General features: G+C 39.8%; 10 protein-coding genes and 5 pseudogenes across 32 annotated transcripts; 2 read left to right on the top strand and 13 right to left on the bottom strand.

The window, feature by feature from the left end:
• Positions 1 to 66679: 66679 nt before the first annotated feature.
• Positions 66680 to 67449, top strand: LOC311617405 (small ribosomal subunit protein uS2-like; annotated as a pseudogene). The gene has a single exon. The product of its transcript is annotated as a small ribosomal subunit protein uS2-like (transcript).
• Positions 67450 to 80895: 13446 nt separating this feature from the next.
• Positions 80896 to 117076, bottom strand: MINDY4B (MINDY family member 4B; the record flags this gene model as incomplete). The annotated part of the gene is made up of 12 exons (XM_084870752.1): positions 80896 to 81038; positions 82587 to 82767; positions 93904 to 94062; positions 94824 to 94896; positions 96466 to 96536; positions 100194 to 100259; positions 100825 to 100990; positions 108635 to 108726; positions 109442 to 109561; positions 114672 to 114839; positions 116696 to 116723; positions 116970 to 117076. The coding sequence occupies 12 exons, from the start codon at positions 117074 to 117076 to the stop codon at positions 80896 to 80898; spliced, it is 1374 nt and encodes a 457-aa protein (XP_084726878.1).
• Positions 117077 to 138804: 21728 nt separating this feature from the next.
• On the bottom strand, positions 138805 to 172246 carry CLRN1 (clarin 1; the record flags this gene model as incomplete). Of its 2 annotated transcripts, none has more annotated exons than XM_084875999.1 (3): positions 171877 to 172246; positions 151724 to 151947; positions 138805 to 139070 (listed from the first exon to the last, which is right to left on the bottom strand). In XM_084875999.1, exons 1-3 carry the CDS (start codon positions 172131 to 172133, stop codon positions 138805 to 138807), a joined length of 747 nt encoding a protein of 248 aa, XP_084732125.1. In that variant the 5' UTR covers positions 172134 to 172246. The 2 variants fall into 2 exon arrangements, with proteins under 2 accessions (XP_084732125.1, XP_084732126.1); XM_084876000.1 differs by having other exon boundaries at positions 151724 to 151903; positions 171881 to 172246.
• A 5281-nt stretch (positions 172247 to 177527) lies between these two features.
• On the bottom strand, positions 177528 to 179043 carry LOC311615337 (D-3-phosphoglycerate dehydrogenase-like; annotated as a pseudogene). Its single transcript has one exon. The product of its transcript is annotated as a D-3-phosphoglycerate dehydrogenase-like (transcript).
• A 21546-nt stretch (positions 179044 to 200589) lies between these two features.
• On the bottom strand, positions 200590 to 201192 carry LOC311615333 (heterogeneous nuclear ribonucleoprotein A1-like; annotated as a pseudogene). Its single transcript has one exon. The product of its transcript is annotated as a heterogeneous nuclear ribonucleoprotein A1-like (transcript).
• A 107508-nt stretch (positions 201193 to 308700) lies between these two features.
• Positions 308701 to 663932, top strand: MED12L (mediator complex subunit 12L). Of its 10 annotated transcripts, none has more exons than XM_084875887.1 (44): positions 308701 to 308947; positions 310105 to 310348; positions 351865 to 351969; positions 356918 to 357109; positions 373487 to 373646; positions 388190 to 388359; positions 389162 to 389272; positions 390273 to 390542; positions 394235 to 394384; positions 395716 to 395815; positions 396134 to 396270; positions 417978 to 418109; positions 421512 to 421638; positions 423622 to 423836; positions 425667 to 425843; positions 577077 to 577224; positions 581627 to 581745; positions 582363 to 582506; positions 584644 to 584807; positions 588482 to 588613; positions 593621 to 593848; positions 594667 to 594808; positions 596264 to 596384; positions 596732 to 596833; positions 597638 to 597751; positions 601731 to 601930; positions 605041 to 605229; positions 606209 to 606283; positions 606392 to 606582; positions 607375 to 607536; positions 610020 to 610131; positions 611806 to 611895; positions 612928 to 613037; positions 613229 to 613364; positions 614201 to 614362; positions 616162 to 616524; positions 618495 to 618651; positions 622942 to 623150; positions 639081 to 639167; positions 640723 to 640952; positions 642896 to 643052; positions 645136 to 645231; positions 657683 to 657764; positions 660092 to 663931. In XM_084875887.1, exons 2-44 carry the CDS (start codon positions 310250 to 310252, stop codon positions 660142 to 660144), a joined length of 6420 nt encoding a protein of 2139 aa, XP_084732013.1. In that variant the 5' UTR covers positions 308701 to 308947; positions 310105 to 310249; the 3' UTR covers positions 660145 to 663931. The 10 variants fall into 10 exon arrangements, with proteins under 10 accessions (XP_084732013.1, XP_084732016.1, XP_084732014.1 ...); XM_084875890.1 differs by lacking the exon at positions 308701 to 308947 and adding an exon at positions 308984 to 309345 and having other exon boundaries at positions 310117 to 310348; positions 593624 to 593848; XM_084875888.1 differs by lacking the exon at positions 308701 to 308947 and adding an exon at positions 308984 to 309345 and having other exon boundaries at positions 310117 to 310348; positions 613229 to 613368; positions 614205 to 614362.
• On the bottom strand, positions 429492 to 437053 carry GPR171 (G protein-coupled receptor 171). The gene is made up of 2 exons (XM_084875996.1): positions 436935 to 437053; positions 429492 to 430896 (listed from the first exon to the last, which is right to left on the bottom strand). The coding sequence occupies exon 2, from the start codon at positions 430868 to 430870 to the stop codon at positions 429911 to 429913; it is 960 nt and encodes a 319-aa protein (XP_084732122.1). The 5' UTR covers positions 430871 to 430896; positions 436935 to 437053; the 3' UTR covers positions 429492 to 429910.
• Positions 443439 to 467649, bottom strand: P2RY14 (purinergic receptor P2Y14). Of its 3 annotated transcripts, none has more exons than XM_084875990.1 (3): positions 467526 to 467649; positions 449341 to 449439; positions 443439 to 446662 (listed from the first exon to the last, which is right to left on the bottom strand). In XM_084875990.1, the coding sequence occupies exon 3, from the start codon at positions 446637 to 446639 to the stop codon at positions 445623 to 445625; it is 1017 nt and encodes a 338-aa protein (XP_084732116.1). In that variant the 5' UTR covers positions 446640 to 446662; positions 449341 to 449439; positions 467526 to 467649; the 3' UTR covers positions 443439 to 445622. The 3 variants fall into 3 exon arrangements, with proteins under 3 accessions (XP_084732116.1, XP_084732118.1, XP_084732117.1); XM_084875992.1 differs by lacking the exon at positions 467526 to 467649 and adding an exon at positions 466941 to 467196; XM_084875991.1 differs by lacking the exon at positions 467526 to 467649 and adding an exon at positions 450396 to 450519.
• Positions 516218 to 540828, bottom strand: GPR87 (G protein-coupled receptor 87). Its single transcript, XM_084875971.1, has 3 exons — positions 540628 to 540828; positions 522198 to 522329; positions 516218 to 517337 (listed from the first exon to the last, which is right to left on the bottom strand). Exons 2-3 carry the CDS (start codon positions 522229 to 522231, stop codon positions 516295 to 516297), a joined length of 1077 nt encoding a protein of 358 aa, XP_084732097.1. The 5' UTR covers positions 522232 to 522329; positions 540628 to 540828; the 3' UTR covers positions 516218 to 516294.
• P2RY13 (purinergic receptor P2Y13) lies at positions 545212 to 948973 on the bottom strand. The gene is made up of 4 exons (XM_084875993.1): positions 948938 to 948973; positions 555386 to 556035; positions 552015 to 554945; positions 545212 to 545522 (listed from the first exon to the last, which is right to left on the bottom strand). Exon 3 carries the CDS (start codon positions 554928 to 554930, stop codon positions 553929 to 553931), a length of 1002 nt encoding a protein of 333 aa, XP_084732119.1. The 5' UTR covers positions 554931 to 554945; positions 555386 to 556035; positions 948938 to 948973; the 3' UTR covers positions 545212 to 545522; positions 552015 to 553928.
• On the bottom strand, positions 556023 to 613938 carry P2RY12 (purinergic receptor P2Y12). 4 transcript variants are annotated; one of them, XM_084875975.1, is made up of 6 exons: positions 613839 to 613938; positions 576828 to 577160; positions 572149 to 572285; positions 567826 to 567990; positions 565181 to 566232; positions 556023 to 556119 (listed from the first exon to the last, which is right to left on the bottom strand). In XM_084875975.1, exon 5 carries the CDS (start codon positions 566208 to 566210, stop codon positions 565191 to 565193), a length of 1020 nt encoding a protein of 339 aa, XP_084732101.1. In that variant the 5' UTR covers positions 566211 to 566232; positions 567826 to 567990; positions 572149 to 572285; positions 576828 to 577160; positions 613839 to 613938; the 3' UTR covers positions 556023 to 556119; positions 565181 to 565190. The 4 variants fall into 4 exon arrangements, with proteins under 4 accessions (XP_084732101.1, XP_084732099.1, XP_084732100.1 ...); XM_084875973.1 differs by lacking the exon at positions 556023 to 556119 and having other exon boundaries at positions 563470 to 566232; XM_084875974.1 differs by lacking the exons at positions 556023 to 556119; positions 576828 to 577160 and having other exon boundaries at positions 563470 to 566232.
• IGSF10 (immunoglobulin superfamily member 10) lies at positions 662384 to 691144 on the bottom strand (the record flags this gene model as incomplete). The annotated part of the gene is made up of 6 exons (XM_084875883.1): positions 662384 to 665892; positions 669685 to 670585; positions 671252 to 675592; positions 680566 to 680956; positions 688732 to 688861; positions 690951 to 691144. 6 exons carry the CDS (start codon positions 691142 to 691144, stop codon positions 663984 to 663986), a joined length of 7866 nt encoding a protein of 2621 aa, XP_084732009.1. The 3' UTR covers positions 662384 to 663983.
• LOC311616238 (ubiquitin-conjugating enzyme E2 W-like) lies at positions 701752 to 702251 on the bottom strand (annotated as a pseudogene). The gene has a single exon. The product of its transcript is annotated as a ubiquitin-conjugating enzyme E2 W-like (transcript).
• On the bottom strand, positions 768219 to 769202 carry LOC311615329 (elongation factor 1-alpha 1-like; annotated as a pseudogene). The gene has a single exon. The product of its transcript is annotated as an elongation factor 1-alpha 1-like (transcript).
• USP25 (ubiquitin specific peptidase 25) lies at positions 831028 to 1007415 on the bottom strand. Of its 3 annotated transcripts, none has more exons than XM_084875916.1 (26): positions 1006966 to 1007415; positions 976981 to 977058; positions 969787 to 969931; positions 954526 to 954649; positions 937776 to 937938; positions 935965 to 936051; positions 926136 to 926273; positions 912330 to 912406; positions 910779 to 910852; positions 904866 to 905014; positions 899578 to 899705; positions 898880 to 898975; positions 897631 to 897792; positions 896771 to 896997; positions 885772 to 885842; positions 884847 to 885075; positions 882990 to 883190; positions 873976 to 874115; positions 867664 to 867777; positions 864900 to 864995; positions 853656 to 853834; positions 852061 to 852139; positions 848460 to 848539; positions 841196 to 841319; positions 834921 to 835116; positions 831028 to 834636 (listed from the first exon to the last, which is right to left on the bottom strand). In XM_084875916.1, the coding sequence occupies exons 1-26, from the start codon at positions 1007008 to 1007010 to the stop codon at positions 834464 to 834466; spliced, it is 3375 nt and encodes a 1124-aa protein (XP_084732042.1). In that variant the 5' UTR covers positions 1007011 to 1007415; the 3' UTR covers positions 831028 to 834463. The 3 variants fall into 3 exon arrangements, with proteins under 3 accessions (XP_084732042.1, XP_084732043.1, XP_084732044.1); XM_084875917.1 differs by having other exon boundaries at positions 867712 to 867777; XM_084875918.1 differs by lacking the exons at positions 864900 to 864995; positions 867664 to 867777 and having other exon boundaries at positions 1006966 to 1007414.
• Between the last annotated feature and the right edge of the window lie 123929 nt (positions 1007416 to 1131344).

Raw genomic sequence — 1131344 nt, 5'->3', positions numbered from 1 at the left:
AGGTTTTCTTACTGCTTGCCAGAAAACAAATGGATTTCCCAAGCTCAGTGTTCCTCAGCTGTGATGAAAACCTACTGTGGGCAGAGCATCCATCTAAGTCAGTGGTCGGCAAACTCATTTGTCAACAGAGCCAAATATCAACAGTACAACGATTGAAATTTCTTTTGAGAGCCAAATTTTTTAAACTTAAAATTCTTCTAATGCCACTTCTTCAAAATAGACTTGCCCAAGCCATGGTATTTTGTGGAAGAGCCACACTCAAGGGGCCAAAGAGCCGAATGTGGCTCGAGAGCTGCAGTTTGCCAACCACGGATCTAAATCATACTAAGTCACCTGTGAAGGGCTCAGGGTTAATGGAACCTAAGTAAATATGCTGGTACTCATGCTGCTTGTTATGCCATAGTAGATCCAGGAGTTTTGTGTTCTCTGCCAGCATTCATGAAATAGTAACAGGCTAACTTACTAGCTTATAAGTAAGGTAAAATTCATACCAGACCAGGCAATCATCCTTTCTTCATTTTTGTTTCTTAATCTAGAAAGAATTGAGATTCTGCCACTTGCAACAAAAAATTCTAATAAAGTGCCTTACTCATCAGTGGAGATAATATATGAGAAAACTTCAAATCTATGCTGGGCTGCCACATATGCGTGGTTCTAATATAGACTTTTATTAAACAACTTGAGATTTAATTGACATACAATAAACTACACATATTTAAAGTGTACCATTTGGTAAGTTTTGACTTATGTATGCGCCAGTGAAACTTTGCCACAACTATGATAATAAACCTAAAGATAGATTATTTTTCCTTATTTTGTTAAGTTCTCACTGAGTTCACCCATTCTTCCCCTAATGTCCTTGAGCATCCTTATAACCATTGTTTTAAACTCTGCATCTGGTATTTTGGTTCTTCCATTTCACTTAATTCTTTTTTGGGGATTTCCCTTGTCCTTTTATTTGGAGCATATTTCTTTATCTTCAAATTTTGCCTGCCTTTTGTGTTTAACTCTGTGTATTAGATAGATCTGCTGTGACTTCCAAGCTTGTTATGAGGGCTTTCTGATGTAGGTGCTTTGTGGGTCTCAGAGGTGCAGTCTTCTAGATCACCTGATCTAAGTACTCCAGAAATCTTCCTTGTATGGGTTATGTGCCCCCTCCTGTTGTAGTTGAGTCTTGAATGCTTTGGCCCACTCATAGGTGGAGTTAATCCTCAGGCTGGCTGACTATAAGGATGTACCTCATTCACTGTGTATGAGTCATTGTTTAGGGCTGCTCCCCCCAACCCCCTGAGATGGAGTTGTTTCTAACAGGTTCTAGTAGCTGCTAGACTGCAGTGGTTCTCAACAATTTTAATGTCGCGAGCAACCCTTTAATACAGTTCTTCGTGTTGTGGTGATCCCCAACCATAAAATTATTTTTGTTGCTACTTCATAACTGTAATTTTGCTATTGTTATGAATTTTAATGTAAATATCTGTGTTTTCCGATGGTCTTAGGTGACCCACAGGTTGAAAACCACAGTTGTAGAGCCTTATGAAGTAGCAACAAAAATAATTTTATGATTGGGGGTCATCACAACATGAGGAACTGTATTAAAGGGTTGCTCGTGGCATTAAAATGGTTGAGAACCACTCTGCTAAAGTCTCCTTTGGGTGTGCTGGTTTTGTGGCTAGTTTAGGTCAAGCTTTGGTGAGGTTTGAAGCCCACCATTGGTTGTGTTAATTCTGAGCCCACTTCGACAGGGTTCCAGTGAAGATTGGTGTCAGCTGTGTAAACGACGTTGGGCTACCTGTCTGGAGCTACCACGTTATTCACTGATTATGGCTGTGTCTATTGGGCTTGGTGTGCATGGGAGGTGCCACCAAGCTGTGTATAAGGTTCGGCTTCCTGCAGCCCTGAGATGGGGACAGATCAATAAAGGGTCCAAGGCTCTCTGAAGAGATGTCCACCTGTCAGCTACTTTGTCAGCCCCTGAGGTTGCCTGGATTTCCTCCAGAGACTTTTGAAAAAAGACTGTAGAGTGGACCCAAGTAGGCTGTGCCCCACTGCTTCTTCCACTCTGTGCAAGCTAAGTTAGGAGGATCAACCAGCTCAGGAGACAGGGCTAGTGGGTCCCCTACTTGGGTCAGGCACTCAATGGGCCAATTGTGGCCCCTACTCCAGAGCCATACCACTTAGTCTCTGCTAGAGTTTTACTGGAGGAGCACACCACAGATTCAGGTTGGGTGCAACCAGCTGTCCCCGTTGTAGGAGCAAGCTCAGCAGGGCAGGCCCCCAGGACTTGGAAAAACAGATCAAGACAATCCTTCATTGGGGGTGGCGCTGGGCTGAGCTGGCAGGAGGGAAGTGAGTTCTGTGTCTCCCTTTAGTTGCATAGTTGTACCTGCTTGAATCCTGGACCTCTGAGGAAAGATGCATTTAGAAGGTCCTCGCTCTGAGTGGTGTTCCCTTCTCCCCACAGATCTGAGCTCAGAAGAATGGGGCCACCAGGACTTGGAAAAATATAACAAAACAGTCTCCCATTGGGGTGGTGCTGGCTGAGCCTGCAGGTGGGGGGAATACTGGTCCCCATTCTGAAGCCTTGAGTGTCTGCCAAGAGTTTTTCCAGAAAAAGAGCAGACCAAAGGTCCCATTGGGTGCAGCCAAGAGTCCTTTCTGCTGGATTCAAGCTTGGCAGGATGGTGCCACCGGTATTTGGAGGACTGGATTAGTGCACTCCCTAGGCTGGTGCTGTAAGAATAGGAGTGACCAATCCTGGGAAGATGGTTCCTGAGGGCAGTGTGGGATGTTGGCTCAGCACAGGAACCTCAGGCGCTGACCCTCCAGATCTCTCTTCAGCGCCAGGTCATCCAGGTCTTCTCTTTGTGACTCTGTATGCCTTGAGTTGCCTGCCCTCTACTGGAGCCCCAATTGACTGCAGAGACCAAGCTCTTGTGCATTGGCCCTTTAGGAGAGCACCTGGGTTTCTAGCAGACTCCACCCTCTTCCTGGCAGAAAGGGTCCTCTTGACTTTCACTGCCAGATACTATGCAGGCACCACCTCCTGGCCCTGGTGCTCTGGGTTGGGAGTACTGGCGAGGGGTGGGTGCTTCTCAGTTGATACTTGTGCTGCCAAGCTAACCTTCCAGCTTCTCAGTTACTGCATATGGGTGCAGGGGTCAGCCCTCTTTGTGTCTCTGCCCTTCCTACCATTTTCTATGTAGTTTCTTCTATAAATCCTGGAGTATAATACTCCTGTTCAACTGTCTTTTAGTTGGTCATTCAGATTGATTGCTCTATAATTTAGCTGAAAGTATGTTTTGATGCCAAGTGGAGCTGAGTGTAGCTTCTACCTATCCTCAGCCATTTTGAAAAACCTCCCATGACATTTAAATAACCTAGTGGATCTAAGTGGCTTCAGCCAGCCATGACACCAAAGCACCAATGCTCATTTCCCTAGCATATCCTGTGCTAAAAGCATGATCCAAAAATCCAGCAAACAATGTTTCCTCTATAAAGATCTAACATGCAAATTGATCATCATTCCAATACACAAGATGGCCACCACCATGTGGTCAAAGATGGCTGCCACAAGATGGCCAGCAGGGGAGGGCAGTTGTGGGCGATAAGGCCAGCAGGGTAGGACAGTTGGGAGGGACCAGGCCTGCAAGGGAGGGCAGTTGGGGGGGTTCAGTCCTGCAGGGGAGGACAGTTAGAGGGGACCCAGGCCAGCAGGGGAGGGCAATTAGGGGTGACCAGGCTTGCAAGGGAGGGCAGTTGGAAGTGATCAGGCCAGCAGGAGATGGCAATCAGGGTCAATCAGGTCAGCAGGGGAGCAGTTAAGCATTGATAAGGATGGCAGGGGAGTGGTTAGGGGGTGATCAGGCTGGCAGGCACAAGCGGTTAGGGGCAATCAGGCAGGCAGGCAGGTAAGCAGTTGGGAGCCAGCAGTCCTGGATTGTGAGAGGGATGTCTGACCACCTTTGAGGGGTCCCAGATTGGAGAGGGTGCAGGCTTGGCTGAGGGACACACACAACCCCCAGGGCATGAATTTTGTGCACCGGGCCTCTAGTCAAGTAATAATTAAAAGGTTATATCTCAGGAGCTTGGGAAATATTGTGGCTTCCTTAGGAAATGGCTGTGGAAAGACTTCCCACTGAGTTTTGACCGTAGGTGGTATGGAAATGAATGTAGCAGCTGTGAAAATGTGCACAAATCCCAGATCCTGGGCCTCAATGAAATATAGTAAGTACCTGGTAGACCCTAACATTTTAGAACCTGGAGAATTGCAATTTGGGGAGTTGTAAGCAGTTTATGCTTCTTAGGGCAGAGCTTACAATTTATCTTTGGGGGCTACACCAATGAGACAGAAGCAGATCAGTAGCAGACATTGGCTGATTTTAGCAAAAGGGGTTATATTGGTAGAACATGGGGTAGCTCAGACAGTCTCTTTGGGTAAATGACTCATTTCCAACCTCAAAGTCACTCAGCTCAAGGTTTGAATTCCAGGAAAGAATGTTTGGATTCCAGGGAAAGACCTATTTTTAACAGGTCTTCCACTCAGGCCTGGAGGAAGTGCCCTCTGATTTGCAATTCTACCATGGTTGCTGGCCATGGGGCTAAATGGTCAAAATCAAATTCTGATGCTGATTCCAGAAGACAGGGACACAATGCCAAGTAGTACTTCCTTTAGTTCCAGGAAAGACTACTTCCTTGACCTATCTACTGGTTAGAGGACAGGATTTAACCAGACCTGAGTCAAATTCTAGGGAAGAGCATTTGATCATCTAAGATTGGGTCAGATGTTCCCTTTTGGTTTAGGGTCATTGCTGCAATCAGCTTGTTACAACCATGTTAAAACCATGCAACCTTGTTTTGGACCATCAGATTACAGAAGATGTTGTTTGGTGGCTTGTCCAGCTCTCCCTTACTGGGATGACATGCCTAAGCCCCCAGTGCTGTGAATTGCTTTCAACCAAAGGAGCCTTCTTTGGAAATGACCAGGAGGTTATGTCACACATCCTAAGCAGCCTGCAGCCAATGATGGACTGATTAAGAATTCCAAAGCCATAACCTCTTGCCTCAATAAAGTATGACTCTGTGGTAGGATCAGGCTGAGCCTTCGTCTTTGCCTAACTTCTTCCCTCTGCTGTATATGGCTTCCTTTACTTCCTTAAAGTTTTACTGAAAATATGCCCTCAGTAAGTCACTGCCACAAGAATCTCCATTTGAGATTATAGAGAACCGAACCTCAGACAGCCATAAGCAGAAGTCTGTGGGAGTGCCTTTCTGGGACAGCATTTACCTTGAACAACGTTTGTTGTGATGTCTGAAGCTAGAGCTCCTATTTTGTGGCTAAGAGGCAATAGACATAAGTAAGTGAACAGGAGAGTCCCAGAGCTAGTGCTAGCAGCTCCTACCTCCAGGGTTTTTATATCTGAGAAAAATAAATCATATTTGCTTAAGTCACTTTAGGCCAGCGTTTCTATTATTTGTAACTGAATATATTGGCATCTGGCTTCGTTGTTGTAGGAATTTAATAGAAAATGAAGAAACTACTGTAGCAAACACTAAAAAAAAAAAAAAAAAATGATAATTTGCTCTGTCCAGTGCTGCTCAGTGGTTAGAGTGTCAGCCCACCCTCTGAAGGGTGATGGGCATATACCTAGATTGCAGGTTCGATCCTCAACCTCTGGGGATCGTGCGGGAGCCACGTGCAGGAGGCAACTAATCAATGTGTCTCTCTCATATCAATGTTTCTCTCTTTCTCTAAAAGTTATTGGAAGAAATATGCTTGGGTGAGGATTAACAAAAATAAATAAATTTTAAAAATGGTAAATTTTATTTTCCCAAATTAATATTTCTGGTTGGAGTTTATGGGGATCAAGTGAAATGACACAATACCTTTGTATCCTTTCTGAGCTGCTTATATCTTGAACCAATGCTCTGAATAAGAGGGGGATAACAATGATGGGACATTGGACGGAGCACTGGGTTTTGTCTTTCCCTTTTTACATTTCAGGGGTAGATGATCTTGTGTGTTGAGATTGTTGACCCATCTCACTGCTTTTATATCCCTAAAATATCAAGGAAAAATACCTTTGCATTTTATAAAAATGTGTTATTATTTTGGACTTATACTGGCTAACACTTCTCATCCTATCTAATAAAGAGGGAATATGCAAATTGACCGGGACACCATCATGAAGATGGTGGCTCCCACAGTGGAGGTGGGGTTTCGGTAACACAAGATGGCTGCACCCACAGTGGAGACCAAGTCCCCATAATGAGCCTTAGGGAGCAATCAGCAGGTGCCTGAGGCTGTGTTGCTGGGCCAAGGCCAGAGGACCTGAAGCTGTGGTCCCTGCCTGGTAGGACTTGAAAGGGAACCTCAGGCTGCTCCCCCTGCCTGGTGGGGCTTGACGGGGGGGGGAGGGGGGGGGACCTCAAGGAGCACTCCCTACCCCCAGTGCTGGGATGCGGGACCTCAGACTGCTCCCCCCACCCCAGACCACAGGACCTCAGGCTGCGCGCCCCACTCTGGTGCCCGGGGACCTGAGGCTATGCTCCCCACCCAGCACTGGGCCGGGGGACCTGAGGCTGCACCCTCCACCCAGCACCAGGCTGGGGGACCTGAGGCTGTGCCCCCCACCCAGTACTGGGCCTGGGGACCTGAGGCTGTGCCTCCTGCCTAGCAGGGCTTGATGGGGGACCTGAGGCTGCACCCCCGACCCTGTGGGGCTTGACGGGGGACCTGAGGCTGCACCCCTGCTCAGGTGGGCTTGAAGGGGGTGGGACTGGCTGGGTCTGAGTCTCACCCAATGGGGGTGGGGTCTGCTGGGTCTGGGTCTTGCATGATTTTGAGGTGCCCTGGGTGGATGGGGACTTGACTCTGGGTCCCGCAGCATGCCCCAGACTGACAGGAGGAAGATTTTCATATACATTTTACTAATTTCTTTCATCTCTGACACTTATATTATAGAGAAAGAGCAAATAGCGATATTAAAATATTTCCTCTAATTAATCTACTACTAATGTGCACTCATTTTGTACACTGGGCCACTAGTTTATAAAAATAGCATCAACATTTGCCCCAAAGTAGAATATGGTTGAGTGGCTTGGGTGTCAGGAGCAGCAGGGTCTTTGTTTAGATTGTGATCTCATGTACCTATCATAGTATCTCTTTGTCTTTTGGACCACCATTCCTGGGTATTCAACTTATTATTTATGGAAATAAATCTTGTTCTTGGAGTAATGCATCTGCTGGTGACAGGGACATATTTGAAATGCATTGAATGACTCAGGTTTGCTATTGATGTTAAGTAGAACAGTTCAACCTGATTTAGCACATGCTTGCTCATTTATTTATTTTGATTGATGAGAGAGAGAGAGAGAGAAAGAAACATCAATGTGAGAGAGATGTTTTCCTTCCCCTGATACGCCCCAACCAGGGATCAAACCCAGAACCTGGGTACATGCACTAACAACTAATCAAACCTGCTAACTTTGGGTGTATAGGACAATGTGCCAACCAACTGAGCCACACAGTTAGGGCCATTGGTTTATTCTTATATGTGCCCTGACTGGGGATAGAACCCACAACCTTGGCATATGGGGACAATGCTCTAATCAGCTGAACTACCAAGCCAGGGCTAGCAAATGTGTATTGAAAGCTCACTGTGTGCTAGACATAGTGAGGCCTGAGGTGATGAATCGTTCATGGCCTGCCTTTTGGGACAAGGTCTGTGGAATAGCAGACACAAACACAGGCCAGTTGGATATGAAATTGGTGCTACAATAGAGGTGCTAGCGAGTTCTGTGAGACTTTGAATTGGGGGAAGAGTGATTCATTTCTCTTTGGGAGTTGAATGAACTCTAAATGTCAGTGAGAAAAGCAAATGATCTCTGTGTGCTTGTTATTTTCTGTCACCTAATTATGTCTTATGATTATTATGACATAAAATCCTTTCGCATAGTCTAACTTAAAGTGAATCCTTACAGCATACCGTGGGTGGGTTTGCCATGTAAATTTATACATCTGTATATATAAAAGCCTAAGCGACCATTAGGATGGAATGACTGGAATGACCAGAATGACCAATTGATCGATATGATACTCACTGATTACCAAAGGGCAGATGCTCAATGCAGGAGCTGCCCCCAGCCCACAGGCCCTGATCACTGATGGAGCCTGCTGGCCAACCTCCCAGTCCTTCCCCCCAGCTGGCAGGCCCCGATTGCCAATCACCTAATCAGGGAACCAGGGTTGGGTGGTTGTGGACAAGACCCCTTTCCCAGGGGGGCCAAGGGCTGGCTCCCTCTTTGAAACTGAGGGCCAACCTCCTGGGTCCCTCCCCCACCCCAACCTCAGCAGGCCCCAATCAGCCTGCTGCCCACCCACCATGGTGGCAGTTGGCCCCTCCCCCTGGCTGGCAGGCCCCAATCAGGCAATTGGTGCCTGCCAGCCAATCTCCTGGTCCCTCCCCCTGGCCAGGCTCTGGGCTGGGAGGGGGAGCAAGGGGTGAGTGGTGGCAGACTCGGGCAGCAAGGGAAGGAGGAGGTGGGGAGGCGGGGAATCTGATCAGCCCTGATCACCCGACAGGCCTAGGGACCCCACTTATGTACAAATTCTATTCACTGGGACTCTAGTAAAGAGACAAAAATGAGGCTTAGCACAGTTTAAAGCACTTATGTGGCTTTAAATGATGAAGAACCCAGGCATTGTAGCTCCAGATTTAGTTCTTTCTCTGTAGACCAATGGCTTTTATACTCCACAGAAATGGTTCTCAAACTAGGCTGCACATTAGAATCTCCTGGGCAGTTTAATAAATCCCCATGCCCAGGCTGTACTCCAGATCAATTAAATTAGACTCTAGAAGTAGAGTATGTGTTTTTTTAAAAAACTTATCTTTTATTTACTTACATATAAATTGTGGTGGAATACACATAATATAAAATTGACCATCTTAACTATTTTTAAGAAAACATGCATTGATTTTAAAGAGAGAGGAAGCATGAGGGAGAGAGGGAAACATCAATGTGAGAGCAAAACATCAGTGGCTGACTCCTGCACAGTCCCTGCCAAGGATGAGCCCATAACCTAGGCATTTGCCCTAACTGGGAATCAAACCAGCAACCTTTTGGTGCCTGGGATGAAGCCCAACCACTGAGCCACACCAGCCAGGGCAATCTTAACCACTTTTAATTGTAAAGTTCAGGTCATAAAGTACATTCACAGTGTTGTGCTACCATCACCACTATCCACCCATAGAACTTCTTTCATCTTGTGACACTGAAACTCCATAAATATTAAACAACAATTCCCTATTACCATCTTTCCTCAGCCCCTGCCAACCACCACTCTGCTTTCTGCCTCTATGAATTTGACTACTTTGGGTACCTCATATAGGTGGGATTATACAGTATTTCTCTTTTTGTGACTGGTTTACTTCACTTAGTAGTGAAGGTTCATCCATGTTGTATCATACATCAGAATTTACTTCCTTTTTAAGACCAAATAATATTCCCTTTTGTTTTTATATCACATTTTATCTATCCATTCATTGTCAATGGACAGTTGGGTGCTACTTTGACCTTTTGGCTATTGTGAAGAATGTTGCTATGAACATGGGTGACCCTACTTTCAATACTTTTCAGTATATATTCAGAAATGGAATTGCTGGATCTTATGGTAATTGTATTTTTACTTTTTGAGGAACCACCACATGGTTTTCCATAGTGATTGCAGCATTTTACATCCCACCAATGGTGCGTTTTTTTTTTTTTTTGTTTTTTTTTTAACTCCCTAGTGATCTGAGTGGACAGCCAAGGTTGAGAACCCCTGCAACAGACTGACCTCAAGGATAAGAGTGTTTTCTTCACCCCTGTGTGCACAGTCTCTGCAACATGATGGGCAAGCTATATCATGGCTCTAATGTTGAGTGTAATCCTCTGTGCTGTGTTCATTTATTTCTACATAATTTCTGCAAATCTGTAGCTAACCCAGCTTTCCCTACAAGGCAGGTGCACTGAGGGTCCTCTGAAGTTTTGATAACTTTTGAACATATATTTCTTCCTTAGTCACAGTTATTCTTTGGTTTTTCAGACACCACACATATACTAGAAAGAGTTGCTTCTTCTAAACCAAATGTAAGGAGAAATAAAATAAGGGAAAGGTGGACTGCCAGGTTTATAACACATGGACCCTCTGCTTTCTATGACTGACTGGATGTCATCTAGATGTGACTTCTTCATTAAACTTCTTCACCTGCCTCTCCCCCTCCTGCTTCTTGTAAACCAGGAAGGAGCTTTCATTAGTTAAAACAAATTGTTGGAAATAGACAGCAATCTTCTCAAGCTAAGAGAAAATTTGGAGACCTGAACCATATCATCTTAATCTAAAGGACACCCTTCCCAACACACACACACACACACACACACACACACACACACACACATTATTAAGGACAAGAGTCTCTGAATGTGTGTAGAAGGGATGGCAACAGAAGGGAGAACACAGGGTAGAGAGGAGAGGCAAGAGTCACTGCATTTGATGCCTCTGTTTTCTCTCTGGGTTGTCAGGAATGATTTATTTAACGGTTTTGATTTAGAAGACTTTAGTGTCTTTTTTATTACTGACTGTTCCTGGGCCTCTTATATTTCCACCAAGTTATTGACATTCTGTCAGAATCAATAGCAGGCAAAGGTCTCTTTCTTTGATTTGAGTATGGTATATTCTCCCTGGGATCAGAGATGAAGAATTACAGCTGTTTATAACTGAGAGAGACTTTGAGAGATGAGCTTCCAGCCTAACTTTATTTTGGTCTATAGACTCTATAGCTGGTTAGTGGCAAAGTTGAGACAAGGACCCAATTCTTCTTTGAATAAATCATTCCTTTTTGCTGTATTCTATGCTTACATTCACTCATTTTTTTTCATTCACTATTTATTGAGTGTCTATTTTAGATACAGTGCTTGGCATTGGGGAAAGAGCAACACAAACATGTTTCCTGTGTTATGTATCTGCTCCGATAGAGATGATAAGAATATTATCTTCTTATGATCTCCAGTGGAGGAGAAACCTAATTACTGATGTGGTAGCACAAAGGGAGGAACCCAATTCCTTTGGTTGGGGAAATAAGGGAGAAATTCCTGGAGAAAATGATGTTTAAACTAAAAACTGATGAGCAAATAAAAGTTTACTAGGGGAAAGGTGGAGGGAGTCTCAGGAAAAGCAAAGAGTACATGCAAAGGCCTCAGACAGAAGAGAATGGTATACTTGAAGAACTGAAATAAATTCAGAGCAAAATTGGTAAGGCTCACTCTCAGTGCCATCTGGACAAGGGGCTGGAGTTGGGCAAGAATGGGGAAGAGAAACCAATGAAAGTGGTGGCTTGGACCAACTTTGTTGCCGAGAAGTGAACAGGTGTCATAGGCATGCCTGTGATGGAAGGACCATGGGAGGTGGTGAACTCAAGGAGTGCCATATCTTGGGAAGGGCCCATGGGCAGAGGATGAGGTCTAAGTGTAAAGATGGAGATGATAGTTATATTGATACTGAAGTGCCTTTTGGACTCACACATATCTTGAGTTGACATTCTAAGTAGATACTTATTATGGGCTGAAGTGCATTCTCCCCAACTTTATATATTGATGTATTGTAGTAATCTCTAGTACCTCAGAACATGACTTTATTTGGAGATAGGGCCTTTAAAGATATGATTAAGTTAAATGAGGATATTATGTTGGGCCCTAATCTACTCTGACTGGTGTCCTTATAAGAAGAGGAAATTTGGACATACAAAGAGAAGCCTGGAATGTGCACACACAGAAGAAAGACCATGTGAGAACTCAGTGAAAAATTTGGCTCTCTGTAAGTCAAAGAGAGAAGCTTCAGAAGATGCCAAACCTGATGACACCTTGATCTTGGACTTCCTGTCTCTAGAACTGTGAGACAATAAATTTTATTTATTTATTTTTTAATACCCAAAGATATGCTTTTATTGATTTTAGAGAAAGGGGGAGGGAAGAAAAGAGAGAGAAACAGATCTGTTGCCTCCCATACAAACCCCAACCCGGTATCAAACCTACAACCTAGATATGTACTCTGCCCAGGAATTGAATCTGCAGCCTTTTGGATGATGCTCCAACCAACTTAGCCACCCAGCCAAGGCATACATTTGCTTTTTATAAGCCACTCAGTCTGTAGTATAATATTTTGTCAGCTCTAGCAAACTAATACAATGCCTCAAACAAGTTAATAATCTCCCTTTCAACTAATCATTTTTAGGTGGAGATATCCATAGGCAATTGGATATAGGCTTGCACAGGAGAGGGCTTAGCTTTAGCCCTTTGACATCCTCAGCCCGCTGACATAACTGAAGTCATGAAAGGATGGGAGCCAATAGTGTGTGGGTGAAGTGAGGAGAGCCCAAGCCTGAATGCTGGGGACGGCCATCATTTCAGGTCCAGTCAAGAGGAAGGGAAAACCCAGATCCGTGTGTTCAGAGAACCCAGGGAAGGGTGTGAGCAAGGGTGTGAGGTTGAGGGGCCCAGAGAGGAGACATGCCATGTAGCACTGTCATACGACAAAAGGTTACTTGTGTTCTTTGATGTTTAGGCCTCTCTAGTAATTTCTCTTAAGTTTATTTGTTTTGAAGACTTTCTTGAACTAGATACTCATTACTGTAGTAATTTACAAACATCACTTTTTCAAAGGCAATTCCTTACCTATCCACAAATTACCTATTCACAAACTGACAAGCTGCAGGAGGCAGTGTGACCACTAGGGGTCAGGCGATATCCTGAAAAAGGAAAGAAAGAAGAGGGGAAGGACAGCACCTAGCCATCTTGCATTTCATTTCAGAGAGAAAAATGTAATCATTCCTGCAGGACCAGAAATGTAGGCATTCTGAGCTTTAGTAATTAGAGGTGGGGTTTTTGTTTGTTTGTTTTGTTTTTCTGGCTTGAAAGCTAATTCTCTGAACAGGTCCATAGATTGTATATCTATTTTGCTTGCAGTTTTTCTTTTTGGCAGATTTTCAAACATCATTTAATTCTCCCTTATTAGCACTTTGTGGCCATTTCTAGTGGTTTAGGGTTCTGAAAACTGATACATTACTTTCATTTCTCACAACATTTTTATTCAGGTGAATTCTGGATAAAATGAAAAAGGGTAAAAAAAGAGGCGGGCTGGGGGTAGACAGAGGGCAGGGTTATTCTGATCCTTGCTTCCTACAGCCTCAGTGAGGAGGAGTGAGGAGGAAGAAGTCTTTCCTACCCATATCAAGAACTCCCACCCTTTTGAGCCCCAGGAAACAATCCCACTCTCTTCCCACTCTGGGATATTTATTGTCCCTTTAGATTCTTGTGCCCATGGCACACATTGCTGCCCAGTCTCTCTTTTATGAAAAGCCTGAGAATACTTTTCAAACCAGTGCTTTAGAGGCAGTCACTATCAGCGTGGCCTCTCTTCAGGTTTGGCAATGCCTAAATGTAAAAAAAATAGTTTATATTGAACTTAACATTCATCTCTCCTGCCTTTGTGGTGGTGGCCATTGTTTGCAATTTAGATGTTTCTGGCAGTTTCTTGTGAGTCTTTATTAAAATGTGGTGGATGCATTTTTGCATAACGGCCAAACAATGGACTACTTTCAGGCACTGATTGACTTATAGCTAAAATGGTATCTAGGAGATTAAAAAGGGCACTGGAGTAAGTGGAAGCTCACAGACATGCTCCCAGAACCAAACTGGAATTACAACTAAAATAGAGAAGAACCACTCTGAAAAATCAACTGAGGACTAGCTGGAGAGAACAATGATAACCAAGAACAGAAACTGGAGAGTGCTTAGAGACTGATAGGAAGGGCAGAGGAGTGAAAGGGTTGGGTAGGCTCCCATAGAGAGCAGCTGAAGTCCCAGAGGAGTATCTCAGCAGTAGGAGGTTCCCACTGAGAATTCTGGGGTTAATCACTGAGCTTCCCCTTCCTCCCAGAAGAGAACACAAAAACAGAAAGGTACCCACATAATATCTGGTTGTGAAAAGTAGCATGGTTGCTGTCTGCCAGGGGGAGATGGCTGGAAATACAGACATCTTCTTAAAGGGCCAAAATTCCCTGTGGAACCACTCACCTTAGGTTCTGGCAGAGAGAGGGCAGAGTGGACTGGAGTTGTAGAAGCACAAGCCAGGTTTGGGGAATCTGAGGATAAAGTTTGTAAGGCAGACACCCCAGTTTCCTGTGCTGAGTCATTCCCTCACACTGCAGAGGTCTTTTTCCTCAGGAAATCCTGTGCTATCCTGATATTTTTGCCTGGGGAGAAGACAGTTGACCCACCATATTGGAAAATCTCTTGCTCCAGCCTGTGGAGTTTCTGAGGCCCAATAAGAGACTGAAAATAACCATTAGCTTTCAAGCAGAAGCAATTGTCCCACCCTATTGGAAAATCTCTCAGTCAACCTATGGAAGGTGGCAGAGGTGGCTCCTTGGAGGATTTGAGTCTTTGCCTGATCTAATTAGTCGGAAATAGCAGTTTGGGTCCCCACTCCAGACACCACTTCAGACTGCTCAGTGAGGCAAAAGCCAGCAGGACCCCAAGCACCTACAGCTGACATCTGTAGGAAGAACTCTGTAGAGGAAGAAGTACAGCTCAGATCAGGATCAATCAAGGTGTGAGATTTAAGGTAAACCCAGCCTCTGGGATAAGGAGTCCCTGAACACAAGACAGCTGGCACAACAACATCAGGATTGAACTCACTGGCAGCAAGTCATAGGGGAGATCTCTCCCACAAATGGGACATCAGTAATCAAGTCCCAATTACTGCAGGAGAATTCAAACAATGCACACAAGGGATACCCCTAGAGCATCCAGCTCAGGTGAACAAAAAGACTACACCACTGGGCCCCTCAAGACACCTACATAAAGCCATTCCACAAAGACTGGGAGGTATAGCAGTTCTATATAACATAAAAACAAATATAAAGAGACAGCTAAAATGTGGAGACAAAGAAACAACCTCCAAATGAGAGAAAAGAAGGAATCTCCAGGAAACTAAATGAGATTAAGGCAAGAAACCTATCAGAAATAGAGTTTAAACAATGGTTATAAAGATGCTTAAGAAACTTGGTGCAAATTATAACTGCACAAGAAGGGAAATAGAGGCCCTAAACAAGAGTGAGACAGACATAAAGAATGATATATCTGACATGAAGAACACATTGGAAGGGATTGAAAGTAGATTGGATGAAATAGAGGACTGAATCAGTGATTTGGAAGACAAGGTATAAATAAATACCCAAATAGACCAGCAAATAGAAAAAAAGAATTAAAAAGCAGGAAGATAGCTTAAGGGAACTCTGGGACAATATGAACTATAACAACATCCAAATTATAGGAATAGCCAGAAGGGGCAGAGGATTATCAAGGAAAAGAGAACCTGTTTAAAGAAATAATGACAGAAAACTTCCCCAATCTGGTAAAGGAAAACACTGCACAAGTTCAGGAGGCACAGAGAGTCATTCAGGATGAACCCAAAAAGACTCACATCTAGACACATCATAATTAAAATGGCAAATGTTAAAGACAAAGAACAAATCTTAGAGAGAGAGAGAGAGAGAGAGAGAGAGACAGAGAGAGAGAGACAGAGAGAGAGAGACAGAGAGAGAGAGAGAGAGAAGAGGAGTTCCCATTAGAATGTCAACTGACTTCTCAAGAGAAACACTTAACGTCAAAAGGGAATGGTATGAAGTACTCGAAGTAATAAAAAGCAAGGGCCTAAATCCAAGACCATTGCATCCAGTGAGGCTATCATTTAAAACTGAAGGTGAAATAAAAAGCTTTCCAGAGAAAAAGAGGTTAAAGGAGTATATTACCACCAAACCAGCAATGCAAGAAATGTTAAAAGGACTGCTTTAAGTAGAAGAAAATGAGAGAAAAAGTATCATTGGCATAAAGAATATAAAAATGAAAATAAGTAAATACCTATCAATAATAACCTTAAATATAAATGGACTAAATGCTCCACTCGAAAGATATAGGGTCACTGCATGGATAAGAAATCATAACCCACATATTTGCTGTCTTCAAGAAACCCACCCCAGAACAACAGATACACACAGACTAATAGGGAAGGGATGGAAAAATATATTTCATGCAAATGAAAATGACAAAAAGGCTGGAATAGCAATACTCATCTATACTAATAATAGAGGACTATCAAACTGTCCATTACATAATCACATAACAACTTGATCAGCAGGCTGTGTCCCTACCCCCTGCACTGGCCTGGGTAGAAGCCCAAATCCTAGCCTACTTAAAATGTGGCAGTGTGCCATCATATCAGTAAGAAAGCGATGTACCACACTTGCCTGGGGCATGTAAGTCACTGGCCTAGAGAATCAGGGTTTCAGATAAGGGGATGCAGCATTCCACTGCTATCTTGAGTTTGTGGTTTCCAAGGAAACAGCCATAAGGGATGATAAAACCTCTGCAAAAGGCTTACCTGGTGCCTATGTAAGCAGCAGATTTATAAGAAATGCTAAAGGGATTGTTGTAATGCAAAGAAGAAACAGAGAGAGAAACCTAGTCATACAGAATTAAAATGGCAATCAATAAGTACCTATCAATAATAACCCTTAATAAAAATGGATTAAATGCTTTAAAATAAGGCATAGGGTAGCTGAATGGATACAAAAACATTACCCAACTATATGCTGTCTACAAGAGACCCATTTCAAAACAAAAGACACACACAAGATGAGAATGAAGGGAAGGAAAAAAATTACATGCAAATGGGGAAAAAGAAGCTGGAGTAGCAATACATATATAAGACAAAATAGACTTAAAAATAAAAGCCATCAAAAGAGACAACATAGGGTCACTACATAATATTAAAGGGATTGATCTACAAGAGGATATAAAGTTGGTGCACCCAATATAGGAGCACCTAAATATATATATATATAAACTTTTAGAGGACTTTAATGGAGAGATCAACAATACAGTCAAAGTAGGGAACTTTAACACCCATCTGATTTCACTGTATAGATCTTCCAGGCAAAAATTCAACAAAGAAACACATACTGGGTACACTGGATCAGATGATTTAATTGACATTTATAGAGCATTCCACCCCAATGTATCAGAGTACACATTCTTCTCAAGTGCACACGGATCATTCCCAAAATAGACCACATTTTAGGACACAAACCAAATCCCTACAAGTTCAAGAAGATTGAAGTCATATTAAGCATCTTCTCAGATTACAGTGGAATTAGAAGTCAACTACAGTAAAAACACCCAAAAACATTCAAACTCATGGAAGCTACCTAGCATATTATTAACAAATAGAGGCCTGGTGAATGGATTCATGCATGGGTGGGTACCTAAGTTTGGCCTGAGCCTGTAGCAATCCATCATCTTTCAGGGGGATGTTGGACTGCCAGGTTTTGTCCTGATCTACACAGGCCAGGCCTATGGGGATGGACCCAAATCCTGGCAGTCTGACATCCCCCTGAGGGATGTAGCAGTGCCAAAGTGGTAGGTGACCTGGTAGGAGCCCCAGCTAGGACTGGGCACAGCTCTGCTGATGCTCATCTTAGCCCCGCTGCATCAACTGCTGCCTCCACCACCTCTGCTGCTCAGTAGCACTGCCGTGGAGGCATGAGAGGTTACTGCCACTGCAGCTGCACTTGCCAGCCATGAGCCTGGCTTCTGGCAGAGCAGTGCTCCCACTGTAGGACCACAAAAGGGGCAGCTCCTGCATTGAGTATCTGGGCATCATAGTGACTGGTGGTTCTGGTCGTTGAGTCATAATGGTCAATAGGTATATATATATATATATATATATATATATATATATATATATATATATAGTGTGTTACCAACAATATCAAGAAAGAAACAAAGCTCTAATTGATTTGGCTCAGTGGATAGAGCGTTGGCCTGCAGACTCAAGGGTTCTAGTTCGATTCCAGTTAAGGGCATATAACCTGATTGTGGGTACATACCCAGTAGGAAGTGTGCAGGAGGTGCTGAGCAATGTTTCTCTTTCATCGATGTTCCTATCCCTTTCTTTTTTTTTTTTTTCTTTATAATAAGGGATTTTTATTTATTTATTTTTTTTTGATCTCCAAATATTTTATTTATTTTTATTTTTTATTTTTATTTTTTTTAATATATTTTATTGATTTTTTTTTACCCCCTCCCTCCCTCCCACACATCCCCTCCCTCCCCAGAGTTTTGTGTCCATTGGTTGCACTTATATGCATGTATACAAGTCCTTCAGTTGATCTATTATCTCCCCCAGATCTTCCTCCCGTCCCCACTGTAACTTGACAGTCTACTTGTTGATATACTGTCTCTATATCTATCTTATGGTTCACCAGTTTATAATGTTCTTTATTATCCACAAATGAGTGAGGTCATGTGGTGTTTCTCTTTCATTGATTGGCTTATTTCACTCAGCATGATGTTCTCCAATTCCATCCAGGATGCTGCAAATGATGAGAAATCCTTCTTTTTTATGGCAGCATAGTATTCCATTGTGTAGATGTACCATAGTTTTTGGATCCAATCATCTGCTGACGGACACTTAGGCTGTTTCCAAATTCTGGCTATTGTAGATTGTGCTGCTATGAACATAGGGGTGCATATATCCTTTCTGATTGGTGTTTCAAGTTTCTTGGGATATATTCCTAGAAGTGGGATTACTGGGTCAAATGGGAGTTCCATTTTCAGTTTTTTGAGGAAACTCCACACTGTTCTCCACAGTGGTTGCACCAGTCTACATTCCCACCAGCAGTGCGCGAGAGTTCCTTTTTCTCCGCAACCTCGCCAACACTTGTCGTTTGTTGATTTGTTGATGTTGGCCATTCTGACAGGTGTGAGATGGTACCGCATTGTTGTTTTGATTTGCATCTCTCGGATAATTAGTGACTTTGAGCATGTTTTCATGTGCTTTTTGGCCTTCCTTCTGTCTTCTTTTGAAAATATTCTATTTAGGTCCATTGCCCATTTTTTAATTGGATCATTCATCTTCCTTTTATTTAGTTGTATAAGCTGTTTGTAGATGTTGGAGATTAAACCTTTATCAGTGGTAACATTTGCAAATATGTTCTCCCACACAGTGGGCTTTCTTGTTGTTTTCTTGATGGTTTCTTTTGCTGTAAAAAAGCTTTTTATTTTGATGTAGTCCCATTTGTTTATTTTCTCTTTAGCTTCCATTGCACTAGGGGTAGTATCAGTGAAGAAGTTTTTTTGGCATACGTCTGAGATTTTGTTGCCTGTGGATGCTTCAAGTATTTTTATGGTTTCCCGTCTGATGTTTAAGTCCTGTATCCATTTTGAGTTTATTTTTGTGTATGGTGTAAGTTGGTGATCTAGTTTCATTCTTTTGCATGTATCTGTCCAATTTTCCCAACACCATTTATTGAAGAGACTGTCTTGACTCCATTGTATATTAGTGCCTCCTTTGTCAAATATTAATTGAGCATAGTGATTTGGGTTGATATCTGGGTTCTCGATTCGATTCCATTGATCTATATGTCTGTTTTTGTGCCAGTACCAGGCTGTTTTGAGAACAGTGGCTTTGTAATACAGTTTGAAGTCTGGTATTGAGATACCTCCTACTTTACTCTTCTTTCTCAGGATTGCTGTGGCTATTCGGGGTCTTTTATTGTTCCAAATGAACTTTTGGAGAGTTCTTTCTAGGTCAGTGAAATATGCCATTGGTATTTTAATGGGGAGTGCATTGAACTTATAGATTGCTTTAGGAAGTATGGACATTTTGATGATGTTGATTCTACCAATCCATGAACATGGTATGTTCTTCCATCTGTTTACATCTTCCTCTATTTCTTTTTTCAGTGTCGTGTAGTTTTCCGCAAATAGGTCCTTTACTTCCTTAGTTAAGTTTATTCCTAGGTATCTTAATTTTTTTGGTGCGATCGTAAATGGAATTGCTTTTTTAGTCTCTGTTTCTATAAACTCACTGTTGGTGTATAGAAATGCCATAGATTTCTTGGTGTTAATTTTGTATCCTGCTACATTGCCAAATTCATTTATTAAGCCAATTAGTTTTTTAATGGAGTCTTTTGGGTTTTTTATATACAATATCATGTCGTCTGCAAATAAGGATAACTTTACTTCTTCTTTTCCAATTTGGATGCCTTTTATTTCCTCCTCTTGTCTAATTGCAATGGCTAGTACTTCCAGTACTATGTCAAAGAGGAGTGGCGATAGTGGGCATCCCTGTCTTGTTCCTGTTCTTAGAGGGAATGGTTTTAGTTTTTGCCCATTGAGTATGATGTTTGCTGTGGGTTTATCATATATAGCTTTTATTACGTTGAGGTATGATCCTTGCACTCCCACCTTGTTAAGAGTTTTTATCAGGAAAGGGTGTTGGATTTTATCAAATGCTTTTTCTGCATCAATTGATATGACTATATGATTTTTATCTTTCAACTTGTTTATGTGATGTATCACGTTTATTGATTTGCGGATATTGTACCAACCTTGCATTCCTGGTATAAATCCTACTTGGTCATGGTGTATGATCTTTGTGATGCTCTGCTGGAGCCGATTTGCTAGAATTTTGTTGAGGATTTTGGCATCTATGTTCATGAGGGATATTGGCCTGTAATTCTCTTTCATTGAGTTGTCTTTATCGGGTTTTGGTATTAGGGTGATGCTGGCTTCATAGAAGGAGTTTGGAAGTGTTCCTTCCTCTTGAATTTTTTGGAATAGTCTGAGGAGGATAGGTTTTAGTTCTTCCTTGAATGTTTGGTAAAACTCTCCTGTGAAGCCATCTGGCCCTGGGCTTTTGTTTGCTGGAAGCTTTTTGATGACTGTTTCAATTTCTTCCCAAGTCACTGGTCTATTGAGATTTTTAGATTCTTCCTGATTGAGTTTTGGAAGTTTGTATTTTTCTAGGAATATGTCCATTTCCTCCAGGTTGTTCAGTTTGTTGGAATAGAGTTGTTCGTAGTATTTTGTAACAATCCGTTGTATTTCGGTGGGGTCTGTTGTTATTTCACCTCTTTCATTTCTGATTTTGTTTATTTGGGTCCTCTCTCTTTGTTTCTTGGTTAGCCTGGCTAGAGGTCCAACTATCTTGTTTATTCTTTCAAAGAACCAGCTCTTGGTTTTGTTGATCTTATGTATTGTTTTTTTGGTCTCTATGTCGTTTATCTCTGCTCTGATTTTTGTTATTTCCTTCCTTCTGCTTACACTGGGTTTTTCTTGTTGCTCCTTTTCTAACTCTTTGAGTTGTAGAGTTAGATTATCTGTTACTATTTTTTCTAGTTTTTTGCAATAGGCTTGTAAGGATATGAACTTCCCTCTCAAAACTGCTTTTGCTGTGTCCCAAAGATTTTGGATTGTTGTGCTTTCATTGTCATTTGTTTCCAGGATGTTTTTAATTTCTTCCTTGATTTCTCTGGTAACCCAGTCCTTGTTTAATAGCAAGCTGTTTAGTCTCCATGTGTTTGATTTCTTTGGATTATTTTTATTGTAGTTAATTTCCAGTTTTATGCCATTATGGTCTGAGAAGATACTTGATATGATTTCTATCTTCTTGAATTTGAAGAGACTTTGCCTATGTCCCAAAATGTGGTCTATCTTTGAGAATGTCCCATGTGCACTTGAGAAGAATGTATATTCTGTGGCTTTGGGGTGGAGTGTCCTGAAGATGTCAATTAATTCCATCTGGTCTAGTGAGTCATTTAGGATTGATATTTCTTTGCTGATTTTTTGTTTAGATGATTTGTCGAAGGGTGACAGTGGGGTATTAAAATCTCCTACTATGATTGTATTGCTATTAATCTCTCCCTTAATGTCCTCTAGCAGTTTTTTAATGTATTTGGTTGCTCCTGTATTGGGTGCATATATATTTACCAGGGTTATTTCTTCTTGTTGGATTGTTCCCTTTAGTATTATGAAGTGGCCTTCATTATCTCTTGTTATGTCCTTCACTCTGAGATCTAATTTGTCAGATATAAGTATTGCTACCCCAGCTTTTTTTTCATTTCCATTTGCCTGGAAAACTTTTTTCCATCCCTTCACCCTCAGTCTGTGTGCATCTCTTTTTCTGAGGTGGGTTTCTTGTAGACAACAGATGTATGGGTCTTGTTTTCTTATCCAATCTGTTACCCTATGTCTTTTGATTGGAGCATTTAATCCATTTACATTTAAGGTTATTATTGATAGGTACTCATTTGACGCCATTTTTATTCTATACCCGTGTTCCTTCTTCACTTCTTATTTCTTTATTTTTACAGTAGACCCTTTAGCATTTCTTGCATTGCTGGTTTGGTGGAGATAAATTCCTTCAGTCTTTTTTTGTCTGTGAAGCTCCTGATTTCCCCTTCAATTTTGATTGATAGCCTTGCTGGGTACAGTATTCTTGGATTCAGACCCTTCCTTTGCATGACTTTGTATATTTCATCCCATTCCCTTCTGGCCTGATAAGTTTCTGTTGAGAAATCAGTTGCTAGTCTGATGGGGGTTCCTTTGTATGTAACTTTCTGTCTCTCTCTGGCTGCTTTTAAGATTCTTACTTTGTCGTTGTTGTTTGCCAATTTAATTATAATGTGCCTTGGAGTCTGTCTTCTGGGATTCATTTTGCTTGGGACTCTGCGGGCATCTTGGATTTGTGTGGGTTTTTTCTTTTCTATTTCAGGAAAGTTTTCTGTCATTATTTCTTGAAATACTTTTTCCATGTCTACCTCAGTTTCCTTTCCTTCTGGAACCCCTATTATTCGAATATTATTTTGTTTTGTTTTGTCCCAAAGCTCCCGTAGGCTCTCCTCCTGCTTTTTAATCTTTTTTTCTAGAAGTTGCTCTACTTGGGTATTTTTTTCCATCTTATCTTCTAGCTCACTGATGCGGTCCTCTGCTTCATCTAGTCTACTCTTGATGCTTTCTATTGAGTTCTTCATGGTAGCGATGTCACTTTTCATTTCTTCTTGGTTCTTCTTCAGTTCCTCATGGCTCTCCTTCATTTCCTCATGGTTCTTTCTCATTTCTTCTTGGCTTTTGTCAAATTTCTCTTCCATTCTTTTTAGCCATGCTATGATCATTACTCTGAATTCTTGCTCTGGCAGGCTGCTTACCTCTGGCTCGTTTACTTCCTTTTCTGGTGATGCCTGCTTTTCTTTCAAGTGCGGACTATGTTTTTGTCTCCCCATGGCCTCTCTTTTCAGGATGTCTGGTTATGTGGTATTCCTTCTCCTGCGTTGATTTTGAGGTACAAAATACAACACTACCAGGTACAACACAAGCGGCACTTAACAGGAATGTATTTACAATATTAATAACCTCTAATAAAGGTGACCACTAGAGAAAGGCAACTTAGGGGATAGGAGAGAAGGAATAAAGGTAAAAATAAAATAAAGAAAAATTAAAAAAAAAATAAAATTAAAATTAAAAAAAAAATTAAGTAAATTAAAAAAAAGAGGGATAAAGAGATAGAAAAAGAAGAAGAAGAAAAAAGTAATGACAAAATGAAGTTGGAAAACAGGGAAAAAAAGAAGAGGGAGAGAGAGAGAGAGAAAGAGAGAGAAGAAGCAAACTAAAAGAGAAATGGGAAACAAACTATATATATGTGGAGAAAATTGCCATAGAAAAAACCTCTGGACCCAGCCAATGCCAGTAACAATACTTGGAGATTAATACAAACTACAATATCCACTATTATTAAGTAAGGCTATGATATACAGAAGTAAAATAAACAAACAAAAACAGAGGATTTAAAAAAAAATACAAAGCAACAATAACAATACAGGAATAAGCATAACAATTTCACTAAAAGGCATAAAAATTCACAATAATCAACCTTCACACATACAATGCGAAAAGGATAGAGGGGAGAATGGATTTTTTTTTTTTTTAACTAGTTAATATAGTGCAGAGATTGGTATTTATACACTTGGATCAGGGGTTGGAACTTAGGTCTATAAGTATAGTGAGAGCTTTAGCAGGGGGTATAGAGAGAGAATAGAGGAAAAACTAAAGCCGGAAAGGGATAGGATAAACTGTAGACTAAAGGGTAAAGTTTAGTAAGAGAGTGATAGTGTAAAGGTTGAGTTGAGATAGGGTTGAATGATGCTATAGTAGAGATTAAAATAGAATGAAGGTTACTCCCAATGTAAAATAAAGAAAAAATAAAATGGTACTAGAGAGAGAAAAAAAAGAAAAGAAAGAAAGAAAAAATAAATAAATAAAAATTTTTTTAAAAAAAATTGCAAAATAACAGTAGTAATAGTGATAGAGATTGAAAAATGTAGTAATTGAAAAGGTAAAATCAAGTAAGGAAAAAAGAAAAAAAATTGTTTCTTAAGTAAAAGATATGAAAAATGAAAATTAAATAAAAGATGTAAAAAATGAAAATAAAATAAAGTATAGCAAAATTAGCATAAAAATGACCAGTACTGGTCACTCACTTCCTCAGTTAATGTATTTGGCACTTCTGATTCTCGGACCAGACAGTCTTGCAGTTCCCAGCTTTCCACTGCACCTCAGTTTTGTAAGGTAGTCCTTAATTTTTAGTAGACTATATCTTAGATATTTGTGTCCATTTATTTTTGATTAATTAAAAGACAAAAGAAAAGAAAGGAAAAAAAAAAAGAGAAAAAAAAAAAAAAAGAAGGGCAGTTTGTAATTCAGCTCTTAGGTGTCAGTGTTTCCGGTTTGACCTCCCAGTCTTTTTGGTTGCTCCGGCCTTCTTTCTCTATGGCTTCTATCTCTTCTGGCTCCGATCCCTTGTTTCCAGGGAGGCACTTTCTCCCTGCAAATTCCCCGGATATGCCCAACTAGGCTGATCTTCCCTAGTATTCCGAAGCTAGGGGGTGAAGGGGATCAGGCGCCGAGGTGTCCAGATGTTCCGCCCTTGGCGGGACAGCCGCGATTCTTAACACTCTGTCCCGTGTCCCCTGGCTTTTAAAAAAAAAAAAAAAAATTCCCGCTTCTGGGGAAGCTTATGCCAAACCCAGCACTAGATGTCGCTGCAGCCTTCTTAGGGCTCAGCTTTGCGGGCGCTCCATGGAGGCGGGGCCGGAACTCCCCGGCTACTGTGGCTGCCGGCACCGCGGGACCGCGATCTCTCAGGCTTTCCCCGCAAATTCTGACCTTTCCGTGGGTGACCGAAGAACTCCTTTGAATCCACGCTCCAGCGCCAAGTCGGGCGTCTCAGCTACTGGATGGACCTCTCCGCAGTGGGCTTTCCAGGCCTCAGAGAAGCCACTCCTTTCTCACAGCACCGCCGCCGCTGCTTCTGCCGCCGCCGCAGCCACCGCCGGCCGCCGCTGTGGCAGTGTTGGCCACCGGCTGGAAATCCTGTCCAGCGGATCGCTGCCTAGCTTCCTTGAAACCTCTGCTGCCCCTCAGTTGCCAATCAACCCTCCCTGAGCGACTCAGATGTTACTTTTATCTGTTCTGGAACCAGAGTCAGAACAAGTCCGACTGTTCGGTCGCCATCTTCAAGCTCCGCCTCCCCTTTCCCTTCCTCTCTTTAAAAAATCAACAAAATATATATTTTTTAAAAAAGAAATAAATAAAAAACTTCTCGGAAACAAATGAAAATGAACACTAAACAACCCCAAACCCCAAATCTCTGGGACACAGCAAAAGTAGTCCTGAGAAGGAAATTCATAGCACTATGAGCATACCTCAAAAAAGAAAAAGAAAAAACAAGATGGTGGCATTGGTAAACACCTAAATTGCTTGTATGCACAACAATTTCAAAACTACAACTAAAAGACAAAACGTCTATCACCCAGAACCACAGGAAAGTTGGCTGAGTAGAAGTTCTACAACTAGAAAGAAGGAGAAAAGAGCATTGAGACATGCACAAGCATTGAAAAGCTGAGGTATAGAGGCATGCGAATAGGGCTGGTGGCAGGTGTCTGGGTGTGCTGTTTCTTTCAAACCGAAGGGAGTCAAGCTCCTGATTAGAGATGGGGGGAATCCAAACTCCTACGGGGAAAAGCTGGACTGTCTGTCATTGGGTTGGAAAACGAGGACAGCTTTCTTGAAGAAGTGCGCCCAGCAATCAGTTTATTGTGCTGGGGTGTGCGATGCAGGTACTTGGAAACGCAGAGACACAGAGATGGCTGATTGGCATCCATCGCTGTTTGCCATGCCCTAGCCTAGTGAGTCCCTGAGACCCTGCCTGCACAATCTACAACCCAAGCTCCACACAGTGGCTTTTGCTTATAAATGGCCCACCCTATCACAGCTTAACCAAACAAACTGCAACTCTGGTCAGACAGCTCCAAAACCTCAAAACTCCAAGCAAAGAGGAGAAAACTGTAGCTTCTGTTGGGTCACCTCAGATGGTAGCTGACCTGCACCCCACTGGATATCCAGAAGCTAGTGTATCTAGTGGTCAGTGTGAGACAACACCATATTTCAACTACTCACATCCATAAGTCACACATTCAAGAGGCAGACTCAGTGAGCACCAAAGCCCCACTAAAGCAAGCCCTGCCCCATAAGGGTATCTCCAGCACAGCAGTTCTTCCATTATAGACACAGCGGGTCCTCATAGCCAATTGGCCTGGAGGTCAATTCCTCCCAGTGACACCACCAACAATCAATACTTCACTACAATAAGGCTGTACACACAGTTCACAAAGGGGTGCACCAAGAGTGTCCACCTCAGGTAACTGGGAAGCCGACCCACTGGCCCATATAGGACACCTAGCACACAAAGCAACCCTACAAACTCAGGGAAGCAGCAAAAATGTGGAGACAAAGGAACAGATCACAAACAAAAGAAATGGAAAACAAATGACTGAATATAGGGTTCAAAACACGGTTGTAAGGTTTTTCAACAATTTCCTAGAAAAGGCCAATAAATGCAACAAGACCCTTGAGGACATGAAAAGGCCCAGCTAGAAGTTAAACATACACTGACTGAAATAAAAAAAATATTATATAGAGACTCAACAGCAGACTAGAGGAACACAAGACGAAAGTAAAAAAAATTGAAATATAAAGAAGCAAAAATCACTCAACCGGGAAAGCAAAAAGCAAAAAGAATCCAAAAATTTGAAGATAGTGTAAGAAGCTTATGGAACAACTTCAAGTGTACCAACATTTGAATTATGGGGATGCCAAAAAAATAGAGAGAGCAATATACTGAAAACTTATTTGAAGAAATAATGACTGAAAACTTTCCCAACCTGGTGAAAGAAATAGACTTACAAGTACAGGAAGCACACAGAACCATAAGCAAAAGGGTTCCAAAGAGACCAAAGAGACCACACCAAGGCACATCATAAATAAAATGCCAAAGGGCAAAACAAAGAGAGAGTATTAAAAGCAGCAAGAGAAAAACAGTTAATTACCTACAAGGGAGCACCCATATGATTGTCAGCTGATTTCTTAACAGAAACTATTATTTGGTTTTGTTATTTCAATCCAGCCAAGCATCAGGAATGAATATGACTCGGGCCCACCCAAGAATTCACATAATCTCCTTTGTCTTGACTTTTAGTAAAACCTCCTGGTTTTTGCTGTATAAAATAAACATGCTGTATTGGCTCTGGGTCCCTGTCCCTGTCAGAGGACAGTGGTCCCACCTAGCCCCAGCTTTTTTCTTCTATCTCTGTGTCTGTCTCTTCCATTTTCTCAACCCCCAGAAGCCCCTACTCAGGAACCAGACCACTCTTTAGCTGTGCTGGACACAGAGAAGAGAGAAATATTCACACTATACTCCTCAAACTATTCTAGAAAATCCAAGAGGAAGGGACACTTCCAAACTATTTGTATGAGGCCAGCATAATCCTAATTTAAAAAATAGTACAAAGAAAAAGAATTACAGGCCAATATCCCTGTTGACCATAGATGCAAAAATTCTCAGCAAAATATTAGCAAATTACATCCAGCAATATATATATAACTTTACACCCATATAACTTTACACCTTGATCAAGTGGGATTTATTCCAGGGATGCAAAGCTGGTACAATATTTTCAAAGCAATAAACATGATATATCACATTAACAAATTGAAAGACAAAAATCACATGATCATATGAATAGACACAGAAAAAGCAGTCAACAAAATCCAATACTGATTTTTGATAAAAACACTCAGCAAAGTGGGAATAGAGTGAGCATATCTCAACATGATAAAGGCCATATATGACAAACCTACAACCAACATCATACTCAATGGGCAAAAACTAAAACCATTTTCTCTAGAACAGGAATAAGACAGGGATGCCCATTCTCACCACTTCTGTTCAACATAGTGCTGGAAGTGCTAGCCATATCAATCAGACAAGAAGATGAAATAAAAGGCATACAAATTGGAAAAGAAAAACTAAAACTGTCATTATTCTCAGATGACATGATGTTGCACATAGAAAACCCCAAAGAATTCATTAAAAAAAAAAAAAAAACTGCTAAACTTTAATACATGAATTTGGCAATATAGCAGGATACAAAATTAACACCTAGAAATCTATGGCTTTTTTATATACCAACAATGAACTCACAGAAAGAGAAACTGGAAAAACAATGCCATTTACTATTGCACCAAAGATATTCAGATAACTAGGAATAAACTTAAATAAGGTGGTAAAAGACCTATATAGGGAAAACTATAGGACATTGAAGAAAGAGAGGCAGACAAACAAATGGAAGAATATACCATGTTCATGGGTTGGTAGAATCAATATCATTAAAATGTCCATACTAGGCAAAGCAATTATAGATTCAATGCAGTTCCCACAAAGATACCAACAGCATATTTCACAGACTTAGAGCAAACTGTCCAAAAATTCATCTGGAATAAAAAAAAGACCCCGAATAGCTACAGCACTCCTGAGATAGAAGAGCCAAGTTGGAAGGATCACAACCCAGATATCAAGCTATATTACAAAGCCACTGTTCTCAAAACTGCCTGGTACTGTCACAAGAACAGATATATAGATCAATGGAACAAAACAGAGAACCCAGAAATTGACCCAAGCCATTATGCTCAATTAATATTTGATAAAGGAGGCAAGAGTATACAATGGAGTTAAGATAGTCTCCTCAATAATTGGTGTTGGGAAAATTGGATAAATTAAAAAAAATGAAACTAAACCACCAACTTATACTACCCTGTTTCCCTGAAAATAAGACAGTGTCTTATATTAGTTTTTGCTCCCAAAGATGCGCTAGGTCTTGTTTTCAGGGGATGTCTTATTTTATTTTTTATTTTTTTGGGAGGGGAAACTTGCTAACTTCTTATTTTAAAAACCCATCATGAATATATTTGTTACCTTCCTTTTGGGAGGGATTTCCACTGAATACCCTGGAAACAGACAAGCCAGAGAGGTGGACCTGACTGGCTCTCCCAGGTAGTTAGAGAAAGGGAGAGCTGGCTGGTGCTCACTCTGCAATGCCATGGTGTCTTACTGTACAAAATAAAGCCAAGTTCATTTGGCTGGGGAAGGGCTAGAGGCACTTTCAGGACCCATTGTATGTGAGCCAACAACCTCATCCCTCCAGCTGTTCCTTGGTCTCCTAAAGGAGACCAGGAAGTAGAAGAAAGTAAAGAAGTTGGATCCAGAAGTCAGTTTCCACCAACAGAAACAATGGGTGCAATTGTGCTTCTCACATAGCAGCATGTGCTCTTGTTATGCCCAGACTTCATGATCCCCAAGGACCACCAGGGAGCCGAGTCCGATGCAATAAACAAAAGAACCTTTTCCATGCTAGCATGGGCTCTGTCCCACTCACGCTGGCAGCATGGCGGAAGAGAGTGAACTTCGCCAAGCCCTGGAGTTTTACTCCGGTCGGTGGTGATGTCACTGCCTCGGCTAACCCTGATAGGTTGGGTGAGGGCTAGGGTTCAGTTACAAAATGGAGGATAACTCCATCCTGCCCCACAGTGGAGTTAGGAGTTTATCCTCGCCCCGCCCTGCCCTCTCATTTCCCCCTTGTCTTATGTTCATGAGTCAAATCATTGACTCAGCCTACTTCCTTTTAGCATAAACAACAAATATAGTTACCAAGACCCTTAGTACCACAGTTCCCATCAGTATTGTCCTCACTGAAGTCCATTTCCCCTCCTGCAGGCATCAGTTCTCCTCCTGGCCTGTGTGGAGCCCAGGCTGGGGATCTCACAGGTAAGGCCACTAGTTGCCAGGATCCAGGCCATGCAGAAGCTGGGAGTCATGTAGTCAGGTATGGGTGCCATCTACTTCAACAATGAGGTACCTTCTCACACCTATCAGAATGGCTATCATCAACAAATCAACAAATGACAGGTGTTGGTGAGGATGCAAAGGAAAAGGAACCCTCGTGCACTGCTGGTGGGAATGCAGACTGGTGCAACCACTGTGGAGAACAGTATGAAGTCTTCTCAATAAACTAAAAATGGAACTCCCATTTGACCCAGTGATCTCACTTCTAGGAGTAGATTCCACAAAACTAGAAAGACCAATCAGAAAGGATATATGCACCCTATGTTCATAGCAGCACAATTTACAATAGCTAAGATTTGGAAATAGCTTAAGTGTCCATCAGCGGATGAGTGAATTAAAAAAGAATGGTACATCTATGCAATGGAATTCTATAAAGGTCTGAAAAAAAGAAGAAACTCTTGTCATTTGCAACAGCATGCATGGACCTGAAGAGCACTATGCTAAGCACAATAACCCATCAGAGAAAGATAAATATCACATGATCTCACTCAACATTTTTGATATTATACTATACTAGAGGCCCAGCATGTGAAATCACGTGAGAGCCAGAAACCTGCTACATGCCAGTGGGACCCAGAAACCCACCATGCTGTGAGACCCTCCATGACGTGAGACCCACTGCACTGTGAGACCCATCAATGCACCTCTTGGTGACCAGTCATTTGGTCAGTATGGCATTACCGAGTTATGGCCACTATCTTTTTATAATATAGACTACAGGCCTGGTGCACAAAATTTGTGCATAGGGTGGGGGTTATCCTCAGCCCAGCCTGCACCCTCTCCAATCTGGGACCCCTCGGGGTATGTAAACTGGCAGTTAGACATCCCTCTCACAATCCTGGACTGCTGGCTCCTAATCGCTCATCTGCCTGCCTGGTTGCCCTTAACTGCCCCCCTCCCTTGCTGGCCTGCTTGCCCCCAACTGCCCCCCGTTTCTGGCCAGGTTGTCCACAACTGCCCCCTTTCTACTGGCCTGGTCGCTCCTAACTGCTCCTCCCGCCTTCCTGGTCACCCCTTACTGCCCCCTCTACAGCCTGTTCAGTCGTTTGGTTGTCCTCACTAACCCCCCTGATAGCCTGGTCATAGGCAGCCATTTTGTGAGGGCATGATTGTCAATTTGCATATTACCTATTAATTGTATATAATTAGTACAGTTTTGGTAATAAAATTTATTATCTGATATATATATAGTGTTTTTTTTCTTTTTATGTATTTACTTATTTTATTTTTTGTTTTTTTAAAGCATTAAAAATAGTAGTAATGTGTCTCCCTTTTTCCCCCCTTGACCTCCCCAGCCTCTCTTACCCCCTCGCAGATGCCTTCACCTGCCTGCCCCACCCCAGTATCTTGTATCCATTGGTTATGTTTATATGCATGCATACAAGTCCTTTGGTTGATCTCTTACAACCCTCCCCAAATCCTCCCTGGCCTTCCTGCTATAGTTTGACAGTCTGTTCAATAGTTCTTTATCTCTATAACTATTTTTCCCCATTTCTTTTCTTTGAAAAATCTTGCAACTGCAGACTAGAAATAAACATATAATAACAAAAAACGTTTGAGTCCCAATTTCAATGTTTAATAGTTCTGAGATCCAGTTTCAATGTCAAATAGTTCCTATGTGTACATGTCACCAATGATATCTGGATGGACAGATGGTGGCAATGCAGGTCCAACCCTCTCTGGTTTTGGTCCTGGGCAACCTGCAGCAACGCACAGCTGCTGACTGCTAGCGTGGCCAGGCGTCTTCAGCTTCTTCCATCTCTGGACTCTTTCTCCTCTTGTCTTTGTGGTTGGAGCAGACCTAACAACTCCTCTCTGTTGCAGGAATCCCCATGGTCTTGGAGTAGTTTTCTGAAAATATACAAACATATTCTCAATCAAAAGTTAATAAAGGAATATTTTCTATAAAATTGACTTGAGATCCTTTTTATTTTTGCCCAAATGATTTTCTTTTGGCTTATTTTGACACCATGTGTGATTTTCATGGTGTCTTGCTGTTAGCATTACAAATGAAAATTAATTTTCTATAGTAAAAATTTTCTAGATGTAATTTACTTACAGGATATTTTTCCTTACATGGTATTACCCTACTATCCCTTCTTTTTTTATGTATGCTTTTGTAAATTTTGTAATGCAGTCTTGATAACTTTAAATTTTAAGAGTTTGCACAAAAATAAGACTGCTCTTTTCATGTTAAGCAATTTTACCGTGAGATCCACTACCAATAGAAATTTTAGTTAATACTTTAGGAACAGCTTTTTATCCAGTACACTTACATTTTTTTGGATGTTCACTTATTTTTATTAACCAATTTAAATTAACCTGAAAACTTGATTACTATTTTACTGTCAAATTTAATACTCTAACAACAATCTTAGTTTACCCTGTAAATATTAGTGGAAAGGATTATTTGCATTCTTGAGTAGTATATTATTATATTTAAATCATTTTTTTAAAATATTAATGTTTATTGAATGTAAATGGCTAATTATTTTGTATCTCCAACCTGGTAATAGATTTCTTTTGTATATTGTAAAAATAATTAAAAAAGAAAACTGTTAGAACATAAAAATAAATATCAAGGATGCTTGGGTGCATTTTTTTTTTAGTGACAAAAGAAAACAAACTTGAATGTCCATCAGTATTTGTTCTAAATATAATTTGGTATATTCATAATTTCAGTTTCAGTATTTCTCTAAAAGACAAGTACATTGAGTAAAAAAATGAAATTGTGGAGTCTTGAACGTAGTATATTCAGTTTTTATAAGAAGAAAACTATGTAGGAATATATGTTTACACACAAGCAAGATGAAAGGTTTGGGAATGTACCTACTAGGCTTTTGACCCTTGGGGGTGTAGCATAAAAGGATGTATTTGTGTGTGTGTGTGTGTGTGTGTGTGTGTGTGTGTGTGTGTGTTCACATGAGGTATTATATTTTTTCCCTTTAATGCATTTTTAAAATAAGATTCCCATAAATACTTTTAGTATAAAAATTGGATGAGGATTGATTCTTAAGATGTTAAAACTATTGAGCAAAGTCTTAACAACTGGTTAATTGTCCAGCTCGAATGCTGGTATGATGAGCCAGTTTCCTATGTTCAATTTCTGCACAGGTTGCTATTTTTAAAAAAATGTAACTGGAAGAATTCCTCATTGCTTATTCTGTTAGATTTTTTCACCCTTCCCCTTCCTTTTCTATTGAGTAGCCAAGCTAAGAGAACAAGAGCTCTTAGCCAGATCCTCTGCTGTTCATCCCAGGCAAATACATTCTTTTTGACGGGGTTAATTTCCATGGCTAGGTTAGCTTTTGTATGGCAATCTCCAGAGTTAAAAGGATTGAGGAGGTGAATGAAGACATATATTTTCTCATTGTTCAGTCAGGATAGTCTCCTTGATCTGACAATTTTCAGAAGGCAGCATTTTATTTCATTTCCAGCTTGACATAAAGTTATTGTGTCCTTGGGGTTATAAGAAATATCATCTCACCTGTGACCTCCCTTTCACACTGCAAGTTCTCCAAAGACGTCATGGAACCTACACAGTTTAATTTGGGCTTTGCTTAGTCTTCTTTTGGTTACAGTTAACCTGTAGACCTTTGTGAATAGTTTGTCATTTAATCCAGGGAGAGATTGCTATCCATCAAATGGAACACATTGCTGTATCCACTTAAGTTTTTCTTTCTATTTCCTGAAAAATGCTTTTTTTCCCATGACATTCTTTTATTTTATTTTTTATTATTATTATGGTCTCACATAATTGTCCTTATTCCCCCATTCCCATCCCAAACCCCTCCCTAGATATGCCCTCCCTCCCCCGGTGTCCATGGCCACTGGCTAGGCCCATATGTATGCACACAAGTCCTTTGGTTGATCTCTTCCCCTTACCCCCATCTCCCCTTACTTTCCCTCTGAGGTTTGAGAGTCTGATTGCTGGTTCTCTTTCTCTGGGTCTGTTTATGTTGTTCATTATTTCCTCTAGATGTGTGAGATCATGTGATCCAAGAAATACCCTTGTAAGAACCTAAACTGCAACAAGCCATAATGGTTATGCTGAGAGGCAAATGAATCAGTCTGTAGTGAGTTCCTTTCTGGGCCAACAGTTCTTTTGCGTCCCAATTTCAATGCCAGATAGTTCCTTGTGTGTACATGCCAGCCATGATATTTCAGATCTGGTTGGTGGACGGTAATGCAGGTCCGCCTGTCTCTGGTTTGGTCCTGGGCATCCTTCAGCAACCCACAGCTGCTGTCTGCTGGTATGCTGAGGCGTCGTCAGCATCTTCCATCTCTGAATTGTGTCTCTTCTGTCTTCATGGCTGGAGCGCTTCTGTCTATTGCTCTCTATTACAGAATTCCAGATGGTCTTGGAGTTGTTTTCTGAAAATATACAAACATATTCTCGACCAAAAGTTAATAAAGGGATATTTTCTTTAAATTTTATTTGGGATTCTTTTCCATCCCCCCTCCCCCCCAAATGATTTTCCCCTGGCTTGTTTTGTCACCATGTGTGTATTTTCATAGGTATCTTGCTATTAGCGTTTTGAATGAAAGTTAATTTTCTAAAGCACAAATTTTTTAGATGTAAATTATTCTCAGGATATATTTCCTTACATGATATTCTTCTACTGTCACCCCCTTTTTTACTTTAAATAATAGGAAACTTTTGGAAATTTTATACTGTAGTCTTGATAGCTTTTACATTTTAAGTTATTTACACTACACTATGACTACTTTAGATTCATAACATGTTGTGCAATTTTACCGTGGCCGCTCTGCCAATAAGAATTTTTGTTAACCCATTAGGAACAGCTTTTTGAACAGTACAATCATTTTTTTTTGTTTGTTTGTTTTTTTAGAATATTCATTTATTTCCATTAGCCACATTACTTTCCTCTGAGAAATTGGCTACCATTCATCTGTCATACTCAACACTCTAGCATCAATCTCATTTACCATGTGTGTATTAGTGGATTTGATTATTTCCCTTCTTGAGATGGGCCTGAGCATTCCTGTTGCTAGGCTGAACTTGGATATTAAAAACCCACTTGCCCACACCATGAGTATGAGACCTCTCAAACAAGTCTTGTTGCAGTGAGAGGGCAGCTGCTGTCAGCCAAGTCTCTGTCTGTTACCTGGGTCCCACTTTGAGCTGTGCATGGGAAGCGAAGCAGCCAAGGGGGGAGGAGACCTCCCTCAGAATAGGAGAAGGTTCAGGTGCCTGCCATGTTGTGGGGGGGGGGTTGGTAAGGGTCTGTGCCCCACCTCTGTTGACCCCCAAGTTCTCTCCTGATGGCCCCTCTGCGACTGTGTCTGTCTTAGGTTGTTCCTTCCTTGAGGAATCTTACCCGTCTCTTGCTAACCAGCCATCCTCCGGGGCCAAGCAGGGTGATGTGAGGTTTAGTTCTGTCTCCTTGGTAGCCTATGCCCCCATGGGCTCCACACCCAGCACCTGCCTTGGGAACCTCTCACCTGCTGGCGGGGCCCAGGCATTGATCTCATATTTTTGGGAACCCATGTTTCTTTTCCAGAGAGGGCCTAGCTCCCCCCACTGGGTGGGCAAGAGATCCGTGGTACCAGCCACCATGGTGCTTCAGCCTTGGCATGAACTGAAAGGTCAGGCAACAATTGTGGGCACCTGGACCACAAGAAGAGGTTCATTTTTGGCCAAAAGGGCAAGACAGGCCAATATAGAATGCTCAGGTGCCTTCCCAGGGGGCCCTCTGCATAGTGGAAGGGATGAAGTCCTTTCATGTCGTTTTTAAATTGCTGCCAGACATTCAAAGGATTGGTTTGTATGTTTGTTTGGGAAAATTGTACAATGTGCTGTTGTAATTCTAAAATATCTAGAGCTGTGTTACCTTTCACTCCAAGCACTATATATATATATATATATATATATATATATATATATATATATATATATATATATATATATATATTAAAGTAAATGATGGTGTGAGGTACTATTATACTATTGGGTCGGCAGCTAAGTAATTGCGGATTTTTTAAAGAAAATCAAAGACAATTTTTTCATGGAACTAAATAACTTTATTCTTTAATGTATTGCCCATTTTGATCAATGACCTTTTGCCATCTTTCAGGCAGCATCATAATCCCACGTTCAAAAAACTTCTGGTTTTTATTAGCAAAAAACTGAATCAGGTACCATTTGACATCATCATCATTATTGAAATTTTTACCATTCAAGGAGTTTTGTAAAGATCGAAACAAAAAGTAATCAGATGGTGCAAGGTCAGGACTATATGGTGGATGTGGCAAAACATCCCAACCAAGCTCCATTAATTTTTGCCGAGTGACCAAAGATGTGTGTGGCCTTGCATTGTCATGATGGAATACAACACCTTTTCGATTTGTCAATTCGGGCCACTTTTCTTCAACTGCATTGTTTAATTTCATTAGTTGTTCAATGTAGACATCAGAATTGATAGTTTGGTTGGGTGGTAAGAGTTCAAAGTAGACAATTCCTTTGTAATCCCACCAAACTGATAACAAAACCTTCTTTTGATGAATATCAGCTTTTGATGTTGTTTGAGTTGGTTCACCTGGCCTGCTCCACGATCTTTTCCGCTTGATATTGTTGTAAACAACCCATTTTTCATCGCCAGTTATCAGTCGTTTTAAAAATGGATCATTTTCATTACGTTTCTTTAGCAAATCGCAGCTGCTAATGTGTTGCGTTAACTGTGATTCTTTCAGTTCGTGAGGAACCCATGTATCGAGTTTTTGAACATAGCTAAGTTGTTTTAAGTGATTTTCAATGCATGTATGTGATACATGAAGCTTCTCTGCAATCTCACGTGTTGTACTGTGACAGTCCGAATTGATTATTGCTTTGATTAGGGCGTCATCAACTTCAACTGGACGACCAGAGCGTCTTTCATCTTTGAGTGAAAAATTACCAGAACGAAATTTGGCAAACCAATTTTGACACTGCCGTTCTTTTAAGGCTTCGTCACCAGAAACAGCACATAACTTTTTATGAGCTTGTGATGCGTTTTTCCCTTGCGGAAATAAAAAAGCAAAATATGACGAAAATGTTCCTTTTGATTTTCCATTTTTCAACGAACGCCAAACAAAAACTACAAAACAGATCAAAAAACTTTTTTTACTGATTAACAGCTGAATAGCCAACTATCAAATACAAAATGTGTTTTACATTTGTACTACGTCTGCAAACCTAAAAATTCAACTGAAGCCATATATGTGTGAAACCCGCAATTACTTAGTTGCCGACCCAATATTATAGGTAATGGGGATAACCCAGGCAAGGGAAAAATTATAGTGACCTTGTGGAATAATATCATGTAAGGATATTTTTTTGCTCTAGGCCATGGAAATTCCATTTTAAACTGGCCATCAATTTCTTTTTGTATAGACAAGGTCTTTGTTTCATTTTCTACACCTCTCCCAGGAGGAAGGAGTGATGATCCCTTCCTTTGGTGTCCTCATCAGCTAGAAACCTCTGCTTAATTTTACATACAAAGGAACAGTGGTTTAATTCTGTGTCATACAGAAGGGGAGATGGGTGGTGACCCCTATGTAATTATACTTTTTTTGTCCCACCTGTGGTCCTCCTGGATGACCAAGGTGATTGGTGTCATCAGTGACTACTTTGGGCAGGAGGATCAGCCCAGGTAAGGGCTCCCACCAGTGAAGGATTAGGAGTTTAAGTCCAGAAATACTTACCCAATAGTCCTAGGTTATTTACCGTACAGTTGATGCCTGTTAGCATGGCAGTAAAGACGTTCTCAGGTGTTCTTGGGGTTCTGGTTACTTCACATTTCTCTCTCTCTCTCTCTCTCTCTCTCTCTCTCTCTCTCTCTCTCTCTCTCTCAATAATATTATGTGTTCTTATCCCCCCTTATCCTCTACCCTTCACTCATATACCACCCCCATGTTATCTGTGTCCATTGATGAGGCTCATATGTGTGCCCACAAGTCTCTTGGTTGATTTCTCCCCCTTACTCCCAGTGATCCCCTCCTTCCCTGGGGTTTGAGGTTCTGATCAATGTTACTCAGTCTCTGGGTCTGTTCTTGTTCTTCAGTCTATGCCATTCACTACATTCCATAAATGAGTGAGATCATGTGATGTTTATCTTTCTCTGCCTGGCTTATTTCACTTAGCATAATGGTCTCCATCTCCATCCATGTTGCTGCAAAGGGTTGGAACTCTTTCTTTTTTACTGCAATATAGTATTCCATTGAGTAGATATACCACAGTTTTTTAATCCACTCATCTGCTGATGGGCATTTAGGCTGTTTCCAAATTCTAGCTATGGTAAATTGAGCTGCTATGAACAGAGGGGCACATATATCCTTTCTAATTTGTTTTTCTAGTTTCTTGGGATATATTCCTAGAAGTGGGATTATTGGGTCAAATGGGAGTTCCATTTTTAGTTTTTAAGGAAACTCCATACTGTTCTCCACAGTGGCTGCACCAGTCTGCATTCCCACCAGCAGTGTAAAAGAGTTTCTTTTTCTCCGCATCCTCGCCAACACTTGTCATTTGCTGATTTGTTGATGATAGCCATTCTGACTGGTGTATAATAAGATGGTACCGCATTGTTATTTTGATTTGCATCTCTCTGATGATTAATGACTTTGAGCATGTTTTCATATGTCTCTTGGCCTTCCTTCTGTCTTCTTTCAAAAGTGTCTATTTAGCTCAGTTGCCCATTTTTTTTTTATTGGGTTGTTTATCTTCTTTTTGTTGAGTTGTATGAGTTCTCTGTAAATTTTTGAGATTAAACCCTTATCATTGATGTCGTTGACAAATATGTTCTCCCATGTAGTGGGGTTTCTTGTTGTTTTATTGATGGTTTCCTTTGCTGTGAAAAAGCTTTTTATTTTGATGTAGTCCCATTTGTTTATTTTCTTTTTAGCTTCCATTGCCCTAGGAGCAGTATCAGTGAAGAAGTTCTTTCGGCATGTGTCTGAGATTTTTCTATATGTGGATTCCTCCAGTATTTTTATGGTTTCCCGTCTTATGTTTAAGTCCTGTTTCCACTTTGAGTTTATTTTTGTGTATGGTGTAAGTTGGAGGTCTAGTTTCATTTTTTTTTTTACATGTATCTGTCCAATTTTCCCAGCACCATTTGTTGAATAGACTGACTTGACTCCATTGTATGTTCATGCCTCCTTTGTCAAATATTAATTGAGCATAGTGGTTTGGGTAGATATCTGGGTTCTCTATTCTATTCCATAGGTCTGTATGTCTGTTTTTGTGCCAGTACCAGCTGTTTTGAGGACAGTGGCTTTGTAATACAGCTTAAAATCTGGTATTGAGATACCTCCTACTTTATTCTTCTTTCTCAGGATTGCTGTGGCTATTCAGGTCTTTTTTTATTCCAGATGAATTTTTGGAGTGCTCTTTCTAGGTCTGTTAAGTATGCTGTTGGTATTTTAATTGGGAGTGCATTAAATCTATAGATTGTTTTGGGTAGTATGGACTTTTTAATGATGTTGATTCTACCAATCCATGAACATGGTATGTTCTTCCATCTGTTTACATCTTCCTCTATCTCTTTTCTCAGTGTCATGTAGTTTTCTGCATAGGTCTTTTACCTTCTTAGTTAAGTTTATTCCTAGGTATTTTAATTTTTTTGGTGCGATGGTAAATGGGATTGCTTTTTTAGTCTCTGTTTCTGTAAGTTCATTATTGGTGTATAGAAATGCCATAGATTTCTTGGTGTTAATTTTGTATTTTGCTACCTTGCTGAATTCATTTATTAAGTCTAATAATTTTTTGATGGAGTCTTTTCTATGTACAGTATCATGTCATCTGCAAATACGGACAGTTTTACTTTTTCTTTTCCAATTTGGATGCCTTTTATTTCTTCTTCTTGTCTGATTGCAATGGCTAGAACTTCCAGCACTATATTGAACAGGAGTGGTGAGAGTGGGCATCCCTGTCTTGTTCTTATTCATAGAGGGAATGGTTTTAATTTTTGCCCATTGAGTATGATGTTGGCTGTGGGTTTGTCATATATGGCTTTTATTATGTTGAGGTATGGTCCTTCTATTCCTACCTTGCTGAGGGTTTTTATCAGGAAAGGGTGTTGGATTTTGTCAAATGCATTTTCTGCATCAATTGATATGACTATGTGGTTTTTATCTCTCAATTTGTTTATGTGATGTATCACATTTATTGATTTGCGAATATTGTACCATCCTTGCATCTCTGGGATAAATCATACACCATGACCAAGTTATCTACTTGGTCATGGTGTATGATCTTTCTTACGTACTGCTAGATCCGATTTGCTAGAATTTTATTGAGGATTTTGGCATCTATGGTCATGAGGGATATTGGCCTGTAATTCTCTTTCATTGAGTTGTCTTTATCTGGTTTTGGTATTAGGGTGATGCTAGCTTCATAGAAGAAGCTTGGAAGTGCTCCTTCCTCTTGAATTTCCTGGAATAGTGGTAGAAAAATAGGTTTTAATTCTTCCTTGAATGTTTGGTAAAACTCCCCTGTGAAGCCATTTGGCCCTGGGCTTTTGTTTGCTGGAAGCTTTTTGATGACTGCTTCAATTTCATCTGTAGTTATCTGCCTATTGAGATTTTTGGTATCTTCTTAATTAAGTTTTGGAAGGTTGTATTTTTCTAGGAATGTGTCCATTTCCTCCAGGTTGTCTAGTTTATTAGAATAGAGTTGTTCATAGTATTTTGTAACAATCATTTGTATTTCTGTGGGGTCTGTTGTTATTTCACCTCTTTCATTTCTGATTTTGTTTATTTGGGTCCTCTCTCTTTGCTTTTTGGTGAGTCTGGCTAGAGGTTCATCAATCTTATTTATTCTTTCAAAGAACCAGCTCTTGGTTTTATTGATCTTTTCTATTGTTTCTTTGGTCTCTATGTCATTCATTTCTGTTCTGATTTTTATTATTTCTTTCCTTCTGCTCACTGTGGGCTTTTCTTGTTGCTCTCTTTCTAATTCTTTGAGTTGTTGAGTTAGATTATTTATTAACCCTTTTTGTAGTTTTTTGAGGTAGGCCTGTAGAACTATACACTTCCCTCTTAGGACTGCTCTCATTGTGTCCCATAGGATTTGCAGTGTTGTATTTTTATTGTCATTAGTCTCCAGGATGTTTTTAATTTCTTCTTTGATTTCATTGACAACCCAATCATTGTTTAGTAGCATGCTATTCAGCTTCCAGGTGTTTGAATTTTTTGGAATGTTTTTATTGTAGTTTATTTCTAATATTATGCCATTGTGATCTGAGAAAATGCTTGATATGATTTCAATCTTTTTTAATTTGGGGAGACTTTGCTTGTTACCCAATATGTGATCTATTTTTGAGAATGTTCCATAAGCACTTGAGAAGAATGTATATTCCTTGGCTTTGGGGTGAAATTCCCTGAAGATGTCAATTAGGTCCATCTGGTCTAGTGTGTCATTTAGGATTGCTGTTTCTTTGCTGATTTTGTGTCCATAGGATTTATCCATTGATGTCAGTGGTGTATTAAAGTCTCCTACTATGATTGTATTGATATCTATCTCTCTCTTGATGTCTTCCAGAAGATTTTTTAATGTATTTTGGTGCTCCTGCATTGGGTGCATATATGTTTACCAGAGTTATATCTTCTTGCTGAATTGCTCCCTTTAGTATTATGTAGTGGCCTGCCTTATCTCTTGTTACAGCCTTTACTTTGAGGTCTATTTTATCTGATATAAGTACCGCAACCCCGGCTTTTTTCTCATTTCTGTTTGCCTGAAAATGTTTTTCCATCCCTTCACTCTCAGACTGTGTGAATCCTTTGCTCTAAGATGGGTTTCTTGAAGACAGCAGATACATGGGCCATGTTTTCTTATCCAATCAGCTACCCTATGTCTTTTTACTGGTGCATTTAATCCCTTTACATTTAATGTTACAATTGATAAGTACCTGTTTGTTGTCATATTTACCCTTAGTATTTATGTTTCTCCTTGCCTTTCTCTTTCTTCTTTTTACAGCAGTTCCTTTAGCATTTCTTGCATTGCTAGCTTGGTAGTGATGAATTCTCTTAGCCCTTTTTTGTCTGTGAAGCTACTGATCCCTCCATCAATTTTGAATGATAGCCTTGCTGGGTGTAGTATTCTTGGATTCAGTCCCTTGTTTTGCATCACTTTGTATATTTTATTCCATTCCCTCCTGGCCTGGTGTGTTTCTGTTGAGAAATCAGTTGCTATTCTAATAGGAGATCCCATGTATGTAACTTTCTGTCTCTCTCTTGCAGCCTTTAAGATTCTTGCTTTGTCGTTGGCGTTTGTCAATTTAATTATGATGTGTCTTGGTGTTGGTCTTTTGAGGTTCAATTTGTTTGGGACTCTCTGTACTTCTTGGACTTGAATAGTTTTTTCCTTGCCAATATCAGGGAAGTTTTCTGTCATTATTGCTTCCAGGAGGTTTTCTTGCTTTTCTTCTTCTCCTTCTTGTATCCCTATTATTCTAATGTTGTTTAATTTTGAGTTGTCCCATAGCTCCCTTAGGCTCTTCTCTTGCTTTTTAAGTCTTCTTTCCAGTTGCTGCTGTGTTTGTGTGTTTTTTTCTACCTTGTCTTCTACTTCGCTGATGCAGTCCTCAGCCTCTTCTATCCTACTTTTTAAGCCTTCCACTGTGTTTTTTATTGCAGCTATGTCGTTCTTCATCTCCTCTTGGTATTTTTTCATGTTGGTTACATTCTCATTCATCTCCTTATAATTATCCTTGAGTTGAGTGTAATTGTCATTGAGTTGTGTGCATTTATCCTCTAGCCGTTTAAACATCTTTATAACCATTCCTCTGAATTCTGTCTCTGATAGACTGCTAACTTCGAATTCATTTAACTCCCTTTCTGGTGATTGCTCTTTCCCTTTGTTGATTGCTTTTTTGTCTTCCCATGTTTTCCTGTAGCGTTTTAATTGTAGGTCCAGTTGCCTTACTTCCAGGTTCCTTTGGGAATGGTGTTACTGGTATAATTTCTCAGTTCCCCTGGGCTTGTTAATCTAGTGTAGCTCCCTTCTCAAGCTATTTGGGTTCTCTTGATGTAGATCTGTAAACTTGAGATGTACAACTGTGGTGTCTACAAGTCAGCTGATGTGGAGGGGAGTTTCTTAATTTTTGCTGTCTTGTACCCTTAATTGTAATCAGCGTGTCCTGAAGGGACTTGCAGTGGTCCCCAGGAACTGTCTGTTGGGGTTTTGTGGTTCAGGGAACTTGCTATTGGAAAAGTGTGGCTGAGGTGCCCAGAGATATGCAGTTGTGGGATGGGCTGGCCCAGCTTTTATTGTTTCACTTGTGGTGAGTAGGTGCTTACTTCCAGTGGTGGTTCACTGGAAAACCCACATTAGATTGCCAGTGAGGTGCACTAAATGACTCTGAAGGGCCCTAGCAGTGTAGTCATGCAGTTGAGGTGCCTGTATGTCAGCATCTAGGCAAAGTGAATTCTACTGTTGGATGGTTGTGCGCTTCCTGCTTGTTCAAGATCGCATCCAGGGCAAGCTCACTGTGGCTCCCACTAGTGGCTTACAGAGGTCTGCTGGAACCTCACTTCTGCAGTGGCGTATCCACGGATATGCACTCTCAGGGCTCTGAGCTTCTATGTACACCTACGTGTCCCAGCACTCAGTTGAACAGCTGGGCTAACCTCCAGGAAGGGGGCATTCAGAATTTTCACTGTAGGGCCTCGAGCCCTTGTCTGTACAGAATCCACTCTTGGGTGTTCTTGGTGTCTCCATTGCACCACCCCAAGACAGTCATGCAAGCCTGGATTGGGATGTCCTATTGTCTATGGGGTTGAAGTAACGAGTGTCTCAGGATAGGCGCGCAACCTTGGGATGGGGTGTTCTTGCTAGTCTTAGCCTGTGCAAGCCGCTAGGAGTGAATCCAAGGTTTTGCTGTTGGGTGCGAGCGGACACGTGGGAGCAAATCAGGCAGGAGTGGAGGGGGGTAAGGGGGAATGTGAAAGGGGAGGGCAGGCATGTGCTCACTGACTCAGGGGAACCTGGGTCTTGCTGCTGGGCTACAGCCAGATAGAGTGTCGGCGAATGCATGAGTCTGGGCCCGAATATGGGAATTCTGGTGAGGGGTGGCAAACGTGGGAGTCTGGGTGAGGGGCGGTGAGCCTGGGTGAGGGGCGGCGAGCCTGGGTGTGGGGAGGGGAGCCTGGGTGAGGGGAGGTGAACCTGGGTGAGGGGCGGCTAGCCTGGGTGAGAGGCGGCGAGCCTGGGTGTGGGGAGGTGAACCTGGGTGAGGGGCGGCAAACGTGGGAGTCTGGGTGAGGAGCGGGGAACCTGGGTGAGGGGCCGGAACCTGGGAGTCTGGGTGGGGGGTGGGGAATGCGCGGACACGCGAATCCAGGCACAAGCAGAGGTGAGGGGGTTGGAGGGGGGCGGGCGCGAGCTAACTAGGGTCTGGCTGGGGAGCAGATCCTGGAAGGCCGGCAATCCAGGGTTTTGTTATGTGGCACAAGCAGAGGCGAGGTGGGGAAGGGGGGGCGGGCCCACAAACAGGGTTTTGTGGTTGGGGAGGGGGAGTGCACCTACAGCTGCCACGATCAGGTTACCTTTGGATGTGGAGGTCTCTGAGTCTGCAGCTGGTGGTGGTGTTGCTGGGTTTCTAAAAAAGACCCTTCTCCCCTTCAAGATGGTGGGGCTCCGCTCTGGGATTCCGCCCCCCTGGGAGAGCCCGCATCGGTGTTAGTCTCTCCTTGTTAAGGAGATGCCTTCTGCCAGCTCCTGCTGCTCCTGTGTGATTTAACTTTCCCTCACTCACTCACATGCACCCCACACCTGTCCACACAGACTCCTTTCCTATCTCAATCACTTCCTCTCTCTCAGCTCCGTCCTGCCAGCCGCCATCTTTCTCCTCCCCTCTGTCTCCTCTTCCCATGACATTCTTTTTAAAAATATATATGTTTTTATGGATTTTGGGGTAGAAACATTGATGAGAGAGAAACATCATTGATCAGCTGCTTCATGCACGCTCCCCACTGGGGATTAAGCACAAAACCCAGGCATGTGTCCTAACTGGGAATCAAATTGGTAACCTCTTGGTTCCTGGGTCGATGTTCAACTGCTGAGTCACACCATCCAGGCTTCCCTGACATTCTTAACCTTTATCTACAGTTTGGAAATATACAACCATGAAGTGTGAATCTGGGCCTGAGAAATTATGAGGCGGTATGGTAGGCAGAAAAGCTGTCCACATCTAGTCCCTGGAATTTCTGATTTTATTATTTTACATGACTTTGCAGATGTGATTCAGTTAAGATATGGAGATTATTCATTGTTGGGGTGTGTCCCACCTAATCACATGGGTCTTTTAAAGGCAGAAACGCTTTTCTGGCTATTGTCACAGGAGATTTGTCTGTGGAGGAGTGTCCAGAGAGGTGCAACATTGCAGGCTTTGAGGATGGAGAGAGTCCATGGAGCCAAGGAATGCAGAAAGCCTCTAGAATCCAGAAAAGGAAAGAAAATGGATTCTCCTGGAGCCCCCAGAAGGAACCCAACCCTGCCGACACCTTGATTTTAGCACAGTGAGACCATGTCAGACTTCGAGAGGAAATGTGTTCTGGCTCTACTTTTCACTCTTTCTTTGACTGTCCCTTCTTCTCTGAGGAATGATCTCAAGCTGACTTTACCTCATGGTAGCAAGGTGATGATTAGCAGCGACTAAACAATAGACTTCGGAGGAGAATCCAAGATGGTGGCATATGTAACACCTAACTGCAGCCTCACACAACAATTTCAATAAAATACAACTAAAATACAAAATGGACATTACCCACAAGAAAGTCGACTGACTGGAAATTTTACAATGAGAAGGAAAGAGAAAACCAGAAGGAAAATCAGAGGAGCTGTAAAAGCCTAAGGTACGGAGACACATTGCGCACGCAGAGAGGATGGAGCCGGAGAGGAGGGGGCGGCTGAGTGCGTGGCTGGCGTTCCCTAACAGGAAGGAGATAAAAGCTCTGAACTGTGCTGAACCCCAGAACCAACGGCGCTGAACCCCAGTTCTAAGTCAGACCTTGGGGACCCAGGCTCATACTGAGGGGCCTGGGCTGTTAGGCGGAATCTCAGGGGAGTGGCGAAAGGCAGAGCCCCTGGAGGTGTGCACATTATGCACAGAGGACGGACCATTGACTCTGCTGCTATATTGCCCTAGTGGGAAGGAGACAAAAGCTCCAGACTGTGCTGAGCCCCAGTTCTAAGCCAGACCCTGGACATCCAGGCTCATATGGAGGGAGCCTGGGCTGTAAGGCGGAAACTTAGGGCAGCGGTGAAAGAAAGTCCGGGAGGCGTGCACATCGTGTGCAGAGAACGGGCAGTTGACTGTGCTGCTGGATTGCCCTTGCGGGAAGGAGACAAAAACTCCAGACTGCTCTGAACCCCACTTCCAATCCCACTTCCAACTGAACTGAACCCCAGTTCCAAGCTCATTAGGGGAGAGCCTAGACTGTTTGGTAGCAGGTGAAACTCGAGGGCACCTTTCTCCCAGAGGTGCTTGCAACGAGTACTGAAGGACCCTGAGGAATATTGAGACTCAGGAGCCTCATAAGGCATGGCTAACAGAAGCCAAACTTCGCACCATCTAAGCTGAACACAGAGACTTTTAAGGCTACCAACTCAGGGAAGCTGCAAAAATGCTGAGACAAGAAAACAGATCACAAACGAAAGAAAAGGAGGACAAAAAGCGACAGGATATAGAGTTCAAAACCACGCTTATAAGGTTTTTCAAGAATTTTCTAGAAAAGGTCAATAAGACCTATGAGGATATGAAAAGGGATCAACTAGAAATAATAAGGAATCAACAAGAAATAATAAGGGATCAACAAGAAATAAAGAATACCTTGTCTGAAATAAAAAAATATTATACAGAGTCCTAAAAACAGAATGAAAGATCCCAAGAATGAAGTCAAAGATTTGGAACCTAAAGAGCCAGAAGATACTCCTCTGCAGAAGCAAGAAGACAAGAGAATCCAGAAAGTTGAAGATAATGTAAGAAACCTCTGGGACAACTTAAAGAGAACCAACATAGAATTATGGGGGTCCCAGAAGATGAGAGAGAGCAAGATACCGAAAACATACTAAAAGAAAAAGTGACAGAAAACTTCCCCCACCTGGTGAAAGAATTAGACCTACAAGTCCAGGAAGCGCACAGAACCCCAAACAAAAAGAATCCAAAGAGGACCACACCAAGACACATCATAATTAAAATGCTAAGAGCAAAAGACAAAGAGAGAATATTAAAAGCAAGAGAGAAACAGGTAGATACCTATAAAGGAGCACCCATACGATTGTCAGCTGATTTTTCAACAGAAACCATGCAGGCCAGATGGGAATGGCAAGAAATATTCAAGGTGATGAATAGTAAGAACCTACAGCCAAAAATAATCTACCCAGCAAAGCTATCATTCAGAATCAAAGGCCAGATAAAGAGCTTCACAAATAAAAAAAAGCTAAAGGAGTTCATTGTCGCCAAACCAGAATTATATGAATTGCTGAAGGGGGTTCTTTCGGAAGAGAAAGAAAATAAAGATAAAAATTATGAACAACAAATACATAACTATCAATAAGTGAATCTAAAAACCAAGGGAATTAAAAAAAATCTGATGAACAATATTAACTGTTGAATATAATAGAATCAGAAGTATGGAAGGGGAGTGAACTGACGATTCTTGGGGAAAAGGGGAGTGGAGGGTGTGGTAAGAGACTGAACACAAACTGTGCACCTATGGATGAGGACAATGGGGGGTGAATAAAGGGCAGATGGTGGGGTGGGAACCTGGTGGAAGGGAGCAATGGAGGGAGGAAAAAAAATGAGGAACATTTGTAATAATATGAACAATAAAGATTCATTAAAAAAATAAATTTAAAAAAAGAAGAATCCAAAAACAAAACAAAAACAAAAAACATTCAACAGAGGGAGGAAATGGGAAGGAAAATAAACCCGTATCTGCAAGTAAAATAAAATAAAATAAATAAAATAAAATAAAAAAATAAAAAGTAAAATAAATAAATAAATAAACAAATAAACAGACAAACAATAGACTTCCTTGTTTACAACCTTGACACGGAGAAGAAAATGTCTCCCTCAAGCATGAAAGAAGGTATTATCTGTAGCTAGATTAGACCATTTGGGTCATATGCCCCTCCACCCCTGGGCCAGCTGTGGGAGTGCCAGCTACTGGCAGGTTAAGCCTGAGGGTCCTGAACCAGCCACTGGTAGGGGAGATATAATGACTGTGATGGGAATCCACACAGAGGAGGGAAAAGCCAAGGAAAGACTGGGGATTAAAGATTTAACTTTTACTCACATTGCCTCTCAGAATCTCATTAGGTGAAATAATACAGTTCCATATTTTCTAGCCAGTTGATTTTGGTTTCTCAATTACTTGCCATTAAAAATATCCTTTACATATTGTGTCACAGGCCCCTTCTGCCTACCTTTTCTTTCATGGCACCTGCCTGGCTTCTGCAGACCATCCAGTTTATGACTTTTGGTATCTTGTAAAACACAGCTTTCTCTGGAGAACTGTCTCCCAATCCATGCAGCAATACATTGCATGTCAGGGCCCCTCCCCACTCCACCTGTGGCTGGCATTGTTAATTTTTCCTAGTGCTCCTTCTTGCTGAATCCACACACAGCCTTACGATGTTCAGCACTGTGCTCCAGGGAGCCATGACCAGTTATTGCAGCTGGCACAGGTGATGGGCCTGATTTGGCATAACAGTGTCACTAGACATTGTCTTTTTTTCCTTTTTAAGTAAATGGTTTGCCTTGTCAGTTTATACTGAGATAACAACAAATCACAATTTTCGGGCTCCCCTCACTTGTTTATCTTCATATTTCCCTAGGCCTGAGCTTGGCACAGTCTGTGCATAGCCAGCCAGAGAGTACCAGGGCCTAGATTATTAGTCTTTAACCTTGAACCAGCACTGCTTGATGAACATAGATGCTAAAATCCTCAATGAAATTCTAGCAATTGGATCCAGCATTACTTTAGAAATATCATACATCATGACCAAGTGGGACTTATTCTGGGGATGCAAGGATAGTACAATATCCACAAATCAACAGACCTGATATATCACAGAAACAAATTGAGGGATAAAAATCACATAATTATATCAATTGATGCAGAAAAAAGCATTTCACCTAATCCAATGCCCTTTCTTGATAAAAACTCTCAGCAAAGTGGAAATAGAGCGATCATACCTCAATATAATAAGAGCCTTATATGATAAACCTACAACCAACATCATACTCAATGGGCAAAAACTAAAACCATTTCCTCTAAGAATAGGCACAAGACAGGTTGCCCACTCTCACCAGTCCTGTTCAACATAGTCCTGGAAGTGCTAGCCATAGCAATCAGACAAGAAGAAAAAATAAAAGGCATCAAAATTGGAAAAGAAGAAGTAAAACTGCCAAAGATTTCATCAGAAAACTACTAGACTTAATAAATGAACTTGGCAATGTAGCACGGTACAAAATTAGCACCCAGAAATAAATGGCTTTTAAAAAATTCTCTTTCAAGTTTTACTTCTTTTTTCTAATTTGGATGCCTTTTATTTCTTCTTGTCTGATTGCTGTGGCTAGCACATCCAGTACTATGTCCAACAAGAGTTGGTCTCTATGTCATTTATTTCCACTCTGATCTTTATTATTTCCTTCCTTCTACTTACTCTGAGCTTTTATTGTTGCTCTCTTTCTAATTATTTAAGTTACTAGAGGCCCAGTGCATGAAATTCATGCATGGGGGTGTGTTCTTCAGCCCACCTGCACCCTCTCCAATCTGGGACCCCTCAAGGGATATCTGACTGTCCATTTAGGGGAGGACATCCCTCTCACAATTCAGGACTGCTGGCTTCCAACAGCTTGCCTGCCTGCCTGCCTGCCTGATTGTCCCTAACTGCTTCTGCCTGCAGTCTGATCACCCCCTAACCATCTCCCTGCCAGCCTGATTGATGCATAACTGCTCCCTTGACAGCCCAATTGCTCCTAATTGCCCTCTTTTGCTGGTCTGGTCTCCTCTAACTACCCTCCCCTGCAGGCCTGATTCTCCCCAACTGCCCTCCCCTCCAGGCCTAGGTTTCCCCCAACTGCCCTCCTCTGCCAGCCATCTTGTAGTGGCCATCTTGTATCCACATGGGGAGCAGCCATATTTGTCCACATGTGGGGGCAGCCATCTTGTGTGTTGGAGTGATGGTCAATTTGCATATTACTCTTTTATTAGATAGGATAGGGTTAGATAACTTAATAAAAGTTTTTTTGTTTTGTTTTGTTTTTTGAGGTAGGCCTGTAGTGCTATGAACTTCCCTCTCAGGACTGCTTTTAATGTGCCCCATTGGTTTTTGGATTGTTGTGTTTTCATTGTCATTTGTCTTCAGGATTCTTTTTTATTTCTTCTTTGATCTCTTTGGTAACCCATTCATTGTTTAATATTGTACTATTTAGCCTCCATGTGTTTAATTGTTTTTGAGTGTTTTTATCGTATATGATTTCTAATTTCATGCTATTGTGGTCTGAAAAGATGCTTGATATGATTTCAGTCTTCTTGAATTTGTAGAGACTTAGTCTGTGTCCTAACATGTAGTCTATCTTGGCAAATGTGCCATTTGTACTTGAGAAGAATGTATATTTCATAGCATTGGGGTGAAATGTTCTAAAGATGCCAATTAGTTCCATCTGATCTAGTGATTCTTTGAGGATTGCTGTTTCCTTGTTGATTATGGTAGCATATTTAAAAAATGTATATATTTTTTAGAGAGAGGAAGGGAGAGAGATAGAGAGTTAGAAACATCAATGAGAGCGAAACATCGATCAGCTGTCTCCTGCACACCCCCCATTGGGGATGTGCCTACAACCAAGGTATATGCCCTTGACCAGAATCGAACCTGGGATCTTTCAGTTCACAGGCCAATGCTTTATCCACTGAGCCAAACTGGTTAAGGTGGTAGCATATTTTTATACTTTAGTATTATTGATTGCCCTATTGTATTTTTATGACAAATATATACATGTAAATCCATTTTATAATTCATTTTATTTCCTATTACTGTAAGTGTTAAAACCTTATTTAAATTGGGTTATCATTACAGTTACTTTTTTGCATACAGTTGATCAAAATAATATAAATGTATTATAAAGTTTGATAAACATGTACTAAAGAAAAATTAAACTTGTATTAGAAATAAACATAATATGATTTTAAAAAAACAACTACTATATCTAGATGGATATTATTTATTTTTAGAATGAGACAAGGGTTAGCATCAATTACTTTCTCAATTTTATTTTTATAAAAGAGAGAATATTTATTTATGTACAGGCATACTTCAGTGATATTGTGGACTTGTTTTTCCAGACTACTACTATCAAGTGATTATCCCAATAAAGCATGTCATAATCTTTTTGCTGGTAGAAGGTCTTGCCTTCAATTTGTAAAAAACACAACATCTGTGAGGGGGGCAATGGAAAGATATGTACACATATAATACCTTAATAAAAAAACAAACAAACAAAAAACCCACAACATCTGTGAAGCACAATAAAGTGAGCTATGCCTGTATATAATTAAATAACTGTGGAAGGAGTCTTGCTACAGCAACATCATTCCAGTCCTTGAACTTTGACATTTCAAGGGTTATTATAACAACTGCTGAGAAATAACTTATAAGATAGATTTTGAAAGTCACGAAGTTATTGTTTAAATCACATGGACCTGATAGAATTGATTTGTCCATTCTACCTGGCAAGGAATCATGATTATCTGAGATGCTTGATGAGGTAATAGGAATATGAAAGGTAAGAACTATATACACATGCCCAGTTGCAAATACAATATTATGGGTATTTCTTGTTTTTAAATATATCAACCAAATATTTTTAATTAAAATTTTTAAAGAGAATATACTTGCTGTACTACTTATTTATGCATTCATTGGTTAATTCTTGTATGTGCCCTGACTGGAGGTCAAACTTGTAACCTTAGTGTAATCAAATTGACAAGGGGTAGAGTGTTGTGGCTCTGAAACATGTCAAATTGGCTAGGCTGGAATGCATTACTCAGAATTTCCTTTCCTATGTTTCCTGTTAGGGTTCAACATGTAGGAGATTCTTGGTGGGTTTGGAGGGTGGAAGGGAAGCAGCTCATACACTGTTATCTGCTGGCTCACCTTGTCTGCAAGAGGCAGCAGGTGGGTCTACTTTAAGTCTTCTGACTCCTGGGTAAGGATCTGTATTTAGCTACATGATGAAAGACCCTGGCTTCTGAAGGACACTTTCAAGTCAGAGGCAACAAAAACTGATGTAGGTTTCAGTCTGCCTCTGTGGGTTCTACTGGTGCTTGTGGGTTCCAGCTTGTTCTTGCTGCCTCCTCCCCTCCCACACACACACTTTACATCCATCTTCCCTTCATAACTGCCTGCTCAGCATCAGTCAGGAAGACCAGGGCCTTAGTGTGGATGGTTAATTTTATGTGTCAACTTGACTGGGCTAAGGGATGCCCCCATAGCTGGGAAACAGTCTTTCTGTGTGTGTCTGTGAGGATGTCTCAGAAGAGTTTAGCATTTGAATTAGTGAAGCAGGCAAAGCAGAAGGCCCTGTCCAACCTGGCCAGGTATGATCCCTGGCATGATCTAATCTACTGAGGACCCTATCACTTAACTCACACAGTTGCATGAGGTCTAATTCCTGTAACAAGTCCCAGCTTAGTGGTTTGTTCTGCTTCTTTGATAAAACCCTGGTTGGATAGTAGGTTATAAAAATAAATTAAAACCAATATGCTATTTAAAAAATTTATAATACTGCAATGCAATCTGTGGCTTACATGGTAAGTTATTTTATTGTTGAAGCCAGTTTTTGGTAAAGGCATGGTATTCCTCCCATAATGGAGTGAGGGAGCATATAGAAACCCTGGTTTTCTGTCTTAGAGAATTATTATATTAGAATTTAGCATAATAGTCAGAAACAACTATAATGCTTTTTTGAATACTGTAATCAAACTTTTCCAATTTATTTTAAAAAAAGAGAAAGTTAAATACTGCTAAAAACTAATTGGCCTAGCAGCTAGCATATAACTTTTATATTTTTATTAATAGGAGATTAAAAAATTAAACATTTTATAAAATAAAATAAATGAGATTTTACTGTAATTAAAATAAATATTTCATAAGAAAATATGTTTTAATGAACTAGTAGCCATATACACTAAACCTAAGGAAATACTATCCATAGATTATTCCAGTGTATCTTGAAAATCTCACCAATCTGGAAAATATTTTTGTTCATTTAAAAGAATCAGCATCACTACCCTCTACTTCGTCTGCTCAAAGTTGCTTTTCTTTCCAACTAAAGATGTGAGTATTGAGAATAGCAGAAAATATTATTGTTTAAATACATGAAAAAAGTTATTTTTAGCAGTTAGATTTCTATCTGTGCTCTGTTTGCTTTGTTCTCATGAAATTTTCCCTCAGATGATTCATCCTTTGAAAAACAATGGACAAGAGAGATGAATAAACAGACTATAGGAAAAGAATTGCAAATTGCTTATAATCATAAGGGAAAAGATTGAGCCTCATTCAAAATAAAGGAAATGAAAGGGAAAACTGTTGAGAGAAGTGAAACTCATGGAGAAGTGAGGGGGAGAGACCTAAGTGTGCACTGGGTCAGTAGGTGATGGGAATGCATGAATGAGGTTCAGAGCTGGGATTCAGCGACTCTGGCTTCCAAGTGGCAATGATGAATGAAGAGGACATCTCCAAGCGTTAGTGATGTGGAGGAGCAAACAGCCACTCCTTGAGATGGCTGAAATAAAAACTCAAGGTAAATAAAAATTCAAAATAAAATTGGCAAAAAAACAAAGAAACACAAAAAACAAACAAACAAATGTTTGACAACTTTGTTGACAGGACTCTGGGGACACATATTTTTACATTGTTGGTGGGAATGTAAAATAGTATAACCCTTGTGGAAGGGATTTGATAAAATCTAGCAATAGTCCATATGCATTTACCTCCATTCCACATATAGATAACCATTTTACAGATTTAATGGCACAAATATGAAATCACACACACACACACACACACACAGACAAACACACACACACGACTCTTCATTGTAGCACTAAACTATAAGTGCAAATGGAGAGAATGCAAATGTCAATAAATAAAGGACTAGTTGAAGAGCTATGGTACATATTTGCAATGGTGTACTACACAGTTATAAAAATGAAAAGAATTTTATGGACAAATAGTCCACTTCTTTCCATAAATAAGTGGCAGGAATAAAAAATGGGCAAGGGGAACTTTTAGGTTAAAATAGATTTAATAAAAATGCAATGCATGAACCTTGTTTAGATTCTGTTTCCAACAAAACAACTGAAAAAGATATTTTGAGATGATTAGGTAAATTTAAATAAGGCCTGGGTATTAGATGATATAAAGGAATCATTTTTATCTACAGAAACTAGAGGCCCAGTGCACAAATTCGTGCACCAGTATGGTCCCTAGGCCTGGCCTGTGATCAGGACCATCTTCCCTGGCTGCCAGCAGTCGGCCACCCCTTGCCACCACCGACCCCTGGTTCCTTCTCCATCGTGTGATCAGATTTTGTGAATAAAGAAAAATTCTACCACTTAGAATAACTGTTGTTAATACTTTCATGTCTTCTAAGTATCTCCTTTTCATGCCTCAGGCCTCTATGTGGCTATATTGGACAATATTGGGAATAACCTGTATTGACAGTTTTGTATCTTGCTTTTGTCATTTAGTCTTTGAATATATATATATATATATATATATATATATATATATATTTACTTTTAAGAGTTAATAAATATAAGGTCAGGCTGGTGTGGCTCAGTGGTTGATCGTCAACCCAAGAACCAAGAGGTCACGGTCCGATTCCTGGTTAGGGCACATGCCCGGGTGGTGGGCTTGATCCCCAGTAGGGGTGTGCAGGAGGCAGCCGATCCACCATGATTCTCTCTCATTATTGATCTTTCTATCTCTCTCCCTCCCCCTCTCTGAGATCAATAATATAAATTTATATATATATAAAGAAATATAATAAGAAAGGCACAATGGGGTATGCAGTGTGTGTGTGTGTGCGTGAGAGAGAGAGAGAGAGAATTTGTGTGTCCATGATTCTATTTTCCATCTTGTTCCCCAAAGAGGCAATAGATGTTTTCTCCGCCCTCCCAGACCTTCTAGTCTGGTAGAAGAAGTGATACTAGTACATGTGCATAGTTAACGTCAGCACAGTGGCAATGCATAGTAAGTCATCGGCACCTTGGGAATGGGATAAATCTATATGTGCACACTCCGGGTGTTTTCCTAGTTTAGTAGTTGACATTGAGGAACTATAACAATAATCATGAAGCTTGCCCTAATCTGTGAATGAACAATTTTTTCTGCTTTTCAAAGGCAAAAATCATTGAAAGGTTTGGTAAGCTTATGACTAAGCGATGTTGGAATCAATGGAATCTGTCTGATTTTCACATTCCTCACCTCTGAGCGGCCACCCTGCAGTGCTCTGTCGTGCCAGAGGCAATTAGAGTTCCGGGGAGCTCTGCCGCCTGGCTCTGGAATGTTTTTGGGGCGAGGAATCCAGAAGAAATTTTGCTCTTCCCTTCTTGCTGTGCCATGGGAAAACACTAATTTAAAGTACCTACAGCTAAGTGATGGAGAAGCTAGAATGAGACGTTAGCTATGCATGTGACACAACAGGAGATTGCCCGTTAATTAGGGGACAGGACCCAGTCTCCAGTAATTGAGACTTAACTGTGAATTCCCATACAAAGTCAGACTTTCAGATAGGAGCGGCCTGGGAGATCAGAAGTGAACCCATGATGGATGGGTACCCTTTCCAGAGGCAGAGAATTCCCAGCTTGTGTGTGTCTCCTGGTGTGTTTCATGTAATTTTCTTCTTCAGTGCCTGATCACCATTATTATAAAATGCATAATGCAAAGACCAGCTTATAGCTGAAGCTCTGCAGACCTAACTGGTTACTCTTCCAGAAAATAGAAGTAATATTCTACTGCTTTTTATTGTCTTTCCTGGGAAGCTTTCAGGATTTTGGTGAATTTGGGTATACTCACTGCCCATGGAGAAACTCCATTGAATCATGATTCATGGTGATTTTATTTGAGAAATAAAATCAAATCACCTTTCTGCAAAGATTTGCATATGCTATTTATTTCCCGTAGTGCAGTTGCGGAGATATTTTACAAGAAAGTGTGCAGACCTTATTTGGCATTGTTTATTAAAGGAAAAGAGTCAGAAATATATTTGGTACTCACCCTTTCTGAAGGAAGGAAAAAAAAATCGCTACATGACAGGCTGAACACCAGGTGGCGATGTTTCAGAGGACACCCTTCTTCCCTCCCCTCCCCCCTCCCGCCAACACACACACACACACACACACACACACACACACACACACACACACACAGGAACCCTCTGCTCCCAGAGCTCTGGTCTTTAGACTGGGGTGTTCTGAAGGATGTAAACAAATTGGCAAAGGCCTGAGCATTTTTCTGATATGCTTGCATAGAACAATCAGGCAACCTCAAGTCAGGTTTCATTTTGAGAAGAGCTTCAGTGAATTTAGCCCTGAGATGAGGGAGCCCTCTGTGGGCTTAATCTCATTCAGATGGAAACTGTTACTCTTGGTCCTCTGACCATGGACATTTTTCTTAGCAAGACAGGAAGTGGGAATTTAGGCTGCAATGGAATAATAACGACAAAAGAAATACAGTAAACCTTCAATTTTTCGGATCTCAATTTAATGTACTTTGGATTTAATGGACAAAACTTCTGACCTGTACGTCATATATAAAAATTAACACCCTGTTAATTTTAAAATGAGTTTAATCAAGATTTGCCTATAATTAAATTAACAGGTTATTCTCATTATTAATTCACTGTTATTTAAAAAATATATTTTTATTGATTTCAAAGAGAAAGGGAGAAGGAGAGAGAAAAACATCAATGATGACAGAGAATCATTGATTGGCAGCCACCTGTATGCCTCACACTGGGGATAGAGCCTGCAATCCGGGCATGTGTCCCAACTGGGATTGGACTGAGACCTCCTGGTTTGTAGGTTGATGTTCAACCACTGAACCACTCTGGCTGGCTGGGCTTCACTGTTACTTTTAACAAATTTTAGAGAATAGGCCATATGTTGGAAAAAATTAGATATTTTGCCGATAATAAAATATTACATATTTACAACTATAGTCTACATCAGTGTTTCCCAAACTTCTCTCATGATGAGAATCACCTGGTAGAGTTGTTAAAATACAGATTCCTGAATCCCAACTAAGAAGTTCTAAACTGGAATTTTTGGGAACATATAGGTAAAATTGTATCCTTAACTAGTGCTCTAAGATGTACAGATGCACAAGAAATAGCACCAAATATGCCTCCTGCTCAGCAGTCAATAGTTAAGTATACACTAGTTAAGTATACAATTTTATATACTTATATAAAGTATTATATATAAAGTTGTTTACTTATATAAAGAGAGCACTAGTTCGGGCAACACTGGTCTACATATTTAATTGCAGTAGTCACCACTCATAACAATATTCAGCAAATGATTATTACGTGGTGACACCGCGCAGCGCGGGGGAACTGGTTCTGTGGTCGCCTGCTGTGGCTTCTGCAGCGGTTTTAACTGTGCTGGGCCACGCCCCAAGCCAAGCCCCCGCCCCAGGCCCCAGCCCCGTGCCTGAGTTTCCGAGTGCTGAAAGGTAAATGCAAGAATTTACTAGACCTACTCAGTATAACTTTTTTTGTTTGTTTCCAATGCATTTATTACTAACACACACAAAAAAACATTAAAAAGAAAAAAATTCATTTTCAGTTCTCCAACGGCTCTCACCCTCTCTCTTGCCCGCACTCCTCCTGACCCATGTCCTCAGGGCCTGCTCACTGCCGTTTTCACAGAAAACAACCATCGGCAGAACGCGGGGACGGAGGTGGGGAGCCGGGCAGGATGTCCGGGTGGAGATTCACAGAATTCAGACGGAGGCCTGTGGCCTCAGTGACGGAGCCTAAGGGAACCGGGCTGTAGAGGAAGAAGGGGAGGCCCGCCAGGGGCTTAGAGCGCATATCATGGGCCCATCAAACCCAGAGGAGCCACACCAGAAGCAGGGAGGCCAGGGGCCGACTCAGGGAAGTCCCCATGCTCCTGTGCTGGGGTGGGAGAGCCCAGAGGGCACCGAGCGCCTCCAGTGGGGAAGACGCAGGAACCGAGAAAGGCCCCGCGGGGATGCGCATGATCACAGGCCACAGCAGTGGGGGCCATGCTGCTGATGGAGAAACTACGAATCCAAGAGCAGGGAGAGCGGCCTTTGTCCCAGTCATCCACACCTGACCCCAGGTCAGTCAACCCGGGCGCTCCTCAGAGCAGGGGCAGCGCCCGGGGCTGGGTGGGCCGGTGCACAAGAAGCTGCACCAGAAACCTGGCAAAGGGGGAGAGGACCCAGGAGGCAGCTGAGGGAGCAAAGATGGGGTCCTGAAGGAGAGTCTCTGAAGGCCGGAGCAGCAGAAAGAGTTCACACCTCATCCCAGTGAGGAAACGCAACTCTAAACCCCAAAAGGGGGAGGTGGTGGGCTGGGGTGGGTTACTGAGGGAGGGCGGTGGGTGGAATGGCCTCACAGTGGCTGCCACCGGGAACATATGGCCAGGTCACCAGGGCTCCCTCCAGCTCCCCCCAGCTCCGCTGGGCGGGCTCAGTCAGAGGAGGGCAGCTGACGGCTGGGGGTAGAAGGCGCAGAGGTCCTCATATCGACAGCGGCCTTTTTTGGCAAAGTGTCAGCAGACTGGGCAGTTAAATTTGTCTTCCATAACCTGGGATTCATCCTTGGGGGGCAGATATTCTTGACAAGAGACAGCTTTTGAGTCTTTAAGGGTGTCTCCATTCTTCGTGAAAGCCTCCCATGGGGGGACTATGTTGATCTGGCCCAGGAAAAGGAGGCTCAGCACTGATCCCCCACTAACGGCAACCAAATGTGGGAGACCTGGGGCTCAAGCCTCCCCACATTGGGGCTGTGCCCCAGGTAGGAGGTGGGAGACCCGGCAGTGGTGGAATCATCAGTCCCCTTGATCCTGGGGGATCTCAGGAAGAGAGCCTGTGTTCTTCTGTGTCTAGCTCCTTTTGCTCAACATCATGCTTGTGAGATTCATGCAGGTTGTGTGTAGCAGGAGTTCCCTAGTTTCACTGCAGTGTAGTATCCCATTGCATGCACACACAGCTACTTATTTACCCATTCTACTGATGGTAGACATGTGTTTCATCCCTGGGGTGAGGTGTGCACTCTTTCTGCTCATCCAACCTCCAGAGACTAGTCCCCCATCTTTGCTCCTAGGTCATCCTCCCCCGCACCACTGACTGGTGAGCAGGAGGCATATTTGGTGCTGTTTCTTGTGCATCTGTTCACCCAGCCCCCGGTGCTGCCCTCCATTCCTGAGCCTGGAGCAGTTTCCTACAATTCCCTTCTTCTGGCTTCTTGTTTCAAGTCCTCTCATATCATTCCAATTTGGGCTGACGTGGGGTCACCAGGCTTTCCATTGGCCATGGGGGGAGTCCCAGAAGGCTAGGTGGTCCTGGGGCGGCAGCTGCCACTGAATTTGCTTCTTCCATTTTGACATCGAAGTGGCTGAGACAGGGCTTCTCTTTCCCCTTCCAGGATGGCAGTGGAAGGGGGCAGTGGGCAGAAGTGCTGGGTTGACTTTCCTGGAGGCTGTGGGAGCCTTTGTGCCTTTTCTCATGTCACCCTCCCCACATCTCTGCCTCCACCCTCACCGCGGTCTGGAAGGCCAGGTCTCCTGCCCACCTTATCCTATAAATATAAAATTATAGTAATACACATAGAAAACTTTTCTGTGAAATTAAACTTTTCATGTGTACTTAATTTTATTTTTATAAAAATATTTATTTTATTGATTTTTTACAGAGAGGAAGTGAAAGGGATAGAGGGTTAGAAACATCAATGAGAGAGAAACATCAATCAGCTGCCTCCTGCACACCTCCTACTGGGGATGTGCCTGCACCCAAGGTACATGGCCTTGACCTGAATCGAACCTGGGACTTTTCAGTCCACAGGCTGACGCTCTATCCACTGAGCCAAAACCAGTGTCTACATAAGTAAAAACAGGTAAACTGATTAATTTGTTAATTTTTAGCATACAAATTTAAAAAAACCTGCTTTATCATATAACAAACTTTGGGTTTTAATGGACACCCCCATTAAATTAGTTGTTATATCAAGGTTTTGCTGTAATAAGCTTTCCTTTTAGACAAAGACAAGGCAGTTGTGAATTGTCATTACCAGGTAGGTAACCTGTTTATATTACTCAGTTCACCCAGTTTCACCATTACAGTTTACAAAATCTATTTGTCCAGGGTGTGCAATGTGTGGAATAATGCTTCTTTGTGAAAAGCCAGGATTCATTTAGGAAGAAGGCCAAGCACCTTTTGACCATGTCACTCTGCTGTCAAATTGAGCTCTTGAGACAGAAACCTATCTGAATATATCGGTTTCCTGCCTAAAATCCCTTAGGCTCCAGGATGAAATTCATCTCTCTGACGAATGGTTATAGACTGTCCTCTAGTCTCATCTCTGGTAACTTCACCTTGCCCTCGAGGTTCCAATCATACCTACCGACTTTTCTCATTTTTTAAAGCTAATATTCACTGAACCTGCTTTGTACCACAAGTCAAGCCCAGTGCTAAGCATTGTATATGGGTTACCTCATTTAGCCCTAATGACAACTCCAGGAGGTAGACCCAGAGGGTGTAAGTAACTTGCCTAGGTAACTTCCTATAGCCAGTACTAGTAAGTGCTAGACTAAGATTTGAACCCACGCAGTCTGATCACAGAGCCAATGCTTTGCCTTGCCTCTCCCCTGGAAGTACCACACTCTGTCTTGGCTTTCCATCTTTGTTTACGTTGTTCCTTTTGCCCTTCATACCTCCGTAACTCCTTTGCCTTATTTAGAAGTCACAATGGACATCACCTCCTCTCACACGCACTCACTCACATGGTACCTGTAGTTAATTCTGTCAGCAGTTGTCATACATGTGTGTGTGTGTGTGTGTGTGTGTGTGTGTGTGTGTGTAATTTTTTATAGTCTCCCTTATTACCAGGCTAACAGCTTTTTTTTTTAGCTACATATTTTATATCCATATTCCCTACTCTGAGCTCCTAGAACATAGGAAGTCCTAAGTATATAAGATAGTCAATACAGTTTTTTCATTTAGAAAGAAGGCAATGAATGTGTGATGTGTACCTTTTCCTCACCTGACAGTCTGGATCCAGCATTCAGGGCTGGGAGACAACAACAGGGGGAAGGGCCCAGGCTCATTCTATCTTTTTGTTCCTCCATCCTGGAAGTGCCACTCTTGTCCACCCACATTCAAACCAGGGGAAGGGAGAAAGGAATAAGTGGAGCACTCACCCTTTCCCTTTAAGGACCCATCTTGCTATTTGTACTACTCACCTATGTTCACATACTGTTGGTCAGAACTGAGTGATGTGGCTACACCTTGTTATAGGAGAGCCTGGGAAATGCATTCTGGGAGGCTATATGCTCAGATAAAAACTATTAGTATTACTCTATATATAAGAGCCTAAGTGACTGTCACAACTGAAACAACTGAATGGACCACCAAACAGGCTGTGTGGGGTGACCAGGCTGGCAGGGGGTTTACTGAGGGGCAACCAAATGATCAAATAGCAGGCTGTGTGGGGCAACCAGGCCAGAAAAGGGGCAGTTGGGGGCAACACGGCCAGCAAGGCGGGGGTGGGGGGGCAGTAAAGGACGAGCAGGCCGGAAAGGGAGGCAGTTGGTGGTGACCAGGTTGGCAGGAAGGTGGGGGGAGGCAGTGAGAAACAATCAGGCCAGCAGGGGGTGGGGGGGCAGTAAGGAGTGACCAGGCTGGCAGGGGGAGCAGATGGGAGTGACCAGGCCAGCAGGGGTAGGAGGGGCAGTTAGGGACAATCAGGCAGGCAGGCAGGTGAGCAGTTAGGAGCCAGTGGTCCCGGATTGTGAGAGGATGTCCATCTGCCTGTTTAGCCTCGATTCCCCAGGACAGACATCCCCCAAGGGGTCCTGGATTGGAGATGGTGCAGGCTGGACTGAGGGGGGGGACAACACCCCCTGTCCCCAGCACGGATTTTGTGCACTGGGCCTCTAATATTACTATATGAGAAGAAAAATGAATATTTGGGTATAACTATCAATTTTTGCCACAGTGAACAAGAATTTAAAAATCACTATAGTGTCTATCTTGGGTATATGTTTGTGCTGTGTTAAATTGACATGTTGAAAGTAATTTACTTGATAGACTCTAAGAACTTTTTGTCTGGAATAATTTGTCAGTGTTTGCATTATTAAGTGAATCGATTTAGTGGAAGGATGGAGGAGTGGCTTGTCAGAGAAGGGAGGAGGGTCTGATCTAATTTCTGAAGTATCAGTAGGAGTTAACCAGGTGAAGGTGAGCCCATGGCTCCAGGTGCTGTGGTTGCAATGGCGACCGGATACACATGGGTCACCATCAACTCCACCAGCTACACACCTGTGCTCAGAACTCTTGCATTCAGTTCTGGGGCTTCCCTGGTGACGGTGAGCATGAGAGGTTGTGGGGCACCATTCGGTGCACACAAATACACCCTATGCCTGAGATAAAAGCTGATGGATTCGTTTATAGCCCTTTCTCTCCAGGCTGGATGACCGTAAGGCATGTTTTCAGTGGTTTCTCAGAGGAGTGGTCTGACGTCCAGCAGTCAGGCACACGCCATGTGCTGCACCCTCATGTGTCGACCTTTTTCTCAGTTTCACTGCCTGTCCTTCACTTCCGCCCATGGAGTTGCTGTCCTTTAGTAAAGGACAAATGCCCAGGCCTTCACCTTTCAGACTGCTTTCCAGAGATTACCTTGTTTCCTCAAATACTACTTCCTATTCCATCAGCAACAAAATTAATTCTCTTCTCTGTCATCTCTGTGAAATGAGTGAGAGGCACAATACCCGTCCACAGGAGTTCTCTCCTTCCCCACCCCTCCCTTTCCCTGGAGGATTTTAACTTTTGTAAAGACTTACAGGCACAGAACTTTTTGGGAAAGCCATTCAACCACATATTTCAATTTGGATCACATTGATTCCATGTTAGCAGGTGGAGAGGGAGTTATTAAGTCTGCTCTTGAGTGGTTCTTGCCCTTGCCCTTGCCACAGAGGAGCTTGTCATCCACACGGGGGTGGACAGTCAGGCAGGTGGGGCTGGGGCATCAAGGAGTTGGAGTCAAGTTAATGTTAGAAGAAAAGTCCTCCCCCATCTCACCTCATACCTACAAAAAAATTCCCCCTCAGACACTCAGCAAGGAAAATTGCACAGTCTCACCTTGACTGTGGAGTCCCTACTTTAAATAAAGAGGAGATTTTAATCTACTACCTGTTGGCCAATCTTGTTTTTGCCTCTTTTTTTCCCCCTTAAATTATAAGAACATGGCATTAAAAACATTTAAGAAAAAGATAACAGATCATCCACAGTCCCACTCAATATAGTGCCAGAGCCTGGTTGGGAGCAGCTGAGGTTGGTGACCTTCATGGTGTGGTGGGTTCCAGGAATCTGTGATTCAGGCTGTGATTGTTTCTCTTTCCAGTCCTTCTGAGGCTGACAGTCCATCACTCCCAGACCCCCATACTTGTCCCATGGTAGAGTCCTGGGGCCTCACATGGGCCAAACCCTGGAGTGGTTGGGACTACAGGGTACAGTCTAACTGGTTCCCTCATTAGCCTGAAAGAGCCAACTCTTTGGGTCTGGGAGCAACTTCCTGCCATTGGGAGGAACTTGGATGTTTTTGATCCAGTAATAAAGCATAATAAGGGCTTAGGTGTTAACTTTCTTAAATAACTATAGAAAACAGAGTGTAAAAAAAGTCATCTACAATACCAACATCTTATAATTATTACCACTGGAATATATTTTTTTTCTATATCTACACATAAAATGCTTATCCTGTGATGGCTTGAGCACCCATACTACCTCATTAGCATGAAGCTCTGTTTCCTTCGTGAATTCTGAAGGGATGTCTCCTTCCCCTATTTGTTGAAAAACTACAGGAGTTTACTTGGGATAGCGGTTTAGTCCTGCTTTCAGATGTCAGGAATGGGTAGCACCAGAAATCGGTCATTCCTCCACCACTCATTGCTTCCTAGTATGTATTGCTCTTGAAGGCTATTCTGTGCTATTGAACCAATTACTTCCATACTCTCTGAAACATTGCAAAGGTGCTTCACATTCACAGCTTCAAGTTCATAGCCATGGGTGCCCAAGTCATGAAACCCCTGAGGAATGACACAGCTGGGGAACCTATAGCCCCTCCCGAATCCTCAAATCCTTTGGATTGAGTCTGGACCAGTCTACTAGTAAAGTATCCCCTTACCTCAGGGTAATTTTATATCATGACCTTTTTGCCCTTTGCTAAGCTGGGTTTTGCTTGGGATCAAATGATTCTCCTATCCCAGTGGTTCTCAACTTTCCTAATACTGTGACGCTTTAATACAATTCCTCCTGTTGAGGATGACCCCCAACCATAAAATTATTTTTGTAATGTAAATATCTGTGTTTTCTGATGGTCTTAGGCTCTACAGCAGTGGTTGTGACCCACAGATTGAGAACTGCTAGCAGGGTCACCTAAGACCATGGGAAAACACAGAAATTTACATTACGATTCATAATAGTAGCAAAATTACAGTTTTGAAGTAGCAACGAAAATAGTTTTATGATTGGAGGTCAGCACAACATGAGGAACTGTATTAAAGGGTTGCAGCATTAGGAAGGTTGAGAACCACTGTCCTAACAGATCTCTCTAATGTGAATTTCAGTAAGCGGGGGTGGAGCAGATAGCTCCTTCTTACCCCGAAGGAGCTTTGGCACTTTATACTAATAGATTTACTCATCCCCACAATCCTCTAGTCCAACTTACCACAACAGATGGGTCCAATTACACCCTTTTATTCAGGACCACAGTTGGCCACCACCTTATACCTGTATTGTTAAAAGGACCTCTCAATCAGTGGTACATTGGCAAATGTTTAAGCACAGGTCTCTGAAAAAATTAAAAATTCTGATTGTTTGCCAATTTCTGTGATGTAAATACTCTTACTATGGCCAGTTCAACCTACCAAGGTGATGCCACTAGGCTGGGAGTTGGGACCTGATGCATGCCTGGGCACACTGTGCCCTTGGGAGTCCAGCCATGTCCAGGACCCTGCTGCCTCAAGTGACCGGGCATGAGGGGACCTTTTGCCTTTGTCTACCAGAGAGCTGCTAGAAGCATTTTCTAAATATGTAAATAAAATATACCTCATGTTATGGTTAAATTCTGGGATCATACCAAGCAATATATTCTTTAAACATTATTGAAATGAAGCTTCTAAAATCCCGGGTGTTTTTTTTGTTGCTGTTGTTTTGTTTTTGTAATTATCAAACACCTTACAAAACCAGGGTTATTTTGTTGTGTGTAACTATTAGCTTAAAAAAATGTGCCCAATCATGTAAAACACCCCCTTCCTAACCAACTCCATTATCTGTGCCTTTTTTGCCCCTCCCCCACCTTCCTTCTCCCTTTTCCCTTTCTGCCTTCCTGATGAGGAATCAGGACATTGAGAAGCAAAGTCCAGTGTGCAGGCAGCTCCAGGCTCTGTTCCTAGACCCCTAAAACTTGTTTTTTCTTTCTTTTTTTTTTTTTTTTTTCTAATGTAAACATTTATTTTAAAAATACTACAGAGGAGAGATATGGATTCAAAAATCAGAGTCATATACAAAAACAAAATGTACTGGACAAAAAAACGAGAGAGAGAACCCATAGGCACTGAAGGGGGAGGGATGTGGAAAACTATTTACATGTCATTTATAAAAGATCAAGTCTACAAGAGTGTAATACCAAAGTATAAATGCAAAATATAGTGGCGCATCATGTGAAGGAAGAGGAGGCCAGTGCCTCACGGAAATAGGAGGTGAGGGACCTGGTAGGTCGGTTTGCTTTGTCTACAAGGCCGCTGGTGCTGGCGGTATGCTAGCACCTCCCTCAGTCTGTAACACAGCCATCTTAGGGGGCAAATAGGTGATGCGCTGTGAGAACAGTATCAAACGATCCAGAGAAATAAAATACAAGTCTGGGTGATTAGTGTAAAAACAGGGCCTGTGTGAGGTAAAAACAGGCCTGTGTGAGGGGACTTTGCTGTTTAAGACTGTGTGATTATTTATTTATTTATTTATTTCGTTTAGAATGCAGCAAAATTAAGGAATGATTTTATTTTTTTCAGTTAACATAATCAGCCCATTGACTCTTAGCATACAAATCCAAGGAAGATAACACCTTCACTAAGTTACAAATCAATACAGTTCTCTTTAATAGAATCAAATCATGTTTTTGTTGGAATTATATTTAACTTGAGTGATAATTTTCACTCCCAAAAAGTGTGAACAAAAGGGGCCACATGCAGACTGACAAGCACAGGGAAGGCCTGCATCTACATCACCAATCTGAAGAGAAGCTTCTGCTGGCAGCTCGGGCCATTGTTGCCATGGCAACCCCAGCTGACATCAGTGTCATATTGTCCAGGAATCCTGGCCAGCGAGCTGCGCTGAAGTTTGCTGCTGCCACTGGAGCCACTCCTATTGCCACTGCTTCACTCCTGGAACCTTCACCAACCAGATCCAGGCAGCCTTCCGGGAGCCAGGTTACTGACCCCAGGGCTGACCTCTAGCCTCTCACAGAGGCCTCTTATGTTAACCTGCCCACCATTGCTCTGTGTAACACAGATTCTCCTCTGCTCTATGTGGACATTGCCATCCCTTGCAACAACAAAGGGGCTCATTCAGTGGGTCTGATGTGGTGGATGCTGGCCCCGTATGTACTACGCATGCGTGGCACCATCTCCTGTGAACCCCCGTGGGAAGTCATGCCTGATCTTTACGTCTACAGAGATCCTGAAGAGATTGAGAAGGAAGAGCAGGCCGCTGCTAAAAAGGCTGTGACCAAGGAGGAATTTCAGGGTGAATGGACTGCTCTTGCTCCTGAGGTCACGGCTGCGCAGCCTGAGGTTGCAGACTGGTCTGAAGGCATGCAGGTGCTCTCTGTGCCCATTCAGCAGTTTCCTACTGAAGACTGGAGTGCTCAGCCTGCCACTGGAGACTGGCCTGCAGCCCCCACTGCTCAGGCTACTGAGTGGGTAGCAACAACCACTGAGTGGTCCTAAGCTGTTCTTCCACAGATTCTAACAGGACGGAAATAAGGTTGGTGGAAAATAAACAGTTTCTATAAGAAAAAAAAAAAGTGCACACACATTGGGTTTAAAAACATATGCCTAATGTTTAACTATTAAACTGCAACTAAAGGTTGAATCATTTCCCCCCCATGATGATTGTTTCACTATTGTCAGAAGGAGCCTAAAGCACTTAATGTATTGTTGTAGTCCTAATACTTTTAGAAATAGATTTTGGGCTGTAGTTATTTAAAAATGAGAAAACAAACTCGCTGAGGGAATACTATTTTCTTCTGGTGCAAAATAAGCCAGACATTACAAGAAGTCAGCGTTTCTGACTAAGCAGGTGTCTGTTATGGCTTTTTACAAAGCGTGCACAATTACCAGGGTGCACTGTTCTCTTTCTCCCACTCCAGCTCTCTGGGCAGCTTGCCCCTTACCAGTCTGTCTTAAACACTCTGAAAGTACTCTCTCTCTCTCTCTCTCTCTCTCTCTCTCTCTCTCTCTCTCTCTCTCTCTCTTCTCTCTCTCTCTTCCCAACTTCCTTCCTCCCTCCCTAAAGATACCATTCAATCAAAGGATCAATTACATTTATTTCTCAGGCCAAATGATGACTCACAAGACAGAAGCAAAGAAAAAATGGAAGGGACAGACTGGTTTTGAATTATTCAGTAGCAGACTCCATGTAAATAAAACTATCAAAAGCCTCAGGATTTCCAGAGAGAAAAAGCCAGAAAAGAGCAGCCCAGCTGAAAGCGGTTTGGCTCAGTGGCTAGAGCCTCAGCCTGTGGACTGAAAGGTCCCGGGTTCGATTCCTGTCAAGGGCACATACCTTGGTTGTGGCCACATCCCCAGTAGGGGGTATGCAAGAGGTAGCTGATCGGTGATTCTCTCTCATCGATATTTCTAACTCTATCTCTTTCTCTTCCTCTCTGTAAAAAAATAAATAAATAAATAAAAATTAAAAAAAATATATATATATATATATATATATATATATATATATATATATATATATATATATATATATGGCAGCCCAGATGTGGCCTGCAGGTTGGCATGGCAGCTGTTCACACAATTTTTTAATGTTGAGACAGAACAAAGAGTCCTGGTGTCTTACATACTTAGTTCACTCTTTCCCACAGCTAGCAAGCTCAGCCTGAGAGTGCAGGCAAAGTGACCCAGGTCGCTGCAGGAGCAAAGTGTTTCCCACCATTCCTTTTTCGAAACGGGAAATATCATTTTCTGGAAAAGATTCCAAATTGGCTTTTGATTTTACATGCCAATTGCCGGGGCAGCTGCAAACGACTTTAAGCAGTGATTACAGCCATGTGCACATAACTTTCTGCCTTTTTATTGCCTAGAAATTCAGGGGCTGGCCTCTCTCCGCTGTTATTCTGAACTGGCTTCACATTCAGAGATATGCACTTGCACACACCTCACCCATGCCTGCACTTTCTGGGCTGAGGCCTGAGAACCAGCCAATAGCAAAGGGCGATTTTATTTCTACAAACAGGACAGTTTAGTTCCAGGCATAGCCAGCTCAGTGCCCTGCCCCACCCCGCCCCCGGGGTTTTACATTGCTTAGTTCATCTGGCTTAATGTTAAATACCCTGTTTCCCCGAAAATAAGACAGTGTCTTATATTAATTTTTTCCCCCAAAGTTGCGCTAGGTCTTATTTTCAGGGGATGTCTTATCTTTCCATGCGCTAGATCTTATTTTCAGAGGATGTGTTATTTTCGGGGAAACACTGTAGCACTCAAGCAGGTTGCTCACCTGCCACTTTCGTTTGGCTCCCCATCTTTCTGTGTGGTCAAGTCTGATTAACTCCTTTTTTTTTAAATTTAATTTTATTGTTTAAAGTATTACAAATAGTAGTACATATGTCTCTCCCCCTCCCCCTCTCCCCCCAGTGTCTGTGTCCATTGGTTATGCTTATGTGCATGCATACAAGTCCTCCGGTTGATCTCTTATCCTCCCCCGCTCCTCACCCAACACTGCCCAGCCTCTCGCTGTAAGTTGACAGTCTGCTAACTCTTGCACAATGTGGCTTCTTGGGCTGCTGCTGAGGTAATCTGTGTTCCCTGTGCACACTTGCGGATGGCGCTCAGCTGTGCAGGCACTGCAGGGAGGCAGGGGAAAGAGTGCTGTGAACTCCAGTCCTTGGCAGAGGAAGGGGCTAGTTGCAGCCTTTCTGTGGGGTTATAGCAAAACAAAAGCTATTAGAAGTGAAGTAGGGGAGGGTCTGCTTCAGGGTGTGAAACAGTCCACATTTTAGTTTCTTCTAAAGGAACTGTGTTGGTTATGCTGGGGAGGGTGTGGTGATGAAATTTTCACCACCTCTCTCCCAGAGACACTTTGCCTTTCAAAACATTGTAGTTAGAGAAAGAGACTGTTGTCCCCACAAATCTGTCAGGTTTTTATAATGACCCCTTTCAAATGAATGGTATCCGTACTCCTTACAAGTAGTTACCGGTATCTTTATAAACAGCTTATTGAGATACTAGAGGTCCGGTGCATGAAACTTATACATGGGAGGGGGGGGGGTGTCCCTCAGCCCACCTTGCACCCTCTCCAATCAGGGACCCCTTGAGGGATGTCCAACTGCCTAGTTAGGCCCGATCCCACCCATGGGGTCAGGCCTAAATGGGCAGTTGGCGTTCTATCTCACAATCTAGGTCTGCTGGCTCCCAACTGCTTGGCTGCCTGCCTTCCTGATTGCCCCTAACTGCTTCTGCCTGCCAGCCTGATCACCCCCTAACCACTCCCCTGCCAGCCTGTTTGCCCCTAACTGACTTCCACTGCAGGCCTGCTCCCCCCCAACTGCTCTCCCCTGCAGACCGGAGTCCTTCCCAACTGCCCTCCCCTGTTGGCTATCTTGTGTCTCCGTGGGGGCAGCCATCTTGTGTGTTGGAGTGATGGTCAGTCTGCATATTACTCTTTTATTAGATAGGATAGAGGCCTGGTGCACAGGTGGGGGCCGACTGGTTTGCCCTGAAGGGTATCCCAGATCAGGGTGAGGGTTCCCTTGGGATGTGGGGCAGCCTGGCGAGGGGCCTGTGGTGGTTTGCAGGCCAGCCATGCCCCCTGGCAACCCAAGTGGAGACCCTGGTATCTGGGGTTTATTTATCTTCTACAATTGAAACTTTGTAGCCTGGAGCAAAGCAAAGCCTCCTGTTTGCTCTGTGGCCAGCAGCCATTTCTATTGCAACTTATGTATCTTCCATAATTGAAACTCTGTAGCCTTAAGTGGAGGCCTGAGCCAGCCAGGGTGTGAGAAAAGCTTGGCTTACTCCATTGCAAGGGGCAATCCTAGCCTCCTGCTCTTTCCAGCTCCTTGGCTGCTGCCATTTCTGTTTAGATTTACCCTGTTTCCCCGAAAATAAGACAGTGTCTTATATTAATTTTTTCTCCCAAAATTGCGCTAGGTCTTATTTTCAGGGGATGTCTTATCTTTCCATGCACTAGGTCTTATTTTCGGAGGATGTGTTATTTTTGGGGAAACACGGTATGCACCTTCTATAATTGAAACTTTGTAGCCTTGAGTGGATGCCTTGGGCAGCAAGGGCAAGTGGAAAGCTTGGTTTCCTTCTTTGCTGGGGAAACCCACGCCTCCCTTCTGCTCTCTGTGGCTGTAGCCATCTTGGTTGGGTTTATTTGCATATTTGCTTCTGATTGGGTGGTGGGCGTGGCTTGTGGCTGTAGTGGAGTGATGTTAATTTGCATATTACTCTTTTATTAGATAGGATAACTTACTGATAGATCCTCTCTCTCCCCGACTGGTGGGCAGAGTTATGATGTTATTGGCATCTGCCGCTGAGACATCCTTGAGACATGCGTGCTGAGTGCCCTGGGGCCCACCCCTTCTCATTCTGCTGTGGGCCCAACCCTTTCCTGTTCCTCTCCTCAAAAGGAGTCTCCACCCATGCACATGTTACTGTCTCTTCCAGTCTGCAGGAGGCAGTCCAGCTGTGGTCCTCCTTCTTCTCCTCCCTTCCTCTAATCCTGGTTTCTCTACCTCCTCTCTAATAATTCTCACTTGTTATTGCGGAATAAACCTCCCCTTTAACATATCTTGGTCTCCGACTCCCGTTTCCTGCTCCTTGAACCTTATACTTACATTCTATAAAGTTTACCTATTTAAATGCTCTTTAGCATACAGGGTTCCCCCCCACCCCCCATGTATACATTGAAAGTGCCATTTAATGTAACAGAGTTTGAACAGTTTATTGGCATGGTTTCAGATTCCACATTGCAACTAAACTGTAAGAAATGACTACTTTTAGAGTTTTGAGGTAGCATCTAAGAAGAACATCCACAAAGCTATTAAATTTCTCCTGCCTTACTAGCTAGATATCTATGTGAGGCTTGACTTTTTTTCATATATTTAAACCTAAAAACATATAACAATAGATTGAAAGCAGAGGCAGAAATGAGACTATAGCTGTCTCATATTAAGTTGGCCTTTAAACAAATTTACAGAAATGTAAAATAATGCCACTCTTTTCACTATTTAAAAAAAAATATTGACTCTTTTAAAAAATACTATCTTAGGTTAATATGTAATAGGTTTTATTTTTGTTATTTTAAACTGCTGCTGCAGTGTGAGCTTCTCCTAATCAGGACTGACTGGGTGTGAGCCTGTGGCAGGCACGGCAGTGTGGCCAGGATGAGCGGGAGCTGCAGGCAGGAGCAGCAGGAAGCATTGAACTGCTGGTTTCGGCCCAATTCCTGCAGACCATGCTGAGGAACCCCACCCATGCACAAATTTATGCACTGGGCCTCTAGTATACTTATAAGCTCTTGTAAATCATGTTAAGATTTTGGGATTTTGTCTGAAGTACATAAAAAATGACTATAATATGAATTACTATACTATGATCATTCAAATTTTAGAAGATAACAGGTATTTGTTGGAAAAGGATTGGAAGGGGACAAGAGAAAAGATGAGAAGAGCACTTGGATGGCCATTTTAAAGGTCCAGGAGAGAGACAGTGGCACCTGTACTGGGAAGAGATGGTGCACATGGAGCTACTTTGTTTAATATAGTTCTTGCTGTCCTCATTGGAGAGAAGACTCCTACTCACCATGCTTAGTGACACCAATTCTAAGTATCACAAAGATTACATATCTATTACATCAATTTTATAATTATTTACTTTATGTGTGTGTGTATTGTGACTAAATGTCCATATTTACTTTGGTAATTATGTTGGATAACACGATTGGGAAAAAAATCACTCTAATAGCACCATCTTGTGGACAGTAATGAAAAGTTTTATTTATTTATTTATTTATTTATTTATTTATTTTAAATCAATCTTTATTGTTCATATTATTACAAAGGTTCCTCATTTCTTCCCCCCTCCACCAGGTTCCCACCCCACCCTCCGTCCCTTCCCCACCCCCCATTGTCCTCATCCATAGGAGCATAGTTTATGTTCAGTCTCTTCCCGCATCCACCACTCCCTCTTTCCCCAAGAACTGTCAGTCTACTCCCCTCCCATATCACCAACTCTACTACAATCAACAGCTAATATTGTTCATCAGGTTTTTCAATCTCCTTTTTTTTTTTTAATTAATAAACTTTTACACTTCTAAGAATAAATTTTAAGATCTAATAATTTTAAACCTTGTATTTTTCTGCCCTGGGAATTGAGAAGCAAACTTGTTTACATGTAAACTTGCCCTTAGGCTATCAAAAGGTGTAGCCATTCAAATGTAAATGAACACATTGTTTAAAGATAGCTGCTGGTTGGAATTGGATTACCTGTTCTGGGTGGGAAGGGCTTGTCCTCCCCTTTCTCCATTAAAATTAAGGTGTTAGCTTTAAAAATTCTTTTTGGCAAGAGACCTTAAACTTTCAGAACTTTAAATTTTTCAGATAGCAAATCAGTTACTTAGCATTTTCTCAAATTAATAATACCTCCACATGCCCAAGGATACACTTCACACAAAAGACATTTCCAAATAGATCAACCAACCTCATCCAGACTCCACACAAGGCACTCACAGATCAACACCCCAGCGCTATACTAACTCAATACATCCAGATCTAAGCCTTCATCACTTGATTCAGCAGACCCTCAAGTTCCCCCAAAAGTTTCCAGCCATGTCTGAGAAGCAGCCCTGGGGCGTGGGCAGGCAAGTAGCAAGCTGTTTCGGGCCTGGCTGGTCTGGGCCTGGCCTCTGTTGCTCTGGTCTGCTCCACAACCAGCTGCTCTGGGTCTGGCCACTGCTGCTCCCGGCCTGGTTGCTGCTGCTCAAGGCCTGGCTGCTCCCGGCCTGGGTGCTGCTGCTCTGGGCCTGGCCGCTCCCAACCTGGCTGCTCCGGGCTTGGTTGCTGCTGCTTGGGCCTGGCTGCTCCCAACCTGGATGCTCTGGGCCTGGCTGCTCTGGGGCCTGGCTGCTGCTGCTCTGGGGCCTGGCTGCTGCTGCTCTGGGCCTGGCTGCCACTGCCTTGTGCCTGGCCACTCTGGGCCTGGCCGCTGCTGTTCCAACATTCTGTCTCCCCCCCCCCCTTTTTTTTTTTTAAACGCATTTATGTTGCAATGTTGGCTGCTGAGTTGAGTTCTGTCTTAGTCTTTGATTTTTCAAGATCTTCTTTGTATTCTTTCTTAAGTAATTTTACTATCTTTTGCTATAACTTGATTTCTTCACATTGAAAACTTCTTTAGTTTCTTCCTCCTCGTCCTGGAAGCTCAGCAGGCTGGCCTGCGGCACCCCTTTGTTCTCCCCGGCCTCCTGCATGGCTTCAGCCTGTTTCTGGGGTCAGTACAGCCCAGGAAGCAGCCCCCGGCCTCGGCTCCATAGCCTGCGATCAGCGGTCGAGGGTCCAGTGGCACTCCCCGCCCCCCCCGGGGGGCCTATCGCCTGGCACCCCCCTCCCCTTCCCCCAAGGCCCCGTCGCCCGGCTCCTTGCCTGCGCCCAGCTGGTGTGTGGCAGCGGCTCCTGCTCCTCATCCCATTCCTCCCAGTCTGGAGCTTTATTCTCCTTCCGCTAGGGGAGTCTAGCATCAGAGTCAACAGACTGTCCTTTGCACGACTGCGGGGGGTCTGCCCCTTGCTTCTCTCCTGGGACTCCGCCTCACAGCCCCGTCTCCCTCTGTTTCAGCCTGGGTCCCCATGGTCTGGCCTAGAACTGGGGTTCAGAGCAGTCAGAACTGGGGCTCAGCACAGCCGGAGGTTTTGTTTCCTTCCCGACAGGGCAATCCAGCATCAGAGCCAACATTCCTTCCTTTGTGCGCAATGTGCGCAACTCCTGGGGCTCCGCTTTTCGCTGCTCCCCTGGGATTCCGCCTCACAGCCCCATCTCCCCCTGCCTGAGCCTGGGTCCCCAGGGTCTGGCCCAGAACTGGGGCTCAGCGCTGCCGGTTCTGGGGTTCAGCCCAGTCCAGGGCCTTTATTTCCTTCCTGCTAGGGAACGCCAGGCAGGCACCCAGCCTTCTCCTCCTCTCTGGCTCAGTCCTCTGCACATGCGCGCTTGCGTGCGAGCAGCATGTCTCCGTACCTTAGGCTTTTTCAGCTCCTCTGATTTTCCTCTGGTTTTCTCTTTCCTTCTTGTTGTAGAATTTTCAGTCAGTTGACTACCTGTAGCTCTGGGCAATGTCCATTTTATATTTTAGTTGTATTCCATTGAAATTGTTGTGTGCGGCTGCGGTTAGGTGTTTACCTGTGCATCCATCTTGGATCCTCCTATTTATTTGTTTATTTATTTTTTAAATTGGGTTCAATAACAAAAACCTGAAGACATACAAAGTTCTCCAGAGGGTTTACCAGTTATCAGCCACCCTGAGTCCTTCTGGAAGGAGAGGGGATGTGCATGTATTCAACAGAGTTGAAGTTAAACTGAATATCATGAAAATAACTGACTGGATTAAATAATAAACTTAATCCTCTGGTTGATTTTAACACAAAGAGTCATTGACTGAAAATCATTAATTAATTCATTCATCCATTAGAAAGAGAGTCCCACAACTTGCAGAAGCTTTGGGCTCACATAACCAAACCAGAAGCTTGAAAATACCTTTTAGTTGGGTATCACTGATGGCCACCTCTATCTGGCTGTGTGTTCTCTGCCTCCTTTCTAGGCTGTTACTAGTCAAGAACTTCATTTGACTATTGACACTGGAATTCCTCAGGGCTTAGTTGTAGGTCCAGCTCCCTTCTTGCTTCATAGCTTTCTTAGGCAATTTTATTTCAGACCATCATGTTATTATCAGTGACTTCCACATATATTCCTCTGGTCCAAACTTCTTCTCTTGTATCCCAGGTCCTTAATTTAATGCAATATTTTAAAAAAATGATTTTTAGAGAGAGAGGAAGGGAAAGGATAGAGAAATAGAAACACTGATGAGAGAGAAACATCATCGGCCTCCTGCAGGCTCACTGAGGATTGAGCTTGAAACCTGGGCATGTGTCCTGACCGAGAAGTGAACCAGTGATCTCTTGGTTCCTGAGTCAATCCAGCTGGGCTCTAATGCACTCTTTAAAAATAAAATTCTTTCTTGTTTAAACTTCCAGTGGTCACCAACCGGTGGTCCATGGACCACTAGTAGTCCAAGAGGTTCAAAAGGTTGGCGACCGCTGGTTAAAGTATTACATATGTCTCCTTTTTCCTCCATTAACCTCTCCCTGGCCACTCCCACCCCCCATCACATGCCCTCACCCCCCAACTGTCTGTGTCCATGGGATATGCTTATATGCATGCATACAAGTCCTTTGGTTGCTCTTTTACTCTCCTCCCTCTCCCCCCCAACTGCTTACCTGAGGTTGGATGGCCTGTCAATGCTTCTATGTTTCTGTATCTGCTTTTGTTCATCAGTTTATGTTGTTCATTATATTTTACAAATGAGCGATCAATTCATATTTATCTTTCTCTGACAGGCTTATTTTGCTTAGTATAATGCTTTCCAGGTCCATCCATGCTGTTGCAAATGATAAAAGTTCCTTCTTTTTTACAACAGCGTATTATTCCATTGTGTATGCTATATACCACCATTTTCTTCACTCATCTGCTGATGGGCACTTAGATTGTTTCCAAATCTTAACTATGGTAAATTGTGCTGCTATGAACATAGGGGTGCATATATCCTTTCTGACTGGTGTTTTCGTTTTCTTGGGATATAGTCTTAGAAGTGATATTACTGGGTCAAATGGAAGTTCCATTTTTAATTTTTTGAGGAAATTTTGAGGAAGTTCCATTTTTAATTTTTTAAGGAAATGCCATACATGAATTTCACAGTGGCTGCACCACACTGTATTCCCACCAGCAGTGCATAAGCGTTCTTTTTTCTCCATATCCTCACCAGCACTTATTGGTTGATTTGTTGATGATAGCCATTCTGACAGGTGTGAGGTTGTACCTCATTGCCGTTTTGATTTGCATGTCTCAGATGATTAGTGATTTTGAGCATATTTTCATATGGCTCTTGGCCTTCTGTAAGTCCTCTTTTGAAAAGTATCTATTTAAGTTCTTTGCCCATGTTTTAATTGGATTGTTTATCTTCCTTTTGTTAAGTTGTATGAATTCCCTAGAAATTTGAGAGATTAAACCCTTATCGGATATAACATTGGCAAATATATTCTCCCATGCAGTGGGCTCTCTTATTGTGTTGATGATTTCTGTGAAGAAGCTTTTTATTTTGATGTAATCCCATTTGTTTATTTTCTCCTTAGTTTCCATTGCCCTAGGAGCTCGGTAAATATATTGCTACAACATAAGTCTGATATTTTGCTGCCTATTGATTCTTCTAAGATTTTTATGGTTTCCCATCTTACATTTAAGTTTTTTTTAACCATTTTGAGTTTATTTTTGTGTATGGTGCAAGTTGGTGGTCTAGCTTAATTTTTTTGCATGTATCTGTTTCATTTTCCCAACACCATTAATTGAAGAGACTGTCTTGACTCCATTGTATACACTTGCCTCCTTTGTCAAATATTAATTGAGCATAATGGCTTGGGTCGATTTCTGGGTTCTCTGTTCTGTTCCATTGGTCTATATGTCTGTTCTTGTGCCAGTAACAAGCTGTTTTGAGAACAGTGGCTTTGTAGCATAGCTTGATAGCTAGTATTGCAATCCCTCCAACTTTGTTTTTCTCTGATGTACTCTTCTATCTCTCCATATAAATGTCATTCCTGAGCCCTTCTTCTCCGTCATTTCCACCCCCCTGCAATCAATCTCTTGCCCTTGTCTATTTTACCCCCAAGTGTTATTTGCTCTACGTTTATTGCTGCCCCTCTACTCTGGTCCTGTCTTGCCTAGTCGTTGCTATAGCTTTCTAACTAGTCTCTGCATTGACTCTGGGTTCCCCTCCAACCCATTCTCCACACTGAACCATTTTTTTTCAAAATGCAAAATTTACCAGGCCACTTAAAATCTTCCGAGATTGCCCATGCCTCTCATCTACCCTGCCTGTGGTGGTGCTTACCTGCCCCTCCCACTGCCTCTCCACCATCTCCACCCTGTTCTCTGCATGGCAGCCACTGGGGCTTCTCTGTTCCTCAGGCCCATTCACCACAGGGATTTGTACCTTCATCCTCTTCCCCTCTCCTAGTAATCTCTACTCAGCCTTCCAAATGCAGCTTAACTGTCTATTCCTCAGAGATGCTGTTTCATAAACTTCCAGGCCTTTATTACAAGATATTACTCATCAGAAACCCCTGCCCTCCAAACCCTTGTCTCACTTTTTAAAAAATATATATATTTTATTGATTTTCTTACAGAGAGGAAGGGAAAGAGAAAGAGAGCTAGAAATATCGATGAGAGTGAAACATCGACCAGCTGCCTCTTGCATACCCGCTACTGGGTATGTGTCCGCAATCAATGTACATGCCCTTGGCTGGAATCGAACCTGGGACCTTTCAGTCCACAGACCAACGCTCTACCACTGAGCCAAAAACGGTTTTGGCCTCGTCTCACTTTTCAAGTTTATATACATTAAGGTGTTTTTATTATTCCCATTGTCATGGCCTCAGAAGAGCCGAAGCTCTGTGAGAGAGGAGGGGCCACAGCTGGCTTTGCTCACTGTTTTTCCTGCCTCCACTTGGCACTCAGGGCAGGTTTAAAAAGCTTCCCCAATGAAGGAACAGTTGTGTCTCTAGGTCCCTGACAAGGCATTTGAAACAGTCAACAATGTCCATACTTTGTTACTCACTTAAAAATAAAATCAGGTTCAGGTGTGACTGAAGTTTGCATGTTACCTGTACAGCACGAAGCCAACCCAGCCAGTGCTAGGTGAAGGGGATCGCAGGCCTGCCTGTCCCCTGGCCTGATCCCACCTGGTCTTTTAACATTGGTGAGTACACATTTGGAAAAATGTTATATGCATCTTCTTTAAGAACAAACAATAATTTTGAGGGACATTCCATTCCAAGTCAGTATTTGAGAAAAAGAAAAGCTTTTGCTATCTCCTTCAGGGTTCAGTCCCATTAAAAACAGTCAGTTTAGGTAACTATTCAGGAAAATCATGATCCTTGTCTTCAAGCAAATGGCTTTTGCCTGCTCCATATTTGAGAATCTGAATGGACCATTAGTCAGTTTTCTCAAAACACAGGAAGTTCAAAGGTAAATTGATGGTCCCAGGAAATTTCTAGCTACTTTTAAATAACTTTTTACCTTAAAAACATTTCAATTATTACTGGGTGCCCTGTTTATAAGGTAAAATAAAAACTATTTTTTACTGAACATTGACATATAAAGTTATTAATACCTTTATATATATAAAAATTATTATACCTTTATGTATAAAACATACTTAACCTTTGCAGTATTATTTTACTCATTTAAAGATTTGTTCCAAGAATAATTTAAGTACAACGTATAAAATATGGCAAAATAATATATATTAATATTATAAATAAATTAAAATTTAAAAGCAAAATATAATAGGGACAGAAAATAAGTTCAGAAACTAGGTCAATTACAAATGCTTTTGTAAGAAAGAACACCATTAGGGTGGGGTCTACACAACCGCTACCTGCCCTTCCTTCTGCAGGAACCGAGGGTCCTGTGCGCAGTGCTAGAGGGTGAGCTGTGATGGGTGTAAGAGTCATGGACCCCTCACTGGACCATTCTTGTTATAAAGGAATGCCCTGGTTGTGTGAGACGCTTGTAGTGAGATCTCGTATTTGTGGCTGGGCTCTTGCTAGGATTCTTTTGGCAATAGCTTTCCAGCAGTCCACTCCAAAGGGACATTTTGCTAGAGATAACTCCCTGTCCCTAAAACAAAAACAGGCTGCACAGAGAAAACACAATATTGCTATATTAAGACCAAATGAGACACAGGGTCTGTAGGGATTCATCTGTTTGCCCAATGTAGTTAAAATCCTGAATGAAAATACCCATGATACAGATGTTGTAATCAGCAACCCATGCCAAATTGGCTTTCTCTTTTGATGTAATTTATTACTTGCCTTGAAGTTTCATTTTCTGCATGCTCCCTAAGTTAAAACATTTTTCTTTTAACCAAAAGAAAATGCATTAACAAATTACTTTGGAAAATATGTGCAGAAAGTTGTTATTTACAAACTAACCTTTGGCTTGTGTGTGAGTTGGCAGACCTGGGGGTGGGTAGGAAAAGGTGTAGGCAGTTTCAATGTGTTCCCTTTTCTAAGGGAATATGTCTTACTCTGTGTATTTCTTCAGGAAAAATGTAGGCATTCAACAGGACAGGGAAAGATCAGATTCTCAAAAGAATTGTTTCCTCTAAACACTGAAAGCAACTGCAGAGGGCTTAACAGAGACAAAAAATGACATAAGGAGAGATTTTATTTTTTAATTTAATTTTATCTAGGAACCAGACTTCTTTCTGTTTGTCTGTCTATGTATCTATGAACAGCTTATAAAGAAAAGAAACAAACAGCACTGAAAGGTTGTCTCTTTCTGTGTGCTTGCCATGACTGTTTGAATCCACAAGTTCACTGCTACGGATGCCAGCCCACCAGGAATAGCACCCACATCAAGCCTGACGAAGCCCATTTATCATTTTAATGACAAGAACTTGCTAATGTGGGCACATGAAATGTAACCTTGGAAAGGCATGCTCTCCACACCAGGAGGTCTTTGAGAAACTTGAGTTCTTGCCAGAACTAAAAGTTTGATGCATTACCAATGACTTCATCCCAAGTGAAAGCTAGCTTCCCACTCCGTCAGCCTCGGGCAGAATCACACCAAGAAAGGACAATTGGAAATAGCACGCAGGAAAGAGACTTCATTTTCTCTTTTGAATAACATAAAAGAAGTAGTCTACATGTATATAGAGGATGCAGCTCCCAGACCCTGCAGTAAGGGCCCATGTTTCTCCTACAACTGCAGAGGGCTTAACACACAGTGCCCCAAATTATAATGGGGTTTTTCTGTGGGCAATGTAGATGTGAAATGATCTTCCCCCAGATTAATCTTGTATCCCATCATTCTGACACTTCATTGCACATCCTGGCTTTCTCTTTAGAAAAAGGGAACAGTTTCATTCCAGTTAATGGTGGCTTCTCTCCACTTGGTTCTGATTACCATCTCCACTGGAGAACATCGTCTTCCTGGTCCATGTTCCTCCTCACGTTGGTCTCTTTCCCAGTGATGGGAGTGAGTATCTGGGGGAGAAACAGCTGACACTTAGACCCCAACCTATGCGCACTGTTCCAGAGGAAGCCAGGAAGGAAAGCAAACAGGGGGGGTGGGCAGCATGTGTTCCTAAAACCATAAGCAGAGGGAGATGGTATGTAGAAAAATTGGGTTGTTTTGTATTTTGGAACATGAATATTGATAAGTCATTTAATGAACGTGACAATACTATGATTTAACCTAGAGCAAGGTGTAGGTCACTGGATGTTGTCAGAAAAAAAAATCAAAAAACACAAAAAGCAAACAAACAAAAACAGGTAAAGTGGAATGCTATGACCTCTTCAATGCTTCTGTGAAATTTTGGGTGAAGAGCAAGGTATTCTGGTAAGGTAACCAAGAACTGTGTTCAAGACCCAGATTTGTTGCATGCAACAGTTGAGAAGGCACTGAACATCTCTCAGCTTCCTTTAGTCAATTGGTAACTATTGGCCACCTCTGTTTCCTCCATGTAAAAATAGAAACTAGTACCTACCTCATATGACTGTTGGGAGAATTTGATGGGATAATGTATGCAAAGCTTTCAACTCAGTGCCCACAACAGAATGCTTGCCATGCATGTAAGCTAATAAAAAAAATGATGCTTTCCTCAAAGAAGACAGTAAAGTAGAAATGATAATATATTTTAAGGAACATATTGTCCATACTCCACTAAATTAAATAGGTTATATTTTTAAGAATTAAAGAAAAAGAATCAGTAGCTGCACAGATAAGCCAGTCACAGATAAGCTGCACAGATAAGCCAGTCACTAAGATACTTCTCCAGATTTAGACTTAATAATAACAGGCCTGTGATCCCCATACAAAGAGTCAGATTTGAAATCTACAGATGCTGTTCTCATCACTTTTATTCCCTTGTCCAAAGGGTCAGTGTTTAAAGCCATCTTAAGGTTAGTCTTTTCCCGCATGAGCTAAAAGAAGAAGATGGTTGAAATTGCAGTGAGATGACCATGCGGTTGCTTGTCCCATTGGACTAGAACCTCCTGATGTTTGCAGGACTGTACCTTAGTCTTGTTGCTTTCCTGGTGTTCAGCACAGTGCCTGACACTTAGTAGGCCTTCATAAAGGCTTTGTGAGCTAATCTGAACAGAAATGCACCATCAGATTGGTTACTTATGTCACTGGATGCTCCTCTGACTTGGGTCAGGAATAGCATTGGCCAGAGGGAACCCTCTCCTCCCAATTGTTTTAGCGGTTCTTTCCTCAGGCATGAAATGCCACATGCTCAAAGACAAATGGCCCTGGAGAAGGCTTTTTGGAAATTTGACTCCATCTTTTGTTTTTCCTCTAACCTATAAGTTATTTGTTCCTCTGTGCTTCTAAGCCCCTGCTCTATTTATAGCTGGCTTAGAATTCCCAGGTTACAGTGCAGGGTTCAGGCCCGTGGAGCTCATGCAGGGTTTCCTTTCAGATAGCAAGCCTAAGCATCCGCTGCAGACCTAGCATGAATATCCACACCGCTGCTAAATGTCTCTTTGAGCCCATTAAAGCACACGGCCTATGGAGTCAGAAATGCTCACCCACTGTAAGACGGGCAGGCTTTTTCTGGAAGGGCTGCCCACAGTACCAGTGCAGATCAAACCGCCGCTCCGCTTTCCAGTCTGCTAGGAGCTGCCTGTTTGTGCTAAAAAGGACACTGTAGCTTCCATTGATGTTGCACAGCCAAATGGGCAATTTGGGAGTCTTCAGCATGCTGCCCACCTGGGAGGGGAAGCACAGGTAGGTGAATAAATAGCTTTTGCCGTCTTTGTGGCCAATGCTGACGCAGCCTCGTGATCAAAAAGCAGCTTAGACACCTCGCTGCACCTGTAGCGGAGAGGGGCTCTGCGGAAGGGAGGCTGGAAAGGAAGCTTTGTGAATGAATTTACATTGATGATGGTGCATTCTGCCAGTCATGCTGGTTTTTATCTCAATGAATTTTATTTTAAAATTAGGGGCCCAGTGCAGGAATTCCTGCACTTTTAAAGGAACTGTGGGCCTCAAGGCTGCATGGGCACAGGGGTGGGACTTGGTCCATCCTCCACACCTGGTCTCCTGTCTGCCCACAGCCCAGCTCCCACCACCACTGCTCCTGATACCGTTGCTCCCACGTGCTGACAGTGCCAGCCCTGCTAGCACCTGCTGACTATGCAGAGCGATTGGGTCTAGCATGCTGATTGCCCCTCAGGAGCATGGGGAGGTGGAGGTGATTGGGTGGCAGTTGCTGTTTGCACCTGCTGATGGTGCCGAGTGATCAGGACTAGTGCTGGGAGCCAGCAGCAGGTGCAAGTAGTGGCTCTGGCACTGGCAGGGGGGGACCATGGTGCCTGGGAGCAAAAAATTTTCAATAACCACTAGAGGCTTTCCCCATGACAGTGATTGGTGCCCTACCTTGGTCTGGCACCCCTGTTCATCTGCTTCACCATACTGCTGTAGCTGATGCCTGCCATGTTCTATGCTCTGCTGCCTGCTGCTGATGCCCACCATGTTCTACGTGAACCCCTGGTGGTCAGCGCATGCCATAGCAACTGGTTGTTCTGCTGTTCAGTCTATTTGCATATTAGGATTTTATATATATAGATGTTTGAGGATGGCCTCACGGAGGAGGTGACAACACCTTAGTCTGGTTTTGAAGTGAGGTAGAGAGCACAAAGATAAATTGAAATATAGATGGAGGTGGAACAAGAGAACTCCCACTTGTGTTTACTGACTAGTGTAATGACTCCTGTTCCCAAGATGGGACAGACTGCATTCGGCAGGTGGTCAGACTTCTAGCAACACTAACTGTTTAGAATATGAGGAAAACATTATTTAGGATATAGAAATATAGGATATTTAGGATATAGAAATATAGTGGATCAGATTCACAAAAGCATCACTCTGGGGCCCAGAGTAAAAGGAGCCAGCACATTTCAGTAGTCCCTGAAGGTATCATGCTATTGTAGCACACTTCTATTAATGATAGCTACTCTTTTGTTTAAAGAGGCAGGGAAGCAAATGTTTTTTAAAAGATTGCCATTAAACTTCATTAACATAAAAACAATTCTTTCCTACTTAGAGAAACATGAGCTACATGGCTAAACCTCTGTCATGTCCAGGTGATGCCAGACAGCCCAATGGGACCCTCTGCCCTGGCATGTCTTCCCATGACAGTAAAATCTGATTCTGTCTCTTTCCTCCTCAGTCCTCAGAGTTGTACTGCATGTTCAGGAACATATTCTGTCTTATGGAAAATCTAGCTTTGAAAAATTATCACGTGTTTTATAAACACAAGCATTAAAGGCTAATGACTTGATATTTTGATTTCTCAATAGTTCTATTCCAATCTCTTTGTTTTTCTTTAAATTCTTCAGTGTGGGTGAATCAGAGATGCTTTTGTCTTTAAGCTTTTCACTTGGCACTACCACAGAAAAATTACATAACTATACTTGAAAGAAATGACCACAGTTTTAATTGATAGTAAAAAAGGGGGTGCAAGCCTAGCACCCCAATCTGGATCTACTCATAGTGGGTACAGGGTTTGCTCATCTCTTCACACTTCAGTTGGCCCCTTGGGGCTGCATATAACAGGAGCATCTTCCATATCAAACATGGGGCAAGTTGCTCACTGGATGGAAATAAAACAACAAGGATGTGTCTTTGAAGCAGCCATGTAAGGTAACCTTCCAGATCAACCCCAAAGTTCTGAGTAACATTCTAGCCATTCTTTAGTTATAACTTAAGCACTTTATTTCTTAAGCCTTCTTGTAATGGCACCTTTTATACTAAGGTTACATATAATCCAGGATCCAGAGGACATGGAATTCTTAGGATTAGAAAATTTGGGTAAACTAATTAGGAATCGAGGACTCCTCATAATAAAATGCTACTCAGGGGGAACTTCAGGTGGACATTCTGGCTGATTTTAAGCAAGTGAGTGCTCCTGTAAAGTATGTCTGGTTGATGTAATAGATTATAGATACGTATGATATTGCTTCACAGAACGTTTGTGAGGTAGGAAAATTCAGCTGGCACTCCGATAACATGCTCTGTAAGGACCTGATAGCACACTAGTGTCACTTTATGCAGCAGGCAGTTTTCTTTCCTGGACTCGAAGCTATTCAAGATTTAATTAGAGTAGGACAAAAAAGAAGGATGGTTGACCCTTGAACAATGCAGTGAGGGGATAGTAGCGCTGACCCTTGACCCTTGGAAAACCTGTGTATAACTTTTAACTCCCTCAAAACTGAAGTTGTCCCTCAGTATCAGCGGGGGATGGAGATGGTTTCAGCTCCCCTTAGCTGAATGCTGAGCCCCCTATATAAAATGGTGTGGATCAATGCATATAATTGGCCCTCCACATCCAGACTCCCAACTGCTGATCAAAAGCAGATATTTGTTGAAAAATATCCACGCATAAGTGGATGGTGGAGTTCAAACCCATGTTGTTCAAGGGTCAGAGTTATAAATACAATAACCTCTAACCCCAAAGTGATCAGACAGAGACCCCATGCTGAGCAGACAGAGCCTTGCTTGCCTTGGGAGATGCTGCTGAGAAGGAAAATGCCATGTGTGGCTGTCATGGTACTTTGGGTATGAACTCAAAGAGGCGGGCCTCCCGATTACACTGAGAAACTCCTGGCTTACAGTTCGGTCTTCAAAAACACAGCAAAGCACCCTCCCCCCAGCTGAATCCAACCACATACTCCACTCCCTTCTTTTCTCGGCAGACCACATAATCTATCTGACTGGAATTTTTAGTCAAGAGTTTGCATTGTTTTTAGGTAGTTTATTAGCTACCCCTCCCCCAAAGCAGGATTCTAAATATGTTTTACTGGTGAGATTCTACCAGTGCAGAATTGGTGCATGCTGCCTTGTTGCCATGGTAAAGAGGAAATTAAATTGTGATACAGTGGTGCTATAAATAAAATACCTTCCTTCTTAAGTTTACTCATTGTGTAATGTAGGTTCAACATTACATGCAGCAACCGAGCCTTTCATAACATGTATTGTTTAAGACAATGTCAAATTACAAGGACAAGAGAAAGGATGGACAGATTCTAACATTAGAGGGCAAGAACTGAGTCCCTGAAATTCTGTTTTCATGCCCTCTAGAACAATGGCACATAGAATGTGCCTTTGCATAATGAACTTGATATCGTCAGTCCCAAGGCCCCAGTCTGGTAATCTGAACAGAAGAAAGGAGTTGGAAACCTTGTGCTTTCTTTGCTGATTCCTGGGGATGACACACATGCATAACTGTTAAAGGCCTCTCTTGTCTCTGCCACCAAGAACAGAGTTGATGTACCCTCTGTGAGTGCATGCACTGTGCTGTTGTGTGTATAAGACACTTTCTCAGCAACTCAGGGGCAGAATGCACAGGGGCAGCTCCATTTGGTACTTTTATGGTTGGCGTTTAATCATTCTCTTTAAAGGAAAATGTAACGAGGGAAGAGCTACAGCTGGGAGGGGCTGTGCTCTGCTGGGGAGTCATTCCAGCAGACCTGACTGGCTTCAGTCCCTTCTGAAATCAGCGTTGGTTTTTCTTCTCAGTGGCAGGTGCGAAGATAATATGAACCTCCTAAGGCTTTCCAGATGGTGTTAGATTCAAACTGCTTTATGTTCTCACTCAACTATTGGAACCTCACACTCAAACCAGGACCTTCAAATAGAAAAATGATGGGAGGTTTCTGAACAGCCTCATCCTGTGAGTCCTGGCTGTGTTCCGTGGACATTGCCAGTCTGGTGGCTCTGGGGCTTGCTATGTCATCTAATGAGAGCTCCATTAAAAAAATCTCACCCACTGGGCTGTGACATTGGGTCTGAAAGTCATGTGTTTTTGCAGCCTCTGCAATTTTGTCACAGACAAAGGAGTTATTCACTTGATATATTATAGATTTTTTGTATTATAGATTCACTATAGATATTAAAGATTAGGGAATATGAGTCTGCATCTACATATAAATCTATCTATCTATCTATCTATCTATCTATCTCTACACTAATAAAAGAGAAACATGCAAACTGACCATTTCTCTGCTATGCCCACCAGCCAATCAGGAGCAAGTATGCAAATTAGCCCAACAAAGATGGCGGTGGCCATGGAGCTGGAGCAAGCAGGAGACTTGGTTGCCCCTGGTGATGGAGGAAGCCAAGCTTCTTTCCTGCCTTGGCTGCTCAAGGAGTGGCTGGAGGAAAAATGAATAAATAAAAAGAGGGGCTGGGAGCGTGGGTTGTCGGGGAGCATGGCCAGCCTGAAAATGGTCCTCAGCCCCTTACCCAGGCTGGCCAGGCACCCCAGTGGGGACCCCCACCCTGAAGGGGGTATGGCTAACTTAAAAACAGCCCTCAGCCCCTCACCCAGGCTGGCCACGACCCCCAGCAAGGACCCTTACCCCATGGAGGCATGGCCAGCCTGCAAACCTCCACAGCCCCCTCACCCAGGCTGCCCCATGCCCCAAAGGAACTCCCATCCTGATCCAGGACACCCTTCAGGGCAAACCAGCCTGCCCCCACCCATGCACCAGGCCTCTATACTAATAAAATGGTAATATGCTAATTAGACTGGAAGACTTTCCAGAAGACCTTCCGGACATTCTTCTGGACAAAGCCATGGTGGTGGGGCCAAGGTAGAGGAGGTTAGAGGCCAAGAGGGGAGGGCAATTGTGGGTGATCAGGCTGGCAGGGGAGGGAGGTAGTTTGGAGTAAGCAGGCCAACAGGGGGGCAGTTAGGGGCAAGCAGGCCAGCAGGGGTCAGTTGGGGGTGAGCACACTGGCATGAGGGGCAGTTGGGGGTGATCAGGCTGGCAGGGGGCATTTGGGGGTTAGCAGGCTGGCAGGCAGAATGGTTAGGGGCAATCAGGCAGACAGGCAGGTGATATATATATATATATATATATATATATATATATATATATATATATATATATATGATAGACTATAAAAAAAAGCACTTAGATTATAATTCCAAGAGTGGGCATTTTGTATTTACCACTTATCAGAAAATGAGTAAGGATGATAATGCCAGGCAGCATGGCACCGTGGGTGGAAGGTGGGCTTTGACTGTACATAGAACTGGGATCACAAGTCTGGTTCTGTCACTGACCTAGCTGATAGCCTAGTGCAAGTCTCTATCCCTTTCTCAGCCAGGGGTTTCTCATCTCTAAATGAATGACCGAACAACAGACACTGGACTTAAACTTACACTGATTGTAACTTTAAGTGGAAGTGATTAAATAAAATAAGGTGTCATTGCAAGTGGCTCAGAGAGAGCCCAGCATATAGGACACATTCACAACAGTGAATAAATAAGCTTCATATACATAGTAGTCCTCATTAAATGCCATCAATAGGTTCTGAAACTTGAAGTAAAAAGGCGTATAACGAAATCAGTTTTAGCCTAGACTAGTTGATATAAACAAGAGTTAAACTTCTATGGCATCTTATGAATGTAACTTAAACAACATTGAACAAAATGGTGTTATTTGGTTATTTGAGGATCTGTAGTACTTTCTTTAATTACCATTTTCTTTACCCTTTTTATTTTAAAAATATATTTTTATTGATTTTAGAGAGGAAGGGACAGAGAGAGAGAGAGAGAAAGAGAGAGAGAGAGAGAGACATCAATGATGAGAGAGAATCATTGATTGGCAAGTCTCCTGTATGCCCCCCACTGGGGATCGAACTCACAACCCTGGCATGTGCCCTGACCAGGAATTGAACCTGGTGGTTCATAGGTTTATGCTCAACCACTGAGCCATGCTGGCTGGGCTATAATTATTTTAATAATATAGATGAGTTATGTATTACTTTTATCCTAAAATAATAAGCTGATATAGAAAGAATAAAAAACACCTTTGGATAAAATAAACTTTGTATGTGTACAAGTATATGTCTAACACATTCATATATCCCAGCAGTTCAAGGAATAAAACTAGCTGCCAGCTGTATTTGCTCTTTAATACATTTATTCTGAAACACAACTTCAAGAGCATGACAGAGATAACTTAATAAACATCCTCAGGGTTGTGGGCCATTAATGCACAATTTCAGTCAGTTTTCACTGTGGCCAGGATTCACAGGAGTCTCCTTGGGGACAGAACACCAAGTCCAAAAGGAAGGATGGGAAACCACATTAGCCACTTTCGAAAAGATGAAAGCAGCATAGGCTTGATTTCTATGTAGACACAGAGCTAACCCGAGCATTCCCGTCCTTTGCCTACATTCATCTGTGGGCAAGCATCGCAATGGCAGCCCTGCGGTCCGTACCTCTTGCCTTCTTCCCAGCAGGAAAGCTCTTATTTCTTATGCCTCAGCCTCTTCACTGGCTTTAGGTTCTGCCAAACATCCACCTAATGTTTTTTTTAATTTTTATTGGATGATCTTCTTCCATTATTTCTTTCTTTTTTAAAATTTGAAGAAAATCTTTATTGTTATAAGTATTACATATGTCCCCTTCCCTCCCCCTCATTGATTCCCTTCTAGCCTGCTTCTCCCTCCCCGACCCCCGGCCTTCATAACACTGTTGTCAGTGACCATGGGTTTTACATATTGCATACAAGTTCTTTGGTTGACCTCTTGCCACCCACCCACCCACCCCTGCCTTTCCTCTGAGGTTCAACAGTCTGTTCAATGCTTCTCTGTCTCTGGATCTATTTTTGTTCATCAGTTTATGTTGTTCATTATATTCCACAAATGAGTGATATCATATTATATTTATCTTTCTCCTACTGGCTCATTTCACTTAACATAATGCTCTCCAGGTCCATCCATGCTATTGCAAATGGTAAGAGTTTCTTCTTTTTACAGCAGCATAATGTTCCATTGCATAAATGTACCACTGTTTTCTAATCCACTAATCTGCTGATGGGGATTTAGGCTGTTTCCGAGTCTTAGCTATGGTGAATTGTGCTGCTATGAACGTAGGCAAGGGCTGTTTCTGACATGCTACAGGATCTTCTCACTTTTACACCAGGTTTCCACTGTGTGGAACAAGTGCCTACTGGTGGCGTGTGGCATGAAGTCAGAGGTAAAAAGGGAAACTTTGAAAACAAAACATGTTTATATATTTAAATATGCATTAGGAAAGAAAACAGCACGTCAAGTCTGTGGTTTGTATTATTGTTGCAGAAAAGGTTAGATTCAATTTTTTTTTAGATTTAAATTTTAAAAGTGAGTTGGTTTAAATAAAAATATTAAGTCAATAATAGCAGAGATGGTGTGGAGAGACAACAAACTTGTGAATTATCTACTCAAATGACTGAATTATGAGACACTGTTTTAAATATTTTTAGTTGATAATGAGAATAGAGTGAATTAATATTGTAAAAGAGCTTTGTAAAGTAGACAAAGCATTAAATTGTTGTTGTGAGTTTTGTGCCACCACTCCTTGAAACGTGTCATGCCATTTTCCTCCAAACAGAGTCTCAGCATATTACTGGGCTCTGATTGATAGAGTGCTTGACCATGGACATTTTATATATATCACAAATTCTAAGATGAATTTCTAAATATCTGGGACAAGTGACTATGAACTTTATAATAATAGCAGATCCAGTTTCTATCCAGGGTGTATTCAAAGTACAGTGGGACCCTTTGCATCCATTAAATATAATGAAGGACAATTACTGCTGATGTGTAAAGATATTTGGGTTAAATGAGAAAAGCAGATTTCAAGAGAGTAGAATGGAACATATTTAGATTACATGATCTCACTCATATGTAGGATATAATGAACAACATAAACTGATGAATAAAAATAGATCCAGAACTAAAGAAACACTGAATAGATGGTCCAACTTCAGAGAGAAGGCAGTGGAGGAGTGGGGATAAGAGATCAACCAAAAGACTTGTATGCATGTAGATATGGACACTGAGGTGGTGGGGGCTTGTTTTGGGCAGTGGGAGTGGTTGTGTGTGGTTAATCGAGGGAAAAGGAGACATGTGTAATACTTTAAACAATAAAAAAGAAAAATGGGTGGAAATAAAACAGAAAAATAGGTGAGAAAAAAAAGAAAAGATGGAACATATTTATATTAGAAAGAAGAAGAGAAGGATCTATTTGTGAAAGGATTGACCCAAGTGATAGGATTGGATTCATCTTTTTTACTTTTAGATTTTCTGTCTCTCCTCATTTTTCTGTGATGAATTTAGATTTCAAACTCGAGGAATAACATTTGTATACAAAACACACATGACTGTCCTGACACCATTGGATGCTGGGTTTGTATCTATTGTAAAATGCTGATTTCACACAGCTGGAGCCCTCAGTGGGCGGGAAGGTGCATGGCGCTGTGGGTACAGGACTTGTCAGGTGCATGGCCCTGTGCACACGGAGGGATTGCGAACTGGGACAGGGAGCATGAGGGGCGGGATGGCACTGAGCCACAGGCCTCTTTGGTGCTGCTGGTCAGGAGACATTGGGGATGGCAAGGCCTGGGGATTTCTGTCACTATCATATTGCATTACATCACAACAAGTTCAAGGCCACTCCAGAGAATTAGTTGCTTTTCACATTGCCTTCCTGGGTCTCAGAATAAAAATTTTTGTGAAAATAGAATAAAAGCACCTTTGATTTGTGGTCTGGGTGAGTCTATCTGCTTTCTTACTCTCTCCTGTTTGTTTTGTGGAATGTCATCTTGCTGAACTTGCTCGTTGTGCCTTTCAATAGCACGTTATTCTTTCTAGTTGTCACAGGCTGTAAAGCCCCTGAGTGGGAAAGCTTGTGAGGGGAGTTTCAGAAGTGGGCACTCTTCACTGTTTTGTGCACCTGAAACTAATATAAAATAACATTGACTATCAACTGTAATCTATATATATATGTGTATATATATATATATATATATATATATATATATATGTATAAAAAGCCAACAACAGGAATGCTGGAACAACTGAAATGACCGGAATGACCTGTCACTATGGCAGACAACCGGCCGATTGGGGGCGAGTCTGTCTGGCCAATCTCCTGAGTCCTCTCACCCCCCACCGGCCTGGCCCCCATCAGCCTCCATCGGGACGAGACAGTGGACCCCACCCATGCACGAATCCGTGCACTGATCCTCTAGTGTGTGTGTATATATATATATATATATATATATATATATATATATATATATATATAAGCTTAAGCGACCATTAAGACTGAATGATCAGAATGACTGGTTGCTATGATGCACACTGACCACCAGGGGGCAGGTGCTAAATGCAGGAGCACCTCCCTCAACCAGCGAATCTCCTGCAGTCCCTCCCACCAGCAGACCCTGATCTCCTGATTGGGGCCAAGCCCCAGTCTGGGATAGGAAACTGGGGGTGGGTGGCAGTGGACATGGCCCCTTTCCCAAAAGGAACAAGGGCTGGCTCCCTCCTTGGGGCTAGTGGCCAACTTCCTACAGTCCCTCCCCCCAACCAGCAAACCTCCCATAGTCCCTTCCCCTGTCCCTCTCCTTGGCCAGCAGGACCTGTCCCTCCCCCCAGCCGGCAAGCCCTGGTGGTAGCACAGCAGTGAGGGAAGAAGGAGGGGGGAGGAAGGGAACTGTGCGGTGGTGGAGTGCTGATGGTGGGCATTGTCATCCAGCATCCGTTTCTTCCGCACCTGGCCTGGCAACCATTGCCTCCTTTCCTGACCCCACTGGGGCCTTTGGGCTCTGGGCTGGGACAGGAACCGGAAGTGGGTAGTGGCGGATGCAGCCTCTTTCCCAGGGGTCCAAAGGCTGACTTCCTCCTCAGGGCTGGCAGCCAACATCCATGGTCCCTCCCCTCCCCCCTCCACCTGGCCAGCAGGCCCCAATTGGCCTGGCCCCAATAGGTTCTGATCACCGGCCAATCCGAGGGACCACACCCATGCACAAATTTCATGCACTAGGCCTCTAGTTGAAAATAAAATTTAAAAAACCCAAGGGTTTCCCTTTATCCCCCAGTGATATATTTTTTTTTAAGGCTTTGAGCAATAGATAAAATGTATTTGTTCATTTTCATAAATAAAGGATTGAGAAGATATCCACCAGCTATTGACCATACTGATTTCTGAAAAGGGGCTCTATAGCTGGATGGGATGCCAGAGGACTTTCTTTTTATCTGTATATTTCAGGGTTTTTTTTGTTTGTTTGTCTGTTTGTTTGTTTTTAATCCTCACCCGAAGTTATTTTTCCATTGATTTTTAGAGAGAGTGGAAGAGAGAGGGAAAAACACAGTAATATCTATGTGAGAGAAACACATTGGCAGGTTTCCTCTTGCACGAGCCCCAACCAAGTCCTGGTATGGGGAGGAGCCTGCAACCAAGATATGTGCCCTCCACCAGAATCAAACCTGGGATCCTTCAATCCGCAGGCCAACACTCTATCCACTGAGCCAAACCAGCTAGGGCTATTTCAGGTTTATTTATTTTTTAATATTGCATATTAATTGTATTATTTATACTCTCTCTATATCTATATTAATAAAAGGGTAATATGCTAACTAGATTAGATGTCTTGCGATGTGATACCAGATGTTCTTCCTGACAAAGCTGGGGCTGGAGGGAAGCCAGCCTGGGTCCCCAGTGCCTACGGGTAGCCAGAGGAGGAAACCTGGGTCCTGGGTGCCAGAGGGAAGGCCATGCTGGCAGCTGGGGGAAGGAAGGCTTACTCTTGGACAGATTTTTGTGCATCAGGACTCTAGTAAAATGCATAAAATAAAATATTAAGTAAGTAGAGTGGCTATTTCTGTTTAGGCCTGAAAGTGTGTGTGTGTGTGTGTGTGTGTGTGTGTGTGTGTGTGGTGGGTGGGAGGTATGCAGGAAAGGGTAAAAGTAAGATCACACTTGAACTACCTTAACATAGAGACTTAAACATGTCAAAATATTGGCACTTGATCATGCAGTTGAGAATCAGGAGCACTCACCTGGGAAAGCCCATCCTCTGAGGTGCGCTTCCCCCACTGCAAATAGCCAATGTCACTGCGTGCTGGGACTCCATGTAGCATTTCTTGAGACTTCCCATTTTGACAGCCATTAAAGACATGTGGACTTGCTCTTCCAGTTAAAACCATGTTCAAAACTGCCTAGTGACACAGTTTATAAATACTACATTTTAGATAGCAATGGCACAAGGACTTAATTTCTTTTTCCTTTAAATAATCATTTTTAAGTTACCATTTTTATTGAAAATAATGAAATCACACAATACATAATTCTGGGAAAATGTATGTCATTAACATTTTAGGGTTAAAACAACTGTTTTTCTTGAGCCAGAGTCCATAACTTCCCGTGTGCCCCACTTGGAACCTGTTGCTCACCCTCCCTTTACATTCCTTTAAAACTTTGGTTTCCATGGTTAAGATGTAAGAAGCCCAAGACTAATATGTTGTTATAGCACTTTTCTTTAAGTTATTAGGGATTCCTGGTGGGTCTTGACAAAATATTTTTGGGAGGTGAAGGAGGTATTAGGGGATAAATGGTGATGGAAGGAGACTTGACTTGGGGGGTGGTGAACACACAATACAGTGTACAGATGATGTGCTGTAGAACTGTGCACTTGAAATCTCTATAATTTTGTTAACAGTGTCCCCCCAATAAATTTGAAAAAAAAAGGGGGGGGGAAAAGAACATTTTCGAATGTTTCTAGAATTTCAGGGATAGAGGCTGCTCAGAGGTAAACTAGAAGGGACTGTAATGGGAACTGGAAGGTCAAATCTAATAACAGACTCAGGGCAGCATCTTAGTCTTTCAAGGGTAAGTTGATGTCTCTTCAATTAAGAGAATATGCTCATTTTTAAAAATGCCTAATTCACATTCTACAACAGAAGCCAGTCTTCCACCCTACCTGCCTGCATAGGAAGCCTCCAGCATTTGGTTGTAGCAGATGAATGGTGGAGACATCCAGGTCCTTCTGAAGCCTGCAGAATGGGAGATGCCATCAGCATTTGGTCAGTGAGGTTGACTGTGCCGAGGCCCTGCAGCCTCTCCTCCCTCCAGCACAACACAAAGCGGCGGTCACATGGGCTTGCCTGGTCACTGTCCCTCCCATGTGCCTTCCCTGTCTCCTTCTCTCACAGGAAAACTTCTAGGTCTGGGGCTGCATAGGAACAGCTATGGGTGCAGGTGGGAGAAGCCAGTGATAAGTGGTGAGGGAGAAGCTACAGACCTCATGCGTTAGAATCCCTGTATATGCTCCAATGCTGGGCTCAGTAGAGAAACTGCTCTGGGACAAGGGATGCTTGGCTGAGGGTGGTGACAGGTGACCACTCCAGAGAGAACTGGCCAAGGCAGAATTGAACAGACTGTTTAAGTGGAAAACAACAGCTTGGGGGTTGAGCTCTTTTCTTGGCTATAGAAGGGCAGCCTCTACTGTTTCATTAGAGACCAGGGGTTGGGTTTCTACCCTGGACAATGTTAAAGTCAAGGTGCAGCGTGGCTCCTGTTGTTACTGAGAGGAAGGTGCTGGTACGAGAGCTGTATGTGTCTTTGACAGAACCTATTCCCAGGACTAGAGGGCACTCCCTTTTGTGAATAAGTCGCAGAGACTAGCTCAAGCATGGCAAATGCCTTGATGGCATCAGGTACAATTCAGGGCAGTGCTTTCCAAAGTATGGCACAATTTTGGATGATACAGAGATGAGCATTTAAAAATTTTTATAGTGATGTTTTTAACACTTATTTTCTTCAGCAAACCAAATACGCATTTTAAAGGATATTAATGTTTAGAAAGAAGTTAATATTTAAATGTGTGTTGATTTAAAGCAAGCTTAAGCAAATAACAATAATATAGACCACAAAAATGGGGTGGAGATATACAAAAGACAGGTTTCAGGAATACTGCTTCAGGACTTGTAATTCTTCCCTTCTGGGGGCTCTCTAGCTCTCACAAAGCTTACCTCTCTTTCAGTCTACTTCTAAGAAGTCTCCCTAGACTCTCATAACTGCTGGGCACCCTTCCTCCTCTGGAATCCACTGGATTAATTGTCTTCACTCCTCATTTGGCCCATCAAGTACCAGCTGGGACTGCCCAGGCTCTCTGTGGACCTCTCCTCTTTTCCAGACTGGCACCTGCAGGAGGCCAGGGTCCTATCTTCTTTTATTTGGATTTCCCACAGTGTGAATAACAGGACTTTGAATATCACAGAGGCAAAATAAATACTTGAAAATCTATTTTCTGTCCATATAAGTAATAAAACATTTTATATGAAAATTGTACAAATAAGCTTTGTTGTCTGCCTATATTTATAACCACAAAAAGAACCCTAGGACTGTAACACAAAAGCAGATTCAGTTTCCTGACAGTCATTTACCCATTACTATGGCCAAACTGATTATAGAAAAGGATGTATCAATAGCAAGAGCATCCACTAGAAAAAAATTGCCCTCATGTTTCTAGTAGGCAAGAAAGTATTCTCCAACACCAGAGTACATGGTTTATGTGACCCCAGAGCCAAAAGAAATGCTGGGTAAATATTTGTAGAACTTACCTTTCAAATGTTCTGGAGAAGATCAGGCTGTAAAGAAATAGGATGACACCATGGCTTCCTTCCCCACTGAACTATTTGGAAAACAAGGGAAAAGCACATTTGCCTCCAAACAAAGATTTATTTATTTATTTATTTATTTGAATTCATGGATTTGCTGCCTGAGAGATTTCTTTTCTAGCCATTTAAAAGGTAGCTGGAGCTCTCTTTGCCCCCCCCCCCCCCCCCCCGGATCTATCTCCATTCTCAAATGCATTCTCCTTCCTGCTTCCAGCCTGCCAATGATAACATCATTCTCTCCATTTTCAACCTTTCTTTCTTTCCTCCACTTCTGTCTTATGATTTTCTTCAAACTATGGCTAAGATGTAGCGTATCTTTCCTCTCCATTTTTTTGGGTCCATCCTAGCCCATGTCCCAGGGCTGCTCTTGGCTGGCCCCTGCCCAGCCTCTCCTTAGTCAGTGAATCCCTCTTGATTGCACTTCAACCTATAACAACAATTAAACTCAGGCGAAGTGTGTGTGTGGGGGGGGGGGGGGGGGGAGATGAGGAGGGGAGTGGGGTGGGATGAAGATGAGAGGCTTTATAGAAATACAGACCTGGAGTTATACAGACCTAGGTTCAGAACCAGTTCTACTACTTACTAACTCAGAGTTGTCTAACTTATTTGAGCTCAATCTCCTCATCTAAAATTGCATATAAAAAAACCTATTCTGCCAGGTTTGTTGCAAAAGTGAAATGACATAATAATACAAATACCTGCCTTGATTCTCAGAAGGAAATGTGCTAGGTCCCAGTACCTGTTCTTTTCTGAGGCACTTCTCCTGTCTCTTCCCTTGGCAGGTTGCTTTTCTGCTCAGAACCTTCTGAAGGTGCCCTGTGATCTCCAGGATCAAATCCAAATTGACCAGCTAACATTCAGGGCCTTTCTTCTCTGACCTTATCGTAGTTTTTGGTCAACACTCTACCTGCTGCAAAGAAGCTCCTTGGCTGGCTTTTGAGATACCAGTGCTTTGGCACCGCACTTCTTCCTCTTTCTCTCCTACCACCCATTTTCCTTACGAAATCCATGTCTAACTGAGCCCACCAGGATAAGCTAGGATACCCTCCTGTTATCAGAATCTTAAGCTTCATCAGAGCCCTTCATACCTGTAGGTAACATCATTCACTCCAACACAACTTGTCTAATGGGAATCACACTCAGCTAACTAATGACATGCCAAGCTATAGGTCTAGAGCAGACAAGTTTTCTGATTTTTTTTTTTTTTGGGGGGGGGGAGCTAAAGTTCAGGTTTTTATGTGGGATTTCCTGATTGGTTTTGACAATTGCTGACTCAAAATTAAAAAAAAAAAAAAAAACTAACCGTGTGGGTTAATGCTACAGATACAGTATTGCTTTCCTAGCTCTGCAATAACAAACTACTAAAAGTCTAAATTACTTACAACAATAGGACACTATTCTCTCCTGGTTCTGGAGGTCAGAAGTCTTAACTGAAGGTGTCAGAACAAGGCTGTGCTCTCTCTCCAAGATCCCTCCTTGATCTTCCCAGCTTCTGGTGGCTGCTGGCAATCCCTGGTGTCCCTTGATCTGGGAGATGCATTACCCCTGTTTCTGTTTCCATCATCACAGGGTGCTCTCCCTGCATGTCCGGATCTGTGCCCTAATTTCCTTCTTATAAAAACACAAGTCATTGCATTAGGGCCACTCCAATCCAGCAGGACTCATCTCAACTTGACTGCATCTGCAAAGACCCTGTTTCCAAATCAGAGCACACTCATCAGTCCTGGGAGTTAGGACTTGAACATATCATTTTGGAGGGATGCACTTCAACCTATAACAACAAGTCTGCTGCTCACATGTAGCCCTCAGACTCCTCACTTGAGATCTGTGCTTTAAACTAGGACACAGGACTGGTGCATTTTCAGAGTGAATGGGGTTTGGTAAACGTCTGAATGGGGGTTGATCACAATGAGTGGCCTCTGGTCAGAAAGCACCCTTCAGAATATGTGCATCAAGTTCCCCCTCGGGAAATGGGGCCAACCCATCCTCAGTGCGGCTATGGAAAGGGTCAGCTTGGGTCGCTTGATGCAGGCAGCTCTGTGCGGAGCCCACCTGTGATGCACAGCCTGCTTCTGCTTAGGGCCTTTGTTAGTTTTTCCTATCCTTTGATGGGGAAAGCCTGTGTGGAGCTCCATGCTGGCCCTCTGATTCTCAACTCCTGAGAAGACCTTCACATGTGGGGGTCCTTCCTAATAAATCAGACTCTCCCAGGTCTGAGTTGAAGAGATGGAAGACAGAGAGGGAAGTGTGTGCCTCTTTTAGCTGGAAGGATCATTTACTTCTTACAATTTACTTCTTACATGGCTCCTCTCTCTCTGTGTAACCCCATTAAACATCTCCTGCTTGCAAGATAGTCCCTAATCAGGCTTCCAGCTTAACATTTCACGTCAGCCATTGAAAATCTATCATACAGGTTTTATTTGTTTCATATTGCTGCTATAACAAATTACTATAAATTTAGAAGCTTGAATAATATAAACGTATTATCTTATAGTTCTGGTGGTCAGAAGTCTGAAATGGCTACCTCACTGGGCTAAAATCAAGATGCCAGCAGGGCCACATTCTTTCTTGGGGCTGAGGGCAGAATCCGTTTCCTTTCCTTCCCAGCTTTAGTGGCCCTGCCCACATTCCTTGGTTCACAGTCCCACCTTCCATCTTCAAAGCTGCAACAGTGGTGACATCTCTCATCCCACATCACTCTTCCCCTCTCTTCTGCCTCCTCCACATTCAAGGAGCCTGTGGGTACATCGGGCTCAACTGGGTAACCCAGATTCTCTCCCTGTTGTAAAGTCAGCTGACTAGAGACCTTACTTCCCTTTTGCCAGGTGATGTAGCAGTCATAGGTTCCAGGGACTAGGGCATGGACATCTCTGGGAGACCATTCTTTTGCTGAACACAGACCTATGAGATGGTGGGTGAGATGGACCCAGGGGAAACAGTCTAAAGAAGGTTTTATACAGTTAGTGTGGCTGAGAACGCAACCCCCAGGTTTCTGCCTCTTCGACCTTTGAAAGGGAGCGGAGCAGTGAGTTCCATGGATCACAGTCCCCTTCTACACAGCCCAAAGCTGAGTGGTTTTGCCGTCACCTGCTCAGGTTCTCTGCTTTCACACCGTAATCTCAGTTCCTCAGGAAATTAGCTTCCTTTGTTTCTCTGCAGAAGAATCTTTTAAAATAAAACCTTCCGTTACTTTCCAGGGGCTGGGTGAGAACCATTGTGGAGGAGAACACTGTGTGGGAAGTGCTGATGGGAGAGGTGAAACAGGGCCACCTTTTTCAGGACAGAAGCTATTTCTTTGGCACAGATGTGAATGGTCATTTTGGCAATTCAGACTAGACCTTCGTTATCTACCACTTTTGTCTTTTATTCACTAGATGAGGCAAGACTGCTTTAACATTTTCTCTCCACAAAAGAAATCTTGGCATATATGCCCTCTATCATGTTATTTTCTGGGCTTGATTAGCCAAGGAGTGGCCGGTGTGTGATCTGCCTCTTTCTAGATTGTGGGAAGGGAGAGGCAGGCTTCCTTTCTCTTGTTCTGCCTTTGCTGAGCCCTCAAGACGACCTGGTTTTCTTAACAAGCATCATTAAAAAGACACTTTGTAAAAGAGAGAAGGTTCCTGTAAGATCAGCTCAACATAAAGTAATTATCTCAGTCCTTAAACACTTACACATTGTAAATGATCATAGATGAATTTCTCAGTGGCCTCTTTCTCCGAAACTTCAAACAGCTGGAGCTATAAATCAGGAAGAGAAGATTAAAATGAGAAGGAAGATGAAAGCTACACCTATAAGATGTCAATTCACTGTTATTACCTCAAGGGAGATTTTTACTTCATTGTAAAATCACATTGCTAAAAACTGACTTATTCTCTTACATAAGGCCATATAAAACATGGTAAAATTGGGTAGCTACTGGCCTCATGTTTACATCCCTCAGTTTTAAATCAATATGATATCTTGAGCAGTAAAACCATAAACAGACACCCCCCCACACACACACACACACTCCAATAGGTAGAGTTTAGTTATGTTTAAGACAGTGGCATGGACATGCACTTTATGATGATTTCAGGTATGGGATATTCTTGATCATGATGGAAGGAGAAATCCGTAGCAGGATTCTCTGTTTTGGCTGCTTGGATCACCTACAACCCTTGCCCCTCACCTCTTTGAATGGTGCCACTGGCCCTAGCAGACACTCATAGAATCATCGATGGGGCCCCACCTCCATTTCCATGGTGAACCAATACCCAGGCTTTGTCCACCCTTCTCTGTCAGAACGGGCAAGATTGCACTCACCCTCTCAGTGAAATTGTCCTCAGCATAGTCAAGAGTTGAGGTGACTTGAATGTCCTCAGTGACAAGACAGACAGTGGCCTTCTGAGTTTCTCCTGCCACCCACAGGATACCAGCGAGTGCTGCAGCCAGGGCCTGCTTCTGCTCTTGCTTGCTTATTGCACATAGACTGCGAGGCAGGAGGTGGGGTCAGAATGAACTGTCATCTGGACATGTGCAGGGGCCTCCACTCTTATGAACTTTGAATGCAGAGTTGGTTCCTTCATCAACCTACACTGTGAGGATATCATGAGGGCTTTTCCTCTCTGCTGTCACTGGAACTGGCATCCTTGCAGCAGCATATTGCTCTTAGTGATATGGGGCAGGGAGGTGTTAGTACTGCCATCACTGAGTCCCACCTCTGTCCTCTCTCCAGAACTCTAGCAGAGACTCAGCCCCAAACAATTTTCCCAGTTTTATCTCCCAGATTTCCATTTTGCAAACCCTCTGCCCCAGATGGACCAGTCCCTGAACATATTTCACACATTTGCTCATGCACTTGTCTGCCTTTAATATGCACGCCATGTATGTCCTGTCTGCCTGACCACAGCGTGGGCATCACTGGAAGTCTACTTCAGGTTGCCCGCCTTAACCCGGAGCTGACACTCACTGGCACTCACTGTGCCCAGTGTTGTTCTGAGCACTTCACACATATCAACTCATTTAGTCCTCACAACAACCTGCGAGGTAGATACTATTACTAGTCCCATTTTAGAGGTGAAGTTAAGACAGACATGTCATTCATCTTTAAAGTGGTAGAGCAGTGATTTGAATGTGGGCAGTCTGGCTCCTGATTCCCTAGTCCTAACCATTACACTCCACTGAATAATAATCTCAGGCTTCCCAACCTCCCAGGAAATAGAAACCCACCTTTAGTCATGTACTTAACTCTGCCTGTTTTCTCAGTATTTTACATTGACAATTGTTCTCCCAATGAAGAAACACACTAGGTTTAATTAATTAATTCATTAATAACTTATAGAATCCACCTAGTTCTGTGGCAATACAGAAATGAGTCACAAGGAGCCTCATACTCCAACATCCTAGTAGGAGGTGAATGAGAACAAAAGAGAGTGCTGTGAGAGTACAGGAGAGAGAACGCATGGCTGGAAAGGTACGGGAGGCTTCATGGAGCTGAACTATCACAGCAGTTACTCATCACCATGTATTTCATATTTGCCACAAGCCAGGACTGTGCTAAATGCTTTACATTCATGCAGCAAATTGTGTGCACTCCATCTAGATTCCCTGGGATCCCTTTTACTTAGATGGTGGACATATCACCCAGCTGCTTCCAGTACTGCTGCTACTGGTTCCTACTTTTCAACTTTCTCTGAAGTACTGGAGACACCTGGCCCAGAGGGGACGAGGAGTTATGCCTCTCCTGCAGGATGCCCAAGGCCGATGCCTGATGGAGTGGAGGTACCAAAGCCCTGCTCCCTCAGCTGTGGATGGGCAACGAGCTCCGGGGATCAGGTTGAGGCTAGACTTCACAAGAATCCTATTCTTTTTAAAAAAATAAATTATAATTGTTGAAAGTATTACATATGTCCCCTTCCTCCCTACTCACTGCTTCTAGCCTGCCCTCCTTCCCCACCCCCTGCCCCTGGCCTTCACCACACTATTGTCTGTGTACATGGGTTATGCATATATGCATACAAATTCTTTGGTTAATCTCTTTATACCCACCCACTCTATCCCACGCTTCTATGTCTCTGGTTCAATATTGTTCATCAGTTTATTTTGTTCATTAGATTCTACATATGAGTAAGATCATGTGATACTTGTCTTTCTTTGGCCCATTTCACTTGGCATAATACTCTAAAAGGTCCCTCCATACTGTATCAAAGGGTAAGAGATTCTCCTTTTTTTACTGCTGCATAGTATTTCTTGGTATAAATGTACCACAGCTTTTTTATCCACTCATCTACTGATGGGTACTTTGGCTGTTTCCAGATCTTAGCTATTGTAAATTGCACTGCTATGAACCTAGGCATGCATATGTTCTTTCTGATTGGTGTTTTGAGTTTCTTATGACATATTCCTAAGGATTACTGGGTCAAATGGCAGTTCCATATTTAATTTTTTGAGAAAACTCCATAATGTTTTCTATAATGGCTGTACCAGTCTGCATTTCCACCAATAGTGTACTAGGATTCCTTTTTCTCTATATCCTCTACAGCCCTTCTCATTTGTTGATTTGTTGATGGTAGCAATTTTGGCAGGTGTAAGGTAATTCCTCATTATTTTTTTTAATTTGCATCTTTCTGATGATTAGTGACTGAGCATTTTTTCATATGTCTCTTGGATATCTATTTGTCACTTTGGATGAGTGTTCATTTAGATCATTTGCTTATTTTTTAATTAGATTGTTTGTCTTCCTTTTGTTAAGTTGCATGAATTCCTTATATATTTTGGATAGTAACCTTTTATCAATATGTTCTCCCATACAATGAAATTTTTTTCCAGCACCTTTTCATTTTGTTGATGGTTTCTTTTGCTATGCAGCCTTTTTAAAATTTTGATGTAGTCCCATTTGTTAATTATCTCCTTAGTTTCCTTTGCCCTAGATATATCCACAAACATATTGTGATGAGAGATGTCTGAGATTTTGCTGCCTATAGTTTTTTTTTCCCCTAGGATTTTTATGGTTTCATGACTTACATTTACATCTTTTATCCATTTGAGCTTACTAGTATTTTTGTGTATGGTGTAAAAATGAACTAGTTTCTTTTTTTTTCCTTTTTCTTTCTTTCTTTTTTTGCATGTATCTGTTCAATTTTCCAACACTATTTATTTAAGAGACTGTCTTGACTCCATTGTATGCTGTTGCCTCCTTTTGTCCAATATTAACTGAGTGTAATGACTTGGGTTGATTTCTGGTGTCTCTGTTCTGTTCCATTGATCTATATGTCTGTTCTTGTGCCAATACCAGCATTTTGATTATGTTGGATTTGTAGTATAACTTGATATCTGGTTTTGTGTTTCCTTCATCTTTGTTTTTCTTTCTCAAGACTGCTGTGGCTATTCAGGTTCCAGATACATTTTTGGAGTATTTTTTCTAAATCTGTGAAATATGCTGTTGCTAATTTAATAGAGATTACATTGAATCTATAGATTGCTTTGGGTAGTATGGACATTTTAATGATGTTAATTTTACCAATCCATGAACACAGTATATTCTTCCAGTTGTTTATATCTTCCTCTATTTCTTTTTTTCAATATCCTGTAGTTTTCTGAATATAAGTCTTTTACCTCCTTGGTTAAGTTTATTTCTAAATATCTTAATTTTTGTTGTTGTTGCAGTGATAAATGGGATTGTTTGTTTAGTTTCTCTTTCTGAAAATTCATTATTGGTATATAAAAATGCCATTTATTTCTGGGTTTTATTGATAATTTTTATTTTATTTTATTTTATTTTTATTATTATTTTTTTTAATAAATTTTTATTGTTCATATTATTACAAGTGTTCCTTCCCCCCCCCCTTCCCACCCCACCCTCTGCCCTTTCCCCACTCCCAATTGTCCTCATCCATAGGTGCACAGTTTATGTTCAGTCTCTTCCCACATTCCCCTCTCCCCTTTTCCCCAAGAATCGTCAGTTCACTCCCCTTCCATACCTCTGATTCTATTATATTCAACAGTTAATATTGTTCATCAGATTTTTTTTTTTTAATTTCCTTGGTTTTTAGATTCACTTGTTGATAGTTACGTATTTGTTGTTCATAATTTTTATCTTTATTTACTTTCTCTTCTGAGAGAACCCCCTTCAGCAATTCATATAATTCTGGTTTGGTGGTGATGAACTCCTTTAGCTTTTTTTTATTAGTGAAGCTCTTTATCTGACCTTCGATTCTGAGTGATAGCTTTGCTGGGTAGAGTATTTTTGGCTGTAGGTTCTTGCTATTCATCACCTTGAATATTTCTTGCCATTCCCGTCTGGCCTGCATGGTTTCTGTTGAGAAATCAGCTGACAATCGTATAGGTGCTCCTTTATAGGTAACCACCTGCTTAGCTCTTGCTGCTTTTAATATTCTCTCTTTGTCCTTTGCTCTTGGAATCTTAATTATGATTTGTCTTGGTGTGGTCCTCTTTGGATTCCTCTTATTTGGAGTTCTGTGTGCTTCCTGGACTTGTAAGTCCAATTCTTTCCCCAGGTGGGGGAAGTTTTCTGTCACTATTTCTTTCAGTATGTTTTCGATATCTTGCTCTCTCTCATCTTCTGGGACCCCCATGATTCTGATGTTGGATCGTTTGAAGTTGTCCCAGAGGTTTCTTACATTATCTTTAATTTTCTGGATTCTCTTGCCTTCTAGCTTCTGCAGAGGAGTGTCTTCTGGCTCTTTATGTTCCAAGTCTTTGACTTGATTCTTGCGATCTTCTATTCTGTTTTTAGGACTCTGTATAATATTTTTTATTTCAGACAATGTATTCTTTATTTCTTGTTGATCCCTTATTATTTCTAGTTGATTCCTTTTCATATCCTCATAGGTCTCATTTATTTTATCGGCCTTTTCTAGGAGACTCTTGAAAAACCTTATAAGTGTGGTTTTGAACTCTATATCCAGTCGCTTTTTGTCCTCCATTTCTTTCATTTGTGATCTATTTGGTTTAGGCATTTTCGCAGGCAGCTTTTCTGATGGGGCGGGGTATCAGGGTGGAGCCTACAGCCTTGGCTTCCGTCAGCCCCGCCCTATGCGACTCCTGGGACTCAGGGTCCTTCAGTACTTGTTGCAAGCACCTCTGAGAGAAAGGTGCCCTCGATTTTCGCCTGCTACCAAACAGTCTATGCTCTCCCACAATGAGCCCGGTATTGGGGTTCAGTTCGGTTGGAAGTGGAGTTGGAGATGGCGTTCAGAGCAGTCTGGAGCCCCTGTCTCCTTCCCGCCAGGGCAGTGCTGCGGCACAGCCGGCCGTCCCTTCTCTGCGCGCTGTGTGCGTGCCTCTGGGACCTCCTTTCGCTGCTCCCCGGGTTCCGCCTTACAGCCCAGCTCCCTCTGTGTGAGCCTGGGTCCCCGGGGTCTGGCCTAGAATGGGGGTTCAGAGCAGTTGGGGGCCCAGCACAGTCGGAGTGTTTATCTCCTTCCCGCTTGGGAACGCCAGCCAGGCACTCGGCCTCCCTCCTCTCCGGCTCCGTCCTCTCCGCGCACCGCGTGTCTCCGTACCTTGGGCTTTTACAGCTCCTCCGTGCTTCCCTCTGGTTTTCTCCTTGCTTCTCGTTGTAGAATTTCCAGTCAGTCGACTTTCCTGTAGTTCTGGGTAATGTCCATTTTATATTTTAGTTGTATTTTATTGAAATTGTTGCGTGCGGCTGCGGCTAGGTGCCTACCCGAGCAGCCATCTTGGATTCTCCTGGGTTTTAATTTTGTATCCTGCTACAATGCCGAATTCATTTATTAAAGCTAGTAGTTTTTTGGTGGAGTCTTTAGGGTCTTCTATGTACAATGTCATATCATCTTTGAATAATGAGAGTTTTACTTCCCCATTTCCAAATTGTATGTCTTTTATATTTTCTTCTTATCTGATTGTTGTAGTTAAGACTTCCAGTTGAATAAGAGAAGTGAAAGTGAACATTCCTGTCTTGTTCTTTTTCTTAGGAGAAATGGTTTTAGTTTTTGCCATTTCAGTATGACATTGGCTATAGGTTTGTCTATTGGCTATGGTCTTTATTATATTGAGGTATGATTCCTCTCTTCCCACTTTGCTGAGTTTTTATCAAAAATGGGTGCTGTCTTTTGTCAAATGCTTTTTCTGCATCTATTGATATGATCATGTGATTTTTTTTCCTTTCAGTTTCTTTATGTAATGTATCACACTTATTGATTTGTGAATATTGTAACAGCTTCCCATCCCTGAAATAAATCCTACTAGGTCATGGTATATAATCTTTTTAATATATTGCTGGATCCAATTTTCTAATATTTTGTTGAGGATTTTAGCATCTTGTTCATCAAGGATATTAACCTATAATTTTCTTTCTTTGTAGTGTCATTATCTAGGATATTTTTTGCCTCATAGAAAGAGCTCAGAAGTGTTCCTTCCTCTTGAATTTTTTAGAATAGTTTGAGGAAGATAGGTGTTAGTTCTTCTTTTAATGTTTGGTAAAACTCACCTGTGAAGCCATCCATACCACTGCTTTTGTTTGCCAGGAGTTGTGGGATTTTTTTTTTAATCAATTTTATCTGTTGTTATTGGTCTATTTGGGTTTCCTGGCTCTTTCTGATTCAGTTTTGGAAGATTGTATTTTTTTAGGAATTTTTCCATTTCATCCACATTGTCTAGTTTATTGGCATAGAGTTGTTCATAGTATTTCCTTATAATCCTTTGTATTTTTGTATTGTCAGTTGTTACTTCACTGCTTTTGTTCCTGATTTTATTTACTTAGGCTATCTCTCTTTGTTTTTTGATGAAATATGTCTAAAGGTTTATCAATCTTGTTTATCTTTTCAAAGAACCAATTCTTGGTTTCACTGATTTTTTGTTTTTGTTTTTTCAGTCTTTATGTCATTTATTTTTGCTCTGATCTTTATTATTTCCTTCCTTCTATCACTTTAGGTTTTTCTTGTTCTCTTTCTAATTATTTAAGTTGTAGGGTTAAATAATTTATTGTAACTTTTTCTTGTTTTTTAGAGTAGGCCTGTAGTACTATGAACTTCCCTCTCAGGACTGCTTTTGTTGTGTCCCAGAGATTTTGGGTGGCTGCCTGTTCATTTTAATTTGTTTCCAGGAAGTTTTTTTTTATGTCTTTCTTGATCTCATTGGTAACCCATTCATTGTTTAATGATATTCTATTTAGCCTCCATGTGTTTGAATGTTTTTGGGTATTTTTATTGTAGTTGATTTCTAATTTCATGCCATTGTGATTTGAGAAGATGCTTGATATGATTTCAGTCTTCTTGAACTTGTAGAGACTTGTTTTGTGTCCTAACATGTGGTCTATCTTTAGACCCACATGCACTTGAAATGAATGTATATTCTGTAGTTTTGGGGTGAATTATTCTGTAATGTCAACTAAATCCATCTGACCTAGTGTGTCATTTAGAGTCACTGTTCAGAATCCTATTCCTTCTCAGCCTCTCCTTCCTCATCCTGCTTCCCACTCTTTTTTTCCAGGTTTCAACTGAGGGCATTCCCTTCATTAACCCCTCGTATAAGGAATTTCAGCTTACTCTGTTTCTAAGGAACCTGGCAATTCACTAACTTAGAACCTGGCAATTCAAAATTTAGTTCCAGTTTTGGTGATGACTTATCTTGCTTGAAGGAAAGTAGATGCCTTTTACTTATTTATATTTTCTCTAATAGCAAGCATAATGTTTTGCAAATAATAGAGTTTGTTAACTTCTAAGAATAAAGTAATTTGAACTAATGGCAAATACCAAACTCTGTACTTTGGCAGCCTGATTAGAGAGGAATAATTAGTCCTTCACTTATTAGGGGTTTTCATTGCCATTTTGTTCCTCCCTGGAATTGCTAGTTTGAAACTTCCTGTCGAATATTATCAAGGAAGCCCACCCAAGACCTGGTGTTTTATTTTATCTGACAGGGTGATCTGCAGCAGAGCATAAAACTGTCAGCATTATTCTGCAGCCGCACTTTGAGAGTAACCCCAGGAGAGCCGACCCCATCACAGCGCCCAGCTCCGAGGGAAGAACCAGCCCCATTTTTGTTTGTGAGCAAGTCTTCTTCCTGAGGGAACCCAGGGATTTCTGCTGTGATTATTTAGCAAATAAAGGTTCTCATGAAATGAGTGACTCTTCCAAGTACTTCCTCTTACCTGTGGAAGTTACCATCTTTCTCCTCCCTTGTAAACAGCAAGTACTTGATGATCAATCCTTGCACGGCCATCTGAACACTTTGGGCACCTCCCTGCAAAGGGGAAGATGAATGGTAAGGCTAGGAGCAGAGCTTCACAATGGTAATGGAGCCTCTCAGGGCTGATGTTCCAAGGGAGAACTCATGCAGATGGATATCATGCTCTGTTCTTCCGTGCAGCCCATCCCTTCTGGTGTACAGCAACCCCTAGACTGAGCAAGGGACATCGCACTACACTGACCCACCCTTCTCCATGGGCTGCTGCCAAGCTGGAATCTGCAGTGATCAACTTCCTTGTGGAGCACTGACACTGGGGATATGTGCTCTCTTCCACCCTGACTCCCTGGTGCCCCTGCTTCAGATCAACGTGCATATTTGTAGGAGATAAGGAAATAGATGTCTAGCTCTTGAACTTGTGTGTGTCTGCTGATCACTGACATGAATTATTAAGGTTTTGAATAAGCCAGAGAGAAGTTGCTAGATCTCCTGCCTCTAAATCTTCAGAGATGCTTAGGACTTGGGTAAAAATCCAGGAAAATTGGAAGTTACAAGGAGGGAGAGAGAAGAGAAAGAAGTCTGAGTCTTTGTTACAACTCAGACAGTAAGTTATAATTTTAAATAGTGTTATCATTTAATCTCAAATTTTAAATTATTGATATGTTTCTACAAGTTATTACAATGAAAACATGTGTTACATGAATGAGAATAAAAGGAAACATAGATAAGGAATATAGAATTGGGGTTTTTTAAAATTGTCATCTGCTATTACCTTTCCCACTTCCAAAGCAAAAGCCAGGTCTGAAAAAGGATCATGGAACCTGAAACAGGCCTTTTTCCAATCACAGCTGAAGACATAGACCGTATTTCCAAAGAGGCTCTGCTGCAGCTTCTGAGAGGAGGGAATTCAAACAGTGAGTTCAAAGGAAGAGAATTCTTCTGAGGCACTTTCCTCATCAACCTTAACTAAGGCAGTGAAACCACGGAGGTGGCCTGCCCCTTCCTACATTTAGAGCTACACTTCTCAATTTTAATTGTAAAGTACCGTGCAGAAGATTCATGTCAGGTTCACTGAGGACATTTGATCCTAAAAGCTCAGTATGCCAACCCTAAACCTATATAATCCCTATTTGATGTAATCCTTGTATCCTCTTTCATTGCTAGCCATCTCTCCTTTTACTCCACATAGTACATGCCAGGCTGTGGCTCTGTCCTTGTGCTGCTGCCCCTATATTCATGACTTGCTCCAGAAAAAAAGGAATAGCCTAGCTGGTATTGCTCAGTGGTTGAGCATCAACCTATGAACCAGGAGGTCAAAGTTCAATTCCAGGTGAGGTCACATGCTGGTTTCTGGGCTCCATCCCCAGTAGGAGGTGTGCAGGAGGCAGCCATCAATGAATCTCTCGAATCATTTATGTTTCTATCTCTCTTTCCCTCTCCCTTCCTGTCTCTGAAATCCATCTATACATATAAAGAGGTCATATGCTAATTGTCTGTTACTGTGTCCCAGTAATGACCAATTTGCATATTGACAGACCAACTGGAGGCTGGGTGTGCAGCAGGGGGCAGGCAGCTGGAACCAAGTTCCTGGGGGTCTAGAGAGTGCTTGACATGAGCTTGGACTGCAAAAAGGAAGAGAAAGCAGCCATGGATAGCTCTTCCAGTCCTCCTGCTCAGACACCCTACCTCAGGCCCCGTACCCCCGGGGTGACGGGGAGGCTGACAGGACTGGGAGAAGACCCAGCCTCAGGGTAGCTGCAGTCTGCACCTCTGATTCCTGATCTCTCCCCTCCTCATCCTCCCCTTTCTTCCCCCCCCCCCCCCCCCCCGCCATCCCCACCAAGGGTTCCCACAACAATAACACACCAGCAAACACCCATCAGCCCCCTCAAGGCACCTGGGGCCCTCTGCTGCTGGGCCTCCTTCACTAGGGTTGGGCATGTCTCTCCTCCCTACAACTCCAGACCCAGGTGGAGGCAGGCCTGAGCAGACCCCCAGGGTCAGATCCTTCCTCTTCCCCCAGCCCCCATAGCAGCAGTGCCATCTCTGCAGTGGAAGCAGGCTGAATCTCGTTGGGGACGCAGCTAAACCCACCTTACTAGCCTGCCTGGCTCTGCCCTGGCCCGGCCCCCACCCAGCTCCAGGAGATTGGAGCCCTGCCATGGATTTGTCCACATCTGGAGTAGTGCCTGGTACAGAGTAGCTCACAATAAGCATTTGTTTAATAATTTTTTAAAAAACCTTTCACTGTACATGTAAAGATCTTGAGGCCCAGAGCAATTAATTGGGATGCCCAAGGTTACATAATTAGTAAATGGCAATGCCAGGACCCAAATGCAAGCCTTTCAACATATACCAGTCAGGGTCCTAGCAGGAAACAGTGGCTCTCTCAAGTCAGGATGATTAACTTGAGGAAAGTTTAATAGAGGAACTATTTACAACGGTGTGGGCTACTTAAAGGGAAACCACAATGACTAATGCAGGGGAGAGGAGTGGTTATCTGAACCAAGAAGGAGAGTCCTAGGGAGGGGACTGCGTCGGAGGAGTGGTCCAGCCAGCTTTGCACGTGACTTCATTCCCTTCCCTCCCTCCAGGCTCCCTTCCGAGTTCCCATTAGATAAACTGGACAGAAAGCCAGAGGAGGAGGGAGCACTACAGTCAGTCTCAGGGTGCATCTGAAATGGCACATGAATGACACTTGCTGAAATGCCTCTCCAGGGGATCACCCAGAGCAGTGAATTAATGAATGAAGTAAACATAACCTGGGGCCCATCTATCGGCCAGACCTTATGCTGGGGCCACCAGGCTGTGCTTCCTGCTCCCCAAAAGCCATCTCTTTGCCTGCTGCCCTCTATTCTCTATTACAGCTTCATCTATTCATTACAGTCTGCCCAGAATACCTGCTCTCCCAGCACTACATGCGGTCCAGCCAGTGTAGTGTGATCCTGCTGGGTAGAGTTGCAAATACACCAAGGTTTGCTTATTGGTTGCCAATAAAAGAGGCTATAGGAGTGTGTTCTGGGTTGGGTTCTAGAGGGCTCTGGTTGTGGAGGAGGATGGGAAATTGCCACTGGAGGGAAGGAAGGCATGGCGTGAGGCTGGTGGAAGAGCCAGAGGCAGGTGCAGAGCTCCATGAGCTCACCTGGGCCAGCAGTCCTGACCAGAGTTCACTGCAGCACATCCACCTAAGACGTTAGATTGGGGGAGGAGGAAGGCTATGATATTGGAAATAGGGCCACAAAAGGTGAGAGGTAGGAGAGCTGGGAAAAGCAAGGGTACTAGGTCCCTTCACCTAACCCTACTTCCTGAGCAGATTCCCAACAAAGCGAGTGTGCGAATGGCAGGAAATCCCACACATGCCTATTTCAAACAGAGGGGGAAGAAGACAGCAGAATGGCGACAAAAATGCATAATTCAGTGGGTGTTAGGATTCAATAGCTCTGATAATTTGCCAGGCAGCTGTACTGCCAAAACGTGTAGAATTGGCAAAGCTTCTAAATGACCTCCTGGGACACAACATATTGAGAACCCCTAGGTGTCATCTTCAGGTCCAGGGATTGTTTAATCAATGGGACCACTATTTAAAGGACACCCTATCATCTGGCCCATATAATGGGAATAAGCCCAAATCTTTTTTTTTTTTTTTTTTTTTTTTTTTTTTTTTTTTTTTTTTTTTTTTTTTTTAAGAAAAATCAATCATCTCTACTTCTGGGACTTCTTTAATACTTCATCAATCCATTTCAGGCTATAGTGGTCTGATTCCTTTGTATCCCAGTCTTTTCCAAAGGTAGAGAATTGCGATGGAAAAGTCAGTGGGGAGGTGTTAATTGCATTGTGTTTATGTTTGTGGAGAAAGGAGAAAATTCGGATCCAGACTCTACTGCCTCCACAGAACAGAGGGAGACTGGAAGACTCTGGAAGCATCTGTGAATGCATTTTTCTATTTTTAAAGTTTGTATGTGTGTTTTTAAAAATAGATTGTGTATCCACATGGTTCAAAATCCAGAATACAAGAAGGCCGCTGAGAAAGACTCCCTCACACCCGAGCCTCTGGTCCCCGTGCTCCCACGGCTCCATGCTGTGCGCTCGTCTGGAATTTCTGCAGCACACACAGGCAAATACCAGTAGAGAATTATAGTTTCTCTTTCTTTCACACAAAAGCAGCCTACTTCCATATATATAAATTTTAAAGTAATATTCTCATTGGCATTTATTTCAATACTTCATTTTTATTAGAGGGTATTCATTAGAAGCATTATCTTGGCCAGTAAAATACAGCTAGTTGCTCTAACTTTTGTTCCTCCAGCATAGTGTGGCCGTGTGACCACAGAGGCTGGTTACACTCACAGGATGACGCATCAACTGTCTTCATTACCCAAAGGGGAGGATTCGCTAGATAGAGACCTAAGACACAAGTGAAGGCACCACCCAGGGCTGGGAGGCCAGCAAGCAAAGTGTAGCATCTTATGAGAGCCCTGCTGACCTGCCTTCTGTGACCTCTGGCATTGACTAGAGGAGGAAAGGTGGATTGAGGTGGAAAGACTTTTGATGAGAAGGAGCAAATAAGTCTCCAGTACACTTGTGCTGCACATGTGACAGTGGGGCCTGTGAGAATATGCATGATAAAAAGCAATGGAGTGAGGGAGGTAGGGGAGGGGTTGGAGTTCCTAAATCTAGGGAGCTTAAGGAAAGGCCATATTTAGAGTAGGAAACACTGTGCTCTGGCCAGCTCCACCTGTGCTCGAAAAGCAGTTACAGCCCTGGCTGGGTGGCTCAGTTGGTGGAAGCATCACCCCATACACCAAAAGGTTATGGGATGGGGATGATGCTTGGGCCATGTAGGGGAGGCAACCAATCCACGTTTCTCTCATATAGAAGGTTCTCTCTCTCTCTCTCTCTCTCTCTCTCTCTCTCAAATCAGTAAACATATGCTGTGTGAGGATTAAAAAAAACAGGTGGAGGCTTCCAGGCCCCCTCAATAACCCCTCAGCAGGGGCCGAGGACGGTGCCGGACCATGGAGCTGTAGCACAGGCACCTGCTGCTGCTGTGTGCTCAGATGGCCAAGCTCGGCCCGGAGGTTTCTGCACCCATGCCCAGGTGTAGGACAGCCTGGGTCAGGAAGGAGGTGCTTCTTCCTCCTCTTGCTTTTAGGGTCCTGGGAAAGGTCTCTGCCCAAGGCTCTAGAATACAGTGTGAAGTTGGGGGATGAGGTGAATGTGGGGGCTACATTGGAGGGTCGTGAAATTGGAGGGATCTCTCACCTAGCAGGTACTGTTTTCCTGACTCCGTCCTTGGCTGAGCTTCCCGTTTCCAATGTGACTCTTTGACCGTGACAGCTGGTTCTTTGGGACATTTGCCAAAGCCCTGCCTCCAGCCCTGGCCTGTTTAGTCCAGTGAGTTGCTGTTGGTCCAGCCTCCTAGCTGGGTTTCCATTGCCTTTGGCACCCACCCTGGCTAAATTTTGAAATAAGCAAATGGTCCTTAGGACCCAAAACTTTCAGATTTACTTGGATCCTCATATATCATGTTCTTTTTCAAATCTGCATATTAGTTTGCAGTCCAAGAACATCTTTTTTTCCTGAGATCAACTCTTGCCCAGGACTGGGTCTGGCACATCTCCCCACCTCCCTCCCTCCTGCCCACACTCGGACAAGGGCCTGTCTCACCCCTCGACATTGTCTTACATGTTTGTAGCACTCTCCAGCCAATCTACCCTACCCTACCTTATATGGTGACTCATCTGACTTTACTCCCTCAAATTTAACTGTCAGGTCCAGGAAGTGAACAAAGAGAGACTCCGTGTTTGGGAGGAAAAGACTGTAACATCAGCAGTGCCCTTGAAAAATACTATAAATAAGTCATTTTAATTATATCTTCCTTCCACCAATAACAACTGTCAGTAGTCTTATCTTCGTAATGGTCTCACATGACAGCAGATAAGATTCTCCAGCTTGGGGAAGATTACGTTTCATTTCATGTTTAATTGACAAGCTGTACTCACTGTGGCCATTGCTAGGGAGACAGGAAAGCTGTTCCACTTTGAAGAGATGATGGAGGGCTTGGGAGCAGAACAAGGGCCACTTGATGGCAAGAGTCCTTGTCTTTTGGGCTGAGGGGTTCCTGGTCCATCTTCACTCTTATCAGCAGACACATGGCTGCCTCCATGATTCTGTGTCACATGCCACCGTCAAAAACAAAACAAACAGTGCTGTATGACCTCTCCCTTTTTCTTTCTTTCTCTCTGAAATACTTTTTATCAGAAAATGTTGTCTCCCTTTTCAAGATGTCTCAAAATTGTGATACACAGCAATGAAAGAGGCAGAAAAACCCCAATGTCTGCATCAAAAGGGCTTCTCCTAAGATTTATGTGACTCAAGGAGGTTAAGTGCAACTATGGAAACATAATTAATGTTTAGAGAAGAATATAAATGTCATGTGTCTTGTTTCGAGGGGACAGCATCTTATAAATAACAGGTAACTTTTTCAAGTCTATACAAGGTATTTTTATTATATTGTTAACTGGCCAATAAATGAAGTTGTTACCTCTTTTTACTTTTCTCAGATTCCTATTCCCCAATATGTGAGTATAATTTTCTTCTTCCTTTTAAAAAAATACATTTTTATTGATTTCAGAGAAGGAGAGAGAGATAGAATGATGAAAGAGAATCATTGATCAGCTGCTTCCTGTAAGTCCCCTACTGGGGATCAAGCCTGCAACCTGGGCATATGCCTTTGACTTAGAAACGAACCTGGGACCCTTCAGTCCACAAGCTGATTCTCTATCCACTGAGCCAAACCAGCTAGGGCTAATTTTCTTCTTAAAAAAAAAAAAAAAATTCATGCCCCATCATTAAGGTAAAAAAATCTATTTTTATTTTTGTGTGACTGATTTTATGGCATTTAAATATGTTAGCATTAACTCTTCTTCCAATTTACTTAACTTCTACACTAATGTTATGAAACAAATCTGTCCTATTGGTGCTGAAGCATGAAAGAAACTGCTTTCTTAGTTTTTCTGGGTTCCTAGAGGTGAAGATGTTTTCTTATCTCAGAAATATAGCATCCAGTCACAGGCTACTGATGGGATAAGATGCATTTTTGTAAATCAAATGGAAAATCTTTACTTTTGTGCCAGGGGTTTTCACCACCTGCATAAAGTATTACTTGGCATTTATTTATTTATTTATTTATTTATTTATTTATTTATTTTCTTTCAAAGATTGTTTTATCATTTGAGCATTCTATTTCCCCAAATGTCAACTATCTCCATTTAGTATTTCCAGAACTAAAGTAAAATCACTATCTCCCTGATTCTCATTTAGACTATGGTTAAGAGAGTAGCACAAATAAGGCTTTTGATCACAGATTAGTTGGGGCAAGATGCTTTAGTGTTGTGGTTAAAGTATTAATAATTCCATTGTTTGATTATATCATATACTACTGAAAATCACATTAATATTTTGTGCTGTGTTTATTCAATGAATTAGTATCTAAATATAAAGTCTATTACCTTCTAAGTTTTTCAGGTGACATGAAATACAAACATTTTTTATTTTAACATTGTATAACAGATTTTAAAATACTTTCTTAATACCAGAATTCCGTCATCTTTCTCTCCTTTGAAAATGGTGAAGGAAAACAATTTCTCAGAAGTTGAATAAAGGTAAGTGTTTTCAAAACTGCTTTTCCTCAGGGACACTGAGCTCTTTGTTCTCAGAATACAGCGTCATTTCACAAGAGTGGGAACCCTAGATTCTAATATTACTTTTTTTCTAAAATAATAACCATATAGTGCTTTAATGATGAAAAAATAGCTCTTAAAAGTAGGAAAATAGAAAGAGATTTGTATGAAAAAAGAAAGCATAAGAAAAGATATTCAACAGGCTTTCTAGCTGTATGTTTTCACATGTTAAATGCTGTGCCTGAGTGACATTATGTGCATACAATAAGTGGATTTTGCTGTTAACGTGGTTGTTTGAAGAAACAACTAGAAGAAAACACATTGGCTTTGAGAAAAATAATTACCTGAGAAGTTGTATTATTGGTTCCCAACCTAAAGATGAAAGAGAAAACATCAAGAAAATTACTTACTCTTTTCTACCCTCACATGCAAACCTCCTCAACCCAGCCTTACTGGGAAAGTCTTTTTCTGCAAATAGTTATGACTGAAGTGTTTTAAATGTAAATTGATAATGGAAGCTTTTCATGGAGCAAGTGTAAAAGATGATTACTTAAATACCTAAAATCCCTCTGCTTCTATTTCTAGAAATAGAAAAATGAGAAAACGAGAGCATCTTACCTGTGATAACTAAAGATTTCCCTCCATTTGTCAAGAAAAGAAATTTTCCTAGTTATCTCCTCCAAATCCAGCTCTTTGGAGCTTTGTTCCTGGTCCAGGAATGCCATAGCTGTTTAGCTATATAATGTACAGAAATGGAAGGAGGAAGTAGTTAAAATGGACGAGAGGTCGGGCAGTGGAGAGGTGTGGTGGCTGTCACAGGTGGCCAGGTGAGCACTGCTACCCCTACTTTGACCAGCAAGATCACAGCCCAGCTGCTACCCTGGGCTCTCTGTGAGCCCGTTATCAGATCCTGATTAAACTTTCATTAGAGCTGGAATACTTTGTGTATTTTTGTTCACTATATAGATGCCATGAATGTTTAATCCAAGACACAGATTTATAAACAAAAGGATTGCAATTACTTATCTGTATCAAAGCAACTGGGATACTTGAATTGATGAGAGATGCATGCTGGTGGAATGTGATACTACCCAGTGCTGAAGTGCCTCTAGGAAATATTAGTGAACAGAAAATATGCAGCCAAAGATGGTAAAAGCCACCCTGTTATATCAAAGAACTCTATGAACTACAGTTGAGTAATATGTAGGCCAAGGAAAACACAGGTCAATTTGCTGTAGATTTTTAGTACACAGAAATCTTGCACAGTTTGTAGAAGAACTAGCTTGATTTGTTTAAGGGAGAAACAAATTGTAGTTTTAATAACTGAGATAATAAGGAATATTGATGGTTGTGATTGTTAATTTTATGTGTCAACTTGCTAGGATATGGTAACCAGTTTTTGGTCAAACACCAGTAGAGGTGTTGCTGCACAGGTATTTTTTACATGTTGTTAACATTTAAATAGATTTCGAGTAAAGAGGATTATTCTGCATTGTGTGGGTGAGCCTCATCCAATCAGTTGAAGGCCTTAAAAGAAAAGACTGGGGGTCCCCGAAGGAAGAAGGAAGTCTTCCTCCAAACAACCTTCCTATCTGAGCCACAGCATCACCTCTTCCTTGGGTCTCCACCTGCCAGCCGGCCCTGTGTGTACATTTCAGAATTGCCAGCCTGGAAATCATGTGAGCCAATTTCTTAAAATAAATCTCTCTCTCTCTCCACTATCTTACTGGATTTGTTTCTATATAGCACCTTAAGTAATACAGTGGTGTTCATAAAAAACAAACTGGTGCCCTACCTGGTTTTGCTCAATGGATAGAGTATTGGCCTAAGGATTGAAGGGTTCTGGGTTTGATTCTGGTCAAGGGAACATGCCTGGGTTGCAGACTCAATCTCTAGGATGGAGTATGTGTGAGGAAGCCAATCAATAGTTCCCTCTCATCATTGATGTTTTTCTCTCTCTCCCTCTCCCTTCCTCTCTGAAATCAATAAAAATATATGAAAATATACTAAAAACAAAACAAAGAAAAACAAAACAAAACTGGTTACCAGTAAGTGTTCTTATCTTTTCTGTCTTGGTTGAATACTTCAGTTGAACCTCTTCAGATGGAGGTCACCCTATATAATAAAGAGCTAATATGCTAATTAGAAAGAACAGTGGAAGTCCTCTGGACAAAACCTGGGTTGTGAGGGCTGGCCAGGGCTGTGAGGGCCAAGTCCCTTGCACAAATTTCGTGCATCGGGCCTCTAGTTTTCTCTATAAACATTTCTGATCATGAGTTTTGTAAAATCCTGGGAATGCTAAGAAGTCAAGAAAAAGAGGTCCTTTGGATTTATTATGATTCAAGTGGTCAGCACGGAGGGGACTGCTTATATATAACACTAGTGACTCATAGTGCGAAAACTCCCAAGACATGGGACTCTTCCCCCACGCCCCTCATCCCTGGGCCATGGGACCTTACCTGAATGCTCTGAGCACAAACCCCTGCACTTGATACTGGTATGAGGTTCATGTTGGCAGCCATCTTGGCTATGGCCCCTTACACCTCACTATGCCCCTCACACTGGTCTGGTCATTTTGCTTATTCACGTTAAGCCCCATCTGCCCAACAACGCCTTAAGCCACGCCCTCTAAGAGCACCTCAGCTTTGCTCAGAGCCTCTTCCAGGGTCTTGAGCATCTGTGTGGTAATTTGGCCGTGGCCTTGCCCTCTGCCTAGGTTCAAACCACCTTCTAGCAAGACTATCTTCATGACACCTCTCAGGGCAGCAAAGCTACATACGCCCTACGGAACAGGTGCGCCCTCACGTTCAGGGTACATCTTTGCATGTAACACTGCTCCGTGGCCCCTCCTCTGTATTGGTGTTCACCCTCATTCTACTGACTCCACGTCGGTTCCTTGTCCCATGGTCCTTCTTTGAACTCTAGTGAGTCCTGTGCCTGAATTTCCCCTCCCATGGCCATGGCCATGCCCCTACCCACAAGGCCAGCGCCTACAGTCCTTCCCATGGTTCCAGGCTCTGCCCCTCCAGTCTGAGTCCTGGAGTCCTGCCCGGCATGGCCTGCATGCTGCAGGATGACCCCAAGGCCTGAAGTGCCACCCCAATGCCCTGTCTCTAGGCAAGAGGGGCCACAGAAACCCTGGCAGAAGCTGCAGGGAGCAGATGCTGGGACCCTCAAGGGGCTGCAGGAATCCCTGTAGAATCCATGCACCAGTACCACTCTGTGGGGCCTGGTCACTCCGTGCCTGCTGCCCAGAGGCTCTCTGGCTCAGAGGCCCAACTGCAGCTGGGTGAGGAATGGTTGCCTCACAAGCATTCCACCAGTCTGCTCAAGCTGCCCACTCTCAGCAGCCGCCTTCCTCCCGCAGGGCCGGGGAACTCTGGTGGGGCTGAGAGGACTGGGTGTTGCCATCTTTTGGCTATGGGCACTGTCATTTTTGTGATGGAGTGACAGTTAATTTGCATATTACCTTTTTATTAGATAGGATTGTAAAGACCTTGAAACACAGCAAGTCACTACATGAACCAGAGATGAATTTAAATGTCCATAGTTTTGCCTTGGTTTCCAGTTTTTTACACCTCTAGTTTCTTGAGCTAATTTTTGGTGGTTGTTTAACCACTTGATAGGTCCCATAAATTTCCACCAGATTTAGTATTTTTATTGTAAATATAAAGGGCATAAAAATTCTTTCTAAGTTTCCTTTTTTTAAAAAAAAAAAGTTTTATTGTTTTCCTCTTTATAATTTTATAATTTTGATGGTAGTATCAGTATTTAATACTTATTGCTCCCCCCAGTATAAAAAAAATATAAGAACTTACTTGATTTTTGCTCTCAAATAATATCATGGTCAGAAATGTCTATGAATTTTCCATTTAGAAAATCATATTAAAAAATAAATTCTGGGCCTGCTGTTTAAATTATTTAACAACCCAAAACTTAGAAAATTATTTTCCTTAAGAGTCATTATTAAAAATGTATATTTTGGGCTACATCTGTGTCTAATTTACAGAATTCTGTGATGGCAGAAGTATAAATTGTAATGATTAGACTGCTTACCAATAAATCATTCTATTGTTTCAAAAATAGATTTTGGGTTTAATAAACATATTTTGAGTATTTCCTGTGCACCAGACACTTGGAGATGCCGAGGTAAATAAGATGTGGTTCATGCTCTTCTAGTGGAAGAAACAGACACATACAAAAGAGAAAGTGCTACATGGACAGTGGCTCAAAGACCGTGGGAGCTCAGGGGACAGGAAGAGAAAGAGAAAGAGAGAGAGAGAGAGAGAGAGAGAGAGAGAGAGAGAGAGAGAATAGAGCATGGCTTCTGGGTCCAAACTCTTAGTTTTGAATCATGGTTTCATCTCCCACTAGCTTTATGGCCTTGGACAAATTATTTAATCTCTCTATGCCTCAGTTTATTCATCTGTGAAATGGGCATAATTTCATACCTTTACTATACTGAGATTTCTGATAATCTATGTAAATGGCATATCACTTATTTAGACCTTTTTCATCTTCCCATTGTTTAATTCCCTGAATCAAATATAGTAATTATAAAGATTTTGCTACATATTGTCAAATTTCATCGTTGTTCTTGAGTATTCCTTACCTAGCCCCTCTTATTCCTTATCTCTGACTTAGAATTCATGGTCCCACCTTTCTCAATAAAGAAAATGCTGATTTTATTTCCCTATCTTTCTCTCTCTTCTCAGTTAGATGTTGATAAAGGCTCTACAGATAAAAGGGCTGGTCTCTGCAATATACCAAGAGTTAAGCACCTGATTCTCCTACATCAGAGGAAACCACCATTTTCTTGGGCATTTTGTCTAAAGAGTTAAGAGTAGGAGGCCTGGCTGTAAGAAGTGGGGTGAAAAGAAAAGATAGCATTGGGGGTACTGATCCAGGTCTGGAGGAATAAATAGGGCAGGGAGGGATACAGAAATATGTAGACTCTGGAATTGTCCCTTCAATATTCTTAATGCCTTGCCTCCTCAACATGACATGAAATCACCTAAAACTTCTGCCCTAAGACTGCCCCTGACACATCAAAGGCTTGGGGTAGCAATAGGCCTGCAGCGACAAAGTGAAAGAGCAAGGACAAAGCAGGGACCATAGGGAGGAAGAGAGTTTTGCAGCCAGGCGGTGGGTTGGGGGTAGAAGGGGACAGTAGAGATTGTTCCCCTATAAAGGAAATGCACTGAGTAAGTGCAGCAATCTGTGCCTTAATCCATTTGCTTTCTTTGCTTACATTTTGAAAAAACAATAGCACTGATTTCATGAGAAAAGCTAGTATTTATTCCAAACTTGGAAATTGGTGTGTAAAAATTTAATGTTATTAACATTTTCTATAGTTTCCTGGAAAGTTATGACTGATCTTTTAGTCATTTACTCAATTTAGTCTTAAACTGAGATTTGAAAAACGTTGGGCTTGCAAGCATTTTTGACTAGCTTGCAAAATTATCCCCAACATTTTTCCTTGATGTTTTCATATGATGCTTCATAAACAGAAATCAGAAGCAGAATTTTAGAGCTGTTGATTTAAAAAAACAAAAAACAAAATCTCATTAGTGTTTAATTAACCTTACCCCTGAAAAACTTTTCCGTAGGATTAAGTTAAATCCTTTATGCTTTAATTATCATTCATTTTCTTTATTTCTACTTTCTGTGGAGATGGAAATTTCCTGATTATATTCCTTCCTAAAAGATGTCTGCCAATTCACTGGAAACTGGAAGATGGCTGACAAAGTCTCCTTTTGTTCTTTGGTGCAGGGGAGAAAGAGGGTGTCAGGTCCAGGATTAAGTCCCAGAGCCTCTTCCTGACTGAGTAACCTTGGAGCTTCATTTTCCGCATCTTCTTTTACTTACCTCAGAGAATCAAAATGAATATGATTTATGAGAAAATTACTAACTTATAACCAATGTTTTCTTACCTCTTGTATGTTAAAAATGCTCTTTTAAAAGTTTTATTTTCCCTGCCTTTATGTATGTTAGGGGTTGCAGCTTGGGCCAGGGATAGAGCTAAAAGTAAAAAGTCCTTAAGTGATAATACTGGGGCATTGGCCCTAACTCAATATGTAGCCTTCTGTTGATCATTTAGCCACTGGTGTGAGTCCCGGTCCTCATCTAAAAGGCCTAAAGACCAGTGTGGTATGATGTAAAATATATATTTGATCATTGTCTCCAGTGCCTGGCATAGAACTTCAAAAATTCTTAGAATATCCTGAGTTGCAAGGATGATAGGACTGTCTTTTGTTCTAATTCAGCTTGGCTGGGCTTTCGATGACTTCAGAATGAGAGGTGGTCATCAGAAAGACCATGCCTTCATGAGAAGTCTGATATTTTCAGCCCCAGACCCCAATCTCTAGGGAGGAGAGACAGGTTAGAGGTTGAGTTCATCTCTAATGGCTGATGATTTAATCAATTATGACTATGTAATGAAACCTACACAAAACCCTAAACAATGAGATTTGGGGAGCTTCCAAGTTTGTGAACACATCCATGTGCTGAGAGGCATACCCCAACTCCACTGGGTCCAGGGTTGTATGCTAAGGACCCTCTGGACCTCACGCTCCCTGTATCCTTCTTCATCAGGCTATTTATTGTATCCTTTATCACAAAATGTTATTCATAAGCAAAGTGGCTTCCTGAGACCTGTAAACCATTCTAGCAAATTAGTGTACTTGAGGAGGGGGTTGTGGGAACCCCCAACTTATGGATGCTTGGTCAGAACTACAGATGACTTGATATTTGCTACTGAAGTGATGGCAGTCTTGTGGGACCAAGCACGTAAACCTGTGGAGACTAACTCCAGGTAGTTAAGAAAGGAATTCAATTTGAGGACATCTAGTTGGTGTTGAAGAATTAGAAAACTGACTGGTCTGGGGGTGAAAAACAACCCTCTCATTTGGGAGTCAGAAAAAACTTGAGAACCAACATTTAAAGTACATGTCCTGGAGTCAGATGGTTTGGCTGGGAATCTTTGCTCCCTGACTGTTCAGTGTTAGTTATTTATTGCTGCATAAAAAAGTTCTCCAGGTTTAGCAGCTTAAAACAACATATTTACTATTTCACGGTTTCCATGAGTCAGGAATCTAGGCATAGTTTAGCTGGTCCTTTGCTCAGGGCCTCACAAAGCTTCAATCAAAGTGTTGGTCAGGTCTTGAGTTCTTATCTAGGCTCAGGGTCTGCTGGCAAACTCACATAACTGTTGGCAGAATTCATTTTCTTGTGAGTACAGAACTTATTTCTTCAAGATGAGCAGGAAAAATGGGGTCTCTGATGCTTCAAGTCTGATCTTGGGGGAAGCCCAAGATCTCCTATAAAGAGTTCACTTGATTAGGTCAGGCCCACCTGGGATAACCTCCCTTTTGATTAACTGAAAGACAAACTGATTAGGGGTCTTAATTGCATCTGCAAAATTCTTTCACTTTTGCATATAACATTTTCATGGGAGTGATGTCCCATCACCTTTGCCTTTTTTTGTTGGCTATATTCAAATGGCTTTTCTTGTGTGTTTTGGTCTTTCAAGGCATTGGTCAATTTCATTCAGATTATCAAATTTGTGAGCATAGAGTTATTCATAGTATTTCTTTATTATCCTTTCATTTCTGATATTAGTCATTTGTATTCTCTTTCAGTTTTTTTCTTAGTTAGGCTGGCTAGAGGCTTACTGATTATCTTTTCAAAGAACCACCTTTTGGTTGCATTTATTTTCTCTATTGATTTTCTCTTTTTAATTTCATTAATTTCTGCTCTAATTTTTATTACTTATTGCCTTCATCTTAGTTGGGTGTAATTACTCTTATTTTTGTTAGTTGCCTAAGATGGGAACTTGGATTGTTACTTTTATATTTTTCTTCTCTATAATATGTTTATTCAATGCTATAAATTTTCCTCTAAGCACTGCTTTTGTTACATTCCACTAACTTTGACAAATCATGTTATATTTTCATTTAGTTCAACGTATTTTTAAATTTATCTCAAGGTTTTATTTGTTGTTTTTTTTTTTGATCCATGTTTAATTTAGAAGTGTGTTGTTTAATCTCCACATATTTTGGAATTTTCCCATTATCTTTCTGTTATTGATTTCTAGTTTAATTTCATTGTAGTCTAAAAGCAGAAGTTGTATGACTTCTATTTTTTTTTTAAGTTTTGTAACAACTCTAAGAGATCAACAATTTAACCAGATAGATATGTTTTATATCCAAAATTGTGGGCCCTAACGTAACATCTTATAGTATGATAAGTGAGTTTTATGGCCCAGAATATCTGTCTTGGTGAACATCCCATGTGAGCTTGAGAAAAATGTGTACTCTGCTGTTGTTGGATGAAACAGTCTATAGAGGTCAATTATATTTAGTTCATTGATGATGTTGTTGAATTCAACTATGAAGTCTCCAACAAGGTAGTGGAGTCATCTATTTTTTCTTGAACTTCTATCAGTTTTTGCTCACTTTTTTTTTCTTTTATTTTAGAGAGAGAGAGAGAGAGAGAGAGAGAGAGAGAGAGAGAGAGAGAGAGAGAGAGAGAGAGAAAGAGAGAGAGAGAGAGATGGTGAGAGAGAAACATCGATTGGTTGCCTTCTGTATGTGCCCCTACCAGGGATCGAACCCACAGCTTGGGTATGTGCCATGACTGGGAGTTAAACCCGCTACCTTCTGGTGTTCAGAATGATGCACCAGTGAACTGAGCCACACGGCCAGGGTTGCCTCACTAACTTTGATGCTCTGTTGTTAGGTGCATACACATTAAGGATTGTTATATCTTCTTGGAGAATTGACCCCTTTATCATTAAGGTGGTGCCCTTCCTTATCCCATGTTCTGCTGATAAGAAACAAGTCAAGTACATGTCCCACCAACATGCTAGGTGAGAGTATTACACCGAAGCGTGATTTGTTGGGAGTCGGGGTCTCCCTAGGTGTGTCTACCACATCTACATACTGGCAGTGATCTTGGGCCAAACATCTCACCTCTCTGTGCATCAGTTTCTACTCTTGTAAAATGAGGATGATAATTTTAACTATCTTATTGGGTCACTATGAGGATTCATTAATTAATACCTCTGAAGCTTTTAGACAGTGGCACATAGCTGGTATTTATGACTTTTAGCTGTTTCTCTTCAAAACAGCGATAACAACTCCTGCCTGGTTGCACTTTTATAGTTATTACAAAACCCAGGGGGGTGCAAGATCTCTATTAATTGAAAAGCACCACAAAAATGGAGTGGTTACCATTTTAGAGCTTGTCTCCCTCATTCTTTTAAAAAATGTCACTTTTCAACTACTGTCCTATGATGGTGCAATGACACATAGTTGTCTGTTTGCATTTGTGGAAGGAAGGAAGGAAGGAAGGAAGGAAGGAAGGAAGGAAGGAAGGAAGGAAGGAAGGAAGGAAGAAAGCGAAGGCTGCATCTATTCATCATGTTGGTGCTTTGAGGTATTTTCTGCCTCAGTTTAGAGGCTGTTCAGGCAACAGAAAGGTCATGGAGCAGTAATCAATGAACTATGGACTCAGAATCTGCTGTATAATCTTATGGAAGTCACTTATCCTCTCTGAGCCTGCAGAGGTAAAACAAAAAAAAAGTGGGGGGGGGGGGCTGATTGAACCACGTTAGATACACTTCAGATAACCCCTTCAGTGTCCACTTTCTCTGAGTTTGGCCTCATTTGTCAACTCTACCTAACTCCACATGAAATCTCTGACTCAGGCCCATGAACCCTCGTCTACTTATGGACTGTTGCACTTTTATAGTTATTACAAAACCCAGGGGGGTGCAAGATCTTTGTGCTCTCTCCATAGACCTCAGATCACCAATTTTCTATGGACCCAAGGAAGCCCTTTAGAGAGAGCAGAGTTCATCCTCAGAAACATAATTCTAGGAACCAAAAACAAAGTAATGCTAAGTCAAAAGCAGGCAAATTAACAAAAGCTCCCAGTAATGAACAAGGTTCAGGAAGGTTTGCCTAATGACCACCTCCGTAAGGTTTAAATAGGAATGCTTCCCTTCCCTCCTGTCTCCCGCACACCATCTGTTATTTATGGTGCACAGGCAGTGACTGCTATATGTGACCCTTCTTGTTGGTGTCAGGGACAACTCTGTGCATTGCAGCTTTTTGTTTTCTTCCATCTCCTGGCAGCTGTGGCCATAAGGTTGTGTCTATCCTAAGACGGTAGGTCAGGATTTCTCAGGCTCTTGTAACTAAATATAAACAATCGCTCACCCTCCCTATTGGGAAGTAAGTTATAAATAAGAAGTTGGAGCAATCTTTCATCAGAGATGCTGTGGTTACTAGGAGACAGGCACTGCAGTTGAGCTTTCTGTTGTCATTGTGTATCCACATGGGATGGAGTATAAGTTGTCGTTTTGTGTCTTTGGCCTTTCAAATAGTTCTTGCATTTCCTGTTTTTGCATATTCTCCTCTTTGACCTGTGTCATCAACTTGCTGTGTGATTTTGGATGAATTAATTCACCTTTCTGGTTTTCAGTTTAATTCTCAGTAAGTGTAATGAAAAGATTGGTCTAGATCAGGGATTGGCAAATTTTGGCCCACAGGCTAACAAATCTGGTCTGCCATCTATTTATGTAGGGCCATGAAGCTAAAAATGTTTTTTATTTTTTATTTTTAAATGGTAAAAAGCAAATTAAAGAAAAATAATGTCTTATGACACTAAATACCATACTATTTCATAGTATAACACTGTATAATTATAAGATATAATTGATACTAATATACTGTATATTATATTTCATGAAAACTATATTAAATTTAATTTATATTTATAAATAAAGTTTTATTAGGACACACTTTTTTGTTTACATATTATCTATGATTGCTTTTGTAGTGAACAGCAGAATTGAATAGTTGCAACAGAGACTGTATGACCACATGAAACTAAAGTAATTATTATCTGGCCCCTTATAGAAAAAGTTTGCTGACCGCTGTCCTAGGTTGGATCTGTGAAACACCATTTTACAAATTCACTAAATCTCAGCATGCTCCTCAACATGGGAAAGAAATTTCAGGCTTTAGGTGAACCAGGCCTGAGCTACTCTGAGGGGAAATCAGGTACTTTCAGTGAGTCCTGTTAGCTGTCCTGGTTAATAGATGGCCTTAAACAGACTGAAAATGTTTTGGCGCAAGACTGAATTGGGCTCTGAACATTAGCCCTGCCCTTGCTCTAGGTGGCCCAGGTCTCTAATGAGCCATAGGCTTGTCCTGAAAGCTGGAGCCTGCAGTGGTTCTGGGCTCAGACACCTGCAGTCTCCTGGAGAGGCGAGGTGTTAGGATGTCACAACACTCCAAGCAATAGTGGTTTAAACAAGCTAGCAGCTCATTGGTCTTTCTTATAAAAATCCAGGTAACCCATAATTAAAAGAGACATATTACATGATTGCAATCTATGGAATTTATTTGGATACCACAAAATCAAAACAAACAAATAAAACAAAAGGATGAGAAAATCGAGGACATTTAAACATTGTATGTCTGATAATAACAAAGATCTATTGATTTTTAGATGTGTATGGTGTAAGTAGGTGGTCTAGTTTCATTTTTTTTTTTTCATGTATCTGTCCAATTTTCCCAATACCATTTATTAAAGAGATTGTCTTGACTCCATTGTATGTTCATGCCTCCTTTATCAAATATTAATCTAGCATAGTGGTTTGGGTTGATTTCTGGATTCTCTATTCTATTCTATTATTTAGATGTGATAATGATGGGGAAAATGAGATATTATGGGGGGCTAGCCATCTGAATCTGTTCCAGTAACCTAATTCATATTCTTATTAGTCTGGTAGAAGCCCAGTGCACAAGGGAGGGAGGGTGTCTCTCAGCCCAGCCTGCACCCTTTCTAATCTGGGACCAGATAGAGGTCAGGTTCATGGGTGGGGGCTGGCTGGTTTGCCCTGAAGGGTGTCCTAGATCAGGGTGGGGATTCTCTTGGACTTGTGGTGGCCTGGGCGAGGGGCCTGTGGTAGTTTTCAGGCTGGCCATGCCCCCTGCTACCCAAGCAGAGGCCCTGGTACCTGGGATTTATTTACCTTCTACAATTGAAACTTTGTAGCCTGAAGCAAAGCCAAGCCTTCTGCTTGCTCAGTGGCTGCTGCTATTTCTGTTTGGATTTGTTTACCTTCTATAATTGCAACATTGTAGCCTTGAGTGGAGGCTTAGGCATGCAAGGGCAGGTGGAAAGCTTGGTTTCCTCTATTGTCAGGGAAACCTAAGCCTTCCTCATGCTCTCTGTGGCTGTAGCCATCTTGGTTGGGGTTAATTTGCATACTTGCTCTGTTTGGCTTGTGGGCATGGCTTATGGGTGTAGCAGAGTGACTGTTAATTTACTTATTACTCTTTTATTATCAATAGATAGGGTAGTCTAGTCACTGCCCCTTCTTGCAAGACCTTTTATTTAAGTATTACTCCCATTTTAGAGAGGCCATAAACCATGAGCAATACACAACCCCCAGATGAAGTTATCAGCACTGGCGCCAGGCCAGGCCTTTAGGTGTGGTCTCATGGCTCCCTCCCCAACACATGGGGCTTTTTGCAAAGCTTGCAAAAGGTCCAGACGTCCCATCCCATATTTGGGGAACAAAAAAACTGAAGAGTATAAAGGGAAAGCTTCCTCCATATTGGGGGTCTCAGGATTTGGGAGAAAAAGTCTCTCCTGAGTCACTATACTGGTACATACGAAATATCTGAAAATATTTTCAATTATTACATTTTTCAATCTCTATCATCACTATTACTACTGCTATTTTGCAATTTTTGTTTCTTTTTTTTTTTTTTTTCCCCTCTCCACTACCATTTTATTTTTTCTTTATTTTACATTGGGAGTAACCTTCATTCTATTTTAATCTCTACTATCAATAAATGGGTCTTTGCTGTGTCTCCAAGTATTCCTGTGTGTTCTTCGGTCACCTGGTAAATTCTGTAACAATAATAATATTACAAGCATGTTTTTAAAAGTCCTTACATGAGTACAGAATATTTACAGATGAAATGAGATCTCTGAGATATGCCTCAAAATAATCCACTTGAGGAGGAGTGGAAGTGCATGAGGCCATATAGGAAAAGCAAAATTGGTTAGAAATTGGTAAAGATGTGATATGTAGGTCTTCATTGTATTATTTTCTCTCATCATATGTATATTTGAAAATTTTCATAATAAAAAGTTTAAAATATTATTTAATGAATTTTCATGCACTGGGCCTCTAGTTGGTTAATAAAATTATATAGGTTTCAGGTATACAATTCTATAATACATCATCTGTATATTGTATTGCATGTTCACCACTCCAAGTTAAGTTGTCTTCCATCACCATTTATTCTGCCCTTCACCTTCTTATACCCCCTATTCCTCTGGTAATCACCATACTATTGTCTTGTGTCTATGAATTTTTGTGACTGTGTTTTTGCCTAATCCATTCACCTTTTTCACCTAGCCCATCAATCCCTCTCCCCTGATGGCTGTCAGTCTATTTTTTATATCTATGAGTATGTTTCTATTTTGTTTATTAGATTCCACATGTAAGTGAAATAATATGGTACTTTTCTTTCTCTGATTGGCTTGTTTCACTAGGCATAATACTCTCCAGGTCCATCCTTGACATTGCAAAGATAAGATTACCTTCCTTTTTATGGTGCAGTAGCATTCCATGTGTAAGCGTATCACAACTTTTTGTTCCACTCATCTACGGATAGGTACTTGGCTGTTTCCAGATCTTGGCTATTGTAAATAATTCTGCTATGAATGTAGGGAGGCATATATTCTTTCTAATTAGTGCTTTGGGTTTCTTTGGATATATTTCCAGAAGTAGAATCACTGGGTCATGGACAATTCTATTTTTAATTTTTTGAGGTAATTCCATGCTATTTTCAACAGTGGTTGTACCAGTCTGCATCCCCACCAACACTGAATGAGGGTTCCATTTCCTCCATATCCTCAACAACACTTGTTGTTTATTGATTTATTGATGGTAGCCATTTTGGCAGGTGTGAGATGGTATCTCATTGTAGTGTAATTTGCATTCTCTGATCATTAGTGACATTGAGCATCTTTTCATATGTCTATTGGCCATCTGTATGTATTTTTTGGAGAAGTGTCTATTCAGGCCATTTGCCCATTTTTTAACTAGATTGCTTGTTGTTATTGTTGTTTTTTTGTGTAGAGTTGTATAAGTTCTTTATAAATTTTGGATATTAACCCCTTATCACATTTTATCATTGACAAATATGTTCTTGCATTAAAAGGGTTGTCTTTACATTTTGTTGATGGTTTCCTTTACTGTGAAAAAACTTTTATTTTGATGTAGTCCCATTTGTTTATTTTTTCTTTTTCCCCTGGCCCAAGGAGATATATCAATAAAATATTTCTACAAGAATGTTTGAAATTTTACTGCCTGTGTTTTCTTCTAGGATTTTTATGATTTTGAGTCTAACATAGAAGTCTTTCCGATGGTCTTAGGTGACCCTGCTAGCAGTTCTCAATCTGTGGATTGTGACCCACAGGTTGAAAATTGCTGCTATAGAGCCTACGACCATTGGAAAATACAGATATTTACATTATGATTCATAACAGTAGCAAAATTACAGTTATGAAGTAGCAATGAAAATAATTTTATGGTTGGGGCTAGCTCAAGGCAGGGTACATCATTAGAGCTTAAGAAAAAGTTGTTTAGTGAATAGATGAATAGATATTATATCTGTTCAGTGAGTGGCCTTCCTGTAAATGGGTGGTTCTCAGTGAGGGATGGGTGTGGAGAGAAGACAGGTTGTCATATAGGATATAGGTTGGCATTCTGAATCACCTGCAATTATTATTTTTTTTGCTTACCTGACATCTTATCTCCAGGACATATCATATCAGAGCTTACAATGTGCTACTTCAAGGGCAAAAAGGCCCACTTCACCCAAAATACATTTCATACAAGCAGCATGATAATAGAAGTTCCGTTAATAGGACGCAAAGCCTTTCAAACATAGTCAAAGATAAAGGTTGAGGTACAAATACCTTCATCCAGTATGATGTGATAGAAACACCACTGACTAGACCAGAAGTTAACAAAGCTGGCCTTTAGACCTGCCTTGACTTTGTGGTTTTTTTAATTTTTAATTTTTAATTATTATTTTTTTAAACACAATAATTCAGTGCTTTATTGAATGGCATGCACATATATGTCTCATTTGGCACATCCAGACATTCAATGATTTTTATTTTTTATTTATTTATTTATTTTTAAATATATTGTATTTTATTGATTTTGTACGGAGAGGAAGGGAGAGAGATAGAAAGCTAGAAACATCGATGAGAGAGAGTCATCGATCAGCTGCCTCTTGCACACCCCCTACTGGGGATATGCCTGCAACCAAGGTACATGCCCTTGACCGGAATCGAACCCGGGTCCCTTCAGTCCCGAAGCCGACGTTCTACCCATTGAGCCAAACCGGTCTCGGCTGTGGTTTTTTTAATTTTTTAAATGTCTTTCTTGATAAAGGTATTACATATGTGTCCTTATCCCCTCATAATCCCTCCAACCGCCCCACTAATGCCCTCACTCCCCTCTTGTCTGTGTCCATTAGTTAGGTTTATATGTATGCATACAAGTCCTTTGGTTGATTTCTCCCTCTTACCCCACCCTCTCCTATCTTCCCTCTGATGTTTGACCATCTGATTGATGCTTCTCTGTCTCTGGATCTATTTTTGTCCATCAGTTTATGCTGTTCATTATATTCCATAAATAATACTCTCCAGTCCCATCCATGCTATTGCAAATGGTAAGAATTCCTTCTTTTTTACAGCAGTGTAGATGTACCACAGTTTTTTAATCCATTTATCTGCTAATGGGCACTTAGGCTGTTTCCAAATCTTAGCTATGGTAAATTGTGCCACTATGAACATAGGAGTGTATATATCCTTTCAGATTGGTGTTTCTAGTTTCTTAAGATATATTCCTAGAAGTGGGATCACTGAGTCAAATGGGAGTTCCATTTTTAGTTTTTTGAGTGAACTCCATACTGTTTTCCACAGTGGCTGCACCAGTCTGCATTCCCACCAGCGGTGCACAAGGGTTCCGTTTTCTCGGCATCCTTTCCAGCACTTGTCCTTTGTTGATTTGTTGTTGGTAGCTATTTTGACAGGTGTGAGATGGTACCGCATTGTCGTTTTCATTTGCATCTTCGGAAGATTAGTGACTTTGAGCATGTTTTCATATGTTTCTTGGCCTTACTTCTGTCTTCTTTCAAAAAGTATCTATTTAGATTCATTGCCCAGTTTTAAATTGGGTTGTGTATCTTTCTTTTGTTAAGTTATATGAGTTCTCTGTAAATGTTGGGGACTAAACCCTTATTTGAGATAATAATGGCAAATATGTTCTCTCATGCAGTGGGTTTTCTTGATGTTTTGTGGATGGTTTATTTTGCTGTGCAGAAGCATTTTATTTTGATATGGTTCCATTTGTTTATTTTCTCTTTAGTTTCCATTGCCCTAGAAGCAGTATTAGTGAAGAAATTACCTTGGCATGTGTCTGAGATTTTGCTGCCTGTGGATGCCTCTAATATTTTTATAGTATCTATCTTATGTTTAAGTTCTTTATCCATTTTGAGTTTATTTTTGTGTATGGTGTAAGTTGGTGGTCTAGTTTCATTTTTTTTTTTCATGTATCTGTCCAATTTTCCCAATACCATTTATTAAAGAGATTGTCTTGACTCCATTGTATGTTCATGCCTCCTTTATCAAATATTAATCTAGCATAGTGGTTTGGGTTGATTTCTGGATTCTCTATTCTATTCTATTATTTTATATGTCTATTCTTGTGCCAGTACCAGCTGGTTTGAGAACAGTAGCTTTGTAATACATCTTGATATCTGGTTTTGAGATCCCACATACTTTGGTCTTCTTTCTCAGGATTGCTGCAGCTATTCAGGGTCTTTTTTTATTCCAGATGAATTTTGGAGAGTTCCTTCTATGTTTGTAAAATATGCTGTTGGTACCACATCACACCTGTCAGAATGACTATCATCAATAAATCAACAAGTGCTGGCAAGGATGTGAAGAAAAGGGAGCCCTTATGCACTGCTGGTGGGAATGCAGACTGGTACAACCTCTGTGGAAACAGTAGGGAGTTTCCTCAAAAAATTAAAAGCAGAACTGCCTTTTTACCCAGTGATCCCACTTCTAGGAATATATTCCAAAAATCCTGAAACACCAATCAGAAAGAATACACACACACTTATGTTCACAGGAGCATTATTTACAGTAGCTAAGATCTGGAAACAGCCCAAGTGCCCATCAGTAGATGAGTGGATAAAAAAGCTGTGGTACATTTACACAATGAAGTATTATGCCACTGTAAAAAAGAAGGATCTTTTGTCATTTGAGACAGCACAAATGGACCTGGAGAGTAAACAAAATTAGCCAATCAGAGAAAAGCAAGTACCATATGATCTCACTTATATGTGAGTCTAATGAACAAAATAAACTGGTGAACAAAATAGAATTTCAAGGCCTAGATATATGAAACAGACTGGCAAAGGTCAGAAGGTAGGTGGTGGGAACTGGACGAAAGAAGATGAAAAGATTAGCCAAAAACTTATATGCATAGCCCATGGACTCAGACAACAGTGTAATGATAGGCAGAGGGAAGGGAAAGGGGGGAAGGGGAGAAGTGGGGGAAGGGGGGAAATGAGAGACATCTGTACTAGTGTCAACAATTAAAAAAAAAGAACTTAATGTGATTCACATGATAGTTGGAAGCAAGATAGGAGGGTGATAAGAAGGCTTATGTCAGTGTCTTGCATTGACATGTGTATCTGTAAACGTGATCAGAACTCCCAAGGGTTTGGCCATAGGTATGCTGTGATGTGGGTGAGGGAAGACCAGGGAAAGGACGGAAACCTTCTGTCATTCAGAAAATTCACTGTCTGGTCTTCATTTCAGCAGGTGATGGACAATGTGGCCAGAGGGCACAGCTTCCAGGACAGCAGCACAAATAGCAGCTTAGAGTTGGTGATGGGGGTGCACCTGGCCTCAGGCTACACCTTGAGCTACCAAAGCGGTGTCTCACTGGCACAAAGCAGAAGAGTTCCCTGGAGAAGAGGACCTGTTGGCAAGGCTATGAGAGGCTAAGCTGCAGTAACAAATAACTACCCAAACTTAGTGGCTTTACAGAAAGTTCATTTATCACTCTTGTCACACTCCAGTGCAGGTCTCAAAGCCTGCCAGTTTTGTAGCCTCACCATTTGGATCCCACAACCTTCCAAGCAGCAGTCCCTGGGAAGATAGAACTGAAGGGTTGAGTGGAATGTTCTTCAGGGACAACCTGGGAAGTGGCACAGGTCATGTGAGCCTCCAGACTTACTCAGACCCACTTACAAAGGAGGCTGGGAAATGTAGTTTAGCTGTGTGCCTAAGGAGAATGTGCTAGGGAACACACACTCTCAGCCACAGAGAGCCAGAGGGGAAAGGGTGACTGCAAAGGAGTGCGAAGGGAGTACCTAATTGCAGCAAATGAAAGGGAATACACCAGCTTCTCTAGGCCTGGGATGTAGGACAGGCACTCTTCTTTCCTAAGTTAAGAGACACTCTTGGTTATACGTGGCTAAATGGAAGGTTGGGAATTTAAGTGAAAATCTGTGAGCTGTGGCTTCCTGGAATCCATACCTCCAGGTTAGATATGACACACCTTTTTGCCCATGTTAAGGCCATGGCAAATAGGAAGTTGAAGAAATTGCAAGGACAGGGTGAGCTGCTTGTGTGCACTGAGATGACATGCTTCTGGTAGGGCATGGGCTTAAATCACTTGAGGGCCCAGGCCACCCTCTCTGGAGGAGAGCGGAAGGAAGGCTTTCAGGAGCACCTGAGTTTCTCATCTTCCTCCTGAATTAATCATGGCCCAAAGAGGCAGGGATGGACTTTGGCCTAGTGAGGGACACAACTGCTTTGCTGCTCCTGTTTATATGGGCAGGTAAAAATCCTTCAGACCAAGATTCTAGCAAAGAAGCAATCTTTCAGACATTTGCCTTTAATTATTGGGTGGCTTGTCTAACACCATCCCCCTTTCTCTATCCCTCTGTCTCGCCCTGGCCCCAGGTCTGATACTATCTGTGCGGTCCTTTAGGCCCCTGCAGGAGACATTCTATGGAGATTGGAGATTTTGGACTTAATCATCCAGTCAGCCTCAGGCTCCTTTGGATTTTCCAAATAGTCCAGAGAGCCCTGGATTGTGACAGCCCAGGAATGTCTCTGGATGGGGGTAGTGGGAGTCACAAAGTCTCTAAATCAAAGTACAAGTTTATCAAGTTTACATTAGCACTTTGATAAGCAAGAGGGCTTTTCCCCAGGGAGGAATTTCATCCCAGAATTCAGGGCCCCAGGCCTGCCTGGACTTCTCTCTGCCTTCTAACTTCAAGGACCAGGTCCCTTTTCTCTGAGCCAATCAGCATGGCTCTCTGTCTCTTGTCTCTTGGAGGAGAGGGCTTATCTGCCCTGAGCCACAGTGAAGGTGGCTGAGAAAGGAAGACTCAAACCGAAGCACCCAAATAGCACCGGATCCAAATAGAATATCTAAACAGAAGTGACTAGGGCCAGCCAGGCAGCAGAAAACCACGGCGAGTTGCCTGAGCCTGGGCTTGAAGCAGCATTTCTATAACAACGACACTATTTTTACATATATTGGATCTTACTGAAAGGGGAGGGGTTGAGGAAGATTGAGAGGGTAAATCTCTCTGCGGTCCTCAGCCTCCTTCCCAGTCTCCTCCTTGGCTCTTGTTTGAGTAAATGGTTGGGACCAATGCAGACAGAGGGAACCCCTCCTCCCTCCACCTGCTGCCCTAGGGTTGTGTAATGTGTGAGCCACCAGCAAACTCATCCACACTGAAAGTTTGTGAAGTGACTGAGAGGGGCTGCTCTGGAGAGGCATAGGGGACCACCAGAGCACAGGAGCTTTGCAACCTGCAAAGCGCCCTCCTCCTCCTCCGCACTGGGCCTGCCCTGTCCCTCAGTGTGGGGGGATGTTTCTCTGTTTTCCACAACCCGCAGGGAAAATGACAGGTTCCTGAGTGCAGGAGCTGGGGATTAAGAAATTAAAGAAAAAAAAAAAAAAAAAAAGACCAAGATATAGAAATAGATTCAAGCTGGGATCCAGGTGGGGGGCTGCCATTCTGTTGGAGAGACAGTCAACATCCATCTCAGACAACACAGTGCATTTATTTATTTCCAAAGGGGGGTTTAAGGTCAAAGAAGTTTTGGGTGTGCCCAGGTCCTATTCATTCCTTCATTCCTGGGATTTAGCATAACAAGACCTGGGTAAGTCAAGATCCTATTCGTTTCCTCATTCCAAGCACATGGATAAGATAAGAAATCAGTACTGATAACAGTTTCCCACATTTTGGGGAAACTTGTTCCCAGGACGTGGCTCTGCCTAGCCTTGAGTTCAGCTGATGATAATTAAAGGTCATCCATGTGCATTCCCAAGGGGTCCTCTACACCACAGGTTAGCTCAGGAGCCTCCTCCCATTCTGGTGAATGTGTCTTGCCAAGTTCACTACAAGGTCTTCACAGAAGAGCTTCAGATGACTTTCACAGCTTCTTGCCATTCTTTCTCACCCCACCCTCAGTGCTGAGGGTGTCTGCTGATATACCTGGAACTGTGCACCCAACCACGGCCTTGTGTTTGTGGCCCCAGAGCCAGTAGGAGGCCTTGTGTCCTCATGAGAATGTGCTAATGCTGGCTGCCACACGGAGGTCGGACCGGTCTTTGATCCCACAAAAAGACATCCTGGCCAGAGCCCTCTTCTGAGGGCTACTCTTAGAACCTGGTGACCACACATTTCACTCCAGAGAAGAGAGAGACAACTTAATAGACTCTGAGGATCAGGTTGTATTTATTTTTGTGAGAAACACAATTTGCAGAGACCACGGCCCAGCCTCTACTTCCCACTGAGGGAATAGTGTTAGTTTGCCTGGTAGGTTCTCATTGAATTTTTAGCTGCTGCTCAAAGTTTTTTCTGTTTACAGAACAGAGAACAACCAGAGACTTGTTCTTTAAAGAAGCTTGGTGTTAGAAGTTTTTCAAACCTCTAAGGAGGGAAGTAGGGAGGGAGGGAGAGAAAGAGATTCATCTAATGAGAACATGGGGAACCTGGCCTCGGGGATCTTAGGCCGCTTTCCCACAGGATGGCTGCTCTGCGCTTGCTGCCCACTCCTAGCTACAATGCCTGTGTATCTAACCAATTTGGCTAAAGACTCCCATAAGTGGGCTCTAGCTCATTACTAAACCAAATATTCCCTCTAGCACTAGACTGAGTTGTGATATAGAAATTCTCCGGGTGAGTTTCCTGAATGGAGGAAGAGGAACTACATCTGGAAGGTGTGGTCTAATGTCAGCCTGTGGCTGTAAACTACCAGCAGAGCAAGTTAGTTCTCAGGGATACAGTCATTTGTTTCTTGTAGGTTTTTCCAAAAGGGAAAAAAAAGCATTTTTGTGAAAAATAAGCACTTTTAAAACCCTTGAATGGGAGCTAGGTACTAAGCAGTTCTGCCGGGTGGCCTGGTGTCGTGTTCTCTGTCATTCTCTGCTTCTTCCTGTGTGTGCTCTTGCGGATAGCAGGTGGAGGAGAAAGGGGCTAGCTCTAGGCTCAGCTGTGGCCTTTGGTCATCTGCAGATGAATTTCATGGGTAATTCAGTGGGGGAAGTTGATCTGGGCCATGCTTTGTGACAGCCAGACCAAAATCCACAATGGTACAGTGTTACCATCATAATCCCAGAATGTAGCATAATTTTATAATTGGAAATTAGAGTTTAAGACACTGAGGTTAGAAACAACAGCCCCAATGAGTCATTTTGTATGAAGTTTACCAGGAAAATAATTTTTCATGAAGCCCTGGAAGTTGTCTCCCTTATAAATACTGTGTGAATGTAGTGGGGTCCTAAGCATGAGAGAAATACCCTTAGCTATGGTTTTTCCTCCTGGTTATTTTATTAAGTTTGCAAATGTAAATCAACAGACATGATAGTAAGACTGTACTTTATATGAACTTTTTACAAATCTCACTTAATGCACTATCCTTATAAGAAGTAATCCCTGCTCTGTTTTCTGGTGTCTGTGGCAACAAATGTTTGGTTATGTCAAAAATGCTTCTATTAAAATAGATCCCCATGCCTTCTGATGCCCCATGATGGAGTAGGCATTTTGCACGTTGCTATGTAGGAAGTTTGTCCATTCCAGCTGATTGCCTTGACAGCCTGGTGAAGCGATTTCCCCCCAGGCAGCACACCTTCCGAAGCTTTCCTTCTGAAGCTTTCCTTTTGCTCCGGCCTGTGCCTCTAGTGCACCGTTTGTAAACATTATCAAGGTTGGGTGGTCTGACTGAGGCATCTGCAATTAACCATATCCAAGCAGATGCAGCAAGTCTGCTCACTACCTTGAAAAACCACAGAAATGTTTGCTGTTCAGTACATTAGATCCACAGCTACATTCGTTGTCTCTGTGTCTTTAGATTTTGCAAAGGGGAACTGAAATCCAGCAAGTCGTATTAGGAGCCCATTCAAAAAATGAACAAAAAAGCAAATGAAAACGACCCAGAATGAGGTGGTATATTTTTCACTTTGTGTTTTGTAGGCATAAATTCCTTCTTTATAATTTGCAATTTTTTCTGAGAGGTGGTGAATTTTCACTTCAGAAGCAAACAAAATCATGACAAGACAACCGCAGGACCCTGAAACAGAAGCAACAAACACCATGTTGGAACAAATATTTCCTGATGAAAAGGGACAAGGAAGAGGGTGCAGGTGGAAACTAAAGAAAGCCTTTTACAGGTATCCTCATTTGCATTTTTCTGTAAAAAAATGTATTATTTCAAATTAGTAATCATGAGCCTGATTCCCCACACAGTGGGTGCTAGTGCCTGGGTGATGGCTTTGAGAGGACGTGTGGAAGTCGGGTCAAGCTGTGAGGTGAAAAGGCTGGGTGGTTGGGTACTTTAGGCACAACGATGGAATCAGGCACAGAGCTGCCACTGCTACGATGTGCTTCAAGAGAACAAAATTCTATCAACAAATTTCTCAAAATACTTCACAGGCATTGCAGGAGAAATGCCATTCAGACAGCTCTGTGGAAAACCTGGGCTTCCTTCAGAGGGCTATGTGCCTCTTCCTCCTCCAGCTCCACCTGCCGCAGCTGCCTAGAGAAGTCCCTGAGCAAAGGGAGCCGGAATGAGGTGTTGAGGGTACCTGTTCTCCTGGTTAATAACTCAGGATTTTCACCTGGGCATGTGGCTGCCTTGAATAAAGACTACATTGTTTGGCTGATATGGAAAACAAGGTCTCCTTGAATTATGCATGTATTAGGGTCTTCCACTCTCATTATTTTTCTCTGGTTTATTATCATTGGTAGCCTAATCTAATCTTTACTGGTGCCGCCGCCATCTGGAAGAGACCTCTGCAGCACAGGGGCATCGATAATGATGGGTGCCTAAAAACTCTGACAGGACCTCTCCACTGGAAGATGGGGGACCAAGGGTGGGTGGATAGCACAGGGGCAGAACGGGTGGCAGGAGGGCAGGCTGAGGAGCACAGTGGGTGGCTGGGACTCCCAGGGCTTCCACAGCCTGTATTGAATTCCAGGCCACCACAAAGGGGTGCCAAGTCAAACCAATTTGGGTTCCTAACCTGTGAAATTAAGCAGTTTTAATCACCAAATCTCAATTTCCTTATCTATAAAATGTGGATAATAGAGATGACACATGATTAGCATTTGGCATTAGAATTGATATGCATAAATGCTTATTAATTGATAGCTATTCTTATGATTCTCATGTATTACTTTCTTCTCAAAAGTTTTCACCTTAGTTCTTCCCCTCACTACACATCAGGAAGGTAACCCAAAAGAATGTATTACAGTGCCTTGCTCCTCAAATACTCTCCCTCCCGTTAGGCTTGTGACTCCTTTAGGAGGGGTGATCTTTTGGTTCTTCCATTACCGTTCATCGAGTACTCTGGGAGCAGCTACAAGTGGCTTAAGTTCCCACCCATTAATTCACCCCTTCATTTATTCAACTAGATCTATTATATACCACGCATGGGGATAGTGGAGATTTAAACATTAAAACAAGCACATGTTTTCTGCTTTAACAGAGTGTGTAATCAGGCAGAGAACGTAGATACAACAATGATTAAATCTAGCACAGTGATGTAATAGTAAGGGAGGTACAGGTGGCCATCACTGAGAGGGTGGGCAACAGCATGGAAGGTTCCTTAGAAAAAGCTATAGGAGAAGTTAGCGAAGGAAAGGGAAGCTGGCCTGTGTGGGGAGAGCATCCCAGATGTGGGGAGCTGCAAGGCAAGTGACGGCCCCCATTACTTCCAGAGGCCAGGTTTGGGTTGGGGTGGAGGTACAGACTGGACCATGAGGGTTGGGGAATGGGGGGGAGCAGGAAAAGGGAAATCACATTTCTTTATTAGAATTTAGCTTAGAACTGGCCCTTGACAATCAATATAATACACCCCCCAACTGATCAAATGATATAATTTTCTTGAAACTTCACTTCCCACTAGCCTCAGAGCAGTAATTGAAAATATCCCCATGTAAAATTTTGTCAGCCTCGTTTTCCCCTGGCAAAACTGTATTACTCCTTCATTGTTAGATCCAACAAGAAGGCTGCAATGCTGTTTTCGCTTTATTTGAAAATGGTGGAGAAAATGCCATTTCTTTTACAAGAGTCTTCTTTGTCTGAGAAGATGGTGAATTTTAGACAAAAGAGAAATACAGCATTATCTTAGTGCTTAAAGGGAAAATTCAAGCACGGTTTCCTTTTCAAGTTGTTAAATATTTTAAAGGTATTACTTTAAGGAGACAGCATCCTAGTGAGACTGCATTTTAAATTCCTAAAGTAAAAGTTGCTTGAGGTATCTTAAACTCACAGCTCTTCTCACTCCCCCTTTATTTATTTATTTTTCCATCCCCATTTATCCCCTGCTCCCATACCCTTTTCCACCTTCACCTCCCCCCCCCCCGCAATCACCAGACTGTTATCTGTGTCCACGAGTTCTTTCTTTTTTAAAATATTTTTGCTCAATCCCTCCATTCCAGCCAACACCCCACCCCCACCAGAGCTATCAGCCCGCTCTCTATCTATGAATCTTTCTTTTTTACTTGGTAATTCAGTTTGTTCATTAAATTCCACAAATGAATGAAATCGTATGATACTTGTCTTTCTCTGACTGGCTTATTTCACTTAACATAATGCTCTCCAGGTCCATCCATGATGTCACAAAAGGTGAAATTTTCTTCTTTTTTACAGCTGTAAACCCAGCCTTTTGCCATAGCTAATACTTTAGGCACACAAGCTCTCGAATCAGAACATGTGGTTCAGTAGTTGAGATGATGGACGGCCTGAGGTTCTGCTCTGGATTCTGGGCTTGGCCATGTGGTCAACTTTGCCATTTCAGAGTCAGAGCATAGAACCCAGCCTGAGCCTCAGCCAGCACTGCTAAGAGATGTGAAAGGACACAACTCAGTGTGGACTGAGAATATTTTTGCTTTTCTCTGTCGAGGTCTCTAAACAATATATGAGAGAAAGTGTAACTGTTTATGACTTATGGACCAAAAGGTACATGGAACGGTTCTGTTGGTGGTCTGACTGCCAGGGACACGGAGGAGGCGTGTAAGGGATGTGAATGATGTTGAGAACAGGGCTTAGCACATTTCCAGTGTGACTCTCAGGCTCCAGCAAGGGGGTCCCACACCCAGAGGTCCAGCTACCTCTCTCTTCTGAAAAGCCCTCCTCCGTGCAGCAAGGGATCTTTGAGGTCAATGGGCCAGCCCAGCTGGAGTCCCTGACTCATCTTGAAGACACAGTTCTGGGACCTGGGAATTCCTTTCCCAAACACCTGACGCTTTCCAGGGCTATGTGGGTATCTTCCCTGCATCTTCCCAAGAGCAGACTCTGTGTCTGGTACACAGCCCTGAAGCCTGAAGGTGTCCAAGACGCAGCTGCTTTGGGCATGGTCAGAGCCCCTGGAGGTCCTTTACAGTGTGGATGGAACCAGGCACAGAAGGAAAGAGGACAGACAACAGCCAGCTCTCCTCCCATAGCCACATTCAAGTGTAGAATTGCCAAGGCTCAAGGATTCTAAATGTGAATCTGGCATCCCAGGTCCTATGGAGAGATGTTTGTTCAGGCAGGAGCCGAGAACATGCCTCGGTGAATAGTTTATTAATGTTTAACTTTTAAATGTCTAGACTCACGGTATGTGAGCTGTCATTCATACTCTTGCCCAAGGGCTTACAAATGTTAGGATCAGGTCTGCTTGCTTCTCTCCTCCTTTCCCCATTTTCCATGTATACCAAGAGCTCAAATTCAGTAGGGCCATTTGGGCAGACTCCCCACGTCTGTCCCTCTGACCAGCACTGCTTCGGCTCATAGGAAAGGTGAGAGCAACTAGACTTCGGAAACCTGCCACACCTTGCTCAAGCCAGAATTTGAAGTATAACCAGGCATAGGGCCCAGGTTTTACTGCCCAGGGTCTTACTCAAAGACCAGCCATTTTTCCCTGCATGTATTTGATTTCCCCACCATATGGCTGATTCTGTAGTGTGTTGGGTTTTTTTCCTTTAATGACTTTGATTACTGAGTTAATTTCTGGCTGAATAGGATTGCTGAGTTACAAGGCTGTCACACCACGAATTATCAGTCAATTATCAGGCAATTGTAATGTCCTAAACACTGCACACTTGAGACTCTCTGACAGCTGTTGAAAATTGGGCACCTCTCTCCTGACCTTACAATAAAGGGGACAAAGGTCACAGCAAGGAGAAAACTGCTTCTTCATTGCTGGCTGACCCCTGAGAGGGAACATCCTGCCAGGATCTAGGTGAGTCCAGGGCAGCAGGAGTTTTGGTAGAGAAGTGTCCTTCAAGGTGAAAATCTATGAAACTTTCTCTCCTTGTCACTGAGATGGTATTTTGGGAAATAATAAATTAGAATTTCAGTTCAGTTTCAGTAAGGGCTGAAACTTCCAGAAAGCTAACACATCATCTTTAAACCCTCTTATAGATGACAAATGTCAGAGCACTCCATTTTCTCTACAGAATGATAAATCAATAATTTCCTTCTTTAAGGAGTCTTGAGAAATGATAAGTGGGGGTAGGAGAGCCACAGCTTTGCAGGTGCAGGTGCTAATTTTCTGTGAAGTTGTGCAATCTCACTAGAAAGCAGGTATTGGAGCTGAGATCCCCAGCAGCGATTTCTTCTCCCAAGGAAGTGTTCCGGTTTCCATGGCTTTTAGGGGCCAATGGCTACACAATGGGCAGAGGGCCAAGAAAAGCAAACTAATATCTAAGGGCAGATTCTGAGGTCATAATGAAGAACAAGTTGGTCATGTGATTCCAAAGAGCAGCTGCGGATGAAGGGATAACAGCAGCTGGGCTCAGCGCTTCCTCTTCCTCCTCTGTAACAGAGCGTTGAAGAGCCTGCCTCTAACTGGAGCTTCACAAATGTCATGTTAGTGAGAAGGGTGATTTGTGGCGAGATAAAACAGTCTAAAAGCACAGTCTTTTTCCAATTTGAATTGATTTTCAGAAAAGGAGAATGTCATTTTTTACCAGGAAATATGCAGGACTGCTCCTATTTTACTCATTTACTCAACAAGTATTTATTGGGTGCTTACACACTGTCTGGGCACCGGGGACACAGCAGCGAACAAAGCAGACAGAATTCTTTATCTTCATGCAGCTCTTGGTGGTAGAGACAGTGCAGAAAGAGGAAATAACAAGATAGATTTAGTTTATTGGAATGTGATACACACCAAGGAAAATAAAATAAAGCAGAGAAGGGGACTCCCTCAGGGAGGCCTCAGAGAGATTACATTTTAATGTCTCTTGAAGGATGTCAGAGAGTAAAAAAGTGGCTATTTGAGAAGAGTATTTCATACGTGGGGGAAGGAGGGGTGTGGGACGACGGCAAGTGAAAGGGAACCAGGTGGTGATAACCTAGAAAGGAAGGCAGAGGTGAAGGAGGTGAGCCCTGTGTGTGTGTGTGTGTGTGTGTGTGTGTGTGTGTGTGTGGAGGGGGGTAGAGGAAGGTTGGGGGGGCTGGGGGGGAAGCACATCAAGTGGTGCTTTGGAGGTCATAGCAGGACCTGGGATTTGATCCTAAGAGAAGCAGAAGGGAAGACATACATGCACATTCTGAGTAGGAAGGAGTCTCCTTGCAATTGTGATAGAACAAGATTGAGCATCTCCTTGCACAGGTCATTGCTGGGCCCTTTGCTGAGTGAGTTAGATCATCCTTGTCCTGCTTCCTCGACAGGAGTGACCCAGAGTGCAATCCTCTCACAACAGTTTTGCCCCTTAGGCTGCTGCTGCATCTCAAAGCAGTTCTATGCTCATTGCCACCATGAGCTGGCAAACTTATCTTTCTCCTGCAGCCTCCTTTCTGAAGGCTATGCTGAGAAACTGATAGAATATTTCTGTTGCTGACTTTTCTACCCAATCCTTAACCTTCCTCAGGATTTGTGGCTTTGGTGCTGAGATATCCTGTTCCTTTTTCTCTGACTCTGAACAGCAGCTCCTCCATAAGGACTGAAGTGAAACGATATGCAGATACCATATTTTTCGGACCATAAGACGCACCGGACCATAAGACACACCAGTTTTTAGAGAAGGGAAATGAAGAAAAAAAGATTCTGAAACAAATAGTGTCCTAAAATATTTTATGTGCATTAAAACCCAACATCACAGTCATAAACACATGTAATCAACCTTGTAAAGTAAACAGCAGCATTTAGAACCATTTTAGAGCCGGGCAAGCACACAGAGACCACACAGAGCCGGGCAAGTAAAAAACCTTTTTTTTTTACAGTATATGTGTAGGCTATATTTGGACCATAAGACGCAGGGACTTTTTCCCCCCACTTCTGGGGGAAAAAGAGTGTGTCTTATGGTCCGAAAAATACGGTAGTTGCAGAATAATGAGTTCTAGACATATTAAAGAGGCCAGCCTACAATACAGTGAGAGAGTCACACAAAAGTGGACACAAATAATTAAAGATCACAACAATTATAATTGGGGTGCTATGATAGAAAATGGAGGCAGAGAGGAGATGGGGCTTCAATGTGGTGGTCAGCAAGGGCTATGCCCAATAGCTGAGTTCTAAAGATATAAAGGGGCTGAGGACCCTCAGAAAACTTCTGGAGGAGAGGAGGAAGCACATGTGAGGATTTGAGGGAAAGAGGTCTCTTGCTGAAGGAACTGAGAGTAGGCCCTTGTAGTCAGGGGGATACAACTGATACAATTGACACTAAAACTGATATACAATGAAAGCATTTTCTATTTTTGTCCTGCTCTTTATTTTCTGCTCTTCATGTTTCATATATGACTTGTGCTTATTTATGTGCCCTGCCACTGTTGTGATTATCATAATCAATTAAGTCCATATTAGTAGCATCCCCCTTTTAAAGAAAGGCAGTCATTTGTTTGCTTTGCTTGGTATAACTCATTACATGATGCTCTACATAAAAGAAGACATAGTAAATGTAATTTGCAGTAAGCCCACATTTCAGAGGCTTGTTTGAGCTAATATATATCAAATTATCCTAAGAGGACTGTTCCCTGAACTATTTAGGACATTCCACCCAGACTGCTCTCTTTTACATGCAGTTGATTCTGCGATTAACTAAGAAACTTCTAGCATGGAACATATAAAGGCATATGCTTACATATCAATGCTCCAGTGTGAAACTGTGGGTTCATTTGCTTCTATTCTCCTCTCTCTCTCTCTCTCTCTCTCTCTCTCTCTCTCTCTCTCTCTCTCCCTCCCTCCCTCCCTCCCTCCCTCCCTCCCTCTCTCCCTCTCCTTCTCTCGAATTTAATTGGAGTCTCTCGAGGTTGAGCCTGAGCAATGGGATTTTTTAAAGCTTACATAGGTAATTCTTTTTTGTGATGAGTGTTGATACAGGCACAATGATACAGGTGTATCACAATGATACAGATTTATTCAACAAACCCTGAGTAAGGGCTCACTAAGTGCCAGCTGTTATAAGGGGCACTGTGATACCACAATGGATCAGGTGCACAGTTCTGCCTTCGTGGAGCCTACAATATAGTGAGAGAGTCACACAAAAGTGGACACAAATAATTAAAGATCACAACAATTATAATTGGGGTGCTATGATAGAAAATGGAGGCAGAGAGGAGATGGGGCTTCAATGTGGTGGTCAGCAAGGGCTATGCCCAATAGCTGAGTTCTAAAGATATAAAGGGTTTGAGGACCCTCAGAAAACTTCTGGAGGAGAGGAGGAAGCACATGTGAGTATTCGAGGGAAAGAGGTCTCTTGCTGAAGGAACTGAGAGTAGGCCTTTGTAGTCAGGGGGCAGGCAGGAGTGGGAAATGGAAAAGAAATTAGATTGGAGAGATCAGTTAATGTCAATTAATGTAGGATATCCAAAGCCATGGAAAGTCATTTGGGATTGATTCTAATTACAATAAGAAGTTTGTGAAAGTCTTTAAGATATTGAATAGCTGATTTACTTTCTAAGAAATTTATGGTGAAAGACTAGGCTACTACATTGGAGATGGAGAGAGATGAATGGATTCTAAAGACATTTCAAAAGTAGATCCAAAACATTTTGGCGGTAGCTTAGACAATTAGTAGACAGTGGTGGCATTAACCAAGATAAATAAAATAGGAGAGGAAAAGGCTTAGAGTTTAGGGCAATAAAGAAGCAGGGAGAGGATCTCAGTACTAAAAATCAGGTGTTCTACTTGGGGCATGTCAAGTTTAAGATGGTTTGAAATGTGCAAGGGGAAATGTCAAGTAGATAGTTGGATATGTGAGAATAGAACTCAGAGAAGAGGTCCAGATGAAAAATATAAATTTAGGAGTTGTCAGGATATAGGTATTATTTAAAGCAATGATAATGGCTAAGATCATCTAGGGAGAGAATGTAGTAAGATAAGAATTGTCCTGGGACCAGTCCCTGAGAATACCATCAGTTATTGTGAGTGGTGGAGGAGGAACCAGCAGAGGACACTGACTAGGTGTGTGCCAAGTTGAAGGAAGGAAACCAGGAGACCTCTGTGTCCCAGAGGCGGTAAGAGGGAAGTTTCAAGAGTACTGGTCAACACTGAGCTTTGTGAAAGAGTCAAAAGGAGAGTAAATAGGAGGGGAGTGACAGTGGCAGAGAGAGGCAGAATGAAGGAAATAGGTTCCCTTGAGGTTTAGAATACAGTAGGGGAAAGAGAGATGTACACAAATTAAAGAGGTGAAGAGAGGGAGCCAGAGAAAGAGAGAGGAAGAGAGAGAGAGACCTTGGGCCCTGGTGTTAGTGTTTTTGAAAGCTCTTTCATGATTCTATTGTACAGTCCAGGAAGAGATTCACTGCCCACAATGAACTGTGGAGGACCATTAAGATATGGCTAACATCTTAACTAGGGGAACAGTTTCTCAGACCTGTTTTTAATTGATAGGAGAAGAGAGAGCAAGCTGACTTGCATGGGTTTCATGGAACAATAAAAGTGGTCAGAAATGTTGCACAAAGAAGGTTGAGGAATATGATGAGCCGAACTGGAAGCCGTGAGAAGTGAAAGGAATGTCTGGTCCAGAAGGGCCACAGTGTGAGCAAGCTGTGAGGACTGAAACCAGTGGTGGCCTAATCCCAACTGCTGTTCCTTTTCTTTTCTACATCCACGGCCAGGCCAGCACCACACTAGGAAATGTTCGGAGTGGCTTGTTCCTAGGGCAGTGCAGAAGGTCCTGCCTAGACAGTAAGAGGACTCCCTCCCCTTCTTCTCAGTCTTCATGCTTCAGGTCCACGCAGCTAAAGAAATAACTGCAATGACGTTACCACAAGGAAAGGGAAAACCTGGGGGTAAGTAGGAGAAGAAGGGAAGATTGAGAAGTTTTCTCTGCTGACTGTGAGGGAGGCCACCTGGGCAGAATGTGGAAGAGAGATGCTCCCTGAAGGGTCTCTGATAAAATGTAACTCACACTAGAACTAAAGGATCTTCCAGTCCAGGCTCTGGCCTCGGAGTGTGTAATTTATTGGCTTGCATGGGTTTCATGGAGCAATTCAGTGTTTGAGATAAGGGCTGTGAAACTCCCAGACTCCTCATTCAGAGTTTATACTGGGGTCTCCATGAATATTACAGCTTCAGGTAAATCTTCCCACACTCCCGGGGCCTCTGGAGACTGTTTGTAGATGGATGGGGAGTCTGTGATTTACAAGTAACTCTTTTATCACCAAAGATCAGCTGGGAGTCCATCTGACCCTCACACATGTTTTTAAACTTATTGAAAATTTTGGTATTTAAAAATAAGGATTTGGGGCTTAAAAGAACATAGATGATCTGGACACCCTAGGCCTTTCTCTTCTGCAAGACACATATCTGGAACTGGCTCCTTCTTTTCTTTCTCCCACGGTCTCCCTCTCATCACCTACAAATCTTTATTGAGCACCTTGCTTTTGCCACAAGTTCAAAGCTAAGGTATAGTGTAAGCACATGGTCCGTGTGCTCCCACATATATTTTGTGCTCACGTTTTCTTTGCATTAGAGTTGGCCAAAGGCCACGATAAGATCTGAACTTGGATTAAATTCTGCATCCTTTGAGTCATGTTTTTCAAATACTATTAGTTTGGTTGCCCATTAGTACTGTACAATAATTTTTCTTCCAAATGGGCAGTCCTGAATTTTATTCAGTAACTATTGTGAGATGGCTATGCCAGTTATAAACTGCTGTGTCTCGGCTTCAAGCCAACACCTTTTTATCTGCTTTGTGATGCTGGGTCAAGACTCTAGTTCTGCCTGTCAGCTGCTTCCCGCACAGAGAGCATGGCAGGGAGGGGAGGACAAGGAAGCAGAAGTGTCCGCTTCTTCTGCAGCTGGGAGTTCCCCACATGGTTCCACACTCCCACAGCTGCCTCGTGGTGTCCCGTGACAGTGCCAACTCTGCAAAGTTCAGTGCCTTCTTCCCAATGGTCTGAGACCAGCACCCTGGGCCTTTCCTTAAGTCTCTTGGTTCTGATAACTCCAGACTCTCCCCTTAGTTCTCAGAGCCCTACGGATGGTAGCTGCTTTCTGAAACTATAGTTTCTGAGTTACTTCGGGTGTCCTTTGTGTTTTTCCAGGTCTTCCAACACCTATTTAATGAATTCCCTATTACTCTGGTTCTCAAGCTTGAGCTTGCTTCAGAATCCCCTGAAAGAAGGGCTTGTTAAAGCTCAGCATGTCGGTCTCCAACCCCAGAGTTTTTGATTCAGTAGGACTGGGGTGGGGCCTAGAATCTGCTTTTCTGTTAACTTCTCAGTGATGCAGATGCTGCTGAACATTCACTCCCTCTGTTAAAATAGCATGTATTCTGTTTTCCTGCTGACCCAACTGATTCGGTGGCTTCACTGAGACAGCACACCACCTGTTAGGTTTGGTATGCTGGGTGGGGGAAGTAGTGGCAACATCCACTTGGGACCTAGGCCTTCCCATGAGATCCAATAGCTATATAGGCCTGTCCATCCACACTCTGTACCTGTGCTCTTGCTCCTCTGCTCTTATTACAAATCTCTTGGCTTTCCTTTATCATCTTCCATTTCATCTCTCCCTGGCTCATGTCCCACCTTCTCTATGGGCCTGCTCCGCTAATTCCAAACCACTTGAATTCTGGTTTCGCTACGCTGTACTGCACTAAGTGACTAAGTTAACATCTTCTTTGGGGCTTGCTTTTTCAATACACTGAACTGTTTACTGTGTGCAGAGCCTCACACAGGATGCTCTTGCTAGAGATAAAAGATGAGACTTAGACTCAGCCCTCACAAGGGAATCAACACTGCACAATTGAAAAATGGTATTATTTGCTTATGAAAGATCTGGAAAAAATATCAGTAGAACCCTCACTAGAGAAGAGAGAACTACTTTGGTAACGTGTATCATTTGATTATCAAGATAGGGTGGAATAAGACCAGAAAAAGTGAACTCAAGCAATAATGGCTAGAGGTTTGAATGCCTGCTGATAAGCAGGCTTTGTTTCACAGAGAGGGAACTATGGCAAGTGTGTAGCTAGAGTGTAATTATGTGGAAGAAAGGGAGTGATGTCAAGAGAAAGAAGAAGCCTAGGGCCTGATGACAGTCACAGGACAAATCAGAGGAAAATGAAATGGAAGAGAATGGGGATTTTCAATACACTACATGCTGGTGCGTTGTAATCTTGCACATCTCTCCATGAAATCATTAGTAAAGCTACTTGCTTCCTGGGACTATGACAAAGTGTTGAGTCTTTTTTTTTTTTTTTTTAATATATTTTATTGATTTTTTTACAGAGATGAGGAGAGAGGGATAGAGGGCTAGAAACGTCAATGAGAAAGAAACATCGACCAGCTGCCTCTTGCACACCCCCTACCGGGGATGTGCCCGCAACCAATGTACATGGCCTTGACCGGAATCGAACCTGGGACCCTTCAGTCCGCAGACCGACGCTCTACCACTGAGCCAAACCGGTTTTGGCAAAGTGTTGAGTCTTTTTGCAACTTTGGAGTGGGATGAAATCAAAGACATCCTACAGGAAAATGGCTACATAGGAGTTATATATTTTATTTTCTTGTTGTTTTTCTCTTCCTTGTAAATATATGCTAAGCACCCTGTGGCCCTGAGTGGATTTCGTATTCTTTTCCATCAGTCCTGGTTATGAGTAGCACATGTTTATTGATGAATTAATTTCCAGGTTTAGAATTTATCCTTGCCCAGACACACCTACCATTAGGCCACAGAAAGTGCCAACAGGCCTGAATATAACACATGTGGGTAAACCACTCATCGTTTGCTTTTTTGATAATTTTTATTTATTTTTCTGATTATATGTAAATAAATGCACATTATTGAACATTTTTAAATAATAAAAAGTGTGAGAGAAAATGAAAATCACCTATATTTCATTATTCAAAGGTAACTACTACCAACAGAATGGTCTCTCTATAGATTTTTATCTATATTTGTATTTATGTAATGGAGGCTATATTTAAAGAGTATATATTTATATGTATTTATATATATTCTCTCTATATATAAAAAAATTAGTTCCATATTTATAAAATTTTATATACTGTTTTTTAAACTTAACTTTTTATTATAAGGATTTATATGTTTGATTATGTCTTATTCAAAAATATAATTTAATGTCAGCATCATAATTATTCACTAGACTACCATAATATATTTATTGAAATCCCAATATTGGATAATTATATTTTTTTCCACTTTTTGCTATCATATGTAATGCTACTATGAACATTTATGTATATATACAGTAATACTGTATTTGAGTAGACCTATTTTTTGAGATTGAAAAGCACATTTGTCTTTAGGAGTAGAATTTTGTTCTTACCTGAAATGAAGCTCAGAAGGTACAAACCTAGAGGGCCATGCATAGTTTCAAAGGGCTTGCCAAAAGCGTTGTACATGAAGAAGGCTGTCCCCACCATGGTTAGGACAATCAGGATCATGGAGAAGAGAATGACATTGACGTGGATGCTCACTGGGATTGCTTTGAGCAAATCTGGGAAAACTGAAGGTAAAACCAAGATTAGAAGAAATTTAATTAATAGTTTTCTGCAAGTTTAATTTCAAAAATTAAATCCCTATATTTTTAACTTCAAAAATTACTAAAATATTTCAGGTGAATACATTTTCACTAATTTACAATGGATTTATAAAAATATTTAGACATGGGATTATTTCATAGAACTCACCAGTGAAAACTAGCAAAGGAGAGGTTTGAGGGAATCTATTTTCTGCTTTGGTCATATATAATTACTTCAGTAAACAAGTGATGGCTTTTTTTTTTTTAGTTGATTAAGGTATTACCTATGTGTCTTTATCCTCCCATTGACCCCCTCCCGGGCTCATACCCTCACCCCTCTGGTGTCTGTGTCCATTGGTTACGCTTACATGCAACAAGTGCTGGCTTTATAACCAAAAACTGTACATAGGTTTGATACACAAAGTTTTTAAAATTAATTTTTAGAGAGATGAAGGAAGAGAGAGAGAGATCAACCAGCTGTCTCCCACACATGCCCCCAACTGAGGATCAAACTCACAAAGTTTTGATGCACAGTATGACGCTCCAACCTACTGAGCCACATTGGCCAGGGTGATGACCAGAACTTTTAATGACATTTCTCAGTCATCATCTATATTTTTTAAATCTATCTTAATTTATAATAACATTTTCAATTTGGGAATCTCTGGGAGAGTTCAAATAGCAGGAGGGTTTTATATTTCCTTTACCAGCTTTAAAGAATAGAATATTTGCAATCAACTTCAATATTTTGATGTAGCACAAGCTGTGGGAAAATAATTTCTGGTGGTACAAGAAATATTTTCCATTTGAAAAACAGGCCAAGTCTATTACTAGATTTTATGTTCAGGATAAGTTTTTCTTGTTTTCAAAAGAAACGAAATGCTTTATAAATGTACTAGAAATATTTCTCTTATCTGGTGAGACATCAGCATGCTTTAACATCAGCAAACCTGACAAAACCAATTTGGGGAAGTCTATTTCAGTCCATGTTAGTTTCCTGAACATTTATCAAGTGTTTAATTTATTTACTGAGCTATTACTATGTGCCAGGCATTCTTCTAGGTGCTGAAAATATAACTATCAAACAAGACAGGCACAGTGCCTGTTGTGGAACTTATGACATAACTAGAGGCCCGATGCATGAAATTCATGCAAGAGTAGGCCTTCCTTTTCCCAGCTGCTGGCAATGGCTTCCCTCTGGCACCCAGGTCCCAGACTTCCTTCACAGCCCCAGCTTCATCTGGAAGGACCTTTGGTCTAATTAGCATATTATGCTTTTATTATTATAGATGGGAGTAAATAGATAATTAACAAGTAAACAAATATGATACCTTATTGCCAAAGCTGGTCACCATCAATTCCCTTCCTTCTTTTAAACACACGTAACTTCCCCTTCAAGAGGTAGAATTTATTCCTCAATTCCCTTGAACCTGGGCTGGCTTGTGACTGGACATGACAGCAGGGCACCTCTGCCAGTTGCCCACCTAGCCTATGAGAGGACCAGCAGTTCCCACTGCTTGCCTTTTGGAGGCTTGCACTGCCCGCCATGCAGGAGGTCCAGGCTACTTTGCTGGAGAGAGAGGCCCCTGGAGGAGCACCAGGCTTAGGAGGAAAGAGTGTTGGACATCCACCACAGCAAAATCTCCAGATGACGTCAACCCTAGCTGCTATGTAACTGCAACAGTAGGAGATACTCAATTAAGAACTGTCCAACTGAACTAATAAACTCGTTTTAAGCCCCTGATCTTAAATGATAGAATGATATACATTTTTTCCAAATAGTGCTAGGGGTTTATTTTGCAGTGATAACAATAAGACTCTTTCCATTGGTGATAATATTATGGGGGAAAATAACAGGGTAATGGGATTGGCAGTAATTGAGTGAGTGATGAGGGTGGTCAGGAAAGTGACACTTGAACTGACACCTGAGTGTTGAAAGGAAGTGACTATGCAGAGATCTGGGAAAGAACATTCCAGAGAAAAGGAGCACAGGGGTGACACTATAAGAAATTGCCTCCCTGGCCGATTAGTTTGGCTAAGTGGATAGAGTGTCAGCCTGCAGACCAAAGGGTCCCAGGTTTGATTCTTGTCAAGGGCACATACCTAAGTTGCAGCTCCTCCCCTGGCAACCAATCAATGCGTTTCTCTCACATCAATGTCTCTCTGTCTTTCCCTCTCTCTTCCACTCTCTCTAAAAATCAATGGACTGTTGACCCAGAAAGGAACTCACTACAGACTGATTCATTTGCCTCTCAGCATAACCATTATGGCTTGTCTCAGTTTCGGTCCTTATAAGGGAATTCCTTGTATCACATGATCTAACACATCTAGGGGAAATAATGAACAACGTAAATTGATTAACAGAAACAGACCTGGAGACAGAGAAGCAGCGATCAGACTGTCAGGCCTCAGAGGGAAAGTAGGGGAGGGGAGGGGGGATAGGGGAGATATCAACCAAAGGACTTGTGTGCAGGCATATAAACCTAACCAGAGGTCATGGACAACAGGGGGTGGGCATACATGGGGAGGGGTTTGGGATGGGAATGGGAGGATGAGGACAATTATGTGACACCATAATCAATAAAGAAATTAAAAACAAACCAACAAAAACCAATGGGAAAATATCCTTGGTTAAGAAACACACACACACACACACACACACACACACACACACACAAAATAAAAAAACAAAAAAACACCTATCCAGTAAAGCCGTCCTTTGAAAAAAAATAATAATAACTGCCTAGTGTTTTCTAAAGTGGCTGAGCCACTTCACCTTCCCACCAACAATAAAAGAGTCCTCAGTTGTTCCTCATTCTTACTGGCACTTTTTCAAAAATAGTAGCCATTTAATGGATGAGTAGTCTGTCACATTGTATTTTATTTGCATTTGGCTAATATTGTTGAGCATCTTTTTTGTGAGTTTCTTTGCCTTCTATATACCTTTCTTTGTTGAAGTGTCTGTTCATATCTTTTGTGTATTTTTATGGGACTGTATTACTATTATTATTGAGTTTTGAACATTCTTTATGCATTCTTGGCCCTCTATCAGATAAGGAACTCACAATATTTTATCCAAGTCTTGACTGGTCTGTTCATTCTCTTATCAGTGTCTTTTGAAGAACAGTTCTTATTTTTATGAATTCATATTTATCAATTTTTTCTTTTATGTGTCATGTTTTTCATGTCAAATATCAGTAGTCTTTGCCTAATGCAAGGCCACAAATATTTTCTCCTCTGTATTTTTCTATAGGTTTTTTAGTTTTAAATTTACATTTAAGTCTATGATCCATTTGAGTACGTTTTAAAAATTGTTTTAGTACTTAGCTGAATATAGACTTAACATAAGACCCACAATGGCATTTCTAGGTATTCCCTAAAGGAATTAAGAACACATGCCTACACAAAACTCTGAATGCAGGTGTGTAAAGTGGCTTTATTCATACTCACCAAAAACTGGAAACAATCTGAGTTGTGACCCATCCATATGGTAAAATACCACTCAGTAATAAAAAGGACCAGACTGTTGGTGACACAACAATATGGAGGGCTAGGAACTGCATTTTATGGGGTGAAAGAAACTCAAAAGACTGCATATTGTATAATGCTATAATGTGACATTCTGGAAGAAGCAAATGGTGAGGACAGAGGTGAGGAAAAGAAATGACCACGAGGCCAAGAGCCAAACACCCAGGGTTCTGTCTCCTGCGGGACCTTCAGCGGGCTGATGGGTCTATTTCCCGCCCTGTAAAGTGAGAGGGTCCCAAAGACGAATTGGGAAAGTACCAAGTATTTGAACTATGAGGAGATTCGTATTATGTTTCTCTTCTAACTCCATGAATTCCCTAAACCTTGATTTGAAACCTTATCTGAAAAAAAGACTAATTCCAGATTTGTGAGGACTCGGTGACATTAATGTAGGAAGTTCCTAGCACATAGTGTCCAGCCGAGGTTCAGTATGGCCCATTCCACTACTGTTGATGATCTCACCTCCTCCAAGACACTGCTGAGGAATGCCCTCCTCTCCTCAGCATCATCAGTTTCCCCCACTCTACTGGATCCATCCCATCAGCACGTTATTTCCTCATCTTAAACGTATATCTCACTGAAGTCCTCCTCCAGCTTTTGACCCCACCACACTGATCTGACATTCCCAGGCAATACTGAGCTTCCAGCTGCCCTGCCCAAAGGTCCATTTTTCATCCTCATCGTGCCTGGTCTATGTTTGACACAGCAGCTCACGCCTCCCCCCCTGGAAACGCTTTCTTCTCCTGGTTCCAGACACTACACTCGCCCGGTTTTGCTGCCACCTCATCAGCTGCTGTCTCAATCTACTTGTTGGTTCGTCCTCATCTGAGTCATTTAGGGGCTGACTCAGTTGTCATATGTTTTCTCTTCTGCCTCTTCACCCGCTCACTTGGTGCTTTATCCGGTATGATAGCTTTTCCTAGAAGCACTCTCAAATGGATTATTTCCAGCCCAGACTTTCCCCCTCAATTCCACATCTGCCTGTTGTCCAATTCCTTATGGAACATCTTGACTGGCATATTGAATAGGCATCTCAGTGTGTCCCAAACTGAACCCATATTCTTCCTTTGGCTTTCTCTACCTCAGTTGTTAACAGTTCCATTCTTCCTGGCATCATCCTTGATTCTTCTCTCACTCTCACATTTCAACCCATCAGGGAAACCTGTTGGCACTGCATTCAGAGTTTTGTCACTTCTCACCATCTCGCTGGTCCACCCTCGTCTGAGCCACCCTCATGTCTCACTTGGGTAACTGCACGAGGTCCTAACTGATCTCCCTGATTCTACCCCTCGCACCTACAGTGAGAGGGATTTTTAAAAAATGTATTAGTTTTGTGTAGGCATGTACTTGATTTGCAGGTTTGATCCCTGGCCCTATCGAGGTGCATGCGGGAGGCAACCGGACAATGTCTCACATTTATATTCTTCTCCCTCCTCCCTTCCGTTCTCTCTAAAAAGTAATGGAGTGTTCATGCTGTTTCATCTGTGAGCACTTGTGTTGCCTGGCACTCAGTAGTCAGAGTCCACGACCAACACTGTTTTCAGCTGCCCCTACCCAAATCAGAGACACTTCAGGGTCCACAGGCCTGATATTGGACTCAGACCTATGAGTGAGTCCCAGTGGAGGAAATGTAGAGAAAACAAAAGCAAAGCCCAGCCAGTATAGCTCAGTGGTTGTGCCTCAATCTGTGAACCAGGAGGTCACGAATCCATTCCTGGTCATGGTTGCAGCTGGAACCCCAGTAGGGGGCATGCAGGAGGCAGTCTATCAATCATTCTTTATTATCATTGATGTTTCTAAATAAATAAACATGTTTAAAAATAATAATAAAGTAAATAAAAAGCAATGGAGCCCTAGCCAGTTTGGCTCAGTCAAAAGGTCCCAGGTTTGATTCCAGGTCAAGGGCATATTCCTCCTTCAGTTACAGGCTTCTCTCCCGCCTCGGCCCTCGTGCAGGAGGCAACCAACTATGTGTTTCTTTCACATCGATATTTCTCTGCATCTTTCTCTCTCTCTTCTACTCTCCCTAAAAATCAATAGAAAAATAACCTCAGGTAAGGATTAAAAATAATAAAAAGCAATGAAAAAATATCCTTGGGTGAGGATTAACACCAACAAAAGACTTGGTTTATATCAATCCCTTGCAATGGACTTTAATCTCACCCAGAGGATAAGGGAAATGATTACAATGGCCGAGAAAGGATACATGATTGGAATCCTTGCAAACCCTAACTTCCCCTGCTACTTGCTTCCTTGCTCAGTGTGCTCCAACCGCTGTGGTCCAGACTGTACTTAAGACATGCCAGGAATACTCCCGCCTGAGGGCCTCTGCATTCCTGCGCCTGGATATTGCCCTAGATATCCTCCTGGCTTGCTGTCACCTATTTAAATGTCACTTCCTCGGGGAAACCTCTAACCACCTTATGTAAAGTTGTAACCCCCTTCCTGCCACGTCCAATTACCTCCCAAAACCCTTTCCTCACTTTTATTTTTCTACACAGCAACCATTACCACTGACAGATTCTATATTTTTATTTATTTGTTTATTTTTGTTCCCCCCTGGTATGAGGCAATTGTGTTGGCTGTTTTATTCACTGCTGTATTCCTAGTTCCTAGTGAAGCTGGCACAGTGTGATCCATATTTCTCAACATCATTTTTATTGTTGCTCCCCACCCCGGGAGTTTTTTAGACACTTCTCCTAATTACTCCCCTCTCTCCATGACATTTTTAACACCACAGATATATTGTGTATAGTTTCTGTATTCTATTTATATCTGTTTTAAATACATATACAATTTTTAAAGAGTCAGGTATATTTTTTCCTACAAGAACCAATTTCCACCCCTTTTGGGGATACTTACTGCTGTTAAGAATGCATAACAACCCTGATGTGGCTCAGTGATTAGAGCATTGGCCGGTGCACCAAAGGATCAGGGGTTCAAATCCCAATCAGGGGCATGTACCTGAGTTGCATGCTAGATCCCAGCCTGGTTGGGCTGTGTGTGGAAGGCAACTGATCTATATGTCTTTCTCACATTGATGTTTCTCTTCCTCTCTCTCCCCTCCTTTTTTCCCTTTTATTCTCTCTAAAAAAATAAAATGAAATAAAAAAGCGATGAAAAAAAATTTGGGGGGTGAGAATTTTTTGAAAAAGCATGGAGTAGCTGTTGGACACTCATAGGTGGGATGGATCATTTAGCTTGGAGTTGGATGCAGGAATGGAGTCCGAGGTGGTTGGTTAGCAGGTCTTGGTTTCTTGATGGGAGCCACTGGTTCAGACTGAAGGAAGTTAGAGTTACACTGGAGAGGAAGGAAGGAAGAAGAGGAGCCAATAGTCTAGTTAGCTACATGGGCCAGAAGAGAAGTAGAGGGTATTGGCAGTGTTAAGTGTGATGGGAAGTTGTGGTTAAGAAACAGAATTTGTCCACTGAGTCAGGCAGTCACTGATGGCACTCTAAGCTGTTCTGGGGGCTGGTGGTAATAGCTGGATTGAAAAAATTTTCAGAAAGAATCTGCGGCAATGGAGGTAAAATAAAGTAGTTGCCAGAGGAGGTGATAGAACCCAGAAGGATTTTGTTTTTGTTTTCTTTTCTTTTGTTTTTAGCAGTTGAAAGACAATTGGAATGGAATTTCAAATCTCTTTATTTAAATAAAAACTCTAATCCAACATACTTGGGTGATTGTCAATATGTTCTATGGAAACTGACTGCTGTTTAATAACAGGTTTAAAGTTTGGAATTTGGGGAAATAATTCATGTCAAATCTGAACGTGACCCAGCTCTTTTGTTAGCAGGGCCGGAAAAGATTTGCTCCTCACCTTGTTTCCATTAGTTTGTCCAAAGCTCAAACTGTTTACAAAAAAACTTTCCTTCTTAATGCAAACAGTATAACAATGAAATAGATATTAAGACAGAAATTTCACCCACAATCTTACCAACATAAAAGTAAGATTTTCTTTTATTTTTGTTCCTTTCATATCTTTGTCCATCTTAATATTTATATCCTATTTACTATAATCAAAATGCAGTTTTGGGGTCACATTCTGTTATTTTTACTAAGAATATAAGCATTTGTTACATTATGAATATTATCTTCAAAACTATCATTAAGTAACTATATGAACCTTCCATCAAACTGGTATTAGACAAACTGTTGTCTTCTACAGTTTCAGAATTATAGCTAATGTTTCCATGACACCTTCAAGCACATACCTTTTTATTTTTTATTGGAGGGGTGAATTATGAATGGGGATAACCTTTATAGATGAATTCCCAGGAAAGGAATTCTTTGGGTCAGAGTGCTTTCTAAAATTATATGTATATATTAACTTAAAGAACATTAATTATATTTTGTAACATACACATTAAACTCCATTGTTTCAACCTTGGTTCATAGCTCAGTTTGTCCTCTGTGAAATTTGGAAAGCAGAAATTTCTGATAAGATATCTCAACAGAAACAGAGAGCTGGAAGAAACTAATCATTAGCTACACTCTCCTAATAGCAAGGGTGCCCAAATCACAGGCGGGAGAGGGAAAAGGAAATTCACAGCATGCAGAGAAAGGCTGTCATGCCCTCATCACTCTAGTGTGCTATTATGAAACTGAACTAAGTCATAAGTTAATGGCATGGAGTGAAAACCTGGTTCCCAGAATGCTCCCTATAGTTTACCCTTCACAGTCCTTTACTGGGGGCTGTATTTTTTGAGCAGGGTTCCCTGCCTCTGCACCTCTCCTGGTCAGAGGGTGCCTCCTCAAGCCTCTGACCTATGGTTCCCCAATTCTGAAAAGCCTTTTCCAGTCTTCATTTTCTGTCCCTTGTCAAATATTCCAAACTTCCCCCACTCTTAAGTACATTTCCCATCCCCATCTCCATTTCCCTTAGTCTTATATGCCTGGCTTATGCAAAGCTTAAAAATCTCTAGTGTCCCTAATTGGTTTGGCTCAGTGGATAGAGCATCAGCCTGCAGACTGAAGGGTCAAAGGCATGTACCTTGGTGTGTAGGCACATCCCCAGTGGGGGTGTGCAGGAGGCAGCTGGTTGATGTTTCTTTCTCATTGATGTTTCTAACTCTATCCCTCTCCCTAAAAAATCAATAAAATATATATATTTTTTTTCCATTTCACAAAACAAATGCAGGCTATCAGGGAAATTTCCTCAACTTTCAGTCCTCACTGCCATCCACTCACACCTTCTCTTTGGTCCATGTCCAACCTTTCCTCTACTCCTAGTGAATTTTTTTTCCTCCTGTCCAAGGTGTGGCCTTCTACCTGTACTTTCAGACCCACCCTTTTCCACACTCACAGGTGCTTTCTAGACTTATTATCTACCTCTCCTATCTATCTTCAGCCTTTTCCTCTAGCACTCTATCCCCTCAGCATAGAATCATGCTCAAGGCTCAAGTCCCCCCACTGTAAACACACACACACACACACACACACACACACACACACACATGCACACGCACATAATCAAACCTGGCCTTAGGGTTCACCTTGCTACCACCTGACCTCTGTGGATGATTGCAAAGTGCAGCCAAGGATGTGGACCACTGATTTAACCATTGGGTCTCATGAACCTTTTTCACCATCTGGCCAGATGTAAAATGCAGGTAGCGCCATCTCAGAATGAAGGCAATCTCTGATAAGAATGTCAGCAATGGAGCAGCAGCTTCTTCCTAGATTAAAGCCATAATATAGCTTCTGAGGCCATTTTCTTTCTCAACTTGCCCTTCTTCACATAAAAGGCGTATAAAAATGAAGTCACATTTGCCCCTTAGTGCTCTGCTATTCATTTTCTTGAAATGAGATAAGAAGGAAGATTTCTTTCTTCTTTACAGAAAGAAATCTTCCTTCTTATTGTGACTTTCCCCTCAGTCCATCTGCAGCTAGTCATTATGAAAATCCAGTGAAAGCCATTCTCTGCCACCCGCTCAATGCATTCATCTCCTTTACTATCACCTTAATTTTACACCCAGGTACAGAGCCAGGCTTCTGAGGGCTGCACGGTCAGGGAGAATGAAACTCATGACCCCAGCACTTAAAAGGGGGAGACCTGGTGGCATTTAAAATACAATTTTCTCAGTACCTCCCCTGAATTCTTCTCAGCTGAAAGGCATGTACCTGACTCAAGCCTCTTTAGAGGCAGCCCCATCAGTGAGTCTTAATCACCAATGGTGGCTTTGGGACGCAGCTGCTTTGGCACATAGGTACCTCTGATAACAGAACCCATTTAACTGCTCCTAATCCACAGGGTATGATTATGTCGAGGAAATAACTCCCAAGGATGGCTTTGCTGTAGTTATAACTGCTGGGCACGAGTAAAATCTGAATCCTGCATGAATTAGTCTGCAGACACAGTTCACTATTAGGTCTATCACACCAGCAATAAAGGTGTGTCATATCACAACCAGTCTGGGTGTTCAGCTGCATGAGTAAATGAAAGGCAAGTCTGTCATTGTTTAATATAAATTAGTTTTGTTTTTAAATATGTTCCTTCAACTTTATAAATTCCTGATATATGTGAGAGTAATAATGAGTTTTTGGTGTGTGTTTTTTAAATGAGATTTTAATTTATGCTCTAATTCTCCAGTAGGTCTTAATGAATGTTTTTGGAAATTTTGAAAGTGAATACAACGTGTCTGCTTTTCTTTTTGTCCCTGCCTTTGTTTTGAAACTCCTTCTATCACTCCAGGAAAGACTATACCACTTGGGATTGCTATGATGAAATAATTGCTGTAGTCAAAGAACTAGTTTGAAGTTCGTACCATGAAAATTTTGGTTGACAGTGATTCTAAATCAGCTCACCACATAGGCAGTCAGATACCTCTGCCATCAACATTAACATTCAACATCATGGTAATATGCTTATAAAACCCAAAGATTAGCAATAAGAGTGTGACCTGCTCAACCTAGATTATTAAACAGGCTTGGCTTGGCTATTTTACCTCCCAAAGAAAGTTCAGAGATGGAGCTTAGACATCAGAGCCACGGAAATATGAGTATAAGAGGCGATGACTGAACCCGGATCTGAAGGCCAAGGGCCATCACGTGGCTGTATAAGAACTAGTGCTTGTGAAGTCGCAGCAGCATCTTTTAAAGGATGGTGAGATCGAAGGCTATTCTTACATTTTCTTCATCTTTGTGTCCCTTTTGCACATTGTAAGAAGGCCAATGTGACAGAAGACTAGCACAGTCTATCCTATGCATCTAATTTCAGTCCCAGGTCTGCTCCTACTATAGCTCTGTGACTGGGAAATTCTTGTGATCTCTCTGAGTTTCCAGTGTCTGCATTTGTTTAAGAGGAGTAAAATCACAATACCTCCATGCAAGGGCTAGAGATGATATATGCAAGATGCTTGGCACCTGTGAGGTACCCAATAAATGGGCAGCTGAAATAAGATTGTTTTTTTTTGGGGGGGGGGGAAGGGGGGTTGTCTGCAAGTCCTTGGGAAAGAGGAGTCACCCTCAGAAATTAGAGGAGAAAGCAGAGCAGCAAATTGTGAGAAGAATTTTGGAATCATCCTCCAACAGGTAAAGTTCACACCCAGGGCCAAGTCCCAGAGGTCCCACTTAGGACCTGCCATGCAGTTCCAGAGGCAGCTCCCTCAGCCTCTACTTCATCTCTCAGGTGAGCACAGGCCCACAACTTTACTGGCTGTCAGGATGAAGGGTAATTGAACCATCCAGCCATTCTGTGCCCTTTGATTGGTGACTTCAACCATTTATATTTAGAGTGATTATTGATACACAAGGACATTCTACTGCCATCTTTTTCTCTGCCGTCTGATGTTTTGAAATGGAGGATAATTTAAAAGGAAGGAAGGTGTGTGCACATACATGCATACATATAATTCTCAAGGCTAATTCTTTTTTTTTTTTTTACCTTTAAGCATTCATTTATTTATTATTATTTTTAAATATATTTTATTGATTTTTTACAGAGAGGAAGAGAGAGGGATAGAGAGTTAGAAACATCGATGAGAGAGAATCATCGATCAGCTGCCTCTTGCACACCCCTACTGGGGATGTGCCCACAACCACGTTACATGCCCTTGACTGGAATCGAACCTGGGACTCTTCAGTCCACAGGCTGACGCTCTATCCATTGAGCCAAACCGATTTCGGCTCAAGGCTAATTCTGTTAAATTTTTTTCTGGTAAGGATATTGGAGGTAGTTGTTAGGGAGGAGGGAAAAACAAATGTTCTCTTCTTGGACTATACAAGGAGGACCAGAAGTTTCTTTCCTCAAAAGCACTTTATCCATATTCCTCACCAATTCAAGGATAATTACTGCTCTAATTCCTCCTTTGGGGAAAGAATACTCTTGAAATATTATACACAACTAGAGGCCTGATGAATGAAATTTGTGCAAGAGTAGGCCTTCCTTCCCCCTGGCTGCCAGTACCAACTTCTCTCTGGCACCCTGGATCCAGACTTCTCTTGCAGCTCGGGCTCCGTCTGGAAGGATGTCTGGTCTAATTAACCTGTTAAGCTTTTATTATTATAGATGGTCATTCTTAACTTCTTGCCATTATCAGCTTAACATATCAGATTCTGGAAAGAGAGTTTTTTCAGTGAGGATGGAAGGGGAATTTCTAGAAAAAAATGGAGGAAGAAAAAAATGGAGGTAGTAAGAGATCAGCCTTTCACTGTTTTTTTTACCTTCCTTTTTTGTTTTCTCAATAGCACCATCTAAACTGAGCTACTGCTCTCTGTAACCAACTAGCATATCTCCCTAGTTTTCCAGAGCATCTCATCTCTTTTCTCCTTTGTTAATCTGCAGTTTTCTATACAAACAGTAAAAGGTTATGATGGGGGGAGAAGGGAAAAAACATTCACTGGCACTGAAATCCATTTAGGTCCTGACAAGTGATAGATATTTAGAATACTTTAAGACCAAAGATAAGGTGACCAGACGTCCCGCTTTTGGCGGGACAGTCCAATTTTTATGATTTTGTCCTGTGTCCCAGGGCATTTTAAAAAAAAGTCCTGATTTTTGCAAAGAATGCACAACAAGCTAGGGAACAGCGGGAGAATGGGAAGGGAATATATGGTTTTCGGCAGCCATGTGGCTATTTAGCTAGGATATGAGTTTTATATTATTTTTGTTAATTTTATAATGTTAAACTTTAATAATAACAAATAATTGTTGAGAACTGATTATCGAGAACTGCTTATCAAAGTTCACATTGTTGATCAGTTGTTAGAATTCGACCACCATTGTTTGGACTTAATGAACAATGGCATTTTTTGGGATTGACAACGACGAAAACATTTTGTAACTGTCTCAGATGAAACACATCATACTGCATGCTTCTAAGCTAGTTAAACAAGCAATGTCATTACAAATCAACTATTCAGATAATTTAGGTAATTTATTTATTTCATAAATACATAAATTTTCTTGAATTTATCAGACAGTACTCGTATTATTTATATTTTAAAGTGGCAACAAAAAGTCTAGCGCCGGTCTTGAAAGTGACACGACTATACATAATTTGACACGACTATACATAATTTTTATTTATTTATATATTTGTAAATTGTATTTATGTTAAAATTTAAAAAAATATATTACAATACTAATTTTTAATCAAGAACCCTTTCCGCTCCTTCCCCATCCCCGTAAATGGTGTCCCGCTTTACCAATGTCACCTTAACTTAGAATCAGTAATTCTGATTCTTGGTGCATGTGCACACAGGGATCCTGATTCTCGACACAAAACTGCCCAAGCAACACTCAATTCTCGGCATGGACACAGGGGGTCTCTTAGGTGACTCTGATTTTCAGCACACACCAGTGGGGTCTTTGTTTCAGTGTGGTGCAGGTGGGGTCCCTGATTCTAGGTGCACCCACGAGGCCACACTAAGCAACTATGACTCTGATCCTGGGAGAGCGTGGCTCTCACCAACCCATAGCAGCCACACATCTTGGTGTTGGAGCTCTTCAGTGACACTCGGGGGGTGCGAAGCTCTCACTGCACACTGCCCAGGCCCCTGAAACTCAACATTTGAGCCTTCTGGTGATAGTCAGGATGGGGAGGCAACAAAACAATCCCCAGAGAAAAAAATGAGGAATTGTCAAGAAGGGAAATAAGTGAAAAGGAAGCATGCAATATGACAGAAAAAGAATTCAGAGTAATGGTTGTACAGTTTATCCACTGGATGGACAAGAAAAGCAACAACCTATGCAAAAATTAGGAAGTAATCAAAAGTGATATAGCTACAATAAAAAATACCATGTAAGGTTTCAACGACAGTAGACTAGAAGAAGCAGAGGACCAAATTAGCCTAGGGGAGGCAGGTGCTTTCTGCTGTTGCTAACTCCATGTTTCCAATTTTTTAAATACCTAATGAATAAGTCCTCTTTATTGAACTAACTGATTTGCTTTCTATTTCTAAATTGAATTATATCCAATACTTTTGTCCAATAAATAAATAGTCCTACTGAAAAGAAAAAAAAAATAAAAACCAATAAAAACACTTTTAAAATGCATTACAAATAGAGACTATCAAAAGTGCAAATGATATTAAGGGTGGGAAAGAAACAATGATCACAGGCAATTGAAAAATGTGTTGATTTGGAAAGACAAAAAGCAGTTAGCTGATGAGAGCATTTCAAAGGTAATGATATGTGAAAAGGCTAAGATGCTATATATTGACCTCCTGAAAGATACCCCTGAGCTAAGTGCTGAAAACAATTCATTTAAGGGTGGTTTGAAATTTAAAGAAAAGAAGTGTTTGTTTATAGTACACCAGAGGCCCAGCATGCACAGAATCATGTGTGAGTAGCCCACGGCCGTGAGCCCTTCTGCACTGCATGAGCCACAGGACCCAGAGCGGAGCCTGATCTGCTGGTGCCACAGAACCCAGATCTCTGGCCACCAGTGCCACTAGCCCCACCTCAGGACCCATCAATGCACCTCCTGGTGAGTTTGGTCATTGGGTGTTATGGCTTTTATATAATAGATTAGATTCTAGTATGTACTGTATATAAAAAAGCTTAAAATGGAATCATTTGTGTGGTCTGGAATGAATTAATTTAATTTACATGATTTATAATAGGAAATATGATTTATTTTTTGAACAAATCACTTCTCAAACAGCTTTCTAGAATTAATTAACTTCAAGAACCCAGGTTCCACTATATTTACTAAGTACCTCTTTGTGACATGAACTGTGCCAGGTCCTGTTTGAGGGAGCACCAACATGAACCTCTGCCTTCCTGGGGCTCAGGATCTCTGTGCAGAGAAATACACATTCTCAAATGCTTATAAAACAGAGTGATTTGAAATAGTAGAGTAAACAGCAAGATCTGGAAAGGACAGAGGAGGAAAAAATTATTTGGCTGAGAGAAATTGTAGGGTTTTCCTTTACACTAGTGCTTCTTAAACATTACTCTCTTCTATTCCTCTAATCACTTTTTTTTTTTCCAATGGAAAGAAAACAAAATCTCTATTTGCTGGACTGTTGTTTGTCTTGTTTTATTTTTTTTTTTTTTTTTTTGTGTGTGTTTTAAAATATATTTTTATTGATTTCAGAGAGGAAGGGAGAGGGAAAGAGAGATAGAAACATCAATGATGAGAGAGAATCATTGATTAGCTGCCTCCTGGGCATCACACACTGGGGATTGAGCCTGCAACCTGGGCATGTGCCCCCTGTTGAGGAATTGATCTGTGACCTCCTGGGTCCTAGGTAGACTCTCAACCACTGAGCCATGCTGTGAGGCTGCTGGACGGTTTTGATGGGTGAGTGAGACTAAACATTAGTGCCTGAAGGTAAAAGGCAGGAGGGCCCATGCAAGCTAGGTGAAATGATACAAGTCACTTCCTTTCCCCATTCATCCCACCAGGTAGTCTTACCAGGTGAACTCCATAGGCTTTTGTTCCACGCACACCAGCCTGCTTCTGCACAGGCCATACACTAAGGAAGGGAGAAGAGACAGGTGCATCAAAGACCTTTTCAACTCTGCGTGGTTTGGCAAGGTAATGGGGAGGATAGGATGCAGGTTGTGAAGATGGTGACCAGGAAATCAATCACCTGGGCAGGCAGGTGGGTTATCAGGAGACAGCAGTTATACTGTGGAAACCATGGCGACAGAATGGCACAGGTGACAGAGATCCAGAATCCCAACTCTTCTACCCCAGATATGTTTGAGAAGCCACCTGCTTGCTCATAGAAGGAGTCTCAACATTCCCTCTGCAGTCTGGAACATATGCTTATTTGGTAAAGAAACTGCTTAAAATATGAAAATCGAAGCCTCTGTTAAGCTTTCTACAAAATTTCAATCATTAAATTAAAATACTTTGTATGACTGAAGTAGCAAGCTGTGATACATAATTGGTTAAATTTTATTTTTCACATTAAGAAAAAAAAATTCCACCAAAACCGGTTTGGCTCAATGGATAGGGCGTCGGCTTGGGGACTGAAGGGACCCGGGTTCGATTCCGGTCGAGGGCATGTACCTTGGTTGCAGGCATATCCCCAGTAGGGGGTGTGCAAGAGGCAGCTGATTGATGACTCTCATCGATGTTTCTAACTCTCTATCTCTCTCCCTTTCTCTCTGTACAAAATCAATAAAATATAAATAAAATTAAAAAAAAATAAAAAGAAAAGAGAAAAAAAATTTCATATGTTTTACCAGCTCATTGAATTTTCTTGGCAATGAACAGATTGGCAAATCTAGGAATGATTGATACCATGTGATTCTTGAGTATCGTATTTTGATGATGCTCTGTAGTGTTTCAAATCAGCAAAGCAGAAACCTCCTCACACACGCTGAACACAAAACTGGCAGTTTTTGTCTTGATGGCATATTTAGAGTTTAAAATCATCGTTAAAAGTTTACAGGTGACATATCAGGAAAAATTAAACCCACCACTTGTGTTGCCTTGGAAGAAAAACAGTTCTTCATTATAATGAATGAAATTGCATGTTAGGCATGACTGCTGGTGACCTCTAGAAAATGAACCACTGACCCTTAAATGGATGAGAACTGGCCAGAGTAAATGAGGCAGAAGTTTTCCTAGCATAGCTGTGCATGCTGACAGGGAAGATTCTTGTTATAATTAAAAGAGATAGAGTAGTCAATAGGACCATTTAATAAAAACAAAAATGACAACATTGCCTAACTATTTTTCTGGCCTAGTCTTCATCCTCATGTTATACCATATATCTCAGTTTTAAAAGTTACACATACATTGCACATAAAAATATTATAACACACATAACCTTGTAGAGAAACAAGCAAAAATTAATTTAGAATATGGACACCATCAATGCCCAATTTATTGACAGCAAATCTCCATCTAGATTTGTACTCTCCAGCGTGACAGCTATTAGCCACATCGAAATGACTAGTGAACACCTGAACCATGGCTGGTCTGAGTTGAGATGTGTTGTAAGTACAACATGCACACCACACTTCTAAGACTTATCGCCAAACAAAAGTAAAAATAGCTCACTACTCTTTTGACAGTTAAATTGACAGTATCCTGGACATTTTGTGTTACAGAAAATATGTAATTAAAATTTATTTCACTTGCTTCCTTTTACTGCTTTTTCTAATAAGGCTACTAGAACATTTGAAATTACATATGTGGCTTGTATTTATGGCTTGTAATACATTTTTGTTGGCCAATGCTGATCTAAATGAAAAGTTTGATAAACAAGGTAGCATTTAGCAATCCAAAACAAAAACAAAAAACTGAAATATGCATGCATATTAACTGGTGATAACATGATCACGAAGAAACTTAGCCATAAAGTTACTGATACTTTGATGAGTTATCTTTTCCACTCTGCCCACACTGGAAAGTTTCTGCAAATCCAGATGTTTGCCTAATAACTTTCTAAAGGGAAAAGGAGAAAGAGGAAAATTCTGGGAAATGAGGTATACTCTAATTTTAAGTTCAACTAGAAGAAACAAAAGAATCATCCACTCTTAACTTTTTGGGGGCCCTGGATTTTGCTCAAAGGAAACTATAATATTATTAAGAACACAGAGCTGGGCTCTGGTTCTTTTTTGTGAACAGGGCTATATTTTCCTATCAGGAAGAATGTCAGAGAGCTCTGTCCCTTCAAGGGAATGTTAATGGAACAGCCTAGTCAGGGTGCTAGCATTTTGAATGGGAAGCTGGGGACCAAGAAGCTCTATTGCACTGAGAGTGTAAACTGGGTGTGTCCTGAGGCACATTGATTAGGAAATTTTTAACACTAAAAGGGAGTGTTTATTTAAATGAGCCTTATGCCTTTTAGGGAGTCTATTGGATCTATTTATTCTACAGTTTTTCCAACTTTCTCTCATGTTCCATTGAAAAGGGTACTTTTGTCGAAACCGGTTTGGGCTCAGTGGATAGAGCGTCGGTCTGGGGACTGAAAGGTCCCAGGTTCGATCGGGTCAAGGGCATGTACATTGGTTGAGGGCACATCCCCGGTGGGGAGTGTGCAGGAGGCAGCTGGTCGATGTATCTCTCTCACGCTCTCTATCCCTCTCCCTTCCTCTCTGTGAAAAAAATCAATAAAAGTATATATTAAAAAAAAAGAAAAGGGTATTTTTCTGCTTAGATAGAAAGTGTTATACTGTAAGTACACTTCCCTGGGCCTCAGAAATAATGGAATGTTAATGTGCCTAGGATAGTATATGGAAAGGATTGTCACCATAAAAAAAAACAAGCAAATATAAAAATTACTTCACTAGACTGGGGGAAAATAAGGGATTAATGCAACTCTGTGAGATAGGGGAGGGTATTGTTTAAGCCCACCAGCTCTGAGTCCTCATAGAAAGCAAAGGGAGGAATGCCTGATTGGACTAAATTCATCCGAGACAAGATCAGCACAGAACACAGCCATAACAAACACCCTGCCACTGAACCTCAGAGAGATGTGGCTGAGTGAGGGTTAAGTGGGACAAACTGCATAGTGCTTAGTATCTAGTAAGCATTCAGGAAACATTGTTTTTGAAACAATTCTCTATAGAAAATTTGGACTCAAGGAACCTCACTGTATGTTCCCTGCTTTTGTCTAAAGTTGTCTGTGAGAAGCTTTACTCCTGCTTTAAGCTGCCAGTGACTCATGGTTAATCACCTCGCTCATTCCCCGCCCCCCCTTTTTATTTTGTAATATGTTGCAAATCATGTGGCATTCTGCTTTGTTCTCTGCCCTTCCCCCTTCCCCCATGAAAGCTAAGCAACTCTAACAGCTCCATTACCTTAATAAGCTGAAGCCATTCAGTAAAAAGAGTTGGTATCCACTTCATAAAATCTAGTGTATAATCGTTTCTTGAAAAACTGATGACTAATCCTTGGAGAATCGCTGGCACCCTGTGAAAATTCTTATCACTTATGAACTCACTATTTGAGATGAAGGTTGGTAGCCAATGACTGCTAAAAAGATATAAGCAGTGTTGCAGAAATATAAATAGACCAGCTCTGAAATTTAATTAGATACTGCATATGTTAATAATAAATTCAATTAATTTAGCCTTCTAACTATGCTAGTGAAAAAAAAATACCCAGACAAAATAACAATTCACTTTCAATGCCTCATTGGCAACCTCCTTTCCTGAGGAGTGATTTATGCACTAATTTACTGGTTGTGTCTTCATAAGATTGTTCCAAACCAGCCCTTTTGAAATAATAATTTCTACATGCGTGTTGTGAAAGATATAACTAATAATTTCTTATTAATTTTCATTTAATGAGTTGCCTATTCACATGGTAATTTTTAAGAAGTTCTCTTCTTAAGATAAACAGGTTATAAATATTGAGGATAACACTTCCATTTCACAAAAATCGTGACAGAAAATCTGTCTCATATTCTCTACGTGACTTGAAAGTCAATCACGTGAAAATTTTATATAATGTACTAAATAGGAAACTATTTCTCTCCCAGTTAGTACAACTGATTGATTTAAATTTCTATAGCCAAGTGATTCTAAGTTGATTTAAAAAAGTATTCATGAGTAAAAGAGGACTTGGAGGATAAAGGGGAGTGGACAGGAAACAAAGTCATGAGGGGGGTAGAAAGCAGCGAGGCTTGGTTAAGGAGTCCACAGCACTGGCTGACCCTTTTTTAAACAACAAAATGAAAAACATTTCTAAGTCCCTCCCTTTTTAACAAGACCCCATAATTTCTTATGTAAATATTAATATTCAATAAAAAATTTTCTTTTCAAAAAAGTTTAACTCCATAGCCACTCATTAACTATATGTTGTCATAATAAAAATTGCAAGGATGAAATACTCAATAAAATTAACACAAAATAAAAACGAGGGAGAAGAGATTGCTCAGAAGAGTCTTAGGTATTTCAAGTGGCTCATACCTGTTTAAAAAATCCTGCAATAGACAGGACAAGGCTCTTAAAAGTAATTTCCTGTAATCCTTGGAGGAGCGTGCCTAAGATATTAAAAACACAAAATGCAATTGCTACTCACATGAGAATCGAAAGGGCCGTGTTCCTAGTCCGCACTGCCTCGTGCCCTCTCCGTGGAAGAGCCCGTACTGCATCTCCCCCATGAACTTGTCCAGCTCCTGCCCTGAGGCATTGACTAGCAGAGCCCCTGTTTTGCAGAGGAAGGTGGCTTTGATCCACAGCGGTGTCCCCAGGGCTGTCACAACTCCAAGGGCACACACGAAGCTTAATACTCCTGCCATGCAAAAAATGACTTTCTTCTGTTGGCTTGGCATAATGAGAAGTGGATTTTGTGAGGGTGAAGTTCAAAAATAAGACCTTTTGAGTGATGAGAAGATACTGGCCTGTCCTTCTGACTGCATTGATTGTAGAAACTGAACAGACGGAGCGCAGCTGAAGAGCAGCTTTGTGGCAGGGGGCTGCGGCCAGGTGAAATGTCTGCAGAACGCCATAGAAGGCTTCTTCAGCACACACTTGTTCTTTCTCCCTTTTTGCTTCTAATTCTCTCTAATTTAAAATCTTTGGACTAAGAATCTGTAAAATAAAACTCTTTCCAACTGCCTTGAGTATCTCCTCCTGTGTCCCTTGGTAACAAAGGTCTAAGATAACAGATGGGAGTCCTCTGAGTAACTTGATAAATGCCTCCCTTTCTTCAGCCTTTTGTCTGATTGGGTGAGTTGAAACTTTCAGAAACAGGCTTAGTTCCTAGGTAAATTTTCAGCAACTTGAGAAGTTCGTGTATTGATGTGTTTTTATTTTTGTGAGTTTGGTTTTGTGTGGGGTTTTTTTTGTGTGTATGTGTGTGTGTGTTTTTGTTTGTGTGTGTGTGTTTGTGTGTGTGTGTGTGTGACAGAAGAGAATTTTTGCAGAGGTGGAAAGGACATGTGTCTATTTATTGGTGGGTGTTAACTGATTTTGAAAAAAGATCACTTTAGCAGGACAAAATATAGGCTTGAATTGGGTCCTGCATGGATTTGAAGTGCCCTACACCAACCACCAGGGCTTGTCCTCCTACCTTTTTTCCCCCTTCCAAGATCTATGATTTAGAACCAATGTATCAATGGAGAATTTGATTCAAGTTTTTCCTAGCAAAAAATTAAAAAAATAAAAAATATGGAGATGTTACAAATACCTAGGTTTCTAAATGCTTTTCTTTCAAATATTTGGCTGCTTCAGGACAATAGTAAGGGGATATTATTATGAGCCTGAGAAGTACCAGAATCTGTAAAGAAGATGAGGGCATGGTCATGAGAAGAAGAGACTCTAGTCAGATGGGAGGTTCTAAAAATTTGCCACAGAATAACAAGGATCCTAGGAGAGGTAATTCGCTAGGGAGTAAAAAGACAAAGTCATGAGTGAGATTAAGAAGCAAGTGAGTTTAATTAAATTGTCAAGATCTGAAGACTAAAATTCAGAATTCGGTGATAGCTTTTAAATCCTACATTTCCAATAAGATTCCTGTCTTTGTGCACAGATGTGAGGGTGGGGAGGGGTGTTTACTGAATAACTGTTGTGCTAGGCTCTGACCTACAAAAAGTTCTTAACTTTTAGGATGAAAGTTTTACTTTTGGTAAAACTTCATATGTTTGGCACCTTGCTAACTATTTTACCTAAATTACCTAATTTTAATGCTCATAGTTACCATATAAGCAATAATGAAGATGATGGTGGTGGTAGTGAAGATGATGATATATCATTTTAAAGATAAAGAAATTGATGCTCAGAGAGATGAAGCAACTTGTCCAAGAGAGTAAAGGAGCTAAATTCAAATTCAGATCTAATTCTGAATTGTATGTGCTATTCTAAGCAGCCCATGACCTTGAGGAGATGCAAACTCTTCAGTTGGGTTTGGGTTCAACTAGGAGTTAACAAAGACAGAGTAGCCCACTCTTAGTTATACATTTTGGGTGCTTGAAGAACAGAAATGTTTGCAAATAAAATTTCCCCAATTGCTCAAAAGAACATGGTTATGCTAGCTTCACATGGTTAATCCATTGTGAAGCATCGCAGCTTAGAAGAAGTCAATACATGAAAATTTATTTCACACATTGGCAGCATAGATGGGTCTCTAGGTTGTGTGTGCTTGTAGGGGAACTTAAAGATATAGTCTTGGACTTTGGGACACAGCAATCCTCTCTTGCTACAAGCTGTCTTGTTAAAGATATACAATTAAGTGTAGAACTGATTCAAGAATGCCAAGGTCCCTTCAGAGATGGAGGGGACAACACAAACTATGGCCTCAAAAGAATGCGGCATACACAAGATTCAAAAGGGTAACTCAAAATTAGGGTTAGGATATAAGTAAGTCTTTATTGCATGTAACTTGACACAGAATAAACAACTCACCACAGGTTATTTTGCCTCCCAAAATTAATTGGGATTTAGACTAATTATCATCATTGTACACTGAAACCAAGGGAGCACCAGCAGTTATCTGGAGGTGTGTGTGCCACATTCAGTCCAGTAATCTTAGTTTAAAATATCCAAGGAGAGTTCTATTTAAATTGACATATTCTGTAATGGGAAGAGACAACACTTCCAAGTCTGGAAGCAGAAATAACCTACAACTTAATCAATAATATTAGCACCTTTACAAAAACGAGAGTGGTAAGGGGGATGTCGGGTAGTTAGCACAGGGCAGTGGTTTAATGAATCAAAACCTTGCCAAACGTCTCTAGGCTGTGCAGGAAGAGAAGCCTTGCCTGTGACTGCAGAGAGCAATTAGATCACACCCATTAGGTTTGCATCAGTTTAGAGTGAGAAAAAGACACACAGCATAGTGAGTTACTCTTTTTCGTGAAATCGTGTCCTTCCTAATATTTTCTGTTAAGACTTTTTTCTTTCATAAAATAATGGTAATTTAATTTTTAATTAAAATACTTGCCTTGCCAAAACTGGTTGGCTCAGTGGATAGAGCGTCGGACTACGGACTGAAAGGTCCCAGGTTCGATTCCAGTCAAGGGCATGTACATTGCTTGCGGGCACATCAATGTTTCTCTCTCATCGATGTTTCTAGCTCTCTATCCCTCTCTTTTCCTCTCTGTAAAAAATCAATATAAAATATTAAAATAAAATAAAATAAAATATTTGCCTTGCTTTGCAAGTTAAAAAAAAAAAGGCAAACCTATATCTGTTCCCAACTTAAAAATACAAAACAAAACCTCATTGGTCTTTAACATACAAGAGCATGGATCCCTGTGTGAAAAGGATGAGGCCTGAGGACATCTCAGCTCTAACCTGGCTGTTCATTGAAGTCATTTGATATTTTAATCTATTGATGTCTGGGTCCTAGTCCCTGAGACTTAGATTTGTTTGATTTCAGAGTGTGGCCTCAGGACCTTGCAGTGTACAGCCAGGGCTGAGAACCGGAGTACTTCCCCTCCTCACAGGCTGCCTTGTGACTCTTAACTGGGCTTGGCAGCAATCTCGGTGTTGGGATCTAAGGAGACATGAATGTCTAATCATTAGGGAACAATATTCTCATTGCAAATTAGTAAATTTACACTATCCTTTGTAGCTCAAAATTTTGTTCAGCACCAAGAACATGATTTTGCTGAAATGTCTTGAGAGGGGTAGGTTCCAGCATATTCAAAATTCAAGATCGAGCCCTGCATCATAGATTTTCCCTCAGTCATCATATGAGTGTCACCGGCAGTACCCTCTGACTGTGAGGTGGCCCCCTTGGGTCCTACGCCCACCTCTTCTCCCCTCTGTGCAGCTCCTTTTCAAAATTCCATATCACCCACCCACAAGCTGCAGAGTAGTGTGTGTGATCCACCCTCTGGGAGTGATATAATAGAGCCTGGCAGTCATTGTGCCTGACAGCCTTCCCGTGAAACTTCATCTTAAATGTATTGAATGACAGTGATGACACCATTTTCCTTGCAGTTGCTCTGAGAATTTGAGTCATTAATGTCAGCAAGTTTTCAGCAAGCATGAAATCTTCTCACAATCTTAATAGCAATACATTTGGTGACATAAGAAAATGGAGCTAGGCCTTTCCATCCTCCCCAATGACCCTTTCAGGTTCTGGATGATGACATAATCCTTATGTGCCTAGGAAGAATACAGGACAAGAATATAATTGAGGACTGTGTCTTTATGCCTCTTCTCACACTGAGTTAGCTTCATTGGATACCTTCCCCCAAAATGCTCAACTACAAAGGCATGGAAATTCTCACCTGAATTGCTCCCTCTGTGCAAGAGACAGCATGGTGTGGTGTGGGGAGAGCACTGGGAGAAATATGTGACCCAGGGTATGGGTCCAAGACCATCACTAAATTAAGAATTCCTTCATTTTTCGGGCATTTATTTTTCTCATTTAAGAAAAGAGTGGTTCTGGCTGCATAGGTGATTTTCAAATTACTTTTAACCAGAGAAACCATTTTCTCCACTGAACTCTTGGGTGGATTAAGAGATAAAAATTGAGCTTCTATGCTGGAAGGAATGGGATCAAGGAGTTCTGCCACCGAACCCCTCACTTCCAACCCTGAAGTCAGCTCTGAGAAGCACCATGATGAGCATAGGCCAGATGATCCTTTAGTACTCCTCTAACTAAAAATTTCTTTGCAAGTTACAAAATTAAAATTTGTGCTTTTGCTGAATTATTTCTCTTCCTTTCTTCTTTGCTATACTAACCTGTTAGATATTATAGGATACTAGAGGCCCAGCATGTGAAATCGCATGGCCCTGCCCACCCACTTGTATTCTGCCCTCCAGTCCGTCACCCCGCTGAGCTCTTGCCCCGCCCACCCATGTGTGCCTCACCACACTCGCCTTGCCGCACCAGCCTTGCAGCACCTGCCTTGCCTCACAGCCTTCCCGGGCCCTTCTGTGCATGCCCTGCCCACCGGCCACCAGCCTTGCTGCAATCGGAGCCTGTGGGCCACAGGGAAGGAACTGAGAGGTGCTCCATGCATCTTCTGGTGACCGGTTGTTTGGTCATTCTGGTGTTACAGTGTTATAGCCACTGGTCTTTTATAATATAGACTAGTGGCCTGGGGCATGAAACTCATGCACAGAAGGGGGGTTCCCTCAGCCCAGCCTGCACCCTCTCCAATTGGGGACCCCTAGGGAAACATCCCTCTCACAATCTGGGACCACTGGCTCCTAATTGCTCACCTACCTGCCTGCCTGATCACCCCTAACTGCCTCTGCCTGCCTGCCTGATTCCCTAACCCCTCTGCCTGCCTGCCTGCCTGATTGCCCCTAACTGCCCTCCCCTGCTGGCCTGGTCTTGCCCCCACCTGCCCTTCCCTGCTGGCCTGATCTTGCCCCCTAAATTCCCTTCCCTGCCAGCCTGATCTCACCCTAATGGCCCTCCCCTGCTGGCCTGATCTCACCCCCAATGGCCCTCCCTTGCCAGCCAATTTGGTTCTGATTGGTTGGTTTCTATGCCAGTCAGCATCAAAAGCTCTGCCTCCTAGACAGCCATTGGCTCTTCACAGTTGACCCAGATTTGGTTCTTTGTTTTTTGGTTGTGTTTTGTTTTGTTTTGTTTTGTTTTTTAAGGGGAGGGGAAGGTGGGCTGTTTATTAAGTGGTTATTACAGGGGTCAGACCACATAAGTGGTGTCAGCCCCGGGAATGTGACTGTCAATGTTGATCACAAAGCCCCCAAGGCTGGTCCTGGTGAGCCCCAAGGTCAGTAATGAAACTGAAAGGCCTTGGTCACATGCTGCTTCCAGGCATCCAGGCATCCCTATTAGATACAGCTGAGGTCTAGGTAGGATGGTAGCTGCACGCCTGCCTCTACAAGGAGCCCTTTTCATGGTAGGAAGCATGGCAGGGTTGGAAGACTGAGCCCGGAACAGGAGCAGGGGTAGACCCCTGCAGAGAGGCACTTCTGCTCTGAAGGCAGCTTTGTTGAGTGCCTGCAGCACAGGTGTGGTGCCCTGGACAAAGCCCACAGTCTGGTAGGGGGCATCGGCCAAGGCCATGCTCAGGAGGCCTTCCCCACATCCTTGCTCTCCTGCACGGTAGGGTTATGGGAGGTGGTTATATTGAGACAGGCCTTTACCAGCAGCTTGGCCTTCACCAAGTTCACATCCGCATGATGAGAAGCATCTTTGAGGAGGCCGACAATGACTGCGGGACTCAGGCAGTTCTTGGCATTCTTCAAGGATAAGCCTGTGTTACCACCTGTATGGTCCCTTTAGGGGACCCTGCCCAGGCTCTCATCAGAGTCCCCAGAGCTTCTGTCAGACCATCCAAGGTTTGGTGTGCAGAGAGAAGGCGCTGGTAAAGGCTTGAGCATTCATGACTCCCGAGAGGACTCTCCCCTTCACCATGTCCAAGAACTGGACAGCAATCTCCTCCCCGCAAGGCTCTGGGCCTCCTTGGTGCTGGCAGCTGATGATGTTCTCATGGTCTACCAAGACTCACTCCCAAGGCAGCTCCTACACGAACACGTCCAGCATTGCGCCTGCGCACTGCCCTGACTGCAGGGTCCAGAGCAGGGTGCCCTCGTCCAGGATCCCTCCTCGGGTGCAGTTCACCATGTGCACTCCCTTCTTGCACAGGGTGAAGGTGCTGTAGTTCAGCAGGTCTGTCGTAGAGGGCAGGAGAGGGGTGTACACAGTGATGAAGTCACAGAGGGGCCAGATCTCCTCCAGGGGCAGCTGCTGAATGCTGAAGGAGGCTGATACCTCTGGTGAGATGATGGGGTCGTACCCTTCTGTCTTCATCCCGAAGGACTGCATCTAGATGGCCACCTCTCTCCCGATCCTCCCCAGGCCAAAAATTCCCAGGGTCTTTTCATTCAACTTGGTTCCCATGAACTTCTTTTGGTCCCATTTGCCATTCTTCATAGAAGCCGTCACCTGGGGAATCTGCCTGGTCAGACACTTGATCATTCCATAGGTGAGCTCTGCAGCACTAATACTGTTCCCACTGGGAGTGCTCATGACCAGGATGCCCTTCCTCGTGGGGCCTTCAGATCCACGTTGTCCATGCCAGGGATGGACCTGCTCACCACCTGGAACTTCTCTGCTGCGCTGATGACATCGTGGTCACCTTGGTGGCCAAGCGGAGGATAAGCCCTTCTGTCCTGCAGCTCGGCTATCAGCTCCTCTTTGCCCAGGTTCTGCTTCTCCACTACCTGCAGCCCTCCATCTTGCAGGATCTTCCAGCAGCAAGGTTCAAGGCTGTCACTGATGAACACTTTCTATAAATTTGTGAAGGCCATTGCTGGAGCCAGCCTTGGGATGGGCTGCTCTCTCTGAACAGAAACACCTCTAAACCCCCAGATTTGGTTCTGATTGGTCAGTTTCTATGCCAGTCAGCATCTCTGGACCTTTCAACAGGGACTGATCAGAAAGGCAGGGCTAATCAGCAGCCCTGGTGGGGTCCTGGAGAAAAATGGAGGCACAGCTGCTTGCCAGACTGGGAAAGAAAGAGAGATGCAAGTGCTGATCAAAAGCTGCCACAGAGGCAATGAATCAGTCCCTGCTTCTCTCTTCAGACCTCTCTCTGGCCCTGATTAGAAGCCCCCTCAGCAATCAGTGCTGGAGCAATGCACCTGCCTTGGAAGCAGTCAGCCCTGGGTTGCCATAGCAACTCAGCATTGACTTCCAGTCAGGTGGGTGGTAGTAATGGTGTTACATTACTACCTATTATCTCTTTATTATAGAGATAATATAGATTATATTACCTAGAGATACTAGGTGCTTGATTAGTTCAATTATTAATTTTTTTAATTTTTTAAGAAATATATTTTTGTTGATTTCAGAGAGAAAGGAAGAGGGAGAGAGAGATAGAAACACCAGTGGTAAGAGAGAATCATTGATTGGCTGCCTTCTGCATGCTCCCTACTAAGGATTGAGCCCACAACCCACGTATGTGCCATGACTGGAAATCAAACTGTGACTTCCTAATTCATAGGTAAATGCTCAACCACTGAATAACACTGGTTGGCCCAATTATTAATTTTAGATTACTTAGTGGGAGTTTCTGGGTTTTGTCTGATTTGTTATTGGTAATACTGACCTTGATATTCTTCAAAATGGATCATTATACTCTAAGGCCTCTCTAAGAGAGATTCAACAAGGGTTCATCAAGCTTCCTATCCTAAGACAAGAAGCTTTTCTGAGTATAACCCACTTTTCTTGTCTTTAAAGCAAAATCTGGTAAATTTGATCGACATTTCTTAACTAATTCAAGTTGCTGGTGATACTCAAGTAGCATTGTAATTCTCTAATGACTCTAAGGGGGAAAAACACACTCTACAGAAAGAATTGATTGATTTATTAGGGTGAAATTATCACGTATGCTAGACCTTGATTGCAGCTATTATTTGTAGAGCTAATTGCTTAAACTAGAGGATTAAAAGGGTTGAGGGAAGGGGGAAAAAGAAAACAAAGTTCTCTTAGAATACAGATGAGCCCATAGCAGATTTAGACTGGGAGGAGAATTTAGTGCAGGGGTTTTCAGGGAAGGTGACAGTACTGGGATATTTAGAGTTAATTCAGGAGTTGGACTTCTTTTACAGAGCAGCTATAGAGTGAGAGCCAGAACTGGAGAAAAATGGCTGCTGGTGGAATCCATCAAATAAGAAGTGTGGCACCCTCCGATTTATCTGGTTTTCTTGTTGGTATCTTATACCAAGGCTATGCTGATAGTTAAATCTCAACACATCTGAATGTCTGAGCTATTACAGGAAGGTCTGAGCTATTAAATTAAAAAAAAATTCCTTAACCTACAGAAGTGAAGAGGGAAGGCATAATTTGAGACAACTACATCAACAATAACAGATGGACTAAAGTCCTATCCTAGTGCAAGGAAATAGATAATGATTTTCCTCATTGCCATGACCTGTGATAGATGTGTTGAGACTGCAAACTTTGAAGTAGTTTGATTCTGTCATTATCAGTTATTGTTGTGTATATGTCTTCCTTTGTGTGGGTGTGTGGCACGTAAAATACTGATAATTTCCTTGATGACTTGCGTCAAAATAATAGCAGTATTAACAAAAATGTAACACATACGGGGACTCAGCTCTATTCTAAACACTTTCTGTGTATCACTTTATTTCTTTTCAGACACACTGGGCAATTATTAGATTTCCTACTGAGGAAGGTTAATAAGAAACTAGGAAAAGTCCTTGTGGTGGGATGGGGAAACTAAGGCAAATAACTGAACAAATGGGCTGAGCAATTTGCAGCCAGTTACAGGTCACCAGGGTGGAAAGCCCCAGGTGCCTAGCAATGGGCAAAACTGGTACTGGACCTCACCCCAGGATAGCCTTTCCTCCCTAGAGATAATATCTAGGCCTCAGCTGAATTTCAGCTGCAGGTCCAAAAAAGCAGCAAAACCATGTGGGTGGAGTCAGGACTAGCTTCAATGACTAATAATTCCCTGCCCTGGCACTGACCAATTAGTGGAGACCACAGGCCTTAAAGGACACACCTGGAAAAATTGATGAATAATTCTGTTGAGATCCTTCCCTAAGACCTTGCTAAACACCCAGCCTTTAAAACCTTCAAGATAAAGGACCCAATGTGTGCTTGTACCTTTCCATTTCCCCTCTTCTTCCCCCGTAGGCATGCATCTCCTAAACTCTAAAGGACCCCATGAGACTTGCAACAAGAAGAGCAATGGGAAGTGGCAGTTGGTCCCTGGCAAATCCCCTGAACCTGTTACCAAGACCCCCTTTTCTCTGACCTTTCAGTGAGTTCACACAGCCCAGTGTGGTTCTATTTCTTTCCTATAAGATTTCTAGAAAGCCAAAACAGTCCTGCCTAGGCTCTCTCAAATTGCTTCTTCTGTCCTGAGCCCTTCCTTGTTTCACTGTCCCAGCTTTAATAAACCTACTTTCAATCACCTGGACTCTTTTGTGAAATATTTCCTGCATGACGTCGGGAACTCACATACTACAAGCTGATACAAGGCAGGCTCACTCTGGGCCCTGGCCCCTTTCTGGAGATACTACCCCTCCTCTCTTAAGATGTGCTAGGTTGTAGAATAGCTTAGTTTTCAGTCAGACAAATCTCAAAGCCTCCTAAAATAATCTTATGGCCAAGAACAGGATAGTAGTCTAAATAGGTGGGTTTATAGCTTGTCAAATCTCCAGAAACAAAAAGTGTTGACTTATGGAGAAATGCAAGCTACAGGGATCTTTAGACTAATTCCCCATACATTTTTATCATTTTTATTTGCTTAGAAACATAGACTATATATCACCCAAAATTTTAGCTTCATATCAAACCTTTATTTGAGCACTATGAACAGACAGCTAAAAATAATAGAAGACCAAATGGAGAATCAAGGCTCTCTTAACCCAATATAACAAATGCCTAATAAGCTAAGTGTTCATGTGTCCATTCATCCATTCAACCAATCAAAGTATAATATGCTAATGATATGCTAAGGCTGCTCAACTGCTCACAATGATGTGCACTGACTACTAGGGGGCAGACAGTTGACTGGTGGACCAGTCGTTATTATGTGTACTGACCACCAGGGGGTAGATGCTCCAATGTGTAGGTTAGCTTGTGGCTGGGGTCTGGCCAATCAGGACTGAGCGAGACAGGCTGGACATATTCTGGAGCCCTCTTGCAGTCCCTCCCTGGCTGGCAAAAAAAGGGGTTGTATTTTGTCCAATGCTTTTTCTGCATTTACTGATATGATCATGTGGTTTTTATCTTTCAATTTGTTTATCACATTTATTGATTTGTGAGTATTGTATCTACCTTGTGTTGCTGGGATGAATCCCATTTATCCCATTTGATCATGATGTATAATATTTTTAATATATTGCTGGATCTGATTTGCTAATATTTTGTTGAGGATTTTGGCATCTGTATTTATCAGGGATATTGGCTTGTTATTCTCTTTGTAGTGTCATTATCTGGTTTTGGAATTAAGATAATGCTGGCTTTGTAAAAAGAGCTTGGAAGTGTTCCTTTCTCTTGAATTTTCTGGAATAGTTTGCAGAGTATAGGTGTAGTACTTCTTTGGATGTTTGGTAAAATTCACCTGTAAATCCATCCTGTCTGTGATTTTTGTTTCCTGGAAGTTTTTTTAAAAATTATTATTAATATATTTTTATTGATTTCAGAAAGGAAGAAAGAGAGAGAGAGAGAAACATTCATGATTAGAGAGAATCATAGATCGGCTGCCTCCTGCAAGTCCCCGACTGGGGATCGAGCCCACAACCCAGGCATGTGCCCTTGACTGGAATATAACCTGGGAATTTTCAGTTTGCAGGCTAACGCTCTATCCACTGAGTCAAACTGGCTAGGGCTTTTGTTGTTGTGGGTGTTTTTGTTGTTTGTTTTTTTGTTTTTTGTATATGTTTTCTTTTGCTGGAAATTTTTAGTTCTTGCTTCAATTTCATTAGTTGTTATTGGCTTCTTCCTGATTGAATTTTGGAAGATTGCATGTTTTTAGGAATTTCTCAATTTCACTCAGCTTGTCCAGTTTATTTGCATATAGTTGTTCATAGTATTTGCTTACAATCTTTGTATTTCTCTGGTACCCATTGCTATATCCCTTCATCTCTGATTTTATTTATTTGGATCCTCTCTTTTTGTTGAGTCTGGCAAGGGGCCAGAATATTGTTTATCTTTTCAAAGAAACTGCTCATAGATTTATTAATCTTTTGTTCTGCTTCTTTAGTCTCTATGTCATTTATTTCCACTCTTCTCATTATTATTTCCTTCCTTCTACTTCCTCTGTGCTTTTCTTGCTGTTCTCTTTCTAATTCATTTGGTTTTAGGATTGGATAGATTATTAGTCCTTTTTCTTGTTCCTTGAGGTAGGCCTGTAGTGCTGTGAACTTTCCTCCTCAGGGCTGCATTCACAGTGTCCCTGGGTTTTGTGTGATTGTGTCTTCATTTTCATTTGTTTCCAGGAAGTTTTTAATTTCTTGCTTGATCTCCTTGGTAACCCATTTATTGTTTACTGCCATGATATTTAGCCCTCGTGTATTTGAGTTTTTTTTGTTGTAGTTGATTTCTAACTTCATAGCATTATGATCTGAGAAGATGCTTGGTATTATATCAATCTTCTTAAATTTGCATAGAATTGTTTTGTGCCCTGACATGTGGTCTATCTTTGAGAATGTTCCATGTGCACTTGAGAAGAATATAGAATCTGTTGCTTTGGAGTGAAATCTTCTGTAAATATTGGTTAGATCCATCTGATCTAATGTGTCATTTAAGGTCTCTGTTTCCTTGTTAATTTTTTGTCTGGAAGATCTATCTAGGGATGTCAGTGGGGTGGTTAAAGTCTTCCTTCCCCATGACTGCATTGTTGTCAGTCTCTCTCTTAAAGTCCATCAAGAGATTTTTAATGTACTTTGATGCTCTTCTATTGGGTGCATACCAGTATTTTCAGGCGTATAAGACGACCCCCTAATTTTACAGTTAAAACATAGGTTTAGGCCTATATTCACTGTATAAGACTACCCCCCACTTCAAAGAAAAGACTTACTTTGCTGTCAAATCTGCAGGTAAGTTTTGTGCAATTTTGGTCTTTTGCCCCCGATTTTTGGTTGACTTTTTTCGGTTCAAAAGTTGTCTTATACGCCGGAAAATATGGTATATGTTTACAAAGATTATATTTTCTTGTTGAATCACTCTCTTTAGTATTATAAAGAGGTCTTCTTTGTCTCTTGTATGGCCTTTGTTTTGAAGACTATTTTGTCTGATATGAGTATTGCTATTCTAGCTTTTTTTCCCTTTCATTTGCATGGAATATATTTTTTCATCTCTTCACTTTCAATCTTTGTATCTTTTGTTCTGAGGTGGGTCTTCTGTAGACAACATATATATGGGTCGTGTTTTCTTATCCATGCAGTCACCCTATATCTTTTGACTGGAGTATTTATTCCATTTAAATTTAAGGTTATTGTTGATAGGTATTTACTTATTTCCATTTTTATTTTCTTTATGTCCATTATCCTCTCTCCCTCCTTTTCTTCTTCTTAAAGCAATCCCTTTAACATTTTTTGCATTGCTGGTTTGGTGGTAATTTATTCCTTTAAGCTCTTTTTTTTCTGGAAAGCTTTTTATTTCACTGTCAGTTCAAGTACTTCATGCCACTCCCTTCTGACATCAAGCGTTTTTCTTGAGAAGTCAGTTGACATTCTAATGGGAACTGCTTTGTAAGTAATTTTCTCTCTTGCTGCCTTTAACATTTGCCATTTTAATTATGATGTTTCTAGGTGTGGATCTCTTTTGGTTCATCTTGATTAGGACTTTCTGTGCCTCCTGAACATGTGTGGTGTTTTCCTTTACCAGATTGGGAAAGTTTTCTGTCATTATTTCTTTAAATAGCTTTTCTGTTCCTTGCTCTTCCCCTTCCACTTCCGGTATTCTTGTAATGTAGTTGTTACATTTTCTGTTGTCCCTATCTTAAGGGAAGATAACTCCCTTAAGCTATCTTCCTGCTTTTTATTCTTTTTTTTTTTTTTTTCTATTTCCTGATCTAACTGTATTTATTTCTATCTTGTCTTCCAAATTGCTGATTCAGTCCTCTGCTTCATCCAATCTACTTTTAATCATTTCCAGTGTGTTCTACATGTCAGATATATCATTCTTCATTTCTGTTTTGCTCTTGTTTATGGCTTCTATTTCCCTTCTCATTCTGTTGTAATTTGCACTAAGTTTCTTAAGCACCTTTATTACCATTGCTTTGTACTCTATTTCTGATATGTTCCTTGCCTCCATCTCATTTAATTCTTTTTCTGGAGATTCCTTCATTTCTCTTGTTTGGGGATTGCTTCCTTGTCTCTCCATTTTAGCTGTCTCTTTGTATTTGCTTCTATGTATCAGGTAGAACCTCTATGAATCCCAGTATTTATGGGATGGCCTTATGTTGAAGGTATCTTGAGGGGTCCAGTAGTGTAGTCTTTTTGTTCACCTGAGCTGGATGCTCTAAGAGTGATCCTTATGTGCATTGTTTGGATTCTCCTGTTGTAATTGGGACTTGATTACTAATGTACCATTTGTGTAAGAGATCTCCCCTATAACTTGCTGCCAGTGAGGTTCAACCCCAATGTCGTTGTGGCATCTGTCTAATCATCGAGGACTCCTTAGCCCAGAGGCTGAGTCTGCCTTGAGTTGGAATTGAATTTGGGACTCTTTAGTCTGTAGGCCAACACTCTATCCACCAAGCCAAACCAGCTAGAGCTAGGACTTCAATATTATTTAAAAGCTCCATGGATTATTTTATGGTATAATCATATCTACAAGTAATTGCTCTAATCTCTAATCCTGAATCAAATCTGTCTACCCATTGCTCCTCCTTGATGGGTTACTGCAAGAGGCAGGCCCTTACCGTTTCACACAGAGCAGTATGGGGTCAGAAGTTTATTGAGCCCTTCATTCAGAGCTGAGCTGGGATTCAGACTCTATATGGACCACCAAACAGTTAACTCAGGTTTCCATATATAATACAACCTTTTGTGTAATTTATAGGCAGGCAAAAATAGGAAATGCTTGGGTAGCCCAGGGTGAGGACTCAGGCAAAGGCACACCTTTCTTTAGGGTTAGTTAGCAGAAGATGGAAGACAAGGCAGAGAGGAAAGAGACACTACTAGCCCAGCATGCTGCCCAAGAATGGAAAATCACAGTGGGCAGCAGGAGAAAAGTGATCACTTTGGATGGATGGTTGGGGGAAAGACAGAAAGTCCCAGAAACAGAGAATTGAGAGAAGGGGAAGGGGACTATATATATATATATATATATATATATATATATATATATATATTTAATCTAGACCTAGACTTATTTAATTTATCTTAAATAAAATATGAACTGCCAGTAGGCAGTAGGGGGACTATATCACCATTTATTAGGAAGAGAGTGTGGAGCAGGTAGTACTCCCAACAGTGTTCATACAGGGGACAGTGATCAGTATTTGAAATCTTACTTCTTAATACATGGATGGTTGAAATCAGGCTTTAGCATCATTTACTTAAATGGACTATTGTTTTTCTTTCTCTCTTGTTTTAGGGAGAACATTGTAAGTATAAGGTGAGCAAGATTAGGTTCTAACTGAAGCAGATTTACCTGCTTCAGAGCCAAGTAGGCCTGTGCAAACAAACTGTGATGGCTTTCATTTCAATTAATATTCAGGGGGCTGTGGCCAATGGATACCCCTTACCTTCTTGTTTCCAGGTTTATAAAGCAGGGGGGAAGGGGGGTGGGGAGGGGTGTTGGGTGAGTTCTAAATTTTTTAACAGTACTGTTAGCTAGATGATTTTGGAACTCTGTAATTTGTGCTTCTGCAATACTTTCACCAAAAAATGTGTTTATATTTTATTTTTATTTAAAAATTGAATCAATATTTAGGTGCCTGCTATATTGTAGCAACTAAGTAGTTTTAAATGTACTGCCTAAAGAAATTCCCTCAATGACACCCATTTTACAGCTTAAGAAACAGAGATTTTAATAAAATTTTCAAGGTCACTTAGCTAATAAATAGCAGAACTGGGATTTGAAACTAGTTAATTTTGGCTCTAAAATCAATGTTCTTTTTGTTAGTTAACCTAGATTTTGAAGGAAGTGAAGCTAAGATGTATAATTCCTTTGATTTTATTTTCACAGAGATAAACTTAGAAAAATGATATAAATAAAGGGTGGGACAAAAGTAGGTTTACAGTTACTCATATGGAAAATACCATTAATTAATACAGGAATAAATTCTGTGTATCACATACTTACAAATCTAAATTTACTTTTGCCCACCCTGTATTAGTCCTCAAGTTCAGAGGTCCAAAAATTTATTTCTTTAATTTTTATAAATCAACATAATCATAACTGAGGGCCTCTACCCTTATAAATATTTTCCTAATTCCTGTTGAAGTGTTTGCTCACTGTCCCAGCCCACATGCTTCCTTCAGGTCTGCATTCAGCTCTTTCCACACCATGCTTTGGCCTCGCTGACAGCACATCGTGGCTGCTGCCTGGGACCCAGCCACTGAGGGCTGCTCCAACCCTTGGAGCTTTATTCTGACAAAAGTCTGTTTTTGGTCATGCTTCTCAGAAAAGTTCTCATCTCTCAGCTCAAATTTTGGTCTCAAAATGGGTTTAGACTTTAAAAATTAAAGCCAGGAAGATAATAACAATAATACCCACCTCAAAAGGTTGTTGTGAAGATTAAATGAATTATCTATAAAGTGCTTAGCATAGTGCCAAACACATAAGACAGGCTTGTTCATGTCTATTGTTACCTTATTTTAGAATAATGTACATTTTTCTTGTTTTACTTGTGTAACTTACAATACACATAATAAGATAAGGAATTTGTAATAACTTACATTTAAGCTGGGCTGATAATAGGTTATGCCCAACTTTCACAGGAATACTACTATTTTATTTCACATAAATCTCATTTAAAAAGTGTGGGGGGGTGTCATTGTATAATGCTATTACAATGATATGTTCTGAATTATACAGTATATTCTTGCTAAGGGAGAACTTACATTTTCTCTAAGCATCAGTGAGAATTCAATCCTCCTCTTACAATTTTACACATCTGGTGACTTGAAAAATTTTTTAGAGATTGGCTTCTAACTCTGTTTTTTTTAGGTCTTGTTACTCATCCGCAGCCACATACCGGCTCTGGAGTGTTGTTTCACGATGAATCAGCAGAGAAGCATTCCTGGAAGCCATCCCTACACTGGATGGCTGTAATACACCTAACACTATTCTGGAGAACAAAGGATGTGTAATCCCAATACAATTTATCATTAGCCAGATCTCCACAATTCCCACAGATACTGGGTGGCACCTGACAAAAGGGAAACAGGACAGTAGAGAAACCTGAATGGAAAGAGACAGCATCTTAACCAGTAAACATATCTTACATTTAACATGTCATCAAAAATGTAACTGTGTGCTGAAGCCGGTTTGGCTCAGTGGTAGAGCGTTGGTTTACGGACTGAAAGGTCCCAGGTTTGATTCCAGCCAAGGGCATGTACCTTGGTTGTAGGCATATCCCCGGTAGGGGGTGTGCAAGAGGCAGCTGGTCGATATTTCTGTCTCATTGGCGTTTCTAGCTCTCTATCTCTCTCCCTTTCTCTCTGTTAAAAATCAATAAAATATATATATATATTTTAATGTAACTGTGTGAAGTCATTTTGGGGCTTCTCTAAGAACCTTGAAAGATGTAATACAAGCAGATGGCCCTGAAGCTTCAATTTGGTTAGTTTTGTGGTAAATTACTTCACAAGTATGAAGTGGGATTGTTCATGTAAAGGATCTAGGACTGTGTCTAGCTCTGTCCTATGGAGCTCTGGGGAAATTTGCTACACTCATCATAAGCTGAATTGTCCCATCATATTGCATAAGAAGAAACCTGACCTCATTCAGCTCCCAGTGCAATAGCTAGAGAAGACATTAAGTATGAACTGAGTCTCAGTCTTGAGATCCTTTCCCCACTGTGAGTCCTTTAGTGTTTCTCCAAGCTGCACAGATGGTTATTTTTCAGAAGAAATATAGTGTCAACCTTTGCTGCAGCTGAGTGGCAGTGAGGGTACCACGTGTGCTAACTTTTGTCCATATGCCCTGTCCAGCTCACCCATCCCTCCTTTGGCTTGCTCTGTGTTGCAGGAAGCCATCCTTTATGTTCTTACACACACTCCCCTGCTCCTGGCTTCCTGTTGCCTTTGGTCCATGGGAGGTACCTGCAGGAGACTGGAGAGTAGAAGGAAAGAGAGGGTGAGACACTTACCTCCCCACAGTATGCTGATGGTTCTGACCCATACTGAAAGAAGTTCCAGCTCCTGATGGGTGGCTCCTCTTCCAGGACTACTGAGCTTGCTATTCCAACAGCACCACCTCTACACTTTGGTCTCATTAGGCCTAAAGTAGTACAAGCCTCCTTCTGTTGTTAGTCCCTGGGTGCCCACTATCTCTTGTTAGTTCCATTAACCTGTCCACACCTCTGTCACTAGTCCCTTCATTAAAGCTTTTAGTCAATCCTTTTGAATGGGTTATTTCCTGCTGGATTCACAACTGATTCATTGTTCTGACCCCAAATACTCTGCCCTGTCATTTATGTCTGTATACCTTTTCTTTCTTCTGATATGCTGAGATAAAAGATGTTGCTTAAATTGGACAGATACATGCAAAAAAAAATGAAATTAGACCACCAACTTACACCTTACACAAAAATAAACTCAAAATGGATATAGGACTTAAACATAAGATAGGAAAACATAAAAACACTAGAGGAATTCACAGGCAGAAAAATCTCATACATATGCCAAAAGAACTTCTTCATTGATACTGCTTCTAGGGCAACAGAAGCTAAATAGAAAATAAACAAATGGGCTGAAACCGGTTTGGCTTAGTGGTGGAGTGTTGGTCTGCGGACTGAGGGGTCCCGGGTTCGATTCTGGTCAGGGGCATGTACATTGGTTGCGGGCACATCCCCGGTGGGGGGTGTGCGGGAGGCGGCTGGTCGATGTTTCTCTCTTATAGACATTCCTAGCTCTTTGTCTCTCTCCCTTCCTCTCTGTAAAAATCAATAAAATATATTTTTTTAAAAAATAAAATAAAATAAACAAATGGGACTACATCAAAATTAAAAGCTTTTCACAGCAAAGGAAACCATCAATAAAACAACAAGAAAGCCCATAGCATGGGAAAACATATTTGCCAACAATATCAACAATAAAGGTTTAATCTCCAACATTTACAGAGAACTCATGCAACTTAACAAAAAGAAGATAAACAACCCAATCAAAAAATGGGCAACTGATCTAAATAGACACTTTTTGAAAGAAGACAGAAGGAAGGCCAAGAGACATATGAAAACCTGCTCAAAGTCACTAATCATCAGAGAGATGTAAATCAAAACCACAATGCGGTTTCATCTTACACTGGTCAGAATGGCTATCATCAATAAATCAGCAAATGGCAAATGTTGGCGAGGATGCAGAGAAAAAGGAACTCTTTTACCCTACTGGTGTGAATGTAGACTGGTGCAACCACTGTGGAGAACAGTATGGAGTTTCCTTAAAGAACTAAAAATGGAACTCCCATTTGACCCAGTAATCCCACTCCCAGGAATATATCCTAAGAAACTAGAAATAACAATCAAAAAGGATATATGCACCTCTATGTTCATAGCAGCACAATTCACCATAGCTAAGATTTGGAAACAGCCTAAATGCCCATCAGCAGATGAGTAGATTAAAGAATTGTGATATAGCCCTAGCTGGTTTGACTTAGTGGATAGAGCGTCGGCCTGTGGACTCAAGGGTCCCAGGTTTGATTCCGGTCAAGAGCATGTACTTGGTTGCGGGCACATCCCTGATGGGGGGTGTGCAGGAGGCAGCTGATGGATGTTTCTCTCTTATTGATGTTTCTAACTCTCTATCCCTCTCCCTTCCTCTCTGTAAAAAATCAATAAAAAAATATTTTTAAGAAATTGTGGTATAGCTACACAATGAAATACTACGCTGCAATAAAAAAGGAGTTCCTACCATTTGCAACAACATGGATGAAGATGGAGAGCATTATGCTAAGTGAAATAAGCCAGGCAGAGAAAGATAAACATCACATGATCTCACTCATCTGTGGAATATAATGAACGGCATAGACTGATAAAAAAGAATAGGCCCAGAGACCTAGTAACGTCAAATCCCAGGGATGGAGGGGGTTGGTGGGAGTAAGGGGGAGAGAGCAACCAATGGACTCGAGTGCATACATATGAGCCTAAGCAATGGACACAGATCACAGGGTCGTGGGGCATGAATGAAGGATAGGAGGTAAGGGGGGGGGGGGGGATAAGGACACATATTTAAAATAATAATAATAACAATAATAAAATAAAATAAAATAAATAGAAAAATGAAAGTGTGAGGTAACCAGAACCCCAAGAACACTTGAGAACATCTTTCCTGCCATGATAGCAGACATCAGCTGTATGATAATATTACCTGGGCTAATGGAGAAGTATTTTGGACTTATGATTCTAACCCTACATAGATGGGAACCCTTATGTGGGCTGATCCCCCTGATTAATGCAGTCACCAATGATACCAAACACCTTGGTCATCCAGGAGGACCACGGGTGGGGCAAAGAAGTATAATTACACAGGGATCACCACCCAGCTTCCCTTCTTTATAGCACAAAAATCAAACCACTGCTCCTTTGTGTATAAAATTAAACAGAGGTTTCTGGCTTGCGTGGGCACCAAAGGAGGGGACTATCACTACTTGCTCCTGGGAGTGGTGCAGAAAATGTAACTAAAGAAATTGACAACCAATTTGAAATGGAAGTGCTATGGCCTAGAGCAAATAATATCCTTACATGATATTATTTTACAATGTCATTATAATTTCCCCCAGATTTGTGTTACCCCATGAAGTATAATAATACCTCACATCCTTGGGGATCAATAAAAAATCATTTCTTTGCTGCTCAGAGACAAAGGAAACACATCTTCTGATATTTTAGAATTACAACAGAATAATGTACAATTATCCCAAACAAACTTACAAACCAATTCTTTGAATGTCTGGCAGCAATTTAAAAACTACATGAAAGAATTTAATTCCTTCCACTGTGTAGAGGGCCCCCTGGAAGGCACCTGAGCAGGCTATAATACATTGGCCCCTCTGACCCTTTTGGCCAAAAGGGACCCCCCTCTCATGGTCCAGTTGCCCACAGCTGTTGCCTGAGTTTTCAGTTCATACTGAGGTTAAAGCATCATGGTGGCTGGTACCATGGATATGTCTCTAGCACAGTGGGGTGAGCTGGACCATCCCTGGAGAAGAAATCTGGGTTCCTCGAGAAATGTGATCAATGCCAGGGCCTTACCAGCAGGCAAGGGTATCCCAAGGCAGATGTTGACCCAGCTAATTTTCCCCGGGCATGACATGTCCCTCAGTGTATTTAGGCTCTCTTTGAAGTCTCCAAGTCTCCATATGTGTTTATGTACTTACCGGTAGCTCTCTCCTATGCAGCTCTAGGGAAATTTGCTACACTCATCATAAGCTGAATTGTCCCATCATATTGCATAAGAGGAAAACCTGACCTCATTCAGCTGTCAGTGCAATAGCTGGAGAAGACATTAAGTGCAAACTGATTCTCAGTCCCAAGATCCCTCCCTTCCATAAGTCCTTTAGGGTTTCTCAAAAGGAATATTGCTTTAATATTGCCCTTAGAAAATTATTAATCTGGACATTAAAAATGCTTCTGAGAGTCAGGAGGAACACAGTAAGAACTCACTAGCAGCATGTTTATCTGTAGTAAGAGAAGAGGAAAGGAACAAGCAGATACGGAGCATTGTATAATATGTTTTCTTCTTCAGACAGCAAGCTCTGCTGTGACATGCACTGGCCATTTACAGAGAAACAGCACCATGGACCTGATGCCAAAAAAGCAACACTTGGCTTCCTCCAAGTGGGACACATGCTCCGCCACCATTCTAGCATGACAGTCCACTAAATCACAGCCAACACTGCCGAGACCCCATGGCTCAAAATGCAGGCTACAGCTCAGCCCAGTCCAGCACAGCACAGAAACAGTGGCTGTGGCACTAGGTAATGACATCACATAGCAATGCCTGGATTCCTCTCTCTAGCTTCTAGCCTCCTTGAAGTTTCTTTTGCTCAGGAACACCACTTGCTTTATAGCCAGGTGCAAACATGTTACACTTTAACCAAATGTCTTGAAGTATTTTCCCATGCTTCATCTCATTTGATCCAAAATGAGATGAAGTCCTGGTGTAGGTAGTTAGGAGAGTCAGTGGAATCCTATTTCCTCTTCATTAGCCAGAAGATAGAGATTTAGAAAACTTAGAAACTTGACCTGACTAAAAAGAAGTAAGAAATGGTGGCTTGAAATTGCTTCAGGTTTTCTCACTGCATAGAATATAGTCAAACACTGCTGCAGTTCAATATTTTGTACTCTGTTCTGTCTGCGTGATTTACAATAATAATCTGCTTTGTGTTGATATTTACTGCTATGTTGCTGACAATTACCTGAAAGAGAAGTTGGGGTGCTTAACTGGGCTAGAAAAAGTTTAGCTAAATCAGAAAGCAGGTCTGATTAAGCAAGTTTTCTCTCTCTCTCTCTCTCTCTCTCTCTATATATATATATATATATATATATATATATATATATATATATATGTATAAAAGGCTAAGTTGTCATGCACAATACATATAAAGCTCTCACTGGCACCAATTGCATGCATGTGTTTCAATCTGTCATTGTCTATTGTGAATTTGGTTGATACTTCTATTACAGATAAAAAGGGCAAATAATGATATTAAAATATTTATTCTGATTTGTTGATGAGTTAAGGGACAGCTAAACTCCAGAAGAAGGTGGGGGACTGCTGAATGGGGTTCACCTGACTGGGCACCCCCACTGTGGCTGGGTTCCCTCTCAGAGCAACCAGCTAGGACTCGGAGACTGGGCCATCTTGAAGGACAAAGGGGATCTTATCAGAAGCTTGAAAAGTTACAACTGTGGCAAACATTGAACAGCTGCAAGCCTCAGAACACCAGTCCCCAACTGACACAAACACGCAGTTTCAGAGGAAGCCTACACTCCACCACGGAAAGGAGACAGAGAACTTCATAACCAGACATCAGAAAAGAGAGACCCTGGGGAGACAAAGAAACAGCCCGCATACGAAAGAAAAGCAGGCATCATCAGAAAAGGAAATAAATGAAATAGAGGCTAGCAACATGTCAGAAAAATAAGTCAGAGAAATGGTCATAAGGTGTCTGAAAAGAATGGAAGACAAATTCGACAATATGAGTAAGAACCAAGAGGAAATGAAAAATGACATCGCTGCTGTAAAAAACTCAATAGAAAGCATCAAGAGTAGACTAGAAGAAGCAGAGGGTGGCAACAGTAAATTAGAAGACAAGATGGGAAAAATACCCAATTAGAGGAGCTTCTAGAAAAAAAAAAATTAAAAAGCAGGAGGAGAGCCTAAGGGAAATTTAGAACAACACGAAACAAAACAATATCTGCAAAATAGGGGTTCCAGAAAAAGAGGAAACTAAGCAAGGAATAAAAAAAACCTGTTTGAAGAAATAAGGAAGAAAAAACCCACACAAATCCAAGAAGCTTGCAGAATCCCAAGCAAAATGAACCAAACCCGCCCACCCCCCCCCCCAAAAAAAACAGCGACAAGGCACATTATAATTAAATTGGCAAACATGAATGACAAAGTAAGAATCTTAAAAGTGGCCAGAAAGAGACAGAAAGTTACATACAAAGGAACCCCCATCAGACTAGTAACTGATTTCTCATCAGACCAGAAGGGAATGAAAAAATATATATATATAAGCCATGCAAAGGAAGGATCTGAATCCAAGAATACTGTACCCATCAAGGCTTTCAATCAAAATTGAAGGTGAAATAAGGAGCTTCAAGACAAAAAAGGACTAAGGGAATTTATCACCACTAAACCAGCAATGTAAGAAATGCTAGAGTTTGCTGTAAAAAAGAATATAGGAAGTGAAGAAGGAACACAGGGGTAAAGAATAAGAATGGCGACAAAAACTAGTATGGGTGGGAAAGAAACCAATATGGCAGCATAGGTAAATGCCTAACTGCAACCTCACACAACAATTTTAAAAAAAATACAACTAAAATACAAAATAGACATTATCCAGAACTACAGGAAAGTTGACTGACTGGAAATTCTACAACTAGAAGGAAAGAGAAAACCAGAAGGAAAATCAGAGGAGCTGTAAAAGCCTAAAGTACAGAGACATGGTGCACACGCGGAGAGGATGGAGCCGGAGAGGAGGGGGAGGCTGAGTGCATGGCTGGCGTTCCCTAGAGGGAAGGAGATAAAAGCTCGGGACTGTGATGAACCCCAGTTCCTACAGCACTGCACCCCAGTTCTGGGCAAGATCCTGGGGACCCAGGCTCATACAGAGGGAGTCTGAGCTATAAGACAGAAACTCAGGGGTGCGGCGAAAGGCAGTCCCGGAGTCACGCACATTGCGTGCAGAGGATGGACTGTTGACTCTGCTGCTAGATTGCCATAGTGGGAAGGAGATAAAAGCTCCAGACTGTGCTGAGCCCCAGTTCTGACTGCACTGAACCCCAGTTCTAGGCCATACCCTGGGGATCCAGGCTCATTACGAAGGAAGTCTGGGCTGTAAGGAGGAAACTCAGGGGAGCGGGGAAAGGAAGTCCTGGAGGCGCACACATTGTGCTCAGAGAATGGAGTGTTGATGTTGGATTGCCCTAGCAGGAAGGAGAAAAAAGTGCCAGACTGCTCCAAACCCCACTTCCAACCCCACTTCCAACTGAACTGAACCAGGCTCATTGGGGGAGAGCCTAGACTGTTTGGTAGCAGGCGAAACTTGAGGGCACCTTTCTCTCAGAGGTACCTGCAGCGAGTACTGAAGGACACTGAGGAACACTGAGACTCAGGAACCTCATAGGGCGGGGCTGACAGGAAGCCAAGGCTGTAGGCTCCACCCTGAAACTCTGCCCCATCCAAGCTGAGCACAGGGGCTTTTGAAATTTTCCAAGTCTGGTCGAATAAGGCTGTCTCCTGGCATAGACACAGCTGATCCTCACAGCCATTTGGCCTGGAGGTCAGTTCCTCCCAGTGATACCAACAACAATCAAGACTTAACTACAACAAGGCTGTACACACAGTCCACAAAAGGGGCACCAAGAGTGTCCATCTCAGGTAACTGGGAGATTGATCCAGTGAACCATATAGTACACCTTAGCACACAAAACCACCCTACCAACTCAGGGAAGCAGCAAAAATGCCGAGACAAGGAAACAGATCACAAACGAAGAAATGGAGGACAATAAGCAACTGGATATAGAGTTCAAAACCACTTTTATAAGGTTTTTCAAGAATTTCCTAGAAAAGGCCGATAAAATAAATGAGACATATGAGGATATGAAAAGGGATCAACTAAAAATAATAAGGGATCAACTAGAAATAAAGAATACATTGTTTGAAATAAAATATATTATACAGAGTCCTAAAAACAGAATAGAAGATGGCAAGAATCAAGTCAAAGATTTGGAACATGAAGAGCCAGAGGACACTCTTCCACAGAAGCAAGAAGACAAGAGAATCCAGAAAGTTGAAGATAATGTAAGAAACCTTTGGGACTTCAAGTGAACCAACATCAGAATTATGGGGGTCCCAGAAGAAGAGAGAGAGCAAGATACCAAAAACATACTGGAAGAAATAGTGACAGAAAACTTCCCCCACCTGGTGAAAGAATTAGACTTACAAGTCCAGGAAGCGCACAGAACCCCAAACAAAAGGAATCCAAAGAGGACCACACCAAGACACATCATAATTAAAATTACAAGAACAAATGACAAAGAGAGAATATTAAAAACAGCAAGAACAAAGCAGGTAGTTACCTATAAAGGAGCACCCATATGACTGTCAGCTAATTTCTCAACAGAAACCATGCAGGCCAGATGGGAATGGCAAGAAATATTCAAGGTGATGAATAGCAAGAATCTACAGCCAAAAATACTCTACCCAGCAAAGCTATCACTCAGAATTGAAGGCCAGATAAAGAGCTTCACAAATAAAAAAGCTAAAGGAGTTCATTGTTGCCAAACCAGAATTATATGAATTGCTGAAGGGGGTTCTTAGGAAGAGGAAGAAAATGAAGATAAAAATTATGAACAACAAATATGTAACTATCAACAAGTGAATCTAAAAACCAAGGTAATTAAAAAATCTAATGAACAATATTAACTGGTGAATATAATAGAATCAGAGGTATGGAAGGGGAGTGAACTGACGATTCTCGGGGAAAAGGGGAATGGGGGGGGGGGTGCAGGAAGATACTGAACATAAACTGTCCACCTATGGATGAGGACAATGCGGGGTGGGGAAAGGGCAGAGGGTGGGGTGGGAACCTGGTGGAGGGAAGCAATGGAGGGAGGAAAATGAACATTTGTAATAATATAAACAATAAAGATTTATTTTTAAAAAAAAAAACAATGACAACAAATAAGTAGCTATCAATAATAACTATAAATATAAATGGATTAAATGCCCCAATCAAAAGACACAGGGTAACAGATTAGATAAGAAAACAAGACCCATATATCTGCTGTCTACAAGAAACCAACCTCAGAAAAAAAGACATATACAGATTGAGGGTGATGGGATGGAAAAAGGTTTTCTAGGCAAATGGAAATGGAAAAAGAAAAGAAAAAGCTGGGATAGCAATACTTATTGTATATCTGATAAATTAGATCTCAAAGTGAAGGACATAAAAAGAGATAAGGAAGAACACTTCACACTACTAAAGGGAGCAATCCATCAAGAAGAAATAGCTCTGATTAACATATACGCATCCAATACAGGAGCATCCAAACACATTGAAAAAAAAACACACAAAAAAAAAACTCCTGTGGATATCAAGGGAGAGATTGACAGTGATACATTCATAGTAGGAGACTTTAATACCCCACTATCACCTCACCATTGGATAAATCCTCTAAACAAAAAATCACCAAAGAAACATCAATCCTAAATGACTCATTAGACCAGATGGAATTAATTGACATCTTCAGAACATTTCACCCCAAAGCCACAGAATATACATTCTTCTCAAGTGCACACGGATCATTTTCTAAGATAGACCATATGCTTGGATGTAGGCAAAGTCTCCTCAAATTCAGGAAGATAGAAATCATATCAAGCATCTTCTCAGATCATAGTGGCATAAAACTGGAAATCAACTACAATAAAAACAATACAAAAAAATCAAACACATGAAGACTAAACAGCATGCTATTAAACAATGACTGAGTTACCAGAGAGATCAAGGAATAAATTAAAAAAAACATCAGGAAAGAAATAACAATGAAAACATAACATTCCAAAATCTATGTGACATGGCAAAAGCAGTCTTGAGAAGGAAGTTCATAGCTTTACACGCCTACTGCAAAAAAAACAAGAAACAACAGTAATAAAATTACCTAACCCTACAACTCAAAGAGTTAGAAAGAGAGCAACAAAAAAGGCCCAGTGTAAGCAGAAGGAAGGAAATAATAAAAATCAGAGGGGAGGTAAACGACATAGAGACCAAAGAAACAATACAAGAGATCAACAAAACCACGAGCTGGTTCTTTGAAATGATAAACAAGATTGATGAATCTCTTGCCAGGCTGACCAAGAAGCAAAGAGAGAGGACCCAAATAAACAAAATCAGAAATGAAAGAGGTGAAATAAAAACAGACCCCACAGAAATACAAAGGATTGTTATAAAATACTACAAATAACTTTATTCCATCAAACTGGACAACCTGGAGGAAATGAACAAATTCCTGGAAAAATATAACCTTCCAAAACTCAATCAGAGAGAATCTAAAGTGCTCAATAGGCCAATAACTATGGAAAAAATTGAAGCAGTCATCAAAATGCTTATGGCAAACAAAAGCCAGGGGCCAGACAACTTCACAGGGGAGTTTTACCAAACATTCAAGGAAGAACTGAAACCTATCCTTCTTTGACTATTCCAAAAAATTCAAGAGGAAGGAACATTTACAAGCTCCTTCTATGAAGTCAGCATCACCCTAATACCAAAACCCGATAAAGACAACACAATGAAAGAGAATTACAGGCCAATATCCCTCATGAACATAGATGCCAAAATCCTCAACAAAATTCTAGCAAACCGGCTCCAGCAGTACATCAGAAAGATCATACACCATGACCCAATAGGATTTATCCCAGGGATACAAGGATGGTACAATATCCGCAAATCAATAAATGTGGTACATCACATAAACAAATTGAAAGAAAAAAATCCACATAGTCAAATCAGTTGATGCAGAAAAAGCATTTGACAAAATCCAACATCCTTTCTTGATAAAAACACTCAACAAGGTGGGAATAGAAGGATCATACCTCAACATAATAAAAGCAATATATGATAAACTCACAACCAACATGGACAAAAACTAAAACCATTTCCCAAAAGAACAGTAACAAGACAGGGATGCACACTCTCACCACATCTGTTTGACTTAGTACTGGAAGTATTAGCCATTGCGATCAGACGAGAAGAAGAAATGAAAGGCATCCAAATTGGAAAAGAAGAAGTAAAGCTGTCCTTTTTTGCAGATGACATGATATTGTACATAAAAAAAAAAAACCCAAAAGACTCCATCAAAAAACTATTAGACTTAATAAATGAATTCGGCAATGTAACAGGATACAAAATTAATGCCAATAAATATATGGCATTGATTTACACCAACAATGAATTTACAGAAAGAGAAACTAAAAAAGCAATCCAATTTAGCATCACAGCAAAAAATTAAGATACTTAGGAATAAACTTAACAAAGGAGGTAAAAGATCTATATGCAGAAAACTACAAGACACTGAAAAAAGTGATAAAGGAAGGCATAAACAGATGGAAGAACATACCATGTTCATGGATTGGTAGAATCAACATCATTAAAATGTCCATACTACCAAAAGCAATCTATAGATTCAATACACTCCCCATTTAAATACCAACAGCATATTTCACACACCTTGAAAGAATTCTCCAAAAATTCATCTGGAATAAAAAAAAGACCCCAAATAATCACAGCAATCCTGAGAAAGAAGAATAAAGTAGGAGGGATCTCAATACCAGATTTCAAGCTGTATTACAAAGCCACTGTTCTCAAAACAGCCTGGTACTGCCACAGGAACAGACATATAGAATAATGGTGTAGAATAGAGAATGCAGATATTGACCCAAACCACTATGTTCAATTAATATTTGACAAAGGAGGCTCAATTAATATTTGACACCTCTGAAGTTTCCATAACCATTTCAACCTTTTTGGCTGGACAAAGCACTAGCCATCTCTTGCTTAAATAGGGCTTTTCTTACTTCACAGTTGTGGCCATTCACAGTATGGTATTTCTGAATGACAATTTTGTCCACAGAGTCATGGTTACAAAAGCAAAGCCCCTCTTTTTGCCTCTGCCTCGGTCAGTCATGATTTCAATCACTTCTATTTTCCCATACTGTTCAAAATAATTTCTTAGGCGATGTTCTTCAGTGTCTTCTTTAATACCACCAACAAAAATCTTTTTCACAGTTAAGTGGGCACCGCGTCTTTGAGAATCTTCTCTTGAGACAGCCCTCTTTGGTTCCAAAACCCTCCCATCCACCTTGTGTGGCCTTGCATTCATGGCTGCATCCACGTCCTCCACCGTGGCATAGGTGACATACCCAAAGCCTCTGGAGTGCTTGGTGTTTGGATCTCTCATCACCACACAGTCCGTGAGCGTTCCCCATTGCTCAAAATGGCTCCTCATACTCTCATCGGTTGTTTCAAAGCTCAAGCAGCTTCCGCAACTGCTCCGGCTCTTTGGGAGACTCAGACTCAGACATGATGACTGCAACAGGGGGAATTCCAATGATGCTTACTCCACAGCGTTCACCAGCAGAAAGCTCTTTACATACTCTTCTTGTACTAGCTCATCTCTTCTCATGATTTTAACTCCCACTGAGGAACTAAGACCTCATCTCCCAGTCTGGTCTCTCCTGTAACATTGAGATGCATAAACCCAATTATTTGTTGAACATTATAATTGCATGATTAATAAGCAATTCAATTTACATATGTTCAAACTTGAACTCATGGTTCCCCATACATTTCCTCTACCTTCTCAGCTAGCTATATCACCATCCTCTTAACCATTCACTCCAAGTTTCTGGGAATTAATCTGAATTTTTTTGTTATTGTTGTTCTCTGTCACTCATGGCTCTCCACAATCAAGGCCTGACAATTATACTCATTACAATGCTTTATCTGTCCCATCCTTTTACACCCTCAACATCTCTTGCTTGACTGAACATGTTAGATTCCAGTCCATTTGTTCGCCTCCAGATTAGACATCTGAAAAATCTGTTCTTCCTTCTGGGGCCAGAGTGATAAAGGAAAATCTGATTACTATCCCATCTTCTTGAAACATGCCAGGGCTCCCCAATGCCTACTGTGTCAAGCCCAAGGTGTACAGTGAGGTATTCAGTGACCTTAACCCCCTTGTCTAGTACTTGATGCTCTAATACTGCCCCATAACTTGTAGCACTTTCTGTGTCCTTGACTCTGCTCTTTCTGTCTTGTCTTCCCACATTCTTCCCAGTGCCCTCTAATTCTTACATTCAAATTGCATCTCTTTCTGGGAATCCTTCCCTGAATTTCCATTTTGGGCCAAGAGGCCTTCACCTAGGCACCCATAACCACTGTATTTATATGTTACAATTCTTCCTATATCACATTGTAATGGTGTATATAGGTGGGTGTTTTCTCTCTTTAGCCAGCAAGCTGTCCTAGGATAGAAATCATACCCTGATTCATTTGTGTTCTCTCCTTCCACCTTAGCATCTAATACAATTATTGGCACATGGCAATGACTCAATTAATATCATTATACAAAACTGAACTAATATAATACCTCACTTGGGAAAATGGGAGCACTAGTCATGACACTTGCCAATAATAAGGGGTCAGAAAGAGGTATGAGATTCTGCACAAGACTTCAGAGGAGTTTTATGTTTATGTGTAGTTGTAAAACCACAAGAAGAAAACAGTTAAGTGGTAGTACACTGAAATCCCAGAAGATGGGGTTATAGCCTCAGGAGAGATGAATGCAGTCTTGGGCTGTAGTAGTTGTATCCTGGTGTCCAGTTTAGAGGAGGAAATCACCCTATTATTCTCTATCCTGGTCACCCTACATCTTAAATTCTATGTCCAGGCCTGGGTACCTCATGCTTGCATGACCACCTGAGCCATGAACACCAGCATGGTGAGAGCCCAAAACCATGGCCCCTGAAAGGGATGTTAGAGAAGTGAGGCTGTTTGGTCTCAAACAAGAAAGTACTGTATTTGTGGAAACCTGAGAGGAATATTGAAACATTGGGCAGACCCTCATTTGAAAGAAAAGTATCTACCTCATGAGGCACCAGAGAATAAAACTGGGGCAAATAAATAAAAAGCAACATTGGAAGCAAATAATAATCTTGTATCAGAGACAGTTGTCTAGGTATCAGGTCTGTCCAGAAAGAAATAAACTGCTTCACAGAGTAATAAACTCTATCCCTCTGACTGTGTGAGGAGCACCCAAGCATTCAGCTGCCCAGGCAGTTTCAGAATTAGATGCCAGTAGATGACTTCTGGTACTAAAATTCTGTAGGACTAGCGAAACCATCTTTCTTTACTAAGGAGAAACTTGAAGTTCTTTTCTCAAGTGAATATGTAGAGAGATAAGAGCTGTCATTTGCTTTCAGCAATTCAGAGACCTTCATGGCACTGCTCCTTCCACTTGAAAGACTTCATAGTCAGCACTCTTGGTGTTCTCCAGTCACATCCTCCTATTTTCCTTAGACTTGGATCTCTATCCACAATACATCCTTCAGTCATTCACAGTGTCCTAGTCCCCCACTTCCTGCGGGCTGTAGGAGTTTGAGGAACTTCCTAGGAACCAAGGGTGACTCTTTGAGGCCACAGAAGTGTAAATAACTATCCTGTGACAAGATGTTGGATTATTCTACAACAGTGCCTCTGCTGCTTGGAACATGTTGAAGGGGACTTCTTAACAGAGATATCAGCATGTTCTTCTAAGTTAAAACCCTCACATAAGACAGAGGAGGTTTGGATTTTCCCACTCTTAAAAATACAAGAATAAGAGACAAGGTATAAAAATAAAAGAGAATATGCCACTACAGCAGGACTTGGAGTTGACCTCTCAGAAGTAATCCAGATCTGTAGCTAAAGTTGTGTTACACAAGAATTTTACTAGAACCTGGAGCCAGGCAATTTCTTCCTGGTTGTGCTTACCATTATCCTATCTATTTTCTCTTGGGAAAACTCATCATCCCCTGGAATCCTGCAGTTGGTCCTGAAGGGAGAGAACAACCCTAAGGGATAGTGGGCCCAGGAAGAGAAGGAACCTGGTCTCTGGGGCTTAAACATAGAGGGTAGATTCCCCAAATGCTCCTCCTTCCTAGCCTGGATTCTAGTCTGTCCTTCTACCTGGTCATCATGGACACTTCTGACTTCTTTGTTCCATGACCAACCCTGTGTCATCCACATCCTCTAGCCCTGTTTTCACTTCCATGCCCTGAACTTCTGCTGTGAAAATTTTGGGAATCTGCAGACCAGCTGAGCCAGCTTTCTACAGCCCTCACATATTTTTTGCACTAGTTGTTTCCATATAATCACTCAGCCTAGCCCTACCCCCTCCTAGAAGACCTCACCTCCCATTTTAATAATATGTCATCTTTTCCATTTGCAGTCACCTGCCCTTCAGACTATCCCCTGTTTACAGAGGGAGTATTTCTCTCAGATGTAGGAAGAAACTATTCCCAAGCTCTCAATTTAGATTCCTCCTGTCTGCTTTCCCCTTCAATCCTCTTCCTCAATTTTGACTTCTGTCTTCAAAGTGCCTATCCCTAAGTGCCTACAGGACCCATGTGCTGAGTGTCATCACATCACCAAGTCCCCTGACCCTATGTGCACCAAACAGAACTTTTCATTCATCAGAACCATTATCCAACATCACCGTCACCAACCCATGTGTTCACATTCTTCCTTCCCTCAGAGCCATCTGGTCACCACGAAGTGATGAGTGTGAGAGAAATGCCAGGAGCACAGCAGAGATGTGGCTCCTCATGGTCCAAATCCAGAACCACAGGCAGCAGCTGCTTCCCTCCAGACTTCTGGTAATTGACAAAAATTAAAAGGCTAATTTGTGTCAGTATGCAGGGTGAAGCAAAAGTAGGTTTACAGTTGTGAGTACGCAAAACACAGTTTACTCTTGTTTTATTAATTATTGTATTATTTTCCATGCAAATAACTATAAACCTTGCCCCACCCTGTAATTTTGGTATATTTTTAAAGAACAAAATACATTCCAACTTGTACACCAGTTCCACCCAACTTTAGAGCCAGTGTTCTTTCTGAAATAGCTTCCTGAGACTTTCCATCAGAATTTAGAACAGATCTTGATACATAACCTGCACTCAAATATTTGTTTGAACAAATGAGTGAATGACTAAGCTTGACATAAAATTTTTTAAAACAAACAGGTTCAAAGTTTAATTTTATGAGAGCACCGAGATTTCCAATCTGTGAAATATAAATATAAATAACTTTATGGGAAATATTTCTTTATGAGCAGAGGCAATGAATAAATTTTGATTAGACTAAAACTTTTATTTACAACTACAATAGCTTAGGAATTTTCTGGTCTGTCGCAGGGATTGTTAGGATTGGGTCTAACCCATTTTGTAAGCTCAGGGATTACTAATCAGCACATGTTTTATTTGGCCCTTGTTAACTACTCATTTGCTAATCACATCCTGGATTTCTAAATCTCTATGTTTTTAACAAGAGCCTTCATTTCTTGGGCTAAGTTGTTCCAAATTTTAATAACAGGCATAAGAATGAATTTTCAGAGGGATAATTTCCTGACCATGTGACTGGAAAAGTGTTGCTGTCAGTAGCAGAATTTCATGTGGTCTAGCAGCCAGATTCTAATGACAAAAGGAGGCATTGCCTGAAGTTGTAGTTTGAAAAAAACTGAAGCTCCATGTTTTCTCAGTCACTTGTATCAGTGGTTGTCAAACTCTGTCCATTTTGCAGTTGCTGATGCCAATGTGGGCCACTAAAACTGGTTTCAAACTGTCTTAATAAAAAAGAAAAAACAAAACAAAAAAACACCTCATTATTTTTTCTCCTCACTTAACCTAATAATAAGGCCATCTTATAAATTTGTATTTTAAAATATCTACTAATAAATACTGCTTTATTAGTTTCATATGTTAGGATTCCTGTGAGGTTTCACGTTTAAAAACTCTCTTCTATTAGAAAGGTTGAAAAGCAGGTGTCAGATATCTTTGGTTTGCGTCCTAGCTTCTCCACCCTACTGTCAGTCTGGAGGCTTACCTACATGGACACATAAACAGAACTCCCCTCTTGCCTTGGCTCCAGTTCATTTTGGCCAATAGGAAGCCCTAGTGGGAGTCTAGAAGGTAAAAAAAAAAGAAGAGGTCAGGGTATTTACTTCCTTGACCCTCCCTTGGGCTGGTTGTGTTTGTTCACCAAGCTCACTGAGCAGCCTCCTCTACACACACTCTCTTCTGGGTTCTGATATCAGCATTCTCCTCTGGTCTCATTGGGACTAGGTGGTGTGTGATATTGAATTTATAATAAGAAATATATATATATATATATATATATATATATATATATATATATATATATATATGTGTGTGTGTGTGTGTGTGTGTGTGTGTGTGTGTGTGTGTGTGTATATATATTTGGTTTTCTTCTGTTCCTGACACAGAACTCCTAAAACCCTTAGAATCCCTTAATTATTAAGAAAGATAAAAGTATCTTTGATTATGTTAATGAATTGACTTTTGAAAAACCCATACATAGTCTAAGAATGGAGGCTGGTTGGAAGGGAAACCAACCAAGTGATGAGAGGCTTGACCTCCTGGGATGGGGGAGGGGCTGTAAATTTAGATCAATCTCCAATGGCCAATGATTTAATCAAGCATACCTATGTAATGAAGCCTCCACAGAAACCCAAGGGATTGGGTAAGAGAGCTTCTAGCCAGAGAAGCAGAGTGTTTCAACCTGCCATAGTGCCAGGCCCCAAACTTCACAGGGACAGAAGCTCCTTTGTTTAGAACCTCATCCTATGTATCTCTCATCTTACTGCATCATTTAATAACCTTTATTATAAATTGATTAATGAATAAACTGATTTCCTGAGTCCTGTGAGCCATTCTAGCAAATTAATCAAACCAAGGAATGGATTTTGGGAACCTCTGATTTTTAACCGTTAGTAAAAAACAGGTAAAAACCTGAACTTGGGATTGGCATTTGAAGTGAAGGATATTGTTGAGGACTGAGCAACATTGGATTTGATGCTATATCTGGGCAGATAGTGTCAAAATTGAGTTAAATTATAGGACATCCAGCTACCTGTTTGAAGAAATAATGACTGAGAATTGCTTAGTGATGTGGAGGGGAAACCCCACACATTGGAAATGGTACCAGATCCTAAGTAACAGATCCACTGCTATTAATTCCATGTCACTGAACTATCCTTTGCAGTTCCCCTGTGTCCTGCCCTCACTTTTGTAAATTGACATCTTGTAAATGAATTCTTGATGAATTATCCTAACAAGGGATTACCATTTGTTCCTGTTGAACCTCAGTGACACAGTGAGTGGCTGCATATTCCCAAAATAATTTACACACACACACACACACACACACACACACACACTTTATATCCTCAGAGGCAGCTCTTTGGAGACCTTCAACTGGGTTTGGCCATTGGGAGTCACCATCAAGAGATCTGATGGTGACTTTACAGACTTTGCTTTGGCAATTGTATTACTCTAATCACAGCTCTGGACTAGGAGCCTAGCCTCACCACCACCCAGACTAGCCTCAGACACCACCCCAAACACTACAGCCACACTGGCAAAAGACCTGCTACCTCAGCTGCAGATCCACAGACACTGGGACTCCAGCCTCCTCATATGCAGGCTCCTGTGGGTCCCAGAGTGCTTCCCTCTCCAGCCAGCCCACGGCATCAGTCCCAGGCAACATGAATTCCACCTGCCAAGCCTGCTGCACTGGCCCCAACCCTGTTCATCCTGCAGGCAAGCCTCTGACTGTGCTCCCCTACTTCCAAGAACACAGTATGGGCCCAGGGACACACACATTCAACCTGCAAGCCTGGGACAGCATTACCCCACCACCACCACCACCTGGTAAGCACAATGCATCAGCCCCGGCCCTAGTGTGTCTCAGCACCTGGACCCTTCTGTGAGAGCAAAACTGGAAAGACAAAGTAACAACCAACAAAGGAAAGAAAAGGAATCATCATAAAAGGAACTAAATGAAACAGAGGCATGCAAAATGTCACACAAAAAATACAATATAAGGTTCATACAGTTCCTAAACCAGCTGGATGAGAAAATAAAAAAATTACGTAAGAATCAAGTGGAAATAAAAAATTAATATAGCTACAATAAAAAAACACTATGGAAGGTTTCAATAGTAGACTAGAAGAAGCAGAGCACCAAATTAGAAAATTAGAAGACAGGGCAGAAAAATACACCCATTCTGAACAGCAATTGGAGAAAAAAAATTAGAAAGCAGGAGGAAAGCCTAAGGCAGCTTTGGGATGACATGAAATGAAGTAACATATATATAACTAAAGGCCCGATGCACAAAATTTGTGCAAGAGAGACACTGGCCTCCCTTTCCTGGCTACTGGCACCGGCTTCCCTCTGGAAACTGGGACCCAGGCTTGCTTCCCTCTGGCCACCCACAGAGACCTGGGACCCAAGCCTCTTTCTCTCCAGGCACCTGCAGGCACCCAGGAGCTGGGATGGCATACCTCCAGCTGCCTGCAAGTACCTGGTATCTGGGCTTCCCTGGCAGCCACAGCTTTTTCCAGAAGGATGTCTGGTCTAATTAGCATATTACCCTTTTATTATTATAGATAGGTGTGCCAGCATGATAAGAAGAGGAGCAAGAATTAGAATACCTATTTGAAGAAATAATGACAGAAAACTTTCCTTATATAGGGAATAAAAAAGTCACACAAGCACAGAGAGTCCCAAATAATATGAACCCCAAGAAGCAACCAAGATGGCAGAATAGGTAAACACCTGAACTTGCTGCCTCGCACAGCCACTTCAAAACTACAACTAAAAGACAAAATGGGCCGGGACCGGTTTAGCTCAATGGATAGAGCGTCGGCTTGGGGACTGAAGGGACCCGGGTTCGATTCCGGTCAAGGGCATGTACCTTGGTTGCGGGCATATCCCCAGTAGGGGGTGTGCAAGAGGCAACTGATCGATGACTCTCTCTCATTGATGTTTCTAACTCTCTATCTCTCTCCCTTCCTCTCTGTACAAAATCAATAAAATATATTTAAAAAAAATAAAAAATAAAAAATAAAAATAAATAAAAGACAAAATGGATACCATCCAGAACCAGAGGAAGGCTGGCTGAGAGGGATTTATACAACTAGAAGAGAAGAGAAAAGCACACAGAGACTGGGAGGAGGTGTGGAGGTGAGGAAGTGAAGTGCGGAGGTATGGAGATACATGAGGAGGAGGACTGGCAACTGAGTACACTGTTGTTTTTTTCATACAGGAGGGAGATAAAAGCTCCTGACTGTTATGAACTCCAGTTCCAGGTGAAACTCTGGGGACTCAGACTCATGCAGGGAGAAACTGGACTGTTTGGCATTGGGCAGAACTTGAGGGCAGCTTTCTCTCAGAGGTGCTTTCAGCAATTATTGTTCCTGCACAGAGACTGTGGGATCTCTTTCAGGCAGGGCTGGTGGTCAGCCATTGTTGTTTGCTCCACAATAGTGATTCCCTGAGACCCTGCCCCACCCAATTTACAACCCCACCCCAGCTGTACACAGAGGCTTTTGCATATGAATGACCTGGCCCTTTGCAATCTAAAATTACCTTTAAAAATGCAGCTGGGTAAGAGAGACTCAGAACATCCAAAAGAAGGGCCAAGGCTCCACAACAGCTTGCATTGCTTCAGAGCTGGGCCTCATCTGGGCACCTCCAAACCCCAAACAAAGAGGAGGAATCTTCAGCTCTTTCTGTAGCTCCTGCTGGGTGGCCTCAGACAGAGGCTGACTTTTGCATCCTTGAAGATGCAAGAGCCAGTGTACCCAGTGGTCAGAGTGAAACCATCCAGATTACAACTCCTCAGATACATAAGGGACACACTCAGGGAGCAGACTCAGGGAGCACCAAAGCCCCACTGAAGCAAGTCTTGCTCCATAAGGGTGTCTCCAGCACAGAAGTTATCCCATCTTAGACACAACAGATACTCACAGCAAAGTGGCCTGGAGTTCAATTCCTTCCGGGAATACCAATAGCAATCAAGGCTTAACTACAACAAGACTGTGCACAGAGCCCACAAAGGGGTGCACCAAGAGTGTCCACCTTAGGTAATTAGGGAGGCTGAGACACTGGGCCCTATAGGACACCTAGCACACAAAGCTACTCTATCAACACAGGAAAGCAGCCAAAATGCAGAGACAAAGAAACAGGTCACAAATGAAAGAAATGGAGGAAAGCAAACTACTGGATATTGAGTTCAAAACCACAGTTATAAGGTTACTCAAGAACCTTCTAGAAACCTCCAAGAAATTTAGTTAGACCCTCAAGGATATGAAAAAGAACTAGAAATTAAGCATACACTGACTGAAATAAAAAATAATATACAGAGATCCAACAGCAGACTAGAGGAATGCAAGAATCAAGTCAAAGATTTGAAATATGAAGAAGAAAAAAAACAACCATCCAGTAAAGCAAAAAGAAAAAAAAGAATCCAAAAATGTGAAGATAGTATAAGGAGTCTCTGGGACAACTTCAAGCGTACCAACATCAGAATTGTGGGGGTGCTAGAAGAAGAGAGAGAGAGCAAGATATTGAAAACCTATTTGAAGAAATAATGACAGGGGAGATGAAAAAGGATGGTGGCTAGCAGAATGGAGCTGAGATAGAGGAAGTAAGTGAGGGTATGAAAGGAGTGTGTGTCAGGGGAAAGCAAGATGACAATGCAGGAAATTTAAAAACTTGCAACCAAAGAGTCAGAAACTGCATAATGAATTCCTAACATGTTGCAAACAGAAATGTACATCTTCAACTAGAGAATGTGTTTACTATAATAGTAGTATATGAAAGGACAGCTCATAGATTTAAGCTCCAAAAGGACCATAACCAATAACATTTTAGCCTTGAAACTTCATTGTCAGTGACCTCCATAGAAGGTAGCAGGAGCTTCTCAGTTCAGAATTTGGGGGATAAGGAACTGAGAAATAAAAAGGAGCAACAGAAGCATACATCATGGCCCTATGGTCCATGACTCCTAAGTCACTGTAAGTAAGAAAAACTGTTCTGTACTTAACAAATTTCAGAGAGCACAGGCCTGTCTCTCCTGATTGCCAACCATTTTACAAGTCAATGCAATGCGACATTTATTGAAAGCCCATTCTGTATGAGGCACTGCATGGTGGATGAAAATATAAATAAGCGTGGCAGATAAATACACAGATGAGTCTGAATCAAAGCAGACTTTGATAGTCATACAAGTAAACCTCTTATAGTGTAGTGTAATAAACAGGAGTGACTTGGAAGTGTGGCGATGGTCCTATTGCATCCTTTTACCTAATGTTAACTCCTTAGGCTTCAGTTTAAACCTAGTTCTATTTTATTTCTGAGAAGAAATAAATAGAAGTTATTCATATCATTTGTGTAATTGCACCTCAATGTTTAACTTAACAATGACTTCACCTCTCTTCTCTAAATACTTCCTGCAATCCACCTTCATTATCCCAATTCCAGGTCATCTATTCTACATACATATTTCCTTGGGACATCCAGAGAGGCATTCAAAGCTTTGATTTGGAGGTGCCCATGTTTCTGGGTGATAGAGGGATAATGATCAGAGCTCATTACAGCTCCTCATTTCAGGAGTGGTTCCTGATCTATTCACCCATCAACACACAAAAAACAGTAGTACTTTTAGGCTCCCACTGGGCTAAAAGCAAGTGCTTATTTGTGGCTGAAGACAAAGAGCCCAAGACTATGACTTTTCCAGATACTTCCTAGTTAACCCCAGATCTCAGAGGATCTGTGTAGCCCATTCACTGCACGAGACTAGGGATTTCTGACTTATGAAATAAAGTCCAAACAACTTAAGCTGGAACTGTTACTGGAGAAGGTGTGCATTGTCTCCCCCTGTTGTTGCTAGAAATGGAGTCCTGGTAATATCTGAAGAAACACCATGCATGCTTAGGTAATATCATAAGATCATGTTGATAGTTCTTTGATAAAATACATGTGGTTTCCTCTGTATATAGCACTCTTCCCCATGCCCACCCCAAACCAGTCTGCTACAATTATCTGAACTTTTCCAGTAATTGAACTGTATAATAATGGTCTTCATGTTGAACTGAGTTCTCTAAATTATAAATCCATGAAGACAGTATATGTCAATTATGTTCATCATGGTATCCTCAGTCTTTCAGGATGCCTCCTGTGCAAACCATGCCAAATATTTTTTGAATGGATGAATGGATGAATGAATTGAGTGAGCTACCATTGTTGGCTCAGCTAGGTATCTTTAAGAAAATGGTAACTAAACATTACCCAATGGAGTTTCAACAGTGTAGATTTGGCTTCTTTGAGAGTTAGCAGAGTGATGCAGGTGAACAATATACACTTGAAAATGCTTTAGAACCTTGTAAGAGAGAAAACATTACTCAGTGTAAATTATTGTAGAAAACCCGGGGAAAAAAAATTTCTTGCTTGCTTTTATGTACTTAAATGAGTGCTATTCTTGCAGCAATTTTAATGATTTGTGTTGCATCACATAACTTAGCAGGCAGGAATGTTTTTACTGTTTTACTCTCCAGGATATTTCCTCAGAGAAGCTTTTGAGAGTATCATGATAGCTTAGATGAGTGATACTCAGTCCTCAGTGAGTATACAGCTCCAAATCAATATTTCTGGAAAGGGAAAGTTTTTCTATCACTACATTGCACAAAAGATGGTTTGCCTTTCATTTGGCAACAATTATTTCAGGTTATGAACAGGTAATCAGAGAAATAATACAAATGGCCGATGCATATCAGAAAAATGTGCTCCCTCCATTTTTGCAAAAAAATAAGGCAAAAATTAAAAATATTCATAATAAATTCTATATAATAAATAAGTAATATGCAAATTGACCTTCACTCCAACACACAAGATGGTTGCCCCCATATGGACACAAAATGGCTGCCACAAGATGGCCTACCAGGGAGGGAAGTTGGGGGAGCCAGGCCTGCAGGAGAAAAGAATAGGGGGGGACCCAGGCCAATAGGGGAGGCAGTTAGAGGCAACCAGGCCTGCAGAAGAGGGCAGTTAGGAGCAACCAGGCTGGCAAGGAAGGGAAGTTAGGAGTAACTGGGCCAGCAGGGGAGAGCAGTTGGGAGGGACCAGGCCTGCAGGGGAGAGCAGTTAGGGGTGACCAGGCCTGCAGGTGAGGGCAGTTAGGGGCATTTGGGTAGGCAAGAGAGTAGTTAGGAGGTGATTAGGCTGGCAGGCAGAAGAGGTTAAGGGCAATCAGGCAGGCAGGCAGGCCAGCGGTTGGGAGCCAGCAGTTCCAGATTGAAGAGGGTGCAGATTGGGCTGAGGGACACCCCCTCCCCCACACATGAATTTCATGCACCAGGACTCTAGTGGTATTATAAATATTTATAATATTACAGCAAGGTATGGGGAAATGGACTCTCTCATACCCTATGTGGAGAGACCATAGATTGGTACAAGCCTTTATGGAGACCGCATTTGAAAATATAAAGATTCAATTAAACTTTCATGTGCATATTTTTCACCCAGTAAGAATCTATCCTGATATACCCACATAGGATGATTCCATATATGTACAAAAACATTTATTTTTGTAACTTCTTTTAAGGGTAGTAATGTGACTTTGTGATTTTAATGGAAAGAACTAAAGCTCTGTGCACAGACTGGCTGGACCAAAAATAAGTACCTTGGAAGTCCTGAACTTTTGCATGGGAGGAAAGGGGGATATGGAGTTTTAAGGACTATAATCTGTAAAAGGAGAAGCCACCTTCTGGACAGCCTTAGTACTATCACATCCAAAAGAAATATCAACATCCCCAAATCATTGAGTACAATAAAAATATCAACAGAAACCTCCCAAATATGCTTCAGTGGAATTCCTCTTACAAGATATAGTGACATTTCTTTAAAAAAATATATATATCAATATATATATATATATATATATATATATATATATATATACCCGAAAATAAGACATCCTCCAAAAATAAGACCTAGTGCATGGAAAGATAAGACATCCTCTGAAAATTAGACCTAGAGCAACTTTGGGAGGAAAAATTAATATAAGACACTGTCTTATTTTGGGGGAAACAGGGTATGTGTGTGTGTGTGTATATATGAGATCCAAGATAGCAGCTTAGGTAAACACACCTAAACTACTGCTGTACACAACAATTTCAAAACTACAACTAAAAGACAAAACATCTATCACCAAGAACCATGGGAAAACTGGCTGAGTGGAACCTCTACAACAAGACTTAAAGAAAAAGGAGCATTCAAGGCACAAGCACTGAAAACCTGGAGTACAGGGGCACGCATGTGATAAGGGCTGGTGGCAGATCTCGACTGATGGAAGGCGCTGCTTTCTTCAATCCAAAGAGAGACAAGCTCTCAATCTCTCTGAAATCCAGTTTCTGGAAAGAAGCAGGACTATCTGCCATTGGGTCGGAAAGTGAGGGTGGCTTGCTTGCAGAGCCACACACAAGAATAATTGTTTGCTGTGCTGGGACACAAGATTTGGAACATGGTCAGAGAGGCAGAGACAGCTGACTGGCAGCCATTGCTGTTTGCCACGCCCTAGCCTAGAGACACCCTGAGACTCCGACCCACACAATCTACAAACACACCCAAGCTCCAAGCAGCGGCTTTTGCATATGAATGGCCTTCTCTATTGCAGTTTAACCTAGCAAACTTGCAAACTGGTGTAGACAGCACCAAAGCCTCCAAGCTACAAGCAGGGAGGAGAGGACTATGGTTCTTGTAGCTCATGCAGGCTGGCCTCAGACAGTATTGACCTGCACCCCATTGGAAATCCTGAAGCCAGTGTATCTAGTGGTCAGTGTGAGACACCAGACTTCAACCCCTCACATCCATAAGTGACACATTTGGGAGGTGGACTCAGTGAGCACCAAAGCCCCACTGAAACAAGGCCTACACCATAAGCATGTCTCCAGCGCAGCAGTTCTTCCATTATAAACACAGTGGGTCCTCACAGCCTGGAGGTCAATTCCTCCCAGTGTACCAACAGCAATCAAGGCTTAACTACACCAAGACTTTGCACTCAGCCCACAAACAGGTGTACCAAGAGCAACCACCTCGGGTGATTTGGAAAGCTGAGCTACTGGCCCCTATAAGTCACCTACCGCACAAAGCCACTCCATCAACACAGGGGGGCAACCAAAATGCAGAGACACAGAAACATGTCACAAATGGGAGAGATGAAGGAAAGTAAACTAATGGATGACACAGAGTTCAGAATCACATTTATAAGGTTTCTCAAGAATCTTCTAAAAACTGCTGAGAAACTTGAAGAGACCTTTAAGGACCTTAATGAGAATACAAAAAAAAAAAAAAAAAAAAAAAAAAAAAAAAGGAAAAGGACCAGTCAGAAATTAAGCAAACACTGTGTGAAATAAAGAATATACAGAAACTCAACTGTAGATCAACGTACCCCAAGAGTCAAACCAAAGATCTGGAATGTGAGGAAACAAAAAACACCCAACCAGAGAGGCAAAAAGAAAGAAGAATCCAAAAGTGTGAGGATAGTGTAAGGGGCCTCTGGGACAGCTTTTAGCGTACCAACATCGGGGTTTTTGGGGTGCCAGAAGAGAGAGAGCAGGATATTGAAGGCCTATTGAAAGAAATAATGACAGAAAACGTTCCCTACCTGGTGAAAGAAATAGACTTATAAGTCCAGGAAGTGCACAGAACCCTAAACAAGAGGAATCCAAAGAGGACCACACCAAGACACATCATAATTAAAATGCCAAGGGCAAAAGACAAAGAGAGAATCTTGAAAGCAACAAGAGAAAAACAGTTAGTTACCTACAAGGGAGTACCCATACAACTGTCAGCTGATTTCTCTCTCTCTTTTTTAAATATATTTTATTGATTTTTTACAGAGAGGAAGAGAGAGGGATAGAGAGAAACATCGATGAGAGAGAATCATCAATCAGCTGCCTCTTGCACACCCCCTATTGTGGATATGCCCACAACCAAGGTACATGCCCTTGACCAGAATCGAACCCGGGACCTTTCAGTCCGCAGGCCGACACTCTGTCCACTGACCCAAACCGGTTTTGGCTGTCAGCTGCTTTCTCAACAGAAACTATGCAGGCCAGAAGGGAGTGGCAAGAAATAGTCAAAGTGATGAACAGCAAGAACCTACAACCAAGATTATTCTACCCAGCAAAGCTATCATTCAGAATTGAAGGTCAGATAAAGAACTTCACAGACAAGAAAAAGCTAAAGGAGTTCATCATCACCAAACCAGGATTACATGAAATGCTGAAGGGTATACTTTAAGAAGGGAAGACGAAGAAAAAGGTAAAGGTAAAAACTATGAACAACAAAAATATATCAAATACATACCTACCAACAAGTGAATCTAAAAATCAAGTGAATAAAAAATCTGAAGAACAGAATGGACTGGTGAATATAATAGAATCAGGGACATAGAAATAGAGTGGACTGACAATTCTCAAGGGGAAGAGGGTCTGAGGGATGTGGGAAGATATTGGACAAAAATCTTACACCTATGGATGAAGACAGTGGCAGGGGGTAAGGGCATGGGGTGGGATGAGGAATCAGGTGGAGGGGAGAAATGGGGAAGGAAAAAGAAGAACATCTGTAACAATCTGAACAATAGAGATTTATTATTTATAAAGAAAGAGGAAGGGGAGAGATAGAGAGAAACATAGATGTAGAGAGAAATATTGATTGGTTGCCCCCTGTATGTACCCTGACAGAGAATCTAAACCCACAACCTGGACATGTGCCTGACTGGGAATTGAAATGGTTACCTTTTGGTGCAGGAGGAAGTGCTTAACCAACTGAGCCACACCAGCCAGGGTCAGCTACACTTCTTAAAATCTTTTTCCCCTATTTTTTTTTTATATATCATCTTACAGCAGTACAAATACCTCCACTCCTCTCTATTTTTCACACACAACTGCTTAAATTCTAAATTCAGTCTGCAATTGTCCTTAAAAATTCCAAATGTGTCAGGTTTATTTTCACTTTTAAAATATTCATTTTTACTTTATATATATCTATACCATTTTACATGATTATAAATATATCAACATTATTTTTTTTAGTGCAGCTATTTCTTTCTTCCCCTTGGTCTTCCCTTTCTTCTCACTTTCCACTTTTTGTATTAATTTTTTATTGTGTAAGAAATTACTACAAACTCAGGACCTTCAAACAACACCTATATTATCTTGAAGTTTCTATGGGTTAGGAGTCTGGGTATGGATCTTAGCTGAAGCCTCTGCTCAGGGCCTCACAGGCTGAAATCAAAGTGTCTTAGGGGCTGCAGACTCATATGATTTCCAGCAGAACTCATGCTCTGGGCTATAGAACTCATGGTTATCAGCTTCTACAAGCCAGCAGGACAGAGTCTATGTTGCTCCAACTCTGTGATCTCAGAGAAGGTCCAGGCCTTCTAAGAGTTCACTTTATTAAATCAGATTAATCAAGGATAATCCCCTTTTTGATGAACTCACAGTCAAACCTAATTACATCTTCAAAAATGCCTTCACCTTTGCCATATAATATACTCACAGGAGTAATATCCCACAATCTTTACAGGTTTCACCCACACTCAAGGAGAGTGAACTCTACAAGGGTGAGGGTCATTAGGGAGTCATTGATTTTTGCTTAACATGCTCTCTATCAACATCACCCCTGTATTACTCTTCTATCATTGGTAACAAATATACCGTATTTTCCGGCGTATAAGACGACTTTTGAAATGGAAAAAAAAGCCTACTCAGATTGGCCAGAGTCAGAGAGGCGGTCTATTAAAAAAAAGAACTGGTGTTGCCTCGGAAGTGGGGGGTAGTCTTATACAGAGAATATAGGCCTAAACCTATGTTTTAACTGTAAAATTAGGGGGTCATCTTATACGCCGGAAAATATGGTAGTGGCTTAAAATAGAAATTTTTTCTCTTATAGTTATGGAGGCCAGAAGTCCAAAATGAATCTTACTGGGCTAAAATCAAGATGTAGGCAGGAATAAATCCTTCTTGAGGCTTCAGAGGAGAATCTGTTCCTTGTCTTCTCCAGTTTTTTGTGGCTGCTGGCATGCCTTGGTCTGTGGCTACATCTCTCTAACTTCTGCTTCCATCATTACATTAGCTTCTCCTCTTCTGTCTCTTCGATGACCTTCTTCCTTTTTATGGTGGCATCAGGTCCACCTGAAAATTCAGGATAATCTCTTCACCTTAATATCCTTAATTTAATCATACATGCAATGTACTTTTTGTCATACATAGCAATAGTCACATGTCTGAAGATTAGATCTTGGTTTCTCTCTACCCAACATTGAGTCTTTAATACATACACATTTTTAAAAACTATTTTTATTGATTTTTTTACAGAGATGAAGGGAGAAGGATAGAGAATTAGAAACATCGATGAAAGAGAAACATCAATCAGCTGCCTCCTGAACATTCCCCACTGGGGATGTACCCACAACCAATGTACATGCCCTTGACCAGAGTCAAACCTGGGACCCTTGAGTCTGCAGGCCGATGCTCTAACTGAGCCAAAGTTAGTGCAATATGTACACATTTTAAAAGAAATATTAGGAATAATCTAAGCTTAATGCAGGTACTTAAAGAAAGTACTACAACTAGAACCTTATTACTTCAAATACAGTTAGTCCTCACTTAACCATAGGTTAATTGATGTAAACAATAGTTAAGTTCCTATGTCATCTCCTCAACATTAAAATGAAAAAATATTAAATAAAATGATATTATGCGAGGACTTGCTATATATATCTTCGATATAGGGAAAACTTCTTTGAAATTCAGGAAATAAAGGTAATTTTTATGCTAGTAACTTGGTCAAGATTCATATTTTCTCTTTGGCTATCATGAAGGGCAGTCTAAATTGCCATGGCCAAGAATTGATTTCTAATGTATGTCAACATCATTTCAGTTGGCTTTCAAATCTCAAATCTTTTCTCTGACCATGAAATAAAAATTATAAACTTGACATGCATATGTATATTATATGTTACATGCATATGTATATTATATATATATGTCACAAAATACACACACATACTAGGGGCCTGGTGCACAAAATTTGTGCACTGGGAGAGGTCCCTCACACCAGCCTGCCCCCTCTCACATACTGGGAGCCCTCAGGGGATGTCCTACAGATGGCTTAAGCCCACTCCCCATTGGGAGCAGACCTAAGCCACAGTCTGGCCTCCCATTGTGGGAGGCCACCAGGCTGATCAGGGGAAGGCACCAGCCCCATCACCCTGCTGCTGCAGCCACTGCCAGTCACCACAGCCACCAAGGTAGTTTCATCAACACAGACTCCAGTCCCTTCACCATGAAAAATGACAACTTCTTTTTAAGCATTTTCAAGATATGTCTTCCATAGGATATGACATTTCTTTTTCTTTTTTAAAAATATATTTTATTGATTTTTTTACAGAGGAAGGGAGAGGGATAGAGAGTTAGAAACATCAATGAGAGAGAAACATTGATAAATTGCCTCCTGCACACTCCCTACTGGGTATGTGCCCACAACCAAGGTACATGCCCTTGATCAGAATCGAACCTGGGACCCTTGAGTCTGCAGGCCAATACTCTATCCAATGGGCCAAACCAGTTAGGGTGGATATGACATTTCTTTTCTTTTATTCTTCTTTTTATCCTCACCTGATGATATGTTTTCATTGATATTTTCCCCTTCCCTCCAATCCCAAGCTCATCCCCGCACCAAGCCAAAAGCCTCCGTCCCAGGCTTTAGGCTTGGGAAGGGGTTCCCTACCCACACCTCCCATCGCAGGCTCAGCTCCTTCTTAAGCCTAAAGCCCCTCCACCCCAGGCTTTAGGTTTGGGATGGGTCCCCACCCCCACCCCCCCACCCCACAAACCTCTGATCATAGGCTTGGCCCCTCCCCAAGCCTAAATTCTCCATCCCAGGTTTAGGCTTGGGCAGGGCTTGTCACTCCCTGCTCCATCCTGCCCCTGCCCAGAACCTCCGATCCCAGGCTCGGCCCCTTCCCAAGCCTAAAGCTTCCAGGCTTTAGGCTTGGAAAGGGGTTCCCCCACCCCTGGCACCTCCAATCCCAGGCTTGGCCCCTCCCCACACCTAAAGCCCCTGCCCCAGGCTTTAGGCTTTGGAAGGTGACCCCTGCCCTTCCGATAGCAGGCTCGGCCCTTTCCCGAGCTTAAAGCCTCTGCCTGATGAGCTCCTCTCCGCCATCTCCACCTCTCCCACTACCCCACCTCTCCCGCTGTGGCAGGCAGGGCAGGGCAGGGCAGGTGGATGGGCAGGGTGTGCCCCACTTGCTCCACTGTGCCCTCAGCCACCTCCACCACTGTCTCCGTGGCCTCACCCCGTCACCGCCACTGGGGCTATGCAGGCCGCTGCTATGCACCCCGCCCCACCCTGCACGCACTGCTAGTGCTTTCCCTCCAGCAGCTGCAGCCACCTTGCTTTCCACTTTGCCTCCCTCTTCCTTCTCTACTGTCTTCAGTCTTCACTCCTCACTCCCTTTGCATATGCAAATTAACCATCATCTTTGTTGTGTTAATTTGCATACCCGATCTGATTGGCTGGTGGGTGTGGCTTGTGTGGCGGAGGGATGGTTAATTTGCATATTACTCTATTATTAGAATATATATATATATATATATATATATAAATTTTTTTCACCAAATCTTACTAACTCATCTACTTCACCACTGTTAAAATACAGTTGTGAAGTTATCAAATTAATGTTACAACAAAATCAATATCTATTAATGGGTTTTGCTTTTGTTTTTCCCTGCATCTTCTAAACCATTTTCTCTTAAAATAAGCCAACATCCCAAATGTTAGGGTGTTAGTGTCAGCACATAATAGAACTGATGGACTAATCAATTTTTTGCTTTTTAACATTATCTGCAGGGCCTAGATAAGCATTATTTGTTCATTTTTATTTGGAATCAGCCTCATGGAACTTTATTGAGGGGATGTGAGAAATATTTTATTTCTATAAAGACCTTCTGTAAGTGGGTATAGCATACAGGAGAGAAGTTTTACAAAGATTTATAATTATCTCAATTACAACACTTTTAAAAGGAAATGGAAAGAATAATAAATATTCTGTTGATGCCTTTTCTTCAAGCTTTATTAAGATTGCATGCCGAAACCATTTTAGCACAATGGATAGAGTGTCAGCCTGTGGACTGAAGAGTCCTGGGTTTGATTCCAGTCAAGGGCATGAACCTTGGTTGTGGGCACATCCCCAGTAGGGGATGTGCAAGAGGCAGCTGATCGATGTTTCTCTCTCTATCCCTCTCTCTCTTCTTCTCTGTAAAAAATCAATAAAATATATTTTAAAAATAAAGATTTCACTCCCCAAAATGTTTATAGTGTTGAGTAGAAAAAAGAAGGGTCTATGATGGTTTTATTTTCAGTTTCTTTTTGCAATATCAAGAGGTCTCCCATGGATGGCAAACCTGTCAAAACAATTTGTGGTAAAGAAAAACTCAATTTTCAGAGCATAATATCTTCATACAGTGTTTCTGTAGCCTGATCTAAAATTACCCATTTAAGTCATGATGCCTCTTTACCATTAGAGACTAGTACAGTGCACTCTAAGCAAGGATTTTAGACCTTAGAGTTTTGATAAAGGAACTGGTGTTTATTAGAAATAATGTCTTTTCTAGGGAAGCTTAATCAAAGAAAATCTTTTTTTCTTTTTTTAATATTTTATTGATTCTTCTAAAGAGAGGAAGGGAGAGGGATAGAGAGCCAGAAACATTGATGAGAGAGAAACATCAATCAACTGCTTCCCGCACACCCCTCACTGGGAATGTGCCCACAACCAAGGTATATGCCCCTGGCCGAAATCGAACCCGGGACCCTCCAGTCTGCAGGCCAACGCTCCATCCACTGAGGCAAACCAGTTTTGGCAGGAAAATTTTTCTTAAATAAATGTTTCAGGGAAGGGCAAAAATCAATTGCCTTGAAGAAAGGTCTTTCCCTAAAGGTCAAAGCCACTTTAACTATAAAGTGCAGAGAGTTATTTATACAAAGTAAGTACAATAGTTCAGAAGTAATGAGGCATGCTACTGCATGCCTTTTTTTCTTCTTCTTTACTTTAATATGGAATGGCAAAGTCACATTTAAAATCCTCACTGTTCTTGAGGTGTGTATATAAAGGCCAAATAAAATCTGCTTTCAGATTAAACTCTTTCAGTGATATTAGCACTACCAAAAAGGAAGCATGGGTTACTGGTATCTCTTAACATGCTGTTCATCTCAAGGTACTGTAATAGCATAGTACTTCCTATTGTTAAAAAAGGAAATGAGGTGATATTACAGTATTCATGTTGTAAAATACAAATTTTGATAATTGTCTCTTCTCTTCTTGCATCTCTAACTCTCTTCCCTCTACCCCCCTGGTATTGCAATGTCTGCCTCACATGCATTCTACTCATTATCTGGAGGTAGATCAGAAAATATCTCTGTGAATATGACAGGAAATACTCCATTAGTATGTTAATGTATTCCACTAATCATAACTGTTAGTGTAATTCTTTCATTCATATTAGGTAACAGAATAAGTTAAAGTAGAATAAAGTTGGCATCCTTCTGTGCCACATTACAGCATTTGGAAAGACTCATGCCTTACCCAACAAGGCCTCCTACTCTGATTACTTAAAAACCTGCTTTTGAACAGAAACTGCTACCACAGTTTATATGGTCTTTATAACTTTGATTTTTTGGCTCCAAAACCAACAAGATATCTTTTCTTAAACTGAAATACCTCGTTATGCGTTATAGCAAGTCAGTGTGATATGCTTACTGTTATGCTTTCAAGATGTAAACATGAAGTTTTCATATTTGAATTGTATTCTCAAAGCCCTCCCATCTCTGAAACAATTAACAGAGAGCAATTACTTGGTACTTTTATATTTCTCTCAAAGGATCAGATGTGATATTGAAATCCAAGTCAACTGACCTACCTGCTTTGTGCCAGGTATGCACCTGAGGCCTTCTGAGTGGCGTGTGAGAACTTTCCTATTCCAGATATGTTCCTCTCCCCCTCAAAAAGCCCCATTCTTATTGCCTCAATCTTGAGTCCTGACTGAACCGCTCTTCTGTTTCTTCACACTCAGAGCCACATCTCTGCTGACTCCTTCCAGAGGACTGGCATCTTCTCATCTACCAGAGATTTGAATTCTGTGGAAAAAGTAAGCGTGATGACTTGTAATCACTGGGAATGGCAGGCATCAATTCTTTTGGCAACTTTGGGGCAGCTAAATCCCTCTTTCCACATATCCCTACTATCCCTGCTCACCACGAAGGAGTAATTTCTTCTGGTTGTCTCTTTTCTCTCCATTCTACTCTGGACTTTTCCCTCAAACTTCTGCCTGCCTCCCTCTTCAACCCTGTCCCACAGTTAGCACAATCCCACATATCCTCAGCTGCTTCTCTAAAGACTCTGTTCCTTGTCCTTGAGACCAGGCTCATTCTAAAGGATGCTACTTGCCCTCCAGGCTGCAGGCTTCCAAACCATTCTTCTCCACCCTCAGGGAAGATGGGCCTTTGAGCCTCTTGCTGTTCACCCTCTGGCCCTACTTTACCATTTTCACCAGCCACTTTGTCATTATTCTCCTCAACCTGGGTTGTTTTACATCCAAATGGATGACTGTGGAACACTCTGCTCTCTGTCATGAAGTCTTCTGGTTGATCACCAACTCTACTCCCTCTTCTTCTTGGGCACTAATTTCCCAGTCTCCTTGGCACACGAGTCATGTGACTGAGTTCTAACCAAAGCAATATGGTCACAAGCAATACAGTAGTTCTCCCTTATCCATGGGGAGATCAAAGACTTCTAGTAATTACCTAAAACCAGGGCTAGTGCTAAATCATATATATATATATATATATATATATATATATATATATATATATACACACACACACACACACACACACACACACATTATGCTTTTCCGATACATACATACATATGATAAAGTTTAATTTATAAAATAGTGACAGGAAGAAATTAACAATAATAGATAATAATTAAAGAGGCCTGTTGCATAAATTCATGCATGGGTGGGGTTGGGCTGGCCCACCCAGATTGAAGCCAATCGGCCAGGCAGGCTGGGGGGAGAACCCAAGGGAGGTTGACAGGCCAACCCTGCCCCTGATAGGGGTGGGAGGTGATGATTGGGGGCAGGGCCAGCCAGGGGGAGGGGCCAAGGGTCATTGGCTGGCCTGCCCACACCCTGTTCGAACTCCTGATTGAACTCCGGGTCAAGGAAACAATTTGCATATTAGCCTTTTATTATATAGGATACTTTGATAAAAGTTATGTGAAGGTCATTTCTCTTTCTCTGGTATCTAAACTGATAATGTAGATGGCTTCTAAGTGACTAACAGGTGGGTCAAGGGATGATTCACATCCTAGCTGGGATTGTGTGAGATTTCATCATGCTATTCAGAGTGGTGCACAATCAAAACTTACGAATTGTTTATTTCTGGAGTTTTCCATGTAATATTCTTCAATCATGGTTGACTGTTAGGAATTAAAACCATAGAAAGCAAAACCTCAGGTAAAGGGAGACTATTGTATATGCCACTTTCTGGCTTGAGTCATACAAGCTTTTCACACATGATACCCATGCCTTTCCCCGCCTTTTGCTAACTGAGTTGAGAATCTCAGGGTGGCATTGGGACCAACTTATAGAATATGCAGAGGCACAAGTGAAAGTAGTGTGGGTGCTTGGAGAAAAGCTGCCCAGCAAAGAACGCCCATATTAGCCTATTATGTGAGTTGGAGGGAAACAACTTCTGCTATGCTAAGCCACTCAGATTTTGGAGTTTATTTGTCCCAGCAGCTGGCCATTGCCTCAACTAATATCCATTGCTCAAATAACCTTGCTGACTTCACTTTAGCTATATACCCCCAAGGTCACAAATCATAAATTTTCCTCTTCACCTCAACCACTCTCTGATCAAAATTTCCAACTCCTTTTATATTTTTCATCCCCTAAATACATCTGGAAAATCCTCTATCCTGTTTGAATCCAGTTATTCACATTTTCTGCCTTTCTCATCAGAGCGCTGGTGCTGCTAAAGAAAATCCCAACCACACCACACCAACTGTGTCATGGGCCACCACCAGAGTCCTGCTACACTTGGTTAGTCACCTCTCCCTGGCTCTGCTCTCTTCAAACCTATGACTCTGTGCCCAACCCCACCCCAGCAGTGTGCCATCATGCTCACTCAGCTCCCTCCTCCCATCTTTCCTCCCTCTAACCACCACCTGCATCTAAAGCCAATCCCTCCAGCCTTTCCCATACCTTATCTTCTGCAGGGTCTTTCTTCTGTAGCTACAAATGTTCCTTCTTTATGTGATCTCCCTATGAGCATTGAACACACTCTTCCATCCTCATTCTCACCTTCCATCCCACTCTTTATCTCTCCTTATCAAAACAGATAAACTTCCTGAAAGAGTTCCCTTTTCTCCTCTGCCACTGGTATCTGCCCTCTTTATATCAGAGAAACTGTTCTCATTTGGAGATCACCAAGGACCTACTTGTTAAATCCAGTGCACACTTTCAATTCTTATCTTATTTGACCCCTCAGCAGCATTCAGCAGGTTTCCTGACTTTTTACTCTTCTGGTTTTCTTTTTTCTTTTTTCTTTTTTTTAAATTTTAATTTAATTTTATTTTTAAAATATATTTTATTGATTTTCCACAGTGAGGAAGGAAGAGGGATAGAGAACTAGAAATGTCAATGAAAGAGAAACATCGACCAGCTGCCTCCTGCACACACCCTGCCAAGGATGTGCCCACAACCAATGTATATGCCCTTGACCGGAATCGAACCTGGGACCCTTCAGTCTGCAGACCAACACTCTATCCACTGAGCCAAACCGGTTTCTGCTACTCTTCTGGTTTTCTTTCTACCCCTCTGGATGTCCCTTTTCCATTTTTGTCCCCACTTAGTTCCTCTTTCTTTAAATGTTCCTCAGAGTTATTTTTGCCTTAGGCATTCTCATATCTGTATGTACGTACTCCCTGGCCAATACACAGTCATATATTCAAGGACTTTTTATCTGATGGTTCCCAAAAGGAAATAAACACCCTAAAGTATTCTCTTGGGCTAGAGAGTTGTCTTAGTTTATTTGGGCTGCTGTAACAAAAATGCCACAGAGTGGGTGCCTTATAGACAACAAACATTTACTCCTCACTTTTCTGGAGGCTGCAGCAGAGTGATGGGAACCCTCTTCCTGGTCCACAGACAGCCATCTCTTTACTGTAACCTCACATGGCCGGGGGGTGGGGGGGGGGGCGCTCTTGGGCTTCTTTTATAAACACTCTAATGCTAATCATGAGGGCTTTGCTCTCATGACCTAATCACCCCAAAGGCCGCAACTCTTAATAACATCACATTGGGGATTTCAACATATGAATTTGGGGGAATTCAAACACTTAGTCTTTAGAAACAAATATATATTGAGCATCTGATGCTTGGCACTTTAACCTTAAATTTTCTAAAGCTAAACTCATGATCTATCCTGTCTATGCCCCAAAGCCTTTCTTCCGCTGTTGTTTCTCTCCCAGCAAAAGGCCCCTTCATCAACTCCAGAGCCTGAGCCTAGAAATTCAGGAGTCAACCTTAGCTCTTCTCTTTCAATGGCCACATCAATCCATTCATAGGTCCTGTAGATTCTCTTCAATGCTTCTTAAGTCTGTTCACCTATTTCAACCCCCACTGCCACCAGTCTAGACTGAGTCACCATATATCTTGTTCTGAGTAGTGCAGCTGCTTCCTTACTATCTTTAGGGCTCTAATGTTCTTCCTTACTAATCCACTATCCAAGTGGGTAGAGTGATCCCTGTCTCAAAGTGAACATGATTGTCTATCCCCACTTAAATTCTTCTCTTAGGATCATAGTCAGTGTTTAGACTCCACCCTAAACTTATAGAAGTAGAATCTACTGTGACTGTGACAGTAGGCCTAGCCGGCCCAAAAGATAAGGCCAGTTCTTTGTCCTGAGGGGCCAATCAGGGAGTGACAAACCAGCAGTGGAATGGGAAGAGAGGTATAAGAGGAGGGACTGCCCCTCCATCGGGGGTCTTACCTGGGTGTTTGCCGGCTGCTGCGTCAGCCACGGTTTGAGTCCGGATTCAAATCTGTAATAAATTCTTGCTGGCTTAATCAAATTGGCTTCGGTGGTCCATCTCTCGGGGACTCGCTCCATAACATCTACCAAAAAGTTTATAAAAGTCTCAAGATAACATTCACCCGGGTCTTGTTAGATTTACAACTTCTTGGATCTCTTGCCTGGAGAGTCTAGTCCACTGAGCTTTAGTCCACTGAGCTTGAAATGAGACCTGGAAATGTGTGTTTTAATCAGTCCCCATGCACATGTACCCTCAGGAGCATTTGGAAAACATCACTTAGGCCCCTAAGCTTCATGGAGGTAGGGATCATTTCTGTCCCTTTCATATCTGTATCCATTACACTTACGCCCTTATGTGCTGACAGAAAGTTGAAAGGAAGAAAGGGAACGAGAGTGCACTGACTTTCCCCAGGGGATCTGCTGCTAGAGGGAAACCAGCGCAGTCTCCTGAGGGTTTTAGTCCTCAGTCAAATTAACAAATTGGCAGTCTGGCTGTGTGGTGTGAGTACCTTGAGAATTTAGACAATGTGAGTCTAACCCCAAAGGTTTCACCACCTCTGTATGGAGATAACAATACTGCTTGCTGTTGACGGGATGAAATAAAATACTGTTTGCAAGGTGTCCATTATGCCTAAAGTGTTGTGGAGCAAACACAAGTAAAGACCACTGGAGTCCAGACCAAATTAAAATTTAGGGAGCCTTTATTAGCCAGCAGGGCAAGCAACTAGCCAGGCAGGGAGACCAGAGAGCAACAGTGACCCTTTGTGTAGGACTGCTTTTAAGCACATTAACCACATCCTGTTCTTGCAGAACAAGCAACCCAAGACAAAACAGTTTTTCCTAAGCTACGTCAGGATCATGCCATTGACGACCATGTTATTCACAGGGTCATCCTGTTCTTCAGAAAGTTGACAGTGTTCTGTGAAAGAAGGCCTATGAGCTGGAAAGGGGCCATGAGACCGTATCTTAAGAGTGTTGATGGACTTCAGCATGCTCTGGGTGATTTGCCGGTATCTCATTTAATCCTCACAACATCCCTATGAGGTAATTCATTATTAGAATGATCCCATTGCACAGGTGAGAAAATAAGGCACAGGTTAGTAATTCACCCAAGGCTTCAATGTGGAAAATAGCTAAAATGCTTGTGTTTTTCATCATGACATCATGTGCTTCTAAATTAATAATCATTTTCGTTGTAGAAAAATGGAGTGAATTTATATTAGTCTTGGAAACTAATAATAGCATTGTAAATTTATGAGATGATTTTAACATAAAAAAATTATAAAAGAATATAGTTATTTTAAATGTAATATTACTAACTGTAGGGTGAGAAGGGGGTCCTGTGTGGTGAACTCTGTTATAGCTTGTTACTCAGTTTCTTTTTGATCATTTTTTCGGTCTCTGAAGTGAAACGAGTTATTAATTAAAATTTGTAAACTCAAATATGCATATTGTATATGTGTAGCGATGTAATCACACTTTGTCTTGGAATTACATTAAACTGTTTGGAATCTCTGTCAAAAAAAAAAAAGAAAGAAAGAAAGAAAAGAAAATGGCTAGTAACTGTCTAGTCTGGCGTCTAAGCACATAACCAGGAGCCAGAGTGCTTCTCGGTACACATGTGGCTTCAGTTACAGGCATATCTCTCATCTATTGCTATGGAACACACCACCCCCAAACCTAGTGGCTATTACATCTCGCAATTCTTTGGGAATCCTTTGGGTTGGCTGGGCTTTACAGTTTCACCTGGTGTGGCATTTAGCTGGAGGGTGAGCTAGTTCACTTCTCTATGATGGGAGCTGAAAATCCCAGGGAGTTAGGAGGTCAAGGAGAGAAGAGGTCCTGTGGGTTGGATTTTGTGCTTTCTAAAATATCAATTTTAATTTTATCGATGTTTATATGCAAATAGATAAAAATATAATTATTTGTTAAAAGTTTATATCGATAATAAACCTGTAGCCCCTCAGGCCTCTTTCCTCTCAGCCATCCAGATCCTTGGAGGCAACTACTTTTAACTCTTTGCACCATGTCATGTGGTCCCCAGTTTTTAACATGTTCACTTCCACCTTCTCTTACCTGCCTTCCACTCTGTAATATAACTGTATCTCTATACTTTAATTAAAGCACATGCAATGTTTTTATTTGTATCATTTTTATTTGTATCTTGACTCAAGAGTTGTACTGAGATTGCACTTACTTTCTTTACTTTTCTCCCTGAAAATTTACAATTATCTCATTTTTAAATTATTGAGTTCTTTTTTAGATAGTTGATGTCTTCCTACACACTGTAATCATTTTACAAAAGGCACGTTAGGAACTGTTTCTAAACAGTAAAATCTCTCAGGAAATTTATCACTTCTCATCCCCATTTTGCTTTGTTTTGATTTTGTTTTATTGAAGAAATTCTTCCGGAAGCCCTTCATTATCCTCCCTGTTGCACTGTTTACTCTTTGGGTCTGTTGCCCAGATTCTCAGAAATTTTCTTTGCTTCTCTGTTGTACCTCCTGTTTCCTGGATCCTCCTTCCTAATTTATTTTCTTATTGCATAGTTGAGGAGAGGGGGAAGGAATGGGTGCAGTGGGGTGGAGATATATGCCAATAACACTCTGAAAAGGGGTGAACAAGAGATTTTTGCTTTGAAACTCCATAAGTCTAAAAATATCTTTATTCTTTCCTTATATTTGACTCATAGTTTAGGTGCAGAATTCTAGGTTGGGAATTCTTTCCCCTCAGGATTTGAAAGCATTGCTCTACTTTTTGTGAGCTTCTACTCTTGCTGTTGAGAGAACCAATGATGCCCTGATTCCTGATCTTTGTAAGTGGGCTATCTTTTTCAGGATCTTTTTTCTCCCTTTCTTTCTTTTTTAAATTAGAAATACTTTGATTCAAAAACTACATATGTGGAATATCCAATGGAATGTAACCAAAAAAAAAAAAAAAAAAAAAGCCCCTAAAACTAATTAATAAATATTACAAAGTCAATTACATTTCTGTTACTAGTAAAACAATTAAAAGTGATCATTTTTAAATATTATTTATAATAGTATGAAAAGATAACTATTTTTATCTTTGCTATTTTTTTATTTATTTTTAATTTCTTTATTGATTAAGGTATTACATATGTGTCCTTATTCCCCCATTATCCCTCCATCTTCCTCACTCATGCCTCTTGTTGTCTGTGTTCATTGGTTAGGTTTATATGCATGCATACAGGTCCTTTGGTTGATCTCTCTCCCTTACTCCACTCTCCCCTACCTTCCCTCTAAGGTTTGACAGTCTGATCAATGTTTTTCTGTGTCTGAATCTGTTTTTGTTCATCCGTTTATGTTGTTCATTATATTCCATAAATGGGTGAGATCATGTGATATTTATCTTTTCTGACTGGCTTATTTCACTTAACATAATGCTTTCCAGTTCCATCTATGCTGTTGCAAATGGCAAGAACCCCTTTTTCACTGCAGCATAGTATTCCATTGTGTAGATGTATCACAGTTTTTTAATCCACTCATCTGCTGATGGGCACTTAGACTGTTTCCAAATCTTAAAAGGAACCCTCATGCACTGCTGGTGGGAATGCAGACTGGTTCAGCCATTGTGGAGAACAGTATGGAGTTTCCTCAAAAAACTAAAAAATGGAACTCCCATTTGATCCAGTGATCCCACTTCCAGGAATATATCCCAAGAAACTAGAAACACCAATTACATGTTGTGAACATGAGCACCCCTATGTTCACAACAGCATAATTCACTATAGCTAAGATTAGAATCTTTTCTTTATTGTGAGTTTCTGAAATTTCACAATAATGTGCATTAGGATAGGCTTTATATCATTCATTTTTGCTGGGCACATGGATGGGCTCCTTAAATCTAAAAAACGTATATTCTTTTGATAACACATTCCCCTTCCTTTTTTCTTTTCACTTTTGGAAACTCCTATTATTTAGATATTTTTATAATCATTTTTTGCCGAAACCGGTTTGGCTCAGCAGTAGAGCATCGGTCTGTGGACTGAAAGGTCCCAGGTTCGATTCCGGTCAAGGGCATGTACATTGGTTGTGGGCACAACCCCAGTAGGGGGTGTACAAGAGGCATCTGGTTGATGTTTCTCTCTCATCAATGTTTTTAGCTCTCTATCTCTCTCCCTTCCTCTCTGTAAGAAAATCAATAAAATATATATTTAAAAATAAATAAATAAATAAATAAATAAATAAATAAATATAATTATTTTTTAATGTTCTTATCCTTGCATCCTTATTGTCCCACTCAATTTAGTTATTTTCTGAGATATTTTCTAGACCTCATCTTTTAAGTCATATGTTAACTTTTTCATTTCTATTGTATTTTTAATTTGAGAGCAGTTCTTGTTTTCTGATTACTCTTTCTTTAGCATAGTTTTCTTGTTTTATGGGAGAATTTCCTGTTTATCTCTGAAAATCTATATAAAAGCCAAGTGACTGGAACAATGGAACAACTGGAACAACCAGTTGCTATGATGGTGGCCAACTGGACCGATGGGGGCCCAGATCGATTAGCACCCCCAATTGCCTGCGGCCCCTCCCTCAGCCAGCCCCATCCCAGATTGCCCCCCCCCAATTAGGGGTGGGGCTGGCTGGCCAACCTCCTACTTCCCTCTCCCCCCACCACCTGCCTGGCCCTGATAAGCCCTCATCAGAGCAGGCCAGCCAGACCTCACCATGCATGAATTCATATACCAGGCCTCTAGTATTAATTATATTTGCTCTTACATTTTCTTCTGCCCCCTTGCATTTCCTTTTTTGAAGAATAAACACCTTTACTATATGACCTAAGGTTGAAGGGAAGAGGATTTATTTGTCTTTCCAGGCCTTGATTTTCCTCAGCTAAAATGCCAATTCCTTGCTCTTCAGAACATCCATGTGCCTGACTGCATTGGCTGTTCTTGGAGCAATGCATACAAGAAGCTTGCCTGGTGGGACAGTACCTCTAGGAGACTGCATTTTTTCCTTTAATCATATTTCTTCTGAAAAATTTTTTGATCATTTTTTGTTTAAAATCTCCTCCTCCTTAGAAGTCAGTAGTCTTGCAACCCAAGGGCAGTCATAGTGGGACTCGTACCTCTGTTGGTATGGTGTGCTGTCAATGAGTACGATGCAGTTCTTTTACAAAAAATTTATTGAATTTTTGGGGGTGACATTGGTTAATAAAATTATATAGGTTTCAGGTGTACAATTGTATAATACATCATATGTATTTTGTATTGTGTATTCACTACCCAAAGTCAAGTCTTCTTCCATTACCATTTATCCTCCCTTTACCCTCATATACCTCTCTCCACCCCCTTTCACTCTGGTACTCACCATACTGTTATCTTTGTATATGAGGGTGTTTTTTTCCCCCTAAACCCGTTCACCTTTTCACCCAACCCCTTCAATTTCCTCTCCTCTGACAGCTGTCAGTCTGTTCTCTGTATTTATGAGTTTGTTTCCATGTTTATTTCACCACATACAGGGTATGCCCCAAAACACAATAAAACAACAAATAAATTTAACCAAGGATGTAAAATACCAGTACTCAGAAAATTGTAAGACACTGAAGAAATAAATTGAAGAAGATACAAATAAATGGGAGCATATACCATGTTCATGAATAGGAAGAATTAACACCATTAAAACACCCACCTGCTGAGAGATAACTCGTAGCAAACTTGACAAAAACATAGACTTGAAAAGCAAGTGCACTGGGGTTTGTCTCTGGACACCTGCAGTTGGGTGAAGGAAGGAGATGTCTTAGGCATTTTGGTTTTATTATAAACTCTTTAGAAATAATTGTCCTTTCAATCTACTTGCATGTAAATAAAAATTTATAAATTTGAAAATTAATACTCAAAAAACACAAAATCCAGTGCACAAGGCCTCTCCTCTCATCAGTTCCCCAACTCTGAAATTTTCAACTCTTCACGTTATTTCCATTATCATCATAAGAGCCACCAACAAGATTGAGAAGGCAGTTGGAGGAATTATCACACACATATTAATTTATCTTCTTTTACCCAATATCATAAGTAAAGTAATCATTCTTTCTTTGAGTAAGTGGGTGGTGGTAGCTCATTTCTCCATGTCTAATTTCATAAATATGTGCTTCAATTAGCATTTGCGAATGAAATAACTAAGTCCTCCTTCAATTTTTATATTTTAGAAGAACCATTAATCTGGAAGACAAATAAAAATAAATTAATTTTAATGGCTAATGTATCTTACCTAATAATAGACAAACATGTAAATTGACCATATCTCTGCTATGCCCATAGCCAATCAGAGTGAGTATGCAAATTAACCCAACAAAGATAGACGTTAATTTGCATACATAGGTGTCCAACACCTGTGTCCCAGGAACATCCTGGCACCCAGATCACTAGGGCCTGAGCCAGGGGGCTCCTGGGCAGGGCCAAATCTGTGCTCAGAACAAGGGGGCAGGGGTGGAGCTGGGAGTCCCAGAGGCAGGCCTGGGCAAGGGACAATCAGAGGGAGCTGTAGGGCCCCTGCCTAGGCCTAAAGCTTCAGCCAGAGGCTTTAGGCCTGGGCAGGGCCCAGCTCACGATTGGTATGAACTATAGAGAAAACATCATTTCTGACTGCACAGTGGCTAACCTTCCTGTATGCCACTGGTAATATCCTTAGTAACTTGGGTAATAAGAATCCAAAAAGGTGATCTAGGGTTTTTCCACCACACTTCTGGAGAAGAAAACGAAGGTCCGCTGCTGGAGGGCTAAGGAATGTCATATCCTGCCCTAGCCAGTTTGACCCAGTGGACAATGCCTTGGCCTGCAGACAGCAGAGTCTGGGTTTGATTCTGATCAAGGGCATGTACCTAGGTTGCAGGCTCCTCCCTGACCAAGGCCTAGGTCAGGGCTCATGCAGGAGGCAACCAATCAAAGTGTTTCTCTCACTTTGATGTATTTCTCTGTCTTTCCCTTTCTCTTCCACATTCTCTAAAAGTCAATGAAAACATATCCTCAGGTGATGATAAAACAAAAGATAAAGAAAGAAATGCATATTCTATGAAAGACACATCTTGAAAATGCCTAAAGAAAGTTGTCATTTTTTCTTGGTGAAGGGTCTGAAGTCCGTGTTGTTGAAAACACCTTGGTGGCTGTGGTGACTGGCAGTGGCTGCAGCAGTAGGGTAATAGGGCTGGTGCCTTCCCCTGATCAGCCTGGTTGCCTCACACAAAGGAAGGTCAGACTGTGGCTTAGGCCCACTTCCTGTGGGGAGCAGACCTAAGCTGTCAATAGGATATCCCCTAAGGGCTTCCAGTATGTGAGAGGGGGAAGGTTGGGCTGAGGGACACCCCCCACCCCCACCCCTAGTTCACAAGTTTCATGCACCAGGCCCCTAGTCTATACAAATAAAAGCCTATGCGGCCATTGCAAATGAATGGATGACCAAACAGGCTACATGGGATGACTAGGCCAGTGAGGGGCGACCAAATGACTTAGCAGCAGGCCAGTGGGGCAACCATGCCAGCAGGAGGATCAGTGAGGAGCAACCAAATGACCAAGCTGCAGGCTGGGTGAGGCAATGAGACTGGCAGAGTGGTTAGTAAGGGCAACCAAACAAATGAGTAGCAGGCTGCTTGGGCAACCAGGATGGCAGGGGGAGGCAGTAAGGGTGACCAGGCTGGCGGGGAGTGGGGGGACAATTAGGGTGACTAGGTCAGCAGGGGGGCAGTTGGGGGGTGACCAGGCCAGCAGGGAGGCAGTTAGGGGCAATCAGGCAGGCAGGCAGGTGAACAATTAGGAGCCAGTAGTCCTGGATTGTGAGAGGGATGTCAGACATCCGCTGAGGGGTCCTGGATTAGATAGGGACCATTCCTCTAGTTCTATATAATAAAAGAGTAATATGCAAATTGACTGTCACTCTAACACACAGTATGGCCACCCCATGTGGTCACAAGATGGCCACCACAAGATGGCCAGCAGGGGAGAGCAGTTGCGGGGGACCAGGCCTACAGGGGAAGACAGTTGGGGGGGGTGTAATCCAGGTCTGCAGGGGAGGGTAGTTGGGGGGGACCCAGGTCTGCAGGGGAGGATAGTTGGGGGAGGCACCAGACCTGCAAAGGAGGATAGTTAGGGGTAACCAGGCTGGCAGGGGAGGGCAGTTAGGGATGACCAGGCTGATAGGGGAGGGCAGTTAGGGGCAATTGGGCTGGCAGGGAAACAGTTAGGCATCAGTCAGGCTGGCAGGGGAGTGGTTAGGGGATAATCAGGCTGGCAGGCAGAAGTGGTTAGGGGAAATCAGGCAGGCAGGTGAGCTGTTTGGAGCCAGCAGTCCGGGATGGTGAGAGGGATGTCCAGATTAGATGTCCAGGCTGGGTGGAGGGCCATATCTCTCCCACCCTCATGCACGAATTTCATGCACCAGGCCTCCAGTATTTTCATAAAGAAGAACTAATTCCAATGAAAATAATTTCAATAAAATAAAAGTGGGAGTATAAAACAAAAATAGAAATAGTTTCACTATAATGCATAGAAAATTGATCAAGGATTTAAATTATCATAAAGGCATTTGCCTTGGAAAATATGTATCGGCTCTTTTAAGATGAAATTAATTAATATAAATGTCATTCTGATGACAATATCTTATTCACATGCTGAGACAAAACATTCTCAATGTCAAATAATGAAACCCAGTCATCCTACATGAAAACACCTTGCCAAAGATATGACTGAGCTTTTTGATGTCTATACAGAATCCATTCCCTCTTTTTTGTTCAGCTACCCACTGTCAATATCCTGTTATACATAATTTTTAATCATTTTAGTTCTTTTAAACATTCTGTAGAATTTACTTTGAACCTCAAACTTAACTTGGCATTCAGTCTTAGAAGCACTAAATAAACATTTATTGATCATCAACTATCTGCTTCTGCTTTGTTAGCAAGTATGGCATTCATCCAAAAAGACCCAATATTTTATTTTAAGAAACACAAAATAAAATTGTAGAATAGAGACTCATGATGACACAATTGAGAATACGTACAAGAGAATATATAATAGATAATAAATGAACAGCAATTCAGAGTTGTGAAAATATCCCTTTTAACAGCTGCTCAACACTAAGCCTGGAGCCGAGCATTCAGTAAGCACACGATAGTGTGTGTTGAAGAGGTCAATGTTTAGGATTTTTTTGGTTTTGAAAGTTGAATAGGATTTATATAATAGAAATGGAAAAAGACATTGAGGATAAGGAGAAAAAGGTCCAAATTAAATGCTTCTTTCTTTGTGCTCTCCCTGTACTTTGTCTTTTTTAGTAGTTTCCCCTTTGCATTGTAAATATTTGCACATATAGATATCTCTTCTATTAGACCCACTTTGGGGGAAGGCACTGTGTCTTAATTTTTAGAACCCCAGCATTTATTCCAATACCAATTTTATAATTGGTACTTAATAAATATTTGATAAATTAATAAAAGATTGAATGTGTAGATAAACAAATAGGAAAGGTCAAAGGATACTCAGGGGTTAGTGAGTTAACTAGTTTGGGGTGGAAGCTGAACTAATCAGGAGGTTGTTGCCTGTCAGACTATACTGGACCTTTTTCACAGATGGAAGATCATGGTAGATTTTCAGCATGGTATTGTAATGAGTCTGCTCACAATAATCTAAGTGACTTATGTATTAACTTGTTTAACCCTCATCTTTCTAAGGATTTGATCAAATTAACTCCATTTGTGTTAACTGAATCTCTAAGAGGCTAAGGAAATTATTTAGAATCACACAGTTTCCAAATGCTCTGCCCAGGACTTGAGCCCTAGTGTTTTTTATCTCAGCTCCCATGTCACTCACTATGGCACAGTGCCTTCTTCGGCCACTCACTATTGGTGACAGAAAGCACAGACCGGTCAACAATTGGACTATTTTCAGATCTTACATTTGGGTCTCTGAAACATGAAAATGCAGATTTATCATTGTGTGACTCAAGCAGAGATTCATTGATGAAAAGAGATACACTTCTCATTGTGTGCTTTAAACAGTGCCTCTTCCTCACCTGGAACCTCTCTTGGGTGAATTGCTAGGAATACGGGAACAGAAAGAAAGTCTGTTACTGTAAGATCAAGTCTGACTTCATCTTTGTCTTCAGTTAATTATTCTCAATTAGGTAACTCAAAGAGGTGTCAGGTTTTGCTCGATGAACTCAAAAGGAAAATCTTTGTTTCTTACCCTCTTCCGACCTTATCTAATTATCCGAATATTTACATTTAGTATTTGACAGATGCTAATGTCTACTGTTGGTGTTCACAATAGTAAAGCCATAAATTCTTTCCATCTTTAGAAAAATAGTTCACTGTAAATTAATTTTGATTCATTTCAGTAGCAGCGATAATACAACATTCATTTGCTATTCCAGTAGCTATTACTTGCATCTTGACATAAATTGCTTTATAATGCAGTCTTTATTTTTCTGGTCGCCTGAAAGAATATCCTCAGCAAGTAAGACCTGCTGTAAAAAAATTGTTCCCAAATATTATGTGTTCTAATGCCACCTTATTTCCTTCGGAGCAGAAGTTTAGTGGATTCATGGAACATTTGAAATCTAGTGTATGTCTCCTCCTGAAGTACCAAGAGCAATAAATAATCTTGTTTTCTTGGTGAGCGATTAAATAACAAAGTACAGCTGTGGTATCTCATAATCACCAGGTTCAAATCATGTGATTGAATGAATTCCCCTACCGTGGGAGAAATCTTTCTAATACACAGGAAAAAAGGAGGTGAAAGAAACCAGTCTTTCAAATCCACAGAAGGATTCGTGTCTGTTATCTTCCTGGGCAATCATTGAATCATTGACATCCCATCAAAGTTGAATTACTAGCTTAGGTGAAAGGACCTGGATGATAAATCTAAAATTAGATGCTGTCTGTCCCCCAGTGGGGATGAGCCTGCAGCACAGGCATGTGCCCTGACCAGGAATCGAACCTTGACCTCTTGGCTCCTCTTGCCACAGTGGACAAGCATTGGAGCATTTTTTAATGTATGGGGAAGTTTAAATTAAATTAAGTTTTAATTTAGGATAAAGGAAAGAGGCAATATAATCTAGCCTCAGATTTGTTTTCCTCCTTTGCTCAAATTCAAAAGCTATAGAATCTTCTGGAAAATGCAAACTGCATACAGAGAACCGCTTTTAATTGTGACATCCCATGGCTCTTACAAACCTTCCATTATTGTATAATCAATAATATATTTCCCTACTCTACACTAGTTTTCAAAACCAAAGTTATCTGAAAGGAATACAGAGAGTATTAATTTTATATCTCACCTAAAGACAAACTTCCCTAATTCCACAAAAGGTACAATACAAGAGTGAAACCTAGTGTAAAACTCTGGGTGACTATATGTCAATGTAGGTTCATCAATTGCAACTCATGTACCACTTGGATGGGGGATGTTGGTAGTGGGGAAGGCTGTGCATATGTGGGTCAGGGAGCATATGAGAAATCTCTTGAAATCCTTGAAATTTTGCTGTGAACTTAAGACTGCTCTAAAACATAAAGCCTATGAAATATAAAAATAAAATGTTGGTTGAAGAGCCCAATCTATGAAAATAAGGCAGTGGATGCAACTAGACAATCATATTAGGGTATATAAATTTGGTTTATTTGAAATTGTGATTGAATCTTTTTGTCATTCAGCGATCAATACATATTCTCGGAAAAACAATCTGTTTCAGATTCCTTCCAGCCTGAGGATCCAACTCTTTCCTCCTCACCTAATTTCACCTTCACCTTCCATCTGTTTCTAATGGAAAACTAATTATCTGCAATGTTTGAGGTTTGTCATTCTATCAATCTTTAATATTCTAAGTAAATGGCTTTTCCTTTAAAAATTAAATAATAAAGTTATGGGTAGTTCTAATTGAATGTTCATGTTCGTGGCTTTTCAGATGTGAGCCACGAGGACTTCACTATGGACTGGTCATATTTGAAGTTGTTGAGTTTGAAAATATTTGAATCTGGATGCAGGCTCTGTTCTCTAAGACCTTGCTCCTTTGAGAGTCCCTGGATGAGCAGCAGCAGCCTCTCATGGAAGCTGTTAGAAATGCAGACAGTCTGCCGAAACTGGTTTGGCTCAGCAGTAGAGCATTGGTCTGTGGATTAAAAGGTCCCAGGTTCGATTCCGGTCAAGGGCATGTACATTGGTTGCAGGCACATCCCCGGTTGGGGGTGTGCAAGAGGCAGCTGGTCGATGTTTCTCTTTCATCAATGTTTCTAGCTCTCTATTTCTCTCCCTTCCTCTCTGTAAAAAAATCAATAAAATATATTTTTTTAAAAAGAAAGAAAGAAATGCGGACACTCCAACTGACTGAATCAGAATCTGTGTTTTAACAGGAGTCCCAGGAAAGTCATATGTACATTAGACTTTGAGAAATGTTGCTCTGAGAGAGGAATAGATGGAATGTTCCAGAATGTTTGAGGGAACCGATTGATAGGACTATTTTTTGGAGGAAGGAAAGGGTGGAACACTAGAATGGAAACTGGGGGGAAAGTTTCTCAAGAGCTAAGAAGGAACTTCAATAAAGAAGTGCTTAGAGGAGAAACCAAGATGATGGCATAGGGTAGACACCTGAATGCAGCCTACCACAACAAATTTGAATTTAGAACTGGAAAACAGGGGAAACATCACCTGAAGCACCGGATGGCTGGCTGAGAGGAGACTCTACCATCTGGGAAGGAGAGAGAAGGCATGCTGAACCTCAGGAACTGTGAAGGTGCGGTGAACTGTGCTCACGAAAAGATGGCTGCCAGACTTCGTTGCTGGCAGGCTTGCAGAGCGCAGAGAGGGTGGGCTGAGTTCTCTACTGGCATATTCCCTGCATGCGGAGAGGGCGAACTAGCGTAGCTAGCTTTCTGGTTCAAGAGGAAAACAGAACCACCCTATTGCTCTGATAGAAGGCCCCAGATGGGAGAGGCCAGACTGTTAGGCAGTGGGCTGAGATCTCTTGGATGTGTGTGAAGCCAGCTGCCATTACTGCAGGATTCAGAAACCAGACCCTCGGAGGGAGGGGCTGACCAAAGCTTGTCTGCACTACCCTGAGTCTCCTCCCCATCCAAGTGGAGCACAGAAGCCCTTCCAGTGGTTAGCTTTTTCGTTCGCTGCAAATAGGACTCTCCTAGGGAGGGACAGACAGGAATCCAAAGCTTGTCTGCGCTCTCCTGCAACCAATCTTGTGGGATTCACCAAGGCTTGTTTGTGCCACCCCGAGACTCCACTCCATCCAAGCAGAATACAGAAACCCTCCTAGATGAGACACTTCTGATCCTCATAGCCAATTGGCTTAGAGATCAACGCTTCCCAGTGATACCAACAACAAGCAAGGCTTAACAACAAGACTGCACACATAGCCCACAAAGGGCTACACCAAGACTGTCCACCTCAGGTAACTGGGAGGCTGACCCACTGAACCATATAGGATACCTTAGCACACAAAGCCACCCTACCAACTCAGGGAAGCTGTGAAAATGCTGAGACAAGGAGACAGATCACAAACGAAAGACATAGAGGACAACAAGCAACTGGATATAGAGTTCAAAACCACGTTTATAAGATTTTTCAAGAATTTCCTAGAAAAAGCCAATAAAATAAATGAGACCTATGAGGATATGAAAAGGGATAAACTAGAAATAAGGAATACATTGTCTGAAATAAAAAATATCATACAGAGTCCTAAAAACAGAATGGAAGATTGCAAGAATCAAGTCAAAGATTTGGAACACAAAGAGCCAGAGGACACTCTTCCACAGAAGCAAGAAGACAAGAGAATCCAGAAAGTTGAAGATAGTGTAAGAAACCTCTGGGACTTCAAGTGAACCAACAACAGAATTATGAGGGTCCCAGAAGATGAGAGAGAGCAAGATATCGAAAGAATACTGGAAGAAATAGTGACAGAAAACTTCCCCCACCTGGTGAAAGAAATAGACTTCCAAGTCCAGGAATCGCACAGAACCCCAAACAAAAGGAATCCAAAGAGGACCACACCAAGACACATCATAATTAAAATTACAAGAACAAATGACAAAGAGAGAATATTAAAAGCAGCAAGAACAAAACAGGTAGTTACCTATAAAGGAGCAGCCATACGATTGTCAGCTGATTTCTCAACAGAAACCACGCAGGCCAGACGGGAATGGCAAGAAATATTCAAGGTGATGAATAGCAAGAACCTACAGCCAAAGTTACTCTACCCAGCAAAGCTATCACTCAGAATCAAAGGCCAGATAAAGAGCTTCACTAATAACAAAAAACTAAAGGAGTTCATCACTGCCAAACCAGAATTATATGAATTGCTGAAGGGGGTTCTTTAGGAAGAGGAAGAAAATAAAGATAAAAATTATGAACAACAAATATGTAACTATCAACAAGTGAATCTAAAATCCAAGGGAATTAAAAAATCTGATGAACAATATTAACTGGTGAATATAATAGAATCAGAGGTATAGAAGGGGAGTGGACTGACGATTCTCGGGGGGGTGGGGAGGAGAAAGGGGCGTGGAGGTGTGTGGGAAGAGCCTGAACAAAAACTGTGCACCTATGGATGAGGACAATGGAGGGTGGGGAAAGGGCAGAGGGTGGGGTGGGAACCTGGGGGAGGGGAGCAATGGAGGGGGAGGGAAAGAAAGAGGAACATTTGTAATAATCTGAACAATAAAGATTTATTTTAAAAAAAAAAAGAAAGAAATGCTTAGGCCCTAATGTCAAATATTGTAGAAAGCTTGGGAAGAGTATGTCTACAGAATCCCACTAAATTTGGCATGATAGAGGTTCTCAGAGCAGAGGAGAAAGCCAGATTGTGAAAAAGTATCGTCGGGAGATGTAGAGAGCCGTCTGGGAAGGCACGTGGACATTCTTTTAAATCTTATCAGCTGAGCCCGAGGGCACTGGCAGAATCCTGTTATCAGTACTGATTTCTAACTTTATCCAAGTGCTGGGAATGAGGAACAAATAGGACCTTGACTCACCCAGGTTTTGATATGCTAAATCTTGTACCAAAAAAAAAAAATAAGGAGCTCACTCAGGTTTTGATGAATAGGATCTGGGCACACCTGAAAGTCCTTTTGACCTTATAATCCCTTTTGGAAATCAATAAATGTGTGGTGTTGTTTGTGGTGAGTGTGACTGTCTCTCTACCAGAAGGCAGGAAGCCACCCGGCACCCAGCTTTGAATCTATTTCTGCCTCTTGTCTTTTTCTTTCTCTAATTTCTTAATCCCCAGCTCCTCCCCTCAGGAACCTGTCTTTCTTCCTTTCCGTGCAGGGACGAGGAAAAAGGAAAAACACCACAGGGAGATAGTTGCTGAAAAGTTGAATGAGCTTGAGGTGTTTGATAGCTTTGGTGATGAAAAGAGTTAGGAGAAATGGCCTTGGGGTTAGGAGCAGCTGGTGAAGGCAAAGGAAGGCAGTGATAGGGAATGACTATAGGTACCCACTGAAGAGCCTCCTCAGTGCAGGGTGGCAGCAGAACTCAGAGCACAGATAGAGAAGAGCCTTTACCTGCAGGAGCACAATCCTTACGGTACAAAGGGAGGGACTGTGGGTGAGAAGCTGGATGAGGAATCCTAGATCATGTGAGAACAAGTCTTGTCAGTTTAGCAGGAGAGGAAGCCTGCTGAGAATTGATAAGAGAGCGTAGAGAAGGCTGAAGAGATAATGAATGTTTTTGGTTTGTTTTTAAAAACACAAAAATATTTTAAAGTGATGAAATGAACCTTTACATTCCTCAACTTGAGGTTACTAAATATCTGTAACAAACAGAATAATTGGTTAGTTGATTAGATTTCTGAGTTTGGGATTTAACAGGTTGGGAGTTTTTGTATTATGGTGAGCATATGCCATGTGTGTGAGCCAGCCTCTATCCTCCAAAGCAGCCCAATTTGTTCTACATGTCATATTCCTTTCTCACATCCAAACAATCTCATTTCTGGCTCCAAAGTCTTTTGAATTGTAGTCTTCAACCTCCTAGTCACTACCAGTTGACAGACCCAGTGAACATTTTCCAATTATCTTCTCTCTACCTTTCTAAAACATATGAAAATATTGACACTTCCCATTAAAAAAAAAAAAAAACCTGCCTAATATTTTAAAATCAGTAATACTGAGGTATAATTTATCTATACTAATAAAAGGGTAGTATGCAAATTGGTCAGGACACCCTCACAGTAACAACTGAAGAGCAGGTTGCATGAGGCAACCAGGCCATCCAGGCAAGGGGACAGGGTGGGGTTGGGGGAACCAGGTTGACAGGGGGGCAGTTGCAACAATCAGACTGGCATGGGGGGGCTGTGAGGGGTTACCAGGCCAGTGGGAGGGCAGTTGGGGCAACCAGGCCAGCAAGGGGAGCAATAAAAGGTGACCAGGCTAGCAGGGGGAGGAGGGGGCAATTAGGGGTGATCAGGTAAGCAGGAAGGTGAGTAGTTAAAAGCCAGTGGTCTCAGATTGAGAGAGGGATGTCCCAGATTGGAAAGGGTTTAGGCTGGGCTGAGGGGTCCCCATGCATGAATTTTGGGCACCAGGCCTCTAGTATTTAATAAAATTCACCATTTTAAAGCATGTTGGAGAAAGAAGATTGCTGCCAATGAGAAGGCAGACTGCAAGTTAATGTGTGAGTGAGAAAACAAAGGGAGAGTGTGTGGTCACATGGAGAGTATTTGTTGGTGAGGTAAGGGACAGCTATACTCCAGGAGATGTGGGGGACTGCTGGATGGGGCGCCCCTAACTGAGCATCCCCACTGCTGCTGGGTTCCCTCCTAAAGCGACCAGCTTGGACGAAGAGACTGCACCATCTTGAAGGGGAAAGTGGATGTTATCAGAAGCCTGAAAATCCCAGGGAATCTACAACTATGGCACACACCAAACAGCTGCAAACCCGATAAGATAAATAAATCCCAGATACCAGGGCCTTCCCTTGGGTCACCAGGGGGCATTGCCATCCTGCAAACCATGATACGCCCCTCGTCCAGGCCACCCCATGCCCCAAGGGAGCCCCCACCCTGATCTGGGACACCCTTCAGGGCAAACCATCTGGCCCTGACCCATGCATCAGGCCTCTATCCTATCTAATAAAAGAGTAATATGCAGATTGACCATCACTCCAACACACAAGCTGGCTGCCCCCATGTGATCAAAGATTCTGCCCCCATGTGGACATAAGATGGCCACCACAAGATGGCCAGCAGGGGAGGGAATTTGGGAGGGACCAGGCTTGCAGAGGAGGGAAGTTAGGGGCAAATAGGCTGGCAGGGAAGCAGTTAGACATCAATAAGGCTGGCAGGGGACTGGTTAGGGGATGATCAGACTGGCAAGCAGAAGCGGTTAGGGGCAATCAGGAAAGCAGGCAGGTGACCAGTTGGGAGCCAGCAGTCCTGGATTGTGAGAGGGATATCCAACCTCCTGTTTAGGCCTGATCCCAGTGGGAGGGCAGCTGGGATCAGGCCTAAACAGGCAGTCAGACATCCCTCAAAGGGTCCCAGATTAGAGAGGGTGCAGGCTCGGCTGAGGGACACCCCCCCTCACCCCCGGGCACGAATTTCACTCACTGGGCCTCTAGTTGATATATAATATTTGTATAAACATATCATTTGGGGAGGAATAAATATTTAGGAGTGGAAGTGGTACATTATATAGTAAGTGATGGCTTACAGAATTGCCAAACTCTTTTTCCAAATTTTTTGCATTCTCACTAGCAATGAATGAGAGTCCTAGTCACTCTGCATTGTCAGTCTTTAATTTCAGCCATTCTAGTGAGTGTGTAGTCTAAAATCTCCTTTTGATTTTTAATTTGCAATTCCCTATATTTTTAATCATATTGAAAATATTTTATGTGCTTTTTTTCTATTGCTACATCTTTTATTTATTAATTTTGTTTCTTAAATGATTTATTTTTTTTAATTTCTATTGAACTTATTGGGGTGACATTGCTTAACAAAGTGATATAGGTTTCAACTGTACAATTTAATAATGCATCCTCTGTATATTGTATTGTGTATTATTCACCACCCAATGTCATTTATCCCCCTTTTACCCTTTTCTACTTTCTCCACCCCTTTATTGTAATCATCATACCGTTGTCGGTGTCTGTGAGGTTGTTTTTTGCTAAACCCTCTCACCTTTTTACCTAGCCCTCCAACTCCCATGGCCTCTAGCAGCTGGCATTCCCTTTCTGTATCTATGATTCTGTTTCTATTTTCTTTGTTTATTTTATTAGTTAGATTCAACATATAAGTGAGATTATATGGTATTTGCTTTCTCTGACTAGCTTATTTACTTAGCATAATATTCTCCCATGCTAAGATTACCTTCTTTTTTATGCCTGAGTAGAATTGTATTGTGTACAGTAAATGTACCACAGCTTTTTTATCCACTCATCTACTGATGGGCACTTGGGCTTCTTCCAGATCTTGGCTATTGTAAATATGCTGCAATGAACATAGGGGTACATATTCTTTTGAATTAATGTTTGGGGTTTCTTCTCAGAAGTGGAATCGCTAGGTCGTATCACAGTTCAATTTTTATTTTTTAATTTTTTTCTTTACTGATTAAAGTATTACAAATGTGTCCTTAACCCCCCATAGCTCCTGCACCCCCACCCTCACTCATGCCCTTACCCCACTGGTATCTGTGTCCATTGGTTAGGCTTATATGCATGCATACCAATCCTTTGGTTGATCTCTTCCCCTTACACCCACCCTCCCCTACTTTCCCTTTGAGGTTTGACAGTCTGATCAATACAGTACTTCTGTTTCTACATCTGTTTTTGTCCATCAGTTTATGTTGTTCGTTATATTCCACAAATGAGTGAGATGATGTGATATTTATCTTTCTGGCTTAATTCACTTAGCATAATGCTCTCCAGTTCCATCCATGCTGTTGCAAATGGCAAGAATTCCTTCTTCTTTACTGCAGTGTAGTATTCCATTATGTAAATGCACCACAGTTTTTTAATCCACTCATCTGCTAATGGGCACTTAGGCTGTTTCCAAATCTTTTTTTTTTTTTTTAAATCAATCTTTATTGTTCATATTATTACAAAGGTTCCTCATTTCTTCCCCCCTCCACCAGGTCCCCACCCCACCCTCCGCCCCCTCCCCATCCCCCATTGTCCTCATCCATAGGTGCAGTTTATGTTCAGTTTCTTCCTCCCTCCCTTTCCCCTATAGTAAATCCCTTTTCAGATAGTAAATCAGTTACTTAGCATTTTCTCATATCAATAATACCTCCACATGCCCAATGATATATTTCACACAAAAGACATTTCCAAATAGGTCAACTAGCCTCATTTAGGCCCCACCCAAGGCACTCACAGATCAACACCCCAGCGCTATACTAACTCAACACATCGAGATCTAAGCCTTCATCACTTGATTCAGCAAACCCTCAAGTTCCCACAAAAGTTTCCAGCCATGTCTGAGAGGCAGCCATGGGGCAGGGGCAGGCGAGGAGCGAGCTGTTCCGGGCCTGGCTGCTCCGGGCCTGGCCTCTGTTGCTCTGGTTCGTTCCACAACCAGCTGCTCCGGGTCTGGTCACTGCGGCTCCCAACCTAGTTGCTCTGGACTTGGCTGCTGCTGCTCCGGGTCTGGCCGCACCCGACCCGGCTGCTCCAGGCCTGGCCGCTCCAGGCCTGGTCGCTCCCAGCCAGGCAGCCGCTGCTCCGGGCCTGGACGCACCCGACCCGGCTGCTCCGGGCCTGGCCGCTCCCAGCCAGGCAGCCGCTGCTCCGGGCCTGGCCGCACCCGACCCGGCTGCTCCGGGCCTGGCCGCTCCCAGCCTGGCAGCCGCTGCTCCGGGCCTGGCCGCACCAGACCCGGCTGCTCCGGGCCTGGCCGCTCCCAGCCTGGCAGCCGCTGCTCCGGGCCTGGCCGCACCAGACCCGGCTGCTCCGGGCCTGGCCGCTCCCAGCCTGGCAGCCGCTGCTCCGGGCCTGGCCGCACCAGACCCGGCTGCTCCGGGCCTGGCCGCTCACAGCCTGGCAGCCACTGCTCCGGGCCTGGCTGCTCCCAGCCTGGCAGCTGCTGCTCCGGGCGTGGCTGCACCAGACCCGGTTGCTTTGGGCCTGGCCACTCCCAGCCTGGCAGCTACTGCTCCGGGCCTGGCAGCACCAGACTCGGTTGCTCCAGGCCTGGCCGCTCCCAGCCTGGCAACCGCTGCTTCGGGCCTGGCCGCACCAGACCCGACTGCTCCGGGCCTGGCCGCACCCAACCCAGCTGCTCTGGGCCCGGCTGCCCTGGGCCCGGCCGCTCCGAGTCTGGCCGCTCCCAGCCTGGATGCTCCGGGCTTGGCTACTGCTGTTCTGGGGCTGGCTGCTCCCAACCCGGCTGCTCTGGGCCCGGCTTCTCCGGGCCCGGCCACTCCGGGTCTGGGTGTTCCTGGACTGGCCACCCTGGGCTTGGCTGCCTTCGCCTCAGGACTGACTGCCACTGCCCCAGGTCTGGCTGCTCCAGTGCTGGCTGTTGTTGCTCTGGTTCTGGCTGCTGCTGCTCTGGGGCCTGGCCGTTGCTGCTCCAGGCCCGGTTGCCACTGCCTTGTGCCTGGGCACTCTAGGCCTGGCCACCGCCATTCCAACATTCTGTCCTTTTTTTTTAAACGCATATATGTTGCAAAGTTGGCTGGTGAGTTGAGTTCTGACTTAGTCTTTGATTTTTCAAGATCTTCTTTGTATTCTTTCTTAAGTAATTTTACTATCTTTTGCTTTCACTTGATTTCTTCACATTGAGAACTTCTTTGGTTTCTTCCTCCTTGTCCTGGGAGCTCAGCAGGTTGGCCTGTGGCACCCCTTTGTTCTCCGCGGGCTCCCGCGCTGCTCCAGCCTGTTGTCAGGGTCGGCGCCGCCCAGGAAGCAGCCCAAGGCCTTGGCTCCATTGCCCGCGTTCAGAGGTCGAAGGCTCAGGCCCCCCCCCCCCCGGGGGCCCCATCGCCCGGCTCCCTGCCAGCGCCCGGCTGGCCGGTGTCCGGCAGGGGCTCCTGCTCCTTGTCGCGTTCCTCCAGTCTGGAGCTTTTTTTCTCTTTCCCGCTAGGGGTGTCTAGGATCAGAGTCAACAGACTGTCCTCTACGCACAGTGCACGCGACTCTGGGGGCTCCGCTTTTCACCACTCCCCGAGGATTCCACCTCACAGCCCCGTCTCCTCCTGCTCGAGCCTGGGTCCCCAGGGTCTGGTCCAGGACTGGGGTTCAGAGCAGTCGAAACTGGGGTCCAACATAGCTGGGGCTCCCGTTTCCTTCCCTCCAGGGCAATCCCGCATCAGAGTCAACATTCCTTCCCTTGCAAGCAATGTGCGTGACTCCGGGGGCTTGGCCTTTCGCCGCTCTCTCAGGACTCCACCTCACAGCCCCGTCTCCCTCTACTTGAGCCTAGGTCCCCAGGAATTGGCCCAGAACTGGGGTTCAGAGCAGTCCGGACTGAGGCTCAGCGCTGCCGCTGGAGGCCCTGTTCCTTCCGGCTAGGGTAATCCAGCATCAGAGTCAACATTCAGTCCTCTGCGCGCAATGTGCGCGTGACTCCGGGGGCCCTGCTTTTCGCTGCTCGCCTGGGATTCCGCCTCACGGCCCCGTCTCCCCCTGCTGGAGCCTGGGTCCCCAGGGTCTGGCCCATAACTGTGGCTCAGCGCTGCCGGTTCGGGGGTTCAGCCCAGGCTGGGGGTTTTATTTTCTTCCTGCTAGGGAACGCCAGGCAGCACCCAGCCCTCTCCTCCTCTCCAGCTGCAACCTCTCCGTGCGCAGCATGTCTCAGTACCTTAGGCTTTTTTTCAGCTCCTCTGATTTTCCTTCTGGTTTTCTTTCCTTCTTGTAGAATTTTCAGTCAGTCGACTACCTGTAGCTCTGGGCGATGTCCACTCTACATTGTAGTTGTATTCCATTGAAATTGTGTGCTGCTGCGGTTAGGTGTCTACCCGAGCAGCCATCTTGGATTCTCCTGTTTCCAAATCTTAGCTATGGTTAATTGTGCTGCTATGAACACAGAGGTGCATACATCCTTTCTGATTAGTGTTTCTAGTTTCTTGGGATATATTCCTAGAAGTGGGAACATTGGGTCAAATGGGAGTTCCATTTTTAGTTTTTTTCAGGAAACTCCATACTGTTCTCCACAGTGGCTGTACCACTTTGCATTCCCATCAGCAATATGTTGGGAAACCATAAAATATTAGAAGAATCCACAGACAACAAAATCTCAGACATATGCCGAAGCAGTATTTTCACCGATACAACTCCTAGGGCAATGGAAACTAAAGAGAAAATAAACGAATGGAACTACATCAAAATAAAAAGCTTCTGTACAGCAAAATAAACCATCAAAAAACAAGAAAGCCCACTGAATGGGAGAACATATTTGCCAACGTTATCACCAGTAAGGGTTTAATCTCCAACATTTACAGGGAACTCATACAACTTAACAAAAGGAAAATAAGCAATCCAATCAAAAAATGGGCAATCGACCTAAATAGATACTTTTCAAAAGAGGACATAAGGAAGACCAAGAGACATATGAAAACATGCTCAAAGTCACTAATCATCTGAAAAATTCGAATCAAAATGACAATTCGGTACCATCAATTTTTTTAGGAACCTCCATACTGCTCTCCACAGGGACTGCAAACAATCTGCATTTCCACCAACCATGCACATGATTCCCTTTTCTTCACATCCTTGCCAACACTTGCTGTTGTTGATTTATTAAGGAAAGCCATTCTGACAGATGTGAGGTAATAGCTCCTTGTGGTTTTAATTTTCTTTTCTCTATGATTAGTGACATTGAGCATCTTTTTACATGTCTATTGGACACTTTTATGTTCTCTTTGGAGAAGTGTCTATTCAGATCCTTTGCCCATTTTTTAATTGAATTTTTAATGATAATGCTGATTTTTCCTATGAATGAGCACGATATATGCTTCAACTTATTTGTATTTTCTGCAATTTCTTCCTTCAATGTCTTATAATTTTCTGAGTATAGGTCTCTTACATTTTTTATTAAATTTATTCCTGGTATTTTATTTATATTTTTTGATGCAATTCTATATAAGATTGTTTTCTTAGTTTCCCTTTTTGATAGTTTATTGTTGATGTATAAAATTGCAACTGATTTCTGGGTATTTATTTTCTTTCCTGCTACTTTAGTGAATACATTTATAAGTTCCTTTAGTTCTTGGTGGAATCTTTAGGGTTTTCTATATACAGTATCCTGTCATCTGCAAATAATAGCAGTTTTAGTTGTTCCTTTCTAATTTGGGTGCCTCTTATTTCTTCTTGTTGTCTGATTGCTATTGCTAGGTCTTCCATTACTGTGTTGAATAAGAGTGGTGAAAGTGAGTATCCCTGTCTTGTTTCTGATATTAAGAGAAACACTTACTTTTTGCCCATTGAGTATGATGTTAGATATGGGTTTGTCCCAACAAGTGAATCTAAAAACCAAGGGAATAAAAAAAAAATCTGATGAACAATATTAACTGGTGAATATAATAGAATCAGAGGTATGGAAGGGGAGTTAACTGACGATTCTTGGGGAAAAGGGTAGAGGGGGTTGCAGGAAGAGACTGAACATAAACTGTGCACCTATGGATGAGGACAATGGGGGGTGGGGAAAGGGCACAGAGTGGGGTGGGAACCTGGTGGAGGGGAGCAATGGAGGGGGGGAAAATGAGGAACATTTGTAATAATATGAACAATAAAGATTTATATAGAAAAATAAAGGAAAAAAATAGATGCTTGGATGAAAAAGCTGTGGTACATTTATACAATAGAATACTATGCAGCAGTAAAAAAGAAGGATCTCTTACCCTTCGAGACAACATAGAGGGACCTAAAGAGTATCATGCTAAGTGAAATTAGTTAATCAGAGAAAGACAAGTACCACATGGTCTCACTCATATGTAGAATCTAAATAAAAAAATAAACTAATGAACAGAGTGGATCCAGAGACATGGAAGCATGGAACAGAGTGCAGAATCTTGGAGGGAAGGTGGGGAAGGGTGGGTGGGTGAAAAGTAATCAAGCAAGAACCTTGTATGCATAAGTATGTATGTATGTGTCATGGCCCATAGATACAGACAATGGGGCAAGTGAGGCCTGGGGCAGGGTGCAGAGGTGGAATGGAGGGGGCCAAGGAGAGGGGAGAAAAAGAGACTTATGTAATACTTTCAACAATAAAGAATTATTAAAAAAATAAAATAAAATGTGACTAGATTAAAAAAAAAAAAAACAATGCCAGATAAAGTGCTTGCTATGATTTTAATCTTCTTAAATTTACAGGGACTTGTTTTGTGTCATAACATGTGATCTATTCTAGAAAACATTCCATGTGCACATGAAAAAAATTTATGCTCTGCCTCTTTGGTGTGAAATGCTCTGAAGATATCAATTAAGTCCATCTGATCAAGTCTGTCATTTAAGATTGCTGTTTCCTTGCTGATTTTTCTGTCTAGAAGATCAATCTATTGTTGACAATGGGGTGTTAGAATCCTCTGCTATTACAGTATTACTACTGATCTCTCCCTTATGACCATCAATATTTGCTTAGTATGTTTAGGTCCTCCTATTTGTACATGTTTACAAGAGTTATATCTTCTTTTTTGACTGGTCCCTTTATCATTAGGTAATGATCTTCTTTGTCTTTTATTGTAGCCTTTGTTTTAAAGTCTATTTTGTCTGATATATGTATTGTTACCCCAGCTGTTTTAAAATTTCCATTTTCAATAAATACCTTTAATCATCCCTTTACTTTTAGCCTGTGTGTCTTTCATTATGAGATAGTTCTCTTTTAGACAACACCTACATAGGTCTTGTTTTCTTATTTATTCAGTACCCTTTCTTTTGATTGGAGCATTTAAGCCACTTACATTTAAAGTGATTATTAAAGGTATGTATTTATTACCACTTTATTCTTTTTCTCCTTTTTTAAACCTTCACTCAAGGATAAGTTTTTCATTGGTTCTAGAGAGAAATGGAGAAGGAGAGAGTGAAAGAAACATCGACATGAGAGAGAAACATTGATCAACTGCCTTCAATATGGACCCTGACCAGAGATTGAATCCATAACCTGAGTATGTGCCCTGTCCAGGAATCCAACCCACCCGTTTTGGTACTCAAGTCGATGCTGACTGGCCAGGATGACATTTGATTCTTTATCACTATGTTCCTTGGTGTGTGTGTGTGTTTCTTTCTTCTTTTTAAAGAAAATCCTTAACACTTCTTGTAATACTGGTTAAGTGTTAGTGAACACTTTTAAATTTTTCTTATCCTATATAATAAAGAGCTAACATGCAAATTGTGGTCACACCCTCGTGCCGGGGCCGGAGGACCTGAGGCCATGCCCCCCTCTCAGGCTTTGAGGCCTGGGGGGACCTGAAGCCATACCCCCTGCTCTGAGGCCAGGGGACCTGAGGCTGTGTCCCCTGCCCTACAGGGCTTGTCATGGTTGGGGCCAGCCAGGTCTTGGTCTCACTCAATTTCAAGGCACGCACAAGTGGGTGGAGACTTGATTCTGGGTCCCGCGGTGCACCCCAGACTCTGACAAGAGGGATATTTTCATGTACATTTTACTAATTTTCTTTAATCTCTGACACTTATATTATAGGGAAAGGACAAATAGCAATATTAAGACGTTTCCTCTAATTAATTCCCTTTTAATGTGCACAGATTTTGTGCACCAGGTCACTAGTCTGAAATATTCTTTATTTCTCTTTTAATTTTAAATGATAGCTTCCCTGAGTAAAGTAATCTTGATTGTAGGTCCCTGCTTTTCATTATTTTAAGTATTTCATGCCAATCCCTTATTGCTTGAAATGTTTCTGTTGAGTTAATGGTAGCTCCCTTTTAGGCAACTGTTTTTCTTTTACTGCTTTTAAAATTCTCTCTTTGTTTTTAGCATTTGCCATTTTAATTATGATGTGTCTTGATGTGGGTCTCTTTGGGTTAATCTTGTTTAGGACTCTGTGCTTCCTGGATTTGTGTGTCCTTTTTCCTTACGAGGTTAGGGAAATTTTCAGCCCTTACTTCTTCAAATAGATTCCCAATTTCTTGCTCTTCTTTTTCTCCTTCTGGTAATCCTATGATGTGATAGTTTTTATGCTTCATGCTGTTCCAAAGGTCTCTTAAGCTATCCTCATTTTTTTTAATTGCTTAAAGCATTATATATGTCTCCTATTTCCCTGATTGACACCCCTCAGCACTCCCACCCATGAGGGCAGGCCTCCATCCCTCCACTATCTGTGTCCATTGGTTATGCTAATATACAAGTCCTTTGGTTGATCTCTAACTTCCCCTCCTGCCCCTTGTCTCTGGATCTATTTATGTTCATCTGTTTATGTTGATCATTATATCCCACATAGGAGTGAGATCATATGATATTTATATCTTTCTCCATCTGGCTTATTTCAGTTAGCAAAATGCTCTCCAGTTCAATCCATGCTGTTTCAAATGGTAAAAGTTCCTTCATTTTTTATAGCAGTGTAGTATTCCATTGTGTAGATGTGTGCCGGAAGCCAATTCCAGCATGTTATAATTGCAAGTTTCATTAAAAGATTGATGGAATTTGGGGACTCAACAAGGGCTGAGTCACATATGTTATCACCTGTTGGAATGGCTAAAGGCATTTCCCCAAACCCAAATAGGATGATTGTTTGCTGCCAGACAACTCATGGCATCTTAATCTACATGTTATTGCCTCCTACTGGCCAAACACCTGAACAGCCCTAGGCTATTTCCCATTCCAACAATTTGTGTTAATAAAAAGCAAGGGGTGCTGAGACAAGGAGAACTTAGCTCCTTTAGCTAAAGCTCCTCTGACCCCCAATGCATTTCAAGATTATCTTTCATCTCCAGACTCTTACATAATCTACACATAGCCTTCTCCAGATTCCTGAACCCTTCTATATGCTGGATCAAGACACATCTGCATTAAATGTTGCCCAATGTCCGTCAGATGTGTCACAGTTTTTTAATCTACTCATCTGCTGAGGGGCACTTAGGCTGTTTCCAAATCTTAGCTATCATAAATTGTGCTGCTATAAACATAGGGGTGCATATATCTTTTTTGATTGGTGTTTCTGTTTTCTTGGAATATAATCCTAGAAGTGGTATTACTGGGTCAAATGGGAGTTCCATTGTTAACTTTTTGAGGAAACTCTATACTGTTTTCCACAGTGACTGTACCAGTCTGCATTCCAACCAGCAGTGCATGAGGGTTCCTTTCTCTCCAGATCCTCTCTATCACGTGGCATTTGTTGATTTGTTGATGATAGCCATTCTGACAGGTGTGAGATGGTACCTCATTGTTGTTTTGATTTGCATGTCTCAGATGATTAGTGACTTTGAGCATGTTTTCATATGTCCTCTTTCAAAAAATATCTATTTAGGTCTTTTGCCCATTTTTTTTTTAATTGGGTTGTTTATCTTCCTTTTGTTAAGTTGTATGAGTTTTCTGTAAATTTTGGAGATTAAATCTTTATCTGAATAGCACTAGCAAATATGTCCTTGTGTGCAGTGGACATATTGAGGTTGTTAGGTAGATCTACTATGTCTCACAGTGTTGGTATGCTGGCTTGATGCAGTGAGTGTCCTGTGTAACCTTGTGGTGCACTCTCCTTGATCACCTGAGCTGGGTGCTCCAGGAATGTTCCTTGTGTGGATAATGTGAGCCCTCCTTTTGTAATCGAGCCTTGATTGCTTTTGGCCCATTTGAGTATGGGATCAACCAGGTTTGGTTTTGTGTATGGTGTAAGTTGGTGGTCTAGTTTCATTTTGTTAGATATATCTGACCAAATTTCCCAGCACCATTTATTAAAGAGACTGTCTTAACTCCATTGTATGCTCTTGCCTCCTCTGTCAAATATTAATTGAGCATAATGGCTTATGTCTATTTCTAGGTTCTCTGTTCTGTTCCATTGAGCTATATGTCTGTTTTTGTGCTAGTATCTGGCAGTTTTGAGAATAGTAGCTTTGTAATATAGCTTGATATCTAGTATTGTGATACCTCCAACTTTGTTCTTCTTTCTCACTATTGCTGTGGCTATTCAAGGTTTTTTAAAATTATTATTATTATTACAGACAAATTTTTGGAGAATTTGTTCTACGTCTGTGAAATATGCCATTGGTATTTTAATGGGGATTGCATTGAATCTATGAATTGCTTAGGGTAGTATGGACATTTTAATGATGTTGATTCTACTAACCCATTAACATTGTATATTCTTCCATTTGTTTATGTCTTCCTCTATTTCTTTTTTCAATGTCCTGTAGTTTTCCATATCCTTATTTTTTTTAAAGTTTTTTTTGTTTGTTTGTTTGTTTGATAGTTAGTTTGCTTGTTGCTGCTCCATTTGAATATTTTCTGCTAACTTGTTTTTCAATTTCTGGTTCAGTGTTCTGCTTTATCTAATCTATTATTTATTTCATCTAGTATATTCTTCATTTCAGATATTGTATTATTCACTTCTGACTCGTTCTTTTTTATATTTTCTATGTCCTTCATGTTCTTGAAGTTCTCACTAACTTCCTTGAGCATCCTTTTAACCATTTTTTTCCCTTGAATTCTATATCTGGTAAATTGTTTGCCTTTATTTCATTTATCTATTTTTCTGGAGATTTCTTCTGTTCTTTTGGGGGGGGGCATTATTTCTTTATCTCCCTATTTGGCTGCCTCTTCATGTTTATTTCTATCTGTTAGGTAGATCTACTATGTCTCATAGTGTTGGTATGCTGGTTTGACGTAGTAAGTGTTCTGTGTGACCTTGTGGTGCACTCTCCTTGATCACCTGAGCCGGGTGCTCCAGGAATGTTCCTTATGTGGATAATGTGAGCCTCCTTTTGCAATTGAGACTTGATTTCTTTTGGACCATTTGTGTCTGGGGTCAACCCTCAAGTTAGCTGACTGTGAATATTGACCCCAACCATTGTGTATGAACTACAGTGCAGGTGCTAGACACAAATGGAATTTGCCTCAGAAATGTCTTGTACCTGCTGAGATCTTTTTTTGGATATGTTCTTTATGAAGCTAATTGGATCCTGATTTGATGTTTAAACCTGCCAACAGGGTATGTTGGTCCTGGGGCCTTATGGGAGGGTCTCTGATTCAGGTCAATATCAGCTGCTCCCTGTGTCTGGCCATGGGCACCTGTTAGAAGCTACAAATTGGTACACAGTTTGTGGCTGCTTTTGCTGGGTCTGGGTGTGTATAGGAAGGCCCAAGCTGCATACCAAGGTTGACTTTTACCAGCACTGGGATCTGGGCAAGTCAACAAAAGACCCAAGGCACTTTGAAATCTGCCTCTGTCTACCTCCACCTAAAAACTGCCTATTAAAGTCAGCCACTGGGAGAGTCCATGGAGGTGTTCAAGTTGCATCAGATAGGTTCTCAATGAGTCCAGGTAGGTGTGAGTAGTGGACCAGACTAATACATGTTTAAACTGGGTGACAATGCTGGGTTTGAGGCCACTCAGCAACAGTTCCAGTGTATACCAAATCTAACTGCCACTCACTTTATGGTGGGAGAGGGTTTCAAGGCATTATTAGGGTAAGGCCAGCAGAATTTATCAGGCACAAACAATCCAAGATTTGGCTGGGTGAAGGGAGGGCTCTGCACTAGTTGAGCATTCAAAGGAAAAATGGCCCCAGTCCTAGAGCCACACAACTCAGTCCCAGATTCTGCCAGTAGTCAGATCTCAGTAGGATAGGGCTAGTGGATTTCCCATAAGGGCTTGGGGGAAGGAGTGGGGAGTGGCCCCCTCTCCGGAGCTATACAACTCAGTCTGTCCTATATTCTGCTCAGACCATGGCAGGGTGGAGCCAGGAGGAGTCCAGCAGGTGAGGTCAACAGGGAGTCCAGAGGGTGTGGCTATTGCATTCCCCCAGGCCAATGCCATAAGAAGGAACATGCCTCACCCAAGAAAAATGTCATGTGCAGTGTGAGTGATTTAGCACAGGAGTCTTAGTTGCTATTTCTTCAGCTTTCACTGCAGAGCCACAAACTTCAGCCTCTCCTTGTAGGAATCTAGTCCACTCTGCTCTTTTTCCGGCTGGATCCCAGGGTGAGTGGTTCCAAACGATATTTTGTGCATTGTCCTTTAAGGTTGCATCTGTGTCTTCTAGCAGACTCTTTTCTCTCCCTGGAGAACAGATTCCTCGCTTATTTTCAAAGTCAGATATTATATGGGTGCCTCTTCCTGCCTCTGGTGCTGTGGGTTGAAAAGCTTAGCTTGAGGTTGAGACCTCACGCTTCACAGAGGAAACTTTGCAGCTGACTTATCCCTCTGGAATCTCAGTCACAGCCTGCGAGAGCAAGGCCAGACATTTTGGCATATCTTCCCTTCTTGCCAGTCTCAATGTGACTTCTTCTGTAAATCCTTGGTTATAAGACTTCTGATTATCTGGTCTTCAGTTGGTTATGTAAGTTGATTCCCCTATATTTTAGTTGTAATTTCAGTTTGATCCTGAGAAGAAGTTATGTAACATCCACCTAATCTGCCTACATGTTCTTTTGCGAAGTATTTATTCAAATATTTTATCCACTTTGAATATTTTTTCTTATTATTTTATGGGAATTCTTTATGTATACTTGATTTCATGACTCTGTCAGATATTAATATTATAAATATTTTTGTCCAATGTGTGAATTGCCTTTACAATTATTTCATTTCTTAAAAGAGCAAAATTTTTTACATTGATGAGGCCAGATTTACCTTTTATAATTTGTATTTTGTGTGTGCTATCTAATAAGTCTTTGTCTGCTCCAAGATTGATGATTTTTTCTTGTAAAACTACCTTATACTTAACTTTACTGCTCCCTCACTTTGTTATATTGTACCACTTTAAGTTCCTTGTAGTCAATTTCCCTTCTGACTCCTCTTCCTCTCTCTTAACAATGGACATTTCCAAGGTTTTTCTCTCTTTGATTATCAAATAATGCATGTTCCTCAAAAAAGATTTAAAAAACAAAAGAAGTGTGTTAATTATAATAACTAGAGGCCCTGTGCACAGGGAAAGAGGGGTGTCCCTCAGCCCAGCCTGCACCCTCTCCAACCTGGGACCCCTCTAGAGATGTCCAACTGTTGGTTTAGGCCCAATCTGGCAGTCAGACATCCCTCTCACAATCTGGGACTGCTGGCTCCTAACTGCTTGCCTACCTGCTAGCCTGATCGCCCCCTAATCGCTCCTCTGCTGGCCTGATTGATGCCTAACTGCTTCCCTGCTGACCTGATCGCCCCCAACTGCCAGCCTGATTGCCCCCAACTGTCCTCCCCTGTAGGCCTGGTCATCCCCAACTGCCCTCCCCTGCCAGCCTGATCTCACCCCCAACTCCCTTCCCTGCCAGCCATCTTGAGGTGGCCATCTTGTGGCAGCCATCTTGTGATGACATGGAGGTGGCCACCTTGTGATGATGTGAGGGCATAGCGCGAGGGTGTGAGTGCCACCTAGGTTTTTATTAGTATAGATAACACCAGTTTTGAGTGCAATTCTTACCATATGCTAACTATTTAGTGGTGGAACATCATGGTTAGGAGATCAAGTCTAAGATGAGACTACCTAGGCTAAAATTCTGTTTCTATAACCTTCTAGTTGCATGGTCTTGGTTAGTGTCTTACTCAGGGAAAACTTACAAGATACAATACAAATTTGCAGTAGAGGTTTTAGTAGCAAAGGATACAGAACAAAAGCAACAGGGGAAAAAAGATGTACATCTTCAAAGTCCAGAGTTCAAGCATAAGCTTCCAGAGTTCTTCCTCATCTGAGGCCACACAGGATGTCCTTTCTCTCTGGCAGAGAAGCACTGGGATATGTATGGAATGTCTCTGCCCAGGGAAGACTCTTTGATTCCTAAGGCCCAAGGCCATTTTGTAGGGGCTAGTAGCATAGAGACATCCTGCTACAAAAACTGCCGTGTGACAACCAAAACTCTGGATCCAACACTAAAATCAAGTGCATATCAGCAGTGTTAATATTAGTGCAAAGGACCCTGTCAAGCCAGCAGTACATGGCCCATTGCTCCAGGTGTATATAGAAAAATATTAATTACTAACACAAAAAACTCTCCAAGGGCCACATTCCCCAGGGTGGCCAAAGGTCAATCATGGTTCCCTTGGAGACAGCAAGGAGTTAGCAACCACACCTGCTGTATTCATTCTTTTCTCATTAGTAGCCTCTCTAAAGCTTCACTTTTTTTTTTTAATCTGTAAAATGAAAAAACAGATGTGCTTCCTTTATAGAGTTGTTGTGAAAATTATCAATAAATGAAATTATATATGTAAAGCTTTCGGCATTATTTTGGTACATAGTTATTGCTCAATGACTGTTAGATATTATTAATATTAAGCATTTCCTCCTCTGTCATATAAGAATGGCAATATTTGTTTCATTGCCTATAACAAGAATAAAATGCAGCCCTAGCTGGTTTAGCCCAGTGGATAGAGCACTGTCCTGCAGACTGAAAGGTCCTGGGTTCGATTCCAGTCAAGAGCACATGCCTGGGTTGTGGGCTCAGTCCCCAGTAAGAAGTGTGCAGGAGGTAGCCATCAATAATTCTCTCTCATTGTTGATGTTTCTATCCCTCTCTCTGTCTCTCTTCCTTTCTGAAATAAAATAATATATACATATATTTTTAAAAAAGAATAAAATGCAGGCCTAGTAGATAGAGTTTAGCATAGGGCTTAGCCTTAGATCCCCATTAATCTTGGTGCCTCCTATAACCCCATTATCCAGAAGAAATCATATTTTGTCATAAAAGACTTTCACTTAATCTATTATCAATTAACTTACAGTGCTTTTTTGGTAAAAAAAAAAAAAAAAAATTAATACCCTTTTCGAAGTAGACAGACAGAACTATCTTCTAAATGGATGACGACAGCAGGATCTGTGACAACTATAATGCCTGAAGTGCCTGGAAGGCCACAGCTACTGCTAAAAGGTATACAGCTCTTGTGGCTACATGGTCCAGGGCCATCACCGGGGCCTTCTCCCTGGGGCCAGGCAAGGCTGTGTGCTTTTAAGATTATGCTCTGTGAACATGGATCCCTTAACTTTGATTCTTCATCAAACAAATAGTTCTTCCCTTTTGTGCAGAAAACATTATTTTAGGCACTGTGGAATAAGACCTCAGAGTCCCTGCCTGTGGAACCTGCTTTTCCCTTATTTCATGTGAGAACACTCATTTTAAATGAAGTGCCTTTTCATAACCAATAATGTTTTAGGGATTTACCGTATTTTCCGGCATATAAGGCGACCCCCTAATTTTACAGTTAAAACATAGGTTTAGGCCTATATTCGCTGTATAAGACTACCCCCCACTTCCGAGGCAACACCAGTTCTTTTTTTAATAGACCGCCTCTCTGACTCTGGCCAATCTGAGCAAGCTTTTTTTTCGTTTCAAAAGTTGTCTTATACGCCGGAAAATACGGTACCCCATTAGATATAAGTTGGAAATGAATCAATGATTCTGATATTTTTCTTCAAGGTTTTCTCTTTCATAGTTGATGTAATACTGTATTCACCACTTTATAGCTTTTCCCCATCACGCCTAGTCCTAATCTTGATAATATTTTATAGGTAGTACTCCATGTCATTAAAATATTCTACAAATATTTAGGTGATTCTGCTGCAGCAGATCAGGTATTCTTCAGATTTATGTAGAATAAATTTTTTAAAAAGTGGCTTTCCAGCTTTTTAAAACCGCAATCCACAAGGGAAAACACATTATACATTGTGACCCTTTACTAACACACATGCACCCTTGAAACAAAAGTTTCAAGAAACAATACTCACCCTTACTACATGCTATGCACTGATACATTTTTATTCAATTTAATATGTTGTTGTTTTTCCAAAAATGTTTGTCAAATATACTAGGGGAAAATGGATTAACACTCATTGTTCTTGGGTTCCTAAAGTTGGATAAATCAGAATTGGCTCCTCTCTCTTTTTTCCTCCCACACTCCAGCTGTCTTGGTTGGTTTGCCCTGGAAGTAGAGCCAAAGATACAGGTTATTTATTTGTGGAATTAATATAAAGAAACAGAGGACAGAAGAGAGAAGTAAAAGCTAAAGTAAGGTGTTATTGAGCCAGTTGCTGTGGGTGATGGGGCTCAATCCTCTGGGAGCTTCTGGGGATCTGGGTAGAATTCCCTCAGAATGGTTTCTCCAAGGATGGGAGTCTGGGACATTTACAGATTTCTCTCCTCCTTAGTTGAGTTTAATTCGCTTCCCCACCTGGCTGCATAAAAAATGGAGCGATGAAAAATGGGTACCTGAATGGGGCTGTCATCATGCATAGAAGCCTCCACACAGACTCCACAGAAATACCAGTGAGCCAAAAACATATGGGCAGAGCACAAAAAGCAGCTGCTGCTTCCTCTAAGCAGGAAGGGGTAAACATGGGCATCTCTATCCAATACATAGTGCCTGCCCCTAGGCAGCCAATCTCAGGGTCTTGCTGTCATTCAGACAAGCATAACCTGAAGAACTTGTTTCTCCAGGCTTCGCTCTCAACACATAAATATAGTTTAGAAAAATCTTCCACCTTTCTGAACAAGCTATTTTTCTGCTGCAGACTCAGATAAAAATAGAATTTCAGTTGTAGTTAGAAATGCCTTCTAGATCAAAAGGTAACTTCCCATTCCATTGATGCCCATCATTGCTTCAGTGGGTGGGGAGAAAGGGATTGAGGAGAAAAAGAAAAGACTCTAAAACTAGTTCCAGAATATTCTTTCTCTTACTTTAATCAGACTTCCTAAATATTCATAATATCGGATGGGTATACCCTAATTTATTTATTTATAAAATTTCCTAAAATTGGATAGTGTTTTCATTTTATCAGTATCGAAAATAGTATTATAGCCCTAACTGTGTATAGAGCATCAGCCTGCGGACTGAAAGGTCCCAGGTTCAATTCTAGTCAAGGGCATGTACCTTGGTTGTGGGCACATCCCCAATAGGAGGTGTGCAGGAGGCAGCTGATAGATGTTTCTCTCTTACCAATGTTTCTAAGTCTCTATCCCTCTCCCTTCCTCTCTGTAAAAAATTAATAAAATATATTTTAATAATAATATAATATTTTTTTAATCTTTTTTTATTATTAAATTATTATCTGTGTACATATTTTAACATTGCCCCTCCCCCCTCCTATACATACCCTCCCTCCCCAGAGTTTTGTGTCCATTGGTTGTACTTATATGCATGTATACAAGTCCTTCGGTTGATCTCTTATCTTCCCCAGATCTCCCCGCTGTAATTTTACAGTCTGCTTGTTGCTTTACTGTCTTTATATCTATTTTTTGGTTTGTCAGTTTATAATGCTTTTTAATATTCATAAATGAGTGAGGCCATGTGGTATTTCTCTTTCATTGACTGGCTTATTTCACTCAGCACGATGTTCTCTAGTTCTTTCCAGGTTGCTGCAAATGATGAGAATTCCTTCTTTTTATAGCAGCATAGTATTCCATTGTGTAGATGTACCACAGTTTTTTTATCCAATCATCTGCTGACGGACACCTAGGCTGTTTCCAGATTCTAGCTATTGTACAATAGGTTGTGCTGCTATGAACATAGGGGTGTATATATCCTTTCTGATTGGTGTTTTTAGTTTCTTGGGATGTATTCCTAGGAGTGGGATTACTGGGTCAAATGGGAGTTCCATTTTCAGTTTTTTGAGGAAACTCCACACTGTTCTCCACAGTGGTTGCACCAGTCTGCATTCCCACCAGCAGTGCACAAGGGTTCCTTTTTCTCCACAACCTCGCCAACACTTGTCGTTTGTTGATTTGTTGATGTTGGCCATTCTGACAGGTGTGAGATGGTACCGCATTGTTGTTTTGATTTGCATCTCTCAGATAATTAGTGACTTTGAGCATGTTTTCATGTGCCTTTTGGCCTTCCTTCTGTCTTCTTTTGAAAATATTCTATTTAGGTCCATTGCCCATTTTTTAATTGGATCATTCATCTTCCTTTTATTTAGTTGTATAAGCTGTTTGAAGATGTTGGAGATTAAACCTTTATCAGTGGTAACATTTGCAAATATGTTCTCCCACACAGTGGGCTTTCTTGTTGTTTTGTTGATGGTTTCTTTTGTTGTAAAAAAGTTTTTTATACTTTCTAAAGAAGTGTAAATCGCCATAGTAATACATAACCCACAACCTTGAGATAGCCACTACTATTATAACATTTTAATATATTTCAGTCTTTTTAATTCTTATATAATGTACATATATAATTAAAAACAAAAGATAACATACCATATAGAGTTTTATAATCTGGATTTCTCATCTAATATTACATTCCATTTCTCAAAAAGATGTTAAATGGTTGCACAATGTTTCATGTGTGTCCGTTAGGAATCATGTTTGGCTCCTATGAACAGAGTTTGACTACTATAAACATAATGGTTTATTTTTTCTCATGTAATGAGACATCTGGAAGGTGGCAGTTGATGGCATTGTTACATTGGTTCCAGGATGTCAGAATTGCAGTCACTAGGATTCTCCTGGCTTTTCTCTCATTGTCTCCAAATGGCTGTTAGAACTCAAGCCATCATGCCAGTTATCAAGACAATTGGGGCCAGGCAGCAATCTAGGCAACTGGAAGTCCCACCAATGGACTTCTGCTTATATATTATTGGCCACCCTAATCTTCAAGGAAGGCTCGGGTAGCACAAGAACAGACACAGGCAGGGGGGTTGGAGGATTCTGCAAGTCAATTGCGGGTACCGTCCTCCCCGCCTTGCCTGAAGAGATATGTCAGAAGATGTATTGCTAAGAAAAATGTCCAAGATTTTACTGCCTCTATTTTCTTCTAGGATTTTTGTGGTTTCAAGTCTTACATTTAAACCTTTAATCCATTTTAACTTTTTTCGTATGTATGGTGTAAGAAGGTAGTCTAGAGGAGGATCCAAGATGGCTGGTCAGGTAGACACCTAACCACAGTAGCACACAACAATTTCAAGGGAATACAACTAAAATGTAGAGTGGACATTGCCCAGAGCTACAAGTAGTCAACTGACTGAAAATTCTACAAAAAGAAAGAAAGAGAAAACCAGAAGGAAAATCAGAAGAGCTGAAAAAGCCTAAGGTACGGAGACATGCTGCGCGCAGGCACGCGCGCACGGAGAGGACGCAGCCGGAGAGGAGGAGAAGGCTGGGTGCCTGCCTGGCGTTCCCTAGCAGGAAGGAAATAAAAGCCCTGGACCCCAGAAACAGCAGCGCTGAGCCCCAGTTCTGGGCCAGACCCTGGGGACCCAGGCTTGGGCAGAGGGAGACGGGCTGTGAGGCGGAATTCCAGGGAAGGGGCGAAAAGCAGAGCCCCCGGAGTCGCGCACATTACGCGCAGAGGACGGAATGTTGACTCTGATGCTGGATTGCCCTGGCGGGAAGAAACAAAACCTCCTGCGGTGCTGAGCCCCAGTCCCAACTGCTCTGAACCCCAGATCTAGGCCAATCCCTGGGGACCCAGGCTCAAGCAGGGGGAGATGGGGCTGTGAGGTGGAATCCCAGGGGAGAGGCGAAAAGTGGAGCCCTGGGAGTCGCGCACATTGCGCGCAGAGGACAGTTTGTTGACTCTGATGCTAGACTCCCCTAGCAGGAAGGAGAAAAAAAGCTCCAGACTGAGAGGAATGCGACGAGGAACAGGAGCCCCTGCCGGGCACCAGCAAGGAGCTGGGCGACGGGGCCCCCAAGCGGGGGGGGGAGGGGGGGGGTGCCCCTGGGCCTTCGACCGCTGAGCGCGGGCCACGAAGCCAAGGCCGGGGGCTGCTTCCTGGGCGGCACTGACCCCGGCAACAGGCTGAAGCAGCACAGGAGCCCGCGGAGAACAAAGGGGTGCCGCAGGCCAACCTGCTGAGCTTCCAGGACAAGGAGGAAGAAACCGAAGAAGTTTTCAATGTGAAGAAATCAAGTGAGAGCAAAAGATAGTAAAATTACTTAAGAAAGAATACAAAGAAGATCTTGAAAAATCAAAGACTAAATCAGAACTCAACTCAGCAGCCAACATTGCAACATAAATGCGTTTAAAAAAAAAAGGACAGAATGTTGGAATGGCGGTGGCCAGGCCTAGAGTGGCCAGGCACAAGGCAGTGGCAGCCGGGCCCAGAGCAGCAACAGCCAGGCCCCAGAGCAGCAGCAGCCAGAACCAGAGCAGCAACAGCCAGACCTGGAGCAGCCAGACCTGGGGCAGTGGCAGCCAGGCCTGAGGCGGAGGTGGCCAAGCCCAGGGTGGCCAGTCCAGGAGCACCCAGGCCCAGAGTGTCCGGGCCCGGAGCAGCCAGGTCGGGAGCGGCCAGGCCAAGAGCAGTAGCAACCAAGCCTGGAGCAGCCAGGTCGGGAGTGGCCAGGCCCGGAGTGGCCGGGCCCGGAGCAGCAGCAACCAAGACCGGAGCAGCCAGGTTGGGAGCTGCCAGGACCAGAGCGGCCGGGCCCGGAGCAGCCAGGCCCAGAGCAGCTGGGTCGGGTGCGGCCAGGCCCAGAGCAGTAGCAGCCTGGTTGGGAGCGGCCAGGCCCGGAACACCAGCAGCCAGGCCGGGAGAAGCCAGGCCCGAAGCGGCCAGGCCCGGAGCATCCAGGTCCAGAGCAGCCGGGTCGGGTGCGGCCAGGCCCGTAGCAGCAGCTGCCAGGCAGGGAGCGGCCAGGCCCAGAGCGGCTGGGCCCGGAGCAGCCGGGCCCAGAGCAGCCGGGTCGGGTGCTGCCAGGCCCAGAGCAGCTGGTTGTGGAATGGACCAGAGCAACAGAGGCCAGGCCCGGAGCAGCTAGGCCTGGAAACAGCTCGCTCCTTGCCTGCCTTCGCTCCAAGGCTGCCCCTCAGACATGGCTGGAAACTTTTGTGGGAACTTGAGGGTCTGCTGAATCAAGTGATGAAGGCTTAGATCTGGATGTGTTGAGTTAGTACAGCGCTGGGGTGTTGATCTGTGAGTGCTTTGTGTGGGGCCTGGATGAGGTTGGTTGATCTATTTGGAAATGTCTTTTGTGTGAAGTGTATCCTTGGGCATGTGGAGGTATTGATTTGAGAAAATGCTAAGTAACTGATTTACTATCTGAAAAATTTAAAGTTCTGAAAGTTTAAGGTCTTTTGCCAAAAAGAGGTTTTAAAGCTAACACCTTAATTTTAATGAAGAAAGGGGAGGACAAGCCCTTCCCACCCAGAACAGGTAATCCAATTCCAACCAGCAGCTATGTTTAAACAATGTGTCCATTTACACTTGAATGGCTACACCTTTTGATAGCCTAATGGCAAGTTTACATGTAAACAAGTTTGCATCTCAATTCCCAGGGCAGAAAAAAAACAAGGTTTAAAATTATTAGATTTTAAAATTTATTCTTAGAAGTGTAAAAGTTTATTAATTAAAAACAACAACAACAACAACAAAAAGGAGATTGAAACACCTGATGAACAATAGCTGTTCATTGTAGTAGAGTCAGCGGTATGGGAAGGGAGTGGACTGACTGTTCTCGGGGAAAGGGGGAGTGGTGGAGGAAGGAAGAGACTGAACATAAAGTGTGCACTTATAGATGAGGACAATGGGGGCTGGGGAGGGGGCGGAGGGTGGGGTGGGAACCTGGTGGAGGGGGGAAGAAAAGAGGAACCTTTGTAATAATATGAACAATAAAGATTGATTTAAAAAAAAAAAGAAAAGAAGGTAGTCTAGTTTTATTTTATTTTTTTGCACAAATCTGTCCTATATACCCAACACTATTTATTAAATAGACTGTCTTTACATCATTATATTTTCTTGCCTCCTTTATAAAATATTAATTAACCATAAAAGTGTGGCTTAATTTCTAGGCTCTCTATTCTGTTCCATTTATCTATATGTCTGTTTTTGTGCCAGTGCCATACTGATCTGATTACTATGGCCTTGTTGTATAGTTTGATATCTGGTAGCATGATCTCTCCAACTTTGTTCTTTCTCAAGATTGTTGTGGCTATTCAGGTCTTTTGTGGTTCCATATATATATGTGAAATATTTGTTCTAGTTCTGTGAAATATGCAATTGGTATCTAGCTAGAAGTTGCATTGAATCTATAGATTGCTTTAGGTAACATGGACATTTTAATGATGTTATTTTTTCCTATCCATGAACACAGTCTATGATTCTTCATTTTATTTCTTCAGGGTCTTATAATTTTTGGAGTACGTGTCTTTTATATTCTTGGTTAAACTTATTCCTAGTCATTTTATTTTTTGTACTCAATTGCAAAAGGGGGGAGAAACCAAGATGGCGGCATAGGTAAATACTTAAACTGCTGCCTCCCACAACAATTTCAAAACTACAACTAGCTGAAACCAGTTTGGCTCAGTGGATAGAGCCTTGGCCCATGGACTGAAAGGTCCAGGTTCTATTCTGGTCAAGGGCATGTACCTTGGTTGTGGGCACATCCTCAGTGGGGGGTGTGCAAGAGGCAGCTGATTGATGATTCTCATTGATGTTTCTAACTCTCTATTCCTCTCTCTTCCTCTCTGTAAAAAATTAATAAAATATATTTAAAAGAAGAAAACTACAACTAAAAGACAGAACTAAAACTATAGTACATCATCACAATGGAATACTATGCTGCCATAAAAAAAGAAGGAATTCTTATCATTTATAGCAACCTGGAAGGAATTGGAGAACATTATGCTGAGTGAAATAAGCCAGTCAATGAAAGAAAAACACCAGATAATCTCACTCATTTATGGATAATAAAGAACATTATAAACTGATGAACAAAAAGATAGATACAGAGACAGTAAAGCAACAAACAGACTGTCAAATTACAGCTGATAGGTTAGGGAAATATGGGGGAGATAAGAAATCAACCGAAGAACTTGTATGCATGCATATAAGCATAACCAATGGACGCAAAACTCTGTGGGGTGAGGGTGTATATGGGAGTGTGTGGGGGAAATGGTAAGATATGTACACATATAATACCTTAATTAAAAAATTAAAATTAAAAATATATATTAAAAAATAATAAAATACAAAAGGAACATCATCCAGAACCACAGGAAAGCTGGCTGACTGGAAATTCTACAACTAGAAGGAAAGAAAAAAGCTCATGGAAAATCAGAGGAGCTGCAAAGGACTGAGGTACAGAGACACGCATGCAGAGAGGAAGGGCGGCTGAGTGCCTGGCTGGCTTTCTCTGGTGGGAGAGGAAAGGAGCCCCCAACTGCACTAAACCCCAGTTCCGGGTGAAACCTCATGGACCCAGGCTCATAAGGGGGGATTCTGGACTGTCAGGTAGAGTGAAAGGCACACAGAGACTTGGAGACTTAGGAAACTGCAGTGGGCAGGGATCTGGAGGCGCTCATACACACGAGTGTGCGCACAGAAGACTGACTGCTGAGGTTGCCACTAGCTCTCCCTAGTGGAAGGGTGTCAGAAGCTCCTGACTGCACTGAACCCCAGTTCCAGGCAGCCTGGAGGAATCTGGACTGTTAGGCGGAAACTCAGAGGATCCATGAAAGGCAGAGGTCTGGAGGCACACACACAAGGGCAGGGCTGATGGGAAGCCAAGACTGTCTGCTCAGCCCTGAGATCCCGCCCCATCCAAGCTGAGCACAGAGGCTTTTGCAATTTTGCAAATCTGGTCCTATAAGGCTATCTCCAGTATAGGTCTCCTGGCATAGACGCAACTGATACACATAGCCAATTGGATTGAAGGTTAATTCCTCTCAGTATTACCAATAACAATCAAGAATTAACTACAACAAGGCTGTACACACAGACCACAAAGGGGTGAACCAATAGTGTCCACCCCAGGTGACTGGGGAGACCGATCCATTAAACCATATAGGACACCTAGCACACAAAGCTACCCTGCCAACTCAGGGAAGCAGTGAAAATGTGGAGACAAAGTAACAGATCACAAACAAACAAAAATGGAGGGGGAAAAAAAGAATGACTGGATATAGAATTCAAAACCATGGTTATAAGGATTTTCAAGAATTTCCTAGAAAAGGCTGATAAATTTAGCCATACCCTTGAGAATATGAAAAAGGACAACTATAAATTAAACATACACTTACTGAAATAAAAAATATTATACAGAGACCCAACAGCAGACTAGAGTAACACAAGAATCAAGTCAAATATTTGAAATACAAAGAAGCAAAAAACACTCAACCGGGAAAGCAAAAAGAATCCAAAAAGTTGAAGATAGTTGAGAAGCTTCTGGAACAACTTCAAGCATACCAACAGCAGAATTATGGGGATGCCAGAAGAAGAGAGAGAGCAAGATACTGAAAGCCTATTGAAGAAATAATGACTGAAAACTTCCCCACCTGGTGAAAGAAATAGACTTATAAGTCCAGGAAGTGCACAGAAACCAAACAAAAGGAATCCAAAAAGGACCACACCAAGATACATCATAATTAAGATGCCAAGGGCAAAAGACAAAGAGAGAATATTAAAAGCAGCAAGAGAAAAACAGTAGGCCAGATGGGAGTGGCAAGAAATATGAATAGCAAGAACCTACAACCAAAAATACTGTATTCAGCAAAATTATTATTCAGATTGAAAGGTCAGATAAAGAGCTTCTTCACAGATAACAAAAAGCTAAAGGAGTTCATCATCACTAAAACCCAGTATTATAGGAAATGCTGATAGGTATTCTTTAAGAAGAGGAAGAAGAAAAAAATAAAGATAAAAATTATGAACAACAAATAAATATATAACAACAAGTGAACCTAAAAATCAAGTGAATATAATAGAATCAGGGGCATAGAAAGGAAGTGGTCTGATAATTCTCACGGGGAAAGGAGTATGAGGGGTGCAGGAAGAGACTGGACAAAAATCGTACACCTATGGATGAGGACAGTGTGGGGGAAGTAAGGGCAGAGGGTGTGGTGGGAACTGGGTGGAAGGGAGCTATGGGAGGAAAAAGGAGAAACTATTGTAATAATCTGAACAATAAAGATTTATTAAATTTTAAAAATTGCAAATGGGATTATGTTCTTAATTTCCCTTTCTGATAGTTCACTATTGGTTTTTTTAAAATGTAACTGATTTCTAAATAGTTGTTTTGTATCCTGCTACTTTACTGAATTCATTTATCTGTTCTAATAGTTTTTTGGTGGCATCTTTGAGGTTCTTTATATACAGTATGTCATCTGCAAATAATGACAGTTTTACTTGTTCCTTTCCAATTTGGATGCCTTTTATTTCTTCTTTTTGCCTGATTGCTGTGTCTAGGACTATGTTGAATGAGTGGTGAAATTCCTGTCTTATTCCAATTTTTTTGTTTGGTTAATCCTCACCCAAGGATATTTTTTCCATTGATTTTTAGAGAGAGTTGAAGGGAGGGAGAGAGGGGGAGAGAGATAAACATCAATGTGAAAGAGACATATTTCACATGTGGCCTGACAGGGGATGAGGATCAAACCTGCAACCCAGGTACACGCACTTGCTCGGGTATTGAACCTACAACCCTTCAGTTCTTGGGCAGGTGCTCTAACCACTAATAAACACCAGCCAGTGTTTATCTCTGTTCTTAAGGGAAATGCTTTTAGTTTTTCCCATTGAGCATATGTCAATTGTGGGTTTATCACATATTGTATTTTTCATTTCTGACTGGTATATTTTTATGGTTTTTATGCCCTTTTTTATACTTGCTCTTCGTTGAAGTTCTCGCACATTTTATTGGGCATCCTTATTGCTATTTCTTTTAACTCTATATCTAGTAAATCACTTGCCTCTAATTCATTTAACTCCTTTTTCTGGAGATTTCTCCTGTTCTTTCATTTGGGGCACATTTCTTTGTATCTCACTTTGGCTGCCTCTTTGAGTTTGTTTCTAAGTATTAGGTAGATATGCTATGTCTCCCTGTCTGAGTAAGGTGGCTTTATGTAGAAGGTGTCCTTTGGGACCCAGTGGAACATTCTCCTTGATCATCTGAGCTGGGTGCTCCAGGAATGTCCCTTGTGTGAATTATATGAGCCTTCCTCTTGTCATTGTGTCTTTTTTTTTTTTTTAAATTGATTTCAAAAAGAGGGAGAGAAAGGAAGAAGAGATAGAAACATCAATGATGAAAAAGAATCACTGATTAGCTGCCTCTTGCATACCCCTACTGGGGTTTGAGCTCAAAACACTGGCATGTGCCCCCACCAGAAATTGAACTGTGACCTGATTCATAGGTCAATGCAGAACCATTGAGCCTCGCTGGCCGGGCTTATAATTATGTCTTGATTGCTATTGGCCTGTTCATGCATGGGGTTGACTTTCAGGCTGTCTAATTGTAAGATTCAACCCCAACCACAGAGTATGAGCTGCTGTGCAGGTGCTGACCACACAAAGCCCAATTCACCTTAACAGGGTCTGGAGCCTGCCAAGATATCTCTTTGGACATGCCACTTGGCGAAGCTAATTAGATCATGTTCTGCTGTTTAAAGATCAGCCACTAGATGTGTTGTTCTGGAGCCTCTTGAGAGGGACTTTGCTGCAGGTCAATGTCAGATGCTGTCTGTGACTAGCCCTGGGCAACCTGTTAGAAGTTACAAAGTGACAGTTTGTGGTTGCCTCTGCTGTTCCTGTGTGTTTGTGGAGAGTACCAAGCTGTTCACCAGCACCAAGCCCAGAGCCAGGTCAGCAAAAGATCCAAGGAAACCTGGGATCGCTTGCCAGCTGCCTGTTAGGCTTAGTCACAGACAGAGCTCTGGTGGTACTTGTGTTGATTAGTGCATCACCAGGTAGGGCAAGTGGTATTCACTAGATTGGTATAGGTTCAAACTTGGTGCTAGTGCTGGGTCTGAGGGCTTTCAACAAAAGTCCCAAGATATGTCAGGTCTAGCTGACATATCTTGTCATTTGGTGCCCACAGACCTTTGTGATGGGGTGGAGTCTCAGAGAATTGTCAGTGTGAGGCCATCCAAGTTATCAGACCCAAACAGATCAGGATTTGGCCATATGAAGGGTGGCTCTACACTGGGAAGGCTTGTGAGGTAAAAATGGCCTAGAGCTGCACAACTCAGTCTGTCCTGTATTCTGCCCAGACATTCTGGAGAATTCCAGTTTGGCAGGGTGGAGCCACCAGGAATTCAGAGGTTGGGGTTAGTGGATTTCCCGTGAGAGGGAGATGCTGGTTAGGCTCACAGGAAGGTGGAAGTAATGGACCTCAGTACACAGCCACAATACTCAGCCCTTGAATCTGCCCAGAACTCTACACTCTGGGCTCCAGGCAGCTGACTTTTCCACAAGTTGCGAACTTCCCAGGATGGGGCAATAAGAAGTCTAAAGGGAGGAATTATTGCATTCCTCCAGGCTGATGCAATAAGGAAGGTGTTCCATCGAGAAAGTTGGCCTCTGTGGCATAACAGGGACACAGCACAGGGACCCTGGTGGCTGTGCCTTCAGCTCTTTCCTGGAAGCCACAAACCCCATTTGCTATTCACACAACTCTATCCTTCTCTGCTCCTCTGCCGGAGCCCATGGTGAGTGGCTGCAAACAATATTTTTATACGCAGGACTTTTGAGAGGATGCCTATGTCTCTAGCAGACTTTCATCTCTCCCTGGTGGGCAGAATCCCTGGTGATTTTTCACAGCCATAGCCTTTTCCTGACTCTGGGGCTCTGGTTTTGGGGAACTAGTATGGAGTTTGAGACCCTTTGTTTCTCAAAGGGAACCTAATTCGAAACCGCAGTTATACTAGAAAAGGCTGATAAATTTAGCCAGACCTTTGAGAACATGAAAAAAGGAAACCAGAAATTAAACATACACTAACTGAAATAAAAATATTATACAGAGACCCAACAGCAGACGAGGAACACAAGAATCAAGTTAAAGATTTGAAATACAAAGAAGCAAAAAACACTCAACTGAGAAAGCAAAAAGCAAAAAGAATCCAAAAAGTTGAAAATAGTGTAAGGAGCCTCTGGGACAACTTCAAGCATGCCAACATCTGACATAAGGGGGTGCCAGAAGAAGAGAGAGAGCAAAAATATTGAAAACCTGTTTGAACAAATAATGACTGAAAACCTCCCCGACCTGGTGAAAGTAATAGACTTACAAGTTCAGGAAGCACACAGACCCCCAAACAAAAGGAATCCAAAGAGGATCACTCCAAGACACATCATAATTAAAATGTGAAGGCAAAAGACAAAGAGAGAATCTTACAAGCAGCAAGAGAAAAACAGGTAGTTACCTACAAGGGAGCACCCATATGATTATAAGCTGATTTCTCAACAGAAACTATGCAGGCCAGATGGGATTGGCAAGAAATATTCAGTGATGAATAGCAAGCACCTACAACCAAGATTACTCTACCCAGCAAAGTTACCGTATCATTCAGAAATGAAGGGCAGATAAAGAGTTTCACAGATAAGAAAAAACTAAAGGAGTTTATCACTGCTAAACCAGTATTATATGAAATGCTGAAAGGTATTCTTTAAGAAGAGGAAGAAGAAGAAAAAGGTAAAGATAAAAATTATGAACAACAAATACATATCTATCAATAAGTGAATCTAAAAGTCAAGTGAATTAAAAATCTGAGGAACAGAATAAACTGGTGAATATAATAGAATCAGAGGCATAGAATGGTAATGGATTGATAATTCTCAGGGGGAAAGGGATATCTGTGTGTGGGGTATGAGAAGAGACTGGACAAAAATCATACACCTATGGATGAGGACGGGTAAGGGCAGAGGGTAGGGTAGAGGGGAGCTATGGGGGGAAAAGGAGAAACAATTGTAATAATCTGAACAACCTAAGCTTTATTAAATTAAAAAAAAAAGGCTTCTATTCAACTGATCTTTGATTGATTATTCAGGTTGGTTGTTCTATATTTTAGTTGTAATTCCAGTTTGGTCCTGGGAGGAGACAAGTGGTAACTTCCACCTAACCCACCACCCTCTTAGATTTAGTTCATCATACACTTTATAATTAAACTACAACTTAATGAGTTTATATATCATTGCAATGTAAATTCCTCTATCACTTTTGTCACTACTAGTATATCCGTTTTTATTTATTATTACTAGTAATTAGTTAGTTTGTTATTATGTACCAGGAAGTGTATTATTTTCATATAATAATTCATTTAGTTATTATAAAAACTCTATGAGATGCATATTATTATTTTCATTGTAAGAAACTGAGGCATAAAAATAGAAGTGACCCGCTCTGACTGATTTGGCTCAGTGGATAGAGCATTGGTCTGCGGACTGAGGGGTCCCGGGTTTGATTCTGGTCCCTTGGTTGTGGGCACATCCCCAGTGGGAGGTGTGCAGGAGGTAGCTGATTGATGTTTCTCACTCATTGATGTTTCTAACTCTCTCTCCCTCTCCTTTCCTCTCTGTGAAAAGTCAATAAAAATATTTTAAAAATAGAAGTGACCCACCAAATATTACACTGATAATTGTTGAAATTCTAACCCATATTTTAATTGCTATGTTCTACTGTCTCCCAATTTCACACATCTATTTTTCCATCAAGATGTAAGATCCTTAAGAGCAAAGACCATGTCTTACTCTATCTCTGGTGCCCAGACCCACACAGAGAATTTAGTGAATATTGAGACAACTGAATTTATGTTTAAACTTTGGTCTGCAATTTAGGGAAAACAACAGCAAAAACTTCACAAAACTGTTTCTTCACAAGTAAGTTCAGTTGTAGCTGATCTTTTTCTTGCTCTAAACTGTTTAAGAGCTTGTTTTGTTGTCCTATAAAAAAAAGGACAATTTATAACAACAACAAAAGATAAAAATAACACTCAGCCTATAAAAAGATAGTCAGATTTACTAATAGTAAAAGAAATGTAATTTAAAACTACAATGAGATAAGATTTTATAATTATACTGAAAAAAACAAAAAGTATGGCAATATTTTATTGATGAGGTGTTACAGTGATGGTAATCTCATATATTGTTGGTGAAAATGCAGAATGATAAACCCCTATGGGAATACATTTTTCATAAACTAGAAAATTATTTATTTACCCTTTGACTCATAAATCCAGTTTTTAAGAATTTACTGAAGGAGCCGAAACTGGTTTGGCACAGTGGATAGAGCGTTGGCCTGCGGACTGAAAGGTCCCGGGTTCGATTCCGGTCAAGGGCATGTACATTGGTTGTGGGCACATCCCCAGTCGGGGGTGGGCAAGAGGCAGCTAGTCGATGTTTCTCTTTCATCGACGTTTCTAACTCGCTATCCCTCTCAATTCCTCTCTGTGTAAAATCAATAAAAAATATATTTAAATAAAAAAAAAGAATTTACTGAAGGAGCCTCTCAACTTCAGTTTTACCCTTTAACACCTGCTCTGCGATAACTGACTGGACTCAAAGCATTTCTCCATACAGAGAGCACAATGTTTAGCTTTGTCAGTAGAGGGCGCAGGAGGAATATTGCAGAAGGAAGGGGGCTATTGTGGTTCTGAGGTGCTGGGGTTTGCTTTGACTTGCTCCTCGCAGTAGCATTAATGGAATTTAATGGGGATATTGGGGGTGGGAGTGAAGGTGATGATGAAACCAAGTGTGCATGGTCTCTTAGTGAGTTCCAGCCCCAGCCCAAGCCTCATGACCATCTTGCTGTGGACCTCCTGGTGGAGATATCACGTGCTCCAGGTGGGGCCCTGACCAATTCTGTGCCTATGTGTCAGAAGGTTGTTTCCAGTTTGCCTGCCAACTGTGGGAAACTTTGGCCTAGGAAACCCAGCAAACTCCGCCATCTAGGAGGCTGCAACCATGCCTTCTCCAAATGGGTGTAATTTTACTGGAAGGGTTCTTCCCTTCCCATTTTGTCTATCTTGGGTTCTCTCCTTTAGCCATTTGGCATTCTTTAGAAAAACCATGACCTGCTATCCAAATCCAACTCACCTGGGGCGGGGGTGGGGGGTGGGGGGGGACATTTGTAATAATATGAACAATAAAAATTTATTAAATAAATAAATCCAACTCACCAACTCTTTTGTAAATAGAATTTTATTGGCACACAACCATGCCCATTTATTTAGGAAAGGGCTCTGCAGCTATCAAAACAAAGTATGAGAGCTCTGTGAACTATTTGGGATTTGGGGTGACTTTCAGAATATGATTATTGAGTGGGGAAGGGGGGAGCACAAAAGCATGTACCAGTATGTAGCCCTGGCTGGTGTGGCTCAATGGGAAATCATCCTGTGTACTGAAGGGCTGCTGATTTGATTTCCAGTCAGGGCTTGATCCCAGTGGAGGGTGTAGGAGACAGCTGATCAATATTTTACTCTTGCATCTCTCTCTCTCTCCTTTTCTCTTTCTCTCTCTCTCTCAAAGCCATTTTTTAAAAAAAGTGTATATATGGTATGTCATGTGAGTAAGAAAGTTTCTCATTTTTTTAAAAACACACAAAAACATAGGAAGAAGACAAATTAATAATATTGGTTGCCTAGCAATGATGGGCTGGAAATAAAATGAATACAGGAGGAATCAACACTTCTTTGCATACAGTTTTGACTTTAAAAATTTGTTAAAGTTTTACACATTCAAAAATGAAATAAATCAACAAGTATAAGAAAACTGAATGCAAACAGAAACCAATGTACCTTATTTTAAATTAATAGCATTACCACATGGAAGAAAAAGACAATAAATAATAAAAGTAATATTTGAACCAATACTTTATCTAAATACTCTCAGTTAAAAAAAATGTTAAACAGGAATATTAAAATCTGCTTATTAGGGTTTTTTGTATATCATAATTATAGTAATTTTGAAACTATTTTGTAGATTGTAAAATTAAGCAAACAAATAGATACATGAGGTGTTAAGAGTCAGGCTTCTCACTGTAGGAGAAGATAGATACAAACTGAAATGGGAGGAGGCTTAAATGAGTATCGAAGTATTTGTTGCACTGGAGTTAGAGTAATCTAGATAGACAGATATAAAGGTAGATAGACAGACAGAAAGTCAGAAGAAATAAAATCCCAAAGTAATAAGCAACCTAGTGCTCAGATCTTGGTTTTTAAATGTCACTATGCTAAAAGAAACCAGAGATTCTTAAAAACCTGAAAACAGTAAGATACAAGGTGAACCTGGATCATCTTATTGTGCTAGAAAATAAGCACAAGCTCAAAAAATTATAGGAATAATCCTAACTGGTTTGGCTCAGTGAATAGGCCTGTGGAATGAAAGGTCCTGAGTTCATTCCAGCCAAGGACATGTACCTCAGTTGCAGGCTCAAACCCTGGCCCTGGAATCTCCCTGCCTTTGCACTCTTTGTATAAATCAATGGAAAAGTATCCTTGGGTGAGGATTAACAAGACACACACACACACACACACACACACACACACTCTCTCACACACACACACACACACACACACACTCTCACATACACACACACACACAATGTGAGGACATTTCAAGAGTCATGGAAGCTATTGTAGGGGCTTTCACTGGTCAAACTGGTGACTGATGCTAATTTTGTTGCCTCATTTAATATTTATTTAATATTAAGTATTTAATACATGCAGGGTGAATCACATACATGATCACAGCAGATGGTCTTCTTGTCTCTCTGGCTTCTATGCTCCTTACTGTTCTTGTTTTTTTAAGTGTTAACACCATGATTTGGACCTTGTATATCTTATGGGTGCTGAGTTAACATGACATATTTCAGCCACTTTAAGAACTTGCATAATTCTTCTTTATTCTTGTCTCAGTAAATTTGTCTGAGGACCCAGGAGTACCTGGCCAGTTTGCTAATCACTCCCACCCCCGTGCTGTTATTCTAAGGAAGCTGGGCAAACAATAGAAATGGGAGGGGAGAATTAACCAGTCGCTAGTATCTGGGTTCACCAGTTAGGGTTCATCAGAGAATTGGAAGCACAAAGACTGCTAGCTCATAAGTGGTTTACTTGGGAACTTGACCTGACATGGGAGTGGGAGCCTGCGACTACCTGTGGGAGCCTGCTGGCTCTACTTCTGGTGGTTGTCCTGTCCTTGGGGAGAGAAACAGGGACAAGCTGGCACCCAGGTCATTTCCCCAGGCCTCCAAACTGCCCACTTTGATGCTTGGGTTCTGCAAGAAAAGTTGGTGCCTGTCCCAAATCTAACAAACCCCTGACTCATGAGTCAGAGAAGCTGAGGGAGGATGGGGAGACAGCTGGGAGAGCCTTAGGCTTGGCAAGGAAGGTTTCAGGGTCCATGGAAGTTATCGATTACTTGTTAAGAAAAACAGAGAAGAAAGGAGAAAGGATATATTGGTCAGGATAGGCTGGGCTGAGCTGTGACAACAACCCCAACCTCAGTGGACTAAAGCTAGATTTCTACCTTATCTACTGCCCTTGTCCTTCATGGGACAGTGGTGAGGGCTCTGCTCCTTTGGACATTGCATGTCCACCTGATAAAGTGGCCACCATGGCAGGGGTGCTGGGAGAAGTGATGGTTAAGATGATGGTCCTAGTGTGATCCTCTCCACCCACCCCCCACCGGCACTGTGTCTCCTTGCTGTGTGGCTTATTCATTATAAAAGAAGGAAAGAGAGCCCTGAAGTGTTTCACATCTGTAATCAAATTTAAGTGGAACTTGTTATTCTCACCACAATTCATTGGCCACAACTGGTCATATGACAACACCTAACACAAAGTGCCGTGAGATGACAGATATCCAGAAATATTCACAGAGAACCACTGACTCCCACAGAGGTGTGGGAGGGACGTGAAATTCCATACGTGTATCTGGGGAATGAATTACATTGACCAAAATGTCTGTCCCTGAAGTACTGCTTCCCTCAGATAACCTCCAGTTCCAGAGCCTTCATTTCTGCCTTATAACCCCCAGAACAAAAGACAAACTCCTTTGTGAGGCCACTCCAGATGCTTTAACTGTGCCCAGAGGAGGAGTCAGGCACAGCAGGACATGATAGGGGACAGATGGTGCAGACTCTCCCAGGGATGATAAAGAGAAATTAAAGGACCTCAGTGGATCCGAATCTGATGGGGGAAAGACAATGCACAAGAGCTTGTCCACTGCCGATATCTGTGTACAGCACATGCCCATCACTGAGAAGGGGTTATGCTGAATCCCTTGGCCAAGGGGCTGACTGCCAAGATCAAAATGAGTTATTTTCACAAAAATTATCTGGAAGCTCAAGATAAAGAAACAGCCTCCTCTTCAGTGGGGACTGGGCCCCGCACTTCTGCACTGCCCGTTATCAGGGTCAGACTTAGGCCCAGCTGACCAGCGCTGATACAGTATGGTTTGGGCAGAGACAGGTGGGTATTTTGATAGCAGAAGAAGCAGCAGTGCCTTGACAATGGTGGAAGATGTCAGAGGCGATGGTTATGCACACACCCATGGAAAGATAGTGCCAGTGAATAGTGGGCCTTCCACAGGGGGCCTCTCTGAGAATAGGCAGAATAATTTACTCATTTATTTAATAGCTACTTGATGCCCACCATTTAGGTAGCAAAAAAAAAAAAATGGAGAGAAAGTTCCTGACTTCATGGAACTTACATGCTAAAGGGAGAGACTGGCAAAACAGTAACATATCCATAACTGACTGTGAAGAGTGGTAAGCGCAACAAGACAGCAAAAACATACACACATACTATTATGTATAATACAATTTTAGTTATAAGGTGAGATATTTTGCATTTCTTCTATTGTGAATTAGAGTAGAATTACATTATTATGATCTTAATTTTACTGCTAGGCTATTGAAGCTGGGAGATCCTCAAGGCCATCTGCAACATTGCCACAACTTTCAGAGACTCCATGGGCCTTGACCATGAAGGATGACAGGTCTTCATTTGATGGGGATGAGGGGAGAAGTAGGCTGAGACTGAGAAGGAGCCAGGGTACTAATGCCGTTGTCACCAAGGTGGAGATAAAGAAGTTACCGCTGCAGTGGCTAAAGGGACATTAGAAATCTCATTCTAGTCCAGGCAGGGAGTGGTGCCCAAAGGTCCACTTGGGTGAATAATAACAGGAATCTCTGGTAACAGTGGTGTCAATGACAAGTGGTGGAAGCTCTTGGTTCTAATAGGGTCCATCCTAAAAGGTGTATCATGTTGACAGCAGATGTCCACAGAGGGGTGCAGTAGCCTGGAGTGTGGGTGAGGGCTTGGATACTTATTAAGATCCTACTATGAGACATATACTGTGGTACATGTTAGAAATCTACACTAATAAAAGAGAAACACGCAAATTAACCATCACTCTGCTATGCCAAGCTATGCCCACCAGCCAATCAGAAGCAAGTATGCAAATTAACCCAACCAAGATGGCAGTCGGCCACAGAGCTAGAGCAAGCAGGAGGCTTGGGTTGCCTCTGGCGATGGAGGAAGCCAAGCTTCCCGCTCACCCTGGCCAGCCCTGGCCTCCGCTCAAGGCTACAAAGTTTCAATTATAGAAGATAAATAAATCCTAGATACTTGCTTCCAGCCAGCCCTGGCCTTTGCTCAAGGAGGTGCTGAAAAAAAAAAAAAAAGAAAGAAAGAAAAGAAAAGAAAAGAAATGAAAAGAAAAGAAAAGAAAAGAAAAAAGAAAAAAAGGAGGGGCTGGTACCTTGGGTCACCAGGGGGTGATCAGGCCAGGATAGGATGGCAGGGGCCATTGGGGGTAAGCAGACCAGCAAGGTGTGGGGGGGCAGTAGGGAGTGAGCAGGCTGTCAGTGGGGGTCAGTTGGAGGTGATCAGGACAGCAGCGGGGGGGGGGGGGGGGAGATTTGGGGTGAGCAGGCCAGCAGGGGGGCAGTAGTGGGTGAGCAGGCCAATGGGGAGGGAAGGTGAGGGCAAGCAGTCCAGCAGGGGGTCAATTAGGCTGGCAGGGGGAGCAGGCCCGCAGGCAGAGTGGTTAGGGGCAATCAGGCAGGCAGGCAGGTGAGCGGCTAGAGCCAGCAGACCTGGATTGTGAGAGGGATGTCCGACTACCGGTTTAGGCCTGATCCCTGTAAACTGGCAGTAGAACATTGTTTGAGGGGTCCCAGTTTGAAGAGGATGCAGGCCAGGCTGAGGAACACCACTACCCCCTGTGCATGAATTTTGTGCACTGGGCCACTAGTATATGATAAACTCTCAAAGACCTTTTCTTATGGAGCTTATATACCACTAGGTCTCGGCCTAGAGAGCTGTGATTCTAGTCCTAGCAGGGAAGTACAGGACAAACTACCAAACTAGTTGGGTAGTAGAGTCTGGCCACATATTCTGGGTAGTGTCTGCAGTTTTATGGGCCCCTAGAGGGATGCTGAGAACTCCATCCAGGTAAAGGATAGAGGCAGAAGGTGAGGATGGCTTAGACTTAATACCATCGAAATTGATTTTATTAACTCAGAGCAAAAATGGGGATGTAGTCTGCAGAGAGGCTGAAAGGCAAGCTATCCATAGCTGCTGAAGAGTGTTGGGGGCAGCCAGTGTCCTCCCAGAGTCCCTGAATATTAATGCAGCTCAGCCACTGTACCATGTAGCTAGCAGCCAATGAAAGGAATCACAGACGCTCAACCTTTTTGCTTCTTCCCTTACTCTCCCCCTCCCTCCCCCCCTTCTCTCCCCCAAAATTTATCATAGGAATGTCCCTTAGACTAGATGACTGAATTCTGCCTCTTCTGTTCTTAACCCCTGGCTCCTTGTCAGACTTAGGTGGTATTCTCAGATTCTTTAGGCTTTTGATCATTTTGGATAAAATTCCTACCATGAATATTCTTGGCTCCAGGCCTTCATGTCCACTCACCTGGCCTGCATCCTACTCAAACCCCCATCTGCAACCTTTAAGAGAGGCCTGATTATTTTGTCATGAACCCATAGCTTCAGGGGCAAGCCTGTTGCTATGGCAACATAAATGATCTATCAGCCACATGCTGTCACTCTTCTTTGGGACTGTGAGGATAAGGGGGGAGGGGGGGGTGTGCAGGGAGGGATACCAGCATCCTGAGGGAGATTGCAACCCTTGTGGGCCAATTACCAGAGGAGAAGGCAAATGCCTCCCTGACTCTGCCCCAGCAGGCCCTGTGGCCCACAGGCACTACCCCTCTCCAGCTTTTATTCCTGGCCCTGGAGAGATATGAGCGGAATCCAGAGAAATTGCCAGGTTTCATTATGTAGCTTTGAACCTGCATCTTGATTCTCCAGAGAAGTCAAAAGGATGACATTTCTCTTTTCTTGCCTAACTGAGGATGTAGAAAGATGATGGCCCCACTCATGCAACCTGGTAATCCCTCTGGGAAGGTAACATAGGTTTCTTTCCTCAGAGATTTGGAGATTAAATCCATCATGCTTCCCAGTGCTGTTTGTGTTGGCCAACATCCAAAGTGTAACCTCTACCTTCATCCCCATTCGGTCATTTGATCCCCTTCCACAGTCATTCTCATGAAGCTTTGTGCATCCCTCTGCCTCAGCCTTCCACCTTCCTCTCCTCCATCTTCATTTCCGCTCTGACCCTGAATTTTCTTGCCATAACTAGCAAATTGCCCTACCTGTGCAGCTGCTTCCCTTTCCTCCTACCTTCTGTCTTGCTGAAGGTGCCCCCTTCCCTGAGGGCACTACTCCTGCAACTCTCTCAAGTGGTAACTACTTTCTCATATCCCTTGTATCTCAGAACAACAAGATGAGTTGATATTTCTATGGGAAATACAATTAATTATAAATAAAAGAAAAGAAGTAGGATTCATTTTATATCGTCAGAAATCTAGATAGAGATGGCTGCTGGTACTGGTTTGGTGGTCAGTCAAAATGAGGACTCACATCTCTGTAATTATCTTTGCCTTTTCCTCATGTTTATAATCTCTGGGTCACAATATGGCCATCGCAGCCCAGCCATCATGTCTGGATTCCAGGCAAGAAAGGGTAATGTGTGCATTAGAAAAGCAAAAACATTCTCAAATTCCCTAGTAAAGTAAGTTGATGTTTCACTGGCTAGATGTATGCAACATGTCTACTCCCTAATGAAAAGAGATCTCAGAAGTTAAGTATACTAAGTAGCTGGCATATTGCAGACCTGAAAAAAAAAAAATCAGAATTTTGTTAGTAAGAAAGAAAAAAGATATCAGTCAGAGAATAACTGTCTGCCACGTTGTCTCCCTTACTCTCCCACATTATATTTTCACTGTTTTGTCTAAGATCCTACTTCTTTTTTTTCTTTATTTATTAAAGTATTACATATGTATCCTTATCCCCAAATTGCCCCCCCCCCTCCAATTCATGCCCTCACTCCCCTGGTGTCTGTGTCCATTGGTTAGGCTTATATACATGTATACAAGTCCTTTGCTTGATCTTAAGATTCTACTTCTTTGCATTCAGGCCATTTAGATATTCTGCTCTATCTCCTGTTGCTGATGTCATCTAGTGGGGAGACCTCTCTTTCACTGTGTACACTGACAATGGCAAAAGGCTCACTGCTCCATAGGACAAGCCTGTTGCTTGCCCACTATACCCAAGCTTTGATCAGGCTGGATGCCCCCAGACATGTTGCCTGTCCAACATCATGGCCAACTGTGTGCTCACCTTTTTTTCATGTTCAGAGATTTTTCTTTCCATTTCAACCATTCACTTCCATTTACATTCCTGGATATTGTCACTACCTATATAGTACTTGAGTTACTAATTCAAGTACTTCTCTGCTTGCCTGTGACCTCCCCTTCTAACAGGGGAAGGAGTGCAAAAAGAAGATCATTGTCCCTGCCCGTCCTCTGCTATGTCCTTATCTATCAACCTTTGCCTTTCTATTCAGCATGGATTTCACGAGTAGTATTTCTATACTCTCTTCTGGGCCCTACATTTCTCTACTCCCATCTTTATTCTCTGAGACTGTCTTGTCCCTCTGTTGCCTCCATTTGTCTAAGCTCTTTACTTGGATGAACCAAACTATCTATTTCACTGCACCTACATCCAAGTACCTGATTATTACCTAATGAGGCAGATTGATTCCTGAATAAGTTCAAGGCCATTAAATTCAAACAGGTCCTCACACTATACAAAACACTACAATTCTGTTTCTCATTTTTCATAGAGTCTGTAGAAACCTTTCTCCTTAGAGACCAAGCCTCTAAGGTCTCTTCTTAGATTGTTAGAGAAAAAAAGCAGCTCTCACATAGGAACACTCTTAACCTCCTGAGTATTTCTGCACCTGCCCTATGGGTCCTTCCCTCCAGTTCTAGTAACAGAGCTGCCCCACCTTCCATTTAAAGAGAATCTCACTCTAACTTCCAGGAACCTCACACTGTTTACCATTTCTGTTTTCCTAGTTGTATATTCAATCTTTTTCTCACCTGGACCTTTCCAATTGTATTTATACATTTCACATTTATCTCATTAAAAAAATAATAATAAACTTCCGGTTATTATCTAATCTCTCTTCCCACATATACAGGTCAAACTTTGGAGAGCACTGTCTACATTTTCTGTCTTGATTTCTGTATATTCCAACCTTAATCCTCACTATTCTGCCTTCCAGTCTTACCATCAGCTTTTGCTGGAATTGTGGATTACTCTCAAACTGACACCAGAATTTCAATATGTCTTTTATGTGACCATTCCCTACCTTTTTCCTCCTGGCTTTCTTTCTACCTCTCCAGCTGTTCCTTTTCTATCTCCTTTGCAAACCCATTCATCTCTACTTGGCCAGTTAATTACAAAGACCCTCAAGACTTGTTCAATAACCTTTCCTTCTTCACTACATACTTTCTAAATGCTCATGGATGTCAAGTCTGTACCTTTAGTTTAGACCAGTGGTTGGCAAACTGTGGCTTGCGAGCCACATGCGGCTCTTTGGCCCTTTGAGTGTGGCTCTTCCACAAAATAACATGTGTGGGCTCGCACGTACAATGTGATTAAAACTTCGTGGCCCCTGGGCAGAAGTCGTTTTTCAGCCTGGGCGAGTCTATTTTGAAAAAGTGGTTCTAACGCCACTTCTCAAGGGGCCAAAGAACTGCATGTGGCTTGCGAGCCGCTGTTTGCCCACCACTGGTCTAGACTTCTCTGAGCTCTAGGCCTATAACATCTAATTTTCTTTAAACTTAACTTATGTTCTTGTATAACATACTTGACTTTGTAAAAGTCCACTGTATTAATTATCTATTGCTGTGTAACAAAGCAAAACTTAGCATTTTAACCACAAACATTTATTACCTCACAGTTTCTGTAGGTCAGGAGTCCAGGTGTGGGGTAGTGAGATGCTCTGGCCCAGAGTCTCTCAGGAGTCTACAAACACGGTGTTGGCCATGGCTGTGGTCATCTCAGGATTCCAGTAGGGATGGACCCACTTCCAGTCCCACTCAGGTGGCTGTTGTTGGGCTTTAGGTCCACATAGGCTGTTGCTCGGAGATATCAGTTCCTAATCACGGGGCCTCTGAACAAGGACACTTGCAGCATGGAGGCTTGCTTCTTCAGAGTGAGGGAGGATGCAGAGGCTTGGGGGTCAGGTAGAGAAAGATGAAAGTCAAAGTATTTGTTGTTGTTGTTGTTGTTGTTGTTTTAAATATATTTTGTTGATTTTTTTACAGAGAGGAAGAGAGAGATAGAAAGTCAGAAACATTGATGAGAGAGAAACATTGACCAGCTGCCTTTTGCACACCCCCTACTGGGGATGTGCCCGCAACCAAGGTACATGCCCTTGACTGGAATCGAACCTGAGACCCTCCAGCCCTAAGGCCGACACTCTATCCACTGAGCCAACCAGTCAGGGCTGGAAGTCAAAGTTTATGTGTAACGTAAACTGAGAAGTAATATCCTGCCAGGGCTGACCAGCGGCCCCTGAACACGGATGAACAGATTACTCAGTTTGACTGTGCAAGAGAGGCTAACTAGAGCAGCCTCTATTGCCTGCTCCTAAAGCCTTTATTGGAATTTTTATCTTTAGATACAATCAGTAGGGTGAGTAATCTTGGGAGATTTACACTGTCCTCTAGGCAAGGGCATTCAGGATTAAATATAAGGATTCCAGCAAACACCTGGGGTCTACACATGCACAGACTTGCTTGGAAAAGTCAAGGAATAATTGAGACTCCCCTAAGTCGGAATTCTAGTAAACAGGGCAGGCGGCCTTCCACACACTTCTTCTTTATCCCAATGTCCTTCTTACAACTTTCCAACCAAGTCTCTGGAGCTCCCCAACATTTTCCCCTTTTTTGTTTTGCTGAATGTAGAAGACAGAGGGAGGTAGTGAACTTTCTGCTTTGGAATGTCCGGGTCCGAGAAGCGCATTTACTGCTGGAGTTCTGATTTCACAGACTCTAAGAAAAATAAAAAGAGCAATGATTAGTTATCTGAAACGCATGGAGTGTGAGTACTCTCTGATGTCAGCTTCTTCATCATACCCCAGATTATTCCGGGGACCCTCTGGGTCTGGGGAAGGCGCAATGTTAGGTGCTATGGAATCCCCAGGCCCAAGGTCTTCATTTCTGGAAGAGGGTTGGTCTTGTACCATGCCATAAGGTTTAATCTGACAAGGTGGGATCTACACCAGCTAGAGTGGGGAAAGAAGCATACTGGTAGGCATATCCCTCCCCCATGTTAATTCATTGGATCCCATCCAGTTATTAATATCCACATCTCACCACAAGACTTGTGGTTACTGAGAGGGGTTATTGAGGATTAAAAATGATCATTCAGATTTTAAAAATTAAGGGTAGCTACAAATAGAAACAGGTCTTATTGAATTAATGCAAAGTAACGTATTGCCACTTATTAAGAATTATCAAATTCTGGAGAGACAGGTTGGAAGAGAAATATACAATTTACTAAATTTTTGTTAAAAATGTTTCCTTATATCTGAAAAATAAAAAGTTTAAGAATCAGTAATACTTGCAAATGACATGGAATCTTGTCCCTTCTGCAAAACACAATATTCCAGATTAATATTATAAACAGAAACAAATTAAACCAAACAACAAAGACACAAAAAACAACAATCAACTGACACTTATATATGATACTTTCAGGTGCACATTGCATACAGACAAGATTTAATAAATCAGTTCTTTTCATGTATCTTTCAGTAGATGTTTTATAGTTGCCCAGAACTTACAGCCAGATGTGGCCAGAGGGCTCCCAGGTGGGATCACCAGTGAATACCCACAAACAGCCTGTCATTCACAGACCTCATCATATTCTGCTCTCCATAGCAAACATTGACTGGCATCCAGAGTTGTTTTGGCTAAAATCTGCCAGTCCCAAGGCGTCATATGGTAATTTTCAGACAAAGCATTAAGGAGTTCTTTTGTAAACGGACCTTTAGCTCATTTTCTCTAGTTGATGAGCCTTCCCACATGGGAGGTGGAGGATCAAGGTCTTAGGTTTTACAGGCTCTATTTCAGGAGGAGGGGGCAGTGGTAAACCCTCTTGGCATTCAGTAGGCTTTTGATCTTCAATATGAAGTGGGTATGGTGCAGCACAAACAAGAGCCCACATAGTTAAAGATGACAAAGGCACTCATTTTCCCTGAGCCTGATTTCTCTTTATATTTCTGCCTACTTATTCCTAGAGATCAACATCTAATGTTCCATCATCAGAGAACCAAGGATTATAAATGACTAGAGGCCCGGTGCATGAAATTTGTGCAAGGGGTTGGAGGGAGGTCTCTCAGCCCAGCCTGCACCTTCTCCAATCTGGAACATCACTCTCACAATCTAGGACTGCTGGCTCCCAACTGCTTATCTGCCTGCCTGGCTGATTGCCCCTAACTGCTTCTGCCTGCCAGCCTGATCACCCCCTAACCACTCCCCTGCCAACCTGATTAATGCCTAACTGCTCCCCTGCCAGCCCGATTTCCCCTAACTTCCCTCCCCTATTGGCCTGATCACCCTTAACTGCCCTCCCCTGCTGGCCTGGTCACCCCTAACTGCCCTCCCCTGCAGGTCTGGTTGCTCCTAACTGCCTTCTCTTGCCAGCCTGGTCACACATAACTGCCCTCCCCTGCTGGCCCAGTCACCACTAACTTCCTTCCCTTGCCAGCCTGGTCACACATAACTGCCCTCCCCTGCTGGCCCAGTCACCACTAATTTCCCTCCCTTGCCAGCCTGGTTGCCCCTAACTGCCCTCCTCTGCCGGCCTGGTCCCCTCCAACTGCTCTCCCCTGCTGGCCTGGTTGCCCCTAACTGTCCTCCCTTGCCAGCCTGGTTGCTCCTAATTCCTCTCCCCTGCTGGCCTGTTCCTCCCCAACTGCCCTTCCCTACAGGCCTGGATTACCCCCAACTACCCTCCTCTGCTGGCCTGGTTCCTCCTGTCCTCCCCTGCAGGCCTGATCACCCCCAACTGCCCTCCCTTGCAGGCCTGGTCCCTCCCAACTGCCCTCCCCTGCTGGCCTTCTTGTGTCCACATGGGGTTGGCCATCTTTGATAAGGTGACCAGATTTTAACATTGGTAAAGTGGGACACCATTTGATTAAAAATTTGGTCTATATGGAGCAACAAAAATTTTCATAGAACACAAAAATAGTATTGTACTATATTTTTTTAAATTTCAACATAAGTTCAATTTACAAATGTAATAAATAAATAAAAATTATGTATAGTCATAAGTGTCACTTTCAAAGCCGGCGCTAGACATTTTGCTGCCACTATAAAATATAAATAATACTAGTACTATCTGCTAAATTCAAGAAAATTTATGTATTTATGGAATAAATAAATAAATTACTTACCTAAATTATCTGAATAGCTGATTTGTAATGACATCACCTGTTTAACTAGCTTACTAGCACCCAGTACGATGTGTTTCGCCTGAGAGACAGTTACAAAATGTTTTCATCATTGCCAATCCCCAAAAGTGCCATTATTCATTAAGTCCAAATAATGGTGGTCGAATTCTAACAACTGATCAACAATGCGAACTTTGATAAGCAGTTCTCAATAATCAGTTCTCAACAATTATTTGTTATTATTAAAGTTTAACATTATAAAATTAACAAAAATAATATAAAACTCATATCCTGACTAAATAGCCACATGGCCGCCGAAAACCATATATTCCCTTCCCTTTCTCCCACCATTCCCTAGCTTGTTGTGCATTCTTTCCAAAAATCAGGACTTTTTTTAAAATGCCAAGGAATGCGGAACAAATTGTTAGAAACTGGGACTGTCCTGCCAAAAGCGGGACGTTTGATCATCTTAATCTTTGACCACATGGGGGAGGCCATCTTGTGTGTTGGAGTGAAGGTGAATTGCATATTACCTCTTTATTACATAGGATAGGCACCATTTGCCTTTAATAACTTTTAAAGTAACAGAGAGATATTACTTGGTGGACAGTTTGGTGTACTACTGTGAAACCTTAGCTGGAAAACAATTCCCTTGAACTTAGAAATCCCAAGCAGGCTCCAGTGACTTCCTGCACAGTTACTTTTTTCTTTCTCTTTGCTTTCAAGGATTCTGCAGCATTTTGTTGATTTCCTTGATCCTCCTCACCCAGGGCACCACCTTGCTGAGGCTGGCCAGCAGTCCTGAATGACGGATGAATAGATTATTCAGACACAGTTTGTGCAAGAGAGGGCTAAGGGATGTCCGGCTTTCTGTTTAGTTCTTTAAAAAAAAAATAATTTCTGTATTTTTTGCTTATTTATTATTGTTTTTAAATATATATTTTTACTGATTTCAGAGAGGAAGGAAGAGGGAGATAGAAATAGAAAAAAACATCAATCATGTGAGAGAATCATTGATTGGCTGCCTTCTGCACACTCCTACTGAGGATTGAGCTTGCAACCCAAGCTTGTGCCCTTGACTGGAATCGAACCCAGGACCCTCCAGTCTGCACTTTCATGCTCTATCTACTGAGCCAAACCAGTTAGGGCCACCCCTGGCTTTAGTAGCCAGAGAAGCCTCTATTGCCTGCCTCCTTAGTCCTTTATTGGAATTTTTATCTTTAGATACCATCAGTAGGGTGAGTAATCTTGGAAGGACTCACATTTGTCCCCTAGGCAAGGGCATTCAGGGATTAAGCATAAGGATTCCAGTAAACACTTGCGGGGGGGTGGGGGGCGGGTAGTCTGCACGTGCACAGACTTGTTTGGAAAGGTCAAGGCGTAATTAGGGGCACTGCCTTCTACACTCCCCTAAATTGGAATTCTGGTAAACAGGGCAGGTGGCCTTCCTCGTACTTCCCTTTTATCTGGATTGTCCTCCTTACAACTTTCCAACCAACTCTCTTTAGCTTTATTTTATTCAAGACAGTCACAAAGTCACACAAAGGGAAGGGATTATATAAGGATGTGAATACCAAGAGTCAGGAACCCTTGGGAGTTATTTTAGGGCTTACTACTACCCATGACCTCACGTTCATCACTGTGTCTAAAATTAAACTCTTGCTCTAACCACCCCTCTAGCCCCCACCCCAGAAATATGGCTCCCTTCCTGATTGCTCTTTCTTACTGACTAACACTGCCATAGTTTCTTTTTCTTTTTTATTTTATTTTATTTTATTTTATTTTATTTTATTTTATTTTATTGATTTGTTACAGAGAGGAAGAGAGAGGGATAGAGTTAGAAACATCGATGAGAGAGAGGCATCAATCAGCTGCCTCTTGTACACCCCCTACTGGGGATGTGCTTGCAACCAAGGTACATGCCCTTGACCAGAATCGAACCCGGGACCTTTTCAGTCCGCAGGTGACACTCTATCCACTGAGCCAAACCGGTTTTGGCCACCGCCATAGTTTCTGTTCTGCACCCCAGAAACCTAGGAGTCATTCTGTACTAGCTTGCCAATCTACCCGTCCTCCTATATCTGATCAAAATTGAATTCTGTCAGTTTATTTATCAAATATGTCTCAAATCTGCTCATTTATCTCCACCACTACTTTTACCATCAGTCTAATAGAAGCAAGCATCATTTCCTGCTTGGGCTTGCAATTATCTACTAACTGGTCCTCCCTCCTCTGACCTGACCTGACCACTTCCCTCCATGTTGCAGATAAAGTGATCTCTTTACCATATAAATCTGATTGCAACACTCTTCTATGTAAACCATTAAATTGTTTCATATTTCCTATTGGATAAAGACAAAACTCCTCAATAACCTATACTGTTCTACATAGTCTGGTCCCTGTCTACCTCCCAGTATTACCTCACATCTGGCTCATTTTCACACTTCTCTCCAGGTATTCTGGCTTTCCGTCCTACTAGCCACAGGGTCTTTGCATAGGCTGTTCCTGCTTAGAACATTCTGCCTTCCTTTTTGCCTACTTAATTAAAAAAAAATTATTTTATTGATTTTTTTATAGAGAGGAAGAGAGAGGGATAGAGAGCTAGAAACATCGATGAGAGAGAATCATTGATCAGCTGCCTCTTGCATGCCCCCCACTGGGGATGTGCCCGCAACCAAGGTACATGCCCTTGACCAGAATCAAACCTGGGACCTTTCAGTCCGCAGGCCGATGCTCTATCCACTGAGCCAAACCGGTTTCGGCTGTCTACTTAATTTTTATTTATTTTTTTAGATCTCAGCTCAAGCATTTCTTCCATAAGAAATCCCCTTTCTATAACTTCAGAGACTCATACCCTTCTTGAAGTTCTTGTCACAGTTGCAATTTTATACTAGTTTGTATGATTGATTGTCTCTTTTATGTTCTGTAAGTGCCATCAACTGAGGGTCATAGCACTGTTGTAACCCCAGCATTCAAAGTACCTGGTACATAGTAGATGTTCAATAAAAATGTATTAAGGAAAGGTAATTTCATGACCACAACTCTCCCCAAATAGGTGCAGGTCTACTTGCTTGGCCTGGTGAGAATCACCGGGCCAGCATTTGATTAGATTTCCCCTACTTGATCAGAATCCTGGACTGATCTGGACTCCACTTCATATTTAAGGGATGAACTGCCCCAGACCACTGATCGCAGCAGCCAAGCCCACTTAATTGACCTTTGTATCCAATTAAAGTCAAAGAATCACAGGTTACCATGCCATACATTCTTGCTCACTGGACCTGGCTAGACATGGTTTAAGGAAGGGATCATCTATTCTCTTTCATCATTAGGAGGGAACACTGTGGCACATATGACTATTTCCTTCTTTGCCTGGAAATGCCACAGTCTGCTGGTGATGGAGGATGCTGGCTTTGCCTATCGACCCTGTCCTCCAATCCTTGCAAAAATGGGAAACTAAGGCTCTGCCAGGATTATGATGGTCTCACTGTGGTACACATATGGGAATGCTTCTTACTCCTGCTCCTCTCCACCTATTGTTTTACATCAAACTGAGCCACAACTGTCCAAGGCTCCACCTCTGAGGCATCTACAATCTTATTTAAGTACAAGAGGAAGTGGGGGAGGGGAGGAAGAGACAGTGGAGTTGGTCAGAATAGTTTAAGTAGTGCCACATGTAGTGTGTGCCCCCACAGTGCTCCAAATACTCAGGAAAGGTCTTTAAAGAAGAGGAGGTCAAAACATTCCTGGATGGTGGCTTGATTGACTCTCCACACTGAGACCACATCAGCCTCATCCCTTCAGCACATTATGAGAAGACCTCAATTTTCAGATTGAGGAGTTTAAACTTTATATTTAAAGTAACAGCAATATCCTTGGCCAGTGTTGCCCAATTGGTTGGGCATCATTCCATGCAGTGAAAGATTGCTGGTTCAATTCCCAGTCAGGGCTCATGCCCAGGTTGCAAGCTCAGTCCCTGGTAGAAGGCATTCAGGAGGCAGCCAATCAATGCTCCTGGATCACATAGAGGTTTCTCTCTCTTCTTCCTTCCTCTTTCTCTAAAAATAAATTTTTTTAAAAAACAAACATTTAAAGTAGCAGGGATTTAGTAAAGAGTTTTCAGCAAGAAATAAGATTTTTTGAAAAATTTATCTGATGACCTGTGCATTAGATTTCAAAATGACAAGTAACTGGGGCAGGGACAAATGGGGTATAAAGATAATCCAAAGCAAGAAAAGTTGCAGGCTGGGACTAAAGCTGTAGCAGAGAGATTATTGAGGACTAGATGAATCTGAGAGATTTGGGCCAGGAAGATCCAATAGACTTTATGTGTGGGTAAAGATCTAAAATGATTCTACATTGGAAAGTGGGGAGATGTCTGCCCTCTATTTGCACTGGTCTGAATATGTACTAAGAGTACCCAGAATCCCTCATGTCCCACATTTACCATAATTTCTTCCTGTTTACCTGGATTGACAGCTCTCATCTCCTCCAGCCTCCCTTGCTGATTTGACACATTGCTACATCTTAATTTGCAAACTCTCTGAGACATTCTATCTAATAAAGAGGGAATATGCTAATTGACCATCACTCCATCACAAAGATGGCTGCACCCACAGCTGAGGCCAAGTTCCCTTAAGGAGCCTTAAGGAGCAATCAGCAGGGACCTGAGGCTATGCCTTCCCTGACCCGTATGGGGCTTGACAGGGGACCTCAGCCTGCTCCTCCCACCCGGCAGCAGGGCTTGATGGGGACTTCAGGCCACACCCCCCCACCCCAGTACCAGGCCAGGAGACCTGATGCTGCACCGCCTGCTTGGCGAGGCTTGAAAGGGGACCTCAGGCAATGCCTCCACCCAGCAGGGCTTGATGGGGGACATCAAGGTGAACCCCCAGTGCTGAATATAGGGAAATCAGGCCACTTCCCCTGCCCAATGGGGCTTGACAGGAGACCTGAGGCTGTGCCCCTCCCCCACAGGATGCCAGGCTGGGGTACCTGAGCCTGTACCCCCCTGCCTGGCGGGGCTTGATGGGGACCTCAGGCCATGCCCCCCACCCAGCAGGGCTTAACAGAGGATCCCAGGCTGTGTCCCCATCTAGTGGGGCTTGATGGGGGACATCGAGGTATGCCCCCCACCCCATCTGGAGGACCTCAGGCCATCCCCCCTGTTCTGGCACCAGGCCAAAGGACCTGAGGCTATGTCCCCTGCCCATTGGGGTTTGACAGGGGTGGGATTGGCCAGGTCTGGATCTAGCCCAATGGGGGGTGGGGTGGCCGAGTCTGGTTCTCACATGATTTTGAGGCACATGTGGGTGGGTGGGGACTTGACTCTGGGTCCCCCTTTCATTTATTTTTATTTATTTTTATTATTTTTAAATAAATCTTTATTGTTCAGATTATTACAAATGTTCCTCTTTTTTTTTCCCCCTCCGTTGCTCCCCTCCACCAGATTCCTACCCCACCCTCTGCCCTTTCCCCACCCCCATTGTTCTCATTCCTGGGTGCACAGTTTTTGTTCATTGTCTTCTGGCACCCCCCACTCCCCTTTTCCCCAAGAATTGTCAGTCCACTCCGCTTCCATACCTCTGATTCTATTATATTCACCAGTTAATATTTTTCATCAGATTTTTTAATTCCCTTGGTTTTTAGATTCACTTGTTGATAGTTACATATTTGTTGTTCTTAATTTTTATCTTTATTTTCTTCCTCTTCCTAAAGAACCCCCTTCAGCAATTCATATAATTCTGGTTTGGCAGTGATGAACTCCTTTAGCTTTTTTTTATTTGTGAAGCTCTTTATCTGGCCTTTGATTCTGAGTGATAGCTTTGCTGGGTAGAGTAATTTTGGCTGTAGCTTCTTGCTATCCATCACCTTGAATATAATATTTCTTACCAATCCCATCTGGCCTGCATGGTTTCTGTTGAGAAATCAGCTGACAATCATATAGGTGCTCCTTCATAGGAAACTACCTGCTTCTCTCTTGCTGCTTGTAAGATTCTCTCCTTGTCTTTTGCTCTTGGCATTTTAAACATGATGTGTCTTGGTGTGGTCCTCTTTGGATTCCTTTTGTTTGGGGTTCTGTGTGCTTCCTGGACTTGTAAGTCTATTTCTTTCACCAGGTGGGGAAGTTTTCTGTCACTATTTCTTCCAATAGGTTTTCAGTATCTTGCTCTCTCTCTTCTTCTGGGACCCCCACAATTCTGATGTTGGTTTGCTTGAAGTTGTCCCAGAGGTTTCTCACATTATCTTCAACTTTCTGGATTCTCTTGTCTTCTTGCTTCTGCAGAGGACTGTCCTCTGGCTCTCTGTGTTCCAAATCTTTGACTTGATTCTTCTGATCTTCCATTCTGTTTTTAGGACTCTATATAATATATATATATATATATATATATATATATATATATATATATATATATATATATTTATTTCAGACAATTTATTCTTTATTTCTAGTTTATCCCTTTTCATATCCTCATAGGTCTCGTTTATTTTATTGGCCTTTTCTAGGAAATTCTTGAAAAACCTTATAACTGTGGTTTTGAACTCTATATCCAGTCTTTTATTCTCCTCCATCTCTTTCCTTTGAGATCTAATTCCTTGTCTCAGCATTTTCGCTGCTTCCCAGAGTTGGTAGGATCACTTTGTGTGTTTGCTGTCCTATATGGCTCAGTGGGTCAGCCTCCCCAGTTACCTGAGGTAGATACTCTTGGTGCTCCCCTTTATGTACTGCATGTACAGCCTTGTTGTAGTTAAGTCTTTTTTTTTTTAATATATATTTTATTGATTTTTGTACATAGAGGAAGGGAGAGAGATAGAGAGCTAGAAACATCGATGAGAGAGAGTCATCGATCGGCTGCCTCTTGCACACCCCCTACTGGGGATATGCCTGCAACCAAGGTACATGCCCTTGACTGGAATCGAATCCGGGTCCCTTCAGTCCCCAAGCTGACGCTCTATCCATTGAACCAAACTGGTTTCGGCTGTAGTTAAGTCTTGACTGTTGTTGGTATCTCTGGGAGGAATTGATGTTCAGGCCAATTGGATATGGGTATCAGCTGTATCTATTCTGGGATACCTTCTGTATTGGAGACAGTCTTATAGGATCAGACTTGCAAAATTGTAAAAGCCTCTATGCTCAGCTCGGATGGGGCGGAGTTTCAGGGTTGAGCTGACAGTCTTGGCTTCCCGTCAGCCCTGCCCTGGTGCGCTCACCTGAGTTTCTGCCTGACCTTCCAGATTCCCTGTGCTAGAGCGTGGGTGCCCCAGGGGCTCGCCCAGAATTGGGATGGGTCTTGGTAGTCTGGAGCTTCTGACTCCTTCTGCTATGGAGAGGCAGCAGCAACCTCCACAATCAGACCTCTCTTCGTGCACTCACTCAAGCACGACTATAGACCCTGCTTGCTGTGGCTCCTGGCTCCTCCAATCTCCCAGTCTCTGAGTCTCCAGGTGCCTTTCTATACAGTCCGGACTCTACCCGTATGAGCCTGGGTCCATGGGGTTTCAGCCAGGGTTGGGGTTCAGTGCAGTCATGTGTAATTGGGGACTTCCTTTCCCCTCCCGCCGGCCAGCCATTCGGCCACACTTCTCTGCACACATGTCACCCTACCTCAGCGCTTTGCAGCTCCCAATCCAATCTGTGAGCCTCTCTCCTTCTTTCTGGTTGTAGATTTCCCACTCCACCAGCTATCCTCTGTTTTTGGATGATGTCCGTTCTGATTTTAGTTGTTGTTTTGAAATTGTTGTGCAAGGCAGAAGCTTAGGTGCTTACCTAGGCCATCATCTTGGTTCTCTCTGGGTACCCCTTTTAATGTGCATTAATTTCATGCACTGGGCCATTAGTATTTTTATATTCACTCTGCAGCCCCACATATCACAACTGTAGCCAAGAGGCATTCTCCCTTCTCTCCTAACCCCTGGACTCCAAGCCACCTGGTCCTTCCTGCTTACAGGAAAAAGGGCCATCTGGGGTGCAGTGACAAGCCTTAAGTTTAAGGAAGACATTAAGTTTATTTTAATTTTCTAACTATATTTTTAAAATCTCCTTTTATTGTTTTTAAATTTTAAAATCTTTACTGCTCAGATTATTACAATAGTTTCTCCTTTCCCCCTCATAGCTACCCTGTCCCCTGTTCCCACCCACCCTCTGCCCTTACCCCCCCCCCCCCCCCGCCACTGTCCTCATCCATAGGTGCATAACTTTTATTCAGTCTCTTCCTGGACCCCATACTCCTTTCCCCCCAAGAACTGTTAGTTCACTCCCTTTCTATGCCCCTGATTCGATTATATTCACCAATTTATTCTGTTCCTCAGATTTTTAATTCACTTCATTTTTAGGTTCACTTGTTGATAGATATGTATTTATTATTCATAATTTTTAAAAATATGTTTTATTGATTCTTTACAGTGAGGAAGGTGAGGGATAGAGAACTAGAAACATTGATGAGAGAGAGACATCTATCAGCTGCCTCCTGCACAGCTCCTACTGGGGATATGCCTGCAACCAAGGTACATGCCCTTAACCAGAATCAAATCTGGGACCTTTCGGTCTGCAGGCTCGATGCTCTATCCACTGAGCCAAACTGGTCTTGGCTTGTTCATAATTTTTTATCTTTTTTTTTTCTTTCTTCCTCTTCTTAAAGAATACCTATCAGCATGTCATATAATCCTGGTTTGGTGGTGATGAACTCCTTTAGCTTTTTGTTATCAGTGAAGATCTTTATTTGATCTTCCAATCTGAATGATAACTTTGCTGGGTAGAGTAATCTTGGTTATAGGTTCTTGCTATTCATCACTTTGAATATTTTTTGCCAATCCTATCTGGCCTGCACAGTTTCTGTTGAGAAATCAGCTGACAATCGTATGGGTGCTCCCTTATAGGCAACTACCTGTTTTTCTCTTGCTGCTTGTAAGATTCTCTTTTTGTCTTTCCCCTTGGCATTTTAATTATGTTATGTCTTGGTGTGGTCCTCTTTGCATTCCTTTTGTTTGTGGTTCTGTGCACTTCCTGGACTTGTACGTCTATTTCTTTCACCAGGTGGGGGAAGTCTTCAGTCATTACTTCTTCCAATAGATTTTTAGTATCTTGCTTTCTCTCTTCTTTTGGCACCCCCATAATTCTGTTGTTGGTATACTTGAAGTTATCCCAGAGGCTCCTTACACTATCTTCAACTTTCTAGATTCTCTTCTCTTCTTGCTTCTCCAGAGAAGTGTCCTTTGCCTCTTTGTATTCCAAATCTTTGACTTGGTTCTTGTGTTCCTCTAGTCTGCTGTTGGGTCTCTGTATAATATTTTTTATTTCAATTAGTGTATGTATAATTTCTAGTTGATCCTTAGTCATATTCTTGAGGGTCTGGCTAAATGTATTAGCCTTTTCTAGGAAATTCTTGAAAAACCTTATAACCATGGTTTTGAATTCTATATCCAGTCATTCTGTTTTTCTTCCATTTCTTTCATTTGTGATCTGTTATTTTGTGTCCACATTTTCATTGCTTCCCTGAGTTGACAGGGTAGCTTTGTGTGCTAGGTTTCCCATATGGCGCAGTGGGTCAGCCTCCCTAGTTACCTGAGGTAGACACTCTTGGTGCTCCCCTTTGTGGTCTCTGTGTACAGCCTTGTTGTAGTTAATTCTTGATTGTTGTTGGTATCATTGGGAGGAATTGACCTCCAGGCCAATTGGCTATGTGGATCAGCTGTGTCTACACCGGAAACCTGGGCTGGAGACAACCTTATAGGATCAGACTTGCAAAAATTTAAAAGCCTGTGCTCAACTTTGGTGGGGCGAGATCTCAGGGCTGAGCAGACAGTCTTGGCTTCCCATCAGCCCTACTTTTGCACATGAGCCTCCAGATCTCTGCCTTCCTTAGCTCCCCTGAGTTTTTGCCAGATGGTACAGATTCCCCCAAGTTCACCCAGAACTGGGGTTCATTGCAGTTGGAACTGGGGTTCAGTGCAGTCAGGATCTTCTGACCCCCTTCCACTAGGGAGAACTAGCAGCAACCTCAGCAGTCAGTCTTCTCTGTGCACACTCGCACATGAGCATGCCTCCAGACCCCTGCCTGCTGTGGCTTCCCTGAATCTTTTAGTCTCCGGGTGCCTTTCACTCTTCCTGACAGTCCAGATTCCTCCCCTCCCCCTCCTCCCAATGAGCCTGCATCCATGAGGTTTCATCCAGAACTGGGGTTCAGTGCAGTCAGAACTAGGGTTGAGTGTAGTTGGGGACTTCCTTCCCTCTCCCACCAGAGAAAGCCAGCCAGGCACTCAGCTGCCCTTCCTCTCTTCATGCCATGTCTCTGTACCTCAGTCAGCTCCTTTGATTTTCCGTGAGCTTTTTTCTTTCCTTCTAGTTGTAGAATTTCCACTCTGCCAGCTTTTCTGTGGTTCTGGATGACATCCATTCTGTCTTTTAATTGTAGTTTTGAAATTGTTGTGCAAGGCAGCAATTTAGGTGTTTACCTATGCTGCCATCTTGGTTTCTCCTGGAAGACATTAAGTTTAAATTGGGGCATCTTGAGTTTGAGGAGATAGAGGAATCCCCTTTGAGCAGCAGTGATGGAGGCTGGAGAGGCTATGAGCAATCTGACTGGAGTGAGAGGTGGTAGTAGAGACTGGCTGGGAAGGGTTGAGAAAAGAGCTGAGGATTAAGTTTAATGACAGTGGGGGAGGCAGAAGGAGAGGCCTGAGCCACTGCCTTTATCAGATCATTTGTGGTCAATTCTAGATTAGTCAAAGACTGGTTTTCATGTTTAAAGACTTAGCAGAAATTCTGATTCTCTTTTCTTTCATCCTCTTGCTGACTGTTTTTGCTTGATTGACAGCATCTCTGTTAGAGGGTTAGCAATAGAAATGAAGAGAGATGAAATCAAATTGGTAAACTTTACTTTTTGTTAACAGCTCTGGGGAAACCCCTATGGTGAGAATGTTGAGCAATGGTATAACAATACTAATAAAAATGCTATTATAAACAGGACTCATGTAATTGATTTGTTCCCAGCTATTCCCTAAATGCTACTGAGACCAGAGTTGGCAGCATTTATTTTTTATTGTTTATAATTTAAATTTTAGATTTAGCAAACAGTAGATACCAAACTGTATTTTATATGTCCAGTAGACAAGGGAAATACATCCTTGTATAAAATTTGATCCTGTTATACTTAGTTTATTATTTCAATCTATCAAGATATTTTTTTTTTTTGTAAAATCCAAATTCTGCCATCCAATTTTTTTTTCTTTTTTAGGTTTAATCATCTTTATCCAATTTATTTTTCATGCTTTCCTGTCTGTGTGAAAAGAAAGAATACTCTGAGAACTGAACTGTTTTATAATCCTAATATATAAAGGCCCTGGGTCATAACAACCAGTAATGACTGAGGTTCCACCAACCAGAAGTCAGTCCTGCAGTGGCAACCCAACACTGACTGCTTCTGCTGCAGGCTCAGTGCCCCAGCACTGACTGCGGAAGGGGCTGCTAATGAGGGCCAGAGAGAGGCCTGAAGAGAGCAGCTGTGCCTTCATTTCTCTCCAAGCCTCCAATGGGGCTACTGATCAGCCCCGCCTATCTGATCAGGCCCCATTAATAGACCCAGAGATGCTGACTGGCATAGGAACTGACCAATCAGAACCAAATGTGGGTGCTGTGAAAAGCAATGACTGCATAGGAGGTGGAGCTTCTGATGCTAACTGGCATAGACACTGACCAATCAGAACTAAATGCCAGCACTGTGGGTAGCCAATGGCTGCCTAGGAGGTGGAGCTTCTGACACTGGCATAGAAACCGACAAATCAGAACCAAATTGGCCAGCAGAGGAGAGCAGTTGGAAACGAGATCAAGCTGGTAGGGGAGGGCCATTTGGAGTGAGATCAGGCCCGAGAGAAGGACCCACTGCCCACCCCACAGTCTTGGGTGTCAGCACCTGTGGCTATGGCCAGGACAGGGGACAAGCCTGCCTTGCAGTCCTGGGTGCCTGCATCTACTGTCTGGGAGAAGCCACTCATCCACGGTCCTCTGAAGCTCTGGCAAGCCTGGGCAAAACCGGCTCCACTCCTGAGTGCCTGTGGCTGGCTAGAGGGAGGGAAGCTAGGGTCCCAGGTGCCTACAACTGGCCAGAGGAGAAAATCCTGGGTCCTGGGTGTGGGGTGAAGTAGAGGCGTATAGGGGTGATCAGGCCAGCAGCGGAGCAGTTAGGGGCAATATGGCCAGTAGGGGAGCAGGTTGGGGCAATCAGGCAGGCAGGCAGGTGAGCAGTTAGGAGCCAGTGATCCCAGATTGTGAGAGGCAGTCCAACATCCCCATGAGGGGTCCTGGATTGGAGAGGGTGCAGGCTGGGCTGAGAGAACCACCCCATTGCATGAATTTTGTGTACCAGGCCTCTAGTTAATAAATATAAAACCTACTAATTATATAACTGAAAATAAATTAATCAATTCCCTTCACTCCCCACCCCAATATCTGAGGCCAGGTGTTGTTATCAGAAGTCTATATAAGATAGAGATCTCCCTCTAACGAGTTGTTGGAGGCAGCCAGGTAAACCAACCTCTGAGGGGAGCTGGCCATACTTAAAGGAGTGGGTCTGCCTCAACTCCAATAGATTGATGTCACTGAAAGTGTGGACCCACATTAATGAGCCACCTAGAACCTCTGGTATAAAGACTTTGGACAGTAACAACTAGTCTGTGTGTCCACCAAAGGGACCAAGGAGCAGAGGTGTGGCATCTGTCCCATTCCTGTCACATGGGAGGTGACTTCTACTGTGGCGCAGTCTGAGTACACAATCCTTGGAAACTATCCAATTCCCTTTGCTTTAATTTTATGTTCACCAAAAACAAAAAACTTCTGCTTACTAATTTGACTTTGCAACAAACTTTAAAACTGGCAAGGGGGTGATCTGAATAAGGGGATATACTGATTTCAATCCCTGGAATAGGCTATTCCTGTTTATCAATAAACTAGAGGCATGGTCCACAAAATTCATGCATAGTGGGGGTGTCCTTCAGCCCAGCCTGCACCCTCTTCAATCTGGGACCCCTCGAGGGCAGTCGGACATCCCTCTCACAATCCAGGACTTTTGTTTCCCAACTGCTTACCTGCCGGCCTTCCTGATTGCCCCTAACTGCTTCTGCCTGCCAGCCTGATCACCCCCTAACCACTCCCCTGCCAGCCTGATTGATGCCTAACTGCTCCCCTGCCAGCCTGTTTGCCCCTAACTTCCCTCCCTTACAGGCCTGGTCCCCCAAACTGCTCTCCCCTGTAGGCCTGTGTCCCTCCCAACTGCCTTTCCCTGCAGGCCTGGTCGTCCCCAACTTCCCTCCTCTGCCAGCTTGGTCACCCCTAACTGCCCTCCCCTGCTGGCCATCTTGTGGCAGCCATCTTGTGTCCACATGGGGGCAGGATCTTTGACCACATGGGGACAGCCATCTTGTGTGTTGGAGTGATGATCAATCTGCATATTATTCTTTTATTAGATAGAATAGAGGCCTGGTGCACAGATGGGGGCCAGCTGGTTTGCCCTGGATGGTGTCCTGGATCAGAGTGGGGGTTCCCTTGGGGCATGGAGCAGCCTGTGCAAAGGGCCTGTGGTGGTTTGCAAGCCAGCCACACACCCCCAGAAACCCAAGTAAAGACCCTGCTATCTGGAATTTATTTATCTTCTACAATTGAAACTTTGTAGCCTGGAGCGGAGCCAAGCCTTCTGCTTGCTCCATGGGACTTATATATCTTCTATAATTAAAACTTTGTAGCCTTAAGTGGAGGCCTGGGCTGGCCAGGGCAGGCATAAAGCTTGGCTTCCTCCATTGCCGGGGAAACCCAAGCCTCCCTCCTGCTCTCTGTGGCCATAGCCATCTTGGTTGGGTTTATTTGCATATTCACTCCTGATTGGCTAGTGGGCTTGGCTGGTAGGCATGACTTGTGGGTGTAGTGGAGTGACTGTTAATTTGCATATTGCGCTTTTATTGATAGGATTAGCATTCTGGTTTTCTACTATGTCTGCCTTGTAGAGATTTGAACAACTCTGAGTAAGCTAACAAAATAAGATTTTGGTGTTGAAAAGCTAAATCTGTGACTAGCAAGTAGGCCTTTTGCCTTTTTTTTTTTTTTTTTTTTTTTTTGTAAATGTGGCAGGCACTATTCTATTGGTGAATGAGGTTAAATCTTTAGTCTTGTCATTTGTTCAGCTTGGTAATACAAGATTCTTTTATCACACCCTTAGATTTTTTTAATCCCCAGACTTCTTTCCATATTCTTAACTCCTTGGCACTTCCATCTATCTAGGAATTAATTGTTTTTTGGGTGTCCACTGTCTTCCCAAGTCATTTTTCCTTTTCTTTTTTTAACTTTATCACTCTTTCATTACTTTTTAAATCTTTTTCTTTTGATGTCCCCCATTTTCCCACCTACTTTACCCCCTATACCCAGATCCCACACTCCCTTTGGCCCTAATCACATTGTCTGTATCCATGGGGTATACATATATGTTAATTGACTATTCTTTTCACCTTCTTTATCCTGTCTTGTCCCCCACTCCCTCCTCTCCTCTGAAACCTGTCAGTCTATTCCATGCCTCCATGACTGGTTCTATTTTGCTCCTCAGATAATATTGTTCATTAGATTCCACATATAAGTGATGTCATATGGTATTTTACTTTCTCTGACTAGCTTATTTCACTTAGCAAAATTTCCAAGTCAATCCATGCTGTCACAAAAGTTGAGTTTCTCCCTTTTTACCACTGTGTAGTATTCCATAATGTAAATGCACCACAGCTTTTTTATCCACTCACTTACTGATGGGCATGTGGGCTATTTCCATATCTTAGCTATTGTAAATAACTCTGCTATGTATATAGGGGTGCATATATTCTTTCTGATTGGTGTTTCAGATTTCTTAGGATATATTCCCAAATATCCTATTTCTTAGGATAAATTCCATAATTTTGCTGGATCAAAATGCAGTTCCATTCTTAATTTTTTGAGGACACTCCATACTGTTTTTCACAGTAGTTGCACCAGTCTGCATTTCTACCAACAGTGAACTAGGATTTCTTTCCCTCTACATCCTCATCAGCACTTGTCATTTGCTGATTTATTGATGATGGCTATTCTGGCAGGTGTGAAGCGATACCTCATTGTGGTTTTAATTGGCATCTCTTTGGTGATTAGTGATGTTGAGCATTTTTTTTTTTTCATATGTCTACTGGCTATCTGCATGTCTTCTTTGGAGAAGTGTCTATTCAGGTCCTTTTCCCATTTTTTAATTAGATTGTTTGACTTCTTGGTATTTAGTTGTATAAGTTCTTACGATTTTGGAAATTAACCCTTTATCAGATGTATCATTGGTGCCAAAACAATCTATAGATTCAATTCAATCCCTACTAAAACACCAATGGCATATTTTACAGATCTAGAAAAAATATCCCAAAATTTTATATGGACTTAAAAACAACAATAACCAAATAGCCTTAGCAATCTTGGGAAAGAAGAAAAGAGTTGGATGGATTATGGTGTTGGGTATCAAACGATGGTACAAAGCCATTGTAATCAAAACTTTCATCTATCTAGGAACTAACCTGGTACTGGCATAAGAACTGCCATATAGATCAATGAAGGAGAATATAGAGCCCAGAAATCAACCCATGTGTCTATGGCCAATTAATATTTGATAAAGGAGGCAAGAGCATACAATGGAGTAAAGACAATCTCTTTAATAAATGGTGCTGGGAAAACTGAACAGGTACATGCAAAAAGATGAAACTAGACTATCAATTTATACCTTACACAAGAATAAACTCAAAATGGACAAAAGACTTAAATGTAAGTCACAAAACCATTAAAAATCCTAGAAGAAAATATAGGCAGCAAAATCTCAAACATTTCTGGTAGCAATATTTTTGCTGATATACCTCTTTGGACAAGGGAAACAAAAAAGAAGATAAATGGGACTGGCATCAAACTTAAAAACTTCTGCACAGCAAAATCATGTACAAAATGAAAAGGGAACCTGTTGTATGGAAGATCATTACTTTTTTAAAAAAATACATGTTTTTATTGATTTTTAGAGAGGGAAGAAGGGAGACGGAGACAGAGAAAGAGAGAGAAACATCGATTAGATCAGTTGCCTCCTCCTGTACCCCACTCAGGATCAAACCTGCAACCTAGGTATGTGTTCTGACTGGGAATCAACCCCCCAACCTTTTGGTGTACGAGACAGCGCTCTAACTAACTGAGCTCTAACTAGCTACCTGCCAAGGCTCATTACTTGTTGTTTTAGTTTGGAAACTCACCTGCTTCCTCAGTGATCCTACTAAGACCACATATATTACAGGTTCACTAGGACTAAAACAAACATCCCTTTAGAGATGGGCTGTCCAATATGGTAGCCACTAGCCACATATGACTTTTAAACATGTAAAATATGCTGGTCTGAAATGAGTTGTGCTATTAAGTATAAAATTCACCCTAAATTTCTAAGATTTGGTATAAAACAAGATGTGAAATAATACATTGCAAAATTGATCACATGTTTAAATGACAATATTTTGGCTAGATTAGGTTAAACAAATGTATTATTAAAATTAATTTCTCCTATTTTTTATATTTTTAATGTGGTGACTAGAAAATGTAAAAGTACATATTTGGCTAGCAATATGATTCTACTGTTAGTGCTGCTTTAGGGAGTTCTAATATATGTATTCTTCACAGTTCTATAAATTGCCTAAAGATTATAGTAAAAACTGCATTTGGTCAGAATGCCTAAATTAATCCTCCATTTCTTTTTCTCTATCCTGATCCACCTTCTCAACTCATTCTTATTTTTCCTTTTGTTTAAAGGCTAAATGAAAGGGGGAATTTTCTTTTTTTATTCAAAAGTAGACACAAGATAAATACGTTTAAGTGTAATGAGGTTATAAAAAAAACTGAAAGTAACCAAGACTTCCTGTAGACAACCTTTTAACAAAACAGTACTATAAATATCTGGACAAGCATCAATCCTAGTGGGAAACACAGCAACTTTAATTACTTTACCTACGCTGAGAACTGTTTCTTCCCACTTGAGTGGAAGCATGTTCTAGACCAGAGTGAGCTGTTGGGAGTTTTGCTTCTTTTATACCAGACCTGTCTACTGAGGTTCACTTTCACATGTTATGTAAGTTATTATTTATACCTGCAGCACACTGATAATAGTGACTCTAAGTTGGACAGTCAGAGGAATCTCAGTTTGATCCTGGCTTCTGCCAGTTACTTTACCTCTGTAAAATACAGATAACAGGATCATCCTTCCTCTTCTGATGGGAACACCTGCCTCTGCTCCTAGCCATTCTCTACTCTCATTTTTTGAAGTCTGCTCTGCAAATACAACTGTGTCTTTGTCTTTTGCTAAAGAAATTGTATTCATCACCTCAAGTCTTGTAAAAAAAGTTTTGAAAAGACAACTGGTCTGAGCACTTGACATTTATCTACTGGCTCAGACTAGAAAATATTCAAGGTGAAGAAGTGTGGCGTGCCGAATGCAGCCATGCTGGTGAGAAAATGACTGCCCTAGAGTATGTGCAGATAAAGGACATCTGTGTATTTCCTGTAGACCAAACCTAGGAAGAGAAAGCCAGCCATGGGCCATCTTAAAGGGACTGCCAAAGAAATGGGGTCTCACCCTAGCCAGTTTGGCTCAGTGGACAGAGCATTGGCCTGGGGACTTAAAAGGTTGCTGGTTCAATTCTGGTCAAGTGAACATGCCTTAGTTGCAGGCTCCAGTTCCTGGTTGGGGGCATTCAGGAGATAACCAATCAATGTGTCTCTCCCTCTCCCTTCCAATCTCTCTAAAAACCAATGGGAAAAATATCAGTGGGTGAGAATTTAAAAAAAGGAGGGGTCTCAACTATGAGGAAACTCCTTGTAGAATTCTGAAGACGAGAGCTTGCAGGGAGGTTACTAAGTGGTCTTTGAGAAGCCCTTGGAGATGACCAAGAAAAAGGGTCAGCTTTTAACCCTTGTCAATGCACAAAAGCAGATCTAAACAGCATCCTAGTTGGAGGATAAAGTCCCACATGTTTATAATGTTTATAATTCCTCCTTTCCCTGCCACATTTCAACCCCTTTCTCTCACCAGCTGTACTAAACTTCTTCAGGTGTTTGAACTCACCTTCTTTCTAGGCTGAGGTCTAGGGAAGCCTGTGATTTTCTCTGAGTAATCCTGATCCATGCAAGCTGTTCCCAGGCTCAGGGAGGTTAAGATAAAATGCCCATCACAGGGACAGTAGCAAATGAGACTCACATTTTTCAAGAATTTGTGGTTATCCATTGTGTTAACCAGCACTGTGATGGAAATTGAAGAAGAGCATAGAACACAGTGGCTTCCATGTTAAGCCATGTCAATTGGCTTAAGTCAGTTTAAAGATTAATTCAAGAATGGAAGGAGAGCAAGAGAGTAAGGCAGGGATGGGGAAACAAGACTTTTTTTGTGTGGCATAATTGAATGCATGCCAATAAATAATGAGGTGTTAAAAGAAGAGAGTGAAAAATACATGCTTAAAGGGACTAAAAGAAGTGAAGAATCATCTTGTACTTTGAGTTTGGAATGGACCCTGGCAGGTGTGGCTCGGATGAGTATCATCCCATACACTAAAAGGACGCTGCTTGGATTCCCTGTCAGGGCACATGCTGGGTTTCAGGCTCCATCCCCAGTAGGGAGTGTGCAGGAGGCAGCAGATTACTGTTTTTCTCTCTCTTTCTCCCACTCCTTTCCTCTCTCTTTCAAATCAATAAAAACATATTTTTTAAAAAGAGTTTGGGGTGGGCTTCATATAATCCAGACTCCAAGGACTGTCCCCAGGTGACTATCAAAAAATGAAGGCCTGGGAATTCCTTATTTGGGAATATTAGTGAGATCTGAGGCCAGGGATTAAGGATAAATTGTTAGATTGGTAAATGGGGGTGGATTGGGGAGAGCACAAATGCCAGGGAGAGGGAGCAAAAGGCCCATGGGAAGTCCATGTAGTGAAAGAATTATTTTTGAGGAATTAAATAATTGAGTGTATTACAGCTGTCTCTTAATAAATCCATGCCAGGCTTTCCCAAAACAAGGGAAAGGAGTTAAAAAAGCTACAAAGGGAGACCAACAGGGGAGAGCTATTCTTTTCCCTTCCCCTACAAACACTAGAGACACATTATTAACACATTTTGATTTTAAAATAAAATCTTTATGTTTAACTAAGATTTTGAGTGATTCAACAGTTTCTCCTTTGTGGAGGCCAGGTGGAGGTATTGCTTAGGTATACAAGGGGAAAATTTAGGTTACATCTCCCATCAGACTAGGGTATCGGCACAAGGCATCCCAAAGTACCACTAGTGATATCCATCCATACACCTATCCACCCACCTATCTTCCATCCACACCAGCAAATGAAAGTTTTTGTGAGTGCCTACTATGTGCCACGTTCCGGGCTATGCCCAGTTTGAACAATAAATAACTGTAATCTCCACTGTATGTCTATATATTGGGGGTGGGAAAGATAAAATAAGAATGGCAAGATTCTGATAACTGTCACAGCTGGAAGATGAGTACTTGGGCGTTCATTATAGCATTTTTTCTGCTATTATAGTATGTTTGATAATTTTCCTAATAAAGTTAGATAACTATTCTTTTTTTTTTTTTTCCCAAGCAAGGAAGCAGGAGTTGATAAGATGCCTATGCCGCTAGGCAAGTTCAGCTTTGAAGTTACACCCAGAGTATCAGTGAAAGATAAGTCCTTGGGGTAGGGTGGGTGCAGAAGGTGGACAAAAAATGCCTCCAAGTGGAGGGAGGGTAACTAATCTCTCAAAGTACTTGCCTACTTGGAGTGAAGAAGCCAAAAAATTACAGGTGTGACTTGGCCTCCAGCTGTGTTGGAAGGTACTAATAGGCCAAATATCCCAGGAGAAACTAGCCTCTTCCACTGCCCTAACTACTCTTTTCTTCCTTCCCTGTGGCTTGAAGTCAACAGAGGTAAGTAGATATTCAGATTTGGCCCACGTCTCCTGAGCACCTACTATGCGCCAGGCGTTGTACAAAGTCTTTGGATCAGATTCTGCTCGCACCATCTTACAGAGGATAGAAGCGGGAGCCGGGGAATTTCTTATGGTATGGGAACGTGACACCGTCAGGCACGGGCAGTTCTGGACCCTGTACTTCCCATCCAAGTTCGGGAGAATGGGTTAGAAACTTCGGACCAGGCTACATGGCTCTGAGCAAGTCACCGGGCCTCTCCGAGCTGACTCAGTTTCTCTACCTATAAAAAGGGCACAGTAAAACCTTGTAAGGTTTAAGGGTCACAGATCTTAGCCTGTCAAGGTCCTGGCACCAATTGAAGACTCCATAAGTGGCAGCCATCATTCTGGGCCAAGTGCAGGCGCAGCTTCCCGGTGCGCTTTCCCCGGGTCCCTCGGGCAGGGCCGGCCACCCCCGCAGCGCGGGCCTCGCAGTCTCCCGGGAGGCGGCCCGCAGCGAGCGGGGAGCGAGCGGGGAGCGGGCGGGGGGAGGACCGAGGTCTCCCCGGAGAACCACCCCCGCTCCCGCTCGCCAGGCGCAGGTGAGGTTTTCAGCCCAGGCCGTGGGGACAGCGACCTTAGGAGAGGTCGCGGCGGACGGCGCCGCGGCTGGAAAACCCGGAGCGGGGCCCGGGCGCCGCAGTCACTCCCGCGGCCGGGCCGCGCCGGGCATGCTCAGTGCGGCTCCGTGCGCCGCGCCGCCGCCACTCGGAAGCTCGCGCTCCTCCCGGGCCGGGGGCGAGGACGGCGGCGGCGGCCAGGCGGCGTGCCCGCCGCCCCCGGGCAGCTGCAAACTTCGCGGCGTCCCCGGAGGTCGCTCGGACGACACTGATCTATTCCAAATAAAATCTAACCCCGCCCCCATCCCAACCCGAACCATGGAGGCTGCGGCCGCCGGAGTGCCGCCGCCGGCCCCTGCCCCTTAGCGGGGCACCAACAGGTAAACTGTTGGGGTGCGGGAGGGAGCGGGAGCGGCGGCGGGGAGGGGGCGCCGGCCTGGGGGAGCCGCAGACGCCCGCGGGATGGCTGCCCCCGGCGGCTCAGCCCGCCCTCTGCACCCCGTCCCGAGCAGCAAAGGGTTAAGCCGGCCCCGCGCCACGGCGAGCGCGGCCCCCTCCGGCCGCCGCGACCGCCGGCTGCGCGGCCCGGCGCCCGTCCGGAGCCGCCGGCGGCCCCCGGAGTCCCGCGGGCGCCCAGGAGGCATCCCCGCCTCCCGCCGGCCGCATCCCCGCCTCCCATCCCCGCCAGGCGTCCCTCCCGGCCCGCCGGCTCCGCGCCCAGGTGGCGGGGGCAGCGGAGCGCGTGGCGGTGGCTAGGATCCCGCCCCGCTGCCTCTGCCCCGGCGGCAGGGCCACCCCTGCCTGGGGCAAACACTTGGGCCACCGGCCTGGGCGCCGAGAAAAGTTTTTTTTTTCCTCCCCCCCCTTCTCCTCCCGGTGCCCCTCCCCCACGCCCTGCCCTGCGTCCGACTGGGGAGGGTTTGGGTCCTTTGGGGAGAAAAGTCGCAGGTTCCCACCGGCTGCTCCTCCCCCTGGGGACCGGGTGTGCAGGGAGGGGTCTGGAGGCAGCCCCTCCACCGCCACAAAAGCGGTGCGTCCTGGGCTCCAGCGCAGCCGGGTGCCCGCCGGAGGCTGCCCCCATCAGTGTGTCTGCGTGCCTGGCAGAGGCAGCATCCAACCTGCTTTATTCCTTCCTGCAGCGCCACCGCGAGCGAGCGAGCGAGTGAGCGAGCGAGAAGGGGGAGAGGGAGTCTGTCTGCAAAGTGCTGCTCCCTGGTGCTCAGAGGCGGCTGCTCCAGCTCCAGCTCCAACTCTCATTCATTTTGCCGGTTAACATGAGAGATCATGGCCGCCTTCGGGCTTCTTAGCTATGAGCAGAGACCACTGAAACGCCCCCGCCTCGGGCCGCCCGACGTCTACCCTCAGGACCCCAAGCAGAAGGAGGTAAGGGCGCCGGCGGCCTCTCGGCACCCGGCGCCGCGGTCCGCAGCGCTGACTGATCCGAGGCCAAGTTGACCCAGCGGGCCAAGGCAGCTCTGCAGGGGAGGGTCTGGAGGGGAGTGGCGGCGGGTACTGGCCTAGAGACGGGGGGCTTCCCCGCAGCATAAGCCGAGCGGCTGTCAGTTCCCGCGCTCCACTGGGGCGCTTGCTCCTCGGATGCAGGGTCACTTCTCGGTTAGTGGGCCTTGCACGGCAATGCTGGGCGCTTCATCGGGTTCTTCTTTGCCATAACCCTGCAGGTAGCTCTCCCCCGCTTCTGTCTGCTTAATTGTTCTTCCCGCCGCTTCGGTAAATCTTCATAAACTTTTTGGAAAATGTTGGAATGGGGTGCATCCGATACAGGTCTTGTGTTTTGCACCAGCTGAGCAGGGACCGGGCGAATACCTGTGTGTGTGTGTGTGTGTGTGTGTGGCAGGGGGCGGTTAGGGTTAGGGGACGGACGAGTTAGGGGGCTTTTCTGTTCAAAATTTCCAGTTTAGAGTGAAGTCGTTTTTATCGAGGTGATAAGTATTTAGTTCTTTAAACCTGCTTCTTTCTATATCTCATCTCCCCTTTAAAGATCAGTATTATGGGAAACACAGATTTCGTCTAGAGAGGCTGTTGGCTTAATTGCTGGAGGCTGTTTTGTATATGTAAAAGCAGTCGGGTTACCTTGGAAGGGAATAGGACCCGAAATTAATTGGAGAAACCTTGACTGGTGCACTAGTTACACTGTCTTCAATGGCTAGAGTAACCATGGCTTTTTGTAGCCATGTATTGTGTGTCACTAGTTAACAAGCAATTATGTAACAACTCTCCAGTTATAATGATCAACATTAGCTACACAATTTTGCCCAGGGATTTGCTTTTTTTTCTTAAGATTACCTGCTATCCAGCTGTGCTTTTTGAGTTTGGCAGTTGCAGCCCACTCATCCTCTATTTTTTTCAGCTAAACAAGAAGTGAGCACAATTCAGAACTTATTCCTGGGAATCTAAAGACCCTATATTAAAAGTTTACATGCCCACTGACATCACAGAAAGGGCTTTGTAAAGAAGGCAAGGAGGGTTCCTTAAGACTTCCCTTTTGATAAATGTATCTAATTCAGTAATAGAGAAAAAAATCTTCTGGTCCAACAGTTTTGTTAATGATTCTGAAAAATAAGGAGTGAAAACTTTTGGAGGTCTAGCACACTAAATATGTTTGAACATCTGCGGAGTAATTCGAATTGAACTGGAAAAGTTTTACAGGTGGTTTTCATCCGAGGCTTAATATAAGTTTGAGATTTTAAAATATATATATTTTATTCTTTTTTTTTTTTTTTTTTTTTTTTTTTTACAGAGAGGAAGGGAGAGGGATAGAGAGTTAGAAACATCTATGAGAGAGAAACATCAATCCGCTGCCTACTGCATACCCCCCACTGGGGATGTGCCTGCAACCAAGGTACATGTCCTTGACCAGAATCGAACCTGGGACCCTTCAGTCCACAGGCTGACACTCTATCCATCCACTGAGCCAAACCAGTTAGGGCTAAGTTTGAGATTTTTAAAGATTTCTTTCTTTCCCATTTTTCTCCTTGACTCAGAATAAACTTGATAGTTAAGGGCTGGAAACAACACATGAAGGACCAAATGTAACATAAATTAATAATTTAAAAATTAATGGCAGGAAATTTGTTGATGTTGTTAATCCTCTTCCAAGGCAATAGTCCTCTGATTTTTCAGAGAGAGTGGAAGGGAGGGGGAGAAACAGAGAGAAACACCAATGTGAGAGAGACACATCCATTGATTGCCTTCCACACGTGCCTGGAACATGGCCCTTGACCAGGAATTGAACTCAGACCCTTAGGTGGTTGGCTCTATCCATTGAGCCAAACTGACTAGGGCAGTGGCAGGAAATTTTTAAAGTTTTGTTTGGGACAGGTATATTGATTGGCTGGTCTTTATCATCCTGTAATTCATGTTTTGCTGCATCTTTCTAGAGGGCAGCATAATTGATAGCATTCCCAGTTGAGGGATAATGGCCTGGGATGCCATTCATTGGAAAATGTGTTGTGGATCAGTACTCCCACAGGACTTTATCACATACTAGAAGCCCAGTACACAACATACGTGCACTGTGTGTGTGTGTGTGTGTGTGTGTGTGTGTGTGTGGAGGGGGACCCCCTCAGCAAGGCCTGCACGCTCTCTTCAGTCTGGCAGGGAGCCAGCCTAAGCCAGCAGGAGGACATCTCCTGAGGGGTCCTTAGCACTGCTTTGGAGGCAGAGAGGTTCCTGCCACTGCCATTGGGCTTACCAGCTGTGAGCCCAGTTTCTGGCTGAATGGTGCTCCCCCTGAGGGAGCACAATGACCACCAGGGGGCAGCTCCTGCGTTGAGCATCTACCCCCTGGTGGTCACTGTGCATCATAGTGATCAGTCAATTTGAATATTAGCCTTTTATTATATAAAAGATTATATATTATAGGATTTTGTTGTAATACTTTGCCATCTGGAAACAGACTGACCATTTATTTCTCAGATTGACACTCATTTAGGATTGGGGCCTCTATGATTCTAGAAAAAATAATTTGGGATTTTAGGATCTTACAACAGTTTATGGAATTCTAAAACTGGAAGTGACCTTAGAGTCTACTTTTGGTAACTTTCTTTTGACAAAGTGAAACTGAGGCCCAGAAAAGAGGACTGGATTTAATAAGGTGTTTGGTGGATAAACAGAGGAGTTGGACCACCAAACCAGTACTTAAGTCAACCAATACTGTGTTAAGAATGATTTGTGTTAAATTATACTGATGTTATGCCCTTTCCCTCAAAGCAGCCACATTTTATCTCCCTTGAGCAGAGTCAGAGTTATATGTGACTGTGGTCAAATTTGAGTACAGTATGGAACAAACAGGTGCTTGGCCGTTCTTGTGTGGTGGTGTGGTGAGCAGTGTTTTCTACAAGCTTGAGTGATTTATGTATTGTCTCAGAATTTATACCCTATCTCTGTATCACCTGTTCTTTTATCCTAATGCTTTCTTTAACTTTTAAGACACTTAAAAAAAAATATTTTATTGATTTTTTTACAGAGAGGAAGGAAGAGGGATAGAGAGCTAGAAATATCAATGAGAGAGAAACATTGATCAGTTGCCTCCTGCACACCCCCTACTGGTGATGTGCCAGCAACCAAGGTACATGCTCTTGACCGGAATCAAACCTGGGACCCTTCAGTATGCAGGCTGACACTATATCCACTGAACCAAACTGGTTTTGGCTTAAGAAACTTTTTATGTTTCATCCATACACATAAAATGTAAAATTTATTTCATGTGTCTATCATTTCTTTTCTTTTTTTAAATAAATCTTTATTGTTCATATTATTACATAAGTTCCTCATTTTTTCCCCCTCCACCAGGTTCCCACCCCACCTGTGCCCTTTCCCCATCCCCCATTGTCCTCATCCATAGGTGCACAGTTTATGTTCAGTCTCTTCCTGCACCCCCCTCTCCTCTCTCCCTGAGAATTGTCAGTCCACTCCCTTTCCATACCTCTGATTCTATTATATTCAACAGTTAATATTGTTCACCAGGTTTTTTAATTCCCTTGGTTTTTAGATTCACTTGTTGATAGTTACATATTTGTTGTTCATAATTTTTTTAAAATATATTTTATTGATTTATTCACAGAGAGGAAGAGAGAGGGATAGAGAGTTAGAAACATCGATGAGAGAGAATCATCGATCAGCTGCCTCTTGCATACCCACTACTGGGGATGTGCCCTCAACCAGGTACATGCCCTTGCCCGGAATCGAACCCGGGACCTTTCAGTCCGCAGGCCGACGCTCTATCCACTGAGCCAATCTGGTTCCGGCTGTTGTTTATAATTTTTATCTTTATTTTCTTCCTCTTCCTAAAGAACCCCCTTCAGCAATTCATATAATTCTGGTTTGGCAGTGATGAACTCCTTTAGCTTTTTTTTATTTGTGAAGCTCTTTATCTGGCCTTTGATTCTGAGTGATAGCTTTGCTGAGTAGAGTAATTTTGACTGTAGCTTCTTGTTATTCATTACCTTGAATATTTCTCACCATTCCCGTCTGCCCTGCATGGTTTCTATTGAGAAGTCAGCTGACAATCGTATGGGTGCTCCTTTATAGGAAACTACCTGCTTTTCTCTTGCTGCTTTTAATATTTCTCATTGTCTTTTGCTCTTGGAATTTTAATTATGATGTGTCTTGGTGTGGTCCTCTTTGGATTCCTTTTGTTTGGAGTTCTGTGTGTTTCCTGGACTTGTAAGTCTATTTCTTTCACCAGGTGGGGGAAGTTTTCTGTCACTATTTCTTTTAATATGTTTTTGGTATCTTGCTTTCTGTCATCTTCTGGGACGCCCATAATTCTGATGTTGGTATGCTTGAAGTTGTCCCAGAGGTTTCTTACACTATCATCAACTTTCTGGATTCTCTTGTCTTCTTGCTTCTGAAGAGGAGTGTCCTCTGGCTCTTTGTGTTCCAAGTCTTTGACTTGATTCTTGCAATCTTCCATTCTGTTTTTAGGACTCTGTATAATATTTTTTATTTCAGAAAATATATTCTTTATTTCTTGTTGATCCCTTATTATTTCTTGTTGATCCCTTATTATTTCTAGTTGATCCCTTTTCATATCTTCATAGGTCTTGTTTATTTTATTAGCCTTTTCTAGGAGATTCTTGAAAAACCTTATAAGCGTGGCTTTGAACTGTATATCCAGTTGCTTTTTGTCCTCCATTTCTTTCGTTTGTGATCTGTTTCCTTGTCTTGGCATTTTTGCTCCTTCCCTGAATTGGTATGGTGGGAGGATCAGCTGTATCTATGCCAGGAGACAGCCTTATTTAACTAGACTTGGAAAACTGCAAGAGCCTCTGCTCAGCTTGGATGGGGCGGAGTTTCAGGGTGGAACCTACAGCCTTGGCTTCCGGTTAGTCCCGCCCTATGAAGTTCCTGAGTCTCAGTGTTCCTCAGTGTCCTTTGGTACTTGCTGCAAGCACCTCTGAGAGGAAGGTGCCCTAGAGTTTCTCCCGCTACCAGACAGTCTAGTCTCTCCCCCAACGAGCCCGCAACTGGGGTTCAGTGCAGTTGGAGGTGGGGTTAAGAGCAGTCCGGAGCTTATGTCTCCTTCCCACTAGGGCAATCCAGCGGCTCAATCATCAGTCTGTCCTCTGCACGAAATGTGTGCGACTCCGGGGCTCTGCCTTTTACCGCTCCTCTTAGCTTCTGCCCTACAGCCCAGATTCCCTCTGTATGTATCTGGGTCCCCAGGGTCTCGCTCAGAACTGGGGTTCAGTGCTGTTGGAACTGGGGTTCAGCACAGTCCGGAGCTTTTATCTCCTTCCTGCTAGGGAACGCCAGCCAGGCATTCAGCTGCCCCTCCTCTCCGGCTCCGTCCTCTCCGCTCACACAATGTGTCTCTGTACCTTAGGCTTTTACAGCTCCTCTGATTTTCCTTCTGGTTTTTTCTTTCCTTCTCATTGTAGAATTTCCAATCAGTCAACTTTCCTGTAATTCTGGATAATGTCCACTTTATATTTTAGTTGTGTTTTTTGAAATTGTGTGAGGCTGCAGTTAGGCAGTTACCTATGCCGCCATCTTGGTTTCTCCCCCTCATGTGTCTATCATTTAAATTTTATTTATTTATTTAATATTACATATGCACTCATGATTTAGATTTAAACAAGACAATAAGATTAGAAGTTAAAAGTTTGCCCTGACCAGTGTTCTCAGTGGTTATAGCATCACATCCTATGCACCAAAGGGGCACTGGTTCGATTCCTGGTCCTGTCCCAGGATGGGGCATATTCAGGTGGCAGCCAATGGATGTGTTTCTCACATGATATTTCTCTCTTTTCCTCCATCTTCCTCCTTATTTCTCTTCTTTTTCTCCCGCTCCATCTCTCTCTAAAAATCAATGGAAAAAATATCCGCTAGTGAGGATTAACAATAACGACTAAAAAGGTCATCTTTGCATCTAAAACCTTTGTGTGTCCTGCCTTGTGGGAAATGCTGATTAATGAAGGAAGTGTGGACTTCCTGGTTGTACAGATCTAGACTTAAATTCTGGTTCAGCCTCTTTGCAGTTCTATGGCCGTGGGCAAGGTGCATAACTTCTCATTTGTAAATTAGTATAATGGTGTTTTCAGAAAAATTTGAGAAGGTGGTACTATATTAGCAATACATTTGTGTGAGAAAAACTCTCCTTGTAGAAAGTATTCTTATTATCATAGCTGTAAATTTTAATTGTTGTTTACCGGTGATTCTTAATCACCCTAAATATGACTATCATTGTATTAGTTTATGTCTTATCTGTAGAGAACTTGTAGACCACCCTTATTCCTACCTGCTCCCCACTCTTTGATGTATTAGGACCTTAGACAAAGACACTGTTCCAAGTGTTAGCTATCTTTTGGTACGAAATAGTGCAAATGAGTTTAGCTACTTTACTCCTGAAGTTTTGTTCTAACCGTGGTTCCCAGCATAGTGTTGTTTTCTGTCAGCTGTGCATGGTTTATAGCAAAGTAGAATTCTATGCCTCGGTCTTTAAATATCCACAGCTCCCTCCTGCATGCACTTGGCTAAACTGGTGCACTGGGGAGCAGCTCTTGCTTTGTCCCATGAGGGTATTCTTTGAACTTGTCTGGGCTGCAGAGATTTTTGACTCTGGGTGTGGGTCTCAACTGGGCACTTTGGGGATTCATGCAAAGCTGTTAATTTGGGGTGCAGCCATCATCCTTCAGTCTTTTGGGTATTTTACTTGGGCTGGTGCTTGTGGAGTTGCAGTCTAATCCTTTAGGGAGTTGAAGGACCAGGAAGTGAGGTCTGGCAGTTGCTGGGTTGGCTGGGACTGACTAAGTAGGGCAAGATGAGGATGAATACAGTTCTAGGGTTTTAGTTAAGCCAGTTAGCAGGGCCTCCCATGGGATGCTTGCACTTGGACATGAGGGCAAAGCAGACATAGAAGAATGGAATGAGTAGAAGTTGGAAACTCCAAGAATTGTGATGAATTAAATGAGCTTCTGAACCTCAGTTCTGAGGCTTTTTGACAGATAGACAGGAATTGGAGAAGTTTGAGGGACCCCTGAGAAGAGTGGGTATGATGGAGGGTTCTCTTCAGTAGTGTTCTCCCAGCAGCACTGCGAGAAGCTAGTTGACTCAGCCTAAAGTCTGAGGGGAAAGCCAGAGGGAAAGGCCTGCCTCCTACACATTCCTCCCTGAGAAGGGAAGTGGAAACACTGACTTTTACATGTCTGTAGATAATTTCTGAAGCTGGGAGATGGCCACAGCAGAACTGGTTATACCAACCTTCAACCTATTTCTCTATGTTTTGGGAAATTTACATAATAAAGAAAAATGTCTTTATATTGCAAAATAGCAAGACTTCTTGAAAAATAGACATGGTGGGGCAAAAGTAGGTTTATAGTTGTTTGCATGGAAAATAATACAATAATTAGTAAATGATAGTTCAAGAATAAACACTGTGTTTCCCGTCCTCAAAGCTATAAGCTTTCTTTCCTCCCTGTGTGTCTAATATTCTGGAGAGATATCACCCAGATTCAAACAATTGTTATCTCTTGAAGATAAGATTAAGGGTGATTTTTATTTTCTTTTTTTACTAATCTGTATTCCAAGCTGTAACAATCGCTGGGTACTACTAGTGTCATTGAAGGAAATACCTTAGAGAATAATTATTAGGTAACTGACTGAGTTCACAGGAATGGGTCTTTGTGATTGGTTTCTAACCAAGATAGAGCCCTTTAGCTGATAGGTAGGCCTAGGGATATTGTAGAATGTAGATATAGACACTTATAAACCTGATGCTGCAAAGGGTGATAGGGTTGGGGTGGGGGCGCTCATGTGAGCACTTTAGCTCTGCCACATGTGCTGTGTGATTTGGGGTGCTATGTCTTTTCCCTCATCTATGAGCTGGGAGAATACCACCGAATCATCTAGAGTATTTTAAATATCAGTATGAAGGAGCACTGTGAACTTAAATTATTACCAAATATGAGGTATACATTCAGTGGTGTGCTTATATTTGCTGAGCATAAAAATTTCAGAAATTTTGTGAGCTGTTTAATACGATGTTGGTAGTTTGAAATCTAGCACAATGCGGGGAGTATTTACACCAAGGAAATTGGCAAATGCTACAAATTAGGATTTTTTGTTTTGCTTTTCCCCCCTCTTCTCTCCACTCCCTTCCAAAAACAACAACAACAAACAAACAAACAAACAAAAACTGATTTTGAAGCATTTGCCAGCACACCACTAGGTCTAATTGTATGTTGCAGACACTTGGTTGGTACTTCACCATCATTCTTATCCCAGGTTTCCTTTATCCACTTCCTACAAAAAAGGTTTTTAAGGAAAGCCAGATCCTCACTTTCCTAGTCTTTCTTGAATCTTGGAGCTAGCAGATGATTTAATTCTGGTTAAAGACATTTAATGGAAATTTATATGCAACTCTGGAAAAGCATTTTTTCTTTGCAGAAAAAAATACAGGCATGGGGGAGAGTACTCTTTATACCTGATAGCTCTTAAGTTTCCCATCTTTGGAAAAATAGTAAGAGGATGTGGTAGTTGTGCCATAAGGCTACAAGCCTGTGGATGAAAAGTCAGTACAAGATTAGGCGATTGAGTGGCTTTATAAAATTGTTAAAGCTACTGAACTGACCTTGACCGCCTCTCCCTGGATTTCTTGTTAAGTAAAATGGAAGATGTCCACGTGGTATAGCTATTGTTGGACCAGTTGTCAATTTCTTGTAGCTGAAAGCATTCTGGTGTTGTCACGGTATTTCCCATTTAAATTCTGGCACCCTCAAATTATTACAACATGTGCCCCTTTTTCAGAGAATACACATTTCCAGAACTCTCCTTCTCTCTGGCTTCCTGAGTGCAGAGCAGACTCAGAGCCTGCGTGGCAGCACTTTGAACCCTGCCCAGTGCTTCTCAGATGTGGAGGGGAAGTGGCCCTTTTATTTATTTCCACTTTTGCAAAATGAGTTATTGGGAAGGGAGGAAGAGCCCTGTTCAGTTTTGTTTGAAGAGGAAGATTCTGTGTGTGTGTGTGTGTGTGTGTGTGTGTGTGTGTGTGTGTGAATATATATATATTTTATTTATTATTTTTTTTTTGGGGGGGAGGGTTGGGGAAGACCAGGTATATTTAGAGCTACAATGCAATTTAGAGGGAGTCTAATTTTGTCATTCAATACAAAAGGAAACTGAGTCCCAGAGAGCTTAACATGACTTGTTAAGGCAGATCTGGGTCACACACTTGTGTCCTGATTTGTTCTTGCAACTTTACTTGGCCTTCCTCTGTAAACAGCCTCGCTTCTGGTGAACACCCTCACGTTGCTCTGGCAGTGAGAATTGTTCTGATTTTAGGGCATCCAGAGCTCTGTGAGCTGGGGACTGCTCCGCTCACCACTTGGTCTTCTCTGAGCTTTTCTGCATCTTGTATGGTGTTTCTTAGGCAGAGGGAAGAATATCCTGGAAGCTCAGGCACTCTTTGTAGTTCTGGTGGAAGGCTCCCAGTCTTCCTATGGCCTTTGGCATAGATAGCCTGGCATTGGCATTTGTGGGCAGTGCATGTGTAGGGAAATGTTCCTATCAAGTTTTCCTTTTATTGATCAAGACACTCTTTTATTTATGGGTAGCTTTCTTGGAGATGGAAACACACAAGCTGTATCAATTGCCCACTTCCAGAGAGCAACACTTACATGGCAGTCCATAAAAATGGCTTCCCCTTCCTCTGCAATGCTATGGCCCTGAGAAGAGGGGAAAAAATTTAGCCCTTGGGTTTTATTTTCCATGCTTTGAGGGAAACATTAATATGTATATGCCTGCCAAACAAATGTAGTCATTCACCCAGTATTATTGAGTACCTTAGCCAGCTGTGGCTTCACGGTCACAGAACCCAAGATTTTTACTGCCATGTGCCTATCTTTGAGCACAGTGCCTGGCCCATATCTGGGACTCAGAATTTCTTGTATAAATGGATGTCAGAATAAAACAAATGCTAGAAGCATTGGATATGGTCTTAGGCCCCCAAAGACTTCAGTATAGAACCGTGGTTGGCAGACTGCAGCTCACAAGCCACATGTGGCTCTTTGGCCCCTTGAGAGTGGCTCTACCACAAAATACCATGGCCTGGTCGAGTCTATTTTGAAGAAGTGGAGTTAGAAGAAGTTTAAGTTTAGCTGGTTTGGCTCAGTGGATAGAGCGTCGTTCTATGGACTGAAGGATCCTAGGTTCGATTCTGGTCAAGGGCATGTACGTTGGTTGTGGGCACATCCCTGGTGGGGGGTGTGCAGGAGGCAGCTGGTTGATGCTTCTCTCTCATCGATGTTTCTAGCTCTCTATCCCTCTCCCTTCCTCCTGTAAAAAAATCAATAAAATATATTTAAAAAAAAAGTTTAAGTTTAAAAATTTGGCTCTCAAAAGAAATTTCAGCCATTGTACTATTGATATTTGGCTCTGTTGACTAATGAGTTTGCTGATCACTGGTATACAACAATGGTTTTCATCTGGGAGAGGTGCAACCTTTCCCACCCCACTGACAATAGAATTGTGTGCATGTTTGCATGTGTGCACACATGCTGTTACTGGCATGTAGTTGGTAGAAGCCAGGGATGTTAACATTCTCCAATGTTCTGAACAGCCTCCTACAACAAGGGATTGTCTGTCCTCAGATGTCAGTAGTTCCAAAGTTGAGAGACTCTGGTATAGAGGGAGTTAGAGCCTCGTGAATGAGCAATAGAATGTTTCAGATATTCTTTGAGAGGAGTGTGCAAAGTGCTGTGGAAGGAGCAGTCCATTTTTTGATAGGACCTAGATTTTTGAGTCTGGAACTTGGAGGATGTGTAGAGTGGATGGGGCTGAGAATATGGGAGGAAATTAATTCTAGGAAGAGTATTGGACCAGCATCGGGTTTGTTCTGGGCTGTGGGCCTGAGTTATGGTGGGTATGCAGGTGTGGGGGACCTGAGTTGGAGCAGGAAGAAAGGTGTGATCAAGTTATGGGGGCTTTGTATGCTGTGTTTAGATATGGTGGAGTCAATGAAGTGCCATTCAAGGGTGTCATGGGAATTCTATTTTAGATGAATGACTAAGAGTCACAGTTTGAGGAGACAGTGGCACTGATGGTCACTCACATTAAGGCAAAGATTAAGTAACTAGGTGGTCACTGACATTCCAGTCCTCATGGTTGTTATATAAGTTTCTTGTGGCTGCCATAACAAGTTACCACAAACTGGGAGGCTTAAAATAACAGAAATTTATTCTTTCATAGTCTGGAAAACAGAAGTCCAAAGAAAGTGTCAGTAGGGTCTAGCATCGCACTCCCCTGGAGGCTCTAGGGTGAGAATCTTCCTTCCTTCTGGTGGATCTAGGTGTTCCTTGGCTTCTCTGTGCCCACCTCAATGTATTTCCTGCCTCTGTCTTCACATGGCTGCTTTCTCTGTGTGTCTGTTCTTCTCTGAGTGTCTTATAAAGATACTTGTTACAGTATTGGATTAGGGCCCACCTGGATAATCTAGAATGATTTCCTCTCAAGATCTGCAAAACTTTTTCCAAATAAGGCACCATTCTAGGATTTGATGTGGACATCATTCGGAGTCTGTTTATTGGCCTTTTGGGGTTGGGAAGAAATGAAGAGATGATTTAAGAGGTTATTTGGATGGCGAGATAGACACAGTATGGAAGAGAGAGTTATGGGTATAACAAAATACCAACATTTTTAGCTTAGGACCTCTTTAAAATAGTAAAAATTTTTGAAGACTCCATAGAGCTTTTGTTTATATAGGTTAACAAATTTTTTAAATTAAATATTCCATATTTACTGTATTAGAAATAAAAATTGAGAAATTTTAGAATATATATAGTTCATTTAAAATTAATAAACTAATTTCATTTTGAAAATATTTCTTATGAACAGTAACAAATAAAACAGATAAAATTGCTTTACATTTTTTACAAACTTTTTAATGTCTGGATTCTCACATTGAGTTCTACATTCAGTCTGTTACAATATGTTGTTTTGGCTGAAGAATATGAAGAAAACCTGGCTTCACACAGATATATAGCTGGAAAGTTCTTGGGAACCTCAAAGGTCTTGTATGTGGAGGAACACTGACTTACTCAGTTGGTAGGTAGATTGACGGTGGTCCCAAAACATACTATTGGGAACAAAAGAATCTTTTTAACTTTTTTCCAAGTGTTGGGGAGGTTGGGGAGGGAAAGGAGAGAATGAGGGTTTTTTTTTTTTTAGTTTTTTTTTAAAATATATTTTATTGATTTTATACAGAGAGGAAGGGAGAGAGATAGAGAGTTAGAAACATCAATGAGAGAGAGTCATCGATCAGCTGCCTCTTGCACACCCCCCACTGGGGATATGCCCGCAACCAAGGTACATGCCCTTGACTGGAATCGAACCCGGGACCCTTCAGTCCCCAAGCCGACGCTCTATCCATTGAGCCAAACCGGTCCTGGCTATGAGTTTGTTAATGTAAGAAATATTCAAAGCTGTAAAGAATTTTTTAGAATTGACTCTGACTCTTTTAGAATTGGACTTTCTGAATCCTGTCAGCAGGACCTCTGAGGGGAGCATTTGGAGGGGGATGAGTATGGGGTGATGGGCGGCCTGAAGGGAGAGCTAGTGGGATGACGACTCCAGCTACATTTGCCTCCTCTTAGGGTTAGCAGCCTCTCTTCGTCAGGACCTTACACCTGTGGCTCCTGTGGCCTGCTTGCCTCACTCTCTATGACTGCAAAGTGATGGTTTGCTCTTCAGCATGCAAACAATTTATGTTTGATTTATTGTCTGCTCTGTTCCCCAACCATTGTAAGTTCCACGAGGTAGGGGTCATGTCCCTTTTGTCTCCCACTGATAACCAGAGGTAAGGAGAGGTAGGTGGTAGGAGTTAAATATTTATTGATAGGGTCTGGTAGTTATTAGAAACCTGGTGAATCAAGACGTAGTGCAGGGGATTGGTGGTGCCAGAAGGTATTAAAATATGGTTTGCACCATTGAGGAACTTTGGGTAGGAGGGCTGGCTGACCTGTCTGCAGGTAGTCAGCTCAGTAAAAGGCTCATTGGGGTGGCAGGAACAAATGAGGGAGTGGCTAGTACTCTGGAGGGGTCACAAAAATCTCGAGAACTGTGGATGTTTTCCAGGTGGCAAGGAAATAGGACCCCATTTTCAGAGGAATTGCTAAAAGTTCAATAAATCAAGAATATATTGAATCTATAAACTTGACCGTGTTCACAGATTTTGGGGATGGTTGAGGGAGAGGAAGGGATAAAACCTGCTAGAGAAAAAAGGGGTATGTATCAGTTTGGTCCTGGAGTCAGAGGGTCAGGACCCATGGGGAGTGATGGCTTATCTACACTGTGGTCCAGATCGCTGCCTCCAAGGAAGGGGGGAGACAGGAGTGGGATGTGGCTCCCTGTTTACCTTGAACTTTCTACAGGAATTTCCAGTCAGTTTGTGCAGAGAATTTCCTCAGCCTTCAACCCACATCCAGTGTGCACACGCTGTCTTGTCAATTAAAATTTGGTAGAATTTGCTGAAACCGGTTTGGCTGTGGATAGAGCGTCAGTCTGCAGACTGAAAGGTTCCAGGTTTGATTCCTGTCAAGGGCATGTACATTGGTTGCAGGCACATCCCCGGTAGGGGGTGTGCAGGAGTCAGCTGGTTGATGTTTCTCTCTCATCGGTGTTTCTAGCTCTCTATCCCTCTTCCTTCCTCTCTGTGGAAAATCAATAAAATATATTTAAAAAATTGGTAGAATTTGCTGCTTTCCTTTTCCAGCCATTCTATTCATGGATTAATCTAATGAAGTTGTTGAGGTTAGGACCATATATAGCATTGGCCACAGTGAAAAAAAAAGTGTTTTATCTGAAGTGTTGTTGGAATTTCTTGCTAAGATTCTGGTTTATGTAAAGATATGAGGTTCCTTCAAAACTGTGCCTAAGACTGAGTTAAATAATTTATCTTTCTTTTTTTTTTTTTTTTTTTTTTAAACTACACACAGTGCTGTCTTATAATAGTAGGCTGTATGGAAAATATTTTCCAGTCAGAGTTGTTTTTACTCTTTGGTCAGTTTGAGATTAAATGTCAGCTCCTTCTGGGAAGAAAATTATGAATTGGAGACAATGTTTACTAGTACATTATTCTCACATGAGATATACTTTTAAGTCATCATTAAATAATTGAAATGCTTTTGAAGTTATGGTTTTATTTACTTAGTACTCGATGTATATATGCCTCCCACTAGCTGACTTGGGGTGTAGAAAAGATAGAAGCCTGCCATCTGTTGCCTCTGGCACAGAGCTTCTCAAAATATCTGTAGTGAAGGACTGGTTTTCTTTTTAAAATTAATTTTCAACCTGTTGCACTGGTATAAATATATGATGAAGATGAATTACTAGAAAAATGACATGCTGATGGAATGTAGTGGCTTTTCCAAGCCCTCATGCTTAGCTTCTGCAGGTTTCTTGAGGGATCTGTATGGGTTCCAGATCACACTATGAGTAACACTGCTCTAGAAATTAGTACCCCGTGCACACAAAACCATTAGAAAATGACCACTGTATTGCTTTTATTTATTTTTAACTTGAGGAATAATAATATCAGTTCAACATGGTGTGTAAAGTGCCATTCTTCTTTTTAAAAAATATGTATTTTATTGATTTTTTTTATAGAGAGGAAGGGAGAGGGATAGAGAGCTAGAAACATTGATGAGAGAGAAACATCGATCAGCTGCCTCCTGAACACCCCTTACTGGGGATATGCCCACAACTAAGGTACATATCCTTGACTGTACTTGAACTTGGGACCCTTCAGTCTGCAGGCCAACGCTCCATCCACTGAGCAAAACCGGTCAGGGCTAAAGTGCCACTTTTCATTATGATATCCGATGTTGATTGTGTTGATCATTCGAATGTTTTCTGTCCTTGGTTTTATGCCAGATTCATAAACACTCTTGAGGTGGTTACCTTTTTACAGATGTGGAAATTGAGGTACAGAGAGGGGGTTACTGGGCTTGCCCAAGGTCAGTTAGCTGCACACTGATGGAGTTGGGCTACTGAGCCCCTGCTGCAGCCATTGTGCTCTCTGTGTAGTGAGGCTGAAAGTGCTGTGAGTTCAGAAAGGAGAGGGTTGGGACACGTGGAGGTTTCACAGGAGGATGGAGGGTGTGAAGGGCAGGATCTGAGCAAGAGAGGACATGCTGCCCCTTTCTTATGACAAAGCTGGGAGGTAGGATGAGTGAGGCACAGGGTGGGAGGGGCGGTGTCTCCACAGATCAAGCAGCTTGGGGTGAGGATAAGCTCATGAGGTCCTGCTGTCATATTTATCTGACTAGCTCATGTCTGATAAATCCAGTGGGGGGAGAGTGGAGTCGAGGAGGCTGCGAGGGAGGTGGCTGTGGTAACCAAAGCATGAAGTAAAAAGAACTTTAAATAGGACTGGAGAAGAATGGGCAGCTGGTGACAAATTGGTCAAAGGAAAGGAAGGGAGGAGTGTGAAAACCACTTGGGCTTCTTTGATGCTGTTAAGGATGAAAGTGCTGTTGCCTGAGGACCTCAGAGTCCCACCTGTTTGTGCCGTCTTTAGTGGTCTGACCAGGTGTCTAGAAATGCTGGATTGCTGAATTGGAAGAAATGTGTGGGCTCTTCACCCTGAGACTTCTGGCATTCCCTTATTTACTGAAGAGCTTATGACTGAAAGGGCCTGTTTGCCTTTGGTTTATGCCACCTGTCCATGCCCTCAGTACCTGGTGTTCACCTCCCATGGGCTGCTTTGGTGATGATTAATTGACAGGATTGCTTGGAAGGCTGGCTAAGCTCCCTGGAAGAGGTGGGGAGATCAACCTCCTGAAAATAAAGAGGGTGAAGGCTCAGGGGTGGTCACAGAGGTTAATGTTTAGACTACATTTTTGGAGGTGGACTCAGGACATTTGTTTCCTTGGCTCGAAATTGTAGGTTTAGCCTCACTTGTCGAGCAATTGACCTAAACCAAATTCGCCACCAAAAACAAAAAAGACACATTCCCGATTTCTGTTCTCTCCCAAGCAGGAAAAAGGGTGTTCTGCATTCTTACCTGATTTTTCCTGCATCCATTTATTCATATCACCAGCAAATTTTCCTTCTGTAACCCATGGCTATAACCTCACATCTTAGATTTCCCTCTACCCCAGGACCACTATGAATGTGCAGTCCATTTGGTGGAAATCACACAAGTTGCCTTCCTGCATGTGTGTGCCCGGTGTAGGGTCAAGGAGGGAATTAGGAAGGGGGTCAGAAGATAAACAGAAGGGACCAGGCTGGGAGTGTGTGTCAGCAACCTAGACCAGTGGTTGGCAAGCTGTGACTCGCGAGCCACATGCGGCTCTTTGGCCCCTTGAGTGTGGGTGGCTCTTTCACAAAATACCACGTGTGCACGCGCATGTACAGTGCGTTTGAAACTTCATGGCCCATGCGCAGCAGTCAGTTTTCGACTCTCAAAAGAAATTTCAATCGTTGTACTCTTGATGTTTGGTTCTGTTGACTAATGAGTTTGCCGAGCACTGCCTTAACAATTTCATTTCTTTTTTTTAATGTATTTTTTTAATTTCTTTTCCAGAGAGGAAGGGAGAGGGATAGAGAGTTAGAAACATCGATGAGAGACAAACATCGATCAGCTGCCTCTTGCACACCTCCTACTGGGGATGTGCCTGCAACCAAGGCACATGCCCCTGACAGGAATCTAACCTGGGACCTTTCAGTCCGCAGACTGACGTTCTGTCCAAGTAGCCAAACCGATTTCAGCAACAATTTCATTTCTGCCAACTTCCCAATCTTAGTTTCTCTCCGTGTAAAATGGGGACCTATCGTGCCACGGAGGATAGGTGAATGCTGCTTCAAGGCCATGTTGTGGTATCATCACCATGGTTCTCCTTTATTCTGTTCTTTCCTCCTCTCAGTACAGATGTGAAGACCCAACATGTTATTTTGGGTTGAGTTCATATCCTTTTTGTTTCCTTAAGTCCCCACCATTAGTGATGGATGGCCTGCAGGTATGGTTTGGGTGGGGGTGAATATTAACCCTTCGCACTCCGCTGTCCCCTCTCAGGGGACATCGGAATTCTAGCATATCACTCGGATGTCCCCTCTCAGGGGACATTGCAGTTTATTAGTGATTACGGGGAATTGAGTTATTTCAACGCACGTTTCCGCCGCAAAGTAGCGTCGAGTAGCTGGTAGCCAATGTCCAGAATGGTTCGGAGTGCAAAGGGTTAATAGCAATACAGATGAGTGTGGATGTATAGAGCTGAGTTTCAGATTTGGCTTTGAAGCAAATGTGGCCCTGGTGTTAGAGATGTAGTACTACTGGGTTGCCATTTAGAGGAGTTCTGTCTCCCTTAAGTCAGTCTGGCTCATTTCCTGGGCCCTCTTCAGAAGGGCCTCTCTCTTTGTTAATCTTCTCAAACCACTATTAAGTGACACCTGACTTAGAAGAGATGCAAGCAGAAATGACTCCCCATTGCGTGGTGCAGGGGGCTGGTGTCTGCTAATGCAGAGCCCTGATGCTGCCTTTCCCAGCCGTGGTGCTCTGCAGCCGGTCCTGCTGCCGCCACAAGGCCCGGATCCTGATTTTGAAGGGTGGTCTTGACCTGAGGGGTAGAGAAGAGCATCACTTCCCACATCCCCTACAAGTATGTTTTACTTTACCAGGGCTGCCATAACCAAATGCCACAAGTGGATGATAATTGTGTGAATACATTCTCTCATAGTTCTGAAGGCTAGAAGTGCACAAGGCGGTGCCACACCTAGGAGGCTCCAGATTCTGCAGCCCAGACATATGTGGCCGTGGCCACATAACTCCAGCCTCTGCCTCTGTCTTCCCTGTGGTATCTTCTCTGATAAGGGCACCAGTCACATTGGGTTAGGACCTGCCCTAATTCACTGTGACCTCTTGACTTGATGATGTCTGTAGAGACCCTATTTCCAAATAAGGTCCTTTGCACAGGCACTGGGGTTAGGGTTGACATATTCTTTTGGGATATACAATACATCCTACAACAGTGCCTGCAGATCTATTTCTAGACTTTCCTCTGCAGGCATCCGTGTTGTCAGGTTCTGTACCTTGCCTTCTGGGTCCTCCTCGCTCAGGAGATCCTAGGCCCCCTCCTTTGTTCCCAGGAACTTCAGGCTTCCAGCCAATTCTTTTCTCTCTTATTACCTTCAGCTACTTCCTTCACTGGATTTTTGGTGCCATGAAAACATGCTCAGGAGCCTCACCCTCTACCCCAGGACCCCATCTTCCCTGGTCTCCCCTCTCTCTATACTTTCCTAAAAGCATCCTGTGTGCTCAGTCCTTTACTTCCTACTTTTCCCTCTGCTCCTTCCAATCTGGCTTCTGCCCTTGTTGTTCCACTGAGACCCTCTCAGGTCACGGGTGACAGCCACATTCCCAGCAGCACTTGTTCCTGTGGCTCCCTTGGTGCAGAGGTGCGACAGCACTCCTAGTTTCCTTCTCTCCTCTCTGGTCAGGCCATCTCAGCCTCCTTTGAGGGCTTTCCTTCCTCTACCTGGCCATTAACTCAGTGTTGGATTTTTGTTGGATCTGTCATAGGCCCTGTGCCCTCTCACTTCACCTTGTCCCCAAGTGATCTTAGCCACCACGCCAGGCTTCAGTGACTGCCATGCAGACAGCTCACACCTTGATGAGTCTAGCCTTGGTATCTTTTCACTCCAGACCTGTACACCCAGTTGCCTTTAAATAACATCTTGTTTTGTTCGTCTGCTGTCACACTTACATTTACAATTGAACTTGTGATTTTCTTTTCCCTCTAACCCCGTTTAACACTGGTGTACCCTGTCTTGAGCTGTTACCTCCCAGAAATGTGGGCCATTTTTTTACAACCTACCTATTTTTTCCTTTTAAATATGTTTTTATTGATTTTAGAAAGGAAGAGAAAGGGAGAGAGAAACATCGATGAGAGATGAGAGTGAAACATCCATCGGCTGTATCCTGCACACCCCCTACTGGGGATTCAGCCTGTAACCCACGGCAATCTCTTGGTGCACAGGACAATGCTCAACCAATTGAGCCACACTGGCCAGGACACAACCTCACTCTGTCATTCCATCAAACATGTCAACAAAAGCCCTATTGAGTAGCCCTCATAAATATCCCTCTTTAGATCCACTTTTATTCACTTCTGTCACCACCATCTTGATTTTAACTACCATCCTTTGAAGTCCTGACTGTTATGAGAGCCTGATAATTGTTTCTAATCCCTGCCCACAGCCTTCCATCTAGTCTGAATCTACTCCAGTCAGTTGTTTATACTGCAGACCTATTCAGGTCAGATAATGCCATCCCTCTGCACAAAACCCTTTACTGTTCTGATGATAAAGACAGTCAGTCCTCTACTTGGTCCACATCTGTGGTCTGTCCCCACCTACAGGCTCATCTCTCACCTGGCTGCCTTCTGCTCCTGCTATGACTGAATTCTTTCCTTCATTTCCCAGCCCTCTGGCTTTTACATGTGCTCTTCCCGCCTCTCCTCTTCACTTGTTAGGGACACACATGCCCATGATTGCTATGCCTTCCTGATCAACTCGACCTTTTATCATTATGATCTTTGATGTCTTGAAGTCTACCTTATCCATATTAATATAGTCACTAGAGCCCTCTTATATTCATTGTTTGTACGGTATTTTATCTTTTTCCATCTTTGCCATCAACTTATCTGTCTTTATATTTAAAGTATACCTCATAACTGGCTTTTTAAATTTTATTTTATACTTTTCCATCAAGTATTATTAAGACATGATTTAGGATCTTAAGGTGGGATGTACCCAGGTTCTCCTTCACCTTCCTGGGAGAAGATGGAGGACAGAGGATAGGTGGGATGCAAGCAGTTCAGATCTTCCCAGGAAATGTGCCTGCTTCCTGGCATTCATCCCAGGCTGATACCAGGATAGAGGGCAAACGGATGTGTACACATGCTGGTATCTTTCACACATAGAACCATCACCCCCTTTAGCTGTCATTGCCTTCTCACAGTGGTGAAAGTCCAAATAGTTCTGCCAGCAGTTCCTGGTCTGCTTCTGGTTGGGGAAATGGCTGTCGAAAGGAGCAGGTTAGCCCTAGCCAGTTTGGTTCAGTGGATAGCACGTTGGCCCATGGACTGAAGATCCCAGGTTCTCTTCTGGTCAAGGGCACATGCTGGGTTGTGGGCTCGGTCCCGATTAGGGGACATGCAGGAGGCATCCAGTCATTGATTCTCTCTCATCATTGATGTTTCTATTTCTCTTTCTCTTCCTTCTTCGCTGAAATCAGTAAAAATAAATAAAATAAATAAATTTAAAAAAAAAGGAGCAAGCTGTCAAGTCTTGATTTTGGTCTTGCTGTCTTCTACCTGTTGCTAACCTCTAAAGACAGCCCTGAAGCCACTCTGTATAGTTGGGTTTTGCGTTTTTGTCCATTCTGACAACCCCTGTCTTTTAATTGGAATATTAGTTCATTAACATTTAATTAGCCTTTAATGTAATTATTAATATGGTTGGATTTAGGTATATGATTTTACTATTTGTTTTTCATTTTACTATAGCTATTTTAAAAATAATTTTAATTTACCTCTTAATATTTTACTTATGCCTCTTCACATAGGGTTATTTATTTATTTATTTATTTATTTATGATAGCTCTAGGAGTTACAATATACATCCCTAATTTTTCATATTGTATCACTTTATGTAAGATGTCAGCCTGGTCATTGTAAGGGTCCTCCTCTTAGTTAGCTCTACTTTTGACTCACTGCTCAGCTCAAAGGTCGCTTCTTCAGGGAATTCTTGTTTGACTTCTCAGACCAGTGAAGCCTCTGTTATGTACACTCTGAACAGGTGGTACTTTTCCTTGGGGCATTTATCACACGTGCAGCTTGCTGGCTGTGGGAGCCCTGGTACTTAGGACAGTGCTGCATCCTTAATTATTCATTGATTGAATGAATGTTTTCTAGATGCTGTTGAATCCCCTTGATGCTGTTAAAGAAATAGATACAGGGGAGCCCTGAGTTGTGGCTTAAGGAAGTTTTCATAATGTACTCCAGAGGATGGGAATGGCATTATGTAAGGCTGAGAGGTTGAAGAGACAATGTGTGTGGGAAGGAATATTAAAGTCAAGTAGATTAAATGAGAGTTAAAATCTATACTAATAAAAGGGTAATATGCTAATTAGACTGGACATCCTTCCAGACAAAGCCTGGAGGCAGAGGAAGTTAGGGGCGGTCAGGCTGGCAGGGGACAGCAGTTAGGGACGATTAGGCAGGCAGGGGAGAGAGGTTAGGGTCTATCATGCAGTCAGGGAAGAACCATTAGGGGTGATCAGGCAGACAGAGGTAGTTAGGGGTGATCAGGCAGGCAGGCAGAGGTAGTTAGGGGTGATCAGGTAGGCAGGCAGAATGGTTAGGGATGATCAAGCAGGCAGGCAGAATGATTAGGGCCAATCAGGCAGGCAGGCAAGTGAGTGGTTAGGAGCCAGTGGTCCCGGATTGCGAGAGGGATCCCAGATTGGAGAGAGTGCAGGGCGGGCTGAGGGATCTGGCTCCTCCTTCCCATGCATGAATTTTGTGCACTGGGTTTTTAGTATACAAATAAAAAGTAGCTCTAAGTTTTTATAACAATAGCCACCATTTATAGAGTACTTTATGGGCTAGACACTGTGCTAAACTCTGTACATTTTGTTTTATGTAATCTCAGCCCTGTGAATTATTGTTGTCTCATTCAAATGAAGCATCTGAGGTACAGAGAGGTCAGTTTCCCTGTTCCCAGTCACAGGTAAGGGCCTTCCATTCACATTCAGACCCTGCGTTCTTGCCACTTAGAATGGAAGCGAGACTGGGAAGCGAAGCTTAACTCTTCAGGGCATTGAATGCCTGTCCTAGGTATTTGTGTTTTGATCCAGGGTCTGAGTCCAGTGGAGAGGGGGCCCATAGATATTATTGATGGTGTGTATACTGTTAGGCTAGTGCTTCTAATTTTTAGTCCCTTGTGAAAAAAAAAAAAAAAAAAAAAAAACTAGTGGGAAGCCCTCTGAGGTTTTGAAAAGGTGAGTGCGGGGAAGAAAACCTGTTCCAGGAAGATTAATTTAGGGGCACCTGATAGGCTGCATTCAGGTGAAAGTCTGGTTAGGGGAAGGGCACTGTGTGAGGAGTCGTGGCCCGAGGTGGCTGTCCTATTTTAAAGGAAGAAATAAATGTGACATGTTTTGAGAGAAGTTTGGATAGAATTGGTTAATGGTGAGGTGTGAAGAGAGAAGAATTATTCACTTATCTTCTAGGTCAGCAGTCGCCAACCAGAGTTCTATGGACCACTGGTGGTCCATATGGTCTGAACGGCTGGCAACCACTGATATAGGCTATTTATATCTGCTAACTGTGCTTCTTGAAGATCATTAAATACATCTGTAGGAGGATTATCATAGCCTCCTTTCTCAGGTTGGGATCTGCAGACTTCCACAGAGATCTGAGAAACTGTTCTTTTCAGGGAAAGGTGGACAAGGCTAGGAAAAATAGTCATAGAGATATTCTTTAAAGTTTTGTTTAGTTTGGGGTGTACCTAGCTCTCATAGCCTGTCAGAGAGGGACATTTTTCTATTTCTGTCATTGCCACCCCTGTGGATGTTTATTTAGTTCAGTTACTGAGTTTGTTTGTAGTGTGAGGAGGTGACTGAGAAAAGTGAGTTGTCTCTTCACGTGCTCTGTGAGTCAGATGAGATGTCTGGAGGAGGTTAAATGGGTGTGTGTGCCCACCTGTGTCTGTGTTTGTGTGCATTTCTTATCTGCTTTTTAGATGGTCATTGAAAATCATGTTAAACTGAACTTTTTTTCTTTGAGTGAGAAAGCTTAGCCAGTTTCCAAATTAGCATCAATATGTTTTCACTTTCCTGAAGGAACTTTTTATTGAAATTAAAAGATTGCTTTGAAAGTGATCCAAAAAGTAAGATCATTCTCTGAAGTTCAAGATAAATGCATGAGATTTATGGACGCATTTGGAGTTCACCCAAAGTATCAAAGGCTGGTTACTATACCAGTATTAAATATGAAAACGCACAGTGAACACTGGCCTTGCATATGGACATGGGCCAGTTTCGAGGATTTTATTTCTGTTTCTCTGGTTTCCTTTCTCTCTAACATTGTTCTAAGGCTTGTTATTTTAGTTAAAACCAATGGCAAGAGGTGTGAGAGTCTGCTTTTCTCCATGTTGAGGTCATGTTTGGACCAATGATTTTTGTTTGTTTGGTTTTGTTTTATTTTGGCTTTATTTATTTATTTATACATTCATTCATTCATTTATGTTTTTCTTTATTTACTAAGGTATTACAGTGTGTCCTTATCACCCCATTGTCCCCTCCGATCCCCACTCATGCCCTCACCTCCCTGGTGTCTGTGTCCATTGGTTAGGCTGATATGCATACATACAAGTCCTTTGGTTGATCTCTCCCTTTTACCCCCACCCTCTTCTACCTTCCCTCAGAGGTTTGACTGTCTGATTGATGCTTCTCTGTTTCTGGATCTGTTTTTGTTCATTAGTTTATGTTGTTCATTATATTCCACAAATGAGTAAGATCATGTGATATTTATCTTTCTCTGACTGGCTTATTACACTTAGCATAATGCTCTCCAGGTCCATCCATGCTTTTGCAAATGGTAAGAATTCATTCTTTTTTACCGCAGCATAGTATTCCATTGTGTAGATGTACCATAGTTTTTTAATCCACTCATCTGCTGATGGGCACTTAGGCAGTTTCCAAATCTTAGCTATTATAAATTGTACTGCTATGAACATAGGGGTGTATATATCTTTCTGATTGGTGTCTCTGATTTCTTAGGATATATTCCTAGAAGTGGGATCACTGGGTAAAATGAGAGTTCTATTTTTAGATTTTTTTGAGGAAATTCCATACTGCTTTTCACAGTGGCTGCACCAGTCTGTATTCCCACCAGCAGTGCATGAGGATTTCTTTTTCTCTGCATCCTTGCCAGCACTTGTCATTTGTTGATTTGTTGATGATAGCCATTCTGACAGGTATAAGATGGCACTACATTGTTGTTTTGATGTGCATCTCTCAGATGATTAGTGACTTTGAGCATCTTTTTATATTTCTTTTGGGCCTTCCTTATGTCCTCTTTCGAAAAGTAACTATTTAAGTCCGTTGCCTATTTTTTGATTGGGTTGTTTATCTTCCTTTTGTTAAGTTGTATGAGTTCCCTATAAATGTTGGAGATTAAACCCTTATTGGTGATAACATTGGCAAATACCAATGATGTTTTTGACTTGTTGAAATCCATGTGCTGCCCAGTCTGGTGCCCGGCTGCTCTGGGCCACCTGGCAAGGACTATGATACACTCTCAGCTGGCATTGGCTCTTGGCGAAGTAAATATCAGGCCTTGCACATGTTATACAATGTTCCCTCGATGCTGTTAATGATAAAGAAATACATTTAAGCCCTAGCCCATTTTGCTCAGTGGATAGAGCGTCGGCCTATGGACTGAAGGGTCCAGGTTCGATTCTGGACAAGGGCACATGCCTGGGTTGTGGGCTTACTCCCCAGTAGGGTGCATGCAGGAGGCAACCAAACAATAATTTTCTCTCATCATTGATGTTTCTATCTCTCTATTCCTCTCCCTTTCTGAAATCAATAAAAATATGTATTTAAAAAAAATTAAAAAAAGAAATACATTTAAAACTCTCTGAATTCATTGTTCTCTCCTCCCAAGTATTAAAAATATTTTCTTTTACTCCCCATGTCATGCCATGGGAAATTTTAAAACCTTTAACAAGGGGTCCTTTTACTGGAAAAGGTTTGGTATTGCTGAACTAGTGCCCAGAGCACTAGTTCTGGGAATGAGACCTTGGTTAATAGTCGGATGTGCTCCAGGTTTTTTTAGGTTTTAGTTGTTTCACCTATGCAGATAGGCAAAGTAGCTGATGTTTCTGTTTATTCTAAGAATCATTGAGTACATGTAATGGAACAAGTTTAAATCTCTGAAGGAGCATTGTAAAAATTTTGGTGGTCATCCTCTTTTATTTTAGAAAAATCTTTGAAGAGGCTTGTTAAAAGATAAACTAAAGCATATTACAATTTTAGGAATTTATTTGAGCAAAAATCAAATCTGCAGCAAAAAACTAGAAGTGGTTAAAAGTGCCCCATTATCTGGAGCTGGGGAAAATATTTTATAGAGAAATGGTGGAAGTAAAATAAGGAAAGGATTGGTTATAGCTTAAGCCCTAGCTGGCTGTTTGTGATTGGCTAGGTTTGGCTTTTGCCGCATTAGAGTTACCTTGGTTGAATGGCCTCCTTGTTTAATTCATTCAAACATTTTAAAAGTTGATTTTAGAGAGAGGAAGTGGTGGGGAGACAAAGAGCCATCAATTTGTGGTTGCACTCATTGATGCATTCATTGGTTGATTCTTGCACATGCCTGACTGGGGATTGAACTGTCAGCCTTGGCTTATCAGGATGATGTTCCAACCAACCAAGACTCCAGGCAGAGCCTCCTTCTTCAGTTAATTTAACAATTTTCCTTTTGGTGGACCTCTCATACATGAGAGATTGACTAAAAGTTTGGTATTAATGCCACTCTCAGAGTTAAATTGCTCTTTTCTCATTGTGAAACTCACAGGTGATGATGTCAGTTTCATGGAAGAATTGCTTTTGCTGTTTATCTTGTTTTTCATCTTGTTTCTGTTTCTCTAAGTGCAGTGGGACCATTTGATGTGTTGCTGATGGCTGCAAACATGCATTTAAATCTGAGAGAACACAGTGCACCAGGAAGGTTATACTGACTTTTAGGAGGGTTGTACCAAAAGAATGAAGTGTGCTTCTTAGCTAGGGCCCCCAAACCAGTTGATGCCATATAAGTCACAATAGCACTTTATGAGTTATCAACATCAACCTGTTTAGCCACATAGCTTGTCTATTAATTTTAATTAATTAGTTAATTTTTTGCATTTCTATAATACCAGAGGTGTTGATTCAGATACAACAGGAGGTATTTGCTTTACAAGTAATACAAAGCAATTCTATTATCTAAAATCAACCTAGCAAGAGAGCCTCGGGACTTTGTTGTGCTGCCATGGCCTTAGGAATGGGCTCTGCAGTGGTTGCCAGAGTTAAGGATAAGTTTCTAATCATGTTTGTACTAACTCCAAGCCAAGGAAGAAGGGACTGTCCAAATGACCACTATCTGGAGGGATTAATATCTGCTGGTAAACTTCTTTTTGGTATAGTATAGTATAATATAGTATCAGTACAAGGAAATGTGCCAAAGGTGAGTTTGTGAGGTATTATGAAGGGACAGTGAGACATCAAATACAGAGAAAGCACATTGCTCTTTCATCCTCTAGCTAGCTGTCAAGATAGTGAGTTACTCAAGTATAGGTACGGGTACCAAACCTCCAAATAAAAAGGCTAGCCAGTCTGGCTGGTGTGACTCAGTTAAGCATCATTTGGCGCACTAAAAGGTTGCTGGTTCAATTCCTGGTTAGGTCAGGGCACATGCCCAGGTTGTAGGCTCTATCCCCTGTTGGGCTGTGTGCGGGAGGCAAACAATCTATGATTCTCCATCTCTCTTCCTTTCCGTTCCCCTCTCTCTCAAATTAATAAAAACATATTTTTTTTAAAAAAAGGACTAGGCAGGAGGTGTAAGTAGGGTGGGGCTCCCTGGTAAGTATTAGCATATCAATAAAAATACATCCCATTGTTATGGGGAAATTTAGGGTGTGAGCATCATCCAACCAAGACTCAAATATGGTATTATCACATATTGGAGGATCACCTAAATATATGGGTCTTACAGCAAGTCTACAAATGATATGAGTTGTACTGCCTGTGTCTTTTATATGTATTCAGTGGATCTCATTTTCCTACCCCAGGGGTGGGTAAAATTGAGGCAAGAAAAGGGAGTACGTGAATTTAATGTTTTAACTTTACAAAAAGGACCTGCAGAACAATTTAGGCATACAGTGACATTTGAGAGTCCAGTGCAGTTCCTTGTAGGATGAACTAAGGGGTCTCTCCCTTCATGTACTGATTGTGGTTTGGCACGACAAATCCAGCAGTGAAGTTTTCTGCAGTAGTTGTTATTTGTGAAATCCTAACGAGAGTGCTGTCTTCCCATGCACTGAAAGAGAGAAAAAAGCATATAGCAAATAGGCTAAAAGGCAAAAGGAATAGAAGTTTCATATTGGAGATGAAAGTCTTGATCTGTGATCTTGAGGAACTGTTCACCTCGAGATGCCTGCCCCTGGGGAGGCATCTCTCTGGCCAGTTTGAACTTGAAGCCTATGGCTGTATAGTTTTAAGAGTCTGGAGAGTCAGTTGGAAGAGGTGGACCCAGGGTTCAAGCCTCTGAAGTTTGGCTATTGCCTGGGTAGCGAAGAGGACTTGGTATGGTCTCTCCCAACCAGGTTCAAGGACAGTCTTTCTTAGGTGTCATTTTCAGGCCTACTCTCTAGGTTCTATTTGAGGAAAGGTCCTAGAAAGCTTCCTTTATCTGGTGAAAATAAACTTTGACATAATGCATTCATTAATAAAGCTTCATAACATTAAGCCTTGTCAGAATTTGAGTGTACTGGTAGGAAAAATATGTGGTGGTATCATTAAAAGCATATGTCTTCCTGTTACTATTTTATAAGGCATGAATTTTTACTTTCCCATAGGCATTGATTTAATTGTCATCAAAACCAGTGGTAGAACTTTTGGCCAGGGCAGTTGTTTCAGTTAATTTAACTAGCTTTGGCTTTGTTACCATTTGTCCATTCAACTTTTCCAGATGACTAAGAATGGGAGGGACAATGGTAATATTGTATCAGCAGCACCTTATTTATTTGCCTAGAAATGAATTTACCTATCACTAGAGATTTTCTGGAGGTATCCCAATATGGAAATATATTTTCTAAAAGTTTCTTAGCAACATTTGTGCTATCAGCTTTTCTGCATGGGAAGGCTTCAATCCATCCTGAGAACATACAAACAATGATAAGAACATGGATAAAACCCCTGTGGAAAGCGGGAGGATGAAACCAGCTTGTAAGAGTTCAGATGGCTCAGTAGGTGGTGGGAGCACTTGGTCTAATACCTTGACGGTCTCTGCAGGGCTAAGGGCTTGTAGATCAGACATTGGTTGTTAACCAATTTTGTGACCTAGGAGCAGTTCCTCCACCAATACTTTTACGTAATCTGGATAATTTTATCTGTGCCAGGATGAGTTGTAGAATGTAAAGCCTCGAATAATGCCATTTTTAGGGACTCAAGAAGAACTGTCCAAATCTATTTTTAGTACAGAGTGGGCAAAAGTAGTTGTTTGTATGGAAAGTAATACAATAATTAATAAATAATAATCAACAACTATAAACCTATGGTTGCTCCACCTCTGTATTAAAATTTTGGGATCCTTGTTGGTCCCAACATTGTTCCTCTAGCTCTGGTGCCTGATTTAGCTTTTTATATAAATTATCAGAAATAATTAGGTTAGAATTAGTCATTATGGAATTTGTTCAAATTGTATAACATTTCCCTAATTCTCAGGTTTTGTTTTTCTTGTGTGAGCTTCAGTTTTTTTGTTTTGTTGTTAATCCTCACCCGCGTATATTTTTCTATTGAGAGTAGTAGGGAGGATGAGGAACAGAGAGAGAAACAATAATGTGAGAGAGACATGACCAGGGCAGGGGATCTGCCCCTAACCAACTGGGGGATCTGGCCTGTAACCAAGGTATATGCCCTTGACCAGAATTGAACTGAGACCCTTCCGTTTGTGGGCTAATGCTGTATCCACTGAGCCAAACCAGCTAGGGTAAACTTCAGTTTTAATAATTGCAATTCGATTAGGCAGTAGAATGGCAGAGACAAATTCATTTACTTGAAAAACCAAAGTCAAAACCTTTCTACAATATACCAAAGCCATGAGTCACCCAAAGAGATATTGTTATCCATATAAATGTTTATTGATTTTCCTTTGAATAGCTGACAAGCCTGCTGGTCAAGCAGACTTAAATTGGGGAAGGATTCCCCTTTCCAGTCGTTCGTATTGAGTTGTTAAGAGCATATCCTGCTTGATACTATCAAGTCTGGATTTTCTAATAGTGTGTCCTGTAAGTCAGTGTGAGGGGTCAGTAACCATGACACCAAGTCTACATGTACAGTCATCTTGTCCATCATCAGGCAAGCGTACAGCGCTTACCATAGAGGTTGGAAGGTATCACAGGGGCAGATTACTGGAGGATACCTCGGAGCCTGGTCAGTGCTTATTATTAATTTTGGTGATCACATTTTAAAAGACATTCCCCTATGGAAAAATAGTAATAGATGGAAGTCTATGAAGTGATGATTTCAGTAGGGGGCGCTCTCTTTTCCAGTGCCCTGTTGTTTACAATGAAGACAGACATTTCGGACACAACATTCCTGAGTGGAGGACTTCTAGGTTCTGGCATGAAATACGTATGTGGAACCCCTCCTGACCCTTGAAGCAGGGCCATAAATTTATGAACTTTTTAAATTCCATCTTGCTCCAAGGGTATTTTCAGAATGCTCAGCTAGAGCTGTTAATTCAGCAAAAGGGGCAATCTCCTAGATTGGGCTGGAGCCACGTAATGAGTAAGGAAGTCAGGGTGTTTTCTGTGCTGGTTTAGTAAACAAAGCCCAGTCTTGCTGGTGTGGCTCAGTGGTTGAGCATTGAGGTCACATTTTGATTCTCAGGGCACATGCCCGAGTTTCATGCCAGTGTGAGGCATGCAGGAGACAGCCAATCAATGATTTTCTCTCATTGTAGATATTTCTCTTTCTCCCTCTTTTTTACTCTCTGAAATCAATAAAAATATATTAAGAAGAAAAAAGAAAAAAAAAGCCCAGAATATTTCACAAAAAGTGTTGACAATCTTGGTTTAGTTTTTTTGTTTGTTTGCAAGGTTGAAATTGACCAGTTTTTTATTTTATTTTATTTTATTGATTTTTGTACAGAGAGGAAGGGAGAGAGATAGAGAGTTAGAAACATCAATGAGAGAGAAACATCCATCAGCTGCCTCCTGTACAACCCCTACTGGGGATGTGCCCACAATCAAGGTACATGCCCTTGACCAGAATCGAACCTGGGACCTTTCAATCTACAGGCTGACACTCTATCCACTGAGCCAAACAGGTTTCGGCAACCAGTTAGTCTTTTGAGGACTTAGTTTATCAGTACTTTCCTATAGGTTCTGGGCTAATCGTCTAGCATGTTTTGGGCCATCCCTGGCAGAGCAGGGAGTATGTGGGTCTTTAATATCACTCTCGGGATCTTCCCATGATGCTTCAGCCATCCAGTTTTGGGCATTGCCAGGCCCTAATGTCATATGAACAAATTGATAGAGTTCCAGGAGTCCTGGATTGTAAATTCCAATTAGAATTCTAAATTTCTCGTAATACTTTTGAGGATTCTCTTTAGAATTTGGGAAATCTTTGATGGCCCTAGGTTCAGCCTGTGGCCATGTAGAAAACATGGTTAGATCTGGTATTCTAGGCTCAGCAGAGGGCCTCCCTTTAAAAGGTATATTTAAAATCTCTAGCTCTTCTTCAGAGTGAAAAGACAGTTGAGTGAAGCTATTAGTAGGATCAGAATATTTTCAGAAAGGAGGGTAAAATGAAGACCATTAAAGCAGCCTGGGTCAAGTTTAGTCAATGTATACTTTTTTTTTTTTTTTTTTTTATAATATATTTTATTGATTTTTTAGAGAGAGGAAGGGAGAGAGATAGAGTTAGAAACATCAATGAGAGAGAAACATCGACCAGCCGCCTCTTGCACATCCCCCACTGGGGAAGTACCCGCAACCAATGCACACGCCCCTGACTGGAATCGAACCTGGGACCCCTCAGTCCACAGACCGACGCTCCATCGACTGAGCCAAACCGGCTTCGGCAAGTGTATACTCCTTTTTGAGATCCACCATCAACTTGTTGTTTAAGTTTTTATTTGCCTTTTGTAAAGACTTTTTTAAAGAGGCATTAAAAAAAAAATCTGTGTCCTCCATTTCTCCCATTGACCACTTCTAGCCGGCCCCTGCCCTTCCCACTCCAACCCTAGGCCTTTATTGATTTTTTTTTCACAGAGAGGAAGAGAGAGGGATAGAGAGATAGAAACATTGATGAGAGAGAATCATCGATCAGCTGCCTCCTGCACCCCTCCCACCCCCCCCCACTGGGGATGTGCCCATTGTTCTTCTTAAGATTGCTGTGGCTATTTGGAATGTTTTTGGTTTCATATAAATTTTTGGAGTATTTGTTCTAGATCTATCAAATATTCTGTAGGTATTTTAATAGGGATTGCATTGAATCTGTAAATTGCTTTGGGTAGTATGGACATTTTAATAATGTTAATTCTACCAATTCATGAACATGGTATCTTCTTCCACTTGTTTATATCTTCCTCTGTTACTTTTTCAACATCCTGTAGTTTTCCGAGTATAAGTCTTTTACCTCTTTGGTTAAGTTTATTTCTATATATTATTTTTTTTTAGTGAAATGGTAAATGGGATTGTTTGTGTAGTTAATCTTTCTGAGAGTGCATTATTGGTGTATAAAAATGCCATTGATTTCTGGGTTTAATGATACAGTGCCAAATTTATTTACTTGAATGAATAAATGAATTTGAAGTCTTGTTTGCTGGGAGTTTTTTTAAATTAATGATTCTTTTTATCTGAAGTCTATTTTTATTGATTTCAGAGAGGAAGGGTGATGAATAGAGAGATAGAAACATCAATAATGAGAGAGAATCATTGATTGGCTGCCTCCTGCACACCACACTGGGGATCAAGCCCACAATCTGGGCATATGCCCTGACCGGGAATAGAACAGTAACCTCCTGATGTAAAGGTTGACACTTAACCGCTGAGCCATGCCAGCCGGGCACTGCTTCTCTCCCCCCGCCATCTCCCTCCCTGCTTCCACCCCAACACATAACCTCACTCCCATGGGTTATGCTTATATGTATGCATATACTAGGTGTACTGGTTAATATTGGTGGATTTGTAATAAAAGAAAACATGATAATTTTAAGAGAAACATCAAAAGTGCTTTATTCAAAGTAGTGTCCATCGCTAGCTATATATTTCCCCCACCTTTTAGGTAATTTATGAATACTGTCCCAATAGAACTTTTTTTTGTTTTGAGGCAAACTATTCAGAAACCCAATTTTCCACTTCTATGTTTTCAAGTGCTGCTCAGAAAGTGCATGTGCCATTGATCAGAAGGAGCAAGGTCTGGTGAATAAAGCGGGTGGGTTAATACTTCCCAGGCAAGATTTTTAACATGTCTTTAACTGGTTTTGAAGTGTGTGATGGTGCATCATCATGAAGCAAAATTACTCTGCTGTGTTTTCTGGCCCATTCTGGTTGTTTCATGATCAAAGCATGGTTCAAATTGATTATTTGTTGTTGGTAGCCATCAGTATTAATGGTTTCACCTAGTTTTAGAAGCTCATAATACACCACACATTCCTGATCCCACCAAACGCAGAACATTGTCGTCTTTCCGAAGCAATTTGGTCTTGCAGTCGATGTTGGTGGTTGACTTGGATTAACCTATGATTTTGTGTATTTGGGATTCTCAAAATAAATTCACTTTTCATTGCCAGTCACAATTCAATGCAAAAAAGACTTTCTTTCGTGCATTGAAGCAACATTTTACTAATGACTTTTCAATTTTCCATTTGTTTGTCATTCAGTTGATGTGGCATCCATTTTTCTTCCTTTAAAATCTTTCCCATTGTTTGTAAACAATTGGAAATTGTTTGCTGAGCAACATATAATTGTTCTGCAAGTTGTATTTTAGTTTGACATGCATCTTCATCCAGTAATGCTTGTAGTTTTTGGTCTTCAAATGTTTTCAGTTGACTTGGATATTCTTTGTCTTTCACTATTTTTGTTGATCAATTTATGTTGTTCCCTATATTTCACAAATGAGTGAGATCATGTGATACTTATCTTTCTCCAACTGGCTTAGTTCACTTAGCATAATGCTCTCCAGGTCTATCCATGCTGTTGCAAATGGTAAGAGTTCTTTGTTTTTTATAGTAGTTTAGTATTCCATTATGTAGATGTACCATGGTTTTTTAATCCACTCACCTACTGATGGGCACTTAGGCTGTTTCCAAATCTTAGCTATTGTAGATTGTGCAATTATGAACATAGGGGTGCATATATCCTTTTTGAACGATGCCTCTGATTTCTTGGGATATATTCCTAGAAGTGGGATTACTGGGTAAAATGGGATTTCCATATTTAATTTTTGAGGAAACTCCATACTGTTTTTCCAGAGTGGCTGCACCAGTCTGCAAACCCACCAGGAGTGCATGAGGGTTCCTTTTTCTCTGCATCCTTGCCAGCACTTGTCGTTTGTTGATTTGTTGATGATAGCCATTCTGTCAGGTGTGAGAGGGTACCTCATTGTCATTTTAATTTGCATCTTTCAGATGATTAGTGACTTTGAGCATGTCTTCATATGTCTCTTGGCCTTCTGTTTGACCACTTTAGAAAAGTGTCTATTTTAAGTCTGTTGCCTATTTTTTTGATTGGGTTATTTATCTTCCTTTTGTTAAGTTATATGAGTTCCCTTTAAATTTTGGAGATTAAACCCTTATCAGATATTAGATTGGCAAATATATTCTCCCTATTACTGCTTCTATTTTATCAGTTGTTATTGATGTATTCAGGTGTTCTGATTCAGTTTTGGAAAATATGTTATTTTTCTAGGAATTTGTCTATTTCATCCACATTGTTCAGCTTATTGGCATATAGTTGTTAATAATATTTTCTTATAATTCTTTGTATTTCTCTGGTATTGTTTCTTCACCACTTTTGTTTCTGATTTTATTTATTTGGGTTCTTTCTATTTCTTGATGACTCTGGCTAACGGTTCATAAATCTTGTTTTTCTTTTCAAAGAACCAGCTCTTGGTCTCATTGATGTTTAATTTCTGCTCTGATCTTTATTATATTCTTCCTTTTACTTACTCTGGGCTTTTCTTGTTGTTGTCTTTCTAATTCCTTAGGTTGGAGGATTAAATAGTTCATTATTGATCTTATTTTTTGAGATAGGTCTGTAATGCTATGAACTTCCTTTTCAGCCCTGTTTTGCTGTGTTACAGAAATTTGGGGTTGCTATGTGTTCATTTTCATTTTTCCCAAGAAGTTTTTGATTTCTTTCTTGATATCATTGCAACCCATTCATCCTATATAATAAAAGCCTAATATGCTAAGTATCTGGTCATCTGTTCAACTAATCAAAGCTTAATATGCTAATGATATGCTAAGGCCACTCAACCACTCACTCTGAAGTGCACTGACCACCATGGGCAGACGTTCTGAATGGTAGGTATCTTGCTGCTGGGGTCCAACCTATCAGTACTGAGTGAGTGGGTCAGACATGCCCTGGAGCCCCCTCCCACTCTCCTTGGCTGGCCAACCTCTTGCTTTCCTTCCAGTCCTTATCATGTACCAGTGGAGTCCCTCAGCCTGGCCTGTGCCCTCTTGTAATCTGGGGCCCCTTGGAGGATGTCAGAGAGCCAGCATGACCCCACAGGCCAGGTCAAGGGACTCATGCACTTGGGTTCTAGTTGTTTTTAATAACATGCTATTTAGCCTTCATGGTCTGAATGGTTTTGAGCATTTTTACTTTAGTTGAATTCTAATCTTATTCCATTGTGATCTTGATATGATTTTAATCTTTAACTTGTAGACTTATTTTGTGTTCTAACATGTGATCTATCATGTGCACTTGAGAAGAATGTATTTTCTATAGCTTTGGGGTGAAATTCTCTATAAATGTTAGTTAAATCCATTTTACCCAGTGTCATTTACAGTCAACGTTTCCTTGTTAATAATTTTTTATTGGAAGATTTATCCAGTGAAGTCAGTGTGATGTTTAAGTCCCCTGTTTTAAGTGTATTGCTGTTGATCTCTGCCTTAAAGTCCTCTAAAGATTTTTAAAATATATTTAGGATCTCCTATATTTTATGCATATAGCTTACAAGGGTTATATCCTCTTGTTGGGTTGACCCCCTTTAATATTATGTAGTGACCTTTATTGTCTCTTATGATGGCCTTCATTTTTAAGTCTATTTTGTCAGATATGAATATTGCCAATCTAGCTTTTTTTGTTTTGTTTGCATTTGCATGGAAAAATATTTTCTATCCCTTCACTCTTATTCTGTGTAAGTCTTTTGTTCTGAGGTGGGTCTCTTGTAGACAGAAAATAATTGGGTTATGCTTTTGTATCCATTCAGCTACCCTATGTCTTTTGATTGGAAATTTAATCCATTTACATTGAAGATTATTATTGATGGGTACTTATTTATTGCCATTTTAATTCTATATCCCTACTTTCTATTTCTTCTTCTCATTACAGCATTTCCTTTAGCATTTCTTTCTTTCTTTTTCTAAAAAAATATATATTTTATTGATTTTTTTTACAGAGTGGAAGGGAGAAGAATAGAGAGTTAGAAACATCAATGAGAGAGAAACATGGATCAGCTGCCTCCTGCACACCCCCTACTGGGGATGTGCCTGCAACATGCCCTTGACCAGAATCGAACCTGGGACCCTTCAGTCTGAAGGCCAAACCGTTTTCGGCCCTTTAGCATTTTTTGAAGTAATGGTTTGGTGATGATAAAATTCATTTTTATTTATTTCTCTTTTTTTTTTTTTCAATCTGCAAAAGCTCTTTATTTCACCATCTATTTTGAATGATAGCATTGGTTATATAGTAATCATGCCATTCCCCCTGGATTTTAGAGGTTTTGCTATGAAATCAACTAATAACGTTATGGGAGCTCCTTTGTAGGTAACCAGTTGCTTTTGTATTGCTGCATTTAAGATTGTCTCATTGTTTTTAATTTTTGGCATTTTAATTATGATGTGTCTGGGCATGGGCCTGTTTTGGGTTTTTTGATTGGGACTTTCTGTGCCTCCTGAACTTGTGTGACTTTTTTTCACCAGGTTATGAAAGTGTTTTTTTTCTTTTCTTTTTTTTTTTTTTTTTTTAAGTTGGGGTGGGGTGGGGGGTTCTGCTATTATTCAAGCATGTTCTTTATCCCTTGCTCACTTTTTTCTTCTTCTGGTACTCCTATTATATGAATATTGTTATATTTCATGTTGTCACACAACTCCCTTTAGCTGTCCTCCTGTTTTTTTTGTGTTTTTTTGTATGTGTTTTTTGTTCTCTGATTGAGTGATTATTTATTTATTTATTTATAAATATATTTTATTGACTTTTTTTTTTCCAGAGAGGAAGGGAGAGGGATAAAGAGTTAGAAACATCAATGAGAGAGAAACATCAATCAGCTGACTCCTGCACACTCTACTGGGTATGTGCCTGCAACCAACGTACATGCCCTTGACTGGAATCGAATCTGAGACCCTTGAGTCTACAGGCTGACACTCTATCCACTGAGCCAAACCGGTTAGGGCTTGAGTGATTTTTTAAAACATAAATTTTTATTGATTTCAGAAAGGAAGGGATAGGGAGAAACAGATAGAAACATCAATAATGAATGTGAATTATTGGTAGGCTGCCTCCTGTATGCCCCACACTTTAGATTGAACCCACAACCCAAGTATGTGTCCTCATCAGGAAGTGAACCATGACAGCCTGGTTCATAGGAAATTACTTATCTCCATTTCATTTTGCTCTTCTGGAGAAATCTCTTATTCTTTCACCTGGGACTTTATTTATTTATTTATTTTTTTTATCTACCCATTTTGGGTGCCTGTTTGGATTTGTGTCTGTGCATTAGGTGGATCTGCTATGTTTCCCAATTTCTAGTGCAGGACAGTGTCAGACCCTGTTTGTGACTGGCCCTGAATACCCTATTTGGAGCTACCAGAAATCCATAGCTTGTGCCTCCCTCTACTGGTTCTTTTTGGCTTTGGAAAGGACCAAGATGTCCACTAGGATCTGCTTTTCCTAGCCCCTGGTCCTGTATTAGATCAGGCAAAGACTTAAAACTTCCAAAGATCCCACTCTGCCTGTAGTCCTACTGAGATTCAGTCTTGATTAGGATCAGGCTATGGACTATGAGGTCTTCCAATAGGGTGGGCCAGTTGACTTCCTTTCAGGCATAAATTGCCTGCATAGCAAAGGTTCATGGAGAAAGATTTCCTGTACAACCTGAGGGAATGATTTAGCACTAGAAACTGGGTGTCTGCCTTTTAAACTCCAACCCTAGACCCTCTAATCCTGGTTTGTGCTAACATAGCTCCAGTCCATTCTGCCCTCCTTCTGCCAGAGCCCAAGGTTGAACACGAGTAGTTGGCCCTTTAAAAGGATGCCTGCATTTCCAGCCTTCCCTCCCTAGCAGATAGCAACCCTTTTGTTTTTCATAGCTAGATGTTAAAAGGGCCCCTTTTTCAGTTCTTGTCCTCTGAGCTGGAAACTCGGCTTGCGGTTTAGACTCCAGAGTTCTCAGTGTGAATCCTCCACAGCTGAATAGCTGAGATATCCCTTTGGAACTTCAGCTCCTATCTATGGGAGCCTGGCAGCCTTTTTGCACCTTTTTACTTTCTACTAGAGGTTATGTGGTCTCCATTTTTTGTCCTTGGTTATCAGAGTTCTCTCTAGCTAGTCTTCAGTTGATATTTCAGGGTGGTATTTCTCTGTTTTAGTTACATTTCCACTTTGGTCCTGGGAGAGTGTAAATGTAATTTTCACTTACTAGTACTCTGCTGCTATTTTGGAATCCAGGACAATTTTTGATTCATTTAATTTCTTATATCTTCTGCATACCCATAAAAATGCATCCTTTTTTTTTGCGGGGGAGGGGGGGCGGCGGGGAGGCATTTTATAAATGGATAAGCCTTTCTAGATTAAAAGTTCCCTACTTGGCCAAGATAATTCCAGATTATCTTTGGTAAAGTTAACCCACTAATTCAGAAAATACAGTGTCTGGGACCATAGTTTTTATATATGTATTGTAGTTACTGGCATTCCAGATGGAGGAGTTCCAGATTATGTGGAGCCAGAGGGAAAATTTTTCTCTTTTGTCATTCTTGATAGTTGAGGCCTTAAACTGGACCCAGTCCATCTTAAGTTGGATCCAGGCCGACCTCAGAACCAATCTGGGTTCTAACTTGAACCCAGTCCAGTTTCTGTTAAATTGGTTGGCCTCAGACCAAGTCTGATGAAAGAAATGTTCAGATAAATTTGGGAGCTCTTTTAAATGCAGAAGTTTTAGATCACAGATACCTGCACACTCCAAATGCACAGAGAAAGCAGTGAGCTAGACCAGCTCAGTGGGCAACCTTACCTGGCTGCTTCTTGTTCCTGGGGACCGTTGAAGTTCTCCTTTGGGTCCCATATCTGACATCAGAACAGTTGAAAGATAAAGTGAGGCATATTACAACTTCAGGAATTTCTTTGAGCAAAACTAAATTTAAATCAGGTAGCATCAAACCAGAAGTGGTTAGAAGTGCTCCATTGTCTGGAGCTGGGGATAAACCTTTATAGAGAAAAGGTAGAAGCAAAGTAAAAAAATGATTAATTTAAACCCTAGTTCTGCTTTTGTAACCTTGAGGCATTTAGAGGCTTAGATTGGTTTTCTATGTAGGTACCAGGACATTAGAGCCACCTCACTCTAATGACCTCCTTGTTAAAATTAATTGGAAAATTACAGACCCAAAGTCATGGATGTGGTAATGATTCAGAATATACTTACTATGTCAATTAATCAAACAGATTATCATTCACTTATCTATTCTTTCAGCGATGGCTTGAAAGCTTGTTTGTGCCAGGCACAGCTTTATGTGTGAACAAAATAAAGATCTCTGGCCTCATGGGGCTTACCTCCTGGTAGGCAAAACAGAAAATATCTGTTGTAAGTCAATTACATGGTATTTTAGGCGATGAGTGCTATGGATTTTTGGAAGATTAGGGGTGTTGTTATGAAGGGGGTAGGGTGAGCAGTTCTAGTTTTAAACAGGGTTATCAGAATTGCTCAATGAAAGTGTGAAAGCAAAGGCTTAAGTTGGTGATGGAGTTGCCCATGTGGATCTCATGAGAAAGAGCAGTCCAGGCACAGGAACAGACAGTGCAGTGGCCCATTCAGCTGGCATGTTGGAGGCAGGAACTGCAATGAGAACCACATGGCTCGAGTAGAGTGAGCAAAGGGGGAGTATATAGGAATGAACTCAGGAAGGTAATAGGGGCCAGATCACATAGGGGCTTGTAGGTGATCATCGGACTTTAGTTTATACTCTGAGATGGGGAGCTAAGGTGGGTTTTGAGCAGGAGTGACATGATCTCATGTTTTAAGAACCATGTGGCCACTGTGTTGAAAATGGTCTGCAGGGGGCAAGGGTGGAAGCAATGGGGAGACCAAATAGATCCAAGATTAGGAGCTACTGCAATGTCCAAGCCTGATATGCTGGTGGTGGTCCTGGCCTGAGGTGGTAGTGACTAGTGGGCAGATTCTGGATCATTCTGGTGAAGTTTAGAATACCAAGTTAAAAAGTTCTCAGGATTCAAGGCTTCCAGTAGCACCCATGTGAATCCTCGTTTGAGCAAAATTTGATGTAGTTGAGAGATATCTAATCATGGTTCCATGCTTTTCCTTTTGGGGATCTGTGTGTGCATGCGCATATGTACGCATGTGCATGTGTGTGCATGCCTACAGGGCATGTCTCTCCAGACCAGTGTTTAGCGGTCACATACAACAAGCAGCTAAATGAGCTGGTGCTAGTTTAGAATAGAAAGTTAAGCAACACTAAATGAAACTAACTGGTCCTTAAGCCTCACACATCTCTTGGTTAAACCCAAACATATTTTTATTAAAAACATATGCTGTTACTCAAGGTTTCTTGTAATAATGTGAAGTAAAAGACAGAACGAGATTCAGTTTTCCCATCCCTTTTCTCTCATGATCTCATTTGTGCCCCTTCATTCTTAAACTCTGAAACTACTGAAATTGTCATGTAGTTTGGTCCTAGATTTTCAAATAATTGACTTGAAAATGTGTAGCCAGTTTGAGGTGTCTTCTGATGTGTGTTCAGTCATTTTCTGTGCAGATTGTTACTCCAGTCACCTCGTGCTTGGAGGACACTTGGTTGTCACAGAGCTGCATTTCCTGTAGCGGGATCTTTTGAAAACTCTGAGGTAGTAGGTAGAGCACACCCAGTTAGGTAACATGGCATGGCAGGTCTCCGGGACACTTCAGTTTTCATCTCAGTTCACGTGCTAGCAATAGTTATGAACTATTTTGTCTGAGGCTTCCTGCCTAACCACAGCGGTGATTTTGGTCAGCTGATTCTCCCTGTCCCCCCGCCCCCCCTTTACACTTGCAGCAATTGCTATGAGAAATAAGTGTATATTCTCATTCTTGTGCTGTCGACAGCATTACCCTGTTGGTTACTAAGACCATTTCTTGGCTTGGAGTGAGGAGAGCAGAAAGTAGCTTCATTTACTCAAACCTTTCCTTTTTATACTTTCAAGTGTGTATTTTAGGAACTCAGGGCAAGGTTTTCGTTTTTGCAGCCTGGGATAGTTTTGATGTGTGTGACCTTGAGAAGAAAAAGTTCCTGCGTCTACCAGGAAGAGTACAAGTGGTAGTGAGCAAAAATTCCCCACACACAAACACATAAATCATAGGATTTTCAAATGAGAATTGTTTTTAGAGAACATAGTTTGACTCTTCCTTCCTTGTATTTTTAGACCACATTTTTATGTGGCATTTATACTTCATGGCATGGTGTCAGGGTGTATTCCTAATCTAGGATTGGAAGGCAGTATTCTAGTGTTGGCACTAGCTTAGTGAGCCTCATTCTTCTCACCTATAAATGGGCATGAAGACCCACACCTGTTGCCTGCCACAGAATTGGTAAGAACAAGTGAGCCAAGATGTATGAGAGAACTTTGCAAGCTCCAAACGTTCCTTTACTTGGCAGGTCATTGTGTTGTGTGGTTATCACAGAGCTGTGCCAAGGAACCTTTCATGTTTGTCTTTAGCTGGCTTTGGGGTTTTGGTTAAGTTGAGTGAGTCGGTTTTCTTGAATATAAAATAGGGGTGAGCCTAGGGGCTGGCAAGGAAGGAAGAGTCAAACTATGTTCTCTAGAAACAATTCTCATTTGAAAATCCTCTGATTTATGTTTTGTATGGGGGGAATTTTTGCTCATTACTTAATTAGTTAAAAATGTTCAAAGTTACAGAAAAATTAAAAGAATAATATAAGGAACATCCATATACCATACATCCATATACCATACAGCTACAGTTGTCAACATTTGCCACATTCACTTTATCTCTTTCTATACATTTATACATTGGTTTTTAAACTTTAATTTTTGCTTCTTTTGGTGTGCATTCAATACTTCTCTTCAGAGTACAGCAAACTTAGTCGTTAGGCTGTATTAGGAGGGGTTAAGTTGGAGCTTTTACATCCTTCTCATTAATCAATACTTTTCTTGAACAGGATGAACTCACTGCTGTGAACGTAAAGCAAGGCTTCAGCAATCAGCCGGCCTTTACGGGAGACGAACATGGCTCAGCCAGAAATATTGTAATTAATCCATCGAAGGTATGCTAATTATCTGTGTCCCAGAACTTCTGGAAAAGGATGTGTATGTGATTCCCTGGGTAGTTAATGTTGATAAATTACTGTTGTTTAAACCACAGTCCATATTCAGATTCCTCCAGAAATATCCTGTAAGCTGTCCTGTCCTAGGATCCAGTCAAGTCGTCCTGTCCTGTCCCCTTAGTCTATTCTAATCTACAGCGCCACTCTCCAGCTTTGTTTGTCTTGTTTTTTTTGAGGGACTTTCAGGAATGCCATTTTAAAATAGTCCCGTTACTTGTCTTGCATTTTAGGCCTTTATTCTAGGTTTTCCTTGTTGTTCTCTCACGACGGGATTCAGGTCGAACACTTTGGGCAGGAAGACTACATTGCATCACGTGCACCACATCAGGAGCATGCAGGGCCGGTTTGCTCAGTTATTGGCTACACTGTCTGATCACTGAGGGTGGAGTCTGCATCTCTGTACACCAAGCATGTCAAACTCAAAGGCTAACATGGGCCAAATAAGGTTTAAGTTTATGTGGGCCACAAGAAAACAAAAGCCCTCAATTTTCATAGAAATGTAGGTTTATTATGATAGAGACATGCTGAATAGAAAGGGTTGAAATAAATGAGTAATCGTTAACATAAAGTAATAGAACATTTTAATAAAAATTAGTATTCAAATTAATAGGCATAACGCAAATTGACCTATTTTTCTTGTTCTCTGAAAGTGAAATATTTCCTGTTGGCACACCAAACAAATCAATGATGTGGCAGTTGGCTGCTAAAATATTTGTTGTTCGTATTAGTGGAGAGAAATGGAACACCTTCGTGTAAGGTGCGTAAGGGAAATGAATGCAACATGATTATACTAATCAGTCATTAGCAAAAGTTGTAGTTTGTTATTAATAATTATGTATAACAGGTTATTGTAAAAATTAAGTTATGAAATTTTTATTAAAACGTTTCTTACACACCATTGTATTGGCTGGACTGAAAAAATACTCTATGTGGGCCATATGCAGCCCATGGGCTGTGAGTTTGACATGCTTGCAGTACATTGTAACTAGTCATCTTTTTCCTGTAGTAGACACTTAACGGTGATACTTTGAGACCATATGAATATCCTATTCCCCATATAGAATTCATCCTATGATTTAAGATCAGTTGATAATTTTTGCTGAGTGATTCTTTTGCTGGTGGATGCAAAATGTTGGTTTTCTAGTTATTATTCCCCATACATTTATTACTTGGCATTCATTTGTAAAGGACACCACATTTATTAGTATCATTTTTAACCCCTGGATTCTCTTTAAATCTGATGTATTATTTTAATTTTTCTTTTTGATGCTAAATTGTCTTACATTTGGCCAGTGGGATGCCTTCAACCTGTCTCTGGGGTCCTTTCCTCTGAGCACTTCCTCACTTTGACACAGTAACTTAGGTTCATGTCCTTTTCCTGCCTCAGCTCATATCTGGATGCTTGGCATAGTCTTGCTACTGGAGTATCATGATTTCTAGGCCCTTTCAGTGTAAAGAGATGGGAAACATGGTTTGATTTATTCCCCAACACCCTTTCATTCCTCCCTCCCTAAAAAAGTTTCAAAATAAACTATACCAAAGTCTCCAATAACAAAATTATTATGTAAAAATTTTAATTTTTCTACAATACTTCTGTTCTCATACTAATTTTCATTAAGAGTATACAGTCAACTAGAGCCCCAGATTCCCAGCTGGTTATGAGCCCAGGAGCCCAGGAGCCCAGTCCTACAGTCTCCCACTTCTTCCTGCCTTTCAGTATTAGAGACGCTACTGTGTTCTTCACAGTGGGCGGAACGGCTGTGGCCATCTCCCAGCCGGTGGTATCACCCATGAAGCAGGTGGAGCTGCAACTGTAGCTGCACCCTGTCAGCAAGTCCCAGCAGATAAGCAAATGCCAGGTCATTGTAGGCTTTCTGGGTCCCATCCCCAAGGAACAGGGAGCCCTTTCTTTCTGGCCGGTAACCAGATCCTTCCCCACTTGGGCTCTCAACTTTGCCTCCGAAGTTAAATACAAGCACATTGTCCTGGGTGCTGTGGACACGAGAATCCAGTTCTGGAGCTACTTGCAGGGAATCGGGCATCAGGTGGTGCCACTGGGCCACCCCCCTTGTGTTTTGTGTACCTTGGTTTTGCCAATACTGGTCTAACAACTGATGTGGGCAAAGTTGGAGTGAGAGGGAAGTCAGAGGTTCTGGTGACTGCCTGGTTCAGATCTCCAAGTCCAGTGAGATTAAGGGTTGTACAGAGCTTCAGGGTGACTATGGGCTACTATCATCCACCGAGCTGCCTGCTTCAGCACCTGTGGCACTGAGAAGGGAGTGCTCTATATCTCCAGAACCCCCACGTCTTCCTCAGCTGGTCACTGCACAGTCCTGCCCTGGCGATGGCAGGGGTGACTTCATCTCCATTTCACAAGGTTCCTCGCAGCCTGATGATGCAGTCAGAGGGGAGAACTGATGTCAAGTTCACGGGTGCTGAGCAGTCAGGAAGATTGCTTCTGACTAAGAAGGCAAAGCTTTTACAGGGATGCATGGTCTAGTGTTCTCAGAGGCATGGGTGATGCCTTTATTTATCTTGTGCAGTGAAATCCAGAAGTTCCCATACTGTGCATTATTTTCTAGCCCCCCACCCTCATGAGCAGGCCTGCTGTATTATGTAGCATATCTTTTTAAAAAAATATATATTTTATTGACTTCTTACAGAGAGGAAGGGAGAGGTATAGAGAGCTAGAAACATCGATGAGAGAGAATCATTGACCAGCTGTCTCCTGCACACCCACCACTGGGGATGTGCCCCAACCAATGTACATTACCAGAATCGAACTTGGGACCTTTCAGTTCGCAGACCCTCGCTCTATCCACTAAGCCAAACTGGTTTTGGCTATGTAGTATATCTTGAGCATTCTTGGTGGACTGTGGGCTATCAGTGGCAACTATTTTCTGGTTCCAAGTGGGAAGCAATAATATTTATCTGACTGGTTTTCTCTTAAATCCATTTCCATTATGATAATGGGACTCAATTAAATTTTTTATTCCCGTCACACCTGATAAACAGCAAATTTGAAGAAATAGTAAATATCTGAAAAATAAAAATATATAATCACAATGTTGTGTTAAAATTTTCTTTAATTTAAATTTTTTGTGTGTGTGGTTATGTAATAACTAGAGGTCCAGTGCATGAAAATTCATGCACTGAAGGGGGGTGGGGAGGAGGTCCCTCAGCCCAGCCTGCCCCCTCTCATAGTCTGGGAGCCCTCAGGGGTAGGAGGCAACCTGGTGATGAGGGGAAGGCAACACCCCATCACACCTCTGTTGCTGCCACTGCTGGCAGCGCAAGCCTCAGCTGGCCCTGGTTACTTAAGCCTCGGGCAGCCCTGTGTGGCTGGGCAGCCGCCATCCGAGGCTTGCCTGCGCCTTGGGCCAGCCTTGTGCTGCTAGGGGACTGGGAGGACTGGGGGACTCTGAAGGCTTTGCCATACGCCTGCTGCCCCAGCAGGGCTGAGGGAACTGGGCTTGCGAGCCACATGCGGCTCTTTGGCTCCTTGAGTGTGGCTCTTCCACAAAATACCATGGCCTGAACGAGTCTATTTTGAAGAAGTGGAGTTAGAAGAACTTTAAAAAATTTGGCTCTTAGTGTTTTAGAAATTTCAATTGTCATACTGTTGATATTTGGTTCTATTGACTAATGAGTTTGCCGACCACTGCTATAGACTGATTGTTTGGCTCTTGAGCATTAACTAAGATAATGATTCTCATTCTAAGATTTTGCTTCACCAGAGTAGCTATTTTATTTTAATCATGGTTGCCACTATCTGCTAACCTTAATGAGTGTATTTATTAGCAACTATTACTAATAAACTTGCATCAAGTTATTAAAGAATTTCAAGGGAATGAAATGTGATACTTTGATAGGATTCTTGGAAATTCCAACAATTTTTTTGTGGATTTGTTGAATTTTTATTTATATTTATTTATTTATTATTTTAAAAATATTTTGTATTGAGTTCAGAGAGGAAGGGAGAGGGAGAGAGAGATAGAAATATCAATGATGAGAGAGAATCATTGACTAACTGCCTCCCTCAATCCTCCTACTGGAGATTAAGCCCAAAACCCAGACATGTGCTCTTGATTGGAATCAATCCCAGGACCCTTCAGTCTACAGGCCGATGCCCTATCCATTGAGCCAAATTGGCTAGGGCGATTTGTTGAATTTTTAGATATTGTTTTATCTCCTTCCTTGTCTTTTTCCTTCTTTTGTCCTCTTAATTTGGGTGATATGAAAATGCTGCAGTAATCACAGGAGCTTCCTTTGTTGCTTTGCTCCTTTCAGATCACGTGACAGTAGCGTTCTCTTGAAACACTTGTTCTCATGAAATTGTCAGCCCAATCAAAAGTGTTGAATAGTTAATTTAATTGACTCTTGTTATTTTCCATTTAAATAAATTAAATTTCTCTAGAATCTTTTTTTAAAAAAGCACTAAGTGTAAATGCAGAGTTTGTTTTCCAAAAATACATCCTATTAAGGTGAAACAAGAAAAAGAATAATTATGGTGTGATTGATTACTGGGCTTTCTATGCAACACCTCTCAGGAAAAATACTATCTTCAATGGGTGTGCAGTGTGAAAAGGGAAAGTACAGCTGAAGATTAAAGCAGAACCCATTCCCTTGACATTTATTCAGGATACAATTCATTTAATCTTAACAGGATTTCAAAGGTCTTCTCTTTTTCTTGAACTTCTTGTTCATAAGAACAAAGGTGCTGTGGGAGTTTCTGCATTATGTTAATCAAGGCAATCACAACTCTTGACTTCAAGGATTTAAATTGCCACTTCATTGTCTGATGGGCTGTTTGAGGAAAAAGATAAAATACTAATATACATTACTAACATACTTATTTTCTTAATTTTTTTTTCTCTTGTTTCCTCAGATTGGAGCTTATTTTAGCAGCATATTAGCTGAGAAATTAAAGCTGAACACTTTCCAGGACACCGGAAAGAAGAAACCACAAGTTAATGCTAAAGATAATTATTGGCTGGTTACCTCTCAATCGAAGAGTGCAATTCATAGTTGGTTCTCTGACTTAGCAGGAAATAAACCACTTGCTATTTTGGCAAAGAAGGTATTAAGTTTTTCTTACATTATTTTAATTATGGTCTTATAGAAATGAAGATGTTTGAGATAATGTTCAAGTACCAGTATATACAGTGGAACCTCTGTACTCGGTCTTAATTTGTTCTGGAAGGCTGTTTCAGAAGTAATTTCTTTGAAAACAGAATCATTTTTTTCCCCATTAGAAATAATGTAAATTGAATCAATCTATCCCAGACCCCCAAATGATTCCCCATTTTAACCTTTTTTTATGAACAATGCATGTCTAATGCAGCATCTTTGCTTGTTCATATATCACTGCCTCCGAAATGGCTGTAACTGGCTAAAACAGCTTTTTCTTTATCCAAATCAACAAGTTTCTACCTCTTCAGTTGCCTGTGAACATTGTTTCTTTCATATTCTTAGCAACATTAGCATTCTTGATGGACTCTTTATGTTTTCAAATTGTGTTAATGGTTGATTTCACTAGCAAACGGAGCATTCTCTCCTTTGTTCTGTTGAGGTATCAGCATGCAAGGTCAAAAAACTAAGTTTAGTTCCACAACCTAAACATTTTTTCTGTGAACAACTTGGTTGAGAACCAAATTTATTCTAGTTGGGAGACTCAAATGAGGTTTGACCATATTTCTTTTCCCCAGTTCTCTCCCAAACTCAAAGCCTCAGTGCAGGTAGACTGTACCAGGTATGTGCTACACATGCTGTTTCCTCTTTATTTTGATGATATGTGGTGTTTAGGAAATCTATAGACCTAAACATCCATACAGTAACCAGTTCATATGGACTTTAGGTAGATAAGGCTTTTAAATTAAAAAAAAAAAAAATAGGACATAAGATGTTATTTCTATTACATTTTCAGTTTTCTTAGCCTGGGATGTCGGAAGTGTGTTATGTAGAAGCTAGAGGCCCGATGCACGGAATTCGTGCAAAAGTAGGACTTCCTTTCCCTGGCTGCCAGCACTGGCTTCCCGCTGGCCCCGGGACCCAGGCTTCCTTCAGGCTGCCGGCAGGCACCCGGGACCTGGGCTTCCCTTGAAGCCCCAGCTTTGTCCAGAAGGTTGGAAGGATGCCCGGAAGGACATCTGGTCTAATTAGCAAATTACGCTTTTATTATTATAGATTATTATAGATACTTGCTTTAATATTACTTCCTTGCCTTGGAAGGTAACCATCCAAATGATTTAAGCTAAGTCTTCTTTCTAACCAATGGGATAAAGATAGTGATAGTGATTCTGTGTGTGCTTGAAAAATGTCTGAAAAACTTTTAGAGCAAAAATGGGCAGGTTTGCTTATAGCTCCTGGCTTTTTGGGATGGAAGTGGGGTGGGAGGGAGGGTCCTTTTAAAATCTTGCCTTTGGTCATTTTCCTCAAGTAGGAAATAATACATAGATTCAACAATCTTAATATAAACCAGTAGTTGGCAAACTGTGGCTTGCGAGCCACATGAGGCTCTTTGGCCTCTTGAGTGGCTCTTCTACAAAATATGATGTACCCTAATTAAGTTAATAACAATATACCTACCTATATAGTTTAAGTTTAAAAAAATTGGCTCTCGAAATTTCAATCGTTGTACTGTTGATATTTGGCTCTGTTGACTAATGAGTTTGCTGACCACTGATACAAACTGTCTTGAAATTTTAGATGAGAGTTAGAAACCTCCCTGTTATTAGTCTTGATCTCTAGCTTCTTGTACACCTTTCAAATAATCTGACAAGTCTTCTCATCTCTCCTGAAACCCTTTAGTTTTAAGGTGCCCATCTTCGCTCCTGACAATTAAGTTTTCTTTGCCTGGCTTGGTGCAGACCTCAGAGGAGAGCCTCTTTGTTTGTTTCTAAAGCAGCTCTTTGAAAAGAGTACCCACAGCTCCCATTGCTTTTATTTTGCCTGGTAGTCATAGCTTTGTGTTGCCTTCCATGGATTTTTCAGTGGTTAAAGGCAATTTAAATCCTTGAAAACAGAACAGTCAGCACAACCACCTCTTGCTACTCAGGTAGTGTCTGTCTCAACACAGCCTGAACCATGTGGTGTTTCTTTTCCAGTGGTGATCATGTGCTATTGTGGGGTGCAGTGGGGAGAGAGACCTCAGTTTTTGTCTTCTTGAAAAAATGATTTCAATCAAGACACAGTGTAGAAAAGCAAGCAAGATTTTTTTTTCTTTTTTATTGTCTAATGTTTTACATATGTCTCCTTTTTCCCCAATTGACCCCCCCACAAGCCATCCCCACCCTGGGCAAGCCCCCACCGCCCCAGTGTCTGTGTCCATTGATTATGCTAATATGTATGCATATAAGTCCTTTGATTGCTCTCTAACCACCCCTCCCCTACCATTTGTCTCTAGATTGATCTATTCTTGTTCATCAACTTGCATTGATCATTATAGCCACATATGATTGAGATCACGTGATATTTATCTTTCTCTGACTGGCTTATTTCACTTAGCATAATTCTTTTTTTAAAATATATTTTATTGATTTTTTTACAGAGAGGAGGAGAGAGGGATAGAGAGCTAGAAACGTCGATGAGAGAGAAACATCGACCAGCTGCCTCTTGCACACCCCCTACCGGAGATGTGCCCGCAACCAATGTACATGCCCTTGACTGGAATCAAACCCGGGACCTTTCAGTCCGCAGACCGAGGCTCTACCACTGAGCCAAACAGGTTTTGGCTAGCATAATTCTTTCCAGTTCCATCCATGTTGTTGCAAATGGTAAAAGTTCCTGCTTTTTAATAGCAGCATAGTTTTCCATTGTGTAGATGTACAACAGATTTTTAATCCACTCATCTGCTGAGGAGCACTTAGGCTGTTTCCAAATCTTAGCTATTGTAAATTGTGTTGCGATGAACCTAGAGGTTGCATATATCCTTTTTTAAAAAAAAAAAAATATATATATATATATATATATATATATTTCTATTGATTTTTTACAGAGAGGAAGAGAGAGGGATAGAGAGTTAGAAACATTGATGAGAGAGAAACATCGATCAGCTGCCTCTTGCACACCCCCTATTGGGGATGTGCCTGCAACCAAGGTACATGCCCTTGACCGGAATCGAACCTGGGACCTTTCAGTCTGCAGGCCAACACTCTATCCACTGAGCCAAACCAGTTTCTGCCATATATCCTTTTTGATTGGTATTTCGGTTTTCCTGGGATATAGTCCTAGAAGTGGTATTTCGGGGTCAAATGGGAATTTCATTTTTAACTTTTTGAGGAAACTCCATACTATTCTCCACAATAGCTGCACCAGTCTGCATTCCCACCAGCAGTGCAGGAGGATTCCTTTTTCTCCGAATCCTCACCAACACTTGTCATTTGTTGATTTGTTGAAGCTAGCCATTCTGCCAAGTGTGAGATGGTATCTCATTGTTGCTTTGATTTGAATCTCTCAGATAATTAGTGACTTTGAACATGTTTTCATATGTCGCTGGACCTTGTATGACCTCTTTCAAAAAGTGTCTACTTAAATCTTTTGACCATTTTTTGATTGGATCATTTATCTTCCTTTTGTTAAGTTGTATGAGTTCTCTGTAAATTTTGAAGATTAAACCCTTAGCGGAAATATCATTGGCAAATATGTTCTCCCATCCCCTAGGCTTTCTTGTTGTTTTGTAGACGGTTTATTTTGCTGTGCAGAAGCTTTTTATTTTGATGTAATCCCATTTGTTTATTTTCTCCTTAGTCTCCATTGCCCTAGGAGCTGTGTCTATAAAGATATTGCTATGATATATGTCTGCTATTTTGCTGCCTACCGAGTCTTATAGGATTTTTATGGTATCCCATCTTACATTCAAGTCCTTTAGCCATTTTGAGATTGTTTTTGTGTATGGTGTAAGTTGGTGGTCTAGTTTCATTTTTTTTGCATGTATATATCCAAATTTCTCAGCACATTTATTAAAGAGAATGTTTTGACTCCATTGTGTGCTCTTGCCTCCTTTGTCAAATATTATTTGAACATAATGGTTTGGGTCGATTTTTGGGTTCTCTGTTCTGTTTCATTGATCTATATGTCTGTTCTTGAGCCAGTACCAGGCAGTTTTGAGTACCATGGCTTGGTAATATAGTTTGATATCTGGTAATGCGATCCTTTCAACTTTGTTCTTCTTTCTCAGGATTGTTGTGGCTAGTAAGGGTCTTTTTTTATTCCAGATGAATTTTTGAGAGTTTGTTCTAGTTCTTTGAAATATGTCATTGGTATTTTTAAAAAATATATATTTTATTGACTTTTTTTAGAGAGGAAGGGAAAGGGAGAGAGAGTTAGAAACATCGATGAGAGATAAACATCAATCAGCTGTCTCCTGCACACCTCCTACTGGGGATGTGCCCACAACCACGTACATGCCCTTGACCAGAATCGAACTTAGGACCCTTCAGTCCACAGGCCTATGCTCTATCCACTGAGCCAAACTGTTTTGGCTGCTGTTGGTATTTAATGGGAATTGCATTGAATTTGTAGATTGCTTTGGGTAGTATGGCCATTTTAATGATGTTGATGCTACCAATCCATGAACATGCTATGTTCTTCCATTTGTTTATGTCTTCCTCTATCTCCATTTTCAATGTCCTGAGGTTTTCTGAGTACAGGTTTTTTATGTCCTTAGTTAAGTTTATTCCTAGGTTTCTTTCTTTTTTTTTTTTTTAAATAAATTTTTATTGTTCATATTATTACAAATGTTCCTTTCCGCCCCCCCCCCCCCATTGCTCTCCTCCACCAGGTTCCCACCCCACCCTCTGCCCTTTCCCCACCCCCCATTGTCCTCATCCATAGGTGCACAGTTTATGTTCAGTCTCTTCCCACATCCCCTTCTCCCCTTTTCCCCAAGAATCATCAGTTCACTCCCTTCCATACCTCTGATTCTATTATATTCACCAGTTAATATTGTCATCAGATTTTTTAATTCCCTTGGTTTTTAGATTCACTTGTTGATAGTTACGTATTTGTTGTTCATAATTTTTATCTTTATTTACTTTCTCTTCTGAAAGAACCCCCTTCAGCAATTCATATAATTCTGGTTTGGTGGTGATGAACTCCTTTAGCTTTTTTTTATTAGTGAAGCTCTTTATCTGACCTTCGATTCTGAGTGATAGCTTTGCTGGGTAGATTATCTTTGGCTGTAGGTTCTTACTATTCATCACCTTGAATATTTCTTGCCATTCCCGTCTGGCCTGCAAGGTTTTTCTTGAGAAATCAGCTGACAATCGTATAGGTGTTCCTTTATAGGTAACTACCTGCTTTGCTCTTGCTGCTTTTAATATTCTTTCTTTATCTTTTGCTCTTGGAATTTTAATTATGATGTGTCCTGGTGTGGTCCTCTTTGGATTCCTTTTGTTTGGAGTTCTGTGTGCTTCCTGGACTTGTAAGTCTAATTCTTTCACCAGGTGGGGGAAGTTTTCTGTCACTATTTCTTTCAGTATGTTTTTGATATTTTGCTCTCTCTCATCTTCTGGGACCCCCATAATTCTGATGTTGGTTCGCTTGAAGTTGTCCCAGAGGTTTCTTACATTATCTTCAATTTTCTGAATTCTCTTGCCTTCTAGCTTCTGCAGAGGAGTGTCTTCTGGCTCTTTATGTTCCAAATCTTTGACTTGATTCTTGCGATCTTCCATTCTGTGTTTAGGACTCTGTATAATATTTTTTATTTCAGACAATGTATTCTTTATTTCTTGTTGATCCCTTATCATTTCTTATTGACCCCTTATTAATTCTAGTTGATCCCTTTTCATAACCTCATAGGTCTTATACATCTTTTCTAGGAAATTTTTGAAAAACCTTATAAGCATAGATTTGAACTCTATATCCAGTTGCTTTTTGTCCTCCATTTCTTTTGTGATTTATTTCTTCTAGGCATTTTCGCAGCTTCCCTGATGTGGTGGGGTTTCACAGTGGAGCCTACAGCTTTGGCTTCCGTCAGCCCTGCCCTATGCAGCTCCTGAGTCTCAGGGTCCTTCAGTACTCGTTGCAAGCGCCTCTGAGAGAAAGGTGCCCTTGATTTTCACCTGCTACCAAACAGTCTAGGCTCTCCCGCAATGAGCCCGGTATTGGGGTTCGGTTCAGTTGGAAGTGGAGTTGGAGGTGACGTTCAGAGCAATCTGGAGCCCCTGTCTCCTTCCCACCAGGCACTCCCGCGGCACAGCCAACCGTCCCTTCTCTGCGCGCAATGTGTGCGCCTCCAGGACCTCCTTTCGCCGCTCCCCCCGGGGTTCTGCCTTACAGCCCAGCTCCCAGCCTGGGTCCCCGGGGTCTGGCCTAGAACTGAGGTTCAGAGCAGTCGGAACTGGGGCCCAGCACAATCGGAGCTTTTATCTCCTTCCTGCTAGGGAACGCCAGCCAGGCACTCAGCCTCCCTCCTCTCCGGCTCCGTCCTCTCCGCGCGCCACCTGTCTCCAGACCTTAGGCTTTTACAGCTCCTCCGCTCTTCCTTCTGGTTTTCTCCTTGCTTCTCGTTGTAGAATTTCCAGTCAGTCGACTTTCCTGTAGTTCTGGGTAATGTCCATTTTATATTTTAGTTGTATTATATTTTATTGAAATTGTTGTGTGCAACTGCGGCTAGGTGTTTACCTGTGCAGCCATCTTGGATTCTCCTCTCCTCTATTCCTAGGTTTCTTCATTTTTTTTGGTGCAATGGTAAATGGGACTTTTTTTTTTTTCTTTTTTTTTTCTCATTTCTCTTTCTGTGAGTTTATTATTGGTGTACAAAAAGGCCATAGATTTCTATATGTTAAATTTTGTATCCTGCTACATTGCCAAATTCATTTATTAGGTCTAGTAGTTTTTTGATGGAGTCTTTGGGGTTTTCTATGTATAGTATCATGTAATCTGCGAAAAGGGACAATTTTACTTCTTTTCCAATTTGGATGACTTTTATTTCTTCTTCTTGTCTGATCGCCAAGGCTAGCACTTCCTGCTCAAACAAGAGTGGTGAAAGTGGGCATCCCTGTCTTGTTCCCGTTCTTAGGTGAAATGAGTTTAGTTTTTCCCATTGAGTATGATGTTGGCTGTAGGCTTTTATTATGTTGAGGTATGGTCCCTCTGTTCTCACTTTGCTGAGAGTTTTTATCAAGAAAGGGTGTTGGATTTTGTCAAATCACATCGATAGATAGGTTAAGTTATTTTTGTCTCTCAGTTTGTTTATGTGAAGTATCACATTTATGGATTTCTGGATATTGTATCATCCTTGCATCCCCAGAATAAATCCCACTTGGTCATGGGGTATGATCTTTTTAATGTAATGTTGAATCCAATTTGCTAGAATTTTGTTGAGGATTTTAGCATCTATGTTCATTAAGGATATTGGCCTGTAGATCTCTTTTTTGGTGATGTCTTTATCTGGTTTTGGGATTAGGGTAATGCTGGCTTCCTAGAGTTTAGAAGCGTGCCTTCCTCTTGAATTTTTTGGAATAGTCTGAGGAGGATAGGTTTTAGTTCTTCTTTGAATGCTTGTTAGAACTCCCCTGTAAAGCCATCTGGACCAGGGCTTTTGTTTACTGGAAGATTTTTGATCGCTGCTTCAATTTCTTCAGTAGTTATTGGCCTATTCAGGTTTTTTAATCTTTCTAATGAATTTTGGGAGCTCATATTTTTCTAAGAATATGTCCATTTCATCTAGGTTGTCCATTTCTTTGGAATGGAGTTGTTCATAGTATTTTTTCTTAATAGTTTGTATTTTTGTGGGATGGGTTGTTATTTTACCTCTTTCTGATTTTGTTTATTTGGGTCCTCTCTCTTTGCTACTTGGTGAGGGCTAGAGGTTCATCAATCTTGTTTATCCTTTAAAAAAACCAGCTCTTGTTTTTGTTGAACTTTTGTATTGTTGTGTTTTTTTGTTTGTTTGTTTATTTTTTGTCTCTGTGTTGTTTACTTCTGCTCTGATCTTTATGATTTCCTTCCTTCTGCTTACATTGGCCTTTTCTTATTGCTCTCTTTCTACCTCTTTGAATTGTATGGTTGGATAATTTATTACCATTGTTTATTTTGTGAGATAGGCCTATAGAGCTATGAACTTCCCTCTCAAGACTGCTCTCACTGTGTCTTAAAGATTTTGGATTGTTGTGTGTTTATCATTTGTTGCCATGATGCTTTTTGTTTCTTCTTTGATGTCTTTGGTAACCCAATTATTGTTTAATAGGATGCTATTTAGGCTCCAGGTGTTTGATTTTTTTGATTGCTTTTATGTTAGTTGATTTCTACTTTTATGCCATTGTGATGTGAGAAGATGCTTGATATATTTCTATCTTCTTAAATTTGAAGAGACTTTGCCTGTATCCCACTATGTGGTTTATCTTTGAAAATGACCCATGTGCACTTGAGAAGAATGTATATTTTGTGGCTTTGTGGTGAAATGTTCTGAATATAATTGACATGTCAATTAATTCCATCTGATGTAGTGAGTCATTTAGGATTGACGTTTAAAGGATTTGTCCAGTGTTTGTGCGGTACTATGGGTACTCTACTACTATGGGGTATCCTATTATGACTATATTGCTGTCAATCTCTTCCTTGATGTCATCCAGAAATTTTTTTTATGTATTTGGGTGCTCCTGTATTGGGTGCATATATGTTTACCAGAGTTATATCTTCTTGTTGAATTGATCCCCTTAGTATTATGAAGTGGTTTCTTTATCTCTTATTAAGACCTTCACTTTGAGATATAATTTGTCATATATAAGTATTGCTACCCCAGCCTTTTTTTTTCTTCCCCCCTCCAATTTCCATTCACCTGAAAAACCTTTTTCCATCCCTTACCATCAGTCTGTGTGACTCCTTTGTTCTTAGGTGGGTTTCCTGTAGATAGAAGATATATGGGTCATGTTTTCTTATCCACTCAGCTACCCTATGTCTTTTGATTGGGGCATTTAATCTATTTACATTTAAAGTTATTATTGATAGGTACTTGTTTGTTGCCATTTTTATTCTTTATGCCTGTGTTCCTTCTTCTTTTCCTATTTCTTCTTTGTACAACAGAACCTTTAGCATTTCTTTCATTGCTGGTTTGGTGGTAATAAACTCCCTTTGTCCTTTTTTGTCTGTGAAGCTCCTGATTTCACCCTCACTAATTCCCCCTGCCTGCCTTGTCACACCTATGCAGCCTGCTGTTTGGTGGTTACTGTGAGGGCTTCCAACCAATTAGCATATTACCCTTTTACTAGTATACACACACACACACACACACACACACACACACACACACACTGAGTGGCCTGATTTTTATGTGTTCAGAGATCATAATAATCTGGCGCCTCTCTCTCTCTCTCTCTCTCTCTCTCTCTCTCTCTCTCTCTCTCTCTCTAAAATTTTCCCTTTCTTTAATCTATCTATCTATGTATTTGTTTACTCTTGGAAAAGGAGAATAGAGATAGATAGTCGGAGTTTGTGATTGGAATTAGTTAAGCTATTAGTAAAAGTAGAGAACCAGGGAGAAGAGGAAAAACAGAATAAACAAACAAACAAACAAACAAACAGCTACAACAAAAACAAGTAATAAAAACCAAACTAATCAACATTCAAACAGACAACACCAAGACAGATAGAAAAAAAGGGGGAAGGGGAAGAAAAAGAAAAACTGGATAGTGAAGAAAGAGAAGAGAGAAGTGAGTATGGATTTGGAGCATGTGAGCAGAAATTAGATGTATGAGTAAGATCAATTTTTAACAGGGAGTAAAGTGAAATGATAGAGAAAAACCAAAACAGGAATAGGATAAGAGAAACAGGACAAAAGGGGAAAATGAGGAAGAGAGTGTTGGCATAAAGGAACATTAGGATAGAGTAAAATAATGCTAAAGTAAAAATAAAAATAGAATGTAGAACACTGGTCCCAAAATAAGATAAAATAAAAAATAAAATAAAACTTTTAAAAAGTTAAAATAGTATTAATAATAATAATTAAAAATAAAAATATAAAAGGTAAAATCAAGTGAGGAAAAGTATTTAGTTTCTCAAGTAAAAGATAAAAAATAAAAATGTGAAGTAGTGAAGGTCGTTCACTTCTACTGTTCTGCTTGGCAGGTCTGTTTCCTGTCAAGTAGACAGCACAGTATTGACATGTTCCCTAAGTGCTATCGCTCCTCTGTGTCATAAGTCACAACCTTGTTTTCAAGCAGTCAGGATCTCTTTGTTTCTCAGCCTGCCTTTAGTTGTATTTACACAAGAGTCAATTTCTGATACAACCCTTAGGTGGCAGTATTTCTGTGTTGATATCCAGTGCTAAAAATCCTTTCCTTAACCCAGTGTTTAGATTGCTTTTCCTCCAGCACTCAATACTGGGTTGGAGGGATAGACTGACCTAGAGCTAGTTTTCTGCTTGTCTCTCCCCACTCTGATCCCCAGGTTCCAGAAAAACAGCTTTTCCCTGCAGTCTTGATGAATGTTTTTTAATTGGGATAACCTATGTACTGGGTTTAGCAATCAAAAGCAAATATTTAAAAATAAAAAGAAGGAAAAAACAAATAAACAAACAAAAAACCACAAGACGCATGCAAACTTGCGTCTTTTCCCCTGGCACGCTTCAGCGGGTATACTGGTAGAACTTCAGGCTGCCTTTCTGGGCCCAGCCCTGCTGTGGGTTAATTTCTATAGTCCCCTTCTGCCAGCAGCCTTATGGATCTTCTTCCACATTTGAGGGCTACACTGACCCCAACAGCTGTGGATTTTGTGGGGTGCAGTCTTCCTCTTAGACTCTTATTTTCCACTACCTGTGATGCGTGTGTTTCGTGTGTGTTTCTCCCTCCAGCCTGAATCCCAGATCTCACCTTTCTCTAGGCGACATCTGACATTTCCGTCCATGGATTGCCTCACCAGCTGTGTTTAATTTGCAAATTCTGGGTAGATGTAATCAGTTCAGGTATTCTTCTATCTGTTCTGTGAGAAGGTGTAGGGCTCATCCTCATATTCGCGCTGTTTTGTCTCCTCCTGGACAGACTTTCTAGGTGCCTGTGGTCAGAGAGGCTAAAGTCTTGGTGTTCCTGGGTTTACAGCTGAGGCAGCTGGTCCCTGGGGGTTGTGGTTGTAGGCTCCGGGGCTGTATCTGAGGTCTTCCCGGTTGAAGGTAAGGCAGGGTTTCAGATCACTGCCACTCTCCCCTTCAAGATGGCGTGGTCTCTGTGGCTGAGCCAGCTGCTCCGGGAGAGATTTCAGCAACAGTGGAGGCTGCCCGGCCAGGGGACCCCCTTCTGGCAGTCCTCAACCATTCCTTGGAATATAGCTGTCCCTCACTCACAAATAGACATTCCTCACACATCTATGCCCTCTCCTTTTATTCTCTCACTCACACACTATCTTGCAGCCTGCTGTCCTGTCGGCAGCCATCTTGTATCTCTAGCAAGAATTTATTGACCACAGCAAAAACACACATAGGACAGTGAAACAAGGGAGGGCTTAGAAGCAGTAGCAGGAAAGCCTAGGCTGGGGCTGCATTGACTCACTGGGAAGTCAGAGAAAAGGGGGCCTTGGAGACAGGTTCAGGGGGTTAGCACAGGACTAGTTGCCATTGCTCATTGCTCCCTGGTTACAAGTCTCAGGGTGTCCCTTAGAGCAGCCGTCACCAACCTTTCGGACCTCGGGATACATAGGGGGAGTAAGAGGAGGCAGGGGGGAAGTGCAGAGGGGGAAGGGAGTGACACTGGCATGCTCCCTGGAGAGAGAGGGCGCTGGGACCTTCATTTTCAGGGGTTTTTAAGGCTGGACATTAAAAAAAAAGGGGGGGGGTGTCTTTGAGAGGATCAATAGACTTCGTCACCCTTATGCTGATGTGCCAAAATGAGATAGTATATTTTCTTTGTCCTTGGGTGTGGCTGGCAAACTGCACTAATTGGATTTCTGTTATCTGTCTCCCAGAGTAGGGTGATTTAAGCGATTTACCCTCTGGCTGGGAAAAGTGCAAACCATACTCTTTAAGTGTCCTTGGTTTAGGGAAGATAGGATTTAATTAGGTGGCCACAAACTGCTGTTTAACTCTGTCTCAGTTTCTCTTTTCTGGTTGTCTTGGAATTTTCCTAGCTTCTTACTCTTCTATAACATATGTACCACTGGGGCTCACTGTGGCCTATGCATGGTATCTGGAGGCCAGACAACTCAAAGGATATCCTTCCATAGTCGATAGTTATTGGCTTTCTAACAATAGTCCAAGCCCTCCATGTCAGATAGTACCTACAACTTCTATGTGGCCAGATTGACATCTTTCTTTCTAGGTTTTTCTTTTTGCATAATTTTTTCTTTTTATTTAAAAAATATATTTTATTGATATTTTATAGAGAGGAAGGGTGAGGGATAGAGTTAGAAACATCCATGAGAGAGAAATATCCATCAGCTGTCTCCTGCACACCCCCCACTGGGGATGTTCCCCGCAACCAAGGTACATGTCCTTGACTGGAATCCAACTTGAGACCCTTGAGTCCGCAGGCTGACGTTCTATCCACTGAGCCAAACCGGTTAGGGCAAGGTTTTCCTTTTTAAAAGGTTTTGGAATGTATACTGTGGATGTTTCCTGGAAGGAGTACTGTGAAGAATTGATGCCCTTGCTTTTGGGATGCAGTGATCTCATCTTTAAGATGGAAGATGGAGTAGGGGGCAGTGTAGTAGCCATTGTTCTGTCTTTATTAGGAGCTGCCTCTGATCAAGTCAGTTGCTCCTCAGGTAAGTCCTGATGTTAATTATTTGCAAGGTTAAAGATGACTTTTTTTTTTTTTTTTTTTTTTTTTTAAATCCTCACCTGAGAATATTTTTCCATTGATTTTTAGAGAGAGTGGAAAGGAGGGGGAGAGACAGAGAGAAACATGGATATGAGAAAGACACATTGATTGGTTTCCTCCTGCATGCGCCACTGATGCTGATGGTAGCATGCATCCAAGGGGAAAGGTAATGCCTGGTTGGAAAACCATCACATGCTAGGTGTCTTCATTTTCTTTTGGCACTCACATGCAGTTCTGCCTTGATTCAGACACCAAACAGCTACAGGGGATTGCCTAGGTTCAACTACAAGTTCAAGTCAGACAGTTTCTTTGTTCAAAATAGAATCCATCACTGTAAGGAAGTTCACTCGGGGTACTGTGAACTGACAAATCCATCAATGTGTGTCTTTTTCTTAATTAACTTTCTTCACATATATTCTACATCCTAAATCCCTTTATTTGAGTCAACCATTTCTTAGGGCTCTGCCATAGGAGGAATAAGAACTGTGGCTCTGTTTTGTTTACTATTTTATCTAAACATTTCACTTGTTCAAAAATTTTTTGTTTCCTTCTGTCAATTGCTATTCAAAAGAAATACTTCAAGCATCTATAAAAGATGCTATCATTTATTTAGAGATGCTAACTCTACTTCTTGCATTTGCCTACTTTTTTAGGTTATGGTATTATAATTTTTGGTATGTTTGATTAAGAGGCAGCCTGACCACCAAACTGTGTTCTGAGTGAGAAGCAGTCCCTCAGGTCTTTAAAAAAAAAATTTTTTTTTAAATATATATTTTATTGATTTTACACAGAGGAAGTGAGAGGGATAGAGAGTTAGAAATGTTGATGAGAGAGATACATCGACCAGCTGCCTCTTGCACAACCCCCACTGGGGATGTGCCCGCATTGTACATGCCCTTGACCGGAATTGAACCCAGGTCCTTTCAGTCCGCAGGCCGACACTATCCACTGAGCCAAACCGGTTTCAGCAGGTCTTGAACTGAATAAATGATAACAAATATGAGCCTTATGCTCCCTGAACGATGTTCCTTGTTAGCTACATTTTCAAGAGATTTTTTTTCTTAAATTAATGCTCACTTAAAGATATTTTTTCTATTGATTTTTAGAGAGAGTGGAAGGGAGGGTAGGGGGAGAAAGAGAGAGAGAAAAAAACATCGGTGTGTCTCTTTGATTGGTTGCTTCCCATACACATCCTGACCCAGGTTGGAGAACACACCTGCAACCAAGATACTTGCTCTTGACTGGGAAATGAAGCCAAGACCCTCTGGTGTGCAGGACAATGCTGTATCACTGAGCACACTGGCCAGGGCTCAAGACATTATTTTGTTAAAATGTATTGCTGTGGTCTGCAGCAAGGAAGCCTTACAGCTGTGGCCTGTAATCTTCAGCTCCTTTCAGTCAGCTTTGGAAGTGTAGTTGCCTCGTAGGGGGTATGTTGTCAAGTCGGCACCTAAGGCAGAATTGCACATGATCACAAGTCTGTTAAATGGCCATAGGAGCCATTATGTGGACACACTGCCTCTCAGTGCAGTAAGCTTTCTTTCAGTGGTGGAGTCTTTTGATGTTTCTTTGGTAAGAGCCAGGTGATTTCAGGTTAAGTCAGATGACATTGCTTTGTTTTATAAAAAATACTTATCTTTTATATCTGGGATCACACTTTTTACCAAATGTATGGATAGTCACATTTATAGCATATCCTAATGTATAAAAGGCCAGGGGCCTTCATGACTGAAACAACCAGATGGACAACTGAACACAGGCTGCATGGGGAGACCAGGCCTGCAGGAGCATTAGTAAGGGATGACCAAACAACTGAACAGCAGGCTGCGTGGGGCAACCAGGCCGGCAGTGGGAGTAGTTGGGGGTGAGCAGCTTGGCAGGGGGAGCAATTAGGGGTGACCAGGCTGGAAGGGGGGCAGTTAGGGGCTATCAGACCAGCAGACGGGGGCAGTGATGGGTGACCAGGCTGGTGAGGGGGCAGTTAGAGGGTGACAGGGCCAGCAGGGGGATAGCTAGGAACGACCAAGTCAGCAGCTGGAACATTTAGGGTGATCAGGCTGGCATGGAGGGGTGCAGTCAGGAGCGATCAGGCAGGCAGTCATCTGAGCACTTAGGAGCCAGTGGTTCTGGGTTATGAGAGGAATGTCCGATTGACCTGAAGGGTCCCGGATTGGAGAGGGTGCAGACTGGGCTGAGGAGACCTCCCCTTTTCCCCGCTTGTGCACAAATTTTGTGTCCTGGGCCTCTAGTGTATGATATAAAAATCCACTGACTAAATGAGGATTTGGTTAACTAAGAGAAAAATGCTATGCTATATGAACCAGTTAGCCTGTTTGAAGCCTTGATTTCCAGCACAAAATTAAATAAGAGTGTGGGTCAGAGAGATTGGGGCTCGATGTCCACGGTGTGGTGTTTAGGATCTTCTTAGGAGAGGTCATATTCATGGCTTGGAAACGTTTTGGCTGGCATGGAGAAATCTTCGGAATTGGCAACAAAACCAAAATTGTTATAATTTTGATACATGAAATTCTTTTGCTTTACCCTTCTAATCACTCAGTGAGATGGACCTGTTTGATATTATCTCATTCATAAATGAAGAGCCTGGCAGGAATGGGTTAAGCCAAATAGGCTGGCGCCTGGAATGGAACAGAGAGGCCCTCATCCCTCCTGTGGGAAGGGGGTGGGGGAGCTGCCTGCCTCTCCCTTGACTGCTTTGGTCCTGCTGAGTCACAGCCGGTAAACCTTTGTCCACGCCTACTCTAATTTCAGAAATGTGTATAGATAAGCAAGGAAGTCCTAGGATATTTATGAGGAATTCTAAGAGAGGTTTAACTCCTTCAAATCATATGGTGGTACATAGGGATACTAATTTGCTAAATAGTACCTTTGTGGTCTGGAGGAAATAATTAACTGCCCCAAGTGCCTACTTTCCATCAGTGAATTAATTACCTAGCTATTTCTAGCTCAGTGTTTATTAGGCAAATTCACTGTTCCATTATTTTAGCCTCTATTTTAAATTTTGGGCTAAAGGCACTTTTAAAAGCTTTGTGGAGATTGTTCATTCTTCTGAAATGATACACTTGAAAAATTTTATACAAAAAAAGTGTTCTGGGAAGAAATGTAGAGTGGAGACAGTTTTTCACTTGACCTGTCTGTTCCAATTTTGGGATAAACTCAGAGGACTGTCATGAAATGATTGTTATTTTTCTATTTTGTTGATACAACGAGTAGCTTTCAGCATCTGACAATTTGCAGGTAATTTGTTTTTATAAGGAAAAAAACACAGCTGATAAAATTGTGTTGCCAATGTGCTAAACATAGATTTGATTAAAATCCATTAAGGATATACTTTTTTTTAAATTTAAAAATATATTTTGTTGATTTTTTTTTTACAGAGAGGAGGAGAGAGGGATAGAGAGTTAGAAACGTCAACTGCCTCTTGCACCCGCGCCACCACCCCCCCCCCCCCCCACTAGGGATGTGCCCGAAACCAGGGTACATGCCCTTGACCAGAATCGAACCTGGGACCCTTCAGTCCACAGGCCGATGACGCTCTATCCACAGAGCCAAACCGGTTTCGGCAGGATATACTTTTTAAAGAAGGATATATTTTCTTGTAACCAGAAGGAATGTATAGTCTCTTTCTTTTGCTAATGGTGAACATAATATGTGATTATTATAAATACTGTATGTTATTTCTTTTTTAGGTTCCCATCCTTAGTAAAAAAGAAGATGTTTTTGCATATTTAGCTAAATATTCAGTGCCAATGGTTCGAGCAATGTGGCTTATCAAGATGATTTGTGCCTATTATTCTGTTGTTTCTGAAGCTAAAATTAAGAAACGCCAGGCTCCTGATCCCAATTTGGGTAAGTGAGAGGGTATGCTATGTTGCATGTTTCATTACTGATTCTCCAAGCAGTTGCTGCTTGCACTCTCTGTACACAGTCCTGTAAGGTGAGTATTGAGAAAGTTCATGGTGTGTCCACAAGTCATTCATGGTGTGGGTGGAGAAGCTGGTCATTGTTCACTCGGTCCCAGGATCTTGATTTCTGCAGCAGGTTCTAGAGATATTACTTCAAATATGTCCTGCATCTGAACACTTCACCACCCTCTTTATAAAACTTTATAATAATTTCTTACTGCAATTAGGACGAACACCCATATTCTTTGCCGTAGCATCGAGGCCATCTGTGATTTCACCTCACTTCCCAGGCTGTCCCGGCCAGATGGCCGTCCTTCTGTCCTCACTCCTGCGTGCTCCATGCTTTCTCAGGGCTTCTGCATTTCCTCCTCCAGGTACTTGGGTTTCTCTTTAGGGTATTTGTATCCCTCCTCCTCTTTACTGAGGCTTTGGCTCAAATGTCATTTCCTCAGCAGGATTTCTCTGGACACCTGGCTAAATAGCATTTCCTCTCTCTCCCCCCTTCCTCCCAGTTACAGTCTCAAGTGTTCCTACTTTATTCTTAGCACGCTTCACTGTCTGAAATTTTCTTTAAAAGTTTTGCGCTTGTCATCCCCCCTGCACGCACACAACACACACACAGCACACATACTGGCTCATGACAGTAGTTTACTGAATGAGCTGAAGGGAGGGCATTTCTAGTGAGAGTCTCCACTCTTTAGTGGCCAGATAGTGACTCCTTGATGTGATGCTGAAGTGAGCTTCCTAACAGGTTTGATACTACACTAGAAATGTGCACAGGGAATCGTACATCAAGATGTCCATTTCAAAATTAAGTATTCAAACAATTTTTTATGAAATGAAAACATGCTTATGATTGGATAAGGGAGGCCAAGCTGTGAAGCTCTGAAGGGCAGGGGCAGAAGGCACACACCCTCACATGCCAGGCAGGGCCTGAGCCAGCGAGGTGGGCTGTGAAGTGGTTGTAAAAGCATGAAAACATACATCCAAAACAAAAGGTGCACTGGGCCACTAGTGTAACATAGCTATCCTATATGGAAAGAGCACATGTTTTCAAACATCTCAAATTGGTTTAATGTCAGCCTGCTACACCTGGTAACCTCTTAATTCCTGCTTCATCTTCAGCACCTTCTTCAACTTCGAGAAGCAGATTATACAGCACATGTGAAAGCTTTTGGCTGTGGAGGCAGAGCCATAGAGTGAGAGGTTTCACACTCACCGCAGGCCATACCGCCAGCAAGTGCACACATATCTATGTATTGTATTGGATTGGATTAAGTCACACACATTTCAGAAGATTAACTTGCAGTAATAGGTTCTGTGTTCTCGCTTTGATAGAGAATAGAATCATTCAGCACATTTGGGGTGAGATTCACTATCAGGTGATACCCTTTTCTGGGGCTGGTTTTATGACTGCTTTGTCTTGATGATTGTTCTTTGTAAAGTTTTTGTTTTGTTTTAATAGACATGGCCTTCATTCCTCTGTAATAGAAACCTATGTTTTATTTTTAAAACTTACGTTTAGTGTTAGAATAGTGCTATAAAATGACACTGCTGTGTTATTTTATTAAAGAGAGTTTCCCTGAAGTAAGGTGGATTCACAGAAACAAAGGTGTGGGCCCTGGTGTGTAAATACTGTAAACATAGCCACCCGGACTCCTCACTACCATTCCGAGAGGTACAGACCTAAAATGTAGACTAAATGGGTGCTGCCCTGGGAGCTCGCAGCCAGCACAGACACACCCAGTAGTGTGGACCCAAAAGTGAGAGGAGGGGGGCCATGGGCTTACAGGTGAGGTTTTATATGTAATTTCAAGGAGGGTAAAGGAATATTTGACTTGGATATATTCTAGTTTCAGGGCAGCAATTCTACAATAGAGGTGAATTATGGAAGCTTGGAGGAAGAGGTAATTGTTTGTCCTTATGAGACCTAAAAAATAAAATACAGAAGAGGTAATGGGTAGACATGATGTTTAGAAAATGCTGTCACATAGGTGAGTGTTGCAGACTCAAAGGAAAGCACACGAGTCATAATACATAGTTTCAGATATTTTTCGAGTTGAATGATGTTTAGCTTTTAATTGATGCTTAGGTTTTGAGCTCAATAGAGAAAAGCACTTAAAATGGTCTAGCTCAATGGTTGGCAAACCGTGGCTCACGAGCCATATGCGGCTCTTTGGCCCCTTGAGTGTGGCTCTTCCACAAAATACCACATGCGGGCGCGCACATACAGTGCAGTTGAAACTTGTGGCCCATGCGCAGAAGTTGGTTTTCAGCCTGGGCGAGTCCATTTTAAAGAAGTGGTTCTAACGTCAAGCCATACTCAAGGGGCCAAAGAGCCGCATGTGGCTCGCGAGCCGCGGTTTGCCAACCACTGGTCTAGCTAATAGTTACAAATAAAAAAGCAAAACGTACACAGAATTACATAAAGTATAAACAGATCAGGACATATGTCTTTATAGTAAATAACAAAGAGCTCTGTACATTTATTTGTAGGACTTTCCCCTTGAGGCTCTTATTATGGCTGAGACAACTAAAAACTCTGGTATTTGCACTTGTCATCTCTATAGTATTTCCGGATGGGCATAGAATTCTCTAATGAGGTCAGCAGATTGCTCCCTTCAGCTCCAGGTTGAGTCAGCTCCTGATAGCACTGCAGAAGTGGTCTCAGTTACTTGAGGGAACGTTTTGGTCTTGGGACCCTTCATCCCCTTGCTGTTGGACCCAGGGCTGCTTTCATGTCTGCCAGTGTGGGAAGAGTTGCCCCTCACCAACTCTCCCAGGATTACTGCAGTGTGCTGTGACGCCACGTTTCCTGTTCCATTAGTGACGTCTGATGGGTTCTGTGTATAGTCTGCTCATTTCCTGATTTATCATTCAGGTTCTCTGAGAGAGAGAGAGAGATACTTTATCTCACTTCACAGAGGAAGATGTTGAGGTGTGGAGCTGCCTGGAATCCTTCCCTCCCCACAAGAGTTTATCTAGTCCCTGAAGCCCGTTCCGACTCTGCTGGTCCGGGGACAGAGGGAGAATGTAGTTGTTAGTCTTCCTTCCTTCTCTAGTGTCTGGATTGCTTGGATATATGCCCTACCACTCATAGTGAAACAAATGGAAGTCCAGGGGACCCACAGAGGCAGTGACATTTGAGTAGTTTGAATGGAGGTACAGTATATCCTAGGAGGCAGAGTCGGGTGGTATATTAGGAGACACATTTCTGGCAGAAGAGAAATAGTGTCATCAGATAGTTTGACTAGAAGTGGAACTGCCTGGATTTTATAATTTTTGGCTTAGGCATTGGTTACCAGTGGGCAGCGGTGAAAGGCTGTTTGCTAGAGTGGATATGCCAGTTCTGTTGGCTGGATGTTGGGGAGTGATGAAGGGCCTCTTATTACAGTTGTTATAATACTCCCTCAGTTTCTTGCTTGTAAAATGGATGTTTTGCAGCACCTTTTCAGGATGAAATGAGTCAATACTCATTTCAAAGAGTTTAGAAGTGTGCCTGGCACACTGTAAATGGCCAGTAAATGTGGACTAGTAAGAGTATGTAGAACTGGCACTGGGAGTACTGTCATTACTAGCCAGCATTCATAATTATTTTGTGCATCATGCTGGGAACTTTGTAGACATTATCTTTTTTTTTTTTTTTAATATATTTTATTAATTTTTTACAGAGAGGAAGAGAGAGGGATAGAGAGTTAGAAACATCGATGAGAATCATCAATCAGCTGCCTCTTGCACACCCCCTACTGGGGGTGTGCCCGTAACCAAGGTACATGCCCTTGACCGGAGTCGAGCCCGGGACCTTTTAGTCCATAAGCCGTCACTCTATCTACTGAACCCAAACCGGTTTCGGCTGTAGACATTATCTTTAATCAGTATAGGAATCTTTCAGTGAAGGTTTCATTATTCCATCTTGTGTATAAGAGATTCGAGCCTCCAAAGTGAGATCTTTGCTGGCACAGTTGAAGGTAGACTCACTAGAGGGCGTTTGCTCTTTCCTCCCTGCTGTGACCTGGTCGCTGGGTACATGTTGTGGATCGGGGCCCCTGGAGGCAGGAAACATTGCATGGGAGACAGGTGCCAATAGGGAACAGGATGTAGGGCCGGGGGCTTTGGGGAGCACTGGAGGGCCAGAGCTCTTGATCTCATGGGTGCCATGGGAGCAGGCAGAGAATAGCAGAATCCAGGGGCCATAGAAACCAAAGAGAAAGATGGCATTGTTTGCAAGATGAGCAGCTCTAATTCTGGCTAGGAATTGCTGGTTGTTTAATGTAGGGAAAACTGACAAGAGGTATCATGGGCACGAGGTCTCTTTTGGGGGAAGAGATAGACTAGAAGAAGCTTAAAGTGCTTCATGATTAAATTGCCCTGAGCATTTGTTGGGCTGGGGTTGGAGGTGGATGACAGACTTTTCTTGGTTGACTGTACTCTTGGAACCATTGTCCTTATTTCCCTCCTCCCCAACCCATGAAAAGAAGAAAAGCTACCTTTCTTGCACATTGGGTAATTAATTTGTGACATGTTCACTGAGCTATTTGGACTGTAAAAATACACCCCACTAAACACATAATTGACAGTCTGGTTTCTTATCTGAGCCCACCAGCTTATTTTCAGTTTGAGTTCCTGCAGATATTGCATATTAACTTTTCTGATTCCGGCACCAGCTTCTAGTTCCAAACTTCCACATTTTCAGTGCCCCTATATCTCACTTGTCATGAAAGAGAGATCTGCCTTGCTTGCTATGAAAATAACCTCGGAGATTGGACAGAGTGCTTGTATAAGAGTGATCTAAGTAAATCCCTTTACTTGGGATTGAAGAGTAGGTTTTCATTGATGAGAAAGCTTGGTTATCTGTAAGAACCATTCTCCTATACAAGGTAAAAGTGTTGCCGCTGCCTCCATCCTATTAATCCATAGTCCTTCACCTAAAAGTTTGAGCATCCATTGAACCATGCCTGAAACTGTTATTTCATGAGGATTGCTATTTATTGGCACAGAAAGATGGCCCAGGCTCATCTTGTACATTTTTTTTTGCCTCATATCCTCCACCAACCATTTCTTTAAGGAACCCTGCTTCTTCCTAGTGTTTAGAAAGCAAGATCTGAATGCTGAAGATATCACAGCTGTTAGGATGCCATGGCATCTGAGCCCTATCCATGGATGGTGGAGGCACACAGGACTGCATGTGTGTGCATGCATATGGGAGTTTGTATTCCTAATTTTATTAATTTCTCCAATTTTATGTTTATCTCATTTCTATTATATAAACAATTACATGATTGTTATAAACATACTTGCTTCAGAATTAAAATCTGCTACAGTCTTTTGTTGTGAAGATAGGACAGGAAGACAGGAATATGTAAGTAATGACTCGGTGGGAGGGGAAAGGAAGCTGAGTATTCCATCACCTTCCATACAGGAAGGCAGTAGATAATGCTTAGAACCAAGAAGTAGGCCTGTAAGCATGGTATTTAGAGATGAAGAGGTAAACAAAAGACACAGAGTGGAGAGTTAAGGAGAATCGCCTTTGGAGAGTGGGAAATGAGAGCTTTATGCCGGTGGGCTGCTGTTTTCACAAGGCATGTAGAACTGTGGACTCCAAGACTGCAAGTCTAACTTTGATATAAATGAAAATTAACTAAATACTAGTCTCTGCCCCCAGTTAGTATTATTTTGTTGCTGCCTTTTCTGGAAGATACCGTGCTATAAAAATGTGTGCTATGAAAAAGATTTGAAGGAAGTTCAGGGAATGCAGTACAATTTTAGCACCTATTTTTCACTAAGTCGAGTACTTGCTTCTTAGGACCTTAACAAAAATGAAGTAAGTATTCTTTGTAAAAATTGGAAGACATATTTTTTCCATGTGTCTAGTTCAATTAATTGAATATGTAAAACTTTCTTATCTATAGAGACTAAAATATTGTGCTAAAAAACATAAAGTTTGTCATCCTAACTGTTTAAGTGTCCAGGTCAGTGGTGTGACCTGCATGCACACATTGTTGGGCGGTAGATCTAGAATTTTTTCATGTTGCAAAACTGAAAACTGTGCCCACTGAATAGTGGGGAACAGATAGAGAGGCTGGAAAAGTTAGGGAATGTTTCCAAAGGAGAAAAATACAAGCTGGGTCTTATAGAAATGTAGCCTTAAAGTTAAGATTTGGGACATTCTTATTTGTTTTCTTTTTGCATCTTAAAAAATATTTATTGATCTTAAATTAGTTAATTATCTTCTTCCCTTGCAGGCTGAGAGCAAATGAGTTAGGTTTATAGTTAGTTCTGTTATGTGTACTGTTTATACTATTATCATTTCTTCTCTTCTTGTTGATTTGGGTGAATTATGTTGTCTGGCATTTTCTGTTAAGAACCTGGCATTTTCTGTTAAGAACCTATTGCCACTCAACATTTTCTCCTCAGTTTTAATGTTAACTCCTGCTTGGATTAATTAATCATCTTCTATGATAAAATGGTAATCAGAATCCAAATTTAATTGTCAGTATTGAAATTTTTACTCTTCATGGCTGTTAGTACATGCATGCATGTCTACACTGGAAATATATTATGCTACAAAAAATACCTACTTTGCCATTTGGAGCAGTCCTCCTGGACTCCCTCTGAGGCAGCTGATTACCTTCAGTTTACAAATAAGGGGGGCGAGGGGGATTCCCAGAAAGTAGGAAGACTGGGAATTCTGTCCTCAACTTGTTACTGGGTCCTGTTTGCTTTATAGAATTTCCAGCCCGCTCAAATGAAAGCAGGGTGCCTGAGGGCTTGGGAGGGGTAGTGTTGTTGGGTGAGGCATGAAAGGTGCTTCAAAAGCTTGGTGCTCAATGAGTTTTTATTTGTAATCCATCTTGCAGGTCTGTGGCTTAGCAGGGGTGTGGGACATCTGATCTAGGCTGTATAAGGCCCGCAAAATCATTTAGTCTGGCTCTGCCAGGGCATTAGGGGTGAGTTAATTGATCAAAAATAGCAGGCTAATTTTTAAGTTGATAGTTTTGTGTGGCCCTTAAATGATGTTATAAATCTTCAAATGGCCCTTGGCAGAAAAAAAGATTCTCCATCCCTGGCTTACTGCCTAAACATGAGAATTTTTTAAAGAAGACAGCATCTTGTGTGACTGATTTTTAATTAGCTAACATATCTCTGTGATAGAAAATACCAAGCATCCAGGTATCTGAGCTACCTCCTAATTGCTCCTCCAGCGCCCCCCGGACCCCTCATCACACACTTCGGAAGCAGTTGTTACAGGCGTCTGTGTATCTACTGAGATGTTTTGTGTGTATCTTAGTTTGCTTTTATGTTTGAGAGAATTGGTACATGTTGTAGAATTGGTACATGTTCTTTTAAAGGGCTATTGGCTACTAACTTTTCATGACTTAACAGGAGTTGTATCTTTTTGCAATTTGCACTGGAGTGTTAATTCCATAATGAATAGTAAGTTTAAAAAAAAAAAAAATCAAAAAAGACATCCTTTCAGTTTTAGAGTCATTTTCTGACAAATTGTGTATAATCTTCCAAACAAAGTTCTTGGACCAAAGCAGCTCTAAAAGCCCATTTTGTCTTCCTGATATTTGAGTCAGGGAACACTCAGCTTGTATTGGTAGAATAGAAAATGCATTGGTTAAGGGTCAGTGCATAGCCTGTTCTGCAGAATAGACCTGCCTGCTCCTGGATTGTGTCTGGAGGACATGTCACAACCAGGAAACAGTCCCCACATCTGTGCCCTCCCCCTGATCTCCTTCTGAGTGTCAGAGCTGAGGATCCACCTGCTCCAGGACACATTTTCTGACAAATATCAAGTTGGGATCCCTTTGTGAGAGTAGCACAGCTAATGTGAACAGATTCAATTAAATGGATATATCATGCCTCACCCTTTGGTTTCCAGAAGAGGAAGGAGGGGCCATGGGGCTACGCAGTGTGGAAGCATTGGTGTGTGTGGAGCTTTTTGGACTAGAGTTACTGTGCGTGGTCATCTGGCAATGTAATGTCTGTGGTAGCACTCGATCTTATGTCCTGGTGAAAGACTTCCCCTCTAAAGCTTGTTCCAAAGTATGAACTTCCCAGCACCTGCATTTAGGATGTAAGCAGTAAACAGTCTGCTTTAGCGCAGAAACTACTCTGACCACATCGATTATGGAATGAAATTCCAATGCAAAGTATAAAAAGAAAATGTAATTTATTTTTGCTTCACAAATGACTGGGGCTTTCCCCCACATCCTCTGTAGCAAGAGCTAGAAGAGGATTGAGGAAATGAAATATCAGGTAATCATTCAGGTAGGTTTGATGCCTTCCATGGAGTGGCAGTCAGTCTTTCCTTGGAGCTGCTCCATTTCCCCACCCCCCACCCAGACCCTCAGGGGGCCTTGCCTTTATGCCCAGTGTCTTGGAGGGCACAGAGGCGTGTTTTTCAGCCAGGGAAGCCAAGCTGTTGTCTCATCAAATTTGCCTCTTACCAAAGACGATTTTGTTGTCTTGCTATAGCTTTCCTCTCCTGGGGCAATACAACCCGTGGCTTGATCTCAGATGTGGAAGGCTGTGGGGACTTGTCCTAAGGGGTTAATTAAATGTACCAGTTTAATATTTGTTAAAATAATGTCCCTGTTATTCTTGCTAGGAACATCTCACCATGGCCAGGGCTCACTCAGGTTTCTATAGAAGCCGAGAATATCTGAGAAACTCCCCACTTGATAGTAAGGCATTAATTGCGAACAGCTATGTCATGCCCCTATTGGCTGAGGTTTAGTATGAGCCACCTGTTTGGAAGAAGCCCTGAAGCTATTCTTTTGCCAAGAAGCTGGTTGTATGATTGACATGCAGAATAAGAAATTCTTGTTCTAGGGCCTAAAATTGGATCCTGTGGCTTCCACGAGTCTTGCTTCAGATGCATGTATGGGGTAGATAGCGAAAAAGGACAATTAGAAAAATCCCTAAAAGCAACAGTTAAGCATTGTCTGCAGTAAAAAAAAAAAAAACACCAAAAAAATAGGAATTGGAGATCTGACAGAAGGAGGGAAAACTAAGAGTCAAATGCTCTTCTGAGGTATCAGATACCACAGGAGTTTCCTTGCTGCTGGGACACAAGTCCCCTCTCAGTCCTCCGTGTCAGCTCCTCTCCATTCTCTGCCTGGGCCCTTGCCATTTGTTTCCTCATTTGGCCACTTGTCTCTTTTAACTTTGCAATCCTCAAGCATGAACTATCAGTCACACAAGTGTGCAATTATCTATATTCTAGAGTCCCGGTGCATGAATTCCTGCATGGGTGGGGCCCAGTCATTCCACCCCAATGGGGGCTGATTGGGCCGGGCCAGCGGGAGGTTGGCTGCTGGCCCTGCCTCCAATGGGAGGGGGGTCTATTGGGGGTAGGGCCGGTTGCGGGGAGGGGATGTAAGAGGTTGGCCAGCTGGTCCCATGCCCTTGATGGGGGGTGGCAATTGGGGCCAGGATGGTGGTGGGGAGGAGGAATCTTGGGAGATTGGCTGGCCGGCTCCACACCTGTTTGGGGTGGAGGGGGCCAATCTGTGGCTGGGCAGGCAAGTGGGGAGGGGTTGCGAGCAATTGGAGGGTGACAGTTGGCCACCACAGTGCATGTCATAGCGACTGGTTGTTCTGGCCATTTGAGTCATTCCGTTGTACCGGTTGCTTGGCTTTTACTAGCCTAATAATGGCCCTCATCTTTTTAGAGATATTTTTGTCACTCCTCCCTCAACTATATTATTCACTCCTTGGGCAGAGTGTTCTGTGTTAGCTCTTCACCTCTCTCTCTCCAGGCTTGCCTTTCACCTTCCCTTGAACTTCAGAGAGACACTGTTGGTAGACTCCCTTAGCACCTGTTCACTCACTCCCACCTAGACACGCTTACCAGCAGTTCTTACCTGTCTTTCTCTGCTTGAAGTGAGATCCCACTTGCACCTACTTCCTACTGGTGGACTGTCTGCCTGGCCCTAAGTTTGCTTCCTCCTGGGTAGCATTGCAGTTCTAACATGTTATTTATCACATAATTCTCAAAGTAACCCTCTAGACCAGTGGTCGGCAAACAGCGGCTCGAGAGCAACATGCAGCTCTTTGGCCCCTTGAGTGTGGCTCTTCCACAAAATACCATGTGCCTGCGTGCACATATAGTGCGATTGAAACTTTGTGGCCCATGTGCAGAAGTTGGTTTTCAGCTCTCAAGAGAAATTTCAGTCGTTGTACTGTTGATATTTGGCTCTGCTGACTAATGAGTTTGCCAACCACTGCTCTAGACTAAGTACACGTATCAGCCCTGTTTTATAGACAAGTAATGAGGCACCCAGGGCAGAATGAGTTGCCCATGACCCCAAAGCTGAAGTGATGGAGCAGGACAGGAGTCAGGCTGCCTGCTCCCAGAACCTGTGCTCCTCACCACCACCAGGTCGGTAACCGACACTGAAGGCTGGAAGAGCCCTGGGTGCCCTGTGAGCACACAGCCCACATTCGTATTCTGCAGAATAGACCTGCCTGCTCCTGGATTGTGTTCTGGGGGACATGTCATTACAATCAAGAAGCAGTCCCCACATCTGTGCCTTCCCCCTGACCTTCTGAGTGTCAAAGCTGTGGATCCACCTGCCCCTGGATATATTTTCTGATGAATATCAAGTTCAGATGTTCAAAATGGAACTCAGAACTAGAAAGCCTGAGTAAGCTTGAGGGCTTATCAGTGTCTCTCCTGCTTGTGATATCGCACTGTTGTTTTACAAAATGTTAACTTTGGGAAGGATAGCCAAAAGGCATGTGGGATCTCTCTCCATTATTTCTTACAATTGCATGTGAACTATTATTATGTCAAGATAAAAGCTTATTTAAAACAAAAAGTTAATGAAAACAACGTAAATTCAGTTCTTTCAACCTCCGGCTCCACTTGCTGTCTCTTCCACATCTCAGTTGATGGCAGCGAGAGCTTCGATAGCCACCCTAGCCCTCTTGTCTTCCCTTCTCTTCCAATATCAGGTTGGTACTGTTCTACCTGCTTCTCTTTTAACCCTCCTTAGTCATCTCCCCACTGCACTTGGCAGCCTCCTTTTAAGACTTCCTTAGAGTCTTAATTTGCATATCCAATTCCTTTGCCTAAATCATTCAGTGGCTTTTAATCATAGTTTGTCACTGCCTGGGTCAGTCATTGGGCTGCTGGTTATAAATGCTGGTTTTTAGACTCCACTGGATTTACTAGGTGGAAGTCTCTGTGTTGGAGTGCCCTCTGGTGACCAATTTGTGCACTAGCTTTTGAGGACCAGAGTGGGCAACTCATGACTGTTTGTGTGCTGGGCCAGCTGTGTGACCCTGGGGATGCCTGCAGAGCCTGGGTCTGCAAGGTGGTAGGTAAACTGTATGGCTTCTAGAATCCCTTCTGCTTGGGGGTTAGGCACCAACAGAGAGATGCAGTGGCTGGCTGTAGGATGCTTGGATGTTAGGGAGGGCACCATTGAAAGGACCAGGCACTGCATTCAGTCCTGAGCCCTCGGTAATGCTCATGCTCATAAACTAACAATCTGGCTCATGGACCTTGGGTTCTACTGCACTTCCAGGAGCTACAGGTGTGGCTGCACTCCCCAAGTTGCTAGAATGTAGGACTGCTCCATTTTCAGAATAGTCCTTTTGGTCACTTTCTAGCTTTTTACTTTGAATCCCACTCTGCCCCCATCTTCCCTGTGATCTTTCCTACTCCTATTTTCTTTCACTACCTGGAACTGGGCTTGGTCAGAATGCAGCAGTGGGGCTGAAGGCACTGGCATTGGGTCAAAGCCCCCTTGTGGTGGTTTTCCGCTCAAGGCTGCTGTTTTCTGTTTTCAATTTCTAATGAAAATTTTGTGGGCAGTCTAATTTTTTATGCTAGTCCACTCTAAACTATCTTATGTACAGACCTCTGAATCTGTCTGCTTGCCATGATCATTTACTGTTAGTGGACTACAATACAAGCACACAATTAAGAGGCCTGCATTTAAATTCCATGTGAATCCCAAAAGGAGATTGTGGAGCGATATATTCAGCAAAGCCTTTATTAGACACACATGTGTTTATATAAATGTTCAAGCACACATAAAGACCAAAGGTTACATGTTAGAATCTTTAATGATTATGAGTGATGTTGAGGAGACAGAAGGAAGCTAGTCAGTCAGGGACGGAGACCATGAGGGGAGGAAGAAATAGAAATGGGGTACCCAACTAGGCGGAGTTACTAAGCAACCCAATTGGGCAGGGAAAGAAGGGCACACATGAGAAAAGAGAGGTTTAAGATACATGAACGTTGATAAGACAGGTAGCTTAGAAATAACCAATCACAAGGCCATGAGACAAATAAACCAATCCCAAGGATGTCACTAAGGCAGAATTCCTTGGAAAGACCAATCAAGAACTAGCAAGGCTTCTACTCATCCCCTAGATTAAAAATCGTGCTTCCTCTTGCCCTCTCTCCTCTCTCTGGCACACAATGGGTTCCCGAAGTTCCTGTGGCAGGGGAGCACACCCCTAAGCCCACACTGCGTATGGCTATGTGGGACTATGGACATGGATTAAGAGACTTTAATTCTCTTAGATGCTCCAGTAAACTTTGGTTCCATTACTCATTTTTGTCTGCTACATCATTCTTCAATTTTGGGAGACAACAAACTTGGACTAAAACCCCACATTTTGGTTTTAATGGGATTACAGATCCTTTTTGTTGTCATTTTTTTCTGTAGCGACCATGTATTTCTTCTATACTAAACACAACAACAAAAACTTTAAAGTTGGGTATGTGAATGTGTGTGTTATTTTTAGCTCTTGAGGGTTAAGTGTTCTGTGGGGATATTGAGAATAATATCATACATACTAAGAATGAGCTAAATAGTAAGGCATGGCACACAAAAGCTGGGATTTTGGTCCTTGTAGTGTTTGTTTTTGTTTATTATAGCTAAGCTCCACCCATCCATTGGATGGTTGGCATTTTATTTTGTTGAACAAGTGAGTGGCATGAGACTGTTAGTCTGTATCAGGGGCACTAGAGGATGACAACATTGGTAATTCACTCTTTGTTTTTAATTCCAGTGGATTCATTTTTTAAAAACTAGATTTTTATTGATTTTAGAGAAGAAAAGAGAGAGAGGAGAGAGAGATAGAAACATCAATGATGAGAGAGAATCATTGATTGGCTGCCACTGGAGATTGAGCCTGCAACCTGGCATGTGCTCTTGATCGGAATCAAACCTTTCATTCCACAGGCTAATGATCTATCTACTGAGCCAAACCAGCTAGGGCTCCAGTGGATTCATTTTAATGATGTCATCTATTATCGGTGGCAAGTATTGACCTAGTATGGCTTCCAGCATGAGTGATGGCCCTGTCCCTGTGCCCCCAGATGTGGAGCAAACCCTGAAGCAGTGGGAGTATCTCTTCATGCTTTTGTGTTTGCTTATTATTGGAGGTTAGCACCTGCATTTGAATTTCAGTTTTAAATTAGACACAATTAGAATAAGTGGCTTAGACCACAACTTAATAGTAGTTATCTCTGGGTACTATTATCAAGTAAGTTTCATGGTATTCAAAAAGGAAAAACAAAACTCTCAATGACTAACAAGACGTTTAGTATCTACTCTTGTCAAATAGTCAAAAGAGCTTCCTTTAAAAGAAGGTGGGAGAACCTATTGCCAAAGTAATGGGAAAACAGCGTTGAGTGAAAATGTTTCAGTAGGATGGTTTCTTCTGAGATGCCATTTGGCTAATCTTTGGAGAAATTTGACTGTGAGCATGTAATCATTACATTTTTACACACAGAATGGGCTCAGGTTGTCATCGCATCCCCTGTGATTGCAGAGGCAACATACTGATTTAATTTGTGCCCCTGTGGTAGACATTTTTGAATAATTTCAGTGATTTTTTTTTTTATGCTGACGTTTTCTATTTCCTTTGCTGTTTCCTACCTTTGTTGTTCACCACTCTTGCTGATTGCAGTCTGAGGAGAGTGCAGTAATTGCAGGTCCACACAGTTGTCTGAGGGGCCACTGCTCTGTGTCTTTGGCCCACGCGAATGCTGCCTTCTCACAGAGCAGATCTTAACTAAGCATGTTTGACACTTGCCTCGGACCCTGAAAAACATACACTTGGGGATTTTGTATTCTTTTGGTGGAGACTTGAAATTTCTCAAAGGACTCACCTCTGAAGTTCTGTTTCCTGTTTGTGCCTTTGGTGTTTTGGTTGTGCTAACTGCTGTTTAACATGGAAGAGCCCCTGATGCATCTAATTTGAGTGCAGATGTCTTCTTCTTGATGAGGGGTCGCAGAGGCACAGGATAGAGCTGGCTGGATCCCTGCTGCTGTGGAGGGCGCCACAGCACTAATGGGCATTATTTACAGGCTTGGGTGGGTGTGCCTTCCTGAAGCCCTTGCATGTGCAAAAGCCACTTCTAGCCATGTCACAGTTGTTTGTTTCATAAGTACATCCTTAAGATTTTCAGAAAGGGGTGAAAAGTTATTTCTTATACCATTTCTTAAAATGCAGAGTGGACACAAATATCTACCAGGTATCTTCAAGAGCAGCTGGCCAAGATTTCCGACTTCTACCACATGGCTTCCAGCATGGGTGATGGCCCTGTCCCTGTCCCCCCAGATGTGGAGCAAACCCTGAAGCAGTGGGAGTACAACGCGAAGCTGGCATTCCACATGTTCCAGGTAACCTGCAGGGCAGCCAAGGCTGTGCAGCATTCTTTTAAAAAGAGAGCAAGTTCCTTATCGTTTACCTTTCTGGGGGTTAAATTTGGTCTTTCTATGAACAGTACACTCAGAGAAAACCACCTGACATTTTTCACGTTGAATTGGAGTTAAGGTTGCACCTTGGTCCTGAGATGACAGCTGCCTCTCATACATGTTGACCTCCAGCTTTAATGATGTCAGCTCTGTTAGTGCTGTTGCTATGTAATTGCAATATTAAGTACGATCCTTTTAAACCTTTTCTTTTGCAAAAATTGGATGTGTACATTCAAAAAAAAAATCTTTGTACTGATGTCTCCCAGTAGATCTTTAGAGGTTTATTATTCCACAGATAGGTCACCTTAATTGGGCTCAGCTGCAATTCAAAATGCAGTTGGTGGGGCCTATATGGGCACTGTGGCACCCAGACAAGCTGATGTAAATCATATGGACCAGAAGAGGGTGCATGTGTCATACACCTCGAAATCTAGCCAGGTGCTTGATATAAACTTTTCAGTTTTCTTTCTTGCAGGAATCAATTTTTTTATTTTAAATTTAGAATTAAGCAGATTATAAAAAAATCACAAACAATAACAATCCCCCAAACCAACTATACAAAGCAATATTAGTTTTTTTTGTTTGAAATTTAGACTATGATTAATGAGTTTTACTACAACAAAATCAATAGTAAAATTATGCATAAGCATAAGAATAGCAGTGCTTTTTGCATTTTAGTTAGTTTTACTTTAACATTATTAGTATAATTTTTCTTTGTTCATTTAAGGAAGGAATGCTGGAAAAACATGAATATTTGACATGGATCTTGGATGTTTTAGAAAAGATAAGACCAATGGATGATGATCTTCTTAAACTCCTGTTACCATTAATGCTCCAGGTACAGTGTATATAACCACAGGCCAGTTGATTTCATGGGCAGGAAATGATCTGATAAGAAAAGCTTAGGTAAGTAGAGGTGGAAGAGGAAAAAAATTGCACTTTGAAATGGAAGGAAAAAAATTATCTTGACTCTACAACACATGAAATGATACGAGGCTTAAGTTCTGGCAGTCATTTGTAATGGGCATTTCAGAGTTTTAGCCACATGTCCTTTTTAAGTAATCTCACTCCATTGATTTCTCCCATCACTGAGCTAAGCAAACAGCTCTTTACATACTGTCCTCTTGTTCAAACAAATGTCTGGAAACAAAATAAGTCATCTCTTTTTAAGGACCCAGAGGATCTTTTATATTCGTTTGACATGTTTTGAGCCACTGTGGTAGGAACTTCCTATTTTAATGTCTGGTCTAAAATTTGTTGAAATTTTGGTTATCTGGATGAAATTTATTAAAAAAATTAAAATTTCCTTGGAAAGGTAATGCATGTACTTGAGTATTCAAACAGTACAAAAGAGTATCTAATGAAAAGTCACCAGCGCCCCCTTTCTGAGACTGACCCATGCTCCTGTGTGTCCCCTCTGGGGTGCCTGGGCCTGTGCTGCCCAGGAGAGGAGCCTCCGGCCAGATGTGGAGGTTAACTGTTGAAATTGTAACAAGTACAAATTGATATGTGTTCTCAGTACAAAATACACACCAGATTTCAGACTTAATGCAGAAAAAGCATATATGGAATGTCTCAATACATCTTGGTTTGATTATATGTTGAAATGATAACACTTGCCTGTATGAGGATAAATAAAAGATTCCTTTAATTTTACCTTTGTTTTTCCAATGGCTATTAGAAAATTTAAAATTACATATGTGGCTTATGTTATGTTTCTGTTGGACAGCACTGATCTATACATTACCTTTGAAGGTTGTCTTTTTAAATAAAAACTTTCTGTATTATGATAGTTATTTCACCAACATGACCAAGTCTGGTGTCCTTGTACTCCTCAGTATTCAGACGAGTTTGTTCAGTCGGCCTACCTGTCTCGTCGTCTTGCCTACTTTTGTGCCCGGCGTCTTGCCTTGCTGCTGAACGACAGCGCTGGCCTCCTCGCTGCCCACTCGCCTCACATGATGATAGGACCAAACAATGCGAGCATCCGGGCCCCCAGCCCCGGCCCCCCCGGCCCCGGTGTGAGCCCCGTGCAGCTCGCCTTCTCAGACTTTCTGTCCTGTGCACAGCATGGTCCTCTTGTTTATGGACTTAGTTGTATGTTGCAGGTAAGTCCTTTAACCTTGTTACTTTCGTTAGATTTTAGTGTAGGAGATAATTGTGGTGGGAATTGCAACAGCTTTCACATTACAGCTCTAGTTTCTTCCTTAACCACATAATTTACAGATTGAAATTTCATGTTTTTATTTTCCTATGTAAATCAAGCCAAAAGAAGATTAGTTGCTTTAGTTTAGTAGTAAGTTATTGTGCTTATTCTTCATGAGGGCCATTAAGTAAAACCTTTCGGGAATCCATGGAACAAGCCAACTGTATCACTGCTCTGGAAGATCAGCTTCTTCATGCAGTTTCTTTAGCTTCCTCAGTTTACATCCTGAGTGGTTGCCTTTTCTCTCTTTCTTTAAACCCAATAAGTCTGTCCTGCTTTGCTCCATTGAGCTTCACTGCTGGTGGCCTTGGACCATGCTGGCCCCTGGAATGATGCTGTTAGGAAGGAAGTACAGCACCACGCTAGAGGAGTCCCAGCTTAGTGTTCAGATCACACTTCTTGGGCTCTTAATGTGTCCACCTGTTGGCTAAGGGGCTTTGGGGCAGGCCTGGCCTTGGAGACACTCTGGTAGGATTTGCTGCTTTGTCAGGAAGACAGGCCGACAGGCAGTTTCTGAGACTCTGACAAGGGCTGACAGAGGGATGTACAATGAGCTAAGGGAGTTGAGAAGGATCATTTCTGATCCCACCTAGAATTCAGGGGAGCTTCCTGAGGACATAGTCCTGACTGCTGCTTACAATACAAGTTAAAAAAGGTGGTAGAATGTTCCTGGCAGAGTTCGCAGCAGGGGCAGAGGCCCAGAGGTTTGTCTGGCCCTCTTGTGTATTAATGGAACATGGAGTATAAAACTGTTGGGGGTCAGCACATAGAAGACCCTTGTACACCTTATGATTGGGTATCATTGGAGGATTTTGTGCATGGAAGTGACAGTGTGTGGATTAATTAGATTGTTTTAGCAACAGTAGAGGGACAACTTATGCGAGTAAGGAAGTGTGTGTGGGGGGGAGACAAGGCAAAGAAATAAGTTTGGAAGAGTCTAGGTAAGTTCAATTTTGGACTGATTTATCCCATAGGATCTCCAAGTGAGTATTTTCAAGAGGTTGTTACATGTCTGATTGTGTCTCCTGAACAAAGATGACCAGCCACATGTGGATTTGAATAATTCAGGGCATGTGGCTGTGAGGGGCGAGGTTACCCAAAGAATTAGTGTGGGAGAGGCCAGGTAGACCAAGAGGCATGAGTGGTTAAGAGATGGCAGAGAGGACTTCACAGAGATGACTTGGAAAGTTAGCCAGACTAGAGAAAGAGTGAGAGAGAATTTATTGTAGAAACAAAGATGAGGAGAAGAAGAATACTGAGCATGTTCTATGTTCTAGGCACTGTTTTAAGTTATATATTAAGTCATTTAGTTCTCAGAACCATCCTATCTGATAGTAATCTCTGTTATTTTTGTAACACTAATGATGAAAAGGTAATATAGGTCACACTTGAGGTCAGTGGCAAAGCTGGAATTCAGACCCAAATTCTGGATCCAGAGTCAACATTCTTCACTTCTTTAGGTACTGCATAAAGTTTCAAAATGGAGTTAGTAGTGGTAGAGGCAGTGCCCAGTGGATTGGGAAGGTCTGGTAAGAAGGTGGCTGAACTTGTCTTTGACAGTATGGCGGTGTCTTTGATGATCAGTTGGGTTTTGGGTGAGAAGCCAGGTTAAGGCAGGTTGACAGGTGATGCAGAATGGGGTGAAATAATGCTCCTCTTAGTTTGACAATGTGTCTATGAAGGCAAGAGATAGAAATCGCTGCTGTGTGAATAAGGTTGCTAAGGATAGACTAGTAGAAGTGAGTCTGGGAATGGTATTTGATAGATCAGTGTCCTAGATGTGGGAGACTTTGGAACTAAGAATGCAAGGGAAAGGCTCCATCATGGACAGGTGGTAAGAACCCACAGTGTCAGGGAAAAGAGGACAGGATGAAGTGGGCAGGGATAGGTGCCAGGGGAGACATGCATTGGACGGTTCAGAGACTTTATGATCCTCCTGTTTGCCATCTGATTTCCACAGACGTGTTTCCCTCCATACTTCCAAATGTAGTACTTTTATTTTTCTACTCACCTTTTAGAAAAAGGAAATGCTGCATTCATTCTCTCAGCTCTCTTTGTTTGCTGTTGAGTAGCATGATAGCAGAATGGTTAAGACATGTATTATAGAATCATTCAGACAGGCCTGACTTGGGCTCTGCTCTGCCAGTTGGTAACTTGGACCTTGAGGCTCTGTTTCCCAAGTGTGAATAGGGGATGATGACAGTTTTTTTTTTTTTTTTTTAATTCTTTATTGTTTAAAGTACTACATATAGTATTACATATGTCTCCTTTTTCCCTCATTGGCCATCCCGACCCCCCCAGCACATGTCCTCACCACCCTAGTGTCTGTGTCCATTTGTTATGCTTATACACATGCATATAAGTTCTTAGGTTGATCTCTTACCCCCCACATCCCCCTTTCCCTGCCTTCCCTCAGAAGATTGACGGACTGCTCAATGTTTTGCTTATTACCAGACTAGAGCCTAGTGCATGGATTCTTGCACCAGTGGGTTCCCTCAGCCTGGCCTGTGGGGATGTCGGAGAGCTCCTAGATTGTGAGAGGGCAGTTCTTGACACTCCAGAATTGGGCTCTGGGTGCATCACCCAAGAACCACAGCTGCCAAGTCACCACAGATCAGCAGCTCCCGCGTTGAACATATGCCCCCTGGTGGTTAATGCACGTCATAGCTACTGGCCGGTTGGCGGGGGTAGGGGTGGGGTTGTTCACTTAGGCTTTTATATATAAGATGGGGTCAAGGTTATGAGCACAGAAAGTTTTCAGGATAGTGTTCAATTAAATGTGAGTTATACTATTTAATGTGCATTTCAGAGGCAGCAGGATTAATGTAAGGGTGCCAGTCAAGTGTGCTGGACTCAATTTGGAGCTGTTACTAATCTCTGTCTTATGTTCCTCTTTCATACAGTTGGGAAATGGGGTTGCTGTGACATAGAAGTAAGGTGGTCATAGAAAGTACTTTGTGCAAGCTGGTTGAGTAAGACAGTCTGTAAGGGGCTCAGTCAGGGTGGTTGAGCTACAACCAAGGGCCAGGTGCAGCCTGTGAACTATAATAGTTTCATGTTTCCAGTGAGTTATTAGGACACGAAAAAAAGAATATGAGAGAGAAACTATAGATGTCCCAAAAAGCTTAAAACATTTACTATCTGGCTTCTTACAGAAAAAAATTAGCCAACCGTTAATCTAGGATTATTGTCTACCCACCCAGCATTTATGAAGCTACTTACTGCACCATTACTTGAAATATTTTTTAAAATTCCTTTTTATAGTTTATAACCTTAGAAATTACCTATTTAATGCCATCTCATTTTTTTAAACTTCATGAAAAATTGTTTTAAATGGTGATTATTTCATTTTTATGCTTCCTAGGTTTCCTGTACTAGGTAATTTCTTAATATTATACCTCCTTCCTTTCAAAGTGGTAATTTTGTCTTAGTTTTGACTTATCACTTGAAAAGATGAGAATGGGATATTAAAATACTCAAATTTTAATCTTACTGATAAGAAACTGTAATAGTCATAATAAGGTGTCATTTTACTGTGAAGCTGTTGTTATACCTTTTCTTTCTCTTATCTGGATTTTCCCACTTTCTCTCCAGACTGTCACTCTCTGTTGCCCAAGTGCCTTAGTGTGGAATTATTCCACAAGCGACAGTAAAAGCGCGAACCCAGGCTCACCCCTGGATCTGCTGCAGGTGGCTCCCTCCAGCCTCCCCATGCCTGGCGGGAACACGGCCTTCAATCAGCAGGTAGACTTTCTGTTGCAGTGATTTGATGGGGGTTCTCATTCTTGAGTCTTCAGGGCTTCGGTGCCATTCCCAGCTCCGCTCCCTCTCTCTGAGTAGCCTTGGGGGATGTATTTAGCCTCTTTAACCACAGAAGTTCATGTTGCTCTCTTTCTTCTCACCTTTTTGCCTAGCAGTTCTTGCAGAGTTCTGCCACCCAAATGGTAATTATAACGGTGTTCCACAACTTTCAAAGTAGTGGTCTGTGATATTTAGTAATTATTATGTTTTTATTAGTGCTGGGTTATTTGGTTCAAAGACTTAAGAAACTTGAATCAAAGAATGGTGACTAATACTTAGAAAAAGGTCTCTGTTTTTTCAAAGCAGTCTTAATAAGTTAATAAACATGATTGGTTGCTTTCATACATAGAAGAATGGCTTATAGATGATATTTAGAACTTTTACTTTCTATTGATGTTCTAATATATTTTCAGTTATAAAGATTTTTTGTAAGCATTTATTATTGAAAACTGGCATAGAATCACCACCTATGAATTTAATTTAATTTAATTTTTAAAAATATATTTTATTGATTTTTTACAGAGAGGAAGAGAGAGAGATAGAGAGTTAGAAACTCTCTCTAGAGAGAGTCATCAATCAGCTGCCTCCTGAACGCTCCCTACTGGGGACATGTCCACAACCAAGGTTCATGCCCTTGACCAGAATCGAACCTGGGACCCTTCAGTCTGCAGGCCAATGCTCTATCCACTGAGCCAAACCAGTTTTGGCCACCTGTGAATTTTAAAATGCACTCTTGGTGAAGCCGACTGAACTTCCTACAATGCAGTGAAGACTGCAGTTCACTGTAGGATTCTCTGTTCATGTGGAAAATCCTTACATCCTATCTGATAAAAGAGTAATATGCAAATTAACCATCATTCCGCTACACCCACAAGCTACACCTACCAGCCAATCTGGAGCAAATATGCAAATAAACCTAACCAAGATGGCTACAGTTTCAATTGCAGAAGATAAATAAACCTTAGATACCAGGGCCTCCACTTGGGTTGCCAGGGGGTGTGGCCAGCTTGAAAACCACCACACGTCCCTTGCCCAGGCTGCCCATGCCTCAAGGGAACCCCTCCCCTGATCTGGGACATCCTTCAGGGTAAACCAGCCTGCCCCTACCCATGCACCAGGCTGGACATCCCTTGAGGGGTCCCAGATTTCAGAGGGTGCAGGTGGGCTGAGGGACATCCCCACCCTGCACAAATTTTGTGCACCGGGCCTCTAGTGTTTTAGATAACCACTGTGGCTCTCCAAGCACAAGTTAATTAGAAATGCTTATTTTTCAGGTTCGGGAAAGGATTTATGAGGTAGAACAGCAGATAAAACAGAGAGGCCGTGCAGTGGAAGTTCGGTGGTCTTTTGACAAGTGCCAAGAGTCAACAGCAGGTACAGAACACAACGGAGGAGTGCTTTTGAATGTGGGACTTTATATGCCATGCTTCTGATTCTTATCACCCTGTCCACGTATTGGATAAGGATGCTCTCTGCTCTCTGTCGGAGCCACCTAGTGAATTCGGAGGAAGTTCTTTAGTTTATGCCCTTAGAACCTGGTTGTCTAACTTGCCACGTTTGGTTTTGTTGGCAACTCTTCTATGCTGGGAATGATTTCTTAAAATCCCCTTTGCACCCATAATAATGAGTTTTGTACTGTGCTGTTTGGCCTCATTTAGCCTTTTTAACTGCTTGCTTAATTTCCATTTCTAGGGGTGACCATTAGCCGGGTTTTGCACACATTGGAAGTGTTGGATCGACACTGTTTTGACCGAACTGATTCTAGCAATTCATTGGAGACGCTTTATCATAAGATTTTCTGGACGCACCAAAATAAAGATAACCAAGAGGTAGTTATTTTTCCCCCCTCTTATCTCCTTTAATTAGCATATTTTCTTCTTTTTCATTCTATAAATTTTGCCAAAGATTTCACAATAAAGTGTAATACCTTGTGAAGAAGTTTTCACCCTGAAATCATTCTATTATATGACTAAAAAGTCCCACCATTATAAAAATGTCCATTGGGTTGGTCTACCTAGGTATATCGGTTGGAAAGCTTTTTCTTCCATCCTTTTATTGTCATTTCTTATAATTTTCATTTTAGAAGAATATACTTCACCTAGTGATTGGATTTTATGTAGTGGTTTGGCTTTAATCCAGTGAAAACAATAGATTGATCATATTAGAAATCACTGGATTAATATCTGTGGTTATGATCTTTGAAAAATCTGTAGATAGTATATTATACAGGATTCTTCAGAGAAATAGAACCAATAGGGAAAAAAATGTAAATAGCCTCTCAACTTTTAATATATAGATATATATGTGTATATATATCTATATATTAAAAGTTGAGAGGATATTTACAATCATTTGCCACATAACTATGTTTCAATAAATGACGGATTGCATATATGATGATGGTCCCATCTATTTATAATAATAAAAGGATAATATGCTAATTAGGCCCATGTCTTCTAGACGTCATTCCGGACATCCTTCCTGACAAAGCAGGGCTGGAGGGAAGCCAGCCCGGGTTGCGGTGCTTGTGGGTGGCCAGAGGAGGGAAGCTAGTGCCAGCAGTGGGGGGAAGGAAGACCTACTCTTAAATGAATTTTTATGCATTGGGCCTCTAGTCCACACAAATAAAAGAGAAAATTTGCAAATTGACTGTATCTTCGTAATGCCCACCAGCCAATCAGGAGTGAGTATGCAAATTAACCCAACAAAGATGGCGGCCTGTAGGCCCTGAGTGGCCCGGGTCTCTAGGCCTATGAGCGCAGACACCAAGTGCCTGGGGGTGGATGTTCCCAGCCTGGTGCCCACAATGCAGGGCTGGCTGCTGGCCTTGGGGATGTGTGCTCCACCCCCCCCCACCCCAGCCCAGTGGACACAAAGCAGGGCATTCTCTGCACATGAGCTGCAGAGGAAACACCTTTTCTTTTTTTTAAAAAAAATATATATATTTCATGATTTTTTTTTACAGAGAAGAGGGGAGAGGGATAGACAGAAATATCAATGAGAGAGAAACATCAATCAGCTGCCTCTTACACACTCCCCACTATGGGGATGTGCCCCAACGAAGGTGCCCTTAACAGGAATCAAACCTGAGACCCTTCAGTCTGCAGGCTGATGCTCTGTCCACTGAACCAAACCAGTTTGAGCATAAATACATATCTACCTTCTCTGACTGCTCATTGGCTGAGCTCCATGTACACCACCACTTGCAGTGTTCTTGGTAACTTGGGTAATAAGAATCCAAGAAGGTGATCTAGGGTTTTTCCTTCACACTCTTGGACGAAAAAACCAAGCGCCACTGCTGTAAGGGCTAAGAAAAGTCATATCCTGTCCTAGCCCGTTTGGCTCAATAGATAGAGCCTTGGCCTGCCGACCACAGAGTCTGATTTTGATTCTGATCAAGGGCATGCACCTAGATTACAGGCTCCACCCTGGCTTGGTCCCAGGTCAGGGATCATGCAGGAAGCAACCAATCAAAGTGTCCCTCTCACATTGATGTTTCTCTCTGTCTCTCCCTCTCTCTTCTATACTCTCTAAAAATCAATGGAAACATATCCTCAGGTTAGGATATAAAAAAAAGAAAAGAAAAAGAAATAAAGGAATGTTATATTCTATGAAAGACACATCTTGAAGGTGCCTAAAGAAAGTTGTCATTTTTTCATGGTGAAGGGACTGGAGTCCATGTTGATGAAAACACCTCGGTGGCTGTGGTGGCTGGCAGTGGCTGTGGCAGTGTAATGGGGCTGGCGTCTTCCCCTGATGATCCCAGTACCTCCCACAGAGAAGGATAGCCCCTGAGGCCATCAGTAGGATATCCCCTGAGGCCTCCCAGTCTGTGAGAGGGGCAGGCTGGGCTGAGGGACCTTCCCCCTCAGTGCACGAATTTTGTGCACTGGGCCCCTAATAATATTATAAGGAAGCTGAAAAATTCTTATCCCCTACTGATGCTATAGCTATTATAATGTTGTAGTACAGCGTGTTGCTCATGTGTTTGTGGTGATGCTGGTATAAACAGACCTACTGTGCTACTTGTCATATAAAAGTATTGCACAAAAGTATAGAATATAATACTTGGTAATGATAATAAAATGACTATGTTACTAGTTTGTGTATTTGCTGTACTTTTTATTGTCATTTTAAAGTGTACTCTACTTATAAAAAAAATTGGTATAAAACAGTATGCCGTATTAAGCCAGCAGCAGCCAGCCTTATACACCTTGTGTTTACCATGTTTGATTGCATCATTTTCTCATGTGCTCAATTTAGTCTCATGTTGTTTTGTGTGATAAAATATACTATTCAGGCTTCCAGCCTAGGTGTGTAGTAAGTTAGACCATCTAAGTTTGTGTAGAGCACTCTGATGTTCACACAACAAAATTGCCTATTGATGCATTTCTCAGAATGTGCCCTACTTGTTAATTGGTATATTGCTGTATTTTAAGGAATTGGCTCACATGATTATGGGAGTTGGCAAATCTGAAATGTGTAGTGCTGGGCAGTAGGTTGGGATTCAGGGAAGTGCTGATGTTGCAGCTTGAGTCTGAAGGCAGCCTGAAGCAGAATTCCTTTTTACTTGGGGGACTGTACTTTCTCTTAAGGTCTTTAACTGTTTGAATAAGGCACATCCATGTTATTGAAGATAATCTGCTGTACTAAATCTATGGATTTAAACATTATTCACATTTTAAAAAGATGTCTTACTCTAAATTGGAGTTTGACCCCAAAACATAGCCTAGCCATCTGACACATAAAATTTTAACGATCATACAGACAGTTGTTACCAGATGCTTTCCTAGTAATAAATTGTTTCATTACTGAACTGATCTATAAACATCAGATTTTCAGTGTTTCCCTCCCCCCCCCCCAACTCTTATTTTGGGGAGCAATAAAAAGTTTGTGTTCTTTTTACAATGGAAAGTGCCTGTGGTATGTCCAAGTTATGCTAGGTGCCAGGAATGCAGAGGTCAGTTTTAAGACATGATACCTGCCTTCAATGAATACCTTAGTTAACTGATTATAAGTACCTTTGGTTTTCATAGCAGTCTTTGGGAATTGCATATGTGGAAAGAAGAGAAAACAGAACCACCACAAATCTCCCACTGTCCTGCCTCCGTGTGAACTTGATGTGATTACTTCTTTTCCAGATTACTTCTGTTTTGGAATATTTGTGGGTCATCACTCTGCTTCTCAAATACAAGGATCATGCCAAGTAGGGTATCCTGATGCTGTGAGTGAGGCACACAGACCCAGTAAAATTTCTAACTCGAGCCTAAGTGGAAAGGCTTCAGTCCTTCCGGAGAGCATACTGATGATAAAAGTCTGCACAATTCTCTGCTCACTGACACAGGACAGAGTGTTACTGGGTGGACACTTTGAAATCTTTCTTTTTATAATAAAGACTTTCTTAGATAAAAGGCTTCAAGAGTGCTAAGATTTGTAATATGTAGACTTGAGCTATCTGGAAAGAAAGTAGGGCTACCTGAGATTCAAGGTGTGCTTTTGCATTGCTAATTTGCTTGAGCTAAATGTTGAGTAAAGACTATATTGTTTCCAGGTGAGAGTTTTACCTATTCCTGCAAACTGCTTCATTTAAAAAAAAAATTTTTTCTATTGATTTTTTACAGAGAGGAAGAGAGAGGGATAGAGAGTTAGAAACATTGATGAGAGAGAATCATCGATCAGCTGCCTCTTGCACACCCCCTACCCAGGACGTGCCCGCAACCAAGGTACATTCCCTTGAGCGGAATCGAACCCAGGACCTTTCAGTCCACAGGCCGACGCTCTATCCACTGAGCCAAACCGTTTTTGGCAAACTGCTTCAGTTTTATGGTTAGCCTGACTACGTACCTTTCTAGTTCATGAAATGGCTAACTTCAGAATTCCTATGCCTCATTCATGCACAGACTTAAGTTACAGGACTCTTAAAGAGAAAAATCAGGAGTGTCTGTATCAAGGGCAGAAACAACTGAATGTTTTTGATTAAACTTATATTAACAGATTCTCTCTCAAGCACAGTTATCTCCAATGTGGGTGCCTGAGGAAATGATTAGAATTTCTATTTAGATTACATTTTAAAACAACCAGTCTGTTTTGTCTAGGTTTTATAATAAGCATAATTGTTATTCTGATATTAGTATAGAAATAAATAAATATGTGTTGAGTGAGTTGTTTGCTAAAAAAAAGTACTGAGCTGAAAGGGTATGTAAGAAATGCTTGCCAAGCATCAGGTGAGGGACTTAGCCCAGAATGTGAGAAGTGCATGCCACTAGAGGGCGACGTGTGCTCAGGGTAGAGAGTCCTGGATCCTCTAGTCACAGACACACTTCACTGGAGGAACATCAGTGTTGCCCATTTAGGAGTAGTTATATTTCATGTTGACTCAATTCCAGATGTGTTACTATGCTGCTTAATGAATAAGACAAAAAAACTACATTTTAACCTGTAAGTCAAACTGGTCATCTTTTCTTAATTGGTCAGAAAGAGTAACTGAATGGAGCCTTCTAAAACATTTAACATGAAATTACTTTTTACAATATGACTGGCATCTGTGTGTGTGTGTGTGTGTGTGTGTGTGTGTGTGTGTGTGTACATACGTACGCGAATGGGCAATGTTGCCTCACTGTTTATTTGCCACAGGGTTTGCTGTTTTCTTGACTTCCGAGTCACATTATATGTTTCTGGAATCCAGGTATGAACCATGCAGCTGTATTGACTCTGCTCAGCTCTGTGACCTTGTACAAGTTACTGGTGAGCTCTGCTCCTTAGTGCTCTTACTTGTTAATCAGCATAGAGCACTTGACCCACTTGTCTCTAAGGAGACAGAGTACTTTCAGAATTATTAAGCACTATGTAAATGTGTTTAAAATTGTTATTGTTAGTAATAATCATTATTAGGCTTATATTAGAAGAACCAATATAGTGTTATGTTGAAAGTTATAATTCTCTGATAAGGAGGAGTTGTGTAAAGTGGTATGGTTGGTATTCAGAAACACATCTCACTTCTTCAAAACAAGCTTCCCCTTTTTGATTTTATAATTTGTTAGGGCTTAGACAACATGGTAGATAATAGGATATGCAGCAGCCTCTGCAGTTGCAGTGAGTCTGAGGTTTGCTTTTGCTGAAGTCATGTGCAGGGTCATGAACTGCCCAGTCTCTCTCCTCACATCTGTTTGTGAAACTTGAACTCCATTCACCGCGATCCCTTTTCTCTGGAACTGCTAAAGGAAATGCTTTTCTCTCTATTGTTGTGTGGGAGGGGGAGAACAACTGTCCAGATGGGATGAGGGGCAGAGGGCCAGCTTGTTGTGTAATGTCTTGGAGTTTGGTGAAAGCCCATTGAAAACAGTGATGTAGGAGATGGGATTTGAGGCCTTGGCTGCCCTGTGGTTGGAGTGTGGTCACAGAGAGTAGCAGCTGACACTGTGCCAGGCCTGTGCATGGGGTGTGCCAGGTCTGGGGCATGCTTTCACTCAACTCACATAAAATGCATTGTTCCTTTACCCTCCCTCCTTCTCCACTATCTCCCCACTCCTCAGCTACTGCTTCTGTATCAGGGTTTAGGTACTAGTGTAAGAGCATGCAAGTACAAATTTCAAAACACCCTCAGTGTTAGATTTTCTAGACCTGTGCCACTTGATTTTCCATTCGATGGAGAGTGAGATGTGAAAATTGCAATTCCTAGGGCGGGGTTGGGCCAGACAGGGGCAAGACAGGTGCAGAGCACTGGTGGTGGGCTGCTGTGCGCAGGATGGGATGAGGTGACCGGGAAATAGGCATGCCTTTTAGGAAAGGGGTGGCCTCTCAGATTCCACTTAGGATAGTGGACCTACAGTTGCTGATCATCAGCATTTCAAGGGAACTGGGATGTCAAGATGTGTGTGTCACCTTCCTCACTCTCATAGCACTCTCCAGGCTAGTCCGCAGGACTGCTGGTTGTGTTTGCTCGGATGCTTGTCACTTTTCAATGCCTGTTTCATACAACATTTACTCATTTGCCTGCTTAGTGTTCTAGAATCGCTCCTACTCTTGATGGTGAAGGCAGAGAAGCCGACAGCCCTGTGAGGGAGTTACTGTGTGGATGTGGGGACCTCTGCTTCCTGATGCTGACTATGCCCATCGCTGTGACCTCACCTGAGCAATAGAATGAGACGTGTCCCCTCAATCCTCCAGATTCATGCACCACTTCCTTCCTTTTGGCCTCTCTCCTTGTTTTTGTGGACATGAGGGGCTAAGAAGTTGCCTCTTTCTCACTTCTCCCTCTGTGCCTGGGAAGCAGGCTTTCTGTTCCCGTTGAAAGGCTGGACCAGCTGCTCTGGGTAGAGCTGCTCAGACAGCAGCAGCCTGCATTTCCCCTTTCCCTGTGGGTCCACAACCCCAGCACACACAGACTCTGGAAACCTCTGCGTTTGCTGTTTGTGTTGTTTGGTGCTTGGAGTATTCACAGAGCATTCTCTGAACAGCTGAGGGGCACTCATGCTGATGATCTGAGTAGAGGCCTCAGGTCCAGGGCATGTGCTTGACTCCCCATGGTTCAGGCTCCTGGTCAGGTCAGGTCTCTGCAGTGTGGCTGATGCACCACCTGAAGCCTCGCATCTATGGTAGCCGGGCTTGTCCTGTTTGTCTTCCTGCGAGCCTGTAGTTCCTAAGCTAGGTCTGTTTCTTCTGCTCACGAGCATTCATCAGCTGCTAGCACTATGCCTGGGGCTCTCAAGTCCTGAGGAGTTACTTAGGAAATTTGGTTTTAGAACTGCTAAAAATGCTGCTGGGATAATGAACTAGGAGGGAGACCCCTGTATTAGTTTCAGCTTGGTATCAAGTCTCTGCACCATGTTAACTTACCAGTGGTGCCCGTTCAGATGCGTTGGAGAGTGGCAGGTGAATGGGGGAATGTGGCTGACGGGAGTGCTCAGCTGTAAAATCAGCAGGTTAGTGCGTTTCTTTGGGGCAGTAGGGGCAGTTCACCTACTCATGATGAGTGTCGATTTCTTCACTTGTAAAAGGGCAGGTGAAACATGTCGATATGTATAGAGCTTAGATGTAAACCCTAGCTGCTCTTATTATGGGAAATGTATTTTGGGAGACAGAAACTTCAGAGGGATGGGAGGAATATGATCCCTTGGGACTACTGTAGACACACTCATACACACCCACACACAATTATCCATCACAACTATCCATCACACAGTCCACTAGTCCATAAAGCACAGCCAGGATCTGCCAGGCTTTTTACACTCTTGGATTTTCACAAATGCTTTCACCCACAGGAGAGAAGACGGAGGGTGGGGTCAGCCCACCCAAGGTAAGGTGGTCATAATCTGATGTTCTAAATGAGCTCATGTTCATCTCAATGCTTAGGATGTTTTTAAAACCAAGACTCAAGAAAGTCAAACAAGCATAAGTGAAGCAAACAAGGAACACACAAGCCTGACCCCCATTGAGAGGCCCTGCGCTGAGTGACCGCAGCTGCTGCCAGTGCTGTCCGGGGCCTGCTGGAACCCACTGTGCCTTCAGTGGTGCAGCTTTTCTTAGTGGCCACCCAAAGGAAGTGTTGCAACAGCTACCACCTTCTTTTTTTTAAAAATAAACCTATTGGTAAAAAGGCAATTATGTTAACATAGTGGGAAACATTGTGTGCCTGGACACTTAGATTTTGCTGGCATTGAGAGGCCAGTAACACCACCTTTTAGGTTGGGTTGGGCCTCTGTTTTTGAGCATGTATGCAAGGCCATAAGCACCAAGCCCTGTTTTAAGTGTGTTATATCATCTCATTTAATTTTCCCCTGGCCAGTGAGATGCATGTCTTAAAAAATTTTTGTTCACTAACTTTACAGATGAGGAAAGCAAGGTTGAGTGAGGATGAGTACATAGCCCAAGCTCATACGCAGCTCATTGGTTGGAGAACAGGAATCATAATGGTTGCAGAGTGGCACTCTGAAATAGTACATTCTATTCTTTGAATCTCTTTTAAAAATAATTTTATTTTAAGTGGCTAAAGCTGAGCAAATAAGTATCAGATGTAAATTTAGAAAAAGGAGGGAAAAACCTTAATAATAGCCCTGAACAGTTCTCACATAGTAATATTGGCACTTTTTTTCTTCTTCATGAATAATCTGTAACTAATTTTTAAAAGTTTTTTTGAGATTTTTAGCATAGTAAACAATACTTTAGGAGACAGTCTAAATCCTCAAGTTGAGCAGTCTGGCCTTTGTAGTAGAACACAGGCCACCTCAGACCTGTATTAGAAGTCTGGCTGTGTCACCATGTAGGTGAGTAGTCTTGAACCAGTTATTTCCTCCCTCAGTATCATTCTCTTTAGTCCAGAGGCCTTCCTAAAAGAATCCACCTTAACTCCCAGCATATGATAAACAGTAAATGCTGAGTGTTATGTTCTGGGCTTGGCAGACTAGCACCATCATTTAGAAATTGATAGTCTCCTTGTTCTCATCTGTATGTTTTCTTTATTATTTATAAAAAGCAAACAGTATAACTTATTAGGCCATACAGAAATGACTTTTGGGATTGAAGTCTAATGTTTAAATTATTTTCAAAATTACAGACGTGATTATAATTTATCTCATGTATGACTTTGGTTATCATATAGTTATGTATTTCTCAAAATGATTTTCTCCATTTGTATTAATTAATTTATTTTATTTTACTTTTTATTATTTTTTAAAATTAAATCTTTATGTTCAGATTATTACGGTACAGTTGTTCCTCTTTTTTCTCCCCATTGCTCCTCTCCACCTGGTTCCCACTCCACCCCTACCTTTAACTCCCCACCCCACTGTCCTCATCCATAGGTGTATGATTTTTGTCAAGTCTCTTCCCGCATCCCCAAAACCCCTTTCCCCCAATTCCACTCCCCTTCTAGGCCCCTGATTCTATTATATTCACCAGATTATTCTGTTCATCAGATTTTTTATTCAGTTGATATTTAGATTCACTTGTTGATAGATATGTATTTGTTGTTCATAATTTTTATTTTTACCTTTTTCTTCTTCTTCCTCTTCTTAAAGAATACCTTTCAGCATTTCCTATAATACTTGTTTGGTGGTGATGAACTCCATTAGCTTTTTCTTATCTGTGATGCTCTTTATTTGCCCTTCAATTCTGAACGATAGCTTTGCTGGGTAGAGTAATCTTAGTTGTAGGTTCTTGCTGTTCTTCACTTTGAATATTTCTTGCCACTCCCTTCTGGCCTGCATAGTTTCTGTTGAGAAATCAGCTGACTATCATATAGGTGCTCCCTTGTAGATAACTAACTGTTTTTCTCTTGCTGCTTGTAAGATTCTCTCTTTGTCTTTTGCTCTTGGCATTTTAATTATGATGTGTCTTGGTGTGGTCCTCTTTGGATTCCTCTTGTTTGGGGTCCTGTGTGCTTCTTGGACTTGTAAGTCTATTTCTTTCACCAGGTGGGGGAAGTTTTCTGTCATTATTTCTTCAGATAGGTTTTCAGTATCTTGCTCTCTCTCTTCTTCTGGCACCCCTATAATTCTGATGGTACGCTTGAAGTTGTCCCAGAGGCTCCTTATCTTCAACTTTTTGGATTCTTTTTTCTTATTGCTGTTCTAGTTGGTTGTTTTTTGCTTTTTTGTATTTCAGATCTTTGACTTGATTCTTGTGATCCTCTAGTCTGCTATTGGGTCTCTGTATAATATTTTTTATTTCAGTCAGTGTATGTTTAATTTCCAGTTGGTCCTTTTTCATATCTTCAAGGGTCTGGCTTTATTGGCCTTTTCTAGAAAATTTTTGAAAAACCTTATAACTGTGGTTTTGAACTCTATATCCAGTTATTTGCTTTCCTCCATTTCTTTCATTTGTGACCTGTTTCTTTGTCTCCATATTTTGGCTGCTTCCCTGAGTTGATAGAGTGGTTTTAAGAACTAGGTGTTCTATAGGGCCTAATGGCTCAGCCTCCCCAGTTACCTGAGATGGACTTTCTTGGTGGACCCCTTTCCGGGCTATGTGCACAGTCTTATTGTAGTTAAGCCTTGATTGTTGTTGGTATCACTGGGAGGAATTGACGTTCAGGCCAATTTGCTGTGAGGATCAGCTGTGTCTACGATGGGAGAACTTCTGTGCTGGAGATATCTTTATGAGGCAAGTTTTGCTTCAGTGGGCTTTAGTGCTTACTGAGTCTGCCCCCTGAGTGTGTCCCTTATGGATCTGAGGAGTTATAATCTGGATGGTCCTACTCTGACCCCTGAGTACACTGGCTCTTGGATCTCCAAGGAGATGCTAATTTAGCTTCTGCCTGAGGCCACCCAGCAGGAGCTATGGAGAGATCTGTAGATTCCTCTTCTTTGTTTGCATTTTAGAGTTGCCCAGATGAGGCCCATCTGTGAAGCAATGCAAGCTGCTGGGGGTGCTTGGGCCTTCTTTTGGATGTTCTGGGACTCTGTCTCAGCTGCAGTTTGTTAGGTAAGTTTAGATTTCAAAGGACCAGGCCATTCATATGCAAAGCCTCTGTGCACAGCTTGGGTGGGGCGGGGCCTCAGGGCAGAGCAAACAGCAATGGCTTCTCATCAACCCTGTCCTAAGAGGCCCCAGGTGTCAGTGTCCCTTGGTAATCACTGCAAGCATCTCTGAGAGAATGCTGCCCTCTAGTTCCGCCCGCTGCCAGACAGTCCAGTTTCTCCCCATATGAGTCTGGGTCCCCAGAGTCTCACCTGGAACTGGAGTTCAGAGCAGTAAGGAGCTTATGTCTCATGTGCACGCCTCTGTACCTCTACACTTTACTTCCACAGCTCCTCTTAGTCTCAGTGTGCTTTTCTCTTTCCTTCTAAATTGTAGAATTTCCATTAGGCCAGCCTTCCTGTGTTTCTGGATGATGTTCGTTTTATCTTTTAGTTGTAGTTTTGAAGTGGTTGTGTGAAGTAGGAAGTTCAGGTGTTTATCTCTGCCACCATCTTGGTTTTTCTCCATTTGTATTATTTAAATGTTGATTTATCAAAGGGATAGCACATTTATTTTTTGGCACATTGCAAATCAATGACAATTAGTTGATATAGATGCTCAGATGAATGTTTTCTTACCTACCTCTCTTCTTCTCAGAACTCAGAACTGTACTATTTTTAACTGCTGCTTTGGAATAAAAAGGAAGTATTTTTGCTTCCATGATGTATGTTTTGTTTCAAGACCTGAAGGCTATCAATATTGATTCTGAGGATGTGAGACTCGGAGAACATGTCCTTTTACTCATCAGAAATCAGCCATTCCAAATATCTTTTGGGAATGTATATATGAAAACATTTGTTTATATAAAGATTTTTAAATTATGAGTGCCATTTATATTTAAATTATAAATCTTATGAGTTGTGGTTAACAATCTTACACTAATTATTTTATAAGGTGATTCTGCTACAAAACTATTTGGGACCATGTCCAACAGGCTTATGTTCTATTAGCAGCTCAGACCAATTTTAACTTGTGCAGCTCTTGAAATTCACCCAGGTCCCCATCATGTACCTCAGGCTGCAAACCATGTGACTTGCTAATATCACTATTCTATGTATTTATTGGGGCTGTTATATGAATAATGTTCTTACCCTGATGTGACCATTTTGTTTAATATTGACTAAGAGTGATTAATTATATTTATAAACATGTCTTTTTAGTTTTAGATTAAAGAGCTTTATTCAGCATCTGACCTCAGTCAAGTTTGCTGTGGGTCATTGATCTTCCCTATTCCCTTTTATGGCATTGCTTTATAGTGTAGATAGTATATTTAAATCCCATATTTTAAAATGGTAAACAGTTTCACCAAGTATCTCTAATTCTAAAGGAAGTTTGCCTCAGATGTAATTGCCTTTTTTAAAAAAAACTAATACAATTCCTGTGGTTAGTGTATAAATACCATTAAGTTATTGACTAAGAGTTGAATTATACTTAATCTATCAGGTTTGTGCCATCCTCCCCCAGGAACAAAAAAATGTGACAAATCCCCCTTATGATAAAGCTTTCTTCACATTTGCAATATATTTACTATAGATGTAGCATCCCCATGATAAGAATGAATAATTTCAGTATTTACCATTATGGTATGTCCCAAGATCATAAGGCCAGATGATCAGTGTTGTTATTTAAGGGACCTTAATAATTTTTCAATTTTGTGTTCATCTTCTCTTACTCCCATTATAGAAATTATTTCTGCTTGTGATTGTTATACACATAGGATATGTCTACATTCTTTATATAAGAAGTCCTTTTCAGCCCTGGCCAGTTTTGCTCAGAGGTTAGAGTGTTAGCCTATGGACCAAAAGGGTCATGAGATCAATTCCCAGTCAAGGACACGTACCTGGGTTGCAAATTCAATCCCTGGTCCCCGTTGGGGGTTATACAGGGGGCATCCCATCAATATGTCTCACATCAATATTTCTCTCTCCCTTCCTACTTTCCTCTATCCTTTTCTCTGTTTTCCTTCCACTCTCTCTAGAAATCAATGGGAAAAATACCTTCAGGTGAGGATAAACAAAAACAAACAAACAAACAAACAAACAAGCCCCTTTCAGCCTACAACCTGGAACTCTGTCCTGCTCTCTTGCCAAAAACGGGATAGCTTGGGTTTGATTCAGGTTCGTGACCCAGCAGCTTTGAGACATTTCACACTTTCAACCTATAGGCCTTCTTTTGCTCCACAATCATGATAGTGTGAAAGTTTTAGAGCTGGAAACACTATGAAACCAATACTCATTATTTTTGTGAGCAGTAATCACTATTCATTTTGGCCCATATACTTTGGATATTTTCCTAGGCATTTATGTATACTGATATGAACACTTAAGACTTTAACAGGATTTTTTTCTGCTTATATTCTCCATCACATCTTGCCTATTTATTTTGTTCTATATGTGGTGCTCAATTCTTTTATTCTAATAAAGTTATCCAGTTGCTGGTAGTAATATTGCCTTATCCTTTGAAGTATATATTCCTTTTTCTTCCGATTGACTAAATCTTTTAGAATGATGCTAAACAATAGTATTGGGGCCATCATCCTTGATTCATTAAATTAGGATTGGAGCCTGGCCAGTGTGGCACAGTGGTTGAGCATTAAGCTACAAACTAAGAGGCCACCAGTTTGATTCCTGGTCAGGGCACATGCCCAGGTTGTGGATTTGATCCCAAGTGGGTGGCATGCAAGAGGTAGCCAATCAATGTTTCTAATCATTGATGTTTCTGTCTCTTCCTATTCCTTCTTCCTCTTTCAGAAATCAATAAAAATATATATTAAAAACAAGGAATGAAAATGCTTCTAGTATTTTAATCAGCTGTTGGATTACATTAGATATTTTTCCACATTAAGCAAGTGCATCTGTGTGTTAGGGGAAGAGGGACAGGATATTAGACCTCCCCTTCCCCCCCGCCACCTCCAACCCACCCCAATCATCCCCTTTGTGTTTTCCTTCAGTTACATGTATTACAGTACGTTGCTTTTGTATTTTTTTATTAAAAAATGTCTATTGAACCTAACAGGCACTGTGGTAGATGCTGCAAATATAACCATGAAGAAGGCAAATTCTGCTTTATATGAGCATCTAGTCTAACACATGTTAGAGGCAGAATGAAGTCTGTGCAAAGTAACTTATTCCTGTGGCGTCATTTCTGTAATATCAATTTGATTAGAAATTTGGCTGGTCCCTTGAGAAGTAGGAGTCAGGGCTGGAAGCCTGGTGGCAGTGACTGGTTGGAGTGGGGTCTGTGTGGCCAACCTGGGTGTCATGGTGCTCCTTGTACTTCCAGTGACCTTGCTTCACCTAAGATGGGAGCAGCAGAGAGTATGGACTTTGGAACTGGGTCTCCTAGCTTTTCCACTTTTGATCTCCATGCCCTTGGCCATTTTAATCTCTAAATCTCCATTTTTCTATCTGTAAAATGGGAATAGCTTCAAAGTTTATTGATGTTAGAGGTGATGTAAGTAAAATACCAGTGCCTGCTCAATAAATGTTTTAGATTATTACTACTGCTACTACTTGTTGGAAAGTTATAGCTGTTAATGTTATTTCCATGATTACATATTCTTAACTTATGCTGTGCCAGAACTCGGCTTTTTGACCTCCTTGCTGGGTGCTTTTTCTCTGATCTTAACTCTGTGTCTTGACTCAATTTCTCTGTGTGTGTCTGTCTCGCCCTCTCTCTGTTTCTTGTTCTGTATACCCTATTTGTCTGTGTTTAATTACAAGCTAGGGTGCCTGCTGTGGGTTGTTCAGCAATGTTTTACTGTTATAAAGCCCCTGAATATTTATTGCTTATCTGCAGTGTTCAGATGGAAGTTCTTTCTTCAGTAGTTCTCAGAAGTTTGTCTCCTCTTCCTAAAGGACATTTGAGGCCAGTAGCTGGAAACTTATAGTCAGTCATGAACTATGTTTTGAAAGATGCATATTAATTACATGGAAGTAAATATGACAGAACGAGGGAACAGAATACTCTGAGGCTGTAAACAGCAAGGTGGAAGGCAGAAGAGCCCAGAGCAGCGTGGGCCTCATTCAAAAAGGCTATTGTGTACACTAGGGGGTGGGAGTGGGGGGAAGGGTCAAAATTACCTTCCCAGGTTCTTTATACAGACAGTGTTCTATGCTTACCTAGGCCATTTCCCAAGAGCTAGGTTGTGGCAGGAGGTCCATTAATTAGATGAATGATTAGTTGGACAAATTATTGGACATCTTTATGTCTTGGTTTCTTAATCTATAAAATGGTGACACTAATAATGAGCTCATAGAGAGTGAAGATTAAAATAAATAATTCCTGGAACACATTTATTGCAACCTCTATGAATTGAGTAAGCACTCAATAAATATTAATTTACCTCTATTACTACCTCCTTCAAATTTGCCAAGATAACTTTCTTAGTGACTTTGAAAGTGATTTTGTCCATACTATGTTATTTTATTAGAAGTAAATGAGTGGATTTACATTTAAGTCCAAACACTTTCCATTTTTAATCTTTGTTGGTTCTGCTTTGGTTAGTTATTGGTGCTGAGACATTAAAATAAGCAATAAATATTCCAAAAAGTCAATTTGACAAAATAGATGTTTGCCAGAATATAAACGATTTCATTGGCCATGGCTCATGTCCTTTAACACCTAAAATATTTCACGAGGTTGAGCACAGAGCAGTGAATCTCATGAGTACCTGGAACAGAGTGATTTTTTCCCCCCAAGTGTTCTGACAGTCTCCTAAAATCTTCACTGCCTATCAAAGCCAAAGATCCAGAACATAACAGTAAAGTTGAGAGGATGGGGTACTACATACAACTGGTAACCCCTCCTTGAGCCATCTTGAGTGGGAGGAGGAACAATACCCCCAGAAGTAGGGGTGCAGCTCCTGGGAGAAGGACAGGATGGTGAGCAGACAGAACAGGCCTTGTCTGAGAGCTGAGGACTCCCCCTCCTGGAGAGGACCTGAGATTTAATGCTGATCCTGCACCTCTGACCTCCCCTTTCTGTGTTCAACCTCAAGCATCTCCCATCTACCTGTCTTATTTATGTATCATTAATTAGATAATAAAAAGTCACTATTTTTATTCAGAAAATAGAAATACAAACAAATGATGCCACAAAATTCCTGATACTTTCATTGCTGAAGATATATTTTTTTGCCCCTGAGCTGACCATGGGCCTTTTTTCCCTGTAAGTTAAGTCTGCTTTCTATTGTTGTGAACCATTATGTGCTTCTTGCAAACATCAGAAGGAGTCTTTGTTAGGCTTCTCTGAGGCCTGCGGCACTCATGTCATTTTACTTAAGATAACTTCCTTGGGCTATATTTTCAGAGGTTGAATTATTGGAGCAAATAACACAAACTTTTAAGACTATTGTTATGTAACAGAAATTACATCTGAAAGGGAAGTACCAATTTTTATTCCTACAGAGTAATACATGAGGATACATCTATATCTAGTGCCTTGAAAAGGGCCTTGTCATAGTAGGTGCTCAATACATATTTACTTAAATATTAACTGGTGAATATAATAGGATCAGGGGCATAGAAAGGGAGTGGACTGACAATTCTCAGAGGAAAAGGGGAGTGGGGGTGTGGGAAGAGACTGGACAAAAAGCGTACACCTATGGATGAGGACAGTGGGTCGGGGGTAAGGGCAGAGGGTGGGATAGAAACTGGTGGAGGGGAGCTATGGGGGAAAAGAGAGGAACAATTGTAATAATCTGAACAATAAAGATTTATTAAATAAAAAAAATGATTTAATAAGTAAATGCATGAGTGAGGCTCTACCAGTTTCATGGTACTCTTTGTAGTGTGTTTTCATAAGCTTTTTTCCAGATTTAAAATTTTGTATTGTAACCTTTTTACATTTGCCATTTAACCCGCAGTTTCAGATCCTGTAATTGCTTGAACCACAACCATGTTTTCCACTGTTTATGTTTGCTTAAAACTACTTAGAATTAATTTCCTATTGTTACTGTAACAAGTTTTCCGAAATTTAGTGACTTAAACTACACAGACTTGTTCTCCCATAGTTCTGGAGGGCATGATCTCACGGCTGCTTTCCTTCCAGGGGCTTGAGGAAACTACTGTTTCCTCAAATTTTCTAGCTCCTAGAGGCGGCCTCACTTCCTAGCTTGTGTTCTCTTACTCCTTTGTGGAAGCCAGCAGTAGAGCATTTTCAGACTCCTCCCTTGGTCTCACTCCTGCTTCTTTTCCTCATAGCTCTTTCTCTCACTCTCTTTCCCCTCCCCTAGTCCTTTACAAGCACTCTTGAGATTATTCTGGGGCCATCCAAATAATACATGATAATCCCTTCTTCTTCGCAAGATCCTTAACTTAATCACAGTCCGCAAGTCCCTTTTGCCATTTAAGGTAACATTCAAGGCCCTGGGGTTAGGATGTGTACCATTGTTCTGCCTACCACGTACTTTATGTTTGCTTTTCTTCATCTCTGTTTTGAAATTGAATTCTTTAAGATATTTCTCAAAAGCTACCTTCTAATAGAAACATCTAAGAATTCCCTTCAGTTGTCTCTCTGCTGCTGGTGAATATTGCTGTCTTTCTGAGATTTTTTTTGTGTTCTTTCTTAAGCATCTAAATTATGGATATACATGTATGTCTGTCCCACTGAATCTCCATCTTGTTGAAAGCAGGGACCTTCATATTTAGTTCATATCCTGAATTACCAACTTACCTCAGATTTTTTGCCTTGAACTTGTTGTGTTTTAAAATAATATTTATTAAATTTCACTTAAACGATTATTGGTGTAAAAAAAAAAAAGGAGCTTAATATTTTTAGAAATTTGTTGTTAGGAAGAAAATGCATTTCAACTTACATATTTGAAATCACGATGTCCTATTGACAGTGTAGGGGCCATGTCCAGAGTGCGCCAGATGTTCAAGACCAATCTGAGCATGGGAATCCCAATCAGAGTGTTCAAGGCTAATTTGCTGTATGCAGTGCAAAAGCAAGGACACAGCAATCGTACTGTACCCACTGACTGTGCAGGCATGCCTTTCTGTAACCCAAATATTGATCTCACTATTTGAAAAGAAGCCTCCTTTGTCTAAGTTAGTATAAAGATGTGTTGCTGACCATCTGAGGCTACACTGCTTTTACATAGGGGCGGCTGCTTTATATGGCTCCTGTGTTTGCTATTGTATTAGGAAAGGCTACTGTGTAAGCAATAGTTCCTATGCTTGCTGGACAGCTTTGTGTGACAGCTTTGTTAGCTGCTGCCTTGTAAGACTACTTTGAAGAACTGTTTTATCTAATGGCTCCTTGTTAGCAATGACTACATGGTCTGCAATAATGCCTCTCTTATATACCTATTGGCGCCTCATAACTTCTTCATATCAAACACAATGCCCATGAAGGCCCAGTCCCTGGCAGAGGGACACGAACCCATAAGTTGGCATAGTCAGCAGGATGAAGGAGTGAGTACTCTCCAACAGCCAGTTACTTGAATTAGTTTGTAAGATAGCATCTGGCAGACAAAGGGAAGCTACCCTGTAATAATTTTATAACTGTTGATTGATACAGAGTGGTGGAGAAGGTACAAGGCATTGGTATGTGGGGCACATGAGCCATCGGTGTCTGTTTCTATGCATGTTGAACATATCTGAAGGGGTATACCCTGGATCTGATGTTGTGAGTCAAATAAGCAAAATATTTTCCTTATTTTTGATGATTAGTAGTTAATACACCTAAAATGTAGACCAAAACTTTATTGTACATAGAGGGAAAGGTTTGAATGGGATATTATCTTGAAAAGTAATGCTAAAATTATAAAACTTTATAACATTTTTAAATTGTAAAGAACTAATGTAATGCTTTATTACCTAAGTTCATAGCTCTGTAATTACTAGGGGCTCAGTGCACAAATTTGTGCACCTTGAAAGGAACTGTGGGCTGAGAGGCTGCAGCATGGTAAAATTTTGAAAGTCAGCTCATCCTCAGTGCCCCTGCCCAGCTCCTCCCACCATGGCCCCCAGTCCTCTGTCTGCCAGCAGCTACTCTCATGTGCTCATGGTGCCACCCCACTTGCACCCATTAAAGGCACAGAGCAATTAGGGCTAGCACCAGCAGCAGATGTGAGTGGGGCTGGTGTTGACAGTGGGTGCAAGCGGCAGATGCTGCTCAGATCATCCTTCAGGAGCAGGGGGAGGTGGAGAAGCCCTCAGGGGTGATCAGGGCCGGCAGCCTCCACTCACACCCACTGATGGCACCTAGCAATCAGGACCAGTGCTGGGCATCAGCAGTGGGTGCCAGCAGTGGCTCTGGCACTGGCTGTATGTGTGAGCGGGGCTGTCCTGGCAGTGGGTGTGAGAGGCAACTGCTGGCCCTGATCTCCCCTCAGGAGCAGGGGGAGGTGGAGAAGCCCTAGAGGGCAATTGGGCCCAGCAGCTGCTGCTTGCACCCCCTGACGGCACCAGGTGATTGGGGCTGGTGCCAGGTGCTGGCAGTGGGTGTGAGTGATGGTTCTGGCATCATGAGCACAGCGGGTGTGAGTAGGGCTGGCACTGGCAGCTGGTGCAAGTGCTAACTAGGACTGCAGTATACGGGAGCAAAGAATTTTCAGTAACCACTAGAGGCCTGCCCCAATGACAGTGACCTACAACCCCCCTTGGTCTGGCGCCCCACTCACCTGCTCCACTAATTTGCTGCAGCCGATGCCTGCTATATTCTGTGCACGCCCCCTGGTGGTCAGCACATGTCATAGTAACCAGTTGTTTGGTTGTTCTACAGTTTGGGCTATTTTGCATATTAGCCTTTTATTATATAGGATTCATATTGCATGCTTTCAAGTTGGTATAATATGACCTGATATTCCAGTATGATCTTCTGAGAAGTTAGTGTAAGTTGTTGTAAACCCTCTGTTGTATTATCTTCAGTTTCTTTTAGTCAGCACAGAACTTGCCTATTCCTGCCTCTTTCCCATCCCCTTCCCCAACTCCAGTGTCCCAAGGAAAGAGTGGCATCAGTTGGCAGGTTCGTTGATATTTAGAATCTGCACGTCATGGGAAAATACTTTTTGGTTGAAAATAGATTTTAAAATGTGTAACTTGTTATGGTCACAAAGTTTCTGTGGTAAAATTTTGAAAGCTCAAGTCTTTTAGCAGCATTTTCCTTTGGTTTTCTTAATTGGCTGAATTCTCAGTGACCACAGATGGAGAATACAGTTGCAGCTGCAGGTAGACCGCCAGCCTGCCTTCAAGTTAAGCGCTCTGCAAGTAAGGACAGGCAGATGCTTATCGCCTATGAACTAAGGCTGGTGCAGACTGTGAGACTTAATTTACATCCTCTTTCACCCAGTCAACGTGCTTTATCATTAGCTGTCTTTTCTGCTTTTCCTGCTACAACATGAGCTTTTGGGAACAGGGACCACATTTTTGAAACTTTTGTTTCCCACCTTGTATCTTCTCATGGGTACTTCCTATGTGCTTTGAAGTGAATCGACTTGTTCCTAAGACTTGTTCCAAAAACATGAACATATCTACATATGTTAAAGAGGATTCTTTTCCTTTATGTTCTTTCTAATACACCTCTAGGTTAAGTAGAGCCTGTTAACTTAAATTGGGAAAGTCAGCCACTGATCCTCTGTACCATATTTCCATCTGATTTTTACAATGCAGGAGAAAGTAAAAAATGGTGTAAATGTGGGTGTGATGCACATTACTTATTAGATTCATTTATTAAAACTGGTGGCAGTGCTTTTAGGGCAACTTCTTTCGTTTTCTTTAGTATTCTCAAAGTCAACATGTCGTGCTTCACCGAACTGACTTGTATGTTTTTATTCTTCTCTGGATTACATTGCAACCAGGTGGGAATTCCTCCCTGTTTGCTTTCTTCCTTAAATGCGACGTTTGGTCTTTGTATATTTTAATTGCATTTTTCTCTTGTTTTAAACCAAGGGACCCAAAGCTCCTTTTGTGTGTTTTGAGTCAAAATGTTTTTAATGAAATTTAGGGTAGGTTGAGTAAAAATCTTGGGATAAACTGATTTTTATATGTATTGTTTTATAGTGTCTAAAGGCTTACCAGGGATTCTTATCCTGAGATTCTTGGATGTCTGCTTAGAGTGCAGAAGCCTGAAATGTGCTTACAGTGTGTGTGTGTGTGTGTGTGTGTGTGTGTGTGTGTGTATACACACACATTTACAAGAGTTGGCAAAAGTGGGTTGACAGTTTTGAGTACCCAAAACACAGTTTATAGTTGTATTATTACTTATTCTTGTGTTATATGGTTTTGACTGCCATTTTTCATGTTTGTTGCTTCTAGTACAGTGGGTCTTTGATTAGCAGCCCCTCCTCACCTGGGACCCTCACACAAGGTTTCCTCCAGTTCCTCATTAGACTGGGCGATTTGGTAACCTGGCTTGAGTGAATTATTGAGGGATATTGTGAGTGAAGGTCTGAGGAGACAACACTGGAGTGAAGTACTTGGGCTTTGTAACAGCTGTTCTTGATCTTCTGTGGTCTGTTTCCTTTCCATCTGCTTTTGAAATTGAATTCTAGAGGGTTCATGGGGCTAGGCCAGTGTTTCCCAAACTTCTCTCATGATGAGAATCACCTGGTGGACTTGTTAAAATACAGATTCCTGAATCCCAACTAAGAAGTGCTAAACTAGAATTTTGGGGAACATATAGGTAAAATTGTATACTTAACTAGTGCTCTAAGCTTAGAGTATACAATTTTACCTATATGTTCCCCAAAATTCTAGTTTAGCACTTCTTAGTTGGGATTCAGGAATCTGTATTTTAACAAGTCCACCAGGTGATTCTCATCATGAGAGAAGTTTGGGAAACAGTGGGCTAGGCTATGATCCTGTGTAAGTGATGGCATATAGAATTCTCATTCTCTTGCAATTGTCACAGATTCACCTGTCCTAAGTAAATGCTGTCCTTCCTTATTACTAAAGTTGTACTGTTTATATTTCAATTACAAAAGATTTGGGGACACTTTCTAAAATGACTGTAATAAAATATAACAAAAAAGCATTCAAACTATACGTAGAAATTGCATTGTTTGCTTTTCTCTACTCTCATTGGGTGAATGCTCATTTGTTTCTGGCTGGTACTCATTTCTCTTGGTCATTAGGTTGCCCCCAATGATGAAGCTGTGGTGACATTATTGTGTGAATGGGCTGTGAGCTGTAAACGGTCCGGCAAGCACAGGGCGATGGCGGTGGCGAAACTCTTGGAGAAGAGGCAAGCGGAAATCGAGGCTGAGGTGGGTGTTCCTGTCTGCTTGTTGAATGCCATCATTTAAACATTATGTTTTGGAAAGGATTGTTTTTTCTTATCCTCATTATGCTATATTTTTTTCTTTTAAAGGAAAAAGGAAGAATGTGCAAATTCATGGCAGGATCCCTCTAAATTAATGAAGCCAATAGTTTATATACTGGACTAACTTATAATTATCTTTTATTTTTATTTTTTCCTTTATTAATTAAGGTATTACATATGTATCTTTATCCTCCCATTGCCCCCACAACTCCTCACTCTTGTTCTCAACCCCCTGGTGTCTGTGTCCATTGGTTAGGCTTATATGCATGCATACAAGTCCTTTGTTTGATCTCTCCCTCTTACCCCCCACCCTCCCCTACCTTCTCTCTGAGGTTTGATGGTCTGGTCCATGCTTCTCTGTCTCTGGGTCTGTTTTTGTTCATAAGTTTATGTTTTTCATTACATTTCACAAATGAGTGAGATCATGTGATATTTATCTTTCTCTGACTGGCTTATTTCACTTAGCATAATGCTCTCCAGTTTCATTCATGCTCTTGCAAATGGTAAGAATTCTTTCTTTTTACTGCAGCATAGTATTCCATTGTGTAGATGTACCAGTTTTTTTAATCCACTCATCTGCTGATGGGCACTTAGGCTGTTTCCAAATCTTAGCTATGGTAAATTATGCTGCTATGAACATTTATGATTGGTGCTTCCAGTTTCTTGGGATATATTCCTAGAAGTGGGATCCCTGGGTGAATTGGGAGTTCTATTTTTATTTATTTTTATTTATTTATTTAATTATTTTTTTTATATATTTTATTGATTTTTCACAGAGAGGAAGAGAGAGGGATAGAGAGTTAGAAACATCGATGAGAGAGAATCATCGATCAGCTGCCTCTTGCACACCCCCTACTGGGGATGCGCCCGCAACCAAGGTACATGCCCTTGACCGGAATCGAACCCGGGACCTTTCAGTCCCCAGGCCGACGCTCTATCCACTGAGCCAAACCGGTCCCGGCTCTATTTTTAGATTTTTTTTTTTTTTGAGGAAACTCTATACTGTTTTCCATAGTATTCCCAGCAGCAGTGCAGGAGGGTTCCTATTTCTTTCCATCCTCACTAGCACTTGTCGTTTGTTGAACAATTATCTTTTAAAACAAAATTTTAATATATACATACATACATACATACATACATACACATATATGCATATATATGTATATCTTGTATTATTATGTATGTTTGTATACCTATTTTTATATTATGGATTTTAAAGCCACATAATATTTTAGTGGAACCAGAAGTACATTGCTCATAAAATTATGGGTAGCAGTTTGTATTTTTTTTTTTTTTTTTTTTTTTTTTTTTTTGAGATTGTGCTCTGGCCCCAGAGAAGGCAATTATGGCCTCAGCAGTAGATTATTATGGGAAAACAGAGCTAGCTTTATAAACATGAGCTTTTGTTGAAGGGAACATTTTTAAGTGAGCCTCTTTTTGTGCCTGTGAGATTCTGCAAGGTCAGCTCTGGAGAAGGTGTGATTTGACCAGGCCACTTCCTCTCTCATCTGAACACCTATTGGGCCTCCTACCCTGTCTCTTCATAGCCAGAGCCATCTTTTCAAAGTGGGAACAGATCATACTGTCCCTTTACTAAAGCACTATGGTGGCTCCTCACATGGCCCACAGAGCCTCAGAGCTGCCCTGCCTGCCTCTCCCACCCCTCTCCTACCTTTTCCCTCTGGGACACATACAACCGCAGCCGCCGTGGACTTTCTGTCCCTCCATCACTCCCAACTTGTTTTTATCTCCGGGTCTTTGCCCCTGCTGTTCTTTCTGGTGCCACACCCTGCTCCCCATTTTCACATAGCCAGTTTCTTTCTGCCATTCCTATTTCAGAAAGTGTCACTGTCTTTGTAGCATTCCCAGCTCAACATATGTCACCTCCTCAATCACTCTTCTCACATCACTCTGTTTTACCTTCCTCAGTGGCTTATTGTTTAATGCCTTCCAGCCTTGGGGATATAAGCTCAACCATAGGGACCTGAGTACCCAGAATAGTGCTTAGTGCATAGTAGAAGCTCAATAAATGTTGCACAAAAGGATGAGCACTTACCTGGCTCTGTTACTGATAATGCACCTACTGCCTATGAAGCTATTATATTGTAAAATGAAATAGGTAGAATGTTTTCATTGACATCTCTGTTGGTAAGGTACTGTTTACCAGATACAAAAGATCATATTCTTGAAATTGGGACTTGAAGATATTGATGTTAAGGTGTAAGACATAACCAATTTTACAAATTAGGAAAAGTGTTTCATTGCTTTTTTTCTACACATTTATGACATAGACGATTCTACAGTGAATTGAAATGATTAAAGTTTAGTAACTGAAATTGAATTTCTCATATTTTATTGTTGCTTCTGGATTGTTGTTATAATTCTTCTCCCCTACCCAGTGTCCCAGAATGAACACGCTCACACACACACACACACACACACGTACACGCAAGCACCATCACTTTCAGAAGAGGTTCACACATAGATTGCTTTATAATTTTAATAGGTGTAACTGTATTCTTTCAGAGATGTTTAAGATAATTGATTTCTAATAAACATAAAAATTTGACCTTTGTAAGGAAAGGATGGCTTGGAGAAATATGTTAACATAATAATTAATAATAATATTAAAGAATAAGGATCAAAGGGATATTGCAGAGAATAAAAAACAAGGATTTGGTTGCTTCTAAATGGTTTTTTTTCCTGGTTTTCTAGTAAGTTTTATCTTTTAAAAAGATTGATAATTAATTTAAAGAATAGTTTATTGATTATTAGAAAGAAAAGATGGGAGAGGAAGAGGGAAAGAAAGAGAGAAACATGGATGTGAGAGGGTAACATTGATTGGCTGCCTCCTGCATGTCCCCTATGGGGATTGAGCCCAAAACCCTGGCATGTGCCCTGACAGGAAGTAGAACCAGCAACCTCTCAGTGCTCAGGAAGACACCCACCTGAGCCACGCCAGCCAGGGCAGTAAGTCCCGTCTCAGGAGTGCACACACGTTGAAACAGCTTCCCTAGATGCGTTTCATGAATTGTGGAGAGTAGCAGAGGTTCTGAAAGATCTCATTGGTAACATGTGATGAATAAGTGAAAGAACCTTTTTGGAGGAATTATGTTAGCTTTCTTATTCCACGCCATACTTCTCCACACACACTTGTTCTTGGTTAGCTTCCTGAACTTGTAAAGTTATATTTACCTATTATGCATGGCCTACAAACATATAGAGAAATCTCAATTAATTTATATTTTATCTGAGAGCTTAAATATTAATGAAAAACTAACCTATTCATGACCCACGGTGACCATACTTGTCCTTTATAACTTTGCTTGTTTACTTTTAATCTTAGAGATGTGGGGAGTCAGAGGTCTTAGATGAGAAGGAGTCCATTTCTTCAGCGTCTTTTGCTGGATCTAGTTTGCCTGTTTTCCAGAATGTTCTGCTAAGATTTTTAGATACACAGGCCCCCTCATTGTGTAAGTATAAAGCTCTTTGCTTTTAGATCTTAAATAAGGAAATGCCTCCATCCCCTTCTTTTAAAGCTGTTTCTTCTTTCTTTAAAATTTTATTTACATCTTGTCAAAAGTTCTTGGCACTGAATATAATGTATATTTTACTGAATAAAATTTTGTGGCATGTTTTCAATGGGTATTTTGTACAATTTTAAAATTATGTAAAGTTCAAAAGTTTAAAATTTTGTAGAGTTTAAAAATAAAGTGCTTCCTTCCTTTGTAATTATTGGTCTAATTTTCCCTTTATAGATCTTTCTTACCAAAATAGAGGACCTAAGATATTTCACGGTATATTGTGATTTGGAAATTTCTCTTTTCAAACCATTTTCTAAATTTTTTATTTTCTATCTTTGAATCTTAAAAGGTGGGTGGAGGGTGGTAATCAAATAACGGCACTTTATGACAAGGTCCTAGATACAAGGAAATTATTTGTAAAGATGGTTGGCTGCTTGCTAACTCTCTCTTGAATGTTCATGTTATCTTTTTTTCTTTTTCTTTTATTCTGTAATTTGTGGCAAGTTGAGGGTTTGGGGAATAAACCACCCAGTAGGTTCATACTGTGGGTGCACACTTTAAAACATCTTTGTGTGTGCTAAATGGGCTTGATCATATTCTGAGGTTTTATGTGTTAGAGTACAGCAGGGATGGTCTTAGGATAGATAGTGATAGAACAACAGAAAGATAGCAAAAAGTGAAACATGATAGAAAAGGGAGAAAAGGAGTGTGGGGGTGGGGAAGAAGATGTTTGTGAAGAAGAAAAAGGTAAAGCTTCTAGAAATAGCCTTCTTCCAGTTTCTCTGAGAAGGGCCTCTTTTTGGGTTGAATGCTGCCTGGGGGTCTTTAGGTATTTTGTGGCTGGTCGAGTTCAGAGGAAGAGAAAGAGCTGGAGTCAAGCTGATGGTTGGGATGTAGGGATAGAAATGAAACATGGAAAACAAAGCAGGGAAATGAGAAGACAGGAGATATACTGGATAGAGTATACTATTGCCAGGAGTGGGAATTAGCGGCTGTAATGTCTCTTGTGTCCTGGGAGAGACACACGTTTGCTCTGGGCTTCCTTGTCCGATCCCACTCCTGTTCTCTCTCGGAGAAATACACCCTCCTTCTCTGCCTCTGCTTGTTCTGGGTCCCATTTTCTGCCAGCGAAGCTGCTTTTGTCTCTGTGCCGTAGGCTACTGTATTGAATGTGGTGGTGGATGAGAGCAGCCATTTAGGTGTCAGGTTTAATGTTCCCTGGATGGTCTTGTTCGTCTGTGTTTGCAAGTGTGCTGGGACCTTTGCAGGGTTAGTCTTAACATTTTTAACCTCTCAAAGGTACAGATACAAAGTTTTAGAGTGCAGTTACAATATTAAAAGTCATAATGTAAATTAAATAAACTGGTTATGAATTAAAAAAGATAGAAGAGCTCCTGTCTATACCCTTTGAATTACATTTTCCCCTTTACTTTCTAGTGGATCCCGCTCACTTAAAAAAAAAAAAAAATTAATTACCATTTGAATTGTGGTTCTGTTGTGAAGTCTCCTTGGGGAAAATGTATAATGTGCCCACAAATACATAGACACACTCAAATTCTGAAAGCCGCTGCAAAGAGGACAACAATCTTGGCCTGTGGCGTTTTTTTTTGTTTGTTTGTTTTTTAAACTTCAAGTTTTGTGTGTTTAACTTATTATTTAAATGACTATTCATTTGCCTGGGCCCACTATCTTTAAACTTGAAGTTGTACTTAACATATTGAATAGTCTTTTCAATTGCAGTGGGACAGTCAAAACCTGTGAACCATTTCTATACAAAACAATAGTGCCTCATAGGAAATTTGGCAATAATCATTGATTTTGTAGAAAAACTTATGAAAAGTGGTGCTAATATTGTTAAGCTTTTTATAAAATTTATTTTACTTTTTAATGGGATCAGGGGGAACTGAATTTTTGGTGGGATTGTTTCTATAGCGGATCCTAACAGCGAATGTGAGAAGGTGGAGTTTGTGAACCTAGTGCTGCTCTTCTGTGAGTTCATCAGGCACGATGTCTTCTCTCACGACGCTTACATGTGCACCCTCATCTCCCGGGGAGACCTGTCCGTCACCTCCTCCACTCGGCCACGGTCGCCCTTGGGAGAAAATGCAGATGAGCACTACCCCAAGGACCATGACGTGAAGATGGAGGTATGGCCCTGGGAGGGTGTGCCTGCTACCCCCATTCCATAACCCGCTCTGACGGATGCACGATGGAAGGGTGATCAACTTTTAATTGTATTCTTTTGTTTCAAAGCTCGTGTATCTCTACTCCCACTCACAAAAAAAAGACTAAAATTTACATCTTCCATAGTTATTTTTTTATTTTTTGATACTCTAAAACTATTAATGAAAAGATTTGACAGGCCATAATATTTTTCTTTGGATTAGAATTATGTGCTTCCAGTTTTATGTATTTCTAATCCCGTTTTCCTTTAACATTTGTCTCAGAATTAAACTTGTTTTGGCCCTAATGTCCTCATTCAGTGCTCATTCTAAGGAGCATCTTCTCTTATGTATTTTGTTCACTAATTGTACCAGTCTTTTATACATATTGAGAATTCTGTGTTAATCTTAACACATCATGTTTTCATTCAATGAATGAAAAATTTAATCTGTTTCTCAAAAATTTAAAAAAATATATATTTTATTAATTTTTTACAGAGAGGAAGGGAGAGAGATAGAGAGCTAGAAATGTCGATGAGAGAGAAACATCGACCAGCTGCCTCTTGCACACCCCTCTACCGGGGATGTGCCCGTAACCAACGTACATAACCAACGTACATGCCCTTGACTGGAATCGAACCTGGGACCTTTCAGTCCTCAGACCGATGCTCTACCACTGAGCCAAACCGGTTTCAGCTATTTCTCAAAAATTTTAAAGTTTAGTTCTTTTCAAGTAATTATTTTATGCTGTGAGTATGACTTTATAATTTTCTGCCAATTTTTGATATTTTGGACATTGTTCCAGATACTTATTTAAATCTTAAGGCAATAAAACATGAAATTGGTGATGGAAAATAGTAGAAAATGGTGAGATATTGTGACAATTCCTTAACAATAAAGCCTCATGTTGGTTGTAGGAGAGTTTAAGTATATAATATTATATTTTTTTAAACCAGTGCCTATACTTGTAATTTAAAAACCTGATATTAGAATTGCACACATTGATTCATAGTTTATACTCTTAAAATTTGGTGACTAAATGGTATAGGAATTAAAAAAATATTTAATGTAAATACTTCTGTTTCTAAATTTGTCCAAAGTATAAGGTGAAAAAGTTATATAGGGTGAAAAAATTAAAGTTACTTTACTTGTTTAGGCTTTATCTATGTTTCTGATTTTTCTTTTTTGTTCTTGGATATTAAGATATCTTATAGCTTAGATTTGTCTTACTAGAAAAAGTTGGTGAGCAAATGACTGGGAATAGCCCAGAGAGGGAGATTATAGTCAGCTTGTTTTTATCAGGACATTTGTGTGCTCTTCCCTAAAAAATCACGGAAGTTGAATCTTTCTCATCATGAAGACAAAGAGTGTGACTTTGCAAAGCAATACATGTCTTAAACCCTCTTTGTAAAAAATATTGTTTGAGATACAGACTAAAACCTTTATGTTATTCATTAGCTTATTAATTATTTCAGTGCATGTGTTTTTGTAGGAAATGTAGCCCTACAAAGAAAACACTTGTCTGTAGTCTGATTTGCCTCCAGCCCTCCAGGAAACATAGCTGGGCCCATTTCTCATGTGTGTGGTCGTCATGGTCTCATCTTCAGAATGGAGGAGGATGGCAACAGCTTCTTAGTGATCTGAAGATGAAGTTTATGGAAATAAAGAAAATTGCTGCATGTGTTTTGCTCAGTGGTTAAATAAGAAAAGGATATTGTTTGAGTGTTTTTTGTGTTGGAAGCTCTGTATGCAGTTTTGGGTTTTGGCTTCACTCTCTTTCATTTATAACTCCCACATTTGTTTTACACAACTTAGATTTTTTCTCCTATGCCTGGAGAGTCCTGTGAGATCATCAACCCTTCCTTGAGCAGAAGAATGTCAGTTAATGGTGAGAAGCTGCTGAAGAGAGAAAAACCGCGAGAGTTAATTTTTCCATCTAATTATGACCTCCTGCGACACCTGCAGTATGCTACGCATTTTCCCATACCTCTGGTAAGTCTGCGTCAATCAGTTGACAACTTGATTATTTCATTAGAGGATGATTAGCCATTGACTGTTCAACTACTTGCCAGAGCAATACATGGGATAGAAGGTGAGTGTTTGTATTCTTTGCTTCTTTTGTTATAACCCTGACCATGTGGTTTTTGTACTGATGATTGCGCATGTGTGGTGTGGTACTACTAGCTGCCTAGATTTAATAAAATTTATTATATTAGTATCCTTTTATCGAGCATTTGAATCCCTGCAAATAATGGCTGAATTTGTCTTCCTACTTCAATTTGAAACTCATTCATTGAGTAGCATTTATGTGCACTGTATTGTGGTAATTTCTTTTGGTATTATGCAGATGAATAAGAATTTAGGTACACAGAAAAGATGAATAAGATCGGAAGAGACAAATGTCTATAAAATGAATACCATTAAAAAGTAAAATGAGTAAAAATCCAAGTGTCCACTGGAAGTTGAACCATTTGACAATTTTGGGTCTCTCCCACTCTCCAAGAGTAAATATTGGAAGGAGAGAGAGCATCTGATTGAGAAATTGGTTAGGGCTTCATGAAAGACATTGTATGTGAGATGGATTTAGATTTTGACCCATTAACTGGAGAGCACATAGGAAATACTTACCAGGAAATTTTGTGTGTGAATTATAAAGAGTGAAGTGCTCTATTTTAAAGAGAAACAAGTTTAGTTTTTCTCATTAGTAATAAAGATTGGGCCAAGATCTGTAAATGTTTTTATTTTTAGGTTCACTATCATTTTTTTCTGGGCTTTTAAGTGTAATTTTAATGAGTAAATCTCATTGAAGACTATTAATTTAGCAAAAAATTTAATTTTAGGTATGCATTATGTTATTTTCTGGATATCTTTGAGGAGTTTTGATCTGCAAACTAAATATTTTCTTACATTTGTTTATTTATTTACTTATTGATTGATTGATTGGTTATTTTGGAACTTTCTCTGAAACAACTTTCAAAATCACTACACCCATGTATTTTTTCCCCCCTTGATTAAATTAAGAACCCCCATTTTGGTGTGAACTTTTCTATGTCCAGGGCTATATCAAAAGTTGCCATAATTCTTTCTTCTTTATCACTGGCTGACGGTATCAACATTATTTTTTTTAATCCTCACTTGAGGATATTTCTTCCATTGATTTTTAGAAATAGTGGAAGGGAGAAGGAGATACAGAGAGAAACATCGATGTGAGAGAGACACATCAATTGGTTGTCTCCTGCATGCCCCCGACCAGGGCCAGAAGCCTGCACCTGGGATATGTGCCCTTGACCAGAATCAAACCTGGGACCCGTCACTCTACAGGCCAAGGCTCTATCCATTGAGCCAACCTGGGTAGGGCTGTCTCAATATTTATCAGCTGTTACCTGTGCCACTCATTTTTAATATAATGGAATGATCTTACAGTTTATTCAGGGCAGCAGAAAGAGTAGCCTGATATTTTAGAGCTGTATCCTGAAGAATCCCTGGATGAACTATCATGATATCTGGGATTTTTTTAAAGTAGAGTCTGGGGGTGGGGTAATTGAAGTGGAGTGTATTTAACAGTAATGCACTGATGTTCATATCCCAGTTTTGACAAATGTGTTATGGGTGTGTAAGGTATTAACATTAGGGCAAACTGGGATGAAGGGTATGTGGGAACTCTACCATATTTGTTCCATTCTTATAAATTTTATATTACTTCAAAATAAAAGGTTTATTTTGGAAAAAGAAGAAAAAGCTAGAGGGGAAATGAAGCAAATATGGCAGTGTTGAAAATGGTTGAAGCTGGGTGAGCAGAGCTTCACAGGGCTCCCCTCCACATGCCCGGGGTCAGAGCAGACGCCCCACACAGGACTTCTTCATTCTTTTGTCCACATCCTTAGCAACACTGTCCTCCCGGCATTTAGTATTGTAAACACTGTCCACTAACTTTCCTGAGGCAAAAACATGAATTACTTCTAATGGCTAATTCTCATGGTGAATTATGATATACAGTAATTCAATTGTATTGTAATCATAAAAAGAACTAATGAATGGATGTGGCAGGGTATACTTCATAGCCTTCCATCACCAGTTGCTCTTAATTCCTTTATACAGTGAGTATAATTAGAAGAAGGCATCAATAAAGGGAAATAAAGCATATGCTAATATTACATGTTATAGAGTCTGGTTCTCTTCCTTACTAAAAAGGAAAATTTGGCTGACTTACCAAGCAGGTGAGGTGACTTTAAGAATATGTTTTAAAACAAAGGTTCTTTTACCCCTCTCTCTTAAGATGTGGCCCTAGTGACTGAAGGTCAAGAAGAGAGGACTAAAGTGGACTTAACCAAAAGGTTTTGAAAAATAGACTAGTTTTGTGTATGCTCTTTTAGGAATAATGTCTTGATTTGCCCATCAGCAAAAACATGTTCTTAGAATACCAACAAGCACAGGTTCTAGGATAAACATCCTACCAGCCTGTTGGGGTCACACATGTGATGCTGATGGGGGCTCCTGTCATTATCCCTCGCCAGCTAGCATTTGTTCAGAACTTACCATGTTGTGAGTGCAATGGGCACTTGTGTGTGTATTTTCTTATTTACCATTCTCTTCAAACTCTAAGAATATGTTTGTGAAATTGTAGACAGGAGTTGTCTTGGGTCAGGCTTTAGAAAATAATTCTTCTCAATGCAAATCTAAAAAGGAGTATGCAATCATACACAGTTTCTTAATCATGGCAACTAATGTTCGTGGATTACCGGTTGTTTTAATATGAGCTTTTACTATTGAGATGAAAACCCCCCACAAAATTTCATGAATGCTTGTCTAAACTTTCCAATCTTCTTTTCTTTAAATAAGTGCCTTATTTCATCATCTGTTGAATTGTTTCTGCTTTACTGGCAGTAGAGAGATTGAAGGGTGTGATTCTTAGAGCAGGAGTCACCCACATTCCAGTGTGTGGCCTCAGACACTCCCCTCCAGGATCTGCGTGGCAGCAGCCAGCCTAGCACCACTGCCTTCCTAACCAAGCCTTGTGGTGTGGCCTGGGCATATCTATTTTAAGACCATTTGAATGATGCTCTTTTTCCATAACTTCAATGAGAGTTTCTAGGTCCAAAACAGCAGTTTGGCAGTTAGTATGATTTAACAATCCCCCCTGAAAATGTTTTAGGTTCTATTTCTTATTACTATAAAATAAAAATAAGAAATCACTGGATTTGCCATTCTAACAGCAGAAAGTTATTTGGAGTAGTGAGGTGAAAGGTTACCTTCTTTGAAGAGGTGGATTAAAATAAATCAGGATTCATGTAAAAATAAGCTGGCTTTTTTTTTTTTTTTAATGATATAAAGGACTTTAAATTGTGTTGCTGAAGGGCTTTATGAAAACTTATATAGAGTTTATACTTGTCCCTTGAACATGTGGAGGTCAATGACGCTAACGCCCTCACAATAAAAAAAATCTACATATAACTTATTATTCCCCACAAACTTAGCTGCCAATAACACACTGTTGACCGGAAGCCTTATTGATTTCATAAATAGTTGTTGGACTCATATTTTATACATTATATGCATTATGTATTTTATTCTTATAATAAAGTAAGCTAAAGCAAGTAAAACGTTATTGAAAAAATCATAAGGAAGAAAAAATGCTTTTATAATACCATATGTATTTATTGAAAAAAATTTGTGTGTAAGTGGACCCCTGCAGTTCAAACCTCTGTGTAAGGGCCACCTTTGTTTTGAGTATTTTTATCAGGAAGTCAGTTCCAGGTATTTCAGTGAACACCTCTGTGTCTGCCATAGAAGTCATTTGGATTTCAAGGATATTACAGGGGTTTACATTGGTTTAACAAGAATGTTTAGTATTTTTGCTACAAATATTTGCCTTAACAACCAAGAAGTACTGTTTAGTTTGCATTTAAAAACAGGGTTTCACAGCAAACTATGCCATATTTGCTAGCTGTCTGTACTTTTACATTCGGGGGTTCTCTTTCCTCCTCTTTTCCAGTTGTTTTGCACTTGTTGTCCAGTAAGGGAAGAAGTCGCAGCATAAATTTATAGCACAATCACATGGTTTATGCATCATTTTCACAACTTGATTTTTCTTTCTGAGCCCTGCTCTCCTTACCTGAAGCAAAAGTTGCAGTGACCTTCAAGCGGAATGCCTTGGAGAGCTGATAGTACAGGAGAGGGTCAAAGCACAAGTTTGACACCGCCAGGAGCAGTGTGGCCTCTTTGGCTTTGAAGAGGGAAATCCTGGTAGCACAATCAGATATGACCTCGGTCTGGCTGAGCGTGTATGGGATTCTGACAATGTGATAAGGAACAAAACATATAATGTAGGCTGCAGTCACTAAAAGTATGTTGACGAGAGCTCTTTTCACATTTGAATAATTTTCATTATCTTTGTTTCTGTAGAGTTGTCGAATTACTAGGCAGTTTGATATTAAAATGATGGCGGAGAAATTTAAAAATATAGCTATACACAGGAAGTTTGTCAGCAAATGCCAATTTCTTCCAAACTCCTTTTTGAATTCCACGCATCCTACATTTGGCTTTTCCTTGATGTCTTTGATGGGAATCACCATGTTTGGCACCATTATCAGAAGGACCATTCCCCACACGACGGCCGATATCATTTTGCCAAATGCAGGTTCTTGTATTCGATAAATCTTGCTGCTGTGTGTCAATTGAAGACAGCGGTCAATGCTGACAAATGCTAAGAAGATAATCGATAAGTACATATTAATGTAGATGAGGCAGGCTGTTACTTGACAGTGGAATATCCTCAGCTTCCAGGGTGCCACACCCAAGTCAACAGCAATTTTCACTGGTAATGCCAGAGTGAGCAGGAAATCGGCTGTAAGCAAATTAATTAAGTATATGCTTACACACCTGTGATTTGTGTTTTTCTGCATGAAAGCCCATGTTGCAAAACAACTCCCAATAATTCCAATAAGGAAAACTAAGTAAAAGAAATATGTGAATGGTTCCAGATCTCTATACACTGGACAGAAGGTAGAACTGTTTGTCATCTTGTGCAAAAGTAAGGACGACTCTTCTGAAAAACAAAATTTTAAAAATTTGTTAAAAGAGAAGGGAAGAGAGGTTAGTAATTAAAATTAGAAATCATTTCCTTTAAAATAAGCTGCACTCACAGTCCCACTGTCCCAATCTTTCTGATTCTTAGAATTTTTCTGATGAACTCTTCTAAATCATGTGGACTGGTGGGAACATCTTAGCTTAGGAGGAAACCTGGGTTTTCATGGTCTATTTTTGTGTTTTTGAGAAACCCGATTAGATTAGCTTCTAAAAGACATATTTTTGATATCACACTTTTGCATTCTGATAACTCTTGTTACCAGTTGGCTTGGAAGTTAGTTTGCAGAGGAGATAAGTAAACTGAAATTCTGAGAACTAGAGAGTCGGAACTAGGGTAAAATGTTTGGTTGTGGTTGAGCCGGAAGAGTCAAATGAGGCTGCCTGACTTTCTTTCTTTGTAGGTTGACAAAACTGCTCGGGCTGGAGGAACCTAGACTGAGGGGGTGAAAAGAGTAACAAAGCTGTACTAAAATTTAAAAGTAAATATTTCAAAAGTAGGCCCTTTATTGTCTAACCTACTAGGACATTTTCACAATCAAAATTTTCTTTTCTTTTTCTTCTTAGCAGAAAGTGTTGAAGGATTAGAGTCTAGTCCAGATTTTATGCTTATTACCTCCCTTTTCCTAGCTCCAGTTTCATGGTATAGACCTGTGGTGTCCACTATGGTAGGCTGTAGCCACATGTGACTACTGAGCATTTGAAATGTGGCCAGTCCAGATTGATATGTGTTGTAAATGCAGAACACACACTGGGTTTTAAAGATTGAGTACAAAATATTTTTTAAAATAGTACAAGTAGTATAATTGTATACATTATGCAAATAATATAACAATTAATAAAATATCTCATTAGTATTTTCATACTGAGCACATATAAAAATATTTCTGAAGTATTAAGTTAAGTATAATGTTAAGATTAGTTTATCCTGTTTCTTTTTGCTATTAAGCTACTAGATAATTTTAAAGTGTCTCTGTGGTTTGTATTATATTTATATTGGACAGTGCCTGTATAGATGTTTCTGTATTATTAGTATTTTTAAGATATTTCAAGGATGTATTTTAAAGACTTCTAGAACTAGGATACATGACATTGGTAAAAAAAAACTCTCAAAGAAAAGCTCAGTTATATTAGTATCAAAACGTCTAACATTAACACTTGAGAGTTTTTTCTTTCTCTTTCATCGCGAGTTTTGAGGCAGTCAAGCTAGAACCACTTTGATTTACACAATCCCATGTCCTTCCAAGTCTGGAACATTGGGTGTTAGAAGCCCAAGTTCAACCAATTGGACTTCACTGACTGTCTTTGACTTGGTCCAATGCCACTGATACCCCAAGGTCACAGACATTTCTTTCTGGGGCTGCTTCTTGAGATGCTCCCTTCTCATGCATATTAAATACCTTTCTTTTATTTTAACAAGAAGAGTATTTTTGTGTTTTAGCCATAAAAATGTACAGATAACTTTTAAATGTAGTAACTAGTAAGTCTAATGGCTGACTAAGAAGGCTAGACAAGCCCATTCACTCAAACTTCCCTTAAAAAACACACACCCAAAACAAAATAAAACAAAACAAAACAAAACTGCTGAAGCCTTTCTGAATCTTAATTCTCCTTAATTATTGAATGATCCATTATATGCATCTTGGGATGAAACAGTATGCAAATGGATTGACAAAGCAACAATACATAAATCTTCCTAAGTTAGTGTCATGGAAAGGGTACATGACCTTCCCCCTTTCTGACCTTAGAGAGGATTTTAGAGTCCACAAATGGACACAAATTCAATAGAAACAATTAAGCACTGACTTTGTATCTGGCACTATGCTAAGGACTTTACATGTACCTGGTAACCTCCCATCATTCCTACCATGTAGGTATTATTTATTCCTGTTTTCCAGATGAGAAAACTGAGGCACAACAGGTTAAGTAATGCCAAAGATTATATGGTTGGTTATAGAACCAGGATTTCAACTCGGGTTGTCTGATCTCAGAAACCACTCCAAAAGTCTGCCCCAACAATAATAGTATTAACAATGATGATGGTGATGATAATGATGATTATTATTATAGCAGCCATCCTTTACTAAGGGCAGCAACTATAGTCTAAGCAATTTTCATTCTTAATCTTTTTTAAAATACTAATAAAAGAAGTTGAGGCTTCATGTATTTTGATGTTTCATTTTATAATATATATATGTATATATATATATATATATATATATATATATATATATCCTGTTTCCCTGAAAATAAGACAGTGTCTTATATTAATTTTTGCTCCCAAAGATGTGGTAGGTCTTATTTTCAGGGGATGTCTTATTTTTCCATGAAGAAGAATATGGTACACATTTATTGTTAAATGAAAATAAAGGAAATTTATTACCTGTATATGGTACGGTAGTATGGTAGTTGTCAACACAAACCAGACAAACTGTGAATCCTACAGTATCAAGAATTTACTCATTTATTCAATGACAATCATGTCATCATCTTCTGGAACATCATCATAACAATCCCATTCCTGAATTTCCTGGTGAATTTCTTGTGACTCCATTTCTTTCAGAATCAGAGGACCAAATCTCTCAAGTATCAAGGTGGGGGGAGGGATATCACTTAAAATGACACAGAGGGGATCAGAGAGGGGAATCAAAATGGCACAGGAGAATCAGAGGGGGGAATTACCATTTTAGTAACCCCTTTTGATCCTCCTGTGTCATTTTGATTGCCCCCTCTGATCCTCCTGTGTCATTTTAAGTGATCCCCCTCCCCCCACCCCTGTGCCACTGAACACCTTCACCAGATATCACCCCTACCCCTTTATCAGACATTTACCCCCTGGGGCCTGCCTGGGGACTGTCACTGGGCTTGCTGGGGCCTGGATCTGGGCTGGAGCAGGGTCTGCCACTGACTGAGAACCTTCAGTCATCATGAGGGCGGCTGTGAGCATCAGGTAGTGTTACCAGAGACAGACCAGCTCTCACCACCTTCGTCACACCCCGTCCACTCTAATCCTTCTGTTCTACATGCATCTGCAAAAATCTCCTCCTCTCTCCTGCCCTGCGCTCACTGCTCACTCTGACCTCCGCTCCGCCTCCACACAGCAGTGATGTCAGGACTCTGCATAATGTCACTGGTTGCTAGAAGCCAGTCGGGGGCGGCCCTAGTGACCAGTTTACAGTAAATTAATTTTCATTCTGAGACAGAGCCTGGGGGGGGGGGGCCTTATTTTTGGGGGGATGCCTTATATTTCAATCAGAAGGAAACCTGTAATTAGGTCTTATTTTTGGAGGATGTTTTATTTTTTGGGAAACACGGTATACACACACACACACACACACACACATTAGAGGCCTGATGCATGAACACGGTATACACACACACACACACACACACACACACACACACACACACACACACTAGAGGCCTGATGCATGAAATTCGTGCAGGAATAGGTCTTCCTCCCCCCAGCTGCTGGCACCAGCTTCCCCCTAGCACAGGGAACCCATGCTTCCCTGCAGCCCTGGCTTCCTCTGGAAGGACTTTTGGTCTAATTAGCATATTATTCTTTTATTATATATATAAAGGAGTGGAACCTCTTTTCTCGAACTTAATTTGTTCCAGAAGGCTGTTTGAAAACCAAGTCTTTTTTCCCTATTAGTAAATTGAGTTAATCCGTCCCAGACCCCCAAATGATTTTCTGGTTTAACCTTTCTTGCATACAGTATATGTCTACTGTGCTATTTAATATGTAAATAAACACTTAAAAAACAAAAAGAACATGAAATGTAAATGAAAATCAAACAAAAAGGAAATGAAATGTATAGTAAAAAATGAAAATTTAACAATAATTAAAAGCAAAAAATATTCACAGCACAATATCCTGAGGTCAGCTGACTCATATTTGCACATTCTCCTTTGTCACCTGAGAGATGCATGACTGATCATACAAGCACAAACATGAAAGGGTTGTCAGGTGGAGAAGCAAGTTTTTGAGATGGGAGATGTTTGAGAAATGAAGTTCCACCATATTTCAAAACCAAACCAAGGTTCTATCCTTTAAGACTAACCTTTAATTTTGAAGTTCCCATGACCTAGTCTCTTCATACTTCCCCACTGTCTTTGTCCCTCCTTGCTGCTTTAGATCGGAGGGGTCTCCTCTGTTCTGTGAACTGTTTCTTCTGCCTTTGTGTTTTTGGTTGTGATTAAATTGTGGGATCAAAGGACTTTAAGAATGGGCATGTGCTCTGACCAGGAATCGAACCGGTGACCTCCTGATGCAGTGGACAATGCTCAACCAACTGAGTCACACTGGATGAGTATAATGTGCTTTTTAAAAGTGCCCCATTGCTTATACTGTCATATATAATAACAGGCTAACACAAAAATAGACCCGAACAACTGAACATCCTGTTGATATGACATGCACTGACTACCAGGGGGCGTGTGCTGAACATGGGGGATGTTGACCAGGGCCAGATGGTGGAGCAGGTGAGTGGCAGCACCAGACCAAGGCAGGGGGCCAGTTGCTGTCGTCGAGGCGAACCTCTGGTGGTTACTGAAAAGTCTTTGCTCCCATATGCTGCAGTTCCGCCTGGCGATCACACCTGCAGCTTGCATTGGCCCTACTCACACTCACCACCAGTCCTGGAGCCACCACTCATACCCACTGCCAGTGCCGGCCCCACTCACACCCACAGCTGGCGCTAGAGCTGCTGCTCGCCCCCGCTGCCAGTGCCCAGAGCCTGTCCCAATAGCTTGGTGCCATCAGCAGGTGCAAGTGGTGGCTACAGGCCCTGGTCACCCCTGAGGGCTTTTCCACCTCTTCCTCCTCCCAAGGGGCTATCAGGGCAGCAGCTGCCACTCACATCTCCTGATGGTGCCAGCCCCAATCACCCCCTGCTGTGGCACGGGCCCAAATGGCTCTGCCCCATCAGTGGGTGTGAGTTGGGGATGGGGGTTGGAGGAGGGAGGGCGGTGGAGCAGAACTGCTGACAGATGGGGGACCTGGGGCTGCAGTAGGAGGGGATGGGGGGGGGGGGCACTGAGGATGGGTTGAGACCTGCTCCTGTGCCTACTGTAGCCTCACAGCCCACAGTTCCTTTATATAAGTGGGTTTTTAAGTTCCTTTATATAAGGGGTAGGTCTCTAGTTATACAATAAAGCCTTATTTTATAGAAGAATGTATAGTAAACACAGATTAGAGAAGGATTTGTTTTGATCAATTAATATTCTCTATAACTGGCACTGACCATATATACCACCCATAAGGAATTTATTTAAAAATAATCACAGTGTGTTTATGTATACAATAATGCTTGAGAATCACATAGTGCCTTGCAGTGGCTTCCATCAACCTGTCTAGACTGCAACAGAAACAAAATCTCTTCATTTAAAATTTTGGTATGTCAGTTAGAGGTTAAATTATACTATAATAACATCTGTGTTATCAATAATGAATTTGTAAACTTAATACTTGATTAATATTTTGTCAGCCACTTATTAGCCAGTGGAAAGTTGTGGTATCCAGAGGTACTCCAGCAAAATAGAAAATAATTCAAGTGTCTCCTTTATTTGGATTGAAAGCCCATTGCTTAGAAAATAAACAAATTAGGTTTTTTATGGAAGTCACAATGGAATTTTTTTGTAATTACCTATTATATTGTGTATAGTAAGAAATGATTTTAAGAACCATTGTGCCCTGTTGTGAGGACCAATATGGCCTTTATTCAGCCAGTGGTAAAATTGAGTTACTTATTAGCAAGTATTCAGTCTTGTATGGATTAAGCTGTCTTTCTGAGAATGGATGGGGTCTGTAGATAGAAGAACATTATAGTGTAGTTCACAGTGAAAATCTACTTAGAGATTAATAACTGGTGCTTTCTCACCCAGCAACCTTGCTACATGTTGACATTTCCAATTACATGGTTTAAATACCAAAAATTATAGCTTTTCCTTCCAAGGAAAGACAGTTGAGAATATTAAGTATTTAAAAAGACATACCTGGGGGTATATTCCCGAAGCCTCAGGGGCCGCTCTCCAAGTCCTCAGAGAAGCATGTGCTGTCCCCTGGCTGTAGCAGTAACAGCTCTATTGAGGGGCTGCTGGCTGTACTAAAAATTTCCTTTCCTTTTGTGTGGTTTTAAATGTCGCACATTGACGTAGATGAAACTGTGGTTTGCAAATAGCTTAACTGTATGAAGGTCTACTAAGGAGGTTCTTTTCAGTCTTGTGTATGCTTTCTTAAGCAATTCAGATTACTCTATTCTAATATTAGAGGATTTTTATTTGTCCATTGTAGTGCCTAATTTTTTTCTTAAACACGAAAGTTGTGTTTTTCATCATAATGATTTTAAAGAACATTAATTTTTATGCCTTGAAAGGGTGTTCAAGCAAATTTCTTTAGTTCTACGTATTGATTCCCATCAGCCTTTCAAAGTTATAATTTTAAAGTAATTGTTGCTGTATGGATCCTGCTAGAGATACCTTTTAATAAATAAACAAAAAAGATGTGATTTGACATCATCTGGTAACCTACTCTATATTTTATTTTTCTTTATTCTTTTTCATTGTAGAAAAATCTGGAAATAGAAGAGGTAAATCACTGTACACAGAGATAATCCCTGTTAACATTTTAAGCACATACATTTAAAAAGTTTTCTGAATATATATATGCCCACTTAAAAATGTTATTATATTGTACATACTGGTTCATGGTTTGTACTTTTTTCACTCAATATGTTGGATTTGTTTTCCTTAGTTATTAGAGTAGGCATATAATGAATATTTGTCAATTTTGCCCAAACAGCTTAATGAATTGAGACAGTTAATTTGTAATTATTAGATTGGATGAAACTATGCATTTTAAATTTTTGGGTCGTTGTTCACTCTGCCTGTGGGCGAGCAAATATTTAGTGAGTATCTGAATGGAGCCCAGCATGGTGATTGACCTAACAAAAAAAATCAATCTGTTATCTCTGTCAATTATTGGCTGTTAGGTTATGCTTCTTGCATGAGGGTAGCTTTTACAAAACAGAATATTGAGTGTACATTTCAAAAACATTTTAATAAGTTCTAAGTCTGCTGGTGTAAAGTCAATTTGTAGTTGAGCCATTGCCTGATCATTCATGGTCTGCTTTCTTCTGTTGCTTCATTCTTTGGTAGATGCTTTGATTTCATCTCTTTTTCTCCTAATAATTCTTAGTTCCCAAATAATTAGAAAAACGTTCAAAGGAACCTTTCCAGAGTTTAAAATTCAGTCCCTTTTGGTATTCACTTTAAAAAAGAAAATTCCTCAAAAACCTAAATGGGAAATGCCAAGCTGAGGTAATGAATTTAGAAAGAGTCAAAGGCACCTTTTGTAAAAAAGCAATGTGAGGATGCTTATGATGATTTTGGCCATTTGTTTCAGATATTCTGGTGTCCTCCAAATCCATGTAATTATTGTTTTTATTTTGCAGAAGAAGAGGTTCGTTTTTTTTTTTTGTTTTTTTTTTTAACATATATTCACTTAAAAATTAGAGGAAAAACCCAAATCGCTCCCCTTTGTATTTGATTTTGGTTCAGCACCAGTGTTAACTCTCATTATGATAGTGCTTGGAAATGATCAGTCTTTTTAGATCTGTGTGGGACAGAGCTCACTGAAAATACTTCAGAAAAGACTTGCTTGCAGATGGTTAGGTAAGATGGTATGGTGGGGGATAGAGAAGCTGAGATGGAAAGAATTTGGCGAGATAGTTGGCTGCCAGCTGAGTGGTGAATGATTTTAACTTGGTGTGAAGGAAAATAGAATAAAAATGTTTTGGTAAAGTTGTTTTTTAAGTTGGTGTATTTATATGTTTACTTCCATGTTCACTTTGGGGTATAGATAGAGTTAAGAAGTACATTCTACTGTCCTTAAAAACCCACTTAGACCTTTGTGTCTGGATTGCCAAATGTTCAAGAGCTGAAGTACCCCAGATCTCAGAGTTCTGTTTCCTTTTTGGAATAGTGGGAAACCACACTTTTAATAGTGAAACTGAACCAGGTTCTTCCTTTTGAGAATGAGCTTGAGGCACCTTGTGTTTTGTGGAAGTTTATTCACAGTGGAAATATACTTTAGGGGGCTGTTGTACCTCTTCTTTGTATTAACATGAGTTCCATTTGAATTTCCATAAGTCACCTTTTTTCTGTTTTATTAGGACAAATGTTGTTCAGGTTGTCTCTTGTTAGTGTTCTAGGAAATGACACATAACCACTAACCCAGTACTTCAGAAACCCAAGTGGGAAGGAGTGAGGGGAAATTATTTTTCCCTTACTTGGTCATGACAACAATACATTTTATTAGAAACTAGAGGCCGGGTGCATGAAATTCATGCATGTGGGAGGAGGGTCCCCTCAGCCTATCCTGCACCCTCTCCAATCTGGGACCTCTGCCTGACTGCCGGTTTAGGTCTGATCAGTATTCCACTGTTGCCACTCTTCTCATGGAATTTGCAAGTCAGGATGCTCTCAACAGTAACTTACATCCTGACACTTTGGTTAATGAATGCTGGTGATCAAAACATCTCTCTAGCAGCTTGTGTGGCTGTGATCAGCCTTCTCCTTGGAGCCACTTTTGTGCTTTTGGTTTGTGCTTTGAAATTTTTTTTAAAGCCATGTAATTCCCTTTCCCACCTGGATCACTCCAAAGTTTTTTTCCTGACCCTAGAGTATCTTCAAATTTGTGAGTGAAGGACATTTTGGACAGAGTTTATAGCTCTTACAAGATGTTGCTTTGTCTGCATGATTTAAGCTCTGCCTTCATTTGTTACCTTTATAATGAAAGTGAGTAAAAATTTGGAAATGTTTTGAAGGCAAATGTTTTGCATGTTCTTGGACTGTGAAGTTGGTTGTAAGAATGGCTGAGCATATTCCCTGTCATTTTCCTTGCCCTCCTTTTGCTCTTCTGCCTTTTTGTTGACAGTGCAGTGCTGTTTGGGGGTCAGCACACAGTCCATTTGGCCTTTCTGCTGTGAGGTGCAACTGCTCTTTAACCCACGGTTATAAAATAAATAAATGGAAGGAAATCCTTTAAAAAGAACCTTTAAAGGTTATCTTGTTTGTTTTTAGTCACTGAGTTCATTTTTTTCTTTTCCACTTGTGTCATTAGGCTCCCTTTTTAATGAAGTATGAGTAACACATTTTCAAAGCTCAGAACTCTCAGTTTCACAAACTCTGTTATTTTTCCAGGAGTAGGTTCTTTAGAGGAATTCTCCCTTTCTTTTCATGTGAATCTTTGTTTTTTGATGAAGTAAAGAAAAATTCCAACAACAAATATTTATTGATTTGCAGGCTGCCTCTTTAGCGCCCATCCTAGGGAATATTTTTGTGACTTTTAGAAGGTTACAATGTCGAAGGGTTAACAAAAATATGTAGAACCTGCAGTGATCCAAATCTGCTACTTGCTGTTAGAACCTGTGAATCCAGGAGATGCCCAGTGGGATGAAGGAATGCTTCTGGAAAGTGGGAGCATGACTGGTGAGTGTGAAGTGTGTTTGCGGACTCTCAGGCATTCTGGGCAGTTGGAGTATCTGAGCAGGATCTGTGTGAGGACAGAGATGAGACCAAATGTTAGACCAACCTGGCCAGCCTTGGATGCTTCAATAAGAGGGGCGAGCTCAGGAAAATTGTGTGTCAGTTCAGCAGTGGGTAACACTGCGGTGTTAGAATGTGTGGAGTCAGGGGAGAATGTGGAAGGCAAGATGCCAGTTAGAAGAGGACTGCAGTCCTGTTAGCTGAGAGGCTTTGAGGATCGGAAATGCACGGCAGTGGGAGGGAAGCGACCAAGGTTCAGTGCTGGGAAGGGAAGTGTGATGAAGAGAGAATCTGGTGTGTTGACTTCCTGTGTTTTTAGTGCCATTTCATTATTTTATGTAGCACAGATTGCTTTTTATTCCTCTCAGTTAGATATTAAATATTCCTCAGCGCTTTGTCTGTCACCATCCAGACACCTGAATATAAACTTGTAAACACCTCAGATGCTCTTATTTTGAACAACATTGATGGAAACACTGCATTTATTATAAAAAATAGCTTTTTATTCAGCTAAATGCTTTAATAATATAATGCACGTTTTTAAAAAAATGATACCAGGCTGAAATTGGCTTTTACTTTAGAAACAAAATGAAGATTAATTCCTTATTTCAGTGAGATGTCAGAGAGTTGGTTTTCTCTCAGAAAGCCAACGGCTCAATGTGGAACATGAATAATTAATAGCTTGAAAAATCTGTGAGTTACAATTTTCTGTAGAAAAGAGATTATTAAGAAATTGTTTTTAAGTAATATGATGGTTTATATGGAGATAATGAAAACCGTCTTTTGGTGTCTTATGTCCAGGGATGGAGTGATAGGGAATGAGCCCATGGGACTTTGTCATGCACTTTGGGGTTTAGCAGTTCAGCAGTGACTGTGATTTGGGAGGGAGAGGGAGTAGTGTAGCTCTGGGCTTCCCTGGATGTACTGGATCCAAGGGGCTGGAACAGCAGGATTAGCCTGACCCAGAGTCCTGCGCTGTTGGTCCCCACAGCACTGAATAAAGATAACTGGTGAAAATAGTTTCCATATCTGTTGTTGTGGTTGAGGTGGGCCTCTTTTTATAACACTGCCTCCCGCTTTTCCCTCAGCCTCTGGGGTGGGGAGATAGGAATGGAGCCGCTTCTATTCCTTAATAACCTGGAGACCTTATTTTATGGAATACTTTGTTTCTTTTCTGCAGCTAGTTTATCAATAAGGTTTAAAAAAATCTATTTACTACTGATAAAGTATACAATATTTAATCATTTTGTATAAACAGTGCTGTGAAATGACTGAAGCATTTTTCAGAGTGGCTTGTGAGAAAGGAAACTACATTTTGTTGAAGTATTTTTTTGGGGGTATTTCTTGTCATGAAATGGAAGACTGCGTGCCAATGGCTGCTTGCAGACAATAGGTGACCAGGGGAAATGGTGGTTTTCCTTTGAAGAGCACTGGGTGTCCTGGTTCCCCCTTGCAACCACACACCTCATAGTGCTGTTTCTCAGAGCACAGCCCCAGGCGTTTTGGAGGGGGATGACCTGTTTTGTGTGTAATTGTAAAGATGCGATCTCCTGGTGTTACAGATATTGTCTGTATGAATAAATATACTGACTTTCCTTCTTTCTCCAGTACCAGTTAGAACATGCAGGGTGGGTAAGGACAGACCACATCGATGGAAGCACAGCTGGTGTACGGTGTTTTCTAGAGTTCCTGGACTACTTCTTTAGCTAAGCCAACATACCAGGTCTTACTCATTTGTAGGTGACAAAGAAATACAATGATAATACCACTTATGCTATAGAAGAGATTTATCAGCTGAGTGTCCACAGTTGTGGCAGCGGCCTTAGTAGAGGCTGATGAAGGACCTTGGTCGCTGGACCAGGGCTGGGTTGGTAACACTTCTCTGGCCATCTTGTGCAGGGTTAGTTTCAACTCAGAGAAAGCTGTGATCTTTGCTTTTGTGGTGGCCGATGGAAGAAGCACTCTGGACTTTGCATGTTGACAGCAAGCCCTCTGGAGAATTTCTCAGGAATTTAGGACTTTCTCATATTGGGTCCCGTTCCCTCTCAGCATGTGGCCAGTGGACTTGGACATACTGGTTATCAGTTACGGCCTCACCCTGATGTCAGGGACAGGGTGGGCTCCAGGACTGTATATGGCCGAGAACAGGAAAAGGTGAATTTTCCAAAGGAAAATAATTTGCTTTGACTGCTGAGAAAAAAGAGTGTGGAAGTTGAGGAGATAACCAACAAGTGGGCATTGCTGCTGATGACATTTTTTAAAAGACAGTTGCAAGGTGAGGGCATCTTTGTGGGTGGGTTTCATGTGTAACCTTTTTATATGTCTGTGATTTCTTTGTTTCTTGATTCTTGTCTCAAATGTTTCTTTTATAAAAAAAGCTTTTGAGTGTTTTTGTATAGGTGGTTGAATCAATTATACATCAACATAGATCCTTAGTTTAGTTCAAGAAAACTTGAGGATTCTTATTAAAGGGGCGTTTTTGTCTCAGTCAAGAACCACTCTGAGTCCCTTTCTATTAGATTTCTGCATGTAAAATGTTGCAGAGTAGCTGTCAGTATATCATTCTATCCACACACATGTTTTCTTTTCACTGCTGTCTTGGAATTCAAATTATATGGCTTGAAAACACATGACCCAATTGGCTGAAACTAAGTGCCTGCTGGCCTTTTGGTGAGGCTCAAGCTCTTAGCACATTATCATCTCTTTTTCTTTTTCTTAATTATGTTTTTTTTTGATTTTTCTTTTAGAGAGAGAGGAAAAGAGAGGGAAAATAGAGATAGAAACTTAAATGAGGGTGACACAGAGATTGGTTGCCTCCTGCATACAACCCAGTGGGGATCGAGTCCTCAACCCAGGCATCTGACAACCTCTCTGGGTATGGGTCGACCTTCAACCACTGACTGGCCAGGCTCGCCATCATATTCGGTATTCCCTATTTTCCATTTTCTTACAACCAAACTTACATTGCCTTCCTGCCACCACAGTACCTGGGTGTAAACACTGCACAGGCGGCCTGACACTTAATTACCTGCACGATAGCCTTCTCTACAGAAGGGCCTGGAGTGTGCATTCCCTGCCGCCTGCCTGCACTGGTGCTGGTGACTGCTGCAGAGTCGGAGTGAACCATTGTTGCTAGTGCTCTACAGCTTCCTTCTGTTGTAGCCCTAGACCTGAAAGTTCTAAGATGTAGTAACTGTTCCCTACCCATGCTTCACAGAATCCTTATCTGCATTGCATGTTGTTTTTGGGAAATCTTGCCTTTTACACCAATGATCTATTTTGGCACGGTGGTACAAAGGCATTCTCCTTGTGTTACCCATCTTCTTTTTGTGACTTTCATTTTTGCCCATGCCCAATGGGGCATTTCAAACACTGGCCTTTAGTAATTGGTCCTGACCCATGTGAAGGATGAAAAACAAACTCAGTCAATTTCTTTTGCAAATATATTTAGCCAAACTAGTAAAGCCAGCTTAGTTTTAGCTAGCATGCTTATAGTAGATTGGCAATTGTGTTTTTTTGACCCAGAGTTGGGAGCAGGGAGCTTTTACTAGGATAAAAAGTGGGCACAGGATATAAAATCCTTCACATCTCTTCTTCAATTTAAGGTGTGCTTTCTGAGTTTTGCCTAAAATCTGATGGAGCATATGCAATACTTTATTAACATGCATAATTGAGCACTTTAAACAAACTACCCCATGTCTTGACTATGAGGATATCTGTTAATATTTTTTTCATGTCTTGATTATTTTTAAAAAAATGAGACTATTTAAAATAGTTTTTCTTTATTAGTACATATACAGTAAAGAATGTAATATATATAAACATGACTTACAAAAAATGTTTGAAAAGAACATTAGAAAGATGTGCTGAATGTCTTGCAGCTGGTTAATAGCAAAGAAAGATTGTTTTCATAAGTCATAAGCCAGCAATCGTAGTCCATATCTGCACATATTCATTGTTTTTCAGAAAATGGGATGAGTAAATTTTTGTTTTATGTATAACTTGTCAGTCATTATTATTCGTTTTAGTTTTTTTTTTTTTTTTTTATCAAGTCCAGTTGCTTTCTAAGAAAACTGCTCCCTCTCCCCAAGGAAGAATGTATGTGGCCAGTCTGAGAGAGAGAGAGAGAGAGAGAGAGAGAGAGAGAGAGAGAGAGAATCTTTCTTCAAGGCACCCTGTTTTTTGTCCCTGCCATGAACAGGAGAAGTAGTGGCAGCACCTGCCCATATCTAGCTTCCCTTGGTTGAGCCCACTTTTTTATTTTTAATACAATATAATATTATATATATTGGTTTCATAGAGGAAGGAAGAGGGAGAGGGAGAAAGACAGAAACATCAATGATGAAAGAGAATCATTGACTGGCTGCCTCCTGCTCAGCCCCTACTGGGGATGGAGCCCATAACCTGGGCATGTGCCCTTCACCAGAATTGAATCTGAGACCCTTTAGTCCTCAAGCCAACACTCTGTCCACTGAGCCAAACCAGCCAGGACTCAAGCCCACTTTTAAAAGTACTCTAATACTAGAACTCCAGGCTCATGAAGTGGCTTAACCCATCTCTACTGAGGACATTATTAAAAAGGTATTTATATCATCCTCAAAATACTAACAGAAAAAAATTATGTTTTTTATTGCAAAGTACACAATTTACATATACTTTCCTTTGAAATGCCATGAGATAGATCAGTGGGTGTCTCCTTTTTCTCCTTCAAATCAGACAACTTGGCTCCCTCACTGCAACAGGCCTCTAGCTATTGCCTGCCTTTAAGTTGGTCTTGATGTTCCTGCTGAAAAACTGCCCCTAACTTACTAACTTAATTATTGTACTTGAAGAGGAAGCACACCCCTGATAATTGTCTTGATTGCTGCTTATTTTCTTATTTGCTGCTTAAAATTCTGTATTAACTGACCAGATTAGGGTTCTATTTTGATATGATTGAAAAATGTATAGTATATTCTTTTTTTCTTTGATGTCGCACAAAAGCATGGAAACTTGTATTTTAATCATTGTATTAAAATGGAGAGTAATGCTTAGTGATGATGCTTATTATCATGGCCATTCCCCCATTTGCTCCTCTCATTGTGTAACTGAAAGTTACAAACATGCACACAGGGACCTCATTTGAAAGGCGGGAAATCACAGCGTATCTGTGCTTTCATGCATCATATTTCTCCTCCTGGTTTGGGAAGTTTCTGGGTCATGCTGAGCTTTTAGTGGGATGTGCAATTTCTTACATAAGATTTCTCTAAATGGCTGGCATAGAAAGAAATAAATAATAGGGTCTAAGCACACATTTGCTGCTGACAGTATCAGAGTGAATTCTTTCACATAGTACAAGATTTCTTTGGACTGACAGCTGAAAGAGGCTTCTGTTTGGCTCTGTGTGTAGGAGATTCTGGCAATGTGGTAAGGCACAAAGCAGACAAAGAATACTAGCATGATGCTGAATATATTGCGGCTGGATTTCCTCTTGACGGAAATGGAGTTCTTTCGGGACTTCATGTGGGACTGGAAGATTTTCCTCGTGATGGCAGTGTAGAAAATGATTAGCAGAAGGAACACAATCCAGAAGATGCCCACAAAGATGTAGCTTGATGCCTTGTGCCACTTGAGTCCCAGTTCATTTTTAAGCTTCATGCATTTTACCTGTGTGCCATCCTTAGCACTCTGGTTGGTCAGAATGATGTTGGGGATAGCGAGCAGGAGCATCAGCAGCCACACCGTCACTGCCAGGAGCTTGCTGTAAGTCACCGACTGGGTGAAAGAAGTCAGGAGAGGCTTCACGATTTTGTAGTATCTGTCGAAGCTGATGAGCCCAAAGAACACAATGCCGGCATACATGTTGACGTAGAAGAGCACGGCCGACACCCGGCACACGAACACGCCCAGCTGCCAGGGACCCAGACCCGAGTCACTGAGGATCTTGAAGGGGAAGGTCAAGCTCATCAGGAAGTCGGCAACCACAATGTTCTTGAGATAGATGATGAAGCTCTTGGAGTTGGGCACGTAGCAGAAGACCCAGCCTGACACGCCATTGAGCAGCACGCCTGCGATGAAGACCAGCAGGTAAAGCACAGGGATGATTTGCTGTGTTATGACGGGATTTTGGGAGCAGGACTCTGCCGGAGGCCGAGAGGTGGTGGAATTCAACATTTTGTAATTTCCGAAGGAGAGGCCTGGAAAATGAAGTGAAATATTCAGGGCACTTAGGGCTTTCCAAGTTAATTGCCAGATAAGAAAGCAAAAGGCAGTGAATTTAATCAAACCCACCACATTCTTGAAATCAAGTTGTTTTTGTTTGTTTGTTTGTTCGTTTTTAATATATTAGACACCCTCCCCTTCTTCCTCCCTGCCTCCCCCCCCTTTTTTATTTTTTATTTTTGAAAAGGCAAACACAGGTGGCAGGAAAGAAAAATTGGTATAGTAGGACAGCCTGAGAACCCTAAGCATTTCCCTAAATGACAATGATTCCCTATAAAACTCCAAAATTCTAGGACATACTCATTTAAATATAGTCTCAAAAGGTAATAAAATGGAAAGCAGAGAACTATTCTGTTTCTGCTTCACTTAATTCAAAGCTTTGTTAATTCACTAGGTATAAGAGCTGTTGATACAGACCTTATTCTTTAGACAGTGTGCCCTGCACATATTGTGGACACAGCACAGTGTCTGCCAAGCATACACACCCACTGTAGCTGGTGTACCTGATATGGGGCTCTGGGCACCTTTCAAAAGTGAGCTTTTTTCTGTCCCCCTCTCCCCCCCATTGAAAAAGTGATTTGCATTTAAAAAAAATATTTTATTGATTTTTTTTTACAGAGAGGAAGGGAGAGGGATAGAGAGTTAAAAACATCAATGAGAGAGAATCATCAATCAGCTGCCTCTTGCAAGCCCCCTACTGGGGATGTGCCCGCAACGAAGGTACCTTTTAGTCCACAGGCCAACGCTGTATCCACTGAGCCAAACCGGTTTCGGCAATTTGCATTTTTTAAAATATATTGGAATACAATAATAAGCAAGTACCTTACACTTTCTAAGAAATGCTTCCAAAGTACATTTCCAATCTGCCACTGGCCACATGCAGAACACTGGAACTGTGGTCAGTCCAGATTGAGATGTACAGCAAGTACAGAATGCATGCTGAATTTTACAGACTTTGCACAGAAAAAAAGTAAAATATCTTAATATTTTTAATATTGACCACATTTGAAATAATATTTTAGAAATATTTTGTTACAATGTATTAGTATTATAATCTTAATTTTACTTTTTATTAATATGGCTTCTAGAAAAGTTAAAATTCCATATGTGGCTTGCATCATATTTTTATTGGATACCACTGTTGTAGGTATTATCCAGAACCTTCTGTGTTAGGGACGCCTGCATGTTTTTGCTTATGTCAGCCATACTGCTTCAGGGCACAGGGAGGATTAGAACTGCCTTCAAAGACTATTTAATGTATCAAAGAAAATATTTACTGCCCATCTCATATGTAGAACAACATCCTGTCCTCAGGAAGAAATTCTAGCTCTTTAATGCTGAGCTCCCTTCTTGGTCTGATGGCCTCCTCTCCTCCTCCAGTGAATCCCTGCTGTCTGGAACCTTCCCACTCCTCCATGAATTCTCTCATTTTGGACCTTTGCACAAACTTTCATTTGTGTGGGAACTCCTTTGATACCTTCTTGGTGGGTAACTTCCCTTCATCCTTGAGGCCTCAGCTTAAGTATCAGTTTCTTCAGGAGGCTTTCCACCCAAGCCTTGGAGGGTGCCTGGGTGTGGGGCTCCATTTGTGTGCTCAGAGTTCTGTGCCTCTCTCCTGTCACAACACAGCTCTTGGCCTTTGTTCTTTGGTTCTTCTCTTTGTGTAAGCTTCTTTAGAGGAGAGAGGCCATGTCATGTTTTACCATTGTATTCCTACCATTATATTGAAAATGTTAAGTAGTTAAAATGCTTGTGAAATAAATGAATATATAGTAGCCTATCTAATAAAGAGGGAATATGCTAATTGACCCTCACACCATTACAAAAGATGGGGGCACCCACAGCCAATAAGGAAGGGACATATTGATTTCCCTTTCTCAAAGATGGTGGTGCCCACAGCCAATAAGGAGGGAATATGCTAATTGACTGCCATACCCGTAAAGATGGCAGCACCCACAAGATGGTGGTGTCCAGTCCCCTCAGTCCCCCAGCCCCCCAGGGCTGGCGTGAGGTGCAGGCAAGCCTCGGATAGTTTCTACCCAGCCACCCAGGGCCAGCTCGAGGTGCAGGCAAGCCTTTGATGGCAGTTGTGCCAGCTGCCCAGGGCTGCCTGTGGCTCAGGTAACCATGCTCCCATTTGACTTACTTTTTCTAAACTCCTTGCTCCAGCCCATCTACACTAATAAAAGAGAAAAATGCTAATTGACTGTACCTTCACAGTGCTCACCCCAGAAATATATTCATCTGAATAAAAACATGCTAAGCCTGGCTGGCGTGGCTCAGTGGTTGAGCATCGACCTATGAACCAGGAGGTCATGGTTCGATTCTCAGCCATGGCACATGCCCAGTTGCAGTTTGATCCCAGTGTAGGGTGTACAGGAGGCAGCCAATCAATGATTCTTTCTCATCATTGATGTTTCTATCTCCCCCTTCCTTTCTGAAGTCAATAAATATATATTGAAAAAAACCACACATGCTGAGGTTATAACTCATCTTCTGAGTAATTACAGTGACCAGTTTTTCTCTTCTATCAAGGCCATTTCCCACCACTCTGATTGTGTGCCTTAATTCTACTTTCTCTGAAGAAGGGCAAGATGATATTTTGATAAAGTTATTAAACCTTGTGATAATACTAGAAAGTTTTTTCAATTACCTTAAAAAATTTTTTTGTATGAAGTTTCTTTTCAATGAAGTAATTTTCAGTGAATGCTTGTCATCTTGAAGTGGCCAAAGTATTTCTTTACAGATGATCCTATGTTGTAGAAGAAAAATGAATTAAGTTAAATGAACATCAGAGTGTTTTTATTGGAGAAGTATGTATGGTAGCAGTGTAAATACTTTTAAAATTCATCTTGTAAAATCGTGCAATATTTTAACATGTTCATTTGTTGTTTTTCTATACTGGTCTTGGCTGTCAATATTAGTGATTGTTGATTTGGTGTGAACTCCTGTGGAAAACTTACAAACTCTTGAGATTGTTGGACATAAAGTATTTTTAATAATTAGTTTATTTTCTCTCCCCTCTCCCTCATGGAAGCAGATGCTCAAATCAGCTCAGTGAATTACTAAAGTTAACAATTGACCATTTTAGCCAGGAAATCATAGACAGGATTTTTTTTTTAAACCTTCACACTATTGACATCTTGGCCAGGTAGTTATTTGTTGTGGATCACTGGCCTTATCCTCCACATTGTAAGGTGTTTAGCAGCATCCCTGGGTTTTATCTCTTACATCAAACATGTCAAACTCATGGCCCACAGGCCACATGCCTCATTTAAACAGAAGGCACATGGCCTGCTGGCCACAAGTTTGACATGCTTGTCCCAGATAAAATTTGTAATAAGATGTCTCCAAATGTTGCCAAGTGTCCTGAGGGGCCCACACTGTCACTGGTTGATGACCGCCAGTCTGAGGAGAGGGATGTGAACAGACATAACATCAGAAAGCACATTGTCTGGCAGGGAAAGGATAAGTTTGGTCGAGGTTGTCACCTTCTTAACCAGTTCTTCTCAAACCCCACTGTGCACACACCTTACTTGGGGATCTCCTGGAAATGAACACTCAGATCCCATAGGTCTATAGTTGGGTGTGATGTTGGCCCAACGACCACATGTTTTGTGTGTGTTTTTCAGACCCTGTACACAGGGGACATTTAATAAATATTTGGTGAGTTCAGTAAAAAAAAAAAAAAAAAACACAAAAAAAAACCTTGTTTTTCTTTTCTGTAGTTAAGACTCCAGATAGGAATCAGTTACAATGTAGGCAGCCCTGAAATCTAGGATCTTCCTTAGTCTGTTCATTCAGATTTCATCATCAGTAACTCATTTGCATGGTCTCCTGGAAATGTAATTATGCATTTTATAGACATCTACTTGAGAATAACTGATAAAGAAAATTTAATTTCCTATAAAATTCCTGAAAGGTCATGAAGTTCTTTTTAGGAAAAAAAAGGGATGATGTTCCTTGTGGAGCAACATTACATGCGTTCCTCAGTGGTGCTGAGCATGGTCTGGTCAGGATGAGGTGTTCTAGCCTCATGGCAGCGCTTAGTCCTGGGGAGGAAGGGGGAGAAGGTTGGTGTAGTTTGGTTGGGCTTTTGCTATATTTCTGGTATTTCATCTCTTAAATTTGGAAACCATCATGGCTAAATATATTATTATCATCAGTTAACACTGGGTGTTTTGGTACATTGGTTTTACAAACATTAGTTTCTGCACTTTTATTTTTTATATTTGAAATATTTCATAATTAGAAAGAAATGTATGTGGAGTATGAATTGCTTTTTAGTCATCCTTTACTCAGTGCCCACCTCTGATGAGCATCTATCTTCCCATCTTTTGTTCCATTCTTAAGAAGTGACAGTCTGGTGTCTTCTCCTACCTCTTGCCATTCCAAGTCCAAGCATCAAAAGCTTTAACTGATGGCCCCGATCTTTTTGTATTTGTCTCCAGATGACTCTTATAATGCTAGAAAATAGTAGAGGTGTGTGTAATCATTGTGTATATTGCTGAATGAACTAAAGCCATTTTCTTATCACTGCTGGTTTTATCTCCCTTGTTCTAATTGTACTCTCTTTACTTCCCTTTTTGGTGCCAGTATATGATGGTTTCCAGAACAGTTAGAATGATTAGAATGAAGGGATTTCTGTATGAACTGCATTGTCAGTCTGACATATTTAATATCTTGTTATTAAATGTCATATATATATATATATATATATATATATATATATATATATATATATATAATTGTCTAAAGCGGTGGGTAAGCCCCCACCACTCCAGTGTCTGTGTCCATTGGTTATGGTAATATGAATGCTTACAAGTCCTTTGGCTGCTCTCTAACCCCTCCTCCCCTACCATTTGTCTCTGGATCTATTATTGTTCATCAAATTATGTTGATCATTATATCCTACATATGAGTGACATCATGTGATAAATATCTTACATTTTATCTTTAAAAATCTTTTACACTATTCAATTGTTTTAATTCTAAGCATGTCATCATGTTCCTGGCCTTTCTTATTCCAAGGTCATTGGATATTTTAGAATTTCTTATGTCTTGATTCTTGGTCTTGCCTCTCTCCCCAGTGTCCTTGTGGGTTGATAAATAATGTTCTTTGCCTCTAGGTCCATGACTTCTGTTAAGAGGAAGTCATTACAAGCATGCCAGTTTATTTCATGGAAGTCACTATATTTTTCTCTGTAACTGACCATTCCTCTGGCTTCTTATAAAGCTGTTTCCACTTGCTCCTTACTAACTTCTCACAGTGGCTGTCTGGCTCCTTCTGCTCTCCTCATGGCTTCTGGTCTCCACTACCTCTTGCTCAGCCGGGGAAACTCACTCTTTCCTTCACTTGAAAGAATAAACCTATTATTCCTTCATTTCCCTGAATATTGAATGTTTGACACTCACAGTTTCCATAGGCTTCCAGGGACGTCACTTATAATTTATCCTTCATTCCCCAGTTATTTTTCCTGACCTCTCTGTAGCACTTGATGGTATTGATTTCCCCTTGTTGAACTCTTGTGTTCTTAAGATGCATTGTAACCTTTGGCTTTTGCATGTTCACAATTTTCTTCCGTGGCCAAGACCTTCTGTTCATTTGCTTATCAGAACATGTTTGCCAGGCACTGTGGAAATCCATTGGCCAAGCGACCTCTCAGGAAGGTCACAGTCTAGGAGGAGGCTGAATAAAGTGGCACTCTGGCTGCAGCAGGGGCTGTCATGGGAGGTGGCAGCACAGAAGCAGAAGGGGCACAGCAATAGCACCAGCCAGCTTCAGAAATGGTGAGAGCACGTGACAATGAGTGCGGACAGTGTGCTCCCTCCATTTAGTCAGGCAAAGTGGGAAAAAGGGGAAAGTTTTGGGCAGAGAGAACCACTAGGTACATTCACCAAGACACTTGAGGTGATGGCATAGCAGGGGGACATGGACTGCCCAAACTTTGGGGTAATATAGTAGAGTCTTGCCAGTGAGTTTTTATTTCCTCTATCATGCAAATGAGCACACTGATGCTTAGAATGCCAAGTAACTTACCCAAAGCAAATTGGGCAGTTAAAACATGACTAGAAAAGCTTCAAACTCAGGTCTGTTCAGATCTAGGCCAGAGGGGTTGTGTGGGCAGCATATTTTGTGCTTGTTGATGAGTCTGAGCTTGTACACAGGCCCTTCAGCAGTCTTCTGCAGTCTTGCCTTTAGGAGTCACTTAGACCCTATTTTTTTAAAGAGAAGATGCAAGTGTGTGCAGGAGTTTCTGAGTGTGTGGGAGTTTGTGAATGTGTATGACCTGCTTTTGATCAGGGTTCTCAGTGGCTACAGGTGTGGATTCCTTCCCTCTCTCCAGTTAGTCTCCAGGTGCCACATCGTGGAGAACCTCCCTTTTATTTGCCATTTTCTGAAAGTAGAAATGTGATTCTGACTTGATTTTGACTCAGCTTTCTATGTCCTGCACTGATGTTCAAGTAAAGGCATGGAGTCGACTGTTCATAGCGGAGTTGAGAACAAATGACATTAACCTGTAGGGGTGGAGCCTGCAGCTGGGACCCAGAGCTGCTGCAGGGATTTGGGTGCATGTACACTGGTTCACTGGGCCCTGGAGTGGGGCTGTCTCTGTTTGCTGCTGCTGCTCACTTTCGTGAATTAATTCTCAATCAGATCTGACTTGATTTTCCTGACTCCTAGCCACCATGGCCCATTAATTTCCCCTTCAGTTAGAGTCTAGGTCGGTGACAAACATGCTTGAATTTAACTTAAAATTGGATGAATGATATTGTCAAATACTTTGAGAAACTGTGCTAGTTCTTATATTAGAAGTGTCTCCATGTGTTTGTTAAACTGAATTGCAGCACCTAGGAGATTCCTCTTTACCAAAGCATAAGATTGACTCTATTTTGACTGCCAGATCCTTCCTGGGCCCTCCTATTCAGACTCTAAAACTCACAAAGGTCAAAAGCCTGAGTTGTTTCTACAATTAGAGCCATTTTTTTGATTATGGGTGATAATGGGCCGAATAATGGTTAATGGCTAAAAGCTGATAATGCCCAAACTGAGTCTTAACTTTTAATTCCAACCCCTTCCCTAAAACACTTTTAGTAGAATTCGAAGCAAGGCATAAGACCAGCACATTTAAGAACTTGGATCCGTCTCATTTCTTGTGATTGTACAGGTGCATCATGGGAGCTGCCGGAAGAGGGCAAGGTGTGGCGCAGGTACCAAATTTTTAGGGCCATGAAAATGGCCCCCCATCACCAGCCTCCGTACCATCTGGAGTGTTAGGATTGTTTTGTGTACAATTTTTGGTATAGCCCAGGGTTTCACAACCTTGGCATTGTTGACATTTTTTTGTTCAGTTCTTTGTGAGCAAACTGTCCTGTGCATTGGTTAGCTGCACCCCGGCTTTGCCCATTAGGTGGCAGCAGAACCCTATGATCTGAATCAAAGAACTTTCCAGACAATTCGAAATGTTCGCAAGTTGAGATCTATTGGAACTTAATGGTAGGTGGATTTGATATCATTTTGATATAGGAAGAGAACTTAGTCAGCTCTTTTGTTGGTGCTAAAACTTAACTGGATATTGAGTAACTTATCAACAGTGAGTAATTCATATGCTTGGGCTTTGCAATGTGAAGTAAGCTTTCTTGACTGCTGATTGGAGTAATGGGCAGACAGTGCACGATAATGTTGCTTGCAGTGAACCTTGGATAGACTGTGGCTCAGTTTCTTACTACCTGTGATACCAGGATGGTTACTGTGTCTGTGCTTCAGTTTTACTTCTCTAAAATGAGGGGGTAGTGCTTGCTATGTCACAGGGCTCTGCTCCTGTAAGAATCACATCCCTGGTGCCTGTCAGTGTATACTCAGAGTAACACTGGGGGTTGAGTGAGTGGCTCAGATAGCAGCAGAATGATCAGATGTTTCTGGGACTCTCAGTCTACCAGACTTCCCTGGGGCCAATAATAACTCTATTATAAAAACCCATTGGCCATGATGGTGTGATGGCATCACAACAAAAGATTGGTCACCAGGAGGCTGTGTGTGCAAGGAGGCACACGTGCAGATGGGTGGGGACCTGACCCTGGGTCCCATGTCCCACCCAGCATGGTGGGGGTCAGTCTGGGTCCTGCCAGCACGGTGGGTCTGGGTCTCATTTGATATAGTGGGCTAGGCCTCTAGTCTACACTAATAAAAAAGAAACATGCATATTGACAATCACTCCGCTATGCCCACCAGCCAATTAGGACGGAATATGCAAATTAGAAGGACAAAGATGGCAGCCGCCCAGTTGCTCCAGGCATGGAGTAGCCAGGTGGTGCAGGACGCCTGCTATGAGAGGGAGTGCCAGGGTAGCGGGTGGGGGTGCGAAGTTATCTACAGAAGTAGCACTCCAGCTGCATTGAAGATGAAGACTCCTGCTGGAGTGAAGACCTGGGGCCTGGGTACCGGAGGAAAACCTGTGCTGGAAGCCAAGGGAAGAAAGGCCCATTGCCTGAATCTCTATGTGCAGAAGGCCTCTAGTAAATAATATAAATATCTAGGACTTTGAGGTGGGAGTGGCAATATAGCAGAGAAGTGATTTCTACATACTTTAAACCTACATTATTTTGTTCACAGTCCCCTAGTTGTCCACATTGATTTGAAGCTTATGTTCTTTTGCACTGTGATTCAGGGCTGCAGAGCCCGAGCCTCTTCCCGCCTTTAAACCTCCTTGGGGTGTCTGACTCACATGAGGGAGGTGAGGGGGCTGTGCTTCTTATGGTCCCTCTGTTCTGGGTCCTCTCAGCTGTCGGGAGTACGTGTGAAGTCCAGAGGACTTTATGCTCATATTCATCAATTCCATACAAGCCTGTGCCTTTGGTGAGAGGGGTGTAGATCTATGAAAATTTCAACTTCAGAGCTTTGGGAACTGATTCCTTGGTCTGGAATTAGATTGAGCCCTTGAATTGCTGACTTTTTCCAGCCCGTTCTTTCTCAGCACTTGTTTGGAATACGTGGTTCTATTCCCTGGGGCCAAGCAAGGAAATGAGTCTCTGACCTCTTTTTGCCTCGCTGGGATGGTGTTTGCATTTCCCATTTGAGCATGCAGTACTCAGCTCTCCAGATCTTGGGGCTCAGAGCATTAATGCATGTCCATTTGCTGTGGGGGTGGGAAAGATTTTCATTTCTGAGAAACCAACAGCTTTAACTACTTAGCTAAATATCAACCACCTGTATGTTTGTAGATTCAGGCTTATGTAGCCAAAGGAAAGTAATATAAGTATGTAGGACTTGAGGTGAGAATGGGAATATAGCAGATAAGTGATTCCCACACACTTTAAACCTAAATTATTTTGTATTTTCTACCTGTTGGAGGACTCAGTAACCTTTTATTTTAATAAAGTATAGTGATTATACAATAACTTATAAATTGTGCAGTTCTTTAAATGAATTTTTATTTTGTTAGATACAGTATGTGACAACAAAGCAAGTGTATTCGTTTTAAAATGAGTAGGACTTAAATTCAAAAGATGTGCTTCTGTGCAGCCTAAAAGTGGTGCTCGGATTGCATGTGAAATGAAGGAGCTGTGCTTTTTATGAATCCGGAGCCCACAGGTTGGGTTGAATGTACATTTCTTTTTCTTTTTCTTTTTTTTTTCTTCTTAGATAATTCCATTTGACATGGTCACTTGCAGATTCTTTTCAATAAATACAGTCGACCCTTTGTATCTGTAGGTATCACATGCCTGGATTCAATCAGCCACCATGTACAAGAGTAATTTCACATTCACAACGTGGTTTTCCAGCCACGGATTGATTGAAACACAGTTTTTGATCTGTAGTTGGCTGACCTGCAGAGTAAGGGACCAGCTATAGCTGTTAGGGAGCCAGGAGTCATTTAGCTACTACTTATGACTGGGGGCTGGCACTCCTAATGCCCACGTTGTTCAGCTGTGTTTCGCTTTTTCAAAGGATTTCAATGTCAGTCAGGCAGCACCTTGTAATAACTCTTACAAGGGAGCTGTTAGATGCCATTTCATTATTGCTTCAGGTGCAATATCTGTCTGTCAGTGTCTGAGAGTAACCAGCACTCCTGTCCGCTGGCTCAGGCACTGCAGTGCTGTGCTCACCGCTGCCTCTGACCAGGACCAGTTTTGTTTCACTCCATCCTTTTTTTTTTTTTTTTTTTAAATATAGCCTACACCAGCTTTCTTCTCATCTTTTTCCTTTCATTATTACTTTTCTTTTTTTGTATTTTCAGTGTCTCTCTCTGTCCAGTGGCTATTTGTCTTTCAGGTGTAACCTGCATAGTCCTTAATAAAACATTAGAAACCTGTAGTCTACAAGTCATGGCATGTCAGCATCTATAAATTTCTCAAACCATTTCCATCCTTAAAAGAATAAAAGTAAGAACCCTCTGTAGGTGGAGAAGTGATCCCCAGTCTCATTTTGCTCATTCTGTTTCTAAGTATCACTTCCCACTAAAAGGAACCAGGGTTTCCATGGAGAAATAACTAATCTGAAGTCAGGCTGAGGGAAATATAAGGTGAGGTGAGATACTTTGTGAGCAAGGAAGTGCTGCAAACCAATGGGGCAATATAAAAAAAGGACTTTTGGCACTTCTAACCTGACAATTTGGATATCCACAAGAGTTACAGTAGTAGACGGAAATGCTTTGAAAAACAAATCAAATTCACAAAGTTGATAGTGATACTAAAAACATGCGTTTAAAAACAGGAGGGTGAAGAAGCGGAGGGGAGGACGTTCTTTACAGAATGCCAGCTGGGAAGCACAGGAAGATGACAGAATTACAGTCACCTTTATTTTTTTCTTTTCTTTTTTTGTTGAGAGAGAGAGAGAGAGAGAGAGAGAGAGAGAGAGAGAGGAGAGTCAACATGGTCTGCAACTTATTTTCAAAATGGTTCAGTAAAAGAAAGTATATGTACTTGTGTAGACATGTATTTCTTTGCTGATATGTTTCAGTATTATGCATACATATGTGTACATACTAGTATATGTGTGTGATGTGTATATGTATTAGTTTTGAGGGAGGGTTCCAAATGCATAGCTTTCACTCAGACTTCTGTGCTGCCCTTCTTTTCTTAGTCACCTCTGATGTCCTTAAGTAGGTATTTCCTATTCTATTTTTGGCCATTACTCTTTTTTTTCTATTTTTCTAAATAACGTCTGTATGTGTAGAACATTGTTCAAACCATCGTGTATAAAACTCCTTTCATCTGTCAAGTATTCCCTTGATACCTGTTATCAGGCAGCCTTCTTGCAGCTTAGAGGCTCGGGCTTCTGGCTTCCAACAGCCTCATCTCCTCCCTCCCCACCTTGCACCCCCATTTGTGAGTTTGGGTCACTCACAGTCGGGATTGGAAGAGCCAGGTTGCTTCACCTCCACAGGGAAGGGCCCCCCCTCAGCCAGGTTAGTAGTGTCTCACCTTGAGCTGCCCTGTGTCCTCTTCCTTTCTTTACATTTCATGAACTGCTATCCATGGGAACTTGGCCTTGTGCTGGGCACAGGCAATGCTAATTGCTATCTAAAATCCTCTTTAGAAAAAAAATATTTTATTGACTTTTGCCGAAACCGGTTTGGCTCAATGGATAGAGCGTCGGCCTGGGGACTGAAAGGTCCTGGGTTCGATTCCGGTCAAGGGCATGTACCTTGGTTGCGGGCACATCTCCAGTAGGGGGTGTGCAAGAGACAGCTGATCGATGACTCTCTCTCATCGATGTTTCTAACTCTCTATCTCTCTCCCTTCCTCTCTGTACAAAATCAATAAAATATATTAAAAAAAATATTTTATTGACTTTTTACAGAGAGGAAGAGAGAAGGATAGAGAGTTAGAAACATCAATGAGAGAGAATCATCCATCAGCCGCCCCCTGCAAACCCCTTACTGGGAATGCACCTGCAACCAAGGTACATGCCCCTAATCGGAATCGAACCTGGGGCCCTTCAGTCCACAGGCCGAAGCTCTATCCACCGAGCCAAACCTGTTTTGGCTAAAATCCTCTTTCTAATGGAAAATTTGATACTTTGAAAATAATTTATGTAACATAAGCTGAAGCACAACAACAACAAAAATGCAGTACCGCTTTGGTCGGTGTGGCTCAGTTGCTTGGAGCATCATCCTGTACACCAAAAGGTCGTGGGTTCAATTCCCAGCCAGGGCTCATGCTCAGGTTGTGGGTTCTCTCTCTCTCTCTCAATTAAAAAAAAAGAACTCAGCACTGATTTGAGAGCTAGAGCACTTCCCCACTCTCCTTCCATTTGTCCGTCTTCCTTTTAAAACAAATGATTTTAATTCATATGCATATAAAGTCCATTGTCAACTCTTGTATGTAGGCTGCCAGGAGTAGTCTTTATTCCCTGCTTGGCATTATGTTTCTAAAGTTTATTACTTTGTAAAAAGAATTGGAAATATTTGGAAGAGGTGAACATTCACTCATCCTATAGCTGAGCATTTTGATCTACGTATATGCCTTAGAAAACTCTTACATACATATCAATACTCACATACAAAGATGCTCATAGAAACACTGTAGTAGCAAAAATGTGGAAATAACTCAAATTACTATTGACAGGAAAATGGGTATAAAAAAAACCAAAAACCCATTGTTTTGTGAAATTTTATTTAGCAGTGAAAATGAATGAACTACATAGCCATGCACTTTTAAATCCTTGTGTAGTCTTATACCCATTTTATAGTTAGGGAAACTGAAGTCTAAAGAGTTTGAATACATTGTCCATTCAGTCACAACTATATGTATAGAACTTGAGTGCAGGTTAGTTAGTGCCTTTGAGCCTTGATTATGAGAGAATTTTGTTTCTGGTTGAAAAGACTTGTACTTATTGGCTGTCTCGTCTGCTGGAGAGAGGAGCGTTGTGTTTTTACCTAACACAGCCAAAGGTTCACAGAAGGAGTGAGTTAAAGTTCTGAGGAATGACCTGCCATTTCCTTATTTTACATATAAGGGAAGATGAAGGGTGCTTCCTGGCTTGTGCAAGTTTCTGAGTAGTGGTTCCTATAATTGGAACCCAGCTCCTCCCAGCCCTCCATGACTGACCTGTAAGCTCTTCCTTTGGTTCCAACCTCTCTGAAGTGGGGGCAGGGGAGGCTGACAGAATATCAGTGACATGGAGTGTCACTGATCCTGCTCCCCAGCTCTTCATCCAGGGGGACAGCGGAGTCCCCTCCTCAGCTGGGTGACTCTCATCTATAATATGGAACTGTCCAGCCTTTTAAAATCTCTTGAATATTATTGATGTGATTAAATTGAGGAACAAGTAAGGTGTGTTTGTGTGTATGGGTACTGGATGTGGAGCAGGCCAAGTAGCAGATATTTGTGTCCTTGGCAAGTAGCCCACTATTCGTTGTAATTGTGCATTGCTATGCTTAGCCATTTTGTTCCAGTGAAACAAAAAATGAAAATAAGAGCAAAAGTTTGCCTGCCTCGCTATCCCCTTGAGTTTTTCCCTGTCTGCCATTAGTGCAGGTACTTTCTCTGTTCCAATACATCACAGAAGGCTGCTGGTGAGGGCTGCTGACAAGGCTCTGCACATGGCCAGCTAGCTGAGCTTTCACCAGCACTGCACAGGAATAGCAGGAATACCCACATGAACTCGCTGTCACACTGTCACCATGGTGGTGTTGAAGCCAAACCTATGAAGATCTAAAACATACTCATGGGAGGAGAGGGACTTGGAGCCCTGGATGTCTGTGGTGTCTGTCTCTAGCATGAAGGGTGGCTGCCTCATGTTGGTTTCTGTTGAAATGTCACCTTCCCAGGGAGGCCTTCCCTGTTCACAACATCTGACAGCCAACCCCCTACCCAGCCCTTTCCAACCTCTCACCACATTTTATTTTCTTCATACATAGCTTCATTCATTATTTAAAAGAGTATTTATTTTTAAACTTATTTCTTCCAATTCCACCCCTCCCCATTTTTATGCCTGCATATGATAGAGGTTCAGTAGCTATTTATTGAACTGGCGAATGAACCTCTCTGTACAACTTTGGTCAAGTTAAGGGTTTGATTTACTTAATGTCAGATGCTGAGTCTGGTCAGGAAACCTACAGCTTTACAATTTCTCTTTGTGCTATATGTTAAAATGTTTAGATACCTTTTTAAATCTTTGGTGCATAAAATTGGATTAACCTTAATCTGACATGAGACATTTTTATCATACAAAATTCATTCAAGGTTGACTTTTACAGTTTTTATTATTTTTAATCATATTAATTCTATAACCAAAATAAAAACCAAGGCTTTGACAATAATAAGCTACATGCCATTGCTCTGGTCACCATGTACCCTGAATTGCATTTTCTTCATTCTCTTGCTCTCATTTTATACTATTCTAACATCCAAGTGTATTGTATGTATATGTGTGTGCATGAATTGTGAATTTTAAAACTGTATATAATCTTTTAGTGGTTGAGTATACCATACTACATATCTTCCATTTGTTGAGTGTTCCTCTAATTTCTTTGTTTAGTGACTGTAACATTCCATTGTCTGACTGTGTCACACATTCAGGTTCCTATGTTTGGGATACTTCCAGGTTACAAGCATGCCCTTGTAAACCTTGCAGAGGTGTATATTTCTTATTGTCTATCCATGAACATCTGAGTTTCTTGTGGAGAAACCTAGGGGTTAAGATGCTGAGTCATAGGGTATATGAATGTTAAACTAAAGGAAATAATGCCACATTATTTTCCAAAATGATTGCACCAATTTATACTCTTGTCAATGTGTTACAATCCTGTGGACGCAAATCTTCTTTGGTATTTCCTATTCTAAGATTTTTTTCAATTGTTACTTGGAAATGTTATTATAATGTGGTCTTGATTTACATTTCTGTGATCACCGACTATATGGAGATCTCTTCATATGATAGTTGGTTATTTTGCTCATTTTTCTGACAGGTTGTTTGTAGTATATTGATTTACAGAGATTCTTTAAGAATTGTTGATATCTGCCTTGTTGCCTGTATGTGTTGTGAATAAAATCTCTCAGACTATAACTTGTCTTTTTCCTTTTTTGTTGTTATTGTTAATCCACACCCAAGGATATTTTTTCCATGATTTTTAAAGAGAGTAGAAGGGAGAGAGGAAGAGGGAGAGAAGCGGGGCAGGGGGTGGGGGAAGGTGGAGAGAGAAAGAGAGAAAATGATTGACGTGAGGCACATCAATTGGTTTCCTCCCGCATGTGAGAGAGACACATGGATTAGTTGCCTTCCCGCACACACCCCAATGGGCTGGAAATAGAACCTGCAACCCACATACATGCCCTTAACCTGTGACTCTTTGGTGTGTGGACCAACACAATAACCACTGAGCAACACCAGCCAGGGCTATCTTCATTTATTTTTTTTAAAATATATATTTTATTGATTTTTTTACAGAGAGGAAGAGACAGAGATAGAGAGTTAGAAACATCGATCAGCTGCCTCTTGCACACCCCTACTGGGGATGTGTCTGCAACCAAGGTACATACCCCTGACTGGAATCGAACCTGGGACCCTTCAGTCCGCAGGCTGATGCTCTATCCACTGAGCCAAACCGGTTTCGGCTATCTTCATTTTTAAAGGTGTATTTTGAGAAACAAGAGTTACTAATTTTAACTTAGTCAAATTATTATTTATTCAAATTACTGCTTTTTCATCAAAAGAAAAAAAAATTGTCTCAAAGTTTATAATGATGGCTCTCGCAATACAATCCATGGAACCATGAGGGTTCTTAACACCCTCTCAAGGTCGTCCATTATCTAAGAGTACTCACAAGTTATTTGCCTATTTTACTCACTTTGCTGACATTTGTACTAATGCTACAAGAAGCTATGGTCTGTAAGATGAATCTGCTGGTACTTCAGCATAAACCTAGGCCATTTCTTTAGTCATTGCACATCTTGTCACACAGTCTTCATAAACAAACAAACAAACAAAAGGCAAGTTCACTTTAGAATGTCCTCAATGATGCAAAATATGTTGTTAATTTTATTAAATCTTACCCCTTAGATATGTGTCTTTTAAATATTTTGTAACATGTACACCTGAAACCTGTATAATTTTATTAACCAACTAGAGGCCTGATGCATGAAATTTGTACACAGGGGTGGGAGGTGTTCCTCAGCCCAGCCTGCACCCTCTCTAATCTGGGACCCTTTGAGAGATGTCTGACCGCCTGTTTGGCCTGATCCCAGGCAGTTGGACATTCCTCTCACAATCCAGAACTACTGGCTCCCAACCACTACCTGCTCTGCTTGATTGCCCCTAATTGCTTCTGCCTGCCAGCCTGATCACCCCTAACCACTCCCATGCCAGTCTGATTGACGCCTAACTGCTCCCTGGCCAGCCTGATTGCCCCTAACTGCCCTCCCCTGCTGGCCTGGTCATCCCTAACTGACCTCCCCTGCAGACCTGCCTTCCCCCCTTCTAAATGCCCTCCCCTGTTGGCCTGGTCCCCACCAATTGCCCTCCCTTGTTGGCCTGGACTCCCCCAACTGCCCTCCTCTGCCAGCCATCTTGTGTCTACATGGGGGTAGCCATCTTTGACCAAATGGGGGTAGCCATCTTGTGTCTTGGAGTGATGGTCAGTTTGCATATTATCTTTTATTAGATAGGATGTCACCCCAACAAATTCAATTAAAAAAGAAAATACAAATAGCTGAAATCGGTTTGGCTCAATGGATAGAGCATCGGCTTGGGGACTGAAAGGTCCCGGGTTCGATTCCAGTCAAGGGCATGTACCTTGGTTGCAGGCATATTCTCCATAGGGGGTGTGCAAGAGGAAGCTGATTGATGACTCTCTCATTGATGTTTCTAACTCTCTAATCTCTCTCCCTTCCTCTCTGTACAAAATCAAAAAAATATATTAAAAAAAATAAAGAAAATGCAAATAAACAAATAAGTAAATAAATTTTTTTTGGTGTCAAAATAGGAATTGTTCATGAGCACCACTGCCACATGTGATGGTTGACTAGAGGCACAGCATCAAGTGCGTGTTTAGCTAAATTAGATGCTTTTTTTTTTTTTTTTTTTTTTGAGCCCTATTTTTACTTAAAAAAATGACATGCAAATAATACTAATTCAGCTTGGCTATTTGGAAGACATCTTCTCAAGAATGAATAAACCTAGCCTTCGCTCCAGGGAAAACAAATGGCAGTACTTTTTAACACTTAGATTGAGATCAGTGCCAATATTAATGCAATTTTTGATACTATATAATGCAAAATTCTTCCTATAATGAATGTGCACCTCTAAGTGACCAATAATTGATTATATGATGTTATAAAATCAAGCATGGGTGAATGAGTCATTCAAAGACAGAGTTAGACTAAGGGTTTTTAATGTAAGACAAACATTCATTGATGGGTTTAGATTCCATATGGAAACCAATCTTTAACAAACTACCACTGTTGAGTTTTGGTGTGGTAACAAAGAAGAAAACCGAAAAGGCTGTTAAATAAAACACTGTTTTCTTTTCCTATTATATATCTGTGTGAGATTTGATTTTCTTCATTACACTGTAACTAAAGCTATATTTTAAAATGGATTGAATGTAGAAGTAGATATGAGAATCTAAGGTCAGATGTTAAAGAGATATGCAAAAGTGTATAATAAAGCCACTTTTGTAATTAAAACTTTTTTTCAAAATATGGTGATTTTTCATAAAAATGTGCTATTTGTGTTAAAATTTGATGCTATCATTTAAGTGAATTCAAAATACATATTTATAAATTTTACAATTGTAATTTCTAATATAATAAGTATTGCTCATATAACTTACACAACAAAGGCTCTTTGGGCTCCTCAGTAGTAGAAAAGGGATTTTGAGACCAAAAGTTAGAAAATTCCTGATGAAAATATATTTTATTTTCCAATAAGAGTTTTTGGGGGAGTTAATTTGCTTATTTTTCTGTATATACCAAAATGGGACTTAAGACTTTTATGAAGAGAAATTACTTTTTTTTTTTTTAATGTGAAACTTCCAACTCAGATACCTTTCATTTAATTTTTTCTTGAGGTGTTTTTTTTTTTGTTTTGTTTTTGTTTAGTTTAGTTTAGTTTTGTTTTGTTTTGTTTTGTAAGGTTGTTTGATTTTCTATCTATTCACCAAACATGTGAATGAAGCAAATCACCTGAGTGTCGTTCTGGACCTCTTTCTGCAGGGAACCACCATGTATGGGGCTCACGAGCTGGACCCAGGCCTGTAGCCCCCTTCATGGCCAGGCCCACTGTCTGGCCTGCCAGTTTCCTGTGTTGGCAACTTATGTTAGGCACTCAGGGCCTGTGCTGATAGATACCACTTATGTACTCATGATGCCCGGTTTCCTATTGGAGTGATAGGAGAGTACATTAGAAGTATTCATTTCCCCTTATTTTGTGATTTCTTTTTGGCTCCATGAGTGCCAGATTCTAACACAAACTTTTTTTTTGTGTGTGTGTGGGGGGGATTTTACCATTGCTGGTACTACTTCTAACTATTATAATAAGTTTTAATGAGAATGGTGAAGGAATTCATTTTTAATTAAATATCTGTCATGTTCTTGGTACTCGTATAGCTCAATTGATATTTTTGTAGCTCTTTGTGGGTAATAGCTTTATCATGATGTTTTATAGATGATGAGACAGGAGAAGATCAAGCAGGCAAAAGAGCTAAAAAACAATAACAAAAAAGTAGCTCCCTGTCACAGTTCAGCTGTTTATCTGTCAAGTACCTGCTTTTCCACACGATTGCTTCTAAAAGTCTGAGTCCCAGAAACACTGAGTTTCTTATACATTATGATTATTGCCATTGTTGTGAAAACAGCTAGCTAAGGGATAGAGCAGTCTTGATACTCTTGCATCTTGTGTTTATATATAAATCAGTTTTTATTGGGCATATTCATCTCCTTAGGTCAGAGGAAACATGGGCATTACATTAGGAGCCTTTCAGATGACTTTCCCCCAAATACCATCCTTGTCCCTATTAGCTGTGTTGTCTTATTCAAGTCACTAAACCTCTCTGGACCCGCATTTCTTAATTTGTAAAGTAGAGCCAGTGATAGAAGGTCTTTCCTAATGAATTTGGCTGCTGGAAACCCCCAATTTTGATATGAGTATTTGAGCAAAGGCTTTAAAAGCAGGGGACTATGCCTATGGGAACAATTAGAAGTCCGCATCTCATGATCATGTAAAATTATGTAAATCATCATTACTGGTGTTCTGACCCCTTGACTTCTGGGGCTGCCTTTTGAAACTGACTCGTTTTTATTGTGTTGAGTCAAATGAAATTGCTGATAATTTGACTTTTTTATTAAAAAAATATGGCAGTTTTGTAGGGTTAATGCTAATACATTTAATAGTTATAAGTAAAATTACACATCAATGGTTAAAATATATTTCTACCAAAGAGCATATTGGGAAAAGTATGCCTAGATCTTTCCAAAACAAACTTTACTCTGGAGTTCTTCTCAGACTGTCATAATGACATATGGTAATCTCTCGCAGCCAGTGAAATGTGTTGAAGAATGTGATAAAGGGTCTTTCCCCAGAATTGATGGTACTGATGGGGAGATAGAAGTTGAAAATGCTAGTCAATTCATTTTAATTACAGAAAGCGGGAGATCTGTGTATATATTTGAATGTCTGTGCTAGTGTTTAGAGAGAGATTTTCTCCTGTGAATGCTTTCTTTAAGTGGGGAATGCTGGCAAGAAGCATTGTAGGTATAAAATGAGTTAGACTACTTAGGAGGTTGCAGTTTCTCCACTGAAAGTCATTTGTTAAAAAATCACAGCTTTTAAAAAATACTAAATTTAATTGTTTAAGAAATAATTTTGATGGCAGAGAGTGAGTGCTTGCAGTTGGTTAATTATCCTCTAGAAGTCTTGCTTCCATGGTAGTGTTCTTATAATTTCTCTGCAAATGGGGTTGTTTAATTTTTTTTTTTTTGTCTGAAAAATAAACTGAAGTGGATACTAGTCACAAGTTAAGTTTTTAAATAAGCTATTAGTCTAGATTTTATGGAATTTATTCAGTTTCTAGAAAAACGTACATAGAACAAGTTCTACAAACTATGATCTTTGTCCTTGCCCTTCACAAATTAAAGCTAAAAAGCTATCCATATTTGATTTCTAAATGTTTGTGAAATCACAGAGGAAGAAATCAAAAGTTAAGAGTCAAGAATGTGGAAATCAAAACCTAAGATAGTAACAGAAGCTAAAACAGCAACTATGAGGCATATTTAATTCCTGTTTCTTTTCCTTGAAAAGCAGTGACTCACCATTAGATCCACAGCAGTGGCCCGGGCATTTAGCGGTTCAGAGAAGACTTTAAATGCTTCCTTGCATGAAGCATTTCACCTTTGGTTTCAGTTTTTAGTGAGATTGTAGCCTTTTGTGCTCTTAAACCAAACATTCTGGTTTTCTTTCTTTCTTTCTTTTTTTTTTTTTCCTCTCTAGCATTTTAGTTTTTCATTGGACTCCCTTAGCCCTGAGGGTTACGTCATGCCCCAGCTGTAATGGTGCTCTATCACATCCCAAACTGATTTAACTCACTATCCCCACACACAGCATTGTCTTATATTTTACAAGCATTGAGTTTACAATTTTTTTAAAGTAGGAATTTCTACAGCCTAATGCATGAGCCATTGAAGAAAAGCCTGCTTCTTGAAATTAAAAAGAACATTTACAGTGGAAGTTAAGTTAGTCTTTTAACTTGGAAAAGTCTAATCTTACGTTAAATCTGTCACGTGTCATCCCATCTATTAAGAATTTGGGGGATATTAAAAATACAAAAATCCATTTTACATTGAAATCACAAATGGTCTTTAAATATACTCAACAATAGTTGGACTTTTCTTACTTACCAATTTTTCAAGTTCCTTAGGGTCTCTGGAGACAAGATTGGGTCAGCGACTGAGTGTGACATCTGATGTTGAGGGAAATATACTTTGCTTTCTGCCTGGGGCTGCTCATGTTGACTGGTGGAAATGCTGCATTAGCTCTCAAACCAAAACATTTAAAGTGCTCTGTGAAATGTTGACTTTCTGCCAAGGTTTGAATGTTAAGTATTACAGATGTCCAGTCCTTTTTGGAGCCCAACTGTATGATGTGCTTGTATAAATTGGATCTGATTTGTGCTTAGGGTTACAAATTACAAATTATCGAGATCTAAGCCAGCAGTAACCGGGATTAACCTGGGTACAGGGAGAGAGGAGAGGGCAACCCCCAAGTGAGAGCTGCAGCCTGCAGGAGGTTCCGTCTTTCCCATGCCTAGTTCTGACCTCTTCCTGTGAAGCTGTTGTAAGAATAGCTTCTATATTTATTGGGAAATTTTTTCAAGTTGAAATCACATGGCTTCAACTGACTCCTTAAAATTTGTTGGAAACCCAAAAATATTTGAGAGTAAAATAGACCAAAGAATTTCCCATTTCAGGACCAGGAAAAGAAGTGGAGAGGCTGTGCAAGTTGGTGTTCACCTGAGCATCTTTTTTGTTGTTGTTAATCCTCACCTGAGGATATTTTTCCATTGATTTTTAGAGAGAGTGGAAGGGAGGGAAGAGACAAAGAGAGAGAAACATTGAGGTGAGAGAGATACATGATTGGTAGCTTCTTGCTTGCTCCCGACTAGGGCTGGGGATAAAGCCTGCAACTGAAGAACATTGTGCTTGATGAGAATTAAACCCAGGACCTCTCACTTTGATGGCTGACAGTCCATCGACTGAGCCAAACTGGCCAGGGTCACCTGAGCATCCTGATCAGCCAAGGGCAAGGTAACAACCAAATGAGAAGAGTGATCTTAAGGACCTGGTCCTGACATACCCATTGAATTGGTGTGGTTGGGTCTCCTAATCTGTCTTCAGTTTACTTCCACCTCCCTTAAATTTTTCCATTGATTTTTAGAGAGAGTGGGAGGGAAGGGGAGAGAGCACTCTGTTTGATCCCAATTTCTGGATTATTTTGTATTTAATGGAATGTTGCCAGGACTCTGTATTCTTATGTGGCACCCTGGATTGATGCAATCATAGTTTGTCTCTCAGAGGACGGGCCCAGGTCTCCTGTGTTATGTTTACTTAGAAGTCATCCAATTTTGCACCTATATCATTACCTTCACTTGTTTTATCAGTTTCTTTCCCTTTGCACTTGGGTAGCATGCTCATTGTCAATCATGTTTATTATCATTATCATTAAAAGGAAACCCCTCAAAATTTCCCTTGAGCATGAGTTCCTCTTGTTGGGTACTGTCATCCACTGATCACCAAAGCTCAAAGATCACCCAAAATCACTAAATTTTCATTCAATATCTCATCCACTCCTATGCACTCACCAAAACCTGATGATTTTTTTTTAACACCCTAAATATTTCTTGTGTATGATTTCCTCCAAACCTAAGGTCATTTTTCTGCTTATATTCCTTGCCTCCAGTCTTTTCCCCACCCACAGTATCTACCCCCCAGTCACCTATGGGAGGGATACTTCTAAAAGACAAGCATGGCCATGTCCTTTTGGTGGGTTCTTCTCCCCTATAAGATAACTTCATGCTGTTAGACCTGGCAGACCTGATATGTGTGACTTACACTCTCATCTCTGCCATGACTCACCTTGAAATTGACTCGACAACAGCACTGACCTGTTGGAACTTCCTGCTGTTATCCATGGTCTTGTCTCCTTGCTTGAGCTCATGCTTTTCCTCTTCCTGAACTCACTCTCTGGAATAATTCTCTCCTTCCACCTGGTTCATCCTGAATTTGAACGTTGTTTCTAGAATGTCAGCCTCACTTTTTATTCTATTCACATACATCTGCTCTACTTATATCTGCTTTTTGTTTATATGGAGTCATCTTAAAAATTAAATGTTTAGCTTCAGCCTAAGCAAAAATATCTTTAAAATGACAGATTTTGTGCATCCCTTCAACTAGTCAATCAAGTAGTAGTCACCTTCTGTAAGCCAGGTACTGTGGGGCTGCAGTGGCTCCTGAAGGGTGTGCCCACTTTGTGAATGGTCTGTCCTCATTTCTCCCAGCTGGACTGGGAGGTGTTGAAGCAGAACATTAGCTTCTCAATTTTAATCTGCAGTGACTGCCTCTTTTACTCATGGAATAAAAATAATAATAAAAATAATAACACAAAAGTAAAGATGTGTTGATTTCTTAATTTTCTATTCCTTCCCACTTTTACTTATAGCACTTGGTTTCCTTCATAAATGAGACTTCTAAACATTGATAAAAGTCAAAGTAAAAGTTTTATTTTGGAAGGCTTGGGATCATGACATAAAAACAAACTGTCTTTTATAAATATTCAGTTTTCTGTGCAGGGATAGGTTTGTTTATTTGTGATACAGTAACTGCTACAAGTAGCTCAGATACAAAAAAAAAAAACAACAACAACAAAAAAACATCTTGAACAATATGTGTGTATTTTAATCAAAATCAGAACTTGGGTGCCTTGGCCAGGTGGCTCAGTTGGTTAGAGCATTTTCCCAATATGCCAAAGTTGGGGGTTTGATACCTGGTCAGGGTTCATACAAGAATCAACCAATGAGTGCGAGTGCATAAAAATGTGGAACAACAAATCAATATTTCACTCTCTTCTTCTCCTCTTTCTTCCTTCCTTCTTAAGAAAAGTATTAAGATCTTTCTTCTCATTTGGTTGTTACCTTGTCCTTGGCTGATCAAGATGCTCAGGGTTCCCTTTTCTCCACATCCTTGACAACACTTCCCTCCCTCTTCTTCCATTCTCTCTCTAAAATCAATCAATAAATTTTAAAAAATTAAAAAATCTGTACTTTGGTATGGACAGATCAAACTTGATTCTTTTTTTTTTTTTTACATTAAGTAATGAAGACAATGTTGAAAGTTGAAAGTATTATACGAGAAAGTCAAAGGAAAAAAATTTAATGGAACTTGTACATTTATAGTAGCATTCCATTTTGTAAGCTGAATGGAGAGCGGGAGGTACCTAAAATACAAATCTCTAAGTCTTTTGCATTCAACACTCTGGGGGATAATAAAGAAAAAGGATTGACAGGATCTCCTGGCACAAACCTAGGGATATGTGGAGACCTGAGGAATGAGAAGAACCCTGAATAACAAGTATCAGTGTCTGGGATTTAGGAGTCTGTTCATAGCAAGATAAGCCAGTTTAAACAAAGATGTAATCCTATAAATTAAATAATTTTAGAGGTACAACTTTTTTACTGTGTTGAAGTTGATATTTTCTAGTTTTGCATTGTGCCAGAAACCTCTAAATTAACTCCCAGTCCTGAAGACAGTCTCGAAGCTCAGGTGGGGCCACAGCAGCATGAGGTGTGCCATTTGATGTGGCTTAAACCACGTTCCATTTCCAGACTCACTATCTATACTCTCACCTCTGGCCTTTATCAGGGTGTTTCTTCTCCGTCTCTACCTCATGAGTATCCTTAGAGCCCACCTAGGTCCCATTGTTTACGGAGCTTTCCCTTACCTTCTCTAAGCATGAATAGACTGTAATCCCGCTCTGAATTCCCACAGTGCTTGATATGAATTCTGATTAGGCTTCAGTGTCATAGATGGTAAACTAAATCTCCTGGTTTGGGGGTATGTCTGGTCTTTTGCTGATGTTTCCTAATTCTGTTATCCATTTAGTCTCTTGGGGTGTTATATAGGAAGGCAGGTGGTTTTTCTGCAGCCTCTGTCCCCCATGTTGCCTGGCTATCCAGACTGGCTTCCTGAGATTGGCACATCATCCCTTTGCTTAGCAATCCATGGGACTCCATCCAGAAGTTAATCTTGTTTAATGAAGGAGGACCTCCAGTATTTTTTCTTTTTTCTTCTATTCCTAGCCCAAGACATTTAGACATGTTTTTAATTTTTATTTCTTTGTGTTAGTAATTCAAATAAAACTAATTTAAAGTTGTTGTATTTTTTGTTTGTTGTTTTTTAAATCAAAGTAATGCATTGATGTACATTAAAACTCCAAATGTATAAAACTTGTAATGAAATTTAGTAATAGTCTCTGTGCCCCAGTGGCCACCTTTTTACTTTGTCATTCTTATTTTTGGGTGTCAACCCTGGTATTGTACATAACTGTCAGTTCTTGGCTTACAGAGTATCTGTTAACTTCTTTGTGTGGAAGATGAAGATTTAGCTCCCTAACCCTACACACTTCTCTTCACCTGAATAATTATGTCTACAATTTTTGCATAAGTCAGTATCCCTTGTTCATATAATCAGAGCTGTGTAAATGTTACTATGGCTGAGGCTCATCACTGTATTGAAAGGGATTGCAATCCCAGCCTCCTCCCGTGACCGGAAGAGACGGCCCTCTCTGGTCTAGGCTGCACATTTTCCATTTACAGTCAGTTAAGATATGTAAACACGCTGTATAAATATTAGTTCTTATTATCACTTCAGAATTATAATTTGAGCCAAAACCCATTTAGTTTCGTTTTTAGCTGCATGTGTACGAATAAACTTAAAAGCACTTTTGTCAACAGCTGTATTTAGAGAAATACATAGTTCAAGTATGTGTTATATAGAACTTTGGCTGGATAGATACTTATTAGCATTATATCTCAAAGGCAGAAGAAATGTGTGTTGACAAATTTTTCTGATAAATAATTCTCTGTTATGTTTTAGTGAAGGGCCCTTTTGGTTATCAGTTTTAGGTATTTTGCTTTTGGCAGCTTGTAGTTAATGCTGCCTTGGAAAAGTCACACCTGCACTTCCAAAACTGTCTTTATTTTGTCTTCTTGTTAAAACTTACATGCTATCTGAAGCCTAAATCAATTCTGAGCCTGTGTATGCTGCTCTCATAGTTTTCCCAGAAGCCATCTCTGTTATAAAAACCCCTTCATATCAGTGGTCAGCTCTTTGGCCCAGCTTCCTGGACTCCTGGTGAGTCCTTGGTCTCTGGTTCCACTCATTTCCACAAGGAGTGTGAATGTGCATGCTCCTCTTCCTCTCTGCTGTCAATTTGAGCAGTTTTTAGGGTCCTGCTATTTTTCCTGTTGTAGACAAAATGTGTGGTCCTAAAATACCTCTTCGTTGCCAGAAATTACTCTGACTGCCACCCTCCAGGGAAGACTAAAGCGTATTGTGCTGATGGCACTGTTTAGCAAGGTCTGGATGATCGCTTATTTTAAAGCCCAAGAGATAGTAAATAATAGTAAAAGCAGGAAGCATTTATTTTTCCTTATGTGAGGAGAACAGAAGTTCCTATGAACAGAGCATTTTGTAAATATTTTGATAGTTCAGCTGCCTGGGTATTAATCCATTCTGTTTTATTGTGAGAAATGGCAGAGGGTTTTTTTGTTTGTGTGTTTTTTGTTGTTGTTTTTAATGGGACATAAGGAAAAAATAATGGTTGAATTGGCTAAAGGTGTTCTACCATTTGGCAACTTCATATCACACAACCTCATATCACTTTTCCATATGAATATATGCTGCTTGCCCAGAGGTGAGATGCTTACCACTCTCCACTAGAGGCACTTAGCTTCAAGAAAAAAACAAACACAACAACAACAAAAGCAGCACATGACCCAACTGCTTCTGAAATGTTAGAAATGATTTAGTTTTAAAAAGGAAATGATTATGAGAGATTGCAGATATTTTGATCAAACAGAACCGTTTGGAATGGCTTTTCTTTGATCTGGCCTGGGAGGCAGCTTTTTGTCCAATCTTTCTCTGAAGTGCTTATTCTCTAACTTCAATTTAATCGTCTTTTTACTGAATGCCAATTGGCATGTTGTTGTTAGTCTAAATATTTATAGGATCTTGCCTTTTAGGCAGTTGAAACATTTGTTGACCTGTGGTCTTGAGAGACAGTTTGTCTGATTGGTTGAAAACAATGTCTCTGGATTAGATTGCTTTACTTAGAATGTTGGCTAACTCACTGGCTCTGTGCCCTTGGGCCTATTACTCACCCTCTCTGTGCCTTAGCATCCTCTTCCTTGGGATGATCTATACAAAAACAATGATAGTATCCACTTAAATATTTTTGTGAGTTCCTGACACATAGGAGAATCAATGTTGCTGTCATAAGTATTATTTTTTTGATGGCAGACCCCCCCTCCCCCCCCCCCCAAAAAAAAAAAACCCACAAAAAAACTTGTATTCCAGGGGGTTTCTTATTATCAACAAAAGATTATAATTGATTGGAGAAAATATGATTTTGAAATTGAGCTTCACAGTATCATTTTGTATTTTATCATAATCTTCCTCTGGCCTGTGTTCAGACTATTTTCTGTTTAGCAACTATCATGGGGACCATTTGGTGTAGATGAAATTCACACAAATTTTTAAATTTCAAATATTTTCTCCATACTACAGAATTTGAATGGTAATTAATATTGCTTATTCCTTTCCCATCTTTCCTCTGTAGTAACTTTAGACATTTTGTATATAGATAACATAATCAATTTGTTTTGGCCTCAAGCTCATTTTTTTTTCTGGCCTGAAGCTCTATATATTTTCTTTAAAATAAAATTTAGTGAAGAAACAGATCCAGTATCCATACAATTTCAATCCATGGGTCCTTGTTGTGTTTTGAGGCATTTACAGGCCCTTTTTGGGGGCTCATTTTCATTCAGAGGCATGGATAAGGTCACCCTGTGATGGATCAGACCTGTATGCTACACGGTCACCAACTCAGAGACATAATCAACTGCTCCAGATCCTTGCCACTTTCTTTAATTTGCTTGTGGACTTGCTGTGACATACACATTTTAATACCCTCTAGTATGAATGCTGCCTATATGTAAAGAAAGTAAAGAAAATTTCTTGTTGCTTTCTTGAAAGAGGAAGAAAGTCTGACTAAAGAAGTGCAGTCTGGGAGTGGCCCTGGGTTAAATTCTACAAGGTGCCCTTGTGGCACGTGAAGGAGAATGCTTATGGCCAAGCTGCTTTTACTTACAGTGGCTGCTGAATGCCCAGAGCTGTGGTACATCCTGAGGGAGCTGGGATTTTTTTTTAAATTTCTGTCTTTATTTGTTTATTTTTGTCTTTATTTGTCTTTATTTGATGTGTGTGGGCCCTTTTAGAGTCGTTTAGGTCAGGGCCCTGTCTGCCTACTGCAGGGCCAGGACAAGGGACTTTAGCATCTGTATGTGTGCTGTTTCCCAAGCTTTGCCTTTGCCACCTGTGTGCTGGTGCTGACGTGGTGCCTCCCGGACAAGGCTGTGTGAGTTAGGTGAAGCAGTACACATGGAATGCACACAGTGTGTGGCACAAACCATAGCTGGTATATGCTAGTAACTGCTATTGATTTCTTGAAGATAAGATAATGTAATTGTATTCAGCTCCCACCCTGCCCCTTAATAAGCATATCTGAGAAAAGACTTGGTCCTTTAATTCCGGGAGTATCCAGCTGTGTCCTGTAGCTGTGTCCTGTAGCTGTATATCACTCAGAGGTTTTACAAATAGGATCTGAACATGATGTCACCGGTAAGATTTGCAGGTAAAGAGTGAGGAAGGAGATGGTATTGTAGTAATATGCTTTTTATTTAAATGATCAATGGGTCATTTAATTTCTCAATTTTAATGAGAAAATTAGATTAAAAAGAATTGGATTAAAAATTATCTAAGATCCATTCCTCCTTAAAATTTACTGGCTTTTTTGGGCAGTTCTTGTATCTCTCTAAAGTATTTGTGCAGGTGGGTTCAAGCATATGTTCTAAGACTGAATACTTATTTTTTAGTTTTGTTTTGAGTGGCCAAGAGTAGAACCCATTTTTTCTATTGAAATTTTAAAAAGAACCCTAATGGCTAAAATAAATAAAAGTGTACCTCTGAATGAAGATAGAAATGCAGAGAGCAGCAAGCCTACCTGCTCAGCCCCTACCCTGTTGCCCTAAGATATGTGATCACTTGTGGCTCAGGAAAACAGTTTGAAATGGTGTTGATCTAGAAGAATTTTGTAGAACAAGCCTCTACCACATTTGCAGCTGTGAGCTTCATAGATATTTTAGTAATTCAAAACCAAAGGAATTCCATTTGTTTATTTTTGGTGATGTTGCCTTTTCCTGGGAAGACATATCCAAAAAATATTGCTAAGACCATTGTTAAAGAGTTTACTGCCTATGTTATCTTTTAGCAGTTTTGTGGTTTATGGTCTTATATTTCATTCTTAATCCATATTGAATTAACTTTTGTATTTTATTTGGTGTAGGAAGTGTTTAAGTTTCATTGTTTTTTGCATGTAGCTGCCCATTTTCTCTAGCACAAGCAATCTATGTATCTGTCGATAAATGGACAAAGATGTGATGTGATATATATATATAGAGGCCTGATGCATAAAATTTGTGCAAGGGCCTTGGTCCCAGCCACCGCCCGCCAACCGCCGCCATGGCGGGGGATGGGGATTGGGGTGGTGCTTCTGCCACCTCTTCTGTGGCTTCGTCCAGAAGGAAGGACATCTGGTCTAATTAGCATATTTTTTATTATTATAGATATTACTCAGCAATAGAAAATAATGAAATATTGCCATTTTGACAACATGGATAGACCTAAAGAGTATTGTGCCAAATGAAATAAGTCATACAGAGAAGGACAAATATCATATGATGTTACTTATTTATGGATAAAAAAATAGACACACAAATGAACAAAGACAGAAACAGACTCATAGACGTAGAGAACAAATTGATGGTTTCAGAGGAAATGGGATAGGGTAAAGGGGGAAAAAGCTGAAGGGGAATAATAGATACACATTTCCAGTTGTAAATCAGGAAATCACGGGGATGTACTGTACAACATAGATAATCCTAATAATCTTGTATGGTGTCAGATGGTTAATAGGCTCACCATGGCGATCACTTTGTTAGCTATATTAACTGTTGAATAACTATGTTGTATACCTAAAACTAATATAATTTGTATATTATCTGTTTTAATTAAAAAATAAAAGTATATATAGAACAGCCAGAAAGCAACCCTAATAAATTGACATTTAGAAGTCGGTGGAGAAATAGGTTACAAGGAGAATGTTGCTGATTGGATCTGGTCCCTTTTCCTTAGGAAATTACAATATTCCATTAAGGACACACCAATTAATTCATGCATGGGCTTCCTTTCTGCTCAGAACTTCCTGGACGATTCCTGGTCTGTGTGGGGCCAGCAGGCCTGTATCTCATGCCTGGACAAGAGGTAGGGGTTTCCCTCTTTACTCCAGGCACTCAGTCCCCTCCTGGAACAAGATGGGATACTTTCTGGGTCAGATATAGTTAAGAATGAGACAATCTCCATGAAAACTAGACTGCCTGGTGTCTTTTTAGGCTTTGCTGGACTTGAATGTGTTCCCCTCTTGTGACTTAGTTGGAATACCATTTATGCACTCCAAGCATTTTGGGGTGGGCCCACAATAGAGAGAGTCATTGGATCAGTCCAGTTTTCCAGCCTGCATGTGTGCTCGTAGAGGCTGGAGAGCCCTCTGAGCTCACAGTTAATGTAGTCACTGCAATGCTGGCTTTTCTTTGAGGGACAGTGCTTTCCTTTTTTATAGGTATTTGGTGTGTGCACATGTGCATTTTAATGAAAAGAGTTAAGTTTTTTTAAAAATTTATTTCTCTTATATATGTATTTATGTGTATATTAAATATATAACTGTGCATTTATTATCAGTAATAAATCCAATAGATTTTCTTACCAAAAACCATTCAGTGATGATTGGGAATGGCATGATGTGGAATTAAAAGCTCACCTGTGGTGTTTAGCTGCTTTGGTTTGAGTTTAATTAATTCATGTGCCCTGGCACTGTGACCGCTGCTCTCTGGTGAGCACAGGCTCTGTGTGGGGCTGTTACTCTGGCTTTCAGAAGGAGCCACTCCTTTTGAACTGTGGTGTATTTTCTTCTTGCCTTTACATTTGAGGAGGAGCTTTCTAATCTGAAGTTCATTGCCGCAGGAAATACTTTTGAAGAGACTTCCTTTACCAAAGACTTAAGCAAAACACATGGATAGGATGAAAGTGTAATTTATTATTTAAACTTCTGAGAGTGAAAGGAACATCCATTATCATTACACTAGGTCTGCAGAGTGAACTGGGTCTGCAATGGGATATAGGTCACTTTAAGACCAGTACTCTGAATAGTTAGAATAGGAATTTCAAATATACAAAGCCTTTTGAAGGCCCAGGACTTACTTAAACCTTAAAATGATCCCCAGACAAATAGGCTGTACCTGTTTCTCTTTGTAGTGAATGCTGCTATGATGTAGGATTGCTGTCTACTACTTTTTAAAAATATATTTTTATTTATTTCAGAGAGGAGAAGGAAGGAGAGAGAGAGAGAGAGAGAGAGAGAGAGAGAGAGAGAGAGAGAGAGAGAGAGAGAGAGAGAGAGAGATCAACGATGAGAAAGAATCATTGATTGGGTGCCTCCTGCACACCCCCTACTGGGATTCAAACCCACAACCCAAGCATGTGACCTTGACTGGAATAAAAACCCAGGACCTTTCAGTTCCCAGGCCGATGCTCTATCCATTGAGCCAAACCAGCTAGGGTATGCTTTCTACTATTTATTGAGCATCTAATACATGTAAATACTAAGTTCCAGTCTTTAGGAAGATTCTTTCTACCATCACTTAAAAGCGCTCATTGCTTTTCCAACCAAACATCCTGACTTACTTTAGCCCCAATGCTTTTTTTCCCCCTGCTCCGTTCTAACTCCATTTCTTTTTGATGTCCCTGATTGTGTTAGTTCATCCTGTTCCCCCCTTCTGTAATCCCTACATGTCAATTCTAAATTATTTAGACCCAAATCCCTTTTTTTGTTATGTGGTAAATGTTCCAGATCTAGAAGCACTTTAAGGGAGAGCTTGGGCATTTTTAATTTCTTGTCCAGGACAGCATTCAGCTCACTGCTGAGTCCTCACTGTAATGGGTGTGGCTGGGAGATCACTGTGGTAGGGGCAGCAGAGCATGAGTGCTCCAGTTGTAAAAAGTATGAAGTCCATTCAAATTAAATGGACATGGAGTTTGGAAATGTTGAAAGGTCTATGTAGCTTAAAATTTTTTGTATAAGAGTTGATATTACAAGAACATACAATGAATGTATATTCACTTCTTATTTTCTTCTTAACCTAGCTCTACTAACACCTCTGTAAAACTGTTTTTTAATGACAATTTACTTAAATACAACTCAGTGTTGATGAGTATTGTTCCTCCATGAACACTTTCCTGGGTGTGGAAGCCCATGTTTTTAAAAAGTAATAAATTTCTTATTTGTGTAAAAGACTGTAATCACGTCACACTGTTCAGAATACCTTTCCTGCAGTTGGTGTGCTAAGACAGCTACAACAAACTCAGCCTTTATCTTTATCCTAAGGGCATCACATCCACTATGCTGGCCTCTCGCTTTCCATCTTCTCAGACTCAGTCTGAGGTCAGGATGTGTCTGGTCCCTTTCCTTCTGTGTGGTGCAGGTCAAGCATTGTCTGATGGCCCGTATGTGTTTAGTGACTGAATGACATTGGATTTTATTTTTAAATATGTTTTTATTTATTTTGGAGAGAGTGAGTGAGAAACATCAATTGGCTGCTTCCTGCTTGCCCTCTACTGGAGATTGAGCCCAAAACTGGGCATATATTCTGACTGGGACTTGAACTTTTGACCTCTCTGTGGATGGGATGACACACAACCAACGGAGCCATACTGGCTAGGACTGGTTTGGTTCTTTTGATGAGAGCATCTTTAAGGGCTTGTTTTGTTTATGCATTTAATTCTCAAACAATGGGTGGAATTTTCAACACTACATTATACTCTTCCTCACCCTCATTTGAAAATGCCTGTATATGAGAGAGATTAGGGAGGTGTCTTGCATGTATGAATGTTGGGGAGACCAAAAGAAGATACAGGTGGTAGTGATGTTGGAGGAGTATGGCAGACACTAAGTGGTAATTCACAGGCACGTAATGGAGAAATTGCCATTTGTTTTCTTATGTTACTTCTATTAGGGCGGTTGGTTGTTTATATTAAGGAAAAATGTCAAAATGCCCTCATAAAGTGGTTCTCAAAGTTTGGTTTCTAGACCCTGACTTTCAGCATCAGCTGATAACTTGCTAGAAATGCAAATTCTCAGGGATTACCCTAGACAGCCCATCTCTTCTCTTCACACACACACACACACACACACACACACACACACACACACACACCGCCCAAGTAAAAGAAAGTCTGAGGATGGACCCCGGGTTACATGTTTTAACAAGCATGTTAAAGTTTGGGAATAAATATTAAACTAACACTTGTAGTGGCTTTAAGCTTTAAAGAACTTTCCAAATTTGATAAAAGCCAGAAAGCTAGAAAAATGTATAATCATTTCAGACAATAGCTGGGGTTTGGTGACCCCTGAGTAAATACTCCAATATAAACGACACATTTTAACTTTTAGGTTCTAAGTCACATACCAGTGATTATTTTGAAAATTTCATTATTCATTTTTAGTAGCAAGTGTAACCTTGGCCTTTGGAATTTTTGTGGAGAGTTCGCACCCTGACATCTCTGCAGATAGCAGTCCTGGGCCCTGTGCGAATGTCAGCATGGTGTGTGGGTGGTCCTGACACCTGTTCGCTCAGCCACAGTGTTGACATGGTGGAGCTTTGGTGGTCTGGCCCAGCCAGGAGGATGGGGAAGGAATTCAGTGAGGATTGCTTTACCTTAAGCAACCTAATTAAAAAAAAATTTACTAAGGAATGCATGCAATAATTAGAAAACATAGAAAAAGTGACAAGAAGAAAATGAAGGTGGTTGTAAAATTTAGCCTTGGGTAGTCAGTTATTTTGTTGTAAGGGGTAAAATAAGAGGTAAAAGACGTCACCTGATAACTTTGCCACTGAGGGGAGTTTATGCCTCCTAGTTATGCATTATGATGGTAATACTAGTAGCAACAATAATGCCCAACATTTATTGAGTTTTTATAACATACCAGATACTGTTCTAAATTCCTTATTTATATTAATGCATTAAAACCTGGTGCTAGCGTATGAGGTGGGTACTGTTAATATACACCAATTAAACGAGAACGTTGAGGCAGAGTGGTTAAGCATCTTGCACAAGGTCAAATGACTGGTAAGGATTTGAGTTGAGGCAGGGAGATGCCTTCAACTTGTCCCCTTGCAGGTCCTCTGGGCTGAGAGGACAACACTGCTGTGAGTTACGGTTGGGTGGCGGTGGTAGTGGTGGAGAGGAGACATGCGTAAATGTGTTGGATGAGAGATAAGGAGTAGGACATTTCTGAATGGCTCATGTGGGAGTAGAGATGGATCATAAGACAGCAGTGTGCACAATTCCTATGCTTTTAGGATGTCCCAGGACCCTTTAGTGGCTTGGCTTATCATTAACCTTATCTTGAAATATCTCCCATTCCTTTGTCATCAACATGTGGAACTGCTGACAGAATACCTGCTTGTTGGGACCTTCCTAGTTTGCCTTGAAATGATGTCATCTGTTTAATTTTAAACTGGATAACATTACATTTCCTGCTGAACATCACAAGCAGCTGCAGCCAGAAGGAAGTTCACAAATGTGGCCTTCACAATTTGCAGCTGTAATAAGGACTGATAGCATTCTTATCTTTCACTGAACCTTTGAATAATATTTGTTTGCAAAGTTCCTTGTACTTTAATCTTGAGTTTAATGTCAATTTGGGTCATAACTTTCCAAAAAAGCTTTGCATATTTCATCATTAATTTTATTTTCCTTAAAATTATTTCCCAGTACACTAAGTGGAAATTTTTTCTTTAATGTTATTTGAAAGGAAGAATCCCAGGCAAATTGATTTAATAAACTTAGTGGGTAAGGACTTATCTTTAAGGGATGAATGGCATAAAGGTTAAGGATATGAGCCACTGGGTTAGAATTCCTGGATTCAAACCCTGCTTCCCCCTCTTATCAGCTATTTGAGTCTGGCTAAAATACTTAAAATACTTAATTCATATGTTAATTGGGAATAGCTGTGTATCCCATAGGGTTGTTGCAAAAATGTATTGAGATAATACAAAGCAATAGTGATTGCCTAAGTGTAGGAAGCCCTCAATAATGTTAGTAAATATTCAGTACTGGAAAGCAGATACATAGAAGCAGATATGTATAGGCAGAGGTCAAACTCTTACCACTGCTCACAACCCCATATGTCTAGGCGACTTTGCCATGTCACATGCCAAAGCTCTACCTCTGCCTTTAGAATAGTTGCACCCCACCATGACCAGTGTAGCTCAGTGATTGGAGCGTCAACCTTCACACATGGATTCAATTCCTGGTCAAGGGCACATACCTGTGTTGCAGGTCCAATCCCTGGCCCTGATTGGGGTATGTGCGAGAGGCAACCAATCAATGTGCCTCTCTCACATCTGTGTCCCTCTCTCCCTCTCTCTTTCTTCCTCAGTCCTATCCTCCCTCCCTTCTCTTCTCTCTAAAATCAATGGAAAAAATATTGTTGGGTGAGGATTAACAGTAACAACAAAATGAATAGTTGCATGCCATCCCATTGAGGGAAAGAATCATGATGCAACTATTTCCCTGTTAATGGATATTTGAATTATTTTATATTTTCCTCATCATTATAAAATCCTTCTACGTTCCTGTCAAACTTTTTTTTTAAAAGATAGCAGTTAAAAATGTATGCATTTTTATTGATTTTAGAGAGAGAGGAAAGGAGATGAAGAGAGAAATAGAAACATCAATGAAAGAGAAACATATCGTTTGGCTACCTCCTGCACACACCCTGCTGGTTATCGAGCCAGCAACCCGATCATGTGTCTTGATCTGGAATCAAAGCCTCCTGGTGCTCAGAACTATGCTCAACCAACTGAGCTACACCTGCCAGGCACTCCTCAATACTTTGAAGGTTGTGTTTTGAGGTTGGTCTTTCATGACAATGAGTTAACTGTTTCATCATTTTGTTACTTGTTGAGTGGGGTGCCAGTAAGAGTTTGTGCTCACTTAGCATAAAATTAAATAATTGTTGGCTATGGTGTCCTATAAACTGAAGCACTGAACTCTTTCATGAGGGCAGTAGGGACATGTTTTGTCAGATAAAAAAGAGGAACCTGCTTTTATTAAAAAAAAAAACAAAAAACAAAAAAAAAACAAACTCCTTGTGGCCATTTTAGGTTTATTAGCTAATAACCCTACACTCATTGGTTGATTTATAATTGTTTAAGGTACACATAACCCATTATGGAGAGTTTTTTTCATTTATGTTTGATGGATTGACTTTCCCCTGAAATTGTTCCTCCTCAGTTGCAGTTTTATTTGTGTATTTAAAAACTTCTCTCAGTTATAATCAATGTTGGGAAGCAGGAGTCTCCTTTTTGGTCCTCCAGCCTCCATAACTCTCTCCTCCCAATCCCCATAGTCATTTATCAGGCCACCTGCAAGAGCAGTCTCCAAGAACACAGATTGTGCCTTTATTCAAACACACCTAGGGGCCGTGGGGTGAAAGAGGATCACATCTGGGTTTGGATCATGGCCTGCAGTGCCCTCTGTGACTCCTGGCCTTGCCCAGTTTTCTGACTGCACCTCTGTGTTCTCTGCCTCACCCCTTCTGATGAAGCTATGTTGGCCTCTTGATGCTGTTCTGCCTACAATATATCAAACTCATCTTTCACTTAAAGTTGCAGAAGGTATTGGAGATGTTAAGAGATGACTTGCTGCAATTAGGTTTCCTTTGATAGTCTATATCCAAGGCATTCCAAATCCTCTATTAAAATGAGAAGATGAACTTATCTAAGTCAAAATGTTAACAAATTTGTGAGATATTTGAACCATATCATGGAATGCATCTGGATATTCTAAACATAGGAAACTTTTAGGCCCATATTCACAGTACTACTCAGTAGAAAACAGTTTGTTGCTGATTGAATGAACTTAACATTAATCATAAGTTATATAGACTATAGACATTATTAAAATTATGTTTACACAAAAGCACTTGTTATATAACTAGGAGGCCCAATGCATGAAATTCATGCAAAGGGCTCGGCCCTTGCAGCCCTGGCTTCATCCAGAAGGTCATTCAGCTGTCTGGTCGAATTAACATATTATGCTTTTATTATTATAGATAGCATAATCCCCTTTTTTTCATTCCATAGTTGTCTTAACTATATGTCATGGGCAGGAGAAGGATGCTTTCTGCTATTTTCCTGGAATATTTTTTTTGTATTCTGGCCCTTAGAAGATTTTAAATAAATGAAGGAGTGAATGAGTAAATGACATGAACAAATTCATGGAAAGGAACTCCAGCCATAGGAGAAAAGCTTTGGAACTTAGTGGCTTGGAACAGGACAAAATAAAGCACAAAGCAATTGGCTACCTGGTAAGTAAGATGAAATTCAAGAATCAGAACAAAAAAAAAAGCCACAAACATTATGTAAAGGGAAAGCTACCTTCTTCCAGGCTGAAGTGGTGTGTTCGTGCCTTTAACCCCCACCACCTATGGCATAGAAGTCTGTGACGTTATAAGCTCACTCCTTACTTTAAATTAGGGGTGTCGAACTCAATCAGAGAAGGGGCCAAAATCTAAAATCCAGCCTAAATCGCGGGCCGAATGGTTTACTGAACAGTCATAAACTGACAATGTCATAAACTGACAGCGGAGTGCAGTGATGACAGCGCAGTGCGGGCCACATTGCAAGGCCTGGCGGGCTGGATTTGGCCCGCGGGCCTTGTGTTTGACACATGTGCTTTAAATCAATCTTATCTCTATTGGGGTACTTATTTTTTTAATTTAATAAATCTTTATTGTTTAGATTATTACAATTGTTTCTCTTTTTTCTCCCCATAGCTCCCCTCTACCCGGTTCCCACTCCACCCTCTGCCCTTACCTCCTCCCTACTGTCCTCATCCATAGGTGTATGATTTCTATCCAGACTCTTCCCATACCCCCCACATCCCCTTCCCCCTGAGAATTATCAATCCCCTCCCATTCTATGCGCATGATTCTATTATATTCACCAGTTTATTCTGTTCCTCAGATTTTTAATTCACTTGTTGATAGATATATATTTGTTGTTCATAATTTTTATCTTTACTTTTTTCTTCTTCTTTTTAAAAAATACCTTTCAGCATTTCATATAATACTAGTTTGGTGATGATGAACTCCTTTAGCTTTTTCTTATCTGTAAAGCTCTTTATCTGTCCTTCAATTCTAAATGATAGCTTTGCTGGATAGAGTTTGGTGATGATGAACTCCTTTAGCTTTTTCTTATCTATAAAGCTCTTTATCTGTCCTTCAATTCTAAATGATAGCTTTGCTGGGAAGAGTAATCTTGGTTGTAGGTTCTTGCTATTCATCACTTTGTATATTTCTTGCCACTCCTTTCTGGCTTGCATAGTTTCTGTTGCAAAATCAGCTTACAGTTGTATGGGAACTCCCTTGCAGGTAACTAACTGTTTTTCTCTTGCTGCTTTTAATATTCTGTCTTTGTCCTTTGCCGTTGGCATTTTAATTATAATGTGCCTTAGTGTGGTCCTCTTTGAATTCCTCTTGTTCTCTGAACTTCCTGGACTTTTAAGTCTATTTCTTTCACCAGGTAGGGGAAGTTTTCTGTTATTATTTCTTCAAATAAGTTTTCAATATCTTGCTCTCTCATAGCCTGGGAGTCCTCAGAGGCAGGAAGTGACCCAGCAATCAGGGGAAGGTGATGCCCCATCACACTTCTACTGCTGCCATTGCTGGCAGTGCAAGCCTCAGCCAGCCCTGGTTACTTCTGCCTCGGGTTTCACCTGCACAGCCACAGTCTGAGGCTTGCCTGTGCCTCAGGCATCAGCTGGGCAGCGGACATGCAAGGTTTGCCTGCGCCTTGGGTGTTGGCTGTGCAGCCACCATCCAAGGCCTGCATGTGCCTCAGACTGGCCCTAGGCAGCTGGGGGACTTAGGGTGGGTCTGGCTGCTCTGTGCACCTGCCATCCCCATCTTGTGGCTATGGGTGCCACCATCTTTGTGATGGTGTGATGGTCAATTTGCATATTCCCTTTTATTAGATAGGATTATTTATTTATTTATTTTTTACTTTTGACTGTGGAAGAACTGCACATTTAGGAAGGCATAATAATAATGATGTGCTATTAAGGAAATGGGGCTACTTGAAATACTTAAATGAAAAAAATGAATTAAATGCATAACTTAACCAAATTCAAGCAGCTAGACCCAAGTATGTTTCTTTAAAAAGAAATAATACCAGGCTTATTTAGTACTTTCTTTTCTATTTTTCCTTAAATGTTAAGCAGCTATTGTTCATTATTTCTAATACATGTTATCTTGTGAATCTGTGTAACCATTAAAAATATAGTATGTGCAAGCTACAAATGAGTGCCTAAGTTCTTGATTCAGATGTAAATAGTTTTCCTATGGCAATTGCTCAGTTGTGTTGAAATTTAATCACTAGGGCTGTGTAATGAGGAATGAACCTGCTACACCATGCGTGTATTTGGCTCAGTGCTGTCAGGAAGCAGCTGTCACATAGCTCTTAAGATAAGTGTCTTCATTTTCTTAGAATGTAGATGGTTTTATCAACCACATTGCTAAGTACTTACAAAATTCTCTGTTAATGTATTAATTTTTCTAAACCCCAATAAAATAGAAAAGAGTATTTTCACTCTTCTGAATCTTACATTTTTCATAGTAAAATCTAAAGGCAATATCTTGAAATGCTCTATTTTAAGGTATACTAGATAATAGTCTTTATCTAAGTAGTAGGAAAAATTCTCTTTGTTTTGAGTTGATATGTTTTCTAGAAAAGTAATAAACATTTAAAAACTTATTTAAATCCTGTAAAATAATGCAAATGTTTTTTTTTAAATATATATATATTTTTATTGATTTTTCACAGAAAGGAAGAGAGAGGGATAGTTAGAAACATTGATGAGAGAGAATCATCAATTGGCTGCCTCTTGCACACCTCCCACTGAGGATGCGCCCGCAACCAAGGTACATGCCCTTGACTGGAATCAAACCTGAGACCTTTCAGTCCACAGGCCGGTACTCTATCCACTGAGCCAAACCGATTTAGGCAATAATGCAAATGTTTTAGGATATAAAAATATATCCCCTGCTAGTAATTTTTGCAATACATATTACTTATTTTAAAGTTGGTTTTCAATAAAGCTACTTTGAGTCACTGACTGTTTTTATGGAGCCTATTCATTAAGGAGAATTAGGTTTACACTGATGACATAGTAGTTGTTCTAATGTATATTCAAACAAGAAGAAAATGATTGTGAGCAAACTATGTTCTATTTTGTGTGTTGGGTGAATTTGCTCTTTGTACAAAAATAAAAACTTTGGAATATCCCTGCCCTAGTCAGAAGCTTGTCATAAGGCAAAGCCATAGCATTTGCTCTAAATGGATACTTTTGGGTTCCATAGTATCTGTTGTAAATGGATCCTTTTGGATTGCTCCATTGGGTCATATTCATGACTTCATTCCTGTTAGGTTTGCTAAATAGGATGTTACTCAATTTTAATAAATTAGAGACCACATAGAGACTGATAGGAAAGGCAGAGGTATGAAAGGACTGGTCTAGCATCCACAGACAGCAGAAGAAGTGCTTGAGAGCTATCTCAGCTGTGGGGAGCTGCTACTGAGAATTCTGAGGTTTAATCACTAAGCTGGTCCCCACTCCTCACCCATACTTCCCCACTAGGAAGCATTAGAACTACAAAAGGTACTCACATAAGATCAGGCTGTGACGAGCAACAGGTCTGCTTCCTGCAGCAGAGAGATGGTTGAAAATGCAGGTGCCCTCTTAAAGTGCTAATGCACAAAATTTTGAGTGCAGCCAATCAACTTGAGCTTGGAAGAGATGGGTGGGGGTGGACCATGGTAGACTGGAGCTATGTGAGCAGAAGGCATGGTTGGGAGCTCTGGGGTTAATGTTTTTGAAGGCAATCAACCTGGTTTCCAGTGCTGAGTTATTCTCTCATGCTGCCAAAGGCATCTTTATCAGGCAGAGCTTTTGCAATCCAAGCAGTTTTCACCTAGGGAGAAGAGGGTTGACCCAGCCTTTTGGAAAACATCTTACCACATGGTGGGGAGTTGCTGAGGTCCTTTAAGAGGCTGAGAATAACAATTAGCTTCCTTGCACTTGCCCCACCCTGTTGGAAACCTCTTGCCACACCTGAGGACAGTTGCTTGAGGGCCACTTAATACTGATTCAAATCAGAATGCAGGCAGAGGCAGGTATCTGGATCTTTGAGTTTTTGTCTGATCCAATTAGTCAGAAGCAGCATTTGAGACTGTCCTGAACTAGAGACTGGGAGGTGTAGCAGATCTACCTAATGAAAAGTTACGAACCCAAATAGGCAGCCAAAATGAGGAGATAATTAACTCCCAAAGGAAAGAACAAGAGAATTCTCCAGAAGAAGAGGTAAATGAAATTGAGATAAGAAATTTATCAGATATAGAGGTCAGAATAATGATGGTAAAGATGCTCAACAGCATTTCATAGTAACTATGAAAAAGAACAGTTGAAAATAAAGAATGAATGACACTACTAAAGAATACATTGTAAGGAAAACACAGTATATTAGGGGAATTTGAGGATTTGATCTGTGAATTAGAAGATTAGTAGGAAAAAAATCAATCAATCAAAGAACCAAGAAGAAAAATATGATTAAAAAACAGGGGACAGCTTAAGGGAGCTGTGGGACAACATGCAAAATGGAACATAACAATATTTGCATAATAGGTGTGCCAGAAGGGGAAGAAAGGGAGCAAGGGATAGAGAATGTGCTTGAAGAAATAATGGCAGAATACTTCCCTACCCTGGTGAAGGAAAAAGTCACACAAGAACAGAAGGCACAGAAAGTTCCAGAAAAGAAGAATCTAAATAAGCCTATGCCAAGACACATCATACTTAAAATGACAAAAATTAAAGACAAACAGAATCTTAAAGGCAGCAAGAAAAAAGCAATTTGTTACCTACAAGGGAGCTCCCATAAGGCTGTCAGCTGATTTCTCAGATTTCTAACCTATAGACCAGAAGGGAATGGCATGAAGTACTCAGATAATGGAAAGCAAGGATCTAAAACTAAGATTACAATATCCAACAAGGCTATCATTCAAAATACAGGTTGAAATAAAGAGCTTCCCAGGCAAAAAATGCCTAAAGAAGTTTATCACTACCACGTCAGCATTCTAAGAAATGCTAAAGTTACTGCTGCAATGAGAAGAAGAAATAGAGAAACCTAGGAATATGGAATTAAAATGACAGCAAATTAGTACCCTATACAATAAAGCCTAATATGCTAAGTGCCCAGTTGAATGGATCACCAAACAACTGGGCACTTAGCATATTAGGTTGTTTGGTCTACTTTCCTTCCTTGTTCAACCAATCAAAGCGCAATATGCTAATGATATGCTAAGGCTACTCAACCACTCGCTATTACGTGCACTGACCTCTAGGGGGGCAGACACTCTGAATGGTAGGTTAGCTTGCTGTTGGAGTCTGGCTGATCGGGGAGGGACATGCCCTGGAGCCCTCCCATGGTCCTTCCCTGGCTGGCCAACCTCCTGCAACCCTCTCTGACCCCACCCAACCGTGCACCATTGGGGTCCCTAGAACTGGCTTGTGCCCTCTTTCAGTCTAGGTCGAGGGACCTCCTCTGTCCCCTGAGTTCATTAATTTTGTGCACCGGCCTTCTATCAATAATAACCTTAAATGTAAATGGATTAAATGTTTCAATCAAAAGACATAGTGCAGCTGAATGGATACATAACATAACCCAACTATATGTTCAGAACAAAGGATGCACACAGGATGATAGTGAAGGGATAGCAAAAAAAATTCCATGCAAATGGAAAAGAACAGAAGTTGGGGTAGCAATACTCATGTGTGACAAAACAGACTTCAAAATGAAGGTCATTATCAGAGACAACAATGACCATGACATAATACTAAAGTGATCGGTCCAACAGTAGGACATATATGCATTCAGTTTAGGAGCACCGCAATATATAAAACTTCTAGAGGACTTTAAGGGAGAGATTGACAACAATACAGTCATAATAGGGACTTCACTGGATAGATCTTCCAGACAAAAACTTAACAAGGAAAAAGTGACTAAAGGCACACTAAATCAGATGGATTTAATTGACATTTATAAAACATTTCTATATTCCCCAGAACTGCAGAATATACATTCTTCTCACGTGCATATGGATCATTCACAATGATAGATCACATGTTAGTACACAAAACAAGTCTCTACAAGTTCAAGAAAGATTCAAGAAGATTCAAATCATATCAAGCATCTTCTTAGATCACAGTGAATTACAACTAGAATAAAAACCCTTGAAAACATTCAAACACTTAATAGCATGTTATTAAATTATGAATTGGTTACCAATGAGATCAAGAAAGAAAGAAAAAAATTTCCTGGAAACAAATGAAGATGAACACACAACAACCCAAAATGATAATGAAAACACAAAAATCCAAACCCTATGAGACACAGTAAATGCAGCCCTTAGAGGGAAGCTCATAGCACTACAGGCCTACCTCAAAAATTAATAATAAACTCTTTAACCCTACCACTTAAAGATCTAGAAAGAGGACAAAAAGAAAAGCCCAGTGTAAATAGAAGGAAGGAAATAATAAAGGTTAGAGTAGAAATAAATCACATAGAGACTAAAAATACAATATAAAAAAATCAATGAAACAATGAGCTGATTCTTTGAAAGGATAAAGAAGATTGATGAAGCATTAGCCATGAAATGGATAAATTTCTAGAAAAATACAATCTCCCAAAATTGAATCAGAAGGAATCGGAAAATATGAATAGGCCAGTAACAATTGATGAAATAAAAGCAGTAATAAAAAAAGATCCCAGCAAACAAAAGATGGGTCAGGATGGCTTCACAAGGTAGTTTTACCAACTATTTAAAGAATAACTAATAACTATATTCCTCAAACTATTCAAGAAAATTTAAGAGGAAGGAAAACTTCTAAGCTCTTTTTGATAAGGCCAGCATTATCCATCTTCCAAACCAGATAAAGACACTACAAAGAGAGAGAATTACAGGCCAATATCCCTGATGAACACAGATTATGATAAACTCAACAAATTATTAGTAAATTGGATCCAGCAATATATTAAAAATAAATATGACCAAGTGGGATTTATTCAAGGTATGTGAGTCTGGTACAATATTTGCAAATCAATAAACGTGAGCCCTATCCAGTTTGGTTCAATGGATAGAGTGTCCTGCAGACTCAAAGGTTCCAGGTTCGATACTGGTCAAGCCATGCACCTTGGTTGTGGGCATATCCCCAGTAGAGGGTGTGCAGGAGGTGGCTGAATGATGTTTCCCTCTCATCGATGTTTCTAACTCCCTCTCCCTTCCTCTCTATAAAATAACAATAAAATATATTTTCAAAAATTAAAAAAATAAACGTGATACATCACATAAACAAAGAGAAAGACAAAAATCACATGATTATATCAACAGATGCAAAAGAAGCATTCAACAAAATCCAATAGCCATTTTTGATAAAAACTCACAGCCAAGAAGAAGCATATTTCAACATGATAAAGGCCATATATGACAAACCTACATCGATTAGCATACTCAATGGGCAAAAACTAAAACCATTTCCCCTAAGAACAGGAATAAGAAGAGGTATCTGCTTTCATCAATCTTATTTAACATAGTACTGGAAGACCTACCCATAGTAATAAGACAAATAGGATAATTAAAAGGCATCCAAATTAGAAAGGAGGAACTAAAATTCTCATTATTTGCAGGTAACATGATATTGTACATAAAAAACACTAAAAACTCCACGAAAAAAACTACTAGATTTATTTTTTTTTTACATATTTTATTGATTTTTTTTTTTGCCCCCCTCCCTCCCACATATACCCTCCCTCCCCAGAGTTTTATGTCCATTGGTTGTACTTATATGCATGTATACAAGTCCTTCGGTTGATCTATTATCTCCCCCAGATCCTCCTCCCCTCCCTGCTGTAATTTGACAAACTGCTTGTTGCTTTACTGTCTCTATATCTATCTTTTGGTTCATCAGTTTATAATGATCTTTATTATCCACAAATGAGTGAGGTCATGTGGTGTTTCTCTTTCATTGATTGGCTTATTTCACTCAGCATGATGTTCTCTAGATTTAATTAATGAATTTGGTAATGTAGCAGAATACAAAATCAACACCCCAAAATCAATGGCTTTTTTACACACCAATAATAAATTATGAGAAAGAGAAATTTAACAAACAATCACATTTACCATTTTAATAAAAAAATTAAGATAATTGGGAATAAACTTAACCAAAGAGGTAAAAGATTTGTTCTTGGAAAACTACAGGGCATTGAAAAAAACAGATAGAAAATATAAACAAGTGTAAGAATATACTGTGTTCATGGATTGCTAGAATTAATAACATTAAAATGTCCACACTACCCAAAACAATCTACAGATTCAGTGCAAAACCCATTAAAATACCAACAGCATATTTTACATTATTAAAATAAACACTCCAAAAATTTATATGGAACCAAAAAAGATCCTGAATAGCCTTATCAATCTTGAGAAAGAAGAATAAAGTTGGAGGGATCACACACCGTATATAAAATTATAATACAAAGCCATTGTAATCAAAACAGCCTGGTACTGGCACAAGAATGGGCATTTAGATCAATGGAACCAAACAGAGAACTCAGAAATTAACCCAAGTCGTCCCGCTCAATTAATATTTAACAAAGGAGGCAAGAACATACAATGGAGTAAAGGCAGTCTCTACAATAAATGGTGTTGGGAAAATATGACAGATATATGCAAAAGAATGAATCTAGACCACTAACTTTCACCATACACAAGAATATATTCAAAATGGATAAAAGACTTAAATGTAAGTTGGGAAACCATAAAAATCCTATAAGAAACTATAAGTAGCAAAATTTCTGACATATCTCCTAGCAATATGTTTACCAATACATCTCCCAGGGCAAAGGAAACTAAGGAGAAAATAACCAAATCAAAATAAAAGCTTCTACACAGCAAAAGAAACCATCAACAAAATGAAAAGGAAACTGTATGGGAGGATATATTTGGCAATGATGCATCTGAAAAAGGGTTAATATCCAAAATATATAGAGAACTCATACTACTTAACAAAAGACAATCCAATTAAAAATGGACAAAAGACTAAATAGACACTTCTCCAAAGGGACATACAGATGGCCAAGAGACATATGAAAAAATTCACAAATTCAATGATCATCAGAAAGATGTAAATTAAAACAGCAGTGTGGTATCACCTCACACCTGCCAAATTGGCTACCATCAACAAATCAACAACTGACAAGTGCTGGCGAGGGTGTGGATAACAGGGAACCCTAGTACTCGCAGGGTGGGAATGCAGACTGGTGTAGACATTATTGAAAACAGTATGGAGTTTCCTCAGAAAATAACATTTGGAAATGCTGTTTGATCTAGTGATCACACTTCTGGAATATATCCTAAGAAACTCAAAACACCAATCAAAGAATGTATGCACCCCTATGTTCTTAGCCGCACAATTTTCAGTATTTAAGTGCCCACCAGTAGATGAGTGCCGCATTAAATAAAAAATGATCTGTGACTCTTTGAGACAGCATAGACGGACCTGGAGAGTGTTATGCTAAGTGAAATAAGCCAGTCAGAGAAAAGACAAGTATCACATAATCTCACTCGTATGTGGAATGTAATGATCAAAATAAACCTATGAACAAAATAGATCCAGATTCATAGACGCATAGAACAGAATGAGGAGTCTCAGAGGGAAGGTAGGGAAGGGTTGGTGAGTGAGAAGTGATGGACTAATGAGGGAAATAAGAGACATGTGTAATACTTTCAACAATAAGTATTTTTTTTTAAAAGAACTCATGCCCTTTGTTCTTTGTTATGATGCTATATTGGCCTTGTAAGGTTAGGTTTGGTTGCCAGTCTTAGTGATATCATGGCCTTCACCTTTTGTTAGGTGGGGTAGGAGTGGATTTAGATAAAAACTAGTGAGGCAGGATGTTTTTTCCATGACATATTTAGTGTGTTAAGATCCTCTGTTTTGCTATTTGTCCGTAAAACATTTGTGGAGAAACTTCACTGTGCCATTTCCTTACTAGGCTGAGACACAGTTGGTTCTTTTGAGGATTTAGTAGTCTAGGTCTAGGTCTGGGTTATTTTTACTCATCTGGCCTCTCAAGTATTTACATTTCTCATACCACTTGAACTAGACTAACAAACTGGACCTGACTGGCAATATGTTAAATTTATGGTTTATGAAGGAAAATTAGTACATAACTAATTAGCAGACCCATACTCAGGAAGTGTTGGTATAATAACCAATGATTAGACAAAAAGTTTACATTATTTATTAAGTTAAAATGAATTATTTTAAGGAGATATTCTTTTCTGAAAATAATTTGGACAGTCTGTTTTTTGTGGGATAGGGAGCTAATCAATGACTTTCCTAGGTAATACTGGTGATGAAGACTGACTGATTCCGTATTTAAACTCTTCATAGACTCAGTGATAGCAGGGATATTTAACTGGAGTCTTGGGTTTTATTTGCATCTCATACTGTAGCCTTTCTCTTCCTTTTTTCACTTCTATAAAGGCAGTTCTTGCAGAGGTATTTTTAATAGGGAAAGAGGCAGTGAGATCCTTGTGCTAAAGCAGACAGGAATTTCCAGGGGCCAGAAAAGAGAGAATATTAAACACTATCGCCAACCCTGAAGAAATATAACTGAATCTGATATTGTTTTATATATTTCATTTTTGTCAGTACATGCAGAGTTCTCAAGGTTTTGTCAAGAATTTGTGTCAAATTAGTAAATAGTGGTTGACTAATGATGAGAATAGAGTCCCTTCCAAATTTCTATAAAGAAAATAGAAATGTTACTTATTAAGTTACGATATGCCCAGAGATTGTATGTCATTTCCTAGAGAAGAAAGATTATAGGTGTAAAGCTCTGTCTCTGTGTATTAGAATGAAATTTTCATGAAGTCTGGGTGCTGTAACACACAGAGTATCCCTAGCATCTAGAATCATGACCTCCATATAGTGAGCAATCAGCATTTATTGAATGAATGTATGATTGAAATACCTCTAGAATGAGGCTGATTTCATTCATTCTCTGTAGTAGGATGAAAATGTTCTTTAGATAAAGCCTCTTGTGAGCTCACCTATCAACCTTTTACCTTAGAGCTGGACTCACTAAGCCAGTGCAGAGGCGGGGGTGGGGGGGGGGGGAGTTTCTGGCCCACAGGCTGTATAAGACCAGCAAAATCATCTGGTCTGGCCTTGCCAAGACATTAGGGGTGAGTTAATTAAATTTTTGACCAAATATAGCAGGCTAATTTTTTCAAAAATCATATATGAGCATTTATCCCAATACTGTTGGCAGTATGGGAGAGCAGGCTGATTTTTCAATTGATAATTTTGTCTGGCCCATGAATTACATCATAAATATCTATATGGCCCTAGGCAGGAAAACTTCTTGACAGAGATTCTCCATCCCTGCTCTAATCAGTAGGAGAGTCCTGCTTTCCAGTCAGGTATCTCTTCCACAATAAGAGAAAAGTTGGCACTTTTCAAGTGTGCCTGTGTGAACCACTCCTATAGTCCAATGATGTGATAAAATAAGTGTGTGATCCAGGAACATTGAGAATCATATTCTTCTTCCAAGTGACCACACTGATGAGTATACAGTTGACCCTTGAACAACACAGGAATTATGGGCACTAAATCTTGTAGAGTTGAAAATCCAAGTATAACTTTTGATTCCCCCAAAACTTACCTACTAAATGCCTTCTGTTGACTATAAGTATTGCCAATAATATTAATGGTCAAGTAATGCATATTTTTTATGGATTATATACTGTATTCTTGAAACAAAGTAAGCTAAAGTAAAGGAAATTTTATTAAGAAAATCATAATAGGGGAGAACCAAGATGGTGGCATAGGTAAACACTGGTATTCGCTGCCTCCCACAACCACATCAAAATTATAACTAAAATATAAAACAATTGTCATTCAGAACAACCTGAAATCTGGTTGAATGGAAGCCCTACAACTACAGAATTAAGGAAGAAAGTACATCATGACTGGGAGAATGGCAGAGTAATAGAATGGGCTGGTCCAACACCCACATATGATGTTTTTTTAACGAGGAGTGATACTTTGGTTGCAGATTCCTCCTGTGGAGAAGCAAGGGGTTCCAGCCCCACATGAGACCCCCAGCTCAATATTCCAGAGCTGAGAAGAGAAGAAAAATCCCTGTAACTTCAGCTATAAAAACCAGGGGGATTGTGGCTGAGTGACCCAGGCAATTCCTCTTAAAGGATTGGTGCACGAACTTATATGAACTCACTCCCTCTGAGCATCAGAACTTAGGCAACAGCATTGGGGGTGTTCCAGGGATATACATGGAGGAACTGGATTGTCTGGCATTGGGGCAGAAACTTGGAGTTGGATTTCTCCCAGAATGAGATGCTTGCAGGCTCATTGTACCTGAGTTGGGACCTCCTCTGTCATAGAGCTGATTAGTAGCCATATCTGGGTTTTCATCAGCCTGACCAACAGTGTTTGCTCTTCCCTGGTTATTCCCTGAAACCTTGCCCCTTCCAACTTGCAGTCACAACCACGTTCTTTGCAGTAGCTTTTCCATATGAATGGCCTGTCCTGGATTAGGCTTCAGACTTTGCTAAAATCTTTAAAACAAGCAGCAGGTGGTGTCACTGTGCCCCATACCTATGAATAAGAGACCCAAGATGCCGCACTACCTAGCCTGTCTTGCTTCACAACTTGGCCTCACCTGGGCATTTCCAAGCCCAATACAAGTAGCAGTCATCTGGAGATTGTTCGGTAGCAGAAAGAGTTGAAGCTGATTTGCATCCCCCGCAATAAACAGAATCAGATCAGCAAACCCCCTTTGTAGCATCACGTTTGAACTATTAAGTATGGCCACATAATTTATTGTCCAACCCAGAAACTTCTGAGGCAGAATGAGGGACTATACATATATGTCTGACAGCAGGTGAAACCTGGAGAGGTGCCAGGATATAGGGTCCCTTTACACAGTGGGATTCAAAATTGAGTGTGCAACAAGATCACCTGGAGGCCTCGATAAAGCACTCTTTGCTGGGCACCACCCCAAATTTTATAATCAGTAGGTCTGGGTCAAAAATTGACATGTCTAACAAATTCACTAGTGTTGATACAGCTTGTCTGGACTCCTGGGCTGATGATGTAATTTTCAGTTCAAAGAAACTCTCCTGTTATCTAGTTCTCCTCTGCCATACAACTGTCAGCAAATAAGAAAGATGGCAGAAGAAGCCTGTGTTGACCCCAACCCATGTCTCTCTGGACTAGTCTGTTCTGGTTTCCAGAGACTTACACTGTGAGGCCAAGGCAGCTCACCTGTACTAACCTAACTCTCAAGGAAATGCTGACACCAAACTAAGTAAATGCAACCTCTTATTTCTTACCACCGAGACTTAGGCTTAGGGCAGCCTCAATGCCTATGTTCACTTTAGAAGCATTTCACAGAGTGATCACTGTCTGGGGAAGCAGTATTCCTTTATTCCATGGTTGATTTCAGAAGCATCTTAGATCTAATGGGAAATATCCTGACTCCCTCCCCCACTTCCTCAAGAATATTTTAATGCTTACCAATGTGGGGAAAAAGCACTGCCTTTATTTACTTTTTAAGCATGTATTCATTATTTTGTCCTCATTAATTTGCTTGAATTGAATAAGAAACATAGTTTTATTAATAAGGCAAATGTGAATGTGGAAATCACCTGTAGATCAGTGGTTCACAAAGTGTGGGCCCTCAGACCACATAGGAATCTGTTAGACATGCAAACTCTTAAGACCCAACCCTAACTTACCAAATTAGAAACTCTGGGGAGTCGAGCACAGAAATATGTTCCAAAAAGCCATCCAGGTGATTCTGATATGCAACATAGTCTGAGAAGCATCAATGTCAGTGTTTTTAAGTTATAACTCATCTATTTTGGTGTACCGGGTATTGAACTGTCTGAATTGTGTTTGCCAGTGGTCTCACATATCATTACATATATCTGCATTGATTCAATGAATCTGTAATAATAATGAGAACAATAACAGTGTCCACCCACATTTACTGAATGCTTCCTACATTACTCTGTCAAAGGTGGCAGTATTTCTCATTTAATCATATAGTAGTTGTGCACTAATCATCACTGTCCTACAGGTAAAGCAGTGTTTCCCAAAATTCTTTCATGATGAGAATCACCTGGTGGAGTTGTTAAAATACAGATTCCTGAATCCCAACTAAGAAGTGCTAAACTATAATAGAATTTTTGGGAACATATAGGTAAAATTGTATACTTAATTACTGAGCACTGCCACACCCACTCCATCCCTTCACGGACCAAAATTAAGGGGCATGTGGGGAGGAAAGGGGAGTGGACACATTGAAACATCTAATGGGTACACCAGACAGCAAGGGCTAAGTAAACACACAGAGGTCAATCCTCCCAGCTCCCTGAGCCCCATTCCCTTACCTCAGTGTTTCCCAAACTTCTCTCATGATGAGAATCACCTGGTGGAGTTGTTAAAATACAGATTTTAACAACTCCACCAGGTTGTTAAAACTAGAATTTTTGGGAACATATAGGTAAAATTGTAACTACCTATATGTTCCCAAAAATTCTAGGTTAGCACTTCTTTGTTGGGATTCAGGAATCTGTATTTTAACTCCACCAGGTGATTCTCATCATGAGAGAAGTTTGGGAAACACTGAGGTAAGGGAATGGGGCTCAGGGAGCTGGGAGGACTGACCTCTGTGTGTTTACTTAGCCCTTGCTGTCTGGTGTACCCATTAGATGTTTCAATGTGTCCACTCCCCTTTCCTCCCCACATGCCCCTCAATTTTTGGTCCGTGGAGGGACGGAGTGGGTGTGGCAGTAATCAGGCTGTGTTGATTGAAACTGGGCTGCAGGAGCTGGCAGACATGACAGAGTGCAGGTGCCTTTCCTGTGCTCAGGGGGCTCAGGGTGAGTCAGCTGAGTGACCTTGGCCAGGGCAGTCACACCCTCTCCCTGCTGTGAATTCGGCACTGTCACATCTTTTTCTCTGCACCCAGCCCACTTTCTCTTGTGGCTCTTTATGCTTTGAGTATCTTGGTGTCCCCTAATTTCTTCCCCACTAAGCTTTAATAAATACAATAATTTATAGCTTATGTGTATATTACCAGTGTGTGATTGTGTATGTATATGCATATTTTGGGTGTATTTATAGATCTTTTTAAGCATAACATTTATTTGTATGTTCACACATTATAAAATCTATTATTTTGATATTTTATAGTGATTACATTAAGTTTTCTTATTTTTAACTTATCAGATCTGTTTTCTTTTAAGTTTGTACTATGTTTAAAAATTTTTTTCAATTACAATTGCCCTACAATATTATATTATTTCAGGTGTAAGTCATAGTGATTAGACACTTAGATTATTTGCAAAGTGATCCCCCCTATAAGTCTAATATCCATCTGACGCCATACGTAATTATGCAAACTGCAATGTATTTTTTATTTTTTATTTATTTTCTTTGATTTATTTTCTCTGTCGGATTAGTTGTCTTTAAAAAATATTTCTGTCCCTAGCTGGATAGAGTGCTGGCCTGTAGACTGAAAGGTCTCAGGTTCAATTGTGGTCAAGGTCACATGCTCAGGTTGTGGGTTTGAAGCCCAGTAGGGGGGCGTGCAGGTGGCAGCTGATAAATGATTCTCATCATGATGTTTCTGTCTCTCTTTCCTTCTCCCTTCCTCTCTGAAATCAATAAAATAATATTTTAAAAATTTCTGGACTAAATGGATTGCATGAGATTGGTTGAATATGCTGACAGTGTGAATATGTCCCATTTACCTTGTGTACAATTTAAATTTATAATGTTTAATGTATTTTAAATAATAGATTGACTAGTCTTAAATCACAATAAGTAACATGAACTCAAATGTTTGCTATGCATAGGATAGATATTTTTGTAGCTTATCATTCCTTTAAGAGGAAAATAAATATCTTATTAGATAATTAAAGTGTTAATTTATCCCAGTAACAACAAAGATAAAAAATTTTTACCTGTATAAATATATGTAGAAATAGTCACTGTCTATCTTTGCATACATGCAATTGCAAACAAAAATGGATTCATAAATATCATTGTAATAATTGACTATCAATTTTTAGAGGCTATTTTGACATGCACTTACAAGTATTTGAAATGTTTGTACTGGGTGAATACCTTAAGCATGTTCTTTGCTATCTCCTCATCACAGATATATTTTTCTGGAAATAATAAATAATCATCACTGCTAAAATTTCTGATTTGGATCTCAGAATCAACATGAGTAAATGTTTTACAATAAACACCAATTACAGTTGTCAAACAAAAAGCGAGCAAATGGGGACAGTCCAGGGCTACTTGGCATTATTGTGCCCAATTCTGATGTCTCCTATTCCGTCCTCACGCAGCATGCACACACACTCGGGTGCTCCACAGAAGAGCTGTTTCCCATGCACACACACTCAGGTTCTCCATGGAGACGCTGTTTCCTTACCTGCCTCCAGAGCTTCCTCTGCAAGTGGGCAGCTCTCATTTCAGAATGTCTCATTGTGCGCTTCCAACTACGACTGTTGAGACACAGAGTTCTTGTTCGTCTTCAAGAAAACCAGGAACTTGTCAGAAACCACAAGATATTGGGTTGCGTGTCACTGCTGAGTTGGCCAACTATAGCTCACTCTTGGCTGAGCATGGAAAGAAGAAAAAGAGATGTTAGTATCCCTGTGGTGTCAGGCAGCCTCTCCCCTCAGTGATCTAATTCCTTCCTGACATTTTCTACTACCTCCCCCCCCCCCACTCCCCCACTTAGCATCATCTGGCAAATAAACTACCAGGCAACAATCTTTGGTTTCTTTTCAAACTTTGCATTGCCAAATTCATGCGGTAGGAGGTGGAGCACTGATGGTAGTAACTGAGGGAGATGAGGTGTAGTTCTCTCAGAAACACCCTCCCAGAGGAAACCATCAACAGTCATACAACCTAACATGTCCACAAATGGGTGGTAATCTGGTTACCTGGAAATGTGAAATCACTATTTGGTTAAAGAAACATTTTGACACCACTGACCACATCTTTTAGGTAAAAGGTGCTGCGGTTGTTTTTCTTCCACATTAATTTGAGCATTTCTGACAAATAGCTCATGAGTAGGACTTTGGATAGTCAGCATGGTTAATCTTGCTAAATTTGTGCTGTTGATGTTACTGTTTTGAAGTGAGAAGCAGGACACCTTCACATTATTAGTTCCTTTCAAGTCCTGTGATAGGACTGTGATGTTCTGCAGATCATGCCATGTCTTTTCCATGGAATAATTGAATTTTGACTTAAAAGGCCAAATCAGAGTGTGTGACTCAGAGCCAGATAGAAACCAAATAAGAAAGAAAGCAAACTGCTCTTCATGAGGTTCCTGTACTTCAGGTGTGTTCCCTCAGGTCATTGCTTTGCCAAATTCTGGGCTAACAGTGAACATGTATAGTTCCCACTCGATTTAAAAATATAATATACACAATTACTGTTATAATAATCAGTAATATTTATCTCTGCTTATGAGACTGCACCTGGTGTTCTAGATCCTTGTATGTACTTTCTGTGATAGGCGGTATATCAGACCAAGTCTCTTTCCTTATGAAGTGCATTTTCTTATTTTGCATCTCACATGCAAACCTAATAGTCACTGTTGATCCACTGAACAGACTCAGGAGAGGCCCCGAGGGAACCACAGCTGATTTAGGAAGGTTCCCCACTTGGCCTTGCTGGAGGGCCCATATGGCCCACACTGCTGCTTTGACTAACGGGGTTGGGAACACTAATGTGCATACTGAGGCTTGCTGGTTTCAGCTGCAGGGAGATCTGGCAGGTAGACAGGCAGATGGAAGAATAAGCACCAGGGCCTGGTTATTGCCAGGACACACTGCATAGTCCTTTAGATGTAATCATGGATGATTAAATGGAGGATTTGGCTGTACCAGTTGTAGCTCTCAAGGCTTGCATGATTTATAGTAGGAGGCGCTATTTATTCTGATGATCTCAGAAACACCCGTTAGTGGACCCCACGCTCGCCTATGTTTCTTGCCTTCTCCAAGGGGCACTCCCTGCTGTTACTGAGTATGGGGAGGGGGTTACCATTTCCTCACTGATACTCTTAGGATTAGGAGTTGAAAAATCAGGCCAAAGGGATATTCCTAAAGGTGGTGGTCACCTGATGGCAGGTGATCCAGGTTGGTGAAGTAGGCCCTGTGTGAGGCTTCAGGGGATGAGGATTTGTGGAGAAATAGAGAGCACATGGCCCACTCGGGGATTGGCTGCCACGCAGTGAGAGCTTGTCAGCATCCAATGTCCCCTCCTCTGTGCCCATCCATATCGGAGTGTAATCAGAACCTGCATGCTGCATGGATTTGGTTGTTGTAAATACTTTATATATGTTAACTCATTGAGTTTGCACAACAACTGCATGAGCTGGGTGGGTTTCACTACTATCTCCTCCCCCACATTTTTATTACTGATGGAGGAAACTGAGGTGCAGAGATGTGAGGTTAGGCCCCACAGCCACTGGAGCTGGGATTCAGGCCCTGGCTGAACAGCTTCTGGGCAGTGCTCTGATTTTGCATGTTGGTCTCTAACACAGAGACTTTTCAAATTCATGAACTCCGAAAGGGTTGAAGGCCAAGGTGAAACCTGACTGAGCACTGCATCTTGCTCTGGGGCCTCTGGATGGTCTCCTTGCCTTGTGCTCTGGAGCCGTTCTCTGACTCTTTTAGGTCATTGTTTATGTGCCTCACTGGCCATCAGCATCACCTGGGAAGCTTTAAAAACGCACATTCAAACACCCTCCTTCAAATGAGTTCAACCAATCCTTGTGTTTTTTGCCTCAGGAATCTGTTTTCAAAAGTGTCTAGATAATTCAGAAATGTGGCCACGTGTGAACACCCTGCCTTCCTGTTTTGGAATCTTTGATCTTATAACAAACAAGTGGAAGAACTTTTATTTTCTATGCAAATGCCCTACTACCCAGCCTGTTTTGTTCAGCTCACTACTACTGCCATAGCTTCGGATAGCCATGAGCCCTGTGCTATAAGGCAGAAAGTTTGATGAGAGTATTAGCAGGGTAGTATGAATGAGAACAGAGGTTCCTAGATAGACCTAGAGAGAGTAAGGCTAGAGCAGCTACAGATCAGATGAGACCTAAGGAGGAAGGAAGAATATCAAAGGGGCTTGTACGACAAAAAGAATGATGCCTGACTTCCTCTGAGGCATTTAGATTTTCATTTCAGACTTATCTTCTTTTATGGTTTTTGTCCTCACATGATGTCAATAAATGATATAAGTCAATTCTCATAGTGTCTGCTGTTACCCCTCTTAGCAGGAAATTCTCAGGGCGAGCCTTCGTTTTTCTATGTACCTCACTCTGTCACCTGGGTTTTGAGAATTGGTCCCTGCTATCCCACTCTGTGGGACATGGTAGACTTATTTGTGAATGACTCACCTATTTCAGTGTAGGATGTAAAATCTGCCTGCCACCATTTTGTACTTCCTCAGGATTTATGCTGGGCATTCTGTGGACATGCTAAAATATGAAATTAGCTTGTACACATTTTTCTCTATTTGAATTGGAAATAAGTATCTTATTAATGTTTGCAAAAAATATTTTACAATGTTTATTGGTATTTTCATGTATTTTAAAATTTAGATGCTTCCTTTAACAACACAACTCAACTTTATTGAATAATCCTAATATATCAAAAGATAGAGTTGTCACAACTGAAACAACTAGATGGACGACTGAATAATAGGCTGCTTGGGATGACTTGGTCAGCAGGGAGGCTAGTGAGGGATGACCAAACGACTGAACAGCAGGCTACATGGGGTGACCAGGCCAGCAGGGGAGGGGCAGTTGGGAGCAACCAGGTCAGCAAGGGCAGGGGGTATTCGGGGGTAACCAGAGTGGCAGGCAGGTGAGCAGTTAGGAGCCAGCGGTCCCAGATTGTGAGAGGGATGTCAGACATCCCCTGAGACGCCCTGTATTGGAGAGGGTGCAGGCTGGGCTGAGGGGATAATCCCCTGCCCCATGCACGAATTTTGTGCACCAGGCCTCTAGTAAATAATAAAATAATGGCAGTAATTATAAAGTAACAAAAAGGAAAGAGCTAAAATAATCAGTGTTTTCTTTTTTCTGTGATGTTTTGATTTATGCTAAATAGTTCAATGCTTCCTCAACCGCATCCTGTATTGTTTTGTGGAACCCTTAGACTAAAGCATTGTGGCATGTCATCATGATTCATCTTCCTGAAAATCGTTCGCTACCCCTGATGTGACTGCCACCCAGCCCACCACACATGCTCACAGACACGCATTTCCTTTCTCCAGCACTGCTTGCAGGCTGGACGCTGCCTTGTCAGGAATAAAGCTGGTTTTATATAAACATCCCTTGTGTATTCAGACTACAAATAGTGAGTTTAGCACATGTAATCCCCAAATATGTATGCTGCTGTTTCCAGTCTGTTTCCATCCAGCATGTCATCAGCTGCCCTTACAGCGGCTCTCTTCCTGGTGTTCTGTGAATGGTTCATTTTGTTTCTTGAATGATATAAGTCAGTTCTGTTACTCCTAATAATTTATAAGTGAATACCAAACCAACTATATTGTCATCGCCTTGTTACAGATTTCCTCCTTTGCTTTATTGGACAGTAAGACATACAAGCCCACTTTGCTTTGTCCCCACTTACTGTCTCAGACTTATCCAAGTTATCCCTGAAACTTGTTAGTTTTTCATGACTTCCTAGTTATTTAATTGGCTCTTATTAATGGGCATTTTTGATAGGTTTGAGCATTTTCTTTTTCTTATTGAATTTATTGGAGTGGCAATTCTATAGGTTTCAGATTACAATTCTATAACACATCATCTGTATATTTTATTTCAAACAGTTTATTTTAACCATAGTATCTATTTACTGGGTCATACCATGAAAAAAGAATGTTTTATTTATTTCATTTAGTTTTATTTATTTTTAATTTAATAAAATTTTATTGTTCAGATTATTACAATTGTTTCTCCCTTTCCCCCCCCATAGCTCTCCTCCACCCGATTCCCACTCCACCCTCTGCCCTTTCCTCCCCCGCACTGTCCTCATCCATAGGTGTATGATTTTTGTCCAGTCTCTTCCCATACTCCTCATATTCTTTTCCCCCTGAGAATTATCAATCCCCTCCCATTCTATGCACCTGATTCTATTATATTCTCCAGTTTATTCTGTTCCTCAGATTTTTAATTCACTTGATTTTTAGATTCACTTGTTGATAGATATGTATTTGTTGTTCATAATTTTTATCTTTATTTTTTTCTTCTTCCTCTTCTTAAAGAATACCTTTCAGCATTTCATATAATTCTGGTTTGGTGTTGATGAACTCCTTTAGCGTTTTCTTATATGTGAAGCTCTTCATCTGACCTTCAATTCTGAATGATAACTTTGCTGGGTGGAGTAATCTTGGTTGTAGGTTCTTGCTATTCATCACTTTGAATATTTCTTGCCACTCCCATCTGGTCTGCATAGTTTCCGTTGAAAAATCAGCTGACAATTGTATAGGTGCTCCTCTGTAGATAATTAACTGCTTTTCTCTTGCTGCTTTTAAGATTCCTTTTTTGTCTTTTACTCTTCGCATTTTAATTATGATGTGTCTTGGTGTGGTCCTGTTTGGATTCCTTTTGTTTAGGATTCTACTTGTTTCTTGAACTTGTAAGTCTATTTTTCTCACCAGGTTGGGGAGGTTTTCATTCATTATCTCTTCAAACAGGTTTTCAATATTTTTGCTCTCTCTCTTCTTCTGGCACCCCCATATGTCAGATGTTGGCATGCTTGAAGTTGTCTCAGAGACTTCTATCTTCAATTTTTTGGATTCTCTTTTCTTTTTGCTTTCCCAGTTGAGTGTTTTTTGCTTCTTTGTATTTCATATCTTTGACTTGATTCTTGCAATCCTTTAGTCTGCTGTCTTGTCTCTGTATAATATTTTTTATTTCAGTGTATGTTTAATTTCTAGTTGGTTCTTTTCCATATCCTTGAGGGTCTTGTTAAATTTATCAGCCTTTTCTAGGAAATTCTTGAAAAACCTTATAACTGTGGTTTTGAACTCTATTCAGTTTTTTGTTTTCCTCCATTTCTTTAATTTGTGATCTGTTTCCTTGTCTCCTCATTTTCACTGTTTCCCTGAGTTGGGTAGGGTAGCTTTGTGTGCTAGGTGTCCTATATGGTCTAATGGGTTGGCTTCCCAGTTACCTGAGGTGGACACTCTTGGTGCACCCCTTTTTGGACTGCATTTACAGCCTGTTGTAGTTAAGTCTTGATTGTTGTTGGTGTCACTGAGAGGAATTGACCTCCAGGCCAATTGTTTGTGAGGATCCGCTGTATCTATAATGGAAGAATTACTGTTCTAGAGACACCTTATGGGGCAGGACTTGTTTCAGTGGGGCTTTGGTGTTCACTAAGTCTGCTTCTTGAATGTTTCCTTTATGAGAGTAGTTGAAATCTGGTGTCGACTCACACCGACCACTAGATACACTAGCTTCTGGATCTCCAATGGGGTGCAGGTCAGCTACTGTCTGAGGCCACCCAGCAGGAGCTATAGTGAGAACTACAGTTTTCTCCTCTTTGCTTGGGGTTTGGAGAGTTTGGAGCTGTCTGACCTGAGCTGCAGTTTGTTTGGTTAAGCTGTAATAGGGCAGGCCATTTATATGCAAAAGCTGCTGTGTGGAGCTTGGGTGGGTTTGTAGGATGTGAGGGGCTGAGTCGCAGGGCATCGCTAGGCTAGGGCATGGCAAACAGCGATGGCTGCCAGCCTCTGTGTTTCCCCATTTCCAAGTCCCTGTGTCCCACACCCCAGTGCAGTAAACAACGATTGCTGGGCGCACCTCTACAAGAAAGTCACTTTCACTTTCTGACCCAATGGTCGACAGTCCAGCTTCTCCCTGTAGGAGTGTGGGTCCCCCATGTCTCCCCAGAAACTGGATTTCAGAGTAATTGTCTCCCTTTGCGTTGAAAAAAAAAAAGCAGCACTGACAATCGCCCACTATCAGCCCAATTCATGCACCTCTGAACCTCAGCTTTTCGGTGCTTGTGCACATCTCAATGCTCTTTTCTCTTTCCTTCTAGTTATAGAACTTCCACTCAGCCAACTTTCCCGGGGTTCTGGGTAATAGAAGTTTTGTATTTTAGTTGTAGTTTTGAAATCGTTGTGTGAGGCAGCAGTTTTGGTATTTACCTATGCTGCCATCTTGGTTTCTCTCAAAAAAAAGAAAGTTTTTAAAAAGGTTTTGCTGGCAACTTATGTGTGTGTATGTGCATAGCTGCAGGCAGGATTCCACTGAACTTTGGGAAACATCTATATATATATATATATATATATATATATATATATATATATATATATATATATGCTAATTAGCCAGGCATCACAACCACTCAGGAGGAGCTGAGTACGCAGATGGGTGGGAGGAGGACTGTGTGTGGCCCCCAGCCTCAGCAGCCACAGAGAGGCTGGGACTGAGGGCAGGCTGGAGCAGAGACCCAACATACAGGAAGGCCTGCCCCACCCCTGCAGACACAACATGGTGGCCTGCGTTATGAAGGTCAGGTGCTGGTTCCACTCAGGAGTGGTTCCTGAATTGCAGTTGATGTTATGGCAAAGAATCAAAACTGAGAACTTTGTTATAAACACATAAACTTCAAAAAAACTTCAGTGCACATGCTTCCTCTTCTCTGTGTGGTGCCTCCTTGCATGATTTTAATCACACATTGGGCTTCTAATATTGATATTAAAAAAAAAAAGCCACAGAGGATTTTAGTACAAGACCCAATATAAACATTATATGAAAGTACTTAGATACTTAAAGGAAGTTAGTTGGCCAATTGCTCTCTAACAGGGTCTGTGAATGAGCTAGTATCCTAAGCAGTTCTCACTATGTGGCTCTTTTATTTCTAGAATGGGTTAAAACTCAATCTGGGATTAAAAGATGGTGTGAGCAAAGGGAAGTCAGCAGAGATGGGTGGTTGGTCAAATGTAGAGATCCAAGTTACCATGAAGGAGAGCTCCTAATTTAGTATGCTGGTTTTTAGCATACTGAAAAATAATTCAACGTGTGCTTTACAAGGTGTGTTCTGGCAGGAGAACAATGAATATGCCTTTGTGGATTGATTTGGTAGTGGAGGGGGTGGCAGGAATTATGTCATTAAAACATAATTAGTCACTATGTTATAAAACAATGCCTTTTTGTTTGCTTTTTTACTTCTTGAGATGAATGACAAGCACAGAAATTCATAGGCAGTGTGGCCTTATCTTTCCCTGAGAATATAATGGGGATACAAATGTCTGGTGTAATAGCTCCACCTTCTGGTGGATTGGTAGAGTAACAGTTTATAAAATGAATTGATCTGCACAGTATTTAAGTATTTAGTACACAGCTTACGTACTAAATATTTTAGTACCTCACTTTGGCATAGGCACTAACGTTGAGTCACGTGTTGAATATCTAACCCAATTAGTTGAGGTGTCAAAACAGATTTTCTTTGTTGCTACTATTAGATTGGGTTTAACCTTAAGAATCAAAAGGAATGAATTTCAGTTGATGTTATGGCAAAGCATCAAAACTGAGAACTTCGTTATAAACACAAAAACTTCAAAAAACTTCAGTGCACATGCTTCCTCTTCTCTGTGTGGATTTTTGGAAAGATGCTGAGGAAGCAGGAAAGGTGAAATACATAATTTCTCATTATCTTCATTCTGCTTCCAGATATTCTCAAGATTCGCTTCAGTTAATAGTTGCTTCTATGGAAGTTTTCCTGAAGCCTTGGGTAGTATTAGTATTCTTCCCACATGGACTGTGTTTACATTGTGCCCACCTAGCATGTGCAGTGGCTATGCTTGTTGGCTTGCTGTGGTGTTCCCAGTGCCCACTATCATAGCAGGCACTCAGAAAATGTTTGTTCAGTGAATATGTTACCAATATATGAGAGAGGCAGACAGTACTGCCCAACTGTGTGTTCCTGTAGTTACAGATATGTGAGGTGATGGGAGTAATCTGAGAACAAGGACTAGACATGTTTAAATACAGTAGTGCTATCCCAAGGGCACTAAATTGTCTAATTGGTGGTAACTGCCCACTTCTGAGCTCCTTTTATAGGTTTCTGAACACCTGACTTGCATAATGATTCAATTTAGGACGGGCAACTTAGAGCAGTGTTTCCCAACCTTCTCTCATGATGAGAATCACCTGGTGGAGTTGTTAAAACACAGATTCCTGAATTGCATACCTAACTTAGTGCTCTGTATATAACATCTGTCTTAGAGTACTAGTTAAGTATACAATTTTACCTATATGTTCCCAAAAATCCTAGTTTAGCACTTCTTAGTTGGGATTCAGGAATCTGTGTTTTAACAACTCCACCAGGTGATTCTCATCATGAGAGAAGGTTGGGAAACACTGACTTATAGGACAACACACTGCTTTATAAGATAGTTTTCTTACCTAGTGCTTTAACTGCCCAGTGTTTTAGTAAATCTTTAGAATAAGATAGAAAAATGAGCCTCAAGAAATCACTGAGAGAAACGAGCTGGAATGAGACTTAAGAATGTAGAAAGTTACTTCATTCTCATTAGATAAACTTTCTCAGAGTTGTTGTGTGTTCATGCTGCAGGGTTGTGTGGGAGGACAGTTTTGTGGAGTAGAGACCTCAGGGAGCTTCGCAGGGAGTCAGAGGAAGTGCTGGGGTGACCTCATGCAGTTGTTCTTTCTTTCTTTCTTTCTTTCTTTTTTTTTTTTTTTTTTTTTTTACCCAAAGAACAAGGCACACCTGCAAGTATGTAGACTCAGTCTTTGCCCAGCAAACTGATATTAGCTAAGCACACTTGTCTGTACTTCAGAGTATGTGAGGGTTGGTTATCCTTGGCAACTGAATTTTCTTGGCAGCTTGTTAAATTCTTCATGGTTGTAAGCAATCAATGCTGTAGACAAGTTGTGTGTCTGTTTTTAGGGTTAAATTTTAAGTCTTAATTACTATACCTGGAGTCTATTGTGGTGGCTGTTTGTGTATCTTTTAATAACATGAGTTCAGGGTTATTTTATGCTGGTTTGAGGTGACCAATTGGCATAATTAGAACAAAGGACCAACGAGGCCAGTTCCTGTTTTTTGTTGCTTTTTGTCCTTGAAGGTGCCGTTTGGGGAACAGCTGTGCTTGCTGCCCTCGCCCATTCTCACAGAATGAGGCCATGTGCTTACATGTGAATTAACCACAGTTACGTATTGGAAGGTAATCTGTTCGGTTGTGATGGTCACTTAGGCTGTTATATATAGAGATTATTTTTATGCTCACATACATACATATTCAGGCAGGCATGCCCTGATTTTATAGTTCAAATATACATGTATTTGAGTTGCCATGATTTGGTTAAATAATACCAGTCTCCCAGCAACATGGTTCAAATTTTAATTACCACGGTGCATTATCTGATTAACTCTATTAAGTATAAACTTCACTGCTAGCTCTCTAGTTCAAAGTTCACTGTGTAAATGACACATGTGCCTTATAGTCAGTGATCAGTCACGTCACTTCCTTTACTGCTGGTTGGTGATTGGTCCCTGCACACCTGTCTTTCTGATCGTGCATGTGCTGGTGGTGAGGTATGTTTGACTAGGTGAACCCCATGACGTTCTACAAAAATGAATGATCAGAAGAAAGAGTTGACTGACACAGATGAAATTACAGCAAAGGAATGGAAAGTGATAACCCTGGGACTGGAATTTGAATCAATTGTAAAGAGATCTATAGAAGAAATAGCTCTCTGGGAGTGTAGAGAAAGTGATGCTGGCAAGAACTTCATAGAAAATGAGTTTCCTGAAATAAAGAATAAAATGTTGGAAGCTGACCCGGAGTTAAAGAGGAGTGCGACAGTTCTACAAGGCAAAGGCAAAGGTGCCCACTCCGTATCCTGAGCTAAATGCCAGCTAACTGCCACTGTTCACACTGCTCTTAATAAGTTTTCTTTTTTACAAAGGAATAAAACACTTTAATTCCCAATGTTTCCAATGCTATAAATTTACTATTTTTCATTTATAACCAGTAGTAAGAAAATTTTTTAACATTTTGACAAGAACTTTAAAGTTATGGAACAATTGATTATTAAGATTGCTTTGCACACTTTCTGTTTAGCAGTTATTTTTATGCTATACATTACTGTGCAAGCTGAGGTCTGAGTGCGTGTGTATGCGCACACATGTGCCTGTATGTGTAGGTAGATTTTATCTGTGGCTTTATATCAGCATACTAAAATATGTTGTTGCAGCTCAGAAAAGATGCATTGGGCTTAATGGTGTTGTGAAGCACTGTCCCAGATCACTGCAAGCTTAAATAGTACATGTACATGTTCTGCCTGATATTCATCTTATACATTTATTCATTTTTTCATTGTGGTGGTATTTCTCTAGCTGCACAAAAATAACATAAAAATTTGAAGACATGATATAGCTCAGTTGTTTTTTTTTGAAAAATACATATAGATATTAATTGGTAATTGATAGATGGCTTCACTATTATTGAAGATATTTTGTTTAGGCTAGTAGTAACAATATTAAGCATGGAAAGTGGTTTTTGACACTATTTAAAATAGTTACCAGGTTAAGAGCTGAATTACATTTGTACTGAATCTGCCAGCCCTGGTTATACATGTTCTGGGCTGGTCTGCGTGTTTTGTTTTTTAAAATAATATATTTTTATTGATTTCAGAGAGGAAAGGAGAGAGAGAAAGAGATAGAAACATCAATGATGAGAGAGAATCATTGATTGGCTGCTTCCTGCATTCCCCCCTACTAGGGATTGAGCCCACAACCTGGGCATGTGCCATTAACTGGTATCGATCCTGGGACCCTTTAGTCCGAACCAGCCAGGGCTGGTCTGTGTATTTGTATATGTGAATGTGTCAGAGCTGGGAAGTTTTATTTCTAATATTTAAATCCAGACTTAGACTTGGAAACTCTGAAAAATCTGGTGACAAACCCTATTCCTAAGCTATGCTTATTTAATCAGACACGTAGCTCATTTCTGAGAGTTGAGGCTGTGGAGGCTGCCCAGACTGCAAGCAGTTGATATTCTGTGGCATTATGCAAAGAGGAATTGGCCACTTTACCTTTATTAAGAATGTTTGCCTATGAAGGAATTTTCATATCTTGGGATTTCAAATGACAAAAAAGGATATGTGGCCTAAAAGCCACAACACACAATTTCTTTCCTCATAATTGTGGTTTATATAGACCTTAAGAATATCCAAAACAAAAGTTGGCATTAGAATCCCATGAGTTGCTTGATAAATAAAACATTCATTACAGTCTTATTTCCTCCTCTTCAACACTAATAAAATGATTTTGTGTACTTTTCAGTCCATAGATAAATTATTTTAGTTTATATTTCCATGTATATAAATTAGGAAAGAGCAGTCAATATTTGTAACATTTTCTCCCATTAAATTCATGTGTATGGAAGCTATTTTAGCTTTTGTTCTTTTTTACATTTGTAAGATAACTTTATGTGGGCCTTAATTATTCTTTCAAATACTTGCATCTTATGTTGTTTTCTAGGCAGCTCCAGGACACTGTGTGTGTGTGTGTGTGTGTGTGTGTGTGTGTGTGTGTGTGTACGCTCTTTCATGAATTTTATCACTAGATGGTGCTAGAGGGCTGGGGAGGTATGCTAAATAAGTGCATCTATGAGATGGCTTGCATTCTGTTGAAATGTGAAAATCTTAAGAAATATTTACTTTTAGAATTCACTTAGGGATATCAAAGATTATTTTAAGTATCATGTTGAGCACAATTTATTTTTAACATGGTAAATGCCTAATAAATATTTATTGATTTATTAGCTATCTTTTTATATTCTGGGAGAAATATTTATAAAATTTCAGCGGTCCAAAAGCTTTATTTTGTCCTTGTTTTCTTAATTTTTTTCCAAACATGTTATATTTCTTTAGTTTTTCCTAATATATCACTTTTCCCTGTGGCTATCAGAAAATTTCTTTTTGTTTAGGCTCTTATGCACACATGTGTGTAATCTAATTATGAATTTTCCTAGTTAGCATTTCCTTAAAGCTTTAGTTGAGGAAAACTATTGTAGTACTGTTTGGAAATGAGAATAGAATAGTTTGAATAGGATAATTAATACAGAGTGTAAGACATACACCAAAAGATACTCTACATATCAGTTTCATTGAATGTAAGTTTTAGAAAAAGTAGAAAAAAAATATTTTTTTAAGTTGTCTGAATATGTTTCACAAGGGCATACAGAAAAAACAACTATGTTATTTATTACTTCCTGAGAGGATCCTGCAATATTGAATATTATCCCAAAGCTCCGTGTAAGAAATGTTAGATTTCAGGTTATTGCCAAATTATCCATTAATTTAAAATTTTTTCAATACTAATGTATGTTGTATTAGCTTCTAACATGAGCAAATATTTAATATTCCTATTGATAATATTTTATCATGTAAATAATTTATTCTTGGTTGACCAGAATGAATAACTTTTGAGACCACAGTATGGGCCTTGATGTGAAATATAAGCAGTATGATTTTAGTATTTTTTGTAACACAATTTATTTATTTTTAATGGGGATAGTATTATAAGATGTTCCAGTAATACATTAATGTAATCCTATATAATAAAACCCTAGTATGCAAATCAACCAAATGGTGGAAGGACCAGTGGAATTGATCACTATGATGCACACTGACCACCAGGGGCAGACGTCCAACACAGGATCTGCCCCTGGTCTTGGAGGCAGGCGACTGGTGGTAGCGATATGGGGGGGGGGGGGAAGGACAGAGCCTGCCAGCTAGTGCCCTGTCAGTCACCTCCCATGGCAGTGATGATGGGGGAGTGGGACGCGAGGCAGCACCAGGCCACCAGCCAAGGCAAGTGCCAGCAGGGCTTTCTGGTCTCCCCATTTGTTGGTCACCCCACAGATGACCCTGATCACAGGCCAGGCCTAAGGACCCTACCCTATATATTGGGAACAGTCTCTTAGATTTAAAAATTAAAACCTGGCAAGGCTACTCTAACACTGAAAAAACAGGATGATGGAGCGATGACATGCATGGACTCTGGCTTGCACATTTTGTGGTCAGCCCTGATTCTGACACTTAAAACTGTGCGACAAAGCCAATTACTTAAACTTTTCTCTACTTCAGTTTTTCCACCCATAAGGTGGGGAAAATGGTACTACTGCCTCAGAAGGATCATGTTATGTGCTACTTTTTATAATCAGGGCAAAAAAAAAATTATATATATATATATATATATATATATATATATATATATATATATATATATATATATATATATATGGCTGCCATACAACAGCAAGATGCCTTTCACCTGTATGAAAAGTATGGCCACTGGTGTACGCAGCATCTGAGATTGTGAGAAAGATGTACGACTGCTAGTTTAGGCACAACACCCATCCCGGGTCCCAGATTACCAAAGGACACAGACCAAGCTGAGGGATTCCCTCCCTCCTCCTCACTCCCATCTGCACAAATTTGAAAGAGCACAAATTCTAAGTGTAAGAATTTCGTGCACTGGGCCTCTGGTTTCAGAGAATAAAATCACTATAACATTAAATGTGCCCTCTATACAGTGTTCCAATTATAGAATCATTAAAATAATTTGAAATATTTTAAAGACCTCAGAGTTGAGGTCTGGGGGTAGAGATGTGATTGATAAAGTTCAGAGTGCTAAATGGAGCCATTTGATGCTGCTATAAAGAGGGTAGATTCTTAGTTATGGGGTTCTAAGTGATTGCGCATTTATATGTCATACATGCACACATACATACTCACATAGTGAAGAGGATAATATCGTTTTTGAGGTGTTTGATCGGGAGCTGTGATTTCATGGAAAGAAATAGGAAATAGAGGGATAGGATGTTATGCTGAGGGTTTTTTTCTGCACCCTTCACTTTATATAGATCACCTGCATTACTCATCCTCGGTAATATGGGGAAGTTGGAGAAAATAATTAGCCTTTCAAACTTCTTTCACATTAGCTGGTGTAAAACATGGCATTCTTTACTAGGTAGTAGCATACAGTTTGGGGAGGGAAACAGCTATTCAAATAACCAAGTGAGGTGAATATATTCACATTTTGAAGTGCCCCTGAAATTCCTGGAATTAAGATCTTAATGGAGAGATGGATACTTGGATAGAGATCCTCAGATAATTCTTTTAACTCCTTCACTACCAACCCCTTTGCCAAATCTGACTCAACTTCTAGATAATTAGCAGTCCCCAAATTCTGTTCTTATACCTTCTGAGGATTATCATTGTTTAGCCAAGTTATTTTTGTTCCCTCTTTTGCGCACCTTAGTTTTTTAGAATTTTGCGGACTGTTTAAAATAGTTTAAATAAAGTATTGTTCTTTCATATACGGGTGTGTGTTTATCTCTGTTCACAGTAATGTCCTCTTGTCAGCAAATGTGTCACCGGGGCACCCCTCTCCCCCTTTTCATGCTTCCCCAGCTCCTTATCAGCCTTAGCAGCAAACCAGGCACTTGAGCCATAATGGAGCAACTGGAGGCTTTGGAGTGAAAGCTCAGGGGTTTATCTTAAAGGGAAAATATTGTAAGATTTAGAAGATTGCTTATACTTTTTGCCCTTGATTTATTGAACTCTATTTTTCAACCTAAGGTTATTAAATGAATGATATCATTATTAAAGCTTGAAAAAGAAGACTCTATTTCAATAATCATTTTTCTAAAAATTGGCTTTTGATAAACTGTATATATACAATTATCAGTGAAGCTTCCATATTCTCTTCTCTACCCTCAGCATGAGAATTTAAATGCAGAATAGGTACGTAATAATGACAAAGTTCAGTGTTTCACCCTAATATTCAGCCACTTTTCTTTCTCTCAAATAGCCTAAGTTTAAAATCTGTTAATTGAATTCAATCTTTCAAATGCAATACTTTAAAAATGTCATCAAACCTTCGCCCAACTACCACTCCCCTCACACTACACAAAATTTAAAAACATGCATATAATATTGATAAATACAGCAAAAGGATGATGGCCAAAGGTCCTACTTATGGTATTCATAGACTGAATCAATATTAACTCCATTATGTAAATTAGCTGTGTTGAAAACAGCATTTTCTTTTCCCAAACTTCAGGGCCGGCCGGAGTTCTCTTTTGCACTTTCTGTTCGCCCCTAAGTGGCTGCGGAGCAGCAGGGCGTCCGGGAAGGTGGCGGCTGTGCCGCACGTTGCTGCAGCTCTCTCCGCCTCTGCCCCTTCAGCTCTGTCCCAAACCCTCCTCTCAGCCTTACACTACCTCTTGATTACCTCACTTTTTGGTCTGCCTTAATGATTTTTGTTGTTTCAAATTATACCCACATTTCATACCATTTTAGTTCTCTGTTTATCCATATTTTGATGGTCGGAAGCAAGGTTAATCAAAAGAAACATTTATTTGCAATTTGTACATATCGACTTCAACAAGCAAGGGGAGGTCTCCTTGCCTTTAACAACTACACATCAGTATAGTCATAATATATACGGACTTCTGATCTTCTGACACTTTGCAGTGACCTGATGCTTTCACTCCTGGTTCTGATATTTGATTTCTTGAATAATCTTCTTGAAAATGACCTACACATGAAAAAGTAAATTATTGGGTCCAGGCACACATTGCATGCAGACAAGAAAAGTGTCATTTCTCTGCAGTAATACAGGATTTTGTGTGCGTATTCATCTAAATGTCTGTCTAAGTTACTAAAAGTAAAAGGAATTCTGCACAAGTGGTATGGCAGAAAGCAGGTGAAAAACACAGCCACCACCACCCTAATGCTCTGGTTATGCTTCCGCTTCCGGCTTGACTGGCTGACGAACTGCCTGCTGGACTTGTGGATGTACCGGGATATGGCTATGTAACATCCGATCAGGATCACCAGTACAGCCACAAACAAGCAGCTTTTGAGGTAAACGACTACATTATGCCATTGGACTCCCAAGGGACTCTTAAGTTTCATGCAGTCATAAATATTTTCTTTAGTTGGTTGAACATCTGTTAGGATGATGTTTGGCAAGGCCAAAATAGCCATGATCACCCACACGCAAATGGATAAAACCTTCGTAAAGGTTATGCTGTACATGCGAGAGTCCCCGAAAGGCTTCACCACCTTCAGATAGCGATCGATGCTGATCAGTCCAAGAAACACGATGGAAGTATACATGTTTGCATAATATAACACTGAAGTGTATCTGCAGAGGATGGCCTTGAAGTACCACGGTCCCAATCCTATATCATGGACTATTCGAAATGGAAAAGTCAGCGTCATTATGAGGTCAGCAACCACTATGTTTTTGAGATAAAATATGAAGCTGGTTTTATTCCTAATGTGGAAGAAGATCCACACTGCTAGACCATTCAGCAAGATGCTCGCCACGAATAGAACGAGGTAAAGCACGGGCATGATGATGGTGTCGAACTCGTTGTTAAGGGTGGTGTTCCTTCCGAGGCCATCGCTGGCATTACTGGGGGTGCGGCTCCCTTGGCCGAGCAGCTCGGTATCTGCGGGAGAAGCGCACACGTCACTGCAGTGCTGCACAGATGCTCACAGCTGCCTGGCCTCTCTCACAGCAGAGCCGCTGCCATTGGGGAGACTTGGAAAATGTCTTCAGTGATGGAAGTGTCAGTTTAGTGCATTGTTGATATGGTGAGTGGCTACAGAATTGTTGGCCTCATCCCTAAATCTGCCCCCACCCCATTGTCCCTTAAGTGAAGTGTGATATTTCTGGTTCTCTGTGCTGTTTGAAAATGAAAATTATCATGAATTTTAAACCAGTGTTTGATATCCTTACAAATAGACCCAATACAATCTGAGGGCAGAAAATTGAAATTTCATATAATAAGGAAATAAAATAGCTAGCACATGGTTTTTCTTTTAATATGGTCTTTGGCATTTTCTGAACTATCATTTTCTCTTTATCATTTTTAAGTTTTATGGGTTTTTAAATAAGTTAGACTTTATAAAATTTTTATTTATTGATTTTAGAGGTAGGGAGATGGGTGGAAGGAAAAGAGAGAGAAAGAGAGAGAGAGAGAGAGATTTTGTTGCTGTACCCATTCATGCATTCACTGTGTGCCTCCTGCATGTGCCCTGACTGAGGATCAGGATGATGCTTCATCCAACTGAGCTACTGGTCAGGGCCAGTTTTAAGTTGTTTAATTGTTAAGAGAAAAAGTAAAGCTAGTGGGTCATTTTGAATTTTTTTGCTCATGACTTTTTTATAGTACTTAAGAAGCTTTAGGGACTGTTTTTAGGAATAGAATTAAGGAGAACAACTTGTTAAAAATAGGTGTAGGTCAAACCAATGATTGCCAAATGAGAGGAAGGTTGGCAGCTGAGGGGGCAAGTGAAGGAATTGCTGGCATTGCTCAGTGGTTAGAGTGTCAGCCCTGTGCATGGGGGGATCTCGGGGTAGGTACCTGGGTTTGCAGGCTTGATCCCTGACCCCTATCCAGGTATGTATAGGAGGCAACCAATCAATGTGTCTCATATCGGTGTTTCTCTATCTCTCACCTCCTCCCTTGCACTTTCTTAAAATAAAAAAATAAAAAGGAAGAAATACCAATCGGAGGTTACAGAATAGCCACAGAGATGTAAGGTACAGCATAGGGAATATAGCCAATAATATTGTAGTACTAACTTATATGGTGGGGCGGCGGGGGATTTTCACTATGTAAGTTGTATAAATATCTAACCACTATGCTGTATACCTGAAATTAAGATAACATTGAATGTCAACAATAATTGAAAAATTAAAAAAATAGTTATAGGCTGGTATCTGTATTTATTTATAAGATTTTACCTATTGCACTTAGATGAATCCTTTAAACCTTTTACTGTTGAGAGATTTTTAGTTTTCAGTTCATATGTAAAAAACATATACAAAACCCTCTGTCACATAATTACTGAGATGGTTTTTGAGCATTAGATTTATGTGACAGCGAGGAAAGGGACCTCTGGGGTCTCCCGCAGAGCGTTTAATTGATGAGCAGCTCTGGCTCAGTGCTCTGACCCCACCACGTGTCCTTGCTGATGCCACACTTACCGTGCACTGCCACCACCATGCTAAGCACATCGAGGGAATGAGGGCCAGCCTGTCCTGGGACAGGAGGGGCTTCTGACAGTGAGTGGCTGGAGGACTCAAAACCTGAACTAATACAATTTTATTTTATTAACCTTTATTTTTTGGTGAGTTCTCACCCGAGGATATTTTTTTCCATTGAATTTAAGAGAGAGTGAAAGGGAGGGGGCTGGGAGAGGAAGACACATCAATGTGAGAGAGACACATCGTTTGGTTGCCTCCCACATGCGCCATGACCAAGACCAAGACCAGGGATCAAGCCTGCAACTGAGGTATGCGCCCTTGACTACAATCAAACCCGAGACTGAAGTCCATGGGCAGACGCTCTATTCACTGTGCCAGACTGGCCAGGGTCTGAACTAACACACTTTTAAAATGAACGTTTTAGATGTAAAGTTACAAGGAAGGTCATTTCTGCGTTTTTACTTGTCATTTATTTAGTTTACCAGTTGTCTTTTGGAGTGATTTTGTGCTAGAGTAACTGCATGAACTTGGCTCTCATTTCCCTCCATGAGAGGCACTATAGTATATATGTTGTTGTTGGTTCCCTTCTTTGAAGAAGTGAAACAGGGAAGGTCTGATGATTATAATCCAAAAACAGGTTCTTAAATTGCTGCCTGAAATTTAAGTGTATGCTCTTCGTGAGTATTCTTGCCCTCTTTCTAATTCATTCCCTTTTATTCCCTGCTATAAGTGTTTGTAAAAACTGGTTTTCCTGGCTTAAATATCTTTACACAGGCTCGTAATTTATACTTGGGCCGGCCTGTGTTGACAATACCCATAAGCTTTACGAGTGCAAATGCCTGATTCAGCTGCCATCTGGGTTCCGGTTGCCAGTTTCAGATATTGCCTTGAACAGATCATTGAAACCTGTTTGACATAATGAAGTGTTCAGTCTTGGTGGCTTATGCACCCCAAGATCCACATTAGGGTCAATGCCTTAGGAGCTCCTTAACCTATGCAGTTTCACCTGGGTTAAGATATCTGCTTGCATTAATTTCCCTAATTAAGCTGTTAGCTATCACTTTCATCTAACCCAGACTAGATGCCTAGGAAAGGGGAGAGAGGATAAGTGGCCCAGCTGAGGGATGCAGCCTGAAAAGGGCTATATAATCTTCTGGAATGGTAGCTATACTTGAAACAATTGTTGATGAGTGGTTTTCAAAGCCATGGTAGATCCTAATCGGATGGCACACTAACTACAGCATACTAGGCATGGCCCAGTTCGGCCTCAGTGTTTGTGTGTTGGATCCACTCTGCAGGTCCAGTGTGGAAGGGAAGGAAAAGTCCCTCCCTGATTGGTCAGAGACTATGCATATTCAGTTTATCATCGTAGAATTTCAAAGTTCTGGTTGTATACACAAGCACTTATAGTAAGTGATAATTTACTAATCAATCACGGTGACTATTAAATACAGAGTCTTAATCAGAATGGTAGAAACAACCCTTTTCTGTACTCTGCCCTGTGCATGCAAACTCCCGCACAAACGGCCTGGCTGTGCCGAGGTGCTGAACTGCCTGGTGGCTCTGAGGCAGCCTCCTGTTCAGCTTGGGGGCTGTGTCCCTCACAGCATTTGCCTCCTCAGCTTGTGTCTGGGATCAGTGTTTCTGAATACAGGACTTCTGCAGTCCGTCGGGTGGTCTGGGCTTGGTTATGATATCATTCACAAGTTCCACGTAAACAGTGCAGCTTAAATCGTTAATGTCTGTTACGGGTCATTTTATGAAATAATATACTAATGGAAAGAAAAAATGGTTCCTAAAAAACAAGAAAAGCCATGTGTGGGCAGCTCTGGAAAGCTTTAAACTTAATAGAGAGTTTTGTCTCAATTTTTTTTTTAGAACTAAATCTGGGTCATGTTGTTTTTCTGCCAGCTGTACCACCATCATTTCTCCCTTCTGCGTGGGGCCCCAGGCTCCCTGCCCACACCGTTTCTCCCTTCTGCGTAGGGCCCCGGGCTTCCCGGCTTGTGTGTGTGCCCGGGGCCGTGTCCCTGCACTGTTCCTGCTCAGGAGCACTGGCATGGAAAGGAGCGGCTGCCTCACCCAGCAGTATTACCCTGCCAACTTCACTGTCCATAGAGAATGCGACCAGATAAGGGAACATTTTTAATGTCACGTAGCTTGGTGATTCAATTAAGAGGAACTAGAAGCTGTTGTTACAGGGAAGGCTCTTTTCTCACTTGCTTCTTGTTTATTAGTATAGACTTTGATGCAGAGTGATAATTGAGGTTAAAAATTTCTTTGTTATTCTTTCCCCTGCTCCTCTCCTCCATCTCCTTTTACATTAAATTAACAATGACTTAGGCACTGGAGTTCCATAGTAAATTAGCTTTTGTGCCAGTGTATGAGTGAGTGGTATTGGGGTATGTGCGTTGGGATGGGGACTGTGGCCGCCTGTGTTTATGTGAAAGGGGGTCTGTGTGTATCTGTGTGCTGGAGGAAGGCATAGGATTAGCCGCCAGATAGAGCATTAACTGCATGTAGTGACTGTACCAGACAGTGCAGGTGAAGGGAGTTTTCATCATTGAAGAAAGTCTTACTTGGCAGTGCTGGCTTTGTCACTTCCTGACTGTAAAATGGCATAGAGATTAATTTGGTTGGACCGTCTAAAAGTGAAATAGCCTGCAGACCTGTTGTGCACAGTATCTAGTACCTAGGTGTTCGCTTTCTAACTCAGGCACTCATTACAATCTGTCCCATTAGTGGCAGTCGCATGAGGAATGATAGAAAGAGTGGTGAGAAATCGTGGTCCTTTTGCTTTCTGTGAAGCTATATTATTGTTCATTGGGGTGTGTCACTCTTGGCACAGAATGTGAAAGTATCAACCATATGTCACTGGTGCTCTCTACCTAGGTAGGAATGAATTACTAAAGTCTCGAAAATTATAGGGTGTTACTACCATGGTACACTACCCTCCCATGCACAATCATTTTCTAAATAGTTACCCAGTACAATCGTAGATGTTGCCTTTGGCCTATAGTGAACCTTGGTTTAAAGTAATATTACTTTAGCTGAGGTATTAGCTTCCGCAGCTGTTACTAATTTAATCTTTCTTGTCCTGGTCTCTGGGTGAAACAAAGGTTAAAGTGAAGGGATAGCTAGTTACGTGTTCCTCAGTGATGCCATCAAACCTCGGTGCTGCTTTATACTTGATGGAGGACAAGGCTAAATGCTAGTTTATGTTGTTAGTTGGTTTAGTCACCTATAAACCCCCAAATTGCCAGATAGTATGAAGAAGCTATTGATCAAGTACTTCACAGTTTTCCCTAAGGCTTACCTGGTAATTTTGTAAATGTCAGGTTGAACCCCATTCTTTAGTTATGATGGGCTGTCAGCAAAAATACATGTCAGGAAATACTGGGGGATGGTTGAGGTAAGGGTTCAGCATAGATCATTCCTGGTTTAATTTCTGGCAAAAGAAAATGAAACAGTCAGGAAGGAATTCCAATACACAATATTTTTATCTATACAGTTCAAATCATATATATATATGTGATTCAGAAAATGTATACTTTTTGGACATGAACAATTTTGCCACACAAGCGTTGTCTATTTTTGTGTCCTCTTTCAGCCTGTCATGAAGCATGGACCACTTATTTGTATGTATGCTCTCCATTTGAATGCCTCTTTGTGCCATGTGACAGTTCCTTATGGTTCCTCAGTGTCCTCCTGTCTGAAAGGGCACTGTTAGTAATCATGCAGTAGGACTGTAGTAAGGATTATGTGAGACACTCAGAACCCGGGCCCACGAGTGCACTCAGGACATGTTAATTTATGTCTCCCCATTCCTGCCTGCACCTCATTCTCCCCCCTTGACCTGAGCACATATAATTAAGTGCAAATATGATGGGACTTTGTGCAATTGGAGATTTTTAAAAAATACTTTAAAAATCTAACACTGATATATGCAGGAGTGTTTTATAAGCTCAAATGCATGCAGCATCCTGTTCATGAAATTTCTGGGGTTCTAGTCCTGGCTTTACCTTAACCAGCTGTGTGACCTCCATCAAGTCACCTGATGTTCCTGGAATTGGACTCTCTGGAATCTGCAAGGCTTTAGAAAATGCTTGTCAGGATTCAAATTTATGTGAGCTTCTGTGTTTTTCTCAGATATAGAATCCCATTAAGAATTTATTTATTTATCCTCACCCGAGGTTATTTTTCTGTTGAGTTTTAGAGAGAGTGGAAAGGACAGGGAGAGACAGAGAAACATTGATGTGAGAGAGACACATCAATTGGTTGCCTCCTGCACGTACCCCTAGCATGGCCCTGATCAGGGCCAGGGATCAAGCTTGCAACTGAAATATGTGACATTACCAGATTCAAACCCAGGACCCTTCAGTCCGAGTCAAACCTACTAGGGCTAGAATTTAATATCATTCGAATGTTTCTCTCATAAGTTCTTGTATTTCTTCATGAAAACTATATTTAATCCAAACTCAAACTTTGAATTTGGGCAAATAGTATTTGATTGACTGGAGTGTGATTTTGGCTGGATGCTTAACTTTTCCAAGCCTCTGATTCCTCACAACATATTTACAAAGATCTGATGCTGAATAAAATATCACAGCATCCCACTTTTCCTGCAGCAGCCTTATCTATCCCTTACTTCTGGCTTCCCTCAGATATTGATCAAAGAGAGAAGTCGTGGGAACTGTTTTGGAAGTGTCCTCCTCAGGGAAATGTGCTTTTGGAAGGGTTTACTTTTAGGGGAAGTCACACTGTTCCTCTGAAATAAAACCACATGAGACTTCCATGTGCCCCTCACTGAGGTTGCTCATATACCACACAGCTGCAAACCGACCCATATAAGCTCATCCCTTGCAAGTGCAAAGCAATCTCTGGCTGGTGTGAGTAGTTAGGTTTGCTGAGTCAGCAGGCAAAAAGCACTTTGGAAGTGAAAGTTTATTTCAGAATTGGGAGCAAGTGGGGAGACACTTATTTTTCCCCTGTTACTTTGTCTTTCTCTTCTGTTTCCTAAAATCACATGAAATTTGGTGCTAGATTTTGGATTTCATAGTAAATGAAAAAAATTGTTTCCAAGTTTTCAGTGGCCTCCCCAAATTATGTTTTGAGAGTTTAGATATCCTATTTGTGCCTCACCTTAAATGGCTCTAATATGTGGTACAGAGCGGGTACTCAAAAGGTATCTTTTGGTTAATGGAACATAGATAATGATTAGGGCTTTTAGAGTCCCTCTGATTTAGGTGCCAGTGTTCCACTATTTTTTTTTTTTTTTTTAATAAGGAAAGGAGCTAAAACTTAGTGGGGGTGGGAGGGATGGAGGCAATTAATTTTCTAACCTTCCTCATCATAGTTCTTGGGTTTCAGATGAGTTGGGCACATTCAGGGTGATATGGCTACAGACATGGTCCTTGGATTTCAGTAAATTTTTTTCTTGAGTCCAGCTTCACATGGAAAGATTCAAGGTGTTTACTGACAAACACAGCTTTAGTTTTATGTTTCTCTGTTCCTGAGTTATGTGGTTTTCCTCTTCTTGGCTTCACTTATACTTGACTTTACAGCAAGGATGCCAGTATGGCATGTGCCCACTAGAAGAGAAGGGTGCCCAGAAGTGGGTGAGTCACAAGCAGCAGTAAGAGAGATTAAAGAATCTTAACAGAGGACATGGAAGAGACAGGGAGAAAATATTTGTATATCACATTTCTGATATTCAGAATATGCATACAAAGAACTTTCACAACATCTTAATAAGAAAACAATCCAATTTTAAAAATGGTCTAAGATTTGTATAGACATTTCATCAAAAATCAAATGAAAAGATGGTCAACATCCTTAATCATTAGGGAAATTCAAATAAAAACCACACTGAGATACTATTTTACACCTACTGGAATGGCTATAAATTAGATAATAACAAGTTTTGCCATGGATGTGGAGAAACAGGAACCTCATAAATCATTGGTGGTAATTCAAAATGATATGTCCACTCTACAGTTCAGCATTTTCTTAGAAAAGTTAAATCTTGCTCAGATGGTGTGGCTCAGTGGATGAACCAGGAGGTCATGGTCCGATTCCCAATCAGGGCACATGGCTGGGTTGTGGGCTCAATTCCCAGTAGGGGACATGCAGGAGGCAGCCAATCATGAGCATGTAGGGTCCCCTAGGCCTAACCTGCCATCAGGGCCATGTCCGCCACCCCACAAAGCTTTGCGTTCTCCGCGGATGCTGCTGGTGATCCACGACAGTCCAGAAGTCCCACCCACCGCAGTCAACAGGAGATCTATCAGTGCACCTCCTGGTGAGTCTGATAGTTGGTCATGATGCCAACATGGCATCATGACCACAGGCTTTTTATGATACAGATGTTTCTCTGTATTTTTCTCCCCTTCTCTCTCTGAAATCATAAAAACCCTTTTTTAAAAAAAAAAAAACTTAACTGTAATTTTTCATATGACCAAACAATTTTACTCATATGTATCTATCTACCCAACAGAAAGAAAAACATATGCCTATGAAAAGACTCATTTACAAATGTTTATAGTAATACTAGAGGCCCAGTGCATGAATTTATGCACCAGTGGGGTCCCTTTGTTTGGCCTGTGGGATCAGGCTGAAACTGGCTCTCTGACATCCCCTAGGGGTCTTATATTGCGAGAGGGAATAGGCCAGGCCAAGGGACCCCAGTGGTGCATGATTGGGGCCTGGAAGGGATGCAGGAGATTGGCCAGCAGGGAGGGGCTGCAGGAGGTCTTCAGTCCCGATTGGCTGGACCCCAGCAGCAAACTAATATACAAGTCAGAGCGTCTGACCCCTGATGGTCAGTGCACATGATAGTGAGCCCTTGAGTGGGCTTAGCATATCATTAGCATATTATGCTTTGATTGGTTGAACGGCCGACTGGTCAACCGGACAATTAGCATATTAGGCTTTTATTATAGTAGTATTACTTGTAATAACTAAAAGTGGATTTACTCAAATGTCAACTGATGAATGGATAAACAAAATACATTCTAGTTTTACAATAGGATACTACTCAGCAATAAAAAGGGATGAAACAACAGCTATAATATGCATGAATCTCAAAAAAAAATTTTGTAAGGGAAAGAAGCCAGTTCTAAAGGTGACATACCATTTAAGTGGAATGTCCAGAAAAGGTAAATCTATAGAGTTACAAAGTAGGTTGGCATTAGCAGGAGCTGCAAATGGTAGCAGAGGTTACTGTAAGGTTTTGAAAGATCTTAGGTGATAGAAACTAAGTTACGGTGTAATTGTTTCACAAGTCTATAAATTTAGCAAAATTATTGAATCATATACTTAAAATGGATAGATATTATGGTATGTAAATTATCCTATATAATAAAAGGCAAATATGCAAATCAACCCACCAAACAAATGAACAACCTGTTGCTATGATGTGTACTGACCACTAAAGGCCAGGCGCTCAGTGCAGGAGCTGCCCCCTGGTGGTCATTGTGCTCCCACAGGGGGAGCATCACTCAGCCAGAAGCCCTGATCTGGTGAGCACAGCACAAGTGGCAAGGGTCTCTTACGCCTGTGTGTCAGCACTAAGGGTGTCCAACTGACAGCTTAGGTCAGACATCCCCTGAGAGCTTCTGGACTGCAAAAGGGTTCAGGCCGGGCTGAGGGTTGCCCACCCCCTACCTCACCCCCAACTGAGTACACGTATTTCATGCACCAGGCCTCAAGTAATTCAATAAAGTTAAAAAGGAAAGAAGTGCATAGAAGGAAAAAAGAAAAGAAAAGAAAAGAAAGAAATAGAAACAAAATACATTCTAGTTTTACAATAGGATACTACTCAGCAATAAAAAGGGATGAAACAACAGCTATAATATGCATGAATCTCAAAAAAAGCCATTCACTGTGCCATAGTGGAAGAGTCTCAAGATTAAGGGAAAGCACATTATAAGAACACCCCTATCCTCTGTTGAAGAGGAAATTAAATGCCAACACTACTTAGCAAAAGTCCCACCTCTTCAAGAAGGAAAGGGGTACAATGTAGTGATGCATATGACTCAAATTTGTCACACTCGATGCCATCATTGTCTCACTAGCAATTTACTGAATCTTGTCTTTGGCCACACTCAACATTTCCATACGTTCCTTCCCCATTGGACCTTCAGAAAACTTGCCACAATCCAGGTATCACCGTAGCCATAGGATGTCCATGATCCCTGCTTCCCCATATCAGGGTGCAGTGCAGTATTTCCACAGCTCCCAAATTTATGGGTCCAGTATCTGGAGATCTTGGATATAGGTGATGATTTGTACTTTTGGGGGATGTTCCCATTTTCTTAATTCATGATGAAATTATGTAGGAGAATTGAGATTTAATCAGTTCAGACATGATATGACTTGAATTTGGTAGCCAGATTTGGGAAATGAGCTGTTTTATTCTCCTACTGGCTTCTGAGAATTTCCTCCTGCCTTCTCCTTCCCATTTACTAACTAACTTCCTTGAATGAAATGGTTCCCCAAATTGAGGCCACAGTTCCAGATTATTCTATTTACATTTTTCAAGAGTTTTCATGTCTGTGTGGATACTTAGTCAGCACCTCCGTTCCATTATCTCTCTTCCTTTCCACCAACTTCAGTCCATTGTGTACATTGGCATGGGCTATGTCTATGTTCCTCAAATTCAGTAGTTCTAAACTTTAGCCATTTTCCCTTTCTTCAATAGAAAGCACTTTCCTTTTCTCCTTGTTTATGAATATTTACTTCATGTCTTGATTTAAAGAATATAAAAACTGGACTCTATTGGGCAGTTTTCTCTTCCATGCTCCTCACCTATTTAGTCACTTAAACTAGTCTTTCTATTTCTTCTGTTACAATACTCTTTTGCTCTGTTCTCATCTTCCTACTCCCACAGCCATCTTCCAGATTGATATCCTCCTAGTCTCATGTGTTGGCCACTGTACTATCCTCCTCTGGTCTTTCTGCTTCTTGCTTTATTCCATGCAAATCTCTACTGATTCTTGTTGCTAGATTCTTCTTTCTAAATAACCCATGTAGTACTGCTTTCTTTTGCTCTATAACTATGAGTTATTATGTGGGAGGAAAATTTTGAATTTTAATTAATAAAATATAAGGAGTTATTTTTGTAGTGTTGAAGATCATGGGGTATAGAAGCCAAAAGATGCTGGGTTCTGATTATTAAAAATTTGCAATAAACTTTGGGAAATCTGCTTGCCCCATAATTGATCTTTTGAAACTTGGGAACAGTTTATATACCTACTCTATAGCACTATACTGAGCTTAAATTATAATATAATTTATTAAATTATATATAATAAAAGCCTAGGTGTTGTCACATCCTTGTGCAATGCCATCACACGATGTCATCATAAGACGGCCGCCACAAGATGGCCACTACAAGATGGCTACATGCACAGTGGAGGGCCTGGTGGCTGTTCCACACAATAAAGCCTGGGGTTCCTGCAGCTCTGTGTGGAATGGAGGAGGCTGATCCCAGTGGAGGAGGTGGGGTGACAGGGGGGGGGCGGGGGGCAGTTGTGGGAGAACAGGTCAGCAAGGGAGCAGTTAGGTGTCAATAGGCTGGCAGGAGAGCAGTTAGGGGATGATCAGGCTGTCAGGCAGAAGCAGTAAGACGCAATCAGGCAGGTGAGCAGTTAGTAGCCAGAGGTCCCGGATTGTGAGAGGGATGTCTGACTGCTGATTTAGTCCAGATCCCTGAGGGATGGGGCCTAAATGGGCAATCAGACATCCCCCAAGGGATTCCAGATTGGAGAGTATGCAGGCCAGGTTGAAGGACTCCCCACCTCCATGCACAAATTTGTGCATCGGGCCTCTAGTATGTTTATAAATTATAAATTACTAGAACACAGTGTAGCTTCGGGTACAGAACATGTTTTTACTAGAACACAGTGTAGCTTCGGGTATAGAACATGTACACTGTGTTCTAGTAAAAAGCCTGCTCAGATTGGCCAGAGTCAAAAAGGTGGTCTATTAAAAAAAGAACTGGTGTTGCCTCAGAAGTGGGGGGTAGTCTTATACAGTGAATATAGGCCTAACCCTATGTTTTAACTGTAAAATTAGGGTGTCGTCTTATATGCCGGAAAATACGGTGAGTGCTTTATAAGTGTTAGTTTTGCTTGTCTTGCATTCATTAATCTTTTCCTAACCTCTACATTGCCCAAACTGTTGTTGCTTCTTGGAGACATGGCTTGCATTTAGCCAGCCTGCTTTTCTTCACATCTTGCTCCTGAATAACCTCTTTTCTTTCCTTCTTTCCCTATCTTAGAAATCTCTGTTTCTCTTTCAACCAACAATAATCTGACTTTTTCCATAAGGCCATTTATGGAGAGTTCACTCACTTTCTAGGCTCTAGGATTATAAAGACCATGAGGGTTCATGTCTGTCCTCAAGAAGGTTAGAGTGAAGTTGAGGATCCAGAAGTAAGCAGATCACTAAGTACAGAGTTGAGAGATTAGGGGGCGGTAGAAATATAGCAGTGTAACCCTGACGTGGAAAAGCAGGGATTATGGAGTTCCTATGGCAGCTGTGATACCTAGGTTGTGGCAGTTTTTCTGAAGGTCTGATGGGGAAGGAACACGTGGACATGCTAAGTGTGGCCAAAGATAAGATTTAGTAAACTGCTAGTGAGATGTTGATGGCATGGAGGGATGGAGAGATGTGACAACTTGGAAGCTATTAAGGAATTAGTGGCTGACTAATGTTGGTTGGTGAAAAGAGACTAGGAGTATTGGTGACCTCGCAGGTGTTGGATGCTAGGGAGAGGAGGAGGAGCACATGAGGTGATTGTTGGTTTCAGAATGTCTGTGTAGTATCCATGTGGAGATGCCTACTAGGTCATTGAAGATACAGATCTGGCGCCTGGGGAAGTGCTCCTGACTGGTAATGTAAATTTAAGGTCAACAGAAGATCAATGATAGACATCAGTGGTCAGAGAGTTGGGAGGATGTTGTGTGATTCTAGAAGAGAGTTTAAGAAATGAGAAGTTGTGACCAGCTTTATGCTGCAGGGAAGTCAGGTGATACAGGAAAGTGAAGTGCCTCAGAATGGGATTCAGTAACAAAGAGATCATTGGTCATCTTTGCCAGGGCTGCATGTGTTGTGTTGTGGTGGTGGTGGTGGGGGAGGGAAGTGGGGCCTAAGCAGAGGGCTGATGACTGAAGGTTGAGTAATGCTTGTGAGGTGAGGAGGTAAGGGAGTGATTTCAATTATCTCTGCAAAACATGCTTGTGATAGGAAGGGGAGATAGAGGGTGGGAGGTGGAAAACAGATATAGGACCTATGGAGGATTTTAATTAGCTTCTCGTTTTAATGCCTTGCATTAAAAATGATACTTGCCTAGCTTGGCTTTAAATAAAAACCCTTCTCTTACTCCTAGCCAAGCCTGGTATGATGATATGTCCATTATGAGGTTAAAATGAAAATATGTACAAAGCAACTGGCACACTTCCCCACAGTAGAGGCTAAGTCTAGTAAGTTCCTATTGCATATGCTAGGTTCACAATAGAATTTTATTTGGTGATTGATAGGTTGGACACAGGCCTAAATGAGTTCTTGTCACCTTGCTCAGGCTGAGACTGTCCTGTGGTTTGTGCCTTCAACTGCCCTGTGAGGAGCCACTTGACTGATCTCTTTGCTCAAACAGCCGGCCCTTCAAGTTGTCTCTGAGGCTCATCAGCCTGTTGCCTTTTTCTACCATTGGCACCTAAGCTCCAGGCTCCCTGTGCGGTTTACTGCGAAGCAGCTGTGCGCCTCTGCATGTCCCAGCACCTGCAGGGTGTCGCAATGAGGATTGCTTCAGCGGTAGCAATGGGCTTGGTTCCAGGACCTCATTCATGGGTGGGAAGCCTGTCCTGCCACCTACTGCTCCCTGAGCCAAGGGCTGATGAAACCACCCAAGAATGTGATGTCTGCGGTAGGCCTGTGTCATTCCTGAGGTTAGATGGGATCCATGCTTACAGACCTTCTGGACTGTTTTTTATTTGTTTGTTTTTTCTAGCCACTCATTGATATCATCCTTTGACTATTTTATTAACTGTGTTGCTATGTGGTTGGTTGTAACGTGATTCTATAAATGAGGACAATGGAAATGGATTAACATGTTCTGTGTTTCCTTTAACTTAGACCTTGAACTTGGGTGCTCAATGTCTCATGTAATCCTCAGAGCAGCCCAGTAACTTAGGTGTTCTAGGACCACCGTCCCAGGTGGAAAGAGCTGAGGTTCAGACATTTTAATTAACTTGCCCTGAACCACATAGGGAGTAATGGATAGAGCCACAATTCATAACCGATCTGATTGAAGCTGAATCTGCAGTTTTTTCTTACCCTACCCTGGAGTAAAAGTAGCAATTCAGAGGGTTAATCTTGGGCACCAGGAAGTGGGAGGGGGAATATAGGGCAGAGGTGGGATTTGTTTTTCTGTTAGGCTTGCAAAAGAACTGCTGATCTTCTAAACTGGAGATCTAGTTTTGTTTGGGCAGAACAATGTTGAAACATAAGGAAATTTCACATAAGAATTTATATTTGAATCCTGTCTTGAAAAAGGAAATGTGCAGGCACCCAACATGCGTGTACAGCAGTGCCAGCTGCCTTGTGTCCTCGCTCACCAGCTCACAGACTCCATGAGATCCTGAGCCTCCTCACTCCCAGCATTACCTGCCTGACTCGACCTCCTCTTAATTTTGCAAACCTTGCTTCGTTTATCACTTAATCTTGTGTGATGACATTTGACCTATATGGATCATCAGATGTTTTCTTATTTATAGATATATCTTTCTTCCTCTTCCTTTACCCCCTTCACCAACTTCTTATTTTTCTTACTGTAGTGACCATCACTTAACACTTTACAAATGATTTTTCTAGTATCTCTTAGTGCCTCTCCCCTCCTCCATATCCCCCGCCCTGCCCCCAATAGTGGCAGGAGATCTTGTTTAGGTCATACCTGATAATTAATTGTCACAGTTGAATGTTTTATTTTTCCATGGCCAGCCCACTGTTGGGGCCTATAACTGCAAACCCTTCTGGTTGTATTGCTCACTGCTCTTAAGGTTGGGAGAACTGAGCCAGGAAAATTTGGTCAGTGCGTGGAGGAGGGGCTTGAATCCAGGGTGCCCTATGCCCCAAGCTCTGCCCTGGAAGGGCAATGCAAAGACTAGGGCTACTGAACTGTGACCTTGGGCACACAGCCTTGCTCCTCCTGCTCCGTGGGTCCCATCTCAGCATGGGCGGGGTGCCCCTGTGCTGTGGGACAAGCTCCCTCCTCAGGAGGAAGAGCCACAGGTGTGCCGGCCAGGCCATAGGAATGCCTTCATGCTCCCTGGCTTCACAATATCTCATTGCCTTTCAAGGTCAAAAGCTCCATTATCCAGAGATAAATGCCAGTAAAATGCTTGCTCCCTCCATGCAGCGGGTCACAGTTTTTGGACTGATTATTTGGTGGTGCTGGTTCGCAGGTGATAGCCTTGTAATATAATGACCTCTCTTGTTTGTTCTTCACTTTCTAATTTGTTCTTTAGAAACTCATGTCCGAAATGTAAGAGTTTCAGATCAGAGGGTTTGTTTTTTTTCTTCACTTTCTTACAGAGAATCTATACTAAACTGATAGATCATGTGGTTAGTGAAAGATCATACTTCTGTAGTCCTTACATTTCATGGGTAAAGATGTAATGTTCACAGAACTGTCTAGTGCAGTTTCCGGTGAAAAATATAGCCTCTCTTGCATTTTGGAATCACCTGTAACTTAAGAATCTTTCTCAATATAAACCTGAGAGAGTGAGAGAGCGTGTATATATTCCAGCCTTACGAAGTAAAAGCTCTCCTGAAGGCCTTGGAGAAGAAATGTTACCTTACTGGGTATAGTTTACTTCTTTTTGTGATAGAATTAGGTCACTGTATTCATAGGCACTTCATTAATGCATGCTTGGAGTCAGTATTCCAAAGGCGTTGGAATGCAAAGCACACAGCCCTTCATTCCGGTTTTTCAGGTGCTACCCTGAAGTTCTCTCTTCAAAGTTATGCTTCATATCTGCAATAGGCATATATTAGTTCATCTTTAAATTTAACCTTCTCTTTCTTCAGGGGACCTGTGATTCCTTGTTATATATATTCAGAGTGCTATAAACGAGGTTGTAAATTCCCTGAAGGTAAGGTTGTGTGGAATGCTTCTTTGTAACTTTAAGCCCAAACCTGGTGATTCCCTTTGCACAGGTGAGGAACCCGTGAGAACAGTGGGCTCCTGTCACACTGACAGAGAGAGGCCAAGCCAGGAAATGAGCTCCCGTGTCATGGCCGCAGAGCAGGCTGCCTCTCTGCTGAGCTGCGTGGCTTGCTGGGTAGCCTGCCTGGTCACCCAGACATTACTTAGTTCAGCAGCCATAGGTTTTTGACTCAGCCTTTGAGCCTGTAACCCTGAGCAAAACATTTTACCTATCAGAGCTCCAGCTTGCTTGTCTATGAAATGAGGAGAATTATGGCCTCACTCTCAAAGGTGCTATGATAATCTGGTGAGATACCATATATGAAGTAAATTTTATAAGTGCTACAATAATAAAAAGTGCAATTTATGGCATATATTCTTTTCTTCCACTTAATAATAAATGTTTTATTATTCATAGTCAAATTTTAAAGTGTACTGAGTTGAACTGCATATTTTATGTTCTGTTTAGGCAAATTTATACGTAGCTAAATTCTGAGGAGAGTAGATAGGTTAGGGGCTATTGTCTCAATAGCCAGAATAGTGGCTTCAGATGAAAATGTTCTAAACCAAATATATATATATATATATATATATATATATATATATATATATATATTTCAAGTGACTCCTGGTTTCTTAAGCAAATCTCAGAATTCAAGACACCAAGTAAAGTTTTTAGTTGCTTGATTACCATTTATCAGAATGGAAAAAGCTTTTCATAAGCTCACAGAAATGCTGTTTCTTGTTTTGGAAAGGCCAGCCCATGGTGTAAGCATTAGTATACTTGGAAGTGTAGTTATTCCTTATGGTGCTCTTCACCATCACCATTCAAATAAGGTCCTCATGATGGTCGTCTGGCTGCGGGTGAGGATAGTTATTTCCACACCTCTCCCAATAGAATTGATGTCAGGTTAGCTCCTCTAATGCTCCAAGTCACAGTTTAACCAAACTCTAATTCTACTTAAATTAATGAAATAAGATTGCTACTGAAGAGACAGGTCTTCTTTCAGTTTCATCTCTTACCTTCACTAATCATTTAAAAATTCTCTAGTGAGGTCTCTAATACTGTGTGTGAATATTTCACAATTTTTATCAATATCAAACTCTTAGTTTCTCACTTTCTCCTTTCATAAAACTAAGAAATAAACACTCCACCCCATACCTATATAGTAAAAGGATCTGACATCACTTACAGCTCATTTCATATATATATGTGTATATACACATTCTTAAATATGGTAACATTTTCTTTAGAGTAACTGCTACTATCCACTTCATGGGCATTAATCTTATTTTTTTTAAATAATGCTTCTCAAACTAATGGGAATATTTGAAACAATAATTCTGAGTTGATGCATAAAGATGGTAACTTGTACAATAAGGAGATATAGTAACCAATGTGTTTGTATTTTTACAATATTCTTCATGTGTCTCTCTCCTGCCTGTCACATTCCTCAGTCATGGTCCTCTATTACAGCCCTCACCGGCTTCCTGTCTCGAACATGAAGCCCCTCCACAGGTGCCCACAGACCTGTAGTCTGCCTGCCCACTTTCCAGCTCCCACACCTGGCCCTTTGGTCCTGGAACCCCATCTCTCCCCAGCCTACTGGGCAGGCTCCTCACATAGCATTCAAGACAAACTTACCTTCCTCCTTTTTCCCAAGCCTCCCATGTTTTCCCCATGGACCATGGCAGTGCTCCTCAGCCCCCATTGACTACCTGGTTACCCATACCTCCAGCTGTTGTGTTGCATTTTCCTTGTTTGTCTGACTGTCCGAGAGGCCCCTGTGTCCTTCTATCTGCAGAGTCCAGCAGAGTATCTGCAGGCATAATTGGAGCTTGGGTAATATTTGACTTAAATTTAGGCTCTCATGGAACCTGCCTCATCTTTTCCCTTGAATATCCTCTTTGCCTTCTGAAGTGAGACAGCACAACCTTGGAAGGGTAAGAGGACAGGAATTGTCCATTGATCTTGTGTAGACATGGTGAAGAGAAAACACTGCTCCTCTGATATTTCAGAACAGCACACTGTGAAGTGAGAGGGCTAAAGCCAGGAGCTGTGCATCCAAATATAGCTCCACAGGTAATGCCAGTGAGGAAGGTGAGCCAGGTTTAGGAGGAAATAGTCAACAGTACCACCATGCTGATAAAATACAGCTAACAGCTAAGTGTCAGGGGAAATCATCAGGAGGACTGGGGGCTGCAAAGAATGGGGATTGTTGCCCCATCCTAAGCTCTAGGTTGTTGCCATGCAGGTGTGTGCATATACTGCCACCAGACCATCTGATTTACAAGAGAAATGGAATTTTATGTAAAATTGCAGGAATTCTGATTTAATTTTGAGAAAACACTGGGAAGAGCAAATAACTCTTATCTATGGGCTACAATTTTCTACATGTAGTTTCAGTGTGGGGCTGCCCCAGGTCTGTCCTTGGCTTTTCAGCCTGTACCTTGTGTGACCTAAAGCCTTGTTACCTGATGCCTGCTCAAAACCTCTCCCTCATTTTGATTCATTTCCCCTAACTTGGTATTTTTCTTTCTCCCTGAAATTGATAAGTTTATAAGACAAGCTTTGAAATAATTTATAGTATTTTAGAACCTAATGGCATTGTTTTTAATTTGGGACAAATACTCCTTCCTGGTGCTGATATGTTAGGTTAAAACATGTGGAAATGTTTTTACAGGTCAAAATGGCGTTTTCATGTGGTTCAACCTAGTATGTCAAGCACTTGGGAAATTTTCATAATTAGAATCAGGTCTAATGGAAGAAGAGGGGGCAGAGAGGTTTTCTTAGAGTAATTATGAAGAAACAGCAGTATGATGAAAATATTTAAAGTGCGCCACATACGAGTATCACTTATGTTGTCACATCTGCCTCCATGAATGGCTTTGCTTGGATTGAGTCGAGTTGGTGCCCACAAGCATTTGGTTTACAAAAAAAAAAAAAAAAAAAAAAAAAAATAGGAATTACGGTATTTGTGGAATTCACCTCTGACATAGCTTTTAATTGTCCACCATTGTTTTCCCAGGCTTCATTTTTTTGTGTTTAAAATATATTTCAACTTACCGTATTTTTCGGACCATAAGACGCACCGGACCATAAGACGCACCAGTTTTTAGAGAAGGGAAATGAAGAAAAAAAGATTCTGAAACAAATAGTGTCCTAAAATATTTTATGTGCATTAAAACCCAACATCACAGTCATAAACACATGTAATCAACCTTGTAAAGAAAACAGCAGCATTTAGAACCATTTTAGAGCCGGGCAAGCACACAGAGACCACACAGAGCCGGGCAAGTAAAAAAACTTTTTTTTTACAGTATATGTGTAGGCTATATTTGGACCATAAGACACAGTGACTTTTTCCCCCCACTTCTGGGGGGAAAAAAGTGCGTCTTATGGTCCGAAAAATACAGTACTTCGTATTGAGCATCTCTATAAACTGTCTTATTTTGCAGGGTTGGAGGGACACTAGGCAGGGTCTAAATAAGTTGTCAGGTGAGTATATTAGAGAAAGTGCTTGTCTGGTGTGAACTAAATTGTATAGTAATTCATGGAAGAAGTAAGGGAGGCAGCATGGGGCTTGGATGGGGAAGGAAGTTAAGGGTAGAGGTGGTAGGCTTTGCCAAGCTGGTTGCAAGATTAGTATGTTGCTGAGAATGTCTTCCAGGATCAAGAAGGAATAGGAAGGCCATCAGACAAATCAACCAAACCAATTTTGAGCACTCAAACTGGTTTGTGTGTTGGCCAGCTGTTTAGAGTCTGTCTGATTTGCAGTTTCATATAGACTGTAATCTGATTATCAGCAGTGTGCATGCTGAGTTCCAATGTGCCTTCATCAGCATATCTGATAGTCATTATTTCTGGGCCTTAGAATGAAAATAGGTGAGGTATTGTACTAGTGACTATAGATATTTTTTCATTTTATATACATACTAGAGACCCAGTATGTGAAATTGCGTGAAACCCCAGACCCACTATGCTGGTAGGATCCCAGACCCACCATGCTTGCTGGGTCCCAGACCTGCCGTGCCACTGTGAGCTGGGCCCCAGTGTCCACTGCAGGGGCGGGACCCCAGACCCAACTCATGAGGCAGGACCATCAATGCACCTCTTTGGTAATTGGTTTTCAGTTGTTATGGCATTACAGCCAGGGGCTTTTTATATATATAGAAATATGATATATATATTTTGTTGCTGTTTGCAACATGAAGTTAAAATTAATATTTTAGATTAAAAGGAAAGGGAATATTTATGTTTTATGTATATTACTGTATTATTTATTCAAAAGTGATCAAAATATGCTAATACATTAATATACTAGTTTACTTTTTGAGGGCATCCACTATTCTTTTATTCATTCGTTTTGCTACATATAATATGGGTACTACATTCACAGTTTTGAAACAAATCTTTACCTTATTTAAAGTTTTCATTGTTCAATATTCTGGGTTGCATTGTTCAAAAGCAACCAAGAAAACAATTTACCTGTGAGTTTTTATGGGTCATATGTTACTGTGAGCCCTAAGTACCATATATCCAGTCATGACATGAAGGACTGTCCTCTTCATAAATGCATCCAGAAAACAATTAACTTTGCAGTTTTTCCAATTTGCCTTTTAGCCACTTTACCTAAGTTGCTTTCAGAAGCCCACTGAGGACTTGTTTTCAGTATCGTTTGAGCCTGGCAGGCACAGGAGGAACGCGTTTGGACAAGTAGATGCTCCTCCCCTAAAGGAGTGCGGTAGGCCCTGCAGTGCCTGAGCCCAGAGACAGCTTGTGCCCTGCACCATTTTCTTGGATCTCTTCAGACCTGTGGCCTGAGAGTCATATAGCTAAGTGCTCAGTTTGTACTAACTTCGAAGTAACCTCCTGTTACTATTTTTCTTTCTTCAGCTGGATTATAAACACTTTTATCGTGCAAGGAGCTTAGCATTATTTTGTTTCTGCTGCTTTCTTTTAATACTGCCTTCTTCTTTGGAAGTAACCAGGATCTTTATATATTTAGCATAGGGTGCCCTCCAGAATAATGGATTTGAAGAGGGTTTATTTCTACTTCATGTCCTTAGCCGAAAGCCAATAATATCTGCAACCTAAGCCCACAGGCACACCTTCCCCTGGCAGCTGAAATGTCTATGTTTCTATCTTATTAGGCACAACAGCAGCAATATTAATAAGAGTGAAAGTTCAGCAAATGCAGGCTAATTGTATTGTTTGGGACTATTCTAAATTCAGTTATATTTAATTTATTAAAAGGACACTGATTCAAATTGCAGATCTTTGAGTTAATGGAGCAGATTCCCTAACCTCTCCATGCCTCAGTTTCCTATTTTCTAAAACACTCATCATGGGATCTATTTGAGGATCAACTGAAGTATCACCATAGTATTACCTCACTCAGTCCTTATAAATCTTTCATTGGAGCTTGGAATGTGGTAAAAAGTCAATAGCTAGTTGCTACCTGAGTGGTAGTAAGAATTAGTAACACCCTTTCGAATGAACGGCAGACATGTGCTACCTGTTGCCTGAGTACTGAAGCTGGCCCAGGTTCACACAGTGTGTGAGGGGGCAGAGCTGGGTTGGCATGCAGCTCCCTAAGTGCTGTTCTCTCCTGTTGCTGCACAAGTGGTGTTCAGTTCAGATGCAATTATTACCTCCGTGTCCTTTGGGAAAAACTAGGAAATCAAGGAGCTCCAACCTGATTGCAGTGTAATGGCTCCAGACAACTGTTTGTCTGCTATAGCCAAGTGGTGCCGTGAGTAAATCACAAATATTTCCAATTTTACCTGTTACACTACCCACACTAATGGTCACTATCAGCACACAGTGAGTTTACTCAGAGCTTTAAAAAGTCATGACTGAGAGCATGCTTGATGCAGGTAGACATGCTTCCAAGTCAGAGCCCTGCTTCGTACTTGTGTACCACGTAAGCCTTAGTTTGCTCAGCTGTAAAACAGAGCTAACAGCAGTACACACCTTAAAGTTGTGTGAGGGTTTTCAATATAAATAAATAAATAAATAAATAAATAAATAAATAAGTGTGTGTGTGTGTGTGTGTGTGTGTTAAAATATTCAGTAAACGTGGACATGTATTAAAACTATAAAATGTGTGTTAGTGGTTGTTGCTTTAATACGTTAGAAAAAGTCACTTAAGTAATTCGCAGAAATTAGTATTAGAAATTGCCTTTCCCAGCCGGCATGGCTCAGTGGTAGAGTGTCAAACTATGAACCAGGAGGTCGTGGTTCGATTTCTGTTGGGGCACATGCCCAGGTTGCAGGCTGGATCCCCAGTGTGGACATGCAGGAGGCAGCTGAAAAAATTTCTCCTTTTCTCTTCATGAAATAGTTCCTATTTTCTGACTAATTATGCTTTTCCTGTAGGCTACTTTGTTAAGTATGGTATTCAGCAATCTAACTGCTCCTGCAACCCTTTATCTTAGCCCACACTTATACCTGAATTGCTTTTCAAGTAGGTGTTGGAAGCAATAGGCTTACCTTAGGCTTTTGCTGAAGTACTGAGAGACACATCTACTTGATCCCTAACTTAAAGGAGGAAAGACTGTTAACCTCAAACTGTTAGAAATGAAATATCAGCAGTGTCTGGCTCTTTCCCTGAGCCCTGCTGTGCATATGGTAATATAGAAACAAACTATGCTCTTTGTTTTTCTAGTAAGTTGGAATCTTTAATTAGAAAAAAAGTTGTTAAAAATGTTAACATACCTCATATGAAAGTAGATCCAACTTGGAATATGATATAAAATTCTATAATTGACAAATCTTAACCTAATGCATCAAAAAGTCACTCTGCCATAGACTCACCTATCTTTTAAAGTCCTCTTTATGACTTAGAAAGGGTCAGATCTCCATGTTTGCTTCTTGTTTTCCACAATCAAACAAAAACTTCCCTAATGATTTGAATATAAACCAGAACCAGGCCGTTGCTGAGTTGTTTGTCAGTAGCCAGGCAGTTTTCTCAGTGCCTTTTCTGACATGTTTTAACATGATCTCGTAAGGATTTAAAATGAAAATTGCTCTGTTCTTTCTGGTACAATGAAAAGATTGAGATTCTTTTATCAAAACAAGGCGATCAGAAAAATCACCATTTTCCTTCTGGACTTTTTTTCTAAACATAAAATGTGAGTAAAAGATTATGAAACAAATTTAAGTTTTGGGTCTTGATAAACAATTACAAGGCACTTTGGGTTTGTGATAAAAAAAAATCACTAATAGAAATGATTTCTAGAACATTATTTCCATGTTCAAAGCAACATGCACACATACACATTGTACATTTTCTGCCTGCCTGCCTGCCTGCCATGTGTCCTTTCTGGTAAAGCTGCGGGAAGGACACATAGCACACATGTCAAAAAGTGGTGCCTTCCGAAGAGGACTTACACATCATTCAGTTTGCATTCCAATTCCCCCGCTTTCTTCAGACCTCAGATTTCAGCCGAGGTGCAATCAGTCTTAATCAGTGCTGCGAACTATCAACCACAGCTTTTCAGACAATTTAAAAAAAAAAAAGTTTTTATTTACCTTTCATTGCGGTAGCTGGTTGTCCTCCATTCACCTGATTCTGGTGTCTTTAAGTTGAAAGGCTTCTCAACTCTAAGTAAAAATACACCTTAAAACTGAGGTTGGCAGGGATGTGGAGTTTTGGGGAAAGCATGAAAAAGAAACGTGTTGCTCCCTGCCAGAGAAGGAAGGTGCTTCCCAACCCGTGCTGAGATGGTCCTCTGAGCACCTTGCAGAGTCTCCTGTTCAGGAACAACTGGAGCAACTTGCTCTCTTGCTAATGTCAGTGACTCACATCCAAGAGCAGGTGAGATCTGTAGGCTGGGGCAGAGCAGTTCCTGAACCAGCAGGAAATCAGACAGTGAGTCACCTGAAGAAAACGTGGGGGGCTGGGCCTCAGAATGCCAGAGGACTCTCTAAGGAAGAGGGGATGAAGTGTCAGTGGGCCCTACGAAATCAACCAGTTTGTTCTTCTGATTCTCCTCCCCCCACCTTTTTTTTTTTTTTTTTTTTTTTGGAGGGGGAGGATTTCCTATCATTAGTTAGAAAATATGCATTTACAGCCTTCCAGCTAATTTTTGGCTCAAAGGAATAAAAACATACTTTATGAAAGACAAATCATTTAAATATTTTATTCTACATATTATTTAAAGACTAAAATTATAATGTACATATGTTAGTAATTGATAACTTTGGAAATCTGTAGTTTTATGCAAGAATCTGATGAGCTCTGCAGAGCTGTTTTTTTTGTTTTTTTGTTTTTACAAATTCACAAATATAAATATTTTAAAAATTTAAATAAAGTTACTTAAGGGGTGAGTTCTCTGATGCTTCTGAATTTCATTTTTTGGCGGGGTTGAGGGGGAATCAGTCCTGTCTTTATTACAAAGACTTAGAAAGCGACTATGCCTGATAACTAACGGGTGAGGTATTGGCCAGAAAGGTGGGGTAGGCTTAGTCCCAGGGGGTTCAGGGCAAACTGATAGATCAGGTCCTAGCAGCGGAGGAGCCTGAGGGTGAGCTTCAGGCTCTGGAGTGATTAGCTCCTTGATCTACTGGCCCTGATCCTGTTCATTGCCTTCCATGTCCACCTCATCAACTTTTCCATCATCAGGTGACTCATTGTAGTTCATCTTGTCCATGTCCTGCATGTCCTCTTCATCTTGATCATCATCCTCTGAGTCCTCTTCACTGTCCTCCTTCTCCTCTTCCTCAGCATCATGGTGCTCTGAGGCTGGCCTGACAGTAAGTACTGGGTTGCTGTCTTTTTCTTCAATGCTTTGGAGCCAGGCCTGATGCTGCTGTTCTTGATGAGAAGCTCGGTCTCTTCCACATCAGGTCAGCCCCATTAAAGCCTAGCGCCTTCGTCACTGGGGCAAGAGTGAGGGCTCAAGCTGGATATGGCAGCAGCTGGCAGCACCAAAGCACTTGAATTTCATTCTTAAACACAAGACAGCTTGTTTTATTATCTTTAAAAATCTTTGCACAGTGATAATTTATATAATCAGATCCTTTTTTCTTTTGTAATTTTAGAACTTTCAGATAAAAGTCTCCAAAGGAGTCCAAGACTTTCTTGAATGTAATATTTGAACAAATGAGTAAAAAATAAAAAATACAATTTCATGAAATGTAACCAAAACCTGTTACTATCATGGGTGACAATAAATGAAAATAATAATCAAAGATGGAAACTTTTTTGAAGGTAGTAAATCAATAATAGATTTACGGAGTGTTTATTTATGCCTTAAGGAAATAATGGACCGTGTAGTTGGTTTTATTTCCAAGTTTGTCAGAAAAACAAATGTGCTTGATTTAAATACTAATAGTTGAATGTCAAAATCATGTTACTTCTCTTGCCTTTTCTTAAACAGAAACAAACAACTTTGATTTAATGGTTTTTCATTCCATTCTTTTTAGGGAGGGTTTACTATGTGTGGATGAGTAGCTAGCCCTAAGGAAAGACTCTGAACAAAAATTATCCAGCTTATTTAATATTGACTCTGCTTTGCTCCATGGAGTTTGCTTTTAGCTTCTGAAGCCAATTCATTGTAGACCTTAGTTTGAAAGAGTTGTCCTTTTTAGGTTGAACTTTTTGCCACTTGTCACTCTGATCCATACCTGGATTATGTACTGCTCTTAATGTGAAACCTGAGTGGCAGAACAACAAATGGCCAAGTCTTAAAGGCATCAGTTCAGAAGGAAAGAACATCCCTTATAGCCTCTTTCAAAGAGTGTAGAGCAAAGACCTTCTCTGCAAGTTCTGAAGATTATCACCCCAGATTTCCAGTGGTGTGTACAAAATCACATTAGAGAGCTTATTTGGATAAATATTCCACAAGCTTCTTGTAAAGCAATAAAGGCAGTCTGCTATCCACCTTAAATTTTAATGCATTTATTTCCTGGGTTGACTTGTCCTATTTGGGTCAACTAACTATATACTGATTTTTTTTATATTAAAGGAAATTCCTGAGTATATCAAGCTGTTGAAAATGTTTTTGATATACTTTCCTATTTTGAATTTGAAGGGAAAATGTTTTAATAATTTAGGAGTATATTTCCTGGTTTTGACTTTAAAATAGTCTCTGAAGGGAGGCCAGTGCATGAGATTATGTTAGGCCTTTCTAAGTTTGAAGAAGGACCTGGAGTTTGAAGATGCACCTTGACTTTCTCTGCATTGTTGTTGTTTTTAAACAAAGATCTCCTCATGGAAGAAGGAAGGGGCAGTAAATTGCCCTCTTTTTCTCTTTCTGAGGGTAGGCTGGAGATGAAATATGCTTTTCCATCATTAATATAACAGTGGGATTGCCGTATTTAAAAGTTGCACACAGTGATGCAAATTAAATGTAGTAATGAAAAAGTTAACATTAGGCGTACCCATTTGTCTTAAAGCATATTATGCCAGTTGGGACTTGCTAAAGCTGGTCTTACTTAACATTCAAAAAGGAAAGTAGAGTACACACTTAGTCACAAAAAACGTGTAACACTTTAATGAAAAGAGCAGCTAAAAACCAGCCCGTAACTCTATTATTGTTCGAATAACTGAAAGGTTAACTTGAAGATTTTTTTTCCCTGTTGATTTTTCTTATAGTTAGTCTCTCATTTCATAAGAGACCCAGGAGACTTTATAACAATAATTATCTTGTCGTTTTCTTAGAATAGCCTATTAAATGCAGGGAAGCTCTTTTAATGACATTGTTTAGCCATTACAAGCCCCGCATTTATTTAGAATAAAAGGATGGCATCGTGGGTTGTGTTTGTGCTTCTCTACCACCATCATGCTTTAAAAAAATGTTTATTTTATTTTATTTTTTAAAATTTATTTTAAAGGGAGAGGGAGAAAGAGATAGAAACATCAATGATGAGAGAGAATCATTGATTGGCTGCCTCCTGCAACCGGTATGTGCCCTGACCAGCAATCAAACCATGACTCCTGGTTCATAGGTTAATGCTCAACCACTGAGCCATGCCAGCCGAGCTATTTTATTCTTTTTATTACAGCTTATTTTTTTCTTCTGATATTTATTGTTAAAGATGTTAAACCTTCACACAAGTGGAAATAATATTTCATGTAGATTTCACCTAGAGTTACAAATGGTTAATGTTTTTCACATATCTGTGCATACACACACACACACACACACACACACACACACAAAACAAAACAAAACAAAAAGCATACATTTTGGGGGAACCTTTTTGAAATTGCAGTCATTGTGGTAAATGCCTCACTCCTAATTGCTTTTCCAAATAACAAGGACACTCTTCTACCTAACCACAATACTATTATCAGCCAAGAGGTTAATTATGAAGTAATACTATTTTAAAATATTTCCTCTGCATTGAAATTTTACAATTTCCCAGTAAGACCCTTTATAACTTTATTGTTGTGGAATCCAATCACTGGTCACTTATTGCATTTGGTTTTACTGTCTTTTTAGACTTATTTCTTCTTCAGAACAATGTCTCTGCATTTAAAAACACACACAAAACCTTTTTTTTAAATCTCCTTGGCTTTTGAAAATTGCTTGGCTCTGTATCGACGAGGTCCATCCTGTGGGATGTGTAGGAAGGGGATTTTTTTCTGAGGCAGTTATCCTGGAGTTACCATTGGGGTTTAGAATTTTGAAGTTCAATAGGAATATCTATAATCTTGTTTTGGGCATAGACCTAGTACATGCATCACTAATCACAAAGTCAGGATATCCAAAGTCACTATTTGGGGGAAGGGCTATATTGAATGACTCATTCACCTTTTTTTGTTTGTTTGTTTCAGCATTATATGAAACAAGGATTTTAGGTGAGAATCCAAAACCTTACTGACTTTTCAAAGAGACAGAAGTAGCCGCTGATGTGGGTCGGTGCTTGAGTGTTGACCCATGTACCAGGAGGTCACTGGTTCAGTTCCCACTTGGGGCATGTGCACGGGTTTTAGGTTCGATCCCCAGTGTGGGGCGTGCTGGAGGTGGCCAGTTGATGTTTCTCTGTCATTGATGAGGAAGACAGAAATACTCAAGTAGAGAATGTATTTCTGAAACTCTTACAAGAAATGAAAATTAAGTCATATTATTGGTAAGTCTTTCTAGATTCTATAATGAACTCTTTTCCTATTTGCCACCATTTAGTGGGAAACATTGGTAGATTTATTATCAAGGCTTTCTTTAGTCTTTTAGTCCAGGGGTTGTCAACTGGTGGTCCTTGTACCACTGGTGGTCCATGAGGTCTAAAAGGTTGGCGACTGCTGTTCTAGTCATTCCCCTTGAGTGTGACTTCTTCCTCTCTCCTCCCTTCTTTATTGGGCTTCTCTGCATTGACGTGGACCTGGGCTCAATGTCCCCTCCTCAAGTGTTGGTAGGCATAGCATTTGAATCATCATTTCATTTTCTCTGTTACAATACTCTCAGATGCATTCATTTCTTCTTAAAGGAAAAGAACATATAATGGGCCTCTAAAGCCTCTGTAGCATGCTAACTCTTTATTACAAAACGAAGAAAAACAGGGGTCTCATTGAACCATAGCTCATGATGCTCTGTCTTGGAAGCCCTGTCTTTTGCATGTAGCCAGAACAAATATTGTATTAACAGATCTTACTGTTTCATCTCTCTGCACAAGAAAGTCACTCTAATTGTGGCTCACATGCAATGGCTGAGAATTTGTGCTGAGCATAATTATTACAAACCTTTCATGTTCCCTAGCTGAGATTGATATCTTTATGTCCCTGTGCCTAAATTACTGTGTTTAACCTGTCATTTGAAATGACTTATATCTATTACGTCTTTTTTATATAAAGCACTTACATTTTTCTCGTATGAGAACTTCATGTGTAATGGTTGATTAAAGGAGAGGATAGGTTGAGATTGAGTTGGGAGATATGCCTGCATCTGCTTCCTGTTCGCATATCCATATTCTCTCCTGTGCTGGCTACTTGATCCGTCTCTTCACTTTGGAAATTTTGTTTGTGAGAGGCAATGATAGGAGCCCAGTAATGGGTCTAATAGGCTCCAATGTGGATTTCAGCCTTTCTGCTTAACAGCTTTTTTTACTTTGGGCAAGTCATTAATATATCTGAGCCTCAATTTCTTATGAAAAATAAGCATGGGAATGGTTACCTTATAAGATTATAAAACTTAAATAAGATAATGTACAGGGTAGTTTGTACTTAGTGAATAGTAGCTTTTGTTTTGAGTTTTTATTTGGTCAGAAGGGAGCGGGAGAGGGAGTGAATAAGTGAATGAATGGGGGTACCTGTCTGAATGTAAAGTTGGAATGATTAAAAATTTAAAAGACTTATTAACTAAAAAGATAAGTAATTCCATAATATTTTGGCAGCCCTTAGTCACCTCTTGGATTTCTTTTAATGGTGACTGGTGATTGCTCGAAATATTTTTTATTCTTTCTTTATAGCTTTCTGTGCTGAAAAGAAGGAAACTAGGACTAATTTATTCAGACTACCTGAAATTATGGAAAAGTATAAAATCTGAGGCCAGAATATGTGGGGGTAGAGAGGTGGTCTCAGCTGGGTACTGCATTCAGGTCAAGGCTTCATTCACTATAGTTCAGTAAATAGAATAAAAAAGATAAAAGTACAGAGTAATGTGATGTAATTTTAAAGCAAAAGGTTGATATTTTAACTATAAAAGTATTCAGATATGCATGAGGTGAAATTTTTTAAGATTACTGCAGCTATGTAAGGTCATATAAACCCATCTAATACTGATGCTGAATTGAAAAAAATAAAGGTAGACATTCTAGTACTGAGCCCCGGGTGTTACATTTGTGACTGTGAGTTTTATTGCAGCAGTGACAAAATTTCACATGCTAAGTGAGGTATGGAATTATTTTTAAAAAACTGCTACTTACCAATACTCTAAGTCAAGAATTCTGTTTCCTTTCTCTTTTCTTAGTTTTATCTTTCTTTTCTGTCACTCCTCCTCATGTTTTCATCTTGCATCCTTACCACTTGGTGTCTATCTGCCTCCCACTCCCCTTTTTCTATAAATACTTTATACTAGAATGAATGGGGTGGAGGTGCTGGGACTCAGACACCCAGGTAATGTGGAGTCTGAAATGTCAGCACACGACCTGAATGCAGTGCCCAGCTGACCCATGCTACTTTCTCTTGGTCATGTGGCTACTCCCACCATTGGATTTGCATCTCGGCTCCATTTGCTAGTTCACGCGGTGCATTCTAACTGCGCTGCACAGCAGACACAGGAGAGAGCTGCTGTCCTGTCTCACCCTCAGGGAAAGCCAGAGCAATACAGCTGTTGTTTTTCTTCCTTGGAACTCTTTGAAACTAACTTGGCCTTTATGGCAAGATGAGAGTCGCTTATAGCCCCTCATTTCCCTTTACAAACCGGGGCTATATCCCATCTCCTTCTTAAAATTACCACTGACCTCAGAGTTCTACATTCAACACGCTTGACCTTTCTACAGTCTGTGGTTTTGCTGATTATCGCTTTTTCCTGCAATCGCTTTTCTCCTTGGCTTCCAGTACACCGGGCCTCCCGTTTCTTGTTTTAACCCATCAATCCCACCCCCTTCCCAGCCTCAGGCACCTCCCCCAGATCCTCTTGTCTCCTCTGTCCATGAGATTTGGGTAACATGGCCTCTGAAGTACCCAGCTCATTCCTTATTCTCTCCCTGTCTTAGAAAAATTTCCCCTGGCCTCAATTCTATGCGTGTCTTCAGAGCCCTGGATCAGTATTTCGTGCCCTTCTGTCCAGGTTTTGTCTGCTTGACCTCACTCTCTCACTGTGTTTCATGTACAACATACCCAGACCCCACATCTTAGCCTTCTTTCTTTAGGATCCAGCACTCCTCCCAAGCTAGTGATCTTTAGAGCAATGCCATTTAATTGGGGGCAGTTGGGATGAGGATTATGGACCCACTGAGGATACATGTTAGTCACATCCAGTTAACATATAATCTCCTGTTCTCTAGGGGTCTTGGACTCAAAACCTCTCTGAACATGTCACTGAGGTCCATGTCCGATTTTCCCTTGGGCTGTTGCCTGCATAGATGGAAGACCTTTTCAGTTGATCTCCTGACCTCAGTGGCTTTTCTTCAACCCAGAATTATCCTATTGCTGACAAATTGACATTCTTTTAGTGCAGCACAATAGAGGACATAATGCTTCACTTCAGAATCCTTCAATGGTTCTCAGAGAAATGCAGACAGACACACAATAGCAGGATTCTGCACTCTGTCCTGGCTCATCGACTAGTTCCCATGCTGTAGCCTCAGACCCCCAAGGCCCCTCACGATCCAGCCACAGCACAATGTCCTTCTCAACCCACGCCTTGCTCAGTATTGCTCTCTGCCCAGCAGTGCTCCCTTTTGAGTGCTCTGTTTTCTCCTTTAAGGTTCAGCTCACATTTCCATTTTCTGGGAGCCCTTCCTCAGTTTCTCTATTTGCAGTCAGGTCCCCTTTCCTCCGAGCTGCTATGGTGAGTTAGTACAGCTCTCATACCGCTTACCACATTCGGATTCACTATGGCCTGTGTGCCTTACCAGATTGCAGCTTCCACAGAGGCAGAGGGGTCTGAACTCAAGTGCAAGATGAAGAATGACTGACCAGATGAACCCATGAATCTATTTTTTGGGGTTTTACTCCTTTCAAGAACTCTCAGTGCTGGAGGCCCCTAAAGTACTCATAGGGTCCCCCATCGAGCCTTTCATATCCCTGAGGTTGTTGAAGCTAATTTGTCCAGAGATCTCTTCCTCCCTCTGCAGGCACCACCCCCTTGCCATTGTCACTGCAGGGCCCACTATCAACCCTGGAGGCATGCCACCTGTCCTACCTGTCAGGTGATGGAGCAGAGCCTCTGCTTTGCTGTGGGGGTCACAGGCACTGTGGATGAGATATCTTTTACTTTGTCCTCAAACTTCTTTTCATTTCTCCCCTCAACAGGGAGTCCTGTAACATCTATCTCATAGTGTTGCAGTGGAAGATAGCAAAGTAGTAATCCTTGTCTAGTGCGAGCATGGTGCCAGCCACAACAAGTGTTTAGTAAACAAGCCACTCGGCTGGGTGAGGTCTTGGGAGGTTCTGGTAGCTTCTAGGTCAGGCAGCACCTGGGCTAATTATGCCCCCACAGGAATACTGCATTGTTTTTATGGGGTCAGAGAATATGGGGGTGGCTACTGAAATTTTGAAAATCATAGAAAACATAGGAGACTGGATTTATGAATTCTCTTGAGAACATTAGAAGATTTGAAATGATAAATATGGTGTTTAAGAATATGAGTTTAGCCGAAACTGGTTTGGTTCAGTGGATAGAGCATCGGCCTGTGGACTGAAAGGTCCCGGGTTCAATTCCGGTCAAGGGCATGTACCTTGGTTGTGAGCACATTCCCAGTAGGGGGGTGTGCAAGAGGCAGCTGATGGACGTTTCTCTCTCATAGATGTTTCTAACTCTTTATCCCTCTCCCTTCCTCTCTGTAAAAAATCAATAAAATATATATATTGATTTGAGTCCAGGGATTCATATATATATATATATATATATATATATATATATATATATATATATATATATATAAAAGAAAAGAATATGAGTTTAGAGGCAAGAATCTGAATTAGAACTCTAGCCCTGCTCTTTATATGCCGGGTGACCCCAGACAGGTTGCTTAACCTCTGTTTCTCAACTTCTCTATCTCTAAAATGGAGATGATAATTTTACTTTATAGGCTTCCTGGTGTTATTAAATGGACAATGTATTAAAGCTCTTGGTACACAGTAAGTAGTAGGTAATGTGTGTAGCTTTTGTTGTCACTGATACTGGTTTTACTACTCTGATTTCTACTAGTTGGCCACCCTGGACTCAAATCCCTTCCGTGCCAGCAATTGGCACTGGATAGTAGATGCCCCACAGGGGGGTATGGACTTTTAAGGTAACCTAGTCCTTGCTATGGCCTGCCACCTTACATCTGCCCCACTCTCAAAAACAATTTTGTGTTTCCTGTTGACAGATGCCTCTCTTGGACATGCTTGTTCAAGATGGCTGTGTGTAAATCAATCTGTATGTAAGTATGAACCTCAGGGAACATTTATCTCAGTGGTTCTTCACAAGTGTCCCAGTCCGTAGCATCCGTGTCCCTGGCAGCTCGTGCTCAGCCCTCACCCTTGAATCAGAAACTCGGGGGTGGGCCTAGCTGTGTCTTAAAAATCCCTCCAGCAGGTTCTGGTACCAACTAAAGTTTGAGGACTACTTTGGTTTGAACATAAGTGTTCTCTATTCATATTGTCTGTATTTGGTTTCATGTAAATTTTAAAATAGTGGGTTTTGTTTTGGACACTTTAAGTGGTTTGTGAGTTCCACACATCCCTTAGCTATGCTCCCTGCTGTCTCCTAGCTATGCTCCTGCTCCCTGAGGTATTAGACTGGTGGGGAGTTGGTTCTTCCTCTAGAGCAGTGTTCTCAACCTTTCTTAGGTGACCCTGCTAGTGGTTCTCAACCTGTGGGTCATGATTCTAGAGCCTAAGACCATCGGAAAACCACAGATATTTACATTACGATTCATAACAGTAGCAAAATTACAGTTATGAAGTAGCAATGAAAATAATTTTATGATTGGGGGTCACCACAACATGAGGAACTGCATTAAAGGGTCACGACATTAGAGAGGTTGAGAACACTGCTTTAGAGGCTTTTTCTGTTCAGTGTCAAGTGAACTTTGACCTTTTAACTTGCTGGAAGAATGATTTTACCTGGGGGTAATGGCTAGGCATTTTGAGAAAGAAAGTTATGGAAGGAGCTGCTTTTAAATAGATATGAAATATATAAAGTGGTAGTTTTAATAAGATTGAATAATTCTTTTAAGATTCTAATTAATAACTTTACATTGGCCATCTAACTTCTGTGGTTTTGGAGTTCTCACTGCTTGTCTCCTCCTACCTCATTTACAGTAAATCTCCTTGGTTTCTCAAGAACTTTCTGTATGAGGAAATACTGTTTCACCCTCTGCCTGCCCCAAGGATAGTCAGAAGACCTTTTCCAGTAATAACAGTTATATTTGTTATATTTCACTTTTTACAAAAGTCCTTAATAGTTCTCTAAGCTCATGCATTATATCAAAACTACTTTAAAAACACACACACAGCCGAAACCGGTTAGGCTCAGTGGATAGAGCGTCGGCCTGCAGACTAGGATCCTGGGTTCGATTCTGGTCAAGGGCATGTACCTTGGTTGCGGGCACATCCCCAGTAGGGGGTGTGCAACAGGCAGCTGATTGATGATTCTCTCTCATTGATGTTTCTAACTCTCTATCCCTCTCTCTTCCTCTCTGTAAAAAATCAATAAAAAATATGTTTAAAACACACACACACACACACACACACACACACACACACACATAAACACACACACACACACACACAAAAACAAAAAGAAAAACCCCCCCACTATTTTTTGTGTGTCAATAGTGGCTGTGGTATAGCATAAGTATTCCAGAACTTAGTATTTTGATGCCAATTTGGGAATTTGTTCTCAAATAGTTGCTTTGCATTTTCTATGATTTTAAGATGTCTCTACTATGCCTTTGCTCTAAGTTCTTGTTAGATTATTCTACACACCGGGTACTCCACTTTTGATTATGATGTTATTGCAATAAAATTAAATATTTGTGTTTATGGAGGACAAATTTGCTATTGAAACTTTATCTTGGAAGACCTTTGCAAAAACTGTATACATTATCTAGATGCAGGTTTTTTTTTTATAATACTGTATTAGAGTATACTCATGAATATGTAATATATTCAGTAAAAGTACTGTGCATTTAGTGACATCACTAACAATTGCTGTCATCTAATTCTTATATTCGAGAGAATAAAACTCAGACTTCAAGAGAACTTTGTAAAAGGAGAGTTTGGGATTTTATAATAGACTGCAATTACAAATTTTACTTACCCCAAACCAACAGTTCATAGCTGGAGCATTTTGCCCATAGTTTCAAACTGACCTGTCAATAGACATCAGTTCCCCAGCTGTGCAGTCATCCTGTGTCCTTCACGAGCACTCAGAGAACCCAAGAACAACCCACTTCCCCGGCCTCTGTCCAAGCTGTAGGAACTCAACCGAAAAGACTTTCAATAAACATGTAATCATCTTTGGATAATGAAAACATCAGTGAAATGGACTCTCCTTTTGCTTTTCTAGTATGTAAAAATAAAGCCAATTTGGTTTATTATCAAACCTTTATGGATTGCACAATGAGCACAATCTCTGCTTCAGAAGTACAGGGGGCTTCCTTATACAGTCAGTGCCTGTCTGTGGGAGGCGTCATCACAGTGCAGGGGGAGAAGATGGGCTATTGAGGCACCCACAGGGAGGGACTGGGTTTGAGATGGAGGCGGGAGGTTGGCCAGATCATATTTCATGGACTAGGTGATGCCAACGCAAGGTTTTAGGGAGGGATTAGAGTTTTCTTGGTGAGTTAGGTAAATTTACAGGTGCAATGGCACAAGGGCAAAAAAGGAGCCTGGCATGTTGAGGTTTGTAAAAGAGTGTAATGTTCCAGGGATGGAAAAGCAGTGAGGTGATGAGGCCCAGTGGTGGGCAGGTTCCAGGGCCTCAGTGCCCTTGAGGAAGAGGCCTGAGATCCACCGATGATAACGCTATAGCTGGAGGCACATTTACAGAGCGTGAGCATTCTGTGCATTCTCTCTGGCAGTTTTAAGTTGCCATCTACAATACCAGATAACCATTTTGTAGTTGTTGTTTTTTTTGATCCACAAAGGTATTCAGGAAAAACATGTGGAAGTAAGTAAGTACAAGTAGGGCTCCATCCTTTGAAAAATACCCCAGTATGGATGTTACTAGTTGTGGGTCAGCAGTTTCATCTATGTATGTACCAAGAATAGCATAATATTTTGATATATTTTATTTAAAACATTTATAACCGAGGGTCTGTGGGAAGTATTGTGGGATTTACCAAGAAAAAAAAATGACATTTTCTGTCTTCAAAACACATTTTTCTTAGAGAATCCTAACCATCTTCGGGGGATGCATTCAAGAGCACAGTGTGCTGGAAAAGGGAAATATACAATGAGTGCCCTAAAACATACCACACAGTTGGAGAAGCAATTATTTTTAACCAGAGTGGGAAGCAGGAGGATAGAAGTTGTTGCCCAGGAAGGCTTTGCTAATTAAACACATTCAAGCCACCATTAGAGGATTTGCTGGGCAGAGGGAAAATTCTAAAGAAGCAGAATACAGTATTTTTGCCTTTGAATTGTATGCTCTTGGCATGTGAGCAAAGCGTTGCAGCACAGTGTTTCCTGTGGCTTAAATATGATGCCCGTGCCTCCTATGGTGAGTTACAATAACATGGAAAAGGCTCTTTGTAACTGTAAGGAGCTCTCGGCTCCCCGGATGCTTCAGTGTAGCATCCTTTCCACCCTGAGGTTTCAGCTTCACCAAAGGACTTTCAAGGCGGTTTTGTTTCCCCCCAAATTCAGAAGTATCAACACTTTTGGAAGACAGAGTCGGAGTGCTGTTTGAATTATGTGTATAAAACAATGTGAGAAGGTGTTATGGAGGGGAGGTTTTTTGGAATATACATTTATCCACAAAAAATCTTTTCCAAAATGTAAGTGAATGTTCTAGAAAAGATGACATCTAGTGGCTATCTGTTGCATTCTCTTAATGACACCTCATTCTGCTTATGAACACATCTATGTGGAATTAAATTTATATAATCCTTTCTGTATATCAGGATAAGAAAACATTTATTTAATCCTTTTTTATTGCTTTAATGTTACTTCCAAATAAATTGTCCTTCGAAATCTAGTCCATAAATAGAAGTGAGCCATGATAAAGTCATCAGTTTAGGGATATATTGTCTGTCTGACTGGTATGATTGTCTTGGGTTGATGCTGTACTCTTTTTTCCTCTCCTGCATAATAACCTTCTTGTGAAATTTTTACATAAAAAAATATATATTAAGGGATCCATACAGATGTTTGTTGCTGCCAACAAGAGAGTTGTTTCTTTAGCTATAAACAGTTGATGTTGCAGTCTACAGTCAGTCTTACTGTTGGTTTGACTCTGAGTGTATGGAACTCTGGCAAAATGAAATGGAGCAAAACACAGAAAGAAGACAGCCACGACAATAAACACTTTACCTTCCAGCTTCCTCTTGTTTTTGCTATCCTTACTTTTTGATTTTCTGTAAGAATCATATACTTTTTTTGCAATCACCACATAAAACAGGAGCATTAAGGCAAAAACTGTCCAGAAAATGAACTGGGAAATATAATTCACCGCTTGGTGCCACTTCAGCCCCAGCGGGCTCTTTAAGGAGGCACACTTTTTCACAGTAGATGGTGTCATCTTCTGGTTGCTTAAGATCATGTTTGGCAGAGAGATGAGAAACAAAAGGAACCACACGAAGGTTGAGACTGCTTTTGCAAAAGCGGGTTTTTGTACAAAGAATTTTCCAAAAGGTCTGATGATCTTGAGGAATCTGTCAAAGGCGATGAGGCCCAGAAGAATGATGCCCACGTACATGGTCTCGTAGAAGATGACGGCGGAGAAGCGACACACAAAGGCTCTGAGTTGCCAGGGTCCCAGGTGTGCGTCCGAGAGGATTTTAAAGGGAAGCATGAATGTCATTACCAAGTCGGCCACCAGAGTACTTTTGAGGTAGACGATGAAGGTGGAGGAGCTGGGAATGTGGATGAACACCCACAGGGCCAGAGTGTTCAGTGAGATGCTGGTGAGGAAAACGACGGTGTAGATGGCTGGGAACACCAGCTGTGCTATCCGCGTGTCCCTGGGGCACGGCTCAGACCCATTGAAGCCCTTCGTCACCGAGGCATTCATGATTTCCAGTGTCAGCTGTTACAAATAAACAAAGATAGACACACAGTAACACAAAGCCTTTCTTGATTTCAAAATACTGCTTTTACAAAAACAGACTTTAGGTTTGTGGCATATTAATAGTCTGTATTGACATTATCACATTCAATAGATCAGTGGAGAAGGTACAGCTAATTCAGGTTTTTAAAGTACATAATATGCTTTTGGTACTTGTAACATCATAATACAGCATTATGAAATCCAAATAACAGGTCCAGTTCGCAAGTGCTAATCTTACTATGACAGTAAAACAAAACCCCATTTAAGAGGTAGTAATCGATGTCAGATCACTGTACATTATATAATTCCTTATGCTCCTAATCTACAGTTTGTAGAATGTTAACCTTAAAACATTTCCCCCCTTGTGTATAGTCTACCATTTATAAGGAAGCACATTTATAATAAAAATTGAAACTCACCTTTGTTTGGAAGGAGGCTCGCTTGCTGTCTCCTGCTTGAGGCAGTCATTAGATCAGCCCCGAAGAGAAGAGCGTGTGAAGCAAGCCCTTCTGCTTTCTTAAACCCACTTTCCTTCCTCATTTCACAGTGTAACGTGATCTATTGGAATCTCTTCACATTCAGACCTTTGGAGGGCTTTCTAATAAGAAACCTCTTTTATTTCAAACATGTGCTCTTCATATACTATGATTTGCATAAATTAGTTGTCGTTTCTTTGTATTTTCCCATAGTGTAACTTTCCTGCAGCTTAATCTTGTTTATCTAGTTGTTTAATGAAATTTTTGAGTGCCTCTTGTATATATTAATGGGAGGCAAAAAGGTAAAGAAAATAGCCCCAAATTACAAAAAGTGTAATAGTTGACTCTAAAATTAGGTAGAATCATTATCTGCATCCTTCTAGACCACATGTGTCAAACACAAGGCCCGAGGGCCAAATCCAGCCCGCCAGGCCTTGCAATGTGGCCCGCACCGCGCTGTCATCACTGCACTCCGCTGTCAGTTTATGACATTGTCAGTTTATGACTGTTCAGTAAACCATTCGGCCCGCGATTTAGGCTGGATTTTAGATTTTGGCCCCTTCTCTGATTGAGTTCGACACCCCTATTCTAGACTGTTTTTCCCAGAAGTTTGTGTTCAGTATGATGGCCTGTTTATTTCTATAAACATTTATCTTGGTCTTTTGGTCTTTCCATCTCTGAAAGAGAAAATGACATATTTGCTAAGAGTTAAGGGCTAATAGACCCAGATTTTTGGAGTCAGAATCTCACATCTACCAATTACTGTGCACTAGATCACAGACAGCTGATTTGATGGCTCTGTGCTGCAGCCTCCTCCTCTGTGTGATGGGTGTGGTGATGGTGTATACCACCCTATAGTCTTGCTGAGGGGATGAAGGGAGGGCCTGGAATAGTGCTGGCTGAAAAATGTTACTCACTCACTGCCTTGGTGTGGGAATTATAGATTTAAATGGTGACATACTATCTCATTTACTAGAAAACCATTTTTGAGATCTTTCCTGTATTTGATGTTATATGACAAGTGCTATAGACTTCAGAAATTTTATCCATCAATCAAAATTGGGCCACAGTCTACACAGTTTTTTTCTTTAAGATCTCTTCAAGTTTGAAAGAGTAATTGCTGGTTTTTAAAAAAATACATATATTTTTTATTGATTTCAGAGAGGAAGTGAGAAGGGGAGAGAGATAAAACATCAACAATGAGAGAGAATTATTTATTGGTTGCCTCCTGCATACATCACATTGGGGATTGAGCCCGCAATTTGGGCATGTGCCCTGACCAGGAATCAAACCGGGGACCCTGCAGTCTGCAGCCCGATGCTTTATCCACTGAGCCACACTGGCCAGGCTAATTGCTGCTTTTGAATAAACAAAAATCTATAATACAAATGTTATCTTGCCAGATAGGTAGAGGGAAAGAGGAAATTTAGAGATCTTATAAGGGAATGTGAAGTTCTCCATGGTGAGTTTCACTTCATATTTTGTGCTACAAGTTTAACCACAGAGCTGGAGTAGACTGTCGGACTGATAGAGAATTTTTCAATGGCTTGGCTTGGGATTCTTAGAATAAAACTCCATAATCCACCAAACATTTTAAAATATGAGTCAATGGGATGCATGATGATTTTGATTAGAACTAACCTATGTTGACACGGTTTGAAAAAAATGTGTTTGACTCAAATTCTTGGAAATATAATTCTGAATTTCATTAATGCAATGGAACATAATTTAAACAACCGTTTTGCTTGTTTTATTAGATAGTAAAAACAAACAAGACATTTTAGTTTTATTTTTTAAGTAGAGGGATTTCACTTACATAAGTAAGTATACATTTTCTAATAGTGGAAAACCCATTGAAGGTTTGGAATAGTTTCACTTTAAACAAGGGAAATGCTGAACTAATTCATTTCGTCATGTAAAAACTGGAAATCACCTTTTGGTCAAATTTCAAAATGCCAAAGTGTGGGAAACTTTCAAAAGGGGAACTCAAGTGATATCCATTTCTAAAGTTACGGAAGTGTATTCTTTTAAATGTGTTGGTAGGTTTCAAAGTTTTTAATCATAGTAAATATTCCATAGATCACACATGCCTATGTGCTTAGTGTGTATTGGCCATCTTTCTTTGTTCTCATCTGTTGCTGTGGCCCCTCGGGGAGGTATTTTGCCCTTGATAGTGTTTCTGAGAGGCTGCCCAGCAGAGCAGATATGAGCACTGCCTCAGGAGCCAGAGTGCAGGGTTCGTTTCCTTATTCTAACTCTTTTTCCTGTGACCCTTGGCAAGTTATTTATGCTCTCTATGAAACCATTTTCTCCTCTTTATATATGAAAATAAGTAATGGTGTCTGCTTTTTTGTGTTGTTAAAGGGATACAATGGTTGAAAATTCACCCACTGCGGAGGATGAGTCCTGTGACTTGGTAGCTATTGGTATGGTTTCTGTTAACTAAAATTAAAAGAAAAGTGGAATATAATGTCGAACTGTGGGATAGCTCATGAAAGACAGAAGGGAAGAATCAAATCCTATATAATAAAGAGCTAATATACAAATGGTCATCACTCCCTCATGCCTTCACACTGTAATGGCTCAGACACTCAACAATGGGGAAAGAGGAATGGGGACCAGCCAGGCACAAATAAGCTTGTGAGAGAGGAATGGGGACCAGCCAGGCTGCAGCCAGGAGAGGGACAAGCCATATGCCCCTTGGTCTCAGGTGCCAGTGGCTATTCCTGCTCCTGTGGCCCAGGAGAGGGAAAAGCTGCCCGCCCCATGGTCCCAGGTGCCAGTATCTGCCCCTGTGGCCTGGTCAAAGCCAATCGTCCATGGTCTCTTGTGGCTGCAGTCAGCCTGGGCAAAGTTGACCCAGGTCCTGGTTGCCTGCGGCCAGCCAGAGGGAGGGAAACCTGAGTCCTGGGTGCCTGCGACCAGCTGGAGGAGGGAATCCTGGGCCCAGGTTTGGGGCAAGGCAGAGGTAGTTAGGGGTAATCAGGCCCACAGGATAGCAGTTAGGGATAATCAGGCAGGCAGGCAGAAGTTGTTAGGGGCCATCAGGAAGGCAGGCAGAGGGGTTAGGGGCATTCAGGTAGGCAGACAGGCAAGAGGTCCCTGATTGCAAGAGGTAGTGGGACATACCTCAATGGGTCCCATATTGGAGAGGGTGCAGGCTGGGCCGAGAGAAACCCTCCCCCCTCCTGTGCACAAATTGCATGCACCGGGCCTCTATTCCTATATAATAAAAGGCTAATATGCAAATTGTCCCCTTGGGAGTTCTACCAACTGGGAGTTTGACTGCTTGCTCGGATGTGCACTGACAACCAGTGGGTGGCATGGAATGAAGGAAGGCTCCAATCAGCCCTGATTGCCAGCCAGGCCTAGGGACCCTACAATGTGCATGAATTTCATGTACCAGGCCTCTAGTAAGATATAAGTAAAGGTTCCAGAAATTAGGTGCTTTTCAAGTGGAAATAAACTAAACATTTAAAATCCACCCAGTTGGTGTGGCTTAGTCAGGGCACATGCCCGGGTTGCAGAATTGACCCCAAATAAGGACATGCAGGAGGCAGCCAATCAATGATTCTCTCTCATCTTTGATGTTTCTATTTATCTCTCTTCCTCTCCTATTCTCTCTGAAATCAATAAAAATATATATTTTTTAAATAAATAAAATCTTATTGGACTCAAAAGGGAATATAGTTAAAACTAATAAAATCACATTGGCTGTGCTGTTCTGTTGATAATATGATCTTATTTATTTCTTACAGCAGAGATAGTCCCATTTTACAGATGAGAAAACAGAAGTGTGGAAGTTAAGCACTTCGCCCCAGATCATGCAGCCCAGGCCAACTGTAAACCCACAGTCTGGCTCCAGGCCCCACCCTCAGAGCCTGCCTTACTCTCCTGGCTGTTAGAAGCCACAGATAAGGTGACCATGGAATTGTTTAGCAAATTCTGGAGTTTTTGAGGTGGCATAGCTGAATGATGAATGAGAAGAAACAATCAACTCTAAAGTTAATGAACTTGTGAAATTTCTTGTCTTAAAGTGAGGTGTGAGGTTGAAAACATAAATTGTTTCAAAGCAATATAATTAGGAGAAAATCAAAGAAGATAAAATAAAATTAGAAGCCTGCAAAATGGGAATAACTACATTTGTAGTCTACTTTGGGATTTTTCTTTGGATCAGAGTTAACGGTTAAAGGTTCCTGTTGACATGGTCACCAGTGCCATGTAAATAATATGTGAAAGAGGAAGTATTTACTTTTATTTGGAATGGAAGTCAAGATGGAAACTCCTGTACTTATAGAAGAACGTTTTACTTCCCATCAAGGTTTACCATGGTACTTTCTCAGATTATATGAAATTATTTAAGAAGTTTCACACTGGATTAACCAAAAGTGGTAATAATAAGCTAAATTAAATTGTGCAATTTCAAGTTAAATGTAGTAGTCCTTGTCTATTATTAAATTCAATATTAGAAAGTCTGGACCTATGACTGGAAACAGCAATTGATTCACACTTACATAAAGATTCAGCTTTATATTTTTTATAAAGTTTAAAGAATTTAAATATAGACGTGTATATAGTAGTAATTGAAAGTTAATCCCCCTTACATATAATACCAATAGTTCGGAAATATGTATATGTACATATATATTTACATTTACTGATATATTGGATCTTTGTTTTATGTCAGTACATGATGAGTTCCCTAATTTTTTTTTTAAATGTTACACTATATTCAGTTATCATAGTTTAGTTAATTTGTTGGGCATTTATTTTTTTCCATTTTTTCTTATATTAAAAAAACAGTACTGTAGCAGCTGGTTTGGCTCAGTGGATAGAGTGTTAGCCGTGGACTGAAGGGTCCTGGGTTGGATTACAGTTAAGAGCATATGCCCAGGTTGCCGGCTTGAACCCCAGTAGGGGGCATGCAAGAGGCAGCTGATCAATGATTCTTTTTCATCATTGATGTCTCTCTCCTTCTCCCTCTCTCTTTCCCTCTCCCTCTCCCTCTCCCTCTTTCTCTCCTTTTCCCTCTCCCTTTCCCTCTCCCTCTCCCTCTCCCTCTCTGAAATCAATAAAAATATATGAAAAAAAACAACAACAATACAGTACTTTAGAGCAATACGTATCTATATATTTTTGTGTATTTGTTGCAACATACTTTTTATAGGAAGTTCCCTAGAAGTGGAATGCTGGATCAAACACTGCTTCAATATGTAGAATGGTATTTTCCAATAGCTTTCCAGAAAGATTGTACTGATTTGTAGTCTCACTGACTGGGATTCTATAACACCCTGCTTAAAAACTTGTAAATCAGTCCTAACCGATTTGGCTCAGTGGATAGACTGTCAGCCTACTGACTGAAGGATCCCAGGTTCGATTCCAGTCAAGGGCATGTATCTTGGTTGCAGGCACATCCCCATTATAGGCTGTGCCAGAGATAGCTGATCGATGTTTCTCTCTCATCAACATTTCTAACTCTCTATCCTTCTCCCTTCCTCTCTGTAAAACATCAATTAAAACCTATTTTAAAAAATAGCACACTTGTAAATCAATTCTAAACTCATGGTGCAAAAAAGCCAGGTCATTTAAGTATACTTATTTGATTATTAGTGATATATATGTATTTATATTATACTGTCCATTTGTATTTCTCCTGGAAATTGATTTTTCAAGCCCTGTCCCCATTTTTTTAATACTCGCGCTGTCTCTTTTTACTTAGAGACTTTTAAGTGTGTTTCCACATGCTTAGTTCCCACTGGCATTATTGTAGTCCCACTTTGGGCTTTCCCCACCAGCAGGTCACCTAATCAGCCACTAGACTGCAGTTGTTTACTGTGCAAAGCCTCTGAAGCATCCTGGTGCTTGAAGACAGGGTGTTTTTTTGTTTGTTTATTTGTTTTCTGTGTAGGGGTTTTCTTCTGCTTTTAAAGTTCTAGTCCAGAAGTTGTCAGTTTTCTAAAGAACTGGCTAGTGACTACTTTTGTGGCCATCTAGTCTACAACACAACTACTTATCCCTGTTGTTACAGCCGGTAAAACCCCAGTGGGTATGGTTGCGTTCTAATAAAATCTTATGAACACTGAAACTTGAATTTCATATAACTTTAATGCAGCCTGAGCTTTTACCCTTCTAACTTTTATCCCCACAAACATTTGAAATGTAAAAACTATTCTTAGGTCACGGGCTATACAAAAACCCACGACATTTGCCGCACCTGCTCTATACCATTTCTGTTAGGAACTACTGAGAAAAACTGCCAGTGACCAGCATGCAGTGCCCAGAGGCCTCAGACAAGAATACATTTTGTCTCATTTCAGAAATTTTCAACTTCTGGGACTCAGTGTACAAAATTTGGCTTCCCCTTTTTTAAAGTTATTATGAAATGTGGGAGGAATTACGTATATTAAAGTTTCTAAGCTGGAGATAGTAACATGTTTTATGTATAATAAGCACTTCAAATACTGATCTGTTCATCTGTCTTGAATGGATTCAGTTTGTTATAGGAATATGCTAATTTACTGTCTAATATCTTTGCATAAAGACTTCCCAACAATGTGTGATATAGAGTTAATGAAATTTTTCATATTTACATATATAAAAGGCTAATATGCAAAGAGTCCTTGGGAATTTGACTGGGAGAATGGGAGTTTGGTCACTCACTATGATGTGTACTGACCACCAAGGGGTGGTGTGGAACATGGTGGGAGACCAGTGGTGGTGGGGCACTGAGGGAGAGAGGAAAGGAGGGGAGGGGGAACCATGTAGTGGCAGCCCAATTACGGTGAAGGAAGGAGGAGGTAGGGAAGCGGGGGGAACCGTGTGGTGGTGGCGTGCAGTTGACAAGAGAAGGAGCAGTCAGGGAGGGGTGGTGCGCAGTTGGTGAGCAAAGGAAGAGGTGGAGAACCTGATCAGCCCTGAGCACCGGCCAGGCCTACAGCCCCTACCCATGCACGAATTTCATAAACCCAGCCTCTAGTTATGTATAAAAACATAAGTAGTTCCAAACACTTAAAAATTTTTTTTCCACAAAAGTATCATCATACCTTTAGTGTTTCTTGTTTTCTTTTCATTCTCTTGTAGAAATTGACCTCTCAGTGAATTAGTTTAGGCCAAAATGAAAGATTATGCAGGTTTTTGCCCACTCTGTAGTTTCTCAACACTTCACATGAACCTGGCACTGTGATGTGTCAGCTTTTATATATTCTCTACCCTCACTTGGGTGGGTGAGGGGTGGCTCTGCTTTGTATTTTTCCCACACACAAATTAAGAAGGTCAGATAATTGAACTCTCATTTCTCTTCCAGCTCAAATATCCTCGTAGTCTTACAGAATATGACATTAAAATGGATTGCATTAGTTTACAATGCGGAAATGGCTACTGCTGTTGTGCCTGCAACACATGAAATAGGCATCTGTTTGGATGCATGTCTCTGCATCTCTGCTGGCATCCAGTGCTCACTTGGAGTAGTGCAGGAGAAAGAAGTGTGGCTGCTGGAGAAGGGATATTTATTTACTTATTAAATTTATTTATTAAATACATATTTATTATAGGATATAATTCATTCAGAGAATTAATTGAGTTCAAGTTTGTACTGAAATTTAACTCAGTACAACTTGTAGAGGGTTTGGATAAAATCTATTATTATTGAAATTCAGTGAGCTTCCTTATACTACATCTAGAGGCCCGGTGCATGAATTTGTGCATGAGTGTGTTCCCTTGACCTGGCCTGCGGGATTGGGCTGAAACCACCTCTTCAACATCCCCCAAGGTTTCCCTGATTGCAAGAGTGTGCAGGCCAGGCCAAGGGACCCCACTGGTATACGATCAGAGCCAGGGAGGGGCGCAGGAGGGCTCCATTGGCATGTCCAGCCCATCTAACTTAGTCCTGATCTGCCAGAACCCAGCAGCAAGCTAACCTGCCATTGGAGCATCTGCCTCCTGGTGGTCAGTGCACATCATAGTGAGCAGTTAAGAGAACTTAGCATATCATTAGCATATTATACTTTGGTAGAACAGATGACTGGACACTTAGCGTATTAGGCTTTTATTATATAGGATTCAACCTTTTAATTTCTTCTCATAGTATATTTAGATATTGGAATCTATGCTTTCTGTTTGATAATCACCTCTGAGGATTATATATAATTAAGATAAATGATGTCATAATTCCCAGTGTATTGTATATTTTATTTATATTAAGAATAATGAACATGGCTTCTGTGGAATCAGACTACATTGAAGTCTGACCTGGTTTCTCATTTACATATGAATTAGTTGATGTGAGATGTCACCTTCAGAAGATTTTCTCAATATTCTGTTGTAAAAATCTTGGCAGCTAATCTTTCTTACATGGATTTGACAGTTGAGGTAGGGGGAAGATAGGAAGTAAGTCATGGTATCTTATATCTTTGAACAAAAAATCTCTAACAAAGTATGATTTAGAGTTTAATGTAAATTTTTTGTTATACACACAAATAACAAACAGGTAAATCCAAACATTTTGATGTTGTTATTAATCCTCCCCTGAGGACATTATCCCATTGATTTTTAGACTGAGTGGGAAGGAGGGGGAGAGGCAGAGAGAGAAATATCGAACCTGGGACTCTTCAGTATGAGGGCCAGTGCCCAAAACACTGAACAAACCAGCAAGGGCATAAATCCAACCATTTTAATCATTTTCCTGTTGATAATTATGCTATACAAATGCTTAATTACATTTGCTTTTCTTGCTATGAGAAATGTTTATTAACTTGTGTGTAGTCTCTAGTAGCTAGTTAATAAGTTATGATGCTATTGTATTTACTAATGTTGTCAAAATATTAGTAAAACTGATTTCTCTAGTGTGAAGGGAATGTTATGTGTTTTTTTGTTGTTTTGTTTTGTTTTGTATGTGTGTATGTGTATATTAGAATGTCTTATATAAAGCCTCCTTATTTAATGACTTCATTTGCTATTTCTATACTTTGATTGGAAAAGTAGTTTTTAATCTTAATGAACATTAAAAAAATTCAGTCCAACTATTTCCATTTCAATTAGTATAAATCTCTTAGGTCTTTGCTAATAATTATAAGTTAATAGTTAGTATTTTTTGTCTGCCCCACTTACTTGAATTTTTATAATGATTATCACAATAGGTCAGCATTTGGTTAGGAGACTAGGATTGAATATACATCTAACTAAAGGTCCAGTGCATGAAATCTGTGCAAGGGGCTCAGCCCTCGCAGCCCCGGCTTCTTCCAGAAGGTCATCTGGAAGGATGTCCAGAATGACGTCCGGGAGGTCATTCTGCTGCCCAGTCTAATTAGCATATTATGTTTTTATTATTATAGATAAGTATAATTTTTGGTCAGAAGATCTTATCAGATTTATCATTCTTCAATTGATTATATAGCAAGTTTACTAATATTGTGATCAATAATGAATTTAAAGAATTATAGTAAGTATCATTATTGTTACCTATTTTGCCAAAACTCTAGAATTCTTGAATTATGTATAGTTTTGCATGTCATATGGTGATTTTGTTTGTTTTGCTCCACAGCTATATGTTAATTTAGTTTTCTACATTTTACAATAGCTTTTAATACCTGAACAGTAAATTAAAATTACTTTTGTAGTCTTTGTTGTTTCAAGAGTCATTGTTACTCAGCTGCTTCTTAGTATTAATATTTTTACATAGTGTTTTCTTTTAGGAGTTCCAAACACTAATATTTCAATCTGGTTAACAGATTGAGATCTTACCTCAGTGTGTTTACATTGGAGTCTCTTCACTTGGGTCCCTACCATCCTGACCTTTCCCCCTGTTTTCGTGGGGAGCAGATGTTGCAGAATTGGTGCACTTCAGCATATTCATCAAGGAATTTTTGAAGGACTTGCAAAGGAAAAAGTAGATGAATGGGTCCAGGCATGCATTTAAGGACGTTAACCAGAGGGTGCTCTCCTTCACATAGAACAGAGTATTCTCTGCAGAGCAGTTGAAGACATCCCGGGTCTGGCTCAGGGTGTAGGGAATCCGGGCAAAGTGGAAGGGAACAAAGCAAATAAAAAATACAGCAATGATAATGAAAACTTTGATGTTCACCTTTTTCTTGTGAACTTTGCCAGTACCCCTTGTTCTTACATATGACCTGTATAGTTCTTTTGTAATGAGTGTATAACATACAATGACAATTAAAAAATTAATCCAGAAAATGACTTGACAGATATAATTGACTATTTCATGCCAGACCAAACCAAACTCTGATTTGAGGAAAGAGCATTTCTTCACATTCTTGTCTTTCGGCCTCCTGTTAGTTAGGATCATGTTAGGCAAAGAGAGTAAGAACATGAAGGCCCAGATGACAACAGAAAGAATCTTAGCCCCCAGGAGATTGTTGGGGCTGGATGTTTTAAATGGCCTGGTGGTCTTCTGGTAGCGGTCGATAGTTATCAGCCCTAGGAAGGAAATGCTGATATACATTGTGAAGTAGAATATGACGGAGGTCACTTGGCACACGAATGTTCTCAGTGGTCCTGTTCCCAGTTTGGCATCACTGAGGATTTTGAATGGAAAAGTCAGAATCATGAGAAGGTCGGAAATGACTGTGTTCTTAAGAAAAATAATAAAGTTGGATTTACTGTGGATTTGAAAGAAAATCCTCATTGCCAGGCTATTTGTGGCAAGTCCAGTGAGAAACAGGACAGTATAGAGGAGCGGGAAGAGGACCTGGGTGATGTGGTAGTCTCTGGTGCACAGGCTGCCATTCCCCGGGGGAGAGGTGAGGTTGTCCATGGCCGCGTTCCCTCTTTGATACCTGGAGGGGAAAGGGTGGTGGTCATCTTCAATGCCAGTAGCTGATTTTGCTTTTGTCTCTGTGTGTAACTTTTCTGGACAGCCTTCTTTAAAAACTGAGCTTTCTAATTCTCACCGTGGCAGCTAGTAAGACCAAAGAAAACAATCTCGTATTTCATCATATTCTGCTTCTAGGAAAGTAAAATGGTCTGAATTATGTGAAGATATGGATATTTTGTATTTATTTGTTGAATACTTGCCTCTTTAGAACATTTTTTATCATAGGTAAAAAACATCCATATGCTTATATATAGAGTCTAGAAGAACAATATTAGGGCTATACTTTGTTCTCCTGTTTCATTTCTATGCCTTTAAAAAGTTCTTTTGCTTCTATTCAGTCACTGTTTCTGCACCACCCTTATTCCTGGACTTCACTTACTCTACTTGTATCATCAAAGCATTCTAAGAAGAAATAACTGATAATTGCCTATTAGGATTAAATAAGTAAGATACTGAATCAGAAAGACATTTTTTCTTTCTCATTCAGTATATTACTTACTTATAAAATGTCCTTTGTAATTGAAGGATATTTCTACCTCTATTTTGCTGGCATCCATTCAAAAACCAGGCCCATAGGCACTCATTCTTTAGCTTCAAATATAATGGTAGCTATAATAACAAAGCAAAATCATGTTCACATCTGGTTCCATAGGTTACGATACCCCAACAAGCAGCTGTAAAGAAAACTAACCCTTCACTTGAATATATTATTTGACATCTAAATTTTGAAACTAAAAGTGACATATGTAACATTTTTATTTCATCAAAGACAATGGAATTGATTGTTTATAGAATATAATTCCTAAATATAAGATATGGTAATGTTAAAGTACAGTTATCTAAATTTTTTAAAACTTCCATATAAAATATTTAAATATGACAAATAAATGTAGAACTAAATACCCCACATGTCAGTAGAATTAATTTTTTACATCCTTTAATTATTGAAAGTAAAACAAGATTCATTCACATTGTCACAATTATGGCTTCAGTTTTCAACACCTCCTCACTTCTCACCTGTTTAACCTAAAACAAACCAAAAAAATATGTAATTGATATAAAATCACTGATTTATTTTAACCTTCTTTGCTACCGCTATTTGTTTTGAGTTGTATATTCTTGGATAGTTTTGGAAATTCTACTTTGGGATTACTCATTTTGCATAGACTGTAATTTATTTAACAAATATTCTTAATCTGCAGAATTTCAGCTCTCTCTATTTAAGTCTAATTCCACATTTGATATAAAATTATTTTATTTGTATTTTATTTCAGTCCTCTATAAGTTTTTAAATGAAATTGCTATCTCTAACACCATTATTGTGGATTATATTGTATTTTATTTCAGTCCTCTGTAAGTTTTTAAATGAAATTGCTATCTCTAACACCATTATTGTGGATTATATTTTAATTTTTATCCCAAATAAGTACTTGCATTGATATTGTTACTAAAGGTTTCCAATTTTAAGAAAACCTGAAAACAAAATGCTCACATGTCAAAGTATAAATACATAGTGTAAATACAAAGTGTCAGATACTTCTAGATATAAAGTTACCTGGTTACTCTGTTGCTTGGAGGATTTAAATGTATCCAGTAAGTGGTAGTCAGTTCAACTGCAGGGTGGCATCTGGTATTTTCCTTTTTAATGTCTTAGCTTAGCTGTTAAAACTCTTTATGGTAGAGAATTTGCAGAGTTCTCATCAGTAAAGTCTTGAGGTTTCTAGAGAGAAATAGAGCGTGAGCAGAAGAGAGGACTCCACAATCAGAAATTACCTTCAAGTGCTGTGGGCTCAAAGCTATGCAGACACTAGATTTCCGTTTGTCCACTTTTATGACTTCTGCTTTTATTTCTTTGGGGAATGTGGGGCAGGGTGGGTGAAAAGTCATCTTTTAAAAGGCAATTTTAAATCTTGTGGCTTTTTACTGAGACCTGCCATATAGTTGATGCTGTATGAGTTCTTTTGGGTATTTTTCCCTGCAAGGATAAATCCAAGCCTTTTGAAGTCTGCTTCCTGGAGAAGATTGCAAGCTTGTTCCTTAGATGGCTGTTTACCTGAAAACGTACTGTGCTCAACATTGGAGGATGTATTCTGCTGTAAGAGAGTAATTACATTAACTCAGAATCTGTGCTTGTTAGGGATGTTAAATCTCTTGCTCTTTGCCTTTCTTTTCCTGGTTAATAATGTTATTATTTTAATCTGTGTTTGATCAACTTTTTGTAGATGAAACAGTTTCCTTCCATTATAAATGACAAAATTCCAAAATTACATTAGAAAGAAAAACAGTTGTATCTAATTGCCAGGCTTATTATATAAAGTGTCTTTTATGCTTTTTTTGAACAGAATTTACATAGAAACTATTTTTTTCTGTTAACCAAGGTTTTGGTGTTGGGGAATAAATAACTTCATGGATCCTTGTATTGCTATTATCATGGTATAAATACTGCTGTGGGCATGCATGCACATAAACACACACACAAATATCTCTAATTGTAATCTCTGTTACCAGAGAACCATTTGGGTAGATGCCTTTGCTAAGAAGATACGTTTTGGTTATTTCTTCTGAATTTTGCGTGGTTCTGTCTCTGTGTTTGTTAATCTTCAACAAAGGTTCTCCAAGTGCAGAACCACAGCCAGGCTTCCCTTGAAGTCATGAGAAATGCAGGTTCCTTGCCACAGACCGAGCCCCAGGGAGTCAGGAACTCTGGGTGCTCCCTTCACCTGCATTTTAATGAGCTTTCCATGTGATAATCATGCACACTAAAGTTTTAAATCAGGACCACTGATTTAAATTGGCATTAAGAATCTAAAATCAAGTTACGAATTTGAATCATTTTGTTTGGAAATTTCAGGTACTTAATAGATCCTAATCTGTTAGTCAGTTAGAGGTGTCAATTTGATAATTAAACTCTTGGAAAAGTAGGTGTCAGGTTATTTTTATTTTTAAATTTGACTTACAATAAGCAAATCTTATTTGTTGATTTCGGGACACAAAATTAGACTTTGACAGAACTTTTATGTTATGTACAATTCAGAATAATAATAGCTAGTGTTTGATTTCTTACATCGTCATGAATTAACTCATTTTATGACCTTGATGACTCTCCGAAGTACGCCTTCATATTATTTGTTTCTGGTTAGGGAAGCTGGGGGAGCAGAGCAGGGATTCATTAGAGGCCTAATACGAACCATGCTGCCTGGTCCCAGAGCTTCCATCTGTAGCTGGTTTGCAGTTACTGCTAAATCTTCCCCCTCTCGCTATCTCCTGGACATTGAGGCGGGGGAGCGAGTGGTAAATACCATGAAGGGAATGGCTGCACTTCTTTCAGGAAAATAAGAGTCATACTTGCAAACTGTAAACTCTAAAGGACATTTATGAATTGTTTCTAAAGTCTAGAGATGAAACAAGATTTGTGGGGGCAAGTTACAACACATAATGTATGTGTTACATTACAGGAACACTAATTCAGGATATTTAAATCATATATTTTATTGAGAATTTACGTTTCCAAATTCAGTAGGGGACTGAAGGGGTAAAGGAAAATCTCCAGTTCTTATTCTAAATTAACTTTATCTCTCTTCTGGTTTTAACTCACATCCACACCTGTCTCTGAACCTTCTCTGATAATATTTTCTTTGGAGGATGTCTGCCAATTACCCATTTAGATCACTTGACTCTGAAAGTGACTAAAATATTTTAAACAGGAATTGTCTCAGGTTACAAAAGTGTATTGTCATATGACTATAGTAGAGCAAGTTGTGCACTCTTAGCTCATTAATAAACAACAACAGGTGCAGTTTGTAATTATATGTGTGACTTGGGAACGGGACTAGCTTTGATTGATTTGGTTACTTTCAATGATTGAGATGACTTAGAATAAACTAATAACCCCAAATTTTTACATGCAAGTGATTTAACCAGTTTATTTATTTTGCCAAATCTGCTGAAGTTTGTCTGCTTATCTGAAAATATTTACTTGAATCAGATTACTCTGTACCAGGGGACCCTTATCCTGGAGTGGAGGACTCTGGTCCCTTTGGAACCAAGTAGTGGCAGGAGGATGGAGAGGTGATTAAACCATTTGATTGGCTCTCTTTGGCTATTTTAGTTCTAACATGGTTTGTAGGTGTGGTCATTCTGATATTAGTGAATGTTTCCATTGAATACATGCATTTTAAGGAATTGCTTGCTTATGTCATCTAGCCTGTCTTTTCTGGTGAGAGTATAGACACATAGGTTAGATAAAAGACAAATTCTTAAAGTCAGGAGTTTTAGGCATTGGGGTTTTTAGTAAAAGCGAATGCTAACTGCTAAACGAGTTGTCACCCTATCTAGAGTATTTTTCTTGAAAGTGGAGACCTAGTTACTGTAGCTAGTTAAACACTGTAGTATCAGTTGTGCTCCTATTGTGCACTGAGCCCGCTGAATAAAGTCTCATTTCAGCCATACTGTGGAATTAGAAGCTATTGTAGGACAAAGATTTCCTATACAAATCAAATGAAAGGGCTTCCCTATTTTTTTTATTTGAAGAAAAATTTACTCTAATTCAGGTGGAATTATCCATGAGAAGCAGCAGCTCATTTCTTGTTATATTACGGGAGTGCAGAATCTTTTTTTTCTTCCAAGGGACATTTATATATTTAAAACATCATTTAAGGGCCATGCAAAATTGCCAGCTTAAAACTTAGCCCTTTATGCCTTGCAGGGCTTTGTATGGCTTGCAGCTCAGATGTTCCCTGCCCCTCTTAACGCAGCCTTCCTCCCTGCACATGTGCACACCTATCCTTCACTCCGGCCCAGGGCTTATTATTGATGTAGCATTTATCTGAAGTCATTTTATTCTAAATAGAACAATGATATATTAAAGAATTCAGCTACAAAAATAATGCTTGAAAGCCTCTTTTAATATTTATTTTCAGAGGGAGGGGATGGGGCCAAGAAGATATTAGCCAAAGAACTTATATGCATATACTGCATGCGTTACCTATGGACACAGGCAATAGTGTGGTGAAGGCCTGGGGAGGGGCAGGAGTGGGGAGAAGGAGGTGAATAGAGGGAAGAAGAGGGACATCTGTAGTACTTTCAACAATAAAGATGTATTTAAAAATAATAAAATAAACTTATTTTAATGAACTAAAATAAAATTTTATGTAGATTTGTTATTTTTTTAAAAGTGGCTTTTACTCCTTTTTGGAGATGATGTATACTGGGTTTGCATTTGAATATTTAAACATACAAATTAATGAGTGTTTGGAAAGTTTGAAATGCTTAATTTTATCATATCAGTAGGACAAGTGCATCTATTTCATCTATCTAAATTAGTGTTTGAAAGAAAAGTTAGCACTCAGAGTAGGATTCTTATTTCCCTTTAAGGATAATTAATTTATTAATTTCAAAATTCTATGGTTATGGGTCATTTGTAGAAATAATCAGAAAATGAATAAGGAGAGTACATAGCTCTGATAATCTAGTCACCATTATAATATCTTTGTGAACACACACATATTTTGGCAACATTTCTAATCACATATTTTAAAGAATTGACTCAGAGCAGACTTCAATTTAATTCACTTCAATTCTTCCCAAGGATATTTGGGTTAGAGGCACATTTTAATTTCTGTAATATAACAGGCCTCCCAGGTTTTGGACATGCATCTTCCTAGTTCCATGTCAGTTAAGTGATTTATTATCTGGAGAAAGAAAGTAATCGATCTGGAGATTTTCAAAAGTCACTGTATAGGGGAGATGATCTGTCCCACCCATGGACAGCACACTGGCAGTGGTCTAGTGATATTTTTCTCCTGCTGGACAAATGTGTCAGGGAATAAATATCAGAATAATTCTTTTGTACTGAACTCCATTCGTTAATTCTACTTACAAACTAGGCAACTTGAGGATGTTTTGATTCCCAGATGAAAGAGCAGAACTTGGTATTCTTGGAATATTTGTTCTATTTTCTTAGGTTGCTTTAATTCTCATGTAGTATGAGTTGGTATTTGAAGACTTGTGTATTTTCTGCATGTAGAGAAAATTGACATAAACCAGTTACATAGTTTTCAATTCACATCATACGTAAACTAATTACTAAAGTTCTATGGCACACCAAACAAGGTGCTTTTGGCTGATCTAATAAGAATAAAAGGTATCATTTTGATTCATTCACACTGGATGGCTATTGTGTTGGCTGTTGCCATTTTTTTTTTCTTTTTTTCATTTGACAACCTAAGGGAGAAGAGGTCAGTGCCCCTGACTAAATAGTTGGGTATTGTATAGTTTAAAAAGTCTTGCAGCACACTGGTTGAAAATTGCTGTTGTAGGCTGTTGAAAAAGAGTTGCTTTTAGATTAGTAACAGCTACAGGCATGATTTTCCTAACAATATCAGCTACCAGAAGCACATACATTTTCACACACAGCGGGGATCCTGGTTCTTTCCCAGCTAAGTGCATGTTGCTCTTGTTTTTATATTCCATCCCTCATTCTCTGCTTCTAGTTCAAGCCCCTGAGCATATCAGGGCCAGTGAACTGATAATGAACTTCCTCACATTCCTCACTTTCCCCCACAGTCCTTGTGTTTTATTAGTCTCCTTTTTCTTTTTTCTTTTCTTTCTTTCTTTCTTTTTTTTTTTTTTTTTCTGTAGTGAAGTGGAAAGGTGTGCCTGACTTTCTTTCCAAGTTTTTCTATCTCTTTTATCAGTTATCTGCCTCCAGTCTGGATTTCCTTCCTGGAACATAGCTTTGAAAGAAGAGGTTGTCATTGATTATCCTAACACAACCTTCTCTTCCTCTCAAGCTGCTGTTCTTCATGCCCAATACTAGTAAATGTGGGTTACTTCCTTCACCTTCTCTTATTTCACCAACTACTATTACTTCAGCTCCCTATTTCCTGCTGTCTGCCCTCCATCCCCCGTTGTAGAAAAACTTCTCTTTTGAGGTTCACACGTGTGTGTTTTTTTTTTTTTAAAAAAAAAAACAAGTCAGGCTACATCCATTGTGACTTCTGCACTGCATTTGATACTATTAATGACTCCCAGTATTAAATGTCCCCTCCATGACCAACCTCTGTGACCCTGATTTCTCTGGTGCTCTTATTACAGAGAGTGCATGTGCATCATTGGATGGTTTGTTTGTCCTCATAATTGTCTCAACCCTCTTTGCCTTCCCCCAATAATTGGGAATTTTTGCACCTCTACCAATGACACATTGCTCTTCTCCCGAAGCTGTCAACTCCATGTTCGCCTCCATGTCAAACCACCCACTAAATATTTCTAAAATACTAGAGGCTCAGTGCACAAAATTCATGCATGGGTGTGGTCCCTAGGCCTGGTCAGAGATCGAAGCGTAAGCATCTGGCATAGAAGGGCAGGTCTCAGCTGACCTCTGAGCCCTGGGCAGCACATGGGCCCCTGGGCTCCCATGTGCCCTACTCCACTTGAGTCATGGCACCCAAGTCCCCACGCAGAGATACGGGGAATGCAGCTGGACGCTGGGGCCTGGGCACAGTGTGGGCCTCTGGGCCACCCAGTAGTGCCACACAGAAGCCAGGAGGGCAACATGTTGTCTCCCAGCCAACACTGCCCCCTGGTGGTCAGCAAGCAGTTGAATTCCTGGTTGACCACCTGCCTGAGGGGACAATTTGCATATTAGGCTTTTATTATATAGGATTTCTACCTACCCTTAAATTCTTCTCACCTAAAGGTGAATTTATGAGCTCCCTGCTGTTGTTACCTACTCTTTTTTCTTCCAACAAACTGTCTAGTGAGTCACCTTGAAATCCGGTGACTTGAACATTCACTCAGATGCATGATATTTTTTCCCAGTTACCATCAAATACCTCTTGGTTTTGCTTCTTCTTTTTTAGTCTCACCACTAAGATCTAGTTTACACTCTACAAACTTTTTTGCTTTCTCTTTGCCTCTCATTTCTCCTCTTGAGTTTTATCAGTACTTTTCAGGTTGTTTCCTACAAAACTAATTTTTGTTTTTATCTTTTAGTCATGTGTTCTTTTATTAGTCCACTTATTTATTCATCATATTGTATATTCAATTGACATTAAGTGCCAACCAGTGCCTATTAAGAATATAAATGTGGCCCTGGTCGAGTGGCTGGGTTGCTTAGAGCATTGTCCCATTTTGTGGGTTCAATTTCTGGTCCAGGGGTATATCCACATTGTGGGTTCCATCCCTGGTTGGGGCACATAACTAGGTTGTGGGTTTGATTCCAAGACAGGGCATGTATTACAGGCAACTGATCAATGTTTCTCTCTCACATTGATGTTTCTCTCTCTCTTTTTGCCCTGAATCCTCTCTCTCTAAAAATCAATAAAAACATGTCATTGTGTGGTAATTAAGAAAATAACATAAATGTGAACACAACACACCTGGGTTTTCCATTCCAAAGTGGGTGGTTTAGCAGGGGAGAAGAACTATCGAATACATAGAAAATAAGTGAATTATACTGTGACAAGTGCTGCAAAGCTTCTCTCCCTTCCCTGTGCCCCTCTGGCTAGGGCTTTCACTAGCGTGTGGTGCGGGAGTGAGGGCCCGGAGGCTGTACATGGCCAGAGCATTGACATGAGTGAAGCTGAGGCTGCTGAGAGTATTTTAGGTGTCGGGAGGGCCACAGCCAAGGAAGGATGCAGCGGTATCTGGTAATTTTGAGTGATGTGGCACCGTGTGGTAGGGGGTGTGAGAGAGAGAAGTGGAAGTTGGGGAATACGAATGGACGGCAATGAGCTCTGTCTCCTGTGCTACTCAGTTATTGTCACAGGGCGGGTGGTGTTGCCTTGTTCTTCAGAGGAACAATCCGAGGCTCTGAAAGGCCCATTCCCCGGACCGTGGAGCTGGACCTGAGTGCATTCACAGCTCTGACCCAGCCTTCATGCCCACCCAGGCTCCTGTGTGTTAGTGAGGAGCACACGGGTCTTCCCAGGACACCCTTCTCACCGGCCCTGCTGAGGCTTCTGCTCCCTCTGCAAAGGCTGCCTTTATAACACTGGATCTTTAATGCTTGAGGACCAGGAACTGGCATCCTTGCATTTTCTCAGGGTTCCTAGCACCTTGTCCTGCTGTGAGGAGACACTCTGTAAACAGCTGTGAATATCTTTGCTAACATCTTTCTATCATGCCTCCTACTGAAGTTTGCATCAGAACCATTTGAGGACAGGTGCCTTTGCTGAAAACAGTCCCAGGCCCAGGACTGGGTGTTGGACAGTTTCCTCGGTGCCCTCTGTTCCCTTTGAAAGGTTCACACGGGCACATCCACCAGACAAACAAGAAATACATCAGCAGTGCCCTGTGGCCACAACAAACGTTGGGAATGAACAAGCAGCTCAGTCATTCAGATGTGCAGCCAGTTGTGGGAATCATTACCTCTGTTGCCTTCATCCTGTGGTTAGGTCTGTCTATGGAAATTTTAGGGAGATTTGGATATTCAGGGTGTATTAAGTAACAGCAGCTTCTAGAGAGACCTGCTCCTAGCCTTCCCCTCCCCTTTATATTAGTATTAAATTTGAACACCTAAAACAATAATTACTTGTGGGTGGGGTAGCAAGATGGGTACAAATGTAGCAGGGTGTACAAATGTAGATTTCTGATAGGATATAATTTAAAAAAGGAACTAGTGCAAGGAGAGGTGGTGTCTTGAATTCAAGTGTGTGTGAGAGAAAGACAGAATGACAAAGACTGGGAGTTAAGAGAGAGACAGAGAGAAAGAGATCAGGCTCTTATTTCAAGAGTGTAGAAGCAAAATGCTGCATTGTGCAGCATGCCCAGGTGCCGCGCTGCAAAATGAAACTTCTCCACGTCTCCAGGGTTTTTGCAGCCCCTGCTAATTAGCACCACAATGTGATGTGTGTTTCCTGGGCGGTGTTTTCTCAGGCAAGCTCCTTAGGATTAGATGCTGTTAGCAAGGGAGAGCACCTGACAGGGCAACATGTATAAATGATAAGAAAAGAAGATGGACAGAAGGATAGAGCTAGGGATTATCCCAAGAAGATGAAAGAGTATAAGATCTGACAGAGGAATTTAGTAGAAAAGCTCAAAACCAGGTTAAGAGAAAACTAACTCATCCCGGACTACATGACTTTGGCTGAGGAATGTGACTAGCAGTGTGCGCATGTTGTTTTCTGTGACTGAGTGGTCTCCCCCGCCAGGAGGGGGAAACAGCCTTGAATTCACTGGGTTTGTGGGCAGGGAGGGCCGGGGTGCTCCAGAAGGGAAGTTAGTGTCAGACGGAGTATGTTTCACTTCTAGCTATTTACCTCCCATGTACTGTGGCCCGCATGCTCTATTGTAAACAGATATACATGTATCTTACACAGTCATGTTGGAAGTAAAGGAAACACTTCTATAAAAGTAGTTAAAGGGTCCTAAGAAGATGTTTTTTTCTTCTTCTAAATATACAATATTTAATGATGCTGTATAGAGAAAGCCAAATTTAACTAAGAAATAACACTTTCCTTAAGGAAAAAGTTCTACTAGATAGTATGTAAATATGATGTGAAATTAACACCATGCTAAATTATAAACAATGAAAAGTTTTCAATTGTCAAAACTTACTCTGTAGGGGTCGCCCACATCAACTGCTTCTATTAAGACTTCAGGTTAGTTGACAGTTTTTTTTTTAACTCTAGCAAGTTCCAAACTGGAAAAACCAGGTGTTGCCAGTGGAGGTTGAGGTGAACTGAAAGGTGGGCGGTGTCACCAGGCCAGCAGCATAGAGATGCTGTGGTTAGTGCACTTCCTGGCTCCGAGTGCAGCCCTGCGCCTGCAGACCAGGGTTTCTCAGTGCACTTTTCTCTTTTTCAGGATGAGTCTTCAAGCCATGAATGTAACCAGCGCACAGTTCTTCTCTATGGTGTGGGCAAAGCACGTGATGAAGCGAGGCATCAGCTGAAGAAGATTACCAGAGATATTTTGAAAATCCTAAATAAGAAGAGCACCACAGAGACCGGGGGTAAAGAGCCCGAATGCGCTTGTCCCATTGTGCTGGCTATGTCCTTCCCCTTAGCTCTGTCTTTATCAAGTTTGTAGATGGCAGTGTCCCCAGAGTTTCCTCTCCTCAATGACTGTCACATTGAAATATGAATAAGCACATTGAAATTTTAAGGCCTTGGTTCCATTTATAGTAATCCTTGTATTAGAATAGCACGTTTTATGAGTAGATGTAGGTAGTTTTTATTTTCTACTTTTTTTTTTTTTTACTTCCCGAATTTTCTACAATAGTAAAAAATGGAGTATTGAAGAATGAGTTGGAAACCCCTTACTTTGAAAGTGATTCCCCTAATCTTTTTTTTTTAAAAATATATTTTATTGATTTTGTACAGAGAGAAAGAGAGAGGGATAGAGAGTTAGAAACATCGATGAGAGAGAAACATCGATCAGCTGCCTCTTGCACACCCCCCACTGGGGATGTGCCCACAACCAAGGCACATGCCCTTGACCGGAATCCAACCCCGGACCTTTCAGTCCGCAGGCCGACGCTCTATCCACTGAATCAAACCGGTTTCAGCGATTCCCCTATCTTTACCAGTCTTTTTCAAGCTTGTAGTTTGCTCTGAGTACTTATATTGCATGCTAACTGAAAATCATGACAGCGTAGTTGCTGATCTTTTCTTCCATTAATCAGAAGAATAATTGCGATAGGTAATGGCGGCTACCGATGTTACCAAAAGTTTTCAAGTGAAAAAGAAAATTAGGTCTTTGCTCTATAATGCCTTCTTTACTTAGAATACTCTTTCCCCTGGCCTTTTACATAGTTTTTACAGGAAAGTTACATCTTTACATTATGTCACCACATTGCATAATTGAAATTTTGTAATTATCTACTTTACACTTCCCTAATTACTCTTTTCAAGGTTTGTTTATTTTATTAGGCAGTCATATGGTTTAAAATGTGTAATATATACTCCACTACCTCCAGTGGTATTTGTTTTTCTACTACTTAAATAACACAAAGGGGAGGGGACTTTCAATTTTCCCTATGCAAACAGCATACTTCCTGCCCTTGGTATAAGCCACCTCTAGAAACCCTACTTTGATGTTCAGTACAAAATAAATACTCTTTTATGAACCTCTCCCCAGGGGATCTTGTAGACTTTAAGCAGATTAATTTCTAGAGCTTGTCCTTGCTACATCTGTCCTACAGGAAAGTGCAGATATAACTAATGCAAATAGCTCTTTCCTCTCCATCAATAGAGGGGCACAGGCAGAAACAAGGTGCAAGACTCTTTTCTCTCAAAATGTTGCCACTGTTTGAGTCGAAGGCTAGTCCTCAGAGCACACACAATGGAAAATTGACCTTCATGTGATTTGCATCATGTTCCCTCACTTCCTCCTGTCTCTGGCTAAGGACCTTGCACTACACCAGCTTGCCAGGGGACAACCAGGAGTTCTGGAAGGGAAATGAAACCTGTTGTTGTTGGTCTGTCCTTATGGAGCTTGCAAAGAACACAGTTGCTAAGAAAAACTGTTGATCTGCCCCCTTGCTCTTTTCTCTCTCCTAGAGAAAGAGGAAATGGGTTGCATTTAGAAGGTCGGATTTAGAAGGTGTGCTAAGCAGGGAGCAGAGACTACTGAAACTCCTCTTTGTGTACTTCGGAATGGGGTGAACCATCTCAGTTCAAAGGTTCAGTAATACAGTTTTTAAAAAGTTTTAAATTAATTTTAACGTCTTTCCAGGTCCTATGGAATTTTTGGTTTTTGGAAAATGAGGCTAGGAAGAGGAAGGAAGCAATGTGGTATCTTTTTCTGTTGAGTCTACTTCCTTCCTTCATAGTTTTTTATGCCAGACTATAGTCTATGCTATCTTTGTATCAGTTTCTTAAATAGGCAAGTCTTGCTCATGAACTCAGAGACAGTTGTTGTACATGCCGCTTTTCGAGATACCAGTAACTGAAACACCTCTGTGAAAAGGCATCTTCAAATGGGGATTTTTGTCTTTCCCTCATTTTAAAATTCCTTACTCAGAAATGTTTTAATTAGATCTATCTTTTGATAGGCTACATTTAAGTCACTACTTAAAGCCTAGTGTGCTCACCAGAAGCTAGCTAACTACACTTAAGATTAATGGAAATTTGCCCCTTTTTTCAGTGAAGACGAGGATTGATAAATCAGAAAAAGGGCACTTGTGTAAGCATGTATATGACTTTTAGAAACTCCATTAGGAGTGTTAGCACATCAACCAGGCTTTATCTCGGGACATTTATAATTCAAAACTTATATGACATTTCCAACTGAAGGTGGCCAAACCTCTTGTACATTTATATGACCAGTCATCTTTGTGTTTCAATGGTGCATCTTTTGAAAATATGAAATAGGTTTATCAAACTAGAAGGCCAAAACTTGCAGGGTTTAAAGATTTTGAAAAAAAGACAACCAAAATTAAGCAACTAAAGAATAATAATACCTATTATGAAAGCAAATTAACATAAGACAAATGAGAAAAATCTATGAATTATGACTGTTATGCATGTGAATATTATTAAAATAAAGTATTCCGGTGAAAACTACCACTAATATTTTATATATTTTTAAATGAATATGAATTGCCAATAATCAATTGCGTATTTTTATGTGAGATTTTAAGAAGTTAGCTATAGCTTATTAGCATAAACAAACAAACAAAAAAGATGCATCTGTGAATTTTCATGACGGATCCACTTCCTCATCTGTTATTTTTGTTTGTGTTTTTACTTTAGTCCCAGGAAGGACTAAATAATTATCTTAACTTCAATTTTAAAGCACATTGTACCCAACATGATTGATATGCACTTTCAGCTTTGGATCAGTCGTGTTAGTTAATAAAAAATTCCAAACTTGGATACTTTTAATATGTTTATGACAAATGATCAGCTAAATGGAAAACAAATAGGCTTAATGAACTTATTGTTCTTGTTTTTTTGTGTTATTGGTAAAAGTGGCACAGTCTTTTACCTTATGCTACATATCACTTTTAATTCTGATTTATTCTGGTTTCAGGGCTTGTTTGTTTGTTTTAGGAAATGAACACAAAATAGCCTGAGTTTTTTTTTTTTGGTAGGCGGAGGGGAGACATTGATGAGGGCTTAAATTGTAATTGCTTATTGTTGAAAGGGAAGTATCCTGTCTTCTAATGTTACTTTTTAACATCATTACATTTCTCATTAACAAAATATTTTTCTGTTTAGTGAAGTTGTTAGTCTAATAGAAGTGTGTAATAACCTTTGTTCTCTGAATTAAACTTTTCCAAATAAAATGTGAGGGATTAGGCAAAAACAACAACAAAAAACAAAACAAAACAAAAGCAAACACCACAAAAACCCTCTTAAGCCGAAACCGGTTTGGCTCAGTGGATAGAGCATCGGCCTGCAGACTGAAAGGTCCCTGGTTCGATTCTGGTCAGGGGCATGTACCTTGGTTGCAGGCACATCCCCATTCTCTCTCATCGATGTTTCTAACTCTCTATCCCTCTCTGTTCCTCTCTGTACAAAATTCAATAAAATATATATTTATTTTTAAAAACCTCTTAAACATAGCAGTACTGATATAGTGATTGCAGGGGTGGGGGAGGACCAAGGGGTGGGAGACAGGTATGAGAAGGTAGGGGTGAGAGCAGGGCAGAGATGTGAGTGATAGTGCTCTTGTCACCATAGCCTTTAACTAGTTAGCATCACTGTGTTGGAAATGACCTTAGACATTATATAATCCAACCTTTTACTTTTGTTTTTAGATTTATATTTGTACATACATACATTACAAAATATTTAAAACTGGATCTAATTATTTTTGGATATTAACCTTTAAACTTTTAAGAACAAGAGTCCCTCTGGGATAGCATATTTTAAACCATTTTTATTGTAATTTTTTTCAAATTGCTTTATGCTAAAATAAGTGTTGCATTTTTCCATTAATGTGGAGGAATTTTATCTTTTCTACCCTAAAAGTTAAGAATCATGTGTGTAAATTTTCTTTTTTTTCCAAATTACTCTTTGAGAAAATATCACAGTAAGTTTCCTAAGAAGATGCTTTCTATTAAGTCAGAATGAGCCTGGGTGATTTCCCTGCTTCCTTGTTTATGTCTTCCATTTCAAAAGTCAGTTATTACAAATGTTCCAAGGTGTGCAGTATTAGTCTAAACTGTGAGGAGTTGGGATCTTGTCCCCTGGGGGGAGAGAAGTGGCTGGAAGGGCCCCATCAAGTGTACAGTGTTCTGATATGTGATTTTGTGAATTGAGTTTCATTACAAGTGTATTTATTTTGTAGAGATTCATAGAGTTTGTGCATTTTTTGTATGTGCATTATATTTAAATCAAAACTATCATTGAAAAGTAGTGAGCTTCTGTTGAGTGAAAAATAATGTGTTACTATGTGTTTGCTAGTAGGAGATGAAGGACCAAGAGCCAAGAAGAGCAGGCAGGAGTCATTTCCAACGCTGGAGACTGTGTTCACCAAACTTCAGCTCCTTTCATATTACGATCAACATCAAGTGACATCTCAGGTAGCCATCTAAAGCTGTTTATTATACATTTGGGATCTTCATATTTCCTTAAAAGTCTCCTATGTAGTATATGTTTCTGGCCTTAGTTGGTTGTATAAATATGCTTTAAAACATATTTAGAAGCATCTCAAACTATTGAGTAGCTAAGTTTTAAGTTAGGTTGTCTTCCTCAGAAGAATTACTTTTTATTTTGACAATATTTTTACCTTAGGGTAATAATCAACATTATGTAAATTATCTCTAATGTAATACTTATGTTTTTACACTATGGTCCTACATTGCTATTAATAAGGGAGAAATCTGTTCATGATACATAAAGTACAGGTGAGAAGGAACCATCCCCATTTTATTTTACAAATCCATTGATATTCAAATAGATATTATCTGGAAATTAATTAATTCTTCTAGTTGTCTACCATTAGGACATTTGGGTCTAGATCTTATGATGACTTGGCTTATTTTTTCAGTGATAGTTGCAGTAAGGAAGTCAATTTGTGCATGGTTTGGATTCTGTAGAAATAGGTTTTAAAAGTCTTCTAAATAGAATCACATATAAATTTAAATTTCTTAATTATTTGGATATTGGTCTTATCATTATTCTGACCTTTTTTGCACAGATCTCTAACAATGTGCTGGAACAGATCACAAGCTTTGCGTCCGGGACTTCCTATCACCTCCCTTTAGCTCACCACATTCAGCTCATCTTCGACCTCATGGAGCCAGCACTGAACATCAATGGACTAATTGACTTCTCAATACAGGTGCTACAGAGACCCTGTTTCTCTCATTTTAGGAAAGCAAATGTACCAGGCATTGTACAATTAAAAATGAGGCACCCAGTGCATTTTTTAATAATTGAGACATTCTGAATCAACAGTATATGAATAGCTTTTTAATTGCAGCTATGTTCATAGTTTTCAGTTAAATAATTATAACATTGTGCTAAGATACACCAAGTGGCCAGATTATTATGATCTCTGAAAATATATACTAGTGACCCAGTGCATAAAATTTGTGCACATTAAAAGGGGATTAATTAGAGGAAATAATTTAATATTGCTATTTGCCCTTTCTCTATAGTAGAAATGTCAGGGATGAAAGAAAATTAGTGAAATGTTATGAAAACCTTCCAGAGTCAAGTCCCCACTCATCCACATGCACCTCAAAATTGAGTGAGGCCCAGACCCAGCCCGCTCCCCCACATTGGACTAGATCCAGACCCGGCCAGTCCCACCCTTGTCAAGCTCTGACAAGCAGGGGGCATAGCCTCAGGTCCCCTGGCCTCATGCCCGAATGGGGGGCATGGTCTAAGGTTACCCAGCCCAGACCAAGGTGGGTGGCATGTCTTGAGGTCCTGTCAGTGGGGGACATGGTGTGAGGTCCCCTGACAAGCTCTGCCAGGCAGGAGAGGCACAGCCTCAGGTCCCCCATCAAGCCCCTCTGGGCAGGGGCATGGCCTGAGTTGCCCCAAGCCAGCACTGAGACTGCACTTTGAGGTCCCCTGTCAAGCCCTGCTGGGTGGGAGGCACAGCCTCAGGTCCCCTGGCCCGTTGCTGAGGTTGGGGGAGGGGTGTGGCCTGAGGTCCCCTGTCAAGCCCCACTGCTTGGGGGGTATAGTTTGAGGTTCCTCCAGACTGATGCTAGGGCAGAGGATATGGCCTGAAGTCCCCTGTCAAGCCTAACCTGGTGGGGGGCACAGCCTGAAGTCCCCTAGCCTGGTGCTGAGGCGGGAGGAGCAGCCTGAGGTCCCCTAGCCCAGCACCAGGATGGAAAGCACACCTTGAGGTCCCCTATCAAACCCACTGGGTGGGGGGTGTGGCCTGAGGTCCCTATCAATGCCCACAGGTTACTACTGATTGCTCATTAAGGTTCCTCAGGTCCCTGCTGATTGCTCCTTAAGATTCCTTATGGGAACTTGGCCTCAGCTGTGTGTGCAACCATCTTTGTGACTGAGTGATGGTCAATTAGCATATTCCCTCTCTATTAGATAGGACATATTATATATATATATATATATATATATATATATATATATATATATATATATATAATCGTGCATGGGTGGCATCTGGCCAGCCTGGCCAGGGGGAGAAGGGGACATGGGTGGTTGGCTGGCCTGCCTGCTGGTCGAACTTCTGGTTGAAGGGACAATTTGCATATTAGCCTTTTATTATATAGGATATACACTGAGTGGCCAGATTTTTATGAATTCAAAGATCATAATAATCTGGCCACTCAGTGTATATACTAGTAATAGTCATTAAAAAATGGAAATGTTTTAAAGGTATTTTTTTTTTTTGGTCTTTTATTACTTTGCTTTGAGAAAGTTGAAAGGTTGTGTGCTGTTTATAATAGAGTATACTTTAGGTTAAGAGCAAAAAAAATAGAACCTTATAATTTGATTTATCCTGCTTTATTTCATTTAATATATATATATATGTATTTGAGTATATTTCTTATCTTATATTGTTAGTAAATAGAAATGAAAGTTGGTTTCTATTGCTTATTCTCTGTTTTATTAAAAAGAAGGGAAAAGGGAGAAAAAAGTGAAAGGTGGGATGTTCTCTAAAATTATTCAGTTTCTAGAGCTTTAGTTTTAGGCTACCATAAAGTGTTCGTAACTATTTTAGTATTGGATACTTTTTAACTGCATTTACAATGCTGTCTATATAAAAGAAAAACTCCATAATTTGGTAAAGGATAAAAAATGAAAATCAATGTAATTTACTGGTGTGCTTTCTGAGTCAGGTTATGTATTTGTATTTGGTCCTGGGGCAGGATTAGAGGCGAGATAAAGTATCATTAGAATGACTCAATACATGCATGGTTTTTAAGAATAAATGCTTTCCTACTTGCTTTGGCAGCTACATTTTTATCCAATCTTTTCTGATGTTGTAGTTACTAAATGAACTGAGTGTCGTGGAAGCCGAATTGCTCCTGAAATCCTCCAGCCTGGCAGGCAGCTACACCACGGGCCTCTGTGTCTGCATTGTGGCTATTCTCAGGCGCTATCACAGCTGCCTGATCCTGAATCCCGAGCAAACAGCCCAGGTGTTTGAAGGGTTGGTATATTAAGTATTATTACTGTTTCACATACTATCCTATCTAATAAAAGAGTAATAAGTAAATTGACTGAACCTCTGCTATACCCACAAGCCATACCCACCAGCCAATCAGGAGCAAGTATGCAAATTAACCCAACCAAGATGACTGCCCGTCATGGAGCAAACAGGAGGCTTGGGTTCCCATGGCAATGGAGGAAGCCAAGCTTCCTGCACATCCTGGCCAGTCAAGGCCTCTGCTCCAGGCTACAAAGTTTCAATTGTAGAAGGTAAATAAATTCCAGATACCAGAGCCTCCACTTGGGTGACCAGGGGGTTTGGCCAGCCTGCAAACCCCACAGGCCCAGGCTGCTCCACAGCTCAAGGGAACCCCCACCCGGGCTTAAACGGGCAGTCAGACATCCCTCAAAGGGTCCTAGATTGGAGAGGGTGCAGGCTGGGCTGAGTCTCCTCCCTCCCTCTCCCCCCCCTCCCACCCGCACCAATTTCATGCATCGAACCTTTAGTAATATATAATTGTGATGAAAATATAGTAGTTTTAAGAGAAAAATAATATTGATATTTATTTCAATGGAGATATAACATAGTTAAAGGGTACTGTTGTAAGAAACCATGCAACAAATAAGAGTTATAAACATGAAAAAGTATTTTCTTTTTTAAAAATGTGTGATTCCTTTCTCCCTTTCTCTTTACCATCCTGCCTTACTTTTCCCCCTGGTTTCTACAAATACAAGCCCTCATTTATAGCACTCTATCATCTTCCCTACCTAGCATCATGGGTAATTATTAATGGCACACATGTGACAACTTTTTTGTCCGTGTAATTTCAGTTTATATTTGGAGAATCCAACACAAAATAAGCTTTGCATGCATTAACATTTTAGAGATTTACTTCTTTAACTTCATTGTTTTAAATAAACTAAACCTATTTTTTTAAATATATTTTATTGATTTTTTTTTACAAATGGAAGAGATTGGGATAGAGAGTTAGAGACATCAATGAGAGAGAATTGTTGATCAGCTGCCTCTTGCACACCTCCTATTGGGGATGTGCCCGCAACCAAGGTACATGCCCTTGACCGGAATCGAACCTGGGACCTTTCAGTCCGCAGGCTAACGCCCTATCCACTGAGCCAAACTGGTTTTGGCATGAACCTATTTTTTGATAAGATAATTGAAATAGTGACTTCCTTGATTCTTAGTTTTTTTTGGTTTGTGTGAATTGTAGTGTGAGGTTTTCTCTACTACTACTAGTGGGTTAATAATGACCTAATACTATCCCCTTTAGAGACTGAGGTTACAGGGACCTGGGTAGAATAATTAGCTCTCAAAAAGCCCTGTACTGGCTACTTTTTGTCCACCGAGGACTCACTCCTTTTCCAGGCTTTTTATAAAAAAAGACAACTGTTTTTCCTTTTCTTCCATTTTCCTCCTGGGTTTAAAAGAAACATGGGGGACTTTGATTCGATAGTACTCTTTGTTGTGGTCTCATACATGTAATCAATTTATACTCTATTCAAAAGTAACATCCATTTAACAGCAGCTCTCTCAGGGAAAAGGAAATGCTATTACATTAATTATGCATGAAGATTATTAAGCGAAATCTGAAATATCCCAGATAGTTTCAAATGTGAAAATATTAACATGTTAGCATTCAGTTAATATAGGACTGTTTCATATGGCCCTCAACTACCCTATGAAGTTGGAAAATTAATATCACTTTACAAGTGAAGAAACTGAAACTCAGGCTAATTAAAGGAAGTGCATGATGAAGTGATATACTCAACATCACATAGCTAACTCTCCCAGGCTGCTGAAAGACTTTCGAACTAGGAGCTCATTCATCCTATTTAATCTATAGCATACTTTTTAAACTGCATGAAACTCATTAGTTGGTCATTAAATGAATATAATATATTTTTGACAAGCACATTTTTTATTTTTAATTAGTTTGAAATTAATTTCAGTATTATTTATTTTGACATTTTAAATTTATTTTATAAAATGTTCATAAAATCATATTTAATATTAACTTCATTATATTTTTACTTCATCATACATAGTAAGGGTATTTTACCCAAAATATGTACTTATACAAGTGAATATACTGGATCTCAGTATAAAATGTTTTTCTTTCCTGTGGCAAGTGAAAAAAAATTGAGGAAAACATTGACTATTATACTTCCAATACATGTTTATTTACAAAGTAATTCTTTGCTTTGTAGGTTATATTTGGATTTTGTTGTTGTTGTTGTTTATATAGTTAACTGTTGATTGAATCTGTTTTTCATAATTATGGGACTCTTTTGCTGTAATTGACAACTTTTATCTGCTGCCCACTGTCCCCATTTGCTGATGTCATTTTATAGGGTTTGGAATGCTATATTGCCATTTCCTCTTGAACTTCCCTGAGTTCCATATCTGACATTTGTGATTCCTTCTTGGTCTGAGTATTCTAGGCTCCCTCTGGCTTTACCCTGTTCCCTGACTAGTAGAGTGAACTGTGGCCTGGGAGCATGGAGACCTAAGCTCTCTTGGATCTGCTGTGACCTCAGACTTAGCCTATTTGCAGGTTCCTTTACTTTTCTGAGCCTTAGAACCCTCTTTGTAAAATGAGGAAGATAAGTCAGTTCATTTCTAAAGCCCATTTGAACTTTAATCTGAACCATCCCACTATCATAAGCTGAATCCTATAACAAAATACAACGTGGTGGTGACATCGGACTCACAAAGAGTGGGCTGGACCACATTTTTATCTCTGTGTTGTATTAACTTTTGTGTTGTATGAACTGGGATGAAAGAGGCTATAGTTAGGATTTGGGGAAATGGCACAGATTTCAGCAGCAATGGTACTTTGAACTGAAAGACTTCAGAGAATGTTACTAAAGGAGATGGAGATGTGGTTTTTATATGAGATAAATGAATGCAAATTTGTTTCTATTTTGGAGAAACAAGGGAAATGTGACCTCTAACTGAATTCAACAGGTTCATGTGAGCACCAGGTCATGGTTTAAAAAATGGATTTCCCGGATTTATTTATTAAGAATTACTCCTTAAGAAAGAAGTGGCCGTAACCGGTTTGGCTCAGTGGTTAGAGCGTCGGTCTGCGGACTGAAAGGTCCCAGGTTCGATTCTGGTCAAGGGCATGTACATTGGTTGCGGGCATATCCCCTGTGGGGGGTGTGCAGGAGGCAACTGGTCGCTGTATCTCTCATCGATGTTTCTAGCTCTCTATTCCTCTCCTTTCCTCTCTATGAAAAATCAATAAAATATATTTAAAAAAAAAAAAAAAAAGAAAGAAAGAAGTAGATTTGGGGATCGTTAAATATTCACTGAATTAGTGAATCTTTTTGCTGAGGAGAGATTCTCTGTTTTAACATTCTTTTATGTTTTAGTCATAGCAACTTAATTGATGAATTCATTCATATATACTTTCTGTACAGAGGAATTTCTATTTTTCTTGTTGTTAATGCCATTTTTGAAGTTTTCTAAAAATATATCTAATATTTTGATATCATAATAAACTGGCATTTTTCTCAATTATTTACTATTGTTATAATGATTAGTATCAACAATCTAATACTTTTTTATACAAGTAATAAATGGACATATTCTCTAAGTAGCGTATCTATTAGCAACATGTGGATCTCACTCCTCACATGCTCTCTCCTCAGGCTGTGTAGTGTGGTGAAGCATGTTGTGAATCCCTCAGAGTGCTCCTCTCCTGAGAGATGCATCTTAGCCTACCTCTACGATCTCTACGTGTCATGTAGCCACCTCAGAAGTAAATTTGGAGACCTCTTCAGGTGGGTAGAAGAAAAATCAAAATTATTAGGGTTATATCTCTATTTATTAGTGACTCAACCAATATTGTCATCATTTTTAATAGTGAAAGTTAGTCCTAATTATATCTGCCAGAATTCATAATGAGTTACCTTTCATTGTATCTATAACCTTATTACAAATGCGTGTTTAACTATGATTGCGATTTTGAGATAAACTTGTGAGATAACATTTTATATTTTGCACTTACTATTACCTCACTGGGAACATTGTTTCCCACTTTTGTGGCACTCACTTTCTCACTTTGTTTGTTTCTCTGCTTCCGTGACCATCTGTTTGAAACAGCATCCCTGGTTCCCTTTCATTCTCTGCATCTTAGCGCTTGCTACCCCACAGGTACACAGATGTTGGAAAATACATTTAATGTTATTTGGAGGAAACTCAGATAATTAATTATAGGAGACAGTCATAACAGGCAAAATAAATTTAGAATCTAGAAGGAGGTAAGGAAAACATGATCAGTTATGATTTTCTCTGCTCCATATTTTGTATCCATTTGTTTGTAAATCCTGTGAGCCAGCTCTACCTTTGAGGTATAGTCCCTAGAATCTGACTACTCTTCATTGCTATGTCACTACCACCATGGTCATCTCCTGGTTAGATCATTGTATAGTTCTTCTCACTGGTTTCCCCACTTGCCTCCTTGACTCTCTTGAGAATATTATCAACAAATCTACTAAAATCACCCTTTTAAAACAAGAACAATAAAATTTTCCAATGGCTTCTAATTTATTCAGAATAAGAACCTTTGAAGTCATTACCTAGCCTTTAGGACCTAGTGGATCTGATTTTCTCTTCTGCCTTTTCCCCCTTGTTCCATTCTAACTATGTGCACCTCCTTCCTGGTCTTCAGATGCTCTGAGCAACCATTGTGGGGCATTTGCACTTGCTGTTCCCTCTCTTGTGTTTTCTCTAGTTACTTGGATGCTCATGTCCACATTTCATTTATGGCTTTCCTCCCAACCACCCCATTTTATTTATTAATTTACAAATATATTTTCATTTATTTCAGAGAGGAAGGGGGGGGGAAGAGAGAGAGAGAGAGAGAGAGAGAGAGAGAGAGAGAGAGAGAGATATTAATAATGAGAGAGAATCATTGATTGGCTGCCTCCTGTACACCCCCAACTGGGAATCTAGCCTGCAAACAGGCATGTGCCCTTGGCTGGAATCAAACCTGGGACCCTTCTGTCTGCATGCTGATGCTCTATCCACTGAACCAAACCAGCTAGGGCCCAACCACCCCGTTTTAAATAGCATCCCCCTCTGCCTACACTGTCATTCTTTGACCTTAGCACTAACCCCAGCACATTGCATATTTATCATTTCTCTCCTTCCTAGAATGTAAGCTTACCAATAGTAGAAACATTTTCTGTTTTATTTGCTGCTATGCCCCAGTACCTAGAAGAGTGTCTGGCACATAGGAAGCACTCAAAAAATACCTATTGGATAAAAGATATATACAAAAATATCATTAAACTTTTCATGGTATCAATAGGGGAAAATGTGAAAATATGTCTTCATGAAATGAGTTAGGTTTCAAAATATTCCCTTATAGAACAGGGATGCTGTTTGAGTGAATTTTACGAAACATCTTTCCACAGAAATTAGGTAAGAGTAGTAGTACCCTGTTTCTGCTGCTTTTTCACACAGAGCTGTCAGTTGACAGTTTCTAGAGAGCTTTCTCATACATGATTCGCTCTAAGCAACAGCCCTGTTTTTAATAGTGAACTTCCCAAGAAAGCTCCCGGAGCCCTCATGCTCCTGCTGGGCGGTGTAAATGTGTTCATTCCAGTCTTGTAACCTGGGTGCGGAGAGATTAGGAGACCAGCTTGAACTGAGGGCTGCTCAGGTTCAGCACAGGGTACCCCACAGCTGTGACACTGGCTGAGGTTCCCTTGATTAAGAAGTGGCAGAGAGCCGAGACCGGTTTGGCTCAATGGATAGAGCGTCGGCTTGGGGACTGAAGGGTCCCGGGTTCGATTCCAGTCAAGGGCATGTACCTTGGTTGCGGGCATATCCCCAGTAGGGGGTGTGCAAGAGGCAGCTGATCAATGACTCTCTCTCATCGATGTTTCTAACTCTCTATCTCTCTCCCTTCCTCTCTGTACAAAATCAATAAAATATATTTAAAAAAAAAAAAAAAAAAAAAAAGAAGTGGCAGAGAAATGCAGCTGTCCCAGGAAACCTGGAAGTCAGATATTATTTGCAGTTTGGAATTAAGAAATATGGTCCAGCCAAAACCGGTTTGGCTCAGTGGATAGAGTTCTGTCTGCAGACTGAAGGGTCCTAGGTTCGATTCCGGTCAAGGGCATGTACATTGGTTGCGGGCACATCCCCAATAGGGGGTGTGCAGGAGGCAGCTGGTCGATGTTTCTCTCTCATCGACGTTTCTAGCTCTCTATCCCTCTTCCTTCCTCTCTGTGGAAAAACAATAAAATATATTAAAAAAAAAAAAAAGAAGAAGAAGGAGTAATATGGTCCAACGAAAGCTATATATGCAGAGAGATTTCTGTTAATATATTAATAAACCAGTTTTAATAACTGGATCTGAAACACCATCTATAAAGTTGTGTAAGAGCAATATTTGGGAGACATATTCACATTGATTGAGCTGCTGCTTGTGCCAAGCACGGTGCTGGGCTATTTCCATCAAGATCTTTATTCTGCTCAACAACCCCAGGAAGTGGAAATGATATCTCCTATCAACAAGTGATTGTGCCTCATCCTAATTAGCAAATGATGAAACTTAGACTTGAACATAAGCAATTTTGGCCTCCAGGTGTGTGTTGCTTTCATCACTCTATTGGAGTCTATTGGATTTTTCAGAAGGGAAAACAGTCTACAGGCTATTTCAGAAGGGAAAAACCTAGGTTATTTCCTTTCAGGGGTCTTCAAACTACGGCCCGCTGGCCACATGCGGCCCGCAGAGGAGTCTGATCCAGCCCGCCAGGTTTTTTGGGCAGTGAGCACAGCCGAGGTGTTACAGTAGGAATTAGTAGTTCATATAGTCCGGCCCTCCAGCTCTCTGAGGGACCGTGATCTGGCCCCCACTTTAAAAAGTTTGAGGACCCCTGCTTAAATCCATATACACCTGCCATGGAGAGTGGTAGGAATCTGAGAGTGAGCGAGGTTGCAGCTGACTTTTTGATAAAACATAGAAGCTCACCAGGAAAGAGACTAATAGATGAAACAGGAAGCCTAGAAATGAAGGGTGAGGAGACTTTCCCATGAGCCACAAAGTTCAAAAGTGAGCATTCCTGGCTGGAGGTCGACAGAATTCTTTTGTTTCTAAAAACAGGAATGAATAGCAGTTGGAATTAAGTGGGAAGCTGAATAAAATAGACAGTGCTTCACTGCTTGCAGAAGACTGTTTCCTCCAGCACTCAGTCAATTGGGAGGTGGAGGAAACCAAGGATGTGGTGTTAGGGGGTGAATCAGCAAAGAGCAAAGCTTGATTTTGTTTCATCTTTAGTGGAAAAAATGAAACAAATTAGGAACTATCGCTAAGTGAGAATGAAAGAAAAGTTAAGTAGAAAGTTGGCAAGAGTGGTTAAGACAGAAACTGGAAATTTTAAAAGTCCTGAAGACTATATAGCATACATCATTTTGAGCAGGTCATAACTTGAGATGGTAAATGTGTATCCTTCAGTGACTACTGAGAAGTTTTTACATAAGTTATCTGGAAAGATAGTGTAGATTACAATTCCTGCCATTTAGTGGGTAGATTTAGTCCTCTGTAATGAGCCAGTGCTTCCCAAACACTATTGGCACTTAGATCTACCTGGAACAGCATTTTAAACATACAGATTCAGTGACCTACAGAAGTCCAGGAGTCTTTATGGCTAACAGACTACCCAGAAGTGATTCTGAAGGAGGAGATTTGAATCTACATTTTGGTAAACAACAAATTGAACAATATCTGTTTTCTAAAAGCAATTGGCAGTGGCAACAGCTTTAGGGTAAAGAGTGTTATTTATATGCCTTTTTATTTTTAAAGAAATCACTTCTGGCTACTATTTATGTAGACGTATGACACTAGGGGTAAAAAGCCATATGTTGCCTTCATCACAAAAAAACGTGCTGCCAAAAAGTTAATCTAAAAGAAAAAGACTCTCTGCTGCATAAGAGAGCTTCTGAAAAGTGGTGGATGCTGCTTATGAACTCATGTCCACAGCAATAGGAAAGAACAGCTAAGTATACATGAAATCAGATTGTCCCTCAGCCACATCTGTAGAGCCAGATTGGATCAGATACTTACTAATTCCCTTTGTACTTCTAACATTCTATGTCATATTCAAATATAACTCACTGAAACATACTCTGTTTTCATGATAGGCCAGCCTCTTAAAAAATCTCTTAATCCTGCTACAAGACAGAACATGATAAACTAAATAATAGTTTATTCACTCTTATTTAACTTATGTGTCATCCATTTCCCCCTACTGGAATGCATGCTCCTGAGGGCAGGGGATGAGCCTCTCTCTCACAGCTGGACCAGTGGCTGCTGGACCTCCGCTGGATACCCTGTACCTAGAGGGATATTTTTCCAGGATATGTAATTACGACTAAACCCTGAATTATTCCTGATGTGTAGTAGTCTAACCTATTTTTATTCTTAAGTAATAACACTTTGCAACTACTGTTCAGAGACAGTTGTTGTAAGCCTTAGTAAATTCTTTTATTTTTGAAACATAAAATGTAGAAAAAATTTAGAGAATGATTAAGATTAATAACCTAGTTCTTATTCTTGTTTTGTTCTTCACAACCCATTCAGCAACTATTTATTGACCAACAAATACATTCCAGGCACTATGCTTAGTGCTGATTATTAAGAAATTGGAATCAAGAACTCAATGTGATTCTTTTATAAGAATACATTACAGTTGCTACATTTAATCTGTCCTTAAATTAACTAACTTTCTATTATTCTAGTTTTTTTGTTTTTTTAACTCTTCTTCTTATAACCCCAGTAGTGCCTGTTCAAAAGTTAAGCAGACAATATATAATAATGTGATACCTGCTAACTCTAACTTGAGATGGGATCCAGACTTCATGATGGATTTTATTGAGAATCCTTCAGCTTGTTGCATCAACTACTCTATGCTAGGCAAGATCCTCAGTGACAATGCAGCCAATCGCTACAGCTTCGTCTGCAATACACTCATGAATGTATGTATGGGCCACCAGGATGCTGGAAGGTGAGCTGAGTTACCCTGAAATTATGACTAACCGTAGTTGTTGCTTTGGTGCTACTTTGAAATTAACTTCCGTAGTAATTGCCTAGGCTGACAGTTGAATTTTGTTTTCTTTTTTTTAAATGGATATTTTTTATCTGCTCTGTACTATGATTTTCTTTTTTTTTTTTTTTTTTTTTTTTAATATATTTTATTGATTTTTACAAAGAGGAAGGGAGAGAGACAGAGAGCTAGAAATGTCAATGAGAGAGAAACATCGACCAGCTGCCTCCTGCACACCCCCCACTGGGGATGTGCCTGCAACCAACGTACATGCCCCTGACCGGAATCGAACCCGGGACCTTTCAGTCCGCAGACCGACGCTCTACCACTGAGCCAAACCGGTTTCGGCTGTACTATGATTTTCTTAACCCAAGAGACAAAAACATATACAAGATAAAAATACAAATACAAATAAAAATTGCCTATATTTTTAAAACACTGTATTTAGGCCTATGTAAATTACAAATTTTCTAAAAATAATTTTTATATTCTTAAAAGTTCATTATATAGGTCAGGTTTTTTCATAGAGTAAAAATATATAATTGACATCTGTAATGGTTATTGTTTGTTGTTTATCAGCATTAAAAACAGAAAACATTTAAAACCATTCACTTTTACCTTCTCCAGGTTCTACTAGGTTGTCAAGTGGGTATTTATTATATCCGTGACTATAAGAAATAAATGACTTGTTTATATAGTGAAATATGTGTTCTTAAGTATGTTACATGTAGTATTTCTTTTTTGTTACTTTCTACTATGTATGTTCTTTTTCTTTCTAGGATTAATGACATAGCTAATTTCTCCTCCGAGCTGACAGCATGCTGCACTGTTCTTAGTTCAGAGTGGCTGGGAGTTCTGAAGGCTCTCTGCTGTTCTTCCAATCACGTGTGGGGGTTCAATGATGTACTTTGCACAGTAGATGTAAGTGTTCTTTTTCACTAAAAAACTCAACTGCAATTAAATATTTAGTTAGTGAGTAATTTTTTTTAATTGACTCAACCCTTAACTGAAATGTAAAATATTTTTTCTTTTCTCATTTTAAGCAGTACACCAGAATGTGGTTGGTGCTGTGTTGCATGAGAATATTGAGGCTCAGATTCATTGGGGCATCCAGTCTTTCTTAGTGATTGTGTCTGGAAGTGATGAAAATGTATCTGTTATATATCACAGATTTCCTAGAATATCATATGCATGATATGTGAATTTCCTAAAAATTCATCTTGATTCTTTATCTATTTTTGCCTATCACTTCTTGGTATGACCTTTTGTATGTTCCTATATCGTACATATAGAACAATTTTGTGCATTTAAAAAAAAAAAATACCTCCCAGTTGAAGTTGAACTGCCCAGTTCTGATATCTCAAGTCTGGGTTGGACAGTCCTACTCCATTCTGTGTCTCCCTAAGATTTTAGGCATGTCAAACTCCAACCAAAGGTGTTTTTCTAGACAGGAAAGACCCATATTTTTATCTTTAACACTGCTTCTTAGTCTCTTAATTGTTTTTCTTATACTTTATATCTGGTTAGTTCATGCATCTGTAAAGTTGGAATTAAAAGTATGAACCTCTTAAGATATGTACACATATAATACCTTAATAAAAAATGAAAAAGTAAATAAAACAAAATAAAAAGATTATAAAACAAACAAACAAAAAACAACAGTATGAACCTCATGATGTTGTGCTGTTAAATGAGGTGATTTTTTGTAGATTGCTAACCACACTCCCTGGCATATACTAAAACTTATATGAAGGCTGCTATTATATATGGTTTTTTAAATTATTATTATTTTCTGCCAAAGTCTTGTGAAATTTGTAAAGGTATAGGTTATATTATGAATAAATTAACTTCTCTTCTTCTTTTCTCTCTTTTTAAAATTTAAGAGTCAATTGTAAATTTTCAGAGTTGTTTTTAAAACTAATTTAATTATATTGAAGACTCATTACTTTGTTATTCCTGAATAGAACCCCAAGCCAATCCTGAGGCTTGTCTTTTTAACTAGGGCAACCTCCAGGTTTTTCTTTGCTTATTAATGGCTACCCTTAAATGACAGAACCTACTGAATTTTGCAGAAAAGTTGTATTTTTGCTACATCTTTTATTGGTTTATTGATTTTTCTTCTTATTGTTTTCTTTTTCAATCATTTATACTCAACATAAAGCCCAGTGACTTCTTGCAGTGTTGGGATGTGGGTAAACCTCATCAGTTGTCTTATAAAGTAGAAATAGGCTTAGAGAGGAATACTCATGCTAAGTTTCATTCACTTATTTGGGGATCTGAAATCTCATTGGTATTGCCTACATTCTCTTAGTTATTAATCTTAGCTGCTACTGAAGAGGTGTTAGGTATTAAAACGTGTCAATGTTTTTCTTGAAGGTGAGTGACCTTTCATTCCATGATTCACTAGCTACTTTCATTGCTATCCTGATAGCACGGCAGTGTTTCTCCCTGGAGGACGTCGTGCAGCACGTGGCACTGCCCTCGCTCCTCGCTGCAGGTGAGCGGCGTCGGGGTGGCCGTGGGCAGGTGGTGCTGGTCGTGGTGGGATGGTGTCTAACTCGTGAACCCCAGAGGGTAGTACTCAAGGGCACACACGTTGGACCGTGGTGTGGCCTGCAGGTGAAGGTGGTGGAATTGTATATCTCGTTCTGCACAGAGCACTGTGACTCCCTGGATGTTGGTACCTGGTTTTGAGGAAGCACGTACATTTGAGTGTCTGAGGCCTTACTTTTTACCATGAGTAGCATGTTTTAAATTATTCCAGATAGTTTAGCTGAATAGCAAGCCTGAAGTCTTGTTCTTGAGCATGTGAGGAAACTTGCTTTGGAAATCCTTCTTCCGCAGCTTGTGGAGACGCAGATGCTGAGCCCGGGGCCAGGATGACCTGCCGCCTCCTGCTCCATCTCTTCCGAGCCCCCCAGGCCTGCTTATTACCTCAGGCAGCCGGTGAGCTGATAGCCCCAAACCTCTGATTACGTTTTCATTTGCAGCTACAGGTTCTCAAATGACCAAGTAGGCTGTTCATCCTGTAATTTCCTTCCTGACTTTGGGGGGCCTGCTTGAGGGTGATGAAGGGGTGTAGTGATGCCACTGAGAGAGCTGTCAACACCTTTCATTTATGTAATATCAGGATGTGTTGAGAAACTCAAATCCAGAGTTAATAAACAATAAAAATACTTTTGCTCTTAGGCCAGCCATGCTGGTGGGCAGCGTGATCCTCTAACATACTATCCATGTTAGTTGTGAATCACAGCATAGCAGCTTAGGGCATGATTCATTTATGTTTTTACTAAGGGAAAAAAATCTAGGGATGCTGGTGAAGTCTGTTCCTAAAGATAATTTCCATGTTAGGTTGTGTGTGTGTATGTGTGTGTGTGTGTGTGTGTGTGTGTGTGTGTGTGTGTGGTGTGTGTGTGTGTGTATGTAGAGAGAGAGAGAGAGAGAGAGAGAGAGAGAGCAAGAGAGAGCGAGAGAGAGAGGCCATCAGCAATAAATGGATGAAAATCCTAATCTTTTTGACCCATCTCTCTAAGGGGCAAAGACATTATTATTTTAATAGTAAAAAAGAAAAGGTTAAGTCCAGAGTGCTGGCAATGTTTCTTAGTGAATTCATGAAGCATCAATTAAAGCTAGCTAATGGCAATTAAGCGCCCACAGTCTAACAATGAAAAGCCCTATGACTGTAAATGGTTACAAAATACTGTTAATAATGGTGAAGAGATTATGAAAGGCTTGTTCTTGTTCTCATAGGCAAACCTTTCCCTGGAATAAGATCATCTTGCGATAGACACCTTTTAGCTGCTGCTCACAACAGCATCGAAGTGGGAGCAGTGTTTGCTGTTTTAAAAGCAATTATGATGCTTGGTAAGACTGTCTTGGCACTAAGCTTGGTTAATCACCAGAAGTTTCATTCTATTTAATATTAATAGAAATGTTGTTGTTGTTGTTGTTGTTGTTGTTGGCTTTCCCCAGGTCCAAGTTCAGTTGTACTCCAGCAAGTCTATATTTTACTTACAACACTGGTAGAATTTAAATATATTTTTTTGGTGGAGTTTTAAAAGCATGCTATCTCTTGATGTAATAGATCCTCAGACCCTCTGGCTTGTGTTGTCTTCATCTGTTGGTGTAAGTCACACTTTGTGATGGACACAGAAAACTCGATGACCTAGCCAAAGGTTTAAGTCCATGTTATATATATTCTAGGAGTAAATTAACTGAAAACCTGGATTTTAATCACAGTGTTTCTGCTTTCACTGTGACCCTGAACCATAGTTTTTCATCAACCAGGTGGTAATTTGCATTGAGATTGATACTACTGATAAATCAGTATTAGATATCATAATTTCTTTTTTATATAATTTATAATGACCCAAGATTTATTTTATGTTTTTATTGGTATATACTCCTGGAGTAGTAGCATTGCCTTTTCTGTTCATTTATAGTGCAATGTGTTAAGACATTTTTATTCTGTAAATTAGGAGAATGATTGGGAAGTCTTGAATCACACTATCTCTTCCAACTTTGGGTACCCTCTTTTGGCCTTCACTAAACAAACTATCTCTTATGTTCTCAAGGAGCCCCCTATCATTAGAACAGAAGTTACTGCATTGATTTGATGAGTCTTAAAGACCATGTTTGAGGATAAAGACTATCCCTTTATACTACTTGGAAAGTATTATTTTGTGATCGCAAAGAAGGAAAACAGGGCTTTCATAAAACAGATGATTAAAAGTGCATCTAGCCCTAAACAACTTGGCTCAGTGGATAGAGCGTTGGCCTGCAGACAGAGAGTCCCAGGTTTGATTCTGGTCAAGGGCACATGCCTGGGTTGCAGGCTCAATCCCCAGAAGGGGTCATGCAGAAGGCAGCTAATCAATAATTCTCTTTCATCATTGATGTTTCTATCTCTCCTTCTCCCGTCCTCTCTGAAATCAACAAAGAAATACATTATAAAGTACATCTAAAAATATCTACATGTACACACACACACACATGCATACATATATACATGTGTGCAAATTAATAAATGTTCATCTAAACATATACCCACACACATATACATATGAATACATATGTATACACACACATACATGATGCTCCTATTATGTATATGTGCTGCCGAAGTGAGCACCATGATGCTCCTATTATGCCCAGGAATTTTTAAGTAAAAAGAAAAAGATAAAGTCACATGGATGGCTACAGCCTTCCTTTAAGCTCAGGAGTTTGTATATACAGCCAACATTAAATTATCATCTCAATAATAAAATTTCTGTACTCTGATGATATTTGAAAGGAAAGATGGCTGTTCAGTTCCATTTAATAATTAAGGTAGAGACCATTGTTAACTGTATTTTGTTTATGTTAAAAACATAAACATAACCATGAAGTTAGGGATTCACCATTTTACTGTGGTAGCTAATGTTTATCAGAGAAACTATGCAGAAGAGTTCCCATAAACTAATTTTGGAAATGTGACTGCATTAAGTGATAGATATTTTAATGGCAGAAACCAAGATGAGTGCAATTTAGACATTGTCCTTTTGGTTTGAAGGACTGGTTTGATCACAAGTAAAATTGGCCAACCTCTTTAAATCTCCAAATAACCATAGTTTACTATCCATGTATAATCACCAATTCATTTTTCTTTGACTGCTTCTCCTTGACCTTTTTATTTTATTTAAAGATATGTTTTAATTGATTTCAGAGGGAGAGAAAGATTGAAACAGCAATGGTGTGAAAGAATCGCCAATTGGCTGCCTGCTGCCCTCCCACTACTGTGGTTCGAGCTCAAAACCCAGGCATGCACCCTGATCGGGAATTGAACTGTGACCTCCCAGTTCATAGGTCAACACTCAACCACAGATCCACTCTATCTGGGCTCCTTGAGCATTTCATTGGCTTCAATTTTTGGAGGACTCTACATCTTTCTAAGCATTGCTTCCCAAGTCAGGATTAGGCCTGTTGAATGTCAGCAGAGCACGAGGCCTGGCTGTCACTGAACACTGTTCTAATGTTCTATTGTCTATATCTGTGATTGGCAAACTGCAGCTCATGAGCCACATGCGGCTCTTTGGCCCCTTGAAAGTAGCTCTTCCACAAAATACCATAGCCTGGGCGAGTCTATTTTAAAGAAGTGGCATTAGAAGAAGTTTAAGTTTAAAAAATTTGGCTCTCAAAAGAAATTTCAATTGTACTGTTGATATTTGGCTTTGTTGACTAATGAGTTTTCCAACCACTGGTCTATATGATTGTAGAAGGTTCTGGTACAACCTCCAGGTCATCCTAACATCTAATACTGATTTGAGGATCTCCTAGTCTGGGACTAGCAGATATGTTTGTTTCTTTGTTTTTGCAGAAGTTTTAACTTATCTATCTCACATGTTCTAACCAATGTTCTCTCAAGTCCTGTCCATCAGGACTGATGTTGAGTTAGAGAAATAGAACTGTTATATAGAATTTGATTTCTAATGTCCATAGCAGTTTAACTTAAGGTGTAAAAATAGTTGTTTACATCACTGAAAAGCATGCTAAATTTTGATACACATAGAATCTGGTCTTTCAATTCCTAAAGAACTCTGTTGAATTAAATAAACTCCTATGGAAAAAGTGAAATTGGTAATGTGTGTCCATGTATTTTAATGAGAAATGTTTGACACATATTACCAATTTCACTTTTCCCATAGGAGTTTATTTAATTCATATATATATATGAAGGTATTAATGAGTTGAAATGTATTTTTATTTATATATATATGAAGGTTGAAATGTATTTTTATTCTTCCCTTCCTTTTAATGATTTTATAAGTAAATATTCAATGAGCAATTCTAATTTTTTTTATTTTTTTCATCAGAGTCAATACTTTTTCCTAGTTGACTTATAGGTTTTAAAAGACTTTTTGCACTGTCTTGGGCTTGGTTTTGCTCTGAGAGCCTCCTGTAAATTCACTTGTTGGCTCCAGGAAATTTTTTCTCTGAAGGCTTATGGTCCTGTGGGTAAACAGGCCAAAGATTGGGGGCTCTGTTGTCATTTGACAAGGTTTATTACCAAAATAGTTTTATTATTTCAGCTTCAAAATATGACAGTTCTTTGTCTTTCATAGCTAGAGAAGATGTCTTATATCTAGATAGTCAATCTTTCTGCTGAGTGTTTCCCCCAGAACTTTTTTTTAAGTAAGGAAAACACTTTCCTTAGCTTCATTTTAGTTGGATATATTAGAGATTGGTGAGAATGAAGTTTTCTTTCTAAGTTGGTGTTTACAGAAAGGAAAGTGAAAGACAGGGATTATTCAATAAATGCCCTATTTTCCAGGGCTTCCTTAGTATGCATTGCCCCTTTCCATTCCCAGGGAAATAAATCTCTCTTGTCAAGAAGTTGATAGTAAGGTGGGCTAAGGCAAAACTTTTCTCTTGACCTATGGATAGAAAATAAGTCATTGTAAGAGAAGAAATGGAAAAGGGACATCTAGCAGGGTGAGTAACCCTTCTTTTCCTTGTCTATAAGTCAAATGAATTTGAATACATTGATGCTTGAAATATTGGTGAAATCAGTGTTCTGTGATTATTAAGTGTGATTCAAAATGGCCTTTTCAAGTTTAGTGAAAGCATATAAAAATCTATAAACAAAGTAAGGATTGAGTCTTGAACTTGCTTTTTTTCCATGTCTGATGAAACTTCTCTGGGTTCATGCATTTATTCTCTTGATCCATTCTCTTCATTGCTGCACAGCTTTGCAATAATACCATTCACATACTGTAAACTCCTGAAAGCTTGTCTCATTTACTTCTCAAATAATTGGCAAAATTTTGAATGTGTGTGATTTTGGTTTTTTGATTCTGTTATTTAGGAGATGCCAAAATTGGCAATAATAGTGTCAGCTCTCTAAAGAATGATGACTACACCATGAGGGGTTTTCGGCGTGATGGGAATGCTGATGATATTTGGACTGCCTCACAAAATGCAAAATCATGTGGAAGAAGCATTTCCATAGAAACGGCCAACTTAAAAGAATATGCTAGATATGTACTGAGAACTATCTGTCAACAGGTATCTTCAGATTTAATTGGCCTTTAACTTTGAATATGTAACTGTTACTTTGGAAAGAGAATCTCACTACTGTATAAAATGTGTACATAGAGGGTCCTTATTTTCCTGCTTTGTTTTGACATAATTTCAAAGTGCTGAAAAGGTGCAATAATAATAAAGAACTGTAGTATATGTTTATACAAATTCACTAACTTTTTACATTTTGCCACATTTGCTTTATAATTCTACTTCTGTGTGTCAGTATGGATGCATATGCTTAATTTTTTTTTTCCTGAGCCATTTGAGAGTAGTTGGCATACATTATTCTTTTTACTTTTGAATACTTTGTTAACATAAAAAAAATACAGTTAAAAAAAAAAAAAAAACCTCAGGAAATTTAGCATTAGTCCAATAAATTTTTCTCACCTATTGACCACATTCCAATTTTGTCAGTTGTCCCAACTATGTTGGATTTGTGTGAAGTTTCCTGTAGATTAGCTTCAGATTATGCATTGCTAGCTAGACACTGCCGCAGTAATGCTGGATTCTTCTCGGTACTCTCATTGGAAGGCCCGTGATGTCCATATGCACCACACTGGTGATGTTAACCTTATCAAGATGTCTCCATTGTATGAATTCAAAATTTCTCTGCTGCACAATTATTAATTTTCCTTGTAATTAATAAACAGTCTTTGGAAAGACACTTTAAAACAATGCAGATATTCTCATCAAATTCTCTTACCTTGCACATATCATCTATTTTTATTCTTGTCCAAACCAGTCTTTACTGTGATGGGTGCAAGATGGTGATTTTTCTCTAAACTCCTCAGCTCTCCGGTTACCAGTTTGCACTCTTCCCTAAGGAAAAGCCTGCCCTTTCTTATATTTACTAATTTTCCATATGGATTATGATTTACTGACCTTGGTTATGTTCATGTTCAAATTGCCCAGACTTTTCCAGACTCTTTTCATGCTGGACCTCATGTTATTTTGATATGTCTTTATCTTTATCTTTACTTACAGTCCAACCCCACAAAGTCCTTTGTGTTCCCCATTCCACATTAATATTGCCTTCTTCCACACTAAGAACCCCACTCCCAATAACATTAACCCTTTACTTATTTGCTTTATTCTATAATATACCTGTAATAGTTTCAGATTTGCTATACCCATACCACTATGAAAAACAAGCCTACTAAAAGGATTTGAAGATTTGTTTATAGTTCTCCCCTAAGAGTTTACTGTATTATGTTAAATCATTTGAACTTTCTCCCTCACTGTGGATATATTTCTCACTTGAAATAGAATTGATTTTTATCTGTTTTTGTTTACATTCAGTGTAAGTCCATCCCGCTCCCCCGCCCAGCTCTGTCTTTAGAATAGCATGCTTCCACAGGCCAACTATGCAAAAGCTATATTAAGAGATATCTCCTCTCTCCCTTATCCCTGCTACCCTTTGTCTTGCCCTGCCCTAGGTGATAAGTTTCATTATCTTCTGCTTTAACTTTTCATATATTTTTTTTAATTTCTCCTTTCTTATTAAAAGAATCAAGGCATACTATATATAATCTTTTTTACTTTCCAAATCTTGACAGGGTCATGTTTTTATAAGGCATATTATAACCATGATAAAAGTTAGCTAAATAGTTATATAGGTACTAGAGGCCTGGTGCATGAATTCATACAGCAGTGGGGTCTGGCCAGCCCACCCAGGCCTATCAGGTGGGGTCAGCTCGGGGAGGGGATGTGAGAGGTTGGCCGGCTGGCCCCACCCCTGATTGGGATGGTCGGTGGCAATCCAGGGTAGGGCCAGCCAGGGGGAGGGGCCATGGGTGGTTGGCCAGCTGGCCCTGCCCCCATGGTTGAATTCCCAGTTGTACTCCTGGTAGAGGGGATAATTTGCATGTTAGCTTTTTATTATATAGGATTAAGAAGTTGTTGGGTTGTGCATTGGTTCCCTACTGTGAGGGCAGTTGGAATTACCTGAAAAGTTAAAATTGTTTTTGATGCCTTAAGAAATGACTGCTATCTGGTCCCACGACCTAAGATTGACTTAATTGATTGGCTGTTGGGCCCAGGCTTTGTTAACAAGGTCCTGAGGTGATTTCAATGGATAATCAGCATTTAGTCACTGGTATAACTGTTAAGAAACAATTTTCATTTTAAACAAATCTGGATGGGGCTCAGGAACAATTGACAAAGTCTTAACTCATTTAAAATAAGAGTTTTCTTTGAAAAACTGATGAAGAAAAGGTGATAGCAGTTTAAATTAGTGGAAACTCTCCACAGGTTAATTAGCCATATGCATCAGTAGCCTTCAATTTTTGTTATAATTCTTTTTTTAAAAAAAATATATTTTATTGATTTTTTTACAGAGAGGAAGGGAGAGAGATAGAGAGCTAGAAACGTCGATGAGAGAGAAACATCGACCAGCTGCCTCTTGCACACCCCCCACCGGGGATGTGCCCGCAACCAATGTACATGCCCTTGACCGGAATCGAACCTGGGACCTTTCAGTCCACAGACGGATGCTCTACCACTGAGCCAAACCGGTTTTGGCAATTTTTGTTATACTTCTTAACCCAGCAATTGTACTTTATGAAATTTATCCTGAGAAAACAATTGTACAGAGAATAGATGTGCACAAACATTTATTTATAATACTAACATTGTAATATCAAATTGGAAGATAATTTTCTGAATGTTGTACTGTGTTCTACTCAATAGAACATAGCATAATGCATTTCATAAAAAATGGCTTCTTATAGACTCATTGCCCTTACATATGGCAAGTAAAAAAAACTAATTGTAAAACAGTTGCAAGAGCCAGAACCAATTTTCCAATTGAAACACATACCAATATTTTCCTTAGCTTTCTTTTCTTTCCTTTTTTTTATACCTGTTTTTTAAATTTTCCTTTATCCAAGATTTCAATTTGTATTCTAAGAATTTAAAATGGTTAGAAGTTTTTTTAAAAAAAACTTATGCCACCATTTTGTGTGTGTAATTATTTTGTTAATTGGAAGATTCCTATCTGCTTTATATTCCATTATGTGCCATGAACTTAATACATTTTACATAGGCATTTAGAAAGCCCATGCCTATCAATCTAACTGCTGTATGATTTTTAGGAATGGGTAGGAGAACATTGCTTAAAAGAACCTGAAAGGCTGTGCACAGACAAAGAGCTAATATTGGACCCTGTGCTTTCAAATATGCAAGCCCAGAAACTATTGCAGCTCATCTGTTATCCTCATGGCATTAAAGAATGTACTGAGGGGGACAACCTGCAAAGGCAGCACATTAAGCGCATTCTTCAGGTGAGTGACAATAATTTAAAGATTATGTTTCTCTGATTTGGCACATTCCTTGTAATTATAAGAAAAATGACTATAGAGTTCTTACAGGCTCTCTAGGCTTTTCTTATGCCTTAGGACACATTTTGTTAACAAATGTGCAAAATAAGTCGAGATAAAGCAGATGCTCACAGGCATGGTTTAAAAACCATGGTGGCTGGATGCTGAGAGGCTGTGTGGTTCCCGGGGAAGGGGCTTGGTGCCTGGGCTACCCTCGCTGCTGGGTGCCCGCTGCCTCCATCACAGCTTACTGCACAGCGAGCACAGCACAGTTTTCCCACTCTCCAACTTCATTCTGTTAGCGAAAGCAGGCGAATGTAGGTCTTTCCTAAGAGTGAAGTGCTTGCCAGCCCTGTGTGATTCAGTTGGTTGAGCATGGTCTGTGCACTGAAAGTTGGATTCCCAGACAGGGCACATGCCCAGATTGCAACCTGATCCCCAATGGAGAGGTGAAGAGTATGCATGAGGCAGCAAATTGATGTTCTGCTCTCACAAAGTTGTTTTTCTCTCTTCCTTCCTCTCTCTTTAAAAATCAATAAAAATATTTAAAAAGAAAAAGTGAAATACTTAACAGAGACTTTTTTACTTTTATTGGTTTTAAAGAGGAAGGAAGAGGAAGGGAGAGAGAGAGAAATATCAATGATGAGAGAGAATCATTGATCAGCTGCCTCCTTCATACCTCCTACTGGGAATCCTGCCCATGATCCGGGCATGTGCCCTGACTGGGAATCAAACTGTGACCTCCTGGTTCATAGGTCGATGCTCAACCACTGAGCCACACTGGCTGGGCATTTAACAAAACTTTTGAAAAGCAGGGGTGCCTGTAGATCCCTTCTTGTGTGTGACTATTCTACTCTTTCTTGAAATAGGAAAACTGCCAGTAATTACTGTTTTAAGATATGTGTAATGTCCTTAATGTCTTAGTTATTTCCATTTCCCCCAGAATCTTGAGCAGTGGACCCTGAGGCAGTCCTGGCTAGAACTTCAGTTAATGATTAAGCAGTGCTTGAAGGACCCAGTGAGTATATCTGAGGGGCATGCATGTGTATAAAATTGTATGAGAAGCAAAGCATGTTGACATTTGAGGATAAAGTATGTGTGCTAGTTTTCTTGTGTCTGACCCTAGGGCTCTGGTTCGGCGGCTGAAATGAACAACTTACTGGACAATATTGCTAAGGCAACCATAGAGGTGTTCCAGCAGTCTGCTGACATGAGCATCAGCGCTTCCAACCCCAGCACGGGGCTCTTCACCCCCAGCGGGATCGGAAGCTCCGATGCAGGCAGCACAAGGCAGAATGGAATAAAGACATTTCTAAGGTATTTTTTTCTGTAGCTTTATTACTAGTAGTCTCTTGTTATTTTTTCACATGTAACACTGTGTTTTATTTGCATAATCAGTATTTTTTTTCATAAAGCTGCAGCAATATGAAGAAAGTAATTACTTGTGTCAATTATCATTATTTATTAATAAGTTAAAGGGCAATACTACATGCTGCATGATATCTTAGTGTTCTAAATACTAGGTTAATCAGGCCCAGACTCCTTGGAACCACAGGTGACATTCAGGTGCATTAATTTCTTTAATGTTCACTGTTCTGCCTTCTTTAAAATTTAAAAAAGTTAACACTTTTTCTGCCTTTTTAAAAATTTAGCATTTTTGCATAAATGATGATCATGAAAGGCATATTAGCTATATTTCATCATTTTGGTGTAAAGTATAAATTGGTGAATTATAAAACTTTAAAAATAATCTATCAGTGTGTTTAAACATAACCAGAACATTTCATATCTTAACCAGGACAAAAAAGTGTTGGACAAAAGAATTGTTACTAATCAGAGAGCCACAATAATAGAAAAATGTGTTTATAGATTTTTAAACAAACGTTTAGTTATAATATCCTTCCAGAACTGTGCCTTTTATTGCCCTTTATACAAAGTGTGTGCAAATATCTGGTATTTGGCAAGATATTTACTGTGCATTAGCATGGAAATGAAAGGGACGTTTCTGAATAATCAGGGTATCTTATGTATAAAATTTTTACATGGGAATTTCTGTTAAATCTGAGGAAAAGGTGCCTTGTTGGGCATAACACCTGTTTCTGATTTTAGCTCCTCTGAACGCAGGGGTGTGTGGCTGGTGGCCCCTCTCATTGCCAGGCTGCCGACCTCGGTGCAAGGAAGAGTCCTGAAAGCTGCCGGGGAGGAGCTGGAGAAGGGACAGCACTTGGGTTCTTCTTCAAAAAAGGAAAGAGACAGACAAAAACAGAAAAGGTATGGCTGCAAGGTGTGTCTCTCTGTCAGATTTGAAAGAAAGAAATGTAGCATTCTACAAACATACATGTTCACTGCCCTCCAAATCCACTGAGATTTTATTAAATGAAATTGAAAGTATTTTGTTAGGTGAGGGCACTGTTCCTAAGAAGTTCCAGGTCATACTGTTTACACGTTCTCAGTTCTGCCTACGCACCTGGTCCTCGCTGCACTATGAAAATCCTGACTTCTTAGCCCCACTGCATCCCGAATCAGACCTGGATTGCCACCTGGTCCCTGTTTTCTTCTTTTAATCACTTTTATTTTTATTTTATTTTATTACTTAGTTCTTTATGTTTAAAATACATAGAAATGGCCGAGACCGGTTTGGCTCAATGAATAGAGCGTTGGCTTGGGGACTGAAAGGTCCCGGGTTCAATTCCGGTCAAGGGCATGTACCTTGGTTGCAGGCATATCCCCAGTGGGGGGTGTGCAAGAGGCAGCTGATCGATGACTCTCTCTCATCTATGTTTCTAACTTTCTATCTCTCTCCCTTCCTCTCTGTACAAAATCAATAAAATACATTTTTTAAAAATAAAATAAAATAAAAGCATTTCTCTCCAGTTCCCTCAATAAACAATTATATTTGTAAGTAATAATAATAATAATAATAATAATAATAATAAAAATTAAAAAATAAATAAATAAAATACATAGAAATGTTTCTAGCTCTGTCTTCTTGGACCCTGAAATATTTTTAGCATTTAAGGTTCTTGTTCTAGTTTAGATGTTAAAACTTACAAACCAAGAATTTAATGTTTATTTATTTTATGCCCTGAGAAGATTTCAAATAATTCTGTTTGAAAACTGACGGTGTTTCTGAAGAAATCTAAAACCACACTCAAATGTGAAAACATGGTGAATTTAGCACCAAAGGATAAGGGGGAAATAATGATAATTTCTTCTGTTTGATTGTGGGAGGATAGGGGTGGGTGGAAGTGAAAGAGGGTACAAGGGGGATAGATGCTGATAGGGGGGAGGGAATAAAGAAAAAATTTTTTTAAATATATTATTTTCTTCTAATTAATAATATTTTGGTACCATTCATTTGTTGAGCTTTTATAAATGCCAACCTCTATGTAAAATTTATTTCATACATACTCACACTTTTAAAATCTTATAGCAATCATGAACCAGGTGCTGATCTTAGCTCTACCACTATACACTTTTTACAGATAGAAAAAAAACAACCTGATGCACTAAAAGGTTAAGTAAATTTCTTGAGAACACAGCTAAGGAGCTAGGAAGCTGGGGTTTACACCAGGTGGTCTGGTTTCTGAGCCTGCATTCTTAACTGAAGAACATTTGGTAGAGACCTAACTTTGCTCATATTTTGTTTGTTATCTGATTGTTTTTTTTATGTTTGCTAGCATTAATTGAACAACCAGATGGCTCAATTTACTTCTCAAAGTTTGCTAGCTAATGGGAGATTGTATGTACATTCCCCAGAGAGGTCAAGAGGCTAGTACAAAGTTTCAAAATGGCCCTTCCCAAGTCAATCTCTCTCAGTCTGTTGATGTAAAATGAAGCAGATTGAAATATTTTGCCCTTGATCTTATTTGAGGAAATTTTTCTTTCCAGTGTAGCAATTAGTTTATAAGTATGACTAGTTAATTGTTCTCTAATAATTGAATACATTTTAATAGCATTTTTACCAAATGTATTTTTAAAAAATATTTTATTACTTTCAGAGAGGAAGGGAGAGGGAGAAAGAGATAGAAACATCAATGATGAGAGAATCATTGATCAGCTGCCTCCTGCACGCCCTCTACTGGGGATTGAGCCCGCAACCAAGGCATGTGCCCTGACAGGGAATCAAACTGTGACCTCCTGGTTCATAGGTTGACACTAGCTCTACCGTTGAGTTACACAGGCTGGGCCCACATATCTTAAAACCCCGTGGAAGTAGAGGTTGTGGGGGTGGAGGGGCTGTGCTCCTCAGGTCACAAGCAAGCACTCTGGTGTCTGGCAAGATATTTACTGTGTGTTACTGGGTCCTTAAGCCAGGAGCTGTCTCAGCTCTACAAACACCCCACTGTTTGTTCTCGAGAAATGTGCTGAAAAATAAAACAAGCACAGCAATCAGGGCTGAACCGTAAAATAAGAGTTTTGTGTGAGAGGAAGTGTACATTTTAAATTTTATTCTGTGTATAAGGTGATATTCCTTCTGATGTGTGTTATAAAATGCAGCTTACTGATGTAAAATACAAATTCTCTTTTTCCTTCTCCACCCTTACACACTCATTTGCAGTATGAATTTATGCTAGTTTAGGGAATGCCTTCAATATTAAATTATTTAGAAGCATTACTGTGGCTTTTAATATAATCAGTAGAAATATGACTTAGTAAAATAGTGAGTCAAAAACCCGAGGACAAGAAGTCTGTGTTGCAAGGAAGTAATCCATTCTTTCTAACTAGATCTGCTGTTATGATTTGCTTTGTAGTATGTCTCTTTTGAGCCAACAACCATTCCTCTCACTGGTCCTTACCTGCCTTAAGGGACAAGATGAACAACGAGAAGGTCTCCTAATGTCTCTCCAGAATCAAGTTAATCAGGTAAAGTAGAGTAGAGTATTCAGCCAGGCAAGTATTTTTCTAGTGGCATTAATTTGTTTTCCTTTCAAATGCCGAGATTAAACTAATAAGGATGCACTGTGATTGGATTAGATGCAGGTCGACATAATCCATGCTCTATTCTCCTACCTGACATTCTTGTCATTACAAGATTAACAATATTTCATTAATGTCCACAGACTATAAAAGTAACATTTGCATATTTCACATAACTTGGACATGCCTGTTCCTGTCCTGCTCCTGCCTCAGGGGAGGAGTCCGGGGGATGTCCCTGTTGTGGTTGGCATGGCAGGAGGACAGAAATACAGACATAAGGGGATCTTCCACCTTCAGTCAGGGGCTCATCTTGAGCCCTGTAGATGCAGAAACTCCATTTTATTTTACTGCCAGAGCCAGGATGATGCCAGTCAGGTACACAAGATACTCCTTTGTAAATCAGAAGTCATTTTGGTTCATTGATAGAGAATACAGACTTTGTCTTTCCGGCAACTACTTGGGCTTACTTCTGCATGTGACTCATTTCAACTATTTTAAGATGGTTCTCATTAGTTAACACATATTTCAAAGCATGGCAAAATGAGATGTTTTTGTGTGTGGTGGGGAAAGGTATGCATTTGTTTTTGCTCCTGCCATCTGATCCTGGGGTGTTGTCCACTTGCTGTTTGCCCTTCCTAAGAACACCTTCCCTTCTTCGGCATTATTCTGAGTTGGGGAAGAAGCACTCACTTTATAAGTGGATATGCCGCTTGACTAATGCCCAAATTGTCACATTTTTCATAATAGTATGTATTATCTTTATGAAGAAAGACAAGTCTATAAAATGACAAAGGACACTAAAATAATACTAGTACACTTCAAAAGAACACTAAAATAATAATAGTACATTTGTTAGGGTTCACAGCGTGTCCTTACAAATATAACCCAGAGCTGATATAAAATGTAATTTTATCTGCCTAGTACTTATCTTTATAAGACCAATGAAATGATGTGTAGTTGACCCTTGAGTTGCATGGGGTTTAAGGGTACCGACCCAAAGACAATAAAAAATTTATATAACTTTTGCCTTCCCAAAACTCCAGTCATCCTCCTGGAATTCACAGTAGATTAGTTCCAGGATCCTCGCTCAGAAATCAAAACCCGAGAATGCTCAAGTCCCTTATGGTGAAGAATGGCACATTATAGTCGGCCCTTTACAATCCACAAGTTTCTAACCTCAAAAAAATACTATTTCTTGAATATGAAACCCGTATTTATAGAGGGGCTGCCTGCATATTTACTAAAAAATCCATGTGTAAGTGGACCTGCACAGTTCAAACCTATGTTGTTCAAGGGTCAACTATATTTAAAAATTGATCTTTGTTTTTTTTAATGTTTAACATTTAACTTGATGGTCCTCTAAAAATGTTTTCTAAGACATGTCACTGGGTAAGTAATTAGAAAAGATTTTTCTTCTCCCACCTGGAAAGGTAATGAAAAAGAAATAGCTAGATTTTTGTCTGCTTAGTGGAAGAAGAGGAAATTTTTATTTAATTTGCTAAACTGAGAAGTTATTTTTGACCATCAGTAAAAGTTCAATTTAACTTAAAATATGAAAAATTTAATTTTAACAGGGAAAACCAGTTCTGGATTTTTTTTTTAATGTATTGTCTGGTTTAGATCTTAAGTAATTGGAGAGAAGAGCGATACCAAGATGACATAAAAGCACGGCAGATGATGCACGAAGCATTGCAGCTCCGTCTGAATTTGGTAAGACATTTCCAGCCTTCTGCCTGTGGTAAACTTATCTCTCATAACCTCCCACTTCCTCTGTGGTCACAAGTCTTCATTGCAAGGTGAGGACCTCTGCTCTTTGCTCTCTGTGCTACTTCCCTGTCCTTCTAACCTTCTGTTTTCCTGGCTGCTGTTCTTCCTGTCTAGCCTGACTTCCGGACAGCAGTAGGTAGGTATTTTAGGCTTTGGGTTGCCTTCTTCAGCCTGGCCCCAGGGAATCTTCCTTTAGGGTGTGAGCTTGGAGGAGGACTTAGAGGACCAGTATCCTGAGATGAACATTAGTTTTGACTATACTTATTTAAAAACCATATTAAAATGACATTTAAGTCAAAATTATCAAATAGATCATAAAAACAAATTTTACATGGAATTTCAGAAGTTTAAAATTCTCACACATTGAACATTCCTTTGAATTTTCCTTTCACACTGGACAAGCCAGCTGAAGGGCATTCTGGGGATATTCACCAGTTGATTTCAACTTAATTCCCACACGTGAAAGAGTACACCTGGGGCCATGCCTCCTGCTCATCATTACTTCTGTGTTACTGGATAATTTACTTCTGTGTAAACTGGATAACATAATAAGTGTTATTATGACAACAGGCTTAGATTCAATAGTAATGGACAGCACAATCAGATTGTGTGGTTTTGCCCTATTTAGATTTAATTTGACTAAAATCACATCATAAAGGAGGGTATCCTGAATGTTTAGGAATAAAAGAAAGCTTGTTATACTGATTTATAGTAGTAGGAGGAGTTATATGTAAATTTTCTACTAAGAGGAAGGTCACTGCCCCTAAGCCTCTGCACGTTCAAGGATTAGCTGTCTAGGGAAAGCTGTAATTCCTATTAATGATGTGCTCACACTCAGGTGCTCTTTCTCTCCCCCAACCCCTCAGCTCCCCCCCTTTTTTTTTGAGGATTTTCTTTAATCAAACTTTGGCTAAATAAAATGTATTTTTCTCTTTAACACGATGCAGATTTTTATTGTATTTTTTTACGAACTAGGTGGGAGGAATGTTTGACACGGTGCAGAGGAGCACCCAGTGGACCACAGACTGGGCCCTCCTCCTCCTTCAGATCATTACCTCTGGAACCGTTGACATGCACACTAACAAGTACGTACTTATCATTTCTTCTTTCCTTTGCTGCACGTGTGCATGGCAGAGGCTGTGATACACTGATGTTAAATTCTGTCGCATCTTATTTTCTTAGGTACATTCTATGCCTTAAATAAACATTCTCACTTAGTTAAGATTATCTTGGTTTTGCTCTGAGGTAAAAATAATTCTTTTCTGTCCCCTCTTAGTGAATTATTCACAACAGTTCTTGACATGCTGGGTGTCTTAATCAATGGAACATTAGCCTCTGACCTGTCCAACGCATTGCCAGGGGGATCTGAAGAGAACAGACGTGCATACATGAATTTAGTAAAGAAACTGAAGGCAAGTTGTGACCTGCTTATTATGAACTCATATTGTTTGTGGATTTGTTAGTTAGAACATTTTATCTAATTTTACTTCTCATTACATTAAAGGCTATTTGTTGCACTCAAATTAATTTAATCTGACTATTTTGCTATTTGCTTTATATTAGCTCACTAGAACCCCAAAGTAGTAAGCATATAGCTTGAAGGTTTGTCTTTTAAAAATATTTATATTCATAAAACATGTTTAATTTTTTTAAGTAACTTTAGAAATACATTACCAAATATCTAATCGAGGTGCTAGCATCAGATTTGAGATACATTTTTTGACTGGCACATGCAATTGAAAAATAATCGCTTGTACTGATATATCTAAATCCAATTCATTTTACTAACCACTAACACAGTCTTTGCAATAAACTATAAATAAACTGCAGAGGAGAAAAAAAATCAATATATCTGATGACCTTAGAGGAAAATAACCAATGGTTACCTGGTGCTGTGGCCCTGCATGCGAGAACGTGTTCCGTGCTGCAGCTCCTGCCTTCTCATCACAGTTGCTGTCCTAGATTTTGTCACTTCAGCATTGTGCTGTTTGTTGAGTAACAGGGGAGCCTTTTTATGTATTCTATTTTCTACCTAAAATGAAGAAATGAAACATCCCACTGTAATGGAGAGCTGCAGCGTAGGCCATGTTCCAAGTGAAAGAACATTTCAGCTATAATGGAAGTGTTTCATAAGGGAACTTCCTTCTGGGCAACTTTTGCCTTCATTGTTATTTTTGTTCCACTTCTCTACTTCTCTTTTCTCTCTGTCTAATTTTTTTAAACTTTTTTTTTTTTTTTTTTTTTTTAGAAAGAACTAGGAGAAAAGCGGTCAGAAAGTATTGATAAAGTTCAACAGCTGCTGCCTTTGCCAAAACAGACATGTGATGTCATCACCTGTGAGCCTATGGGTTCCTTGATCGACACAAAGGGAAACAAAATTGCTGGATTCGACTCTATAGATAAAAAACAGGCAAGAGTGAAGTGTTTGTTTCTCGTGTATATAACTACGTCTTAAACTTACAAAAACAAAATACAACTTCTTGTCGTCCTGTAAAAAGATAAAAAGCATCATAATTTTACAGTTTCCTGGTTTTTAAAAGCATATTTTTATCATTTAATGGTTATTGGAATTATCATAAAAGTTAAATCTTTCAAGATCTTTACTTAGAATTGTACTTGAATTTAAGTGAATTTTTAAATTCAACAATAGATAACTAAAGAGCTTAGAGTAAAAAAAAGCAAAAGATCACTTCTGATTTTAATTCAGAATTGGAAATAATACGTTTAGATAAGAGTCTTTATTGATAAAAGTTGTAAGGTAGTAAACTATTTTGAGTAAAAATGTTTAAAGTGATGGTTCTTTATTTTCATGTCAATTAAACAATATTTAATGAACACTTGATTTCATATAAGATAATAAGCAGGGTTTTCTTATAGTACAAGAAGAGTGGTCCATGATTCTTTCAATGAACACGAACAACCACAGATTCCCAAAATTACAGAGATGGAAAACAGAACACCTACCCTCTAGTAGTAGATAGAGTATGATGAGGTTTGTGTGTCATGCTAAACAGTGTTAGGGACCCTGAGAAGGAGCCATCACACTCAGATGACAAGTAATTAGCTGAAGCAGCATCCCCTGAAAAATCGACGTGAATCATTTTGAAGGGTTAAGAGTTAGCTGGGAAGTAGGGGAAAATGTAGTACAGAGAAAGGGAAAAATTTATGCAAAGACACAAAAAAGGTGGCTCATTGAACTGCAGTGCTGCGGTAACTCCAAGTACTTTAGGTGCTTACCTCACTGCTGTGTTTGTGGAGAGAAAGAGCTAGAATTATGGGGAAGTTGAGTTTGCAGTGCTGGTAGGCTCTCTAGTGGTGAGATATGTATAAGTCATTTGGAGATGTGGTCTTGGCACCCAGGAGAGAAGTCTAATCTCAAGACATATTAGGAAGCAGTCGGTGTGTAGATGGTACTGAGCCTTGTTTCTTGATAAAGATGCTCATGAAAGAGTGTGTAGGTCAGAGGGCATAGTTATGAAATGCCCAAGTAATTGTTTTGGGGTTTATACTGAAGAAAAGTATTTTCAAATTGCTATACCAGGGAAAGTATCAAGGGACATCACCAAATAATGTTAAAAATAAACTTCTTATTTTCAGAAACAAAATAACATTTTCTCCTCTGAACTCTGTAGAGATGAGCTTGAATTGAAGGAGTTTATTTCTCCATGTTGGTAAAGTTAATTCTGTAATAAACTGACTTAACTATTGAAGGACTGGCTTATTAAATACATGAAAGGTGCCCATATTGAATCAAGTCCACTCTTGTTTGGAGTAAAGTTCATTTGGGTCCAATTAGAGGCTGAATGTTACTTATTCTAAAAACAATAAATGGATTCCAAAGGTTTATAACTGATTATAATTTAGTATAGTAAAATCAACATTTTAGCATTCCTTAGAAATTATTTCTTGCTAACAAAAGAAAGCTACATGAAAAAATGCCATTGTACAGTAAACTACATTGGACTCTGGTCTTACAGCCTGAATGGAACTCAGTGGTAGAGAGAACCACAGAACTGTGGATTCTAGCCAACCCCACCGGTGATCTAACTGTGTAACCCTGGACTGATTAGTAAGCCTGTCTGCTCTATGCTAAGTTCTCTCCAAGGCCCACACCATCCAAAATGTTCTGTGAATCATGTCCTAAGTAAGCCTTACTCTAATCAGTAAAAGGGTCTGAGGGTGTGGTCATAGAGTGTTGTTTTGCCACAGGGTCTCCAGGTCTCTACAAAGCAGAAGGTGTCCCCCTGGGATTTGTTCGAGGGTCAGAAGAACCCAGCTCCTCTGTCCTGGGCCTGGTTCGGGACAGTCCGAATGGACCGGAAGGTGATCAAGTATGAGGAGCAGCACCACCTCCTTTTGTACCACACACACCCTATGCCCAAGCCCCGAAGTTACTACCTCGAGCCGCTGCCCCTGCCTCCCGAGGAGGAAGAGGAAGAGCCCACATCCCCCATTTCTCAGGAACCAGAGAGGAAATCAGCTGAGTTCTCAGATCAGGGAAAAACCACAACAGATGAAGAGAAGAAAACAAAGGGAAGGAAGCGCAAGACAAAATCAAGCTCAAGAGTCGATGTAAGTGCAGGAAGTAGAGGGAACTTTGATACCATTCAGTAGATTTAGTATCCAAGTTATATACCTAGAAGCACTGCTAAAAGCAGTAAAAACCTTTTTCTTTTCTTGGTAATAATTATCCTAATGAGGAACTGTCATACTGAATAGAATTAGGATCATAGCTTTTGTTTTTTCTTCTACTTTTTATAACTATTTAATTTTAGGTTTCCATTGTGAATAATCCTATATAATAAAAGGCTAATATGCAAACTGTCCCCTCATGAATTTGACCTCCTGGGAGTTCGACTGCTCACTATGACGTGTGCTGACTACTAGTGGGGGCGGCACAGAATGAAGGAAGGCTCTGCTGGCAGTCAGAAGGCCCCGATTGGCCCTGATCACCAGCCAGACGTAGGGACCCTGCCTGTGCATGAATTCCATGCACCAGGCCTCTGGTATTTAATATTTTAGTGCCTCATATTTTCTCATATTTGAAACTTGAATTTTTCAGGCCTATAAAATCTCATCTCAAGTGTTTTTACTGTAGCTGTGTTTAGCATAGTTATTGTATTTTGGGAAATTGATAGCCATAGTATATTAAAATAAAATAAAACACTCTATTTTCTCTTCCCTAGATAAATCTCCATCTAATATATTGAATAGGATGTTCATGAGATTTCATATTCACTGTTCTCACTGTGTATTCTACTTCTCTGTTATATTTTCAGACTTTATAAAAGATAGACTTTATAAATGTGATCTAGTTTCATTTCTTGTTTGCCTACTAGACTTTCCTATCTATAGCAACATTTTCTTTAAAACAGCAGAAATCTTTGAGATGGTAATTTTAAATAATTTTATAGAACTTACAGAATTAAAATATGAAATATCTTTCCATTTAATTGAAAAATACTTGAGAAACAATTTGAGATTATTTTCTTATGAAATTCAAAGGAGTTCTTGCTGTGCAGTGGAAAAAAATATTCACAATGTAATGTTTAGACACCATGATAAGTTAATATTTTTGTTTACCTAAGTCAAAGCCAAAACAAGTCTTTGTCATTTGGATAGTTTGGTGATTATCATTATCACTTTGGATGTCACTTGAGTGTCAGTATCATCTTTCATACAGTCTTCCTGCCAGTATTCCTTTGTCTTGAAAGGGGTACTTAATAAGGTCCATACTGTCATCCCCTGAAATCTGGGTTTCCCAGCCTGTCCAGCCAAGGGGAGGATTTCTGTTCTTTTTAAATGCAAAAGACCTAAAACTCATCTCATTCCCCAAGTGAGTCTCGGTCATTTCTTCGCCTCCCACACTACTCCTGAGGCTGCCTCTTCCCGATGGGATGAAGTGCAGGCTTTACTTTTGTGAAATTTTATTTTCCCTTTGTCCTTTAGGGCTAGCCTAGAACTGTGACCCTTAGGGACTTTTGGCTGCTGTGAGGAAGAGGAAGCCCTGTTGGGAGGTGTGGGTGGGGTGGTGGTGGTGAAAGTGAATGTGTTTGCAGGAGAGTGGTGGAGCCAGCTCTTGCAGAATACTGGCCTGAAAACGAAATAAGATCCTGTCTGAGCCGGGCCTGGTTCTGAACTATTGTGGGCCTCTGGCAGGAATCTGATCCTGACCCCAGGCATCAGCAAAGCTTTTGATTGGGAGACTTTGAAATTACAAAGACGCTCTTTCAGCTGTGGTTGGCAGTCAATATCAATATTTTAAATGTGTTTTTAATATTTTAAAATAAAGTTTAGAAAAGATATTTTTTCTGTCTTCCTCCACTGTGGCCAAGTTCTTTTTAAATTAAGGAAAAGTATTAACTAAATGAGTGTTTTGCAAAGAATATATTGAGACTTCTACCTTCCATCTCTCCATTTATAAAATAGCCTTATCTACTGGGAGAGGAGTTATATCAAATAATGTGATAGGGAGAATTTGTACTCATTTCCTGTGTGGTGTGTGGAGTTAAGTAACTTTTTGTTTTAATTTCATGTTGAAGGAGTATCCACAGAGCAACATATACCGAGTGCCTCCTAATTACTCACCCATCTCCTCTCAGATGATGCACCACCCACAGTCTGCCTTGTGGGGCTACAACCTGATGGGGCAGCCTCAGCAGCCTGGCTTTTTCCTGCAGAGCCAATCTCTTCCTCCAGGTACGTGAAGAGAGCAGAGTCAGGTCCTCGAGATGACAAGTGGCTTGGAGTTCTCAATTGGGGTTTTCCTTGCTTTTAACCTAAAGCCTTCTTAAAACTGTTTTCAAGAGCTGAGTACTCAGCTGACATTTATAGATTCTCTCCATTCAACATGTTACTTCTACAATAAGGTTTCAGTTCTGAGTTTGTGGGATGATTTTGGGGTTTTCATCCAGTGCTGGGAGGAAATTAGCCACTGATGAAAATCTTAAACTATCTATGATAATAAAAGTGTACTATGCTAATTAGACCGGACGCCCTTCCGGATGACTTTCCAATGAAGCTGGGGCTGCGAGGGAAGCCCAGGTCCTGGGTGCCGAAGGGAAGCCAATGCTGGCAGCTGGGGGAAGGAAGGCCTACTCTTGCATGAATTTTGTGCATCGGACCTCCAGGAAGATATAAAGTTGATCAAAGTTTTATATTGTGAAATTTGTGTACATTTTTATCAGTTATAGCTACCAGCATTTTAAAAGAGTAGACAGTATTGGACAATGTCTTTTATTATTATGTTTTGAATTTTAAATTGTGTATACCATGGATTTCAGAAACCTGGTTCAGCAAGTAGATTGAGATACGACCAGCAAGAAACAATGCCATATCCAGAGTGAATATTACTGATTTGGGTATTGCTTTGATTCAAGCTCAGGTAGATTTTATATATGGAGTGAAATTTTTCCAAATACACAATTTCTTAATGAGGAAAGAATTTAATTTTCTTTCTAAGGGAAAGTTTGCCTATTCTAGCAAAATAGATTATTTCTGAAATTTCAGTCTACATTTTGTTAGGATGTGCCATTCTAATTCTATCTAATAAAGAGGGAATATGCTAATTGGCCCTCACAAAGATGGCGGCACCCACAGCTAATAAGGAGGGAATATGCTAATTGACTTCCATGCCCTCAAAGATGACAGCACCCATAGCCACAAGATGGCAGCACCCAGTCCTCTCAGCCTTGCTGACATACCTGCCTCTGGAGTCTCCCACTCCTCTCAGCCCCCACAGCTGCCCAGGGCCAGCCCGAGGCACAGGCAAACCTCAGGTGGTGGCTGCCCAGCTGCCCAGGGCCGGCCAAGGCTTTCACTGCTGGCAGTGGCAGCAGCAGAGTTATGATGGGGGCATCACCTTCCCCTGATCACCGGGTTGCCTCCCACTCCTGAGGGCTCCCAAGCTGTGAGAGGCGGCACACCAGGCTGAGGAACCTCTCTAGTGCATGAATTTTCATGCACCAGGCCTCTAGTCATATACAATAAAAAGATAACATGCAAATTGACCCTCACACCCTCACAAGATGGCTGCCTACAACCAGGCCAGCAGGGGTGTTAGTGAGAGATGACCAAATTATTAAACAGCAGGTTGCATGAGGCGACCATGCCAGCAGGGAAGGCGGGGAGGGGTGCAATAAGAGACGACCAGGTCTGAGTTGGGGGGGCAGTTAGGGGTGACCAGGTCAGCAGGGTGGGTGCATTTGGAGGTGACCAGCATAGCAGGAGGGGCAGTAAGGGGCAATTAGACTGGCCACAGGGGCAGTTAGGGGTGACCAGGCAGGCAGGCAGGTGAGTGATTAGGAGTCAGTGGTCTAGGATTATGAGAGGGATATCCCTGGGATCAGGCCTACACCAGCAGTCAGACGTCCCCCAAGTGAATGTTTTTATTGTAAGTTGAGTATAATATTTTTGAGGTCTAGGGAAGAAGATATCTTATTCTTGGCTTAGAGCAGTGGAGAATCCACAGTTTGTCCTGTAAATTAGTAGCATAGAGAGCTGTTCTGGGGCTTACAGTCTCACTCTACCACTGTCTGCTGTGTAATCTTGGCCGAGTCCTAATTACATTGTGCCTGATCATTTTACAGCTTGATCATTTGTAAAATGGATATACTGATATATACCATCATAGGATGGGTGATTGAAAGTAAATGTTTAAAATATAGCTCTCGGACTGATGAACCAAAAGATAGATATAGAGACAGTAAAGCAACAAACAGACTGTCAAATTACAGCGGGGAGGGGAGGGAGATCTGGGGGAGATAAGAGATCAACCGAAGGACTTGTATACATGCATATAAGTGCAACCAATGGACACAAAACTCTAGGGAGGGAGGGTATTGTATGGGGGGGGGGGGGGCGGCAATGGTAAGATATGTACACAGATAATAATTTAATAAAAAAAATAAAAATAAAAATAAAATAAAATATAGCACTCAGAAGATAGCCTGACACAGCAGACATGTTCAGTAATTGACCTGAATATATTCTCTCGGCAGGGCTGTTGCACCTGCCAGGCCCCATGCTGGGCATGCTCTCTCAGACATCTGCATGGTTCAGTGCCTCCTTTGGGTTTGGTCAGACCACACTTTCTCAGTGAGCTTGCACTGACCACCCTACACTCTGTCTCCCTCCCACTCTCTGTTTCTCCATGGCAACAGTGCTCGCTTAAGTGCTACTCAGTCACTGACCTGCCTGCCCCAAAAGGTCAGCTCTGTGAGGGCAGGGTTTTCTGTTATGTTTACTGTAGTGTCCCCAGAACTGACAGCAGCATGTAAGCAGGCTCCCAAAGGTGGTTGTGGAGTAAATGCAGACTACAAAGAACAAGCTAGACTTCTGGCAAATGTGGAAAATAATGCACAATTGCCATCTCCTCGGACTTTCTCTTTAATTATAAGGTCCTTGTGAACTTTGTAGCATTTTCAACTTTGTCAAGAGCAGAGTCCAGCACAAGGACTGTATGAATAGAAGGCTCAGTATGTCGTAAAGCCAAACACCCTTTCACCCTAGAGTGCTATAGAAGGTATTTGTAAGTTGGGGAATTTGGGTATTAGGTAAGTCTTAGGCATGATGATATGATGACATATAAGAAAAATATGTGCAGTAAACAAATACTTAGGAGCATTTTATATCTGTAAAATAATAGAATTTCATAAAAATGTGAATCCTATAAAATTGAGGAACAGTGTGTACAACATGTTTCCATTTAAATACTGTATAGTTTAAAACACAAAACAGTGTCCACACACACACACACACACACACACACACACACTTCTACCAATCTCTCTTTTTCCGAGTATACACCCAGTATGTTAAATTTATAAGAAAATGTGTATGAATAATAAACATCAAATTCAGAATAGCATTTGATAGAAGGGGAGAAAAGTAACAAGGCTTCAAACATTTATTGTATTTATTTTTTTTAGTTGATTCAGAGGTATAACATAGAAAAGTTAGGAAAAATAAAAGAAAGTAGATTCTAATCTAATCTTTAAAAAGTATGTCCCTCATCCATAAAATGAGACAGTTACATTTTACATATTAGTTTGCATTCTTGCTTCACAAAGTTACCTTACCGTATGTTACTCAAATCAACTATCCATTTTTCCTCCAAATGATCTTCAAATGCTGCTGAATTACTTGGTAAATCATATTGTGATGCTGAGTGTATAAAAAAAAATGTGGCTTTTTGATAGAACAGCTTTAAAATTTTTGTCTCCATCACATTACTTGCTCTTTGTGAGGACTTTATATAGACATTTTCTCATTCATGTACATTAAAGAATAAATGTATGTAAACAGTTTGGCAAATGAAGGGTTAGCACCTACTTTGAAGTCAGCAAATGTTGAATCCCCACCCACCCACCGAACTCTTAAAGACATTTGGCAAATTGCATATGCAAAATGTTAAGGATTTTCTTTTGTTTCTTCAGCATCACTATAATCAATATTTCTTGTTTATTTTATTTATAGCCTTCAAAAAGATGTTTTATCTTTAAAATCAAGGTATTTGAAGTTTCCAAGCATTTCCAGTTTTTTAAAGTATTTTCACGCATCTCTACTGTAAGATAGGCATTTTCCTTAAGTATCATGAGCTTCCAATTATCTAAATAACAAAAGGGTTTCTAGGCCTGGCATAGGACACTTGGCAAGCGTAATACATTTTATGCAAGAAATATTTTCCTAGGAACCTTCCATCCTTTAAAACTCATGTGATTCTCAAACCATGCTGACCACGGTTCTAGGCATGTCACTTTAGCAATTCAGGTGGGCCTTCGTGATGCCCTTCAAATGGTATAATTGCTCCTGCACCACCATCCCTATCCTGTGGAAATTCTGCAGTTCTTATATAGGGTGGGATGGTGCCTTATGTTCCATTTTGCTTCATAAAATGAGGCTCAGAGGTGAGGTTTCTGCATTCTAGTAAAATAAGTAGGAATCATTTCATCAATGTATAGAAAGCCCTTCCTTCTGGTTGCTTTGTAGGTGGCTCCAGACTGGACCCCACAGGCTCCTTTGTCCCCACCAACACCAAGCAAGCCCTGTCAAACATGCTGCAGCGGCGCTCGGGCGCCCTCATGCAGCCGCCCTCGCTGCACGCCATCACGTCGCAGCAGCAGCAGCTGGTCCAGATGAAGCTCCTGCAGCAGCAGCAGCGGCTCCTCCGGCAGGCCCAGGCCCGGCCCTGCCAGCAGGTGTGTCCAGGCCAGCAGAGATCTTCTGCGCCTCTTGGTTTCCTCTGGCTAGGGTGAGCAAGTGCTGTGTGGCATGTGCTTCCCGCATGCACACCCTGTGCGCTGGTGAATGCAGGTATCTTTCTTACACAGGCTTAGAAATACTGTTCTCTTTGATCAGATAAGAACTCAAAATGTCTTAGGTTCCTTTAAGGCAGCGGGGAGTGGGGGTGGGAGGGAATGGAGGGCATTGGGGGGGATGTTCGGCCTATGGGCTGTATAAAGCGAGCAAAGTCATTTGGTCTGGCCCTGCAAAGGCATTGGGGGGAGTAATTAAATGTTTGCCCAAATGTAGCAGGCTAATTTTTAAGTTGATACTCTTGTATGGCCCCCAAATGATGTCATAAATATCCAAATGGCCCTTGGCAGCAAAAAGGTTCTCCACTCCAGATTTAAAGAATGCCTTAAAACACAAAAGAGAACTGATGATTTTCTAGTCCCTTAGATGCCGCAGACTGTAATCCTGTAAGTGACCCTCTCTGAGTTCTCATTCAGTATTTAATTATCACCACATTCTGTATTTTCAGGTATTTCACTCTACTTTCATGTATTTTTATTCCATTTACTACATTAAGGTTGTGCCTCTGAAGCCTATGTTTCTTAAGTTTTTTCCTACAATGCCCTGAGAAAATTCTGTGTCTTTAAAAAGATATATTTTTATTGATTCCAGAGAGGAAAGGAGAGAGAGAGAGATAGAAACATCAATAAGGAGAGAGAATCATTGATCAGCTGCCTCTTGGAGCCCCCTACTGGGGATGGAGCCCAAAACCTGGGCATGTGCCTTGACTGGAAATAGTACCATGACCATCTGGTTCATAGGTTGATGCTCAACAACTGAGCCACACCAGCCAGGCCAGATTCTATTTTTATTGTACATTTAATAAGGACTGTAGCAGAGAAAGAATACATTGCAAATAACTGTCAGTATATGCTTATCTTTAAAGTAATTCTTGATTTATATTATTTCTATTTTTATGCCCTATTATCCCATTATCTTTTTTTTTTTTTTAATTGATTTCAGAGAGGAAGGGAGCGGGAGAAAGAAATAGAAACATCAATGATGAGAGAGAATCACTGATTGGCTGCCTCCTGCATGCCCCACACTGGGGATTGAGCCCACAACTTAGGTATATGACCTGACCAGGAATCGAACCGTGACATCCTGGTTCATAAATCGGTGCTCAACCACTGAGCCACGCTGGCTGGGCACATCTTTAACTTTTTAGATGACCATGATTATTAGAATGTTGAAGTAACACAAAATTTAGTATAGACTTATGAAACCACGAATCTATACAAATACATAGATAAAAAAAGGAAAGGAAGATTGTGACTTCTTTTTCTAGTTTCTATATACTTTTTGTATTCCATTTTTCTTAAAATTGTGCTATTTTGATTATGGTGATGATGGTAATAATACGAGTTAGAAGCAGCTAACACTGATGGAGCACATCATTTGTCAATACACTTCCACTCACTTAGATCTCAAGGCAGTCCTATGAGTTAGGCACTGTTGTGATCCTCAAAGGACATAACCAATCATCAGATGTATCCTACTTTAAGAAAAATAGCAAAACTTTCAAAGTAAAAAATTCTAATGTTTTAAAAATATTTTGTGTTTTCATAACTTTCTACACATATCTCCATACTTATGGTACTTCTGCATTCTTATAAAAGCTTTCTTTTCTTACCTGCATTATAAAGCCAGGGAAAAGGAAACTAGTTGAACTGTGTGAGAATACAAACAACAGTTACTACAGGCTTGTCCCGTGATTTAAAGTCCCTGGGTGTCAGGCATGATGTGCTTACACTGCTTCATACACAGAAATTAAGAAGATTTGATTACAGTATTAAAAAGCTTTGATTTTGCTTAAGTAAGCAGCATGTTTGGAACCATTGAAAACCTCGGTGGTATTTTAGCTGTTGTTGGAGATGATTGTTACATTTCTTACCAAAATAAATTAAAATTTTACTGGAAGTGAGTAAACATCCCACTAAGATGAATTTAGCTCCCTTTTAAAGTAACTTAAGCCTAAGTAAAATTTGCCTTCCAATAAGATTAGTTTTTCATGTCTGCCTTTTTATCACAAGTTATAATTTGCCTTATTAACACATATCAAACAATTGCTTTTAAATTCAGTTTTGAATTTATCTAAATGGTTCCTAGTATTGCAAAACCAGTAAAAGTTACAGGGCAATTTCTAGGTAAACATACCATTTCTCATGTAAGCTATGGCAAGCAATTTCCCCTAAAGTAATTTTTAAAGGGAATTTAAAAGAATAATGTGAGGGTAATGAAAGATATCCTTGCGTATTTGGAGAAGGCAGGCTTAAGACCCAAAATGTACCCGAAGTACCCCATTACTCCCACACTTTCCTCTAATCACTCAAAACTACCTGACTCAATTCTATTACACTACCAACAGTTACCTGCTTGTATGAATAGGGATTGACTGAGAGTTCATTCTTTTTCTAAGTTATTTTATTGTACCAACTCTGTCACACTGTTGGTTTTTTTTTCTAATTTTTTTTTTTTTTTTTTGAGAAATCAGAAATCCTTTCTTCAAGTAGTAAAAACTCAACTTCATAATACTGATTTTATAATACTCCCTTGCCTCCTCCCTTGTATTCTTTTTTAAAAGTTGAAACTTGCTGTGAAGGGCTTTTGGAAACATGTACACTTTTTTCTCAATCCCCATTCTTAAAGTGCTGGATAACTGAGCAAAACAGCATTCTTATAAGGAAGAGAATTGCACACATGGTACAGTCATCGGATATAGAGGTCCTTCGTGGAGTAAATGAGATGCATCAGTAGCGTCTGTGAGAGTGCCTGCACCTGCCAGGGTTTCTCTCTGTAGGTCATGCAGTAGAAAAATTTTTGTGCTAATCCTTAAAAATCTAGAATAAAAACAGAATTATATTAAATATATTGGGTATTGATAAATTGTTTATTATATGATTCTGGATGCAATTAGTTTTTTTTTCTAATAAATAGTGACCTCTATTCTTCCTGAGAGGAAATGATAGGGAAACATTGAAACTAACTTTGGCAGGAACCTTTTCTCAGGTTGCATGCCTACTCATAATGTGACTCTCCAGCTACATAAGAACACTTATGTGTTTTTCTTCTAGTTTGGGGTTTATAGGAAAATTAAAATTAATATATTTTTCTTTTAACCTAGCAGTTTTCTAATTACAGAAATCCATTTTCTTAAATGTAGCAAATGTATTGGAGAATTGCCATTTATCTATCTCAACTTTTAAGATGACTGGTCTTGTAATTATATAAGATGGGTTTTTTTGTTTTGTTTTGTTTTTTTGTTTGTTTGTTTTTAGTGTTACCCAAGATTTTTAGAGAAAGAAGAAAGGGAAGGGGAGAGAGAGTGAGAAACATGGATATGAGAGAGAAACATGAATGGGTTGCCTCTTACATGCATCCCAACCAGGGATTGAACCTGCAATTTTTTGGGTGCATGGGACACCACCAACTGAGCCATGCTTTTAAAGATTGACTAATGTCTCCAAGCCTTGGATATGACTGTTCTTTAGGCCAGTTGTCTGTGACTCCTTGGTCCCCACTCTCTTCTTATAAGGTCAGGTACTGGGTTTTAAAATATTTTTTATCTTTTCATTACTGAGCACAGGGTAGAAATCTATGAGATGTTTATTGAGCTAGCCACTGTTTTTCCAAAGCCTAAAGCTTCCTGGTAGTCTTACTCCTTAGCAGTCTGATTGTTAGCAGTGACCTGCTACGATTGTTTTGAAAATCTAGGTGGGGCAGGGAAGACATAAATCCCGATTTCTGGATGTGTCTCAGAACTTGTGAAGTCCCCATTAGCCTCCTCCCATTGGAGGAGAGAAGTTGATGTATGTAGGCATCATCTAGTGTAGTCATGGTGCATGATGACGTTCAGAGCACCATCATAAAGTAATGAATTCTGCTGCAGAAACCGAAATCAGCTTCAGCTGGTCGTGGGACTCCCTGTTAGAGATCCTTCTGTATTTCTTCAGGAATGTATCGAGACATTTGGAGAGTGTATAGGAAACAGGTGCAAATAGCTTGGATGCTGTTAGGTTTTTTGTTTTTTATTAAATTATTATCTGTTGGGTATTTTTAATCAATTTATTTGACATAATGATTGTGATACAATCAAGTGTACTTTCTTATAGCTTTAGTCATATCAACATGCATAAAGACATTTTGGGAAGAAAACTTGTATTCATTCTTCTTAATTACAGTCTTCATTTGATTACTCATCATTCCTTATCTGTCTCTTATTAAAATGGGACTCAGTGAAATAATTGTTACTTTTCTGTGCCTCATAGCCTAACCTATACAGTGTACTTAACAGATGTTTACTTATAGGGTTCTTGTGACATTAATTATTTAATACATTTAACAGCCCTTAAAATAGTGGCTGGCTCATACTAAGTGCTCAAAAAATGTTAACTGCTATAGTTACTCTCACTGTTTTATTACTATTACTTCTCAAAAAAGTCCTATTCTGTAAATAGGACTTTATTTTCTTAAATATATTAAGGATTAAAAGAGAATCAAAGCACATTAAAGGCTTTACTTGTATAATTACATTAATTATCCCTAATAAGATTGGTGCTCAGTGGTCACCACTAAGAGACCAATAAAAAGGAATGTTTATTAGTTTTCCTAGTAGACTCTTTGGTTTCTGAGGCCAGAATGTTTATGTTATAATGTCTAAAATTCTGTGATATAGACTTTAGTGGGGCTGATTACAATTTCAGTATTAAAAATACCACGGTGTTTTATTTTCTACATAGCCTATGAGAACTATCACAAAATACAGAACAGTGGTTATAACAATGCAAAATGCTGCTTAAATTGTTTTTTTATATCCAGTATTTTTCTTCTCACACAAGGAACTTCCTTCTCCACCCAACCAGGTCAGTCTTCTGGGAATGGGCCTTTTCACATAGGAAAAAGAGTTAATTTTATGCCTTGGTTTATGGTATCACTTTATCTTGATTTCTCTCTTTAAATGCATAAAAGCATTTTATGAATAATAATCAATGTCAGACAGTTTAAGATTCCAAAGAAAGACAGCCAAAGATATAAGTATTTAGCTTAAATTGATGGAGACAAATTTAGAAGGAAGCAATTGGTTTGCAGACTACCTATAATAATAAAAGGTTAAGATGCTAATTAGACCAAGTGTCCTTCTGGACATCCTTCCAGACGACCTTCCGGATGGGGCTGGGGCTGGGGCTGGGGGGGAGCCTGGATTCCGGGTGCCAGAGGGAAGCCAGTGCTGGCAGCTCCGGGAAGGAAGGCCTGCTCTTGCATGAATTTTGTATATCAGGCCTCTAGTAGATAATAAGTCAGAAGGATTTTTATAACATCGAAGAGAGATTTCCGACAGTGGACAGAAATGGTGTGTCAGTTATGGCTGGTTGCTGTTTGTTAGAACACCCATTATCACCCTTGGAGCAGGCGACATTATTATGCATCAAAATAAAGGCTTAGGTAACTTAATGAAATAACAATGGCTGAGTCAGAGCCTTCAAGACTTGTTAGTTCCTTGGCAAAAGTAAATCTGTAACTTCCTAAAAATATGCCTCTGAGATTGATGAAGCCCATTTAAGATAATTAACCAAGATTTTTGTCAGGTAATTGATTTTCTACCTATGGCTACGGTACCACCTTGGAACATCTGTTTCCTTCCGTTGCTCTTTCCCTTCTCTCCACTCTCCAGAGGTATACTTCAAACATGCAGATAAGAATAGAAAATAATATAGGAAACACTAATGTACCTACCATCTAGTTTTATTTAAGATGTTCTGCCATATTTGCTCTAGATGTTTTTTAAAAAAATGAATCATTTCAGATATGGATGAGGCTCTTTATCTCCTCTCATTTTCATTCTTGGCTGTAAAGAGGTAATCATGAATTTGGTGCTTCTCTTTCTTATGAGTGTTCTTAAAGGCTTTTAGTACATAATTTTACATTCATTGACATAAACATTATATAGTATTATTTTCATAATTGAAACTTTGTACAATTATCTTATATGTGTATTATTCCACAACTTTTGTATTTTGACTAATTTTAAATTACTTTAACTTTGTTACATGTAGTTTTATTCATTTGTTTGTTCTGATTGGATGCTATTCCATTGTCAATTCTTACCTTTATTCATTCGTCTGTTGGGGTCGTTTAAGTTTTGCCAATTATTTCTGTTAATATTGCTACAGTGAACGTTTTGTACATTTCTTCTCTGTTATTGGGGAGTTTCAGGGTATGTACTTGGAAGTGGAAATGCTGATTCAGTTTCCAAAGTGATAGTGATCCCTGTCAGTTATGAGTGTATCTTTCTCCTTGTGCTCACCAACCCTTGATACTATCCACCTTAATTTTCTCATTCAGAGCAGATGAAATGGTATTGTATTATGATATTCTAATTTGCATTTCCTAATAACCTGTGAGTTTAGGCATTTTTTTTTTTACTAGGTGTACTGGTTAATAATGTGGATTCCCCCCCGCCCCCCAATAGCTTGAGTTACACATATGTTGATATATATATGTGATTTGATATGTATGCTATTTTGTATTGACAGCAAGCTTCAGAACGAAATATATCAAATTTGCTGAAGGTATTAGCATTATAGATATTTTTACACTTAAAAGTGTCAAATTTCGTGCCAAAAAAGGAGCATTTGCAGGAAGTTTTAATTCATTATTTTGAAGAAAAGTGCTGCTGAATTCTTCGGGAAGCTTATAGTGAACATGTTCCATCTCAAGATACCTGGAAACACTGGTTTAAATGCTTTTAAAGTGATGATTTAGATGTGAAAGACAAAGACGTACAGGTCAACCTAAAATGTTTGAAGCTCAACAATTACAAGCATTATTAAATGAAGATTGTGTCAAACTCAAAATAACTTGGCAGAAAGATTAAACGTTGCTCAGCAAACAATTTCTGATCATTTATAAACATTGGGAAAGATTTTAAAGGAAGGAAAATGGGTGCCACATCAACTGAACAAAAGACAAATGGAAAACCGAAAAGTAATCAGTAAAATGTTACTTCAATGGCACAAAAGAAAGTCTTTTTTGCATAGAATTGTGACTGAGGATGAAAAGTGGATTTATTTTGAAAATCCCAAATGCACAAAATCATGTGTTGATCCAGGTCAACCATCAACATCAACTGCAAGGCCAAACTTTGGAAAGAAGACAATGCTCTGTGTTTGGTGGGATCAGGAAGGTGTGGTGTATTATGAGCTTCTAAAACCAGGTGAAACCATTAATACTGATGACTCCCGACAACAAATAATCAATTTGAACCATGCTGTGATCGTGAAATGACCAGAATGTGCCAGAAGACCAGGGAAAGTAATTTTGCTTCATGATGACACACCATCACACTAGTTAAAGATACTAGTTAAAGACACGTTAAAAGATCTTGGCTGAGAAGTATTAACCCACCGAGTGTATTCACCAGACCTTGCTCCTTCAGATTACCACTTGTTCCAATCGATGGCACACGCACTTTCTGAGCAACACTTCAAAATGTACGAACAAGTGGAAAATTGGGTCTCTGAATGGTTTGCTCAAAACAAGACAAGTTCTATTGGGACGGTATCTACAAATTACCTGAAAGATGGGGGAAATGTGTAGCAGCAGTGGACATTACTTTGAATAAAGCACTTTTGATGTTTCTCTTGAAATTATCGTGTTTTCTTTGATTATAAAATCCACTATTATTAACTGGTACACTTAATATAACTTCAATAGCTAGTCATGTTTTCCCTTCTATAATTTTCCTAATTGTATAATTTGAGCATATTTCAAAATAATTTTATCTTTAGGCAAAATAGTTTTATTGAAACCGATCTGGAGTTTGACAATTATCTTTAATGCATTTACTCAGAGAGGGTAATTTATAAACATCTCAGTGACAAGGAATGAACATAAGGAGACAGAGACCTCTGAACTAGTAAACGTGTCCTAAAGCCTTTTATTTTTTTCCTTGGATGGAAACTGTGACCAGAGAAGTGGGTGCTTTGCTTATTGCTTATTATCTGTCATTTCTCTATTTATTTGAATAAGGAACGTGTTCATTTTATTTGCTGAAGTTATTACTAGGCAACTAGAAAGATTTAAAAGAACATGTATACAGCTTGATTTTTATAAGAGAAGGGAGCAGATTGGGTGGAGGGTGAGAGAATGGGTCACTAAAACAAAGGTGGCTGTTTTTGTTAAAACAAATGTGCAGATGCAATGAATTATGTGCCTATGCCTAAAATGGTGATAATAAATATTATTTGCTTCGGAAATTCCTCCTGTAATTTCTAGTCCTTAGTTTGTTAACATATTTTGTTCTATTAGTGTTGAGAATACTTTGTCTAATTTATATCTCTAAAATTAGTGTGCAGAAAATTTTTAGTATCTCAGACAAAATGTCTCTTAGAATCATACATAATAAAAGGCTAATAATCAAATCAATGGAACAGCAGAATGATTGGTTGCTGTGATGTGCACTGACCACCAGGGGCAGATGCTCAATGCAGGTGCTGACCCCTGGTGGTCAGTGTGTTCCCACAGGCGGAGTGCTGCTCAACCAAAAGCCAGGCTCACTGCTGGCAAGTACAGTTGCGGTGGTGGGAGCCTCTCCCACCTCTGCAGTAGTAAAATATCCCCCAAGGCCTCCCGGACTGCAAGAGGGAGCAGGCCAGACTGAGAGACGCCGCCCCCCCCCCCCACCACCACCACCATGCATGAATTTTGTGCACCAGGCCTCTGTCTGTTTTTTAAAAATTATTAAACTAGGGAATTACTTACCTGAGAAATAGGAATTTCCCCCAAGCACTTAGTTCTCTTTTTCTAAATCAGATTCCCTGTTAGTGTGTAAATGTTGGTGACACTAAAAATATTTGTTGTCTGATTTGGTTGATTGAGGCACAGTGAACCCAATGCTCTGTTTTCATTTTCATTTACTAGGGTCAGAGCTGTCTAATTACATTGTCCAATAATATATAAACTACTGACTTGTTCACTTAATGTCTTGTCCATTCAATGTGATCCAGATGTCCTGAGCTGTCCCACTGACTCTAGGTCAGGAAGAATGCTGGTTCCCTGTTGTTCACTGGGAATCCAACATCTCTTTGCTGCAGGGAGTGTCTATGTGCAATCTGTCCTTGGCCTCTTCACATCACCATGTAACCTCCAGTTTGTGTTAATCCATTATATAAAACTAGAGACTTGGTGCATAAAATTTGTGCATGGGTAGGGTCCCTAGGCCTGGCCGGAGATCAGGGCTGATCTGTGGGGCAACTGCAGGTGATCGGGGGCCCCTGCTGGCACCCACCTTGGCTGGCCTGGTGCCACACACTTGCAGGCCCCACCACTGTCACCAGTTGCCTCCCTCTTTGGTATGAACAACAGGGTGATCTGGGAGCCCCTGCTGGTACCTGCCTTGGTAGGTTGAGTCCTGCAGGCAGGGGAAGCTCCTGCATGGAGCATCTTCCCCCTGATGGTCAGTGCACATCATAGCAACTGGTCATTCCGTTGTTTGGTCAATTTGCATATTAGGCTTTTATTATATAGGATTACCATATTGTTTTCAGTGTCCAGACTATGGTGGTCATTTGCCATATAAATTAATAAAACTTTTGTAGGGCCTGGGTGTTTAAACTTGACTCCCTGAAACATTGTTTTAAGATGAATTATTTCATGTGTATTTTGGCTACCCACATCATCAGGCTGAAAAATCTTATCTGTATTGTCTGCCGTTTTCTTGCTGTCCCCTTTCTGTAGGACTTCTGTAACTCTGCTGTCTCCCTTCTGGAAGACTTTGACAACATAATGGTAACACCCCTGCTGTCATCTCTTTTCTTTCTTTCTTTTTTTTAAGTAAGCTTTTATAGCATTACTCTGTGAACATCAAAATGAGAAGCGGGTTGTTCTTCTATAGCTGGTAATAACTGTAGTCTTCATTTCACTGTTACTCCCTTGGTTTATGTTTGAGATGGGAACACAAACTCATGAATGTGCTGACCATGTCCAAAATAATGGCATTTATTTTTGAAAGTTTTCCCCTTTGCTTGCCTCATGATTTTCATCGTGTATGGTACAGGAACAGTGGATGTTCATGCCTTGGCTTGGGAGCGTAGACCAGTTTGTGCACCTGCATCTCAGTTCCAATGTTGAACACATCTATTCCTGAGCTCTTGCACTCTCTGTGGTAACTCACATCAGTAGCTGAGGAACGCATGGCATGCTAAATCATAGGCCAGTGCAAGACAATGAAAACTGTGGTTATGAAACATACCTTTCTCATCCCATCCCACACACTGGCTATTCCAAAATTCTCAACAGAAAGCATCATTTCTATTTCCTTTTCATTATGGAGGATATGTCTTTTCAAGCATAGACCTTGTGCATGCATGTCATACGACTTCACCTTTGCTGCTTTGCCTGGGCTAGCTAAGAATGCATGTTTTGCATTAAATTACTTATAGGTTTCTGTATCAGGTAGCCAACTTACAACATAAACCCAAGAAGCATTAGAATAAAAAAGAGCACACATCTCAGATGTGAATGTAAGTCAACTTGTTTCACTGCCAATTTAATGGTAACATTTTCTATTCGTTGGTGAAAATATCCTTAACTGCATAGTCTTCTCTGAAAATATTCATGTTGTTGAATGCTTGTTTATGTAGGCAGTTTCTTTAAGTTTTTTCTGCAAATGAAAGTTTGGACTTTTCTGAAAATCAGTTTTCCTATCAATTTTTTTTGACACTGTGTTATACAAAGAGCAAGTGAGGGTTTCATTTCAAAACTTGAAATAAAAATATCAAATTTAAAACTTTTAGAGGTTGCTTATAGTTATTGTTCAGATGGTAATATAATTCAGATAGAAAACAATTTATATCAGTCATTGATTTTACTTTAAAGAAAGAATTAGACAAAATATTTTGTCATGTAAAGTCAAAAGGTTTTATAATTTTTAAATTCATTCAAATTAATAAAAATATTAATTTGAATGAATTTAAAAATCAATATATATTAATATATATGTATATATATATCTTTGTTTTCCTTTTCAATATTCTTATTTTCCTTAAATATTCTCCAATATTAGAAATGTAATGAATGTATATACTCTGCCAGTCATTATATTCATTACTTATGGGCATGATAATAGAATATATTGTAAAAGTTTATTGTTGTATGGAGTGTCCTTATTTTAGACTGAATCCAATTGTTCCAGCAGTTAATCTTACTATTAATTGATTCTTAACCAATTTATGTTTGATATGAAAGCTTTCTAGGAGAATCAAGCATAACTATCAACAGTATCTCTTGTAGTTATAGAATTTTCTCTATTATCTGAAATCAAAATACACCAGTATGTGTTAAAGACCATAACCTCTGGTTCACACCATGTGTTTTAGTCTTGAGCACTGTTACTCAGTACCGACCAAGCTAATAACACAAACAAAACCTTTTTGGTAGATGACTCATAAAACATTAACAACTGGTTTTCATTGGATTCCTGTTATTATTATTCCTAAATCAGCATTTTTAGAAACAAAGTCACAAAATCTGTTTTTTTAGGTACAACTCCCTACTTGCAACCCTTAGACGTTATTGGGGGGGGGAAATCATTACTAGTGAGTAGAGTGGATAGGGCATTCCTGGCCCTGTATTGCTGTTGCTTTTAATGCTGACTGCCTGCTACCTGGCTGTATGACCAATTCTCCTTTGGGAAGAGAGCTTCACATTCGCTCAGTTGACTAAAGGAATGATTGCTAATGAAGAGATCAGGGCTCCAGAGAATGAAAATTATGTATGAACACTGATTTTTAATTTACTAGATGCATTAACTTCAAATTATACAAAAGACATTTGAGTCAACATCTTTTTGAGCTCAGACACTTCTCTTATTTACTGAAAAATAAAGCAGTAGAGAAAATTGTTCTTATAATGGCCAGGAAAATGAATCAATATTGAACAGTACAGCCTTTTTATTTTTTTAAATTGATTTCAGAGAGAAAGGGATAGAAATATCAGTGATGAGAGAGAATCATTGATTAGCTGCCTCCAACACACCCCTCACTGGGGATTGAGCCCCTAACTCGAGCATGTGCCCTGACTTGGAATCAAACCATGACCTTCTGGTTTATGAGTCGATGCTCAACCACTGAGCCATGCTGGCTGGGCAGCATGGCTTTTTTAGAAGATTTTAGAAAGTGGAAATTTTAAAAAATATAATGGTTTTCTATTTCTCACAAAGAGGCAAGCCCAAAGCAAAGTACATGAAAGCAAACTGGAGAGAATATGTGTAGGAGTTTACCTCAGGTGGCAATATAGAGATGGGTTGGTGTGTATTAAGAATTTCCCAGTTAGCTGAGGCTTATTCTCTGAGCACAAGGAAGCCAGGTGCCTGAGCATGGGAGCTGGAGCCAGGGCACAAAAGTGTATGTTTTCTCTTTCGATGATGTGCTCAAAGTCATATGGCACCTGGCTGAATACACACATTTCATCAAAAACAGCTTCCTGAACTATCCTTTGTACTCATAAAAATACAACGTTATTGTTACCTCTGATCACTTGAGTTAAACAGTATAAATCAAGAGGGGAAATAGAGCTAATCTCCACATATTAAAGCAGTTAGAAGAGAGAAATTATTAAAATAATAGATGCTAAAGAGTAAATTTTAAATGAGTTTTCAAAACAAAAGATGGTACTGAAAAATATGGGGCACTTGAAAAGCACTTGGTAAACTAACTTATGTTTGATTAAAAATAAAGCTTAGAAAGTTTTCTGTAAAGAACAGATACATGAAACACAAATTATGTATACCTAAGTTGACCATGTGTCTCATTTTGCCAGGCATGGTACCCCTTTGTACCTGGTTTCTGGCCAGTTCTAGTCTGGGTGATTAATACCTTCTTGAATAAATGCAATAAAATCATCCTCACATCCTCACCAAAATTAAAAACCTTGTACTAAATCTTATTCTGTACTTGCCTTGCTCGCTCTCACAATACGTTCCTCCTTGAGCATTTGTAAAATCTTTCAAGTGACTAGAGAAGTTGTCATATTCTTTCTTTCCCCAACAAATGGAAATATTTCTATAAATTGAAAGGATGCATTCCTGGCATTATTCTGGGGTGGGGGTAGGGGAGGACAATGAAAAACAAAGAACAGTTGAAGGCCATTTCAGTTCGATGGAAGAGAATGGGGTGTTTTTCAAATAATCCAAGGCAAAAACAGGATAATAAAGTTATTTGCAGAGCACCTGGAGAGTGCTAGCCAGTTTGAAGTGTCTATAATTTCCTCAGGGAGTATATGTATATCAGAATTGCTTCCTGCACTGCCGAGGTAGGTGATGGGAGGGAACAGAATATGTTCACTAATAAATAGCTGACTTTTAGACAAAACTGGTTGATTGAAAATGCATGAATTTTAGAATATAAAAATTGATTTGAAATTTTTGGGTTTTTTCTCCTTGCTTGAAGTTTTAGTACTTTTTCCTTAAATGTTAATTTAGTGATTTTTAATGTAGAATAGTTTTTAATTCATATTTTTAATTTCCACAATATCAACTGTCATTTGTCAGTAAGAGTGTAGCCAGTAATTCAGATACTTAACTTATCAGTAGTCCAGTTTCCCTCACATGGAAATCATTGGTTGTTCTGTAAGTTTTTCAGAAAGCAAAGGAAGAGTAAAGAGTTAGGAATCATCATGCAGATGTCACAGACAGGTGTGCTTTCCTTCATACCAATCACAGCCTGTGTATTGTAGATTACACATGGATCTCCAGGTTATAACTCACATATAAGTAATTCATTTTTCTTCATTTCTGTATAAATGATTCATATATATATATATATACATATATATATATATATATATATATATATATATATATATATATATACATATATATATATCCACAAAGAAGCACAACAATATGTTTCAGGGACCACATGACACTGTCAGGGAGCACTGATTTGATGAGTGGCATTTAAAGATCTGGTTGATTTAATGGGCATAGTGTTTTGAAAATCAAATGCCATTGGGATACTTGGGGGCAATAGTTGTGGGCTCCCAATGGCCACACTGCCATGCATGGTTCTTATAGAGCAGGGGTCCTCAAATTTTTTAAAGTGGGGGCCAGATCACGGTCCCTCAGAGAGCTGGAGGGCCGGACTATATGAACTACTAATTCCTACTGTAACACCTCGGCTGCGCTCACTGCCCAAAAACCTGGCGGGCAGGATCAGACTCCTCTGCGGGCCGCATGTGGCCCGCGGGCCGTAGTTTGAAGACCCCTGTTATAGAGGGACTTGGGACAAGCAAAGTGAGATATAATGGCACTTAGATTAATCAGCTTATGGCTGAGGGCACCTTTATGGTACCCTCTTTTGGAAAGTGAGATTCTTGTTGAATATATGCAGATACTACAGTAGAGACTCTCAGAAACACGTCTGGTCCGCATATGGGTGGGTGGTCACCTTAGAAGAGGCTGAAACACTTAAGGGCCCCAAGTAATTCCGTGTCGGGGTCAGAAAAAGAGCTTTATTGTCTGGTATATACATTTAATTTCAATATTTTTTAATAAGTCTCAATAGAGATTCTCCTTTTGGTTATTTTTGGGTGAGCTTAAGAGGCTATATGTCCCTAAATAATAAGCACCAAGTGAGGTTTTAAATATTTTCAACCTTATTATCGCATAGAGAAGCACCTCATCCTAATGGAAGAGCCTGGACCGTGGAGTCAGACTCACCTGAGCTCAGACAGTGGCTGGGCCAGGTCTGGGTGGGTGAATCACTGAGCAGTGTAAGCCCCTTGCCCCAAGCTTTTCCTCACTGAGGACAGGGCGTGAGGCTCCCTCCCTGCAGAGTTCCTGACAGAAAGTGAGAATAAGAGCCAGAAGCCTATCTCTGGTATATTATAGATGTCTAGTCAATCTTAAGCTAAGTGTTTATCGCTTTTTCCCTGTTAGCAGTATCTATACTACTTTCTAAGAACATGAACATCTTTTATATAAATGTAATTTAACACTTTTTAAAAGTGAAGACATCTAGTATATAAAAGTTAGTAAAATATCTTAGGATAAACCCATTCTTTATAATTAGCAAGTCCTGAAAGCACATAGGGATGGTAGGAAGCTAGACCTCTTCCTGTGGTTATTACAGCAGCTTCCATGAAGTAGCATCTGATACAAAGATAAAATAATGCTGCTGCTTTCCTAAATATATTTATTTTCCTAAAGCCAAATTATATTAAATGAGAACTTTTGAAAGATGTTCATTGGTTTTGTTTTATATTGTAGTTGATTAGAATTGTATTTGCTGATAACTTATACATTTTTATTGGTTGTATTTTAATTGATTATTGGAGTTGGAGGAAATACCAAATTCATTCATTGACTTCTTGGCTAAATAGGCATATTTTAGACCACCGGAAAGAAGGTATCAACAAGTTATGAAATTTATATATGGCACTTGCTTTCACCACATGGGCTCTTTCCTTTATGGCACAGGGTTTTGATCTTAACAGTTAGGGCCTCCTGACTATCCCCGCAGCAGGGCCGGGCCTGGGTGCACGGAGTACTTCCATGAGCCTCTCTGATGAGCGGACCATTTATTGTTGTGGCTCGTATTTATGTCTGTGCTCTACTTTTGGGGGCAAACGTAGTCTCCTTTGGAAAACATAATAAGTTCAACAATCTCTACACACGGGGAATGGTAAGAAATCAGATTTTATTCAGTTTGGAAATCTGCAAGTTCTGTTTTCACATAATGACATTTGGTGTCACGAGTTGTTGGGGTTATTAAGTAGGAGCTCAAATCAAGCCCTTGCTGTTATGATCAAGAGTTTGCATTGGCTTTTTTTTACAGGGCCAGCCCGGGGACCAGGCTGCTCTCTTTGCACAAGCACGGCCCTCCCCTCAGCTCCCCCAGTATCCAGGGCTGCAGCAAGCACAGGTACCCACAGTGGCTTCATAGATGCTATGGATATTTTTAATTGAAAAAGTGGGGATTTTTAATCTCTTTATTTGAAGTGGGAAACCTAGTAAATAGGGTGTCCACTGCTTTATGGGTCTAGAACCTAGTTACTCCACATTGCCAGTGATTGTTGAACAAGTGTCTGGATTAATTTAAAGAACACATATTTTAGGAAATTCTTTAATTGAAAACATAAATCCAAACCTCTATTAATGATTTTTGTAGGTATTTTAATGCTTAACAGTCCCAAAATACTTACGTTATAGTACAAAATCATGTTATTCATGCTTGAATTTGTCACATTTAAAGATTGTTTCAAAGAGTACGATAAGAAGGGAATTGGCCTTGGAATCAGACCTTGGCAGCTTTCTTGACAACTTGCTGGCTGTAGAACAATGTCCAAGTTCCTCGGAGTCTTGGCCCCCTTCTCTGTAAAAGAGAGGGCTCATTGTGAGTATTTAAGGCATCCTGGGGAACTATGCCGCCTGCAACAGACTCACAGCAGCCACTCAACAATGGTAGGCTTGCCTTCATGCAATGTGATTCTGGAACTGTTTTTCTAATATTTTGTTTTTTTCTGCATCCATATACATTTACCCCATCGCTGCCATAATTAGGCGCTGGGATGTGGATAAAACCGCTCATTGGGACTAGCAGCTCATACTTTGTCCACAGCTCAAAGGAGCGTGAGATTGGCCTTCTCAAGCACAGAACCTTACAGGCTGGTTCCATTCATGCTGCCTGCTGCAAGTTCATTACACATTATTCTGTCTTCCAAGCCAAAGCCATTACACTACCTTAAAATATGGTGCTTACTGGATTTGAACAGCAGCCCTCTTCTACTATAATCAGCATTCTATTCTATAAAGTATAGTGATCTAGTGAGCCTCAGGTTTTTTCATTTACGTTAGATGTCAAATTTAGAGAAACAGTCATGTGTATCCTAATAATGCATAGAAAAATGAAGTATTCAGATGACTGGCACAGTGCAGACTGGGCTTCAGTTCAACCAGGACTGGAGGGTAGTGAATAGTCATCCATTACATCCTTAGTCTGGTAAGATATTAATGTTGTCTTTTTATAACTGGTTAGTTACTACGGGCACATTCATCAAATTTAGGAAGTGACATATTATAAAAGTGTATGCCATTATTTTAATATACATGAGCAGAGGGGCAGCTCTTCTAAGTTTAGAAGTGGCATTATTGATGCTTGGATCTGTTGAGCACTGATGTCATCTGTGCATAAGAGGAAGTATGCGCTTTCTTCCTTCAGAATAAGCAACTAACCTTAAACCTAATTTCTTAACTACGTGAGGATTCTTTTTTTATTGTATTTTCTGGTAAATCATTATGTAACCAGTTTATTCTGTAGCTTTCTGATTAGCCTCTCTGCCTTCATATTTTGAGTCATAACAACATTTGAGAATAGTGAGTTTCAGGGGGCTTCTCCTGGGTTTATCCCCGTAGAGCTTAGCAACAGGAAAGCTGGTGGTAAGTAAAAATGCTGACTTTGTTCCTTGTGCCTCCTGCAGGCCATGCCCCAAGGCTACACGATGTACGGAACGCAGATGCCTTTGCAGCAGACCCCGCAGCAGCAGGCTGGCAGCGTGGTCCTGTCCCCCGGCTACAACTCCAGAGCCTACCCAGTTGTGCATTCCAACCCTGCGCTGATGGAAAGACTCAGACAGATGCAGCAGCCGCCCAGTGGCTACATTCAGCAACAGGCCTCGCAGTACCTGCAGCCTCTGACTGGCTCCCAGAGGTGATACATTTAGAAACAATGATTGCAGTTGTAGACACGGCCCTTTGTCATGTTTCGGCATGGCACTCATATTGTTTTTGTGAACTTGCATATTTATATGTAATTTAAATTAGGTCATCTTATTTTTAGGAGCACCTAGAGATTCAAAAGAAGTAATGACCCATCTTGTTTATTTTTTTCAAAGCCCCTATATTTTGATTCACATCTTCCATAGAATGGGTGTAATATATTTAAATAATACCACTATATAGGTTTTTTTTGGCTAAAAATATCTAAGTTAAAAAAATATTGATTAATGTTAGCTATGCCTTACTAAAATGTGTTGATTAGAGCCATAAAGTCTATGATTGCATTATTCATTGTACCTGGTGCCTACAAGACTTTTCTTAAATTTTAATTTTTTTAATATATATTTTATTGATTTTTCACCGAGAGGAAGAGAGAGGGATAGAGAGTTAGAAACATCGATGAAAGAGAATCATCTACCAGCTGCCTCCTGCACGCCCCCTACTGGGGATGTGCCCTCAACCAAGGTATATGCCCTTGACCAGAATTGAACCTGAAACTTTCAGTCCGCAGACTCTATCCACTGAGCCAAACCGATTTTGGCAAATTTTAATTTTTACCTTTTCCACGTCAGGGATGGTTGGCAAAGCAGGGTCATGAAAGACATCTTCTCAGTTCTTGCTTAATCAGATTCCTTAGATAAAGTGTGTAACTTCATTGTCCATTACAGTAGCCAGCAGCCACATATGGCTATTTTTTTAAATACATATTTTTTATTTTTTACAGAAAGGAAGAAAGAGGGATAGAGAGTTAGAAACATTGATGAGAGAGAAACATTGATCAGCTGTCTCCTGCTCACCTGCCACTTTAGATGTGCCCGCAACCAAAGTAACATGCCCTTGACCGGAATCAAACCTGGGACCTTTCAGTCCACAAGCCGACGCTCTATCCACTGAGCCAAACCAGTTTTGGCTGGCTATTTCGATTTAAACAAATTAAAGTTCAATTTAAAACTTAGTCCCTCAGTTACACTAGTATACTTGAAGTGGCCAGTAGCCACATGTAGCCAGCAGGGCCAGCATTGAAGATGTGTGACCAGGGGAGTCACACCGGTGACTGTATTTCAAGGTCCCACACTTGATTCCATGCTCTACTGTTACCTTGAAATTCTAATTTTTGGTCAGGAAATCTTGCAGTTTATTTTGCATTGAGACTCAAAAATTACGTAGTTAGTTTGGTGGCCAGGGCAGATGTAGAATATTTCAATCATCATACAAAGTTCTAGGTATGGCATTAATCTAGAATTAAGTTTCAAACACAATTTTGTGTGACAGTAGATAGCAGCCTAGTTTCATGTATTATCAATGTTGCACACTAACCCTAAGAAATCACTGTTTGGAAATGGGCAAGATTGATGGTAGCACATTTGGGAAGATTAAAAAAAAAATTGGAAAATAATTTTAATAAGTGGCATCATTGCATATTGCCCAAGAATTTGAATTTTAAAGCCCCAAAGTTCTGGGTTTAAATCCCACCTGTGCCGCTTTCTATCCAAATTACTTGGTATGTTACTTCGCTAGCTCTCTGTTCAGGTATTCGCTTTTAAAGTGGAGGTAACAAAACTACTGACCTCAGAGGGCTACTGTGGAGAGTCAATGAAATAACAGTGTTCAGACTTGACCACAGTGCCTACTCCAGAATAAATGCTCAGTTAATGTCACTTGTTACTGAAAACTATTAGCAATTTTTAATCATGTTGTTCTTTTTCAAGCGATCCAGATTATTTTAACCCCTGACCTTTCTTGCATTTGAATTGTACAAGTAATGATTGAACACAGCCGTTTTTCTGTGAATGTGTGTGATGTGCTTATCAGCGCTGCCCATTGAAAATGTGGCAGTGTGCTTGGGCCTGAAACCAGCTGTGTATTCTTTCCCAGACTGAATCATCAGTCCCTTCAGCAGAGCCCTCTTATGGGTGGAGGAGTCGATGCGGTGCTGACTGCCGCACATCCAAACCTGCCATCAGTGCCGCTGCCTCAGGACCCGATGAGGCCCAGACAGTCGCAAGTGCGACAGCAGCAGAGGCTCCTCCAGGTACGGGCTGGGAGGTGAGGTCAGTACCTGGCGGGTCCTTAGCAGTCACGAGGAACAACAGGCACTGCAGGCTTTAATTGCCACATTCCAAGGAACACTGTGTACTTGACAGCAGAAATAAAGTGGTGTAATTTCGTTTCAACTTGGCCAGTCTTCCTTTGTGAATCTGCCAGGCCATAGCAGGAGCGTATGTTTTGCAGATCATCCTTCCCCTTTCACTAAGCTTCAAGGTAGCCGATGTCTTTATTTTGGTAGTGTGAGCCTCAGCTTACTCAGTCATTAAATTAGAGGCCATGGAAAACGAGTGCAAAATTTCTTATATGTGTGTTTTGGTTTTTTTTAAAGCTGTCAAGAGCTTTTATCATATTTCTAAAGGGATCTGTAATCCAAAAAAGTTTCAATAGTACCTCTGGTCTAATTGGATTATGAGAATATTTTAAAGAGATATATCATCTTGACTGTTAGAATCCAGAGAGCTATCTTTTAATTATTTGAAATTAATTTTAGGTCTCCTAGATAAAGGTTTCTCCCCTTGACACATTTTTGCTTCTAACTTCCTTGTTTAAGAAATATAGGCATTATGTTCACCCGTTCCATTGGTCTTCCTTCTGTGTGAGTCTGTCCTGTTGTTGGGTTGGCGATTGCCTGGTGAGTCTGTACAGTGCCCTCTCATCTTACCAGCAGTCCAACATGAGATGCTTAGTCATTTCATGTTTTACTAAGAAAAGAAAAGCACCAAAAAACAGGGCTCTAGTTCTCCTGGTGTACGGTCAGTGAGGAACAGACCTGCCCACAGGAGGGACAGGAACTTAAATTTCCCTCTGGTTCAAAATTTCAGTTTCAAATCACTGAGGAAAGTTATTACATTTATTTCTTTACGTATTACCTTCTGTCTTACATTGGTGTTTTATAAGGCTGAAAAATTGGAAAAGTTAATATTCCTTTTTACCCCAATTATTATAGCATAGCATTGTAATTTTTTCATTAACAGCGCACATTTTTTAGAAAAAAAGAGAAGTGGTTTTCTTTTTCCTCAGGACAAATTTTATTTCTTTCCTGGTGACTGAAGTTGGGTTCATTTCTCTTGGCAGAGTTCACAGAAAGTCAGTGGGAAACTGCTTCCCTATTGTAAGCATTGTTCACTCGGGGAAACCGTCCAGATCTCTGCTTGGATTCCACATCCATGCCCATTGTCACTTAGTGAGAAATGCCACAGGCAGTAGCTATTCATTATGTTGCCCGAAAGAAGAAAAATAAGTTGGAGGATAGTATACACACCGAGTTGGAAAATGCAAAGAATGAAAAGAAGTCTGGTGCTGTCCTCATCAAAATGAATATTTGGATGGAGGAAACTGAAGGTCCTTGAGACAGACCATCTGCTAAGATTTTCCTCTGCATTCTCTGTGCTTCTTGTGTGACTTGGAAGTGTTTCCGAGAGTTCTGTATTTCTGCCAACTGTCACAGACACAATTTATCATTTTTTTCTCCTAATTTATACCAGAGCTTCCCACATCTACAATTCCTTTAAAACACACACACACACACACACACACACACACACACACACACACACACACACAAGACCTAATTTTCTGGAATTCTTTAAGAACAACTCCTTTGCTTCCTCTTCCTTATCTATCTTTATTTTCATCTTCCTTAAAAACAAAACAAAACAAAAAAAACCCACACAAATGAATCTTCCGCTCCATCCAGATGTCACAGGAAATGAAAAGATAACTACTGAGCTCTCCTTGTCTAACTTAGTGGTTAAAGAAGGATAAAATATGTGGAAGGCAGAGAACATGAAAGGAGTTGACAGTGAGTTCAGAGTGCATACTGGGACAGTGCAGGACAAGATAGACAGAGAACACTGCGACTACTGAAGGGTGAGGTCCAAGAGGGCTTCATAGAGATGGAGATTCAGGTCTTTTCCTTGAAAGATGAGCAGTTTGGCAAGGCAGCTATGGAAGAGGTTGGTGTGTATTATTTTGCTGCAACAACATAATTAAATAAAAGTCATATGGGAAGAGGAGACTGGAACATTAACCCCTCTGTTTAAGTATAAAATCCTTTTTCTTTCTAGATGCAGCAGTCCCAGCAGCCCCCACAGCCCCAGCCGTCCTCACAGCCCCAGAGCCAGCCCCTCGGTCTGCAAACTGTGCAGCCCCAGCAACCGTTGGTAAGGCCTGGTGCTTCCGCATCAAACATGGGGGCATTTTCCTTAAAGTCTGTTAGTATTTCTCATGTACCAAAATAGTGTTAAAAATTAAAATAGCCTAAACATATTCTAGCAATTTCCCTAGAACTTTATCAGAGTGGGATGATATTGATGTTATAGTTGATGTATTAGTTTTCATAGAAAACTACAAATAAATATTTGTGTTTAAGAGATCATACTATTTTTTCCTTTTCAAGTTTTTCCAGACATCTCTATGAACTAAAATATTTATATTCAGACACAAAGATACTTTTATAACTTATTATACATATATATATATGTTTAGAAGATTATACTGTAAATTTTTACTATAATTTCAAAAAAGCATGAGAGTGCTTTCTGAAATATTATCTTTATTGATGTAAAAAAAAATTACTGATTCCAGCAGTAAGCATTTGCTACAGGAATTTTCAAGTAATTCATAATTGTAAAATTTACTTCCTTGGCTTTGTGAACCGAACTTTGAAATGTTATGTGCATCAGTGAACATTTGCAAACCTCAGAACTTACAGCAGCCTTTACTTTTGCAGGTGCCATAGCCCTGCTTTATTTTGACTTAATATTTTTCTTTAAATTGCCTCTTTTTCTGTTTACTTAAATGTATTACAAGAAGGATAATTTTCTCACTGCCATCAGTGGTCACTTGCTACATATTGAGAATACCTGTAAAATAAATACTTACTCTGCAGGTAAGTCAGCAATATGAGCTGTGTGTGAGTACTACCTAGACACAGGAGCTGCTGCTGCCCATCTTACAGCTTGGGAAACTGGTGTCTTTTTTCAAGACAGTATTTGAATATGGGTGGTTTTATAACTTGTAGTAAAGAGGGAACAATATGGCTGGGAATAGAGCACATTAGGAGGGATCAGAATAGACTTAGGGGGGAAAGGTCTGATATACACAAGTAGAGCTGCTAAGGGAATATGGTCAGCTGGATTACGACATTCCGTGGACATTTGACAAGCTGGACTACGACATTGGTCAGCTGGATTAAGACATTCCATGGACATTTGACAAGCTCCTATTTTGCTCAGTTTGATCTCCATTTAAAAAGAAATTATCTTTATTGTTGAAAATACTACAGGTGTCCCCTTTTCCCCCTCATTGACCCCTTCACCCTGTTCCTGTCCCATCCCCCAGGCTTTCATCACACTATTGTCTGTTTCCATGGGTTATAGACACCCTATATAATAAAAGGCTAATATGCAAATAGACAGAACAGCAGAATGACCAGTTGCTATGACGTGCACTTACCACCAAGGGTCAGATATTCAACACGGGAGCTGTTCTTGATGGTCAGTGCACTCCCACAGGAGGAGCACTGCTCAGCCAGAAGCCCTGACCAGGCTCACAGCTGGTGAGCACAGCGGCGGTGGCTGGAGCCTCTCCCACCTCCCCAGCAACACTAAGAATGTCCAACTGCCAGCTTAGGGTGTCGGCCTAAGCCATCAGTCAGATATCCTCTGACGGTTCCCGGACTGCGAGAGGGTGCAGCCAGGCTGAGGGACCCACCGAGTGCACAAATCTTGTGCACTAGGCCTCTAGTATTCATATAAATTCTCTGGTTAATCTCTTCCCACCCCCCTCTCCTACTTTCCTCTGAAATGCATCCATCTGTTGCATGCTTCAATGTCTCTGGTTCCATTTTGTTCATTAGATTCCACATATAAGTGATATCATATGATACTTGTCTTTTTCTGTCTGGCTTAATTCACTTAGCATAATACTCTCCAGGTCCCTCCATGCTGTCTGAAAGGGTAAAAGATCCTTCTTTTTTGCAGCTGCATAGTGTTCCATGGTGTGAATGTATCACAGTTTTCATCTGCTCATCTACTATTGGGCAGTTGGGCTGTCTCCATATCTCAGCTATCCTATATAATAAAAGCCTAATATTGCAATAGAACTCTGTCCATTTTCACATTGTACTTTTGTTAAATAAACTTTTGTATTGGTAAAGAAAAAAAGAACTGCCACTCTGATCTCCATTTTTTCAGGAAATTCTTTATTATGAATCTAGTTTATTTTTAGCTCCTATTTCTTTTTAATTATCTTTGACATTTACTGCAATCTACCTTCAAAATGCTTTACAAGTAGAGTAATATATAAACATTCACAGACTTCTCCTTTATCTTCATAGGGGTATAAGCAGGGATTGGCTGACTGTTCCTTACAAATGTGAAAGAGAATCATTCAGATGGGATACTCCTAGCTCACTGTAATGTCTCTCCTAAGAACAAGATATAATTTTGCATTTTGAAATAATTTCTTAAAAAAACACCACAGGTTGTTTTTTTTTTGTTTGTTTGTTTGTTTGTTTGTTTTTATTGATTTCTGAGAGGAAGAGAGAGTCAGAAACATCAATGATGAGAGAGAATCGTTGATTGTCTGCCTCCTGCACACCCCCTAATGGGGATCAAGCCCACAATCCAGGCAGGTGCCCTTGACCAGAATCAAACTCTGGACCTTTCAGTCTGCAGGCTTACACTCTATCCACTGAGCCAAATCAGCTAGGGCTAAATAATTTCAAACTTATAGAAGAGTTGCAAGAATAAAACAAAGTATTGCCATAAACAATTCACACAGATTCATTAATTATGGACATTTTGCCACATTTGGGTTATTGGTTTTTTTTAATTAATTTGTATTGTTAAGATTATTACAGATGTCCCTCTTTTTTTCTTCCCATAGCTCTCCTCCACGTGGTTCCCACCCCACGCCAAGCCCTAGCCACCCTTTTGTCTGTGTCCATAGGTAATGAATACGTGTATATACGATCTTTGTCTAATCTCTTCTCACACCCCTGATACCCTCTTCCCTCTTCCCTCTGAGAATCATCAGTTTGTTCCATTTCCATGCCCCTGATTCTATTCCATTCATCAGTTCATTCTGCTCATCAGATTTTATATTCATTTGATCTTTAGATTCACTTGTTGATAGATAGAGATTTGTTGTTACTTTCTTGTTCATATTTTTTATCTTTAGCTTTTCATTTTTCTTCCTCTTCTTAAAGAATACCCTTCAGCATTGCATATAATACTGGTTTGGTGGTAATGAACTCCTTTAGCTTCTTCTTGTCTGTGAAGCTCTTTATCTGACCTTCAATTCTAAATGATAGCTTTGCTAGGTAAAGTATTATTGGTTGTATATTCTTGCTATTCATCAATTTGAATATTTCTTGCCACTCCCGTCTGGCCTGCATAGTTTCTGTTGAAAAATTGTATGGGTGTTCCCTTGTAGGTAACTAACTGTTTTTCTCGTGCTGCTTTTAAGATTTTTTTTTTCTTTTGCCTTTGGCATTTTAATTATTATGTATCTTGGTGTGGTCCTCTTTGGATTGCTTTTGTTTGGGGTTCTGTGTGCTTCCTGGACTTGTAAGTCTATTTCTTTCACCAGGTAGGGGAAGTTTTCTGTCATTATTTTTTTCAAATAGGTTTTCAGTATCTTGCTCTCTCTCTTCTCTGGCACCCCCATAATCTGGATATTGGTACTCTTAAAGTTATCTCAGAGGCTCCTTATACTATCTTCATTTTTTTTTTCTTCTTTTTACTCTTCTTGTTGGATATTTTTTGCTTCCTCACATTTCAAATCATTTATTTGATTCTCGGGATCCTCTAATCTACTGTTGAATCCCTGTATATTATTCTTTATTTCAGTCAGTGTATGCTTAACTTCTGACTGGTCCTTTCTCTCTCTCTCTCTCTCTTTTTTTTTTTTTTTTTGCATTCTCACTAATAAACTTGAAAGTCTCACTAAGATCCTTGGAGGTTTCTAGAAGATTCTTGAGTAACCTTATAACTGTGGTTTTGAACACTATATCAGTAGTTTGATTTCCTTCATTTGTGATGTTAACGCAAAAAAAAACCCACACACACACAAAAAAAAACACCAACATTAAAACCTGTAAAGAATTTTTGTGAGTTTATTTGAGCCAAACTATGGACATATGCCCATATGTTGGGAAGCGGAGCCTCAACGACTTGAGATAATGCTCCAGAGAATGGCTGGTTACATTTGTATTTATACATTTCAATCAAAGTAGGGACATAGGTGGGTTACATGAAATTCATTGGTGACAGATTAAGGAGGTGAGACAAAGCAAAGTGGAGGAAACCCCTGGGATTGGATAAAAAGTAAAATGATGGACACACACTTAGGTGGGTGCAGGAACCATTAACATGATAATGAAGGAATTTGCGGCGGCTTCCTGTCCTGGCACCCACCACATTTGGTTGTGCCCCAGGGGCTCCAGAAAAATGGAAGTTACCAATTACCCAGACATTTCAAGGGTATGTTATCATAGATTCAAAAAGAGAGATAGGCTCAGTTAAGGCAAAGGTTGACCTTGTCAGTGAAGATACTGGCCTAGGATTAACTGTCCACCATAATTGCATTTAGTTAAAGTTTAATTTCAGACCATCCTTTGTAGTTACTTTAGGTCTCTGAGTTTGCAAGACTGCCATGCAGGCCTCCCCTGAGCTTGTCAGGTCAGCATGTGGCCCCTTTTGTCCACAGTGACATGTCTTTGTCTCCGCATTTTGGCTGCTTCCCTGTGTTTATTTCTATTTATTGGGTAGCTGCTAAGTCTCCTTGAGTTGATAGGGTAGTCTTGTGTAGTAGATGTCCTATAAGGCCCTGTGGCTCAGCCTCCCCAATCACCTGAGGTGGACACTGTTGGTGCACCCCTTTATGGGCTGTGTGCACAGTTTGTTGTAGTTGAGCCTTGATTGCTGTCGGTGTCACTATGAGGAATTGACCTCAGGCCAATTGGCTGTGGGGCCAGCTGCAATCCAGTGGGAGAGCTGCTGTTCAGTAGACACCCTTATGCAGCAGGATTTGCTTCAGTGAGGCTCTGGTGCTCCCTGAGTCTGCCCCTTGAGTATGTCTCTAATGGATGTGAAGAGTTGTAATCTGGTCTCCTACTGACCACTGGGTACACTGGCTCTTGGATCTCCAGGGAGATGTAAAGTCAGCCACTATCTAGGGCCACCCAGCAGGAGCTACAGAGAGATCTGCAAATTTCTTATCTTTGTATTGGGTTTGGAAGTGCCCAGATGAGGCCCAACTGTGAAGCAAGGCAGGCTGGTGCTGGTGCTAGTGCTGGTGTTTTGAGACTTTTATTGATAAGTTTGCAGCTCCCTGACCCAACTGCAGCTTGTTTGACAGAGTTTTCACCTGAGAAAGGACAGACCATTCATATGCAAAAGCTGCTGTGCACAGCTTGGGTGGGGTTATAAATTTGGTGGGGCAGGGTCTCTGGGACTCACTGGGATGGAACAAACAGAAATAGCTGGGACAGGTAGGAAAACATCCCTAAATGGGCAGTTGAACATCCCTTGAGGGGTCCCAGATTGGAGACCCATCCCAGATTGGGTGCAGGCTGGGCTGAGGGACACCCCCACTCCATCCTGTGCACGAATTTTGTGCACCGGGCCTCTAGTTTCTTCTACACTTTTCTGTGGAAGAAAAGCATTGGGGAAGAGATGGGGTGCCTTTACTGGAATATTACATGTGGCCTCTAGTTTGGGTCTAATTATAGTTCTTAACTTGAAAGATACTTTTAAAGCTATGAGTTGTTGTGATTAAATTAACTCTTAATCAGATGTTAACAGGCCATGATTTTCTTTAAAGCTACTTCCAGCTTTAAAGAAAATGTTTAACTCATCCTGCTGTGTCATTTATTTTCATCTTAAATGCAGTTGTCCTAGGTGTGTGACCTGGAAAATATGTTAACAGAAAGCTTTAAAATGTGGCTTTTTAAATTGACTCATCCTTGTGTCGTTATCTTATTATACTGAATTGATGCCTTTTAAACATATGCATAATAGTTACTTAAACAATTGCATTAACTTTTAGTCAAAGATCATGTGTGAAATTGTCATATAGTCTTCCTCAAAAAACTTATGTTCCATTTAGAGAAATTGAGAAATTTTTCAGAATTTAGATAATATTATTCTCCTTTTCAAATTAAGAAAATCAGGTCCAGAGAAAGTTAGTGAACCATGTTGCCTTTCTTTGCTTGAATTTGGATTTTTCTTTTCATTATGAAGGGAAAGGAGGTGTAATATTTATAGAAAGAAGTTGGGAAAGATATCCATGAGAGATTTTTATTAACAAGACAGATAAATTTGTTATATTTCCTTTTTACTGAATAACTGATGGTGTGCAGATAAAAAAAAAAAAAAAATGACTGCATGCAAGTTGCCAGTTATCTTGCAGTTAAATGCGTACTAAACACTGTAAACTCCAGGGCCGCTGGTTCCCGTTGCGGGTGCCCGCGGAGGAGCCTGTGCAGGGCTGCACTCCATTCATCCAAGGTCTCTGTCAAGTGGCAGAGCAGGTTGGAAATAAAGATTTCCTTGGTGCTTTGTGCTTCTGCTCACCAATAATGTGCTCGCAGGTTGTTGCTAGAGCAAGAACTTTGTAGCGGCCGGGAGGCAGGGACAGTGCTTTAGTCCCTGAACCCAGAGAAGTGCTTGGATCTGCATGAGCATTGTCAAATGATTTGTTGGATGTTATAGCAATGAAGGAAGAAACTTCACACAATACCCATAAGTAAAGAACACAGTTCGGAGGGCAAGGTGACCAAACCCGCTGTGAGGCAGGTACATCGCTAACCACAGCAGCCCTGCCACCAGGTGATCAGTCGGGGTCTGCTTCTGCTGCCAGGACAGCCCCAAGGAAGTTGCTTTGCCAGACAAAAAGATTCAGTTAAATAGAAATTATTAGTTAATGACGCATTTCCTTTAGTAATAGTTGAGCAAAAATTTAATATTCTTGAACAAATGTGTGTTGTTAAAAAAATATTTAGAGATCAGACAAAATATACATAAAAAAAAATTTTACTACATGTAATACTTTAAACAATAAAAAATATTTAAAAAAATAAAAATAGCCGAAACCGGTTTGGCTCAGTGGTAGAGCGTCAGTCTGCGGACTGAAAGGTCCCAGGTTCGATTCCGGTCAAGGGCATGTACCTGGGCTGTGGGCACACCCCCAGTAGGGGGTGTGCAAGAAGCAGTTGGTCAATGTTTCTCTCTCATCGACGTTTCTAGCTTTCTATATCTCTCCCTTTCCCTCTGTAAAAAATCAATAAAATATATTTTAAAAAATAATAATAAAATAAAATAAAAATAAAAATAAAAATAATTATTTTTCAGCCATAGTTGGTTTGGCTCAGTGGATAGAGTGTCAGCCTGCGGACCAAAGGGTCTCAGGTTCCGTTCTAGTCAAGGGCACATGCCTGGGGTTGTGGGCTTGATCCCCGGTGGGAGGCATTCAGGAGGCAGCCAATCAATGATGCTCATCATTGATGTTTCTCTCTCTCTCCCTCTCCCTTCCTTTCTGAAATCAATATATATATATATATATATATATATATATATATATATATATATATATATTATTTATTTATTTTTTTTTAAATTTCAACCCTTACCCAAGGATATGTTTTTGGTGATTTTTTTAAACTTTATTTATTTATTGCAGAAAACTACTCCCTTAATTTTATTTGAAAAGTACACAAGGTCACAATGCTAGAGCAAGTTCTTACTTTTTTAACCAAATTTGTTCTTACAAAGTTCAAAATCTGCACCATTGGATATTTAAGCCAGGCATTTTAAATACAAAATCATATTTGAAACTGACACTATCAGTTCTCTACTTGCATATGTGAAGTGTCAAAATATTTTTTCTCACTAGTACAAGTTTATTTATTGCAAATGTTGGCAATTAGGGGTGAGAATAGTGAATCAGTGAATTGTGGTTCTTTTGACACTTGCATCATTAAATAAGTTAGTAGAAAATAAGTATTTCTTCCTTGACTGGAGCCAATCCCAACAGATATTTTCCACAGTCAAATTACAAAACAGGGTACTTTTTTCCCCAACTTGATTTTTAGAGTGTGAGAAACTGATCAGTTGCCTCCCATATGTGACTTGACTGGGGATCAAACTCACAACCTTTTGGTGTATGGGAGTACACTCCAACCAACCGAGCCACTCAACCAGGGCCAAAATACTTGTTAATATGTCCCTTTTAGTTCAGGAGAGAATGTGTTTACTGGAGGAAAACTATGCCTTGTTGTCCTATTCCACTTGATGGAGATTCAACTTGAGCTCTGTAGTTGCAGTGAGAACATAGCTCCATCCTTCCTCAAAGTGCGAGGGTGGGGGAAGTCACCTGCCTTGTTGCTAATAAGGGCATCACAGTGCCCAGGCACAAGAGCACTGATTCACTGCAGATTCCTGAGGGCATGGCTGGCAACGGGAGCCTGTCTTTGAAGGCTGGGGTCTTTTTGAGAGTGCAGGACAGGACGAAAGGAAAATGTTCTGGGAGGATTAACATCTGCAGAGGGACAGCTGGGAGAAACCATCATCAGCGCCTGCATGGATGGAGTTCAGGGAGACCTTTCCCTGTTTGCTCATTACATTCCAGCAGGAAGATTAGACATACACAGATGGTTGTAGGCCCTTGTTGACCTGTTTTCTGACCTATTTTGGACAATTTAAAGTTCCAATTTTCACTACAAGCCAAGCATCAGATCATGAGTTTACAAAATACAGATTGTCAGCCCCAGAAATCCTAATTCAGGAAGTCTGGGGAGGAGTCCAAGAGGGTGACTCCTTAAATTTCCCCTGGTGGTTTTATGCTCCTCTGCCATGGACAGGGCTCATCCTTTTGCAGGAGACATTCAGTGACTTGGTTTGAAATGCTCAGTAATGGGGTTTCTGAGGGGAGTTGGTGGCATTCTTTCTTTTCCCAAGAAAATTGCTCATGCAATCTCTTGCATGCTCATGAGCATAAACAAATTAAAACCAGCTGCATTTAGTGCCAGGTGGCCTTGAGAGGAATGTGGTGAAGCACCACAGCTGAGAGACTGGAGATGATAGATCATCCCATCGATTTCCTCCACTGCTCTCAGCGTTATTGGCCTCTGAACGCTTCACATGCAAAAGCTTTTGTGTCTATCAGTATTTACTTTACTAGAAATTAAAACAAATATTAAAATTATTTTTTAATTCTAAAATAAAATTATATATGAAAAGGAATAACATTTTAATGAAAAAATGGGTGTATATTTCAAACTAAAATATTAGTGAGAATGACATTGTTTTACAGTTTTGAAAACTTCAATGTCTGAGTTAAAAAGGCATTCATTTTGTTGCAGTATCACACATTATTATCCTCTGGAAAACTGCATAGTACACTCGTGAGAAAATGAGTGAAAAAGCAAATAATTTCTTAGTATTATGAAAATGGTTTTGACCTTGTAGGCATCCCAACAGAGTCTTGGGGTCCCTCCAGAAATATTATCTCTTTAGGCCACCAGTGGGCCACCCACCATTCTCCAACAAACATATGCACCCACATGTGTTCCTGAGCGCTTGTGCACAAGCACTAGCTTCTCAGGGACCTAGTTACTGCCTTGGCTCAAAAAAATAAAATTAAATATCTGAGATCATTACAGTGTTTCATTCTCAAAAGCCTCTTGAAGCAGACTTTAAATGAATGTAGAGAAGGCAGCTAAGTGTTTGTTGAATGAGCAAATGTTAAATGTTTGTGTTGTGTACCTTAATCAGCTAATAAGATTAGACATATTTTCAGCCAACCATTTAGAATCTGTGATTATAATCAAATAAATTAATATTTGGAAATTAATATTCCAATTAAGAACAGCACTAGATTGTGGTTAGGATCATGAGCTCTGACTCAGAAAGATTAGTCTGAATTCCAGCCCCAAAATTTACAGGGATCATGGACAAGTGACTTCATCCCTCAAAGCCTCCACTTCCTCCATTGGGGGAAAAAGGGGCTTCACAATTTCTTATATACATTCCCAAAATTCAGACACTTGTGAGAATGGAAATTTTATTTATAACTCATTGAACAGCTAAGCCTGACCTGATTAATTTTGTAATAAAAGCTGACCTCTGACCTGAAGGGACATGAAGCTCTTTTTATTTGTTTTATTTGGTATAACTGTTTGTGTGGTTTGCTGCAGAGATTTAAAATGTTTGATTATGGAGTACTGTCCTAGATCTTGCTTGGTCTATGTATTGTGAATGTTTCATAGGAAATCATATGTCTACTGAATTTCATAACACACATGCCCAGAGTTTGTGTGAGAGACTAAGGGTGGTATTATCCTTTCAGGGTTAGCTGGGCTTATGTATACAGGTGCTGTCTGGAACACTGCCTCACACATACAATTATATTAGCTTTTGTTAAAGAAATAGGGTCTATTTCCAAATAAGCATAGGAACCACTGAATAGAAAAGAAATTACTTCATATTTCACATTACTGAAAGATGGATTTTTGTTTTCCCTCTTGATTTGCACAGTGGGGAAAGTGGCAAGCTGCTCTTTTCCTTCCATGCGCTGGGGAAATAGTAACATTGGTGGAGGTGCATCCTTCTTGTTACGAGACAGGTTTGGAAATTAAAGGCACTTACAGTTTCTCCTTCTGTCCATTTTTCCTGAGCACCTACTATGTGCCTGGCACTGCTGGACACTAGGGATACATTAACAGACAAGCCCAAGTCTTTAAGTCACTCAGAGTCTGGTGGGAGAGAAGTAGGTGGACCAGGTGTTGTGAGAAATATTCAGCTTTAACAGAATCAAACCAGTGATGCCCTGTAATTAGGTTGCCAGATGAATTAATTTCAGCTTTAGGTAAACAATAAATAACTCTAGAATTATGTTCCAAATATTGTATGGAGCATACATAAATGCAATATGTGTCCCATGCAGTATTAGGGACATACTTAGAACTAAAAAAGTAAAAGTGTTGCTTATCTGAAATTGACATTTAACTGGGTGTTCCATATTTTCATTTGCTAAATTGGGCAACCTTAAATATAATCCTGGGCTATTTTCACCCATAGCAACAAGCTCTGAGGAGAAAATGTATGTTTCACTCATATTGGGTAATTGAGGTTTTTTTTTTAAAAAAAAGACTGTTTACAGAGGTATGGGTAGGTTAAGGGAAACCAGGCATGGTGAAGGGCCTCAGCCGGAAGCAGTTACACCCCCTGTGCTCTGTGGCCGTGGTGCAAGGAGAGAAAAGGAGAGGGCCGCTGGCAGGAGCCGTGGCCTTCCCAGAGAGAGATGTGTTCCACCAGCAGAGACCTACCCTGAAGGAAATTGGCAAAAATAAAACTGGACTCTGCTCCCTTCCAACTATACCCTGCTTCTCCCTGCAGTTTCCAGGGGCTGCCCCTCCACTTCTAGAGGAAGAGCTAAGGGCCAGCCTGGCCACTCTCCATCCAGGAGGCTGGTGGAGGGCCCCAGGGGTGGGGCGTGGTCAGGTGAGTGAGAAATAGGCAGCACTGTTCTGACGTGTACATGTCAAGATGGCCTTGCAGAACACGTCTTCTTGTCATAGTAGTTAATGGCCAGGTGGAGGGAAGGGGGAGAGGGAGAGAAGGCAGGCGTGAAAAGGAAGAAAAGCTCGACAGTCTGAAATTTACAGGTTAGGAGAAAAGTAAATCAGCACTACCAGGAATTTAAGTCTAAGGTGATTTCACTTCTACCAGACAGAATTTTTTTCCTCTAGAACAGTGATCGGCAAACTCATTAGTCAACAGAGCCAGATATCAACAGTACAACGACTGAAATTTCTTTTGAGAGCCAAAATTTTTAAACATAAACTTCTTCTAATGCCACTTCTTCAAAATAGACTTGGCCAGGCCGTGGTACATAGCCACACTCAAGGGGCCTAAGAGCCGCATGTGGCTTGTGAGCTGCAGTTTGCCGACCAGGGCTCTAGAAGAACCACGACAATTTCTTGTATCAACTTAATGGGCAGAACCAGGGCACATGGGCCCTCATCTGTGCCTGCACTAGAGCAGCCCTGGAAGTGAGCACCTCCTCAGAGTTTGTGCCCTGGGTGCCCAGCCCAGCCCAGCCATCGCTGAGAGTAGTGGACCTTCCTCCTCCACCCAGTGGGAGGCTCAGTCCTGAGAGTCCGGACCTAGGGCCTGCTCTGCCTCCGCGCATCCCTGTCATTCATGCTGGGCAGGCAGGGCCTATGGTGCCTGAACAGATCCCCGACCAAAAGCTTGCATTTCACCAATGAAAATGGCTTCTAATCTGGTGATTCTAAAATAGGCCAGCTGATGAAGGGAGAGATAAGAAGGACATTTGAGCCACCGCTCACTGCTGCAGTATGGGCTCCCTCATCAGGTCTCTTCAAATAATTGCCAAGTAACCACGTGGAGAGGGCTTTTAAGTGGATTGGGCACTTCAGATGGTCACTAGATGGACGCCAGGATGTAGGAGAAAATCAGTGAACACACTCTGGCCTGGCACCTTTGTCCTGGCGTAGTTGAAGACGGTCTGGCCCTGGGAGTCAGTCTCTGTGTCCTGATGGGCACCCGGGGCTGACTCCCTCTTTCTCCTGTCACATTGCAGTTTCCCAGGCAAGGCTTGCAGCAGACACAGCAGCAGCAGCAGACGGCTGCCCTGGTGCGGCAGCTCCAGAAGCAGCTCTCCAGTAAGTACCCTTCTGGCGGGAACAGATGATTCCTGGGAAACTGAAAACAGGCACACAACAAAACACAGGCTGGCTCCTCAAAAACTGCAGTCTTCCTTGATACCATTTCATCTTTGTTTAGTCTACAGTGTTAAGGTGGTTTCTTTTTTATTTGTTTTGGTTTGAATGCTACTTTTCCTAGAAAAACCCCAATCTTTTTTGTTTTTTGTTTTTGTTTTTGTTTTTTAGTTCAGTGAAAATGTTTTCCTGTTGCTTTCAGTTGAACCTGGAAATATTTCTTTTCATTTGGGGACCGCTGTGGAGCTGCAGGTGCCCTTTTTATAAAGTTGGAAAGTTTAAAGAGCAACTCAGTGGATGCCTCAAGTGTACTGATGGAGGAAGTTATAGACAGAGGGAGGCCAGCATTAGACCTATCTCCTGGTCACAGGGCGGTGGCTGTTTTCACCACTGCACCATCCTACCTTCCTGACAACTCAGACACATCAGACGTGTACCACCACCACAGGCAGTGAGCCTCAGCAGTTCTTCCTGGTGGTCCCGCCTGCTGTGTGGGCTGATGTTTTTAATAGTGCTGCCTCTAGAGTGTAACCACTCACCCCCTCAGCTCCTTCGTGTGGATGCCAGTGGGAGCTCCCATGACTCTATCACCCTGTGTTGGCGGCAAGTGCAGGAAATTCATTAGCAACGGGAGCCAGCCCTCTGGTGCAGAGTATTGGCTGGAAGTCAGGGGACCTAAATCTGGTGCCAACTCTACCATTGTTATCTGGATCATGCGGTTTCTCACCCATGGGTGAGGAGAGGAGCAGGTTCTCCTGGTCCTTCCCGGTTACGTGCTTCTGGGCTGCAGAGTTGAGCAGCCCTGCGACAAGGAGGTGCTGCGAGGAAGAGGCCAGTTTCCCACTGCGGGCGGGCAGCTTGTTTCATCTGGCTTTTCGGCCTGGCAGCTGAGCCCTTCAGGGGAGTACCCCTCCTGACCTGGTGTCTTTCCCAGGACGTAACCAAGACCTTTTTTCCCCCTTTAAAAACATTTTCCTCTTATAGCCTCATTTAGTTTCAGTTGAATTGTGTAAGTCAATCCTCTTTTTCAGCTGCTATTTAATGGTGGGGTCTACACAACAAACATGTGGTTAAAATATTGTTGCTCTGTTAATTCTGGAGGTCATATTTTTCATTGCTAAACAGACAGCATCATTTTACGGACAAGACCAATGTGTTTGTTTTAGATTTTTCCAATGTTTAGAAATATGTACCAGTGATTTTCATATGTAGTGCCTATTTAGGGAGCACATCTCCTCTTATTTCCAGTTTTCCAGAGCTCATGCAATGCAGCTTTAAAAAAAAAAAATTATTTTATTTTTTCCACCACCATTGATCCCATCTGCCCTCACCTCTGACCAGCCATCCTTTATGGAGCACTTTCTTGGACCCAGGCACACTGTGACTTCACTTGTATCCAATCACTTAATTCCTAAACCACCCCATGAAGTTAGATACTGTCACTGTTCCAGTTATAGACGAGAAAACAGCTAAAGGATAAGGTCATGACTGGTCCGCCCAACATTCTTCAGCTAACGGTAAGGGACAAGCTGGGGCAGAGCTCATACACTGCATCACCACACAGGCCTACCCTGTTCCCGTGCGGTGAGCTTTACTGAGCTTCACAGGTTGACAAACTGGAGGCAAGAGCCACCACTGAAAAAGGTTATGACTCACTTTATTGCTTGGTCTGGAACCGAGCCTGCAGTGCTCTGAAGCCTCTGAAGGTGGGTGCACACTCTGCCACCTCCTTGGTTGAATAATGACAACTAAGCTGAGCTGCCCCTGCACCCTCCAGAGGGTTCTTTTCCTATCACACCTGAAGAACAGGCCTCTGTATTGAACAGTCCCACAAGAGTTGTGCGAGCAACAGTTGTTTTCATCCTGTTTCTTTCTTTGTACCTACTATTTTTCAAGCTACTTTTCTCATCTCATAATGTGCATGTTAAAGCAGAACTATTGGTGTGTTTTTATAAAAATTGTGAGCACTTTCAATGTTTTGTGATACTTAGAGTCCTTTGTAAGTTAGTATTGAGTTGTTTCTCTGTTCAGAGGTAGAGACCAATACCCTCGTCTGAGCCTTGTGCTGACAGGTGGGACTCAGGTGAGCTGGGCCCGCTGAGGAATGAATTCAGCTGCAGTGCTTACACTCTGCCACTGGGGGGCTCCAGGCCAGCGCTGTGCTCCTGGCCAATCAGTCAGGCTGCTATTGAGAAGTGACAAGGGGGTGGCATCTATCTGTAGCATAATTTTGCATCTACAATTTTAATTGTATTTCTTTTTCTCCTTAGGTAACCAGCCACAGCAAGGAGTGACTCCCTATGGACACCCTTCACACTTCTGAATCTGGAAGAGGACAAGACATGAAGTTTTATGTTTGCACTGAAAAACAGAAATCAAATTTAATGCATTCGTCATCTTTAGAAATGTCCCTTTGTTATTTCAATTATTTGAAGTTTTGTTTATGTTTTATGCTACACTTGTACAAAGGTGTTTAAATGTTTAAACAAAAAGCAAAGGAGGAGGCGTGGTTTTGTTTTGTTGCTTTCAGCTTTAAAATAGGTTTTAAAATGTGGATCATGCAGGCCTACTCCAGAGAGAGTTTGGTAGCAGACTTTTTAATATTGGTGCTTTTTTGAATCTCATAGAAAGAATGAATTATGGTAAATATAATATATTTATATATTCATTAATGATGTTTTTTTCTTTTCAAACTGTGCTGGACCAAACTACTGATTTGAAAGTCATGTCAGTTCGTGACAGAAAAGTGACCCATTTATTCTGCATTCACCTTTGATGGTGAAATGGACATTTATCCGCATCACTCTAGTTTGAAATGTTTGTAACTTCATAAGCACTTTATAAACCTTGTTCTTATTTATATAGGGTTTTTCTTTGCTTTTGTTGTGGTCAAAAGGTGCTGAAACAGATTGTTGCTTAGTACTTAAACTTCTTAGACCAAGAACTTAACCCAGGGCTTCTGTGAGCGATGCCCTAAGGAGGTGGAAGCCCGCTGGAAGTAGTTGTACTCAAATTTGTTTTCAGTAACAAGGCCGTTGACCAGAGTGTGTGAAGATACAACATGGAAATACTAAAGGCCCCAACAAACCATGGTGGAATTGTCCAATTATTTATTGCCATATTTGGCAAAAATGACTGTGTCCAGTTTTGGTTCTCCTGAATCTTATGCCAACTGGAGAGAAAGAGTGCTGCAGCTGGTATGAGATTCCACAGTGCTCAAACTTGGTATGGTTTCTAGAGAATTTGGCCCCCAGTCCAGAAAGCTCTGGTTTTCATAAAAGATGTATTTGCTGTTTATTTTATATGGTAAGTATTTGCTATTTTGAATTTAATTATTAATGTTGGTTTCCAAATTGGTTGTGTATTGCATATTCTGTATTTATAAATTGGTGCAAAAGCACAAGTAAAGTAAATTATACATCAAATTTATTATAAAGAAATAGTAACTATTTTAACTTTGTTCAAGTATGTGGTAATTTGCTCCTATTAGAGTAAAAAAAATACAGTAAAGTATCAGTTTGTGTAATTTAAGAGTATTCCATATAATATTTTTTTAGATTTAGATGCATAAAATTTTGAATGTGAAAATTGCAGGGCATTTAAAACCATATGAGGGATTTTTCCCATGTTCTGCGTTAATTCATTTTCTTTTGCCATATGATTTCACATGTCATGTAGTTGCACATACTGTGAATAGATTTGTCTATAATGAGCAAACCATGTAGAACTACTTCTTTTGAATGTAACTAGTACAACTTTAGTAGATCATTTCCTTTGCAAAGCATTATATAAATAATTTATACTTTCCTAGGTGAGTTACTCATTGCAAAGTTTGACTCATGCAAATGACCTCAAATGTATGTCCGCTTACTTTGCTGTGGCAGCATCCCTGTGAACTGCTTTGTACACTGTGAAACCAGTTTACTCCGGCCTGCTCATTTCATGTTTACTCTGGGCTGGAAAAGACTTTGCCAAAACATGAAGGACCATTCTTTTCACTAGATTAACATATTCAACCTGCTTTATATCAGGCTGTTTTCCCCTCTCAAGAATCATCTTTAGAGTCCATGATATTATTTTTCTTCAAGTAGCATATCCGTATAATGACTGCCTTGGCTAGACAGCCAAACATGAATGCTGTGCCAGGAAAGAGTCATTTTCTGCCCCGATTGCCATTTTCTTTCCTCTTGAAAATTATTGGCATTTAAAATCTCAGTTTTCTGTTGGAACCATATATTTTTGTAGCTCAGTATTGCAAACAGCAGTAATACTATTTCAAGAATGAGTGTTATAACTGCATAGCATTTGTATGCACTTTATATTTTGCAGAACTTACTGAAATTAATTTATTAATCATTTGCACTTGAAGGCTGTGGATGTACATTTTTGTTGTGTGTCCTTTTTAGGTGGGGAAGCTAAGTCATGGTAAGGCTTCCAAGATTCTATGGAAAGTTGAGGAAAAAACTAAAGCTGGTTTCTCCCTATGCATAATAAAATGGCAACTGGAAACTTTAATCTAGTCTCATCATAGTATCTCCCACTTAACCCTCTATCCTGAGAAGTTTCTTTTCTTTTTTTTTTTTTAGCAAATGCATTAGTTTGCATTAAATGGTCACAAGGGAAAGTCCTGTCCTTTGACAGAAGCTAGTAATTTGTTTCATAAAATAAAATAAATTATCTTAGGATAAATGGAAACCCCCACCCTGTTAAATATAAGACCTTGAAATAGAATGGAGTTGGACATAAGAAGCCCTTAGACATACCGTTTACACTGTAGGCTTGTTCCTAATAGAGTTGCATTTGTCATGTTACTTACTCCTCTTGGCCCAGAAGTAGAAGATCACTGTTAGAATGAATATCCTATGACTTATTTCAGCCATGGGATCCCAACCTCAGAGATAGCAGCAGTCGCCTCTTAGGTGGGGCCAGCTGAAAGTGGGTGTGGTGAAAACACAATGAAGTGAGCTCCCCCATATATCTCAGATGATTGGTGGGGGCTGACATAGTTCTCAGTTTGGGTACTGAGATATCTGAGCAAGACCTATGGCATTTTCTTTTTTATCTTATTAAGGCTCCTATAATTCTTCTTAAATAATAGGCAAATATTTGAATAGATGCTGGAGAAATTACATTGGGAAATCCCAGCCTCTATAATTAGAAAAGATGAATCATATTGTTCCCCAAAATTAATTCAGGTTGAATTAAGCAAGTAATATAAATAAATTGAGTAAATTACAAAAGGCACATTTTGGGTACAGTTGAAGAAATTTTAAGTACAGTGAAACTTCATTATACGATTAGATCTAGAGCTTTCCTAAACACTTACCTGTTGCATAAAGGATTCCCATTTAATGAAATTAAATGTTCATTAATCATTGGTTCCTTCTCAGAAACTTTTCTTTGTGACAGCTCCAAACCAGGGTACCTGAGCTGGATTTCGAAGCTATAAAGAAGTTTCGTATTTTTAAAACATTTTAAGTGGATTTATTTAGACAAGGATATAATCAACCCCTTTTCACATTTTTGATGTACAGGTGTTGAGTTGCTTTTTACATGTTGGAAAAGTTAGCCTGCATTTCTTTTTAAATTCAGTCATTAAAGCATCCTTGTATTCCCCATCTATGAAAAACTTCATTGTGCACAAGATAATAAATCATCATCAAAACAGTTAAGTGCTTGTTTTATGTAGGCTTTAGTAAAATATTTATAAACCAACCACAAAATATTTATACATCAAAATGGCAAATTTACATCAAGATAAAAAATTTAATCTTTTCCATTGTCTGTTGTCAGTGCCATGCCTGTAACATTGACAGAAGGTGGACACTAGGGAACTGGTAATTTTTTAAAAAAAAGTCAATTTAATGAAGAATTCAGGTACATTAACCATTTGTTGTTTTATAGTGGATAGTTTTCTCTTAATGTTCATTGTTATTTGTTGGCAAAATAAAAGTGCCTTAAGTTAAAAATTTGTTTTGAGATCCATTAAAGAAATCAGTTCATAATGCATATATTTACAAGTCTTTTTTTGCATGTCCATGATAAATTTAACATTGTAAATGTATTTAAATTCATTTACATGCCTATGGCTGCCTTTGATTAAACTTCTTCCAAAAAAGTAAACTGTCCAGATGTTGACTATTCAAGAAATGTTATTTTATGTCAGATCACTTGCACATAAGTTGTTGCAAAATCACTACCAAGTGTGTTCTTTGCTGTGCACTTATATATCCCGGAATCTGAGCTTTGAGGGTTCTGAATGAATAGGGTGCCTTGTGGGTGGAAAAGCTCGGTCCCATGTGACCTCCCTTTATTTTTCATTGATATCAGGGAGTGGTCAGGCATCTCCCAGGTGATTTCCGGCTTGGGCACTCCCAGGGCCACACAGTGGAGCTGAATGGCTGCCCCTGTGCTTGCGAGGATGCTCCTGGGTGGGCGATTTGTAATTCGGGGAGGGAAGGCTACAACCAATACTGGAACAGTAACCAGTGCGTGGCCAACACTGTTTTGAGCCTTGCAGATATAGTTTCCTCTGTCATGAGCTGTTGCTTCTTTGATGACTAGTGTGCCATTTTCATGCAATATGTATTTTCCACTAATTTGAGGCCTGTCTATTACATGACCACTTGGTACAGTCCACTTGATATCTGGCTTAGGGCTTCCATCTGACACACAGTGCAATGAGAGAGAGTCCCCACTGATGCCATAAACTGTTCCCAACGCATTGGTAAGAATAACTGGCTTCTGGCCAATTTCTAATACAATTAATTTCTCAATATAGCCAACTTTGTTTCTTGCCCCACACCGGTATTTTCCTGCATCATCCCGAGTTGTTTTATAAATCACAAAAGAACCATTGCTTGCTATCTGATACTGAGGATTTTGTGGTCCCCTGGAAAATAGTGTGCCGTTTGGTAAAACCCAGATTATTTCAGGTAGTGGGTTTCCATCAACAGAGCAGTTCAATGCTATGGGCTTTCCAACCTGGGCAAATATTTTTTCATTAAATGGATTTCTGAATGTTGGTCTTCTCAGCATTTCCAGTACTTCCAGCTGTATTACCAGCACACTCTTTCCTCCTTCATTCTGAGCCACACAGGTAAACTCAGCTGAATCTGAATGCCTCACATTTCTAATTTCCAAGGTTCCATTTTTATGGACCGTGATTCTGCTTCCATGGTATGGGGCGGTGAGGAAGATGTTGTCTGGCATGATCCACGTGACTTGGGGAGATGGTGTCCCTTCAGCTCTGCAATCAAAGTGCTTTTTGGAATGCCTCACGGCGGTGGTTTTGATGACAGTTTTGTTGGTATACAGACCATTGATTAGCGGCGGCCTAGAGACAACTTCCAGCTTATACATTTTGGTGTCATCCCCACTGGGATTCTGGGCCACACACACATACTCCCCAGAATCGAGCAGTTTGACATTGTTGATGGACAGAGACCCATTGGCATGAAATGTGTACCTATTTTTTGAGAATGAAATCATATCCCTGGAAGGCAGCAGCCAAAATACTTTTGGTTTGGGTTCCCCAACAACCTCGCAGTCAAAGGTGGCTGTGTCTCCAGCCCTGACTCTTGGTTTGGCCTTGAAACCCTGCTTGATCCGTGGGGCGGCAGTTATGACCGTTAGGTGGACCTTCATTTCATCCTTCCCTACAGTGTTCTGAGCATAGCAAGTATAATCCCCTTCCTCTGCTACCCCAACCCTGTGGAAGTACAAGGTTCCATTGTTGAAAAGATTATATCTCCTGGTATGCCGCCTGTTGTCATCAGCTTGCATTGCATTATTTATCACCGTTCCATCGGGCAAACTCCAGGATATCTGGGGTGCTGGTGAGCCAGAAGCCTTGCAATCAATTTGGAAGTCTTTCCCATAAAACACTTGCATTTTAAAATGTTGCTTGTGATCAATTTTGGCAGGTCTCAGCTTTAGGCTAACATGCATCAGTATCAGATCATCCCCTATTTTGTTTCTTGCCACACACAAGTAGTCGCCACCATCTTTTTCTGTTACTGATCCAATAAACAGGGATCCATTTGGGTAGACGTGGATTCGACTGCCCATTCTAAGGAGAGAAGAATGATTCAATTGTGAAGCTATTAGCAAGGGACAGGGAATAGAGGAGTTGTCTTATTGGCACTTAACTTTATAGACATTTTTAAAAATTGTTACAATAAAATTATAATCAGGACTAGCTTATTCACTGTCTTTTAAGCCAGTTACTAAAAGATAAAATTATCTAATTGAATAGGTACAATTTAGAGCAAATAAGTAGTACTTATCAGATGGACTTCAAATGAATCTCCTTTACATGATGAATTTTTTAAAAATTACAACAGTGTAAAAAATGCTACTAATAGTGGAGTCCCAGACACATCTTTTTTGAACATTTTACATATCAAATTTTATATATATATAGCTAATATGATAAGTGTCCCTCTGTCCATCAGACTGCTTGCTATGACGTGCACTGACCACCAGATGGCAGATGCTCAACACAGAAGCTGCTGTGATGTAAACTGGCCATTTACAGAGAAATGGCAGACCCCCCCAACACTCCACTTCCCCCAAGTGGGACACAGGCCCTGCCACCACCCTGGAGCAACAGCCCACCAAATTGCAGCCAACGCTGCAGAGACCCTATGGCCATCCCGGAAACGGTGGGTATGGGCATTGGTAATAACATCACATAGCAATGCCCTCTTCCTCTCCCTATTAGCCTCTTTGCAGTTTCTTCAGCCCAGGAACATGACTTGCTTTATAGCCAGGTAGAAACATTTTACACTTTAACCAAATGTTTGTGAAGGATTTTCCCATGCCTTATCTCATTTGATCCTCACAGAAGTCCTGAAATAAGTAGCTAGGAGAATTGGGGTGGAATCCTATTTTCATTAGCTGGAAAATGGAGATTTAGAAAGTTTAGAAACGACTCAACTGAAAAGAACTAAGAAATGGTGGACCTTGAAAATAACTTCAGGTTTTCTCACTGCACAGAATATAATTAAACACTGTTGCACTTAAATATTTCACCCTTTGTTCTCCCTGCATGGTCTACAATTATAATCTGCTTTGTGTTGATATTTACTGCTGTATTGCTGACAATTACCTGAAAGAGAAGTTGGGGTGCTTCACTGGGCTGGAAAAAAATTTAGCTACCTCAGAAAGCAGGTCAAATTAAGCAAGATTATTCTATATATATAAAAGGCTAAGTTGACTTGCATATGCACAATACATATAAAGTTCTCGCTGGTGCCAATCGCACATGTGTGTTTCAATCTGTCATTGTCGATCATGAATTAGGTTGACACTTCTATTATAGAGAAAGGGTGCATAGCGATATTAAAATATTTCTTTTAATTTTTTTCAATGTGCACAAATTCATGCAGTAGGCCACTAGTTATTCTATAAGATGTCAGTAAAAAAAACTTTCTTGTTAGAAAAGATGTCAGGTTATACTTTTTAGGGAGATATTAGTTACAAAACATTTAGTTACTTTGCTAGATAAGTTCTACTTTATTATAAAGAGAGAAAATGCCTGTGTAAGGCATATTAGAAGCTTGCTATAGTCTCTGCCCTTTGTGGGTGGCCATAAAGTGAAAAATCCTTGCATTAGGTTGGATTGTAAATAGAGCATCTTTTTTTTCTCTCTGAAGCAACTACACAGCCTGTTATTACCACTATGAGCCCCCAGATGGCAGATCTTTTCTGTTAAAATAAAATTTAGTTTTTCAGAAAGGCCAGTGGATATTGAGTTGGTACTAAAAATGTGATTAACACCCATAAGTGGAAATCTTGGTGCTGTATTTTTTTGTTTTGTTTTTTCTGCTATTTTTTTTTTATTTTTATTTTTTGGCAACATGAGCTAAATAGGCAAGTGAAACTGAAAAGTATAGACAATCTTTCATAGCATAACTGCTAACCAAGTTTAACAGCCTCAAGTCATTTTGTATTTTCCAGAAAACCTATCTCATTGAACAGAAATGAGAAAACAATAAGAAAAACTGTCATTTTACTATGGTAAAAACTTTTCTGGTCTGTAAACCAAGGTAGAAATCATAATGGGTACATTTAATAAAGGAAATGAAACTTTCCAGTAACTCTACATTTACTAGTACTTTAAAATATTTAAGAAGTTCCCCCACTATTCAGCTTAAAAGTTGATGTTGAGAGAGAATTCATAGCTTACTTTGATCCCAGAGCTGGTTCTCAAACCATGTTTTGTATACTATGCTACATTTCCACCTGCTATCATTCTTGCCTAATCCTTTCTAAAAGCACTGATTCTCAAACTTGGATGCACATTAAAATTAGTGTGTTGTATGAAATATTGCTGATGCCTGGGTCCCTGAAGTTTCTGATTTAAATGGTGTGGAATGTGGCCTTGGCATTTGGAGTCTTAGTTTCCAAATGATTCTGATGTGCAGCGAAGTCCCAGAGCCACTGCTCTAAACTTAGTTATTAATGCATTTCCTTCATCACCTACAGCAGAATTATGTGTGACCCAATTTAGAATGCATCCCCATGTGCCTTGGAATTTATTTAAATATTTTAATTTCACAAAAAAGAACTGGCATTCAACATTAATGCAACACTTATAATTACTTGAAAGCAAAAAAGAAAGAAAAATGCTGAGTTACATTAGACGCAAAGACGGATAAAGCATTGGAAATATATGATGGCTATACATATAGTAAGCAAATATATCACTTCTGAAATTTACATTTCATAGCTCAGTATTTTTTTATTTTAAATCTAATTTTAATTACATTTGACTTATTTGCAAAATTTGAAACTTAACATTTACTTTTGAATTAAAGATCACAAATTCATTAATAGTATTCAATACTAACTTATAGTGTGTTAGAAAAATCTATTCAACTCAGCAGGAATATAAATTATGTTAAATTTATTTTTCATGGTATTCTCTATTAATGAAAAACAAATATCTAAAATATACTTATTCCCATTTTTTTGTCATATTATAAAAATCATTGCATAGAGTCATGCAAATGACAAAAGTTAGTGAACATAAGCTATAATTATTACTCTTCAAAGATGGTTTAAACTCTATAGAAAATCAGAGGAAAATCAGAGTCCACAGGCGGGTAACAGATTGTTAGAGAAAGCGCGAGTCTGAGGCATCGGAGCGATGGCGTCCTGGCCTGCTCCACTTTGTGGAGGTCTTCATGCTCTGGCTCAAAGTGCTTTGCAATTTTAAGACAGATACAATTAGCACAGATCACACTCAAATTTAAAATGTTTAACAGGAGAATTTGAAGAGTGAAATAATGGATGTTAACTGATTGAAATGAAAGAATTCTTTTTTTGATCAAAGAATTATAAATACTTTTACACAGTTACCATTTTAAAATTGTCATAACTTGAAAATAAATGAGATTTTTTTATTGTTTCTAACTATATAAACTCAATAAGAAGTTGGCCTTCAGAGTTAGGCAGGTAAAAGGTTGGTTTTACATATATAAGGATTAGGCCTCTTTATTTTATTATTTTTTAATTTATTTAAATTTTATTGATTTTTTATAGAGAGGAAAGGAGAGGAATGAGAGCAAGAAACATCAGTGAAAGAGAAACATTGATCAGCTGCCTGCTGGCAACCAATGTACATGCCCTTGACCAGAATCGAACCTGGGACCCTTTAGTCTGCAGGCTGACGCTCTATCCACTGAGCCAAACCGGTCAGGGTGGGATTAGGCCTCTTTTGAGAGAGTTATGTTTGTGTGTAGAGTCTAAGCTCAATAAAACTGTTGTCTAAAACTCACTGTGTCACTTTTCCATTTCAGAAGTTGTGCAGCCAAGTAGATAAAGAAGGTAATATCAACACAAAGATGTGGTTTACCTGTGCCACTGGTCCACGACAGCCTTGGATGGTAGCCTCCAGATTATTTTGGGTTTGGGTTTGCCGATGGCTGAGCAGTTCAGTAGTAATTTGTCCCCAAAATTCACCTCATTCCATGTCTGGGATGTAGATTCTATCCTGGGGACGGTCTCTCGCTCCTCCATTGTGAGAATTACCACCCTTCTGTCGGAGCCAGTGGAGCTGGTCGCAATGCATTCATAAGTGCCCCTGTCTGAAGAGGCTACATTTCTTATATACAGCGTCCCATTGGGAAATAAGAACAAGTTGGAATTAATAAGCTGTAGTGGTTTCATTTCAGTGCCATCAGAGAGAACCCAGTGAACACTGGGCTGAGGAGTTCCTTTTGCAGTGCAGGGCATTTTCAAACTTTCACCCCACGTCCCTGCAATGACCTGCCTCCTTTGCTCTAGAATGACAGGCGGGGCAGCAATGACTTGCATTTTAACCAGCAGTGAATCCTGGCCAGCGGAGTTGCTGGCCATGCATTTGTAATAGCCCCGGTCATAAATGCTGAGACTGCGGATGACCAGTGTTCCATCAGATGTCACCAGGGCCTGCCCAATCTTTTTGGATGATTCTGAGACTACTGTTTGGTTTGGGAGAATCCAGGAAATCGTAGGCATTGGCCTACCTTCAGCTCTGCACTGCAGTTCCACAGTGCTTCCGGAATGGACTGTGATCTCCTTGGTAGGTCTCTCCAGGATCCTGGGGGGATAGGAGACCACGGACAAGGTGACATGAAGATGGTCTTTGCCAAATGAATTGGATGCTGAGCACAGGTACTGTCCCCGGTCCTGAATGTCCACCCTTCGTATGGACAGGGTGCCATTGGGGAGCACCTGGAACCTGCTGCTCTGTTTCCTTGTAGACAAATCAAGTCCTGGAAGGAGAAAGCCACAGGTCATCCAAGTTCAGATAGAAAACAAATTGTTCAAGTGGACGTCTCAAGAGGAAAGCTATCTTTTTGTTAGACTACTGAGAACAAATATATTTAAAAGTAGGATACCTAGTCGTCACATTGCTACAATTATTCCTAGATTTTTTTTAATCCCCATAGCTTTCATTAAAAAGCTCAATGGTTCAATAAAATGACAATTACCTCTTTTTCAAATCATTTTTATTTGGATCTGCTTTGAGAGCATTTCAAAAAAAAAAAAATGTTCCTAGTTAACATGTTTTAAAACCTTCTAATGAGCAAGAAGGCCATGCAGCAAATGTCAAATGAGTATAGTACTGTATTTTCCGGCATATAAGATGACCCCCCTAATTTTACAGTTAAAACATAGGTTTAGGCCTATATTCACTGTACAAGACTACCCCCCACTTCCGAGGCAACACCAGTTCTTTTTTTAATAGACCGCCTCTCTGACTCTGGCCAATCTGAGCAGGCTTTTTTCGTTTCAAAAGTTGTTTTATATGCCAGGAAATACGGTAATAATTTCAGTATTTGAGAGAAACTTGAAGCTGATTCTTTGGATGTGTAACCCTGAAACATTACACACTCTTTCGCTTGTTTCTTAACTAAAGAGGACAAACGTTTAAATACCTAATGAGACTCTGGTCCAGTGGATGGTAGGCAGCGGGTTTCCCACAGCCTCACAAGGAAGAAAGGCATCTGAGTTGGCCGGGACAGTAAAACTTGCTGCCTTTCCTCCAACTATTCTGGGCCTTTCGAATAATTTCCTAGACAAGGGCTCAACAGGAAGAAGCTCAGGAGTTGTTAATTTTTGAGCCGGTGTCTTATCAGAGCCACTCTTTGCCGTTTTCTGTTGGTCCCAATTTGAAGCATGAGTGTTGTCCTCTGGCAAGCCTGGAGTAGGCAGCATGCTCACTCCTGGCTTTTTGCCTTTTGGAGCAATTTCCAGGTAGGACTTATTCCAAAAGTGGTTTTCTGATCTGAGAGTAGGAGACGACTGAGAGTTCTGTGGTTTAAACGTTGTTAGTGCTGGCATAGGAGTAAAAGGTGCCAGACTAGAGTAGATAAAGTAGGTGGTTCCAAATGTGAACTTGGCATTTGAATGAGCCTTGGGAGATGTTGTTACCTCTGCTGCTAATTGCTGTGGATTGGCATTGTGACTTGAAGGTTCAGGCAGCTGGAACATTGTATTTGTCTTCCTCTGGAAAAGGGGAGTTGCCACATTGTTAGTAACTGCGTTTGGATTACTGGAGGGAGGGGAGGAGAAGACTGGCATTGGAGTGGCACTGCTGCTTAGGAGCGGTGGTACGGCTGGGTGTTCAATGGGTGTGTTCCCGGCTGTGGTCCTCTGGTGCAGTGTGCTGGACAAAGTGCTTTCAGGAGCAGTTGTGCTCTTCAAAGTCTGAGTAGTCTCTTGTGATGCTTCTTCAATTACAGCTGTCCTATTAAGTGTTCTTGGATAAAGATCAGCTGTGCCTGCCATTCTTTTGGTGTTTTCTGGGTGGGGATGAGTGAAAGCAGAGATACTGGGCTCAGCTGCAGTTTCCACGGAGGTTGGAGCAGAAAGCGTCGCAGTAGGGGGCAAAGTGAAGCCAGAACTCAGGCTGGCAGAGCGGTCTGGGTCCTTCCTGCTTGGAGACTCCTTTTTGCTTTGTACTTCTGTGCTGGTTACTTGGGTTTTATTAATATTGATAGGAGCAGGGGCAGTAAGAGGACTCATCAGCGTGGCTCTTTGCACTGGCATGAGGTTTGTACTGGGCTCCTTGCTTGAGCTACTACGAAGTGTTGGAGAAACGGTTGGGAAGGGCAGCTCTCCCTCTGCAGAAAGACTTCCGGGATGGTGTATAGGGGTGGCACTGTGGAGGGCAGTAGCCAGTGTTACAGATGGGATTTGCATCACGTTTGTTGAGTGTGCTGTGAAGTGAAAAGGGAAAACGTTATCTGTGGGTAAAGTGGGAGATGTTTGAGAAAGCACTGTGGCTGTGCTTTCTTGTGAACCAAATGCATGCTGACTCTTTAAGCTCCCTGTTTGGATATAGTTATTTACAAAGATCTGACTCAAGGGAATTTTCCTTCTTGAAAGTCTTGTGAGGGCTCTAGTCACAGGCATAGATGGTTCAGTGGTAGGCCCTGGAAGTGGCGATGTAATCACTGAATCTTGTTTAGCTTCACTAATGTTAGACACACTTAGGTAACCACCATCTATTCCATGAGTTTTTTCCATAGTTACGAATGTTGGGGCATGAGTCATGGCTATACCAAGTGGAACCACTTTGGTACTTTCAGCACTGAAGTCTTTTACTGTGGGTGGTGTTTTCTCAATAACTACATTTGCTTTGCTACCAGGTAGCAATGATGGACTAAGGTTGAAGACTAGGATTGTAGGCTCGGCTGCGATGACCCTGGCAATGTCAGCTTTGGGGAGGGTGATGGGAGAAGAAGTTGAAGAAGACAAGATTGCTCCCTCAGAGGTGGGAGTGGTGAGCTTCTCTTTGGGAGCACAGGATGGGCACACGGCTCTGAGCTCTGTGGTACTCTCTTCAGAAGACCCCCTGGATGGTGGCCTCACAAAGCCATGTCTGTGCCTTGGGAGGACTGGAGTTCTGTATGAATGGACAATTCGTCCTCGCCCCCAAATTTTCCTCCGTCTGCCAAAGCGTCTGGACAGTGGGGTGTTAGTTGCATTATTCCTATGGATCTGTAACTGAGAGTGAGCAGCACTGTATGGGACTGAAGAGAGCCTTGAGGTGCTAAGCTTTTGAGTCATGTGAGAATTGAAGTAACTGCTTCTGAGTTCACTTCTTTCTGTTACAGATGGCTGGTGACCATTCGTGGCATTTTCTGATCTTAAGACTATACCAGTTTTGCTATTAGCATTACTAAGCATTTTGGCATTGACATCTTTGATCTTCGTCCTCACTGTTATTGGAGGTGTACTTTGCAAATGCTCTCTTCTCCTCCCCATGTCATTAGCGTCCTGAAATCGAGTTATCTCAGGTAGTAGAGAAAAGACAGTGGATACATGTTGTTCGTTTGTGTCTTGCATTTTGCTTGATGTGGTTGGGTTTATGTTCCTTGACATGGCTGTAGCTTCAATAGTAGTAGATAATTTAAAATCTATTTGTTTTTCAGGTGGTGGCAACTGTGGACTGACAACTGGGGAGACTTCAGTACCAGTAATTATAGTTGCCACAGGGTTATCAGAGGTTTTTCTGGAACCATCAGGCACTGTCCTTTCCAGAACACTGGGCACTTTAGTTGTGAGGACCGTAAATTCCTCATCTGGAGGAAGCATGCCTGAAGAGTCTCCTTTCTCATCAGGTATTTTTAGGAGTTGGGTGACCAGTGGAGGTGGCCCCACTGTGGAATTTTCTTGATTCTGTGGCATTGTCTTCTTTTTAGCTTTCTCCAGAAGTTCTGCCCAGTGCTGTGGGTCAATTCTCTGAGCAGAGGGTGTGAATTGCCTCCTATGCTCCCTGAAACGTCGATTTGTTGAGTCTCCACGCCGCCAATGTCTGAAATCCCGATATTTGTGCTTCTTACTTGTGCTCAAGACTTGCTTTCCAGCCTCGCTTCCCATTGGAGCAGATGTCAGGAGTTGGGCAGCTGGTGGGGCCTTCAGGTGCACAGTGGGATCAGGCTCATCAAATCCAGATCCATCCATTTCTATATTATTCTCCACTGGGCTTGGCCCTTTTATTTTGACTGAAACTTGATTAATCAAAAAGTCAACCCCTGATGGGTTGGCTGCAACACAACGATAATAACCTTGGTCTTTTTGGGTGATTTGTAATATTCGCAGTGTGCCATTGAGAATCTGCTTCTCTCTTGAGGACTGAGAGAGCACAGTGTTTCCTGGGAGAACCCAGCTAATAGAGGCATCAGGAACACCAGTGGAATGGCATGGAAGGTCAAGTGTTTCACCAATGAAAACGGTAAGATGAGCCCCGTTTTCATGAGAGGGTTCTGTGTAGGGCTCTACCACAGTAATCCTATAGGTGAGAATATCTGCATCAGCATCATTGGTGCTTATGCAGTTGTAAATGCCTGTGTCAAAACTGTCAGCCATCTGGAGTTCCAGTTTTCCAGTTTTGTCTATTAAGATTCGTCCATCCTCACTAATGTAAGGGGCTCTCACTTTACTCCCATCAGCCAGAAGCCACTCCAAATGTGGGGCGGGGTCTCCTTGGGCTGGACAGTCTAACTCAATGGTCCCACCAACCAAAACAGTGTGTTCCAGCTTGGTATTGTTATTCCTGAGAATCATGGTCCATTTGTGTCTTACCGACCCCATCTCTGACCGTGGTAAAGTGACCTGAGCATCACTGGAGAACTGGATCTGCAATGTATTGAGTGTGGTGGCAGTTCTGTTTAGCTGCAAGGAAATTTGATCTTGCATCAACCAAGGAGGATCTGCTCTGAGATCAGCCTCTATGTTGGTAAAGATGTCTTCAGGCTTAGGAGCCTTCTGTTTATATTGGTAGTGGAGTTGTGGTGTTTCAGTGACCAAGTGGCTCCTTTCTAGTATCAGAGGAGAGTCACTGTACAAAGCCAGAATTTGCCACACTGGCTGAATGTGACTGTACTCTATGTTACACACCAGTAATGTAGAAAATGATGTATTTAGCCTGATGTAGTCATTGTCTTCAGTGAATGCAATAGATGATGTCCTTGATGGCTTTTGGATATTGCAGGCCATGTTAGCTTCATTCCCAGACTGGTCTGTCACATTCAAAATAAGGGAGCCAAAGGGTGCCATGAAATTTTGGGGAGAGATGGGCACAGAACTGCTGTCTTCCACAGTAGTCCAGTTCTTCAGTTTCAGAGATGGATCAATCGTTGGCTTGACACACAGGAAAGCTGCAGCTGGGACTGTAGCCAAGAGCTTGCCTTTAGAGGTCCTAGGGTTCATGCAGAGTGGACATTGCTGAGAACTGGAGAGACTTCTGTCTTTTTTGCATTTTATTATATCTAGGAAAAATGACAATTGAATTATTGCTGGTTGTGGTCTCTGAATTAATATTTGAACATTTTGAAGCAATAACTTCTACTAGAATTTAAAACAACAATTTGGAAATTTTGATGTTTAATAGGAAGTTTAATTTTTTTTTATCCTTGGGTTGATTTCTAAAAAAAAAACCACACATATATTATCTATATATACTGCCATAACATTATATTCATAGGCACAAATATTTTTGTCTGTCTTGTAGAAAATGCCTGATACATCTGTGCTACTCAATAAGTATTAGTTGAATAAAGTCTTGGGGAAACTAAATGACATGCTTATGTTTGTTATGTTTTTTATTAACAGTCATTTAGTTCTATTTCCTCATTTTAATGTTTTGAGTCATAGAACTTCATTGTCCTTTAAAAGATAACATGTTTGATAAATTATAAGTCCTTGGATATAATTAAAAACCCAAGATACTACTGAAACCAGTTTGGCTGAGTGGATAGAGTGTCCACCTGTGGACTGAAAGGTACCAGGTTCAATTCCAGTCAAGGGCATGTACCTTGATTGCGGGCACATCCCCAGTAGAGGGTGTGCAGGAGGCAGCTGATCGATGCTTTTCTCTCATAGATGTTTCTAACTCTATCCCTCTCCCTTCCTCTCTGTAAAAAATCAATAAAATATTTTTTTAAAACAAAACAAAACAAACAAACAAACAAAAAACCCAAGATACTTTTCATTATCCAAAAGAACAATAATTGAATTTCAAGATATCTTGATCTGGTCTAGCCACACCATTTATAATAGCTAAGATCTGGAAACAGTCCAAGTAACCAAGTAGATGAGTGGATAAAAAAGCTGTGATACATTTGCATAGTGGAATACTATGCAGCTGTACAAAAGAAGGATCTCTTACCCTTTGAGACAGCATGGAGAGCCCTGGAGAGCATTAGGCTAAGCAAAATAAACCAGTCAGAGAAAGACAAGTATCACATGATCTCACTCATATGTGGAATCTAATGAACAAAATAAATTGATGAACAAAACAGATGCAGAGTCATGGAAGCATGGGACAGACTGTTGAATCTCAGAGGAAAGGGTGATATAAGAAGGCATGAAGAGGTTAACCAAAGAACTTATATGCATATGTGCATAATCCATGGACACAGACAATAATTCAGTGAAGGACTGATGGATGGGGTAAGATGTAGAGGGAGGTCATGGGGGCGGGGGATGTGGCAGATATCTGTAATACATTCAACAATAAAGATAATTTTTTAAAAAAGAATGTAGAGAAACAGATGATGCAGGAGATAATGAAGCAAGTAGAACCAATTAGTAGAAGGCAAGGATTTGGTCGAGCATGGAGTGTGACTGAGTGGAAGAGTGAAGGAAGACACAGTATGAGCATGAGTCTATTGGAGAAGGATCAGGTGTAATGAGGGAAAATATTGTACCCAAGCAATGGGGCAGCCCTTCAAAGATCTGACATTTTGGTGAAATCCAAAGCATGAAAGTCTTGTAGCACTAGGAACAGCCCAAGCCTTTACAAATCATAGAAGCCTGTCTTTCAAGAATCCCATACCACATGCCTGGCCACTTATAAAGATCACTCCAGGGAGCCGATTTAAAATGACTGGTCACTGAAATACTTGGTGAGAGTACAGAGTTTTACTTTACACATATGCAGCTGGGGACTTCCATGCTGTTCCATGCCGTAGCTCCCATCTCATGCATGAGACACAACATTTAGAAGAACTAGACTTCTAGAAACTCTCAGTTACTGGAGTGGCTGGACATGGTCCCATCACCTTCCACTTATGCACAAGTCCTCTCAAAGACTTAAGAAGCCCCTTGGACCAAAGACTATGTACGTTAGAGTGACAAGTAATGCCACATAGATCCGGCTGCTCAGCTTTCTTCAGTACATTTTAGAGCCTAAGCCTATGCAGAGTGGGTAGCTGCCAAGCCTGGAAATCTTCCAGCCTGCAGGACAGGCTCTTCTCACTCCCCCACTTACCAGCCAGCTGTGTGGGACTGGGGGCTCAGACCCTGCAATAGCAGAGGACATGGCAGACTCAGGCTTAATTAAAACCTGTCGCAGAATTTGGAGCACATCTTGCTCTGTTTATTACTGCTAGCACCTGGACCAGAGTTAGCAGGCCCCTGCCATCAGGTATTTTGCCTCAGATGCAAATCTGATAATTCCCTCTTCTCTTCCATTCCCTCTGTCACTCTAGGTTCCAGTCACACAGAAATGCTTTCCATTCCCCACCTCTGCCATGTCCCATAAGGCTCTGGCATGTGATGTTGCTTCCACTTCCCATACACATGGTGTCTGACACCCCTCTCCCATTGCTGCCAACTACTTACATCCTTCAGGGCCCAGCCAAACAATGCTCTTCCAAACAGGCTTTCTGCTTTACATTCTTGTACTTCCCACTTCTTTTATCCCACCCCTCATCACTGGCTATTACAACAACTTGTCTAGTTGCCTTCCTTCCCACAAGACTGTAAGCTCCATGCTTGTTAGTCTATATGTATGTCCCAGGCCTGGCCAACTGATGCTCAGGAAAGATTTTAGGAAGGCAGAGAGGCAGGGAGGCAAGCATTCTTTCTAATTCCTCACTTCCCTTATCTCTCCATGGTTTCTAAAAGCATTGAGAAACTCCCACTCAATTCCTACTGCCTTTCAAATGTCTATGAAGCTACATCCAGGTGTGGTCACTCACAGTTCGATCTGTCATTCTCCAGATATGAACCACCTGAGCAGATCTGCCCACTCTGGTCCACCCTGTCTAATGCTCACACTCACAGATTGCGGATCCCTGAAACATGTTTCAGTAGGAAACTTCAAAATCCTTCACTGTAAAATCTCCCTTTTTTTTAAAGGTATAAACATTTTAGCCTAGGATTCAGCACTCCCCGCAACTGGTTTCAAAACACTTTGCATCTACACTGACCCTATGCCAGAAAAACTGGGCCATTCATTGCCCTCCTCATGAAATTTATTATCGGCCTTTATGTACAAAGCAGTGTCTTCATCCCAAATACATTTTAGTAAAAGATCTAGACTTCTGACTTCTGCTTTTTGAGTTTAGGTGTGTGACCTGGATGGAAAAGAAAATAATGATAACACACTTATTTCATACACTGTGTTAAGCACTTTGTGTGCTACTTTAACTATTCTTTCCAGTTATTATTATTATTCCTATAATTCAGGTGAGAAAATTGAGGTATAAAGGGTCTAATTGTCAAGCCCAAGATACCTAACTTTTCTATGCCTCGGTTTCTTCATCTATAAATTGAGGATTATTGTGAATGTGGAGTAAAAGTAGCTAGCACAATGCCAGCACAAACTGAGCATGTTGCCTCCCTGCTTCTTCCTTTCTTAGTTGTTCTTTTCCTTTCTATGTATCTTTAATGCCCTGGCCCAATTTCTCTCCTTTTTAGTCAGGGCATAATAATTTTTACTAACTTTGGGCTCTTATAGAACAAAATCTTCAATATTACTGTTTGATGTTTTACATTCATAGCCTGATAGTTTTTCAATATGATTAGTATATTCATCTAGATTTACAGGGGTCTTCAAACTACGGCCCGCGGGCCACATGCGGCCCGCAGAGGAGTCTGATCCTGCTCGCCAGGTTTTTTGGACAGTGAGCGCAGCCGAGGTGTTACAGTAGGAATTAGTAGTTCATATAGTCCGGCCCTCCAGCTCTCTGAGGGACCGTGATCTGGCCCCCACTTTAAAAAGTTTGAAGACCCCTGAGAAGATCTTAAACCCCTTGGAAAGAAAAGAGGGTGATTGTTGGCCTAATATACCTCACAATGCTCAGTTAATTATTTTGTATTGACTTTTGAGTACTTATATTAACTGGCTATATACATATATGACTGTATACATATACTAGTATGTGCCATGTATTTATATATTTCACAACGGTAACTTTAAATCTTTTCCTCTTTTCTCAACCTTGACCCCTTCCTACCACCTCCCTGAGGCACCCCTCACACCACTTTATGAAGGAGGAAAAGCTATCAAATACGATTCCTCCACCAGACCTAGGAGCTCACCTACCTCTGCGTTCACCTAGTCCTCCTTTTTCCTCATACCTCCTAAGGAAACTCCTCCAGCTGATCTCTTGTCCCCCGTCTTCTCAGGGCTTTTGCTCAGCTCATGATCTGCTCCTTCTGTGGTGTTGTCACCTTCTTTCACCTGGAACATGCTCAAGTCCCTCTCCTGTTTGCACGTTTCCATCTGCCTGCCACCTTCCTCCCTCCCTTTAAGCCAAACTTCTCCAAAGAGAAGACTGCACCCTCACCCCCGACCTTCCCCACATGGCAACCCAGCTCTCATCATTCTTTCCAAAGTAAACAACCATCCCCCTTTGATGGTGAAATCAAGGGGTTCCTTTCAGTCATGACCTTATGGACTTAAGAATGCAAGGTCCATGAAGGCAGGGACCTTAATCTGTCTTGTTCATTTTGGGATCCCTATGCTCTCAGTGCACACAGGTTTATGATTACTGCTTGCTGACTGAATGGATCTTTCATTCTTCACAGTAAATTCTCCTTTTCCCATCAAAGGACATTTCATACCTTTCATACTCTGATTGCTTGGTTTTCTGTAATCCACTAGAAGTGTGGTTAGAGCAGGGACAGTGCCCTTGGTATTTCCATCACCTAATTCAGAACCTTAAATAGATTTCCAAAAATTATGTATTGACTGATGACTGGAAGGACGATAAGAACATTTATTATTTCCCAGCTTACCAAAAGCCAGGTGTGGTGATTGGATCATCAACCTTTGAAACAATGAGCAATTAATTCATGAAAGAATTAAGATAATTTGTTATTACTTAATTATTATTTAGACTTTGTTTTTTTCTCTCACCTAAATTACCTTGGTCTCCTCACTTTCTCATAAAGCTCCTCCAGCCAGGTTGCTTCTATTGCATTAGGACAAAGAAGTAAATGGTATAGATACCTGGCTTCTCCTGTATCCAGTCAGACAACCATTTGAAATGACAGTCACAGGTCCAGGGGTTCCCATGAAGGTAGAGGCTTTCCAGATCAGGCATATAGGAGGCCATGTCTTGAGGGAGGGAGCTCAGAAAGTTATCAGACAGGTATAGGTACTTAATAAAAGATGTTTTGAATATCTGGAGGTAGCGCAAAGAGACAAATGTATCTGGGTGGAGCTTAGTGAGCCTATTTCCTTCCAGGTGCACCAGTCGGAGAAAGGTGAATCCATAAAAAACCTCTGGATTTATAAACTCAATATTGTTGTGGTCCATATGCAACCGTGTTAAGCTCCTGAGGCCATAAAAAGTATCCTTCTGAAGTTTTCGGACTTTGTTATAGCTCATTTTTAAGACCTAAGAATAAAAAGAACATTTACTTTGCAAAGGGATGATCACAAAAGGGAAAAGCATATCAATAAAACATATCCTGAGATTAATATGATGCAGTGGGTGTTTCTTGTTTGAGTTTTAATTCAAGCAAATTAATTGCAAGTTAAATATGAAACCATCAAAGAAATTGAACACACAAACATTTGACTATACTAAGAAATTGTTGTTGAAATTTTAAGAAACCAGAAACACCAACTAGAAAGAATATATGCACCCCAATGTTCATAGCAGCACAATTTATAATAGATAAGATTTGGAAACAGCCCAAGTACCCATCAGCAGATGAGTGGATAAAAATGCTGTGGTGCATTTACACAATGGAATACTACACAGCTGTATAAAAGAAAGAACTCTTACAATTTACAACAGTATTATACTAAGTGAAATAAGCCAGTCAGAGAAAGGCAAGTATGGAGTGTATTATACTAAGTGAAGTGTATTATGCTGGGTGTATATACTAAGTGAAATAAGTCAGTCAGAGAAAGGCAAGTATGACATGATCTCATTCATATATGGAATCTAATGAACAAAATAAACCAATGAACAACATAGATCCAGAGATATAGAAGCGTGGAACAGACTCATGAATTTCAGAGAGAAGGCATGGTTTGGGGAATAGGTGGGGAGTAGTTAACCAGTGAATTTATACTCAGATTAAAGGCCTGATGCATGAATTCATGCATGGGTGGGGTCCCTCTGGGTGGCCTGCAGGAATCAGGTTGACTCACAGTCCAGTGCCACCTGCAGCTCCTACTTGCCACTCCCATTCATCCCAGCCCCACAGTGCCTTCTGTGGGCTCACACCCAAACAGTCCCGATAGGAAGAGGTTTGCACTGCCACACAGTGCTCGCCATCCATGAGCCCTGCATCTGGCACACTCCAAGGGGAGTGGCCTGCAGGATCTGGCTGAAACCAGCTCTCCAACATCCCCTGAGGGAGTCCAGGATTATGAGAGGGTGCAAGCCAGGCTGAGGGACCCCACTGGTGCACAATTGGGCTGGGGCAGGGCTGCAGGAGGGCCTCAGGGTATGTCTGGCCTATCTCCCTCAGTCCTGACCCCAGCAGCAAGCTAACCTACCAGTTGGAGCATCTGCCCCCTGATGGTCAGTGCACATCATAGTGAGCTGTTGAGCAGCCTTAGCATATCATTAGCATATTACGATTTGATTGATTGTTTGGTTTTTCTGCCGTTCTGTCTATTTGCATATTACCTTTTATTATATAGGATATGCCTAACCCATGGACACAGACAATGGAGTGGTCATAGCATGTGAGGGGTGGTGGGGAGAGGAGAGGGTCAATGTGGAAAAAAACACACACAAGAAACAAAGGGACATCTGTAATATTATCAATAATAAATATTAAAAAACACAATAAAACATATATAACAATAATATTGTGGTTATTTTTAAAAGATTCCTTAGCCTTGAGATATATATTGAAGTATTTGCAGATGAGAAATTATGATATCATGTATTTTGTACAAACAATGCAATGAAATGGAAAAGATATCTTCACTCATGTGAAGATATAGGGAAAACCATCTATATGTGTTGAAAACTGTTAAAACTTGATGATGCTACACTGGGTTCATTTTCTTATGCTACTTTTGCATATAATTGAAAACTTCCATGTTCAGATTTTGAAAAGTAGCTTGATATTTCATGTAAATTTAAGATTTCTTGAATCTGAATTTTTCATAAATATATTGATTTTATTTCTCACATTTATAATGGCTTTCTTTTTAATTAGTTTTTATTTTTAGTATTATTATTTTGTATTGTTGACTATTACACATGTCCCCCATTTCCTCTTCCTCTGCCTACCTTTGCCTCCCTTCATCCTGTCCCATTGCCCCCAGGCCTCTGTGTCCATGGACTAAGCATATATGCTTATATATTCTTTGAAAGATCTCTTCCTATAAATCATGGGATACATGATTCACTATGCCATAAAATTCTCTGGCTTTTCGTATAATCACAGAGTTATAGAAACATCTCCATTATATAATTTTAGAAAATTTTCATCAGCCCGAAGTAAAAATTGATTCTCTTTAGAAGTCATTTTGTGCATCCTCCTTGCCATAGTAAACCACTAATTTACTTTGTTTCTTTGTATTTGCTTGGTGTCAACATTTTAAAAAAAAAAATAGGATCAAAAGAATTGGAAAGAAAACAAGAAAAACCTAGAGTAAGTAAAAAGAAGGAAATAATAAAGATTAGAGCAGAAATAACTGACTTGGAGATTAAAAAAAATAAAAAACAATACAAAAGATCAATGAAACCAAGAGCTTGTTCTTTGAAAAGATAAAGAAGATTGATAAATTTTGAGCCAGACTCATCAAGATACAAAGAGAGAGGACCCAAATAATTAAAATCAGAAATGAAAGTGGTGAAGTAACAACACAAAGGATTATAAGAAAATACTATGAACAACTATATGCCAACAAGTTGGACAACCTGGATGAAATGGGATGAAATTCCTAGAAAAATACAATCTTCCAAAACTGAATCAGGAAGAATCAGAAAACACGAACAGGCCACTAACAATTGAGGAAATTAAAGCAGTAATAAAATAAAATAAAAAACTCCCAGCAAACAAAAACCCTAGTTCACATGGTCTCACAGAAGAGTTTTACCAAGCATTCAAAGAAGAACTAGCACCTATCCTCGTTAAATTATTATTTTTTAAATCCAAGAGGAAGGAACATTTCCAATCTCTTTTTATGAAACCAACATTACCCTTATTCCAAAACCATATAGACACTACAAAGAAAGAGAATTGCAGGCTAATATCCTGATGAATATAGATGTGAAAATCTTCAACAAAATATTAGCAAATCAGATCCAGAAATATTGTAAAAAGATCATACACCATGACCAAGTAGGATTTATTCCAGGAATGCAAGGTGGATATAATATTCACAAAACAATAAACATGATATGTCACATAAACAAATTGAAATACAAAAATTACATGATCATATCAATAGACCAAAAAAAAGCATCCAACAAAATTCAACCTCATTTTTGATAAAAACTCTCAACAAAGAATGAATAGAGGTATCATAATTCAACATAATAAATGCCATATGTGACAGCCAACGTTATACTCAATGGGCAAAAACTAAAACCATTTCTCCTAAGAACAGGAATAAGACAGGAATGTCTGCCTTCACCACTCTTATTCAGCACTAAAGCCCCGCTGCATGAAATTCATGCACTGGAAGGGGAGTGTCCTCAGCCCAGCCTGCGCCCTCTTGCAGTCCAGGACCCCTCACTCCTTACCGCCCACCTGCCCCCTGCTCCTTATCACTCAGCTCGCTGCTCCTTAGTGCTGCTGCAGAGTCAGAAGAGGCTCCCACCACCACCACTGTGCTTGCCAGCTATGAGCCTGGCTTCTGGCTGAGCGGCGCTCCCCCTGTGGGAGTGCACTGACCACCAGGGGATGGCTCCTACATTGAGCATCTTCCCCCTGGTGGTCAGTGTGTATCATAGTGACCGGTCATTCTGGTCGTTCTGCCATAACAGTCACTTAGGCTTTTGTTATATAAATAGTAATGGAAATGCTAGCCAAAGCAATCAGACAAGAAAACAAACAAACAAACAAAAACAAACAAACAAACATAAAAGCATCCAAATTGGAAAGTAGGGAGCAAAATTCTCATTATTCACAGATAAAATGATATTGTACATAGAAAACCCTAAAGACTCCACCAAATCACTGTTAGATTTACTAAAGGAGTTTGGCAGTGTAGCAGGATACAAATTGAAACAGAGAAATCTATGGAATTTTTATACACCAATAGTGAATTCTCATAAAGAGAAACCCAACAAATAATCCCATTTACCATAACAACAACAAAATTAACATGCCAAAAATGGTTTGGCTTAGTGGATGAAGCATCGGCCTGCGGACTGAAGGTTCCCAGGGTCAAGGGAATGTACATTGGTTGTGGGCACATCCCTGCTGGGGGATGTGCAGGAGGCAGCTGGTTGATGTTTCTCTCTCATTGATGTTCCTATTTTTCTATTCCTTTCCCTTCCTCTCTGTAAAAAATCAATAATATATATATGTATTTTAAAAAATTAACTAACCTATAAATAAACTTAACCAAAAAAATAAAGGACTTATACTTGGAAAACTACAAACGTTGAGGAAAAAGATAGAGGAAGATTTAAAAAAGTTGAAAAATATATTGCATTTATGGATTGGTAGAATCAACATCATCAATATGTCCAAACTACCCAAAGCAATCTACAGGTTAAATGCAATCCCCATTAAAATACCAACAGCATATTTCACAGACAAATACTCCGATGGGACAGAAAAGAAACCCCAGAAATCAACCTAAGCCATTATGCTTAATCAATATTTAACAAAGGAGGCAAGAACATACAATGGAGTCAAAATGGTCTCTTAAATAAATGGCATTGGAAAATTGGACAAGTAAATGCAAAAAAAAAAAAAAAAAAAAAAAAAAAAAAATGAAACCAGATCACCAACTTACACCATACATAAGAATAAACTCAAAATGGATAAAAGACTTACATGCAAGATGTGAAGATGTGAAACCATAAAAACCTAGAAGAAACCATAGGCAGCAAAATCTCTGGTAGTAATATGTTTACCAAACATTTCCTAGGGCCATGGTCGGCAAACTGCAGCTCACAAGCCACATGCAGCTCTTTGGCCCCTTGAGTGTGGCTCTTGCACAAAATACCACGGCCTGAGTGAGTTTATTTTGAAGAAGTGGCATTAGAAGAAGTTTAAGTTTAAAAAATTTGGCTCTCAAAAGAAATTTCAATCATTGTACTGTTGATATTTGGCTCTGTTGACTAATGAGTTTGTCAACCACTGTCCTAGGGCAAAGAAAACTAAGGAGTAAATAAACAAATGGGACTACATCAAAATAAAAAGCTTCTGTACAGCAAAAGAGACCATCAACAAAATGAAAAGGGAGAACATATTTGACAATGACACATCTGATAAAAGGTTAATATCCAAAATATATAAGGAATTCATACAACTTAACAAAAAGAAAGACAAACAATCCAATTTAAAAAAGGACAAAAGATCTAAGTAGATACTTCTTCAAAGTGGACATACAGATGGCCAGGAAACATGAAAAATGCTCAGTCACTGATCATCAGAAAGATGCAAGTTAAAATGACAATGAGGTATTACTTCACACCTGTTAGAATGGGTACCATCAACAAATCAGAAATGGTAAGTGCTGGGGAGGTTGTGGATAAAAGGGAACCCTAGTACATTGCTGGTTGGAATGTAGACTGGTGTAGCCATTATGGAAAACAGTATAGAGTTTCCTTAAAAAATTAAATATGGAACTGCCATTTGACTCGCTTCTGGAAATATATCCTAAGAAAGAATGTATGTACCCCTATATTCATAGCAGTTCAATTTACAATAGCTAAGATCTGAAAATGGCCCATGTGCCCATTAGTAGATGAGTGGATACAAAAGCAAAGATGGCTGCACCACAGCTGAGGCCAAGTTCCCATAAGAAGCCTTAATGAGCAATCAGCAGGGTTTTAAGGCTATACCCTCCTCCCATGGGGCTTGACAGGGGACCTAACCCACACCCCTGCCCTGGCATCAGGTTGGGTACCTCAGGCTGTACCCCCTGCCCTGGTGCCAGGCCAGGGAACTGAAGGGGCTTGATGGGGGACCTCTAGGTGCACTTTCTGTCCTGGTGCTGGGCTAGGAGACCCCAGGCTGCTCCCTCCACCCCAGTACCAGGCTAAGGGACCTCAGGCCATGCCCCCACCAGGTGGGGCTTGACAGGGGACCTCAGGCTGTGACCCCCACCCTGGCACCAGGCCGGGGAACCTCAGACTGCACCCTCTACCTGGCAAGGCTTGACAGGGGACCCCAGGCCGTGCCCCACTGCCTGGCTGGGCTTGAGAGGGGACCTCAGGCTGTGCTCCCTACCCAACAGGGCTTGATGGGGAACCTCAAGGTGCACCCCCAATTCTGGGTTGGGGAAACTCAGGAGCTACCCCCTGGTGGTCAGTGCACTTTCTCTCCTGCTTCCACGGCAGCACTAAGGATGTTCAACTATCAACTTAGGCCTGTTCCCTACCAAGGGCTCCCGGGTTGCAAGAGGGCACAGAACGGGTCTAAGCTGGCAGGTGGACACCCCTCAGAGGTCCCGGACTGCGAGAGGGCACAGGCCAGGCTGAGGGGACTCCCCCACATTGAGTGCACAAGTTTTCATGCACTGGGCCTCTACTGTAGCAATAAAAAAATAAGGATCTCTTACCCTTGGAGACAGCCTGGAGGAGCCTGGAGAGTATCATGCTAAGTGAAATAAACCAGTCAGAGAAAGACAAGTATCATTCATAAGTGAATATAATAAACAAAATAAACTGGTGAACAAAATAGATCTAGAGACATAGATGAGTGGAGCAGACTGTGTATCTGTAATCTCAGAGGGAAGGTAGGGGATGGAGCATGGGTGGAAAGAGACCAAACAAAGAACTTGTATGTACAATATATATGCATAAGTCATGGACACAGACAATAGGGGGATAAAGACCTGGTGTAGGAGGTGGGGACAGGCTGAAAGGGGTGAATGGGAGAAAAAGGGGGCCATATGTAATGATTTCAACAAGAAAGTTTAAAAAAATAATAATAAAGAAAAACAATATAAAATAAATGGGATCAACAACATGTGGTCTTTTGTGTCTAGCTTTTATTTTGAATTTGCCTGATATTTTTAAGACCCATGCATGTTTACCATCCATCAGCCCTTCATTTCTTTTTATTGCTGAATAGTATTTCATTACATACATGTAACATATTTGTTTATCCATCTATCAGTTTATAAACATTTGGGGAGTTTTTTATTTTTTGGTTATTATGAGTAAATTGATTTTTAACTGATTTTGAATTAAATAATTTTTGAATAGGTCAATTGTGTGTGGGAATTCTTCAATTTCTTCTCCAATTATTAAACATATTTTCTCTACAAAAAAAAAGCTAGTAAAAACAATGGTTTCTCATAATTTTTCCTGATTGGACATCATTTTTGTTGAGGGTACTTTTCTGGAATATCAAGTTCCCTAATAAGCAAATACAAACTAAATTGGAAGCATAAGCTCAAACTCAGTGGCCCTCAATATCTGTTCAAGACCTGGTGGCTAGTATATATGTTGGAGAACTTAATGAAGCATATGTATGCAATATAGTCCTCTGAACACATATCCTATCTCATAAAGGGGGAATATGCTAATTGACCTTCATGCTGTTGCAAAGATGGTGGCACACACAGCCAATAAGGAGGGAATATGCTAATTGACTACCTCATTCTCAAAGATGGCGGTGCCTACAACCAATAACGAGGGAATATATTAATTGACTGCCAGGTTCTCAAATATGGTAGCATACACAGCCACAAGATAGCAGTGCCCAGTCCCCTCAGCCCCAAACCCAGCCCGGCCACTCCACATGCCTGCCTCGGGAGTCCCCCATTCCCCTCAGCCCCCCAGCTGCCAAGGGCCAGACCAAGGCACAGGCAAGCCTCGGATAGTGGCTTGCCCATCCGCCCAGGGCTGCCCGAGGCTCAGGTAACCAGGGCAGGCCAATGCACTTTGACATTCTCTTATGATGTCTACTTCTAATTTACAGAATGTTGGTTTTGGAATGCAGTAGGAACAGGCAGTTTTTGGAGGAACATCTTACCTCTCTAACCTGCCCCTTTCCCACCTGGTCTCACCTGCAAGGACTGCAAATCTGAGAAGGTCTTATCCGGGATTGTGTGAATACCATTGCTGTGCAGCATCAGTAACTCCAGCTTATTCAGGCCAGAAAAATCTGTTTCTGTCAGTCTGACCAAGCTGTTGTACCTGAAATACAAATGGCATTCTAGGCATAAGCTAAGCCTGTCAACTCAAGTTCAAATGTCAAAGCAAGAGCCAACATATGCATGCACGTGCACACACACACTAACACACACACACACACACACACACACACACACACACGCCTCTCTTGTAGCACTGGTGCTCTAAGAAGATAACACAGTGCTTGAAATATTGAAATTCATCAGATGCCACAGAAGGTCTACCCTCTACCAACCCTTGCAGTTACAATCACCTTATTCATATTCCCGGAACATGCCACATTCCTTTTAATTTCAAACCTCTAGGTGTATGCTGCTCCTTCAGGTTGGAATGCCATAACTCACCTCCCACCCCTTTATGAACACTTTTAAGACACCTCTCCCCGCCCCCCAGCACATTCTTTTACCACATGTTCCCCTCACTCTTCCAGGTGGAATTCACCATTATAAAGTAGTTACTAAGAAACCTGGGCTCTGAAGCCAAATGGTTTGGTTGTGATTATGAACTCAGGGAGTTGGTATCCTTATGAATTCAAGAGCATCCCTGAATAAAATCAGTAATCTTTCTGTGCCTCAGTCTGCTCATTTGTAAAATGCAAATAGTAGGACCTACTCCAAAGTGGTTAGGAATATTAAATGAGCCTAGCCTGTGTGGCTTAGTGGTTGAGTGTTGACCTATGAAGTAGGAAGTCACAGTTTTGATTTCCTGTCAGGCACATGATAGGGTAATGGGTTCTATCCAGTGTAGGGCATGAAAGAGGCAGCTGACTAATAATTTTCTCATCATTGATGTATCTCTCTCCCTCTCCCTCTCTGAAATCAATAAAAACATATTTTTAAAAAAGAATGGCACTTTATAAACTTTACAAAAAAGATTAAATGAATGAATACAGGAAGAGTGCTTAGCTCAATGCCTGGGTATAGAAAGCATACAATTAATGGCAGCTATTATTGTCAGTGATTGCTCCTAAATCCCTTTGCTGTATTATGGTTCTTATTAAGTTATACTAAATGTACATCTGTCTTCTCCCTTTAACTATAGTTTCTAGCCCTGGCTCAGTTGAACACGGTCCAACCAAAAGGTTGTTGATTTGAATCCTGGTCAGAGCACATGCCCAGGTAGTGGGCTTGATCCCTGGTAACAGGCATGCAGGAGGCAGCCAATGGAGGTTGAGCTCTCACATTAATGTTTCTCTCTCTCTCTTTCTCTCTCTAAAAATCAGCAAACTATTAAAAATACCCCCCACCCCCCAAAAAAAATCTATGGCTTTTAGGAGTAAATATATATTTTGTTCATTGAATGCCTGGTACCATCCATTGTGTTTGGCACACAGTAGATGCTCACTAATGTCAAATAAATTATATTAAGTATGAGTACACATATTTTCATTTAGCTGTTTATGGATTTTAAAATTATAGCCACCTTTTGGTAGATGTAATTAGGTATGGATTTTTAAAAGCATTTGAAATAAATCAGCTTGTATAGAAAAAAACCCAAAGGCCTTCAAAAAAGGATCTAACCTATGTTTCACACATATCTTTTATATATAGGACACTCCTAGCTGTCCTGTTATCTCTTACTGATATATTATAACCCTAATTCTATTTTTATTATTTATCTTTACTGTTGAAAGTATTATAGTGTCCCCCCCCCCTTTTTTTTTCCTCCACTGACCCCTCCACTGCACCCCTGGCCTTCACCACACTACTGTCTGTGTCCATGGCTCATGCACATGTGCATATATGTTCTTCCATTAACCTCTCCCCACCCACCTCCATCTTCCCTCTGAGATTCGTCAGGTCATAACCCTAATTCTTAACAAGAGCAATATTATTTTCTAGCACAAATGTAGCTAAAATGAAGCTTTTCTATAGCCATGGGCCTTTAAACCTACCAAGAGTCACTTCAGGCTCTAGAACTTCCTCCTAATAAAAGCTTACGAGTTAAATTTCCTTATTGGCCTAGCAAACTTAGAATCCTCAAGCAATCATTTCAGAAGAGAAATATTATTATTACAATTGTGGTTAATCTCCCAAAGTCCTGGGGGACAATCCCTCCTTGAGAAGGGGACAGGACGAGGGCCCCCACACACCCTAAGTTGATACGTTCCACATTGGGCGGGATGCTGTCTGGGATGACGGTCAGGTACCGAAACGTGCAGTGCACCTCCGTGGGCAAATAGCAGGCACAGCGGCGAGGACAGGCGCTGCCCCCGGGCGTGGCCACCAGGCAGATCACGGCGAAGGGAACCAGCAAGCAGGTGATTCCTCTGCCTTTCACTTTCATTCTGAAAAACAGCACAGCTCGGAGTTGTAACTATGGTTTGAGCAAAGGCCCCATACAATCACACAAAGGGGCTGTGGTACCCTCAGAGGACTTCCTGAAGGGTCCTAAGTGGCCAGTTCTGTTTGCAGCTGTTACGGTGAAACTCAGTCTGTCCAAAAGCCACTTAGAGCCTTGTGATCATGTGGAGCCTCCCATGGAGCCTTGTGATCATGTGGGTTTTACAGCTGTGAAAATTCCTTTGTAGCTTTCCGTTGTTCAAAAATGCAGCAACCCCTATTAATTAGGGATGCACTGAAAAAAGAAAATTAACACCAGACTAAAGATATTGTGACAACTGAAGTACATAAGGCTTAGTTTCCTGTTTCTATATTAGCTTTTTGGACTAACTTTAAAATCTGGTCATAAAACTAATACATGAGTTTGATAGAACATTTGGAAGCTATAAAGAAGTAAAAAAAAAAAAAATTTAAATTAAAATTACTGCGCTGGCTGGTTTGGCTCAATAGATAGAACATCAGCCCGAGGACTGAAGGGTCTTGGGTTCAATTCTGGTCAAGAATAGGTACCTTGCTTGCAGGCTCGATCTTGGGGTGCATGTGGGATGTAAACAATCAATGTGTCTCTTTCACATTGATATTTCTCTCTATCTCTCCCACTCTCTTCCACTCTCTCTAAAAATTAATGGAAAAATATCCCTGGGTTAAGATAAAAAAAATTTTTTTATTACTTATATTCCCACCACCCAAATATAATCATTAACATTTTGCTGAATACCCTCCAGCCTTGTATATATACTAGTGGCCCAGTGCATGAATTCGTGCTCAGGGTGGTTGGAATATTGGGCTGAAACCTGCAGTCCAATGTCACCTACTGCTCCTACCTGCCGCTCCTGCTCATCCCAGCCCCACTGTGCCTGCTGCGGGCTTGAGCCCAATCAGTCCCAATCGGGAGAGGCTCATACTGCAGCAGCAGTGCTTGCCAGCCATGAGCCCTGTGTCTGGCGCCCTCACTGGTGCACGATCAGGCCAGGGAGGGACCATCGGAGGGCTCCAGAGCATGTCCAGCCCATCTAGCTCAGTCCTGATTGGTGGGACCCTAGCAGCAAGCTAACTTACCAGTCAGAGAATCTGCCCCCTGGTGGTCAGTGCACATCATAGTGAGCTGTTGAGCAGCCTTAGCATATTATGCTTTGATTGGTTGTTCAGTTGTTCTGCCTTTTGGTCTATTTGCATATTACACTGTTATTATATAGGATTGTGTGTATGTTCCCATGTATGTGTGTGTATCAAACTAAATTTTGTAACATTTTTATCATTAAATGTATAATAAAGTTGGAGCAAAAGTAGTTTTACAGTTGTGCATATGTGAAATAAAGTTTATTCTTGCATTCTCATTTATTAATTATTGTACTATTTTCTATATGAACAACAGTAAACCTACTTTTGCCCCATCTTGTATTGTATTTTCACTTTATTAAGCCTCCCTCAAGAACATTTTTATAACATGTAATAATCCACTGGAACGGTAAATAAATCTATTTCTAATGTGTCCTTAAACCTTGCTAAAAAAGGCACATTGCACATTGCCAAATAATGACCATAAGCAATAGCGGCTGGCTGGGTGGGCGTGAGGCTGGCCCAGGCACTGCGGTGGCCATGCTGGCCCCGAAGGCATGATGCTGTCTGCTTTTGCTCTGCTTAGAACACCCCTCTGCTATTTCCGTGGTCCATTCTCCTCCGCATGTAAGCCGTGGAGTGGGGGAGCATCACCAGGGAAGAAACATGCTCAGCTCGTTGGAAAATGTTATCTGTTACCCACATGTGGGCCAGCCCAAGAATCCAAACCTTATTTTCTCCTGAAATTCAAAACATCGAGGATTGCAATAAAATCTTTTTAATGCTTTTCTAAGAAATGTGATCTTCTCATTTTAAAATATCAGCATTCCTTAGAATAGAATTATTTCTTTTGGATTCTACCAGCAAATATCCTTTAGCCATAAACTATGCAAGAAACAACGTGGATGTTACCTTACTTTATCTTCCTATAGATGTAAAGATAATGGAATCAGTAGAATGAAACCCAAATTAAAATTTAATGTAGGACTAATATCACCACCACTTTTGTCACTGGGACCATCTGGTTATAATACTGATAAGCAACTGTTTCTTATTGGAGACATTTCCATCTTCTTTTCCTTAGATGAACACAGGAAGGAACGGCAGGAGGCAAGAAAACAGAAGTGGGTGTGTTCACATACAAGCTACTTCAAAAAGACTCAAAATCCTAAGAGAACATGGCTTGTGGACCCACAAACTTCAACCTGACGATGTAGGTAATGAAACTGAATTGGACAGTACCTGAGTCTTCTTTTCTGGTCCTGAATCCTCTCCTGTCACAGGCGTTGACAGAAAATCTTCGCGGGAAATGGAGAATTGTGTCCAAACCTGAGGGAGGTTTGGTCCCAAGTGAAGAGTGGCTTCAACTTTCTGGCTGGCAGCTCAGGAGCAACGCTCTGGACGGACCTGCAGGCGCTCCTGCACTTCAGAGTCTGCACCGCTTCCGAGGATAACTTGTTACAGAAACAAAAGGCAGGGGAAGTGCTTTTTGAAAGTCCTTGCTCCTCCCTCAGCACTGTGTGCTTTAATTCTCCTTAAAGCTGCCACTTAAAATATAACTAATTCTATCACTCCATTTTACCCCTAGGTCCCAGAAGTCTCTTCTTAATTCACTTTTTTTTTTATAAACCTGTCATCTGTGAAGCAATAAGGGTTTCCACCTACTGATGAATCTTTCCTCAAAGCGTGCCTTTTGCAGGGCATCAGTCACTTGAAAAAGTGACTCTGCCCACTTTTCTTTAATCCTCCTCAGTCTTCAGTGCTTCTTCCCTTCCCCACCGACCCTCACAGCTCCCACCCCAGGGGCAGCACACTCCGTGCATCCCCACGCCCAGACCCTCGCAGACCTGTCGCCTTCCCGGAAAGGAGTGGCCGAGCCTCTCACCTCCGCACCGGGCACCGGGCACCGGAAGGCGCGCTGTCCGCCGTGTGCGCCCGCTGCCTGGGTCGCAGGGACCTTCCCGGGAGGGAAAGAGGCGGGCTGGAGGGGTGCTCTGGCTGATTTGTCTGCAGACTCCGCCAAGGCTCCTTGGCGCAGGGGTGAATAATGAGTGATGAATATTTCTGAGATCGCGGTTCGTGCTTGCCGCCACCGCATCTCCCTCTCAAGTCCAATTCCCGGGATTTCCCCAGGTCTGCCTGGCTTGTGGCAGGGCTCTCAGAGGGGGCGCGGCACACCCACCTTGTTTTCCTCCACATGTTGACAGAGGGGTCTTTTGGGTTCAGGATTTGCTTTAATCTCCACAGACTGTCCTTGGATCTGTGGCTCCCTGAAGTTCTTTTTTATTTAAAGTTGAATTTATTGGGGTGACATCGGTTAATAAAATTATGTAAGTTTCGGCTGTATAGTTCTATAGTACATCGTCTGTATATTGTATTATGTGTTCAACACCTCAAATCACGTCTCCTTCCATGACCATTTATCCCCCCTTTACCCTCTTCTACTTCTCCCCACCCCCTTTCTCTCCAGTCATCACTATATTATCTATGACTATGATTATTTCACTTAGCATAATATACTCCAGGTCCATCTATGCTGTTGCAAAGGGTAAGAGTTCCTTCTTTCTGATGGCCAAGCTAGTATTTCATGGTGTATAGGTACCACAGCTTTTTTATCCACTCATTTACTGATGGACATTTGGGCTGCTTCCAAGTCTTGACTGTTGTAAATAATGCTATAATGAACATAGGGATCCATATATTTTTTTCAAATTAGTGTTTCAGATTTCTTGGAATATATTCTCAGAAGTGGAGTTGCTGGGTCAATAAGGCAGTTCAATTTTTAATTTTCTGAGGAAACGCCATACTGTTCTCCACAGTGGCTGCACCAGTCTGCATTCCCACCAACAGTGCATGAGGGTTCCCTTTTCTCCACATCCTCACCAGCACTGTTGTTTGCTGATTTTTTGATGATGGTCATTCTGGCAGATGTGAAGTGACATCTCATTATGTTGAGCATCTTTTCATATATCTATTGGATATCTTTATGTCCTCTTTGCAAAAATGTCTAATTGGGTTGTTTGTTTTTTTGCTGTTGAGTTTGTAAGTTCTTTCTAACTTTCTTGAAGTTCTTTCTGCAGTTTAGATTTTTCTGTTTGGCCAATTGGAGAAACCTCTCTTGTGAAGTGTTGATCAGAGAACTGGATACAAATGCTATTGATTTTGTTTGGGTAGCGTTTCCAGGCCTCATCTCCACCCCCACCGTCCAGGAAGACAGCCTCCAGAATTGCCTCCAGCCACTCTGTCCCGGTGCAATTGCAGACAGGGCTCACCGTATTTTGACTCATAACACTTAATTAAAGTAATTAAAATGACCTTTAACTCTCTCTAGTTGTACTGCAGTTAAGCTTTTGGCGAGAATTTAAAACAAATGTTTTAGGGCAGTGGTCTGCAAGGGGTGGTCCTGGGACCAGCAACATCAGTATCACCCTGAACTTTGTTAAAAATACAAATTCTCTGGCTCTGTCCCAGACCCACTAAATCAGAAATTGCAGGGGTGGGTTTGGGTGGGGGGAGAGGGGAAGGTTGTGTATTAACAAGCAGGAAGGGGCAGCTTTTGGCAGCGGCTCATGGCTTGCACTCAGTTTCGTGTACTGGGCTTCTAGTACTATTATAAGCATTTTACAAATGCCAGCTAATTGAAATTTTATGGCACCACCAGAAAGCCATTTACAGGTGAGGCACATAAAGGTAAGTGACTATGTGTCTGGGATTCCGCCAGGGCTCTGAAACTTGTAGGTAGAGAGTCAAAGTGGATTTAAACCCAGATGGTCTGAAATCACAGACTGAGCACTTAACCCAGAGCTGTGGATGCTTCATTTGGCCAAACATTGGGAATGTCTCCTATCCAGTGGCTAGGAATCCAAGTGATTAGTTACAATAGTAATAAGGATGTTGGGTACCAAGGTAGAATTATAGAATCAGACACTCAGAGTAACAAGTAACTCTAGAACATGTGTGATAAGAACATGCTCTTTAGCTCTGCAGAGCTGACATGGTTTTAAGTCAAAGATTTACATGTGATATCCAAACTTGGATGCTTATTTTGGAAATATGACATATTGTGGGCCTTTTCTTTTAAAGCTCTTTGGCTACCAACTTCATGGCTTCATATTCTTTAGCCAATTTCTAACTGAGGTCTGGATCTCAGACTCCTGCTACAATAAATCACAGAAAGAAGACTATGACATGTTATACTCATGTTCCCAGGATTGATACTGGGGTCATTTTTTGCTGTTATTTCAAAAAGAACTCTTGTTAGGAATGTTCACTTGTTTTAAGATTTTTCTATGAGAATTTCTAAAACTACTTTGTGCTAGAGTTCTCCATGTATTTCCTACTTTTCATTTAATTTGCCAGAATTACAAGAAATTTGGGAGGCAATTTGTGAACTCTAGTTCAGTTTGTCCTATTTAATTATAATCTATATTAGCAAAAAGGTAATATGCTAGTTAGACTGGACATCTTCCGGACAAAGCCACAGTTGTGGGGCTGAAATAGAGGTGGTTAGGGGCGATCAGGCCAGCAGTGGAGGGCAGTTGTGGGTGATCAGGCCAGCAGGCAGAGGTAATTAGGGGCAATCAGGCAGACAGGCAGGCAGGTGAGCAGTTAGGAGCCAGCAGTCCAAAAATGCAAGAGGGATGTCTGACTGCTGGCTTAGGCCTGATCGCTCCTAACTGCCCTACCCTGCCAGCCTAATTGCCTCTAAACCGGCAGTTGGACATCCCCTGAGGGGTCCTGGATTGGAGAAGGTGCAGGCCAGGCTGCTCCCTGCACAAATTTCATGCATCGGGCCTCTTGTAATGTCTATAATTGCTTTTATTGTTGGTACATATATGTGCCAAAGGTTGTATATGTGTTGCTTAGTTTTGAGAAATATTGTTCTGAGATAGGTACTAAAATTATACCCATTTTTCAGGTGATACTGCTGAGAATAAAAGACGTTAAATAATTCAGAGCCAGAATACAATATTGAATTAATTTAAAACCATAAAGCCCCTGCTCTTACTCCCTATATTCTCCAGCCTCTGTTTACATTTACACTGTTGTAAAATTTGAAGGGTGCAGAGCATATGAAGGATGAAAGTATGACCATTTCCTTTCTAACCATACTTAACAATGCAATTTATTTCTACAGATTCTTATGGTTTACAAATCACTTTCATGTTTGAATGTGGCCTTATTTAATGTTTATAAGAATATATCAAATTCAATAACAATAGCTATTTTATAGAGAAAGAGGCTGAGCTTGATGAGTCATAGGACTTGCCAAGATATTGCAGTTGGGCATGGACATTTGGGGTTAATCTGGACTCTGATTATTCCCCTACAACTTCAGCATGGCTTGCCATTTTAATTACTTCTCACTGCAGTTTCCCTGATATTTTTCTTTAAATCATTTCTCTCTCATTTTTTACTAAGTCTTTTCCTAAATAAAAATATCAGTAAATTCACAGGTTTGATATTTTTTCTAGTAAGCATGACAATAAAGAGACATCTCCTTTACCTTTTACATCACCATGGAATTTCTTCCCTCATTTCTATGTCACTGACATTGGTATTACCCTTTCTGATGTTTACATACTTCTTAATCCTCATCTTTAACACAGAAACCATGCCACTTTTTATCTAAACCCCCAATCAGATCATTTAACACCAACAAAATAAACCCAAGCATTTACAAATCATGTATCACCTGGCAAGTATAACAAACCATGGATTTACAAATTCATATGCATGTCAACAATAAACATATTTCAAAATTGTTACATATCTTTTAAAATCAGATACACGCATTACTAACTTCAAGCCCCATACTTTTCACACTAATTGATCAATTAATTAAATAAGTTGTCAGTCATCCCAACTGCAGTGAAGTAGTTGGAAATGCTACCACCCCTTTATGAAGTTACAGCCTACTAGAGCAAGTGGTGAGTGCCCTGAAGGCAATACTAAAGAGAAAGAAGGCAGAAAGAAATTAGTCACTATCAACCCTGCTCCATTATAATTGTATCTCAGCCAACCAAAATCAAACTGATGGCCCTCAGACACTTATATATCAATGAACAACTAGCATTCCAGGCCTCTAACCCTTTAGCTATTTGAAACACCAGGAATGGGCACAATTTTGGAAGACTTATAGATGATTTGAAGCCAATGTATGGTCTTCTTATGGGTCCATGGACTCCAGATTATGGGAACTAGAAAATATTCATGGGAGCCAATTGCATAGTCCAGCCCCAAGGTGACAAATTAAGGTAGTAGTTACAAGGATAAAGAAAGATGTTAGATATAAAAAGGCATTTAGCAATCAGAACTTCTCAGAACATATATAGAGAATAAGAGAGGAATGATGGTTGGTGACTTCCAGGGATCTTGGGAAAACCAGGGATGGAACAGATAAAAGTGAGAACCCACGTAGATGCAGATACAAGAGAAGGCCAAGACAGAAGCAGCATGACAATGACCAAGTAGCCATAATTGTCAGAGATTAGAGATAGGTGTCTGGACTTTAATATCAAACTCTGGTCATTGTGTTACATGTTGCTTTTATAACAAGTATTGACTGTATCCAAGGCCATGACTGTGAACATTTGCAGAAAGCATGATGATTTTTAAAACATGGGTAAAAGACACATTCAAGGGATTTAGCAACACCTCCAGTTTCTTTGAGATGAAGTTTCAGAGGCTATTCAAAGATGAATTCGTATGTGTGAAAAGTGCTGACACAATGTAGGTAGAAATTCAAGAGTATTCAGAGTGGGGCTAGAGCTATAAGCATGTGGGAGGACTTCAGTGCACTATAGTCAATCTCACTAACCACCCTAGAAGTTGATTTTAGAGAAGAAATAATTTTGAAGTGGTTTTTGATGCCAGCCAGGGAAGAGGAGTGAAAATATCCAAAACTGTAATTATGGGTGGAACATACATAGTGTCTGGTAAGGCTATTGGCCACAATATGAAGCTTTTCATATCACTGGTATATTCTGAGGTACTAAGTTTTGGAGTAGGATGCTTTTGTTGTCCTGACATATGTGGTAGGAATTTTAGGTGGGGTAATGTCTAGAGAATCACATCCTTGACATATGATACCTTAATTCTGTATTTTATTAAACCTTGCTCCTTCTTCTCTTACACCAAAATTCAATAATATTTTAAATCTAGCTACTCTGGTAGTAGAAAAAAAATTAAAAAGTAACAAAGCCTTGTTATTCCATGAAAACTATATATTAAATGCACAAGCACATGTATATGAAATATATGTACATATATAATGCATTTTCAAGCACATTACAGAATTAAGTACAGTTAGAATAAGGATTTCTTAGGAATGTGGTGTCTGATTTCTTAGGACTTGGTTTAGCTACATCATAATGCACACACACACACACAAAAATACACACACACACACATATATATATATATATATATAAATATATATATATATATATATATATATATATATATATTTCCTCCCCTTTTATTTCTTACTAGAGGCCTGGTGCATGAAATTTGTGCATGGGGGGTTGGGTTCCCTTAGCCCAACCTGCACTCTCTCCAATCTGGGAGCCCTTGGGGGATGTCCAACTGCCAGTTTAGACCCAATCCTGCCACTATCCAGGACCTCTGGCTCCTAACCACTCACCTGCCTGCCTGCCTTAATCACTCTGCATGCCTGCCTGATCCCCATAATTGCCCTCCCATTCCGGCCTGGTCATCCCTATTAACTTTTTATTTTGTAATCTTATCCCCTTCACACACAGTTGTATTTGAATTCCTTATTGGCTTCTCCCTCTCACATAATTTTTCTCTCTCCTTTATGTTACACTTTTTCCTACTGACTCATCAGTTATAAACTTTTCATTCCTCCTTATTTCCTACTTCTGTTCCATCATCCTTCTTCCCATCTTTCTCCTACCCTCCCTCCCTCCTCACATTCCTACTTTCCTTTATCTTTACCCCTGTGCTCCTACCCTTTTCCTTCCTTCCCACCTTAATTTTTTTCTTCACTTCCTCCCTTGGACCTGCTTTGCTCCCTCCCCCATTTCTTCCTTCTTCCCATTTTCCTTTTAATCTCTACTGGCTCCCCTTTAAAACTTTTCTTCACTTCCTCTTTCTCTTTCATCCACATCCTTCTCTACTTATTTCCACTGTTTTAATATCTATCTACCTGCCTAATTATTCACTATAATTTTTCTTTTTTTCTTTTCTGACTCCTACTTTTAAAATCTGCCCCCAATATACTTGGTTTTCATTATAACTTCTACAGTTCACTCACACATCCTTTCCTTCTTTACCTCTGCTCTCTACTGACTCCTTTATAAAGTTCTTCCCTCCCTCCTTCCCTTCTTAAAGCTTCCATTGCAGGGTGGGGGTGGGGGAGCATTTACCCCCCCAGCCCAGGGCTCAGCCCTGGCCAGGTGTTCGCCGCCCCCTTTCCCTGCCTCCCCACTCCTGTCCTGCTCCCATTTTTTGCCCAGGAGGCCCAGCCCAGAGAGAGTGGCCAAGGCGGTGCAACCCCGGTGCTGCTGCCACAAAGCAGGAGCGCTTCCGCCCAGAAGGCCTCTGACCATCCTCCACTCCATCCCTGACCTTGGGTGCCTCCCCGCCAATGGCCACCACTGCCCTCCTCCCACGTCTGGGTGGGTCTCCCTGCTCTGTGCTGCCTGCACCCCGCCCCTCACTTGATGCACCTGCTCCGCCCCGCTCCAGTCGCTACCCCCTTCTGAGTGCAGTTTCCTTCCCTTTTCCATTCCTGTGCCTTGGTATCCTATCCTACCCTGGTCCTTGCAGCTGCCTGAGCAGAGGGCAGGGTCACAGCCGGCTGATCTGGTCATGACTGAAACTGTAACAGACAAATTTGCATATTTCTCTATTATTAGATTAGATTATTTTAAGTCCCTGAACATGGTTGTAGAGATATATTAGACATTCTTCTCTTAGAAAAAGATATAGATGTGTTAGGAAATTATAAAGGAACAAAGATTTATGTTTTCCTCAGACCACCAATCATCACAGAAGAGTTACTTTGTTTTTTCATTCCCCTGGTAGAGGTGTTACTACTAATTCATGCCCTCTGAGAACTGCAATGTAGTGGTTGGTTTACGGTTTTCTAGCAGAGTCTACAAACTTTCTGCAGAGGGCCAGATAGTGAATGTGTCAGGCTTTGTGAGCCACAGGGTCCTCTATCACAAGTACTTAATCCTGTCACTGTGGTGAAAGCAACCATAGACAATATGTAAATGAATGAGTATGGCCATGCTCTAATAAAACTTTATTCATAATCATTAAAATTTGAATTTCTGACATTTCCATGCATTAATACTTTATGACTAATAAAAACATGTCAGTTGCTTGGACTGAATGAGCGATCAACATGAGCCCAGAATGCACACGAGTAAAAATGCAGTAAAAGGAAGTAGAGTCTTCATTGCCTATCGGTCACTTCCAGTCAAAGGTTAAAGTTCAAAAACAATGATCAAAGTGCTCATTTTCTCAGTAGAACTATCTTCTGTTAGGAGGCTGATAATAGTGGCATCAACAAGTATCATCATGATACCATCATTTTCTTTTCTTTTGATTCTTGTTACATGTTCATAAAAAAAGAATTATCTGATGGTCTTCTCTTTTCTTTGCAGGTGAAAAGCATGCTAATAATGCTAAGACAAATTGACTGAACTGAGAGCGCTGGGGACCAGTCTTCTGTTAGAATGAATGAACAGACATGACTATTGCTATAAACATGAGGATGAACGGGAATATTTTCACCAGTAAACTTGATCCGAGGAGAGTCAAAGGATATTGACTACTAAAGTTAAATAGAAGTTGAAAAATTTCCCTTCACATAAGGTACCTGGTGCAGCTTCCATGTCTACAATCCATTGTGTAACTGGACTTTGAACACTCCTTTTATTTAAAGTTATCCCAGGAGGTGAGTCATTTTGCAAAGCCAACAGTTCTTCCTGCAGTTGTTTCTGCACTGACGTCATGATGGAACCTGAACATATCTTCAGGAGCCATTAGCAGACTACCCACAGTGCCATTTTTTTTTCTGTGTTCTACTTTAATCTTAAAAGTTTTAAAAAACAAAACAATAAAAGATACTTATCAAACTGGAAATAGAAGAGAACTTTTTAACCTAAAAAAAGAATGTATCTTCCAAATAGCTATAACACTTATATTCAATAGTGAAGCTTTAGACAACCTTCCAAATTATTGTCCTACAGCTGCTAGTGTCTTCAATAAGATAAGAAAACGTAGAAGGAAGTGATTAATATAACCATCAGAAAATGCTTATCTTTTTTCAGACACTATGATTACCTACATAGAAAATACAACAGACTCCAAAAGTTACTAGAACTAATAAGAGAGCGATTTAGTATAATATAAGCTCTAAATGCAAAGACAGTAATGTGATGTGTAACAGGTCAACATCACAAGATATCTCTTGAACCTCTAAATTGTTTGAGTTACACAAGGATTTGTCCTACATGTTCTTCTCTGGTCTACCTACCCCTTTCCTGAGAGATAGCCTCAATTACTGCTTACAGTTAACAAACTTAAATCTCCGTCCTATGTCTCTCCCACAGGGACACATGTTAAACTAATCATTTGATATTGCTACTTAAACATCTAAAGACTTTCTTTACATATCCAAACTGAATTTTTCATTTCATCACTCTTGTCTCCCAAATCATGTTCCTCCCACTTAGTAAATGGCACCCCACTATCTACATAGTTGCTTAAGTAGAAACCTTAAGTAGTTACCCTTGATTTTACCACTCCCTTTGTGCCTACACCATAACACCTGTAAAAGCTAAGCTACCTACCCCATATATCTTGACTCCTCTCTGCATTATTTAGTGGCAGGTTTTCAATTTATTTATAGAAAATTTGGGATGGTTTTATGAGCAAATAATATATTTATGATTCAGGGTAACTTCTCTTTATTTTGGTTCAGATTTATTAATCAGGTCTTGACTTATTTACATTTGACTATACTCAAGAGTTATTTATCCTTTAGTATAAAAAAATACTGAAAAGTTTACTTTTTGCTCATTGATTCAACCCAAAGTGCAGCTGACTTTCATGACAACTTTCTTGCCCCTCAGTGGTAATGAATTCCATTATGCCTCTGTAAAACATGTGTGCCAGGATTTGCTGGTAAAACAAGACAATGAGCAGGGTTTGTTTAACTGTCTTTTTTAAAGACAGTGCCATTAAATCACAACCACATTGTAGGGTAAAATATTCCACATGGTTTTCAGCAGTTTTCCAGGAAAGGCTTAGTACTTTTTGTAATTCAATACTGTGCTTTTTGAGAAGCATAGGAAGAATCGACTGAGTGCGCACTGAGTGTGTGCCTGTTGAGGTAGGACATCCTCCTGGTCTGACAATACTTACTACCAGATGTAAGAAAACTACCAGTGCATGTTGTGATGTTTGTTTGGAAAATAGAAATGACATTCAAAGTTTTCATCACAATTTATAACATATCTAAATGTTCTTGTTTTGTTTGTTTGTTTGTTTCAAATAAAGCTTATTCTCTGAGCATAACAGATTTAGTACGTCACCCCCAAATTGCTGCCTCTGCAATTTAAAAGTTTTGATTGAAATGGAAAACTTTCTGTGCTCAAAAAGTACCAAATCCTGAATATACTCTTATATTGCACAGATCAGCTAGGAAACAAAAACAGCACAAAAACGGCTGTGTAAAAACCAAACAGGAACCTTTGAACCCAAACTTGTTATGACTATGAATATGCTCTACTATAAATATCAATGTATATTTATGACATATTCAATAAAAAAAGTCAAGCTTAGAAATGATGGCATTTAATTTTACATTATTCATGGCAATTCTAGAAGTAAAGTAAAAAAAAAATCATTGAGACTGACAAATAAGCCACAAATTTAATTCTCACTGTTTTTCCCAGCAGACCTTCCCTAAGGCTAATAGAAAGCAGGCCAAATGACTAATTTAAAATTCACCCTTTTTGGGGACAATAGGGGGAAATATTCCCAAGGAGCAAAATGGCCAAAAGGCATCTAGCCCGAAGAGGAAAAGGGGAACATAGCTGTGGATTGTGGATTGCTCACAAACTGGATACTTAAGCACCAAATAATATATTCCCCCTGAAAATGATAAACTCTATTTAGACAAAATATTATGTGTATGATATATCTACATATCTATATCTGTATCTATATTTATATCTATATCTATATCTATCATCTATATCTCTCTATCTCTATCTCTCTATCTTCCCCCACTTCCTCCTACATCTACACTGGCTGAGTAGGACTACCAATTACCATATTGCTTACATCTATAATGTCACAGGCCAATATCAACCTATGATTAAGTTTTAATCTGATGCACATGTTAAAACCTATATGATACCATAATAGGAAAGACCTTACGGAATACTTTAAATATATGGCCCTTCTAGAAGTCATCTTTACCCTGAAGGAGAGAACAAATTCCTTGTTGTCTTGTATGCATGCTTCCAATAAGATAGGGCTTATTTGAAGGTCAAACAGCTCTTGTCAGTAGCTCTTAAGTCAAGCACTATTAATCATATAATATATGGGGCATATTCTACAGATGAAGCTATCAGACTAAGCAGCCAAATTAAAAATTCAAATACATTTTAGTTTTTAGTAGAAAAAGAGCTAAAAGCCATTTCAGAAGTAAAATGAGGAGTTCATTGCTGTGGCAAATGAAATAAAACTTTCCCCACAAATATCGAATTCTTTTTTATAATTTAAATTCATATCTATTTTCCTGATCTTAAAAGCAATGCAAGCTCACTGAAATTTTATAAAACAGAAACATAAAAAAAATTAAAATAATCCAGAATCCAACCCCCTCCCCCTTTAAAGATAGCCACTGTCAACCTCCTGATGCAAGTCCTAACAATCCCCTCTCTTTAGATAGAGACGTGTTCTTTACAACTATTGCCTTTCTGTATATTCAGAAAGTCTACTTTGACCTGAATATCCTGATGATTTCAAATTTGGCAGCTCAGTTTCACTCAATAGAGCCTAATATTGTTTCAGGAATGGTTGCTAAAATGGACACTTTGGTTCACGTTGCATTTGTTTGAGGAGGGCTTTATTTGGATATTTTTTAAAGTCAAATGTTTACTTTTTAAATTTCTTAATATGCAAAAGGGAGCCGTAGAATGCATGTACATTTAAAGTGGTAGTGAGTAAGTGAATTTTTGTCTTCTACAGGTCTTCCAGCACATCTGCAGGTAATTAGTTAAACATTTGTTCAAATAAGAGAAAGCACACAATTTTTTTGGCTATGTATTTAACTTGAATTATTAATCTTGTAGAAAAAAAAAAAAAACTGGCAGCAAAACCATTAAACCCAAAACAATTCCTTCATTTTATTTTATTTTTAAAAGCTTGCTGGCGGCTGCAGTGGATCTTTTCCTAAAAGGTAATGCTGACAGGGATTTGAGCAAAAGCACACATTTCAAATACTTAATTTAGTGACATCAGTTTAGACTGGCAGGGAACTTGGTGTTTTGGTTTCTGTGATAGAAAACGTGGCATTGCACAGGAAATCTTTCCAGGGCGCAGTGAAGCCATTTCCCTTCCTCCCACAGTTCTCAGTAATAACAGTTCTCAGTAATAACGGCGGATGTTTACAATCGAGTTTTTGCTCAGAGAGCTCTTTACTGAGTTCTCTGAGACCAGAGAATGTACCTTCAATGTCTGTGGCACTTTCTACAAGCTCTCTACAAACCAGGGTGCTGGGTTCGTAGTAGATTCTTGATTAGCATTTTTATTTTAATGAATACTTTTTTGGTCTTTTAGCCATAGAAATGGAATTTGTACAATGATCCCCAAGTCTCAATGGCGATGCTCTTTCCTCCTCACATTGCACCCAGTTGGTTCAACTCACATGGTGGCTTTCAGGGCCCATTTGCTCCAAGTGTTATGGTTTCTGATGGGATGGAAATGCACTCATAATGTGTCTGGGCTGCAAAAAAATAAAATGCAGTCCCTGAATTTTATTTCCAACAAGTTCTTAGAAATGTCCATCTAAGAATTTGATGATGAGTATGCCCACTACCATGTAACATATAATAAATTATAATCAATTCATTAATTTAGTGGTGAGGACTTGGTATCCTTAGATTTGGATTAGACCAAAGTTAAACCTTTCTAATTTAAATGGGAGAAGTTTGTAGTGTAAATAACATGTGGTGGTAGAACTAGATTTTCTTTTTGAAATGATCACTTAAAAACATTTAACATCAATGGCACTATTAATTACTAAATAACTTTATTTATTCCTTGTAGCAGACACAACCAGGTATCTACTTAGAAATAGTACCTATATTATTAGAATCATCCCAGTAGATGGTAATATATTGTAACTGCAAAGTTTTAAATTATCATCAAAGTTTAATGAGTCCACCATATTATCTGTCCTTTAGGTAAAAAGATTCAGTGTGTGTGTGTGTGTGTGTGTGTGTGTGTTCCAAGCATTAAACGTACTGCATGATATATCATAGTTTTTAATGTTTGAAAAATGGACCAATTTATTTCGCCATTATTATTTTGAATAGCAATTTTTTTTTTTTTTTTGCTGCCAAATTTTACATGGGGATGGCAGTCCATCTTAGAAATAAGAAAGTTTGGATATATCTGATTACTTGTTTAGGTGAAGATAAGTTTCAACACAAGAGTAGCTAATAATAACTACCAGGTATAGCTCATGCCATCGTGAACAGCTCTTAAAAATCATTTTCTTAGGTTATTCTTCCAAACAGGTGTTATTATCCCATTTCACAGGGAAAGAAATCAAGACTCAGAAAAGCAATGATAACAAATGACTCCAAAGCTTAGTGAGTTATAATAAAGAGTTCTTTCTCCCTAACATTACTGTTCATCACACATTTGCAGGTATACACTGTGTCATCTTTACTCCGGTACTCAACCTTAAGGAGCAGTTCCTATCATGATTGTTGTCAGAATCATGGCAGCGATTAAGAGATCACTGAATTGCCTCTTAAAGGTTCCTGAATTGCCTCTTAAAGGTTCTGTCCATGTCATTTCTGTTAAGATATCATTGATCAAGAGAAGTCACAGGGCCATGCCTGATTTCAAGGAAGCATCAGTGTATAGTCCTCCCATGAAGAGGGCCACTTCAAATGGAGGGGCAGGATCTTTTGAATAAAAATGCAACCTACCACTACTGTAATAAGAGCTGACCTGACCACAGCCTCTGGCTAATAGCAAAACACACAAAAGAAGCTCTGGCTGGGTGGCTCAGTTGGTTGGAGTGTCTTTCATCCATACACCAAAAAAGTTATGGGTTCAATTTTGAGTCAGGGAACATACTTACATTGCAGGTTCTACCCCTGGTCATGGTGCACACTGGAAGCAACCAATTGATATTTCTCTTTCACATAAATGTTTTTCTCTTTACCCCTTCCTCTTTCTCTAAAATCAATGAGACATATCTCAGGAGAAGGATTAAAAAAAAAAATCTGATCAGAAATGCAGGGCTGCTTACACCCTTCTAGATGACCCATGAAGTAATTTGAGGCCTTTTCTTTTCTTCTTAGCTTTGCCTTAGTGCTTGTGTTCTGCACTTCTGTTGTAGAGACTAGGATTTGAATTCCTGCTCATTCACAAGCTAAAACAAATTATAAACCTCTACTGTGCTTGATAATTGCCTCGCTGAGCCTTGTTCTCTTTCATCTGTAAATAACTATCATGATAATTCCTACCCTCCATGATTAAAGATATTGAAAATAATACAGTTGGTATAATGCTTAGTATGTAGAATGTATTTTAAAAAGTAGTATCCGATATTATCATTCAAGGAATTACTCTCAATAAGTTAATCACCAGGAGATGGATTGCTCCTACATATGGGAGGAGTGAGTATTCCTCAAACGTGAACTCTAAGAATGTCCAACAGTAAGTCTGCAGACCTCTTGTTTTGAGAAATGCTTAGTTAATGGTTTGTCCAAAGTGTGTTGAAGATGGGTGGATGGGTTAATGGGTGGGTGGATGGATGGATGGATGGATGGACAGATAGATGGAATTTTAGAGATGCTGCACAACACAGAGTTTTTGTAGAGTGACATAAATTGCTATATACCCATAGCTCAGAAGAAAAGACAAATGAACAGCATGATAATCAATAGATGTGTGTCTCAGAAATGATTAACCAAGTTCCCATAAGAACATTGTTTATGTAGATAAAAAAAAATTTGTAAAATACATGTTTATAAGCATATTCCCTTGACCTTTTCACATATCTATACTAATAAAAGAGTAATATGCTAACTATACCAGGCCAACTGAACATCTTCTGTATGTCCAACTTCCTTCTAAACAGTTAGGGGCCATCCAGGCCAACAGGGGGGGCAGTTAGGGGGTGACAAGGCCAACAGGGGGCAGATAGGGGCAACCAGGCAAGCAGGGGGGCAGTTAGGGGGTGACCTAGCCAGCAGAAGACCAGTTAAGGAGCAATCAGGCTGACAGGGGGCAGTCAGGGGGCAATCAGGCAGGCAGGTAGAGTGGTTAGGGGTGATCAGGCAGGCCAGCAGGAGACCAGTTAGGGGGTGACCAGGATGGCAGGGGGGCAGTTAGGGGGCAACCAGGCCAGGAGGAGACCAGTTTCGGGATGATTAGACCGGTAAGCAGAGGCAGTTAGGGTTGATCATCAGGCAGGTGGAATGGTTAGGGGCAACCATGCCAGCAGGGGAACAGTTAGGGAGTGACCAGGCCAGCAGAGGTGCAGTTAAGGGAAATCAGGCAGGCAGGTGAGTGGTTAGGAGCCAGCAGTCCCAGATTGCAAGAGGATGTCCAACCACCAGTTTAGGCCCCATCCCTTGTCTAAGTGTTGCATGAAACCTGACTCTCCTGTGGGATGGGGCCTAAACCAGCAGTCAGACATCCCCCGAGGGGTCCTGGATTGGAGAGGGTGCAGGTTGGGCCGAGGGACACAACCCCCCATGCACAAATTTTGTGCACTAGGCCTCTAGTATTGTTTATACAATTTTAACATTTTTTTGGGGGGAGGGTGGAAGTAGCCAAAAAGCTCACTTTTGCTCTTGCCAATAATTACACAATGAAAACTTGGTAACTTTCTAATTTTGGGGTAAGCATGTTTTCTGGCTCTCTTCATTTTTTCCCTTAAAAATAAGGTATTTATTTGCTAACACCAACAATATTTTGTACTATGCTAATGTATGGGTTGGATTAACTCCTGTAAAATTTAAAAGATATCCACACAAGCTATTAAACGTTCTTTAAAAGTTAGTATTGCCCATCCAGTGTGGCTCAGTCTTTGAGCATGGACCCATGAATCAAGAATTCAATACTGGTCAGGGTTCATGCCCCATTTGTGGGCTGAATCCCCAGTAAGGGAGGTGAAGGAGGCAGCGGATCAATGTTTCTCTTCAGTCCTCTTCTCATTTCTTGGATTGGATTCATCACTCTTAAGATCTCCTCCTGCACTATCTATCCAGCTACAGCAAACAACTGTTTGCCTTATCTAAGTGTTGCATGAAACCTGACTCTCCATAGTCATGTCTCCATGAAACCCCAAATTTAGCAATTTATTTTCTTATCTGCAAAGTGTCAAACAAGCTTTATCAGTTTTCTTTTCATTTTGTAGTTGTATAGAATTCATGGCCTGGTCAGAAGGTTTTTCATAGCAACAAGAACAAATTTAGGAGAAAAATTAAAATTTTGTAAGTAAATTCTTCTTTATCTGAAAAAAATCAATTTTTTGGTAGTTTAGAGAAGGCCATGGGTCAAATATAAAGGAAGGTAAGTAGGGAGAAAAATCTATGAGTAACACTTGCATTTCAGTCACTCTTGATCTACTATTTTGATACAATATTCTCAGTTTCTCAACTCTACTAAAAGAACACACACACAAGAAAACAAACAAAAACTGTCTCCACGTATTTTGCCATACCTACCTCTTGTTTTCAGCTAAACCTCAATGAAGAAAAATCTAGAGCATAGGGTATTGATTTCAATCTATTTTGTGTAATATCCCAATTCTCCATTTTGATAGTGATATTATGAAGCTACTATATGCTAACATTACTTTTCCTACTTATTTAAATATTTTGAAGCTTGAAATAAGATTTCTAGTCTCCAATATTGACAGGCTTGGTTATTTGGATCACCCTCTTATAAACAAACAAAACAAAACAAACAAAAAAACAAACAACTATTAGAACAACCCTTTTTAAGTGCTATAAAGATCTGACTATATTGCTGAAACTGGTTTGGCTCAGTGGAAAGAGCATTGGTCTGCGGACTGAAAGGTCCCAGGTTCCATTCTGGTTAAGGGAATGTACATTGGTTGCGGGCACATCCCCAGTAAGGGGTGTGCAAGAGGCAGCTGGTCACTGTTTCTCTCTCATTGATGTTTCTAGCTCTCTATCACTCTCCCTTCCTCTCTGTAAAAATAAATCAATAATATATATATATTTTTTAAATCTATCAATATACAATAGTAAAGAAATATTGGCCAAAAACAGAAAGCAAAACAGGAACCTAGAGTAATAAAGAAATCTGAAGCTGCTTTTGTCCCAAGAGTTTTTGTGACCCTCACACATTAACCTTATCAGTTTGAAAGCCTCTTTGGTGAAAGGAGTAGAAAGTAAATGCTCATGTCTGATTTAAGTTAGCATACTCTACAAAATAAGTTAGGACTCCAGCATCACTCCCAGAGTAAATCAGTAGACTAACCCTCATGTAACCTTGAGCCTGAGAGCACAGCATAAGGGAAAGAAGACCAAGCTTGGAACATGAAATAAGGGCCTCCAGCTGGTAGTACAGAAGCAAAGACAAATTTCTGGAGGGAGAAACCTTTACCTTAAGTCCCAGATATTCCTTAAATAAGTTTACAAGTATGATGAATGGTAGAAAAGATAATTAGGCTCTCTGGGAAATAAGACACCAAGAGTGGGAGCAAGCAGAATCGATAGAAGCAGACCCAAAGGGTTTCAAATGTCAAAAGTACCAGCCACAGAGGTGTCAGTGTAGGAAGATTCTATATTTATCTCCTCCCAGGAACACACTAAATCTACAGCTACATGCAAAACAATTTTCTATGAAAGAACTGCACAACTAGCTAAGTAACTATACATTGGGCAAGTAAGAAAACTCCCACATCAATATGGATAGTAGAGTCTGAGATAATTTTGCCATAACTTCCTCCCTTAATATGGCAATCCATGATGAGGAGGGAACTCACAATTCCCCCTGGAGCAAAGAATTTAAGCCCCACATTTGCATCTCACTTTTAAGATCTGTGCCTGAGAGTCAAGCCCCCCAAATGTCTAGTTTAATACATATATATATATATATTCACTTCAGAAAAGAAGGGAGAAAGAGAGGGAGATAGAAACATCTATGATGAGAAACAATCATTGATCAGCTACTTCCTGCACACCCCACACTGAAGATGGAATTTGCAACCGGGCATGTACCTTGACTGCCCTGACCAGGAATGGAACTGTGACCTTTTGGTTCATAGGTCAACGCTCCACCACTGAGCCACACCTGCAGGCCAAAACATCTAGTTTTGAAAGCTAATGGAGCTCATGTCCACAAGACTCACAAGGGTGTAGCAAACTAAGAAACTGTTCTTGAAAAGCTCCAGCAAAGACACCTGGATACCCTCTAGGGCACAGAACTAAGGCAGCTAAAACTCACCTGGTCTTTCAGTGAAAGAGGCCTATTTGCTTATCTTAAAGCTTCAGCTAGAGGGACAGTCCCATAATTGAACATATATCTCGGGGCCCACTGAAACACTCTTCAAAGACTACTGAAAATGACAGGTGCCATCTTTAATTCCTTCTCTGCCTCACTCCAGGTGGCCAATGTCACCTGGAAAGATATTTCACAAATGCAGTGTCCTGATTTTTGTGGCTCTGCCCAGGGATACTACTTGATCATGTTTCTGGTGGCTATTGGGGTTTATGTTCACGGGTCCCACGTGATGGTAATAACGGAGAAAGAGTCTTCCAGGACATGGTTCAGAGAGCAGACTTAAATGCACCCCCAGTTTTCTGGGAAAGAAGTCTATTTGCTATCTTAAAGTTTTTACTTAAGGGATAGGCTTCTAATTAAACCCACATTCAGGGGCTTACTGCAATCCTCTCTAAAGATTAGGGAGGCTAGCAGCCATCTTTGTGTTCTCCTTTTGCCCAAGACAGGTCATTGGTGTTTCTGAGAAAAGAACTTATGTACATACAAACCGGATGGACCAGTTTTTCTGGCTGTCACACAGAGGATCTATCCCTGGATAGTCTGGCTCTGGTGGGCAGTAGATTGTGTGTTCAGGGATTCACTGGAATGACAGCAAATGAAGAAACAATTTGTAACTGGCTACCACCCCAGGCCTCAGTACAGAGGGAATAGAGAGAAGTGCTCACCTCCTGTCTTCCCCTGAAAAGGACTATTTATACACTCTAAAAGTCATTGCCCAACAGTTGGCTTCCATTTAGCCTGAGTCTATGTGCTGACTAAGATCCTCCCCTATAGGACACTGACAGGTCTTGCCACACCTTCAAACACCAAGAATAAAGTAAGCTGCTTGGATAATTATCAAAGTTTAAGATACAACAAGAAACTAAAATCAGGTTATACAACCAGGTTTGTCTCCTACAAGAGGTCATTCCTCCAAAGACTGAGATGAGGTTTTTGTTTGTTTGTTTTTGTTTTGTTTTGTTTATTTATCTAAACAAAGAGAGCCAAAAAGAAAAAAGAAACAAAATAATATGTTCCAAATGAAAGATGAAGATAAAAACCTCAGGAAAAAAAATCCTAATGAAACTGAGCTAAGTGATTTACTTGAAAAAGAGTTCAAAATAATAGTCATAAAGATGCTCACCAAAGTCAGGACAACAATGCATTAACAACTGATAATTTTAAGAAAGAGACAGAAGTTATATAAAAAAAATACCAACCAAAATGTACAAACCTGAAAAATAATATAGTAAATGAACTGATTGCAGAATACAATAGAAAGGTTCAACAGCAGACTGAATGAAGCTGAAGAAGGTTTAGAAAACTGAAAAACAGAGAGACCAACTCATTCAATCAGAGAAACAAAACAAAACAAAACAAAACAAAACAAAACAAAACAATGAAAAAGAATGAAGATAGTAAGAAATATGGTAATGGGTAGTAGTCCTACTCAGCCAACCTCAAGCAGGTCAATATTTGCATTACAATGATCCCAGAAAGAGAAGTGTGAAAAAAAAGTAGCAGAAAACTATGTGAAGAAAAAATTCCCTAAGCTAGGGAAGGAAAGAGACACCAAGATCTAGAATACCCAGAGAGTTCCAAATAAGATCAGTGTAAAGAGACCCAAAACAAGACACATCCTATATAATAAAAGGCTACTATGCAAATAGACTGAATAGCAGAACAACAGAACAACTGGTCACTATTATGTTCACTGACCACCAGGGGGCATATGCAGGGCCAGTGCTGTCAGTGTGTGGGAGCACCAGTGGCAGGAACAGAGTGGCCGGCAGACAGGGGACCAGGAACTGCAGTGGGAGGGGCCAGCAGTGGCATGAAGGATGGGCCAAGACTGCCCCTGTGCCCATTACAGCCTTGTCATCCACAGTTCCTTTCAAGGTGCATGAATTAATGCACTGAGCTCTAGTTATAAATAAACTATCAAAAGGTAAAGACAAGGAGAGAACATTAAAAGTAGCAAGAAAACCCTAGCAGCTTTGGCTTGGGGATAGAGCATCGGCCTGCAGACTGAAGGTTCTCAGGTTCATTTCCTGTCAAGGGCACATGTTCAGATTCTGGGCTCGATTCCCAGTAGGGGATGTGCAGGAGGCAGTTGATCAATGATTTTCTCTTATCATTGATATTTATATTTATCTCTCCCTCTCCTTTCTTCTCTGAAATCAATAAAAATATATATATTTTAAAAAGTAGCAAGAAAACCTGGCCAGTGTGGCTCAGTGGTTGAGCAACTCATGCACCAAGAGGTCACTGGTTCGATTCCTGGTCAGGGCACATTCCTGGGTTGTGGGCTTGATCTCCTACAGGAGGCAGCCGATTGATGTTTCTCTCTCATTGACATTTCTATCTCTCTCTCTCCCTTCATCCCTCTAAAATCAATAAAAACATATTTTTAAAAGTAGCAAGAAAACAACAACTTGTTATGTATGAGGAAACCCCCATAAGATTAAGAGATCTTTCAGAAGGAACTTTGCAAGCCAGAAGGAAATGTGGCACAATATATTCAAAATACTGAAATAAAAACATTGCCAATCCAGACTATCCAAAAAAAAGTGTTCAGAATTAAAAGAGAAATGAAGTGTTTTCCAGACAAGTAAAAATTAAAGGAATTCATTGCAATTAAGTTGGTCTTACAAGAAACATTAAAGATGACTTGGGATGAAAAACACATTATACATATGATACAGATGATACAGATGAAGTAGTACAGAATTATACACCTCACACCTATATAATTTTATTAACCAAAGTTACCCCAATAAGTTAAATAAAAAAAGAAATGTTGAAGAGACATCATTAAGTATTAACAGAAAAACATATGGAAGTATAAATATCACCAGTAGGGTAAATATTCAGAAAGTCTAGACTAATCTAATGTTGTAAAGATGGTAAGTTAATCACTTGAAAGGATAGTATGAAGATTAAGGAAAAAGAGTACTAAATGTAGCTATAACTATAATAATTTGTTAATGAATAAACAAGAAAAAATATATAAATAATGACACCAAAAACATAAAATATTGGCGTAGTGGTGAGTAAAAACAGAGCTTTGGAATGAATTTAAACTTAGTTGTTATCAACTTAAAGTAGATGTTTTTTATGTAAACCTCATTGGAACCACAAAGCAAAAACCTGGAATAGTACACAACGGAAAAGAGAAATGAATATAAACAAACCACTCCAGAAAATCAGCCAAATCATGAAGAGAGCAAGAGAAGTAAGAAAAAAAAAAAAGAAAAGAAAGAACAAAGGAATTACACAGACAGAAAGCAATGACAAAATGTTATTAAGTCCATACCAATGAATAATTACTTAAAAGTAAATAGATTAATTTTCTAATAAATAGAAATAAAGTGTCGGAATTGATTTAAAAAAACCACAAGACACATCTATATGCTGCCTATAAAATACTTCAGATGAAAGAACATGCATACTAAAAGTGAAGGCATAAAAAAGATTTTTAGAAAGCTGGGGTAGCTATACTATACCAGACAAAATATACCTTAAGACAAAGACTTCATAAGAGAAAAAGAAAGTTATTATATAACTAGAAACCAGCTACATGAAAATTCATGAACTGGAGGGGGGTCCCTAAGCCTGACCTGCCCTCTCTCACAGTCCAGGAGCCCTAGGCAATGAATTTGAACTTAGTTGTTATCAACTTAAAGTAGATGTTTATACACTAGGGGCAGGAGGCGACCCAGCGATCAGATGAAGACTATGCCCCATCACACCTCTTCTGCTGTACAAGACTCAGTGGCCCTGCTTACCTGAGCCTCAGGTGGCCCTGGACAGCTGGGCAGCCACCATCAGAGGCTTGCCTGCATCTCAGGCTGGCCCTGGGGGGCTGGGGGGATGAGGGGTTAGGAAACTCCAGGGGCATGAACTTGGAGTGGCCGAGCCCACCTGAAGGTGGCCCCAGCCTTGCTGCGTGCCTGCCACCCTGGCAGGGCTGAAGGGACTGGGCGCCACCATCTCATGGCTTCTCATGGCTTCTCCATCTGCCCTGCCACCAGGACTTGGCCTGTGTCTCTGACACTTGGTAAAGGAGGAACTTGGACTAAGTTCCTACAGTACAGTAGGCGGGGTTTGAGAAGGCACCTGCCCTGTAGTTGGCATAGTTGAATGGGAGAATTTGAAGAATACATGGACTCAAAGCCACTCAGAGCACCAGACCTCATGCAGGGCTCTGCCTGTGCTCTGACAGTGACTTTATTAAATGTTTTATAAAACAGTGCAGAGGCAGAGTCATTAGCACAACTTGCCAACGTGTATTTAATTGGTCCAGTTTGTTTAGCAAGTCTTGAAAGAAGTACATATCCCAAATGTAAAAGTTGTCCTATTGCAGCTTAGGAGAATGAAAGAGTGTTTGCTTCTCAGACATATAAAGCTTGCAAATAAAACAGATAAGGAATTCCCTTCTCCTAAGGAAAGGTGCATCGGTAAAAATATCCTATTAAATAAAAACTACATTGCTTATACATCCTAGAGATTCCACATGCACTGTATTGAATAAAAGCAAGTTACTTTTTTGGGTTCAACTTAGTAGATTTTTATTTTTTTAATATATTTTTATTAATTTCTATAGAGAAAGGAAGGTTAGAGGGAGAGAGAAAGAGAAACATTAATATGAGAGCAAAACATGGATCATCTCCCTCTTGCACCGCCTCCCTCTCCCAACTGGGAATGAGCGGCAACTTGGGCATGTGCCCCAACCCACTGGGAATTGAACCAGAAACCCCTGGTACATGGGATGATGCCCAATCAACTGAGCCAACCAGCCAGGACAGTAGATTTCAATTTTTAATTCCTTCCCCCTTCAATATTTACTTTCTTATTTCTTTTCTTTTTAGTATAAAATAAAATAGTCTTTTGAGCTATAATATGTTTATTCTGAAATCAGCAATCTTTTAATGCATTTTTACATCTTACATTTTAGTATAATACAAAAACATATCAGTTTTATGGAAGGTGCACATCACATGTGCATATTAGTAACAGTTTTGCCTGACAGGTTCTCCAGTAGTTTAGAGATTCAGCTGAGGCTGCATCACAGAACCAGGCTTGTGTATACATATATATTGTATGTTTCAGTTCCAATGTATTGGCTGTTCTGGATTTAGGAGCCACTAGGAAAATTTTATTTAAGATTTGCTTTTCTAAGATGTAGTAGAAACTGAGTTTCCCAACTGTATCAGTTTTCTATTGCTGTATAAGAAATTACCACAAATTTTGCTGGTTAAAACAATACAAATCTACTATAGCAGAGCTCATGGGTCAGGAATCCTCACATTTTAGTGAGATTCTCTACCAAGGGTTGAGATGACAAGGGCTGAAATCAGCCACTAGAGTTCGCACCTAGAAGCTGGATCAGGATTTGTTTCTAAAATACTAGCAATTGGGTTGCTGGCAGAACTCAGTTCCTATGGCTGCAATACAGAAGTCTCAGTTTTTCTTGCTGGTTATTGTTTGGGGACCACTCAAAGCTCCTAGCTGCATTCTCAAATCCTTGACACATGGCCCTCTCACAATCTCACCCTTTTAATCCCTTCCTTCAGGAAGAGTCCAATCCCCTTTACAGGCTCACTGGACTAATCTCCTTTCTAATAAAGTGAAAGTAAACTGATTTGGGGACTTGATTACATCTGCAAAATCCCATCAGCTTTTTTATATAAAGTAACCTAATTTCATGTGTGGTATTCATCATGGTCAGTCTCACCCACTCTCAAGGGGAGAGGAGCATAGTATTGGGGGGAGAACCTTGGAATTGTAGGAAATGGACCTTTGTGATCCATTTGCAGCATGGTCGGCTTTTGATGGAATTTGATGGATTTCCCCAAGGCAACCAGAATGTAGGGAGGAAGGAAGAGGATATAGGAACAAAGAACTGTGCACATGGGCCAACATCATGGTGGAAACTGCCCTCCCCCCCATCTCCCCACCAATGCGGCAGCTGCCTTTGCTAGACAGGAGGAGACGGAGACAACTAGAGAAGGCCTCAGCCCAATTTTTTAAAATGGCCCAATGGGAGATGGCAAGACCTAGGCGACATATGAGGAAACAGGTGACCCCATGGTGCTCAGCCAATGAAGAACCAGAAGAGGGAATGAATAAATGGGCTGTATTTGCTGCCCCAGGTTTATCTGTACAACTGGACAGTACACCCACTTTCAAGAGTGTATTAAAAGTCTTGTTTTCCCCAGAATTCAGACAAGTGAGCATTTATCACACAATCAGAGAATTCTTCCTGACATGGTCAATTCTAACCCTTTGTTGCTCCAAGGTCCCTAGTCACTTGAGCACCTGACCACATACATATCTGGCTCATAGTCACAGCACTCTGTATGTAACATTTGACAGAACACAAAGAAAGAAAAAGTTTGAATCAAATGTTGGAGAGATTGGACAACAGAGTGAAATGTCTTCAAGTCTTATTCTTCTTTCAGCCAGAGATCCTGTTTTGGTATGATTTGTAGAGAAGATTTTTAAAAGTAGCTAGCACTACTCTATCCAATTGGCTGCAAAACTACTGACTGCAGAACAGTCATGTTCCTCTTTGGAAGTTTATATGTGTCAAGCTTCTTTTGGATGCAAAGGCCTTAAACTCAGTCCAACCTTGCTTGGCAAATAACAAGATTTTCATCTCAGCTGAATAGGTACAGATGGCACCCCTGGGAGCTGGACTGACTCCTCTTTCATCTTACTGTGCTCCGTGCTGGTTCTGTGGTAGGCAGTTAGACAGACATGAGCAGAACAAGGTACAGAAGGTCACCAGGTGGAAAGCCCTAGGTGTCTAGCAACAGATAATCAATTATAGGATGAGACTTCACCCAGGGTGACTTTTACTCCTCTAGCATTTCCTTGGTCAAAAGGTTTGGACCCCCTGGCCTTTCCTCCCTAGAGATAACATCTAGGCCTCAGTTGTATTCTAGCTCCAGGCTCAGATAAGCAACAAAACCAGCCAAAGCTACAGTCAGGATCCGCTGCATTAAATAATGACCCCTGCCCTGGTGCTGGCCAATTAATCAAGGAATACATGGAAAACTGCCAAGTATTCTATAAGATTTTCCCCTGGATCCTCCCCTAAAATCTCTACCCTTAAAACCCTTAGGACCCAGGACCCAGTGTGTTCTCCCTCCTGGGATCACACTGTGCCTTTCCCTCACCCTTCCCCTTCCCCTTCCCCATCCCCTCCCCCTTTCCCTCCCTGCCCCAGGCATATTAACCGTTAGCTTCCTCATTCCCAAACTCCAAAGGCCCTTCCTTTACCTCTGTAACTTGTTTCCAAAGTCATTTTCTTCTAGTTATTAATTAACCTTTCTACTTCTGTAATTTACCCAACAAATGTTCTCTTACAGTTTGGGTCTTGACTCTGAATTCTTTCCTAGCCAGAACCCCAAGTACTGAAATTGCTAAACCCAGGTTCGGTCTGACCCACCAGTCAGTCACCTGGTGCTGTTCCTGCCGCCTACAATAGTTCCACTCTCAGATAGGCACTTTCTCATCAAGACATGGTGGTGAGGGTATCCATTCTCTGTGAAAAATAAAATCCTAGAATTTCTAAGTAGATAATGGCTTCCCAGTATAAGTGTGAAATGAGAGATATTTAAATGTCTCTGTAAATACTTTTGAACTTAAGGTAACTAAAAAGTTACCTTACATGGTACATGCCTATTAAAAACATTAAATGTTCATCTGGTCCTTTATCTATCATTCAATTAAACCTCAGTATTAATTGATCCAGAAAAACATGATTTCTAAAGTATCAGAAAGGAAGATGAATGAGAACAAAGATTGTTTTAGTAATCTGGGTTTGGATTTTACCTCCAACAATCAACAAATGTATGACCTAAGCAAATTATTTGGATTCTTGAGCCTCAGTTTTTTTTCTCCCTGGGGATAATATGAGTAGAGTGCTTTTCTTCTAATATCATGCTGATTAAATGCAATGAAGTAGGTTGAGCTCTTTACACAACACCTGAAATACAGAAAGCTCATATATATATATATATATATATATATATATATATATATATATATATATATATTAACATTGATGTAATTACCATTAACACTGAACCTAAAACATAATAGACTCTCAGAAACATGTTTCCTCCATTTTACTTTGTTCATTCTTTTCATTGGTTGTAGTTTGTAGTTTTATTCTATTAGTTTATTCTATTCAAAGACTGACCCAGATTTTATGGGTTTAAATACCCATACAATTTTTGAAAGCCTTTCAGGAGAAAGCATATATTATGAATACAAATTATATACAAAAGTTAATACAGTATTTACAATTAGAAAAAATTACAGTGACCTATAAATATACCAACTATGGCTACTCGATATAAACATCACAAATCTAGAAAATATTATTGTTATTTTAAAAAATTAACCACTGACACAGCTATAGACTACTTATTCTCAAGCCCCCCCCCCTCACCACCTTTTTTGGTTATAGTTTCTTTGGTTGCCCCATCCTATCATGGCAGTTTTATATTTTTAATGAAGATAATAGAAAAATAATCCAGTCTTTCCTTAGAATGGATGGGTCAAAATTCATTTTCAATTATTAGAAAGCCTTCTTCAGCTTTCCAGCTCATTGCTGGTGATGTTGCATATGTAACTCCAGCTCTTTTCTTTGCTCAGATGGTACTTCTTTCAGATGACTATGGCCCTTCGATTTCAATCTGAATATTCCTTTTGTGTGTGTGTGTGTGTGTTGTGCTTATTCTCACCCAAAGATTTTTTCCCCCATTGATTTTAAGGAAGAATGGAAGGGAGGAAGAAAAGAAAGGAGAGAGAAATATCGATGTAGAAGAGACACATTGATTGGTTTCCTCCTGCATGCACCTGACTGGGGTGGGGACCAAACCTGCAATACAGGTACATGCCCTTGACTGGGAATCAAACCCACTACCTTTGGTGTGCAGTCTGACATTCTAACCAATGAGCCACACAAGCCAGGGCTGAATATTTCTTGGTAGCTGCCTTTCTTGTTCCACCCAAGCACTAGCTTGGAGGAGGCTGGACTGTAATTGAAGTGGTAAAGTTGCCAAGAAATTGGCCTTGACCCTCCAGATGGGAGCAGGGCAGAATCCCATTTGTATTTTTCTTAGAGTCAGAGGGAGACTCTTCAAGGTCCCCCAGGATGGGGTTACTGCTGGGCTGGTAGTTGTGGAGTAGGGCTGGCAGTCTGTCAACCTCTTTTATGGATCTAAGACCACAACTAGGGCCGAGAGGATGAACTCCAGTCTGAAGTTGCTGATTTCTCCATGTGTAAAGTTTATTTAGCAGGTAAAAATAAAGGGCACATATGATTGTTGGGACATACATAAACTAATTTATTTTTTATTGAAATTCAAATTTAGCTGGGCATCTGTGTTTTATTTGGCAAACCTATCACTGATACACTAGATGGCTGCTTTAGAAGGGGTCCATGAGAGTAAGGTGCCCTAAAAATTAAGTTCATTAGCTTGATTTTAACTCTACCCTCTGATTTTAGAGTAAAGCTTAACATTTGTTCCTATTAAATAAAATTGTTAATCTAAAGTACCTGATTTGAAGTAGAAACTCAAAAAATGTTTTCTCTTTACTTTCCCCTTTTAAACTCACTTTCTTCAGTTTGACTCATTATTCCAACATGGTATTTATTTCTAAATCTTAATTCTGTAGTACATCACATTAGCCATCCTTCAAACCTTGTATGATTCCTAAATTTGATAGGCATGTGATAAGCTGGTCTCCTTAACATTGCTGGGGATTTCAAGAGTAGTCATTCTGGGTTCTACTGCTTTTAAAAAAGTAGGACTAGATTCTTAAACTTTAGAATTAAATGTATTCTTCATTGTGAATCCTTTTACAATGCATTCATGTCTCAAATAATCATATTGTACATTTTAAATGTTATAGTTTTATTTATTAATTTTACCTCAATAAACCAGAAAAAAAATAAAAACCAGCATTTTTAAAGCAAATATCACATTTATGTGGAATATAGCAAAAACAAATGTTTAGTTATACTAGTGGTTTTCAGCTTTCAGCACCTTAGGAAGTAAGAGAAACTAATGGGGAATGTGCTCACCACCTAGAATGAAAAAAAATTCTTATCCTGGATTTAAGGAAGAAACTTATGTACGCTTGTATATAAAATGTTATTGCTTACAAAAATGAAAATTAGACTGTAATCTTGGCAAAAATACAAAATTGTTTTTTTTAAAAAAATGCATTTATTCCTTATTTTAACATTTGTTCTTTCCAATGGTAATGTTTGATTGGGTCTATTTGTATGCATCTAATATGAGGAAACCCTCAGGGAACATTTTCGGGTGTAAGCCATCTCAAAGGCAGTCTTTCTACCTCTGTGGGGTTGATTGTTTTTTTAGCTCATCAGTTATGGCTAGAGAATGTTTATATTTACTCAATATAGGGTGATCTAAACCAACTTTGGTAGGAAAGAGTCAGCTTAAGTTATTCTCTCTCTCTCAAAGGTAAATAATAAATGCTTAAAGATTTGTAACTTTCATCTGAAATCTAATGAGAACAAAAGGCTATTGATTTTTGTCAAAATCATAGAAAATTATTGAGGATAGGCCAAGAAGAAAGATCTACAGTCCATCACTAGGTAAATTTACACCCTTTAGATGGGGATATCATCATTCAGTTACAGCCAATTGTTCTAGTATCCAGCCTACCCCCCCCCCACAATCATGTGCCTGAAGCTATCATGAAATAATCCTATATAATAAAGAGGTAATATGCAAATGACCCTCACACACTCACAAGATGGCTGCCTATGACCAGGCTGGCAGGGGGGTTAGTGAGGGATGACCAAATGACTGAACAGCAGGCAGTTGGGGGCAACCAGGTCAGTGGGGGGGGGGGGGCAGTTGGGGGCAACAAGGCTGGCAGAGGGGGAGGTTGGGAGTGACCAGGCCGGCAGGGCGGGCAGTAAGAGGTGACCAGGCCTGTGGGAGTGGGGGGCAGTTGGGGGCAACCAGGCTGGCAGGGGTAGTGATTAGGCTGTCAGGGGGGGGCAGTGAGGGGTGACTAGGCCAGCCAGGGAGTGGGGGGCAGTTGGGGATGACCAGGCCAGCAGGGGGAAGTTAGAGGCAACCAGAGTGGCAGGGGGGCAGTTGGGGGTGACCAAGCAGCCAGCGGTGAGTAATTAGGAGCAAGCGGTTAGGACATTCTCCAAGGGATCCCGAATTGGAGAGGGTATAGGCTGGGCTGAGGGGGACCCCCCCACCCCCGTGTATGAATTTCATGCACCAGGCCTCTAGTCTTATAATAAATAATAAAAGCGTAATATGATAATTAGACTGACAGCCAAATGACCTTCCAGAAATTCTTCTGGATGACCTTCTGGACGAAGCTGCAGCAGCGAGGGCTGAGGCAGCCACCACAGCTGTGAGGGCCAAACCCTTTGAATGAATTACATACATTAGGCCTCTAGTTTACTATAACTTGTTGAAATCTAGTTTATATTCCTTCCTCTACTTACCAACTTAATAATACTGTTTTTTTTTTACATACATTTTTTATTCATTTCAGAGAAGAAAGAAAAAGGGAAAAAGAGATAGAAACATCAATGGTGAGAGAGAATCATTGATTGGCTGCATTTTGCACACCCCACACTGAGCATAGAGCCCACAGCCTGGGCATGTGCCTGACCAGGAGTCGAATTATGAACTCCTGGTTCATAAGTCGATACTCAACCACTGGGTCATGCTAGATGGGCACAATTTAATAATATGGTTAAAAAACAAGAAATGATGTTAGTTTCAGTGACTTGTTCTTGATGATATCATTCTAATTCTCATCTTCACTGCTTCCTTTTCTAAGTATTCATGTAGTCTTTTTAAAAATTATATTTTCTAGGACTTTTGTCAAGCTCTCTGATTTGTGATTCAATAAATCTACCTTCTTCCCTTTCTGAAAACTGGAGCAATTTTTTCCATTCTCTAGTCTCCTGGCACTTCTCCTATTTTCCATGGTTTCCTAATGATTACCCACAGTGGTTCAGTAATTATAGCCATACGATCTCTCTGCTCCTTGAGATGTAGTTTAGCCAGCAAGGCTAAGAGATTTGAAATCATCAGAGCAGCTAGGATTCCTTTCATGATCTCTCTTGCTTCCTGGCTTTCAAATCTCTCTGGGTAATATTTACTCTCCACTTTTACGAGTCCTGTGACTTGGCAGAGAGGGAAGCTCATGGGATCCTAAATAGTTGTCAAAGTTCACATAGAGTTCCAGGTCTCTGGAAGGACTGTTCCTAATTGTTAGATGCAGAGACCAAGTCTCATTTTGAGGCATTACTGATAAACATAATATTTTACATTCTTAGAAGATTCTTACAAGTGTGATGCTTCACTTCTGAGACCACCAGAAGCACAAAGACCATCGTTGTTCATTATTGTTTACTCATTATCACTCTGTCAGCATGTCCTATATAATAAAACCCAAATATGCAAATTGACCAAATGGTGGAATGACACACACTGACAACAGGGGGCAGATGCTCAACGTAGGAGCTGTCCCTGAGAGGGAGGCAGGGCTGGCCAGTAGGGGAGAGGAGTGTTGAGGGGTAGAGGGACGATCACCCCACCTGCCAGTCACCCCACAGATCGGCCCTGATTGCCAGCCAGGCCTAGGGACCCTACCATATATATTGGCAACAGTCTCTTAGATCTAAAAATTTAAACCTGGGTAAGGCTACTCTAACACTGAAAAAACAGGATGATGCAGCAATGACATGCATGGACTCTGTCTTGCACATTTTGTGATCTGCCCTGATTCTGACACTTATAACTGTGTGACAAAGCCAATTACTTAACTTCTCTCCACTTCAGTTTTCCACCCATAAGATGGGGAAAATGGTACTACTGCTTCAGAAGGATCATGGTATGTACTACTTTTTATACTCAGGGGGGAAAAATTTTTTTTTTTTTTTTTAAATAGCTGCCCATACAACAGCAAGATGCCTTTCACCTGTATGAAAAGTATGTGCATGCAGCATCCCGGATTGCAAGAGGGATGTCCGACTGCTGAATTTCCTGCACTGGGCTTATAGTTCATTTAATAATTAGGAACTAAAGCTTTAAAAGCTTGTTGCTGGAGTTCTGGTTCAAGATAAGAGGATCCTGATCCAGACACACCAAATCTACAGGTACATATAGAACAGTTTCTTCTGAAAGAAACCCTAAGCATAGATGAGTAGCATCTGCACATTAGGCAAATGAGGAAAAAAGTCATATTGGAACAGGCAGAAGAAGCTGAGATAAAATCTTACCATAAACCCCACTCCCAGCATGGTAACTCACAGTCATGAGGGAACTTATTCTCCCTGAGGAGCAAAGTGTTTGATGTCTACACTGGCACTTTAACTTTAAGAGCTGAACCCGAAAGGAAAGCCCACAAAACATCAAACTTTAAAAGCCAAGCTTTGAAAGTCCACAAGACCCACAAAGCTATAGCAAACAGAAATAGTTCTTTAAAAGCTTACTTGAACTCTCCTGACTACCTCCTAGAACATAGAGCAAAGATAGCTAAAACCCACGCAGTCTTTCTGTGGAAGAGGCCTATTTATGCTTATCTTAAAGCATTGGTCTGAGGGTCAGGTATCAAATTTAACATGCATCAAGGAGCCTACTATGTGCTCTACAAAGATGTGGGCCAGCAGGCATCATCTTGATGCTCTTCCTCTGCCTCACTCTAGATCACTGGTATCTCCATAAAAATATACATAAGAAAGGAGCTTATGTACATTCTTGTGCCCCAGTTTTTGTGGCTGCTGCCCAGGGGACACCCCTTGATCACCGGGCTCTGGTGGCCAGTGGGGCTTATGCTTGCAGGTTCCACAAACTGTAACAGAGAAAGAGTTCTTAACCAAGTACCCCAACAGCACAACAGAGGCAGCAGACTGAAATACCTAGTCTTTCTCTGAAAGAGTCTATTAATTACAACTTGTAGGGCAGGATTCTAACTAGACTATTTCTAAGGGCCAACTTCAATCTTCTCCAGAAACCTTGGAAGGTGGGTGGTATGTTGACCTCTCCCTCAGACCCACCTTGGATTTCTGGTGTTTCTAAGACTCACTAAGAAAAAACAGAGGACTCAAAATTAGAAGTGAAAGAGGAGACGTTACAACTGACATCATAGAAATGCAAATTTCATTAAGAGTATACTATGTACCATTATACACTACAAATTAGATAACCTAGAAGAAATGAATAAATTCCTAGAAACATACAACATATTAGATTGAATCATGAAAAAGCAAAATATGAACAGACTGATTACTAGTAGGAGATTGAATCAGTAATAAAAACAAAACAAAACTTTCCAACAAAGTCCAAGACCAGATATCTTTACTGGTAAATTCTACTGAACATTTAAAGAAGAATGCCAATCTTTCTCAACTCTTTCAAAAAAGCAGATGATGAGAGAATACTTCCAAACTCATTTTATGAGGCTAGCACCACTCAGATACTAAAATAAGACAATGACACTACCAGCAAAGAAATTTATAGGTTAATAATCCCTGATGAACATAGATGAAAAAAATCCTCAACAAAATATCAGCAAACTGAATTTAACATTACATGAAAAGGATCATACACCATGATCAAGTAGGATATATTCTAGGAATTCAAAAGTGCTTCAATATCCACAAAATCACTGTTGCACACCACATTAATAAAGTGAAGGCCGCTCTGGCCAGAGCGAAGGTGGTGCTGGCAGCGAGGGGAAGGAAGGCCCATTCTCTGTGCATTAGGCCTCTAGTATATATATAATAAGGGATTAATATCCAAAATATTTAAGATATCATACAACTCAATAGCCAAAAAAAAAACCCCAAAAATAACAATCTGTTTAAACAATAAGCAGAGTATCTGAATAGAAATTTTTCCAAAGAAGATATACAAAATATTGATACTAACAGATACACAAAAAGATGCTCAGCATTACTAATTATTAGAAAAATGCAAATCAAAACCAATTGAGATATCACCTCCCACCTGTTCAAATGGTTATTATCAAAAGATAAGAAATAGCAAGTTCTGCCTGGCTGGTGTAGTTCAGTAGTTGAGTATCAACCCCAAAACCAGGAGGTTATGGTTTGATTCCTGATCAGGGCACATGCCTGGGTTACAGACTTGATCCCCAGTAGGAGGCGTACAGGAGGTGGCTGATCAATAATTCTCTCTCTATGATGTTTTATACCTCTTTCCCTCTTCCTTCCTCTCTCTGAAATCAATAAAAACATATTTAAAAAAGGAAATAGCAATTCTTAGTAAGGATGTGGACAAAGTGAATCCATATACAATGTTGATGAAAATTTAAATTTATGCAGTCACCATTGAAAGCAGTATGAATATTCCTCAAAAAATTAAAAATACGCTACCATAACTAGTAATTTCATTTCTGCTGACTTATCAGAAGGCAATAAAAACACCAATGCAATAGAAACCGGTTTGGCTGAGTGGATAGAGTGTCGGCCTGTGGACTGAAAGGTCCAAGGTTCGATTCCGGTCAAGAGCATGTACCTTGGTGCCAGCACATCCCCAGTAGGGGGTGTGCAAGAGGCAGCTTATTGATATTTCTCTCTCATCGATGTTTCTAACTCTCTATTCCTCTCTCTTTCTTTCTGTAAAAACTCAATAAAATTATTTAAGAAAAAAAATTCAAAAAGATATCTATAACATCATGTTCATTACAGTATTACTACTATTTAAAACAGCCAAAACATGTATTCATGCATGTTAGCATAAACAATGGACACAGACACTGGGGTGAGATTGATGGTAGGGAGGATCAATTGGGGAAAAAGGAGACATTTGTAAAACTTCAGACAATAAATAAATAAATAAATAAATAAATAAATAAATAAAATAACCAAGACAGCTCTAGCCAGTTTGGTTCACTGTAGACCAAAGGGACCTGAGTTCAATTCTGGTGAAGGGCATGTGCCTTGGTTCCAGGCTCCTCATTGGGAACTTGGGTGCCGTGACTAAAGTGGAGGGGCGCGTGGAGCCTGGGGGCCCAGGTGCTGCCCAGGGCCCAAAGGTCAGCTGGTACCTGCTCTTCCATGCCAGACACTCATGCTTCAATCACCAGCCAGGCCTTGGGACTGCACCTGTGCACGAATTTCATGCACTGGGCCTCTAGTATTGTATGTTTGAAAATGGCTAAGAGAGTAGTAGATCATAAATATTTTCACGAGAAAATAAAGTTGTAACTATATTTGGTGATTGATGTTAACTAGACTTATTGTGGTGATCACTTTTCAATATATGTAGTGAATCATTGTGTTGTACACTTGAAACTAATATAACAATACATGTCAGTAATATCCCAATTGAAAAAAAAAAAAGGTCTGGTGCCATTTTCTTAATGCAAAGGACCTGGATTGGTTTTGTTTGTTTGTTTGGTTCTGTGTGTGTGTGTGTTAATTCTCCTTCACTTACATAATGATGTATAATGGTTTATAATGTTTAGATGTCTCACCCACAATTAAGTAACAATAATAATAGAAACATAAGATTACCTAATTAAAGTGAGAAATCTAGATCTTTGTATGATATATAGGATATAAAGTGAGAAAGAACATCTAGCTTCTATATTTAAACAAGCACAACCAGCAATTCTCTGAGGCTGCTTTTCCATTAACATTGTTGACATCAGAACCTGAAATAAGTTTCCTTAAAGAACTTTAATCAGAAGTGTCTAGGAAATAAGCATTGCATTAACAACATGACACTTTCCATCTCCCAAGACTAGCGCAATGTCTCTCACACATGGTAACCACATAAGAATGTTTGTGTTGAATTTACCTGCTACATAAAGATTGTGAGTTAAATCTTAGACCCTGAAACCCATTATAATTGTTTCACAGGCAACAAGGATGCAGGGAACAAGCATTAAACATGTGTTGTGGGGACTTTAACTCTAGTAAATGAACAGTCATAGAAAGAGTAAATAATACTTTATCTTTTATTTGCACTTGAATGGGCACAATACAGAGCACTTCTCCCCCGACCCTCCCCCCCCCCCCCCCCCCAAGAGTCCTTTAAAAAAAAGGGAGAGAAATAAAAATTTCAGGCAGGTAGGAGATAAAAATATCAGCTTCATCACTGTTGGAAAGGGACTCGAAGGTTGGGAAGAAGAGACCTATGCATACAGAGACCTGGAATTAGGGACTTAATTCTTACCTTTCCTGGGTGGGTTCAGGTGAGACTACAGAAAAGTCATAGTCACAAGCAACCCCCAAAACTGCTGGCCTCCCGCTATGGACACATTCCTGTAACCTTGAAGGAGACTCAGAATGTGAACTGCCATGCTTGCTCTCAAAAGAAAGGAGGAAAGAGGAGCTAGCTAACCCTGCCTGGTGTTTTATCTCACATCCATCAGCTCCACCTGGGGGTTTGCATGTTAAGACCAGGCAAGAGACTGGTGCTTGGAGAAATCCCAGAGAACTAGAGTATTTCCATAGAGGAGTCTTTTAACACATTTTGGATTAGAATGTGTTTACATATTCAACTCCTACCCAAACTCTCCATGACAAGCAGGGCATATATCCCAATTTTTACTGTTAACAAATTGAAAAGCACTATGTATCACAATCCCTTGAAACTTATTAAATCAACAGGAATCTGTAATCCAACGTTGCTCCCCTCCCTACTTGTCCTCAGTATCAGACAAGTTGTTTACAGGTAATGAGAACTAATCCTTGATGGTTCTCAGGCTGCAATCCTTTCACTTAGGTTATTTCAACCGCCATTCTATCTCCAGTCTGCCCTCTCTTTCTCTTTCTTAATCATCGATCTCTCCATCCATCCATAGGAGAAAAGGAGCATCGAGGGAATTTGGAATGAGGATCATCAGGTAAAACCTGCCTTGGCCCCAGCACCACTGACATAAATTGTAAATCTCTTGTCACTTTAATGGGGTGTAAATGATGTCATTTTGTAGGAGAAGGTGAAGAAGACTTTCTAATATAAACACACAAATTATAAGTATAGCATGCAATAATTTTTATTTAAAAAAATCTCACCTGTAACAACAAAGTTGCATTATTAATTATTAATAAAAGTATAAAATAAACACAGTAAAGTGTTTATAAGTGTACTGCTAAGTGAATTTTCACAAATTGAACATGTATGTAACCAACACCAGAGAAAAAAATAGAACATTGTCAACTCTTGATCTCTTGTTTTGTTCTGATCACTCCTATCCAAGGGTGACTTTGTCTGAACTTCTAAGGGAATATATTAATTTTGCCTGTCTTGTACTTTTTATGAGTGGAATTATACATATAACTAGTAGCCGGGTGAATAAAATTAATGCACATTAAAAGGAAATTCATTAGAGGAAATATTTTAATATTGCTATTTGTTCTTTATCTATAATAGAAGTGTCAGAGATGAAAGAACATTAGTAAAATGTACATGAAAATCTCCCTCCTGTCAGCTGGGGCGTGCTGAGGGACGCAGAGTCAGGTCCCTACCCATCCACACGTGATTCAAAATTGCAGGAGACCCAGACCCGGCAAGCCCCTCCAAGCAGGGGGCACAGCCTCAGGTCCCCCAGCCAGACGCTGGGTGGAAGGCACAATCTAGATCCCCTGTCAAGCCCCACCAGGTCGGGGATGCAGTCTCAGGTCCCTGTCAAACCCCGCTGGGCAGGGGTGCAGCCTAAGGCCCAGCATTGGGATAGGGGGCGTGGCCTGAGGTCCCCCATCAAGCCACACCAGGCAGGGGTCACAGCCTGAGGTCCTTGTCAGGTCCCACCAGGCAGGAGGCATGGCCTGAGGTGCCCCGGCCTGGCACTGGGGCAGAGGGCACAGCCTGAGGTCTCCCAGCCCGGGGCCAGGGCGTGGGGTGTACCCTGAGGTCTACCGCCTGGTGCTGGGGTGGAGGGCGCAGCCTGAGGTCCCTTGTCAAGCCCTGCCAGCCAGTGGGCAAAGCCTGAGGTCCCCCATCTAGCCCCACTAGGTGGGGGGAAGGGTGTAGCCTGAGGTTCCCCCACATGGTGCTGGGGCAGGGGATGTGGTCTGAGGTCTTTAGGCCTAGCACCAAGGTGTGGGGCACAGCCTGAGGTCCTCTGCACCTACCAGGCACCAAGCAGCCTCAGGTCCCTGCTGATCGGTCGTTACATGTCAGTGTCCCAACTAATTTGCATATTATCCTATCTTATATAATAAAAGCCTAGGTGGCATCAAGCCCTCATGCAATGTCATCACAAGATGGCCGGCAGGGGAGGGCAGTTGGGGGCGAACAAGTTATCAGGGAAGGGGTCCCAGATTGGAGAGGTTGCTGGCCAAGATGAGGGACACACACCCCCACCCCCCCACCCCCACCCCGGCCCTGTGCACGGATTTTGTGCACCAGGCCTCTGGTTATTAGATAACTTGAGTTTGGCTTCTTCTGCTTGACAATGCTTTTATGTTGTTGTTGTTTTGAGATGTAGCCACACTATTGTGTGTATTTATAGATCATTTATGTTCAATATACTACACTGTGTGACAATACCATAGCTTAGTAACCCATTTTTACTTCTGATAGCATCTGATAGTTTACAGTTTGGAGCTATTATGAATGGTCCTGATGTGAAAATTTTGTTCACTATCTTTTACTGGGCATATGTACATAATATGCTGGGTCTCTGTCTAAAGTGGTGTTGCTGGGTCAGAGTGAATAGTGGCTTGGCTTTTGTAGCCAGCCATTTTCCAATGTGTTTACTAATTTATACTCCCACCACAATATAAGACTTCCTTCCCAGCTGCTTTACATCCTCACCAGCCATGGTAAGCCCTACAAGGATGTACACAACCTAGCCCTAGAACCTGTGAATATTTTATCTTTCATGGTGAAAGGAGCTTTGCAGATCCATGCTAGAGATCCACTATTAATTCACTTCCTGTCTGGGATCATCTCAGTTTTACGCTGTTGAACACTGAACAAGCCTCCATATTTTAAATGTGAAGATGATCAGAAAAAATTACTTGAACCACTGAGGAGGAAGGAAATCAGAGGGACTTTTGTTCCAGACAGTGGAGCTCATGCCCAAGTTTCCATGGTGTGCATGGAACAAAAGTTTTTGTTTAGAGCTGAAAAATAAACAAAACTAAACAAAGCCTCAAAACAGCAGAGTTTTATTTTTAAATTCATTATATCTGACTTAATTAGCAGTCAGTAAAATTCATAAACTATCAGTGTCTCTTACATTAGTCATATTTTTTACTTTCCACAATTACCTAAAATATGTTTCTGAAACTCATGCAAAAATGTCAGACATTCCTGTTAAAGTAGAACAATTTTAAGACATTATATTTTTACATTGAATGGGAGCCTAACAAAATAGTGAAATCTGTCCTGATTGCAGAATTGAGTTGTGTCAAATATAATCATACTTAAAACTTTATGACAAGAAGATTAACTAGTTCACCTAAGTTCTTTGTTTAGTTAACTAGGTCATAAATTCAAGAATTTAAAGAATAACAACATAGAACAGATTTCAACACATTATGTGAGTTTATAGAGATTTTCCTCATAACTATGCTTTCATTAAAGTTGATGCTCTTCTTTAAGGGGGTTAATATTTCTGATTTTATATATATATATATATATATATATATATATATATATATATATATATATTTTTTTTTTTTTTTTTTTTTTTTTTTTTTTTTTTACCAATTGGCTTTTCTCTCTGTGCATATGTTCTGGTTTGTTTTGTTTTGTTTTTGTTTTTGTTTTTGTTTTTTGTGTTTTCTTTTCCAGTCTTTCCTATAACTTTATCTTATGAATACTTCCTCAAGTCCTCTCCCAATATTCATGGCTACTTTTTTCTTGCTCTTTCTCTCTCATGAATATATAGAAAGTAGATAGATAAAAGAGAAATAGATGATGATAGGTGATAGGTAGATAGATAGAGGATAAATAGACAGATGTCTGATGCCCATGCTGAACCAATCAGCTATGGAGGGGAGAGATCAGCATTGCCAGTCATGACTGTCTCTTAAACAGAAGAGCTTTCCTTAGAAAGTGCCGTGTATGTGGGAGGTGCTGTGACTGATATTCTTAAAACATGCTTTACCTACATGGCAATCTCTTTTCCTGTGCTGTTCCTTAATTTATTTTTGCTTTTCTCCAACTCCCTTCTCCTTTCACTCTAAAATTTTCCTGGGTGACCTCGTGGTTTCAACAGCACTTGCTCAACCCAAGTGACTTAGATGAACTCCAGACTAGATAGCACTTGGGTACTAAACTCAATATATTCCAGAACAGTGGTTGGCAAACTGCTGCTCGGGAGCACATGTGGCTCTTTGGCCCCATGAGTGTGGCTCTTCCACAAAATAGCATGGACTGGGTGAGTCTATTTTGAAGAAGTGGTGTTAGAAGAAATTTATGTTTAAAAAATTTGGCTCTCAGAAGAAATTTCAATCGTTGTACTGTTGATATTTGGCTCTGTTGACTAATGAGTTTGCCAACCACTGTTCCAGAGAAACCCGTGTTTTACATCTCCATATTGCAAACTGTTCCTCTTCCAATAAATCTTCTGTTAGACTATGAGATGAATATAAACATGTGTTTTCTTTAGATATAATAATACTAGAGGCCTGGAACATGAAATGCATCCTGGGGGGGGAGGGGGGGTGTCAGCCCGGCTTGTGTCCTCTCGCAATCCGGGACCCCTTGGAGTTATGTCCAACCGCGGGTTTAGGCCTGATCCTCACGCAGTCAGACATCCCTCTCACCACCTGGGACGCTGCTTACACCAGTGGCCATACTTTTCATTCAGGTGAAAGGCATCTTGCTGTTGTATGGGCAGCTATTTTTTTTTTTTTTTTTTTTTGCCCTGATTATAAAAAGTAGTACATGACATGATCCTTCTGAAGCAGTAGTACCATTTTCCCCACCTTATGGGTAGAAAAACTGAAGCAGAGAGAAGTTAAGTAATTGGCTTTGTCACACAGTTATAAGTGTCTGAATCAGGGCTGACCACAAAATGTGCAAGACAGAGTCCATCCATGTCATCACTGCATCATCCTGTTTTTTTCAGTGTTAGAGTAGCCTTGCCAGGTTTTAATTTTTAAATCTAAGAGCCTGTTCCCAATATATTGGAATACATGTTCATCCCCATGTAGAATAAACAGGATGTAGACACTTTGGAGATTCTTCTGGATTAGGATTAAGCAGCCACAGATCTCTTTTTCAAATATTGCAGAAGCCACCTTCCTTGTTTAACTATGTGTGGGATGGAGCAGTTTATAAGCTATGACTTAGTCATTCACAATCCTGGACCCGTTGGGGATGTCTGACTGCCGGTTTAGAGGTAAGAAAAAAACACTGTGAGAGAAAAACAAAACAAAAAAAAACAGAGGCCACTCCAGCAAGGATGGGTTCTGAGGAGCTAGGGTTAACTTTCTGTATGAAGATTTGCCAGGCCAAGGGTGTGTGTGTGTGTGTGTGTGTGTGTGTGTGTGTGTGTGTGTGTGAGATAGAGACAGAGAGAGAGAGAGAGAGAGAGAGAGAGAGAGAGACAGAGAGAGAGAGACAGAGAGAGACAGAGAGACAGAGAGACTCCAGATCTTTTATTCTAAAACACAAAACTGCTTTCCCCACGTTTTATGCATGTCTAAACACAAACCATCATGTACTTCAAGCAACATGTATTAGGGAAGGAGAATGCAGCCTTAAAGCAAAGGGTGGGGGTGTCAGAAGTAACTCCTCTCCTCCCCGCAGCTGAAGCTCCTTGGGGGCCTGCCTCTTTGCGAATCCACATTTATCTCTTGGTGTGGGAGGTTAGGGAGCACAGCATTATCCTTGGAGGGGAGGGTCAGAGGGACTGCACCCTTGATACTTGCCCCAAGTTTCATTTCCTCTCCCGGGTCGCTTTCCACCCCACCACTGATCCACTTAATGGGGTGGGAGGTCTGCAGCAGGACTCCTCCAGGAGGAGAGCAGGAGAGCACGCTGGGGTCCGGGTGGTCCAGCTCCGAGGCCCCTGTGTCCATGCCCCAGCCCCGCCAGCTTTCCGCCTGCGGGCAGCAGCTCCAGGAACATTCTGTTCAATCCGACTGGGTGCACTGGGTGCCGGGAGAGACTGGGCGGCTCTGCAGTTAGTGCCTTTGAATTACTAGCAGCTGGGGGAAAAGAAAAGCCCCCTCTCCTCCCCCAGGTTTTTCAGAAGCCTTCAGGAAGCCACCTAGGTTAAACAGCCAACTGGGCTTAGTGAGAGCCCAACTGTCTTCCCACTTGCACCTGCCGGTCTGTGCCTCGGCGGGCAGCCCAGAGGCCCCCCAGACCCTCGCTCCACCCTCCCGCCTCCACGCGCTAGAGGGTGCTGCTGCGCGGGGACTGTTTATATGTACTCCTTCGACTTCTGCACTATCCCAAAGTCCTGAACCCGGGCTCCCTGGCCGGCTTCTGAAGCCCGTGAAGTCTCCCCCTCAATCCCAAGGCACTGCTCCGGCCACCTCCCACTGCGGCCAACACTCAAACCCCAGCGCCTCTCCCTCTTCCGCTCACTGTGGCCGGTGCTGGCGCAGCTCCTGGGCCGCGCAGGGTAGCGAACACGGCTCAACGTCAAGAATGGTTCCCAGAGCCTTTGCCTGAAGGTAACCCGGGTGCAGTTCCTGCATTGATTGTCTTCTCCTGGTGGTCAGTGCCCATCATAGCGACTGGTCAACCAGTCATTCTGGTTGTTCCAGTTGTTCTGGTCTTTTCACTGTAATGGTTGTGGGCCTTTATATACATGGATTGAACATGATATAAAACACACATGCTAAAAATTTACTTACTGGATTTTCTCACCGTGACTAAAGTTTATCTTATTTTAACAAAAACCCAATTCGCTCATAAGGACATTTTAAAATAAAAATATATGGAGAGGTATGGAGAGAAAAAGAAGTCTTCCTCTCATTTCTTATCTGCATACTCTAGTTCTCTTTCTCATGTTAAGCACTCTTCCCAATATTGGTTGCACCCTAACAGAGATATCTTTCATATAAATATATATGCATGCATATTTTTTTCAAAAAAAAAATTATGTCCTCCAGCGCATACTGTTCTTGATTTTTCGCAGACAATATAGCTTGAATATTTACTATCAAAATAAAACAAATTCAGAAATACTTATTGTTAGAATTTACAAAAGAGAAACTAGTTCTTATAGTTTTCTGATTTGGGTTCTTAAAACTCCCTCTATTTTAATCCCGTTAGAATGTATCCTTACAAAAAGGGACTGATTTAAGCGATTGGTGATTAGAAACTTTTTACATACATTTTTCTTGTCAAAATAATATATTTTTGAATAAAAATATTTTTGCACTCTTCTCACCTGCCATCTGGAAGCCATACATTTTTATACTTTTAGCTACTTTGGGTATGTACCATTCTATTTCTAAACAATATGCCCATAAATAAAATTATTTTATCAATTCCAGATATCATCTTTAATACTGTTTTTGTTAAACAAAAATGGTTCATGCCCTTACTGGTTTGGCTCAGTGGATAGAGCGTCGGCCTGTGGGCTGAAGGGTCCCAGGTTTGATTCTGGTCAAGGGCATGTTCCTTGGTTGCGGGCATATTCCCGGTAGGGGGTGTGCAGAAGGCAGCTGATCAATGTTTATCTCTCATCAATGTTTCTAACTCTCTATCCCTCTCCCTTCCTCTCTATAAAAAAAAAAAAAATCAATAAAATATTTAAAAATATATTTAAAAAAATAAATTCTGAAGTGAAAAATATTTCTCACTCCCCTAAATTTTAGTTTGTGCTGAAAAGTTTAATGCTATTTAATTTTTTGTTCCTGTGTTCAATGAGCATTTTTATCTTTCTAAAACTATTAGTGATATTCCCTTTTTAATCCCAGGGTTCTAAAATGTCCTCATGGTGTGGTGTGGTGTGGTGTAGGTCAGCCTTTGTACTGTGCAGGAGACAGGCCCTTTCAATCTGAAGATTTTTGTGCTTTTGTTCTAGAAACTGTTTTACATTGTTTCCAGAATGATTCTTCTCTAGTTAGTTTTCTCTGTTCTCTCATTTTGGAACTTCTATTATTTGGGATGTTTGGCTTTCTAAACTGATTCTCTAACTTTCTTAACTTTAAAAAGTTTTTTTTTCCTGAGAGATTTCTATGATTTTCTAAAACTTTAGTTAAAATTTTATTTTAGTTCTTTGATGTTTGTTTTAAAGTTCTTACCTAGTTCCTTTTAAATAGTCTTTTATTACTGCTTCTTGATTACGATATATTCTCTAATATTTGGAGGATATTAGTGATATATTTTTGGAAGCTTTCTTGTGCTCTTAGCATATGCTCTATTTTCTCTGGGCTCTTATATTGGTTCTTTTTGGTCATTTATTATATTAGAGACTTTTCTCAAATTCCTGGCAATGTTTGGTTCCCACTCATATTTAGAAGGATGCCCTACAGAGCAATGTGTCAGCAATCTATTGACTGGTGGACTTTGCAGGATAATAAGGTGGCAATGTGGCCTTCTTGTTACAGGAAATACTGCAGTATTTTCCTCTTCAGCTGCTCAGTTTCCCAGTGAAGAAGCTTATAGTCCTCTGCCTTGCTGTTTTGAGAGAGGGATGTACAGTCTGCAGCTGAAACTGCTCTGTAACAGGCTCCCTCTACCCCTGTGTGGCTTAGCCATTGGCTTTCAAGGCTTGAGGCTTTATGGAGCTCGAGGGGGCAGTCAAGCTCAATTCACATTTGTAACCCGCTCAGTAGGTACTTTCCCCGCTTTGCTTCATCAGGTACCAGTTTTTGTCTGTTATTTATTTTTGTTTTCCAATGTCTGCTGCCTTCTACTGTTTTTCCTCAACCTTGCCTTTGTACAATACCTTCTAAACTCTTTTACTGCCAACTTAATAAGCAGGGAAATAAACTTAAACTGAAGGATTACAGGGTAGGAATCTCTAGCGCAGCGGTTAGCAAATTACCTCCTGCTTGCCAAATTTGGCCCACAGCCTGTGTTTCTGTGCTAAGCCTGGTTTTTATGTTTTTAAAAGGTTGTGAAACAAAACAAAATGAAACAAAGAAGAATATGTGATAGAGACCACATGTGGCTAACAAAGCCTAAATTAATTATCTGGCTTTTTACAGAAAAATCTTACTGCCCATCCTCTAGTGCCTATTCTCAGCCTGGTAATTTCAGAAACATGCTAGGTCCAGGTCACACTCTGGACCATTAGGGAAAATCTATGGAGGTAAAGCTCAGGAGTGGGGTGATTCTATGTGAGCCCAACTAATGGGAAAAGTCCCCCTATCGAACACAGCACCATCCACCACCACTGCTGGCAACAACTTAACACACTAGAAATTTCCAGAGGCATATTTAATTAGTTGATAAATTTCTATGCCTAATCTTTTATGTTTATTTTTGGCAATATTATGTGTGAACAACAGTTATTTCTACAAGTCTTAGTATAAAAGCAATAGTTCTCTGTGTCCCCCTTTCCCTTCCACAGGAACGATCTCCATAAATATTTAGCTGATTCTTTTCTCCACATTTAAAAATAATATTTTTGCAGTGCTTCTTCAGGATTTTTAAATTTAGACATTTTCTGTTAACTTCCAACAATAAAAAAAAGAGAAGTGTCCCATCTCCTACCTTATCCTTCTTAATTTAATGATTTTTGATGGAACAATTTACATTTTGCTAAATGTATTCACTGGTATACTATAAATATAATTCATAACTGAGCAATGTTCTATCCTGTGACTATGTTCCTGCACAATTTTACAAACTTCCTAAAGCTAGTAATTATCTTGCCTTTTACATTTTCCTTTAGTTTTCTATACACATATTGTTAGTTTAACACCAAGCAGTTGCCAATTATGAAGATTTCTCAGTACAGACATCATGTATTTATTCTATCTATCCCATCTCTGTGAGACAGGCACACAGCCACCATCCTGAGCTCCATCTCTACTTTCCTCTGGGATTTCTGTGCCTCTGTATTGTGTGGAGATCCTCAGTTTCTAAAGCCCATATCTTCCTGTTTCTTGGTTTCACTTTGGAACATGTCCTTCGATAACTTTTTGGAGGAGGAGTGCATTAGAAATCTCAAATGCTTGAAATGTTGTGTCTGAAAATGTCATTATTCCACTCGCCCATTAATACTATATGCTTGCAAATAGAATTGCAGGTTGAAATTAATTTCCCATTCCACTGTCATCCATCTTGCTATTTAAGCCATTATGCAAATTTCTTATTTTGTGGAATTGCAGATTTTATTTTCCAAAGTGGTTGCCAAATACCTTTCATCTCACATGCTCTTCGCCAATGTGACCTTTTCACCCTCCCATTGTGATATGTGTGCTTTTCGCTTGAACTGGGGTGGCTAGAGAGTTGCTTATAGCTTATAATCAATACAATGTGGTAGAAATAATGTCGTGGAAACTTTGAAGCTTGGTTAGAAAAAGCAGTGCTGCTTCCACCTCGTTTACAGGGACACATATTTGTGGAACCCTGAGTTGCAGTGTAAGGTAAGGTGACCAGATTGTCCAAGTGTTGGCGGGACAGCCCTGATTTCTAACAATTTTTCCCGCACCCCGTGGCATTTTAAAAAAGATTTTTGGAAAGAATCTTTCCAATGTTTCCAATGTTTCCAAAAATCGGGACTTTTTTTTAAAAACGCCGAGGGTCATGGGGAAAATTGTTAGAAATCAGGACTGTCCCGCCAACACCTGGACAATCTGTTCACCTTAGTGTAAGAGTCTGACTACCCTAGACACCATTCTCTAAGTCTAAGAAAACCCAGGGCAAATGGAGAAACCACAGGAAATGCTTATGTCACCAGCTCCCAGCTGAGGTTCCAGCTGACAGCAGCAAATGCTAACTATGTGAGTGAACGAGACTTCATCTGATTCTATCCATCTTCTGATTCTAACTGCTCTTTCTCGCAGTTGAGTCTCCCAGCTAAAGTCACAGACGTTAAAAAAAAAATGCCATTTCTGCAGTACCCCGTCCAACTTTCTGATCCACAAAATCAAAGAGCACAATAAAATTGTTTTTTTTAAGCTAATAAGTTTTGGGAGATTTATTACATGATACTAGTAACTGGAAGAGTGCGTGACTTAAATTTCTTTCTAGAAGCTTTTAGGGTTTTATATTTGTCTTCAGCATCTTGAAAATTTACGATGGCTGTTTTACTTAATATACTGGATATACTATCAATCTGGAAAAATCCAGTTCTCAGAAATTTTCTAGATATACATTCACTTCTATTTCCTCTTTTTTGCAGCTTTTACTATTTAGATGTCAGACCTCCTGGGCTAATCCTTCTGACTTTCTCATTTCTTACTTTTTTCTTTTCCAGTTTTTATTCTTTCTATTCTAATTTCTGGGATATTATCTACACTTTGTTTTCTCAAAACTTACCATAGTTTTAATTTCCAAGACAATTTTTCTGGTCATCTTTTTTTTAAATGTATGTAATTTCTCTTCTTATCTATATTAGGACATCAGTAACCATTTTTTGTTTGGTTTATGTTTTTATTTTCTTCTACTTAAATAATCTGTTGCCTTTTATCTCTTTGTTTTGGTCTGTTTCTTTGATAATGGCTTCGATCCTTGGTTGTTTTCTCATGGTGTAGAACGTGACACTAAAAATGGAAAGAAGTGGTTGATTATGGGCTTACTGTTTAGTATCCTGGATGGAGCATTTCAATGGGGAAATCTTGGTGTCATTACTTTTTTCTTTGGAGGGATAGGAGAAGGGTTGGTGAGATCCTAAGAGAACAATTATCCAACTTTTTTAGTGGAAGGGCACTCTCACCTTCACCTTCTGAGAATGAACCTCTAGCCTAGGGGGAGAAGACATTGCTCAATGGTAGAGGTGACGTACTGTCAAACCCACTAGTAAACAGATTTTCCACATTCCTCCAGTTTTTGTCCTATATTTCCCCTCTAGAGGTACCTGATGTCCTCAATTCCCATGCTCTAAAGAGTTTGCAATATAAATTTTATTTTCTTTGTTTTCCATAACAACTTAAAATTTAGCAGTTAGGATTTAGTTTTGCTTCTTCTAAGTCAATCATCATTTACCCATTTCTCTTACAGCTTATAAAATTTTGAGACTATCATTTTCTGTCCTCTTGGATGATATGCTATTTTAGACATTTTTTACATGATTTTAATGGAATCCAGGGAAGCAGACAAAGGTAAATGTATACACTCAATCTACTATCTTCACTATTGCATTAAAACAGCATCTCTGCAGTAAAATTTAGGATTTGTTAACTAATCTAGATATGTCTTATTGAATTCATTTTCTTTTAAGGTTGTTGTAATTTTCTATGCTGTAGTTTTTTAATTCAGTTCTAAGTAAAATATTCAAATTAGTGACAGCTTCAGAAGAAAAAAACATTTGCAATAAATATACAAATTGATTGTAAGACAGACATTGATTTAAGAAAAAACAAAGTGTAAAATACTAAAAATTTTTGAATTGAGAAACTATATTAAATAAATAAATAAATAAAAATAAAAATACTTCAGCAATAAAAGGAAGAGAGAAAATGAAAAAGAGAACAATGAATAATCATGGAGTTGTACAAAACTTTAAAGTTTTGCCTCCGCTCAAACAAAATCTTGTTCTATTTTGATTTCTTTATTGATAACCTAGGAGTGGTGAGTTTGACAATTTCATCCTGAATTTCATCTGTTCAAACATTTGCATTTTATGTCTATTTGTTTTTAAGAAGTTGAAAATGATGACATGCTCTGAACATTTCCAGTGTCTTTTATAATCTTTAACTGAAATTTTACTTTTAAGTGTTACCGTACACATGCAATACAAAGAGAAAATTTCAAGAGCTTTGTTGTACAACAAAAAGGGCATGTGAGGTTTCTGCACATATTCTCTGGATAGAGGGAGGAAAATATCCAACTTGGCAAAATCCTCACAGGATTGAATTTCACAATTACTGTTTAAAATGTTCTTTTCTTTTTCTTTTTCTTTTTTGTTAGAGACTGGGTGGACCATACCTGCCTATGTATTTATTAAGAGGCCTATGTTTTTAAAAGTAGAATTTTATTATTATTTTTGTTTGTTTTTACTTTTCTACTGACTGTGCTTTGAGCCATTAACTTAGCTGATCAGCATCAAATAAGACTGTGAACATGGGAACTAGAGTTGTTCCTTTTATCTCTTCCTTTCTGGGGCAATCCTTTTCTTGTTCCATTTCTGTCCTTGGTTTCAGACATTCTGCCTGGTTTGCTGTCTGATTCAATACTCACTCCTTAAATCCCTCTGTGCTAATACGTGGCTGTGTTCCTTGGAATGGAATAATAGTCCAGGTCTCTTAGCTAACGGTTCTGCATGATTCAGTGTGGCCACTGAAACTTCACTCAGAATTGCCCACTTTGCCTTGTGTGTTACCATGCTTGACCTGACCCTGCCATCCAACACAGACCACATTGTCAAAGAGAGATAAAGAACAGTGTGTTTCTTTGTTTTGCAGGATAATTTGTTATACACTGGATGATGTCCATTAAGCATAAATGTTAATTAAATTTAATTATAAGCCTACAATGAGCTCAGTGGCATCTTAAGATACTGTGTGGGGTTCTATTGGGGGCAGCTGCGGAATAGATTTTGATAATATTTATTTTACTCATTTATTATTTAAATTTACCTTTATTGTTGAAAGTATTACAGATGTCTTCTTTTTCCCATTGACACCCTCCACCCTGTATGCACCCCTCCTAGGCCTTCACCACTCTATTATATATGTCCATATGTTATACATATATGCATATAAACTCTTCATTAACCTTTATCCACCCACTCACCATCCTTAACTTTCCCTCTGAAATTTGTGGATTTGTTCTATACTTCTATGTCCCTGAATCTATATTGTTCATCAGTTAATTTTGTTCATTTGATTCACATGTTAGTGAGATATTTATTTTTCTTTGACTGGGTTCTTTCACTTAGCATAATATTCTCCAGGTCAATCCATGCTATAGATAAGAGTTCTTTCTTTTTACAGCTGTGTAGTATTCCATTGTATAAATGTAACATAGTTTTTTAATCCACTCATCTGCTGATGGGCACTTGGGCTGTTCCCATATCTTACTTATTATAAATTGAACTGCTATGGACATAGGGGTGAATATATTCTTTCTGATTAGTGTTTCTTAGGATATAGCCCTAGAAGTAGGATCACTGGGTCAAATGGCAATTCCATTTTTAATTTTTTTGAGGAAACTCCATACTGTTTTCCACAGTGTCTGCACCAGTAGGCATTCTCACCAGAAGTTCTCTGCATCCTTGCCAACATTTGTTGTTTGTCAGTTTCTTGATGATAGCCATTCTGACACCTGTGAGGTGATACCTCATTGTCATTTTATTTTGCATCTCTAGGGTTATTAGTGACTTTTATAATTTTTTCATCTCTCTTTGCCTTTTGTATGTTCACTTTGGAGAAGTATCTATTTAGGTTCTTTGCCCATTTTTTAATTGGATTGTTTGTCTTCCTTTTGTTAAGTTGTATGAATTCCCTATACATTTTGAAAATTAACCCCTTATCATAGTTATCATTGGCAAATATATTTGCCCATGCAATAGGCTTGGTTTCTTTTGCTGTGCAGAAGCTTTTTATTTTGATGTAGTCCCATGTGCTTATCTTCTCCTTAGTTTCCTTTTCCCTAGGACTGTGGTCAGCAAACTGCGGCTCGCGAGCCACATGTGGCTCTTTGGCCCCTTGAGTGTGGTTCTTCCACAAAATGCCTTGGCAAGTCTATTTTGAAGAAGTGGTATTAGAAGAAGTTTAAGTTTAAGTTTAAAAAATTTGGCTCTCAAAAGAAATTTCAATCATTGTACTGTTGATATTTGGCTCTGTTGACTAATGGGTTTGCCGACCACTGCCCTAGGAGGTGGATTGCTACACACATTGCTACAAGAGATGCCTAAGATTTTGCTGTGTATGGTTTCTTCTAGGATTTTTATGGTTTCACGACTTATATTTAAGTCTTTTATCCATTTTGAGTTTATTTTTGTGTATGGTGTATGTTGGTGGTCCAATTTCTTCTCCTCCTCCTCCTCCTCCTCCTCCTCCTCCTCCTCCTCCTCCTCCTCCTTCTTCTTCTTCTTCTTCTTCTTCTTCTTCTTCTTCTTTATGTATCAATCCAATTTTCCCATTACCATTTATTGAAGAGATTGTCTTAATTCCCTTGTATGTTCTTGCTCCTTTATCAAATATTAATTGAGCACAATGGCTTGGGTTGATTTCTGGATTCCTTGTTCTCTCCCATTGAGCTATATGCCTATTCTTGTGCCAGTACAGGCTGTTTTGATTATGGTGGCTTTGTAGTATAACTTGATATCTGGTATTGTAATTCCTCCAACTTTGTTCTTCTTTCTCAAGATTGCTGCAGCTATTCTGGATCTTTTTTGCTTTCATATAAATTTTTGGAGTATTTGTTCAAGATCTATGAAGTATGCTGTTGGTATTTTAATAGGGATTGCATTGAATCTGTAGATTGTCTTGGGTAATATGGACATTGTAATTATGTTGATTCTACCAATCTATGAATAGGATATATTCTTTTCTTTGTTTATAACTTCCTCTATTTCTTTTTTCAACGTTCTGCTGTTTTCCAAGTATAAGTCTTTTACTGCTTGGTTAAGTTTATTTCTAAGTATCTTACTTTTTTGTTGCAATGGCAAATGGGATAATTTATTTAGTTTTTCTTTCTTAGAGTTCATTTTTGGTGTATAAAAATGCCATAGATTTCTGGATGTTAATTTTGTATCCTGCTACATTGCCAAATTCATTTATTAAGTCTAGTAATTTTTTATGGAGTCTTTAGGGTTTTCTATATATAATATCATGTCATCTGGGAATAATGAGAGTTTTACTTCCTCCTTTCCAATTTGAATAACATTTCTGTTTTCTTCTTGCCTGGTCACTATGGTTAGTACTTTCAGTGTTATGTAGAACAAAAGTGGTAAAAAAGGCATCCCTGTCTTTTTCCTGTTCTTAGAAGAAACAGTTTTAGTTTTTGCCCATTGAGGGTAAAATGGTAGTGACTGTAGGTTTGTCATATATGGATTTTATTATGTTGAGGTATGATCCCTCTCTTCCCACTTTGCTGAGAGTTTTTATCAAAAGACATTGTTGGATTTTGTCAAGCACTTTTTCTGCATCAATTGATATAATCATGCGATTTTTATCTTATGTACAGTATTACCTTTATTGAATTGTGAATATTGTACCAGCCTTACATCCATGGAATAATTCCCACTTTTTCAAGATGTATGATATTTTTAATGTATTGTTGGATCAGATTTTCTAAAATTTTGTTTAGGATTTTTGCATCTATGTTCCTAAGGGATATATGTCCATAATTCTCATTCTTTGTAGAATCTTTACCTGGTTTTGAAATTAAGGTATTTCTGGCCTCATAGAAAGAGCTTGGAAGTGTTCCTTCCTCTTGAATTTTTTGGAATAGTTTGAGGCGTATAGGTATTAGTTCTTTGGTAAAACTCCCCTATGAAGCCATCATGTCCATTGCTTTTGTTTACTGGAAGTTATTTTTATTACTGCTTCAATTTCATCAGCTGCTATTGGCCTATTCAGGTTTTCTGATTCTTCCTGATTGAGTTTTGGAAGGTTGTATTTTTCTAAGAATATATTCATTTTCTCTAGATTATCCACTTTGTTGGGATATAATTATTCATAATATTTTTTATGATTCTTTGTATTTCTGCCAGTTCAATTGTTACTTCCCTCTGTCCTTTATAATTTTATTTATTTGAGTTCTCTCTGTTTCTTGATGAATCTGACTAGAGATTCATCAATCTTGTTTATCCTTTCAAAGAACCAGCTCTTGGTTTTATTGATCTTTTGTATTGTTTCTTTAGTCTCTGTGTCATTTATTTCCATTCTGATCTTTATTATTTCCTTCCTTCTAGTTACTCTGGGCTTTTCTTATTGTTCCCTTTCTAATCTTTAAGCTGTAGTTTTAGAAAACATATTAAAAGTTTTTCTTATTTTTTAAGAAGGCCTGTAGAGCTATGAACTTTCCTCTCTGGACTGCTTTCACTTTGTCCCATAGAGTTTGAATTGTTGTGTGTTCATTTTCATTTGTTTCAAAAATGTTTTTTCTTTATTCTTTGGTCTCTTTGGTAACCTATTCATTGTTTAATAACATTCTATTTAGCCTCCATATGTTTGAATGTTTTTAGGTGTTTTTACTGTAGTTGATTTCTAATTTCATGCTATTGTGATATGAGAAGTTGTCTGACATTATTTCAATTTTTTAAAACATGTAGAGACTTGCTTTGTATCCTAACATGTGGTCTCTCTTTGTAAATTTCCCATGTGCACTTGAGAAGAATGTATATTCTGTAGCTTTTGGGTGCAATGTTCTGAAAATGTCAATTCATTCAATCTGATTTAGTGTATCATTTAGGATATCTGTTTTCTTATTGGGTTTTTGTCTAGCAGATCTACACAGTGATGTCAGAGGGGTATTTAAATCCCCTACTACTATTATTGTATTGCTGTTGATTTCTCCTTGGAGTATCTTATATATTTGGATGCTACTATATTGGGTGCATATATGTTTACCAGAGATATAATCTTCTGTTGTTTCCATCCCTTTAGTATTATGAAATGGCCTTCATTATCTCTTGTTATGGCCTTCACTTTAAAGTCTATTTTGTCAGATATGAGTATTGCTACTCCAGCTTTTTTTTTGCCTGGAAAAATTTTTTCCAACCCTATCACTTTCATTCTATATGTTCTCAGGTGAGTCTCTTGTAAGGCAGCATATGGATCATGTTTATTTTATCCATTCATCTTCCCTATGTCTTTTAATTGGAGCATTTAATCCATTTACATTTAATATTATTATTGATAAGTACTTACTTATTGCCATTCTTTTTCTTTATGCTTGTGTTCTCTTTCTCTCTATTTCTTCCTCTTACAACAGTCTCTTTAGCATTTCATGCAGGTTTCATTTAATGATTATGAACTCTTTTAGTGTTTTTTTATTGTTTGTATGTGAAGCTTTTAATTTCACCTTTGATTTTGAATGATAGCCTTGCTTGATAGAGTAGTCTTGAGTTCATTCCCTTGGTTTTCATTACTTTTTATATTTCATGCCAATCGCTTTTGGCCTAAAGTGCTTCTATCAAGAAAGTCATCTGACAGTCTTTTAGGAAACTTTCTGTCTCTCTCTTACAGCTTTTAATATTCACTCTTTTTTTGTTTTTTAAATATTTTTTATTTATTTTAGTGAGAGGAAAGGTAGAGAGTTATAAACATGGATGAGAAAAATAATCTATCAGCTTCCTTCCGCATGCCCCCTACCAGGGATTGAGCCCACCACCAAGGTACATGCCCTTGACCAGACTGAACCCAGGACCCTTTAGTCTAGGGGTGTCGAACTCAATCAGAGAAGGGGCCAAAATCTAAAATCCAGCCTAAATCGCGGGCCGAATGGTTTACTGAACAGTCATAAACTGACAATGTCATAAACTGACAGCGGAGTGCAGTGATGACAGCGCGGTGCGGGCCACATTGCAAGGCCTGGCGGGCTGGATTTGGCCCGCGGGCCTTGTGTTTGACACATGTGCTTTAGTCCATGGGCAGATGCTTCATCCACTGAATCAAACCAGTTAGGGCTTTTCTTTGTCTTTAATCTTTGCCATTTTAATTTATATGTGTCAAGGTGTAAGTCTTTTGATGTTCATCTTGATTGGGACTACTGTTTCCTGAACGTGAGTAACTATTTTCTTCACCAGGTTAGGGAAATATTTTTGCCATTATTTCTTCAAACAGATTCTCTGTTCCTTTCTCATATACTTTTTCTCCTGGCACCCCTATAATGCAAATGCTATTTTCATGTTGTCCCAAAGCTCCTTTAGACTCTCCTGCTTTTTAATTATTTTTTCATTTTTCTGCTCTGAATGGGTGCTTGTTTTTACCTTATCTTCTAATTCACAGATTCAGTCCTTAGCTTCTTCAAGTGTACTATTGAATCATTTCAGGCTTTTCTTTATTTCAGCTATGTCATTGCTCATTTCCAATTGATTCTTACTTATTGTTTCAATTGATGTAGCTCTTATTAAAACCCTTATAATTCTCATTAAGTTGCTTGTAGTTATCAGTGAATTGTATGAGTACCTTTATTACCATTACTCTGAATTTTTATCTGACAAATTGTTTACCTGCATTTCATTTAGTTTATTTTCTAGCAAATCCTCCTTTTCATTCACTTGGGGAATGTTTCTCTTTCTCCCCATTTTTTAAAACCATGAATGAATTAAGACTATAAAGGAATAAGTATGCTAGCAAACACCAATTAAGAGAATAGCTGACACATGAATCTTTTAAAAGCCTGGAAGTTCTCAAAAACGAAACAATCCCATTTATCATTGCAACAAAAAATTAAGGTACTTAGGAATAAACTAAATCAAGGATGTAAAAGACTTGTACTTGGAAAACTATAGGATGTTGAAAAACAGAGAGGAAGATATAAGCAAATGGAAGAATATACTGTGTTCATGGATTGGTAGAATCAATATCATTAAAATGTTCATACTACCCAAGGCAATTTATAGATTCAATGCAATCTCCATTAAAATACCAACAGCCTATTTCACAGATCTAAAACAAATACTTCAAAAATGTACATGTTACCAAAACAAAAACAACAACAACAAAAAATTCCAAATAGCTGCAGAGAACCTAGAAATCAACCCAAGCTATTATGCTTAATTGATATTTTACAAATGAGGCAAGAATATACAATGGAGTCAAGACAGTCTCTTCAATAAATTGTATTGGGAACATTGGACAGATGAATGCAAAAAAAAAAAATGAAACTAGACTACCAACTTACACCATACACAAGAATAAATTCAAAATGAATAAAATACCTACATGTAAGTCATGAAACCATAAAAATCTTAAAAGAAACCCTAGGGAACAAAATCTCAGACATCTCTTATAGCAATAGGTTTATCAATACATCTCCTAGGACAATGGAAACTAAGGAGAAAATAAATATGATATTTATTTCTTGTGCATATGTCTCCTTTCAGGCATCCCCTGTAATAAAAAGCTCTGCACAGCAAGAGAAACCATCAACAAAATCAAAAGAGAGCCCAATGTATGGGAGAACATATTTGGCAATGATGCACCTGATAAAGGGTTACTATTCAAATATATATATAAAGAACTCATATAACTTAACAAAAGGAAAATTAACAATCCAATTTAAAAATGGTCACTAGAACTAAATAGACACTTCTCCAAAGCAGACATACAGATGGCCAAGAGACACATTAACCAATGTTCAAAATTACTAATCATCAGAGATATGCAAATTAAAATGATAATGAGGTATTACCTCACACTTGTCAGAATGGCTACCATCAACAAATCAACAAACGACAAGTGCTTGCAAGCATTTGGAGAAAAGGAAAGCCTAGTACACTGCTGGTGGAAATATACCCTAGTACACTCCTGGTGGGGCCATTATGGAAAACAGTATGGAGTTACCTCAAAAAACTAAATATGGAACTGCCATTAAACCAATGATCCCTCTTCTAGGAATATATCCTAAAAAATTTGAAACACCAATCAGAAAGAAGTATGTACTCCCATATTCATAGCAGCATTATTTACAATAGCTAAGATCTAGAAACAAACCAAGTGCCCATCAGGAGATGAGTGGGAAAAAAACACCTATGCTACATTTATACTATGCAACAGTAAACACACACACACACACACACACACACACACACACACACACACACACACACAATGTTTTACCCTTTGAGACAACATGGAGTGACCTGGAGAGTGTTATGCTAAGTGAAATAAGGCAGTCAGAGAAAGACAAGTGAGATTATCAGGTAATCTCACTCATAAATTTAATCTAATGTACAAAGTAAACTGATGAACAGAGTGAATCCAGAGACATGGAAGCATGAAACATAGTGCATAATCTTGGAGGGAAAATGGAGGAGTAGCAGGGGTGGGAGGTGATCAACCAAACAATTTGTCTGCATATATGCATAACCCATGAACACAGACAATAGAGTGGTGAAGACCTGGGGCAGAGAGTCAGGGCAGGCTGGAGGATGTCAATGGAAAACAAAAGGGGACATATGTAATACTTTCAACAATAAGATTTTTTAAAATAAAATAAAAATAAATAAAAGCCTGTAAATTCTCAAAGACAATTATTTTGGTTGTATAGATAACTTTGTACATTTAGGAAAATTCCTTAATTTATTGCAGAAATGTGTTAAAATACCTCATAAAATCAAGATAATTGTTAGAATGAAATAGAGGCATAATTTGATATACTATCTGGTGATTGAGATTTGGAGGGGTGGATTGAAAAAGAGTGTATGTGGGCATGTGTTTGGTAGCAGGTATTCCCATCCATCCTGAATCAGGATTCAGATTACTTTGAATAATTTTGATAATAGTTATCAGCAAGAGGGCATCTGGCTGATAATCAAATGTGTGCTTCAGAGATGGAGCAATTCCAGTGGGGGAGATAGCCTGGCATCTGTCTGAAATATTGTGTGCACCAGTGTGTCCTTGGGCCAACTACATTGTGGAAAAGAGAGTACCAGGTAAAGGTTGTTACATCAGTGTATATGAGGAGATGGTGTGGTATTTGGATGAGCAAGTCCAAGCCAGAGTTTAGTGAGAGTTTTCCTGGAAGTGCTATGCGAATGAGGTACTCTTGAGATGTCTGAGGGTGCCACAAGGGCTTCTTGGACTCCTGAAGGGCTGGCTTTTTTTGTGGCACTAGAATGTACAGAGTCAGGATTGGTACAGTCACATCCAGTTCTTCTTGGGCATTATAACTGATGGCAATAAACCGGAGAAGAACAGATCTGAATATACGGGAGGCATCCCCTTGTAACTTAGGAAGCCTTTCCTGAGCTGTGGTTGGGTGTTCCATTGGGAGTGGGCATATTACTTGAAATACATGTCCTATGTAAGCTGGTCCAGAGCCAATGAAATGTAAGTAGTTATGTAAATTTTATGCAATTTATAAACAGAAATTTGGCAAGTTCTGAGACTAATCAAGTTATAGATTTATAACAAATTATGCGTTGTCATACCCTTCACTCTCCCTCCAGTCTCTTAAGCAAAGGGACTAAACTATGCTGTGTATTTCTTCATAGCAACGCTGTCTTTTGGAATTTTAGCCTCTGTGGGATGATATTTGTTCAAGCTGCAAGATGTGTGAATGAAATAAATCAGAGAAAAAAATCAACCCACACAGAGTGCTTTTCTTTAGCCACATTGGCTTCATGGCCCAACACAATTTAAAATTAGACAGCTTATGAATTTTAGTTTATTTTGGAAAGCATTGCTTTGGATTAACAAAATTATTTGTTGTATTTGTTCCAAGGAAGAAAATTATGAAATCCTTGTTTTCTTTATAAATTAAGCCAAGATATTTTAGACTGAGATATCAAGAGGACATACATTCTTTTATAAAGCCTGGTTAACATTTTTTAAAGTATCTGTTTGTTATTTGTCTCCTGTCAAATATATTAATACAATTTTGCTGAAAATAGCCCATCAGCAACAAACTGGAATCAGAACAATAAGCAGCTTCCCAAAGAATGTCTTGGAAGCATGTTATGATCCTTAAAGATTTGTGATAAACTTTGTCTTAAAGAATCCATCATGCCCAGCTGGTGTGGCTCAATAGTTGAGCATTGGTCCATGAACCAGGAGGTCTCATTTGATTCGTGGTCAGGGCACATGCCTAGGATTCGAGCTTGATCCCCAGTAGGGTGCATGTGGAAGGCACCTGACCAATGATTCTCTCTCATCATTGGTGTTTTTTTTCCCCTCTCCCTTCCGCCATGAAACCAATAAAAATATATTTTAAAAAAATAAAAACATATCTTTAAAAAATGATCATGTTTTGCTAAAGTAAAAAGGAAAATCTAATTGTCTAAAATGTTTAGATAAAGTACAGCAAAAAAAAAATCTCACTGTCTGAGGCAATAGATTAAATAGTTCTCTAAATGTGAACTTAGCATGCTTACTTAGGCAAAAGTATAATGTTTCTTCTCTTTACCTGTTTTATAAAGAGTCAATGAATTCCTAGGAAACCCAAGTATCCCCCTCCTTCAATGAGGCTCACCTATACAAAGCAATGATGCTAGTTGGAAAAGGTTAGTAACTTTTTTGTAAATGCAAATGTCCAGTAATAGGGGAATAGCTTTATTATTTATATCTATGCAATAAAATATTTGTGGCCATTAAAAAGAATAAAGAAGATGCATACATACTGAGATGGAATGTACTCTATGATATCCTGTTTAAACCAGGAACAAATTAAAACCTATATCATATCTTTCTACCATTTATGGTTCAAAAAGGGGGAGGTTTAATAATGTGTACATATCTTCTGGTCGCCCTCAAACCAAGGAAACCAGCATATGGAAGGCAGAGAAAGAGAAATAACTTTTATTATTATTTATTCTTTCATACTGTTTAAATATTTTAGCTTGAGAAAATATTTCTTATTTAAACAAATAAACTATTTAAAAGTTACCTACACGTGTGACTATGACCTTCCTCTGCTCCAAGCACATGACTTAAAGCACTGTCCTGTCCTAATATTCTAAGACTGTTCAAGGGAACTTGAAGATCATCTAGTCAAACTGCCCCATTTTACAGTTGAAGTACAGAACCCAGAGTGGAAGATACTTGCCTAAGGACATCAAAGTTAGTTAATACCAAAGTCTGGACTTCAGCCCAGGCTATTGATTATGGGAAAGTGCACTTCTTACCCTATGGCCCTCTAGAGAATAAACTGCCGTGGCTGTAAGAATGACCTTCCCCTCCATTCTTCTTTTGCTGAGGCCAATGCCTCTGCATCTCATGTTCCAAGGCATCCTGCCTAGCCTTTAGGCATCAACTTATTAGAAACACAACTATTGTATTGTAGAAATGTCCTATATCAGGCTTTCTTAATTTGAGGTCTGTAGGTAGGCCTCAGAAAATTTTACACCTAAGTCAAAACTAAGAACTCTGGGGAGAGAGCTCAGTTTTCTATGAGGTTCACTTTTCTTCCTGAAAGAGACTTGGCAGCCACCAAGTCTAACCCTAGTCAAATACAAAAATGTCCTTAACCACACCTGACTTTTCTGCTAGAAAAATTCCAAATACTGGAGAGTTATCACTCAGCCATTTAGGTTTTTTTTAAAGCATTGAAATGAATTTGGCCGAAACCGGTTTGGCTCAGTGGTAGAGCATCGGTCTGTGGACTGAAAGGTCCCAGGTTCGATTCCGGTCTGGGGCATGTACGTTGGTTGCGGGCACATCCCCAGTTGGGGGTGTGCAGGAGGCAGCTGGTCGATGTGTCTCTCTCATCGACATTTCTAGCTCTCTATCTCTCTCCCTACCTCTCTGTAAAAAATCAATAAAATATATTAAAAAAAGAAAAAAAAGAAAAAAAGAAATGAATTTGATTTTTGCTACAACCCATTCCTGCCATGACCTGAACCACGAGATTCAGGATATAAAGGAGGGGCCAACACACAAATGAAAATACTAGACAAAAATATGAATTATTAAGAGGTAGGGGCCAGGTGGAGCCTCTTTCTTGAAGAGAGACACTGAGTTCTTTTATTTACTTGAATACACATTTGTCCTTTAGCAATGCATACAGTAAGATCAAAGATAAAGTTTGGTAAACAATGTAAGGATTATCCGGTCAGGAAATTGCCTCCAGCCACTGTGCCCATAGCAGGGCAGTTTTGTGCTGATATTCAGCCCCGCTGAATATCAAAGTCTATTGGCCTTCCAATGTCTCTTTTTGCACTTTTATGCTAACCGCTGTTTGCTTTAGCCTCCAGCAATGTCCATTATGTGTCCTTACTTTGGAACCCAGGCTGATAAAATAGCCACTACCAGGATGCTACCATTGTAGGGAGAAAAGAGACCTTACTCAATATCTGACCAAGTAATAAACATTCAGCCAAATGTAGCACACATTGATTGCTGTCAGCTCATTGGTCAGAATGATTCATGGGCTCAACCAACTACTGGGAGCCAGAAGGTGCTATTATACCATGTAACTAAAAGTAGAAAGTGGGAATATTCAGTGAGCTGTATTCATTACTACCATCTTTCTTCATAAATAAATACCTAAAAGTTCTGCCAAAGTTTTAGGAATTATTTTTGTTTGTTTGGTAGTTTATTTTGTTCATTAGGTACCACACCTTAGTGAAATCATATGTAACTTGTCTGTCTCTGACTGGCTTGTTTCACTTAGCATAATACTCTCCAGGTCCATCCATGCTGTCACAAATGGTAAGAATTCCTTCTTTTTTGCAGCCAACTAGCATTCCATTATATAAATGTACCACAGATTTTTTATCCACTAATTTTCTGATGGACACTTTTGCTGCTTCCAGATTTTGCCTATTGTAAATAACACTGCAATGAACATAGGGGTAATATATTATTTTGAATTAGTGTGTTAGGCTTCTTCAGATACATACTCAAAAGTGAAATCACTGGGTCATAAGGCATTCCATTTTTTATTTATTTGAGGTAACTTCATACTGGTTTCCACAGAGACTGCACCAATCTGCATTCTCAACAACAGTGCACACACAGGGTTTCCTTTTCTCCACATCCTTGCCAACACTTACTGTTCATTGGTTTATTGATGATAGCCATTCTGGCAGGTGATACCTCATTGTAGTTTTAATTTGCATCTCTCTGATGATTAGTGACATTGAGCATCTTTTTATTTGTCTATTGGCCATCTGTATATCCTCTTTGGAGAAGTGTCCATTCAGGTTCTTTGCTCATTTTTTAATTGGATACATTTTTGTATAGCTATTTCTTAAATGCCAAGAAAAATTAAGCCACTTAGATAACAGAGGCAATTAAAAACTCTTATAGCAATGGGATATACAATAGTGGTTGATAGTTTAGGGTGCCTGTTACCTCTCTTTATTTCTATGGGTTATATGCTCCATAATTCCTTCATTGAAGAGATGGGTCATGTTTGTGTCATGAGGGTTAGATCAAGAATTAATACCTGTCCCACTGGGTGTCCATCTGTTGGCTAGTCTATAACCAAACATATCAATATTTTCTGAGAGACAGTCTATAGTGAAATCAATATTAATCTATGAATTCAATGGTTCTATATAGTTGGGCCTAGAGCAGGCCTTTTCAGAAAGAAAAAGAAATGAGAGAGAGAGAGAGAGCAAGAGAGAGCGATAGAGAGAGAGAGAGAGAGAGAGAGAGAGAGAGAGAGAGAGATTGATTTCATCTTCAGTGGTTCCTGGGTCCCAGCATCTACTTCCAAGAGGCTCACTGTACTTCACTTTTGTGAGGTAACTTTATAGTCTTTCAATAAATCCTCATTTTATTTGAGCCATTTTATTATCCATACTAGAGGCCCAATGCACAAAATTCATGCAAAAGTAGGCCTTCCTTACCTTAGTTGTCAGCACCGGCTTCCCTCTAGCACCCAGGACCCAGGCTTCCCTCCAGCCACTGGCAGGCACCTGGGACCTGGGCTTCCCTCTCAGCCACAGCTTCATTCTGAAGGATGGAAGGATGTCTGGTCTAATTAGCATAGTATGCTTTTATCATTGTAGATAATTAAATTGAGAACCGTAATCAATCTTCCTCTACCTAGCTTATCATTCCTGGTCTATGCCAGGCCTATGTAGAAATTTTGCCACTTACTCTGGTGTGTAGTAGGGGACTAATAGAAAAGAACCTGATCATAAACCTTATTTTCTTATTTTCTGTACTCTGGATGCTGTGTCAATGTCACTGACCTGGAAGATACCACCCCTCCAAGGCATCATTTATTCCTAGAGATAGCAAACACTCCACCTGGGAGTCCATCTTATGTAAACTCATCTAACCAATGCTCTCCAGCCTCTCCTCTAATAGGCTCCTACACTTCAGGCCACCATTCCCCTGCCCTAATCACCCAGAGCCAGGGCCAGACAACTAGGACAGCCCTTACAGCCAGAGCCTGCTGAAATTACTTAAACTTCCTTAGACTTCCTTACCCTGACTTATATAGTCCTTCCCACAAAAACCACAACAAAGATCTTGCACTGCTTTTTCCTGCTTCTTCTGCCCTGATCAAATGTGGTGCCTCCCCACACGGCCCTCTGCGTGTGCCATGCTCCAGTTCTTGGGATCTGGAGTGGGAGAATTCTCCTTTCCTAATAGTCATTTCCATGTCTGTCTTTTCACAATACCTAATTATCACAGGTATATTTTAAAATAGAACTGTTTTCTTCTGGACCTCAATCTTAGGTTACTTATGCCCAGGGGCATCTAAATGATTAGCTAGCATAGAAACAATAGAGTAAAGGAAGTACTTTTCTCTTCTTCAATGTAAGCATGCTTACAATGAATCCTCCTTCTCTAAGCATATCTTTAGGTGAAAAAGCCCATCATGCTCTCTCGTGGGCAGAGCTTGAGAATACATGGTCACATTCTTCCCTTTTTTCCAGACACTGTGCAAACTACCATCTTCTATTATGGAAACAAAACAAAACAATGACCTCAGTTCTCTCAGAATTAAATAACTGGTATTACAATCCTCTTGTTAGGGCTTTCAGTGGAATCAGGGACACTCCTAGAAAATGTTTGGCTAGGGGTCATAACATGCCTGAGTCATGATTTTGATATATCTCCTTTGGCAAATTCCCCTGTCTACAAACCATGGCTTTGCTCCTGTGTGTTGTAAGCTGGCATTCAAGCACATAGTTTTTGTTTAAAATATTCACCTCTTTTCAGTTACAGGACCTCAAGACAGGGAAGGGGTTAGTACAATACTTCATTTTCCCCCTCAATGCTGGTCTAAGAATAGCAAAAGTATATCTCAGAAATATTGGGTTGTAAGACATTTTTATATCTTTAATGGTTCAGGAAAAATGATTCAGAGGGGACAGAGAAAGTCTCTTATTATATATATATATATATATAATATATATATATATATATCGATACAATATATATATCGATACAATATATATATACAATATATATACTATATATATATATATATATATATATATATATATATATATATAATTGTGTATTTTTTCTTGTTTTGGGTAAAAACAGATTTGTGAAAAAGAAAAACAAAAAATGGTTTATATATTTGTATGAATGTTCATGTGTCTTTCAGTGCACTTAAATGGACTATTATTACACATTAAGGTTAAATCAAACATTTAACTCACTCCTCATATTTTCTGTGTTGAAATGTGGACAAAAGAAGTCTTCCACAAAAATTTGATATAATTTATATTTACTGAATGATGTAATGTGGTAGATCAGAAACCTCATTCAACTTAGACCCAACTACTTCAACAGAAATCAGCGGTTCTCATGCTCTCTGTTCATTCCACAAGCCTTCATATACTCATAATCTATAATAATCTCTATTAGAAAACAAAAGCAGAGAGAAAAAACATTTTAAAAAAACTCTATACTATTTCTTCTTGTGCTTATTTTCATCACTAAACAGTGTCTTGAAGACTGTTGTTTCATTTTGATTTTTGGTGTCTGAAACAAAAGGAGATTACTGAATGAGCACTAGAGTTCTCAGTAAGAGAATGACTTAGATTCCCTTATTCACATCCCAAAGATTTCTGTTGCCTTCAACAGTAATGGATCTAAACTTTATATCTTTTGTTCTCACTACAAGAAAAAAAAATTTTCCAGTACATGTTGAAGATCAGACTCCTAATGTGAGAAATAATAATGAAGACCTAAAAGGTTATCTAAAGTCATTTATGACCAAATTGATAGCTATTCTCAAATCTTTATATATCAATTATTAAATGGCATTTGTATAATATAGCCATTATTTAATAAAAATATTGTTCCTAAAATATATTTCTAAAATGTAAATCAAACAAATAATAATTAAATAAATTGTCTTATAAAATTGAATCTGCCTTCCATTAAAAAAAGATATTTCCATTCGCTTCTAGAAATTGTAGACCTAATAGCTATTATACATTTCTGTTCCTAAACAAATATTTTATTAAAAATATAGAGAGAATAATACAAATTACATGTCATTTATCTCTCCTTGAAATTGTCATGCTTGCATATTGCATTTGTAATTACCTGTGATGTGTTGTCAAGTTGACACTGTTGATTTCCCTATGGACAGACAAAATATTTGGGTCCTTGATAACACTTTTGAAGTGTTTAATCAATCAAGTATGAAGGCTGTCCTATCTATAGCAACAAAATGAATTAATAAAAGCTATCTTTGTTCTTTAAAAATGACTTGAGGGGCTTCTCTTACTAGCCCAAATATCCAATGAAACAACATTATAAGGGAAAGAAAAAAAATCAAACAACAAAAAAAAGAAGCAAATCCAGTAAAACTGTTGGCAAAAGGAATGAGATACACTTGAATAAATCAGGCCCTATTCTTCTCTGAGCATGGATTCAGTGTGTACTCAGATTATTTTAATATAGAGATGGTTAACTGAATTAAAATAATAATTCATTGGGAAGAGAAAAAGTGTCAACATATATACAAGTCCCACTTTGCACCTATTTTACAGCATTTGTTTTAGTAATAAAAAATAGTTGAGAGAATTAGCTTTAACAAGTATGTTAGATGTTAAAAGCTCATGACATATAGGTTTTTATTCATTAACTAGTAGCCCATTGCAGGAAGATTCTTGCAATAGGGCTTCCTGCTGTGCTCTCCCCTGCCCCTCCTGCTTCCCTTCCTTCTCCCCTGCCCCCCTTGCAGCTTCTTTATATGCAAATTAACCACCATCTTGGTTGGGCTAATTTGCATACTCACCCTGATTGGCTGGTGGGCTTTGCTTGGGTATACCAAAGGTGTGGTCAATTTGCATATTCCTCTTTTATAGGATTGGACATCCATGACACCCTTGTATGTCCTAGACACTGATATTGTAAAAAGATGAATGAAATATGGTTCCTGCATTCAAGGACCTCCAGACGCACAATCAAACTCACATTCTGAGATTCAAGTCAGAATTTTCTCCTAAGCCACAATTAAGGAATTCACTTATGAAAACCATACTGTTTCTGTGGTTTCTTTGGATTTACATGATTTTGGTTTATGAACCAACTAGAGGCCCTGTGCACAAAATTTGTGCATGGGTGTGGGGGATTCCTCAGCCTGGCCTGCACCCTTTCTCAATCTGGGATCTTTCAGACAATGTGGGACTGCTGGCTCCTAACTGCTTGCCCACCTGCCTGATTTCGCCCCTAAAACTCAAACTCCTTTTTTACTTTTAATATTTATATTTCTTCTTTTTTATTTTAAAATTCAAGCTTCTTGAGAATATGAGGAGTTTCACATTATTCCATATTCCTTACAGAGAGCTAAGCATGGTAAACACAGCAAATACTTAATACTTATGGGCTTCTATATAAGCACTTTCCAACCAGGAATGTTTTAATAGGCAGTCTCCAAAAACTTGAACTGGAAAACCTAAAAGTAGAGTGCTCAGATTTCAGGCATCAGGTGCTATTATCAGGATTTCTATCCCAATTAAACTCTAATTCTGGACAAATTGCTCTTCACTATCTCCAAAGTTTCTTATTTGTCACTATCCCATTTTCCTCCACTTCAAACCAAGGTAACAAACAAAACCTTTAATTCTGATCTTCCTCACACAAGGGAACAGCGAACCTCAACTGACATAATTTCCCGCCAGAAGTCACGTCCAAATACTGTGAGACTGAGGACGATAGGGCTGACTGTACATGCGCAATAACAGGCTCACATTCTAGTGGGAGGGGCCCAGGCATCCCTCACAATCCCACAGTCCTCTGGTCGCATTCTTCCCGTTTTTCTAGCTCCTTCTTAACTGGTGTTTCCATCAGTCACCTTTGCAATGTCCAGAGTCTGTAGGTGGAGAGGATTTTTCTGTTCTTTGAGGTGGAACTATATTGGAATCAGTGAGGTTTCGGGAGTACTGCCGCTGCCATGAACAAGTTGGTCCCAAGAGCACTCATGAAACAGCTGCCCATTCAGCCCACGGCTGGCACCGTCCTGGATTGCAATGAGAAAGGTACTGTGCTGAGCCGTTTTCCAATCAGATTTTCCTCTCCCTTCCCCAGTACACTCCAAACCTACTGCAGGTCTACCATTTAACCCCAAAGACCCTTAAAACCTTCCTCCCTATTTCTTCAACTTTCCCTCATCAAACTCGCACCCTGTCTGGTTGCCTAGGGGTGCCCCTGACCGCTCCCCGGGGACCGGGGCCAGCCCGGGCGAGGGTCCTGGTGTTCTGGTCTCTGGTTGTTCCGGTGTCTGGCTTTTTATATATACTAGAGGCCCGATGCACGAAGGTTCATGCAAGAATAGGCTTTCCTTCCCCTGATTGCTGGCACCAGCCTCCCTCCAGTACCCAGGACCTGGGCTGCTTTGCTCCTGCCACTGCCAGGCACCCAGGACCCGGGCTGCTTTGCTCCGGCCATCACCACCACACACCAGGGGCATGCTCCGAGCCTGCCCCCACCCCTGGTGTGTGTGTGCTGGGGCTGGAGGCGGCACGCAGTCCCTTCCTGCCCATCTGCACGCGATGCTCCTCCTGAACCGTTCGTGATGCAGCCTCCTCCTGAGTGGTCATGATGCCTTATGGAGGCCTGGCTAATTTGCACATTACCTTTTTATATGGAGAGATAGATATAGATATGAAAGTTGTATTTTTGTTGGAAATGTGTAAATTTTTATCTGGACTAAGGTAAATATGATGCTTTGCTTCAAAAGAAAGTGGTTGAATGGATAATTTGTCTTTTTGGTGTCAATATTACAAATTTGTTTCAAACTGACATTTTATTCATAATTTTTCCTGTTAACATTTGCCAAGACTCCTACGGTAGCACATTGGCCAAAACAAATTTCAGCCTTTAAAAACATACATCAGAAATCCCAGAATACACTAAATGAGTTATAGTGTGGTGTGAAATAAAGAAATAGTTAATGTAAACTAATTTTAAGACTTGAAAGTTAAGGATTTGTGCTTCATAATATAGCATATGTTTTTAATGTTTGTTAATGCAGGTATTAAAGACAGATAAATGAAGGGAATTTACCTGAGCATATAAAATTATGTTGTAATGTGTCTAACATGATGGTGTTTCCTGACTTGGTCCTGAATCTCCAGGAGAAAGTCACTGGGAAATACTCAGAAGAGTGTGCAACAGTGTTCTCTTCTGTGTCCTCGGCCCTATTGGCTGGTTCTCCCTCATGTCTCAATTCCAGATGTTTCCTGGCATAGCTAATACTTGCTCTTCTTCCCCCGCTACATAGCTTTTTCTCTTGGGGGTTACATGCCATTCAGAGAGTCTTATGAAAATTATAAAATACATATAAACAAATGTTTCTGTATAATTTCAAGGACACTCGGTTTTGAATCTTTCATACAAGATTATAACCCAGTTTCTTAGATGGTGTACAACTTTATGTTGACCAGTACTTGTGGAATTTACGCAACTCATCTATGCATTTAATAAATACTTATTATGGACCTACATGCATTGGTCTCAGTGCTAGGAATATCATGGTGAGGAAGAAAATCATCCTGCCATCATGGAACTTACATCCCTAGTAAGAAAGAGACAGACAAAACAGAGCGGAAAAAGAGGCAGACCAACTATAAACAGATAAACTAAAGGGATATAAAATAAAATTAAATATAATATAATATTATGTAGGTCAAATGAAGAAATAAAGTAGGATAAGGGGACAGAGAGTGACACCACATGCTCTCAATAAAAACATGTCAAAATAAAACAAATGCAAAAGTGTGAGTTTCCTTAACTTTAAAATTATTTCTAAGTTTTATTACAATGTATTCATATCAATAATAGTAAAACATGAGATGTAGGAATCATAACAAAACCTTTCATTGAATCTCTTTCTATAGTTGTTTAAATAAATTAATTAAAAAGAAAGTATGCATAAAATTAACATTTTTTTAGAACAATAAGAAGTAGTCAAATAGAATTTTTGCTAGATTTTTAAAATTTTTTACTAACAGTTGACATATAATATTAGTTTCAGATATATAGCATAGTCATTTTTGCTAGCTTTTATCCAGTAAAATTGTATGGAAAGTACAGCAAGCTTGCTAAAAGTCTTAGCATATTGTATTTTTGGCTTCCATAGAGTTTGAGATCATGTAAAAGCTGGAAGGGACCCAGTTTCCACAAAATGGAACCAAATGGAAATTGCAGTAGAAACATATTATCTTTCCACAGCCCTTCGGAAAGACAATGAAGTTAGGTTTATTTAATGCAGATGTATCGTCACTAATTTTCTGTCTGAAGATGTACTTGACAGTGGCCTTAAATACATAAGTACACAGATGTATCACAAAGCCCTTAAGTTGCCTTTGGAAATGACAGGAACACAGAGGAAATTAATGGTAAATCCTTCCATAGTACAAATCTTTACTACTCTTTTGGCCACAGAAGAACTTGTCTGCAACTTCAGGGAGTAGAGTGTGTTCTCCTATCATTGCACAATTTCTGGAATACTATAAAATATTTTACTTTTTCATGTCATGCCAGTTAGAAAAATATTTTTTTTCCATGGGAAAACCACTGCCTAAACCATTGGCAAAGGTAATGTAAATGAACCCTACTGGACCATGCAGGGAGATTTGAACTTCTAGTTACTAAAGTACATGGCTCTAGACCTGCCTCCAGTTGTTGTTTTATTACTTAATCTAAAGGAAGATTTAGTCATGCCAATGAGTGTATGCTTTTAGAACATATAATGCATGTTTTAAAATGTTCTCAATAATAACCAATTTTTTCCCTTAAAGAAAAAAACACACCAAATTATTGGAAGCTGATTTGGGGAAATAAGATGGATGATCAGGTTGATAATTTATTTTCCCTTTTATAAAAAGCCGAAGAGATTGTAAAATAAAGTGGCTGACTTTCTAGAATAGGTGGGACTGTGGTTCCAACGAAGAGCCATTTCAAGCAATATGAATATTATTGGAATTGTCCCTGCGGGTGACCTTCAAGGATGACATTCAGCAGCATGCAAGCATTTGATATGTTATCACAATCATGCCTCAAATAAAGAAAGATGACATGAAATGTTAATTTATCATGGCACCACAGGGGAAAAAAATAAGATTAAGGCAATATTCCTAACCAGGGTATTAAAAAAAAAATGTTACATGGCAGAGATACCTCAGATTTCACTCTTGAAGAATGGGGAATATTTAGATGTATAGAAAAGAAAGTGTGCTCCATCCTATGAGAAAGGTAAGGAATATGTGTGAGATCGGGAGCAGATCAATTTGACTGAGGTAATGTTTTCATGTATAAAATGTAGGCAGTAGATGTATTTAGACATATTAGGGTTCAATTTGAATTTGAGTGCCAGGATCCCAAGGAGTTACGATTTATATTATGGTCAGTGGGGAGTCACTGAAAGTTTTTTTTAGCAGAGTCAAATAGAATGTAAGAGAATGTAAGACATGAGGAAGATTCATCTGTTAGCAGAATGGACTGTAAAGAGGTGGAGACTAGAGAGAAGGAAGCCAGATGGAGGCTCTATGGCAGAACACATATAATGAGAATCTATCCCGTGGTGGCCATCGTGTGGTGCTGAGTGGGAAACTATGATGAAAATACGAATTTCTCACCCTTAAAATGTCAGAACATTCAACTAATTAAAAAGTGAATTGGAATGATGCATTAGAAAACACAAAATAGCTCAGTAAATTTTCTTATAATTTGTTTATGCAGTGGGAAAATATTAAATCTGCTATTAGGCGGTCAAAACCAAAATTTTTAAAATCTGAATGTCTTAGTATGAGCGAAATACTATTAGAGAGAAAAAAAAACTTAAAACTTTCATGTTGTTTTTACTATTAAAAGTATTTTTTAATAGAGACTAAAGATAGTTCCTTAATTAATACTTATTATCAGTTGCAAGGCATCAGGCTCTAAATTACACACACACACACACACACACACACACACACACACAGAAAGGGCTAGAATTTGATTTTACCCTAATTAAAAGCTAATATGTTGCATAACAATTATTTCATGAATGTTAGAAGAACACATGAGACTCCTGGATCAGACACAAAAAACTTCTCTACTGATGGTGCAGCAGGCAGCATGAGTAGGTTTGCATCAGTTCTGTCTCCACAGACTTGGGGGGGAATGCAGAGGGTCCATATAGATGCTGTACACACAGCAGGTTTGTGTTGTATCTAAGGAACCCTAAAATTAGGGAATCTATCTCTTCTATGGTCCCAATGAGAGACATTACCTTATTCCTCAGGGTCACTTGCTCCCATAGACAACCCTAAGAAGTGGCTTGAATAAAGGGCTAATAAGGCTTTGCATTATTGGCATACTTAGCAAATTATATATATATATATATATATATATATATATATATATATATATATATATATATATATACCAACACACACACTAATAAAAGCATAGGTGGCCCTTGCACCCTCACATGATGCCCTCAGGTCATCACAAGATGGCCACCACAAGATGGCCAGCAGGGGAGGGCAGTTGAGGGTGATCGGGCCAGCAGGGGAGCAGTTAGGCATCAATCAGGCTGTCAGGAGAGCCATTAGGGGTGATCAGGCTGGCAGGCAGGCAGGCAAGTGGTTAGGAGCCAGCAATTCTGGATTGTGAAACCGGCAGTCGAACATCCCCCAAGGGGTCTCAGATTAGAGAGGGTGCAAGCTAAGCTGAGGGACCTCCCCCCCACATGCATGAATTTTGTGCACCAGGCCTCTAGTCTATATTTATTAAAGTCTAAGTGATCATTATGACCGAAATGACCAGAATGACCAGACAACTGGCTGCTTAGCTATGATGCACTGACACAGAACTTACTGCTGGGACCCTATCAGCCCCAAATCTGGTTCACCCACACCCTAGACCCAGATAGGAGGGAGCCCAATTCCTCGTGGAATAGACCAGGCCTTAGCTTTCTGCTGGGGCGCTGGCAGCTCCAAATCTGGTTCACCCACACCCAGACCCAGACAGGTGGGAGGAGGAAGCCCGATTCCTGGTTTAATCGCTGTTAGTTAGTTTGCTGCTGGGACCAAACTCCCACAGTCACTCCCCCTGATAGGCCAGCCCCCCCCCCCCCCCACGGACCCCAATGGCCAGCCAGGCCAAAGAACCCCACCCATGCACGAATTTGTGCACCATGCCTCTAGCAGTAGCATAAGAGACCCATGCAGAACTGTCTTTTGCAGCAAAACACTTAAAAACAATGCTGTGCACATATTAAAGACTCTCAATGTATCACACTATTATCTTTACAGCAGAATAGTCTATGACTTCTAAAATACAGTGCTTTGAGAGCATAACTGTTATGAAAGAATCAAACATTAATTTAAAGTTTTTAGTATAGCAATATGTAGTGTATATTTAAGTAAAAAGAATTACAAAGAAGTTTGTTTTATATTAACAGATATTGCTCAGAAATATACTTGGAGAAATTAGAATTTTAGATTAGTAACACTTAACTACTGTGAGTCCATCAATCAATTGGTCAGAAGTTTAAATACTGTCAACATTTTATTGATTAACCTAAAGTGTAACACTTGGAATATAAAATAATCCATTGGTATGATGGTTTTCTGTGAGAGAGCTGGAGGCTGCTACAACCATTTAGGCACAGCAAATTGCCAGGGATTTTTCTTTTGTTTATCATGTTGCTTAGAATTTTAGGTTATTGTACTATTTCACAATTGTTTGCACATATGTAGAAATAGAAAAAAAAATTAAGAAACAAATTTTGGCTATAGTAGGACAAAGACATATTCCCAACAAATATTTTAAAAGGAAGAGAAAGTCAGACACCACTTTAGAAGAAACACATAGCAAATATATAAAATATTGGAAAATACATGATTTTGAAATGTTTCAGCTATTTAATCCTAGAAAAAATAGATTAAGGATATTATTAATGGAAAAGACAACTCAAAGTTAAGAACTGTAACTTAAAAAGACTATTAAATTGTTTTTTTAAGGGAAGTTAATTTTTTAAAGATTTTAAGAGGAAAGAAAGCCTATTTGTATAAACTTGAACTAAACAATAATATTAGCAACAAAAATGAATTCAGGATTAGTTTTTATTTCAGGAAAAAAAGACTGAGGAATAGATTGAGGGCATTAGTATGGCAGGTCAGAAGATACTTTTACTGCAGATCTATCTTCAACTCTGTCAGCTGCTTTCTAGTTTCAGTTCTTTCTCATGGTTAAATTTCTATGTGGTTTGTACCACAGTGCATTCTAAACTGACTCGTTATTAATAACATTATTTGGAAACTTGTACTGGAACTCAAAATCTCGAGAAATGTGCCCAGATTGAGTTTAATTCTTGCTGGCTGAGCTATGAAAGTAATGCCACAGAGACAGTGTATGAAAGTAATGCCACAGAGATTGTTTTTCTTAATGGGAACTGTGAGGTTTTATTATGCAACTGAGAAAATACTCCCTTTGCTATTTTTATTTCCACTAAGGAGGTATGATCAGCACAAACTAGAGAGTGGAATGTGCAACCCAAACCTACAATTACATCCATGCGTGGTTCAATGGGTTTTACTGAGTGTTTAGACTCTCTTCCAGGTTCTGTTCAGTGCCAGTCTGTTTTAGATAGCTGAGCCAAGGGTAACAGTTAGCTGTTAACAAATTTTTAAAAGTGTCATAAATCAATGGCAATACAGTGTTTCTATGGGAATGGCCATGTCATCTAATACCTATTTACTAGGCACCCAGTAGCCCAAATTTATAAGAAGCATCTCTTATAAATTTTTAGTTATTATTAGATGCATTAGATATGATGAGGCTGTGTATTCTTTAAAATGAATTTGCACTTTTGATAGACTAAAGAATAAACTATGCAAAAACTTAATGACATATGGGGTCTGTGTGTCTGTGTGTACCTGTCCTTATTCACTTTGGCCTTACTAAAATTGCCTATGCATTTCTCATGTTTCTACATTCTCTCCCACATGAACACCTTAAAAGTGTTCTTTCTAGCCCTGGCCAGGTGATTCAGTTGGTTGGAGAATCGTCCTGTACACCAAAAAGGTTATGGGCTTGATTTCAGTCAGGATACCAAAGGTTGTGGGTTTGATCCCCAGTCGGGGCACATACAGGAGGCAACCAATCTACGCTTCCTTCTCACATCAATTTCTCTCTTTCTAAAGTCAATAATAAAAAAAAAAATAACCCCAAAACATATCTTCAGGTGAGGATTTAAGAAAGAACTTTTTTCTATTCATAACCACTAGGGTACTTCGTGAGGCACTCCTCCCTCAGACCACAGCATTCATCTTTCGGCACTATGTATGTGTCATGGACAGTGAGGGCAATGGACATGGGTTCTGCCTTTTCAGGCCTTATACATGAGGCACATTGATCAAATATGTAATCTGAACCTCAGTAAGTTCTATGAAGGACTGTAGAGAGAGCTAGGGCAGTCTGTAGCAAGGGGCATAGTTGCTCTGGAAACTTCCCAGAGGAAGTAATGTATGAACTCAGAGCAGTGTTTCCCAACCTTCTCTCATGATGAGAATCACCTGGTGGAGTTGTTAAAACACAGATTCCTGAATCCCAACTAAGAAGTGCTAAACTAGAATTTTTGGGAACATATAGGTAAAATTGTATACTTAACTAGTGCTCTAAGACAGATTTTATATACAGAGCACTAGTGCTCTAAGACAGATTTTATATACAGAGCACTAAGTTAGGTATGCAATTTTACCTATATGTTCTCAAAAATTCTAGTTTAGCACTTCTTAGTTGGGATTCAGGAATCTGTGTTTTAACAACTCCACCAGGTGATTCTCATCATGAGAGAAGGTTGGGAAACACTGACTCAGAGAGTGGAAGAATAGCAAAACAGCCCAGAGGACAATCAGAAAAGCTCTCAACACACATGGGCTTGCCAGGAACCATATCGATGATTGCAACATCACTAGATTTCAAAAGCTTAGGGCCATTTTTCCAGCTTTCCCCCCAGAATAACAATCAATCTTTGGCTCCACAAATTTGCAAGCAACACAAGCTGTGTGACAATCCAGCACAGGTGTTTAGCCAGAACTGATTTAGCCTGGATGGTTCAGGACAATCACCTGAGTTAAGAAGCCAGCTGCTTCCACTGGTGGGTTATTTTTGCAGTCACAGCCACATTGCCATGATGAACATCTCTGACAGACATGTTCTTGACATTGAAGTTCACACTTTCCCCAGGAAAAGCTTCACTCAAAACCTCATGGTGACCTTCAACAGACTTTACTTCAATTGTAACACTGGCTGGGTTTGAGAATACCAGTCTCCACTCTGCCTACAGAGACAGTACCTGTAGACAACCTGGAAGGGCAAACACAGGGGCTTATCACTAGGATGAATTGGTGGCAGGTTGCAATCCAGTATTTCAAGTAGTGTGGTTCCACTGGCATTGCTATCTTTATGGGGGACTTTCCGTCCCTTGAAGCAAGGCATGTTAGCACTTGGCTCTGGCATATTGTTGCCCTTCTAATCAGAAATGGGCACAACTGTTACTGTGTTAGGGTTTAGATAATTTTCTTAAGGTAGGTGCTGACTTCTTTAACAATTTTCTTGCATCCCTTCTGGCTGTAGGACGGCTCGGTTGAACCAATTTTATTAACACCAATAATCAGTTGTTTCACACTCAGAGTGTAAGCCAGAAAGACATGCTCATGGGTCTGTCCATTCTTGGAGATACCTGTCTCAAATTCACCAATAACAGCAGCAACAATCAGGACAGCACAGTCAGCCTGAGATGTACCTGTAACCAATGTTTTTGACAAAGTCTCTGTGCCCTGGGGCAGCTGTGATGTTCTTATAATATTTGCTGGTCTCAAATTTCCACAGGGAGATATCAGTGGTGACACCACACTCATGTTCAGTGTTCCATTTATCAAGACCCAGACATACTTGAAGGAGCCCTTCCCCATCTCAGCAGCTTCCTTCTCAAATTTTTCGATGGTTCTTTTGTAGATCCTAACACATTAGTAGATCAGATGGCAAGTAGTGGTAGATTTGTGGGAATCTATTTGTCATTGACAATGATGTTGATATGAGTCTTTTCCTTTCCCATTTTGGCTTTTGTTTATTTTGACTTTTAGATTCAATTGTTTATAGATATGTATTTATTGCCATTTTATTGTTCATAATATTGATATATATGTGAATATATATTTTTTCCTCTTCTTAAAATTTCAGGTAATGCTGGTTTGGTGGTGGCGAACCCCTTTAACTTTTTCTTGTCTGTGAAGCTCTTTATCTGAAATTCAATTCTAAATAACTAGAAGCAGCCCAGTGCATGAAATTTGTGCATAGGGGGCCTTCAGCGCAGCCTGCACCCTCTCCAATCTGGGACACCTCAGGGAATGTCTGACTGCTGAGATCAGGCCTAACCCAGCAGACAGGCATCCCTGTTTTTAGTTAAGAAAAAGACTTATTCTGCTGTTTTCCCATAACAAATATTTGATATCATTAACTACATATGGAGAATTTATTGAATTGGATAATCTCTATGAATTTTTACAATAAAAAGCATAGGTCTTTTTAGATTCATTAAATAGTTTATACTTGAGACTCATGTAAAATTTGGCTTCAGTCCACTGTTTTATTTCCTGTGTTTAATGGTTGCATACTGAATCTAAGAAGCTAAACTTTCCCTTGGCAAATTTTATTCTAAATGGCCCAAGGCTACATGTGTGGCCTTTAGAATACTTTCTGGATCAGCTATAGACAACAGTGAAATTCTGATATCTATAAAATTCTCTTATCTATAAAATAATTTCATTTTACCTTCTACTTTTTTATCTATTTCTAACCACCTACTTCATCCTTTATCATCTTCTGATCTGCTGTCTGACCTCCTGAGCCAAGCTCACCCTGCCACCCTCCTGTATGTCTCTTGTCCTCTCCAGACACTTCACACTCCACTTTTCCCTACCTATGCTCTTCTAAGTGACCAGGAACCTTTCTGAACACTCTTGGTATTACATCCTGAAAAAACTGAAGGGAGTGGCATCAGGATTATTCTTTTCAGAAGAGATTATGTTAAAGTTGTTTATATTGTTTAGAATTTTTGCTTTTGATATTTTCTGCAATAATTTAAACTACTCTTAGATGTTCAGATTGTGGAAGGAAAATTGAGGTTCAATTGAAATTAACCTGGAAAGGTAATCCTATATAATAAAGAGGTAATATGCAAATTGACCCTCATTCCTTTTTGTAAGATGGCTGCCCCCGTGTGGTTAAAGATGGCCACCACAAGATCGCTAGCTAGGGAGGGTAGATGGGGGCAACCAGGCCTGCAGGGAAAGGCAGATGGAGGTGATCAGGCTGGCAGGGGAGCCATTAGGCATCAATCAGGTTGGCAGGGTAGTGGTTAGGGGTGAATAGGCTGGCAGGCAGGTGAGCAGTTGGGAGCTAGCAGTCCTGGATTGTGAGGGGGATGTCCAATTGCTGGTTTAGACATCCCCCAAGGGGTCCCAGATTGGAGAGGGACACCCCTCCCAGTGCACAAATTTCGTGCACCAGGCCTTTAGTCTGATCATTAATTCCTAACTGGGCAGCTCATGGTGGGTAGTCATGCCCCAAGCATATAACTCCTTTAGTAAAAGGCTTATATATTTGCCTTGTGTAAATCCTATTAATTGTTTCTATGCATCTAGATTAACACACTTTTGAAATAAGCTGTAACTACTTTCAAGAGAGTTTGTATTTTTAGAACACAGACTCTATCTTATAATCCAGTCCCCACCTTGCTTCCTCCCACCTCCATGTAAGCTTTCTTAATTTCAAATGCATAAATGAAGCTGCAAAACTGCTATTCTCTGCAACATTTGAGATCTTGCTCCCCAGCATATGTCATCTGTTTGGCCCAAATAAACTGTTATAAAAATTTTCTTCAGGTTTGGATGTTTCTTATGTTGACAAAGTAAAGTGGTTAACAGAGAAAATCTTGTGTCAAAGCAAAAATCACCTCTCTTGGCAGTCTCTCCCTTTTCAGGAGCAAGCCCTGGGCCTTTCTCATCACCCTCTGCTTCCCTCCAGGCTTGTTGCCTTTGCCTTCCTCTCCTAAGTTTCAAGGGCCCTTGCTTCTGTAACTTGTTTCCTAAGCCTATGCAGCCCAGCCGGTTCACTTCTACTGCCTCTATAATTTTCTAAATAAACTTTCTCATTTAATTTGAAAAAAACACACACCAAAAAAAAAGCCCACAAAAACCATACCTGTGTTAATTGCCCCATTCCATTTTTCTTCCTGCAATCATTTCATTACAATTTAAGACAAAAATCTGATCCTGTCATTCCTCTAGCTTTAAACCTTTCATTGGTTCTGATTGTTCTTAGGACAAATCTTTTAACAGGGCTTGAAAAGTTCTTATATAATACTAGGGGCCCATTGCACAAATTCATGCACTTTGAAGGGTACTGTGGACTACGAGGCTGTGATGAGCACAGGGGCAGGTCTCGGCTCATCATCCACTCCCCTGCCCAGTCCCTCCTGCTGCAGCCCCTGGTCTCCTGTCTGCTGGCAGCCCTGCTCCCACTGTTGCTGCTCCCACATGTTGATGGCACTGGCCCTACTCACACCCATTGATGGGTCCAGCGCCAGCAGCATGTGAGAGTGGGGCAGGCACTGTCAGCAGGTGCGAGCAGCGGCTACTGCCCTGATTGCCCCTCAGGAGGAGAGGGAGGTGGAGAAGCCCTGAGGGCCAATTGGAGCTGGCAGTCGCCATTTGCAATTGCTGATAGCACCGAGTTGCAGGCATCAGGTGGGACTGCAGCATGCAAGAGCAAAAAATTTTCAGTAATCACCACAGGCTCACCCTGATGACAGTGACTGGCACCCTGCCTTGGTCTGGCACCTCTGCTCACCTGCTCTACCATCCCACCACGGGCAATGCCCACCATGTTCCATGCATGCCCTCTGGTGGTCATTGTACATCATAGTGACTGGTTGTTTAGTTGTTCAGTTGTTCCAGTTGTTCCACCATTCAGTCTATTTGAATATTAGCCTTTTATTATATAGAACCAGAGGCCCAGTGCACGAAATTCATGCACTGAAGGAGGTGTGGTCCCTCAGCCCAGCCTGCACCTTCTTGCAGTCTGGGATCCTTTGCCCCTTACTGCCCGCCTGCTTGCTGCTCCTTACCAATTGGCTCACTACTCCTTAGCGCTGCCACAGAGACAGGAGAGGCTCCAACCACCACCACCCAGAGGGCTGTCCGGAGCTGAGGGGAGTGGCCCGGCCCATGGTGTGAGAGGTGGACACAGAAGATGCTATCTCACCCAACTGTGGGGTGGGCTGGCCGGCCTTCATCTGCCTGGCCCACCCAACGAGGGAGTGAGCAGGGTGTCCACCTCTCCATTCTCCATCCTTCCATCTGTGACATCTGTCACCCTTGCCAAGCCTCCCCCAAAGTGAGTTCAGCTCAATCTCTGAACATAAAAGGGCATGGGCTTCCCCTCGTGCCCTGATTTCCAGCGACAGGACCTGGTCGACAGGGCCTGGTCTCAGGATAGTTCGCACAGCTGCAGAACATAGATCTGTTCCAAGAAAAGTTGGGAATGCAGATTTTCGTATGAGCCCCTATTTCAAAAGGTGGCAGTTTATTCACATTGTGGCAAAGACACCTTCAAGAGTAACCTAAGTGGGTAAAGTCAGGGCCAAGTGGGCCATTCCTCATCCACTCTCTCTGACGCACGTGGACAGAACCATCTCATCTCTTCTCAGGGCACTTCCTGTTTTTTTAAGCCTAAAGGACAGTAGTCTGTCTCCATTCTTGTTCTTTTGGATTTTTTTCATCGTTGGATAAAAGGATACATACATTGGGGCAATCCTCTCGAAATACAGTATTCCAGTTGCACCCATGTGATGACGACAGCACCCCTCAGAGGGAGGGAGCCAGCAGATGGAGAGCAGGGAATTCTGCAAACCAAAGCAAAGGTTCAGAACACGAAAGATGTCCTTGGTGTTCTGCTGAGAAATTTGGACTCCTTCCTCACACACCAGGCAGTCACTCAGAAATATCTTGGCACCGGCCAACTTATGAAATTCTCCATTTTCCTGAGCCGGACTCCAGACACTGACTGCAGCATTTTCTTGGTCATCGTTTTGTTTTGTTTTGTTTTGTTTTTCCAAAACGTTACAACGTTTATATGAATATAACATAAAGATGCAGCCTCCTTTGTAGGAACAGGGAAAGAAGGGGTGGTTAAGTAAGGCACATGGAGCTGCAGCAAGCACCAGCTCAGGGGGAGGGTGGGGGGTGGGAAACAAAGGGGGAGAGGAGGTTGGCACTGGGGCTGAGGCTCTATAGCCATTGCTGGAGAAGTAGGAATCCCCCCTGAGTGCCACGTTCTGAGGCTGAACTAATTGGTCAAGCTGACGCAGAGGTAGAGGTAGGTGGCCATATCGGCCATCTTTGCTGCTGTTTACCCTTTCCCATCCCAGCTCTGTTGTAAAATCCCAGAGCCCTGGATTCCGAAGGCCCCATCTAGAGGAGAGGCCCTGGAACGGGGTGAGAGGAAGTGAGTAGGGCAAGTTTGAAAGCTGATATGCCTGTGTGCTAAGGGATGGCCAGAGACAGTGGTGAGAGGTAGCAGCGAAAAGGCTCTCATACATACCCTTCTGTGGGGGCCACAGGTGAAGGAAGCCAGGGGAGTAGGGTAGGGATGGGGCACCATGGCCCCAGCCTCTTAGGCATCCCTGTCTGTCCTCTGCAGTGTACATGGAGGAAGAGGGCTGCCTCTGAGGAGGGGCCAGGCAGGCCAGGTGACCATCTTGAGTTCTGGCTGAGGTGATGGTCCTCACCAGAGATGCCTTCTAACTAGTGATGGACCCAGGCCTGACCCTGCTGCTACAGACACCCAGGACCCAGTTCTGACCCCTGCTGTGCGCACAGCCTCCTGCTGGTCTGTTAATATGCAAATTGGTCATTACTGTGATGTTGTTAGGACAATTTGCATATTACTTCTTTATTATATAGATGGTGTTTTTCTTTATCACTTCTGTATTATCCTCCCAGCCCTAATGTGAAGTGAAAGGTTACACTAAGCATAAGCTCCAGAGACAGAATATTTAACCATATAGTCTGGTTGTTCCCATTTCATCTCATGACCTTGAGCTAGTTACTTAACCACTGCCTCAATTTTCTCATTTGCATTTTGAGATAATAACTTCATAAGGTTGTTCTAAGGATTAAATGAGATAATATATAAAGGGAACTTAGAACAAAGCCTGACATACTGTAAGTGTTAAGTAAGTGTATGCTATCATGATTTGATTTGATTTTTTTAAGATGCTATGCCTCTGCCTTCAGATCTCTACCTGCTTTTCTTTTCCCCCAGAACTTTCTCTCTTTAATTCTCACCATTATTTACATAATTTTTACTCCTTTTTACTAAGAGTTCTGAGTTCTCAAGAGAAATAGAACCAATAGGACACTAATGTGTGTGTGTGTGTGTGTGTGTGTGTGTGTGTATACTTATTGTAAAGATTGGTTCACATACTCATGGAGACTGACCCAAAGGAAACAATTCTTAGTTCTAGTCTGAGTCCTAAGGCCTGAGAACCTGGAAAGCCAGGTTTAAGTTCCAGTTTAAAAGCCAGCAGACTTGTGAACCTGGAAGAGTCCATGTTTTGGTTTGAATCTAAAAGTAGAAATAAAAGTTTATGTTCCAGTTTGAAAGGAAGAAGGAATTTTCCCTCTCTTGGAAGGATGTACCTTTTTGCTCTACTCAGGCCTTAAACTAATGGAATGAGGCCCACCCTCATTAGGGAGCATAACCCACTTATCTAAATGTAAATCTCATCCTAAAACACCCTCACAGACATATCCAGGATAATGTTTAATCAAATATCTGGGCACCCCATGGCCCAAACGAGATGATACATAAAATAACCATCATATCTTTCAAGTTTCAGGGTAAAGTCTGGTTTCTGAAGAAGCTTGCCTTGACCCTGATATTGTCTTCCTTTCTGGCCTGTGAGCCCTCTGAGCACAGAGATGTGTCTATCTTGCTTTCCATTGTATCTCTAGTACCTAGCACAGTGCCTGTCACATGCTAGGCTTTCAATAAATGCTTGTTAATATTTAGTTAATTAATAGATAATTGTAAACTTCCCATTTCTGATCGTATAAATATTCAAAAATATACAAAATACTAGAAAATACTTTGAGGTATAGCAAGTAAACTATCTAAAAGCCAAGATTATCCTATTTATTCTTTTTGGAAATATTAACCTTCAATCACAGATGCTGCCTTGCTAATAAGCATCTAGTAGAATGTATTGATGTTTCTTGTGAGAAAGCATTATGCATTTTAAACTCAGTCTGGTATTTATATGCTTTGATAAAATGTACAATATATACTAGTAAACAAGTTAGCTTTTAGTTTACATTAGAAAATCCTCTACTTGGTTCATTCAACATATCTATATATATACAAATTAGCTAGGAAGTAGTGAAAGTTAGGAAATAAACATCATAAGTCTTAGACTTGAAATTAAAAAATATATATTTTACTCCTTTTTACTAGTCTGAGTTCTCAAGAGAAATAGAACCAATAGGACACCAATGTGTGTGTGTGTGTGTGTGTGTGTGTGTGTGTACTTATTGTATATATATGATGCCCAATGAATGACATTTGTACATTGGGGGGGGAGGGGTTCCCTTCAGCCTGGCCTGCACCCTCTCCAATCTGGAACCCATCAGGGGATGTCTGGGATCGGGCCTAAACCAGCACCTAGACATTCCTCTCATAATCCAGGCCTGCTGGCTCCTAACTGCTTGCCTGCCTGTCCCTAACCGCTTCTGCCTGCCAGCCTGGTTACCCACTAACTGCTCCCCTGCTGGCCTGATTGATACCTAACTGTTCCCCTGCTGGCCTGATCACCCCCAACTGCCCTCCCCTGCTGACCCAATTGCCCCCAACTGCCCTCTCCTGCTGGCCTGGTTGCCCCCAACTGCCCTCCCCTGCCAGCCTGGTCACCCCAAACTGCCCGTCCCTGACAGCCTGATTGCTCCCCACTGCCCTCCCCTGTTGGCCATCTTGTGGTGGCCATCTTGTGATGACCTGAGAGTGGCAATCTTGTAGTGGCCATCTTGTGATGATGTGAGGGTGTTACATGAGGGTGTGAGGACCACCTAGGGTTTTATTAGTATAGATATCACTATATATATCCTATCCAATAAAAGGGTAATAATATGCAAATTGACCATCACTCCAGTACACAAAATGGCTGCCCCATGTAGTCAAATATGGCCGCCATCATGTGGACACAAGATGGCCTCCACAAGATGGCTGACGGGAGGGCAGTTGTGGGTGATCAGGCATTCAGGGGAGGACAGTTGAGAGGGACCAGGTCTGCAAGGGAAGGCAATTGGGGGGACCAGGCCGAAGGGGAGGGCAGTTGTGGAGGGACCAGGCCTGCAGGAGAGGCCAATTAGGGGTAACCAGGCCTGCAGGGGAGGGCAGTTGGGGGCAACCAGGCTAGTAGAGGAGGGCAGTTAGGGGCAACTAGGATGGCAAGGGAGGGCAGTTAGGGGGTGACCAGGACAACAGGGGAGGGCAGTTGGGGGTAATCGGGCCAGCAGGGGAGCAGTTAGGCCTCTATCAGGCTATCAGGGGAGTGGTTGGGTATGATTAGGCCAGCAGGCAGAAGCAGTTAGGGGCAATCAGGTAGGCAGGCAGGCGAGCAGTTGGGAGCCAGCAGTTCTGGATTGTGAGAGGGATGTCCCAGATTGGAGAGGCTACATGCTGGGCTCAGAGACAAACACACACCCCTCCCATGCACAAATTTCATGCACCAGCCCACCAGTATGTATATATAGTATTCTAAACAATGTATACACATCCTTTGAAAAATTATAATGGTAGTGTTTATTAAACTACATTTCATTTTCAAAATTGAGCTATAAGCTGTTTAAGTCTGTATACAGTTTGGGGGAATGAATATATATATACTATCATCCAAAACTTGTTTACTGCCTAAGTTTGTTTTGTGAGCTTTGTTTTTAATTTTCTTTTGGCTTTAGACTTTTAAGTACAGTCAATTCTCAATATTTGCAGTAGTTATATTTTATAGTCACCACAAGGATTGAATTAAAAATATTAAACCCTAGCTTCTAAGGGGGAAACAGGGTGAGGTTCATAAAAGACTCTGGTCACAACATTTTTGTCAACCCATTAATGCATAGTTTTGTTATATATATATACATATATATATATATTTTAGAGGCCAATGCAAGAAATTCATGCAAGAGTAGGCATTCTTTCCCCTGCCTGCTGACACCGTCTTTCTTTTGGCACCCAGGTCCCTGGCTTCCCTTCGGCAGACAGCAAGTGTCCAGGACCCAGGCTTCCCTCTGGTCACTGCCAGGCACCCGGAACCTGGGCTTCTTTTGAAGCCCCAGCTTCATTTGGAAGGTCATCTGGTCTAATTAGCATATTATGCTTTATTATTATAGAATAATACATATGATTCATTAACCCTGAAATCACAGATAACAGCACCATAACTCATACTTGAATGCAGCTTTCCTAATACACATACTTTCTTTATAAGGCACACCACAACCACAACCTCTTGCACTTAGGAACACTAGCTGGGGGTCATTTGTATGTGTGTGTGTGTGTGTGTGTGTGTGTGTGTGTGTGTGTGTTTGTGTGTGTACCCAAGCCCTAAATGAATAGCTAGGGGCCATTTTTCACAGCAAAATCACCAACAGGGAGCTGAACCAAAAAGGTAGGGCATTGCCTTGTTTGACCTCAGTTGGGAATGAATGTGTGTGTCAGGCAACTCAAAATTTTCATTGCTCTACACATGTTTGTGAATGACTGAGAAAATGATGCAAGTATTGATTTTGGAATTACAAATTACATTTTAGCAAATAGCAAATTTTCAAATACAAAATCTAAAAGCATCAATTGTACTAATAATATCTGTGGATGTTTCCTAATAATTTTTAGAAAGGAGTTTTGTAAATACCTAACCTTGTAGTCAGCTGTGTATGTGACTTCTGTTGACATTAAAAACATAAAAATGTGCAGAGAATTTTTATGAGTTTATTTTATCCAACTGATGACATATGCTGGGAGCAAGATTTCAAATTCTCCAGAGTATAACAGTTTTGAAGCTTCTTTTATTCCTTTGAAATTAAGGAGGAAAAGTAGGAAGATTGGAGAAAGCAAAGTGGGGATTGGATTCCAGTACAATTAACAAGATTATGTGCTCTATTGAGAGTTAAGACTCCTTTGGAGAGGTAGTACTTCTGATATATCAAAGGTGTGTCAACCTAGATGCACAACAGAAATGGACAGGACTGACTTAAAACCTTTCATTAAAGAAGTTATATGCTTGAGGCATAACTACCCACCAATATCTGCCCAAGTAGGAATTTGTGATCAGATCATTCTGTGAAGTTCTTTTTCATAGAACCCCTATAATTCTATAATAAAAAGTCTTAATGTACCTCATATATAATATATGTAGAAGCATGTAAGGTTTGTTAGTTTTATTTTACCATGACACTGAGTTACTCATTCTACATTTCTGGATTATCTTTTTCAGTATTATGATTGGTATAGTCTATGACTATAAAGATTATGGCACAATAATATAAAGTGTTTTGATTAAATATTATAAATTGTTTCAAATTTGATTGTTAAAATTATTTTCTATTTTAAAGATGGAAAAAAAACTAAGGGTTAGAAGAATGGCTCGTGACTATTTTTCAAGTAAAGATAAAAAGAGAACAAACATATCTAGGCTTTCCATGATATATTCCATGCTTATTTTTTCACCTTGCCTCTCTGTGGAAGATAATCAGCTTATACTAGGTCAAATTAGTTGCCATGACTTCAGTAGCTTTCTATTCTACTGGTTCCCAAAGTTTAGAATGTATCAAAATGGTCATACTCAAATAGGGGACTATTTATTTATTTATTTATTTTCATTTTATTTATTAAGTTGATTAGGGTGACATTGGTCAAAATGAACATATAGGTTTCAGTTGTGGGTTTCTATGTTACAAGATCTGTATATTGCACTGTGTTCCCACCACCCAAAGTCAAACCTTCTCCTGTCACCTTAAATTAGGATCCCTTTCTTTCCCCATCCTCCTCCCTCTGGCAAAAAACCACATTGCTGTTTGTGTTCATAAGTTTCAGTTTTATATCCCACATATGAGTGAAATCATATGGTTCATAGCTTTTTTTGACTGACTTGCTTCACTTAGCATAATGTTTTCCAGGTCCAATGTTGTGGCAAATGGCTTTATTTCATCCTCTCTTATGGCTGAGTAGTATTGTGTTGTGTATATATACCACATCTTCTTTATCCAGTCCTCTATCATGGGACACTTTGGTTGTTTCATGTCTTGGTCACCATGAATAATGCTGCAATGATCATAGACCTGCATATATCTTTGTGAATACATGTTTTAGTTTTTCAGGTATTTAACCAGTGGAGGGATTGCTGAGTCATATGGTGTTCTATTCTTCATTGCCAGACTTCTTTCTATAGTGGTTGTGCCAGTCTACATTCCCACCAGTAGTGAATGAGGGTGCCCTCTTTCCCACAACCTCTCCAACACTTGCTATTGCTTGTCTTGTTGATAATAGCTACTCTAACAGGCATGTGGTGGTTTCTCATTGTAGTTTTTATTTACATTTCCCTAATTATCAGTGAAGTTGAACATCTTTTCATATATCTATTGGATGTTCATATGTTTTCTTGGGAGAGGTGTATTTTCAGGTCCTCTGCCTACTTTTTGATTGGATTGTTTATTTGGCATTGAGTTTTATTTTTTTATATATTTTGGAAATTAAACCTTTTTGGAGCTACTGTTTGCAAATAACATCTCTCATCTGATTGGCTGCCTGTTTGTTTTGTTGACAGTTTCTTTTGCTGTACAGAAGCTTTTTAGCTTAATGTAGTCCCATTCATTTATTTTTGCCTTTACTTCCCTTGCCTTTTGGGTCAAGTTCATAAAATATTCTCCATGACCCAGATACATAAGTTGGTATCTGTATTTCCTTCTATGTAACTTAGTATTTTGGGTATTATATTTAGGTCTTTGATCCATTTTCAATTAATTTTTGTATATGGGGACAAATTTTAATTCATTATCATTTGTTTGCATGTGGCTTTCCACTTTTCCCAGCACCATTTATTAAGAGACTGTCTTTACTCCAATGTGTGTTTCTGGCTTCTTTGTTAAAAAATGATCTGTTTATATAGTGCATGGTTTTATAACTGGGCTCTCTATAGTCTTCCATTGACCTGTGTGTCTGTTTCTTGCTAATACCATGCTGTTTTGATTATCATACCTTTATAGTATAATTTGAAGTCAGGTAAGTTGATACCTCCAGCTTCATTTTTTTTTCTCAAGAAAGCTTTGGCTTTTAGGGGTCTTTTGTGATTCCAAACATATCTGCTGATTTCTCATTCTTTAAAAAATGACTTTGGAATTTTGATGGGAATTACATTAATATGTATATTTCTTTGTGTAATATAGCCATTTTAACTATGTTGATACTTCTAATTCAAGAACATGGGATATTGTTCCATTTTTATGTATGTTTTAATCTCTTTTAATAATGCTTTGTAAATTTTAGAACATAGGTCTTTCACGTTCTTTTTTAAGTTGATTCCTTGGTATTTTTATTTTCCTTTGGTTGCAATTGCAAAAGAAATTTTTTTTCATTTCTTTTTCTGAAGTCTTTTTGTTAGTATACAGGAAGACAATGGATTTTTGCATATTGATTTTGTATCCTGCAACTTGCTTATATTTATTGTTTCTAATAGTTTTTTTCATGGAGTCTTTAGGGTTTTTTATATTTAGAATCATGTTATCCAAGAAAAGTGATAATTTGCCTTCATCCTTCCCTATTTGGATGTGTTTTATTTCTTTCATTTGCTTTATTGCTCTGGCTAGGACTACTAGCACAATATAGAATAAGAGTGGTGAGAGTAGAAATTTTTTTCTTGTTCCTGATTTCAGGGGGAAAACTTTCAGTTCTTTCTATTGAATATGATATTACCTGGGGGTTTATCATATACTAGAGGTCTGGTGTATGAAATCTGTGCCAGGGAGGGATTGGAGTTGCGGGGGAGGGTAAGTCAGCCTGGCCTGCTCTCTCTTGCAGTCAGACCCCTTGGGGATTGTCTGTCTGCCAGCTTAGGCAAGATCTCAAGGGAGATTGGACCTAAGCCAGCAGTCAGTCATCCCTCTTGCAGTCTGGGACCCCTCACTCCTTACTGCCCTCCTGCAGTGAAGGAGGGAGAGGCTCCTGCCACCACTGCTGTACTTGCCAGCCTTGAGCCTGGCTTCTGGCTGAGTGGCACTCCCTCTGTGGCAGCACACTGACCACCAGGGGGCAGCTCCTGCATTGTGTGTCTGCCCCTGATGGTCATTGTGTGTCATAGAGACTGGTAGTTCAGCCAGTTGTTCTACCATTCGGTCAATTTGCATATTAGGGTTTTATTATAGAGGACAGCCTTTATTATGTTGTCATATACTTCTATTCCTATTTGAGTGTTTTAATCATAAATGGATGTTGTATCTTATCAAATGCTTTTCTGAATCTATTAATAAGATCATAGGATTTTTATCCTTTCTTTTGTTGATGTGGTATATTTCATTGATTAATATGTGAATATTGAATCATCCTTGTGCCTCTAGAGTGCACTAGATAATGATGTATTATTTTTGGATGTACTGTTGTATTCAATTTGCTAATATTTGTTTAGGATTTTTGTATATGCATTCAGCAGAGATATTGGAGTCTAGTTTTCTTTTTTGTGTGTTATCTTTGATAGGTTTTGGTATCAGGCTTATATTGGCCTTGTAGAATGTGTTAGAAAGTATTGCCTCTTCTTCAAGTTTTTGGAAGAGTTTGATAAGGATAGTTTTAAGTCTTCTTTGAACTTTTGGTAGAATTCACTGGTGTAGCCTTCTGGTCCTGGACCATTTTGGGGGGAGAAGTTTTTTGATGGTTGGTTCAATTTCTTCACTGCTGGTTAGTCTATTAAAATTTTCCAATTCTTCATGATTTAGTATAGGAAGATTATATATTTTTAGGAACTTATCTATTTCCTCTAGGTTATTGAATATTATAAAGTTTTAAATAATATTTTAATATGATCCTTTGTATATCTCTGATGTCTATGGTGACTTCTCCTATCTCATTTCTGACTTTGTTTACATGGGTCTGTTCCCTTTTTTCCTTAGTCTTTCTAGCCAGGGGTATGTCAATTTTATTAATCTTTTCAAAGAACCAGCTCTTTGTTTTACTGATATTTTTGAATAGTTTTTTTGTTCTCTATTTCATTCAATTATTCTTTAATTTTTATTATTTCATTTCTTCTGCTGACTTTGGGTTTCCTTTGTTCTCCTCTTTTCCAGTTCTTTAAGATCTGATGTTAGGTTTGTTTTTTTTATTTAGGATTTTTCTTGTTTCTTGAGATAGGCCTGTAATGATATAAAGTTCCCCTTTATAACTGTTTTTGCTGCATTCCAAAGGTTTTGATATGTTGTGCTACCATTTTCATTTGTCTCTATATTTCTCTTGATCTTATCTTTCATTTATTTTTTGATTCAGCTATATTTTAATAATATCTTGTTTAATCTCTATGTATTTGTGGGGGTTTTATTTCTTTTTGTAGTTGATGTCTAATTTCAAGGCATTGTGATCAGAAAATATGCTTGGCATAATTTAAATCTTTTTTAATTTGTTGATGTTAGTTTTGTGACCCAACATATGGTCTATCCTTGAGAATGTTCCAAGTGCACTGGAGAAGAATGTATAATCTAATGTTCTGGAATTAAAGTTTCTGTAATTGTCAATTATGTCCATTTGGTCTAGTGTTTCATTTAAGGTTGATATTTCTTTATTGATTTTTCTATTTGGTTGACCTATCTAGAGCTGTCAATGGAATATTAAGATCTCCAACTATGATTTTGTTTTTATTTATTTTTCCCTTTACTTCTGTAAGCAGTTGTTTTATATACCACAGTATTCCCTGATTGGGTGCATACTTCAGCTTTTTGATCCACTCATCTACTGATGGACACTTGAAAGAACTAGAGACCTCTCCAGAAAAAGAGCTAAATGAAATGGAGACAAGTGATTTATCAGATATAGAGTTCAAAATTATGGTTTATAAGGATGGTCAAGAAACCTAATGAGAGGGGGGTGCGGGCATGAGTGGAGGGGGATTGGAATGGGGGGGTTGAGGACAAATATGTGATACCTTAATCAATAAAGAAATTAATCTTTTAAAAAAAGAAACCTAATGAGAACTATTACAACAGCATGAAAAAGGAGATCTATATATATATAAAAGCCTAAGCAATTATTGCAACCAAATGGATGACCAAACAGGCTTCATAAAATAACCAGGCCAGCAGGGGGGGTCAGCAAGGTATGACCAAACAACCAAGTAGCAGGCTGTGTGGGGCGACCAGGCCAGTGTTGGGAAGGAGTTAGGGGCAACTAGACTGGCATGGGGAGTAGTTGGGAGTGACCAGGCCAGCAAGGGGCGGGGGGACAATTAGGGGTGATCAGGAAGGCAGGCAGGCAGGCAAGCAGTTAGGATCCAGTGGTCCTAGATTGTGAGAGGGATATCCGACTGCTGGTTTAGGCCCAATTCCTAGGGCCTAAACCAGCAGTTGGACATCACCTGAGGGGTCCCAGATTGGAGAGGGTGTAGGCTGGGCTGAGGGGACCATCCTTCCGAATTTCATTCACCAGGCCTCCAATATATATATGGCAGTGTCCATGATGACCAAATGACCAGTCATCATGATGCATTGAGCACCTCTCAGTCCCTCCTCACCAGCCTGCGAATGGGGCAGAGTGGGACTAGGTACTGGCAAGTGGGCTGAATGGCTGACCTCTTGGTCCCTGCCCCCAACCCACAGGCTCCAATGGATCAGCGATGGTGAACAAGGGACTTGAGGTGGATGGTGGGAGGACCAGGCTGGCTGTCAGGCCATTGGGATCACTAGCTCATCCCTGGCTACTCAGGAGCTCTGGCCTGTGGGAAAGCAGGCCCTGGTGACTTCACCTCCATGCATGTGTGCCTGGACAGCCACTAATGGAATGCGCTGCCCTTTCAGGGACACTCACACTGGGGAAGGTAGGTTGCAGGCATGCCCTGCAGCTTCTGTCAGTGCCTCAAGCCCTAGTGGCAGTAGCAGCAGTAGCAGCAGTGACGGTGGTGGCGTCCCTGTGAGCAGACCTGAGCAGGCAGCATGTTCCCTCAGTGGCTGGCCCAGTGCATGCACATGGAAGTGGCATTTGGCCTGAGGACTGGTGAACAGGCAGAAGGAGGCCCTGATTACAGAAGGCTAGGCCCTAGGGTCCCTACCCACATAATCTCATGTGCTGGGCCTCTAGTAAAGATATAAAATGGAGTCAATTAGAAATAAAGGATATCATATCTGACATTAAGAATACACTGGAAGGAATAAAAAGTAGGTTGGATGAAGCAGATGATTGAATCAGCAATTTGGAAGACAAGGTAGAAAAATATCCTCAATCAGAGCAGCAAAAAAAAAAAAAAGAAAGAAAGAAAGAAAGATAGAAAGAATTTAAAAGAATGAAAATAATTTGAGGTGCAGTTGGGATAACATAAAGCATATCAAATCCATATTATAGGGGTACCAAAGGGAGAAGAGAGAGAGCAAAGGATCAAGAAGCTATTTGAAGAATTATTTGTTTAATTATTTAAACTCCTTGAGAGTAACTGAAAAATCAATTGTTTCTGGAATAGAGTTTCCAATATGGGTCTGGCCAGGAACTGTAATTAATAAAGTTATAATCTCAAAATGGGATTTTGAGTCAATAATCTAGGTTCATTTAAATAACTAGGTTGATTTTAAAGGAGGAAGAAAATGTTAAGTGGTTATTGTTAGATTGTCATAGGTCACATGTGGGAAGACAACTAATATATGTTTTCTAATGTAGCTTTACATATGCAAAAATGTACATGTTCAAAGAAATCTTGTAAATGTGATACTATTCTAAAAATATTATAAAGTCTTAAAATTTCTTGTGAAAAAGTAACATCTGGAAAAAATGCTTTAATGTTTTCAATGTTCACCAAATGTTTACCTTAATTTTCCAAAATTTAAAGTGCTAACTATTAGTATTTATTATTTATACATCTTAAATGTGAAGGTCAGTTACTTTTGCCCCAGATACATTTGTGAGCCTGCACAGATCCAATATCTTGATTCATTGACCTATGAAGTAAGAAATCCTTGATTTTATTTCTGTAAAGAGAGAAGAGAAAATATAAGAGCCAGAATAAAAATAGTATCATTTACTGCTTATTTTTCCTCATGGATTTCTCAATTTTCTGTAATTAATTCCATGATTCTTTAAAAAAGGATTTTTGTTAACCAGAGAAACTTTCCACCAGCTCTCTTGCTTGCCAAAACTAATACCTCATGATATGATATGTGCTAACCCAATACTAACAAACTTTAGCTCTAAAAGTTTAGCTTCATGTAGAAAAGCTTAACTCATATGTTCATTTTGCCACTTGTATTTTAATTGAAGTATGTTTTCCTTCCTTTTTAAGAATTATTAAGATCTAGTACATAATTGTACTATGTACTAGACTGGAGAATAAATATTAACCAGTTGACAACGAACTGTGCAGGAATTTCCTTCTAGGCTAAACCACTGACTGATATTCAATTTTAAAGTATTGTGCTTGTGAATAGGAAAATTGGTCAGAAAAGTTATAGAAGTCACAGGATTTAAATAAATACTGATACATTGGGGCAGTCAACAGCATTGATCATATAAATATTTCTGCTCCCATCTTCCTCTCCTTTGACTTTTTCCTTTCCCTTCCTCCAAATAAATATCTTGTAGTTTTTTGTTCCAGGATCCATTTGCCATTTTATTGTGTTTTGCACCTGTGCCTGGTATGTATAATAGTTCTTCTCAAGTTCTCATAGTATCTTCTTTCCCTCTTTCAAAAATTTGCTGAAATCTCAGCATTCCAAAGAAGTCCTGGAAGGAAAGACATTTCCTTCTTCATTCAACTCCCTTACACACTGTGAATGGGAAAATTTCACAGCACAATCCTAGGCTTTTCTAATCATAGAGGATGTCTGATTGTGAAAAACATATACCACAGAGTCAGTGATTTTAGCATCATAGCAAATGGTTTTTTAGGTGATGATTACCCTTTGAGTGCCCCCCCAACAACAACAAAAAAAAATAAGCCAGAGAGAAAGAACAACAAAAGGGTATAAGAAATAGAAAATAATAATCCTTCACCCAGAAATAAGCCACTCCCAATTAACAATTATTTGCACCTAACATTTTGCTGAGATTACATTGATGTGTTGGTGACACAATAATGGCAACAGGTATTACACCATTGGGGTCAGACTGGACCTGGGTTCAATAATCTAGGTACTTGAGTTTTGACTAGAAAAAGTTCAGAGCCAAGACTAAAACTATAAAAGAACATTTATTTTGAAAATTACAGAGGTATAAGAAGTAATTTATAGAATAAATGAGCTTAGGAAACAAGTTATAAAGGCAAAGAAGGGCCCTCAGAGCTTTAGAAGTGAGGATGATAAAGGTAACAGGCCTTAGAGGATAGAAAGGGGGAGGGAAAGGGGAAAGGCTAATATGGGCTGCTGACATGGGGACAGAGATCAAGATGAGTCCTGTACTACGGGTATTAAGGGTGGAAATTTTAGGGGAGGTCCCAGGGGAAAATTTCAATTGAATATTCAGCAGCTTTCCAAGTGTGTCCTTTTAGAGTCTAAGTCTCCACTGATTGGTCAACACCAGGGTGGAATCTTAAGAGGGAGGGGAGAGCAGGTCATTGTTCAAAGCAGCTGGTCCTGAGATTAGTCGTGGCTTTATTGGTTCTACTGCTTTTATGGGCCTGGAGCTGAAATACAAATAAAGGCTAGGTTTTATCTCTAGGGAGGAAAAGTCAGGGTGTCCAAACCTTATGACCAATATGCTAAGAGTGGAAAGGTCACCCTGAAGATGAGATCCCACCTAAATTGTCCTTTGCTATACACCATGGCTTTCCATCCTGGTGACCTTCTGTACCCGAACTATGATTTTTGCTTTGCTCATGTCTATCTAACTGCCTACCATGGAAGAAGAGCAATTTCATTGTACAGATATAAACAAAAGAACAACAATTAGAGATATGGACATATATACTATAAGACATAGAAAAGAAAGACTGTAAATTATCTTAAGTGAATGTTAAAGATCTGATAAAGAAAGAGAAACTCTGAAATAGATGCTTATTGATCAGGAACAGTTCAGAACATGAGAGAGTGTTCGGAAGCCATACCAACTAACAAAAGGGAAGAGGAATATGATTGGGTCAGGGAAGATTAATTTTCCTGCTTATTAATTTCCTATTGGTACTATAACAAATTATCACAAATTCAATGGTTTGATACAATCCACATTTATTATCTTATAGTTGTGGAGGTTATAAATCTGAAATTGTTCTTATGTGGCTAAAATCTAGGTGTTGGGAGAAATACAGGACTGAATTACTTCTGGAGGTTCTAGGGAGAAATCAGTTTTTCAACTTTTTCACCTTTTATAGACGTTTACTGAGTGCCATCTTTCATTTTATCCCATAGTTTAAACATAGAAACTTCAGTGTTTGGTGGGAGGTAGCTATACCAGTGCATGCCATGGAGTTATTGGGGAACAAAAAAAGTAATTGGAGGCAGTTGTAGAGATTATCAAAGGTGTTTATTGAGTACATGCAAATCATACTTTGGGTTTTCCCCCAAATACTTGCAAATAACTCACAGGAGATGGATATTATTGTGGAAAATACAGGCAAGAGCCAATGTAATTTGAGTTATCTTTGTGTCTTGCAGAAACATGGTTTACATCTATGTAGTATATTCCTGTGTTTAACTTCAGGCCTTTGTAGCTAATCTTTTATTAATCAGTATAAATCCTAAATTTTATAAACCACTTAGATATTGCTAAAGATCATCACTTACACCAGATAAATCTGAACTTGCTAAAATATTTTGGTATTAAAGATGAGCAGTCTTGGTAGACAGTGTTGGAGAGTGGGAACTTTTGAGCATGCTTCTTCCTAGTTGATTTGGCCTTGAATCCCAGCTGCACCTCAAAAAATAAGACTACACTCATTCCAGAGAGGCTGTGGACTATGTCCCAGATAGAGTTGTCAGTGTTGACACCAGGCCAAGCCTTGAGATATGGTCTCTTGGTTCCTTCCCCGCATGTAGACCTTCTTTCATAGATCACTGTCAGCTTTCTTAAGAACACGATGACCCTGTAAATAATATGGTTATCAATAACTTGACCCTGACATTACTTAAGAAAAACTGTTTTGTTTTAAATTACTTACTCTGAAAAAACAAGATGTGGTAAATGGGTTTAAAAGTGGTCCTGCACAAAGGGTTGGAGCTTTTTTCTGGACTTCCTGCATGGAGAAAGGCAGAGCAGTCGCTGGCTAGCTAATAAAGGCTTCCTAAATTTTAATTTGGTCTGGACTCCAGTGGTCATTCATTCACATTCGCTCCACAAAAAAACAGTATTCCTCACAGAAAGTGCCTAGAAGTTACTTCTGTTTGGGTGAATCATATATAATATGAATGAATAAAAGTTATCATGAGATAAGTCACAATTAGGAAAAACCTACTTGTGATTACAAGATGGTGGGTATGAGGATAATAAGGAGGGAGAGAGTGTGAGTAAATGAAAGAGTAAAAGGGGAGTGTGTGGACATGTGGGGGGCGGTGTGTATTTGAGTGAAGGACAGCTAGATCTCACAGAACTTTTGGGGGCTGGTGGACAGGGCTTGCATAACCGGGCGGCCTCTCCTGCTGTAATCTCTCCTAGAATGCCAGCTGCCCATATTCGGTGACTGTGCATAAACAGTTGAGCCTATGTAGCAACCCCAGACACAGCAACTGCTTCAGCAGCCATGTGAGCAGCCACTGCCCACAACCGCACAATGAGCAGCCACCCTGCAACAGAACCCAGAGCAGCAGCACCATGACTTCTCAAGGAGCAGTAGCCCCACAGCCACAAAAGGAGTAGCCACCACCTGTGACTGCCTGAGAAGTTTCTGTCCTTCAAGTCCCCAAGGAGCAGCCATCACCTGTGACCACATGAGAAGCAGCCACCCTGTGACTGCATGAGAAGCAGTTGTCCTGTGACTGCCCAAAGAGCAGCCACCATCCATGATCAGGCAACCTGCCATTAAGCCAACCACTGCAGTCACAAAGGGTCCTGCACAAATGACATGACACATAGATCCTTTGGTGAGAACAAAATGGGGAAACAAAAGAACAACTCCTAAAGGAAAGAAAATGAGGAATCACCAGAAAAGGAATTAAATGAAACAGAGGCATGCAATATGTCAGAAAAAAAATTCAGAATAAGGGTCATATAATTCATAAACCAGATGAATGAGAAAATCAACAACCTATATAAGAATCAGGAGGAAATAAAGAATGATATAGCTACAATGAAAAAGAACATGAAAGCTTTCTACAGTAGACTTGGAAAAGCGTAAGACCAAATTAGCAAATTAGGAGACAGGGAAGCAAAATACAACCAATCTGAACTGCAATTGGAGAAAAATCAAAACACAGGAGTAAAGCCTATGGAGCTTTGGGATAACATTAAATGAAACAACATACATATAATAGGGGTGCCAGAATAACAAGAAGAGAAGCAAGAGTTAGAAAACCTATTTGAAGAAATAATGTCAGAAACCTTTCTAGTAAAAGTCACACAAGCACAGAGTCCCAAACAAAGTAAACCCCAAAAAACCCACAACAAGACACATTGAAATTACAATGGCAAATGTTAACGACAAAGAGAGAATCTTAAAGACTGCAAGAGAGAGACAGAGAGTTACATACAAGGGATCTCTGTTAGATTATCAACTGATTTCTCAACAGAAAAGACATTGGGCCTAAAAGGAATGAAAGGAAATATACAAAGTCATGCAAAGCAAGGGACTGAATCAAGAATACTGGTAGTAAAACATATATATATATATAATGTTTTCTTATTCATTCAGCCAATCAATGTCTTTTGATTGGAACATTTAGGTCATTTATGTTTAAAGTTATTAATAGTTATTAATAGGTATTTATTTGTAGCAATTTTTATTTTTTGTACCTGTGTTCCTTTCCCCCGCCCCCTTTTTTAAAACAGTCCCTTTAGCATTTTGTGCATTGCTGGCTTGGTAGTGATAAATTCCTTAAGCCCTTTTTTGTCTGTGAAGCTCCTGATTTCCCCCTTCAATTTGTAATGATAGTTTTGCTGGATAGAGTATTCTTGGATTCAGTCCCTTGCTTTGCATGACTTTGTATATTTCCTTTCATTCACACCCATCACCACAGTAAAGGTAAGAGGTATATTCAACACCTTCCAAAGTTTTTTTGTATTCATTCATTTTGTGTGTGTGTGTGTGTGTGTGTGTGTGTAAAGATGCTCAGCATTATCAGGAAATGTGTGTCATATATTATCTATCATCCTATATAATAAAGAGGTAATATGCAAATTGACCATCACTCCAACACACAAATTGCCTGCCCCTTGTGGTCAAAGATGGTTGCACCCATGTGGACACAAGATGGCCACCACAAGATGGCTGGCAGGAGATGACAGTTGGTGATCAGCCAGCAGGGGAAGGCAGTTAAGGGTGATTAGGCTGGCAGGGGAGGGAAAGTTGGGGGCGATCAGGCCAACAGGGGAGAGCTGTTAGTGGTGACCAGGTCTGCAGGGGAGGACAGTTAGGGATGACCAGGCTGGCAAGGGAGAGAAGTTAGGAGTGATCAGGCCTGCAGGGTGGGTAGTTGGGGGTGACCAGGTCTGCAGGGGAGGGCAGTTGGAGATCAGGCTGGCAGGGGAGGGTAGTTAGGGATGACCAAGGAGGGCAGTTACAGGTGACTGGGCCATCAGGGGAGGGCAGTTGAGAGTTACCAGGCCTGCAGGGGAGGACAGTTAGGGGAAATCAGGACTTAAGGGGAGTAGTTAGGTGTTTAAGGCTGTTAGGGAAGTGGTTAGGGGGTTATCAGGCTGGCAGTCAGAAGTGGTTAGAGGCAATCAGGCAGACAAGCAGGCTAGCGGTTGGGAGCCAGTGGTCCCAGTTTCTGAGAGGGATGTCTGATTACCCATTTATACACAGGCAGTGGGATATCCCTAGAGGGGTCCCAGATTGGAGAGGGTGTAGGCTGGGCTGAGGGACACACACACACACACACACACACACACACGCATGCACAAATTTTGTGCACTGGGCCTCTAGTATCATCTATAATACTGGTGGATAATCTATTGTGAGAAATATATTCCTTTGTGTTGAAATTCTCTCAAAAATTTTTTTACAATGTATATTCTCCTAAGAAAAGTGTCTCATCTATGTTTTTATTAATGCTAGGTTATATTCTTTATGAATTAGTTTCTTAATAACTACTTTGCAATGAAGTTACTATGGACATGTGAATTTTATAGAAGGATGGAGGCACTAATTTAGTATAATAAAGGAAAAATTCTGTTAGAATATAGAAGGGCACAGTCATCACAATACTTTTAAAAATGTGGTTAATATTTGAGTTGAAGAAAAAGGATTATCTAGATGGAAAAAGAAGTATCAGCTGAAATTGGTTTGGCTCAGTGGATAGAACGTCAGCCTGTGGACTGAAAGGTTCCGGGTTCGATTCCAGTCAAGGGCATGCACCTTGGTTGTGGGCACATCCCTTGTGGGGGGGTGTGCTGGAGGATTTTTCTCATAGATGATTCTAACTCTCTATCTCTCTCATTTCTAATTCTCTGTCTCTCTTATTTCCTCTCTGTAAATATCAATAAAAGAAAAAGAAAAAGAAGTATCAACAATGACAAGGTAAATGGACTCCAAAGATGATTGTTGTTTAGTTCATAATTTTTCTTGGAGCATCCCTGGCAGAAAATTCTCATATTCTTGAATATATTCTTAATATAGCCCTTAAAACAGCTTTTAGAGCCAGTGATGTAGTGTTGGAAATTTTGGCATGTGAAAAAGCTATGTTGGTATGGAAGGGGGGTGCATCTAGTTTGATATTCACTGGCTTAATAATTAAAGGAATAGGCACAGAACCCTTTATAAAATGGTTTAGGTAATTCTCTTCAGTATGGCTTCTATTTACATTATTTAGTATTATAATTCTTTATTGCCAAAGAAAATATTTTCTAGCTTTAGACTTTGCTTTTAGAAAACTAAACATTTTTGTTGATGTAATTAAGATAATATATGATTTGGGAGGCTACTATAAGGTCAATTGACAGGTACAGGGAGTTGGGATTACAGAACACTTACAAACAAAATACATGTGGTTTTTATGTGAGTGTGCGTTTATAAAGGCAGTTCCCACCTTAAGAACTGACTGTTTTTAAAAATTCATTTTGAAATCTGTTGTTTGGTACATGGAATACATTTTCCCTTATAACCAAATATTCTGTATAATAGTTAAGTTTCTACACCAGCACCCAGAACGACATAACTCCTGCAGGATGCCCCACACACTTCGCTGTCAGGACTCAGGGGGCTTGAAGGTGAGTGATGCAGCAGCGCCAGCAAAGGACCTGGGAGAAGGGAGCACTTTCTACACTGCCCAGGCCTATGTGGACCACAACTGTACCTGCCAAGGTGGGCAGGTTGTTTCTGCTGTTTTGTTTGGTCTGGCCTTCACCCCCTCAGCCACAGACTCGTACTGCACTGAGACTGTAAACAGTTTGATGGTTCTACTTTTGGTGGACAGTGGACAAACTCCCACTTCCTGGAGACTGGCAGTTAGATACTGGCAGCTTCTGAGTTGTTCACGGGGAGAGTGCAGCTCTAGGTCCATAACAGACTAAGTTGTCCATGGTAAGGAGACCTCCCTGGAGTAGGACCACTGGCAGTTTGAAGGCCAGCCTCACCCCCATTCCAGGTGGGGGTCCCCTCTGGGGTGCTGGGCCAGACTGGGCTAGGGACTGTCAACAACCCCAATTCAGGCGGTGTTCCACTTATGGTGACCAGTCATTTGGTCGTTTTGGTCATGTTGCCTCTTGGCTTTTTATTATTAGGACTAGTGGCCCAGTGTGTGAAATTCATGCATGGGGTGGGGGTGTCCCTCAGTCTGGCCTGTACCCTCTCCAATCTGGGACCTCTCGAAGGATGTCCTACTGCTGGTTTACAGGGATAGGGCCTAAATCAGCAGTTGGACATCCCTCTTGCAATCCAGGACTGCTGGCTCCTAACTGCTCACCTGCCTGCCTGCCTGCCTGCCTGCCTGCCTGATTGCCCCTAACCACTCTGCCTGCCAGCCTATTCTTCCCCAACTGCCCCTCACCATCAACCTACTCACCTCCAAATGCCCCCCTGCCAGCTTGATCACCCCCACCTGACCCCCGTGTCAATGTGCTTGCCCCTAACTCCCCCCCCCATCAGCCTGCTCACCCCCAACTGCTCCCCCTGCTGACCTGCTCAACCCTACCTTTCCTCCTACTGGCCTGCTTGCCCCCAACTGCCCCCCTAAAGGCCTGCTCACCCCAAACTGTCCACCCCACTGTCCTGATCACCTCCAATTGATGGCCTGCTCATCCCGAACTGGCCCCTTCACCAGCCTGATCACCCCAATGTTCCCCCTCCCCCTCCAAATGGCCTGATCACCCACAACTGCTGTCTCATCCTAGCCTCATCACCCACAACTGCCTTCCCCTTTTGGCTTCTAACCACCTCTACCTTGGCCCCACCATCATGGCTTTGTCCAGAAGAACGTCCAGAAGGTTTCCTGGAAGGTCTCCCAGTCTAATTAGCATATTACCCTTTTATTAGTATAGATAGAAGCCTGGTGTATGGGTTGAGGCTGGCTGGTTTGCCCTGAAGAGTGTCCCGGATCAGGGTTGGGGTTCCCTTAGGGCGTGGTCAGCCTGGGTGAGATGCTGAGGGCTGTTTTCAATCTGGCCATACCCCCTTCAGAGTGGAGGTCCCCACTGGGGTGCCTGGCCAGCCTGGGTGAGGGGCTGATGGCTGTTTTCAGGCTGGTCAAGCCCTCCATTGGGGACCCTTACCCCATAGGGGTGTGGCCAGCCATGGTAAGGGGCTGATGGCCATTTTCTGGCTGGCCATCCCTCCCAGCAACCCAGGCTTCCAGTCCCTCATTGAGCAGAGACCAGGGTGGGCAGGAAGCTTAGCTTCCTCCATTGCTGGGGGAAACCCGAACCTCCTGCTCACTCCAGATCCATGGCCACTGCCATCTTTGTTGGGTTAATTTGCATACTCATTCCTAATTGGCTGTGGGCGTAGCAGAGTGACTGTCAATTTGCACATCTCTCTTTTATTAGTGTATACTGGTGGCCTGGTGCACAAAATTTGTGCACATTAAAAGGGAATTAATTAGAGGAAATATTTTAATATTGCTATTTGCCCTTTCTCTATAACACAAGTGTCAGAGAGGAAAAAAAATAGTAAAATGTATATAAAAATCTCCCTCCTGTCAGAATCTGGGGCGTACTATGGGAACCAGAATCAATTCCCTGAAAACCCACATGCACCTTGAAATTACAGGAGACTAAGACCTAGCCAAGCCCATCTCCATGGACTAGATTCAGATGTGGCTGGCCCCACTCCTGTCAAGCCCTGTCAGGTGGGGGGCATGACCTGAGGTCTCCCAGCCTGGGCCATGGGGTGCACCTTGAGGTACCCTGGCTTAGGCCAGGTCACACAGCCTGAGGTCTCTTGTCAAACCCTGCCAGGTAGGGGGCATGGCCTCAGGTCCCCTGGCCCGGGCCAGGGTACACCTTGAGGTCCCCTGTCAAGCCCCACCTGGCAGGGACCACGGCCTGAAGTCCTTTGGTCCAGGCCAGAGGCACACCTTGAGGTACCCCCTGGCCTGGGCCAGGTGGCATGGCCTGAGGTCCCCTGTCAAGCCCCACATGGCAGGGGGTATGGCCTCAGGTCCCCTACCCTGGCACTGGGGTGGGAGACATGGCCTCAGGTCCCCCATCAAGCCCTGCTGGGAGGAGAATGCAGCCTGAGGCCCTCCGTCAAGCCCTCTAGGAAGGGGGCACAATTTGAGGTTTCCCCAGCCCGGTGCTGGGGCAGGGACATGGCATGAGGTCTCTCAGCCTTGTGCCAGGGTGGAAGGCATGGCCTGAAGTCCCCTGTCAAACCCCATCAGGCAGACCTGCAACCTCAGGTCCCCTTCCCCAGCCCAGCACCATGCAGACTCAGGTCCCTGCTGATTGCTTGTTAAGGCTCATTATGGGAACTTGGTCTCTGCTGTGGGTGCAGCCATCTTGTGTTACAGAATCCCTGTTTCTGCTATGGGTGCAGCCATCTTGTTATAGTGTGATGATCAATTTGCATATTTTCCTTTTTATTATATAGGATTATGTATAACAGGATATTGTAAAAATTAAGTTACAAATTTTTAAAAAACATTTCTTACATACTGTTACATTGGCTAGGCTGCAGAAATATTCATTGTAGGCCACAACCAGCCCAAGGGCTATGAGTTTGACATGCTTGATCTAGGTTAAAACACTTCTGAAATGCCTCCTTTCAGACCCCTCCTTCTAAAGTGCATAAGAGAGCACATATACTAACTATCCTTTAATCCAAGTTGATTCCTCTTACTAACTTGTAATCTTCTTTATTTTCTCTCCTTAGTTTCAAATTCAAAGAAACTGCAAACTGTTACTCTCTCAGTCTGCTAAGATCTTGCTTCCAGGTATATCTTCTGTTTGACTCAAATATATTTGTATAGAAATTCTGTACAGGTTTTGATGTTCTTATGTTGACAGTTTAGAAATTAATATGAGATTACATTTATTTGCAATATGGACCTGTATTAAGTTTCTTCTGCTGCTGTAACAAATTACCACAAATTAAGTAGCTTAAAATAACACAAATTTGTCTTACAGTTCTAGAGGTCAGAAGTCTGAAATAAGTCTCTCCAGTTAAAATTAAGGTGTCAGCAGAGCTGTATTTCTTTCGGGGGCTCTAGAAAGAGTGTGTTTTCTTGTTTTTCCTAGCTTCTAGAGCCAGTCTGCATTCCCTGGCCCCGTTTCTCCATCTTCAGAATCAGCAACATTGAGTTGACTCCTTTTCACACTGCATGTCTGGCTCTTTCTCACTCATTGGCCTCTCTTTTGTATGCATAATGTCCCTTGTGATGACATTGAATTGACTCCTTTTCACACTGCATGTCTGGCTCTTTCTCACTCATTGGCCTCTCTTTTGTATGCATAATGTCCCTTGTGATGACTCACCTGGATAATCTACAATAGGATAATCTCTTTATCTCAAGGTTAGTTGATTAGTGACCTTAATTCCCCTTTGCCATGTAAACTAACATGTTCCAAAATTCTGGGGATTAGGACATCGACTTATTTTAGGGACTATAGTTCTGCCTACTGCAGGAACTATTAATATTTAGTAGTTAAATTTGCTTATGTCTAATGACTTTGCAATTTTATTTCTAGATAAATAGTCCCTTCAGAAAATATAGTACATGTTCAAGGGGATTTATATAAGATTCAACACTGTTTAATAGTTAAAAATTAGAAATAATCTAAATGTCTATGAGCAGGAACAGGGATAAATTGTGTTCCATTGATGTGATAGGATATTATATACTGGGTAAAAAGAATGAATGAGAGGCTATAAGTGTCAACGTAGGCATTTCTCAATAACAAAATGTTGTAGAAAGACATTTTTTCTATGGTACCATTTTTTAAAAGACATGTTTTTATTGATTTCAGATAGAGGAATGGAAAGGAGGAGGGAAAGAGAAACAACAGTGATAAGAGAATCATCCTGTATACCCTGACTAGAAATCAAACCATAACTTATTGATTCATGAGCCTATACTCATCATTGAGCCACACCAGTCAGGCTATGGTACCATTTTGTAAAGTTTAGAAGCCAAACGACAACCATATCTTATTTTTGGACACATTGCTTGACATATAAATAACCCTCACCTAAACTGCAATATTTTTAGACTCACCTTTAGCCTTTCACTTTTGTTTTTTTATGCTCATTCATAAACATATAACCTTCTATAGCAGAAGTTAATAAATTATGGCACTGTGGGCAACCCAGCTTTTTTGTGTGAATCAGTTTTGTTGAAAATATAGACTACCCACCTTTTTATAAATAAAGTGTTATTGGACTATAACTATATTCATTCCTATATTAGTTATGACAGCTTTCATGCTACAATGGCAGAGTTGAGTAATTGTGATAGATTGGATGGCTCTCAAGTCTAAGATATTTAACACTGGATCTTTAAGTAAAGGCTTGTTAGTGTAATTAATATAGATTGAGATAATACCACTTGTTCAGTCCCAGGCACTGAGCTAATCCCTCAAAGTTGGAGTTTTCTGGTGATAATTAGAGGATACAATGGTGTTTCGAGGGTCCTGCTCTAAAAAGACTTACACTAATAGAGAAAGAGATGTTAAGTAAGTTCAATAAAATATAAATTTATACTCTAGTAAGGAAGTTATTTAAAACACAATGATGTGGGAAAAGATAATTTTATTCAGAGATTGAAAGGACAAAATATATGAGAGTTAACAAATAATGTACCTGGCTCATAACAGGATTTCAGTGCTGTGAGTTCACAATTTTATTTATATTTATATACTTATGACTGTCATCGTTCTTTAAGACTGTGTGAATGAGAGTAAAGAAATAAAGGGAAGTAAAGAGGCAGAAAAAAAATACGTAGAAGAGAAAGTTGGAAATACATCTATAATAATAAAAGTATAATATGCAAATTGACCAAATGGCTGAACAGCAGAATGACATCCAGATGACCACACTATGACACCCACTGGCATCAGGGCAGCCAAGGTGGGTGCGATGCCTTTGGTGGGGGGCTGGCTATCACATCATGATCGCCCTGCAGGGGGAGGCCGCAGCTACCTGGCCAGTGCTGCAGTGGGTGGGCGGGGACTCCTTCTGCTGGAGGATTGATCCTGGGGCTCCCGGGCTGTGAGAGAGCACAGGCTGGGCTGAGGAAACCACCCCCCCCCCTCCAGTGCTTGAATTGTGTACACTGGGCCTATAGTTAAATAATAAAAAATAAGGAATGACAATTTTTAATGTTTACAACTTAATATTTCAAAAATAATAGGTTTGTTGATTCTGTGTTTTTAATTTTTATTTAAAATATAAATCAGTAATTTTCACAAGAAAAATAGTCATTTGATTTTCCTAGTGCTAAGTATAAACAAACTGAATAATATTTCTCAAATTATTTTGCTTAAACTTCTATACTAATATTTGTTGGAACATACATGCCTATAAATTATAAATATAGTTTATTTTTAGGATACTAAATAATTTTTGAAACAACTCCTATTTTCTGTAAGAGAATACTTTTTTAAAAAATGAACTCTTAAGGCTAAAATTAAAGTGTAGATAAATTGTTATCATAATCATTACCCATTTTTATTTACTGAGTTTGTAAGGCTATTCAGTTCTCTGCAGAATACGTTTAACTCTATTACTCGTTCATCATGAGTCCCCAAATGGATATTAAAGTACTTTTGGCTCATGTTAATTTTCTTGAGAAAAACCACTTTTATCTGTCTCCAGGATAGTAATAGTTTATATGTGATGTTTTGTCCTTTCTTCACTCCCCTTTGATCATTCAATGGCCTCAAGTACTTGTTTTCTTGAGAGGACAAATTTGTTCTCTAAGGAGGAGCCAGGCTTGCCTTGACTAAATGATTTTCACTTAATTACAAAATGATTATTCTCTGGTTTTCCTTCCTGGCTATTTTTTTACATTTTCAACTGTTATGGAACGTCTTATAACTATGAAATTTTTATAATTAATTTTTTTTTTCTGATAATGCTTCTTAAAAGGACATTTTGCTTTTTTCCTTGGTGGAATTTCACCAGAAGTAATTTGCTTCTATGCTTTTAGGAAGAATTTATCTTCCAGAGCAAGTATGTCCTTTAGCAACTAGCTCAATTATTTTTGCTCGGTTGCGGGCTTGTTTAGGACAGAAATAGAAGGATATATTTACTCCTCACATTTTTTAGCTCAGGAAATAAAATCAGTAACATTCATTACACAAATCAACTACCATAAAAATAATGGGGAAAAAAATCAAACATTTGGGGGCCAAATAGCATGGTATTAAACTATGTTTGGGTTACCAAAGAGATAAAAGAATAAATAAAAAGCATCCTGGTAACAAACCACAATGAAAACACAACCATCCAACATATATATAGGACATAGTGAAAGCAGTCCTGGGAGGAAAGTTCATAGTTCTCTAGGCCTACCTCAAAAAAAACAAGAAGAAAAAAAGGTAATAAATGATCTAATCCTAAAACTCAAAGAACTAGAAATAGAGAACAAGAATAAAAGCCCAGAGTAAGTAGAAGGAAGGAAACAATAAAGATCAGAGCAGAAATAAGTGGCATAGAGACAAAAAAATTCAATAAAACTAAAAAGTGAAAGTATAAACAAGATTAATGAACCTCTAGCCAGGCCACCAAGAAGTAGAGAGAGAGGACCCAAATAAACAAAACCAGAAATGAAAGAGGTGAAGTAACAACTGACTCCACAGAAATACAAAGGATTATGAAAATATACTAAGAACAACTCTATTCCACCAAACTGGACAACCTCGCTGAATGGACATATTCCTAGAATAATACAAGCTTCCAAAACTCAATGAGGAAGGATAAAAAAAAAAAAAAAAAAAAAAAAAAAAAAAAAAAAAAAAAAATTGAAGTAGTGATCAAAAATCTTTCAGTAAACAAAAGCCTTGGTCCAGATGGCTTTATTGGGGAGTCCTACCAAACATTCAAAGAAGAATTAAAACCTATCTTCTAAGACTATTCAAAAAAAAAATTCAAAAGGAAGGCACAGTTTCAAGCACTTTCTATGAAGTCAGCATTATCCCAATTCCAAAACCAGATAAAGACACTACAAGAAAGAGAACTACAGGCCAATATCCTTGATGAACATAGATGCTAAAATCCTCAACAAAATTCTAGCAAATCAGATCTAGCATTACATTAGAAAGATCATACACTATGACCAAGTGGGATTTATTCCGGGGATGCAAGGATGGTACAATAACAACCAATCAATAAATGTGATACATCCCATAAACAAATTGAAAGACAAAAATCACAAAATCATATTAATCGATGCAGAAAAAGCATTTGACAAAACCCAACACCCTTTCCTGATTAAAAAAAAAAAAATTTCAGCAAAGTGGGAATAGAGGGCTCATACCTCAACCTAATAAAAGCCTTATATGACAAACCTACAGCCAACATCATACTCAATGGGCAAAACTACAAACATTTCCCCTAAGAACAGTAACAACACAGGGATGCCAGTTTCACCACTCCTGTTTTACATAGTATTGGAAGTGCTAGCCATAGTGATCAGATAAGAAGAAGAAATAAAAGGCATCCAAATTGGAAAAGAAATAAAACTGTCATTATTCACAGGTGACATGATATTGTAGATAAAAAAAAACAAAAACAAAACCCCAAACACTCCATCAAAAAACTATTAGACTTAATAAATGAATTTGGCAATGTAGCAGTATACAAAATTAACACCTACAAATCTATGGGGTTTTTATATACACCAATAATGAACTCATAGAAAGAAAATTAAAAAAAAAAATTCTATTTACCATTGCACCAAAAAAATCAAGATACCTAGGAATAAACTTAACTAAGGAGGTAAAAGACCTGTACTAGAAAACTACAGGACATTAAAAAAAAAAAAAAAAAAGGAGAGAGCCGAAACCGGTTTGGCTCAATGGATAGAGCGTCGGCTTGGGGACTGAAAGGTTCTGGGTTCGATTCCGGTCAAGGGCATGTACCTTGGTTGCGGGCATATCCCCATTAGGGGGTGTGCAAGAGGCAGCTGATCGATGACTCTCTCTCATCGATGTTTCTAACTCTCTAACTCTCTCCCTTCCTCTCTGTACAAAATCAATAAAATATATTTAAAGAGAGAGAGAGAGAGAGAGAGAGAGAGAGAGAGAGAGAGAGAGAGAGGAAGACAAAAACAAAAACAAATGGAAGAACATACCATGTTCATGGACTGGTAGAATCAACATCATTAAAATGTTCATACTATCCAAAGCAATCTATAGATTCAATGCAATCCCCATTAAAAAAAAAACAATGGCATATTTCACAGACCTAGTACAAACTCTTCAAAAATTCTTCTGGAATAAAAAAAGACCCTGAATAGCTACAGCAATCCTAAGAAAGAACAAAGTTAGATAAATCACAATACCAGATATCAAGTTATATAACAAAGCCACTGTACTCAAAATTGCCTGGAACTGGCATAAGAACAGACATATAGACCAATGACACAGAACAGAGAACCCAGTGACTGACCCAAGTCATTATGCTCAATTAATATTTGACAAAAGAGTCAAGAGTAAACAATGGAGTCAAGACAGTCTCTTCAATAAATGGTGCTGGGGAAATTGGTCAGATATAATACATGCAAAATAAAAAAAAATGAAGCTAGACCACCAACTTACACCATATACAAAAATAAACTTAAAATGTTTAAAAGAGTTAAATGTAAGATGGGAAACCATAAAAATCTTAGAAGACTCTATAGGCAGCAAAATATGAGAGATTTGTCAAGCAATATCTTTATTGATACAGCTCCTAGGGCAATGGAAACTAAGGAGAAAATAAACAAATGGGTCTATCTCAAAATAAAAAGTTTCTGCACAGCAAAAGAAACCATCAAAAAACAAGAAAGCCCACTGCAAGGGAGAACATACTTGCCAATATTATCTCAGATAAAAATTTAATCTCCAACATTTACAGGGAACTCATATACAACTTAACAAAAGAAAGATAAACAACCCAATCAAAAAATGGACAAAGGACCTAAATAGACACCTTTCAAAAGAGGACATACAGAAGGCCAAGAGACATATAAAACATGCTCAATGTCACTAATCATCTAAGAGATATGAATCAGAACAACAATGAGGTGCCATTGCACACCCGTCAGAATGACTACCATCAAAAATGACAAGTGCTGGATAGAATGTGGAGAAAAGGGAAACCTCGTGCACTGCTGATGGGAATGCAGACTGGTGCAGCCTCCATGCAAGAGTATGGAGTATCCTCCCATTCGACCCAGTAATCCCACTTCTAGGAATATATTCCAAGAAACCAGAAACACCAATCAGATACCACCCCTATATTCACAGCAGCACAATTTACAATAGCTAAGATTTGGAGACAGCCTAAGTGCCCATCAGCAGATAAGTGGATTAAAAAGCTGTGGTACTTATACACAATGGAATACTACACTGCTTTAAAAAGGAAGGAATTTTTACCATTTGCAATAGCATGGATGGAACTGGAGAGCATTATGCTAAGTGAAATAAGCCAGTCAGTGAAAGATAAATATCACATGACTTCACTCCTATATAATGATCAACATAAATTGAACAAAAACAGATCCAGAGACAAGGTAACACTTAACAGACCATCCAACCTCAGAGAGAAGGCAGGGGATAGGAGTGTGGGGGTTTTGAGATCAACTAAAGGACTTGTATACATGATATTAGCATAACCAATGGACACAGACAGTGGGGTGGTGTGAGCTTGCTGGGAGGGGAGGTGGGAGTAGCCAGAGCGAGGGTCAATCAGGGAAAAATGAGACATATTTTAAACAATAACAAATAAATAAAAGAGTAGGAGAGAGTGCCAGCATGGTTAAGGACAAGATTATGAAAGAAACAATTTACCAAGATAAAGTTTAAATTTTAATACTAATCACCACCAGAATTTGAGTACCTTTGCCAGGTGCTGTACACAATTATCCCTATTTTACTAGTAAGAAATTAGACTGAGAATAGTAATTTGTCAAAGACCAGTTTTCAGTGGTGAGAAATAGAGTGAAGAAATAAAATGGAATCACTATAGTCAAGCTGCTAAATTATTGAAGTCAAGCAGATTGAAGTATAAGGAGATTATTCTATTCTTGTTTTAACTAGCGTGGGAACTTACTTTTGAAATTTCTAGTCTGACATCAATACCTTGAATATACATGAACCTCCAGGTGACTTTCGGATTACTCCTTGAAAGACTAAGGAGAGAATGTTCACATATCCAAATTACTGACATCCATTATCCAGACCTCAGGTCTTTATCACTTTGGACCAATCTAGAGGCTATGAATGAAGAACTCATTCTTTTTAAGAATGTACTTTTTACTGTGAGAACCCTTAGCTTTTCTTTCTTTTTCAGAACACTCTGGGTATTGTCTTGTTGTGTTTCCAGTTTGCAAATCCTAAGACCCTTGGATAAATTGTTTCATGAGCCTAACCAGTGGTCAAGGACAATAGGGGGTGGGGACATAAGTGGGAAGGGGTGGGGAATTGAAATGGGGGGTTGAGGACAAATATGTGATACCTTAATCAATAAAGAAATTTAAAAAATAATAAAAATTTTTAAAAAAGAATAACACTGCTGCCTGGCTGGTGTGACTCAGTGATTGAGCATTGACTTAGGAATCAAGAGGTCATGGTTGTATTTCTGGTCAGGGCACATATCAAGTTGCAGGCTCAAACCACATTAGGGGTGTGCAGGAGGCAGCCAATCTATGATTCTATCTCATCACTGATGTTTCTATTTATCTCTCCCTCTTTCTTCCTCTCTCTAAAATACATAAAAACATCTATTTTTAAAAAAGAATAACATTGCTAATCTCCAGTCAGAAAGTTAGTCCTGACACATCTTACTTATTTGGGATAATATCTTTAATCATGTATTTTTTAAAAGATTAATTTCATTTTGGGGGGAAGGAATGAAAAGTTACTATAAAAATATGACTGGAAAGACCAGCAGAATGATCATATCCAATAGATATAAGGACTTCAGAATTTGTTTTGTTTTTTTATAACCAGATACATTAGACTAAAGGATTCCTAAAGGTTCTTTACATTTTACATTCTCTGATGCTTCTCTGATAATCTAATTTATCCCCTTCCTTTTATGTAGAAGGAAACTGAGTCCCAGAAAATATTTGTTGGCTAAAACCACATGCACTAATTTGTCAGTAGCAGAACCAAACTGGAAGGCAAGATTCTTCACTCCCCAGCACATTTTGAAGTTCCTCAGAGCTAGCCATTTTACTAATGAACGGAAACCAAACATACTTGTCTGCCAAAGAGTGGGCTGAAATTTCCACCACAGCATGGCAACAGAGAACATATTTATTAAAATGGTCAGTTCTCGTATTTCTTGACATAAACATATTATAATTTATAGTTCTATGATTATTTTTATTCAGGGATGGTTGGGTAGATAGATATATACTATATAACTTGATTATGGGCAAATTAAAATGAATAATGATAGAAATATGAAATTTGAAGTGACCTGGCAGAGTGTCACCTGGGGTTACACTGCTGCTATTCTGCCAGATGGATTCGGCTATCTGTAACTGCAATGCTGAAGAACTCGGGTCCCTTTCTACCTGGACCAAACTTTGTGATTTAAAACATACTGCTTGTTGGCCATAACCTTTCTAATTGAAATAGAAAATGGGCAGATGTGAAAACCAGGCAAGACAAAGAGGAAGTGTACTTTTTCTGCTCTTGCCCAAAACACAGCTTGTGACACAAACACTATCTTCTTATGGCTTTTTAAATGAATTCCTTTTAGTATAATTTAAGTTCTAAGGGTAAAAATATAATAAAAAATTTTATAGCAATAGCTATTCTGACCCTGGACATGGGTGGAGAAACTATCAGCGTGGTCTGTGCTGGCTAGTCATACTTGTTACCACGTGGTTGCTTTAGAGCAGGGTGGTGTGAGGCTATGGTTCTCTAACTGAGCCTGCATCAGGGTCCCTTAGAGAACTTATCAAAACAAGAATTCCTAGGCCCTACATCCAGAATTTCTGATTCAGTAGATCTGATATGGTGCCCAGAAATTTTTAGCAAATTTCCAGGTGCTGATGCTATTGGTCTGGGGACCACCTTTTGAAGACCAGTGGTATAGGGGTAAAGAGCAGGGTCTCAAGAGTCCAACTGCCCGGGTTCAAATCAAGGCATCATCTTGAACAAATTACATAACTGCTCCATGCCTAGTGTCTAAATCCATGTAATAAGAGTAATGATACTATCTACTTCATAAGTTTACTGTGAGGATTAGATAAATTGATGAATATGAGTTATTTAGAACAGAAGTTGGCACAAAGTAAATATATGCCTGCTATTCTTATTAAGACAACCTTCTTGAAAGTATTAATAGTGATTCTGAGTTTCTAGAAGAAATTTTCTTTTAATGTCTTCAATTTTTGGTTAATATTTACACTAAGGGCATATGGGAAATACGAGCAAGGTAAAGAGGGTACAAATTTGAGAAAAATCAGCTACATGGACATCTAGTCCTGATCAGGCTGAAAGAGCCAAATCCTTTCTTCTTGGATTGTCAAGTGCTGACGTGGGCTTAGTTGGTGCTATTACAGATCTGTAGCTTTCAACTTTGGCTGACCCCTTGATAGTGCATAGACACCAGCAAGGGCTGTCAGTCACATTAGCTGCTTCTTAGTTCACCCCCAACTTGTGTTGACAATCATAGAACAGCAACAATGCTATGTGCACATACATGCACACATGCACACACACACACAAACACACACACACACATGAAAGATGATATTTCTGTTTTTTGCTTTCTAGCTGCTCATATGGTGATCATTTGGTCTATTTCCCCCCATAAACTTCCTTTTATCCTGTGGCTGAAGTGAATGGCTTACTTCAAGGTCAGGCTTGTTGATATTTCAGCAGTTAAGTGATTCTTTGGCTGCTCTTACTCAATCATACTGAAGCCAGGAAATCTTGCACATTGAGTCGCGATAATTATTTCAGTGTTTATGATATTTAACGAGGATTTATGACTACTGCATATTGTAATATGTAGGTCATAATAGCTCCCAAATTTAGGTTCCATGTATGTGTCTGTCTTTTTTTCCCTCACACAAAGCTAAACATTCTTCTGAGAGTTGTGACTCACATTGAAAATATGTGACTATTTTGGTGGTTCTCCAAATTCCATGGAGTTCATGGCTCTCTGTTCCTTTTGACATAACTCTAGGCCAAATTCAGTGCCCTTATCAACCCCTTAGGAATTTCTCAAGCCCTTTCTCATCACCATTGCTGATCCTCAACCCAGGACCCATGGAACAGTCCTTTCTTCTTGGATTGTCAAGTGCTGACGTGGGCTTAATTGGTGCTATTACTGATCTGTAGCTTTCAACTTTGGCTGACCCCTTGATAGTGCATGGACACTAACAAGGGCTGTCAGTCACATGAGATGATCCTTGTGGTGACTAATATTTGCCCAGAGGAGAATGCTAGGAAGGCAGCTAATGGAACAATAAAATTAGTCACACAAGTCACAATAGTTTTGGATATTTTAATAAAACTCACTGCTTTCATAGTCAGAATTTCCTCTGCCATCACATAGGAATACGCCAGCCGCCTTTTTTGAATCTGGTCTGACAACCGCAGCCTCTCTGGTTCATTATGTCATTGTTACTCTTTTTAGCAACAGAATTATATTTAAAAAGCTGCTTAGAAATCAACAAATCATTTTTTACTATAAGCATGAAGCTTCTCAGGGCCCAAACAGCCTATCAGTGGGTAAATTCAAGGGCTCAGTGTGGTGACAGATCTGCAACCTTGATATTTTTGGACTTGAGTCCCATTTCTTCATAAGCATTATTCTCTTGATTAATTCCTCTTTCTTAATGCAATTTCTAAACTAAAACCAGAATATTACCTTTAGGATCCCCTTCGCTGAGGACTCTTAGAGGAGGAGTGACTCTGCTTCAGCTGGCCAGCCATTCTCATGGGCTCAGGACTGAGGGTTTCTCAGGATGCAGGACTCTTAGTACTAAAACTTGGACGATGTGGGAAAGCCTGAAGGAGTTGGCCATTCTTTTTATATCTTAGTCTTCCCTATTACTCTAAACTGGGTTCTGTCAGAACGATATTCTCACAACTTTGAACCACTCACAAGTCAGCCTGTTCTCCTGTGGAACTATTAATTCTAAAACAAAATCTTCTAATGAATTTATAAAAATTGTAAAATGTCCTCTTTCATTGGATGTGCAGTTATGAACACCTCCCAACAAATATTTTACTCCCTCCATGCTGAGAGTCCAGCTCCTGATTGAAGAATTGGTGTCCCCACAACAAGTTATCTAAGTTGCATGGTCTCCACATGTTCTCTCACTCCCGCTGCACTCCCCCTCCTTCTCTACCATCTTCCTCAGCTGAGAAGTACAAACATGATGTGTAAGCATGGTTACTTCTTCTGCTCCGCTCCATGCTCTGCAGTGACAACTTGTGACTCTTTTTGTCCCCATGTCCTTACCATGCTTTATCACTCATTTTTCAGTGACAGAATTTGGATATGCCTTATGGGGCCATGGCACTCATTTTGGGAGAGGACTGTATCCTGCTTTCAGTCTGATACATTGTTTTTCATTATCCTTCACTATTTGGCAGGTGTGTGTCCCGAGCCATACAGTAAAATATTTCCTTTTCCTGATTTATTGAAGATTAATAAATTTTTAATTCATTTTCCATTGCTTTGATGGTCTCAAAGAGAGGAGTGGCAAAAAAACAAACCAAACAAAAAACCACCTTTATTTGTTGTCTTTATTAGAACATTACTTTGGGGGGAAATGGCCAATTATACATTTTTCTACTTCTTCATAAATATTTATCTTTGCTGAAACCCGTTTGGCTCAGTGGATAGAACGTCGGCCTATGCACAGGAAGGTCCCGGGTTCGATTCTGGTCAAGAGCATGTGTACCTTGGTTGCAGGTACATTCTCGGTAGGGGGTGTGCAGGAGGCAGCTGGTCGATGTTTCTCTCTCATTGACATTTCTAGCTCTCTATCCCTCTCCCTCTCTAAAAAATCAATAAAATATATTTAAATATATATATATTTATCTTTTTTTCCCCTCTTCTCTTGGACACATAAGGCGTATTAAGGATTGACAGACATTGGGTGTTTGGGAACTCTGTTGGAACTCTCACCTCGACCTGGCAACCAGGAGGTGGACTAGGCACAGACTCAGTCTTTTGTTTCATTAGTTTCCTCCACCCTTCCTACTTCCTTTTCCCCATGCCCCAGGCCCCAAATATAATACCTTTTTAAACATTGGTGGAAAATCTTTTAGAAAAATTTTAGTAATATTGCATTAAACACTTTCACCCCATCATTTTTTAGAAAAGGCCAGGCTAAAAATCTAAACTTCCTTGACCCTAATGAAAACATTTGATGGAAAATCAGTAAAATATTTATGTATTTAAGAAACATTAGAGATGTCATTCTCTCTTAGAGACTTAAAATTCCCATGTAAAGAACATTGTAATAATTTATACTTGTTTCTAGTTTCCAAATAAACTCTTTATAAGAAAGAAATATTTCTTTCTGTGTTGTGGAATTTAGGTCTTGAATTTAATTAGGCTGTTATAATTAAAAATCTACCTTTTCCCCTTATAAATCTGAATTTTACATATCTACATATTAGCTTTCTAAATGTCAAGCATTATTGCACATTTATTATTACATGATGTGGTAGTGAAACACTTTACAAAACTCTGCTTTATGCCAGGACTGGTTTGGCTCAGTGGATAGAGCGTCAGCTTGCGGACTGAAAGGTCCCGGGTTCGATTCCGGTCAAGGGCATCTACCTTGGTTGCGGGCACATCCCCAGTGGGGGGTGTGCAGGAGGCAGCTGGTCAGTGTTTCTCTCTCATCGACGTTTCTAACTTTCTGACCCTCTCAATTCCTCTCTGTGTAAAATCAATAAAATATATTAAAAAAACAAAAACAAAAAAACAACAACTCTGCTTTGTAAAACAGACCTAAACCTAACAGCTTGAGCTGTGTTAGCAGAGACGGAGGTTTATTTTATTTGGTACAGCATAAAGCAAATGCAAGTGAGGAAAATTTTGTAAAACTAGTCTGATTCTGAGAGTGCAAACTTGGCAAGTCCAGTTACAATAAGAATAAAAATAATCCCATTTGTTTATCTTTCCTTCTGTTTCCTTTGCCCAAGGAGATACATCAGAAAAAAAATATTGCTAATGAAAAATGTCCAGGATTTTACTGCCTTTGTTTTCTTCTATGATTTTTATGGTTTCAAGTCTTACATTTAACTCCTTAATACATTTTGACTTTATTTTTGTGTGTGGTATAAGATGGTTTCATTATTTTTGTACATATCTGTCCAATTTTCCCAACACCATTTATTGAGTAGACTAATTTAAAATAATATATGTACCTCTATGGTCATTGCAGCATTATTTACAATAGCCAAGATTTGGAAACAACCCAAGTTTCCACCAGTAGGTGAGTGGACAAAAAAGCTGTGGTACATTTATATAAAAAAGAGAAAAAATTTTAAAAATAGGAAAAAAATTACCCTTTGTGATAGCATGGCTGTACCTGGAGAACATTATGCTAAATGAAATAAGCCAGTCAGAGAAAAACAAGTGCCATACAATTTCACTTATATGTGGAGTTAATGAACAAACTGAACTACCAAGCTAAATAGAGACAGGCACTATTGGTGAGGAGGTATGAAGGGAGGTGGAAGGATTGAACAAAAAAGAGAGAGAGAGAGAGAGAGAGAGAGAGAGAGAGAGAGAGAGAGAGACTGACTCAGGGACATGGACAACAGTGTAGTGATTGCAGGGTCAGGGAGGAGGGAGTGGAGATGGAAGAGGCATGGGGGATAAATGGTGAAGGGGAAAAAAGAATAAAATTAATAGTTTCCCCCCACACACAAAATTAATTCCTCCTAAATAAATCTCTCTGTGTTATGTTCAATGTATTGAACCCTTTTTGAGTGTTGCATACAGGTCTTAGGAATCAAGGGAAACATTATCCCCATCACTTTTAGAAAAGGTCAGTTTAAAAGTCTAAGCTAATGAAACATTTGATGGAAAATCAGTAAAATATTCACAGGGAAATATTCAAAGTGAAACTCCTCTATAGGGCTCACTCTCATTACTCTCCATGTTGACAATGGCCACGTTGTGCTTGGAGAATTTTTAATACTCTTTAGTTTGGTTTCCCCATAACTTCAAACATGTTTGGGGAGATGTGTGTACCAGGTCTATGCTAGATATACAGCTGTTCTTCTGAAAAATAAATGGGTCCAATTCATTACTTTTGAGATTTGAGATTCCACACCTTGCCTCCCATATTATGTTACACATGTTTGATTACACATCCATGCTCTGAATCTCATCTGAATAACTTTCTTTTGAACTGAGAAGTGGACATCTATCCTGGGGAAGAGGAAACTGACGCATGGCAAGTAATTAAATTAGGGGATTGTCTGCCAGATGTGGCTAATAAATCTGTAGATGTGGGTGAGCTAAAAGTAGAATATGAGAAATAGCTGGTGTTAAATCAAAGGACTGTGATTAAAAATCCAAGGCCGATGGTGAAATCCAGGACTGTTTATGTTCTTTATAATGCAGATGAGAATGAATCTATCATTGGGGGGAATAAATGAAATGACTTAGGGATTCAGACATGCCTACTTAAAGCAATCAATAAGCTAGGAGCATTTGAAGTCATTCCATCCAGGAGAGTGGAAAGAGTGCCAGCCAGTCAGGCACAGTAGCTAAGTGTGAGTAATTCCAAGATCATTATTTTAACAAGCCAATTTGGCATTTCCTCTGCGGCTCTGTCTTGGGTATTGTCTCTCCTCCTCTTAAAGAGTCTGTCTGAAAAACAAATGTAAACCTTCAGGCAAGAGGTAGGGTGTTGGTTTTTAGAGTTCTAACTCATTTGAAAAATTTGAATAAATATTATAAAAATTTTAATGATCATATATAATGAGCAGTACATATTCCTCCCAACCTTTCTTTGTAGCCACCCAATTCTCTTCCCAATAGAAAAATCACTAGTACCAATTTCAATCTCAATTTTAGTAGAGATATTCCATTTCTGATAAAAACAAATAAGTATATATGCAATGTGAAAACTCATTAGCAGAATAAACACTATGTTCTGCGCATTAATTTTTCCACTATAATAGTATAGTGAAATTTGGCCAATATTCCATTGAATAATTGCGTACCCTCAATTTATTTAACTAGATCCTGAGTAATAGACATTTAGGTTCTTTTCAACCTTTTGATCTTATAAACATTAAAAAATTATTAACTTTTGTATATAACAATTCCAATATAAACCAGGTTATATTTATAGAAGTAGCTTTTCTGGGTAAAAGGTATGCACAGTTTTTAGTTGAATTGCTATCTAAATCACCCTCCTCAGAAGCTATTTAAATTTACACCCGAATTGGAATTGTGTGAAAATGCCCATTTTTACACATTTGCCAGCAGTTTTTTTGTGTGTGTTTTTAAATAAAATTTTGTGATTTTTATGTAGCAAGAGGAAATATCTCTAGCTATGTGATTAAAATATTTAATATTTTATTTAAGATTTTTTTCTGGTACAACATGCTGTTTATAGCCTTTGCTAAAATTCCAATTGGGTTGTTGACCCTTTCTAATTGACTTATAATACAATAGTTTGTTATCTATTCAGAAAGTTAGCACATTGTCTGTGATACGAGTCGTAGATTCCCCCCCCCTCCAATTTTATTTTGCCTGCAATAGATTTTTTTCTTGGCCTTGAGGAATTTTTTTGGTAGTTGAATTTATCAATCTTTTTTTCAATGGCTTTGCATTTTGAATAACACTTAGAAAAATTTTTAAATTGAGGTAACATTGGTTGATAACATAAATTTCATGTGTACAACACTATAATTTGATATCTGTATAAACTATAGCATGCTAATCACCTAAAGTTTAGTTTCTATCTGTCACCATGCATTTGATCCATTTTACTCATTTACCTTTTCCCATTTTCTCTTCCCCTCTCGTAACCATTAATCTGCAAGAGGTATCTACAAGTTTGCTTTTGTTTTGTTTGCTTGTTTCTTTTATTTGGGGGGGGGGTGTTTTATATTCCATATATGAGTGAAACCATACAATTTTTGTTTATTTTAGTTTGACTTATTTCATATAGCATAATATCTTCAAGGTCCATCAAATTGTCACAAATGGCAAAATTTCAACTTTTTGTGGTCAAGTAGTATTCAATTGTAAAATATCTTTATCCATTCATCTATCAATGAACATTTAGGTTGTTTCTGTATCTTCGTTATTGGAAATAGTACTGTGATGAACCTAGAGGTACTAATATTGAAATTAGTGTTTTCAAACTTTACTGGAATTGATTTTTAATTTTATGCCATTGTGATTTGAGAAGATGCTTGATATGATTTCAATCCTATTGAATTTGGAGAGACTTTGCCCAAGTCCCAATAGGTGGTCTATCTTTGAAAATGTCCCATGTGCACTTGAGAAGAATGTATATTTTGTGGTTTTGGGGTGGAATGTTCTAAAGATGTCAATTGTGTGATCTAGTGACTGGTTTAAGATTGATGTTTCTTTGTTAATTTTTTGTCTAGAGGATTTATCCAGTGATGTTAATGGGGTATTAAAGTCTCCTACTATGATTGTGTTGCTATCAATCTCTCCTCTGATATCTTCCAGAAGTTTGTTTATGTATTTGGGTACTTCTGCATTAGGTGCATAAATGTTATATCCTCTTGTTGCATCAATCCCTTTAGGATTATGAAATGGTCTTTAGTGTCTCTTGTTATGGTCTTCACTTTGAGGTCTAGTTTGTCAGATATAAGTACTGTTACCCCAGCTTTTTGTTCATTTCCATTTGCCTGATATATATTTTTCCATCCCTTAACTTTCAGTCTGTGTGACTCCCTTGTTATGAGGTGGGTCTCTTGTAGATAGCATATACAATATATATATATGGGTCATGTTTTCTTATCCACTCACTCACTCCATGTCTTTTGATTGGAGCATTTAATCCATTTATGTTTAATGTTATTGATAGGTACTTGTTTGTAGCCATCTCTGTACTTTATGCCTGTGTTCCTTCCTCCCTTTCTATTCTTTTTACAGCATTCCCTTTAGCATTCCTTGCATTGCTAGCTTGGTAGTGATAAACTCCCTTAGCCTTTTTTTTTGTCTGCAAAGCTCCTGATTTCCCCTTCAATTTTGATTGATAATCTTGCTGGATAGAGTATTCTTGGATTTAGTCATTTGCTTTGTATCACTTTTATACCTTCTTCCATTCCCTTCTAGCTTGATGTATTTCTGTTGAGAAATCATTTGATAATCTGGTGGGGGATTCTTTGAAGGTAACTCTCTGTCTCTCTTGCAGCCTTTAAGATTCTCTTTATGATGTGTCTTTTTGGAATTCATCTTGCTTGGGACTCTGTACTTATGTAACTTCTTTCCTGCCCATACCTGGGAAGTTTTCTGCCATCATCTCTTCAAGTAGATTTTCTAATCTTTGCTGCTCTTCTTGTCCTTCTAGCAGCCCTATTATATGTACGTTACTTTGTTTCATGTTGTCCCAAAGCTCCCTTAAGCTCTCCTGCTGCTTTTTAATATTTTTCTCCAGTTGCTGTTCAGGTTGAGCTTATTTCTCTACCTTATCTTCTAACTCACTAATTTGGTCCTCTGCTTCTTCTAGTTTACTGTTGAAACTTTCCATGGTATTTTTGATTGTAGCTATATCACTTTTTATTTCTTCCTGATTTTTGCATAGGTTGTTGATTTTCTCACCCATCCGGTGTATGAATTCTTTTTTTGTCATGTTGTATGCTTCCATTTCACTAATTTCCTTTCTAGACGACTCCTCATTTTCTTTCCTCTGCAGATTGTGTCGTCTCCCCATTCTGACTATCACCAGAAGGTTCAAATGTCGAGGTTGTGTGGGCCTGGGCCATGTGCAGTGGGAGCTTCACACCACCCGAGTGTCACTGAAAAGCTCCAACACCAAGAGGTGTGGCTTCCATGGGATAATGAGAGCCACGCTCACCCAGGATCAGATTCACAGGTTAGTATGGCCTTGTGCAAGCACCTAGAATCAGGGACCCCACTTGTGCCATTCTGAGACAGAGATCCCTGCTGGCGTGTGTGGAATATCAGAGTCCCCTAGTGTGTACCAGGAGTCAGAGTTCCCCTGTGCCTGCACCAAAAATCAAGTATCAGAGTCTCTGTTGCCTGGTGCAGCCTTGTGCCAAGAATCAGGGTCCCTGTGTGTGCATGCGCCAAGAATTGGAGTCACTGGCTCTTAGTGTGAATGCACTGGGAATCAGGAGTCCCAGGTGCACACGATGAGAAACAGAGTCAAGTCACTGGTATTCAGTGCTGCCTCTCACTGGAGAATCAGGTTCCCAGTCAGTTTGGAGGACCAGTTGCACAGTAGCACTATGTCAGCTGGAGGTCAGCTCGTGTACTGCAGAAAACATACTTCCATGTGTGCTTGCCCAGAAGCGAAATAAGGTGGCACTGCCGCCCTGTTTGGGCATGGGGTTTGGCTGCCTGATTGTGTTTTGGGGAACAGATTCCCAGTGTATGCACACTCCCAGGCTCAAATTCCTGTAGCGGCTCTGTGGCCTTGTGTGAGGGCGGGTCTAGCAGTTCCTATGGTGCTGCCACAAGCCTGTGAGGAGGGGTGATGGGTTCTGTGACTCACAGAAAACTGTGGCCCGGATGTCTGGATTCTTGGTGTCTGTGGGTCTGCAGCTATGGTCGCAGGTCTCTGACCCCAGTGGCTGCAGGGTCCCAGTTTGAGTCTGAGGCCAAACTGGGTGTTGCTGAGGCCAGGATCCTAGTCTCAGGCAGCTCTGTTTTTCAAGATGGCGTGGTCTCTGTGCCCCCGCTGACTACCCCCAGAGTGTTCATGGTGGCAGCGGAGCTCTGCCATCTAAGACTGCCTTGTTTGGCAGCCCCTTGGAAGATCTGCAGGATCTAACTATCCCTAGCTCACACACACAAACCCACCATACACCCCTCTATTGCTCCCTCATTCTCTCACACTCTCTCCCACTCTACCTTTCTGACAGTCGCCACCTTCAGAAATCTCCGAGATTGCTTTCTTAATTTCACTTTCTGATAGTTCATCATTAATGTACTAAAATGCAATTGATTTCTGAATATTAATTTTGAACCCTGCTACTTTATCTGTTTTTGTTGTACTCTTTAGGATTCTCTCTATATACTGTTATGTTATCTGCAAATAATGAGGGTTTTTTTTTTCCTCTTCTTTTCCAATTCAGATGCCTTTTATTTCTTTTTCTTGTCTGTGCTGTGACTAGAACTTCCAATACTATCTATACTAATAAAAGGGTAATATGCTAATTAGACTGGGTCAACCAGACAAAGCCTATGGTGGTGGAGGCTGAGGAAGAGGCAATTAAAGGATATCAGGCCAGCAGGGGAGAGCAGTTAAGTATGATTAGGCAGGTAAGGGGTGATCAGATCAGCAGGCAGAGGCAATTAGGGGTGATCAGGCAGGTAGGCAGAGGGGTTAGAGGTGATCAGGAAGGCAGGCAGAGGAAGTTAGGGGCAATCAGGCAGTCAGGCAGGTGCATGATTAGGAGCCAGCAGTCCTGGATTGTGAGAGGGATGTCCAACTGTATCCCCTGAGGGGTCCCTGATTGGAGAGGGTGTAGGCCGGGCTAAGGGATCCCCACTTTGGTGTATGAATTTCATGCACCAGGCCTCTAGTGTTGAATAAAAAAGATGAAAATGGACATCTTTGTCTTGTTCCTGATCTTAAAAAAATACTTTGAGCTTTCCCTGTTGAATGATATTAGTTATGTGTTTATTATAATGGCCTTTATTATGTTGAGTAATATTAAATCCCAATGGTATTGGATTTTTTTAAATGCTTTTATGCATATATTGATAGGATCAAATGATGATTTGTATCTTATTTTGTATATTTGGTGTATTACGTTAATTGATTTGCAGATATTGTACAATTTTGTATCCCAGGAATAATTTCCACTTGGTGATGATTTATGATCTTTTTAAAGTATTGCTGAATTCAGTTTACTAATGTTTTGTTGAGGATTTTTGCATTTATGTTTATCAGGAATATTATCTATAACTTTTTTTTGTAATGTCCTTGTCTAGTTTTACACTCAGGGTAATTCTGGCCTCATAAAATGAAGAATACATGAACAGAAAGGAAGAATAGATTAGATGAAATTAAGAATACATCATATGAAGCAGATGACCTAATCAATGACAAAGTAATGAAAAACAGCCAATTAAAACAGCTAAAGAAAAGAAAGATTTTTAAAAATGAGGACATTTTAAATGACCTCTGGGATAACATTAAGTGTAGAAACATTTACATCATAGGGATACCAGAAAGAGAAGAGAGAGCACAAGAGGTTGTAAATCTATTCTAAAGAATAATGACTGAAAACTTTCCTAATCTGGCTAAGGAAATAGACACATAATTCAGGAAGTGTAAAGAGTTCCAAAAATCCCACACTGAAATACATAATAATTAAATATCCTAGGTTAAAGGCAAAGAGAAAATATTTATATTTTCTTTGGATTGAATGTATTGGTATGACAATGATTAACAAAATTATACAGGTTTCAGGTGCACAATTCTACAACACATCATCTTTACACTGTATTGTGTGTTCACTACCCCAAGTCAAGCAGCAAGAGAAAAGCAGTTAATTATGTACAAAGGAGATCCCATAAAAGTGTCAGCTGATTTCTCAATAGAAACTTTGCAGACCAGTGATAGGCATGAAATATTTTAAGTGATAAAAAACAAGAACCTACAACTAAGATTATTCTACTCAAAAAGGCTATCATTTAGAATCAAAAGACAAACATAAAGAACTTCTCAGAGAGGAAACAACTGAAGAAGTTCAAAACCACCAAACCAGTATTATGAGAAATGGCAGAAGAACTTCTTTAAAGAGAAGGAGGATTAAAAATACCAGTAATAAAATGGCAAAACTATTAACAATTACTTTGTTATAAATGGATTAAATGCTTCAATCAAAAGACATAAAGTAACTAAATGGATAAGAAAACAAGACCCATACATATGCTGTCTCCAAGAGACATAGTTCAGATAGAAAGACACACATAGATTGAAATAAAGGATGGAAGAAGATATTTCATGAAAATAAAAATTTACAAAAACCTGGAGTAGCAATACCTATATCAGGCAAAAAACAAAAACAAAAACAAAAAACAACTTTAAAACAAGGCTATAATAAAAGACAAAAAGAGACATTACATGAAGTGATCAAATCTAATAAGAGGATATAGTCCTTGTAAATAATTATACTTCCAATGTAGGAGCACCTAAACAAATAAGCAAATATTGAAAGATATAAAGGAAAGTAATACAGTCATAGGGACTTCAATGATATCAGTAGATAGATCATCTGACAAAAAAAAAAAAATCAACAAAGAAGCAGTGGCTTTCTATGATACATTAGCTTGGACTAAAGGAAGAAATCAAAGGAAAACCCAAGCATTGGCTTGTACATTAGTTTGCTAGGATTGTCATAACCACAAAGTACCATAGACTGAGTTGCTTCAAAAATTGAAATTTATTTTCTCGCAATTCTGTTAGATAAGAGTCCAAGATTAAAGTGTTGACAAGAAAGGTTTCTTCTCATGTCTCTCTCCTTATAGATGTCCATCTCCCTGTGTCTTTACATAGTCTTCCATTTCTATATACCTGGGTGCAAATTTTCTCTTTTTATAAGGTCACTAGTCATATTGAATTAGGGCCTACCTTAATCACCTGATTTTAACTAATCAATAAAAAAATATTAAAATTATTTCAACTTAATTTTGTAATTTTCAGAACACATTAGAAAATTAAAAATGCTTTAATATTTAAAAAAGTGAAATATTCATAACTTTTCAAAAGAATTTATATTATTCCATTAAAGACCAGCCCCATGAAGAGCATACATCTTCAGATTATTGACTACTAAAGTGTCACAAGCATTAAATTAACAAAATAATAGATCTCACACTGTAGATACATACTTTCTGGGATGAAGGAAGGTTTCAAGGTGAAGTTAATTATTTAAACTTACAAATTAGCATATTTTCTTAGCATATATTTATCAAACATTTACTAAGTGGTTTTACATAGTTTAAAGTAGTCATTGTGGTGGTTATAAAAAACAACACACATAATCCACGTGCCCTGTCCTCAAAGGGTATATAATTTAGCTGGAGAGACACTGAACACCTGGAATGTTACATGGAATGTTGAGAGTCATCCTTACACAAAGACCATCCTATTTTGTTATTGTCTTAGTGCATGTATGATATTGACAAAGAAAACATGAGTATTACTGAAATGAAGATAGAAAAATTAAGACTGCATTCAACTCAACTAGAAATAGCTGGATTTTCAGCAACATCAATAATTTATGATATAGATAGTTCAAACTAGAAAACATTTTTACTGCAAAATAAAGGTTTTTTATTATATGACAAGTTCTACATTCCTATCTGACTTCCAGGATAAGAGCAATTTCTTTTTTTCTTTCCCCCCCCCCCCCCCGTATGTTTAAGGCATGAGTGTAAAAAAAAAAAGATCATGGGATATTTTTTTCTGAAAACATTTTGGCCATCTTGATCTTTTGACTGATTGTGAAGTATTGTAAACTCTAGAAAAAAAAAAAAAAAAATAAAATGCTGTGACTTGTACAAACTTTCTTGTAAAAATGTAATTAAAGAAACAGCATAAATGTATTTATAATAGTGCTATCTTAGAAAAAAGTAAAGAGTATTTTTAAATGAAAGTACATCTATTTGAGCAAGATTAGCTTTTTCTTCTTTTTCCACTTTATTATAACATACAAAAAAGAAAAATACCCATTCTCTAAATGCATTACTATGGCACCACCTACTGGAAATTTATAAGACAACAGTCGAGTTATTTCAATGTAACTATCCTTCCTCAACTACAAGCATTTTAAAGATTATCTAAATAAAGGCCCACTGCATGAAATGCATGCACTTGTGGGAGAGGGGGTTGTCCCTCAGTCCAACCTGCACCCTCTTCAATCTGGGACCCCTCAGGGAATGTTTAACTGCCAGTTTAGGCCTGATCAGATATCCCTCTCACAATATGGGACTGCTGGCTCCCAACAGTTCACCTGCCTGCTAGCCTGATCGATGCCCAACTGCTCCCTTGCCAGCCCAATTGCCCCAACTACCTTCCCCTGCTAGCCCAGTCTCCCCTAACTGCCCTCCCCTGCTGGCCTGGTGGCCCACAACTACCCTCCCCTGCTGGCTATCTTGTAGTGGCCATCTTTGACCATATTGGGGCAGCCATCTTTGACCACATGAGGGCAGCCATCTTGTCTGAGGGTGTGAGGTTCAATTTGCATATTATCTCTTTGTTATATAGGATAATAAAGGAATATTCAGATTAACCAGGATGCCATAACATCATGACCAAATGAGGCTGCATGGCCCCTGGTCGGTGCGAGGGACCTCAGGCAGTGACCCTCTCCCACGGGGCTTTATGGGGACCTCAGTCTGCATCCTCTGCCCCAGCACCGGGCTGGGAAACCTCAGGCCATGCCCCCGCCCCAGCGCTGGACTGGGGGACCTCAGGCTGTGCTCCTCACCCAGCAGGGCTTGACGGGGGGGGGAGGGGGGGGGCAGAGGGGGACCTCAGGCTGCACCCCACACCCCAGCACCAGGCCAGGGGACCTCAGGCTGTGCCCTCTGTCCAGAGGGGCTTGATGGGGGTAGGGCTGGCCAGGTCTGGGTCTCAACCAATGGGGGTGGGGCCAGCTGGGTCTGGGTCTCCTGGGGGTGGTGGGCAGGGACTTGATTCTAGGTCCCATGGCATGCCCCAGACTCTGACAGGAGGGAGACTTTCATATATATTTTACTAATTTTCTTTCATCTCTGACACTTTTATTATAGAGAAAGAGCTAATAACAATATTAAAATATTCCCTATAATTAATTCCCTTTTAATGTGCATGAATTTCATGCACCAGGCCACTAATCTATATATATATAAAAGCCTAAGCAACTGTTCAACTATTCAACTGTTTGCTATAATGCTCACTAACCACCAGGGGGCAAACCTCAATGTACAGTCATGGAAACATAGAATAGACTGATAAATCTCAGAGGGAAGAGGAGAGGGGGAAGGGTGGAAAGAAATTAACCAAAGATATTATATGCATACTAGAAGCCCAGTGCTCAGATTTATGCACCAATGGAGTTCCTCGGCCTGGGCCTCTGACATCTCCTGAGGGTTCCCAGAATGCAAGGGCACAGGCCAAGCTGAGGGACCCCACCAGTGCACGAATCTGTGCACTGGGCCTCCGGTTAATTTATAATGAGAGATAATTACTTATAAGATTAATTTGGTTGTTTTTGCATCATGTATCTGAGAAACCTAATTAAATCTAACTGGATAAATGTTTCACAGACTGGGTTTTCCGGAAGCCCACACTGAAGCTGAGTTGGTGTGCAGGAGAGAGATCAGCACTTGTGGAAATGAAAGGGAAAACTAAAATTGACAGAGAGGAAAACGGTGAGCACTGAGGCCATGGTCAGTCCAGTGTACAACTCTGGATCACACACATCTCTGCATTGGGCCAAAATGGCCTGACCTTTCCTCCACGCATCAATGGGAGCCAGATGTAGGGAACTCGGGAGGGTGTGGAGCAGTCTTCTGTACTGAGGCAGTCCCTGAAGAACCTGCCAGCAAAGAGCTCTCTTGAAAGGGGATCTGGGTAGCTGCTCTCTGTGTATATACCTCAATGTGGGATTACAGAGACACTGTAAAGAGATTTTAAGGTTAATTTATAGAAATATTTATCAATCTGATAAATGTGATCATATCTAGCATGCTATTTCAATTCTTCTATAATCCTACTTAAAGTTCTTCCTCTTCTGTGCACAACTGCCATCAAAACAGTAAATTTCTTTCCCAGCATCATCTGAAAGGATTTTATGCTGATGTCTGCAAATGTTCATATTTACCTCTTGATCATGGCTTATATAAAATCAATTTTAAAACCATATTTCTAAGGGCCAACACCTTTTCTTTTTCATTTCTATCTTTCTGGTTGCTAGTTGCTTGACACACAAAGAATTTGAACCTGCTACTGCCAGATTCCTGTTGTTACTACCAACCTGTAGCTTCTGCAAATGAAAAAGTCCTCATCTTCAGATTTTTTTCAGAACATGTATGCAAGGTAAATAGTAGCCTCTAACCAGCATCTCCAAATAAACAGCTGTGGTTGTAAATCCCCTCAAGAGAGCTGTATGTGATCCAGAGCTGTACACTGGACTGGCCATGGCCTTGGTGCTCACAGTTTTCCTCTCTATCAATTCTAGCTCCAGAAAAGATGAAGTAGACATATTTTGTTTTTTATCTATTTTATTAGTTTTTTACAGAGAGGAAGGGAGAGGGATGGAGTTAGAAACATTGATGGGAGAGAAACATCAATCAGCTGCCACCTGCACATTCCCTACTGGAGATGTGCCCGCAACCAAGGTACATGCCCTTGACCAGAATTGAACCTGGGACCTTTCAGTCCACAGGTCGAAGCTCTATCCAACGAACCAAACTGGTTAGGGCTAGACATGTTTTTTACTCTTTTTTCTGGGTAGAAAGTTTTCTCCATTTTTCCTGATGTACTTGCTTTTTGCATGGGTCGTAGGTTTAATGCTGCCTCACCTGATGACTGGCCTGAATTATACTTCATGGGCCAAAAGATCCAGGTACAGTGAGAGGAGAAGCTTTTAAATTAAAAAAAAAGTAAAATTATGTAGAAAGTTAATATTAGGATAGAAAAAGAAATAGCAAAGTCATGAAAATGACAAATGCAAACAAATATAATTAAATTCAGTCATCTTCATTTTTTTCTGGCATTTTTTACTGCATCCCTTCATATATCAGCTATTTTGTAAATTTTTTAAAGGAAAAGTTATAAAAGTAATTCATTCTTCTTTTTGGCACAGTTGATAAAAATGGATTCAGGCTTTTTCATTCTTGTCCTTTGAGGCTATTTCTCAGTTTCTTCTCACACTAAGGGATGCATTAAAACTGTTATATTTTTTTCTAATACTAGAGTCCTGGTACACAAAATTTGTGCACTTCAGCCTGGCCGGCACCCTCTCACAGTCCAGGAGCCCTTGGGGAATGTCTGACTATCTGCTCCCACCCTATGTGGAGCAGGCCTAAGCCGGCAGTAGGACATCCTTAGTGCTATTGCGGAGACAGGAGAGGCTCCTGCCACCACTGCTGTGCTCAACAGCCATGAGCCCAGCTTCTGGTTGAGTGGGACTCCCCCCTGTGGGAGCACACTGACCAGGGCATCTGCCTTGAGCGTCTGCCCCCTGGTGGTAAGTGTGCATCATAGCGACTGGTCATTTGGCTGTCAGTCAATTTGCATATTAGCTGTTTATTATATAGGACTGCAATTCTCTTGTTAATGAGGTCAGCCAGATTATTGGAAATCTAAGCCATTCCAACATACCTCTGTCTCCACCACTCCACTGAAACTACCCTTGTCAAGATAACCTACTCTTTGTCCTCATTTTACTTAGAAGCATTTGTTATAGATGACCACTTTCTAGTTTTAGAAAAATTATCTTGTCTTGGATGAAGACTCTTTCCTACTTCATCTGATATTCTTCTCTATTTCCTTTGCTGGTTTCTCCTCCAACAGAGCACCTTTTAATTCTCTTGAGAACTCAGTCCTGGGGCCTTCTCTCTTCTCTTTACATAACCTTATCACATCTCAGGAATTCCCTTGACCTCGACTGCACCTCAGAGCTGATGATTCTTAAATTTATGTCTCTAGGGGAAAAATTCTGCTTCATGATCCAAACTTACAACTCCAACTGCAACCTTATATACATACAAAAAATGAACACATATCAAATCATATGAAATTGGAAGCAAGTCCAGGGTCATGCAAATCATACACCTTTCCTTCCTCCTAGAAGTAACCATTACCTGGACTTATGTGCAATCTTTGTTTTTTGTTGTTGTTAACATTCATGAATACATTGCTATATTTTAATTTTACCTAGTTTTCTTAAACAGTAAATAAATGGAATTATACTATATACTTTTATCTTGCTTTTTTCACTCAGTATTATCTTTATAATATATATGCAACTGTTGTTTGCTCCTTTTTAATGCAGTGCAGTATCCCATTATATGAATGTCCTACAATATAGGTTTACTCTTGTTGGATATTTGGATTGCTTCTAGTTTTTGCTAGTATAAACAATGCTTCTAAGAACAGTGTGTATGTGCAAACTGATAAACATGCACCCATATTAGGAAAACTAATAACTACTGAGTAATGCACTCATAACTTCAGATAAAATAACGCTGAATGCTTTTTCAAAGTGGTTGCACTAATGTACGTACCCATAGTGTAATCTGTGATTCTATTGGTACATACATACACACCTCACCACCATTTGATAGTGCCAAATGCTAATTTTTTTTTTACCAATCTTGTTGGCATTTTCTGGCATCTCACTGTGGTTTTAATTGCATTTTCCTGATTACTGAGGTTGAGCACTTTTTCATGTTTAACAGTCATTTTGATATATTTTTTTTGTAAAGCCCCTGTTCAAGCCCACTTTTACATTAGAAGAAAAGATTGTAAATCTGATGAATGAAAATCTGAATTGAACCACCAAAGTGAAGTCATGGTCCCTCAACCAATTCCAAGTCGAGTCAGTTTGCAGCTCCAGAGCCACTGAAATGAAGAACTAGTCCCTTTGAGAAAGTTCCAATTTTGTAGAAGTATCCGTACTCTGCTATACCCTTGCCTAAAGTACTTGTGTCCATTTGCCAAGATGACTATTCATTGGGGAAAACAATACATTCAGGTATTTCAGATATTTTGGACATTGTATCTACTAAACTGATAAAATTCCTAGGGATGCAGGAATGGCATTATGGTACATACATCAGTAAGAATAGAGATTTATGTAGGTCAGATGATTAAAGCGTTTTGCACTAGGTTCATCTTAACTGAATTTTTTCCAGCAGCTTTCCTCCCCAGAATAGTCTCTGGCCTTCTGAAATAGTTTTATTTTGGTGCATTTAATTTCCTTGGAGGTTAGGCTGCCTCAACACCCTCTGATTTTTTGCAACATTGTAGTATACATTTTCTTTTGTACTCATAATCCCAAACTAAAACTTCTCCCAGTTTTGTCTTATTTTCAGACCTACTTACAGGAAATTCCAATCAGATTGGGGTCTTATTTTGTCAAAATTTATCAGTAATTTCTGTTTCCTGGGCATCTTAGGACACAGAGAATTTCCATTTTCTTAACTCTGCTACCTCCTTACATCTGCTAATCTTGACAAAGTCTTACCAAAATATTGTTTGACTGTAATTTGGTTCTGTTCACTTACATTTTTTTGGATCCATGAGAATGCCTTGTCACTTAATTTGCTGAAAATTCTGTCTACAGTTTTCTTTAGCTCTCCTTGTTGTTTTAAAAATGGATCTGGGAACATTTTAGAGTTTGTCATCCCACTTAAGCCCATTCTTTGTTTAGTTCTATTATTGCCTGTGCTCTTGCTTACTGCAAATATCTTTTCTTACCACATTGCTTTATCTTTTTATCCTCTGGGAATCTTTTGCCGGATAGAATGCTTAATTTAATGTGTTTACATTGGTCAAAAATTTCCTTCATGTTGAGTTTTCTGTGTCAAGACATCCATTTTTAATTTAAGATCATAAAGGTACTCCCCTATGCTATCATCTAAAAGATTTATAGACTTCTCTGATTTAGCCATCAAGGAACAGCTGGTATCAGAATAACTTTCCTGCCATCACTGTCCACAAATCTGGATAAAAATACATAAAGCAACTCTTTTCAGTGTTCGGATAATGGATAGTACAAAGTTGAAATACTTGAGAGCAGTGAAGCATAAGGTAACTTTCCTGGAAAAATTTTCAAACATGAGGTATGGCAAGTACAACCCCCAAAGGGAAGTTTCCTTCTTACTTTCTTTCTTTTTTTGTATGGTATCTTCATTTTTTTCCCATCACTTCCCCCCTCCCAATATCCTCTTCCACTCTACCAACTCCCTATCCCCGCAGTCACCACACTGTTGTCCATGTCCATGAGTTCTCATTCCCCCCGCCCCCCATTTTTTGCTCAATAAATTTCAAGGACTACTGAAGACATACTGATTTTCCAAACTGTTAAATTTGGTTTTTATTTTTCCAAGAAATTAAATTACTTCTTTGAAAAATGATTCTGCTGTATTACTTCAGTAATCCATTTTTTTTTTTTAATGATTGCTAGTCTAAATTTTAAGTTATGTGTTCTGTGAAAGTGTGAGGATGGCAAAATTTTTATAATTACTGAAAGGGGTGGGGACAATTATAACTACTACTTCATTTCCTTTCAAGTCTTAGGCCTCTGGTTTAAAAATACCAACTTCCAAAATAAAGATCAGGCAGAAAATTTTGCTATTTTTCACTTAAAATGTATGTTTTTTTTTTTAAATGTTATTTTAAAATTATCATTTTTACAGTTTCAATTTCTAATATGGTGAATAGCAATAGATATAACTGGCCCAAACAAAAGTTCATTTAGGTTCTCAATAGTTTTTGAGTGTGAAGTAATTCTGAGATCAAAAGTTTGATAGCTACTGTTTCTGTATCAGTAATATTCCAATAGGAACATTTTTTTCAAAGTTGAAAAAAGCACATCCATAAACAATACAAAAACATTAATATACATCGAGATACCTAGAATTAAAAACAAATGAAAATAATTTTAAAACTCTGAGGGACATAAAAATATAATAAAAAGTCAGGCAACATTCTTTTTAGAGAGGAGGGTTCAATAGTGTAGGATGCCATAATTCTCTGCATACCAATCTGTGCAAGTCAATGCAATTGCAATAAAGACGCCAGTAGGATTTTTATTTGAAAGGACATTGAATAATTCTAAATTTTTTTTTGTAAGAGTACAGAAACTTTTGGCAAAAATGAATATTAACGGTATATGTGATAGGAAAACATGTATGTTACATATAAAATATTTTAAATCAATGTTAAAATAATAGTAATTAAATTAGCAATGGTAGTGAATAGATAAAAACAAATGGAACTGAAGAGTGTTTATATAATTATCAAATATAAAAATTTATTATCTAATGAAGATTACATTTTACATCAGTAAGGAAAAAGAATTATTTTATAAATGTATTAGACATAATCTTGGCAGAAATTTGTGAATGCTTACCTCACATCTTAATATAATTTTTAACTGCATTAAAGACTGATATAAAAAACAGTCATAAACATAAAAGAAAACACAGGTATTTTTATAATATTGGACAGGGAAAACTCTTTCGAACATGATATCAAAGGCGGGCATGATAAAGGAGATCAACAGATCTGATTAAAAATAAAAAGTCATGAAACAATATTATAATAAAGTAAATGACAGAAAAAGTGCAATGCATGTAATAAAAGATTAATTATTTCTAACATGAATTACTGCAAATTTATAGACATGAACACCCACAATAAAAAATGCAAAGGGCATAAAGTAGCTATACAATAAACACAAACAGCCATTAACATTGAAGTATTTCACTCTAATAATAAAAATAACACAATAAGCTTTTGGCTGTTACTGAAAAAATCTTAATGACTGATGACATTCTATGTTGTTGAACTTGTGAAGAAACACACTCTCACATACTAGTGGCAGCAATGTAAACTGGAATAGCTTTGGTGAAGGACAGTCTGACAATTCAGTTCAACATTTTTAATTGGTATACTCAGTAGCTCAGAAATTATACATCTATAAATTAAGCAGAAAAACAAAAGGTATAAAATAATATACACGTAGATATAAGTAGCGCTCTACATTATATAAATTATAGTACATTTTCCTTTGAATCAAATACTAAAGGGAAGACAGGTAAATCCATACACACTTTCTTAAAATATGCCCACATTTATTATACTTTGTGTTTATGAAAACAGCTTACATATAGTTGCCTGTGTGTGTATGTGCACAATTATAGAAAGATGTCCTGAGGCATCAATACAAACATGGTAAGTATGTAGTTCTGGGTAGATGCATTTGGAAAGATTGTTACTTTTGTCGTATTACATAAGCTTTGTTTTATATATGTACTACCTGGCAGATTATGTGGCATGAGGTATGCATGCAAAAAAATATGTATAGATGGGTATGAATTCATTTTATAAAGCATCCCTCCACTGCTAATTTTAAAAATAAAGCATTAAATAGCCACCATTAAAAGATCTCATTTGATAGAACATAGCAACAAGATTTCAATTAGAACTAGTGCATTTACTCTTGAGGTCCCAGAGACAGTTTACACATAAATTGCTGAATATTTAGTGTTTTAGGGATTAACCTTTGGATAAGAAGGAATCTCTGATAGGAACTAGTGTGTTAGTTCTTTCCCTATTGTCTCTCAGTTCCAATTCAGCTCCACCCCTTGTATCCTCAGCTCTGTGATGCTGGTGCTGGGATTGCAAACTGCACTTTCCTGTCCTGTTTGCTGCATCCACTTAGATTCTGCCAGTAAGTTCTACAGTTGGAATGCAGAAAAACAATATTTACTTCCTAGTCTTTGCTTGCCAATTCTACCAGTGTTGACCTAATAGCATCAATTCATTCCAGTCTTCAACCACTTTAATATCTTCTAAAACTATCTTCATTGCATCCCTCAGAAGTAGCAAGAGTGGAGAGGTGGTGAACCACCTCAGACTGAGCAACTGCATGGGGACTTGGAGCTCTAAGTTTCTGGTCAGATGTTCTATATGATGTAGTGAAGTGGTAATGGCAGGATCAAGATAAAAGGACAAATGTTAAAGGCCAATTTGCTCAGACTAGCACTTTGGACAGTGTTAATGTTCCAGGGGTACTAATAGAGGAAAATGTCCATGTTAGTAAGGGTCTGGGGCAGCTCTGTCCAATAGAACTTTCTGCAATAATGGAAATGTCCTACAATACACTGTCCAATGTGATAGCAACAGTCACATGCGCTATTAAGCATTTGAAATATGGCTAGTATGCCTAAGTAATTTTATTTGGCTTAAATTAAGTAGCTACATGTGGCTGGTGGCTAAAGGGTTGGACAATGGAGGTCTAAGGTGACTGTAGGGCTGGAGAACCTGCAAGACTATGAAGTTGCCAGACATCTTCAAAGTTACGGGGGAGGCAAAACACAGAGATATTATCTTCCTCTAAAGAAGCCCAGTCTAGCAATGGAAGACAAACATGCAAAAACTCTTTGAAAGATTATTCTGCCAACAATGTGTAGGACAGATTGTAGGGACAAGATTAAATATAGATGCCACTGGGGGCTAAATCCACTTTGTCCAAATTGAGAGATCAATGAAGAAAAGGGATGAGCAACTATTAAAATATTTGACCTGTTCACAACTTAGAAATCCATGGGAAATAAAATAATTGAAAATAATTTCCAATTTCTAGATTATTATATAATTAACGAAGGGAATATAAGAGAATTAGGCTTCGGAAGAAGTAAGGAATTGTTTTGGATTGCTAAGTTTAAAATGCTTGTGAAACATCCAAGTCTATACGTTAGACGAAGAATTGGAAATTAACTCACAGGGAAGGTTTGCTTAGAAACATGATCTGTGAGTCGGCGTGTAGGCAGTGCAGGAAGACAAGGTAGTAGAAATGACCACCCAGGAAAGGTAAAGAGTTACAAGGGGCCTTGACAACTGATATTTAGGGAACAGAGAAAAGAAAATGACAAGGAATGCAGACAGGAATGAAAGTAGCTCAAAAGAGCCCATCTCAAGAAGGTACAGATTCTAAAAATCAGGAACAGGAGTAATCAAGTGACAAACTGTAAAATGGGCTGACAATTATGAACACTCTGTGGCAGAGATTATCGGAGTGTTTTATAAATATAGAACCCCATTTAATCTTTTCAGGGTCCTACAAGGTGGGTTATAGTGTAATTCCATTTTGAGAAACTGAGGTACAGAAAGGTTGAGCTCTCTGAAGGTCAACCTGCAGCTCGCTGGCCCAGGATCTGGACCTAAGCATCTGGATCTAGAGCCTGCACCCTGAAGCCACTCAGAAGAGAGAAGTCCGGTGAGCTCAAGACTGAAAACATTGGAGTGCAGCTTTGGCTGGAACACATACCAAAGCAAGCTGGCCTTATGGCTAAGGCAGCCAAGCAGAACACTTAACCCTATGCCTTTCCTGTGACATACAATAATGTGAAAAGCAAACTCCTTCACCTGAACGCTTGAGCTAGGTTTTATTAGTCTCTCATGGTAGGGCCACAGATGATTCTTAGAACTGATGTTGGGGGAGCATTTACCAAATGGTCTGACTTTCAAGTCTTTTAGGAACCCACATGATAGGCTTCTCACCTGCTTCTGATACACAGCCAGGGTAAGAAATACTAGTCTAGCACTAGATTAATGAAGAAGCGAGGGCCAGCTGTTAAAGGACAAATTGATGTACAGACCATGGGCTAGTACAAGCATGTCAAACTCAAATGCTAACACGGGCCAAATAAACAAAGTTTAAGTTTATGTGGGCTGAAAAAAACCAAAAGCTCCAATTTTCACAGAAATGTAGGCTATTTCGATAGACATGCTGAATACGAAGGGCTGAAATAAAAGAGTAATCATTAACGTAACAGAACATTTTAATAAAAATTAATATTTTTTTCTTGACCATTAACTTACTAGACACTAAAGAACTGCACAAATAAGCATAACACAAATAAACCTATTTTTCTTGTTCTCCAAAAGTGAAATATTTTCTTTTGGGCACACCAAACAAGTGAGTTCAAGACTAATGATGTGGCAATTGGCTGCTAAAATATTCGCTGCTAATATCAGTAGAGAGAAATGGTGCGCATCTTAAGGTAAGGGAAATGAATGCAACATGATTATAGTAATTAATCATTAGTGAATATTGTAGTTTGTTATTAATAATTATGTATAATGATATAGGAATCAAGTTATGAAATTTTTATTAAAATGTTCCTTACATACTGTTATATTTACTGGTCTGCAAAAATATTTGTTATGGGCTGCATGTGGCCCACGGACCATAAGTTTGAGATGCTTGGGCTAGTACAAGGCAAAAAAAAAAAAAAAGAACTTTTAAAAAATTAATTTTGTCCCAAAATTATGTCCCAAAATAATGGATGTAATTTAAATTTATAAGTTCATTTTATACATTTAATTTATATTTTCCTCATTACATTGGATTTTCAATAATGTTCATCCCTTAGTAAATCCTGATTATCTAAACTTACAGGTTTAAAGGAGAAATTTGAAGGGGAAGATCCTACCCAATGTCCCCAATTGTCTTAGTAAGGCAAAAGAAACATTATCTCATTCTTACTGGAGCTGACAATGGATAGGAGGCTGAGGATGGTAGTGAAGGTTTGAAATAGTCATTGAGAAGAATTGTGTAGGGAATGAATAAGAATTTTTGAAATTCTGGTGCATATGCATGTTTGTATTCAATTGTGTATAGTCTGTCACTCATGCCTCATTTAAATTTTATTAGTGTATTATTTAATATTTGACTAGAGGTTCGGTGCACAAATTCGTGTGGGGGAAGGGACCATGGGAGGTTGACTGGCCACCAGCCAAGGGAGATTGGCTGTGGGAGTACACTGAGCACCAGGGGACAGCTCCTGCATTGAGCTTCTACCAGCTAGGGGTCAGTTCGAGTCATAGGGACCAGTCATCCTTATTGTCACCTCTTTCAAAGCTAATTAGAAAAAGGCGGGCTGGAGGGGGAAGGAGAAAATAGATGGTATCTTATTCCATCTCCCTCTCAAAAAACCCAATACTGCTTATGTGGTGTATACACTGTATAACATTATGCAAACATGGAAAATATGTGGCCACAATAATAACAGTAGTACCTCCAGGGTGGGGGTGGAATAAAAAAGGGATGGGGAGTAGGTAAGAATAAAAACACTAGCAAAACAGAAACAGGCCTGTGACACAATGTTAAGTAAACCTGATGAAATAAACACATGAACAAGGACCAGTCATCATGGACTACTGCATTCATTTGGCAAAGGTTTGTTCAATAAAAACACTGATTAGATGAATACTTTGTGAGCACTTTCTAATTGATCTGCTATATCTACTAAAGATTTTAGAGAAATGAAAGTTAGAAGACAAAAAAGCAGATGTAAGAATAGAACTATAATGTTCAGGCTGAAAATCGTATTTCTGTTTTTGGAAAGTAGATATGAACTGGGTCATCACATATTGCTATGGACTAAGTTGTGTTTTCCCTGCGGCCCCCCGCCCCCGGCAAATTCATATGTTGAATCCCTTACCCACAATGTGACTACCTCTTTAAATGCCTTATCTCTTTAAATGCCTTATCTCCAGATGCAATTAAGATTAAATTAGGGTGAAGCTCTAATCCAATATGACTGGTATTCTTCTAAGAAGAGGGGCCCACAAAGAAAGGCAGTCTACAAGCAATGGAGAGGCTCCAGGAGAAACTAAACCTGTCAACACCTTGAGTTTGGACTTCCAGACTCCAGAACTGTGAGAAAATAAATGTGCTTTTTAAGCCACAAGTATTTTGTTTTGGCAGGCCTAGCTAACTAATACATATAACCTGAATAAAGTTAAACCATGTTTAATTTGTTTAATGATGTAATTTTTTATTTTTTTAATTAACTTTCCCCAAGCATTGGAGTGATTGTACTTTTGGAAAAGGGCAGGGGGATCCAGAGGCAGATTCAGCAATTATGAATTATAAAGACAGTGGCCTTGTGGAGAATCAGATAAAGGAGAAAATCCACCTTAGTCTCAAACCTAAAACTAAGCAAAATCATTTTTAGTCATGTCCTTGAAATTACAAGTGAGGGACATAGGAAAATCTTCCAACACACAGGGGATCCCAAGTAAATTGAAATTAAAAAGCATTGACTTGAGGTTCTGTGGATCTCAGATTGGAGCAGATCAGAAAGCACCTGAAGGGCTTGTTAAAACACAGGTTACTCGAGAAGCTTCTGAATCAGGAGTCCGGAGTGGGACTCATGATTTCCAGTTCTACATTTCCCAGATGTTGCTGAAGCTGCTGGTCTGAGATTACAGTTTGAGAAGTGATTCAGTGTGTGGTCATTATAGTATTTTAATGAACCTGGAAAGTATTAGCGGGGCCTCATAGATTCACTCATGATCACAGCCTCCCTACACCCTATGTTTATAAGAAATTCCAACAAGTCTTAATTTTTATCTGTTTGAATTCTGCCTTGTATCATTGCAAAACATACTTTTGGAGGAGTGAAGACTATCATAATCAAAATAAGAGTCATTTAAATAAAAGTAAAATCTGTCACAGACAACAGTTTTATGAAGTTCCAAGTTTTAAATTACTGCCTATAAATTAATTTAACCCAGTAAATAAGGTAAGGAAGTTTGCTGACCTAAAGATTAAAGCCAATATAAAAACAAGTAATTTCTCCAGTTCTTGAAAAAGGTCACTTCTGTAAATAAGTACTTCAGGTTTATTACTAGGAATAAATAAACCGGCTTTTAAGTACAAAGCAAGTATAATAATAAAAAACTTACCTTCGGCACAAGAGCCACACATGATTCTCTGGATATTGGTTATAAAAGGAAAAATTTCCACATGGCGTTTTGAGAGTGTTGTGTCTCAATAGTCAGACACATAAACACAGATCACTTTACCATTATGGTAGAATATCATAGAATACTGCAGATAATTTAGAAAAGCTTAGATAATACAAATAAAGTTCCTGAGGTTTTGACAGGACTTGAAAACCAATGGAGAACACAGATTCTGCTTAAGTGGAGAATATAAAATCTGAATCAAAACACATTTGGAGAGCTACGATATGCAAAACCTACATTTAAAACAGAAACAGTACCAGATCCTTGTCATTAATGCCTTAGCATCATACTGATACCTTTGAAAGGAGCATCCTAGAACAACTTAATATTCCTCTCTCATCCTCTGTCCAGGATCTGAGAGGCACTTACACAGAGCACTTTTGGCGGCGCCATAACAAATATACACGCAGTATAATGATATGTTTTACTAAGCTAACGAAGTATTGGTCATAAAGAAATTTTATAAATTCAAAAATAGGTTGTTGGTAACATGATTACCTTTAATGCATTGATTTCGATTCACAATGTTACTTCATTAATCTTAAACAGAAGCTCCATCTATAAAATGTCCCACAGCTTCTTCCTTATTGAAAAGGTGGTAAATAAAAGCAGGTCAGATACTCATAAATTCTAGGTCAACAATAGCAACTTCTTTCACAGCACTGATTAGCAGAGAACATTTTCAATTAAAGTAGTATACAATTTACCAAAAATAGAATAATTCTGTAATGCAAAACATTGTCTTCCACTATGAAGAATATATGTGTATGTGTATGTATTGTGTGTACATATACATATGTTTTTTTATAAGTTTCACTAGTAAATAGCCCTTATTCAAGTATATTTTATGGTATCTTTTGAAATAATCACCTTGCTATATTGTTTGTAAATACATAAAAAAATAAAAGGTTAATCTAAGAAAGGTTAAAAGTTTCAGTGTAGTTGACTTAGTCACTCAAGTGAAAACCTGATTTGAATTCAAAACAAGTTTAGGTGCCATATTAAGTTTAACTAGTTAGTAAAAAATACATACATATATATATATTTAAGTGTCAAATATTTAGTAAATTTCCAATTTGTTAACATTAGAGCAAAATAAAAAGTCTATTAATCTACTCATCACCCACTCTTAATCCCCAAAATTCATTTATAAAACTAAAATAACACACTAATATACAATATACCTGCTTACAAACACATAGGTAGCCATAAATAAAACTTTATTCTTTAATTCCATTTACAAGCTACCAAATGTTATGTATCGTACACAGTGTTGAACACTTAAATGGCTGCAGTCATGGAAGGATCCAGACTCAATGGAACAATGTGGATAAAGATAAAAGCAGTAATACTGTAAGAGAAAGGTTGCAAAAACATGGTTTTTCAATGATACAATCAATCAGATTTGTAATTATACAGGAGAGCTGGCTAAGAAAAAGTCTGAGAGCCATGCGATTCCCAGCTTTATTGTTTGCAGTTCAGCTAAAGTCTGTATAGTCATTTTGTATTTTGAAGTCATTAAAATAAAAAAATGGTTAAAAACTATAGCAGCAACAAGCAAACCCTGTGACAGGAAGGCAAGGGTTAAAAACTGAAAAAAAGTTTACACAGTGTGTTTAGGGCAAGTGTGTGCTGTTTATCTTCCATCAGCAGGAGTTCGACTGAGGGACAACATGATTCGGGCAAATCTCTCGCACAGTTCAAGTGTAGAATACGAAGGTAACTTCGGTGGCTCCTGGAATCCTTTAATCTCCGTAGAACAATCGAGAAGTTTTGGCAGAAAATCTGTCAGCTTCTCTTGGAGGTTTGCTGCAAACAGAAACAATTAGAGTTAACTAAAGATAGAGAGCGAGTGAAATTATCTTTAAGGTAACTTATTAACTTGTAGTGGCCAATTGATGATTCATTTTAAAATATACAAAATAATTATCATCTTGAGGGAAGAGATAAAAAGACAAATGAAAGTTAATAGCTTAGTTTGTAAATAAGAAAAAAATAATGTGAATATTACAGAATATAAAAAATATATTATTTATATTAACTGCTTTTAATTCCAACCAACTCAGGTATCCATTAGCATTATTTAAACTTACATTCCATTTCTTGTCCAAGATAAGAGCACCATCGATTTCTCATATCTTCCACAGCGAGTATATCTTTCTCTTCCATTTCATCCACCAATAATAAGGGCAAAAATGGGACAATAAACTCATTCATAATAATCAGACCATTATTTACTTCTTGATCCTCTCCAGATTCAAACAGTTCTGCAGCTTGCTCATTTAATTTCTTCATGCAATGAGAAAAAGAACAGGTTTATTTTTTAATGTAATAAAATACCTCTAAGTGTAAATACTGAAGATGATATAATAAGTATGTTCACAAACGGTATTAGAACTAATGGCAACCAGGAAAAATAATCTCAAACTATTCTAGCATGGAAAATCTCTTAGAAAAAGCTATGTGTATAACAACAGAAATAAAAGGAAAAAAAAAAAAAAAGTAGGAAAATATTGTTGTCATGCTTTTAAAATTTGTGTTTAGCTTATATTGATCATCACTACAGGGGCCAATTTTTACTTATTCTCCAGGGGTGAACTTCCCCCAATACTAAAATTTAATAAGCACTCAAAATAATTTTGAAAAGAAAGAAATTTAAACACCATATTAATTTTGAAAAACTCTTTATCATGTCTCCATAAATGACAACTGAACAAGAAAAGCTATATTCCTTGGTACAAAAATGTAAAAATAAACAATTTATCTCTTCAAAAAATTCTTACTGAGTTCAAGGCATGTGCCAGAAACTGTTCTAGATGCAATAGTACTTAAGTAATTAAGACAGAAAACAGGGACTGGTAAGTTTTTTCTGTGAAGAACAAGACAGGAAATACTTTAGGCTTTGAGGCCATATTGTTTCTGCTGCAATTACTCAGCCATGCCATTGTCTTACAAAGGCAGCCACATATGAATTATAAATGAGTATGGTTATGTTTCAAATGAAACTTTACAAAAACAAATGACAGGCTGGAGTACAGGACAAGTATGCTGATCCCTAACCTAGTAGAACTGAGAAATCCTTAAGGATAAGAAATACAGACATAAAAAACTGATAAGGAATTCAGGTAAAATAAGAGCTATAATATTTAAGGGCTTATGTTTAAAATCTTATGTTTATAGCATGATAAATATGATTTTAAATAACTATAGTTTTAAGCTGAATTTCAAAAACAAAGACTATATTATTTCTTCTTTTTTTTACATTCTGGAATAGTTTATTTCCTTGTCACTGTTGAAGTTTTATTGTTACCCATCAATATATAATAAAACAAACTTATATTTACTACAGAGAACCCAGAATTATCTTGTGGGCAGAGAACATATCAAGAACTTGTAGACTGATTGCAAATGCAAGGAACAGATGCAAATACTATTGAAAAGGTAAATTTATACCCCCCAAAACAATCATATGCTATTATTATCAGACTAGAAGCCCAGTGCACAAAATTCGTGCATGGGGGGGGGGGGGGTGGTGGTGGTATGTATCCCTCAGCCCAGCCTGCACCCTCTCCAATATGGAACCCTGAGAGGGATGTCCGACTGCCCATTTATGGGCAATCGGACATCCCTCTCACAACCCAGGACTGCTGGCTCCCAACCACTCACCTGCCTTCCTGCCTAATTGCCCCTAACAGCTTCTGCCTGTCAGCCTGATCACACCCTAACCACTCCCCTGCCAGTCCAATTGCCCCCAATTGCCCTTCCCTGCTGACCTGGTCACCCCTAACTGCCCTCCCCTGCCAGCCTGAACTGCCCTCCCTTGCCAGCCTGGTCACCCCTAATTGCCCTCCCCTGCAGGCCTGGTAGACCCAACTGCTCTCCCCTGCAGGCTTGATACCCCCAACTGCCCTCCCCTGCAGGCCTGGTCACCCCCAACTGCTCTCCCTTGCCAGCCTGGTCCCCCACAACTGCCCTCCCTTGCAGGCCTGGTTCTCCCCAACTTCCCATCCCTGCAGGCCTGATCACTCCCAATTGCCCTCCCTTGCCAGCCTGGTCACCCCTAATTGCCTTTCCCTGCAGGCCTGGTCCCCCCAAACTGCCCTCCCCTGCAGGCCCAGTCACCCCCAAATGCCCTCCCTTGCCAGCCTGGTCGCTCCTAATTGCCTTCCTCTATAGGCCTGGTCCCCCCCTAACTGCCCTCCCCTGCAGACCCGGTCATCCCTAACTGCCCTCCCTTGCTAGCCTGGTCACCCCTAATTGCCCTCCCCTGCAGGCCTGGTCCTCCCCAACTGCCCTCCCCTGCAGGTCTGATCACCCCCAACTGCCCTCCTCTGCTGTCCCAGTCACCCCTAACTGCCCTCCCCTGCAGGCCTGGTCCTAACCAACTGTCCTCCCCTGCAGGCCCGATCACCCACAAATGACCTCCCCTGCTGGACATTTTATGGCAGTCATCCTGTGTCCACATAGGGGCAGCCATTTGCGTGTTGGAGTGACAGTTAATTTGCATATTATCCTTTTATTAGACAGGATGCTTACCTCCTATGTATTTGTCTTTATTTCAGACTGTTAAAGAAGGTTCTACACTTTCTGATATTCTTAATGATATCACTAAGGAAGACCTCAGATACCTTGATCTATGGTAAGAACAGTCTCAGAACACTTTGTATAATAGAAAATGACTTGTTTTCATGTGATTATGCTTTTAAATAAAGTAGTAGAAAACAAAGTGCAGCTGCCTTTCCCCCCTTCACTGAAATTAATTCCCTTTTCTATGGTCTAGAAAACTCTACACTCTGCAGTTTTCACAGGTTCAAGTTGGAACCTAAAGCAAAGATGGCAGAAGCTAAAGGCTCTGTAGGAAAAGCAGGAAAGCAAGATAAGCGCTCTCCCCATACTGCACTACACCAAAAGCCTTCTTTAAATTGCAACCTGCATTCTGGTTCCCATATCTTAAATGGGCTGTTCTGCACATATCAGCACACCTACATATACCTCTAAGGGCATGTCCCACTCCTGCTGGGGCACAAGTGTGAAAATGACATTTCTATTTTAGCTAAGTTTTTTTTTTTTTCCTTTTAAATCAATCTTTATTGTTCATATTATTACAAAGGTTCCTCATTTCTTCCCCCCTCCACCAGGTTGCCTCCCCACCCTCCGCCCCCTACACACCCCCCACTGTCCTCATCCATAGGTGCAGTTTTTGTTCAGTCTCTTCCCGCATCCACCACTCCCCCTTTCTCCCGATAACTGTCAGTCCACTTCCCTCCCGTACAATCAACAGCTAATATTGTTCATCAGGTTTTTCAATCTCCTTTTTTTTCTCTTGTTGTTGTTGTGTTTTTTTTTTTAATTAATAAACTTTTACACTTCTAAGAATAAATTTTAAAATCTAATAATTTTAAACCTTGTTTTTCCTGCCCTGGGAATTGAGAAGCAAACTTGTTTACATGTAAACTTGCCCTTAGGCTATCAAAAGGTATAGCCATTCAAATGTAAATGAACTCATTGTTTAAAGATAGCTGCTGGTTGGAATTGGATTACCTGTTCTGGGTGGGAAGGGCTTGTCCTCCCCTTTCTCCACTAAAATTAAGGTGTTAACTTTAAAACCTCTTTTTGGCAAGAGACCTTAAACTTTCAGAACTTTAAATTTTTCAGATAGTAAATCAGTTACTTAGCATTTTCTCAAATCAATAATACCTCCACATGCCCAAGGATACACTTCACACAAAAGACATTTCCAAATAGATCAACCAACCTCATCCAGACCCCACACAAGGCACTCACAGATCAACACCCCAGCACTATAATAACTCAACACATCCAAATCTAAGCCTTCATCACTTGATTCAGCAGACCCTCAGTTTCCCCCAAAAGTTTCCAGCCATGTCTGAGAGGCAGCCCTGGGGCATGGGCAGGCGAGGAGCGAGCTGTTCTGGGCCTGGCCTCTGTTGCTCTGGTCTGCTCCACAACCTGCTGCTCAGGGTCTGGCCACTGCCGCTCCCAGCCTGGCTGCTGCTGCTGCTCCTTACCTGGCTGCTCTAGGCCTGGATGCTCTGGGCCTGGCCGCTCCTGGCCTGGCTGCTCCGGGCCTGGCTGCTGCTGCTCTGGGCCCGGCTGCTCCAGGGCCTGGCCGCTCTAGGCCTGGCTGCTGCTGCTTTGGGCCTGGCCGCTCCTGACCTGGCTGCTCTGGGCTTAGTTGCTGCTGCTCTGGGCCTGGCTGCTCCCGACCCGGATGCTCTGGGCCCAGCAGCTCTGGGCCTGGCCGCTCCGGGCCTGGCCACTCCTGACCTGGCTGATCCGGGCTTGGTTGCTGCTGCTCCGGGCCTGGCTGCTCCCGACCCGGTTGCTCTGGGCCCGGATGCTCCAGGCCTGGCCGCTCCCGACCTGGCTGCTCTGGGCTTGGCCGCCTCCACCCCAGGCCTGGCTGTCACTGCCCCGGTCTGGCTGCTCCGGGCCTGGCTGCCACTGCCTTGGGCCTGGCCACTCTGGGCCTGGCCGCAGCCGTTCCAACATTCTGTCCTATTAATTTTAATTTTTTTTTTAAACGCATTTATGTTGTAATGTTGGCTGTTGAGTTGAGTTTTGTCTTAGTCTTCGATTTTTTAAGATCTTCTTTGTATTCTTTCTTAAGTAATTTTACTATCTTTTACTATCTTTTGATTTCTTCACATTGAAAATTTCTTCAGTTTCTTCCTCCTCATCCTGGAAGCTCAGCAGGCTGGCCTGCGGCACCCCTTTGTTCTCCACGGCCTCCTGCGCGGCTTCAGCCTGTTGCTGGGGTCGGCGCTGCCCAGAAAGCAGCCCCCGGCCTCGGCTCCGTGGCCCGCGCTCAGCGGTTGAGGGCTCAGTGGCACACCCCCTCCCCCCCCCCCCGGGGGCCCCGTCGACCGGCTTCTTGCTGGCGCCCGGCTGGCTGGTGTCCGGCAGCGGTTCCTGCTCCTCATCGTGTTCCTCCCAATCTGGAGCTTTTTTCTCCTTCCCACTAGGGGAGTCTAGCATCAGAGTCAACAGACTGTCCCCTCGCCGTTCCCCTGGGACTCCGCCTCACAGCCCCGTCTCCCTCTGCTTGAGCCTGGGTCCCCAGGGATTGGCCTAGAACTGAGGTTCAGAGCAGTTGAAATTGGGGCTCAGCACAGCCGGTGGTTTTGTTTCCTTCCTGACAGGGCAATCCAGCATCAGAGTCAACATTCCGTCCTCTGCACTCTATGTGCGCGACTCCGGGGGCTCCGCTTTTCGCCACTCCCCTGGGATTTCGCCTCACAGCCCTGTCTCCCCCTGCCTGAGCCTGGGTCCCCAGGGTCTGGCCCAGAACTGGGGCTCAGCGCTGCCGGTTCTGGGGTTCAGCCCAGTCTGGGGCTTTTATTTCCTTCCTGCTAGGGAACGCCAGCCAGGTACTCAGCCTCCACCTCCTCTCTGGCTCCGTCCTCTCCGCACGCGCACAGCATGTCCCCGTACCTTAGGCTTTTTCAGCTCCTCTGATTTTCCTTCTGGTTTTCTCTTTCCTTCTTGTTGTAGAATTTTCAGTCAGTCGACTACCTGCTCTGGGCAATGTTCATTTTATATTTTAGTTGTATTCCATTGAAATTGTTGTGTGCGGCTGCGGTTAGGTGTTTACCTGTGCAGCCATCTTGGATCCATCCTATTTTAGCTAAGTTTTTAAGATGAAATAGAAAATCTAGACAAACCTAGAAATACATACTATAGTTTTTGCCATAGGGCTCCTAAACAAGTATTTTGTGGTGTTACTTTGAAGTTTTCTTTTGACTCCAAAGAAGTTTTTTGTTTCGTCGTGGTGGGCTCCTCTGGAGTGCAGTCTCCCAGTACAGAAGATGGACTCAGGGGGCCCGGTGACCCAAGATGACGCTTAACCAGTTGGCTAAGCCAGGGGACAGATGAGCAAGGAGCCCTTATCTTTGTTGTTAAATTTCTCATACAGACACATATAAAACTTATATCATTCTAGTGCAATTTATCTTTAGCTAGGAGAGAGGTTTAAATACTAATTACTCAAATTCTATGCAGCCGCTCCTTTCCCACCAAAAGAGTGGTAGAGTGATGAAGAAATCTAAATATAAAAATGTAATCATTCTAATCCCATTTTAAAAACATTTATGGTTTATCACATGCAATAGTTAGGATCCATAAAAAATAAGGGAAAAAAAATTGAATCTATTCTCCCATTTTAAGAGCCCTTATTTTTGTTGTTAAATTTCTCATACAGACACACATAAAACCCAGATAATAGACATTACCAACTTCTTATCCCATCAGAGTTTATAAAGTCAATCAGTTATATATGAGTCTGGAAAATTTGCTCAATGTAAGAAAAAAAGATAAAGTAGATAAATATTATGTACATTCAACTTACAAGTAAACATTCTCTTCTATAATGTGATATCAACTCTTCATCATGTCCTCTGTATGGGCCTTTGGACAAGAGTTCTTTGTTATTCTGATAAGCACAGATAAGGTACAGCAAGGAATCTATATAACTTAAAAATTATAAGAAATAGATAGCATTAGTATTTCATATAAAAGCCAATTATAATTATAAAACAATTTAAATAAACACATTTTGATTAACAGAACAATATTATAATAAAAACTATCATCTGACGCACTGGAAGAATGAGAGCCTGGCTTTGAAAAACAGGCATATAAAATAAAATAAAAGTAACAAAAAATAAAAACAGGCACATATGAAACCACGAGATAGTTATGTCTTAAAAGTGAAATACAAAAAGCAAATAAACTAAACAAAACAAACAAAAACAGGGAGAAAAGGCCATAATTTATGAATTCAGGTAGTTCCTTTTGTCTGCTTTGGGATTCATTTTTCTGATGTCTTTCATTTAAATTCAAAACTAAGACTTGTGAAAGTCAATAAACTACTTCTTTAATAGAATGTCATTTTTGTTTGAAGAAAGAACGTTACTTTGTTTTTCAACCACATCATTGATTCATTCAGTGACTATTTGGTCAGGTTTTTCTATGCCACAGGCAGAGTTCTAGTTGCTGAGAAAAACTTCATGCTGTGGGGAGAATATCCAAGGGAGATTAGAAAAACATGGAAACCCTAGCAAGATGCAAAGAAACAAGAGAAAACACTAACATAAGAGGCTGAAAGTGTAGCCTTGTATTATATTTAATACAAGTAATATTAATTTATGTTAATTAAACCTAGATATTATGAAGTTCAGACTCGTTAAAAAAAGGAGAGGAAAATTGTTTGAGTGTTATATTTGCCTATGAAATAATTACCCTTCTCCTAATATACTACAGGAAAAATACATACAGATATATATTTGTAAAACTGAAATATTAAAGATATTTTAAGATATGTCCATTGTGTTAGTTTGTCCAATCATAACATATCTTTATATAGATTAATTCAGAAAAATGGAACATCCTAAAAAATGAAATATAAAGAAAACTCTCGGATACACAGCCAATAAGTGTTAATGCTTATTATATAATTTCATCTATTTAGATATAAATTATCAATTCTATATTCCAATGGTCAAGCACAGAATTATTGGGAAATAAATGCATTTGTGACAAATCAAATTACACCCTGAAACTGACTGGGAAAAAAAAAAGTCATTTTATACATTTACTAAAAATGGCTTCTAGGAATTTGTTTTTGAGAAAACCTAAGATTATGAAACTTTATTCTGAAATAATATGGACACAATTTCAGCTAAAATTTTTGTTTTACTTATGAGAACTAATAACAACAATAGTGTTTTAAGTCACTAAGTTGAAGTAGTTTGCTGGCATATCTACCTTTTCTTTTAGAGCTGTTAAATTTCCTGTTATAAAGGTCTCCCCTGAATGACACTCTTATCTAGTCTTTTAGATCTGAGTTATCTCTCTGAGAATAGCCCTGAAGTCATGATCTTGTTCCAATTTTATATTGAAGTGCACAATTCGTTCCATATTTTATCAACTACAATGTGGTAACTGCCAGGAAAATGGGGCGGTGGAGAATATAGGGGGGGGATAAATGATGATGGATGGAGACTTGACTTGGGGTGGTGAACACACAATACAGTGCACAGATGATATGTTGTAAAATTGTGCACCTGAAACCTGTAGAATTTTGTTAACCAGTGTCATCCCAATAAATTCAATAAAGAGGAAAACAAATAAAGTTTTATAAATATGTTTTCAATCAGAATAAGAATCAGCAGGCCAGTTACTACATTTTAATTTAAGATAAAATAAGACTATGTAACCTGCTAGACTATCTTTACTTATATTCCTTATACCAATGTAAACTACGGTTACTAAAAACATTATTGTACTTCACTACTCAAAACTGACAATAACCCATCAGTAAATATCTCATTCATAGCTTTCAAATGTTATATATTCATTAAAAACAAAGTTTAACAGAACCTTTTGAAAATCCTACTAATGAGGAGGGAATATTCTACCGTAATTGACCCACATGCCGTCACAAAGATGGCAGCACTCACAGCCAATAAGGAGGGAATATGCTAACTGACTGTTATAATTTAATGATGTTATAATTTAATAGAGTGTCTAAGACTAAAATGGCATTTTGCACCTCAAAGATGGTGGTACTCACAGCCACAAGATGGTGATGCCCAGTCCCATCAGCCCCACTGGGGCAGCAGGTGAGCGGCAAGGCTGGGCCCGCCCCCGGCTGCTCCATGTGCCTGCCTCTGGAGTCTCCCAGTTGCCCAGGGCCGGCCTGAGGCACAGACAAGCCTCGAATGGTATCTGCCCAGCCACACTCAGGTAACCAGGGTTGGTCAAGACTTGCGCTGCCAGCAATGGCAGCAACAGAAGTGTGATGGGGCGTCAGTTTCCCCTGATTGCTGGATCGCCTCTGCTCCTGAGGGCACCCAGACTGTCAGAGGGGGCAGGCCAGGCTGAGGGACCCCCGTCCAGTGAATGAATTTTCATGCACTGAGCCTCTAGGAGTATGCTGCTAGCTATGGTAACTGCTATACATAAAATGAGAATACTGATATTTCTTTTTACAGTATTCTATAAACATTACTTGTCACCATTACTATCCAGTTGATCCTTCCAATTTAATTTACATTTGCTATACTAGAATATTGACTTTTGAACAAATATATATAAGTAAATTATGAAATTTCAACATATTTCCAAGTTATATCATAAAGACCTTTAACAGAGGTTAATTAAAAAGAGCTGATCTAGATGCTATGCAGAGAGCTGGCAAGTGACAGTTTTATCTTTTTAATTCTGAATGAGATAAATAGATAATACTTTTTGTTCTTATCTGATTTTATTAAGTTATACAAGAATAGAGGGGTTCTATTTTAATTTTTCTCTTCCTAGTTAATTGTGTGACCTTGGAAAAGCTATTGTCCTGGGGAGCTTAGTTTAGCTGCAAAATGCCATTTTAGTCTTAGACACTCTATTAAATTATAACATCATATTAATATTTTTCTCATAATAGTACAAATCTAAGAAATTCTAATATGGACTTAAATATTTCTATTAAAGAAATAAAATTGTGACCAAAGTAATAACATAAAATAGAGCTATTAATCAAAAGTTTTTTTATTTCAATAACCAATGTGACATAAATTATCTTTAAACTACACAATAAGGACTTTAATAATTCGCATCCAAAGTGATGTGCAAAAATAAAAGCTTTGTGTACTATCCACCAAACAATAGCACTGCCCAAAAGAAATTTCTGTAGAGATGAAAGAGTTTTATGTCTTGGCCAATTATTAATTACCACATGTAAATACTGAACATTCAAAATGTGACTAGTCTGACTGAGGAGCTAAATTTTTAGCTTTAGAGTTTTAATTAATTTTAATTGTTACACATGGTGGAAATCATAGCACTAGAAGTAAAGTTCCAGGTTATCATTTAAGAAAAAATAGTTCCATTACTTCAGTATTGGGAAAAGAAGGCAAAGAAAGGAGGAATGAAAGAGAGAGAGAATTCAAAAGACCTTTTACTTGGTTGCAATTTGGCACTATTTAAAATATAGCATTTTAAAAAACATATTATTAGTCAAATAAGTTCACAGTAAAATATATGAAGTAAGAAATATGTAGAGAAACAAGTAAAGGCAAACTAGTGGATAACTGGTAGTAGTAAATAAATCAATAATGATCCTTCTTCTTCATAACAATTAAAATAAAAATAAATACCAGTAGAAACTAACATGGTGGCATAGGTAAGCACCTAAACTGCTGCCTCACACAACAATTCAAAACTAAAACTAAAAGACAGAATGGACATTATCCAGAACCACAGGAAAGCTGGCTGAGTGGAAATTCTACAACTAGAAGGAAAAAGAAAAGCTCATGGAGAAGTAGAGGAGCTGCAGAAAGCTGAGGTATGGAGACACGTGCAGAGAGGAAGGGTCCCTGAGTGCCTGGCTGGCTTTCTTTGGTGGGAGGAAGAAGGAAGCTCCCGATTGCACTGAACCCCAGCCCCGGGAGAGACCCTGTGAACCCAGGCTCATACTGGGGAAGTCTGGATTGTCAGGTAGAGAGAAAGGCACACAGAGACTTGGGGGAGCCATGGAGGGCAGGGATCTGGAGGCGTGTGCACAAGTGCGTGCAGAAAGGACTGATGGCTGAGGTTGCCGCTAGCTTTCCCTAGCACGAGGGAAGCGAAATCTCCTGAATGCACTGAACCCCAGTTCTGGGCGAGCCCCTGGGGACCCAAGCTCTTATGGGGGGAATCTGGACTGTCAGGTGGAAACTCAGGTGAGCCGTGAAAGGCAGAGGTCTGGAGGCGTGCAAGCAAGTGTGAGCAGAGAGGACTGACTGCTGACTGTGCCACTGGCTTTCTCTAGCTGGAGGGAACCAGAAGCTCCCGACTGTGCTGAACTCCAGTTCCGGGAGAGAATCTGGAAATCCAGATTCATTGGGGGAGAAACTGGACTGTCTCGCAGAGGGGGAAACTGTAGGGCGGCTTTCTCTGAGGTGCTTGCGACGATTACCGAGGGATACTGAGACCCAGGGTCCTCATAGGGCAGGGCTGACGGGAAGCCAAGACTGTCTGCTGTGCCCTGAGACTCCATCCCATCCAAGCTCAACACAGAGGCTTTTGCAATTTTGCAAGTCTTGTCTCATAAAGCTGTCTCCAGCACAGTTCTCCCGGTATAGACACAGATGATCCTCACAGCCAACTGGCCTGGAGGTCAATTCCTCCCAGGGATATCAACAACAATCAAGACTTAACTACAACAAGGCTGCACACACAGTCCACAAAGGGGTGCATCAAGAATGTCTACCTCAGGTAACTGGAGAGGCCGACCCACTGGGCCATATAAGACACCTAGCACACAAAGCTACTCTACCAACTCAGGGAAGCAGCGAAGACAAAGAAACAGATAACAAACAAAAGAAATGGAGGAAACAAATGACTGGATATAGAGTTCAAAACCATGGTTATAAGATTTTTCAAGAATTTCCTAGAAAAGACTGATAAATTTAGTGAGACCCTCGAGTATATGAAAAGGGACCAACTAGAAATTAAACATACCCTGACTGAAATAAAAAATATTATACACAGACCCAACAGCAGACTACAGGAAAGCAAGAATCAAGTCAAAGATTTGAAATGCAAACAAGCAAAAAACACTCCTCCAATAAAGCAAAAAGAAAAAGAATCCAAAAAGTTAAAGATAGTGTAAGAAGCCTTTGGGACAACTTCAAGCATACCAACATCAGAATTATGGGGGTGCCAGAAAAAGAGAGAGCAAGATACTAAAAACCTATTTGACGAAATAATGACTGAAAACTTCCCCCACCTGAGATAGACTTACAACTCCAGGAAGCGCAAACAAAAAACAAAAGGAATCCAAACACACTAGGACACATAATAATTAAAATGCCAAGAGCAAAAGACAAAGAGAGAATCTTACAAGCAGCAAGAGAAAAACATTTAATTACCTACAAAAGAGCTGATTTGTCAGCTGATTTCTCAACAGAAACTATGCAGGCCAGACAGGAGTGGCAAGAAATATTCAAAGTGATGAATAGCAAGAACCTACAACCAAGATTACTCTACCCAGCAAAGTTATCATTCAGATTGGAAGGTCAGATAAAGGGCTTCACAGAAAAGAAAAAGCTAAAGGAGTTCATCATCACCAAACCAGTATTATATGAAATGCTGAAAGGTAGTCTTAAAGAAGAGGAAGAAGAAAAAGGTAAAGATAAAAATTATGAACAACAAATACATATCTATCAACAAGTGAATCTAAAAATCAAGTGAATTAAAAATCTGAAAAACAGAATAAACTGGTGAATATAATTGAGTCAGGAGCATAGAAAGGGAGTGGACTGATGATTCTCAGAGGGAAAGGGGTATAGGGGGTGCAGAAAGAGACTGGATAAAAATCATATACCTATGGATGAGGACAGTGTGGGGAGGTAAGGGCAGAGGGTGGGGTGGGAACTGAGTGGAAGAAAGCTATGGGGGGAATAAAGAGAAACTATTGTAATAATCTGAACAATAAATATTTATTAAATTAAAAAATATCAACATTATCTATACTAATAAAAGGGTAATATGCTAATTAGGGCGGATGCTTTCCGGACGTCCTTCCGGATTCCTTCCAGACAAAGCCACAGCGGCTGCAAAGGCCGAGGGCTGGTGCAGCACTGAAGTCCCTTTTTGCAGAGGCAGTGGAAGAAGGCAGAAGGGAGAAGGCCTGCAGTGTGGGAGAATGAAGAAGGTGGCAGTTGGGGGGATCAGGCCAGGAGAAGAGAGCAGTTAGGCAGTCAGGGGGATCAGGCCAAGAGGGGAGAGAAGTTAGGGGGATCAGACCAGGAGGACTGAGCACTTAGGCAATCAGAGGGATCAGGCCAGGAGGGAAGAGCTATAAGGGGGATCAGGCTGGCAGGTGAGCAGTTGACGGCATCAGGCAGGCAGGAAGAGGCAGTTAGGGGGTGATCAGGCAGGCAGGCAGGCAGGCAAGTGGTTAAGGAACCAGTGGTTCCAGATTAAGAGAGGGATCCTGGATTGGAGAGGATGCAGGCCGGGCTATGGGACTCCCCCTAACCCCGAATTTCGTGCACCGGGTCTCTAGTAGTTTAATAAGTAGAAAAGTCTTTAATATCATTTATATGAAAATAACAATCTAAAATGCATTTTCAGTCACAATACTTAAAGACAAGAGATTAGTTTTCTACAGCTATATTTTTTTATAGTACCTGAAAGTTCAGGCAAAGAGATTGGAAAAACTGTCTTTGATTTGATGTCAGGAATAGACTCAGACAGAAGGAATATTAAAAGGGCAGGTGCCCAAAGGTTAAGAAATACAAAGAATTCCATGTGCTGGGCTATCAGCTTTTCTGGTCTCCAGCAAACTTTTGGCTTCCATCTAATCCTTTGTCATTCTAAATTTCAGCTGCAGTATTTCATAGCTTATTAAAACTATACAGTAATACCAACCTTAGAGACTTAATTTAAAACAAAAAATATATTTTGTGTGGTCATATTAGCTGGGCAATTTTCCTAAAAATCTAAAACTGTTATAAAAGAGACATTAAAATATATATTGTGAATAAAATCTTTTCTATATGCAAGATCATAGATGAATAGAATTACATACAAAAATGAGGCTCTTTCCAGCTGTGTCTACTTTTCCTTACCTTTCTCTTTGAAAATTTTCTAGTCCAATTATGAGATACATGGTTGTTTCTCTGAATTTTCTATAATCCTGATGCCATTCCTGTAAGTGAAAGAAAAAATAAAAGTAAATACAGGAAGATATTAAAACTGCAATGAAAACTCTTCACAAAGTAATACACTGTTCTAAAAGCTTCTTGGGTTTTTTAAAAATTTGATTTTAGAGAGAGAGAGAGAAACATCAGTATGTGCCCTACCCAGGATCGAACCGGTTACCTTTCCATCCATGGGATTATGCTCAATCAACTGAGCCATGTCAGCCAGGACTGATAACTATTTGAATTAATAGAAGCAAAGGGTTCAAAATTTAGACAAACTAGAGCTAAATCAAGACTTTAATTTCTGACATAGACTATGTTTTAGTAAAATAATGACAATAAAAATGATTAGACATTGATGAAAAATTAATTGACAAAGATCTCATTAAAAGCATAAGAATTTAAGATATGATAATCAATCTGGTTATTTCTCAAAAATTCCTCAGTACAAAAACATGAAAATATAGAGGGGGGCAAAAGTAAGTTTATAGTTCTGAGTATGTGAAACTGAGTTTATTCTTTTATTATTATTTATTAATTATTGTGTGATTTTCCATAAACAACTAAAAGCCTATTTTTGTCCCACCCTGCATCTATATCACACTGAATATAGGAGGTAAATTAATTTCCTACTCTAATGTGATCAAAGCCTGAAGTCTATTATTTGTTGCAGAATTTAAAGGAACTAAAAAAAAAAGTCTTAGCATAGTAAGTTTATTTGATCGTTTACTTTTTGCCAAATTTGTGTGGAATTTGACTTTAAATGTGGCATGTGAATAGTCTATTTATCTTAGACACAGTGAAAAGGATAGATGCATTTACCAATTTCCTGCCCTACTTCCTAAAAGCCAATTATAGGGCAAGTAGCAGGACTAAAACATCCAGAACTGACATCCTATATAAATCATGATTTTTTTTCTTATTTAATAAAAATGATTCAAGGAAAGCCATAACTAACATACAATATAGGATTAACCTAAAAAAAAGATACTGAATATAAAAGTGTTAAAGCTCTTATATACACGTTATTATAAAAAAATGAAAGAAACATATAGACCTGTTATTGGCCTACTGTATTCTCTGTGAATATAAATCATTTTAATTTTAAGGTTTTAAGGCATAATTTTTATATTATTTGTAAAACCTTAATAACAAATTAAGCAAAAATTTGTTTGCAAGTATAAAGTTAGCTTTCTTGCTACTCTACTGTCATTAAAGATCTGCCTTAGAAGTAGTGAGTTGGTAAACTCCCTAAAAAAGGTTAAAAAGTAAATGTTTTAGGATTTGCAGTCAACTATGTTACCGTAGTGTGGAAACATACACAAACAAATGGCTGTGTCCCAATTAAACTTATTTATAAAAATAGGTGGTTAACTGCATTTGGTTTACAGGCCAACGTTTGCTGATCCCTGATTTAGAGCAAGACAAAGATATGTGAAACATAAGAAATCCAAAAACACGTTATTTGAATACCTGTAAGAGTAATGTCTCTGAAATTATAAAGAATACAAGATGTTTTCAGAATAAAAATATGCTGAATCCAATCTGATGAATCATGTCACAATTTAAAATTAAGTTGTAACCTGAATTTTGGGGACAGACAGACTTAACAACCAATTTGCTTGCGACCTTTAGCATATATCCTGTGTCCACTGATTTGTGGGTATGTCCCTAGATTCCCTATTATGCTTTATTATTCTAATATACCCTTTCTTATGCTAATATTGTTATAAACATAATAGTTAAGGTAGTATGTTTTGACTACTAGTAGAATAACCCTCCTTAGTTGTTCTTCAAGAATGTTCACCAGGAAACTACTATCAATAGATTTAATAAATGAGAGCAGCAAGATAGCAGGATACAAAATAAATATTCACAAATTGATGTCATTTTTATTACCAATATTGAACTATGAGAAACTATAAAAGCAATCCCATTTACCATTGCAACAATAACAACAAAAATAAGATTACCTAGGAATAAACTTAACCAAGGAGGTAAATGATCTGTGCTTGGAAAACCAAAGGACATTGAAAAAAGAAACAGAAACAGAGGAAGATACAAACAAATGGAAGCATATATCATATTCATGAATGGGAAGAATTAACATAATTAAAATGTCTATACTACCAAAGCAGACTACAGGATAACACAATTCCTATTAAACTACCAATGGCATACTTCAAAGAGCTAGAACAAATACTCGAAAAGTTCATATGGAACCATAAAAGACCCCTAAATAGCTGTAGCAATCTTGAGAAAGAAGAACAAAGTAGGAAGGGTCACAGTACCGAATATCAAACTATACTATTGTACAAAGCCTTTACAACCAAAACAGCCGGGTACTGGCACAAGAACAAACATACAGACCAATGGATCAGAACAGACCCCAGAAATTGACCATTATGATCAATTAATATTTGACAATGGAGACAAGAGCATACAATGGAGTCAAGACAGTCTCCTCAAAAACTTGTGTTGGGAAAACTGGACAGACACATGCAGAAAGATGAAACTGGACCACTAACTTATACCATACACAAGAATAAACTCAAGGTGGGTAAAAGACTTAAATGTAAGGCATGAAACCATAAAAATCTTAGAGAACATAGGCAGCAAAATCTCAGACATCTCATGTAACAGTATTTTTATAGAGACATCTTTTAGGGAATATAAAATAATTAAGTTTGTAAAAGGGCTCAAATATTAATCAAAGGCACTCATGAAAGCAACTAAAAATTAAGTGGATTTGTAAATTTTAAAATTCACTACTATAAAGTGAAATACATGTATGAATAATAATGTATCATAAATATTAAATTTAATAATATACCCATAACATTTATAACATATATAGTATAATTTAAAATTTGAATACTAGGTATTTGAATTGGTGAATAAAAAAAAGTTTTAATTTTAAAGCCAAAGGTTAAGACAAAGAATTTTGTGCATAAAAATTACTTCAAGCCCAATCTCAGTACTTGTGTGTGTTCTCTCACATGCACGACATCCAATAATGACAAATAAATGTGGGGTTCAATGATTAAAATGAATTTCTAACATCACAAAAATATGTGGTGACACAAAGAAAAAATACAGCATGGTTTCACAGTTTGGCTCAGTGGATAGTGTGCCAGCCTGCAGACTGAAAGGCCCCAGGTTCGATTCCGGTCAAGGGCATGTACCTTGGTTGTGGGCACATCCCCAGTAGGGGGTGCGCAAGAGGCAGCTGATCAATGATTCTCTCTCACTGATGTTTCTAACTCTCTATCCCTCTCTCTTCTTCTCTTTAAAAAATCAATAAAATTTATATTTTTTAAAAATACAGCATGGTTTCAGTAAACCATAGCATTTAAGAATGCAGGTTCTGTTAACCAAGTTGTAATCTGCTAGCTGTAAAAATCTTTCGTGGGTATGCCTACACTCCATATGCTTCACTTTCTCAGGTGCTTAACTGCTAAAATGAAAGCAAGATCTTCCACAGAATTTCCAAGTCTATAGTTTGACCTCTCAAAAAGCACATTACCTCATATTCCTCCAAGTTTACTTCTTCAGGTCTTATCATTTCAAGTTTAGCTTGAGCCACTTTCATTATGTTGTGACACCTTAAAAAAAAAAAAAAAAAAAAAAAAATATATATATATATATATATATATATTCCTAAATCAAGCCAAATCCATAAAACTGAAAAGTGTGTGTTAAATAAATAAAACTACCCAACACATAAATAAATAAAAACCACTGTTATTGTTTTTGAGACCAATGTTGGATAATTACAAAGTACATAAAAAAGATAGCATCAATGATTTTAAGTCAAATTTATTACGTTATATTTATAGTTTTTAAATTATAGTCTATTAATAAAGATTGCATAGATAAAAATATACTTTTAAAAATAATTTGTATTTATTTTAGCAAGCTCAAGATACACTAAATTCTAAAAAACAGCATTATTTACAAATAGTACAAAAGAATCCAAAACATTCTTATCATTTCAGGTAAGAATGGAAACATTCCAATAAATTTGTGATCAGAAAACACTACAAAATATATTTAGTTATCACATACTAGTACATACTCTGTCTTTTAAGTACAACACAAATTAGGTTATTAAAACAAATTGCCTATCTGCAGTTGCCAGGACAAAAAATTGCAAAAGAATAGAAAGTCAATGTGGTTATTCCATAAATCTCTTTCCCAAATTCAATAGCATATTTATTGGAACATGTGCATTAACAGATAGATAATAAGGGTCATAATCATACTTCTGAGCTCTTTGTAGTCATATATAGCAAAATAAATGATGACCATACTTCTATTAAAAGTGAAATAGCAACACTCACTGAGCACTCAGTGTCTACTAGATATTTCTCAAAACCATTTACTTGTACTATTTCTCTTAATCCTAAATTTCAGACACATGGTGAGGCAGGAATTAATACTAGATGTTCATTTCTCCTGATATTCTCCTCTGCTAAATATATTTTTCATTCAGAATTTTTAAAATTTCATAAAAGGATAATCACTTATTTAAGACTTAAAATGCAATTACAATGAACTCCAAGACAGCATAAATGTTTCTGTATTCTAAAATAACTTCCAATACTTTGATCTTTAACTGAGTCCTTTTTTTTTTAACAGTATTCATTCTCACTATATTAAATTTAAAAATTTAATATTAGTAAATAATTTTATAGGAACTTCTAAGAGAAAATCTTTTTTGATAAACCAAAATTAATTTAACCAATTATCTGACTCCAAATATCCTTTAGTATAAAGGTTGAAAAAATTTTAACATTAAAATATTAACTCCCACGAAGCAGTGATTACAGTATACTCTTCTGTGTATCATTATATTGCTTAGCTCAGTAATTTGGTTCACAACTGCAATGTATAAAAACAATGAGTTATTTTCAGCTCAAGCTTTTAAAGGTCATGATTATAACTTATAGGTAAAATTACAAAGCAACTGTTCAAATTAAGTAAAGTCAGATTTTGTGCTGTATTTATTGAAATGTCTTTGTGTATGTGTAAAATAAACATTCAAATATAGCATTGGGAACTACAAAAGATAAGAACAATTTGAGCCTATGAATAAGGTATTTTGTACTTTTAAATTACCTTTCATCAAAACTCAGATTTCTATCTCCAAATTGTTCCAGCAATGTTTTCTCAATGATTTTCTTTGGTGCCTGGTTCTGGATAAAGTAGACCACGATGTGATGTAGACGATAATCTGTTTCTGGGGGGGTATCTTCTTGGGCCAATCTAACCAGCCTTGAATATTCCAACTTGATTGCCTAAGAAATGTAACAAAATGTCAGTTTTGGTTAGCTACAACAATGAAATCTTTGAATAACTTTAATTATTGTTTCAAACATGCCTTTTTTCTTTTAAAGTATTACAAACAAGACAGTATGTATAAGAATATTTATTGTTCCATGTTCCACAGATTAAAATAACTTTATAAAAAATTGACCACATAAGCCTTATCTCTTCAATATATAAATGTACTTTGTGTTTCTACAAAGAAAAATGGTAAAATAAACAAGGTTATTTTGTGAGCAATTTTATAAAACTTGTCAAAGTCCATTCAGGGCCTGGTTAGTAATTGCGTGGGAGATAGCTAAGATTGAGATACTAAGCATCTCCTATCCCACGTTTTCTAGAATCAGTTTGATGTAGCCTCTAGCATCCCAAATTCTAGAGCTGAAATATAGCTCCTGTAGAATACCCATATCTGAGAGAAAATGGCTGGCTCTTGAATCCTAATATTATATTATTACAATTAACTTTTGTTTGAATTGCCCACAGAAAGGGGATGAAAAAGCAAGGCAAGAGTATAGTTACCACAGAATGAATTCCTTGTTGCTTCAAAGATTTTTGCATTATATTAGTATAATTACTTATTAATGAATATTATTACTATTACCTCCTTGATGCTGGAGCTTTTCTTTATAGATAAAACACCTCATAATTGGTAACTAATTATGATTGGAAAAATACTAATACATTTCTACACATAAGGAAATGGTTTGAAAAAATATCTGCTCATACAGAAATATAAGTGGAGTTATACATCAAATAATGCTGTATACAAGAAACTTTTACGATTAAAGGTAATTTTTAAAATACTCATTTATATTAGACTTATACCTAATTTTAGCTTTATTTAACTAAAATATTTTTGGGCTTTATGCAACATATATTTAAAATTATCCATTTTATAGAAGGGTTTTTCTTTGTCAAATGTATGCCTTTCTTAAGTAATTCTTGGACGTACAGATATTACTACCTATACAACTGTATTTTATATAGTTGTTTATAACTAACAGACATTAAGTTAAATGTTCTAGTTATATATTGTTATACTTCATTAAGGGGAAGGCTAGTAAGTCCTTTCTATATAGCTTAGCATTACAATAGAGAAAGAATTACTTTATAGCTAAAATAATATATTCTATTAGGTTATTTTTAGAATATATATGTCATTCTAAATTCTAAGAGCAGTGTTTAAAATAGCCATTGAAATTGACTATATCTTAACATGTAGGATTATCAAGGTTCACTTCTTGGCATACCTAATCTAGCACACATGAACTTTGTTTAGAACTATTTAAAATCTCTCCATTTTCCAAGTTTGAAAAAAGGCACATGTTCATTTAATAACCAAATTATACTGAATTTGATAAAATATATAAAACAAAAACTATTTTTACTTGTTATGCCCCTTAGGCAATGACTGTTTAGGCTATTATAGGTGTTTGGTTTTTTTTAATATTCAAATATTTTAGATACTATACTTTTGGCCTAAATTAGTATGGCCAAAATAAAATAAATTTGTAATGTGTTTGTTAAAATAATTACTATAGTTTAGAGATAGAAATTATAACACTAAATAGTTATCCAATTTTCTACTTACTTTCAAAATAGAGGCTGTGATTATTTTATAAATAGTAAATAGGTTTTTATTAAAGCACTGGCATACATTCCTCATTTTAAAGTTTAGTTTTCTAACTTTTAAAATATTCTGCAATCCTATTTATTCCTTCAAACTGTCACCAGATTTAGCATGCTAATTTGTTTAGGAGAGCTCTAATCAATCTATCATTAATACAGTTAACACTGTTGAGTTATTAAATCAACCTCATATTAATTCCTCAGAGTCCTTTAGACTTGGGTCTGTTAGTCCTTTCAGTTAATTTAATTATCACTGATACTGCAATGAAACCACCACACATTTACAAAATGAAATGTGACATTGGTCAATAGGTGATAGAACTGCTTTGCATTTAATTTTTTAACTTTTCTTCACCAGTCCTATACTAACCAGGCCCAATTTTACCTATGGTCTTATTTTCCACTAGAGGCCTGGTGCATGAATTCATATGTGGACAGGGTCCCTCAGCCTGGCTGGCGATCGGGGCTGGCTGGTTGGAGGGAGGGGCAGCAGGAGGTTGGCTGGCTGGCCGGGGAGAGGGGCTATGGGAGGTTGTGGGAGCACACTGCCTCTCAGGGGGCAGCTCCTACGTTGATCATCTGCACCCTAGTGGTCAGTGTGCATCATAGCGACAAGTTGTTCAGTTGTTCAGTCATTCAGCTGCTTGGGCTTTCATACACACACACACACACACACACACACACACACACACACACATACATAGGGGGGGTGGGGAGGGTTGTTCCCTCAGCTCAGCCTGCACCCTCTCCAATCCGGGACACCTTGGGGGATATCCGACCACTCATGGATTGGGCCTAAATTGGCAGTCGGACATCCCTCTCACAATCTGAGACTGCTAGCTCCTAACCACTTACCTGCCTGCCTGCCTAATCACCCCTAATGGCCTCTGCCTGCCTGCCTGACAGCCCCTAATTACCCCTCTCCCCCGCCAGTCTTATAACCCCTAACTGCCTCTGCCTGCTAGCTTGTAGCCTATAACTGCCACCCCTGCCAGCCTGGTTGCCCCTAACTGCCTCCCTCCTGCCCCCGCTGGCCTGACCACCCCTAACTGCCTATGTCTGCCAGCCTGGTTGTCCCTCATTGCTCCCCCTTTCTGGGCTGGTCACCCCTAACTGGCCCTCCTGCTGGCCTGGTTGCCACTAACTGCTCTCCATCGGCCTGGTTGCCCCTCCCACTGGTCTGGTCACCCCTCCCTTATTACCCCCCCCGCCCCCCGCTGGCCTGGTCACCACCAATTTCTGCCCTCTCCACCTGCCTGGTCGCCTCCAACTGCCCCCCCTCCCCTGTGCTGGCCTGGTTGCCCCATGCAGCCTGCTGTTTGGTCATTGCAAGAATCAGCAATGATATACCGCATTTTCCGGCGTATAAGACGACTTTTGAAACGAAAAAAAGCCTGCTCAGATTGGCCAGAGTCAGAGAGGCGGTCTATTAAAAAAAGAACTGGTGTTGCCTCGGAAGTGGGGGTAGTCTTATACAGCGAATATAGTTTTAACTGTAAAATTAGGGAGTCGTCTTATACGCCAGAAAATACGGTAGTATAGATTCTTCTTCAACAAAGACTTCCTCCATCCACCTAGGTCAGGCTTGTTCCAAGATGCACATGTGCCTTTCTCCAAATACAAGATGTCTTTTCTGGTTCATTCCCCATCTATCTACAGATGACTCATTCAGTAAGACTAGTTTAAGTCTCTCTTACAATCCCCAATTCTAAAGATTCAAATGATTTTTACCTAACACTTTTTACTTTTCTAAATCGTATTATAAAATCATTCTAAATTTATAACTTCTTACAGACTCTATTTTGATATAACTATCAAAATAGATATAAAGATATAGATATAGATATATAGATATAGATACCAAAAATATAAATATACACTATACTTTGGAGGCAGTAGGATCTGAGGGAAAATTGACTAGACTAAGATTCAGAAAGGTAGTACATTTACTAATTGTGACAGAGAACCTGTCACATAATTCTCTAAGTGCTATTATCTCTAAAATAATGTTAGTAGAATACAAGGAGAATGTGTGTCTATATATAAATAAATGTACATATTTTAAATGTTTATAGACTATTTTTAAAAACTGATAGGATAACAGGGATGAAGAAAACCCACTTCACATTCCAGAGGATCAGCATCATGTAGGGTACATTCTTTCACCACAACACAGACAGAATTATAAATAAAGATACTTTCAAACTAAACACTTAGAAATTTAAAATACTGCTTTAAATAATTCTTAGGCTCAAGGAATAAATGTATATTAATATTGAGAATATGAGATATCAACATCTATAGGATACAGCCAGATTGGTTGTCCAAGAAAATTTCCAACTTAAGCAAAATAAAGCTATTTCAAGAAACTAGGGAAAGAAAAGAAACCAAAATAAACTACAGAAAATAAAATAATGTGTGGTGATTGGATATAGTTAATTATTTTTCTTTACAAAAAGCTAAATGGGAAGACCAAAAATGAAAGAAAACTCAACACCAGAAATAAAGGTGATAATACCACTAAATACAGGTAAAAGTTTTAAAAATTATAAAAGAATAATAAATATAACTTTATGCCAATAAACTATAACATCTTGATTAAACAGATGATCATCTAGGAAAATACAAATTACCAGGGTTGCTTTAAGAGGTAGAAAAACTGAAGAGACCCAGCAAAACTACAGAAGAACTGAAAACGTTGCCCGAGATATGTGCTCAATAAGGAATCAGGCCCACATTGTTTTAGAGCTGTGCTGTTATGTCAAATCTTCAAGGACAAGATGATTTTTATCATATCTAAACTGCTCCAAAGCCTGAAAAAAGGGAAGAGTCTCCTTAATGATTTCGCAAGGCTAGTTTAAACTGAATATCAAAAACTGACAAATATAAAAAAAGAAACTATGTATCAATTTATCTGTGAACATAGATCTCAACATCCATATTCATTTTTAATAAACTACACTGTACAAAAAAATATGTAGGAATACATAGTGTTTACAATGATTTTTTTAAAGTCAATGTTAAGATTACAAATTAAAAAGAAATAAGTTCAGCATCTTAAACAGATGCATTAAAAATTTTCTAAATTGCAGCACCAGTGTAAAAAAAAAAATGAATTTAAGAATTATTTTTAGATTTAGAAGAATTAAAAACCCAATCCTATATAATAAAAGCCTAACATGCAAATTTCTCCCCTGGGTGGTCATTTGACAGGGAATTCAACCAGGAGCTTGACTGCTCGCTATGACGTGTGCTGACCACTAGGAGGTGGTGTGGAACATATTAGGCATCACCATGTGGTGCTGGCAGCGGGTGGCAGTGGAGGCGCTGCCTGCCCCAATGGGCCCTGACGAAAGCGGGATTGCAGTGGAATGGTGGAGTAGGTAAGTGAGCAGTGTCAGGCCAAGGTGGGTGCAAGTGGCGGCCTGACCACCCTGCCATCAGCAACCAGCAGCAGCGGCGGGGGTCAGGGCCACTGCCTGGTTCCCAGGCACTGGGGCAGCTGGGCTGGGGGGCCCAGTACCGATCGTTTGCCCCGCAGGCGAGATGGTGGAGGAGGTAAGGTGATAGTCCAGGCCAAGGCAGGGTGCCAGATGGGGCTGTGGGATCGGGGGCATAAGCGGGGTCTGCGAGGCTGGAGGCACAAGTTGGAGCCCAATCTCCGCAGGCCATACCCAGGGACCCCACCTGTTCATGAATTCATGCACTGGGCCTCTAATATCCTATATAATCAAAACTTAATATGCAAATCAACCAAACAGGGGGAGGACCAATTGTTATGATGTACATTGACCACCAGGGGGCAGAGGCTCAATGCAGGAGCTGCCCCCAGCCTGCAGGCCCCAGGCCAGCCAAGGGAAGTGTGCCAGTGGGGGCCACCAGTCTCCCCACAGAGTGAGGCAACAGACGGTGGCGGGGGGCGGGGGAGGGGGGAGAGATAGGGCCGGCCAGCAAGCGGGCAGTAGTGGGGAGAGCCAGTGAGAATTGATTGCTGGCCAGGCCTAGGGACCCCACTCATGCACAAGTTTCATGCATCGGCCTCTCGTACTTAATAATAAAACATACTAGAGACATTCTCATTAAAATGAAGAACCTCTAAGGCATTTTTCTTGTTTAAATTAAATAAGCATTTGCTTTGCTAAAAGTTTTGTTTTGTCTATCAGTTGCAAATTGCATTTTTCTTGTCATTTATCTTTAAATTTGTTTTTAGTGTCTTACTGTGTAGAATTTTTAAAATCTTATAAAATATAGCATTATTTTCTTTATAGAGTTGGGCCTATATGAGCACTTTCAATATTATGCACATCTTTAATTCTAGTATTTTCAGGAGTTTACTTTTATTTAGATTCCTAAATAAGGGATTTTGTTTTCTAGAAGTAGCCACGTAGTCCAAACATAAAATTTTGACTAAACCACCCTTTATAAACTGACTTGAAATAACATCTTTTTCACATATTAAGTATCAGTTATAAGTGGAACTGCTTGGGTCTCTCCATTTCACTGATATATTTTATACTAGTATCTATTGAATAAACAAAGGAATAATAACAATAGGCATTTCAAAATTAAAAGAGAGTAACAAAGTTATGTCACCAGGAAACAATTGTTATGAAGAAATGATATAAACGCTAAAAAAGGTTTCATAATATAAAACTGTTATTACTTCATTAACATCCTAAAGGTACTTTACTAGGTTTAGAAAAAAAAATTTATACAAAAAAGAAATCTTAATGTCTTTTAAAGTGAAAAAATTTAAATTAATTCCACGATTGTAATTATCATATGACCTTTCACTCCCACCCCCGTACACACACACAAGCAACTATTATAGTACTTTGAGAATGCTATTCTTTTTTTTCCTTCTGATTTTTATTTTTGCTCATCAGAGTAGTCCTGCACTGCCTTCCTCTGGATTTCATTTTTGCATGATAGAAACTTTTGTTTTTAAGCCATTATATTTTCGGGGGATCTTCCTGTTAGCAATGAAAACTAATCCTAACAAATAGTCAAATTGGGAGAAGAACCTAGATAAGTGTATTTTCTCATTTATTTTCCCAGATCTCTCTACCTTTCATATTACATGGTTATAGGAGCAGATTCCCATGTGGGAGGTTGATTTAGTCATTGATTGGGTTGGTAACTCATCCTAATTCAGAAGTTAAACTTTAACAACTCCACTACCCAGTCTGATGTAAGTTTCACTTTGCAACTTATATTTCTTATCAGTAACAATGATTATATATATATATATATATATATATATATATATATATATATATTTTACCACTAGCACACATATACAACACATAAAAAAGTGATCTGATGATAAATGCATAAGGAAACCCATATCTAGACTAGAAGTACTTATGCACAGAGATGAAAAGCTTCCTTCTAGCTGAAAAGCAAATAGAAAATAAACCCAACAAAGGTTTTTTTTTTGGTAATGTGACAGGATAGAAGAGATATTTTTTAAAAAAACACTTTATCCCTCAATTTATAATAAACTATTAAAAAATTAAGTGTGCCTGTTGGGGCCACCAGTCTCCCCACAGAGTGAGGCAACAGACAGTGGTGGTGGTGGGGAGGGGTGCGGGGGAGGGGCAGGGCCGGTCAGCAAGCGGGCAGTAGTGGGGAAAGCCAGTGAGAATTGATTGCTGGCCAGGCCTAGGGACCCCACTCAACATACTATATCTATTTTAAGAATAATAGAAAGACAGAAGCAGCCATCATTTGTTCGATACTGTGCTATATACATATTTTGGACACCGTATTACTGAGTAACTGCAATTTCTATATATTACTTTTGAACAGATTTCCTAAAATTATCTATTATCAACTAGAATATACATATTTTGGACACCGTATTATTGAGCAACTGCACTTTCTATATATTACTTTTGAACAGATTTCCTAAAATTATATATTATCAACTAGAATTTTCCAAATGTTAGTCATATATATACTAGAGGCCTGGTGTATGAAATTCGTGCACAAGGGTGGGGAGAGGTAGTCCCTCAGCCCAGCCTGTACCCTCTCCAATATGGAACCACCGGGTTTGGGCCTAAATGGGCAGTTGGGACATTCCTCTCACAATCCAGGACTGCTGACTCCCAACTGCTCCCCTGCCTGCCTTCCTGATTGCCCCTAACCGCTTCTGCCTGCCAGCCTGATCACCCCCTAACCACCCCTACGCCAGCCTGATTGATGTATAACTGCTCCCTGCCAGCCTGTTTGCCCCCAACTGCCCTCCTCTGCACGGTTGATTGCCTCCAACTGCCCCCGCTTGCAGGCCTGGTTCCTTTCAACAACCTTCCTCTGCTGGCCATCTTGTATCTACATAGGAATAGGATCTTTGACCACATGGGGCAGCCATCTTGTGTGTTGGAATGATGGTCAATCTGCATATTAGTCTTTTATTAGATAGGATAGAGGCCTGGTTCATGGGTGGGGGCCAGCTGGTTTGCCTTGAAGGGTGTCCCGGATCAGGGTAGGAGTTCCCCTGAGGCATGGGGCGGCCTGAGCGAGGGGCCAGAGGTGGTTTGCAGACCAGCCACGCCCCCTGGCAACCTAAGCGGAGGCCCTGGTATCTGGAATTTATTTACCTTCTATAATTGAAACTTTGTAGCCTGGAGCAGAGCCAAGCCTTCTGCTTGCTCCATGGCTGCCACCATTTCTGTTTGGATTTGTTTACCTTCTATAATTGAAACTTTGTAGCCTTAAGTGGAGGCTTAGGCCTGCAAAGGCAGGCGGAAAGCTTCGCTTCTTCCATTGCCTGGGAAACCAAGTCTCCCTCCTGCTCTCTGTTGCTGTAGCCATCTTGGTTGGGTTTATTTGGCTGGTGGGCATGGCTGGTGGGTGTGGCTTGTGGGTATAGTGGAGTGATGGTTAATTTGCATATTACTCTTTTATTAGGTAGGATATTAAAAGAACTATTAAAAATAAGCAGTATTGTTAAAGATGGAATTTGATGATAGAACAGTAGAAAAAAATTAAAAGAAAAATTAAAAAAAAAAGTTATATTTAATAAAAACAAAGGAATGTTAAAAAAAGTTGCTAGAAGGCTACACAAAAGAACTAACAGCCGAAACTGGTTTGGCTCAGTGGATAGGGCTTCGGCCTTCAGACTGAAAGGTCCCAGGTTCGATTCTGGTCAAGGGCATATACCTTAATTGCAGGCACATATCCAGTAGGGGGTGTGCAAGAGGCAACTGGTCGATCTTTCTCATCCATGTTTCTAACTATCTCTCTCCCTTCCTCTCTGTAAAAAACAAAAAACAAAAAAAACTAACAGTGGTTACATTTGTGGATATGGGATGAGGGAATGAGAGTAGTGAAAGAACATGAACATTTCATTTAACTTTCCATTGCACTGTTTTACTATGAACATCTATTTTTATAATATAGTTTATATACTTTAAACAACAAACTAATCAACTGAATTTAGCTGCTAAAGAAAATTTATCTTATATCTCCAGTAGGTTGGGGCAGAACACTTGAAACCTACTGATTTCTATCAAATGAAGACCAGAGTGAGTCAATGACTTGCTCACACGTAGAGTTTAACAGAGCCTCGGTTAGGACCCAAGACTTCATTGGGGACCCAAAGGAAGAAGTCTCTTCTAACCATTCCTTGCTTCAGAGGGAATAAATAAATATGATCCTATATAATAAAAGGCTAATATGCAAATAGAACGAACAGCGGAACAACCAGTCGCCAGGGGCTGTGCGCAGAACATGGTGGGAGTTGGCCACCACAGGATGGTGGAGCAGGTGAGTGAGGGTGCCAGACCAAGGCAGGGTGCCGGTCGCTGTCATCAGGGCAAGACTCTGATGGTTACTGAAAATTCTTTGCTCTCACGCGCTGTGGTCCCATCTGGTGCTGTGCCTGTACCTGCTGCCAGTGCCGGCCCCATTTGCACCTGCAGCAGGTGCTGGAATTGCTGCTTGCATCACTGCTAGCGCTAGCCCCAATCACTCCTCATGTCAGTGGGGGCACCATCAAGGGCATGGGATTGGCGGTTGCAGGCAGACAAGGACCGGGGGCCATGATTTATTTATTCCCATGAAGAGGCTGAGGCGGAGGTGCAGATGATGGGCCAAGACTTGCCCCTGTGCCTACCTCAGCCTCACGGCCCACAGTTCCTTTCAAGGTGAACAAATTCGTGCACTGGGCCCTTGGTATAGATATGGCTTCATCACCTCTGAACATTTTTAAGTCCCTAAAGTTAAACAGTTCAAGGGTATAAGACAATATAGAGGCCCAGATCAGCAAAGAACTGTCCAGTCATGTCACTGTTGTTGAAAACCACTAAGTTTTGGAGTGTCTTGTTATGCAACAATAAATAACTGACACAATCTACTTAAAAAAAAAGTATTGTCCCAGAACTGTCCAGATGCCAGCATGCTGTTATAATTCCACTTTCTGATATGGTGGAAAAGATATCTTTTAAGAATTATTTAAACTTGAAAACAGAAAAGCCAAGCCCCAACCACAAGCTAAACTGAGTATTTAATACATTCTGTATGAATAAAAGGAATGAACAAAGATTAGAATTTTATAATATACATTAGATATTTATGTAAAAGCTGATCCAATTTTCCCAAAGAAATATCCTCAATTTCTTGTCTTTGCTATTTTCTTCAGAGCAATCTCTACTCTCACAGATAAGGGGGTCCACTGTGTTGGGCAGCAATTATAACTTTGTTTCATGTCATTATCACCTTTAAACACTCCATTTCACTGCACATGCTCACTTATTCTACAAACAAGTAAAAGCAAATAATATGGTAATAAAAACATTTAAAAAATCTGGGATTAGAGGGGAAAATATTATGTCATCAAATGATGCATCAGCTTGATTTATCTCACATACCTTGAAATGACCAGGATATCAAAAATTAACCAAGGTGAAACCATAAGTGAGTAGAAACATAAAAAGATAATACATGATTGAATAATTTTAAAAATAACCCCAAAAAGAAAGCAATTTAGTATCATGTGATAACAAAATTAAAGAAAAATATAAGACTAAGGGTATACCAATGAGGAAAAAATAAACTATTATCAGAGAGTTACTCAGTTCTTAGTTTTGCTCATCAATAAATATACTTTTTTCCCCTTCAAATAAAAACGTAATTCAAATTTCTGCTAACAAAACCGAGATACACTACTAGGCTAACTTGGGTAAAATGCTTTGTTTTTGTTGAATTATCTAGATTAAAAGAAAAGAAAAAAATCAGTCTTGGATTCATGCATAAAAGAAACCCCCAGAACATCAGGTAACCATGGCTACTTTAGGAAAAGAAAAATTGTACAAGAAAACAAATTTAGTTCAAGGAAATAAAACATTTTAAGAAGTCTCATTTAAAAATAATAAGAAAATAAAATGAAAATGTTAATTGTACCTTAAAGAACCCTGCTTCAGGGCCACACCTGTCATATACACTCCTGGATTTACCTATTGCCATGATAATACCTTGCATGTTCGGTGTCATCATGATCTGCCGCAAGGGATTGAAAGTAAGAGTTTTTAAATGAGTAGCATAAAAAATTTTAAAAACCAAAATAATTTCTTTACATGCAAGTTAGCGGTCTTTGGCTTTTCATTATTTGTAAATCAAATGTTGCATTTTTAAAAATAGCAAACGTGATCCAGTATGCATGTAAATATACTTAAAAATCTCTACAGGGCCACATCTAGTTCATTTGGTGCCTTTGTGCAAAAAGCAAAAAGGCATCTTCTCTGAACCAGAGAATTTTAAAAAGACCCCCTTTTTGACAAATTAGAAAAACATGCTTCTCTCTAAATAAGAGAAGCATTTAGAAATAGCAACCATCTTTTTATTTAAAAAGGTGCCTCTTCATTAAGGATTGGGGAGCTCAGTCAGCATAAGCTCAATTTCAACTCCAAGTCCACCCATTGACTAGGCATCCCTGCACAACCATACAACCTGAACATCCATTTGCAGCAACCCTGTGTCCACAGACCTTGGTGCCAAGCACATGCACTGTTAAATCATCACTCTAATACATCAAAAACAAAAACACAAAAAAAAACACACACAAAAAAACACACCTCTGTCAGTAGCATAAGCATCTGTACAAAAGATAGTGTTAAATGATTAATCATAATTCTGTTTTGTTAATGCCAGAAGGGTCACCCTAAAACAAGCAGATGTGCTTAATAAACATTTTTATTAAAAACATAAATTTCCATAATTTTCAAGTACCAGCATAGTACTATTAAAATAACAAGAACAACATTGATATTAAGTATTAAATACTGAAGTATATTCGTTTTCATAATAGCTTATTTTTATCTGTTTACTTTATTTATTTATTTATTTATTTATTTAAATATATTTTATTGATTTTGTACAGAGAGGAAGGGAGAGAGATAGAGAGTTAGAAACATCGATGAGAGTCATCGATCAGCTGCCTCTTGCACACCCCCTACTGGGGATATGCCTGCAACCAAAGTACATGCCCCCGACCGGAATCGAACCTGGGACCCTTCAGTCCCCAAGCCGACGCTCTATCCATTGAGCCAAACCGGTTTCGGCTGTTTACATTTTTAAATACCTGAAAAATGATATAACCCAAGGCACTATGAAGCTATTATATTAGAGCTGTCAAGAGAGAGCATCCAGCCTGACTGGTGGGGCTCAGTGGTTGAGCAACTGCCTATGAACCAGGAGGTCATGGATCGATTCCGGGTCAGGGCACATGCCTGGGTTGTGGACTTGATCTCCAGGAGGGGGCATGCAAGAGATCTTTTTCTCTCATCAATTTTCTACCTTTCTATCCTTCTCCCTTCCTTTCCCTAAGATCAATAAAAAAATTTTTTTTTTTTTTAAAAGAGAGAATACATCATTTACCTCTGATTTACTGAAACTATTACTCATAGTATATATTATGGATTATATACTAAGAGTTGCAATAACATTAACTACTTGAGAAAATCCTTTTGACTATTTCCTATCTCACAAACCTGCTCCCTTTCTCATTATGGCCATGCTTTCTTACATGTATGCAGTAAAATTAATATCTGTATGACACCTTTGATTTTAGTGCCATAAAGACATTTTTAACTCATATTTTAATTATAACCTTGAAATAAGTCTACAAAAAGGTTACTGGAAAAAACTATTTAGTGTATATTCAATTCTCCTCTATGCTAGTAAAAACTAACAAATTATAGAATCCAAGATCTTCTCTATGTCCTTCCTGAAATATGGAAGATATGAAAATGTAAGAGTCTTAAGAGAAAAGTGGAGGAAGGGAAGCAAATCTGATGGGACCAAGACAATAGCATATTTTTATCTGGATTCCCCCAAAACATATCATGAGAAGCAAAAATGCTTCTATACTGTTAGAAAACTAACTAGATGAGAATTAATAGTGGGGAGGTAGGAAAAGATAAGTTGGAATTCCCATTGTACATAAAACTCTGGTAGGCATTCAGCATGTTGATGAATCATTCAATTCATAATCACATGGAGTTTGCAGAAGCAAAAATACCAATTATCTATTTGTAATAAGGATGTATGTTCGTCTGGCAGGAAATGGTGAGCAAAGTATTATAATAAAAAACTCAAGCAAAAGAGAAAATTAAAATAAAAATTATTTTTAAATGCTCAAAAATGTTCTATTTAACTGAACTAATCTTATTTGACCTGCTCCGTTTCCGACCTGGGCCGGTTCACCCCTCCTTAGGCAACCTGGTGGCCCCCCGCTCCCGGGGGGTCACCATATTGATGCCAAACTTAGAGCGGACACCCGATCGGCATAGCGCACTACAGCCCAGAACTCCTGGGCTCAAGCGATCCTCCAGCCTCAGCCTCCCGAGTAGCTGGGACTACAGGCGCGAGCCACCGCGCCCGGTGAACTAATCTTATTTGTAATCTATCAGCCTGAGAGTAAACCAATTTTATAACTGCATAAAAGAATTAACATGAGAAACATAAAATTATTATTCTGAAAAATTCCATAAGCTTTCTGCTTAAATTGTTATTTGAAAATTAAAGTTGTGTTAGCAATTGGTAATTTCAGACCATGGTGATAAAGCTGTATGTTATGCAGTAATAGACATCGGTGGGAGAGTGCAGGCATGCTCAAAGCATTAAATAGTAAAAATAAGAAAAGTGCAGAGTGCTGTGACAAAGGTACCTCGTCATCATAACCCCCCTCCTTTGACTCAATCACAAATTTGCCTACATGAGGAATCGCCACCTCTACAACTTGCTGGTTAGAAGGTGGTTGGCTTGTAGTACATTCAGGTTTCTGCAGGAAAAAATCATTATTATGAACATTAGAAAAGAGAACAATGGAAGCACCCAGTTTAAGTGCAGATTCTTGAGTCTTTTGAAAATAGCTGCATTTACCTAGTATAAAACAAAACCACTTAAATCTGAGTATTGGAAGCAAATGAATTAATCCAAAGTCTCCAGCTTTCCCTTTTCATCTCAAACACTAAATTAAGTTTTCATCTTCTTTTTTCACATAAAGCATCTTGGATTCTAAATCCTTAAAAATAATAAACAGTGGAGTTGCAGTTCCTACTACTATCTTCATAGCTGAAGTTTTTTTTTAAAAAAATTCTAATAACACCATAAAGCTTTTCTGATACTTTATCTCCATTAAAGTAAGATTTCTGTGCTCTGACCAGGTGGCTTAGTTGGTTGGAGTTTCGTCCCATGCACCAAAAGGTGGTAAGTTAGATCCCCGATAATGGCATGTTCGGGAGGCAACCAATCTGTTTTTCTCTCATATTAATACTTCTCTCTCTCCTCTCTAAAATCAATAAACATATCTTTGTGTAAGGTTTAAAAACAAACAAACCACAAAGAGATGCCTCTAAACCCAACCCAGAAGAGTTTGTAGGTTTTCTTTCGTATGATTTTACTTTTCTATCTTTTCTAGTAATCAAGTATATATCTACTCACTATCCATACTCTATGGTGCTTGACTTACTCTGTAACAGCCTATGAGACCTAATATTTATATCTTAAGTATCCAATGAATTCTTCTTTTTATAAAAGCTGCAAAATACTATTTTTAATAACTCAGTCAGATTTCTTTATTTTTCTTTTCTTTAACAAAGACTATAAATTTCACTAATCCACTCTAAGAGTGGAAGCTAGCATGAAATCTAGAAAAGTCTACTTGAAGATACTAATACAGCTCATTCAAAATACGCTCAGATCTTATTTTAACTGTATAGATTTATAACTAGCAAATTTCGTATTTACCTATGAACAAAGTTCAAAAGTACCTAAAATGCTTCAATAAACCTTGCTTGAATAATTTTAAATAGCACCATAAAAGTTTTCCTAAGCAAAAATAAACTTTACTTTTGATATAAAATAAACAGAAAATTTTAATAAATAAAGGGTTTATTTCCATTTAAAGGTATGTTTTAGGGATGTGAACACATTCTGACTTTCCAGAAGTACATGTGCAGAAAGAATTAAACAATAAAATAAAACTAATGGCCAAGACTGTCACTTTTTTTTTTTTTAAAAGAAATGCTATTTATAACTAACATTTTTAGAATAGGTTTCCTTACTTTGAGTCCTTAATTTTTTAAGAAAAAATAATGAGCTTGTATGTTTGCCATAATCATGAGATCAGGTTACCCCACACCTGGGACATAATTGTTGCTCTATAAATGACAGGAATTACCAATATTATTATACTACTAGAAGCACAGTGCACTAAATTCTTGCATGGAGCAGGGAGGGGAAGGGTACTTCAGCCCGGCCTGCACCCTCTTGCAACCTGGGACCCCTTGGGGGATGTCCAACTACCAGTTTAGGCCCGATTCTACAGGGATCCCTGTGGGATTGTGCCTGAACTGGCAGTAAGACTTCCCTCTCACAATCCAGGGCTGCTGGCTCCTAACCACTCACCTACCTGTCTGCCTCATTGCCCCTGACCACTCGCCTGCCTGCCTATCTGACTGCCCCTAACCACTCTGCCTGCCAGATCACCCTTAACCACTTCTGCCTTGACTCCCGTTGCTGCGGCTTCATCCAGAAAGATGTCCGGAATGGCGTCCGGAAGGTCATTTGGCTGTCAGGTCTAATTAGTATATTACACTTTTATTATTATAGATTAATGCTATTTTAAATTGCTTATATTTAAATAATTCTAACCTGATATTACTATCACAAATATCCTATAGAGATATGTTTATTAGGTAGTAATAAATGTCCTAGGTCCTTATTCAAAAAAGTGGAATAAGCAGATCAATTAAGAAATCTGTCTGGACACAGTGGTAAAAATTTTCTCATAAGAACACCAATCCCAAACAATACTGTCTTAAGAGAAAATACAGGGTGTCCCAAAAAAATGTACATCATACATTTAATAATGAAAGAAGCAGTGTTTATTAAAATATAATTCATTTTTAAAATTGAGCTATCAACTGTTAAAATGTAAATATACTTTTTTTGGGAAACCCTGACAAATTTACAGCAAGTAGCAACTAGAAAATGTATTCCTTAGAATACTGATTCTTACACAGTTCCATTGGGAAAAAAGGAAGCTAAGGGAAAAAATCAGAGTCTTATAAACCTTTCCAGTCACCACAGAAGAGTTTCAGCAGAATACTGATTAACTATATAGGTAAAAGTTGAAAAACAGAAATAGCTCGGGTGCAGATAATAATTCTGTAGGTATTGTTGTTCTGAAGTTTAGATATCCTAAGGTTACCAAAAAAAATGTTCATATAAAGAATTTAAGGGTTCATTGAAGTAAAATCGATGCATCTTTATCTTTTTCAATTATCATCCTGTCCTGTATAAGCACCTTAACCAAGGATGAATTTGAAAGGGTTAAAAATAAGTTCCTCAGTTAAAAATAATTAAAATACAAAGATTTTTATTGACTGCCTGAAAGCCATCCTATATAATAAAGAGTTAATATGCTAATTAGACTGGACAGCAGAACAACCTTCTGAAACAACCTTCCAGAACAACCAGTGGGTGGGGCAGCAAGGCAGTTGAGGCCATGAGGGCCGAGCCCCTTGCACAAATTTCATGCTTTGGGCCTCTAGTTGAATGTGTGTGTGTGTGTGTGTGTGTGTGTGTGTGTGTGTGTGTATATATATATATATATATATATGTATGTATATATATATTTTTTAAGCAGTCACATAAAAGGTGGTTAGAGCATTATTTCATCTCATCACTTTTGCCCCCCTTGATATGTTTATATCGTTTCCAAGTAATTCAACAGGAAGATGAAGAAATAACCTAAAATATGAAAAAGTTTCATTTCTAGTAGCCCCTTTAGAATAATGTAAAAATAGAATTGACTATGGGGGATAGGTAAGTAAACAAGAATCTAATCACTCAAAGAAATAATAATCAACATATAAACTTTTTTAGAGGGTTTAAAAAATAGGAAACGGTTAAGTTATAACGTGACTTAAAAAAATTAAGATGTGAAAATTTATACGCAGTTGTAACTCAACTACAAAAATAAATTCTAAAACTGTATAAAAATAAGAATGAAAGAAGACATACTAACATATTCACAGTGCTTAACTTTGGGACTATGCATATTTTTTCCCTTGGAGTCCACTTTTCTGTATATTTCAAATTTCTAGAAATATTTCATTTAAATTTGAGTACATTCTTCTAAAAAGTAAGCTGCAAAACATTTGGAGAATATCTCTCCATGGTTTCTGTGATTCTAAGCTTTCCAAGGAATTCTTCTCACACTAAGGCTGGAGCTTAATATATTGTATATTTGTGAAATGGTTAGAATTTAAACAACAAAAGAAAATTAACAGTTAGTGCCTACACTATATGCTAGGCATAAAAAAAAAAAAAAGATCTAAAGTAATCTCACAATCACCTCCCTTTTATATAAAACTGAGATTTAAAAAAATAAGGCAACTTATTCAAGTTTGCATAGCTAGAAAGAAGTAAAACCAAAATTCAAAAATCAAGACTATCTAATCCTGAAGTCTGTAGATTCTTTTAATCTATGTAATTTAATTTCTAAAGTATACCCTTAAATGAAAAAACCCAATGGTGGTTACCATGAGTCTAAGCAACTGACCATGAGACAAAGAACACAGGCTGCTTCAGACAGCCATGTTAACACATTCTTAGACATGTTGCAAGATTTATATAGGCAAAGTGGCCAAATGTTGGCGCTGTCCAGAAAATAAGCCAAACAGAAAAATATTTATGCTAGCTATCTATCATATTCTCTCTATGCCATCCTCCTTTCTCAAGTAAAGGTGAATCGGTAGGTTATTAGCTTATAATATGATATCCACATTAATAAATTAAGCAATCAAAATTTAAGTGATTTCTGCAAATTTAAAATACACGACAAACTAAAAAGAATACCATGATTCTATGTTAAGCTAAGTAATGCTTTAGGCTTTCTGATATCAGTTAAAAGAATGTTATTTATTAACCATAAATGTAAGCTCTAATAAATAAAATTCCTAATTAGCAAAGGTCCTGACAAGTTATTTTTTATTACTGGTAAAAATATTTCTCCTGTGAACCTACTTCTCAGCCCTTTCTCCCTCCCTAATTTTCCTATTCTACCATTCCCAAGAACTACGCAGCTAAGGACCATTAAAAAACCATTTGCCAACAAGTGCTCTATCATTAGTAGGTGTTGATCTCAAACTCATTCAGAGTCTCTAGAGAATTTGCAAAATTTGGTTAGATAAAAAAATTATATTAATACATTATTTTTATGGTCAGATAATATATAATCAAAATAACTTTAACAAATAGAAACCATATTTTCAATTCAAACAGAAAATAAATTTAAAAACTAACTTCTGAGTATTTCATTCATTAAAACATAACACAACACCCTATTAAATGGACATTTTGGTTAATTGAGGTCTTATATTAAAGACCTCAGTGCATTTAGCAATTAAGTAGAAAACTGCATTGAAAAATAATATTTCTTGTTCTCTAGAAGGAGAATTGTCAAATATTAACATTAGCTATCATGAAACCTACTTTAGACCCGCTTGTGCTAATAAAATAAGACTATAGCAACTGAATGATTTTGTAATACCAAATTCTTGAAATAGCATCTCCCAGAATGTCATAGTCACTGAAAAAATAGTGCAATACCAATATGCTCAATTTATTATTATAAAAAGACACAACTGAAAACTACCAACAGGAGAATTATCATGACAAATTTTGGTTGGAACACTACTAAAATATGCAGAAACCACAGTGTAAGATAATATTTACTACTCTAACCTAAAGTATCTGTTATTTTATTGTTAAACACATTTCATGCAACAATGAAAATTATACCTTGTTCCAAACTATTCCAATGTAATAAGACTAGAGATTGAAGGAGGTGTGAGAAACACAGTTGACCCTTGAACAACATGGATTTGAACTGTGCAGGTCTATTATATGTGGATTTTTTTTCAATAAATACTGTAAATGTATTTTCTCTTCCTTCTGGTTTTCTTAATAGCATTTTCCTTTACATAGTTTATTGTAAGAATATAGTATATATTACATATAACATAAGGAATCCTATATAATAAAAGCCTAGGTGGCGTCATGCCCTTGCAATGAAGCCACAACATGACTGTGCACACAGTGGAGGTGGCCGCTCCATGTGGTGAAGCCTCAGGGTCCCATGGTCTACGTGGCATGGAGGAGGTCAGTCCTGGTGTCTCCGCTGCCTTGTGCGGAAGAGGCAGGTCCCATCAGAGGAGGCGGATCATGGCAGGGGAGGGCAGTTGGGGGGCAATCAAGCTGGCAGAGGAGGGCAGTTGGGGACAATCAGGCCAGCAGAGGAGCGGTTAGTAGGCAATCAGGCTGGCAGGCAGAAGTGGGTAAGGACAATCAGGCAGGTAGGCAGGCAGGTGAGAGGTTGGGAGCCAGCGGTCCCAGATTGTGAGAGGGATGTCTGACTGCTGGTTTAGGCCCGATCCCACTAAACTGGCAGTTGGACATCCCTTGAGGTGTCCTAGATTGGAGAGGGTACAGGCCGGCTTGAGGGGCACCCCTCGCCACCGTGCACGAATTTCGTGCACCAGGCCTCTAATGTTATCAGTAAGGCTTCTGGTCAATAGTAGGCTATTAGTAAAGCTGTTGAGGAGTTCAATTTTAAACTTGAATTTTTAACTGCTCAGAGGGGTGGCACTCTAACTACCATGTTGTACAAGGGTCAACTTACAATGCTAAATGTTCTAATTCTCTTTTTAAGTGCCCAATCAACGACCAATTTAACCTTTGACTGTTATTTTTCATAATTCTCAAACAGGAAGTTAGTATCCTATTTTTAAAAAATTATAGCAGAAAAAACTACAACTGGGATGTTAGGTAATGTCCCCAGTCATTGTTCGTGTGGATGAAGAGCCCATGGCACTGCCTCCACTGACTCCCAGAGAGCTCACCCTCCAACACGGGGCTAGGAGACAGCATGAACATGGCTATGCTCAGAGGGGAAAAGAAAAGTTCTTACCGTCTGCAAAACTGTTTCAGGACTTTTATCTTCGTAATCACATGATACCTTGGTAATTGTTCGAATAGTTTCTTCTTTCAAGTGCTTTGAGAAATCACTTCTTGATGGCTGCTCTAGATATTCTGGTTCTCCTGCTTGTGCTTCATGAGAAAAGAATCAATTGTGTATCTAATAAGATCAGAGTGCCTATACCAAAATTACTCTATTATTTATTTCTAATTCAAAGTTAGACAATCATCAAATTTAGTATCCCGTTTAAAGTGATATATCCTTCAACACATAATACTTCTCCCAGAATTAATAAACAACTCAAAAGTAATCAAATAATTACCGAAAACAGTACCCATTATAGTTAGTGACACAGAATTCACTGTAATTTTATTTGCTCTAAATACCAAAATCTCATTTTGAAAACCACTAGCATTCTACAAAAACAAACAGAAAAGGATTTGGTTTGTAGACAATCCTGGAGAACACCAGCTGCTTTTCTGGCTACAGTAACCTTCTTCGTGCCTACGGGACAAAACCCTAACCCTGAGCAAGCCCAGTCTTCTCTCCTTTTCTAAACCTGCTCCTCGTAGCTGAGTGTTAACAGAGAAAAAATATAATTACTCACTGGCAAATTGGCAATAAACTAAATTCAAAACTTCAAATATCACCCTGCTAAGAACTCCCAAAATAACATCTACTACCCATGTTCTGAGAGTAAGACTCACAGATTCAAGTGTACTCTGAATATTTTACTGGGTAACTCATTGAAAACTCCAAAGACTTTAAGGGGTCTATTTCTTAGCTTTCCAAGATAATTTTGTATCTTTTGCCCTTTGCTAAAAAAGAGACATATACTAGCTTTTTCAGCTTATTGAATATATCAAAGAGATTGAGTTCCAACCTTAGATCTTTCCTTATTTTCCTCCCTCTGGCTGTATGTTTCCTCACTCTCACTCTCTCATCTCATAACTAATTTATCCTTTTGTTTAAATCCCATTTCCCTGTAAAAGTATTACTGATTACAACATATCTTGGACCACTGTCCTGTACTCCCTTGGCATTTATCCACAAGATGCCAACAGTACTGTCCCCAGGTGTGACTTCCAGTGTTGTCAATGCCCTTAGGGGACAAAATCACTCCCAAATGAGAGTTATTGCTCTAAACTAACTTACACTCTCTTATTAATAGCACCTACACAATTATAACTTAACTAATGGGTGCACGGCCTGCACCCTCTCCAATTTGGGACCTCTTTGGGGATATCCAACTGCCAGTTTAAACCAGCAGTCAGACATCCCTCTCAGAATCCAGGACCACTGGCTCCTAACCACTTGCCTGCCTGCCTGCCTGCCTGATTACCCCTAACCACCACCTCTGCCTTGGCCCCAAACCCGGGACCCAGGATTCCCTCCTCCAGCTGGCTGCAAGCACCTGGGACCTGGGCTTCCCTCCCGCTGGCCAGCCACAGGCACTGGGGGCTGGGCCAGCTGCAGCTGCAAGGGATGGTGGGCAGGTGGCTTTGCCTGAGCAAAGGCATTGGAGCCCCAGACCTTGGGGCAGGTAGCTTCTCTGGCTGGCTGCGGCCCAGGACCATGGGGCAATTGGCTTCTCTTTCTCCCAGGCCACAACCAGCCACAGGTGCTGGTGCCCGGGCCCACTGGCAGGTGGCTTTGCCCAGGCCCAACTTCGTCAGGAAGGTTGTGCGGATGGTCGTCCAGAAGACATCTGGTCTAATTAGCATATTACCTTTTATTAGATCATGGTGTGTTTTTCTCGCCATCATTAACCATAGTTATGTATTAAAGTTCTATTCTTATGTATTAAAGTTCTATTCTTGCTAAGTCTAGAAGCAGCCTCAGAATCCTTCTCACCATTCATCTTAAGTCTGATGCTTAGTTGATCAGAATTAATACCTGAGGTGTAGCCTCTTACTGCAGATGTATCCCAGAATGTATGGCATCCTCCCTGCTCTATGATCCAGCTCATAATACATTGCCTTAATCATGCTGTTTGAGGTCATTTTCCACCTTTCAGTTTCTAGTAGTAGATTACCATCTACTGCCGAGGAAGCAAAACTGACTGTCTCCATGTAGATCGCAAAATAAGATTATTTTTCTCATCAATAAAATTTCAGTCTTTCAGCATGAAAAGAGTAATTTTGTCAACATATTGAGGTAGTAACAGTTTACAACAAATTGAGTGAATTATTGTTTCAGGTACTGTGCTGTGTCATAACAGATTTCATTTTATCTTTGTAACAACTGTATACAGTAGGTACTATTATTACACAGATGAGAACACTGAGGTATAAAGAGACCAGGTAACTTGACCAGTGAAACCTAAAAGTGGCTGAGTCTCTTTCAAATCCATCAGCCATGCCCTTAACAATTATACTCCACTCAGTATTGTGCTGGAGCCTGCTCTTACTGGCTCACAAATTTTCAGGAATTTTGGGAATTTGGAAACAAAAACCCAAACTTCATTCTCAATATGTTTATTGAGCCTGTGCCATTTTCAGTACTCTACTTGGCATTAACAATGAAAAAAAAAAAAAGACGAAGACATAAAATCCACTCACTTTAAGGAATTCTCAATAAAATCAGATAAATATATGCTGCAGAGTTACAATACAGAGTTATGCACAAGATCCTATAAAAGTGTGGGCCTAATACAAACACTTGGGATGATGTTGCATATTAAGAAAGACCTTCTAGAAGAAATGCCAACTGGGCTGAGTCTTGAAGGATTTATAGAGAGGATTATCTTGGATGTGGGAAAGAAAATATTCCCAGGAGAAGGAATAACATATGCAAAGGCATTACAAAAACAGATAAAAGATTAATAAAATCCTGGCTATTGATGAATCTCTACACTACATAATGAGTCTTTATTTTAAACAAATTAGAATACAAATAGAACATAAATTTGATAGTGAAAATATATTAGAATTAAGAAGAAAAAGATAAATACTACAGAGGTAATTTTATGGGAGTTCATAAAGAATTTGAGAAAGAGAATTCTAAGAATATTGATAGAGGATATTTAAAAAGTGAAGGATAACAATGATAGAAAAGTTCCCTAAAGCAAGAGTATTGTGTAATAATTTAGTTTAAATAAAATATAAGGTATTCATAGTGAAGCAGTCTTGAAAGAATTACAAAGGAGTCAGATTATAATGGAGGGTCCTCATAACAAAAATATATGTCGACTTCATTTTGTCAAATCAGAAAAATACAAAACATATTGAGAAAAAACAAAACAAAATGAAAACATAAAAAAGCTCTTTCCCGCTATTCACAGATAAGCATTATTAATATTTTTAGTATTATATATTTCCAGACTTTACATGCCCACATTTTTCAAACAGAAATAAAAATACTGAATATCGGAAACTTAATAAACATTTTCATGTCAATATAATATTTACTGGTTATACTGTATTATGTCCAGAGGACCCATGAAACAAGTACCCTACCATATATTTAGGCCAGTTGTCAGTAAACTTATTAGTCAACAGAGCCAAATATCAACAGTATAACGATTGAAATTTCTTTTGAGAGTCAATTTTTTTAAACTTAAACTTCTTCTAATGTCACTTCTTCAAAACAGACTCACCCAGGCCATGGTGTTTTGTGTAAGAGCCACATTCAAGGGGCCAAAGAGCCGCATATGGCTTGAGAGCCGCAGTTTGCCAACCACGGATCTAGGTAATTTCCATTTATTTGTAACAAACAAGAGTTAGGTGTGTGTGTGTGTGTGTGTGTGTGTGTGTATGTGTGTATTCACAGAATGATTCATCTTCACCTTATACTAACCATTTCCACCTTACTTTTCTTTTTTTTCTTCTTCTTCTTTTGTTTTCATTTGAATATACTATATTATGTTGTAATAACTTCAAATAAATTTTCAGTAAAATAGGAGTATCAGGCATAGCTCTTCTTTCCTTCAGATTAATTTGTTTTACAAATGCAGTCCAAAGCTATGTTGCTTAATCAGAGATATAGCTCAAATTATCTGAAGATCTCCAAACATAAGAGTCCAAGTAAGTGCTCCTTTCTGGTAAGCAGACTAAGGAGGTAGCATAAGATAAATCAAATAATACTTTTCCATCATTTATTACTTTGTTAATTAAGATAATGAATGATATTAGAGAAGTGATGCCTTTGGATTTGAAGTTAGCAGAAGAACAAATACTGATTGAATTAATACTACATAAGTTAATCTTCTTATTGGAATATCACACAGAAAAAATTGAGTTTTAATAGCTCTTATGTTACAGTTTTACTGAGAACATTTGCAGTGAGGGAATAAAATCACACTGATGGATTTTACCAGAAATACTTCCTCGTATTATTTCATTACAGGTTTTCTTTGATACTTTGAAAGTAAGATACCAAATTAAACAAATTACTTAGAAAACTGTGAAGAGAAATAGGAAGAATATTAATGAGAGCAGATAAGTCGTTCCAATAAACATAAGTTCCTTTATTCAACTGTGATATGTTTACTTCCCCTGAAATGGAGGACTAATTTCTTAGTATACTATTTAAGATTTTTTATATATTTATTTATTTATTTATTTTATACATACACACACACACACACACACACACATATATATATATATATATATATATACACATACATACACACACATACATACACTAGAGGCCGGTGCACGAAAATTCGTGCAAGAGTAGGCAGGCCTTCCTTCCCTGAGCACCCAGGACCCAGGCTTCGTTCTGGCCTAGCATTGTCCCAAGGACACCTGGAATGATGCCCAGAAGGATGTTTGGTCTAATCAGCATATTACCCTTTTATTATTATAGAAGACTAATATGCTAAGTGTCCATCCAGGTAATGATGTCATGTAGCAATGCCCGGCTTCCTCTCCCTAGCAACTAGCCTCCTTGCATTTTTTTTTTAGCCCAGGAACATGACTTGCTTTACAGCCAGGTGGAAACATATCACTTTAACCAAATATCTGTGAAACATTTTCCTGTGCCTCATCCCATTTGATCCTCACAGAAGTCCTGGAGTACATAGATAGGAGACTTGGTGGAATCATATTTTCTTTTCATTAGCCAGAAAACAGAGATTTAGAAAGCTTAGAAACTTGATCCAACTGAAAAGAAGAAATAGTGGGCCTTGAAAATGACTTCAGGTTTTCTCACTGTGTGGAATATACTCAAACAATGCTGCAGTTAAATATTTTACCCTTTGTTCTCCCTGCATGATCTATAATAATAATTTGCTTCATGTTGATATTTACTGCTGTGTTGCTAACAATCACCTGAAAGAGAAGTTTGGGTGCTTCACTGGGCTGGAAAATGTTTAGCTAAATCAGAAAGCAGGTCTAATTAAGCAAGTTTATTCTATATCTATAAAAGGCTAAGTTGACTTGTGCATGTGGGATGATACATATAAAGATCTCACTGGCGCCAATCACATGCAGAGAGGAAGGGCGGATGAGTGTATGGCTGGCTTTCTCTGGTGAGAGAGGGAAGGAAGCCCCCGACTGCACTAAGCCCCAGTTCCGACTGCACTGAATCAGTTCCAGGTGAAACATCGTGGACCCAGGCTTATATAGGTAGAGTCTGGACTGTCAGGTAGACAGAAAAGCACACACAGACTCAGAGACTCGAGGAAACCATGGCGAGCAGGGGTCTGGAGGCGCACACATGCAGAGAAGACTGACTGCTGAGGTTGCCACTAGCTCTCCCTATTGGAAGGGAGTCGGAAGTTCCTGATTGCACTGAACCCTAGTTCAGACTGTACTGAATCCCAGTTCCAGGAGAGCCTGGGAGAATCTGGACTATCAGGCGGAAACTGAAGGCAGAGGTCTGGACGCGCGCACACAGGGGAGGGCTGAAGGGAAGCCAAGACTGTCTGCTCAGCCCTGAGACTCTGCTCCATCCAAGCTGAGCACAGAGGCTTTTGCAATTTTGCAAGTCTGGCCCGATAAGGCTATCTCCAGCATAGGTCTCCCAGAGTGGAGACAGCTGATACACATAGCCAATTTGCCTTGAGGTCAATTCCTCCCAGTGATTCCAACAACAATCAAGACTTAACTACAACAAGGCTGCACACACAGACCACAAAGGGGTGCACCAAGAGTGTCCACCTCAGGTGACTGGGAGGCTGACCCACTGGGCCATATAGGAAACCTAACACACAAAGCTACCCTACCAACTCAGGGAAGCAGCGAAAATGCAGAGACAAAGTAACAGATCACAAGTGAAAGAAATGGAGGGGGGAAGGAAATGACTGGATATAGAATTCAAAACAAAGGTTATAAGGTTTTTCAAGATTTCCTAGAAAAGGCTGATAAATTAATGGGACCCTTGAGGATATAAAAAAGGACCAACTAGAAATTAAACATACACTGACTGAAATAAAAAATATTATACAGAGACCCAACAGCAGACTAGAGGAACACAAGAACCAAGTCAAAGATTTGGAATACAAAGAAGCAAAAAACACTCCTCCAGAAAAGCAAAAAGAAAAAAGAATCCAAAAAACTGAAGACAATGTAAGAAGCTTCTGGGACAACTTCAAGTGTATCAAAATCAGAATTATGGGGGTGCCAGAAGAAGAGAGAGAGCAAGAAACTAAAAACCTATTTGACAAAATAATGACTGAAAACTTCTCCCACCTGGTGAAAGAAATAGACTTACAAGTACAGGAAGCGCACAGAACCCCAAACAAAAGGAATCCAAAGAGGATCACACCAAGACACATCATAATTAAAATGCCAAGAGCAAAGGACAAAAATAAAATATTAAAAGCAGCAAAAGAAAAACATTTAATTAACTACAAGGGAGCACCATACGAATGTCAGCTGATGTCTCAATAGAAACTATGCAGGCCAGAGAGGCGTGGCAAGAAATATTTAATATGATAAATAGAAAGAACCTACAACCAACATTATTCTACCCAGCAAAGTTATCATTCAGATTGGAAGGTCAGATAAAGAACTTCACAGAAAAGAAAAAGCTAAAGGAGTTCATCATCACCAAACCAGTATTATATGAAATGCTGAAAGGTATTCTTTAAGAGGAAGAAGAAAAAAGTAAAGATAAAAATTATGAACAACAAATACATATCTATCAACAAGTGAATCTAAAAATCAAGTGAATTAAAAATCTGAGGAACAGAATAAACTGATGAATATAATAGGATCAGGAGCATAGAAAGGGAGTGAACTGATAATTCTCAGGGGAAAAGGGAAATGGAGGGTGCAGGACAAAAATCATACACCAATGGATGAGGACAGTGTGGGGGAGGTAAGGGCTGGTGGGGTGGGAAAACAGTGGAAGGGAGCTATGTGGGGAAAAAGGAGAAATTATTGTAATAATCTGAATAAAGATTAAATTAAAAAAAAACAAAAACAAAAAATATATATACTGTGCTAACTGTAATTTTAGATTCTTGTGAGAAACAGACCAGTTAAAGATGAGAAGACTCTAGAATTTAATATTTTTGGTGCCATAGTATATAGATGAACCAAGAGTAGAATTGGAGCATAACCTACATCTGAATATTTAAGTACCACTACCAGTTATGCCAATTATGCAGCCCCATTATTCCACTAGAAATGAGAACAGCCACATGCAAATGGAATGTGTAAAAGTTAAGGGAAGAATAAAGCAGTAGCTACATCTTGGGGGAAGTTCAGGGCAGTGGTTTGGTGAGGGTACGTACAGAAAACAAAGAAGGAAGGAAGTCACAAAGTGATGAAATTGGCTGAAATTTAAAGTAATACAATGTAGTTACTAAACTGCGATTTGAGCTCAGAAGCCTCTTTGATACCTGCTGAGCTATTTTATTTCCTGCAAAGTCATTGTAATGAAAGTCATCGCACCTCACCTATTCTACTCAGTGACACCTGATGTACGGAAAGAAAGTGCAGTCCTGCTGTTAATAATTGCTGAGCTCACCAAATCGCAACGGTGTTATTCAAATATACTGTATTACATCTACATATCAAGACATTGGTATAATACCATTATTTTGGTCTTTAAAAATTCTAAATCAATGCCTCTTACTATCAAGATCAAGGAATCAACTATTCAGACTTGTTAACTCTTTATATAAATTGAATAGCTGAGTCCTTGGAAACTCCCGTTGAAAGAATAAGTCCTTCTAAAGTTCAAATGAAACTACGAAAACCCACCTAGGGATGTGTCTGCAAAAGATATTAAACACCTAAGACGCTCCCTAAACAACTAAAAACAAAACACAATGATCTTACCAAAAAAAAAAAAAAAAAGAAAAAAAAGGAAAAGAAAAAAAAAAAAAAGGGTCATTCAAAAAGATCCATTCTGAAAAAAAAAAGAGCCAAATGTGTGAAAAAATAATGTGTTTAACGTATCTCTTCTCATATCCCCAAGAGCCCATTTCCTACAATAGTAATTATTACCCTACAATATACTCAAAATTGAATGATGATGAAATTAATCTTTTAAAAATCAGATATTCTATTTTCAATTTTGCTACAACATATTTTATATTTGTAAAGTGTTTACTCTAAATATTTTATTGTTTTCGTCAGCTAATAACTATTTTTAATATATATGCTTTTATACATTTATATGTTTTAAAGGTCTACACACATTTTTACTTAGAATGCATTAAACATTTAGTTTGGGCTACTTTTATTTTTAATTTTAAGAATGAAAAAATATATATATTTGAGTATACTCAAAATATATATGGCACAGTGTTACTTTGCTCAAATATAAAATCACTCGAATTCATTTCATTGACACTTTATTAAATGCAGATTTTTGACTGTGCAGGCAGTTGGCACCAAACCCGTGTTATTCAAGGGTCAGTTATACATGTACACAGTAGTGGTGTCTGGCAAAGGGGTAAACTAAATTGTGGCCTGTGGTTCTCTCTGAATGATGAAATTTCATTTTTACCAGCTTCTTCATACTTTAAGATAACGTTAACATCTAATAAAGTATGAATAATAAATATATTGATAATAAGACACGGTTTAATACAATGGACTCACCTGTTGTTCCAGAAGACTCCGACTCTCTCAATTTCTGAGATGCTAAAAGTTTTTCCTGCATAGATTTCTGGGCAAGTTGTGCATCCCATTCTTCTAGTTCTTTTTCAAATCGTTGGTTATCTTCCTCAACAAAATCTCTTAAATCTGGTGGTAATGTTTCTATTCCAACAAGGGCCTGCCCAGTTTCTTTATTAAACTCCTCTGCAAATTATATTTAAAAAAACAAATATAAAATTACAAATTAAAGGAAAAATACCAAGCTCAAAATAGGATGCATTTAAAATGAGATATAAAGTATGAATTATTACACTTAGTAAATAAATATTACATAGAAATTAAAACTCGAACACATGTCCAGAAAACCAATGATTAAATTTTTGATAATCCATTACAGTTAATGTTCTCACCTTTTATTTTTAATCTGAAGAGTAAGAAATGCAACAAAATATAAAGGCAAAATTGCTACTCAAAATGACTACTTATAAGTACTACTTTTTCTATTTTAAGAAAATACCAGATGTCTGATTATTCATTAAGTAAAACTTACCACAAAGTGAGAAGAGATAACTCAAGAATCTTATTTAAGCTCAAAATAGAACTAAATTTCTTTTTCATCAGAGACAGGTAAGTAATAGCAATATTTTTATACTAGAGGCCTGGGGGGGGCGGGCATGGAGACAGGAGAGGCTCCCACCACCACCACTGCGCTCGCCAGCCGTAAGCCCAGCTCAGGGCTTCGGCTTAGTGGTGCTCCCCCCATGGGAGCACACTGACTGGCAGCTACTGCAGCTGCGGTGAGCATTTGCCTCCTGGTGGTCAGTGTGCATCATAACGACAACCGGTCGTTCTGCCACTTGGTTGATTTGCATATTAGCTTATTATATAGTATGCAATTTGGAAAATAATTAACATGGAAAGATTTTTAAAAGGTTGTGTAAATATTACTTAAAAGTTACTCAATTTCTACTCCACAAACACAAATTAAATTTTTTTCAGTCACAAGTGGATTGCCTTGCTAGTTTTGCTGAATAATTAAAGGAAGGTTGATTTTATCAGTTTTGACAAATCTTTATTAAGTGTTTTCTATATGCAAACCCTATGTTAGAATATAAAAAACAAAAAAGCCATAGTATGACATGGTCCCTGGCTTTGAGCAGATTAGAATGAAGTGGGAAAGACAAGTCAACATATAACTGCAACACACAGTAAGTGCCTGACAGCGGGATCTCTGAGAATACAAGGAAGGGTATTTTCTGGCAGACAATAAAAACTTGCAGAGCAAATGACACTTGAATGAACCTTGATAGACAAGCAGGAATTAGGCAAAAAAAAAAAAAAAAGCAAGAAATAAGAACTCTACTGGCAAAAAATAAAAATAAAAACTCATCAGAACATACAGATATAAATGTGTGAGTACAATGATGTGGTGAGAGCAGAATACAGCAAGAAGTTCAATATCAGTTTGAAATGGATAGACAATTGTCATAAATGAGGCTGGAGAGACAATCAGAAGTCAGATTTATGTCAGAGTGAGGAACCTGAATACGAGTGAGGAACCTGAATATGAGTCAACGTGTGTTGCAGTCATTAAAGAATTTTAAGCAAGGAGAAACATGTCATATTTATATTCTATAATGGTAAGTAGTTAACTTTGAATACAAAATATATTCTAATTCTCAACCCTGGTCATATTACATTTTGATTTGGGTTTACTCACAATAATCCAATAGCATTTTCTAATCATATCTATCATTCCCTGTGTGAATTTTACATAACTAATCACACCAGAGACTAGAGTCACATAAAAGGACAACTTATTTAAAAATATACAGTACCATATATATTTTGTATTCTTACCTTGAATTAAGAACTGTGCCTTATCATTTATGTACATTAAACAGTATGCACTGGCATTTCTATAACCACCAAAAGAGTCCCTCACTAGCTCTTCCCAGGATGATCTTGTCACAGCAATATCATTGTATTTCATCCACCTGTTTTCATGATGGTCAAAAATATATGCCCAGTAGTGCCCAGCATTAGCTTGGCCTTCATGAACTAAAACAGCATGTAAGCGATAAGGAACCTAAATATGAAAACGTAAGAGTTAAACAGCAGTCAAGCAATCTATTGTACCACATTCCATGAAACATATAAACTATGTGACTGGAGGAAACATAGGAGCGTATTTCCAAATAAAAGAAAATTGGCTGAATTTAAAAGTGTGAAAAATATTAAAGTACGAAATAATAAAAGAAGGGGAAGATAAGCTAATTATATGGAAAGCAGACAGATGTATAAATTGGATGATTTTCAAAACTTTGAAAATGTATTTTATGAATTTGTTGATCTGTTTCACATATTTCTTTTGAATTAAGAACTTACAAATATTTTTATATAAAGCACATGATTTGTCTAAATCTTCACAATTATAAACTGATGGCTCAGTTTATCAAAATGACTTATTATAATATACCAGAACTTAAAATGTAATTGAATCCTATACTTTCTCCCATAATCTTAATAACTTTAAATAACTTTATGATTTTCTCATGATTTTATTTTTAAACATTAAGGGGAATTCTGATATATTTTATTATTAAAATAATAAAAAGAGTAAGCAATGAATACAGTATGGGAATATCACTGAATGGGGTAAATATTAATATGGCTTCTTTAAGTTCAGCAATTTTGTAACAAAATATGTAAAAAGAATTTGGTTAATATAAAGAAAACATATAAATAATTTTCATAATGCTTACTAGCTCAAAATTTAACTTACTTGGATCATAGATTTGTCCGAGTACATTAGTTCAATAGTTCGATGGATTCTGGATATGCTTTCCTGCAAATCTAAGAGCAGAAGATGTCATTTAATGATTAACTTCAAGGATGTTTCTACTGAGACCTATAAGACAGAGATTAAAGATTTTCCTGCCATATGTTAGAAGAATAATAAAAAAAAATGTTTATATCTATATAAAGAAGTTTTCAAAGTAAATTAAAGTTAAACCCCTTTCATATTTATGTAAAATAGAAAAACTTTAGCATAAAATAAAATACCTTCACTAGATATTTTATATAAACACACAATTGAATAGAAATTCACTAAAATTACCAATGGAAATAAAGTTCCAAGATTCCCATTACTCATTATTTCTATTTCCAGCAGCAGAAATCTATCCTACATAAAGTCATTCAGAGACAGGGATGTTCACAGATATATTGTCGATATAAGTTAAAAACCGAAGACAACTTTAATATCTGTCAATAGGAAAATGGTTAGTTATATTATAATGGCACAAACACACTATACTATAAATCTGTTTAAAGGAATCAGGAACAAACCATGAAAGACTACAAAAAAATATTAGTCACTTTATAGTGGGGAAAGGTCTTTCTAAGCCTGATAGAAAATCAACTAAACATAAAGGAAAAGATTCAATTCCCTCCCCAAACTTAAGAAAATCTACATTATAAGGGTTCTGAAGATGGCAGCGGGCAGGGCGGAGATGAGGGAGAGGGTGTGAGTGAGGGAGGGGATAAAAGGAGTGTGTGGATATGTGTGGTGTGTGAGTGAGGGAGGGACAGTAAAATCCTGCAAGAGTAGCAGGGGCTGGCAGACCAGGCTCTCCTGGACAGGGAGCACCTACCACCGCTGTGGGCACTCCCCAGGCTGCGGGGCTTGGGCACAGAACTCAAGCCCTCTTGAAGGGGATAGCAACCTCTTCTAGGAACTCATCAACACCACCACCCAGATAGAGCTTAGACACTGCCCATGACACTGCAGCCACTCCAGCCAAAATCCTGCTGCCCCACCCACACACCTGCACACCCTAGGACCTCCACCTCCAAAGGTGCACGCTCCTGCAGCAGTGTGACATTCCCTTCCCAGGGGCTGACCTCCAGACACCATGGTCATGCTTTTCCAGTACCGCAGTCCAGTACCGCAGTCAGGCTTTTCAAGCACACAGGCCTCCTGAGCATACAATACTACAGGCCGCTTTTGGGTGCTGCCACTGAGCATGCTCCTATCCAAAGAAGGTCTCACTGCCCTGCAGTAGAAACTCTGAATTCCCACTTCCTGGATTACCTGCCCACAGACACTTGTATTAGGTGGATACAGCGCAAGGGGGGGAGGGGCCCTCTGAGTGCCTGAATGTGCCTCCACTGGGTGCGTGCGAGCCCAACCAAGGGCACAAGGCCCCCCGCAGGAGAAATTCAGACTCCCCCCCTGCTGCCTGCACACAGACACCTCAGTCATGCGACTTCAGTGCAAGGACCTATCTGAGTGCACCACCCTGGCAATCGGCCCCAGTGTACCTCTGTGAGCCACCACCGGCTGTGCCTGAATTCAACTAAGGGCTCAGCAGCAAATGCTGAGTCTTCCCATTTCAAAGCTGCCGACCTCTGGACACCAGTCACCCTTTTTCAGCACACAAGTCTCCTGAGCCCAAGGCCGCATAGGTGGCTCTTGGGTGTCTCTGTGAGCAGCCCCTGGCCATGCTCTTATCCAAACAAGGGCTCACTGCCCTACAGTAGACATTCTGAATTCCTCCTTCCTAGGTCGTGGGGATTCAGCACCAGGGCACCTCTGAGTGAGTGCTCAAGCCTCCACTGGGTGTGTACAAGCCTAACCAAGGGCACAAGGCCCCCGGCAGGAGAAATTCAGACTTCCCCCTCTCCCGGCTGCCTGCCCACAGACATCTCAGTCATGCGACTTCAGCACAAGGGCCTATCTGAGTGCACTGCCCTGGCAATCGGCTCCCGTGTACCTCTGTGAGCCACCATTGGGTGCGTGTGAATCCAACCAAAGGCACAAGGCCCTGGCAGCAAAATCTGAGTCTTCCCACTCCACAGCTGTCAACCTCTGGATACCATAGTGGCGCCTTTCCGGAGGTCAATCGTGCCTCCTGAGCCCCTCCACCCCGACAGACGACTCCGGGTTGCCTCTGTGAGCCCCCGGTGGGCATGTGCGATTCAGTCAAGGGCGCAAGGCAACAAAAATTGGGACATCCCCTCCCCGGCTGCTGACCTTTGGATATTGCAGTTGTGCCTTTCCAATATTCAGGCCTATTGAGCCCGCTCCCGCTATAGGTGGCTCCTGGGTATCTCCTTGAGCCCTGGCTGGGCATGCTTGTATTCAAACAAGGGCACACAGCTCCAGAAGTAGAAATTTGGTCTTCCCCCTTCCCAGCTCTCTACCTACAGACACTGTTTTGTGCGGGTTCATCAAGCAGGCCCTCTGAGGACAACACTCCAGCAGGTGCCTCCCAGATGTCTCTGTGAGCTGCCACTAAGTGTGATCATATTCAACCAAGGGCTCAAGGCCCCGAAGCAAAAACTTGGGCTTTCCCTTCCTCAGCTGTCAACCTCCGGTCACTGCAGTCACAACAATCTAGTGTGAAAGCCCCCCGAATCCGCTGCCCTGTCAGGAGGCCCCTGGGTGCTTCTCTGAACCGCTGCAAGGCACAACCCCGGTCACTGGCATCCAATCCCCACGGTAGTGCTGTCACAGCTGAAGGGACCCCTAAGCCTAATGCTCCAGCAGACGGCTGCTGGGCACCTCTGTGTGCTGCCATTGGACATGTGCCTCTCCAACCAAAGATGCATGGCTCCCTCAGTAGGATTCACAACATCCCTCTCCCGGCTACTTACCTCTGGAAAGCCTGGTAAGTTACTGAGGACTTGCCTACCTGGACAATGTTTCACCCACAGACCCTGAGATTCCCACATCCCCAGCTGCTAGATCCTGAACCCCTTAGTGATTCAGAGAGGGCAATCACAGAGTCCCACTGCCTCAACCACAGACTACGAGAAATCCATCCCCCACTGTCATGGGGTCTGAGCCCCTCGAAGTGACTTGCAGAGTGACGGTAATCCAGAAAAAGTCACACCACACTGGTCAAAGCTACAGTAGCTGAACTTCAAGCCCCGACTCTTTTCTCCCAGGCCGTGGACTCTGGGAACCCACAGAGCACATACAAGTAAGACCCCAGACAACCTTTTCTATAAGAGCGAAACCACAATCACATCCAAAACAGCTTGCACAATGAAGCTGGGGGTGAGTCACATTGCCAACCTGAGACGAGAATTCATCCATGAATAAGAAACTAACATTCAAGATCCACCTACATGAAGAGAACCCAAATAGTTCAAGTAGGGAGCTCTGCTAGATCACCAAGCCCAGGAGATCTGAGAGACTGCCCCTCTAGCACCACTCCCAAAAGAACCTGGGTAGCAAAGAAGTTGGATCTAAGAAACAGAAACAATTAAAATGTTATAGCAAAAAAAAAAAAAAAAAAAAAAAAAAAAAAAAAAAAATGGGGAGACAAAACAAACAAACAAACCAAAAAAATCCCAAAGGAAAAAAATAGGAGAAATCACCACATGGGGAATTAAATGAAATGAAGGCAAACAATATGTCAGAGAAAGAATTCAGAGTAATTGTTATAAGGATGCTCAAATGGCTGAATGACAAATACACACAAGTTAATGAGAATTAGAAGAATGTGAATGAGAATATCACTAACTGTAGAGAGCCACCTGAGAAGGCACATGGACATTCTTTTAATTCTTATCAGCTGAGCCCGAGGGCACTGGCAGAATCCTGTTATCAGTACTGATTTCTTAATCCATGTGCTTGGAATAAGGAACAAATAAGACCTTGACTCATCCAGGTCTTGATATGCAAAATCTTGTGCCAAAAAAAAAAAAAATAAAGGAGCTTACCCAGATTTTTGATGAATAGGATCTGGGCACATCCAAAACTCCTTTTAACCTTAAACACCCCTTTGGAAGTCAATAAATATGCTGTGTTGTCTGTGGTGAGTGTGACTGTCTCTCCATCAGAGAGATGGCACCCACCTAGCTCCCAGTTTTATGATTCTATTTCTGTCTCTTGTCTCTTTCTTTTTCTTTCTCTAATTTCTTAATCCCCAGCTCCTCCCCGCAGGAACCTGTCAGTTTTTCTGTGCGGGATGCAGAAAAAGGAGAAACACCACAACCAACATGAAAAGGAAACAAGAGGAAATGAATGACATAGCTGCAATAAAGAACAAAATGGAAGGCATAAACAGTAGACTAGAAGAGGCTGAGGATCACATCAACGAATTAGAAACAAGGTAGAAAAAAACACCCAAACAGCAACAACTTGAAAGAAAACGTAAAAAGCAAGAGCAGAGCCCAAGGGAGCTTTGGGACAACAAAACAAAACAACATCTGCAAAACAGGGGTTACAGAGGAGAGGAAACTGAACAAGGAATAGAAAACCTGCTTGAAGAAATAATGACAGAAAACTTCCGATATTGATAAGAAAAAAACAATGCAAGTCCAAGAAGCACATAGAGCCCCAAACAAGATGAACCCAAAAAGACCAATACCAAGACACATCATAATTACACTGGCAAACACCAATGACAAAGTAAGAATCTTAAAGGCTGCCAGAGAGAGAGAAAGTTATCTACAAGGGATCTCCATTAGAATATCAACTTATTTCTCAACAGAAACACACCACGTCAGAAGGGAAAAGAATGAAATATACAAAGTGATGCAAAGCAAGGGACTGAATCCACAAATACTATACACAGCAAGGCTATCATTCTCAAAATTGAAGTGGAATCAGGAGCTTCACAAACAAAAAGGGGCTAAGAGAGTTGATTACCACCAAGCCAGCAATGCAAGAAATACTAAAGGGACTTCTGTAAAAAGAAGAAACAGCAAGGCAAGAAGGAACACAAACATTAAGAATAAAAATGACAACAAACAAGTACTTATCAATAATAAACTTAAACATAAATGGATTAAATGCTCCAATCAAAAAACATAGGATAGCTAAACAAATAAGAAAACATGATGTATATATTTGCTGTCTGCAAACTTCCAAAACTCAAACCTTTGTCAGAACAAAGTATTCACACAGACTGGCAGTAAAAGGATGGAAAATTTTTTTCAGGCAAATGGAAATGAGATAAAAGCTGGGATTGCAATACTTATATCTGACAAAATAGACCTCAAAGTAAAGGCCATAACAAAAGATAAGGGAGGCCACTTCATAATACTAAAGGGAGTAATTCAACAAGAGGATTTAATTCTGGAAAACATATATGTACCCAAATACACAAAACAACTTCTAGAAGATATCCAGGGAGAGATTGACAGCAATATAATCATAGTAGGAGACTTTAATACCCCACTGACACCAATGAACAAATCCTCTAAACAAAACATCACCAAAGAAACAGCAACCCGAAATGACTCAATAGATCAGATGGACTTAATTGATATCTTCAGAACATTTCTCCCCAAATCTATAGACTATACATTCTTCTCAAGTGCACATGGGACATTTTCAAAGACAGACTACAAATTAGGACACAGGCAAAGTTTCTTCAAATTCAAGAGGATAGAAAAAATAACAAGCATCTTCTCAGATTATAAAGAAATACAACTACAATAGAAATCAATTAAAATGGAAACAATTAAAAAAAAACAACACTTGGAGGCTAAATAACATGCTATTAAACAATGATTGGGTTACCAAAGATATCAGAAAAGAAATAAAAAGCATCCTGGAAACAAATGCCAATGAAAACACAACAATCCAAAATCTATGGAACAAGCAGTCCTGAGAGGGAAGTTCAAAGCCGTACAGGACTACCTAAAAAAAAAATAAGAAAAAAAGTTAATAAACTGCAAAATAGAGGTCCCAGAGGAGAGGACCCTAAATTTGCAACTTAAAGAATTAGAAAGTGAGCAACAAGAAAAGCCCAAAGTAACCAAAAGGAAGGAGATAATAAAGAACAGAAATAAACAACACAAGAGATAATAATAATAATAAAAAAAAAAGCAATACAGAAAATCAATGAAACAACTTGTTCTTTGAAAGTATAAACAAGGCTGAATAACCTCTAGCCAGGCTTACCAAGAAGCAAAGAGAGAGGACCCAAGTAAATGGAAAGGAAAGAGGTGAAGTAACAACTGACCGCAAAGATATAAAGGATTGTAAAAAAAAAAAAAAAAAAAAAAAAAAAAATACTACGAACAACTCTACTCGAACAAACTGGAAAACCTCGATGAAATGGACACATTCCTAGAAAAATACAAGCTTCCAAAACTCAATCAGGAAAATTTTAAAAATCCTGAATAGGGTGATAAGTACTGATGAAATTGAAACAGAAATAAAAGCTTTCAGCCAACAAAAGCCCTGGGCCAGATATCTTCACAGGAGAGTTTTACTGGACATTCCAAGAAGAACTAAAACCAATACTTCTCAGACTTACAAAACATTCAAGAGGAAGGCAGACTTCCAAACTCTTTCTATGAAGCCAGGATTACCCTAATCCCAAAACCATATAAAGACACCACAAAGAAAGAAAATTACAGGACAATATCCCTGATGAACATAGATGTTAAAATTCAAAACAGAATTTTAGCAAACCAGATCCAGCATTATATGAGAAAGATCATACATCACAATCAAGTGGGATTTATTCCAGGAATGCAAGACTAGTACAATATCCACAAATCAATAATCATGAAACATCACATAAACAAATTGAGAGACAAAAATCAAGTAATCATATCAATTGATGCAGAAAAGGCATTTTACAAAGTCCAACAGCCCTTTCTGATAAAAACACCCAGCAAAGTGGGAATAGAAGGACCATACCTCAACACAATAAAGCCTTATAAATTAAGCCCACAGTTTAGGAATAAACTTAACGAAGGAGGTAAAAGACCTCTACTCAGAAAACTACTGGACATTGAAAAAAAAGATAGAGGAAGACATAAAGAGATGGAAGAGCATACCGTGTTCATGGATTGGTAGAATCAACATCATTAAAATGTCCATACTTCCCAAAGCAATCTACAGATTCAATACACTCCCCATTAAAATATCAGCAGCAGATTTTACAGACCTAAAATGAACTACAAAAATTCATCTGGAATGAAAAAAAGACCCCAAAAAGCTACAGCACTCCTGAGAAAAAAAAGAACAAAATAGGAGGGATATCAATACCAGATATCAAGCTGTATTACAAAGCCACTGTTCTCAAAACTGCATGGTACTGGCATAAGAACAGACATATAGATCAATGGAATAGATTGGAGAACCCAGAAATCGACCCAAACTCTATGCTCAATTAATATTTGACAAAGAAGGCAAGAACACACAATGGAGTCAAGACAGTCTCTTTATTTAATAAATGGTGTTGGGAAAATTGAACAGATACATGCAAAAAAATGAAACTAGACCACCAACTTACACCACACACAAAAATAAACTCAAAATGGATAAAGGACTTAAACGTAAGATGGGAAACCATAAAAATCTTAGAAGAATCCACATGCAGCATAATCTCAGATATACGCAAAGCAATATCTTCACAAATACAGCTCTTAGGGCAATGGAAAATAAAGAGAAAATAAACAAATGGGACTACATCAAAATAAAAAGCTTCTGCACAGCAAAGGAAACCATCCACAAAACAACAAGAAAGCCCACTGCATGGGAGAACATACTTGCCAATGTTATCTCCTATAAGGGTTCAATATCCAACATTTACAAGGAATTCATACAAGTTAACAAAAGGAAGATAAACAACCCAATTAAAAAAAGGGCAATGGACCTAAATAGATACTTTTCAAAAGAGGACATAAGTAGGGCCAATAGACATATGAAAACATGTTCAAAGTCACTAATCATTTGAGAGATGCAAATCAAAATGACAATGAGGAACCATCTCACATCTGTCAGAATGGTTGTCATCTACAAATGACAAGTGCTGGCATGGATGCAGAAAAAAAGGAACCCTCCTGCACTGCTGGTGGGAATGCAGACTGGTACAGCCACTGTGGAGGACAGTATGGAGTTTTCTCAAAAAACTAAAAATGAAACTCTCATTTGACCCAGTGATCCCAATTTCTAGGAATGTACCCCAAGAAACTAGAAACATCAATCAGAAAGGATGTATACACCCCTATGTTCATAGCAGCACTATTTACAATAGCTAAGATTTGAAAACAGCCTAAGTGCCCATCAATAGATGAATGGATTAGAAAACCGTAGTACATCTACACCAGTGTTTCCCAAACTTCTCTCATGATGAGAATCACCTGGTGGAGTTGTTAAAATACAGATTCCTGAATCCCAACTAAGAAGTGCTAAACTAGAACCTATTTGTTCCCAAAAATTCTAGTTTAGCACTTCTTAGTTGGGATTCAGGAATCTGTATTTTAACAACTCCACCAGGTGATTCTCATCATGAGAGAAGTTTGGGAAACACTGATCTACACAATGGAATACTATGCTGCTATAAAAAGGAAGGAACTCCTACCATTCGCAAAAGCACTGATGGATCTGGAGAGCATTATGCTAAGTAAAATAAGTCAGTCACAGAAAGATAAATATCATATGATCTCACTCATTTGTGGATTATATTGAACATAAACCAATGAACAAAAACAGATCCAGAGACAGAAGCATCAATCAGATGCTCAAACCTCAGAGGGAAGGTAAGGGAGGGTGGGGAGGCGGGTAAGGAGGAGAAGTCAAATGACTTGTATGCCTACATATAAGCATAACAAATGGATATAGACACCAGGGGGGTGAGGGCATGAATGGGAGTGGGGTGGGAGGAAACAGGGAGATAAGGATACATATGTAACACCTTAATCAATAAATTTAAAAAAAAAAAAAAAAAAAAAAAACTAGGAAAAAGAAAAGAAAATCTACATTATAAAAACAAAGCAAATCCAATATAATAGAAGTCAAATAACAAAGACAATCAAGGAAAAGAAAATCTACAGCATACATTTTGGGAAATTGGTTGATATCCATAATGCTAGTTGCTATTAAGCAATAAGAGATGGGCAAGTGGTTCAATATAAAAATGGGCAGATGTCACAAACAAGAAATTTACAGAAAAATAAAATTTCAGTTATAATTAAGGAAATTTAAGAAACTGAAAAACCATTTTCAACTACTAGACTACTACAGACTAAAAAGTAAAAAGTAGAGGGATTAAGGAGAGAGAGAGAGAGAGAAAGAGAGAGAGAGAGAGAGAGAGAGAGAGAGAGAGAGAGAGAACAAACTCCTGGACATAGACAACAGTGTGTTGATTGTGGGGTGGAAGTGAGGTTGGGAGGAGATGAAAGAGGGCATAGAGGAGATAAATGGTGATGGGGAAAAATAAAAAAAATAAAAAAAAGATAAATACATAAAAAATAAAATGAACAATATCTGTCAGGTCCAGTAGAAAATTATCCCAAACTCTTAGCACAGTGTTCAGGAAAAGCTATGTGCTTAATAAATGTGTACTAATAAGTTTAAATGTAAAAAAATGCCTTCATATATGAAAAATGCTAAGAGAAATTTTATAGTTACTAATGCTGTCACCATGATATCTTATTAAATATTAAATTAGGACTGCTCTTTATATATTGTCTTTAAAGTATCAAGTTGGGCACATAAAATCTAACAATCAATATTGTTTAATATAGGTCCAACCTTTTGACATAAAACTAGTTATTTTTTAATTTAACTCTTTCCTTTTAAAAAATTGGGGGACAATAATAGAGTAATATGTAAGAAAAATCACAATAAAATCTATCATAAAATTATAATGTCACTTTGGGGAAAAAAAGGGGGGGGGGCATTTTAACAATAGTAGAGTTCCTTCCAAGAAAGGACAGATGGCAACTTATCACCAACTCCCACCCTCCCTCATAGAGCACTGTTTTTATTTTGTTACATTCCAGTTAAAACTCACTGCAGCGTGGCACTGAGTACATATCATATGTGGAAATCTCATTAGAGCAGATTGAAAATTAAAATTCATATTTCTAATTCTTAAGTCTAAAGAAAATTTTTATCACTTGAACTTTCATTGTGTAAACATCGGGATAGTACACAACTTATAAGTACAAATATGATGATGTATGGTGTTTCTCCAATAGAGAAGCTGAGAATACCAGCTTGATATGAATTTAGAGCACTACATTAGAAAATGAGACCATCTGCCATGTCATTATTCAGCTAAGTAATCCAGAAAAAATTCTTCCACTTCTCTGAATCTGATATCTACCTATATATATATGAAAGCTGAAGCAACTGAAAGACCAGAACAACCGGAATGACTGGTTGACCAGTCACTATGACAGGCACTGACCACCAGGGGACTAATGCTCAATGCAGGAGCTGCCCCCTAGTGCTCAGTGCACTCCCACAGCAGGAGCACCACTCAGCTGACCAACTGATCTGGCAGCCCACCAGCCTGGCGGCAGCCAGTACTCCCACAGGTCCAATCTCCAGAGAACGGACCAGGCACCAAGAGACCAGCACCACCAGCACAATCCCGACAGCACCGCCAGCCTCCTGGAAGTCAGCCTCCGGCACCACAGCTGCTTCCCTCCCTAGACGTTCCACAAGGTGAAAAAGATATAGAAGCAGTCGTCAGGTGGCTCCTGAAAACCAGTGGGAATATCAGTGGGATAGATCCAGATCCCAGGACGCCAAGGATGTCCCACCGCTCACCCAAAGGGCCGATCATATCCTCCACCCCCCTTGGAACCCTACCTGTGCATGAATTCACGTACCAGGCCTCTAGTTAAGATCATAAAAATGGAAAGCCAAACTAGTTTATTTTTTAAAAAATCCTTTCCAGAAAAAAATACTTTATAATATTTACACAAGAAATTCAGAGTGATTTCCGTTTTCCATTTGTTTTTATATAGAACCATCTGAGGCAATAGTAAGTACACTACAAGAAGCTTCTTACCTCTGGTGTCATTTTCTATTTCAGTCCTCCAGCGATGTAAACAGCTTTCCAGCACAGAAAGTTCTTCTTCTGTTATGTGCCTTGGTGCAGGATGCATGGGCAAGTCTGGAGGTATTCGAGACTGAGTGAATGGTTTGTGAATCATCGATCTTGAAGAGATGGCAGCTATTGATGTAGGTGATGTGCTTGGCAATTCCGAAGAGGCAGCTCCCTGTTGTTCCATTGTGCTGTATTTTTAAAACATAAAGTATTAAACTTTCCAAATTGAAGCTCTGGACAAAGACTGCCAAATACATAGCATTAAATTGGCTTATTATTTCAAAAAGAAAAGGTCTTAAGAATAGAAGAGATGTAGAGTAACCTAAGTCCTCATGAGTATCTTAACCCACAAGGACTACATTATTTTAAGGAAGAAATTGTGGCTATATAGTAGAAATAGCTTGATCATAGCTTCTGAAAAAACATACCAACAAATCTTATGAGTACCAAAAGAATAAATACCTTTCCTTGCTAATACTTACCAGCTTACACTGTAGAAGAAATTTCTAATTTAACAGTATTATTTTCATGAGTAAAAGGTTGAGCCAGATAACATACTAAAATAATCTAAAGTATTATATAACTATGAATAGAAAAAATATGAAAAATTCAATCCACAACCAGAAAATCTATTGAAATAATGAAATAAGAAAGCACCTAGAAGACATATAACAAATGTTCTAAATGAATCTAATCTTTTTAGAATTCATTAAAATTAATCACAGCATGCATCTTATAAAACCTTCTTCAAAGGGTACCAATTATATTATTATGCAACATAGAAAGCACAGTTTGTCTTTTGTATCAAAAAGACTTTTTACCTTGGTAATGCCTGTGATGGTACGGAACCACTAGGTGGGGAACTAGCATCAATATCATCAACAGGAGAAGTGCAAACAGGTTTACTTGAGGCAAATTCCAATGCATACTGCAGAACATCTACCAACGGAAAGCGCTTGGGACCCGAACCATAGCTTAAATATCTATTAACCATAAAATGTATAAATGCTTTAATTTGAATATAAAGCAAATTTGTGTTTTTCAATAATTTTTACAAAACATGATATGAATACTTCAATGAATCTCTCAACAATGAAACTAATTTTCAGATGAAGACAGTAAGACTAAATATACATTCAAGAGATAAATTAAATATTCTCCAAAAGAAACCAAAGCTGATTAAGTCTAAATGTGTATATACACTGTTATGACACTGCTCTAAGTTTCATCTCCTAAGACTACTTTTTAGTTGTTTTCTGGTTTCATGATGACTAATATTATCTTCCTACTATTTTACCTCTGATTATTTTTCAATATTATTACTGATACCTTTTAAGAATAAGAATTATTGAAATACAATCTATTATATTTATATAATAAAGTTTCAGGGTATTTTTAAATTAGCACTAAAACAAAAGAACAAAGATAAGATCAGAGGCTGCAAACTGGCAGGTGACATTTCAGCCTGGGGACTTAATCTGAACTACAGAATATTTGCCAGTCTAGATGTTGGCTTCTGGAAATACTCTAACACTTTAGGGATACTGAGATGACATTTATCATGACTCCACCGGCTAGTATGGCTGTCAGCCACTCCCTTTCCAAGGGGTGTGCTCTAGGCACCCCTATCCACCACTATGTTTGACTTGTTGCCCTTCTTCATAAAGCCTCCACAAGGTCCTGGTAGGCATCTGAGTTTGTATCTTCTGTATTAAGGAGGAAAACTCAGTCACCGTTTGTCTTAGAGGAAATCTCAAGAGTAATATTTAGTATCATGAAAGAAGAAACCTCAATTATAAATTAGTTTATATCTACTTTCAGAACCATATCTGTTGTTGGTGAGATTATTTACTTTTAAATACCAAAATAATTTTCAAATGACAACTATAAAAGATTTTAGGTTTCTAACAGTTTAGTAAAAAACTAAACTATACAAGCAAAAATCAGTTCAGAATTATTATCTACTCCTAGGATCATAAATTACTCGAGAAAAATGTAAGATTAAAAATTCTATATAATCACTAAAAGCATGAACTTCCATAGTTCATAATTCTGTAGAAGTTACAATACCTTTCTAGTCTTTGTTGTAATACTGTAAGGTAATCTTTCAGTCTCTTGATCTCTTCTCTCTTAATTCTTGTTATTTCTCTATTTATGTGCATGTATCTTGCAGAAAAAAGGAAAATAGCAATCAATCATTAGAATCTCTAAATATTGTGGAAGGAGATACAATAGTAAGCCTAGTCAGCCTGTACTGTGCCCTCTCACAGTCCAGGAGCCCGCAGGAGGTGTCCAACTGCCACAGAGGCAGGAAAGGCTCCTGCCACCGCTGCTGTGCCCGCCAACCATGAGCCTGGCTTCTGGCTAAGCGGCGTTCCACCTGTAGGAGCACACTGACCACCAGGGGGCAGCCCCTGCATTGAGCGTCTGCCCCCTGATGGTCAGTGTGCATCACAGCAACTGGTTGTTTCACTGTTCAGTCAATTTGCATATTAGCCCTTTATTATATAGGGTATCAAACAGTATAAAATAGTACTTTTGAAAATTTGACAGAATTTTAATACAAAAATATAATTTTTTTAAAAACCTCCTTATAACATAATTTCCATTTACTATACCTTTTTGTGACAAATGCTACCACATATTTTATATAAAAATTAAAGACTAACTTTAAGAAAATTAAATGACATTCATCTCTAAACATAATAATTCTTCATTTGGTTACTAAACTGTTTAAAAACTAATTTATGCTATATCCCAAAACATACCTGTCCAGATATAAAACTTGAGGAAATTCTAATTTATTGTGAATTTTTTCTGGTCTTCCCAATGCCTGATTAAATTCAAATCTTGACAATTCAAATGTTAACACAGGTGGTAGTTCAGTAAACCAATGCTGAAAGAAACAATAATTCAAAACCTTAGTATCATCTTTCTGTTTTCTCCATTCCAATTTTAGGCACAGGATGTCAGGAATGATATTTTCATATGCATCGTCACAATGCTGACATCACAAAAAAATGATTATGATTAGGTATAGTATTTAGATAAAACTCACACTTTTTGAAAATTCCAAGGATGAGGATAACATACAACCAGGAAAGAGATAAAACTTCTAACAATTCTTCTTCCATGACAATTCTTTATATTAGAATTTATAACCCAAAGAGAAAGCCATTGGTTAAAATCATAACTTAGTAGCTCAAATCTTTTATTTTTTAAATTTATATTGTTGAAAGTATTACTATGCCCCCTCATTCCCCCTATAAATCCTTCTAACCCTCTCCCTCCCCCAACCCCAGGCCTTCACCACCCTATTTTGTCTATGTCTATGGGTTATGAATATATGCATTTAAGTTCTTTGGTTGATCACTTTCCACCCAACCCATCCACCCTTGCCTTTTGTCTGAGATTCAACAGTCTGTTCCATGTGTCTACATCTCTGGATCTATTTTGTTCATCAGTCTATTTTGCTTATTAGATTAACTCAAGATTATATTACTATTGCTACCATAAATGGAACATATACTTATTATAATTAACCATACTGTCAAAACCTGTGACAAAGTTGCAAGATGTAGTACATAAAGACAATTCTGTAATATAAATGATAACAATTCTCATATTAAAAACTAGGAACTGTTTTAAACTTAATTGTTCCACTGGAAATTTAACTAATTTAAGAAAAATATATATCACTAATAAATATTATGGCAATTATGTTTGAAATCCTTTATAGTAACTAGTATTTAACAAATTAAATGCCTCATTGCTTTGTACCAACTCCACCACAAACTTTGGGCAATGTTCAGTTAAGCATGTTATACAATAAACTTCAAAAAAAATTTTTTGGTAAAATACCTTCAAGTTTTATATAAATACTGAAGGCCTGGTGCATGAATTTGTGCACAGGTGGGGTCCGGCCGGCCCACCTCAATAAAGGCCTATCGGGTCCAGGCCAGTGTGGGGAGGGGATGCAGGAGGTTTGATAGCTGGCTCCGTCCCCAATTGGGGTGGGTAGAGGCTGATCGGGGCCCCAATCTGGCCAGTTCTGGTTGCTTGGCTTTCATATATATATATATATATATATATATATATATATATATATATATATATATATGCAGGGCCACTAGTGTGTGTGTGTGTGTGTGTGTGTGTGTGTGTGTGTATACACACACACACTAGTGGCCCTGCATGAGAATTTGTGCACAAGTAGCTTGCTGCCGCCTGCCTCAGCTGACCGCCTGCCCACCACCACTGTAGCTCTCCACTGCACACAGCTCACTGCCCCGCCTCCTATAGCTCTCCCTGGCTTGTAGCTCACTACCCCGCCCTCCTGGTGATCAGTCGGTTATGAGTCACGGCATAACAACCATTTGCATATTTCCTCCTTATTATATAGGATTATTAACTTAAAAAGAAAAGCCAACAAATTCAGAAGTATAACATAATGGAACAAATAAATTTAAAGTAGTTATTATAAGTGGTTATGCAGTGTACCACTTTTTACTACTATAAAAATAAATTGCCACACTAAATCATGTGTGATATTTCAATAGCCAAAAAATGATACCACACAAATGTCAATAAGCCAAGAGGTCATTAAAATCAAACATCCAAAGTAAAATCAGAAATGAAGTACATTTGGCAAACTGAATTAATTTAACTAAAATCTTGCAAGTTACTACTTTTCTCTAAATAAAGCTAATAAAGGTATACAGTTTTATGGAGAGCAGCTACAGTGTTTAAACAGGTTCAAGCCTCGGACTAATGAGAGGGCACTGTCCACTCGTGGCAAAGCCACATTGAAGTCCTCCTAGCTTGGAGGGCAAAGCCCTTCCTGCCCAATTATGGCCAAAGACTATAGTTGTAAGCTTGACCTTATAGACTAATCCTGTGGTCCCACGTGGCTAAGTGATATAGGCTGCAGGAGGTGCAGCAAGTAAATAAAGCTTGATATGTGCATATAACTGAATAGATTCAAAATCCACAAAAACATTGTAAACATCATGACCACACTCTTACCTTGCTTCGAGGAATCTGGCTATAAAATATTTGGATTGCAGGCTGTGGCACTGTCTCCCATCAGAGAGGGCAGCATCGCACCTACCCCCAGCTTTATTCTCTTGTCTGTCTTTTCTAATACTTCACTGCCCCTCCCCACCTCAGGTTTACCCATGACCATGCTGAGCACGGGACACAGTTATTCAACCATTACTCCCTCCCCAAATGTTAATGATTACCTGAATTGAGAATTCCTAAATTGTATTTGGTTTATGTTTTACTAAAAGTTGAGGTTTAAGAAATTTGTTATATTTTATATATGGGTACTACCTAAAGTTGACTAGATCTAATATCAGAAACATCTCATACTTTTTAAAATTTCTTGAACAGAATTGCTTATTTATTTTGTTCTCATAGACATTGACAAAAATTTTAGTTAGCTGTAATCCACACCTAAAATTACTATTAAAAATTAAAACATACTCCACAACCAAAGGACTTGTATGCAAGCATATAAGCATAACAAATGGACAAAGACGGAGGTTGGGGGTAAGGGCATGTACTGGGGGTTAGGGGCGGCCAGGGACAGGTCAATGGGGGGAAAAGGAGACTTATGTAATAATTAAAAATAAAATATACGCCATACATATCACCAAAAAAAAACTTGTAATGCCTCTGGACCGTGGTCGGCAAACTGCAACTTGCGAGCCACATTCGGCTCTTTGGTCCCCTGAGTGTGGCTATTCCACAAAATACCATGGCCTGGGCAAATCTATTTTGAAGAAGTGGCATTAGAAAAAGTTCAAGTTTAAAAAATTTGGCTCTCAAGAAATTTCAATTGTACTGTTGATATTTGGTTCTGTTGACTAATGAGTTTGTCAACCACTGCCTTAGAATATTATTCTATACTCCATTTTATGATACTCAAGTAAGTATATAAGATTTTAAGAACTGTTAGTTTCATATTTTATTGCAACACTTTATTTTTTGGTGTTCTTAATCCTCACCCAAGGATATTTTTCCATTGATCTTTTAGAGAGATTGGAAAAGAGAGGGAAAAATAGAGAGAAAACATCAATTTGAGATAAACACATCGATTAGTTGCCACTTGCAATTGCCTTGAACAGGGCACGGGTCAGAAGGAAAGAGCCTGCAATCAAGGTACATGCCCTTGGCCGAAATCAAACCCAGAACCCTTTCGTTCACTGGCCAGCACTTATCTATTGAGCCAAACTGGCTAGGGCTGTTGCAATACTTTAAAAGTCACCATTAAAACAAAAAAGTCATATACTTTAATTCATGGGAACCTAGAACTGTCAATTAAAATGCTTACATTGGGGATATGTTTCTCTGGAAACCATAAAAAGTCCAGGAAATAGCTTCCAAACCTTTCCAGAAAATGTTCGTAATAAATTGTGCAATATGTGCCTATGGTGAACACATTTCCTCTAACTCAAGCATGGAGGCTCACAAAGACAACTACTAGCAATTGCTTAGCAATGACTGATTTTCGAGATTCATATCTGTCCTTTACTTTCTGCTATAACACTCCCCAAAAGATAAGTACATGTATCTAGATGTATGGGTAGATGGATATACAGATGGAGCTGGAGAGACAGAGTTGGGTGACAAGATAGAAAGCAGTAGACACAGATAAATCCTATATAATAAAAGCCTAATATGCAAATCTATCGAATGGTGGAACAACCAGTCGCTATGATACGCACTGACCCACCAGGGGGCAGACGCTCAACGCAGGAGCTGCCCCCTGGTAGTCAGTGCGTTCCCACAGGGGGAGTGCCGCTCAGCCAGAAGCTGGGCTCATGGCTGGCAAGTACAGCAGTTGTGGCAAGAGCCTCTCCCACCTCTGCTGCAAGCGGGCGGTAAGGAGTGAGGGGTCCCAGACTGAGAGAGCCCTAGACTGCAAGAGGGTGCAGGCTGGGCTGAGGGGACCCCCCAAAAAGCCAGTGCCATAATGCTGTAACAACCAAATGACCGGTCACCATGAAGTAGATGGAGCACTTCTCGGTCCCTCCCCCACGACCCACAGGCTCCAATTGCAGCAAGGCTGTGGCCAGCAGGCAGGTGGGGTGGTGGGTGGGTGGGTGTGGCAAGGTGGGTGCCCTAAGACAAATGCCACGAGGCACACATGGGTGGGTGGGCCACATGATTTCACGAAATGGGCCTCTAGTAAGTTTATAATATACTAGAGGCCTAATGTATGAAATTTGTGCAAGAGGTTTGGCCCGCAGAGCATCAGCTGTCTGGTCTAATTAGCATATTATGCTTTTATTATAGATTTTGTAAATTATTTCCTTCTGGAGAAAAAAAATTCTTCCATCTGTCCTTCACATAATTATACTGAAATTTTACAAGAAAAGGGGTCTGGTGTTGCCTATTTAGGCCTGGACAAATTCCAACAATATTTAATATAAGTAACATACTTCTATATAAAATTCCACCCTAATATCAATGGTTTTTCATCTTTATAAACTTCCAGAACAAGCATGCTGTAAAGACTAGTACCTTCACTGAAAAGTCTAAAACTGAATAATGTCCTAACGGATAATATTAACAGAAAATTTTGAGATGATGTGTTTATGTGACAATTTAACATAGATTACTAGAGGCCAGGTGCATGAAATTTGTGCATGGGTAGGGTCCCTAGGCCTGGCCACCGATTAGGGCCGATCAGGGTCTTCCTTCCAGCTGCCAGCTGCAGCCTTCCTTCGTTCCACATGCCCCCTGGTGGTCTGCACGTGTCATGTCATAGCAAGCGATCGTACTCCTGGTAAAACTCCCAAGGGTACACACTGCATATTAGCCTTTGATAGATAGATAGATAGATAGATAGATAGATAGATAGATAGAGATAGGTAGGCTATGCAGATTTCTCAAATACAGTATGTCTAAATTACCATCATTCAATGCAAACACATATTTAGAGAATTCAAAATTAGTAGGCAGCTATAGAAATGAGGCCTTAAATTGTGCTTTACAGCACTGTTATAAAGATTTAGGGGGAGAGGGTTGATGCAGATGTTAAACTCACCTCTTGGCCTGATTTTCCTGAATTCTCTGAATGTAAAGATTCAATTTCTCCTTCAATCATAGCAGCTTCTAGGCACTCATGTAGATCTTTGAATCCATTGACCTGAAGTGGGTACTGACCAAACAGTTCAGTATTTTCAAATTTTTTACCTATAGGAGGGGGGAAAGTTAATTAAATTACTATTTCTCAATGTGGCCTTTTAGCTACTAATTGTATCTATGAATGACCTCTTGAACCTGAAAACTTAACTCTGATGGATTATGTTCCAGAGGGTAGTGAGCTAACATGTAAACCAATTTTCCTGTTGGTTTCTATATGTACATTCACATCCAGCCATATATTCATTTCAACCCAAATGTAACATATGTACGTACTTATTCTTCCAAAAAATCCTTCTAAAGGCAAGATACTGTGCTAAACAATAAAAATATCTATAACAGCGAAAAACAAGAGATGGTCCTGAGCTGAGGAAACTCAGCCTCTTTTGGAAAAAAGACATCATACACATTAATTGTACACATAATTATGAACAAACAACTGTTTGGTATTGTAAATGTAATAAAAAGTGTGGTGAGACAGACTGCTGTGAGAGGGTAGAAAAAGGGAAGCTGCCTTAGTCTTTAGGGATTGAGAGTAGAACAGAGAGGCTTCCCTAGCAAAAATGACTTTCATTCTCAGACTTAGTGAGTGGGAGTTAGCCAGGCCAGAGTGTCCAGGAACTGAAGAGTATCCTTGGCCAAGGAAAGCAGACACAAAGATTTTAAAGCTGCAAAGAACTTAGCATGTTTGAAGAACAAAGAAGAGGACAATATAGCTTGGGGAAGCAATGGGGAGATGACAACCAAGAGTTAGTTAGGTGGGTCAAAATCTACAAAGTCAAACAGCTCTTGTTAAGAATGTTTTCAGAAGGCATTAAATCTAGAAATAATAGGATCAAAAGAACAAGCAAAACAGAAATTTCATAGATAAAAGAGTAAGCTGATAGGTGTGAAGTGGGGAGTGGAGGTATTGAGCAAAAAGAAAAAACTCAATGACAGGTACAGGGAAGGGGAGTGGCAAAAGATAGAGGAGGGTATAGAGGGCATAAATGGTGATAGAGACGTGACTTGGGGTGTTGAACACACAATCCCATGTATAGATGTTGTGTCATAGAACTGTGCACCTGAAATCTGTAATTTTGTTAACCAGTGTCATCCTGATAAGTAAAATAAAAAGGCAAAAATGGTCAGATTTATGCATTTAAAACATTATTTTGGCTTCTGTATTAAGTTGGTGATAGATTACTAGGAGACTATTATGGAATCCATACAACATAGAATAGAGTGTTACCAGTAAAAGTGTACAAAAACACATGAATTTACACACACACACACACACACACACACACTCATACACACACACTTATGTATGTATACAAGAAGGAACACCAGTAAGGCTTGATTGACTGGCTCAATGCAGGGTATCAGGAATGAGACTCACATTTCTAGTATCAACAATTGGGCTGATGTTTATGTACTAACGGTGGCCCCACTAAAGGAAGCACAGAGAATTGTTTTTGTTTTAAGGTTGTAGTAGACAAAACTGATTTATTTATTTATTTATTTTTAATAAATCTTTATTGTTCAGATTACAATTGTTCCTCTTTTTTCCCTCTATTGCTCCCCTCCACCAGATTCCTATCCCACCCTGTGCCCTTTCCCCACCCCCCACTGTCCTCATCCATAGGTGTACAATTTTTGTTCAGTCTCTTCCCGCACCCCCACTCCCCTTTCCGAGAATCGTCAACCCACTCCCTTTCTATAACTCTGATTCTATTATATTCACCAGTTAATACTGTTCATCAGATTTTTTAATTCCCTTGGTTTTTAGATTCACTTGTTGATAGTTACATATTTGTTGTTCATAATTTTTATCTTTATCTTCTTCCTCTTCTTAAAGAATACTTTTCAGCATTTCACATAATTCTGGTTTGGTGGTGATGAACTCCTTTAGCTTTTTTGTATTTATGAAGCTCTTTATCTGCCCTTCAATTGTGAGTGATAGCTTTGCTGGGTAGAGTAATCTTGGTTGTAGGTTCTTGCTATTCATCACTTTGAATATTTCTTGCCATTCCCGTCTGGCCTGCATAGTTTCTGTTGAGAAATCAGCTGACAATCGTATGGGTGCTCCTTTATAGGTGCTCCTGCTTTTCTCTTGCTGCTTTTAATAGTCTCTCTTTGTCTTTTGTTCTTGGAATTTTAATTATGCTGTGTCTTGGTGTGGTCCTCTTTGGGTTCCTTTTGTTTGGGGTTCAGTGCACTTCCTGGACTTTTAAGTCTATTTCATTCACCAGGTGAGGGGAGTTTTCTGTCACTATTTCTTCCAATAGGTTTTCAGTATCTTGCTCTCTCTCTTCTTCTGGGACCTCCATAATTCTGATGTTGGTTCGCTTGAAGTTGTCCCAGAGGCTTCTTACACTATCTTCAACTTTCTGGATTCTCTTCTCTTCTTGCTTCTGTGGGAGGAGTGTCCTCTCGTTCTTTGAGTTCCAAATCTTTGACTTGATTCTTGTGATCTTCCCGTCTGTTTTTAGGACTCTGTATATTTTTTATTTCATTCAGTGTATGCTTTATTTCTAGTTGATCCTTTTTCATATCCTCAAAGGTCTCGTTAATTTTATTGGCCTTTTCTAGGAAATTCTTGAAAAACCTTATAACTGTGGTTTTGAACTCTATGTCCATTCTTTTGCTTTCCTTCATTTCCTTTCTTTGTGGCCTGCCTCTTTTTTGCATTTTATTGATAGCTGCTTCCTTGAGTTGATGGAGTAGCTTTGTGTGCTAAGTATCCTAGCAGGGCCCAGTAGCTCAGCCTTCTCAATTACCTGAGGTGGACAGTCTTGGTGCAGCCCTTTGTGGGTTATGTGTGCAGTCTTGCTGTTAAGCCTTGCTTGCTTGTAGTGGACATAACTGTTTTAGAATGTTCCAAGAAACTTCAAGTTGAGAAGATAGTTGGATATATGAGTCTATAAGATTATTCCTCTCATCTGAAGCTCTAAATTAAAAATTGCTGACTTACTGGTAGCAGGAAACCAAGGCAGTAAATGAGACTGTCTAAGGAATCAGTAAACAGATAAGGAAGAGGGCCTAAGCTGAGTCCCAAAGATGCCCTACCTTTAACATAAGAAAAGACTATAAAAATAACTACTAAGAAGTACCCACTCAGAAATTTTTAAAAAAAATATATTTTATTGATTTTGTACAGAGAGGAAGGGAGAGAGATAGAGAGTTAGAATCATCGATGAGAGAGAGTCATCGATCAGCTGCCTCTTGCACACCCCCTACTGGGGATATGCCCGCAACCAAGGTACATGCCTTTGACCAGAATCAAACCCGGGACCTTCCAGTCCCCAAGCCGACGCTCTATCCATTGAGCCAAACCGGTTTCGGCCCCACTCAGAAATTTTAAAAAGCCAAAAAAATATGGTGCTATAGAAGCCAGATGAGTATTTTTAAGAAAAGGGAAAAATGAAAGAAGAGGAGAGAGTGGAGTCAATAGAATTAATAGCTGATAGGAGTTCAGTACAAAAACTGAGAGGGACCCAACGAACTTGAACACATGTAAAAAAAATCAATAATCGCCTTAACTGGTTTGGCTCAGTGGATAGAGTGTCGGCCTGTGGACAGAAAGGTCCCAGGTTCGATTCTGGTCAAGGGCATGTATCTTGGTTGCAGGCACATCCCCAGTAGGAGGTGGGCAGGAGGCGGTTGATCAATGTTTCTTTCTCACCAATGTTTCTAACTTTATCCCTCTCCCTTCCTCTTTGTAAAAATTCAATAAAATATATTTTTAAAAAAACACACAAACAAACAAAAAAAACCCAATAACCTTAAAGAAAAATATTCCTTTAGGAAGAAGTCTGGGCCAAAAGCAAAAGCAGGATGGTTTTATAGTACATGGGGAGTTAGCAGATAACATCAAACCCCTTTTCAAAGGGTCTTATACTTAAATAGGATTAACTTAAAAGCGTGTCTCAATTTTTAAGACATGAGATACCAGATCAGTCTAATTACCAATGAGAAGACACATTAAAGAGGGAAAAGCTGAAAATAAAAAAACAACAGCAATAAAAAACCCATAAGATTATAAGACAGTGAGGTCTGGGTCAGGGGTCCTCAAACTTTTTAAAGTGGGGGCCAGATCACGGTCCCTCAGAGAGCTGGAGGGCCGGACTATATGAACTACTAATTCCTACTGTAACACCTCGGCTGTGCTCACTGCCCAAAAAACCTGGCGGGCCGGATCAGACTCCTCTGCGGGCCGCATGTGGCCCGCGGGCCGTAGTTTGAAGACCCCTGTTGGGTGAAAGCATGAAGGAATGAGATTCTTAAAACATATAAAGAATACTCTGTTGGCATAAGACTAAATATTCCTCTATTATCTGGGGGATCAAATAAAACCAATTAGTGGCATTAGGAATGGATTCAGGTTGCAAAGTCTGCAGCACATATATTTGATGATGAGGGTTTTAAAAACTGTGATACAATATTATAAACACAAAATTAGATTTAGGGTCTTAGGACCCATGGTTAGGTTTCATTAGCTTCACAATCAATTCATGAAAGTTGAAGTAAAGTGTTTTTCAGACAATGACGTTAGAATTACAGTAGAAAAGATAGAAATTGTTAATGCAGAAAACGGGATAGAAGACATTAAAATAAGTATGACTACCAGGTAGGGTTAGAGAACTGGAACCAGTGAAGCTTGATTTACTACAGATTCTTGATCCACTACAGTTAGCCCACTTTTTGAAGTGACTTTTCCTCAGCAATTTTAGGAACTCAGAGCATGCAGAAAGAAGATGAAGAGCTTAATAAATGTCAGAAAATAGCCGGACAGGGTGCTAGAAATCAATCTGGGAAAGGGAGTTTCAGATATTTATACAGATAATTATAATGAACAAGGATGGAAATAAAGAAAAGGGCTGAGAGGAACTAAATGGAGGAATCAGTGGACTATAAGTTCTTTTTGCAAGGGGGGACTTTAGCAAACAAATGGAAATCATCCCATTGGGACAAACTGTTCTGACACCGCAATATAACTTTTTAAATGACTGACCAAATCCTTAGCCTCTGTCTTTTTATGAATTCTAAGTTATAAAACTATATTCAAACAAAATTTCTTATGAATCCATTACTTTTCCTCAAGGAAAACCAATTTTCCAAATTTTATACTTTGGCACTTCCAAAAGTTGATGCATTGAGCCATTCAGAAAAAACAAGTTATCAAAAATTTATTTTTTTGGGCTTAGAAATATTATTATTGGAAAGTATATCTACTGACTCAGTTCAGTCCTTTGTTAGGAAAATCAAAGTGTAATTGGTTTGGTTCAGATTTTAAGTAACAGGCCTTTAGGGAAGATGGAGTAGTATCATTCTTAACTGAATTTTCAAAAGGTAGAATGCAACTCTTTCTTGAAAACTAGAGTCTAAAGAATATTATAATGCTTTGAAAAGTCCAATATCCCAATTATGCTAAATTGCTAAACTCAGCTTTTAATATTCATAGACTTAAAACCCTCAAAAACAATGATCATAATACCAAACCCAGTATTCAACTCCAATATTATTTTCAAAAGATCCACCAACAACTGCCCCTGTAATCCCTGCATCCCAATAATTCACAGAATCACAGAAGCCTTCCCAGGGAAAGAACAACAGGATAATATTAACTAAATATCAATTAGCATGAGGTAATACACTCTGTACTTTCCTTTTCATAGCTCAATTCTATGCTTTGTATATAAATGACTAGTGGTAGCAATGTAACAGGAATTCTAGATGGATTAAGTCAAATTAAAATTAAAAGTTATTCAACAAATAAAGAGTTGCTATCAAGACAAAGAAGCTAACAGATAATATATCTTCATTGTAATACCTTCAAGGACTCCCACAGCTAAGAATCTTCCATAGAACAATTCTACCATGGGGTTCTTTGGTTTCTCTTCATCCCTAAAGCATGTTAAAAAAACATAAATATGGTTATAATTTTTGGACCTAATAAAGGAAACATTAAAAGAAGAATAGCCTCTGCCAAAGCGATAATGTGTAAGAGGTTATGCACTCAGCTGTTTAGTGTCACTTTTCCATTTCTTCACCTGTCAACTGAAGATAATAATGGTAATTAAACTCACAAAACTGTTTTAAAGGTTAAAATGAGTTATGCAGGATGTCCTTACAAGAGGACCTTATAGTCAGTGCCCATGAAGTGCCTAGCTTTTCTATTATCACCACACACTTCAGTCTCGGACATTCAGTCCTTATGATATATGCTTTTTTGGACTTGTTGGGAAAGGGGAAAGCCACCCTTGATCAAACATGCCTTTTCCAGCCCTAACCAGTTTGTCTCAAGGGTCCCAGGTCCGATTCCAGTAAAGGGAATGTACCTTGGTTGTGGGCAGATCCCCAGTAGGGGGTGTGCAGGAGGCAGCTGATTGATGTCTCTCATCGATGTTTCTAACTCTCTATCACTCTCCCTTTCCTCTGTAAAAAATCAATAAAATATATTTTTAAATAAGGGGAAAAAAAAACCACAAAAAAACCCATGCCTTGTCCACCTTCAGGTTGAAGGAACCTACAAGTTCTACTGTTCTGTCAGACTAATAGAGAGCCTCTGTGTGAACTTGACCTAAGGTTGTCCACCCTGGTTCCTGGTTTTTAAAAGTTCAAGTTCCTTGTACCTTTAAGGTTCTAATACTAAAATGTATTGGGCAAGTTTCCTCTGAATAAACGATATCTGTATCCCAGTCATGATACCCGAGTGTCTTTGAATTTCCCTCAGTAATTTGTTAACTGTTTTACCCAGGACCCCAGTCCTCCTCTCCAGGCTATCCGGATTTCTGTAAGCCCTTCCGTGTTCTACCTTCAACACGAATCCAACTGCTTTTCACCTGCAGACCTAGAATACCACTTGACTATTTCATGAAACCTTATGTCTTCTGAGTGAGTCATTCCATTCTGATTTTGAAGATCTTGCTTATTATTTACTTACTTTTGGTTAACTTCTTTTGGGTCCTAAGCACCTTATATGATCTGGTAACTAACAAATTATCTCCCCCTTTTTTAAAAACAGTTTTAAAGGGCCTAATTTTTTTCTGTATCTTCAGAAATCTTAAGCCTTATTTGAAATATGTCCCTCTCCTCATTGAATCTAATGAAAAGAACTGGGCAATGTAGGATTAGTCCTTTCAGGGATAACTTTTTAGACCTTTCTGGTTAGATTCTGACCTTATAGTGGAAATCTAAAGCTACCAGCATTTGTGGCCATAAATTCCAACAGCTTATCAATAATACAGAGGTAACATTTAGGCTTCCAGATGTCTATCTCAGATTCCTATTTATTTGTTGACACTGAATATACTAAAGGAAAAAAAAAATGAATGCTACTTATAGATCTCTTAAAACACCATCATTATTTACAGTAACTTACGTCTCCTCTTCAGCTTTCATTTGGAAGGCATCTTCTAACCAATCTAATAATTTGTGTGTAAACTCACTCACATCTTGCTGTAGAAAGAAAGAAAAAATAAAAACTAGTTAATTTTTAAGCCTATTAATAAAAATACTAAATATTGCAACATAAAACTTGCACCCAGACATTCCATTCAAACATATAACTACTGACTCATCATAAAGGTATTATATGAAATCTTTCACATCAACTGCAATAAATATTTATAACTTAACCAGAGCACAAAATCAGTATTTGAGAAAAACAAGCATTATATTGATAATTATTGTGATTGGCTTTCACTTCAGGAAAATAAATATCAGAATTCCAACTTACAAATCAGATTTCTATTTTTTAATTTTTATTTTTTCCCTTTAATTGAATTTATTGGGGAGAAAATGGTTAACAAATTATATAGATTTCAGCTGCACAATTGTATAACACATCATCTGTATGCTATTGTTTGTTCACCACTCAAGTTAAGTCTCCTTCCATCACCATTTATCTCCCCATACTCTCTTTCATTTCCCCACAACCCTTTTTCTCCCAGCAATAACCAAGAGTTTTTTTTGTTTGTTTGTTTTCCTTTTTTTCCTCAATCCCACTCCTCATTTCTTCCCAACAGCTGTCAGCCTATTCTCCATCTATGAGTCTGTCTCTACTTTGTTTAAAGTATTTTGTTCATTAGATTACACATATGAATTAAATAAAAAATATTATTTTCTCAAGAAAGCTTTGTTAATGAATAAATGCATATAAAAGTACGCATATCACCAAAAAGTTCTTCATTTTATAAAGAATTAATACTGGCTCCTCTCTTAGAAGGAAGATGTGCCTTTCTTCATTCAACTTTTCAAAGGCCTATCCACTTCACTAAGATATCTGACTGAGTTCAATCAACCCATGAAAGAAAGATAAAGCAGGGTAAGCAATTTGTCTTTATCAAAATATCGATAGCTCTAAATATAAAACAAACTTCAATATCACATATTTTTCCATCTAGAAGTTGTTTAAAGAGCATCTAGGCCAACTTGCACATCTTTAAAATGTTGAAACTAAGGTCTAGGAAGAGTAAGTAAATTACAACAATGTCATATAGTTCAAGATAAACTCAGCACAAAAATCTAGTTATAAACATCCATACTATCTGTAGTAAATTAATAGTGGCCCACCAAAATACCATCTACCTGTAACTTCAGAATACAAACTTATTTGGAATAAGAGTTTTTGCAGCTGTGATTTAGGTTAAGGATCTCAAGATAAGATCATCCTGGGTTAGGAAAGGCCTAAGTCCAATTGTGAGTATTCTTCTAAGAAACAGAAAATGAGCAAACACATAGACACACAGGGGAAAAGGCCATAAAAAGATGGAGACAGCGATTGGAGGTATGTTGCCAAAAGATAAGAATACAGGAGCCAAAAAGATGATGGAAGCAAGAAAGGCTTCTCTCACTTTGAGCCACTAGAGGGAGTAGTGCTCTGCCATCACCTACCTACACTTAGGATTTGGGCCACTAGAACTATGGAGAGAATAATTTCCTGTTTGGAAGTTCACTCTGTTTGTTGTAATTTGCTACAGTTGTCCTAGCAAGTTATAACACCTTAAGACCTTCAACACTTTTCTACAACTCTGCTTATCTTGCAAGGTTATCTGACAAGAAACAAAAGTTTCCTCGTTATCATAATACTCTTCAGAAGAAAGTAATCTGTACTTTTTAGCAATCAATCTAAAATTTACAATTATAAAATAATTCTACCTGCTTTTATCAAGAGAAAAAATGATAATATTTTAGTTTGAAATTAAGTTAGAAGAATAATTAAATTTGGCAGTACTGTATCCCAAAAAGTATCCCCCTGAGATTCTTGCATATTTCAAAGTATTATAATTAAAAATAATATGAAATGTACATATAAATTCACTTTTAAAAATCATGATGCTTACTTTACTTATAGATCCACTCCACTATGCCACTAATGTGTCCTTTAGATTTGAGTATCTAGGAATAGAAGAGAATCAAACCTATATCTGCCTCAATTAATATGCAACTAATTTAAAGATTTCCCCCCCCCCTCCCCACTTAGGGAGCAAGAAAGGGAGAGAAATATCTATATGAGAGCAAAACATCAATTAGCTGCCTCCTGCGTGAACACTACAGAGGATTGAGCCTGAAACCTGGCAAGTGCCCTGATCAGGAATTGAACCAGTAACTTTTCTGTGCATGGGAGAATGCCCAACTGACTGAGCCACACAAGCCAGGGTGGTGTGCAACTACTTTAAAGCCCTGGTAGAGAGAAAGAAAAAGAACCCAAAGCAAACGCATTCACAGTGTGGCATTCTGAAGCATGTCATAGCATTAACAACTCAATGTCTTCCACCCATTCTAACAAAACTGAAGTCTACTCATATACATACAAGGCTTCCAATTAAACTTGTGCTACCTCATTTTTAAATATGAAAAGATACCTAAAGATTATTACACATCCTTAGAAAGCTTCAACACAAAAGAAAATAGCCAAAAGAAAAAACAATTTCAGAAGAAAAGTTAAGTCAAGGAACAGAAGTGACTTGTAAAATTTAGCTGTAGGAAGACAAAATGGTGGCAGAACAGGCAGGCCTCTTGGGCACTTAGTCCCAAGGCCAGCCAGGAAATACCACTAAATTGGAAAACATTCATTCACCTGGAATGTCCAACTGTGGTCCAGCTGAGAGAGGACTTATAACAAGGAAGAACAGAAGGCACCTGCAGACTGGTAGGAAGGGCGAGGTAGTAAGAGGTGGGGAGCCTGGAAAGGAAGGAGCTGTGCTATGGGAAGAACTGATCTGGGAGCATAGGCAGGGTTCCACGCACTAGTGGTGGCAGCGGCGCGAACCAACCTCTGTCACTATCCAGCCCATCCTGGCCTGACCTGTGGCAGTGCGACCCGCAGCACCCATATCATCCAAGCAGCTGTGAAAGGTAACCAGACTGCTGTCAGCAACAGCAGTCTAGACCTGGCAGACCAGAGCCAGTGAGGGAGAGAGCTGCAGTTTCGACTTCCCTTTTCTTTTCTTTTTTTAATCACATAAACTCAGAGCACAAGCGTTTTCATTTGCAACTGCACACCCAGTGCACAACTGAGGTGCCTGAGGACAGGTGGGGGTGAAAAGCAGGGCAGAGAGACTTGGGAAAGCAGTAGCTGGGAGTCCTGCATTGGGTCGTTCATATGCTTCCAAATCAAAAGCAAAACGACCTTTCTCCCTGGAAGGAAGGAGCTATGGGCTCCTAACACCCAGGAGGCAGGTATAGGAAAAAAAACTGCCCTAGGTGAAACAGCCTACCACACCCTGCATTTTGAGCTTTACAAGGGAATAAAGGCAGAGGCCAGCTTAAGGGTCTGAACAATCTCAAGGACCCTTAGTAAATGTATTGGAGGAGGGGCCATCTGCCCCACTAATTTAGGAATGAGAGTGATAAAAACTTCAGGGTCCTAGCTGACCTCATTGGTCTCCATACAAGGGTCTCTGTCTGGCCAACAGCAGAGTAATATTTTGGGCCACTCATGGAGGAGTAAGTCTGGGACAGAAAAAAACACACATCATATGCCCTGAAAGTAGACTGACAGCTGGCTGACAGGCAAAGGTGGGCAGTAGTGGAACATGGGGATTCAGAGGAAGAGTGCTGAATCATCCCTGGGCTCCAAGTAGCTAACAAACCTTCTCTAGAGGACAGATTGGTCCCTTCTGCTAGCAGGTAAGGCCTATGGAGACAGACACAAGTGGTGGACTGGTGGATTGCTTGGAGCTTCAAGCAGGGTGCTAAAAGCCAAAAGACAGTGATTGACAGTGGGTTGCACCCAAGTATCTAACATAAAACCCAGAATTGGCAAACAGAAGAGGGGGGTCCTAAGCCAGCTCCCATAGGATATTAAAAATTCGGCTTAAACGAATAACACTTCACTTTTTCTTTCTCTATTTTTGCACATTTCTTCCTCTCTTCATTTTTTTCCTCCCATTTTTCTTCTTTCTCCTTTTCGGTTTTTCTTTCTTTCTTTCTCCCACTTTTTAAAATTGATCTTTTTTAATCTATCTGCTTTATTGATGCATTAGTATCCTATTCTCTATTGTTTTGTTCATATATCTAAATTTTCTCTTTCCTACACCTACTACTCAATTTCCCTCTTTCATTTTTCTTCCCCTGCTCAATTTTTAATTTTTTTCTCTTCTCTTTCTCATTTCTTCTTCTGATTTCTTAACTGTTTCACTTCCTAAATGTAGGCCTACTTGAACTCTCCTGTATTCTCCTTTGCAAATATCATATTTTCCGGCATATAAGTCGACCCCCTAATTTTACAGTTAAAACATAGGTTTAGGCCTATATTCGCTGTATAAGACTACCCTCCACTTCCGAGGCAACACCAGTTCTTTTTTTAATTATATTTTTAATGAATGACATTTTTCGAACATACCGTAATATACCGTACATTGATACGATAAATGGAAGGTCTCTTCGCAAATGGCAATGCCATGAACTTGACCGAGAAACAAGAAATCCAAAGGAGAACATTAACAATGATGGATTCATCTGGAAAGAAAATTACATGAAGAACTTGCAGAAAACGCTTGTTTGTGACTGACTGGGATGATAAGAGGTTTTTCTAGGCAAAAGAGCATTGTGAGCTTAAAATCCTTCAAAATCCTCATCATATTCTTCTTCTGACATCATAAGTTCATCAATGACTTCTTGTGGTACATTTGTAAGACAGTTATCATATGGATCAAATTCCAAATCAGATGGTGTGGCTTCAACTTCGGCTTCCCCTTCATCTTGCCACAAGAAGTCATCCTCCATACCGTCCAAAGAATTTGATATGCCACTCTTCTTGAAAGACCCGATTACTGTTTCTTCAGTAATATCATTCCAGGCTTTTATGACAAAGTTACACAAAACATCCAATTGTGGCGCACGCATGTTTCCTCCTTTTGTGAATAACTTTTCGCTGCTAACCATCCACTCATTCCACTGTTCTCTAATGCTATCTTTAAATGGCTTGTTTAGGCACACATCCAGTGGCTGTACCAATGATGTCGATCCTCCAGAAATAACTGCCACATCTGTGTTTATTCTTGCCAGCCTGTTCTTTGTGCTGGTAGTTAAATGAGCCCTGAGCATATCCCACTCCCATAGGCTACGTTTTTGACAAAGTCCACCTGGTCGCCTACTCCATACATTATCAAGCCATAGCTTTACCCCTTCTTCATCCATCCATCCTTTTTCATTCACATGTACAAAAACTCCAACAGGGAACATGATTTTCGGCATTGTTTTTCTTTTAAAAATAAACATTGGTCTTAGTTTGGCACCATCAACTATACATGCTGTACCACTGTAAAACTGGACTTCTCATGTCCTATTGTTTTAATTAACACTGTTTTTGCACCTTTTGGATTAACAGTTTTATTTCCAAACATATCGAAATTCATAGGAGTTTCATCCATATTTCCGATCTGACTTAATGCATAGCCATGTTTCTTGTGCTGTTGTATTACATATTGATGGAAATGACTTACTTTGCCGTCAAAGATCTGCAGGTAATTTTTGTGTAATTTTGGTCTTTTGCCTCAGTACCAGATTGTGCCTTTCCAAGAACCTAGTACTCCAGGATACAGTGGCTTTAAATCCTTTGCTGTTATCTGGGTTAGATTTGGCCCACTGAAGTGCAAACACTTATTTTGTTTCGTGTCACTACATAACCATTTTGATGATGCTCAAGAACCATGTCTGCTACATGCTATTCGAGTTCTGGCCAATAAGGTGTGCCTCTTCTTAATGCACACTTACTCCTTGGCATACTCTTTAATGCATCTTCATTTGCTTTCCAGTCTCGGACCATCTTTTCTGTTACTCTATATTGTCTTGCCACAGCACAGTTACTGTGTTCCTTGGCAAAGTTTACAACTTTCAGTTTGAAACTGGCTTCAAATTTCCTTCTTCTTGCTGGAGCCATGATGGGTTCTTTTCTACCAGCCATTTGTTGTACACCCACTAATCTTTTAGGCCGGGGTTATACAGTACTGTAGCTTCAGCTACACACAGAATGTTCTATTACGGTACCTTTTAACTCACTGTATGTGTCCTGATACAGCAGCTTTGGCTACACAGAACGTTCCTGTGCTAAAACTATATGTACCACAGTGAGCCAATCACAACAAACAAAGGTTCAAAGATTATAATAGACCGCCTCTCTGACTCTGGCCAATCTGAGCAGGCTTTTTACTAGAACACAGTGTAGCTTCGGGTACAGAACATGTATAATTTGCATGCATAAAAAGCCTGCTTGGGCCGAAACCGGTTTGGCTCGGTGGTAGAGCGTCGGTCTGCGGACTGAAAGGTTCCAGGTTTGATTCCGGTCAGGGGCATGTACGTTGGTTTCGGGCACATCCCTGGTGGGGCGTGTGCAAGAGGCAGCTGGTCAATGTTTCTCTCTCATTGACGTTTCTAGCTCTCTATCTCTCTCCCTTCCTCTCTGTAAAAAAAAAAAAAAAAAAAAAAAAAAAAAAAAGCCTGCTTGGATTGGCTGAGTTAGAGAGGCGGTCTGAGCAGCCTTGCAGTGATTGGTGCGGGATCGAGTTGGAAAATTCGTTTAGTGGCATATTGAGACGTTTTTCAGGATATACTCGGCATATAAGACAACCCTCGATTTTCGGTTGGCTTTTTTTTGTTTGTTTCAAAGGTCGTCTTATACGCCAGAAAATGCGTTATAATACCTCATTTTTTCTCTACTTCTTTTTCTAAACCATGGTCCTCTAATTCTTTATTTAATCTATAGATTCTCTTCCCCCACCCACATTTCTGGGTGCTTTTTGACTTGTTTGTTTTGTTATGCTTTCTCCACAAATTCCTTCCTTCCTTCCCTCCCTACCTCCCTTCCTTCCTTCCTTTCTTTCCATCCTCTTTTCTAATTCTCTTTTCTCTGGTGGTCACTGTTGGGGTGATAGGGGTCTTGTATACATTCTTTTTCTGTTCCTTTTGTGTCATGTCTTGTCCTGTAGTATTTTGTGCTGTTCAGGCAGCACCTCCATATTTGTTGGCATGATATGGTTGGGAGTAAGCCACATAATCAGACACTCTAAAATGACACTCCATCTAGAAATGGGACAATAACATTCAAGACCCAAAGATTTCAAGTAGGGGGGCTTCTAGAACACCCAACCCAGGAGATCTGAGAGACTGTACTGCTCGGTCCCACAAAACATCTACTACATAAGACCAACACAAAAAATCTGGGTGGCCAAGCAGTTTGATCTATATATAAAAACAAATACATAGGAACAGCAAAAATGGGGAGACAAAAAAACAACCCCCAAATGAAAGAAAAGGAGAAATCACCAGAAAAGGAACTAAATGAAACGGAGGCAAGAAATTTGTCATAAAAAGAATTCAGAGTAGCCGAAACCGGTTTGGCTCAGTAGATAGAGCGTCAGCCTGCGGACTGAAGGGTCTTGGGTTCGATTCCAGTTTAAAACCATGTACCTTGGTTGCAAGAGGCAGGTGATCAATGACTCTCTCACCAACGTTTCTAGCTCTCTAGCTCTCTCCCTTCCTCTGTAAAAAATCAATAAAATATATTTTTTTTTAAAAAGAATTCAGAGTAATGGCTATAAGGAAGCTCAAACATGTGAATAAGAATTACAAGCAACTCAATGAGAATTATAAGGATCCGAATGAGAAATTCACCATGAATAAAAATCCAGAGAAAATGAAGAATGACATAGCTGCAATAAAAAACATCAGGGAAGGTTTCAACAGTAGACTAGAGGAAGCTGAAGACCAAATCAGGGAGTTAAAAGACAAGACAGAAAATACCCAAGCAGAGTAGCAATTGGGGAGAATGGGGGGGGGGGGGGGGATTATAACAAAACAGGAGAAGAGTTTAAGGGAGCTTTTGGACAACAAGAAATGAAAAAACAATCACATAACAGGGGTGCCAGAAGTAAAGGAACCTGAGCAAGGAACAGAAAACCTGTTTGAAGAAATTGACAGAACACTTCTCTGCCTTTGAGAAGAAAAAAATCACACAAGTCCAGGAAGCACAGAGGATCCCAATCAAGATGAACTAAAAAAACCTACACAAAGACACATCATAATTAAATTGCCAAATGTAAAATACAAAGAAAGGCTACCAGAGAGAGACAGAAAGTTACCTACAAGGGATTTCCCATTAGACTATCCACAGACTTCTGAACAGAAACACTTCAGGACAGAAGGAAATGGCATAAAGTATAAAAAGTGATGAAAATCAAGGGACAAAATCCAAGAATACTTTATCCAGCAAGGCTATTCAAAATTGAAGGTGAACTCAGGAGCTTCACTGACAAAAAAAGGCTAAAGGAGTTTACAACCATCAAACCAGTAATGCAAGAAATGCTAAAGGGACTGTTGTAAAAGAAGAATAGAAAGGGAAGCAGGAACACATGCATAAATTGTTCCACTATGGCAACCAACAAACATCTATTAATAATAATAATAAACATAAATGGCTTAAATGTTCCAATCAAAAGACATAGGGTAGCTGAATGGATAAGAAAACATAACCCATATATTTGCTGTCTACAAGAGATCAACCTCAGAACAAAGAACTCACACAGACTGAAAGTGAAGGTATGGGGGAAAAATCGTTTTCAGGCAAATGGAAATAAAAAAAAAAAATTTTTTTAAAAAGCTTGGGTGGCAATACTTATATCTGACAAAATAGACTTCAAAGTAAAGGCTATAATAAGAGATAGGAACTAATTGACATCTTTAGAATATTCCTCCTCAAAGCTAGGAAATATGCATTTTTCATAAGTGAACATGGGACATTTCCTTTTTTTAAAATATATTTTATTGATTTTTTTACAGAGAGGAAGGGAGAGGGATAGAGAGCTAGAAACATCAATGAGAGAGAAACATCAACCAGCTGCCTCCTGCACACCCCCCCACCAGGGATGTGCCCGCAACCAATGTACATGCCCTTGACCAGAATCAAACCTGAGACCTTCCAGTCTGCAGACCAAAACTCTATCCACTGAGCCAAACTGGTTTCGGCGACATTTTCAAATATAGACAACATGTTAAGGACACAAGCCTAAGCGTCTACAAATTCAAGAAGACTGAAATAATATCAAGAATCTTCTGAGACTACAATTGCATGAAATTAGAAGTCAACTACAATAAAAGCACTCAAAAACAATAAAACACATGGAGGCTAAATAGCATGCTATTAAACAATGAGTGGATTAATAAAAAGATCAAAGAAGAAAGAAAGAAAAATCCCGAAAGTTGGGAAGGTAATGGGGGGATGAGGACAAATATGCAATATCTTAATCAATGAAGAAATTAAAATGTAAAACAAACAAACAAAAAAACATCCTGGAAACAAATGATAAAGAAAACACAACAATCCAAAATCTATGGGACACAGTGAAAGCAATCCTGTTCATAGCACTATAGGTCTAACTCAAAAAAACAAGAAAATCTAGTATTAAGTTACCTAACACTATAACCTAAAGAATTATAAAGAGAACTGTAAGAAAAGCCCAGAGTAAGTAGAAGAAAGGAAATAATAAAGATTAGAGTGGAAATAAATGACATAGAGACCAAAAAATACAATATAAACGATCAATGAAACAAAGAGCTAGTTCTTAAAAACAATAAACAAGATTGATGAACCACTAGCCAGACTCACCAAGAAACAAAGAAAGAAGACCCCTCCCACCCCCCCCCCAAAAAAAAGTCAGAGCCTTGGCTGGTTTGGCTCAGTGGATAGAGTGTCAGCCTGCAGACTGAAGAGTCACGGGTTCAATTCCAGTCAAGGGCACAAGCCCAGGTTTCAGGCTTGATCCCCAGTTGGGGGCGTGCAGGAGGCAACCCATCAATGGTTCTCTTCCATTGATGTTTCTATCTCTTTCTTCCTCTCGCTTCCTCTCTGACCCCACAGAAATACAAAGGATCATAAAAAAATATTATGAATGACTTCATTCAAACAAATGGATACTCTAGACCAAATGGACATATTCCTAAGTAAATACAACCTTCAAAAACTCAATCAGGAAGAATCAGAAAACTTGAATAGGCTGATAACTACTGATGAAATTGAAGCAGTAATAAAAAACTCCAAGCAATCAAAAGCCTTGATTTGGACGGTTTCACAGGGTAGTTTTACAAATTTCAAAGAAGAACTAACTTCTCCTTAAAATATTCAAAAAAAAATCCAAGAGGAGGGAATACTTCTAAGTTCTTTCTATGAGGCTAGAATTACCCTAATTCCAAAAACAGATAAAGATACCACAAAGAAAGAGAACTATAGGCCAATATCCCTGATGAACATAGATCCTAAAATCCTCAAATTTAGCAAACTGGAGCCAGCAATACAGTAAAATGATCATAAATGATCAATTGGGATTTATTCTGGGGATGCAAGGGTACAATATTCACAAATCAATAAATGTGACTCAGCATATAAACAGATTGCAAGACAAAAATCAAATGCATCATTTCAACTGATGCATAAAATGCATTAGCCAAAAGTCTAACACCCTCCCCCCCTTTTTTTTAATAAAAACTCACAGAAAGTGGGAAGAGAGAAGGCATACCGTAACATAATAAAAAAATATACATGATAAACTGACAGTCATCATCATACTCTATGGACAAAAAACTAATATCATTTCCCAGATGAACACGAACAAGACATGGATGCTCTCTTTCACCACTCTTATTCAATATATTACTGGAAGACATAGCCATAGCCACAGTGATCAGACAAGAAAAATAAAACAAAACATAAAAGGTATCAAAATTGGAAAGGAGGAAGTAAAATTCTCATTATTTGTAGATAACATGATACTGTAAACAGAAAACTCTAAAGTGTCCATCAATAAACTACTAGATTTTGCCGAAACCGGTTTGGCTCAGTGGATAAATTGTCAGCTTGCGGACTGAAAGGTCCCGGGTTCGATTCCAGTCAAGGGCATGTACCTTGGTTGCAGGCACATCCCCAGTAGGGGGTGTGCAAGAGGTAGCTGATCAATGATTCTCTCTCATCGGTGTTTCTAACTCTCTCTCTCTCTTCCTCTCTGTAAAAAATCATTAAAATATATTTTAAAAAATAAAAAAAATAAACTACTAGATTTAATAAATGAATTTGGCTACGTAGCAGGATACAAAATCAATACCTAAAAATATATGGCTTTCTTAGTATACCAATAATAAATTCTGAGAAAGAGAAACTAAACAAATAATCCCATTATAATTGCAACAAAAAAATAAGATACTTAGGAATAAACTTAACCAAAGATGCAAAAGACCTGTACTTGGAAAACTACAGGATGTTGAAAAAGAAATAGAAGAAGATATAAACAAGTGGAAGAATATACCATGTTCATGATTGATAGAATCAACATCATAAAAATGTCCATACTACCCAACACAATTTACAGATTCAATGCAATCACTATTAAAATACCAACAGCATATTTCACATATCTAATACAAATACTCCAAAAATTTATATGAAATAAAAAAAGAGCTCAAATAGCTGCAGCAATCTTGAGAAAGAAGAACAAAGTTAGACGGAACACAATACCAGATATCAAGCTATATTACAATGCCACTGTTCTCAAAACTGCCTGCTACTGGCACAAGAACAGACATAAACCAATGGAACAAAACAGAGAACCCAGAAATCGACCCAAATCACTATGTTCAATTAATATTTGATAAAGGAGGCAAGAGCATTCATTGGAGCAGAGACAGTCTCTTCAACAAATGGTGTTGGGAAAATTGGACAGATACGTGCAATCAATCAATCAATCAATCAATAAATAATAGACCATCATTTTACACCATACACAAAAATAAACTCAAAATAAAGCCTTTTACTATATCTCATTCTTCTGTGGGAGTTTCTGAAAATTCTTATTTCAATGGTACCCCAAGAACCCAACTCACACTCCTTATTTGGGAAATCTGGCCCAATAATTTCTCTGGTAACACTTATAACCAGAAAGAGTGCCCTAAAATAGCGGTTTGGGATCACTTTTAGGAATATTATTTCTTTTGATGTATTTAAAAACTGTTGTAACAGATAAAACACTACCCTAACAGGCATTGGGACACTCAGAAATTTAATAAAACAATAAATGAAAACAAATACTGGTATTGTTAGCTTAGACTAGCTAAATATTAATAAAAGAAAGGAAGAAAACTGGCTAAGTTTAATTAGGTCAGAAGCCACAGCTTCATGCACACTAGGTGACAGAGGCATTTCCCTGCCAAGGGGATTAACATTAACATCTCTCCATCCTGTTTAGGGAAGAAAAACTGGCTTTCCAATCTCCCCAGGGTACAACCAGCCAGAGTACCAGGACTCCTCTGGGGGAAGCTAAGATGGCCCAGGGGGAGGTCCTTCTACTATGAGGCATGAGCAGTAGGAGCTAAAATGGTGGTGATTCGGGGGAGGAATCTAACCTGGAAAAAACCCATTCTCCCATAGGCATGTAAGGGAACCCAAGAATCTTACAACTAGGGGAGCAATGGGCAGTGGCTAACCCACTGAACCGGTCTCCAAGGTCCCCTTTTCTCTGTGTACTCCTTTCCTTTGGATATCCCCATCTCCCATTCCCTTTTCCTTAAATAAATTCAATTTTCTTTCATCACCATCTGAGATGGCTATTTAGCCAGCCCTTGCACCACCCACTTTAAACTTTCAAATAGCACTACATAAAGATTAGAAGGAAAAAAAAGCAACATAACTAAGTTAATGTAGATCAGAAACCTTTCTGAGTAATTAAGGAAAACTATTACCTGCCAGCAAAAAGCTGCATCTCAAAAGCAGGCACACTGTACTGGTATTGGGTTATGACACGTTTTTGAATATTTTCAATTACATGTTTTAGAGAATTTATACTTTTACCCATTGTTATTACTTACCAATTTCCATGATAATATAAATTATACTTTGATTTATCTTAACACTTTTAAGATCATTATTACTTTTTTTAATTTAAAATAATTCCTCCAAATAAATGTTTTACTAAATGACTCCAGCTTATTTTTAATAAAGATTAATACGGTGGATAAAAGGGGCCACTTGCTGACCTGACAAGCTCAGGGGAGCCCTGTATGGCAGTCTTGAGACCTAAAGTAACCACAAAGGATGGTCTGAAATTAAACTTTAACTAAACGCAGTTATGGTGGGCGGTTATATCCTAGGCTGGTATCTTCACTGACGAGGTCAACCTTTACATTAACTGGGCCTATCTGTCTTTTTGCATCTATGATAACATACCCTTGAAATATCTGGGTAACTTGTAACTTCCCTTTTTCTGGAGCCCCTGGGGTACAACCAAATGTGGTGGGCACCAGGACAGATACCATAAATTCCTTCATTATCATGTTAATTGTTCCTGCACCCACCTAAGTATGTGTCCAACATTTTACTTTTTATCCAATCCCAGGGGTTTCCCACCGCTTTGCTTTATCCCACCTCCTTAATCAACCACTAATGACTTTCATGGAACACACCTATGTCCCTCCTTTGATTGCAATGTATAAATACAATGTTACCTGCCATTCTCTGGAGCATTATCTCAATATGTTGAGGTTCAAATAAACTCACAAAAATTCTTTACAGGTTTCAATGGTTTTTTTATGTTAACATTACCAACATCTTTAATTATATGAATCTTTGAAAAAACTGCTGACTGAACAATTAGATTAAGTGAAACACAAATTGATAATAAACAAGCAAGCACAATAAAACTACCTGCTGGGAGTCACTTGATTTGAAAGCATCCTTAAGAATTTCAACTGCTCTTGAGGGATCAACATATTTCCTTTTAGTTCCAACAAGAAGTGCAAATAGATATCTCAGTTCACACATAAAAGGCAAATTCCGATGCTCCTAATGGAAAAAGAAAAAAAACAAAACACTTTTAAAAGAAGATTAACAAAATCTTTATTGGTATATAGATAATCATTAAAAATTAAACCAAAATTTAAGTAATATAGAATAGAAAGGAGTCCAGCACTCATATATCATAATTAAAAAAGTGTCATGTAGGACACTCAAAAAAGGAATCAAGCACAAAAACAGCAAAGTATCTAGGCTAAGCTCTCAATTTCAGCATAAATACCACATATTCATAGCAAATCATGTCATTACCCAGCAAGAATATCCTCCTCATTAAAGTTTGTTTATTATAATCCTTTTCCATTCAGCAAGGACAGATGCTGCTGAGGACAGCAATAACCATCATTACCATTCAATGGGTGTTAATTACATACCAGGCATTATTTAAGAATTTTACCTAAATGAACCCATTTAAGCAAAAATCCCTCTTCCTCCATAAAGCCTTCCCAGACCTCTCTAAGTCGACCCCTTCAAACTGTATACCTACTAAAATGAATGTCTTTCATTCAACAATAAATTACTAATTACCACTGTCATGTGATGATCCTGACTAATATTATTCTAATAATTCATCTAGATCCTAATGTATCTTCCACCTAGTGCTCTTCTGAAATCTTACTTACTTTTCTCAATAAGACTGTAAACTTCTCGAAGGTAAGAACCTCTATATCTCTTCCACAATTTTTGATACACAAAGCACACATTCAATTCTTACTGATTGATTAAACCAAAGAATAAAAACCCAATATTATCAATAATGAGCAATTTACTTTAAAATAAGGAAACTTTTAAAAATAATGTAATTCACATAAGTTAGTGAAATAATTTATGGCAACAAAATTAGTTCTTATACAGTTAGTTCTTGCAGTAATAATTTTCTAAATGACTTAGTATAATGTTGAGCATATTTTCATGTGCATATTTGCATATCTTATTTGGTGAAGTATATGTTTACATATTTTCCCAAAACAGTAATAGGTTACTTGTCTTATTATTGACTTGTACAAGTTCTATGTATATCCTAGATAAAATTCTTTTATGTGGTACATGTTTGGCAATACTTTCTTCCAGTATGTGGCTTGCCTTTTCTTTTTGTATATATTTTTCAAAGATTACAATTTTTAATCTTAATGAAGTCTAATTTATCAATTTTAACAGATAAAACTTATTATGCTATTTAAATATTAGAAAAGTTTTCCAAGTTTACAGAGTTAGAATTATCATCATCATAAAACTGTAGGGATGTGTGTGTGTGTGTGTGTGTGTGTGTGTGTGTATGTGTGTGTGTGTGTGTGTAACTGCTTTCCCACTAATATAAACAATATAGAAATAGCTCTTTCCAGAATCCATTAAAAAAGGAATTCCAAGAAATAGGTGTATGGGAATAAAATTGATTCTAAATATTTGTCATTTGATCCAAAACTATAGAATAATCACAAAGAGTATTGTCTGAAATAAAAATGCTAAGTTATGGAGAATATGGATTTTATTTAAGTATAAGAAATTCCTTATTGATGATAGACATTAAATGCAAAAGTTTTAAATCAGATAGAAAACTGATCCATGATTTTTCTGTGGTACTTCCTATTCCCCTACAATGTCCTATATAAATAAGTTTTAAAAATTTAAGTTCTACAAATTTTAATCCACAAAATAATTTTCATAAGTATTCTCAATTTCCTGAGATCAATTTCTTTATTTATCACTATATGTAAAGTCAGTGCAGTGTTTTGAGACACTCCTTGCCAAGTCACAAAGATAAAATAAACAACTTTTGAAAACTAAGTGGAATTCTAAAAAGCATATTTAAGAAGTAAAATACTTTAATATAATGAAACAAGAGGCCTGGTACACGAAATTCATGCACAGGTTGTCTGAGAGAAAAAATCATATCTAATAAAAGAGTAAAATGCAAATTAACCATCACTCTGCCATGCCCACCAGCCATGCCCACCAACCAATCAGGAGTTCAACCAAACCTATTCTTAGGTTTTCTTCTCCTATCTGGGGGGTGTCCCTCAGCCCAGTCTGCACCCTCTCCAATCTGGGACCCCTTGAGGGATGTCTGACTGCCCGTTTAGGTCCAATTTAAGTGGGCAGTTGGACATCCCTATCATAATCGAGGGCTGCTGGCTCCCAAATGCTCACTTACCTGCCATCCTGATTGCCCCTAACTGCTTCTGCCTGCCAGCCTGATTACCTCCTAACCACTCCCCTGCCAGCCTGTTTGCCCTTAACTGCTCTCCCCTGCAGGCCTGGTCTCCATCCGTCCCGTCCCGTCCCCGTCCCCGTCCATCCTCCTCCCACCCACCCCCAACTGCTCTCCCCTATAGGTCTGGGTCCCTCCCAACTGCCCTCCCCTACTGCCTGCTCCACATGGGAGCAGGATCTTTGACCACATGGGGGCAGCCATCTTGTGTGCTAGAGTGATGATCAATTTGCATATTACTCTTTTATTACAGGATAGAGGCCTGGTGCACAGGTGGGGGCCGGCAGGTTTGCCCTGAAGGGTGTCCCGGATCAGGGTGGAGGTTCCCTTGGGGTGTAGGGTGGCCTGGGCGAGGGGCCTGTGGTGGTTTTTAGGCTGGCCACGCCCCCTGGCAACCTGAGCAGAGGCTCTGGTATCTGGGGTTTATCTTCTACAATTGAAACTTTGTAGCCTGGAGCAGAGCCAAGTCTTCTTACTCCATGGCAATGTATATTCTATACCTGAAACTTTGTAGCCTTAAGCAGAGGCCTGGGCCAGCCAGGGTGTGCAGAAAGCGTGGCTTCCTCCATTGCTGGGGGCAACCCTAGCCTGTTGCTCTTTCCAGCTCCATGTCTACCATCATTTGTTTGGATACATGTATCTTCTATCATTGAAACTTTGTAGCCTTAAGTGGAGGTTTAGGCTAGCAAGGGCAGGTGGAAAGCTTGGCTTCTTCCATTGCTGGGGAAACCTAAGCCTCCCTCCTGCTCTCTGGGGCGGTAGCAATCTTGGCTGGATTTTCATACTCACTCCTGATTGGTTGGTGGGCATGGCTGGTGGGCATGGCAGAGTGATGGTTAATTTGCATTTTACTCTTTTATTAGATATGATTTTTTCTCTCAGACAATTCTTATGGCTTTTTAAATTTCAAGTGGCAAAACCATAAATGATGTTAAAAGCAGCTACTGTATTGGCTAAATTATGAAAATACCACCACATATAAAAATTATTCAAATATTGGTCTCTGTCTTTTTTCAAACACATTTATCAAAGTATAACTGATATAAACTGCACTGTATAGTATAAAGTGTTCCTTTTTAGAGCTTCAGTCATATATATTCACGAAAGCATCACCAAAATCAAGATAACGTACCTATCCATCATTCCCCAAAGGTTCTTCATACCTCATTCCTCTTTCTCATCATTCCAGGCAAACATGGTCCCTTTTTTAAAAATTTATATAAATCAAATCATACACTATGTATTTGTTTTAGTCTGGTTTCTTGTAATAGGCACAATTATTTTGAGCTTCACTCATGACTGTATATTAATAATAATTCATTCCATTTTATTACTCAGTGGTCTTCCATTATGTAGATATATTACATTTATTTATCCATTAACCTGTTCTAGCTGCTGTGAATATTACTTCATATGTCTTTGTGTGAACATATGCTTTCATTTCTTTTGAGTGAAAACCCAGAGGGAAAAGCTTGATTGTGTAGGTGCTTTTAAGAAACAACCAAACTGTTTTCCAAAGGCATTGCACTATTTTACATTCCCACTAGCAGTGTAATGACAGTTCTAGGTCCACATTCCTCAACACTTACATATGTGTTATATTTTTAACTTCAGTTTTTCTTGTGGGTATACAGCACCTTTAGTTTCATTTTGCATTTTCCAAATGTTGAGCATTTTTTCATGTGCATATCTACATATATTAGTATGTGTTCAAATATTTTCCCAGTACAGTACTAGGTTACTTTTATTATTGACTTGTGCAAGTTCTGTAGATATTCTAAATACAATTCCTTTTTGTGATATATGTTTTTGCTATTATTTTCTTCCAGTCTGTGGCTTGCCTTTTCTTTTTGTATATAATTTTCAAAGATTATAAGTTTTTAATTTTAATGAAGTCTAATTTATCAATTTTTTAATGATTTGTGCCTTTTTGTTATCTTACTTAAGACATCTTTTAAACTCAAGATACTAAATTTTTCTTAGGTTTTCTTCAATAATTTTTATATATAGTTCTTGCTTTTAGTTCTATAATCCATTATATATATTTTTTCATACACATGTTCCCCACATTATCTAAAGTAGAGAGTTCTCTGAAGCTTGTTCCTAAGCCAAAATGTGTAGTAAACAGTATCTTCCACTTTCTGAAAGTTCAACTTACACCAGTTCAGTTTTACAAAAGACCTACATTATTGTTGGGACAGCTTTTTTTCCCCCCCCATAAAACCAAAAATTCCTCTTTGGACTTCTAAAGCAGGGATACCTATATAATATAGTATTCTGTAAGAACTGAGGATTATTCTTCTCCTGTCTATGAAACTGCAAGTTTAAGTATTTTCTTTGCCCATTAAATTGTTTTGGGAACGCTGACTAAAGTTAATTCAGCTGAGACATAGACATCTATTTCTTGACTCTATCAGTGGTCTATATGACCAGAGTTTTTGCCAATAGCAGAGTTTCTTGATCATTGTAGCTTGATAATTACTCCTCCAACACTATCTTTCTTTGTAAAATTGTTATAGCTATTCTACATATTTTGATTTTCCATATAAATTTTAGAATCAGTTTGTCAATCCTATGAAAAAAACTCTTGGAATTATAATGGGGATTGCAGTGAATAAACAGATTAAATTAAGAACAAGTGACACCTTACCAATATTGAACCCCCTGATCCATGAACATAGTGTCTTTTTATTTCTCTAATTTCTCTCAGTAATATTCTATAGTTTTTCATATATATCTTTTGTCCATTTTACCCTAAAAGTCCGTATTTTCTGCTATTGTATTTTAAGTATTTCAGAATTTAAATTCACAACTGTATATGGCAAGTATTTAGAAATATAATTGATTTAAGCATGTTTGCTTTGTATCATGTAACCTTGATCATCATTTCTTGTTTCTAAGCATTTTTTTTTTTGTAGAATACTTGAGATTCTCTACAGAGACAAGCCATAAAAATGCAAAAAACAAACAAACAAAAAAACCCCACCCAGCTTTATTTTCCAATCTGCATGCTTATTTCTTTTTCTTCCTTTACAGCATTGCTTAAAAACTCCAGTCTAATGTTTAATAGAAATGGTGAGGGTTGACATTCTTGCTTCTCTCTAATCTTTGGGGAAAAGCATTTGATATTTTTGCCATTAAGTATTATATTAGTTTAATATTTTTCATTAATGAGCTTTATCAGGATAAGAGGCTTTTTTTATCCCTCGTTTTGAGATATTTTGCAATAAATAAACATTAGCTTTTTGCCAAACCAATTTTCTTCATCTACTAAGATAATCATATGTTTTTCTTCCATAATCTCTTAATGTGGTGAATTATACTGACTTTTGAACATATAATCAATCTTGTAGTCCTGGGTAAACCCCGCCTGTCAATAAGATACTATCCTTTACACATACCACAGAATTCAATTTGCCAAAATCTGCTACAACTTTTATTTCTATATTCATGAGAAATACTCGTCTGTAGTTTTCTGTTGTTTGATTATCTTTTTTACTTTTGGTTTCAGGAAAATCCTACGCTCATAAGTGAGTTGGGAAGTTTTATCTCTTCTTTAATTTTCTGGAAAAGTAATTAGAGAATAGTATTATTTCTTCCTTAAATGATTAGTATAACTCACCAGTGAATGATTCTGCAGTTAAATTTTTGGTGGCTGTTCAACTATTATTTTTAAATATTCATTTTTAAAAATATATTTTATTGATTTTTTTTTTCAGAGAGGAAGGGAGAGGGACAGAGAGTCAGAAACATCGATGAGAGAGAAACATCAACCAGCTGCCTCCTGCACTCCCCCCACTGGGGATGTGCCCGCAACCAAGGCACATGCCCCTGACTGAAATCGAACCTGGGACCCCTCAGTCCGCAGGCCGACGCTCTATCCACTGAGACAAACCGGTTTCGGCTAAATATTCATTTTGATTTTATTTTATTATTATTTTTTAATATATATTTTATTGATTTTTTCAGAGAGAAAGAGAGAGGGATAGAGAGTTAGAAACATTGATGAGAGAGAAACATTGATCAGCTGCCTCTTGCACGCCCCCTACTGGGGATGTGCCCGCAACCAAAGTACATGCCCTTGACCAGAATCCAACCTGGCACCTTTCAGTCCACAGGCCGACACTCTATCCACTGAGCCAAACCGGTTTTGACTAAATATTCATTTTTAATGTAATATAGGGATACTGAGATTATCTATCTTTTCATCAGTGAGCTTCAATAGCTTGTGTGTTTTAAGATATTTATCTGTTGTTTATTATATACCACTATTTTCTTTAATTATCTATGAAATATGTACTGATATGCCCCTTTTTTATTCTTTATATTGATAAGTTGTTTCTTCCTTCTTTTCTCTTACTCAATATACCTAGATCATCAATTTTACCAATCTTTTTAAAAAGTAGCTTTTAATTTCATTAATTTTCTCTATTATTTTTCTGATATCTAATTTATTGATTTATTCTCTTATCTTTATTATTCCTTGTCTTCTGCTTTCAAGTTAATTGCCTTTCCCCACCAAGTTCTTGATGTGTAAATTGTTATCATTAATTTGAAACCACTCTTATTTCCCAATAAGGTGTTTAATTCATACATTTTCTACTTACCATTGTTTTGCTTTTAGCTGCATCCCTCTAATTTTAATATGTAAGGGTTTATTTTTATTCAGTTCAAAGTATTCTGAACTATCCTTTTGTTGCTTGGGTTATTTAAAGGTATATATTATTTAATTTCCAACTTTCAGGGAGATTTTCTGGATATCTTTTTGTTAATTTCTCACTTAATTTCATTATAGTTAGAACACATACTTTTTATGTTTTGAATCCTCTAAAATACACAAAGATTTGTAAATCCAGTCTCTATAACCTCATCATGGCTAAAGACAGAAATTCCAGAATGGCTCTTTTATTTGTAAAATTCAAAATTCCTTCATGTATTTGTGTAGTTCAACTAAACACATTCCTTTCTCACATGCTTCTCACTCGTGAGTAGTGAAAAGTGGGGAGATGTTATATATTTGGAAATTCTCTTAAATCAACTTTAACTAATATCCTACATAATAAAAGCACAGTATGCAAATTGTTCCCTCAACTGGGAGTTAAACTGGGAGTTCAATAAGGGGGCAAGGATGGCCCCGGGGAAGGGAGGGAATAGCAGGCTAGCCGGTGGCAGCCACTAGGGATCCTACTAGTGCACAAATTTTATGCACTGGGCCTCTAGTAATCTTATGATTAATAAAACTTTAGCTATTTATATAAAGATTATTTCTAAGTGTTATGAGCTCATGCATCTTTGCGTTTCAATATTTAACATATGCTTTGTTATCAGTTTGTAACTTCTTAAGCCAATGAGAGTTCGTGTGAAGGTGGGTAGGGATGAGATGTTTACAGTGAAAATCTATCTTTAAATTTCTTTGACTTCACAGTTCTACTACACATTAAAATTATGAATAGTACAAATAAATAAGAATGCATAAAATTAATTTCAACTGCTAGAAACAATAACCAAGTCTACTGAAAATACAAACTGATTTCTAAGACTCCATTTCTTTTTCTTACTTCAATACATATGATTTTTGGCAACCTGTAAGTGCTGATAAAAATACCCTGCTCAGCAGTGTAAGCAAATGGCATCTCTGTGCTTTGGTTGAAGTAATCACAGGGTGCTATATTTTAACAGTTTTCAAACTCAGCAGCAAGCATGAGCTACATATAAATGCATTATTAAATAATAAGTAATAAAAGTTAAACTGACACTTTTTTAAAAACCTGTGTCTTTTATCACGTAACTGAATATAAGCACCAACCAGAAGTTGGTTAACTACCCATAAATCCCACATATTTGCTTCAAAGATGTCAAGTTATAGAATGCATTGCTGTAACCACGCCAAATTAAAGAATACCTCATTTGTGGAACAATCTTTTACAAAATTGTGCAATACTCTTCTAAATAAGTGTCTTTTCTGAATGGGAGTAGAAGTTCTTTTTATTCCTTAAGCTAAAGGAACACCTGGACATGCTGACCCTTCCCCTGCAGGAAATAAATCTCTCTAGAAAGATGCTGAAGACTTGTTTCATATATTTCTCTAGCATTCAGCTGAACATTCTCACGACCCCCAAACTAGCTCTGGTACATAAGTGTTGATATCACAATTGTTTATTATGCAAGATTAGAAAAGTGTCAACACTATGAAGAATAAAAGAAGTGAAAACTCTGTAAAGCACTAAAATCTAGGAACATAAAAGAAAAGGTCAAGGTACATATGAAAATGTAATTGAAAGTACGTAATTTTAAATAATGTTATATAAATTATGAATACACTCCAACGGACACATTGGAAGAGAGGACTGTTGAAATTAGCAAACTGCGATAAAGAGCACCTATAATCCCAAACTTTCATGTGAACATTGTGATGACAATCACAATTGGGTTTGCCCAGCTTCTCTGGAGGTACAAGGAGTTGTCAGATGACCTTAGCTCCCTTTTGAAAATGGCTTATTCGTCTGATACTTTATAACCTAAAGATTAAAGACTGAAAAACTGATTATAAATCAAGCTATATTCCCATTAGCTTGCATTATAAATGTTCCATATGTTTGCAGGAAAAGTAGTTTTCAAAATTATACACTAAAGAAAAATGTAACTGAGTAATTCAGCCTTACTACTAATAATAGGTCACACAAAGTTCAATACTTTAATGAAAACTAGTTCCCTTTAGGGCTAATACGTGTTTATGAGACAACCACTGAAGACCTACACTCAAGCATACTATCTCCACAATTAATTTTTGTCCAGTAAGCATGAATTTCTGCACGCAAATCAGTCCTATATTTTGAAAAGCTAATATGAACAATATAATAACTAACTGTTGTCACATGGTACTTGCTATGTACTAGAAGCCCTTTACATGTTTTATATTATTTAATTGTCACAGCAACTTGATAAAATAATTGCTATTATTATTTACACTTTTCAGATAAGGAAACTGAACAGAGACAGATCAGATAAGGTGAACTGTCTTGCTTTAGCTCCATAGTAGATCCAGGCAACCTGGTATCTGTGCTTCTGCATTATACTGCCTAACAAAATAGATTTGCATTGCAAAGACAGCCAGTGCAAAAGGAAGCTTTTAAAGGGATTATCTACAGAAAAAAAGTTTGATTTCAACAGAATTTTTCAGCAAATAAGAAAAGTTCTTGAATTGTAAATTGCAGACTATAAAGTTTATGAAATCGGACAGTCCAAAAGAAAAAGACAATTAGTAAAGTTATATAAAAAAAATTGGCATAATACTGCCACACGCAGGTGGAGAAAAAATCATATTCCCATACATTGACAAAGAACTGAAAGTTACTGTAGTAGTGAATGAAATTAATGAGTTAACATTCAAATTTGACACTGGTTCAAATTTGAATGTCAAATGCCACCAAAATAAACACAAATTAAAAATTAAGAACCTCTGCTTAATTTTACCTTTTGATTTCGAGGTAAATCTTGAGCATTTGACGGAGGCTTGTAATTCAGAACTAATCTTCTAAATTCCAAAAGATTAAATAATGACTGAAAAAGAACAACAATTTAAGAAATATAAGAAAAAATTCTATTACAGAACAGTAAAAATATGATATTTCAGAGGTTTATTTTTGACAATTATGCACTTCATCACAGAATTATTGCAATTGGTGCAAGAAGGCCTATTATTCCCAAGAAAAGTCAAATTACTTATATTTGGAGATACTGTTCTTGATCATTAACAATTATTTATAGTACTGAAAAGTCAAAATTATACATGGACAACTCAAACAAACATACTATATATTATATTAAAATCGCTCTTTATGTTATACTGTGCCTAATATGCAGTTTCCTCAAAATAAAAGTTATACAAATGCAAAAGTCTAGAACTTTTTTAACATATTAGCTTTACTGTAAGTTATCTAGAGGTATTAATTCTACAAAAATATAGCACAGGTAAATTATGAGTCAGTTGCCTGGCTTTAGAGAAACAAAAATAAATTACATATTATCTCTATGCTGAAGGAGACACACAACCTAGAAGGGAGATATATTATAACAATATAAATGTGACTCTAAGATACAGCAGTATTGTTCACACAGAGTATAATGACAGCATATAAACTATAGCTTAATATCCAGTCATCATGATAAACATTTGTCTAAAAAATAAAATGAAATACAATGTAAAATTTGAGCCATATTCATATACAGTAAATTCACCACAGAGTACTCTTTGTAAAGTTTCATTGTAGGTTTTTTACATGCATGTATATGAGTACACATAAAGTGTTTTACAAAGTAGAATGTACTCCTTTCTGTGAGTCTCAGTTTATAAAGTTTGAAAGTCACTGTATAGGAGGTGATAATGTATTAAATCTAAGTAAAGGCAAGTTACCAACTTGTTAGAAGATAAAGGAGACACCACAAATCAATAAGAAAACAAAGGTGTTTTTTTTTTAATAGTTGGCTGTAGAGAGAAGTAGCCCACTGTAGTAGTTAGTTATAGATATATAAATATATATTTGGGTTAAAGACATAAATATGAAAGGTAAAACCATAAGCCTACTAATAGAAACTGTTGGGAAACATTTTATCTTGTGATCTAGAAAAACTTAACTAAACAATATGCACATATGAAATAATTCACTTATGCATCCATTCAACAAACCTTTATGGAGCACCGCCCCCAGTCCCCAGTGCATCATCATAGCAACTGGTCGACTAGTCATAACGATTGCTTAGGCTTCAATATATATAGATGACTGATTTTTCTGAATCTGAGTCAGTTAAGTCAATAATATTCAAAGACTAAATTTCTTACATTCCGAAGAAGGAGACGTTGTATGGATGGACAAGTAAATCTTATCTAATGGACATACACAAATAAACAAACTCTAGTTCTGGTTTCATATCTTCGTTACATCCCTAAAATTTCAGGGAAATACACTCAGAAATATTTTCTTTCCACTGTGACAATAATTCCTAACCTCAGGAAGGGAGAAGAGATTAGTTTCAAATAAGAAATTAATTCAAAATAATTCCAAAGAAGGCAAAGGTAATGCTCTTCTATTAAAACTCCATCCTGGGACTGAGGAACAGAGGAGGCTGAGGAATGTTGCAATCTCTACACTAGTTCATTGGACAGAAAATCACATTAAAACCTTGCCTTAAGCTCTGTTTCAAGTACACAACTTAAAAGAAACCCAACTCCAACCCACTCTCAACTGCTATGTGCCCAGCAAATAAGATCTGCATAATAACCTTACCTGAATAACAGCACTAAACCAGCAAGTGTTGCCAACATTCTTTAGTCCGACAGGAGCTCTGTCCTGCCTTTTCCTATCATACGGGTTTCGAGAATCCCTCCACACTTCTGTAGGTGTCCTTTTTAAACATGCTTTGTTTTCTGCTATGCTGGCTTCAAGAACTCTTAAGCAACGGAGAGAAAATAAAAAAAATAAAAAAAACACATACAAAACCAGTTATAATTTAGTTCTGTACTCTAGGAAATAGCATAAATTAAAGATTTTTAATTACTTAAAGCTCTAGATAATGTATCTGGGGAAGTACTACTTAGGACTATCTTTAATCAAGCAGAGGTTAGTTTTATTTAAAAACATAGCAGTGGTAAAGAATTGAGACATGCAGCCTTTTTTTCTAAGAAACAGAAAATTTCAAATATAATCTTTTTAATAGAAACTATGTTAAATTATGTTTCAACAAATTAAAGGCTTAGTGGCAGGACTATAGAAAGCACCTAGATAAGTTTTCTGAGAAATCACTGTTTTAAAGTACATATTTACAATGTAACAAAATGACTAGTTTTTATAACAATTACTTTGAATCATCAAGAAAACAGTAAAAACTACAAATGCACTTTTCACCTCTGACTATTAATTTGCTGCTTTTTAAATATTTATTATTTTATTTTATTTTATTGATTTTTTTACAGAGAGGAAGGGAGAGGCATAGAGAGCTAGAAATATCAATGAGAGAGAAACATCGGCCAGCTGCCTCCTCACACCCCACACTGGGGATGTGCCTGTAACCAAGGTACATGCCCTTGACCTGAACCAAACCTGGGACCTTTCAGTCCGCAGGCTGACACTCTATCCACTGAGCCAAACCAGTTTCAGCTGCTGCCATATATATATATATATATATAAAGTTAAGGTAAATGCTAGGGTTCCTTTCAGTTCTAGAGATCTGACTTTATGACAGCTAAATAAAGGGAAAAAATACTTATGTATTCACTTCACCCAAATTTTTTCCTACGGAAAATCCCAGTGAAATAAATATCTACATGTCAGAATAATAAAATATGAACCTCTTCAAAATAAACTCACATACAGAATATCTTAAACATACCTAAACATGGCAAGAGCAATGCTACTTTGCTCTGGCAACAACAGGCTGGGAAACCCTAGTTCCCACAATGAACTAACAAGCATATTGCCTGCTCAAGACATGCATTACTCTTCCAAATAAGCATAAATAATAGTCAGGTGTCTTATCCCATTTTGTCCATTACAAAAACATTGCAACAATGAGCTTTTCTAACTTTTTGAGCTCACCATTTTTATCCTAAAGATTTTACTCTATCAGATTAATTTCAAAATAATATAGTTATATTCTTTAATTGTGTGTGTGAGGGGGAAATAAATGATTACTCTAACAGCATTGTTTACAACATGACATTAGATACAATGTAGTACGATTCCATGTTATTACTTAAAATAACTTATGTGAATATAGAATAAATTTTTGGGGGGGAAACAGGTTTTAAAACGCAGGTAACAACATATTTTAAAATATAAAGATCAACATACACTCACATTTTTAAAAATAAACAGTTCATACCTCTGTCACTATTACAAGTGTTCAAACATTAGCAACACACTTTGCCTAATAATCATCTCTCAAAAGCAACCTAGGCTACTAGACGCTTTTTCTCAAGCTATTTACCAATAAAGGTACCAAAATTCCTTGGAAGGATAGAGATAAAAAGTCAAAGAGCCAATTGACACTTCCTACTGTTTAAGTTGGACAGGTCGGCACAACATAGCACAATAATAACAATCAATTGGAACAAATTGACTTTGTACATGGTAACTAATTTATACTCAGCAGAAAAAAGTTAATGCATAGCATACAAAACATAAATATGACACAAAAGACTGCTTAAGAAGATATATTGAATTTTACATAGGAAGATATATTGAATTTTTAGTGACTTATAAAGGGGAGTGTTTTCTTTTGAAAATATTTTCTCTTTGTAATACATATGTATATTTAGAAGTATAAATAAGGAAAACTTATTTATATCTTGGTAATTAGAGATGAAAGAACTAATAAAACATGCAATGAGTTCTGGGAAAACTCATAGCAATACCTCAAACAGAGAAGAATAAGCACCAGTGGTCACATATAAGCGATTGGAGAGGCACCTAGCGACTGTACAAGTCCTTGTTGATATGTACAATAACCACTTAAATAGAGAATTCTAGAGCTTATTTTTAAAGTATAATCTAGTCAAAAGTCTAGGAGAATTTCACTCAATCCTGAATTTCCTAGTGGGTGAGCCTATACTTTACGACTAATTACAACAAAATACTAATAAGAAACGATCCCTTCTTGATAATGGCAACAGGCCAGATCACATTTATCATAATGACTAGGCAATGAGTCACACAGACATTACTTATAGAAAACTTGAGAATACCTAATATCTAAAAAATATACCTAATCTACAAAAATTAAAATCCAATCTTGAAGGGGAGAGTGGCTGTGATTGGGAGCCTAACCTTAACTTCAACCAGGAAGAACTCGGATACCTCCCAGGATCCTACAATCACAACACCCAGGGACCAGCTGCGAACCCATTAACACGAGGTCTGAAGCAGTGCAAATACTCGGACATGGATAAGCCCTGCACCTTCTCACGAAAAGGTTAAATATCGCCTATAGAAAGGTGAGGTCTGCGATCCAGACTGGAGGGAGAAACGCACACAGCAGAATCTAGAGTTTCAAAGGAAGTCTGCACCCCACAAAATCTGTCACCATTGGATCAGCATAGCCCGGAGTCCACAGGGCTGTTGGCAGAAGGGAACTCTAGAAATCAACACATAGCTGGGCTGGGCACAGAAAGGCAGCCCTAAGTATACCGGCTGCACAATGCCAAGGGAAAAAGACATGCACAGAGACGTGCACAGCACTGGGGGGAAAAGTCACGAGTCCATGTGCTTATTCTTGCTTTATTTTTCTTTACATTCTTGCTTTTGATTACTAAACTCAGCACACAGGATCCCCCAATTAAAAACACTCTTAGAGACTGCAGGGGAAAGTTGTTTTTATGGAACCTGGGGATCAGAGTGGGGGAAACGATCAGAGAACCAGCTCTGGGGCAGTGATTCCCTCAACCCAGAATTAAGTGCAGCAAGGAAAACAAAAACTAAATACTGGGTAGACAGGACTTCTAGCCTCGGATGTCAATACAGAGTCAATTGACTCAGGATTGTGGCTTACCACACAGAGGAGCAGTGGATTGCAGGGAACTTCAATATTGTCCTGACTACCTGACAGAAAACAGGCATGCCAAACAGAACAGTAGAGAAAGTGAATGACCTTCACTAGTGAACATTTTTATTTTTGTCATTTATTTAAGGAACTAATTTTTTTTCTCACTTGATTTTACTTTTTTTATTATATTTTTAATTAGTATTATTACTACTATTTTACCTTTTTTGAAATTTTCATTTTATTTTTTCCTTATTTTATTTGATGATTAGTGTCCTACATTCTATTTTCATTTTTCCTTTGATATCATTTTACTCTATCTCAACTTTACCTTTACATTTGTTATCTATATGACAACAAACAAGTACCTATCAATAATAACTTTAAATGTAAATGGATTAAATGCCCCAATCAAAAGACATAGGGTAGCTAAGTGGATAAGAAAACATGACCCATATATCTGCTATCTACAGCAAACCCACCTCAGAACAAAGGACTCACACCGACTGATAGTGAAGGGATGGAAAAAGATTTTTCAGGCCAATGGAAATGAAAAAAAAGCAAGGGTAGCAATACTTGTATCTGACAAATTAGACCTCAAAATGAAGGCCATAACAAGAGATAAGGAAAGCCCCTTCATAATATTAAAGAGAGCAATTCAACAATAAGATAAATACTCTGTTAAACATATATGCACCCAATACAGGAAAACACACATAAAAAAAAAAATTATGAAAGATATCAAGGGAGAGATTGACAGCAATACAGTCATAGGATGGGAATTTAATACCTCACTAACACCATTGGACAAGTCCTCTGAACAAAAAATTAGCAAAGAAACATCAATCCTAAATGACTCACTAAATCAGATGGAATTGACATCTTCAATTTCACACCAAAGCTACAGAATATATATTCTTCTCAAGTGCACAGGGACCATTTTCAAGGACAGACCATATGTTGGGACATAGGCAAAGTCTCTTCAAATTCAAGAAGATAGAAATCATATCAAGCATCTTCTCAGATCACATTGGCATAAAACTAGAAATCAGCTACAATAAAAAATTTAAAAAAAAATTTAAACAACTGGAAGCTAAACAGCATGCTATTAAAAAATGACTGGGTAATCAGAGATCAGAGAAGAGGTTAAAAAAAACTAAAAAAAAACCATCATGGCAACAAACGACAATGAAAACACAACAATCCAAAATCTATAGGACACTATGAAAGCAGTATTGATAGGGAAGTTCATAACTCTACAGGCCTACCTCAAAAAATAAGACACAATGGTAATAAGTTATCTAGGCCTACAATTCAAAGAGATAGAAAGAGAGCAACAAGAAAAGCCCAGTAAAAGCAGAAGAAGGAAATAATAAAGATCAGAGCAGACATAAATGACATAGAGACAAAAAAAAAAAAAAGTTCAACAAAACCAAGTGCTGTTTTTTTCAAAGGATAAACAAGATTGATGAACCTCTTACCAAGGCTTACCAATAAGCAAAGAGAGAGGAGCTAAGTAAATAAAATCAGAAATGAAAGAGGTGAAGTAACAACCGATCCCACAGAAATACAAACAATTATGAAAAAATACTATGAACAACTCTCTTCCAACAAAATGGACAACCTAGATGAAATAAATGGACATATTCTAAGAAAAACACAAGCTCTCAAAATTCAACCAAGAAGAATAAAAAAAACCTGAATAGGCCAATAACTACCTAAGAAATTGAAAGAGCAATAAAAAATCTTCCAGCAAAAAGCCCTGGTCCGGATGGCTTTACAGGAGAGTTCTACCAAGCATTCAAAGAAGAACTAAAACCCATCCTCCTCAGACTATTCCAAAAAATTCAAGAGGATGGCACACTTCCAAGCTCTATGAAGTCAGCATTACCCTAATCCCCAAACCAGATAAAGACACCAAAAAAAAGAGAACTACATGCCAATATCCTTGATGAACATAGATGCTAAAATCCTACACAAAATTCTAGCATATCGGATTCAGCAATACATTAGAAAGATCATACACCATGACCAAGTGGGACTTATTCCGGGGATGCAAGGATGGTACAATATCCGCAAATCAATAAATGTGATACATCACATAAAAAAACTGAGGGACAATAACACAATCATATCAATTGATGCAGAAAAATGGATTTGACAAAATCCAACACCCTTTCTTGATAAAAACTGTCAGCAAAGTGGTAATAGAGCAATCATACCTCAACATAATTAAAGTCCTATATGACAATCCTACAGCCAACATTATACTTGATGGGCAAAAACTAAAACCATTTCCCCTAAGAATAGGAACAAGACAAGGATGTCACTTTCATTAATCCTGTTCGACATAGTACTAAAAGTACTAGCCATAGAGACCAAACAAGAAGACGAAATAAAAGGTCTCCAAATTGGAAAAGAAGTAAAACTGTCCTTATTCGCAGATGACATGATATTACACATAGAAAACCCCAAATATTCCAATAAAAAAAAAACTAGCCGGCACCGGTTTGGCTCAGTGGATAGAGCGTCGGCCTGCGGACTGAAAGGTCCCGGGTTCGATTCCGGTCAAGGGCATGTACCTTGGTTGCGGGCACATCCCCAGTAGGGGGTGTGCAGGAGGCAGCTGGTCGATGTTTCTCTCTCATCGACATTTCTAACTCTCTGTCCCTCTCAATTCCTCTCTGTGTAAAATCAATAAAATATATTTTAAAAAAATAAATTTAAAAAAATACTAGAATAAATGAATTTGGCAATGTAGCAGGATACAAAATTATCACCAAGAAATCTGTGGCCTTTTTATACACCAATAATGAACTCATAGAAAGAGAAATGAAAAAAAATCATTTACCATTGCACCAAAAAAATTAATATACCTAGGAATAAATTTAATTAAGGAGATAAAAAACCTGTACCAGAAAACTACAGGATATTGAAAAGAGATAGAAGAAGGCATAAACAAATGGAAGAACATACCATGTTCATGGACTGGTAGAATCAACATCATTAAAATGTCCATACTACCTAAATCAATCTATAGATTCAATGCAATACCTATTAAAATACCAATGCCATATTTCAAAGATCTAGAACAAACTCTCCAAAAATTCACCGGGAATAAAAAAAGACCCCAAATAGCCACAGCTATCCTGAGAAAGAACAAAGTTGGAGGAATGACAATACTCCAATAAGATATCAAGCTATATTACCAAGCCACAGTTCTCAAAACTACCTGGTACTGGCACAAGAACAGCCATATACATCAATGGAACAGAATAGAGAACCTAGAAATTGACCCATGCCATTATACTCAATTAATATTTGACAAAGGAGGCAAGAGCATACAATGGATTCAAAACCGTCTATTCAATAAATGGTGCTGGGAAATTTGGTCAGATACACACACAAAAAATGAAACTAGATCATCAACTTACACCATACACAAAAACAAACTCAAAATGGCTAAAGGATTTGAATGTAAGACAGGAAACCATAAAAATCCTACAAGACTCCATTTGCAGCAAAATTGCAGATATATGTCATAACAATATCTTTACAGACACAGATCCTAGGGCTAGAGAGACTAAGGAGAAAATAAACAAATGGGACTAAATCAAAATAAAAAGCTTCCACACAGCAAAAGAAGCCATAAACAAAACAAGAAAGCCCACTGCATGGGAGAACATATTTGCCAATATTATCTCCAATAAGGGTTTAATCTCCAACATTTACAAGGAATTCATACAATTTAACAAAAGGAAGATAAACAATTCAATCAAAAAATGGACAAAGGACTTAAATAGACACTTTTTGAAAGAGGACATTCAGAAAGCCAAAAGACTTATGAAAACATGCTCAAAGTCACTAATCATCTGAGAGATGCAAATCAACGACAATAAGGTACCACCTCACACCTGTCAGAATGACTATCATCAACAAATCAACAAATAACAAGTGCTGAAGAGGATGTGGAGAAAAAGGAACCCTCTTGCACTGCTGGTGGGAATGCAGACTGGTGCAGCTACTGTGGAGAAGAGTATGGAGTTTCCTCAAAAAGTTAAAACTTGAATTGCCATTTGACCCAATAATACCACTTCTAGGAATATATCCCAAGAAAACAGAAACACCAATCAGAAAAGATATATGCACCCCTATGTTCATAGCAGCACAATTTACAATAGCTAAGATTTGGAAACATTCTAATGCCCATCAGCAGATGAGTGGATTAGAAAACTATGGTACATTTACACAATGGAATATTACACTGCTATAAAAAAGAAGGAATTCTTAACATTTGCAGCAGCATGGATGAACCTGAGAGCATTATGCTAAATGAAATTAGCTAGTCAATGAAAAGAAAAAAAAATACCACATGACTTCACTCATTTATGGATAATAAAGAATATTATAACCAGATGAACAAAAGAATAGATACAGAGGCAGAGAAGCATTGAACAGACTGTCAAATTACAGTGGGAAGGCTGGGAGGTTTGGGGGGAGGAGGTAAGAAATCAACCGAAGGACTTGTATGCATGCATATAAGCATACCCAATAGACTCAAAACACTGGGGGGTGGGGTGAGGGCGTATGCCAGAGGGTAGAGGAGGCCAGAGGAATGTCATGGGAAAGGGGTGGGGAGGGGAAGGAGACATATGTACTTTTATTTGTAATAGTTTAAACAATAAAATTAAATTTAAAAATTCAAACGTAAAAAAAAAAAAAAATCCATATATGTCACAAAATAACAAAATGCAATTCAACCTCAAGACCAGACTGAGTAAAATTAGGTTTCATGTTCCCCATAAGGGTCAACTACCCAATCCAAATTTACATTACACTGCACTGAGATAATGCTATTCTTCTTTTTCCATATCTGGGTGATTATTAAAACCGCCGAAACCGGTTTTACAGTGGATAGAGTGTCAGCCTGTGGACTGAAGGTTCCCAGGTTCGATTCCGGTTTAGGGCATGTACATTGGTTGCGGGCACATCCCCAGTAGGGGGTGTGCAAGAGGCAGCTGATCGATGATTCTCTCTCATCAATGTTTCTAACTCTCTATCCCTCTCCCTTCCTCTCTGTAAAAAATCAATAAAATATGTTTTTTAAAAAAGATTATTAAAACCCAGGGAGGTGTTTTTGTTTTGTTTTTTATGTTTCCATATAGCCCATCTTCCACCAAAAAAAAGTACACCTCTTCATTTGTATGTGTTCATACAAATAGTGTAATGTAAATACTACCTTAACATAATGAGATAATGAAAGCTTTTTAGTTCTTTTGCCTACTCTCTCCCATGATAGGACTTGGGGGAATATACCACCTCACATGTACTTTCTAGGAAAAAGCAGCTTGCTGTGCTATTTGTATTATTACTCCACAGAGAACGTTTGAAGGGAAAGATACCATCTTCCCCAGCATTTCTACATACCTTTCATTACAGAATAAAATTAGATACAAACTATAATAACTGATTAGGGCTCAAGAGATACATGACCATTGCTTCTCAAAGTTACCTAGGATATAAAAACAAAGCAAAAGCCCAACCTGTAGCCAAAGTTTACTCTATTCCCAAACTGGTATTCCTTCCTCTAGTCCAGCACTGGCATATCAAACATAAACTTTCTATAAAACCAAATTCCTAGCTTCACAATGTAAAGCCAGTGGTACTACCCAGGCTTTAAAGTATGCAATAGCAGCATTCCAAGTATTACAGTTGCCAGTAGAGACAGAAAGGGGGGAAAGGGTAGGAAAAAAAAAATTGCAAATTTCAAATAGCTCAGAAAGGAGAAAGGGTAGACAAAAAACAAAAACAAAAAAATAAAATAAAACCCACAAATTTGCAAATTTCAAATAGCTCAGAAATAGCGAGACTAAAATGTAACATGCAAAAGGCAATCCCTAGAGCCACAAATCAAAACCCAACCCCACTACACTTCATAGGCTTTCTTATCTTCCCAACACTGGTCATGACCATGCAATCAGTAATACAGATAAAAAGATGCTGTCTTCTCTTCCATACATCACACTGAATGTTTAAAGCATCTACGTAGGGTAAATATTCATCTTTCCATTAAAAATTTGTAGTAATGATTGTGGGTCATTATTTTTGCTTGTGTTTTTTTTTTTTTTTTAATAATAATATTATTTAAATTGCATTATAGCAGTAATGTTGAAAACAACCCATTTAGGTCATCTAAGTCCACTGTGAGGAAATAGGCATTTCATTTATGCTGTACACTAAAAAAAAAAAAAAAAGAAAGAAAGAAAGAAAGAAGAGAGGAAGGGAGAAAGAGGGAAAGAAGGAAAAGAGGAAGGGAGAAATCATCATGTTCATTTCTTAAAAAAAAAAAAAATCATTGGTATTTTTATTGGTATCACACTAAACCTAGGTCAACTTAAGGAGATATTATTCATTAATATATCTCAATGACATATATATATATATATATATATATATATATATATATATATATATATATATATAATAAAAGCCAAGCGACCTGAAGGATGGAAGGACTAACGACTAGTCACTATGTGCACTGCAGTGGCCCTGATTGCCCCCCACCCCAAACCTTTATCAGCCAACCCACCCCCTAATACATCCCACTTCAATAGGGGGCAGGGCCGACCAGCTAACCACCATGGCCCCTCTCCCTGGCCAGCCCCGCCCCTGATTACCCTCCCCCATGCCAGCTTGGCCCCAATTGGCCCCCACTGGGGCAGGCAGGTCAGACCCACCCATGCACGAATTTGTGCACTGGGCCTCTAGTATAATAATATTCTTGGTAATTCTTGCACATTTTTATTAAACTTATAACTACTCTTTAATATTATAGTTTTGTGCTATAAATGATAGCTTTTTAAAATTTCACCTCATTCATTCTTATATGTAAAAGTATAATTTTTGTATATTGATTCTCAATTAACACAGCTAAATACTTGTTTTCTTGGTAAGAATACTTTATTGAGATAATAAAGACAAAAATCTTAAATATATTTTAGATTGTCAATTAAATATATTTTAGATATCAATTGATCAGTGACATTTTGTATATATGTGCACAACGATGTGACTACCACTCAGATCAAGGTATAGAAATTTCCATTATTCCAGAAAATTCTCTCATGCCCTTTTTAGCCAGCAGTGTCTCCCTCATCTATTAGAGGGTCGCCACTCTGACTTCTAAATTAGATTGCAATTGTTTTTCTATGTCAAGTTTCTTTTACTCAACATGTTGCTTTGTTCATTCCTGCACATTCGTTCAAGTACCAGGAAAATGTTTTCCATTATGTTGTTCACAATTCCACTGAGTGAACATTTACTATTGTTTCCTATTCTGCTCTTATGAATACTTATGGGTTTGTGGTGTTTTTTTGTTTTGTTTTGTTTTTTACAGTTTTTATTACCAATAATAAAGCTACTATGCATTCCTTTCTCAAGGGTCTATACCTAAGAGTGCAAATGCAAAGTCCTAGTATCATATATACTTTATACCAGAGGTTCCCAAACTTGTTTGTGCCGTAGACCCCTTGCCATGTTTTTCGGTTTTGGGTAGACCCCCTACTTACCTGATATTGATTTTTTGGAAATTTCTAACTGTAGTGAAGTTTAGTGTTAAAAACTTGAAATAAAAACACATGTTAAGTTTTATACATTTATTTATTGAATTTAAATTAAAACTACTCAAAATAAAATTTTGTATCTTATATAAAATATACGTAACATAAAATTTAATAAAAAATAATGTACCTACTTTTCTCCGGCATTCTCAAACAAAATAACACTGATTCACTATAATTTGTATGATAAACTACCAGTTTATATTTTTTTAAATGTTTTCTCAGCACTTTCCTATTCAAGATTCAGGAAACGAATGAACGTATTTTTCTCACATTCATATTTATAGAGTGACGAATTGAACAAGTCGGTGCAAGTTCGCGAAGCTTTGAGACAAAAATTGGCAAGAATGTTTACTGCGCGTATGCTTGTAACAAGATGATACTGGTATATCATTATGTGCAGGTTTTTATCCTATTTCTTACACAATTTTATAAACATATATAATAAATTTTTTACTTCATAGGTACTTTTATAAATAATTTATATGTTTTTATATTATAAGATAATATGATGTAAGTAAATAGGTACTATCAGTGTATGTTGAGATCCACTATCGTGGACCCCCGTTTTCATTTCATGGACCCCCAAATTTTTTTTTCGCTGACGTAGACCCCTTGCAGGTTGTCATAGACCCCTGGGGGTCGATATAGACCACTTTGGGAATCACTGCTTTATACTGAAATTCATTAGAAATTCCCAGTTTTCCAAAGTGGTTATATCATTGTACATTTCCACCAAGAGCATATGACAGTTCTTCAAGCATGTCAAACTCACGGCCAGCTTGACATGCTTGCTTACACGCTAACCAACACTTGGTATTATCAATCTTTTTAATTTCAGCCATTGTGATGCAGCCTGAATCACCCAGACACTCACCACTGCTGCAATCTGTCATCATATCCAACATGGCAACATGTCCACAATCATGATTAGTACAAATTAAGAACTCTGTTTCTGACACCAAGCCCACCACTATGTCGGACATAAAACTCCTGCCAAAAGTTGACCTGTTTCTCTCAACAGTGAGGGAAGCTATACTGTATGGGTTGTGGCTCCTGTCCAATCTTGGCAGACTGACCACATTGGACCTTTGATCAATTCCCCCTTCACTTGCTCTGACCTGTCTTAAGACTATCCCTGGAACCTCGAGTTGTTGACACTTTTTCTAGTTAGGTTATTGCCGTTCAGCCAACTCTAACCACACCCTTGTGGCCCTTAAAACTAATGTTTCATATTTTCAACATTTATAATCTGTAACAGTGTACCTTTTATCATAAAAACAACTCAAAAATAGAATGACAGTGAAAATACCTGATGGACCTTCCATACTCCCTACCATCCATGGGCATGTGGTCTTTTGAGCCTTAAAATTATCCTCACAAATCCATCTTTAAAAATTTGTAATTGCCTCCCTCACCTATCCTGTTCCACACACCTTTTTAAGGCAGTTCCCCCTCACAGTTGCTTCCTAGGTAGTAAACAGGATGAAAAGGGTGGCAGTTATAAAGGTCTACTTTTAAAATTCAGAATGCCACCCTAACAATTCCTGGATATGATGCTTTTTTCATTCCCCTAATGACAACTGTAGGCTGTCCTAGTTGGTAAACCCTCCAAGTGGTTCTCAAACTTAAATCCAGTTGAGACATCTGGATTTCCTTATTGGACCAAATGGTCTTGAGTATAAAGATAATGATTACTTGGCTGAGTACACTACTCACCCAGTTCCTATACAGTGGCCCATGTTGGCCAAAATTAGAGGCATTTTGTAATTTTCTAAAAATGCCTGTGTTCCTCTTGTACTTGGCCTTCTGAATGAAAGGTGGGGTGCAAGTAGTAAGATATTGGAAAAAAGAAGAAATTTTAACCACAGGAATTGGATGCACTGATTTTGTAGCAGTGGAGGCAGTCCAAGCACCCACATCTAGAATGTGGGAGCCATGGAAATAAGAGACGTAACGACCCCTGCCTGTCAGAACTGCCTCTGGAGCCCTCATCACAAAGAGAAATCCCATGGTCAGACCACCCCACACTGCCTCACCCAGTACAGGATTCTGGCAGCTGGGTTTCCATTCACTAGAAATTATTTTATTATTTTCATATGTCTGTGTCATTTTGTGTCATTTGCCACTTTCATTGTCACTATTTTTAGGATAATTCCACCTTTTTCTCTAAGTACTTTTAAGATTTTCTCAATCTTAAGTGCTCTAAACTTTCATTAAAATGAGTTTAAGTGTTAGTTTCTTTTCCTTTTCATGATTGGGATTTGTTGGGCTTTATGGAATTACAGGTTTTTCTCTTTGCTTCTAAAAAATTCTCATTGACTACATCTTTAAATTTTGCCTCTGACCCACTCTCCCCTCTCCTGTATTAATTAATGTACTTTGGACCTATTCAGTGTATTTTCCATATCTTGCAACTTTTTCCCATCTTTTTAGCTGACTGTTACAGGTTGGATACTTTTTTCTTATATATCTTCCAGTCTAGCTATTTCTAATCTGTTATTAAACCTGTGTTGTATTTTTTAAACATTTTAATTTTCATTTCCAAAAGATATTTCAATTCTATTTCAATTCTGTTAGGTCATATTTTCAAGCATTTCCTTTAAAAGCTTAGACACATAACATATTGCAAAACCCATGAACACATGAAACAGTGTGGTGATGGCCAGAAGAAAGGGCTTGGTGAAGGGGGGCAAATGGAGGAAACATGGGGGATGTCTGTGATAGTATCAATGTTAAAAATAAAGAAAAATTTATGGTAAAAAATAAGAGTGTCGTTATACTCTGAGCAACTTTCCCCAACAAAAGCTAAAGCATAATTCCACCAATCACAACATCTAAAGAAATGGGTGCATTGTTGCTGCCTATAATTTTTGCTGATTCTCACAGTAACATTTTCCCAGTATGCTTAGTAAATTTGACTGGTGGGCCTTATAGGGTTACTGAAAGGGGTTCTTTGAGGCTAAGGATAAAGATACCTTCTTAAATACATAATGTATTTTTTATTCTGCCAGGCACTATAGACAAAACAAAAGCAATACATTTTAAAACTAAATTCCCAAGTTAAGATTTATTGGAACATTAAAGTGACACAGATTTCAGCTTTAAAACCATAATACAACTCCTCGGGGGCAAGTCCAATTACCTATATCCTCAGAGCCAAGGCAACTGTAACTTTGTAGTTTTGAAGAGGGAGGTGATTCTCATTTTACCCTTATTTTGAGTATGTCATCCCTTGGCATAACCATTTTAATGAGGGGAATAAATGCCTATTAAAGCTCCCCACCTGACAATACAATAGCCTGAGACTTCTTTTTCCCACATTCTAAAGCGTATTATAAATAAAGGTCAAGTTTATACACACAATCAAATTCATCATGTCAAAAAGTGACTTTCAGTGTTCCAAACTTACTTTTGGGTTCCTTCTTTCACTCTTATTTTAGTCTTTACTGAAGTAAGAAGTAATTATATTAAGTAGTACACTTCAATATTGTTTGCAAGCATAGATTCTTAAGTGACATATATAACATAATTGTTGATATATATAATTATATATTTAGACATATTTGATATATGTAAATATCACATACATTTCTTATAAAATAAGTAAATAAAGATGTTCAACTTAAGAGATCATACATAAAATTCATGGGTTACTAAACACAGGATTTTAAGATATAAAAAGACAGACTTCATCTCATATAATTATATATAATAATGTAGTATTTCAAATATGTGAATTCATATTAGGGTACAAGGTGGGGCAAAAGTAGTTTTACAGTTGTATGGGAAACAAGTTTATTCTTGCATTATTTATTAATTATTGTATTATTTTCCATACTAACTGTAAACTTACTTTAACCCCACCCTGTATGTCTATGAAAATACAAAAATAGTCAAGTGATTCTAGAATTTAATTTGGCAACATTTTGTCATCTGAACTTGGGTAATAAACAAATAGTAAAATTTACTTTTAAGCATGACATTTTTTTCCATTAAAATACATCATTTTCCCTTTTGAATTTAAGTCCTAATCTTAAAAAGCCCAAAGGAACAAATATATTTAGCTAGAATTCTCACCTTCCTTTTTTTCTGATACAATATGATTTATATACATACTTATTAACTGCACATTTTGCATTTAACATTTTAAAACTGTAAATTATAAAATCAATACATACCTAGAAAAAAATTACATTTTGCAACAATAAATTAATGACTTTTTATTTCTACAGAATATAATTTTATATAAAATTACACTATTCCAAATCTCTGTAATGTTACCCACAATAAAAATATTTACAAAATATTTACTATTTTAAAACTACATTAAAATTTAAAAGACCAAGAATACAAAAAAAATTATCTTAAGAAATTTTTTTCCTTGGAAAAGAATGAGTATCTAGAACAATATATAGGTTGAACTTAATAACATAATAGGAATAGTCTTAATCCCCAACCTTTATTTTTACTTTTTACTATCTAATTAATACACATTATTTTAAAATTAGAAAATACGTAACATAAAACTGCTAATACTATTTTACAACCTCTTGTTCACATAATAGATCATCACTCCCCTTAAATATGAAATACAACTCATGTATTTCATGCTTAAACATTTCTTATCAAAGCTTAAATACTCTCAAGTTTTATAATTACTCAAGATAATTATTTCAAACAATTTTCTGAAGACAAAAACTAATTTTATAATTCCTCCAAATCCTTCACAAAATAAACCTAAATAAAATGTCTAAAGATAGCCTATAGAGTTTTGGTTTTCATTTAAAATTACTGACAATATTAGCCATACTAAAAAGGATAAGTTTTAATTAACTCTTTCCATTTTAATATAATCTCTTACAAGAGTTTCCAAAGTAGTATTTGAAGACATTTAAAAGTATTACTAAGAAAAATTATGTGCATAGCATAAACATAGTATTTTGAGAATCTCCTACTATACAGTAATTCAGAGTACTTAAAAGAAATATACTATTGATACTGTGCCAAGGGAAATTATCTGAGAAAGCTCATATATTCAGCTACCAACCTTTGTTGAGGGAAAAAAGAATGCTGGAATCCTAAGACACATCTTAGCTGTATACCTTTGGAAAGTTAGTTAGCCTCTTAAAAGATAAATTTCTTCTTCAGTTAGATAGTTACCAACACCTCCAAAGAGTTGTTTAGATTACAGTTAGTTGTAATTTAAATACTTTTTTTAAATTAACATTGTTTTCTTATTTTAAAAAAATCAAATTTTGATTCTTTGGTGGATCAAATTGTTTAAAACTAAAAAGTTTTGGATATTTAAATCAAAAGAGGCATTCTATCACATTTCCCATCACATTATATAGGTGAGAGACTGGCAAACTATGGACCATGAGCCAAATCCAGCTGGAAACCTGTTTTGATAAACCAAGATTTATTGGATCACAGGCACAGTCACTAAATTATGTATGATCTATGGCTGCTTTTGCACTTCACGAGTGAAGTGATTTTGATAGAAACTATATGGCTAACAAGCCTAAAATATTTACTATAGGCCTTTAAAAAAAAAAGTTTGCTGCCTCTAGCTATAAGTAATTATAAATTAAATTGGAGAATGTAAAAGGGATTAGCAGAAAACAATGAAAGGAATATTAAACTATACACCTAAACATATGCCCCATAATGCCACTTCAAATCCTAAAATCTAAGCTTCAAATTCAAATGGAACTAGAATATGAAAATTTTGGTTACAAAACATATAAAAACAATTCTGAAGTATATTGAGTTTATTTAAAATAACAAAGTATATCTTTGTGCCTCTTGAAATTAAAGCCAATTATTATGTCTACTATAAATAGTACTTATATCTACTTTATACACATTATGTTTTTACCTGCTAATGGCTTGCTCCTCATCAGTTATTCCAGTCTCCCTGAATGCCCTGTTTGATTCCGCCAAACTCAAGGCAATTGCTCTCTGAAGATCATCTTTATCATCTCCAGTGAGATCAATCACATCTGAAAAGCAAAACTATCTTACTCAAAATTAAAAGTCAAATAAAACGAAAGATAATTCTTATCATGGAATTTTATACCCAATTACCCTTTCAAACCAAAGTCAGCACCAACTTAATTCTATATAAGCGCCTCTCTAAAGAGAATGCAAATTATAAACTGTTTTACTTCAAAACTTAATGTTCTTCTCTAAAATATACCATAAATATTTTCCTTGCAAAGGAATCTCAATATTTACTACAAAGTGTCTGATTAAAAGCTAATAAGTTTCTTTACCAACAAAAATTGAAATTAACATAAAACATCTACATTTATGCTTCTGAAGTTAACCCAAAAGCACACACACTACAGTGTAGCCATACAACCTAGCTATTATCTATGATAGTATAACAATTAACAATAGAGCTCTCTAAAATTAGGTTTAGAAACTAACTGACCATATATATACATTTTTAAAGTCTGGAAGTATGTACCAAACTGTTAACAGTGGTTAATTTTAGGGAAGACAGTTAACAGAGGAGGAAGTGTAAGGATCTTTTACTTTCTATATTAAGCACTCTACCCTCTGAATTATTTAATAAACATGCAGTCCTATAAATTTAACAACAAGATTTCATTTCACAACAAGAAAATACAAATAAATGATACTATTTTCTTTTCTATCAAAAGAAAACTGTCCTGCCAAAACCGGTTTGGCTCAGTGGTAGAGCGTAGGCCTGGGGACTGAAAGGTCCCAGGTTCGATTCCAGTCAAGGGCATGTACTGTACATTGGTTGTGGGTGCATCCCTGGTGGGGAGTGTGCAAGAGGCAGCTGGTCGATGTTTCTCTCTCATCGACGTTTCTAGCTCTCTCTCTCTCTCTTCCTTCCTCTCTGTAAAAAAAAAAACAAAACAATAAAGTATTAAAAAAAAAAAAAAAAAGAAAGAAAGAAAGAAAGAAAGAAAGAAAGAAAGAAAAAAGAAAGAAAGAAAGAAAACTGTCCTGCTAGCTATAAGTATTCTTTATCCAAAAAATAAAGGCTATAATTATTACCATCTTCAGAAAAAATAACAATACTTTTTCATCTAATTTGCCAATGTAAACTGGTCCATTTCTTTAACCCAAAAGATGCCAATAATACTCCCATTATCATTTAAACAATGATAGGAGGCATAACATGTTGCTTAGTAGGAGATTACAAAATAATATGGTGAGAAAGAGAAAGAAGTATAGCTCTCATTACCTTATTTCTGCATGGTTGGGATTATGCTTATTGATATTTTGAACAAGTTTTGTATTTATATTCTTATTTATATTTGAGATATGTTAAAGTTATTTTTTTGTCTCTGTAATCCTGGATTTTAACAATAGAGAAACAAACAAAAAGGGTAGGGCATTGGAAATAAGGTAACTGTATTTTATCATCTAGCTAAAGGGTTTTATACAGATACTAGAAAAAAATATTCCACACTCATTGAGAAAGAAATAATGTATATTAACAATTTCAAAAGCCTACTTTGATTGTTATCCATACTTTTTTCTCCAAACAGTAGCTTACAAAAATATTAAATATATTAGAAATTATAGTTAGCTATGGAAGGTGTTATTTTAATGTCCTGAATATAATAAGTCTCACAAAAATGTAATAAGTAGGAGCCAAAAAACTTCCAAGTAAAATATGGAACAAGTTATAGCAGTAACTGAAATATGGCATATGCCTGTTTATACTAGCAGGCCAAAGGCTTCCTTAGTCTGATTTACAAAACCCAAGTTCACTAGACCAGAGCTGTAGATGGATGTCACCTGGATGTTGCCATCCAGTCCAGTATAAAAACTGATGAAGAAAAAGGTAGGACTAGAGAGGCATAAAATGCCCTATTAAAATGCCCAGCTGAGTGGCTCCGTGGTTGAGCATTAACTCATGAACCAGGACATCACCAGTTCGATTTCCAGTCAGGGCACATTCCAGGCTTGTGGGCTTGATCCCTAGTGTGGGACATGCAGGAGGAAGTCAATCAGTGATTCTCACTCATCACTGATGTTTCTATCCTTCACTCTCTCCTCCCCCCCCTCTCTAAAATAAAAAACATATTTTAAATAAATATATAATGAGTTATAAATCATGCCCATTAAGTAATGATAACTTGGGTGAGTAAAGAAAGAATGGAAGTAAAGAAAATAATTTGAAAAGCACAAAGAAGCAGAAAGACAGGTTTTGGGGATACTACAATCAATTAGCCCACAGACTCCATTCTTTCATCCGAGTGTGCTATCTTCAACTACAAAAGCTGGAAAGATTGAAACAAACAAACCTATTTTCCCAATCCACTTGTGGTTCAAGTTCTGGGTAAAATTTAGGTTCTCCCAACTGGATGCACAAACATGAGATTTGGAAGGCAGAGCGAGGGGAGACCATTATCCCACTGCTTTTGGCTGTGGTCTCCAATATGATTGAACAGGTATGGTTGTTCCATAAAGCATCCCAGAGTCCAGTTTCTGTTTAAGGGATGTCAGCAATAGAGAAGTGGCAACAACACTCTGAATCCCAGTGTCCGAGCATAGCTAAGGGGCAGCTACCTAATCCTGGCTGCCTGCTCCCTGGGCCCCAGTCACAGAGGCATGTTCGGTAGTCCCAGAGACAGCCTCCTGACTCACTGCCATCCTGACTGTGGCAGAGGGAGTAGCTTCTCTGTCTGGCCAGTCTGCAAAGGCTGGGGAGTCCTGTCAGCTGGCTGAGCTGCAGTTCTTCCAGTGTTTTCTGAAGAATCAAACCCTCTTTTAAATTTCTGTGAAACGATCAGGAGTGTTGTTGACTGTTTCATGACTGACAAGTAAGCCAACATGGCTAGAGCAGAAAACTAAATTAGAAATAGCAACAACTTATATTGAGCGTTTCATAATTTATCTATTATAATTCAAGCACCAAAAAGCAAATATCAAAGATGTTTTTAACCCAATTTTATAAATAAGATAACCAATGTTGTGAAAATGAAGTATATCATTATAGAATAAAAAATGTAGACAGGCATTTAAGTCTTCTAACTATTAAATCAAGTGGTCTTTCCTCCATATTAGAAGTTCTCCAAGTGTGGTCCCTGGATCCTTGGGGATCCCCATACCCTATTAGAAAAGGGGATTCCATAAGTGAAAAATATTCCCATGATAATACTAACATACTACTTTCCTATTCTAGTGTGGTCACATTCTAGTGTGTGATGATGCAAAACAGGAGTGCCTAAAACTGTTGCATCTTAGCATAAATCAAGGCAGTAGAACCAAGTGTGTGCACAATTCACTGTACTACTCACAACTACATACACTCACTATTCAAAAAGAAAAAGTCTAGCTTCTCTTAAATCCTTGATAAAAAAAAAAGGGATTTTTTTTATTAAATCTGAAACACTGGCTTACATGTTCATTGATACTCCAGGATGAAATCAGAAGTACTTATGCTGTGTGTGCAAACACCAATGCAATACCTGGGCAACAGGCTGAATGGCTGACTTTTTCATGGAGCACTATTTTTACTTGAAAGAACACCAACAAACTACAGACTATGAGTATTCAGACTTCAGAATTTGGCAGACATTTTCTCAAAAGTAAACAAAGTGAGCCTGTCACTTGGAAGAGGACAAATTAACAGTATTTGTTGCCAATGATTAATATGGAATTTTCAAGCAAAAATTTGAACTTTGTTTAAATTTGTGTCCACTGTTTTGAACTTAATTTCTTCCCAGTACTTTAAATCTTTTCTGACTAGAGGCCCAATGCACAAAATTCATGCACTCGGGGGGGGGGGGGGGGGGGTGTCTCTCAGCCGGGCCTGCACCCTCCCACAGTCTAGAAGCCCTTGGGTGATGTCCAACTGACAGCTTAGTGCTGCCATGGAGGTGGGAGAAGCTCCCAATACCACCGCTGCGCTGGCCAGCCCTGAGCCCAGCTTCTGGCTGAGCAGTGCTCCCCGTGGGAGCACACTGAAAACCAGGAGGAAGCTTCTGCATTGAGCATTTGCCCCCTGCTGGTCAGTGAGCATCATAACGACTGGTTGTTCCACCTTTTGGTTGATTTGCATATTACCCTTTTATTATATAGGATGAAACCAAGTGATGTTAACGATTTCAATTTGTTTTATAATGTAGAGATTCTTCCAATATTTGAAAGGAATTATTTTCCAAATTACTAATGCACAGTATCATAAAACCATGCATAGGGTAAACATTTCATTTGAAGAGCAAGGTATGTGAAAAAGATGCTTAAGAGTAACTTTTTATTCTATTTGTTCTTTGACCCTGGTTCCTAACACAGAGCCCTTAAATCCCTTGGAATTAATTTCCTGGGTGACAGGAGCATCTTTGTTCCAGTGAGGTAACCCTTTGTGGGCTCCTGTATAGCTTTAGTATGGGGACTGATGACCAGAAAGACCAAGCGAAGATAAAAAGCTTGGAATTTTGGCCCCAGAGGAAGAGAGAAGGCCTGAAGATTAATAGTCAATCATACCTCCCTGATGAAGCCTCAGAAAAATCACCAAGTGCAAGGTCAGGGGCTTGGGGGCTGGGGAGCATATCCACATGCTGAGAGGAAGAGCACCCCAACTCCAAAAACCAGAAGCTTGTGCACCTGGTACCCTTTTAGACCTTGCCTTATGTACCTCTTCATCGACTGTTTATCTGTTTCCTTTATCTTATCCTTTATTATATAATAAACCAGTACACATAGTGTTTCTCTGAGTTCTGTGAGCCAATCTAGCAAGTTATCAAACTGGAGGAGAGGGTTGTGAGAACCCCCAATTTGTAGCCAAGTCGAACAGCAGTGTGTGTAACTTGGGGACTCACTACCTGTGAATGGCTCCTAAAGTGGTGGCAGTCTATAGGACTCGGCCCTTAACCTGAGGCATCTGATCCTAACTTCAGTACAGTCTCAGAATGAAATTGAATTGTAGGACACCCAGCTAATATTGGAGAGTTGGTCATCTGTAGGGAAAACTCACACAGCTGGTGTCAGAAGCGTTGAGTCTGAGCAGACAAAGAAATAAGCAATAGTAATTGTCAATGCTAGAAAGGCTGGTTGAGCAGAAACTATTGACCTTCAACTGAAAACCTGGGCATCTTCAAGCAATATAGAAGGTTTACTTACTATTTGTAGTTTCAATATAACTATAATAATTGTCTTCATTATATTCCCATTATTTAACAAAACTGCTTCTTTCCATGGGATATTTTAGAATAATACAGCAACCCTAAAAGAAGACCATTATAATCTACTCATGTAAGACCAGATATTAATAAAATATGTTCTTTCAATTGAATGGATAAACCTAAATTTCTTCTTTTTCTGGATTCAGTAGGATGACTTTCATAAAACATGTAATGAACTACCAATATCATAATAAAAACTAGCCCTCTGTGATGTTCTTATATGCTAACATACAAAAAATTACATCTAGAAAATTTGTACTTTAGAAAATTAATTGTAATGCTAACAGCAGGACACCCATGAAAACCACACATGGTGTCAAAACAAGCCAGAGGAAAATCATTTGGACAAAAAATGAAAAAGGATCCCAAGTCAAATTTATAGAAAATATTCCTTTATTAATTTTTGGTAGAGAATATGTTTGTATATTTTCAGAAAACAACTCTGAGACCATGTGGATTCCTGCAACAGAGAGGAATTGACAGGACTACTCCAGCCAGGAAGACAGAAGAGAAGCAGTCCAGAGATGGAAGACACTGATGTTGCCTTGCCATACTAGCAGTCAGCAGCTGTGAGTCATTTCAGGTTGTCCAGGACCAACCCAGAGACGTTTGGACCTGCATTACCACCATTTGCCCACCATCCTGAACTGAAATATCATTGCTGACATGTACACATAAGGAACTGTTTGACATTGAAATTGGGTCTCAAAAGAACTGTTGGCCCAGAAAGAAACTCACTACAGACTGATTCATTTGCCTTTCAGCATAACCATTATTGCTTGTCTCATTTTTGGTTCTTATAAGTGTACTGCTAATAGGACACAATCTCACTCATCTAGGGGAAATGATGAACAACATAGACTGATGAAAAAGAACAGACTCAGAGACAAGGAGGCATGGATCAGACTGTCAGACCTCAGAGGGAGTGTAGGGGAGGATGGGGATGAAGGGGAGAGATCAACCAAAGGATTTGTGTGCATATATATGAGTCTAACCAGTGGTCAAGAACAACAGGGGGATGGCAGCATGTGTGGGGAGGTGTGTGGGATGGGAATGGGGCGATGAGGACAAATATGTGATACCTGAATCAATTAAGAAGTTTAAAAAAATAAAATAAAATAAAAAGAACACGGAATAAGCTTGGTTGTAAATTATTTCTAATTGGCAAAATTAATTATAACAATTTAATCTTTGTAACAGTTCCCTCCAAATACCAAAGTATTATGAATATTTTTATATCTGTGTTAAGGGACTACCTTGGTAAAACAATAAACTTTATTTTAACTACCCCTCCCTCTAGTAGTGTGAACTCAATTCAGGTGCACAAGCCAGTTAGTGTTAACTGAGTAACACTGTAGAAAAACCACACATTAAAAAAGTCTATAAACAGTAACCTCCAATTTTCAAGACTGCTCAAATTAAAACATTTTCAAACTAAGTCAGTAATATATACAACAAAACATAATATTCACCCTAATAAATCACTTTCCAAAGAATTACCATTTGAGTAAAACTTTAACAATCAAACACTTTGCTACCTTAAAAAATAGGTAGTCATTAACTTACCAATAAATTATACTTCAAATGTATGAAATTATTAAACTCATAATTCATTTCCTAATGAAAATAGTATATTCGATGGCAATGAGACATATACATTAGTTCACAAAGCCACTTTAGCCCATAATCTAGTTGAACTACATATACAAAGATTTTTATTTTAAAAGAATAAAAAAGTTTTTCCATTGTTTTCCTTTTTTTTATAGGCTAAACCTAAGGAATATACTTGTTTTTCAATAAGCCAAATTTATATTTACAACCAGCAAAAATTTCTAGGCAGGGGGTAATATTCGTAGAAAGAACTCTGTTTTGGGAGTTAGGTGTTAAAGTGCTGAACAAGAGTTTGAGAAGAGTTATATTAAGAACTAGAGGCCCAGTGCATGAAAATGCATGCACTAGAGGGGGAGGGTCCCTCAGTGAGGCCTGCCCCTCTCACAGTCCCGGAGCCCTCAGGGGTGGGAGGCAACCCCGCAGGGGAAGGTGACACCCCATCACACCTCTGCTGCTGCTACTACCAGCAGCACAAGCCTCGGGCAGCCCTGGGCGGCTGGGCAGCCGCCATTCGAGGCATTCGAGGCTTGCCTGTGCCTCAGGCCAGCCCTGGACAGCTGGGGGGCTGAGGGAACTGGGGGACTCCGGAGGCAGACATGCACCTGCTACCCCAGCAGGGCTGAGGGGACTGGGCACTGCTATCTTCTGGCTGAGGGCTCTGCCATGTTTGAGGGCAGGGCAATTAGCATACTCCCTCCTTATTAGCTGTGGGCACCACCATCTGCGATGGTGTCAATTAGCATATTTCCTCTTTATTAGATAGGAGGATATGTACCAGGGCAGGGGTCAACCAAAGGGGGAAAATGCACATGAAAGCTGATAAAACTACAAACTAATGGTGTTTTGGGAAATTAGGAAGAGCTATAAAAACGAAAAGAAAAAAAAAACCAACACTGGGCCACCAAAAGGATGGGAGTGCCCTTAAAGAGACAAAGGCACAAATGAACACAGGGATGGTGAGCAGGAGATTGGAAATGAGAATACTACCATCCTCACCCTCAGTCACTCTGCTTCAATCAGGATGTGCCCTCACTATTCATCTTCTGAGCCAAATCCACTCTAGCCTTGAGGCCCTAGTAGCCTGAGATGTACTTTCCCAGACATTCACAAGGCTCACTACTCCCTCGCTGCACTCAGGTATCTGTATGAAATGTGACCTCATCCAAGAGATACTCCCTGACTGGCCCTGAATCTAAAATACCAGAGCCCATGTCTGACCTACAACAGCATCCCAGTCACCCTTGTACCTTTACCCTGTTCTAATATTCTCCATGAACTTACTATTACCTGGCATTATTTATTTATTGTTTACTGCCTATCTTCCCCCTATGTAAACTGAGACTCCTTGTGTTTTTTAATAGCCTATCAAAGTCAGTTATCTGATACATATTTGACAATCAACAAATATTGGTTAAATAGAAATCAATATCTAGACTCTGGAATAGATAAAAATTAGTAAGGCATCTTTATGGAACTAATTAGAAGACTTGGGGATGTATGGTTTATTCACATCCTTTTTTTTTTAGAAAGTGAAAAGACAAATAGGTATCATGTCAAAGGAATACTTAAAATGAAGATGAGCCCTAGCTGGTTTGGCTCAGTGGATAGAGCATCAGCCTGCAGACTAAAGGGTCCCGGGTTTGATTCATGTCAAGGGCACATGTCCATGGTGTGGGCTTGATCCCTACTAGGGGGCATGCAGGAGGCAGCCAATCAATGATTCTCTCTCATCATTGATTTTTCTCTCTCTCTCTTTCTCTCCCTTTTTCTCTAAAATCAATAAAAAATATATTTAAAAATAACAATGACCTAAGCAATGTAAACTGTTTGCCACTCCACTCTCCCATTCTCCTCTGCCCTCAGACAGCTTTTAAGATGTTCCTACTTTCCAATCTTCCTACTACAGAACAGAGCTCTCTAAAACAGTAATGCCCAATACAACCTTCAGTGATAATGGAAATGTACTATTATCTGCACTATTACCTGTCCAATACAGTAGCTACTGGACACATGTGACTACTACTGAGCATCTAAAATGTGTCTAGTGCAACAAAGAAACAGAATTTTAATATTATTTAATTTAAATTTAAGTTTCTACCTGTGACTATATTGAACAGTTCAGCTCTAAATGGTCTTGTTCTGTTTTTAATAACTGCTAAAATTATGTTAGCATTGATAAGGAAAATAATTTTTGTCATCAATTTTACTATTTTTTCAACATGGATTGTGAAAAAAAATAAAGTTAACATTCTATATTAGTCAATAAAAAGTGCAAAGACCGTAACTTTAATTTTGGCCTAAAATTAAAGAAAATTCATAAAATATACAAGTCATCCTATAGTGCATGTCTAACAGAATGCAAACCTAATTGCATTACAAATAACTTCACACGACTGTAGCATCTCATTTGTAAGATTAACCTGGATTTTTGGTGAATCTCTGAAACAGTTTTACATATTAGAAATCTGGATGTAAAAAGAGATTTAACTTTCACTGCATATATTTTTCTATCTGCAGTTACTTACTTGACAAATACAGGGGCATAGGGAAAATGTCAGTGTTCAAATAACAGAAACCTACTCTGCTTATTGTAAGTGTCTTACCCTCAGCAGGAATGACAGCACAATACTTGGCTCTGTTTATTGCTTGTGCTTTAAATCACTTTTAGGCTGGCCAAGCAATAAAAACAAGACCAGAGCTCTAGGACAGAACCTCAACATTTTTCTCACTTTCTAGACAATCCTTACAAATTATTCAAGTTCTTTGAGGAAGGAGATACACTGATGCCAAATTTGTGAAGGGTCATTCTTAATACTTACACTCATTCCAATGTGTTATGCCAAGTTCGCTAAAACTTAAGCCAGTATGTGGCACTACTTTCTGTGTTAAAATTACCTACCTAAATCCCTCTTATCTTTTGATCCATACTTTAATAGCCCAATTGTGGTACATCTTGTTCTGGTAGGCATATATTGCTTTTTTCCTGTTTTAAAGAAGTTCAAAAGAATTTAATGGTCATAAAAGAAAGAATATGACTAATTTCAAATGGGGCAATAGCCTTATGGGATGGTCATGTTTGCCTTGACACAAAAACTTCAGAAAATTTGTCCTCTGACTACTAAGTACACCTATGTTATCTCAATATCTTGCAATGCTTCCCAGTCCCCTTTGCACTGCAAAATTCCAACATGATTTTATTTCTAATTTAAGATGGAGGTGAGAGGCACTCATGAAAATCCACAATATCCAATCTGGACTGGAGATCCAAGTAATGAAAAAAAAAAAAAGTGCCTAAAATTTTTGCTAATAACATTACAAATGATTTGGGCTTTTCCCCAGAATTCAACAGAGTATTAAATTACAGTCTGGAATGCTACCAAAGCTTTATAAGGACACCATGTATACTGCTTCATAATTTGGGGATATGCAGAGTGCAAGCTTTCCTTGAAGTGTTTCCTTTTACTTTCAAGAATAAAAGGTAAAGATGCACTAAAAAGCCCAATTGTTGTTCTACTATTGAAAATGTAATTACTTATTCAATATTAAATGAAAGTTCACAAATAAGTGTTTTTTTCAAATCAAATGGAATAATTTACTTTACCATCTGATGTACCATAGTATGCATAAATAAAAATTTCCCCACAAATCCCAAATATAACTTTTATACCAGTAAGATGTGAGTTTAAAAGCTAAATTTTTCTACTCAGTAAAAATTGTTATTTTTACTCCTTGTAAAAGAGACCCATAGTTATAAGGATATATTCCAGCTTATATCAACAAAGAATCATAGGTATTTTGCACTAGAGACTTTAATTTTGAAATATAGATGACACACTTAAAGTTAGCAAGGCTTTGGTTATGCTTGAGCTCTGGTTGTAACAGACACATACTTTAAAAAAAAAAAAAAAAAAAAAGGAATTAAAAAATAAAAATCCCTGCCATTTTTAAAAGAAATAAGTTAAACTGTGATCAACTTTCAGGTAACAATGTATTTCACATGAAGAAAAGAAAATGCTCAAAACAGTTTTTATATCTAAAACAAGCATGTCAAACTCACAGCCCATAGGCCACATGTGGCCCACACAAATATTTTTGCGGCCCAGCCAATAGAACAGTATGTAAGAAACGTTTTAGTAAAAATTTCGTAACTTAATTTTTACAATATCCTGTTATACATAATTATTAGTAACGAACTACAATGTTCACTAATGACTGATTACTATAATTGTGTTGCATTAATTTCCCTTACACGCAAGGCACACCATTTATCTCCACTAATACTAGCAGCAAATATTTTAGCAGCCAATTACCACGTCATTAGTCTTGGACTGACTTGTTCCGTGTTCGCAATGGGAAATGTTTCGCTTTTGGAGAAGAAAAATAGGTTTATTTGATTTACACTTATTAATTTGTGCAGTTACTCAATGTCTGGTAAGTTAATGCTCAAGAATAAATATTAATTTTTATTAAAATGTTCTATTATTTTATGTTAACAATTATTCATTTATTTCAGTCCTTTGTATTCAACATGTCTCTATCAAAATAAACCTATGTTTCTATGAAAATTAAAGCTTTTGTTCTTTTGTTTTTTTGTGGCCCAAATAAACGTAAACCTTGTTTATCTGGCCCATGTATGCCTTTGAGTTTGACATGCATCTAGAACAAACCCTGGAAAACTTCCTAACACTCTGATCACTTCAACACTGCACATTCTTTAATCACTCAACACAGACTTTTCAATAAAGGCCTATGTTTAAATACATTTTCATTTGTAATTATTTCTCTTTCCTACCCATGTTTTAACCACTCTTTCCCAGTTAAAATACACAAACAATTTTGATTCTTTTAGCAATAACAGCACAATAATTTAAAGAATCTGAATGCATGACATCTCCTTACTTTCTCAGTTTTAAACCACATAAAATTATTATGACACTACAGAATTTAAATATTGAGTCAAGAATATTTTCTAAAGGCAGATGTTCTTCTTAAAACTTCATAAAATATGGCACAAGTTTGTTAAATGGAAAAGAATTACTGTTACCTCCTCAGCAACTTTCCTCAGTTTGATACTATTAATAATACAGTCACCACAGCTATTTCAGAAGGTTTTTTCTCAATCTCAACCCAACTTTATGAACATACTATCCAAACTATTGAATGATTAAATATGAATTAATTAACATCTGGGTAGAAAGATAGCACATTTTATCAAGAAAGAAACCCCAACAGCAAGCAATTTGCTCAATACAACTGTCAAATCAGTTGAGATGAAACCAGAAAGTCCATTTTGCTACCATTTCTTTCAAGTGAAATGTAAAATTATTTAGCAGATATTTTTCAAGAGCCATACACATAATTTTTTTTATGAGAAAATGGGACCTATGTCTTCTAAAATCAGGTTGTGCCCAGACCATGTGGCTCAATGGTTGAGCATCGACCCATGACCCAAGAAGTCACCGTTCTATTCCCAGTCAGGGCACATGCCCAGGTCGGGGCTAGATCCCCAGTAAGAGGCATGTAGGAGGCAGCGGATGTTTCTCTCTCATCGATGTTTCTATCTCTCTATCCCTCTCTCTTCCTCTCTCTCTAAAATAAATAAAAACTTATTAAAAATAAATAAAAATAATATCATGTGGCCCTTTCCCTCGGAGCTCCTGTTCAAATCTCTTTTTATCCACATTTCACTATTACTTTGTCTAAAATCTTGTAACAGGTGTTAACATCTGCCTTAAACAATATTTCCTGACTTTCTCTCAGAAATAATGACATTTTCTTTTGTTTGTAACAGTCTTATAATCTTATCTCCCCTGAATACCTATATATGATATTTCATGTCACGAAATCTAACATCTATATTAAGAATTTTCAGCTCATTCTAAAATCTTTTCATCCATTCAACAAGAACCCTGAACCATGTTTAGTCAATTCCCAGCTTCCTTTACTTTAAGCAGTTGCCTTCAATCAAAATCATTCTATTTGTCCCTTTTCTACCTAATTTTGTTCTCCCTGACCCCAATTCTCAGAACCATAAAAGTTATGTTATTCTCATATACTCACTCCTCCTTTATTTATGGACTTCTCCTTTTTCACCTTTTTTAATCACCCTTCCCCTCCCCCCCCCCTTTTTCTTGCAACAAGCTTGCTCCCTTTCATTGGTTTTGAAACAGCTTTTTATATATTCAAAAATAATTCAACAAATACTTCTGAGACACTATGACATTCTAGTATGATGCCAGGAACATCAATGGTCTTTTGCCCTGTTAAGCTTCCAGTTTGGTAAGCAAGGCACAAATAATTTGAAAATAACACAGTATACTCTTTAAGACAAAAGTATGCTCTAGCTGCTAGAGAACCCCTTACTTCAGGAGAACATTCCAGAACAAGCAACTGCTACACCAGAAGGAATGAAGCTGAGGTAAAGTCTAAAGGGGACTCCAGACAGAAGGAACAGCAAATGTAAAGAAAAAGAGATTAAATAGCACTGGTTGGGGGTCTGAGAACTTCAAGCCATTCTGTATCATGACAGTGCAAAGTGAGAGGAGGACAACAGGAGAAAAGGAAGTTAAAGATATAGACAGAGGCCAAAACACAGTGTATTTTGAACTTGGGCATAAGCAAAGTCTGTCTTATGTGTATAAAACTTCTCTCACACCTATTATCTGTGTGCTATAGGAGAATTCCTGCTTTGGCTAACCTAAAAGAATTTGTGAAGCAAAAATATAAAGATCACCTTGAAAATCTGAAATGAATATATTTTATTAACAAGAATTAAGCAATATTTAATGCCAATCAATAGCTATAAACATCTATGTGGACGGGTTCTTCCTGATTGCTGTCTAACTTAAAGAAAGTCTATAAATAAAATCAGAAATTCTCTTCAAATACAAGTTAATAAACTTCGCAGGTCCACATGTATAAAAGCAAATACCTACATTTTAAAGAAGGTAAATGTTCATATTAAAAAAAAAACCTCATTGTTATATAAAAATATTGATATTCTAAAGAAAGCTTAACATCCCATGCAAAATTTTTCACATGTATATGTGTATATGTGTCTGTGTGTGCATATGTGTGTTTATTTTATTACATGGGAATAAATCTTTTCCCAAAAGCTTTATTTGGGGAAGGGCAGGAGTTGAGGTAAAGGAAAGTCTTTTAAATGGTACACCTAACAGTAATCCTACATAATAAGGAGGTAACATGCAAATTGACCACCACTCCAACGCACAAGATGGTCATCCCTAGGTGGTCAAAAATGGCCATCACATGATGGGCACCAGGGGAGGACAGTTGGGGGAGACCCAGGCCGGCAGGGGAGGGCAGTTGGGGGGACCAGGCCTGCAGGGGAGGACAGTTGGGGGTCCAGGCCTGCAGGGAACAGCAGTTAGGGGCACCAGGCCTGCAGGTAAGGGCAGTTAGGAGTGACCAGGCTGTAAAGGGAGTGAAGTTAGGGGTGACTGGGCTAGCAAGGGAGGGCAGTTGGGGGCAACCAGGCCAGCAGGGGAGGGCAGTTAGGGGCAATCGGGCCAGCAGGGAAGCAGTTAGGGGCAATCAGGCAGGCAGATAAACGGTTGGAGCCAGCAGTCCTGGATTGTGAGAGGGATATCCAACTACCCATTTAGGCCCAATTCAGTCAGACATCCCTCTAGGGTACCAGATTTGATAGGGTGCAGGCTGGGCTGAGGGGAAACCCCTCCCCCGTGCATGAATTTCATGCACCAGGCCTCTAGTCAGAAATAACATTTTATCTTCAAACATAATATTAAAACCAGTACAAAACTTAAATTCCATAAAAGAAATGACTGTTCCCACTTAAAATTCTAGAAAAGTTTGTTTCTTTAATGCGTAACACCTGTAGCTACTCCATTTCAAACAATAATTACTATGTGAAATGCTCAATGAAAGGATAAATAACTTAAATACAATCTTTTACTCCTAAGCTAGAAAAATATACCCGTATTTTCCGGCGTATAAGACAACCCCCTAATTTTACAGTTAAAACATAGGTTTAGGCCTATATTCGCTGTATAAGAGTACCCCCCCACTTCAAAGAAAAGACTTACTTTGCCGTCAAGATCTGCAGGTAATTTTTGTGCAGTTTTGGTCTTTTGCCCCCGATTTTCAGTTGACTTTTTTTGTTTCAAAAGTTGTCTTATACGCCGGAAAATACGGTGTGTATATATAATACTGATATGTATATATGCTCCTTTAGTGTATATGTATATACACTAAAAAGAACCAAGTTTAAAGGAGCTCTTTTATTGTCCTTCAGCTCTGCTCAAACAAATGAATATATTCGCATGGTGTTTTTTCATTACATCATATTAAATATTAAGAAGAAGTAAACTCACTTGCGTCTGCCTGGCTCCCCACACTGATGTACCGGTCATTGCTGGGAAGCGCGGTTTGGTAGTAAGCTGTCTCTTCCTGCTGAGGGGGCTTGGCATTCTTTGCAGTCAAGAAAGCCACTGCCAATTCCAAGTTTCCATTACTGTCCTTCAAATATCAAGAACACAACATCAAATATTTTGAACTATTTCTATACATCTCATAATTTATGTAATCTTCGTCATAACAACTAATACTAGGTGTACCAATTAATAATGGCGGATTTTGTAATCAAAGAAAACACGATAAGAAGCATCAAAAGTGCTTTATTCAAAGTAATGTCCATTGTTAGCTACACATTTCCCCATCTTTCTGATAATTTGTGGATACCATCCCAATAGAACTTTTCTTGTTTTGAAGCAAACCATTCAGAGACCCAATTTTCTACTTCTTCGTACATTTTGAAGTGCTGCTCAGAAAGTGAGTGTGCCATCAATCAGAACAAGTGGTAATCTGAAGGAACGGATGGGTTAATACTTCCCAGGCAAGATTTTTTAACATGTTTTTAACTGGTTTTGAAGTGTGTGATGGTGCATCAACATGAAGCAAAATTACTTTGCTGTGTCTTCTAGAACATTCTGGTCGTTTCACGATCAAAGCGTGGCTCATATTGATTATTTGTTGTCGGGAGCGATCAATATTAACAGTTTCACCTGGTTTTAGAAGCTCATAATACACCACACCTTCCTGATCACACTAAACGCAAAGCATTGCCTTCTTTCCGAAGCAATTTGGCCTGGTAGTCGATGTTGATGGCTAACCTGGATCAACCTATGATTTTGTGCATTTGGGATTCTCAAAATAAATCCACTTTTCATTGCCTGTCACAATTCGATGCCAAAAAGACTTTTTTTCATGCCATTGAAGCAAAATTTTACTGATGACTTTTCGGTATTCATTTGTCTTTCAGTTGATGTGGCACCCATTTCCTTCTTTTAAAATTGTTCCCATTGCTTGTAAATGATCGGAAATTGTTTGCTGAGCAATGCTCAGTCTTTCTGCAATTTGTTTTTGAGTTTGACATGCATCTTCATCCATTAATGCTTGTAATTGTTGGTCTTCTAACTTTTTCAGTTGACCTGGACATTCTTTGTCTTTCACATCTAAATCATCACTTCTAAAGTGTTTAAACCAGTGTTCACAAGTATCTTGAGATGGAGTGTGTTCACCATAAGCTTCCTGGAGTATAAGATAATTTTCAGCAGAACTTTTCTTCAAAATAAAATAATGAATTAAAACTTCCCGCAAATACTCTTTTTTTTTGGCACAAAATTCGACATTTTTAAGCATAAAAATATCTATGATGTTAACACCTCCAGAAAATTTGACATATGAAGATTTGAAGCTTGCATATATATCAACATATATGTAACTCCATCTATTGAAAAAATCCACATTATTAACCTCTACACCTGGTAGTAGCAAAAACTGTTTTCAGATTTTAAATTACTGATTCTAATTCATTGTAAACAAAATATACTATATCAATTGTAATTTCTGATTCTATTAATTAAAACTACTAATACAATGTAAAAATCAATTGTATAACTATTAGTTCCTTACTTTTCTATTACTTTCATATCTGCTTAATGAAAGTCAATCACAAACTTATATTTCTAAACTAATGAATAAACTAAAACATATTTTCTGGAGCTTGCTCTATAAAAGTGTAAAAAATTAGTATTTATAATAGTACTTCTGGAAAGAATTAGGGAGAGAACCAAGATGGCGGCCTAGGTAAGCGCCTAAGCTGCCACCTTGCACAACAATTTCAAAATAACAACTAAAAGACAGAATGGGCAGCATCCAAAACCACAGGAAAGCTGGCTGAGCAGGAAATCTACAACTAGAAAGAAGGAGAGAGGCTCACAGATTGGATCGGGAGCCGCAAAGCGCTGAGGTAGCGAGACGCTCGCACAGAGAGGAAGGGCGGCGGAATGCCGGGCTGGTGGGAGGGGAAAAGAAGCCCCCAACTCCATTGAATCCCAGTTTCAACTGCACTGAACCCCAGCTCCGGCCGAAACCCCGTGGACCCTGGCACATACGGGTGGAGTCTGGACTGTAGATAAAGGCACCCGGAGACTCAGAGACTGGGAGACCAGGGGAGCCGGAGCCGCAGCGTGCGAGTGAGTGCGCGTAGAGAGGTCTGACGCTAAGGTTGCTGCAGCCTCTCCATAGCGAAAGGAGTCCAAAGCTCCTAACTGCACTGAATCTCCAGTTCCGCCTGCACTGAGCACTGAAACCCAGTTCAGGGCAAGGCCCTGGGACACTCACGCTCTTACAAGGGGAATCTGGACTGTCCGGTGGAAACTCAGGGGATCCGTGAAAGGCAGAAGTCTGAGACTCACTCACAAGGGCAGGACTGATGGGAAGCCAAGACTGGCGGGTCAACCCTGAGACTCTGCCCCATGCAAGCTGAGCTTAGAGGCTTTTGCAATTTTGCAAGTCTGATCCTATAAGACTGTCTCCAATACAGAAGGTATTCTGGTGTAGACACAGGTGATACATCCAATAGGCCTGGAAATCAACTCCTCCCAGTGATACCAACAACAATCAAGACTTAACTACAACAAGGCTGTACATGCAGTCCACAAAGGGTAGCACCAAGAGTGTCTACCTCAGGTAACTGGGGAGGCTGACCCACCAGACAATATAGGACACCAAGCACACAAAGCCACCCTACCAACTCAGGGAAGCAGCAAAAATGCCGAGACAGGGAAAGAGATCTCAAACAAAAGAAATGGAGGAGAACAAAAGACTGGATATAGAGTTCAAAACCACGGTTATAAGGTTTTTCAAGAATTTCCTAGAAAAGGCCAATATATTTAATGAGACTCTTGAGGACATGAAAAAGGACCAACTAGAAATTAAACATACACTGAATGAAATAAAAAATATTATACAGAGACCCAAGAGCAGACTAGAGGAATGCAAGAATCAAGTCAAAGATTTGGAACACAAAGAGGCAAAGGACACTTCTCTGGAAAAGCAAGAAGAGTAGGGAATCCAGAAAATTGAAGATAGTATAAGAAGCCTCGAGGACAACTTCAAACGTACCAACATCAGAATTATGGGGGTGCCAGAAGAAGAGAGAGAGCAAGATAATGAAAACCTATTTGAAGAAATAATGTCAGAAAACTTCTCCCACCTGGTGAAAGAAATAGACTTACAAGTACAGGAAGCGCAAAGAACCCCAAATAAAAGAAATACAAAGAGGACCACACCAAGACACATCATAATTAAAATTCCAAGAGCAAAAGATAGAGAATCTTACAAGCAGCAAGAAAAAAACAGTTAGTTACCTACAAGGGAGCACCCATACGACTATCAGCTGATTTTTCAACAGAAACTATGCAGGCATGACAGGAGTGGCAAGCAATACTCAAAGTGATGAATAGCAAAGTGAAAAAACAAGATTATTCTACCCAGCAAAGTTATCCTTCAGAATTGAAGGGCAGATAAAGAGCTTCACATATAAGAAAAAGCTAAAGGAGTTCATCACTACCAAACCAGTATTATATGAAATGCTAAAAGGTATTCTTTAAGAAGAGGAAGAAGAAGAAAAAGGTAAAGATAAAAATTATGATCAGCAAATACACATATATATCAACAAGTGAATCTAAAAATCAAGTGAATTAAAAATCTGAGGAACAGAATAAACTGGTGAATAGAATAGAATCGGGGCAAGGAAAGGGACTGGATTGATAATTATCAGGGGGAAAGGGATGTGGGAGGTGCAGGAAGAGACTGGACTAAAATTGTACACCTATGGATGAGGACAATTGCGGGGGGCGAGGAGGTAAGGGCAAGAGGGTGGGTTGGGAACCGGGTGAAAGGGAGCTATGGGGGGAAAAAGGAGAAACAATTGTAATAATCTGAGCAATAAAGATTTACTTAATAAAAAAAAAAAATAATAATAATAATAATAATACTTCTGTAAACAAGGACAATAAAAGATGTTCCCTTTAATATTGATGCTGAATCCATGCCTATAGGCAAACTTAAGCAAATGTCAAAGACCTGTAGAAAGAAAAGAGTAAAACATTCTGCAGCTTGATAATATGAAGACACTCAGAACTCCTAGACAGAAATGCTCAATGATAAGATGATGATCCCACCCAAACTATACATACTAATAAAGTTTACGTAATTCTCGTCAAAAGCATACCTAGACACAACGTTTTTTCTACAGTTAATTAGAAGGGGGGGGAAAGCCAATGCTAGGAAACTAAGAATTTCTAAAACAACAAAAGAATGACTTGCTCAGTTTTATCTCTATATTCTCTGTACACTTAATGCATGTAACAGTTCTATGGCAGCTAATTCAAACAGCATTAAGAAATCCAGATGTTAATAATGAATTATCTTTATAACAGAAAGCCAGAGCATGCAAGCTGTGCAGGCCTTAGGAACTTTCCCACACATGAATGTAACAGGGAGCCAGTGGAGTGATTTGGACAGAAATGACTTGGTATGGTTTCACATTTAAAGGACCGTTCTACAGTTTGTTGAGGATAGATTATTGGACAGAAAAGGCAGCAGCAGAGCCCAACATCATTTTCTATCCTATTAAATATGGAGGGGGCAGGTGACAGAAAGAAAAAGATCAGGATGAGTCTAAGACCTGAGGCCTGAGCTATGTATGGAAGAATGAAATCCCCAATGCTCTCCACTCCAATTCTAGTAGCAGGTTAAGAGAGAGAAAGTCAGGTGCAGTTTGAAAAGCACCACTGCTTTAAACTTTATCTGTCACAATTATTATATGATTCTTTAATAAATGATTCATCCAAAATGTGGGTGTAACATATTTTATAGTTGGATAAGTAAACTAGTTGTAATATAATTTGCAATAATAATGGCTAATATTTATTAGAAATGTGCTAAGTGCATTTCATACACTATCTTGAACAATAACAAACTGCAACCAGGATTTACACAACTTAAAGTTTGGAGGGCTAAAGATAGATATTCAAAATAAAATAAAAGTCCTGAAATCAATCAATAACATTGTGGCTCCCAACAGTAAACTACCTGTCAATCTATAACTGTGAGAGTTGAGATATTATTAAACATCTTACAAATTTATACTGGGCTATAGTTAAAGTTTAAACACAGTGTCTCCACCAACCCCCACGCCAGCTACAAGTTTTAAAAAAAAACAACTACACACAACTTACCTCAAAGAAAATGTGGACAAGAGTTTAATTAATTAATTATTATTATTTAATTAAACATATTCTACATATTTCCCAAATTAAAAAAGAAAATTTCCTAGATTTGCCCTGGCAATATAATGGTGTATACTCCCACTCAGTGGTACAGAATGGGAAAGACACTGTATGAAAATACACATAGGGTGATTTGGTTATGTTATCAGAATAAAGAAAAACTGGCAATCATCCAAATGTCATAATTATAAAAACTGAGTACAACACTTTGGCTTCGTGTCCAAATACATACATTGGTTTCATAACCCATGCATTAAGGCTTAAAACAGTTCTGTCTCATCGTTTTTCTAATGTGGAAAAAGCTGAAGCAAAGCTTCTAGTAAAAGCAGAAGTTCAGTGTGGACCAATTGGCTTCTTGGTTCCTATTCTAAGCTTCTCCACATATTAGCTGTGTGGTCTTAAGCAAGTCACATTAACCTCTGTCTCCTCATCTTTTAAAAGGGAATGAAAATAATATCTACCTCATAGAGCTATTAGAACAGTGGCTCTCAACATTTCTAATGCCGCGACCCTTTTAATACCGTTCCTCATGTTGTGATGACCCCCAACCATAAAATTATTTTCCTTGCTACTTCATAACTGTAATTTTGCTACTGTGAATGAATCGTACAGAGCCTAAGACCATCGGGAAACACAGATATTTACATTACGATTCATTAACAGTAGAGGAACTGTATTAAAGGGTCGCGGCATTAGAAATGTTGAGAAAAACTGTATTAGAAGGATGTTATCCACATGAACTATTTAGAATAGCAGCTAGTTCTGTAAGTGCCTAACAAGTGCTATGATCACTATCATTATGATGTTTATAATTACATTCATCTAAATGATAAATCATTTCTAAAAACAAATGAAGAATTTGGGGCTCAAAATAAAAAATTACATAATTTTGCCTCATGGAGCAAGTTCCAAAGGATTGAAGTTGTATGAAGGCCTACAGTGGCACAAACGCTGTAAATTTGAAATGCAGTTCTACAGACTGTCAAACTACAGCAGGAAGGCAGGGGAGGTGTGGGGAGGGGAGTGATGTAAGAGATCAACCGAAGGACTTGTACGCATACATATAAGCATAACCAATGGATATAAGACACTGGGGGAGGAGGGGCAGGTGAGGGCATGGGATAGGAGAGGCCAGGGGGAGGTCAAGGGGGGAAAAAGAAGACATATGTACCACTATTTGTAATACTTCAAACAATAAAAATAAATAAAATGCAGTTCTAATTCTTAAACATCTATCCTTCACCTGATCTTTTTTTTTTTTTTTCATGTTTTATTGATATTAGAGAGAGCAACATTGTTTGGTTGCCTCCTGCTCGCCCCCTACTAAGTATCGAGCCCACAACCCAGACATGTGCCTTGACATGAAATCAAACCAGCCACCTCTGGTTCATGGGTTGATGCTCAATTACTGAGGTACTTCCGCCAGGCCACTTGATCTTTTCAATGCACATATTCATGTGATCTGACTCATCTGGTGCCCCATGCACTTTATTTGTTGCATATACTAAACAGTTTTGATATTGAATATTCATAATATTTCCTTGGAAGGAAAAAAAAAGTAAGCTTTTGATGCTCTATTAACTTTCTACTCTTCTCTCCTCCTCTTTCTCTAACCTAATCCAGTCTCCACCCCATTTAAACTCTAAAGCATGGCTCTTGAGTAAAACCAGCCAACTGCATCTGGATTCATCTTCGTTTTGCCATGAAAGTGTTTCTTACAGAGAGTTATCTGTCACTTCATGATATCTTGGAACATTAGGCTGCTGAAGCTAACATACTCAAAACATGCTCAGTATGTTATGTTAAGTCTTTTATTTTATAAAAGTTCTTTCTTATATCCTGGCATAACAAAAAACTCAACTTTCAAACATGGTAGGCAGTAGGACGAAAGGGATTAACATGAACTATATCATAAAATAGAGGTCATACCTTCAAGGCTTGCTGTAGTATCTGGGTGTCATTAATCCCAGTGATTTCTCTCAGCTGATTCAAAAACGTCTGCTGATGCTAAAGGAGGGGGAAAAACCAAAATTATTATACTCTGAAATATGAAAATATAAATGACTTTGGGGGGGGGGGGTTGTTGATGGAAAATGCAAAAAAAAGAACTTGAGACTGAACAAATTTCACTCTTTTAGAAAGAATGAACCATGCTATGGGGAGGACCATTATCCATTCTCATGGTTCCACCAAAAGGGAATTTTTACCTTACTCCCCCAAAATAAGAGTTCTTGAATTAAGTTTCTAGCTAGTCCTCACCACCTCTCATTTATGTCTCCCAAAATAAAAAGGGTGATCTGCATGATGGATAAACCCAGGAACAACTAAGGAAAATGTATCCACTGGGCCACTTCAAGGAGGTGATGGCCCTTCTGACTGAAGTCAGGCAGTTCTGGGAATTCTTCCCTGCCTGTCGGGTCAGCCAGCATCCAGGCACTGGGAATGTCTGAAAAAGACATGCTTTGGCAGGCCATGTACTATGTAGGTATAGTACATCATGGGAATCCTAAGATCTATTTGAGGGAAAAAAGAGAATCATCTCATTCTCCAATCTGTCATAAAAGATCCTAAATAGAATTCATCTTTTGCTCCCATTTGCTTCAAACCTGTTCATGTGCTATTGGTCTATACTGTAATTATACTCTATAAAATTAAGAGTAAAAGAAAAGGGGGGAGATGGATAGGATCCCACTATCAAACCCTTCCCTGAACTATCCTAATTAAGGGCTAATTAACTCTGTATTTCTTAAAAGAAGTCCCCAAGACAGCACCATGAATAAAAGGATCTGATAAAATCTTTCTTGAAAATGTTTTACATTCATCTCAATAATAATTCAGTCAAGAATTATCAATGCGTGCTTTTATTTTTTTGTTTAATTTTGATATTTATTTAGGACTCTTCATCTGAATGTATATACATTATGCATATTTAAATTATCAAGCATGAAATGTGCATTTTCCAATACTGGAGTCAATAAATCTACATGCAGAGCATTAAAAAAACTTATTTTGAAGTAACTTTAAATATAAAGTTGCAATATGAGTATGAAGAACTTTCATCGCTTTTTTTTTTTTTTTTGTGAAAGCTTAATGAGGAACAGGACAGTAGCACAGTTTTAAGCTTCTTCCTAGGAATTCTAAAGTATTAAGTAACTATAAAGAAGAAATCTAACAGAAATCACCTGAATCAAATGATCAAAGTTAATATTACCCCTAAGAGGGTAAAATGATATTGTGTGCCTCCTGATACATAATATGCTACACCAAGAATACCACCTGTGATATTCCTGCCACAAAATAAACAAGTTGAATCTAATCTTGAGGAAACATCAGACAAATCCAAACTGAGAGACATTTATCTTCACACAGAAAGACAAAGGATGAGGTTCCAGATTAAAGGAGGACTAAAAAGGCATGACCACCAAACATAAAGTGACATCAAATTGCTTCTCATGCTAAATTTTACAGCATATTATTGGGACAACCGGAGAAATAGGAACATGGACTGCTTAGTAACAATGTTGTATTAATATTAAATTTCTGAACTTGATAACTGTACCAAATATATTTTTTCTCAGGAAACAGATCCTGAAGTGGTAAACTAGTAAAGGAACATGCAACTTACTCTCAAATAGTTAAAAAAAAAAAAAAAAAAAAAAAGCGATGAAAGTTCTTCATACTCATATTGCAACTTTATATTTAAAGTTACTTCAAAATAAGTTTTAATGCTCTGCATGTAGATTTATTGACTCCCGTATTGGAAAATGCACATTTCATGCTTGATAATTTAAATATGCATAATGTATATACATTCAGATGAAGAGTCCTAAATAAATGTCAAAATTAAACAAAAAAATAAAAGCAATTTTAAAGTTTCAGATAACCTAGTCTAAATATGTTTTACAGAAACCACAAATATAAGTCCACAATTATATTTATCTATATTAACAGAGTCCCATTTAAATAGTTGCTTCCATACACTGAAATGTCTCTTTTTCATAATACAGGTAGACTGGAGGAGAGCAGTCCAAATCTGCAAAGTATATCGCATGGGATGTCAAAGATCTAAACTCCTCCTGTCTTCCCACTAAACATTCTTTTATGTGACAGTCATCAAATGTCGGTTACTCCACGTCTCTTCTCTCAGCATTCTGTCCAAGTTTTAGGAGTATGAAGAAAAGACCAAAGGATAAAAGGTGCCTATGAAATGATTCTGCCTTCTTTAACAAACCTGATTTCCTCAAATAACTTCCACTTAAAAGTCTCATTTATCATTCAGTCACATGGCCAATCAAAGTTGTACAGGAGGATGGGGAATATACTTTTCAGCTAGGCAAAAAGGTGCTCTAAAAACAGTGTTCTGTTTATAAGAAAAAAGAAAAGAATGTATATTGTATCTGCTGTATATACAGTATCTATCAAGCCATCAATTAATTTTCATAGCTATAAAATTCCTAAAGAGCTAAAATAACGAAGGATATCCAACAATACATACACAATAAAGCACATAAACAACCTTATATCAAATGCCATGAAGAATCAAAATTGTTGAAGAATCGAAATACCAGATTAATAAAGCTAAAATATGAGAAATATAAGTTTTCCTTAAACCTATCAACTTTTCCACTTTCATTTTAAAAATTTTCCCTAATAGCAATTCCACAGCCCAACATTACAATTAAAGATGTATAAAAATATTACAGAAATTCTCTTTATCTAACTCAATGTTTTATTTTAGTAAGCATGGAATACTTAAAAGATTTTATAGCCCTATTTGTAATCTCACCATCACCAGCACTCTAAACTCCATTCATTAATCCAAGTATTATTTTCCTCAACTGCAAATTAATCAATCATAGATCAAGGAAAGACTATTGAATAAGCACCCCCAAAATTAGTCACCTGTACAAATGTTGCTGGCTATTACATATTACGCTGGAAAAACAGAAACAGTTGTACATCTCCCAAGAGGTCCAGATTGGAGAGGGTGTAAGCCAGTCTGAGGGACAGCCCCCCTTCACGAATGTCGTGCACCAGGCCTCTCGTCTACAATAAGGTGGATGCAACCCTGTAATATTCCTGGACCAAGAAGGGCAAGGCACAATATTCAAAGAGAGTTGGTGGCTTACATAAAAATCAATAAGCAAATGAGCCAAGACTACATACAGGCCTTCAGATCCCCTCCTTACTGTTATTTTTACTGCTTGATGACATCCTTAAGTGCCTACTATGTGCAAAATATAGTAATATGCACTACCAGGAAAAAAGAGGTAGTAGTAATTTTAATATGGATTAAGAATAAGAGGGTTTCACAAAAATTCTTTCCCTTTCCAGTTAACCCTACCTAATATTGGGTCTGTTTCAGATTTGTTGTAGTGAAGATTACAACATATTAAACACTGGTATAACTGTTTTGAGGATGCAAAAAAAGAGATCACTGGCTTAGGCCAAGGGGAAAAAAAAGAACAAGCACTTATTATGCTCTTTCTGTATGCTAGACACTGTTTTAAGTGTTTCCAGCATATAATCTCATTTAATACATGTGGACATGCACACATACACACCCTCTAGGAAGTTACTCTCATTTTATAGCTAACAGAGCCTTCATGAGATTAATAAGTACAGAGTCAGGAATAAGGTTTTTTTCAAATTCCACAGCCCACGTTCTTTCCATATTTGCTCTTCTCTATATCTGATTTTGGAGACTAAAGATTCAGTGAAAAAGAAACCTCAGCCCTAAATTCCACTATTCTGTTATGTAAAACCTGTAATAATAAAAGCGTAATATGCAAATTGACTGAACAAACAGCAGAACAACCGTCTGGACAACCTTCCAGACGACCATGCTATGGCACACACCAGCGCCAGGCCAGCAAGATGGGTGCAATGTGACTGGTCAGGGCCATCATCCCACAATCACCACACAGAGGAAGACCCAGGGCACCCTCTGCAGGGTGATCAATGGGGGGACTCCACGATCAATCACCCCAAGGAGGGAGGCTCAGGCCACCAGCCAGCAGGGCAATCAATGGAGAGGCTCCATGATCACCCCAAAAAGGGAGGCTCAGGCCAACCAGCTGGCGGTGCTGTGGGGGGTGAGTGGGGCCTTTCTCTGCGAGGCAATGATCGATCACCCCACAGAGGTAGATCCAGATCACCAGCCAGCAATGCTATGAGGGTGTGTGCAGAGCCAGCCAGCTATCGCCCAGCAGAGGAAGGCCCAGGACAGCCAAGCAATCACACCCCATGCCTGTTGCCTGCAGAGGGAGGCAACCGGTTGCAGGAGTGGGGGGGAGGGGGAACCACACAGATGGTAAGCAGTGGCAGCGGCAGGGGCAGGGCCAGCTGCTGGCAGCCAGGGGAAGGAAAGCCCCCAACAGGCCCTGATCGCCAGCCAGGCCTAGGGACCCTACCTGAGGGGTCCTGGATTGCGAGAGGGTGCAGGCCAGGCTGAGGGACAGCCCCTCACCCCCACACCGCAGCTCCATGTTTGGATAACAGTACAAAAAAGTGATGCATTGCTGTCTACCAAGCAGGAAAGCTTTCTGAGTTAAGGGTAAATGACTCATAAATCAATCATTGGTTCCTCTAACTGAATTTCCAAATATACATAAAACTTGGTTTAGTGCAAAGGAAAAAAAAGTCAAAGATTTCCATCTTCAGGAGACGTAAAGGCAACTCTTACAATAACCTCAAAGAAAGCTTTTAAAATTTCTAATAAAAGATGGGGGAGAAGGGGAAACAATTTCAGAAAATCCCAAGGCATTCTGAAACTTCAGAATCACATGCATTAAAGCATTGCTAGGCACTAAATAGTAAATATTTCAACATTACCCATCAACAAGAAAATTAATTATACTATTATACTACTGCCATTAAGGTATGTAACCACACACACACATCTATTTTAGTGAATATCTTCTGCATCTACCTGATAACACTAAACTGCCCTAGTTCACATTATCTCTTACAGTAAACAAGAAATCCCCAAACTTCACTGACAGATCATTTCAAGTACATATGTCCCCCTTGTAGCTCTTTGTAAGCCTGAAGCCTGTTAGACAACCAGTTATACAAGTAAAGAACAAACAGATAATACTTTTACTTCCCAAATATGCTTTTTCTTTTTTAATCTGTAACTTAAAGGGGACAACAAAACCTTTCATTTTCCTTCTTATGTAATACTCTGAGCCCTGAGAAAACTCTGAGTTTTCCAATAGCACAATCCTTGTGGCTTAAAGGATGCCACAGCTATCTGTAGTGTAAACTTGTCTTCCTCTTCCCTCTGTCATTCAGGGTCTAAAAATAACATTCTGCTTTCTAATTCAAAGGGGTTTTTGTTTTTGTTTTGTATATTCAGCTGCCTTCTCAAGGTGAGAGACTCTCCATTGATGCCTTTCTTGTAACTAGTACAGTGTCTGGCACTGGACAGCACTCAATGAATACTGATTGAAAACTGAACACGCAGAGTCTGCAGAGGTGAACTGGAGTACAGTAAATCAGATCGCCAAGGCCTGACCTCACCCACGAGAAGGAGGTGTTAGCTAATTATGGAGATGAAATAACAAGCATACATAAATCAGGCCCACTTACTATTGTAATAAGCAACCTTTCTATCCTCTCCTACATTCTACCTAGAATTTCATAGGCTTCATTTCATAGTTCTGCTCCTGTCAATCCTGCTTCAAGTTAAGCATACCACATATATAGTATTGTTGAAATTCCCAATTTCAAATAATCTATGTAATAATCCCATGAATGGTTGGGGTATCTTGTATTTTCCACTGTCACAGGCTCAAGGCTTATCTTAATCATTTTAGGTTAACAGCATTTTAGTGCTAAATTAATAGCACACCTCTGTGGGTATATAAATCTGAAGGCATGCTTTTTTTATTCTTCACTATTTACATTTAGGCTTAGAAATGTCAAAATTCTGAATTTAAAAAGTCTTTTCCTATCTTTTATAGAACCCTAGAGTAACCTTTTTAAGCTTTCAGGTAATAAAAATAAATAAAGTGATGAGATACTTTACTGGGAAGAAGTAGCAAAAAGCAATGAATATAGTTGTTCCTCAACAAATGTTTGTTTCCATTCTTTCTCACCTCAGAATTCATATCCCTATTTTCCACCCAACCCTTCAACCAATCTAACATGACAGCCATGCCCCAATGGAATCCCCCATCCCTATTAACTAGCAGATTTAAAAAAAAAAAATGCATTGTAAGTAGAAACTTTAAATGTGTTTTTCAAAAAAAAAATATTGTTACACAGCACTATAAGTTATGTTCATACAGAATTAAACACATTTCCAGGGCAAATAAGAGCCGAACACCATGAAAAGTGGTTTCTATAGGAACATGCTTTTTGAGTTCCAAATTTGCAAAATCTTTTGGAAAAGTGTTTTTTTTAAATTAGAGTGCTTTTATTTGATTTTTTATTTTTGATTGAAGTTACTGGAGTGATATTGGTTATTAGAATTACATAGAATTCAGGTATAAAATTCTATAACACATCATCTATATATTATATTGTGTGTTCACCACCCCAAGTCAAGTCTCCTTCCATCACCATTTATCCCCCTTTACACTCTCCTACCTCCCTCCACCCTCCTTTCTGGCAATCACCATACTGTGGTCTTATCCAAGAGCCTTTTTTTTTTTTTTTGCTTTGCTTAGAGTGCTATATCCTGGAAAACATGTAGTTAAACAAAACTTTTGTGAATCAAATCATATCTTAAACTATGATCTCTGCAGTTTAAATAAAATATGTACTTAACTTGTTTTTATGCTAATAATCTGATTCCTAATCTATTTCTTTCATTTAATTAAATACTTAGTAAGCTTCTTTAGTTTCCTTACTTAAATTTTCATATTTAATTTGCAAGCCAATGAAAATTCCTTATATTAATAAAGCAAAATAAACATGCTCTAAGCAGAACTTTCAAACTGAATACTATGTAATTCTAGAGTCTATATGTATCACGAACAATTACCAAAAACCAATACAGTTTTGGGTTATACTAAGTACACACACATAATACATCCTACTGACTATTAGAAACTCCTCCATTCACCTATATGATGTAGGTTTAATAAAAGCATATGCTCTATACCACTTTCTCCCCACGACCCATAAAAAAGCAATTTGCAGAAGTGTCCCAGCCTCCAACACTGCACCCCTCACATCCAGTGGGCTTCAATCATAACTTTTCTTCTTCATTCCTAGCCAGTCATCTGTTACTAGTCAGTATTTCTTTGTATCAAACTCTCCCTGTTCAAATTATTGTGTGGTTTGTTTCCTAATTGGTTCAACTTCTTTAAATGCAATTTTTATGTCTTAACAATATATTAATAACGTATGTTAGTATTTTTAAGAGAATTGTCTTTACAACAACTAAAAAGGAAAAAAATAGTATGTTGCTAAACTGAGCACTTATTAGAAATATGTTAAGGCGCCAGAAATTTCATAACATAGGCATGATTGATCAAATTAGTGGCCACTGGTGACTGGACTCAATCTCCAGCCTCTCTCTCCTTCCCTGGACACAGAGTGGGCTGAAGTGTCACCTCTAATCACAGTGGTTGGTTTTGTGAGGTACAGCCCTCAACCTGAACCAAGTAGTCCCTCAATCAAAAGTTATCTCATTAGCATACAAAAGACTAAATATTTGTTTTTTATTATACCACATCTAGCCACATAACAGAAGGCACCAAATTGATTTGTCCTTGTTTATGGACTTCCTTGTCTAGGTTGATACCATCAATCTGGCTATTAGTGTTCAACTTCAGATCATTTCAATCATTACTCTCTGCTATATGAGGTCTTTCCTATTATTAGATCTTTAATTGGTCATACCAGTACAGCCTAAAAACACTACATTTGACTTCTAATGTCATATATACATCTCTGGCTCCCATCATCACCAAGTTATAAGCTCCTAGTTATTTCTCAACCTGCTTAAAATAAGGAAAGAATAAACAAATATATGAGCATGACAATGAAAGATGACTGGATATTTAAGCAAAAACAGGTAATTAAAAACCTAAAATAACAATTTATATGAGAGTGTAAATTTACTTTAAATATACAAACTTAGCAGTAATGAACATACATAACTGAGAAAATACGTGATCTTTAAAATATAGAGATCACAAATAGCAGAAAATCAGAAGACTAAGCCTTGGAAAATTCCAAATTAGGAAGTAGAAACGTAGCATATGGTATCAGCAGTCAAATGAAAACAGTTTAAATATATGTACTGAAAGTTCAACACAGCAAATCCTGACGAGCTCAAAGAAATTTTGCCCAACACCCAGGCCTACTTTCTGCTATCTTCTTACTCCCAAAATCTCAACTTCTTTGTGTTTGTAATATCTGTTCAAATACTAAATATTTTGGCAGCACACTTGAAAGGTTTTAAACCTTCACTACAACCAAGTTCAACAATCCTAAGGGAGGTAGCAATAACTACAACAGTTATTACTCTAGTATCATAATGCTGTATCATGGTGCCTGCAGAAGCAGTTATCAAACTGCACAGCAGTGTTTCACCCTCCTGACTGCCCAAACATTAAGATATCTTCACAAGGCAAAGTACTTACAAGTTCTAATAAATAAAACTTACTTGACATTAACTTAAAAGTAAACTACAATTGTTACCTCTTTTTCATAGCAAATGTACCCCACTCTACACAAATCACACAATCTATTCTGTTCAATATTCTATGTGAGAGGTACTGCAATAATTACAATATATTTAATTTAATTACCGTATTTTCCAGCGTATAAGACGACCCCCTAATTTTACAGTTAAAACATAGGTTTGGGCCTATATTCGCTGTATAAGACTACCCTCCACTTCCAAGGCAACACCAGTTCTTTTTTTAATAGACTCTGACCAATCTGAGCAGGCTTTTTACTAGAACACAGTGTAGCTTTGGGTATAGAACATGTATAATTTGCATGCATAAAACGCCTACTTGGATTGGCTGAGTTAGAGAGGCGGTCTATTAAAAAAAAGAACTGGTGTTGCCTCGGAAGTGGGGGGTAGTCTTATACAGCGAATATAGGCCTAAACCTATGTTTTAACTGTAAAATTAGGGGGTCGTCTTATACGCCGGAAAATACGGTATAGAAAAAAATGTTTAAACTATGGTCAAATTTGGAGTTATATCTGTGAAGACATTACAAGAAAGCTGAGAATAGGATGCAGAAATGGTAGCGGAATAGACAGACGTGTTCCGAGCCTTGTTTCAGAGAAGAAAGAAAAAACAGTTGAGGGTCTCACAGGTAGTGTTTGTTGGCAAGTTAAAGGACAGTTAAACTCCAGGAAAAGGTGGGGGACTGTTGGACGGGTTCCCTGGACAGGGCAGTCCCACTGCTGCTGGGTCCTCTCCCAGAGCTACGGGCTAAGCCACAGAGACCACGCCATCTTGAAGGAGAGTGGATCTTATTGGAAGCTTGAAAATCTACAACTGCGCCAAACAATGAATAACTGCAAACCCCAGAACACAGGTCCCCAATTGATGAAAACACGCAGATTCAGAGGAGCTCTTCACCCCACCACGGAAGGATCAGATTTTGCAGGGATAAGGTGAGGTCTCTGGTCCCGTCGGGGAGAGAGAAATGCACGCTTTGCAGGAGCTGGAGGACCGGGGAAGTCAGTGCCTAGAAAAATCCGTGGCTATTGGGGCTGGCATGACCTGTGAATGTGGAAGGGGGTCCTCAGAGTTGCTAACAGAAGGGATCTCTAAAAAACTACCCATTTTGATCTGACACAAAACGACAGCCTAAAAATATCAAAAGTGTGCAGACTGCTTCGACCCAAGGGGGAAAAGGGCACTGGGTGGACTTGTGCGCAGACCCACTGTTCACACACTTGGACTTTTTCCTCTTCAAATCCTTGCTTCAGATTACTAAGCCCAATAGGGGGATCACTCAATTGGGGACACCCTGGGAGACTGCAGGGGAAGGTTGTTTTTCTGGAACCTGAGGATTGGAGCAGGGAGTGACCATTGCAGAGCCAGCTCTGAGGAAGCCCACTCCCACAAACCTGTATTGAGTGCCAAAGGGAAAGAAGGATCTAAACACAGCCTAGAGAAGCCAAATAGATCTGGCAGTCAGTCCAGAAACACTGCCACCCAGAGGCTGAATCACAAGTTGGCTCTTGTGTAATCAAACCTAAAGAAATAAAAGAAATTAAGACACTGCCTGCTTAAAAATCAGGACTGGCTTACAACACTGAGGAACAGTGGAACACAGGGCACTGCAATTTTATCCAGAATAGGAAACAAGTGTGCCAAACAGAACAATAGAGGAAGTGAATGACCTTCACTACTGTGCATTTTTTAATTTTTTTTTATTGTTTTATTTTCATTTTTTGCATCTTTTACTTAAGAAACTATTTTTTCTTTTTTTCTCACTTGATTTTACCTTTTCAATTATTACATTTTTATTTTTAATCGGTATTATTACTATTACTGTTTTGTTTTTTTTAAAGAGTCAATTTATTTTCTCTTTATTTTACGTTGGGATTAGTGTTCTACATTCTATTTTTATCTTTCCTTTAGCATCGCTTTACTCTATCTCAACTCAACCTTTAAGGCATCACTCTCTTCCTAACATTTCCCCTTTTGGTGTCATATTTCTCGTACCATTTTCCTGCTTTAGATTTCCCCTATTCTTTCTGTTTACCCCCTATTAAAATGTCACACTATTTATATATCTAATTTCCAATCCCCTGCTCCAAATCCATACACAATTCTCTCTCTGCTTTCTTAACTATCTAAAAAACTTTTTCTCTCTCTGTCCTTTTGTTGTTTGGATGTTGATTACATGAAAATTTTATCGTTTTTTGTGACATTGTTTTGACTATATTTTTTGGTTGGTTGTTCCATTTTTGTTTGTTTTTTGCTTTTTTCCCTCACCTCGCTTAATATTAGTTGGTTTTGTAGTTTGTATTAACCTCCAGGTACTTGTTGCTGGCATTTGCTGAGAATAGTGGCTAGATTCTATTGGAGTTTTCTCCCAGTATATATAGTTTGTTCCCTTTTCTTTCTTAGTCTCTTTCTTGTCTCTCTATTTTTTTTTTCCTTTTCCCAATTTCATTAAGACACTCTTTTTTTCTTTTTTTTTCCTCTTCTTCTTTCGCTCCTATCCCTAATTTTCCTTTCTCTTGTGTTCACCTTTATTGGAGATTAATACCGCAAACACATTTCTGTTCAGTGCCTTGTGTGTTGTAGCTGGTTGTGTTGTATTTTGTGCCTTTAAACAACACAGGAGGGAGAACTATATAACCTGATATGCAGAAAAGAGAGATCATGGGGAGACAAAGAAACAGCCCACATATGAAAGAGAAGCAGGAATCACCAGAAAAGGAAGTAAACGAAATGGAGGCAAGCAACCTATCAGAGAAAGAATTGAGAGAAATGGTCAGAAGGTGGCTGAAAAGAATGGAAGACAAAATTTGCCAATATGAGTAAGAACCAAGAGGAAATGAAGAACCAAAATTAAATGAAAAATGACATCACTGCTCTAAAGAACTCAACAGAAAGCATCAAGAGTAGAATAGAAAAAGCAGAGGACCGCATCAGTGAGCTAGATGACAAGGTAGGAAAAAATACACACATAGAGCAGCAACTAGAAAAAAAAAAATTAAAAACCAGGAGGAGAGCCTAAGAGAACTTTGGAACAACACCAAACAAAACAACTTCCGCATAATAGGAGTACCAGAGGAGAAAAAAAATGAGCAAGGAATAGAAAACCTGTTTGAAGAAATGACAGAAAACTTCCCTGATATAAGGAAGGAAAACGCACACAAATCTAAGAAGCTCACAGAGTCCCAAGCAAAATGAACCCCAAATAACCAACGTCAAGGCACATTATAATTAAATTAGCAAACACAAATGACAAAGAATTTTAAAAGCAGTCAGAAAGACAGAAAGTTATATACAAAGTAACCACCATCAGACTAGCAACTGATTTCTCAACAGAAACTCATCAGGCCAGAAGGGAATGGAATGAAATATACAAAGTCATTCAAAGGAAGGGTCTGAATCCAAGAATACTGTACCCAGCAAGGCTATCAATCAAAATTGAAGGTGAAATCAGGAGCTTCACAGACAAAAGAAGACTAAGGGAATTTATCACCACCAAACCAGCAATGCAATAAATGCTAAAGGCTCTGCTGCAATCTATAGGTTCAATGCACTCCCCATTAAAATACCAATAGCATATTTCACAGACCTAGAAAGTACTCTCCAAAAATTCATCTGGAATAAAATAAAAAAAAAGACCCTGAATAGCCAGAGCAATCCTGAGAAAGAATAATACCAGATTTTAAGCTGTATTACAAAGCCACTGTTCTCAAAACGGCCTGGTACTGGCATAAGAACAGATGTATAGATCAATAGATAGAATAGAGAATCCAGTTATCGACCCAAATCACTATGCTCAATTAGTATTTTCAAAGGAGGCATGAACATACAATGGAGTCAAGACAGTCTCCTCAATAAATGGTGTTGGGAAAATTGGACAAATACATGCAAAAAAATGAAACTAGATCACCAACTTAAACCATACACAAAAATAAACTCAAAATGGATACAGGACTTAAACATAAAAATACTAGATCAATCCACAGGCAGCAAAATTTCAGACATACGTCAAAATAACTTCTTTACTAATACTGCTCCTACGGCAATGGAAGCTAAAGAGAAAATAAATAAATGGGACTACATCAAAATAAAAAGCTTTTTTTTTACAGCAAAAGAAACCATCAACAAAACAAGAAAGGCCACTGTATGGGAGAACATATTTGCAAATGTTATCATTGATAAAGGTTTAATCTCCAACATCTACAGGCAGCTTATACAACTTAATAAAAGGAAGACAAATCACTCAATAAAAAAATGGGCACGGACCTAAATAGAATGTTTTCAAAAGAAGACAGAAGGAAGGCCAAGAGACATGAAGACATGCTCAAAGTCACTAATTATCCAAAATATGTAAATCAAAATGACGAGATACCATCTCACACTGTGAGAATGGCTATCATCAACAAATCAACAAACTGTTGGCAAGGATGTAGAGAAATATGAACCCTCGTGCACTGCTGGAGGGAATGCAGACTTGTGCAGCCACTGTGGAGAAAAGTATGGCATTTCCTCAAAACACTGAAAATGGGACTGCTATTTGACCCAGTAATCCCACTCCTAGGAATATATCTTAAGAAACTAGAAACACCAATCAGAAAGGAAATATGCACCCCTATGTTTATAGCAGCACAATTTACAATAGCTAAGATTTGGAAACAGCCTAGGTGCCCCTCAGCAGATGACTGGATCAGAAAACTATGGTACATCTACACAATGGAATATTATGCTGCCTTAAAAAAGAAGGAATTCTTACCATTTGCAGCAAGCTAGATGGAATTGGAGAACATTATGCTAAGTGAAATAAGCCAGTCATGAAAGAAAAATACCACCTGATATCACTCATTTGTGTATAATAAAAAACATTATAATCTTATGAACAAAAAGATAGATACAGAGACAGTAAAGCATCAAACATTACAGCAGGAAGGTTAAGGAGGGGGAAGGGGGGAGATGAGAGATCAACCAAAGGACTTGAATGCATGATTATAAGAATAGCCAATGGATACAAAACATTGGGCATGTATGGGGGGGGGGGGGGCGGGGGGAGGGGCAGCCAATGGTAAGATATAAGCATATATAATACCTTAATAAAGAAAATAAATAAATAAGAAAGAAATGAAGGGAGACTAGAGAATATCCCATAAATTAAGGTACAAATATATTTAAAGTTGATTCATTTGTAAATATGAATGCTTAGAAATAATCTTTTCAATTAAGATGTTTCCTACAATTTCAGATTGCTGTACATAATACATACAAACACAAAAAATTACAGCTGTGAAATGTAAGAGTAACATTATTCTATAGCTTTGCTCTGTGTACACATTTACTTTCCCATAAATAAAAATACCCTGAATGAATGTAAATAAATGCCATATTTCTCCATCTGTTAATTTGAGCATCACGAATAAATAAGATAAAGATTAAAGATTAAAAACAAAGAAAAAGAAAAAAAAAAGAAAGCTGAGAACACCACTCTTAAGACCAGGGCTATTAACTGAGCACTAGGGTCACAGATGTAATATATATGACAACAGCAATAAAATCTACTCCCAGAGTTTAATAACATATTACAAGAATATCTTGATACACATATATTAGTTACCCTGAAGTTACAAGTGCCAAGTTAACTTCTATAAAACACAACCATTGTCAAGTTAACCCTGTTACTATAAATTATACTAATTTTATAGCTTTTGTTATATCTAAATTATCAGTTGGTTTTTTGTTTTAGTGCATAAGAGCTACACAATAGAACGTAATAAATTTATGCTTAGTTTACATTCATGTAAGTTTCAGTAAAACTATAATAAAACGTAATTTAATCAAAGGAAAGTCCCTCAGACCTATTTTCCTTTAAAAAGCTCCAATTCAGATAGTCATCAGGAGTATTAACAGGGAAGAGAAAGTTTTCAACAGAGTTGCTGGTTCTCCAGAGGGGAAACTGAATTTGACCACATACTCAAACAATATACAAGACTCAAGTCCAAATAAAATGAGACTTAAATATTAAAGGTAAAACTAGAGAAATATTTAAGGGCAATAAAAGAATAAAAGGAACGTTATATATATATATATATATATATATATATATATATATATATATATATATATATGTATATGTATATGTATATGTATATGACTAAATTGGAATGAAGTAAAGGACACAATAAAGGCAGTAAAAGATATCCTGAAAATGGAAAAAGATATCTACAAAATATGTAAGTGGGGGGAAAAATGTTATAAGATTATAAAAAATTTGTTCAAATATAAAGAGAAAAATCAACTCCCACCCCAAAAAACCAAGAGAAATAAATACAAATGTCACAGAAAAAAAAAACCAATGGGTCCATAAATATATTAAAATATAACTAGTTTGTCAACGGTTGAATGATTAAGTTCTAACATATATAGAAGTATAATTGAACTGCAACACAAGGTTCATTTATTACACATAAACCTTGACTCTTACACCTTGGAGCACACAAAAATAAACTGCATGTAGATTATAGACCTAAATCTAAGTGTTGTGTTTTGTTTTTTTTTAATTTTAGACAAAAATATAGGAAAAAATTCCTGTGGACAGGTTCAAAAATATTACGTTAAAGCATATTAAAAGGGAAAAAATGGCATAATGAACTATACCAATGTTAAAATACTTTGACTTCATAGAAATTTACCAGAAAATGAAATGAAAGTAAGCTACATATTGAGAGAAAAAATCCAATATAATAAAAGCCTAATATGCTAAGTGTACAGTTTTCTAGTTGGCCATTTAGCCAAAGCATAATATGCTAATGATATATTAAGTCTGCTCAACTGTTCGCTATGACGTGTACTGACCACCAGAGGCCAGTCGATCAGTCACTATGACATGGACTGAGCACCAGGGGGAAGATGCTCTGACTGATAGGTTAGCTTGCTGCTGGGGTCTGGCTAAGCAGGACTGAGCAAGATGGGCTGAACATGCTCTAGAGCCTGCCTGTGGTCCCGTCCCACCTGGCCAACTTCCCATGTCCCTCCCCAGCCCCGATCGTGCATCGGTGGGGTCCCTCAGCCTGGCCTGCGACCTCTCGCAATCTAGGACCCCTCAGGGGATGTCAGAGAGATGGCTTCAGACTAATGGCAGAATGACCAGTCACTATGATGCACATTGACCACCATGGGGCAGGCGCTCAACACAGCAGCTGCCCCTTGGTGGTCAGTGTTCTCCCAAAGGGAGAGTGCCACTCAGCCAGAAGCCAGGCTCACCCCATCTGTGGCAGTGATAAGGATGACCAACTGCCGACTTAGGTCCACTCCCCATGGCCTAAATTGGCGGTCAGACATCCCGAGGGCTCCTGGACTGTGAGAGGGGGCAGGCCAGGCTGATGAGACCCCCCCCACCTCCCATGACTGCACAAATTTTATGCACCAGGCCTCTAGTATATAATAGAAGACATGTTCAGAATATATAAATTACTACAACTCAATAGCAAGATATAGACTCTAGGAGATAAAAAAAAAAAAAAAAAAAAAAAAAAAAAAAGTCAGTAAGGAAAGATGGAGGCAGCAGGTTGCCAGTACTTCCCCACCATAACCCCTGCCTTCCAACCACGCCTCCCACAGCCCTGCCCCTCTTCACTCCCATAGACAGCCCTTGAGACTCTAAAACAGAAGAGGAGAAACAGAAAACTGGCAATCAGCCCCTCCTTTTGCACATTAAACCAGACTCCACCTGCTCTCCAGGCAGTGCCAGGGTGTAATGGGTACCTGATACCACCATATAGCCAAGAATGCACAGAAGGGATCTGCTTCCATCTGAAAACTGCAGACCCCGAGGCTAGAGTTTGCCTGAGCCAACCTCAAGATGGCCAAGAATAAGCTAATGGCAACACCAAATAATACGAATGTTCATAGATTCTAAGATCATACCTGCTCATACAGAATTCTATGCACTGAGGTGGCGGACTTTATCCCAATTTACAGAGGCCTGGGTCCCCTACCCCGGGGAACACCACAGAAATCACAGAACGGACCCTAGCCATTTTATATGCTGCCTTCATCGATCCAGCTACGGCCACACATGCTCAGATGCACTGGTGCTCTCCTTCTGAGGTCACCAGCAAGGATGGAAATATTGTCAGTTCTATTAGTTTTACAGGGTTGTGTTGTTTTTATTTTAAATATATTTTTATTGATTTCAGAGAAAAGGTAGAGGGGGAGAGAGAGAGAGAAACATCAATGATGAAAGAGAATCATTGATGGACTGTCTCCTGCATACACACACACACACACACACACACACACTGGGAATCAAGCCCACAACCCAGGCATGTGCTCTTGACTGGAATCAAATCTGGCACCTCAGTATGCAGGCTGACGTCCTATCCAATGAGCCAAACCAGCTAGGGCAGTTCTACAGTTTTATCACTGACTTGAAGCCCTGGCCCCACTGGGAAAGAAGCCTGGAAGCCAGTTCTGAGAATATGTATGGTGAAACCAAAAGAGGTACAAAAGAGGGTCCACTACCCCAGGAGGCCTGTGCAAAGAGCTGCTTCTTCCCTCCCCAAACTGGGAATTTTAAACCTGAGGCATGGGAATGCTGCTTGCTTCTTTTGATCCTCTTCCTCAGCCTTGCCCTGCCCTAAAGTCCTCTGGGAAGACTCAAGATCTCACTCCTTCAGCTCTGCAGCTAACCAGACCTCACTCCACCCACTTCTAGGCTTAACAACACCAACAAAATGCCAGCAAATATTAAACATTTTCTGTTCCATTTTAAAACAGGCTGCACTTCTTTCTTGCTCTCACGTGGACTGAAAACTGTGAGGGAAAACAAGAAAAAATGTCTTTCTCTGCCCTACTGCTTGCCAACCATCCAACTCCACAGTTCATCCCACCTGCCATCAGTCCAGGAAGCCCTTTCAAAACCAACTACAGTGTTAAAGTATTTTGTAACCTGTGAACAAAATACACATCATAAAGATTTCTACTGTGCGTGCAACTGATTATCAAAGAAATTAAGTTAATGTTAGTTTGGGGCATGAATAAATAAAGGGCTTTTATTCTTCAGCAGTGACCCTTTTTATCAGATGTTAGTTTTTTAAATGACAGAAACATTATACAGTTTATTTTGCTTTGTGAGCATATTAATATTTACTGCTGTAATGTTTTACCTCTGGCACTATCTTTAGCTATTTAGCCATTTTCAGACTTGAAAGAATAGTTATTGCTAATCCTGTGAGAATATAAATGGATAATATATGAGAAGCACCAATATATTAAAATCATCCAAAAAATGGCTAATGAACACATAAAAATGTTCAAAACTGTGTCACCAGGAAAAAACAAATTAATCCAACAATGTAGTAACATAGTAACATATTCATTAAAATGGCTAAAACATAAAATGTGGCTATATAACTGTTGATGAAAATGTAGACTAACTAGAACTCTCATACATTGCTGATGGGAATGTACAATAGTACAACTACTTTGAATAACCATTTAGCAATATTTTATAACAAATACACCTAAGTATTTGCCCAAGAGAAATGCAAACACGGCTACTCAAAGACCTGCTTACAATGTACATTGTAGCAACATTATTCATAAGAGCCACAAATTGGGAACAAGTCAAAGTCTGCCAATAGGTACGTGTTCACACATATTTTGAAATTTAATCTAAAATATTACTCAGCAATAAAGAATAACAAACTACCAATACATGCAACATAGCTGAGTATTTAAAACATTTTACTGAGCAAAACTATCAAATGCAACAAGCAACAAAAATTTATGATTTCACCTATGTGAAGACCTAAAACAGCTACAATTGATCTATAGCAAGACAAACCAGATCAATGTTACCTGGAATAGGGACAGTGGGAACCCTATATCAGAAGGGTGACATGAGTGACAGAACTATCTAAATGCCAAAATTCATCCAATTATTCACGTTTAAATGGGTGGTTTCATTTTATTTTTTGTAAATTATATCACAGGAATATTAACTTCAAAAAGTCAAGATAACAGCTCGTGGGATATCGAAGAGAGGGAATGTGTGGGTGAGGCACTAAGAAAATTTCGAGAATAGGATGATACTTGATTTCATGTCCGGGTAGTACAAATGGCAATATCTTTATTATATTCCTTTAAAGTAGACATAAGGTTTCATATGCTATTTCACACACATTTTAAAAAATTTTTTCAGAGATGATTTGTATACAACAATATTTTTAAATCATCAAAAAAATGGTTAAAGACTTAAGATGACAGAGAAGTGGCTGACAACAAGATATCCCCGCCCCTAACCCCAGCATGCCTGGAGCGAAAACTTTCACAGAGTCCCTTGGACACAATATATATATATGAAAACTTAACACAATAATCTTTAGTTCTTTAGAAACAGAACCCTCTTTATAACATACTAGAGGCTCAATGCATGAATTTCGTGCAAGAGTAGGCCTTTCTGCCCGTGGCTGCCCGCACCAGCTTCCCTCTGGCCCTAGGCAGGCACCCAGGACCCAGGCTTCCCTCGGGCCAAGGCTTTGTCCGGAAGGACGTCCAAAATGACATCTGGTCTAATTGGCATATTACCCTTTTATTATTATAGATGTCTGTACAGCTAACACATGTAAATACTTTAGAAGTACATTAGGTACCAAAGTAAGAATTGTCCTTTAAAATCAGCAATAAAACATTATCCACTGACATCACTTCTAATTAATCTTTATTAGTGGCCTTACCTAGTACAATAAGAAAAAATATAGTAACAGATATAAAAATTGGAAGTAAATTAATAAAACCATCATGACTTACACATATATTTTACAGACAAAAATTTTAAATTATTGCTAAAAAAAAGTATTAAACTAGAAAAGCTTAAGATGGCAGGATATAAGGTCAATGTACATGTCAGTTGCATTTCTACATACCAAAAACAAACAACAAATATATGTGTGTGTGTGTGTGTGTGTGTGTGTGTGTGTGTAAATAAGTTTATTTAGATTTGGGACTATCAACAGTTCTGTCTCTACTACCTGACCCCCTCCCACTTCAACTCCTAGAATTAGAAGGGTCTGGGCTCAGCTCTGGCTGCCATCCCCTCACACCTCCTGCAGCCTTTTTCTTTCTCTACTTCCGGAACTGTGTCTTTCACCACTTTGTGCGATGTGTCTGTGAGGTTTCTTACCCCTGTGACTACTTCTCCTTTCCATCTCAGCTTCTCCATTCCTTTTGCAGAAACAGGACAGACTGAGGCTTCCACTTCTGGGCTTGCCATAGTCCTTGCCTCTCTGAGTTATTTTTCTTTTTTTCTTTTAATTCTTTATTATTGAAAGTATTACATATGATTCTTTTTTCTCCCATTGATCTCTCCCTGGCCACTCCTACCCCCCAGTACATGCCCTCAACCCCCAAAAGCCATTGGTTATGCTTATATGCATGTATACAAATCCTTTGGTTGATCTCTTATTTCCCCTCCTCCCACCCTCCCTTGCCTTCCCTCTGAGGTTTGACAGTCTGTTTAATATTTCTATGTCTCTAGTTTTTGTTTTTTTTCCATCAGTTGATGTTGTTCATTATATTCCATAAATGAGTGAGATCATGTGATACTTTTCCTCTGTGAGTTCTTACCAAAGAGAGAACCAAACCCATTGAGAGAGACAAGTCCCTATTAGCTTCCCAAAATTCATTGTTGCAGTGTTTCCCTCTTGGGCATTGTGTATTTCACATAAGCCACAAATTGCCCTTTTCCACTGGGTCACGGGGCAGAACTCGCACTAAAGCTACTGTCCTGCATACCAAGGTCCTTTAAACAGAGAAAGAGCCACTCTGCTTTCCTCTCCCCATCAGTTCTGCACACACACGTTGCCCCTCAGATGCAGTTCCACGCTGCAGTTGACCTGGAACTGGATCACCTTCCCCACGTTCTGGAACTGGGAGGAGAGGGGAGTCACATCCTTGAATTAGTCCAGGAACCACGTGCCCTCCTCCTGCAGTCCTGGCTGCACTGCTCCACACCAAACACTGTAAACAGGCTTCTGATAAGAAGGGTGGGGCTCGATGTCCGAAACTGTTTCAGTGAACATCTCTACCTCCAAAACGGCAAGCTCCCGTTTTTTTGTAGAATGACAGTTAGCTAGATCTTAATTCATTATTCATCAGTCCCTGCGTGGTTCTGAGTTTTGCCCCATGATTTCCCAGCTCATTTTCAGCCACCCCAGCATCTTCTCACAGCCTCCACTTTCTCCTCCTGCAGCTTCTGCTCATCCTCTTTCACTTTTCTCTGTGCTCTTCTCACTCTTCCTTTAACTTTCTCTCCTGTGTTTCCTGCTGTTTTTTAGGTGCCTCTTCCTCCTCCTCCTTTATTCTGAATTCTTCTTGGGCCTTCTGCTCCCACAGCAACCACTCATGTTTTTTGTTTTGTTTTTGCCTCTCTTCACCACCTTCTCTTCTTGTTCAATAGAAGATTTCTCCTTTTCCTCCCCCTTCTTCTGTCAGAGTCCAGAGTCTCTCAATCAAGCAAGTTCTATCCATATTCTTTCGGCTCTCCTTCCTCAGGGCCGCCCTGCATTTTTTGCAGCTCAAGTGCAGAAGCATCCCCACCAAGATGCTAGCACCAGCGCCAATAACAAATGTTTTAAAGCACCACATATAATTGTCATCAGAAATTATCAGCTGCCTAGAACAAATAATGTGTAAGAATTCTACAATTAAAATTATAAACTGAATAAGAGATACTGAAGACCCAAATAAAAAGGTATATCCTGTTCATGGAGAGACTCAATATCATACAGATGTCACTAAAGCCAAATTGATCTATGGATTCAAGGAAATTAATAAATAAATAAAAAAGAAAACCTCAAACAAGGGTTTCTCACAGAACTTTGTATGATTACTCTAAAATTTCTAAGGAAAAATAAAGCACCATGACCCCTTGGAAGAAGAAAAGCAATCTAACTTTACTAGTACAGAGACTCTAATGACACTACAGCAATGAAGACAGGACAGTATTCACAAAATGAATGATGGAACAAAATAACACAGGGGAAAAAGAGCATTTCACATTGAGTCTTGTATATGACAGAGATGGCATGCCAGTTCAATGGGAGACAGCATTTAACTTTTCAATAAGGTAAGATAGACAACAAAAACATCATACATACTAAACATTAAATTGGATCCTTACCTCACTCCAGATATGAAAATTAAGTGCAAATGAAATAAGGTTGAAATGTTGCAAACATAACTTTAAAAACACTTAATAGAAAATATGCGTTAAGGCAGTTAGACAGACATGAGCGTAGCAAGGACAATGGGCCAGTGTACAGAAAATCACCAGAACAGAAGCCCTGGATGCCTAACAAGGGGCAAAACTGGAAAACAAGAACCTCACCCCTAAGGTAACCTATCCTCCCCTAGCATATCATTGGTCATCATCTGGGTCTTTCATATCGCTGGTCATGAGGTTTAGACCCCCTGACCTTTTCCTCCCTAAAGATAACATCTAGGCGTCAGTTGTATTTCAGCTCCAGGCCCACAAAAGCAGCAAAACCAGACAAGTGATTCCATGGCTACCTCAGGACCAGCTGCATCAAATAATCACCCTTTGAAAGAACATGCCTGGAGAGCTCTAAGACCCTCCCCTGAGAGATCCCCTAAGATTTCTACCTGCAAAAGAGAGATAAATACACTCAGGCTGAAAGACCCAATGTGTGTGCTACCAGCACCATTTCCTTTCCCCATCTCCTCTCTAAGGAACCCCATGAGACTTGCCACCAGTGGAGCAATGGGCAGGAACGCTAGTCCCAGACTAACCCCCTGAACCTGTCTCCAAAGTCCCCTTTTCTCTGACTTCTCAGTGAGCTAATTCAGCCCAGCCTAGGCTCTCCTGTTACTTCTACGCACCTTCCTAATTTTGCTATGCTAAGTGTGCTTTTGAAGTCATAATCAACCTAATACCCCTGTTTAAAGGCTGTGTAGCCTTTCCCTTTGGATATCCCCATCTCCTTTTCTTTAAAGAAATTCAGTTTTTCTTATTCACCATCTGCGATTGCTATTTAGCCTGCCCATGCACCACCGACTTTAACCTTTCAAGATGGATGGATATTTTTTAGATATCGAGGTGAGAAAAAGTTCCTAAATTTAAAACAACTAAAACAAAAAACATACCTTCAAGAATTCAGAGATGGAATAAAAAAGAAATTAAAGGGAGAATGAAAACAGGACTTAAGATGATTACAATCTTTTATGAAAACAAGAGGGGTGGGATAAAGGGGCTTACATATAGGCTACTTTCAAAGTTCTAGCTTTTGTTTTAAGTATGGGTTTATACGGACTTATTATTGACAATAAGCACTTTTGTAAATAAATGAACAGCTGATCATGAGCCAATGTTTGTGATTAATTCAATTCTGTGCACTTCAGAACAAACTTAAATGCACATTATTTACATAAACCCTCCAAAAAATATCTGACCACCTAAGGGGATAGTAAATAGAAAATTGGCATTATAAAAATAATCTGGTTGACCAAGCTAAAAAAGTTATCTCAGCATACAGTACAAAAAGAAAGAAATTATAAAATAAAATTTGAAAAAAGAGAGATAAATGATATCTAACATGCAAATAATGTAGTTACAGATGGAGAAAACAAGAAACAGAATAGGAGCAATAATTTTAAAATACATTTTTCCTGAGAAGAACATTATAATTTTCAGATCAGAAATCCTAGGCAGGACTGTTAAAAAAGACACACACAGACACACACACACACACACACACACACACACACACACGAAACTTAAAAGGTAACATCAAATAGTATTATACTATACAGAAAAGAAAGTTAAAAGTAAATGTAAATACTTAATCTTAAAAAAAAACTAACTACTAAATACTAACGTGTCTGTAATACAAGTATTATTTTTCACTTAAGGTATATCTTAAGAAATGTAAAAAGGTATCACTTAGAATTATAATTCTACATTATCCCAATAAAATCAGGAATGTTGTAAATAAAAAAAAAACATGCTAATAAGTCTTATCTTATTGATGGTAGAGGAAAGGAAGAAAAACCAATTATTAATTTTTGACACTCAGAAAAATATGTGCTTAATTGGTTTAAAATTAAAGAGAAAAAGTTAGATTTTCACATCATCTACACTAATAAAAGAGAAAGATGCAAATTGACCATACATTTGTGATGCACACCAGCCAATCAGGAGTATGCAAATTAAGCCAATAAAAATGACAGGTTAATTTGCATGTGCAGGTGCTGAGTGGCCAGGGGCAGGGAGGGATGCCTGCATTATCCCCATGACGACGCAGGCGTTCTGCCCCACCCAGCAGCTCCAGGCCTCTGAGTAGTGTGGGAAGGCGAAAAGGCGGCTCCGAGCCGGAACAAAGGCAGAAAGGTGGCTCCGGCTGGAGCAAAAGCGGTGCGGCTGCCAGGGGAAGGAAGGCCCATTCTTGCATGAGTCTTTGTGCACCGGGCCTCTAGTTATAGAATAAAGAGGCAAGAGTAGGAAAGGTGATACAATGACGCTTGATCAATACACCAAAACTGAATGGGAAAATATGGCTAATATATGGAAACTCAAACGACAACAAAATATTAAATTTATTAATTATCACGATGTATGTAAATCATAAACTTTTACTAATGACCAGCAAATACAAACAAATTTGGATTAGATCCATTAAAAATACATAGAGAATTTGATGAAATTATATTAAAAGACATCAACATCTCCCAGAATTTAAGTCAAAGTAGATATTCAAATCATACTATGTGCTCAATATATATATATATATATATATATATATATATATATATATATAAAAAACTCTATAACTTTTGAAGAATACACATCCTTTTCATATGCTCATTAAAACCTCACATATGCATAGTCATAAGAACATCTTAATAAATTTCTAAAACCATCACTAATCATGTTTTTTAAATAATGCATCAAAATCAAAAATCAATAATTTTTAAAATGCAACATCTTGGAAAGTAAACAAAAAGCAATCTCTAAGTAATGAAAAAGTAAATAAGGTAAAAATCAAAACTAAACCAGATGAAAATCCAGTTCAAAATGCTTTTTGTTATTAAACATGATTACAAATTCACTAAATGTGAATTCAAGTATAAAAACAACAATAACCACATGAATGAGTAGAAAGGTGGAATTATTAAAGACAAAAGAAAGGGATCCATCAAGAGATACATAGATTTAAGAGAAAAGATCAGACTAATATATATGGAAACCTAAATGAAATATAATCTGAATCTATAAACAGTCTTGAACTTGAACTGAAAGAAGTAAAAAATCTGAAAGATAATAAAAATTTGGAAAGCTTATCTAAAACTTGCTGTAACAAATGGTCATTGTGATATTGTTATACTCATCAAAACTTCAAAATAACTATTAGGGTGAATGATAAGTAATCATTTAATACCACTAATTTTGAAGGATTAAACCTAATCCTAAAGTAAACAATTCCCAAAGCATGGAGAAACACAGAAAGCTTTCTAATAATTTTATGATCTAACCTTCCATATGTACAAAAGCAAACTGTGTAATCAAGCTCATGTAAGAATACAGATACCAAATTCTAGATTAAAATTTAGTACAACGAATTTGGAGGTATCACGGCTAAAGGAGATTTTATCAGAAAGCATAATGGTTAAGAGCAGGAGCTATTGAACCTGCTGACCCTGAGTTTAAACACACAATCACAATGAAATGTTGCTCTAGTTCTTAACTTCTCTAATACTGTTGCCTCAATCACAATAAGAAGGGGGGGAAATAGTGCTCATCTAATAAGGTGGTTAATATTACAAAACAAAGTTTAAAAAACTCTTAGCATAATTCCTTAGGTACATAATAAATATTCCATATATGTTATTTATTCCAACATTCTTGACACATAAAATCAGTTGTTAAAGAAGAAAAAAATAAACTTGATAGAATCAACATCCTAAATCTGATTGCAAAACATTTTAAAAACTTCAACTATAAGAAAATTTCCATATCATCATAAAATACATAATAGAAACTAACATTAATCCTAGTAGCATTCTATAATCTTAGATAAAGCAATAAAACAGTAATTGTCAACATACAATACTGAAGAAAATCAACCAAATGTTTATTAGAACTGATGAGAATTCATAAAGGAAGCTGGATACAATGTTAGTATACAAATCTAAATTAGGTGAGAAAGAAAAGAGTAAGAAGAGAATAAGCAGCTGGATCCTTACCTCTCTACCCAAACCAAGTCTTACCTAATAGCAAGATAAGCAACTATTTAGTACTAAAGAATATTCATTTTATGTAATGTTTACAGTGATTTATATAATGTTAACTGTACTATAAAATGCTGTTTGCATTTTTATAACTTTAGATTATACCTAAATGAGAAAACACTACATTACTTTATCTAAGAAATTTACCCCGAATCCAGTTTGTATTCTTAAATTTTGTTTTAACTCTTAGTTTGGTTAATCTATGTCATCTTTCCCACCTAACCCCCATGTAATTAATTGAAAATTGATTGTTGAGCCATAAGATTTCTTCTTCCTCATCCTCTACTATTTCTCCTTTAATCCTCCCTCAAACTGGAATAAATGCATACTTATATCCACTAAACACTCAGATATAAAGAAGTTGTCTAATCATACTAACTTTGAGGCTTTTTTTTTAAAAAAATATATTTTATTGATTTTGTACAGAGAGGAAGGAAGAGAGATAGAGAGTTAGAAACATCGATGAGAGAGAGTCATCGATCAGCTGCCTCTTGCACACCCCCTACTGGGGATATGCCCGCAACTAAGGTACATGCCCTTGACCGGAATCAAACCCAGGACCTTTCAGTCGCCAAGCCGACGCTCTATCCAATGAGCCAAACCGGTTTCGGCTAACTTTGAGGCTTTAAAAGATGATTCAGAGGCATTTAATGATTTGCCCAAAGGTATTAGAAAGGTGATTTAGTTCCTACCCACATCATACTGTCTTATCACTACACTGCCTATATTACAACAATTGTCTGGTTCGAACTTTCATTGTTTCTCAATGTTAAATTGTGAGATTCAGTTAGGAAATTAAAATAACTACTGCACTTGCATCCCATTCAGAAAACACTCTTATTTCACCATCAAATATTTACTCAAACCTACTACATGCAAGGAACTCTACAGTGAAACCAACAGCCAATATACTTGCTCTTATGAACCTTACATTTTATTCAACTCAAACGGATACATATAACGTAAATAATATTCAGCTCGCTTCACAACTTAATGTGGTTTCTGGGAAGAAGCCTTCTATTGCTGCCCTAAAGAATTCTCACTTAGATCTGAATCTATGTATCAAATTTCTGAGATATAAGGATCCTACACTTAGAATAATATCAAGTACGGTATAAAGGCTTAGGATACATCTTCAAGACCAAATGGCAGGATTTAATTGTATCTAATCTGCCTCCAACTCCACCTCATCTGTATCACCTACACCTCAGAAAAGTAGCTCTCTGCAGTTGTATCCCATTTCCACAATATCTGCCATGGACAAACCACAGCATCAAGCAAACACCACATCAGAGGAAAAGACAGCCCTTGAGGTACATTAATCGGTGATAAGCCTCTCTGTAGGGAGAGCTGCCAACGTTTTCTGTTGTGCTGCTTCAAAAAATTTTTTTTTCAAGATTATCACTGATTATCCTCTGGGTGAAAAAAAACACTGGAAATATTGGGAACTGTTCTAATCACCAGAATATAGCTATTTTACATAAAACTAATGTTATACAAGTGCATACACACACAGTTTTTTTGAGAGTATAAAATAGACTAAAATTTTGGTTGTGCAATGTGCATTACACCACTCTCCTTTTACTGATCATTCATAAAGTTTCAAAGAGAAAACAAAAGTTTCACTTTTGTTTCTTCTAAAGTATGAGGTTCACTTCCTAGTTGCTAGCTTGAAGTCCATTTCCTAGTTACTAGTTTGGTGGGTTTGTTTATTTATTTATTTATTCATCAATAATTCATTTATAAATGAAGAAGTGAAGTCTTGGGTGTGAATCTTTTTCTTTTCTTTTTTTAAATATATTTTTATTTATTTCACAGAGGGAGAGAGAGATAGAAACATCAATGATGAGAGAGAACCAATGACTCTGTCTCCTGCATGCCACTCACTGGGGATCAAGCCCTCAACCAGGACATGTGCCCTTGACCGGAATAGAACCCAGGACTCCTCAGTCCATATGTTGATGCTCTATCCACTAAGCCAAACCAGCTAAGGCTAGTTTGGTGGATTTAAATCTATCAATTTATTTGAAGTAGGTGATGTAAAATATTCATACCCATATAAATATTTTTAAATAGCTCTAATAAGTAATAGTATAGTAATAAAGAAATTAAACATTGTTTTTTAAACAATACAAATACTATGATGAAAGTATAAAAATTATGGTGCTCTAAAAAAATTCCCCAAAATCAATGAAATAATCTGACATACACTAAAAATAGCATAATTGTAATACTTTAAATTAACTACTACTTTCTTTATGTAAGAGAGGGTTCATTAACTAGGAAATTGGACTTGATGACCAAGATCACTTTCAGTATTTTGATTCTGAATCCCACAACTTTATGTGTAAACCACTGATCCAGACAGACCTGTATTATCTGATTCTATATTAAAGAAGTACTCAGGCAAAATCAATTTAACAAACTTTTTGCCATTATTCAAATTTAAGAGATGTAAAAAATATTACCTACATTTCCCACTTTGAAATAGGCTTTAATATTCAACACTGAAAAGAATTAACAAAAATGATACCAAACTTATTATATGTTACTTAGTACACAGGACCTCGAAATCCTGTTGAAAGAATTAGCACTTTATCACATAAATATCAAAAACTAAAGTTTAAGATATTCAAAATACAATAGAGAGGGGATTAGAAGATAAACTGTTCTAAATTCGTATTATTAAATCTAGAATTGTTTCACTGTAAATAAACAGCAGTGTGCAGAACCTTCTAAATTTACCAGTAACAGTCAACTATAACACACCCGAGTTACAAAAGAACTTTCCCAAAGAGCCTAAAATAACAATGCACTATCCTTGCTTTCCAAAATTCTTGAGCATCTTCAAGTACTATCATAAAATTCTAAAAACAATCTCAAAGCAAAAACTTAGCATACTGTGAATATATAAATAGAGCCTTGTAGGGCAGCAGGCCTCACTCTGTAACCAAGCACAGGTAGGATAACTATGCCAAAACTACCGCAGGGTGGGGCACTCAGTACTCCCCCAGATGAACCACTCACATCTTTGGCAGCTGCTCACAGTAAAGCCAAGTTATCCTTATAATCCCAACAGGACTAAAGCAATGCTTTCCTTTTACCCAAACGCTTCTCACACAAATGACCCCTCTTGAAAAAAAAACCTAAGGCATAGCCAACTACTCTTCAGGATGTAGTTCGAGCCATGATAGTGCACTTGAGACTCTGAAAGCAAAATCTAGAAGAAAGGGGCATCTCTCACCACCGACTATAAAAGAGCCGGAGCTTCACAAACATAGACTTATTATTTTTACTTTACTTAGGTGACCATTTGAACGTGTGAGTGAGGCCAGGGTAAAGGGTGAACCATGAACAAGGTCAAACTTAGGGGACAAAAGATTCCTGAAATAAACATGGCCAGAAAGGTTTCCTTTCTTAGGGGACACTTCCTATACTCAGATAAGGGGACAGAAGAAGAAAGAAAGAAACTGGAGAGGGAAGGGAAACCATCAAATCCTCTACTTGTACACAGAGTCCACCTGGTAGACGTACCTGCCCCCAAGGCAGGCGCCTCAATTCCGACGGAGACCCTTTGGCAGAACAGCAGGCCTGGAATGTGCCTGCCTGCGAAACGCAAACTGAGCGCAGCAGGAGTGACAACTAATTTTTTTAAGGAGGATAAGCTTAGTTAAGAAGCACGGAGAGGACTGCAGGAATGTGCGGGTCGCTCTCAGTCAGCACCCCGCACCGTTGGTTACAGGACAACAATCGGCCAGAAGGAAGCAGACTGCGACCCGCTGACTACACCCGCTCCCACCAGCAGCCCCCCGGGCGCGACGCCCCGCAGGCAGCGGGCAGGGCAGGGGGTGGCGGGGGAGCCCGGACCGCGGGCAGGGGGGCCGGGAGGAGGGGGCCGGGGACCGGGAGGGAGGGAGGGAGGAAAGGAGGGGGCCGCGGCGGGCGCGCCGGCGGGGCTCCTCACCTTGGGCGCCGCGCTCTGCTGCAGCACATTCTGCTCCACGGTCATGGCCCCCGCGGCGCCGCCGGCCGGCCCCTCGCTCCTCCGCCGGCCCGGGCTGCCGCGCTCCGCCGCGCTCCGGGGGACCGCGCGGACGGCCGGGGACTGCGCCCCCGCCAGCCAGGCGCGGAGGTGACGGCGGCCGGGGTGCGCGGGCACCGCGGGCAGGCGGCGCGGCGCGGGCTGCGAGGGCCCCGGAGGCGGCTTCACGGCTCCGTGCGGGCCGGCGTGGCGCGGGCCATGGGCGGCGGGCGCGGGCGGGAGGGCGCGGCTGCCGGGCCGGGCGCGCTCGCTCCGGGGCCGGCGCTCGGGGCCCCAGCAGGGAAGGAAGGGGGACGGAGGGAGCGGCCGGCGGAATGGCGCTGTCCTCCTCCCGCTCGCGTCCTCCTCCCTCCCCTCCCCCGCCGCCGTCACCGCCCTGCCCGCGGCTCCGCCCCGCCGCGCCCCGCCCGCCGCCGCCTAACCCCACATTGTGACCCGCGGGCCGCGGGGCGAGGCGGGGCGCCCCGAGTCCCGCCCCCGGCCTCCCTCCGCCCGCGCGGCCCGCGCTCCGGGCGGGGCGGGGGGAGCGCGCCCTGGGCCGGGCCTGGAGCGCCGCCGCCGCCGCCGCCGCCGCCGCAGGGTTCGCGACCACAGCCTGGGCAGCGCGGAGTTCCACGCCGAGGCCGGAGGGCCGCTTTCCTGGGGCCCAGGGCTGTGGGATCGCCGGCTCTCCGAGCTCCTACCAGACCAAACAGTTTCCTCTAGGCCCCTAATACTGTCCCAAAACCATTTTGAGTCCCGAACCCCTTCTCTTTTCTAAGCCTCTGTCTTTGCCTTCTAGGAATGTCCCAAGCAAAAAACTTCCCCGAAGGGAAAAGACAATGAGTTAAGCAAACAGTGGACAGAAGACCTTCTACTAGAATGTCCTTTTTTTCTTTACTAATCATTACATAAATTAATATTGACATTCTCCGTCTACTTCATTCATTCAAACATGTCGGTCACCGCTAGGCTCTGGAGAAGTAGTTTTTTCCCCCCCAAAGATTTTATATAAATGAATTATCGCCTATACAACAGACAACATTACAAAAGCATCATTGTCTAAATGCTACATTGTTCTAATATCCCAATTGCCAAACTATCAATTAACCACTCTGCATGGAGGGTGTCCAAAAAAAATGTACACACTTTTTTTCTGATAGCACAACTGATATTTCTTTCTTTTCAGTTTTAACCTTTTGGAAATAATACTTATTCAAAGTGTATATGCATTTTGGGAAGATACCCTATATATAATTTTAAAGAAAACTTAACATGGGAAAAGCAATCTCTATCCTTAAATATATCTTGTGTTTTAGGAGCTAACCTGTGAGGGGTGTGATAATTAGTGCATATTATCATAAATTCAATATACAAGTTCAGGTATTATTTTTAATCTGTTGAAAAGAAAAGCAAACTTGGTAAATGATCATTGAAATATTATTATTTTTCTTTTTTTATATTTTATATATATATATATATATATTTTTTTTTTTTTTTTTTTTACAGAGAGAAAGAGAGATGTATAGAGTTAGAATCATTGATGAGAATCATCTATCAGCTGCCTCTTGCACACCCCATACTGGGGATGTGCCTGCAATCAAGGTACATGCCTTTGACTGGAATTGAACCTGGGACCTTTCAGTCTGCAAGCTGACACTCTATCTACTGAGCCAAACCGGTTTAGGCTGAAATATTATTTGGAGTTATTTAATTACTAGAGGCTTCGTGCACTGGTGGGGGTCCCTCAGCCTGGTGATTGGAACCAATAGGGGCCGTCTTACCCAGTACCAATCAGGGCAAACAGGGCTGGTCAGCTGAGGGAAGGGACCACAGGAGATTGTCCATCCACCATAGGTTGGCTGTGGGAGCACACTGACCACCAAAGGGCAGCTCCTGCATTGAGCATCTGCCCCTTGGTGGCTAGTGCACATCATAGGTACCAGCCAGTTGTCCTGTCTTAAAGGTTGCGTAGGCTTTTATAAGTATAGATTATAGGCCAAGTAATACTTAGGGCTTTGTAACGAATCTGTGTACATTACAACCATTTTTGCACCTTAGATTATTTTCAACCACCTTTTGAGATCTTTTCCTCATTTCTTTATATTTTTTATTTGATTTTGACAAATTACAAATTTTATTTTGTTTTATTGATATCTTATGTCTTTACCAGAAGAATTTCAAAATATGTGAGATGGTTGAAAACCCAGGATTTTAGGATTAATGCAAGTTTTGATAGAATGCACAGAGAGTGACTGGTCCAGGAAGGCATACTATAATAGCATCGATTTTCTTCATTTAAAGAGCAAAGTTCTTTTCAACATATCAACTTCTCGTTTCTCTGCATTCTAGATTTAAAATGCAAATCTATCAGGTTCATGAGATTTGAGTTTAAGAAAGTTAAATCTAGCACTGGCTGGTTATGCTCGGTGGTCAGAGCGCCAGCTCCATCCGGGCACAAGTGGAAGGCAACCTATCCATCTCTCTCTTTCTTTTTTTCTTTCTTTCCTCCTTCCCCGCTTCCATTCTCTCTAAAAATCAATGGGAAAAAAATAACCTTTGGTGAGGATTACCCCTCCCCCATAGAGGAAGAATAAAGTTAAATAAAGCATAAAAATCTACTACTGGGATTTAAAAAAGACATTGCCAGATCCTAAAGATTAGTTTCAAGAATTTTCCAATGTGTTTCTCTGGGTAAATTTTTTTAGTTCCACCAAAAAATTATCTTCTGGTGCTTATTAAATAATTATCAAATAAAGCTCTTTATAAGGTAGTTATATACTTGCCCACTTTGGTCATTCATTTTCAACTTATATCTGATGGTTACTTACTTAATTTTTTAACCATAATTGTTATTTTGGAGAACTTTGAGAAGGCAATTTCAAGTTTCTTTATAAGTATTCTTTTTTAGAAAGAGTACAATTAAAATGAATAGAAAATGGAAATTTGAGAATTTAAAATAAATTTATACATAAAACCCATTGCCAGGTATTCTAATGCATTTTAAAAAATTGTCATAATGTCAGTTTTGCTATTCATGAATCAGCCTTTATATGTATAGTTGTTGGAATAATAGCCTAGGGGTACTATTTAATAATTCCTAAACTACTGCTTTCTTCTGGATTATTGACATCTGGGGAACACATAAAGTGATAGATTACATATAAAATTTTAAGTTTAGTTTTTAATACTAAGACTATTTTTCTATTTTGGGTCAAAATTATGTTTCTTATAATAGTCAGTATAATGTCTTGTATATGAAAGTAGTCCAATGTGGACTAATTTTTACAAGGTCTATTTAAAACTATTCATTTCCCTTTGTTTAGAAAAGGTTTGATAATCCATTTCTGGACCAAGAATCTAATACATTGCTAAAGCACATTTGTAAGACACTAATAAGAAGCATTCAATTCATAGGGTAGATTTAAACAATTTCCACAGCAAAAGAGTGGTTCTTACTTCTACTTTAAGGAGAATAAGAATTATTTTCCTTCCTTAGATATACTGACATTCTGGAATAATTTTTTCCCACCAATAAAGAAAGCATAAGCAATTATTCAAAGAGGAGCTCTCTATGATATCACAATTTAGTGATAGGTGTTTATAGATTAGCACTTGTAAGAATACTATTTGCCTGATGCATGCAAAATAAATGCGTATTAAATTCAATGGGAAGCCATGAAGAAGAGGAAACAAGTTTATTTATGCTTCTACAGTGCATAAATAATGGACAGCTTTGATGTTCTGGCAGCTATCCTGTCTAATAAAGAGTGGATATGCTAATTGACCATCACACACTCACAAATATGGTGGCACCCACAGCCAATAAGGAGGGAATAGACTAATTGACTGCCATGCCCTCAACGATGGCGGCACCCACAGCCAAAAGATTGCAGCACCCAATCCCCTTAGCTCCGTGCGCCTGCCTCCAGAGTCACCCAGTCTTCTCAGACCCCCAACTGCCCAGGGCCAGCCCAAGACACAGACAAGCCTCAAATGGCAACTGCCTAGCCGCCCAGGGCCACCCAGGGCTCAGGTAACCAGGGCCAGCTGAGGCTTGTGCTGCCAGCACTGGCAGCAACAGAGGTGTGATGGGGTTGTTGCCTTTTCCTCATCGCCGAGTAACCTTCCGCCCCTGAGGGCTCCGGGACTGTGAGAGGAGGCAGGCTGGGATGAGGGACCCCCCACTCAAGTGCATGAATTTTCATGCTCCGGGCCTCTACTATATATACCCTAATATGCAAGTAGACCAAATGGCAGAACAACCAAACAACAGGTCAGCATGACATGCACTGACCACCAGGGGTCATATGTGGAATATGATGGGCATCAGCGGTAGGTGGCAGAGTAGAGAACATGGCAGGTGTTGGCCATGGTGGGATGGTGGAGCAGATGAGCGGGTGCGCCAGACCAAGGTGGGGTGCTGGTCATTGTCATTAGGGCAAGGCTCTGGTGGTTATTGAAAATTCTTTGCTCTCACAACCTACGGTCCCACTCAGTGCTTGCACATGCTGCCAGTGCTGGAGCCACTGCTTTCACCCAGTGCCAGTGCCGGCCCCACTCGTATCTATAGCCAGTGCTGGAGCTGCTGCTCGCACCCGCAGCTAACACCCGGCACCAATCCCAATCACTTAGCTCCATTAGTGGGTGCAAGCGGTGGTTGCCTGCCTCGGTCACTGCTCCTGAGGGGTGAGTGGGGCAGGAGCCGCCACTCACACCCACTGCTGGTGCAAGACCCAATAGCTCCACGCTATCAGCAGGTGCGAGTGGGACTGCCAGCAGACAGGAGAATAGGGGCAGTGGTGGGAGGGGCCAAGTGGGGGCATGGAGGATGGGCCCAGGCTTGCCTCTGTGTCCACTGCAGCCTCAGTTACTTTCGAAGTGCATGAATTCGTGCACTAGGCCCCTAGTTGTTTTGTATTGTTTTATATGACACAACATACCATAAGAAGTCAATGGTATACATTGAGAGTCCCCAGATATCGCTTCTTTGTCGGCAGGGGCAGCTATAACAAAATGTCACAAACTGGGTGATTTAAACAACAGAAATTTGTTTCCTTACAGTTCTGAAGGCTGGAAGTCAAAGATCAAGGTGCCAGCAGGGTTGGTTTCTCCTATGGTCTCTCTCCTCAGCTTGGAGGTACCACACTATTGCTGCCTCTTCATATGTGGTAGAGACCCTGTGTGCTCCTTTGTTTTTATAAGGTCACCAGTCATATTAGATTAAAGCCCCAGTCTAACAGCCTTATTTTAATTTAATCCACATCATTAAAGGCTTTATCTCCAAATACAGTTATATTCTGAGGTGCTAGGGGTTAGGACTTTACCATATGGATTTTAGAGGAACATAATTAAGCTTATAATAGTCATATTTAATCTACTTAACCCTACACTTTATACTTTTATTCCACCAAATATCCTTTTTCTTATTCTATCTCATAAGTTCTAAAATTGGTAAAAAAAAAAAAAAAAAAAAAAAATGCATTGGCACTTTAAAAAACAGTACTTCTGAGTTTTCTGCCAATTTTGACAATTCTAGTTGGGAATAAGAGGTTCTGTGAATCAAAATAGGAATTTAGTCCAATGTGAACTATTTTTTTGCAAAGTCTACTTTAAAAGTAATGTGGAGATTTCTTGCATGAATCACTTGCTCCCTTCACCATGAACATGCTCAAAAGCATACTCTGAAAATGAAAATGGCTTCAAGCCCCAGACCATTTCTCATTTCTTTCCTTTCTTTCTCTTCTATAGTGGTAGGCATACATTTTCCTAAAATTATTCAATGGCATACATGGACAGAGAAAACTACATAAACTAATGTTATTTCCCAAGACCTCTGTCTCTCATATTCAGAGCACATGATTGCTACACACGTACAAACCCCAAAGAACAGCCCAGGGATTGCTAGTTCTATGATCCTAGAAACTCACGTAAGCCTTTTGCACAATCCTTGCCTATTTTCTATCAGGTACATTCCATGCACTTCAATTGCTTTGCTCTGAAATAAATTTGAGGATTGAGTATAAACCCTTAATTAAGAATCCATATCATTAGCTGTTATGGCTTCCCTGACAAAGTTCTGCATAAGTAAGCACTAACTGAATACCATAATTTGCCTTTTTAATTCATTTTTAATAATATTGGCAAAAGAGAAAGGATTGCAAAAATATATTATCCTCTGAAATCATCACATGCCAAAGCTAAAACACCAAACTAAGAGTTAGAAGTACCATTTCTTTATTTTTTATTCAATAATATTTGCTTAGGTATTGCGTTAGGTACCATATACTTTTTGTGCACTGTTGGAAGTCACTCAACCACTCTGAGACTAAGTTTCCATATTTGTACAATGGACATAGAATTCATCCATCCTTGTCTCATAGCATAGTGAGAGTCAAATGAGACACACTATATATTCAAGTGATTTTCATATGGTAAAGCACTCAAATATAAAGTTATAATTATTATGTTAGTTATAACACATATACTAGTATATGATATTGCAATAAAATTATAGTTATCAAATATACTATGGTTATCTCTCAAAGCCAGTTCCTAACTTCCAAATTTTATTACTATCAAATATTATAACATAATAGTATCATACATTTGAAGTATATTTTACCATTTTCATAGCACTTTCAAATAATGCATCACTGATTCTTTTAAACAGCTGAAAATGTAGAACTACCTTTCTGCTTTATTTTTTCGTCCACACATTTCTAGGGCTCCTCTTTTTCTACATGATAATTTCTAAAGATAGAACTAAACTAGCTTTTTTTGTTGTCATTGTTAATCCTCCCTCAAGGGTATTTTTTCTGTTGATTTTTAAAGAGGGTGTAAAGAAGGGAGATGAGAGAAAAAAGAAAGAGAGAGAAAGAGAGAGAGAGAGAGAGAGAGAGAGAGAGAGAGAGAGAGAGAGAGAGAGAGAGAAAGAGAGAGAGAAACATCTATGTGTCTCTCACATTGATTGGTTGCCTCCCATACTTGTCCTGACCAGGCCTAGGATCAAACCTACAAACCAAGAATATGTCCTTGTCCAGGAATCAAACCCATGACCTTTCAGTGCCCAACTGAAGCTCTAACACTGTGAACACCAGCCAAGGGAGAACTAAACTAGCTTTTGAATGATACTTAGATTAAAAAATTTTGATTCAATTTATTTCTATCTCAATTTCTTGAGGATCTCAATTGTAATACATGATACTTGAGAGACATAAAGAGCCGTCAGATTAGTTTTATTTCTAGATTTCACAAAAAGCCTGATAACAATAGATGCGTACAGCAGTGGCCTCAATGTGTTTCATCCTAGCAGTGCCCTACACTCAAAAATCATTGAGGACCTCAATTATATCTGTAGATTATATTTATCACTCTTTATTTCATTAGAAGTTCAAACTGATAAATTTCAAAAATATTTATTAAGTTATTTTAAAACAAAACCTGTTACATTTTAATATATATGTACATTTAATATATATTAAAATATATTTGCATCTGAACTTTGTACTTTTCTACTATCCAAGAAAATCCACAAATAATAAGAAGAGTCTAAAACTAGTGGTAAAGTAGCTGCCTAGGAATAACTAAACAATTTCTTTTGTACATTATTTGATAAATTAAACTATTACAGAAATGTCAGTGGAACACTCCCTTCTTAGACTGTCAGATTTTGTAAACTTACTACTTAACTCTGCTTCTTATCTTGTTTTCTGAGATTCAGAATATTCAGTCCCAGCTGACTAATTCTTCTTGGTTCTCATCCATACTGGTTTTAACTTCTCAATTTATAGGTCACATGGAAGGCCTACTAATAGTAATAGCAAGAATTTCTCATATATATTATGTACTTACTTTCTATCTTATAGTATTTCTAATACTTTACTTGAACTCAATAATTTAATCATTAAAATAACCCTATATTATAATGCTCATTTTATAAGATGACAGAACTGACCCAGAGAACATCTTTCAGTAAAGGTCATGTCAGCAAAACTGAATAATCTCTAAATATTTAAATCAAGGGATACTTAACCCAAAGAATTAGTTATGCAGGTAATGGAAGAGCTGAAGAGCCAAACAAGGACAGTAAGTTCAGCAACAGCAAGAACTCATTAAAAATCTTAATTTCACGGGGTGATGAAAGGAAATAAGATTTTGAGAGAACCTTGAACCACGGTATGCCAGTCTGGTGACAGGTAGAGCCCTAAAGAATTATAGCCCTAGGAGATGCCACCCAAGGGGAAAAGGAGAAGAAGAAAGATAAATAGCCTTGTTTCCCCCTTTCCTGTACTACCTCCTTTCCCCACCCCAAAGCTCCCTCTCCCCACCCCCCACTGCAGATACCAGACCTATGTCTCTCATTGGCCAAATCCATTCTAAAGCCAGCTGACCAGAGAGTATGGAGTATCCAGTTAGGATTAACTTTGAAAAAACAAACAAAACACACACACACACACACACACACACACACACACACACACACGAGTTTCATTGGCATTCTAAAAATATGATAATTTAGCCAAATAAATGAGAGTATAGTATACATCTTGTTTATGACAAGTCCACTTAAGACAAACCAATGATTCCAAACTATGGGCGCTTTCAAATTTCAGTACCATGGACAAAGACTGAAGGAAAACAAATATCTACCTACCTCCCTCCCAAAGCCTATAGCTTGGTCAGGAGTCAGCTACAGAAAAAAAAAAAAAAAAAAAAAAAAAAAGAAAGAAAAGAAAAAAATAATGTCCCAGTGTACAACATAATGAGGAAATGAGGACTAGGAAATGCCTAACTCTGCCTAAAGAACACAGTATTTGCTCTGACATAGTTTACAATCTGGTGGAAACTCACAAGTACTGACAACAGAATATGAGATGTTAATAGATAAAATTTATTTATAAATTACTGGAAGTCAAAGGAAGGAAATGGACTCAATATGAGAAAACAAAACAAGGTTTTACAGGGAACGTGAACTTTGATATAGACCTTCGTGAAGAAAGAATGATGTGAAAATAATTGACAGCATGGGCCTCAAGTCCCAGCCTACTGAATGAAAGTACTGAGAACCTGACCCTTCCTTTACCTTTGCTTTACAGAAACGTGAAGTGCATAATCATGAATCTATTGTATTTGTTTGAACCAGTTACCTGCATGTGCACAGCAGGAAATTTGTAGGCAGAGTCCCCACAACAGTTAGTTAGGCTAGTGAGTGGAAACACCGGAGGCGGGGGAGTTTTGTGTGGATTGCCCTTCAGAATGGCAATCACACTTTAACATTACAGAATCCTCATTCCCGTTAAATGGAATTATCCATAGCTGTGCATATGAACGGCAACTTCTGGAAAGATGAGAAAACTCCAGAACCATTTTGAGTTATCTCTTCTTTATGTAATGATTGCCAAAAGTGGCCATACACTTGGCCATTAAATAGTTTTACTCTGATGTTCTAAAATTCTCATCAATCTTACTCTCATGTTCTAAAATACAGCAAGTCTTTCTTGAAACTCATATACACTGTATATGCTTTGTGTTTTCTTTCAACAATACTATAAAGTAAGCCTACTTCTAGAAAGCACTAACACTTTGTGCTAGATGTATTGGAAGTTGTAGTTTTGGACAGAGGCAGCCCACTATCTGAACCTCATGTTTGGGGTATTGGTCATTGTGTCTGGATGAGAGATAGAGTCCCAACTACTGCCACAGAAACCAAAATGCTGATACTTGCTCCCTCCAACCCACAGAATGTACTCTGCCAATAAGATACTCACTCAGACTCACTGACTCTTTAGTTAGTGGGGCAAATAAAGAGACAATTTAGAATTCTTTCTGGTTATAGGAGTGGTGAGAGTGAAAGGGTGATGGTGGGGAAGGACTTCTTGAGTGGTGTCCCGTGACAAGTCAAGAATGTATCAACACTGCACTGGCTGCTGGAACTAACCCCTTCAGCTATAGTTCTAACTCTTCCCACACACTTGCCTGGTTCTTACTTATTTTCCATTCTGAATTTTTTATCCTTCCTTTTATTCTGTTGGCTGCCAGTCACTTTTAACAAGGAACCATTGCTGGCCCAGTTTTTTCTAAGTAATAGGACGTATAATGTAATTGTATCTTGCAGTACCTATAATTGGACAAGTTCTATGGGAAATTCATTGTAAGAATGTCCTAATAATTAAGTGACAAGTGATGATATCTGAAAGGAAGGTTGTCTATGATTGAATATGAAGAATGATACATTAATTTGAATAGCCCCATGGACTCCCAAACTGAAGGAAGTAAACTTACATTAGACTATCAATGCCAATGCTTGCTAATTATAACCAAAACATGGCTGGTTAATTGATACAACTTATTCTCCAGTTGGGAACAGTTAGAGAAAGGAGTAAGCTAGGAGTTGGAAAGAACAGTTTGTTAGGAGAAGGATTGAACATAAAAAGAACCAGGGTACCACAAAAAAGATTTAATTCATTAATTTATTCATTCAAAGAATATTTAAGAAATATTTATGTGCTAACTGAAGGGAGACACAAAAAGAACCAAAGAGGAGTCCAGCTATCAAAAAGTGTATGAAAATACATACATATAAAAATCTAATATCATCATACAAAGCTACCAGAGTTTATTTCATAGGCTTGTGTATTAGTTATTTGTAGTTCATACTAAATTATCATAAACTCAGTGGCTTAAAAAAAACTTGCTCTTATTATATCAGTTTTCCATGGGTGGGGAGTCCAGGCCTATCTTACCAAGGCCTCACACAGCTGCATGCAAGGAGTCATCAGGACTTGGATCTCATTTAGGCCTAGAGTTCTCTTCCAAGCTTCTGTGGCTGTTGGAAGAATAAATTTCCTTGCAGTGGTAGCTGTCATCACAGCTTTCTTCTTCAAGGATAGCAAAAAAGAGAGAATCTCTAACAGAGCTCTTTAACAGAGAATCTTTAACAGAGCTCATGTAATTAGCTCAGACCCACCCAGCATAATCTCCCTTTTGATTAACTTCAAAGTCAACTGATTAGAGAACTTATTTGTATCTGAAAAATCCCTTCATCTTTTTTATATAACATAATATTAGGAGTGATATCCCAAAATATTAGCCATATTCTATTGGTTAGAAGCAAGCTTCAGGTCCTACCTATACTCAAGAGGGTGAGATGGAAGGATAATTTAAGGGTGTGGGTCTCTTGGGGCATCTCAAAATTCTGTCTACCACAACCTGGCACCATCTTCAGTCTTAAATGTATGAAAGAGAAAGAAAGTTGAGTAAATGTCAAGCCAGAGAGAGGTCTCTCAAACTATTGGCCTAGCGCTTGCACTGGAGAAGAGGAGAGTGAGTTCTTAAACAAGTTGCCCAATAAAAGGTCAGAGGCATTTTAAATTCCACACAACAAAGCTTTATGCTATACATTTTAGTCCAGGGAATCCCAGGAGAATATAAGAAGTTTCTATCTATAGTGAATTTATAGATAAAGAAAGAGATATACAAGAACTTCCTTCTATCCATCTTGCATTGGCTGAGGAGAAGCCTGCAACCAAGGTAGATGCCCTTGACTGGAATCAAACCTGGAACCCTTTTAACCGCTGGCCAACACTCTACCCATTGAGCCAAATCAGCTACACCTTATCTCTTTTAAAGCTAATATATTTACCCTCTCTTCCCAATATTCATGTATGTGTTCCGTTTGAGAGATACATTCTTCTCATAATTTAGAGAAAAGATTGAGCCCAACTTTAATATTAATGAGCCATATGTGTAAGAAGAGGAATGGAGTCACATGTTAACTCTCTTACTCAGTAACCACTCTAATTTCAATGACATCTGGCTAATACCATATAGATGTGAAAAGGTTCTGGTCCTTTTAATGAGATCTAAAGCTGAAAGACTTACCTTTCATTGCCTGAATAATGTAACTTTTGCTGTGATTTTTATTTTTGTAAAATATTTTTATTGATTTTAGAGAGGAAGGAAGAAGGAGAAAGCGATAGAAACATCAATGATGAGAGAGAATCATTGATCAGCTGCTTCCTGGATGCCCTCTACAGGGGATTGAGCATAAAACCTGGGCATGTTCCATGACCTCCTGGTTCATAGTTCAAAGCTCAACCATTGAGTCACACCAGCTGGGTTTGCTGTGATTTTAAAAACAGTATATTCAGAACAGTCTATGAAAGGCCCAGTTGACTGCTTCCATTTTTGCTCCCACATGAGAAGATGAGGGAGGTCACTATTCCCATCCTGTTCCTGAACAGACAAAGCTGCTGCTTCCCCTCCGACAGGTGTAATATGCTCCTCTGGAGAGAGTGGGCCTTTGAAGCTTCTTTCTTGGCACCTAGATCTTCCTGCACCCCAAAGGGACTGATCAGTGGAACACAAAGACAATGTTTAGGATACAGTACCATATTGGATCCTGGGATATTTTGGAGAACACCTTTCCCCCAAATACTTATCAGGGGACTGAGGTTGCCAAAAGGCTGGAAAGGGCCTGACTTGAAGCCCTGTGTCCAAAAGAAGAAAATGATGGTATCCCATATCTCCATGGACGCCGTGCATAACCTAAACTTGTGCACACTGCTGGGCACCTAACAATAGAAAAGAAGACAGCGAACCATAGCCCTGCCCCATATCTATTACCCTGGACATTGGGACCCTCTGTGATATAGTGTGACTTCTCCTGTGCCTGGTAACCACACATACTCAAGTCCTACAGTCTTAGCTTTGGACTTTACTGTTTGCCCTTGCAGGTATCAAAGGGTTGATTAATTCACTAATTATGGCCTTCAAAAAAGAAAAGTTAGTGGGGATATCATATTGTTGGTCAGAAAAATAAAAAATTTTAATGACCTCATAATCTTGTTATATTTATTTTTTTTTAAATCTTCCTCATTATAACATAAGGTAATGGTAAAATGTCAGTGATATTTCTGTACAAAACTTGTCAACAGAAAACATTAGATTCCCTCATCTCCATCCCATGTTCCTCTCTAGTTGGGGCGAACAAAAGTTCTATTTTTAATGTGAAAAGTGCCAAGTGGGAGTTACAGGGTATACAAACTCAAATAGCTCAGCAAACCCTAGAGATTTGGATTTAGTAAAGCCAGGTTTCCAGCATCTGTGCAGATTTTCAAAACAAATAACACAAGCAGATAGAGTTAAATTTTAAATTTCAAAAAGATTCACAGATGAAAATATTTATTTTATCAAATCATCTTGTTTTCCTCAGTGGGGACAATTGTTCTTATAGTTTCTTATTATATATGAGCAGATAGAAACCAGAGGAAAAAAATAGTATCACATACTATCTATTTTTTACCTTGCCCTTTTTAATTAAAAAAACAACAACACAAAACGTTGAAGATCATTTAATGTCCTTAAAAACATGTGCCCTAGGTCCATTTTGTAGATTCCTACACAGGTAAAAATCTTTAATGTGCATGATACTCTTTCAGTAGTCTACAGAGGCAGTTCTATGCTAGAACAACACTGATTTCAAAAGGTCCCATCTAATTCACATTTTATTTATTTTATCCACCACCCCAAATTTACTCACCTATCTAAGTTTGTAACTTTTATTGTCATTAAAATATAGATTTCTTATGGGATTGGGTAGTACACTGGGACCTTTGTCCTAACAAGGTGTAGGAAATAACTGTCCTTCATAAAATTCTAGCCTTTTTAAAAAAAATTTCTTTATTGATTAAGGTATCACATATTTATCCTCATCCCCCCATTCCCATCCAAACCCCTCCCCACGTATGCCCCCACTTTCCTGTTGTCTGTGACCACTGGTAAGGCTTATATGCATGCACACAAGTCCTTTGGTTGATCTCTCCCTCTTATCCCCACCCTCCCCTACCTTTCCTCTGAGGTCCAACAGTCTAATCTATGCTTCCTTGTCTCCGAGTATGTTCTTGTTCATCAGTCTATATTGTTCATCATTTCCCCTAGGTGAATGAGATCAAATGTTTCTACAAATACATGTATAAGAACCGAAAATGAGACAAGCAATAATGGTTATGCTGAAAGGCAAATGAATCAATCTGTAGTGAGTTTCTTTCTGGGCCAACAGTTCTTTGAGTTCCAATTTCAGTGTCTAACAGTTCCTTATGTGTACATGTCAGCAATGATATTTCAGTTCTGGATGGTGGACAAATGGTGGTAATGCAGGTCCAACTATCTCTGGTTTGGTCCTGGGCAACCTGTAGTGATACACAACTACTGACTGCTAGTATGGCAAGGTGTCACCAGTGTCTTCCATCTCTGGACTCTTTCTCTTCTGTCTTCATGGCTGGAGTAGTCCTGTTAATTCCTCTCTGTTGCAGGAATCCACATGGTCTCAGAGTTGTTTTCTGAAAATATATAAACATATTCTCGAGCAAAAGTTAATAAAGGAATATTTTCTATAAATTTGACTTGGGATCCTTTTTCATTTTTTGTCCAAATAATTTTCCTTTGGCTTGTTTTGACACGATGTATGTTTTACATAAAATTCTAGTGTTCTTATTACTGTCACTTACGATATTTGTCATGAAGATAGTTAACAAGAATAAAAAACATTTTGTTTGCAAATATTTAGACTCTAAACTGTATGCTTAAGGGAAAGATATTAGTTTATTATCCAAGATAAATAATAAATAAATAAATAAATAAATGAAAGCAGACTTACAGTATATACCAATAGCTAAAACTTTGGATTTGAAAAGGATTTACTTTACTCTTGAAATTCTTATTTTTTTCAAAAGCATATAGGAGACAAAAATTTAAGAAAGGTCACTTTAATGTTCAACTAGTTTTATGGCTAATTCAACTTGAATCAAATTTAGTCTGGAAGTTATGCTGAATAGACTGAAATGACAACATGCACACATATGCACAAAGCAAGAAACCTCATATCTGAGAATCCCTAATTCACTGTTGGTAGCACAGGAATAGTAAAATAGTTTCCATCTTACTTTAGTTAAAATTTACCCCGTGCAAGTACTTTGCTGTTTAAATATTTAGTAATGTGTTTAAATATTGAATAGAAAACGTCTCTGATCTACACATGCACTAAAACAAATTGGAATTGGTTTCTGAGTTTTAATGTTGGTATTCTCTTTGGAAACAACCAAGAAAAAGAAAAAGAAAAAAAAACTTAATGACAAAAAATTGCACTCCAGGACATCCTCAAAGCCAGTAATAAGATATATGCACTGTGTATTGATAACTAAAATCTAGGGATAAATAAAAGAAGTAAAATCTTACTACATGTCCTCATTTTTAGACTAAATAGTTGTGGAATGCAAGCAAAATGTATATAGTTGGGAATTACTGTCTTTGATTTTTTACAAGTTTTTTATTTTTGTTTTTTTAATATTTTAGTTTTTCCTGAAATAAAACTGACACTTGAAAAAAGTTTATATTTTGCCTATACTTTGTGACACAAATAGCATTTATTGGACTTACAAAGGCAAGTAACTGGCTTTCATATTTTGGACAAACTAGCATACTAATAGTTACTCATTTTTCCACATCTTAATTTGTTGTTTTTTTTTTTACCAATTCCATTTTTATGATGATAAACAGATTTTTATTCTTTCCTTTATATTTGGACTAGAGGCCCAATGCATGGATTCATGTACATTAAAAGTAAATTAATTAGAGGATTCCATAGAGGAATAGACAGAAGTGCTCCAGCCATGAAGACAGAAGAGACACAATTCAGAGATGGAAGATGCTGACGACGCCTCAGCATACCAGCAGACAGCAGCCGCGGGTTGCTGAGGGATGCCCAGGACCAAACCAGAGACGGGCGGACCTGCATTTCCACAATTTGTCCACCAACCAGATCTGAAATATCATGGCTGGCATGTACACATAAGGAACTATCTGGCATTGAAATTGGGACTCAAAAGAACTGTTGGCCCAGAAAGGAACTCACTACATACTGATTCATTTGCCTTTCAGCATAACCATTATGGCTTGTTGCAGTTTAGGTTCTTACAAGGGTATTTCTTGGATCATATGATCTCACACATCTAGAGGAAATGATGAACAACATAAACAGACCCAGAGAAAGAGAACCAGCGATCGGACTCTCAAACCTCAGAGGGAAAGTAAGGAAGGATGGGGGTAAGGGGAAGAGATCAACCAAGGACTTATGTGCATACATATGGGCCTAGCCAGTGGCCATGGACAATGGGGGTTGGGGGAGGGGCATATCTAGGGAGGGGTTTGGGATGGGAATGGGGGAATAAGGACAATTATGTGAGACCATAATCAATAAAAAAAATAAATAAATAAATAAAAGTAAATTAATTAGAAAGTAGTCGGCAGGGTGGGATTAGGCAAGATGGGCTGAACATGCCCTGGAGTCCCTGTGGGGATCAGGCCAAAACTGGCAGTCCGACATCCCCTGAGGTGTTCTAGAGTGTGAGAGGCAAATGAATCTACACTGAAATGGTTGTCAGTGCACGTCATAGCTACTGGCCAGTTGGCTGGTCACTTAGGCATATATATATATGACTATCCAGCCAGTGTCCCAAATTTGATGATAAATGTGAGACATAGAATGAATATGAATAAATTACAAAACTAAAAATAGACTTTTCCAACTTCAGAGCAACTCAAAAAGAACTCTAACAATCTCAGTTTTAATTGAAGTCCATAGTAATTCACAGTAAAAGTGATGTTTGTATCCCCCAACAAAATTCATATTTTAAAATCCTTATCCTGCATATAATGGTATTAGGAAGTGAGGGCCTTTGGGAAGTGATTAGATCGTGAGGTCCCTCAAGAATGAACTAATCCTTATGAATGGATTAGTGCCATATAAAGAAACTCCAGAGAGCTATCTAGCCCTCTTTTTACCATAGGATACATCAGAAAATAAGAAGTCTGCTAACAAAAAGAGAGCATTCATCAGAACTTAACTATGCTGTCACCTTAATTTCAAACTTCCAGCCTCCAGGACAGTGAACAAATAAACTTCTGTTGTTTATGCCACTCAGTTTATTGTGCTTTGTTATGGCAGCCAGAACTCCGGATGTCAGTGAAGTCTTCATAGCAGCAGTAACACACGTTGTATCTCAAGGTGAATGGACAAAAGGGCATAAGCAAAGGCACAGAAGCTGAAGTACCATGTACCTTCTGGGAACCTCAAGAGTGCTGATTGGCAGCATGTGGGGATAGTAAGGGCAAGATGACTATAATAGGAATTAAGGCTGGGAAGGCTGGCAAGGGTCAGGTGATGTAAAGCCTTGTACTATCACTCAGGGAAGCTTAAACTTGTCAGACTTTATGTTGTTTATCACTTGCTTTTGATATTTTTAAAGTTGCTAGAACTGGAGCTCCTTTTCCTAAGTAATATCATGTGAAAACCCAATGTATATATATGCAGACCCTCTCTGAATGAAGTGAATGTGAAATGCTCAAAGTTATTGTAGTGACTTAAAGACCTGTTTCGAATGCTTATCACAACAAATACATTCTCAGTCACTGGACAGGTAACTCAGTTGGTTAGAACATCATCCCAATATGCCAAGGTTGTGAATTTGATCCCCAGTTTGGCACATATAAGAATCAGCCAATGAATCTACACTAATAAAAGAGAAAAATGAAAATTAACTATTACTTCACAACACTCACCAGCCCATCAGGAGTGAGTATGCAAGTTAATCCTACAAAGATGGCGGCAGCCATGCCCCCCAGCCACTCAGCACCTCTGGGCAGCATGCATGCAGGTGCAGATCGGTTGTGTGGGGTGGGACACCTGCTATAAGGGAGAGGATGGGGGTTGAAGGGTGTTTCAGCTGGAGTGAAGACTGAAGGCTCTGGGCTGGAGTGAAGATGGAAGGCAGTGGCCAGAGTGAAGGCCTAGGTCCCAGGTGCTGGAGGAAAACTAGTGCCTGCAGCCAGAGAAAGGAAGGCCCATTGCATGAGTCTTTGTGCAACAGGTCTCTAGTCTACACTAATAAAAGAGAAAGATTCAAATTGACCATACCTCCACAACACCCAACAGCCAATCAGGAGTGAGTATGCAAATTAACCCAACAAAGATGGCAGGTTAATTTGCATATGCAGATGCCAAGTGGCTGGGGGCGGAGTAGTGCCAGGCGGCCTGGGTCCTGAGGATGGGAGCCAGCCTGCAGCCTCCTGAGACCTTCACCACCCCGGGGAGGTGAAGGTGGCCACCCAAGCCATGTCCACAGGCTCCAATGACCATTTCCAGCCCCGAAGGCAAGAGTGGTAGCGCAGTTTGAAAGCAGACAACAGGACCTGCTTGGCTGTAGCTGCAGTGACCCAGAAGCAGGCAAGCGGACCCACAGGCAGCACCCAGCAGGGCCTGCTAGGCCATCACTAGGGCAACCCAGGAGCAGGCAAGTGCAACCCACAGGCAGTACCCAGCAGTGTCTGCTTGCCCATCGCTATGGTGTGAAGCAGGCAGGCCCGGCAGAGAGCAGAGAACCATGGAGAGCAGGCCTAAGCCATCAGTAGGACATTCCCTGAGAGCTCCTGGATTGGAGAGGGTGCAGATCAGGCTTAGGGTTCCCCCTCCATGCATGAATTTTGTGCACTGGGCCTCTAGTACATAAATAAGTGGAACAGTATCTCTCTCTTTCTAAAAAGCTGTACATATCAAGACATACACTCACAGGGAAGGCACCATTGTTTGAATGCCAAGAATGGCATGTTCACTCAGCCTTTTGCCAACAAGATAAAAGCTTTAGCTTAGTTTTATACAAATATGAAGAAGTACCCCAATAAAAGAGACTGTAGTAATATGAAGAAACAGTATATTTTGTTTTCTTATCAATAAACATTCCTACCAGAGCCCCCCTTTTGTTTGCTAGGGTCTTGAGAATGAAGTTGAATGCCACTGAATGTTTAGTGGAGCGAGCTAGGAAATGCATTTTTTGAACTCTCTAGTTTATGATTTGCTTAAGCTATTTAAACTCATGGATTACAATTTATTCTGGTAACAATACACTGGTTTCCTAGACACTGAGTAAAACAACGGAGGATGGAAAGAAAAGGGGAAAAGGCTATTTAATTTGGGATGAAAGATATGAAGTGTCCTCATGTTTAATGAGGATTTTGCTTAGGTTTCTGCCATGTGGTATGTGATATGACACATGCTCCCTCTGTCTGCAAAATCAAGTAAACCATTCATTTTTCATTCCTGCTTGTCAGAGTTTTGAGTGCTTTGGGAGATACTCAAAAGGTGCTGAAGATATCCTTCAGCTGGGTGAGAAGTCAAGGCTGAAGTTGGCACAAAAAGCCTCCATGAATGAGTGTTATACATGTGAACATTTGCAGTTTATCCTGAAACCCACCCTCTTCTCCCATATTAACTTAGAAGATACATGGCCATTTAACCCACTGTTAAAATTGTGATGTGTGAATATGATGCCAATTAAGGTAACTTATACCCCACTTTCCCCCCTATTAGAACCCCAAGTTGCAGCTACTTTCACTCCTTCCTCCTGCCTATCAACTGGTACTAAGTTAATATCAAATGTTTGAACAATCATGAAGTGATCAGTCCATAGTTGTTCCTCAGGGGCTATAAAAGACATCTATACCAAGAACTGATTAGAGTAATAACTATTAGGGATACAGGCTCATAGTTCCCCTGACCAGAAAAGTTCCAGCTTCCTAATTTCCGGTCTTAACTGTGCTGAGAGTATTAGATACCAAATTCAAGTCAAATGATGGAACAGCCATAAAAAGAAACAATGCTCAGAGAGGCTTAAATCACTACTGGAAGCTCATTTTCAGAGCATGCAAACAAGGTCCCTCTCACTATCATCTTTTTGGTGAAAAGTAAAAGGGTAAGGTTTGGGGGATTGTCACTTTTTTTATAGACCCATAAAAAGAAGAGTCAATGCGTATGTCTGAAGAAGAAAGAGAAATTTAATTATTGCTATACAGTGTGGGTTGGGGGAGGGCACGATATAATGGTTAAGAACCAGACCCAAAAGCAGTGGTTTTCAAATGTGAATGAACCTACACATTACCTGGGAATTTTGTAAAAAGTTAAGTTCTGATTAAGTGCATCTAGAATGGGTTAGAGGGTCTGAATTTTAAATAATATAACAAGTGATACAATTCTGTTGGTCCATGTAAGCCACTTTAAGTAGCAAAATTCTAGAGTCAAATTACCTATGTTCAAGTCCTGCTTCTTGACTCCACCAAGCTGAGTGACCTTGGTAACTTAACTTTTGTATACTTCAGTTTCCTCATGCATAAAGTGGAAATAATATTACCTACATCCATGGGTTGTGGTAAAAGTTAAAAGAGTTAACATATAATGGTACTGAGAAGAATGCCTCGCACATGGTAGGTGCTCAATAAATATTTGGTGACTGAATTACTTAGCAGCAGAATAGGAGTGGGGAAAAGGGCTTGTACTTATTAATCCATCTCTTTTATGTATCCCCAAAATAATTACCTGCCCTTTCAACTTCCAACTTGGCACAACCCATTGCCTTTGATTCAACTCTATAGAATCCTAAAAAGGGGTCAAGAGAACAAAATGGAAAGCTTCTGCAATATGTAATGAGAAGTACTTTTTTTTTTTTCAACATGAGCATGGAAAGGATCAGTTGTATATTTAAGAAAATCACTTTAAGAGCATGTGGGAAACAGATAGTAGAAGTGGGCAGATAAGCTTCCATACAAGTATAATATCGATAGTCCAGTGAAGAGAAAAAAGAACCTGAGATTAGGGCAGTGCAGAAAGTTGAGGAGGATGGTTGAAATAAGAATAATTAAGGAATTGGCAAGACAGCATTAAAGAGTGGGCATATTCAGGAATAAGTGTGGAAAAGCTCCCAGCTTCCTAGCTTGGGTAAGAAGATAGATCTTCAGGACAATTGGCAAATATAGAAAATAAATGGAGTAGGGATAAGTAATAATAAAGAGTATGGTCCTGACTGGTTTGGCTCAGTGGATAGAGCATCATCCTCTGGACTGAAGGGTTCCAGGTTTGATTCCAGTCAAGGGCATTTAACTTGGTTGCAGGCACATCCCCAGTAGGAGGTATGCAGGAAGCAGCTGATTGATGTTTCTCTCTCATCAATGGTTCTAACTTTCTACCCTCTCCCTTCCTCTGTAAAAAAATCAATAAGGCTGAAACCAGTTTGGCTCAGTGGATAGAGCATCCGCCTGCGGACTTAAAGGTCCCAGGTTTGATTCCCGTCAAGGGCATGTACTTTGGTTGCAGGCACATCCCCAGTAGGGGGTGTGCAGGAGGCAGCTGATTGATGTTTCTCTCTCATCAATGTTTCTAACTCTCTATCCCTTTCTCTTCCTCTCTGTAAAAAATCAATAAAATATTTTTACAAAATCAATAAAATATATTTTTTAATAGAGTATGAATAAAGTAGAAGGGGAATACACTGAGTGGCCAGATTATTATGATTTCTGAATGCATAATAATCTGGCCACTCAGAGTATATCCTATATAATACAAGGCTAATATGTAAATTGTCCCCTTGACTAGGAGTTTGATGAGCAGGCAGGCCGGCCAACTGCAGAGATCCCCTCCGCCTGGCCAGGCTGGCTGTACCCCACCCATACACAAATTCATGCACTGGGCCTCTCTCTCTCTCTCTCTCTCTCTCTATATATATATATATATATATATCTCGTGGCCAGATTATTATGTGTTCAGAGATTATAATAATCTGGCCACTTAGTGTAGATGGTAATAAGATTAATTTTGGACAAGTTGAAAGTGACAATGGAGCTAGATAACCACAGGCAATTAGAAATCCAGGTCTGAGGTTGAGGAGACATACATTTGACCATACACACTTGGAAGTAATCAGTATTTTTGCATTAAGGCCCTGGAAATGATTGAATCTATTAAGGAAAATATGAGTTGTAAGAGGTGAACACAAAATGAAGGCCATGAGGGAGACTGAGAAAGAACAATGGTAGAGGTAATAAAGAAAGAGAAAAGAGAGGTTTGGCAGAAGGCCAGAGGAGAGAGTGCTTCCGCAGTGAGGAAATGAGCAAAAGGGCCAAATTCGACAAAACATCTACTGTAAACCAGTTCTTCCTCTGTGATTCATTGAATCTGTCAATACCACATCATGATTGTAATCTCTGTGTCAGAGTCTATTATCTTTGTTTAACTCATACTGCTTCTCATTCTCTATATTTAAGGCACTAAGATCTCCTTTACATTCCTTGATATCCATTCCTTTCTCTCTATGTACCATTTCATATGCAAGTCTAAATACGTCTAGATGACCAAAACCTCCTATATATTGTATTACAGCTGAGCCCAATTTCTGAAACACCTTTTTTCATTGTGCTATGTTTATTTTCTTCCATACTTTATAATGTTTTTAACTCAAATTTTTTGTTTTGTTTAGGAACATAACCATCTATGTATCTAAGTATTAAGAAATGCATGAGTGGGGGGTGTTTCAAAATGGCGGAGGAATAGGTGGATCTTTCTTGCATCCCCTCCCAGAACCAAACTGGAAATAAAATGGGGGCATACACCCTGAATAACCAACTAAAGACTAGCTGAGTACTATCAACAAATCAACAAATAAGTGCTGGTGAGAATGTGGAGCAAAGGGAACCCTAGTACACTGCTGGTGGGACTGTAGACTGGTGCAGCCACTGTGGAAAACAGTATAGAATTTCTTCATAAATTAAAATTAGAACTGCCTTTTGACCCAGGGATCTCACCTCTGGGAATATACCCTAAGAATACAAAAATAGCACTGAAAGAATATATGTACCCCTATGTTCATAACAATATCTATAATAATTTAAGTATAATATGCTAATTAGACTGGACAGCCAAACGACCTTATGGACTACCTTCTGGATGAATCCGGGGCTGCAAGGGCTGAGCCCCTTGCATGAATGTCATACATTGGGTCTCTATATAATAAAAGCTTAATATGCCAAATGTCCGGTTGTCCAGTTGTCTATTCAACCAATCAAAGCATAATATGCTAATGACATGCTAAGGCTCCTCAACCGCTTGCTATGATGTGCACTGACTGCCAGGGGGCAGATGCTCAGACCCCAAGGTTAGCTTTCTGCTGGGGTCTGGTCAACTGGGACTGAGCGAGATGGGCCAGACATACCCTGGAGCCCTCCTGTGGTCCCTCCCTGGCTGGCCAACCACCCACATCCATCCCCAGCCCTGATTATGCACTGGTGTGGTCCCTCAGCCTGGCCTGCACCCTCTCTCAATCTAGGACCACACAGGGAATGTTGGAGAGCTGGTTTCAGCTGGATCCTGCAGACATAAAAGGCTAATATGCAAATTGACTGAATGGCACAATGATTGGTCACTATGACTTGCACTAACCACCAGGGACAGATGCTCAATGCAGGAGCTGGGCTTATAGCTGGTGAGAAGAGCAGTGGTAGCAGCAGCTTCTCCTGCCACTGTGGCAGTGCTAAGGATGTCTGACTGATGGGGAGCGGGCCTAAGCCATCAGTCACACATCCACTGAGGGCTCCTGGAGTGTGAAGGGGCACAGGTCAGGCTCAGGGACCCCCATTCCTTGAGTGCATGAATTTTGTGCACCAGGCCTTTAGTTATTTATCAGTAGATGAGTGGGGGGTAGGAGGGAGCTGTGGTTTATATACACTATGGAATACTATGCAGCTATAAAAAAGAAGGAGCTCTTATACTTTGTGACAGCTCAGAGGGAACTGGAAAGTATTATACTAAGTTAAACAAACCAGTCAGAGAAAGGCAAATATTACATGATCTCATGTGGAATCTAATGAACTGATGAACAAAATATATCCAGTGGCATGGATATATGGAACAGAATGACAGATCTCTGAGGGTGCCACAGTCTTTTTGCAGCAAGGGTTCAGGAATCTGGAGAAGGGCTGTGCATAAATGAATAGAGACTAGACAAGAAATATACAATACATTGGGAAGGCATGTTGGGGGAATCAGGCAGAGGCCGCACCTCTAGTGAAGTGGGCTCTCAGAATCTCTTGACCCATGGCTTTTTATTGCCACATTTATCCCTTTAGCAAAGCAGATATACAAATCAAAGGTAAGGTTTAGTAAACAATGAAGAATTATCAGGTTAGGGGAATTGCCCTCAGCTGTTTGGCAGCAGATAATAATATGCAGATTTTCAGCCCTGCTGAAGACATCCATCAACTTTCTGATGAACTTCTTACATTTATTATGCTAACTACTGTTAGTCTTTGCCTCCAGCCTGAGGGGAAGGTGACGGAGGGACCATGAAGGGATTAACTAAACAACATATATTCATAACTCATGAACACAGATAATAGTGTGGTGATGTCTTGGGGTGGGGTGGGGCCTGGGCAGAGGGGAACAAAGGGGTAGAAAATGGGGAACATCTGTCAACAATAAATTAAAGAAAATAAATGAAGTACATGAGAATAATAAACACCAAATTTAGGGTGATAATAGCTATATAGTGTAGGGGACAGTTATGATTAAAGAAAGGAACACAGGGATCTCAACTGCATTAATTATGTTTAATTCTGCAGTTAGGTAACAGGATTATGGATTTCAGTTTCTGGATATTCAAATAATATAATCAAACTATTTAATAAATACTTTATAATGACAGCACCCTGAAATTCAAGTTTTTAGGGTCTTCTCAATTTGGAATCTTGCTCCCTGTCTTTTTTTTTTTTTTTTTTTACAGCACATTACAGAGTTCTCTTCAGTGTCCATCTCCTCTCTATATCATCCAAAAAAGTCATTGTTAAGTGCATTTATTTATTATCTTCAGAAAGGTATGTCCATTCAGTCAGGCATGTCATTCTAAAATCTTTGTTGCTAATTTTTCTATTTTATATAAACTCTTTCCTCTCTGAAATTGTGTGTGTGTGTGTGTGTGTGTGTGTGTGTGTGTGTATGAGTGAGAGAGATATATATATTCTTTTCCATCACCTTCCAAATCTACTTGTGTGATTCTTTTTTTTACCTACATAGTTCAGGAGTTCTAATCATGATTGTGACTGCTCATTAAAATTACCTATGGAGATCTTACAAAAGATTGGTGCCTGGGCCCTAACTCAAACAATTCCCACTTCAAACAGTCCTGAATAATATAATTTTAATTTATATATAAATTTAATTTCAAGGTGATTGTTACACCACAGTTAAACCTTGATCATGCTGTAAAGATAGAGACCATCTTTTCTTAGCCATCTCTATACCAGCACAAAATTTCATGTACATGAAATGTGAAATATATGCATAAATATAAGCCCAAATACCAATTTTAGTCAATGAAAGTAGGAAAAGCTAATAATATCAAGAAACTGTGCAGTATTTTTCCTGTGACATTAGTACATGTAAAAAAGTCAACTTAACAAGAACAGGCCATTCATATGCAAAAGCCACTGCACACAGATTGGGTGAAGTTGTAAATTGGATGAGGGGTCTTAGGGAATCACCAGGGTGGAACAAACAGAAATAGCACCAGTCATCCCTCTGATAGGGGAGGTCCCAGCATAGGAGCAATGATCCCTGTTACTACCTCTGTTTGGGAGAAAGCTGCCTGCAAATTTCTGCCCCAATGCCAGACAATCCAGTTCCTCCTGTATGTGTTTGTGTCCCTCAGAGCCTCGCCTTGGTGTGAGACCTCAGGGGAGGTGAGACCTTGTAAATTCAGTTAGTGCACTGGTCTTTTAAAAAGAACAGCTGAGTCTCCAGCAGCCTCTGTCACTGAGCCCTAATCTGCACTATTTTTTACAGCCCATAGTTATGGGACTTCTCTTCCCAGCTCTGGGGTCCTGGGCTGGGCTTCTGGTATAATGCCGGGACCCCACACTCCTTCTGCATGGCCTCTGCTGAGAACCTCTTTCTCCCAATTAAAAAAGCGGCACAAAGTCAGGGTATGCTTTATGCTGTGGGTGCTGGACCAGCCTGTTCCACACCTCTGTACCTACTACTATCTCAGTGTGCTTTCTTCTTTACCTCTCTAGTTGTACGACATCCATTCAGCCAGCTTTCCGGTGTTTCTGAATGATGGTTGTTCTGTATTTCAGTTATAATTTTGATGTGGTTGTGGGAGGTGGTAAATACAGGTGTTTACCTATGCCACCATCTTGGTTCCTCTGATTCGCTATTATTGCATGTCTCCACTTTTTCTATTAGAACCCTTAACATATTAATTAGTTATTTTATTTTATTAAAAATGTTTAGATAATTTGGGTTCTTTTTTGCTAATATATCTCCTAGGGCAAGAGAAACAAAGGAAAAAAAATAAGCGAATGGGACTACATAAAACTAAAAAGCTTCTGTACAGCAAAAGAAACAATCAACAAAAGGAAAGGGGAACCCACTGTATGGGAGAACATGTTCACTAATGATATATCTGATAAGGGGCTAATTTCCAAAATATATAAAGAACATATACACCTTAACACCAGAAAGACAAACAATCCAATTTAAAAATGGGCAAATAATCTGAATAGACACTTCTCCAAAGAGGACATACAGATGGCCAATATACATATGAAAAATGGTCGACATCACTAATCATCAAATGAAAATTAAAACCACAATTGGATATCACCTCACACCTGCCAGAATGGTTACCATCAATGAATCAATAAACAATGAGTGCTAGTGAGGATGTGGAGAAAAATGTGTGTTATTGGTGGGAATGCAGACTGATGCAGCCACTGTGGAAAACAGTGTGGCATTTCCTAAAAAAAAAAAAATTAAAATAGAACTGCTTGAACACTCAGTGATTCCACTTTTGGAAATATGAGAGGTGCACTCGCATTTCTGATAGTGAATGAACAGGTTTTGTCAAGTTTCCCCTAGTTTCCTACATTAGCTTGAACCATTTTTGCCCTATCACATTTTCCACGTGTTATCCTACTTCATCAAAATTAGGATAAAAGCACTCAGGTTATGAAGAGTCTCATGTCACATAAAACTGCTATTAAATAAATTTATATACTTTTCTATTGTTAATCTGTCTATTGTTACAGAAATTTAGCCAAGAACCTAGAAAGGTAACAGGAAAAATATTTTTCCTTCCCTATGCTATAAATAAAGAAAGTTTTATTTTTATATTGTATTTTTGGTTTGTATGAGATGGTCACTTACAAATGTTATAATAAACCTTCAATATTATCCAAGTTTAAATGATCATTATTTTTGCATATTATACTGAAGGATTTCCTCTTCTAATACATTGTTTCTTATTCCAGGCCAATTGTGGGTAAGAGATGGAGTCACTTTGTCTAGGCTGTAGTTTCAATCACCAATCCTGGGAAGTAGGATGCCCTTGTATGAGTCAATCACCTTGGATGTTTCTGGAATTGCTCTGTTGATACAGACTTAAACAGAAATAAATTTAAATGGATCTGTGTTCTTCATGGAAGTAAACAAAACCCTGAAATTCTGTAAGGCAATGAAGAATTCATTTGTGAATCTTATTCTTCTGGTTGCTGTTTACAAAAAGTATAACCTAATTGTGATTCCTGCAATGAAATGAAATACTCAAAAAGGCCCCAAACTATTTTATCAGTCTGAGAATCCCCTAGGTAGGTATCTGACTTGCCTAAGTGGAGTTTGTGAGATTTCTCACAGTCAGTTTAATATTCCACTCTCTCAAAACTATTTTACATTCCCTTCTCTAAAACCTCTTGTATCTCCTTTCTCCTCATCCTTGACTGATGGCCTTGTTTCTTATTTCATGGAAAAAAATACCAAAATGCCAACCTGTGTCTGTAATCATGCATCCTCTATTCTAAGCATGCCAAACTGACGGCCAATGGGCCTCATGTGGCCCACAACAAATATTTTTGTGGTCCAGCCAATATAACAATATGTAAGAAATATTTTAACAAAAATTTTGTAATTTAATTTTTATAATATCCTGTTATACATAACCCTGTCTAATAAAAGAACAATATGCAAATTAACCATCACTTTGCCACACCTACAAGCCACATCCACCAGCCACATCCACCAGCCAATCAGAGCGAGTATGCAAATTAACCCCAACCAAGATGTTTGTGGCCACAGAGAGCAGAAAGGAGGCTTGGGTTTCCCTGGCAATGAAGGAAGCCAAGCTTTCCACACACCCTGGCAGGCCCAGGCCTCCACTCAAGGGTACAAAGTTTTAATTATGGAAGGTAAATAAATTCCAACAGAAATGGTGGCAGCCATGGAGCTGGAAGAGTAGAAGGCTAGGGTTGCCTTGGGTGATGGAGGAAGCCAAGTTCTACAGCCCTAGCTGGCTCAGGCCTTCACTCCAGGCTACAAAGTTTCAATTATAGAAGATACATAAATTACAACAGAAATGGCTGTCGCCACAGAGTGAGCAAGAGGCTTGGCTCTGCTCCAGGCTACAAAATTTAAATTGTAGAAGATAAATAAATTCCAGATACCAGGGCCTCCGCTTGGGTTGCCCGGGGACATGGCTGGTCTGCAAACCACCACAGGCCACCTACCCAGGTGGCTCCACCCCCCAAGGGAACTCCCACCCTGATCTGGGACATCCTTCAGGGCAAACCAGCTGGCTCCCACCTATTCACCAGGCCTCTATCCTATCTAATAAAAGAATAATATGCAGATTGACCATCACACCAACACACAAGATGGCTGCCCCTATGTGGTCAAAGATCCTGCCCCCATGTGGACACAAGATGGTCACTACAAGGTGGCCAGCAGGGGAGGGCAGTTGAGAGGGACCAGGTCTGCAAGGGAGGGCAGTTGGTGGCAATCAAACCTGCAGGGGAGGGCAGTTAGGGGTGACCAGGCAGGCAGAGGAGGGAAGTTGTGGGCAAATAGGCTGGCAGGGGAGCAGTTAGACATCAATAAAGCTGGCAGGGGAGTGGCAGGCAGAAGCGGTTAGGGGCAATCAAGAAGGTAGGGAGACAAGCAGTTTGGGAGCCAGCAGTCCTGGATTGTGAGAGGGATGTCTAACTGTCTGATGATGTCAGATCCCAATAGGACCCCAGTAGGATTGGGCCTCAACAGGCAGTTGGACATTCCTCAAGGGGTCCCAGATTGGAGAGGGTGCATGCTGTACTGACAGTCACCCCCCCATGCACGAATTTTGTGCACCAGGCCTCTAGTTATTAATAACAAACTACAATGTTTGCTAATGACTGATTATTATAATCATGTTGCATTTATTTTCCTTACATGCCTTACATTCAGGCACACCATTTCTCTTCACTAATACTAGCAGCAAATATTTTAGTCTTTTTTTTTTTTTTTTTTTTGCCACGTCATTAATCTTGGACAGACTTGTTTGGTGTGCACAACAGAAAATATTTTGCTTTCGGAGAACAAGAAAAAAGGGTTTATTTGCATTACGCTTATTAATTTGTGCAGTTATTCAGTGTTTGGTAAGTTAATGTTCAAGAAAAAATATTAATTTTTATTAAAATGTTCTATTATTTTATGTTAACAATTACTCATTTATTTTAGCCCTTTGTACTCAGCATGTCTCTATTGAAATATACCTATGTTTCTATGAAAATTGAAGCTTTTGTTTTTTTCGTAGCTCACATAAACTAAACCTTGTTTTTTTTGGCCTATGTTGGCTTTTGAGCTTGACATGCTTGCTCTGTTCCCTCCTGTAGGTAAGTTCGATGGGTCATCTTTGGACCTAAGGCAACTACTACCTTTTATCAACTCTCATCTGGCTAATGCAGTTGTTCCCTCTCTCTTTCATGAAAAAAAAAAAAAAAAAAGGACAAAAACTCACCTTGAATTCACATCTTCAGCTTCATTTTCCATTTCTTTATCCTCTTTACAGCCAAACCTCTCAGAAAGAATTGTCTCTACCTATTGTCTACAATTCCTGCTTTTTTGCATTCTCTTGAACCTACTTCAGTCTGCCTCCTGCCTCTTTCTCTCAATAAGAATTTTTTTCCAAGGTCACCAGTAAGTTCTATTCAGCCGAATCTGGGCAATAATAAAATTGGGCAATTCAAAGTTTTGGTATTACCTCACCTATAAGCAACTTTTGGCCTAAGAATAGCTTTTGACACAAATGATTATGCCTTCCTTCTTGAAACACTTCCTTCCTCCATACCAAGGACCTCCTTGCTCTTGATTGTCTTCTGTCTTGTTAGCTACTTCTTCTCAGTTGTCCTTGTGGAATCTGGCTCTGCCTTACCTTGATAATGTGTGAGTCACTCTGTCTCAGAAACTATTTTGTACTCTATGTATATTCACTTCCTAGGCAATGTCATTCAGTTCCAAGGCTTTCATGCAATCTCTGTAAAAATTCTAAAATTAATATCTGCCTGTTCCACACAGATATCTGCAAATACCTAAAACATAGATTGTCCCAAACTGAACTCTTAAACTTCTTCCTCTTTAACCCACCCCATTATATACATTTTAGTATTATTATTTGCCAGCTACTAAATGTCAAAGACAGAAAGGTGGCTTTCAAACCATTTTTAATAATTAAATTTTGTTTTTAGAAGTATAGTATGATAGAGTTTCCCCAATGTGAACTCTGCCTGTTTAAGTGAAACTTTCTCTTATTTGAAGGTGATGAGAACTAACGTAATAATATAGGACTTTTTCTTTCTTTTTCAAGCAAGAGACATTGAGTCTATTATTATTTGGGCTGTGTATGGAAGTGGGCTCAGTCAGAACCTGGATTCCAGAATGCAGCTTAATGCAGGCTAGTTTATCTGGAACATTCAAAAATGATTATAACTTAGCCAATGCATTTTGGGGAATACATTAATTATTAAAAGTGCCATTTATCTTTAGTGTGGTTGCTACTTTTCCATAGAATTTAAGTAAAAATGTAAACAGTAATATATAATGTGAATATTGTGTCTCTTCCTACAAGGATGCATCTACAAAATCATGTCTCTTTAGCGTGTGTGGAATCCTGTCCCCATCAGTCTGTTGTTGCATTGCCCAACATTAAACTCCCTCTGAAATTCCAATGGCCCCACCCATTCGATCTATTCAGCCTGTGGATTCTTGTTTTGGCTAGCTCAGTAGAAACACTTTATTTTTCTCAAGCAAATGACTACTTATTTTTAAATCGTGTGTGTGTGTGTGTGTGTGTGTGTGTGTGCTCACAGAGAACCTTGTGAGTAGTAAAATATTTCTCAATACCAGAAAAATACTCATGACTTTTTAAGAGGCTATTTGCTATTTTAGAACATCAACCTCAATACTGAAAGTAGAGATGGTAGTTTATGTGATGTTGGTAATTTATTTTTCTTCTAAAAAATTGCCCCTAACTAAAAAGAAAATTCATAAAATAGCAGTTGTATTTGAACATTGTTAGTGTTACTTTTGATTATTCTTATGTCACTTATTAAGTACTTCAAAGTGAAGTTCATAACAATTACTTTCTTCTCTCTTCTCTGCACTACACTGTGCCATTCCTACACTTGAATGGCATTTTTCAAATCAAGCTGGCATGTTTGCTTTCCTAGAATAGCAGTAACAGGAATGTCTGAGAGAAAATGTGTATGGGGACAAGCATAAACTGTCATATTTCTCATACTCTTTTCTTTTTTTTATAGCAAAGGTGAAAATTTATTGAAGAACAAGTTCAGACTCCCACATGGAGAAGAGGAAAGAATCTCAGAGCACAGAATCCCATGTGGGGAGGGAAAAAGAATTCCTCATATTCTAATTTTTATACTAAAGCTATCATTAGTCTCTATAGGCTCACTTATTTTTCTAATTATAATGTCAGCCCTCTGAAGCAACACTTGTGTGTTTGAGGCAACTTTTTTTTTTTTTTTTTGGTTGAATCCTAATACAATGAGATGTAAGACACACTTAAAATATTTTTTCACCAAAAACCCTATCTCACTGAGTAACCTTGTCAAAGCACAGCAGGAGCCCTGCACAAGCACTGCTCAGCACTGCGGCTCTGAGTTGCTCTGAGTCCATATATTCCTCTAAATTTTTCCTGACTATGCCAGGGCAGGTTCCTTCTTGAACTCTGCCCACTGTACTAACCGCTGGGAACTTAGTCCAAGTTCCTTATTTATCTTCTGCTCACTAGTTATAGGTGTTATTGAGTCCAAGCCCCTTTGCCTAGGAACTGGACCTTGTTGGATGCCAGTCTTAGATGGAGAAGCTATGAGAAGTTGTGGGTATATAAGAATAAGTCTTTATTGCAGAAGCCAGTGGCCATATATCCATCAGACAACACAGTCCTTCACAGCAAAGTTCATACAGTGTCCCAATCAGGCAGCTTTATACTGGCTGGTAAATACATACCTTTCCCACACAGTAGTAGCAGTCTCTGTACCCACAGTTATTATCTGAGCAGCTGCATGCTGCCCCCTAGACTTACTGCCTCACATTATAGTGGTACTTAAGCTCTCTGGCTAGGTAACTTCTCTTATTTCCCCTGCCCAGCATACTGGTATGTCTTTGTAGCCTCACATAGTAAATACCTCAGGTTCTCTCTCAGCTCACTGACTAGTTTACATGGAAGTTATATCAGAGGTCTCTATGAACTCCATCTCTCAGCTCCATCTCTACAGTTTCGTCTTCTTTATATTCCTCCCATCTGCTCTCTAGCCTTTTCCTTCTGCCCAGCTACTCTTTCTAGCTGGTCAATAACATATATATTACTATTTAGACAAAAAAGGGCTCTAGTTAAGAGTGACATCAATCATTTGGGTTATAAAAGGGCACAGTGTATGTGAGATTGCTATGGCTTTGCAGCTGTGTATGGTATCTTAGCCTAGACTCAGAGTGGCCTTGCACAGTCCAGTGTATTGACAAGGCCTTTGTGCTTTAATTGGCCTTGACTACCAGGCATCTCTGATGTGATTCCACAAACTTTTAAATCAAAAAGAACATGAATGTACAGTATAATATTGATTCTTATTGGAGATGTGGAGGAAGAGGAAGCTGATAAAGATATACAGGCTTGGCCAGGAAGGGGGAGATCAGAATCTTACTATCCACAAAGAGAGAGGAAGATGCTCCCAGAAGGAGTTAGCAATGTGTCACATATGTCTAGAGTTCAGAAAATTAATGACTGAAAAACACCATTTGATTTCAACCAAAAAAATTGGTATCTTCAGTAAGCAGTTGTAGTCAGGTCTGCAGGAAACATTTGGAACTCAGCTAAGAATTGAAGGAAGAGAGGATATTAGAAAATAGAAAAATCTAGTGTAGAGAAGTTTGTAGAAAACTGTCAAGAAGTTGGCTGGGAAGGAGGGAGAGGAGAAAGTAGCAGAATTAAGATGTAGGCCTGGGGTTAATATCACATAATTATCTTATCTAATAAAAGAGTAACATGCAGATTGACCATCACTCCAACACACAAGATGGCTGCCCACATGTGGTCAAAGATCCTGCCCCCATGTGGACACAAGATGGCCAGTAGGGGATTGAAGTTGGGAGTGATCAACCCTGCATGGGAGGGCAGTTAGAGGTGACCAGGTAGGCAGAGGAGGGAAGTTGGGGGCAAACAGGCTGACAGGGGAGCAATTAGACATTAATCAGGCTGGGAGGGAGTGGTTAGGGAGTGATCGGGCTGGCAGGCAGAAGCAGTTAGGGGGAATTAGGAAGGCAGGCAGGCGAGCAGTTGGGAGCCAGCAGTCCTGGTGGGATTGGGCCTAAATGGGCAGTCGGACATCCCTCAAGGGGTCCCAGATTGAAGAGGGTGCAGGCTGGGCTGAGGGACACCCTGTCCCCTGTGCACGAATTTCATGCACTGGGCCTCTTGTTAAACATAAAAGACATTACAGAGCTTGTTTAAGTACAGAAAAGAAGGATCCAGAAGATAGGAAAGATTGAAGACTGAGGTGGGAAAAAGGAATGTGATGCAGCAGGAGACCCTCAGGTTGGCAGAGTGGATGGTATCTGGTGAAATTCATTATTTTAAATTTTATTTTATTGTTTAAAGCATTAAAAATATTAGTACATATATCTCATTTTTCCCCCATTGACCTTCCCTCAGCCTCTCCTACCCCCTGTCACATGCCCTTATTCCAACCCCAATTAGCTGTGTCCATTAGCTGTGCTTATATGCCTGCATACAGGTCCTTCAGTTGATCTCTTATTCCTCCTCCCCAACACTCCCCAGTCTTCCCATTGTAATTTGACAGTCTGTTATAATGCTTCACTGTCTCTGTATCTATCTTTTTATTCATCAGGTTATAATGTTATTTATTTTCCATAAATGAGTGAGATTGTGTGGTATTTTTCTTTCATTGCCTGGCTCATTTCACTTTGCATAATGCTCTCCAGTTCCATCCATGCTGCTATAAATGGTAAGAATTCCTTCCTTTTTATAGCAGTGTAGTATTCCATTGTGTAGATGTACCATGGTTTTCTAATTCACTCATCTGCTGATGGGCATTTAGGCTGTTTCCAAATATTAACTATGGTAAATTGTGCTGCTATGCACATAGGGCTGCATATATCCTTTTTGATTAATGTTTCTAGTTTCTTGGGATATATTCCTAGAAGTGGAATGACTAAGGCAAATGTGAGTTCTATTTTTAGTTTAGTTTTTTTTTAATTTTATTGATTATAGTATCACATAATTGTCCTCATCCCCTCATTCCATTCCAAACCCCTCCCCACATATGCCCCCACCCCCCTATTGTCCATGGCCACTGGCTAAGCCCATATGCATGCACACAAATCCTTTCGTTGATCTCTTCCCATTACCCCCACCCTCACCTACTTTCCCTATGAGGTTTGAGAATCTGATAACTGCCTCTCTTGCTCTGGGTCTGTTTTGTTCATCAGTTTATGTTGTTCATCATTTCCTCTAGATGTGTGAGATCATGTAATCCAAGAAATACCCTTGTAAGAACCTAAACTGCAACAAGCCATAATGGTTATGCTGAGAGGCAAATGAAATCAGTCTGTAGTGAGTTCCTTTCTGGGCCAACAGTTCTTTTGAGTCCCAATTTCAATGTGAAACAGTTTTTTATGTGTACATGTCAGCCATAATATTTCAGATCTGGTTGGTGGACAAATGGTGGTGATGCAGGTCCAACCATCTCTGGTTTGGTCCTGGGCATTCTTCAGCAACATGCAGCTGCTGTCTGCTGGTATGGTGAGGCGTCATCAGAGTCTTCCATCTCTGAACTGTTTCTCTTCTGTCTTCATGGCTTATTTTTAGTTTTTTGAGGAAACTCCATACTGTTCTCCATAGTGGCTACACCAGTTTGCATTCCCACCAGCAGTGCATGAGGAATCCTTTTTCTCCACATTCTTGCCAGTATTTGTCGTTTGTTGATTTGTTGTTGATAGCCATTCTGACAGGTGTTGATGATAGCCATTCTGACAGGTGCTACCTCATTGTTGTTTTGATTTGCCTCTCTTGGATGATTAGTGACTTTGAGCATGTTTTCATATGTTGCTTGGCCTTCCTTCTCTCTTCTTTCAAAAATTATCAATTTAGGTCCATTGCCCAATTTTTTTTTATTGGACTATTTAACTTCTTTTTGTTATGTTATATGAGTTCCCTGTAAATGTTGGAGATTAAACCTTTATTGGTGATAACATTGGCAAATATGTTCTCCCATACAGAGGGCTTTCTTGTTGTCTTGTTGATGGTTTCTTTTGCTGTGCAAAAGCTTTTTATTTTGATTTAGTCCCATTTGATTGCCCTAGGAGCGGTATGGCTGAAGAAATTGCTTCAGCATATGTCTGAGATTTTGCTGCCTGTGGATTCCTCTAGTATTTTTATGGATTCCTGTCTTATGTTTAAGTCCTTTATTCATTTGAGTTTATTTTTGTGTATGGTATGAGTTGGGTGTCTAGTTTGATTTTTTTTTTGCATGTATTTGTCCAATTTTCCCAACACCATTTATTGAAGAGACTGTCTTGACTCCATTGTATGTTCATTCCTCCTTTGTCAAATATTAATGGAGCATAGTGGTTTGGGTTAATATCTGGATTCTCTATTCTATTCCATTGGTCTATATTCCTATTCTTGTGCCAGTACCAATCTGTTTTGAGAACAGTGGCTTTGTAATAAAGCTTGAAATCTGGTATTGGGATACCACCTATTTTGTTCTTTTTTTTCAGGAATGGTGTGGCTATTTGTTTTTTTGCTTTTTGTTTTTAATTCCAGATGCATTTTTGGAGAGTTCTTTCTAGGTCTGTGAAACATGCCATTGGTATTTTAATGGGGAGTGCATTGAATCTATAGATTGTTTGGGGTAGTATGGACATTTTAATGATGTTGATTCTATCAATCCATGAACATGGTATGTTCTTCCATCTATTTATGTCTTCCTCTAGCTCTTTTTTTCAGTGTCCTATAGTTTTTTGCGTATACGTCTTTTACCTCCTTATTATGTTTATTTCTAGGTATCTTAATTTTTTTGGTGTGATGGTAAATGGGATTACTTTTTTTTAGTCTTTCTTCATGTAAGTTCACTATTGGTATATAGAAATGCCATAGATTTCTTGGTTTTAATTTTGTATCCTGCTACATTGCCAAATTCATTTATTAAGTCTAATAGTTTTTTGATGAAGTATTTAGGTTTTTTTATGTTCAGTATCACGTTATCTGAAAATAAGGACAGTATTACTTCTTCCTTTCCAATTTGGATGCTTTTTATTTCTTCTTGTCTAATCGCAATGGCTAATACTTCCAGCAGTATGTCAAACAGGAGTGATGATAGTGGGCATCCCTGTCTTGTTCCTGTTCTTAGGAGAAATGGTTTTAGTTTTTGCCCATTGAGTATGATGTTGGCTGGGGGTTTATCATATATAGCTTTTATTATGTTGAGGTATGGTCCTTCTATTTACACCTTGCTGAGAGTTTTTATCAAAAAGGGGTATTGGATTTTGTCAACTGCTTTTTAAGCATCAATTGATATTACTATGTGATTTTTATCTCTCAATTTGTTAATGTGATGTATCACGTTTATTGATTTGTGAATATTGTACCATCCTTGCATCCCCAGGATAAATCCTACTTGGTCATGGTGTATGATCTTTGTGATGCTCTGCGGGAGCCAATTTGCTAGAATTTTGTTGAGAATTTTGGCATTTATATTCATGAGGGATACTGTAATTATCTTTCATTGTTTTTCCTTTAGATGATTTTGGTATTAGGGTGATGCTGGCTTCATAGAATGATCTTCATAGTATTCCTTTCTCTTCAATTTTTTGAAATAGTCTGAGGAGGATAGATTTTTGTTCTTCCTTGAATGTTTGGTAAAACTCCCCCTGTGATGCCATCTGGCCCCGGGCTTTTGTTTGCTGGAAGCTTTTTGATGACTGATTCAATTTCTTCCATAGTTATTGGTCTATTGAGATGTTTAGAATCTTCCTGATTGAGGTTTGGAAGGTTGTATTTTTCTAGGAATATGTCCATTTCCCCCCGGTTGTCCAGTTTGTTGGAATAGAGTTGTTCATAATATTTTTTAACAATCCTTTGCATTTATGTGGATTTTGTTGTTATTTCTCTTCTTTCATTTCTGATTTTGTTTATTTGGGTTCTCTCTCTTTGCTTCTTGGTGAGTCTGGCAAGAGATTCATCAATATTGTTTTTCCTTTCAAAGAACTAGCTCTTGGTTTTGTTGATCTTTTGTATGATTTCTTTGTTCTCTATGTCATTTATCTCCACTCTGATCATTATTTCCTTCCTTCTGCTTACACTGGGCCTTTCTTGTTGCTCTCTTTCTAACTCTTTGAGTTGTAGGGTTAGGTAATTTATTTCTATTTCTTTTTCTTTTCTTTTCTTTTTCTTTTTTTTTGCAGTAGGCTTGTAGAGCTATGAACTTCCCTCTCAAGACTGTTTCTGCTGTGTCCCATAGATTTTGGGTTGTGTTTTCATTGTATTTTGTTGCCATGATGCTTTTTATTTCTTCTTTTATCTCTCTGGTAACCCAGTCATTGTTTAATAGTATGCAATTTAGTCTCCATGTGTTAGATTTTTTTGGATTGTTTTTATTGTAGTTTATTTTCAGTTTTATGCCATTGTGATCTGAGAAGATGTTCAATATGATTTCTATCTTCTTGAATGTGAAGAGACTTTGCCTGTGACCCAATATATGGTCTATTTTTGAAAATGACCTATGTGCACTTGAGAAGAATGTATATTCTGTGGTGTTGGGGTGAAATGTTCTGAGGATGTCAATTAATTCCATCTGATCTGGTGAGTTATTTAAGATTGATGTGTGTTGTGTTTTGTTTTGTTTTGTTTTGTTTTTGCTGAATTTTTGTTTAGAGGATTTGTGCAATGGTGATAGTGGGGTATTAAAGTCCCCTAGTACGATTGGATTGCTGTCAATCTCTCCCTTATATCTCTCCAGAAGTTTTTTTTTTAATGTATTTTGATGCTCCTGTATTGCATGCATATATGTTTACCAGAGTTATTTCTTCTTGTCTGATGGCCCTCTTTAGTATTATGAATTGGACTTCCTTATCTCTTGTTATGTCCTTCACATGAGATCTAATTTGTCAGATATAAGTATTGCTACCCCAGCTTTTTTTTTCTTTCTTTCATTTCCATTCACCTGTAAAGCCTTTTCCATCCCTTCACCATCAGTCTGTGTGCGTCTTTTTATTTGAGGTGGGTTTCTTGTAGACAGCAGATATATGGGTCATGTTTTCTTATCCACCCAGTTGCCCTATATCTTTTGATTGGGACATTTATTCCATTTACATTTAAAGTTATTATTATTATTATTATTTTTTTTAAATATATTTTATTGATTTTGTACAGAGAGGAAGGGAGAGAGATAGAGAGCCAGAAACATCGATGAGAGAGAGTCATCGATCAGCTGCCTCTTGCACACCCCCTACTGGGGATCTGCCCGCAACCAAGGTACATGCCCTTGACCGGAATCGAACCCGGGACCCTTCAGTCCCCAAGCCGACGCTCTATCCATTGAGCCAAACCTGTCCTGGCTAAAGTTATTATTGATAGGTACTTGTTTGTCACCATTTTTATTCTTTACCCCTGTGTTTCTTCTTAGTTTCCTATTTTTTCTTTTTACAGCAGACCCTTTAGTATTTCTTGCATTGCTGGTTTGGTGATAATAAACTCCCTTAGTCCTTTTTTGTTTGCGAAGCTCCTTATTTCACCATAAATTTTAATAGCCTTGCTGGGTACAGTATTCTTGGATTCAGACCCTTCCTTTGCATGACTTTGTATAGTTCATTCCATTCCCTTCTGGCCTGATTTGTTTCTGTTGAGAAATCATTGATGGGATATCCTTTGTAGGTAACTCTCTGTTTCTCTCTTGCATACTTCAAGATTCTCTTTTTGTCATTAACTTTGCCATTGTAGTTATGTGTGTCTTGGTGTGGTTCTTTTTAGATTCATCTTCTATGGGACTCTCTGTTCTTGATTTTTGCCACATGTTGGGATTGGTCCCCTGTCACCTGAGTGGAGCACATGCTTGGTTACTCTTGGCAGCAAAACCCTGGTCTTGGGATTAAGTGGGCATGGTTGCTCTGAGTTGCACAGTCCTTGCTTTCTTGTAGCCCAGAGTGAGACACACACTGGGTTGCTCCAATTTGCCCCTCCTCAGTGTGAAGTGGGCTCAGGTTACCCTGGGTCACTCAGTCTGTGATCTCCTGTCACCTGGAGTTAAGTGTGCATTGCGTTACTCCAGATGGCCCTGACAGGACTGTCCTGGGGCTGGGGTGGAGCAGATGTAGGTTGCTCTGGGTCACACAGTCAGAGATCCCTTGTGGCCTTGAGTGAGGCCTGTGCTGGGTTGCTCTGGATCACTCCTTCTGGGCCAGGGCAAAGCAGGAGGGGTTGATCTGAGTCACCCCAGCAGGGCTGTCCAGGGGAACAGGGTAGAGCAGGAACAGTTGCTCTGGGTCACACAGTTTGTGCTCTCCTGTGATTTAGAGTGAAGCATGCTTTCGTTTGCTCCAGGTTGCTCTTGTAGCAGGTCTCAGGCCTCAGGGTAGAGAGGGTTCTGGTGGCTCTGGGTCAGGGGTAGCAGCACAGTTTTGAGGTTCCCCCTGCATTGCACTCACTGCAGGGTCTTGGAGCTGGATCCTAGGACATTGGGTCTCAGCAGGCTAGTGAGGAAGCCTGATGCGAGAGCTCACTCTGGCAGTGGTGGTTCTGTGCAGACATTTTGGAGTCCGCTGGTAGTGACTGTGCCGCTCACTGCACAGTGGTGGTTCCAAGCAGGTTATGACTGGCAAGCAGCTTTATCTAGGCATCCTCTGATTTTCCTTATTGAAAATTGTCTACTCAGCTGTGCCAAATTTGTTAATTTAGGGTGGATGTTCTCCAATTTAGTTGCTTTTCTGGCCTGGCCCTAGGAGGAGGCACACGACACTGCTGCCTATTCGGCCTCCATTTCCTATCCACCTGATTGTTTTTATTTTATATCAGGCATCATCCTAGGGGAAAATGTCCTTATGGAGCTTATGTTTTCATTAAAGGAAACTGCAAGCCGGGATCGGTTTGGCTCAGTGGATAGAGCGTCGGCCTGAGGACTGAAAGGTCCCAGGTTCGATTCCGGGCAAGGGTATGTACCTTGGTTGCGGGCACATACCCAGTGGGGGGTGTGCAAGAGGCAGCTGATCGATGATTCTCTCTCATCGTTGTTTCTAGCTCTCTATCCCTCTCTCTTCCTCTCTGTGAAAAATCAATAAAATATTTAAAAAAAAAAAACTAAAAGAAACTGCAAGATAATGACAGATAGTGAGAATATTATAAAGTCAATGCAAGAGTGTATCTAGACAGGGAGTTTATAGAGAAAAAGATATTTGGACTGAGAACCAAATCTTGGGAATAAAAACACTCTGCAAAGAGTGAGAGTACCGGTGACAAAGAATACAAAAGGCTTGAGGCAAAAACTGTGCTGGCATATCAGAGGAACAGAAAGAGAGGCAGATGGCTCTAAGTTTCAGATGGAGGTTATGGTCAGATCATGTAGGTTTGAATTTTAAATGCAATTAAAAATCACAGGAGAATTTTGAGCAAGAGTAGTGTAATGTTGAACAAATTATCCTGGTACTATGTAGAAAATAAATTCTAAATGAGCAAGAGAATATGGGGAGAGAACAATTAGGATATTGCATTAGTCCAAGAAAGAGATGTTAGTAGTTTGAATCAGAGCGCTATCCATAGAATTGGTGAAGTTCTTTGAATAAAAATGCAGCTCCACATTTAAATATAGCAAATAAATTCTATTGATAGTTAAGCAGGCTTAGTACATTTTGAGGTATTCCATTTAGGCAACACTATTCTTCAGAGACCTTTTAAAAAAAACTGCATTAAATAATGGCTAAAGTAATAGGTTTATTTTCTATATAAGCTTAATTAATAGGTACTATTTTGAGTTCAGCTAATATTTTGGATTTAGACAGCCATCTTTATAATACTTTCCTTTAATCACAAATAGGCCAAGGTATTGTATAGGGCTCAGTATGATAGTATTAACTTTCTGAAAACACATATCATACTATTAGTGAAGAAATGCAATGATAAAAATGCTTTATTAAGGTGTTTATTTTTACTAAAAGAAATGATAACTTCATACATTGACAAAATTATTATCTTCTAATCAGATAATGGAAAGGCAACTGAAAACCATGTAGTATCATTTTTAAGTTCAGAATGCATTCTCTAAATACAAGTACTACCAAACAGTATTTAGAAAACAGAATATTTTCTAGTTCTTGTTTTGCCCCATTACCCAATTGTTGTTCAAAATATCTATAGACAACAGCATCTATTTTTTTAACATCAGAAAACATAATGCTTTAATACATAAGAATCATCTCTATAACATGGTTAACTCTTCCATGGTAAGCCTTGATCTGAGCCTGTGTTACTTTAAAGAAAAAGGACTTTAAGGTTGTTAATCACCAGAGTGTAACACACAAATATGTTCCTAATTTAGAATCTATGTAACAAATGAAATTTTACATTGCCATTGTACTAGATAGATTGAATTTATAAACTATTAAAGAAAATTACAACTACTTTTAGTAGCTGTAAATGATGTTTAAAGAATAGTAATTTAATATTTTCCTCAGAAGTATAATTTTTAATGAAATAAATAGTTATATGTAAGAAATTGCATTCATATTTAGAACCATAACTACACAGTTTCAAATAGCATTATATATCCATTTTCAAAAATATGTCAAAATTTCTGCTCTCCTTTTAAAAATAACAAACTCTACATCCCAGAAAATATACTCTCTTTACCCACTGTTATTTTTAGTCTCTGAAAGTGTAACTCAGAACATGTAATTCACAGACACAGAATGTTTTAATTAACAATATTGAAAAAAGAATATTTCTGACTTGAATTTTCCACATTACAACCAGAAATAAAAATTGAAACTATTTTACAGAATGAGCTATTATTCTTTTAAATTATTTTATGAGCTTTACTATGCATAAAAAACAGTTTTAAATGAATGTTAATCAGTGGGTAGAATCATAAGGGCTGTTCTCTTCCTTTGTTCTTATAACTAAAAATATTCTTAAGTGTATCTGTACCATAATTACTTTCTAGAGAAGTTTTATTATCCTTTCAGTATTAAAACCCAACACATACAATGATTATCTTAATGAAAAATTGTTAATAATGTTATATAACAGTTTATGGACAGTAAAAGTCATGGTATTCACCTCAGTAAAGCCGGGCTAATATAAAGTACTTAATGTATAAATACAAGAACAGAATTCTGCCTCTAGAGTATTAGCCTAGTCTCCTAATCCTGAACACTTTTCAATTAGTTTTGTGCTGCTTGGTAGATTTGCAGCAATTTGAAACCTATAAATCTTAGGTTTCATAGTATCAAATGGTAATTTAACTGTGGGAAAGAGAGCTGCCAAGTTCCTTAGAGAATTAAATGATGGAGTTTGTGTTGAACTCTATACTGCTTATAACTATATCTACTGAATCTGTTTCTCTGGAAAACTCTGACTGATGCAATCCATTCCTCATAAAACTTTCACTCACTAGATTTATCATTCATTGATGATTCTTGACCGAATCAAACATTGCTATGATGGTTGATCATTAGTAATTTTCTATCATCCTCACTACATGTATTTGGCAACCCAAAGAAAGAACTCTTCTTTCTTCCCCTTTGTTTATTTAATTTTATAAGCATAGACTTGTGGGTTATTTCATTCAATAGATTAGAATCAGTTACTGTTGTTATTCATTTTGCTGCCTATATTGTCCTAGTTTGACCACATGGAGCCCCTTCAAGCCAGCTCCTGTGACTTTTGGCATGCCTGCATCATTCTTTGAATATATCTATACTTTCTCTTAGGCATATCTTGTACTTTCCCTGCCTCAGCTATAGATGAAATCACTTCTCTAGGAGTCCCATATTTTTATTTGTTAGTATAGAATGGTATTTAGAAACCAACATCTGGACTCTAAGTAGTTACTGTATATTTTAATGGTTTTTGATACAAACCTCACAGGGAATTTAATTAATTCAGTAAAGCCAATATTTATTAACTAGTGGCCAGGTGCACAAAATTCGTGCATGAGGGGGAGGGAGTGTTCCTCAGCCTGGCCTGCACCCTCTCCAATCTGGGACCCCTCAAAGGATGTCCTACTGCCAGTTTACAGGAATCAGACCTAAACCGGTAGTCCCTCTCACAATCTGGGATGCTGGCTCCAGCTGCTCACCTGCCTGCCTGCCTGCCTGATTGCCCCTAACCACTCTGCTGCTGGCCTGCTCCCTCCAAATTCCCCCCATTGACAACCATATCACCCACAACTGCCACCATGCCAACCTGCTCACCCCAATTGCCCCCCCCCCCCCTGCAGCCTGCTCACCCTCACCTTCTTTCCCCACTGGCCTGCTCACTCCAACTGCCCTCCCTGCTGGTCAGCTCATTCCAAGCTATCCCCTCCACACTGTCCTGATCACGTCCAACTGACCTCCACTGATGGTCTGCTCACCCCCAACTGGTCCCCCTGCTAGTCTGCTTACCCCCAACAACCCCTGCCTTCCCATCCTGGCCTGAGCATCCTTTGGCAACCCAAGGTCCCTGCACCTCCTTTTTTAATTTTTTCAGTGCCTCCTTGAGAGGAGGCCAGGGCTGGCTGGAAGCAAGTATCTAGGATTTATTTATCTGAAACTTTGTAACCTTGAGTGGAAGCCAGGGCCAGCCAGGGTGGTGGGGAAGCTTGGCTTCCTTCATCGCCAGGGGCAACCCAAGCCCTCTGCTCAGCTCCAGCTCTGTGGCTGGCCGCAATCTTGGTTGGGTTAATTTGCATACTTGCTCCTGATTGGCTGGTTGGTGTGGCATGTGGGTGTAGCGAAGTGGTGGTTAATTTGCATGTTTCCCTTTTATTAGTGTAGATTGGTAATTATATAGAAAAACTAAAAGCTCTTTTAATGAGAAGAAAGTGAAAAATTCAACAGGGTTTACTAGAGGCCCAATGCACAAATTTTGTGCAAGGTGGGGGGCCCTCAGCCCAGCCTGCACCCTCTCCAATCTGGGACCCTTCAAGGGATGTCCAATTGCCTGGTGGGATTGGGCCTAAATGGGCAGTCGGACATCCCTCTCACAATCCAGGACTGTTGGCTCCCAACTGCTCACCTGCCTGCCTTCCTGATTGCCCCTAAACACTCTGCCTGCCAGCCTGATCACCCTCTAACCACTCCCATGCCAGCCTGATTGATGTCTAACTGCGTCCCTGTCAGCCTGTTTGCTCCAAACTTCCCTCATCTGCTGGCCTGGTCACCCCCAACTGCCCTCCCTTGCAAGCCTGGTCCCTCTCAACTGCCTCTCTTGCAGGTCTGGTATCTTCCAACTGCCCTCCCCTGCTGGCCATCTTGTGGTGGCCATCTTGTTTCCACATGGGGGCAGGAACTTTGACCACACGGGGCAGACATCTTGTGTGTTGGAGTGATGGTCAATCTACTATTAATCTCTTATTAGATAGGATAGAGGCCTGGTGCATGGGTGAGGGCCAGCTGGTTTGCCCTGAAGGGTGTCACAGATCAGGGTGTGACAGCCTGGGCAAGGGACCTGTGGTAGTTTGCAGGCCAGCGACCCAAGTGGAGGCCCTGGTATCTGGAATTTACTTATCTTCTACAATTGAAACTTTGTAGCCTGGACTGAAGGCCTAGGCTGTCTAGGGCTGCAGAAGCTTGGCTTCCTCTATCGCTGGGGGCAACTCTAGCCTCTCTTCTGTTTTCTGTGGCCGCAGCCATCTTGGTTGGGTTAATTTGCATACTTGCTCTGATTGGCTGGTGGGCATGGCTGGTGGGTGTAGGGGAGTGATGGTTAATTTACATATTACTCTTTTATTAGGTAGGATTGGTTATAAAAATATTACCTATTTAGAGATTTGGGAGAGTTTTGTTGTTGTTATTGTCTTCTCCAAATTTGACCTCTAAGTTAATTAAACATTATTACAAAACCAGCAGATGATTTAGCAATTTAAAAACAAAACTATAGAAATTAGAAAAAAATATATAGTTAATCCATGGGATGAAAGAAGAGGGTGGGATGTGTTAAAAATGGGATTATCTAGTGTTGACATAGATGTGGGTGAAAACCAGTTTTCCAACATACTGTTGTGGCAGTGACAATTGTTATGTACTAAAAAAAGATAAGTTGGGAAATTTATATATATTTTAAAAAGCCCATACTTTTGGAGATTTCACATGTATAAGTCTATATTCTGGATAAAATAGCACATAAGCACCAAGAGGTAAGTACAAATCTATTAACTGCAACTGGCAGAGTAAAACACTGGAAACAATTCACATGTGCAGCAGCACAGGGCAGGCTAAATAAAACTGTGTTATGGACATGTGGATAAATACTTATGTAGCTAAACATATAGCAGGTAAAGGAATAAGTTAGATATCTATGTGCAGCTATGTGAATATTTTTAGGACAGGTTAAGTAAAAAAAAAAATGCAGAAGATTCCATATAATTTCTATGCAATAAAACATATAATATAATATAATATAATATAATATAATATAATATAATATAATATGGAGCTAATATGCAAATCATCATCACACCATTGTGCCCCCAGGGCCAGGGAACCTGAGGCCAGGCTGGGGGACCCGAGGTGACCTTCACCCTGGTGCAGGACTTGAGGCTGGGCTGGGGTTCCTGAGGCTATGCCCTCTGATGCCAGGGCCAGGGGAACTGAGGCTGGGCCCAGGAACTTGAGGCTGCATTCTTCACCCTGATGCCAGGTCTGGGGGGATCTGAGGCTGAACTGTGCCTGGCAGAATTTGACGGAAGACCTAAGGCTGCGCCCCCTGCCCATATTCTGACAGGAGGGAGATTTTCATATACATTTTACTAATTTTCTTTCATCCCTGACACTTCCATTATAGAGAAGGGGGAAATAGCAATATTAAAATATTTCCTCTAGTTAATTCCCTTTTAATGGGCATACATTTCTTGCACCGACCACTAGTTCTATATAATAAAGAGCTAATATGCAAGTGGTCATCACGCCCTCATATCCTCATGCCCTTGCACACTCAAGGGAAGAGGATTGCACACAAGTTGGTAGGCACCTGGTTACAGGCTTCATATATGGTAATAGTAGAGGCTGCCTGCCACATCCTCCTTTTTGTAGACATTTCCATACTTAAAAACAAAAACCTTCTATGTTTGTATACTTTTTAGAGTTTTTGAGAGGTGCAGCCCTCTTCTTTTATTTTTTGACATTCCTAATATATAATTAAAAATGAAGGTATCATAAAAATTAATACAATTGTAGTTTACCATATCTATTTACATTAAACAAATTAACCCTTTGAAGATGAAAAGATAATTTTTCTATTTACAATAACCCCTATAAATTCAAGGTTCAGAATTTATAAAAACAATTATGTAATTGCTTACTATAGGTTGTATAGTACTAGGATACAACTTTAAAGTTGTGAAACACATAACTTATTTCAAATCTGTATGATTTTATGTTACTCCTTTTACTTATTTTTAAAAAATATATTTTATTTATTTTTTACAGAGAGGAAGGGAGAAAGATAGAGTAAGAAACATTGATGAGAGAGAAATATCGATCAGCTGCCTCCTGCAGACCCCCCACAGGGGATGTGCTCACAACCAAGGTACATGCCCTTGACCGGAATCACACCTGGGACCTTTCAGTCTGCAGGCCAACACTCTTATCTACTGAGCCAAACCGGTTTTGGCATGTTACTTCTTTTAGAAAATATTTTTGAAGTCATTGCTTAACATCCTTCACAAACTCAGTTTTAGTCAAATGGGTCTCCTAATAGCTCTTCCTGTGACAAGTCCTAAGTTATTCAATAGAGAATGGATTGAATAATGTGGGATTCTAAATCTATATATATATAAAGATCCAGGGTCTGTCATGTCCAAAACAACTGGAGGCTTGACTGAACACCAGGCTAGTGAACTGGTTTTTAAAATAAATTCAGAGTGGTACAAAAATCATCATGCTTAATTTTTAAATATCTTCATGACCCCATCCAATCCAAAAAATTTTTTAAAAAAATATATTTTATTGATTTTTTACAGAGAGGGAGAGAGATAGAGAGCTAGAAACGTCGATGAGAGAGAAACATTGACCAGCTGCCTCTTGCACACCCCTTACCGGGGATGTGCCCGCAACCAAGGTACATGCCCTTGACCGGAATTAAACCCAGGACCTTTCAGTCTGCAGACTGACGCTCTACCACTGAGCCAAACCGGTTTTGGCCAAAATTTTTTTTTTTTACCTACTAGAATCACTTTCTTGATCATCTTCCCCAAAATAGATTGCATTTTATTTATTTATTTATTATTTTAAAAAAATTCTTTATTGATTACGGTGTTACATATGTGTCCTTATTCTCTATTGCACCCCCATCCCCACCTCATACCCTCACCCCACTGTTGTCTGTGTCCATTGGTTAGGCTTATATGCATGCATATAAGTCCTTTGATTGATCTATCCTCCTTAATCCACCCTCTACCTTCCCTCAGAGGTTTAATGGTCTGACCGATGTTTCTCTGACTCTGGATTTATTTTTGTTCATCAGTTTAGGTTGTTCATTATATTCCATAAATGAGTGAGATCATGTGATATTTATCTTTCTCTGCCTGGCTTATTTCACTTAGCATAATGCTCTCCAATTCCATCCATGCTGTTGCAAATGGTAAGAACTCTTTCTTTTTTAACACAGCATCATATTCCTTTGTGTAGATGTATCACCGTTTTTTAATCCACTCATTTGCTGATGGGCACTTAGGATGTTTCCAAATCTTAGCCATTGTAAATTGTGCTGCTATGAACATAGGGGTGCATATGTCATTTCTAATTGGTGCTTTTAGTTTCTTGAGATATATTCCTACAAGTGGGATCACTAGGTTAAATGGGAGTTCTATTTTTAGTTTTTTGAGGAAACTCTATACTGTTCTCCACAGTGGATGCACTAGTCTGCATTCCCACCAGCAGTGCATGAGGGTTCCTTTCTCTCCACATCCTCACTAGCACTTGTCGTTTGTTGATTTGTTGACAGCCATTCTGACAGGTGTGAAATGGTACCTCATTTTTGTTTTGGTTTGCGTCTCTCAGAAGATTAGTGACTGAGCATATTTTCATTTGCCTATTGGCCTTTCTTTTGTCTTCTTTCGAAAAGTATCTATTTAGGTCAATTGCCCATTTTTTTGATAGAGTTGTTTATCTTCATTTTGTTATGTTGTATGAGTTCCCTGTAGATGTTGGAGATTAAGCCCTTATCGGTGATAACATTGGCAAATATGTTCTCCCATACAGTGGGCTTTCTTGTTATTTTATTGATGTTTTCTTTTGCTGTGCAAAAGCTTTTTATTTTGATATAGTCCCATTTGTTTATTTTCTCTTTAGTTTCAATTGCCCTAGGAGCAGTATCAGTGAAGAAATTGCTTCAGCATATGTCTGAGATTTTGCTGCCTATGGATTGCTCTAGTATTTTTATGAATTCCCATCTTATGTTTAAGTCCATTATACATTTTGAGTTAATTTTTGTGTATGGTCTAAGTTGGGTGTCTACTTTCATTTTTTTGCATGTATCTGTCCAATTTTCCCAACACTCCATTGTATGTTCATGCCTCCTTTGTTGAATATAAATTGAGCATAGTGGCTTGGGTCGATTTCTGTTTTTTTTCTCTTCTATTCCATTGATCTATATGACTTTTCTTGCACCAGTACCAGGCTGTTTTGAGAACAGTGGCTTTGTATTGCAATACAGGTTGATATCTGATATTGAGATCCCACCTACTTTGTTCTTCTTTCTCAGGATTGCTGCAACTCTTTGGGGTCTTTTTTTATTCCATATGAATTTTTTGAAAGTTCATTCTAGGTCTATGAAATATGCCGTTGGTGTTTTAAAGGGGAGTGCATTGAATCTATAGATTGCTTTCGGTAGTATGGACATTTTAGTGATGTTGAGTCTACCAACCCATGAACACACGGTATGTTCTTCCATCTATTTATGTCTTCCACTATCTCTTTTTTTCAGTGACTTATAGTTTTCCTCGTATAGATCTTTTACCTCTTTAGTTAAGTTTTTTTTTCTAGGTATCTTAATTTTTTTTGGTGTGATGGTAAATGGGATTGCTTTTTTTAGTCTCTCTTCATGTAAGTTCACTATTGGTGTATAGAAATGCCATAGATTTCTTGGTTTTAAATTTGTATCCTGCTACATTGCTGAATTCATTTATTAAGTCTAATAATTTTTTTGATGAAGTCTTTAGGGTTTTCTATGTACAACATGTCATCTGCAAATAAGGGCAGTTTTACTTTTTCTTTTCCAATTTGGATGCCTTTTATTTCTTCTTTTTGATCGCAATGGCTATTACTTCATGTGCTATATTGAACAGGAGTGGTGAGAGTGGGCATCCCTGTCTTTTTCTGTTCTTAGGAGAAATGGTTTTAGTTTTTGCCCATTGAGTATGATATTGGCTGTGGGTTTATCATACATGGCTTCTATTCCCATCTTGCTGAGAGCTTTTATCAGGAAAGGGTGTTGGATTTTGTCAAATGCTTTTTCTGCATCAATTGATATGATGATGTGGTTTTTATCTCTCAATTTGTTTATGTGATGTATCACGTTTATTGATTTGTGAATATTGTACCACCCTTGCATCCCTGGGATAAATCCTACTTGGTCATGGTGTATGATCTTTCTGATGGATCCGATTTGCTAGAATTTTGTTGAGAATTCTGGCATCTATGTTCATGAGGGATATTGGTCTGTAATTCTTTCATTGTGCTGTTTTTAGATGGTTTTAATATTAGGGTGATGCTGGCTTTATAGAATGAGCTTGGAAATGTTCCTTTCTCTTCAATTTTTGGAATTGTCTGAGGAGGATAGGTTTTAGTTCTTCCTTGAATGTTTGGTAAAACTTGTGAAGCTGTCTGGCCCCGGGGTTTTGTTTGCTGGGAAGTTTTTAATGACTGCTTCAATTTCTTCCATAGTTATCAGCCTATTGAGATTTTTACAATCTTCCTGATTGAATTTTAGAGGGTTGTATATTTCTGAGAATGTGTCCGTTTCCTCCAGGTTGTCTAATATGTTGAAATAGAGTTATTCATAGTATTTTTTTTTAACATTCCTTTGTATTTATGTGGGGTTCTGTTGTTATTTCACCTTTTTCATTTCTGATTTGGTTTATTTGGGTCCTCTCTCTTTGCTTCTTGTTGAGATTGGCTAGAGGTTCATCAATCTTGTTTATCCTTTCAACGAACCAGGTTTCATTGATCTTTTGTATTTTTTTGGTCTCTATGTCATTTATTTCTGTTCTGATCTTTATTATCTAATTTATTCTACTTTTTCTGGGCTTTTCTTGTTACCCTCTAATTCTTTGAGTTGTAGATTTAGATGTTTTATTACCATTTTTGTTGTTGTTATTGTTATTGAGGTAGACCTGTAGCACTATAAACTTCCCTCTCAGGACTGTTTCATTGTGTCCAATAGATTTTGATTTGTTGTGTTTTTATTCTCATTGGTTTCCAGGATGTTTTTAATTTCTTCTTTGATCTCTTTGGTAACCCAATCACTGTTTAACAGCATGCTATTCAGCTCCCAAATGTTTGAATTTATGGAGCTGTTTTTATTGTAGTTTATTTTTAATATTATGCCATTGTGGTCTGAGAAAATGCTTGATATGATTTCAATCTTCTTGAATTTGGGGAAACTTTATTTGTGACCCAATATGTGGTCTAATTTTGAAAATATGCCATGTGCACTTGAGACGAATGTATATTCTGTAGCCTTGGGGTGAAATGTTCTGAAGATGTCAATTAAGTTCATCTTTTCTAGTGAGTCATTTAAGATAGTAATTTCTTGGCTGACTTTTTCATCTAGAGGATTTATCCAGTTATGTCAGTGGTGTATTAAAGTCCCCTACTATGATTGGATTGTTGTTGATCTCTCCCTTGAGTTTATTTCTGTATTTGGGTGTTCCTGAGTGGGTACATATATATTTATCAGGGTTATATCCTCTTGTTGTATCATTCCTTTTAGTATTATAAAATGACCTTCCATATCTTTTGTTATGGCCTTCACTTTGAAGTCTATTTTATCAGATATAAGTATTGCTACCTCAGCTTTCTTTTCATTTCCATTATCCTAAAATATATTTTTTCATCCCCTCACTTTCAGTCTGTGTGAGTCCCTTATTCTAAGGTGGGTCTCTTGTAGATAGCATATGTATGGGTCATATTTTTTTTTTTATCCATTCACTCACTTGATGTCTTTTGATTGGAGCATTTAGTCCATTTATATTTAAAGTTATTATTGAAAGATAATTGTTTGTAGCCATTTTTATTTTTTGTGCCTGTGTTCTTTCTTACTTTTTTTTTTTTTTAATTTCTTCTTTTTACACCAGTCCCTTTAGCATTTCTTGCATTGCTGGCTTGTTAGTGTTAAATTCCCTTAGCCTTCTTCTTCTTCTTCTTCTTTTTTTTTTTTTTTTTTTTTTTACAGCAAAGCTCCTTATTTCCCCTTCAATTTTGAATGATAGCTTTGCTGGATATAGTATTCTTGGATTCAGTCCCTTGCTTTGCATAACTTTGTAAATTTCCTTACATTCTTTTTTGTCCTGATGTGTTTATTTGTGAAATCATTTGATAATCTAATGGGAGTTCCCTTGTATGTAACTTTCTGTCTCTCTCTTGCAGCCCTTAGGATTCTCTCTTTGTCCTGGATATTTGTCATCGTAATTATGATGTGTCTTGGTGTGGGTCTTTTGGATTCATCTTGTTTGAAGCTTTTTGAGCTTATGTTACTTTTTCCTTCCCCACATTAGGGAAGTTTTCTGACATTGTGTCTTGAAATAGATTTTCTAACCCTTGTTCCTCTTCCTGTTGTTCTGGCACCCCACATATTCGTACGTTGCTTCATTTCATGTTCTCCCATAGCTCCCTTAAGCTCTCCTCCTGTCTTTTAATTTTTTTTCTCTAATTGCAGTTCAGTTTGGGTGTCTTTTGCTTGCCTGTCTTCTAATTTGCTAATTCAGTCTTCTACTTCTCCTCATCTATGTTGAAACTTTTCATGGTGTTTTTAATTGCAGCTATATCACTCTTCATTTCTTCTTGATTTTTACATAAGTTATTGATTTTTTTCATCCATTTCTTCTTGATTCTTACAAAAGTTGTTGATTTTTTTCTCCATCCTGTTTATGAACTGTATGCCCCTTATTCTGAATTCTTTTTCTGACATAACGCTTGCCTCTGTTTCGCTTAGCTGCTTTTCTGGCTATTCTTCCTTTTCTTTCCTTTGGGGGTTCCTTTGTCTACCCATTTTAGGTCTCACCGATTGATCTAGATGTTGAGTCATACAGGGGCTGCTCCTTGGGCTGCGGTTGCTCCTCAGGCAGTCACTGAATTGGCTGCTCCTCAGTTGGCAGTGGGTCCTCTTGTGGGTGCTGTTCACAGCAGTAGTGTCTCCTGTGGCTGGTGGGGAAGGCTGCTCACAGAGCTGCTGTTCCTTGGATGGGGGGTGGGCTGCTCACATGATTGCTGCTCCTCAGATAGGGGTGGACTGCTCACATGGTTGCTGTTCCAGAGATCAGGGCTGGCTACATGCTGCTGCTGTTCCTCAGATGGGGTGGGCTGCTTGTGAGGCTGCCACTTCTTGGACAGGGGCAGGTTGCTTGCTGGGCTGGTGCTCCTCATATGGGTTCAGGCTCCTTGCACAGCTGCTGTTCCTCAGATGGGGGTGGGCTGCTTTCTTGGCTGTTGCTCCTCAGGTGGGAGTGAGCTGCATGTGGGTTAGGCCGCTCATCCAGCTGCTGTTCATCAGACCAGTGCAGGCTGCACAAGACTGCTGCTCCTTGGATATGGGCACTCTGCTCATTTGGCTGCTGCTCCTTGGTCTGGGGTGGGCTGCTCGAGTAGTTTCTGTGCCTTGAATAGGGTTGGGCTGCTTGTGGTGCTGCTGTTGCTTTTATAGGGCCGGGCTTCTCACACAGCTGCTGCTCCTTGGACAGGGGATGAGCGCCTTGCATGGCTCCTGCTCCTCGGGTGGGAGTGAGCTGCACACACAGCTGTTGCTCCTCATCTGGGGGTGGGCCGCTCAGCCAGCTGCTGCTCATCAGACATGTGCAGGCTGTGTGTGGCTGCTGTTCCTCAGACCAGTGCAGTATGTGCAGGGCTGCTGCTCCTTGCACATGGATGGGCTGCTTGGGTTACAGCTGCTCCTTGAATGGGTGCAACTGCTCATACCATTGCTGCTTCTCGGATGGGGGCAGGTTGCTTGTGTGGCTGCTGTTTCTTGGACAGGGGCAGGTTGCTCATGTAGCTGCTGCTCCTTGGACAGGTGCAGGGTGTGGGCTGCATGCAGCTGCAGCTCCTCAAATGTGGGTAGGCTGTTCTTGTGGCTGCTGCTGCTCAGATGCGGCAGGCTGCTTGGGTTGTTGCTGATCCTCATATGGGGGAGTGGGTCAATTATAGAGCTGCTGATCCTTGGACAGGGGCAGGCCACGTGAGGCTGCTACTCTTAAGCCTGGGGCAGGCTGCTGGTGGGGCTGCTGCTCTTTGGAGAGGAATGGGCTGCTCAAGTATCTGCTGCTCATATGGTTGCAGTGCCCTGGGCCACTGAGTCTCCTTCACCAATTCGGGTTGGATAGTATTCATTTCAGCTGTTCTTTCTATCTGCTCTGGGACAAGGCTCAAGACACGTCTGTATGTTCTGCTGCCATTTTGTCTCTCCTCTAGTTTGCATTTTAACAGTGGGTAAAGGAAAGTTGAGGGGAGTTAAAATACTGCATAAAGGATATTGTAAAATGACAAAGCCCAAAGTAAAGATCATATGTTTTCTTTTTTAAAATTTTGTATATTTTTTATTGATTTCAGAGAGGAAGGGAGAGGAGAGAGAGAGAGAGAGAGAGAGAGAGAGAGAGAGAGAGAGAGAGAGAGAGAGAGAGAGAGAGAGAGGAACAACAATACAACAATAATAAGATTCACCGATCAACTGCCTCCTGTAGGCCCCTTACTGGAGATCAAGCCTGCAACACAGGCATGTAACCCTGACCGGAATTTAACCTGGGACCCTTCAGTCCACAGGCCGATGCTCTCTCCATTAAGCTGAACCAGACAGGGCCATGTGTTTTCTTTAAGTTCTGCGTGGTTGTAATGATCCCCAAATCTATATTAATAAAAGGGTAATATGCTAAGTAGAGTGGTCATCTTCCAGACTATCTTCCAGACAAAGCTGCAGCAGCTCCAAGGGCTGAGGTTCAGGATGGCAGTGGTAGCAACAGTGAGGTAAACGGGGCAGTGCCTTCCCCTGATCCACCAAGTTGCCTCCCGCAGAAGGAGACCAGACTGAGGGCAGAGGCACAGGCAGTTAGGGGTGAGCAGACTGGCAGGGGGGCAAGTTAGGGTTGATCAGGCCAGTGGGGGGCAATGTAGGGGCGATCAGGCTGGCAGACAGAGAGATTAGGGGTGATCAAGAAGGCAGGCAGGCAAGCAGTTAAGAGCCAGCAGTCCCAGATTACGATAGGGATCCCAGATTGGTGAGCGGGCAAACTGGGCTGAGAAACCCTTCCTCTGTGCACAAATTTTGAGCACCGGGCATCTAGCCTCTCTATATAAATTTATACTAGAGGCCCAATGCATGAATTCATGCACAGGTGGGGCCCTCAGCCTGGCCTGCTTTCTGGGCCAATGGGAGCTGTGGAAAGTTGACCGGGAGAGGAGTCATGGGAGGTTGGCCAGCCAGTGAAAAGGTTACTGCAGGAGGTTCACCAGCCAAGGGTGGTTGGCTGTGGAAGTGCACTGACCTCCAAGGGGCAGCTCCTGCTTTGAGTGTACAGTCCCTGGTGGTCAGTGCACATCATAGCATCAGGTCATTTGTCATTCAGTCGCTTAGGCTTTTATATATATAGATATATAAAAACCAATTGACCAGACTGCTGGAATGACCAGAAGCACCAGAATGATTGGTTGCTATGACACGCACTGTGGCCAGCCAACCAGCTTGATAGCAGGGTGGCCCCACCCCTGGCGGGCCCTGGCTGGGATTGGGGGTAGGGCTGGCTGGCCAACCGCCCATGGCCACTCCCCCAAGCTGGCTTGGCTCCCTGATAGGCCCCCCAGACTCCATTTGGAGGCAGGGCCAGCTGGCCAACTGCCCATGGGCCCCTCCCTCCAGGTACAATAGTTACATCCAATATTGCCCCCCCCCCCATACCAATTTTGGGTGAGGCCAGCTGGCCAACCTCCCACATTCCCTTCCCCCACACCAGCCCAGCTTGATCAGCCCCCATTGGGGGATGGCTGCTGGACCCCCTTGTGCATGAATTTGTGCACAAGGCCTTTAGTTCTTTTATATTACACAAAACATTATAGACAGTTTTATCTTAAAATTAGACTAAAATTCTGTAAAGCATGAAACAAAGTTCTGTGGAACATGTAGAATAAACTCTCTATACATTTATAATACACATATTAAGAAAACATCTTTAAAATTAAGCTACAGGAGAAATGGTCTGAGCTTTTCTGTTTGTATTAACAATAATGAAAATGTCTGGATAAGTAAATGAAGTTACTATCATGGGAAACTGTCTCTGTTCCTGCTGTTTATTTTATGTGAAGGGAGCTCTCCTAGCATGACATTTGTGAGCTTTTTCCTTTCTCTTTTATTTGGGGGTAGAGGAGCAGCTAGCCTGTGTGCATAAAGAATGCCTTTTGCCCTGCTCCTGCATCTGGATTCTTCACAGGCAAGCAATCACATGAAGAGATCTGTATCAGTCCAATGCTGTCTGTGACTGGATAAATAAGCACATATCATTTCAGTATCTACAATTAAGAACATCACCTGCCTTCAGATATGTCTGATTCTCCAAAATGAGCTTTATCACCAATAAAAGAAAAATTTTTACACACCATTTGCCTTCTGTTTAGGTTTATTTCTCAATTAGTTCAGAACTCAGGTGGGAAACAAATATGTTCACAACTTCCTGTTATGGGTTGAATTTCTAACCCCCAGAATTTTATTTTAAAACTATAATCCTGATGCATGAAGATTCCGCTAGAATGGGTTTTCCTTTTTCTGGCTGCTGGCACCAGCTTTTCACTAAGGCTCAGGCCCTGGAGCTGCCTCTTTCTGCTCCAGCCCCGCCTTCCCACGCTGCCCAGAGGACCTGAGAGACTGGGGGCGGGGCAAAATGCCTGCATCATTGCCATGTGAAGATGCAAATGTCCTACCCCCATCACTCAGCACCTGTGCATGCAAATTAACCACTATCTTTGTTGGGTAAATTTGCATATCACTACTGATTGGCTGGTAGCATAGTGGATGTATGATTAATTTACATATTTGTCTATTATTAGGTAAGATAGGGCCATCATTGCAGATTTAGTTAGCTAAGTTAAAATAAGGACATACTGGAGTAGGGTAGGTCCTTAATTCAACACCACTGATGTCCTTATTAGAAGAGAAGAGAGACAGAGGGAAAATGGTGATATGAAGATTGAGGCAGAAGTTGCAGTTGTGCTGCCATGCACCAGAGTACTCAGGGCTCTCAGCATCTGGAGGAGGCAAGGGAGAGGCTACCTGTAAAGGCTGCAGAAGGTGTATGGCCCTGCCAACACCTTGATTTCAGGCTCTAACCTCAATGGTGTGAGAGAACACATTTCTATTGTTTTAAATTACCCAGTTTGTGGTACTTGGTCATAGGTGTCCTAGGAAACTACGACAACCCCATCCTATATAATAAAAGGCTAATATGCAAATTGTCCCCTTGACCAGGAGTTTGACTGGGCCTTCAACAGGGAGTTCGACCAGGGGGCGGGGCTGTCTGGCCAACCACCCATGGCACCTCCCCCTGGCTGGCTCCACTTCTGGTAGGGCCCCCCTCCGATTGGGGGAGGGGCAGGCTTGCCAATAACTTGAGACTCCTCCCCCTCGCTGGCCCCACCCCTGACCAGGGCTCCCCTACTGATGGGGGGGGGGTCGTCCAGCTGGCCAACCACCCCAGACCCCTCCCCCTGGCTGGCCCTCTAGTTATAAGACCTAATGAACTAATCTTTAATTTCACATTCTCTTTTTTATATCAAGATGAAAAACATTGTTGAAAATCTTTATTCATTATTGATGTTAATAAAATTACTCTATCTTTATGTTGCTTAGCTTCTTGTGTTAGTATAGAGATAGTTCACCAAAGATTTGTGATGATTCCATTTAGTTAATTAACAGTAAGGGTTAGCTTTAATTAATTAACCATAAGAAAGAGATTTGAGCTCATTAGTGATCAAGTGATATTAGTGATCAAGTGCTTTTTCCCATATGCGGATGCACATTAATTGTATAATATGGAGTGGCAAGCTCTGAACATAAATTAAATTTCTCAGAAAGCTTTGTTTTTAGTAAAATGTGCTCTTCCTGCAAATTAAAATACTTATTGTATAATTGTGCATAATTTGGCATTGTTAGATGCATTTAATTCAAATATTTTTCTCTCTTATTAATCAAAGAAAAATGAGCACTAAACGAGTACATGGTTTCTGAAAACATTCCTCTCAATGTATTGAAGGCAGCCTGATATCAGTGGTTAAATCTAACAACAGAGGTAGAGAGCAGGAAAAAAATTGCTTCCCATAGTCAATAAAGCATATCAATGTATAAGTTAGACAAAAGATCTTTAGTTGACTGAATTATCATATTTAAACAGAAAACAAAAAGATCATGAGTTAACTATAACAAGTTAATATATTAAAAACAGGTGGACTTGATGTTTACTTTTGCAGGTACCTCTGGAGAATCTGCAGCATAAATGATATAGAATCCCTCCTCAGTGAATGTGTCAAGCTTTTGAGATTGGGGAAATGAGCCAGATGGCAGGGGAAGACATTGGTGGATACTCCAAGCGGGAGGGGGGGGGGCAGGATATTTTGATTAAGATATAAATAAAACTTAATTATATTTCCCAAAACATTTTGTTGTGCCTTTGACTTAATTTAATCTGGAAGAAATAAAGTAGCACTAGTGAGAATTCATCAGCTAAAAATCTTCACAACAAGGAAACAAGGTCTAGATTTGATTTAGAGTTTAATGTTGCTAAGTACTATAATGCCATAATAAATGTACCCCTTTTACAAGTGTATATTGATATAAATAGCTAGCATATTAATTAGCTATGTTTCAAAAGCAGACTTCTAAATTGATTATTTGGAACAAAGAATATGTTGCTTCATTGTAAATATTCTAGTTCCCAGAGTAGCCTACAAAAGCCTATTTATTATAATACCCAGGTTAGCCAAGATTGTATATTTATAGCCAAAATACAAAGTAAAACATGTTTAAAACTGTTCTGTGCCTTTTGTGATATAAAGAAAAATATTTTTCTTTTTGTTTTTTGAAATTCTAATATTTGAGAATTATATTTAAGTAAGAAAATATATAGTCTTTTTCTAAATTCTGAAGGAACCCTATTTTCAAGATTTTAGAAATTAATGGAGCTAGTCTTTTCTTTCCCCTCCCTCCCTCCCTCCCTCCCTCCCTCCCTCCCTCCCTCCCTACTTTCCTTCCTTCCTTCCTTCCTTCCTTCCTTCCTTCCTTCCTTCCTTCCTTCCTTCCTTCCTTCCTTCCTTCCTTCGAGTGTAATCTCACTACAGAATCCTGCCTCTCTTTATTTGTGATAAAGCATAGTTCTTGGCACCGTTGTACATATCAGCTGTGATTAGAATTAATTTTGTTTAACAAAAGGAAAGAAGAAAAGAATTTTTCTTGAGGAAAGGTGGATAGAGTTTAAGGAGAAAGATGGATTGGGCATGAGGGTGCACACAAAAGATTTTTACACAGAAAAACAGAAAATCATAAGAAATTAACTGAAACCGGTTTGGCTCAGTGTTTAGAGTGTCGGCCTGCGGACTGAAGGGTCCTGGGTTTGAGTCCAGTCAGGGGCATGTACCTTGGTTACGGGCACATCCCCAGTAGGGGGCGTGCCAAGAGGCAGCTGATTGATGATTCTCTCATTGATGTTTCTAACTTTTTATCTTTCTCCTTTCCTCTCTGTAAAAAAACCAATAAAATATATTTTAAAAAATTGAGATGCAAGAACACTAAAAAAAAAAAAAGAAAGAAATTAACTGAGTTAGGAGGGGAAAAAATGGAGGGGGAAAAAAAAAGGAAAGCACGATCTAATTTCAAAGGCAGGACAAAAGAGGACATTCCTCACGTATCAGATCTTTTGATGCACAGCTTCTTCTTTGTGTAATTTATTTTGGACAATCTATTTTTTGACTCAATAAATGTATTCTGTTATTTAATTGCAGAACAATTTATTTGTATTATAAAAGTATATGTTATTTTTCACTTTTAAGTTTTAACTAAATAAATCTTTTGTTCATAGATGTTTGATAACCAATATATAATGGCTTTACTCAGCAAAGCTCAGTAGAGGCAGTGTGGTATTAATGGGAAGCATTGCAAAGTAAACCTGTGTAACCAAGTTATTCCTCCTAGCATCTTATTCTCTCTGTGATGTTAGGGAATAATTTCAAAGTGTAAATTTCCTCCTCTGTTAAAGGGGTATAAACACTACCTATCTCAACAGGCTTTTATGAGGTGAACATATCACTCTGACAGTGAAACAATTTGAGTGTGGTTAACTGGTGTGAGGTATTCATCTCTGCACCTTCTATATTACAGAGGCTGAAATACCAACTACCACAATAGCCAGGCTAGGCTCACTTGTGTCTTTGGTTCCGTATTTAAAATAAACTCCCTTAACATAGATGCCAGATCCCAGGGAGGTGGAAGTGAGCTGGAGACATCTGCTGCTTGCTTTTGTGCTGTGTTTGCTAGTAGGCATACCTGAGAGTTAGAGCTAGAGATGTCAGGAGGAAATTGCCCTAGAGGAGCAGCTGGTCTCTGGAGCTAGATTCCAGGGCAGTTTCTTGAGAGCTGTGGGAGCTGCTTTGGCATGGCTTTTTTTATCCTATGAGCAATATCCTATGGCAGCAGAGGTGTTTTTATCCTATGGCAGCAGAGGTGTTTTTGTTTTGTTCTTGTTGCTGTTTTCTAAATAACTTAGTAGTTTCATCATTAATTCTGGATTCCCTGCATTCCTAATATTGGCATAGGATAGATCTGAAGGTCCAGCCTTCAATCCATGCCTTCAGTTATCTCAAGAATTGTACTTAATTCCTCAACTTGATTCCTCTCCTGCTTAAGACCTCTAGAGTGATTCCAATTCCTAAAGTGAGCACTGACTAATACCATCAATGCTGAAACAGAGGCAAATAAGTAAGTGAATGTTTCTATATCTTCTCTTGAGCCTTTCAGTTTATACTAAGTTCTAGAATTGAGATTCTGAAGAAATCCATGATTTTTGGATGATTCATGTCTCTTCTTTTTTAAAAATTAGTTATTTATGGATTATATTAGCAATCTTTCTCATTATCCACATTTAAACTCCCAACTTGTTTTGCTTAAGAAGTTGTATTAAATTTCCTTCTTGTCTAGTTGTCACTGAAGAGTTTGATCTTAATGAGTTATGGAATAATTCTCCTCTCTATGCTATATTGTATTTTCATTCCACATTTATGTTAGTGAATCCAAGGAATAAAGCAGAAGGGATGGTTTCTAAATTATTTTTGACATTGACTTAGACTGACCTTTTTTAAGCCTGTATATTCTTTACAGAGCAAGCGTTCTCAGATGGCAACCCTCAGGGACCATGAAAACAGGGAAGACTGTTAGCTTTCTCATTTGTGAGCTGGATCAAGAGACATACTTACCACATTTATAAATGAAGCACAGCACAAACCTAAATAGATGATATTTAGAGTGTTAGTCACTTTACAAATACAAAAGACCTATGGATAATTGAAGCTGGATGTATTTCAAAGCCCCTTTGCATGTTTGTTGTCATAGGAGTTGGCTGTGTCCATATGTGTCATTTATTAAATAATTAATCAACATTGGCATTCTATACTCTCAATAAACCAGAAGATGGTGTATGACAATTTCTTCAAGTGACATAAAAAACATCCCATTGAATCCCTTCTTGTTTCTTTCAACTCCAGTATATTATAACATATTTTCATTTGCAAAATGAAAAGAAAACCAACCTTTGATGGAATTTTATGTACAGAGACAAGTGTTCATTCAGGACACATATAAATTTGCCTCAATAATCTTCTGTGAAAGTACTGAAAAATCATCTAATAGAGTTCTAAAAGCAGAGATAAAAGGTAACATAGAAGAAAAATTTCTATCATTATCCTTTATAAAAATATATATATTTTATTGATTTTTTATGGAGAGGAAGGGAGAGGGATAGAGAGTTAGAAACATCGATGAGAGAGAAATATAGATCAGCTGCACACCCATTACTGGGGATGTGCCCACAACCAAGGTACATGCTCTTAGACCGGAATCGAACCTGGGACCTTTCAGTCAGCAGGCTGATGCTCTCTCCACTGAGCCAAACCAGTTTTGGCTGTATCATCATCCTTTAGTATGGCTTGCTTCCAGCATGATTCTTGCTTACCCAGAAATCAGGTGAGATCAGTATGAGAAGTACTTTTTTATTTTATTTTATTTTTTTAAACAACTTTTGCTTTTGAAAATGCTATCACATTTTATTGGTGTCAAGCTGGGGTTATTTGTTTTCAAATACAGCATTTGGGGTTTGCAGTCTCTTCAGTTTTATTATTCATTGATGGAGATCTTGGTGAATTACCATGTTTACATTTTTAGTTCACTTGTTCTGAACGCCTTTGGACTAGAAACCAATATTCTTGCATCTAACTCTGGATTAGGCCAGGATATTGCTCACTGAAATTTACAGTGGTCCTAGACTTGGCCAGAAATGAGTGCCAATGGTTTGTCTTTTAAAAAACAAAACAAAAACAAATTATGTCCTTGACTTAAAAATGAGTCCTCAAAATTTAACTCAGATGTCACCTTTTTAAAGTACAGACCAGTAATAGTGCACTGACAAAGTGGTTGGAGTTTTAGTATTTAAAGCAGTATTAGTGTTTAAAGCTATCTATTAGAAAATTATCTGTGTAAACACCACCATACAAAAGTACTACTATTTTGAAGTCATTAAGGATTGCTGGCAGATTAAATTAAGAAGGTTTTTAACAACTAGAGAGCGCAAAAAATGATAGAAAAAGAAAAGAAGAGAAGAGAAGACATAAGGGAGGGGAAAAAAATCACCTGATAAATTAACCCTATTTTGGTGTTTGCAATTTAGGGACAGGAAGGGCTGGGGTGAGTGGGAGGTGCAATAAGGATCTACTTTAGTTTGATTTTTCTAATTATGTTGTTAACAGTAGTAGTAGTTAATAATTGTGAATGCTTTGCTAAAATACTATGCAATTTACTCCATATGAATTATCTAACTTAATCCTTACAACAACCCCATTGAAGCAAGTATTATCATCATTTCACTGAGGCTTATAGATGTTAAAAAGTGTATCTAAGGTCACAGAGCTCAAAGCTCATGAACTTGGGGAAAAGAAGCAACAGCTCTGACAGAAAAGCTCAGTTATAACTCCTTGAAATGCTTTCCGAAGTCTTTATTATGCTCCTATTATAGGGAGGAGATTGAGAAGGGGGCCTTTCCTTTACCTGGTTAATTTTAATAGCTATGAACCTGTAGGCATTTATGCATTAAAATGCAGTCTATACTACCATTAGAAAAATGGTCAAAATCTATTTGCAGTAACAGTGCAAATAAAAATCCTAATTTAATGTACTAAATTTGAAAGTGGTTTAAGAAGGAGCCTCTGTGTACTTTGCAGAGGTTGAACTCTGCCGATGACCACAGTCACCACCCGAAAGTACTGTAACTCAGTGAGGCCCATGCTAGGTATTTTCACATTCATTTTCTCAGTTAAGAATAGGTTTCAGATGTGGGAAAACAAGGGCAGCGCTGGGATCAAAGAATGCACTGCAGGGAGAGATTTCAAAAACAATAATAAAACAGACTACATTCAATCTGCGCTTTATTATCACCAGCCTCAGCATCTCCAAACAACATCAATAATAAAATACTCCTACCAGGAAGAGGACCCTTGTTGGTCTAAATTCTAAACAATTGCTGTGTAACTATGGTTTAATAAATGTATGCAAGTTTAAAATTGCCACATTATTATTACTAACCCTTTAATGAACATTATAACCTATATGAAAGTAACTTTTAAAAATTATTTGGATATAGTTGCCTCTTCCTGTACATGTGCACACATGGGGGCAGATGGTGGTCCCCTATTTAACACCTGTTAATTTAAAGATCCTACTAGAAATGGAGAAACAGGTAAGTTCATCCTTCCCTATCCTTCAGAAGTACCAAAAACATGCTTTTGCCTGAATTTTGAATATTTTAACAGAATGCTTTATAATTCAAGTCCTTGGATAATTGCATCAATTTATCATAAGAAGGAACCTGAGGGAGAATAAAAGCAAAAAACCACTAAAAAAAAAACCTTAAAACTTGTAAAATACATTAATTTACTCTATCTTTTATTTAGTGCCATAGGTAGCAGCTTTTAATCCTTCATTTCACATGCTTTACTCTAATTTGAGATTCTTGGGAATATAAATTCTTACCATTGCTTTTGGAGAACATTTTTGCAATTATTATTAAAATGTACATATGATTCAAAAATTCTGTTTCAATACATTTATTCTATAGATAAACTCCCATGTAAAATAATGTATTACCAAAGATATTAATTATAACACTGCTCATAAAAGCAAAAGATTAGAATAAACTTTAATTGAAGCATAGTAACCTCCATCTTGTATAAAAAACTGCTGTTTGAAATTCTCTGCTATTGCCAAAACCAGTTTGGCTCAGTGGATAGAGCGTCAGTCTGCTGACTGAAAAGCCCCAGGTTCAATTCTGGTCAAGGGCATGTATTGTACATTGGTTGCGGGCACATCCTCAATAGGGGGTGTGCAGGAGACAGCTGGTTGATGTTTCTCTCTCATTGATGTTTCTAGCTCTCTATCTCTTTTCCTTCCTCTCTGTGGAAAATCAATAAAATATATTTTAAAAAAAAAGAAATTCTCTGCTATTGTTACATAATCTCTAGTCCTGTAAACTCTGTCATTGTAAACTCTATTACTTGTAAGACAGTCTCATATTATATAAAATGACTTTGTTTTTAGTTTAAATAATAGAAAAAGATAAACTTAACTGTCTGACCTTGTAAGCCAGCCATCCAATGTAATAGACTAATATAAACTAATATTTGGTGGTGATGTACTCCTTTAGCTTTTTCTTATTTGTGAAACTCTTTATCTGACCTTCAATTCTAAATGAGGGTTTTGTTGGGTAGAGTAATACTGGTTGTAAGTCCTTGCTATTCATCACTTTGAATATTTTTTGCCACTACGTTCTGGCCTGCAAAGATTCTTTGGAGAAATCAGCTGACTGATTTAAGGTACTCCCTTGTATGTAACTAACTGCTTTTCTCTTGCTACTTTTAATATTCTCTTTTTGTCTTTAACTTTGGCATTTTAGTTATGATGTGTCTTGGTGTGGGCCTCTTTGAGTTCCTCTTGTTTGGAACTCTCTGTACTTCCTGGACTTGTAAGTGTATTTCTTTCACCAGGTAGGGGAAGGTATCTGACAATATTTTCTTAAATAGATTTTCAATATCTTGCTGCCTCTCCTCTCCTTCTGGCACCTCCATAATGCAAATGTTGGTATGCTTGAATTTGTCCGAGAAGTTCTTTATACTATCTTCACATTTTTAAATTATTTTTTTCTCTTTGCTCTACTGATTGGGTATTTTTGCTTTCTAATATTCCAAATTGCTGATTTGATTTTCATCATCCTCTCCTCTACAGTTGATTTCCTATAAATTATCCTTCATTTCAATTAGTGTACCCTTCATTTCTGACTTGTCCTTCTTTATGTCTTTGATGTTCTCAGTAAGACCCTTAAAAATCTCACTAACACCATTGAAGCTCTTTCCTTTGAACATCTTTATAATCATTCTTTTAAACTCTGTATCCTGTAGTTTGCTTGCTTCCATTTCTTTTATTTATGACATATTTATTTTTATCTACATTTTGGCTGCTTCCCTGTGTTTGTTTCTATGTATTAGGTAGAGCTACTATGGCTTCCGGAATTGGTAGAGTGGCCTTGTGTAGTAGTCCTGTAGAGCCCAGCGGCTCCTCAGTGACATGAGCTGGATACTTTAGGTGCAACCCCTGTGCAGGCTATCTGAATAGTCCTATCATAATTGAGCCTTGATTGCTTTTGGCAATCAACTAGAAAAGGGTATATTTTCCAAGAATTTGTCATAATCTAAGAATTCAGCATGGTGTTCTATCCACTTTCACTACCGTTTCACCTCAAAATAAATGGTTTTTGTCTCGTCATGTAACATTTCTTCTTCTGCAAAAAGGAGAAGAAATGGATGGGAATGTAAATTAGCAATTTGTAAAAATTGAAATCAATGACTTTTCATTGAAATGACTCTGGCTTGTCCTAAAGAAAGGGTGTGAAACCAAAAGGCAGAGGTAGTTGGTTAATGCTTGCAAATAAATTTTGCTAATCTCAACATTAAAATTTAAAATCTTTTCAAACACAATTTGAGTAAATAAATAATTTTACTGGGATTGTATTTATTTTCCAGAGATTTATTTTGTGAGAAATAATCTCTGGGAAATAAATTTTTAAAGATCACATTTCTGTACTTTTAACTTGGTGTATCTTAGCAACCTGTAGAGCCAAATACCTATGTGTGTCTGAGACAAGAGAACATTCACATTGATGCTACATTTCATGATTTTCCATTATATTTCTGGATGTGATAATCCCTCTCCAAAATATAAGAAAGGCAATTAATTGCATTCAAAGAGAAGGCACTTTGCAGTGTTCTTTGGATTACAGTATTTACATATTTTAGAGAAATGAATAGAAGTTTTCACTAGAGTATATTTACAATTATAAATTCTGATTAAGAATTTATAAATATGAGAATGCATGACTTATCTAACTTTACACTTACAGATAATATTTTAAGCAAATTAAATGTACTGAGAGTAGACATAATATATGTTAGTAAATTCATTCTATATTTATTGAGCATCTATTGTGTGACATGCACTATGCAAAGAACCAAAGAGATCCAGATTAAAACAGTAGTTTCTGTTTTCAGTGCAAGAGCATTCTAAGAGAGAAAAAAGCTGACAAAGAAGAAATTGTACAATGTAATGAAAGCAATAAAAAAAGATTGTACTGGGATATTTTATCAACAATTGAATTGAAACACAAGAGATATATAGACCAACAAGTAACAAACTTTTTTCCAAAAAATACGCATTTTGAGTTAATATGTAGGCTGTATTAAAAAGTGAAAAAACATCTAAGAAGAGGGAAAAAAAAAGTTTTCTTGAGTTCTACTTAATAGATATTTGTGTAATTCCCTCCCTGCCCTTATATAGTTTGCTTTTAGAGTTTCATTCATGTTACAGTATATTTTTGTATACATTACTTTGGCCATAAAATGTACCAAATTATATTATAAAAATGTGTATTGCATGGGAAAGCAAAATATATGCCTAAAATTGAAGGGCTATTTTTTTTTTTTTTTTTTTTTTGTGATGAACTCAGTCATAAAATGAATTTACCTGATTTATTTTGTCTATAGCTTAATCACTGTCTTGGTTTCCTAGATGAAAATAATAAGGCTCAACTATTATTTTTGTTTTAAATACTCTGACTATGGCATGAGTTGTTGACTTATGCAGAGCACTTTCCTTTCTCCAGATCTTTTATCATCATTTAAATAAAATATTTCCTTAATAGTTTTCTCATATTTTCTCAGAAAGCCCCTGTAAATATTGAAAGAATAAATTATTCAACCCAAAGACTACTATAGAAACCACATCCATGTTTTTCAATATATTGTTTGGTTTTCTGCACTATGTGAACAGTTAAAAATTGTAAAAAAGATAGGATCAATCTTTGTATAAAGATGAATGAATACATAAATAAATAACTGGGAAGAAGAGACAAATCTCCTACATGAAATAATTCTATTTTACACGTGGACACTTTTTCCTTGAGGAGGCTCAGCTTAATCACCACCATTACCCTTTTCTGGGGTAAGCTGAATGTGGTGACTTGTTTTTAAGAATTGGATTGAGGAATGAGAAAAATAAAAAAAAAGGGAGCTGGAGAAAAAAATTAAAATGCTGGTGACTGAAATAAAGAGTGTTACAAAGTATTAGCTTTCAAAACAAGCCAGAGTAGACAAGGTTAGAATGTTCTGCCAACTGGTAGCAGCTCTTATGAATCATTTCCTTCAATTGTTCAGGAAACACTGCAGTGCTTTTGTTCTGGACAAACATATTATTTCCCCCAAATTTGATATAATGCAGATTATGAGTATAAATTATCAAACCATACTTTACTGGCTTAGAATTTTGTGCATTGCACTTCTATTACTCCAATTATTTCTTTTAAGGCTATTAAAGAAATAATATGAATGTTAAGTTATTAATGTTGAAATTTTCAGCATAAGAATTATAATGTTACACGAATTTCAGCAAATTATCAAAAATAAGGACACTAAAATCATAGACGTAAGATATTATTAGATTCCACATGAAATCAGAAAACAGGTTTATAGGAAATTTGTTGGATAGTGATAGTTATAAATCAAGTAGAATGAAAATTATCCAAAATGCTTTGCAAATAGTTGTTCCCTGGGACAGTTCTTAGATAATAGACTTGATGAGTATGGTAAGCATAGTAATTGTCCCCCAAAGATGCCCAAGTTTTATTCCCGGAGCTATGAATAATAAATGGCTGAAAGGGAATTTTCAGACATGACTAAATAAGGACCTTTTACTGGGGAGGTTATTATGAATAATCTGCATTTGTCCAATGTAATCACAAGGGACCTTATAAATGAAAGGGGGAGGTGGAGAGTCAAAGTTAGAGGCAGCTTTGACCATTCAAACAGAGGTCAGAGTGCTACTCTGCTGGCTTTACAGATGGAGAAAGAGCTGTGAGCCAAGGAATGCCTGCAGAAGCTGGGAAAGGCCAACAAACACATTCTCCTCTACATCCACAAAATGTGCAGCTATATGGACATCTTGATTTTAGCTCAATAAGACTCATGCCAGTGGTCTATTCCACAGAACTAGAAGAGAACACGTTTGCATTGTTTTAAACCACTATAATTTGTGATAGCAACAATAGAAAAACTAAAATAAAGAGTACAGAAATACATTGAATGAAAATAGTTAATTAAAAAAATGCAGAACCCTGTGATATATATAAAGTGACTATAAAGATTTCCAAAGAAATAATTACAGTTCACTCAAATTAGAGCAGTGGAGAGCACTTGTACTCTTTGGTTCTATAAATATCAGTTACAAATGCTTATATATATGCTCTGTTTCAGATTCTGCAAATGGTTTAAATATCTTTTGTTCCATTTTACAGAGAAATCCATTTTAAAGAATTAAAGATCCACACAGGCCAGGACAAGGGACCCCACAAGTGTACAAATCTATAAATTAGGCCTCTAGTACCTCTATAATACTGAATGAATCAAAGCTTGATATACTCTAATATTTTCCATTATCTTCTAGTCTAATTCATAAAAAAGTGTTATGTAAAACTTTTTATTTTTATTTTATTTATTTATTTTTTAAATTTAATAAATCTTTATTGTTCAGATTATTACAATTGTTTCTTCTTTTCCCCTCATAGTTCCCCTTCACCCGGTTCCCACCCCACCCTCTGCCCTTACCTACTCTCCCCTACTGTCCTCATTCATAGGTGTACGATTTTTGTCCAATCTCTTCCCACACCCCCCACACCCCTTTCCCCCTGAAAATTTTCAGTCCACTCTCTTTTTATGCCCCTGATTCTATTATATTCACCAGTTTATTCTGTTCATCAGATTTTAATTCACTTGATTTTTAGATTCACTTCTTGATAGATATGTATTTATTGTTTATAATTTTTATCTTTATTTTTTTCTTTTTCCTCTTCTTAAAGAATACCTTTCAACATTTCATATAATACTGGTTTGGTGATGATGAACTCCTTTAGCTTTTTCTTATCTGTGAAACTCTTTATCTGACCTTCAATTCTGAATGATAACTTTGCTGGGTACAGTAATCTTGATTGTAGGTTATTGCTATTCATCACTTTGAATATGTCTTGCCCCTCCTATTTGGCCTGCATAGTTTCTGATGAGAAATCAGCCTACTGTCGGATGGGTACTCCCTTGTAGGTAACTGTTTTTCTCTTGCTGCTTTCAAGATTGTCTCTTTGTGTTTTGCCCTTGACACTTTAGTTATAATGTGTCTTGGTGTGTTCCTCTTTGGATTCCTTTTGTTTGGGATTCTGTGTGCTTCCTGGACTTGTAAGTCTATATCTTTCTTTCACAAGGTAGGGAAAGTTTTCAGTCATTATTTTTTAAAATAGGTTTTCCATATCTTGCTTTTTCTCTTATTCTGGCATCCCCGAAATTCTGATGTTGGTATGCTTGAAGTTGTCTCAGAGGCTTCTTACACTATCTTCAACTTTTTGGATTCTTTTTGCTTTTTGATTTTCTGGTTGATGTTTTTTGCTTCTTTATATTTTAAATCTTTGATTTGATTCTTGTGTTCCTCTAGTTTGCTGTTGGGTCTCTATAATATTTTTTTCATACACTTGAGGGTCTCACTAAATATATTGGCCTTTTCTAGGAAATTCTTGTAAAACCTTATAACCATGGTTTTGAACTTTATATCCAATCATTTGTTTTCCTCCATTTCTTTTGTTTGTGATATGTTTCTTTGTCTTTGCATTTTCGCTGCTTCTCTAAGTTGGTAGGGTAGCTTAGTGTGCTAGGTGTCCTATGTGGGCCAGTGGCTCAGCCTCCCTAGTTACCTGTGGACACTCTTGGTGCACCCCTTTGTGAACTGTGTGTACAGCCTTGTTGTAGTTAAGTCTTGGATTTTGTTGGTATCACTGGGAGAAATTGACCTCCAGGCCAATTGGCTGTGAGGATCAGCTGTCTCTACATTGGGAGAACTTCTGTGCTGGAGATAGCCTATGAGACAAGACTTGCAAAATTGCAAATGCGTTTGTGCTCAGCTTGGATGGGGTGGAGTCTCAGGGCTGAGCAGACAGTGTTGACTTCGTGTCAGCCTTGCCCTATGAGGCCCCTGGGTCTCAGTGTCCCTTGGTGATTGCTGCAAGTATTTCTAAGAATAAGCTGCCCTTGAATTTTGCCTGCTTCTAGACAGTCCAGTTTCTCTTCCAATGAATCTGGATTCCCAGATTCTTGCTTGGAATTGGACTTCAGCATAGTGGGGAGCTTCCGTTTCCCAACTGCTAGAGAAAGCCAGTGGAACACTCAACAGTCAGTCTTCTCTATGTGCACTGGAGGGCGTGTCTCCAGACCTCTGCCTTTCACAAATCCCCTGAGTTTTCGCTTGACAGTCCAGATCTCCCCCTTCCCCCCCCCCCCCATAAGCCTGGGTCCTCAGGGTCTCACCAGGAACTCGGGTTCAGTGCAGTCAGAACTGGAGTTCAGTGCAGTCAGGAGCTTTTGTCTCCTTCCTGCTAGAGAAAGCCAGCCAGGCACTCAGCCGTCCACGCACATGTCTTTGTATGTACCTCAGCCTTTTGCAGCTCCTCTGATTCTCCTTGCACTTTCCTCTTTTCTTCTAGTTGTAGAATTTCCACTCACCCAGCTTTTCTATGATTCTGGATGATGTTCGTTTTGTCTTTTAGTTGTAAATTTGAAATTGTTGTGCAAGGCATCAGTTTAGGTGTTTACCTATGCCACCATCTTGGTTTCATGTAGAAACTTTTTAATTTATTTGATAACCCATTCATGAGTTTGAAAAACACTAGTTTAATAACTAAGTTAGATATGTAGAGAAGTAGCTGAGTGTGTCATATGCTATAAGAGAAATGAACACGGTAATTATCCTAATTACAAGGAAAATAGTAATATTTATTACTTGAATTCTTATTGTGTTCATTATTCTAAGAGTATAATTAACTATTGAAATAGCCTAATTGGGTAATCACACTTCAGAGGTAGCAAAACAAAAATTTCAAATATATTTATGGAAAGCAATACCAGAGTTTTTAATTAGCCTGATAAATTTTAAGATGATTTTTTAAATAGTAAGATGAGCTGTACTTGAGTTAACTGATCATGATTGGATAAGAGTAAACAGACATCAATACCCATGTAAAACATGATGTAGGATGTGGCAAGTCAAGCAATAGCTAATATCTTTCGAGCTGTGTTCTAGGTTCACAACTTCATTTGGTCATGCATCTTCATCTCAGAGAGGACAGTATTGCTTGATTCAAATTAAATGGTTGGTTATTCTGATTTCAGAATGTCTTAATAGCCTTTGTACCCAAAGCTTACAAGCACAGTTTATGTGGGTATTTGTTCTTGCTTGTTAGTAAATGTTAGACAGGACTTAATCTAAAATGTGTTTTCATTGTTAACATACCATGTTTAGTGGGAGAGGAATGCCAGCCTATGCCTACATTTAATCATTGGGAGCTGACAATATTTGCCAAAAGAACCTGGTGATTATTAAATGGTCAATTTGGCTTCTTTCATTTCCCCAAAGGACTTTACATTCTGTTTTAAGAAACTTGTACTTCATCTCTCAACTGGTATTTCTTTCTTTCTTTATTTTTTATTTTATTGATTTTTTACAGAGAGGAAGGGAGAGAGATAGAGAGCTAGAAACGAAGAAACTTGTACTTCATCTCTCAACTGGTATTTCTTTCTTTCTTTATTTTTTATTTTATTGATTTTTTACAGAGAGGAAGGGAGAGAGATAGAGAGCTAGAAACGTCGATGAGAGAGAAACATCGACCAGCTGCCTCTTGCATACCCCCTACAGGGGATGTGCCTGCAACCAATGTACATGCCCTTGTCCGGAATTGAACCTGGGACCTTTCAGTCTGCAGACCGATGCTCTACCACTGAGCCAAACCGGCTTCGGCTCAACTGTTGTTTTTTAAAGAGAGCTATGCTACCAGAAAACTTCAATGTGGTTTAACATCCTGCAGTTTCAACAAGTACTCCTCCCAACCCATAAACACTGAAGTTAGAGCACACTGGTTGAAAGTGGACAATTACTAATTAAGTGCAGAAGTTATACAATCAAATCTGCTACAGTCTTACTTCCTTTCTCTATCTCCCCATTCCAAACTAGGACAGCACTACATCTTGATCATCACTTTAAAAACTAAGGCATTTTCCCTTCTCACCACAGCTGAACTTCTTGATTTTTCTTTTCCTCTTAGCCTGTGGCCTAAAATTTCCTCTGACTCTGGTAGGATCATAAGGATAGAGTAGCACAGAAAGAACATAAAGGAGCTTAGAGATATTATCATCAATCATTTGCTATTTATCACTTTAAATCTTGTGTTATATAAGAAAAGACAGAAGACAACATCAGTAGTGTTGAAAAGATGTTTAATATATCTTGTTTCCACTCTTTGTTCTCATTCTTCAGATACCCATCTGTGCTAACTACAATTACCTTCCTGCATATTAGTCCTTATTGCCACCCCTTCTCAATCCTCACTTAATACCTAAGAAACTCCTGCTTCCTCCGAAGTGTCATTGAATTTGTAGAGTAGATACAAAAGAGTGACTGCTAGTAATGGTGCAAATTTTATCTTTTATAGCATCTAAGATTTGCAGGGAGAGAGAGAGAAAGAGACAGAGAGAGAGAGAGAGAGAGAGAGAGAGAGAGAGAGAGAGAGAGAGAGAGAGAGAGAGAAGAAGAAGAAGAAGAAGAAGAAGAAGAAGAAGAAGAAGAAGAAGAAGAAGAAGAAGAAGAAGAAGAAGAAGAAGAAGAAGAAGAAGGGGGAGGAAGGAAGGATGGGAAAGAGGGGGGAAAAGAAAAAAGAGTCCTAGGATTCTTAGAGAATAAAGTGAATCATTTAATCTATAATAATAAAAATGTATTATGCTAATTAGACCAGATGTGTTTCTGGACGACCTTCTGGACAAAGCCGGGCTGTGAGGGAAGCCCGGGTCCTGGGTGCCCACCAGCAGCCAGAGGGAAGCCGGTGCGGCAGCCAGGGGAAGGAAGGCCTACCCTTGCATGAATTCCATGCATCAGGCCTCTGGTGATTAAATAAAGATGATTAAAAATTAAAAACAAACAAGCAAACAAAGCTTTATGCACTTCCCAAATACTACTGAAAAATTCTCCTTCTCTTCTATCTTCATTTATCAGTATGATGTCTGAGGATCAAAGTTATTCTAATGGGCCTGGATTATTAGAAACAGTTAAATCCAATACCTACCTGCCACACACATCACTGAACTGCTTCTTTTTCTCCTTCTGGTACTTATATGTGCTTAGGACACACAAAGATTTCAATAATAACAGTAGGTAAATTTACATGGAAAAACAATTTAATGATACTGTTTTAAAATGTTTCAAATTTCTACAATCCTCATATTGCTTATTTACAAGTATTCTCTTCTGAGAAGCCTTTCTGCAGCTTTAGTCTAGTTAAAGATTTTATATGCTGAGATTTTCTATTTTAGAGCCCTTATTGAGAAATACTCCTTTCTCCCCTTAGACTAAAACCAGGCACACGATTGATGTTTAGTAGCCACTGAATGAAGGAATAAATTATTTATTGCTACTACATAGATTTATTTTTCCTCACTTGTGTGACTAAGTAATTTTCCTTCCTTTTTGACATGAAGGCATTTTTATAGGAATGGAAAACTATTTAATGTGGAAAAACACTATTATGATCTTTTATAATCTTCACCCCAAAATAGAAAGGAACAGTTTGTCTTTTCATCTAGTGCCTAAATTGTGGGTAACTTTCAGTTTCTAAATGTAATTGCTGAGCAGATATTACTCATTTTGTTCTTTTTAGATCTTCCTAAAACATTCCTCTCACCCTCTAGCTCTGAGGTTTTTTTAAGAACAATTTTTGTCAATTGAGATTAAGATAACGTTTCTATGTGAACACAAAAACTCAGAAAGAATTCCAATCCTGATGCCCAAGGAGCCGACTGCACCAGCTTTCTGTTTTCTCCATTTTTCTGCAGAGTGGAGGCCTTGTCCTAAACCATTCAGTCCACAGGTGCCATTGCTGGATGAGGAAGGTGTTGCACAAAATTCCCTCAACAAACAAGAGCAAAGCACTGGGACAAAGGCTAGCCTTCTGTCAGTCTGTTAAACACTCTAGAATAGGGGTGTCGAACTCAATCAGAGAAGGGGCCAAAATCTAAAATCCAGCCTAAATCGCGGGCCGAATGGTTTACTGAACAGTCATAAATTGACAATGTCATAAACTGACAGCGGAGTGCAGTGATGACAGCGCGGTGCGGGCCACATTGCAGGGCCTGGCGGGCTGGATTTGGCCCGCGGGCCTTGTGTTTGACACATGTGCTCTAGAAAATCTGATCTTTCAAATAAGTATTTCAGGGTATAGGAAGGGCTTCTGGCATTCTCTTTCATCTCTTTGTCCATTTTCTTTTGATTTAATGAACATCAGGGAAGGAGAATCTAATCAGGGTGTACTTTTCACTAAAGTGTCTAGAGTTTTCTTGATTTTAAAATAATCAGAGTTATTTGTTAACATAAGTATATGAAATATTAATATCATTCTGGATTCCTTTGCCTACATACCTACTATTTTCTGAAGTGAATTCAAGTTCAATCTGAGTCTGCCTGTGAAGAAACTTCTTCATTTAACAAATATTTATGTGTATAACATGTGGTACTAAGTGATAGAGAGCGTATAGAACAAGGCAGAGAAGGTGCCTACCTTCATGGAAATCCTATATCATAAAGAGCTAATATGCAAATGGTCATCAGGCCCTTATGCCCTGTCTCCTTGCGCCAGGGCTGAGGGACCTAAGGCCATGCCCCCTGCCTGGTGGGGCTTGATGGGGAGCCTAAGGCTACACTCATCCATCTGGCAGGACTTGACAGGGGACTTGAGGCTGTGCCCCCCACCCTGCAGAGCTTGATGGCAGTGGGGCCAGCAGAGTCTGAGTCTCGCATGATTTCAAGGCGTGCGCGAATGGGCATGGACTTGACTCTGGGTCCCACGGCATGCCCCAAACTCTGACAGGAGGGAGATTTTCATATACATTTTACTAATTCTCATTCATCTCTGACACTTCTATTATAGAGAAAAGGCAAATATCAATATTATTTCCTCTAAATTCTTTTTAATGTGCACAAATTTCATGCACTGGGCCATTAGTTTTATAATATGATTTTTCTATCCTGAAATATCATAGACCAAAATTCTGAACAAATTGCCTTCAAAATCTTGCTGTACTACATTTTCATAGTGTTGTACAAATCTCTCAGAAAGACATAAGAAAACTTCATAGGAACTGCTTGTAATGTTTAAAGTGGATTCTCAACCTGTTAAGCCCAGAGATTATACTGAATTTCAATTTTTAAAAGTTTCAACTATTTTAAAAATGTTTTTTAAAAAGTGTTTTAAAAAATATTCTTAAACGTGTGTTTTGTTTGTAGGTAGGGAGGGAAACATTTGAAAATCAGAAAAAATATCTAATATCTAAAAATCTGAGTGATCAAGCATTTTCATTGTTAATTGGATAAGTATATAAAGTCATGTTTAAAAATAAATTATTAAAGATAACTTAACCCAATGCAGCAATGACTGTGATAAAGAATAATATATTAGGGGCCATAAATGGTGATGAAAGGACATTTGACCTGGTGTGGTGAACACACAATACAGTGTACAGATGATGTGTTGCAGAATTGTGCACCTGAAGCCTGTAGAATTTTGTTAACCAGTGTCATCCAATCCTATATAATAAAAGCCTAATATGCAAATTGTTCCCTTGGGCAGTTTGACCAGGAGACCAGGAATTCCACTGCTCACTATGACATGCGCTGACCACCAGAGGGTGGCATGGCGGCATTAGTGACATGGCACTGGCAGTGGGTGGCAGTGGAGGCACTGCCAGCCCTGATGGTCCCTGACAAGAGCAGGACTCCAACAGGATGGTGGAGCAGGTGAGAGGGCGGAGCCTGGCCAAGGCGGGTGCTATTAGGAACCTGATCTCCCTGCTGATTGCCCTGCAGTGGTGGTGGTAGGGGGCGGGGGCCTAGCCCTGATTTTTGGATTTGACATCCTTATTGAAAAGCTAACATTTTATGTTTGTAAAGATAGTTTCCCTGCAGACAGCAACCAGCAGTGGCGGGGCTAGGAGGAGGGGCGGCTTGGCTCTGATCAGTAGTCCTGCATGCGGGATGGCAGAGTGGGTGAAGGGGTGGTGTTAGGTGAAGGTGGGGTGCCAGGCAGGGTTTAGGGCTGCAAGGCTGGGTGTACAAACTGGGGCTCAATCTCTCTAGGCCACCCCACTCATGCATGAATTCATGCACCAGACCTCTAGTAAATTCAATAAAAAGAAAATAACCAAGAATGATTAATCATCCCAAATAACTTGACCGTTAAACCTTTTATAACTCATGCAATACAAATAAATTATGCAAATTAGTAAGAATTATATAAAAATTTTGAACATCAAATGAAAGCACACCTTTTTATTTCTAGTTAGATGTTGAAATATAACATATATCCTGTCTTTAATGGCTGGCATAGAACTGCAAAAAACATTTATAGTAGACACTATAAAAGCACTTTATTATTATATACAGGTAGTCCTTGGGTTATGTTAGACTCCACGTATGTTGTTTTGTAATTACATCACCATCTCCCATTTATTTATAAAAAAAGGTTCCGTCATTTTGACGTATGTACATATGTGCTTTATGTTTCTTATTATTTGTTTACCACAAGTAAAGGGCAGGAATTGTTACCTTTCTTTTAATTTGTTTTTACTGTTCACTTCATTACTGCTGTGTGTGTGCTCCATGTGAGTGATGTAGGTGCTTATATAGCTGGGTTTCGACCTATGGCGAAAACGATGTTACGTTGCACTATAGGAACTGATCTCTGACATAACCCAAGGACCTACTGTAATCACATTGTTATTTTATACACTGGCATAGCCAAAGGCTGAAATTAAATCTAAGTAACTGTTTTTTCCTTATAATTGTGCAAATCCTTCTAAGGGAATCTATAACCAATGGCTATGTAATCTTAGGTGGAATTTGCCTTATTACACACAGCCTATTATTGTTCAAAAACAATTGAATAATAGTATTTGTCACTTGGCATATTTTACTGTCTAGAATTTCAAATTCAGCAAATTAAGATTTAAGGATTCTTCCCCCAAACCTTTACATTTCTAAACACAACAAATAAAATGATTACTTATTATCTCTTCTTGCCAAGTGTCTAAATTTTTATCTATTTATTTGTTCATTTTGGATCTGACACAGCCATTGAAAAGCTAACATTTTATGTTTGTACAGAAATACAGAATTCATAAAGTAAGACTAACAAGAACTAAAACATTATTTACTAGTACATTGGACAAGAAAAATGCTCTGAAATTAGATTGTGGAGATGGTTGCTCCACTTTGCAAACATTCTAAAAGCACTGAATTGTATGCTTTAAGTGGGTAATTTTTATGCTATATAAATTTAGTCCCAATAATGCTGTTAAATTTTATTTTCTTTACTCTTTTTAAAAAAATATATATTTTATTGATTTTCCATAGAGAGGAAGGGAGAGGAATAAAGAGCTAGAAACGTCGATGAGAAAGAAATATCGACCAGCTGCCTCTTGCACAGCCCCCACCGGGGATGTGCCCGCAACCAATGTACACACCCTTGACTGGATTGAACCTGGGACATCTCAGTCCGCAGACCGATGCTCTTTCCACTGAGCCAAACCGGTTTTGACTGCTGTTAAATTTTTTAGTAGGTTTATTTTCAATGCTAAAAGCACTTGTTAAACCTTTGGTGGTACATCTATGGAGAGGATAAAAAGGCAACTAAAGAAGTAGATTTTCCTATGGTTTTCTGATCTATTTTTTTTTTTTCTGATCTATTTTTTAATCTCATTTTAAAACATAGTAAAATCATGTAGTAATCCTTGACAAGCAAGGAATGCTTTTTGCAAGCTTGGAAATTTTAGTTAAGATAGATATTATAGGCAAGTGTAATAATAGGACATGTCTAAAAACAATGAATATACATTTAATTTATTTGTAATAGTTTTCCTGAAAGGTTACATGCTACATCTTTGCAGGCATCCAAGCCAACTTTCCATTACATTTGAAGAGGTTGCATTAGAAAACATCCATGCTGAGTATGAAATTGGGTTTTTAAAGGCCCATATAATTCTGAAATAAGGCATTCATGGAGAAGTCTTTTTGTAATAATGTATGTACTTTTAAAAAGCTTAATAATTCCAGAACACTTTGCATGAAATTTAACAAACACATAATAAAAGAAGTGCATTTAGGAAGGAGACTTGACTTGGGGTGGTGAACATACAATATAATATATGATGATGTATTCTAGAATTGCACATCTGGAGCCTATATTATTTTATTAATCAATGTCATCCCAATAACTTCAATTTAAAAAGAAAAAAAATAACATAAAAATAATTTCTAGGTCCAGTTAGAGGAGAGAGAGAGAAAAGGCGCATTTATAAAGCAATTTTCTCTTATTCACATATAAATTCATCGATATTATCACCAGCATTATTGTCTTCTCTTTATGGTAGTCATGAGTTTTCTATGAAAACAAAGACCAGTCTGAGTTTAGAAGACTGTTGCCCCTATAAGTCATGCCAATGTCACGGAAACATGGATGTAATACTTTAAGTTCAGCACAAACCTCAAATAGGCCAAGGTTTATCTGTTTATAAACCTTAAGTAGGCCAAGGTTTATCCCACCATGCAACTTTAATCAAGCACTTCCAGATTATTTCTTTTTCTCATCATTTAAGTAATCCATATCCCATAACTAGTTAGAGTGTTCTCAAGAGAGCTAAAGGAGTCAATATTTGTCTTTATCTTTGAGAATCCCATAAGTGACTAGAGGCCTGATGCATGACATTTGTGCACTGGGGTTGTGTGTGTGTGTGGGGGGGTCCTCAGCCTGGCCTGTGCCCACTTACAGTCCAGGAGCCCTTGGGGAGCAGGCCTCAGCTTTCAGCGGGACATTCTTACCACTGCTGTGGAGGTGGGAGAGACTCCGCATCTGCAGCTGTGCTTGTCAGCTGTGAGCCTGGCTCAGGGCTTCTGGATGAGTGGTGCTTCCCCTGATGGAGTGCACTGACCACCAGGGGCCAGCTCCTGCATGAGTGTCTGCCCCCTGGTGGTCAGTGCATGTCATAGTGACTGGTCATTCCGCTCTTTGGTCTATTTGCATATTAGCCTTTTATTATATAGGATCCAGAGAAATAAGAAGGGAGAAGCTCCTGGCAAACTGATTAGTATAAGATGGGATTATTCACTTTCTTCCTGGACTTCTTAACTTGAACTTCCAATACAGATTCCCAGATCTTTTTAAGTATCCTATGCATTGGCTTTCCTCACAATAGAACATTTCTCTTCTGTCATACAATGCATAGTGCATTAACAGTTCTCAAACTGAAAAGTCCAGAAAATGTTCTTTCTTACTGCAACCTCTTTTTAGAGTAAAATGATATAGAAACCTTCTATTACCAGAAACATTATGTTCATGAAGAATTATTTCTTAAAGAATAGATAAAAATTTGATCTCATTGTTTGAATGCCTGGAAGTAAGGATGGATTTTTAAAATATTGATACAAACAAAATTTTCTTCAGAGACTCTGAATATCATCACAGAATGCATCCCTTAAAGTGAAATACTACTGACATGACTTGCTAAACTATTGTATTCTATATAATAAAAGGCTAATATGCAAATTAACTGAACAACAGAACCGCAGGTCGCTATGATGCACATTGACCACTGGGGGCAGGTGTCTCAATGCAGGAGCTGCCCCTGGTGGTCAGTGTGCTTCCTCAGGGGGAGCTCTGCTCAGCAAGAAGCTGTGCTTATAGGCTGGTGAGTGCAGCAGCTATGGCAGGAGCCTCTCCCGCCTCCGTGGCAGTGCTAAGTATGTCCGACTGAAGGCTTAGGCTGGCTCCCCATGGAGCCTTCAGTCGGATATCCTCCAAGGGCTCCTGGACTGCAAGAGGATGCAGGCCAGGCTGAGGAACCCCCCTTGCTTCACCCCCTGAGTGCATGAATTTTGTGCACCAGGCCTCTAGTTTAGGAATAAAAATATTAAAGTGTTAATGAAGTGCTTTGCATGAGCTTGCAATAAAAAATAGTCAATAACCTGGCTGGCATAGCTCAGTGGTTGAGTATTGACCTATGAACCAGAAGGTCACTATTAGATTCTTGGTTAGGATACAATTCAGGGGTCTTCAAACTACGGCCCGCGGGCCACATGCAGCCCCCAGGGGAGTCTGATCCTGCCCGCCAGGTTTTTTGGGCAGTGAGCGCAGCCAAGGTGTTACAGTAGGAATTAGTACAATAGTTCATATAGTCCGGCCCTCCAGCTCTCTGAGGGACCGTGATCTGGCCCACACTTTAAAAAGTTTGAGGACCCCTGGACATGCTCGAAGTTTTGGGCTCGATTCTCAGTGTGGGGCATGTGGGAAGCAGCCAATAATTCTCTCTCATCATTGATGTTTCTAACTCTCCCTCTCCCTGCCACTCTGAAATCAATTTTAAAAAGTATATTTATAAAAGAAAGTCAACAGATATAGCTATCATTAATATTAGTAGAAAGTGGACAAAAGTAATGATTTTAAACTTTGCGTTCACCAATACCTAAATATTTGGGCATCACTTTTGATATTTGCTTGACTTAAATTTTTGTAAAAATAAAAAAGTAATTTTAATTAAAAAAATGTGTGAGTAGTTAAGAAGATAATCAGTGAGCATGGAACAAAGCATTTTGGAATATGTTATAAAGACACATTAGCACCTATTATTTTTTTCTGCATTTCATGAAAAAGTTTTTGAGGTAGAAATAAACATTTTAAAGACTAAACTGAAAAAAACAAACAAACAACTAATTATAAGCTAGGTTCCATGATAAGCCACATTTAGATAGTGAAAATCAAATCTGCTCACACTGAACCATGCTGGCCAGGCTGTTGACTACTTTTTATTGCAAGCTCATGCAAAGCACTTAACTAACACTTTAATATTTTTATTCCTATAGTCAACCATTTAGCAAGTCATGTCAGGAGTATTTCATTTAAAAAGATGCATTCTGTGATGATATTCAGAGTCTCTGAAGAAAATTTTGTTTGTATTTAAAAAATCTGCTCAAATGGAAGACTTGGTAAATTATAACTTCCAAATAACTGTAAAATTTACATTGGAAAAAGCAGAAATGGTCCTGATAACACTATCTTATTTTACAGCACAAGAGTATGCTAAATAATCTTCTAGATGAGACAGCAAGATCTCAAGAACCACTCTCATTGGAAACACAGGCAATTTTACAAGCCCAAACTTTGTAATATTTTATTTTATTTTCAAATATTTTATTATTTGTTTATTTTTTAATTATGTTAAAATATAGACATCATAAAACTTACCATTTTAACAATTTTTAAAGGTACAGTTCAGTTTTATTAAAGTAAATTCACAATTTTGTACAACCATCACTACCATCCATCCCCAAAACATTTTTCATCTTGAAAAATGAGACTCTATAGTCATTAAATAATAATTCCCCATTCACCTCTTCTCCCTGGACCTGGCAATCATTATTTTACTTTCATATAAATGTGACTGTTCTAGGTACCTTATGTAAGTGATATCTAGGTATCTCATATACATAGTATACAGTATTTATTCTTTTGAATCTTATTTCACTTAACATAATGTTTTCAAAGGCCATTCATGCTGTAGCATGAGTCAAAACTTTTTTCCTGCCAAAACCGGTTTGGCTCAGTGGTAGAGCATCGGTCTGCAGACTGAAAGGTCCCGGGTTCGATTCCAGTCAAGGGCATGTACCTTGATTACGGGCACATCCCCGGTAGGGGGTGTACAAGAGGCAGCTGGTCGATGTTTCTCTCTCATCGACGTTTCTAGCTCTCTATCTCTCTCCCTTCCTCTCTGTAAAAAAATCAATAAAATATATTTAAAAAACAAAACAAAACAAAAAAAACTTTTTTCCTTTGTAAGGCTAAATAATAGTATATATCCTAGTGGCCCAGTGCATGAATTTGTGCATAAGTGGGGTCTGGCTGGCTTGGCTTCAATCAGGGTGGATCAGGGCTGGGCTTATTGGGAGGAGTAGATGGTGGGAGGTTGGCCAGCCAGCCCAACCCAATTGGGGCTTGACCAGGGCCAGGCTGCCTGTGAGGAGGGACTGTGGGTGGTTAGCCAGCCAGCTCCACCCCCTAATGGGGTTGGGGGCCAATCAGGGGCCAGCGGCCTGGGAGAGGGGCCATGGGTGGTTGGCTGTCTGGCCCTGCCCCTGATTGGAGTGGGGGGTTTTTTGGGGTGGAGCTGGATGGGAGGAGGGGCATGGGCCAATTGGAGTAGGGGCTGAGATCTGGGGTAAGGATGGGCTGGGGGAGGGGCTGCAGGAGGTTTACTAGCTTGCTCCACCTACTATTGGAGTGGGGGGAAATCAGGGGTAGGGCTAGATGGGGGGAGGTGCTGCAGGCTGATTGAGATGGAGCAGCCTGACTAGGGGCAGGGCCGGACTGGGGGAAGGGCTGCAGGGGTGTTGGCTAGCCTCCTCCACCCCCTTGTCCTGCTGGTTCACTGGCCGTGGTGGGCATCATAGTGACCGGTCGTTCCAGCATTCCGGTCATAGGCTTTAAATATATATATATATATATATATATATATATATATATATATATATATATATATATATATATATATATATATATATATTTTTTTTTTTTTTTTTTTTTTTTTTGGGGGGGGGGGCTGTTTATTAGGTGGTTATAACAGGGATCAGACCACGTCCGTCCGTGGTGTCAGCCCTGGGAGTGTGACCTCTCCGGGTTGGTCACCAAGCCCCCACGGCTGGTCCCCTGGTCCCGGGGAGCCCCAAGGTCAGAAATGGAACTGGAAGGCCTCGGTCACGTGCGGCTTCCAGGCGTCCAGGCTGGGCAGCAGCGAGGAGATGCCCATGACGTGCCAGGTCTCCCCGTCGGACACCACCGAGGTCTGGTAGGGCAGCAGCTGCACGCCGGCCTCTGCCAGGAGCCCGATCATGGTGGGCAGCATGGCGGGGTTGGAGGGCTGGGCTCGTCTTTCCCTTGATCTGTTAATAGGAACTTGGTTACTTTCAACTCCTGTCTGTTGTGAATAAAGTTGGTATAAATATGAGTGTACAGATATCTGCTCAAGTCCCTGCTTTCATGCATTTTGGGTATATACCAAAAAATAAAATTCTGAATCAATCGTAATTCTGTTTAATGTTTTTAGGAGCCACTATACTATTTCCCACAGCAGTTGCATTATTTTACATTCCCACCAGCAATGCATAAGGATTCCAATTTTCCCACATCTTTGCAAACACTTATCTCTAGTTTTGTTTTATTTGTTTTGTTTTATAGTAACTACCTAATCAGTGTGAAGTGTTATCTCATTGTGGTTTTGATTTGCATTTCCTTAATAATTAGTGATGTTGAGCATTGTTTCTTGCTTATTGGCAATTTATCTTCTTTTGCAAAATATAGATTCAAGTTCTTTGCCCGTTATAAAATCAGGATGTTTCTGGGTTGTTGTTGCTGAGTTTTCTTTACTTATTATGGATGATAACCCCTTATCAAATATATGATTTTTTCCACTCAGTGGTTGCTACTTCACTCTTGTTAATAGTGCCCTTTAGTGCACAAAAGTTTTTAATTTTGATGTCATCCAATTGTTCTACTTTTCTCTTGTTGCTCTAACTTTTATTTTAATAAAATGGCATTCAGTTAACTTGGTTAAGTATATAGGCATAGACAGGTATGCTTGGTATTTTCCATGTAAACTAGATAGCATTAAGTACATTTTGATTGCAAACTCTGTCTCCCATATATTTTGTAGAACTGGTATGCAGTTTCAACTGAGTATAGGCAGTTTTTTTATTTTTGTAATTTTAAAAATTTGATTTCTACTTGCATTTCAAGTAAAAAGACTATTTTATCTGAAATCTTAATCTAGGTCAAGGAACACAGTTTCTAAAAAAGATTTTTTAGTTTCCATTAGTTCTACTTCTTAAAGTTACTACACATGAGGTAAGTCATAAATTTACCTTTGAGGCTGGCCACCATTCAGATCCATTTATTCTGTTGTCACCTCAGCTCCTAGTCATATGTTATTTAGAGAAGAGGTGCTGAAATATTCTGGAACTCTACCCAGCATTTTGGGATTCTAGAGTTTTAGAAAAAATGTATTTCAAATATCTCATGATATTTTTAGCACATTGTTTTACTTAAATATAGGTAAACTAGAGGCCCAGTGCATGAATTTGTGCATAGGTGGGGTCTGGCCAGCCCACCCTGATTGAGGCTGATGGGGCCAGGCCAGCCAGGGGGAGGAGCTGCTGCTGATTGACTGACCAGTCCTGCCCTTGATAGGGGTGAGGTATGCCAATCAGGGCCAAGACCAGCTGGGGGGAGGGGCTGCAGGTGTTTGGCTGGTTAGCCCTGCCCCTTGGTTGAATCCCTGTTGAACTCCTGGTCAAGGAGACAATTTGCATATTAGCCTTTTATTATATAGGATGGGCTTCCAGATTTAACCAAACATCAATGGATAAAAAGTTGGACAGCTTCTTCAGTGAGTGTGCTGGCACACAACACACACACACACACACACACACACACACACACACGAAAGTAGTAGTCTAGTAGTTTTAACTAAAAGACTACCTGCAGATATTTACCAAAATGGTGAATTTCAAGAATGCATTGAAACAAAGAAAATATCCATTTTCTACTTGGATGGGTCCTTTTTAAAGCTTTTAACATTTATAATGTCTTATGATTACAATTGTCTAAATTAGATTCAAGGTTTTGAGTAGTTTCCGAATGCTAACATATTACACGTAGGATTTTTATAGACACATATTTTCAGAAAGAGTCCAAGTAAAAAATAACTTATTTATAAGTTGGCTGAAGACTAGTTGGTAGAATTAGGATTTGGAGGTAGGATCTCTAGTTCAAGTATATGGAAATATTTATTTATCCTTTGCAATTGAAATAATTTTTTAAATTATATACCCAGTCCTTTGGGTCTGAACTGATTGTTTTTCCAGCACCCCTTGTTGAAAACTAAAGTTGAAAGAATTGATATCCTTATCAGTTGAAATAAGCCAGAGGCCTGCTAAGATCTTGTGGAAAAATAGAGAACTAAAAGGTCAAAAGTTCCAAGATGGAAAGAGAGGTGAAAAACAGGATGTGAACCTACATCACACACAACTGAAAACTCAGATGGATTGAAGAGTTAAAAACTTTAGAATAAGAATTATTTTTCATATATAAAAAAGGGTATTACTACCAAAAAATCATTATCCAAAAAACTACAAGTAATAGTTAAAAAACATAGTAAGAATACATTCATCTTTGACATGAGAACTCATGCTCTTCACATTGATTTTTAAAAAAATCCATACTCAAGAACTAAAATCTTTAAAATAGTAAATTCATGGAAGAATAAATATCATATACCTCAGGTTTTTTTTTGTTTTTTTTATATATATTTTATTGATTTTATACAGAGAGGAAGGGAGAGAGATAGAGAGTTAGAAACATTGATGAGAAAGAGTCATTGATCAGTTGCCTCTTGCACACCCCCTACTGGGGATATGCCCGCAACCAAGGTACATGCCCTTGACCGGATTCGAACCTGGGACCTTTCAGTCCCCAAGCCGACGCTCTATCCATTGAGCCAAACCGGTCCCGGCTATACCTCAGTTTTTGACCAACTTATTTGATCACTGGGAAAAAGGTACAACAAAATAATAATATTTTATTGACAATAGTGATTTAAAAAGAAAATGTGATAGAATGTAAGGGCCTTACCTCATTCGTCAGGTCCTCCTATTTTCTCAGGCAATATAATCACTTGGATCTGAGTTGGTTCTAAAAACTGCCTGCTCATTATTGAGCTATTTCTAAAAGACCATTCGGACTGAGATGGTAAATAAAGGTGATTAGAGGTACAGTGGCTGCTGTCACTCTTATGACAATATAAACACATAGGTTTCCCCAAGACTTCACACATTAAGTCTTCTTTGGGATGTATTTTAAAATAAAAATTCTTCTATATGTCTGCTCTTGTCAAATATTAATTGAGCTTAATGGCTTGGGTCAGTTTCTGGGGTCTCTGTTCTGTTCCATTGGTCTATATGTCTGTTCTTGTGCTAATACCTCGCTGTTTTGAGTATAGTGGCTTTGTGGTATAACTTGATATCTGGTATTGTGATTTCTCCAACTTTGTTCTTTCTCAAGATTGCTGCAGCTATTCGGTGTCTTTTTTGATTACATATAAATTTTTGGAGTATTTGTTCTAGACTTGTGAAATATGGTGTTGGTATTTTAATAGGGATTGCATTGAATCTATAAATTGCCTTGGATAGTATGGCATTTTAATGATGTTATTTCTACCAATCTTCATATTCTTCCAATTAGTTATTTCTTTTTATCTCTTTTTTCAACCTGTAATTTTCCAAATATAAGTCTTTTTTTTAGTCATTTTTGTATTTTATTTATTGCTACCAATTTAAAAAGCAAGTTTTTTTCATAGTTAGTGCTCATTTTCTGTTGCTGAATTATTGCACATTGGTCTTAGAAACATTTGCATAAAATAGTCATTTGCCAGTGAATACGGTGTGTTTTTTCCCATTGATTCAATTATTGTCTATTTTAAATGCTGTGAAACTGTCCTTGTGTGGTGATTTAGCTTCCACTTTGAACAAACATACAATCATACCTCAACAAAAACACACAATTATATCCCAACAAAGGGCACTGATGTGACTGGGTAGTCTATTATAATGTGGGCATACACAGATGATGCAGAACTTCTTGAAAGCAGTTTGATACCTTTAAGTGGGATTTAATTACCTCAATCTGAAATACTGTGGTCTAAAGTACATTCTAATTTGTGTTTATTTCCAAGGCAAATTTATATATATATAGTTTCATAGTATAGTTTTCTTTCACTATGCGATTAAAATATGGCTAAGACAACAGAAGAACAGAGTGACTGAGATATATTATCTTAGAAAAAAAGAACACAATCAATTAACCTAGACATAACTAGAGTAAGAGATAATAGCTGGTGAGAAGATAACATACAATTTAAATAAAGTGGAAAAAACTGACAGGTGTGTTGCTAGAACAACAACCTTTGAGGAGTTGAGGCAAAAAAAAAAAATGCTGTAATGAGGTTAAGGAAGAGATTTTGAAAGTATACACACACATATTTTAACTTTCCTCATTTGTTTTAACAGATTATTAGAAAAAACTACAGAAAAACAAAACAAAACAGAAAACAAAGTGCTTTTCTTCACTAGAAAATCAGTCAGCCCCTGAAAATCATCATAGAAGTTATACAGAATAATGCAGACATATAGAAGAATTTTTCTTTTAAAATATATCCCAAAGAAGACTTAATGTGTGAAGTCTTGGGGAAACCTATGTGTTTATATTGTCATAAGAGTGACAGCAGCCACTGTACCGCTAATCACCTTTATTTACCATCTCAGTCCGAATGGTCTTTTAGAAATAGCTGAATTATTGCAACTAGTATCTTTCTTTAACTGACTTATTTCACTTAGCATGATTCTTTTCAGATCCCTCCAGGCTGTCTCAAAGGGTAAGAGATTCTTGTTCTTCTTCTTCTTCTTATGTGATATATCACATTTATTGATTTGCAAATATTGTACCAGCCTTGCATCCCTGGAATAAAATTCACTTTTTCATGGTTTATGATATTTTTAATATATTGCTTGATCTGATTTGTTAATATTATTTTGAAGATTTTAGCATATATGTTCATCAGGAATATTGGCCTATAATTCCCTTTCTTTAGAGGTTCTTTATCTGGTTTTGGAATTAGGATACTTCTGGCCTCATAAAAAGCACTTAGAAGTGTTCCTTCCTCTTGAGTTTTTGGAATAGTGTGAGAAGTATAGGTATTAGTTCTTTGAATGTTTGGTAAAACCCCTCTGTGAAGCTTTCCAGACCAGGACTTCTGTTTGCTGAGAGTTTTTTTTTTTTATTACTGCTTCTATTTTATCAGTTGTTATTGGCCTATTTAGGACTTTTAATTATTCTGATTTAGTTTTGGGAGATTGTATTTTCTAGAAATTTGTCCATTTCATCCACACTGTCCAGCTTATTGGCATATAGTTGTTCATATTATTTTCTTATAATCTTTTGTATTTCTGTGCTGCCAGTGGTTCCTCTATGCTTTTGCTTCTAATTTTATTTATTTGGGCCCTTCTCTCTTTGTTTCTTGATAAGTCTGGCTAATGGTTCACCCATCCGGTTTATTCTTTCAAAGAACCAACTAAATATATATATTTTGTCTCTATGTCATTTATTTCTGCTCCAGGTTTTATCATTTCCATCCTTGTAGTTGCTCTGGGATTTTCTTGTTTTTATTTTTTTAGTTCTTTAAATTGTAGTGTCATTTATTTATTTATTTTTTTACAATCCTTTGTATTTCTGTTGTGTCAATGGTTACTTCTCCACTTTTGTTTCTTACTTTGTTTATTTGGGTACTCTCTCTTTGTTTCTTGACTAGTCTGGTTAACAGTTCATCAATACTGTTTATTCTTAAAAAAAAAAAAAAAACAGCTCTTGGTTTTATTGATTTTTTTTAATTTGGTCTCTATGTTATTTATTTCTGTTCTAATCTTTATTATTTCCTTTCTTCTACTGACTTCATGATTTTCTTGTTGTCTTCTTTCTAGTTCGTTGAGTTGTAGGGTTAAATACTTTATTGCTTGATTTTTCCTGTTTTTTGAGGTATACCTGAGTACTATGAATTTCCTTCATAGGAAATACAATATATTTTATTGATTTTTCACAGAGAGGAAGAGAGAGGGATAGAGAGTTAGAAACATCAATGAGAGAGAATCATCACTCAGCTGCCTCTTGCACACCCCCCACTGAGGATGTGCCCACAACCAAGGTACATGCCCTTGACTGGAATCGAACCCGGGACCTTTCAGTCCGCAGGCCTACACTCTATCCACTGAGCCAAACTGGTGCCGGCTTGATTTTTTTCTTGATGTCATTGATAACCCACACATCCTATATAATAAAAGCCTAATATGCTAAGTGTCTGGTTGTTTGGTCATCTGTTAAAACAATCAAAGTGTAATATGCTAATGATATGCTAAGGCCGTTCAACCACTCACTATGATGTGCACTGACCACTAGGGGGCAGATAGTTTACTGGTTGACGAGTCGCTATGGCATGCACTGACTACCTGGGGACAGAGTCAACCAATCGACCAGTCAACCAGTCACTATGATGTGCACTGATCACCAGGGGGCAGACACTCTGACTAGTAGTTAAGCTTGCTGCTGGGGTCCGGCCAATTGGGACTGAGTGAGATGGGCCAGACATGGCTTGGAGCCCTGCTGCAGTCCTTCCCCAGCTGGCCAACCTCCAGTGTCCCTCCCTGGCCCTGATTGTGCACTGGTGAAGTCCTTTGGGCTGGCCTGCAGACTCTCACAATCCAGGACCCCATGGGGATGTAAGAGATCCAGTTTCGGCCTGATCCTTCAGGCAAGGCCAAGGGACCCCACTAGTGCACAAATTTGTGCACTGGACCTCTAGTTGTTTAATAATATATATAATTTATTAATAATATATATATTTAGGTGCTCTGATATTGGGTGCATTTATGTTTATTAGGGTTTTATCTTCTTGTTGGATAGTTCCCTTGAGTATTATGTAGTGACCTTTGTTGTCTCTTGTGATGGCCTTCATTTTAAAGTCTCTTTTGTCAGATATGAGTATTACTACTCCAGCTTTTTCTTTTTTTCTTTTTCATTTCCATGGAAAAATTTTCCATCCCTTTACTCTCATCCTGTGTGTCTTTTGTTTTGAGGTGGGTCTCTTGTAGACAGCATATAGTAGGGTCATGCTTTTGTATCCATTTAACTATCCTTTGCCTTTTGATAGGAGCATTTTATCCATTTCTTTTTTGTTCTCTGGTTGATTTTTTCTAAACTGTCTTCTAATTCACTGATCTGATCCTCAGCTTTCCATAATCTGCTGTGTTTTCCTTTCAATGTGTTCTTTATTTGTGCTATGTCATCTTTTATTTCTGTTTTTCATAGTTACTATATCTTTTTTTTGTGCTATTGAGCATCTTTACCATCATTATTCTGAATTCTGTTTCAGATAAGTTTCTTTTTTTAAAAAAAATATATTTTATTGATTTTTCTATTAAACTTACTAACATTCCTCATTGCAAATTTAATTATTAAAAAAATTTTGGGGGGTTGTACTTTACTGAATCTTGTTTGGTTTTGTGGTTGTGCAAATGCTATAACTATAGAATATTTATTCTTAGTGTTATTTGTATTTAACTTTTTAGCTAAAATATTTTAGTCTAAAATTTTTTCCCTTTAAATTGTATCCAAAATATAATTCATGAAAAAAAAAAGCTTTTGTGAAAAAAAATTATATTTCCTCTCTTTCATTCTAAGGATTATTAAGAAGAAAATCCATAAAAATAAGTTAGCTTGGAAAAAAATAAAAACATCTCACACATTCAAGCTGTATTATCACTACATTTAGCCAGATAAAATATACATTTTTAAAAATAAACATTTTATTTGGTAATTTCAATTTCATGAGAGTAAATGATAAAAGCCAGTGAGTGATTTTTAAAATTTTTTTATTATTTTTTAAATAATAAATCTTTATTGTTCAGATTATTACAGGTGTTCCTCTTTCCCCCCTTTTTCCCCATAGCTCCCCTCCAGCTGATTCCCAATTCCACACCATGCCCTTACCCCTGCCCCTGTCTTCATTCATAGGTGTAAGATTTTTGTCCAATCTCTTCCCTCACCCTTCAGACTCCCTTCCCCCTGAGAATTGTTAGTCCAATCCCTTTCTATATCCCTGTTTCTATTATGTTCACCAGTCCATTCTGTTCTTCAGATTTTTTATTCACTTGATTTTTAGATTCACTTGTTGGTAGGTATGTATTTGATGTCTTTTTGTTGTTCATAATTTTTACCTTTACTTTTCTTCTTCTTCTTTCTTTCCTTAAAGAATACCCTTCAGCATTTCATGTAATCCTGGTTTGGTGTTGATGAACTCCTTTAACTTTTTCTTGTCTGTGAAGCTCTTTATCTGACCTTCAATTCTGAATGATAGCTTTGCTGGGTAGAGTAATCTTGGTTGTAGGTTCTTGTTGTTCATCACTTGAATATTTCTTGCCACTCCCTTCTGGCCTGCATAGTTTCTATTGAGAAATCAGCTGAGAATCATATGGGTACTCCCTTGTAGGCAACTAGCTGTTTTTCTCTTGCTGCTTGTAAGATTCTCTCTTTGTCTTTTGCCCTTGGCATTTTAATTATGATGTGTCTTGGTGTGTTCCTCTTTGGATTCCTCTTGCTTGGGGTTCTGTATGCTTCCTGAACTTGTAAGTCTATTTCTTTTACCAGGTAGGGAAAATTTTCTATCATTATTTCTTTCAATAGTCCTTCAATATCCTGCTCGTTCTCCTCTGGCACCCCCAAAATCCGGATGTTGGTATACTTTAAACCGTCCTGGAGACTCCGTACACCACATGTGTGAAACACAAGGCCCGCGGGCCAAATCCAGCCCGCCAGGCCTTGCAATGTGGCCCGCACCGCGCTGTCATCACTGCACTCCGCTGTCAGTTTATGACATTGTCAGTTTATGACTGTTCAGTAAACCATTAGGCCTGCGATTTAGGCTGGATTTTAGATTTTGGCCCCTTCTCTGATTGAGTTCGACACCCCTACCTTACACTATCCTCACAATTTTGGATTCTTCTTTCTTTCTGCCTCTCTGGTTGGGTGATTTTTCCTTTCCTTCTGGAGATCTTTGGTTTGATTCTTGGGATACGTTGATCTATAGTTGAGTTTCTTTATTTCAGACAATGTATGCTTAATTTCTGACTGGTCCTTTTCCATTTTTTTGGTATTCTCTTTAAGGTCCTTGAAGGTCTCACCAAGCTTCTTGGAGGTCTCATCAAGTTTCTCAAAGGTTTTTAGAAGATTCTTGAGTAATCTTATAAATGTGATTCTGAACTCTGTGTCGTCCAGTAGTTTATTTTCCTCCATCTCTCCCATTCGTGACATGTTTCTGTGTCTCCTCCCTGTGTTGATGGAGTGGCTTTGTGTGGTAGGTGACCAATAGGGTCCAGTAGTTCAGCTTCCCCAATCACCTGGGATGGTTGCTTTTGGTATATCCCTTTGTGGGCTGAGTGCAAAGTCTTGGTGTAATTAAGCCTTGTTCATTGCTGGTACTCTGGGAGGAATTGATCTCCAGGCCAATTGTCTGTGAGGACCCACTCTGTCTATAAAGGAAGAACTGCTTCACTGGGGACTTGGTTTGTTTCAGTGGGGCTTTGGTGCTCCCTGAGCCCATCTCCCGAATGCGTCACTTATGGGTGTGAGTGGTTGAAATTGACCACTAGGAACACTGGCTCTTGGATCTCCAATGGGATTCAGTTCAGTTACTGGCTGAAGCCACCCTGAAAGAGCTACAGCAAGAACTACAGTTTTTTCCTGTTTGCTTGGGACTTGACTTTTTTTTTTTTTTTTTTTTTTTTTTTTGCTGGAGCTGCAGTTTATATCTGGTTAAGCTGCCTCAATACAGGCCATTCATATGTAAAAGCAGCTGTGTGGTGCCTGGGCGGGTCTGTAGAATCTGCAGGCGGGGCCTCGGGGCGGGGTCTCAGGGTGGGGCGGGGCCTCAGGGTGGGCGGGGTCTCAGGACATCCCTAGGTTGGGGTGTGCTAACAGCGATGTCTGCCCTCCCTGCCCTTCCGTGTTTCCAAGTCCCGGCTTCCCTGCGCTCCAGCACAGTAAACAAAGATTGCTCCGCGCACCTCTGCAAGAATCGCCCTCACTTCAGACCTGATGGCCAATAGACCAGCTTCTTCCCGTAGGCATCTGGGTCCCTCATGTGACCCCAGAAACTGGATTTCAAAGTGATAGAGAGCTTGTTTCCTTTTGGATTGAAAAGAAAAGACGCGGCGCCACCAGCCCGGTTCACCACCAGCCTGGTTCTCGTGCCTCCGTATCTAGCTTTTCAGCGCTTGCACTCCCCTCTCATTCAGCCAGCCTTCCCGTGGTTTTGGATGATAGATGTCCTTTATATTAGTTTTAATTTTTTAAATTGTTGTGCGAGCGACAGACCAGTTGTTTATCTACGCTGCCACCTTGGTTTTCCTCCTTTTTTTTTTTTTTTTTTTGAAATCCTCACTCAAGGATATTTTTCAATTTATTTTTAGAGAGAGTGGAAGAGAGAGGGAAAGAGAGAGAGAAACCTCCATGTGAGAGAAACACATCTATTGGTTGTCTCCTACAGATGCCATGACCAAGGGCCTGGGTGGGGAGGAGCCTGCAACAGAGGTATGTGCCTTTGACTGGAATTTAATCCAGGACCCTGGGTCCACAGGCCAATGCTTTATCCACAGATCCAAACCAGTTAGGGAACTGCTGATTTTCAAATGAAAGACTAATCTTTATATCTGATGTTAGACAAATACTAAAATCTTGCATTATGAGATGTATCCTTATGAATGCTATACCATATAATCTTTCCTGATACATTTACACCAGGATGAGAGCTTGCTAGCTGTGTAACAAGAATTTCTGTTTAATCTGAGAAGATAATGACTCCCTTTTCCTGAAAAATGCTTTCTCTCAAAAAAAAGGTTAGGATCATCCCATCCTGACCTTAATTCTTCTCCAAAGTAAATAGGAAGAGTATTATTTCCACTGTTATTCACAGAATCTTAGAGTTCTGATGTTGTCTTAAATCAAAACTTCTTATCTATGAGCAGATAAAAACTTTTCTCACTTGACCCTCCTAATCTTGTAGAATAGTGTGTGTGTGTGTGTGTGTGTGTTTTATTCCATGACTGATTTAAGTAAGACAAAGAATGTTTAAGTAACCTGTACAGTAGCACACTGTTAGTGAGCAGACAATGTAAAAAATGAAGACCTATAAACCCTAGTCCCTAGTCTCATAGACTTATTAAATCAATCTATTGTCATCTTGATGGACCACGGTGGCAAGGATGCAATACAGGCAGGTAGTTGTTCATGTTGGAAAACTGGGAGATACAATGCACAAAAATAAAACAAACAACAAAAACCACAGCAGCAACGAACACTTTTGGCCTAAATTGATAGATGCAGATAAAATAAAGATAGCAAGTTTAAGAACATTGGATCAAGTTTATAGAACCAAGGTGGTTGTGCTAATTGTGTTAGACAAAGGTGAGGGAGACATAGGATACCAATCACACAGAAGGTACTCTGGCATGCTTCATATTGATCTCAGACAAGCATGTAAGGAAGCAAAAGTATCTTATCTATTGTCCAGCATGGATGGATGACTGGATGACTATCAAGTAGAGTCTCAGCAGTTAAGATAATTTTGACCATTCTACACATAATCATATCTTTAATTTGTTGAGGTGTGAATTTGATCACATAATGTAAATTGAGACAGTCCCTTACTTGGTGAGTGACCATAGGTTATCACTCAGGACTTCCATCTCTACTTTTTGTCTTTTTTTTTCTCTCTTATTTTTTATGTTTTGGGATAACTTTTAAGGAGTGCTAAATACTGTTGATGATTTGAAGTATTATTCTTAAAGGAGAGCTAAATCTTGTATACAAAGTAGATATTATAATAACCAAAAATGTCGTGAGAAAATTAGATTTTTAATAAAACTAAAAGACTGTATAAAAAACCTGTTAGGGGATTTTTTTTAAGAGCTAGTTCATGCCCCTGTTAAAGTCACATATACTATATTACTATCAAAAATACAAACCAAACTTATTTGAATTTGATTAATTTATATAAAGTTCACTCTCTTGCCTGGCAAGTGTGGCTCAATGGTTGAGTGTTGACTCATGAACCAGAAGTCAGGGTTTGATTCCTGATTAGAGCACATACCCTGACTATGGACTCAAATCCCAGTAAGGGGTGTGCAGGAGGCAGCTAATAGATGATTCTATTTCATCATTGATGTTTCTATCTCTCTTCCTCTCCCTCTCCCTTCTTGTCTCTGAAATCAATTTAAAAAATGAAGCAAAGCCAAAAGAAACATATGAAGTTCACTCTCTCATGCAAAACAGAGAGTCTCTAGGACCTGTATCAAAAGGACATAAATAGATTTCAAGACCCTTAGACAAAATCAAGTAAATACATGTTTAATGGTAATCATAGTGTAGAGTCTGTAATAAGCACCACACTCTATTAAAATTGCTCTCCTTCAGATGACCTATTTTACATTAATAAGAAAAGGACTTTAGGTGTCCAACATACAAGTACTTTGGTTCGCCCTAACTGGTTTGGCTCAGTGAATAGAGCATCCTCAGGGGTCCCAGGTTCAATTCCAGTCAAGGGTATGTACCTTGTTTGCAGGCATGTCCCTAGTAGGGGTGTGCAGGAGATAGTTGATCGATGTTTCTTTCTCATTGATGTTTCTAACTCTCTATCCATCTCCCTTCCTCTTTGTAAAAAAATCAATAAAATATATTTAAAATAATTAAGTACTTTGGTTCAATAAATGACCCAGTTTCTGACCCTAGGTGCCAAGATATGCCTGTTCAGCAATGAACAATCTCCTAGTCCACTTCTCATGGACAGATGTTGGGTTGTGATCTGATGTTGACTTTATATGGTCATATGAATATTTCTTTCACACTAACCCTAATGGGATCAATTGAAAGTTTGGGGGAAAAAAACATGTTAAAAGTTAATTCATAAATTTTATCTGATAGATTTCTATGAAAATGGAGAAAGTTGAAGTACAAGGGAGAGGGCTACTTCTGTTTTCCCAAGGTCACTGTGCTGTGTAAAAAATTTCCTGACATCCTTTAATTCAGAAACTCCCACTGGTCAAGTGCCTCTTTAAAAGATGATCAAGCAGGTAATTCCCAGTAATGTTTATATGAATCAATTATCAGACAAGACAATTATCTTAATACTGAGCTTCAGGTCTTGTTCATATTTGAGTTCATTGATTATAAAACATCTGTACCTGAATCAAGTACCAGGAAAGTAGCCACTGACCCTGGTTATTTTTTTGGTTATATGTTTTTATAGTTGTATAGCATATTTTGTGAACAATTATTTAATAATATTGTGTTCTTTACATTATTCCTTTATGTATTCAAATACCTTATCTGCATATTACTTATTTTCCTTAAAACAAATTTCTGAAATTGAATACTGTCAGAGGAATGAAGAACTTTGCATTTATCATGAAGAAAATTATGGGCTTTGACCATCTATTGGGAGATGTTTTGGTCACCTACTCAATGTTCACATTTGTAGCTTTAGATTGGAATTGGGAGTCAAGAAGACTGAAGGTATAGTGGTCTGCCTCCAAGTGTCTTTTCACAATTCTGCTTGTTAGAGTTTATGTAAATCCCCAACTGTACACATCATAGCATTTACCATATTCATCCTTTCAATTGTGCTCATTTTTCTATATGAAATATAGTTCTCCAGAACATTTTTATCATCTTGGTATTTTCTTACTAGGCCTTTGACCAACTTTTCACATGTTGAGAATTATGTGAAAATATTTTTTTCTTCTCTTTGCTATTGAACACACCTCCTCTCTGCAGAGTTCTCCTTTATCATAAGTTGTATGCAACCAACACTTGTTTGAACTTTTTAACTCTAAGGTGATCATTAAAGCAAAACCTACTGGCATATTGGAAATTTATGCAAAATCCCTAGTCCCCTCTCTCCCCAAATCCACCCCTCACCTCTGTGACTTCTGTTACTTGATGGTGTACATGTGTTAAATGGAATCTTAGAATTTTGTTTTGTTATAATTTCTGAGATTCCAAAGTCTAAAAGTACATACATCCTTTACTGCTAATTATGGCAAAAAGGTAGAACATGCCACTCCAAAATAAGCTGCTTTGGCATATTGATTATTTTGCTTTGAAGGCATTTGAGAAATATCAGATGCAAAAAGGACTCTTTGACTTTCTTTTTCTATCTAAAAGCAGGTCATAAAATTTCCCATACGAAAGGTGCCCTCCCTGTACCAACAGAACATTCTTATCACTAAAGTATGGAAGTTAAAGTCAAATAGATCTGTATGAAGAAACCAACTAAAATAATGTCTGTCTTCCATTGGTTTTTCTGATATGTATCCTAGTCTCTTTCCCACAATTTGCCACCTCTAGAAGCTTAAGCCCTTGCACTTTGTCTTGTCATTTCTTCATAAATTTACCATTATTTAATTAAAAAGAAAAGTATATAAGCTCTTACACAAAATTGTTTCTTTGAGTGTTTCCCCCCCCCCCATTGTAGTGGGAAGTTAGATAGGTATGAGCAGAGCAAGAGTGGTAGGCCAGATATGGAAGGTCACCCAGGGTAGAAAGCCCTGAATGTCTAGCAAAAGAAAATTGTAGGTTAGGACCTCACCCCAGGCTGACCTTTCATCCCTTAGTATATAGCTGGCCATGTGGTTTACATCCCTGCCCTGTTCTTCCCTGACATGTCACTAGTCACATGGTAGACCCCTTTAGAGATGCCAGAGAACAGCCTCATATGACTCTCATACAAGCTCTTGTACAACCACTCCCATAAGCATTAAGCCTTCAGAACAATGAGATTATGGCCTGCATCAAGTAAAAATACCAATGACATACTTCAAAAATCTAGAACAAACTCTCCAAGCATTTATTTGGAATTAAAAAAAAGACCCTGGATAGCCACAGCAATCTTGAGGAAGAAGAACAATGTTGGAGGGATCACAATACCAGATATCAAGCTATACTACAAAGCCACAGTTCTTAAAACTGCTTGGTAATGGGACAAGAACAGACATATAGACCAGTGGAATAGAACAGAGAACTCAGAAATTGACACAAGTCATTATACTCAGTTAATATTTGACAAAGGAGGTAAGAGCATACAATGGAGTCAAGACAGTCTCTTTAATAACGGTGTTGGAAAAACTGGACAGAGAGATACATGCAAAAAAACGAACGTAGACCACCAACTTACACCATACACATAAAACAACTCAAAATGGGTAGAGAACTTAAATGTAAGATGGGAAACCATAAAAATCTTAGAAAAAGCCATAAGACCAAAATAGCAGACATTTGTCGTAGCAATATCTCTACTGATACAGCTCCTAGGGCAATGGAAACTAAGGAGAAAATAAATATTTGGGACTATATCAGAATAAAAAGTTTCTGTACAGCAAGAAACACCATTAACAAAACAACAAGAAAGCCTACTGCATGGAACATATTTGCCAATGTTATCACCAATAAGGGTTTAATCTCCCACATTTACAGGGAACTCATACAACTTAACAAAAAGAAGATAAACAATCCAATCAAAAAATGGTCAAAGGGACCTAAGTAGACACTTTTCAAAAGAGGACATACAGAAAGCCAAGAGACATATGAAAACATGCTCAAAGTCACTAATCATTTGAGAGATGCAAATCAAAACAACAATGAGGTATCATCTCACACATGTCAGAACAGCTATCATCAACATATCAACAAATGCTAAGTGCTGGAGAGGATCAGAGAAAAAAGCACCCTCCTTCACTGCTGGTGGGAATGCAGACTGGTGCAGCCACTGTGGAAAACAGTATAGCATTTCCTCAAACTGCAATTTGACCCAGTAACACCGCTTATAGGAATATATCCCAAGAAAACAGAAACAAAAATCAGAAAGGATATATGCACTCCTATGTTCATAGCAGCACAACTTACAATGGCTAAGATTTGGAAAAACCCAAATTCCCATCAGCAGATGAGTGAATTAGAAAACAGTGATACAGCTACACCATGGAATATGACACTGCTATAAAAAAGGAATTCTTACCATTTGCAACAGCATGGATGAAATTGAAGAGCATTATGCTAAGAGAAATAAGCGAGCCAGAGAAAGATAAATACCACATGATCTCACTCATTTGTGGAATATATTAGTAAAGAACATTATAAACTGATGAACAAAAAATAGATACAGAGGCAAAGAAGCATGGAACAGACTGTCAAACTATAGCGGGAATGCTGGGGAGTGTTGGGGGAGTGGGTAAGAGATCAACCAAAGGCCTTGTATGCATACATATAAGCATAACCAATGGACACAAGACACTGGAGTGGGGATGTGTGAAAGCATGTGCAGAGGGCGGGGAAGGTGGTAGGGGACTCTAGGGAGAGGAAAATGGGGAAAAAAGGGAGGCATATGCACTATTTGTAATACTTTAAACAATAAAATTAAATTAAAAGAATAAGAAAAGGAAAAAGAATAAAGTCTTGGGTCTGCTGACCAGAGTTAGAGTTTTGGTCAAACTAAAGATGACATTTAGGCCTCAGTTATATTCTATTGTACCTCTAGGTCTAAGAAAGCAGCAAAATCAAATGGAGGGATCCCATGTCTGACATCAGGACCAAATACCATGATTAATGACTCACACCCCTAGTGCCAATCAATCAATTGAGACTGTGACCCTGAAAGGACACACCTGGGAAAGCTGATTAATATTCTATTGAGATCCTCCACTGGGCCTTCCCCTAAAATCTCCATCTTTAGAGAGGGGAGAAAAACCTTTAGAATACAAGACCTGTGCACCTTCTTTTTCTCTCTGAAGTACACTCATGCCCTTCCCCCTTTTCTTTTCTTGAGGTGTGTACCTTTGCTCTTGCTTTTTCCTAAGATCCAGGATCCTTCTTTTGCCTTTGTAACTTGTTTCCTGAACCCACACAGCTCAGCTGGCTCACTTCTTTCTAACTCTGTGATATTCTAAATAAACATTCTCCTTCAATTCAAGTTCCTTGGCTCTGAATTCTTTCTTTGCCAAACTCAAGTACTGAGGTTGCTGAACCAAGGTCTGGTATAATACCACTTGTTATACCTGGTGCAGTTTCACCTCTAACACTATGAAGGCTCTCATGTACACATAAGAATATTAAATAAGAGTTGTATGCTTCTCTTATGTTAATCTGTTTTTATCAGTTTAATTCTCAGGCCCAGCCACAGGACACAAGAAGATAGAGTTTCTTTTTCTCTTCTATATTGGTCATGGTTCAAATTCACAATTATGTACATCTGAATACAAGACAGAATATGTTTAAGGAGATAGATAGCTAAAATGTGATATTTAAAAATGCATAGAATGGGTTCTCTTGACTTTTAAAACACAAATTTTAACAAGCCAGAGACATGTTTGAGCCAACCTAGGTTATACAAGTATGTGCTCTTTGCAAATCTTCATCCTCAGTTTGGAGGCAAAATGCCTCATTCTACACTTAGGAGTCAATTTCTTAAATTACTTAACCTGGCTATTGTGAAGTTAACAGATAGTAAATCATTATTATCAACAATGAAATAAGATGAATTTCCATAGAAATCAATAATAGGCTATTGCTATAAGGTTACATTGAAGACTATTTTGTAAATTCAAGAATTAAAGAGAGCTCTATGTTATAAAGGGTTAGTTTGTAATCTCCAGCTAGCTGGATTTGAACACTGTTTTCTTGATGTGGATGGGAATGCAGCCAATCTCTCATAATGACCACAAACATTCTAGGAATGTGGTATGATCCTTCCCAAAGAAGGGAGGGTCAGCAGGGAGTATTGCCATGTGGGCTGAAGATTCTTCACTTCCTTCCCCAGAGAATGTGAAGTGAAGGTTCCCATGATTCTGTTTTCAAGGGTTTTGTTTGGTTCAGTTCTGGGAACTCCTTTGTATAGTGATGATGGCTTCTCTCCAAAATATGTTCATGCTAAGATAAACTTATAATATCTTAAAACAGGAAGCTATCTATATCTCCTATATTGTAAAATCTGTCTGTTTAACATAACAGCTCCTCTGTTTTCTATATTTGGGGGAAATTTTTAAACCCTAGAAAAAATTAAAGATGACACAAATTTTGCATTAAATAATACTTTAAAAAGTTCACAGAATCCCTGGATTTGAATTCTATCTTCAGCACTAAATAGTTATTTGATTTTTAATAAATTTTAATCTCTCTACCTTTCAGTTTCTAAACTTGAAATGAGAATAATAAAACACTATGGTTACAGTAAGGATTTAATGATAAAAGTATGCAAAAGGACCTAAAATTTTTGGGTCAAATAAAACCACAGCTGGACAATAGTTAACATGTCAAAACTAGATATTATTCAGAACTATTACAATAGTGAAAAAGAGTAATTCCTATAGAACTGGGCTTATTTAAAATAAATTTCAGCAAGTGGAAATTTATAGTCAAGAAACAGAGTGGTGTGGCGGGGGGCGGGGTGGTGGTCAGTGGATGAAAAATTACTAAAGAAACATCAGAGTAAAGGAGATTCTGGCTAAACCAACCCGACAGGATTTGTTGAAGATAGGCCACAGTGATCATACATCATCTGGTGGGGGGAGGGGGTTACTGGAAAGGGGGCCTATCCCTTGGTGGCTAGGGCCAGTCAGTAGTTTGTGGGTTCTTTACCCTGTGGAGAAAAAATTTTGCAACATGAGCATATGAGAGAATGTTTATTAAAGCTGGGGACAGTAAAACAAGAAAGGACTTATCATAGAAGAAGCAACAGAAGAGTCTAGGCTGGGCTGACTTAGCTCTCTGGCAAGTCAGAGAAAGGGGTCCTTGGGAACAGGTTCAGGGGTTAGCCTGGGATGAGCTGCTACTGCCCGTCACTCCCCTGTTTGCAAGTCTCATGTAGTCCCTTAAAGTTTAGGAGATGCATGCCTGTGGAGGAAGAAGTGAAGGAAGAAGAGGGGAAAGGGAATGGTGGAGGCTGCTCCCCAGAGGGAGAGCATATGCTGGATCCTTTGTCTTCAGGTTTTTATCTCTTCCTTGCTATAGCACTGGAATCTTAGGGGAGGGTCTCAGCAGAATATTCATCATTTTTCTAGGTGTGCTTCTCCAGGACTGTAGTCTTCACCGATTGGTCAGTGTTCAGAACAGGGGGTCATCAGTCATCATAGCTGGTCCTGGTGTCGCCCACCTGGTTTTGCTGCTTTTCTGGGTCTAGAGCTGAAATAGAACTGAGGCCCAGATGTTATCTCTAGGGAACTGACCTTCTGTGTCTGATGTAAATTACTCTACAATTTGCTCAGCTCTTGGTCTCAGTTTCCCTATTCCACTTGTCCTGGCTTACTGGCATGTCTCAGTAAAGGATCAGTAACCCAATGAGATATCCAAGATAATCAGACATGGAGTATGAGGAATTCTTGCTATAATAACTAACTTAGCAGCTTTCTTGCTAGAACTAAATCTTCAAGGAAGTGCACAGGTGAATGCAGAAGTTTAGGAGCCTGACTTCAGTTTGGTCAAGTGAAGAATCTTTGTCATTGTTCAGAATATGCTCAGTAAGTCTTGGTTCCTATACTTCCCATTTTCTTAATATTTGGAAGCTCATTTTATCAATCTGTAACATAAGTATGTTTTAATTTCATTGACATATTATTTTGGATTTTCAGTAAGTTAATAAATTTAAAAGACACTGAAAATAATTTAAGAATCTCCTTTAAAAGTATTTTCATTTCTAGGATTAATGCTTATATTGTATGTCTATGAATATATGTTAGTTTTTGAGAAATACTAATAAAGGCCTTGACATTTTGATTCTTTTTATTTCAAAGAGTATATGAGCTCAAATGTGATGAAGTATTTATGCATTAATCCTTGCATAATCCCCCAGAGGCTTCCCATTAAGCATAGACAACAACTTGTCATCCATTTGGCAGAAATTTTACCCTATGAGAACAACAAAATCCCAAATTGTGAGGTGCTTTTCAAAATGGGAGATCTGGTTTTTATTCTTCTGCTTATTTTTTATTGTCTTAAATTTTACATATGTCTCCTTTTTTCCCCAATAGACACCCCCTTCCTCCAACCATTCCCAATCTGGGCAAGCCCCCACTGCTCCAGTGTCTGTGTCCATTGGTTATGCAAATATGCATGCATACAAGTCCGTTGGTTGTTCTCTAACCTCTCCACCCTCACCTTCCCTGCCATTTGTCTCTGGATCTATTTTTGTTCATCAAATTATATCCCACATATGAGTGAGATCATGTGACATTTATCTTTCTCCGACTGGCTTATTTCGCTTAGCATAATGCTCTCCAGTTCCATCCATGCTATTGCAAATGGTAAAAGTTCCTTCTTTTTTATAGTGACATAGTATTCTATTGTGTAGATGTACCATAGTTTTTTAATCCACTCATCTGCTGAGGGGCACTTAGGCTGTTTCCAAATCTTAACTATTATAAATTGTGCTGCCATGAACATAGGGGTACATATATCCTTTCTGATTGGTGCTTCTGGGTTCTTGGGATATAGTCCTAGAAGTGGTATTACTGGGTCAAATGGAAGTTCCATTTTTAACTTTTTGAGGAAATTCCATACTGTTCTCCATAGTGGCTGCACCAATTTGCATTCCTACCAATAGTATGCGAGGGTTCCTTTTTCTCCACATCCTTGCCAGCGCTTGTCATTTGTTGATTTGTTGATAGCTATTCTGATATGTGTGAGATGGTATCTCATTGTTGTTATGATTGCATCTCTTGGATGATTAGTCACTTTGAGCATGTTTTCATATGTCTCTCAGCCTTTTGTATGTCCTCTTTTGAAAAGTGTCTACTTAGGTCCTTCGCCCATTTTTTGATTGGATCATTTATATTCCTTTTGTTAAGTTGTATGAGTGCTCTGTACATTTTGGAGATTAAACACTTATTTGAAATATCATTGGCAAATATGTTCTCCCATGTGGAGGGCTTCTTTGTTGTTTTGTTGATGGTGTTTTTGCTGTGCAGAAGCTTTTTATTTTGATGTAATCCCATTTGCTTATTTTCTCCTTAGTCTCCATTGCCCTAAGAGCTGTGTCAGTAAAGATATTGTTATGATATACTAGTATGTCTGCTATTTTGCTGCCTAGAGAGTCCTGTAGGATTTTGATGGTTTCTTGTCTTACATTTAAGTCCATTATATATTTTGATTTTTTTTTTTTTTGTGCATAGTGTAAGTTGGTGGTATAATTTCATTTACTAATTTTCCCAACAACATTTATTGAAGAGACTGTCTGTGCTCCAATATATACTCTTGTGTCCTTTGTCAAACATTTACCTTCTTGGTTAAGTTTATTTCTAAGTATCTTAATTTTTTTGTTTTATTGCAGTGGTAAATGGCATCTTCCTGTTATTAATCTGTGGTTTAATTCCATTGTGGTCTGAGTATAGATATTGTACAATATCTGTTTTAAATTTTTAAGTGATGTGTAATGAACCAGAATGTGGTCTGTCTTGGTGAATATTTTATGTGAGCTTAAGAAGAATGTGTATTCTATTGTTGTTAGATGAAATATACTTCAGATATCAATTAGTTGATTGATGGTGTTGTATTTAACTGTGTCTTACTGATTTTCTGCCTTTTCTTTCTACTGTTTCTGAGTCAGGAATATTAAAGTTTCCAAAAATAACTGAACTATTTCTTTCTTTCTGCAATTGTTTCATTTCCCCCTTTCCCCCATTTATTTTGATGTTCTGTTGTTAGGTTCATATGTATTAAGAATTATTGTGTCTTCTTGGAGAATTGACTACTTTATCATTATGTTAAGCTGTTGCTGGAGAATTAAACTCCTCTATCACTCATGGGAGTGACGTTTCTGGAGTATAGCTGAAATAAGAATTTTCAGAAGTCTCCATGGGAAAATGAGATGTGGTAAAAGGCTTTATTTGTGTGAAGTTACATTTCTCATGTTCCAAAGTCCCATGTCCCTTAAGTCAGTCCTAAAGGAGGTGCAGCTGGTTGTTTCAGTAGAGCCAAAAGCAAGGCCAAGTATTCAGAGCTTTCATTCTGTGTTGTAGCCAAGTGTAGTTAAGTATCCAAGCTAATTGAAGTCCATTAGTCCATTGAGGGTGTCCCACATGGCTGTGAGCCACATGGGCACAGGAAGCACATCCCCTGCCACAGGAGTCACAGGACCCTGGAGCGGGGAGGGGAGAAGAGAGAGAATAAAGAGAGTGTGATTCTTTGTTTAGAAGTTGTGTTTTTTTTAAAATTTTATTGATTATGGTATCACATAATTGTCCTCATCCCCCCATTCCCATCCCAAACTCCTCCCCACATATGGCCCCACCCTCTGTTGTCCATGGCCACTGGCTAGGCCCATATGCATGCACACAAGTCCTTTGGTTGATCTCTCCACTTTACCCCCACCCTTCCCTACTTTTCCTCTGAGGTTTGAGAATCTGATCGCTGCTTCTCTTTCTCTGGGTCTGTTTTGTTCATCAGTTTATGTTGTTCATATTTCCTCTAGATGTGTGAGATCATGTGATCCAAGAAATACCCTTATAAGAACCAAAACTGCGACAAGCCTTCATGGTTATGCTGAGAGGTTTCCCAGGCTTGCAGTGGCCATTCTGGTGACTGACTCTCTTCTAGGGATGACTGACAGGCAGACAGATAGGCACCCTCCCATGTCACTCAGACATGCATCTAAGCTGCCTTTGTCCAGTCCCTTCCCCTGGCGATCAGCAGGGAACTGTTAAGTGTAGCTTTTTGTCAAAGCTGTATAAATGATATACCTGTATTATCTGGTCTCCCTTTACTCCTTTCCTGTGAAATAATCACCAGATTATTGCAATGGTATAAAGGCCTTTCTTTATCCCTGATAACTTTGCTTACTCTAAAGTCTGCTTTACATGAAATTAACATTGCGACTTTCTCTTTTCTTTTAATTTGTATTAGTATGGTATATTTTTTATCTATCCATTTATTTTCATTCTATATGTGGCTTTGAATCTAATTCGGGTTTCTCAGGTGAAACAAGATGGCTAGAATGAACTGAAGTTGGCTATTTCCCTTCTCCCTGGTCAGACAGGCTGTGATGAAATTGTAGCAGGTAGGCTCTTGTTAAAGAGTTTTTCCTGAGGACAGACCTTGTTAACATCAAAAGAATGATGTGGTTTATTTCACAATGGGGCTCCTAGAAGCCAAGGATGTTTTTCTCTTCTAGTCATGGTGAAATCCTGGTAGAGCTCCAGGAGGTAGTATTCACAAAATTGTAGGGGCTTCCACATGACTAGTTCCTCTGGAATTTTTATCTCTCAGAGCCACCAGCAATTCAACTATAGTTCAGGTTTTTCTTCCCAGCACCTGTTCTCATGGAGATTTCTGCCTCGAGTTGAAGAATTCTCTTCCCATATGTCCATAATTTGTTTAGTATGGTAGTTGGCACTTGGGAATCTCCTAAAGTTAATGTATATCAAACAACATATTAGGTTCTAGAGATTGACCATGAACCAGTCCAGCAGAACTTCACTTTCATTCTTTCACACTCACAAAACTCTCCCAGAGGGGCTATAGAGAAGCTACCCTGGAGTTCATACTGAAAAATCCTGTCACACCTGTTTATAAAAAAATGGGTTCTTTCATTCCTAGTATAACTCTGCAGTTCTGTTTAAGATGTGAACACAGGTAGCCCCCAAAAAGCATCCATTTAATAAGAATAATTAACTACCAGATGGTGATATGCTCTGAAAACAGATGCAATTCCTATTCAACTTCAGGCAAAAAATCTTAATGCTCATATGTCATATTGTTAGAAATAAACAAGCCCCTCTCCTCCCCCTCCCCAAGCCAGGGGTTCTGGTAGAATATAAAACACACTCAGGAGCCAGACAACAAGGCAAACATCTTTACTTCTATGTAGAAGGGTGCACATACACATGGTTTGGAAGCACACGCACACTGAGCAGGCGGGCTGCTCAGGTTTATAATCCCTGACATATGTGACCTGTCCTTTGCTTTTGGAAGGCAGCTATGCTCACCACTATACCACCAATGTCCTTTGCTTTTGATTGGAGCTCAGGTGCACAGTCTTTCTCGATTGGATAATTCAAAGAAAGGGGTTGGCCTTTGCTGTTTCAAGATGTTGGCTCCCAGTGGAGCTGCAAGCCATGTGGTCAACATGGAGACTGCCAAGTCACACAGTCCAAAGTGGCGGCTGTCTAAACTATTCTTTTACAGAAAAGATAACTTATTTATTCTCACAATATCTGAGACATTTTTTTCCTTGTATATGGCAATCTGTGGATCTTTTCCCTAAGATCATAACTTGACATGCAATGCCAAGTTATACACATTTAAGGAGGGCAACTATGGGAGAGCATGCAGTAGATTCAGCTTCAGGGCTGAGGCTTTACTCAGAGTTGGATTTGAACACATATTTCTAGAAAGATCAGAATAAGTTTACAGGCAAATATCTTCCCCTGGTAATAAAGGCAGACACATTTATTTAGGAGTAGCACAAATCAAAACAATTTTTTGTTTAGTTATACCTGAACACATAAGAAAAACAACTTGTTCTCCTGGAAACAGAATTTGTAGGAAGGGTTACCACCACTAAAGTTCTTTCTCACATCTTTTGTTACCTGTACTACTCATTTGGTACTTAACATATTATATCTAATTATCCTTTAATGTATCAACCATTCGTTTCTGCAATTTTAATTGGAACAAATAAGGAACAAATGTCTGGAAATGTCAAAACCAAGTAAACAAATGTGCTACAATCACTTACATATTCAATGAAAATAACACCTGAAGCACAGAGATCATAGTGGTCTCACTTCAAAACCTCATCAAGCAGTTTCTGGAAGTAAAGCAACTGGGCTATTTGCCACACCCCACAGCTTGGAATGCAGACAGTCAGGATTTGAAGGATGTAAGGCACCAACAAAATTAAGATGATGTAAGCCTCTGCATTTGATGGTAGAGAAGATCTACCCTTCTCCCACTCAAAATGCTTGGGAAACAGGAAATACAAATTCAATTAAGATGGCTTTCTGTAGTAGAAAAGTAATTATTGCACGCTAGTCACCAGTGACTGAATATTATTGATGATTCTATGATCAAAGGAGACTTATCTTTTGCTATTGTGACAGCCATTTGACTGCTGCCTTGCAAATCAATGCAAGCTAATATGTTTTTGATGACTGAAGAGTTACAGTTAAAAAACTTGGTTTAGTTTTGTTCCTTGGTAGGAGAAATAAAAAGACCAAGACATGTCCAGGATAGAGGTAACTCAGAATTTTCAGAGGCATATACAAGTTAGCTATGCTAGAGTGCATTTTATTTAATGCGGAGTTATGCTGGCCACAAAGACACCTAAGCTTTAGTACTCATGTGCATTTTGAGGCTGTCTATTATACTGTTTGTGGGTAATTTCCCATGGTGTATAACCTTGTTGGGAGGCAGTATCTTATTTCCTGCTACATAGGCCAGGAGAACAGGGCACACACTGACAGTCAAGTAGTGAAAATTATTTAATTTCCCAATTGATTTTCCACATATGACTTAGAATCTTTACTTTGTGATCTATACAGAATAGAAGAAATTCATTCTGAGTAGATATATACACATATACACTGAGTGGCCAGATTATTATGATCTCTGAACGCATAATAATCTGGCCACTCATGTATAGCCTATATAATAAAAGGCTAATTTTCAAATTGTCCCCTCGACCAGGAGTTCGACCAGCAGGCAGGCTGGCCAACTGCCCATGTCCCCTCCCCCTGGCCAGGATGGCTGGACCCCACCCATGCATGAATTCATGCACCAGGTCTCTAAAATATATATTCAGAGGTCATAATAATCTATCCACTCATGTTTGAATATATATATATATGTGTGTGTGTATATATACACACACACATATATATATATAAATTCAAACATGCACACACATATATGAATGTATATATGCATATATGTCCTTATATATACATACTATAGGCCTGGTACACAAAACTTGACAATCTGAGAGAAAGGGGATGAGAGAGTTGAACATCTATATTAATAAAAGCTTAGGTGGTCCTCCTGACCTTGTGTGTGATGTCATCACAAAATGGCCACCACAAGATGGCCATGCAACACAATAGAGGCGGGGCCTGGCAGCTGCTCCATACAGTGAGGCCTGGGGGGAGGGGGGTTCCATGGCTCCATACAGTGCAGAGGAGGCAAGTCCTGGCAGAGGAAGCAGGTTGCTATAGGGGCGGGCAGTTGGGGGTAATCAGGCTGACAGGAGAGGGCAGTTGGGGGTGATGGGGCTGGCAGAGAGCAGTTAGATGTCAATCAGGCTGGCAGGGGAGCAGTTAGGGGTCAATCATGCTGGCAGACAGAAGTGGTTGGGGGCAATAGGCAGGCAGGCAGGTAGGTGAGCGGTCATGAGCCAGCGGTCCCAGATTGTGAGAGGAATGTCTGACTGCCAGTTTAGGCGTGATAGAGCCTAAACTGTCAGTTGGACATCCTTTGAGGAGTCCCAGATTGGAGAGGATTTAGGCCAGAAGATTGTTATTAAAGGTAATTTGCAAAGACATGAGTATTAGGGCTTCTAAAGGACAACTTCTACTGGTGGGAGGGGACAAAAATAATTTATTGAAAAGCAAAAGTTAGTTAGGAATGGAGAAGTCTAGAAGAGAAAGTGTTTAATGAGTGTATGAAGACAGATTTTTATATTCTTACTAGAGGCCTGATGCATGAAATTCATGCACAGGGAGGAGGGTGTCCCTCAGCCTGGCCTAAATCCTAAATTAATTGTCATAGAAGTTTTGGAGGAAAAGTACATTTTATATCTTATCCGGTTATGATTGCCTGCAGTTTTTTAAATGGTCATCATTCTTAATTGATTTTATTAAATATTTGAAATGAATTTGAATATCTTCGTTAAGATTCCTGTTTAGTACATTGTACTGAAGAGTGAGGCATAGAAAATTCACCACCAAATACACTTGAATACATTAATCCATTCTTTTCTGCAACTCAGCATCTGGTGGCTCCTGCTTTACTTGATTATGTAATAAAGCAGCTCACTTATAAAAAAAAAACCCAAAAAACTGTAAAGAACAGAGTAGACAAGTGCCAATTAAAATTATACAAAAGAGAATTGTGTCCCCAAAAATGAAAGAATGAGAACATTTTGTTCTGACATATTTGAGAATCAGAAAAATGAGTTAAATAGAAAGATATACTAGGATATTTTGAGTAACAGATTATAAACCTACATACTAACTGTTATGCATTACAAGTCACTTCTGTTGCTTAGCAGAGCCTACTCTTAGTTCTATCTTGAGACTTCTGAAAACATTCCTATCTCATAAAACTTTGTTAAAACTAATGGCACAAGGCTACTGTATAATTTCTTCAGAAACTTAATTGTTTCCTTCTGATATGACTTGATAATTCATGTGATACTTAGACTTATTTTTGTTCTACATACTATAAACAACTCATCTAAACAGATTGTTAAATAAGAAGGAAACAAAAGAAAACCAACTAGATGAATGTCCCATGTTGGAGTCAATAGAAAGGTTTTCTTTTCATTTGTTTTTTGTAATGAATAAAGATGCAACACTTTGCTCTGAATATTTTAGTGGGATAAGTAAAATTCCCTTTGCAGCAAACACGGTGAGTCAATTAATATTATCTTAGTACTTTCATAGATGTCTTTTCTCATAAAGATTCTGTATCCAGTAGTAGGAACATCAGCTGAAAGGAAAATGAAATATAATTAAAAGCAAGATTTCTAAAATGCTAGAGGCCCTGGGACACCATAACTCAATTTCAAAGATTTAGATGCTCTGAAGCTGGGCCAATTTTTACTTGACATCAACTCAGGAGCCAGGAGTACACCTTCGGTGTCTTTATTCCTGGGAGGCTGTCAAAGGTGCTAGTAAGCCTCTTAGTAGCTAATGTTTTCAAGGGAAATTGCCCCCAAATCTGGTGTCACTTTTTTGAGCTTTCATTTCTTGTGTAAATCTTGACCTGATAATTTTCCGCCCATTTTATGAGCTTTCCAATGCCAGCTAGCCAATGGCTATTATATTGTATTCATCTTTTCTCCTTATTTGTAGTAGTAATTTTGGCTTAAAATATGCAGCCCCACCTGACCAGAAGGAGAGTCTATCCCATTTCTCAACTCTTTTATATCCTTCCTTGTCTTTCTTAAAAATGGTTGTACACAATGACCACCACATCGAAGAGCAAAGCTAAGTATTACTTAATCTAATCTACATACTGCAATGCAGATACTGTTAGTTTTAACATTACCTCATTATATTGAGCCTAAATTAAAATTATTTATTGATTGACTTTGAGCCTCTAGCTGAGGCTTTCTTCTGACTTAAAAAGCCTCCCTACCTCAAGGTTGTTTATTTTTCTTCTACCCACATTAAAGGTCCAGCTCAAAGCAAAGTCCCTCCATGATGTCTTCTACTCTCCACTTGGTCACTTTCTTTTCTGGAATATCATTTTATTTATTATCTTTGTGACACACATAGTGTTTCTACTCAACATGGATTAGCAAGTGTATCAGGCAAGATGACCTTGCTTGCCACCCTGGATTACAAATTTTCTTGAGACAAGGTTAAAGCTTTTAGTATCTTTCTCTGAATTTATTTGAATGCTTTATATATAATGGGAAATCTAGTACTTGTTAGAGAGATCACTTTGGTTAAGTTAAAGAGTTTTCATAACTCTTTGGAGCCCATAAAAGCTTCTGAATTTTCATTTTATTCAATGTGTTTTACTGAGAAATTTTTAACTGGTATGTTGTGTTTTTCTTTCTTCGGTTTTTAATAGTTATGATTTTTAATGCATATAAAATAAAACTTCAAACCCAATTATTTCACAAATATGATAATGGGGCATGTCTATGAGCAGATAAAGGGATTTTGAAAGATTCATGGTGGTAATTGTGAATGCCAGATCCATTTGTGGCTAGGGCTCAGAATCTAGAAAAGGGACCATGCATAAACAAATACACTAGACAAGAAATATGAATTTAGAAGGCATGGGGGCCAGGTGGAAAACCTTTCTCTAGTGGAGAGGTTCTCTGACTTCTGGGTCCCATTTGTATTCACTTGAATACACATTTTCCCTTTAGGAATGGATATAGGCATATCAAAGGTAAAGTTTGGTAAACAGTAAAAGGATTATTAGGTTAGGAGATTGCTTTGAGCTATTTGGCCAACAGCAGGGCAATTTTATACTGGTTTTCAGCCCTGCTGAATATCAAATTGATATGCTAACTACTGTTGGTCTTAGCCTTCAGCATTTCTCCCTTTTTGTTTTCCTAATAAATTTTGAAAGGTGTATGCCATTTGCAGGGCTTGCGTCCTTTTAAGATTTTTCATTCCAGGGGGAGGTAAGATGGCAGAAGAATAGATGGGCGGATTCTGAGCCCTCTCCCGAAGCAGAAAGAGAGAACAACTGAGGGTCTTGTGCTGTGAGTGTTTATTAGCAAGCTGGGAGACAGCAAACACCAGAAGAAACTGCTGGGGGGCCGCTGACAGAGGTGCCCCTCACAGGGAAGCACCCACGCGGGCTGTGTCCCTGCCAGGAGCTACCTACCGGCTTGGATGGGGAAACCTCGCTATCTTGAGAGGAAGATAGGATCGTGTCAGAAGCCTGAATATCCACAGCCGCAGCGACCACCAAGCATCTGTGACCCTCAGAACGCGGATCCCAGGCTGTGCGAACACCTGGCTGAACTGAAGTGCCCCACTGCTCGGCGAAAAGGTCAGATTTCGCGGGGAGAGGGTGGAGAGCGCTCGCGGCGAAAAAAAAGCCTGCGCGCACAGAGTGCACTCGCTCGCGGAAGCTGGAGGACAAGGGCGGTGATTACAAGTAGAAGCCCCCGCTAATGGGCGGTTGTCACCCTTGAAAGTGGACGGGGCTCCTAACAGGGGAGATATCTAAAGAGCAACACATTTGGATCCGGCTCGGAGGGATATCGGAGAGTTGCGGGAGATTGCAATTGCTCGGACCTGCCCCCTCCCCCCCTCCGTAGTTCCAGCTTCATAGAGGACAAAAAAAAAAAAAAAAAAAAGCTGGAGAGGCTGAGTCTGGAAGTCAACCTAGAAACACTGCCCCCAGAGGCTAATTCACAAATTGACTCTAGTGTAATAAAAACAAAGCAAAACTTGCCTAAAAATCAGGACTGGATCATAACAATAGAGGAAGCGAATGACCTTCATTACTGCAAATTTTAATTAAATTTTTTAAATTTTATTATTACTTTTTTTAATTTTTAAATTTTTGTTTTTTATTTTTGTTTTCATTATATGCAACGTTTACTCAAGAAACCGTTTTTTTTTCTTTTTCCTCACTTGATTTTATCTTGATAATTATTACATTGTATATGTAATCAACATTATTACTACTACTAATTTACCTTTTTCATCTTATTTTCTTTTGTTTATTTTTATTATTTTTATTTCATTTGATTATATATATATATATATATATATATATATATATATATATATATTTTTTTTTTTTAATCTCAGGATTACTGTTCTACAGTCTTTATCTATCCTTCTTTCTCCAACGCTTTATTCTATCTCAACCCTACCTTTATGCCTTCACCCTCTTTCCAATCTTTTCCTTTGATACCCTGTTTATCTTAACCCTTCCCTGCTCTAGATTTCCCCCATTCCTTCTGTCTACCCCCTCCTAAAATTTTACCCTACTTGTATATATCTAACTTCCAACTACCTGCTCCAAACCCACTCACACCTCTCTCGCAGTTGTCCTAAAAAAAAACAAAAAAAACCCCCAAAAAACAAAACAGTCTTTCTCTCTAACTCTTTGAAGTTGTATGTTGAATGTTAACTTTACTGAAGTTGTATGCTTTTCTTTTATAAGATTGATTTGCCTATGCTTTTTGTTTGATTGTATGTCTTTGTTAGCTGGGTTCTAGTCACCCTTATTGGTGGTTAGTAATATCGCAAACACATTTCTATTCAGTGCCTTGTGTATTGTACCTGGTTGTGTTGTATTTTGTGCCTTTAAATCAAAGCAGGAGAGAGAGAACTACACAACCAGACATCCTAGATCATGGGGAGACCAAAAAACAGCCCGCATATGAAAGAAAAGCAGGCTTCACCAGAAAAGGAAGTAAACGATATAGAGGCAAGCAACCTACCAGAGCAAGAATTCAGAGTAATGATCTTGAGATGGCTAAAAAGAATGGAAGACAAATTTGACAATATGAGTAAGACCCAAGAGGAAATGAAAAAAACCCAAGAGGAAATGAAGATGACTCAAGATGAAATGAAAAATGACATCGCTACTATGAAGAACTCAATAGAAAGCATCAAGAGCAGACTAGAAGAAGCAGAGGATCGCATCAGTGAGCTAGAAGACAAGATGGAAAAAAATAGCCAATTAGAGCAGCTTCTAGAAAAAAAAATTAAAAAGCAGGAGGAGAGCCTACGGGAGCTTTGGGACAATGCAAAACAAAACAATATTCAAATAATAGGGGTTCCGGAAGGAAAGAAAACCGAGGTAGACATGGAAAACGTATTTCAAGAAATAATGACAGAAAATTTTCCTGAGATAGAGAAGAAAAAACCCACACAAATCCAAGATGCTTGCAGAGTCCCAAGCAAAATGGATCCCAGAAGACCGACGCCAAGACATATTATAATTAAATTGACAAACACCAATGACAAAGTTAGAATCTTAAAAGCAGCCAGAGAGAGACAGAAAGTTACATATAAAGGAACCCCCATCAGACTAACAACTGATTTCTCAACAGAAACTTATCAGGCCAGAAGGGAATGGGATAAAATATACAAAGTCATGCAAAGAAAGGGTCTGAATCCAAGAATACTGTACCCAGCAAGACTATCAATCAAAATTGAAGGGGAAATCAGGAGCTTCACAGACAAAAAAAGACTAAAGGAATTTATCTCCACCCAAACCAGCAATGCAAGAAATGCTAAAGGGTCTACTGTAAAAATAAAGAAATAGGAAGCGAAGAAGGAACACAGGGGTACAGAATATAAATGGCATCAAATGAGTACCTATCATGAATAACATTAAATGTAAATGGTTTAAATGCTCCAATCAAAAGACATAGGGTAACAGATTGGATAAGAAAACAAAACCCATACATCTGTTGTCTACAAGAAACCCACCTCAGAAAAAGAGATGCACACAGACTGAGGGTGAAGGGATGGAAAAAGGTTTTCCAGGCAAATGGAAATGAAAAGAAAGCTGGGGTAGCAATACTTATATCTGACAAATTAGATCTCAGAGTGAAGGACATAACAAGAGACAATAAAGGCCACTTCATAATACTAAAGGGAGCAATCAAACAAGAAGAAATAACCCTGGTAAATATATATGCACCCAATACGGGAGCACCCAAATACATAAAAAAAACTGCTGGAGGACATTAAGGGAGAGATTAACAGCAATACAATCATAGTAGGAGATTTTAATACCCCACTGTCACCCTTCGACAAATCATCTAAACAAAAAATCAGCAAAGAAATATCAATCCTAAATGACTCACTAGACCAGATGGAATTAATTGACATCTTCAGAACATTCCACCCCAAAGCCACAGAATATACATTCTTCTCAAATGCACATGGGACATTCTCAAAGATAGACCACATTTTGGGACATAGGCAAAGTCTCTTCAAATTCAAGAAGATAGAAATCATATCAAGCATCTTCTCAGACCATAATGGCAAAAAATTGGAAATTAACTACAATAAAAATAATCCAAAGAAATCAAACACATGGAGACTAAACAGTATGCTATTAAACAAGGACTGGGTTACCAGAGAAATCAAGGAAGAAATTAAAAACATCCTGGAAACAAATGACAATGAAAACACAACAATCCAAAATCTATGGGACACAGCAAAAGCAGTTTTGAGAGGGAAGTTCATATCCTTACAAGCCTTTGCAAAAAACTAGAAAAAATTGTAACAAATGATCTAACTCTACAACTCAAAGAGTTAGAAAAAGAGCAACAAGAAAAGCCCAGTGTAAGTAGAAGGAAGGAAATAACAAAAATCAGAGCACAGATAAACGACATAGAGACCAAAGAAACAATACATAAGATCAACAAAACCAAGAGCTGGTTCTTTGAAAGCATAAACAAGATAGATGGACCTCTAGCCAGACTAACCAAGAAACAAAGAGAGAGGACCCAAATAAACAAAATCAGAAATGAAAGAGGTGAAATAACAACAGACCCCACCGAAATACAACGGATTGTTACAAAATACTATGAAAAACTCTACTCCAACAAACTGAACAACCTGGAGGAAATGGACATATTCCTAGAAAAATATAATCTTCCAAAACTCAATCAGGAAGAATCTAAAAACCTCAATAAACCAGTGACTTGGGAAGAAATTGAAACAGTCATCAAAAAGCTTCCAGCAAACAAAAGCCCAGGGCCAGATGGCTTCACAGGAGAGTTTTACCAAACATTCAAGGAAGAACTAAAAACTATCCTCCTCAGACTATTCCAAAAAATCCAAGAGGAAGGAACACTTCCAAATTCCTTCTATGAAGCCGCATCACCCTAATACCAAAACCAGATAAAGACAACTCTATGAAAGAGAATTACAGACCAATATCCCTCATGAACATAGATGCCAAAATCCTCAACAAAATTCTAGCAAATCGACTCCAGAAGAACATCACAAAGATCATACACCACGACCAAGTAGGATTTATTCCAGGAATGCAAGGATGGTACAAAATCCGCAATTCAATAAATGTGATACATCACATAAACAAATTGAAAGATAAAAATCATATAGTCATATCAATTGATGCAGAAAAAGCATTCGATAAAATCCAACACCCTTTTCTGATAAAAACTCTTAACAAGGTGGGAGTACAAGGATCATACCTCAACATAATAAAAGCTATATATGATAAACCCACAGCCAACATTATACTCAATGGGCAAAATCTAAAACCATTCCCTCTAAAAACAGGAACAAGACAGGGATGCCCACTCTCGCCACTCCTGTTTGACATAGTACTGGAAGTACTAGCCATTGCAATTAGACAAGAGGAGGAAATAAAAGGCATCCAAAAAGGAAAAGAAGAAGTAAAGTTATCCTTATTTGCAGATGACATGATATTGTACATAAAAAACCCAAAAGACTCCATTAAAAAACTAATTGACTTAATAAATGAATTTGGCAATGTAGCAGGATACAAAATTAATGCCAAGAAATCCATGGCTTTTCTATACACCAACAGAGAAACTGCAGAAACAGAGACTAAAAAAGCAGTTCCATTTACCATCGCACCAAAAAAATTAAGATACCTAGGAATAAATTTAACTTAGGAAGTAAAGGACCTATATGCGGAAAACTACACGACACTGAAAAAAGAGATAGAGGAAGATGTAAGGAGATGGAAGAACATACCATGTTCATGGATTGGTAGGATCAACATCATTAAAATGTCCATACTTCCTAAAGCAATCTATAGGTTCAATGCACTCCCCATTAAAATACCAATGACATATTTCACCGATCTAGAAAGAACTCTCCAAAAGTTCATTTGGAACAATAAAAGACCCTGAATAGCCACAGAAATCCTGAGAAAGAAGAGTAAAGTAGGAGGGATCTCAATACCAGACTTCAAACTATATTACAAAGCCACTGTTCTTAAAACAGCCTGGTACTGGCACAAGAACAGACATATAGATCAATGGAATCGAATCGAGAACCCAAATATCAACCCAAATCACTATGCTCAATTAATATTTGACAAAGGAGGCACGAGTATACAATGGAGTCAAGACAGTTTCTTCAATAAATGGTGTTGGGAAAATTGGACAGACACATGCAAAAGAATGAAACTAGATCACCAACTTACACTATTCACAAAAATAAACTCAAAATGGATACAGGACTTAAACATCAGACGGGAAACCATAAAAATACTAGAAGCATCCACAGGCAGCAAAATCTCAGATGTATGCCAAAAGAACTTCTTCACTGATACTGCCCCTAGGGCAATGGAAGCTAAAGAGAAAATAAACAAATGGGACTACATCAAAATAAAAAGCTTTTTTACAGCAAAAGAAACCATCAACAAAACAACAAGAAAGCCCACAGTGTGGGAGAACATATTTGCAAATGATACCACTGATAAAGGTTTAATCTCCAACATCTACAAACAGCTTATACAACTAAATAAAAGGAAGATAAATAATCCAATTAAAAAATGGGCAATGGACCTAAATAGAACATTTTCAAAAGAAGACAGAAGGAAGGCCAAAAGGCACATGAAAACATGCTCAAAGTCACTAATTGTCCGAGAGATGAAAATCAAAACAACAATGCGGTACCATCTCACACCTGTCAGAATGGCCAACATCAACAAATCAACAAACGACAAGTGTTGGCGAGGTTGCGGAGAAAAAGGCACCCTCGTGCACTGCTGGTGGGAATGCAGACTGGTGCAACCACTGTGGAGAACAGTGTGGAGTTTCCTCAAAAAACTGAAAATGGAACTCCCATTTGACCCAGTAATCCCACTTCTAGGAATATATCCCAAGAAACTAGAAACACCAATCAGAAAGGATATATGCACCCCTATGTTTATAGCAGCACAATCTACAATAGCCAGAATTTGGAAACAGCCTAAGTGTCCGTCAGTAGATGATTGGATCCAAAAACCATGGTACATCTACACAATGGAATACTATGCTGCCATAAAAAAGAAGGAATTCTCATCATTTGCAGCAACCTGGATGGAATTGGAGAACATCATGCTGAGTGAAATAAGCCAACCAATGAAAAAGAAACACCACATGACCTCACTCATTTGTGGATAATAAAGAGCATTATAAACTGATGAACCAAAAGATAGATATAGAGACAGTATATCAACAAGTAGACTGTCAAATTACAGCGGGGAGGGGAGGAAGATCTGGGGGAGATAATAGATCAACCGAAGGACTTTTATACATGCATATAAGTACAACCAATGGACACAAAACTCTGGGAAGGGAGGGGATGTGTGGGAGGGAGGGAGGGGGGGCAAAAAAAAAAATCAATAAAATATATTTAAAAAAATAAATAAATAAATAAATAAAATAAATAAATAAAAAAAGAAAAAAAAAAAGATTTTTCATTCCACATCTGCAAACTAGAAATAAACATATAAGAACAAGAATCAAATAGAGCCAAAACCAGTTTGGCTCAGTGGTAAAGCGTCGGTCTGCAGACTGAAAGGTCCCAGGTTTGATTCCGGTCAAGGGCATGTACTTTGGTTGCATGTACTATTCATCAACTGTCTGAAGCTACAGGTACAGGGTAAAGCTCAGGGTGCAAAGTCCTCTCACAGTAGTTAGCATATCAATGTGATATTTGGAAGGGCTGAAAATCCACCTGGTCTTGGAGGAGTTTTCTGGAAATACACAAGCATATCCTCAACCAAATGTTAATAAAGGGACCCTTCCATAAACCAGACTGGGATCTTTCTATTTAACCAGACCATTTTCCTTTGGCTTATTCTGACACCAGTGTAATTCCAAGGGTGTCTTGCCATCAGCATTACAGGTGAAAAAATTTAAAGTAATTAAGGCTTGATGTAGTTTACTTACAGGAGATTTTTCCACTATTACCCCTTTTAGTTTTTCAAGTTCGGATTTTAGAGGCCCTTGAGGCAGATGTAACATGCAAGAGGGACATTCCTTGATAATCTGTTTTGCCTGCTGTACAATATTTTGGCAGGCTGATGTAAAAGCTGATGGGGTTCTGTGACCTGTTTTAATAAATTAACTAATTGATGGGCATATGTATTTCCTTTTGTTAAAGGACCAGGACCTGTTTAAATAGTATAAATAGACTTTGGTCACTGATCCATTTTAATTGAGTAGTCTTAATTATATTTACCAGGCCAGCAGTATAGGCAGATTAGAAACAATATTAAGAGGCTTTTGGAATTTCTGCAATGTAGCCTTGATAGCTCCTAATTAAACTGTTTGTACAGAAGTGTGACTGGCCTGGATGACTCGGTCTGAATTCATCGCATGATAAGCAGCTTTACCATTAGATGAACCATCAGTAAAAACAGTTAATGCTCCAAGAATAGGTTCTTGCTTAGTATTTTTTGTTATGATAATATTACAAGTGTAATATAAAAATTGTAGTAATTTGTATTTTTAGTAGGTGACAATTAGTTCCCCTGAATATCCATTTAGTCTAATTTGACAATTTAAATCAGTCTGAAATAAGATTTATTTTTTAACTTTATTTGTCCTTGGGTGTGGACAATAAATGACACTGATTGGATTTCTGCTATCTCTCTTTTTGAATATATAGACATAAGCTTTGTTTAGGGAGGCAAAATGCAAATTATTTACTTTTAAGTGTCCTTGGTTTAGGGAAGATAGGATTTCTAGATGGCCCCAAACCACTTGGTATTTATATATTTCTTTTAGATGGTTGCAAACTGCTGTTACACAAGAGCCACAAAATTAGAAAATAATTCTGTAGTTCTTTGTATACACTTAAGGTGTTTCTTAGGATTCCTAAGTATATTTAGTACATTTGTCATTTCTCCCGTAGAGATTTTTAGATAAGGCCCTAACCAATTAATGTCCCCTAATAACTTTTGAAAGTCATTCAAAGCCTTAAGTTAATTCTTTTTACTTTCTTTTAAACAGTACAACAAATTTGGTTGATTTCCAGAGAAACCAGGAGGAGAGAAGTATGCTGGCCACTATTGCAATGTATACATTTAAAGTAAAAGTAACTCTTTTTACTTATGGTGTCTCATTAATGGTGAGATTTAATGATTGAGTAATAACTTTTAGTTTATTTTGTAAATAGTAGCAGAAGATATTTTAAAATTTCTCCTTTTTATTAAGCTTAAATTTACTTTTAAACAACATTCTTTTTTGGCTAGTGTTCATTTGCATATGTATGCAGATTTTACTCTGGACTTTGTTAGAACCAATTGCTTATATAATATTAGCTTCTCATATAAATAAGTTTATATAAGACCTTGATTATTTTGTAAAAAACCAATCCATCAAGTAATCAATGCATGCATCTTTATTGAAAAAGTAAAGTAAGTAAACTTATACATTTGACCTATGAAGTACAGGTGCGTCTCTCTCTCCCCCCCTCCCCCCCCTCCAGCCTATCTGAAGAGCAGTCAATCTGAGACATTATGTATGCAACTTTGTTCTGCCCTCCTTTTATGAATTAACCATTTACTCTGTCCTTGGTGGGAGATAAGGGTAGTGATCTAGCCTTTGTTTAAACTTTCCTGAGATTTTATGACCCTTTTACAACTTTTACAAATAGTTAAAATATTATTTTTTTCAAAACTTCTTTTTTCTTTTTATCATATATATAACTTTCATAAATTTCATATTTTTAAATTAGTCTTCATACCTTCTTTTTATGTCCTTCAAAAATGCATTTCTACTCTAATAGTCTTTCTGTCATTAACTTGTATATACCTTCAACAATTTGTATAGACCTTTTTCCTTTAAAATGTATGTTCTACCTTCTATTATTAAAACTATACAATATTTAAACCTTAATTTTCCAGTGATAATTAAAAGTAAATGGCCAGCGTTTTTTAGATTGACATTTACCAACACACCTTTTGTAACTATTCTAAAAGACATCAATTAAATTTAAATCAGTTTTTATATTTAAAAATTTGGTTCAGATCATAAAATTAATCTTTTTTATTTTTAATATATATATATTTTATTGATTTTTCACAGAGAGGAAGAGAGAGAGATAGTTAGAAACATCAATGAGAGAGAATCATCGATCAGCTGCCTCTTGCACACCCCCCACTGGGGATGTGCCCGCAACCAAGGTACATGCCCTTGCCCGGAATCGAACCTGGGATCTTTCAGTCCACAGGCGGATGCTCTATCCACTGAGCCAAACTTGTCCTGGCTAAAATTAATCTTTTTTAAAAATCTGGCCAATAAAATATATCCTAGGTTGAAATTTTACCACATGTAGTACACATAAGGACTACAATGTATTTTGAACTACTAATTTTTCTAGAGACAATACAAGAATTATTTTTCTCAACTCATGATGAATTGAGAAAAATAATAACTTTCTCAAAGATGAATTTCTATACTTTATGTATTTTGTTATCACAACCATATAATTTCTCTCAACTTGATTTGAACTTTAAACTCTTAGAAGCCTCAAATTTTAGGTGGCAAATTACTTAGCACTTCTTAGATTAGTAATATATTTATATTTCAAATAAAGTGCAAAACATATTTAATTAATAGATTCAATTATATCTTCTAGATGTTTCATATCAGGCAAACTCAGGTTAATATTTCAGTATTTTGTCAAAGAAGAAAACAGCTGTATCTGATCACTCACTCAGCTGGCATCAAATTGATACTAAAGTTGTTTGAAGATATGACCTCAAAACATTGACAGGGAATCACTTGGGTAATCCTGACTAGTAAAAAGAATTGGGGTCAGTTAAATTTATGGACTATCTCATAGTTTTATCACTAAAGCTTTATGAGAAACAAATTTAGTTTCTGAGGTATGGCTTAACTTACCATCCACCCTAAATTCTGTTATAAAGAATCAGGTTTGGTCATGGACCCTGGCAATTGGGCCTTAGCAGCTCCTTTAAAGTGGGCAAGACAATCCTCATGCCTTCAACTTTCCCATTAGAGAAAATGGCACAATACGTTTGCTTTTAATTATAAATTTTAAAACATCAAACTAAAAAAATGGGGAAAGTGTTCCAATTTTTAATATCTGACCTTAAATTGCCTTTCATCAAACTCTAAATTATTAGTTTCATACTAAAAGTAAGAATGTTGCAGATTTTGAGAAGCAGTTGATATTTGAGGTTTGATTAAATATTTCACACATGCAAACTTTAATGTACAAAATAAATATTAATGAACATCAAGGAATAACTATTTCCTTGAGCTATTTTTATTTCTACATGCTTTCTCCACATACAGATGTTAAAATCTGAAAGTAAATCTGGAAAAAAGATTTTGAGCTAAAAGTGCTCAAAGTCCTACTTTTAAAAAAATTGACGAACAAATCCCTATTTAACTAGGGACAAAAATCAATCATTCTGTGCATTTGTATTCCAAGAAGCATCTGTGATATGAATTTCTCTTCTCCCAAAGCAGCGTGTCATCTCCTTGCCAATATGTGTCCAGAGATGCTAGTAAATTAGTAGATCCATGGATCCTATAGTGTGGTGTACCAACTGGCAGCATCAGCAAATTTTTTTTACCTGCAAATTCTTGACCCCATGTAAGACCTACTGAACCAGGATTCCATTGAGAGATGGGGCTCAGCAGTGTCTTTACAAAGCTTCCAGATGTTTTTAATGCATGCTAAAATTTCAGTCACTGTAGTAGATGATTCTTTTCCTTTATAAGACCACATTTTACAGAAACTAGGTTCACACAAGGCAAAATCCAGAGCAAACTAGTCTGTGAAGGAAAAAATATTCTGTTTTAGTAAAGAGCAGGTTATATATATATCCAATTAAACACTCAGCACTTGCTCTTTCTTCCAACTAAAAAAAAAAAGTCATTCTAATTCTTAGCACCCCAGATTTCAAGGAATGCACTGAATTTATGCAGTAACTATTTGCAATAGGGTATGTGAAATGTTGCCAATGAGGGATACTCATGATTGCTTAGGGTTTTTATTGGAGACTGATCATGTAGGCATTCTTTGTCTAGCGTGTATCAGAATTCAGATTCCCAGAAGGAAAGCAGGTGTGCATCATCATCACATTGTTTATATAAGCAATTAGGCATGGTGAACCACTCATCAGTTCTGGGAATGGTGGGAACCCTTCTGAAATTCAAGTTTGCAGATGCCAGCCAAGAGCCAACTGTGTAAGCATGATATTCTTAAAAAAGGATAGCAGTCAGTCCTGCTAATGTCAACTAATTTCTCTATACTTCCTTTCCTTTTCCTTTATCTTTAAAATGGTAATATGGACCTATTATACAGTTG

The sequence above is a fragment of the Pipistrellus hanaki genome, assembly GCF_964339955.1.
Source record: "Pipistrellus hanaki genome assembly, chromosome: 2".
Classification (NCBI taxonomy): domain Eukaryota; kingdom Metazoa; phylum Chordata; class Mammalia; order Chiroptera; family Vespertilionidae; genus Pipistrellus; species Pipistrellus hanaki.
Note: the sequence above shows the minus strand (reverse complement) of the source record. Positions and strands in the feature narration are given on the sequence as shown.

Coding starts and splice junctions, on each gene's coding strand:
- MED12L (XM_084875887.1), top strand. CDS start 310,250: ATGGCCGCCTTCGGGCTTCTTAGCTATGAGCAGAGACCACTGAAACGC. Junction 357,110..373,486: donor TTGCTATTTTGGCAAAGAAG/GTATTAAGTTTT, acceptor TTTCTTTTTTAG/GTTCCCATCCTTAGTAAAAA. Junction 394,385..395,715: donor ACACGGCCTTCAATCAGCAG/GTAGACTTTCTG, acceptor CTTATTTTTCAG/GTTCGGGAAAGGATTTATGA.
- GPR171 (XM_084875996.1), bottom strand. CDS start 430,870: ATGACAAACAGTTCTACCTTCTGTCCAGTGTATAGAGATCTGGAACCA.
- P2RY14 (XM_084875990.1), bottom strand. CDS start 446,639: ATGTTGAATTCCACCACCTCTCGGCCTCCGGCAGAGTCCTGCTCCCAA.
- GPR87 (XM_084875971.1), bottom strand. CDS start 522,231: ATGGGGTTCAACCTGACATTTACAAAATTACCAG. Junction 517,338..522,197: donor GACATTTACAAAATTACCAG/GTAAGCCTTAGG, acceptor CTTCTCCCGCAG/ATACCGAGCTGCTCGGCCAA.
- P2RY13 (XM_084875993.1), bottom strand. CDS start 554,930: ATGAATGCCTCGGTGACGAAGGGCTTCAATGGGTCTGAGCCGTGCCCC.
- P2RY12 (XM_084875975.1), bottom strand. CDS start 566,210: ATGGACAACCTCACCTCTCCCCCGGGGAATGGCAGCCTGTGCACCAGA.
- USP25 (XM_084875916.1), bottom strand. CDS start 1,007,010: ATGACCGTGGAGCAGAATGTGCTGCAGCAGAGCGCGGCGCCCAAG. Junction 905,015..910,778: donor AGCTGTGGGAGTCCTTGAAG/GTATTACAATGA, acceptor CCCCTCCTATAG/GTAAAAAATTTGAAAATACT. Junction 896,998..897,630: donor CCATCACAGGCATTACCAAG/GTAAAAAGTCTT, acceptor TTAAAAATACAG/CACAATGGAACAACAGGGAG.